The sequence below is a fragment of the Lycorma delicatula genome, chromosome 9, assembly GCF_047948215.1.
Source record: "Lycorma delicatula isolate Av1 chromosome 9, ASM4794821v1, whole genome shotgun sequence".
NCBI lineage: Eukaryota > Metazoa > Arthropoda > Insecta > Hemiptera > Fulgoridae > Lycorma > Lycorma delicatula.
In genome coordinates, this window is record NC_134463.1 from 90,432,970 (window position 1) to 91,507,640 (window position 1,074,671).

General features: G+C 30.0%; 13 protein-coding genes across 27 annotated transcripts in view; 9 read left to right on the plus strand and 4 right to left on the minus strand.

Moving 5' to 3' along the window:
* The window catches only part of dsb (scavenger receptor class B member debris buster), a 397,095-nt gene extending 257,256 nt beyond the window's left edge, over positions 1-139,839 (plus strand). For 2 of the 3 annotated variants that reach the window (XM_075374397.1, XM_075374398.1), the window contains 9 exons: positions 12,345-12,436; positions 62,747-62,907; positions 110,397-110,535; positions 114,494-114,700; positions 115,998-116,142; positions 121,507-121,755; positions 123,436-123,554; positions 125,937-126,059; positions 131,432-139,839. In XM_075374397.1, the coding sequence (XP_075230512.1) occupies positions 12,345-12,436; positions 62,747-62,907; positions 110,397-110,535; positions 114,494-114,700; positions 115,998-116,142; positions 121,507-121,755; positions 123,436-123,554; positions 125,937-126,059; positions 131,432-131,737 (1,541 nt within the window). In that variant the 3' untranslated portion in view covers positions 131,738-139,839. Of the gene's footprint in view, positions 1-6,758; positions 7,224-12,344; positions 12,437-62,746; positions 62,908-110,396; positions 110,536-114,493; positions 114,701-115,997; positions 116,143-121,506; positions 121,756-123,435; positions 123,555-125,936; positions 126,060-131,431 lie in introns of all 3 variants that reach the window. The other variant, XM_075374395.1, reaches the window with a different exon arrangement.
* An 11,356-nt stretch (positions 139,840-151,195) lies between these two features.
* LOC142330294 (uncharacterized) lies at positions 151,196-450,074 on the plus strand. Of its 3 annotated transcripts, XM_075375505.1 has the most exons (16): positions 151,196-151,605; positions 287,020-287,150; positions 366,361-366,634; positions 370,724-370,794; positions 374,508-374,723; positions 378,095-378,228; positions 387,233-387,317; positions 389,656-389,751; positions 391,863-392,035; positions 394,998-401,256; positions 406,873-406,929; positions 415,103-415,270; positions 420,610-420,763; positions 423,850-424,008; positions 429,936-430,076; positions 435,887-450,074. In XM_075375505.1, exons 1-16 carry the CDS (start codon positions 151,518-151,520, stop codon positions 436,168-436,170), a joined length of 8,490 nt encoding a protein of 2,829 aa, XP_075231620.1. In that variant the 5' UTR covers positions 151,196-151,517; the 3' UTR covers positions 436,171-450,074. The 3 variants fall into 3 exon arrangements, with proteins under 3 accessions (XP_075231620.1, XP_075231622.1, XP_075231621.1); XM_075375507.1 differs by lacking the exon at positions 423,850-424,008; XM_075375506.1 differs by lacking the exon at positions 406,873-406,929.
* A 7,355-nt stretch (positions 450,075-457,429) lies between these two features.
* On the plus strand, positions 457,430-605,589 carry LOC142330305 (uncharacterized). The gene is made up of 7 exons (XM_075375518.1): positions 457,430-457,680; positions 572,194-572,432; positions 579,972-580,180; positions 586,793-586,949; positions 587,975-588,226; positions 597,002-597,309; positions 604,961-605,589. Exons 2-7 carry the CDS (start codon positions 572,205-572,207, stop codon positions 605,433-605,435), a joined length of 1,629 nt encoding a protein of 542 aa, XP_075231633.1. The 5' UTR covers positions 457,430-457,680; positions 572,194-572,204; the 3' UTR covers positions 605,436-605,589.
* Positions 605,590-625,982: 20,393 nt separating this feature from the next.
* Positions 625,983-675,105, plus strand: LOC142330216 (uncharacterized). Of its 5 annotated transcripts, none has more exons than XM_075375358.1 (6): positions 625,983-626,127; positions 631,175-631,567; positions 643,172-643,336; positions 648,675-648,852; positions 653,922-654,488; positions 674,270-675,105. In XM_075375358.1, exons 2-6 carry the CDS (start codon positions 631,202-631,204, stop codon positions 674,341-674,343), a joined length of 1,350 nt encoding a protein of 449 aa, XP_075231473.1. In that variant the 5' UTR covers positions 625,983-626,127; positions 631,175-631,201; the 3' UTR covers positions 674,344-675,105. The 5 variants fall into 5 exon arrangements, with proteins under 5 accessions (XP_075231473.1, XP_075231471.1, XP_075231474.1 ...); XM_075375356.1 differs by lacking the exon at positions 674,270-675,105 and adding an exon at positions 668,140-670,264; XM_075375359.1 differs by lacking the exon at positions 674,270-675,105 and adding an exon at positions 664,021-664,489.
* A 16,453-nt stretch (positions 675,106-691,558) lies between these two features.
* LOC142330524 (uncharacterized) lies at positions 691,559-727,437 on the minus strand. Of its 3 annotated transcripts, none has more exons than XR_012757798.1 (2): positions 727,179-727,437; positions 691,559-691,919 (listed from the first exon to the last, which is right to left on the minus strand). XR_012757798.1 is itself a non-coding variant. In XM_075375858.1 (2 exons), exons 1-2 carry the CDS (start codon positions 727,311-727,313, stop codon positions 709,119-709,121), a joined length of 651 nt encoding a protein of 216 aa, XP_075231973.1. In that variant the 5' UTR covers positions 727,314-727,437; the 3' UTR covers positions 708,751-709,118. The 3 variants fall into 3 exon arrangements, 2 of the variants coding, with proteins under 2 accessions (XP_075231973.1, XP_075231972.1); XM_075375858.1 differs by lacking the exon at positions 691,559-691,919 and adding an exon at positions 708,751-709,634; XM_075375857.1 differs by lacking the exon at positions 691,559-691,919 and adding an exon at positions 710,754-712,690.
* Positions 727,438-736,888: 9,451 nt separating this feature from the next.
* On the plus strand, positions 736,889-855,318 carry LOC142330707 (uncharacterized). The gene is made up of 5 exons (XM_075376152.1): positions 736,889-736,909; positions 739,303-739,325; positions 805,813-805,885; positions 849,792-850,761; positions 855,311-855,318. The coding sequence occupies exons 1-5, from the start codon at positions 736,889-736,891 to the stop codon at positions 855,316-855,318; spliced, it is 1,095 nt and encodes a 364-aa protein (XP_075232267.1).
* Positions 855,319-859,509: 4,191 nt separating this feature from the next.
* On the minus strand, positions 859,510-863,796 carry LOC142329838 (uncharacterized). The gene is made up of 2 exons (XM_075374698.1): positions 863,480-863,796; positions 859,510-860,343 (listed from the first exon to the last, which is right to left on the minus strand). The coding sequence occupies exons 1-2, from the start codon at positions 863,582-863,584 to the stop codon at positions 859,672-859,674; spliced, it is 777 nt and encodes a 258-aa protein (XP_075230813.1). The 5' UTR covers positions 863,585-863,796; the 3' UTR covers positions 859,510-859,671.
* LOC142329837 (uncharacterized) lies at positions 863,599-877,597 on the plus strand. Of its 2 annotated transcripts, XM_075374697.1 has the most exons (3): positions 863,599-865,820; positions 868,255-868,461; positions 875,989-877,597. In XM_075374697.1, exons 2-3 carry the CDS (start codon positions 868,330-868,332, stop codon positions 877,513-877,515), a joined length of 1,659 nt encoding a protein of 552 aa, XP_075230812.1. In that variant the 5' UTR covers positions 863,599-865,820; positions 868,255-868,329; the 3' UTR covers positions 877,516-877,597. The 2 variants fall into 2 exon arrangements, with proteins under 2 accessions (XP_075230812.1, XP_075230811.1); XM_075374696.1 differs by having other exon boundaries at positions 863,599-868,461.
* Positions 877,598-901,154: 23,557 nt separating this feature from the next.
* On the minus strand, positions 901,155-916,581 carry LOC142330567 (uncharacterized). The gene is made up of 3 exons (XM_075375941.1): positions 916,299-916,581; positions 911,160-911,238; positions 901,155-905,474 (listed from the first exon to the last, which is right to left on the minus strand). The coding sequence occupies exons 1-3, from the start codon at positions 916,361-916,363 to the stop codon at positions 902,748-902,750; spliced, it is 2,871 nt and encodes a 956-aa protein (XP_075232056.1). The 5' UTR covers positions 916,364-916,581; the 3' UTR covers positions 901,155-902,747.
* Positions 916,582-921,017: 4,436 nt separating this feature from the next.
* LOC142330629 (WD repeat-containing protein 13-like) lies at positions 921,018-965,182 on the plus strand. The gene is made up of 10 exons (XM_075376057.1): positions 921,018-921,612; positions 927,338-927,393; positions 930,341-930,469; positions 940,933-941,112; positions 944,730-944,883; positions 946,983-947,149; positions 951,106-951,249; positions 957,300-957,478; positions 959,793-960,098; positions 965,089-965,182. Exons 1-10 carry the CDS (start codon positions 921,534-921,536, stop codon positions 965,096-965,098), a joined length of 1,404 nt encoding a protein of 467 aa, XP_075232172.1. The 5' UTR covers positions 921,018-921,533; the 3' UTR covers positions 965,099-965,182.
* A 13,560-nt stretch (positions 965,183-978,742) lies between these two features.
* LOC142330708 (uncharacterized) lies at positions 978,743-996,537 on the plus strand. Its single transcript, XM_075376153.1, has 5 exons — positions 978,743-978,866; positions 988,070-988,152; positions 990,927-991,069; positions 991,863-991,924; positions 996,529-996,537. The coding sequence occupies exons 1-5, from the start codon at positions 978,819-978,821 to the stop codon at positions 996,535-996,537; spliced, it is 345 nt and encodes a 114-aa protein (XP_075232268.1). The 5' UTR covers positions 978,743-978,818.
* Positions 996,538-996,828: 291 nt separating this feature from the next.
* On the minus strand, positions 996,829-1,006,895 carry sta (stubarista 40S ribosomal protein SA). Of its 2 annotated transcripts, none has more exons than XM_075374699.1 (7): positions 1,006,785-1,006,895; positions 1,005,612-1,005,982; positions 1,005,286-1,005,444; positions 1,004,047-1,004,175; positions 998,898-999,104; positions 997,530-997,607; positions 996,829-996,918 (listed from the first exon to the last, which is right to left on the minus strand). In XM_075374699.1, exons 2-6 carry the CDS (start codon positions 1,005,948-1,005,950, stop codon positions 997,536-997,538), a joined length of 906 nt encoding a protein of 301 aa, XP_075230814.1. In that variant the 5' UTR covers positions 1,005,951-1,005,982; positions 1,006,785-1,006,895; the 3' UTR covers positions 996,829-996,918; positions 997,530-997,535. The 2 variants fall into 2 exon arrangements, with proteins under 2 accessions (XP_075230814.1, XP_075230816.1); XM_075374701.1 differs by lacking the exon at positions 1,006,785-1,006,895 and adding an exon at positions 1,006,689-1,006,707.
* Positions 1,006,896-1,014,373: 7,478 nt separating this feature from the next.
* On the plus strand, positions 1,014,374-1,055,291 carry LOC142330253 (synaptotagmin-9-like). Of its 3 annotated transcripts, XM_075375430.1 has the most exons (11): positions 1,014,425-1,014,477; positions 1,025,871-1,025,970; positions 1,030,806-1,030,938; positions 1,032,908-1,033,012; positions 1,034,279-1,034,364; positions 1,036,346-1,036,444; positions 1,041,891-1,042,067; positions 1,044,786-1,044,938; positions 1,048,540-1,048,660; positions 1,051,861-1,052,039; positions 1,054,912-1,055,291. In XM_075375430.1, exons 1-11 carry the CDS (start codon positions 1,014,440-1,014,442, stop codon positions 1,055,095-1,055,097), a joined length of 1,377 nt encoding a protein of 458 aa, XP_075231545.1. In that variant the 5' UTR covers positions 1,014,425-1,014,439; the 3' UTR covers positions 1,055,098-1,055,291. The 3 variants fall into 3 exon arrangements, with proteins under 3 accessions (XP_075231547.1, XP_075231545.1, XP_075231546.1); XM_075375432.1 differs by lacking the exon at positions 1,025,871-1,025,970 and having other exon boundaries at positions 1,014,374-1,014,477; XM_075375431.1 differs by lacking the exons at positions 1,014,425-1,014,477; positions 1,025,871-1,025,970 and adding an exon at positions 1,023,594-1,023,761.
* Positions 1,055,292-1,074,671: the final 19,380 nt, after the last annotated feature.

Sequence of the window (1,074,671 nt, forward strand, 5' to 3'; positions counted from 1 at the left end):
GAAAACCTAAGCTTACCTAACAGCGTGAGCGGACTAAGCGCGGTGCCATACTCCACCGACTTACGTGTCCCAACCGCTCACTTGTCATATATTTACGAAAATGGGTAGGCGTACCCCGTCAACTACTAATAATATATATGACATCCATAAATTAAAATTTACTTTGTCAAGACAACAATTCGCTGCCACAACTAGGTCGCTGAATGCCAGCAAGTACCTGTCCACCTTATTAAAGCGCTTGGAGCTCTAATTGGCTGGTGGTCAGCCATATATCTCAAGGTTAGCTTCGCACAGTAGTGTGTTCGGAGTCTTTCCCGTAAGTAAACTACTGATGTCGGTTAAACATAGCAACCGCATCAAGGAACTCTCACACGGTCCGACAATGCAGCTTTCGCCAGATTGACTCGCCGCTTGTGAGTGGCCAATTTTCCCCTTGAACCTCTAAGTTCCAGGGTGTACCCGGTCCCTGCTCCCCCCCCCCCCCGAGAAGGGCAGTCAAACATCAGGTTTTCATTTGACTGGACCTTCCCGCAGACGCACAGTTCATCAGCCGCCAGGCGGAACCGAAACAGATATTGGTTACAATTAACATGGCTGGTGAGCACCCGTTGTCCTTAAAAACGAACTCGAGGCATACCATCCCCCCAGATCCTGTATAAAATTGTACAGGGATCTTCCCTTAGTCGTTGGTGTCCCATTCCAGCTGCCATGCTTCCATCGCGAGGCTCTGCAGCCTTTTCCGCAGGCGGGAGATGGGCAACTGAACGAAATTTAGATTCGGTGCATTGTGATCACCGTTCCGTTCCGGTACTGGCCCGGCCCGAAACCGCATCCCAAATACTACGAAGAGGCCGGGAGGCCTCTTCATAGCTGCCCGAACTTTCACCACTAAATCGATTGGGGAGCCTCTCCCAATACGGTGGTAGCCACATAGGATGTTGTTTTAAGAACAATAGTGCATACAACTCTGCGCTGTGCACTCCTTAAATTTTGACAAGTGCTCTATTCATAACCAACCTTTGCGCCCAAACGGGCGCCGCGTAAGAATCATGCTTTCGAAGATACCTCGATACACCATGTGCGTTTGACAGCCAGACAATCCATAGTCCTTCCGAGCAATCCTCCTAGGTTTGTGCATCACTGAGACGGCGACCGCCGCTACTTACCTAATGTGGTTGCTAAACAGCAACTTCTCATCAAGCAAACCTATGTACTTATGAACACTCATTCGGCTGATTACACAGCCTTTATACTTAACGTGGGGGTTTCTTCTGTACGATAATTTTTCTGCACCTTGAGAAGCATAAACTTCGTCTTGGGCTTAAAAACCTTTAAATTTTGAATGTCCATCTAGCCCGCCAAGGGAAGCCTTTAGACTGGCCATAGAAGAATGGCCAGCTTAAAGGCTTCCCTTTTTGGCATGCTCTCATGTTGGGTGACCTTAATTCTTATGGGCATAAAACTCGCAATAACCTCAACCACCCTGCTTGAAATAGTCCGGTATGCCGAGATTACACGCAAAGCCGCCCGCCTTTGCAAGGAGGTCAACGCTTTCTCATTCTTCTTTATAGAAAGGGCATCCGCCCAAGCCGGTGCCGCGTATAACAGAATAGAAGGCACGACTGACAAAATAAGCCTACTCTTCTTCAGCTTTGAGCCGGACCTGCTTCTCATTAGTCAGAACAGGCTGTTTTTAATCTCTTCGGCTTTTTAATTTAATTAATTAAAAGTAATTAAGTATACATAAACGTATATAGATATTTCGATTTTCTTGACTGAAAATTATGAGTGCCTCAAAATGATCGGATATTTTTAAATTTCCGCCATTTTTTTCGCGGTAAAACCGGAGTAGAGATTTTTATATGCTGTCGTCGGTGAACATTGAGGTTAATTTGTGGAAAAGTACACGAACAAAGCTTTGAATTTGTAAAAATAATAATATAACGAGTTGATAACGAGTTTTTAAAAAAAGAAATCATGTTTAACGATGAGGCACATTTTCTTCTTACCGGTTGTGTCAATAAACAAAATTATCGAATTGGAGATCAGAAAATCCAAAAAAAGACTGAAGAATTTCTTACACATCTTCGACGGGTTACGATTTTGTGCGGATATTGGGCTGGTAATTTTTTGGACCTACTTCTTCAAAAATGAAAATAGAGATGCCGGTACCGTCAATGGAGTTCGATATCGTGAGATGATTTTAAAAATTTATAGCCTAAAATTAATTATATGGATGTGGAAGATGTGTGGTTTCAACAAGATAGTGCAAAATGCCACACTGACAATAAAACCATGCAAAGAGGAAATTCGACGACTTTTCCCAGCAGTTATGACAACGTGTTTTCAAAAGAGTGCACACGTGCAGCCAAGGTCGGGACGCTCATTTGTCAGATGTTTTGTATCACGCATAATCTCCATGTCACTACTTTCTAATAAAGCAAAATATTATCAATTATCAAATAAAAAATTTGTTTTATTAAAAATTAAAATATCAGCTCATTTTGGAACACTCTTTATTACTTAAAAATGTCTAAAGATTATAATTAGTTCGTTGTAGTATTGGTCCTATCTTTATTTAAGATAATACTATTGCTCAATCCCATAAGTTGGAAAAACGTAGAAAAGAAAAATTAATAATATGTATTACTGTAAATGAAATATTACTGCAGTTTTTCTGAGTTAAACGCTTACTGGAAATAAAGGCTAAGCATACTGGACTCGATGTACGTAATATCTCTTTCACATGGTGGATGCAGAATGTCCGAAATCACATAAACTCCTATACTGTGACAAAAAGCGACTGCCTACACCATACAATGTTATTGTATGACTTCAATATTAATAAATTAGACATACACATATATAGGAAATCAACCCGACAAAATACCATAATTCACTTTAATTCCTTTCATCCATGTAACCAAAAAATTGCCACTTTCAAGTCCTTAATATACAGAGCAATCCAGTATCTTAAACATTATACTATAAAATTATATAATATTAAGTACATTGCCATATCGAATGGATATAATGATAATTTAATAAATAGATTATACTTCAAATTAAAAAAATATTTATATAAGAGAAAAAATAAAATTAAAACATAATAACCCAGAAAACGAATATGTAAAAATAGAATATAATATAAACTATAGAAAATTTAATAAAATATATAAATAATTTAATTTAAAGACATTATGTACCACTAATAATAAGAAATATAATTTGTTTACATCAAAAATTAATTTAAATGTCAGGAAAAGATTTTTGAAAGTGTATGTTTGGAGTGTCGCTTTATATGGAAGTGAAACTTGGACGATCGGAGTATCTGAGAAGAAAAGATTAGAAAGTTTTGAAATGTGGTGCTATAGGAGAATGTTAAAAATCAGATGGGTGGATAAAGTGACAAATGAAGAGGTATTGCGGCAAATAGATGAAGAAAGAAGCATTTGGAAAAATATAGTTAAAAGAAGAGACAGACTTATAGGCCACATACTAAGGCATCCTGGAATAGTCGCTTTAATATTGGAAGGACAGGTAGAAGGAAAACATTGTGTAGGCAGGCCACGTTTGGAATATGTAAAACAAATTGTTAGGGATGTAGGATGTAGAGGGTATACTGAAATGAAACGACTAGCACTAGATAGGGGATCTTGGAGAGCTGCATCAAACCAGTCAAATGACTGAAGACAAACAAAAAAAAAAAATAATAAAATCATAAATTATATAAATAATACAGATCCAACTAAATTCTAAATAACTGGAAATAAATATAACATGAATGGATAGCGTGTATACTGTCTAAAATGTGAAGATTGCGAATTACGATATATTGGTATGACCAATCGTACGACAACAATTAATTAAGTTGGCTAAACTCATTCCACAATCTATAGAATTCATAACAATTGTTATACTCTTATAAAACGGACGTAGTTACTTTAAATTATGGCTTTAACATTACAAAATTACTATCAATTGTTATGTATTTAATTTTATTATGTGAATTTTACATCTTTATATATGTTAATTATAAATTATAAATTTCTCCTGAAGATGACAGAATAGCCGAAAGGGCTTGAGGAAGTAAAATGTGGAATTTTGGTAAGCTGTTCTTAAAATTACGTATAATAGTTATTTTATAAACAGTGCCATGTTCGAAAAACTTCTTTATCGTGTCTCTGTAACCCCATAACGGATCCATCAACTTTCTTGTAATAATTATCAAATAATTTCCTAAATCGAGGGAATGATAATAGGTATAAAATAAAATAAAATGGCTGACGGAGTACGTCATTTTTTCCGAGTTGACAAACAAAACTTAATTTAATTCATCAAGTAAGTTATCAGATAAAAAAGTTATTGAAAATAATTTCTAACTATAATTAATTAATTAAATTATTTCATGCAATATTATGGACTATTGAAATCAAATCGGTAAGTATGAAAATTATTTTAGGTAATTAAACAGTTTATAACAGTTAAATGTCGAATTCACAAGTTTAAAAAAAAATTAAATTTTTCATGAATAAAAGGTAGTTGTGAAAACTTTGAAAATATGATTTATTTATTATTTGTGAATCATCCAAATCATTTTCATGATAAAAAAAAATCTCGATGTCGTAATTAGTACATTTTTCTTTTTCCATGATAAAAAACAATAATGATGACATAATCTAATTGTATAAATCGCAAATATGACCAATGTAGATCTATTTATCTTTTTTTTTTAATATGAGCTGTAAAACAGTTACGCAACAGCTGGTCCGGTACAATCATTTATTTTTAACGTTTTCGTAAGTGATACGATCTTTTTTCTTCAAAAACAATATGTGAACGCCAAAATACATATATATTTTAGTTGTTTTTTTTTTGTACAATTTTAAACGTGAAAATATTCTTTTCTTTACGTAAGTTTGTAAATTCTACCAAATTAAACAAAAACAAATGTTCTTAACAATATTTTTTTTTAAAAATTCGTGTGTTCAACTTTACGTTGGTACGTTGGCTAACATAATAATATTACATTATTTTCATATTTTTCTGTTTTATTCGATTTTCATATTTCTATTTCTTTTTTTTCTGATGAATTCCATTTATCTATATTTAATGTAAACAGCGGATAGAACGATCTCATACGCTAAATAATGATCTAGGTACATTATTTTCGTTGAAATTATTAATATTTGAATTCAGATTTGTTAAAAACATCTGAATCTTGATTTTATCATATATATATATATATTTATCGTGAGTTGTTTCTGTACACGGCTTACACACACACAGAACTTAATTTATCATTTTATTTAAATATATTTTATCATCTATTTAATTCAATGATTTTAACTAAAGCGCGCTCGCATACCGTATTTAATTCGCGAGAATGTGGCGGCACTAACTAAACTGATGTAATTTCACAACTTACATAGAACAAATTTCGCTTGTACGTTCGGCTGTTTGGTGTTGCCGCAAACTGAACGCACCAGTACCGAATCGACCGGGCGATAGAGTTCTCGACCTGGCTAAACCGAGTTACTTTTTAACACTTTAATATTATTCATTTATTTAACTCTACCGCTCGCCTGTGACGTCACAACATAACAGACGACTACAACAGCATTTTTTGAGGTGGGGATAGGATTTTACAAAAATCTTTTTGCAAATATTATTATTTTTTAATTGTTAACAAGTGTGGGTAAGAAACGTATCACCTTAATCAGACGAAATCTTGAGATACTGAGGGTCACCTTGCTCTACAGCCTCATCCCCTTGACCTTTTAAGTTAAAAATTTAATGGCATAATTTCCCCATATATAGAAGCAATCTGACTAAGTTTTGTCAAAATCGTTCCAGTAGTTCCGGAAATGTAAAGTGATTTAGGGTACGATACCTAATATCGAACATACACTCCTACATACTAACATCCGGAAAATTTCCATCCGGTTTTTTGGGTTCTTTAGGTCAAGATCCGGTGAAATCTGCATATGCCCAAATTGGACCGATTACAATACTTTCTCTTCTAGATCTGTAGAATTGCTATAGCGCTAACTAAACGGGAAAATAAAATATTCAAAACGCTTTCCAAATTTTTTTAGGACGTGTTCTCGTGGCTTTTACATATCTTCAGCTTTTTTTTTTACCAATTATCAATTACATATTTATATTACATACGTAAAAATTATATATTATCATAATATATATTATTTAATAGCTATTATTTAATTTAAAATTGGATGTAATAAAATTGAAGATGTTGTTTTTCAAAGTCGAAGAAATCACGAAAGCGTATTTAAATAAAAATAGAACTACGAGGTAGTCATTTAAACTGGGCTGTATTTAACAATATCAGGTGAAAATATTTTGTTTTCACACAACGCACATGCTTTCCGTACTTATTGAACTGCCTGATTAATTTGAAAAAGATTTGCCTATTGTAAAACTTTATTATCTTACTGAATATTGACTGCAGTGTAGTATGATAGTAGTCTTTCATTTACATTGGTATAGTAATAAACGGACCGAAAACAATTATTTTTTGGTCAATACTTTATTGCTTTTACTTTATTTCTTCACTCGGTCCATTACTACCATGTGAGTATTAATATATATGTCGACTAAACTAATCTTTATTGTTCTAAATCTTCTAAATTTTAAGGTCGTTATTTCTGTTCAACAATTGATTTTTAATTAATATTTTTCATACATGAGGTGATGATTTTTTTTTTTAATATTAACAATTTGTTTTATTATAATAGCTATTCTCGGACTATGCTGCAATAAAAGTAAAGTGAAATATTAACTATTTAATAAATCAAAGAAAAAAAAATCTAAATTTTTCGTTATTAAAATATTTTATTTAATACATCTTACATTAACAATTATGGAGGAAAGTGATTGCATGTATTGTGATTTAAAACGAGGTAAATATTGTATTTATAATGAACAAATATGTTCTCAATGTCGGAACGCGGATGTTGAAGAAATTTTAGTTGTTTTACGTGAACTGAGTCAAGAAATAACAAGTTTAGGAATATCTCTTGGCGAATGTCAATGCAAGTTGGATAAGTTACTTCGTTCATGTAGTCCACTTGAATCTCCATTACCGGTTCAACAACCGGCAATTCCAATTGTTTGTTATTTAACAAAAGCAAATATACAAGAATTGTTTTCGCAGGAAGAACAGTTTTGTGTTACTTATTATCTTCTAAAATTTTTTAAAGGTATCTTTTTCAATTTTCTTTATTTTTATCTGCTAATGTTTAATTATTTTTATGTACGTAATACGTTGTACTATTAACATTTATGCAATTATTAAAATAATTTAACAATTTTTATTTTTTTATTTTCTAACTATGTAGCCTATATCAAGATTTTACCACGATTTCCCTTGATCCACTCAGGCAGATGCCGGGGTAGATTCTTTGTTTATCCTACCTAGACTAGGATATGCACCCGCTACTGACGCAATCTATATACAGGTCATCGAAAAAGGTTGTAGCAATTTTTAAAAATAAAATTGTATCTAAGAAACTACTAGAGATAATCAAACGAGTATTTTTTTTTTTTTTAATTCAACAACTCAGGAATTTCTTTACATACCTTAAAATATTTCAGTATGAGTTCCGTTGATCGCTCTGTAAACATCCAGCCAATAATCGGCTTCTGCTCCGGTCCACTGGATCATCTCAGGCGTAACTGTGGCAATATCAGTAGTAATCCGTTATCTTAAATGCTGTACATCCCTGATTTTTTCACTGTAGACAATGTTTTTAACGTATCCCCTTTGAAAAAATCTAGAGATGTCAAATCTGGGTTTCTCAGAAGCTACAACACAGGACCGGGCCTACAAATCCAACGATTTGGGAATCTTTCATTGCGAGCGCGTCGAACGCCTAGGCACATTCTGAATAGTTGTCCTTGGAATTCCTAACTGTAAACTTCGCCTGGAAATTTATTTTTTAGGGCTTCTTAAACAATTTTTCTTAAAGAACTGCTTCGTCACTCGTTTTGGGCCGTCCAGGGGACGTTTCACTTCCATATTGCTAGATTCCTTAAATTGCTCGTACCAATGTCTAATGTTGTTTGCATGAGGGGGATCATTGCCAAAAACACGCCGGAAAGTCCATTGAACAGTTGTAACTGATTTATACTTCGCTGACCACAAAATGCACTGTGCTTTTTGCTGAACTGTCGCCATTGCACTGACTGACAGTGATGCAGAGGCGGATCACATCTTAAAATACTTAATGTTATCCCAGATTATTTTACAGTTCCAGTTAATACTTTCTCTCAATTACCTAGAAAAATATGACTTTTTTTATTTCTGCAACCATTTTCGATGACCTGAATAATGTAGAATTTTATTTTTCCTTTTTGACCAGCCCTGGAACAAGTTTAATACTTTTCTTAGCAATTTTCCTTCCTTTCATGTCAGATTATTTTAAATCTTTCGCTTGGTTTTTCCCAGATTCTTTTGTTACTACTCTTTTTCGTTTTGGAATTTGTACTTTGTAGAAAACCTTTTCTTTCTTTTAATTTTTTCTTCATTAAATCCCGATTTAGTAAGTTTTAAATTTCTATTCCTGATTTAAGTTTTTCATAACTTTATCATAATATGTTTTTTATTTTAGATTTTGTTCTTATATAAAAAAGGGGAATTTGGTTTGATAATTCTATTATCACAGATCCTTAAAATATTCATCTATGAAAGTTGATCCTCTCTCATGGATTATTTTTGTTAATTCGTAGTGTAATTGTGGAAGCGGAATTTACATTTATTAAGTGTGTCATCCTTTGCACGACCAAATATTTTCCATAAATTGTTTTTCATTCTTTTAGATTTCCTTTGAATCAGATTTCCGTATCTTACAACCTTCTCGAAGAATCACCATATTTTCAAACACCTTAATTTTGCAAGATTTATTTATTTAAGATTTACTTTGTCTTTTTAATGCCAATCGATTAAAAATTTGTTTTGAAACGTAAAGGCTATTGTCACATGTTCGCGGCTCGATCAGGATACTGAGAGACTGACAGAATGTTTGTATAATTACAATTTATTGGTTTAAAACATAAGTAAAAACCAGACAAATCAATAATAATGACAATAGTAATAATAGTAGTACAAAAATCATAAAACAAATAATAAAAAAAAGTATAGTAATCACAACCACAATAATAATAACAGACAAGAAAAATCCCACAATAATAATTAGAATGGCAATAATAGCAACAGTAAACAATAATAATATTAAATGTCAATAATAAACAAATAATCATAAATGTTAATAATAATAATAAACAGAGATGATATACAAAACAAAATTTACAGTCCTCGTTAGGATTTAATCACAGGTAGATAAATAGAATGGAAAAGCAGAATTCAGTCCCATTTACAAAAGACATAGCTTGACCGCAACTCTTAACATTTTTAACCACTAGTCTTGTATTAACAACAATAATACAATAGATAAGACAAGTAAAAAGTTCTTTTACTGCAAATACCTTTGATGTTCACAAATAAAACTACCCTAACAGTTTATGAATGAAATTCAGTACATTATCTCTCTCACTTACAGTCTTCCAGTAACTCACCGAACCATTATTTGTGACATTATCTTAGTTTCATCGAACCTGCACTCGAAATTCGTTCCTTCACTGACCTCTTCACAGAATATTCTCGGTGACTGACGTCTCGCGGACTGATTCGCAGAACTCACATCTGCAGACTCTCATCTCACAGACTCTCCTCGCGAAACTGACGTTTAATGGAATGCAAAGTTGGCAGGAGTTTATTACTCCCTACTTTATCGCAGAACCTGGACAGAGTCCCTTGCTGCTGGATGATTCTAATCGGGCTTGGTTTTTAAAAGGGTTATTTTTAATCTCGGATCTAATTTTTTCAAGTTTTGTCTATTATTATTTTAGTGAATTTAAGATGGATTTAATTGCATTCCAATCCGTTGTTAAACCAGCGTTATCGAACCCATTTCATGGGCCGACCGCGGAAGGCTAGGCTTATAAAGCCTGTCCTTCCGACGCAATTCCCCTTCAGACCGTCTACTGAAGTCCTTTCGGTGCTAACGCTTAATAGGCTAGCAGGAATACGCCACAACGGGGCACTAACTATAAGGAGGGAGCAATGCGATCCCTACTCCGGAGGAGTCGCAATTGCTGGTTTATTTTATCTAACTTGTAAGTTTTGAAAAGGAGAGGTTGTGTAGAAGCTCTTCATCCGCTTCTGGTATGGCTGCCCTTCAGGACGCATCTCTGCTGGGCTCTGTTCCGGACTCCAGTCCGTGATGTTGAGGCGAGTCTGACGTTTAACTGGTCTTCCTCCGAGTATTTATACTCCCAGCCGCTTTACTTGCCGAACCGGACCCAACTTGAAAAACGATCAACCGAACCCTTTCGTTCCCACGCATTCCTAACCTTGGACCGGTAACTCTTCTCACAGAATATCTGTTTAGTGTGTCAGTGGACAATATTAAAAAAAAAAAAAACGATTGTTATACAAACCTATTACCTTTACTAAAAGGTTTTTTTTAGTAAAATTGTCTGGATTCCTCCCATTATTATATTTTCTACTACTTTCTTCTTAATTGACAGGAATCCGTTATGCCGGTCTTGTTTCCTTATTTATTGTAATTTTAATTAAAATTTTAATTTCCTTATACCTGCTCTCGTCTATTTTAATTATGATGGAATTTCTATTTATTCTTTGTTTATTATTTTTTAAATTAAGAAATAATCATAGATTTAATATTGATAAATTAGAATTTTGGTTAAGATTTTATTTTATTTGAATTCATTTTATTTTATTATTCCTGAAGAAATTTCGTTAAAGGTCTATTAATAAGATGTAGCCGACTGTCAACAAATTGTTTTTAGTTTTTTTTTTTTTTAAGACGTAATACGTAATTTAGTAATCAGTCGTTTTTCACAATCCTGTGATAATTTGTGAAATTATTTATTATTTTAAAAATTAGTATAATATAATCATTCTTTTTGTTAAATATTTTTTCCTTCTACATAACTGACATACCAATAAATAACATACCAATGAATTTAATAATTTTAAGAAAAGATTAAAGAAGACTTAAATAATTTGAAAAGACTACTTCCTAATTATAGTACTCAAACAAAATTAAAGGTAAATTAATTTTGTTAAAGGATGTATATGCATACAGAACTAGAAAAACCTTTTACCTTTACTCAACATAGTTTCAATTTATTTTACGGAATCGATGGATAGATCGACATCGGAAATATTACGATAAAATTCCTCGTTTTACGAGATAATTATGAATGCAATATTTTAATAATGCACAGAAAGGAGGGTCTCGGTTATTCGCCGAATATTTTTGACTGAAAAGCGTTGCACCGTATTTTAAATATGACAAATGGTTTTGTATACAATCGAATCTACCATCATACAATCGAATCGGCTTTAAGGCAGGAGACTTAAAGACTTGTACATGACATGTACAAGTGTACATGTCATACAGGCTGTGAGTAAGTATTTGAGATTACGCTACCCATGCAAAGTTATAGAAAACAGACAGACTGAGCGCTTATTTATAAAAATGAAAACTTTTATCACTAAAAAAGGATTCGATTAGATAATATGAATATTATACCCGATATGAATTATTTAATTTACATATAAATAAATATAATTACATTATTAAAATGCTAAAAAACTTTGATATCGTTCTTGCGTACTGATTATTATTACTGTTTCTGCAATTGCACTAATACTTAGTACAGTTATGCGCAAACTACTCCATCGCATATGTCTGAAAATCTCCTTCCATAACAGCTTGAGGGTATAAATAAAGGAGATCAAGGTAGATTACGAAAGAGAACAGTTGAACAAACGTTTATGGTTCGACGATTGTTGTTGTCACTATCATTATTTTGTAGGTTTTTTAAATATTTTATATTTGTATAGCAGCAGACATTAATTAGAATTATTATTCATTGTTATTAACTAGTGGTTCCCGACAAAAATTTAATGAAGTTATAACAAATCTTAAAACTTTAAAAATTATAATTTGATTGCATGGACGTTGCGCAATTTTTTTAGATATTTATTTACGTTTCATTGTACATATATCCCCTCTTTCTCCTCACCCATAACATTACTCCTAAAAATCATCAACTTGTAAGACGTAGGATAGGCCAAACGGGCTTTGCCATAAAAATTGATTATTAAAAAAAAGAAGCTGTCTGTGATTTCAAAAGGTTGGGAACTGTTGTTCTAGATTATAAAATATATGAATTTTAATATTTTTCTTAAAAATTCCTATACAACTGTGTTTATTTTTATTTTCATACAGGTCGTCTAGCGGTTATAGTATTGGGATTGTTTGCCTTAGCGATTGGAATTATCCTCTCCTCGATACCGTGGCTTGACTACCTCGTACTTAAGGTAAGTAATCTTTCAGAAGTTGTATTTAGTAGACTATAGGGATTTATTATAATTTTTTTTTCTTTAATGAAAAAAGTTAATAAAATAATGTTTATTTTATTAAATTATTATCCATAATAGCCTAAACGTATAGGTTATTTCTCAATAAAACAAATTAATAACTGATATTACATAATGGTTTATCGTAAAAATTTCTATACGCGTTAGATTCATTCTTCAGACGGCGTTAGCTACACAGATCCTACAGTGCGGTGAGGCTGAGTTCAAAGAGGGCACACGAATTTATCACTCAATGTTAGGAAAGTCAGTGTTATAATCTTTTATGACCGATAAAACCAAATGCTGTAATTTGCCTTCTGTCTCTATCTTACCATGCAGCACGTCGTACTAGAACAAAAGAGATTGTCACGCCCACCACACGTAAGAAACTTTTATTTTTTATTGTTTGTATCATCTTTATCTGAAAATACAGAGAGAGTTAATAAAAAAATATGATTTTTTTTTGAACGGTTGATTTTTTTATTGTTCTGTTTTTTACAGTTCAGTATATATATATATATAAAATGGCGGATCTTGTTTCTTGCAAATCTTTACGATTTAGATGAACTAGTTCATCTAGACAAAAAAAAAAACGTGTGTTTGCGTATATTTGCACGTATGTATGTCGCACTGTGTTTGGTGTAACATCACAAGATTGACTGAACCGATTTTCTTCAAATTTGGCTCAAATATTTCGGTATATAGAGCATCGATCATATTAATTTTTTTTTTCAAAATTTAAGGGGTTGGGGGACATCAAGAATAAATCAATTTCAATTTTTTTCAGAGGAAATTTAGAGAAAACTTTATTAAAGCAAATTATTTTGCGGTAAATTATGTTATCTATAATGCAAAAATATATATACAGCAAACAAAAATTTCAAAATAACCGCCACTTCTTGAAATTGAAATTATTTTTTTTCTTTTTTTTTGTTCTTTTGTACTATCTCCTATCCATTTAAATATTTTTAACAAATTTTGAAATTTTATACTTGATATATATAGCTATCAAGAAATATCTACTTTTTACTTACTTTTAGTTATTGCAATTGCGAAAAATTACGGTTTTCAGATTTCAACGGAAATATCCATTTTGACCATCCCTGAATCCAATTTCACTAGTTTCGGTGTGACCTGTACGTATATTTCTCGCATAACTCAAAAACGATTAGCCATAGGATGTTGAAATTTTGGATTTAGGACTGCTGTAACATCTAGTTGTACACCTTCCTATTTGATTGCAATCGACTGGACCGAAAGTCTCAAAAAAATCCAAAACATCTGGATATTGGACTTTTTCTTAACTCCAGTAATAAGCCCTCATTGAGAGCTTTTTAACGATATTCATAAGTGGTATTTATTTTCATTAGTTCCAGAGTTATAGCTCAATAAAACTTTAATGAAATATTTGGATCTTACAAGGAGAAGGCATACCCGAATGCGACTTCATTTCCTTTTTTTTAACTTTTCTTTCTTAATTTAAATAAATATATTGATATATTAATAATTATTAACCTCTAATTGAAAAAAAAATTACAACAAATAATAATTCAATAATAACGAAAAAAAGAAATTTAAATGTAATAAAAAATGTATGTACTTTAATAGGCATACAAGGAAGTCATGTAGTGTCCACATCAGATTTTTTTTAAATTATAGAGCCGGACTTAAAATGCAGAAAAAAGTTTTGAAAATTTTATTTTTTATTTTACACTTTATTGATAGGGTTGTTAGATTTAGAGAAACTTTATTTAAGCAATTTAAGATTAACATATATATGAATATTTCTAGAAAAGCGTTTTTTTAAATTTATTTCCCACCTCTAAAAAATATTATTCGGTTTTTTGTTTTTTTTACATCTCTTTTAATTTTTATTATTAACAGCCGGAAAAGTCATACAATACTTTCCCAGCTTATATGTATATATAATTAATTATTTCATCATAATGAATTTATTCAGTTAATAATTACATTAGTTTTTCCGAACATTCAAATTCCTGCCTGCATACATCCGCTCTAGCCAATTAAAAAAAAAAATGAATACACTATTTAAAAGAAAATCTAAAATAAATTCAACAGGAAATGTATACTTATCGACGATCTTCATTTTTACTGCGTTTTTAATTGACTTTTATGCAATTTGTATTCACAAAACATACATACGTACGTTTAGGCTTGTGTTAAATTAATTATAAAAATAACTTCAGAGAAGATTGATGGATACGTAGTATTAATTGGTTAATTACAGTTTGTAATTGAGCAATTAATAGTTGCAACTGTAATGACTTGAATTCAGGGCCATTATTCGAAAAAAGCTCATGAATTTTTATCTACCGCTATAGATCGGTTACACCGACAAAAAGGATGAGATTTTACACAGATTATTTGTTTAAAACGATTAGGTAATCTTGCAACTAATAAATGAAGATCGACATTAAAGAAATAACATTTAAAAAAAAAGAAATTGTGTTTTTAAAGATACGTTTTGATTATTGATTGTCATTAAGTTTTATTCTGTTAAACGTATGGCCATATTTTTTAGTTTCACTTTCCCGTCTAGATAGCGCTATAGCTCTAAAAGGGAAAGTATTGTAATTGTATATGCAATTTGGGCATATGCGGTTTTCACCGGATGTTTTGACACCTAAGGAACCCAGAAAACCGGATGGAAATTTTCCTGGTGTTGGCCTCTAAATCATCTTCTTCAGAACTGGCCATCCTAGCCATCTCCAGTACTACTAAACCGATTTTAAACAAACTTGGTGAGATTACTGCGGCATTAATGCTATTAAATTTTCAACTTTAAAGGTCTAGGGGATGAGGCTGCACAGCAAGGTCATCCTCAGCATCTCGAGATTTTGCCTAATTAAGATCATATTTTTCTTAGACAACTTTTGCAAGATCTCATCCTCACCCCCCAAAAAAATGCTGTTGTAGTCGTCTGCTATGTTGTGACATCAAAGGTAAGGTGTAAAATTAAATAAATGAATAATATTTAAAATGTAAAAAAATAACTCAGTCTGAATGGGTCTTGAATTAGATCGCCCGGTCGACTCGGTACCTGCTATATTAAGCCTCGCGGCTACACTAGTGTGCCGACCGTACAAGTGAAATTTATCCTATGTAAGTTATGAAACTATATTAGCTTAGTTAATGCCGACCGTCGGCACCCGCGCGAATTAAATACGTTATCCGTGCGCGCTTTAGTTGGAATCACTAAATTAAATAAACGAAAAAATATTATATTTAAAAAAAAGATAAATATTTCAAATTAAGTTGTACGTGTAGCCGTGCATCAGGAACAGCCCACAGTTGTAGCCGTCACACAGCTAAAGCCGCTTTCCGGGAAAGTCCTTCCTTATAATTTTTAAGTTTTTTATAATTGTTATTGAAATTTCATTTTTTTATAACAGACAGTAAACTTAACTATTTTCAGTACGTTTTTTGTAAGTTTTTGTTATACGAATTTTAATAGGTTTTTGAATGACATTTTTATACCCAGAATATGTATTACCCAGATATATATTTTTTTAAGTAAGGTGATGTGTAAGTTGTGTGAGTTTTAATTTCTTTCAGGTAATTTTTATAAATTCTGTTAATTTTAATAGAAAATATTCGTTGGCTTTTTTGTCACTCTTCTTGTATCTATTTTTTATTACACTTTACGAAAGTTCTGAGAACCTTATTAATTTCACTGAAATACGTTAATTATTATTTTTTGACTTTTTATTGAATGTGATACCCATTAAACAATAGAAAGATTTACTTTATTTTAATTTTTCAATTATCCGTATTACTGATTATCGAGATTCGCCCTTGCAAAGGTTAATTCGGATGATCGACGTTCCATTGTATCTAATAATGCTGATGGAAGTGTACATACTAGATAAATCAGATTTCAGTATTTTATGGAACGGTCTGGAACTTTCTATAATGCATTCGCTTTACGACCCCTACTTAAAATTTGTAATCTTAGTCTACATTAGAATTACAAAAGATGAGCTATGTATATTTTCAATTCAACGGTTGTTAAAATAGATTCGAAAAGAGAAAATACCGGATAATAGTTTATAATACGAGGGATATCTCGTATTTACTCTAAAGTAAAGACCGCTAGGAAATTTCTCTCCTTAAGGTTGGCAAATCTGTGTCGTTCATGGTCACGCTAGTAATGTACACACTGCATTGTTGTCTTTAAGTTGTCGCGTCGTATTAGCTTTGATTATGTGTGAGTTATTACGTTTTAAAATGAATAGGAAAATCGATATCGCCCCCGATTGTGAAATACATGATGTCATACGTTTTTTAAACCACCAAAACGTTAAGCCGGCTGAAATTCATAGGCAGATGGTGCTGTGTACGGTGATAATGTAATGAATGAAATAAAGTCCGAAAACGGTGTCATCCTCAATCACCAATCAGACCAACAAAGGTTAAGCCACAGCCATTTGGACGCAAACTGATGGCCACAGTCTTTTGGGATCGATTTGGCATACTGCTGATCTATTTTGTAACGCGTGGAACGATTATAAATGCAGAAGCCTACTGCGAAACTCTACTTAAGTTACGGCGCCCCATTCAAAATCGTCGAAATGGACGGCTGTCCGACGGCGTCGTCCTCCTGCACGATAATCCTCGTCCACATGTTCGACACGTGATTTACTGAGAACGTTTGGATGGGAAATCTAGTCACCCACCACATAGTCCGGATTTAGCTCCTTCTGATTACCATTTTTTTTTTTTTGGAAAATTTAAAGAATTTTTGATTGGTAATGAAATTTTTGAGGATGAACTTAAAAATGCTGTTAATCGGTGCCTAAATGAACTGGCAGCAGAAGAATACGACGAAGATATATTGAAGCTGGTGCCTACGTTAATGTCTTAATTTATCAGGCGATTATATAGAGAAGTAGTGTAAGGTATATAATTTAAGAGAAATAAAAATATTTATAAAGTTTTCAGAATATAAATTTTTTTCAATGAAACGGTCTTTAGAGATAACCTCTCGTAGATAAAAATTTTAATTGGCAGTAAACGGGTGATTCGGCAATATACTCAGTAGATTTTTTAAATCATCTTCAACTTCAACTTAAGTTCTTATGATTACATAATAGTAAGTATATTGAATGAATGCATTTTAAAGCGTTAAATCAGTTTACTGAAAGTAAAGTAATTTGTATCTGTTGAAATTAATAAAATTATTCGTTTTCGGTTCACTTTCATTTAGTATTTAATCTTTCACAATATTAATCATGATTATTTACTAAACTTCTACAACAACAAAAATTATCTTAAAAATTAATATATGTTCTGATTAACTGATTATTGATTAAAACATGTTTTTTGAATAAAAAGTGTTTTGTCCGCTTTTTTTTACATTATTGAAGTTTATTAAACTCGTTTACCGAGAACAAAGGTAGTTGCACTGATCTAAGTATCTGCACGTGTTATTTAATATCTATTCACACGTGACCTTTCAAACGTCCTCAGAAGGCCAACTGACCCGTATTTCTTTCAATATGGTATGTTTCTTCCCTCCATATAATACAGTTTAAATCTCAGTATAGTCATGTTACATTGTAAAACTACGTTTTTTGTTAAATGGATTTTTTTTTTCTGAAATACGAACTCCAATGTTTTATAAATGACTTATCTTTTCTGCAATCGCGATGTATAATCCACATTACTTAACACTCTCGTTTGTACCTTTCAGACTAAGATTAACATTCTCTTTTCGAAAGCATGGGAAAAAATAATAAATGTATAGAAATAAAATTAACAACTTAACGATGCAGTTTATTTCTGACTGCGTCAACATCAGATTTATATACTCTTTTCTTTAACATTAATTCCGAACTGGATAACATTTTATCGCATGGAGTATATATATATTATTATAAATTTATTGTACGTAACTTTTTTCTAACGTATCAGACGCGTATAAAATTACATTAGATATTAAATTTCTTTTCGTGAAATACAACTAAAACGTTATACGAACTATTTGTTCGTGAAATCATTTATTAAATTGATTATAATGTGTGACCCTCAAAGTCGTATTCGATTAATTTTATTTTTATTTCTTCTAAATTTATTTCTTATTAAATAATTAAATGTGCCGAGAAAAATTATTTTGATTTTACTATATTAGATATAAACCGATTGTAATTACATTTACGGCTGATCGAATACATTTAAATTTCGAACACTAATGTCTATTTAGGTCTACTTCGAAAATCAAATAATGAACTAATATTCGAGAACTAATTCTTTGTTATATAAAATTTTATCTCAAGCTTTTTGTAGTTGAAATTTTTTTAGTTGTGTCATTCTAATTTTAATATCATTCTTACTTCATACCTCTTCCTTTTTTAAGTTTCACCTCCTAAATAATAAAATTTATTTTTCCTTTATCATATTACTCTAATTCTTATTATCTTACATAATTCTTACTACATACCTGATGTATAGAAAAAACATATTGCAGTTTTAATTTGTTATAATATCTCTTGGATGAGGTATACACTATTGATTTAAGGCTAGAATCAAAACAAAAAGGACAGGTCTAGTTGTGCACATGGCCGTGGATTGATTTCCTATCTTTCCGCTTGACAGTATCGCTAGCAAAGATAGTGACTCGTGAACAGAAAGTCTTCCGTATTTTACAGTTTGCTAAATGTGAATCTTTAGTTACAGTTCCTACATGCGTTCTGTAGAAAGTCTAATTGTAATCTTCCAACATTCGTCAGCGGCAGAATCGGTTTGAAACGATCGGATGTCTGTATAAGGGAAATGTACGGGACGACCAAGACTGTCTTTATGAAATGTGGAACGAGTCAGGGAGTCTTTCCTGCGTAGTCCTAAAAAAATTCTGGTAGGAAGCCTGGCTGCGAACTAGCGGTAACGGTGATGACATTCTGAAATGCTTTAAGAAAAAGCGTATTTGTCATCCATCCCGTTTACAGCCGTTAAGGTTTTAAAGCCTACTGACTACTTGTACGTGCCGAATTCACGATCGAAATGTTGCAGCATGCGGTTGACTTTCTCTGGGCGCGCACAAGAGACACCAAGGTTTCCATTTATAGCAAGTAAGGTGGACTGAATCGTCCGCCTTAAAAATATCAGTATTTTTTCTGATGTGAGAAGTATGCAGATAGTCAGGTGGATTTCTTCCGATCTGCATATTATACAAATTCTTTCTGGACGTGGTGCTTTTCGAGATGGGTTGGCCAGGTTTGATTTGATTATTTCAGGCTGAGTGTAGGACAACTGATGTTGTGCGCCATGTCTTATATATCTGCCCAGGAACAAAACTGAAGTACCAAAGTAATAGAGAACTTGCGAGGATCAATTCTGGTTTTGAGCTGCAAGTTAATTGGAAATCCGAAAGGCAATTTAACATAGTTGCTGGTTTCCTTAGATTCATAGCTCTGCGGAAGATGACGAGGGGGTATGATGCTGTTGTTATAGATGTATAGATACAATAGCAGCCAGGGTGGCTATTACAGCCGTGAGTTAAAAATTTAATTAGGTTAAATTCATCTAGTACTGTTCGTTATTAATCATTCGTTAATTGTTATTATGTTAATGATATAACATTATTTACTAAGTAAAAACATTTATAATACAATAACGCTTTCGGAGAATACGTTTCATCATCAGATATTATCAAAACATTAAATGAATAAACATAAAATTTTCACTTGTTTACTATTAAATAAACCGTAAACATATAACAGGGCACTCGTAGCATTTAGATTGTTTTCATATCATTTCAACGTATGCATCTACAATATTATGTGTTTTATACATAATTTTTTCATCGATCAGCGAGTTTATTTTTATGTAGCGACTTCTATTGAGTTATAATTCCAATGTGTTTGATCGTGGAACATATGTTCAGATACGCGTTATTTTGTAAAGGCGTAATCAACAACATAAGACTGACAAGAAAGCTATTTAAATTCCTTTTTTTAACAGCAGCGTCTCGGCCTTCGGAGGTTGGAATCCCAGTCGGGTATCGCAATTATCTCACGATAAAAAATATCCATTTCCGTATTACGTATAAGCATAAGCTCCTGTGGTGAATTAATTTATCAGGCAAAAAAACATTTCATATTTCAATTTATATAACGATAGTTAGTAATTTTATATTAATTATAATTTTTATGTGTATTGTATAGTAATAATTAATTGTAGCTCCTACTGCATTAATTCTGACGTGAAGATTACTTTTATTTTTAATAAATAAAATTCCTACCGTTAGAGATTTACGATTGTAGTGTATGAATTATCATTTTAAAATGTTTTGATTAATTACAAATACTAATATTATCAATTTTCAGGTCATTTCATTCCAATTAACTTAAGATAAGTATATAAGTTAATGCTTAAATTAATGATTCGGAAATAAAATATTATTGGTTATTTGCCAGTAATAACTATATATATATATATATATATATATATAATATTTTGTTTGCTAATTAATTCTCGAATAGTTATGAATATTAATAATAATATTTTATCTTGATATTTGTTCTTGAATAACTGACTAGTTGACTATCGGTTTCGACATTCTCGTCTGTATTAAGAATTTACTGGTAAACGCAGCTTTGACAACGTACAAGATAATTATACATTTCTTTTCTCTGACTGTCCCTTATTTTCATCCTTCCAGTATATATCTCTTCTTATCAATTTCATTTCTTTTTCTAGGATAATTTTCAATATTTTACCATTTTGCTACTCAGTCTAGATAGCTCTGTAGCATAGTTATAGCTCTAGAAGGGAAAATATTGTAATCAGTCCTTTGGGCATATGCGGTTTTCGCCGGATTTTAATATTTTGACACCTAAGGAACCCAAAGAACCGGATGAAAATTTTCCGGATGTTAATCGTCGTATGTACATGTGTGTGTGTGTGTGTGTGTGTGTGTGTGTGTGTGTGTGTGTGTGTGTGTTATTTTTTAATTATTAAAAAATAACAATATTTGCAAAAAAGATTTTTACAAAATCGCATCCGTACCCCAAAAAATGCTCTACAGTGAACACACTGCGTCAGTAGTACCCGATGTCACCTTAACTAGCGCTAGTGTCGCAGTCTTGGAATTTTCCTTTATCCCTGTGGTAAATTCCCTTTACCCTCGTTCTCTTGGACCTGGAAATTTGAAATTCCACATCATTACCAACCAAATTATTTTTTACACTTTAAATATTAATTATTTATTTTAATTAATTTAGTTAATATTTCAAAGGCCGATAGCTCGATAGCTTTGAGTGTAACTGTTGTAGGTTTCCGCTATGTTGTGACGTCAGAGGTGAGCGGTAGAACTAAATAAATGAATAAATTAAAAATGTAAAAATAAGTAACTCGGTCTGGATGAGTCTCGAACTCGATCGTCCGGTTGACTCGGTAACTGGTGCGTAAGTCTCGCGGCTATACCAATCTGTACCGACCGTACAAGCGAAATTTAATCTACGTAAGTTGTGAAATTACATTACTTTAGTTAATTACGACCGTCGTCGCTAGTACCGCCACACTCGCGCGAATTAAATACGGTATGCGCGCGCGCGCTTTAGTTAGAATCATTGAATTAAATAAATGAAAAAATATTATATTTAAATAAAATGATAAATATGTTTAATTATGTTGCGTGTGTAAGCCGTTCATCAGAAACAACCCACAGTTGTAGGTCTTTCAAGTTGTTGCGCACCGTAATCCAAGCTAATAATTTTTTATCTATTTTTATTTTCTTCACTAATTGTAATAAAAATGATTGAAAATAAATAATAATATTAAATTAATAAAAATTATCAGCTTGCATTACGGTACACAAGCTTACTGCCGGGTTAATGCAATAACTCGCATTGTTTGTCAAAGGATTTTTACAAAAGAGGTTTCATTTTGTTTAAAATAAAATGGTGAATAAATTTTATAACAAGTAAAAATCTAATCGAATAATATTACAAAGATAATGAAGATTAAAAAATTAAGATACCTGCCATTTTTAAATTTTTGAAGTTGACATTTTAAAATTTGTTTATTTTGTAGAATAAGACTCTGGTATTAGACTAGCCAAATTTATTTAAAGTAGGTTCACCCGTTCCTGAGAAATAATCTTGGTTGAAAATCACAAAGTGGCATCCAGAAAGAAAACAAAAGCAAAAATAAAATAAGTAAGCAAAATAGGACTTTTATCGATATTATGTGTTATAGATATAATGTGATATATAGTGTTCAGAAGTGGAAAGAGAAATGAACATTGGTAAAATAGACGGAGCATACAGGAAAGTTAAGGAAACTTTTGGAGTACATAAATTAAAATCTTATAATGTGTTAAACAAAGATGGTACACCGATTTATAATACGAAAGGTAAAGTCGATAGGTGGGTGGAATATATTGAAGAGTTATACGGAGGAAATTAATTACAAAATGGTGTTATAGAGGAAGAAGAGGAAGTTGAAGAGGATGAAATGGGAGAAACAATACTGAGATCTGAATTTAAGAGAGCATTAAAAGATTTGAATGGCAGAAAGGCTCCTGGAATAGACGAAATATCTGTAGAATTACTGCGCAGTGCAGGTGAGGAAGCGATTGATAGATTATACAAACTGGTGTGTAATATTTATGAAAAAGGGGAAGTTCCGTCAGACTTCAAAAAAAGTCTTATAGTCATGATACCAAAGAAAGCAGGGACAGATAAATGTGAAGAATACAGAACAATTAGTTTAACTAGTCATGCATCAAAAATCTTAACTAGAATTCTATACAGAAGAATTGAGAGGAGAGTGGAAGAAGTGTTAGGAGAAGACCAATTTGGTTTCAGGAAAAGTATAGGGACAAGGGAAGCAATTTTAGGCCTCAGATTAATAGTGGAAGGAAGATTCCACTATAAAATTTGCAATTTTTTATTTGTTGTTGTTGATGTAGGGGGTATACCGAAATGAAACGATTAGCACTAGATAGGGAATCTTGGAAAGCTGCAACAGACCAGTCAAATGACTGAAGACAAAAAAAAAGTCGATATAAACGTTTTTGCTCATTTTGATGCCCTGAATTAGTTCGTGAAGTTCGGCAAATATGTCCCGGAACACCCCCGTGTAAATATATATTCGTCGGTAAAAGACCGAAATCTCTGTTTGTATTATTGTTATTCATTCGGAACTTCGCCGGTATATGTCGACTGTCGACAAATACAGATAAGCTCTGGTGGAGGTCGAAAAGATAACTAGAAATTAAAAAAAAGAAAATCACCCAATACTAATCTCTAAGGTAAAGAGATTACAAGAAACCCTCGTAAAAAAACAGTCTAAATTTAAGCCAAACATAACCTACAATCTAATATTCTCCAACACCGGAGGAGATTAATCAAATTCACCGCATTCAGCATGCAATGATGGTGAAAGTTGAATAAAAATATTTTTATAAAAAAACTGAACGAAGGGCAAACCATATGACTATTTATTTATTTCGTTATCCGTTCACCCATGCAGTTAACATATCCTGTAAGGCCATTTCAATTTATAAAATAAATAATTAGATTAATTTTTTTAATGAATGCGGTGAAATTGATTAATTGCCTCCAATGTTGTATATAAATTGTACATTTAATGTTAGTTTATTAGACGAGGTTTGCGAGCGTAGATTATGTTTTGCATAAATTTAGACTTCCTCTTTTTATAATTGCTTCTCGTAATCAATTTACTTTAGAGATGGTATTGGGTGATTTTTTTATTTAATTTCTAGTTATCGTTTTGACCACCACCAAAGCTTATTTGTGTCTCAAAATATACCGGTGAAGATCCGAATAAGGAAAATATTTCGGTCTTTCACCGACGTGTTTGGTATGTATCGAAATTCAGCGGAGAATATCGACATTAACAGATATCGGTGTTTCACGATAGCATATATAGAGTGTCCCACGAAGAAACGCCGAAACTTTCAGGACGTGTTCTACTGGTGAAAATAACGAAAAAGTTCACATAAACATAGGTCTGGAAACGCTTTCTTTACGAATTATGGATTGCGAAAGATTTCGCTCGGCTTGCTGCTTTTTAATAAAACAGAAGCATTACTGTAATTTTTGGAATCCCTAAATAAGGACTAATGTTGGTGGTTTCTTATGTTATTTGAGGTGGAAAATAGACGAAAACAGATCCAAGAACTGTAACTTCAGCAGTTTCTATGGTTAACGACGTGAAACACAAAATTTGGTGTCAAAAGACAAGTTTTTCTAGGTTTTTAGTTCAATAGTTTTGTTGAATGATTTATAAATACGGATGATTTAGTAACAAAAGCTGTACAGAATTTAATTTTGAGAAAATTAATGTAAACACAACCAGTAAAACGTAAATAAAAACTTAAAAATCGCTATATTTTTCCTTCATAGCTATACTGCTGCATCAGAAATGTATCTAACAGCGGGAAAGTAAAATGTAGTAATATTTGTTTTTTTAGTAACATTGTCCGTCTCTTGCGTTTACATTTCACTAAAATCATATAATTATTGTCGAAATATATTAGATTTTATTTTCTTTGATTTTCTTATGCAATCTCATCCCGCTTATCTGTTATAATTATTTTCATTATATTTGTTTGAAGTTGTTTGTGCTCTGATAATCAGCGCGATACTGATTTGTTTTTTACATTATTATTTCTTTATTAATATCCAATCCTTTATTCTCAACCACTTGTGAATTTTTTTTTGTCGACGATACATAGTATAATTTCTTTTTTATAAATCCCAGTTATAATAGTTGGTAAGATAAAATCGTCTTTCAAGTTAGTCATCTATACGTAATTACTTTCAATTATTTAATATTATAATAAATTAGCTTAATCTTTTATTGTATATCCAGCATTTTATGAAGTTTTTCTCATTCTTTGAAAGCTATCGTTATATTAAGCACATGAATACATTTCGGTTTGGTTCATTGCGCATCGATCTGCCCAAGAGCTATACAATAATGGCAATTATGCATATTTCTTATCCATTCTTCACGATTACAGTGTGTCCCCCTTTGAACCCTTATGATAATATTAAATAGTTTTTTCTAATTTTTCTCTGTTTACGTCAAATTTTCTTAACTATTTTTTTTTTTTATTTTGTTCCAACCACTACAGATCACGTTTGCATAGTTTTGATATTTTTTTCTTTTCCCTAAAAGTTTTCATTTTTTGCTCTGTTGTCATCTTTCTTCCGTCCAGCTGTTCAGGTTTATACCATTCTTTTTCTTGCTCTTTGGAAACTTAGATTCTCGAATCACTTTTCAAAATTTATCTCCGTCATTACACAAATCCTTAGAAATGTTAAATGTTTTTAGATCTGTTTCTATTTCTTTAAACTGGTTGGTCTTTGTGGCTGTTTTTGTAGAAAGTAAATATTTGTTTTGTCAATGTTTGGCCGTTCATTCTGCATAAATTTCCACGAAAATGTAATTTTCTTTTCCGGATTAAGTCCCTTATTTTTTTCTATATATTTGTAAATTTCTTTTTCACTTTTTAATTTGTAAATTCCACCTTCATATTTTCGTCCATAAATTTTCCTTAAAATTTTTTTTCTACTTTTGTTATTTCTTGTTCTGAAATAACTGCAGACACTGCACGAATACAGTGCTTCAGGTAGAACTACAGTTTTATATTGCTTCAATTTGGAGTGATATGACAGGGATATTTTATGTAAATGTTCGTGAGATGACAGGCAGCTTCCTTTTTTGTACTCTATTCTTCATCACGGTTTAGGTAGATTTCATAAGAAAGCTAGCTGTTGTAATGGGTACCATGATTCGACTTCCGGAAAATTTCAACATATCTTCGCGTTTCACATCCCCCAGAACCCAAATGCACCATCAGTCCAAAAGTTTATATATACATTATCTATATACTACTAGTATTTCACTTTCTTGAGAACACGATAATTGTCGTAATTTTGCGCCATCCACTTTCAAATTTATACATAAAATTTAACGACCCAAAATCTCAGTCGATTTCGTTAAAGGACAAAATCGACCAAGGGGTTGGAAATGGGTTTTTTTTTCGAAAAAAGAAAATATCGCTATAACTTTCTTATTAAGTAAAATATCGAATTCGTTTAAAGTTCCTACTGTTCTTTGGATAAGGGCCTAAAACTTATTTAAGTAAAGTTTTTTTATATCACCAACCATTGGCCGAGGGGTGGAGAAAATTAGGTTTCGAAGAAAAAAGTATCATCCTCCCTTAATAGGCACAGTATCGAATCGGTTTAAGTGGTTAAACCGAAAGTAGTTGTTAGTCCTGTAAACATTACCTAAAAATTTTGTCTGAAATGATTTTTGATATCACCAACCCTTACGGTAATGGATGACCAAAATATTGTTGGAATTGTAAGAGAGGGTTCCCATATGCTAAACATGGGAAACCTTGTTTACATATGAAACCATTGTCGTATTGAGTGAATTTGAATTGAACGCATTTAAACTGCGGTGACTTAGTACTGTGTATATTTTAATTTTTGCAATTGACAATATATTATAAGGGTAATGTAGGCTTATTGTATTTTCAAATTATCTTCTCAACATCACTGTTGTTACATTTATACATGTTTTTAAATAAAACTTTCCGAAAACAATGTCTTTTTTTATCAATACAAAGAGACAAACCTAGAATCTCCCACTAATCCTCAAATAAGTGTGTTGTCAAGCAGTTCAGGAAGAATCATAAGGTAGTCTTGATAAATTTAGCAGCAGTTTTTAGTCTAATGAGAAAAAATAGTGTCCGTAAAAAATGAAAAATAAGGTTTGATACGAGCTCGTACAATCCGAGTTCGCCTACCCTTATTTTAGCTCAGGTGAAACCTACCTCCGCCTTCCGGCGTGCCGAAAGGATTTTTTTTTTTCAATTATATTCGGTGTTATGATTTCTCCCAAATATTAACATTTTTTAACTCTTTTTTTTTTTTGTTTTCGACAATTTTTTTAGGGTTTGAGCTCTGTTCTCTTTGTCAATAGAAAATCAGTTAGTTTTTTCATAAGAAATTTGAAGACCAGTTTGGTTGCACATTCGCTTAGTTTTTGAATTTTGATTTTAGCCTCGTCTATATCTCTTGCGAAAATTGCAATATCATTTGCGAAGGCCAGAATGTTTGTTTTCATGAATTTAGTTTTCGCGCCCGTTTTTATGTTTTCGTGTACAGTTAACTTTTTAAGTTTTTTCTCCCATTTTCTTATAACTTTTTCAAAGGCACAATTAAAGAGGATTGGAGATAGTACATCTTGTCTTACTCTAGTTTTAATTTCGATAGATTCTGAAAATTCCCCTAAGAATTTTACTTTTGATTTTGTGTTTGTTAATATTCTTTTTATGTTTATTGTCTTGGAATCTATTCTAAATTCTTCAAGGATTTTAAGTAGAGATTCCCTGTGGATTACTCTTTATTAAAATCTATAAAAATTGTAACTAATTTTGGGTTTTTAATTTTTTGGTATAGGAAAATTTGTTTTAGAGATATGTTATGGTTTTAAATATTAGTTATGGTTTTTTATTAGGATCACTATTTTTCCATATTAATCTGTTCTGTCAGAAGGTTTCCCATACAGTTAAGACTATATTGTATTTTTCTATTTTTCTACTGTTTGTGTTCATTCTTAATTTAACTCTGAACTTTTTGAATAATTATAATATATTATTTACTTTCTTTCCAGATTTTTTACATTTTACTTTGATATTACAATATAAATACGCTGTAATATATATGAATTACATTTCATTTAATTTTAAAAGTTCTATTACATAACAATATGTTTTTAGATACTTTAAACCGCATTAACATAAATAGGTGGTTGATTGTTTACGGAATTATATGAAATTAGCTTCTTTGTCGTATTACTAGGCCTACAGATTAATCATAATCTTTGATTATATAACCATAATTTTAAATATTATATATATATATATATTTTTTTTTTAAATAAATACATATCGTGTAAAACGACAATTTATCTTGATCGAACATTACATCTTACTATATTCTGAATTACATTTAAATCTATTTACATACTAAAATAATATAAAATTATAATTTAAATTCTGTTACGTAAAGTTAAAAAATATCTATATTAACTGCTTTAAATATCTGAAAGCGGTCTACTTTTTACAGTTGTAATTTATTATTTATTTTTTACTTCCCCTATGTAAATAATAACCTCTTTTCATTTTAATTAATTTTCTATTTTTATTTTCAATTTATTTATTTTATATATATATAATATATGCATATATACGAAGCTTGATTCGAACCGATGTGTGCATGGTTAAGAATCCTACACGTTCTCTCTTACACCATATAACTACTTGAGCGAAATATGTTATAACTATATAAATAAAATTTGTGCAAATGAATAAAAATCTTGTATGTAAGGCGTGCATTAGAAACAACCCACCATTGTAGGACTTTCCCGCGTGACGGGAATGTCTTACGTTGTCAGGTTTTTTAAATTAATACGATAAGATTTTATATTTTAACAAAAAATGTTTAGATCAGATTTAATGTTAATTCGAAAATCTATTGGTTCCCTGTTATTGTTCTTCTTCTAATACCGTTAAACTAATTTTTTTTGTTTGTTAAGAATTTACTTCTTTAATATATTTTAATACAATTTTTCAATAACCTGTATAGTTTTTTTTAGATTTTAAAAACAAGAAGAATAAAATTATAATTTGAAATTCTGTTGATCCATTTAAATTTATTTATTTTCAAATTACTTTAATACTAGTAGATTATCTCGCGAAAATCTCGTAGTTATATCTATTTATATTCTTACTGCAGCACAAATAGGAGCTGCATGCGTTTATTTTCTGTTCATCAAATAATTATCCTAAATATTACTTAACAAAGAGATGCCACAAGTGTACTAAAACGGAAGCTATTTTGTTACATTAGCTGTTATGAAAGATTTCATCAACCGATCGGGCTGAAGATGATATTAAATTCAAGGTTAGATCACTATAGCTACAAAACATACATTTTTTTTTTATTTTTTTTTTTTTAATATTCGGTTTTACGTATACGACTCAATACATCTTTATATATGACGCCCACGAGTAGAAAAAGTTCATTCGACTCTTTAAATACGACAGATAAAGAAAATAATTTTTTTAATGCTTTTAGGATTACCTATTTATTAAATTTCTTTATCTACATTCCATTTCTATTTTTACTAATACTCATGTTTCTCATCCTTGCGTTTCATGCGATCAATTTTTTTTTATTCGGGCTGCTTTTTTAGTCTGGAAATAAAACTAAAAAACGATTAAACTTTAAAAAGTTAAACAGACAAAAATATAACCCTCAGGATTTAAAGACACATGAAAACTTTTAACTAGAGATTAAAACGGTTACTTTTTTAAATTTTATAATTTATAAAATTATATTATTTTATATCATTATACGTTTATATTTTTATAAATTTTTGAGTTTTAGATGAATAGTTTTAACCATGTTTGTATGGTTTTTTAAAGAAATACACAATAGATTATTGAAAAAATAAAGCAAAATATACTTAATTAGGCTTTAATGTTATGATACAATTTAAAGTAATTTCCACACAAATATTTCGTTAATGTTTGTGTGGTATTATTTACAACCTTATTACTGGACCACTTTTTTTTAAGATCGCCCTACGGGAAATGTGTACGTAAATTTCTTAGAAAATAATTTACCGCATTTTATATTAGGAAGACTTTCCGTTACTAACGAAGGAAAAAACTGGTTTTCATCTTAATAGGTTCCTATAATTTTTTTTTCAAGAGGTATTAATTATTTCAATATAAAATTTACGATCAACCGAATCGGGTAAGATGGATCAATTATTGGAAACTTATGTTACCTGACCTTTTGTAATATCTGTTGTCATTTTGAAATCTTTAGTTAACGAACAAAAAGTTGATGAAAAAGAAGAATTAGAGATAAAACTTTTCAACACGATTGTGATTGTACAGAATAGTCCTGCTACATTAAGGAGAGTCTCTCGAGGAATTTTAAATCGAGTGGAATAATTTGTAAAAGAGTAAAGGAGGACATTGTATAAAAATGCCAGGCTGAGATGCTAACACACCGCCACGGAGACAAGCAGAGTTATTTATTTAAATAATACATTCCGATTCTAAATATTTTCCAATGACGAAGTGATTCTCGTTTCTATTTAAAAATACAATACAGCATTTTTTTTCTACGTTTCGATCTGTTTTTTTTTAATAAAAGTCAAATTTCTTAATACTTCTCTTTATGTTACTTACGTAGATCTTCTCAAAAATAAATTTTCTACAAATTTTTTGCAAAATTTTATTTTTTTTACCAATTTAACGAAGTTATTGTATGCCAAACAAAAAAAAATTGTGTTTTGCGACACTAAATTCTTGTTTTATAAATTACTAGATATACAGTTCAACGATCTGTTTTAATCAGTTTTTTAGGTTACCCATACGAAACCATCAAATTTAACCTTTAATTTAAGTTCTGAGAATTTCAATATAGCTTCCTTTTATTCTTGGATGGCGAAATTTTTCGGAAGCTACAACTCAAAAACGAAGTGTCTCCAGATCAATATTTATATAAAACATTTTTCTTTATTTTCACCTGTAAAGGTTACTCTAAATTGTATGTAATTCTTCAAAAGCCTTTGTGTACAGTATGAGGTGTGCTCAAAAAGCAGTGAGAATTTTAAAATTTTGCGGTTTTTATTAGTCCGATTCTCGGGATTTTTTCGTTTATGTATTGGGAAACATGTCTGAAAAGTATCTTTACATTTTTAGCCATATTGGATGTTTACTCTGTTGTCAGTTGTCGAAAGAATAACACGAATTTTGGTACGATCCGCGATTTTTTGTTTGTATAAATAATGGGCCACAGAATTTATATTAAATTTTGCTTATAAGAATGGTCAAAAGTGTAACAATGTTTTAAAAATGTTAAATATTCCTTTGGTGAGTCTGCTATGAGTAAAGCAAGGGTTTACGAATGATATAAGCGTTTTCAAGAAGGTCGTGGAGACGTTGAAGATGACGAGCGCCCCGGATGCCCCAGCAAATCAACAACCGATGAAAACATGGAAAAAGTGAAAGAAATGATTATGAATGATCGCCGAATCACAATCAGAAAAGTCGCTGATGATGTTGAGATATCAGTTAGCTCATGCCGAGATTTTTTCGGATCTTTTGGGTATGAAACGTGTGATAGCAAAATTCGTTCCAAAACTGTTGAATTTCGAACAAAAACAGCGGCGAATGGAAGTTGCTCAGGAGTCGTTAAATGAAGTTAACAACGATGCAGAACTACTGAAACGTGTCATAACAGGTGATGAAACATGGGTTTACGGATATGATGTCGAAACCAGGCTCAATCGTCCCAGTGGAGGCATTCTGGATCACCAAGATTGAAAATAGCTGGACAAGAACGGTCGAATATGAAGGTTTGCTCACCGTGTTCTTCGATTTTAACAGCATAGTGCATCATGAGTTCTTGCTACAAGGTCAAACGATTAATAAGGACTACTACGTACAAGTTCAACGCCGTTTTCGTGAAACAATCCGAAAAAACGGATTGGTGCGAAACAATTCATGGTTTTTACATCATGATAATGCGTCTGCTCACACTTCATTGCTTGCTTGTCAACTTTTAGCCTGAAACAACACTGTACTGATAGCCCAGCTGCCATATTTGCCAGACACGGCCCCGTGTGACTTTTTTCTATTCCCAAAAATAAAGAGAACCTTAAAGGGCCGTTGATTTACAAGCATAGATGAGGTTAAAAGCGAATAGCTGAAGGAGCTAAATACTATTCCAAAGATCGAGTTCTAAAATTGTTTCGGGGATTGGAAAAAAAACTGGTATAAGTGTATAATATCTAATGGGGACTATTTTGAAGAGTTTAACATTAATGTAGACGAGCAAATAAAATTCTTTCCAAAAAAACAAAAATTCTCGTTACTTTTTGAACACAATTCATATAATAAATAATCTTACAATTATATTTGTAACAAACAATTTTTAACATAGAATTTAATGTTAAAGTTGGGATTTAATTTTTAATTTTAAAGTTGGGATTTCAAAACGTGGACAATTAAAAAAATGCTTTGAGCTGTTATTTTTTGTCGAATTAAAATAAAAAGCAACTTAATTTCAAGATGGTTTCTTTCACATTAGTCCTACAATGTTAGAATCGTTAGCGGTCGATTCTTGCTCCAGTTGTACATTGATGCTACTTGACCCAATTTAAATGCATGTAACCAACCAATCAGTCGATCTGTTTTTATTTACTTGGATTTTACATCTCATTTTACTAATGTACTTCAATTTTAATATTCAATTTACGGAATTCCTTAGCAGTCGTGTGTAGCTTGATCTTAATTAAGATCATAAAAAAAATTGAAATTTTTTTTGCAAATATCGTTATTAAAGCTTTTATTTAACTCGCTTTAGAAATAATCAAATCTTGCAACTGCTATATCTTTTGATCTATCGTATGAAAATCAATGAAATTTGGTACACGTATGTAACTTCGATGACAATACAGCACTACGGTGTCGGAATTTGATATGACCCACCCCCACGCACCCATGCGCTACCTCTACCTAATTCATGCATTTAGTTGAAAATTTTCATTTCTCATGAACTATCGTATGAAAATGATTGAAATTTGGTATGTAACTTCGATGTGTAAAATAAATATTTTTACTTTTTTAAAAGCGTTTATTTTTAATCTTAAAAAATACAAAAATATATTTGATTACATATAAAAACTATTTTTTAAAAAAGCTTTTATTTAACTAATATTTATATTAACATTAATAAAAAAGGAAACAAATTAGAAAACCCCTCTAAAAAGGAAAAATAAGAATTAAATCAAATTGAGAATTTTAAACAAACAAATATAATATACTTGTATTAATAAATATAAAAATGCACTTAAAAGTAAAAAATAAATTATATAAATATCTAATAAATAACCAATAAATAAATGTAATAATTATTAAATTTTAAAATTAAAAGTAATGAAAATATTTAGTTAAATAAAAGCGTGGCGCCGTTTTTATAATTTATTTAAAACAACACAACATTTATTTTTACAACAATTAATCTTCATTTTCATTTTCAATAACGACGCGAGGAGGCGGAAAAGTCTGCTGGAACCTCTCCAGTTGAGACTGACTAGCTACAAGTAACAATCTGGGAAAATTTACCCACTCGCTTTCTTTGTACGTGTTCTCACATAGGTGAAGTTCATCTTCGAATTCTTCTTGTAATCTAAGCCAAATTGAACGCACTCTTTCCCCTAAAAGTTTTATTTTAATTAATTATGAATTTTTATTTAATGAATTCATAATTACTATTACAATTATAATAATGATAATAATTAATAATTTTTCAGATTACTGTCAAAATGTAATAACTTTGTGAAAGATTTCTAAATTTAATTTTTATTTTTAATCTTATTAACCTTTAAAGTTCATCTCGGTGCAAATTTAAACCATCAAAGAATAAAAACTTGAGTTATTTTATTACAGATTAATAAAGTATATACATGTACTAAACAACCTCATTAAACAAAAAATATATTTTAAAATACAGCAAATGTCTATAAATATTTATTCGAAAACATTATTATAAAAACTGCGCCACGCTTTTTTTAACTAAATGTTTTCTTTAATTTTAAAATTTAATTATTATTACAGTTATTCATTTTTTATTTATTGGTTATTTATTAGATGTTTATATAATTTATTTTTTACTTTTCAGTGCCTTGTTTATATTTGTTAATATATTATATTTTTTTGTTTAAAATTCTCGATTTAATTCTTATTTTTTATATTTTAGAGGGGTTTTCTGATTTGTTTCCTTTTTTATTAATGTTAATATTAATATTAGTTAAATAAAATATTTTTTTTTAAATATTTTTTTATATGTAATGAAATATATTTTTGTAATTTTTTTTGTATTTTTTTTTAATCGTTAACAAATGTGCCTAAGAAAAACATGACCTTAATTAGGCGAAATCTCGGGACACTGATAGTGACCTTGCTCTACAGCCTCACCCCCTTGACCTTTTAAGTTGAAAATTTAATGGCATCAGTGCCCTATATATAGAAAATCTGACTAAGTTTAGTCAAAATCAATCTAGCAGTTCTGGAGATATAAGGTGATTTAGAGGCCAACACCGAACATATACACGTACATGCGAACATTTTCAACCGGTTTTTGGATTTTTTTTTTACTTTTAGCTATAGCTCTGCTACAGCGCTAGCGAGAAAGTAATTTAATATCGCAAAAGCACTGATATTTTGATTTACTTCTTTAAATGTATGAAAGTAAAAAGTCATAATTCTTCAATTTCAGGACTACAAGATAATTATTTAGAGAATGTTTTTTATTCAAACTTTAACTATGAACTTTAACATTTTAAGTAAAATGATACATCACTTTTTACGTTAGATGAGTAAAAATCTTTTATGTTACTCTAATGTTACGTTAAAAGGAAATGATAAATATATAGAGTGCTTCGACAATAATTATGAAATAATATTTTTTTTCTTATTAATGAAAGTTTAGATGTAATTTGTAATTCAGAGAAAGTTCTGTAACATACGTGTCATGACATAAGATTTTTAAAAAAAACCAATTTGACAGGCATGATATATCCCGTTAATTATATATTTTTAGCCTACTTGTAATATAAATCTAAAAAAAAAAAAAAAAACTAAAAATATAATTATCTTATTTTAATTTATTTTTAATTTTAATTTAATACACAGTCTTTTGCATGCGAATAGTATAATAGAGTACTACTGGGCATATTATTACAATCCTTGAGGATGCGCATCTGCCCTTAACGTTCCGACTAGCGGACGTACCTTGGCCTGACCAAAAACGACAAATATATCCGTAGATTAATCTATAGCTTCTAAGATAAATATTAGAGAAGAAATTAAATTAACGCGTACGCATTGTTTACGTTTAAACATATACATTTATATTTGTGTGCGCGCGCGTGTGTGTAAGTCAATTAGCTTATGACTAGTACCCAAGGTCACAAACTATTCTTAGGTAAGGAAAAAAATGAAATCCACTGTATATTACGATAAAAATATTTCTTAAGTAAAATATAAAATAAAATTTAATTTAAAAAAGTAATAATCAAATCGATTTAAAAATAGTATTGAAAAATAAAAAATAATTTAATTCAGTTCTTTTTTAAACCACAACTTTCTGATGTCGGCGTTGAATTAAAAATAAATAATTTTTACTAACCCTAAATTTATTGCCCAATTCGAAAATCAAAATTACAAAAAAATATTTGATATTACTTTATAATGTTTTTTCATACTTTTTCTGATGTTGAAGTATTTTAATTATATATTTATATAAGTAGTGTTTCTAAAATGGTGAACTGGCTATACTTTTTCGGATTCTACTTGTAAAACTAAACAAAAAAAATCCTTAGGAAAAATGGTAATTTCTCGTTCGTTCTCCGACTGTCCGCCATTTTGTTATTTTTATATAAAAATTTATATCTCAAGTTCGGATAGAGGAATAACATTAATATTTGGTAAGCGTCTTGGTAATATAGTTTTAAAATTAAATAAAAAATCAGGAATTAAATACCTTCACAAATTACAAAATGGCGGCCATGTTTCTTTCTCAATCATTTATATCTCCGTAAATATTAGTTTTATCAAAATTTATGTTTTTTCTAAAATATTAAGCCCTTTATTTGAACAAAATGGCATTTTACATTTTAAAATCGGTTAAAAAATAATCGAGTTATGGCAGAAAATTGATGTAATTTTGTTTTGTTTTCATGTTTTTCACTTTACGTTCAATTCGATTAAATATTAATTGTTTTAGTTATTGTTAATTTTAATACTGTAAATTAGTATCAAATTAACTAATACACTTAAAAAGACTTTCAAGCTTATGTGTGAGTTAATTACAAAAATTGTATAATTTGTATAAAATACTTACAAATTAAGAAGGTTAAGAAAAACATGATAAACTCAAAAGGAATGTAATAAATTCATGAAGTACAGGCTGATTCAAAGAAACGGGAAATTTAAAAAATTAAATAACGTTAATGAAAAATTTTTTTTAGAAAATGAATTTTATTTCATGTAATTGTACAAATGTTGCCATTTTAGGATACATATATTTTAGTTTATTTTTTAAAGATGACATCTTCCAGGTGACTTCCTCCTCTCCTCCGTAAACACTCACAAAGTCTCTTCGTTAAATTGTTCATGGTTTGACGTAATATCTCAACTGGAATTTCCATAATTGCTTCTCGGATCTTTGCCTTCAGTTCTTCCGTTGTAGCAGGTCTACTGTGGAAAACTTTGCTTTTAAGGTGGCCCCACAAAAAGTAATTGCAAGCTGAGAGATCAGGCGATCTGGGAGGCCATCTAATGTCACCATTTCGTGAAATGACACTTTGTCCAAAAAATCGGCGTACAGCTGCCATCGATATTCGTGCAGTATGTGACGTTGCTCCGTTTTGTTGAAACCAGGCTGTGTTAAGAATCACTGGAAATCTCTTTTGTTGTTCCACAACAATGGTTTCAAGCACAGCTACGTAACGAGCCGACGTCACTGTAATCGCAAGATCGTTGTCATCCTCAAAAAAATAAGGGCCTATAACACCGTAAGATGACATAGCACACCACACGGTCACTTTCTGGCTGTGCAACGGACGCTGGTGTAGCTGCGTAGGATTTTCTTGTGCCCAGTATCTGAAATTTTGCTTGTTAACAAATCCACTGAGGTGGAAATGCGCTTCGTCTGACATCCACAGTTCGTGAATAAACTCTTCGTTATCGTTTATCTTCTGAAGCATTACATTACAGAATTGTGCTCGCACAACTGCATCGTTCGGTTTCAGTTCCTGGACGATCTGCAACTTGTACGGATGGTATTGCAAGTCCTTCACTAACATTCTTCGAGCACTTGAACTATGCAATAGTAAAGATGCTGAGAGACGACGGATTGACCGATTTGGACTTCGTGTGACAGCATCTTGTAAAGCTTGGACATTCTGTGGTGTACGGACGGTTCGCTCACGGCCTGGAGGTTTCTTTTTATTGCCGAACCGGTTTCCTCAAAATTAGATATCCACGTTTTAATTGCATGTGCTGATGGAACACGGTCGTGCTGTCCCAGATTAAAATGACGGCGAAATTCTCTACGCGCTCCCTCTACACTGTCATTGTTTTTGTAATACGCTTTGATAGCAAATGCACGTTGCGCACAGTTCCAAGGATCCATGACAACTAAATGGCAGGTTAGGTTAGAGAGGCTCCACACATCTCAGGAATGGTCGAACTGAGAATGTACAAGACTACACTTCATTTACACTCATTACATATCATCCTCATTCATCCTCTGAAGAATTATCTTAACGGTAGTTACCGGAGGCTAAACAGGAAAAGAGAGAGGTTAGAGAGGCTGGCGCTACTTATCAAGTGGTACCAATCTCCCACGGCTACCAACACAACTTTCAAAGTTTCCCGTTTCTTTGAATCGCTCTGTATAAAACACAATAAAAATACATTGAAATGTTTTTCATTTATTAATTGGGAAAAAGCTGACAACACAGTTGTAGGAGTTTGTGTCTGACAACACAGTTGTAGAAAAGTGGGTTTTTTCTGAAGCACAGCTTACTCACACAAAACTTATTTTAAAGTATTTATCATTTTATTTACATAAAATATTTTTCCGTTTATTTAATTCAATGATTGTAAGAAAAGCGCGCGCGCATACCGTATTTAATTCGCGAGGGTGTGGCGGTACTAACGAAACTAATGTAATTTCACAACTAACATAGAACAAATTTCGCTTGTACGGTTGACGCACTAGTGTAGCCGCGAGGCTTAATGTAGCAGGTACCGAGTCGATTAGGCCACCGAGTTCGAGACCCAGCCAGCCCGAGTTACTTTTTTACACTTCATTCATTTAATTCTATTGCTCCCTTACCTGTGACGTCACAACATAGCAGGTCACATTATTTACTTCAATAACTAAATATTAACTAAATTAAATAAAATAAATAATTAATATTTAAAGTGTAAAAAGGAATTTTGTTGGCATCCCTGTGGAATTTCAAATTTCCTGATCCAATAGGGTGAGGGAAAAGTGAATTTACCACAGGAATAAAGGGAAGTTCCAAGATGGCGGACTGCGACACCAGCGCATCTTGTGATGACAGGGAGTACTATGACGCAGTATGCCCAATTAACAACTAAATTAGATCATTTTTTGGGATGGAGGCGCGATTTTGCAGAAATTATTTTTCAAATATTGTTATTTTTTAATTAACAAATGTATCTAAGAAAAAATTACCTTAATTAAACGACATCTCGAGATCCTGAGGGTGACCTTGCTCTGCAAGGTCACCCTGGTAAACCTTGACCTTCTAAGTTAAAAATTTAATAGCATTAATCCCGCATATATAGAAGTAATCTGACCAACTACGGTTAAAATCGATCCAGTAATTCAGGAGATATCAGGTGATTTAGAGGCCAACACCGAACACACGTACATACGAATAGTAACATCCAGAAAATTTCCATCTGATTTTTCTTGGTTCGTTAGGTGTGAAAACGTCAAGATCCGGTGAAAACCGCATATGCCCAAATTGGACCGATTACAATATTTTCCCTTCTAGAGCTATAGCACTGTCTAGACGACAAATTTCTATCAATTCTTTTCTTTAAAAGTTTCTTATATTATCTCTGTTTATAATAAAGGGAAATTACTTGGATTCAGAATAACAATCGGAAATAAAGAGTTTTTTTTTGGTTGCCTGGAAATTAATGATTGATGTAGGTCTATTTGTAAAGATATTTGAATTGACAATACATACAACATTTGGAGAAAACTAAGTTTTACTTTTATTAAATTTAGCACATATTATACAAAATTATAAAAAATTAGAAATATCAATCTTTCCTTTATGCGTGGCGAGTAGTTGTATTTGAATGTCGAATTTCAAATCGCTATAGATAATGAAATATTGGGTTTATGTTGAGCAGATAGACTAGATTCATATCTTATAGAAATGTCGTAATTTAATTTTCATAAAATCCTAAATATAAATACCAACCTATATGCTTGTAACTGTTACATAATTAATGAATGGCCTGATAACTACACCAGATTTCAGGTTTATAATTTGTTTGTATAATTTTTTTTTTTTAATTCAAAACAGCTCATTATTGGTTACCAGACATTAGAAAGTTTATTATGGCGAATTTTGTATATATAGCATGTTTACATGCACACGTAAGCTCATATACAGATCAGTGAATGTATTATTGAATAAATGTGTGTGTATGTGTGGGTGTGAATGTTAGTGTAGGAATATATATCATAGAGTCCCACTTTATGTGTAACATGCATTCTTTAAATTGTATATTAAACACCGTTCACCTCTATCGGAGTTACAGCGGCCACGCTTTCCATTCGGTAGGTACCGAGTTCGAATGCCGACTTGACATGATATTTTTCATATAATATAAAATTTCCATTCCATATTTCCTCTCAAAGACTTCAAGCTTATCTATGAAGTAATTTAAAAAAAAAATATATATATATATATATATATATATATATATTATACAATAGCATATATATATTATGTTTATTGTATATATTATATTATATATTAATAAATGATAATTTTTTGGATGGATGGTAAAATAACAGGAACACATAATATTCAGATCCCAAATAAGTCACTATACAAATAATATAAATAAGTAATAAATACGCAGTTAAATATGTATTTTATCTGCGTAATTATGTATTTCTATTATTTACGTAGTGACTTTTTTCGGATCTGAATATTTTGTGATCGTATTTTATATATATATATTTATGGTGACTATATATATATTCAGAGTGATTCAAGAGGAAAGGGAAACAATTTGGGAATTGATTTTAGAGCTTGAAATAAGGAAAAATGTTCTTTCAAACATACTAGTATATCCGAAAACGCTTTGTAATCGAGAAGAATATTACGGAGAAAAAATATAAGCAGAAAATGAATGTAAATTGATTTCTTAATATAGGTTTAATTGGATTAAACAGAATTAATTGTATATAATAATTGATTGAGTAATTATATAAAATTAAATTTGGTGTTTTAATAATTTTATTCATTCAAGAATCGTATTTATTCTGCAATTTTAATAACTATATCTGTTAACATTACACCTTGTTGGATTTAATGTACTTACCTATACAGAGAAATCGAATTATAAAGTGAAAATTAAAATTAAGCACTAAGTGGAATTTTCTTCCGTAATTGATTACGCAAGGTTTAGCCAGCACAAAAATAATCATCCTACAGGGCATTTGTATGTGTGTGTGTGTGTGTGTGCGCCCCCCCCTTAGCTGAGGACATGCTTACGTGATTGAACATACTGCCCGTAAAAAATCATATGATTTTTTTTCTTAAATGTTTATAAACAATAAATAACAACAGTAATAATAGTAATTATATAATAGATTAATTATTTTACTATCGTAATTCATTCATTCGGTATCTTAGCAGATCTTAAAAGACAACTATTTTCGGTAAAAATAAATCAATTCTGAAAATACTATCGATTATCCATTTAGAATTCTTTGCTATTTTGTCGGAAGGTTAGCTTCATATTACGATAAATTTTTTTCGTAAATTGAATATAATACGTAAATAATAAATAAATAAATTAAATTTATATTTAAGCTTCCAGCTCTCGTAGTGAGTGAATTTTCATATATATTTTCATGTATGTTATGAATCTTGCTGAAAATATTAAGAACGTGAAATCTTTAAATATATTGTTAGAGATATGCTGGACACCTAATAATAGCATTCCGAGACGCCGCCCGCCAGAGAAACTCGTCCGGAGGGCCTCTCAGCGGAGGCCCTGCAGCTAGTATTATACCAAGGTTATCGTAAACATTGTTTTCAGCTACATCGGGCACTGTGTCCTTACATGAACTTGTTCGTGTTTTGAATTCTTCACCGATACCCGATCATTAGAGTAGCATCTACGTTACGGCTGCATATTTCTTAAAGAAATGCAGGCTGCTTTATCTAAGGACAAGGTTTCATTACTCCTGTTGAAGATACTATTTTTTCCCGATTTTCACGAGCTAATGGACCACTACCAACTTTCATTTACCTTTCTTTTTTGTCTTAATATTTTCTTTCATTTTTTTCATTTTTTTCGGAGGGTTTTATCTTTCTGTATTCCACGTTGCTCCTTCTTTTTTTGGGAAAGGATTTATTGTGGGGCCTATTTTTTTCAATTTTTCAGATGAGATTTTAAATATTTACCTACCTCTTAATTTGGGTTCCAAGAATTACAGCTTGGCTTAATTTTATCGTAGGCTCAGAAATCAGAACGAATTTTTTCGCCAGCCAACACTCGTTAACGAAGGTTTCCAAATCTATATTTCTTCTTATATGAAGTTTCTTCTTTTTTTTACCAGTAGAACATGTCTTGAAAGTTTGTTACATTCTTCGTGAATTACTCTGTATAAAACCAGTATTCCCATGCTTCATCCCATGCTTCATGGGATGAGATGAATGATTTGAAGCGTGTGTGAAAATGCCATGCCTGATCGGGATTCGAACCCGGGACCTCCAGATGAAAGGCCGAGACGCTACCAATCGCGCCACGGAGGCCGGCTTGTTTATAATTTGCTACTGTCGTAATTACGTTACTTCGAAATCTACATCATTACATTGCTATATTATATTTCCTGATACGTATATTAAGTGAATAAATAAGAATGTCGTGCTCAATTCTCCTCTTTTAATGTCTCGTTATAAATTCTTGCTTGGGGCTTTCTTAAATAAATAATTTTAATTAAAATAAAAAAGAATATATTTTTGAAAAATTTAATTTTGTATTATGTGTGGTATTAACCTATTGAGTTCATTGTACTCGTGAGCTATTTATTATGTTAAGGGTTTTTGGTAAGTAATTAAGGTAAAAATATTTGATTTATGATTTATTAACATATTTTTTTAAATGTTAAAATTAAACATTATTTTTTCCTACATGATAAAATGATTACAGTCATATATCCTATCTTCCGGGGAAAAAGCAAAAGTTTGAAGTATTACACAGATCTTTACCTGGATGATGGCAGTTCTCGATGTTGAAGAGAGACTTCATGCGATATTTTTTCGTGCTAAATATTTTTATGCTAATATTTTTAAGTGCTAATGAGCTGTTGAACATTATAAACGATTGTAAAAAACACAAAAATCAACATCTAATTAATGTTATTTGTGAAGCTGCACTATCTAAATAGTAGATTCTAACTTGTACATCTAAGATGTGATTAGACTTATTAAGTTTCCACTATAATAAATCTTTATATGTATATAAAAAAACTAACCTTTATTCTTAAGAAAGTACCTATAAGCAACTTATACTTATTAACTTCGTATTACTCTTAACTAATTGTATATAAATACGATATCATCATTAATTTTAACTCTCATTTCAACATACGAGTATAACGGATGGATAAGACGACGATCGTGCGTCTATAGTCTACATAAGAGCCTGCGTAATAGATACGCTTTCCGCTTTTCGTATTATACAGATTGTCTATAAAATCTTTCCACGATTACAAAAATTTATTACAAAAACCTATTACAGTTACAGCTGTGCGGTTTGTGGCAAATGAAAGAAAAGATTATAAATTTTTTTTACCGTGTCAATAAACTTCAACATGTGCGTCTTTTGTCGCTCGTAGAATGTTCAACCGATAATCAATTTCACGCTAATTGCTGGTCAACATATCTTCTGTAACACTAGTAACAGCTTCAGTTATTCTCCGTCTCAATGTGTCCAGATCAGATACAGGTGTTGCATAGACTCTGTCCTTAACATAATCCTAGAGGAAAAGTCTAAGGGAGTTATGTCTGATGACCGTGGTGGCCAGGGAATGGGAACATCGCACCCGATCCATCTGCCATAAAATAGTTCATCCAGATAATCTCGAACTAGCAATCCCCAATGTAGGGTGGTAATGTAGGGTGGTTCAATGTAGGGTGGTTTTCCAGCCGGAAAACCACCCTAGATTGCAAGTCATTTAGTTGAGGTACAGTAAAGTGTTGCAGCATATCCAAGTAAATGTTAGCTGTTATTGTTTGCTTAGTGAAAAAGAAGGGACCAATGATTCTGTTGTGCATCAAATCGCACTACACATTCACTTTAGAAAAATCTTTAATTTTTTCCTTGATAAATTACGGATTTTCTGAGCCCCATGTTCTCATATTAAGCCTGTTTAATTTCCCTGAGGTGTGGAAAGTAACCTCGTCTGAAAAACACACACGACGCTGCAGGTACTCGTTGTCGTTATCAATCCGCTGCAAAATCTCGGTCGCAAAGGCAGCACGATGAGGGTCGTCATCTGGCTGTAGATGTGCAATACTTGATACGTGTGTAAACTTAGTTTCTTGTGTTTTCTTTGTAAAAAATTGATCACAGTGCTCTCTATTCTGCCTCTACCTGCAACAAGCCAATATAAAAAAAACTTGATAATTTTTTTCTTTCTTTTGTCACAAACCGCACAGATGTAACAGTAATATATGTTCTGTAATAAATTTTTGTAAGACTTTATGAACACCCTATATTTCATCATCCTTTACCATCTATTATATATATATATATATTATCTCCAACCTAAACACCGTAAATCAGTAACTGTATTTTTTTTTAACAATAAAATTATACTCGGAATTTATTTATCTCCGTTAACATTTTAATTTTGAGATTTTATTCTTAAACATTATTAAAATAACGTATTAAATGTAACTGAATATTTATAAAAAAATTTTATTAATACATGAATATTTAGTACCTTACAATTTACATATATATTTAAATTTCGTTTAAGAACATAATGATTTTATAATTGTAGCGCCCTAACGATACAAATTGATCTTTCTTTTTGCATCTATTAATTTTTGTACAATAAGATATTATTTATAACTGCCCATCCTTCATCTTTTTAAAATTATAATTTGTAACATGTATACCAATTTTAATACAACGCTTTTCATCTTATCGTTTCTTTTCAGACAAAATAATTTTTTAAAAATTCATAACGAGTAGTTTTAGAAATAATTTTTTGATATTCTAATTCTGTTGTAAGTCAATTACTTTAATAAAAAGTTAATTACATTAGATTATATGATATATATGTTAATTTTCTGAAATCGTTTAATTTAAAATAAATTACTCTACACGTCATCGCTTAACACTGGCGCATTGCCGATTGTTTGCCGATTTGAAAACTGAATTTATGTTCTTTTAACTTCTCCGTAATACAACAATTTTTATTATCACCTTGGTCACGTTCGGCATAGCACCATTCTTATCTACTTTTGACGACCTGTATCTTGTTCATTTTTTTTTTATTATTTCTTTTTTGAAATTTTCGTATTCTTTCTATTGGTTTTACCCATAGGTTGCTTTCAATCCATATCGACTTTAGCCTCCGTGATCACTGGGTTACAAAAACTTGTTAAATAGTCGTCTGTTTAAGAAGAAAGTAGTTTCTCGTGGTTCCGATATCCTTTAGATGCTTTACTGTACGTATGTTTGTTAGTGTTTTAAACAAATCTCCTTAATTTCGTAAAAACTAGTGTCCGATGTATAAATATGTATAAAGGTTAATAGCGATTATAAAACTTTTATGATAATTGTACGAAATGTTTTGGAAAGGTTTTGTTAAGCAGAACAATAATTTCATGGTATTTAATTTTATTAGTTTAATTTATTCTAATGTAGCCGTATCTGCCTTTAGGTTACAAGGTTCTGTGCAATATGCATACACGCTGTGGAGTATGTCTTGCTTCATACTCCAATGCTTCAAGCATATATGGTAATTTTACCTAATCTCATGAACAAATAAAATTAAAAAACACGACTGCCAAAAAAAAAATTGCTCTTTAATACAGAATATTTACTAATATAGGGTAATTAAAGCGCGTGTATAGGTGAATTTCGTATATAGTATAATTTTTTTTTAAATTTGTTTAATTTATTTAAACACACACACACACACACACACACACACACACACACACATATATATATATATATAGAGCCTATGACACTCCTAGTAACGTAAGGATTCCAACGCGGCGTCATAAATTTAAATCAATTCAGCTCTTGAGCTGCAACGGTGGAACAAACATGTATACATATACCCTAAATATATTATACTCCTTTTTGGGTAGTCGTGTAAATAAGGTACATTTCTGAGCATATCAATTAATTTTTGTTCTGATTTGATTCCATCGTGATGTTGTATTACACTAGCAAATAACCTCTATGAATTATGAAAATCGGAAAATTGGTTATAAAGATATAATAACAGTTTCAAATAACCGTGATATTTTAGAGCGAGAGTGTACCTGAAAATTTAGTTTAAGTATAGTGACAAATACCCCATTTGAATTTTGAAAATCGGACGATTGTTTGCAGAGATCTTATAACCGTACCCCATCGCACCTCAGGGGCGCTCTGTTACTTATCAATTGATGGTGATGATCGGTCGAGCCTTGCACGAGGTACTCACATCACCTCACCACTCTAGCCTCACACGCAGTTCCTGAGAGAAGCCCATTACTGTTAGACAGAATTTTTTTAATTTACTCGTAATATTATTTAACGTAAATTTAATTCTATTATTTTTGTTAATATTATTCACTCGATTGATTCGATTCATTCAGTTTAAACTCAGCTCATACAGTGACAGAGGCTCACAGTTCACAGTTCATTAATTCAATTCATTAAATTTTGCGCTTCAACCGGCAAATCTCCACTACTACATCCTACTAAAGGGAATTTGTATGTGTGTCTGTCTGTGATTATGTCCGTCCCTCTTAGCTTAGCACCAGAATGTACCGATCACTAGCGGAAAATCCCGATTCGTTAGTACGTCTCGTGGTGGTAAGGTGTATTCTTCTTATATTATTATATATCGATATACATTCGATATATATATTAATAATATATTTTTTATTTATGTGATGAACTATGGAGGAAATCCAAGGTGGTCGCACTTCTCAAGCCGGGCAAAGCTCCTGAAGAACCCAGCAGTTACAGACCTATATCACTTCTCAGTCACATGTACAAGCTTTACGAGAGAATGATTCTGGAACGCATTCAACCGGTTATTGAACAAATACTTATTCCTCAACAAGCTGGGTTTAGACCGGGCAAAAACTGTACAGGTCAAGTTTTAAAGCTGACAAAGCACGTTGAACAGGGCTCTCAGGAGAAACTCATCACAGGCGTTGCATACGTCGACTTATCGGCGGCTTACGATACAGTAAACCACAGACTGCTTCTACAAAAAATACTTATATCAACAGGGGATCACCAACTAGCTAAAATAGTAGAATCATTACTACAGAACAGGCGTTTTTATGTTAGCTTCGAAGGAAAGAAAAATCGCTGGAGAAACCAGAGGAATGGACTGCCTCAGGGCGGTGTACTATCACCCTTACATTTCAACCTGTTTACCAACGATCAACCTATCTTCCCCGAGGCCGAGCATTTCATGTATGCGGACGACCTTGCCTTGGCTGTGTAAGATCAACCTTTTCCAGAAGTTGAGATAAAACAAACTCCTTAAAACCAAAACCAACGAAAACAATTGTATGCGCCTACCATCTGAAAACCAGGGAAGCAAAAAGACGATTGAATGTTACATGGAACGATCGGCAGCTGGAACACTCAGAAGCGCCAAAGTACCTTGGAGTTATATTAAACAGATAGCTTACGTATAGGGCTCACTGTCAAAGCACAATGTTGAAAGTAAATACGAGGAACAATCTCCTGAGGAAACTCCGAAGCAGTAAAAGGGGTGCTAAGCCAACCGTCCTGTCGACGGCAGCTAGAGCTTTGTGTTATTCAACAGGCGAATATGCATGTCCTGTGTGGAACAGATCAACACACACCAAAAAGGTTGATATAGCGCTGAACGAGACCTGTCGTTTAATAACGGGATGTATGAAATCCACTCCTATTGAAAAGTTGCACCGAGCGGCGGGCATGGAGGAACCTGGAATACGTCGAGCTGAAGCCGAGTACATTGAACGGTTCAGACAATCTTTCGATACAGGACATACAATGTACCAGATGGAGCGACCACCCCCTCAGAGACTGAAATCGATAAAGGGATTTTTGAACTCTATCTATCGAGCCCCCTCCATGGTTCCCAAAAAGGGCTCCAACACCTCCAGGACATGACCTGGACTGGCAAACGTGGGTGACTTTAAACCGGCTTCGAACTGGGGTTGCACCAACCAGAGTTAACCGCGCTAGATGGCGTCAAATAGAGCCTAACGACCTGAACTGCGAGTGCGGTGAGATTCAGGACTCTGAACTTTTCTTAAATGCACCCTCTGCCCAACCAAACGCACACTAGAAGATCTGTGGCAAGGAAATGCTTCTGGTGTTTCGGTGGCACAATACTGGTCGCAAAGGTTTTGATGTCTCATCGCTCGGGACACGAAAAAGTAAAGTATTTATATGATTGTTTTTCTTCATAAAATAATGAACTATAACCAAAACGTAGGCACCGGAATATACCGATCACTAGCGGAAAATACCGATTCGTTATATCAACTTCTAGAGTTAAATTTCTAATTTAATTTTCGTTAAATCAATTTTCATCATTAAAAAAAAACTTTACACCAGAGATGATCAAGTTTTTATACCTGATAAACCCATTCAGAGACCAACCCGTCCGGAGGGCCTAGCAGCGGAGGACGTGCCTACGGCACGCCTCTGCAGCTACTAATATGCATATATATATATATATATATACGGCCATATATATATATATATATATATATATATGGCCTTTGATACTCCCGGTAACGTAAAGATTTCAAAGCGGGATCATACATCTAAATCGGTTCAACCATTGAGATGCTACATTGGACACAAAAATCCATCCTAAATACATTACAACCCTGTTTGGAAAATCGTGTAAATAGAGGGATCTATCGGGTTAGTAAATAATGATAAAAATATAAAATAAAAAAGGTTTTAATATATTTACCTGCTTTTTTTTTTGAAATGATTTCATTTGATATTCTTTAAAGTCTTCAGTGATGACTGAAATTCTTTAAAGTCTTCAGTGAAAACTTTGAAGTTTTTTCATTGAATAAATATTAATTTTTAATATACGTATACATTTTTTAAATTTATTTTATTATATTTTAATGTTTTTTATTATTATTTTTTTATTTAATTTTGTTTTTTGTAGCATTGACTGCAATTTGAGTAATTATTTTGAATATTTTTGCATTGCTTACTTGTTGACGAAAGAATACTCTAGGAGTCTGATTATTTTATTTTACTAAAAAATTATACATAGATATATAAACAATAAATATGCATTTTATTATCATTAAAAGTTGTGTTTTTGCCGGTGCCATAATACAGTTATTAGTTTGTCAATCTCAAAAAGCTATATATTAAAACTATACTATATTCCATTAAGTGGCAATCTTTCCAGTTATTTTTCAATTTATTGTAAGTTATAATGTAATAAGAATCTAGGTTAGGTTTGGCATTTTTTAAATGGTAAAAACTTTTCGCCCACCCACAAAGCACACATACACAAAATACACATACACGCGCAAAAATATGTAAATAAATTAATAAACTTTTCTTCAAATCCTTAGAAACTCGTTACCCCACACATTTTTATTCTCTAGTAGGCCTTCATTTTCATTGTAAGAGAGTTGGCGTTTCATGCTTCTTCTTCTTCTTCTTCCTTTATCCTTTATCAATCTCAAACTTCTCTTTAGAATTATGTTATCGTATAAGAATAGTTTACACAATTTATACTCGTTTATGCGAATTTATTCATATTTATTTTGAAAAAAAATAAAATATATATATATATATATTATTTTCTTTTTATCCTTGGTAACTACAATAATATTATGCCTTAAGTTACATCCTTAAATATAATAAGTAGCATTTCCTTTCCATTTCCGGAATATTAGCCAATAAAATGTTTAGTTATAAAATATAAATTTATTTATTACAAGGTTTATTACATTATTATTTTTATTATTACTTTATTTCCGCTATTAATTTATAACGTATGATTATAAAAAATTATATGTTACTGTTATCTATTTTTACAGTAATCTGCTAACTATCTTATTAGTAACCGAAAATAAGCATAATAGATGTGATTAAATATATTAGAGCACATAAAAGTTTTAAATTATTAAATTGCCTTTTCGAGGTGAGTCTATTAAATAACGAGACTAATGTTGTAAAATATTTTATTTTAAATTTATACATATTTAGTTCAATTTATACATATTTAGTCCCCTTCAGTATACACCCCTCCCCAATCCCTACAACGCTCCATGCGAATTTTCTATTGTTCGAAACAGTGCTGGAAGTCTTCTTTTGTGAGTTCTTTCACGACGCGTGCCGCTTTTCTTTCACAGCATCAACGGTCTGAAATCTTGTTCCTTTTAATGCAGGTTTGATCTTGGGGAACAAATAAAAGGCACATTGTGCCAGGTCACGCGAATAAGGCGGATGATCCAACTAGGATGTTATACTTGGCTAGAACTTCTTGAACGACAATGCAGGGTGAGCTGATACGTTTTCCTAATGAGGAATCCCATGACTTGTTCTTCCACAATTCGGGTCGTTTTTTGCTTATTTTTTCACGGAGTTGAGAAAGGACATCAAGGCAGTAATTTTGATTAATAGTTCAACCTTCAGGAACCTTGTGAAAGGTACACAATCCCATATCGAAAAAACAATCATTATCGGTTTGGATTTTGATTATCATCCTTAACGTCTTCTCGGCTATCTTGGAAATGATTAAACCACTCAAAAAACCGCGCACGTGATAAACAATCATTACCATATACTTGTTTTAATAAAAGATAAGTTTCAGTAGCGGTTTTTCTAAGTTTTATATGAAATATCACGATAACTCTTTGTACTAGTAAAAAACTTATCATTTTTTCGGCAAAACAAAAAACAGATGTTATCCAAACGTATGCCACGGTAGAATAATATGTCTACAGAAACTAGAGTGGCAATAATCGAAACAGAAGGCTTCACGCTACACAGCTCTCGGTCGTACGAATTTGGCGCATGCGTCGTTCTTCTGTAGCAGCATTATTCTCTTTATTTAATAGCCACACGTCGTATGTCTTACCCGTATAGCTATTTAGATTAATATACTGTACTGACTTATACCGAGTGATTCAAAAAGGACTTCACAATTTTAAAAGCATATAAAAATTTATTGAGATAACTTACAGATTCGGTTGATGTCACATTTCATAGAAAAACACGTCAAGTTTATCACCCAAAATTCACTTTGGTTCGATATAGCTTTCATTTGTAATGCGACATACATCCCACCTGAAATCGATTTCATTCCAGACTTTAGCCAGCAAGTCGGGTGTTACCTCTGCAGATGCGGTGTTAATTCGAAGACTTAGCTCGACGAGATCGGCAGGCAAAGGTGGTGGTACATAAACCCGATCTTTAATGAAACCACATAAGAAAGAAATCTAACGGGGCCAAATCTAGGCAGCGAGGTGGCTATGCGATTGGACCTTCACGAGCGATCCACCGATCTGGAAATCGAGTATCATCAAGAAACTCTTGGACTTCTAGGTGGTAGTGAGGTGGTGCTCGTCTTGCTGATGGTAATGGCGTCCATCTTTATCATCATCGTCTAATTGAGGAATTAAAATCTTTTGAGGTATATTCAAATAAATGATGCATTTACGATTGCTTCTTGGAAGAAGAACGGACTGTACAATCTTTGTTTGCTTAGGACACAAAAGCATTGACCTTAGGGCTAACACGAACGTGCTGCAGGTTTTCATGAGATTTTTTCTACCCCATATTCTGCAGACATGGCTGTTCACCTTGCCACTGATATGAAACGTTGGCCCCTTCACTAAAAATTACATCGTCTAAAAACGTATCGTTATCTGCAATTTTATTCATCACTCCCACACAAAACTGCAGCTGAACAACTTTTTCGTCGTATTTAATTTGTTGAAACACGTTTAGTTTGTATGACTCCAAGTGTAATCATTTACGTAATACGCGCCAAACAGTCGTTTATGAAATGCCAATATCACGTGACGCACGTCGAGTTGATTTCTTTGGACTACGTGCAAAGCTTTTTCTGAGTTGTTTAACAGCAGCTTCAAGGACGCCTGGGCGTCTTGGTGATTTTGTATGTTTAACAGAACATGTCAAGACGAAGGTTTTGTGCCAAGAGTAAACTGTATACCTACTAGGAGGCTTCCTATCGTACACTCTACGAAAATTACGTTGAACTTACAGAACAATAAATTACAGAATATTGTATGTAGGTTACCTTAATTGTAAAAATTATTAACGGCCTGACATGGAAAAAAGTCACTCTCAAAGATTTCATAAGCGTTCCCAAGAATAACACTGCCGAGTTTACTAACGAGAGGAGCTAAGTTGTTTTCCATTGCCTTCTTGATAAATTGTTACAGAATATATTTTGCTATATCTTGAGTAGGAAAGAGAAACCACAAATATTCTCCCTCAGTACAACAATCATAGTTGCTAGTAGTGACATGTAATTACATAGTGCAGTAGAAGCTGCTGTTGCTGCCAGTGTAATTTCTTTAAATGTTCCTCATGCCTTTCTATGAGCTACTGAAATCCAATCCATTATTTCACAAACCGTATATTTTATTTTCCTTACAGATCCTATGTTTTACATTTCCTTTCACAGCCCGATTAATTAATATTTTGAATGCCTTAATACGAATCTGTAAATAAAATAATGAGACCGGTTCAGAAAAACCTTTTATTTGCAATCCAATAATATATGGACTTTACCACCTTCGAAATAGTTCCCTTGGGAAGCTACGCAACGCCTCAAACGGATTTTCCACTCTTCATAGCAGTGTTGGAACTCAGAAACCAGAATATCCTTCAGATAGTCGGTTACATTTTTTTAATGTTTTTTACTGTTTCAAAATGGTGTCCTTTGAGGTTTTTTTTTAAAGTCGGGAAAAGGAAAAGTCGCAGGGACTCAAGTCAGGTGAATAAGATGGTTGAGGAACCACAGGAATGTTTTTCTTGCCAAAAACTTATTAATTGAGATTGCAGTGTGACAAAGTGCATTGTCATGATGCAGCATCCAGCTCTATTTGATGGCTGGTTTCACGTGGACAACTCTTTTCCGCAGTCTTTCAAAAATTTCTCATATTATTTACAGTCTGTCCTGTAGGTGAGAACTCCTTATGGACAATGCCATTACTATCGAAGAAAAAAATTAGCATGGTTTTGATTTTTTATTTGCTCATTTTTGCTTTTTTGGGACGTGGTGAGTTTGAAATGTGCCATTCCTTGTGTTTTGTTTCTGGATCGTTCTCAAATATCCAAGACTCATCACCAATATATTTGGTATATATAGTATTTTGGGACCAATGTGCACAATCTTTTTTCATGTCCAGTTCGTTTGTCAAAATTTGACGGACTGTGGGTACTGTTCAAATTTAATTGTTCTGCAATCAATCTGACAGGTAATCACCGGTCGTACCGTATTAAGTCTGATCGCTCAACATTTCCGTCACTTTTTAACGTTAATGGTCTTCCAGAGCGTGGATCGTCCGCAACTGTTCCCGGCTATCTGAAAATGGTTTAAACCACCTAAAAACTTCGGCTCGTGACAGAGCGTCATCTTCATATACCCTTTTCAATTTTGAAAATTTTTCAGCCGAATTCTCAACGAGTTTAACATAAAATTTGATTGCACAAGTTGCTCATATTAGTATCATTCATTTTTGTAAGACACAACAAAAACTCGTTTCACGAAAAGTTTGTTTACGTCTTTCATGACAACAATAGACTAAAAATATGAATACCTAATATAAATCAGCTGTTCATATAACCATATGTTTACTAGTAACTTTACAGTGTTGCCACTTTGCCTGCCAAAAAAACTAGTCTCTACTTTATTTTCAGACCTCGTATGTTGTAAGTTACTATTCTCGCAAGACTCAAAATTTTCCTTTCCTCCATAGTTTTAAATCTCGAATAGTGTAAGGTAATTTAATTTTAAACATTCTTCTATTATTGCATTCAAATTAAAAGTCTGTATTCCTTGACTTTGTGAAATTTTTATTTTGTAAAGATTTCATCATTGGAATTTTATAGACTGCTATATATATTTTAAAAGTGTCAAACTAATCCCTATAGATTCTTGAATTCGTACGAGTAGACTTATTCACTGAATGAAACCTTCCATTTATATTTTTTTTCTTAACGTATTGTTGATTTTTTTTTCTTTAAGTGAAACATAGTTAAATTGGAAATTAATTTTACGATAGTATATTTCATTTTTCTTCCTTTTGTTTGCTTTTTTATTACTTCTGTTTTATTGTCATTTATTCTGAAAGTGAGTTCCTATACGTGACGTTATTTCCCATCATTCAGTATCATTATATTTCATTTGTAAATTTAATCAAAAGAAAAATATTATCGGAGAGTTTCGCATATTTATTTTTCCCATGGATATTGCAAAAATTTGTATTTCCTCAATTAATCTATTTAGTTCCGTCATATTTATTTTTCCTTTGTTATTTTTTGTCTGTATAAACGTTTCTATGTTGTATATTTAATTCCTTGGTAGTCTTTTTCACTGTAATTATGCTAATAATAAAATTTACCAGAGAACATTTTAAAATTTACTACTTTTTATTTTATTTTGGATTTTGTGTATTCTAGTTTATTTAAAATTATTATTCGGTTAAAAAAATTAGTTAAATTTTTTCTATAGAGATGTAAAATTAATTTTTGTTACACAGTGTTCTTATTTTAGAATATTACACGCGAATATATTTTTATAAATCAGACGCAAGAATTAATTAATTAAATATGTTTCTAAACAGTCGTTCTTCCAGTAAATCGTTTATTCCTTGACTTTTATAAAGATTATGGGGTAGAATTTATGTTCTACCCGTTCTTCATTGCTATTGTCGAATAAATTATCCATATTAATATCCGATAGCTGCAGTCTTCTGGAAAATCTTTATGTTTTCAAATAAACTTCCTTAAGAAAAACAATATTGATTGGTTTTTAGAAACTTAAAGAACCATGTACAGCGGATTACCATTTATACGGATTAATAACTCCTCGATTTACGAGTTTATTAAAAATACGCATATCACATAATTTTATTTTTCGTGGATGCTGGTGTTCTTTGATGGTTGGGTTTCAATTAATCACACATCTCAGGAGTGGTTGATCCAGTAACTACATTACATTCATATACATATCATCCTCTTTCATCCTGAAGATGTAATACCATACAGTGGTTCCGGAGGTTAAAACAAAAAAGTGGTTAAATTTACATAATATGGGAATTTGGATTAATGTAAATCCACATATATTTCACGAATCGTCTTTACATAATGAAAAAATTGGTGTTTGGTGTACCGTTTCGTAGAAGAAAATCATCGGACGAATTTTTTTCTCCCCATAAAAAAAACATGGTTCGTTGGTTGTTTGTGTAACATTTTATTTTGAATGAAGCGCTTCTACGCTAGATCGCAGCACATACAGTTTTATTGAAAGTACGTTTTATCAAAGCTTTTTCTAAAATATGTTTTACTACTTTTTTTATTTTAAATATTAAGCTAATTATTTTCCGTTTTTTGTCTGTATTTAATTTTTTTTTTAGTTTTAATTTTTAAATTGTTTATTATACATTATATTTTAAAACGATTAGTTAAATATTTGGTGCATAAATTAAATGGAGCTGTAGTTTGCGTGAAAACATTAGTTCAAATGCGTTAGATTTAATAGTTCATAATAGACTGAAAAAAAAGCTGAAAACGTTTATTATACTTATTATTTTTTTTTATATTTTATTTAAAAAAACAAATATTTATTGTAAGCATAAGTTTTTTTTTTAATTTTATAAAAATAAATAAGTATAGAATAAATGCTAACGTAAACAAAGTTCTGTTTATAGTACACAATACAATGTATTATACAGTTGTAGTTCAATTTTTTTTCATTATTTTTCTTCATTTTGATTTTATTTTGGTATTGTAACATTTTATTTAATTTTTTATTTTAAATATTTATCTAAAATTATATTTGTGTTTTGGATATAAAAAAGGAAAACACTGGGATTAGAGCTGTGTTAAAAAATCACAACTTAAAAATGTTATATACACAAATGCGAAAGTTTGTTCGTTTAGACAACCGATGTTTTCAGATTTCAGGATACATTTGTGTTACCCCAGGGAAGGTTTTAAGCCACAGATCGAGGCCCTAACTCCCTCGGAAGTGAATTTGTGAATTAAAGAAAAAAGAATATCCTTTTACTTCGTTATTATAATATTTTATATATTATATTAACATGTTGTCACCATGACAACAGAAATATAATGAAGTAAATAGTTTTTTAGTTTTTTTAATGAATATATGTAAAATATTTAATATATATTCTAACAACCATAAGAATAACAAATGCATCGGGGTCCAGGTGGAGAACCCACCTTCTTGAACTATCGGGCGAGCGAAGCGAGTCTTGATCGGCTAGTTAATGATAAAAGACAGTATGTTTACTAAGAAAACTAAATTTGTTATTCTTTTAGAGCCTGAGGGTAGGTATTGTTTCCTAAACCAACTATATCAGCCTAAATTAAGGATTTTTTAAATAAATCTTTCATGGCCGTCTAACTTCAAAAGAATTAAATTACTTCGCCTCACCTAATTTCACATCAACAGAATTTCTCTTTCTCTGGGGTTTTTTGAAAAATACTGTATATAATATTTTAAAATTTGAAATTTTAGTTTTAAGAATAAAACTGAAACTGAAAAAATACAAGAACTTGTGTAGAATTAGATGTTAAAAAAGTGTTTTAGATCAAACAAATGTGTAATTATGTATTCATTTTTTTTTTTAGTATTTTTTGAGAGAAATTGTGTGGCTTTTTGATCACCTGGTATTTACAATTAAATTAGTAATAAACAAAAGACTAAAAGCCACAATTTCATTGTTACTTTCAAATAATATAAAATGTTACGTATAAAAATGTTTGAAATCTTTTATCCACAAAATCTATACTTATAAACAATTTGTTTCCTGTATTTTGTAAAAATAAAAAGTAATTAATTATAATTACTAAGTTAGTTTATAAAAATAAATAGAGCGGATCTTGTAGAAAGTTTAAGATCTGTGTAATGATAATAATAATGAAAATATTTACTAGTATGAAAAAGTGTCTTCTATATTGCATTATTAATTATTGTTGAATATTTTTTAATTATTGTCCAACGTTCAAATGAATACGTTCAAAAACGTATTCGTTTTTGTTTTGTAGAACCCTAAACGCATCTTAATTATAATGCTGTAGTAAATTATTATGTCTGAAACTCTTAAAAGGGAAATTATTTGAAACGCATGGTTTTTATTTTATTATAATCGTAAAGGGCACAGATCATCTTTTATCACATTTTATTTTAGTTTTTTTATATATTCTTATTCATTATTACTAAGAAAATTAATTACACGCGCGCGCATGAACACACATTTAAACTTTGATCTTAATAGGGTTCCTATTATATTTTGATTCCTTTTTAACGGTGAGTTTTCCTTTTGTTAAATTTTCCAGTACAGTACTGTGACTTGACGTATATAAGAAATATAAAGAAAGATCTAGTTATTGAAATAAAAAAAAAAAAACAACACAGTTGTTGGACATTCCTGGAAATCGGCTTTAGCGCGTGACGGCTACAACTGTGGGCTCTTTCAGACACCTGGCTAATTTTAAATTAATTTAAACTAATTTTAATTAACTTAATTTAAAATATTTATCTTTTTATTTAAATACAATATTTTTATCTGGCCAAGTTTGGTCGAAATCGGTTCTGTAGTTCTAGAGATATAAGGTGATGTAAAGACACCAAATACGCGTATATATGAACATTAACAACCGGATAATTTCCACCCGGTTTTTTGGATTTTTGGGTTCCTTAGGTGCAAAATGTCAAGATCGGGTGAAAACCGCACGTGCTCAAATTGGACCGAATACAATACTTTCCCTTCTAGAGCTGGCGTACGTACGTATGTGTGTATGTATTTCGCATTACTCAAAAACGATTAGCCGTAGGATGCTGAAATTTTGGATTTACGACTGTTGTAAAATCTAGTTGTACACCTCCGCTTTTGATTGCAATCTAATGAACCAAAAGTGTCCAGTAAAACCCAATATCAAAAACTTTGAATTTTGGACATTTTTTTAACTGCAGTAATAAGCCCTCATTGAGGGGTTTTCACCGATATATCATAAGCGGTACTTATTTTCATTGGTTCGAGAGTTATAACCCAATAAAAATTTAATTAGTGAAATATTTGGTTCTTACAAAGGCACATCGGTTCGAATCAGACTTCATCTCCTTTTTTGTTTTTTTTTTTTTTTTTTAATTTAAATATATTGATTTATTAATAATTATTAACCTTTGATTGTAAACAAAATGTTACGATAAATAATAATTCAATAATAACAACAAAAAAAGGAAAAAATATCAGAAGTTATTAATGAAATTAAGTTTTATGAACTTTTAATTTAAAAAAAAATGTGTATATATAATTTAACAGGTGTACACGAAAGTAATGTGGTGGATTTTTTCTTTTTTAATTAGAAAATAAAGAAGATTTTTGGAAATAGACTGGTTTCCGATGATTTTATCAGGATTTGCGATCGATGATGCCAGAAATAAGAAATTGTAAATAGCATACGTAAATAGGAAATTATATTGAAAAAAAAGAATGTTATTAAGTAATCTCTTCATGTTAATACACCGTTTTAACTCAAAAAGGAGTAGATGCTAAGTAATTAGATAAAAAAGACAAAAATAATTATTACTAGCTACCGACGTTGATAATATTAATTTAAAATAAGTTGTAGAATAGATAGATAAATATTTTCAATCCTTCTTACATAAAGATCGCTTTTAAGGACGAATAGAATTATTTTATCCTTAAAAGAAATACAAAGAAAAAAGTAATGATTAAAAAAATCGTCAAATTAATACGAGCCGGCTTAAAATTGTGGTAATAATAATGTCTAATCGTTGAAATTTACTTTTTTTTTCTAAGCACGAAGTTATTCATAGAAAAAGATAAAGATCTAGTTATGTTAAGTTTGATTTAAAAACGTGTTTAATGTTTCAACATGAATACTATGCTTCAAGTTTATATTTTTAACTACAATCTAGTAATTATAACAGTTATTAGATTAGAAAGTACAGTGGAACACCGATTATGTAGATTGATCTGTGCATTGCCGAATCAAAGGAAAATTAAAAAGATTTATCATTCATACTGGACATATCATTATAATTTTTTAATCATACTTATAATAAAAATGCGAAAATGTAAAAAATAAATGTATTTAATAAAATTAAAAAATACTTAGAACATATGTACAAAATAGATATAGTAATAGTTTTAAAAAAAATCCGAAATAGAAATTTGCTAATAAAAGAATTAGAATTTACAAAAATTATCTGAAAGAATTTTTATTTTTTAACCTTCGGGTCCACAGTTAAGTTATTGCTTCAGAGGATGGGATGAATGATCTTTAGAGTGTGTGAAAATGCCATACCTGACCGGGATTCGAACCCGGGACCCTACCGAAAAGCCTACTAAAAGGTCGAAACCCTACCACGCGCACCACGGAGGCCGGCACCTGAAAGTAATTAAAATGTACTAACTCAACTGTTTTATAAAAAATGTCTTTTAAAACCCCTTATTTAAAAAAACGCGTAAGAAAAACTTACAAAAATGTATTGAAGGGAAATTGAGTTAGTTACTATATGTTAATGAAAAATTACAAAAAAATCAAAAGAATTATAGTACGTTTAATATAATAAAATTTAGCGAGAGTCAGTAATAATAACTAATAACAGTTTAGTAATAATCAAAACACATTAAAAAAAAAAATATTTCTTCTTTAAAAAAATTTCTAAGCTGAACTTTTTGTACTTTCTTTAACGCTGATCTTCGTTTGTGAGCTGTAAGATCACGCAATTGTTTTAAAAAAAGGATCTGTAGAAAACCTCATTCTTTTTGTCGCTCCAACTAGTCCATAACGTTAGACGAGCATTCGAAAGGTTTGTCGTGTGACATCCTTTTATACAAGCCGTTTCATTGAAGTTTATACTTGACCAATTAAAGTGTTTACATCATCTTTTCAGAAGTTAATTCTATAATTGGTTTGACAGACTCTCTTTTTTTCTGTTTAGCCTCCGGAACCACCGTAACATATTACTTAAGAGAATGAATAAGTATGATATGTTTGAATCTAAAAGAAGTGTAGTCTTGTATAGTCTCAGGTCGACCGATCCTGAGATGTATGGTTAATTGAGATCCAACCGCCAAAGAACACCGGTATCCACGATCTAGCAATCAAATCCGTATAATAGTAACTAACTGCCTTTACTACCATTTGAACCTTAGAACTCTCGACTACGAAATCAGCTGATTTGAGATGACGAATTCACCGTTAGACTAACCCGGGTTTGGATTGACACACTGGCCTGAATTTATGTACGTTTTTTTAAACGAATTGCAAAAAAATTAATTAGATGTTTCAAATGGTGTATTATTATTATTTTTTTTAATTTGTAGTGCGGATTTAAACAGTCCGGTTGGTTGGATATCCGGAATATCGGTACTCGGATAACCGGTGACTCACTATAAGTATTTAAGGAAGCGGAAATGAATTTATCAATATGTGTTTTGTTAACCTATTTTCTTCAGTATTATTATAAAAAATAATAAATGAAAGTTTGTTTTACTTTTTATGAAATTATTAAGTTTAATATTTTGAATTCTACATTTAATTGTAGGTTTTATTGGCTTTAGATGTCAGCTCAGCGATTACACGAAAAAGGTTTAGGTTGAATATTTTCTTAGAATTTCAGGAATACTTATATGTTTTTATTTTTATTTTAAATTGTGATTTCTGTTAATTGTATATAAATTATGTATTGATTTAATTGATGAGATTAATTTAACATTTGTGTTGTAAAAAAATACGTCATATATTAATTAATGTTGTTTTGATTTTGTGTTTTAAAAATAATAATAATAATAAGAAGAAGAAATGAGGTTTTAATGTTTGTTTTTTTTTATTTATAAAACGAATGTTTTTCTCTGACAAGTTAAAAAAAACCAATCTCCTTCTTATTATCATGATGTCGGGAACATAATTCAAAGACTTATTTCCTAGAATACATCAACTGGATTTCCCGGCCAATTTGAATAGAATTTTAAGGTCATTAACAAATGAATTTATTATTTCACATGGACCGAATGTTAAAAAATTAGATATTGCAAAGGTTAGGCCAGAGTTATTATGAGGATGGTTTTTAGATCGTTAAACCATTGAATTATCCCTTTTAATGAAATACGATTTAATCTACTAAGGCAAATAATAATAAATCTACTAAACAAATTACGATAAAAAATCTTTTCATTGCCATAAAAAATGAAAAGATTTTTTATCGTAATTTGTTTTAAAAATAATAATAGCTTTAGTTTTGTAGATCTACCTCATCTTATAGAGATTTTTTTTTCTTTTTAACGAGCTGTACTCGTATAATTGACCGCTTGCTAAAGAAATTATACACCACTGACCAGTGACCGTCAAAGACCACTATACGTCAAATTCCACTATATCCCCGTATTTTATCTTCAGGCGGAGAGTCGGTGAGTGAGGGCAAACTGTCCGTGCTGTCACCAATAGCTTAATTGGTAGCCATTTTATAACTGAAAATTCTATTTAAGAAATAACTATTTATTTGTGGTTACTCTTAATAGCAAGGAAACTTACTGAATATTTTCATAAATTAGCATCATCATTGATCATTCCTCTCATGTATAAGAGCTGGCGACCCGATTTATATCCCGCTGACAATTTACCGCAGTAACTCACGGTCCTCTACCGTTCGAATCAACGTGCCTAGTGTTACTCAAGTCAACCCACCGGGTTGGTCTATTGGTGAACGCGTCTTCCCAAATCAGCTGATTTGGAAGTCGAAAGTTATAGCGTTCAAGTCCTAGTAAAGCCAGTTATTTTTACACGGATTTGAATACTATATCGTGGATATCGGTGTTCTTTGGTGGTTGGGTTTCAATTAACCACACATCTCAGGAATGGTCGAACTGAGACTGTACAAGACTACACTTCATTTACACTCAAACATATCATCCTCATTCATCCTGTGATGTTTCTCTAGTCGCTTCTTGAATTTATTCTAGCCATCATTTCGGTGATCTCCCGCGTGACCTACTGTCCTCGATTTTTCCTGTATGACTGCTTCTCAAGACTTTCGCCAGGCCTACGGACTGTATGGCCAAAAAAGCGAAGGATGCGTTGGAAGAATATTGTGGACAAACTCCTCTGTATGCCGCTCGTTAATAAGCGAGTTTTCATCCTCTTTTCCGTCCATGCGACGCAGAGCGTTCTTTCATAGTCCCACGTTTTGAATGCATCAACTCTTTTCCGGTCTTTCGTTCACCTTGGTGGTCCAGGTCCGAACGCCGTATATGACTACTGGGAAGAGTAATACCTGAAGCAGTCGTAGTCTGTATTCCTCGTGATTATCCTTTCAAATAGCTGTCAACTTCGTAAGCGTCTCTTTCGCCAAGATAACTATAACTCTCTTGGTATTTCGGCCGACGAGCTCCCGTCTTTAGCTATTTAGACCCTAAATATAGGAAACGGACTACCTTTTCGAAATCACACAGCGCATCACTGACTGGAAGATCTTTGGTTCTATCTACCATAATAAATTTTGTTTTTCCGATATTTAATTTCAGCCCTAATGTCTCACTTTCTTTCTGAATTCGATCGAGGATCTCCTCATAAATGCATAAATAAATGTAAAAAAATTATCAAACTTATTGTCCTCACATTGAGTAGAATACGTTTTGACAATAGAGTTATTCCGAAACGCGTCAACATATAATAAAAGAATGAAACAAAGAAAGGTAAATAGTACTCAACATAGAAATATTATTTTTAACAACTGTAATCTAAAACGAATTTGAAAATTATTTAATAATTTGATAAACATGTATGGTGTTGTAAATATATATTTAAAAATAAAATGAAATTTATTTTATTCAATGTTACAGAATCTTCGGCTGTGGAATGACACGCTGAGTTTTCATTATTGGCAGAAGCCAGGAGTTCTCAGACTGACAAAAGTATTCATTTTTAATGTAACAAATCCTGAAGGATTTCTTAGTGCGGGTGAAAAACCTCGTTTAGAAGAAATTGGACCTTTTGTTTACAGGTAAGTTTAAATTTGTTATAAAATTAAGGTATTTAACTGAATTTAATTTACTAAGCGTTTAGCACCGTTGGTATTATAATGTATAATTGTATTTAAATTAAAATTGTTACGTTCATAATAGAAATAAAATTAAATTGTACGTCAATAAGATCGTAACGTCATGTTCGTAAAATGTTTGCGGCTATTATACTTAATAATCGTAAACATGCTTAATGACGTACTTTCTGACGTACGAATTAATTTAATTCTTGACGACCAATTATTATGAACGTAACAATTTTAATTTAAATACAATTATACATTTGAATTTGAATTAACATCTTTTGGGAAATCCCTGATGATGAAGTAACGGTCCGAAAGTAGTCGGATATATGCTTTTAAAATTGTTGCTAAATAGAACTTTATTTTATACAATTTAACTGAATTGCCTAAGAGCTTAAAAATGTTCTAATTTCTTCTTTTTTATTTTCCAAATTCTATTCTGAAACTGATTTTTTGTTTATCAATATGGAATTTCTGTTCGGGTGGAACTTATGAAAGTAAAATTAAGCTACTAAGTACCCTCAGTACCAAGATTATTCTTTAGCAAATAATAACCTGCGCTTAGAGTATATTTTTCCTTAATATGTTATTAATTTAATATGTTATTATATGAACTTAATATGTTATTACTTTTTGGTTATAAAGTTTTTTTTTATTAGATACGAAAATGACAATTATAGCAAGATCAATCAAGGTCATCAAATTTAAGATCAGTATATCCTTTACCAAACCCAGAAATGAAATGTTTATAATGAATTTTTGCTGTTTGTATCCTAAGATTTATAATATGTTACCACAGTAAAGGGTGAATAATTTTCTGCGTAATTCAGTAAAATGGTTACTTAAATTTGATGATGTGAAGTCTTTTTTGAACTTAAATATTTACAAATTATTTTCTTTTTTTCTTATTATTGTTTTTTTTTTTTTTTTTTTAACGTAACCTCATTTTTCAAGCAATAAGTAGTTCACGTATTTTGATACGTGAACCAAAATACATTATAAGTTGTACAGTGATATAGCCAACATCCACTGATTACATTTTCAAACTGTGGAGCATTTTTTTGTTTGTAGACTAATGAATCTCAGTTCTGAGCTTTTTCTCTTTGAAATGATACCTAATTCTATAAATGTTAAGTAGTAAATACTTTGTTCTGATTATTCAAATTGTTTTGTAACACATTTATAATTTTTTTATTTACGTCAATATCCATTATCCATAATTTTGTGTTTTGTTTTATTTTTTTTTGATCCGAAAATTTTATGGATTGAATAAATTATATCTAATTTTATTACTTGTTTAGTCGTTCAAGGTTTATTATCAAAATGTTATAATATTACGAAATGTTGAATGACAAAAGCGCTAACGGGAATCTTTTTTTCTGTTAACATAAACAAATTAGTATTTTTTTAAACATGTAAAAATATTTCATTTAATTAGGACTCACATTGCGAAAATTGTGTAATAGAATATGATGATTTATTATTGATGGTTTTTTTCGTTTGGCTCGAAAATTCAATCATATTATTATCATAATATAATTTATCATATTATTTTGTCATAAATTTATGTCAACTTAACTTTATACCGTTTTAAAAGAAATACTTTCCCGCTAAAATGTGGTGGTTGAAATCAAAATAAAACAAAATGGAGTGCTGTAGGAAAATTATGAATTTTAATTTTCTTTAGCATTTTTGTCGGAAATTTTTCTTTTAATTGTATTCTTAGTGAGAAGATGTTAAAGAACTCTTTTTCATCATCATGGATGGAACCCCCTGATAAAATTTTACGGCAAAATGTTATAGTTGAAATAGTTAAAACACTGAAGCTATTTTGAACCTTACTGAAATAACCAAACATAATTATGTACAATAATATTGATAAAATTCTAATATAAAATCGCGAAGCAAAAACAAAGCAACAAAAATTACAAAAAAATATTTAGTTTGACAATATAATTGTTAAAAATTAACGAGTAAAAATGGTCTTTTCTTCTCAAGACCTAAAATTTCTTACAGGCATCTTAAAATTAAAATAATCAGGTACATCCTACCCTACTAAATGGGCATTTGTGTGTGTGTGTGTGTGTGTGTGTGTCTGCGTGTGTATGTGTACCCTTTAGCTTGGCACCGATCACTAGCGGAAAATCACGATTCGTAAAGATGACTCGTGGTGGTCAGATGTAGTCTTGCTATACTATTATATATCGATATATATGCGAAATATATACCGAAGATTTGGGAAAATTTAGTACTTTTTAACCGTATCTGAATTTTCGGACAAAAATCGCAAATATCTCGTAAATTGTTGGTCCTAGCGCCATGAAAATTATTTCGACCATCCAAGATCATATCTCTATTCGCGGCCAGTGGTACCCATCGATGATAATATTTCGCCGTTCGGAAATTGGGAAGGGCGATGGGGTGCCACGGTAATATCTCGGCAACCGCTCGTCCGATTTTCACGATTCAAACGGCGTATGTATCACAGGTCAAGCTTAAGTGTTTAACGCATCAGTTTCACTCTTGATTGACCGGATCTTGGTTATCCGGATATTAAATCGTTTAGTCCTATGTTTTGATTACACTCACCCACCGTAAAACCAATCTGATCTTTCGCTACATACGCTCAAACTTGTGCGCTAGCGCAGTTGTAAAGTATAAACTTATGCACACAAAAATAGAAAATAAAAAATACGAAAAAAATTTTAAAATACCACTCTTAAGTTAAACGCACTAAAATGTAAAAAATAATTTTAGGATGGTATGTCAGTGTGGTGGGGCCGCGGCACCCCACTCTTTAGGCCATTTATCACGACAAAAGCATCAAATTTTTAATTTTAAGTTAAGACTATCACATAAACTTATATATCACCAACAAAACTTGTTGTTAAATCCATTCTGAGATACCGTCCGAAAATTATTTTTTTGCATTTTAGTGCGTTTAATTTAAGAGTGGTGTTTTACATTTTTTAAATTTATTTATGTGATTGTTTTTCCTCATAAAATAATGAACTACAACCAAAAAGTAGGCATCGGAATTTACCGATCGCTAGCGGAAAATCTCGATTCGTTAGTATCAATTTCTAGAGTTAAATTTCTAATTTAACTTTCGTTATATCAATTTTCATCATTCAAAAAAATATTTTTACACAAGAGGTAATCAATTTTTAACACCTAATAATAATCCCATTCCGAGACGCCGCCCAGAGGGCCTAGCTGCACGGCTACTAGCTAGTATCATACTAAAATTTACAGTCTCGATGCATTAACCGGTTAACGGTTATGACATATGAATTATTAACATAAGGAGATATTTATACCTTTATTCGTGCTGTCAAGTGTGTTGCATGCATATGTGTGAGTATGTACGTATTTATATATAAATGTAACGACGACACTTGTTAACATTAAATTATTTATTCATAATACATCGTTAAATATATATATTAGTGAAGGATCAGGCAAAGCAAGAATAACAAAATGGAAAGTAGGTAGGTCAGATATATATAAGATTAAAAGAGAAAGAATTAAAATATAAGGAAAAAACAGAAGATAAAATGGGATAGAATCTCTTTGTAACAGCAACCGTCCTTTATATACGCAATCAAGAATGCTGTTGCTCCCTATTTCTGCAGCCGGAGAAACCGACTTGAATGTTCGATCAGCGTTCTCATAAGATTGCATAAACTGCAACCCGATGAATGTTTATCTGCTATTCCGTGAATTATTTATTCTTTTAACTTATATTATTTTCGCTTTAAAAATCTCTTTATGTGGACATTAACTTAACTCGAACGACCTTGGTCGGCCGGTTACTTAAGAGTATTACTAAATGTATCTGACATAGTGACCGTTAACTCATAACCTCAAAGTCCTAACTGATATATTAAATTCATTCGACCGAGATTCTGTGTGGTATTTTTAATTTTATTTTCTACAATAATTACTTTGATAATCTAACATTTAATAATTTATATTTTTTTATATCATTCAACGATAAATTAATCACAAACAGTTAACTTACTGCATTTAAAAAAAATTTCATGAAACTTTGGAATTTTGAATGAATTTTCTTTATTTATTAATTAATTAATCTATTAATATTGAGGAAAGATAGATGTGTCGTTTTTTTATTATTTTGATACAGCCGCCAGCTCAGGAGGGTATTATCAAACGTAATAGAATAATTTTTTTTTTTTGACGCCGGCCACTGTAGGACCGCAGAGAATAGTTAACTTCTGTTAGTTTTTTTTAGCTGTCCAATACTGTTTACTCTTTCACTGTCTCTTCTTTCTTCCGACAACTTTCGCTTAGCACATTCTTTCTTCCCCTTCTGGATCCCTTTAAATTCTAAGATTATTTTCCTATGAACACTTACGCCTTATAAAAACGTCTCGTTTATGTTTGCTACTCTTAGGTCCTCTTTAACTTGATTAAACCATTTAACCTTCGCTTTGGCACCGTTATACTTTTCAAAAATTCTCTTCATAAGTCTGTTTGAATCCATTCTTTTCAGATGTCCATAGAATGCTAGTCTTCGCTTACGTATTGCTTTCTCGATTTTAACTCCCGATAAACTTCCTCATTCTTCCTTAATTTCCAACCGTAGTTAGTTTTTTTGGGTCTTAGGATTTTCCTTAGTATCCGTCTTTCAACAAGTTCCAGTTTATTTATTTCGCCTTGGTTCAGAGCTTTGCATTTTGCACCGTATAAAACTCCTAGTCGGATTACCGTTGTATAATGCCTGATCTTGTCCATCCTTGAGATCCGTTTCTTATCGTCCTTCGTTAGGCCATAGGATTTTAGAATCTTATTGATCCTTTTCAGATTTCAACGAAAATGTCCATTTTGACCATCCCTGAATCCATTTTGACTAGCTTCGACGTGACATCTGTACTTACGTGTATGTACGTCCAAAATTCAAAAAATTTGGATTTTGGACTTTTTCTTAACTGCAGAAATAACCCCTCATCGAGAGCTTTTCAACGATATACATAAGTGGTACTTATTTTCATTGGTTCCAGAGTTATAGCCAAATGAAATTTTAATTAATGAAATATTTGGATCTTAGTGAAATAAAATTTTATGTATTTGTCATTTTAATTCAACGATTTTTACAGAAATTAATAAATCAATATATTTACATTAAAAAAAAAGGTTAAATAAATATAAGTATATAAAGTCGGATTAGAACCGATGTGTGCATGGTTACCAATCCGACACGTTCTAACATACACCACATAACTACCTGAGAGACGTGAAACAAAATTAATATATAAATTAATATAAAATGCTGATACGGACACCACAAAAAAATGTGATGCAATATGTTGTCTACCAGTGTGTAAGTTTGTAACTGTCCACTTTATTAAAGAATTGGAGGATCGTATCTCACTTTCAAATGAAATAAGTTTAAATTTAAAAAAAAAATGTGTATATGTAATGTAAAAATGTGTACATATCATCCTCATTCATCCTCTAATGTAATACTTTAGGGTGGTTCCGGAGCCTAAACAGAAAAAGAAAAAAGAGAGGAAGTCATGTGTTATCCACATAAAATTTTTTGTTTAAAAGAAACCAAATAAGAAAATATTATAGTAATTAAAAGTATTATTACGATGGCGATGGAAAAAGATCTGTAAGTTTCCAGTGTGATTTCCAGAAATTTTTTTTTACTTTTTCTTCTTGATTTTCAAAAAATTATATTCCTAGGCTATATTAATCTATTCTTATAATTGTTTATATTTCAGCTTCATATAAGTTAATACTTCTACAAAATTACTTACTTTTGTTACTTAAGTATTTTGTTAATGATATTTTGATGCATAGTACTATATTCAGCATTCCGATTACTTTCCTGTCACCGCTGATGAGCCCCCCTAACATGTCTACATCATGAACGTACCACTCCTTTTTATTGCCGACCTTAGATAGAAAAAACTTCCTACCGGTTTCTCTGTATTATTTATAAAAAGTGTTTTTTTTTTTTTTTTTGGTACATCGGAAAGATATTCACTCTCGTGAAAGTTAATTTGTATTCTATATATGAAAGAAACCTCCTATATTCTTTGGCGAGATAGTTGCAAATTTTTTTCACTTTGTTTGATAACGACTCGGTCACCTGCAATTAGTTAATGATGGTAAAAAATTATCGTTTACTAATTCTGTACTTACTCCTTTTCCTTCAGACTTTTTCACGTTCTGAAGGGCGATCTCAAAATGCTTTTAAAGTGTGTAGAAGACAAAGGTCCGCCCAATATTAAATATATCAATATTTTTATACAACCACTATTTGTCTTAATATTAAAGGTTTAGTACTGTTGCATCATACAGTGTATGATTCACAGTATATGTACTCCGTAGGGGAAGACACCCACCTTAAGATGTTACCGGTCGCCACACCACCCCCTCCGTTATGAGCCCTGAGGGGCTTTACCGGAGGTCGTCTTTAGACCCTCTAACTGACTACATCTCACAGTCATCACCAGACTTCGGTCGAGATGCCACCGATCTAAATGCCTGGGCAGATATTTGCATCAGTAAAATACAAATCAAATTTTGCCTTCACGTAGGCCTCAAACGGACATCTTCACATCCAACCTAACATGATTCCCTCAAACTACTAACGGAGACTGCGGAAGCGCGGACCCCTCGCCTAGTCTAAATTTGACAACTCCATTCTTGACTGCCAATGCCTCAGAAAATGAACGAGTTGTAAGTCTAATCGGTGCTACACTCATACCAATCAAAATTATGTTTTGCACAGTCGTACAATCATACTTAATAAGTGTGTATTAAACTGTCGTGTACATCATATCTAACGCACAGTGAAGCTTTTGGATAAGCAGTGTATATCATATGAAATTATGCGTTAGAGTACACGCTTTGCTTTCGTGCATAAAATAGAGGCACGGTTCAATGAATATCAAATGGGAATTAGCTGGTACCGGCCTATTATTAATGTTTTCTCTTCTTAGATGAAGGTTGGTACCACTGTATGTATGCGTGAGAATAAATAAGATGTCTTAGTATCTGATATGCTTTCGTATCATAAGCACTGCCGTTGTTGTACATTTATCTTTTATTACAGTCATTAGTTCTGTATTTTTCTTTGAAGTATTTTAAAATTTGTGGTTCAAATTAGTTTTTAGTGCAAAATATATCAATAAATAAGATATTTTGAATGTCCCGGATGAACCAGAGTACAAGGCATATCTTTAAAAAAAGAAAAAAGTTATCGATTGTATGTCTAAAATTCACATCTTTAATATTTTTATGTTACATATTCATTTATTTTTATTTTTAAAAAAACCAGAAAACTTCAGCATAAATTTATATTATATTATCCTTTATTTTCTTACAATATTAATTACATAACCTTCTATTAAACGATAAATAAAAGTTCATAAAACTGTTTATCGTAAAAACTTTAAATAATATTTTATTAATATGTGTACACTGTTTAACCTTACTAGAAACATAAACATATAAATTAATAAATATTATTATGCCGGAAATTGCAACTGTAGGTTTATGTGCGAGTTATATGAAGCAAATAGATTACTGTAGAATAAAAATTCGCGATTATACACGAATAATTCTAAATACAAAAAAAATCCTCCTCCTTAAATATTTATTCATTTTAACTTTTTATATTCTATTATTTAGTATTGTTTAATTTTTTACCGTCATGTATTTTGTCATAAATTAAAAATTGAATAATCTTTACGGATTATTTATTTATTTGTTTAATAAGGAAATGTATTTCGAATAAATAAAATATATTATTGTAAGAGAAAATAAGATATTGCACTTTTTATGTAATATTTTATTTATATATTTCTTTTATAAATGTTAAATAATTTCAAATAAATGTGATAGTTACGAAGTGTAATATTTATGTTTAATGATATTAATAATTCAACTTCTGAGTTGCACTTAGAAAATATTTTTTCTATGAGCAATAAAAAGATTGAATAATTTTAATGTGTTTTCCAACAATGTTAAATATTTATTATAAAAAAAATTAAAATAATGATATTTAAGAGATCTCTGTATTAATTTGAGAAGGAAAATCTAAAATAATAATGCCCCTTACGTGGTATTTGTATGCCAGAAGAAAGCATTCGTAATGTAGATTAAAATTTTTTAGATAAAAAACGTTTTAGATATAGAAATCGAATCGCATTTATATTCGTAAGAATTGAACATAAAGAACACAGCCTCACCATGTGATTATGCTCGGCACAAGATGTTAAAGTAGAACAGTGCCTTTTTTATTCTTACTACGAAAAAATAAAATTCATTCATAATTTAAACTTTTATCTTCTTTTGATAATTTCTTGTAGACGATATAATGAAATTTACGAAATATTTAAAGTATTTATTTATTTTCGTATCAGAAGCATATAAAGATTATTATTAATAAAAGCAAGATACTATAAATAAACACATTAAAATTACTTTAAACTATAATCAAAATTAAATTAAAAGAAAAAAATTACATCAAGAATTTAATTGGAAAGTTTAAAATAAATAAAAATATATTTCAGATTTACACATATCACACTTCACAGTACGCCAAAAATTAAACAATAGTTAAACGACAGTACGCCAAAAATTAGCGACGTGAAGTGGGCTCTTTGTCGTTTCAACAAGTTTCTTCTCTGTGCACTTGGATGGACAGAGATGACACTGAAGCAAATGAGCGGTAGTCTGCGTTAAAACACAGTCGCGTGCAAGAGTCCACAGTTAAAACCCACTTTTGTAAATTTCTCGTGCATCTTGGGATGTCTGAGAACAGCCTATTCAGAAATCTCCAAATTGCCCAGTCCTCTTTGTGTGCAAGGAGAAGTTCTTCACCGGGTATTTTTTACCCTTTGACATGTGAACCCCTCACACGGTACAAGGTAAATTTCGTTCGCTTAGGTGTTCCTGTAAGTTCCTAAGTTGCTATTTTGAAATTCTTTTTCGAGCTAAGCTGTGATTGTGCTGGTTCATACCCTTACAAAGGATTAGGTTGGGATATTAAAGCCTTGAACTTCCCCTTATGACCGCTACTTCGCGACGGATATCGGTTGGTGCAATGCCACAACCGATTCAGAAGCGTAGGTGGTAAGCGGACTGTGATGATGAGATATGTTTCGTTCAATGCCATGTCTACCGCTTTGAAATGACAAGATCTATACCATACTGGACAGGCGTACTCTGCTGCCGAATGACATAGTATTAGGGCTGAGGTTCTCACTATATCCGGCAGTGGGGTTGTTCCAGTCAGCTTTCGCACCACGTTGTTCCTTGCAGCCATTTTTTTGTTGGTGTTCAATTTTGTTTGTATGCGATGGCGCGGACCACGAGATACCTTGGAGTTCTACAGTGTGCTAGCTGATTTCCTTCCCACGTGACGTTCAGAATTCTGGCTGCCTCTATATTCTTCAGATTGAAGACATTGGTCTGGGTTTTAGCAGGATTTGGCTTGAGCTGGTTTTACTTGTTGTAGGTTACAAGATCTTTCAGTCTATTGCTAAAATTTTACTCGAAGCTGTCAGCTAGAGCAACAAGTGCACAGTCATCAGCGTAGATGAAACATGAGTTCCATCAGGTAATGACTGATTATCATTATAAATATTGAAAAGAGACTGCAAGCACACTGCCTTGAGGTAGACCGTTTTCTGTTCTCCACCTAATTGTTTTTCCCGGAAATTCCAGAAAGAACTTCCTGTTTCGGAGAAGGTTCCTGATCTTGTATATGAGCTGAGAGTTGTGAATGATTTCGTAAATTTTTACCATGAAGTTCATGATTGACAGTGTCATAGGCTGCCGTGAGATTTATGAATACAACTTTTGTTGTTTATCCGCCCCCCGTACTATGTATATATACTACGGCAACGAGATTTAATTGTTTTACAACGTATTAATTATATTGACCTGTGGTAAACTTTACGAGCAAAATTTCTATTCTAATTACATGTTTCTTTTATTATGAATTTTTAATTATCTGTAACCGATAATAATATTATTTGTGTAAACCCCTTGACTTTTCTCGAAAATTACTTGTAATCACCCCGATATTTCAGTTTTAAAATATTTCTACTGTGCATCAGAGAAATTTCCAAATTTATTCGTTTTTGTATATGTGCAAGTAATTTTGAATTGTAAGCGATCTAAATCAAGGATTTAAAAAAAAATGTAGTTTATGAATCTTTTCTTGTCACATGCTGTTAAAATAAAATGATCTGATATGGTTTCTAAGAAGCTATAAAAATTGTACCGTTAGATTGAGTTGGCTGAAGCAACATCAAATGAAATTCGGTTAGTGTTCGAATATAGACTTTTAAATATCTCGAAACGAAAAATATATGACTTCCACTTTCATAATCACCGGGAATACCCCGTTTATTTATTCTAGTAAACCTCACGTATCAGTTGAAATTTAAATTTAAATTTGAAGCGGCTGGGTAACTAGAATTTTACAAGTTTCTGGCTTGGTTTTTTTTTCAGTTGTTCGCTGTTGTTGAAATAATTAACGGAAAAGATATGAAATTTTGATGAGAAAAATGATAAAAACGTTTATATTTTAACATAACTGCATATATTAACAAATTTTTTCAAAGTTAAAGAACTAATACGTACAAAAAAATGGCAGAAAACGCGGTTTTCGTAACTGTAAAACAGGATAATTTTTAATTCGGTATTTTTTTGTCATTGTTATCTAAGTTACTGTAAGATCTAATTTTGTTGGCCAGACTGTAGATGTATTTTGAATTAGATGTATACGGTAATATTATGTTTGAATTATAGCGATATCCTTATTCGTAATTAATTTTCTTCAGATAGGCTTATTACATTCATATTTTAGATTTAAGAATGCGTATTATAAATTATATAATAATTAACTACAAATAAAAAGAAATTTAATCTTTTTAAAGTAGTGATTTAATTATTTTCTTTAGTTGACATTAAAAAACTACAACGTGAAACATCGTTTATTAAAATAATAAATCAATATAACCTAAGTAACGATGTATTTTTTTTATTAATGGATTTCAACACCTGTTGTCACTTTTAATTTATGTTCAATTAGTTACTTCAAAAAAATATATAAATTCAGATGCTCATTTATGTATAAATTCGTACATTATATTTATTAAATTATTTGAAAGGAGCTTCTGACATCGATCTGATGATGTTATTCTGCGAGATATTTATTATTATATTAATTATGTATACTTTTGATTCAAAACTTTTCTTTGCAAAACTTAGTATACCGACTACGACCTACTTGCAACACAAAACAGCGTCGCCATCTCACCACCATCTCACGTGATACTCTTAACTAAAATACCAACAGTAGATGATTTCCCCTTCTTTTTTTTCCAAAGGTCATACTTCCTACATATTTATTACCTACCACGTTATTTTTTCTCACACTAAAAGAGAAAAATATATGTATCATAATCGACGATTCATTACAGTTGTGTTATTCTCAACTGAATCTCATATGTCTGACTGGAATTTATTGAAATTCATATTTTTTAATTAGTCTGTTATTTATTACTTTTTTCTAATGAAAATTTATCTTATCTTTAAAGGTATATTGTATTTAAAAAGAATTAAAAGTATAAATAATCGTTTCTAGTATTAATGATAAATTATTATTTCTTAATTCAAGAATGCTGTCGTTATTCTTCGCGTGACACAGCTATCTTTACATGTAATCCAGGTTTATATATTGTTCGTACTGGAAACGTATCCTTATTTAAATCGCTTCGTTAGATTTTAGATAAAAATTAAAATAAGAAATAATTATTCATCATTTCAAATATTAAGTTTCACTTTCTCGACTATATAGTTTTACTGTATATTACGTAAGGGAAATAATCCTAAACGGATCAAATCTCTTTTATCAAAGTTTTTGTAAATCTTAATGTTTTATGGTACCTTTACTAACCAAAACACGAAATTTTTTTACCTTGAAAATTTTTGGATATATAGGTACGTAGGTACATATATATGTATGTATGCTGGTCTGTTTTTTATTTTTTTATAAATTTCTCCAGATTGGGTTGATAGATTTGAATGAAATTTGGTACGTTGGTTTTCCGTATATGAGATATTGACGTCATTTATTTTGGTCATAATTTTTGAAGTGGTAAGGAGATATTGACCTTATGGATCCCGTATGAAGATTTACCTATTTATTTAGGTAAATTACTTCACATAATTTAATGTTCCTTGGGTAGCTAAAATACTAAATAATGGTGTTTTATTTTTCAATTCTCTATAAACGGGTGAAGGAAAAAACGAAATTTTTATTTTTTGTAGTTTCTGGATCAAGTCTCATTCTTGTACTAATTAGAAAATATAACATTACATTAATAATTCCCTTTAGTTATGTATTTAGACGATTTCATTCAGGGGTGGGAGATAATAAGCCTAATTTTTTTGCTTTTACTTTTCCATCTAGATAGCGCTATATCAGAGCTACAGTTCTAGAAGGGAATGTATCGTAGTCGGTCCAATTTGGGCACATGCGGTTTTCACCGGATCTTGACGATTTGACATCTAAGGAACCCAAAAAATCGGATAGAAATTTTCCGGAAGTTAATGTTCTTATGTACGTGTGTGTGTTAGGTGTTGGCCTCTAAACACTTTATATCTCCAGAAGTACTGGACCAATTTTGACCAAACTTGGTCAGATTACTTCTATTTATGGGGCATTGGTGCCATTAAATTTTCAACTTAAAAGGTCAAGAGGATGAGGCTGTAGAGCAAGGTCACCGTTGATATCTCCAGATTTCGCATAATTAAGGTCATATTTTTCTTAGGCATATTTATTAACGATTAAGAATAACAATATTTCCAAAAAAAACTTTTACAAAATCACATCCCCACCCCAAAAAATGCTCTAAAATACCTCTATGTTTTGACGTCACAGGTGAGCGATAAAATTAAATAAATGAATAATATTTAAGGTGTAAAAAAGTAACTCGGTCTGGCCGGGTCTCGAACTCGATCTCCCGGTCGATTCGGCACCTGATGCGTTAAGCCTGGCGGCTACACCAGTCTGCCGACCGTACAACGAAATTTGTTCTATGTAAGTTGTGAAATTACATTAGTTTTCGGTCTGCCGACCGTTGCGCTAGTACTGCTACACCCGCGCGTATTAAATACGGTGTGCGCGCGCGCTTTAGTTAGAATCATTGAATTAAATAATCATTATATTTAAATAAAATGATAAATATTTTTAATTAAGTTGTATGTGTATGTGTGTGTAAGCTGTATATCAGAAACAACCCACAGTTGTAGGTTGCTCCGGAACGCAACTTTAGTCGCGTAACGGGAAGTCCTGCAACTGTGTTGTCAGATTTTTTCTACAGTTACGGTTTTTTTTTATATTTTCAAACTGGATTAACCAGTTTTTTTTAATTTTGTATGATGATTTCTAAATGCGGGTCACTGATGCCGTTTAATTTTGGTAACTAGGGGTCAAGAGGGTCGGACCATCAGTCCCGCGCCTCAAAACTTTTTCTCGGAGTTGAATATTCTTCTTTTTTTTATATAATTTTTTACTTGCATAATTTATATATTTTAACATTCAACTTAATTTTCGTCCTAAATACTCGTAGTACTAGTCTGTTGAGAGCAAAGCTGTCGATAGCTAGTAACTGTTTGCTGGGTTTTTTCTGTTCAAACTTTTTTCTTTCTTCTACTTTTTACTTTTTTTAATAATTTTAATGACATCATTTCTAATCTTAAATATTCACTAATCTCTTGGAGGATATTTCTCTTTCCCTCTAAAGCTTTTCCTTAATGACGAATTTTTTGTGTATTAAGATACAATAAATCTGCTTCATCTTTCCTATTTCTTTATAACTCAAAAAAAATCTTTGATTTTTTTTTAGTTTATCATCTGATTTTTTTTTATTCAGTTTGTCCCGACGGTTTTGCTATATCCAAATTTACTTTTTTTTTCAAACGGTTTTGATTTTATTTTCCGTGTGGCTCAATTACCTCTGGACAAACCTGAATTACGACTTACATTCTAAATTTTTGGGCAGTAAGGGTGATCTTGGGAAGCGTTTTCCATTAAAATTTACGCTAACAGGGTGATCAGAATATGTTTTGCCGTTGTCAATTTTTTATCCACAGGTTCATAAACTTTTTCTTCACCGAAACGTTGGTATTTAATGTTGCGTATCGGTAGTGGATGTATCTCAAGGCAATATTTCCAACATGAAATCCCTTCTAGCAGCGTAGATTTGTTGAATTAACTTTGTACATAAATTTTAATTTTTTAAATTTTATTAACTTTTTACATAAATTTTATTAGTGACAGGAGAGGGGTAGTTTTGTGTGAGATAAGGTCGAATATAAATTTGGCGGAGAGGAACCGATCCTCTCCGCCATGAACGCATCATCCACGTTGACTACAAAACTTCGAATGAAAAGCTTTGGCTATAAAACTATGAGATGACGAAGATAAATATTCGCCACTTCTTCTTGTGTTCATTTGTCGGCGTAGCTCGATACTGAACAAAATGTATATTTATCAATTAATATTCCTACTAGATGTGAAATAGTAGTGTACAAGTTGAATTTACCCGTTGGTAGTCCTCCGAATACCAAACGTTATCTTTTACCCGCAGGCCATTAGTCAAAATTTAAAAAAAAAATTCTCGTAATGGTTTAAAATTTTATTTTATTTAATTCTGAAATCTTTACTAAAATTTTATTCTTGAAAATTGGAAAGAAACACTCGTATTAAAATTTCAAAAATTTTCTATTAAAATAGTTAAAATTTTTTGTTTTAATTTTAAATCCCTTGAAATATATTTCTGAAAATATAAAATATGTTCTTTCACCTGTAGGTAAAGGATTAGAATTCCAATCAGGCACGGTAATTTTTTACTCGCTAGGAAATTCATTATCATCCATCATAGTTGTTATCGGGCGTCAGATAAATAAAATATATATTCAAATAGTAAATCATAAAAACTGTTTTGCCAAAAAGTAGAAAACTCCTCAAATTCTTCCAATTATAAAAGTCAAATAATTGTAATATTTGTTATAAATATTATCTTTCTGTTAAATATTTAATTTAATTTTTAGTTAAAATATTTAATTTTTAAATTAAATATCCGGGAAGGATTGTAATTTTTTCTATATTACTTTATGTTTTAGTCAATGCATTTTCTCAATTAATAAATGGAAAAAATCTTATTTTTTTGTAAGAACAGGAATCCAGTGGTAGATAAGTAAAAACTTAACGAACAGCTAAGATTTCAATCGTTTTAAATTAAGTTCATTAAATTACGTCGTATCTTTCATGCGTGATCCCGTATAAAATAAATCCGTTTCGTCACGCTGGAAGGCGAAGGTAGATTTCACCGGCGCTAAGTAGAGGATAAAAAAGATTTCCACTGTAAAGTTAAGAAAAACTTCAAATTTACTCAATACGATAATGGTTGAATGTGAAAAAAAGTTTCACATGTTTATTATACAAGCCTCATCTTCTTATAATTCCAGAAAAATTTTTGTCATTCCTTGCCGTAAGGGTTGGTTATATCAAAAATTGTTCATATAAAAGTTTTAGGTAATGTTTAGAGGACCACTTTAAGCCGGTTCGATACTGTGGCTATTAAGGGAGGTATGATTTTTTTTGTCTTCGAAACCCCTTTTTTTTTACCTGGACCAATGGTTGGTGATATAAAAAACTTTACTCAGGTACGTTTTAGGCCCTTACCTAAAGAATAATAGGAACTTTAAACGAATTCGATATTTTACTTAATATGAAAGTTATCGTGATTTTTTTTCCGAAAAAGCCGATTTTGCTCATTAACGAACTCGACCGAGATTTTGGGTCGTTATATTTTATGTATCAATTTGAAAGTAATTGGCGCAAAATTAGGGAAGTTGTTGTGTCCACAAGAAAGTGAAATATATATAAATATAAACATTTGAACTGACGGTGGTTTTGGAGTCTGGGGGATGTGAAAAGCCAATATATGTAGAAATTTTCCGGAAGTTGAATCATGGTACCCATTACAATAGGTAAGAGCTTTCTTATGAAATTTACCTAAAGACACGAATCAAAATAATGAAATCGGTTGATAATAATAGGTACAAAATGAAATAATGGGAATTTATTTTAGCTTTACACATGAAACACATCTCAGCAGTTTACGTCTTAACAGTAGTTGGTAATATATTTTGATTAAAAATTACCTCATTTGCTTATGTACAGAAGTTATATTTTTAAAATTTTCTCGATAAATTTATCTTTCTCAAATTAATAATCTTTAATTAAATAGCAACAGAGTTATTATACTTTACCGGTACTGAGAAACTGAAACTGCATTTCGAAAACTAGTTTCCCAACAATTTTAAGATTTTCCTTTACAGCTATTTTAATTTAAATTATTATTTAAAAGTCTGAGGGTCAGATATGTTCCTTAAGAAAGTTTTTCCAAATTCTCGCGTTTCATCATGTATAATTTTAAACTTTTGAGTGATAAATACGAAAAGTTTAAACAAATTGAATGATAAATTTGTAGGGGGGAGGTGAATTTTTTACAAAAAGTTATTTTTACAATGATGCTCACTCTTTATGATTCTAAACCATGCATATCTATTAAATGTAATACCGATACATCTTCATTTAAGCAATTTCAAACTTCGCTTAAATTCATCACACATTATTTACGAATTATGGGTTTAGTCAAAGGTAAAAAAATCTGTAAATTAAGTAGTTATAGTAAGAGTGTTCCTGTGTGATTATTTTAAACTTTTTGCTACTTCCGACTGAGATATTCTAAAAAAAATTTAAATCTGTATTCTTACAATTTTCGCGGGAGTAGAAATAAAATTTTTGTAATTTTTTTGCAGAATTTTATGTACTACCTAAGCGCTAGATTTTTGGTAAAAAAAATTTTTTTAAACCACTAAGTAAAAAGTCGAAAATGAAAAATTCGCAAATTCCCTCCACCCCTCAGAAAATTTGCATAAACCTTTAATACTAAAATTTTCCACATCTACTGAACAAGTATGAACAAAATCGATTCATCAAGTGTGAAGGTATTTAACGAAAAACAGTGTGACATACGTATGAATTTAATGTATACATCCATCCGGAATAAGTTTGTAGTTTTTTTTGGTAATGAATTCTTTTTTTTTATCCTCCGGGACATCTTCCATTAGATATTGCTTCAGAGGATGAGATGAAATGACAAGTTTGTAGCGTGTGAAAATGCTATTCCTGACCGGGATTCGAAACCGGGACCTCCGGGTAAAAGGCCGAGATGTTACCACTCGGCCACGGAGGATGACACTGGATTCCTTTGGATTTGTAAAGTGTGTATACATACGGGAAAATAAAAAAAAAATTTTAACATACTATTTTTAAAGTTTAGTCGCTTAGAAATATTTCTGATAAAGATAAATAAACAGATTGATTTTTGTAATGTAAAATTACGTCAGCCTAACTAAAAATACGTGATACCATTAAATTTTGTATTTAGTCCTTGATATCTCGAGAACGATTATCAAATTTTGATAAATGAAATACTTAAAATAAATACGTTATTTTGGAAACCGTAGCCCTATAGCTACTTTTTACATAAAATGAGGTTTTTAGTCAGTAATTCAGAATATGACTTTACGTTAACTTTCTGTTTAGGCTACATCGTTAAACGACAATGGAATTATCTCAATAAATTTATCCCCAAAACCAAACTCTGAGTTTAATAAATACAGCGGCGGTAAAAAGTTAACAAATCGACCCTACCGTTTGTTCAATCTTAAGCGAACACCGATAAATACAATGTCCGGGCTAAAGGCATTGAAAAGAAATGGCCTATATTTAGAAAACCAATCTTCGTAATCTCTGAAATGTAGGCTCAATCGACGGGAAATATCTCCAAGATTTGTTCTGTATACAAGGGCAGCGGAATACGCATGTACAGACAAGCCGACTCATAACGCAATTGTAGTCAGTCGAGATTTGGACCCCTCACAAAAAAAAATTCAGTGCATGCTTTGTTTAGCGGAGTTTCAATCAGTTACGGGTGTTCAACGACACGTACGAACTGAATGGAATATCGATCTTCCTACATAAGTCTATTAGTCCGTTAAATACGATTTAAGAGAGACTTGAAGCTTTGTTTCACAAACTGGAAATCATCCAAAAATTTCAGTTAGTGACGAGACTGTGGATCGTGTACGCCATGTGACACTATTCACTGTCTGTCCTGGAAAGTCAGTTAGACAGACAAGATACGAACTGCAAATTCCTCGTTTCATTTTTCATGACGTTGTTCATAAGCGGCTCAGTTTGCAAGCGTACAAGTTACAACTCCATGGTATTAAACCAAATGATCACCGCCTACGATGTCGGTTTGCTGGAGAAGTAATAAATCACCGTGTTGAAAACAATCCAAATTATCTTGATGCGTTGTTATTTAGTCATGAGGCAACCGTTCATACGTGTGGGAAAATTAACAGACACAGTTGTCGAATTTGGGGTTAGAAAACTACCGTACAGTAATTGAAAATGAAAAGGACACACCGAAAGTCAATGTAGGATTGCACAAAAATGGCGTCATCGGTCCGTTTTTTTTTTTTTTTCATTGAGCGCACTGTATCAGGACACACGTACCTCGACATACTTGAGAACTTTGCTTTCCTCAAATTCCTGCTTGCTTTAGTTTCTGGGAAGATGATGCTCTAGCACGCTTTCATCGAGATATTTCCATGTTCTTGAACAACACTTTCATAGGTCCAACTAAATTGCCACGCACATCTTTAGATATCACTCCTTAGGGATTTATTAAACGTTGTGTGCGTCAAAGAAACGTTATAGAGATTTGGACGATTTAAAACAAACAGTTGTTGAAGCTGTCGGTCTAATAACGCCGCAGGTGCTCCTAAACACCTTACAAGATACATTATCGTCTAGACGTCTGTCGAGTTACAAAAGGTGCACACATTGAACTTGACTAACCTACATTAAAACTCGGTAAGTTTCTGTGTTTATTGAAAAAAAAACCTATTAAATTATATTAACTGGTTCTCTTAATATAAGCTGTTACTTTTGGATACCTTCAGTCCGGATACTCTGTACATACAAGCAAATTAAAAAAATATTCCGATGAATAATTAAAGATATGGTACATTTGTCTATAAGAAGAGTTGATACGTTGTTTACCTTTGCCTTCAATCTTGTTCTATAATTAATATGAGTGAAAAGTATAATTTATCGGTAAACAAGACAGTTAATTTATATATATAATAGTTTCCACTTACCAGCAATCTTTAATAGTATGTTCGAACGCTTTCGGATTAGTAATCCATCCTCAGGAATATTGATGTGTTATAATTATTTATTTCACTTATCATTAATTACACTAATTTGAATTTTAAAAAACAAAAATTATAAATATAACAATTGATCGTCAAAAGGTAAAATAATGTCAACGTTATCCTGTATGTCAGTATAAAGTTCTCAGTTGTTATGTTCATTAGCATGAACCAGTATAACCGACCTAAGAATCAAAATTATTATTTAATATTTGTTTGAATAATACATAATTTTCAAATGGGAAGTAAATAATTACAATTATAACACATCAATGTTTCTGAGGATGGATTACTAATCTGAAAGCGCTCGAACATCCTATTAAAGATTGTTGTTGGTAAGTGAAAATTATTATATAAATAAATTATAAATCAATACCAACAGGCCATAAAATTATTTTAAAAATGAGTTAATTACATTCTCAACTATAATTTGGTAAATAAAACTGTAATTTGATATAAATTTATTATTTTTTTTTAATATAATTATATCATTTATTTTATAATACATTAAAAGTTGTTTTCATTTAAAAAAAAAAGGTAGTTTTACAAATCTTTAAATTATTTACATATTTGACCTTGAATTTATATTTATTATCCGATCTACAATTCTACTGGTTTAAATTAAAACCTTGACCAATATTTCATATAATTTTCATTTTGTAATATCTTACACAACATTCTTTAACTGTAATTAAATTCCAAGAATGGATTAATTCTTATTTTATATGTGTGTTGTTTTTCAATTGATAATAAAAAATTAAAAAATGTTAACTTAGTTCAACATTTTTTATTTTTATTTTACTGTATTTACTTTTTTTTATTTAGGTCGCAAGTTAATAATAATAACATATTATCTGATAAAATTAGAAAATAATATTTCCTAATATTATTCGTTTTTTTTTTTGTTTCTTTTTTTAATTACTTAAATTAATTTTTATTTAAATCGATTTTAATTAGAAATTTTACTTTTAAATAATTCATAACACAGTGTATATAATATATATAATTTGATTAAATTTATTTAATCTTTAACTTAGATTAAATCATATGGAATCAGGTTGATGTTGGTTTTTACTACTTTTAATATGAACTTATTTTATATATATATATATTTCAATTTTTTTATGTGTGCAGTGTGCAAAACCGCTTCGTTATTACCTAACACAGGAACTTTCCCTGGTACTGAATAATGTTGAACAGGTTTCCCCCATTCATTCAAAGCATAATCGCGCGCGCACATACACACACACGTCAGCGAACACAAGTTATATTATTTAATCCAGAGAATCATTTTTATTTAAATGCAATAAATAAACCAGACGTTTATCTTTTAGAAGCTACTTATATAAATACAAGTACAACCTACCTTTCAATTACAGCATTAACAGTTTGTAATTTCTTCCAGTTTATCGTTACAACTACGATTAACCGACTAAAATGTTAAATTTATCTCTTTTTACCCTCCTTATAGCCATTACAATGATTTAATGTTATCGTTATTTTTTAATTTATTATTATGCTGTTATTTATTTTTAATAGTAAAAGTGTAGAGAATACATTTTATTAATTTTATTTTATTTATAACTTTACGAACTACTTTAAATAAATAAATAAATTATTACCTACGCCTTCAAGAGTGTAATTTCCGAGTTTTTATATATAATAATATGTATTTATCTAATATTATGAAACAATTTTTTTTTTTTTACCAGAATAATATATTCTACATCGACTCTGCTATAACTTTTCGATTAGTCTGAATCTCGCTTTTTAATAAAATTAAAAATTGCAGAGGTTTTCCGTTAACGAAGATAATTTCATTTCTTTAATAATTAAAGTGTGTTCAAAACAACTGAAAGAAAAGTACTCTTTTTTAAGTTAACATAACTTAAGGATATACTTTTATAAATTTTCAAGGACATTTACAAGAGTAAAAATGTATCCTACATTACCTACCTAATAACTAAATTTTTCTGACAGACCTTGATCAGTTTAAGCATTTTTAGACGAACGTTTTTACAAATAACGGACTATTTTGCTATTAATAGTTATTTACTCAGAAGTTATTTTATCAAAAAGTTAAAAAAAAGCTGGCAAAGTACTGCATAATTTTCCTGACTATTAGTAATAAAAATTAAAAGAGTTGGAACAGAAAAAAAATACAGAATACTGTATATATGTTTTAGAGGTGGGTAATAAATTTTAAGAAAAACATTTCTACAAATATTCATATACGGATTAAGCATAACAAAAATTTGCTTAAATAAAGTTTTCTCTAAATCTAACCCTCCCTTCAATAAAGGCTAAAATAAGAAAAATATAATTTTCTAAAAACTTCTCTACATGTTGGTCGGGATCTATTATTTAAAAAAACAAAATGTCTACATTTCTTGATAGCTCTGTATATAAAGTACAAACTTTCAAAAATTTTTTGAAAAATATTTAAACCGAAGGAGATAAAAGTAAAAGAACAAAAAAACATATTTTAATTTTAAGAGGTGGGGGTTGAGTTTTTGAAAAGTTTTTTACTGGATTATTTATATATGCATTGTAGGCAAGAATTTTGCTTTAATAAAGTTTTTTCTAAAATGCCTCTGGAAAAAATCAAAACTGGTTTTTCGTGATATTTCCCCATCCCCTTAACGAATTTTGAAAAAATGAATATGGTCAGTATATAGAAATATTTGAGCCATATTTGAAGAAAATCGGTTGGGTCAATCTTGAGATTTGAGATCAGAAACCGTGTGACACTTAAATACATACGTGCTTAAATACATACATATGCATATGTTTTTTGGTATAGTTGATCTAGTTGGACACTAAACGTAAAGATTTGCAAAAAATCCGATACCCAATTTTTGACATGCCATTATTTTCCCCTTTAATATATATATTTTAGCTATATTCGCCAGGAAATTAAAACTATGTATTCGATTTCTTTTTGTTTGATGATTTATTCACTGTATAAACTCGAACCATAACCATAGACCTAGCATAAACATAACTTATATCGGGTGGATGAAGTAAAGCTAACTAAAAATATCCTTAACTACTTCTATAAAATTAAAAAACAAAAAAAAAGGCAGTGGAGGGAGAGAACGTTTAAAGATATTGAAGAAATGGACATTGATGAACAAACAGTTTTAGAAAGAGGAAAGGTACAGAGAAACAATCAAAAAGTTTGAAAGTTTTCAGAAAAGTAACAGAAGAGGAGTGGGATATGCAGATGAGAGAAGAAGGAAGTACTGAGAGTTAGAATGAAGTATTGGGAGAGAAGAGTAAACCTAAATAAAAATTATTATACATGGTCCATAGACGGCCTGAACGAAAAAAAACTTGTTTTTTAAATGCACATAACAAATATTTTATCGAAAATAATGATATAGTGAAATTGCACAGAGAACAGGCGAAAAACGGGGTACATTTTTAACCAAACAACTTTAAAACCGTTCCAGCTAGAATACTGTAACTTTCAGGATAGTTGAAGGGTTTCCAAACTTTTAACTCGCTCTATATAATCGCTTTTAAAATTGTCTTCATAAGAACGTTAGAAAATCGCAGGTGTTCTTATTTTTATCTGTAATTGCTTTTCTGATAACCTACGAGATTTCGTTTCATTACTTAAATGTTTTTTCAACCATTAAAAAAAAAGTGTCTTCTTGAATAATTATTTTAATTTTATTAGATATTCACGCCCTTGTAAAACAACGAAAAATAATTATATCCTCTGATAATTCGTAAAAACTAATGTATTTTTATTTTCCTTGCAAAAATCTACGAGGGTTATTTTTTTCAAGGTCCGATCGGTCATGAAATTAAAACAACAGTGAAAATAAACAAAATTTTATTTGTAACAAGTACTTACATAGTTACGCTATTTCTCTACATGGTCGCCACTCCGATTTAGATATTTGTCGTAGCGTGGTACCAACTTTCCAGTATCCTCGTCATAGAACGGAGCCGCCTGTGTTTTCAGCCATGTTTCTACGCTGGTCTGCAACTCGATGTCTGTGCCAAAATGTTGTCCTACTAGCCAGCGTTTCATGAGATGAAAGAGGTGAAAATTGGATGCAGCCAAGTCCGGGCTGTATGGTGGGTGATCAAACAGTTCCCAACGAAAACGCTTCTTTGCTACAGCTGCAGTGTGCGAGAATTGTAACGGGGAAACACAATGCCTGATGATAACATTCCTCTCCGCTTATTCTTATTCGCCTACGATACAGCCCAGAATTGGCTCCATCCGATTTTCACCTCTCTGCTCACATAAAACGCTGGCTAGGAGGACAACATTTTGGCACAGACATCGAGCTGCAGACCAGCGTAGAAACATGGCTGAAAACACAGGCGGCTTCGTTCTATGACGAGGGCATTGGAAAGTTGGTACCACGCTACGACAAATATCTAAATCGGAGTGGCGACCATGTAGAGAAATAGCGTAACTATGTAAGTACTTGTTACAAATAAAAGATTTTTTTAATTTTCACTGTCGTTTTAATTTCGTGACCGATAACACCTTGAAAAAAATAACCCTCGTACTCTCACCTTATGATTGGTTAAAAAACAAAGAATACATTGGTTGGAATTTTCTGCCTGATAATGATATGAATTACTCTCACCTTATAATTGGTTAAAAAACAAAGAATACGATTGGTTGGAATTTTGTAGCGACTATGTAGAGAAATAGCGTAACTATGTAAGTACTTGTTACAAATAAAAAACTTTTTATTTTCGCTGTAGATTTAATTTCGTGACCGATCGGACCTTGAAAAAAATAACCCTCGTATAAGCCACATCTTATAACATCTTTCAAAATAAGCTACATCTTATATAACAAGGTAAATTAACCGACTTGGTTAGGGATTTAAATTTATCAAAAAATCAAGCTGAACTGTTAGGATCATGACTGCAAGATTAGAATTTACTTCAAAAAAATACAAAATTTTTGGGCTTTCGAAACCAACAAAAAGAACTTTCTCAGTACTGTATTGATGAAAATAATTTGGTTTATTGCACAAATATTTATGAGCTTATGTTGCTCTTAGGACAAGTTCATAAACCTTAGGACTGACGCCTTTTCATAGATTCGTCCTAGTATAGTTTAAAAGTGTTTCTACTACACAGCGGTAACAAATATCCTTCGATACCAATCGTGCTTATGGTATTATTGAAAGAGACATACGATGTGATGAAAGACGTTCTTGAAAAACTAAATTATAAAGAACATAATAGCTATGTTTTTTATAGCTGGAACATATGTGGTAATTTGAAAGTTATAGTTAGTTTGTTAGGCATGCAGTTAGGCTATACTAAGTACATGTGTTTTCTTTGCGAATGGGAGTCGAGCTAGGTATAAACATTATGTTACCAAAAAGTGGAAGAAACGAGACAACTTAGCTCCAAATGGGAAAAATATTATTCATTAGCCCTTAGTTGAACCCAAAAAAATATTTTTACCCCCTCAAGCTAAGACTAATGAAAAATTTTGTAAAAGAAATGAAAAAGGATAGTTCTGGATTTTTGTACATCAGGCAAAAATTTCTGAATGTAAATGAAGGAAAAATTAAAGAAGGAATATTTTTTTGTCCTCAAATAAGAGAGTTGGTCAAAGTTGATGTATTTAACTGTAGATTTATCACTGTGTGAACTGGATTTGAACTGAATGATTCGAATCAACCGAATGAATAATATTACAAAAATAATATAATTAAATTTACGTTAAATAAATTAAAAAAATTTCTGTTTAATAATAATGAGCTTCCCGTGGGGACTGCGTGTAAGGCTAGAGTGGTAAGGTGATGTGAGCACCTCGTGGGAGGCTAGACCGATCATCACCATCAACTGATTACAAACGAGGTGCCCCTGGGGCGCTATTTTGGGAGGTGTAATGCGGTTCTCTTATAATATCTCTGCAAACAATCGTCCGATTTTCAAAATTCAAATGGAGTATTTATTAGTAGGTTGAAGGCTAAATTTTGCACGCACAGGTACACTCTCGACCTAACAGATCACGGTTATTCGGAAATGTTATTGTATCTTTGTAAACGATCTTCCGATTTGCAAAATCCAAATTGGGTATTTGCTAGTATAATACAAAATCACGATGGAACCAAACCAGTAGAAAAATTGATTGATATACACAGAAATGGACCGTATTAGACGACTTTCCAAAAAGGAGTATAATGTATTTAATGTATATATATGTATGTTTCCCTTCTACCGTAGCAGCTAAGTGACTGAACCGATTTTGATTATGACCCCGTGTTGGAATACTTATATTACCGGGATTGTTTATAAACTATATATTATGTTTAAATAAATTTTAAAAAATTAAAAAAAAAAATTATTCTCGTACTATATACAAAATTGTCACCCGCACGCTCTTTAATTATCCTATATTAACGGGCAATGTTTGTTTTTTTTTCAGTCGTGTTTTTTTCTAATTTTTAATATTTTTCTCTTGTTTAAGTTTCTATCTAAAGCGTTTATAGTTTTGTGTATCTTTTTATAGCCTACATAAATCAAATTATTATTTTTTCTGTTTCAAATCATAATTTTAAGATCCATTTTTTTTTAATGAAAATTCTAATTTTTTTTTTTAATTAAGATTTTCCAAAACACGTTTATGTGTGCTACTTTCACCCGGTTGAAGTCTAGTTTAACATATAATTAACTAATTATTAAAATTTTTATGCAGTTGTTAATTACATTTGCATTGTTACTATGAAAGTAACAAACTATGGAAAAAGTAAATTTGCTGTGTAATTTAAACCGAACTATTATGTGGACTAGTGCGAACGCACACGCGCATCGGATTCGAAATAGTGATTTGAATGCTATACAGACAGAATAATACATCTTGCTCTATTAACCTAACTATCCATTCAAAACCGACTTGTCGACTGAAAGACATACTCGTTTATAAATAAGTATAGATTTACACTTCAGTGTTCATTTATTAACGTGTTCATAGACTATCAGCACTATTTACATCGTAACAATATTTTTAATTATATTATGTCGAAATACTTTCACCACCGCTAGCTTATAGTTTGTATTATTAACAAATCTGATTCACCAATTCTATTTGAGTATAATTAATTATCTAAATAATGTAAGGCCTATTTATTATTATACTTCCGATAAATTGCATAATTCTATTTTAATCTTGATAATCTATTCTGTATCGCTGCGTACATCGATTCATACAAATTATTTAATTAATTTTATATAATTAATTTTCGTACTTATTCTTTTGTTGTTTGATATTATATAATTTATTATATAAAACTGAGATAAGCTGTGTTCTGGTTTTCATGCGAAATGGTTTCAAGACAGCCTTTAGTTAGTATTATTTTTAAAACAGAAAGTAAAGTAATTTTCCAATTAATCACCTCCATTTGCGTAATAGTAATGATCAAAATTCAGTTTTAATATAGAATGTTTTAACAGTCCCGGCGAATATAGATAGTTATTTTAGATACAATATTAACTATACATTTCCTATACTCGTATATCATGTTAACAGCAGTTATATCAGTCGATTTGAAATAATTTTTCCTTAAATACATCATCTCACCAACATCTTAATGTTTTTTTACTTTTTATTTTTCCATATTTAGCTTATTAAACTTCGTTATTAGCCGACATTTGTGGCGTAGTGGTAACGTCTTGACCTTATATCCGGAGGTCTTGGATACGAATCCCGGTCAGGTAGGGGATTATTCATACCCTATAAAATTTATATTTCCATTCCCACGACGCAAACTTCGAGTTTATGTAGTGAATAAATCATCAAACAAAAATAAGACAAAAAGATAAAAACGAAGAGTTTTACTTTCCTAACGAATATAGCTAGAACAGCTACATTAAAGAGGAAACTAGTAAAAATTATAGAACTAACGTTAACCGAGACATACTCCAAAATAAAATTGAGAGGTGAAATATCAGAACCATTCCTAATCAAAACAGGTTTAAGACAAGGATATCGACTGTCCTCACTGCTCTTCAACTGTACCCTAGAATATGTAATGAGAGATTGGTACAAAAAAGACCCACCACACGTAACAATTGAAGCAAGGAAACATGTAAACCATATCAAAGTAAGCTGTGTAGGATATCCAGATAACCTAGCGTTTCTAGCCAATATCATCGCAGAAGCTAGAATCCAAGTAACTTCATTGGAAGAACTAGCAGGAAAATAGGTCTAAAAAATATCATATGAAAAGACTAGAATAATGGCCATAAATCCCCTGATATTGAACCACGTAATCATAAACGGACACAGAGTCGAGCTAGTTGAACGGTTTAAATACGTACTTAGGAAAAAATATCACACGACTTCAAAGAAAAAATAAACTGGAAAGAAAGAACACGAAAGCTCAATTATGCACAAAATACTACCAAAACAACACATAACAAAATATACATCTCAATAGATACCAAACTCAAACATTACAAGACTGTAATGAGAGCTACAATATCATATAGAAGCGAAACACTCTTCAAATTAAGATCCAACATTTCCTATTCAGCAGAGATGCAAAGAATAGAAAGAAGAAATCTAAGAACATGCATAAATAAAAGACGACTTACTGGTGGGGAAGAATGGAGACTAATACCAAACCAAGAGATACATAAAGACGTAGAAGCAGCTCTAGACTACTTTAGAAAGAAAAGAATCTCCTTCTTTGGGCACAAGAACAACAGAACCGATCTGGCTCATCGGGAAACTGGTCGAGAAATACCGGAAAATGTCTAAAATAGCGACCTGGATAACCGAAATTAAACAAGATATTCAAGAACTAGAAATCACAATAGAAGATTTACGAAACAAAACTGACAAAATAAAAATACTAAAAGAAGCAAACTCCAGATTTGAAATTGAAGAAAAGAAAACAACGAGGGTTTTTTGAGAAGGACTCAAAAAATCAAGATCTGACAAAATGAAGAAATATTGGGAGCAATCAAAAAAAAAAAAAAAAAAAAAAAAAAAATTACCAGAGTTGAGTAAAGTGGTTCACTGTGACCTCAAAATCCTCAAAAAAAAAGGGGGGGAATATGGTGATCATGTCAAAAATGGGTTATTGGGCTTTATGGAAATCATTACGTTTTAGTATCCAATTAGTTCATCCAGACCAAAAAATATATGTGCGTACATATGTACGTAAGTGTTTTGCACTACTTTTGGCGTAATATCTCAGGATTGACCAAGTTGATTTTCTTAAAATTTGACTCAAATATTTTTATATATGGGGCATTGATCATATTTTTTCCAAGATTCGGTAAGGGATAAGGATACAGTGAAAAATCAATTTCGAGTTTCTTCAGAAGCATTATAGAAAAAATTTTATTAAAACAAATTTCTTACCTACAATTCATATCCAGAAAAAGTTTTTCATAAATTCAACCCGCACCTCTTAAAATTGAAATATTATTATTATTTTTTTAATCTTATTTCCCGTAGGTTTAAATTTTTATTTTTTTTATTTTTGAAAGTTTATATTACTTAATATTTAGAGCTAACAAGAAAATGCCTACAATTTGTTTAAATTATAAAACCGGGATCTAAATGCAGAAAAGTTTTTTGAAAGTTTTATTTTTCTTATTTGAGCTTGCTTGAAGAGGAGTTTTAGATTTAAAGAAAATTTTTTCTTAAGCAAATTTGTTAAATTTAATTGAAATATGAAATATTTTATATTATAAATATATTTATAGAATATTTTTGTTTACTTATAAAACAAAATATTTTTAGAAAAATATTTCTTAAATTGTATTTACCGCCTCTAAAATATATACAGTATAAATAATATAAAATATATACAGTCTAAAATATATACAGTAGATTCCTGATGATCCCACCACTACGGGACCGGGGCTAAATGGCCCTGATAAACGGCTGGCCCTATTAAGTAAATATTAACGAAAAATGAGGAGCTTGCACAAGTATGGTATACGGGTATATTCTAATTATTAAATTCGAAGTAGCAATTTAGTATTCTGAATTTTATTTATAATATTAAGATTACATGAATAATATAAATAGAATATAATAAAAATCTAGATACTCTACCGTAAAATACGTGTCTAATAAAACACAATACATTACTTACTATCCTTTTACATTTTATAGCCACATATAAAAACAGGTTTGTTACATTTAAAAAGAACTACTGTTCTGGTTCAATGCATCATTAAATAGTTTTTGTAATCTTACATAATTAAATGTACTTATAAAACAAAACGATTGATAAACAAAATAGAGGTACAAAATACAGTAATGATTTCTATTTACGATCAGTAAAATAAAAAAATACTTTAATGTCTCTTATTTGTTTAAACTTTTTGAAAAAATTTTTTATTTTACTTCGTCGTCTCCCTTTCAATGCGTGGCGTTCTACAAACTTCGCGCAGACTCGTAGTTATTCCAGCGGGCTTCATTTGTATAAATGAAGGCCGCTTCTAGCGGCATTCTTGTATAAAATACTGCTAAAGTTCATCATTGAATTTTTTTCATCTTGAGTAGACACGCGTTTGACACTGGGTTCATCTTCAAGTTCTTCAATTTCGTCCAGTTGTTGAGTACCAGTAATGTTTTTAATTATTTCATCACCGGTTTCATTCTTATCATAGCATTGTATTTTTTCGTCCATATTTGAAAAATCTTCAAAATTTTGAACCTGGTGCTGCAAAAAAAGGTAATCATTTTCATAAGCATCGATTGTTTCAGTATCATCGACGGTATTGACTTTTAAACCACTTTTGGCAAAACAATTTTTGATAGTGCTACTTTTAACTTCATCCCAACTATCAGCTACGAACTGAATTTGCCTGGACACATTCATTAACATCTTTAGCCATAGCCGAGGAAGTCAACGTATTTCTTTCAATTTCTTGTAAAATGTAACTTATTAGTTTACTTCGGTAAATAAATTTAAAACTTTTTATTATTCCCATGTCAAGCGATTGAATTAAACTCGTATTCGGTTGCAGAAACTCAATTTAAATGTTTATTAATCTACATTAGGATGGGCAGCACAGTTATCAGTAAAAAGGCAAATCTTTCTTGATTTTTCTATTACTCGTTATCCCAAGCACTCGCCGATCAAAAAAAAAAAAATTAGACTCATCATCCAGGCTTTTTTTATCAAAATACTAGGTAAACTCTTCATTCTAACCCACTTAAAGCATTGTGGTTAACCTGCTTTACCAATAACAGGACGTTTTAATTTGTCATTGCCAGACATTCGTGCACAAACACAGTAATTCGATCCATTGTTTTTTTGAGACAGATAATGCGATGTGTTTGTAACAGAAAGATCTAACGTAGCACGATAAAACAGGCCCGTTTCGTCTGCGTTATATATGTCATCGGGTGAATATTTCTTCATTATTTCAGGAAATTTAGAACTCTTCCACGATTCGGCACTCTCAGCATCGGCTCTTGCCTTTTCACCGTGAACTTTTTTAAATTTTATTTCTAATGCGACAACCAATCGTCTATTGCTTTGAAATCAGTATCCCAATTTTTTTGCAAGCTCTTCTGCTTTTTGTTTTAGCATAGGACCACTGACACTTACTGATCCACTAGTAACAGTAGAAAACCATTTATTTAAAGCTTTCTCAACGAGCGCGTCTTTTCCTTCACGTTTTCTTTTTTGAGAAGTTTCTTCTCCTTCGCGTTTGTTAGACCATTCACTGCGAAGAGTATCTTCTTGCTGTAAAATACGAGCTAACGTAGTTTTTGATGCTCCCAGTAGTTATGTAAGTTTATGCAAACCAGTGTTTGGTGAATAACTTTTTATTTTGTTTAACAAAGCAATTCTTTCTGCCAGTGTCATGTCTTTGTACTGCATGGTGATGAATTGGATAAATTATGAACACCGACTTTTATCTAAACTAACACTTCACAGTAAAAAGTTAAAAGTGATTAAAAAAATGAAATGATTGGCGAAAGTAAAATGATAAACAGAAGTGATTAAAAATAATTATGGAAGAACGATAACTGCAGAACAATACACAATGAACAACGGATTTGCAATGAAGAAAATAAAAACATTTGCTTTGTCATAATTGCATGATCATCTGTGTCGCCACGCACTATGTACTGTGCAGACCGGTGATAGAAACCCACCAGATTGGTCTAGTGGTGAACGCGTCTTCCCAAATCCAAATTTGGAAGTCAAGAGTTCCAGGGTTCAAGTCCTAGTAAAGGCAGTTACGTCTATATGGATTTGAATAATAATATATAGATCATGGATACCGGTGTTCTTTGTTGGTTGGGTTTCAATCTACAACACATCTCAAGAATAGTCAAACTGAGACTGTACAAGACATACATATCATCCTCATTTATCCTCTGAAGTAATACCTGAACAGTAATTCCCGGAGGCTAAACAGGAAAAATAAGAAAAGGAAGACCAGTGGCAGAAGACCTCTCTCAATACAACATTCAACAACAGTCAAGCGATTTAAATCACTAATAAAATTGTGATATTTTAGAAGTAAAAAAAAGAAACGAAGGAGCTAATGGGCCTTATAAGTGGCATTTTGGACCATTAAACCGGTGTAATTTTGCATGAATTATACAAATATGGTTCTGATTTAGCAAAATGTCCCAATTAAACGGCTGCCCTGAATAACCACCGGTAGTGCTATTAACTAGAATCAACTGTATTCTGTTTTTAAGCTCTGACTTTTAATTTTTATTATTAAAAATCTGCTTTTTAGAATCAATCTTTTTTATTACTTTCATAAACGTTATACTTTATTTTTTCAATATTTTTAGCCTTCACAGAGCCAGCCTCTGTGGCACTAGTGGTAGCCTCCCCGCCTCTCATCTGGAGCTCCCACATTCGAATTTCAATCAAGAATAGTATTTTTTTTCAAGTATAGTATTTCCATTTCCATATTCCACACACAAGCTTCAAGTTTTTGGCAGCGATTATCATCAAGCAAGAAAAAAAATAATTAATCATTTTTTGTAACTGATTACTTCTTTATAAATAAATTTTTCCCATAGAGTAAGAAATTCCCTAAAATCAAAAATTCTTTTATTCAAAATTTTGATGCTTAAATCTTATTTTGGTAATCATGACTTGATAAGCGTAGCCAGGAAAGTCATGCCATACTTGGTCAGTATTTTTTAAATGAAGATTATCAAATAAAAACGTCAGATTGATTGAAGAAGTTTTGTTTTGTGTTTTTAAAAACTGTTTTCAATTTCATTTTTTTTAGAATTGTATACTTTTAAATTTAGCTTTATAAAAGCTTCCTGATTTTATTATTTTCAGACAAGTGGCTGTAATATAATCAATTTTAATTAAAAGAAATCATTTATTCGATTTAATTTATGTATAGAAGTAGTAGATTCGAGAATTATAAAAAAGTTATTTGGTTATATATGCTTTCAATAATTTGTAACAATTGATAATTCAAGAGTAACATTACTGGTAGATGGTGAGTGGATAGGCTGGGCACACAGAGGAACTGCACTTACGTAAATTGACTGTCTAACCAGAGCTTGTTGGGAGGAGAATTCAAGGACAATAGGGACAACTTAGTTTTTTAACGTAATGCATTGGAAATCTTTGATATTTTAGAGTCTTTGATGACCAATCTTATTAGATGATACAAATAATGAAGAGATAAAAGAGCAGGTAATACAATGGCAAGAACACTATATAAACTGTATAAAAACTAAACAAAAATAGTAGAACACTATATAAACAGTATAAAAACTATTTGAAAGATGGAAAGTTACCACCAGAATTGTGGTCATGTGCAAAATTTATTTATTGTTCAGAATTGGAGATAGAATATATAAAAGAAATTAGAGACCACTAAGTATTCTTTCTGTCATTTATAAAGTTTCCATTGCAATAATAACAATATTAGATAGACAGCTGGCTCCAGCAAAATTTTGTAATCAAAACGTATTTCAAAGAAAATGTTCAACTTAGACAACATATTAGTTATAAAGGAACTGATGTATTTACCCCAAGTATATATCTTTTCACTTGTGCAGTGCTTTTTATAGCTTCAAGAAGGGCTTTTTAATAGAGTGAAGATGGATTCATTAATTGACTCATTAGAAAACTTAGTAGAAGAAATTTACCTAAATATTTTACATATATTTTATCTAAACACATATTTAAAAAAATGCTAAGCTTAAATTCTTATTAACGGGTATATATACTTCTCAGGATGTTTCTTCAATTCTTTTAACTCCAACTTGCTACTATTCAAAATATACAACATTTCCAAAATTCTATTAAACATTATGTGCACTTCCTTCAAAGTATTAAAGTAAGCTTTTTAATCTCTTACTTTAGCTTTTTGTTTACATGTACAGTTTTCTAAAACTCAAGAAAACGCTTAATATACAGTATATGTACAATTATCATTTTTTATGGCAGTTTAGAAATTAATTGGCTGATTATAATCAGTTTTAGCATTACTACTATGAATTTACATATTTTAGTACTATTTTTTGCTGCTAAGTGATACATCTAGCCGTAAATTTGTGTATATCCTGTAATTATGTGAATGCATCTAAGGAGTTAAGATTACATCCAAGATTCATAGATCGACATAGATCTAAGATTATAACATAATAAATTGTAAATTCAAGGTTCTTCTGGATTATGCCAAGTGATTTTCCATAAGACAAGATAGTGTTTAATATGAGACTGATCTCTACGCTTTTAAAAGAAATTCTGATTAATTTATTTCAAATTAAATCAAACTTTTAATAAGGATAACATTACTATGCAGGCAAGTTTATTTTTTTTATTTCTTGTTAAATAAAGATTAATTTTCTATAATTTTGTTTGACATTTATACAAACAATATAATATATCAAATGTTTTTCAGTTAACATTTTCAAAATGTTTGTTTCATTCGACAGCGATTTTATTTATTATTATGACTGTTAACCATTCCTTTATATATTAATACAGTATTTTATACTGAGATCCTGCTTTAATGAAGGTTTTTCTGTTGTTTCTAAGAGCCTTTCATACATACGTAGTTATTTTTTTATCCGAGGATTAACACACCTACTCCTCATTCCTGACATGATTTAAATAATTATTTAAGATTTCTCACTTTGCAGTATTGATCAAATGTAACTCATCTATTGATCATATGTGTTGTTATTTCACATTTTTTTGTCGGATATGTTTCATCACATAATATTATCAGCTAATTCTATGCAGTTAGTTGATATTTCATCATATGTAATGCGTATAAAAAGTTGAACAGACTCCAAAAAGAAAAAAATATTCCATTGAAAAGAAAAAATAATGAAAAATATTCCATTGAAAAGAAAAAATAATGAAAAATATTCCATTGAAAAGAAAAAAATAATGAAAAATATTCCATTGAAAATAAAAAAATAATCTTTTCATTACACCATCAATGCAATCTTTGAAACTTATTTTTTGAAGTCGCCGTCAAATGTTTAATGAATTACATGATATAGATTACACGATAAATGAATTAAACGAGATATGGATTTCAAAATTTATTTGAATTATTTAATCTACTATCTGTAAAAAACTGTTTGTAAAAAATATTTGACACCAACTTTAGAAAATAAGTTCAAAGACTGTATTGAGACCGTAGTGGAAAAATTATTTTTTTCCTTTTTAGTGAATTTTTTTTTTAATTTGTGTTTTTGGAGTTGATTCATTTTTTTTTTTTTTAATTTATTCTTTTTAGCTTTGAAACTTCTTTGAATCAGGAATATTGACAAGTCTATAAAAAATACTGTTCATAAGAATAAACAGTATTTTGAAACAAAATGGCTCATTCAAAACAAGTTTAAAGATTCAAGGGAAAGATGTGCAGTATTTGGGTTCAGAGTTTGATATTATATATGTGCATAGGCTGTCTAAAATGCAGAAATACATGAAATGTAAGTTGTCAAAATAGTTGGAAAGTGAACATCGACATGATTTCATTCTCAAGCACCTTCCAAGTAATCCTTAAGAAGAAATTTCACACCATTTTTTGTTAATTTTGTAACAACTGAAGAATGATCACATTGATTGACTGTTGTGTGAGAGCAATAATATGATAAATGAGGAAACAAAAGATAAACTAGTTCACAGAAAATGCAGGATAGAGTACAGATCTTGTGCAGTAAACACCCTCATTTCTCAAATGTAACCTAGCCTAACTGAAGCATAATAAATTGTGCATTTTGTTATTTCGGTGGCCAGAAATCATGGATGTCTTCCAGTATCTAGTTAGCAAGTCATCTCCCTGATGGTGGCTTCTCGAAAGGTATTCACAGAAGAATGAATTGAGAAGGTCTCTTCATATCCCATATTTACACTTATTTCTGAATTTAATTGGCTTACCTATCCTCTAATATTTGTATATGATCCATCGAAACAGGGTCCACAAAATTATCACTATGATTCATAGAGTGGAGAGTGTAACTCATTCCAGGAATTCGAGCGACATTGGTCATTACAATTTCCAGCAATCTGACATTAAGAGATATTAAATATCATAATAGGAAGTCCGGTTCAGTTATCTTAACGAAACAGTCACCAACAAACTGCAATCAATTGGTATTGATTTTAATCATTTTAATTCAAATGTATAACAGTACTGTTTATTAATTCACTGACAGAAATATAAGTACACAAATTGTAGTTTCAGCTTAATATTTAATTATTGGGAAATGGGAACACCTATTGCAGAAGATCCTACAGTACTTTAAGACACATATTCTGAAGCTTTTTGAAAAGCAATACATTCTATTGCCACATCAGAATTTTTCACCAAATACATTTTTAAAATGGTCCATTACTACAAGATAACGGTGTAGACTACCATGGAGTCATCTGTATTGTTTAAAAGATGTTCATCCAAATTGGTGCAAAGTTATGCTCATATAAACAAACAAAAATATATACGGATCGAATTGAATTAAGAACTTCCACTTGCTAGTCTATAATAAGACAAAATTTACATTTTCTTGTGAATAATATTTATCACGTATTCCTGTAATAAGTGGTGTGTAATTATCGATTCTGTTTTTCAGTTTTTATTTATTCTTGTCCATGTTGGAAAAAAGGCTTTTGTTTAAAAGTTTAATTTATCATAAATTTACTCATATCTCTCAAAGGTTATAAGTATTTATGGCCTACGCTGAATATTAATTTTTTAAATTGCACTTTGGTTTCAGCTGATCATATCATTAAGAATTATGTTAGATATAAAAAACATTCGCCATATTATGTAAAAAAATATTACAAATTATTTTTATTATTTCAGCATTATTATCATTTATATATTTTTTAATAACTATTTATGTCTTGTAAATAGCAAATTTACATAACATAATGGATGTCCTGTATGTACTTGCATAAATTTCATTAAAGGTTAACTTACCTTATTTTATAGTTTATATTGGGATTCTCCCAATAATAAACAATAGTAATAATAACAATAATTATTTGTTAATAATCATTATTCCCATTATTTGTCATCTATATTTTTCATATTATGACAAAACATTAGTGAGATCACCGATGCATGTTTTCTTATGTACGTGTATTTTCACTAACTACATACATTTTACTTCTACAAGGTCATGTAATTAAATATACACCGAACAACATTGGTCTACGTTGACCGCTACTTCTTTTCATTCAAAAACCGTAAATAATTAAGCTCTATATATAGTAAGTTTTATTATAAAAAATATACTAACATCATTTTATTATTTCTAAATTCATTTCATCCTTAAAAATGTTATAATTTTTTAAAATTGTGGGACACAAATCTGGCTACCCCATTCCATCTTGAAATTGATCTTTTTATCTTTTTTGGACATCTCAAACCTTCTTGCTACTGATATTCTTCATTAACTGTAAAATTAATTCTTCTAATGTCCCCGACCCATTGCTGCCTATACTTTCTTCATCTCCTCATTCAATAAATATATATTCACTTTTTATACATTTAATTTTTTCTTACATTTTATGTTTCTTTCTAATTTCCTTATTTCTTAGGAATTTACCAAACTGATTGATCTTTTTTGTTACCCATCTCAGTTTATCTATTTTAACTTGTAAGCGATCTCATTACAACTTCTTTTGCTATAATTTTGTCTTTGTGTACCCTTAATAAACAATTTTATGGCCGCTTCCTTTTCAGATTATCTTCAATCAATGATAATCCTTCTTATAGTTTGTCCTATAAAAGTTAGAGAAAAAAATCTATCTGGTACATCCATCAATTGGTCTTACAAATTTCATTTCAGCATTTCATAATCTTTATTAAAGTTTCTCTTTTGAACAGACAGAAGGAATAGACGTGACTTATCAAACATTAAAAGCATATTTTTATTTTTTTATTTCTTAATATAGATTAATAATACTTCTTATCTTATTAGAGCATTCAGATTTGTTGTATCAAGCTACAGAAAATATGAATTTTAAGTGATAAATGGATCAAAAACTTCTTATCAATACTGTTTATACTTCATTTCAATATAATTCGTGTGATTTATGTACACTTGTACCAACAGTTCGGAAGCTTTGAAATACCTTTCATGTAGAATAATTTTTTATAAAGCTTTTTTTGCCCTAATGTTTTTTTAAGGATTGAAGCCGTGTTAGTTTAAGGATGACCGTAGATAGTCTGATGAGGTGATAGTTTCAGAGATCTGGTCTATACAGAAAATTTGGTTCTATTTCATTTTAGTTTCATTTTCAGTTTACAAATGATGGTCATGGTATGAACATCATCAATGCATGTCTGATATTCAAGAGAAATAACATCAGCATTTGGATACTTTTTTAATATCAGATAGTGGTTACTGGGCCTAAAGGAGTAATATTCAGTCTACTGAGCGCCAGTTGTTAAGGAAATCCATTCTCAATACACCTTCAGAATCCTAGAAGAAGGTGCCCATTAACTTTAACCTTTCTGGTTATACACCTTTTTTTGAAAAAAAAAAAGGGTGTATAACCAGACAGAAAACCCAAACAGAAAAAATCCCAACTGACAAAGTGGGTTTTTGGGTTTCACGTAACCCTGTTTGGGTTTCATGTCCTCATAAAGAACCTTGTTCTTTACAATATTTGTTTTAACATTAATTTATTATTGGAACAGTCAGTAACCCTATTCTAAATTTGATTTTTCTTTAAGCAGGATCACTTTAACCAAAGGACTTAATCTCATTATTATAATATTAGAATATTATCTAATCGGTAACATATAGAAAACTAACATTTCTATTGTTCAATGTAGAGATAATCAGAACCACTTCTTTTTTAAAATATTGGGCATGACAGTCACTGTCAAATCTAGTGGCATAACCTTACACTCCCAGCAATTATCGAGGCAACTAAAAGATCGCAAGATTTATTGTATTTAGGCCTGCCCTTTTTATTTCTTATAACTTCCAGAAATTTCCAATTTTTCGTACTGTTTTATTATTTTATTATAACATTAAATCCCAAAATCCTTATGTAACCATGACACACCTAAAGTATTTTTTTTTTTAAATTGTTAATTTATTTTTTAAATTGATTGACATCTTTTTTATTGTTTATAATATAATTTTATGAATTAGAAAGCAAAGTATTAAGCTTCACATTTTAATAAAATAAATTTTTTTAAGTATAAAGAAGCAGATGCAAGTTTTTTTAAAAATTTAAATTAATTTTGATTATCTTATTAAATTACTGAAAAATAAAAACCTTATATCATGTTAAATAATCCGTTAAAACTAAATTCATCTGTAATAACATATATATATAATTTTCTACAAAAAAACTGAAAAAACTTTAACTATAACTTTCTTTTTTAATTGTAACTTTAATTTAAGAGGATGTTTTATCAAAAATAAAAGAGGCTGATTTGTTTCACTCAATAAGCTATTCAAATGTACAGAAAACTTGAGTTCATAAAAAAAAATTACGTTAAAATCTCAAACAATAAAAAATGTCTAAAACAATTCTACATTTAGTGTAAACAAATTTTATAATTCTTCAATTACTGGTGACCTTAACAAATTATGATTTAGGATGTGTTGAACATTAATCTACTTTTAACAAACAGCAATGTAACATTATTACTGTAAGAGAAAACAGCTCATTAATTTAAGGTGGTATATTGAATTAAATTGATTTTAGTAAATCATCCATTGGGAATCATTATACTCAACAATAAACCATAGGCTTGGATTTCTACGAAAGAATGCTCTAGCAATAGAAAATAATTTGCTTAATTTTCTACTGATATAAGATGATATTGCCATGATGATACCAAACTACTGAAGGGTACTTTAAATCATGTTTTATAAAAATAGATAGTTTATGATTAACTTAAAAATGTTAACATTCAATGATTGCAAAAAAAAATTTCTTGTAATAATAAAAGTGTTTGTGCATTTTTAACCCTGAACAAACCATTTTAAGAATTGCATACTTAGGTTTATAATTTTTTTTAAAGTGTTTAATGATAATATATATATATATATATATATATATATATATAATGCTTATAAATTATGATCCTCATTAAAACAGTGTATAGTTAATTAATTAATAATAAGGGGGGGTAAAATTTATGGGTAACCTTTCTCATGCTTTATGGGTAAGACCATATATACATTTAATTACCAATAAACTGTTTGAATACATTCATAGAATTAAAATAAATATCTTTTTTAATTAATAATAGATAATTAACTTAATAATATCATGGTATTTATCTGTATTTCTGTTTTTAATTTAATATTCTGACAGAAATACTGATATTTTATAGGTAATAGAGTATTATTTTACACACATCTCTTTCATATCGTTATATTATTTCTATATGCATTAATAATATTATTTATAAACCAAACCATAAGTTATTTAATTGTTTAGTTTGTGTGTGTTGCAGAGTTATATGTAATTAACTGAGGGGAGAAAATTACAAACTGCATTTTAAAGATTATGGCCAGGTTGGATATATTTAAACTATATGGTTTTGTAAAAATTTCAGAATTTATGAAAATTTACTTCCTTTTTTTTAATTTTGGCAATGTAAACAGTTCTGTACCAGCTTCTGCTGATGATTAGGCTCATTTAGAATATAATTTAAAACATCCTTTGTTGTGGTCTGAACTTAAAAATGGGATGAATTTTATTAATAAAACAAAATTGTAATATCTTTTTTATTTTTTATTTAGCTGGCGTAATATGATTTGTTTATGCTGTTATTATATTTGCAAATTAATCACTTTTTGTGTAGCCTTTGACAAGAATTTATGAGCTGTAAATAGTTTGTTCATTCCTGATTATTCATCTTTACAAATAAAAAACACCTTTTAACTAATATTTGTTAAAAGTCTTGTTTAAAGTACACTCATTTCAATAGAAAATCTGATTTATTTTATTTTTATGTTTAAAGTAAAACATAGTACCGTATTTTGATTCACTATAATTTATTTAGTAGCATAGTAATTAATTGAATACTGAATCTTTTGCATAAACAAAATAAATTTAGACATAACATGTAATTTTTTTTACTATGCATCTTTTAATAAATTACTTATCATTTGTTTCATCTGCATTATATTCATATAAATCTAAACCCAGTTTACACGATTTACATGGAACATTATAGTATTAAAAAAAATTAAGTTAATATTATAGGTTTGTGTACTAACCCTTGCTACTCCTTACAGATTTTTACATCATTAATGTTTATATATTTTTTCATAAGGCTAGAATATAATTTATTAATTTTTATTTTTCTATAAATAGTCTCCGGTCTCCGGTATGGTTATTAGCAACTAATAAATGTTGAATGCAGCTTACTGTGGAATTATTTTTATTCTTTAACTTTGACTGCCTACAGTAACCATTTTATTTAATTTGGTTTCTCCTATTTATTCCTAACTTTACACGCCCCTCTAATTTCAAGATGCTCACTCCCTGAGACATTCTAGATGTTGCAGAATTAACAGGTTATAAGGAATGCAGTTTACTATATTACCCAAAATACAAAAAATATTTATTAAATAATATTGTATTTAATCTAGCATTTATTATTTATATCATACAAATAAAACATAAAATTCATAACTAATCATTTAACTTATCGTAAAATTAAATTTGTAATTGTTAGGAAATATGTACGAATATTTGCCTTCATTAATGGAATCCAACAATTAATAATTTAATTAAGGATGCTTAATAACTTGGTTCAATAAATACTTCTTGTTTACTATTTATAGAAAATATTCCATTAAATTATTAAACAACAACATAATTATAATTTTAATTGAAAATACCAAACATACATTTAAAATATATTTTATCACAATTCTAGCATATTTCTGTTTTTCAATCATTCTGCAAGGTTAATTTTATTATTTATTATAGTAATGCATCTTACATTCAATGGAGTAAGTGAAAAGTATTGCATCACACTTGTGTTTCAGTGTTATGTTCTATTTACTGCAATAAATTTTTCAATACAAACTTATGATTAGAAGTATGAATTAGTCAGAAATATAAATCATTTTGTGAAATTAAGTGATAAAAATAAAATCTCTGTAAAAATAAAAGTATACACATGTTTGGCTAAAATTAATCTTTTAAATTTTTTTTTTGATTTTCATTGTCATCCCTGCTCTCTAAGAAGATCATGTCAGTTAGATCACATAAGGTACTTTTATCATGAGCTACTGTAGGGCTAGAGTTGTATGCATACTCATACTTCCTTAGTGGTACGAATACAGAAAAAATTGAAAAATACAATAGACGTAAATGTTCCTGTTTTTTTTTTCACTTCATTTTTAACAATATTATAGTCTTTTTTTTTACAAGATTAAAAATTTATCATGGAATGAATCCTATTAATTTATGATTTTTTATCCCTTTTGATGCAGTATATATAAAAAAAAAAAGTACATTAACTTCTCACTTTACTACTCCGATATTTTTTTATTGTTGTGATGTATCCAAATCAATCAGGTATAAGATGCAGTAGAGTTACTTTCTGTGAGAATAATGATGATTATACAGTCGTCAATTCCTGTGATGAAAAAAGCAAGTATGTCTTGTATCTTAAATATCACTTGATTTTTGGTCGACTTGGTTTGTTCATATGCTTAGTGTGTTGAATATTTTGCAAAGTATAAAGGACAACAGATGAAGTTAATCATTTCACTTCTAACTTTCATTAAAAAGCATGAGATTCTTTTTATATTTTTAGGATGCTTCACCATTTTTAGGAGTGACTTGTAACTTAAATCCAGTCATATACAACCATTATAACTACTGCAATTTATATAGTTTATATATTAACCAAAACATAATGGTTTTATTATATTATTGGTTTAATTATATTACTTTTTAACCAAAAAAATTTAATGAATTTTTTGCCTGCAACATTTAGAATGGTTTAAAATTCATTAAAGATTTTTTAAGCAAAGTAAAAATGTTTAACAAGATCAGATGATTTAATTAGGTGTTGAGGGCTCTGATAATAAAGACTGTTTAAGAGGTTAGGGAGACATTCTGGGAGATAAAGCACCTTGATGGGGAATTATAAGTAGGTCAAAACCCATGAAGAGCTGAACTTCTTTTTACTTATTTATTAATGTGAAGAAGTTATTTCTATGCACCACCTCTTATTCTATCTTAATTTTACTTTATTATTTATTAAAAGCTTAAGTCAAAAACATATATATATAAAATTAATAAATTGATACTCTATATTAATATATCTATATAAAATTAGATATAATTTGGTTTTTTTTTACATTTGTACCATATTGACAATTATAAAAATGTATCTAGCATAGCTACAGGTAATATGTACAAAAATTTTAATCATCAGAATTCATGAAAATAAAATTAGTAATTGCATTTCCAAACAAAAGAAACAAGTTATGAGTATAGTTAATACAATGTTATTGTAATTTTTGGTAATTGAAACCTACAAAAAAGATTTTTCTCTGGAATACTGTGCATAAACATCAGTTTTTTTTTTATTGTGTCAAGTATAAATGAAAAAAGTCTGCTAGACTTAAGTCTAAAAGTCTGCTAGTATAAATGAAAACATCCTCAGTATATATGTACTAATAATGTATACCACACAATGTGTACTCATTGTTTGGTTTTTGGTTTATTTATATTTATTAATACCTTACTTTTAAACTATGTGAAATTATTCTTCCAAGAAAGCTATTCAGAAGTAATTATGCGGTTCCTTATTTAGTGGAGTACCAATGGAATTTTATTAATGATGCCAACTTAAAATGGTTCAGAAACTCCTTTTGTATGTGGTGTTTGTTCACTTAATATCTGCTTTTTATCAAATTAAGCTACAATAGTAAGTGTTTAGTTTATAGATTAAAGAACTTTTTACTGCAGCTGTATTATAGCATTTGAATTTTGCAGCTGGAACCTGTATCATAATAAGGGTCATTATGGTAAAGGTGTTCAACCAATCAAAAGCCTCCTCTTTTTAACCGCTGACCAATCAAAAAAGGGTATTGTTTAATCTATAGCTGTTTTTTTACTTTGATCTTAATCCAATTCAGCTGTTACCAAGTAGAGGTTAATTTGAAATTACACCAATAGGTAACTTAGTATCTGTATCACTATTTATCCTTTTATTAATTAGTCGGATTCTGAGGAAGAAATGTCTTTAATACTGATTTACATTAAAGAAAAGGCAGAACTTATGACTAATAACCTATTACCACAGTAATGTATTGTTTAATGTATTTTTTGAAAAATTAAAAAAATATTCTGTAAGCAATGTATTCTGTCATTAGTTCTAAACCTTTCTAACCCCAAATGTATTTTGTTATTTAGCTAAAAACTTAAAACTATTAAACAGTAGAAACTCTTTTATCACTAAAATTTTATTTCATTCTAAATAAATCATCAGTTTACAGATTTATGGTACTAAAGTATAATGATCAACAGCAGTAATTTTCTAATAATTATTTTGCTTTTTATCATTTGTGATGATAATAAATGTCAATACAAAAAAAATGAATGTTGTTATAAGACCTACTGTATAAATATTTTTGAAGCACAGTTCATCTTCAACACAAACTTTTAAAGATAATTTATTTTAAAGTTAAAAATTATTGAGGCACAGGTGCAGTGTATGTTTTAATGTATATAAATTATATTACATAATAAATATAAAACATTACATTTTATTATGTAGTTTTTGTTAACATGAAATAGAAGTATATGAAATATTATAACCAAATAAATGTAAAATATCAAATTTGAGACTATCCATCTTACGTGTGTAGACTTACTTTTAGCTTTCTACATCTTCATGACATTATGAAGTGATAAAAATGTCCTGCAGCCACGACATTATGAAGAAAATAGTTGTCATATTCCTTGTTAAGCAAGCCAATAAACTGAACTTGTTTATGATGCAATATATACTCATGATTATGATATAAATATGTGGAAAAATAAAATTGATTGTTTCCTCTTATTTTGTGACTTTTATATAAACAATCAATTTTATTTTTTTACATATTTAGTCAACAGTTTTCTACAATGTAACCCACTTACCTAATTTTTGTATTTTTCAGTATACGATTACGTATTAGTTCCATGAAAACACTGCACAAATAAATTATTTAGTTGGCACACCTTGGTTGCACTAAAACCAGGTTTGAGAACCCATATTAATTCCCATTATTATTATTATTATTCTGTTGATTTTTTTTTTAAATTTTAAATTATACTTACAATCAACATTTTGTAATCCTAATGTCATTTAGCTGATGATTTTGTCCTTTCTAAGACCAAGTTATTGTAAACCTTAATAAAGGAATTAAAATTACTCATCATGTTTAATTACTATTCTCATTATAATTTCAAAAATATATGATCTGAAATTGGACTAATTGCATGGTCTGAGACTAATTCATGTAAGTAGAAAAGTATTTGAAATGCATTATATCATCATTTTATTGAATTATGATTTTTTTTATATGCAATACTGGTATAAAATAACTGCATGCATTGACTGTATTTGACATAGATACAATCAGACATTATAAATAATCATTAAAAATAGTTAACAGATGTTGAGTATCATTTATATTTCACCCATGTTTATATACGTAATATGTTTCTATATATCCATGTTTATATATATTTATATATGCACACACACTCATGAATGTATCCATTCCTCTGTATGTATACCCATGATTGTATCTGAGCATAATTTTTCAGTATAGAGATAAACAATCATCTGTATTTACTTCTATTTTCATATTAGGACAAATACTTGTTTTTTTAAAAAATTGACTTCCCAATTTTTCACAGGACCTAACCTGAAATAAAAAACAACCTTCTAGGTAAATTTTAAATAATTTATTAAGTAGTATTTTTTTTTTTATTATTATTATTATTATTTTCTTTAAGTATTCATTGCAATATCATAATAGTTAATCCAAAGATATTACTAATTCAAGAATAACATTTACATTAAGTACTCAATGTAGCATTGAGTACTTTTTTTTAACCTCCGGGACCACCGTTAGGTATTGCTTCAGAGGATGAGATGAATGTAGCATGTGTGAAAATGCCATGCCTGACCAAGATTTGAACCCGGGACCTCCGGATGAAAAGCCAAGAGGCTATCACTCACGCTATGGAGGCTGGCTAGCATTGAGTACTACTACTGTACAGTGATTTCTTGTGGATAGTGTTTTGTGATGGCTCAAAATTCAAACATATGATTAAAAATAATAACTTTGTTAGAGTTTGGGTTTAATCTTAGATCCTGATGGTTCCGCTACACTAGGAAAGAATAGCAACCTGTAATAAGAAACATTTGAAATAAGGACTAAATAATGACTGAATCCCACCTTTAATAAACTAAATCAATAGGATTTTGAGTAAATTGAATTGTAGGACAAAATTATCATTGTTGCGATCAACACTTGTTTTGTTGGTATGAGGATATTTTTGGTGTTTAAAGACTCAATCAAGAAATCACCACTATCTATCTAAGAAATCAACACATATGAGTGCATAGTCTAATTGAAGTTAGATATAACAGTAAGAGTTTTTGTGTGAAACGTAGTGTTAGAGAAAGATGTGGGGACTGCGCATGAATCTGGTTACCATGAATCTGGTAATTTGATAGTTTAGGGTTGTAAGTTAGGGTTGTTGGTTGTGGTTGGAAGAGGCCATATGAAGCCAATAGTAGGTTGTGTAAATACACTGATGGAAATGTCTGCCGAGGCATTTGCAACACTAGCACTATGACAAAGGCCCACCTAATGACTGTGTTGTTATCAAGTTTAGAGAGTCTAAAAGATGATCTTTGGAAAAAGCCCATTAGGCCTAGGAACAGAGGGAGTGGTGTGGTGACCGGTTGTCACAAAGACACACCACAAGGCCTTCTCCTACAGGTGTCTGGATGTATCCCATTGATCACTTAAGTTAGAATAGTTTTGCTGCATCCATTTGGCATTTTATTGTTTTATGGCAGTTGATGCAAATAAATAAAAAAACCTGCCTTTTTTACTTTCTATGAATTTATGTTTATTAATTATCTGTTCGTTTTAATTAAAGTCAGGATTTTCAATTTGATGCTTTAAAATTGCAACACACTTACATTACTTACCTCATTAGAGTGCCTTCTCATTCTACCACCATCTATTTGGTTACTCAGAAATTTCTACACATCCAGTACAGTTCTGACAGGTTTGGTTTCTAGATAGCTTTGTCTAGTTGTTGCCATTCATATTCAGCCACAATAACTGATGAATTTGTAAGTGCATTATATTCAAGGGTCACTGACTAAAATATAGCTTTAGTTAGGATTTAACAACAAATTCTGGTATACAAACCTACTGCAGAACAGTATTAAAATATATCTAGTTTAGCTAGTCCTTGATTAATTTGACTTTCTGTACAAAAAGCCAAGCACAAATTAATAAGATGCTTTGTTATTTGAAGCAATTGGCAACAGTGTACTCATTGTAACCAGTGAAAAAAGTATGTTTTGTAATGTAACAATTATGATGAGAAATTCTTCTAATACACTTTTTTCCTTTTTTACAGAGAAGATATGCAAAAAATTAATATACGCTTCTATGATAATGGCACAGTAACCTACCAACATAAGAAAATTTTAATTTTTGTACCTGAATTATCTGTTCCTAAAGATCTTCCAATTACAGTACCAAACATTCCACTTCTGGTGAGTATAGATTAAACTTATTTCTGTAATTTAAGTAGTACTTAGATGCCAGTACTGAAGCCACCATAAGTCACAAAAGTTAAACATTGGATGTAGTTTCACTGCATATTGTTGGCATTTATTTGTGACTTAGACCACATCAGTCTGTTCAACTATCAGTATATGTAGAAGTGTATTTTTTCATATAACATTGTATCATAACTCAAAAACTTGTTTTTTCTTTAAATTATACTTTTATCTGATGTAATAATATTATTAGCAGTAATAATTTTATCCATATATAGGATACTATGCGTTAGTTATTATGTATGTTTATAATCCTTCATATAAATGCTTGCCTATTGTACATACTGAATTTAAAGAATTATATAAGATTTTATCTATATATGTATATTTCCACGAACTTTGACAAGGATATTGAGAAGTAGCACTACAAAAATTCATACAAATGCAATTTATTTACACTAGAATAACTTACTATGTATAAAATAAGTAAAATACACAAATAAATCACAAGTACACTTCTGATTTCATTGTTAACTTTACAAAATTTAATACAAAATTTACAAGTGATTATGGCAGTGAGATAACAATTACAAAATCAGTAATCACCCTTCATACAAGATTATTTACTTTTAATATTTACAACGGAAGTTAGTTTACACTTCCATCAATGAATAATGTCATCTTGTTTGGTGGTTAGAACGAACTCACTGACCAGCCTCTTATACTTTGCTACACACAAAAACACTGATCCAAAACTGAATAGTCAGGAAGTGCTGTTCGAGTGTTGTTGCATATTGCATTCAGATTTATCACACACTGTACTGACATGCACTAGTTCTTGGCAGTATTCATATTTTTTCAGTCCTTGGATTTGACCTGTAGTAACAGTAGCCAATCCACCCTTATATGCATGTGTAATCATTTCTATTCCCTGAACGTTTTATACTATTCTAGAAATTCTTTTTAGAAAGAATTTCTTTGTTATTGTTACTGGATTTTTCTTTTTCAGTCTCTTTGTCATCTTTTCATAAAACTATCAAACTAGGGCTTAGCATCTTAGTTATTGCACCTGATAAATTATGTATATATGCTAACAAAACTAAATCTTTTACATAACTTTGGCCAGATTTAAAATACCAATTACTGTTAAGCTATAATATTATACCTTATTAGCTGTATACAGTATCTGTTTAAGTTATCAAACCATACATGCAGGTCATTATTTGAGAAGATACAGATATAATTGGGAACAACGTAGATGATGAGAGATGTAAGAGAGAAGGTAAACATCAGAAAATCAAACGTGGGAAAGCTAAAGATTAAGGAAAGATGTGAATTGAGGGCTTATGAAAGACAGAAAGAAGATTTGAGAGGTGTAAGGAGAAGTATAACAAGTGGAATTAGGGAGTAGTAAAAAGAAAGTGGGGATATTGAAGGATTCAGTAAAAGAAGTTACATTGGAAATATTGAAGAAAGGAATCAGTAATCTGATGACATGTGTTCATTGGCGACATGTGTCAAGCCAATTTATTATGCTTATATTGAACTTCAACTTGTTAATTTATTTGAAAGAAGAAAAAGATTTTTGTTGAGAAAAACAATGAGTTGTTGACCAAATTTGTAGAAAAAATAAAATAATGTTTTAAAAGCAGATAATAGAGGAAATGGCATTAATAATAAATAATGGAAAAGAAGAAAGAAACTTTTTATTTTTTGGTTGATGATTAATTCACCACATAAACTAAATTTTGTACATGGGAATATACAGTCAAAGGCAGTTTTTTTAGGAGTTTTTGTTAAGGAGAAGATAAATAAAATGTGAAAGAAATAACACTTATATCTGAGGAAAATAGACAGAATTTAAATATAGCAGAGGAACAAAATAAAGAAATTAGAAATATTAGAATGTCATTGTCAGACTTAGAATTAACGAAGCAGTGAATTCTTTATCAAACATTAGCAGCTGGGAGATAATTGAAATCAAATGGAATGCAAAGTTGGCAGGAGTTTGCAAATTCTCCCTTCGGATTGCAGAGCCTGGACAGTGTCCCTTGCTGCTGGGTGATTCTATCGGGCGTGTTTTTAAAGGTTTACTTTATATGACGGGTCTAATTTTTCAATTTTTGTCTTTATTTTATATTTTGATTTTAAGGACGGATTTAATTGCATTCCAATCCGTTGTTAAACCAGCGTTATCGAACCCATTTCATGGGCTGACCGCAGAAGGCTAGGCTTTTGAAAACCTGTCCTCCCGACATAATTCCCCTTCAGACTGTCCACTGAAGTCCTTTCGGTGCTAATGCTACATAGGCTAGCAGGAATACGCCACAACGGGGCACTAACTATATGGAGGAAGCAATGCGCCCCCTTCTCCGAAGGAGTCGCAATTGCTGATTTAAACTAATTTAATTGTAAGTTTTAAGGGAAAGTTTGAGTAGAAGCTCTTCACCACTTCTTTGTTGGCTACCCTTCAGGACGCATCTCTGCTGGGCTCTTTCTCGAACTGCCGTCCGGGACGCTGGGTCGCGTAGACGGTCTTCTATCTTCTTCTTCTTCTTCCCCTTCCGATGACCTCTTGGTTCTGGAGATGATTGATCATAAGAGAAGCTAATGAGAAAGAAAAAGACGTAGTTATGTGGTGGATTCATAAATTTTGAGGTTCAACGGGACACTGGTAAAAGATTAGATGCCAAAAGTCATTTGCCTCATTCAACACAAAATGGTTTATGAAAACTAGGGATATTACACTGCTAATCACTACAAAGTATTAAGATCTTAATAAAGGTACTAGAACCATTTGGAGAGAATATTCTTGTGTAATATTAAGAGTTAATTTGGAAAAATCATTCAATAGATAGAACTTTGTCATAGGTAAATTCTTATGACCAAAATAACGTACATGAATATTTACCATACATAGATTTTAAGCAGGTATTTGAAAGCATTGATAGAGAAAAAGTTTTGCAAAATAATGGAAGAATTTAAAATACTCTTTAAACTGGAAGACTGTTAAAAAAGTAATCGATAAAAGTTTAGGATTATAGTGGAAGGAGAATTGTCAGAAAAATTTAATTTTATAAGTTATTTGATATGCCTCGAATGTTTACTTAATCGGAGCTCTGAGAGGAAGATCAGATAGCTACTGTATATATAAAGACAGAGGAATAATAATTGGACATTCTTCTTGCCTTGAAATATTTACTAGCTACATAAAGTAGCACCATACATAACTTATTTCATTATAATTTTAGTGTCCCATTGCATGAAGAATATTAATTTATATCTTATATCCTCAAAAATATGTGGATAAATCTTATAAAAATAAAATATTATATCTATAATAATAACATATATTTTATAATAATAATAAAAAATCAGTATCAAGAAATATCATTTTTATTATTGTGTTATAGTTTTTGCAGGTTTATGATGACAGTTTTTTCTTTCATTGCATCTTGTCTTTTGTCTTCCTCCTAAACTCTTATAGCACTCTTCCTTCCTTCCTTCATATCACCTTAATATTTTTCCCTCCTCTCTTTTTAACTCCTATAATATCTTCTGTGATATTTTTATAAACATAATCTATTTTTTCTTTTAAGTATCATCCTCTGTTGTTTTAGTAGTTAATGTTGTCAAGCCCCCTAACTAAGGACTGAATTCAAGGTTGGACTTTGCTCTAATCCTAAAACTATTATTCTGGAATGTTTTATTCTCATCTTTACATTATGGTCTGTTAATGGTTTTACTTTTCTTTTTTACCTACTTGTTATTTGCCCAGTCTGATTAATGTAGAAATTTGAAATTTGTTGATCCAGTCTGTTAAATAGTAATTATAGAATTAACTCAAAATTTCATTTCTATTTTCTTTTTAAATAGTTTTCTTAAACTTAATTTTAGTTATATGTTTTGTAAATGTGGAAAAATGTTATCATCAATTTTTTAAATGTTACAGACTCTAACAAGTGCTACTAAAAATTTGGGCCATTTTGTTAAATATGGTATTTCAATTTTACTGGGTGGATTTGTAAAAATGAAACCATTCAAAACAATTACTGCGGAAGAATTAGTATTTGGATATGATGATACACTCACCAAACTTGCGAGCAAGTATTATCCTCGAGGAAAGCGACCACCTGAAAAAATGGGTCTTCTTTTAGGTGTAAGTAACTATAATATTTTTCTTTATTATTATGACAATACAACCACTAGATATATTAGAAAAATTATACTTATTTTTGTATTATTATATAAGTTATATAATTATTTTTACCCCAAATTTTATTATATTATATCTATATTTTTATACTTTTTTAAGTTACTTGAATACTCTTGATTATCTAATGAATAATCAATCATAAAAATTAGAACTCATTTTCTAAATTTCTTTATCACACTTTCAGAAAATATTTTTTAAAGATATTATTTTATGGTTTTCACATTAGTCGCAAGCCAGAAACTTAGGGAGTAAATCATTTTACATTTATTTCCCACTGATTCAATCACATTTTGTTACATACTCACCACTGAGCTAAACAAATTTGTTCTTAAAGTAAAACCTGTTGATTATTTTGCGTTGCATTCTTATATTGTCATTGCATAGCTCTGGTTATTATGAAATTACAATTAGATTACAATCCATGAATTGAATCTAGCAAAGACAACAATGCAGAATAGTATAGCAGAACGTTAATAGAATGTGTATGAACATAATCTTGTCAGTATTTAACTAGCTTACCTGTTTTAAGGTAAGATTAAACAAGTTAACAGGTAACTAGTTATCTGTTATAAGGCTGTTTTTAAACCCTACTTGCTACTTCCTACTGCACATTCAGGATTTAATAATCGTTTGGCAGCTACTGGAATTAAATTTTTTGTGAAGATTCTTCATTTACTGAGTAGATTTTACTCATTTATAGTAAATAGAATTTATTTTTAATTACCATCCATTATGGAAATTCCCATAAGACACTCCCATACATGCAATGCTAACAATTACACTAATGCCTTGTGTAGTGGACTTAACAATTTACATTTTATGTTATTTGGTTTGAATATAGTTTTTCTAGTTAAATATGCTAAATATTATATAACTTTAAGTTACAAGATTAATAATACAATGTATAACACTAGTTTCACAATACTTTTTTTTTATAAAATAATAAAAATCCCAATTCATTTTCTAAATAAACTGAAATTAAGATTCCATATCATCTTATAAAATTCATTCCCTTCCTCCATGGTAAACCATTGTTAAAATATAAACATTATTTCATTATTCTGATTTATTACTTTTGTTTGGGTATGTATTAAGATTTTCTTGAGAATTTTTCATCTAAAAATGTTATGATATCAGGTAAATGCCATGTATGAAATTGTAACTTAGTTATTTAACTTTTTGAAACAGAAATGACTGAATCACAACATATACAATGTTATTTTATTTTTGTTTTTAACAGAGAAATGGTACTCTTGATGAAGTGCATACAATGTATACTGGTCATGCAGGTATGGAAAATTTTGGATTACTCAATAAACTTAATGGATTAGATCATTTACCATTTTGGAATGATAAGCCATGCAATTCGATTAGAGCATCTGAAGGTAAATTAATCTGTATACTGTGTGCGCATGCACGCACATACACACACACACACACACACACACACACACACACACACACACACACACACACACACACACACACACACACACACACACACACACACACACACACACACACACACACACACACACACACACAAATAAAAAGTCAATATTTACTTTTTCACAGTATTAAAATAGTGTTTATTGATACATCAGTGAATTCTTTCTTGAAATATGTATTGTTATCATTGTTACCAATATGATTTTCTCCTTTTTTCCCAATTTGTGCAGTGTGATTTTATGTGTTCAGTATTTATAGCTCCAATATTATTTTAATTATACTATGTTTTTTATATGTTTTTGTGCTAATCTGTTGATAATCATATTCTTAATTTTTATTAAGCACTCAGCAAATTAGGACAGTTTAGAATTACAGATTTTTTTATTTTTTGTATATGGTTTTATTCTATCAGTATTTTCTATGTATCTATTATCACTATTTATATTTTATTTTAAAGTTGTTATACTAACTACAAACATCATTTGAATAACATTATTTTTACATTAAAAATTTTAAGATATGATTTTAGGGTTTATGTTTTCTATATGATTTTTTTTATGAATATTTTTATAATTATAACCATGGTTGTAGTTGGGTTATATTGTAATATTTTTTCCTAAGCGGTTTAAATTTGTATAGTTTCAACTACTTATTTTTAATTTTTATAGTTTAATATAATTGTGTTTGTTGTGTTGTTTTTATTTATTTATATTTATTAACTTTTTTATAAAATTTTTGTTGTACCAATTTTGGGAGTAAGAATTTTTATTATTTTATATAATTCTACATCCACATTGTCTTAATACTCAGTATGTTTGTGTGTTCTGTTATACCAGATGAAATGTAAAATTTTGTATATCATACAAACCATCAAATTTATCCCATAATTAAAGAATTTATGGCTTCATTTTTGCCCTTGGAGCAGAAATCAGGAAAAAATTCAGCAAGCTATAACTCAAAAACAAAGCGTTTCCAGATCCATGTTTATATAACCTTTTTTCTTTATTCTAACTTTTAGGACATGTATAAGGATAACAACATATATCCTGATTTTTGCTTAAAACTATTCAGGAATCATGGATCAATCTGAATAACTCTTTCACCACTGTGACTTTTGATAATAGAGGGTTGTTTATAAATAAATTTATCCAGAAAAGTGTTTATTGTCCTACTGTAAAGCTTTACAATTTTCCATATCAATGTTTTACAGTTTACAGTGTGTAATTATTTTCTTAGGTATACGATTCCCACAAATGTGAGTAAAATTATGTTACACTACTTTTTGGTATAAATTTTGTTTGGTTTACTTACTCATGATTCATTTACATAAAAAGTTTAAGCAATGAAACCTAAAGTTAGTTCTGTAGATAATAATCAGATTTTTTGATCGGAGATGATTCCTAGCCATCTTAAGGGGACAGTTGTTTTTTTTGTTTTTTTTTATTTATTCTCTGCAGATGAATTTTGTTTCTGAGAATGAGAATAAAAACAAAAAAAAATGTCATAAACAAATTTTTTAATTAGCCCTCTCAGCAACATTGTTTAAAAGTTGCTGAGAGGGCTCCATTTGAGGTATTGTATAAAATCTGTTGTCTAAAGAAACAAATACAAGTTTATACATAAAAATTGTGGTTTATGTATAATCAGAATTTTTTTTGCACATTATTAAGAATGTGCAAATTTTCTTAATTTTTGTTTTTGTCAATGGATTATGCATGAATAGTCCAACTAATTTAAATAAAAGATTCAGAATGGATATATTATATAGAGCTAAAATATTTATAGCACAGGTTCACCTCTCTTTTGATAAAAAATATTTTTTTGCCATTTATTCACTCAGGATAAATCTGACAAAAATATGTTTAATGAAACCTGTATAATTTTCTACAACTTTGGCAAACAGTAATTTTCTTTTATATTTTGGATAGTGAATCACACCTTTTCCATTGGGAACATATTTTATTATTTATGATGAAAATGCATTTCAGCAAAAAAAAAATTGAAAGGATAGCAAAAGAATTTCAGCAAATAAAATGTTAACCAAATTTCATAGGAAAACGTTTTGGAGTTTAAAATGGTGATCCAATCTCTCCTCTTATATAAATAATTCATTGTGATTTACATGCCAGGAATAAAATTTAGTAAAAGATTTTCACATCATCCAGTAGGATCAAATCGACCATTTATAATGGTTTAAAATGGTGATCCAATCTCTCCTCTTATATAAATAATTCATTGTGATTTACATGCCAGGAATAAAATTTAGTAAAAGATTTTCACATCATCCAGTAGGATCAAATCGACCATTTATAATTATAATGGATTTTTCTAGAAGCCTAAAAATTCTGGAGATGGGCAAGGCTTTCTATTAGAAAACGTAGGTCTCTCAAATGGCTCTTTTATTTCTGGCAGAAAAACAATTCATTTTGAAGCATATGTGTTTGTGTTTGTCATCAAGTAGTAGTTGTCTGTTGAGTGATTTGAAAATAGATCAGATATCTTGGGTGATCAGAGCAGATATTATTAGCAGATTGGTTGATGACTGTCTGAAGGAGTCCTTACAGCATTATTTTGTGTGTGATTGTTTTTCTTGTTTCCCATTTGCTTTGTGAGTAGATCAACCTTTCCTCACTTTGCCTTCTCTTATTCCTGATTACTTTTCTTCACTGGAGTTCTGTAAACTTTTTCTGGATGCCCATTAAATACATGTTTAAATTAAAAAATTAACCAAACAAAAGACAATACCCTATTTTGCAGAAAAATAATAATAAGATTCATTACTGGCAGAGAATTTTATGATTGCTAAAAAGAGAATGAATAATTATATTTTCTACATTTAATTTGAACATTTTTAATAATAGAACCAACAGTAAGAATTTTAAGAGAATCTGTGTAACCTACTTGCTATATAATTTGTTTACTGTTTTTCCAAATTTATTATTTATAGTAAAATCTAATTTCTGCAAAAAAGTAATAAGTTGAACTGTTTGAAGTTTGTTCGTAACTAATATTGATTTTAAAAATATTAAATATAATTACAATTTCACTAATAGTATTTACTATAAGATTTTTAAAAAACATCAACAGCATGATGAAACTTGCTAACTCATTAAAATTATTAAACGTTAAATATCTTTTATTTTTTTTTTTTTTATCAAATTAATGAAACATTTTCTTCCAAAGAACTTTTGAACTTCTAATTATCAGTCCCTTCTTAATTGAATAATCCAGTAACACTACCTTAAAAATGTTTGGAAATCCCTTAATTTTGTAATTGAATAATATATATTATTTGTGTTTTTCCTTTAACAAGTTGTTTTTGTCATCTTTATTGTATTTGTTAATTTCACTTTGTTCAAGTGTGTGTGATTTTGGGTTTTATGTGCCATGCATAAAATTTTATGTAATTTCTATTTTATATAAATCATCGTATGATTTCAAAAATCATGCAATGATTTACAGAAATCGATGATTTGAAAAATGTTGTTATTCTGTTGTGTTTTTTAAATCTAAGTATTTGTGAGTAAATATGAGTTTAGTTTTCCTAGTGTATTAGGTAGATTTCATAAGAAAGCTACCTATTGTAATGGGTACCATGATTTGACTTCTGGAAAATTTCAACATATCTTCACGTTTCACATTCCCCAGACCTCAAAACCACCATCAGTTCAAAAGTTTATATATACATTTACATATATATAAATATATATAATTCACTTTCTTGTGGACACGATAACTGCCGTAATTTTGCAAAAATCACTTTCAAATTGATAGGTAAAATATAATGATCCAAAATCTCAGTCGAGTTCATTAATGGGCAAAATTGAACAATGGGGGTGGAAATGAGGGGGCTTTTTCAAAAAAGCAAAATATCGCTATAACTTTCTTATTAAGTAAAATATCAAATTCGTTTAAAGTTCCTGCTATTCTTTTGGTAAGGGCCTAAAACTTATTTAAGCAAAGTTTTTTGATATCCCCAACCACTGGCCCAGGGGGTGGAAAAATATGATTTCAAAGACCAAAAAATGCATACCTCCCTTAATGTGCACAGTATCGTATCGGTTTAAAGTGGTCCTTAGTCCTCTAAACGTTACCTAAAAATTTGTCAGAAACAATTTTTGATATAACCTGACCTTATGGCAAGGGATGACCAAAATGTTGCTGGAATTGTAAGATGGGGCTTGTCGCATGCTGAAACATGTGAAACTTTTTTTCACATGCAGCCATTGTTGTACTGAGTAAATTTGAAGTTTTCCTTAACTTTAAGGTGGAAATCTTTTTTTGTCCCCTACTTTCTTCTTTATTTTTTCTGTTTAGCCTCCGGTAACTACCGTTTAGATAATACTTCAGAGGATGAATGAGGATGATATGTATGAGTGTAAACGAAGTGTAGTCTTGTACATTCTCAGTTCGACCAATCCTGAGATGTGTGGTTAATTGAAACCCAACCACCAAAGAACACCGGTATCCACGATCTAGCATTCAAATCCGTGTAAAAATAACTGGCTTTACAAGGACTTGAACGCTGGAACTCTCGGCTTCCAAATCAGCTGATTTGGGAAGACGCGTTCACCACTAGACCAACCCTGTGGGTTTTTTGTCCCGTACTTAGCACTGGTGAAATCTACGCCGTGAAATCTTCGCCTTCCAGCGTGCCAAAAGGGATTTTTTTTATATAACATCTGTTTACATATATATGAATAGCACTCTATACTGTGATAGATTTTTTATTATAATATTGTGAATTTTGGAATCAATCTTTAATAACCTTTAATTTGAACATAATATTATTTATTTTCTGCCCACTTAATAACTTGTCAAAATGTATACATATATAAATTAATTTTTTAAATAGCATTGATTACTACAATTGTTAGTCACTAATGAATATTCACTACTTGAAAAGGAAACTGCACGCATTGTTACACTACAGGATTCTATGGGATCTGATTAATTATATGTGACTTTATCCATTAGAATTTTATCCTTGCTTCACAGATATAAATTTTCAGGTTGCTACTTCTAAGATGGTTTCAGGAATTACATTACAGAACCATCAAGTTGTAATAAGAGCAGTTCACCACCCAGGACCAAAATAGAATTAATAATGATTTTTTTTTAACTTTAAATTTAAGAATTGTTCATTAACGTTCATTAATATTGTCTGCCATTTAAGCTGCAAATAAAAATAATATTATAATTTAACTGTTCATATTTTTTTTGTTAACATATTACAGATACTGGAAAACATTAAAATAGAGTATCATGCAATTTTATATTTGTATTTAAATATGTTACAGGATCTTTGTTCCCACCAAGAGATCTTACACATTCTGATATAGTGCATGTTTATGATAAGGATCTTTGTCGAATTTGGCCTTTAAGGTACAGATACAATGTAGAAAAGGAAGGAATAACTGCTGGATATTATTCCCCAGATGATGATATTTTTGAAAATGGTGAAAAGAAAACTGAAAATAAATGTTACTGCCCTGGTAGAGGTGAATGTCCACCTAAAGGACTTCAAAATATTAGTCCTTGTCAGTTTAGTAAGTGTTAATATAATTTTTTTGCTGGATGTGAATTATATCAAAATGTGATGTTTTTAGTATATTAATATTTGTTACAAAAACATTATTATTATTATAATCTTAAGTTTACAATAATGATTCTTATAATAATAATAATAATCCTAAGCCTAAAATAATAAATACTAGGCTAGACTTAATAAAAGAATTCATTAGATATTTTTAATTTATTTGTAAATTTTGAGTTGATTGATTGAAGAAACTGAATTAAAATGACTTATATTGTACACCATTAGTAGATAAAGCGTAATAATAGTTCTCTTCAGCTTGCATTTGCTTAAATTCTGTTGCCAGAATTTACTATGTCTCTTTTTTTTTGTATTAACTGTCTTGAAGATCATCAGTGACTGGTCCTGGGAGATCATAGTTCATGCAACATCCGTCTTTAATGACCAGTTAAAAACTTACTAAGTAGAATTATAATTGAGTCTTGCTGAAATTATAAATCGACACATTTAGTTACAGTTAAGCATCATAAATAACATCTGTAACTATAATAAAATCTTAATGAAAATCATAGTACTTGTGTACTTGGGATTACATAGTTAATTTTAAGATTACTGATTACAATTGTTCTAGTCAGTGAAGAAATTTATTTGACTTTTATGACAATGCTAATGCTGAAGAAATGTCAATGTCACTATCGCAACTTAACAGATTTCTAATCAAAAAATCTTCAGAACTTATATCTTAACATAAGTATTTGCCTTAAAGTGTACTTATGTAGACCAGCAACAAAGTGTGCAGCTGAAAGATCATTTTCTACAGCCTCAAGAATCAAAAATCATTTGAGATCTACTCATTTTCAGAGGAGACTGGTTCATCTAGCTGTTTAAGCAATCGAAGAAGACTTTACTATGAAACTTGATTTTCATGGTGTTGTTAATGATTTTGCTGATATCAAAGCAAGATGTAAGCACTTTTGATGTACTACAGATTCACTTGTTTTAGAAATTTCACTGAAGTTAAGTTTTTAGGTAATATAGCCTCTATATTATATCTGAAAATTGTTGTTATTAATACCTTTTACACCACGTTTTGAAAGGTCGATTTTCACCTTTGTAATTACATCAGTAGAAAAGTTAATGTAGTAAGTATACAGTAGGGTGTATTGGTACATAACCTTTTTTTTTTGTATTTAACCTCCAGATCCACCATTAGGTATTGCTTCAGAGGGATGAGATGAATGATTTGTAGTGTGTGTGAAAATGCGATGCCTGACTGGGATTGATGTATAACCTGTCTATGTTATTTTAAAATGTTTAAAGAAAATGATTACAAACTTTTATGATTTATGAAGATGATTTAGAAGGATAATTGGAATATTGTTGGTTAAAAATTAGTTCCATGAGGAGGATAGTTGATGGGGAAGAACAGGATAGTTGGGGGATGTAGCGGCACCAATTTTGCCTGGGCCCATAGGCACAAAACATGTAAATCCAGCTGTGTTTTCAAGTATAACTTGAAAGAACCCATCCTGCCTGTAGTTATCAGGGCCTAATGACAAATATATTAAAAATCTCATTAAAAATTATTATTTTTACAATACTTTGATAGCAGACATAACTGCTATCAAATATAATTTATTATGTGTCTATATAATTTATTATGTGTTTTTCATAAATTTTTATATTATTTTAGATGCACCAGTTTATTTATCATTTCCACATTTCTATCAAGCTGATAAGGAACTTTTAGAATCAGTTGAAGGTTTATCTCCAGATCAAGAAAAGCATGAAACATATTTCAAGATTCAGCCTGTAAGTAAAAATATGTATGAAACATAATATGAAGTAAACTTCGTGTCATAAAAATTAACAATTAATTTTGGCTATTAAATACATTTAATCAACAAAATTTCAGATTATAAAATAGAGTAACCATGTTTTTGTACATTATAATTCTAAGTTATTTTTACTTATTTATGTCTTTAATTTATTACATTTAATTTTAAACCGTTTTTAATGTGTGAAAAATACTATCAGAATGTTTTTATCTATACTGTAGACTATTCTATTTGTTTATTTCCCCATAAGTGTAGGGGCATATGCAGTGGTGAGCAGTGATCTTTGTGAGTCAGCAAGTTGAATTTTCTTTATACGTAAAAAATTTGTGTTACACATGTTTTCTATATTTGTCAAGCTTATCAACAGAAGCAATTACTCTTTTTTAATTTTCTATTACCATAATGAAAGGTTGATTGCTAGTAAGTTTGGATTCTTTTTATGATAAATTAAGAGATCATAAAAAAATTTCTCTTATGATCTTGATCAGTGGAGGTTCTATTTTGAAATATTTACTGAAAAATGTGATTAGTTTCTGTCTTTATTTTGTTACAAGGTACTTTGTCACAAGTGATTGTCTTGCATCTTTGTCGCAAGACTGGATAATTTTTTATTGATTCTAATAAAATATATAATCCAATCCTACTAAACGGCATTTGTATGTGTGTCTGTGTGTGCATCCTGTACCTTAGCATCAGAATGTACCAATTACTAGCGGAAAAAACTGATTCATTAGTACATGTCTCGTGGTGGTCAGGTGTACACTAGTTATATTATTATACATCGATATCCCCAGATTATTATATATCGATATATACAGATAATACATATCCATATATATATATATATATATATATATATCAAAGTTTTGGGAAAATTTAGTACTTTTTAACCAGATCCAAATTCATATGAAAATTGCAAATATCTCAAAAATAGTCGGTCCTAGCATACTGAAAGATTTTTTTGACTTTCCTCGACAGTACCCCATCCGCTCCCAATCCCCATTGGATGATAATATTTTCAAGTGCCCTGGGGCATCATTCAGAAATTGGGGAGGGGGTGCAATGGGGAACCACCACAATATCTCATCGAATTTTCATGATTCAAACGGCGTATGTATCAGTAGGTCAAGCGATAACTGTTTCATGCATCGGGTACACTCTAGATCGACTGGATCTTGGTTATTGGGAAATTAAATCATTTAACCCTATATTTTGATTGCCTTTGCCTACCGTAAAACGTACTGATCCGATCTTTCGCTAAATACACTCAAATATGTGTGCTAGCGCAGCTGTAAAGTATAAACTTATGAAGACTAAAAAGTAGAAAATAAAATATATGTAAAAAAAAATTTTTTAAACACCATTCTTAAATTAATCGCACTAAAATGTAAAAAATAATTTTTGGCGGTATCTCGGAATGGATTTGACAACAAGCTTTCTTGGTGATATGTAAGACTATGTGAGAGTCAGCTTCAAATTAAAAATTTGATGTTTTTGCCAATTTTTCCTTATGCATGATGAATGGCCTAAAGAGGGGTGCAAACACGTATAGAAAGAATTGGCAAAAACATCAAATTTTTAATTTGAAGCTACGACTTTCATGTAATCTTACATATCACCATCAAAGCTTGTTATCAAATCCATTCTGATACTGTCCTAAAATTATTTTTTACCTTTTAGTACGTTAAGAGTAGTGTTTTAAAGTTTTTTTTTACATATTTTTTATTTATTTATGTGTTTATTTTTCTTCATAAAACAATGAACTTAACCAAAAAGTAGGCACCAGAATGTACCGATCACTAGCAGAAAATCCCTATTCATTAGTATCAATCTAGAGTTAAATTTCTAATTTAACTTTTGTTATATCAATTTTCTTCATTCAGAAAAAAATATTTTTACACAAGATGTAATTAATTTTGGACACCTACTAATCCCATTCCAAGACACCGCCCACCAGGGCAACCTGCCTGGAGAGCCTAGCTGCAGAGGCGTGCCACAGGCATGCCCTGCAGCTAGTTTATTAAATAAATCACAATTATTATAATTATAATAAAAATAAATAAATAAACGATAAATGTATAATTTATTAATCATTCACCCTTATGAAATACTGAAATTGAATTTTATTTCATTCTTGCACTTTTAGTTCGATTTTAGAAGAAATCATATATTATTTATTTAAATTATTTAAACAAATTGAATGAAATAAATAAAATCTCCACACATTTTATTTTTTTAAATAAATTTCTAAAATCCATTGCTAGTGCTTCACAGCTTCATTTACATTTACTTTCATATATTATTCAATGAAGGGTAGAAATTAATATAAAATTTTATTTGATTTAATTTTTTTTAGAAACTGGGAGTTACTATAGAAGCTAAAGTTAGAGTTCAGCTTAATTTAAAAGTAGATCATTCTGATCTTCATATAGTCAATAATTTTCGCAGTATGATGTTCCCTGTGATGTGGCTCGAAGAGGTAGGTATTAATATTTTGAAATATTATGTATTTTACATTTCTTTTTAGTAAACATCATGTATAATACAATTATTTTATTACTGTAGAAAATTATATTTATTAGATTATTGGAATAAAACAATTAAGATTACTAAAAAGTAAACAACCAATAACTAATTACTGTACTTCAATTGCTACATAATCACTATCAGTAGTTTAAAGTAAATGACGTCTGGCATACCCAGTTTGAGAGTTTCAGGAGATTTACATTTTTTTCTTTCAATTTGAAGTCATCATAGCAAATTATATCATTTTTAGATTTTAAACTATTTCTTTCTTTTAATTTATTTTTTCAAAGGTTTGAATTCATACTTTTTTTTATTTATTATTTGTTTTTAATTCATTTTTAATGATTTTTTAACAATTGTACTTGAAACTTGTTATTTTCTTGAAATAAAAATGATCTATGACCTATAGTAAACCACCAATAAACAGGTAATATAGTAATACAGTTAATTATCTATGTTTATATTGCATTTCTAAAAACATCAAGTAATATACACCATTAGATTTAATTAGTGCGTTTGAGAAAATTCTTACACATATTCAAATTTGAATTTGGATTTTTTTTATGCATTTATCTGTATGTTTTTGCTGCTTTAGACCTATCTTGACTATATTTATTACAAAATGACATCTAATGTAAAATTAACTCATTGAAAGTAACAGAGACTAGTAACCCACATATTGACTTGTTTCAAGTGAATTGTAATAAACAAATGTAGATTGCTCTTTTTTCATTTAAATACTGTGTTAGAGGTTTAAATTAATGTATATTAAAAATAGTACAGTTCAGAACTACAGTAATTAATAATAACATATTATTTTGTTTAATAATGTGCTTAAAAAAACTACTGATCATATTTGTTTGCTATGACTGGCTGTGTTTTCTTTGTTAAATTTTAATCTTTTTCTTAATTATTTATTGCAAAGTATTAATTACATTTTTTGTATGTATGGTGTAAAATATGATGAAAAGTTTCAAAAGAAGGTACTTCTTTAAAACAGAAAACTTCTAAAAATGGGAGGTTTGTAAAATTCTAAATTATATTTATAATTCCTATTAAGATTTATTGGTAAAATAAGAAAACTTCTATAATACAGAAATGGGAAGGTAAAAAGATTGTACCTGACTCTATCCACATTATTTTACTTCTTAACTCATTCGCTTCTATAGAGTTTTAATACATATCTCCCATGTCTAAATGTCGTCTTTTTTCTTGTTCCTGTTCGTAAAAAAGATATATTATGAGAGAAGCTTAACTAGCGTACTTGAAACATGGTGTATAAGTATAACTTTCAAGTTCATTGTGAAGTAACTTTGCTAGCCAAGTATATATTCTCCTGCTCCATAAATTCCATTTGATATACAGAGTGATTACAAATTACACAGCAATCTTTCAGGAAATGGTTCTAAAATAACAAACAAATCTGTGGTATCACCCACTGTGAATGACTGACCAAACAACAGCACAGACACTGCTAAAATGAACACTCATATGCTAGACACAACTTAATTGTTGTTCAACTGTTATTGCCAACCTATAAAAAAATAAAAAATTATAATTCGTTTTAAAAGGGTGTTGTTCAGATTTATTTTTATAATTTGTATATAAATTGTTCTATTTAAAATTTTATCACTTTTACAATGCAGTTTGTTTGTTTTGTTTCTGATTAAAGTTTAACTTCTCAAATTTGTGTTTAATTTTAATAAACATTATTTACATCAGTTTTCTCAGAATTAAATTCTCTACAAAGTTAAATAGAAATTTTTATTTTTTTATTAGTAAATTAATAAAGTTATTTTATTCCAAACCTAAAAAAGTATATTTTCCAACAAAACCTTTTTGTGCATTATCCAGTTTTTCTTAAAACCTTAATGAGATAGAGGTCTGGAACCACTTTTATTCAATTTCTTAGATCAAAAACCATAAGGGAAGCAGCAAATTTACCCCTCAATTTTTACCCCAAGAATTTTAGTATGGTTTAATTTCACAGCGGGAGCAGAAAGCTGGTCTAAATGTTTCACGAGCCGAAACTCACTGATGAACTGTTTGCTGACCTACGTTTATATGAACCTTTCTAATCATCTCCTGAAAGATTGCTGTGCAATTTGGAATCATTCTGTATATGAATATATATTATTTTACTGACATTAATCTTTTTAAGATTCATATTTTATCCCTGTACTGTTAAATTATATTTTAAATTCTATTAAATGTAATGATTCTGATGGTATTATATAAGAAAGACAAATAGATCTTTTAATACTTGATTTCTTGAACATTATAGAAATTATAAAAATTATAATTTAGCTTTATCTAATATGGCAGACCATCTAATGAACAATAAACATTCTATTTTTTATATTAACACAAATTTAGAAATTTTAAAAATTAATAAAGGTGGCATAAAATTAAACATAAAAGAAATTTGTATTTATCTATGTAAATAGATAAATACAAATAAAATTTCAATTTTAAGAACCATCAGATAGTGTTTGGGGAAGACTGTCTTATAAAAACTATAACAAATAGTAGCACATTCATATAATAAATTAATATGCAATTTTCATTATTTTAATATTTTTAATATGCAGTTTAATTAAATATTTCATGATTGAGGATGCAGAATCCTGTGTAAGTACTTTCATGACAAACTTAAGGTAAGATATGTCTTATCTCAATATTCTGTACTAGATGGTTTATATTAAGAGAATTATATATATATATTATGTGTGTGTGTGTGTGTGTGTGTATATATATACAGAATTTTCATAAAGTATGCGAACGCACTTAAATAACTTTTCAACTAATAAACAGAAAAATTAAATTTAACAATTGCTCCAACCTTGAAATTATTTATTTTTTTATATTAGATTACCATACCCCAAGAATCGAAGGAACTACATGAGAAACAACTCAAAAATTTCAAATAAGAAGGGTAAGATTTTTAAGTGCATTAAAAACCAAGCAATAATCTGACAAAAACCATTGGGCTATGACAACTCTTAACCAAAAAGATGGGCATTTAATATTTTTCACTGCTAGTTTTAAAAATTACTGATTTATAGTACCTCTTAAATTATTGCTTAAAAGTGAAAAACACTAAAAAAAAAAATAAAAATAAAAACAATAAAAAATAATAAAATGAAAAAATAAAATGAAGCAAATGCTTCTACCTCAACATGATCTGTTGAAACTAGCTGTTAAAAATATTAAATGCCCTTTATTTTGGATTTTGGTTAAGGGTGTCAGTCTAAAGTTTTTTACATCAATTTTTTTTGTTTTTCAAGGATCTTTAAACTCATTTGTCACAATCCTACCCTTTCCATTTAAAATGTTTGAGTTGTATCTCAGATCTAAGTTGTATCTTACATCTTGAGATCTCTGGTTGAATCTTGAGTTGTAATGTAATACAATCAAAAGAGAAAAAAGTACCATATATCTGTAGGTATATGTTACTTTTTTCTCTTCATATATAGCATTTTTTATTCTACTTTTTTATTTAAAAATATTACGTGTTTATAAAAATATTTTTTTTTTTTTTTAAATTCTCTATGATAGAACTAAACGAAATGCATCATTACAAAAGAGAAAAATAATTTAAATTGATAAATTTTTAGTCATTTAAGTAAGCTGTGGTTTCTCAGTTTTGACAACTAATTACCCATTTGTTAAAACATCATAGGACCATAACTATTAATTAACTTCCTATGTATTGTACTCAGTAGAATATGTATGAAAAGCATTCATTAATTTCTGATTTGATATTTATTGATTTTATCCTGAATGCCTCAAAAATTTTTTTTTTTTTTTATTTATCCTCATCACTTAAAGTTTTAATAACAAATATGAAATTTAATTGATTCTAAAACTTTAGCTGAAATTTTTGTTTTACTGTGTCATAGAAAATACTTGATAATTAAAGAAAAGAATTGAAGCTATACATCTAAAAATGTAAATAGAGTCTTTAAAATGTTTAAATATGAAAGACAAATTTATGAACTTTTAAGAAATAAAATAAGAGCAATTGAGGTCTGAAGAAAAATCATAGAAAAATAAAGAAATGAATACAATTTTGTTTAAATGATTTCATCACACAAATAAAAGATTTTTTTTGAGTCATAAGAAGAGGTGAAAATAATTGCCTCTAAAATCAAAAACAACTTTCTCACTTCTAAGAGCTAGAATAATTTTTACCATAGTATAGTATTATTTTATAATTAATTTTTTTTATTCTTACATTAGCAATACTGAATTGGAAATATATTTGGTAAGTTATGTCAATATAATTTTAATTTTAAATTTAACATAGTAGTGTATTATTTTTATGAATTTGTATATATATATATATTAATCAATTCTTTTAAGAATCATCCTCCTCTGTACCATATAAAATATATTTATTTTATTAGGTCAACCAAAGTACAGAAAAAATAAAATAGGATGATTTACCTTATTTCACTATTATCCAGGAGTGCTTTCACAATTTACTCGCATCAGCTGTATTACATATTCCTATGTTCATCTCAAATTACATTACAAACTTCACAAAATATAATACCTTTTCATGTATTTATTCATTTTATTTAAAATTTTAAATCTTTAATCCTTTTAGTTTAAGAATTTAAACTTTTATTCGGTTAAATCAAAAATTAAAACAAAATTAAAAATATGAAAAATTAATTATAATTAACATTAAAAATGTGCAAGAAATACACAAAATATAAATTGAGAAAAATAAAAAGAGGTATCATTTTTTATTTAATACTAAAATAAATTTTCTGTTTATAAGAAAAGTAAATTATTATAACCAAAATTTTATGAAATAATTTAAAATAATGAGTAGACCCTACACACAACCATTAAATTTAAACTCACTCACCCCTGTGACTCACTGCATAAGCACATGTGAAAAATACGAGTACACCAATTCAAAGCCTGTTATCATCCTTAAATTGACCGTAACTCAGGAACGACTCTACCAATCTTCATCAAATTTTCACATGTACAACTTCAGATACACTGCTACAGCATATCTACATTTCAATGAAACCAAATAATTAAACCATATTATGAAAGTACATAATTTCATATTCATATAACTATTTAATAAATATATTAATTGTTATGAGGATTGAAAAATTTACTTTACTTTAAAGTAAAGTTTAAACCTTTAACGTTCTTTAAAAACATTTTCTTATACAGTTTTTCTCAAGGTGTTACAAAAATTTTAATTTCAGAATATTCAGTATAAAATATGTAACATAGTACTGTTACATTTAAATTGTTAGTTTTACTGATATATAATTTTTATAACATGTTTTACAGGGAGTTGGAGAATTAACACCTTCAATCCACCGTTGGGTTTATTTATCAACAACTTTTGCAGATATTGTAGCGCCAGTAATCACATACGGATTTATAATAACAGGAGTTATTATTCTGGTCAGTGTATTTGTGCAAGCATATAAAAACATTGTTTTTACACGAGAAAATATTGAACGAGGTAAACAGAAATTTCGTAGAGGTAGTAATTTCATTGTTAATGGTCAACATCGTTTAATGATCGTTCGTGATTCATATACTCTTTTACATAATACATCTACAGAGGCTACAATCGATTCAGAATTATGAGTCTTTAATTTGTTATAGTATGTTAAAATATCTTTTTGAGGACTGTTACCTCAATGATGCTCAAAATAAATTTTATCTCATTCTGTTATAGAACTTTTTTTAGCAGTTACTGTACTGATAGTCAGTTAAAAAAAAAGAGAGTGTATTGTTTTGTATTTAACGTGGTCTTCTATTAAGTAGAAAAAATAAAAATTATTTATTTGAGGACTGGTTATATTATTAATATAATTGTAGCATTTATAGATTAAATATTAACAATTTAGCCACAATCATTACAGATTAGCAATTAAACATAACTAAGTGAAGATATGTTTTGAGGGTAACAACATAGCGTTTTTCTCTCTTACTTTTTGTTATTAAATTAAGACAATAAATATACATATATTTTTACATATTATTATCATTATTATATTGTAAAGAAAATCAATGTATATTTAATTAATTACATTAAGTACCAATTAATTATTATTAATTCAAATATGTAACATATTTCATTTCCCCGTCAATATTATTTTTTTTATATTGTTAGCTTTCTAGGAAAAAAATTTGTGCTTTTCTTATTCAAGTGGATAACACCAGTATGTAATTGCTATTAACATAATTTATAAATGAGATTGTGTTTTCTGAGCAATAGTATAGTAATAACTCTCTTTCTAAATGATTATAAGGTCATTATAAATTATTGTTCCTTTTTCTGATAACTTTTGTGACTTATTTTGTGCACTCAAAGGAAATGAAAGCAGCAGAAATTACTCAAATTTGAGACTTAATATTATTATCTATGAACTAATTTGTAGTTTAAAACTTCATCAGTTTAAACTATACAATCTCTCCCCTCTCTTCTCTCTCTCCCTCTCTCTCTCTCTCTCTCTTTCTTTCTCTCTCTCTCTCTCTTTCTTTCTTTCTTTCTTTCTTATTTTCTCTGTGATGAATATAAAAACCATACATTAAGAAATTTAATCACAAAAAAATGCATGAGTAATTTTACAGCATTAAAAACATTTAGCTGTTATTACAATAAAAAGAACTCAACATAATGTTGCTGTGTTATGTAAATAAAACCTCTGTAGATTTCAATTACTTTTTTAGTAAACTGTCGGTTTAAAAGAATACTTAAGTCATGTTGTATGACAGCCAGATGGCCAACTGAACAGGAAAAGAAAAAAGTATTTTTTACTTTATCGTTTAAATTCTATCTTAAACTACAGGGTCTTTACCAAATCATTTTTTTTTAATTACCCTTGTTAATCTTCAATATTATAGCCATTACATCATAATTCTCACCTGATGAATATGTTTAAATCAGTTTTAAAAAATATTGTTCTTATCACTAGATTGTAATGTTGTAAATAAATTAAAGTAAGGTAATTCTGATATAAAATTAATGTAATCTAGCTTCCATAAATTGTTAGGGAAATGAGTAGTATACCACCACATGAAAAAAATTCTATTTTTTCCCCTGATGGTATGTTTATCATTGCACGCGCTAGTTAATTTTAAATAGAATTTTCAAAATCACAATAATTGAACAAGTCTATCATGTAACAGTAATTTTCTGATGATAGCCAGAAAATACAATTGTGATTAAAATATAATCCAGAACCTACTCTGGATTTATAAGTTTTCAGATATAGTATAGGAAGTTCCTTTTAAAAGAAAAGGAATCAATGAAAAAATGACATAGTTTTCAAAATAAAGTTGAATAAATAAGTTTATTTAGTAATATTTACCAAAGTACAGATATTTTAAGAATAAAGCAAAAGAAAAAAATATAAACAAAATACTTTATACTGCATATATTATTTAAAAAATAATAATTTGAGTAATACAGAATTAAGAATTTTTTATTTTATGATTATTTTATTAGCTTGTTTATCCTGGATACTGTTTAATATTTGTAATCATCATACTTTATATCTCAAATATATCTGTAGCCTCAAATCTTTGTCATATTATTTAAAAAATAATAATTTGAGTAATACAGAATTAAGAATTTTTTTTATTTTATGATTATTTTATTAGCTTGTTTATCCTGGATCCTGTTTAATATTTGTAATCATCATACTTTATATCTCAAATATATCTGTAGCCTCAAATCTTTGTCATAATCATATGTTTATGTTTTTGAGATTAATATTTTACTCATAATTTTGTCCATGAAAAATAATATTTTATCATAATTATTTTATACACTCTTCTTTTTTTAATACTCATGCTAATTTAAATTTGAGTATTATACATTATAATATTACTTTTTCTGAAGTCTTTTGATTGCCAGATCTGTGTTCTCTAAAGTTTGGATATACATGTTTTTTTAATTTTTATTTAATTTAAAAAATCCCTTTTTGTAATTACCTTTGATAATTATTTTTCACTATTAATTATTATGTGATAATATTGACATATTTTGTATATTAGTTACTATTTTAAATTACATAATTGACCAAAAATATCAAAACATTGTGATAAAAATTTAGGAAAAATAAGTAACTGACCTGCTGATAAATAGAAATATACACAGTATAAATAGATGTACACAGTATAATCCTCTAAAAATTCATTAGGTGATGTATACATACGATGAAAAATGAAAAGTTAATTTTTAGGAATAAAATTTTATAAAAAGAGACTATGTAAAATTAAGACATAATAATATAATATATTTTCAAAAAAAGTCTACATAATATTATGTTTATTTAGTTATGTATACAATTTTATCTACTGGAATGTTTAGAAACAATACTTTTGTTTTTGTATCAGTGTAGTCAAAATTGAAGAATATGTTTTTTTTTTTGTTTTTTTTTACTAAATGAAAAACATGACCAAATTTAAAGTTACCTGAAATTTTTCTATTAAATAAAAACATTATATCCATAGTTTATTTAATATAAATCAGAATTGAATGGCTTCAGCAATTCCAGATTATAGTACTGTATTTTATAATTTAATTAAAATGAGTTAAGTAACTTAAAACAGATGATCATGTTTTTAATTTATTATAAAAGTTTTTATTAAAACAAAAGATTATGAACAAAACTGTTAGTGAAAAAGTATTTAATGAATGATCATCTTTCATAAACATAAAGAAATAAGCATCTAAATAAAAAGTAAACCACAGAAATAGTACAAATATTACCTTTTTATTATCAATTTTGAATCCATACTATCTTCTCTTCACTATCACCAGTTAAGATTAGGAAATAGAATAAAATAGAGTATTGTTTAATATATCTTATTTAGTTAGTTTATAGAGTTCAAGTAAACAGAGTACAAGTGTTCAGGTGACCGATTTACAAGCATCTCCTGTAAATCCTGATGCTAAAAGAAAGTACATGATGTTAGTATTCAGTAATCACTCTCTATTATATTTCACAAAATTTATATATGTATATATTTTAAATTTAAAGAAATGAAGACATTTTATTTGAGTTTTTTAAGAGTTATGAAATTGACAGTTGGCCATAAAGAGTAAAAATTCACTAATATCTAAAATTAAATTACTATGATAAACAAGTAATAAATTCAATTCAGTTTTCGTCATCTGATTGCGAGAAATTCATAGTGTTGTCACTATTAAGAGATACAGCAGGAGGCTCAATTTTTTTCTATTATATTATCAAATTCCCAATAATTTGGTTGAATAGTATCTGTTACATGTTTTATACAGTTTTTCTATTCCTGCTGGCCTGTTTTATCAATGTCTTTTAAGCATAAATTTTTAACATCAAATATTTTAAAATCTGTATTTTCTGATGTTATGTAACTTTTGATTTGTCCCCAAATTAACTCAATCGGGTTGAGTACACAATGATAGGGCGGTAATCAAAGCATGGTTTTGCCACTCTATCTTGCTAACTCATCAATTTTATACACAATAAAATTATTTTTAATATACAAAATCCTTTGCAGTAATTGGACCTTAAGTTTAAAAATTGAGCACAAGAACAAAAGAGTGATCATATGAAAAGATCAAGGGTTTTAAACTGAGAAGACAACGTTACATAAACTTTTGATTACAATGACTGCTATATGATGTATTAATTATACGGTGACTAATATATGAGTAATGATTATAGTGTTGTGTATAGATATGGTTGCATTGTGAATCGGCACTGATGCAAGGGAAGTGACTCAGCAGAATCATGATGAACCCACAAACAAAACATTTGTTTATTCCTCACTCTACAAGCTAACTGAATACAGTACAAATAGTGTTAAAATGGTCAACTGTTTTATGAATTTTATTCGCAGTGCCCCATGCCAATTGATGTTACTTACAGTATATTATTCCTTGACATTCTCTACTCTTTTGCTACCTTTGAATGATAATCTCACACTTTAAATGATAACCTCATTTCTTAACTTTAATATGGTGTGCTTTAATTTTCTATGAGTGAGATTGTACTCAATTTCAAATCTAATGGCTGATATAGTTAGGGTTTGATTTCAAATCTGTAGTAATAGAACGAAACAATATCCTCTTACATCACCAACTACTTTCAATGTTAGCTACTACTTCATCATCAGTCATATTTAAATTCTGTTGACATGTGATAATTCAATAGTTTCTTTGTTACCGACCCAAGTACATTTTCATTTTTCTTTTATTTACTACCTGAAAAGACATATTTACATAAAAATTTATTAAAATAATCTTTATTAGTCTGTAAGAAGAAGAGTATTCTCCTAAAATTTAATGGATTAGTTTTTCAGCTAGTCATATAACATGACAAAGCATCCATAACACAACTCATATGATAATTTTATGCAGTCTTTTGTGATTAATTCTCTGACAACATATTACTTCACTAAATATTGGTTCAATAAGGTATTAATAATAATAGTAATAATGTGAAGTAGTGCATGACGTACTATTTAATATTACCTTTTTTCAATTTGAAAATTACCATAACTGAAGAAAATTCATTTTTTCTGCTTTTTATTAATTGTATTAATAAAATCCATAAACACAACAATAATCCCTATTTTTATATTTAAAAATAAGTTTTCTTTTGTTTTTATTCTATACTAAAATAATTGATTTTTTTTTAGTAAAATTAGTCATTTAATCATTAATCTATAATTCACCACATTAACATAAAAAAGGTAATCAAAAATTTATTTCCACATCTATAGCTTGTTTTGGTAATTACTTTTAAAATATTTATACAATATAATAAAGAAATTATAAATAATTAATTATCAAGTTTAAATCTGTCTTTGTGATTTACTACAATATTAATATTAATGAACTTTATGCAGATTGCCTGAACAGTGAAGGACTACATGTTGCATATTCATGGTTGTTTATGTCAGCAATGTTTATGAACAATGTGTTCACTTCATTATAATTTTACCTAGATATCTTCAGATTTCTTTTATTGTATTGGATTGTTCAAAGAAACACTGAACTATATTTAAAATTTAGAGTGATTACTCCCATTGTCTCATGTATGTTTTTAACTTCTACTAAATTTTTCCCTTTAATATTTAGTCACGATTTTCACCAACGTTTTTTTAAGGTTGTGATCATTAGATGCAACCAAGAAACTAGTCATGGAAAAACACTGCTAATTTGTCACTGCATTCTTCTCCAAACTAAGCTCACAGATTAGGATCATGTTTAAGGGCTGATTATTTGATAGGGCTGACCTAATAGACCTTAACTATATTCATTAATATTAATAAATATACTTAACACTTATCAGCCACCATAAGATTGGTCATATTTATTACTTAAATATGACCTGTCAAAACACTTAAATGTTTCTCAACTTTTCATTTGTTAATAGAAAGTAGAAACTGAAAGATTAACAAAACAACAGATTAATCAGATGTTCAATGATATAGCTACTAACATTATGACTTTGTCTACCAGTTGTTTGATATTGTATTGATTAGTCGTTGACTAATCAATGAACTCTTTTTTCTCATTGAGATTTTATTCGCTCACCTCATAATCTAGATTGTTTCTAAACAAACAAGCAACTTATCCATTTCTTTCACAATTGTTTTTCTTACTTTTTGTTTGTACATATTTTTATCTCAATAAGTTTACAGATAAAAACTGTATGAATAAGTTAGATTATGAATGAAAAACTAAATATTTAAAAAAAAAGAGCGAAAAGAAAAAATGATTATATTATTCATATAATAATACAAGCTATTATTTTACCTAGTAATTTATTAATAGAAAATTACTATATAGTTTGTAAACAACTCAGAGAATGGCTTTGACTGACTGTATTTGTCAATTTTTTCCAAGTTCCTTTGAAATATCTACTAAAACAACCATCTGTCCTCAGATAATAATTTTTATTTTTAATGAATGAAACTGCTACTAATCCATTTAAAAAAAATGTGATTATAGATCTTATAATTATTATAATTGTTATTGACTTATATTAATGTTATTATTATCATCAGTTTTCATTGTAAATAAAGTATATAAATAAGTTCTATATATTTTAGTCAAAAAATAACCAAACAATTATATTATTATCAAAACTTAATTAATTATAATTTAGTCAGTTATATTCACCTCAATTGTTTATTATTATAATTGTTATTTTTTTTTGTTTTGTACTGATATATTATAATTTAATATCTTTAGTATTAGATTAGTTTTTTCAAAATCGAGATTACTTAACGGGCATAAAATTGTTTGATTTCAGACAATAATCTAACATTTCTTTTTTTTTAAAAAAAGGAAAACAAAAATATTAGATTAGACAATTTAATTATATAGATATTGTTATAAATAAATAAAGCCAGGTCTCAATTAAAGAAAACTATCAAAAAAAGAAGAATTAAGATAAAACATAAAAAAGTATATCATGAAATATTATAGTATGTAGTAGTTATATGAATAGTTAAATAGTATTATATATTTAATATCCATTCAAAAAAAAAAACATTCCATGTTACATTTCTAAAACAATTAATTGTAAATATTTTTCACTGAACATATCACATTTTACTAGTTCGTAAAATATAATTAATTTTTATATCTTTTGTAATTTAAGTTAGTTTATAGATTATTGTTTAGTTTTTCATTACATTCAGCATTATTTTTTTTTGATTACAATAAATTTCATCAACATATTTTCCAAAATTAATATATTTCACTAGACTAAAACTCCAATTAACTGTATTTCTGTATTTCTTTTGAAGTTCTTCATATTTAATATGAATAAAAAAGTAATTTCTTCTCTTTGAATAAATTAACTGAAAAAAGATTACTGTACTGAAATATGAATGACACTGACACAAGTATAACTCTTTTGTAAATCAGGGCCGACTGTATTTGTATTTGCTGGAGAAATTTTTTTACATCCTTAATAATTGTGGGTAAGTATTTTTTTTATATATTTGAAAAACCTTGGTATATTTGCAAGAGCATCTTATAAATGCAAAGCATATAGAAACAAAAATATTTTATGGTTTATCAAAGGTGATGTCCTATTAACCAAGATAATGACAGTTTTATTGTAGTTCATAATTAAAAAGGTAAAATCAAGAGCACAGTTTTTTAGGTATCCTTAAGAGGTAGTTTAATTTAACCTGGGAAATGAACCCATGGCCTTTATTTTAGTTGTCAATAATGCCACTTTAATACTATAATGAAAAGGTATACAAATTTATTTTAGCTTTCATTCTTAAATATATTAACTCTATTATATTTATGCATTACCTGTTCTTATGTTTTATATTTACTAACATGAATTAAGCAAAGCTTCCAAAATTTTAAAAATCTATAATGTTCAACACTCAACATCTTTGTTTAACTGTTCAAAAAAATTACTGATAGTATAAAAATTAAATTATTTAGAGATTTCTTTCTTTTTTTTTTACATATTCTTTCAGAGGTTGGAACTCATCAAAGTAATCTTTGCATTACCAATTTTTGCTTTAAACAACTTACTTTTTAGACATGCCTCTCTTAAATTCATATCTTTCAGATTTTATGGTAAATTATGGTAAAATTTGATCTCTCTATAATGAACTGCATTTAACCATTGATTTATTCATTTATATTAAATATAATTTTTTTATAACCTAGTGCTAGCTACATTCACTGTAGAATATGTATTGCCCTAGAATCTGTATACTAAAAAGATAAAAATATTTTTATGAATATATATTCTTCATATATATATATATATATATATATATATATATATATATATTATATTATATATATATATATATTATATTATATTATTTTATATATTATTCATGTTTCACAACAATTTCAAATACAATTTGAGTTGGCATAATCTACAGTTCTATTCATGTGTTTATTTAAAAAAATATTAATTTAGTTTTATATAAAATTATTGTCACACATATTAAAAATGACTCTCAATTTGTGTTACTATTATTTTGACATTAGAATATAGAGATATAAACCAGAAATACAGATAATACGGAGTGAAAGACAGGTTGAAAAACTTGCAAGATTCTCATTTCAAAATTTACAACAATGATTAGCATGAAAACATTTCAGTGGTAGATTCTTCTTTAATATTTTAGTGTGTAAAGCACTTTTTTCACAAATTCCCCTTCTGCACGTAAAATCAGACTTTCAAGTTTTCAAGTAGCTTTTATAATTTGTTTTCAGTTTTAGGTTTCAATAAAAATCACTTTTATCTTACACTGGGTTTTATTCACATAAAACACTGATTTCCAATGATGGCTGGTAGTCCAATTAGTGCTGGTAACTAGAGTTAAGTCTATTATTGTCAATTACAGGATTTCAAATAGAAAACTGAATTTAAGTGATTGTTTTTAATTTAAAGCTTACAATAATTTATCTTCAGTAAAACAGTCTATCAGTATCCACAGTGGAATAATAAGCTCCTGCATATTTAAATAATAAACATGATAATGTTGTATTGTTGCTGCTGCTAATTAATTGTTATAAGCACTTCCTTTATGAATAGATATTATTGATTTAATGAACATTATTTCAAACTTGCCAAAACCAATTGGCACTATATGTAGATGATGGAGAAAATATTAAACTACCCTGATTAGAAGCAGTCCTTCTGTAGGTTGATTGTGTCCTTTTTCTTATGTCTTTTCTTTATCCTTTTTTCTTCCTACTTGGGCGAGTGCCATAGGATATGGATCGGTCACCTTGGTTTCATCATTGGAAGACTTCTGGTAGCAGAAGCAGTGGTTTTTATTGGAGTTAAGTATAGTCCAGCTGACAGGTACAGTTAATAGATTTTCTGTTGTAATACTCTGATATCTCAAATATTAATGATTACTTCTGTACTTTTTTTATTACTATACATTAAATACTTAAAATTTATAGAATGTAACATGTGAGTCAAGATGATTAGTTTTAGAGATTTTTTATATAATAAAAGTCATTTTTAAACTTGCAATGAATCCTTTAGTTTGAATATTTTTTAATGGTTTATTTTAAATGTTTAAACTTTACACTAAAAGTTAAAATAAATTATTTTTATTATAACTTTTTGGTAACATCATTATTGAACTCAAAATTACACCAAAAGTTTAAAATTCAGTTCAATTAATTTTTAATGTTATTTGTAATTAAATTATTTTATCTGATGTAGACTGAAATATTAATGATTTTTTTTTATTCCCTGTGGAACGATCACTTGTTATAAGCTAGTGCATTTAAATATATTTAGTAGCCTTTAATAAAAATTTATTAAAGTGAATATTTTAGTAAATAGAAAAGTTTAATATATATATTATTTTATTTATTTTATTTTTTTTTTTACTTGTGTTTGTAGTAAAATGTGCACTAATTTTTTTTTCTTAAAATATTTCATAATCATTTATTTGTAGTACTTAAAATATTAAGTCTTTGTAATATTTTATTGTAAAATTTTCAGTGAAATGATAAAAAAATATAGTTTTAAAAATAAATTCAAGATAATTTATGATTTTATCTGATCAAAAAGTATACTATATCAATTAAATATAAGAGAGGCTAATAATAATGTCAAAATATTAAATATCAGAATAAAATTAATTTTTTTTTACAGTAACATTTTCAGTTTAATGAATAAAAATTTATTATTTTTATTCAGTTTTATTACAGAAAAAATGAAGGTTAATGTGTAATTTGTGGGCGTCCACAGTTTGCACACTTTTATACCTGCATTCACAAGCATTTGTGAACCTAAAATAATCGTTAAAGTGTAATTATAAATTTAAACTTTTATTTTTTCATAAAATTAATAAAATAGATGATTAAAAATAGTTTCATGCCTTTTTTCAATATTTTTATGTGCATAATATAAAAATAGTATTATTTTCATTTATGATTAATAACATTAGCCATTGTGTACAACTTTTTTTTTATTCAATCATTTTATTAAAAAATTTTTATTATTTTTTTTTTTTTTTTTAACATTAAAAGATTAAAGTTTGTTTTTACAAAATACTACAGTAAAATGTTCAAAAATAAAATTATTATTAAAATTCACTTATATACTTATTATAAAATTAAATTAAAAAATAATAATGTATTTTTTAATATTGCATTTTATCTAATAATGTAATCTGTAAGATCAGATTAAATATTACTAGTGTTTTTTTTCTTTACAGAGTCGCTTATTATTGTGATCTTGCATGATAAGTAATGATATCATGTTATATTTCAAGTGCAATTATTTTCATATCTTTTTATATTACGTTAATTATTATGTAAATAGTATTTAGATTATACATCCATATTTTTGTATATGTTGGGTCACAAATTGTGCCAGTTTTTTACAAAAAAAAAAATAATAAAATGATACTATATGGTGAAATTATTTTATTATTCATATATTATTTCTTTGTTTCAATCTGTTATTGTTTTAGATTTATCGGTTAATAATGAACGTGTATTTTATTGGAAAACAGAAATTCTGTTATTTTGTATCTATAACCTTCCGTTGTAGTAAGTTATTTGCTTGAACTTTTACAAATATAGTGTGGAATCTTTGTATACTATAACTCCATTTATTATTGAAATTTTAATTTTAATTCCTGGTATTCTTTTAAATATCTTCATGAGTAATTATTATAAAATCATATTAGTTGAACATATTTTCAAGTCTTTTCTCAGCCTTATTTTATATGAAGATATAATAAGCCCAAGGAATATCCCAGACTATCCAATAGCTGAGAGAGCTGAATAGCTTAAAGATAGTTTAATCAATACTTTATCACATTTAGGATCTATTATCATTGATTGGGCATTGATATTTATATTCATTGATATTTATTGTCCACATTTGTATCAAAACTTTAAAACTTTATTATTTTTACTTTTCAATAAATAGAAGTATGATACAACTGTTACAATAAAAATTTGTTGAACAAGCAAACCTATTATTATTCTTAGCCTATTTTCATGGACTCATTTATTTCCAGAGTGATAAACATTTGCCCAGTCTTCAATTCTAGCTGATTATCTTGAATTTCTTTTGAATTTAAAAAAAATATATATGTGATGTGCCTTACTGGTGAATCGGGGAAACTGTTTATCATAAAATTAGTAAATACTACAGCAATCCTTTGCTCACGCGTGTACACACACACACACACACACACACACACACACACATACACACACACACAAACTGTTCAACAAAATATGCCAAACTACACAATAATTAAAGAGACAAATGACAACAGTAGAAAAATTATTCTACTCAATATAATAAACTGAAATTGTCTGATGTTCAAGTTGGCATCCCTCACTTAAAAAATTTCAGCTTATTGAAAATAGTTTTCATTATTATTATCTATTTTGTTTATTTCAGAATGTCAGTTCTGCTTGGAACATGCATGTGGAAGAACAATGTGTTATGATAAGATTTTTATTTTCTGAAGGTGTAAAACTGGCCAAAATTCACACATGGATGTTAAAATGATATGGTAAAAAGTGTATTATCTGTGATAATTTAAACAGTTTAAATCAGGTAGATCAGGTGTCACTGATTTCATTGCAGCAAAAGACCAATGGAATTTTGACTGATGCTTTGCATAATCACAAAATTTGCAAAATCAGGGTTGATCATTATTCATCAGAACAGATGCATACAAATTTGGGAAGTTGTTGAAATTTATAGTGCAAGTATTGACAATGGCCCATTTTGTTATTGATGATGAGCTGAATTACCACAAAACATGTGCAAAGTGGGTTCCAAGACTGTCAACTCAAATTCACAAACATCCAAATTTACATTTGTAAAGAACTTAAACAACAATTTTTTGCAGAAGGAAATGCCTTTTTAGATTGTATAATAACTTATGAATAAACAAGGATTCATCAATTTGTCCTAGAATCCATACATCAGAATATGAAATGGAAACATCTGAGTTCACCCATAAAGAAAAAAATTCAAAATCTACTCGTCGTTTGGTAAAGTTGTATTATGAGTCTACAAAGGCTTAATTTATTGTAATTATTTGGAAGAAAAACTTATAATCAATAGTGATTATTACTGTAATGTGTTAGAAAATAAACTGAAACCAACAGTAAGGATAAAGCATATCCTTACACAGTAAGTATAATTTTGCTGCATGAAAATACCCATCCCCATACCTTTCAAAAATACATGGGTAACTATTCAAAATTCAGGTTAGAAGGTAAGTTACATCCATTTTGCAGTCCCAATCTCATACCATCAGATTTTTTTTTATTTAGGCTTCTCCAAGAGTTTTTTACATGACACCAAGTTCAGCAACAATTAGCAGATCAAGGATGTACTATAAGATTGGCTCAGAACACCAAAATAAACAATTCTTTATGGGAATAAGAAAAAAAGCTCATAGAAAAATGGGATCAGTCCCAAAATGTAGCTGAAAATCTTGTTGAAAAGTAGTCTTATTTTATGGTCAGTGAATAAAAAATCATTTTTCTATTATCTGTGCAAGGGTTATTATTGAATAATCCTTGTACATTAAGAATTTTATCAGTGACTGTTTAATAAATTTTGATGAGTTTAGTTAATCATGTACCTCAGCTGCAGTTTTCATCAAAGACTTTTTTTAAATATTCTGTGTTTATACAGGTTTAATTAATTGCATATACAAAAATTTAAAGTTTATGGTTGATTTTTTTCAGTCAAAATTCATTAACCAAAACACTGCAATGAATTTGTTTATCTTATATTATGTAATTATTGCTTACCTTAGAAGGTAAACATTTTCCTACGATTTATTTTTGAAAGATTTACGTATAAGTAAAAAGAGAATATTTCAGTCAATAATTTGATGTTTGAATATTAACTCTGATGAATATCAGCTGACTTAAAAGAAATCAAATTTGTTAAAATGTACACAGTTGAATTTCTCCTTAGATAATGTATGAATTGGCTCAAGATAAACCGAACCAAAAGCAAGCAAAGAATACATGAACATAAGGCGATATTATACAAGTAACTGAAAGACAAAAACCTACTTATGTGGGTTCCTCCATCTCTACAGGTACTTCTGGAAATGTTCATCACCATACTTCAGGCACAGTTTAGCTTGATGAATCATGTTTAGTGTGACTTGCTGTAATTCGTCCCATTGGTTGCTGGTGATGGCGTTGCATATATTTTGCTGTAGTGTGTCAAGAGTTCATGGATTTTTCTGGTAAACCTTGCCCTACAGATTGCCCTACAAATAAAAATCACAACTGGATAGAACAGGTGACTGTGAATGTCATAGATCCTTTGAGACAGTCATGTCAGGCCTGCATGCAGCAGGCCTGACATGACAGCAATGCTGTGAGTGCATTGCTTATAACAAAGCGTATATTGTTGCACCATCCTGCTGGTAATACAAGAAACATTATTCGTTGGCATCCGTTGCTCTACAAAGGACTGAAAGATGTTGGCAATGTAATGCACTGAGTTCTCTCTGTCTCTGAAGAAAATTGATTTAATAATTCTCATCCCTGACACAACGCACCACACTCCAATCTTTACATCATGTAGTGGTAGCTTGAATATTTGTCATGGGTTTTCAACAGACCAATATCACAAATTTTGCAAATTAATGTAGCCACTGAGGAGGAACCACGTCTTATCCATCGTGAAGTAGAGGTTTTTGGATCGAGTCAGCCACTTTCGATCTCCTGCAGTAGCCATGCACAATACCATACACGTTTATCATGATCTGTAGACTTTAACTCTTGTAAACACATGATTTTGTATGGCTTCAGGTTCAGGTCTTTTAGGATGTGCTGGCATGTTGTTTGCTGGTGAATATCTTCCTTCTGTGCCTCGATCCTTTTCACAGTGGGTATTGATGCTTCTTACCAAGCACAGGTCCAGTTTGCTCAAACATCTTTATGAGCTTGTACATGAATGATTTGGGTGGTGGATTACTGTTGAACTCTGCACAAAATTTTTCCTTTGATCTATCTGCCCTGTGCATAATATTCCTTGACAATGAATATTCTGGTGTCCTTCATCAGTGGCATATTTGTGTAGTTGATTTTATCTTAACTGTATTTCCTTTACAGGTACAGGTCATGTTTCCCCCTCCTACGCTTTTCTCTTCTCGCTGTTCAAGATCATTATGCATCACATCTTGCTGCATGGCATTCAAAATGTTATTGCTTGTTGCTACATCGAATGCACTAATGCTTTTCAGTTTCTCCTCTTCTATGTAGAGTTAAGTTTGTCTTGGGCCACCTGGTATAATATTTAGTATTACAATATATTTACTAATATGCTATCATCTGAAGTCAATGATGTTGTCAAAGAAAGCAATCAAACATTAGGTGAATATTTAAAAGCCCTCTGTACCACTATAGTTAACATTTCCTAACCACCTCATAGATGCAAATCATAATTCAACTAACATTAACCTTGATCTTTCACATATACAAAAAAGGACCACATTTGGCCTTTGCACAATTTGAAAATTGTAAAGTATTCTAAAATACAACAATGATGTAAATTAACAGACATTGTTCAAATCCAACACATATTTTGATCACATTCACAATACTTACTTGTCTGCTTAAATCATAATCATTACTGGCAATGATACCACAGCTAAAGGGTAAGAAGAGTATCACTAATCAATGAAGATGTCCTAAGCATAATTGAATGTTATGACTTGAGTTTTAAAAAATCCTTCCTCATCTAATCCTCTGAAGCATGCCTAACAGTGGACCCAGAGGTTAAAAAAAAAAAGTTTGGCATAACTGGATCAGGGAATGGAGAAATACAGACCCGTTTGTCAAGAAGAATAGGTATCGTATGTCAAAATTTTGCTCAGTGTAATTAAATTTTACCCCATAATTTATTGTCCTTTAAATAGTTAAGACACTTTGTGATTTAATCTTACTCAAATCTCCATTAAGGGTAATAAACTCTTTGTTCTGTTTTTGTTATTTCTGGACTTAAAATCACATTTTTATATTAATTAAATGATTCCATTATATTAGTGCATCACTTTGATTACATATTTGGCCAATTTCATGAACGTGTAGGGATAGTAAGACTAATTTTTTTACTATTTTTTCATCAGTTATCATTTTTCTTGATATCTTCAGACTTGTACAATGCCGAATATGGGTCATTTTGGGTCATCTATTTAATTTTGGTTACAACTGGTCAAGAGGGGGTATTTACGGTCACCATGGATACTCAAAAGGTTACTCGAAGAGTAGAATACTTTTTTAACAATTTATTTGCTATTTACTAATCATAGCACCAATTATAATTGAAAAAATGGGATGAAGAATAGAGTATAAAAAATGAAAACTGCCTATCATCTCATGAAGAATATTTACAATAAATATCTCTATCATATAACTCCAAATTGAGGCACTATAAAATTGTAGCCCTACCAGAAGTACTGTACTGGGCAGAATGTCTGTAGTTTTTTTTTCAGAAAAAGAAATAGCAAAAGTAAAAAAAAATAATTTTTATGAAAGATTTATAGATCAAAATATGAAGATGGAATTTACAAACTGAAAAGTGAAAAAGAAATTTCACTTACACATACAGAAAAAAAAGGGGACAATCTAGAAAAGAAGATTATAGTTTTATGGACATGTATGCAGAATGAACAACCAAAGATTGATAAAAGGTATATTTAATTAATACATAAACAGAGCCACTAAGACTAACCGGTTTAAAGAAATAGAAACAAATAAAAAATCGTAAAAACAGAAATAAATATAAAAGGTGATTCAAGAATCAAACTTTCCAGAGCGAAAGAAAAAGAAGGGTATAAATCTGAATAGATGGACAGAAGGAAGATGACAACAACAGAGCAAAAGAATGAAAAACTTTGGGAAAAGAAAAAGAAGTCAAAACTATGCAAATGTGATCCATAGTGGTCAGAACAAAAAAAAATTACTTGCTTGCTTGCGTACTTTAACGATCAACTTAATTTCCTGGTAAGCGGAGTTCTGTCAAGGGCAAAACTCTTCGTTAGCCAGGGTAATAAGCCAGGAAATTCTACATATTTTCTGGCCTTTTTGAATATCTACATTTTATATTTTTTTTTAAATGGTTCATTTTTATAAATAGTGTGTCATGGTAATCCATAATAGTAAAAAACAACACATACTAGTTATTAGAAAAATAACATCATTTTTAGACAATGTTGAAAGTGTTAAATAAATAATAAAACAGTCATTGCATTATATTGGCATTGTTTTTTTGTAATTCTAGGTTTACTAACAGTTTCAAGTCTGTGCATATATAAAACTGTTGTTTATAAAATCTTTAGCTTTAAAAAATAACGAAGAGACATACATCCATATTCATAATACTAGTAATAAAATTATTATTCATTTTCAACAACATAATGAAAAGTTTTACAAAAGATCAACTCATCATATGAGTTTATCTAAAATTAAATCTAAAATTCAAAATAGAGCGAAGGATTTCAAAGAAATATTTAATTGAGATAATATTTAATTCAGTTACTGAATTCCTTTCCACATCAAACAGGTTAATTTTATTAGATAATTAAGTACTATTTTCGAAGGTTATCATAATTATATCTTGTTTTATTCTTTGCACATTCTTTGAAATTCCTTGGATTTATCAAAAAATTGACGACTTTATTATTGTAAGATATTCATTTACTTAATTGTTATAGATTTCTTTGAAGAATTAAAATTCTGTAAATTATTTTTATCTGAAGTCTCCCCATTACTAGTCCTTAAAAAATACAAAATGAAACAAAGAAATATACTTTCAAAACTATATTTATGTTAAGAATTTGGATACATCATGTAATAGGTACAAAAAAAAACTTAACTTACTGAGAGTATGTACAATTTTTTATAATATTTATAATTTTCATCAAAATGAAGTAGTCTCTAAAAATCCTTGGTTGTCAGTTTGAATTATAAGACCAGCAGATTTTGTTTAAGAAAGAAACTAATATCTTTTTTTTATATTACAAATAAAGTATGGTCGCCAGCTTAATATATGGTTAGTTGACCATAAATCTGACTTCTTCAGTAGTAAATTCGCATAACGAATTAATTATCTTGTCCCAGTAGAGTGAGAGTATATCACATGCATAACATATATTTTCTGTTTTATCTTTAATTACTAAATGATTTTTATAGAACAGGAACCAACATATGACCTAGAATGGAATATTAGAATACCACCTTTTTCAGTTTAGAAGGTTAATCTATGATTATTCCATTTATTATTAGGTATCAGTTTTAATTCAATATACTATAACCTATCACATTAATATGATGAACATTATTAAGTAGAGTAAGTCAAAGTTTTATAAAAGTTGTTTTTGCACAAGTTGGAAGCAATATTTTAGATGTAAGTGAAGGAACTACACATTGTTGCAGTGCCTGAATGGGATGAAATACATATATGTGGTCACCTGAATATAGGAAACTAAGAACCTGGACACCTATGAGACTGAAATAACTTCAAACCTGATATAGAAAAATTAAACAATATAAAGGCTGTCAAAAAACAAAAACAATGTAAACAAGCCGGAAGATATTACTTTCATTACAGTACAGTTTACAATAAGTTTATTGTGGCTGAAAATCAATGTTCTTTTACTTTTATGCTATTATTAAAAGTAAAAAATCAAAATAATTACAATCTACAATGTCTACTGCAGTTTAGCATGATATTATTGTAATCTGCATAGATAATAGATAAAAAAACATTCAAAACTTAGATTTACGTGTAACAATGCAGGTCATCTAACATGACCACAAGTACATAAATAAAACAATTACATGAAATCAAAAGCTTTGTCTTTGAATTGCTACTTAAACATTTTCTGATTAATATAAACAAGAGCATTACTATTGCAATTATGAGTACACTCTTTCTGAATATAGTACTTTATAAATTGGTAGATTGTGTGGTTTTATTATTGATTAGATTTATACAAAATCTACAAACATAATAAGTTTGAAAAAAACACCAATATATTAAACAAAAACTCCACGTTCTGAGTTCTTTAATCACTTAAAAATAAATAATGTGTACATTAACTTTTATTATTTTTACCATTATCATCAACGTTATTAGTAACACACTAAAAAATAAATTTTCACTGTAGCTCTAAAACAATTTTGTTTGAATAAAGTATAATTTCAAATATTTAGTTTGTGAATCGTATTAAATTTATTTTTTTTATAAAACGTATAAACTAAATTATGGTTTTGTGTAATCCTCTTCATTATGTGAGGCATATTATTAATCTTTATGAAGAGTGAACCACAATCAAAATACCCATTTACATACCGTAGATTGGGATGTTGAACAAAAAAATACGTACTTTAGGAATTGTTTTACAAGGGGAATTTACACCATAAAAGGTTGTACTGATAAAAATGAAAAAAAGTAAACTTCATTTTCACATGTTATTAACATCATTAATAATAATAAAAAAAATATATTAGTTAATAGAATTTATTGTTTACATGAGGCACATGAATTCAGAAGGTATTTAACTACTGTGAAACATGATTGTGAATATGTGTATTACAAAAAGTAAATTTTATTAAATTTTTTATTTACGTTAAGAATTTTTCCCAATGGCAACTGTTTGAAATTAGTACTATTCACTATTAACTTTGGGATAATTAACTTCATGCAACCAATATTTTTTCTTGATTAAATGTTGTACGGCTTATAAAATGTTATCGGTGAGATAACACGGTGAGTTCTTTTAAATATCATCATTTATTACTGTTAAAGAGAGAAAATGAATGATTTTGTTATATTTCACTCAGTATTTTAAGTAAGTCTTACATACATAATATTATATCATAAACAAATGTTTTGGTATGTTAAACTGTTGATAAGTTAAATTAGGCGCTTAATTTTTCAAAAATATTAATTTATTGATGGATGGTTTAATGACAGCTGAAACGAGTTACGTCAGAACGACATATACGTTCATTGAGGTATATTTCATTCAGTTCTGTTGGGCAACCTGGCAACTCAGTTGAAGGGAGTCGAAGTTCACAATATGGCGATTGTTAGCGAACGTCTGACTTTTAGTTGCGTATAGAATGAAAATGTGTTAAATATTATTTGAAGCAATTACTTTGTTGTTGTGTTAAATAAATTGTGTCTAAGTTTAACTACCCGTTTTTAAATATTTTGGTTGTGGTGACATTGAGTGTGATTTTATAAGTCGTTTTTGTTATAGGTGTTATTAGGCTACGTATTCTGTTAAATTAGGCTTAGCCTGCCTTGACAGATTTGTAAGTTAATTCATGGAAAATCGGTGTCATGAGTCAGTTGTCAGGATTAGAAAGTGTTAAAATCTAAGGCCTAATATGGAATATATTGGGCGGCTTTATTTTCTGTTTGCTGTTGGATTTGTATTTCTACATGCTTGCAGTTGTTTCCCAGTTGACCCTAAAGGTAAGTAATAAGTCTTCCTTAAGGTTGACCTTGTTAAGAGAGAATTATTTTTATATTTATACGGATATGTTATTAAATATAGTTTTATTGGTTGAACAGCTGTAAGGATTTAATCACAGATACCTTTTCGTAACGTACAAGTTGTTGACAGAACAAACGTGCTGATCAATTTTACCCTTTCTATGTAAGTGTGTATAATGAAATTTACTCACTTTTGTGGGTAATTATAATAAAAATTTATTTTATTAATAATTTTAAAGTTAAAATTAATAAACTGCATTTTTTGTTTAAAAGAATTTGTACCTGAAAAAATGATCCTAGTGACTGTATTTGTGGGTGTAGAATTGTTTTTTATAGGTTACATAATATTTATATTGTGATAGTTGTAGATTTTAAAGAGCATGGGAGCTGATATTTTGAACTGTTTTAGCTGATACCACACAGAGTGTTAACTAAATTTGATTATCTATCATTGATATCCCTCGGCTAATATAGATTATATTTAAAATATATATTTTTTACTGTATAAAAAAAATGTTCTTTTCAGTTCTGATTTTGAGGTTATATAAAGTGTATAGAAATATTGTTTGAGTGGGATGTTTTTATGTTTGAGAATAAACACTTCAAGTATATTCTCTTTAGAGATTGCATGTTGTGAATTGTATTATTATTCCTAGTAAATATTCATGGGATGTATTCTTTCAGATTGCATTCTCACAAAGATTTGACCTCGTTTTTTGTTGTTTTTTTTGCTGTATCTTATTTATAACTTTTTATATGAGTAAGTAATTATTTATTTCATACTAGGAATTGGAGTTTAATAAAAATATCAGTAAACTTCATTTTCCATATCAAACAATCAAAACAGTTAATGGTTTTGCTATAGTTAAGTGTATTTTATTGAAATAGTTTACTGTTTTTGATTGTTTAAATTATAGTAAAGGAGAAATATTCTTAATTAAAACTTACTGATTTTTTTGATTTTTTTAATAAACATATTAGCTTATTTTATTAATAGATTTAATGTAGTGATTTCTTTTGAACTATTAAAATTAATTCACAGTAACATTAAAAAATAATTATGAAACTTAACAATTTTTAAAAAGTAATTTTACTGTTGTGTATTTTTATAGGTCATAGTTTTAACATTACAAAACTATAAAATTTAATTACAGTATTTGCTTAATGAAGGAGTACTAATTTATTTTCAAATAAACTTTTTTTTAAGTTGTATAAAATTTATGTATAAATATTTCTATATAAAATTGATGTTTGTGTGGTACATAATGATAACATTATGATATTGTTTGAATTTGTTAGTTTATTATTTTTTTTAATTAATCATTTTTTACCCAATTTGTTTTAATAACTATATACACCAGTTTTTTCTGTTGTACTTATGTATTAAACTAGTATGATAAAAATTATAATGATATACTCGCTGTAGTAATGAAACATAAACAGTGTTCCTATGCAGTATGATTTTTAACTCATATTTTATAATCATATCAGTTTAATTTTAAAGCCTGATGTTAATCTCTTAAAATATTATTATTTATTAAGTCTGCAGTAGGTAGTAACTGTATGCAAATTAACTAAACAGTAACATCAATAATAATCATATAGTGGGATCATGTAAATATATTTAAAAATAGTTTAAGTGATATATACCTAATTAATTAATTACATGGTTGCATGCATGCTGTATATTTACAATTTTGTAAATTTGGCAACTGTGTATTACAGTGGATGTTTACAGATTGGTTTGGTTACTATAGTTATTATTGCTTTTCAGTTAGGCAGATTTACATTAATGTGTCATCGCCAATCTTTTAATGTCTAATTTTAATCTACTATAATTATTTAAGGACAGATCTATTCCACTCTATTCTAAATTTTATCTCAAGCTTGAAAATGTCATTTAGAAATTCATCTCTTCATAAAGAACTAGTCGGTGCTAGGAAACTGAAAAGCATTAATAAAGACAGAATGTGCTATTGCAATATTTTTTCCATATGTTATAAATTCGTTTGTATCATAAATAGTAATAATGAAATTGCCAGAATATATAGTTTTGCATATATTTTATACTCGTTTAAGGTCATTTATTAATATAAACATAAAAACATTGAGTTGCAAGTTTTCTTGGACTTACCCAAGCGACTGCCATATTTGCTTTTTTTTTATCTGTGTTCAGCAATAATGGTATGGCATTCATTACCCTTATATTATCTATTTATCTGGTTGAATTTATGTGATATATAAACATATACTATCTGGTTGATTATATTATCATATGGTAATGCTTATATATTTTTCAAATTAATCTATTGCTTATAAAGGTAATGTTGGAAGTAAATTGTAGATTACAAATAAATATTTGATTGTATGAATTTGGATAGAGCGTAAAATTTATGTTTATTGTTTGTATAGTTTTTCAAGTAATTTTTTTTTGTGGTGGAACACATTATTATTATTTTTAATTTTTTTTTTTTTTTTGTACTAAAGAGTTAAAATAATTTATTATAATTTTTCATGTATTATATGATAGACTTGCTTAAAACAAAAATTCTCCATTCATCTGTTGGATGTGTTTCGTTTTTCTTGTTTTGCGACCTGTTGTGGGTAGAATATTTTTTTAATGTAACTATATACGTTAACATATATATATATATATATATATATATATATATATATATATATATACACGCTATATAACGTTAGCGTATAGATATAACGTTAGCGTATATCTATATATAAGTTAACATTGACCTCTTCCTCCCTGATGCTTTCTGGGTTTTGGCTTAATGCACTGAATACGTGTTCAGAACGTAGACCACTAAAAGTACGGATTTTGATTTTTTCCTAACCAATAGCTGTACAAAAAATAAAAAACGTATGCCAATGTTTATCGGGTGAAGTTGGTTCTTCATGTGTGTGTGTCCCTCAGGGCCCAGGCGAATTCCGGAGCCAACTCGGGGACTACACGGAGTCTCATGGGGCCTACTCCAGGGCCGCAGAGCTAGCTTCGCTCGCCATTCCCGTCGACCCAGAGGGCTCCGCCCCCTGGACCCCCGAACTGTTCGTTAATGATTGTGAGAATAATACTGATAAATAATAAAGTATTTAGGCTTTATAGATATCTTAAAAAGGAACTAAATTGTAAAAGACAGAATAATAGTAACCATGGTAACTAAAGTACACACCACACTTTTGATGACGAAAAATTAATAACTTATTTCGTTGCCATGGTGGCAGAAATATAATAATGAAAAGGATTAATTGGGATTACTAATCTTTTTATCTTAAAAAGGAGGATTAATCCTTTTTTTTCTTAATGAATACCTTTGCTTCACCCTCCTTGAGGGTGAAGAAATAATGAATATTTTTAATATTTTAACTTTCAAGGGATCTAGGGCCCCTCGGTCTGTGGCTTAAAACCTTCCATGGTGTAATACTAATGTATCCTGTTAATTTAAAAGCAGTCGGTCCGTTGGTTTTTCGAGATGAAATATACGTAAACACTTCAGATATGACTAGAAACATGGATAAAATTTGGTTGCGATTGATCGAGTCGATTGTTCTTTTGTTTATTCCGAAGAAGCAAAAAATCTCTTCGTCTTTATATAATAAATATATCTTTTTAAATAGATCTCTCCTTTTAAAAAAATTCTCATGTCCTGCTTATTAATACTAGATAAAGTTGGATTTGATAAAAAAGTTGAAAAAATTGATATTTTAAGTACGGTTGGATTTTAGGGCTTAAAAGTTTGTTTATTGCAGTAATTATTTACCTGAATAAGTTAGCTCGATTTGATGCAGTGTTATTCTTCAAAAAGGCCAAAAAAAGTTATATTAATACGTTGATATTCCCTTGTCCGATGGGGTCGAAACCAGGCCAAAGCTGACACACACGCGCGCACGCGCACACACACACACACATATATATATATATATATATATATATATATATATATATATATATATATATATATATATATATATGATTCATATAACTACACATGAATCAGGGTGATTCATGTGTAGTGGTATCGGCGCTTTGTGAGCTCATTCTACTTGCGAAATAATGGAAACAAAATCACATAAACATGGGTCCGGAAACGTTCTGTTAGCGAGTTACCGCTAGCGAAAAATTTCAAGCTGATTCCTAGGAGTGAAACAAAAGTACACTGAAATACTAGGAACCCAAATTAAGCGATAAACATGATGGTTTTTTTATGGTTTTTGACCTGTCTAATTGAATAGAACAGGTTCCAGAACCAACCTCCAATAGTTTTCATAATATCCGATGTAAAACAGAAAATTGTTATCTAAAAACACGTTTTACGTTTGTAATACAAGAAATATTAAAAATAAAATTTCTGTTTTAAGTCTGATATTATGAAAACTACCGGTGGTTGTTGTGGAACCTGTTTTATTCAATTTGACGGGTCAAAAACTATAAGAAACAATCAAGTTTACCCCTTAATAAGAGTTCTTAGAATTTCAGTGTGGTTTTTATTAACCTTTTTGCTCAGGAATCAGGGCGAAATCTTTCGCTAGCGGTAACTCGCTGACAGAACGTTTCCGGATCCATGTTTACGTAAACGTTTTTCATTATTTTCTCTAGTAAAATGAGCTCAGAAAGCTCCGATAACATTGCTTGAAACGCTGTGTATATATAAAACTTTCATCGAACTAAAGTTCAATTTTATATGCCTACTGTACAGAAAGTTAAAAAGTACAAATGACGACTATTCCCCTCTCATCTTTAATTTTTTCCAAAATTTATTATCATAATTGGCTGTAATATACATTTATTTTCTGTTATTTTCGAAGAATTTCTGTAACTTTTTTTGAGTTTTTGTTGACTGAGGGGTGCCTTGAAACTTTATATTCGTAAAACCCCTGGTGCTCAAAATTTTGGCTAATTCGATATACGTTCCTCTTATATCTGTACTGTTGAAGAAGCAATAGTGATATGGCCGATAAAGTAAAAATACACTCTTTATTATAACTTAATTTTCAATAATAGTAGATTTGCTATTTTACCGATATAAAAAAGGAACTACTTGTACATTTACATGGAGGGATTAAAGGAAATCGTGGTAAAACTTTTAATCGAGCGTAAAAAAAATATTATTGTTAATAACAGAACTTATATGTTTGGCCTACCTAATATTACAAGTATCTTTTCTGCTGAACTTACGCCATCAATAAGGCTTTGAATATCATAAACCCAGAATATCGTCATATCCTTATTTGTAGCGACCCGTTTAGTAAACTTTAAGCTTTAAAAGAGTTTCATTCCAGACACCCTATCGTCACCGAAATTTATAATGGAATCGCCGAGTTGAACCGTCACAACACACAAGTGAGTTTGCGCTGGATCCCTGGGCCCTAGCCGCGTGGGAATCCCGGGTAATGAACGTACAGATTCCGCTGCTAAAGACGCATGTTGTCAACCGTCCTTTACCACTCGTGTTACTACTTTCGACTTCATTAATTGTATAAAACACGTTCTTCGAACAAAGTGGCGAGGACCGCTACAGAGGATAATAAACTCCGACACATCAAAGATATTGTGTTTACGTATGACTTTTCATGGGAAAAAATTTGCCGCGAGAAAGTGGTCCTCTGCCGATTGCGAGTAGGACATATCGGAGCCACTTACGAGTATTTGATGTTAGCAGAAAACATACTGCTATGTGTAGGATGCGTCTGCCGCTTGACTGTGCGCCACATCCTTGTGGGTTGTATATGTTATGCGGCCTTACGTCGTAAATTTAAATTGCCCAGAAACATTGCTGAATCCTCAGAAATGATAAGGAAGTTAAGTTGACCGGGTATTTTTATTTCTACGATGAATTTGTATTCTGCATAAAATTTAATTAATTTTTTTTTATGTGCAACAATCATTTTTGTTTTTTCGTATATATATTTTTTTGTTATTGAATATTATTTTTAGTTTAATTTATTCTAATTATTATGGTTTTTTTATGTTAGATCTTTAATCTTTCTGATTTCCGAGAAGGAGCCCTTTACGCCCCTTTTCGGACTTTGTTAAATTGTATTAAAATCTATTAAAATTGTTTATTAAAATCTTTTTTTTGCATCTTATTGTTAAGATTCTGATTGTGATATTAGTTTTAAGTAACTTTTTTTAGTGATATTTTTTCTGTGTTATTAATTGTAAGTTTTAGTTTAGTTTTTTTGGTTGTTATTTTTTTTGTATTATTTTGTTTCGGGCCATGATAACGCGACAGCGTTTTTTGCCCTAAAAAAATAAATAAATAAAAAAATAAATTAAGAGAAGCGCTTATAGTTCATATTAATTCATGAAATAATTATTTTCTGAAATTATAATGCTATAACTATATAAAGAAAATACATGAAATCTGTACAAAATAACGATTTTTAACGGTTTATTACCAAATATTTTAAGTAAACCTTAAACGAAATGTGCAAAAACAAAATCAAGTTTGTTTTACAGGTTGTTGTTTAAAAAAATTTACCACCAGAGTAATTTTGTTCTGTAAAAGAAATAATTTTAAAATAAACTGATACGATATTCTGCTGTTCTTTTAGTTCGTTAGGTAATTTATGTATATGTATACGAGGCTCGGCTAATAAATTTTGCACGCTAGCGTGCTACAGGGAGACAAAAGGTACTATCGAGTTGGGCGTGCAAACACATGATAGCTAAAATCCCCATCTACAAACCTGCGATAATGCGTTGAAATCCGTTTACCTGTTTGTTTTCAGTTGCAGTTAAAATGGAGCCAATACGTCAACACGCTTAAAACAGTGCGTAGTGATCAAATCTTTAATAGCAGAAAATGTCAATCCTACGAATATTTTTCATCGTTTAAAAGCGGTTTACGGTAGTGAAAATGTTGACAGGAGTACTGTGAATAGGTGGCCGTTGAAATTTCGAGAATGTGGAGCTGGTAAACCGACAATTGAGACGCACCTCGCAGCGGACGACCAGTTTCCGTGATTGACAAGAAACATCGAAAGGAGGTGGACGATTTGCTGAAGGAAGCTCTGGTGGCCACTTGGATCCGAGAAAGACCGCCAGAATTTTTCCGTGACGGAATGCAAAAACTTGTCTCGCGTTGGGAAAATTGTATCAGTGTAAACAGGGATTACGTTGAAAAATAATACCGAATTTTGTACCTAATATATTGTACTTTTGTTCATTTTTTATTTCATTAAATATCTCTGCTTTCCCGTGCTACGCATATATGTGCAAAATTTATCAGCCGAGTCTCGTGTGTGTGTGTGTGTGTATATATATATATATACTTTGTATCTATCTTAATTTTGAGAATTATTGCTTTCTTTTAAAACAGAAGTATTCATAGACATACCTGAATTCTCTATCTTCTAATTTAATATAAAAATTTATATAAGAAACATTGAGTTAAATTACGTAATTGTTTTGGTATGCTTAATAATTTATATTGAATTACATTTGCATTTATTTTATTAGTTGTATTTATAATATATACATGTGTAATTTATCAAAGTGGTTTTACTGCTTTAAAAAACCCGGTTTTTTATGAACAGGAATGATTTTGATTTAATCCCAGTATACTTTACTTCTGCCATGCAATTTGCCGTCATTTAGTATTGGATACTGATTTTTAACTTAAATATGATGCCCGTGTTTTTATTTATTATTTGTAATAATGATTGATTAACTGATTTATCTTGACGTAGTGTAAATATATTGTCGTAATACCTTAACTTAACAATTTAGTCGAACATAATTTTTTATTTTACTAATTTATTGGAATTTAACAAGAATAATAATTTTTCCACAGATAATTTATTTAGTAATAACTGATTTTAGTTTTAGGTATTGGTTTGAAAAATACGGTAAATAAAAATTTCATTTAGGTTCGTTAAATTATATTGAGAAAACTAATAGAATCATCATTTTGTAATTGCTTTAAATGAAGGTGTTTTGTTTTGTTGAATACATTATAATTATTCTTCAAGGGAAATTAAATTTATATATAACTACTCTTCTAGGAATCGTGACCGTAAACCAGTTAATGAGTTGGTATTACACTTTGATCGAGGTGGGGATGATGATGTAAAACAATTTGTCTGTGGAGGAAATCCCACTTTTTCAGTATTAATATTTAATGTTTGTATTTAAACGCATTAAATTCTGAAGTTGAGTTTTTTAAAATTAATTTTCCTTCTAGAGAGCGGTATAGGAGAGCTATAGCTGTAGAAGGGAATGTATTGTAGTCGGTCCAGTTTGGGGATATGCGGTTTTCACCTGGTCTTGACGTTTTAACACCTAACGAAACCAAAAAACAGGATGGAAATTTTCCGGATGTTAATGTTCATATGTACGTGTGTGTTCGATGTTGGACTCTAGATCACCTTATATCTCCAGAACTACTGGACCGATTTTGATAAAACGTGGTCAGATTACTTCTATATATGAAGCATTGATGCCATTAAATTTTCAGTTTAAAAGGTCAAAGGGGTGAGGCTGTAGAGCACGGTTACCCTCAGTATTTCAAGATATCGCCTAATTAAGGTCATATTTTTCTTAGGCACAATTGTTAATTAAAAAGTAACAATATTTGGAAAAAAATGTTTTGCAAAATCGCAGCCCCCACTAAAAAATTCTATAAATCTACTGCTTTTTTGTTACGTCACAGGTGAGCGGTATATATACTAAAAAAATACTAAATATATATATATATACTAAAAAATACTAAATATTATTTAAAGTGTAAAAAGTAACTCGATCTGGACGGGTCTCGAACTCGATCGCCCGGTTGATGCGGTACCTGGTGATTTAAAAGCCTCGCGGCTAAACCGGCTGCCGACCGTTCATGCGAAATTTGTTCTATGTAAGTTGTGAAAATACATTGGTTTAGTTAATACCGCCAACCCACCGGGTTGGTCTAGTGGTGAACGCGTCTTCCCAAATCAGCTGATTTGGAAGTCGAGAGTTCCAGCGTTCAAGTCCTAGTAAAGCCAGTTATTTTTACATGGATTTGAATACTAGATCGTGGATACCGGTGTTCTTTGGTGGTTGGGTTTCAATTAACCACACATCTCAGGAATGGTCGAACTGAGAATGTACAAGACTACACTTCATTTACTCTCATACATATCATCCTCATTCAGCCTCTGAAGTATTATCTGAATGGTAGTTACCGGAGGCTAAACAGGAAAAAGAAGATAGTTTAGTACCGCCACACCCGCGTATTAATTAAATACGGTATGCGCGCGCGCTTTAGGTAGAATGATTGAATTAAACAAACGAAACAATATATTTAAATAAAATGATAAATATTTTACATTCAGTCGTGTGTGTGTGTGTGTGTGTGTGTGTGTGTGTAGGTCGTGCATTAGAAACAACTCACCGTTGTAGGATTTTCCCGATACGCGGCTTTAACCGCGTGACAGAAAAATTTCTACAAGTGTGTTGTCAGATTTTTTAAAATTAATACAAGATTTTATATTTGAACAAGAATTTTTTAGATCAGATTTAATGTTAATTCGAACATTTATTGGTCCCTTGTTATTGTACTACATCTAATATCGTTAAACTATTTTTTTTTTGTTCTCTAAGAATATACTTCTTGTTTTATTTTAATAAAATTTTTCAATAACCTATTTAGTGGTTTTGCATTTTAAAAACAAGAAGTATAAAATTTTGTAATTTGAAATTCTTTTTTCCATTTAAATTTTAGATGAATAACGACTCAAAATTTTAAGCTGTACGGTTCTGAATTTCGTAAGCTATTTGCTTCAGAAGATAGAACTGTATAAGTAGGTTTTGTTTTCCGATATTTGTGTTAAAATTTCTCAAATAAATTATGTTAAAAATTTTACGAAGACAATAAACATACGTAAAACTAAACAAGCTAACGTTTCGTATGTTCTTTTTAAAAATCGATCGATCCGTTTCAGAGATATTCATTCGTAAAATCCACCGCGTGTAATTTATAATGAGATCGTTATCAGGGTTGTTTTCTCTACGATTATTTGATGATCCTTATACAAACCGTGGTGATATATGAACGGAATAAAGGTGTCATATATATACAGCTGAATATAATTTGTATTTCATTAGCTCTCGGGATGACGAGTGTTAACGATATGTATTTGGTTCGATGGTGATGATGTCAAAGAATCATTTCGCATACAAAATTCTGTCGGATGAGGATTTTCGTAAGTCATATTTTGTAATCGTCAGATAATTACTTTTGTCTCGTCTGTTATACTCTTAATAACACCATTTGGTAAACAATTTCGTGAACTATAAAATTTCATTTATTTAATCTTGGGTAAATATGTTGCGTACAAAAGTTTAATTAATGAAATATTTAGATCTTATAAGGGAGGGGATGGCACATCGTTTCAAATCAGACTTCATCTCCTTTTTTTTTTAATTTAAATATATTGATTTATTAATAATTATTAACCTCTGATTGTAAAAAAAAAATTACGATAAATAATAATTCAATAATAATAATAATAATAATAAAAGAAAAATATCAGAAGTTATTAATAAAATGAAATTTTATGTACTTTTCGTTTAAAAAAAAAATGTGTATATGTAATTTAATAGGCGTACAAGGAAGTCATGTGGTGTCCGAATCTGATAAGATTAAAATTAAATAAAATATTGACGAAAACTGGATATTTTTTCAAAAACATTTGATGTTACATCACATCACTTCCTTGTACGCTTGTTATATTACATTTACACATTTCTTTTTTAATGAAAAATACATAAAATTCTATTTCATTAAAATCTTTTGATATATATTTTTTCATTTTTTTTTTCGTTATTGAATTATTATTCATCATAAAAATGTTTTTACCATCGTAGGTTAATAATTAATAATAAATCAATATATTTAATTTAAAAAAAAGAAGAGATGAAGTGTGATTCGAACCGATGTACCTTCCCCTAAGATCAAAATATTTCATTAATTCAAATTTTATTTGGTTATAACTCTGGAACCTAATGAAAATAAGTACCACTTAATATATCGTTGAAAAATATCTCGATGAGGGCTTACTACTGCAGTTAAGAAAAAGTCAAAAATCCTATTTTTTGGATTTTGGCCTTTTGTGGACACTTTTGTTCAGATGTTACAACAGTCCTAAATCCAAAATTTCAACATCCTACGGCTAACCGTTTTGAGTTATGCGAGATATATGTGTACGTAAAGACGTCACGCGGAAACTAGTCAAAATGGATTCAGGGATGGTTAGAATAGATATTTCCGTTAAAATCTGGAAACTGAATTTTTTCGCGATCATAATACTTCCTTTACTTGTACATGGAGGTAAAAACACGTTTTTTTTTACAAACCAAAAAATTCGCAAAATTTTTCGTAAAATCTAGGTTAAATATTGATATGAGTTATTTTTACATAAATCTAGTAAGTTGCATAAAAATATCTATTCTCATTAATATTTTATAGTAATTTGTTTTTAGCGTCATTTTCATGTATTTACGAAGTATACTAACATTTAATTCGTAAAAACTGATTGAAAAATTAAAGTTTTTGAAAAACTATCTCTACCATCTTAAATGACATGTTTTACCTTACAAATAACAATTTAAATATTTAAAAATGTTGAAAAAACAGCAATTATAACGACTGATTTTGAGCGTTAGTCGAGAAACCAAGACACACCTTTTCTAACAAATAATGCAGTTTTAAATTTTGGTAAATAAACAAATAAGATATACTTTATGGAACGAGTAGAGGTAGGAAGCTCAAGAATAAAATGCTACATTGATTTTTTAATTTTTTGCAATTTTTTTTATAGTTGTAGGGATTTTATCAACTTTATTAAGTTTCTCAGCAGATTCGGATTAACGGGTGATCAAAAATTAAAAATACTTCAAATTTATAGCCTTTGGTGTTATGAATCCATACTTTTTTGAATTTTTTAATTATCTGTAATAGGAACTGAATTATGGAAGTTAATTTATTTCGCACCCTCGAGTTAGGCTACCTATGTATGAGAGCTATGGCATGAATTTGGTGCTTATTGTAAAATTCGCTAGCGCCCTTAGTTTTACTCGTAGAAAACCGTACCCGGGAGGTTTATTATGCGAAATATCCTCAGTTATCTATTGGTGTTTTTAGGTAGATTTAATAAGAAAGCTACCTCTTGTAATGGGTACCGTGATTCCACTTCCGGAAAATTTCGACATATTTCACATTTCCCAGAACTCAAAACCACTGTCAGTTCAAAGGTTTATATACACATATACACACACACACACACATATATATATATATATATATATATATATATATATATATATATATATATATATATATAATTCACTTTCTTGTGGACACGATAACTGCCGTAATTTTACGCCAGTCAATTTCAAATTGTTTCTTAAAAATAACTCGTTCAAAAATCTAGGTCGAGTTCGTTAACGGCAAAAATCGGACCATGGGTGTGGAAACGGTGGGCTTTTTCGAAAAAACAAAATATCGCTATAACTTTCTTATTAAGTAAAATATCGAATTCGTTTAAAGTTCCTGCTATTCTTTAGATAAGGGCCTAAAACTCATGTATGTACATTTTTTTATATCACCAATCATTGGCCCAGGGGATTGAAAAAATGGGGTTTCGAAGACAAAAAAGAATTATACTTCCCTTAATAGACACAGTATCGCATCGGTTTAAAGTGGTCATTGTCCTCTAAACATTACCTAAAACTTTTATATGAAACAATTCTTGATATGACCAACTTAGAAGATGGGGCTTGTCGTATCCTAAACATGTGAAACTTTTTTCACATGCAACTATTGTCGTATTGAGTAAATTTGAAGTTTTTCTTAGCTTTAAGGTGGAAATTTTTTTTATTGCTTACTTAGCACCTGTAAAATCTCCATCCGCATTCCGACGTGCCTAAAGGGATTTTTGTATATTTACATGTCATTAAAAATAAAGCCGCTACTGGTGAAAAACTAAAACTTTTTCCTTTAATTAACTTATGCCCGCTAGGGCACACTTTTATTCTACATATTTTTCTGAACCCGTTCCAATAATTTATTTGCCGTAATAAACTTTTTCGAAGTTAAAATCTCGACTCGGCTATAACTATGCGTACATTTTCGCTTTTTGAGGTACATAACACAACAGTCGCATTTAGGTACGATCCTTATTTGTTATTGTTAACGGTTATAGTATCGTTTACTTGCAGAAATTAAATAAAAATTTATATATGAATGTAATGTTTAATATATATTTTAGTATCGTTACTTGAAATTATACGATTAATTTCAAACTGAAAACTTCTATTTTTTTAATAAAAACCCCTTTTATAGCATCAAATTCTTCATGATAAATTGTGGTTTTATTTGGTGGCTGTTATTTTCGAATTTACAAATTGTAGTTTAATTTTAATTTGATCTCATACTTTGCAAAGTTATGTATATTGAATTCTAGTAAGGTTCAAATCCTAGTAAAGATCGTTACTTTTATACGGGTTTGAATACTAGATCGTGGATATAGGAATCCGTTGGTGGTTGGGTTTAAATTAACTAAACGTTTCAGGAATGGTCGACCTGACACTGTACAAGACTACACTTCATTTACACTCATACATATGATTCTCATTCATTCCCTGAAGTAAACCTTACGATGGTTCCGGAGGCTAAACAGGAAAAGAAGAGAGTTCTGTTAAAACAGAAACATTGGTATAATTTATGTAAAATCACGTCGGTTTAACGGCCCAAAATGCCGCTTATAAGGCGTTCCAGTTTGTTTATTTCTTTATTTACTCGTAAAATAACACAATTTTATTAGTGATCTAAGCCATTTAACCTTTGCTTAAAACGCTATAGGAAGGGAGGGTTAAACATTCAGATTGAGTTTTTGCCATGAAATGCAACGAGTTAAATTCAACCGCTCGACATGGAATAAAAAATGAAAAATTTGTTTGCCGAAGTAAACTTATAAGCTACATTTTACAAGAAATTGAAAGAAATATGTCGATTTCTTCCTATACGGTTAAAAATTCGTGTTCGTGCAATGCAGTTGCAGTTTTTTGCAGGCAATTCACTTCATAGCTGATAATTGGAAAGAAGTGAAAAGCGACACGTTCAGAAATTGCTTTGTTAAATGCTTGTTAAAATGCTTTGTTAAAATTCACTGGAATAGTCGATGCCGAAGATTATGCGTACCTTTTTTCAGCAGCAGGTATAGAAGTTTCTCGAGAATCGACGAAAAAATAAAAAAAAAATACCACAATGAAAATGAAACCGGCGATGACGAAATAATCAGAAAGATTACTCATAAGCTGGACGAAGTTGAAGATGAAAAAGATGAATCTCGAAATCAAACGCGCGTATTTATATATAAGATCCAAACAAATCTTTTGTTCCGATTTTAGAAAAATTTTATCCAAGAAGTCTGGGAAGGAAGCTCGCTAGCAGAATTTAATATGTCAAATTTATAAAACGCCAGGTAATGAAAGGCGGAAGACAGATCAAAATAGAAGAATTTTTTCAAGAGTTTTTATCTAGTAAGTGATATTAAAGTACACTTTTTTATATTTTACTGACCATAAAAGCAACTAATTTTGTTTATGAAATTTTGTTTGTTTACTAGTGACGTAAGACTGGGAAAACAATTTAATAATTTTGTTTATAATTTTAATTTGGTGTTAAAAATAAAATTGTGAATAAGGCGTTAAATTGTGTTTAATAATTAGTATACTGTAATCTGTTTCTGTATATCTCCTCATTTTTTAACATCGCTTAGTTGCTTAGCATCGTTTATAGGTGCTATATGGTCTCGGTCCCGAAGTGGTTCAATTATCCAGAATTCACTGTATATATATATATATATATTTATTTATTTATTTATTATTACTCGTTTGTATTTCTGTATATACCGTATATATTAAATATATTATAATTACGTGAAGCCTTCTGTATAATTAAAAACCAAAAAAAATTGTAATTTTGACTGGTTTAATAGCGATTAATTTGTTGTAATACTTCCATGGATTTATCGGTTCTTGGTTGATTGAACAGTTTGTATTATTAATAAGCGCATAAAATTAATTTTTATACCTTAAATGTTGTATGTAATTTTTATAAAATTGGTCTTATTTCTTCTAATAAACCAATTAAATAGTACATGAATGTTCAGAATGACGTAGTTGCGACCAGCCCGATTTAAATGGTTCTACTTATTTTTTTCATATGTATAGATGCTTTGGGTTGAATTAAAGGAATTGTCTCTGGATTATGGAGCAACCGTATAACTAAACTGGCCCTGTTATATTCTCGACAAACTCTCCGGTATAAAATGTGATCCTTAATTTGTTACTTAATCATTGATGTTCATTTAATATAAATTTTATCCCTTATGTAGGATATTAGTAGATGTTTCTTAATGTAATTATGCGGTGTGTATTGCAGTTTCAGTATTATTGATTTAGGGAAGCCGATGCAAAGCGGGTTGAAACAATGTTTACAATACTGTCATTATTTATCGATAGGAAGGGATGCGATAATTTGTCCCGGTCTTTCTTATGGCCATTATTACTTTGTCCCTATCTATTATAATTGTTCGCATTTAAACATCTGGAGTTCAAAAGAGATAACGACACAGCTGCTGTCTGTGATAACGTCGATTGTTATACACCCCTTCCCACTGATAAACAGAATAGTATTTAATATCAACTGCGTTTCTGTTGGCTTCATATATACATTTATGTATTCTGTCGAAGAAGAAAAACGAGAAACCATTTCTTTCCTTACAACCGTATTAAACCGTGTACCATTTTCAATAGTGATTGTGCTTTTATTGAATTCTTTTTTTGCCGTAAATCGATTATTTTTGTTGTTGAACCAGTAAAGAGTTATACGTCGTTTCACTCAACGATTTTTTTATTAAATATTCATTTTTTCCGATAAGTAGACTTGTCGGTTGACCCTTCTGATATATATTATATAGTATACGTTCCTGAAAGCGTGTGCAATCATAATTAGCGTCGTGCTTTAAAAAAAAAATTAAGCCGAAAAAGTTTTGTATTTTATTTATTCGCCGATAGAAATCAACAAATAGAATCAGAATTTTTTTGCGAAATTGTCTTATAGAAATTGAAAACACAAATATCTTAAATCTATACATTAAATTTGAAGTAAAGCTTATTTTAATAAATAAATATAACATGATTAAATTTTTGGAACGTATCTATACTTAAGTGGTCTTCTAAGGGTTTCTAATAACTTTATACTAACAAACTAAAAAATTGAATAATGGTTCAAAAAAAATATATATATATTTTGGAAGTATATTTTTATCTATTTATAAAGCGATTTTTATTTAACATTCGTTCATTTAAGGCTGCTTCTACTTAAAAAATGTTCAAAAAATAAAAAAAAAACTTTTTTCTAATTTTCACACTTTAAAAACTTTGAACCTACTTAGGTTTACTTTTTTCATACTTTGTGCCGAGTTCAAATGTGTATTCCTTTCTTATCTAAGATCATTAGAAACTGTCGAAAATTAAATTTTAAAACATCGATATCGAATCAAGATTTTGTCATGTTGCCAAAAAATGTAATATTTTGGATTATAATAATTCACTCTTGAAAATATCAAAAAACTACGTGTTTCTTTGAAAGCTTCAAATTCCTGCTTTTAGTACATGTAACTTACTAGAAACAGCACTGTACCTATATAATTCTATGCCTAAATGAGAATTTTGTTCAGTTTACAGTATCGGTAAATACTATTAGTGTGGTAAGATGTAGTGTGTTGTTAAGACGCGTAGCAGCCTAAAATAAACTAAATAAGCTCACTAACTACTACAGAAATCCCATTGCAGTTAATGTCAATAGGAGTGTTGAATCAATGAAGACAGCTGTACTAGCAACCCTTCATCACCGTAACTCAACTGATGCAGAACCAGAGCACACCAAATGTCCTGCCGGGCAAGATAGCTGGTGTTTTTTAAGAAAGCACTTGTGAAAATAAAGTTCCTGATAGCCACACTACGAGTGAATATACATCAATAAATTTAATAGTACTTAAATATGTAGCTCCTATTTACCGATAGCTTAGCGACAGCAATTTATTAGCCAGGTGCATAAAAGGACTTATTCAGAATCGTAACGAGAGTCTTCACAGCTGCATTTGGAGAGTGTGCGAAAAATCTCATAACGCTTCTAAAGGACTTCTGGAATCTGCTGTCGCCAGAGTGAATTTAATTTCGGTATTATGGCAAGAATCATTGTGATGCAAACAGCTTCCACATCGCCCGGTCTGATGTCTATACGTTACGTTAGAGGAAGAGATGACTGAAGAAAAAAGGAATGGAGCTTTCAGCACGTAGAAAGCACCAAGAAAGAAGAAGAAAGCTACGGTTTGAAAAGTTAAAAAAAGAAGAAAGAAAAAAGGAAAGAGAGAAATTCACTAGTAGTGCTGGGCAATTCTAGAAGTGTAAGTTAATTTTTCAATTTTCCGAAAATTTATTTTTTTCATGTTTTGCCGTAAATAGATTCTTATAACTTTTTTTCTATTAGAGATATCTGCACAATTCTTTTTTTTTAATTTGTTCAGAATAAATCTGCTCTTTCGGCTGTTGTATAGATATATGTGTAGAAAGTAAAAAATCTATTATAAAATCTCTTGAATTTTAACCAACGATAAAAAATCATCGTTTCTAAAAAAATAATTATAACGTTTTTTAAAAAGCTAATCAAAATGTTTCCGTACTACAGAATATAGAGAATTATTTCATTGTCAAATTGCCATAAATACTGTACTTGTACCTCACAAAGTTCATAAGTTAAAGTTCATAAGATATTTTGCAACGCTCCGTTTTCACACCACCACTCTTATATTAGGGTTTGTAATTATTATATTAAAGTAAATATTATATAGAATGATTTGCAATTTTATATAGCTTATTATAATAATTAAGTGAGCTACTAAATGCATTAAATAAATTAAAAAATTGAGTAGATTACAGCCTTAATTACTACGTTTTGATTTTGTTTAAATTGTCAGTAGTGGAAAAATATCCGAGTGCGGTTTTAGTTAAAAAAAAGAAGAAAAAAACTTGTTGGTTATTGGTGAAAAAATTGTTATTTTATTTTGTTTGCCCCGTTCAGATTTATTCGACCTTAAATTGAGCGTAACTCAAGAACGATTCAACCAATCTTCATCAGATTTTCATATGCGCAACTTCAGATACATTAATACTGCGTATGTAAATTTCAATGAAATTGATCTTAGTAGATTTGGAGATTTTCGACCCACAAATTTTTATACATAAGCCTATAAATAAATATAAGGAAACCGCAATTTAAGTGATTGGTATTCTCTTACTCCTCATTAAAGTAAAGAAAATTATAATTAAGAAAAGCAATCCTCGTACTTAAGGAAAGAAAATTCATTTTCACCTTCTCACTCTAACCATGTGACCAAAAGTAATAAGGTACTTTTCTTCGAAAAGTCAGTAAAAAGAAACGTCGTTCAAAATTCATGCAGTTAAGAAAAGTGATTTGGTCTAAATTACTATAAATGATGTTATTGTTTTGTATATTTAGTGAAATTAGCATACGATAAATCTCAATACTCAAAAAATGTATGGTGAAGATATTACGGAAAAATTATTATTTTAGTAAAAAAGAAAAACAGTAAATATAAATTTAACAAATTTTTTTCAGTTTAATAAAATTAATACTGTCTTTTTAAATTGTAATTTGTATTTTAATAAATAGTCTTTGAAATATATATTTTTAAATTAAGTCCTTTTTTTTCTCATAATTATATTTTTTGTTCTAAAATCTTGATGTAAAGTCGGAATTTATTTTCAAAAAAAAAATATACTACTTTTAATATACAAGTTATTTTTTATTTATTTATATTGCCTTTTTTATTTCATTATCTTTATATATTCAGACTGTTAAAGTGATACGTAACAGTTATTGGTTCGTTGTAATCAATGTTTAAAATATTCTTGTTAACTGTTCGCGTGATGTTGAATATCGTTTTAAAAAATATAAAAAAAACAGCTTAAACATCGTTGTGAAAGGAATTTTATTTTGTCACTGTATTTTAATTGTCGTATTAACCTTTAAAGTTCTTTTTAAAATGCGACTTTAATCTTTTGATCTAACTTTTTCTTTTTGAAGAAGTACTTTCTTTTTTTATTGTTTAATTGTTAACTTTTATTTTTTCTTCTGATTCGACAATTTTCGTTTACTTTCCCTTCCGTAAGGGAATAAACCTTTTTTTTTGTTGTTAATCTTTTCTATTTTTTTAGTTGTATTTGTGTTATTGTAAAATACATATTTTATATCGTATTTTTATAGTCAGCGATATTAGGGTAAAAACAAAAGGAAACCTATCTAAGTGTTTAAAGGTGGCAGACGAACTATAGAACTTATTCGAAATCGGATCGATTATTGTTGTGAAAAAAAATTAACATTTAATCTTCCATGAGTTAGTTACTGTTTTTCGAGGAATGGAATTTTCTTAAATCCATATATACTTAAAGATAAAGTAGCTGGTTCTGAATTTTGTTGAAGAGAGTTAGGAAATTTATTTTTTATAATTTTTTGTGAAAAAAATATATCAGTGGAAAAAACTAACAACACAGTTGTAGGACTTTCGTCACACACACACACACACACACAAAGTTAATTAAATATATTTATTATTTTATGTAAATATAATATTTTTTCGTATGTTTAATTGAATGATTCTGACTGAAGCGCGCGCGTACCGCATTTAATTCACGCGTTTATGGCGGTACTGACGGCGACGGTCGGCTCTAACTAAACTAATGTAATTTCACAACTTACATAAAACAGATTTCACTTGTACCGTCAGCAGATGGTGTAGCCGCGAGGCCTAATGCACCAGGTACCGAGTCGACCGGGCGATCGAGTTCGACACTCAGCCAGACCGAGTTACTTTTTTACACTTAAAATATTATTTATTTATTTAATTCTATTGCTCACCTGTGACGTAACAACAACAAAGCCATAGCAGTAGTTTGGAGCATTTTTTGGAAGTGGGGGTGCGATTTTGCAAAAATTGTTATTTTTCAATTGTTAACAAATGTGCCGAAGAAAAATATGACTGAGGCGAAATCTCGAGATACTGAGGATGACCTTTCTCCACAGCCTTACTCCTTGGCATTTTAAGTTGAAAATTTAATGGCATCAGTGCCCTATATATAGAAGTAATCTGGTCAAGTTTGGTCAAAATCGATCCAGTAGTTCTATAGATATAAGGTAATTTAGAGGCCAACACCGATTAAAGGTACATACGAACATTAACATCCGGAAAATTTCCATCCGGCTTTTTTGGTTTTCTTAGTGTCAAAACGTGAAGATCCGGTGAAAACCACATATGCCCAAATTGAACCGATTACAATACTTTCCCTTTTAGAGCTATACTTTTTGCAATACTTTCCCTTTTAGAGCTATCTGGACGGGAAAGTAAAAACAATTAAAAGGTTCTGTTGAAATAAAGTAGTAGTAGAATCGTCTATCAAAATGCTTTTAGGTGTCCGTTGTCGGAGTTTTCTTCTTTGGAAGATTCATAAAAATCTAAAATCTACTGTTCTGAAAACTTACGAATCATTTTAATATATACTGAAAACAAAACGTTCGGTTTCTTCCTATATTCTTTTTTTTTTAACACTTTGCTGAGCACAATCTGATATCGTTTCCCTCTTGAACCAAATTCGACACTTTTCATAAATATATATATATATATATATATTTTTATATCTTAAATAATTTAATTTCCTTGCAAAGCTTCTGTACAAAACTCTTCATTGGTTAATATCAACGAAGGATGTTCTTAGTATATAAAGTACATCTTTCGATGCTTCCACATTAATCACATTCGATTTAGTGTCTTGGTAGATGTTTAGAGTGTGGTAGTTCCATATGGCAAAAAACTGAAATTCAAATACTTTAATTTTTGTAAATAAAGCTTTGTTGCAAAAAAAACCAATAAAAATACACCTGCTACATGTTTAAGAAAAGCTGCTTAAAAATAATTTTTATCCTTTCATAATTCCATTGAGGACCCTTTTTATTATCAGTTATTAAGAACTCCCAGGTATTCGTACCTGTATATCCTTACAGTGTTGATTAATTACAATTAGACTAAAGTATTGATATTTGGTGTATGGAGAAATAGCAGAAAATTCGTATTATCTGGATTTGTCTTTAGTCCGTAAGGTAAACGCTATCTTTGACTATCGACAGATTGAATAAAGATTATAGGTTATCGGACCTGAAACAAATCCATTTGCAATGGACATAGCTGTCTATGAATAATAATAATTCCATGCCGTGTTTTTTAATGATAGTATGAATTGAACTAGTTTCTCACTGTTTTATTCATTAAGCTACTAGCGCACTTCAGTTTTTTGCAAGGCCATAGAAATAGAAGTGAATTTATGATTTTATTCACCGTAGGACTAGCTGTATAATTTAACATCATTATTTTCAGAAAAAGCAACGTTGCGTCGCTTTAACTTCAGCTGTGTCACGTAATTACAAAGGATTGTGATAAGATTGTGTAAAGCAAAACATTTACGGTAAAAAATCTATTTTATACTTTATTTCCTGCACTTTGTAAAGTAAATAATCTCTGAAATTTTATTTCTCAAATTACTGACATTTTCAATAACATTTTATTGTTTGGTATATCTGATTTTATTTTGACAATTATTACACTGTTAAACGTAATTCTAGATTTTCATTATACAGTACATCCTTTATGACATCCATTGAATGCATGTTAAAGAACAAAGGACAGACGTTTAATCTGTCCCGTTTAATCTTTTGATCTCTACCACAAAGCACATTTTCTGTCGTAAAGGTTGCAGTTTGTTTATAATAAGTTTTTAATGACCTCATTTTACGTATGTTGCATCCAGTTATTTTCTCTAAAGTTTTTCGTTAATTGAACGTTATCGTAGTACTTCAAAGCAGGTATATACCTGTTCACTGTCATCCAGAATTCAATTTATTCTGATTGAATAGTCATAATATTAGGATTAATAATATAAGTTCAATATAATTCAAAATACTAGTCGTTCTGTAGGTTTTGTTTTTTCCATTGATTTTGTATAATTTATAGGAATAGCTTTAATATAGGACTAATAGGCTTATATAGTTCTGCGGTCTTTATATTTTTTTAGTTGTACCGCATTTCTAAGTAAATGATGGGGTGGTCAAACTCCAATTGTAAAAAATTAATTTTAATTCGGTGAACTTTTTAATGGGTTGTTGTGTAGACTAATGTCTGCGTTGTGTAGACGCTAAAGGCTTGTATAATATGTTCTTTCATGACTGAGTGTAAAATAATTTGTTGTTTTATGTATTTTTTCTTAATATTATTTCTACGGGTTAGTTCTGACGCATGTAGAATATCCGAGTTGTAACGGGCACCAGAATTATTTTTTAATTTTATTTTTAAATTTCAACTGAATTTCGGTTGCAGTTGGTATGCTGATGTTCAAAAATGTATTTGGTTGAGGTAAATGTGACGTGAAAACATTATTGTAGTTTGTGTTATAAATCGGTTTCTGATTTTAACGGGGTAGTCGACCCAAATTTTAATTAAAAAAAAGAAATAATTTTATTTTTTGTCATTTATTGATTTTTTAAAATTTGCTCTTAGTAAGTACAAGGAAGTAATAAAATATAAGGGAAACTATCATTTTTGTTAATTTTCACAAAAAAAGTTTTTTTCTGACCAATCTGATCAATTCCAATCAATCGTATTCTTTGTTTTTAACCAATCATAAGGTGAGAGCGATTCTTATCATTATCAGGCACCAAATTCCAACCTATCGTATTCTTTGTTTTTTAACCAATCTTAAGGTGGGAGTAATTAATTTTGTAATACACGACATATTAATAACAAAATTTTCAATGCATATACATAATTATCTTTGCACGTCTTACAGTGTATAAATACAGTTGCATTGGGCATTTATGGGTTTTATCAGTTACACATTGTAATTATAAGTGGAAGAATCTGGGGTCTGTTTTTGTCAGAAAGAGGAAACTTCCTTCAAGCGGTGAAGGCAGAAAATCAAGTAAACTAAACTATTTACATGATTATATGCAATTCATTATTCCATACGTAAAATCTTCAGCCCCTATAACCGGTTGGTGTGACAAACCAATCAAATGAAAACACCGAATCACCAAAAACTAAAAAAAAACCGGGTTTACTACTCCCTTTTATATAACAATAACGGCGCTACTTTTTCGGAATCAGACAGCCAATTTTTTAATTTAATTCTTGTAAAATAGTTTGTTTTTGAATGTTAAATCAATTAATGCTTGTTGATTTTCGGATGTACTTATTTGAGAACGATAACAACCGTTTGATTGCGGTTTGTAATAGACAACAGATCATGAAGCTTTGAGAGTAACCTAAATCTGTTAATAGTCATAACGTAAGTTAGTCTCTTCAGATAGGTTTAGTTACGGCTAAATATGCTTGGCTCGTATATTCTCGCTTAATTAATCGATACGGTTTATATACGATAAGACACCGACTATTTGATTATTATATGTGAACTGATTATATTTTACCGAACAGTTATTATGGTAAGCCGACTTTTAAATAAAAGTAAAGAAAGTAAAAGTTATCGGAAAATTTTAATGTAGATATTATCTTGTAATACATTTTTAAAATAGGATAAAATTGTTAATTATATTAATTAGTTATAATAACTGTATCTTGATTTAATGTATACTGTAATAACGTTATTAATAATATAAATAACTTTTATAAATTACTAATAATAAAAATTATTAGAGCATGTCATAATTACATGTATATACAAGTAAGTAAATATTACAAAAGCTACGTTAATAGGTAAAAAAAAAAAAAAAAAAAAAATGATAAAAATAATCTGTAGTGAGACTACGTTAGTTTGTTACTTTCTATGGCTGTAAATAAAGTAAAACAGTTTAATTGCGCTATAAAAATATTATTATGCTATTACTATACTTCTTTGCTTGTTAAAGCTAGTTTACTTTATAACTGTAGTTATATACTGTATCTTGACGGATATAATAAGCTAGACACTTTCGCTTACTTTCTTGCTTGCATACATCTGATTTCTATTAATCCATTTTTTTTTTACGCTTTAATACGTTATTAATCTGTTATAAAAGTAAAGTAGTTAATTCTAATTCTAAATATAGTTTTAATAGTAAACGTATAAAAGTGACAGAAGCTATTTACCGGTAATATATTTTCACTTATTTTTGTGTGCAATATTAACTTTTTAAACTCATATTTGACAGTTGAGATTTTATGGAATATATTCTAATAAGAGATGAAAGTAAAGGTGCGTTTCGCTATTTGCTTCAAAAACTTTGTTAATTATTATTGCATTTTATTTATTTTTATGTTTGTTTGATTACTGATTAATACTGTGGTATTCAACCGGTTGATACGGCTGAGTGATCGGTTGCTCCATCGTTTATATGTTGTTACTACAGGACCGTGGTTTATATTCAAATAAATATGTAGTTATTTTTTTTCAGTACGATTGGGTTGTTGTGATCGGTTAAACGGAAAAGATTTTTAGAACAAGATTTAATGCTGATGAACACTACAGTTGTTTTTTTTTTTAACCTCCGGGACCATCGTGAAATTGCCATGCCTGACCGGGATTCGAACCCAGGACCTCCGCATGAAAAGGCCGAGACGCTACCACTCGTTCCATGGAGGCCGGCGGAACTGTACAGTTGGCATTATTATTTGTAACGGGATAGACTCAAGGAAGGAACGTCCTTAGGATCTTATGTTTCGTTTGGCTGATGTATTGAGTTATTTCTTCGCTTAAAATAAATTAACGTACATTATTAATATATTAAATTTTATATTAATTGAAAATAAATATAATCTAACCAAACTTAACCTACGCTCGCTAGATAGGTTACCGAACGAAGCGAGCGTAGGTTAAATTTAGTTAGATTATATACTTATAATTTATATTTATAATTATAACTAATAATGCAAATATACGTACTTCATTTTCCAATTAGCCGGCGCATTGCAATAAGCACGATTTTTCAATTCGCCCACGACAGACATATTATAAATACAAAGTAAAGGATGTTCCATATAAAACGCAACCCATCTGTCAGTAGGTATATTTAATTAAAAAAGGTATTTGTAAGCTATTAAATAAAATATTTTATTTTCAAATTTTCCAGTATCTTAAATTCTAGAGCAGTGTTTCTCAACCTTTTTTTATGGCGGACCGGCAAAATTATAGAAAAATACACAGGGACCGGCAGACCCTCAGCTTTGATTTTGTGACAAGCAAAAAAAAAAAAAAAACTTATAATCATATTTTTATTTTATTAATAACTAGCAGACCCGACAATGCTTCGCTATTGATAAATTTCTCTATATATATATAGATTAACTGAACACAATTGAAAGTTTGAGAAAACATTACGGAACTTCACAAAATTTAATCTTTCCCTTTTACCCTTTCTCTTATTTCCCCATTTTCCCTTTATCATTTTCCCCCTTTTCTCATTTTCATTTTTACCATATTCCATTTCCTTTCCTCCCATTTGCACATCCTTTCCCCTACATTCCCCATTTCAGTTTCCATATTTCTCCTTCCCCTTTTCTTTTTTCCCCTTTCCATTTCCTTTTCCCGTTTTTCCTTTTCCCCTTTTTTCTTTTTCTATTTTTACCTTCTTCTCTTTTTTCCTTCTTCCCTTCTACCTTTTTCGGTTTCTTCCTTTTCCGATTTTTCCCTTTCTCCCCGCGCGTAAATCGGTCCAGTAGTGTTTTAGTCTATAGCGGACACACATATAGGAAACATTGAAGTGGAATCGTAAAATATTTAGTATAGCGTGTGTTGCTTTTACATCCAACAGATAGCCCTGTTTTAAAAAAAAAAAAACATGTTTTTACTTATCACATCTCTTAGCTATATAAATAGTAGTAGGTATATAAAAACACGCGCGTATTCAAATGCAACGTTTTTTTAAAATTTCAAAGCAATCGGTGAAGAACTTTCAGAGATTTAATTTTTTGAAGAAACAAACATTTACATTTTTTTTATATAGATTAACTTTACATATACGAGTACATAACATTAATTATTATCAATCCTCTCTAGAAACAACAAAACAAGATATAAATGAAAATCAGAAAATAAATAAAAAATAAATGTAGGTTGTTTTATTTAAAAATAGGAACTACAAATAAATCATATTACGAAGAAATTGTAAATAATGAAAGTTAGTAAGAAATTTGTTGTAGCCCATTTTGCACAATTGTTTCATTGCCGGGTTGTTAATTACCTAAACCTAATCGAAGAGATGAATTTATCGATAAATTCATCTCTTCGATTAGTTTTGGTTTTATAAGTGTTATAGCTGAGAATCCAGTTTCACACAAATATGTTGTTGCAAAGGGAAATAGCATTTTCATAGCTTTGCTATATAAATATGGATATTCATTTTTTATTGTAATCCAAAATTTAATTAAATTCATAGTTAAAAACTTGTTTTTTAATGTTCTATCCGAACTCGGTTCCAAGAGACGTTCTTGGTCTTCGTTACTTAAATTTATATTATTGCAATTATTCTCAATAAAAGGATTAATTATCCATAAATTCATATCCTGCAAGTTTATTTGTAGGGAAATATTTTTCAAATCCTCATATAATGACTATAAATGTTGACTTATTACTACATTCAGATTATTTAATATTAATTCCTTTTGTGTAGTAATAAAATCGTAATAAGAATTACATCCGGATAATTTTCTTCAATTTTTTAACCAAAATTAATTTTTTTTTTTAACTTACGGGAACGTTTACACGTTCCCGTACATACATTTTTAAAATTTGGGCAGAAAAATTTGCCGACTAGCTAGGATGCAAAGGGTTTGTTTGTTGCGATGGTAGGCTGAACGTTTTTTAAAAACTGTCATCAGATTTTTTGTAAAAGATTTCTTGAGTTAGAATTCGTAGCTTCATCAGCTAGTGGGGCTATGATATCGGACATTATCGTTAACTACCACTTACCGAGTAAGATGATCAGGAATTAATTTTTCAGATCCCCATTTCATAAAATTCTTTCTTAATTAAATCATAAATATTATTGACGATTTCACGGGCTTTATTATGAAGTTTCTTATTCTTAATTATGAATTTAAATCCTACCATAACAAGCCAAAAACAAAATTATTGCTAATAATAATAAGTAATAAATGCAAAACCAACCATTTTGGAATACACTTTAGCGTTTAAACCAGAAAAAAAATTTCATAAAAACTACGAAACGTAAGAAAGAATATGTAATTTATTTTATGCCTTAGCAATAGCCCGAGTTCCTATACAAGACACAAAAAATTCATTTATTCACGATAATTTATGAAGGAATTGTGCTACTGCGTTTCCATTTTCTTGTTCAGAATGATTCGAGATGAATTGGTCCATTATTTTTTAACTTAAAAAAAAGAAGGATTTTATCAATGTTAAATGAACCGTGTGAAAATATGTTTGGGCAAATAAATTGCGTGAATTTTTTTACAATTCAAACAGTAGAAACTATTTTCTTATTCTCAATAAGTTAGTTTCAAAAAGAAGTTTCTCAATAGTAAGTTGTTATTGAAAATGAACTATTTTATTTAAGGCAAAACTTTATATATATATATATATATATATATATATATATATATATATATATATATATATGTGTGTGTGTGTGTGTGTGTGTGAAAGAGAGAGAGAGAGAAAGAGATAGCGAGCGCGCGTATGGGCGCGAGCGAAGGGATGTATGTGATTACACACAAACGTACGATTTGTGCATGCATGTACCCACAGAAGCTTATAAAATGTAAGTAAGTAATGGTGTACTCGAAAAAAAGAGGACTGATAATTTTTTTTCGTGATATCGCACATCATACGTCATTCTATGCGGGTGCAATTGTTTTTCATGATACGCGTGGGGATTTTCAGTACTCGAAATTCTGTTGTTTTGGATTGTTTACTTAGCTGTCCATCGTTTCTCGTCTTTGAAGAAAGTCGAGTACATAACGTGAATACTCTCACGCACAAATCTACGAAATCGATGACAATATTCAAGCCGGTTTTCTTGTCTGGATCACGAAATTGATGAACTGTTTGAATTCGATATGAGCGTAAGTTTAACTTTTTTGTCGCCTGATGAACGGTTGACTTTGGTAAATTAATTTCGGCTGACAAGCGTCTCGATTTTTTTGGCGAGACAGTTAAATCGGTCTCTGCTTTTTCAACGACTGTCTGCATTCAACACTATAATTTATCTTTTGTATTTCTTGTTATTAACAGAACCTATCTCTAAATTTACTCACTAACCTCAAAACCGATGTCTTGTTAGGTGCTGGTTAATCTTGGTACTTACAACAAAAAAATTCTTTCCTGCAACCACTGATAGCGTGCTAAATTGCGACTCTAGAATAAAACCACGTTCGTCTTGTGAAAACACCATCTTCTCTCTAACAATGCACTGAGCGTTATGATCGTTTTGTTGTGGCTATAAGTAGCAGTCTAATGCGTCGGCGCGATGTTCACTTGGACGAGCCCATTCCAGTAAAAGTAGAGGAGTTGGGCAGTCAATCCAAATGTTATAGAAGGTCGATTGGTGGGTTGCGTTTTAAATGGGACACTCTGTAGAAAAAGGAAATGTAGAATCGGTTTTATTAACCGCTAAGGCACTAAAATTTGATTCGGAACATTGAAGGATGTCTGAAAAAATATTTTTCAAGATCTGGTAGCTAGATAAAAATTATCAATTTTTGACGTGATTTCAAATTGAATGCAATTAAATATCAGGACGTATCAAGTAATGTTTTTTATTGTTATATTGTTTAAGATAACGTCAGTTTTGTATCTTACGTTTTCCTCTTTGCAGTGTTTCTTTTATTAAATCCGCTCATTCCTTCGGTGCTCAAGCGTTGGCCTTTGTTAAAGTAATTACATGTGGTTGGAGTAACGCAAAAGATTTAAGCGTTAGTCTTTTGTCTGAGATATTTATGGTTTTGTTTGAACCAGTTGTATTTTAATATTAACGCTCCTCGATTTTGTCTCTTATTGTTTTATTGTTGGGCTCTAATTAACAGCACATTCAGGTTGGGCAGTCTGTGGAGGTAACAAGCTGTAAGTAAGCTCATAACCCATCGGGTTCGTCTATTTGTGAACGCGTCTTCCCAAATCAGCTGATTTGGAAGTCGAGAGTTCCAGCATTCAATTCCTAGTAAAGGCAGTTACTTTTATACGGATTTCAATACTAGATCGTGAATACCGGTGTTCTTTGGTGGTTGGGTTTCAATTAACCACACATCTCAGGAATGGTCTACCTGAGATTGTATAAGACTGCACTCATACATATCATCCTCATTTACCCTCTGAAGGAATACCTGACGGTAATTCTCAGAGACTAAACAAGAAAATGAGGAGGAGGAGGTGGAGAAGCAACTCTTAACTCATCGAATAAAGGACGTAAGGTGGCTAAAAGTACCCAAAGAAAGCCTGATTAGCTGCCTGGAAATTTTCAGCATATCATACGTAGTATTAATAAATTAAAAGTTGCATCCAGTATTATTTTATAATATTGTTTATTTTAAATAAATTAATATAATCCGCCTTACCAACATATGTTGATATGTGTATACGAGTTGGACCAAACAGTCATGACTGTTTTTAAATTTTAACTATGATTTTTTTAAACTTTTGTCTTTAATATGTTAAATTTCAACTGATAATGGCTTCCAAGTAAGCCGAAAGATCTAGAGAATGTATCAGCGTGCTGGTAAGGTGGATTATATTAATTTGTTAATTTATTTATTTAACATATCAGCGGTATCGTGTTTGAGAAATTAATTGTTTATTTTTTTATCTAAAACAAATGTATTTAAGAGAATTATTTTGTGTTCTATGCATGTAATATTTTTCAAGTCCTTAAAAGTGTATTCAATTTTGTAGTTGTAAATTAAATGAATGAATAAGGATAATGGTTGTAAGGTATTAGAATATTGCTGTTTTTATGTAGGATAATTGTCATTTTCATCTACCTGTGGCCTATTTATTAAATGACTGAAACGAGACTGTCCATTTATTACCGTTATTATATTTTTTACCGTTATATTTATTTAAAATTATTTTTTAAATTTAATATTTTTAACGCGCAATTAATAAAGACACTTTTACCAAGACGTGGTAATTTTTTTAACCTTCATTAGGCGAGTAAAAATATTTGTATACTTTTTTAAATTAAATAAATATTTCTTTTTATTACAAAATTATTATTGTAATATATGATATTTCATTCATATGAAATCCTTTCGAACAGAATTTCTAATAAGGCTGCCGGTAAGATAACGCGGTAATGAAGAAGTGATTTTTGTTTGTTGTGTATTTTTAATTCTGTGAAAATTGTGTGTATTTGGTAAAAGTTTATGTAGATATTTAGTATTCCGTATGGCAGTAAGATTCAGTCGGTTTCGTATGAACCGGTTTTACGATAACCAATTTTGAAATATCATTTTAAACAAATATTGCGATTAAAAATTAAGATATATACTATTTAGATATTCTACGTAACAATAAACGTTTAAAAATCTTAATTGCTATTAATGAGAAATCAGTGGTGCATTCAAAATGAACATATTGATACATACATAGGCTTTCTAAAATCTTAGATAATAAACGTTATTATTTTATCTTTATAAAAATGATATTGGTAAACAGTGATTGAAATAAATTGAAAAACAAGAAAACAGGATTACACTCCAGAAAACCGTTTACAAAAAATTTCTCTCAAAATTTAAATCAAGATGGCCATTTGGGAAAGTGAATCATCATCAATAAATATTATGGAAAAAATATATATATATCTTAAGTAAATCTGTCAAAATTTAAATATAAAAATGATTTTAGGTGACAGAAAAAACAGATAACTGTTTTTTCTGTCAGTTTTAAATTCTTAAATTTCGTAAATTTGTATAAAAACTTTAAAAAATATTTAAAACTGCAATCTAGACCGCCCATAACGATTTAGAGCCCGATTTACGTAGTTTGAATCGATTAAACCTATCTCACGAAAGATAAACCGTAAATCAATCAGATATCTCCGCTCAAGAACATAATTTTATTAAGAGAGGGAAACATAATTTTAACAGTCTAATTTCTTACGATTACAAAAGGTTTTTTGACAAATTTAAAATTTATACAGGTTTCTGGATATTTTTCCCGTGTTCTCAAAAAATTTGTTGGCATCAATGCCTCGTATATAGAAGAAATCTGACAAAGTCTGGTCAAAAACGGTCCAATAGTTCTGTAGATATAAGATTATTTAGAGGCTGAACACGCGTACGCGCGCTTCCATACGAACATTAACATTGGAGAATTTTCATTCGATTTTTGGGTTTTTTTTGGGTTCTTTAGGTATCAAAACGTCAAGATCGGGGTAAAAACCGCATATCATAGTTGGACCGATTACAGTACTTTCTCTTTTAGAGTTATATCTCTGCTATAGCACTATCTAGACGGGAAAATAAAAGAAATTATCATTTTTAATATTAATGTAGCCCTCTGGGCTGAGGTTTAGTGGTTAACTCGTCATCGCAAATAGGTTCTTTAACAGCTGATTTATAATGTCGATGATTCTAACGTTCAAATCTTAGAAAAAGGTAATTGCTTTTATACGGATTTGAACACTAAACAATGGATACCGGTATATTTTGGTGTTTGGGATTCAGTTAATTACACGTGTCAGGAATGATCGGCCTGAGCCTATACAAGATTACACCTCATTTATATGGCATACATATCATCCTCATCTCATTGGGCCGTGAAGAGGTTGTTTATTGTTCACTAGTTGAACAGATTGCAACGTACACAGTAGGAATCAACAAAAAAAATTCTAATAATACATTTTGTAAAAGTTTCTTAGCAATGCCGGGATCAACGAATTTCTCTTATCTTCGATATTTGTAAGCCAAACGCTCCTTTTTTTTAGTTAGCCTTACGTATACTGTCTGGCCTTCTTTATAAAGATCACTCTTTCTTTCTACGGATATAGGTTTATCTTTAGCGTTTCTGAATGCAGGTCAGTTTTCTAGACATAACTAGATGTAAAAATAAATTATTTACCTTTTTGTTGTACGCAGAATAGTGTATGCGATACTTGTCATGATTTTGTAATTTTTTTTCTCTTAATGAATTAGAGAATAACTTAATACAGTTTAGTATATGTACGGAAACGAGTCGTCAGTTTGTGTTGAGATAAACGTTTATTCATTGTACAATACAGTTAGGTAGATTTACACAGTTCATTAATATCTAAATAGAAACTGATTAATATTAAATAAAGGGAAGAGAAGTGTTCTTAAATTTCAAAATGGATGTATATTTCATTATGAAATATTTTTTAAAATAGCAGTGTAATAAATGAAAAATGTAAAGTGTTATTTGTTAATGGTTACCGCCGATTAGTATCTGTCACGGGCTAAATATGTCGTTGACGTTAAGTAATGAAGTAACAACATCTGGCATATAGGTTTAAGAGCAGTTTCTTGATTAAACGATAACAAATTAAATACCACTATTTATCACTGTCTCATTAACTATAGTTTGATCTCTATCATATAAGAAATAAATAGTTATGTAAACAGGCTTTGCTATCTCTAAATTTACTGACGTTTTCACGTTTGTTCATAAATGAAACTTTTATGTACGTAAAATATATTTGTCATTAAAAAATTAATATTATTTCAAAACACCCGTCATACTTAGGAATAAAATACAGAAACTTACAATTAGAATAAACGATTTTAGAGAAAAGATTAAAGGCATGTGTAATAAATACTGCGTTCTATTCAATTGATCAATTCATTTTACTTCCTGTCTAGTTAGCGTTATATCAGAGTTATAGCTCTAAAACGGAAAGTATTGTAATCGGTCAGATTTGGGCATTTACGGTTTCCACCGGATCTTGACGTTTTGACACGTTAGGAACCCTAAAAACCAGATGGAAATTTTCCGGATGTTCGTGTGTGTTCGATGTTGGCGTATAAATCTCCTTATATCTCCAGAACAACTGGGTGATCTGAACCAAACTTGGTCACATTAGTTCTACGTTTGGAGCATTGATGCCATTAAATTTTCCAGCTTAAAAGGTCAAGCGGATGAGGCTGTAAAGCATGGTCACACTCAGTATCTCGAGATTTCGCCTAATTAAGGTCATGCTTTTCTTAAGCACATTTGTTAACGATAAAAAATAACAATATTTGCACAAAAACATTTTTTGCAAAATCGTACCCCCACCCCAAAAATGGTGTAGTAATGGTCTGGTATGTTGTGACGTCACAGGTGAGCGGTAGAATTAAATAAATGAATAATAATAAAAACTAACTGGGTCTGGCTGGGTCGTGAACTTGATTGTCCGGTCGACCCGGTAACTCGTGCGTTAAGCCTCGCGGCTACACCAGTCAACCAACCGTACAAGCGAAATTTGTTCTATTTAAGTTGTGAGATTACATTAATTTATTTAGTCCCGCCAAAACTGCGCGAATTTTATATGGTATGCGCGCGCACTTTTGTTAGAAACTTTGAATTAAATGAACTAAAAAAATATTATATATAAATAAAATGATAAATATTTTTAATTAAGTTGCGTGTGTACGTGTGTGTCAAACCGTGTATCAGAAACAACCCACAGTTCTCACCTTTTTTTATATATTTAAAAAAAATTGGACATTTTTTTGCACATTTATTTGTGTACATTTTTTATTAATTTTTTTAAAAATATAAATAACCTTATAAAAAATGTTTAAATATTTTTCCTGAAATGCTAGTGCAATTCTCTGTCCAAAGTAAATGGTGGAACGATAACGGAAGACAACCATTGCTTCGTTTGTTACTTTTATTCGTTCTTTCGTTTAATTCTTAATGAGAACACAATAATTTTATTTCTAAACCGGATTCGTATTAACTCGCTAATCGAGCACTATTAATTTAAAAGTGGGGTAATTAAGGTGTACTATTATAATTTCACTTAAAATTGTTTCTCACTTACAGTTTTCTCTTTTCTTTATGGAAAATGCTTTCGTAATTGTTTTAAAAAAGTATTGCTTCTCATGTCATACGTTTTATAATCTATCTGTATTGTACGTAATTCTGAAAATATATGTGCTAAATTTACTACATCAAGATATGTACATAACCTTATCGTTTATTTTGAAATTACTGTAAAGTTATAATTTAAAAAATGTCAGCAGATTACTCTTTATTTTTGTGTCAGATTCAATCTAATGTTTATCTCCCAAACGTTTAGTTTTAATGATTTATTGATTTTTTTATAACGAAACGGTGGGGGGTGGGGGTGGAAGTAATTATTCCAAATTAGGATAAATAATGTCATGAAAAAATTTTATAAATTCTTAATATCAATAGGTTTGTTTTTTTTTAATGTTAATTCTATAAGAGGTTTATAAACGAAGCTTTTGTGGGTCAGTTTGTTGTGAACGAAGCTGTGTTAAACATCTGTTGGGTTTATATTACTATTTTTTTTTCAGTGCTTTGGTCGACACTTAATCAAGGATTATAGTACATTAGTTATTATTAGAGTGACCGTATTGAAACATTTTGTGTATACTCTCTCCAAAATTATCGAAACTAAATGGCTGAATCGATGCATGTATTTAAATAACACGTAAATATAAAGAATTACGCTAAAAATATAAATAAATCATTACTTAGTCAAAACTCCATAGTTGTGTACCTGCTAGTCGCATGGAATTGTATGTAAAATATACATCACAAACATATAAAAATGCAAATTTAATCCAAAAGTCGTTTCTACGAGATGCCTTTCGTAAATATGTTTCTTTCTATTGTAAGTTAAAATTATTTTGACAACATCCATAAAAAATGTAAGGATATTAACTGCTCCTGTCCCGTAATTTTTGCTATCTTTTTCCGTTTGTTTGTCTTTCATTTGAAGATAAACAGTACATCCCAAATAATTTAACTTTGTTAAATAATTAATTTTTTAAAAGCACATCATTTGTTATTTTATATTATATTTATATTTTACATTATTATTATTGTTAGCCGGCCCGTCTAGCCAGAACCTGGACCCTTGGGGCTCAGGTCAGCCCATATGAACCCCGGAGCCAACTCTCCCGGGGTCAAGGGGTCTACCCCTTGGCCCCAGAGCACGCTTGCTGCAGAGCACGCTTCGCTCGCCATTATCAATTTGTCAGGTAGACCGGCACCTTGGACACCCGCAGAGCTTGCTTTGGTTGTCATTCCTATCTATCCAGAGGGTAGATGGTTGAACCTCCTGGACCCTCGCACTGTACGTTATCCTCATGCTTGTGAGAATAATTCTGATAAATATTAATTATAGTATTCAGGCTTTATAGAAACTGAAAAAGAAACTATGTTACAAAAGATAGAACTACGGTAACTAAAGTACACACACCTTTGACGACGAAAAATTCATAACTTATTTCTTTGCCGTGGTGACAGAAATATAATAATGAAGTAAAAGGATTAATCTATTTTTTTTTTTTTTAATGAATATCTTTAATTCACAACTTCCACCTCCTTGGTGCGAAGAAATAATGAGTATTTTTAATATCTTAACCTTCAAGGAAGCTAGGTCCTCGGTCGATGGCTTAAATTTTTTCCTGGGATAACACGAATGTATCCTGCAAATTTGAAAGTAATTGGATGGTCGGTTCTCATGTGATGCAGTAAGAAACAAACTTCACACACACATACACACACAAATAATCGTGACGTGTTAGATCGAGAATGTACTTGATGCAGGCAAAAGTTAGCTTTCAACCTACTATAAAATACCCCGTTTGAGTTTTGAAAATCGGATGATTGCTTGAAGATATATATAAGAGCACCCCCATTGCATCTCCCAAAAGAACGCCCCAGGGGCATCTCGTTTGTTTCCAGTTGATAGTGATGATCGGTCTAGCCTCGCACGAGTTGCTCGTATCACCTCACCACTCTAGTCTCACACGCGGTCTCCACGGGAAGCCTACAAACAGAAATGTTTAAAATTTATTTAATATCATTTTATTTTATTTAAAATAAATTTAATTTTCTAATTTTTATCATATTATTCATTCGGTTGATTCGAATCATTCAGTTCATATCCATCTCACACGCTGATAGAGACTCAAGTTCGCAGTTCATTAAAGTTTGTTCTTTAACTAGCAAATCTCCAGTACTACATAAATATATTTATATTTTTTCGATTTTAAATATAACTAAAAACCTCAGTTATGCTAAGAAACATGGGTAAAAATTTAGTTCCGATTGATTGAGTAGTTTTTTGTTTTTTCCGAATAAACAAAAACCCTCTTATTTTTTATATAATAATATAGAGAGTTATATTGATGTTGTATTATATTTTATATTATCATATATTTTTTTTATTTTATTGGGGAAAAGGTGTTTGTAAATTTCAGTGGTGGTCAGTAATGTTTTATTTAAGCTGCACTGATTTCAGATTATATAACTTGTGAGGAATATAGTAGAACGTTGTTTGACGTGCACTACGCTGCCTTTATCTTATTATCTTTTAATATTTTCATTTTTTGTTTTTATCTTATTTATGAATACAAAATTAAGGAATTTGAATACATAAGGTAATTCGTCAAGAAACGTTGTACGCTGTAGAATGCATAACGTTGACCATCACGAGTCTTTTAAAAGAAAGAAAACAGTTTTTTAAAAAAATTGTTTGTTCCTCTCTCTCCCACTTTCTACCTTTATCTATATATATATATATATATATATATATATTTCATAAATTTGTGGTGGGTGTAACATTGTATTGGAGGGAGTATATATATATATATATATATATATATATATCTCATAAATTTGTGGTGGGTGTAACATTGTATTGGAGGGATTATATATATATATATATATATATATAAATAACAAAGATAATGCGCGAGAGCAAATCGGCTTTCATAGGTCTCATTAAGAATGAATGATAATAAAATTCCCAAGAAAATCCTCCACTTTTATCTAAAAAGTAAAACTAAAAGCGTATATTGTGATACGATCGAGAAAGACTTAAAACAGACACTAACAGGAATTCCGGACTTACTAAATCGGGAATCAGTTGAGAAAAAATCATAAAAAATTTCGGAAAGGAAGGTTTTGTACTAAGAAAAATACTTAAAACAAAAAAAAAAGAGTAGTTACAAAGAAATTCAGGAAAAAGGTCATCGAGATAATTAAAAAGAACTGGCAGGAAAGTACGGCGGGGGACAAAGAAAATTGTTACACATGGTCCACGGTCGGCCGAGAGTATATATGTTTTTCTTTTTTAACTCAAGGTTTTTAATATCCCCCAATATAAAGAAAACTCTTTATAGCCATATTATGAAAATAATTCCACATTACTTCCAGGAATCCGTACCGGAGCAACTAGTTAACGTGTCAGCAACGTAGATGATTGGGATAACCGGGCCAAGATTCTACAACAATAATAATAATAATGATCGACAAGTGTTTTGGTATATGGTAATGCATAATTCTTTTTATTATTAATTTTTTTTATTCTTTAACCCGTTGAATTTGTTATATTAGATACACCGATCAATAACAATTGGATGTTAGTAGGTCAATGTAAAACGTATCGCATGACAGACATACTTAACCCAATTTGTATCGAGACGTATGAACGTGCATTAAAAAAAAAAAGATGTGTACATCTCGACAATATAGGCCACATAAATAAATTAAAAAAAAATTAGTAAACATGTATCGGTTTTCTGTTGTAATTAGCTTCATAGTTTTAAGTTATGTAGGTTTATTTATGACACTGACCTATTTAAAGACCTATTTAAATTTGAACGCAAAATATTGGCATTACACAAAGAAATTTAAAAAAGATGGATAAGAAAAAAAAGAATATAACACTAATCTATTGCACTTTTATCAAAACACTAAATAAAAAGTATTATTAAATGCATGAAATCGTATGTATAGAACAGTATATGGAAAGAATTATTAATGGCTATCTTATGTCAGACAACGATAAATAAACTGATGATAATTCGGCAGCCTTCATTTAAATTTTCAATATAATTAATCATTTTATATTGATGTGTCTTATCATTTCTCAATAAATACCGTTAAGTATTAAATCTGGGTGAGTTAGAGATGATAATCTATAAGAAAGAAAAGAAATATTGCTTTATAACAGAATAATCTTTACCCAAGGTTTTTAAAAATAAAACGTCACAATATATAAAAAATATCTAAATATATGAACTGTCTTTTTAATGTCCGTATCAGAAAAGAAACGTATAAAAAAAAAGGTTGAAATTTAGTGGCAAACTTATACCAAAATAGCGACAAAAAAAGTAATGGTTTTATCTACTACCACTAGTAAATTGCATTGAAAAGATATAAGGAATGGATATAACTTCCTTGTAATATCACTTTTGCAAGCAAGTATACTTCCTTGTAAACACTTCCTTTATTACTTCCTTCAATTTTATATTTTTTATTGCTTGTATATCCTCCATTGTATACAAAAATTCAAAAAGAGTGACCAAATAGTATTAAAACTCTAAACGTTTGGGGAGTATAATCTTTTTTTTTTTTTAAATATATATTACTTTTCCGTTTAGCGCTATAGCTGTAGCAGGGAAAGTGTTGTAATCAATCCAATTTGGGCATATGCGGTTTTCACCGGATCTTTATGTTTTGACATCTCGGAAACCGAGAATATAAAAAACCGGATGGAAATTTTTCGGATGTTAATGTCCTTATGTACGTTTGTGTGTGTTCGGTGTTGGCCTCTAAATCACCTTATATCTGCAGAAGTACTGGATCGAATTTGACCAAACTTGGTCAGATTACTTCTATATATGGGCTATTGATGCCATTAAATTTTCTCAACTTTAAAGATCAACACGGTGAGGCTATAGAGCAAGGTCACCATTAGTATCTCGAGATTTCGCCTAATTATGTTCTTATTTTTCTTAAGCACATTTATTAACAATTAAAAAGTAATATAATTTGCAAAAAACTTTTTTGCAAAACAAAATCGCACCCCATCCCAAAAAAATGCTCAAAAACTAGTGGCTAAGTAGGTATACTGCGTCAATAGTATCCCCTGTTCAGCACAAGGAGCGCCAGTGTAGCACTGACGTATATTTTTATAAAAATATTATATTTAAATAAAATGATAAATATTTTAAATTAAGTTGTGTGTGTAAGTTTTTTTTTTTGTCTTCAGTCATTTGACTGGTTTGATGCAGCTCTCCAAGATTCCCTATCTAGTGCTAGTCGTTTTATTTCGGTATACACCCATCATCCTACATCCCTAACAGTTTGTTTTACATATTCCAAACGTTGCCTGCCTGGACAATTTTTTCCTTCTACCTGACCCTCTAATATTAAAACGACTATTCCAGGATGCCTTAATATGTGGCATATAAGTCTGTCTCTTCTTTTAATTATATTTTTCCAAATACTTCTTTCTTCATCGATTTGCCGCAACACTTCGTGTATCTTCGTTTGTCACTTTATCCACCCATCTGATTTTTAACATTCTCCTATAGCACCACATTTCAAAAGCTTCTAATCTTTTCTTTTCAGATACTCCGATCGTCCAAGTTTCACTTCCATATAAAGCGACACTCCAAACATACACTTTCAAAAATCTTTTCCTGACGTTTAAATTAATTTTTGATGTAAACAAATTATATTTCTGTATAAAGGCTCGTTTCGCCTGTGATATTCGGCATTTTATACCGCTCCTGCTTCGTCCATCTTTAGTAATTCTACTTCCCAAGTAACAAAATCTTCTACCTCCATAATCTTTTCTCTTCCTATTTTCATATTCAGTGGTCCATTATTTCTACTACATTTCATTACTTTCGTTTTGTTCTTGTTTATTTTTATGCGGTAGTTCTTGCGTAGGACTTAATCCATGCCGTTCATTGTTTCTTCTACATTCTTTTTACTCTCAGCTAGAATTACTATTCTATCAGCAAATCGTAGCATCTTTATCTTTTGACCTTGTACTTTTACTGTGTGTAAGTCGTGCATCAGAAAAAATCCGTGTGACGGGAAAGTCCTAAAATTGTGTTTCAGCTTTTATATATATATATATACCGGGTGATATTTAAGTATGGGAACAGCTTTATACTGCATATCTGAGAAATATTTGGAAGCAGAAAGAAAATAGGGTTCTTCATACTTAAAAAAATCTGCATTGTGGTTGGTTTTTAATTTTTGTCCGCCATTTTGAATCAAACTTAATTTTTTTAAAATAGGAAGGTGGTCATATGACAAATGATACTATTTAAAATTTTACTAGAAAAACAATGGTGAAACCAGGTTTTTCTGTTAATACCTTCGTTGTCGAGTCATAAGCATTTAAAGCTGCAAACAGAAAAATCGTGTTAACAATATAATAAGATAGAACGCGCTGCATGGAACATTTTATTGCACTTACGTTCATAATACATACAATACCGAATTTTAAACAATGCTATAATATCGATAATAATAAACAATAACTAATAATTAACACGACAACAAATTAAACAACGGCTTCATCAACTGATATTATTTACTTTAAATCTTACTATATTTATTTAAAAATTTGAATAAATGTTTTCGATCGTAAATTACCAATTAAAATAAATTTTTAAAGTATACCAATCTACGATAAATGTTAAAAATGCTTCCTTCCTACAGTTTTGCAGAATGCCAACCCCGAGTAACATCCGTTTATTACTTATATCGTGTCTGGTGATACACGTGAGCAGTTTCGTCAATTATTCTTTTTTACGATTCGTCAATATCCGCAGGTTTTGTTTTGTAAACATTATGTTTCAGATACCTGAAACATAAGAAACATATCCTTATCTTTCAGAGGAGACAGGTCTGGGACCTGGCAGGCCATTCTACGGCTCCTCTACGACCTAGCTAGCAATTTCGAAATTGTTCATTTAAAATTTGCCGTGCGCTTAGATAATAACGAGGTGGTGTCCCGTCTTGCTGAAACCATACGTTATTATTTAATTTTGTTCAACATTTTCCCGGATATTTGGTAAAATCGTATCGTCTAACAAGTTACAATAAATATCTCCTGTAAGATTTCATCTAAAATAAAAGGCCCTACAGTACAATGACCAACGATTCCCGAACAAATGTTCACTTACTAGGGTGATGTGTATGAGCTTCCAACATAGATTTGGGATTATTATTGCTCTGATATCGATAGGTTTGGTATTTTATCGTTTACGATAAGTAATAAATATCAACTGATATTAACACTGGAAGTTAATTTTTATTTAGAAAATAATATCGGTTGATATAGCCGTTTAATTTTTTATTGTGTTGTTAATTATTAGTTATTATTTATTATTATCAATATTATTGTACTGTTTAAAGTTTGTTATTTTATTAATCCTGAATGTAAAATTAGATAAAGTTGTTTATGCAGCGCGTTTTTTACCTCTTTTTATTGTTAACAAGTTTTTTCCGTCATTGTAATTTTGAGTGCTTATAGCAAGATAACGAAGGCATTATTAACAGAAAAATGGGTTTTTATGGTAAAATTTTAAATCGAAATCACATGTCGTATGCACCTTCCTATTTAAAAAAAATTAAGTTTGATTCAATATGGCGGATCCAAGATGGCGCACAAAAATTTAAAACCCAGCCATAATGTAGATCTTTTTTAATTATATAAAATCCCATTTCTTTCTGCCTCCGAATACTTATCAGATATGCAGGCAGTATAAAGCTGTTTCCATACGTAAATATCAGCCCTCTGTTTATATATATATATATATAAAACAACCATAGAAACTATTCTTTATGAATGTCAGTTTGTCTTTGAATATATTTTTTTATTTTTTAAATAATACTAGAGTTTTTACTTTGACGGTGACAGCTATTTATTTTTTTTAAATAAACTTCCGGTTGACAAAATTTAAAACTCTTTTACAGAAACATACTTAAGGGTTAAGTTGAGTTAAACGACGCATTTAAGCGGAAGTATAAAGACTTGCGACCCTCCGATGTCTTCCCTCAAGTAGCCAACATATTTGAAGGGAAAGAATTACTTTCTTCAATTTAATTTTCAATTAAATACAAAGAGGATGAGTGAAGTTATTTTCAGGTTGAATAGATATGATGAAATCAAATGCAAAATTTGTGTTCCTTACTTCATCAATAAGATAATTTATTTTTTCCGTTTCGGCTAACTGTGGATCTTTTTTGTCAATAATTTTTAAGTCTTTCGCTGGCCTTTTTTATCTGAATTCTTTTGCTGGTTCTATTTTTTTGGGGGGCTTCTTGATGGAAAACTCTCTTTTTCAAAATTTCTTGTAATTTTTTCTTGATTAATTCCCGATTTTGTGAGTTCGACATTACTATTCCTGTTCTGTTCAGGTCTTTCTTTATTGTATCGTAATATACGTTTTTCTTTTTTTCTTTCTAGATAAAAGGGGAAGCTGTTTTTGGAATTTTATTATCATTCATCCTTAAAATATGGCCTAAGAAATTCGACTTTTCGTTTTTCCTTTGAATTTTTTAAAATTTCTGGTACAACATTTTATGGGGGCGAAATTTGTCGTTCTTTATAGAACCAAATATTTAATGTAAAAATCTGTTTTCTTTCTTTTGGTGTTTTTTAAAAGGTCCGCGTTGGTCATTATCAAAACTTCTACAGCGTGCAACGCATTTTCATCAATTTACTGTGCCTTTTTTCTTCTTTTCTTTCGATTACTGGGTTTAAAATCGTGTTTTTTTTTAAATTTTATATTTTGACTTGAAAACCTTCCAATTTTTGGATTTTTCCTAAAGATTTTACTATACTAGATTTCCTAATCTCCAGAGATTTATTTTTCTCTTAAGCCGTTTCTAACTTCTGAGATCAAGTTATTTCGAGTTTCTTTGTTTTTAAAGAATTCGAATATTTTCTTTCTCGACCTATTTGGGTCCATTCTTGAAAGATGCTCGTAAAATATAAGGTGTTAAAACAAGTATGCAACTTTATAGTAAACTACAATAGTTGTTGAAAGTGGCCGCCATAATGCTATTCACATAATTGAATACGACGTGAATGCTCTTAAACACACCCCATTCGGTCGCCCTAAAGCATAAGAACGAATGTATGTACTACAAATGGTTACTGAGCCCCGAAACAGTTTAGCGACCAGTGTTCTGAATAGCTCCTAGAGCTTACTTAACAGCGTGAGCGGACTAAGCGCGATGTCATACACAACCGGCTTACGTGTCCCAACCGCTCACTTGTCATTTACTAAAATGGATAGGCGCACCCCTTCAACTACTAAAAATATATGACATCCATAAATTAAAATTTACTTCATCTAGACAGCAATTCGCTGCCACGCCTAGGTCGCTGAATGCCAGGAAGTACCTGTCCACCATATCTTGGAGCCTTAATTGGCTGGTGGTCAGCTATGTATCTCTAGGTTAGCTTCCTACAGCAGTGCGGTAGGAGTCTTTCCCTTAAGTAAATTACTGATGTAGGTTGAACAAAGCAACCGCATCAAGGAACTCCCACACGGTCCGACAGTGCGGCTCTCGCCATATTGACTCGCCTCTTGTGACTGTCCAATTTTCCCCTTGACCTTTAAGTTCCAGGGTGGCCCGGTCTCTGGTACCCCCAAAAGCAGAAGAGTCAAATATCAGGTGTTCATTTGACTGGACCTCCCCGCAGACGCACAGCTCATCAGCTGCCAGGCGGAATCGAAATAGATAATGGTTCAAAAGTTCAAGGTATAGCGTTTACAAATTGTTGCATCATCTGTGTGTAGCGCTCGCTGTTCACTGTGCCGTGAAAGAATGTCATGAAGATTCGCCTGTGTAACAGCAAAGCAAACACCCACTTTTTGTCCATGCAGAGGAGATTTGTGCCGCTGTTGTGGATTTTCCGTTCACCAAATATGTGAATTCTGTGCGTTCACGTATCCATCAAAGGGGAACTATGCCTTATCAGAACGAAAACCAATCATCAAGTTCTTCCTTGTCGAGCGTTACAAAATCGGGTGCATTATATCCGTTCTGGCCGTAAGAAAATCTTGAAAGAAAAATAATTGTCTAATACCTACCACTTTCTATTATAAAACAGTGTCTTTTATATAATATTTCTATTCAGTAACGGAAGAAATATTTATTTAGTTATTACATGTGTATTTTAACCGAGTAAACTGTAACGGTTATAGATACGATAGCTATTCGCAAAATTTTTTTTTGTAATTAAATTGTGGGTTGTTCTATCGGAGTATAATTAATCTGTTGGAAAGCCATTGTTACAGCTTGTATTAGATTATAAATTCCAAGTTTTGTAAGTTAGATGATAAACTTATTGACTTTGAAGAAATTTAATCTACTTAACCCGTCTAGAAAACGTGTTCAACCCCGATTTATATTTATGTATAATTATTTATTTATAAATTTTATTTTTAGATAAAAAAAAGTAATAAATTTTAAAGTGTTAACATTTAAAAAAAGGGGATATTTATTTCCACGTACGACATGTACGTTATGTTAGTTTATCCAACATTCTGTAACACGTTTATGCTAACAATACCCATTTCTTGACGTTCAGTAAGATAAAATATAACAACGCTTCACAAAATTTGTTTTTAGTGCTTTCCTGATGTAAAATTCATGGGGAAAGAGAAAGAAGTGCTTTTTTAATATTTACACGCGCTTTAATATTTAAATCTTGCTACCAAAATTTTATCTTCTTTATGTACACATGTAAATGTGTTTTGTTTGTGTGATTTTTCGTGTTTTACGGGTTACATTAATAAAACATAGGTTTCCTGTGAGTACTCACTTTTACATTGACATTTCCATAGTTAAAAACATTTTTCTGCAGAATGTGTTCTCGATCGTTGACTATTAACGTTAATTGCTTTTACGGTGATCGTATACTTCGCTTAAAACAGGTTTACATTATTTAGGTTATGTAAATATATACAAATTATGCGGGCAGATCTGATAACTAACATATTAAGTAATGAATAATTTATATTTTCATAACTTCGGCTTAGTATGATTACCTGTAACTGTCGTTGTCTTCGATAATTACTTACTGAAATAATTAAAAAAAAAAACGTGTATTTTAATATTATTATTTGAAATTCTAAACGGCTTATTTACTTTTAAATCGTCTATTAAATCTCTCTGATTTGGGGGAATTTTTGGTAAAAAAAATACATTTGAAAAACTTAACATTTAAATTTATTCATATTTTTATTGAATTTATCATGATGAACCCTTTAATCCTTTTATTTAACAATAATCCAAAAAAGTACGTTTCATTCTCATCCTTTTTAAGAAAGGTTTATGGCTGTTATGTTATGTAACGATTGAATATAAGCTTGGGCCGTAAATATATTTTTTTAATTTTCGATGCTATTAAATGCTGTGCTATTCAAATTTGATACTGGAGAATATTTTTAATTGTTGATTTGGTTGTCTGATTTAGGTATTCCTCTATAGGTATATCGTCGTCCTTCTTCTCTATCCATTACTTTCCTCCATATTTGATCTTATCCTCCCAGATGGTTTTCTATGAATTTTAGCTAAAGTTAATAAACATTTACTGAGCTGTGCTGAGAACGTGAGGACCTTTAGTGGTACTTTGTGTGGTTCGGTAGGAGCGGCTCGGCGTAGATGTGGATCAAATCGGGAATTCTATTTTTATTTTTTATTTTATTTTTTTTAATCTGGTAAGCTGTGTAGATAGTTATTGAGCTTTTAGACCCATACTTGGGTTAAAATGTTAATCGAGTGAAATCTAGTCTCCGAATTTCTTTATATAAAGAAATTCTTCTTTATTTATATAAAGAAGGATTAACGTGGTATAATTATTATTAATATTGGATTTTTCTATTTTATCAACAACGTTTATCGTTTAAGAGGGTCTTTTGTGCGTAGTCCTAGGAAATCCGTTTGGAAGGCTAGCCGTGAATTAAGGATTCCAGTGACGCCTACGTGGAGAGTGTTAAGACGCGTGGACGCGTCTTAAAACGTGGACGCGAGTTTTAAGACGCCTACGTGGAGACGCTTACAAATGTATCCATATCGTTTACAGCTATTACAAGCTGTAAAGCCTACAGATTATAGTTTACCTGCTAGCGTCGCAAATGAAACGATGAACCTGACGAAAAGACTTTTTTTATCGTTTCATATTCAGTATCGAAGCATCATTTCATGTTAACAGAATAGTAAACACTCATAATATGCGTATCAGGAGATCAGATAATCCTCACGAAATATTGCAGTGTGAACGAGACTCTCCAAAACTGAATGTTTTTTGTGCCGTGTCCCTACGGCAAGTTTAAGGTCCGTTCTTTTTCAAGAAGCAAGTTTGTCTGGAATGAACTATCTTGATGTGCTACAATTTTGGCTCTTTCCTCGACTGCAATACGAACCTCAGAACTTTATTTGGCGAGGTGCGCCTCCCCACTGGCATAACGCTGTACATGATCGGTTGAATGAAATTCTTCCCGATCGCAGGGTCGGTCGCCGGAGACCAGATGACAGGGCTTGTTTGCAGTGGTCTCCTTGTTCGCCCGATCTGACCCTGTGTGATTCTTTTTTCTTTGGGGTTTATAAAAGATCAAGTGTATATGCCTCCGTTACCGGCTGACCTACCCGACTTGAGACGCAGAATTGATGCAGTTGTCGCATAAACTACTCCAGACTTGTTGATTAAAGTACGGGATGATTTGTCCTATCGGCTGGGTGAGTGCTGTGTGACAAATGTTGCTCGCATTGAACGCTTATAGGAAAACTGTTTGAGTTGCTCTTTCATTTCTTGTATAATTTATCAATGTAAGTAACTTAAAAAATATTACGTAACTTTGAAATCCCGATATTAATTTCGAAACACAGGATTTTGCGAACAAATTTTAAGGTTTTGCGAACAAATATATAAGATTGTTTCGCCCATTTTTTATTAAATTGTATAGTTAACATTTACCTATAAATTGAATCTATAATTTAAAAAAAAATATTCAGCGTATAATGAATTTCACCAAAAAGGTAAGGGACGTCAAATTCAACAAAAATGAAACTTATAAATATGCCAACAGCTTTTTTCAAGAACCTGTTTGATGTTATAAAATATATCAAATTAATTTGGTTCTCTTGCTTCTTTTTTTTCCACTTAAGTTCTTTCGCAGAGATCTCTATGAAAATGACACATTGTAAAATACCTCCGTATAATTCAAGTATTTTAAACCGTGTTTTTTTATATTTAATTTTGCAAAGAAAAACATTTTGATGAAGCAGACAGCTCCGTGAATTTCGCAAAGCTAAGTACGGGGTTAACCGACCCTCCGGGTTGGTCTAATGGTGAACACGTTTTCGCAGATCAGCTGATTTCGAAGTCGAGAGTTCTAAGGTTCAAATCCTAGTAAAGGCAGTTAGTTTTGTACGGTTTTGAATACTATATCGTGGATACCGGTGTTCTTTGGTGGTTGGGTTTCAATTAACCATTTCAGGAACGGTCGACCTGAGACTGTACAAGACTACACTTCATTTATATTTATACATATCATTCTCTGAAGTAATACCTTACGGTGTTCCAGAGGCTAAACAGAAAAATACAAAGAAAGTATGTCAGTATTTACTAACGAGGAAGAAAGATGTAAAGCAGTAAATTAAAAAAAAAAGTTGTAAACAGTTACATCGGCTAGATTGGAATTTTTTATAATTACTTGTATATAATCCATTCTGAGTACATGGAGGTTTTTATACAGATTTTAACAGATTTATTTTTTAATAAGAAATATACGAGGTATATCTCTAAAATAAAAACCGCTGGGAAATTTGTCTCAAGGTTGGTGAACCTATTTCGTTCATGGTCACGTTAGTAATGTACCCACTGCATTGTTGTCTGTAAGTTGTCGCGTTGTAGTATTTTTGATTACGTGTGAGTTATTACGTTATAAAATGAATAGGAAAAAGGATGTTGCCGCCGATTGTGAAATACGTGGAGTCATACGTTTTTTAAACCACCAAAACGTTGAGCCGGCTGAAATTCATAGGCAGTCGGTTGCTGTGTACGGTGATAATTTAACGAATGAAAGAAACGTCCGAAAATGGTTTAGAAATGGAAAGGTTTAGAAATAACAGAATTAATGTGCACGATAAAGAACGTTCCGGGAGGCCCTCGATAATCACCGAGGACTTGTTGAAACGCGTCGATGATGAAATCAGAAAAGATCGTCGTTCAACGAGTTCTGATTTGGTCCTTCTTTTCCTGAAAAAAATCCGAATGGCATCTGCTTTGAAATTTTTGATGCGCCACACAGAAAAAAGTGACGAGTTGCTTAATTCAATTGTTACGGGCGATGAAACGTGAATTTCGTATTACACGCCAGAGAGGAAACGGCAGTCAAGTGAATCTCGTCATCTTCAATCACCGACAAAGGTCAAGCCAGAACAGTTTGAACGCAAACTGATGGCGACAGTTTTTTGGGATCGGTTTGGCATACTGGTGATTGATTTCATGCCGCGTGGAACGACTATAAATGCAAAAGCCTACTACGAAACTCTACGTAAGTTATGGCGCGCCATTCAAAAACGGCGACGTGGGCGGCGGACTGACTACGTCGTCCTGCTGCACGATAATGCATGTCTACATGTTGCGGGTCTGAATGTACTGTGAACATTTGGATGGGAAGTTTACGATCACCCACTATATAGTCCGGACTTAGCTCCTTCCGATTACCATTTGCTTGGGAAATTGAAAATATTTTTGAGCGGTAAGCTATTCGCGGGTGACGATGCACTTAAAAATGTTAAGCACTGGCTAAATTGACCGGCGGCAAAAGAATACGACGAGGGTATATTGAAGTTGGTGTACCGCTACGATAAATGTCTTAATTCATGTGGCGATTATATAGAGAAGTATAAAAAATATAAGAAAACTAAAAAATATTTATGAGGTTTTCACGATAAATTTTTTTACAATGTCTTTATTTTAGAGATAACCTGTAGCAATATAATTCGTACCAGGAGACTATACATTAGATGTACCAGATGGCTGTAAATGCAAGGATGAATCGTTCAGTCACGCCAAAATAAACTGGCGTCGAAATACATTGCGTGGTAAAATTGAACGCATAACTTTTAAATTGTAGCAAGGTGGGAGACAAGATATTTTATTAATGAGAGAAACAAGCGTATACTATGTAGTCTTCTGTTACGCAGTTTAATAGATGATTTGCTGATACGACCACGATCTGTATCCTTATAGTGTCTGGGCGAAGTTTATCATTTGTTTAATAGTTATTAATTATTTTAATTTTTATTAATTTAAAAATAATTAAAAACTTTTACTTTCATTAGTAGATAATTATTTTATGTTAATGCGTATACAAATATTTGTTGATGTTTCAATTCAGTACCGCGTTTATGAGGACTCATTATCTGATCTCATGACTGGTAATAAACTATATAGTGTGTTAAGCAAGTATAATGTAACCCACTGTATAATTTTAAAGAAAGTTATTATACTATGACTCTTCCCTTAAGAATTCATATCTATTGGCGTTTTAATAATAATAGTAATTATTATTACCAAATATTTTTCTCACCACTCATTTATTTATTTATAAATTCGTGATTCTTAGGCATATTACGTAGGTTTTTTAAGCTAATCGTGCATGTTTTGTTATTATATAAGTAAAAATCATCCGTTTCTTTTGTATTTATATAATACGTGTGAAAATAGCAAAATATAATGTTATAATGAAAAAAAAATTTTGCTGTCGCTTACTTTGTAATAATTTGTTGAATTTTTTTTTGTTTATATTAATTGTTTCACAATTTTATTTGTACTTTATAAAAAAATAAAAATATTTTCTGATATATTTTACAAGGACACGTTTTGTTGTTATATACTGTTTGTTTTTCTCCTCATTTCTTATGTTTGCAAGTAAATTGAAAATCATAAGTTAACAAAATTTTCTTTTTGCTTCTGGTATTAACCATCCGAATCATTTCGCAAAGTTTTGGGGTCCTCCCATGGAACCACGTTCTTTCACATCGATCGCCTGATTTTCCTACCTTATGAGTAGCTGTAGGATTTAAATATGGATTTAAGATTTGGTTCCGTTGTACTATCTTCAAATGGTTTTTTTGATTCTTTTTACACGACTGCTCAAAAAGGAGTGTAATGAATTTAGGATGTATATATGTATATTTGTTCCACCGTAGCAGCTGAATGGGTGAACCGATTTATTTGTATGACCCCGCGTTGGAATCTTTACGTTACCGGGAGTTTCTAGGCTATATAAATATAAGTGTGTGTGTGTGTGCGTGTGCGCGTGCGTATATGTATGGAGAGTGCTGGTTGAAGCAAAAACTTTAATGAATCGTATTAACGAACTGTGAATTGATCCTCTATCACTGTATGAGCTGGGCTTGACCAGCTTGAAAATCAACCACCATGATTTTTTTTACCTTTATTGATCCGTTTGTTTTTTTTTTGTTAATTTAAGTAGAAGATTTTTTAAACAAAAAATGAAATCGTCTATAGACAAGTTTAAGATATTTTAATTGTTCCATTGAACTTATCAGATGATAAGTTCGTGGAAAAATAAATAAAACTATTTAACGGAAATTTAAAAAAAAATTTATTAATCTAATTTCCTTTCTAGTCTATGTACACTTGCAACTATCCTCAAGTATTTAATTTCATTCTTATAGTATGATTTATCAGAGTATTTAAAATAAGCTGCTGTTTTGGCCGGTAACGTCATTTTCGCTTTCTCTTTCCAACAAGCAACTTCCATTTTTGTATTAGAAACATACGTATAATCGTTCGAAGGTGCTAAGCCTGCCGAGCAGTGGCGGCTCGTAGCTAAAATTAGTGGGGGTGCTGTTCCAAAAAAAAATCTTTTCTGGGCCTTTTGAAGGCTATGGTTAAAGTTTTCTGTAAAATAAAAGAACCGAAAAAAATGAATCAAATCGAATAGCTAGAAGCAGGATAATAATTTAATTCTGCACTTTATCACATTCAAGAATATGATACACGGTTTTTAAGCACATTGTGGTTGAAAACCGTATTCGGTTTAACCGAATACGGTTATAAACCACACATTACAATATTATAAACCTACGGTTTATAATATTGTAATAAAATGACAATACAGATAATATTTATTTTTTAGTATTATTAGATAATATAATAAAATGTCACCCTAAACCACTATAGTCCGACGGTGCTTAATTTAAATTTCTATTTACACATAAACAGATACATAATTAGTTTTTACTAATTACCTTCTCTTTCGGCCTTTCAGCGTGTTTTTGGACAGATTTAGCAATCAAAGAGCCCTCGCTTTCCGCCATCTTCTGATCACTAATGAAAAAACCGCTTTCATATTCCTTCCACCGACTAAACTAGAAAGGGGAACGAACAAGGAACTTTCCATACACACGCGGAGTAAAAAAAAAACTACCTTCCACCAGCACGCCAGGGTCGGCACTGCGGGAGCGACAGTTATATCTCTTCCTTGCAGCCTCGCGTGTAGCTTCCTGTGTCCATGCATACAACAGCCAAACACCACGCCGCTGGAACTGTAAAGTGTACAGTTCCATAAAAGATTTTTATTTCTTTTTCATGAACTGGGGGATGGCTACTGACATTAAGCTTCTTAAGGAATATATATATTGTATAAGTATAAAGAAAGAATTAAAGAAAAAAGAACTGCAGTTCCACAGTGTCTATACGCGAGCCGCCACTGCTGCAGAGTAAGGGGATACGGAATAATTTTTGCTTAATTTTGCCACAAAAGCTTTGAAGCCTGTCCGTGGGATATGGAAATGGAATGTTGTAGCGTATGAAAAATGCCGTACCTGACCGGGATTTGAATCCGGGACCTTTGGATGAAAGGCCGAGACGCTATCACTCCGCCGCGGAAATCGGCGTGTTGGAATTTGGTAGAGTAATTCCAACAATTTTTCTTTTATATTTGCAAAAAAATTCGTTGTTCAGATGAAAAGAAACTTTCGTTTTCGATACAAAGGTCGGTTTTTATTTATTTTTTTAACTTAGACGATATTATGCAAAGATGCATAATATTGCCCGATTATTGGCAATATCGTTTAACCGTTTTATCCTTTTTCAGAAAAAGTCAGTGAAGATTTTGCCACGAGCTTCCAAAAATATATTGGATATTATTCTTTCCTTCTGATATAACGGTTTTCTCATTTCTTTTATAGTCCCGATTATAATCTAGTTCTAAATATTTCTTGGTTTCAGGTCAGGTCCGTAGTGAATTATCCAACTTAACTGCGAAAAAATTCCTCCTGATTTCGTTGCAATAGTCCCTTAGAAATGTTTAGTCATTCACGATTTTGATCGCTTGTAAACAAACGTGATGACATCCATGTTGCAGTTAGTTTTCGCGTATAAATAAATATTCGTGTAGATCTATTCATTTGAGATACCTAATGTCTTAGTGATTTCATACACATCAGTTTCTACCCTAAATCACATTATGAATTTTTTGTTAATGTTGTCTGCAATTGTAATCTTAACAGGCCATCCGGAACCTTCACCGTGGTGTGTGCTTACTCTTAAAAATAATCAAACCGCTTGTGAACTGTTCTAACAGATAAGAATTGACTTTCACCTTTGTAGTTTTTCAGCTTGGCTTTGCTTGTGGTTTTGCTTTTCGTAAAATAATGTCTCATAACGAAATTTTCTTTTTTCCATTTTCCAGAAATCGCAATACTTAATCGACTCAAATTTCACCCGTTTTTTAATTCTGTTCAAAATTTAATGCCATCAGTCGGTCATATGTACATATTTTTTTTTTTTAGCTCTTTTTGCAGTATTTACATTGAGCCAATCCGAAGATTAGTGTATTTACATGAACTTCCGGAAATTTCTGTAACTTTTTTTGTGTATTTTTGTATTATAGATATCTTGAAACGTTGATATTTGCAAAAACCTCGAAACCTGACTTTTTCCAGATCACTTTATTTTCCCTTTGGGTATGCTGTTGTAGAATATAAAGTTATAGCCGCAAAAGCAAAAATTATTATTTTTTTATGTCTGTTTTGTTATTTTATGTGTTAATTACACTTATATTTAATTATTGTTGTCTTTATTTTATTTATTGTTGTGGTTATTGTTTTATGTTACCTAATTAGGTAACATAAATTAGAAAATGGCATATACAACATTTTTATGTAGAATCATACACAAATGACGGAGCCGTTTCGGATCAGTTTCTACATATTTTTTGTTTACATTTTTGTTTTTCTTCACTTTTCTGATTACTTTTTATTATCAGATTTTCCCTTTAATGGATTTTAAATTTAGCAATGAGATTGTTTAATGTCTATTCAATTTTCTAAGATTTTCCGTTCCGACTTTTTATTTCTTTTTTTATTATATATTTTAATTTAAAAAATAAATCTATTAATGTTTTTTTCCATTGTATTAATATACATGTTTTGTACTTGACCTTGGATTTATTTAATGTATGTTCGAATTTCGTTTCGCTTGTCATTGTTTATTTTATTTATCGTTTAAAGTCATGAGATGTGACATTTTTGTTAAACTATATTATCAGTACACGTACGGGCTTATTTTAGGTTAGTAGTTCATTTGTGCTATAAATTTTGTTTTAAGTGTATATATCGCTAATTCGTTAATGGGTTTTTTTTTAATAGTTTAATATTTTCTTGATACAACCTTTAGGTTTTATTAAATTACAATTTTTATCGGATGTAATATTTGAATAATTTAGAACAACAAAAAACTTATTTTACACTGTTAGAATAGCATTGTAATTGGGTGGATGCTATAAAAATATGTATGAAAGACTAAGGTGGTTGATGGTTTCTTACTTGGCATGTTACGAGACTTAACAAAACGTACAAGTGCTTTTGTCGGGTATAAGTATCTAGCGCCGTGCTGCAGTTCGTTGTGCAGGAGCAACTTTGTTAAAAAAAAGAAAAAATTATTTAAATTAAGGATAAAGTAAACCAGCGTTTTTTATTATCGTCTTTAAAATATGAAGATTAGAATGTGTTACTGAATTTTTACGCCGTATAGCTTAAAATTTTAACTTTTCTCAAAGCGATAAAAATTTCTAATTATTCTTGATCGTATTATCTTATATTTAAAAATAGAAAATAAAATTACTCGAACAATTTACTGCGGCAGTAAAAGGTTGTAATAATTTGCGTCAGTACTATGAATAGATATTATTATTTTTTAAGTTTCTTAAAGTATAATTAAAAAGAAGGTTGACCATATTTTGGGCTATTTCAAAAAAATTTACGTTTTAAATATTAAAAAACATTTAACATTATGTTTGATATACGAAACAAAGAAAACTGTTCTCACTCGGATAACATATTAGTTAGAGAAAATTGATTTCAAATTATTAAAATAAATAATAAAAAAAACAAACAAAACGTTATACCTTAATAAAAAATAATAGTAAATAAAAATTGCTAGATTACAATTATAAAGAAGTGTCAAAATAGAACATATGTCATAATTTTTATTGATTTTAAAAATGTTTTATTGATTAGTTTTAGGTAACAAAACCGCAAATTTAAAGCAACATTAACTAACACCGGAAATAAAATTTCCGCTAGAATTATCTGATCTTTTTTTTATCGAAACCGGCGTAAGACAAGGAGATGAACTTTCTCCACTGTTTTTTAACTGTGCTGTTGAAAAGAAAACGGAACAAAAATAATGAAGTAAGACTGGTTATAAAAAGACCAAAGATTAACTATTTCGCTTTTGCTGATGTTCTGGCATTATTACCTAAAAACTGGAAAGAAGTTGAACAGAAAATTAAAGAATTAGTGAAACAAGCTGCTAAAATGTCTAATGGCTTTTCAGAAAATGAAAATTTTGATTAATGATAAAAACTACTCGAATTTAATTAATATAAACAATAAAAAATAGTGAAAGTCAATAATTTTAAATATCTCGGAGAACGGATCTGTTGGAATTCTTTAGATAAGAAAGCGTTAACAGTTAGAGATTAATAAAGTGGAATTAGATTTCCATCTAAAGAAAAAGAGTCAAACTGTCTTTATCATAGAACTTAAAATTTCCACACTATAAAACTGTGATAAAGCCGGGAGCACTCTATGCGGCAGAAACTCTAAGACTGTGCAACGAATTTCTATTATAAAATCTAGAAAAAAAAGAAAGGAAAATTATATAAGAAAAAGTTTTGGTAGGTCCTATATTTCAAAATAATCGGGTAAAATTAATTCCAAATAACAGACTTTATACTAAAAATTGAAAAACTGTCAGGCAGGATAAGGAAAAAACGAATTGCATTTTACTACCATTTACTTAGAATGAATAACAGATTGACCAAACAAATTTTTAATTTCTTCCAAAATAAAATAACTAAAGGCAAACGGTTCACAAGTCCATGAAGACAAAAGAACTGAAGATAACTGAAGAAATTACAAGCGAAAGAGAAATTTTGAAGACAATATTAAAAGATGAAAATAAAGGTTCTAAGAAGAGGCAAAACGCAAGAACAACAGAGCTAAACTTTCTGAAAAACAAACGAAAGAAATATCGGAAAGAATGAAGAGGTACTGCAGAAGTCGTCCAGAACATCGGCCTTTCACGATTTTCGGGCTCCGTGGTTCGTCAGGAACTCAACTCTCCCCAGAGATGCCAGAATACAAACAGTCTGCGAGGTGGGACTGGAGCAGACGGGCGGTTCTTCAATTCAACAGCTTCGTCCAAATTCCAGCACATCCGAGACATATGCTGGGAGGATCCGCAGCCACAAGAAGTTAGGAAACGGCCTCACGCAGTCTTGGACGAGCTACCATGAGGCAACAGCCAACCAGATGAAGTACAAAATTCCAAGGACAGCAACAGAATAACGTGTTTGACCAAACCCCCCAAAACCCAACGCGGTCCATGTAATATGTGCCGATAACCAACAAATAACTCCAGAAAATCTCACTTATTAGGGGAAAACATCACACCAGATTCCTTACCCGCCATCCCAACCCGATTTTCTCACAGATTGGGCTAGCTCTGCGACGCAACGCCCTAGAACTGTTCAACCAAAAAAAAAATTTCTTTAATAATAAACAAATGTAATGAAATACATGCCCCAAAATCGCCTCAGGCGCCCTCTCCTCTCGAGAGGACGACTCCGTAAACAAAGGATTTCAGCTCATTCTGGGCGGAAAGAGAGAGCGTCACAGAAGATAAGCTCATTAGCGCATCGTTCTGACGGGTCCTACAGTTAAAAACCTCCATTGGATCGGAACGCAGTCCAAATTTCACCAAATGAATCAACGTCACTTTCTACTTTTAACCAGTCAACTCATTAGAATCATCCAGCAGCAAAGGACGCAAGTCCGTATCCTACGATTAGTAGGAGGATATTGCGCCCTCCGACATCCTTGCGTCCCGTTCTGTTTCAGAATAAAAAAACTGCAAATTAATAAATGATCTAATGTATTCGAAAGTGAACTTTTCAGAGAGAAAAAATAATTGATTTAAATCAAATTACTTTTGTTTGTTTGGGTATATATATATATATATATATACATATACATCATAAAGATTTTTTCGAATGCTATTAAAAAAAAAAAAAAGTACATTAATCTCATGATGTTACAACAGGAATTTTGCAAACTTCTTTTCTGGGTAATTCCAGGTGTAATGATTGACATTGTTTGGTCTGATTCCGTTGTTGTCGGTAACATTGTTTACAAATTCGGTTTGCTGTAAGATAGGAATATATTTTCTGTAGATTTTTAAGACATACTTCATCTCGTCGCAGATTGATTCCGCCGTATATTCAAGACGTGTTCTTCAAATATTATCTGATGTATTTACTGCATATACAATAATCATGGACGTTCATATATCTATGTCTGTTTTCAGTAATTGCAAAAGTTTATAATTTGATTTTCCGTTATTCCAGTTCCTTATTATAAATATGTTATCCATTCATGGTTTTTGAAAGTTAAAATACTTTTATTAAAACGTTTACTGTTGAATCAATTTATACATATGGATCAGACGTTTATTACGAAAACAACAAAATCTAATTATAACAGGGAAACAGAGTTCTAATTTATGTATAGTAATAAAACTTCATGAAACATTCAAACGAGAAGTTCTTCCTTTAGATAACTTGCGAGCACAATTGGAACTAATAGTATAAAATAACAGACCGTACATATAATTAATGTATGTGAAGGTTTTTCCTAGTTTCATAAATTTTAGACTGCTTTCATGTCGCTGTAGTTGTGTTCCTTCTATTTCCTTCTATTTTTCATTGAAAATATCCTTCTATTTTTTATTGAAAATATATTTTGTATCTCCATATAAAAATATCTTGCCGTACGCAGTAGCAATCAGTGATCCTTTTCTTGTAATATTTGGTGGAAGATGCGTTATTTCTGCTCAGCGCGTCTGTATTTTTACGAACTTACATCCGTTCGAGGCAGGAAGTAAGAAAAACTTGTCTTTGTGTGCGTTTACTTCTTCTGATACATGATCAGTAGACCGTGTAAGTTTTTTCCAACCCGATATTGTACTCGTATTTTATCCCGTACCTTATTCCGATAGATTTGCTTTAGTTTTTCAGCCGTTATTAATATTTAAATATTGAATTATCTCGTTCTTGAAAAGGTCTTTATGCCTATACGTTTGTTTAAACAATAATTTTTATTTTTGTTTTAAAAGTTTTACCTTCCATATAAAATACGGCACTAAAATATATAAAAATGGAAGTGTTAATATGAAAGTTTACTTCGTTTAAAAAAAGTAATTCCAACTTTTTTCTAGCGATGATTTTTTAAAGAACAAATTATTTTCCTGGTGGTCAACAAGTGAGAAAAAAACTGATGTGAATATACCACATGACTTCCTTGTACGCCTATTAAATTAGATATACACATTGTTTTTTAAATGAAAAGTACATAAAATTTTACTTCATTAATAATTTTTGATATTCTTTCATTTTTTTAATTGTTATTATTGAATTATTATTTATCCTAATTTTTTTTACACAGGTTAATAATTATTTCATTAATAACTTTCGATATTCTTTCTTTTTTTTGGTTATTTAATTATTCATTGTAAATTTTTTTACAATCAAATGTTAATAATTATTAATAAATCAATATATATTTAAATTAAAACAAAAAATGTTAAAAAAAAAGTTGATAAAATCTGATTTGAACCGATGTTCTTCCCCTTGTAACATCCAAATATTTTCAATAATTAAACTTTTATGTTTGGCTATAACTCTGGAACCGATGAAAATAAGTACCACTTATGATATCGTTGCAAAGCTCTCAATGAGAGCTTATTTCTGCAGTTAAGATAAAGTTCAAAATCCAATTTTTTTTTTTATTTTGGGTTTTTTGACATTTTTGGTCCAGTCGATTGCAATCAAAAGGGAAGGTGCACAACTAGATGTTACAACAGTCCTAAATCCAAAATTTAAACATCCTACGACTAATCGTTTTTGAGTTATGCGAGATATATACGTACGTATGTACGTACGACGTCACGCCGAAACTAGTAAAAATGGATTCAGGGATGGTCAAAATGAATATTTTCTTTGAAATTTGAAGGTATTGTGATCGCAAAATTTCTTTCTTTATCTCGTACAAAGAAGTAAAAAATGAAAAATGAACCATTTATTTTTGCTAAAAATACAGTTGCAAATACGAGTATGTATCATGTAGATAAGATATTTAATTATTGGTTTTGAAAATAATAATTCTGTATTTGACTATTTTATTTTGTTTATAAATTTAAATTTAAATAGAAAATACAGGTTTTAGGTAGCACAAACACTGTATTTTATTTACTTATGAATAGATGTATTAAAATAATAAGCCAAATTCTGACGAAAAAGTGTCATCAAGGAATATGATAAATTTCTTCGTAGTATTGTTTGTTAATGTTTTTTTTTTTATTATACGGATTAAAGATCAGTGGTGAAAGATTATATTTTTATCACTTTATTTACTCATTCATATGCCTTTAATATAATATCTTAGTACAGAAAAGCAAATAGTGTCGAATTAGACTAAATACTTTAAAAACAGTCATAGTTGTAGCGCATATTTGATTATCGTGGCTGATTGCGCACAAATGATATTTTATATTTTTACTTTCCCAGTGAACACAGATAGAAGAAGAATAGCTGTATTAAAGGGGAAAGTATGGTAATTATATCAAAAACGAGGTATCGGGTTTTTTTTACAAATCTTTACGTTTTAGGCTTCAACTAGTTCACCTAGACCAAAAAACATGTATGTGCAAGTGCGCGTACGTATGTGTCTCGCATTACATTCGGCTTTATATCTCAGAACCAAACTGTTTTTTCTTAAAATTTGTCTCAAATAATTATATGTGAGGGATATTATTGATTATATTAATTCTTTTTTTCAAAATTCGTTAAAGGGGTAGGGAATATATAACACAAATTTCGATTTTCTTCAGAAGCATTTTAAATAAAACTTTATTAAATAAAACAAATTTATCTATAATGCATATGTTACTGTGGAAGACTGAAATACGAGAATGTCGACACATACCAAATACGTCGGTAAAAAACCGAAATATTTGCTTATTTGGACCTTAGCCGATATATGTCGATAAACATAGATAAGTTCTTGTGGGGGTCGAAACGATTACTTGAAATTAAAAAAAAATCAACCGATACCAATCGTTAAGGGAAATAGATTACGAGAAACCCTCGTAAAAAAAAAGAAGTTTAAATTTAAGCTAACATAACCTACAATAGCCTCGTCTAATTAACGTTAAGTATAAAAATTATATATATTATTACAATGGAGGCGATTAATTAATTGTATTCAGCATGCACCGATGGTGAAAGTTGAATAAAAATATTTTTATAAGAAAATTGAACAAAGGGCAAACCGTCTGACCAATTATTTGTATCGTTATCGTTCATCCATGCAGTTTACATATTCTGTATATCCTGGTTGGACCTTTCAATTTATAATATGCTGAAAATTTGATTAAATTTTTTTCATAAATGCGGTGAATTTGATTAATCGCCGTCAATGTTGTATATAATTCGTATATTTCAAGTTAATTAGATGAGGTTAGCGGGCGTAAATTATGTTTGGCTTAAATTTAAACTTACTTTTTTACGAGGGTTTCTCGTAATTTATTTACCTTAGACATTGATATTTTTTAAAGAAATTTTTCAATTGAGATTGCTTGATTGAGATTGGTATTGGGTGATTTTTTTAAATTTCTAGTTATCGTTTCAACTTCCAACAGAGCTTATCTGTGTTTGCCGACATATACCGGCGAAGTTCCGAATAAGCAAATATTTCGGTCTTTCACCAACGGATTTGATATGTGTCGATATTAACCGGAGAATTTCAACATTTGCCAGACATCGGTCTTTCACGGTAACAAATTAAAATAATATAAAAGATTTTTAAAAAATCAGTCTTCACCTTTTAAAATTGAAATTTTTTTTGTTCTTTTGCTCTACCTCTGTTCGGTTTAAATATTTTTCAAAAATTATTTGGTAGTTACACTTCACGTATAGAGAGAGCTATCGAAAAGTGTATACAATTATAGACTCCGGACCTAAAATGCAGAAAGATTTTTGAAAATTTCTGTTGGATATTTAGACTTTATTGGGGGACGTAAAAATTAAGTAAAAAGGAAACTTTACTTAAGCAAATTTGTTAAGCTTATATGAATATTTTTACAAAAATCTTTCTTAAAATTTATTCCACACCTCTAAAAAATATATATTTTAATTTTTATTATTAACATAAATTATTATTAACTCGGGAAAGTCGTGTAATACTTTAACAGCCTTTTTTTAATACAAAATATATCAATGCGTTGGAACCTAACATATTAAGGTGATTTAGATGTAATGTCCACATACAAATTGTATGACTGACTAGTAGAGGTTTTATCAGACTTGCGCTGACATGCAGTTGTTTTATTGTAGTAAGTATTCAGTTTGTGTTTCGATTCAAACTTAGTGATTCTGCAACCAGTGTGTGGTTGCCTATTAAAATACGTCTCTGAATCATATATTGAAAGGGAAGTTAATTTTTCAAGGGACATTCTTTCTGTGAACAAGACTTCCGTGCTAGTTAAAAAAAATCTTTTATTTAGTAATCGAGATTTCTGCAGAATAGCAAACTATATTTATTATTTTTTGAAAGTGTAAAAACATTTTTTAATGATTTCATTGAATATATTGAGAAGATTGCAATTTGCACGATCAAAAGGTTCTAAAATAAAAAAATAAAAAATGTGGGCACTATACCTTGATGTTTTTAATACTATCCTTAAAATAGAAAATAACATTTTATTATCGTAATTTCACAACGGTTATTGATAAAATATATGGGCATTAATTATTATTTCATTATACTTTCAAATTTGATATCACTTGAGAACACAGCTGTAATTACCGAAGCGAATGGAAGGGAACCCAAAACTACTACAAAACAAGTGTGAAAATCAATATTGAAATATTTTTTTATAGATGCACGTATATAGATAACGCGTAATATTTGTTGAGTAAATTCAAGGAAAAAATATTTACTTAAACCGGATGAACTTGAATGTGTTAGTCATTAATATTTCTTAAACGTAAGATTTAATAGAAGTAACAGAGAATACAATATTAAGTAAAACTTTTACAAGGAAAGAGATTGTTTAGCTGAAATGTCAATGACGCAGGATTTTGTAACCTTTATACGTATATTAAGAGATATAAAGACGAAAAAAACAAGAGTTACAAAAGCGTAAAAAACTACCGTCCAAGTAAAATTATACTAGATCGGCCCCGTAAATTTAAAAAAGTGTTAATGTTGCATGTTGCATTTTTACACAACTGCCCAAAAAGGATTGTAATGTATTAAGGGTGTATGTATGTATGTATGTTTGTTCCACCTTAGCAGCTGAACGTCTGTACCGATTTAGATGTATGACCTCGCGTTGGAATTCTTACGTTACCGGGAGTGTTGATTTAGTTGAGTGTTGATAATAGTGGTGATTTGCCGGTTGAAACACAAACTTTAATGAATTGAATTAATGAACTGTGAACTGTGAGGCTCTATCACTGTGTTAGGTGGGTTTGAACTGGATTGTTGCAATCAATCGAATGAATAATATTACAAAAATAGTAGAATTAAATTTATGTTAGAGGAGATTAAAAAAAATTCTGTTTAATAATAATGGGCTTCCCGTGGGGACTGCATGTGAGGCTAGAGTGATGAGGTGATGCGAGCACCTTGTGCAAGGCTAGACCGATCATCACCAACTAGTAACAAACGGAGTGCCCTTGGGGCGCTGTTTGTTAGGTGCAGTGGGTGCTCTTATAATATCTCTGCAAACAATTGTCCGATTTTCAAAATCCAAACGGGGGGTATTTCTTAGTAGATTGAAGACAAACCTTTACGTAATTTAAAAAATTATAAAAATAAATTATATTTTTTTACAAATATTATATACAAAATTGTAACCCGCACGCTCCTTAGTTATCAGCATACTGAAAAAAATTGGAAAAAGATTTAATTAATTCTAGACAACCTTACTTCAAAATAAAGAAGGATGGGAGAAAGTTTCTATAAAATTGTGTATATTGGCCTTCGTATAGTAACAAGGGGGTGTCTGAATTGGTTTTAACGGTTTAGAAATTTCTAAACTTAGTTAACTACTTATTTTCTATTATAATTGTGTAAAACCTCAGGACTTAATTTATATCATATTTTTACTTCCTTGTTCGAAGTAAAGTAAGTGTAATCACAAAAATTTCGGTCTTCAGGTATCATCTCCTTATTTTTTTTTTTAACTTTTTTTTTCTTGTACGAAGTAAAGGAAGTATTATGATCGCGAAAAATTTCGGTTTTCATATTTCAACGGAAATATCTATTTTGACCATCCCTGAATCCATTTTGACTAGTTTTGACGTGACGTCTGTACGCACGTACGTATGTATGTATGTATCTCGCATAACTTAGAAACGATTAGCCTTAGGATGTTGATATTTTGGATTTAGCACTGTTGTAACATCTAGTTGTGCACCTCCCTTTTTGATTGCAATCGAAATTAAAATTAAAATTTTAATTAATGAAATATTTGGATCTTAAGAAAGGCCCATTCGGTTCGAATCAGACTTCATCTCCTTTTGTTTTTTTTAACTTCATTTTTTTTTATAATTTAAATATATTGATTTAATAATTATTAACCCGTGATTGTAAAAAAATGTTTTACAATAAATAATAATTCATTGATAAAAAAAAAACGAAAAAAATTATTAGTGAAATAAAATTTTATGTATTTTTAAAAATGTGTAAATGTAATTTAGTAGGCGTTATTAGATATTTATTATATATGTAATAAATTTGGTGAAAAATCTGATTATGTAATATTAATTGAAAATTATAATTTAGAATCGTATTATTTTTTAATTGTTATAAAAATTGTATATTTATTTAAAAAAAAATTATTTTATTTAATTATTTGATAGAAAAATAAAATACATTTTTGAATTGTGTTCGATTTCAAGTGATTGCTGAAATTTTTTTTCACTTGTGCGTAAGTGATTGCTGAAATTTTTTTTCACTTGTGCGTAATATGCACAAGATTTCTGGTGTGTCGTATAAATAAAAGTTAATAATAATTAAAATTATTCCATTTATTGAATTCCTGTATATTGGTTACAAATATTAATTTTATCCTTACGGTGTAGAATAATCAGTTCTTATTATTGGATTATTTGGTGAACAATTTATTTAAAGAGTAATCAAGGGACTTTTACTCTAACCTAATATTTCAGGTAAAATAGTATTAATATTTGATGTTAGTAAAAACTAATATTTTAGCAATTGTGTAACTGTCCGCTTTATTAAAGAACTGTAGGATCGTATCCACTTTCCAATGAAATAAGTTTAAATGAAGTGCAGCAAAAATGTGTATATGTAATTTAATAGACGTACAATGAAATCATGTGGTGTTCACATCAGATTTTTTACTTTTACTCTTTTATTCTTATTCTAAAATCCGGTCCAAAATACTTGTTCTATAATGTTTCATAAGTAATAATAATAATAATATTATTACTTTACTAATTAATTTACTATTGCCTATTATTATTTAATTTTTACGTATTTGTTGCACATATATTTTTTCCGTATTGTATACCGAGGATGAATGTTTTACAATCTAAATTTGGCTATCCAGGTTTTACATATAATTTTTGTAAATGATTTTCTTTTTCCTAATTTAAATTTTTTTCACTGACCTTTTAACATAGTTTTTTATTTGTATTTAAAACAAAAATGATAGTAAAAGTTAGAGGTCGTCGTATTCCGAACACTTTTTGCTTTCTGTCCCGAAAATCACTTTTAATATAACCCAGAAGTAATCCGGTAATCTTTGAGTTGTTTTCAGTGTGAATAAAATTAAAAGCAAGCAGTTCTGTGTCCTTTAAATATTATTGGAAACAGTCCGAAATTTAGTAAAAACAAAATAATAAATCGTGAAAATGTATGACGAAATGTGAGACCACTCCAAACTGCGATCAAAAGAATTGGAGGTATGAAGTCATGAAGAAAGCTGTGTATATGTATATATATATATATATATATATATATATATATATATATATATATATATATATATATATATATATATAAGCTGGCAAAGTATTGTATGACTTCCCCGGCTATTAATAATACAAATTAAGAGTTAGAGCCAAAACCAAACAAAATATAATATTTGTTAGAGGTGAGGAATAAAATTTAAGAAAAGTTTTTCTATAAATATTCATAAATAGCAGCAAATTTGTTTAAATAATATTTTCTGCAAATCTAAACCAATTAAGCTAACAATTTAGCTTAAATAAAAGTAAACTAAGAAAAAGAAAACTTTTTAAAAATCTCTTCTGCACTTTAGGTCCAGGATCTGTCATTTAAAAAAAAAAAACCAAAAAAAAAATTTCTTCAACTCTATGCATGAAGTATAAACTTTCAAAAATCTTTTGATAAATATTTAAGTCGAAGAGAGAGTAAAGTAATAAAAAAACATATATTTCAATTTTAAGAGGTAGGGGTGACAAATTTGCTTTAATAAAGTTTTCTGTAAAATGAGTCTGAAAAAATCGAAATTGGTTTTTTGGCGATGTCACGCCAACTCCTTAACGAATTTAAAAAAAAAAATGATCACTGTCTTATATACAGAAATATACGAGTCAAATTTGAAGAAAGTCGGTTTGGTCAATCTTGAAACAAAGCCAAAAGCAGTGCGACACACATACGTACTGCATAAAAACATTAATGTTTTTTTTGTCTAGATGAACTCTAAAACTTGCAAAAACTCAATAGCTAATTTTTGGGATGATCGGTGACATTTCTGCCACCTAACTGTGCACCACATTTTTGTGGACTATCTGTTATGCGGCATTGCGTCGGAAGTTTAAAGTAGGGCCTAACATATAAAATATCTTAGTCAGCAGTGTATCAATGTTGCCTAATTTCTTATGATTTCTTAAGGCCGTGCATCTTAATTAAAATATTTGATTAAAACTACTACGTTTTTGCTTTTTGAGGTTCGACGATTTTATTATTTTATGATATTTTTATTATTTTTTTTTATTTCGAATTTGGCATTCCGTATTCGCGCTTTATATAGTTTTAAATATTAAGGTAAATTTTAATTGTTAATCATTTAATATAGTAGTTTTGTGTCCAGGAGCTATAACGACACCTCTTTATGCACCCAGGAAAGATTAATGACATGACCACCGTACTTTCCCTTTTGTTGGTATATTCTAGCTATATTTGCCGAGAGGGGATATTGTATATATATATATATATATATATATATATATATATTTAATTTTATCTTATGTTAAAATTTAATACGTGTTTCCTTCGTTTGCTATCTACAAAATTGACGATTCGTAAAATTATTTACAATTAACTGTAAAAAGTTTCAATTTTATCAAAGAGAAATTTTGTAGAGATCAAAAGGTTCTGTTCCCTCAATGGATTGACTGACCAAAATAAACAGTCTTCGTTTAAAAGAATTACATTTCAAGAAGTTATGAATGTACTATACACATCAAGTTACACGACAAAACCAATTAACATCAGTTAGAAATTGATGGAAGTTAAAAATTATTTCATAAAAAGTCTGTGGAAAAATATTATTCTGTTCAAAAAACATCAAAATTGGGAAAAGTCAAGCCAAAGATCCGTGTAAGCAATGCAAAAATTAATTTGCCTTCTAAATTATGAACATTATGGATTATCTTGATCCACATCGCGAATTTTTTTAGTATAATTATATATTAATAAATAATTGTTGATGTAATAAGATATATAATCATTATATATCGTGGAAAGTACGCTATAAAATTATCAGCGGTAAACCGCGCTTACGTAGCAAGTCGGAATCTATGCTCATTCATTATTAATTCTCTACCATTTTTACTGGTTTACTTTCATTTCCTTTGAATCAGTGGTAATCTATAAAAAAATGAAAGCGCGCGCGCGCACACACACACTTAATCAAACATTTGTATGATATTTTTAGTTTAAGAAACGTAAGATAAATTAAAAAAATATATTGTGAAGGTTAATAAGTTGAAATACACCTGTATAGGATATCGCTTTAAAAAAAAATATCAAACTCGTGTCTACTTATATTTAATGCAAAAGCGTAACAAGTTATTTAGATTTAATAGGATGTTAAATGGAGTTGTGCAACAATGATTGATCTGACAAGAATTATTATAGCCTTATCTAAAAAACCGGCTACACTGGTTTACAAAAATTGGTCAAACGGTGGAGTGGAAGTCCAATCTCTCTGCGTAATACGTTTGTAGTTAGTTATTATGTACCGGTGTACTTGCGACCCAGTTGTACACATATCAAACTGTTTTATGTAATATGTTAATATGAATTTCATTCTACCTCTTTAATAAATATACTAGGAAATTAATAAACAGTAAGACAAATTTGGAAAATTTTCCTTTTATTTAATATAGTTGAATACGATGAAGAAAACAACATAATATCTTATTTACGAAGGCCGATTAATTCGTATCGCTGCTGTCTCAATTATTTTTTCATTATAATTACCGAATTCATTTTAAGTGATTTCACGCGATCAGAATATATATATTTTTCTTTACGTATCGTTAATTTTACCTATTCAAATTTCGATAGATTTTTTTTTTTTGTTTTCTATTCAATTAATTAAATTTAGTAATATATATAGCTTAAAAATAAAACAAAAATCTATGTGGACACCCTCTTCCTTTTTCCTGTTTAGCCTCCGGTAACTACCGTTTAGATAATTCTTCAGAGGATGAATAAGGATGATATGTATGAGTGTAAATGAGGTGTAGTCTTGTACATTCTCAGTTCGACAATTCCTGAGATGTGTGGTTAATTGAAACCCAACCACCAAAGAACACCGGTATCCACGAGTATTCAAATCAAATCTAGTATTCACTAGTATTCAAATCCGTGTAAAAATAACTGGCTTTACTAGGACTTGAACGATCTGGAACTCTCGACTTCCAAATCAGCTGATTTGGGAAGACGCGTTCACCACTAGACCAACCCGGTGGGTTATATGGACACCCTGTACGCCTATTAAATTACATATACGAATTTTTAAAAGTACATAAAAATTAATTCATTAATAACTTCTGATATTTTTTCATATTTTTTTAAAAATTGTTTTTATTGAATTATTATTGATTGTAAAAGTTTTTTTACGGTCAGTTGTTAATTATTAATAAATCAATATATTTTAATTAAAAAAAAGAACAAAATTGAACCGATGTGCCTTCCCCTTGTAAGATCCAAATATTTCGTTAATTAAAATTTTATTTTTCTATTACTCTCCAGTAAAAATAAGTATATGTTATGGTATATCGTTGAAAAGTTCTCAATGATGGCTTATTACTGCAGTTACGGAACAGTCCAAAATCCAAATTTTTGGGAATTTTTTGCTTTTTGACACTTTTGGTCCAGTCGATTGTAATGAAAAGGGGGGATGTACAACTGGATGATACAACAGTCCTTAATCCAAAATGTCAACATCCTAGGCTAATCTTTTTTGAGTTATGCGAGTTACATACGTACGCACAGACGTCACGCCGAAACTAGTCAAAATGGATTCAGGGATGGTCAAAATAGATATTTCCGTTGAAATCTGAAAACCGAAATTTTTCACGATCATAATACTTCCTCTACTTCGTACAAGGAAGTAAAAATTGTTCGTAACCAGTTAGTTGGTTGTAGTCGGCTGTCATGAGACGTAAGTCTCTTCCAAAAACATATAATTATTATCAAGAATAACAAGCTTATATCGGTATTATTATGGAAAATAAGAAGCATTATAAACCTGAATATATACGAGTAGTTCCACATCAGCCTAACATAGAAATTCAGAAGATATTCCAATGTAAAATTAATATTTTCATTCTTACCATACGGATTTAAATTTATAGTGAATATCAGTACTATTAAACAATCTTGTATTTAAGGATGCTTTAAGGATAACACAGCCATACAGTTTGAAGGATAGTGTAAAGTTCTTTCTCTTGAGAAAATACATATCGTGTATTCCGTACCTATTTTTTAGGAGAAAAAATACGATTCCTAAGATAAATGATCACTTCAGTAAAAGTCCACGGATCAGTTATTATGTGGTAATGTAATGGGTACGAGCAGTCTTTAACGATTTACTAATAATTTACCTAGAATGTCATATCGATAGCATTTAGAGAGAATTTAAATCTTCTAGTGTATGTGAAATGTTGACATGAACCAGTGGTTTTAAAAGTTAACATAGTTTATCAGAGAAATACAAACTGATAATTTATTATCTTTCTCCCATTCCTATATAATGTTTCTTCAGGTAGTTATACAGAATCTTCATGAAAGAATGGTTGGTGAGGTTTTGTGTAATTCAGATCAAGGCAGTAACCCATCTGGTTCGTCTAGTGGTTAACGCGTCTTCCCAAATTAGCTGATTTGGAAAGTCAAGAGTTACAGCGTTCAATTCCTAGTAAAGCCAGTTATTTTTACACGGATTTGAATACTAGATCGTGGATACCGGTGTTCTTTGGTGGTTGGGTTTCAATTAACCACACATCTCAGGAATTGTCGAACTGAGAATGTACAAGACTACTAAATTTTATGTACACTCATACAGATCATATCCTCATTCATCCTCTGAAGAATTATCTAAACGGTAGTTACCGGAGGCTAAACAGGAAAAAGAGAGAGATCAAGGCAGTAGGGAAATTTTTAGAACTGTTGGTGCCCTGATAGCCTCCAACCCAAAAGTTTGTGTAACAGCATTTCAAACTACCACATCAGTTTCTTTTATTGTTGCTGAAGTGTGTGTTTTCTTCTTTCTTTTCTGTTTAGCCTCCGGAACCACCGTAAGGTTTACTTCAGAGGATGATATGTATGAGAATGTAAATGAAGTGTAGTCTTATACAGTCTCAGGACTACCGTTCCTGAGATGTGTGGTTAATTGAAACCCAACAACTAAAGAACACCAGAATCCACTATCTAATACTCAAATTCGTATAAAAGTAACTGCCTTTACTAGGATTTGGACCTTGTTGCTGAGGTGTATTTAATTCGTTACTATGTTCACCACCGTTCAAGAAAAAGAAAACTGTATTTTCTGGCATGCTGTATTAGTCCTTAATTTTAGTTCAACGTGCAGTTTGGCGTGAATGTGGAAAAGAGCCACCGCATGAAAATAATATACTTTTATGGAGGAAAGATCAACCGGCAGACCACGAGTATCAGACGAAACTGTTGAATGAATTAGACGATCTGCGATTAGAAGTCCTAACAAATCCATCTCTCGTCGACGTCTCGAGTTAGATATTCCGAAAACAACAATTCAGAAAGTTTTACACAAAAAATTGAAACCTGTTGTTGGAGAAAAACGTTTCAATTTCACTGTTGAAATTTTCCCACAAAATTAATAAAAGCGAATCATTTTTAGACCATATAATTTTTTTCGGAGAAGCTACATCCATATATATTAATGCGTGCGTTAACAGACACGATTCACGAATATGGGAATCTGAAAACTCACGTGTAATTTTGTAAAAACGACGCAGCACGCCTAAAGTTAATGTTTGGCGTGGTGTAATGAAAAATCGTGTAATCGACTTTTCTTTTCTGAAAAATCTATTACAAAAATAAAGAAAATTTTTTTCTTCGCTGAAAAAACTATTAATGGAAATGTTTATCTCGATATGTTAAAGAATTATTGTTTTCCTCTACTCGATGAACTCGAAAACTTACAACCAATTCATTTCCAGTAAGATGGCACACCCCCGCACATCAATGCATTCGTCAGCCAAGCTTTGAACGGTAAATTTGAACTTCGATGGATAGGCCGGCAAGAATCGATAGCCTGGCATCCGTGGAATCCAGACTTGACACCTTGCGATTTTTTCTTGTGGTGCTAAATAAATAATTCGCAAAAAATACGACCTACGTCATTTAAAGGAAAGGGTTAATAAAGCGATTGTAACCGTAAAAGAAGATTTGTTAATTCGTACAATCAGAACTGAGTATCAATTGGACATTTGCCTACCGACTAATGGTGTTCATATTGAAATGTAATAGCTATTAATAAAAACTGTTTGAGATGACAAATTCGTTAAACAACATCAATTGTAAGTATTTTTTTTTATTTTCATTTAATCCGTGTTCAAACCCCATCATTCTTTTATGAAGATCCTGTATTTTCACAGCATTTACAAAGGTCTTGGATTAAACGTTTCGTTTGAGTTCCGTTAAAAACTGATGATGTATTTTTATTACAGCTCAGTACTATGAATGTTGATTAATAATGAATAAGATTTCTAATCTAATAATTTTTTTTTTGGGATAAGAGGGAATAATTAAATAGATTTTACTGTAAATTTATTTCTTACGAACATTTTTATCCTTTTTTGTAATCATAATTTAATACAACGAATTTTAATTATCTTTTCACCCTATCTATTGAAAAAAAATTTTTATTTACTTTTAATAAAAGTGAGCGATGTTAATCGATAAAAGGTATTAATTTTTCAATAATGATTGTGCTAAATCTGAGCTGTGCAGATGAAAAAAACATCTTTGAATCACATGCTATCAGTCGCTTCCTTTCGTTGTTGCAATGCGGTACTGAGTTATAAACAAAAAATGATCCTTTTATTTAATGGAAACTTTTCTTCATTGCTTGTAATGTTTCTCAGCATCTTGACGAATTTTCATCGCTTCCTTTGGTTAATATTCTCTTTGCTTATAAAAAAAAAATCGTAAACACTACGCTTTGTGGCTGAAGGAAGTTTTTTTTTATTTTTATTACACTGAGAATCAGCTTCATTAGAGTTCTGGTTGTACTAAAGTTGAAGGAGGAAATATTTGAAGATCAAACATTCCATCAGATATCGAACCCGTAGGTTGTTGTATCTAATGTTCCAAAAGGAAACAAAAGGTTTTTTCACGGATGGTTTGAAAGAAATGTTTGTAACATTTGGAAAATTTATTGGGATTAATTAGGATTATGCAGAAAATAAACTAGTACGAGATGTGTTCAAAAAGTAACGAGACTTTTTGTTCGATTGAAAGAATATTATTTATTCGTCTACATTAATGTTATCTCCTTCAAAGTAGTCTCCATTATTATACACTTATGCCGGCGCTTTTTCCAATCCCCGAAACACTTCTGGAACTTGATCTTTGGAATAGTATTTTGCTCTTTCACCTACTCGCTTTTAATCTCGTCGATCCTTGTAAAACGACGGCTCATTTAAGTTCTGTTTATTTTTGAGAATAGAAAAAGGTCACACGTGGGGGGGGGGGATATGGCGGCTGGGGTATCATTACAGTATTGTTTTTGGCTAAAGATTGACGAATAAGCAATGAAGAGTGAGCAGGCGCATTATCGTGGGGCAAAAGCCATGAATTGTTTCGCCACAAATCCGGGCGTTTTTTTCGGATTGCTTCACGCAAACGGCGTTGAACTTGTAGATAATACTCCTTGTTGCTTGTGGCAAGAACTCATGATGCCGTTAAAATCGAAAAACACGGTGACCTTTATATTCGACCGTACTTGTCGAACTTTTTTCGGCCTTGGTGATCCAAAATGTCTCCACTGGTTCGACACCATATCCGTTATGATCTGTTATGACACGTGTCAGTAGTTCTGTATCGTTGTTGACTTCACTTAGCGATTCCTGAGGAACTTTTATTCAGAAATTAAACATTTATTTCTATTTGTTTCAGACATAATTTATATGTCTAAAAGCCTTAATTATGAATCAAACCTTGTCTTTTTTTTACTTTTTCAGTCTTTATAAAAGGAAAAGAAGGAAAGTATTGCTTGAGGTTAACAAACGAGTCCCTAGTGATTTTTTGATAGTATCTGACCTTCCTGCAGCGTATAAATACGTAATTATAATTTTAGTTATAATATTTTTTATTAATATCTTAGTCTTTTCGGATATTATATCTCGGAAACGGTTTAACTTTCAACCGCAATTTTTAATGGTGTTTTATGTATTAGATGGTTAAAGACCATTAAAAATTGCGGATGGTTAATAATTAACCATCTACTACATACAACATCTACCACATCAACATAACCGGGGGAGGGCGTTAACCCCTCCCCCGAAGTAATGCTCTACTAGCTGTTACAGGGGTGGAGGTTTAGTCGGTAGTGCGCAGGTATACATACGCACTTAAATACATCCTGCGGAACCTGTTAGTGAGCCCGACACTGCTTAGGCGCCCGTAAACGGGGTTCCTTCACCTCTAAAAAAAAATATATGCCTACTCATACGTTTGGCATCAATTACGCTGCTTCTATTTTTATGAGATTCAACATATCGCAGAATTGATTTTAAATTCTGAGAAGGACACACACGCTCAACAAATCTAGCGCGAAACCTTCTTTGAGCAGTGATAACTGAGTAATTTCTAACAAAATAAAATTCCACTATTGCTGATCGCTGTTGCGCACTCCACCTTTCCATGTTACACCACTAAATTCGCAAATGTTGGTCTTTACATTCACCTGAAAAGAAGCAGAAAAATAACTAATTAATACCGTAAAACTTTTTTGTGTAAATGTGCTTTTTAATTAATTGTCACCCGGTAGTAAGATTGGCCCAGAGGTTCGTTAATTTTAAGTGAAGTATTACAAACAAACAAACAAACAAACGAAAATTGTTATTTACTCGTATATGTAAGGAGAATTTACTTCTTCCTTATCATTATTATTATTTTTTTTTTATTGAAATTTAAAATGTAATTTGCAGTAAAAATGTGCCTTCAATATTTACTTTCACTTTCATAACTGACTGAATAAAAAAATAAATGTACAATAATTTGTTTACTTCTACTGTTTTCTTATTACAGTTCTGTACGAAAGTTATGATTACAGTTTAAAATAAAAGGAAATGATATATTTGAAGTATTTTTTTTTTAATCCGTTATTGGCAGTTATGTAATTATATAAACTGCTATTACTGAGGGGTTAGAACCCTTTCTATTTATTTCAACACCTGTTATAAATAAACGTTTGTTTTCAGACACGACAGGAAATGCTAACATATTACGTAGATGTATAGGGTTAGATTATAAAACACTGCTTTATTACTGAGCAATTTGATATTAGTTTCGAGTAAAATTAAAAGTTATTTTTTTACACTCAAGAATTACGAAAAAAATCGTTTAAAATCACGTCTTTCGCAGGAATTTACCTATATGAAACAGGATAGCAAATAATTTGGTTTTATTCTAAGATATTCATTTAGGAATACGAGTATAAATACGTGTTCAGCAAGACAAAACAAAACGCTTAGTTATTACGGACTATTTAGTTGACCGTTATGCAGTACAATACGACTCGTTTGACCCCGATCGTTAATATAATATTTTATGTATTATAGTAAGGGCAGAACTTGTATATATAAATGTAATAATAAATATTTATTATCTGTCATTGTTTGGATTGAAACTTTCCTATGTTTGAATCGTTAATTTTGAAAAAAAAGAAAAAAAACCGTAATCGTTAATTTTGAAAAAAAAGAAAAAAAACCGTATATAAGTTGACACCTTCTTGACGTAATAAAAATTTATGCCTCTAAGGTAGACTCGATTAAATAATATTTATTAATAAAAGATTGGAAATGTTTTTTTTTTTTTACACGACTGCCCAAAAAGGAATGTAATGTATGTATGTATTTAAAGGTGTACGTATGTATGCATGTTTGTTCCGCCGTAGCAGCTCAATGGCTGAACCGATTTATATGTATGATCGACCCCGCGTTGGAATCCTTACGTTACCGGGAGTGTCATAGGCTATATAAATATGTATATTATTTATATATATATATCTTTACACAAAGATATATATATATATATATACACACACACAGAGTGATTAAAAAAAAAATGTATACACACGTTGAAGTGTCATACACTTTGATTCTGTGAAACGTAAGTCTACAGTCCAATTTGAAAAATAAGTGTGCTTTCTGGTAACTGAATGTTCCAATTTGTGTTTTAAATAAATGTTGAAATTGGTCGCCTTCAACATCGATACATTTCTGAGTACGAGTCACGACTGATTCCGTAGCTTGCATCAAAGTGTACAGTTGGTTTTCTGGGCACACCACTTGAATCAGTCCCAAATTGTGTTCAGGTTATGATTACGACGGTACATTTCATCTTTTACTGTGTTCCATAAAAGAATTGGGCGGCGTTAGGTCTGAAGAGCGTGCAGGAAACTCTATCGGTTCTCTGCGTCCTATCCACTGGCACGGTACATTTTGATCCAGATATGCTGTCACATCCCTATAATAGTTTAGCGGGGCGCCATATTGTTGTTAATAACACCTGACATTACCGTACACTGCACGAATGGAAGGGAAAATAAAATCAGCAAGCATTGTCAGGTACTTTTTTACAGTTACTGTACCTTCAAAACGTAAAGGCCCAATTAGCCTCCTAGGAAACAAACTGCACTACATATTCACACTAGGCAAATTAACAGCCTTTTCAATAGTAATGTGAGAATCATCTTCAGCCAGTACCCACAATTACGCCTGTTAACAGTTCCATTAAAAATTTTGAATCGAATTGTGCTTCATCCGACCAAACAATGTTACCCGTAAATCACGGTTCACGTGTAACCATCCCCTGAATCCATTCGCAAAATTGTACCCTGAGACCTGGGTCTACCGGTCTTGGATTGTACACACGCAGCTTGCCTTTCTTCAGAATACGTCGCTAACTGCTAGCACTTACACCACTCTCTCGTGTCCCCTTGCCTTAGAGATTTTTGTGGCGAACGCTGAAACAGTTCCAGCACCGTACCTGAGGATTCATCACTTGTAGCCGTGCGAGGTCCCCCTGATCGGCCTTTCCACACATCACACATTGTTCTACCGACCTCGAATTTGTCCTTTAGACGTTTGAAGGCCATTATTTTGAACATTTACTTTAACCACCATTTGTAACATTCAGTTTGACCAGAAAGTACACTTATTTTTCAAATTTGACTGTAACTTTACTTTTCCCAGAAGGAAAAATTTTTTACGATAGTTCAAATTGTGTATACATTTTTTGAAACACACTCTCTCTCTCTCTCTCTCGCTCTCTCTCTCCCTCCCTCTCTCTCTCCCTCCCTCTCTCTCTCCCTCTCTCTCCCTCCCTCCCTCTCTCTCTGTCTCTCGCTCTCTCTCTCTCTCCCTCTCTCCCCCCCTCCCTCCCCCTCCCTCCCTCCCTCCCTCCCTCTCTCTCTCTCTCTCTCTCTCTCTCTCTCTCTCTCTCTCTCTCTCTCTCTCTCTCTCTCTCTCTGTGTGTGTGTGTGTGTGTGTGTGTGTGTGTGTGTGTGTGTGTGTGTGTGTGTGTGTGTGTGTGTGTGTGTAAATAAATTTAAATAATTTGAAAACAAAATTATACTATTTACAAAATTGTTACTCGCACGCTCTTTAATTATCCTATATTAATGAGCAGTGTTTTATTTTTGGCAGTCATGTTTTTTAATCTTTAATATTAATCTCTTGTTAAAAATGTGTACTATCTTCTTTAAAAGTTAAAAAAAAAGTACGTAAAAGATTCAGTCTTTCTTATCTTCAAGGATCTTTACCTTCCGTTAAATCGAAATTAAAAATTTAGAATAATCAGTCTTTTTTCAGAGTAATAAGTTTTTCTTAGGTACAGTAAAAACATAATGATTATAAAAAAAATTGTGCCGCATTGCCTATTTAGATGCTGTATGTACTGTTAGAAAGTTTCTTCAGCCTGTACGTCGGGCAAAAAAAAATGTGACAGTGAAACTTTATATTCAACCTGCATAATTTTTTTAAGGATTTAAAAAACAGCCTAAATTACTCGTATGTCCAAGACATAATAGATCTTACGGCAATTCAAGCTTTCTCATTCAATTAAAATTGATATTAATTATTGTCGCTCTTCAAGTTCTGAAAATAAATTATAATTTTATGTCAACCATCTTTTTTAAAAATTTTTTATTTAGAAGGTATTAATTTCTGTTGACTGGGCCCATTTTAACACCCAGTTCATTCCCAGTACCCAAACAAATTTTTAATTTTAAGGATGGTTACTATGAAGTATGTCAGCGTACAGAGTTTATTCCTGTTTCTGAAAACGCAATAATTATGTTTAATATGTGAAAATTAATTTAATTTTGTTGCCAATTATAAATCTGTATGGCCTTACAATTAATTAGGATAAAATTAATATTTAAAAAATTAGCAATTTTCGAAATCTGCATGAATAAAATTAATTTTTTTTTTACACATATTCTTCCTTATCAGCATCTTCCAATTTTTAGTATTTCAAAAAATTACCTCGTGCAATCAAGGTCATTAAGAGCGAATTTTGTACTATTTATATCAGTTCGTTTTTTTCTTATTGCATCACAGTATTCCCATTTTTAATTAAATTTGCTAAACTTAGCAGAATTATTTTAGAATTTAATACATTCTATAGATAAATAATAAAATATCTACAATGAATAAATTTTTAACGTAATCCTGTATTTAGTATTCTTCTTTAAGATGTCATAAGAGTTAAAATATCAAGTGAAATTCTTTGATCTATTCTAACATTTTATTATTTTTACCGGATTTTTTTTTAATCAGTCTGACTTCCGAAGGATGACGGTGTTGAATTCTTTCTTTTCCAAAATGATTTCATTATTTCCTTTAACTTTTCTTTCCTTTCATCTACTGTGTTCCTTTTCAAATTCTCTGGAAATTTAGATTCATAATAATTTAATCGTTTTCAGTTTCTTTCAACCAGTTTATTTTGATTTTTCTGTTTGGGAAAAAGTTAATTTTTTGTTTTGATAACGTATTTTCACCCGTTTTTTTTTAATAAATGACCGTAAAATTTGATGTTTCTTTTTATCGTAGTACGATCTATTTTCAAAATTTTGATAATAGCCTAGCCCGTCGACCATAAAATTACAAACTTTTGGCTTGTTAATATCATCTGATATAATCATTACATTACCATTTTTATAACAATTTATATTTATTGATTTTATAAATACGATTTAACCAAACTTAATCTACGCTCGCTAACCTTGACTAATCAACACAATAATGTTTTGAGTATTTAAATAATAAATTCTGCCGGCCACCGTAACACGAGTGCTAGCGTCTCGGCCTTTCAACCGGAGGTCCCGGGTTAGAATCCCGGTCAGGCATGACATTTTCAAACACGCTACAAATCATTCATATCATTCTCTGAAGCAATACGTAACGGTGGTCCTGTAGGTTAACCAAAAACAAAAATACAGTAATTATTGCAATTATCTATTATTTAAATAATCAAAACATTACTGGTAATTAGTCGAGTTTAGCGAGCGTAGGTTAAGTTTGGTTAATTTATATCTATAATTATAAGCAATAGTGCTTATATTTTTAACATGTTATGTTAATGATCCCGTAACTTTGAAAATACTTCAAAATTACGGGATTATTATGGTTATGGTCGGCGGGCTGACACGTAAGTACCATATTATCTTTGAGTTTTGGACCGTAGAGTTTTCTTTAAGTTGTTTTCTCAACTTTTACTCGATTTTTTCCTGAGAAATTGTTTACACCTTCAGTACTATATAACTCTTCCGGTAAAATTACACTTTTATGATGTCTTAATTTTTGGATAAGGATATTTTATTGTTAATATTTCTTGAAGATCACCCACTTCCATTTTTTGTGTGATTTCTATTCCTTATTTTTTTAAAACATTCTTGGTAATTACTTCACTTATACATTTAAATATTATTTTAATTGGTTCTTCTTCTGAAATCTTTCATCGTTTGGATTTTAATTTTATTGCTGGAAAACTATTTTGTTTTTCCGTATAAAATTTGTATACCAATTTTGTTTGCATATTTTTTTAAATCTTGAATTTTCATTTTTGTAATGTAATGTCTTTTGGTAAAATTTACAGATCTTCAGAAAATGCTAAAACATTTAGATTTAAAGTTTTAAATTTTGCCCACGTTTTTGTATTTTCATTTATCATAAGTACATGGATTTTTCTATCCCATTTTCGAATTATTTTTTTTCAGATCTAATAAATATTTAGGAAAATACATAAAATATAATATATGTCCATTTATTAGTTTAGAAGTTCTGTATCAAATCTTTTTAATAATGAATGAAAATGTTTTCTCCGTTAATTCTTTGCAATTGAACCCGATTTTCACTAATTATCTACCCGTATAGGGGAGAAAAATTAGATTTAAAGGCATCATTAGCAACATTTAACTATCAAAAATATAAAAAAGAATGATACATTTGACCGGCCTTCATTTGGTATAAGGATAAAATATCTACGGTTAAAATTGTTGAGTCCCCCTACTGGTTAAATGACGTGACACTTAGTGATGAGTATGAAGTTGTTTCATATATTAAAAAAATATTTTTTTATACTAGTAAACGTTTATGAAATCTCAACTTTTTTTCTTGTGTGTTGATTTAAGAATTTTTACCCCTTTTGAGAATTTTTAAAAATTCCACGTATTTTTAGTAATTTTTTAAGTAAGATATCTTATGAAGAATTGAAAGATTTCTTCTACGGTTAATGTTTAGAAATTGAATATAAACAAAAGAAAAGAAAAGGTATAAAAAAATATTTCGTACTGCTCGAAAATTGTTTGATGAAAATAAAGATACCAAACTGAAATTAAGAGCCGTTTTAATATTTTATTGCAAAAAATATGAATAAAATTTTACACTACTTCTTTACTGAATGTCCAAAAATGCTTAAGCAAAATATTATGAGAAAAAAAATCATAATTATTAATTAAGTGTTAATAAGAAGCTAATTTAAATTAAGAAAAAAGAGGAAGTATTTTTCATAATAAAATTGAATTAATATGAAAAAAAAAACATTATAAAAGTTGTAGACAAAAAGTTTTAATGTACATTATACGGATTCATTTGTCACAACAGAGTGGTTTACAACTTATACTAAGGTTTCTAATTTTCAGTTGCTGGCTGGAATCAGACTTGGAAAGGTTTAAAATTTATTACATAATGGATGTTTCGCCGACTTGCCAAGCTATAATACTAATCTTAATTAATAAAGAAGTTAAAGACAATAGAGAATGGTGTTGGCAGTACACTGTTAGTTAACTGTGGAATTAAACAGCTATTTTTCCTTTATCCCATTGTGTTTCTTCTCTTATATTTAGTAGACCTTTAGCTAATGGGATATATAAGTATTTTAATTTTTTTATCTAATCAATTTATTTGTGAAAAATATGACACGATATAAAAATTTAGTATCGCCAAAAGAAGAACAGAAAAATTATAATTTTATGGAGCTAAAAATAATACTTAAATAAATATGTTACAAAAAAATTGTTTCGTGCAAGGAAATAAATTTGTAATAGATTATATATTTACGATAAACCTTTTATAATTTGGTGAATTTTCCGTTAATGTCATAATAAAAATACATTCGTTATTTTACGCATAATTTAGGTACCATTTTTTATTTAAAAAAAGGATACATTGCATCTTTTCGAATACACTAATTATTCTTTGTGAGAAGAAAGCTCTTAAAGAAGCTTTTTGTTGTTTTTTTTCTTATTCTTTTTTTTTTAGAGATGCACCGAAAAAATAATGAACTGTGTAGAGTATACTACAACAACAATAAAGAGTTCGTTTCTCAGAATATAAAAAGGGTATTTTTAATTTTTCACATGCAATTAAAGCAAAAACTACTAGAAAACATATATAGGTAGGTGGCAAAAGAATTTATTATATTATACGTAACACAGTTTCAATTAAATAATAAAAATATACCCTAGATATCCTTGTACTTGCGCGCTCACGCAATCATACTTATCGCTTTTAACAAATAGTAATAAATTAGTTATTTTATTATGAACGTAATTAATTGTTAATTTAAATGAGTAAGCTCCGTGGTAGAGCGGTAGCATGTCTTTTTTTCCATCCGTAAGGTTCTAAATTTGAATATTAGTCGGGTTATATTTTTCCTACGCTAAAAATGTCATCTCTCATATTACGACGTACAAGGCTTTAAAACTATTCTTGTGGTAAATTATTTATATTTGATTTGAAATCCCTTGGGAAACTTTTAATTTTATCCTTGGAGAGCAAAATCAAGGCTAAATATTTCACTAAAAATATCATGGAGGCGTTTTAGCTCTCATGCTTATAAAAATCGTTTTTCCTTAGTAGTCGTTTTAGTACAGTATTACATGAAGGAGAAGTTAAATTTATAATTAAAAGTTTCGTTGTTTCACATAATTAAAAATTATGAATCATTCTCTTAATCGTTGTTATCTAATAATATGTTTTTTAACCTACCCGTATATTCTCATTAATGACTTTTCATTAAAAATTAAATCTCTGAAAGCGTCCAATTTTTGTATTTTACCAGCATAAAGTATTACAGCGAGTAAAACATTATAATTACCCCTTCATTTTGAATTACTTCTACGTGGAAAAACTAACTGATATACTGATTATTAGATAAACTGAATTTGTTTGTATGAATCGGATGTTACTACTACTAGTTACTTGTAGAAATTGTCTTGTCAAATAGACCACTATAGAATTTATTCTGTATCTTACGTCTTTCATTAGTATTTAATTATTATTCATTATTTGTTGTTTATTTCTAATTTTAGAATAAATTATGTTGCATATTATTTGCTTTACCTTGTTTTTCGCCATCTCCTTGGAGGCCACTCCTCCAAGACGTTACCACTTAACGTCTCTGTATTTCATTAGGAGGTTCTGTGTTCGATTACTTGTCAGAAATGTTATGTTTTTCACACGCGGTAAAAGATTAATTATTATCTTCTCTCTGCAGCTGTTACAGTGTTATATAGAGTAAACTGAATGTAGAGGTGTTAATTGGTCTTTCGTTTTCTTTTCTTCAAGCTAATAATACACATTCACCATATTCATCGATTGTTTAGAGGGAACAAATTTGAAATGTTTTATTATGTAAAAAAAAAAAAAATAAAGAAGTTCTTTATTGTATGAATGTTTTGTTAATATTTAGTTATTTCGCGCATGTTCCAGTTTTAAAATTTTATATCGTGTGTCCCACAAAGAAGTATATGCTTTTGATTTAGTATCCCTAGCTCATTCCTTCATCGATTTTATTGAAACTTTACAGACCTATTAACTAAGGTTTTAAAAATGTTCTGTGAAAATTTCAACCTTCTAGGTATATAAAACCAAAAATGGCGGCTTTCGAATAAAAACATTAATTTCGATGTCACATTTTTTTTTCATTACAAAATAACTGGTAAAAATCATTAAAACAAAATGATGCATTGTTAAACAGCTGTTCAATTTGAATAAGCAGGTTAATAATTAATCATAACCGTACTTAACTTACCTGTGTAAATATTTAATTGTTAAAATGGGATTTACAACAGAAAAAATATTTAAATGTGCATGCGCCATTGTATCTGACATTCTATCAGAATCCATACGATATTTCAGAACTGAATTTGAAAGGCGTCAGTTTATTTTTTCTATAAATAGTAAAAGTTGAAATTTTCACAGAACATTTTTATAACCTTCGTTAAAGGGTCTGTAAAGTCTCAATAGTATCAGTGGGGGAATGGGCGAGTGACACTAAACCAGAAACGTATACTTCTTTGTGGAACACATATGTATACTAACATCCCCTTCGCTTGCGCTATTTGGTTACTTACTTTTCCCGTCTCAGTCAATTTTTTTTTTACTTTATATTTTTTAATCGAGTAACTGGAGGGCAGTTGCAGCCATTCGTGTCGCGCATATAGTAGCAGTGGCTGTATTGGTTTTATCGCATTCCTTAAAAAATTGAAATGCCAAAAAAACACGAAAATAGTTTTTAGATATTTACTTGAAGACTATTTGCAAGCCCCAGTCTTGCGAATATCTCGTTTAGTATAACCAGAAATGTGGAAAATTTGCAATTACCTTTCTTCACTTCTTTCAAGGTTGTTTCGAAAAATCTAGAAGTGGGTTTTTAGATATTCATATGAAGATTACAGAGAAATTAAAAAAAAAAAAATATATATATATATATATACTAAATTTCACTTCATTTTAACCCTTTAATCTCGGAATTAAAAAAAATCCTTTGTTAGTGTGCACTTAAAAGAACATGTATAAAAAATATTCATCAGTTTATGTTCAGTAACCTCTGCTAGGCGTTGATGAATCAGTCAGTCATTCAGGACTAGTAGCTGTTTCATATACACAGATATATATTAATAAATTACGATTTTATCGGTTGTAATAACTTTGATACTATGTGACTCATTATAAAACGGTTAAAACATAATCTCACAGTACACATTCATTAAAAGCGATTGTACCTTCTCTAATGCAATTTAACCACTGCTGCTCTAATTCCGGACGAACAGGTTTGCCACATTAGAAGGGGAAATGTTACTTAAGTTACTCATTTCGAATGAAAAGCTAAGATTAAATAATTAATTAATGAAAGCTAAATTTATTGTTGTCTCAATAAAATTGTAGGGAAAGAGTGATATGTTCAACTAGTCATAAATAATTGCGATTGCGCATTAAGCATTATTACAATGTTTTAGCGTGTCCACGGGCATTAACTGGCTGCAGATTATTAACTTGATATATGCTCCCATAGAAAAATAGTTACGCGAACTCGTTGACTTTTTTGTTTGTACTTGTATCTAGTGGTTTGGTTTTTACCAAATATCTCTTTCCCGTCCATAATAAGAATATAATTATTAGATTACATAGAAGAAATAAAAGATGTAAGAGGTATAAAATTCATTTAGATATTTCAGTATAAGTAATGAAATAAATTTAAAACAATCGTACGACTGTTGTAATTCTACAAAACAGATTTTTAAATTCGTTTTACAAAGCGTATAAATAATTCATTTTTATTATTATAAAAATTGTTATTGTAATAAGAAACAAAAAAAAATTAATGTTTCATTCTTTAAGTGTTTTTTTTTTTTTTTTTGTAGGAATAGTAAAAGAGAAGTATAAAAACTATCCATAGTCATTTTCCAATTACTATTAAGAATGCTCTCTTGATAATAAAAGTACTATTTTAAAACAAATATAAGGAAACCATAGTAAATTTGATGTTAATTGCCTTGCGTGTTTACTATTTAAAAAAAAAAAAAAAATACTGTTATTTCATCTTATTTCTAAGGTCAAAAAATTAGTTAAAGTTAAACTATGTAATTTTATTTATTTATCTATTATTTTTTATTTCTATTTATTCTTGTACTTTAAAAAAAAATTATATAAAATAGCCTTACGTTAATAATTTAAAATTATTGTAACTTAAAAAACGGTGAATTCATAAATATTTCTAACAAATATATATTTTCATAATAAATATGGAGGTACGTTCATATTTTTAAACTTTTAAAACTAGTAAAAATCTCTCAGGAGAATAAGAGAAAAATACGAGTAAAATCAAACCGCAAAGGTGAAGAAGTAAGGCCATGAACTCTTAGCTTGCAATTTCAAGTTTAAAGTTGTATTACTGAGCCAACGGGATTCCCCACCGGGACGAAGTCTAGGTATATATATATATTACTCAGTATATCATAGTAATTACAAACCCGCTAGTGCACTGTGCTGCTTCTATACTAGTTCTCTGTTACAGAAGTTGATTAAGTGTACTGTTTCTCTTAAAACACGTGTTTAGTGTTAGGATTTTATGTTTAAATTATGAGGCGGTATCTCGGTCATCTACGTTACATAATAAGATACTTCATAATGTCATATTTAATAAAATAAATTATTTCTTTTTTTTTAATTAATATGTGCTTTTAAATTATTTTTATTTATTCTTAAGTTCAGTTTTTTCTTATTTATTATTTTATTTTATGATCCGCGATGAAAACGTTTACGACATCTATAGGCTGTCTAGATTTTATTTACCGAACAATTTGGTTGAAACATCGCATAGATAACTAAAATTTCATAAAAAAATATACTGTAAAATATAGCTAATTTTTGTTTCATAAAATATTGTACTTCTTGCAAAATAAAACTTTAATTTTTAAGAAATTTATTTTACAGCAAATTATACATTCTTTACTACTGCACTGTGTTCCAAACAAAACAGACTTTTCAGTATTAAGATCTTTTTTTATTGTAGATCAGTTAACCGAATGCTTAATTGTAAATCATATTATCAGTTTAAATTGGAAAACTCAAATTTTTTTACTTAAAATTCAACATTAGATTAGATGAACATTTCGATTATTAAACGGTTATCATCAGTCTCTACTGAAGAAATAATATATAAAAAAGTAATTAAATAAAAAAATAAATCTTAATAAATAAACAAAAATTACTGACAAAACACTTAATTATTTATAACTTTTATAAGATAAATTTAAAAAAATACAAACAACTTTTGTAGTTTTGGGCAGTCCCAGTCAAAAGTTTAACGTTTGTTTAAAACCATTTAAGCTGTTTAAACATTGATGCCGCAAAGCAAGAAGCGACCGGCGGAGCCACCGACCACCACGGTGGTGGTCAAGGCGGACGGGAGGTCTTATGCTAATCTCCTCCGCTCCGTGAAGGGTGGAGTGTCGCCGGGTGAAACCGGGGTCCTCTCCGTACGGAGAGGCCGGGGGAGGATCTTTACCTCCGGGGCCGAACAGTTGAGCAGAGATATCGCCGAAAAAGGGAGAGTGCTATTACGGCCCTGGCTGGAAGGGGTGGTAGGTGGGTCCACGTCCTTGGTAAGGACGTGGATGCTCACACGACGCAGAATAAGTTTCTCAGAAAAATTCGTAAAATAACTGGTGAGTCGGTCACTATAGATGTTTTATCAATGCAGCCGGCTTACGCCTCGACGCAAGTAGTAACATTAGCAGTGCAGCCCCTCCTTGCGGACAAACTGCTGTCTGATGGGCGCGTTCGCATTGGGTGGGTGGCCTGTCGGGTGACGCGGCGTGCCTCCGACGAACTCTGTTTTAGATACTGGAGTCCAGCCCACAGGGCGTAGTTCTGTAATGGCGCGGATAAAAGTGGCTTGTTTATGGTAAGGCCGGTCATATACGTAAAGATTGTAAGCAAGTACCTCGATGTACATCCTGCAAGTTATACGGTCATGCGCCCGAGGTCGAGGATGCAAGATGGGTCCATCTACTTCACATTAACGTTATGTTATCTCTGAGGGGACAGCTCCACCCGAGAGGGCTGGGAGGCTTCGGTCTTCCCCTTCAATGATCGGGTGGGGACTCCTTTGAAATGGCATTGGAGGGAATGTAAGACCGTATTTCCGGAGGGGATCCCTTTGGGGGTTCCTCACTAGAGGCGAGGCGTCAAGACCGAAGTCCCGGTGGGGAGTTCCCTTTTGGAAACTTAGCTGTAGCAAGAATCTGAAGAATTAAACTGCTATTTCAGTTCATGAAAAAAAAATTAAGAGCTGGAATGTATATTTCATATAAGTTTTTTTTCTCTAATAATCAGAATATGTATAAAATTGTTAAATAAAGTAAAAAAAAAGTAGAAAAAAGAATTAGCGTGATCTTTTTTTGAGTTAATATCAGTTATACTGACATATCCTGTTAATTTTCATGTAGTATTTCTTCTTTTTAAGCCCCTTCTCCTTAACGGAGGTTGGCGGTCCACGTAGCCAGCTCCGATACAGAGCCATGCCATGTGAACTCAAAAGAATATCCTTCAGGATCTTTAATGCAGTGGTTTCCCGTTGCCTTCTGCATCCGAATGCCGTTGACCAATTTTGGCTCTACCGCCTTTTGGGGCCACTTTCTGCCTAAAGCCAGAAAATGGCCCCAAAAATGAATTAATTCTATCACGAGGAGATGAATGTCAGGATTTCACAATCATTGAAACGGTTTATTTCAACAGACCGTAAAGACATTTTTCAGCTTTTCTGGATCTGTAAAGAGGATTTAGTCTTCACATTTACTTAAATTGGCCTATAGTAAAATTACATGTACAATATTTTTAAAAATTTGTACTCCTTGAAGTATTATGTTGATTTGTCGGTTAGAAGAAATTGGTTGAATTTCTGTAACCAAATCGGGATCATTTTATGTATGTTTTTATTACACATTTTTCTTTGTAAATAATAAATATGCTTTACACCATATGTAATAGTTTGTCTTAGACTGCGATAAATGTAAAATATTTATCGTACAAGTAGTAATAGTTGTCGTAGTTGCTTTCTTTAAGAGTAATGATATTTATTATGTAGCCAGTCTTTGTGGAAACAGAGTGAAGGCGTAGCTATATGGAAATTCAACAGAAGGAAACCATTTTACTGACCTGGCGTGACTTGTTATTCATTGGGATAATTAATCGGAAATTAATTTGTATTTAATTTGTAAATTAATTTCACGTTAAGTCCCCTACAACCTTTATATTTGTAATCCACTCAATTAATTGCTAGAAGGATTTAGTATTTTTAACGTAACACTCTTTCGAGTAAGAGTTACTCTTTTTTTTTTCTAAATTTGGTAAAACTGGAAACAGGATCATCGAAAAAGGTTGCAGCAACCTAAAAAAATCGTATCTTTGAGATAATCAAACGAGTATTTTTTTTTTAAATTCACCAACTCAAAATTTTTTTTACATACCTTAGAATGTTTCGATATTGCTCCGTTGGTCGCTCTGTAATCATCTCAGGCGTAACTGGGGCAATAGCAGCGGTGATCTGTTTTCTTTAATGTTGTACATCCCTGATGTTTTCATTTTAGATAATTAAAAACATTATAAACATAACGTACCCCATAAAAAAAAAGTAGGGGGTGCCAAATCTGGGCTTCTCGGAGGCCAAAGCACGGGACCGGCCGTACCGACCCAACGATTAGGGAATCATTCATTGAGAGCGCGTCGAACACCTAGGCTAAAGTGTAGGGGCGTTCCGTCTTGTTGAAACATTACAGCAGCGTTACTTTCTTGTTCAATGTGGTCACTTGCGGGAAAACGCTCAACAGCTTCGTCACTCGTTTTGGAACTTCCGGGGGGCTTTTTAACTACCACATTGCTAGATTCCTTAAACTGCTCGTACCATCTTCTAATACTATTTGCTTGAGGTGAATCATTGCCATAAACAAGCCAGAAAGTCCGTTGAACATTTTTAACTGATTTATACTCCGGTAACCACAAAACGTACTGTGCTTTTCTGCTGAACTGAATTATCACCTTGCACGACTGATTGATGCAGAGGCGTTGGGCGCATTAGCTCAAGGTCACGGCCGGTCACGTTTAAAAAAACTTGATATGCCGATTATTTTGCAGTTCCAATTAATACTTTATCTCAGTTACATAGGGAGATATTGTCTTTTTATTGTGTGGACTTTTTTCGATGACTATGTTTTTTAGGAGACGTTAGGAAGTCTTTTTTTATCCGTTATCGATCTAAGCTCTAGGTTTGGTTTTTTCTTCAAACATTGTACGGGATACAGAATCCTCCAATAAATCTGTAGACAAAGTTATTTCTACCAAACAACATGAATACAAAAGTGCAATAACTTTAAACTATTCCGTCTGCTGAATGTCGCGGGCTTCTAAGTAAAATCCACAAAATATCATTTGGGGGAGAGGAAAACGTATCAAGGATACTGGGAAAGGATATGGAAATTAATAAATAGAGACGATCTATTCACCTATTACAAAATTTTACTACGAGAAGAAGAAATCCATTCAAAATGTTTCTCCAAGCACCTTTAGGTTGACTCGCCGGGTTGGTCTAGTGGTAATTCGTCATCGCAAATCAACTGATTTCGAAGTCGAGAGTTCTAATGTTCAAATCCTAGTAAAGGCAGTTACTTTTATACGAATTTGAATACTATATCGTGGATACCGGTGTTCTCTGGTGGTTGGGTTTCAATTAACCACACATCTCAGGAACGGTCGACCTGAGACTGTACAAGAATACACCTCATTTACATTCATACATATCCTCCTCTGAAGTAATAACTTATGGTGGTTCCTAAGGCTAAACAAAAAAAGAAAATCACGTTTACAATTCCTCGAGCGAACATTTTTAAATTAAGATGGAGCAGCATGTTATTGGCTACAAATTTACCTTTATCAGTTCAAATATGTGGTTAAAGTCAGGTTCATGAAGAAAAATCCTCAGAAGAGTCAAAATTGTATGATTTCTGGAAGAATGTTCGAGTCTATTTGTGGAAGATATTTGTATAATTATTTTGATTAGAATTTGTTTAATTACAGTACTGGATCACTTATTTTATGCTATTCATTTTAATTAAAAAAAATAATAATAAAAATAAAGAAAGAAAATTAAAATAAAGATAGATTTATGAAAGCGAACTAATTTATTTTTAATACGCGTAGTTTTTCTTTGGTTCACTGATTTTGTGCTTATTTACTTCATGTATTAATTTACTGAACTTATTTTAGAAATAAAAAAAAATTAATTTATTTTTGTAACATCAAGTTTTATTAGTAATAAAAATTTATTTATAGGGAAAGTAAATAAAATTATTAGTTGTTTTATTACTCGAGTAGTAGTAAAAATAAAACAAGTTTTAGTTATGTTATCCTATAATTTTAATATTTGAAAACAAAATAATATATATATATTTTTATCAGTATAATTCTTGTTAAAAATTTTAATTTAAGATTACAATTAATGTTATATTTTTTTAATTTACTTTTACCAATTTTATCGAGTTAAGTTAATTTGATGTTTAACGATTTAAGCATTTTTAAATCTGTTAGCTCTGTATTAATATTTATAATTTTTGGAACGGACGTAATTAAAAAAGAAAAAAAAATTAAAATCATTCCAATTAATTTACATATCTATTATGATAAATTTAATTTCTAAATAACAATTTTTGTTGTGAAATTAAAATTAACAAGTGATATTTTGATCCTGGATTTTGCGAGTACTATTTCTCGATTTTTCAGTTTTGTCAATTATTGTATTTAGTAAAAATAAAAAAAAAAAAACTTGCTGCGTCAGTAGACTTGTTAAATCGTTACCAATAACAATATAAAGAACGTTTTTAGATTTTTTCTTCCACTTACTGTTACCTTTGTACTCAGAAAAGAAGTTAAACATTTATTTCCTGTGGTCACATTCTTCCGTTTATGAAAACAAGCTAAACTATAATCTTCAATTCTCTTGTTATTTTTATATGTTGGAAAGCAGCAGTTAAAAGTGTTTTCATTAAAAAGTTTTATTTGAGTTTTATTAAAATCCTTTCAGCTCTTCGAAATTTTATAATAAATCAATCTGATAAACTTATCAGTGGAACTCCTTGATATCGGATTTGATCGTTTTTCGCTGTCGAGTTTGATGACTGAATGAGTTATTCATTTCTACAAAAATGATCTTAACTCGCTATTTAAAAGATTACATAATCTAAAAAATAAGAATAGGACTAGATTATAATAATATCAAACAAAAGTTTATTATTATGATATGTAAATTTATTCATTCATAAAAATTAAAATTTTGTAAATATAATGAGTTGTAAATATCATGACATGCATTTTTTTATTTTCGGGAACCCGTAGTTTTTTTTTAATAGTTTTTATATAAATTGGAAATAATATATTAAAAATAAAATACGACTGCCAAAAAAAAAAAAAAACATTGCTCTTTAATGTAGGTTAATTAAAGAGCGTGCGGTTGATTTTGCATATAGTACTTTTCTAAAGCAGTGATTACCAAACTGTGCTCCATAGTGCCCGGGAGCCACGGCTTCTTCACAGGGGCGTCGCGAATAATGTGAAAGCTTCATAATTAATTGAACAGAGATTTTTTATCTGGTTTCTTTTTACTTGACCCTGTATAAAAGTAAAGTCGCCGGCGCAGAATATTCTAGCGAACGCGAGCGGGCAACGCTGCGCCTTCTCGATCGCGCTAGGAATGTCGAGGTGCGTAGACTCTTCGCGATGGATTTGGACTGTTCTGGAAGATTTTGGGGAACCATATAAGCAAGCGTTGCCGGCTCGATTCAATCGGTCGGTTTACAATCTAAGTATTTTCTTTTTCCTGTTTAGTCTCCGGGAATTACCGTTCAGGTATTACTTCAGAGGATGAATGAGGATGATATGTATGAGTATAAATGAAGTGTAGTCTTGTACAGTCTCAGTTTGACCATTCCTGAGATGTATGTTTTAAAAAAAAATCTCGTCATCGCAAATCAGCTGATTTAGAAGTCGAGAGTTCTACGGTTCAAATCCTACTAAAGGATCTCAGTAACGGGCGACCTTTTCTTTTTCGTGTTTAGCCTACGGTAATTACCTTACAGATAATACTTTACAGGATCAATGAAGGTGATATGTATGAGTGTAAATGAAATGTAGTCTTGTACAGTCTCAGTTCGACCGTTCCTGAGATGTGTGGATAATTGAAACCCAACCACCAAAGAACACCGGTATCCACCATCTAGTATTCAAATCCGTGTAAAAATAACTGACTTTACTAGGACTGAGCGCTGGAACTCTGGACTTCCAAATCAGCTGATTTGGGAAGACGTGTTCCCCACTAGACCAAGGCGGTGGGTATATCTTGTGTAGTCTTGGCACTGCTAATAATAATAATAATAATACAGTTTGGGGAGGGGGGAGGCTAATGTTCCGCGACAGGACGTCGTTGGTTGAGGAAGCAAGCCGCCGGTCCAGCAATTCTAAATGTATCAAATGAATCTTTTTAAACTTTGACTGGTATTTTATGCAAGCTTTGTTACTTTTTTAAGTTATGTATTGAATTGTTACATTATTTCCTTGTCGTTTGGAAAAAAAAAGATAGTTGATGTATTTTTATAACATAATAATAATAATAATAATAATAATGTTGTATAATGTTTTTATTGTTGTTTGTGAAAATTGATTGACACTTTTTAATAATAAATTATTTATCATAAAATAGTGTAGGTAATGACATTTTAATATCATTATTGATTAGAAGTTGATTGGACGGGTACTTAATTTTTTTTTTTTTTTAAAGTAAAGTACGAAGAAGAAGAATTGTTTTAATCAGGTGAAGTGAAATGATTTTTTGTTGTCAGCAATTTAAAAAATGATTTTTGTTTTATTATTCAATTTTTGTTTTACGTACTTAACGAACAGTTTAATTTACTCTTCCCGTTGTGGAAGAAGTAACTTCGTTTATAGTTTTGTAAATTCGTTAAAAAAATTGTTCTTAAGTCTTTTATTTATACTTTACGTCACGGTAAAATGATTTTAAAATTTTTATTGTAATTTTCTTTTATTCTGCTTGCTTTTTATTGTGATATTTCTTTCTTGTTATTGTCTATTTTTTATTTTTATTTTTATTTAGCTTTGTCTTTTTTTGTTGTATGGGAAGTGATCTCATTATATTGTTTTATTTATTTTCTTATTTATTCTTAACATTATTGTCTTTATAAGTATTTTAATTTAAATATATTTATTCATATGGAATTATTCTTTGCATAAAGCAGATTAAATGAATTTATGTTTTTAACTTGGGTTATTTATCATTCGGGCGGTTTATTTCCTTTTAAGATAGTTAAACGTGTTTATAATTACCCATTTTTTGTAGTTACTTTTCATAAAATTGTTCTTTTTTTTAAATTAAGAAGGAAAAGTGTTAATTTTAATTATTTTATTCATTACTCGTCCTATACACTATATATAGAGACAATATCTTTTTCGTTTGTTCCTGATAACCGCGAAAACTACTGAACCAATCATTACAAAATTTTAACTGAATCTTTCTTATTAAACCCGGATTGTTTACCACAGTTCAAATTTCACCAATTTTACTACTGTACTCGTATAAATCATAAATAAAAAAAGCTGTTGATGTATTGTGTGACTTTTCCTCGACTACGCCGATCAAGTCATGATTACCAAAATAATAATTAAGCATCAAAATTTCCAAATTTCGAATAATTTTTTGTGGGAATCCTAAAATCTTTCAAATTAAAAGAGTTAGATTAAAAAAAACCAAAAAAAGCATATATATACTTTTCCGTGTAGATAGTGTTATATCAGAGCTATAGCTCTATAATGAAAGTATTGTAATCGTTCCAATTTTGGCATGTGTGGTTTTCACCGGATCTTGACGTTTTGACATCTAAGGAACCCAAAAAAACTGGATGGAAATTTTCCGGAGTTAATATTCGTATGTATGCACGCGCGCGCGTGTGTGTTGGTCTATAAATCACATTATATCTCCATAACTACCCGACCCATTTTGGCCAATTTTGGTGAGAATCCTATATATATATATATATATATATATGTCATTGATGCCGTTAAACTTTCAACTTAAAAGGTCAAGGCGGTGAGGGTTTAGAGCAACGCCACCCTCAGAATCGCAAGATCTTGCCTAATTAAGCTCATATTCTTTTTAAGTACATTTTTAATGATTAAAAAGTAGCAATATTTGCAAAAAAACATTTTTGAAAAATCGCACCCCAACAACAAAAAATGGTGTTTTAGTCGTCTCCTATGTTGCGAATTCACAGATGAGTGGTAGAATTAAATAAATGAATAATATTTAAAATGTAAAAAAGTAAATCGGCCTGGCTGGGTCTCGATCTTGATCGCCCGTTTGACTCGGTATTTGGTGCGTTAAGCCTCGTGGCTACAGCAGTATGCTGACCGTATAGGCGTAATTTTCTGTATGTAAGTTGTGAAATTACATTATTTTAGTGTCGTCTACTGTCGCCACTAGTACCGCTACACCCGCGCGAAATAAATGCGGTATGCGCGCGCGTTTTAGTTAAAATCATTGAATTAAATAAACAAAAAAATATTATATATTAATAAAATTATAAATTAAATGGTGTGTATAAGCCGTGCACCAGAAACAACCCACAGCTGTCAGCTTTTCTACTTCCTTGTACGAAGTAAAGGAAGTACTGTGATAGCGAAAAATTTCGGTTTTCAGATTTCAAAGAAAGTATCCTATTGGCCATCCCTGAATCCATTTTTATTAGTTTCGGTGTGAGGTCTGTACGTGCATACGTATATATTTCGCATAAATAAAAAACGATTAGCCGTAGAATGTTGAAATTTTAGATTTAGAACTGTTGTAACATCTAGTTAGTTGTGCACCTCCGCTTTTATCTGCAATTGACTGAACCAAAAGTGTCCAAAAAATGCCCAGAATCCAAAAAAAATTATATTTTCTACGTTTTTTTTTAACTGCAGCTCTCATTGAGTGATTTTCAACGTTGCATCATAAGTGGTACTTATTTTCATTGGTTTCAGAGTTATAGCCAAATAAAATTTTAATTAAATTAAATATTTGGATCTTAGGGGAAGGCACATCAGTTTGAATCAGACTCCATCTCTTTTTTTTTTTTTAATTTAAATATATTGATTTATTAATAATTATTAACCTGTGATTGTAAAAAAAGTTTTACGATAAATAATAACAATAAAAAAAAATATTGAAAAATTAGAGAAGTTATTAATGAAATAAAATTTTGTGTACTTTTAAAAATGTGTATACGTAATTTAATAGGCGTACAAGAAAGTCATGTGGTATCCACATAAGATTTTTTAAGAGTATATTTATAAGATTAAAAAAAAAAAACATGAAAATAATTTTATTCTGAAATATTATTCTTACAAAATAATTCTATGGAAAGACTAATCGTAGAAATCAAATCAGATAAAATAAAATTACCATATTAGTGAAGAAGAAACATTTACAGTAAAGAAATAAATATCCTATTTCGCAAAATTTAGGCTCTACATTAAAACTTACATGTTATAAGTTATACGTTATCAAATGACGTTAGCAAATGAATAAAATGATAATAAAAAAAAGATCCAAGGTGCAAAGGTAATAAAATATATACTAGGATTAAATGAATAGCTGTACCAGAAATTTGATAAAGTTACAGACTCGGTGTAAAACAACAGATTTAAAAAAGAATAAATTAAAAACAGATTAATCAAGAAAATATTTTAATCAATTCCGAAAACCTAAAAGCCAATCTAATTAGTTTAAAAGGAATCCTTTTCGGCACGCCGGAAGGGGGAGGTAGATTTCACCGTCGCTAAGTAGGGGATAAAAAAAATTTCCACCTTAAAATTTAGAAAAACTTCAAATTTACTCAATACGACAATGCATCTGAAAAAAAATGGGGTTGCATGTGAAAAAAAGTTTCACATGTTTAGCATACGACAAGCCCATCTTATAATTCCAGCAAAGTTGGTCATCCCTTGCCGTATGGGCCGGTCATATCAAAAATTGTTTCAGACAAAGGTTTTAGTTAATGTTTAGAGAACTAACGACCCCGTTAAACCGATTCGTTACTGTGCCTGTTAATGGAGGTTTCGAAGACAAAAACCACCATTTTTGTCTTCGAAACCAAATTTTTTCAACCCCTAGGCCAATGATTGGTGATATCAAAAAACTTTAATTACATACGTTTTAGGCCCTTATCCAAAGAATAGTAGGAACTTTAAACGAATTCGATATTTTATTTAATAAGAAAGTTATAGCGATATTTTGTTTTTTCGAAAAAGCCCCCCCATTTCCATTCCTTTGGTACGATTTTGGCCGTTAACGAACCCGACCATGATTTTCTGACGAGTTATTTTTAAGGAACAATTTGAAAGCGATAGGTGTAAAATTACGGCAGTTATCGTGTCCACAAGAAAGTGAAATATTTATATATATATATATATATATAAACTTTTGAGCTGATGGTGGTTTTGGGGTCTGGAGGATGTGAAACGTGAAGATATGTCGAAATTTTCCGGAAGTCGAATCATGATACCCGGTTAAAATAGGTAGTTTTCTTATGAAATTATTCATTAGATTGTCCAAAAGTATAATGAAATAACTATTTTGTAATTTGGGGTTTTATCCATTTACAACCTCTTAAAATTGGATAATTCATTAGGTTTTAAAAACAGATATTTTACATAAAAATAAAAAGAATGTATTTTTAATTATTAAGATCTTTTACTGATTTAAAAAAATCCATTTAAAACCATGAACTCGTTTATATTAAACATCGGACCTTTAATTATTAAATATCACGTCTTTATTTTCAAGTCATTTAAATATAAAGTGATGCGTTGATATTAAATTGTAAGCTGCCCCTATCCTAATCGTATTGTATTGTAATAAAATATTAAATTTAAACTTTATTTCATATTATAATTTATTATAAACGTGTCATTGCACGTGTATTATTCGTATTTCTTTTTATAAATTTTGTTTTTATAAGATAGGCATTTTTAATATTATTACGTTCTATTAAATGAAATGGTTATTTGTTTAATTTTTAAATAGATAATTTAATTTTTAAATAGCAAATGTAATAATTATTTTTTATTACTTTAAACTGGAACACTCGTTTATAATTCTGTTTCGTAATATTTCGACATTGGAATATATAAACAACAACAAATATATATATATATATATATTTAACCTTTTACTTCAGGGTTATTATCTTTTTTTTCTGTTTAGCCTCCGGAACTACCGTAAAGTATTAACAATGAGGATGAATGAGGATGATATGTATGAATGTAAATGAAGTGTAGTCACTACACTTAACATGAAGAAATCTGACTACCAGTGTAGGCAGATTTCATAAGAAATTTACCTACACTATTGAAGAACTTATAGAATTAGACTCGTAGAGTAACAAAAATAATATGAAAAGGAATATTTAGAAACAGAACAAAATCTACAAAATTTCTGGGAATATCAAGAGCAAAAATGATTAACTAAAACAGAACAGAAAGTAACTCCTAGTGTAACGAATGAAAAAATACTGGCAAAAAATCAAAGAAAAAAAAATAAAATGATATTGTTTTAACGTGGTCCATTGTAGAATAAAACGGAAAAAATTAAAAATGTACAAATTCTCTGAATTTTAACGGATAAAATAACAATAAACAATAATCTTAATGATATAAAAATGTTAAAAATTAGGGGTTTATATCGATTGATATTCCTGAGTATTTTCTTTTTACGATTGATTAAATAAATAATCATGATATTTAATCTGAAAGTCTTCAACACTTACTAATTAATTTAACGTACCTTACAGATTATTATTTATTTATGAGTGAATTATAGATGTTTATTTCATTTAGTTGTTATTTTATAATTTATTATAGACTCAAAAACATTGTATAAATTTTTTATTTAATCATAATTTTAATCTCCTAACTAAAACTAATTAACTTTTTATTATATTTTTTAATGTTAAATTTTCTCATTAACTATTAATCATTAAAGAGAGAGAGAGAGACAGAGTGAGAGGGGGGAGTTATGTACAGAATTTATCACGAAGTTCCCCCGGTACTTCCGTAATCTATTCTACTCCGGAAATTAAGTTCGGCTTATCCATACTAGACGAGCACTTCTAATAGCATAATTATTATTCCTAATAGTAGCTCCAACTTGTCTCAATTCTTTTTGTGTGCCAATACGAGCGGAGTAGACTTCATTCAACCCCAAAGGAAAAAGCCCGCTGACTTGAGGTCGGGAGATCGAAGTGGCCATTTTACTGGTCTGTTTCGTTAAATCCTTCGTTTACTAAATATGTTATATATATGATTCATCACATCACGATATTAATGAGCAGGTACGCGATCATTCTGCAAGTGGAATATCTTACAGGAGTTCCATCAGACTTGTTAGAAAAAAAATGCGGTACCGTTCTTTATTGAGCCTTGGCGGTAAGAAACAAAGTCGTATGAGATTATCACTAAGAAGATATTTAATGAAAACGTGTGTTGGAAATGACTTGTAACAGTTTCATGGGTATTTTCGTTGCCCAAGTGTGATGATTTCGTTATTTTACATTGCAATTTCTGGTAAAACAGGATTCATCAGTAATTAGAATATTACTTAAGAAATTGGGGTGATGTTCATATCTTCTAATTAAATTTCGAAAAATTTCAACCGCATATCAAAATCAGGCGGTAATAACTCTTGTACACGTGTTGAATGGAGTGGGAATAATTGTCTCTCCCGTAACGTTCGCCACGCACGTGATTATGAAACATGAAAGCGATGTGACAGCCTTCTGGAACTTGAGGTGGTAGATAATTGTACCGTATTTAAAATTGCTTCTTTAGTGTTGGGATTTCTTGCAAAACGTTCACCACCATAGAATCGTGGTTTAAGCATACCTGTTTCTCAAACTCGTCTCTCCAAAGCCTCAAATGTTTTACGATCTGATATACTCTTCGATCGGGGTGATTTTCCTGGTATTCACGCACAGCAGCCGATCCATTTTTATTTATTTTACCATAAAATGTCCGTCAACTCTCCAAATGAAAACAAATTTGTAGTATCACCCATTGTGAATGACTTAACAGTAACAGCACAAACACCCCTGAAATGAATATTCAAATGCTAGACGCTAAACTTAATTGTTGTTCAGCTGTTATTGCCAACCTTTGAAAAAATAAAAACTTAAAATACTTTAGAAGAATGTCTTTTCCGATTTATTTCTATCACGAAGTTCGTTAAAACGTTACCGGTAAGAGTCCGCAGAACTGGACGGCGCGGCGAACTATATTTACAGTTTTAAACATGACTTTATAACCTTTTTTGCAATTTTTTTGCAATTTTTTGCAACCTAAAAGTGAAGTGAAAATGTAGAAAAAATTTTAAAAAATAAGCATAAAAACATTATATTTCAGTTTAATTAGATTTGTAATAAAGAATACTTTAAAAAATATCTCGAATTTTGTTAAACAACGTTTTTTTCTTCCATTTGATGAACCGCGGGACTCGAATATATCATTTTTTCCTGAAAAAGGTGGGTTTATGAATCGCACCACTAGGTAGCAGTACCTATCCAGTTTGTGTGGTTTGTTTCTAAGTTTAGTGGAATTTCTCGAATTTTTGTTTAGTTTAATACGTTATTTACTTAAATTTTCTCAGTTAAATTCTTTACAAATTTATCTAGAATTTTTTTTTAATGGTAAATTAACTAAGTTATATTATTATCAAACCTGAAAAAGTGTATTTTCCGACAAAATCTTTTTGTATTTTACTCTGATTTTCTTAAAGCAAGTGATATAGAGGTCTGTTCTGCTTATACAAAAACGAAGATTAAAATAAAATAATTTTCTTTATATTTGTTTTGTTTATATATCATTTAAATTAAATTTTTTCTCATTTTAGTTTTATTTGATTCAAGAAAATTTCATATTCTTACACCCTTATTTTACCGTGCCTTTGGCTTTATTGTAACATTTTATGTTACCTGTTCGTTTTCTTTTTTTTTTGGCGCATATACCGTGACCAGTCATTTCAAGAAAACTATAAATTCATACCATCTCGTGGCTGTATTGAAATATATGTTACGTAAGAAATTTTACTGTTTTGTGTTTTTATACTTTACGATATCCTATGCATGCGCGCGACCGTGTCGGGTACGCATGTGTGTTTGTACACATGCTTGAGTGGTGTAGTAGTACGTAAAATCAGATAAGAAATGTATGTATTATTCGATTATGAATTCATAAATATCTATTAATTAATTTTTTTTACTTTTAAATTTATGTTATTACCCATATAAAAAACACATATGATTAAAATTAATGTTTATTTATTTTTAGATGTAGAAACAGATCCGTTAAGTGTTAGAATATAAAATGTTGAGATGGTTTAATACTCATATGTATTATTGAGAAACCATACTCAAATGTTTGGTTGTTGAAATAGATTTAATTTAGGAATTGGTTTTTATAAAAAAAAAATTAGCTCCATTTCTACTTCCTTGTACGAAGTAAAGTACTGTGATCGCGAAAAATTTCGGTTTTCTGATTTCAACGGAAATATCCATTTTGACTATCCCTCAATCCATCTTTCGGCGTGACATCTATACGTTGATATGTATGTATGTATATACATATATACTCGCTTAACTAAAAAACGATTAGCTGTAGGATGTTGAAATTTTGGATTTAGGACTGTTGTAATATCTAGTTGTGCACCTTCCCTTTTGATTGCAGTCGACTGGACCAAAACTGTCCAAAAAAGCCCAATATCCAATAAATTTGGATTTTGGACTTTTTCTTAACTGCAGTAATTAGTCATCATTGAGAGCTTTTCAACGATATATCATAAGTTGTAGTTATTTTCATTGGTTCCATTGTTATAGCCAAATAAAATTTTAATTAATGAAATATTTGGATCTTACAAGGGGAAGGCACATCGGTTCGAATCCAACTTCATCTCCTTTTTTTAACATTTTTTTTTTAAATTTAAATATATTGATTTGTTAATAATTATTAACGTTTAATTTAAAAAAAAATTACACTCAATAATAATTAATATCAAAAAATATCAGAAGTTAGTAATGAAATAAAATTTTATGTTCTTTTAAAAATGTGTGTATGCAATTTAATAGGCGTTCAAGGAAGTCATGTGTATCTACATCAGATTTTTTACTGAAATATTGAAGAGTAGTCGTTTAATAGTAGTTTATCAATATTATCGCACATAACTACTACTATAAGTATATCTTTCGTAAACTTTTATAAATTGAGCAGATATTCACATAAGTATTTCTGTTACATTATTAACTCTAGGAATGTCATAGGTTTTTCTACGTTACCAAAATCAAGGGGGTTTGTAGGGTCCGCAGAAATAAAATAACAATTGTTAATTGTTGCAGTTTCGATTATTTTTTTTATATCGACTCACTTATTAATAATTCATAAAAAAAAATCGTAAAACTATTTTGAATTACAATGTAATAATACAATAAACAGTAATAACCTGTAAACTAAAAGGCTTGAAATTAATTTTTATTAAGATTATTTTTAGTTTCTTTGCATAATAATGAGATTTTCCAAGGTTATTCAGTCATCAAAACGGAGTCCTCACAATTGTCTCGGGATGTTTCTTGGAAGAAAAAAATATTAAAATTGTTTGCTGGCATTATCTTTTGAGTTGTTTCATCGGTTCTTTAATACATACAACGGCCTCTGCTGTGTGGGAAAACGTTTGGTATTTCTCTTTGTTATTAAATTGATTCTATAAAATCAGTGACGAGTTTTTTAAATCGGTTTTATTCTCGCTTGTTGCTTCAACGTGCGGTTTCTGTAAGTACCCGTTATTATTTTAAGTAAGAATGAGTTGTTTATTTACGAGTATTTATAATTATTTCAGGAAATATTGTACGATCCCCGGTATAAGGCGGCCAATCCGGAGATAATTGTTATACCAGCGTTATAGGTTAACCGCTTTATTTCCAAGATAAAGTGATAAACGAAAAAAAATTACAACCGAGTTATTATTGTAACACAATTATTATTATTTTTAACAGAGTTAAAAATAACAATATTTTCGGTTAAATTAAAATTTATAAAAATAAAATTATGTTGTCGAGTATACGGAGAGTTGAATTAACAAAAATAAAAACAATTAACATTTAATCGAATTGAACGTAAAGTGGAGGACATGAAAATTGACACAAAATTACAATATCCTGCTATAACTCGGCCATTTTTCAACCGATTTAAAAAAGTAAAATGTCATTTTGTTCAAAATAATACCGCTTACTATTTTAGCAAATAACATACATTTCGATAAATTTATATTTATGGAGATGTAACGGATTGAAAAATAAACATGGCCGCTATTTTGTAATTTGCGAAGTTATTTAAGCCGTGATTTTTTGTTAATTTTAAAATTTTATTACTAAGACGCATATCAAGTATTAATGTTATTCCTGTATCCGAACTTGAGATATAAATTCTTTTTTAAAAATAACAAAGTGTTGGACAGGGGGAGAACGAAGGAGAAATTACCATTTTTCCTAAGGATATTTTTTGTTTAGTTTTACAAGTAGAATCCGAAAACGTATAGCCAGTCCATCATTTTAGAAACACTCTGTATATTATGCTGCGTTTATATTTTTGTTGCTGGATTTCATTTTCACGCTGTTGAAATTCATTACTATTCGGTATAGTAATCCACGGTAATTGTACAGTGTTTTAAGCACTTTCCCTTGCAGCCTAATTGAAAATTCAGTACTATATTAAGTAATTTGAATTCAAAATACCGTAAAGTAATATACAGTATTATTTTACAAGATAGAACATAATTACTACCTTACCACAACGCATTTGAATGTGCATTTCTTAACACTTACATTTAAGAATGTTATTTGAAAAAGAAGTAAGTTATTTCTGTTTGCTTGGAGTTCATGTATATATTTTTTTTACATCACCGTGTAATTTTACAGAGCTGAATGAGTTAGCGTTTATTTATTCTGTTCAATTTATTACTAAATAAGTGAAAGTTAAAATGCGTTTCTATAAACGTAGAAAAAAGTAATTTTTTTATATTAGATTACGGTTCTATTTTTTGAGGATATTCTTCTCTCCGCGTGATTGTGAATCGCCCTATAGCGGGGTCGTATTATATTTACTATATAAAAATCAAGTATTATTGTCACAAAACATTCTGAGATTCTAGTATTTTTTAACTCAGTACCTGATTAAATATAGGGTCTTCATAAAAGAACGGTTGGGTTTCTGTATTCAGATCAAAAGCAGTAGGGAAATTTTGAGAAGTTGTCGGTACCCCTGATAGCCTCCAACCCAAAAGTTTGTATATTAGCACTTCAAACCACCACACGGTTTTTGTATTGTTGCTGAGGTCTGTTTAGTTCGTTACTGTGTTCACAGTTCAATATAAAGCACAATGTATTTTGTGGTAGGTTGAAATAGAGTCCGTAATTTTAGTTCATCGTGCAATTCGGCGTGAATTTGGAAAACAGCCACCGCATGAAAATAGTTCGAAGAAATCGAATCTGTTCTGAAGGAAAAATCAACCGGCAGACTTCCAGTATCAGGCGAAACTGTTGAACTATAATTAGAAAATCTGCATTCAGATGTCCTCACAAATTTATCTTTCGTCGAAGCCTCGAGTTAGATATTCCGAAAACAACAATTCACAAAGTTTTACACAAAAGATTGACATTACACGCATATAAAATCCAACTAATGGAGGATTTTAAACCTGATGATGGAGAAAAACGTTTCAATTTTCCACAAAATTAATGAAAACGAATCATCTTTAGACGATATAATTTTTACGGATGAAGCTACATTCCATATTAGTGGATGCGTTAACAGACACGATTCACTAATATGGGGATCTGAAAACTCATATGTAATCTTTGAGAAACGACGCGATACGCCTAAGATAGTGTTTGTTGTAATGTGATGATAAATCGTATAATCGGGCCTTTTTCTTCGCTGAAAAGATTATTAATGGAAATGTTCATTATGTCGATATGTTAAACAATTACCGGTTTCCTCAATCGGATGAACTCGAAAACATACAACGAACTCACTTCCAACAACTTGCCGCATCCCGCACATTAATACATTCGTCAGACCAGGCTTTGAACGGAAAATTTGGACATCGATGAGATGAACCTATACTCTGATCTCCAAGGAGTCAAGACTTGACACCTTGCAATTTTTTCTTGTAAAGGGGTATATAAAGAACATTGTTTATTCGCTAAAAATACGCGAACTACGTCATTTAAAGGAAAGGATTAATGAAGCGATTGTAAGCGTAAAAGAAGATTTGTTAATTCGGGTATGGGCAGAAACTGAGTATCGATTGCCGAGCGACTAATGGTGCATATATTGAAATTAAATAGTTATTTAAAAAAATTGTTTCAGATGATAAATTCGGTAAATAAACAATTGTAATTATTTTTGCTTTCATTTAATCCGTATTCAAATCCATACTATTATTTTATGAAGATCCTGTATTTATTAAGTTTTACCTTATTTTTAGCGATTCTCTCAATCATGATTGTGACAATTACCCTTATGATTAAAATTCTGTAAGTATTATTCAATAAATATTTAAAAAAAATGTAAATAGTGGTATCAATTTGTAAAAGTTGTAAATAGTTGTAGGTAACTTTATTCTTGTTTAACCTCCGGTACCACCGTTAGGTAGAGAATGAGATGAATGATTTGTGTAGCGTGCGTGAAAATGCCATGCCTGATCGGGATTCGAACTCGGGACCTCCGCATGAAAGGCCAAGATGCTACCACTCGAGCCACGGAGGCCGACAGTCGTAGGTAATCTATCTTTTTTTATTTTTTCCCGTTTAGCCTCCGGTAATTACCGATGAGTGGTAGAGGATGAATGAGGATGATATGTGTAGTCTTGTACAATCTCCTTTCGTTAGGCTACAAATTTCTGTTCTGGTACCCGAATGTTTCGGTGTGATTTTAAAGACGTTTCACGTCTAAAAAGTAAATAACATTTTTTTAAGAAACATTACAATTTATACATTATATTTTAAAAAGATTTAACGTAATAAATTATTTATAACATATAAAAATGTTTAAAGTTTTTTAAACTGAAACCTGACAATTTTCTTGGTATATAATATTTACTGCAGCTTAACCAGTAAATGCGCGAAATAATATATTTAACCGATTTTAATAAATGGAATTTTGGTAAGTATTTTTAATGCTAATAAATTTTTTTTTTTTTTAGCTCTTAACACGAGGTGTGCCTTTTAATATTGGGATAGTGTATCACATAAAACTGTCTTGGCAATGCTCGTTAAGAAAAACATTATAATGTTCCATGAGCATTCTACCGAAAATCCTTAGTAATTGATATGTATGTATGTATGTTTGTGCGCGTGCAAGATAAACCACTAGTTAAATAACAAGCTACTTTTAAAACTTTAACGGAAATCTCTCCCTCCACCAAAACCTCTGAAATGACTGACGTTAATTTTAATCGATTTAATTAAATTTAACGTTTAAAATTCATAAATTTCCTACAGTCGCTACAAAATAACTTTACTTTCCGTGCAACAATAAATATGTATTAATTTAATTCAATTAAAAAAAAAACCTAAATCTAAAAAATAATTTTTTTATAAAAAATTATACAATAAATCAATAAGGAAGTTTGCATTCAAGTTTTTTGAATTTGAAGTTTGGGTAATAGTAGTGGAATCATGTAATGTCAATTTTTTATTGAAATATGTTCTTACACTGTTGGTTGTGTGCGATTGTAACATGAATTATTTCGAATATAAACATTAGTAAACCATTCTCATGATTATAAAAATTGTTTATTCGAATTCGAATTAATTGAAAAGTTATGAAATTGAAAAAAAAAACGCTTTTTATAAAATAGTCAAACGAGTTGCATCCGGACAAAATAATATACCAAGTATCCTTTAAAGTTGAGACCAAAATCTAGGAAGTGATTCTACTTAACGTACTGAAGAGAAAATGAACACTCACCGTTGGTCCAAAAACGCATATTTTTTCTGATTGTCTGCCATCTTGTGTTTTTTTAAGAAAAACATTATTTTTCAAGAACGGTTGGAGATAACGTAATAAAATTTTGCACTTTATTTTACACCAACATTTTTTAGTAGGGGAAAAAATAACGATACTCTTCGTTGACAGATTTCAAAATGGCGGTCGTTTCAATTTATCAATCTTAAATATCTTAGAAATTATTAGATTTATCAAATTATGCTCTGTTATGAAAATTATGAAGCAATTTTTTGTGAACAAAACGACACTTAGTCATAAAAATCCGACGACAAACAACAGAGTTATTACAAAAAGTAGGCCTAAACCAATGTGGCAGCCATATATTTTTTTATTGTGGTTTCTGCAAATTTTATTTAGTTATCAAGTAAGTCACGATAATAATAAAAAAACAAGATGGCCGTCATATCGGTTTAGGCATACTTTTTGCAATAACTCTGTTGTTTGTCGTCGGATTTTTACGACTAAGGTGTCATTTTGTTCTAAAAAAAAAATACTTCAAATTTGTATAATGCAACACAATTTAACAAATCTAATAATTCCTAAGATATTTAAGATTGAAAAATTTAAACGGCCGCCATTTTAAAATTTGTCAACGAAGTGTATTGTTATTCTTTTCCTATTAAAAAATCTTAATGTAAAATAAAGTACAAAATTTTATTGCGTTATTTAAACCGCGTTTATTAAAAAACACAAAATGGTGGACAAACAGAAAAATATGAGTTTTCGGGCCTATGTTGACTGGACAATTTTTCTTCAGTATGTTAAGTAGAATCACTTCCTAGAGTTTGGCCTCACTTTTTAAGGACTTTCTGTATATATAACTTTTCTAATTTTTGGATCGATGTATTGTAGTATCGCTTTGTTGACGTTTTTAATTGTGTTTCTATTCTTTAAAACAAAACTGTTTTAAGATTTCGTTTGAATATCTTCTTTTTTTCTTTTTGTTCGTCCGGACCACTTAGGATCACGATTACATAATAGTTTGGAACTTTTTTTGTTTTCCCAAAATTTTTCGTTTTTTTACTCTCTTGTTGCTTTTCTTCCTCGGTTCATTTTCTTCCTGTACTTCTCTTATCCTCTTCTCTGGAAACTTAAATTCTTTGATTAATTTTCTAAATTATTATCTATTTAAACGGGTTCCTTTGGAGATTTTTAAAGTTTTTAGATAGTTTTCTACTTCTTTATACCGGCTATTTTTAATAGTTGTACTGTTATAAAAGTTAAATATTTGTTTTGTTAATTTGTTTACGGTCATTATGTATAAATGACCATAAAATTATAATCTTCTCCGGACGGTGTCTTATTTTTCTGTATTTTTTAAATCTCTGTTTCATATTTTAGTTTTAAAAATTCCGTCCTGGTAATCGGCTCCATATGTAACTTAAAATATTTTTTTCTATCTTAAAAAGGTCTTCATCCGAAAAACGTTTCAATCACTCAGCGCTATATAACGCCTCTGGAAGAATAACAGGTTATTTAATGTCGGAATTTAGTATTATGCGAAAGCGATTTTTTATTATATAAATTTCATGTTGAACGCTAACGCCATTTTCTACGTTCGCTCATTTAGCGCTTCCTTTTTTAGAGCTTTTAACATTATTACTTTTCCCAGATATTTAACTTTTGACACTTTTAATTTTCTGATTTTCGAGAATTTTTGGTGTTTATTTATTTTTCTTTTCGTTGGAGAACGTCTTGTTTTTTCGAAAGAAATTTGTAATCTTATTTCATTAGTGCATTCACTTAATTTCTGGATTTTAATTCGTCCATATATTTTCCAAATATCGCGATATAATCTTCAAAGGCTAATAACATTGTATTTATAATTTTTTTTTTAATCCGTTTCAACATTTTCTACAATATTTAATTTTTCGAGTTCCTTCTTCCATTCTCTAATTACGTGTTTTCTAGAGTGCAGTGAAAGAGGGTCGGAGAAAGTTTGTCTCCTTGTCTGACGCCTGCTTTTATTTCAAACGGTACAGAAAGATCTCCAGAAATTTAACTTTAGATTTTGTATCTGTTAGTGTCTCTTAACTAATGTTAATTGTGTTTGTTTCGATTTTAATTTCTTCTATTATTTTAAATAAAGACTCGCGATGTATGAAACCGTAGGCTTTTTGAAATTCTATAAATATCGTAATTAATTTAGGGTTTAAAATTTTCTGTGCTGCATAATTTCTCTTAAATTAAATAATTTTTTCGCGCAATTTCTTCCGGATCTAAATTTTCCTTGGTATTCGCCTATCTCTTTTTCTATTATCGGCTGTACTTTGTGTAGCGAGGCTTTGGACAGAATTTTTTTACGGAACTGGTAGAAGCGAGATCCCTTTTTAATGATTAATATTTGTTTTATTTCCTTTTTTAAGAAGTGGATATACGAATATTTCGATTTTTCATTCTGTCGGGATTTTCTCCTTTTCCTAGATTTATTTTAGAATGTTTCCAATTTGGAGCCCAATTCATCGTTCGCGTTCTTTAGCATTTCTGCTACTATACAATCCTCTTCAGAAGTTTTGTTATTCTTTAAAAATTTAGTGATTTCTTTCATTTCTTTTAATTCTGGAGGTTGCGAATTTTTAGTTTTTTCATTGTTTTTAATAAATTAAAAGTTTCTTTGGGATCCAAGCAATTTAATAATTTTTGGAAATTATATTATATTAATATTTTTCGAATATCTTATTTATATTAATGTTTATTTTTCCCCCCTTTATGCTGTCCTTCCCAAAACGTTCATCTAATTAGTGACTGTTGATATTATTTACCGGTTACATAATACATATTATGGATTCATTTCAGTAATCTAACCCGTGTTGTAGACGATAGAGAGCCCCAATAATTATCAGTGTGTCTGTTACCATCCTAATTAACTAAGTACGCGAAACTCCCAAAATTTTAATGTACTTATAAATATTCAATGTCCAAAGTGCAATCAAATAAAAGAGAATTTTGAGAACTCCGAGTAACCCGGATATTGGAATTAATGTGGCTTTTGTTTTTTAAACTGAAAAAAATGTTTAATTTTCATGTAATTATTCACGTTTTATCTTAATAAAATTTATAGAGCGTGCCGAGTATATAAAATCCACGGGCACGCTTCAATAGACGAAAAGTTATCGATACTTTTCAATTCCTTCATAAGTCATTGTCTAGAAAATATATTTGGGCTAATCGATTCAGCAGGAGATCGATTCCATTGAAGGGTGGCACTGTAAAATAAATTGCCACTTTGAAGAAGACTGTTTTCAATGATCTGACTTTAAAATTCTTTAAGTCGGAAGCGGAGAAATCAGGTCAGAATGTAGTGAGAATGGATCTAAAAACAAAAATAAAACACAAAACAAAAAAGAATTGACGAAAGGGTTATAGAGAGTAATCAAATAATGTCATGAAGATGTTGCGGTGCGAAAGGTTTTTTAAAAGAATCATCATAAATTCTGAAATTTATTTTAATAGCAGTATAAATAATAATATTATTTTCTGTAATATTAGCTGTCTAAAATTAAAGTTAGTGAATTTAATTAATTTTATAAGAACAAGCAGATTTCCTTTAATCACGTGGTGGCGTGTCCGGAAAATGTTCCTGTCTACGTTTGTGAAATGTACTGGGAGGTACTTGCCACACTTATGGGATTAATTCAGTTCCTCAAAGTAAAAAAAAAAAGTTCACGACAAATATCCCTTTTTTCCCTGTTTAGCCTTCGGGATTCACCGTCAGGTATTACTTCAGAGAATGGAATGATATGTATGAGTGTAAGTAAAGTGTAGTCTTGTACAGTCTCAGTTCGACCATTCCTGAATTGCGTGATTAATTGAAACCTAACCATCAAAGGGTATCACCGGTATCCTAACCATCCTAACCTAACCATCACCGGTATCCACGATTTAGTATTCAAATCCGTATAAAAGTGACTGCCTTTACTAGGACTTGGACACCGAAACTCTCGACTTACAAATTAGCTGATTTTGCGAAGACGCGTTTACCACTAGATCAACCCGGTGGGATAGACAAATATCCTAACTCGCTTTATCTTTCCTCTGTCCTTCACTTTGATTTTTCCAATGAAAATGTATATCTTAAGAACGGATTGAGATATGTTAATGAAATACGGTGTACATTTACTAAACGTCTACAAAATAAATAAGTTGGAAAACTTATTTACTTTGTAGAAGACGTAAAGTCATTTCGGTCTCAACCGTGTTTGCGATCTGGACTGCTCGTGGTCATGATGACAAGTATTAAATTATTGGCTTATGAAATTATTTTTTGTGTGCAAAATTTAATTTTAATAATTTTTCGTCAATGTTAATTTTATATTGATTTTATCGAGTGCCATTTAAGGAAGTCGTAGAAATGTTTAAGTTGCATTGAACGTACCGCGCCTATGAGTCATCATATCACTGCAATCGCTGGCTGCCTCCGCACGGTTAGAGAGTATACTTATACATACGCAGAAAACCAGTATACCTTGTTGAGAATTGCCTAACCCTGCCCCGTCGTTTATGTTTTACTCTTGTTGCATAATAACATAACTGCCGCTTCTAAAATATTTATATATGTTTATCCTTTCTATTTTGTTCGCACTTCATTCTTCCTGTTATAAAATTGGCGTTCCGTCGTCCAGCCAACCTACAGTTTTGTCTGTGGGACGAGTCCTTGTTTACTTATAACAGTTGGGTGTTTCCTTCCTTGTTTGGGTTTGTTCCAACGATTTTGCCTGGCATAGTGTGTTTTTTCTTTTGGGTGTGTAATGTTAAAATAATCGAATAGTTTTTTGCAATTTATATTTAATAAATTATTAAAATGATATTCTTTCATATTGAGTATTTAAATTGTTAATTTTGATGAAATCTCTTCTTTTTAAATTATAAGAGAGAATCTTTTAAACATTTTCCTTTGTTCATTTTTTTATTCAATCTAATTTTATTACCTTTATCGGAATTAAGTTTTAGTTTAGATTAATGTTATCGGCATGGTCACGCAACTGCTTCCTTGTTTATCTTAGGGCGTAACTAACTTTCAGAATTAAAGACAGTTTTTTTTCGAATAAAAATGTTTTAATGTGAATTTATTATTTCAATTATATTATGAACAAATATAAAAATGCTGTTATATTAATGAGCCCAAATGCATCATTAAGCTGAAGAAAGTTAACTTTCTTTAAGTACAGGGTTATCATAAAAGAATGGTTCGGTTTTGAACATGGTTTAAATTAAAACAGAATTACTTACAGTTTCGGTGTTTTATTTTTCAAATTTGTCGTCTCAAAATTTTTTTACATAATTGATAAATTTCAATATGTACGCCCTTAGTCGCTCGACAAATGTCCAAACGATACTCAACTTCTCTCCAAACATTAGTTAACATTTCTTCGTTAATAGTTGTCATTGCTACATTAATCCTGTTTTTTAAGTGGTTTAGGTCGCGAATTTTTTGTGTATAAAAAACGTTTTTGATGTACCCCCACAAGAAAAAATCGCAAGGTGTCGGGTCTGTACTCCTTGGAGGCCAAAGTATGGTCCTTGCCGGCCTATCCATCGATCTCCAAATTTTTCGTTCAAAGCGTCCGTGACCAATGCATTGAAGTGCGGGGGAGCACCATCTTGTTGGAAATGAAGTCGATGAATGTTTTAGAGTTCATCCGGCTGAGGAAAGTAATAATCGGTTAACATGTCAAGATACGTAACTCCATTAATTGTTTTTTCAGCAAAGAAGAAAGGCCCTATTACACGATTTTTCATCACGCCACACCAAACATTAACTTTAGGCGAATCGCGTTGTTTCTCAATAATTGCGTGTGGGTTTTCAGAGTACCATATTCGTGAATTGTGTCTGTTAACACATCCATTCGCATGGAATGTAGCTTCGTCTGTAAAAATTATATCGTCTAAAAACGATTCGTTTTCACTTATTCTGTCCAACATTTCTACAACGAAATTGTAACGTTTTACACCATCATCGGGTTTCAATTCCAGCATGTATCTGGATTTTATAAGCGTGTAATTTCAGTTTTTTATGTAAAACTTTGTGAACTGTTGATTTTGGAATACCTAATTCGACGGGGGATGGACTTCCCAGGACTTCTAATTGCCGATCGTCTAATTAGTTCAACCGTTTTGTCTGGTACACTTGGTCTGCCGGTTGTTTCTGTTTCTTAACCGATCCGGTTTCTTCAAATTGTTTGAACCAACGTGTTATGTTATTTTTGTGTGGTGGATCTCTTCCGAATTCACGTCGAAACGCACGTTGAACTAAAATTACGGATTTTAATTCAGCCATCAATAAAACACACTTTGCTTTGTCTATATCCGAAAAAATAGTAACTCACTAAACTCACCGCAACAACAATACAAGAACTGACGTTGTGGTTACAACTGCTGATAAACAAACTTTTGGGTTGGAGGCTTTCAGGGATACCAATATAACATCTAGAAATTTCCGTACAATCTTCCCATGAATAACTGAAACCGCACCATTCTTTTATGATAACCCTGTATTGAATATTAACTTGTATTGAAGTTTGTTGAACTCAAATGGATGTAATGAAAATATTCCTGTAATATGTACTGGACGCTTTACAAAAAAATTGAATGGGTTTTCAGAGCTGGAGCTAGAAACACTGTAATAAATCGAAAATTATTTCTTTATAGGACGGTTATGTTTGCGATTGGTAAAGTTTTCGATTAGTCAATTTTGAGAATTTGGGTAAGATCATGTCGATGTGAAGACCTATCAGGCAGGATACATGTCTTTAGAGAAGACGAAGGCATGAAAGAATAGAAACAATGTTGATCTTTGTATAGTTTCCTATATAAAACAGAAGATAGTAGTCGAAAACAAAGAAAGAGGGAGTTAACATGTAGGGTTGGACAGTTTTGAAAACCCTTGGAGTTATGAGTGAAGTATATTCGTTGATTTTTTAAATCCGAAAATGTGTATTTTTATGTTTTGCCGTTACTAAAAATTGTAATTATTTTTTTTTAAAGGTATTTAATCTTTTCTAAATGTTGAGAATTTCACGGTCTAAGATTGTAAGAACGGTACATTAAAATGTATTAGAAACTTGTCTGTTTATATACAGCATGATTCAAAAAGGACTTAACAAATTTTAAAGCATATAAAAATTTGTTTAGATAACATACAGATTCGATCGAGGTTTCAATTCGTAGCAAAATACATCACGGTTTGACTCACGTAGTTCATTAGTACTGAATTCGGCCACCAGCGCTTTTGTTAAAAATGGATACAATTACTGGTCCTTGTGTGATTTGATTTCAGGATTTGCAGTCAGCAACTGCATTTCAACGTAATTTTCGTGGAGTACGGTAGGGAGTCTCTTGTAGGCGTACAATTTACTTTTGGCACCAAACCTTTGTTGAGACAGGTTGTTCTGTTAAACATAAAAAATCACCAGGACGCCCACGCATCCCTGAAACTGCTGTGGAACAACTCGGAGAAAGCTTTGCACGTATTTCAAAGAAATCAACTGTAGCTTTGAATCTCCAGAATTTTTACGTGGACTGGCATTCTACAAACTATTGTTTGGCGCTATTACGTAAACGAATGCATTTGAAGCCGTACAAACTAAACGCGGTTCAACACATAGATGACCAAGTTGCTAGGCTGTAGTTTTGTGTGAAAATGACGGGTAAAATTGCAGACGATACATTTTTAGTAATGAATCAACGTTAAACTTAAACTTTACTCAGAGCCTTAAACTTTACGTAGCCTTGCAGCTATGACCATCGTGATAGCTCTAAGGTCAGCGTTTTTGTTATTCCCTAAGGAAACAAAGACTGTACAGTCCATTCTTCTTCCAGAAGACAACCATAAATGGTATCCTTTATCTGGACATGCTTCAAAATTTTCTAATTCCTCAGTTAGATGATGATGATGATGATGATAGAAATGGCGTCCATCTTGGTTATCAGCTAGACGGGGCATCCCACCTTACTACCGCCTAGAAGTTCCAGATTTTCTTGACACTCGCATTCCCTAGTTGGTGGATCGGTCGTGAAAGTCCAATCGCATCGCCACCTCTCTCCTCAGATTTGAACCCGCTAGATCTTTTCTTGTGAGGTTTCATTAAAGATCGGGTTTATGTACCAACTTTTGCCTGCTGATCTTGTTGAGCTAAAACTTCGAATTAATGCCGCATCTGCAAAGATAACGACCGAATTGATGGCTACAGTCTGGAATGAAATCGACTTCAGGTGGGATGTACGTCGCATTACAAATGGAAGCCATATCGATCCAATGCAGATGTCGGGTGTCAAACTTGATATGTTTTTCTATGAAATGAGAGCTCAACTGAATCTGTAAGTTCTCTCAATAAATTTTTATGTCCTTTTAAAGTTATTTTTGAATCCCCCGGTATAACAGTGGGTGATATAAGCGCTTTTTCATTTTATTTATTTTTAGATTATTTGTCTGTTATTTATAAACAGACTAAAACAAATACCTTCATGAATTTTGTTGCAACTTTTTTAATCTCATTAGATACTTGAATTAGTTTAATAAGTTGTGTTTGAATTACCGTTTGAATCTCCGTGCTGTTTAATTTCTGTATCCTTACTTAGAAGTTGTAAATAACTTTTTTATCGTATTTTGTACAGTATGCTTTGCATTAAAATAGTGAATAAAAAAAAGCATCTGAGTAACCTTAATAAAAAAAAATTACTAGTTTTTAACTTAATAGCGTAGTTTAGAGATTTACTTTAATTTTTATATTATAGTGTACAACAAAAATAATTTTTACTTTATTTTTTGTTTGAAACATTTAATGAATAAAATTTCATTCGTTTAAGGCCTTGTCTTAAAAGTAAAATCAAGGTAATCGGCATAGATCGGAGAGGAGTGCTATGTGAGCGCCTCGGTCAATTTTCTATAATCCTTAATTTATCCCAGGGAATTGAAGTATCTGGTTTTCTGCTCCGCAAGCTCTAACCCTTATCATAACAACATAAACCTTTGCCTTTCTCTTCATCCTTTAATACGATCCATAAACTCTTCGATCCTTTTTCTTCCTCTTGCTTTATTTCTCACTAATACATCCTGCAGATTACATTTGAGGAAAATTTATATTTTTAATGGTGTAAAACTAATACTATTTTTTGTTCAACTTCATTTTTCTTATTGTAGCCAAATACAGGATTTTGCCATTCTTTTTTCATATGGTTATTTTTCAGAAATTCTATTATTTTTTATTAAAGGTAAGATCTCACAAACGTATCAAACTTCAAACTGAAATTTACTTTTTCAGTCTTTTACTAAATCCATCCTGTTAATTGATAAACCGTCTTTTCTATCACAGTATCTGTCTTTTTTGACTCGTAATTTTTATCACTTTTTCTCACTGGTATTTTTAGGTAGATTTCATAAAAAAGCTACCTATTGTGATTGGTACCATGATTCGACTTCCGGAAAATTTCGACATATATCTGCGTTTCACAACCCCCAGACCCCAAAACCACCGTCAGCTCAGAAGTTTTTATATGTATATTCACTTTCTTGTGGACACGATAACTACCGTAATTTTGCACCAATCACTTTCAAATTGATACATAAAATATAACTACCCAAAATCTCGGTCCAGTTCGTTAACGAGCAAAATCGTACTATGGGAGTGGAAATTGGGAGCTCTTTCGAAAAATACAAAAATCGTCATAACTTTCTTATTAAGTAAATTATCGAACTCGTTTAAAGTTCCTATTATTCTTTAGATAAGTGCCTAAAACTTTACGTAAAGTTTTTTGATATCACCAACCATTGGCCCACGGAGTTGAAAAATGAGGTTACGAATATAAAAAAAAAATCATACTTCCCTTAATGGGCACCGTATCGAATCGTTTTAAAGTGATCGTTAGTCCTCTAAACATTACCTGTAACTTTTATCTGAAACAATTTTTTATATGAGCAACTCTGGCAAGGGATGAGCAAAACCAAAAAAAAAAAAAAAATATCGCTATAACTTTCTTGTTAAGTAAAATATCGATTTCGTTTAAATTCCTACTATTCTTTGGATAAGGGCTAAGGGGTGGAAAAAATGGGGTTTCAAGGACAAAAAAAATCATAGTTCATAGCTCCCTTAGTAGGCATAGGATCGAATCCGTTTAAAGTGGTCGTTAATTCTCTAAATATTAACTAAACATTTTGTTAGAAACGATTTTTGATATGACTATCCCTTACGGCAAGGGATGACCAAAATATTGTAGAAATTGTAAGAGAGGGTTCCCATATGCTAAACATATGAAACTTGTTTACACATTAAACCATATGGTCGTATTGAGTAAATTTGAAGTGAACGCATTTAAACTGCTGTAATTTAGTACTGTGTATATTTTAATTTTTGCAAGTGGCAATATTTTATTTGGGTAATTTAGGCCTAGTGTACTTTCAAATCATCTTCTCAACATCACTGTTGTTACATTTATATATGTTTTAAGTAAAACTTTCTGAAAACATTTTTTTTTTATCGATACAAAGAAACAAACCTAGAATCTCCCACTAATTTTCAAATAGGTGTGTTGTCAAACAATTCAGGAAAAATCATAAGGAAGTCTTATAAATTTAGCAATAGCTTGTAGTGTAATGAGAAAATGTAGTGCCCGTAAAACATGGAAACTAATGTTAGATACGAGCTCGTACAGTCCGAGTTCGCCTACCTTTATTTTGCCCCGGTGAAATCTACCTTTGCCTTCCGGCGTGTGTCGGAAGGAATTTTTTTTTATTTTGTATTTTTAAACGTTTATATTAAAACGAGTATGTTATACGTTTATTAGTATTATTTATTGAGAAATCGTATTAAGTGACCGAACAAACGTTCGCGACAGGAAGAGGTGCTGTAAATGACCGATCTCAAATTACTTAATTTTTTTTTACTCTTGATACGTGCGTTTAAATTTACCATACTTGTCGACTACTATTCGAATTTAATAACCCGTAGAAGTCTTTCTCGTTCATGTTGCGCGAGAATATATTTCTATTATTTTTTTTTAAAAGTGTTATGATGACGATGAATTGTTTATTTCCTGATGTTAAATAATAAGGTTCATATCCTGTTGTTTTAATTTGTTTTGAGAACTAGTGGAAAAGTATTGCGTGATTTTTTTTCAATACTTCCTTTTGTATTTATTCACTATTATTATTATGCACCAGTCTTCATATATATATGAAACGTGAGAATTTACGAATTAAAACTACAATTTTCTAGGTTTCTGTATTGTTGTTAAATGTATAGTTGCTACATATTTACATGACTTTGTGATAATGAAAATTCCTTAAGGCTATTTAGTTTTATTTTGTCGTATGCTGGATGTCGGATACCTTATGATTTTCATTTCGACCACTTTTTTCTTTGTTTTCTTGTTATATTTCTACGTTACGATTTTCTTTTTTTGTTACTTTTTAATAATTCTTACTGCAGGTAAACTTTTATGTTTTAAATTTATATACAGCTTGTAATTACCCGTGTTTCCCTGCAGGTTTTTTTTTACTACAAATTTATATTTCAAATAAAAAATATAATAGAATATGTTTTAATTAAATAACTTTTTCTAGTAGCTTGTAAATTAACATTTTCTACTGCCAATAGATTGTGAAGTACGATTATGAGTGCATTGAACTTATAGTTTTTATCTTAAATGTTAGTGCTTATAACTCTTTTAAGCCGTTTTATAACGATACTATTACTGAATGTTGCTACAAAATCACTGAGTAAATAATTTTCTAAATTAATTTTTTTTTTTAATGTCGTTAATATTAAATAATAATAAAATATGATAAAAATCAAATGGAAATATACAAATTTGAATTTAAGAATTTTCGAATTATTAACAGAAACTTCACATTTATGTGTTGAAGCTTACACTCTTTATACGAATATAAGTAACAGATCCTTTGCATATAATATGTATTAAGTAAATCAATTTTTAAAACCTTTATTTTATCAAAATTTATTAATGTTGAATTTTGGTTTGGTTGCGAGCCATAGCATTTACATTTCATATTTTGTTTTAAATAAGGATCAAATTTTTTTGAAACTAACAATTACATAAAAAAAAGTGATGGAATTGAATTTGTAACAAATTTTGTTGCAATGTTGGATTTGTTTTTGGCAGTTAGAAAAAAAATTGACCTTCCTGTCAAGCGACTAAAGCCGCGTTTCGGAAAAGTCCTACAACTGTGGATTGTTTCAGATGCACGGCTTACACACACAACTTAAATAAAATATTTATCATTTTATTTAATTATTATAATTTTTCTTTTATTTAATTCGATGATTCTAACCAAAGCGCGCACGCATACTATATTTAATTCGCGCGGGCGTGGCGGTACTAGCAACGACGGTCAGCGCTACCTAAACTAATATAATTTCATAACTTACAGAAGAGATTTCGCTTGTGCAGCAGCTGGTGTAGCCGCTAGGTTTAACGCACCAGGTACCTAGTCAACCGGGTATACGAGTTTGAGACCCAACTAAACCGAGTTACTTTTTTACACTTGAATATTATTAATTTATTTAATTCTATCGCTCACCTGTGACATCACAACATAGCAGACGACTACAACAGCATTTATGGGATGGAGTGCGATTTTCCAAAAACAATTATAAATATTGTTATGTCTTAGTTAACAAATGTGTCTAAGAAAAGTATGACCTTAATTAGGCGAAATATCGAGATACTGAGGGTTAGCTTGCTGTACAGCCTCACCCACTTAATATTTTAAGTTGAAAATTTAATGACATAAATTCCCCGTATATAGAAGTAATCTGAGCAGGTTTGCTCAAAATCGGTCCATAGTTCTGGAGATATAGAGTGATTTAAAGGCCAACACCACGCACACGTACATAACGAACATTAACATCCGGAAACGTTCCATCCGTTTTTTGGGGTTTCTTAGGTGTCAAAACCTCAAGATCCGCTTGTAACAGCGTATGCCCAAACCGGACCGATTTCATTACTTTCCCTTCTGGAGCTATAACTCGCTATAGTATAATCTAGACGAGAAAGTAACAAAGGTTATCTTACGCCAAGTGTTAAAATGTCTATCGACGTTTTTCGATTGAATTTTTTTAGAAGATAAGTGAAGTTTCAGTTCTTTCTGAAAACAGAATATTTTCCAGATGAAATGTCACGTAAAATAATCGATTTTTGCCATTTAATTTGCATCTCAACTATCATCATTACTTACTGTGTATCATCATTTTGCCTTGGGAACAAAAATCAGGGCAAGATGTTTCGCTAATCGTAACCAGAAAACGAAGCGGGTTTTTTATCTGCATTTTGATCTGTATTTCATTTTTTTATTTATTTTATTTTAATTTTGAAACTGCATTCCTGAAGTTTAAACGTACGAAGTATCTATCTATAAGCGATATTATTTTATTATTTGTCTGTTATTTAAAGATTAATGCTAATTTATATAAGGTTTTAGTCGAGCTGACACGAGAAACAGTTCACTCCTGAAACTTTCATAGCCGTTCTCAAAATAAGAAGCACGTCATGGCAGGCTGACCTAAGGAAAGTGACGAGTGAAGTGGTCTCCCTTTTCCTTCTTCATTTTGCCAAAAATATTACCGCTCATCGGTACGCTACTAAGACCACCACAGATTTTCAACTTTGTAAATGATATTTTTATTTCGTTCACTACAGAGACTGGGTTCATAACAAAGCGTCGTTAATTTCAGAAAAAGCAACTTTTTTGACTAGCGTCTCTTTTTACCTAGGTATTATACATCAGTTTCGCCCGTAACAACTGGAAAAGATAGTGTAAAGCGAGAGAGAGATTAATTTTGTCGAAAATTCATTACATCGGCTGCATTTCTTCTACTTAATAAAGGATTATACGTATTTATATAACTAATTATATTAATTTTCCTTTTGTTATGATAATTTTATTTTTAAAATATAGCTGATGGGAATCGTGTGAAAAACGAAATTATGATGTTTCGTAATATTAATTGCTAAAATATACATAGTTGTAAAAGTGAAATCAAAGCGTTATCAACGTTTTAATCTTTCGCTTGTTATTATTAGTAATGAGAGTGTAACAGTTTGTTACGAGTAGAGCCTTAGAATGTTATAGAAACTTTGATAAATGTTTAACACTAACGTGACCGTTTGATATCATTAAAGGAAATTCTTGAGGTTTGTTTCTCTTTGAATTATGTAGAACAGAAGTGTGCTTTGTACACTGTGACGAAGCTTATTTTTGCGTACTTCAGTTACAAGAAAACACCATAGACAATCTAGATTTAATGGTAAATTATTCCATATAATTTCCTAAATTAAAGTACTCTATAAATTTTAAGAAATTCCGCTTAATAAATATAGTTTTTTATTTATTTACCATTTTTGCATTATATATATATAGAACTATTGGTAGGTATACCTTATATTGGAGGTATTGAAATAATAAAAAGGCATGTGTAAATGTAAATGTAATTTTTATTATTACCATCCATTACCTTACATTTAGAGTAAATGTTGGAAGTGGCCGCCATCTTCTTGAATACAAGCTTCAATTCTTTTTACAGCGTTTCTTGCAACTTTTTTCAAAGTTTGTGGCTGGATATTTAATACAGCTTGTTCAATATTGACTTTCAATTGTTACAAGTGTTCGTGGTTTGTCGCTGCAGGCTTTTTCTTTGAGGTAACCCAGTAGAAAAAAAGAAGTTGAACCTGCGTAGTGCGATGTCGCACCGTCGTGTTGTAGCCAGCAATGTCTGTCTTCCTCTTCCAAGAGTGCGATGAACTGAAATAAAATATCCTGATATCGTTCTGCATTAATGGTGTACTCGAAAAAAATAGGACCGATTATTTTCTTCCGCGATATCGCGCACCACACGCCCGACTTCTGCGGGTGTAATTGTTTTTCGTGATAAACGTGGGGATTTTCAGCACTCCAAATTCTACTGTTTTGGCTGTTTACGTAGCCATCCAAATGAAACCGTGCTTCATCCGTGAAAAATAACGAATCCATATCATTAATTCCCTCACGCAGAAATCGACGGAACCGTTGACAGTATTGTAGCCGTTTTTCTTTGTCGGGCTCAAGAAGTCGATGAACCGTTTGAATGCGATAAGGTCGTAATTTAATTGTTTGGTCGCTCAAAATTTTATTGCGTTATCTGCGACCTTTCTTGAAAAATAATTTTTTTTTTTAAAACATACAAAATGGCGGAAGGATAGAAAAATATGAGTTTTCGGGCCTATGTTGACTGGACTTTGTTTCTTCAGTATGTTAAGTAAAATCACTTCCTAGAGTTTAGCCTCACTTTTAAAGAACACCTGTATATAAATATATATATATATAAAACGATTACGAGATTGTAAAGTAGTTACGTACACAGTGGGTTGACTTTTCTTTTTATTTTTCTTCTTGATTGCTTTCCAATACTTCTTCATTCTGTCAGATTCAGATCTTGCTTTTTTTGAGTTCTGAACAAACCCTCGTTGATGTTTTCTTTTCTTTAAATTTAAATCTGGAGTTTGCTTCTTTTATTATTTTTATATTGTCAGTTTTGTTTCGTAAATCTTGTATTGTGATTTCTAGTTCTTGCATATCTTGTTTAATTTCCGTTATACAAATCGGTATTTTAGCTTATTTGGAAGTCGAGAGTTCCAGCGTTCAAGTCCTAGTAAAGTCAGTTATTTTAACACGGATTTGAATACTAGATCGTGGATACCGGCGTTCTTTGGTGGTTGGGTTTCAATTAACCACACATCTCAGGAACGGTAAACTGAGACTGTGCAAGAATACACTTCATTTACACTCATACATATCATCCTCTGATGTATTATCTGAAAGGTTGTTACCGGAGGCTAAACAGGAAAAAAAGAAAAGAAAGAAAGATCGGTGTTTGGACATTTTTCAGTACTTCTCGACCAGTTTCCCGACGAGCCTGATCGGTTCTGTTCTTATTATGTGTCCAAAAAAGGAGTTCTTTTCATTCCAAAGTAGTCTAGAGCTGGTGTACGTCTTTATGTACCTGTTGGTTTAGTATGAGTCTCCATTCTCCCTCATCAGTAAGTCGTCTTTTATTTATGCATGTTCTTTCTATTCCTATTTTCCCTATTTTTATTTTAATTCTTCTTTCCCTATTTTATTGTATTCAAGACTGGTTCAAAAAATTATTTTTTTATAAAATTAAACTTTACTCTCACTTTTGGGTTCGTTAAAAAGTAACGAATATGGTCGTGTGAGGTATAAATTTATCCATTTTCAAGGGCGCTGAAAATGATTTTAATATTTAAAGTTGTTGAAATAGAAGCTTTTTTTCTTAGTAATACCAACTTTTGAAATTTGCCGTTTTAACCTTAAACCAATATTATTATCTTTTAATTGTAACGTGGAAGTTTTTCAATATGTCATTCACATATTATATTTTATTCAAAACACTCGCGTGACGGGAAAGTCCTACAACTGTGTTGGCAGCTTTTTACTAATATCTTAATTCCTTTGGAACTTAAATTGGGAATACATTGTAAGTTGTACCGTAAAGTCTATCTGAATAACTTTTGAATAAAACGATGCCTTTCACTTGATCAAAAAAAAGTGCAGATATTATGGAAAAAAATGAAATGTTGAAATTTTGTTTAAGATTACTTCAGTTTTGAATTCTAAAGTTACCATTTTTATTTAAAAATAAATAAAATTTCAATTCATTAACAGTATTTAATATCTTAAACAGTTTTTTTTTAATATTTACATAACAGTAGTTTTACTGCCATTTATATTTTTTATTTAATTAGAATTTTTTCTCTATTTTATAAATCTATTTTCCGGGGTAACATTAAATATTAGTTAACAAATTTATTAAATGGTAGATTCGGTTAAAGTTTTCAAAGTTATTCAATAGGATACGAAAGTTCATTTATCTTTATGGTTACTACGACACAGTTTACCGTAACAATTGAATGCGCTGGCTGTTGTTGAAAAGAACGGATATCTCTTTTGCTCGCTCCTACGTGCTGTGCCGAACAGGATGTCGATATCGTTAGCGAACTCCACAGCCTTTTTGATTAAGTGAATGTGACAAGCCTGAATGAACATTGTGGCAACTTTAAAAGAGCAATGTTCGACCCTCTAGTCTTTTTTTATCGGTATTTGCACTTTATATAAAAAAAAGACATTGTTGAAAGTTTTGATAGTCTTTTATTGTAAAATTTTATTTAAAAAAAAAAAAAATGTAACTGATGCTAAAATTTTATTGTTTTTGTTATTAATTCTAAGTAATATGTTCGATTTTTTTTTCTTTACGTAAATTACAATAGAAGTAAATTATAACATAAATCCTTAGTATTTTTGGTGACTCGTGTTAGAATGTTTAATTAAATATTTCTTCTACAATAGGTTTGTGCGAGTTTTCTATTTTCCAAGCTGACATTTGTAGAACCGAAAAACTACAGCTGAATAATATCCTTAAGTTGGAATTTTTTTGTATCAAATAAATAATGTACGTATTCAGTTATCCGGTAGGTCCAGTTTAGAATTAACATAATTTCATACGCTTTAAAATTGTTATTACAATGCATCATAAGCATTGAATTTATATAATGAATTATTCATACGTAAAATATATATTTACGTGTAAGAATTGTTTTTCATAAAAAACAAAAAACAATTTTTTTTTAATACAAAAAAATTAATAAATAAGTAAAAGACGTGAGAAAGTTCTATACTTAGACCGGATAACACGGCAATTTGCTTACGTCCTTTTTGTTATATTGTGGTGTGATGTTACGTGTTGTTTATATGTAAGACTGATGAAATGTAATTGTGGATATTTTCATTGCCTGTTGATGCTGTTACATTGATGCGGTGAAACATGTAGGACGTTCCTACGACAAATTTATGGTAATACGATAATTAAAATTTTATATATATATATACACATACATATTTAAAGGGTGTTTTAAAATGGTGGGCTGGCTATACTTTTTCGGAATCTACTTGTAAAACTAAACAAAAAATAAAAAATGACAATTTCTCTTTCGTTCTCTCCCTGTCCGCCATTTTGTTATTTTTATATAAAAATTTATATCTCAAGTTCAGATAGAGGATTCACATTAATATTTGATAAGAGTCATGGTAATAAAGTATAAAATTAGCAACAAATCAGGACTTAAATACCTTTGAAAATTACAAAATGACGGTCGTGTTTATTTTTCAATCCGTTATTGCTACATAAATATTAGTTTCATCAAAATGTACCTTTTTGCTAAAATATTAAGCCTTTTATTCTGAACAAAATAACGTTTTATTTTTTAAAATCGGTTAACAAGTAGGCGAGTTATGGCTAAATATTGATGTAATTTTGTGTCTGTTTTCTTGTCCACCACTTTACGTTCAATTCGATTAAATATTAATTGTTTTTATTTATTGTTAATTCTAGTATTGTAAATTAGTATCAAATTAAGTAATAATTTTCTCAAAATAATACACCTAATAATTAAAAAAATAAAACAACTACCTAATCTTACCTTAATTGTTGTTGTAGAACATTAGGTATTTAAAAAATAAACAGTTAACAATTGTTAAAAGTTATAAGAGATGTTCAAAGTCTCCACCATTAGAAATTACACAAATCTCCAGTCTTTTTCTGAAAGATTGTATTAACCGTTCAGAAATTCTGGGAGTATTCCTAATTTCTTGAAATCCATTTTGGATCCTTTGTTCAAGATCTTAAATGTTTAGTATCGCAGTTGAATAAAGAATGTGTTTCAAGTGACTCCCACAGGTAGAAGTCAAGAGGGTTTAAGGCCAGGGCACTGGCGTTCCACGGCCTATCAATTTTTAATGGAAAGTTTCATGCAGGAAATCTGTTACCAACTGACAAATGTGGTGGTGATCCATGGTGGTGAAACCACATATTTCCTCGTAATTGTAGAGCTAGGTCTTCCAAATATGTGGAAATTTTCGGTCAAATGAGCAAGATAACTTTCTCCATTTAAATTATTTGGTACAATGACAGACCCAAAAGATAGTCATTAAAAATAGCTGCCCATAAGTTCAGGGAAAATCTTTGTTGATAGCTACTTTGGGAAGTATCATGAAGATTATCGTCGCTCCAGATACGCTGGTTGTGATAGTTTTGAACACTTCTTGTTGAAAGAAGCTTCATTTTTACATGTTTAGCATGATCAGCAGTAATAGTCGCAAAAAGGTAAAAATTGATACCAATTGTTTTATTATTATGTAATATTAAACATACTGTGAGAAAATTATTACTTAATTTGATACTAATTTACGATACTAGAATTAATAAATAAAAATAATTAACATTTAATCGAATTGAACTTTTAAAGTGGAGAACATGAAAACAGACTCAAAATTACAATATCAATTATCTGCCGTAACTAGGCTACTTGTTAACCGATCTTAAAAAAAATTCATTTTGTTCAAAATAAAAGGTTTAATATTTTAGCAAAAGGGTACATTTTGATAAAACTAATATTTATGGACATATAACGGATTGAAAAATAAATATGGCCGTCATTTTGTAATTTGCGAAGGTATTTAAGTCCGGATTTTTTTACTAATTTTAAAACTTTACTGTAGAGACGCTTACCAAATATTAATGTGATTTCTCTATCCGAACTGGAGATATAAATTTTTATATAAAAATTAAAATTTTGGTGAGGGAGAGAATGAAGGAGAAATTGCCACTTTTTTCCTAAGCATATTTTTTGTTTAGTTTTACAAGTGGAATCCTAAAAGGTATAGCTTTTGTGTACCCCACCACACAAAGGTGTAGCTACCCCACCATTTTAGAAACACCTGTATACATCATACGATCAAAAATTCTGATCAAAATGTTAATATATTTATATATCAAAGAAGTATACACTTTTGATTAGTATCGTTCGCCCATTCCCCCACCGACTCCATTGAAACATTTACACATCTTTTAATAAAAATTCTAAAAATGTTTGGTGAATATTTTAATCTTCTAGGATTTATAGAAAACGAAATGGCGGCTTTCAAATTAAAAAAACATCAGTTTCAGATAAAACACATTTATAATGACACATTTATCAGATAAAACAGATGATAATTAGAGCTAGAATAATTAAAATCAGTTAGATCATTAGTCCTGGTTGTGACCAATTTAATTTGTTTTATTCATTTGAACAGCTGTTTAACATCTCTTTCTTTTTTTTTAACCACCGGGACACCGTTAGGTATTACTTAAGAGGATGAGATGAACGATAATTTTTGTAGCGTGTGAAAATGTCATGCATGATCGGGATTCGAACCCGGGACATCAGGATGAAAGGCCGAGACGCTACCACTCGCGCCACGGAAGCCGGTACCAATACATCCTCTGTTGTTAATCATTTTTACCGGTTATTTTATAATGAATAAAAAATTTGGCTTATCTGAAATTAATGTTTTTATTTGAAAGCCGCCATTTTGTTTTTATATATCCTAGAAGGTTGAAATTTTCACAAAACATTTTTTGAACCTTCATTAAAAGGTCGGTAATGTTTCAATAGAATCGGTTGAGGAATGGGCGAGTGATACTAAATCAAAAGTGTATACCTCTTCGTAGGACACGTATATATTTTTACTTGGCATAACTCTAGAACTATGCTGCAAAAGGAAATACGGTAGTCAGTCAAAAAATGAGATATGTCTTATTTGCATTTCTCGACGTTTCATGACTCAGGGATCGCAAAAAACAAAAAAGTGGGGGTAATTTTTGTACGTATGTACGAACATTTTTGGCGTTTTTTGGGGTGGGGGTACGATTTTGCAAAAGATTTTTTGAAAATATTTTTATTTTTAATCGTTAACAAATGTGTCTTAAGACGGTGGTTCCCAAACTTTTCCGAGTCTCGGCACCCGTTTCCAGTCGCGGCGCATTTTTCAATTAAAATTTTTCTATGGCGGCCTTCCCTAAGTAAATGTATGACTACTCGTAAGTAAGAGATAAAAATAAATAAAACTCGTTTATCTACATTATTGTTTTTACTTTCATTAAATTAATAATTGTAAATATATTGGTTCAATTAATTATGAAGGTTTTACAGTATTTCGCCGCACCGCTGTGAAGAGGCCGCGGCGCACAGTTTGGGAATCACTGGTTTAAGAAAAATATGACCTAAATTGGGCTAAATGTTTGTGATACTGAGGGTTACCTTGCTCTACAGCCTCATCTTCTCAATATTTTAAGTTGAAAATTTAATAGCATCAATGTCCCGTATGTGGAAGTAATTGACCAAGTTTTGTCAAGATCGGTCCAGTAGTTCTGGTGGTTAAGGTGATTTAGACACCAAACACACGTACATTAACACCCGGAAAATTTTCACCCGGATTATTGAATTCCTTAGGTGTCAAACCGTCAAGATCCGGTGAAAACTGCGTATGCCCAAATTGGATCGATTACAATACTTTGCCTTCTAAAGTTATAGCGTTTAGGGACCGTCTAGATGCGCTATTGCTCTGCAATTGCGCTATCTAGACGGGAAAGTTATGTTAAATAATTATATAGCTAAATAGAATCTCTTAGCTCTGGCTCGGAAATCTTCGAAATGTATAAAATGGAAATGCACTATAATGTAAAAATCAGGGGTCAATTTCTACTGGCTTAATCTAAATTTGTTTCAATTTTTAAAATTCAAATTTAAATACAACGGATGTGCTAAAATTCAGTTACCCTACTTGTTAATAAGAAAATAGTTAATAAAAGAAATTAAAGGTTAAAAGGTTCTTCATTATTATACCATATTTAATATTTATCGTAGGCGGTATTCAAATGTCATTCATTCTTTTGCCTTATGCTTCGTGGCAATGATTAAACGAAAGGATTATTAATAAATTACATTTTAAAAAGGCTGTTAGATATTTTAAAGTACTAAAGATACTTTAAAGTAAAGTTCCTATCATTATTAAATAATGAAGTTCCTGCACAATTATTGAAAATTAAGCTTTCTCATTCCTTTTAGTGTAATTTTTTTTTTTTAAATATATTCTCTAATAAACTAATTACATTGATTCAAAGTAATGAAATAGTTTATCTATAGACTTTCAGTTTATTGTCGTAATTTTTATTTTTTATTATTACAGCATAATAGTTTATTGTCTTACGTCATTCTGATTTACATAATAGATTCGAAGATAGTTTTTAATTTTTATTATCGTTGCTTAATATTCGATTATTTCAGTATAATGGTATGTAGCCTGATATCATCTTGTATTTAAAGTATTAATATTGCGAAAATCCATGTAAATGGAAAATGTACAGTAAAATAATTTCAACTCTCATTTCAACAACTCATTTAATTACACACATAGACACAACCGCGCGCGCGCGAAAGTTGAACAGTACTAACATCTGGCTGGCTTAATAAATCCGGGATAGCTGTTATTGGATAAACCTTTGTTAACAACCCTGGAACCTGGGTTTATCTGATAAGTATCTCAGTCTTAGGCTGGTCGAGCCGCTCTTATTGTAGCACACGAACATCAAGCCTTCGACCTTGGTGCATGCTCCCCGCAACCTTAATCGGCCGATCGAGTTATGGGTAACAGGCCGATTTAGTGACGGCTATCTAAACTAAACTCATATCCAAAGGGAATCATTGGATAAGGGACGATCCACCAGTAAAGGAACTTCGAATTGAGTCAAACAAACGTACCCGAAGGATGTAATTTCGTAGTCTAAGGATATCCGTCCTGCGTACAGTTCCTCAGAAGATTTACATTCAAGAGTAGGAACAGATTTTGGTCAATGATTTTGCTTTGCCTAGGTCATATATATAAAAGTGAATAAAATGATCTTCCACCAAATAATAAAGTCACTTGAGGAAAAGTTCCACACTTGCTCATCTACACAATTATGCAGTAGTTGTCGGTGGGGGGTGGGGCTTCTCTGTTTTCCCCCACATTGGTCTTTTTTACGGTACTTGTTAATAATTGTTCGTGTTATAATTACAATTATATGGTATTTAGAGATATTTGCAGAGAAATTATAATCTAACCAATCCTAACTTACGCTCGCTAGTCAAGGTTAGCGAGCGTAAGTTAAGTTAAATTATATGTGTAGTTATAAGCATATAATTATTACACGAGCAATTAATAATACGTAATGGAGAAAAATCGTTGCGGGGTAAAACAGAAAAGACCCGTAATTGGAATTGTTAAATTATTGTCAAGTCTAAGCATATAAAGTATGTACTACAGGTGTTCAAAAAGTGACACAACCTTATGGAAAAATGAGTAACTTAGAATAGTTTTTGAAAGTAGCCACCATTATGCGACCCACATAATTGAATATGACGTTGCATGCACGCTCTTAAACACATGTAACATTTATTGAGGAATTGCAGCGACCGGTCGTTCAGTTTTCCCTGCAATTCGGGAATAGTTTGAGGATGAGTTTTGTAAGCAGCATCCCTTAACGTATCTCCTCAAGAAAAAGTCAGGAGGGGATAAATCACGAAACCGAGTCGGCCACAACCCCTTCAAAATCTCTGGTCCATGAAAACACTGAAACAAGAAATTGATAGATTTGTTGGCTTATGAGCCGTAGCATTGTTCTGCTGAAACCACATGTACACTAGCCGGTCTGCAGATATAGTGTTTACAAATTTTTGCACCATCTTGTGTAGCAATCGCTATTCACCGTGCCGTGAATGTCATACGATTCGCTTACGTGACATTGTACACCAAACACCCATTTTTTGTCCGTGGTAAAGAAGACTCTCGTACAGCCGATGTGGATTTTCCGTACACCAAATGCGTGAATTCTGTGCATTCACGTATCCATTGAGGTGGAACCACGCCTCCAGACCAAAACAAATCATCGAATTTTTCCCCATCTGGCATTACAGATGACATAAACGACTGACAGAAAGCTACAAGTTTTCCAGTGTCTGCAGATAACAACTTGTGAACAACGAATTCTATACGGATGCATCTTTAAACACTTGCGCGATGCCGAGTGGGCACTACCGACGGAAAGACCAGACTGGCTAGATAGGCGTCGCCCAGACTTCTTGGGACTAACAAAACATGGAGCTTGCAAGTCGATCAAATGTTCTGATGTTAGCACTTTCGGTTGACCACTTTTGGTATATCTGCCACATTCTTTGTCTCCTGGAACTTGTCGCACAGCCGCTTGATGAAGGATTTGTTTGGTGTCTGTATTCACAGCATACTTTTCTCAAGGCATTCTGGTCTGGGCATAACTGGTATATTTAATGTACTGGGAGTCAATAAATCCTGCTGCATTGTGCAACCCATTTTTCCTCGATTTTACTCAATTTAACTTGCAGCAAAAGAAGGAAACATTCTTCCTTAAGGTTGCATCACTTTTTAATACTATGCACATTTGATTGGTTTGTCATTCAATATTTTAGTGTGTTTAATGTATTTGCTGGATCCAATTTTGTAACAAAATTATATTGAAGCCTTTATATATATATATATATATATATATAAAGGCTTCTTTGCTAGTGAAATGTTCTGATTTCCAAATGCATGGTGGGAGGGTAGGTTATTTTTTAATTTATGTGGGGAAAAAATTGGTTTTTATAGTAGCCTATTTATGCTGCTTGATGTTTTTTTATTATTTTTATGTTTCATTTAAAATCAAACAATTTGTTAGGGAATCATTTTTTGTGATATTTTTTCTTAAAAATACATTTTATATTCAACCATGCACGTTCGCGCGCCCTCATATGCTACGTTAGATGAAAAACGACTGTTACTCAATTCGTCTGTTGCACAATCTGGCAATAGCCTGATTCTGTCATCTGTTCTTATAACTTATTGTTATCTATTTACACTGGCTGCCGTTCAGATTCCAAGTTTTATATTTTTATTATTATTTTTTATTTTTATTTTATAATTTAACTTATCTGTAAGGAATTAATTTTTCTTACAAAGACCTACCTATATGTTAAATTATTTTCTCATTTGTTTGTATGCGTGTTTTTTTCTTTTTAAAGAAAAAAAGGGTTTTTTTATGAAAAATCGTATTTTTCATAAAAAAACTTTCATAAAAAATTTTTTTGTTGGTATTTAATACTGGCTCTTTTGGGTTTAATCTTCGTAAGTAAAACCATATTATTCGTGAAGCTGTTATTTTATGTAAATTATTTTTGTGGTTTTCCCTTTTGTTTGTTATTAATATTTATTTGTTGATTTTGTCATAAAAGTTTGATTTCATATAATCTGCAGAGAGTCCCGGAACATAATAAAATATAGTTGATATTAAGAATTATTATTACTGGAATATTAATAAACTAAATATTATAAGGACTGCTATTTTGAAATTTAATAAGTATTATCAGTTTAACTTTTTTTCTAATTATTATCGAATATTGGTTTTTAAATGTGTCTAACAAAGATTATTAACCAATCCGTTTTGGAGTTATAAAATTCTATTTAAAAAAAAAATAAAAAATAAAAAACAATCTGATAATGAAGCGATTTAAGAATTTGCTTGTTTAAAGTGTTTTTGTTGTCGTATCGTGAAATACGTACACGATCTCTCAGAATACTCTTTGTTGCAGACAACCGAAATCATAATTTTACAAAAGAAGATTGTGAAAATTTTAATCGGTGACCCCATTTATAATTAAGATTATTATGAAAAATAAACTAAATTATTAATTCAAAAATAAACTAATTTTTTGATGTAAACCTATGTTAGTCATTATGAAGGATTCGTTTACGGTTCACCAACCTTTACGAAAACCGAACATGATAACAAAAAAAGTCAGTTTTTGGTAGCTTTTTAAATATAAAAATTCATTCATTCGTAGTGTAGTGTTCTGCCATTATAACAGGTACTGTCACGGTTGCTGCGCTCCCCATCTTGTTTTTATCGTTTGCTAACCTCTTAGTTTCCGCCTATTTTCCTTTTCCATAATCCCATCTATCATTTAAAATCTCTTCCTAATTCTTGCTTTCCTTCCATTCACTTGGATTCACCAAGTCTTCTATCGTATCTACTAATAATGAACACCTTTTTTTTTTCTTTTCATGTTTAGTCTCCGGGAATTACCGTTCAGGTATTACTTCAGGGGATGAATGTGGATGATATGTATGAGTGTATACGAACTGTAGTTTTGTACAGTCTCAGTTCGACCATTCCTGAGATGTGTGGTTAATTGAAACCCAATCACAAAAGAATACCGGTATCCACGATCTAGTATTCAAATCCGTATAAAAATAACTGACTTTACTAGGACTTGAACGCTGGAACTCTGTAATTCCAAATCATCTAATTTGGGAAGACGCGTTATATTTTTCTGTCTGTCAAACATACACAAAAATATAAATATTTCGACTACCAAAGAAGACTTTTTAAAAAATAAATAAATTTAATATAAAATGTAAGATGTTAATAAAAACACAAATGAAACTTAACCCACATATATATGTACGTATACTTTTCTTTCTTCTTCTTTTTTCCTGTTTAGCCTCCAGGAATTACCGTTCAGGTATTACTTCAGAGGATGAATAAGGATGATATGTAAGATTGTAAATGAAGTATAGTCTTGTACAGTCTCAGTTCGACTATTCCTGAGATGTGTGGTTAATTAAAACCCAACCAATAAAGAACACCGGTATCCACGATCTAGTATCCATATCCGTATAAAAGTAACTGCCTTTACTAGGACTTGAACATTGGAACTCTCGACTTCCAAATCAGCTGATCTAGGAAGTCGGTGTTCACCACTAGACCAACCCTGTGGGTTAATAATGAATACCTGCATGAGAAGAAGAACACCTTCTTCTCATACTATGCCCTAGCCAGTTTCTTTTCCTGTATTCAATCACGTTTAACATTTTCCTGTTCTCTCAAATTATCTTGTAATACTTCTTCATTTGTCGCATGGTCTTGCCATCTGACATTTGTATTCCGCGCCACAGCTACAATTCAAAAGCCTCTGTGTCTGCCTTTCTCATCGTCCACGTTTCAGTTCCATATAACAGCAGTCTTCCCTTCTTATTAAATGCCTGCATACTTCTTGATATTCGTGTTTTAATTTCTACTGTGCAAGTTAGGTCATCAGTTATAAAGAAGCTCCCTATGTACTGAAAATCGTATCTACTCTAAAACTTTATTTCTTATTTTAATCTCAATTCTCTCCTCTTTTCCACCTAATACCATCCATTTCGTCTTTCTCTATGTCCTAAATTTTGCAAGCTTCATTCAAGTGATTGAGCATTTCATTTAGTTTACTTGGTCTCTACACCAGTACCGCCATGTTATCAGTTAAACGTATACATTTTATTCTTCTTCCCACGATCTTTATTCCTCTTTTCCCATTTGAACAATTCAAACAGTATTTAATTATTTCTTCCTGGTTTATACTACAGGTCGGTGACGCTATGAGTATCCCTGCATCACTCGCCTTCGAATCCCTATTCTTCCTGTCATTTCGTTCCTTACTCTCCCTTTTATTCTCGGTTTATAGTACAACTGTTTTATTAGACGCCTGTCTTTCCAACAGGAAAGAGAGGCGTCTCTCTTCCAAAAGGATGGCGTTGACTGGAAGTATAAAAATAAAGAAATTTATTTAAACTTAAATAAAGGAATATATGTTTTTAAATATAAAAAAAAAATCTAATTATTTCATTACTTTCTAAGCAGATAACGAATAAAATTAGGAATTTTTTTATAAATTTTATTTGCGGATTCATATTTCTATTTCTTAAAGAAAGTGACTTATTAGGACAGTAATAAATGAATCGGATTAAAAAAAATTCTTAAATTTAAGTCAGGATTAAAAATAAAATTATTGTAATTTAGTTATTTACTAAAATTCTATTTAAGGTCATTCATTTACTATATAAGCTTTTCTTTTTATTGTGAATTTAAGCTTCTCTGTATTTATAAGCAAATGCCGTATTCTCTCCTTTGCTTCCATAATATTAATTATCTAATTATTATTTTTATTTTACTATAGATTAATATGTATTTATGAATATTAAATAGCGCGATACAGATTTAACACTCTGAATATATGAATGTTTTCTCTTCAACTCTTTACTTCGGTATCTCGGTGGAGCCTTACAGATTTTCTCGATGCACAGTTGTCCTCTTTATCGTCACTCCCTCTTCCTCTTGACCTCATTCATTTATTCCTGTCGCAGGAGATTTTCTTAGGAAATGTCCAATCGTACTGTTTCTCCTTTGAATTTTTTTTTAACGATCGCTTTTCATTCGTTTTCAAAAGTACGTTTTCATTATTTATTCTCTCTATCCTTGGAACATTCAGAACCGTACCTCGAAAGCTTCGTCTTTTATTTATATTTCTATTTTCTTAAGGTCCAAGTCTAACGCATAAGTACTTCAGATTAAACCTTTAATGAAGTGTTACCCAGTATTCAGTGTCACATCCTTTGATGTCAGCAATCTTATATTTTTATTAAATACTTCCTTAACATGTGTAATTCTATATTTAATGTCAGCTATGATTTTGATATTCGATGTTGTGTATTTAAAGGTATTGACCTGCTGTACTGTAGTTTTTCATCCTCGATTCATAATAGTTTTTTAATTTATATCTAACGTATAATTCATGATTATTCTCATATCGCAGTTTACTTTTAAAATTGTGCTCTTTTGTGTAAACTATCTTGAAATTTTTTCGTATTGTTTTCTACCCAATTCTGATGCCATCTGGAAATCTAATCGTTTTGTAAAACTCACCGTTTATGTATATTCCGATCCTGTATATGGGTCTATAAACTGTCAAAAATACGTTGGTAGTCACAAAATTTAACAGGTTGAATGCTATGAGAGACATATTTATTTCTCGGGGAACAAATCTAAGACTGATTATTCAACAACAAAAAAATGTTGGGTCATTTGTTCTGAATTTTTTTTAAAAATATTTGAATTTACTTTAAAGTTACAATTAATCAGAAATATTTAAAGTATTATTATTGTGTTTTTTGTACTATTTATCACTAAAAAATGGCGAGATTGGCAAATACATGAAAATACGGTGTAGCACTCAACCTGTTAAAATAGTTTATTATTCGTTTATTTAACGCCAGTCTCCGTGGCGGAGTGCTAGCGTTTCGGCCTTTCATCCAGAGATACCGGTCAGACATGGCATTTTTCATATGCTACAAAATTTCATTTCCATATTTCACGCACAAGATTTAAGCCGTATGGCGATGTCATCAATATTGGTCAGATGGTTGAACAAGAACAAGAAATAAATATTAAAAATTAAAACATTCGACTGCCAAAAAAAATATTGCTCTTTAATGTAGAATAATAACTAATATAGGATAATTAAAGAGCGTGCGAGTGACAAATTTGTATATAGTATAATTTTTATTTCAAATTTTTTTAAATTTGTTTAAATATATACGAGATCTGTTCAAAAAATAATCAAAATTTTTTAATTACGCGCCAACAGAGATATTTAGTCGCATGCGGTTGGCAGCATTGTGTTCTGCATAACCTCCTCTGTAACCACATATTCTTGGATTGTTGATATCTTGTTGTGTTTAAGTGTTAGTAACGATTTTTGTAATGTGCGATTTTCGGAAGCAACGATACAACGTAAAATTTTGCGTGAAACTGGGGAAAAGACTCTGTGAGACTTTTAAAGTTTTGAAACAAGCTTACGGAGATGATGCTCTAAGTCGTACGTAATGCTGCGATTGGTTTTTACGATTTGGAAGTGGTCGTCAGTCAATTGAAGATGACCCTCGACCAAGAAGGCCTTCGATTTCAAACTGATGACATCCGCGTTCAGAAAATCAACGATCTGGTGCGTGCAAATCGCCGATTGACTGTCAGAGAACTTGCAGAAAGTGTTAGCATCTTGATCGGATCATGCCGTGTCATTTTGACTGAAAACTTGAATACGCATCTAGTTGCAGCAAAGTTTGTTCCTCGTTTTATGACCGAACAGCAGAAAGAATATCGAGTAGACATTTGTCGGTAACTTCTTGAACCAGCCGATGACGATGAAACATTCACGGGAAGGATCATAACGGGAGACGTAATCTTGGTTTACAGCTACGATATCGAGACAAAGGTTCAGTCATCAAAAAATCGCACATTACAAAAATCGCTGCTAAGACTTAAACAACTATAACACAAATACTAAACGAGATATCAACAATCCAAGAATATGTCGTTACAGAGGAGGTTATGCGGGACACAATACTGTCAACCGCACGTCACTAAATATCTCCGTTGGCGCTTAATTAAAGAAGGTCGGTTATTTTTTGAACAGATTTCATATGTACACATAGTTAGCCTATGACACTCCCGGTTAATCTACTGCAAAAACGAACGTAAAAAACATAACAGTTTTGGTTAATCGTTTATATACATGTAGTCTATTTTATTGATTTATTTTCATGTTTATACTTTTTATTTAAAATAAATTTTAATTTTTGTTTTATTTTTATTTTTACAGAAACTGAAGTAGTTGTTTTCTCAGCCATCAGTCAATCATGGATTGGAATTTTGTTACTCGGCATTGTATTTTTGGTTGTTAGCGTATTCTTAGTAGCCGGCTGTCTTTGTTGTCGTGGATCGACTTACAAGGTAACGTAATGAATAAATAATGTTCGACAGTTAATAATTTTCACCTTTTTTAAATCACTATTTGGTTTGAATTCAGTATTTTTTTTTAGTTGTACTGTACGACTTATACGTACCGTTAAATTAACGGTTGCGATCGTACTCTTTAAGATATTCCATACATCGGAAGATGTTCTAAAATCGATTTTCTTAAATGCAACAATTAGAAAAATCGATCGGGGACGTTGGGTCAATAAACATTAGTGAGAGCATGTATATAAATATATCAGATCCATTTACAAACGTGGATGGATGGATTATTCAGTACGAAATTACATAGCTTGTTTTGTAAATATAACGTACATTCCGTAAATAAATTCCACAGATAGCGAAAAGAATGTAAAAAATGAAAAATTACTCAGATTAATGCATTGTAGAATGAATGCAGACTTAATACCACATCCATCAAAGGTTCCCTGTTACTGCCATAACGTTTCTTTTGTACATTCGTATAATTTTTGTTGAGTTTAGTCGCCGATATATCAAATACAAAGTTATTGCTGCTCCTTTGTGTTTAGCTTTTGATGAAAACATAATAATCCATAAGATTCATAAGTTGTGGAGGAAAAGAAAAATTCCACTTAATTTTCTATCGGTTGAAAAACGATCCTTAAAAATTAACCGGATTTTCTAGAATGATTTTTCTTAAATTTTAAATTTGCACCACTAGGCACAACTAAAATTCAAAAGAAAAAAATATAAATTACATGAAATTTGCAACACACGTTACGAATGTACTAACACGTGGAGATCTCATTTCGGGTGTTTCCTTTATGCCATATCTAATCGAGGTGATAAAGATGACGTCTCGCGTCCGGTTTTTATTTCCACCGGAAGTACTGTGCCGTTGCGATTCCATCAGCGCTTTTTATTCTCCGCGGTAAAACGACACTGTATGGCGCTCCCGAAGGATAATGAAATGTCTCATCGTAACTAATGATTAGATCCTTTGAACTAATACAGATGGCATGGCAGCGATAGGGCGCGGTCAATGGAAGTGTTTTCTATATTGTTGGTCAAGGATAACAGTTTAAAGTATATTTATTTCGTTTAAAATATTAATGCGTATACAAATGTATAAATTTGTTTATATGGATTTGTTTATGTTTGAATCCAACAGAATCGTTATCGATGATTTTTAGTTAATCAGGTTGTTGTATGCTTTCCTTTTATTATATTATATTTTTTTTTTTTAATTTTAGTAAATTGATATTTGAAGTAGCTTTATATATAAAACTAAATAATTATTTTAGGAGAAATATTTTATGATTTGTAAATTAACTTATTGACCTCAATTAGCGATTTATTTATAATGATTAAGAAATTATTTTTTAGCTGTAGCATTTAGATTCGTTATCTTTTCACGAAATATTCGCCACTATATTTTGTTATGATCCTTCAAAATTTCATTAGAAAGAATAAAAACTTATTTATATTTAGTTTTCACTGTTTGTAACAAAATTACTAAACTAAAAAGAATTCTGATGAACTTGCGTTTTAAGAAATTATTACAGGTTTACTTATTTCTTAATGAATCATATATTAACAAAAGTAGATTCGATTTTGCATGTTGTTTTAAAAACACAACATTTTAAAAACAAAAACATGAACATGGAGTAGCAATTGAATTTAATATCAAAACGTAGTTATTAAATATTATCTGGAATGGACGATAGGTAATTGGGTGGAGTATATATGTTACCGTGAAATACTGATGTCTGGTAAATGTCGATATTTTCCGGTAAATGTCGACACATACCAAATACTTCATTGAAAGACCGAAATATTTGCTTATTCGGACCTTCGCCGATATAATAGACAAACACAGATAAGCTCCGGTAGGGGTCGAAACGATAACTAGAAATTAAAAAAAAAAAATCATCCTATACCAGTGTCTTAAGTAAATAGATTATGAGAAATCCTCGTAAAACAAACGGAAGATTAAATGTAAGCCAAACATAACATACGCTCGCTAACCTCGTCTAATTAACGTTAAATGTACAAATTATATTTGTTATTCTCCAACATTAAAGGCGATTAATTAAATTCAACACAGTTATAATAAAATTTACAGCATTTTATAAACTGAAAAAGGGCCAATATACAGAATATGTTAACTCTATGGATGAACGATAACGATACAAATAAACGGTCAGATGATTTGCCCTTTGTTCAATTTTATTACAAAAATATTTTTATTCTACTTTCACCATCAGTGGATGCTAAATGCGGTGAATTTGATTAATCTTCTCCAATGTAGGAGAATAACATATAATTTGTATATTTAGCGTTAATTAGACGAGGTTAGCGAGCTTAGATTATGTGTGGTTTAAATTTAAACTTCACTTTTTTTATGACGGTTTCTTGAATCTATTTACCTTAAGAGAATGGTATCGGGTGATTTTTGTAGTTCTAGTTATCGTTTCGACCCTGCCAGAGCTTATCTGTGTTTGTCGACATAACCGGCGAAGTTCCGAATAAGCAGAAAATATTTCGGTCTTTCACCGGCGTATGTGGTATGTGTCGACATTCACGGAAAATATTGACATTCTGTAATTTCGGTCTTCACGGTAACATATATGCCGGGTTTTTTTTCGTATAACTGAGTTTAAACTGATGGTAAAGGTATACTTAAGCCAGGCACCAGATAGGATTTTTTTTCTTTTTTTCCGAGGGGCGGCTAAGGGGGCTGAAGATGATAATGAAATAATAATTAAAATCATTTTATATTGAAACGGTTTTTTATACTTTATTGCATTTGAAAAGTACGAAACGTGCTTAAATTTAATGCGTAATTTATTACGCAGATAAGAATCATAATGTTAACCCACCGGGTTGGTCTAGTGATGAATGCGTCTTCCCAAATCAGCTGATTTGGAAGTCGAGAGTTCCAGCGTTCAAGTCCTAGTAAATCCAGCTATTTTTACACGGATTTGAATACTAGATCGTGGATACCGGTGTTCTTTGGTGGTTGGGTTTCAATTAACCACACATCTCAGGAATGGTCGAACTGAGAATGTACAAGACTACACTTCATTTACACTCATACATATCATCCTCATTCATCCTCTGAAGTATTATCTAAACGGTAATTACCGGAGGCTAAACAGGAAAAGAAAGAATCATAATGTTCGTATATAATGTTTTTAATAATCCACATTTATACTTCACACTCCAATAAAAGTTATGATAATTTACACTCCAATAAAAGTTATGAATTATTAGAAAGCTAGTTTTTATTTTTCTTTCTCGCCGTAATATCCAAAAAAAATTCATCAGGATTAACAGTAATATCTCTGTGCACTAACAAAGAACTACCGAACTTAATCTTCATTTCCACCCCCTGACTTGTTACACGCAATCGTTTTGACTCTCTTCATTGTGGAGAACGATCGTTCATTATTAGTACATGCTGTTACAGAAAGAGTCGCTAAAACTTGCAAGAGATAATGGATATTCTGTAAATATTCTTTATTGCAACGATCCAGTACGTCTGTCACTTCTAGATCGCATATTAAATTAATGACTTAAAATTATTTTCTCCGCTTTGAGGACAGATTCAAAACATTAATTAACAGAACATTTATTAATGAACAGAACATTAAACATTAATCAGAACATTTATTAATGACTTTAAATTATGTCCGCTTGGAGGACAGATTAAGAACATTTATTATCGTAATACAACATTTGTTGTTCATCCGCTTTTCCAGGACTAGCTGAACCTGTCAAAAAAACTTGAAAACGTTTTGAAGATTCTTGGAACGCCCTCACCGTTTAGCTGCCTACGCATGCGGTTAGAATGCGATAAGCAAGTGTTGCATTTCCGGCTTGCGGAAAATTCCCAGTAAACAATTATTTTAGTTAATATTGCGTCAGAGTGATCGCAGCGCTCATACGGCGAGTTAAGGTAATAGGAGGGGATTAATGACTAGGGAAATGATTATGTACCGATTTATCTCAAATTTTGTGAAAATACTTTTGAGATGTTATAAATTACGAAAATATGAAATGCCAAAAATGGATTTTTTGACCCAGCGTACTAAATTGAACCCTTGAATGATAAAGTCTAATAATTTTTGGGGCTGTAGCCCCCTTATCCGCCGCTCGCTACGAGCGTGCTTAAGTTATATTATCTTCTTAAGTTAACTTTTAAGAAAAATAATGTTTTTTTAAAAACTTTCACGAAAGTTAAAAAAAATAATAATTTTGGAATCCCACATTTTTTTAATATTTTTTACTTATAACAGTCGTTAAATTCTCTTAAAACAGCTTTCACCTATATATATTTTTTTATATCGTTTGTCTATTATTATTATTATTATACATTTTTTTGTAGCAAAATTAACGTAAAATCAAATTTTGTTAATTATTCTTTAAATCGTCGATGTTTTTGATATACTTTAAAACAATTAATCCTTTTATAACTATAGTATAATTCATTCATTTAATTGTTTAGAGTTCAATATTTAAGGTCATTTCCGCTAATAAATGATATATAAAGTAACATTTTATTATACCGATAAAGCTTTTATACATTATTAGCAATTTTATGATCCTGCCTTTAATTAATTTATGAATTATTCCATATTTTTAGAAATTATAAAATTGTAATAATGTCGATTACAGTTATCGACTGGATAGAGTGGAATTTTTTTTTATGACTCATATTTTTTTTATATATATCGCAATATCTTTATTTTTATGCGTGTGCGAGCGTGGTAGAGTTTTTATGATGATGTTAATTATTATGAAATGCTGCTGTGATTTCATTTTATGACTTACGTAAAAGGTCAAACAGAAATTAAATATATTTTGTATTAATTTGAGTTGTACAGAGTGATGATTGATTATTTAATCAGAATTTAAACAAAAAAATTTTCCCCACAAATTTATTTTTAATTTTATCCTAAAAGTTATTTTATTCATTCGACAGGTTTTGTAATTTTTCTTGTTTTTTACTGGCCCTTTTTGGGAGCACTACTGTTTGAAAAACAACTGATCAAGTAACTCGATATTTTTATTATTAAAGGGGATACTAGGATACTACTAGCCCCACTGAATACCCCCTGAATAACAGTTTGAAGTTTTATTTACTTTGTTTTTGAAAGTAGAAGAAAAAACTACGAATATCAAAATATTTCACTATTAATTGAGAGGCTAGAGATCCCAAAACTTTTTGACACCATTTACTTTTTTGTTATTTCGTGAACATAGGGCGTGTTTTGAAAAAAAAAACGGGTTAATTAAGGCAGAAAGGGGGTGTATGAAGTCAAGGGCCGAGGAAGTACAAACTATTTGGCACTGCTGAGTTTTTTTTAGTATACTCATAAGCAAAAACTTTTTTTATAAATTAGACTGTTTGTTCAGTTTTAATTAATTCAGCCTGAAGAGTCGTAGAACACTGAGAACGGTGTTTGTTTCATTCCTTAAAAATATAACGGTTTTAAAAGCAGCAGTTTAATATCGCATCATATCAACTTTTGTTAATTGAGGTCGTGCAAAAGCACGGGGATTTCACCTCTTCAACGCAATGAAAGTTTTTTTTTTACCTTTAAGAATGCGTTTTGAATTCAATTTACCATAAAACAACGACTAGAATATTGAAATTAAATATTTTTTGAAACTCGAAGCTCTCTCAAAGAACTCTTTGTATTTTTCCTTGTAACTAGAACAAATTTTATATATTAAGGTATTAATCTACAAAAGAGACACCGAAGGAAAGAACTTGAATATTTAGTTCATCAACTTAATGGTTTCTTAGGATACCATTAAGTTTCTTGTTATTAATGTAAGGATCCATTTTGATGAAGAACGGCTCGAATGTAACGGTATCTTCATTTTTGTTAATTCAAGGGCGTCCGATGCATGAACCGTTTTTTTGGAGGTACAGGAGAGCCCAAATATCGTGTGTTTCAAAATGAATATAAGTATTTTAAATTTACGTAATATTTATTAATTTTTACTTACATTGATGCGACAACTGCTTCAATTCTATGTCTCAAGTAGGGTAGGTCAGCTGGTTATTTTGGTACAAACACTTGATCCTATAAAAGAAAAAAAAACTACTTGATCCCCCCAAAGAAAAAAAATCTCACTGTGTCAGATCGGACGGACGTAGAGGCCACGGCAAACAACCCTGTCATCTGGTCCCCGGCGATCGATCTAACTAGCATGGAGAATTTATTCCATCGATCACGTACAGCGTTGTGCCAGTGAGGAGGCGCACCATCTTGTTGCCAAATAAAGTTTTGTGGTTCGTATTATAGTCGAGGAAATAGCTAGTTGTAGCATATCAAGATAGTTCGTTTCAGACACACTTACTTCAGAGAAAAAGAACAGCCCGTAAACTTGCCGTTGGGATATGGCACAAAAATATTCAGTTTTGGGGAATCTCGTTCACTCTGCAATATTTCGTGAGGATTTTCTGATCCCCAGATACGCACATTACGAGTGTTTATGTTTCCATTAACGTGGAAAATTGATTCTTCACTGAGTACGACGCGGTAAGGAAAGTCTTCATCGTCACGATGCATCGTTTCATTTGCGAAGCTAGCATGCAGACCATAATCTGTAGGCTTTACAGCTTGTAACAGCTGTAAACGATATGAACGCAGTTGTAAACGTTTCCTTAAAACCCTCCGCACAGACGTCACTAGAATTCCTAATTCGTGGCTGGCCTTCCAAACGGATTTCCTAGGACTACGCAGAAAAGACTGTCTTACACGCTCAACATTGTCTTCGATCACACTCGGCCATCTTGTCCTGTTCCTTTTACAAATACAGCCAGCGGTTTGAAATTGTTTATACCATCTACAAATGCTATTGTTCTTCGGGGGATCACAATGGAACTTAAAACAAAACGCATGTTGAACGGTAATTACAGATTCGCTCTTTGTAAACTGCAAAACACAGAACGCTTTCTGTTGGTGAGGGGGGTCGCCATCTTTGCTAATAGCGCTTTCAAGCCAAAGGTACAGGAAAACCAGTTTATGAGCTTGCGCACAGCTAAAATTGTTCGAGTTGCTCTTTCATTTCCTGTATAATTAATGTACGTGAAACTTGAGAAATATCACATAGCTTTGAAAACCGATATTCATTTTGGAACACACGGTACCTTGAGACAGTTGAGACTTTCATTTTTGGGTTCGGACAGGATTTTTTGCTTTTTAATATCAGAACATTTTTTTCTTAGTGATAGCGCTGAGGACCTGGAGAGATCACGATCCTGAACTGTTTGATATCAATAACTATTTTACTTGTCTCTAAAGGAAAACATTTTGAAAAATATATTTAAGTTTTGCATTATTAAGGATGTCCAAATCGGATGATAATCTGCTCCTGGACCTGAAGATTACAATATAAGACCTAGCGGATGTATCATTGTACTACAGGGTGTCCCATATAAAACGCAATATATTGGTAGGTATTGAAGTAATAAAAAGACATGTGTAAATGTAAATGTAATTTTTATTATTACCATCCATTACCTTACATTTAGAGTAAATGTTGGAAGTGGCCGCCATCTTCTTGAATACAAGCTTCAATTCTTTTTACAGCGTTGCTCGCAACTTTTTTCAAAGTTTATGGCTGGATATTTAATACAGCTTGTTCAATATCGACTTTCAATTGTTAAAGTGTTCGTGGTTTGTTGCTGTAGGCTTTTTCTTTGAGGTAACCCAGTAGAAAAAAATCCGCCGCAGTCAAATCTGGAGATCTTGGTGGCCACAAGCCTCGACCGATAACACTATTACCAAAGAATTCCTCGACGAAATCAGAAGTTGAACCTGCGTAGTGCGATGTCCCACCGTCATGTTGTAGCCAGCAGTGTCTGTCTTCCTCTTCCAAGAGTGCAATGAACTGAAATAAAATATCCTGATATCGTTCTGCATTAATGGTGTACTCGAAAAAAATAGGACCGATTATTTTCTTCCGCGATATCGCACACCACACGCCTGACTTCTGCGGGTGTAATTGTTTTTCGTGATAAACGTGGGGATTTTCAGCCCTCCAAATTCTACTGTTTTGGCTGTTTACGTAGCCATTCAAATGAAACCGTGCTTCATCTGTGAAAAATAACGAATCCATATCATTAATTCCCTCACGTAGAAATCGACGGAACCGTTGACAATATTGTAGCCGTTTTTCTTGTCGGTCTCAAGATGTCGATGAAACGTTTGAATGCGATAAGGTCGTAATTGTAATTGTTTGGTCGCCCGATGAACAGTCGATTTAGACAAATTAATTTCAGCAGACAAATGTCTGATCGATTTATTTGGCGAGGCGAGTCTTTGATTTCAGCGACTGTATCTGTATTCAACACTGACGCAGATCTTTTGTGTTCCTTGTTATTAATAGAACCGGTCTCTCTAAATTTTGCAACTAACCTTAATGCTGATGTTTTTTTAGGAGCTGGTTTATCTGGGTACTTAATGGCGAGACAAATCTTGCACTGCAACCGCTGATTTCGTACTGAAGTACGACTCAACAATGAAAACACGTTCGTCTAGCGAAAACACCATCTTGTCTCTAGCAATACACTGAACGTTATGATTGCATTGTTGTTACTATCGGTAGTGTTCTACTGCGTCGCCGCGATGTTCAGATGTTGGACGAGTCCATTTCAGTAACGAGTAGGGGAGTATGCTTGACTTTTGAAATTTCATGCATGCATTGATGGGTTGCGTTTTATATGGAACACTCTGTATATTAGTATTAATCATGTATATTGATATTATATTATCGTGAAATGATTTGAAAGGATGGAATTGGAAGGTAGGGGTATCACAGGGAGATGATGAGTCCGGTACTGAATTTTTGGTATTACTGAAAAATTACAGTTTTACATTTTTTATTGTTGTAAATTTTGTACTATATATATTTTAATATTTACACAATATTTAATATTGTGTATATTATGTGTATTTTATATTGTATGTATTTGTAAGTATATATTTTGTAGTACCGCATATTTATATCTAATTTTTTTTTTTTAAAGCGTAATTTACCATATAAGTCAATTACAATAATGCACGTAATACAGTTGGGATTTGTACCTTCCGGAGAACATTTGTGATGTAATTACGTCAATACGAGTTCGACAGTTACTACAGTTGCAATCTTGTTTATTTGTATTAGAATTAGGATGTCGGTTTTTACCCGATGAGGCCTAGTTTGGGCCCTTATCGCCGAATAATTATGATAATTTGGTTTAAGTATTAAATAACAAGGTATAATAAAAATTAACAATTTTACTGTAATTTTATAATGTTGGGATCGACTTGTCATTTTTATCTGTACATTAGTAAAAATAAAATAAATCGCTAAAAATAATTATTTACTAAGTACACAACTTGTCTCTCTCTTCATAACATCTTAATATTTCTACTTCCTCTAGATGCGTGCTATTGGTTTATAAATAGTAGGCTTTACACAGAGATATAACTTTCACAAAATGCGCCCTTACACGCGAACAAACACCACTACTAAATTCATTTTCCCATTTTCATGTCAGGCTAAATTGCTTCTTAATAATTTAACCAAAGTACGTTAGAGGAATAGGATTCAAGTCACATCTGTGACGACGCATAATGCTAGATATTTTGATAATATATTGCTATGATTTGGTAAATTATATATGCATTAAGTGATTATTTAAATTAATTATTTTTATTAAATCTATTGAATATATAATATATAAAAATATATAAATTATAAAATTATATTAATTATACAGGAGTATTATATTTAAATATAGTTATGGTTGTTGTATATTCTTTTACAATTTAACGTTTCTAATTAAAAAAAAAAAAAAACGATTTTTTAGAACGAATAATAACTCCTGATAAATCTTTTGTTTTTTACAGCAGAACTTTATAAAACATTATAATTTAGATTTATATTACGTTAGTGGAATTATTAATATTTAGCCAAACGTAATCTCAACAAAAAGAATAAAACAAACAAGAACAATGATATAAATGAAACAAAAACTGTGATATAAATTAGAACTATGCCTACCAAATAGTGTTCAACTTGAAAGAGAATCCATGAATTCAGTAGTTTATACAGAGTGATTCAAAGAAACGGGAAATTTAAAAAATTAATTAATGTTAATGAAAACTTTTTTTAGAAAATGAATTTTATTTCATGTATTTATACAAATGTTGTCATTTTAGGATACTTACATTTTAGTTTATTTTTTAAAGATGACATCTTACAGATGACCTTCTCTTCTACGTAAACACTCACGAAGTCTCTTCGTTAAATTGTTCATGGTTTGACGTAACATCTCAACTGGAATTTCCGCAATTGCTTCTCGGATCTTTGCCTTCAGTTCTTCCGTTGTAGCAGGTCTACTGTAGTACACTTTGCTTTTAAGGTGACCCCACAAAAAGTAATCGCAAGCTGAGAGATCAGGCGATCTGGGAGGCCATCTAATGTCACCATTTCGTAAAATGACACGTTGTCCAAACAATCGGCGTACAGCTACCATCGATATTCGTGTAGTATGTGACGTTGCTCCGTCTTGTTGAAACCAGGCTGTGTTAAGAATCGGTGGAAATCTCTTTTGTTTTTCCACAACAAAGGTTTCAAGCACGGCTACGTAACGAGCCGACGTCACTGTAATCGCAAGACCGTTGTCATCCTCAAAAAAATAAGCCTATAACATCGTAAGATGACATCGCACACCACACGGTCACTTTCTGGCTGTGCAACGGACGCTGGTGTAACTGCGTAGGATTTTCTTGTGCCCAGTATCTGAAATTTTGCTTGTTAACAAATCCACTGAGGTGGAAATGCGCTTCGTCTGACATCCACAGTTTGTGAACAAACTCTTCGTTATCATTTATCTTCTGAAGCATTACATTACAGAATTGTGCTCGCACAACTGCATCGTTCGGTTTCAGTTCCTGGACGATCTGCAACTTGTACGGATGGAATTGCAAGTCCTTCACTAACATACTTCGAACACTAGAACTATGCGATTGTAAAGATGCTGAGAGACGACGGATTGACCGATGTGGACTTCGTGTGACAGCATCTTGTAAAGCTTGAACATTCTGTGGTGTACGGACGGTTCGCTCACGGCCTGGAGGTTTCTTTTTCATTCCCGAACCGGTTTCCTGAAAATTAGATATCCATGTTTTAATTGCATGTGCTGATGGAACACGGTCGTGCCGTCCCAGATTAAAATGACGGCGAAATTCTCTACGCGCTCCCTTCACACTGTCATTGTTTTTGTAAAACGCTTTGATAGCAAATGCACGTTGCGCACCACTCCAAGGATCCATGACAACTAAATGGCAGGTTAGGTTAGAGAGGCTGGCGCCACTTATCAAGTGGTACAATCGCCCACGGCTACCAACACACCTTTCAAAATTTCCCGTGTCTTTGAATCACCTTTACTAAATGCATATTTTTGTTAAAATGCATATATTGGTGTGAGATGGGTAAAATAATGTGGAAGATGTTGGTACGACTGGTGGTGGAGTGTGGGTGACTGTTATTCGTTTGCACATTTGAATACTGTCAGACTACGTTTTACACCCGAGGACTTTTTTTAAATAGCTTCTAACTTTTGACCTTGAGAACTACAATTGCCACCGTCAGCACATGCGACTTTCTCCGGCGAAGGAAGTGTATTGCATCTTCCAACATCTAGGCCCCCCCAAAGAGGCGTATTTCTGCTGGGCCGGAAGGATTTAGGATTAAAAGGATTTCAGGGGACGGACTGAAGGGGAATCTCGTCGGGAGAACGAAGCATTCGCGCGGCTTGTCTCCCAAGGTCGCTCCGATGAATACTTAACCGGTCTAAAGAATCGGAACGCGATAATTAATTTCGTCCATAAACAAAACGAAATAAATATTACCTCCATTAAATAATTATCCGCCCGATAAAAGAAAGATCCAGCAGAGAGGGACTTTTGTCAAAGTTCTGCGATTGGTATGGAGGTAATAAATCTCCAGTTATCCTTGCGTTCCGTTCCGTTGCCAATCTGTATCGAGCATTGGCTTTTGAATAAGGTTGCCTAATCGCGTGTTGTTTGTTAAAATACGGTTAACGTTGAAGAACGTTTATTCGTGAAGGAAACTTATTTATAGATGAAATCTCTTTGTGTGTGTCGGCGAAAGTTGAGGGAGAAATTTGAAAAGTAAGCGCCAGTGAAAAGTGTTTTCACTTTTCATTATTCAAATGAATAATGAATGTTAAGAATTTTATTAGAGACAAATTGGTGTCTTAGATCAAGTGTTTGTCACAGATGAAGCGTGGTTTCATATTCATGGGTATATTAATAGTCAGAACTACCGGACCTGGGGTGTTGAAAACCAGCATATTATCTTTGAATCTTCCCTATACCAAAAAAAAATTCGCATATGGTGTGCGGTTTCAAGGAAGCGAATTATAGGACTCTTGTTTTTAGAAAAAAACTGTGGATGTTGTCTGCCAAGAAATTATCCAAGAGTTCGTAGCCTTACTGCAAGAAGATGAGCCTGACTGTTGGTTGTAACAGGACAACGCCACTTGGCGTACAGCTCACTCTACTATGAAGATGTTACGGGATACTTTTCGGTGGAAGAGTCATTTCTAAAGGGGTTACTTAAAATAAATTGTTTATAGGAGCTATCCATACACCCTGCATGAATTGAAGGCAAGCATTCGTCCAGGAAGTAGACAGAGTACAGTTAACAAGAGTAGCCAGGAACATACTCAATGAGTTGACAAGTGCATTGAAGTGGACGGATCATTTAAATTATTGTGTGTGTTTGCCAATAAACTATTATTTATAGATTAAAGTAAGCGATGGGGACTCTTAAGTTGAAGGCCTTTATAAAGAATATGCAAAATAAGTTGAAAAATTGCAGAACGCTGAAAAACATTAAACCTAAACTAAATAGTGGTTTCGATTGTAAACAATCCTCATCGACAGAGGAGGAGGAATGAGGGGTAACAGCCACCAAATACATAGGAAACATTATATAAAACCAATATTTCTAATATTATTTATAAAATTAAAATTAAAACTAGTGTCACCGTTTAAAACATTTTTTATATAATTTTATTTTTTTAACAATTTTTAAGTTTTAATATGAAATCCAATTAAAATTTAAAGCTTTATTTAAAGCATATAAAGCACTATATTGTCCACTCCAGATTTCTCTCGCAACTAACATAACTGTTCGCCACCCACCGATGTAAGTACTTTGTATCAGCCGTATAAATAAATTCATTGAAAGAATAATTGCTATTTACATACGTAGGGCAAACTAAAAAAGAACTAAAATAAAGAACTGTCTTATTTTTAATATGGAAGACCTAAAAAATCTGTATTCGCTTAATATTGCCTGGAAACCAATTAAAAAATTAATTTATTAGGAACGAGAGTTTAAAAAAAATATTCCGTTATAAGCAGAAATTAGTTACTTTCACTCTCCATAAAGAAGGATGGTGGGTGGGTTTGTTTGTTGCTCACATTTTTATTTTAGCTGCTATTAGCAGAACGGATTAATGGTGATGCGCCGGGCGGCTGCGCGCAGCGCACGAACGATTCATTCGTTTGAACGATTTATCTAAAATTATGTTTGTGTTTTGGGGATAAAAAAGGAAAAAATTTGGGTTAGAGCTGTGTTAAAAAATCATAACTCAAGAAACGGTTAAAAATGTTTATGATTTTGAAGCTTTTCGTTGTAAAAATTATTGTTGTTGTTAGTACGGTAAATTCATGAACGTTATTTAGTTACAACTTGCAAAAAACATTTAAGAAAATCATCTGTAATAAAATATAAACCGTGTAACATTCTCGCGGCGTCTTTTTTGTGGTGGTAATAATAATAATAACATAAAAGATTCATTTGTTGAAAAAGATAAGTATTAGCCTGTACAGGGATAAAAGATAAGTATTATGTATACAGGGTATTTCTAAAATGGTGGGCTGGCTTTAACTTTTCGGATTCTACTTGTAAAACTAAACAAAAAATATCGTTAGCAAAAATGGTAATTTCTCCTTCGTTCTCCCATTGTCCGCCATTTTTTTATTTTTATATAATAAATTATATCTCAAGTTCGGATAGACGAATCATATTAATATTTGGTAAGCCTCTTGGTAATAAAGTTTTAAAATTAGCAAAAAATCAGGAATTAAATACCTTCTCAAATTACAAAATGGCGGCCATGTTTATTTTTCAATACGATATATCTTCGTAAATATTAGTTTTATCAAAATTTATGTTACTTCCTAAAAATTATGCTTTTATTATTTTGAACAAAATGATGTTAAAAATGTTTTTTTTTTTTAAATCTGCTAACAAGTAGTCGAGTTATGGTAGAAAATTGATGTAATTTTGTGTCATAATTATTAGGTCTATTGCAAGAAAATTATTACTTAATTTGATGCTAATTTACAATACTAGAATTAACAGTAAATAAAAACTATTAATATTTCATCGAATTGAACGTAAAGTGGAGGACATGAAAACAGACACAAAATTACAACTTCAATTTTCTCCCATAACTCGTCTATTTGTTAACCTATTTTCAAAAATAAAATGTAATTTTGTTCAAAATAAAAGGCTTAATATTTTAGGAAGTAACATAAATTTTGATAAAACTAATATTTATGGAGATATAACGGATTGAAAAATAAACATGGCCGCCATTTTGTAATTTGCGAAGGTATTTAAGTTCTGATTTTTTGCTAATTTTAAAACTTTATTACCAAGACGCTTACTAATTATTATTAATGTGATTCTTCTATCCGAAATTCAGTTATAAATCTTTATATTAAAGTAACAAAATTGCTGACAGGGGAAGAACGAAGGAGAAATCGCCATTTTTCCTAAGGATATTTTCTGTTTAGTTTTAAGAGTAGAATTCGAAAAAGTATAGCCAGCCCACCATTTTAGAAACCCTGTATGAAACTATGAAAGATATATACCAAATAAATTTACATTTAAATATAAGCTTCATTAATCTGTTGCTTTACGTCCTGTTAATCCCTTATTTATCTATCTATGGTGTGACGCATATAAAGCACACGAGGTACAAATGGCACTAATCGCAGTTGCTTTTTATGAGAGTAATGATTTTCAGTTTACAACCAGTTTCTGTTGTAAACAAAATAAAGATGTCATTTTTAGAGGTAAATACCACCTACATTTCGGTGGGGTTGACGTCTTGATATGCAGTATTACGATTTGATGAGTGAAGAAGTAAAAGGGAAACCACTTAACTCCTCACTTTCTATAGGAAACCTGACACAGGATTCTTAAGGTAATGTTAATGATAATTATGTGGTTATGCCATTTTTGGGAGTGACTTCTGACTTATGTCAGGTCACTTGCGATGTTACAATTATGGTATTTAGCATATATATATATATATATTAGTATTTAAATTTATTAAAAATCCTTTTGTGAGTTTTCTATCAAAAATCATTGAAGGTTTTCTCCCCTCCTTTTAAATAAAATTTTACGGGAGACGATTGGTTAAAGGTTTGAAAGTTCGGTTCGATATCTTCATTTTTCTTGAGATAAATTCATTTTGTTCCCCGCGTATGTAAGTCGTGGTTGCCGACCTCAATTTGACTTCAAATGATGATTTTAAGATAAGTTATGCTTTCTATTTGGTTTACCTAAAAAAATTTGTTTGATACTTTCTTTTCTTTTTTTAATTTTGTTTTTTTATTACTCTTATTTTATAAACGGTGTTTGAAACACCGGTTTTATAAGTTTCATAAGTATTGTGTATTGTTCGGCTACTTATTTAATTTTTTTATAAAATACTTTCTCAGTATCTACTGATGATGATTGTATAAATAAACGCAATTGTCATTTAGTTTTAGATTTTAAGCAAAATATCTTATCAAAAGTTTTTGAACATTTTCATTATTTTAAATGGTTGTTGTGTTAAAGATTTCAAAATTAAGGATATATTTATATTTACAGGTGATGGAATCGGTACGCTTAGATCGATTAGAAAATTACAGTACTATTAAGAGCTTCTGCCACTAATTTTGCACTTAAATTATATTTTGTAAATAACTTCACTAAAATTCACCGATTGGTTTTGTTTTTGTGTTAGTAGAATTTTATTTTTTTATTTTCCTAAGCACAGTATTATAACTGCATAATTTTCACATTGCTGTAGCTTCTAAAACAGATTATAAGTTTCTCTTTTGTTGTCACATTTTATCGATTTGTTAAGGTGTATTGTATTAAAAACAGTAACTTGAATAACATTTCATGGCTATTTTTACCGTGATCTCTTACGATTAAAATATTTATGTATGTGTATATATTTGGTATTAACCAAACAGTTTTATGGAATTTTTACTTAAAGAATTTTGTGCGATGTATGTATATGTTTAATTAATTTGTAGCTCCGAAAGTGTACAGTCTTTTATCTAATAATATAAAGGAATCAAAAATTTTTAGAGAATACAATGATCTCTTATTTGTATGGTTATTAGAAATCGATGAAATTGAAAAGTTTTATTCTAATTTAATTATTGAAGTAGTTATTAAAATAAATTAATATTTTAGGATTACAATATTTATAGATTATTATTATTTTATCTCAGATTTTTTGTTTCACTTAATAAAATATTATTGTGACGGTAACCCTCGACTCGGATTTATCTACAAAGGGTGTCTAAATCTACATACAAGTTACACGTTTTATGTTATATTTTATAAATTATTTTTTATTGAATTTTCATTTTACTATTATTCATTTTTACCCTTAAGGCGTTAGACCAGCCATCAAAGAAAACTGGATGCTGCATCATAACAGTGCACCTTGTCACATTTCACTCTCAATTAATGAGTTTTTGGCAAAGAAAAACATTCCTGTAGTTCCCTAACCACCTTATTCACCTAACTTGAGTCCCTGCGATTTTTTCCTGTTCCCGACTTTAAAAAACACCTCAAAGGACACCATTTTGAAGCAGTAGAAAACAAAATAAATGTAACCGATCATCTGAAGAATATTCTGGTTTCTGAGTTCAATACTGCTATGAAGAGTGGGAAAACCGTTTGATGCGTTGCGTGTCTTCCCACGGGAACTATTTCGAAGGTGATAGAATCCATGTATAATTGGATTGTAAATAAAAAGTTTTTCTAAACCGGTCTCGTTAATTTACAGACCTCTTATGCTGTTATAAATGTATTTTTGGTAAATCGGTGGGCAGTTTTTTATGACTATGTATATTTCTGAAATCGTTATTAAGTCAATCATCGATCTGTTTATTTTAAAAAGGCCTTAATAAATTTTAATTTTTATATTAATTTATAGGTTTTTTTTTCTAATCATACCGTGATTACCATTTTTGGGACGAGTCTTGTGTCGTTTACGGTATATGTGTGTCATATGATGTATTTATGTATTCGTAACACATTCATTTTACGTTGAATAATTTATGTGTACATAACTATTTTAAGTGTTTTAGGATATCAGACTTTTTATTTATTCTGTAGTAATAGTAATAATAATTATTTAAATGATATCTTTTTTTTCGAATAATCATAAAATAGTTCTTCCCACCTCTGTGTAATGTAAAAATCACACTATTCATTTAAAAACCACACGATTATACATAAATACGATAATTTACTGCATAGTCATACAAATACCAGTATATATGCATCGACACAATTATATGTTGATATGTGTGATCTTGCATAATTTTACTGTACTTTGTACTAGATATCTGTTTGTAATTACTTAAAATTGCAAAGAATATAAGAAAGCAAATATTGTATTTGATATAGTGTCTTAAGTATCTTAGGCGTGTTTAAAGGTAATTTTTATTCTCATTGGATTAAAAATTATTCGTGCAATAATATACAAGCAGTCATACTAGAAAGCACGATGACGAATTGTAGGATAGTCGAAACAACTTGTGCGAATGATGACGCCATTGAATGGCAAGATGACGTAGTTTGATGCTACGAAATTATCCTCGACCGATTTGATATCAATGTGTAAGATCACCTATTAGTCGGAAATTATAAGTTCGCGATGGATTTTCGTTACCAAAATTGTTTATATATTTAGTTATTCAAAAGAAAGTATTTTTGGAATTCGTTGAAAAATTTTATTTACGAGGAGACTGTTTTTTTCTTTAAAAATAATTTTCTAACCTTTTGTATTATTTTTTTATAAAATAAAGTAATTGCTTTTAAAAAAAATATGGGAAATTATATGTATTGCATTTTGAAATAATTTGAAAAATCTTTTGTAATTATTCTTAAATAAACTATTTTTTTTTTTATAACTTTTTGGGAATCAAATGTGTTTTACTATTAATACCATTATTATTATTACCGTTGAAATTTGTTATTGATAATTTTCTATTGTTTATATGTACTAATTGAATTTTTAACAGAAGTTCTTTGGCTATAAAATGAAAAAAAATCTGATGTGGACACACATGACTTCTTTCTACGCCTATTAAATTACACTTAATATTTTTTTTAAATGAAAAGTACATAAAGTTTTTTTTCATTAAAATCTCTGATATTTGTTTTGTTATTATTGAATTATTCATCGTAAAAGCTTTTTTGCAATAAGAGTTTAATAATTATTAATAAATCAATATATCTAAATTAAAAAAAAAGGTAAAAAAAAGTCTGATTTGAATCGATGTGCCTTACTCTCGTAAGATCCAAATATTTCATTAATTCAAATTTAATTTGATTATAACTCTAGAACCAATGAAAATAAGTACCACTTATGATATATTGTTGAAAAGCTTTCAATGAGGGCTTATTACTGCAGTTAAAAAAGGTCCAAAATACAATTTGTTTTGGATTTTGGGCTTTTTTGGACACTTTTGTTTCAGTTGATTGCAATCAAAATGGAAGGTGCACAACTAGATGTTACAACAGTCCTAAATCCAAAATTTCAACAACCTACGGCTAATCGTTTTTGAGTTATGCGAAACATATACGTACGTACAGACATCACGACAAAACTAATCAAAATTGATTCAGGGATAGTCAAAATGGATATTTCCGTTGAAATCTGAAAACCAAAATTTATCGCGATCACAATACTTCGTACAAGGAATTAGTTATATGTATATGATATTAAAATTAAAGAATAAATTCATCTAAGCAGTAAAATGTGAGCATTATAATATTGATTTTAATGCTGTGTGAAATGTTAATTTATTTTTCCACTTTGATCCTGTATAAAGTGTTTAATCAAGAAGTCCGTCGAGACATAATAGTTCTGTATAGATTCTACAATGGGAATATAAAGTGCTTCTGTAATTGAATATACCTCGTTTTCCCGCAAGAAATTCACCAAACAAGAGTATTGTACGCATTACTTTTAGCATTTTTAGAGAAACAGTTTCTTTAATAAAAGATCTTGCAGAAATAGAAGGAATTCCTAGGACAGTTGTTCGTATAAACGTTTTTATTTATTTTCATGTCTTGATACATTTTCTCCCTTGACACCTTGTGTGTAGATGTTACAAATAAATTTTACTGTTATTCACGGATACGTGAGAGAAATATTGTAAATTAAAAAAAAAAAACAGTTCCAAACATGGACAATTTATCGATTTTCTTTCAAAGGGTTGGTAAATAATAATTGTTTTGAGAATTTAACTGCGAATCCGCGCATATCTATCCCGCATAAATCCGAGGGATAAATAGTTTAACACTAAAATATTATAAAGTATGCTCGGCTAAAATGTATTTTAACACCGGGTAAATGTGTAAAGCGAATTTTAAACGTTTTTATTTAAGCTGAATGAATTTGAATGAAATTCCTTTTTATTTACAACAAAATATTTAACGAGGGATTCGGAATAAATTCGGTTTATTACATTTTCTTCTTCATTGATCAATCACAGTTGTATAATTTTGCGGAATGTTCATTATAAACGAAAGTATGATTGTATTTGCACTTTTCTTAGAGTTTCTGGTTTCAGAAATTTAAATTACAAGTAAAATGTTCTTACATGGAAAAAGTGTATATATATATTAATATACGAGTTATGTGAGAAAACTAATGAGATTGGTAACACTGCGAGCGATCTGGCAACGCTGTGTCTACCAGTCTGTGTTAGACCGGTTTGTTCATCCCTTCCATATGCTCCGTACGAGTTTCAACTCGGTTCAGCCAAGACATTATTTTTGACAGCGCCATCAGTGAAGTTGTGTTTTTGTTGTGTATTACAAAAATGGAGCATCGGAATTTAGAGCAACGTTGTGCGATCAAGTTTTGTGTTAAACTTGGGGAACCCGCTAGTGTGACCTTTGTAAATTTGAAACAGACCTACGGGAAACATTGCTTATCAAGAGTACAAGTTTTGCGCCGGCACAAATCATTTTTGAAGGCCGAGAACACGTTGAAGATCAACCTCGCTCAGGGAGACCTTCAACTTCAAAATCTGATGAAAACGTTGAGCGTGTGAGATCAGACCGTCGTTTAACAATAAGGATGATGAGTGAACAGTTAAATCTAAACATTTTCACCGTGCATCAAATTTTGACACACGATTTGGATATGTGAAAGGTTTGTGCCGAAAAACCTCACAACGGAACAGAAGGACAATCGAAGAAACGTGTGCGTTGATCTTCTTGAGAGCGTTGACAATGACCAAGAATTCTTCAATCGTGTTATCACAGCACACTTCGTCATCTCCTGGACCGAAAAAATGTCAAATGAACAAATCAAAGATCAAAACCATGCTGATCAACGACTCCGCCGATGTATATAGCTGCCCAAGGGAGCTAACTACTTTGAAGGGGATAATATTGTTGTTTGAAAAAAATAAAAACTTTGGTAAGTAAAAAGTCAGTCTCATTACTTTTCTCACCCACCTCGTATGTATGTATGTATGTATGTTTGTTCCACCGTAGCAGCTCAACGGCTAAACCGATTTAGATCTATGACCTAGCGTTGGAAGCCTTACGTTACCGGGAGCATCATAGAATATATATATGAGTGTGTGTATGCGTGTCTCTGTTAGTAAAAATTTGCCGGTTGAGGCTAGAAATACAAACTTCAACGAACTGAATTAATGAACTATGAACTGTGAGCTTCTATCACTACCTGAGCTGGATTTGAACTGAATGGAATAATTCAAATCAATCGAATGAATATTACCAAAATAATAGAATAAAATTTACGTTAAATAAATAATTACATTTAAAAAATTCCTGTTTAACAATAATGGGCATCCCACGGGGACTATGCGTAAGGCTAGAATGGTTAGATAATGCGAGCGCACCTCGTGCGAGGCTAGACCGATCATCACGATTAACTGGTAAGAAACTGGGTATCCCTGGGGCGCTATTTTGGGAGATGAAATGGGATGCTCATAATATCTTCACAAAGAATCGTCTGATTTTCAAAATTCAAACGGGGTATTTGTTAATAGGTTGACGATTAATCTTTGCATGAATTTGGTACACTCTCTGACAGATCACGGTTATTCGGAAAGTTGTTATATCTTCGCAACCAATCTTCATTTTCTCAAAATTTAAACGGGATATGTGCTGGTATAATAAAAAGTCACGATGGAACCAAACCAGAACAAAAATTAACTGATTTACATAGAAATGGGCCTTTTTTTACGCGACTGCTCAACAAGGAGTGATATTTTTAGGGTGTATGTATGTATGTTTGTTCCACCGTAGCAGCTCAGCGGCTTAACCGAATTAGTTGTATGACCCCGCATTGGAATCCTTGCATTACCGGGACTGTCATAGGCTGTATAAATATATATTTTTAAATCAATTTTAAAAATTATAAAAAAAGTACTATATACAAAATTATCACCTTTTTCTTTTTCCTGTTTAGCCTCCGGTAATTACCGTTCAGATAATACTTCAGAGGAAGAATGAGGATGATATGTATGAGTGTAAAAGAAGTGCAATCTTGTACAGTCTCAGTTCGGCCATTCCTGAGATGTGTGGTTAATTGAAATCCAACCACCAAAGAACACCGGCATTCACGATCTAGTATTCAAATCCGTGTAAAAGTAACTGACTTTACTAGGACTTGAACGCTGGAATTCTCGACTTCCAAATCATCTGATTTGGGAAGACGCATTCATCACTAGAGCAACTCGGTGGGTTACAAAATTACCACCTGTACGCTCTTTAATTATCCTATATTAAAGAGTAATGTTTGTTAGCAATGGTTTTTTTTTAGGCAGTCCTGTTTTTTTAATTTTAAATATTTATATCTTGTTTATTTATTATTAATAAGATAATACTTAACTTTCTTTTTCTGTTTAGCCTCCGGAACCACTTTAAGGTATTACTTCAGATGATGAATGAGGATGTATGTATGAATGTAAATGAAGTCTTGTCTGTAGTCTTGTACAGTTTCTGGTCGACCATTCCTTAGAAGTGTGGTTAAATGAAACCCAACCACCAAAGAACACCGGTATCCGTAATCTAGTATTCAAATCCATATAAAAGTACATTTACTAGGATTTGAACTCTAGAACTCTCGACTTTGAAATAAGATAGTTCTAATTTTCATTTATTCTATAATCGTTTCTTCTTTTTCTTGTGCCTTATCTTCTCAGCGAATGTTGGCTCTCATGTTCCCGACCGTAATTTTATTAATTTCCCATTTAACATCACCGCGCTATCATTGTCCTAGGAATATCCGTTGGATTTTTAATGGAGTAGTTTTCCGTGGCCTTCTGTATTCCAGTGTCATTGACCACCTTCTGCAGTTCCTCTTTTCGGGCAATTTTCACCCCAATAACAACAGATTGCCCTGATCCCTACCCGCTCATCTGTCCTCCGAGAAGGCCATTGGCATTTGGTAGGGGAAGACTCTTTATCCTGGAGTCACACTCGACCAGTCTAAACACCGAATGATGGGGTTCCCACATACCTGCACCAGCATCTTATAACCGTTTAGCGCCCTGAAATTATAGCGATGGAAAATACGATATGCTCTTTTTAATGGGCAGATATTTAAATTTCATTAGTACTAAAATACAGACCGTATAATTAGGATAGTATTCTAATTGTTAAAATAGGGGAAACCATCTTTCTCTATTAGACAATACCGATCAAAGTTTTTTAAAATGCTTCATTTAAAAATTATTGTAAATCGTCGTTTCAAATTTAGTTTGTGTCCACAAATCTATGCTCTGTACTATTAAAGAGGAAGAGGGTTTTTGTTAGTACGGAATAAACAAAAAACTACTCGATCAATCCAACCAAATTTTTATCTGTGTTTCTTGGCATAACTGAGAAAGTTTTTAGATATATTTCATCACAAAATTGAGATTTGCCGGTTAAAGCACAAACTTTAGTGAATTGATTTAATGAACTGTGAGTCTTTATCATAGTGTGAGCTGGGTTTGAACTGAATAATTCGAATAAATAAAATGAATTATAGTACAAAAAAATAAATTAAATTTACGTTAAATAAAATAGTATTAAATAAATTAAAAAAATTTCTGTTTAACAATAATAGGCTTCCCATGTGGACTGTGTGTGAGGCTAGAGTGATGAGGTATGCGAACACCTTAATCGTCCTATTTTCAAAATTTAAACGGGATATTTGTTAGTAGGTTAAAGGGTACTTTTGTATGCATCAGGTACACTTTCGATCTTTCAGATAACGGTTATTCGGAAATGTGTATATGTATACGTATATAGTTTTTTATCGCATCAAGCGAGAACCAGCCGATCGATTATGTTAAAATTTGCAGTGTACATTCATAATATCCGATGGAAGATTTTGAACTTTCGACCGAGGCCCTATCTCCCTTGAAGGTTAAAATACCAAAAATTTCTTCGCCACCCCCACACCAAGGAGGGTGAAATTGTGAACTAAACATATTCATTTAGGAAAAAATAGATGAATCCTTTTACTTCATTATTATATTTCTGACACCACGGCAAAGAAATAAGTTATGAATTTTTCGTCGTCAAATAAATGTGTGTGTGATTTAGTTTATTTTTCAGGTTTGAATACTATAATTATTATTTATCAGTATTATTCTCACAACCACGAGGATAACGTAATACAGTGTGAGCGTCCAGTGGGTGGATCCTTCTGGGTAGACAGAAATGGCGACCGAAGCAAGCTGTGCGCGGATTTTCAGGTCGCCGGTCTCCTGACAAATTGAGATTGGCGAGCGAAGCGAACTCTGCGGCCATGAATTAGGCTCCGAAGAGCCCCTGAGTTGGCGGTGGGATTCGCCTAGGCTGATCTAAGCCCTGACGGTTCAGGTTCTAGCTAGATGGGCGGCTAGTATTTTAATAAAATGAATGCAGAATTTAGGATGCCATAAAATCGGTACAACATTATTTACTGAAATTTTTTTTGTAATTGTCATCGAACATACCGTATTTTAATTTGTTTATTGAGACGAAAGTAAGTCCGATCTAAATATTTTGGCTGAAAATACATCTAAAATATAAAAAGATGTCATAAATTGCCCAGAAATAGATGCTCAGCGGTATGTTTGTCAAGCAGATATTAAAAAGAAATACTTTTTTGTATGCAGAAGGTAGGGAAACTAATGAGTTATATTGTGTTCAATTTTCCTGTTTTTTTATTGACAACCTGAAAATTTATAATATTATAAATGTTATAAAGTACAATTTGATGATTAGCTTCAAGACAAGACAGTCGAATATTCACTTTATACAAACGCTTAAATATCGATACGTATACAGTGATAAAAAGTGTACTTTAAGTGGTTATTAACCCACCGGGTTGGTCTAGTGGTTATCGCGTCTTCCCAAATCAGCTGATTTGGAAGTCGAGAGTTACAGCGTTCAAGTCCTAGTAAAGCCAGTTATTTTTACACGGATTTGAATACTAGATCGTGGATACCGGTGTTCTTTGGTGGTTGGGTTTCAATTAACCACACATCTCAGGAATGGTCGAACTGAGAATGTACAAGACTACACTTCATTTACATTCATACATATCATCCTCATTCATCCTCTGAAGAATTATCTAAACGGTAGTTACCGGAGGCTAAACAGATAAAAGAATGAAAAAAAAATAAAATGAAGTGGTTATTAAAAGCAGTGGTTGAATTGATACAAAAAAAAAATATTTCTCTGTCTGTATTTTAGGACATCGTTCTCTGATATGTGAAGGTTCGTTTCTTTTTATAGCGTTTTGGCCAATTTTATCGTGGTTTCGGGTAAAGTGTTTTACTAAAAAGAGCTTTGAGTTTTGAGGAATTAAAAATTCCTTAAATGGTAGTAAATGGACTCTGAATTATTATTATTGTCAGCCGGGCTGGAAATATAAATATGATTTAGTAAAGGATTTAATTATTGAATTATTTATAATTTATTTACGTCTTTTATGTGCGTAAAGTTTGTTATGTGTGTATTTATAATAGTTTTACTTAGGAGTTGTGTTGCTTGCCTTTGTCTGTAAATGTTTATTTGTAAATTTTTGTCTTATTTTTTTCTGTTAAATTATTTTTTACATGAGATTTTTCCACGTTTTATGATCAGTTTGATTTAAAATTCTATGAGAAAATACAATGAATATGTATTTTTAAATACTGGTACACCACAATTAAGGTGTGTTTAAAATGTTTGGCAAAGTTAGGACGATTTGTATTTTAGCCAATGCCTATACTATTTTGAAGGAATGCATTGGTCTATAGCATATAGTTGGGGAGTGCGTTTGTGTTACTAATAATGATCTGGTGCTGTCTTTGTAGTGGTATCTGCTTTTAACGTACTGAAATGCACTGCTGTGTATAAGCTATTAATCGTAAGTTGAACTGATTTCTGTAATATGAGTAATGTTAGTGCCAGGGTACTATGCCACACCCCTTGTATACCTCATCTGTTCCTATCGTACTGCAACTATTCAAAACTGGACTCGAACGATACTTTCTGTTGATAAATTGTAATATTTTTAACGAGGTAACGATCGCTAAAAGGTGCTGAGTAATTATCGTAATAATAAGACGTGATATTGCACAGCTGATAGGTGCGGTTGTCATGGTAACTCGATTTAAATGTTGTCAACTTGTCTCGAACTGCGTTCATCGGTAGAGCAAAAGATATGTCTTTCATTAAAAACACTTACCGTGTAAAATCTTGTTCTGATCGGTTGAGATTTTCCTAAGTATGAAATCACGAATTCCCTGTGAAATACAGGGTGTATAAAAAAAATCATACGAATTGAATAGTTTATATTTTGATAAATGTTGAATATAAAAACTTAAGATTAATTTTGTATTAAAGGTTTATTCGTGAATTTTTTTACATACAAAGTCATAGGTACGCTACCGGGTGACCGGCATACGTTCCCACGTTAGTCGAATTTGACCTACGCCTTAGCAAGCGTTTCTCTATTCACTGTTACCACGTCTTCTGTTTTGCAGTTCTGCAGTTCGACCGCTGTAGCCGGAAGGGAAGGCGAATAGACGGAATCTTTTACAAACCCTACAAGTAAAAATCGCACACTGTGAGGTCTGGCGATCTTCGAGGCCAGTGTTGTAAAGCTGAATCGTTAGGTCCCATACGGCCGATCCATCGTTGAGGAATCCTGTCGTTCAATAATTCTCGAACGTACAGATTCCAGTGAGGTGGTTTTCCGTCCTGCTGGAAAATAAAACTCGAGAATTCCCTCTTTCTAACAGTACTTTGCTCGATCAAAACCGATTAAAAGCCCTATAGTTGTGAAATTTTAAAATCTGATGATTCTTTTAGGGAGACGCCCGTATTGCCTTTTGTTCGCGGTTTGCGTGTTTCGGATAAAAGGGGCTTACCGGTTTATATATATTTGTATATAATTTTTTTTACAGAATGACTGTATACTTACACTTTTTCACTTTGTTTTAAAAACTAAAAGATCCTGAAGCTTTAGCGGGTTAGTGATTATTGATGTTAGGATAATTAATTAAATTTAACATCCTTGAGTGTAGGAATTGAAATACTTAATTCATGAGATAGCCCCCAAAAAGAAAAAAAGTATAATTTACGGTTTCAACGATCTTTCACGAGGTCAATCATAGATGTAATAACCACTTGGGTACCATGTCGAATCACATTGAGATATAATCGATGTGCGGTAATATCGCGTGATTTTAAAACTAAAAATTGCGATATTTATTGATTAACCAACAACATGGAAAAAAGGTTTCCGTATTTTCTCAGGGAATTCTTTTTCGAATGTCTCGTTTTATTCTACATATCACTTTCATTTCGTTGAGTTTTCCATTAGCGAATTTATTTCATTCTTTGCCTTCCCTAATAAGAATTGAATAGTTAATCTTGAGGATGAATGTACCATTTTTAGAAGCTCTCTATAATAGTTTAGTTAGGCCAACTAACAGATAAGACAGACATATTTAGGATTTCTGTTGTTAGATCATTTAATTGTTGTTTCCTGTTAAAAAAAAAAGATTTATCAGAAGGAATTTGAGGAGAGGAAGAATTGTAGAAAAGTAATGAAAGAACGATTGACGTGGAGATCTATATGTATATTCACTGGTAATGTTCGCTTGTACTGTATGTAAGATTTAAATTACCAAATATGCTATTTGACTGGTATCTGGAAACCATCTCAGATTATTTAGTGGTATTTTTCGAACTCAGAAAAAGCGGTTAATTTTAATTCTTTCATGCATTTCTTCAAAAAATAGCAAATAAAAATGCACTATTTAAATAACCCGCCAAAACGCTATATTGAGCAATATGGCGTCGCACCGGTATCAATGACGTAACTCGTCAGTAAATAAACATCAAAGGTCACAAGTTGAGTTAGCATTCTGCCGCTTGTATTGTTATTTACTGTGATGTACCTAAGAAAATTAGATACAAATGGTGTGTAGTGCCAGCGTGCACAAATACGTCAATAAAGACACCGGGAAAACTATTTGTATGTGTTCCAAAAAAAATGCGCAAAAAGTAGTTAACAACTTGCTCGTAGAAATCCTGAATAGTGGATAATAATTCAACTGTTTTCTTCTGAGAAGATCAATTCGATGTAAGTAAACATATTATTATTAATGAGTATTTCATTGTAAATACATAATATTTAGATGGTCTATTTTACCAATTTGTTTGAGATTAGAATTCAATGAGTCTTACTTAAGGGGAATTCAGGCCCGCCTGGTCATTTAGATGCACTACCGCTCTCAGCTTTATCCAAGAGTATGTTATTTTATAATATGTAAATATGTTAATATGAAGAATATATAAAATGACCGGTATATTTTCTAATCTCAAGAATTTTTTTTGTAGTCCTTATAGTCACGATATTTTACATTATTATAACAACCCAAATTTACGCTATAGGTACATATTATTTCGCCTTAATAGATTTATGGTAGGGTACATTTATTGCTGTTTTCACATTTCTAAGCTCAGCAGCATAAAAATCGGGTGTACTTTTAAAGAAAACTACGACCATAATTGCTTCAACTTAGGCAGGTTTCCGCTGTCTGCTTTTACGAAGTTGCTCTTCATGATGGGATAGAATACAAAAATTTAGTAAGGAAATCGTAAAATATCAATATTAATAATTTCAAAATCGCAAGGCACCAAGGAAAACAAAAGGAACGGCAACGAATGACAGACATATTTACTGAAGTGTGACGTCATCATAGATTTAGCCAAACCAGTCCGTTTTCGATCACTTGGCGCCAGCTAAGAAAAATTAAGTTTTTTCGGGGGTTTTTTGGGTAAATATTCCATTATTTTTTAATTAGATTAATACAAATCGCAATTAAAACCCATAACCATTATGCGGATATCAATAATTATGACATAATTTTTCACACTGTCAAATAGCCTGTTCTGTGATATTATGTATATTTAATGTTGTATGAAATACAAACTCGTTTAATCGTAAGCTATCTGGAACCGCTTCAGGCAGTAAAAGTACATCGTGCAAAAATTCTATAGAGAAGTTTTAACCTATGAAATCATTTATTTAAACTTACCTCATAGCATTTTGTATTTGTCATATACATTTTACGTAACTTTGTAGTATTATTATTTAAGGTTAGATTTGGGAATATCTAACAGCTATTAATTATTGTAAGTTGATTTTCTTTTTGTGAACATCCCCGTATTATTGATTGTAGTTAACGAATAAAATATTGTATTGTAACGTATATAATAATATAATATTATAAATTGCGCAGTGATTTTTGTTGTTACTGGTAGGGCGTGTTGGTTGTTACAAAACCAGTTATGGTAATAAAAATAGCTACATTTTTATAATACGTATATATTTTTAATCGATTACATTTTTAAATTTATGTTACACCTTCGTTTTTTTCTGTTTTCTTTTTTTTTGACATGAAATTTTATTGTCGGTTTTTTTATTATTTATTGTAACACTTCAGTACCGTTAAAGAATTCTATTTTTAAAACTGATGCTATACTCTCTTATTCGCAAACATTTTAATTTAAATTATGAATAAAATGCTATTTAAATCGGGTTTTATTGTTTTTACGGTTAATTTTTACTTCTTTGTACGAAGTAAAGGAAGTACTGTGATCGCGAAAAATTTCAGTTTTTCAGATTTCAACGGAAATATCCATTTTTACCAACCCTGAATCCATTTTGACTAGTTTCGACGTGATGTCTGAACGTATGTATCTCGCGTAACTCAAAAACGATTAACCGTAGGATGTTAAAATGTTGGATTTAGGACTGTTGTAACATCTAGTTGTGCCCTTTTGATTCCAATAGAATCAAAAAGTGTCCGAAAAAGTCCAGAATCCAAGAAAATTTGAATTTTGGAGTCCTCATTGAGAGGTTTTCAACGATATATCATAAGTGGTACTTATCTTCATTGGTTACACAGTTATAGCCAAATAAAATTTTAATTAATGAAATATTTGGATATTACAAGGGAAAAAGGTATATCGGTTCAAATTAGACTATATCTCCTTTTTTTATAATTTATTTTTTTAACTTTTTTTTAATTTAAATTTATCTATTAATAATTATTAATCCGTGATTGTAAAAAAAAATTACAATAAAAAATAATCCAATAATAACAGTAAAAAAATGAAAAAAATCAGAAGTTATTAGTGAAATAAAATTTTATGGTCTTTTAAAAATGTGTATATGTAATTTAATAGGTATATGTGATATATTTGGTGTAACATCTGATTGTTTAATATTAATTGTAAATTATAATTTAGAATCGTATTATTTTTTAATTATCTAGGTTAATTTTTGTTTATTTTTATTTAATTATTCTGGAATTTCTGTTTAATTTTATCTACATTGAAGTTAAGTACAGTGACTGAAAAATATATACAGAGTGACAAGAACAACATATACACTGAGACATACATACCCGATCTTTAATAAATTGCAAAAAATTGTTATCTTTAAGTTCATTACTCCTCTGATATTGTCGGACAATATTCTTCCTAAGTCGAAGTTGAGCCTCATTTCGTTCATTGGTTTTTTGTTGCGAATTATTTAAACGTTCTTTTTGATATAATTCTTCTCTATTTTTCAGATTTTCTCTATCTTTATATTCATCATCCTGTCTAATCGTTTTATTATTTCTTTGGTTTAAACCAAAGATAGATTTATCATGAGATAAAATAAGTTTAAATGAAGTGCAGCAAAAAATGTTGGTATTTAATTTAATAGGCGTACAAGGAAGTCATGTAGTGTCCACATCAATTTTTTTATATTAGAAAATTGTTTAACGTAATACTTAAACATTTTCTTTAATTTTGTATGTTTGTCACAACAATAAAAAACGTCTTGATATTTTAACTGTAGCTTTTACTACAGAGTAGTAATGTTGAATAGTAGGTCACAAATGAATAATCTTCATAATTTTTTTTTTTATTCACTGAATAGAAAACACCGAATGACAGTAAGCATGCCGAAACCAGTTAGTGCTAGAAAAAATCAGATTTTGTATACTTAACAAGCTTTGATCCGGTGAAGGGTGAACCACCAAAAGTAATGTTGCAGGCTTGTAATTTTTTCTAAGTATCTGGCATATCTCGGAACTATTTGTATTTAAGGTTAAGATTTAGGTTTCGGCCTGATTTTTAATACTCCAGTAACGGCTCATTCATATTGATTGGAACTAGTTTCTAGTACCTTTTTCTTTGAAAATCTTCATCAAATTTAAATGAATATAAATTTGAGAATGTGCGATTATAAATAATGATAGTTTAAAGTTCTGTAGTGAAAGTGATTAATGATTAAAAAAAAACTATTTCGAGTTGTTGAAAAGATGTAAATCAAACTAGAAGAAATTCATTAAGATACTTCAATATATTGTTGTCAAAAGATTATTTCGACGTGACTACGGGATAGCGTGAATGTATACTTATCATTTTTTCGGTCTTCTTAATGTTTAATTAAAATCCATAACAGCCATCCTTCCTTCATTTTAATAGCAACTGCAAAAATTCCAAGCTATCTAATTGTTGATATTGTATAATTTGGTCATAGATTTATTAAATTATTATTTTTTAAATTTCATTAATAAATGGCCTAGTTACAGACTCGAAGGAACTACCACTTCAGTAGTAGTAGTAGGCCAATGGGAACTCTTGTTGGTTGATTATATGATCACTCTTACTTGCTCGCTCATTGACCGATCGACTTCATTTCGCTTGATTTCATATTGTTTTTTCTTAATAATATTCTTTTCAATTATTCCAATTTTATGCAAGATATAAAAATATTTTCCTCATTAGAATACTTTCTAACTAAATTGATTTATTTATAAATAATAAATTCCAATTTTTGTTAATTTTCTTAATAATTTTCACGTATTTATATATTTTTTAATAAATTTATAAACAAACAATACATTTTTGTTCATTTTTAGTAATACATATCATTTTAATCCTTAATATTGATGACTGTATCAGCTTCAATAAGTGAAAATTCAAATCGGCAGAATCGGTAGTCTACAAATAAGACCTAATATAAATGGTGATTAATTAAACGCGGTCGGTTTGGTTTTTGTAATCTCGAATTCCTAGTTCGGATTCTCCGTTTGAACCTAATTATCGCATTTCAATTTCGACTTTTTAAATCGGTAAAATATTTTGATTAACTAATAAGTACGCAAAAATATTTCTAGCTAGTCTAAGCATTAATTAAAAACGAGACCGAGTGTAAAATTATTTTCAATTACCATCTATAATTGAACTCTACGACCTCAGTGAATGAACTCTCTTTTACTGGTAGGATCAATAATTATTACTGTCAGCTTAAATATCAATATTATTTATGCTACTTTATACATCGAGTAACTTTTTATCGAACTTTTTATTAGTTTCATTTATACTAGAGTATTTCCGATTTGTTAACTGTTATTTTAAAACCGATTACGTCATTTTTATTCATCGTGTTATGAATTATTAAATGAATAATAATAACGGTGATAATAAATGTTGCTGTTTTGCAATGAGTTTCTGCCGAACAAAAGCGGTAGCGCTACATCTAAAAAAATTCTCGGTTAATAGAAGAAGGGCTGTTGCGAAATACATCACCGTTTAATAATAATAATAATATCCATGAGATTTTTGTATCCTTTCTCTTTATTTTTATTTTTGTACTTCACGATAGAAGTATCTATTATATACATGTTTTTTCATCTGAATTTTGCATTCATTTTTCTCATTTACCGGTCGTTCGCTGTCGTAACGTATTGAAAACTGTATTGATGATATTCTGTTTTAAAATTTTATGAGAATTTCTGTCATATTCATGTAATCATTTTAGCGTCCGGATTTAAATTCATTTCCTTAGTAATCAGAATTGCATATATTTTTTTCTGTTTTGTCAGGACATTGGTGGTATGGTATACCACCCAACCTCAGTGATGCTACAAATATAGAAAATATTAACTTTTTTTTACATACACGAGGATGAGCGCGCTCAACACACACACACACACAAAACAAACTGATTTTCTATTATGTTTTATGTCGAATTGATTTTCTGTATTTTGTAAAGAAATATTATCTCAGATTATTTTCGATAAAACATTCACTTTGTTCTGTTTTATAAATTGAATGATATATATTTTTCTTTTCTCTAACGATTATTGTTTATTATATTAAAAAAATAAAAATGTATATTAGTATATACATTTTATTTATTATATATATAAATGTATGTATGTATATATATATATTATTATTTATATATATATATATATATATATATATATATATATATAAATGGCTTGTTTTGCTGATAAATAATAATATTTATTATTATAATAAATATATATATAAATTTATATATTATAATAATATAAATAATAAATCGTGTCTATTTTCAACGAATTTTTATTTTATTATATATATATATATATATATATATATATATATATATATATATTATATATGAAACAAATTATATTTAATTTTCTGAAAATTCAAATATTTCATTAACATACGTACCACTGCGCCAATTAATCTCAAAATAGTAATTGTAAAAACAAACACCACGATAATAGAAACATCTAATAAACTCCCTACCAATTGTTAACTTTTGCGGGATCCTGCATTATCAATTGGTACATAATTCTATAATTATATGAAAAAAGAAATAAAAACTTAAATGAAGATGTAAAACCTAGCAATCATGTGTGTGTGCGTGTGTGTGCGCGCGCGCAGGTGATTCAAAAGGAAAGGAAAGTAATCTGGAAACTGATTCTCGAGCTTGAAATAAGGAAAAAACGTTCATACAAATTTCTCCAAAAACGCTTTATTGTCGAGTTTACTCGACAATAATGTCGAGTTTATTTGTCGAAAAATTTCACGTGAATTTCAGTTCCCCCGGTGTAGTTTCAGTATATTACGGGTATACTTGATGGTTTTGTAAGTTCTCTGACCTGAAAAATCGAATAAAATAGGTCGTACAGCTGAATTTCCTGTAGTTTTTATGATATCCAACGTAGAATAGAAAATTTCGGTGATGAAAAACATTTTTTTTAGGTTTGAAGTATAATAACTTTGTTAAATGAGTAATAAATATGTATACTTTATTATCAAATTGTGTAGAAAATTTTATTCTGGAAAAATTTATTTAATGATTATTCACTAGAAAGAAAAAAGATCAACGTTTATTTATAACAAACGTTTTTTTTTTAATTTGTAATGTGAACTTTTCAATTAGTGAACAATAAGCAAATACCCCCTTCCTCAATGGCCCAATGAGATGAAGAAATTTATATATATATGACATGTAAACAGTTCTGGCCGATCAATTCTGAGATGTGTGGTTAGTTGAACACCAGCCAACAAAGTGCACTAGTATCCACTGTCTAGTATTCAAATCCGTACAAAAGCGACTAACCTTTACTCAGATTCGAACCTGAGAACCTTCGAATTCGAAAATCATCTGTTAAACAACTGATTTACGACCACAACTTAACCGCTATACCAGCCCGCTGGGATAATAACAAACTTCACAAAAATAGCTTCTGAATTTGAAAAAAAATTAAAACCAACTGTTTTTAATACAATAAATGTGTAGACCTTTGAAAAATTAAGTTATTTTTAATTTACTTATAAAAAATATTCACTCTTGTTTATACACTAATAATTAATTACACAACTGCCCAAAAGGAGTGTAATGTATTTAGGGTGTATGTATATATGTTTGTGTGTTTTGTCGCTGTAGGCTTTTTCTTTGAGGTAACCCCGTAGAAAAAAATCCGCCTCTGTCAAATCTGGAGATCTTGGTGGCCACAAGCCTGGACCGTTAACACGATTACCAAAGAATTCCTCAACGAAATCAGAAGTTGAACCTGCGTAGTGCGATGTCGCACCGTTGTGTTGTAGCCAGCAGTGTCTGTCTTCCTCTTCCAAGAGTGCAATGAAATAAAATATCTTGATATCGTTCTGCATTAATGATGTACTCGAAAAAAAAATAGGACCGATTATTTTCTTCCGCGATATCGCGCACCACACGCCCAACTTCTGCGGGTGTAATTGTTTTTCGTGATAAACGTGGGGATTTTCAGCACTCCAAATTCTACTGTTTTGGCTGTTTACGTAGCCATACAAATGAAACCGTGCTTCATCTGTGAAAAATAACGAATCCATATCATTAATTCCCTCACGCAGAAATCGACGGAACCGTTGACAATATTGTAGCCGTCTTTCTTCGTCGGGCTCAAGAAGTCGATCGACTGTTTGAAAACGATAAGGTCGTAATTGTAATCGTTTGGTCGCCCGATGAACAGTCGATTTAGACAAATTAATTTCAGCAGACAAACGTCTGATCGATTTATATGGCGTGGCGAGTAATCGGTCTTTGATTTCAGCGACTGTATCTGTATTCAACACTGACGCAGATCTTTTGTGTTCCTTGTTATTAACAGAACCGGTCTCTCTAAATTTTGCAATTAACCTTAATACTGATGTTTTGTTAGGAGCTGGTTTATCTGGGTACTTAAGGCGAAACAAATCTTGCACTGCAACCGCTGATTTCGTACTGAAGTACGACTCAACAATGAAAACACGTTCATCTAGCGAAAACACCATCTTGTTTCTAGCAATACACTGGACGTTATGATTGCATTGTTGTTTCATTAATGAGTGATTGATGGGTTGCGTTTTATATGGGACACTGTATATCTGTATGTATATATATATTTTATTTGGGGCGTGTAATCTTGAATTCTTTTTTTAAATCTATTTCGGTGGTTAAATTTTTTATAATAATGTAATTAATTGATAGGAAAAAAGTCTTATTTACTTGTACATGCATCTCTTTTTGGAGTTAACGAATTTTATTGATTTAATAATGAAACCCTTAAAGTATTTGCTAAATTAGGCCGAATATTTCGTTAAGATGCCAATACTTTCCATGTTATTCGAAATCATTCATATTATTTTTTAACTAGGATTTTTTTTTTACTTATGAGTTTACGGATCTCAAAACGGTGGTCTCCGTTATCCCCCCTCTAGTCTGTCGAACCTCATTATTCCACGATTTATATTACATTTATTGCTACACGTATAAAAGACTGTATTAACGAAATTTATAACTCAAGTTAATGTGCATTCTTCTCTGTTTAAGATAGTGTTAAGTTTAAACACGGTGACGTGTTTCAAGCTATTCTAGAAGATATTGCGTTTTTTTTGCCTTCGTAATGAATATTTGTGTTTCAAATATTATTCACCATTTTTAATTGTAAAAAAAAGACTTTTTTGTACTTTTTAAATTAATTTTTTTTATATGTAAAGTAACATTCTAAGAATTTTAAAAATATTTTTCCCGAAATTTTAGAGCATAAAATAAATGGGAAAAAGGAGGATAACCGAGAATAACCTTAAAAGATTTTCAAGACCAAAACATTTTGATGTCATTTATTTATTTATAGAAATATTTTTAAAAAATATATAAATACAAATTTATTATTATTAATATAGATCTATAATGTATGTGATGTACGTTTTCGCAATATTTTATACGGTTAGTTAGTTGTAAATATATTTTCTTTCAATTTTAAATTTTAAATCATTATTAAAAACTCATTGTATCTCTTGTGTGACTTGATATGAGTCTTGGCCTTACTATATTCTTAATTGACTTAAATTAATTCAAATTAATTGAATGAGGTTCTTAAGTTAGCATATAAAATTAAAATATGAGTAGGAAGAAGTATATATATATAAATTGGCCTCCTCTTGTTAACTGCTATCTACTTAATACAGTAGTTAATATTTTATTGTCTTTTATTCTTTTTTAATGTGTATGAGTATTATGGTATATTATTTTAGATGCGTGCATTCTTATAGGAATTGATGGGCCTGTGCGTGTTTATAAGCCCTTATGCGTGACGTGTCGTTTTGTGCCGGATGCCAGTTTGTCAATGGGTCGCCGACTCACGGGGCTGCCTATGCTCGCCGCTATATCATCATCGCCCAACCCATCTCTCCTGTAAACTACATATAAATATATACCACTGACTTCGGTCTGGAGAGTTCCGTTACTCGACCGTTTCAATGCATGACGGCCTCCTATATTGTCAGTTTTATTGGCGTACCCATTCACCAAACACGTATGTGGCTTACATTTTTTTTCATACATTCGAAGAAACATGATTTAAAACTGGGAAATAAATTATTATAAAGTTATTTTATTACATATAATATATAATTTTTTTTTTTAATCGATACAGTTTATTTTTGTTAACAGTAGTTTGTCGAACAGTAAATCTCACGTACTTTCCACACGAACGTGTGCGTAGGTATTTATAATATGTATTGTGTTATACATGAACTGTAAACTCTGTGTTTTCCGGGTAACAGTCCCCCTTATGAATTACCCGGAAGGGAAATCACAATAAAAAATTGAAAACTTTTTTCTACTTATTTCAGATTTTATTTCACACATATTTTATCTTTAATCCAATTAAATTCGATACCGAAAAAACCATAATCTATAATGAGTTAATTTTTTTTCAGTTTTTTCTGAAATGCAAAGATTAATGCTTTGAAAAACTACTCTTTAATAGTTTATAATCAAAAGCCTTTCATCCGGGTTCGAATCCCGGATACGCTACATACTGGACACACGCTACAAATCTCCTTTTTAATATTCCTATGTACAACCTTCTATGAAGAATTAATTCATCAGTAAAAAAACATATTTCAAACAAGATTTAAATGTACAAGCATTCTGTAAAAAAAATTGACGTTACTTTTACAATTGCGAATAAATATTCCGTTTTGTGTTAAGTATGTATATCTCCATAACGGAGTTACCGATTTTATATATATGAAAAACTAAAAGGAAATTTTCTAAATTTCACTCGTTGAAACCATGTAGCTATCTATAAATAATGCAACTTAACAATTTAAAATATACAAAAAAATAAGAAATCACGCAAAAAATATCCGCATGATCTTGATTTAGAATCCGCAGTTCATCAAATTATGGAATTTTATTGCGTAATTTAAGTCCTGATCCTTCTGAAATTAACTGTTCATTTAAAACGTGCTTACTTTAGTTTTATTTTTAAAAATGTATCTATTAAATCGGTGATACCTTTTTAATCTGTACGTAAAATGTCTCTAAATTTTTCTAAGAAATGATATTTGTAGAAAATGTGGGGGAAAAATCAAATTATTTGTTATTTTAAAGCGCAAGCATAAACTTTAAAGACAGAATTTTAAGTGATAATATGTATTTATTCTGTGACTCAAATTACTAAAAAGAAAAGAATTACTTCATAATAATAACATTCTAAAAATAAAAATAAATAAATATTTTGCAGAAATACGAAACAAAATAATAGATAAAGATAGATAAAATTAAATATACGGGAATGTATCCAAAAAAAAAAAATATTTTTTCTGTAGGCAAGTGGATTGGCAGTGCTGCTCTCTCCTGTTAGATATTCGTACGTTTACTAGACACTCTACCTGCTCGGTTATCGTTCATAAAAAATAATCGCAGAGGACAGAGTGATTGTTTTCTTAAGCCTTTTCCAACGCGTTGGCGATTTTGCGATGGCAAACTTTAAGGAACAACGTGCCAACATCAAATTTTGTTTCCTCTTAAAGAAAACAGCGGCAGAACAATCTCAACATTTCGAGAAGTTTATGAGAAGAAAACTCTTAAGCCAAGCAAACATTTACGAGTTGTTTGCCCGGTTCAGAAGTTTCCAAATGTTACTTGAAGAGCCCCGTTCGGGTCGCCCTTCAATGTTCATTATAGTCGAAAATATCCAAAAAGTGCACGATACCATCGTGTTTGGTGGTCGCAGAACAATCGACAAATTGGATGAAATAACTGGAATTTCCCGGAGTTCATGCCAAAGAATCCTAACCGAAGATTTGAAAATGATACGCGTCGCAACAAAGTTTGTTCCACGACTGCTTTCCGATGACCAGAAGGAGAACGTCTTTGAGTGTGCCAGCAATTGAAATAACAGGCACAAATCGACCGGAATGTTTTGTCAAAAGTCATAACAGGAAATGAATGTTATTGGTGTTACGGCTATGACCCTGAAACAAAACAATAGTCCAGTTAGTGGAAGACAGCTTCATCGCCCAGACCAAAAATAAAGCACGGCAAGTGAAATCAGTATACTGGCTGCTTCATCATGACAACGCGCATGCCCGCACAGCGTTGGGAATCAACTAGTGTTTAACGAAAAACGGCATATAAGAATGGTCTCTCACTCCGCTTACTCGCCCGACCTAGCCCCCTGCGACTTCTTATTCCCAAGAATGAAGAAGACTGAAAGGAAAAGCGTTTTCAGGACGTAGAAGAGGTAAAGAAAAACTGGCTAAAGACGTTTAACAGCATTAGTTCAGTAGAATATAATAAATGTTCTGAATACTGGAAAAATCGTTGGGACAAATGTATATTATCTAATGGACAGTATTTTGAGGCGATTGATATTTTCAAGATGTTATCTTAATAAAAACAAATTAAATTAAATTCGTTTTTTTTTGTATTTAAGATATGTATTATAGAATGTAAAGTCCCCTGTTGCCTATGCCTGGCTTCCCAGAAATTTAGTCCAGTAGGAATAGTCCGTGTACAGTAAAGGTCCATTCAGAAATATCCGAACAAATATTGTCCTTTCGATTTAGTCCAGAGAGAAAAAATCCAGTCTTTAGAAATGTCCATAACAAATTGTCATAAGTGTTAAAATGTCTAGCGTTTAATAACCTCATTCAGCCAAAATGCCAACATTTATCCTATACATGCAGTGTTCTGTGTACAAGGTCCAGTGTAATGTAAATCATTGTATTTTCTACTGTTACCGATACGTTATTAATTTTGTCGTGGATGAGTCAATAACCTTTAGAAAATTTCATGATGATACATTCGCATACATTGAGGTTTATGGCTTCAATTATTGTAACTTAAAAAATAAACCCTAAATTATCTAACCTTTCCTTTCTACGTAAAATTATGGAAACTTTTCAAGCATCCAGCGCAGACTGTAAACGTGAATTTTCTGTTATGAATTAAATATAAAGAAAATACCAAAACATACTCTAAAATGGACGCTTGGGTGACCTTATGAGGATTAAATTACGTTTATCTAACGGTCAGGAAGTAAATACAAATTAAGAAGTAAATACTTAATTTGTATTTACGTGTTATGAAACAGAAGACGAAAAGTTAAAAAAGTTATGAAAAATGTTTATCTAAAACAATTACTTAATTGTTTTTAAATATGTATACATACATGAATATTTTATATAATTTATACTTATGTGTATAATAGCAGTAAAAAATTTTGCACAAATTGATTTTTGAATATATTTTTTTGCCATAATTGATTTTTATGCGCGAAGTTCTGTAAAAAGATTAAAGGGAACGTTAATGTTGATATATAGGTCTCTTCCTAACAGATTAAGCTGTATTGAAATCTTGATTTTATAAGAGCGTACTAGATTATTTTAAATTGTGACAGTGAATTTGCATAATGTAAATTATAATGCTTCCGTAATGTTACGATGCGTTAAAATTTCAATTTTTGTAGACGTAATAATTTCCAGTTGCTATTATTACGGAACTTTGTATCACAACTTTCAGTATATATATATATACACGAGAGGTGGATAAAAAAATAAATTACACGCTTGCCGTATTCTTGAACTGAAAGAGATATATTAATATGTCTTGAAGTGGCAGCACTGGTTGTATTGTTGTCTTCATGCACCCCTAGCAGCAATTCTGTACGACATTCAGTACGTGTGTAGTGTCATCAATATGGCGTGTCCTCTAGAGTTTTTGTCCAGCATAGAAGTGCGTTCGGTAGTCCGATTTTTTGTAGGAAAAAAATTACAGTTGTGAAATTCATCGCCAAATTGTTGAGGTATTCGGTGAGAATGCAATTCACGCCCCGTGATCACAAAACGGTTCCAAATGTTCAGAAACGGAAGAAAAATTTGAGTGATGAACTGCGTGTTGGGCGTCCTTCTATTGCAAACGCGGAACGCGTGAATGAAATGATCTTGAGTAACCGGCGTATTAAAATTAGAGAGATTACAAGTGAACTTAACATCGGTTATGATAGTGTGTTTACGAATATTCACGATCGGCGTGGTTACCGTATATGTGTGCACGATGGGTGCCACATCTGTTGACCGACAACGACAAACATCAACGTTTTGCGTGTGTTCTTTCTTTTCTTCGACGTTATTCCAGGACCGGTCCACAGTTTTTGAAACAAATTATCACAGAAGATGAGAGCCGGGTGCTTCATTACACTTCCGAGACTAAACAAGCATCATACTAATGGAGATACAAGAATCCGCCGCAACCAAAAAAAGTGAACACATCTACACATGTTCGAAAGGTTATGCTGACAATCCTTTTCGATTCTGAGGGAGTTGTTTATAGTAAATTTATGCCCCGAGGAATAACTATCGATGCCGAATCTTACTGTGAGACTTTAAAAAAATTTCGTAAAGCCATTAAAGATCGAAGACCCGGTAGATTGAGCGATGGGGTCGTTTTTCTTCACGACAACGCTACTCCTCACTGAGCTCATGTGAAAAAGGAGTTACTGTAAAAATTCAAGTGGGAAATGCCATCTCATCCGCCTTACAGCCCTGAATCAGCACCTTGCGACTACCACCTTCTCTCAAGCGAGACCTGGGAGGGGAGCGTTTCGTTAATGACGATGAACTGAAGGAAACGGTCCTTAAATGGCTGAAGGAAATTGAACGAAATTTTTATGAGAGTGGAATAGAAAAATTTGTCACAAGGTATGAAAAGTTTTTAGAAGAAATGGTGACTATCGAAAGATAGTAAACATACTTCGTTTTTGTTAAATAAAAAAAATTGTCTTATAAATATGTGTTTTGTAGAGCGGGTTAACTTACTTACTGACCATCCCTCCTATATGTTATTAAAAATGTTATTCACACAACATACGTTTTAAATAGCTAACTATTTATGAATAATTTTAAATTATTTTTTAAAGATTCCATTTAAAAAGTATAGGACCAAGATCAAATTATTTATTTCAAAACAATATATATTTTTTTTTACTATTTTCTAAAACAAAACAAATGATATCGCGTTATTTTTATTTAAAAAGAGTCATTGGATTTTATGTTAAATCAGTTATATTGTCAGTTGAAATATACTTTCTTGCTCTGTTATTAAATAAATATAGTGAATTAAAACGAATTTCTTAGTTATTCTCTGTAAAAATTAATACAATTAGTGAAAAGTATTCCAAGGTAAAGTAGTCTCTCCCCCCACCGACACTATTACTGTTATTATTTCCTTTTAATATATGATTCAAGACATTGTCTTGATAAGTTTTATTAAAGAACATTCAGGAATTCTTGTTATAGCTAGTATTTTTTTTTTTTTGAAATCTAACATTTTAATTTAATATTGAACTCTAATATTGAGTTCTCCCAGGCTTTGTTATTTTCATTCGACAAATTTTATACTACCGTTCATTTATTTATTAAAGAAGAATTAATTTTCGTAATTATGTGTAGGAATTAATAGAATATATATATTCTATTTTTAACATAGCGGTTTCGTGGAGCAGTTGTCATCAACCCACACGAAGAATTTATGTTACGGTGTGGATTTAAATGTCCTGTCTTGTTAAAAATTAAAAATAATAATAATACATAAAAGATTTTATTCCAGTATTATTAAATAAAGATATTACCAAAACGTTAGTGTATTGAGGGTTAAAAAATAATTGATGATTTCATTAAAAATATACGTACGTATTAATTTCTTAAATTATTTTTACTTCCCGAGATTTTAAAAAGAAAAGGAATTCGAGTCAAGATTTTAATAAATATATTTTATAGATTTTAAATTACAAAAATATAACATTAAAATCCTTTAGTACTCGCAGGATTAGATTATAATTTACCGTACTTGTAAACACACAATTAGTTTTCTTTTCTTTTTAGAAACTGTATTTAATTCGTAATATTTTTTTGCGGTTAAATAACTTTTGACTTTTTTTTAATAAAATTAAGCGGTAATCACTTTCCGTTACCATGATTTACTGGTTTTTTTTTTCACGAAGTTATTCTTTTTTCTTATATTAATAACTTTTCCTATACTTTTATCATGATAAACTTTCTATTGTTCTGATAACTTACTTTCAGTTTTTTAAATAAGTTTTTACATAAAAAAAAAAGATTTTTTTTTTATATATATATATATATATATATATATGCAGGGTGTCCTTTAAAGGTGAAGCTAAATTCTAGGAAGTGAAAAATGAAGAAAAAATGCCCAGTGAACATTGGTCCGAAAACGCATATTTTCTGTTAGTCCGCCATTTAGTGTTTTTTTAAGAAAAAACTATGTTTCAAAAACGGTTGAAGATAACGCAGTATAATTTTTTACTTTATTTAAAACTAAAATTTTTTAATAGGAAAAAACATAACGATACTCTTCGTCGACAAATTTCAAGATGGCGGTCGTTTCAATTTTTCAATCTTAAATATCTTAGAAATTATTAGATTTATCAAATTGTGTTGTATTATAAAAATTATGAAACATTTTTTTTTTTTTTTTTTAACAAAAGGATACCTCAGTCGTAAAAATCCGACGACAAACAACAGAGTTGTTACAAAAAGTAGGCCTAAACCGATGACATCTTTTAAATGTTCATCATTTTTTATGTGATGGATTTTTAAAAAAATATAAAAATCAGAACCATTCCTTATGTAAGTCCATAAAAATGGAGATAGAATTTCTACTTCTCCATTTTTCCTTCCACTATATAAATATAATTCAGAACTTAGTTTCTCTAAGATATTTTTAACAAACGAACGTTTCTTTTTTTTAGTAAAAAAACACTTTAAAACTAGCATGTACGTTATTAAGGTTTCTACTCCGACTATCTATAGGATAATTTTACAACGTAAATAAATATAAATTCATAATGGACGTGGCGTTTCAATTTATTTAGCAAGTTTCAACACGTAGTTAAAAAAATACCTGCACGTATAAAGTGAACTGTACGTCGTAACATAATTGTTAGATGTGTTATTCTACTATCATTGTTATTCTGGTGTGCAGACATTCAATAAATAATAATAATAATAATAATAATAATATATATGGTGTTTTATAAAACCGCATTAGACGTGATAATGCAGTTGGAGAAAGGCGATTTTCCTTACTTTATATATATATATATATATATATATATAATCTTTTAGACGTGTAAAATGTCTTTTTTTTCTTTTTATACTATTTATTTCTAATTTTACACAGTTAAAACTGATATATTGTTTTAGAAGTATAGAAGATGTGTTTGTCAAACAAGAAACTCAGTAGCATTTAGGCGATCTTGTAACCCTTGGAAGGAGGTTCAACTAAGGCATTTCAAATTTATCTCGATCCAATTACCTAAATGTTGAAACAAGTTTACGGAATAAAGCCTCAAAAAATATTTATACAATATATTTATTTTCTTTACATCTTACAGATATAAACCAATTATCAATTAAAAATAGAATAACGTTTCCCGAATGTACTTTTTTATTACTATTCTCTCGATTATTAATTCATTTTTACGGCACTGAGTAAATATAATTTATTTATCTAATGTTTTGGCATTTTATGGGATTTTTTCAATTATTAAAAAATTAGTTTTTCCGCCATTTTGGTATGTTATACTTGATTTATAAAATTTATATTTATCTATTTTAGTAAACCTTATATACTGCGTTCGAACTAACTTGATAGCTTACATCGTTATTGCGTATTAATTATCATAAAATTATAATTTTGACCCCAGTTTTCCTGTAACGATGCTTAATTCGAATTTGAAATCAAAATTCGAGACAAAAAAGTGTTCACACACATACATATAAATTAAATAACAAACTGTTCGTTGATAGAAAAAAAAAATGGTTTCTTATAACTTAACGAATAACCTAGTTATAATAAATAAGAAAACCAAAATAAAAATTTGTTATGTTTAAACTTAACTATAGGACCCGTCAATGCTTTGCTGTTGTTAAATTTGAATGTATGAATTAAGTAGATTTTGTATTATCTTTACCAAATTATATTATGAAAATAATAAAATGTACAATATCAATTCAATATTAATTATATTTCAATTAAATCAAAATCATTCCGATGCTCTGGGATATACAATGTTTTTTTGTGATTTCTATACCTAACAAACATCTCATGCTGGGCTAACAAATATATTGAATTAATAACGTTTAAACACACCCGGGACAAATAGTAAATTGTGCAATTTTCAGTGAAATTGGTTTAGTAGTTTCTGAGTTATTAGGGCACACACAAAACGAAGATTGTCTTTTATTTATATAGATTAGAGCATATGTGATTCTATTTTATAAGATTTAAAATAGCTGTACATATGCTCTTAAAATAGAATCAAACAAAATAAATTCAGTTCTGATTGTAAAGGCTGTTTAATAATGGGCTTAATTTTTGAGGTCCAAATCAAAGATCGATAATTGTTGTGACTTCCTATAATGGGATGGTTTTTTTCTTCTTCTACAATAATTTTTATTTAGATAAAATTGAGGATGTTCATATAAATTTTACGAGACCTTCAAATTCATATTTCATATTTATAGAAAAAGGTTTCTATAGTAATCATATATAAAATACAAATAATGTATTATTTTTGTTTATTTATTTATTTTTTTAACAATAAATTCATAATATAAGGTAGAAAGCTTGTGCGTGAAAATACGCACCGGAAATTTCATAGCTTAAGTAAAATATTATAACTGATCGGGTTTCAAAACCTGGATCTTCTGGATGAAAAACTGAGATGCTACTGTTACACCATGGATGCCAGCATATAAAACTTTATTTGAAAATCTTATGTTTTTTATGTATGAGGGTCATTGAGTCATTAAAGACACAAATTTCTATGGCGTTAAAACAGTTTTTTTGATCAACGTTACATTTTTTAATTTTTCAACATAATTTCCAGCAACATTCCCATAATTTCTAGATATAAATAAGCTTTCTTTTTTTTCCTGTTTAGCCTCCGGAAATTACCTTTTAGTTAATACTTCAGAGGATGAATGAGGATGATATGTATGAGTGTAGTCTTGTACAGTCTCAGTTCGACCATTCCTGAGATGTGTGGTTAATTGAAACCCAACCACCAAAGAACACCGGTGTCCACGATGTAGTATTCAAATCGGTGTAAAAATAACTGACTTTACTAGAACTTGAACGCTGGAACTCTCGATTTCCAAATCAGCTGATTTGGGAAGACGCGTTCACCACTAGACCAACCCGGTGGGTTAGATATAAATAAGCTGAATTAGCTTATTTATGCTTGTTGTAAAGAAATCTTTGGCTCCAATATCAAATTGGAGACGGTTTAGCATATCTTCTTTGATGTTCTTCGTTGAGCATAATTCTTTGACGTCATCATTGTCATTAAACTTCATATCCCCTACCGTCTTGTTGAGTTAACCAAACAAGTGGAATTCGAATGAAGTCAAGTCAGGACTACGTGGGAGATGAAGTAGTACTTCCTGATGCAATTTGTTGATGGTTTCTTGAGTAACTTGAGCTTTGTGAGGCCGGATGTTATCGTGAAGCAGAATAATGCCTTTACGCGGAGATCAAGTGTCTTTTTTCAATACTGCTTGCTTAAGTTTGTCGATAAGCATGCCAAAATAGTGTGCGCTGTTTATTGTTCGCTGATCTTCTATAAAATCAACTGAACCGTGCGTGTTGCATCCCGAAAGATTTTTCCTGCTGTTTGTCGGGTTAGAATTTTTTCTTGACTGGTGAATCCATCTACTTCCACTGCACAATCTTTTTTTAATTCTAGTTATAATGGTGAAACCGTATTTCATTTCAGGTTAGAATACTGTGCAAAAACAACTATCACCTGCTTGCTGACATCATTTTTTCGCTTATGCAATCTTGTCTCCGTGTCAACTTATATGTTTCTTTATCTGTCAACTCTCTTGGAACCTATTACTTGTTTTACGGTACTTAAGCTTGAAGTGATAATGTTATGTTCTTTGTACCATTACTTTCAGTTTTTCAACTCGAACTGTTTTTTATCTCAACTGTAATCTGTCAGTCTTCTTGGATAAGAGAGTCTATGCGAGTTTTAAGAACTGGAGTTGAAATTTCAATTGGATATCCAGAACGGTGCGTTAGCCACTGAAGTTTGACCGTCTTTAAATTTTCAACTTGTAGAACTTTCTGCGGTTTGTACAGATTTGTCTGTATTGTTTGATCGTATGAGAGCAAACATTAACGGGTTTTTCACCTTCAGAAAGCAAAAAAAAAAAAAAAACGGCTCACTGCTCAGTGTAACTAATTCATAACAACAGGATTCACCATCATAAAATGAGAATTTGAGATTATAAACAAAACAATTTTACTGAAACAGCTGATCAAAAGACATCACATTGTTACCAACTTACTGTTCTAAGTATGATAATCCGCTTACAAATAGTGTTGCCTCTACAGCTGTTTGTGTCTTTATTAATTATCCTCATATTACATTTTATCTTATTGGATTCCAGCTGTGATTTACTGTTATATGCATTTATAGTTCTACAATGGACTATTGTATTTAATTATTTATTATCTGATAGACAGTTACTATTCACATTATTTGATAGACTAATCTAAATCTCAGATTAAGAACAATTTCTTTGAGAAGATGTTACTAAACTATTTCAGATAAGGAAATTGTTTCTTTTTCTTTTTAACTGTATTATAGAATCAAATATGCCTGAATTTTAGCTAAGAACTTATAATAATCACCTTTAAAACAATTTTTAATTCGGTATAATAATATAATTAAATATTCCGATTAACACATTAGACGTAGTGAATATAACATACTTCTTACAGAAAATAATAATTAATTTTTGCCTTACCTTATCTGTCTCGTATTTTTTATAGCATACATGTAAATCATTTGAGGTCAAGTATCACTAGTCAGACTTATTTTCTTTGAGAGTAATGAACATATTACTCGGCTAATTCTTATACTGAAAGTTTCATTTATAGAATTCAGTATCATGATCTGTATTAAGGTGAACTTAGCTTGTCATATACTACAGATTATTTCAGTAAAAGGAGGAACCAAAATCTCTTTCTCTTCTCACTTTCTGTAATAAGCGTAGCACGGAATGCTTATTATTCCAAAGAATTCCTATGTCTGTTTTGATGACTGGTGTTTCATGTTAGGTTACCTACAACAATTTGGTTATAGAAACTAACATAATATACATTGTTAAGCGGTGCAGTACTTCTAGGAACTGTTGTAGTCAAATATATTCTGTGAATTTTGATGATGTATACTCTATTATTGTAGCCGTTAAAGTTACAATGATGAATTATCCACTAAGTATCAAAAGATAAAGATCTAAGACTAATAACATTATAAAATACGGAAATTGTTATTTTATGTTATAATTTGTTGTGTAATTTCTGTATAGCTACTTAAATGTTTGTACAAAACCCCAGTTACATTTATAGCAATCTTTATCATCCGTTACAGATTAGATAATTAAAAAAAAAAAATCATGAATCTGAAACCTAGTTCATCATATACAGGAAGAAACGCTACACTAAATGTCTTTGCACCGTATAGTTGTAGAATTGTGTGCAGCGGTGCATTCAGTAAGATGGTCATCTAACTATACATTTTTAGAAATGAGTATTATTATTCTTACATTATTAAGTAAATAAATACTATTAACTAAATCTTTTTCTTGAAACCCTTATTTATATATCTGGTTCTACACCGAGATGTATTAATACTGAAGAGTATATTAATATTTTTGGTATGTACGAGGGATATCTCTAAAGTAAAGACCGCTGGGTATTTTCTGTCCTTAAGGTTGGCGAACCTGCGTCGTTCATGGCCACGCTTACACACTGCATTGTTGTCTGTAAGTTGTCGCGTTGTAGTATCTTTGATTACGTGTGAGTTATTACGTTTAAAATTGAATAGGAAAATCGATTTTGCCACCGACTGTGAAATACGTGGAGTCATACGTTTTTTAAACCGTCAAAACGTTAAGCGGGCTGAAATTCAAAGCAGTCGGTTGCTGTGTACGGTGATAATGAGTAATGAATGAAAGAAACGTCCGAAAATGGTGTGAAAGGTTTAGAAATAACAGAATTAATGTGCACGATGAAGAACGTTCGGGAAGGCTCTCGATAATCACAGAGGACTAGTTGAAACGCGTCGATGATGAAATCAGAAAAGATCGTCGCTCAACGATTTCCTGATGTTTCAAGAGCTGTTATCCGTCGCATTGTTCGTGTCCGATTAGGCTTCAGAAAGGTTTGTGCACGTCGGGTGCCGCACCGTCTTAACTGAACGTCATAAAAAAAACCGAACAGGATCTGCTTTGGAATTTTTGATACGCTACGCAGAAAAAGGTGATGAGTTCCTTAATTCAGTTGTTACCGGCGATGGAACATGGAGTTCGTATTACACGCCAGAGGGAAAACGGCAGTCAAGTGAATGACGTCATCCTCGATCACCAACCAGACCGACAAAGGTCAAGCCACAGCCTTTTGGACGCAAACTGATGGCCACAGTCTTTTGGAATCGGTTTGGCATACTAGTGATTGATTTCTTGCCGCGTAGAACGACTATAAATGCAGAAGTCTATTGCGAAACTCTACATAAGTTACGGGACGCCATTTAAAATCGACGACGTGGGCGGCTGACCGACGGCGTCGTCCTGTTTCACGAAAATGCACCTCCACATGTTGCGTGTCCGACCATGTGATTTACTGAGATCATTTGGATGGGGAGTATACGATCACCCATCATATAGTCCGGACTTAGCTCCTTTTGATTACCATTTGTTTGGGAAATTGAAAGAATTTTTGAGCGGTAAGCGATTCGCGGGTGACGATGAACTTAAAAATGCCGTTAATCAGTGGCTAAACGGACTGGCGGCAGAAGAATATGACGATCGTATATTGAATCTGGTGTATCGCTACGATAAATGTCTTTTAATTCATGTGGCGATTATATAGAGAAGTAATGTAAGATATGTAGTTTAAAAGAAATAAAAAATATTTATAAGTTTTTCAGAATAAATGTTTTTACAATGAAACTGTCTTTACTTTAGAGATAACCTCTCGTATTAAGTGGTTTCTTCTGGAGTGCCAGTAATTTGTAAGAAAGAAGCCCTTTTGCTGATCTAGTATGCAGATACTAACCGGCACAGAAGTTCGGAGGAGAGAAGAAAGGTTGAAAGTAGATTAGATGTGAGCTGGCGAAAAAAGGAATTATTTAGAGGAGAATTTTGGGGAAATCAAGAATTAAAACTTTAAAAAAAGTGTTAAGCCGTTTAATTTTTAATAAAACTATTATTGATCAACTTAATTCCTTAGAAGTATGCAAGGTTTGTTAATAGCTGATTATATGTTCTGAAAATCTCGTTAACAGTATCTACTTAAAATATTTCATTATGAGTAATTCCATTTTAGCTAATTTTTTTTATTTTAATGTAATAAATAATACGTGAATCATTATTAATAGGCATTTTGATATTTTCTATTATCATTGGAAATAATACTTACATATTTTAAAAAGGAAGATGAAATAAATACATAAAACCTGCCTGATCCTCTTCTTGGGAAACAAACCCAAGATCAATCGATTTAGAAACCAGTTTACTAATCATCACACCTGCAGTCACTATATTCAATTCAATTACTTCTACATGTTAGATAATAAATTATTATTATTAATTATTAAATTTATTAATATTTCTAGTTTATAAGTAAAAAAAAAAAAAAAAAAAAAAAAAATTGTGTTCATGGTATATACCAGTTATTTTATAACAGTTAGTTTGACGACTTATTTAATAATAATGTTATTAATTCAAGGAAGATCTTATTTTATTCCCAATAATTTATCTCTTAAATTATGAAGAGATTACTGAAATTTTTCTACAGAAAAAAAAAATTTTTTTTAAATAATCTTTAACTTGACTGGATTTTACACCGTTGTGAAATGTAAAAAAAAAATTGTTAATGTTAACTTAATATTCCTTACTGTTATTTTAACAGTTAAGAATATTAAAAATATTCAAAGTAACTGATGTTAGGTGGTTGAAATATGTATTTTGAAGCATGTTAAGACTTTTTGTACTAGTTTTGTCGATGTGGTTTGTTTTTTTTAATTTACTATTGTAATTCAACTTTTATGTAGCTAATTTTGTAATGTGATAAGGACTTATTAAAAATTACAGTTTTTAGGTCAATTTAAGTCTAAGTAAGCAAGGAGGTGTGTAGTTTTATGATTCATCAAAATGATTTTTTGGAAAATGTTTACTACTATTAGAGATATTTTTCCAGTTTTCTTGTATATTTTTCTGGCGCTTTAGTTAATTAATTTTAGAATATTGATCTAGGAAAGTTTGTATTCGCTTTTTGTTAGTTTTATGTAGAATCTTTAGAAGGAATATTGAATCTTGTAAGTAAGCATATAAAAAGTTATTTCTATGGATTTTAATTAATTAAATCTCAGAAGCTAAGAGCGTTTTTTTAAATGTCTATTAACAGTATTTGAAGGTTATCTCATTTAAAAATATACTTTTTATGTTAATTGTTTAATGTAATTTGGGAAAATAGAAAATAATTTTTCTGACTTAAAAATTTACGTATACAACTTAGGAATTTTATATATACATACATTCTATAGTTATTTATTTTATAAAAGGAGAGAAAGGATCATTAAAGCTACTTGCACCATCGTAGTTAGTGATTATAATTTTAAAATTTACGTAGCACACAGTGACGACTCGTAGTTAAAATTAGTGGGGGTGCTGCTCCAGAAATTTTCTTTTGGACCATAGGAAATTTTCTTTTGGGCCGTAGTTTTCCATAAAATAAAAGAACCGAAAAAATGAATCAAATAGAGTAGCTGGAAGCACGATAATAATCTAATTCTACACTTTATCACATTCAAGAATATGGTACACGGTTTTTAAGCTCATTGTACTTAAAAACCGTATTCGGTTTAACCGAATAAATAATAAAATATCCGCTTAAAAATACGTCCAACGCTGCTTATTTAAATTTCTATGTACACAGAAACAAATACATAATCAGTTGTTATTAATTGCTTTCACTTTCGCCCTTCCGGCGTGTTTTTGGACAGATTTGGCGATCAAAGAGCCCTTGCTTTCCTCCATCTTCTGATCACCACTAAACCGTTTTCATGTTCCTTCCACCGACTACTAACTAGAAAAGGGAACGTTCGATACCCACGCTGAGTAAAAAAAAATTTATCTTCCACCAGCACGTCAGGGTCGGCACTGCGGGAGCGATAGTGCTCTCTCTCCCTCGCAGCCTCGCCTGCAGCTTCTTACGTGAGCATGCGCACAAAAGCCAAACACCACGCCGCTGGAACCGTGAAGCACACAGTTCCATACAAACATTTTTGTATCTTTTTCATAAACTGGGGAATGGTACTGACATTAAGCTTAAGGATTATATATTTTACGAGTATAAAGAAAGAATTAAAGAAAAAGGAGTCATTATATTAAATTTTATCCATAATATCAAGTGGAAATAGGGCGTACTGAAGTTCCACAGTGCCTACACGCGAAACGCCACTGGTAGCAAATGAATAAATAACTCAATGATTTTTATTACAAATTTGTACAAAATGTTTTAACTTTTCTTAAATTTATAATAGGAATTCATAATTAAATTTTAGATTACATTTTTATAATTTAACAAAATTGAATCTTTTTATTAATATATGTAGTCTTGGATGCCTCATTTTAGTTGTATATTTTTGTTTTTTATTGTTGAATAATTTTTAACAGGATATTATTATCTTTTATTTTTCACTCTGAGGTATAAAAATGTTTATAAAATTTACTATAAGGGAAATAACAAAAAATTGTGTAATTATTTAATAATTGAGTTAATATATGATGCAAAGCGTATTGTGAACTGGGAACATTTTATTTTCAGTTAGGTTAACAATCTTGCATCATAATTTATATTTTGTTTTGAAATGTTACTTTTATATAATTTTAAAGGAAAAGTACATTACAGAAATCTTTTGTTTAATAAATTATTTTTTTTTTTTTTAACATTGTTTTTAATGTATAATTTATGTAAGTATTAATGTTTTTGTTTATTGTTTCTACAAAAAAAATTAAATACATTCAAATAGTTTTGTGCTTAAGGTTTTCTGCTTCAATTCAAATGTAGTACACGGGCGGCGTATTGCTGTGCACATATGCTGACGGCTGGCTTACCGCGCTATTAACTATTCTGAAAATTCTTACAATATACTCCAAATTATTAAGTTTAAGGAGATATACGAGATGTTTTCTTGAAGGAATGACTAACTGTTCCACCCGTCCTATTAATCTATCTCTCTCGCACACAATGTGTACAGCTATACGCCGCATCACCCGCTATAATATGTAATTTGTGCTTTTATATTCTTAAAAGTCTTTATTATCAATTCTAAAAAAAGGAAAAAAAGGTTTCCGCTCCATATATTGTCTTTTTGATTCCGGTTCTTTAGTTTAAAAGTACAGGAATAGAGTATAATTTTTTTTTAAATTCTAGAAAAAAAATTATTTATTAAAGAACATTGATAATTTATACATAACATAAATCTGTATCTATATCTTTACTACTATATAAAGAGGAAGAGAGTTTTTTTTTTTGTTCGGGATAAACAAAACAACTACTAGATCAATCGCAACCAAATTTTTACCCGTGTTTTTGGGCATTACTGAAAGGTTTTTTAATATATTTCATCTCGAAAAAAAATTAATAATCTGATGTGGACAACACATGAGTTACTTGTACGCCTTGATTTACACGGTTTTTTTTTTTTTAAATGGAAAGTACATAAAATTTTATTTTATTAAAAACATCTCATATATTTTCTTTTTTTGGTTATTGAATTATTCATCGTAAATTTTTTTTTACAATAAAGAGGTTAATAATTATTAATAAATCATATATTAAAAAAAAAAAAAAATTAAAAAAGAGATGAAGTCTAATTCGAACCGATGTGCCTTTCCCTAAGATCCAAATATTTCATTAACCAAAATTTTATTTGGCTATAACTCTGGAACCGATGAAAATAAATACCACTTACGATATATAGTTGAAACGATCTCAACGAGGGCTTATTACTGCAGTTAAGAAAAAGTCCAAAATCCAAAAAAATTGGATTTTGGGCTTTTTTGGACACTTTTGATTCAGTTGATTGCAATCAAAAAGGGGAGGTGCACAACTAGCTGTTAACAGCGGTCCTAAATTCAAAATGTCAGCATCCTACGGCCAATCATTTTTGAGTTATGCGAAATACATATGTACGTACGTACAGACGTCACGCCGAAACTAGTCAAAATGGATTCAGGGATGCTCAAAATGGATATTTTGGTTGAAATAAAAAAACAGAGATTTTTCACGATCACAATACTTTCTTTACTTCATACAAGAAGTAAAAATGTATATGTAATAGTAGAGATTTGCAGGTTCAAACACAAACTTTAATGAATTGAATTAATGAACTGTGAAATATGTGAGTTTCTTATCACTGTGTGAGCTGAGTTTGAACTAAATGATTTTTATTAATCGAATGATTAATATTTTAAAATTATAGAATTAAATTTACATTAAATAAATTTAAAAATTTCTGTTTAACAATAACAGGCTTCCCATGGGGACTGCGTGAGAGGCTAGCGCGGTGAAGTAATCAAGCACTTCATGGAAAGCTAGACCAATCATCATCGTGAACTGGTAACAAATGGGGAGCCCCTGGAACACTGTTTAGGGAGATGCTATTCTGCTCTTATAATATCTCTACAAACAATTCTTCAATTTTCAAAATCTGGTACACTCTCGATCTAACAGATTAGAGTTATTAAAAATGTATATGTATTTATATAAAGTTTGTTTGTTTGTTACCACATCACGCGAGAACCAACCAACCGATTACTTTCAAATTTGCAGGTTTCATTCCAGGAAAAGTTTTAAACCATCGACCGAGACCCTAGCTCTCTACAAGGTTAACATATTAAAAATATTCATTACTTCTTTGCCCCCAAGGACGGTGAAGTTGTGAATTACAGATATTCATTATAGAAAAAATAGATTAATCCTTTTAATTCATTATTATATTTCTGCCATCTTGAAAACAAAATAAATTTTGAATTTTTCGTCGTCAAAAGGTGTGTGTACTTTAGTTACTGTTGTTACGACTACTATTCTAACTTTTGTAATTTAGTTTCTTTTTCATGTTTCTATAAAACCTAAATATTGTAATTATTACTTATCAGTATTGCTCTCAAAACCATGAGGGTAATGTGTAGTGCAGCAGTCCAAGGGATGGAGTTCTGGGAAGATGCAAATGGCGACTGAAGCAAGCTGTACATGGGTGTCCAGGGCACTGGTCTCCCTGGAAAACTGAGAATGGCAAGCGAAGTGAGCTCTGTGGCCATAGGGAAGGCCCCTTGCCCCTGTAGATCCCAAGGAGCCCCTGAGTTGGTTCTGGGATTCGACTGGACAGACCTTTGCCCTGACGGTCCAGCTTCTGGCTAGAATCTGGGCTGGCTAGTCATTTATATACATGATGGCAAAAATACTAAGATTTATTGTGTATTACTTATTTTTGTTTTTCCTTTATGACATTATTGATTATTTAAGAATGAAAGAAAACAGAACTTACACTAAAATGTGTTTGTTCTATTAACTTAATTCTAATGTGTATGTTGTCTATGTACAGTCTCAACTGTAATTGTTGTAGGCGCCCTGACAATAAACCAAACTATTTTCAAGATTAACAAGCATCCTAAGCCGAGATTACTGTCACAAATCAGCATGCCTAGCCTTCTGGAATGTAGATGATATTCAGCCCCATAAATAATGAAAAATTAATCTGCTCTGTAGGGACAGGCTGTATAATAAACATTATTATTCTCAGAAAATAGAATCTGGCTATTGCCACTTGTACCTCGGGTGTTTTACATAATTTATAGTCATAAGAAAGATTCAAACATGTAGTGTAGAAATTAATGTGCCACTATCATGGGAAATAGCCTATCAGTGAATTGTACTTTCTCCAATGGATAGGAGACCGATGTGTTAATAAAGAATTTAAATGACTAATAGATACAAAGGACATGATCATATCTTGTAAACTTGAGGGAGTTTCTGATAGTTGAAGTGCCTGTAAGATATCTAATTTTTTGTCCAAATTTTAATTTATACACTGAATAAATTTAATACTCCACTGTTATTTGTTAGATTTTTTACATGATATTTGTTGTAGATAAGTATTATATAAAAATCTTTAAATGATTTAAAGAGATTCAATACCTGTTGAATTAGCCTTGTTTTGTCTCTATAAGTTCAAGAAAACCTTTAATTTTCACTTTTTAAATATTTTCCTGGATAAATCATCCTAGATATTGGATTTTTAACATCTTTTAATCTATTTCTACCAATTTTACAAAAATTACATTTATTGTATGTTACGAATCGACCAGTAATTTTAATAAACTTAGGAATTATTACAAATCTAATTGAACTGAAATATAATGTTTTCATGCCAATTTTTTTCATTTTCATTTCACTTTTAGGTTAGGTCATGTTTAGAACTCTCAACATAGTTCATTGACTTCACCGTCCGTCCCGTTCCACGGACTCTTACCGTCAAAGTTCTAACGACTTCGTGATAAGTAATATCTTTTAATACGAGCACAAACTCTTTATCGTTTGATGTCCATTGATTTAGGTGAATGAAACCAGAAATTTAAAATTTCCATGGCAGAAAGTAAAGCAGTGATTAAAGTAAAATTATGTAGTAATGAAAAATAAATTAGTCTACTTAAAAGGAAAATAAGTGTATAATTAATGTGAAACTAAATATTAACTGTGCAATTTATAAGAAAATGAAAACATGCAATCTTTCTTATTGAAGTGTCAAGTATAAGTACTTGTAAGAAAGTACTTATAGCACTTTAATTACTACAGAATGGATATTTTAAATATAGTAATCTATGTCAAATACAAATACAACATTAAAACTACAAGTTATCAAAATTAATGATTAAATTCAATAAACGAATCTGTTTAGCGCTTGAAAAGAGAGCGTTTTTATTTCATTTTCTTTATATTTTGTATGTTTTTAAAATTTGCTAATTGTCATGATTGGTAATGTTTTATTTTATTTAACTCCATTTCAATATATAACAACAATTTGCAATAAATTATATTTTAATTTATTATAATTCTCTTTGCTTTGTAATTCTGCTTTTTTTCTGAAGAATGTGCCGTTTTGTTTGATCATTGATCAGTAAACCGAATGAATAATAATTTAAAGAATAAAACATTAAAACTGTAACAGAAAAATTATTGTTTTTGTTAATTTTACTAAACAAAATCTCATACGTTCCTTAAATTCATGTAATCTGACCCTATAAAGCAATTTGTCCTGACTGACTGAGTCATCAACACCCAACAAAAACTATTGAAGATAAATTTGTATACATGTTCTTCTTAGAGTGTAAGTGCACACTAAGAAAGGATTTTTTTAAATTACGAATTTAAAGGATTAAAATGGAGTAATAATGAAATCTACTATTTTTTTTTTGTTTTTAGTTTTTTGAGAATAAATTTAGATATCAGTTTGATTTTTGGTGTATGTAATTTTTATATAAATATCTAAAAACTAGTTTTTAGATTTTCAATTTGAAAGGGGTTGAGAAAGGTAAAAATTTTCACAAATTTTCCTCATTTCCAACTATACTAAACAAGATATTCATTAGGTTGGACTTGCAAATACTTTTCAGATAAATATTTAAAAACCATTTTCAGTTTATTTTTAATTTTGACTTTTCAGAGGGTGTGACAGTGTATGGTACGACTGGTTGCATCTGCTTTTGATTACTTAATGAAAAAATATAAAAGTAATTAAAAATTTAAAAAAAAAGAAGAGAAATGAAGTACGGTCACATCCTAATAGTGGTGTTTGATGGGTAATGCTAAGAACCGGGCAAAATACATTTTTATTGCATTTTGTACAAGTAACCAGTTATAACTAATATTTTTAAGATGGGGGCCAACTGTTTTGAACCGCAGATTCTTAGATCACTCAAAGTTTCGGGTTGTGTACTGACCAAACTGTTACTATTCTGTTACTGTAACTGTTACTGACCAAACAGTGTATATCAATACACTGATATACAGGCTTTAATTTATATTTATCATTATTATTCACATAAGCCCTTGAGTGTAATGAACACTGCAGGGTTCAAGGGGCAGAGCCCCTCTGGCTAGATGGGATTTGTTTGGTCATGGTTTGCTTTACTCACGTAAAGCAAACCATGACCAAAGAAATGCCAGTAACCATATAGTGCAGGGGAAGCTGCGACAGGGATACTAGAAAACGACAAGTGAGATATTCAGAAGCTATGCAAAAAAAACAGCCTTTTTATTCTAGTACCACATAAGAAAACTGTCAATGTTTAAGTATATAAGGAAGTCCTGAAATAAAAATATCTCAACGAGCACTTTTCAGTGCTACATTCTAAATTTTCCTATAACAGGGCTATATATATATATACTTAAGTGTTGAGCAACAATTCGTTGTTTATCATTTATTTCTTCTATTTGTTTAATAAATATTTTTATTTACCAGGATTTTTATTTATCAAGATTTAATTAAAACCTAAAAACAATATTCTTGATTAAACAATCTTTATAAACAAGTTTGTTATTAAAAAAATGTTGTGAGTGAAGCCACGACGGGGGAACGCTAATTACTTTATATTATTACAAATTTTGGTACCATTATGAAGTTTTAAAGAAATTAAGTTTTACCAGAATTATTGAAGTTGTTAAAATGAATAATTTAATAACATTTATGGACTATATTTGTAAAACAATCATAAAAACATAATTTTTTATTCTAAAATTACACATGGTTATGTATTTTGTTCTGTAATAATAATGCATTTTTTATTTAACCATGGAATTGAAGTGGTTTATTTATGGTACTTAAGTTAATAGGTTCAGTAATTAGGTGACTCGGTATGGTGATTATGTCATCGGTTGCATATGAACCTTTGCTTCGAAAAAAGGTACTCTGTTATTTTTTCTACATATATATTTTTCTTTAGGTGTAAATCTTTGGTTCTGGGAATAGTTTTAAATTATATAATCGGTTTTAAAAGTTTTATATGTAGGTAAAGGTATGAATGTATATCTAAAGAGATTATGCGTTTCAGCATCGTTGCATGTTTATAAATCTTAAGTGCTGTGTGATTTGCTAAAAATCTAACTATTAGTTTCAGTCTAACACAGTTTTTTCTTTTTTTCTATTTGTAAAGGCTGATGATGAGGTAGTAAAGGAAGAAATTAAGGTAAGAATGAGGAACGGATTAAGTTAATTCATTTAAGTATTTGCATCGTAATTATTTTTTATATGTTTATACATATAGATGTAGCATTTAATTTTGTCTACAATTGTAAAATAATTGCGAATGAAATGTATTTTTCATTAATAATTGTTGATGTAAAGTCGATTGTAATGTAATAGATTTGAATTTAAATTGTTACTCTGTTTACATTTAAATTGTCATTCATCATTTCCTGTATTTAACGTCTATATTCACAGTATATTGAGAATTAACATGGTGGTCAGTTCCATTATAATTAATCGTTTTAGCTCCACCCATTTTTAGTATCATTATATATTATTCCAGGCCAAAAATTTGTTTTATGATTTGTTGTGTAGTTTAATTAACCGGGTTTACTTATAAGTTTTATCTTGAAGGAGTGTTCATTTTTTTTTTTAATATCTGAAATTTATATGTGAGGGAAAAGTAGTTATAAGAATATTAATCGGTTGGTAACTCAGTACCAGAAGTTTGATGAAACTGCTTACAGTGAACTGAAAACAAACTGTTGCAATACATATGATAAATAAATAGTAATTGCGACTTGATTATTCATCTATTTTTACAATCTATTATTTTTATACTGGTAGATAGCTAATCGCATAGATTTTCTAAGCACAGACAAACACCAAATTATTACCTGAAAGTCACTGTGCAGTTTGAAAGGTCAATTCGATTAAAATTGATCTATGAATGGTTATCTGATCTTAAATTTTTATCTTGAAGCCTTTATGTTTCTTTATTATCCTTTTTTATGTTTTCAGCCCTTTTAAACTGGAAATATAAATTATCCTCATCCAGTTTCATCCTATTAAAGATGATTTAAAGGGAATTCCTAAAATATATCCTTTTTATATATATTTGTTGTTAGTATTAAATATCTAATTTCTTTTCAGTTCATTATGAATTAGATAACCCATTCTTAGTCTGTTTCATGTTTGTAGAGGTGGTTAAAAGAAAAAGACCCACTTTTTTCCAGGTAATTTTTGTTACTTTCAGGTTTTGGATCATAAAATAAGTAGGAACTTTGAAATTTGTCCTTAATATTGTTGCTCTTTTAGGGCCAATTTAAAGGGAAAAATTGTAATATATTTTCATAAAATTTTGGAGTTAACTTCTTTAATGAATTTAAAGCATCTATAATACAGGTACAGAATGATTTTATATAGGGATTATGGAGTACAGTTTTAATTCCCTTGGGATGATTTCAAAAGAAATTCCTTAACGTTAAGTAAATACTACTGTAAGTCTTGTTTAAGTAAATAATTCTATCAGATCTCATTTGAATATGCTAGTTTTTATAAAAATATATTTGCACTACTTTTCCTTTGGAGTATTAAAAAAATTCTTTTTTTTGGTAATAGTTTTATATGTGAATAGGTTTGTATGTTTATGTAAGATTTCATCTCTCTGATTCTCAGAAAATTGGAAAAATTTAATGATAATGTTAGCTGGTGTGAGGAATTTCCATTTATAAATAAATAATATTATTATTTATTTCTGAGCATGTAATAAGGTGAAATTGTGATTTATGAAAAAATGTTAAGCTCAGTACAAGAATCAAACCCACAGTCTTCAGTTTGTTCATCATTTACTCCCCGACTGATTACAGAGGCATTCTGTATCTATAATATCATTTCTTAACAAGGAATTTCCAGAATAATAATATTTTACTAGTTATCACATATTCAGTGCAATTTCCTTTAATATCTTGTGTAAGAAGATTAAAAATTCATTTAACTTAATATAAAATATATTTTTGGAAAACATAACTTTATTCTAGTTGCTTTCTTACTGCAAAATTTAGTTGACCAAGATTGTCATAAGTATGACAATTATTGTATTTGTGCAGTTATAGGAGTTGTTAAGAAAACTGAAGTAATGTAATCTAGTAAAAGCTGTTTGATAATAGTTCAAATGGAAGAGCTATATTTACTGGTACACTGTTGGTTATGAGTAGAATTTCTGGTATCGAATAGATGTATGTTTCTTTCACTTATGAAATTCTTGCACTAGTTCTTATTTAAAAATTACCATCTCAACCAAAAAAACGAATCATTTTTGTGTGAGTATGCTTGTAACATTTTTTTTAATCGACAACTTTTAAAAATGTAAATGTAAAACCTTTAAAAATATAATTATTTGCATTTCTTTCTAAATTTTGAAGTTAAATTAATAAAATTTTTTGGTTATATTGCCTCACTATAGACTTTTTATAACTTTATAAGTCTCAGTATTAATTTTTGACATGGACATTAAAATCCTCTTTTAAAAATATACTTTATGCAAAAATAGATGTGATTGGATTGATCATAGTGCTAATCTCTTAACTGACCTACAGGTCCATTAATCTTGAAATCATCTAGAAAATAATTAACTATTTAAAAGTTGTTTTTAAAATAATAAGTATTTAATAATCTGAAAATTACAACTTATGTTTTGATAATTAAATTAAAAAAATTAAAACGAATAAGTTATAAAATCCAATAGTGTTCAATAAATTTAAGGGAAAGTAAAAAATATAAATAAGAGAGATATTTTTATCATAAACCATGTTCTTCATATACTGTGATTGTAATAATTTTTGTTGAACCAGTGACAATCTTTTTAATTTTTTTCTTCTCCCTTTCACTGAATATTGTTGTTGATATTTCCGGTTCATTGCATTATGCATGCATTCATTTACTATTCTCATTGTCATGGCTATCTGTTATTTTGATAGAATCAATGTCCGGTATACTGCACTGGATTGTTAATGGACTTTATTCTGCAAGATTAAATGTAAATTGCTTTGAATTTTTTTCATTATAATTTTTAAAAAAACAGTTTGACATGTAGATATTGAGCAATTTGTATGATTGCATGGTTTTGTAAGTTGTTATTGTAGAGATATTTTATTTTTTGTTATCAATACAAAAATTTTTAGGGATAGAAAATTATTTTTTATTTACTAATATTTTAACAAGCATGTAAATTTTTCAGGGAAAAAATGCATGTAGTTAATATGATATACATTATTGCATGTTAATTTTTTTGTATAACAGATGCTTTGCTTTTAGAATGATATCAATTTGAGGAAAAATCAAAATTTCTGGTGTTCGATATTTTTTCTTGTAATTAATGTGGTAAATATTTTTCTTTATGCTGTACTTTTGTTTGAGGTGGGTTTAAAAAAAGAAAAACCTATTTGAGTAGTATGAAACCCACCCAGAGTATAGCATTAAGGCAGAAGATAACCCATCCTGATTTACAAACACTAATTGTCTTCCAAAATTGAACATATTTTACCCTAGAGCACCATATTATTCATCAGTAATTTTACATTGGCCAATTTAAGTACAAATATATGTTGCTATATAAATTTTGTTGGGATCATTCATTTAATACATTTTTGGAATTTTGACTCACTCCCACTGTAAGAAAAAATTAATAAATACCAGTACAGTTTTAATTATTATTGCAATTTTTTTTTTTACTAATAATTAAATTCTACTCATTACTATACATATGTTTTTTTTTTATAAGAATCATGAGTTTTAGTTTTCCAAAAAGTGTATATATGTATGTATAAATAGTATATATAAACAAAAAATATAGTGTATGTGTGGATGTGTATATGTTGCTCATTGTGGTGTGTGTGATTACATTATGTATGATTAAGTAAAAACCACAATGTAATCTGGAAATCCACATATTTCAAGAGGAAATCTCTTAAACTTGAAATCTGGAAACATCTCGACCACAGTAAAGGAGAATGGCAATTAGACCATGTCTTCATGGACAAACTCCTCCACAAGGAGATCTACAACGTGAAAGTCCTCCGAGGAGTAGACACAGGCTATGATAACTATGTAGTCAAAATTAAAATTAAATTTACTCCCTTTACTAAAAAAGCAGCAAAACCAAGCCTCTAAGATTAAAAAAATGGACCCTACCCAACCAATCAAGAGTGAAAATGACCAAAAAGCAACTGAAAAAATAACAATCACGGATAAACTCAAAGATCTAATCAATAACCATAAATAAATCACAGAAGAATTAACTCCAATTAAATCCCTTAAAAAACATCAATGGTGGAACAGTGAATGTGATGAAACAGTGGAAAAAAAGACCTCAAGCATGGCTATTTCACTAATCCCAAAAATCAGAAACATCCTTCTAAAATCTAGTAAAACAAAGAAAAGAAACCATTCGAAATCCTATTGAGAATAAAAAGACAACACCATAAAGACACACTAGTCAATACCACCACACCATAATGTCAATAGAAGAATAATTCACTAAAATCCAGTCAAGAGACTACTACCAAACCTTCAAAATACAGCTCCAAAAATATGCACCCCCCCAACCCTAATAAAAAATGAAATTGGTAAACTGGCCCATAACAACAAAGACAACACGGAAATCCTAGCTAAATATTTCAACAACTCCTAAATTGTGAAGAACCAACAGAATTCCCAAACTTCAACACCGATAGCCCAGTAACAACACCACCAGAAAACATCAACCCTGCCACAATAAAAGAAGTCTACCAAGCACTGGGTGAGATGAAGAATTACAAAACAGCAGGAGAAGATCCTACTTTTGTAGAGAAACATTCAGGAAGATCAGCAAAAATTGCTCTTCAACAGCTTGTCAACGTCTTCACTTTAACCAAATCAAAGAAGAACTACCAAAACACTGGACGACATCCCTCATCCATCCACTACACAAAAAAGGGGTCAAAACAGACCCGAACAATTACAGGGTAATCTGACTTCTAGACATAACATACAAAATTCTTTCAAGAATCATCCTCAGAAGGATCGGTCCACAACTCGAGAAAGAACTAGGAAAATAACAAGGAGGTTTCAGACCCTGGAGTAGCTGTTGAGACCAGATCATGAATCTCAAACTTAATAATGAGTTACAACAAGAAAAGAAACACATGGTGATAACATTTGTAGATTTAAGGAAGACTTATGACTGATCCACAGAGAATGCCTACTAAAATTTGTAAGACACATTGGAATACATATCAAATTAATAAACATGATAAAACTGACCTTCACAAACACTAAGTCAAAGGTAAAATTAAGAGGCAAGCTCTTGGAATTTTTAGAGATCAAAACAGGATTGTACCAAGGGGATGGGTTCTCACCACTATTAGTCATCTACGCTGTAGAAATGGTAATGAGGGAATGGCTCAAAGTATGTTTCCAAAAGAAAAATAGGCTAAAAAATCAGAACAATGTCTTGGTTTTGCTGATGGCTTGGCACTGCTAGCAAACGACATCAGTGAAGCTAGATCACAGATATTAGAACTTCTAAACATTGAAAATACAATTGTTAAGAATTAGAGTAAGAATTTAAAATCTTGTTAAGGTGATGGCAGTTAAAAGTGATAGTTCTCTTACTGACCACTAAAGTATTCTGCCTCTATGGTTACTTTGTTCAGTTGACTTTCTCCACTCATTATAGCAACATATGTCAATTTATTCATACATAGCAATTCTTTAAAATGTTCAGTTATTGCAATCGTGTTGTGTTTTATATTCAAATCAAATTCAATCTTATCTGTTACATTTTTTAATCTTTCTAAATGCTTTCAATGGCTCTCATCAGACTATTTAATGTATTCGTTCAAGTTAATAAACATGGTTATAGTTTACTTACAATTCAACAAGTATTTACTTCATCAAACACCATTAACAATTGCAATCCTTGAGTGATTCAAGGAAGGTTGTTAAGAAAAATAGCCTCAAAATCTCATTCGAAAAGACAGAAATTATGCCCCAAAAACAAACATGATTAAAAGAAGTAACATAACATTAATAAAATCAAAATAGTAACCCAATTTAAATACCTCAAAGAAATAATAACAAACATCCTAACCGAAAAAATGTCAATCCAAATAAGAAGAAACAAATTAGCTAAAGCTCAAAAATTAACCTGGTGCATATACAATAAAAAATTCCTGTTACTAAGCCCAAAAATAATACACTACAACACAGTTATGCTGCAACAATCCTCTCCTGTGGGGGTCGATGTCACAGATTTTCTTAAATAAACAAATGTTTTTCACATGCCCTTACAAAAAGAAATTTAGTGGGGGGTCATGTCTGGGCTCCTTGGTAGCCATGCGACCGACCCTCCTCTTCCAATCCATCTGTTTTGAAACCAAACGTTTAATGCAGCATGGCCATGGTGCATTAAACGTTGTTGTAATGTGGCGGAGTATAAAAATTAAGCCTTTTTCTTCTTCAATATCGTCAGTCTGTGGAAAGGTGTAAAGTTTGAGCAGTTCACAGAAAATATCCCCGTTAATTGTGATTTTTACAAAAATGAACAGGCCCACAGTATGGTCATTCATCAGTCCTCACCAAACATTGACTTGTCACGCTGATTTTTGATAATTTTACGTGGTGTCTCTGATCCCCAAATCCTGCAATTATATCCATTTACTGACCCACTGATGTGGATTGTCGTCTCATCTGAAAACATGAGACTTTTCAGATAGTCCTTATTTTCATCAGTGTTGTTAAGCATTAAAGCTGCAAACTCCAATCTTTTCTGTTTGTTATATAAAATCAAACAAACTGAAACTCCAATGTTTTTGTTTGTTTGATTTCATATAAAGTCATATCTTATATGCACATAGTCGAAGCCTCTTACACATACTTTGTACACTGTAGATTTAGGCATTCCAATTCTAAACTGCACCTTGCTAATGACTTTTTCTGGCTATGTATACAAGGTGCTCGGATCTGCTCTGCCTGGTGACTTCCCCTTTAAGACATTGCACTGCCTGTTTCTTTAAACTGATTAAACCACTTGAGTATTGTTTGATTCGTAGGCGCAGCACTGCCTTATTTATATTGATAATAATTACACTGAACTGTAATAACCGATCTTGTTTTGATAAACCAAACCTCGCACTGAACCTTCTGCTGCGGTGTCACAGCAATGAAGGCCACACAGTAGTGCCAACCATGATGAATATTTGCGATGATAAAAATATATTTGTTTTTTTTTCAGCTCATTTTGTTTAATTTTTGTTATCAATAACAGAGAAAGTCACGAAATAATTTGCCAGTTTTTTTTTTATCCAGTGCTGGTTTATAAATTGGGTAATTGCATATATTTAGTATTCAGAAGGGTTAATTTTCAGGTGCAGTATTCAAATGTTAAAAACATTTTGTTACATGCTCAAGAATGAGTCTTCTTAATATCTTTAATATTTTTGCATTGTTTCTCAAATGTTCTTAAAATTTTTCTAGAATATTCATACAAACAATGTAACAATTTATTTTATAAACATATATGTCAGATAATTATTTACAATGACAATTTTTTTTTTTTTTAGTTTCTATCTTATCTTACGTAAGTTTTGAATATGCCCCTCCTTGTCAGATACTATAATAATTCCCTTTTCTCCGAATGAACAATCCCTTTTCTTGATTTGCCAGATGAAGAGTGTAAGGTGCAATTTTTTGTAATATAAAATTATTGAATACTAAGATAATAATAAAAGTAGAATAGATTATTAAAAGCATTTTGACTCAAATGAAAATATCTATCTACATGTATATATTATTTACCTTTTATGTAAAAGAAAAAGACCGGGTTTTTTTTTAATGAGATTGTTTAATTCATCTGTAAGAAACATACAGTACAATTGTTATTAAATTACATATCTGGGGCCATCTTTTTTTAAAATGACCCCAGAACCACACAAGTTCAATCTTGTAGATGGAATTATTTAATAAAAAGATTTTAGTGTATGAAAAATGTCAAGCCTGATTCAGGATACAAGCCAGGATATTTGGGATGAAAAGTTCAGATGTTACTATTACACCACAGAAGTCGATATCATTTTTAATTTAAGTTCTTTCTCATCAGTTATTAGTTATGCATCACTAGTTCACATTTGCTAAAAATCCTTTTTCTTTAATTTTTTTTCTATCACTGTTTAACATAAATATGTATACTGTCTTATGTTCACTCTAGCCTGGTTGTGTGTGTGTTGGTATGTTATTCTTGCTTGTAATTGTTAAGATCTTAATGTGCTAATACTGTTTCTATTTATATTTGATTGTCGTATTTATGTCATAAGATATTAATAACTTTTTTAATAGAAAATATATTTTGTACATCATTCATATTATGAACTAAATGTTTTTCGGCAACTGCTTTTAAAAGATGAAAGATTGGTTATTCTGTTTATTTGCTTTGAAATTGTTTGTATATTTTCATATATATTTTATTTTATTAAATCAGTCAATTTTTTTTAAATTTCTGAACAATATAATTTTTACAAATTTTTTAAATAAAGTATTTATTGTAAATTAAATGATGGATACTTATATCCATCTCATATAATTATGAAAACTTCATAAATTCATATTTTTTTTATCGTGGTATTATTACCTATTAATATAATAAAACTGGTGATATTTTTGCAGTCTGTATTAATGTATTCTGCATGTATTATTTTGAAGGTAGAAACCTTTTAAATAACTTCTCTATATTATTTATTTCGTGTGGAAAGATGTGCTGAACATTTAAAATATATATATTAATGCACACAGTAGTTATCAAAATATACAAATGTTAGCATTTTTTATACTATGTTCATGTGCATTTATGGATTATTAAAAAAAAATCTATATGTAAAATAAGTAGAGAATTAGTAAACATAATCAGGCTAACACTAAGAAACACAAAATCTAAAGTAAAATTTCAGGGAGAAATCTCTGAACTATTTACTATAAAAAGTGGATTAAGACAAGATCTTTTGCCTTTATTATTTAATATTGCTCTGGATTTTATCATGAAAAAATGGTTTTAAGTAGATTCACAAAATGTAAAGATCGGCAAAGGTGAAAAAGAAATAAAGACAAATTGTCTAGGATTTGCTGATAATTTATCCCTTTTAACAAATAATATGGAAGAAGTCAAAAATCAAATAAGTATAGAAAAAATTGCAGCAAAATTGGGTTAAAAATTTCATATGACAAAACAGAAATAATGGCTTTCCACAAACATGAAAATGAGACATTATAGTACTCTCATTTTACCAGAAGCAATTTACAGTTCTGAAATGTTAAAAATTAAGGTAAAAGTGACCAAACAATTAAAACTGAACGTAGAATTTTCACAACCTACATTAACAAAAATTTTAAAAAGGATGGAGTATGGTGAATCGCTACTAATGAAGTGGTTTATAAGAATATTACACAACCGATTGTCGGTTTGATGAAAAAACATAGAATTTCCCACTTTTTCCACATTATGAGAACACCAGAAAATCAGTTATTAAAACCACTTGTAACCAGAGCACATAGTATGAAATCGGATGGAAGATATATTACAGAAATTAAAAAAGAACTAGAAGAGATTGGACTGAAAATCGAAGACAAAACAGATAAACCGAAAATTAGAGAAATTTCAAACACCAAATATTTTAATATGGACAAAGTGTCCAGAAATGTGAGGATGATGGATGAGCAAAGAAATATAAGATCCGAGAATATGAAGAAATATTGGCAGAAACAATGGCCAACAAAGTCCAAAGAAAACAGACCAAAAATTGACTAAAGTGATCCTAAGCGGTCAAATAAGAAAAAAAAACAGACTACCAACTGCAACACAATGGTCAACATTAAAGCAATTAGCTAAATTTCAGTTGCTTTGAAGAAATTGCAAAATTATGACATTATATATTGTTGAAAAAAATGGTCCCAATTGGAGATTGATAAATTGATATGTTAAAAAATGGTGGCCACTCATAGTTTGAAGTAACACTATTTACCATAATTTAAAAAAATAAAAAAACGGAAATAAAAAAATTATTAGCAAACTATTTGAAGTTTACAACATTATTTGGGATGTTTTGATAATGAATTAAAATCAGCAGCTAATTTCAAAAAACCTAAAAAATATTAAAATTTGTCTTATGCTTGTTAAAACTACCAAGATATTATGTAGAATATTTTACGGTATTACATACAAACAGTTACAATATTATATATATATATATTAAATTACATCATTGATGACTGTTTGAAATATGGAGAATCAAAACAGTTTATTGATAAAGAGGTGAATTTCTGATCTTGCAGTTGCAGGTTCTAATTTAGCAATGAGCAATTCAAATTTATAAGATAATGGATGTCTTAACTTATCATCCAGTTATAATGCTTATCTACCTTCACTGATGAAGATAGTTGAAGACTGTTGGGTGTGGTGCTAACCATAATTCTTCTCCCTTGCATTTGACTGCCTTACCCTCTTCTGTCTGTTCATGACAGTCTAACCTGTAATATAGATTACAACTTTATCTCTGCGTTTGGCAGAGACATGACTATCCTTCTTATAAGGTGGTTGTATGAGATGTTCAAAGAGTTGTGAAACCATGATGTTGTTAAGGAATGCAGGGTTGTAATTATTATTCTGTTTATTCAAATCTTCTTTTATTTAATTTTTGTTTTCATTGTTTGTAAATCAGTCCAGTTATGGAGTTTAAAATATCTGTTCAGTTTTTATTCGATACTTTTATATCTGAAAGCATTCATTTTTGCCAAATTACATTCCTTATTTTAATACATGCATTTATTAAGATAAAAGTTTTTTTTTTGTTTTATTTCAAACTTAGTTAGGAGTCCTACATATTAATATTATTTTAGGGCTAATCACCAAAAATATTTATATGTTCAAAGTTCAATAGAGTAAGTAAATTTTACATCGGCAACATATTTGCATTTTTTTATATTAGACATATTTTAATATGTAACAGAAAGAAATTTATTTTTGAGGACATTGTGTGCTTGCATGGTGTATTACATGATTTTTACACACTTATGTTGTTACATAAATGTGTATTTATCCCTTATGTAAATTTAAAATGAGTTACGGAGGCTTTAGATTTAATTAAATCATTTCAATTACTGGAGATCTAAATTAATTTATTGTATGTTTTGCAGTAAGTTACAGTATACTCATATTATTGCTTAATACATTCAAAATGAAGTACTTTATTCATGTGATTAATTAATGAAATGAAAACAATTTAATAGAATCATTTTAAAAGATAATTACTCAGTCGACAATTGTTCACTCATAGATTACAAACATCAGCTGTGGTAGTATAAATTTAATGTTTGTGTGTATTTTATAATGTTATTAAATATAGCTAGTGTTTTGATTCTGTTGCATTAATCGAAGTTGTTTATTATTTGTTTGCAATGTATAGTTAGTTTTGTAGCTTTGGTATTTTGGTTATTTCAACAGCCATATGATATACCAAAAATTCCACAACATGTTTCTGGTTAGGGCATGATATTTTTATTGTTTACTGCTTTATCTTATTTAACCTACAAAGTAGACATTCATGCAGTTATACATTTAAAAATAATGTTATTGTTTTTTACTTTAACGTAATTTCTGTGTTCAACTTTTGTCTATTATTTTTAATAACTTTATTTTAATTATTGGAGGTTATGTTTCTAATTGGTTCCCAATATCGTGCTGAGTTCAATAATGTGTGGATTATTGGTCGTTTGATATTATGAGATAAAAAATATCAAGGTTTTATTATTAAATTTTAGCTGAACATTCTGATTTTCCTTCTTATTTCAACACTTACTTTCACTTTAAACTACAGCTAGCTACTTGTGCGCTCAGTGTCAAATTACAATGTCAATATTTTCTAGTAAGCTTTAATGATAAAAATAACTATAGTTACAAATAAAATTATATTTTATCTTTATGTCTGCTATAATGTATACTATCTTTTATTTTAAATCGTATTTCATTTTATTTGTATACATTTGAGTAAAATATAACACATGATTTTAAATTATATCCCCTGGTTCTATTTTTGTTGACAACTTTCTATTGACAGATTATTCAATGTTGTGATTTTTCAATTTAAAAGAATTACAAGGAATTCATGGTTGTCCTTATCATGGTTGTCTTTTATCTAAGAGAAGATTGCAGTGAGAGAGTAGATAGACATCCTATAGTTTGAGAATTCAGTCAAAATGAATTAAGTTAAAAAATCATTTTAAATTAAACAAAAAAATCTTGTACAGTTCTGCACAAGAAGACCAGATTTTTTATTATTTTATTTTGTTTCCACATTCCAACTTGCAGCATCATAACGAACCATACTTTTAAAATGCCCTGCTCAAATTTTTTCGTCCATAAATTAAGTGTAACTGAAGAACAACTCAAACAATCTTCAACAGATGTTCACATGCACAACTTGAGATACACTGCAACAGCATATTTAAATCTAGTAGTTTTTGAGATTATTGAGCCAAAAAATTGTATACACGGGTCTATTAAAAATATACATACACCACAATTTAATTGAATGGTATTTTCATATTCCTCATATTTCAAAACATAAAGAAAATTAATTTTTATTCCCCCTTTCCCACATGCAACCAAAAGTAATACTGTACTTTTCTTTGAAAAATCTATAAAAAAAAGTTCTTTGTGAGTTCTTACTGATGAGACTGTAAGTACCACAGGTCATTCATGAGGGATACACACTAATGCACATAAATGCATTAGTGGGTAATTTTAACTTTTTTTTTTAACTTTGTTGGCTGTAGTATTAACAGTCAATTCTGTGATGATAACTGAAGAAATCATCTGTGTATGTAAGTTAAATGCTCTCTCACATCCTCAAGAACTGAAACAGTAAACAATGATGGTGAGCTTGGTTCTTTTTGATTCTATATACTTCCAGTCTCACAAAATTTGCATATCCAGTTTAATTTAGGATATTGTTGAATTATTGGGTACTATAGCCTGGAAAAATGTCAACTAAACATCATTTATTCATGAAAGATTTATATGTAAAATATTTCTACAGTAAACATTTATTTCTTGAAACTTACACGCAATAAAAAGGAATAGATATTGAAATGACACTAGGGCATAACCAAATTATTTCAATTGCTAGTGCAGGTAAGGCAGCTTTGAATAATGTAAAATTTTATTTTTTGATAGTTACACCTCTTAATTCTAAGGGTTGCATTCTTTTTGTGAAAGAGACATATGTAATACAGCAGTTATGATCACTTATCTAGGATGGGAACATCACAAGTATTTACTGAAGGGAACAGTTTAAATACTTGCTATCAAATAAATTTAAAAAATGATTTAAAAGTTATTTTGTACTCAATATTGCTGATTAAAAATTATATTGATAAAAAAAGCAACTACTGTGTCAAAGAAATAGCTGTGGAAGGGTGTTGATTAATAAATTACAAAGAATTATAAAATTTATGTTACCAGTTATTTGACAAAGTATTGAATGAGAATGGTTTGCAAAAGTAGGTTCATGGATTTATAGAGAAATAATTGGAAGGAGGTACTATAATCAAAATCTCCCCTTCGACTAATCTAATTCTAATGTTCTTAAATTTTGATTATTCATCAAGTTCTGATGTCAGCATCATCTAAATTTTTAATACATATATGTATATATTTATGATTTTAAATGAAAATATTTGTATTTTTGTTGTTTTTCTTTAATAATTGTGTTTATTTATTTGCTTGTATAATATTTTAATGTTTAATTGAACTACTGAATAGGTTTTGTGTGTTTTGCATGCAGCAGTTTATAGTTATTGCTTGTATAATTTTTTTTTTAAATGTTTGTTTTGTCATACTTTGTTATAAGTTATGAAGAATAAACATGTTTTTTTATTTAACTCATTTTGATTGTACTTCTTCACCATTGTTTGTGCTAGTCTTTGTTTTTTTTTTTTTACTTACTGTTTTTTTTTTTTTTTTAATTGCTGAATTACATAAAATAAAATTTGTTCAGCATGCTTCTTGCTATATAAAGCATTAATTGCAGTTTTGTTGGTTATCTCATTATGTTTTATAGCTAAACTAATTGAATATATTGATTTTGTTTCTAATTTGTCATGTTTTATGTCTTATTTTTATTAGTTATATTTTGTATTATTAGTAATACATATTAAAATTTGTATAATTTGTAGAAATCACATATCCTCTCATTAGTAACAGGTGACTGATAAATTAACATGTAATCATTGTCAGTCAGCCGGTCTTTTAATTGTGGAGATTTATATACTTTTAATACATCAGTTATTATAGCTGAGAATATTTAAGAACAACTCATACAATAAGTTCTCTAGAAGAGACTCTATGCTTAAAACAGATGATATGTGATTGACGCATCAATCCACAAAGCAGCAAGTAACGTCTGTTATTTTTGTTTACAGCAATAAAATTTGATTCATTTATATATATTATTTAAATGTAACCACATTTCTTATTATAAATCATTGACAGGCCTTGTTCACAATTTACGCAGTAGAATTATTTTTAATTATTACATGTGCAGCACATAAATATTATTACGAGTTAAAAGAAAGAATTAACCCTTTAAGCATACTTTCATGATTGTTAAAACAGTGATTAAGTAAATTTTTTAAATATCATTGGTGTAATCATACTGTATTACGTTACTTATTGTGTAGTTTGTATATACAGTTGCATACTTATTTTATGAAGTAACCTTGTCACATTGCTATTGAAATGTTTATGAAATGATTAGTGCTAATCGATTAGCAGTTACCACTTATTATTCACTCATATGTTACCAACTGTCAAGAGTCGTTTTAAAATACTCTCAGCTACAACTAGTTTATAAATTTAAAAACTGAACTCTATCCCCTTTATAACTATGGGATAATACACTTCTTTAGTTATATTTTAGATTTTATGTAAGTAGTTGTAACATTGAAGAGGTCAGTATTGTGGATATAATTTTAAATTCATGAATATAAATTTTTCTTTCTCTTGTTGGATATATTTTTCTGTTTAAAACAATGGTATTTTGGTTACAATTATTTTAATATAAACCTAATTCTTTACGTGGACTCCATTATATGTTACCTAAAGATCATAAGTGATGTTATTTTATTATTATTTTTTTTTGTGGAAAGTAATGGTCAAGTACTTTTTCGTATTACTGAAAGTTTTAAAATTTTCCAAGCTTCCTCTGCTTGTATTTGAAGAAGGAATAGTCTTGACGTAATATGAATAATGGATCCGTAACATGCAACCATTGTCTGTTAAGGGTAAATCTTCACTATTAACGTCATGAAATTACTCAAATTAATGAATTTTTTATAGTAAAAGTTTGTTATTAATTATGATCTTTTTTAACATGTTAATCATTTATTATTACTATTATTATAATTAATTAATAAGTATATTTAATTTTTTTTTAGATCAATATTGTTTTTTTAATGATGTTCATTTAATTTATTATTAATATAACATAGTTTTAAGTTTTAATTTATGTTTTCTTTTTAAGATTATACTGCCAGATTACAAACCGTATGTACTGTACAATTGTACTGTAACATAACTTCTATTACTTTAGCAATTGATCTTGCCTGATCTCCAACTAATTTTTGTAGTTTCTTTAATTTTTCTCTGGCCAAAATATACCTGTAACGTAGTTTCGGAATACAAATAAAGTTACTTTATTGTACTATGTGTTCATGTTACTGGTCTGATTTTGGGTTTTAATTAATGGCATTCTCTCAGAATAATTATCATGATTTTAGACCAGATTAACTTATTCTACATAATGTAATTGTTATATAACTTTTTTTATATATAGATAAAATATCAAGAGCTTTAATATTTACATTACATTAGGTAGTGTAGTACTTTGTCAGCTTAGATATGTTTATAAATTAAACAAAAAAAGTGTTGAATTATAATCTCTCTGTTTAATAATTTCAATTTAATTTTTTTTTTTAATAATAAATTCTATTGCTATTGACCAGAACTTTTCTAACCAAGACAGGATCATCTGCAATTTCTTAAAGATTGGCCCCTAAGATATGAAATCAGTTCCATTCAAGAGCCGTGCTTTTGACAAGTTCAATGCTTATTTAACAGTCTCTGAAGAATGATAACAAACATACATAGAATGTTACCTTAGAGAAAGCACTCGGAGTACAATTGTCTCTAGAATAATCCACTTGTAATAATAAGTAACAGAATTTTTTATATACTACCCCTATCTGTTCAAATAGATTCAGGTTTATAATTTAGCATATTCCTCAGATGTACTGAAGAATGATTATACCAATTATTAGTATGCTTGTTGTGGACCAGCGTATGAGCTGCATTTGACTATAAAGAGGCTCAGAGCCCATAAATAGAAAGAATATTGCCTTCTTCACAGGTGCTTTCTCATTGCCTTCTGTATCTTGGTGTTCTGGCAACAAATGCAATTCCATGTTATTATTCGAATTGGAAGTAAGTAGTTTATTTTACCAATCTCGAATCAAATATGTAATACTGAGGATACAACACCAGCTTAGGGCATAAACTAGTTTTAGTATTTCTGGCTGATATTGGTGTAAATTAAAATTTTCTTCCCCCTGTAGCCTATTCCACTACATTGTTTATAATCCTCATAAAATGCTTTAAAATTTGTTGCATGAACATTGAGGCCATCATTGCCAATCCCTTGTCAGCAGATGCCACATGTTCTATGAGTCTTCCTATAAAAAAAATTAATTCATATAGTGATTGTATTAAAATTATAACTATACAACCATTATAATTAAATGATTTATCTGCGTGTGTTTGTGTGTGCATGTGTGTGCTCAAACATATATGTGTGTTTGAGTGCACAAGACATAATATATGTATATGTATGTATATACATATAATAACAAGACATATTTTACTTAAAAATATTATCTTTATTAATTTCTTGAGTTAACCAATCAACTATACAAATGTATAAATTTAATTCAGTGCTTCATCACTTTAGAATTCTCTAAGCTTGTTCAGGTGACAATATACATTCTTACAGACATCATACAGAATTCTCTTGCATACTAAGAAATTAACTGATTTACCCATCCTAGATAACAATATTTTGTCCCCACCCTTATTGTAATAGATCCCTCTACTCACACATGACTAATCTTTATAAATATATGTATCTCTTTATATAACCTGATTGCTATTGCTTGCGTATTGAAACCTTTACAACGCACATATTTTTCTCAAAAATTACAAAGATTGAACATTATTTTCCTTAAAATTAAATTTGTAATATAAATATATGACTTTTTTAAATTAAATTAACAGATATGTTGCTTAATCCGGCAATGTCCATTCTACTGTTGAGACAGCGTTTGTATTTCTCTTGATTATATCATTTCTAGAGTGGTCCTTTTATGTGTATTTGTTCTTTGTCTAATATTTTGGTGCTGTTGAAATCAAACAGGTGTTTATGTTCTATTGTATATTTTGTGAGCACTGTCACTTCCTTTTTTCTATATTTATGGGCTTCTATTCTTTTTTTAAGTTATTGAGATGTTTGTCCACTTTTTTTAAAGTATTGAGATGTTTATCCAATGTACACAGCGTTACAGTCTTTACACGGAATGATGTATACAGTATTCTGTATGTGGTTTTAAGGAAAATAATGTTTATAATTTTTGAGAAAACTAAGTGCATTGTAAAGGTTTCAGTAGACAGGTAATAGCAATCGGTTTATATAAAGAGATAAATATAATTATCTAAAAATAAATTGAATCATGTGTGAGTAGAGGGATATAAGGGTGAGGCCAAAATATTGTTATAATTGTATAAATTAAATTTTCACTTATCAACAATTTAAAAAGTGTAAATCCTAGTACTTTTGGAGCTGTTACTTCATCTTCAGGGATTTTCTAAAATATGTTAATTTAAATTTAAATTAAAATGTTATGTTCATAATAGTTGGTCATCAAGAATAAAATTAATTCGTACGTCAATAAGACAGTAACATCTTAGTTATAATAATAGTCGCAAACATTTTACAAACATGACATTACTGTCTTATTGACGTTCAAATTAATTTTATTCTTTATGACCGACTATTATGAACGTAACAGTTTAATTTAAAAACGATCTATGATTTGAATTTAAATTAACATCTTTTAGAAAATCCCTGAAGATTGAGTAACAGCTCTAAAAGTACTAGGATTTACACTTTTTAAATTGATGGTAAGTGGAAATTTAATTTATACAACTGTATTAATATCAACAGTGCCAAATGCTTAGTAAATTAAATCTAAAAAATATTGTTATCTAGGATGAGTAGATCAGTTAATTTTTTAGTATGCAAGAGAATTATGTATCAATGTGTATTGTCATCTGAAGAAGCTTAGCGAATTATAAGTGAAATTTAGTGAATTTAATTTATAAGTTTGTATAGCCGATTGGTTAATCCAAGAGATTAATAAAAATAATATTTTTAAGTAAAATATGTCTTGTTATTATATTTAATTCTGTCCAATCAAGAGAAGTATAAACTTAAATAAATTACATTTAAGTTAATATACATATATACATATATACATATATATATATATATGTATGGAGAGAGAGAGAGAGAAAGTGAATCAAGTTGCTCTTACCTATTAATACTATGAATAATTATGTTAAATAGTGTTTTAGTTTTATTGTTAAGTTAACTTACTATGAGAAATATTTCTTTGCCTCCTTCTTGAAAAACATTACGTAGGCACATCTAAGTTTTTAATAAACTTTAAATTTAATATTAAAAACTAAAATTATTAATATATATATTTTTGGTGCGGTAATTCTTATTACTATATGAACTTCTGACTAGCACAATACAACTTAGATGGAACAGAACCAGGGTTAAATGCAAATCTGCCCATTATAGGAGTTTCTGATTACTTTTAATTTATTGTGAAAAGTCTTTTTTTTTTAATATTAATTTATTAGCAAGAGAAAGTAAAAATAAAGCAACAACAGAAAATTGTAGCCTTCTGGTGAAAATTGTAGCCTTCTATCTTCAAATAGAATTTGATTCTATTCTCTGTAAATTTTTTTTTTTTAATTAAAATGTTACAGCTACTCAAAGAATGCCATCTATTTCTTATATTTTTCTGTTTAGATATTTTTTTATTTAGCTTAATTCTATCATTAAATTCTAAAATCTCTTTTCCTTTGAAACATTTTGATGTTCAGATATTTTTAAATTATTTATTGTCATTATTCTGTGTATACATTTATTTATTCAAACATATATAAATTGTTCTATGCTTTTATTAAAATTAATAATTCTCTCTTAAGATTTTTAAATAATAGTCTTAACATTATTATCTTATCTTCTTGTAAGTGGTCTGTATCTATTAGATCTGTTGCGTCCTTCGTATAATTTAATAAATTTAATCTGGCAATTTTATTGTATCCTGTTACTACACTTTTAAACGCCTTTCTGCCTAGTGATGTAAACATCAAGTAAATTTTTAATCCACTTTACTTGTCTTCTTACAATACAATAATACAAACATTCCAATACAATTAATAAAACATCAGTTTATTGGTAATTGAGTTTAAAAAATTATTTATTAGAATTTGTATCAGAAAATTTGTCAGAGTTACTGCAGTACGGTTGTGATTCTTTTCAATACTGATACTGAACTGAATCAGAACTAATCGCAATAGTACTTCAACAGCAGTAAATTATTTTAGATCTTACTAAACTTCTCCATTCTAATGAAAATTTTTTGTGGTAAATGAAGGTTTTATCTTTATAATTGTTATAGGTATGGTCGTAAAATATATAATAATTAGTTGCACCACCCAATTTTTGGTGTTTTGTTTTCCAGTTATATTATCATTGCAGATTATAAAAAATGTTTAGTATTTTTTGAAAATCCATAAATGTTAAAATATTTTATTTATTGTTGTTAAAATTATTTATTCTTAATTTTTTTAGGAATTCCGGAATAGTGTATCATCAACAAATCTAACTGGAGTTGGTGTTGGTGTTGGATTCGTTAATTCTAATTTAGGTGGAACTCAAAGTGGAGGTAATGAATTGGCTATATTCCCACCTCCAGGGGTCAATACAACTTCTGTCACATTTGAACCACTGCCTAATATTGTCCCTCCATTGCAACAACAACAACAACAACAGTTAATAAGTAGAAACAAACCACCTTCATTTAATACTTCACCTAGCCAGGATTTCTCTATCAAGGATTGGTTTGGTAAATATTTTACTGATGTTTTTTCTTTTATAGTGTATTGAATATTAATAAATAGTTTTTAGAGTACATTCTAGCAGTGGACTGTAATTATTTTATTAAAATTAATTGTTTTCATTTACAGTTTTGATTTTCAGTTCCACCACAGATTTTTTTTGCAAAGATCTCTGCTTCTTCCGAATGGATTTTTATAAAAAATAATTTCATATTGTTGCCCTTGTCTAGTGTATTTTGTATTAATAAGTGAACTGAACAACCTTATTTTTTGAATGTTGTAATATGACCAATATAAAATAGAATGTATACATTTTATTTTCCTTTAACCCTAATAACTTTAGGGTTGTTGATTTACAATGTAAATCAACTATATTAAATTTATCATTCAAATATGTATAAATCTATTATCATCCTATTAAATTTATCATTCAAACGTCTGTAAGTGTATTATCATCCTTTAATGTTTGTTCAAATTAATAATTTATGTCTCTTACTTTAATCTTGCTATTTTAAATTAAACATTGCTAAAAACATTTAATTCTGTAAACTATGTCTGTAACAACACATATTGTTGTCAAGATAATTATGCTTTTATAAAAAAGGAATTGTGGGTTTTATTGTCACAGAATTAATTAATTGCCTATTCAATAACATGTAATTTATTTGTTAGTAATTACTTTGTTTTTATCTACACACTATAGTTATCCTTGAGGGATTGTGTTCAATACTATTTAATCATGTTTTATTTGATTTAGCTAAACATTAATTTTTTATCACTAGAATAATATTGATTGATTAGGAACACATTTTCATTTTAATAATTTTATAAATAGTGTGTTCAAGAATTATTAAAATTGTCTTATTGGTTATATGACCATTTTTTTCAACTGACTGATTTCATTTCACTTTTGCTTATATTGTTTATCTTTTAACGGTACTTAATAAATTTTATGTTGTAAGAAATACCATGTCAGTCTTTATGACGTCATTTCTCTCATCACTTCTAGCTCACAAAGTTACAAGAGTATGCTTTGTTTCTACCAATTCAATTGTAATTTTTTGCCCATTGGAATGACTGGTAAATTTTATAATTAAATTGTTTTATTATAAATTTATATTTTTATTCATTTTCTTAATAATTCTCATACATTTATATTTCTTTTAATATTTTTTAATAAATTTTTGTTCATTTACAGAAAAATACAATTTAATCCTTTATATTCATGAAATGTCAACTTTAATAAGTGAAAATTTAAATCATGACAAAAGTGGTGATAATATAAGAAATAAAAACAAAAAAAAATAATAATAATAATAATGTGCATTGTGGAAAGTAGCAGAGAAAATTATTACTTAATTTTCAAGCCAATCTTTATGGCAGATTGGTAGCATATTTGCCTTTCGTCCAGAAGGATCAGTTCAAATCCTAGACAAGCTTAACATTTTTCATGTTATAGAGAATGTCAAATTGGGAATTAGAATATTAAATAAGTTTAAAAAATGAAGATTATTATTTGATTATTTTTTTGATTATTTTGATTTTTGATTATTTTTTTACCATTTGGATATCACTTTCTTGTAATGTTTTACTGTTTGAAAACAGTGTAAAAATAATAATGAACAGTAAACTGTATTTATCTGAATGAATTAATTGTGAATAATAATTTTTACATTTGCATACACATGTTCCTTGTGATGTAGTTATATCATTTTTAATTTTACTTCTATAAAAATCATTTGCTGTGATAGATAATTTGATATTTTATCAGTCATCCAGATTCATTTCATATGTTGAATATAATAAATGAATTATCATATTAATAAAACAAATAGGGTGTGTCAAATATTAATGTTTTTTCTTGAATAATTTTTACTTTTGCTGAATTATTTTTTTATTATGGGGTACTTAATAGTAGAAAATTTATATTTATAATGTTACCATTCTGCTAACCTCCATGGTGGAGTGGAAGCATCTCAGCCTTTGAACCATAAGGTCCCAGGTTCAAATCCTGGACAGATATAATTGTTCATTTACTGAAAAATTTTAGTTTCATAATTTCTCAACAGGCTTAAAGCTTATGTATCTACTGAATTAATCATTCTGAAAAACATCAAGCTATGGCATTTTATGTAAAATGATCAACAGTTTTTTAAAGTAAATATAAGTATTTATTAAAAAAATTATGTAAGTGTAAAACCTTTTATTTGTTTGTAAGTTTATATCCAGTGATGGTACACTCAGTGTTTTTGATTACGCTGTAATGATAAATGCTTGTATTTCATTATTATTTCTACTCAGGCATTTTAGTAAGCATATTGAAACAGGATGTATGATCAAGGAGTAAGCTCAGGTAGGCACTGCTCCAAGGGATTATTGGGATGGTTAAAAAATGGGATAAGTTAAAAAAATATTTTTTTTACAGCCAGTGTGCATTGTGAGTCATGAATCTTGTGTTCTCAAGTATCTCAAAAGTCTAGAAATAGGAAATTATTTTTAGGAGGTGTACTGGTGTTTTGCAGTTAAAATTTGTAGTCGAGTAAGATGCACCATTTCATTTTGATTAAAAAGTTTGTACATATTTTAATGAGAATTCCCCAAAATTGGATGGGAGAAGGGATAGAGTAAAATTGCCAACTACATTTCCAGATTTCTCCTCACTGGACTATTTCTTACAGTGTTACATATAAAACCAGATTTCTTTATGAAAAACCATTTGATATGGATTAATTATGGAATAGTCTTGTAGAAGATGCCTCATTAATCAGGCTAATCAATTGCAGATATCAAAAATCTTATGTACATTGTATTTTACTAATAACTTGTCTGTTATTTTAAAAGTGTTATTAATTTCCAGCCTCCTTGAAAATTTTTATTGGGTTTAAAGTAGAAGAGCATTGTTTTTGGTATGTTTAAAAAAAAACTCCATTAAAATCAGCATATTTTATGTTGAAATAAGACTAACTGTATTAGACAATTCATTTTGAAAATTCATATTACTGTATTTGTTACTGCTTAATCCTCTGAGAGTTAGTGTGATTATATCTAGCTAAGAAAACTTTCCCTGGAAAAATTTCTATTATTTATTGAAAAAAAAAACAATATTAAATTGCATTTGCCTATCTGAAGATGTCATCTATAAATAGTGGTTTATTTATTTTAAAAAATGGATTGTAAGTATATGTAACTTTTATTTTTTTTTAAAGAGAGAGAGAATAGCTTTTTTACAAAAAAAAAGTTTCATTTTAGATATAAATAATAAATACCATTAAAAAATATTTCAGATAATTTTATAACAATATAAATGAATAAATAAATAGATTAATGCTAGTTGAACCAGAACAGAAAATCCTGTACAAAAAGGCTTCTATACAGTATTATGACTATATCTTTGTTTATTTAAACTTTTATTCCATAGAAAAAATAAATACTTACAAAATGCTATTTATGAGTAAACTAAACAATCATATGATTACCTGCCCATTGGTGCCTCCATCACACAGTGTTAATCTTTATTCTTTTCTGTTTCCTAATAAACTTCTGAATTTTTGATAGCCCCCATTTCCTTTCTGATTGTCTTATCATTTTCAACTTTACTGGTCTCTCTTTTTTGTATCATATTCTAATTTTTGTGAACTCTTTTAATTAATCCTTTTAATCCACTCAAATTATTGCCCCAGCCAATATCTTTCCTGTTCTGTTTATATATTTTTTTATTTTATCTTAAACTACACAATAAATAAAATAAATTGAATTTATCATCCCATTGACCTGTGAGTTAATGCAAATATAATGTCTAATTATATTTGTCAAATCTCATCTTCTCCACTTTGTTTTTCCCATAATTTTTTTTAGACTTTAGAAATACTGTTCAGTTTTGGACATTTTTTTTACACATTTTTACACTTTTAAATTAATCTAAACTCATTTATACTGGTCAGAATAAATTTTAAGTTATGTAAATTGTATTGAAAGAAAACATGTTTCTTGTTAATATTTTATAACTTGTTATAATTTTGTATTGTCTATTTTTATATTTAACTTTGTTGAAATATTATTTTTTCTTCTTTCTATAAAATATGTAAATTGTTTTTTAGCAAAAGAAGCTAATTTTCCAAGAGATCAGTTACATTACTTGAGAGAATGTGGCAGAGGCTGGTTTGGAAGGGTAAGTTTACTTAGTTTTCTGTTACTGTGTATTAATTATGTTATTAAATGTGTAAACATTAGAAATGTTATTTCTTAAATGGATGAGGTTTCTAATTTTCTCCCCTACTCTTATACATTACAAGAGGTACCACTTTAATATAAAGACCATCAAGTAGTTCTGGAGAAATAGCTCTGGATCATCCCATCAAGTAGCTCTGGAGGAAATAGCTCTAGTAGATCATTGAATTTCAAGCACTTCATTTGAAAAATTTGAAATCATTCCATATTGAATATATTGCCTGTAACTTGTTATTTACTAGTTGACATATTTTTTGGTAGATTTGTTTATTCAGTTTAAGGTGCATTTGAGCCTCCATATTTGATGCAAGAATAATAAGTGTGATATGTTGGTCATAAAGAGATATTTGTTCAATCGATGTCTGCAGAATTCTTCAATGTTGCTGTTGTAGTATTATTAATAGTTATATAAGTGTGATAAACTTGATTTTATATTTTCCCTTAATTTTTTTTCCTACAGTTGTTTCCATATAATGTATCCATATCATGTGTTAACACTCACTTAAAAAAAATGATTTTGTCATTATGTTTGTGACAACTGAAAAATAATACTCATTCTAGTCTTTTTGAACTATGTTCATGTAGTGCTAGGTTTCACGCTAATCTCAGAAGGCAAGCTTAATAAAAATAAACAATGTTGAATTTATAGATCTAAGAAGCTATTTAAAATGTAAAATGGAATAGAATTTTAATGAATAATGAACTGAAATACAAGTTTAAAATAACTTATTTGCTAGAATTTGACAAGAATCAGTTTGCTGTGTTAAGAATATAAGATAAATGGAGACACTGTGGTTCTGAAAGGTGTAAAACAGAGGTGTAATCTGTCCCCCATTTTTTTTAAATTACTATTCGTTAGTGTCATTACAGTAGTTATAGAAAAAGTATGAGAGTGGAATAATTTCCTAACAGAGAAAATAAAGATGTTAAGATTGTTCATTTTGATTTAACATGAATGGCAAGGATTTATCTGCTTAGAGAGAAATTTAGTTTGAAAATAAATAAGATATAGGTATAGAACACAAAGAAGGATAATTAGGAATTAAATATTAAAATGGGAAAACATAATATATAAGACCTGGAACATCTTAGGAAGTAGCATGCTGGAAATTAATGAATGAATTCCAGGTCTGGTTAGTGAATATTACCTAAGTTAGAAATAGTGGGTGTGATTCAGTGCATATTAGTGTGGATTTTTTTTTTTAATGACTAATGCTAATTTGAGGTGTGATTGGAAAGTTTTAAGTCTGGGCTTGTAATTTTAAAATGGCAATAAATATGGCCTATTGTGATTGATCTCCTTCAAAGTAGACCCCTTCTGACTGAACTCACCAACTTCAGTGGTGTTTCCACTTTTGGAAGCATTCTTGGGAAGTTCCTTTTTTAAGAGTATTAAGAACCCTCTCCGTATTTGCCTGAATGTCCTCAGTTGAGTCAAATCAGTGAAAATTTCACCCCCTTTCAGCAAAAATTTCAATTTAGGAAACAGGTAGAAATCAACAAGGGCTAAATCAGGGAAATAAGGGGGATTGGAGAAGCATAGAAATTTGAAATTTAGCCAAAAATTCTGTGATCAAGAATGTACAATGAGCGAATGCATTGTCATGGTGGGGGACCCAATTCTTATCTTTTAGAATGCAGGCCTTTTTTCCACACATTTTCACACAAACACTGAAGGACACTGTTATAGTATTCCTGGTTGACTGTCTGCCTCCTATGAGTGAATTTGTGACGCATTATAACCGTAGACTCAAAGAAATTCACCAACATTGTGTTTACGTTCAACTGACTTTGGCGTGTGTTTTTTAGCTGTCGCAAACTTTGATCCTTCCACTGTGATGATTTTGCCCTTGTTTCTGGGTCACACCCATAAACCCATGATTTGTTACTTGTAATTACCACATTTAACAAATTTGGGTCAGTTTCAGGCTGATAAATCAGTTCTTGGGATACTTAAAGTTGGTGTTATTTTTGCAGGTCTGACAATAATTTTGGAATGAATTTCACAGACACTCGACACAAGTTCAAATCCTCAGTTAAAAATGAGTGAACTGAATAAAATCTTAAATTCAATTCATAAGCCATCTCCCTAATTGTAAGTCTATAATCACAGTCTTCTAAATCGTGAACTTTTACAGTGTTTTCATTGGTTTTTGAAGTGGAAGGTCGACTGAACTGAGAGTCATTTTCAGCTGATTCATAGCCATCTTTAAATCTGTTGAACCAAATAAAACCAATTAATCGGCTTAGACATTTACTCCTGAAAGCTGTTTTTAAGAGTTCATAAGTCTCCAAAGCTGATTTCCCAGTTTTCAAACAAAATTTGACATTCCGTTTTTTCATCCGTTTTGCAAAATCACTAATCCATCGAGAACCGAAAAAAAGAGCTTTGCTCACTTGGATGCCACCACTCTCAACTGAACAAAGATATCTTGGTGATCTTTTCAGGATGTTTCATAGACAGTACAAGCTTCCCTTCTGCACTCGCAGACAAACCTACCTCTTCCTATTGAACAGTGACAGCACCTGTCTTAAAACTTTACAATCATACCTCATAGCAGTTAACTGCTACTTGAAATACAAATATATAAGTGTAAATGTAAAAAGTTGCAGAATTGTGTTATTTAGGTAGTAAAGTTATGAAAGATAGAAAGGTAAGATACAGATAAAAAGGGACTGACACAAGCAAGAAGAGCTTTTACACAGAAAAGAAATTTACATGTTATCACTTGAGGGTCTAAGAAGATTGGCAAGAACGTTTTTGAATTTTTTATGAGTAATGCATTCTTTTAGTGAGATACAGATAATATGAAAAATTAAAAGAAAAGAATGTAACTTAGTGTTAAAGGAAGATAATAAAAGTTAGGTGGATTGATAAAGTCAAAAGTGAAGGGATGTTATGATAAAAAGGAAAGGAAAAAATATGACAGTATCTTAAATGGAATAAGCATGTTTCATCATAAGATGATGTGGACCTTACAGTGATACTAGTTTAGTTAATCTGGTAATGTTGAAGATGAAATCTTTAGAATAAGACAAAGGGTGGATTAGTTAACATCAGTTAACTAATGATGTAGAATAGAGTAAATATGAAATTAACAGATGTACACAGAACAGACAGGAATAGAGTATAGCATCAAACCAGTCTATGGCTGATGACAAAGAATCTGTATGTTATATAGTTATAAGATCAGCATATATGATGTAAAAGATAGTATATTGGTTTTGATTTTGAAGTCTCATTGTTTAAGGATTTAAAGAATAAATAGCTGCCTAGATGGTAAACAGTAAGACTGCTGATCAAATTGTCAGGAATTATGATTTAAAGGGCATCATGTGTATGAATCTATGGAGCAATGACCGGAGAAAATGAACAAAATATTAATTTATTATATAAATTAATAAATAGTTTTTCCTATTGTTATTTTTATCTGTAAATAAAAGATGGTTTATACATTGATGATTCTTAAAATTATTAAACAATTCGATAAAATTTAGCTTGCTGTGCCTAATTTTTTCAGTATTGTTTAAGTATTACTCTATTAGGGTTTGCGTGTATGTGCATGTGTTTGAATTTGTTCATACGTGTATGTGTGGGTGGTGCATGTACGTATGTTTAATTATAACTTAATTACTTAATTAATATTTTAATAGGTGGTTGAAGGTGAAGCAAGAGGGGTGGGAGAAGGTGGCCGTAGCTGTAAAGTGGTAGTCCGAATTCTTAGAGAAGATGCAACTCCGTCCGAACAGAAATTCTTTTTAAATGAAGTTAAACCATTCCGTGATCTTTCTCATCCAAATATTCTGAAACTTGTTGGCCGTTGTCTTGATACAGAACCATTTTTAATACTTCTTGAATCTTGTAGTAGTGTAAGTGAAAGTCATTATTATTTTACTACAAATTAATATTATTATTATCTTATAAGAATCTAAGCATTGCTAAGATGATTTCATTGTTGATGTGTATGTTACATAATACATGTGCTAATGAAAGATGAAGTATTTGTTCTATGTTAGTTTAGCTATGTTTGTATGTTTAGCTGTATGAACATTTGTTCAAAATTTATGGTTTTTTAATAGTGTTTTTCAATTTTCATTATGTTATTGCTATAAAATTACAAATATTCTTGTTTTGTAAACAAAACAAGAATTTGTAATATTACAAATATTGTTTTGGTAAGTAGAATAACTGATTTAAAATGACTGATATTTGTTCTTGATAATAATTTTTTGATTCTATGTATTGAGTTCTGTTACCTAATTTTTTTACATGACCGAGCATGAGATATGAGAGTTACCTTCAAAAATGTCATTGCCATTCCTAAGAATAATAAGCATTCCATGGTCGCTTTAACAGGGAAAGTAAGGTGTGAGGATAGTAAGTTCAGGATGTTTTATTAAACATTATTTACTATCAGCTCAGATTAGTGCTTCTTTACTAGCTAATGCTTGTCAAAGCCTTGAGGAAGACTGCAATAGAAATAAAAAATTAATGTACTTCTGTCTGTAGGTAACAATACATATTATATATATAATGTAATGCAATGTAATGTGTAAGATATATATATTTCTTACACTTTAGGTTAAGTTTTAAAAATATCAGTACTAGTTTTGGTTTTACTAATTGTCAACAGATATAGTTAAATGAGTTAAGATTAATGCATGTTAATTTTTTTTATGTATCAAAATGTAAAGAGGTGTAAGTGTTTTTCTTGACTAATTGCAGACCAATTATTTGTAAAATTGTTGTAAACAATGTTTATAAAATATTAATTTCATTACTGCCTCAAAAACTATACAAAAATAAGGAATCTTAAAGCATTAATATACAAGGTTGCATTAATAACTAAAAATTTCAAAACAGTCTGTTTTTAAATTCACCTATCATAATAAAGAGTTTTTGAAATACATTTATCGTTTAGTTAATGAAAGAAGACTTTGTAAATTTGAAATGTTTTTAACTAGAAATTAATAATATACCAAATATTTAAACGTAATCTCTTTACTTCAGTTATTAACAGCTCATTTAAACTTCAAAATTGCTTATTTACAGTTAAAAGAAAATGTGAGGAGAATGCTTTTTCTTCCTGTTATTTAAATATATAGTTTACTTATGTAGAAACTGAATTTTTATCATTAAAAATCAGATTGTTATTGTTATTTACTTTCGCTGCAGTGGCTCTTTTAAAGAAAAATAATTCTCTATCAAAATTATTTCTAACAGTAGTAAACAGTTTTTTAATAGAAATTTAGAAAATGTGGTTGTTTATGAAGTTAATATAATAATAATAAAGAAAATTGAAAATGTATTCTATATAGTTTTTCAATATTCAAATTCACAAGGTCTTAAATAGGTCTTGCAAAAATTATGTTTTTATAAGAATGCATTTATAAAAGATTAATTCTTATATTTATATAAGATTTTTTTTTATAAGAATGCATTGCATTCTTATATTTTTATTAAAGATTGATGTAAGGTAAATCACAATGTACCCTTATCAAACATGAGTCTATGATAATTTCATATAGATTTTAACTGACTGGGAACGGCTAAATTAGCAATTACTGGTAACAAAATTTATTACATATTGCATCCAGCTTTAAAGATAGTATCACTGAGTTGATCAAGCATCGAAATTTCTTTTTTTAGTTGATAATTCTTATTTTTGTGCTTAGGTTTTATCACACTAGAATTAGGTCTTTGGAGTTTGAAAAATGTGCAATTCTTTTTACTATTTTATGTTTGATACCTTGCAAAATTGTAAATGTAATTTTATTTGTGAATTTTTTATGGAATTACAAAATTGTTGTTCTCTACACATGAACAAAAAATCTGATGTGGACACTAAATGACTTCCTTGTACGCCTATTAAATTACATATACACTTTTTTTAAATTGAAAAGTACATAAAATTTTATTTCATTAATGATTTCTGATGTTTTCATTTTTTTTATTGAATTATTATTTATTGTAAGTTTTTTTTTTATAATCAGAGGTTAATAACTATTAATAAATCAGTATATTTAAATTAAAACTTAAAAAATGGAGATGAAGTAGGATTTGAACCTATGTACCCCTACCCCTTGTAAGATTCAAATATTTCATTAATTAAAATTTTATGTGGCTATAACTTTGGAACCAATGAAAATAAGTACCACTTATGATTTATTGTTGAAAAGCTCACAATGAGGGCTTATTATTGCAGTTAAGAAAAACTCCAAAATCCAAATTTTTTTTATTTTGGGTTTTTTCAACACTTTTGGTCCAGTCGATTGCACTCAAAATGGGAGGTGCATAACTAGATGTTACAACAGTCTTAAATCTAAAATTTCAGCATGTTACGGCTAATCTATTTGAGTTATGCGAGAAACATACGTAGGTACATACGTCACGCCAAAACTAGTCAAAATGGATTCAGGGATGGTCAGAATGGATATTTCCATTGAAATCTAAAAACTGAAATTTTTCATCATCACAGTACTTCCTTTACTTTGTACAAACTTCCTTTTACTTTGTATTTCAGTTTGACTTCTTAATATGTATTTATACATCAGAATTTTTTGCTTTGGAATAATCTTTGTGAAAAAAAACATTTTTTTTTTTTTTTTTTTTTTAATCTTTTTTGTAAAGATAATGCTAAATGAAGACTTACAGTAAACTGAATTAATTTATATTAAAGAAGTTAGTTTCAATTCATAAATTTCAGATAGAATTTAATAAATATTATTGAAGAAGTGATTATGTTTTATAAATGAATAAACATGGAATTTTTCTTTATATATATTGATGCTTTATGTATTGGTGCACCAGTAAATAAAATAACCAATAATAATAATATTTACACTCTTGTTATTTTATTTAAATTAAACTTTTAAAAAGATGAAAACATATTTTAAGCAATTTTTACCAGTTGTTATTTATGAACATTTATCTTTCAGATGTCAGGTGTGATTTTAGTCTTTGAAAAGAAGTTTTACTTGGTCCGAATACTAGTTTAGAAGATATAATCTTGAACTGTTCATAAATTTATCATTATGTTAATTATCCAAAGATTGAATTTATTTTCTTTTAATTTTAGTAAGATAAATGGGATGTTTTCCCTGAATTTTCTCAAAAGTTTCTGTATGGGACAAATATAGATTCATTCCACCTAAAGGCTTGTTGTTTTATACCAGTCTATGTAATGTAAAATATCAACATAGATTTTTTCAGTATTAATTTTTAATTTCATTTTTTATAGGGTGATCTGAAAAGTTTTCTCTGTGGTAATGTAGCTAGCAGATCTGCCCTTTGTGAACAAGGAATATGTCTTAGAATGATGTGTGATGTAGCAACTGGACTTCAACATATGCATGAAAATGGATTTGTTCATACGTTAGTATTATTACAGATATGTTATTATTTTAGTTATTTGGGATCAGTTAAAGGCACTGTCTGAAGAACACTTGTGATTTCAAGATTAATTTTTGTATTTTAATTTGCCGTTGTGTACAATGATGTATAAAAAATTAATATTAATTAAAAGAATTACTTAATTTTTTGATTAAATGAAAAAATAAAGTAATTTTGTAATTATGTATTGATTAACTATTTAAATCTCATTCGAGTGTTTGTATGATGGGTTCATATTAGTGAATAATAATAATTTTTATATGAAATATGAACAAATACTTTTATTTTTATTTTTTAGTAATTTAAAAAATGTTTACAGCTAAAACTTATTATTTTAAAATTTCATCCCAATGTTGAGGTTTATCTCTGACCTCTTTACTGTATACTTTTGTGCTTGCCAATAATATAACAAAAATATTCACTAACGTTCAAACATCATTTGCTGTTATGTATTCTTCCATTTAGCTTTATAATCAACATTCTCTGGCTGTTACATATTGCATTATTTTACCATTATCATTTTATTGAATTACCATGTTATTGATTTTAATCGTTATTTCTTATTTGCCCCTATCCATCCACTTCCATCACTTTCTGTTATCATTCTCATTACTTTACCAACCACATGCCACTAATTATGTTCCTAATGTTCTACAGTAGTTTCTTCCACTCCCTTTTTATTGATAGATTTCATTGCAGATTTCCAAAAATCCATTTCAACTGTAAGTAAGGTAGCCTGTTTTATTTTGTTCTTTTATTGTAGAGTAAGTTAAAGTTTTTATGTCTTAAATTAAATTTAAATTATGAATCGTGAGATGTTGCCGATGGTCAGGGGGCTTGAGTACTCATTGATACAGAGGGGGCTTGAGTGCTCAGTCATATCGAAGTGGTATCTGTGAGAGCCAGACTAAGGAATGATTCCTGAAATAGGGCAGCAGCTCGTTCAGTTCAGGAAGCCATATCAACAACACTCAATCTTCTGAGTACTGTACAGCTGAAAGCAATGGAAAACTACAGCTGTTTTTTTTTTTGTTGAGAAAATGTAGCTCTGTGCATTCTCATGTAACAAAAATATTCTTCAAGTAAACTAGTCCCCTGTTCAGATCTCCGAGTTTAACCCACCGGGTTAGTCTAGTGGTGAACGCGTCTTCCCAAATCAGCTGATTTGGAAGTCGAGAGTTTCAGCATTCAATTCCTAGTAAAGTCAGTTATTTTTACACGGATTTGAATACTAGATCATGGATACCGGTGTTCTTTGATTCTTGGGTTTCAATGAACCACACATCTCAGGAATGGTCGAACTGAGTCTGTACAAGACTACACTCATACATATCATCCTCTGAAGTATTATCTGAACGGTAATTACCCGAGACTAAACAGGAAAAAGAAGATCTCCAGGTGGGGACTCCTAAGGAAGGGGTCACCAGAAAATTAAAAAATAACATTCTATGAGTCAGACTGTGGAATGTTAGAAGTCTAAAAATGGTTGGTAGGTTAGAAAAATTAGAGGGAAATGGGTAGTTTAAATGTAGATGTACTAGGAATTACGAGGTTTGGTAAAAAGACTTTTGATGGTGGGAAGACCAGCAGTGGGAAAACGGCTTTTGGTCAGGTGATTTTAGATTAATTAACTCAGCGTCAAATAAAAGGCTGGCAGGAGTAGGTTTTGAGATGAACAAGAAGATACGAATAGAATAGAGCATTTTAAAAAGCTTAGTGGTAGAATCATTTGTAATCAGGATAAAATCAAAACCTATGCCAACAACAATTGTCAACTTGTACAAGCCTGCAAGTGCCCATGATGATGATGAGGTAGTGTGTGTATGAAAAAATTGATGAAGCAATTAAACACATAAAAGTAAATGAAAATGTAATAATAGTTGGAGATTGCAATGCAAGCATCAGAAAAGGCAAGGAAGGAAATATTGTGGGTAGATACAGGCGGGGCAAAAGGAATGAAAGAGGGAACTGACTTATTGAGTTTTGCACAAAGTATAATTTAGTAATTTTCAACACACATTAAAAATCATAATAGAAAAATATAAATATGGAAAAAGCCTGGCGATACTGCAAGGTATCAGATAGATATCATGGTTAAGCAAAGATTTAAAAATCAACTCGTTGACTGCAAATTGATACACTGATAATGACCATAATTTAGTGTTAATGAAATGTAGATTGGGGTTTAAAAACCTGAAATAAGGTATCAGATGAATCGGTGGAATTTAGAGAAGCTTGAGGAAGAGGAGGTAAAGAAGATTTTTGAGGAAGACATCGCAAGAGGTCTGAGTAAAAAAGATAAGGTAGAAAATGTAAAAGAAGAATCGGAGAATGTTAAAAAGGAAATTCTTAAATCAGCAGAAGCGAACTTAGGCGGAACTAAGAGAACTGGTAGAAAACCTTGGATTTCAAACAATATAGTGCAGCTGATGGATGAATATGCAGCTGGTAGTAGAAAATATAAGAATGCTAGAAATGAAAAAAGTAAAAGGAACTATCAACAATTAAGAAACTATAAACAGGAAGCGCAAACTAACGAAAGAAGAGTGGATTAAAGAAAGTGTTCAGAAGTGGAAAGAGAAAGGAACATTGGTGAAACAGACAGAGCGTACAGGAAAGTTGAGGAGAATTTTGTGATACATATTTTACATATGTTAAAATCTAATAATGTGTTAAATAAAGATTTATAGTACCAATTTATAGTACGAAAGAAAAGGTTGATAGATGGGTGGAATATATTGAAGTTATATGAAAGAATTGAATTAGAAACTGGTGTTATAGAGGATAAAAAAACAATTGATGGAAAGGGAGATACAATACTGACATTTGAATTTAATAGAGCATTAAAGGATTTGAGTAGCAGAAAGGCTCCTTGGATAGACAGGATACCTGCAGAATTACTGCACAGTGCAGGTGAGGAAGTGAGAGATAAATTATACAAACTGGTGTGTAATATTTATGAAAAAGGGGAACTTCTGTCAGACTTCAAAAAGAGTATTATTGTCATGATACCAAAGAAAGCAGGAGCAGATAAATGTGAAGAATTCAGACAATTAGCTTAACTATACATGCATCAAAAATCTTAACTAGAATTCTGTACAGAAGAATTGAGAGGAGAGTGGAAGAAGTGTTAGAAGACCAGTTTGATTTCAGGAAAAGTATAGGGACAAGGGAAGCAATTTTGGCACTCAGATTAATAGTTGAAGGAACATTAATGAAAAACAAACCAACATACATGATGTGTGTTGGTTTGTTTATATTTGTTTGTTGTTTGGGGGAGGTGTGGCGACCGGTAATGTCACAAGGTGGGTGTCTTCCCCCTATGGGGTTGAGATGTAGACTGGAATAAAATGTGGGGCATTTTAAAAAATTTAGGGTTCAAGTATAGAAATAAAAGAACAATTACTTACATTTACGGGAACCAAATTGCAACAGTAATAATCGAAGAGTATAAGAAAGAAGCAGTAATAAAAAAGGGAGTCCAACAAGGATTTTCCCTATACCCATTACTTTTTAATATTTACATGGAACTAGCTGTTAATGAGATTAAAGAGCAATTTAGATCTGGAGTAACAGTGCAAGGTGAAAAGATACTATGATTTGCTGATGGTTTAGTAACTCTAGCCGACAGTAAAAACAATTTAGAAGAAATAATGAATAGCACAAATGAAGTCCTATGCAAGAACTACCGCATTAATAAACTAAACAAAATAAAAGTAATGAAATGTATTAGAAATGAAGTAGATGGGCCGCGCCACTGAATATAAAAATAGCACGAGAAAAGACTATAGAGTTAAAAGAATTTTGTTATTTGGGAAGTAGAATTACTAAAGATGGATAAAACAGGAACTATATAAAATGTGGAATAGCACAAGCAAAATGAGATTTCAGTCAAAAATATAATTTGCTTACATCAAAAATTAATTTAAACATCAGGAAAACATTTTTGAAAGTATATGTTTGGAGCATAGCTTTATTTGGAAGTGAAACTTGGATGATCGGAGTACCTGAGAAGAAAAGATTAGAAGCTTTTGAAATATACTATAGGAGAATATTAGAAATCAAATGGGTGGATAAAGTAAAAAATGAAGAGGTGTTGTGACAAATTGATGAAGCTTGAAGTATTTGGAAAAATATAGCTTAAAGAAGAGAGACTTATAGGCCACATCTTAACACGTTCGGCACCATTGACGCATAAGTGGGTGCTTCTTCATTCACGTTCTTTATTTATATTCTAGTGGCATATCGTTTGATACATTAACAACATAAATTCGTGCTTGGTCTCTGTTTTTTTTTTTTTTTTTTGTTATGGCAGGATGAAATAACGGGACCTTCACAACCAACGAGCCAATGACTAAATGTAACAAAAGTAATGGCTGAGTTTTAATTTAAAAAATCTTTAGAAACTGACATGTTTCACTATTGTGAAGAAGAATGCATGACACTTATTACAGAACAAAATTCCAACAACAGTGGTTTTGAAAAGTTAGTTGTGAACAAAACGATGATGAACAGACTTCTGTTGGTAATAACCAAACGCCTACAGATTTACCTTCTAATATTTTGTGAGCATCAGTACCACCAAATGTGAAAAATACCCCATTTACTTTCATTAGAATGATTAAATGTATTTTTGTATGTAATCTGTTTGTAATTAGGAGTTATATAAAAAATTGTAGAATCTTGAATGAACAAATAATAAAAGGAATTGTATGTATAATTTTATGTATTTTTGATTTGTCTTGCTTAAGAGTATTCTGTAGTTTGTTTCTATATAATAGTTATACTAAAAATAAAAGTGATTGTTTTATTTGTAGATAGGTCATAATAGCAAATAAAAACGTAAACAAGATTTGACTACTCATAATAATAATAATAAGCAGAAATACCGTAATAATAAAGAATAAGTTGTATCGCCGACTGAGAACTACTAAATGACTGATGCCACATGTTTGACCACCGGCTCCGTACATACACTTCTCAATCACAGCCTTCAGATGCATCGTATGCATCTTTTCGTTATTTTGTTTTAAACTAAGCAAATATTTTTTTTTACTTAAATATATACTTACTATACATAAATAAATTAAATTATGATAAAAAATCAGTTTGGATTTTTAATTTCAAACCAACACTGAAAGTGTTTAGGCTTCCTGAAATAGCCACTTTGATATTGGAGGGACAGGTAGATGGGAAAAAATTGTGCAGGCAGGCAATGTTTGGAATATGTAAAACAAATTATTAGGGATGCAGGATGTAGGAGGTATACTGAAATGAAACAATTGGCACTAGATAGGGAATCTTGGAGAGCTGCATCAAACCAGTCAAATGACTGAAGGCAAAAAAAAATAATTTAATTGATAGTATTAGTTTTTGGTGCTTTTTGTCTAACAAGATTGGTGTTAATATATGTCATATTTTTTACTTGAGTCTGACGGTATGCAAATGGTTAATTTTACCAGTCAATGGTGTTGTTTTAAATGATAAGAATTCAGTTTAAGTAATCACAAATAAGTTACTAAGATAGAATTAATTTTCCTTATAAAATCATGAAAGCAATTAAAGTACATGAAAAAATTTAAAGTATTTCATGATATTAATCATCCAGTAGCATGTTAATAGTCATATTTTACAGATTTTTAGAACTTTAGCTTCTGATTATAATTCTATGGGACTTGATTAATTGCTGAATTCTATCAGTTGGCTGTATTACATGACACTTTGAATAAAAAATAGCGTACTTTAAAGCCATTGTTTGTGGTGCTTACTCGAAATTCTAACATCAATGTAAAGTACAGCATTGCTAGAATGTAATTTGTCTTCAGTATTACTAATGTCATTTTTCATGAGTAGAGCATAGTACTAAAAACAATTTTATTCCTTCATGTGGCTTTTAATGTTCTGATTCACTAGGTTTTAAGGGTTTACATTATCCAAGTGGGAATTGATTTTGAAGAAAAAGGATTGGTGATAAATCTTAGTTCTCAGCAAAATCCTAATACTGTCAGATTTGATGCTGACCATGTACAAAATAATCTGAAGTTGTAAATGATTGTCTGATGTATGGTGCTAGAGAGAGGGAGGGTGATGGGGGTGAGCAGGAGGGAGGGAGAGAGAGAGAAAAGTGTTAAATCTTAAGTTATTATATTTCAATAAAATAAAAACATTGAAAAAAATTGAAAATCTCCTCAGATGAAAACATCCAAAATCTTTAAACAGGTAGCTGAAGTAACTTGACAAAATTTTGTGATCTGTTGTGTCTCAACTTTCACCTTAATGTAAAATGAATACTATTTTAATGCATGTAGATTTTTTATTTTTTATTTTATTTATAAATAATTTGGTTATTGTATATGATATTTTGTTTTGGGACAAAGCTGTTACTATATGTTATCTTTCAGAAATAAAATAGTCCCATGTAGGCTATTTAAATAAAATTTTTACTACACGTTTTACTTTTTGACAAACATGTCTTCATTAAAATGAGTGTTTGAGCTTTTAATGTGGGTTCAAATGTGTAGTTCAGTGATGATAAAGTGTATTTCTGTTAATATAAATAAAAGATAGTTGATCCAAATTATATTTTTTAATTACTATTTTTGTTCTTTGGTGAATGAAACTGTTCTAAATATGAATGTGATATGTGTTTGGAGTAGTGGGTGTTGCATTGTGTGATATCTGTGGTGCAACACATAAGGGATTGTATCTCTGACAGGAAGTTATTTTATAAAGAGTTTCTTGAACTTTATGCGCTTCATTTTATTATCGTCTTGTTCAGTCAAATTATTTCAAAATATTGTTTTGAAAATTACTTGCTCACTTATGAAATAACATTGCTCGTCACTATATTTGAATCCTGGATTAGATTTGTACTGTGTTATAATAATTTTAAAGATAATATCCATTTGAAATTCATCTAGTCTACTTGAGAATAATTTTTATATTCTCATCACGTACTTGATACTGTAAAAAATGAAATGCAATTACTATCTGAATTGTAATGTCCTAAATAGTCATTATATTGATAGTTCATGTAAAAAGATTCAGTATGTTATTTCAGTGCTCTTTAATATGTTAATTTTGTTAAAAGCATTTATTTTAATTACTGTTGATATATACTGTTGTGTGTACATATATGTAAAACAATTATGTTAATTACTGATATAGTCTTAATTACTGTTATATTAATTTTGTTTAGAGAATAGAAAGATATAAGATGGATTCTTTTTTATTTCTCTTTAAAATGAATTTATTTTTTATTTAGACAAAAAAATCAATATCTTATGAACATTGAAGAAAAATGTAACACTCTGTAATCTTTTAAACTAGAGTTTAGCTTACTTTTCAAATGAAATATTTTTTCTTCAATTTTAAGTTTTTCCAATCTCATTGCTCTGTGCCCAGGAAGAATAGAGCAAGGCAAAATTAAAATGTTTGCCTTTATTGACTCAGTCATTATTAATGTATCAGTCAGAATAAAGTAATATGTGTTAAAATGACCTAATAGTTTACTGTAGTTCAGTATTAAGATGTACTATTAACATCTACTATATAAGTATTAACATGTACTATTGTATATACAATATAAGGTATAATGGTAAATAATACAAGAGATAAATATTAAAAATTAAAAAACACAACTGCCAAAAAAAAAAAAAAAAACATTGCTCCATTTGTTCTGATTTGTGATTTTGTATTATACTAGCAAATACCCCATTTGAATTTTGAAAATCGTTTGATTGATTGTGAAGATATAACAACATTTCCGAATAACTGTGATCTGTTAGATCAAGAATGTACCTGATGCATGCAAAAGATAGCCTTCAACCTACTAACAGGTACCCCGTTTGAATTTTGAAAATCAGTTGATTCTTTGAAGAGATATAAGAGCACCCCAGGAGTACTCTGTATCTTACCAGTTAGTGGTGATGATTGGTCTAGCCTTGCACGAGGTGCTCACATCACCTAACCATTCTAGCCTCACACACAGTCCCCATGGGAAGGCCATTATTATTAAACAATTTTTTTTTAAATTTATTTAATTTTATTTTATTTAACGTAAATTTAATTCTATTATTTTTCTAATATTATTCATTCAGTTGATTTGAATCATTCAGTTCAAACCTAGCTCACACAGTTCATAGTTCAATAATTCAGTTCATTAAAGTTTGTGCTTCAACCGGAAAGTCTCCACTACTACATATATATTTGTATGTATGTATACATATTATACAGCCTAAGACACTCCCGATAATGTAATGATTCGAACACGGGGTCAAACACCTAAATCATTTCAGCCATTGAGCTACTACAGTGAAACAAACATATACATACATCATAAATACATTACACTCCTTTTTGGGCAGTCGTGTGAAAAAACTTTTTTGTTTTAAATGTTAGTTTTAATAATTTTATTATATATTTCAACTTTTTTTGTTTATCATCAGCTACGCAGGTCCTTCAGTCCACTAGTCCATTGAGATTAAAAGAAAGAAGTAAAGAAAAATTACAGTTATTTCTGCAATAATGGCATAATTAGTGCAGAATTGAAGTAATTACTTCCACAAATTTCTTCATTGTAAAATTTTAGTTAGTGACTTGAAAGGTTAATTTTATATAAAATGTAACCCCTTATTCCTCTCTAAATATGTATTCCCCTCTAAATGCAGTTGTATGACTCAACCCCAGATTTTTAGTAGGACGTTGGCAAAATAGGTTCTTACGAAGTAAAACATTGCATAATGCTGAGTATGATCCATTCATTTATGTAATTGTGTATTAGCTTAAGAAAGATGGAGTGAATGATGAACCATTTATACTTTTATTGAGTATATATATTGGTAGGTATAAGTTAGAAGATCAGTTATAATTATAAATTAATAATCTATGTATTTTCATTTACTTAGAACAAGTGATAAATAGTATACAATATAATTCATGATTCTTTTTTTTGTGTTACATGGTTAATTAATTTATTTAATTACAGGGATCTTGCTGCTAGAAATTGTTTGGTTACCTCAGATTTGCAAGTTAAAGTTGGTGATTATGGAACAAGCATTGAAACATATAAGGTAATCTGTACTTTACTTTAAAAATGTAATTTCTAGGTAAATTTATTATATTTATAGATTAGATTTGTATTTCATTCTTTTTACATTAATCTGCTTTGAATACATTTATGGTATGGTTTCCTTTTCTCTCATGATCCAGAATTGTTAATCCTATTCATTTGTTTTAACATATTATTACAAACCCCAGCATATAAGTCGACCTACTATATTTAATTTTTAGGGATTTAGGAAGAATTAAACAGAGGTGTGATGCTTATCTAAAATTAAAATTTATATTAAGAATTTTATTCATGTGAACAATTATGCTTACTTCAGGGCTGTGACAGCAACAAACTCAACCCATCACTGCAAACACAGTATTCATTCCTGTGAGTGAGTGTATGTAATAGTAATTGTTGTTAATGCTGATCTGCACTTGATGATTAAACTCAACCATTGTTGGATTTTCCAAATTCATTCTCAAGGAAAGTTTTAAGTTTGCCTTCTTTCATGTTGATTTATCTACAACAGACTGTCGCTTTGCAAACCGAAGATACTGTTTAATTTTATTTATGTAATGTAATTTTTTTTTTACGTCTAATTTTTGAAAGTTAAATATTTAAAATATATGAAATAGAACTTCATTTAAGTTAAAAACTTTTTTTTAATTTTGGAAAAAATAGGAACTACAGTAAAGCAACATCTGATTATGTTATTAGTGGAAAACTCATTTATGATTCGTAAAGAAGATTCGTTCCACTGGAGTCCTTAAATACTAGCCTTCATTTTCCAGTTTGATAACACCTAGTTATTTTTAATTTTGAAATAGATCATGTGTTACTGAAAAATTTTCAGTACACTGAACAATTAAAGACTTCTAAAATTTTAAAAGTAAGGAAAATTCTTAAATTATGAGGGCTATTCAGAAAGTAAGGAACGTTTTGGAATTTTAAAAAACCAAGTACAAGAAAAACTTTTTATTATATACATGTGAAAGAGGGACTAAAATACTACTTTTCAACATAGTCACCATACAAATTCAGGCACTTATCATAGCGGTGGACAAGCTTTGAAATTCCTGTGTCATAGAATTCTGCCGCCTGTGATCTCAACCACTCAGTGACGCAACCATCTTGCACAAAATTTGTGGTAGCCTAGCTTTTGTGAAACAATTTCAAATAATAAAGTCCCTGAAACTTGTGGGAAACATAGAGAAAGCTCAGTTATTGTGAAACGGCGGTTTTCACAAATCTTTTCGTCAACTTTGGAGACTAGATCGTCAGTGCTCAGACGTCCACTCTTCTCTTTATCGTGAACGTTTGTTCGGCCATTTTTAAACTGAATGCACCACTTCCTGACAGAACTTTCACTCATTACGTTGTTCCCATACACTTCACACAGTTCCCGATGAATTTCTATTGATTTTAAGTTTTTTGCCAACAAAAAACTAATCACAGACCGCACCTCTCAACTGACGGGATTTTCGATTGCAGCACACATTTCAAATTTGTATATAAAAAAACGGGCAGTGCGGAGATGTTCCCGTTGTCACGGCTGGATGCTGACTGAAGTGCCGAGCATGAGCACACCGATATATATACGATTGGTGTGCGCCTGGCGGCGTCAGGTGGAAACATTCCTTACTTTCTGACCAGCCCTCGTATTTTAATTTTTAAGAAAATTTGTTTTTTTTAAAAAATATTTTGCGTTTTTCTCTCAGTTACTTTAAGTTTTAAAGCAAATACCAGTTAGAATAAACAGTTTTCATTTTTTAATGATCAAAACAGATTGAGGCTCTGTTTTTTAAAATAAAATAACCTTTCATGTACAAGTTTGCTTGTTTGATAAAATAATTCTACAAACCTTCATTTAAATTGGTTGATTATACAATGTACTTTTATTAATAAATATAAATATTTACGTTGTATTTTCATGTTTTATTTTTTTATCATCCTGTTTATCATTTATGTATCAGAAAATAAATTTTTCTGTAAATGTAAGCAACTTTTTTTTTCATATTTTGCACTGTTTTTGCTTCTACAGTTTGTAATAGTTTAAAGATTATTTTTATTACTGTAAAATAAACAAGCTTAAATAAATAAAGTGCTTCTTACTGAGGAGCAGTTGACTTGTAAACTGAAGAATTCTGATATGAAATACCTTGTTAGTAGTTAGCTTTAATCCTCTTAACTTGTTAGATTTCAGAATTTTGTATAAAGTATAAACAACTGCAATCAAATTAAGGATCATTAAATTTGAAAAAAAAATTGTCTGCCTATCATTAAAGAAATTTTTATATCTCAAATGCTAGTAGAAAAATAAGAGTATTTATAATTTTTTTGTTAATTATTGCTTATAGGATGATTATTACATAGCTGGAGATATGGCCATACCAATACGTTGGTGTTCTCCAGAATCTCTGCATTGTACAGATACAACAATTGAAACTAAACAGGTTTGTATGTTAAATCTTATTCTTTGTCATTAGAAACTGTAATAGTTTAATTTTTTAGTGTAATTTTTTAATAGTTTAATTCTTTAACTGTCTTAAGTTCTAGCTTTCATCGTATTTTTTTAGAAATTATTCTAAATAATTTAATAGTACACTATCAGAATTTGAGCTTGGCACCACAGTCATGAATAAAATTATTGAAAAAATTTACAGGAATGATGAAAATTGATTGGATTATTTGAAATAGATAAATAAATAGTTTAAAATTTATCTAGAGGAAAAATGAAATTTCAGTAATAATAATGTGGATATTTGTGTTACTCAGATCTTCAGTAAAATGTTAACAGTATACATTATTATATTTGTATAATGTTCTTACCTATTAGTTTTTTCCTCGAATCTTTCATCGTGGAACACGTTAGATCATTTATTTATTTATTTGCAGTTGTTTCTTTTTTTTCTGTTTTTCTAACTGCCCAGTACCTGTTTATTCTTTCTGATATCTCTTTCCTTCATTCTTCAGAAAGTTCAGCTCTGTTATTCTTGCGTTTTGGTGCTTCTTGAAACCTTTTATTTTCATCTTTTAATATTCTCTTTAAAATTTCTCTTTCTCTTATAATTTCTTCAGTTCCTTTAGGTCTTGGACTTGTGTAAATCATTTGCCTTTAGTTTTTTTACTTTGAAAGAAATCAAAAATTTGTTCAGTCAATCAACTGTTATTCATTCTAAATAAATGGAAGTAAAATATACTTCGTCTTTTCAGTATCGTGTTTGATAGTTTTTTAATTTTAGTATAAAGTTTGTTATTTGGAATTTAGGACCTAAAATTTTTCTTTTATTTTTTCTTTTTAACAGTGCTTACAGTTAAAAAGTAGTGGAGAACGTCTATCTCCTTGTCTTAGGCTGGTTTCAGTGGGAAAAGGATCTGATAATTCTCTCAGAAATTTTATTTTAGAGTATGTATTAGTTAATGTTGCTTCGAATAAGTGTACTGTTTTGTTATCTAAACCTAATTCTGTTAATCTTGAAAAAAGTGATGTTGTATCTACCAAATCATATGCTTTTTGAAAATCAATAAAAGTTATATGTTCTGTTTTGACATATACAATATTCCATAATATTTTTTTATGATTTGAATTCTTGAATTTTTCTCTTTGTTTGAGATTAAAGATTTGCTCTGTGTAAGATCTATTTTTCTTCCTAAATCCTTCTCGATATTCACAAGTTGAGGTTCAGCACAATTAAGAAGAGCATTAGATAGAATCTTCTATGTAACTTCCAAAAGTGAAATTCCCCTGTACTTATTTGGGTCTGTTTTGAATCCTTTTTTATGAAGTGGGTGGGTGAGTGCAGTCTTCCAATCTTTAGGGATTTTTTTGTTATTCCATATTTTACTAAAATTTTTGACTTTTGTATTTATGGTGTTTATATTCTTTTGGAATGTGGTTTTTAATTTTGAAATTAAAAGTTTCTTTTGGTTTCTACTAGTTTTTATTAAGAATTATATCATAAAAAATGTGACTTACATTAGAAAAACTTATTGTTCTTGGGTCTAAATTCCATATAATAGATTTTACTCCATCACTTTTTTTGCTTTCAATTATGTTTGTATTTTTTGAAACTTTTTTTTATAATTATTACTTAGATATTTGTGTCGGTAAATGTAAAGGTGATCTATTACTTATCATTATTCATTCATTTTAGTCTAGCCTAATTTTATTATTACATTACCAATGAAGATAATTTCATAAGTTTTTAATTCAAAGAAATAGTAGTTTATTTTAATGTTTAAATTAAAAAAATGTGATATACTTGAAAAATATAGTAAATTTGAAACTTTTAAATACAGTATTAATTAATTAACCTTAGCAAACAAAGCCATGTTTTTTTTCAGTAAAAATAATTTCTTTTCTCTTAAAAAATTATTTATTATGGGCTGGAGGTTTATATGATTCTCAAAATCCAAAAAGTAAACATTTCAATGTGAGGTTATGTGAAACAAACGCAAATTTAAGAATTAAAGTTTTGTGATTTTTTTATTGATTCTCTTTTTAAATTTTGTCTTTATATTATACTTAAATGATTAATTCATTATATATTATTTACATTTTCAGGTTACTGCGTGTGCTAATGTTTGGAGTTTTGGTGTTTTACTGTGGGAAGTATGTGAGTTTGGTGCACTTCCCTATACTTCCTTATCAGATGAACAAGTCATCGTAAGGGTTTTAGGTAAAGAAGGACTTATATTACCGCCGCCAACTTATCCATCTCTCCATACGGCACATTTGTAAGTAATAATGATTTAATTTTTTTCTTTAATAAAACTTTTACGTATGTAATTCTTGTTGTACAAGAACTCCTCCGTTATAATGCTTGTGATTGGTTGTTGAATATTTTGAACATCAAAATCAATAAATTAATTAATGAGTATTGAAATCAGTATTCTTGAATCATAATGAATGAACATATAGCTGAACGTCAGTAATTGGGGTTTTTAGTGTTTTAAATAGAAGTTAAATATTAATACTTAATTATTAATCCATTGTTCCAAATCTCAGGTCTACTCCCAATAATTCAATTTGTGGGTACTGTGTAATCGCTTTGTAATTATTGTGCATGTTATTCATGAAAATGTTTAAAAGGAAGATCTTAATAAGTCTTGGAAGATATCGCTTGTGAATACAGGTTAATAGAAAGAAAAACCTTGCATTTTAAAATTGCTATGTATTTCTTGACTGGTTGCTATAATTACTTTAGTGTAACTGTGAATTATGCAATTACAGTGGGTCACTATAATGAAATATTGTTAACAAATATTTAAAGAACCAAATAATGTTCATTTATATATCACACTATATTAAATTATCATTATATGTAATGTAAACATTGATTTTCTTTTTAGTTGAAATTAATTGTATAGCTTCTTTTTTTATTTTTCTTGAAGTGTTGCTATTTTACTGCATTTGAATTGTGTGAAAAAAAAGCTGACTTAACAGTTTAGGACTTGCAATCACATGGCTTTTTTTTATACACGGCGTACACACACACAACTTAATTAAAAATATTTATCATTTTATTTAAATATAATATTTTTGTTTATTTAATTCAATGATTCTAACTAAAACGCACGTGCATACCATATTTCATTCACATGAGTGTGGCGGTACTAGCAACCACTTCAAATACTTTTTTACACTTTAAATATCATTCATTTATTTAATTCTACTACTGTGATATCACAACATAGCAGACAACTACAGCAGCTGCAAGTCAGTGCTACACTAGTGCTCCTTGTGGTGAGAGGGGGTACTAATGACTATACCCAATTTGCCACTAGTTTATTTGCTGAATTTTTGTGGGTGGGGGTGCGATTTGTAAAAATTTATTTTTGAAAAATATTATTATTTTTTAATTATTAACAAATGTGCATAAGAGAAATAAGACCTAAGAGAATTAACAAATGTGCCTTTGATTACTTCAATAGAAGTAATCTGACCAAAATTGGTCAAGTAGTTCTGGAGATAGAAGATGTGAAACACCATACACACACATGTACATGCGAACATTTACATCCAGTTTTTGTGTTTTTTGGGTTCTTAGGTGTCAAACCTTAAAGATCCGGTGAAATCTGCATATGCCCAAATTGGACCGATTACAATACTTTCCCTTCTAAAGCTATAGCTCTGCTATAGTGCTAGGCAGGAAAGTAATAATAAAGTAGAATCCTTTTTTCAATCATATTTTCCTAATGGTCAAGAAATTTATCATTGCTTATCTTTCATTTACATAAAAAGTTGCTTAGAAGGTTTGTTTAACTTAGTATTATAAAGAAAAAATTCAAATAGCCTCTAAGCAGATTTAAAGTTCAGAATTTTTCTGCTTCTGAAAGATTATTAAAGTCTTAAAGGTTTTTAAAAATGATTAAATTATATACAACAATGATTTTTAACAGAAAGGTAAAGAAATAACATTTTATTTCTAAAAGATATGACTGCATTAGTTTGAAGCAGATAAAAATCTAAAATAGTGTCCCTGTATTAAAGCATTATTGAGTACATAATTATTAATTACATATTAATGTTAGCAAATATAAATATTAGTAGTAAAATTTAATCTTCGAGAGCCAGTTATTTTTGACTTCTTTAGTATTTTATATTTAGACATTTAATGATGGTCCTAAATCTAGTGTAGTTTTGATTTAATCAAGAAACAGATATTTGTGTAAAACTCTAAACTGCATCTATTAAAACCTAATGATTCTACAACATATTGAACATCTTAAAGAATACAATCTTGAAAATTAATATGTGTAAAGTAAGGATAAATGTCAGCATTCCAAAGTGATATTCTGTAGCTGGTTCCTACAATCACTAGAGTTAAATAAGCTGATTGTAGTTCGTTACATGCTGTTGACATCTTTTAATCGCCAATGACTGATAGCAACCAGCCACTTAAAAAAAATTAAAATTGAAAAACCGAGTAGTTTATAACAACAGAAAACAAAGATTCTGAATGCTTGCTCTTTTATAGAATCATGAACTTAGTATAATTGAATATTGATTTGTTTTATTAATAGTTTAATTATTTTTGGGTATAGACTGTGGTAAAAGATTTAAATAATGTTAGAGAAATTTTTATAATTAAGGAAAAATTTTCAGAAATGCATTGATGGAAGTACTGATGCTAACAAGTATCTGAAGTTTATTACACTTTATTCCATAAAATTATTATTAATTTAGTTATTTATTAGGCAGTTCATGCCTAAGCGTTTGCTTTTGTGGCTGTAATGAGGTAATAAAATTAATGTTCAATTATAAACAAGGAAACCAACCGTAGTTCTAAATGTCAGTTACTCACCATATGAGCACTGAATTCAATACAAACAAAATTTGAGAATAGTAACTGCATTTTTCCTCCACATTCATTGTAAATATAAGAAAGGAATGACACTAGAAAATAAATTTTTGTACAGAATTTATCGTGTCATTTAAAATAAAATTAAAAGGAATAACTTAAGTTAAAGTGACAGCAAAAATATTAAGAAAAAACTTAAATAAACTATAAAAACTGTTTTTCTTGTTACATAGTTCTGAACTGATTGCAGTATTTCTTTTGTCTACAAATTATTAAAAGCTTATGAGAAAGAAAACTTACATATTTTAAAGAGTTTGCCAACTAAGATAGTAATTTCAATTTACAAATCATGTTTCTATTACTACAGAATTTTATTTATTTTAATTTTGTTTCAGGTACAGTTTAATGCAAATGTGTTGGCGGGATGAGAATCAAAGAGCTACATTAGATCATGTCATAGCAATGTTAAAACACCTTCAGGTATCAAGAATTTTAGATTCAGAAGATGATTTTGAACGTCGTTGGGAAACATTAAAACCAAACACAATACCTGTTACTGATAACCAAAAATTGGATGTCGTTACATTAAAAAGCGATTTTGATTCTGGTGTCGATTTAGATGTAAAATCAGCTGATCTTGATATATCTAAAAGAAAATCATCTGATGTATCTCCTGCCACTACTTCACCTCAATTATCAGTTGCAAGCAGTTCTGGGGGTGATTTTTTTACTCCATCGGCTACTTTAAAACGACAGTTGTCTCCGAGTTTAACTAATCTCAGAGGTTCATTAGAAGACATTCCAGTACAGATTGCCACATCTGAAGAACATTCTCCACAACATACTCATACACAGAGCGATACAGAACAGTTTGATTCATGGTTGAAAGGTGTCGATACAACGAATGAAGAGGATGTTAAATTTGTTAAAAAAATATCAGAAGCAATTCGTGATTTAGATGATGCATTAGCTTTAGAAAAGACATCATCATCTTCTGAAGCATCCAGTAAACATGGAAGTCCGATAAAAGAACCGAGTACTTCTGATCAGAACCCGACTTTAGATTTTAGATTAGGGTTAATTACTAATATATCACAACTTGATAGTTTACAGGATGATAATTTAGGTATTCGACAGGATTCATCATCTGATACCGAAGAAGAAACGTGGCGAGGTCGTGTCGAAAGGGGTGAATTTTCAGAAAAAGTAAAAGAAAAATCAAGAAGTGTTGCCGATTTAATGATATTAACTCATATTGAGAACAGCGAAGGCAGCGATGAATCAGATTCTTTGCCTTCATTAACACGTCAGTATTCGATTGAAAAATCCCGTAGACTCGGGCATAATCGTCCAGGACCTTATTTGACTACCATGACTACTATCGGTTTTGGTAGTGAGGGTAATATTAGAGGGGCTGTTCTCGGAGAAGAATTTCAGGAGTCTTTGAAACAGCTTCAGAGTGCCTGGAAAATTCGAGATGCTGAATCTAGAAATGCATCTTTGACTTTAGAAGATATCAATAGAATTCCTGCTCCACAGCAGACTACTAAAGGTGAAAATAGAGAGGTCAATTTTTTAGGTGACGAAGCCTCGGAAAAAGAACCAGATAAAGAAAAAAATTTAGAAAGTAGTTCAGATTGTAATAATGTAAATAATAGTGTAACTAGTCATATTGAAGATGATGATAGATTTAAAAAGTCATTTAATGAACATCTAGGAGAGCTTGTTGTGGAAAGTAAAGAAGTTAAAAAATTATGTGAAAATGATAATAGTTTAACTAAAATTAGTAATCCTGTGAACAACACAAATGAATCTTTATTAAATGATTCTGAACATTTGTTACCTCAAATACGTAATGAAATAAAAAGTGAAACAGTAAATAAAGAAAATAAAGATGTTGTGAATAGGGTGCCTGTTAGATCACAGTTAGTAAATATTTCTCCTGATTTTGCTTTTAATAAAGAATTTAAAGACAGTATTTTTGATACTGTTCAGGTAATAGAGAATGAATCATTATCTAATAAGCTTTTAACTGAAAATTCAAAGAAAGATGTCGATGCAGTGAAAGAAAAGGAAATGAATGTTGAATCTCAACAAAAAATATCAGATTTTGAAAATAATGATTTATTTACAAGTAAAGAAGTAAAAGATAGTCTTATCCAGTTTTTAGAAAATGAATCTTTATATTCCCACTTACTTTTAAAAAAAAATTCAATTGAAGATAATGATTTAAAAGAAAACATTAAAATTAATATTGAACAGCAACAAAAATCATTAGCGTTAGATAATAAAGAGTTAAGTTGTGAAATAGAAAAAAATATTATTAGTGCTGCTCCATTGTTGGAGAAAGAATCTTTAGATACTAGTTTACTACCAAAAAAAAATTCAAATGAAGATTTACAAGAAAATTGTAAAGTTAATGTAAAATGTGAACAAACGTTACTAGAACTAGAAAATAAAAAATTATTTACAAGTCCCGAGGTAAGAGATAGTATTATTAACACTGTTGAGTTTTTGTGTAATGAATCTGAACACCAAAGTTCATTGTTAACAGATAATTCTAATATAGGTGTGGATTTAAAAGAAAACAATCAAGTAAATTTAGAATTTCAACCTAAGTTAGAAAATGAAGAATTATTCTTAAAGGATCTTGAAGAAAATGATTTATTCTGTTCTAAACCAATCGATGAAATAAATTGTTATTCTAAGGAGTTAATTGATGAAAACTTACTTGATAAAGATGTATTAAACTCTGTTGCTGATTCTAATAATATATCGGTACAAGAATTATTAGATTCCAAAGAAACTTCATTGTCAGAATTAGAATCATCATCTCAGAGTTCTGAACAAGTTACTACAGTAGTTGAAAATGACTTAACTAAAACAGATGAAAGTAGTGAATTAAATTCTCCATGTGATACTGCAAAAAACATTCCACAGATTGTTGTAACTGAAGTAAATGAATTGGATATGAGTATTAATGAAAACAATATTGAAAATATTTACCCAGGTGTTAATTTCAAACCTAGAAAATTCCGTATCTTAATTTCAAATGATATTGATACCGATACAGATAATGATAATGATAGTATTGATGGGGAAAATAATGAAAATGATGATGGTAATAATTGTGATCAAGATAAATTAGAAGATATTTTAACATCAGCAGTTAAAAATAGGATGAAAAGAAGTATTGAAAATGAAGGCAATTTCTTAGAAGATTTTGAAATATCTGATATAGATCTGAGAAAATCATTTGATTCTAATTCTGTTAATATTTATAATTTTAAAGAAAAAAATTGTGGTATTGATAAATTGAAATTATCTAATCTCGAACCAAAACATGAAACAATCGATAGCGCATGTACTTTGAATAGTTCAAATATTTCATCCACTAATGAATCTAATAGTAATAATAATATTTCTGTCAACCAGTACTCAGTAATACTCGGATCGTGTGAAGATTATACTTTAGATTACTTTAAAGGACTTAAAACAACTAATGGTAAGCAGATGAATTGTAGTGATATTGATTATTCTAAAAATGATTCAAATGGAACTGATGAATGTGAAGTTGAAGATACTGATAAAGATGATAATATAAATAATTGGGATAGATTTTTGACAAACTCATTAAAAGAACGTATGATAAATGAAGACTCATTTAGAAATATTCAATTTGATCATAACCAGCATCTTCAGCAACAGGGTCTAGATAGTTTAAGTAGTTCTCAAACTGATATGACTAGTGAAGATACAGTTATTGAAGATCAGAATGAGGATGAAGTCAGTGAACGTTTGAATAAAATTAATTTAGATTTCTCAGATAGAGAAAGTAATGTTGTTCATGTTGATAATTGCATTATTAATAATGATTATCAAGACAACAGAGATATCTTTATTTCAGAAAATATAGATAGGAATTTTAATTTGTACAATGATTATTCTAATCAAGATAGGGATATACAAATGAATGAAGTCAAAACACGTTTAGAGAATGTCGCCAAATTTTCAGAGGGTTTTAAATTAAAAAGCGAGGGTGGTGCTGATGATGAGGAAGATGAAGGTAAACTATTAACACCTGATGATGAAAGAAGTAGCGATTCAGGTTTTCGTGACAAAGGAAGTTTAAGTGAAAGCGTTGAAGATGCATGCGATGAAAAATATAATCTGGAAGATATAGAAGCTGAATTAGAAGAAGCTTATACTAAAAAGGAATCCAAGTATTTTGCATTACAAGATGAAATCAGTTCATCTTCTGGTGAATTTTGTGCTCAATCAAATTTTCCATCAAACAGTTGTACTCTTCAGTGTTCAAACGATACATTAGTGGATTTAGAAGAACCATCCAATGTCGATAACAGAAAAGAGGATGAACACGAAAATAATACTACTAGTAAAACAGTTACTGAACCTAATTCAGAAGAATCGGATGAAGTTCAGTGTTTATCAACATTTAATGAATTTCAAGAAGAAAAGACTACCGGTTGGTATTTACATCCACCATCAAGTAATTATGAATCAACTGAATCAAGCGGTTGGTACCCTGTACCTGTCGCTCAGGATTCAAATCGTGATGATACAAGTTACGTTTCTTTTCATTTAGATGAAGAATTTGTTACTGCTATTCGTAATGAATTAAAAGAAAAATTACCTTGTGCTCAACAACAAAGTATAACAAGGAAGGATGGTGAAGAAGAATCTACATCCCCTGAAGAAGAACGTGCAGATATGGTTATCGAATATGGAAATTATCCTGTACCGTTATCTCCTATTCTTGAAGAAAGAGAAAGTGTTAGTTCTAATCAGTCTTCACTAATATTGGATCTACAAGGTAGTAACGAAACATCTGGTAGGTCGAGTCCTGTTTTGTTATTAGAACGAAGAAACAGTATGACTGAAGCATCAAAAAATTTTGAAGAAGACATTAAAATAGCCATGAATCTTTGTAAATCAGAAAGTTTAGAAAGTGATGATGCAGCTATAGTTCTTGTAGATCTTGAAGAAAAGAAACAAATGAAAGTAAAAGAAGAATATCAAGAAGATTGTGATGATCTATTGATTGTTGATACCGAAACTAATGAAGCAAGACTTTTAGAAAGTCCACGACCGAAATCACACTTGGCATTTGTTAGCGGACAGAAAGTAATAGATAAAAGCAATTTCCCAGAAACATCACCTTCCATCAATACTGATACATTCACTCCAGATAGTATATCTCCAGTGTCAAGTAGATCATCAAGAACTGGTGTTGCTTTATCGTTTTCTTCAACAGATACTGGAAATCTTTCAAATTTTTTATCACCATCATCATTACATTCAGAATTTGTCGATAGCGGGCCTCCAAGTTTACCATTTGATCTCGGGGAGACTGGTGATGAAGTCGAACAGATTTCAATTGGACCTACTAATATTGCAGCAGAAATAATTGATGACCTACATGAACTTGGTGTTATTAAAGATTATGATATTAATCAGAAAAATTCTGAAACTCCTATCAGTAAATTAGATTTTATAAGTTTATCATCTAATAAGGATGATACTTTATATGCAAATGACATTAGTAGTAATAAATGTATTGAAAAAACAGAAGAAGTTGTTACTAATGATAAAAGTAATAACCATAACAGAGAGAGTGATGTTTCAAAGCAAGAGATTTTGTTAAATTTACCATTATTTGAAGATTTAAATCCTGAACACGATAACAGTATTAATAAGTTATCACCCAATTTTTCATTAGATGATCTCTTAATTTCAGACAAGGACAGTTATATTAAAAACAATCCCCTTGATGTGTTAGAAAATTCTAAAGCATTAGATGATTCAGAAGATTGGTTAAAATCAGTCTTATTCCCTTTAACTAGAGTCTCTTCAGATTTAGTTATTGAAAATCCTAAAGATATTGAACATTGTTTGCCAGTTACTGTTTTATCAAAAGAAAGTTGGCCATCTAGTGATGAACTTATACCAGAATCAGTTCAAATAGAAAAACAACAGATTCAGGAACAGGAAGCAAAAAAATCACAGAACTCTGAATGCAACAGTGATTCATCTGTACAAGATTCTGATAAAAAATGTAAAACATTAGATTTAAATTCTACATTAGCATTATCTTCTCCTAATTTTCCCTTTGGCCCTGATAGTAATAGTTCAATGGTCTCATCATTTTCATCAACACCAACTTTTGATACAACTAAAAGTTTAGCTGACATTCAAATGTCGTTAAGTATTTCATCGAATGATGGTGAAGATTCAATAAAAATAGTACCATCATTAAGATTTTTGGCAAGTGAAGTACTAAGAATAAATAAAAAAGTTTTAACTCCATTACCAGCTTCAACTTCATTAGACAATACAGTCCAGTCGAAAAAAATGAATAATTTGACTTTAGCTCTAGATACAGCAGAATTGCAGTCGAAGGCTCCTATGCCTTCACCTGAAGATGCCGATAAAGGTACGTGGAGACCAACTATTAGCCAACTTCTTGATTTAACTAATCAGAATGATCATGAATTAGAAAATGATGATTTGATGACTACATCTTTTATCGAAAGAGATTGTGATGGTGATAGATACACTCCTGATTGGGAAAGTGATATGTCTGATGCCGAATCAGAGGATCATTCGTCTTCAAGTGGAGAATTTATCTGGAAGGTAAGCTGATTTATTGATAAATATATATGTTTTAATTTTGTTAATCTTTGTTTGCAAAATAATAATTGTTTATATTTGATTAATATTCTCTCTTTGATCAATGTTCTTCTAATTGATTGTGCTGAAAGTTTTATGTAATATGATAATAAGCAAAGTATTTTCTCTAATCATGCTGACCAATTATATTTCTTTATTTTATGTAATTGTTTTTTGCGTTGTTTAAGGTTTATCAGCTTAGTAAAATTATCACGCTTGAATCGAATAGCATGCCTAATGGCCAAAGTTTAGACTGAATTAATATAAGTTCTTATAATTTCTGAAGTTGGTTCTGTAATATTTTTATTTTGTTTTTTTTATTAAATTTCAAGCGTTCTTACTTATTTAGCTATTTACCATTAAAAAAATGAGTCATTGAATTCTTGACTGTGACTTCTGTTCTTAGGCATATATGAGTATATTTCAGGATTTATATAGATCCATGCTACTAGTTTGGTATGTTCACAGTCGTCAATATTATTTTCTTGTTTATTTAAAATGGTTAATGTACAGTTCATGGTGAATATGTTTGTTTAATTTTCTGTTTTACAGATCCATTTCTCCATCCCTTTCTGCTCTGAAAGATCTCATTTTTACAATATTCATACTACCTTGCAAGTAGTGTGAATTTGTTTAAAAAATTAATATTTTAATTCCAATTTTTATGCAATTACATAAGCTTTATTCTTGTTCTTTACATTTATAATTGTATTACTGAGTGCAAGTTTATTCTGTAATATTTGAAAACATAGATTCACATCTGATAACATTTTGAAGCTTGGGTACAAATTGTATGCCCACAATTTATTCATATCACTAAAACCTGAGTATAACTATTATGTTTAAAATAAAATAATAGAATATTGGATAATAGCCTTATTTTTGTTCTTTGATTTTAAAAACTTGTTTATTGATAGATTTCAGTTTAATCATTCAGTTTGTGACCTATCTAACATTTAGCAATTAATAATATAAATCTATTGACTGATATTATATAAATATTTACTGATATTTTGAGGTTTCACAGCATATCTTTATATTTTCCTTTTTTACATTGTCTTATTGTTTGCATTTTTTTAATGATGAATAATGTTTAGACTGTATTTAGAAACACTAAATAAAATACAGTACCAGAATTAACATTTTTTTAAATAATTGATTCAGAAAATCATAGCAGTTATCTAGTTCTCATGATGTAACTAGAATGGCATTATGATTTTCTTTAATTCTAAAATTTAGTGCATTGTTTTTTTGCTTCATTTAAACTCTACATGTACAGAAATTAAAAAAGTAAATATTTTTTATAAGATGAATTTAGCCAGGTTTTCCAGTTGTACAAGATTTAGAAATTAAGGTTTCAAAATATTGAGGAAAAAGTGATTAAATAAAAACATATAGTTTTCAAAATAAAGAATCTTTTTCTTGTATAGGACATTAAGAAGTTTCTAAAAAATAAAAAATGCAGTAAGGTTTGTTATATAATTACTTATTAAAATATAGCATTAATATTCAATATACACGCATTTAAAACACACTTGGTGCAGCATTGTTTTGTGCGAGTGGAGCACTTAAGGCATTTCCTAAAATATTTAAGATGGAGGCTGTACATCAACAGTTCTAATCTAAAGTCCACTGAAGAATTGCTGCTACTAATTAGCTTTCATAGATACTTTGGAATAATTTAAAAGCATTATATGTTTTACCATCTTGTTCAGAAAATATATTTTTTAATATTTTCTGAACAAGCTGTCAATTTCTCACATATGAGGTCTGTTCAAAAAATACGTAGTCTAACGTCATAAAACAAAATGTACTTTATTTAGAAGTTACTTGTCTGGGTCCCCTTTAAAGTACTCTCCTCCCCGACGCTCACTTATCCCAATGGTATTTCCACTTTTGGAAACATTCCTGGAACGCTTCTTTTGTGATGTTCTTCAGTTCCTTCGTCGCATTTGCTTCAATCTTGGGAATCGTTTCAAATCTTCTTCCTTTCAAAGGTCTTTTGAGTTTGGGGAACAAGAAGAAGTCGCAAGGAGCGAGGTCAGGTGAGTAGAGTGGATGGAGAAGAGCAGTGATCTAATGTTTGGCCAAAAACTCACGATTTCTAAGGGCTGAATGTGCTGGAGCATTGTCATGATGAAAAAACCAGTCACCATTCTTCCACATTTCTGAACTTTTCTGCCGAATAGCGTCTCGCAGATGTTTGAGAAATTCAATATAGTAAGTCTGGTTCACTATGGAGCATTGGAGTAGGTACTTGTGTGGACTTCGCCCTGAGCATAAAAAAAACTGTCAACATTACCTTCACATTGGAACGAACTTGGTGAGCTTTTTTTCGTCTGGGAGATGTTTCACCCACACACTAGAACGATTGAACCTTTGTTTCGATCACACAAGATTTGTCACCTGTTATGATCCTCGACAAGAACTTTTCATCTTCTTTTGAACGTTCAAGCAGTTCTTGACAAGCCTGGAAGCGATGGCCTTTTTGGTCGCCCGTCATCAGGCATGGAACAAATTTCGCAGCAATGCGGTGCATCTTCAATTTTTCGCTCAAAATCTCGTAACATGATTCAACAGATATCTCACACTCGTCACCAAGCTCTCTGATGGTCAGACCATTTGCCTGAACCAGGGTGTTGATTTGTCTATGTGTGAGTCGTCAGTTGATATGAAAGGACATCCAAGACGCTCATCATCTTCAATCGACTAACGACCATCTTTAAAACGCCCATGCCAATTAAAACATGTTGCACGCATCATAGCAACGTCGCCGTAAGCCGGCTTGAGCATATCAAAACTTTCACTCACAGATTTTCTGTGTTTAACACAAAATTTCACATCAACCCGTTGCTCGTTCAAATTACTCATTCTAAAATCTGCCAAATAAAAAAACACACTTTACAAACAATCGCGTAGCTAAGCAACCAATATTTGCAATCATGCGTTGTAATCAGCTGATCTGTATGAACATGGCGACACCAAGTGGATTTGACCGGAACCAACTGGACCCGAGCAATTCAAACAGTCTACGTATTTCTTGAATAGACCTTGTAATTGTACATTTAAACAAAATATTTGATGAAAACAACATATTAAATGAACAAACACAAAATAAATGAAACATGTATACATACTTAAAGGATTTTCTAACTTTTTTTAACACAGATGCCATTAACAACAGTGCTACATAAATTGGAAACCACTGGAAAATGCTGTTAGCTCTTAAAGAACAAGTTGCATTAATTTGAAATTGAATTATTTTTCATTTGTTTAATAAATAACTATAAAAAAAAAAATAAAGGAAAATTTTTCTCAATTTGTTTTGCACAGCAGTTTTTATTATTATAGGTAATGTGTAAAATGTATACATATGTTTAATGTATACCTTATTAAAAATTTATTGTTTATATTGTTATTTACTCTATTTCTATTTTTATCTGTTTCCATTATATATCTATACAAATAGAAAATTCATTCATTCATAGTTTTCTTCCATTAGGACAGGTCCTGTCATGGCTGCTGCTCTCCACCTTATTCTATCCTTTGCTAACAGCTTTGTTTCAGCATATTTTCTTGTTTCCATAATCCCATCCAAGATTTGATATCTTGGATACCTTCTCATATAATGTCTTAGCAAGTTCTTTTTTCTATATTCAATAACATTTAGCATTTTCCCGCTCTCTTTAATTCTTCTTAATACTTTCTCATTTGTTATGGTCTTGCTGTCTGACATATATCATTCTTTACCATACCCACATCTCACAAGCCTCAATTCATTTTCCGTCTGCCTTTCTCATTATCCATGTTTCGGCTCCATATAGCATCATACTCTAAGTAAAACATCTCATTAATGTGTTTCTTAACGCTAAGTTTAACTATCCACACAGCAGTCTTTTTTTTTTATTAAATGTCTCCTTACTTCTTTATATTCTTGTTTTAATCTACTGTGCAAGTCAGGACATCAGTTATAAAGTTTCCTAAATACTGAAATTTCTTCACCTGCTCTTAAACTTCATTTCCTAACTAATGTCAATTCTCTCCTCTTTTCCACCTAATACCGTACATTTTGTCTTCTTTATGTTGATCCTCATACCCTGACATTCGCTTGCTTTGTTTAAGTCATCAAGCATTTCATTTAATTTACTTAGTTCTCCACCAGTACCGCCATGTCATCAGCATAACATATGGATTCTATTCTTCTTCCCCTGATCTTTCTTCCTCTTATCTCATTGAGATAGCATTTAATTATCTCTTCCAGATATGTACTAAACAGTGTTAGTGACATGCAGCATCCTTGCGTAACTCCCCTTTCAAATTCCTATTCTTCCTGTCATTTCATCTCCTAACTTCACTTTTATTCTCTGGTGTAGTACAGCTCTTTTATTACCCATCTCTCTTTCAAGTTACCACCCTTCTTTTTCAAAATGAACATTAATTTATCCCATCTAACTCTGTCAAACGCCTTATCTTTTCGATAAATGCAACATACACACTCTGCCTCCTTTCCATGTATCTCTTACCTATTACTTTTAGCAGCCTTATAGCATCACTTGTTCCAACATCTCTTCTAAACCCGTACTGTTCTTCCTCATCATTGCCATCCAAATTACTGTGCATCCTCTTATTTAGAACCCTTAGTACCTTAGTTGCATGTGATATTAGGCCAATTGCTCTATGATCTTCACACTTTATATTTCTTTAATTTTCTATTGGTACCATAATTGTATCTCGAAAGTCATCCAGGCACTTGCCTTCTTCAAGTATTCTATTGCATAGATCTAATAATAACAGTTCTCCTGTCTCTCATAGTACTTTTTTATAGCGATAGGAGCAATAGAAGATTTAAAGTGAAAATTATTTATAAGCATTGATCAAAGAGTTAATAAAAATATTTTGTTAATAATCAAATTGATATAAACTAAAATAATTTTGAATAAGATTTTCGTTAATTATCTTAAAAAATGATTAACGAAAATTAATTTGAAAATTACGTTAAATATAAAACAGTTTTATTCACTTGTTCTAATTTTTTTTATATAAATTTGTCTTTTTAAGTATATTTTAAAGTTGTTTTGACTGTTTTATTAGAAACATATTTGACTAATATAAATATTTTATCATCAGATTGATAAATAGATTTTATTTGTGAATGTCTAACTGACATTTTATAATGTTTTGTGAAAAGATAAACAAATACATTCTTATGTTATGTCAGAAGGTTTTACTATATGTATTTGAGTTTTCAAGTTTATTTAAAGATAATTAAATCTTGGGTTATTATTTAGTAGTTGTGCTTCAAAAATATGTTACTTGTGAGTAGTACTTTTCAGTTACAGAACTATCAAGACTGTAACACTTGTTGTTTCCTGTAAAAATAAATGTAATTAGATATTATTGTTTTAAATAAATTATTTCCTTGTGTATATTTTATAGTAGGTTGAGTTTTATTTATGTTCTCGTATTTTTATTGTACTATTGCACCTATATGTATGTGTAGTGATTGTCACTCTATCTCTGTTTTCTTTCTTCTTTCTGTTCTGTTTTCTATTATTCGTTAAATCTTCTTCTTCCACCAAGGATGGTGATAGGGAAGAATCAATTAAAGCAAAAATGGCAACTGCATCATATGAAGAGGTATGTGTCATTACCCATCATCTGTTTTTTTACCTTTCATTCTTTTTTGTTTTGATCTAATTTGCTTCTTATTATTATTATACATTGTTTAACTGTTTCATCTGAATTTTTTTGTGATTATTTTAATAATCTCTTTTTGAATTGCTTGATTTTTTACTCAAATAAACTTTTGTTTTTTTGTATGTATTTATTAATCATAATACTTTCTGTAATATTTTACTAAACATTTACTGTATTTTTAATGCTTTCTGCTATTTATAAACAGTATAATTTGACTTATTTATTCTATATATGTTCAGTTATGTAGTTAACTTTTTTTTTAACCCTTCAGTTACTGAATCATTGTACAAAAATTTATCTTTGGGACCGATTAGTTTTATTAATTTATAGACAGAAATTTTAAAAAATCTAATAACCAGATTTGTTTAACATGTTTTCTATATATTTTTAGTTATTGTTTTAAACATTTTCATTCATTTCCAAGTACTAGCTCATGCACACAATTACTGTCTAGTATTAGGATCATTCGCAATTGAATATTTGGATTTTTACATGACAAATTTTTTTAAATTTATATATCATATGAAGTTTTAAAGAGACCAATTTGGAGAGAAATAACTTAATACCATGAACCAGCAAAACAGTTGGTTTAGTTATTGACTAATCATTTATACACTAGGACTGTTTTGAAAGTATTATATCAGTATTAAATAATATTCAGTTGGCTGTGTGAAATATGCATACTCAAATATTGTTCAAAAATGTTATACATTATGTCTATTATACCAATATTAACAGTATTTAGTGTACAAAAACGAAAGTGGTACTCATTTGGTAAAATGTTATTTTACTCATTGTGATGAAAACATGGGGTCAAAGTAAACGAAGGGTCACTGCATTTATTTATTGTTTTTATGATTTAATTTTGCTTAATTCATATTGAGCTTACTAAAATCTGTATATTTGCTTGCTTTTTTTTAGTTGTTAGTAAATTTTGAATTAATGTATCTCTTCTATTTATCCTTTAGCATATAAAACTTGTTTTTGTTAGCATTATTGAAGGTGTAAAATTGAAAGTAAGTTATTGTTGTTTATAGAAATTGAAAATAATTGTTTGTCAGTTTCACAAAATACAACTGATTCTGGGAAGCAATTGGTAAAAATACAAATACTTTTGACAAGATGCAATTTCACTTGTCATTTAGTAAAACTTTTTCATAAAATTTTAAGGGCTGTAAAGTAATATATAGAATCTAGAGAAAATTTAATATATTTATTACTATTATTATGCATCTCTGGATTAACCTGTAAACTTAATCAATTGTTTGAAAAATAAATGTCGCAGTCCAGTTTAAATATTTAGGAAAAATAACTAGTAAAACCAGGATAAAGAAAGCAGCTTTTGAAATTTAGAAATCCAAATTAAAAACAGAAAGAATCTTTCTATTAACATAAAATTGCAACATTTCAATACCACCTTCAAACCAGTGATCGTATACAAAATTGAAACAGCAGATCTGACTGGGCTAGAAAATCTCCTCAAAATCAATAGGAAAATCGAAAGGAGAATCTGCAGTCTCAGAAAACAGAAGAAAGGTACTGACTGAAATCAAATAAAGAAATTTATAAAAGCCAAGAAAATTTATAAACCGCAATTAGAAAAAGAATATTAAAATTCTGTGGACCATGATCTAAATGAAACCAATAAACTAAATAGTCAAACTAAATAATAGGATTTTTTGAAAAACTTTTGGAAACTAAAGAGTCAAACAGGATATGTAAGCAATGAAAGAGAAACATCAAAACTTAAACATAAAAGAGGAGGACGTTTGGGTAGAATGAAGTTTAGAAAAATATTTTATTATGTAATGGCTCTTGTGGATGAAGTAAAAAAGAATACCAGAAAAAAATAGGACAGAAGGAGAATAAAATAATTATTAAAAAACAAAACACCCAACTACTAATTGTATACATCCACCTAGAATAATTATGAAAAACAGACAAAAAATTGTTAAACTTCTTTTCTTACAAGCATTTTTTCAGGATATGGTAAGTTAGTCAGCATTATGACATTTAATATTACTTTTACATTTTATGCTGTATTTGGGTCTCTCTTAGTCTTAAGAAAGTGGAGGCCATTAAAGTCACTATCATATATATCCCTACACAGGCACCTGATTACAACATACGATATAGAAGTAATATTAAATTTCACAGTATTGACTAACTTAACTGTGTCCTGAAAAAATGCCTGTAAGAAAAGAAAGAAAAACTTGTTTAATGATTTTTTGTTTGTTTTTCATAATTATTCTAGGTGGATGTGTATATTCAGGTTTATTATTTTTTAATAATTATTATATTTAGCCATTTTTGTTGTTTCCATAACTTTACCATTCATTTTAATATCCATACAGATATCGTATTTTTCACTTGCCAGGTCTGTTCAGAAAATAACCCAAACTTTATTTTTTTAAATCTTTATTATTAATTTTACAGATTATTGGTCCTTGTTCCCTTCAAAGTACTTCCCTCCCCTTATTCATACACTTTTCCGGTGTTTACACTTTGCGAAGCAGTCCTGGATAGCTTTATTTGAAATGGCTCTTAATTTCATTTGAAAGGTCCATGATGAAGTTGCCTTAATGTCATCAATAGTATCAAAACAATATTCTTTCATCACTGACTTTAATTTTGAAAATAAGAAAAATCGCAAGGATCCAGTTCTGGTGAGTAGGGAGGCTGAGGGAGGACAGTCATCTGATTTTTGGCAAAAAACTGATGAAACGACAAAGCAGTGTGTGCAAGGCGCATTGTCGTGGTGAAGGATCCCTTCATGATCCATGAGTTGTCCTCATCACAGCTCTGGTCTCTTTACAGATTTTTTCATGTAACCAAAACGCCTTGATAGTATGCACGATTCACTATTTCACCTTTAGGCAGTAATTCAAAATGCACAATTCCATTAAAATTTAAAAAACAGAGAACATCACTTTGACATTGGATCGAGACTGACCTACTTTTTGGGGCATGAAGATCCTTTGCCAATCCATTGTAATGTTTGAGCTTTTGTCTGAATGTTGTAGCCATAAATCCAGCTTTTGTTCCCCATTATGATCCTTTGCACAAATTTTTCATTGTCATTGACTTGTTTAAGAAGTTGCTGACAAATGTCCATGCAATATACTTTCTGCTGTTTGGTCATCAAACGAGGAACAAACTTTGCTGTAACTCAATGCACAGTAATTTTTCAGTCAAAATATCATGGCATGATCCAATCAAGATGCTAACCTCTTCTCCAAGTTCTCTGACAATCAATCTGATTTGTATGCACCAGATCGTTGATTTTTTGAACGCAGGTATCATCAGTTGAAGTCGATTCCTTCCTGGTCGAGGGTCATCATCAGTTGACTAACAACCACTTTTAAATCGTGAAAAGCATTTGTAACATTACGTAAGACCGAGAGCATCATCTATGTAAGCTTGTTTTAAAAGTTGAAACGTTTCTGTGAAAATTTTTCCCAATTTCACTTAAAATTTTACTTTGTATCACTACTCCTGAAAATCACACATTACAAAAGTCGCTACTGATAAACACATTGTACTCAAATTACAATAATATAAACAATCCAAGAACATATGGTTATGGAGGAGGTTATGCAGAACACAATGCTGCTTACCACACGTCACTAAATATCTTCATTGGTGTATAATTAAAAATGTTCGGTTATTCTTTGAACAGTCCTCGTATATCTAGAGAATGATAAATTATTAGAAAAAAATCAACATTTTTTTAGAAGCAAAAAGTGTTTCTTTTTATGATTTTATGGGGGATTACAATCATTAAAATTTGAAAATAGCATAGTTTTTTAAACTTATTCCCCCAGTGTAGTGCCCCCTTTTACTTTTTTGTTAAGACTAAGAGAGCCTATGTTAATTGCACACCGAAGACCTGTTACTATCCAAACGTTGGTTGTAATGGGTTGGATTTGTGAATTACAGAAGAGAACAGACATTCATACAAAACAGTTAAACATATTACCACTCCTATGTAAATATTCGGCTAAAAATTAATGCGCTCTAAGAAAAATTTAACAAACCAAAAATTTAATAGTTTAAGAAAAATTTAACAATTTAAATTATTATATTTTAATTTATAAAAATCTTATAGATCACTTTAATTTTTCAAGATTAATATTCTTGTACTCAATATAATGTTAAGTAACAGATTATTATATTGTAGTATCTCAAGCTAATAGAAGTTGGACAGTTTGATAATTTTCTACCCCTTTTTTTTTGTTATGTTATGCTATGTTTTAATTGCCTTCTGGTTTCTTGTATCAATTTAAATAAGAAAATATTATTTCCTTTTGCTTTTATAAAAATATACCACACTCATTGCAGAAATCAATCTAAGCAATGTAATATAAGTACTATTATATTTGGTTCCACCCTTCCACTTACAGATATTTGATTATGTGATTTGATATTTCTGTAAAGTTTCAAAATAATTTAGTAATTTTATGGTTAGTAAAAAAGATAGATAAAAACAGAAACCTAATTTTTTTAGTATTTTTAAGCCATTATTGAGATAAGTTTATTTGACATATCTCATTTTTATACTATTTTAAACGACAAATTTCAGTGGTTGGTTTCAATGAAATTCAGTTGTTCTACCTTTTTACATTAAAACTTGCTAATATTTCAGTTGACAACCTGTTTAATAATTTTAGGAATACATTAAAATTTTCTATTTTGTAGGGACGTTTAAAATCACATCAGACAAGAAACTTTTGATAAATATAAAATTCTGCATCTGATAATAAAATCAAAACATTTCTATTTAAATTTTAACATATCAATTTAAAATTTTGGCCTTTATAAATTACCAACAGTATTTTTTTATTGCATATTTAGAAAGAATGTTCTTTTACATTCAAAAAAAGTATTTTCTATGATACAGTAGGTTGATTATACTTACCATGATGCCAGCAAAAAAGCAAAACATGTACCATAAGGAGAGAATCTATCTGCATCAACAGAGTTACTTCATCGTATGTACTAGGGTGAGTCAGTATACCTGCATTGTATTTGTATTTGTGTTTCTACTGGCAACGCTGCCATTTTCACATGCAGTTACTATTATTTATTATTTCTGAGTTAACATTTCTGCATAGATTTGAAATTGATAAATCAATTATATAACTGGAATCTTAACTTTAACCGTGGCTGCTCCACTTTCAGTTTGTACCAAAGAAGAGCAGCATTTTTTGAAGAGAGCATCTATTTTTTGTGGCCTGAAGGAGTGTCAGAAGATGAAATTTATCAAAGAACTTTAGCATAATACAGAAACAGCATTTTAAAACAATGCAGTATTTATGAATGTATTGAAAAATGGTGTGCACAAGTGTTAGGCATGAAAAGAGGCCAATGCCCATATTTTTCCTTTTTTTTTAGCCTCCAGGACTACCGTTAGGTATTGCTTCAGAGGATGAGAGATGAAATTGCAATTTTGTAGTGTGTGAAAATGCCATGCCTGACTGGAATTTGAACTCGGGACCTCCCGATGTAAGGCCGAGACACTACCAGTTGCACCACGAAGGCCGGCCAGATGCCTATCTATGGTTTCAATTGAAGACAACATTGAGCACATATGTGTCATGGTTCTGAAAAACTATTGATGAAATGGGAAATGATCTACAAATTAGCTATGGTTTTGCCTATGAAATTATCACAGTAGATAGAACTTTCATACAATTTGTGCAAAGTAAGTTCTAACAATTCGCAATGTTATACAAACAAATTTACTTGGACATATGTCAACTTAACAAAATTTAGTTTGCTATGATAATGAAGATGCTTTTTTTTGGACAAAATCATCACTGGTGACAATAAATGGGCCGACTATTTTGAGCCAAATAATACCAACTGAGTATAGATTGGAAACATCCACAGCCCTATCAGGAAAAAGGTCAAAATTCAGTTCTCAGCAGTTAACAGTCAGTACTGGAACATTATAAAAAAAAGAGAAAACAATAACAGTACTAAGTGATAAAGTCAATTCTTATTGATAATCTGAAAAGCCTTAGAAAGCTGAATGCTTATTGAAAAGTTCAAAATAAACACAAAAAAACTTTTTTTTTTTGCTGCTCCCAACACATTTAAAACTCTCCAATAATCAAGTTTGAGGTAACATGGCTTCTTGCCTAGTGAAGAATCAAAGAACCACTGTTAAATTATTAATTCAGGTAGTGGCCTTTTTTTATTTGAAACAGTAATACAAAAACATAAATTAAATGCCGTAGTCATCAGTTTGTATAGAATATACAAAGATTCTTCTATACAGAAGAATTGAGAGGAGAGTGGAGGAAGTGTTAGGAGAAGACCAATTTGGTTTCAGGAAAAGTATAGGGACAAGGGAAGCAATTTTAGGCCTCAGATTAATAGTAGAAGGAAGATTAAAGAAAAACAAACCAACATACTTGGCGTTTATAGACCTAGAAAAGGCATTCGATAACATAGACTGGAATAAAATGTTCAGCATTTTAAAAAAATTAGGGTTCAAATACAGAGATAGAAGAACAATTGCTAACATGTACAGGAACTAAACAGCAACAGTAACAATTGAAGAACATAAGAAAGAAGCCGTAATAAGAAAGGGAGTCCGACAAGGATGTTCCCTATCTCCGTTACTTTTTAATCTTTACATGGAACTAGCAGTTAATGATGTTAAAGAACAATTTAGATTCGGAGTAACAGTACAAGGTGAAAAGATAAAGATGCTACGATTTGCTGATGATATAGTAATTCTAGCCGAGAGTAAAAAGGATTTAGAACAAACAATGAATGGCATAGATGAAGTCCTACGCAAGAACTATCACATGAAAATAAACAAGAACAAAACAAAAGTAATGAAATGTAGTAGAAATAACAAAGATTGACCACTGAATGTGAAAATAGGAGGAGAAAAGATTATGCAGGTAGAAGAATTTTGTTATTTGGGAAGTAGAATTACTAAAGATGGACGAAGCAGGAGCGATATAAAATGCCGAATAGCACAAGCTAAACGAGCCTTCAGTAAGAAATATAATTTGTTTACATCAAAAATTAATTTAAATGTCAGGAAAAGATTTTTGAAAATGTATGTTTGGAGTGTCGCTTTATATGGAAGTGAAACTTGGACGATCGGAGTATCTGAGAAGAAAAGATTAGAGGCTTTTGAAATGTGGTGCTATAGGAGAATGTTAAAAATCAGATGGGTGGATAAAGTGACAAATGAAGCGGTATTGCGGCAAATAGATGAAGAAAGAAGCATTTGGAAAACTATAGTTAAAAGAAGAGACAGACTTATAGGCCACATACTAAGGCATCCTGGAATAATCGCTTTAATATTGGAAGGACAGGTAGAAGGAAAAATTGTGTAGGCAGGCCACGTTTGGAATATGTAAAACAAATTGTTAGGGATGTAGGATGTAGAGGGTATACTGAAATGAAACGACTAGCACTAGATAGGGAATCTTGGAGAGCTGCATCAAACCAGTCAAATGACTGAAGACAAAAAAAAAGTCATCAGTTTAGTGGTGATAAGTAAATATAAAAGAATCTCATAGATAGATGGTATGAATTATTAAAACTCTGTAATTAATGCACAGTATATGAATGTGTGTTGTTTAACTTTGTTTTTTCCTTTTCTGTTTTTTTCCAGAACTTTTGGTGTAATATTTTTGTTTGTTCTTTCAGAATCTCTCATTTCTTATAATAAAAAATATCTTACTTCTAATATTTATTCTACTTATTATTATTTATTATCTTGATCATTCTGTTTAACTATTGTGTTATCATCTTTCTCCATTTTATTATTATTATTTTTGATTTTTATGATTCTGTGTATTTTTCATTTGAAAAAAATGTTATGCAATATCATTTTTAGTATCACGTGTATAAGTAGTATATTTTTTGATTTATCGTAGTTCCATATTTGAATGATATTTAAATAGATATTTCAGTTTTAAATATATTACTGCAAACTTAGCTTTTTATTTTTAATTTATTTCAATAATTTCCGTAAACTTACAAAACTGTTAAACTTATCAAACTATGTGTAATAATTAATTAATAGCTAAAACTGATTTCAATCTTGAAAATGGTTTTTGGTAATATATATTATTAATTGCAGCCTCAGGATGATGTACATGATAAAGGAATGGAATGTATTGATGAAGAAGATGAAGATGAAATAGCTGATGATTCTAGCAGTGCTAGTGCAACTGAATTTATTCCTTCAACATGGGATCATGGAGCAACACCATCTAAGTCTGCATTACGCACTCCTGATAAAAAACAGGTAATTTTATGTATAAAATGCCCTGCAGTGTAGTATAAATTGAGAAATTAGAAGAAGTAAACCAAACTGACAAATTTATAGTTGAAAACAGTTAAACCTTTAAGGTAGGACCAAATCTGCTGCTCTGTCCCTAAGAAAGATATTTTTTTTTGCATGTAAATCATTAATGAATATGTGAACAAGTCAGCCTTAAATAATCCATCAGACAGCATGTGTAATTTTGCTAATATTTACTTGGTAGTGTGTTTTTCATTAATATTATCAGTTGTGCAGTAAACGCTATAATATTTAAAACAACAGAAAATAAACATAATTTTAATGCTTATTTTTTATTTATGATTAATTTGCTACTTAACCTTACAACTTGTACATGGGAGTATGGAATGACTTTTTTTTTATTAAGAATTCTCATAAAAATACAGTTTGTATTTATAAGAAATAATCATAATTTGACTATTGCAAAAATTAGTTGCTATAAAATCACCTGAGTAACTTACTACTGGTTAATGCCATATCTTACAATAATAAAGAAGAATTTTTAAATAAACAATTAAAATGTTATTTTAAATATTGTAAAAATGATATAACATTCATAATAACTATATATTCTATGAATGTTGTTAATGAAAAATAACATTTTAATTGTTGTCATATCTTAACAATAATAAATCCATTATATGAATATGTGTGTATATATATATATATATATATATATATATATATATATATATATGTGTCTGTGTATGTGTGTATACAATATAATAATAATAATATTTATTTTGTTAGATCAACCAAAAAACAGAATAAATAAATTAGGATGACTTACCTTATTCCACTATATATATGAAGGAGCTCTTTCACGATCTACTTGCATCATCAGCTGCATTACATAATATTCATTATGTACTTTAAAACAATTACATTACAAACTTTATAAAATATAATAACGTATGCATTTATTCATTTTATTTAAAATTTTGCTTAAAATTGAAAACCTTTAATCTTTTTATTTTAAGAATTTAAACTTTTATTCAGTTAAATTAAAACAAAATTTAAAGTATGAAAAATTAATTAAAATTAACATTAAAAATTAAATTAAGTGTAAAAATTTTTTCATATATAAAAATATGACGTCAAGACATAAAATCCAATTAAAATTAAAATTAAAAAATAATTTTTCAATAATTAATTGAGTATAGTAAAGTAAGTTCAGTTAAATGGACAACATACGTAATTGATTTACTTAAATTTATTTTTATTTGATTTTAGTTTTAATTTTTGATTTTATGCCTTGACATCATACATTTGTAAAAATCTTTACAATTTAATTTTTATATTAATTTTTAATTCATTTTTCATATTTTAAATTTTGTTTTAATTTTTAATTTAAATGAATAAACGTTAAAATTCTTAAAATAAAAAGATTAAAGGTTTTAAATTTTAAATAAAATAAATAAATGCATGATAAGTTATTATATCCTATGAAATTTGTAATGTAATTTGATATGAATATGTAATGCAGCTGATGATGCGTGCAAATTACGAAAACACTCCTGCATATATAGTGAAATAACATAAGTCATCCTACTCTATATATTCTGTACTTTGGTTGATCTAATAAAATAAAATAAAAGAATATATTGTATATAGTACAGGATTGATTTAAAAAAAATAATATTACATTGTATAATATTATATACAAATATTATATTATACAATATACATTATATGAATGTTTTTAATGAAAAATAACATTTAATTGTTTGTTGTATCTTAGAATAATAAAGAAAAAATTTTAATGTTTCTTTATTATTTAACATAAGACTATCACCAGTACTAAGTTGCTATGCTGTGCAAATCTACATTCTCATTCAAGATGTAGAACATTGGTTGCTGCAAGAAAGTTAGTCCAACTTATCTTCTTGATGATCGACCTCAAAATCTCAGACCATTCGTTGTTATACTCTTTGGACATTATATGATTGTATTTACAGCCAATGTTCAGTACTTAACAGGATTAAGAAATTATTTGTTGGGAGTCAAGAAAAATAGATTATACGATGGATTACAACTACCTAACTTTAAATTGGATAAAAACCATTGCAATATGCTTCTCAAGTAAATATACCATTGCTATTCAAGTAAATAGCAAATGATATATCAAGTATATAGCAAATGGCTTCTCTTAATGATAATAGTAGTATTTCTGTTTCTGCTTATTAGACAATAAATAAGTTTTAGTGGAATGATCCGACCAATTTCAACTAACCACTTACTTAAAAAAATCACTTACTTATTCTTAAAATAAAATTACAATATCCACCTCTATAAAACCAGACATCATAAATATTTTTCTTATGCAACAGTTCTTTGAGATAGGAAAAAAGGTTTTATTATCTGCTCTCTTGTCATTTTTAATAAATTGCTGACATACTTAAAATGTCACACAATCAGTATTAATAAGTTTTTATACAATATTAAATATAAATAAAGCCTAAATTTGTTCCATTTACGTATATAAACCAGTGGTTCCCAAACTTTTCCAAGTCACGCTGCCCTTTCTGAGTTGTGGCACCCTTTTTTAATTAAAATCTTTCCATGGTGCCCTACTCTAAGTAAAAGTATGACTACTCGTAAGTAAGAGATAAAAATAAATGAAACTTGTGTATCTTCATTATTTTTTTACATTATTAACATTAAATTAATGATTATAAATGTCTTGGTTCAATTAATTATGAAGCTTTTACAATATTTCACGGCGCCTCTGTGAAGAGGCCACAGCTCCCCGGGGTGCCGTGGCACACAGTTTGGGAATCACTGATATAAACAATATGTGTCATTATAATATTTTCTGTTACTGCCTTATAAGCCCTAGTAAAGAAGTTTAACTGCTCCTGCTGGCTTTTAAAAGGTGGAAGCATGGTGCAACAATTGGAGTCAGGGTAATGATTGACGAGATTCTTTGCTAACTTTCCAAGGTAAAGAAAATGGGAGGGTAGAGGAAGGGAATATTTAACCTAAAAAGACTATGTTAATTGAGGTAAGTTGGAGTGCTTTATTAAAATATATAATAGCTAAAATACAGGATATTGTTTTGCTATTCTTTGATAATCAAGTCGGTTGTGATCTTTTAGGTATTGTAGTTGAATAAGGTAGTGTAGGAAGTTAAACCCTGTTAAGTACTGAGTGTTGGATGTAAATGCAATCATATCGCGCCCAAAGCAGATAACAATGAATGTTCTGAGATTTTGAGGGAGATTATCAAGAAGATATCTAGACTGACTTTCTTGTAGCAACTAATGTTCTGCATCTTAAAGTGAGAATGTAGTAGATTCGCACAGCAGGCAACTTACTACCTTTTAAAAGTGTCTATTAAATGCCATCAAATATTCTTTTGAGTTACAGTGGGGTGATATTCAGTTCTAATCCCTGAACGACTAATGAATGTTCATTTACTGTCTCACTGCAGACCAATATAGTATAAATATTACAATTATTTTTCACTATAAAACAATGTAGATAAAATTAATAAAAATATTATTTTATTCAAAGGTCTTTTGTTTCATTTGGTTATTTTTAAAAAAATTGTTATTATTTTTAAAACAGATAAATATATGAATTATAAAACTGGATTAGGATGGACTATGCATGGGTAACCCATTATCAGCTATAATTAGCAAAGTGTTCCTACAGAATAGGGAAGAAGAGAATATACCAGATATGAAAAAATACAGATGTTTAGAATATATTTGGTATGTGGATGGCACTCTATTAGTAATTAAAAAAGTAATAAATAATAATGAAGTAAAGATTTTGGAAGAAATTAACATATTCCATTATAACATTAAATATACTGTGGAAAAATAGAAAGACACAACTATTAATTTTTAGATCTAACAATAAAAATGAATAATAATAATCTAGATTTTGAAATATAAAAAAAATAAACATATTCAAATAACATCATAACTTACATTCGAATCACCCATGGAGCATAAATTAGCGGCCTTTAGATACATGGTAGATAGACTACATAATTTATCATTAAAAAAATCAGCATATAAAAAAGAGTCACACTATTTTTTTCAAATCGCAGAAATTAACAGGTATAAAAAAAAATTATCAGAAAAATGAATAAAATTTGAAATAAGTTAAATGAAATAAAAACAATAAACGATAAAGAAATCTTTAAACGGAGTAAATTAAACATTTACTGGGAGAAAAATTTACCCACTTAAACAATTCTTCAATAAATATAATATAAAAATGGCTATAAATACAAATAATACGCTAAAAAATATTTAAAATAGTAGCATAAAAGGAAGTAGCAAAGGATATATCCCAATGAAAATGGAAGAATCAATGAGATTAATTCACAAATGTGTTAAAGGAAAAAGAATGAACATGTTAGAAAATCTAGAAATCTTTAAATTAAAAAGTAACAATAAAATGTTCATAAATGAACAGATCAACTATCAAGAGGATGTCCTTTTCAAGAACCTCAATTTATTGAAAACAGGAAATAGATAAATAAAATTAAAAGGTAAGTATAACCACTGATAACAAATAAACAAGAAATCCAGATAAGGCATGACATCAAATATAGGAAGGGGTGTTGATAAACATTATATAAAGATTAACAGAAATTTAAAAGTACAAGTACAATAAGTTTTACAATGGAATGGTTCCGAAACCTGTCAGCAAGTGATAAAAGAATGAAGCTAATAAAAGTAAGCAGTACTCAACATAGAAACTGTAAAAATGGAAGTTGCTACTTTTATCATTGTCATAATATTTTCCTTTTAATGTGTCCATATTTGCCATTTTTTCAAGCTTCTGTTTTGCTAAATTAAGCATTAAACACATATCATTGTTTTATAAAGTGCTTAGGCCTGCTCTTAGCATTCCACACATTTAATTATATTATTACAATTTTTTTCTGTAATTTGATTCAGTAACAGTAGCTGTAACTTTCACACTTATTTGAATTTTTAATCATAACATGCCAGTTCATCACTCAACTGGTTGCAACATTACCAAATTGTTATGCAAAAGGAAATATTTATTGGCAAGCAAAAATTACTTGCCACAGCCTATCTAGCCTGATGCTTGAACTTACTCTGATTCTTGCTGTCACTATTTGATGAATGAAAGAGATATGTACATGTAATTTTGGAACTTCATTTCAGGCTAACCTCTTCCTTGCCTCCTAATGTTCAACTATGGAAAAATATAGGACTTGCCAATTATAATTATTTTTGTGACTAAAAAAACAATTGTCATTCAGTTTTAAATGAATTGTATATTAATGTATGTATCTTTACGATTCATTTTTAAAGGATTCATTAAAACGAGTTTGCTTCAAGAAACAGAAGTATCATTGTGTTTACGAGTATCCACGTGAACCTAGTGAAAGTGAAGATGATGATATTGAGTCGCCTACAAGAAGATCATGGCAGACTACTGATCCTCAAAATTTTGATTGTTTTGCTGGTATTTATTTTTTATTTCATAAAATTAATTTGTGATATAGTATAATAATATTTATTACTTTTTTTAACCTTTTTTTTCAGTGTTTAAAAATCTGAATCAATTTATATCAGTACATTATCTTCTATTAGTATTAAACAAAAATTATATCGCTAATTTATAAAATGTTTCTGTTTTTATTATGATACTCGGATTTTGATTGTCTGATGTGCTGCTTTAGTGGGTAAATCCACTTGTGTTCTGTTTTCAATTCTCTGTGTAAATGTAGTTTTGCATGAAATGAAAAATCATCTTTTAGTAAGTTTGATTCATCTGGACAATAAAATTTGTATATTTTGTGAACAATGGCCCTGTATATCTACAGGAAAATAATTTTGTTATACTAATTCATATCTGTGGGATTATTCTGTCCACGTCTAATTTATTTTAAGAGTTGGGTATTTTAATGATTTATAAATATTTAATATCTATCTTAGATTTATTACGTAACTTATCAAAAATAATATGAATAACACAATAATTAATAAAAAAAGCTGCTAATTGTATTTATTTCATAGTGTGGGTTTCAAAATTGATCCCTAATATCAAGCACTATGTTTTATCAGTTTTGTGGGTATGACTATCTTGAATACTTTACTTGAACTATGCACTATTTTTATATAAATGGATTCCTTGTTTATTATCTACAAATTATATAAAATAATTTAATTTGATCAATATTTTAAAAAAGTAAGAATTTTAAATTGGCATTTTTCTTGATCATCAGATGTTTTAGTTCTAAATTTATTCTTTGTGTATTTCATCCTTGAAAATAGCTATTTATAGATGTAGGTCCAAATAACAGTGACATAATTGTGAAATGAGGAATACACTTCCAAAAAGTTAATGATGTCCCCATGGTCAGCATCCATGATTTCACGGAATGGGCGATGATTCAGTCTCCTGTTCTTCTGAAATTTACAGCCTTGATGACAATCTGCATAATGTTATTCATCTTTAAAGCTTTTGCGCATAAATTTTCTTGATGTATTATGCAGTGATATTTCATCATGTGTAAATTTTGGGAGGCAATTGCATTCATTGTTTCATTCAATGAATTTTTTTTTCATTGATTTGTTTCATTGAATTGTCTTTATTGATTTTACAAGTCCATCTATTTTACCAATCATCACTTGAGCTTTATCAGTAGCTACACCAGATATATTCATAATGGATAAATAAAATTGCTTTAATGTGTTTTTCACTGCTTCATATAAATTTCTTGTTTTATTTGTGTCTTTTAATGACATTAAAGAAGCCATTTCTTCAGTAATTATATTTGATCACTAATAGCTGTAATAAAAATTGCCAATTGAGCTGTATTAATAGCATCAGTACTTTTGTCTATCACCAAAGCATAAAATTAGCAGCTATACTCTCTTCATACCCTTTTCGGTAGATTTTCCTACTTCATCAGTTAGCCTGGCCATATTCTGGGGAACAAACTGATTTTTTTAAAATTTCCTTTTTTATAAGAGAAAATTATAAATTATATCTGCCATGCTTTCCATATTTGCTTAATAAATTTACTTTCAGCATTTTTTTTACTGTAAGGTTTAAAGTGCATAATTAGTTTTTACAATAATGTCAGTTTGATTTTTTTTTAAAAAGCTATGTTGAGATGATAAATTTTTATTCAGTTCTGTTATGTATTTACAACAAATTGATACACTTAAATTTTGTACAATATTTTTGCACGTAATACATTTTCAAATTGTAGCCTTTGGAAAGTGGCACAAATTTTCCTACAAATTAAGCAGATTGCCTTAGTATTTTTCTTGAGAAAAAAAAATAGTCGTGTCTACTTTTCATTGACCAGTCTTCTATCAGTTTTTTAATACAAGAAGTTTTCTTTTGAGATACTGTGGAAGCCATCCTGGAATTAAAAAAAAAAATAGGTTGAAAATTAGAAAGCAAAGTTTAGAAATTAAATAAAGATAACTATTTATCATACATGTAAGCATATGTCTTGTAAATAACTAAAATTCTTTATCATGTACATAAGTAAGTAGTAAGAAATATATCAGTTATCACTGCATTTTACTTACCAAATTGTAAGAAGTACTCGTAATGTCTGCACTTTTCCTCAGCTTGACTATTTACAGTTGCACATAGAAAGTCGTATTTTTATGGCACACATTGAGAGACTTTGATTGCATCATAAAGTGCTAGCACACCATTTATTATTTATGCATCATTTATGAATCGTGAAGTAACTTCTCACATGGGGAATGATTTTAAATAAATACAATTATTTGAGAATGATTTTATGAATTTCTCACTGCTAAAGAAGGTGTTAAATTCAAAAATCCATCCCTTATAAATTAACAGTATGTTAAAATTGTATTTGTAGAATTATTAATATTATTTTTAGTTGCAGTCTCAAAAGGTTTGTAAATTTATGATTTTTTGTTGGGTCGCATGCGTCTCGCAAGCTGTAAGTTGGAGAAGCCTGGTTTAGAGCTTCCTAAATTATTTCATCAGTTACATGTTATTCCCATTTTGGGCAAAAACGATTCCTAATTGTGGTCAGAATAAGCAGCTGCTTCTTTGAGAACCCTTAAGTTATCCTCTAGATGGGGTTATTAACTGTGTGGAATTGAGTTGTGTTGTGGTTTCACTTTGGCTAGATCCTTCTTTCTCATCATCTCCGCCTTTTCCATTTTAATCCCATTACAATTTCCTAAAGTTCAATAAGTATAGATCAGACTTTACTTGGTTAATAAAAAGGATACAGGGTCCTATATAGGTACTCATATTGCAATTTGATGAGTGATGGCTGCATAAACCTTACCTGGGAACTCTTGTTTTTTGTCCAGTAGCTGCAGAATTTTACTATTTGACTGAATTATTGGCTAACTGCCTACCAGAAAAAATTATGCCTTTCTTCCTACATGTAATAAGGTTCCTATTATGGTTTTGCATAGCAAATTATGTATTTAAAAAATTAGTTCTGGGATAAATTCTTTACCAAAATATTTTGAATTAAATAATATATTTCTCATCCAGAAATTAAAAAATGTCTACAACATTTTTTTTTAATATTATAGATTGGGAACTTGGAGATTGTGAGTTAGATAATGAAGTTGTTGATACTGATTCTGAAGAAAGTTTGTATAATAGAAGTAAAAGTAAGACTGCTGGTAATAACTCACAGAACTCAGATGTTGATATCTACAGGTTGAGTGGCTTTGATTATGATCTTGCACGTAAGTAAAACACGTAAAATAAATAAAGTTATGTAAATATCATAACACTAGCAATAAATCCTGTTGCAAGAAAAAATACGACCGCTAGAATACACATCATATATTTCGCTCATAACCTACATTATACATGTCATTTTCTTTGATAGAAGATGCATAACGTGCAAGTGGCGACTGGTTTTCCTAAAAGTTCAATTCTTTTAGTTTCAGTTTTAAAAATAGTCAGTTCAGTTTTAAAATAGTCCTTCCCATCTCTGAAGATGTTTCACATACTGTTATTTCCTAATTTAAATCCTTACATTACTCATTAACTTGTATCTGCACTCTTAATATGCTGAAATTTAGATGGACTAGAAACATTTTTTTATAAACAATATTTTTTTGTAAATATTTTTTCTGAATCTGGAGGTAACTTGCCTTACTCTGGCCCTTGGATGATTTGAAGTTTTTACATCATCAAATCTTTGCACTTTTGACTATCCAACATATAGCTGTCTATGGCCAAATATTGGTTTGGGAAGGTAAATTATCTACTTTTTCTAGTGTTTGACCCTGTGATTTATTGATTGTTATTGCAAATGCAAGTTTTACACGAAACTGTCGTCTTTTTAATATAAAGAGAAGGTTGGTATTAATAGGTGCAAGATCAATTCGGAGAATGAAAATCATTTCGCCTGATGACGAACCAGTTATTACTTCTCTAATAATCAAATTTGGTTTTATTTCTTTGACTATTAGCCTTGTTTCATTGCCCAGATCACATTCTATATTAATTTTTTTCAAAAGCATGATGACAGCTCCTACCTTTAATCTCAATTTATGAACAGGTATTCCTGAAGGAGTTTGTGCATGTAGAAATTTGATGGATAATACTCTTCAGTATCTTCTCCACCATCAGAATTAATGGAGTCGGAACTCAAATATTTGCTTCTTCTTCTTAAAGATTTAGAATATTCTCATTTAATTTGTCTATGTCTGAATTTTTGGGACAAAGAATAGCTTGTTTAGCAATTACATGACAATCTGAAACTTTTTTAATCTTTAACTTTTTTAACAATTTTTCTTAAACTTTTTTAAGCAAAAGAGGAAATACCTCTTTTGCTATATTTCCATCTCATCAAATAAAATAGATGAAGGTAATTCTATGATTTCTTCTGGTAAACCATCAGTTGTTTCATTTTTACCGCCAAGCTGATAACAGCTACTCGCTGAAAGTGGGATCAACTGAGTGAATATTATTTTTAAGCACAAGATTTAAAATTTTTCTCACACTTGACGGAATTTAATGTTCACTTCAACTGTTTTTGTTCTGTTACTATGTTTGAAAACAGGAATTGCTTAAAATCTCCTCCAAGTAAAATTACCTTACCCTCAAAAGTTTCTGATTTTCCATAATTTCTTTCAGTAGTCTCTTATCACTTGCAGTTAAAGCGAAATCGGAAGCCATTGTAGCTTCATCCCAAATTATGGCTTTACTTGATCGAATAAATTCTGCATCAAAATTTGAAATGGAGGTTTCAGTTAAAGTTGATACTAATTTGAAATAATTTAAATATGCTTTTCTACCTTCTAGTAGATTAACAGCTATTCTTGTTGATGCATTGCATAAAGCAAAAGTTTGTTCACCACAAATAGTATTAAGAAGAGTTTTGTATAAGTAAGTTTTTCCAATGCCTCTGATACAATCAAGGAAAAAAATGTCTGTGGAAGTTTTTGATTGGTGGTTTCCAACATAATAGTTTCAAATGCTACTTTTTGTTCTGGATTTAGTTTACTTGCCATTTGGGAAGCTTTTTCTTATTTTTTGAGGCGTTATCAAATTAAGTGTTAGGAGTTTATGAGATATTATACAGAGTGTCCCATATAAAACGCAACCCATCAATCACTCATCCATGAAATTTCAAAAGTCAAGCTTACTCCCCTACTCGTTACTGAAATGGACTCGTCCAACAGACGACGACGCAGTATTTATTTGGCGACGCAGTAGAACACTACCGATAGTAACAACAATGCAGTCATAACATTCAGTGTATTGCTAGAGACAAGATGGTGTTTTCACTAGATGAACGTGTTTTCATTGTTGAGTCGTACTTCAGTACGAAATCAGTGGTTGCAGTGCAAGATTTGTTTCGCCATAAGTACCCAGATAAACCAGCTCCTAAGAAAACATCAGTATTAAGGTAAGTTGCAAAATTTAGAGAGACTGGTTCTGTTAATAACAAGGAACACAAAAGATCTGCGTCAGTGTTGAATACAGATACAGTCGCTGAAATCAAAGACTGATTACTTGCCTCGCCAAATAAATCGATCAGACTTTGTCTGCTGAAATTAATTTGTCTAAATCTGTTCATCGGGCGACCAAACAATTACAATTACGACCTTATCGCATTCAAGCGGTTCATCGACTTCTTGAGCCCGACAAAGAAAAACGGCTACAATATTGTCAATGGTTCCATCGATTTCTGCATGAGGGAATTAATGTTATGGATTCGTTATTTTTCACAGATGAAGCACGGTTTCATTTGGATTCCTACGTAAACAGCCAAAACAGTAGAATTTGAAGTGCTGAAAATCCCCATGTTTATTACAAAAAACAATTACACCCGCAGAAGTTGGGCGTGTGGTGTGCGATATCGCGGAAGAAAATAATCGTGCTATTTTTTTCGAGTACACCATTAATGCAGAACGATATCAGGATATTTTATTTCAGTTCATCGCACTCTTGGAAGAGGAAGACAGACACTGCTGGCTACAACATGACGGTGCGACATTGCATCAGGCATTGCATCAGGTTCAACTTCTGATTTCGTCGAGGAATTCTTTGGTAATCGTGTTATCGGTCGAGGCTTGTGGCCACCAAGATCTCCAGATTTGACTACGGCGGATTTTTTTCTACGGGGTTACCTCAAAGAAAAAGCCTACAGCAACAAACCACAAACACTTGAACAATTGAAAGTCAATATTAAACAAGCTGTATTAAATATCCAGCTACAAACTTTGAAAAAAGTTGCAAGAAATGCTGTAAAAAGAATTGAAGAAGAATGTATTCAAGAAGATGGCGGCCACTTCCAACATTTACTCTAAATGTAAGGTAATGGATGGTACTAATAAAAATTACATTTACATTTACACATGCCTTTTTATTATTTCAATACCTACCAATATAAGGTTGGTTTGCGTTTTATATGGGACACCCTGTACAAAAGCATTGAGAGACCTGTGCTTGCATTGTTCACAATTAGGGTATGACCATTTTTATGTCTATTTGCAAAATCTTCTGAAAAATGGTGTTCATATTTTTCAAACAGTTGTTTTGCATTTGGTAGTAGTGATGCAAAAGTAAGAATGTATGCAAATAACTCCCTTAGTTGTCGTGCTACAAATTACAATCTCATCTAAGGTCTTTTCCCAGATTTCATAATTTTTTAGTAAACCCATTTGCATTGCAGTTTCTTGGAAACTATTGTATAGAATGTCATTGACTCTTCTTAGGTCTTAAACACGTTTAGCTCCAGATACATGGAGCAGCATTAGCCTGAAACAATACCTTTTAAGATCAGAGCCAAGTTTGACTGAATGCATTCTTCCTATTACATTATTTCCACCATGTTTACAAGGATGCTATCCCTTTTTTCGGATGTTTTGCTGTTTCACTATGTGAAGTGGATAGTACAGCTTTATTGTTCATATTTAACTTGAACCATGTTGTAGATATTTTATCACTTTGATTTATTGTGCTGGGATCTTTGTTTAAATTATATGGATAGAAAACAATGTTTTGCTCATCAGGAAGATGAACCTGTTACCTAACAATAGTATGTGATTGCTGATGCATATCATAGCCATATTCACCACATTGCTTCTGTTGCACGTACATAACTGGAATGTATTTGATCATACCTCATATTTTTCTCAGTACAGATATTTGCTCAATTGTATCCTTTTTATACGTATTTGAAAAGGTACTTGACACTTTTCACACTCACACATATCTTGACATTAATGTGACAGTTATATTTTAGTAAGAGATATGGATTGTAAGATACAGTCCAGTTGTCAGTAGTACTACCTGCAGTTGAGATTTTACCATTGTTTCTTCAACCGTATAAAGGATACCATCTTTGTTTGTTTTGGAAAGACTTTGAAAATCCCGTAGTACATTTACCACCTTTCATAAAGAAGTCACAGTGCAGAGGTGTCATCAATGTTTTTGAATAAAATGGCAACCTTATTAGCTCATAATGCATTATATTTCCTTTAATCATTTTTGCAATGTTTAATAACAGCACATTAGATGGGAATGCATGCATTATTCTTATAAGCATATAAAATACTCTCTTGTTCAACTTCAACAGCATTTTTCACATATCTACAAACAGATTATTTTGTATCATAAACGTACTCAGTATTTGTAACTGGCTTTCTTTGCATCAACTATATTCTGTAATTTTAATTCTTTGGACTGCAGCCTCATCAGGATCAAATACATATAAATGAGCATATTTGCGCTGCTCACCATTATCATGGTGCAGTATTCCAGCACGGTGATATATTGCTCCATTAATTCTAAAACAATAAAACCCATAACTTGGTGGAGGATTCATTTTTGCTACCTTTGAAGCAAATGCCTGTGAACTATTTATTGAACGTATATTTTTGCATAAAGTTTTTGAAATGGTCATGTATATACTTCATAAGTTGTTGAAGTACAGATGACGTCCAGTTTAATTGCTCCTTTGGAGCAATATGTAGAATACGTTCTGTCAGAAGATATTTCTCCAATAAAATGTTTTACTGTGCAAAACTGATAGATCTGATTAAGAGCACCACATGAGTGTAACCTACTTCATTTTCTTCTGTTGTTTAGAGTTTTGTGGTTGATAACATTTTCATTTTTTTATCTCTGCTTTGTTTTACTTTGTTGCAATTTTCCATTAATTCACAACAACCTGACACTGTTTTCCATTTTCGTTGTTTTTATGGATGCCCAAAAATCAATCTACCATGGGAACAGAAGATCCCATCACCATTAAGAACCAAGATGTCATAATGTCCCTCATCTCAGTGGCCTGACAAACTTAAATTACATACTGTAACACCATTCCTAATTGTTTTTTAAATCTAAATTCTTATTAAAAATTTGAAACTGAAATTGTGGGAAAAATTTTGCTGCTGCCACAATTTCCACTTTATCAGCATATTCACCATTCATAGACATAAAATTTAAATAATCTGAGAAATTCTTTATGGATAGCCAGTAAGTGGGGACTTCTATAATAAAAGCTGAATATTCATTCCAGTTATTTACCACTTCTTGAATAATTAGGGATGGCAATTTTTCATAGCGTGATTAAGTATTATATAGAAAAAAACACACCTGAATAAACAATTTCCATTGCAACGACTGATTGCATAATTTAATTGGTGGAACGACAATACAAGTCAGCTTACAAGAAAAAAATATTATAAAAATTAGACTGAATAAAAAATAAATAGACTGAATACTTTGCGGTAAATCATATTGCAAATAGTTCTCCAAACTTTTAAAGAAACCCTGTGACAAAGTTTAAGGAATTACATTTTGACATTATTTCTCTCCAGTTTTCTAGTCGCTGAATCAATTAGAAAAAGCCTCAAGTCGATATCTCTTATGGTTAAAGACTTAAGAAGGAATTTTTCTTAGAAATTTTCCAAGGAAATGGAACTTTTAGACTTTTCAATTCTACTCAAGAAGAGCTTTTAAGTATCACCAAAACCTTTAAAATCAGTTTGATAAAAATGAAGAAATAGACATTATAATTTATGATTAATAACGATTGTACATACAGCTTTGAAATTTTTTCAGTTTTGCTTTATGTAAGAAAAATTCTTATTTATTCTTGTGGACTGTAAATAATACAACCAAACTATTATTTTTTTGGATGTTTAAGAAATGACAACAGATGATGGTGAGTTTTTTATCAGCAGTTCTGCTCGACCATTTCATCAACTTGGTTCTTCGAGTGAATTCTTTCCAGGACGATTACAACAGTCTTTAGATACAAACTCAGACAATCAGTCTTTTCAGAAAGGTATGCATTGAACTATTAATCTTTTTGTTCTGTTTTTTTTAACTCTCCCAAGACGACCAGCCCACGCTAAAAAGCTTAACACAGTCATCTCAGGGTTTCATGGCAGCGCAGTCTGTCCTCCCTAGCTCGTCCGAACTCGGACATCCCATCGGGGTTTTATTTAATGACATCTGATTTTTTATTTAATGAAATTTAATTGTGCATTTTAGTAAATTTTGTTAAGTATGATTTTATCATTTTGCTATGTGCAAAGTATCTAGTATATATTGCTTAGCTAAGTATAAATTATGATTGATCAGTTATTACTAACACCAAAATAAAATATTTTTATTTGTCGATTTTATTTTCACTTCCTGGTTTTAAATTGATATCATATTTTATTTTGTTCATTCAAAACTGAACTATGCTTAGTAGTATTAATAGATAGGCTATATATTAGGCCCGTTTAATATGTAAACTATAGTCACTCTTACATAAGTATGATTTGGACAGTTATGCTCACATGACTTTTGAGTTAAAAAATGTGCCTAGGAGGTGATCCAATTAACCAAACAATAGCTTCAGTTAATATAATATTTTAAGTGTGATTCTCGCACTTAAAATATATTCTGATATAACTTGTGTAGACATTTCACCCCGTGTAGTTATATAGGAGAAATTGTAGCAGTACATGTGACTGTCCACCATTGTACAAAAAATTTATATGCAAACACATTATGGGGTTGGCAGTAACATTTAAAATTGTTGTGCTCTCACCAGAGATGCAAAACTAATCTCAGGAGAAAAGAGAAAATGGGGTTGTTCATCCAAAGCCATAAAAGTACTACTCATACAATGAAATAATTAATGTTGGAAGTTGAAATAAATTTATGATTTTTACACTCTTTACTGCGTGAAATGAAATGATTTTAGTTTTCGTAAGTAGATTTTTGAATATAAAGTTAATTTTCATCCTCTCAAAAGTTTGAAAAACTGGAAGGAGGAAAAACTTAACAGATTTTTATAACCATTTAACAGTATTATTATAACTTGATAAATTGAAGTTAATATTATAACTTTACAATGGCTTATCCCTACAAACATAATAATATATTTTATTTACCATTTGAGGAATCCCCTGTTGTTTTTAAATTGATTTCTTCATATTAAAAGGATAGATCAGAATTTACCAATTTAGAAGCGCCTTTTATATCCTTAAATCGTTATATTATTTTTTTGATTGTAGTTTTAATAATAAAAAAAATATAATTGTGGTTTTAATACATTTTACTATTGCTACATTAATAATAGTCGTAAAATCATTTGGTATAATCTTTTTCGTATGTGATCACAGTCTGAGAGTGACATTTCTTTTTACTAAATTGAGATTGATTTTATACTATCAACATGCAGTTTAGTGCTTTTCTTTTAAAATATTGTACAAACTTGAACAACTTACTCTATTCATAAACCATTTGTTGATGGTTATGCTTGAATAAATTTGTAAATTTGATAAATATTTTACCAAAATAATTCCTTTTAGGAGAACAATTTCCTTTAAATAGTGCCCACTTTTTGTTCAAGCGTGTTATTTTTATGGTTCTGATTGCACTACTTTAGTTCAAATGAAGTTAATGAAATGTGTCTATAATTTTTTCTCATTCATGTTTGATTAAAAAAAAAATAAGTTGGTTGGTTATCTGATTATTTTGCTACTAATATAATTTATTATTTGATTTATAAATCATTATTTATATTGCTGAACAATTTTGGTAAATGTAAAACAAAATTGTAATTATATACCATCATGGATTCGCCTCTGATTTTGATAATATTTGTGATATACCTTATTTAGGATCTAAGTTACAATTGAAATTATTTGTCAGAATTGTCTTTCGCCCAGGTTACATTGCTTGTAAGTTACGTAGTACCCTCACCAAAACTTTTGTAATTTAGGACTGTATAAATGTAATATACATTATTTTCGGACTAAGTAATTTGATTTCAGAGAAATTAGATTAGATTTACTTAATACTTAAGTAGGACTTAAGGTGTGGGTTTTGTTATGTAGATTATTATGTTATGTAGTTTAGTATATATTATTTACAGAATAAATAACTTAGTTTAAGTGAAATCTAATTGAATTTAATTAGGTTTAGGTAGGTTTATAAGTAATATGAGGGTAAATCAAATATGAACAGGATTTTTGTTCCCGAGTGTCTATGGTTGGTAGAACTGGGCGTGCGCTTCTATAGTATGCCTGAGTGGGGTCATTAGGATTGAAGAGAGCCAACCATTCCACACTCCCAACCAGTTGGTCAGTAACGCTCACGATGTCGGAGCAGCAGGTGCACCCCTCCACTGCATAACGCATAATTATAAAATTTTTTGTCGTGAAGAAGTTCGTGATGAAAATTTTCCAGAGGTTGACTGCACAGTTCGGGGACCAAACATTTTCAAGGACTCATGTGTTTGCCTGACATAAAAGAGTTTAAGGAAGGACGAGAACATGTGGAAAATCAGGAACATGATTGCCATCCTCGGACCAGCATTACAGACGAAAACATTCGCACAGTTCAAGACATTCTTGAAGATGATTGGTGGGTGAGAGTATTCAAAATTGCAGAACAGGTCAGAATAAGTTATGGGAGCTGTCAAGCAATCGTCACAAATGACCTACAGTTTCGTAAAGTGTGTGCCAGATGGGTCCCTTGCCTTTTGACTGCAGATTAGAAATTGAGACGTTTGGAGGTCTGTCAGAGGCTTACAGCAAGGTTTGTGAAAGAAGGTGATGCATTTTTGAGTCGGATCATCACTTGTGATGAAACATAGGTCCACCACTACACTCCCCAGTCGAAACAAGCCAGTATGGTGTGGCAGAGAAAATGGGAGGTAGCCCCAGTGAAAGCTAAGACTCTACTGTCAGCTGGCAACCGTTTTTTTTCGACCTGAACTGAAGCGAGGGGAGGCGTTTTTCTCATTGATTTTTTGCATGAGCGACACACAATCAATGCTACTTATTACTGCAAGCTGTTGAACGAGGTGAGAGCTGCATATTGCCACAAAAGATGAGACTACCTGATTCGAGAAGCCATCCTCCTCCACGATAACACCAGGTCCCATACTGCAGCTCTAATAGCCTGAAAACTAGAAGTGCACTGGACTCAACTTGATCATCCTCCCTACAGCCTGGACGTATCGCCCTGCGATTTTCATTTGTTTGCGCACTTAAAGAAGCTCTAGGAGGGCAACGATTTGTAGATGACAAGGGTGTGGAGAGATTCATGCACAATTGGCTGCTGACACAACCTGCTTCATTCTACAATGCTGCGATAAAAAACCTTCCTTCTCACTGTGAAAAATGTATTTTTAAAGCAGGAAACTATGTAGAAAAGTGAATTATATTTGCCTTTTATTTTTCAATAAACAAACCTTTTTTAAAAATAAAACCCCGTTTATATCTGATTTACCCTCGTATATAAATTTCACAGTAATGTACCGTCATTTATCAGGTGAAATTGCAGTTCAAGACTTATACTCAACTTTAAACAAAAAAAATCAAACCTTATTCCTAACTATACTGTAATAGTGATAATAGTAACTATACTGTAATACTGATAATAGTAGTTAGCTTATACAGTGAAGAATAAACAAATTTTGCCTTTGTGTGAATGAGTTAGTCATGATTCTGCTGAGTCACATTCCTTGTGTCAGTGCCAACTCACAAAAAAGCTGTATCTATATACAACACTATATTCATTACTCATGTATAATGTCCGTATAATTAATTTGTCATATAGTAGTCGATGTAACTACTTTCCTTCATATAACATTATCTCCTCTCAATTCTATTAAAATCCTTGATCTTTTCGTACGATCACTCTTTTGTTCTCATGTATAGTTTTTGTGTTTGTGTTATTTATTTACTGTAATGTTATTTAAAGTTAATATAATGCAAATTTTTTTAACTTTACTAGAACGTGAATATATGTATTCCTAGATTTGTTTCTGGACAACTTGAGTTATATCATTATTTTGACACCATGTCTGATATCAATTCAACTGATAATAGTGCACGATTACTGATATTGGCTCCAAAAAAAAGGCAGCAAAAAAGTCCTTAAGTCATGTGGAAAAATACATCATTTTAAATGCTTACAAAAGCAAATTACAGAGTAATCCAACAACATTGATTTCAGATGTCATTAATGAACTGTTAACATAAGTGAAAGTTGTGCAGCTTTAGTGTAAAATGTGATCTGTGAATATGAATCTATTAATGATTTACGGTTTCCTAAAAAAAACAAAGCTCCACAGATCAATTGAAGAAAAAGTTGACGATTTTGTTAAAAAAAAAATTCGTAAAAAAGTACACAAATTTTATTTATTGAGAAATGGGCAATGTATTACCTCCTCAGGGAGGTAATTGAGTTATTTTCTTAGACAACGCTCATTATCATCCATGTAAAAGGGAAAGAATTCCAGCCGTATCTTGGAAAAAGAATGATATCAAAATGTGATTTAGTTCAAAAGGAGTGATTTTTAAAAAATAGAACTTAAAATAATGAAAATATGAAGGCAAAGGGTTTCACATATTAAAAGTAATTTTAATGTATATAAAATTGATGAGTTAACAAGATCCAGTGGTAAAGCTACTCAACCTGATTGAGTTAATTTGGATACAATTCAAAAGTTGCATAGCGTCAGAAAATACTGTTTTTAAAATATTTGATGTTAAAAATTTAAGCTTAAAATCCTTCAATAAAACAGGTCAGGAGGAATGGAAAGACTGTATAAAACATATAACGGGTATTATTGAAACAAATTATTGGGAATTGGATAATATAATAGAAAAAAAAATTGAGCCTACCATTGTATCACTTAATACTGACAGTACTACAGATTTTTTGCAATCAGATGACGAAAACTGAATTTAATTTATTTGTTTATTAACATACAAATTTAATCTAACGTATTAGTGAAATTTACTGTTTTGTGGACAATTGACAATTTCACTACTTTTAAAAAACTCAAAATGTCTTAATTTATTTAAATTTAAAAAATATATAATAATTTAAAATATAATAGCATGCGGTTATAGAGTATTAACATCGAGTAGTTCCTTTTATACACATCAGGATTTACAGGAGATGCTTGTGAATCAACCACCTGAAAACTCGACACACAGTTTATTTACTTGAACTCTATAAGCTAACTTAATAAGATATAAATTTAACTAAAATCAAACTATTTAGTTAGCAAATAATGCGTATTACACATGTGTAGTACAAAATAAAACTTTGAGGGTGGGTACTGTGTTAAGGGACATAATTTTTATGAAAGATGTTTCCAATGAATAATTTCAATTGTAATTCATAACTTAGGTCCTAAATAAGGTACATTCCAAATTTCTTCAAAATTAGAGATGAAGTTAAATTTTTCACTTATCTTTTTACTAATTTTCTGAAGCACTTGTTAATTATTTTATTAAACTCCAGAATAATTTGATAAATAAATTAAAAATTTATGTTATATCAGGGAATATCATTTTACATTTTTCATCTAAGTGCTTTTGCATTGTACATTATTGCTAATTTTTCTTTGACAGTATCAATAATGTATTATTTTTTTATTATAAAATGTGAAAAATTGTAAATTAAAAACAAGAAAGCCGTAGTGCTTTTTCAATCAAATATAATTAAAACAGTTTAAATTAAATCTATAAACAGTTAAATAAAGGAAATTTATCACTTATATGTATGTATAACTTATATTATGTAAAGAAAGAATAATATAGTTTATTAATTTTAATTTGTTTTATTGTTTTTTAGATGATAATAAAAAAGAAAGTAGTTCCATAAATAATGCTTGTGAAAATTTTATCGAACATGAGCGAAAGTCTGGTGATGAACAGCTTGGAGTCGGTGGATTAAGACATACTAGAGAATGGCTTAAATTAGATTTACCTAATCCTGCTGGTGATTGTACTTCAGCGACTGCTTCTAATATTTTAAATAATTGTGCCACAACCGATACTGCAACCTCTGCTGCCAATACTATATCAGTTGCAATAACAAGTTCTGTCAATGTAAAATCTGCTGAACAGAATAAATGATAGTTTTTAAATTTTCATAAAATAATAAATTTGTTTTTTTAAATTTATTATAGTAAAATAGGTAATGAAATTTTTAAATATTCTTTATACACTGTGAATTCTCATTCAGTTTCATCTGTGAACGAGTAAATTATTTTGTAATGTTATTTTAATAGCGATCATGATTTTATTCTAATTAAGCAGTTTAATGAAATAAGCATATCTTTCTGTTTTTAATAACAATGTTGTATTAATAAAACATGATTGTTGTGTCCATTTCTGTTGTCAATGTAGAATATTGTAACATAATTAGAATTAGTTAGGATAACAGTTTTAAAGTTTTTATTTAGGTAAAAGTGAGTATTGTTTGGGTAAAATGATTTTATTCAGGCAAGAAAAAAGAAGTGATTATTTATAAATTTCTGTTAAATTTTTATATACTGGTTTACCATTAAGTATTATTCTCATTAAAGTGTATAAAGATGATAATTTTTAATAACAAAAAACTCTCTAGTGTTTTTTATACATTATTTCTATTTTAAAAATAGCTTAAATTTTCTTTCCTACTTCATTCTCGTCGTTTGAAAAAGGTAATCTTTTTAAAGTTGTTACTGAATTGAGTAAAGGATGAAAGTATGAGAAATTAAAATTTTGATTTATTTCTGATAAAGCTTTGTTTAGAGTTGGAGAGTTTTTATTCATTGCAAAATAAATAATGTAGTTTGTTCTGAATTGTAATGCTTTAAATTATTTTTATTATTTATTCCTTTTTTAATTAATAAGTAAGTAGTGTGGTGATATTATGTAATTTTTTAAGCATTTTAAAAAAAATAGATAGGTAGGTAAGTATTCATAACATTTTAACTATCATATACTGCTAGAAATTCTGGTAGGTTGTCATTAGAAAGAATGTCTTCTTTTTTTTAAACTCCTATGCCAAAGCATAAATAAGCTTTACTTAGGAGAAGGGGGGGATTCATACATAAGACATTGATAGCCCATGCCCGAGATGTGGGGGATTTCTATCCGCTAAACTGCATCCCCCTGGAACTACCGTTAGGCATTTCTTCAGAGGGATACAGGCACCCAGTCACCCTTTCACCCACCCACATACCTTACAGCCTAAATCAGAACGACACACCTGTAAAAATATAACAGTCTCGTACCCTATCATCCATCTATTACCATGCAGCTAAAAGTATGTCTAGCCATAAAAATCCTGCCTAACCCTCGAAAACTGAGAAAAAATGGTTATAAACAAATAGAAAAAAGAATTACTTTAAAACATCTGCCTTTTATGAATTTAATGTAATTTTGTAATATGATTTTTCTGCCCTTTATATTATGTTCTTAATGCACCGTACTTTTTATATAAAAATAATAGTGTAGTATGGTCACCATGTTTTGTGTCATTGACCAATAGATGAACATTTTTCATTCTTTTCTTTAACATTTTTCTTTGCATCTAGAACTTGATATGAGAGCGTATAAAAATTTGCTCAGTAGAATTTGAAGTTTAGTAATTGAATAATTACATGTTGGAAGAAAATGTGTATTTATTTTTTGTTACACTATTCTGTTGCTTTGCTGCAGTTTATTTATTTTCCTTATAACAATTATTTTAATCAACGTTTTTAGATCAGCTGATCATTGTGAAACTTATAAAATATTGCTTATTTAAAAAAATATATTTTAATTCATTGATGCTTTTTTTTACCCATTCCAAATATCTATATTTGTAATTACTTAATTACTTGATTGAAGACAAATAAATTATTTAAAATTAAATATCTGAGAGGTACTATTGGCACCACTAATGGTTACACAAATGAGAGACATAGCTTCATGATTTTATTACTAACATGCCTCGCAATTTAAAAACATATTAGATCAGTTTGGATTAATTTCATCATTGTTTGTTAAAAATTCATTATCTGAAGCACTAAAGTTATCATTTTTGTTACTACTTTTGTGTAAAATATCATAAAGTTTACTATCATATAATCCGTGTCATATCATCTATTATTTTGTTCGTATATTCAGAATTAACTACTGCAGTTTAAGTATGTATGATTTCATCAAATTCAGACTAATATAAATAATACACTGATTTAGGAAAAAATTTTCAAAGAAATGGAATTAATTAGCTACATCTTTAAATGTGGGGAAGCAAATTTACTTTTTGTAAAGAGAGAGACTTATTTTTTTCTTTTTTATTTCTAATTCTAAGGAGTATATTATGATGAACATACAATATTCCAGTTAGTCAAGAAAGTGTACCATGTTTATCTATCATTCACTCAAAATTTTATTATTTAATTTAGGCGGCTTCCATTTGAGATAGAAAAATTAAAAATAAATGATGCTACATTATTAATTAATAATAGTTTTATTTAATCTACTTAATTTTCCAGATAGCTTTTCAGAAAACCTTTTAAGAAAATTAATCTTTTTTCTTCCAACTGCCACAAGAAGATTCTGGAGAAGTTTCCTTTCAGTGTCTTAGTAACTAGTATGTAGTCTCTTGTCAATATCCAGTTTTGATCACCTTTGTTTTACTTTTATAAGTTTTACAAAATGGTTCATTTTTATTGATTTCGCTGATTTATATGACAGTGTTATAAAAATATTTCGCATGATTTTGTTTGGATCAAATGTTGTAAGTAGAAACACTCCTAATTTCTTTTTATTAATAGATTTAATGCCTTAAATCAAGTTTTGATGTGAAAAGGGAAACTTTTTTTATTCATCTCTTGTCAACTGTTAAACTTTTTTAAATCCATTTATATCATGTATGTAGTTGATAGGGATGAACAATTTTTCAAATTTTCTCTTTTGATTTTACTTGACTTATGATAAAATGTATTTATTATGGTGTTTTGTTAATATATATTTAATAATTCATATTATGAAGTAAAAAACAACAAATCATTAATTTTTGCAGTATTGCAGAGGTGCGCAATATTTCTATCAACTACTTACCATATGTACAAGTTAAATTTATCTCATCGCTCTCTTATATATAAATAATATCAGTGATAATTTCAAATAGATTTATTTCTGAGAACTTTCTGGAAAAAACTGTATATTTATCTAATAAATTATTGTTAGATTTACTATAAAAAATTATTATATAAATAAATTATTTAGTTATTTATAATATATTTTACAAAGTCATTAGACTATAAATCAAAAATGACTTAATTGTTATCAATAATAATTAAGTTTCATAAATTATGTCAATTTTATTATTACTGTCAATATGATGTATAAATATATACATGCGAATTACTTAATACTCTTTTATAATTGCATCTGTAATATCTCTTCAATTTTTTTTTAGGTTACTTAATATAATATAGTATGATTTTTATTATTGGAAAATAAATTTTTCTATATATAATATTGTGTATTTAAAGTAATTTAGTATGAAGTAGAATTTTTCAAGATATTCTGATTTGATTGTAATTTGATGTTTTTAATGAAAACTCTTTGGCTTGTGTAAGCTTGTTAATAAAATTTGTAACTGTAATAATTTTTTTATAGAATTATTCTTTCTACTGTTAATTCATGATTATGGGTTTTTAAAAGGAATAATTCAGATTTTTATTTTTTGTTTGTGTTGCGTTCTTTTTATTTATTCTTCTTATAATTATATATATATATATATATATATATATATATTTCATTAACTAAATTTTTTTTTGTAGTTACATTATTTGTTTGTGTTTTCTTATCTATTTATGAACTGTACAGTGGTTAAATTGTATTTATTAAATTGCCATTAAATTGTAAGTATGTAAACATTTTTTGATTTATTATTTTTAGAGTTCACATTTTTTTTCAATATTCAACATGACTGTAATAAGGGAAATACACTTTAATTGAGTTATAATTTTTTTTCCAGCTAAAAATTGCCACTGTTGTCTGCAAGTAATTATAGTAATAGTTATAATGTACATATAAAGTGTTTGTTTCTAATTGCATTGAGCATTTATTGTAAATTTGTATAATCTGCTTAGGCCTAAAGTTTTTTACACTGTTTCAGCCTAATGTCTAATATTTGGATAGTAACATAATCCAAGGCAGAGTGGTGTAGTATTTATTTTCATCCAAAAAATTTTGGGTTTGAAATCCAGTCAAGCTTAGTATTTTTGACGTGATACAAAAATGTCACATTGTCATGGCTAAGGCTTAAGATTATGTGGTGAATTAATCATCTTAAAAATAATAATAATAATAATTTACACATATAAGTTGATGTCATGTAAATGAATTATACTCGGACAGTATGTGTATTTTAGTATTATATTTATTACTAACCATGTTCTCTCCTGATTACAGTCTACTTCAAAATCTTAATAACTAGGTACACACAGAGTGATAAATTGGGAAAGATAAATTCTACCATTTATTGGTAAAGATTTGTTTTTATAAACAGTGTATTTGTCTGTTTTCTCTTTACAAAGTTAAGGTAAGGTAAATTGGGAAAGATAAATATTTCTGATCTATGGTAAGATAATTTATATGGTGAGATAATTTATTGATTAAATTTGTTCCAATTTATGGTAAAGATAAATCTGTGAGATAATCGTTCATAACAAATGGTTAGAAAGATAAATATGTATAAGCAATAAATATTTCCAATTTTGTCTCTGGTTTATTTTACAATGATTTATGTCTCTAAAAAGATTTGACTAATTCATCTGCCAAAATTTCAAAAGATCTAAGAGTTTTATCATTCAGAATTAGTCATTTGTGTATCAAACATAACTGAAAACATCATACTGGATGTTTTACTTATCTTCGTTATGATTACAACATTATAAAAAAATGAAGACAGAAATCATACAAAATTGATTAAAAGTTCACTATCGAGCTATCAAAAAGAAGTATATCATTTCCTTCTACTGATAGATGCAAGAAAATGATCCAGTTGAATATAAGAACTTTATATGGATGTTCGTGTCGTATGCATCTCTGAATTTGGTGAAGAGTAAGTTCATGTGTACCTATGACATCATAGGTACACATACATCTCCCAAACCCTCACTGCTTCTTTTAGAGCCTTCCATTTTTTTTTTTTTTTTTAATGAAAGATTCTTAATCTTTTTGTCAGCATCAGGAAAATATCGCTTGCGATAATCAATTTTTTATACAAGTTAATTTTCAAATTTCTGTTTGTGTAATCTGTAGCAGTTGTTCTCCTCATAGGTATGGATGTCTGCTGTATATTTCTATAAACAGCATAGAAAATCTTTTGATACCATTTCACTGATAAATTTATAACTACTCGCAAAATTTATAACACTGAAAAAATAAAACAATAATACCAAAAATGAGATTCACAAAATATAAGTTTGTGTAAAATAAAGAGCACTGTGTAGTAAAAATAATAGTAATTATAAGACCTACATCCTGTAACTGGTGTGAAGTATTTTTCAAGGATATTTTAAGTTTTAAAATACAAAACTTAACACTTTTTCCTGCATGTACAAATTTACGTGCATGAAAACTTAATGAAAAATCTTACTAGTTGAGCTCGCAATGAAAAATTTATCATCTTTTTTGCTCGAGAACACTGACCAATAAATTTTTTTTAACTGTGCCAGATAGATTGTTTAAATCTTTACATTTATATTCTTGCACCAATTATTTTAAACGATTATCACTCATCTCTATAATTTCTTGAAGACTAATGAACAGATTTTTCTTTACTTATCAATAAATTGACCAAATCAGAAGAAAAATTTTTTGTGTGTACCTGGCCTTTGTCTTCCCCCGAAATAATCAGAATCCTTTTTGCTAATATTCATAAAAGTAATTCACTCAAGTTTCTACTTTTTCATTTGTTATATTACTGTACAGTTTTATTCAGTTGATTTTGTTTTTCACACGGCATCCTTGTTTTAAATTTTGCTTACTTATAGAAATTTAGTACCTTTTACTGTTACTCAACTTTTGCCTTAAATTGTCTCTTAAAAACTAAATGTATTTTCTAGGTTTGCTTATAGATCACACAACATCTTACATCAGCTTTATGTCACTCATTAGTTTCTTTATATAAAAATTTATTAATTAGAGTGCCTCTCACTTATTCAGTCCATATTAGCTCAGGTTAGGCTTCCGTCCATAATAGCTGCACATTCAAAGCTTAATTGGTTTTCATATTAATATTGCACTGATTTTATCTGTAACATGCCACATTGTTACAAATTGAACACCATATTTTATTATTAATTAATAATTGCCTGATCTGAATTGCAAGTAAATCTGATAAAATCTGGGTATTAATATATAAATAAAATTGGTTGATAATATTTGCACTTGTTTTCCTGTATCAGTTTTATTTTTTTATGAGTAATGTAAGTAAGGTTAATGACTAAAATCGAATGGAGTAATTAAGGATAAAACATAATTATATGATTGATAGAAATTATATAACAATAAAAAAATAATTATTAGAAAACACTTTGACATCATATGATCGTGGTAAATTATTAACTGATTGTTGAGTTGAACAATTGAGAAACATAAACGTAAATGGTTATTAAAGGTGTATTTTAAATGTTATTTTTTATATATAATTTAATTATATTAATTTTTTTATTGGTCATATGAAATTATAAATCTTTATCAACTGTTTACCTACATTTTTGTTGCTTTGTAATAAAATAGAGTCTTTGATTTTAGGATAATGTAGCACAATTGACTGAAGGATTTATTTATGTAAGGAATTCGTTTAAATCAATTTGCATACAAGACGCCTTGGTATCATTTTGTTCATCCTTAATCCGTGGATAAAAGCTGAAATTTTGTAAATTTTTCAGCACGACATGTAAACAGCTACCTTATGTTTTAAATGTTTTGTGTTAGCACACATCTTTTTGTGGTCCTTTAAGTTCCTACGATACTTACCGTGCTCTCTGGTTTCTAGTGCTTTTTCATAGCTATTAAAAGGTTGTCTCATGCTTCAAGTATCACTTCCTTTGTCTTGACCTGTCTAGCTGTAAAAATGTTATGAACTCAAGACGTTCGTATTTTTTACTATTCTGTGTATCGTTATCGGTCGACTGACAACAGGATCTTATCCACTTTCATGATTTTAGCATTCATAGTCCAAGTTCAGAATAGATAAAGATCTACCTCCTGTACATGTTAATTCTGTTTTAAGTTTCTAAGACTTTATTATTATTGTTATATCATCAAGAAATATTTATTTTCTATGGCTATTATTTTGAGACTATGTTTTATTTCAATGTTATAATGATGTATTTTTCTCAATGTATATTGTACGGCCCTTGATCCTGATGTTTATTTCATTCTTGCTGAAATAGATTAGTTATGTAACAATATCAATTCAAGTTTTTCCTGTTAAAGAAACTGTATATAGAATTTTGCAAAGAAAATCTCTATTCATTTAAAGTTAAGCCTTTATTAAGAATTTTTTTAGTCTTTGTAAGAAATTAAACTACATCCCTAAAAACTTGATGGTTAACAACATCTTTCTTTTTCTGTTTAGCCTCCGGAACCAAGTAAAGTATTACTTCAGAGGATGATATGTATGAATATCATAGGTTTACAACATCTGGAATACCTAAAAGTTGAAAGATTAGAAATAAGGATAAAGATTTAAATGTAACGTTATTTTCTATAATTATAATTACATTTAAACATCCTTGAATTTTAATGTGCATTTACTTCCCTTTTTGTAACTATGTCTCATATGAGTAAACTATTAAAAAACTAGATTGACAGTTAAATTTTTGAGGGTCTCAGTTATCCAGATAGTACAGCCCTGAATGGGATGGGTGGTTTGTTATAATTGTTACGTGTTATGTCATTATGATTTAATTATTTTTACTTTAAAATAGAATACACATTGATGTTTCATTTGATGAAGATGTGATTTTAATTTCACTAAATTAATTGAAGTGACGCTTATTTTGATTGTCTTTAACCATCTTGATGGACCAACATATAACTAACTATTCATGGTTATATTAACGTAGAACAGATGTCATATTATATAGTTGTTTCAATTAGACTTTTATCATACTGATCAGTACTAAAAGTATCCATAGTATTATTGAATCATTTTTTTTATTGTATTACAAATGTATACTTCAAATAATGTTTATTTGTAAAAAATATTCATGTAGTACTATTTCTTTCTTTTTTTAATTTATTAAGTATATAAAATTAATTATTAATTGAAAGCAACTATAAGGCATTTTTCTTGTCCCTTTTGTTTAAACAACTTTCTTAAATTAAAAAAAATTATAAAATCTAACCTAGTTTATTTTGTAAAAAACAATCTGTGGAATATAATTTTCATTTTATGTGCTTAGTATTATATCACAATGATGTTTTATAATTTATATATACATTGCTTTAATATGTAAAGAAAGAATTCTGTAACTTTTTTTGAAAGTTTTTCTGCAGAAAATTTAACTATAAGTAGAACAGTATATCATTATTTAGTTTTAGTACATTCTTGTGAAGCGGTTAAGATATTAAGATATATACAGGACTCCTATTATTCTTTAAACTTTTTTAGTATATATCGAGAGTGATTACTTATAAGGCCCATCTTCTCCTTTCATCTCAGTCAAGATATGCCAAACTTTTCTGTAAGCATTTGTTAATATTTTATAGATAGGTGTTAATATTTTTATCATGCTACTTATGTAAAAAAAAATTTAATCAGACTACATTTGGATTGTATTCATTCTCGAGACTTAACTTTTCAAAGATTAAATAAGATTTATTTATTTTTATTCAAAAGTGTTCTTCCTATATAAAAAAAAATTTTCAGGTATCTTTTTTTTTTGTAATTTGTGTATAAAATTTAAAAGATTATAACAGCTCATTACTGCTCAAAAACCTCAAGTGGTTACATTTTTTTCTTTTTTTACTTTTACATTGTCTGAGCCTATATTTTTCACACTATTTTACAATTTTGTGTTCCATTCTTTATGGCAGTGTTCCTCTTTTGTCTTGCTCACTCTTCCCTGATTAACTTTGGCCGTCCTTAACTTTTTCATTAGTTGATTCTGTTTATTTTTAAGTTATATTGGTTTTTCCTTATATCTATTCACAAGTTTTACAATATATGCAGATTTTTTTTAATGAAAAAAATTCATTTATTCTTAGATAATTTCATCTTATGAAAATTATGATTAATAATATGTAAAAAAGGCAAAGTAATACACATTTTTCATGTTTTTTTTTTATGTATACATATATATTTTTTTTTTTAGTTGCTACAGTACAGTAAAATCTCATTAACATGGATTAATGGGGAAGAAATTATCTGAATGAATTAAAATCCAAATTAATATTGATCTCTTAGAACTCTTAATGTTACCATAAAATGTATATTTATTTGGCATAAAATCCAACATCAGATATCTTTACATTTAACATCATTATCAATTAACTATTAATAATTTTTGTTGTCTTAAAATTTTAGGTTCAAATCCAAATTTACTTATCTGGACTGTCATTTGAATTTGAACATTCGTTTGGCTAAAAGCTGTTTTGATGTTCAGTCTAAATTAAAGGAACTGATTAAGGAACAATCATCTTGTTTGAAGATCAACTGCTTCATTGTAAATTAATTGTATGTTTTCAGGTAATATAGTAAATGCTTTCAGCATCACCAGTATTATTTTTTTACTAAGTGCCTTGTATTTCAAAGCAGTCTCACAAAAGAAAAAAGGAGCAGTACTTTTTTGGAGTTTATGTGTTGAGATTCCCAGGAATTCTTATTGTTTTATTAGTTTTAGAAAGGAAATAAACATTAGATATTTAAAGTTGTTTGTTACAATATCATTCATTTCTATAGCAGGGTGGGATATATTTTATCCAATCCTGCCTTAAAGATATTAATCTGACCTAAAAAATAAGCCATTGAATAAAATATGTTTAATGAATTAAATGTTCCTTTATTATGATTGCATTGATGTTATTTACTCAACAAGACTCTTATTGAGATTAGAAAAAAATTTAATTTCAAAGTAAACAATATATAATATTTCTACATTTTTTAAATGACTTCTTTGTATTATGATGTTACAATTGTTGAAAATATTAAAATCTTAGGTAATTTTGTAGTTATTTAAACTTATAGTTCGTGAATTTTTATTTAAGAATATGTTCATATTTGCAAGTCTGACTTGATTTGCCATATTGTCAATGCAACCATAATCTCTTCATTACCAAATGGAACAAACAAAAAATATTAACTTTTTTTTATTAATAATAATAAATAATATTCTTTGTTTTTATTTCTTTTTACTCGATCACAATTTTATATTAAATTTAACGATGCAAGCAGCAGACTAAATGACTACTCATTTACTGTGCTGATCCTTAATAAACGAGATCTAGCCTTACTCATTGTTTATTACATAATTTAATAATTTTTCCTGGTGAGTTATGATAGTTTGAGCATTGATTTTTTGTTTTAGCCTGTTACATTCTTTTATGGCTAATATTCTTGAAATATGACAATTACGTGTCAGAATTCTTTCAATAAGAATAATGACATTAACTATGCAGTTAATCCTTTTGATGAATGGACAAGATGTCTTGAGTAGGGCTGAAAATCACGTTCAGTTTTGTGTAGTGATGTTTAGCATTCCTGCTCAGTGAAGAAATTAATGAGGAACCACCGCTTGGTCATTTCAGGTTTTGTTATAAGCCAGGTAGAAAAGGATGTATTAATTGTACTATATAGATAATTTTGAAAAAAAAATTCAACAGATTTTTTTTAATTCGTTCATTTCTGCTACTTTTAAGGCTATTCGAGAACAGCTTTTGTGTATCTTACAGTTTTTAGTTTATGATCATTTTGATTATATCTTTCATCTAATTTTCCTCTACTTTATATTTAATTTAAGTTTTAGTTATATAGATTATTCTTTTAAAGTTTGCCGGGAATAATACAAATTTGGATTAATGAGGTATTACTGTACTTTTTAAATTTTGTTCATCTTTAATAGAATAATATATATTTTTAATACAATTATTAAATTATTATTTTTTAATTATAACCCAGTTATATTATAAATAATAATGTGGTTTATAAAATTGTTTTAATTTTTATTAATTTATTTTTTTTTACATTTTGGTAATATTCTTTCATCTTTACTAGGTAAAATATAATGTTGTGATGGTTTGTGATAATTATATTCATGTATTTTTTTAAGTGGATTTCTTTTTTTATATTTGTACAGTATTATTATGTACTAATGTTAAATAAAGGTGTACAAGAGTAGAAAATGCTAGAAGTTTTTTTTTTTTAATTGTTAAACAATTATTTGGGTGTTTTTGTTTATTGTTAAATTGTAATTTGTTGTTTAAATTATTCTGTTAGGTTTTTTTTTACTACTGTATTGTTATTCTTATTATTTACTATTGTTAAATAAATTGGTTAGTTACTAAAGAAATAGTTTTTTCTTATGATTTATCGAACACTGAAGTTTATTGTGTGGATATTTTCTTTATTGTTTATTTATTTATGTTTTCTTGGTGTGGATAGCTTGAAAAAATATTACTTTTATTTTATTGTATAGATTTTAATCTGAGATGATACAGAATATAGGAGCCCTTAATTACAGAAAAATTCAGATTTTATAAATTGAAGAGAACGTTTTTAAATAAGTTTAAAAAATATATTTTTCATTTTATCTATGTTAAGATTACTGTAAACGTTTATAACAGTTTTTGCATATTTTTTTTTTTTAACCTGTTAAGAATTCATTGTTAAGAGCTCGAACGAAATGTCACTTATTACTTTAGTTTGTTCTCTTTATATTAATGTGTTGTTTAAAAAAATAATCAGTCTATTCAAGTTATGTTAATTATTCTTTCTTCAGAAATTTGTACTTTATAATTAGTATTCATGTATTTCTTTTTTAGTAATGTTTACATAGTGTGTTATATTTCTTTTTAAATGTTTTTTTTTTGCATATTATCTACATTTTCATTAATTTTTTTGTAATTTATTTATGAAGTTTTGGTAAAATAGTTCTTTTTAAAAATTTTAATTAATTTGCTATAAACGGTACAGATTTGAGATCAATTAAATAATTGCTCTAAGCAATTCATCAACTTATAATCTGTCTTATAAGCGTTATTTTAATTTTCTTTTGTATTTAAAGAAGAGTTGAAGTGATTTATATACCGCATTGTTTCAGTACAGAAAGTGGTATATTAATTAATTATTTTACACTATTCGACCCAGTCTTTGTTGCAACTCGTGACCCCATGTAAAAACATTTGAGGTATAAGTAGCCCCATTCAGAGTTTCCTTCTTTGAGAATAATTATGCATACTGTATAGTGAGTTCTTATTTTGAATAGAAAGATGTTACATGTAGAGATGAATATTGCATACATTTTGGTAGGCTTGGTGTGCTGATACATGTCTGGATATTTGGCTCAGTGAAGAAGGCAACAAGGAAACATTTCCTCTCTTCTCATTATCTCTTGTAAGTTTTGCACAGAATGCTTATTTTCTAAAGGATGGATATGTATCCCTTTTTTTTAAAGTAACTTGTGACTCATTTTCTTATACCCATTACAATTATGACATTTAATACAGATATGGATAAAAATATTTATAATATTAAAATAACTGTAATTTATTTTTAAAAATAAAGAAAATTATAAGTTTTATTTTTATGTTGGTCTAATCGTATAACTCGCCCATGAATTGACTGATTTCTTTATCAGTTTGTTGTTCTTTGATGTAAAAAAAACATTTTATATGTATTGTGAGATCTTTCTCCTAATTTGAAATCATTAATAAGTGGCAATTCTGTAAAATGATAAAATATACTAAAATGTTGTGTTTATAAAAAATAATTATTCTTTTTAAAGCATATTTTATTAATAAACTTTTTTTTATGGTGAAAGTAATTAAATTTTTTCTTCCATTGCATTACCATTTTCTTTTTTTTTAAATTCAAGATTCAAAAGAATTGTTATTTAAAAGTGTGTCCTTTGATGTTGTGGTTATTTATACCTGTAGTTGGGAGTATCTAGTTTTATTCCTGAGGTGAATAAAATTATTTCATAAAAGAAATAATTTTTTTTTATAGGGTCTGATTTCTGTGTTGCATCAGTTATCATTATTATTATTATTTTTTACACTAAGTTCTCAACTTTTGTTTAAAGAATTTTTAAACTAAATGAAGACTATTATAAAAATTACCTTTCAGTGTTATGTGAAGAAAAAAATATTATTTTTTAAATTAGTCTTTTTCTTCAGATTTTAATTTCATTTGAAATTTTGACTGCACAGTAATATGTGTAGTAAACCTTTTAATTGTCAGCTAATTATATTTGTTAGTTTTTTTTTAATTTTAACCTTTTTAATGTACTTTAGTCAATATATACATTTTCTACATGTTTATTATTTTATTAAATTACAATTCACCTATAATGATAAAATCCTTTAATTAATTTTTTTTGTAATATCTTCATAAATAAAAAAAAATATATATTTGTTATAATTTATCATTGTATAATATTAGTACTTTAATTCTTTCTTATAATTTGTTATATAATTAATAAAAATAAAAACAATTAACTTTAATTGATTGTAATGTTCAACACCAGCATAAAATTAGGTAATATACAGTTTTAATTAATTATATTTAATAATCCATCCAGTATATTAATTATTATATAAATAAATGAATATCACATCATTATTAAAGTTCTATTTATTTATTTTTTATGTAATTAGTTTGTAATTTTATTGTATGTAAATAATATCTTGTTATGTTTTATCTATATTATCTTTATAATTATTTCTATTATTATTATTATATTATTATTATTGTATGCATAAATATTAAAACATTCATGTATTGTATATAATATATTTGGAATAAAAGTATTTCAGTAAAATATTTTTAGATTATACTCCATTCTTATTTTTCCCTGTTTGTTCTAATACCTGAAGTACATTTTCATTTTATCTTGTTTCTGTAAAGATTTGGTTTTGATAATTGTTAAATTTCTTATGCAATTAAAATAATTCTGGTTAAGTATTCATCAATTTGTTTGTTCACTACCTGTATAATCTGATTTTATAATACGAGGGATGTTCAATAATTAACAAGACAAATTGATGAAGAGAAAAAACAATTTATTCAATGACAATGAAACTTACAATACTTTTCAACATAGTCTCCAGCAACATTTAGACACTTGTCCCATCATTCTGTGAGCTTCTGATTGCTGCAGCATAGAAGTCTTTACCTTACTGTTTGAATCATTTGTGTACCTTTTTTTGTATCGCTTCATTATTGCCACATAAAAAGTCTTTGAGCAAGCCAAACAAATGAAAATCAGATAGGGTAAAGTCTGGGCTGTAAGGAGGATGTGGCATCACCTCCCAACCCAACTTCTCAAGCGTTTCTCCCGTTCTCTGATCAATGTGGGAGCACGTGTTGTCATGCAAAAGAATCACACGTATTGAGAGAGTACCCTGACATTTTCACCATATCGGGGGTCTCACTTTCTTTTTAAGCATGGTAGAATAGTACTCACTGTTCATTGTATGTTGTTCTAAATAGTCGCAAACATTGGGCCTTGCGAGTCCCAGAATACCATCAACATCACTTTACCAGCTGACATATGAGTTTTGAATTTTTTTTACAAGGTGGGTAAAGTTCAGATTCCTTGAGCTCTTTGTTTTTGAAATTTTTGAGTTTAATGGGCTTGGGGAAGGAAGGTGGTCCTCACACTTAGATGCAAACTTCTAACGGTGATATATCAATCAATTTTTATTCTACAGAAATAAAAAAAAAACAAAATTTTCATTAAAAAAAAATTAATTTTTGTACTGTAGAACAAGAATTATTGTGAAAAAAGAACATTTTTTTAGAAATTTCAAAAAAGGTTTTGAAATTTGAATCAACATTTTTTCAAATCTAGGTATACTGGTAGAACTTCTAGAACATATTGTTAGTACTAAAATAGAGTAAATTGTAAAAGAATTACATTCAACAAAAATTCTTGCAGAAAAGTATTTTCAGTGCTGACTTTTTCTCTGAAAAAGCGAGACAACCATTTTATTTTCATCATAACTCCGTTAGTTTTCATTCTAATGACTTTTATCAAAGATAATTTTAAATGTCTTTTTAGGTAATTTGAAAAATATTCTATAAGTTTTCTTCAAAAAGTTTTCATTTTTCCGTTATTTAACGGTGAAAGTTTCAGCTTCAGTTTTCGGTGAACAAAAAGTTACCTTCAACAAGGTATAACTCGGTTTGTATTGCATCTACAGAAATAAAAAAATTAAAAAATCCCATTATTTTATAAACTTCATTTTTTCAATATTTTTTCGATAAAACGTAAGGGTTTTGAGTTATTCATGAAAAATCGTTCAATGGTTGGATGAAAAATCAACATTTTCAATCACGAATAACTCAAAACGTATTGACTCTACAAAAACTTTTTGTAGAACATTTTTTGCTATGAATATATTTCTCCATCGGTTTCTGCATTTATTTTGATGTAATAATTTCCACCTCCAAGAAGGGGTGGCATCCACCCCCAAGGTAAAAGCACATGTTGGCACTGTATAACTTTTGTTCTTTGATCAGTATTCTGTAATTACTGTTCAAATTTCATGTCAATCGGTTTTATCCAAAAGAATTCTGAGAGAAAAACCGTCAAACACTGGACTATGCCCTATATCATAGGACAAATTAGATTGGTGAGTCTACCATTTAGACAAAGTAGCTTAATAATGGATTGAAGAAAATGAGTTTACTTTGTTTTGAAATGAACATTCATTTTGATTAACCTTAATTTGATTAGTGAAATTGAGTGAGATTAGCAAATGAAGCAACAAAGAAGAAATTAGCAACAATGAAGAATGTCATGGAATTCATTACTTCACAAAACATCAGTGTTTGTATCAAAGGACAGTGATGTAACATTATAAGTAAATAAAATACATAAATTAACTTAAAATGTGATCTTAAAAGTAAGATTTTTGGGAATAAACATCTTCCAAAGAGACAGAAATCTAATTTTCTTTTGTTCTTTGATTGTTGAGTTTTATTGAAGACGAGTATGAAATATCACTAGCATTATGAATCCTGAAAAAAAATAGCATGATCTTATGATTTTACAGGATTCATAATGCCATCATTTTAACAGGATTCAAACCATGCCACCATTTAGAAAACTTGAATATTGTTTTAGGAAGACAACTTGTTATATTGTAGCATAATCTACCAATTTAATGTTAAGCTATCAGCTGTTGGAATCAAAGAATTACCATTTTGAAAAATATTTGTTACCATTACTAATTTGTTGGAATTGAACTATTAATGGAGTTCAACAATTTTCTATTTAAGGAGGAAGTAATTAACTAAGCAAATGTGATAAAAGTAAACAGGCTAAAAGTTAAGTCTTGTTAAAGATATCATTCTTGACTTAGAGTAAAGCAGTTGAAAAAAATTCTCAAATGATTCTAACATAAGTACAACATTTATATCCTTTAAGAGATGTATTTGCTAATCCATGAATTTGAAATTAACTGATACTATTACCATTGTTAAAGAAGGTAATACTATTTATTTATATTTAAATTATCAGCTAAACTATGTTTAATTTGCACCATTAAAATAATAGTAGCTTTGATGATACTGATTGATTTTAATTCACCACAATATGAAATATTATTGGAACTGATTCTATAAGATCATAAATCTCAGTAGTTAGAGAAAGAACATTTTTTTTTTCAGAAAATATTTTTCCTGGATCTACAGATTACTACATAAGGGAAAATATTTGATTTTAGGGTCTTGCATATTTCAACATTTCTCTCGCCAAAAAATCGCAATTTTAGTACTGAAAAATTACAGAAGGATATGTATATATGCCTGTTTTTTGCTGGTAAATTTTTTCATGTAATTAAATGTCCTTTAGGTAACCAAGATGCTTTGTAATGGTGTTTGATCTTATCTAAACCCCAATAAAGGGAAAGTGGTGGCAAAAAGGGTTATTTTTTTCCATTTGAAGACTTTAAATCACATTTTTGTACTAATTAGATATCATTATATTAATATGTGAATTTGGTTATATATTTGGGAAATTTCACTCAGGTATGGAGGATAAATAACGCAAATATTTTTTATCCATCAGTATTATTTTACTTAATACAGTCTTGTGCAATATAATTTGAACAACAGGTAATTTTTAGTTAGTTATGTTGTATCACTGATTCCAGTTGTAGTACAGCTATTTCCCTTCATTTCAAGTATTTTTTTCTGTAGGGGGAGGAAAAAGCTCTGCCAGCCGCCGTCAGACCCACTCTGACAGCAAGTGTGGGGCTCTCACCTGCTAAAAAACCTTCCCCTCTAGTCGCACAGCAGACAGATCTAATCCACATGGTAAGTACAGAGCCCCTGCACAATCACCCGGGCACTCTTGTCACCGAATTAGACTAGCCAGAGCAATGTCCCCAGGTAATCATCAGTGAACAACAACTCTGAGGAGCCCCCATAACCCACCCCCTAAGGCTGGCCGCCCAAAGTCATCCAGCATCGGTCGGTCCGCCTCAGGTCAACTGCAGACTTCCAGCCTGCCTGCCCGTCTCCTCTGCTGCCTTGTTTTAAATTATGACTGACACCACAGTCGTTACTCTCATACAAGCATCTCTGTCACCTAACATCACAGTTATGACATTTTCCACATTTACTGTACCATGGCGGCCTCAAGTCTCTTCACCTCAGGCAAAAAAACAGTGTGTTCCGCTGTATCTTGCTCCCCACAATCATTGCAGATCTCGTGGTACTCCTACTCATACAGTACAAGTAATCTTGAAAGCATCTGTGCCTTTATAGAAACTGGGTGAGCTTGTAATTATCAACGTGCTTCCACTCTACCCAGCTTCTGACGTCACTGATGAGCAAGTGTGTCTACCGTCCGCAGGTCAATTGGTGGCACACCATCATAACTGATGCTGCCTCTGTACCTATCATTTAGTGCCTTGCGATAACCTGCAGATTGAGCCGTCATTGTTGGCTCAACAACCAACCTCCTTCTGTTGCCTGCCCTATCAAGAGCACCGACCCAAACCAACACCCCATAGAGCACTACTGAAGAATATACAATGGACAGTAGCCTCCTCTTCACTGTCCTGGAGCCACCCATATTGTTCATAAAGCTTGTCAGGGCTACTTTACATAGAATAAGTAAAATTAATCCTCAGAAAAATAATTTTGAGTTACAAAAAGACTTAGAATCAGCTGGTGTGAAAATTTGCACTTCTGCTGTATCCAGAAGACTTCTGGAAAGCGGTCGCAAGGCATGAAGGCTTATAATACGGACACCATGAATAACAAAAGGCTTCTTTGGCCCAAAAACTGGAGTGCTGGAACTTGGAAAAATGTCCTTTTCTCTGATGAGAGTCATTTTCTAGTTTAGCCTGGAAAATCATCAGACCTGAACACAGTTGAAAATTTGTGGGCATTGTGAAGAAAACACTGAGAAAAATGGACTGCACTACCAAGGAGAAGATGATTTGTGCTGTGATAAAGGTGTAGTTTCAAGATCAAAAAATTAAAGAAATATATTAAAAAAATTACAGATTCAATGCCTAAAATAATTGAAACGGTAGAGTAAGGAGGACACATTAAAATATTATGTATTTAATAAAGTTTTTATTTTTTAAATACTTTACATCCTTTATATATAATAAATTTGATTATTTTTTGAAAATATACTCTTGTTCACATTAATTTGCAGAAGGTTGAATCTTCAGATTGACTTAATAGATTTTTATGAAATCTGTATAAAGACTAAAGATTGTAGGCCATTCAAGATATGGTCACCATGGGTCCTGTACCTCAAAATTTTACTTAGCGTAGAATCATTTTTTTGCATAACTCTTTACTTGTATACATACACACTTTATGTTTCATTTAATTTTACTCCTTAGTTGTTTTGCTAGCGTTTTAAGATAATATTTTTCATTTTTTTCTATTAAATTCTTTTATTCTTGTTTACTTTTGAAAAGAATTTCTTTCCCATCAATGAATCCATATTATTCACTTTTTATCTTAATTTCAGCCAAAATAATACACCACTCAATCGGAAAAAAATTTATTATTTGTCTATGAACTTCCACTCCAATTTCAAATTTTTATTTTTGTTCCTTCTTCCATATATGAATTAAAAAGCACAGATAACAGGATACATTCTTATTTTGCTCTTTTCTGTTTTGTAACTTGCTTTTCCTACTTTTATTACCTGATTTGTTATTTTACATGATTGTTCCTTTTCTACATTTCAGAATAATTTTTAAAAAGTCTAAATTTTGTTTTTCACTTTATAAAAATATATTAATAATACTGTGCTTTTATTTATTAAGTTTACAGGAAATGATTTTCCTATTATAATAGTAAAAATCAGTTTATGAGATTTTCATTTCTGGACTTAAATTATAAGAATTATATAGTAAATTTATTGCAGTTTAAATTGGATAAAAAATTAATGTTAATGAGTAAGTTAATACTATTTATTAAAAATTAATTTAAGTAACTTAAAATTATATGTTTTAGATAATTTCTTAAAAATAGCAAATTTTGTATTTTTTTCATGGTAATAACATTATGTGATGTTAATGAATTACCATTTATAGAGAATATAACTAGTACTATTCTTAAATTTCAAAAAAGACCATTTGTTGATTTTTTTTGTTTATAGAAACTCCCTTGTCAAATAAATGTCTTTTTACCAATTTTGGATCAATGAATTTTCATGGCTCCAAAATCAAAAATCATTAAACTTTGATTTTTTTTGTTTAATGAAATTTACTACTTTATGTGAAGAAAATTCTTTTAATGAAGAATTACTTATTTAAATATAAGATCATTTTTAGAATATCTGAAATAAAAATAAATTTTCAGTTCTATTAACTAAACAGATTAAGACTGAACAATACTACTAAGTCACCATAACATAAGTGTATGCAATCTATTTTTGAATATATTTAAACAAAATGGATTTTTTGTAAAGTTTTTTATTTTTGTGATATTTTTTCAACATTGAGGTTAGATATTTATACCTAAGTAAATTATTTTGTATTATTTAGATATCAAAATATTGGAATGAAGATCAAATAGTATTATTGCTAGTTCTTTTTTAAATATTATTATTATCATTATTACAAGAATTATTACCATTTTTTATTCATTGTTGTTATTAATTTTATCTTCACTCGTGAATTTTGAAATTGAAACAATAAAAAAAACTCTAAAATACACTAAAAATTCTGGAGAGCTTAGCACCTTGGTCCTAGATTTGAAGAAATTAATATCTTGATATTAACCTTCCATGGCAGAGGGCTCAGTAATTGTACAAATAAACAACTAATGAATACAGGGACCCAATATCACCTACGATAAGGGGATCCCTTTTGCCAAAAGTCAACAGCATCTTAAGAGGGCGGATGAACAAGTAGAAGGTATTTTGTCAGCAGTTGATAAAAGATTGACAAAATATTTTCTTTGGAGTACAGTAATTTATTGAAGGCGAAACATTGACCATTAAGAAGAAGCCAGAGAAATATCTTGAAAAATTTGAATTGCAATTATGAAATAACAAAAAAAAAAATGAAAAGGTGCTAAGGATAGTGGTGTAAGAAATATCTCTGATGAAAGATATTGTAAAAACGAAAATGTTATGGATTAGGTATATGTTATTAAGGGGTTGTTTTCAGAGAAGAATCGTAGAAGGGATAAGATGATAAAAAGGACTCGTATGTTATCTAACATGAATAGAGAGAGGAGTTATGTTCAAATAAAGAAAGACTTAGAGGGTAGAAAGATGAAAAGCTAGTTAGCATCTGTCTTTGGACAATTTTATTAAAGGAGAAAAGATTGTATTATTTTAGTACGTAGTACAAACAACGAATAAGTTAATTTAAGTAACAGGAAGTAAACGTAAAGAAAATCAACGGTAGATCTACCCTTTGAACAGGCTATAAAAACTTGAACAAGGAACGGCTTCTTATTTTTCAACTATATTGCTGAGCATCTCTACATTAGATGTCTATAGCAACTCCCCTCAATGATGCGCAACAGCGTTAAGTAAGTGTGTGTGTGTGTGTAGTGCTTAAAACGCGCGAATATGGTATAAAATTGGTTTGGCAGTGGGAGGTTATGTAATTCGTTGTGTTGTGAACTATAAATGTTGATCACGCATGCGCTATTCCTATTATCAGCCCACCCTTGGTTCAGAATACAGATCAATGGAAGAACGGTGGCTTTATGTATCTGTCACTGCAGACAGAGCAGAAACGGCTGCCGACGTGCTTGCTGTTGTTCATAGCTTGTTGTTATGTAGCAGGTAGTGTGTGTGTGTATGTGCGTTATTAGCTTGTGCAGCACGTTTGTTGTTACTGATAAACACGACGTAATAATGTACCACCGGCTTACATACGCTGGAAGACAAACTACACGATATAATATTAACAGAACTTATTTATGAGGTAAACGACGTTTATTTATAATTTCTTAATTGTATTGTCTATATCATCTCTAAACATTTTACTGAAATAATATTAACGTTTAAACAGTTATTTATTCGTGTATCATATTCGCAACAAAACCATTTACATCGATATAACTTCCTATATTTTCAGGGAATTGTCCTATTAAATTTATTTAGTGTCTTAAGGAAATTTAAAATTCGGTAAGTTCGTTAACGTTGTATTATTGATTAATAAAATACTTTTTACGGTAAGTAAAGAAGACAAGCAGTAAATTGTGTGGGCTATCGGTAGGAAATGTATTATTTCACTTAGCACTGTAAAGTCAGTTAAATTTTGGTTATGTCTTAATGATTCTCTTTTTTTATAATTAATTAAGTTACCGGAAGACATCCGTAAATAAAATTTTCAAGATACAAATTAGTTTCAAATTTGATAGTATTTTACTAAGTTGTAACGATATTTATGATGTATTATACATAGATCACATCAAATAAGGGAAAGATAAAACTGCTGTTCTGTCTAGTAGGACCATGGAAAGAAAACGTTGGTTAAATTTTCTATTATAACCCGTTATGGAATATTTAAACTGTAGTCTATTAACGTATAAATTCTTTTGTATATTTAATTAAATATACAAAAGAAAATTCAAATTATAGTCGTGAAAAAAAGATACGTAATTTACAAAGAAATTAATAATTTTGTAAGAAAATTAAAAAGATTTTATTAATTGCAATTTAACAGGAAAAGGTTGTTGGTTATTAGTTATATTTTTTATTTGTAGAAGAATTATAAACCGTAGAAAACTTTTAAGAATATAACATGTAACATGTAAACAGATGTGAAAGAAGGTTATTTTTAACCGGTATGAAGTATAAATTAATTAAAAATAAAATAAATGTACATGCTTGATAATGGTTGAATATTTATTTATTTATTTTTAACAGCTGCAGGCTAATCGTTCAGATTTAATTACTAATGAAAGATGAATTTTGCAGTTTATAAATAATATCAAGCCTGACCGAGATTCGAACCCATAAATTTAAAAATAAAAGGCAGAGGCGCTACGATTCCACCTTAAAAAAAAATTATATTTGCATTGTAAAATATTAATAAAATGGTTTTTTATTATTAATATTCGTGTACTAGTCATGCATCAAAAATCTTAACTAGAATTTTATACAGAAGAATTGAGAGGAGAGTGGAAGAAGTGTTAGGAGAAGACCAATTTGGTTTCAGGAAAAGTATAGGGACAAGGGAAGCAATTTTAGGCCTCAGATTAATAGTAGAAGGAAGAATAAAGAAAAAGAAACCAACATACTTGGCGTTTATAGACCTAGAAAAGGCTTTCGATAACGTAGATTGGAATAAAATGTTCAGCATTTTAAAAAAATTAGGGTTCAAATACAGAGATAGAAGAACAATTGCTAACATGTACAGGAACCAAACAGCAACAATAACAATTGAAGAACATAAGAAAGAAGCCCTAATAAGAAAGGGAGTCCGACAAGGATGTTCCCTATCTCCGTTACTTTTTAATCTTTACATGGAACTAGCAGTTAATGATGTTAAAGAACAATTTAGATTCGGAGTAACAGTACAAGGTGAAAAGATAAAGATGCTACGATTTGCTGATGATATAGTAATTCTAGCCGAGAGTAAAAAGGATTTAGAAGAAACAATGAACGGCATAGATGAAGTCCTACGCAAGAACTATCGCATGAAAATAAACAAGAACAAAACAAAAGTAATGAAATGTAGTAGAAATAACAAAGATGGACCACTGAATGTGAAAATAGGAGGAGAAAAGATTATGGAGGTAGAAGAATTTTGTTATTTGGGAAGTAAAATTACTAAAGATGGACGAAGCAGGAGCGATATAAAATGCCGAATAGCACAAGCTAAACGAGCCTTCAGTAAGAAATATAATTTGTTTACATCAAAAATTAATTTAAATCTCAGGAAAAGATTTTTGAAAGTGTATGTTTGGAGTGTCGCTTTATATGGAAGTGAAACTTGGACGATCGGAGTATCTGAGAAGAAAAGATTAGAAGCTTTTGAAATGTGGTGCTATAGGAGAATGTTAAAAATCAGATGGGTGGATAAAGTGACAAATGAAGAGGTATTGCGGCAAATAGATGAAGAAAGAAGCATTTGGAAGAATATAGTTAAAAGAAGAGACAGACTTATAGGCCACATACTAAGGCATCCTGGAATAGTCGCTTTAATATTGGAAGGACAGGTAGAAGGGAAAAATTGTGTAGGCAGGCCACGTTTGGAGTATGTAAAACAAATTGTTGGGGATGTAGGATGTTTAGGGTATACTGAAATGAAACGACTAGCACTAGATAGGGAATCTTGGAGAGCTGCATCAAACCAGTCAAATGACTGAAGACAAAAAAAAAAAAAAAAAATATTCGTGTAAGAAAGGATTCAATAAATATAATATTAATTATACATTTATTAAATTATTAGTAATAGATCTATTAATTTCTGTTTTAAATAAAGTATGTAACGATTCAACAATTTGTTTGACCGGTTTATTTAAAATTAAATAAACGATGTTTAAGAAACAGTTACTTTTTTGAATTAAAAAGTAATAATTCGATAGTCAGCATAATCGTGTAATTTGTGTGTAAATATCTGCTAAATATTTTTTTCTTTATCAATTAACAACGCCTTCAAAATTATTGTTTTATTCTATACAGATTTTATATTTTTATTATCTTCATGTTGTTTTAAAATAATTATTTCATTTAGGTTAATTATTTTATATTGATATAGAATAAAACCACCTACCTTTCTTATCAATTTTTATGGTGTTTTTATAAGTTTTTTCTTTGGTTTCTCTTTATCCTCGCGAGCAAATGCTAAGACAATTGCTTTTTTTTATTCCTAGATTAGCCTATGTCAGTTCTGGCGTGACTATTTAATAGATAATTACAGTATGATAATTTAACAAGTGATAATTTATTTGTAATTAATCGCCACCCCTCCGATCACCGTGGCGGACTGGTGGCGTCTCGACCTTTCATCCGGAGGTCACGGGTTCAAATCTCGGTCAGACATGGCATTTTCATACGCTACAAAATTTTAATTTTATATTCCTATGCAACAAGCTTCGTAGTTTATATGGTAAATTAATCATTCAAAAAAGAAATTAATTACATGTTTTAAATAGTTATTATTTAATTAAATTTCAAAGTATTACTAATTGGTTTAAACTGCTTTATGTAATTAATATTGCAAATTTACATATATATGTAAATGATTTCTGACACCTGGTTTTAATTTTTTTTCTGCTATAAACTACAGTGGAATTCGTCACATGAAGGTTTGGTTGCACCTACATCTATATAAATAAAAATGTAAATGTTCGTTTGTTCAAAATGTTAAATCTCCGAAAGTTCTTCACAGATTGCTTTGAAATTTTGACATAACGTTGCATTCGAATACGCGCGTGTTTTTATATACCTAAGATATCACATCTGTGACAGGTAAAAACATGCTTTTTTGAAAAACAGCGCTTTGTGTTGGACGTAAAAGCAACACACGCTATACTAAATGTTTTACGATTCCATTTCAATGTTTCCTATATGTGTGTCCGCTATAGACTAAAAAACTACTGGACCGATTTACGCGCGGGGAGAAAGGGAAAAATCGAAAAAGATAAAAGGGAAGAAGGGGAAAATGGAAAAAAGAAAAAGGGGAAAACGTGAAAAGGAAATGGAAAGAAGAAAGCAGAAAAAATAAAAGGGGAAATGGAAATAAGGGACATATAATGGGGAATTAATGGGAAAGTTGGAGGAAAATAGGGAAAGGGAAACCGGGGAAATGGAATATGTTAAAAATGAAAATGGAAAAAGGGGAAGGGTAAAAGGGAAAGGTTAACTTTTGTGAAGTTACGTAATGTTCATTTTATTAATGTTTTATCAAACTTTCAATTTTGTTAATTTAATCTATCTGTGTGATATATATATATATACTCAAATCTAGTAATAGTAAAGCATTGCCGGATCTGCTAGTTCTTATATAAATGGTGTTTTTTTTCTTGGGCGCACAATGAAGTGCGTTATCAGCACCTGTACAAAAATATTAAACTTAAAAAAAAATAAACTTAAACCAAAACAAAAAACTTATATTAGTTTCAGTAGTTTAAAGTTATATTAAACTTAAAACCAAACGCGTAATATCACAATGAAAAATATTATACAAGGTGAATTACTCGGTTTCCTTCCTGTACTAGATCTTATTACCCTGATGGAACCTTAAGTCACATTTCTAAAAATCTCGTACGAAAATTTATTTCGATTTTGTATACTTTAGTTCTTGTTCCTTTCAATCTTTTAACAAAAACTCTTCAACAACGTGTAAACCACATAGACCTGTTCCTGTACGATTGGGAAAGAAATCCTCATTTAAATTTAAAAAAATTCTATGAAAATTCTGTACAGTTTTATTTACTTTCATCTGTTATTAACTCATACAAATTTAAAAAGAATCTGATGTGGACACCACATGACTTCCTTCCTATTAAATTACATATACATATTTTTAAAAATATTTAGAATTTTAATAACTTCTATTTTTTTAAATATTTTGTTTTTTATTGTTACCGTTGAATTATTATTTATTGTAAAACGTTTTTTACAATGAGAGGTTAATAATTATTAATAAATCAATATATTTAAATTTTAAAAAAGTTAAAAAAAGGAAATGAAGTCGGAATTCGAACCGATGTGCCTTCCCCTTGTAAGATCCAAACATTTCATTAATTAAAATTTTATTTGGCTGTAACTCTGGAACAAATGAAAATAAGTACCACCTATGGATATATCGTTGAAAAGGTCTCAATGAAAGTTTATTACTGCAGTTAAAAAAAAGTACAATATCCAAAGTTTCTGGATTTTGGGCTTTTTTTGGACATTTTTGGTCAAATTGATTGCAATCAAAAGGGGAGGTGAACAACTAAATGTTACAACAGTCCTAAACCCAAAATTTCAACATCCTAATCGATTTTGAGTTGTGCGATATATACGCATATACGTACCTACATACGTACGTATGTACAGACGTCACGATGAAACTAGTCAAAATGGATATTTCCGTTAAAATCTGAAAACTGCAATTTTTCGCGATCATAATACTTTCTGTACTTTGTACAAGGAAGTAAAAAAGGAAAAGGTTTTTTTAAAGAGAAACAGTTTTGATTTTTATCGTATATATACTTTTTATAAAGGGCATTCGGAACTTAATAAAGGTTATTATTGGTTTGAGTTATTATTAATAAATTAGTAAAGTTATTATTAGTTAATAAAGTGTGGTGAAAAGTGTCTTTTCATCAAAAGTTGTGGTAAATATTTCAATTTAAAAAAAAATAGAAAATACTGAGGTCTCAATCATTAACCTGTTTTGCCTCTTATTTAAAATAATTTCATTTTCAAGATCCATTAAAAAAAAAAATTATGTAGATCATATTAATCCTTTAAAGTAGTAGAACATACGCAAATAAAGATAAGTACAAATTGAAATTAAGCCTACTGAAGCAAAAGCAGTTAGTTTTAGTTTTGTATTGAACTCAAAGGTAGCATGAATGTAGAACGCATTTTAGTTATTATTTAGACGTAACATTAATTTACTGACGTGTTTAACATACAGATGTATGTCAGTTATATATAACTGAACATAGATAACTCTTGTAACCAATAATTACATCACTAAAGTTCATAAAATTATTTTTTTAATTTCAGTCATTGAAAACATACAGATATCTTTTACCGAATATTACTCAACTTTCGTATCCGCAAAATAATGGTGGAATTTCAAACGGTCATAGTTTCACAACAACGCGTGATAGAACAAGGTGTACGTTAAAATAAAAAGAACTGTCCGGTTTTCTATAGTTAAACAAATTTTAGTACCAACCAATGGCGGCTCGTAGCTAAAATTAGCGGGGGGGTGCTGCTCCAGAAAACTTTTTTCTAGGCCTTTTCAAGGCCATGGTTAAAATCTGTAAAATAAAAGAACCGAAAAAAATGAATCAAGTAGAATAGCAGGAAGCAGGATAATAATCTAATTCTACACTTTATCACATTCAAGAATACGGTACACGGTATTTAAGCACGTTGTGCTTAAAACCCGTATTCGGTTTAACCGAATAAATAATAAAATGTCAATACAGATAAATATTTTTTAGTATTATTAGATAATTTAATACAATGTCCGCTTAAACACTATAGTCCAACGGTGCTTAACTTAAATTTCTATGTACATAGAAACAAATACATAATTAGTCTTTACTAATTACCTTCTCTTTCGTCCTTTCAGCGTGTTTTCGGACAGATTTGGCAATCAAACAGTTTGCCAAATATGAAACCATCATAAGATGGTTTCCGCCATCTTATGATTACTATGAAAAAGCACCTAAACCGCTTTCATATTCCTTCCACCGATTAAACTAGCAAAGGGAACGAACGAGGAACATTCCATACAAATACGGAGTAAAAAAAAGACTACCTTCCATTAGCACGCAGGGCCGGCACTACGGTAGCGACAGTGCTCTCTCTCTCTCTTCCTCGCGTGCAGCTTCCTATGTGCGTGCACACGCGCATAACAGCCAAACATCACGCCACTGGAACTGTGAAACGCACGGTTCCGTTCAAAGATTTTTGTATCTTTTTCATAAACTGAGGGATGGGTACTGACATTAAGCTTAAGGATTATATATTGTACAAGTATAAAGAAAGAATTAAAGAAAAAAGGACTCGTTATATTAAATATTATCGATAATATCAAGAAGAAATAGGGGGTGCTGCAGTTCCACAGTGAATACCAGCATGCATGCTGAGTTACAAGATCAGAAGCCGCATGAGAGTCGTTAGTCACCATTATTACGGTGCAGAGGAATGTTCTATGTGTTGGTTCGCTAACTGTGAGTCAATTATCCGTACTTGTTAGGTACGAATACTGCCATATTTTCAACGAACACCACACAAAAATATCACTTGCCAATGGAACAACAAGCTGTTAATGAAACTGGCAACCTGCTGTAGAAACGTCTAAGACGACAATTAGTGTTTGATGAGATCACTAAAGCTGTGGAAACAAATTATTTGCGTAGCCTGAAAAAAATCACTGTAAAAGTATTCTGTAGAATTGTGCGTCTCAAAAACAACTGCTGAATGAATTATGCAAGACTTATAATCTTACTATTTCTGTTAGCAAAATAAAGATTATGGCATTCAGAAGTAAGTGTCCGGTTCATTAAAGATAATACTAGACAATATAATACTTGAACAAGTGTCTCACCGAAATTATCTTGGGCATGATGTCAGTTTTGATACGGACTTAGATATAAAGAAAAAAGTATATAAATCTCAAGCTGTATATACAAACTAAAGCTGTGTATAGTACCATAACTAGGACGTTGAATAACATAACTAGGAAAGACACACCTGGAAATTCTATAAGATTACGGCTGCTCCACTCCTTCTTGATGGAAGCAAATGATGGATAACATAAAAAGACAAGAAAGTAAAACACAGGCAGGAGAGATGAGATTTCTGAGGAGGCTGAAGGGCGTCATACGGTTAGATCGGGTACGGAATGTAGAAATACTGGATTTAAATAAAATTTAAGTTAGTTTAGAAAGGTTTATATTAAGGTTAGATTAGATTGGTTTGTAAATAATTTATAAATTTGACTGAAATTTACCGTCGTCACGTATCCGATGAAATCACAACCCATACTTTTGCTTAATTTAGCCTTAAACAAATCTAACCTTAACTAAATTTAACTGAAAGCAAATTATTTTCTCAGAAAATAATGTATATTGTACGTGTACAATGCAAAATAACGGAATTTTGGGTGCGGTACTGTGTAAGTTACAAGGGAAATAACTCGGGTGAAAAGCGTTTCACCTATCAGGTCCTAAATAAGTTATATTCCAAATTTAATTAAAATCAGAAATGAGTCCGTAACTGAATATAATTACTCAAAAATTAATTGGATCGATTTATTGATCCCATTTATTTCACTGAAAAATCTATTACGGAAACAACCTTCAGAATCTGTTAGTACGTAGTGCCCAAAGTACCATAAAATATTATTGTCCATTTAGACGAAGGAGTTGCTGTATATTTTGTTACGTTCTTGCAGGATTACTTAAAGAAAACATTTCTTCAGCGATGAGACGGGTGACGAATTGGTGGATAGCTTTGCTTCCACAATCTTCAAATCTTATTGCTATTAATTTTTATCTTAGACTTGTGCAAAGACAACTATTCTCTGTTTCAAATCAGAAATTTAAACAATTTTTAAAGAACGGATCATTGAAGCTGTTTCGTCAACCACACGATTGTTCGCTGTTGTGTACGGCGACAGATCAAGAAGTTCGTTCGAACTTCGCCGGTAAGAGTCCGCAGAACTGGACGGCACGGCGAAGTCAACGAAATATGTTTACAGTTCTAAACATGGCCTAACCTAAAAGTAAAATGAAAATGGGGAAAGCAATTAAAAAAATAAGCGTGAAAACATTTTATTTCAGTTCAATTAGATTTATAATAAAGAATACTTTCAAAAAATACCTCGAATTTTGTTAGATAACGTTTTCATCCATTTTATGAACCGTGGGACTCGAATATCACTTTTTCCTCAAAAAGGTGGATTTACGAATCACGCCGCTAGGTAGCAGTACTAGGTAGCGTACAAAAACTTGAAAATGTACTTGAAAAAATAAAATTTAAAAGAAAATATACTACAGCTTGTTTTAATAGTAAATGCTCTTATGTAAATGAAAGTACTGAAGATGAAACAATTTCTTTAATTTCCATCACTTCATTAAAAAACAAATAAAAGTATTAGGTTACAAGAAATTGTAGCTGCTGATAAAACAAAAAAAAAACACGAACAGTAGGAAAATATTCCAAATGTGGCAATAAAGATTTGTTACATAAAACAGAAATAAATTCGATTGGTAAAATTTTTATTCAACAATTAGTATTATATTTTGTAAGTTTATATGTAACATGACTAATCCGTATATGTAACGTTACGTTGAGTCCATGAAGGCTATTGGAAGAAGACTGAATGAATGGGAACGGAACGCAAGGGTGGCGAGAGTATATTACTTCTCCCTACAGATCGCAGAGCCTGGACAAAGTCCCTTGTTGCTGTGTCTTTCTTTTATCGGGCGGGTTATTGGTTATTTAGTGGCGGTTATAAATTTTTCATGTTTTATTTATGGTTGGATTTGGTGATTTACGTTCCTATCCTATAGACCAACGTGAAATGATTTACCATGGTTGATCGTGGGAGATTAAGCTTTTTGAGCCTCGAACTCGCGGCGTAATTCCCCTTTAGTCTGTCCGCTGAAGTCCTTTCGGTGCTAGCGCCTTGAGGGTTTGCAGGAATACGCCTACCGGGGCCCTAGATTTTGGAGGAAGCAATGCGACCCCTTCTCCGTAGGGAGTCGCATGTGCTGGCTGAAGTAAATTGTAAGTTTTTAAAGGAAGGTGGGTAGTTGATTAGGAAAGTTTCAGAATTTCTTTTGTGGCTGCCCTTCGTGCTGGTCTCTTCTACCGAATTCCAGTCCGTGGCGGTGAGTCCCGTTGTGGTTCTTCGTTCTTCTTTTTCTTGTTTTGTAAACTTCTTTCTTCTTTGTCCTGCACTTTCCGTGAACCGGCAATAATCGAATTGCATGAATGAATGTAGTGCGGAGCCGGCTTATATAGTGTGTACGGAGCCGAGTGAACCGTCAGGAGCTGTGTGAGCGTCCGGAGCTGAGTGCAGCCGACAGGAGCTGAGTACATCCGAAAGGACCTGTGTGAACTGATCGAAGGACATTTAAATTTTAACGGTCTTCTTAAATAAATGTTTAATGCATGCAATGAAACTGAGTCTGAACAATTAGAACTATTTGAAACAATTGGTGGAGGAATAAAAAACGTTCATTTTATAATAATATAAAAAGTGTGTCCACGGATATGATAAAAATCGAGGGTTACACTTACAAAGTAATAAGTGCAATATTACATCACGGATCTTCGATTCGTGGTCATTATACTAGTTTTATAAAAAAAAGAAAAAATATGGTATGAAGCGAACGATATGACATTAGTGATATGATATCACATTATTGACATTAATGATATGATATCAGCAAAAAAAATAGGCCGAGAAATTCAAAAAATGTATATTCTAAGTTTGTTCTAGAAAGGCAATAAATTTTAATAATAAATCCATAAGATAAAAATCAGTAATTCATAAAAAAAATAAAAGAATAATCTTAACAAAACGCAATGAAATCAAAAAAAAATTATAATGAAATTGTAAACCGTGTGGTAAGTCTCGCAGATAACAAAATGATACTGATATCAAAAAAGTGAAAGACTACATTTCTGTTATCAAAATCTGTTAGTAACTTAGAATTTTGTTTTAAAAAAAAAATCATGTTAAATATATCGAAAATAAATGTACAATAATAGATAATAAAAAACGTTTAAGCGTTCCATATAATAATAAAAAAAAATAGTAAAAAGTCTTATCGGCCCGATTACATTTATTAAACAACAAATATTCATAAGAATTGTATTATTTCTGTAAATGTCATAACACACTTTGAACGTCAAAGAAACTACGCTAAATTGTATTTTTATTATTTTTATATATAAAAGCCTCCTCTATGAATCATGAGACCTTGCCGTTGATGAGGGGGCTTGAGTGCTCAGGGATACAGAGTAGCTGGACCGAAGGTGCAACCATATCGGAGAGGTATCTGTTGAGAGCCAGACTAAGGAATGATTCCTGAAAGAGGGCAGCAGCTCTCAGTAGTTGTTAGGGGCGTGAGTCACAATCACTTAAACGGCCATATCAACATCACTCAGTCCTCTGAGTACTGCGCAGCTGAAAGCAATGGAAAACTACAGCTGTTTTTTTCCAAGGAAATGTGTCTCTCTGCATTTTCACATAGCAATAATGGAGGCGCCTTCCTTGGTAAAATATTCCGTAGGTAAAATAGTCCCCCGTTCGGATCTCCGGGTGGGGACTACTAAGGAAGGGGTCACCAGAAAACTAAAAAATAACATTCTACGAGTCGGAGCGTGGAATATTAGAAGCTTAAAAAAGGTTGGTAGGTTAGAAAATTTAAAAAGGGAAATGGATAGGATGAATGTGGATATAGTAGGAATTAGTGAGGTTCGGTGGGAAGAGGAAGGCGACTTTTGGTCAGGTGATTTTAGAGCAATTAACTCAGTATCAAATAATGGGCAGGCAGGAGTAGGTTTCGTGATGAACAAGAAGATAGGGAGGAGAGTGGAGTATTTCAAGACGCATAGCGATAGAATCATTGTAATAAGGATATACTAAGGCATCCTGGAATAGTCGCTTTAATATTGGAAGGACAGGTAGAAGGAAAAAATTGTGTAGGCAGGCCACGTTTGGAATATGTAAAACAAATTGTTAGGGATGTAGGATGTAGAGGGTATACTGAAATGAAACGACTAGCACTAGATAGCGAATCTTGGAGAGCTGCATCAAACCAGTCAAATGACTGAAGACAAAAAAAATATATGTAAAAGATACGATAATTAATGAAGTGAGACTAGGTAAATAAATAATACATCTGTTGGTAAAAAAAAGATCAGAATATGAAAGAAAGTAATACAAAACACATTTACTTGATCTTTTCTATTTATATCCATGAGTAAAAATATATTGCGTTAAAACATACATTCAGTGAAAAAACGGAATTTTTATCACGTTGAAAAGTTAAAAACTTGAGATAATGTTGAACGAAGACAATACGAGTCGTAGTGAAATATAAGGTGAAAATCACTTTCAAAACAAATATGTAATTGAAGAAAAGATGTTGAATCACTAATAAGTCAATATGCAATGTAAACGATAATAGATGATAAATTTGTGACAGCAAATTTAACCAAAATTGTGGCAATGATTTTATACTACCCCTGCTAATTATATGAGTTTGTTTAATAAATGACATCGGGCCGGTAAGAGTTTTGTAACAAATTTTTCTGTTTTTTTCTTATTATAGCTTAAACATTTTTTACTATCTATTATTGTATATTTATTGTCTATATATTTAACATTATTTTACATATTCTGTGAAGAATACAGAACAATTAGTTTAACTAGTCATGCATCAAAAATCTTAACTAGAATTCTATACAGAAGAATTGAGAGGATAGTGGAAGAAGTGTTAGGAGAAGACCAATTTGGTTTCAGGAAAAGTATAGGGACAATGGAAGCAATTTTAAGCCTCAGATTAATAGTAGAAGGAAGATTAAAGAAAAACAAACCGACATACTTGGCGTTTATAGACCTAGAAAAGGCATTCGATAACGTAGACTGGAATAAAATGTTCAGCATTTAAAAAAAATTAGGGTTCAAATACTCAAATACAGAGATAGAAGAACAATTGCTAACATGTACAGGAACCAAACAGCAACAGTAACAATTGAAGAACTTAAGAAAGAAGCCGTAATAAGAAAGGGAGTCCGACAAGGATGTTCCCTATCTCCTTTACTTTTTAATCTTTACATGGAACTAGCAGTTAATGATGTTAAAGAACAATTTAGATTCGGAGTAACAGTACAAGGTGAAAAGATAAAGATGCTACGATTTGCTGATGATATAGTAATTCTAGCCGAGAGTAAAAAGGATTTAGAACAAACAATGAACGGCATAGATCAAGTCCTACGCAAGAACTATCGTATGAAAATAAACAAGAACAAAACAAAAGTAATGAAATGTAGTAGAAATAACAAAGATTGACCACTGAATGTGAAAATAGGAGGAGAAAAGATTATGGAGGTAGAAGAATTTTGTTATTTGGGAAGTAGAATTACTAAAGATGGACGAAGCAGGAGCGACATAAAATGCCGAATAGCACAAGCTAAACGAGCCTTCAGTAAGAAATATAATTTGTTTACATCAAAAATTAATTTAAATGTCAGGAAAAGATTTTTGAAAGTGTATGTTTCGAGTGTCGCTTTATATGGAAGTGAAACTTGGACGATCGTTGTATCTGAGAAGAAAAGATTAGAAGCTTTTGAAATGCGGTGCTATAGAAAAATGTTATAAATCAGATGGGTGGATAAAGTGACAAATGAAGAGGTATTGCGGCAAATAGATGAAGAAAGAAGCATTTGGAAAAATATAGTTAAAAGAAGAGACAGACTTATAGGCCACATACTAAGGCATCCTGGAATAGTCTCTTTAATATTGGAAGGACAGGTAGAAGGAAAAATTGTGTAGGCAGGCCACGTTTGGAATATGTAAAACAAATCGTTAGGGATGTAGGATGTAGAGTATGAGAGGTTTCATATGTTATAGTTCTAAGTGCAAAATATTTTAATTCCTGATCTGGAGATTCTCGCCCCAGTATACATTGTAAATTAGTCATTAGGTTTAACTAGTATTTGACGATACGTTTTTGCTATGTCTGAAGTAATGACGTAGTTACGAATCCTAAATCTAAGTATTATTTTGAATAGATCCTGTTGGACAACAGGTCCAACTAATCGTGTATCATTAAGAGATAAACCGCTACAGGTCTTAGCTGAGCCGTCAGACAACTCGAATTTTAGTAGTTAGTCTTGTGGGCTTAAATATTGTGTGGTGAGGTTAGTAATATATGTCTGATTTATTAGTTGATAAATCATCAGAATTAAGTGATGACGTATGACCTAAACTTAAGTACTGTTGGATAAAGGTAGAATATTCCCTTTTAAGATTAGAATTGTTGCATAATCTTTGTTCCAGATATAAGAACCTATTTTTACCATTAATAAAAGAATCACTTAGCTGCAGTTTATCGGATTTACGTGGTAATGAAACGATAAATCTGCCTTGATTGTTCCTAGTTGGAAATGTGTTTCACATATAGAAGTTTCATTAACTAAAACATCAGAATCAATTTCGTCAATTTTCCAAAAAATTAAAATCATTTTTAATAGCATTAATGCTTATAGTGAAAGATTTGAGTTATTGTTACTTGTAAAAAGGGATGTAACAATATTCTTATGTTTAATTTTAGAAGGAAGACAACCACTATGAATATATCCTAGCTTAGTCTCTTGAATAATAGGATATGTTGGATTTCGAATAAATTTACAAAGTAAAATAAGATCTAAATAAAATCAGGCTCCAATTAAAATATAAATATTATTTGATACATTAAATTTAGGGTCTGCAAAGAATAAACTTTGAGGTAAATTAAGATGAGAAATTTCAAACCTATGTAATGGAAGGGTATTAGTTATGTCTGACAAAACAGCGCAATGCACCTTAATCGAAAAGTTTTTCGTGAGTGCAGTGTAAGTACTACACTATAATCAGACTTAGCTAACACATTATTTATACCTGAAATAGGCAAATCCTCTTTATTAAGATGAAGTCCTAATTTCCGAGCCAACTTTTATGTGCAAAAATTTGAGTGACTGCCTAGTCTAACAAGATTCTACATAAATGAGTATGGCCAAAAATGTCATCTACATTACATACAGCAGTAGGCAACGCTACATTTTAATTTTATTGTGAACAATAATCATTACTTCTAAATTTATCATTGCTTAATTTAGAATCATTACATTTATCAGTATGAACGAGTGTATTGTGTCTTTTTTGACATAAATCACATAAGTTATTTGAGTAACATTGATAGTTACGATGACATTTATGAAAACATATGAGACAACAATGATTATGTTCTAAAAAGTCTCTTTGTTCATCATTAAGTAAAGTTAAAAATTCTTTACAGTTTTGTAATCTATTGAAATTACAGAGTAAACAATGTGTAAAGTTAGATCTCAAATAATAGCTGACATTATGCTATTTATGATTCTTGTTAGTGTTTGATGTAAAATGTTTTCAATAAGATCTGAATGCATTTTTGTAATGTTGTCCCTTAACATTTTCAATATTGAATTGTGTGTTTGTAGTACCTAAACTAAAATTTTCAAGGATGTGTCATCTGGTCTCAGGAAATTCTAGGAACTCTTGAACATTTGGACAGCCTTTATTTGATAATTTTTCCTTCCATAATCTGGCAATATTATAATCTAGCCTTACTGTTAAAAATTGAATTTCAATGAATTCTAATACGAGGTCTGTAAATAAAGTAATGAGGCAGGTTCAGAAAAACTTTTTATTTACAATCCAATTATATCATTCTATCACCTTCAAAATAGTTCCCTTGGGAGGTCATACAACACTTCAAACAGTTTTCCCACTCTTCATAGCAGTGTTGGAACTTAGAAACCGGAATATCCTTCAGACGGTTGGTTACATTTTTTTTTAATGTTTTCTACTGTTCCAAAATGGTGTCCTTTGAGGTATTTTTTTAAAGTCCGGGAACAGGAAAAAGTTGCAAAGACTCAAGTCAGGTGAATAAGGAAGTTGAGGAACTACAAGAATGTTTTTCTTTCCCAAAAACTCATTAACTGAGAGTGCACTGTGGCAAAGTGCATTGTAATGATGCAGCATCCAGTTGTCTTTGATGGCTGGTCTCACGCGGGAGCTCTTTTCCACAGTCTTTCAAGAATTTCTCAATAAACATATTGATTTACAATCTTTCCTGTTGGAAAAAACTCCTTATGGGCAATGCCATTACTATCGAAGAAACAAATTATCATGGTTGTGATTTTGATTTGCTCATTTTTTTTCCTTTTTTGGGACATGGTGAGTTTGAAGTTTGCCACTCCTTCAGAGTTTTGGCGTTTTGTTTCTGTATCATACTCAAATATCTAAGATTGATCACCAGTAATAACAATTCTTAGAAAATCAGGATCAGTTTCAATTTACCTTAGAAAATCGCGGCACACTTCCACCCTGTTGTTCTTCTGTTCAACAGTGAGGTTTTTTGGTACCAATTTTGCACAAACCTTTATCATGTCAAATTCGTTTGTCAAAATTGATGGACAGACTATGGTATGCTTCAAATTCAATTGTTTGCAATCATTCTGATAGTTAATCGTCGGTCGTAGCGTATCAAGTTTCTCAACATTGTCATCACTTTTTGACGTTAACAGTTTTCCCGAGCGTGGATCGTCCACAAATGATTGCCGGCCTCTCATACTTAACCACTAGATGCCTAGATCGAATATCAAATGAAAACCATAGGGATTTCCCATTAGCATGCAATGCTATTAAAAATGATTTTAATGTTGATAATATCATTCCAGGTCCTGACCGATTAGTTCGAGTTGTCAATTTAAAGACTGCTAACGGTCAGCTATGAAGACCTGTACATAAATTATGTTTGCTGCCAGTGTCTGACGATTAATTGAATATTGTTTATTTAAAAAACCTTTCCTTTCATAAAAACATATTACTAAATGATAATATATTTAAAATATCAATTTTATTGATTTGATATTGTAATTTATTACAATATCAATATCAATTTATGGTATGTTGATGAATGTTATATATTGTTATCGTAATTTAATATTTCATATTTAGATCAATATACTCATAAGCTCTTATACTTCTAACACTCTACAGATTACTTATCATACTACATTTACATATATACATACTACATACAGGCACAAACACTAACAACACATAAAATATAAACACACACACACGTGCAACACACAGATATTATTTATTAAGATGCAATAAGTTATTATAAGGCGCAGTAAGTCATCATTTACACTTAATTTTACAATGGCTTCACAATAATTCTGTCCACTGGACACATCTGATCGCAATAGGTACATATGAACAACATATGTTAAAGAAATCCTTATCAATATGATTTTAGGTACAAGATAATGTAAAAATGTTTATATATTTAATAACAAAGTTAATGTGACTGTGAGCATTATGATTATTGTTATTATTATTAATCATTATTAATTTATGATGGTTATTATATATTTGTATATTGACATTAAATTTAAAATAAATGTACTTTGTATTCAAATGTATAATAACAGTATACTTGGTTTATCTACATCAGTTACATTGCAAAAACATTATGGAATCATATTATTGGTATAATTTATATTTATATTATTATTACATTTATGTAACTTATCATATAACTCAATTATATTGATGTTCTAATATTATTATAACAAAAAAAGAAAACTTTTTTTTACAGGCAGTAGGTTAAGATTAATTTATTTTCTTTATCTTCTTACTTAATGTAAACAAGCTACTGTCATGTTCTTATTTTTACTGAACCAGCTGCTGTTAAGTATTATTATACTTCATCAAGTATAAGGTCACTTTCCTTTAAAATGTTGACACATTGTTATAACAGTTCTAGCCAAACAGGATGTTAAATATGTAATTTTAATGTACATGTGACTACAAAATATAACATAATTCAATGCAATGATTAATTAAAAATATTGAAAACTAAAGTGAATAAAGGAAGTGTTCAAAAAAAGTCATATCATTGTTTAAAATTACTTTTTCAACAATTTTTAACAAAATATAATGTACAACAATCACAGCTTCGATGTAATTAGTTTGGTTATGTAACTGTATGCACTAGTAATTGTGTCAAAAATATTTTTATCTATGAAATATTTTTGAAAATGGCAATTATTAGTGTATATTGTTACATAACCAAGATAATTTCACCTGGGTTTCCAATATGAAAGAGGAATAGTTAATATTTTTTTACGTATTAATAAATGTTCTTTCAATTAAATATGTAAATTTCGTTATTTAATAATTGAATGGTTCTCAGTAATAACCAGAAAGTATACAGTTAGTCGACATTAGAGCTTAGTACTGCCTAAAATAAGATGTATTTTTGTTTAATTGTTCAATTAAAATATAAAATATAAAAATTTTTGTTTATAATAACTACTACACAAAGAATGTCTTTTTTCGTTTGTTTCCAATAATCGCGAAAACTACTGAACTACTCATTATGAAATTTTAACTGTAGCTTTCTTATGACGCCCGGAAATTTCATACCTACAGTAAATAATAAAAAAACGAATAAATAAATAGCCTAGAACTTCTTTTACTAAATTTATGTCTTCTATATCGATAGATATTGTTTATATCGATTGTGATTGATTATGCTGATCATTGTCTCTGTCAATATTCACTTTGTCAGACAGTTCTTATTCGATTTACTAAATTTATTGACATTGTCTATAAAGATCAGTTTGTATTATCGCAATACAGAAAAAAAAATTAGTTTCATAATAAAATTAAAGGGAATAATGACTATTTATATATTTAACAAAATTTTGATAATTTAAACAATGTCGATATCGACTTCTTCAGAAAAATATTTAATATCATTGCCTAATCTGAAGGTGATCCGCCCGAACTCATCCGCATGCGAACAAAGTAGCACTCTGTAGATTTTATATCCTAAACCAAACCAACCAGCGTTACTCAACCTAGCGGTCGCGACCCCCGTGATAATATGAAAGGGGGGTCGCGAAATTAGCCTACAACTTTACACGTAAACAATAATGAAAACATTTTATGAGAAAAAAACTCATGTATTATAAACATTTTACTTACATTTATAAGTGCACATGTAAAAAAGTAAATTAACAAGATGGTTGCGATTGTTTTTCAATTAAAGGTTTCTCCATACGTGGATGTATGTTAGAAAGGTACAACAGAAAATTGTTTTTAAATGATAAAAGACGATTCCTATATTTAGTTTTATGCGCAACCATAAACGATAACCCTTTTCACAGAGGTAAGACCTGGCGAAAGGAATTAATATTTTCAATGCTCCTGCGACTAAATTTTCATATTCGCTTTTACGAGCAAGCCAAATCGTATCTAAATCTTCAGATGTGAATTATAGTTGCAACGTTTTATCGGTAGACATTTCGATGAGCCGGTCGTGAATCTCAATCGGTAATTTAGCAGCTGATATAACGTTTTCACTAAGTGGATTCAAAACTAATGAATTTTAGCTCTCGCAAATGCATCTTCGTGCCATCCAAACTGTGGTGAATAATAGTGTCTTCATCCAAATTTTTCTCAGTGTAATTGAAAGTGAGTGGAAATATGTCAAGACGTTTGCTTTGAAAGCGAATAATCCAGATATCAAGCTTCTTAATGAAAGCATGAACTCGGTCTGTCATTCATAAAATGTTATTATCACGTTCTTGTAAATTTCCATTCGTTTAAGTGCGAAATACATCAGTTAAGTAAGCAAACAGCAACATATACTCATTATTTCGTGAAAACAATGAGAATGACGTTAGTTTATGCTGGAAAAATACTATTAATTTATCTCGCAATTCCAATAAACAGGTTTATAACATTTGCGTAAATTCCTCCGCGTAAATTCCACCATCTCTTATGGAAGTCATGGAATCATGATTTCTGTTAGAAAAAAAGAGATTTTTTTTCTTTTCACCCATTTCATCGCAGTTTACAAACAGCCGCAGCTAAATAGTTTTAACTAGGTTTCGTTGGGTTGGGGGGGATCGCGAAATTTTCATTATATATATATATTTTTTTTATCCTTTTTGGAGGTCGTGGAGCTAAAAAGATTGAGGTTAGCTGTCCAAAACTAAGAAGTTCAGTCAGGATGATTCCTTACACGTAATTGGGCATAGGTTCAACTTTCAGTTTGATATTAATATTTTCATAAAGTCTAGGTCGACGAAGTTACAGATAGGGAATAAAACTTCTAGAGCTACTAGAATTTACGATCGTAGACGAGAGAGTCTATGCCACAATGTTCTCAAAAACTTGAAAATAACGTATTGGATCTGTATTTAAATATCTTTAACTTAAATATTTATTTTTAACTTAAATATTTTTTTACCTTTTTTTTAAAATTTAAATATATTGTTTTCTTAATATTATTAACCTGCGATTGTAAATCAAATTACAACAAATAATTCAATAACAACAAACAAAATAAAATTAAAAAAATTCTTTGTTAAGAAATTGGAGGATCGTATCTTACTTTCATGTGAAATAAGTTTAATTGAAGTGCAGCAAAAATATGTGTATGTAATTTTATAGACGTACAAAGAAGTCATGTGGTGTCCACACCAGATTTTTTTTTTACTAGTGAGAGATGATAATAATGACTTTTATACAAGTATTAATAAAAGTCATCTGAAAAATTCAACTAATGGAATACAAAAACGATCTTTACCAGAGAGGGCAATGGAAGTAATGTAGAAGTTTAAAAAAAATTACAACTATAAAGCAGATCTATTTAATTCCATGTTACATATATAATACGAACTGTTGTACTGGGAGTAACATAATTTAATTTAAATTCTTTTTTCCTTTGATCTTTACCAAAATGTAGATTAAAACACCAAAAAATGTTTTGAAGAATCGATATTTTAAAACATTTGTTTCAAATTTAAAACAAATGTTTTATATACTTGTTACGCAGTTAAAAGGCCCCTTAAGATGTAGTTGGTACTGTTGTGTGGCTTTAAGTTAGGTTGCTATTTATGATTAATTGAAGTTCAAGTACATATTCACTGCGACTGCAGTCTTAAGTTGGATTGTCTTAATTATTGTTATTGTTTAAATTTGTATAGTACACGTCATTTTATTGATTTTATGTTGCTTATAATAATTAATTTGTTCGTATATATACTTCCAGTTTTAAACTTTTTATTTATAAAGAATCGTTTTTTCAATTAATTTTTTTTTACAAGTAACAAATAATATCAGTTAAATAATTAAGCGATACAAATGTAATACAGAGGTCGCCTTTTAAGTTTTTATAAACGACCACTAGATGACGCTATTGAGATGTGACATTACTATTGTAAAATTCTATTCTTTTTATTGTTACAACAATGGCGGCTCATAAATAGGCCGAACAGTTTTTTTATAGTGAGCCTTTAAAAGTTTTGTTAAAAAATGGAAATTTCACTTGAAGGTTTTCGTCGGATGATTTTTTTACGTTTTTAGTAAAGGCCTAACTCAACAAAAATGCCTCGAATCGCTTTGTTCTACTTTTGGTAATGAATCACCCCCAGAAAAGACGATTTACAATCGGTTTGTAGAGCTTCGTCGTGGACGTGCTTCCGTCAGCTATGAATTTTGTGAAGATCGACCAAAATCGGTTGTTGTAAAAAAAACATTGATGCTGTTTGCAACATGATTGAAGAAATCGTCATGTGCCTTACCGTAAGTTAGAGGAATCCGTAGGCATATCGAAGATTACATACATTCGATTTTGCATGAACATTTAGCTGTAAAAACGATATGTTACCAATAAATTCCGCATAATTTGACCGAAGCTCAAAAACAGGCTCGTGTCAATCGGTGTAAGGAAATGCTCAAAAAATTCAACCGGGGAAATGCAATGTATTCAGTAAATTTTCCGATCTGGAATGTTTGATTTTGTATTGTTTCAGACTATCCACCGGGTTGGTCTAGTGGTGAACACGTCTTCCCAAATCAGCTGATTTGGAAGTCGAAAGTTTCAGCGTTCAAGTCCTTGTAAAGTCACTTATTTTAACACGGGTTTGAATACTAGATCGTGGATACCGGTGTTCCTTGGTGGTTGGGTTTCAATTAACCACACATCTCAGGAATGGTCGAACTGAGACTGTACAAGACTACACTTCATTTACACTCATACATATCATCCTCTATCATCCTCTGAAGTATTATCTGAAAGGTAATTACCGGAGGCTAAGCAGGAAAAAAGAAACTATTATATCAGACTGCAAGAATATGGTCCACAGTACAGGCGGGTGGTTACATGGTAATGTTATGAGAAATGCATATTTATTTCGATGTTTACACTGATAAGAAGCAAAACTTATCATTTCAATGTTAAGGTTTAATTTCTTTTCGTTAATTAAATCTTTTATCGATTTATTTTGTCGCCGCGCCGTTTACCTACGGATATCCAAAAGCAAAGACCATTTTCATGCGGTCTAATTTTTATAACTCGGGTTATACATTTTTATCTGAGCGTTAACAGTTAGAACTGATAAAATGGAATTAGCTTTCCTCAGCTAACGAAAAACAGATATAACAAACGATCTTTAGCATGGAAGTCAAAATTTCGACATTATATAACTCTGATAAAGCCGGAAGCACTCTATGCGGCTAAAACCCTAAGACTGTGCAACAAACGTCTATTAGAAAAAACTAGAAAAAAAATGAAGAAAAAGTTTAGGTTCTAAATTTCAAAAAATCAGGTAAAATTAATTTCAAATAACAAACTTTACAAAAATTAAAAAAAATTGTCAGACACGATAAACAAAACGACGAATTGAATTTTACTCCCATTTATTTAAAATGAATAACAGTAGATCGACTAAACAAAGTTTGGATTTCTTCCAAATTAAAAAAAAAAAAACAATGGTTCACACAAATTCAAGAAGACCTAAAAGAACTGAAGATAATTGAAGAAATTGTAAGAAAAAGTGAAATTTTAAGGAGAAAGATGAAAATAGAGGGTTACAAGATGCGCCAAAACGCAAGAACAACAGAGCTGAAATTTCTGGAGAACGAAGGAAGAGATCAGAAAGAATGAAGAGGTACTGAACAGATAGAAAAATAGAAAAAAGTAACAACCGCAAATAAATAAATGATGTAACGTGTTCCAAGATGAACTATTGGGAAGAAACAAATTTTTATTTGCTCGTAGTTTCTTATATGGTACATATCAATAAAAATAAAAGTGAAATGAGGTTAGGAATTAAACCAAACAATCTTAATATACACAAAAACACATAAACATTCATCATGGTACCGGAACGACGTTCCGGCACCAGCGCACCACTGAATGTAACGTTTGGATTTCGCGGTCTGCAATTTCAGTTCTTCTAATTAATTCACTTGATCGTAAATTCAATATCTAATACACATTGGAAACGACCATTGTTCTACGGTTAAGCACCGTCTTGGTTAAATAGAAATTGGTAATCCATTTTCTGTCTAAATATGGTCTCCTTATAGAATGAAAACAGTTTTAGATATAAAAATATATATTGTAAAAATTTCATTTAGTGACAGTTCCGGATAGCATAACTGTCCAATCAGCCTAGTTAGTGTTTTTAACAGGACTATAGAGTATTATTTACTAATTTAAAAAAAATAAATTAATTTAATAATATTTGTTTTTAAGATAAGATTATTCTATAATTAAAATGACAGAACATGGTCAAATTTCTTTTCAAATTTTTTTTATGTTCAAACTTGATAAATTCAAAATTGCTCCGTAAACGGCTAATAGTCTGATTTAAAGGTGCGTTTCCCAAATGCTTTTGGCAACTCTTTTCACTGAGCAGTTAAAACTGATTTAGTTTCAACGAATCAAATTATGGATAGTGATTTTAACTGCGGTGACCTCACTGCTTGGCCTACACCAAATCCTAGCGTAATTTTCAGTTATTATCATGTACGAGTGCTAACTGTAGTATAAATTTCAAATTTATTTGATAAAGTCTTTTGAATTTACTGAATACATTCCAACAGAATGCTTTTATCTCAATGAAAAATCTGATGTAGACACTACATGACTTCCTTGTACGCATATTAAATTACATACACACAATTTTTGCTGAACTTCATTTAAATTTATTTCATTTGAAAATGAGATACGATCCTCCGATTTTTTAATAAAGTGGACAGTTACACAGTTGCTGAAATATTAGTTTTTATTAACATCAAATATTTATACAATTATTTATTCAACAATCTTACACGAAATATTAGGATAGAGTAAAAGTCCCTTTATTACTCGTATTACTAGATCAGTATTATTCGTATCTCGTGAGTTGCTAATTAACAAAAGTTAATAATAAATAATTAAACTATTCCATTTAGTGAACTCCTGTATACTGGTTACAAATGTTAATTTCGAACTAACGGTGTAAAATATTCAGTTTTTATCGTTGGATTATTTGGTGAATAATCAAATATGAAAAAAAACAATAATACAGGAAAAAGAAAGATAACCTGAAGAAATATTTCTCAAAAAACGACAAGTAGATGGATATAAAGGGGAAGAAAATGTTAAAAACAAGGGAAGAATAAAAAAATTAAGAGAAGATGATAAATCTAAAGAGGAAGAAAACGTTACGACCAAGGAAATAATAAAAAAATTAAGAGAGGATGGTGAATATAAAGAGAGAGAAAATTTGAAAACTAGACAACGTGTACACAAATTAAGATCAGAAGAATTACATCAAACCAAACAGCGATTAAATGATTGGCAACAAAAAACAAATAAAAGAAATTATGATCAACTCCGACTTAGGGAGAATATTCTCCGACTATATCAGAGTAGTGATTAACTAAAAGATACGAATTTTTTGCAATTTATCAAAGATCGGGCATATATGCCTTTCTGTATATGTTGTTGTGAGGGTCTATTTTTCAGTCACTCTGAAGTTAACTTTAATGTAGATAAAATTAAACAGAAATTCCAGAATAATAAAATAAAATTAAACAGAAATTAAACTAGAAAATGCAAAATAATACGATCCTAAATTATAATTTTCAATTAATATTAAATAATCAGATGTTTCACCAATCTATTATACTCATATGTAAAAATGCCTATTAAATTACATTTACACATATATACAGTTTTATTACACTATTAAATTTTTTCATTTTTTTTATTATCCTTGAATTTATTGTAAAACCTTTTTACAATCACGGGTTTATTAAATCAATATATTTAAATTTAAAAAAAAAAAGTTAAAAAAAAAAAAACAAAATGAGATGAAGTTTGATTCGAACCTATGAGCCTTCTCTTTAAGATCCAATTATTTCATTAAGTAAAATTTGAATTTCGACTGCAGTCAAAAAGGGAGGTAGTAGTATAACTAGATGTCACAGCAGCGCTAAATCCAAAATTTCAGCATCCTACCGCTAATGGTTTTTGAGTTATACGTACGTACAGACGTCACCCCGAAACTATTCAAAATGTATTCAGGGATGGTAAAATGGATATTCCGTTGAAATCTGAAAACCGAAATGTTTCGCGATCACAATACGTCCTTTACTTCGTACAAGGAAGTAATAATATGGATTTTTTTAAACTCGACTTAATGTTTATTAAAAAAAAAAATACAATATGATAAGACTTATTTAAGTTGATACCCTTGTTTAATAACTTTGCCGTAAGACAAGCAATTTTCTGATTTCCGTGTGATGTAATTTTTTATTTAATTTTAAATGTATATGGAACGTCTGCTAAACGACGTTGAATTTAATTTTCCAGCTTGGAATTATTATTTTTACTTGAACTCACAATGTTTTTTCATGTTTGTCCTAAAATTTTGCATCTTTAATTTAATATACTTCCTGACATTGCGGAGGTAAATTTATAAAATGTATATATAAGCGACAAAAAAAAGTTTTGTTAATTTAAAGTTTTATTTCTAAAAAAAAAACTTGACTATTTCGTTACTTTGTATAGTAAATGTTTGGTTGAACATTTTTTTGATATTTTATAAATACATTAGAAATTTCAATATATGATGTTATCTTTTGAAATCATAATTATTCTACTAATTAAACTCATGTAATGTATGATAATAATTTGATTAAAGTATGACTAAAAAGTGTAAAGCAAGTTTTTAAAAATCTATTTAAATTTTTATAATATTTTTGTAGATATTAAGTTTCGTGGTAAATTTAATTATTGACTTCGATGACAAACTGAAATGAGAAATAAAGAATAATTTATATATACAGGATGATTCAAAGAAACGGGAAATTAAAAAAATTAAATAACGTTAATGAAAAATTTTTTTTAGAAAATGAATTTTATTTCATGTAATTGTACAAATGTTGCCATTTTAGGATACATACATTTTAGTTTATTTTTTAAAGATGACATCTTCCAGGTGACCTTCTTTTCTACGTGAACACTCACGAAGTCTCTTAGTTAAATTGTTCATGGTTTGACGTAACATCTCAACTGGAATTTCCGCAAAAACAGTTCGGATCTTTGCCTTCAGTTCCGTTGTAGTAGGTCTACTGTGGAACACTTTGCTTTTAAGGTGACCCCACAAAATATAATCGCAAGCTGAAAGATCAGGCGATCTGGGAGGCCATCTAATTTCACAATTTCGTGAAATGACACGTCCAAACAATCGGCGTACAATATGTGACGTTGCTCCGTCTTGTTGAAACCAGGCTGTGTTAAGAATCGGTGGAAATCTCTTTTGTTGTTCCACCACAAAGGTTTCAAGCACGGCTACGTAACGAGCCGACGTCACTGTAATCGCAAGACCGTTGTCATCCTCAAAAAAATAAGGGCCTATAACACCGTAAGATGACATAGCACACCACACGGTCACTTTCTGGCTGTGCAACGGACGCTGGTGTAACTGCGTAGGGTTTTCTTGTGCCCAGTATCTGAAATTTTGCTTATTAACAAATCCACTGAGGTGGAAATGCGCTTCGTCTGACATCCACAGTTCGTGAACAAACTCTTCGTTATCGTTTATCTTCTGAAGCATTACATTACAGAATTGTGCTCGCACAACTGCATCGTTCGGTTTCAGTTCCTGGACGATCTGCAACTTGTATGGATGGTATTGCAAGTCCTTCACTAACATTCTTCGAACGCTTGAACTATGCAATTGTAAAGATGCTGAGAGACGACGGATTGACCGATGTGGACTTCGTGTGACAGCATCTTGTAAAGCTTGAACATTCTGTGGTGTACGGACGGTTCGCTCACGGCCTGGAGGTTTCTTTTTCATTGCCGAACCGGTTTCTTCAAAATTAGATATTCATGTTTTAATTGCATGTGCTGATGGAACACGGTCGTGCCGTCCCAGATTAAAATGACGGCGAAATTCTCTACGTGCTCCCTCCACACTGTCATTGTTTTTGTAAAACGCTTTGATAGCAAATGCACGTTGCGCACCACTCCAAGGATCCATGACAACTAAATGGCAGGTTAGGTTAGAGAGGCTGGCGCCACTTATCAAGTGGTACCAATCGCCCACGGCTACCAACACAACTTTCAAAATTTCCCGTTTCTTTGAATCACTCTGTATATATCTGATATCTTATATATCAGATAATATACATCTGATATTATCAGATGTAATATCAGAGGTGTATTACAGAGATGTAGTATCAAAGGCGAAAGTTTGACTGTCTTTGGGTTTGTTTGTCTGTAACAGCATCACGCGAGAACTGACCGACCGATTGTTTTCAAATTTGCAGGGTACATTCCTGTTATCCCAGAAAAGGTTTTAAGCTATAGACCGAGGCCCTAGCCCACTTGTGAATAAAAAATACTCATTATAGAAAAAAAAGATTAATCCTTTTACTTCATTATTATATTTCTGTCACCATGGCAATAGAAATAAGTTATGAATTTTTCGTCGTCAAAGGTGTGCGTACTTTAATTACCATACTATTATTCTATTTTTTGTAATTTAGTTTCTTTTACAGATTTCTATAAAGCCTGAATACTTTTGTTATTTATCTGTATTATTCTCACCACCAGGAGGGTAATATTGCGAGGGTCCAGGGGACGGAGTCCTCTGGCTGGACGGGAACAGCGAGCATAGCGAGTTCTGCGTGGGTCCAGGACAGACGGTAATGGCGAGCAAGGCCCCGTGAGTTCACCTGGGCCGGCTTTGGCCCAGGGGTTCCGGTCTGGCTAGATGGTGCGGCGAGTGAAGCGATAATTAAATTTACGTTAAATAAAATAACATTAAATAAATGAAAAAGATTTCTGTTTAACAATGATGGGCTTCCAGTGGGGACTGCATGTGAGGCTAATGTGGTGAGGTATGCGGGCACTTCGTGAAAGATTAGACCAATCACCACCATCAACTGGTAACAAACGCGGTACGGGGTGCAGTTTTGGAAGGTACATTGGATTTCTGTTACATTATCTCTACAAACAATCGTCCCATTTACAAAATTCAAACGGGGTATTTTTTAGTAGGTTAAGGCTAACGTTTGCAAGCGTCAGATACTCTCGATCTAACAGATCACGATTATTCGGAAATATAAATATAATATATATATATATATATATATATATTATATTTATATTTCCGAATATATATATATATATATATATTATATCGGTAATAATGCAAATATATATAAAATTTGTCTTTTCGTTTGTTATTGCATCACGCAAGAATCAACTAACGGATTACTTTCAAATTTTCAGGATAGATTCGTGTTATCCCAGGGAAGGGTTTAAGCCATCGACCAAGACTCTAGCTCCTTGGAAGGTTAACATATTAAAAATATTTGTTATTTCTATTCCCCCAAGGAGGGTGAAGTTATGAATTAAAGATATTCAAAGATAATTAAAGAAAAAAATAGATTAATCCTTTTACTTCATTATTATGTTTCTGCCACCACGGTAAAGAAATAAGTTATGAATATTTCGTCTTCAAAGGTGTGTGTACTTTAATATAATAATTACTACTATTCTAACCTATCGGGTTTTTCCAGTCGTGAATTTATCTTCGCAAATCAGCTGATTTCGAAGTTGAGAGTTCTAAGGTTCAAATCCTAGTAAAGGCAGTTACTTTTATACGTATTTGAATACTAGATCGTGGATACCGGTGTTCTTTGGCGGTTGGGTTTCAATTAACTACGCATCTCAGGAATGGTCGACCTGAAACTGTACAAGACTACACTTCATTTACACTCATACATATCATCCTCTGAAGTAATATATTACGGTAATTCCGGAAATTAAACAGAAAAAGAAGAAACTAATACTCCATCTTTTGTTATTCAGTTTCTTTTTCAGGTTTCTATAAAGCCTATATATTATAATTATTATTTATCAGTATTATTCTCACAGCCATGAGGATAACGTACAGTGCAGGGATCCAGGGATTGGAGCGCCTTCTGGATAGATGGAAATGGCGACCGAAGCAAGCTCTGCTGGTGTCCAGAACGCCGGGCTCCCTGACAAATTGGGAATGGCGTGCGAAGCGAGCTCTGTGGCCATGGAGTAGGCCCCGAGGAGCCCCTCAGCTGACTCCGGGTTTCGACTGGTTTGACCTGAGCCCTCAGCTTCGAAGGTGCAGGTTATGGCTGGACAGGCCGGTTAGTGTACTCGTGTATGGAGTATGTATGTGTGTGTGTGTGTGTGTGTGTATATATATATATATATATATATATAGAGTGGTTTCTGTGAATCTGTTACAATTTCACCAAAATACTACTCAAACAATTTAGCTGAAATTTTGCATGAACATAGTCTTTATATCTTGAAAGAAGACGAATTATTACCGTTACGAAATGTTTCACCGTTTCAACAGGGTGGCTGTTTTAATGAGTTGCAGCAACAACTGGTTTTTTGTTTCTTGCCGATATTGAGCTTTACTATTTCAAAACCGTTGGTCAAATCGAATTTTGAGACCACTTCCAGTATTTGGAATTAAATTTTCTACAACAAAAAATTTTGTTATTTTTTCGATATCTCATTTGGTGATCAAGAAAATTAACTTTCAATGTGTACGGCGCGGCGGCTCTACCAACACAGCCACTGCCATTGTTAGTATGTGTGCAACGCGACTGGCTGCACTTGCCTCTGGTTATTGAAATAAAAAATGAGAATTAAAGTACGATCACTTCCTCATGGTGTTCGTCGGTTAACGCTAAGAACCGTGCAAAATTCCTTTTTACCCGTACCAAGCTACCTTTTTACCCATACTAGCTACAATTACTATTTTTAAGATAGGGGCCGACTGTTCTTGAAATCCACATATTTCAGATCACTCTGTTTAAAAGTCCTGTGCTGAACATGTCGATTAAACTTTCGTAAAAACACTGTCCATGATGTTGTTCGCAAGCGATTGAAATATCATTCTTATAAAACGCAGCTACTCGATGAAATTAAACCTAATGATTAGCTATAAAGAGTTCAGTTTGTAACGACCATGTTAGTCTCAATTTCTAATGTTAGTCTGCATCGCATTTTATTTTCTGATGAAGCAACATTTCATATTCATGGAGTCGTCATAATTGTCGAGTATGGTGCTAAAAAATCCACACGCATCGGTAAACGTCCGCAACTATTAGAAAATGAGTGCCTGGTTTGGTCCTATATATAATCGTATTTTGGGCTATTTTTTTCCACGTGCATACTATTACGGACCGTAGTATAATTGGACATGTCAGAGAAATTTCTGTTTTCGCAGATTGAAAATATGAAAACCCACCAGTTCTAGCAAATTTTTATTATATGGTTAATATTACGTTTACACCCTGTGTGGTTTATTATTTTGAAGTTATTTTACCCTTTTAATAATAACTACCGGGCGATGATAACGCCCAGGCGTTTTTTGCCCACAAACAAAAAAAAAAACAGTTGTTCTGTTGGTGAACTCGTCATCGTAAATCAGCTCATTCCGAAGTCGAGAGTTCTGAGGTTCAAATCCTAGTAAAGGCAGGATTTGAAACTCAGAATTTTGATATTATTTTTATAGGGATTTGAATATTAGATCATGGATATCAGTGATATTTGGTGGTTGGGTTTCAATTAGCCACACATCTCAGGAACGGTCGACGTGGGACTGCACAAGATTACACTTCATTTACATTTCAAGATTACACTTCATTTTACGGTGGTTCCCTAGGTTAAAGAGAAAAAGAAAGAAAAGATTGAAAATATGGAGAGCCTAATTTTCCAACAGGGTGAAGTCCATCCACATCATGTAGTAGTTGTGCGGACTGCGATGAACGATAGATTTCTAAAAGGTTGGATTGGGAGAAAAGCTCCCAACGCTTAGCCACAGACGGTCCCGATTTGACGCCGATGGATTTCCTCTTTGGGGATTCGTAAAAGACATAGTATATTAAGAACAATTCCAGTCATTTGACCACTTTTCCCAAAGAAAAGCCATGGAAGCGATCCCTGCAGACATGCTCGCTAAAACCAAAACTCATGCGTGCCTCCAAACTCAATGTTGCTCATGTTGAGTTACATTAAAAGGGTAAAAAAAAAACTTTAGACTTTGTAATAAGACATATAAATTTGTGATTCTAAATGTAATTAAGTAAATTTAATTTAAAAACCGCAGAGTTCTTTTTCGTACATTGGATATAAGAGAGCCTTCAAATCAATTGACCATATGCTGATAACACAGAATCCGTAGCTAAAACTCTGCGCTAGAACTTAACAAACAGAAATTAACATTTGCTTTTGCACATGAAATAAGTGAATTCCTAATAATTAATTATAGTGACATTTGACGTAAGAAATGTACCAAAAAACTGGTTTACGAATATCGCGATAGTCGCATGAAGTAGAGAAAATCAGTCCGTATTCCATGATCGGTTCCTAAATATTTTTCTAATTAAATTACACGCCATCCATAAAATAATGGTTTTCGCTTCTTCTAAACCATCAAAAAATGAAACAAAACATTAAATTTTCGTCAACAATTATAACCAAATATCTTTGTTGAACTCATCTTCATCATCTGCCGCTAAGGATTAAGTTCTAGATCTGTTCCGCCCAACTAATTTAACCGATGAATATAACCAGTTTTCTAATTTACAGTTTTATTAACTGATGTGGAAAGTAAAACGTTTTATAACAATCACGTGATAATATTTATTTCTATAATTAATGTATGTGGATAGCTCAATCATAAAGCAAAATTCCGGGTAATTATTTTCTTTTGTGTGTTATTTGTATATCGCTTGGGCTGACGAAAAACATTTAATTAAATCTTTTATTTATAAATTTAATGAATGAAAATTGAATAATCATGTAATATGCAAACTGTGAATTGAATTAATTATCGTCAGAGTTTATCATATAGTGAAGAATTATTTACTGTTTAATATTTGTCGGGGGTGACATTACGTAAACATATTTTATAAATTACCCGAAATGATTTAATAAAAAAAGCTCTCAACAATTTTTCATCAGAAACTTAATAATTAATTACTATTTTTTATTACTACACATATATTCTTATTTTTCTTTATCAAAACGAACATACAATATTTTTTTCCTAATTGAAAAAAATAATCACTGGAGTTGGCTTTGTAAGAGGCAAGTAAAACTTTTTCATTTACCGACAAAGTTTTTTTTTTAAAAAATGACGTTTCTTTTTCATATGATTTTAATTTTAATTCTAAGAATTCTCGGGGTTTGTTTACGTATTCAGTATGAAGCGTTTCTAAAAGTCGTTTAAGTTTATTAGGTTTCATGTTGTCTGCTGCCAAAAGTTTTGAGCAAATGACACACAGGGCCTTTCTTCTTCATTTACTTCAGTACTGGTAAACCAAAAATTTAAGTATTCTTGATTTTATTTTCGGAACCACGCTCGTCTGTTAGCTTTTTGATGCTTCACTATCGTTTAATGCTCGCTTACGCCCACTTAAAAATTTATTCATGATTCTGTATAAATCTACTGCTGTGAATATTTAATATCGCAAATTACAACATACACATTTACGATAGATTCGATAGCGATAGAAGGATCGACCCGACTGAAACTGGCTGGAATTGAACGAGGTGCAGTATTTTTATACGTTTGCGCAGACGTTCTAGGATGTTCGAGACAAATCGGACATTCTCGTAGCGTCGCGAAAACGTCCTATCGTGGACGACAGACAGAGAAAAATATAGAGGCATCGATTATGGTTTTGTCACTGCAGCGGATCGGTGTTTCCAAATATCAATAAATTTACTTATTCTTGGTAATTTGTAAAGTTTGTAATTAAGATCATAGTGTACCGTTAGCGTTAAACACATTATTATAAGGATATTTTACAGTATGTTAAATTTTTTTAGAAATCCCAGACACACTTGCTAAACAAAAGTAACAGTCGGTTACATGATTCTATGGTTCACGTCAAACCATAGGTACACCAAATGGCAAAGCCTTCCTTTTAAATATACAGAACAATTAGTGAATACTATATGAGGAGCCCACGTCTTATCCTGATCACCAATTTTACACTGAAAGTAAAAATAATATGCTTTTTTAATTAAAGGTGTAACGTTTTTTTTTTTTATTTGATTTTACGGTAAACTCACCACATACATAACAGAAGGCATCCACGTCATTTACACAATTTCAATGCATTATGACACTGCACTGTTAAAAAACTTAAGACAGCAATACGACTGAATAAAATTAATTCTTTCCTAAATCCTTTGCTTAATACAAACAACACAGCTACATATTTTGACCTGCACAGACATGATTAATCTTGTCCATTAAGGCTCTCTCTTCAGTATTAGATATGTCATAATATATGGCTATGATACGATTTAATTCTTTGTCTACTATTGTTTATTTATAGCTTACAAATTAAGTTAAAAAAAATTAAACAATAAAAAATGAGCTAACAAAATGCAATATAGGAGCTTAAAATGCTTAACTATACGTTGAAAAATGAAAAAAACCTTTAATTAAAATTTAAAGGTTTTTCAAAAATGGTGGGTGATAGAAAGATTCTGAGTTCATATTCGTTTTCAGCATCAAAAAACAGATTAAAATCATGTATCGCATGTTAGGAGACAAAAATTATGTTTATCAATGTAATTTAATAGGCGTACGAGGAAGTCATGTGGTGTCCACATCAGATTTTTTCTCTATCTCCTCATTAAATATATTTAGTTACGCAATCTTTACGATCATGATTATTATGTTATACTAGCCGGTCAGGGCTCGCTTCGCTCGCCCAGCCGTCCAGCAAGTGGGCCGGAACCCCGGTCCCCTTGCGTTCGTTATCCTCATAGTTGTGAGAATATTAAATATTTTACAAGTATTCTTTAGTTAAAGAAAAACGAATTAGTCATTTTACTTTATTACGTTTCTGTTGCCATGATCACAGAAATAAAAATGTGAACACTTATAGTAAACAAACCAACGCACCATGCTTTTTTTTATTGGAGAGAAATAGTGTACGAACTCTGTATTTTTTTTAGCTTTTCAAATTTTTTCGGAGAATTTTACGTTCTACGAGAAAAAATGCGTATAAAAATTTACATTACCTTCGTTATCAACGACAATTTTTCTTTCCCGTATTAAAAGTAGGTTAAGTTTTATATTATTTTATTTTTTTTATTGTTTTATAGCTGTTTACACAGAGTAAATCATGAGGAATGTAAAACCTTTTAGGGCAAGTTCTACTGGTGAAATTAAAGAAGGAAGTTCATGTAAACATAGGTTCGCCCTTAACCTTCATTAGCTAATGTCGGTTGGCAAAAGATTTCGCTCTGATTTCTTAGTATATTGAAAAATTAGATCAGACTATAATTCTTGGGAACCAAGAAGGGATAATTTACTGGTTTTATATGAAATCTCATCAGAAAAAAATAGTCTCAGAACTATATTTTTAGTAGTTTTTGAGAAATCTGGGGTGAAAGTAAAAACACTGGGTCGAAAAACACGCTGTTTTGTGTTTGACCTAAAATAACTTGGCTAAGTTTGTAATAAACACTTAACAGTTATAAAATAAAACTAGTAGAGAATTTGATTCTGAGTAAAATTTTATGAATAAAATTCACAGAAACTAAATAGAAACGTAAGAATTTCAAATTTTATTAAAAACAAAACATATTAAAAACAAAAACAAACCAAACACATTTAAAATGTGGCCAATTTTAAATTTTAAACGAAACAAAATTTTCAATATTACAAAACAAAAGAATGACATATTTCACAAAAATAAACATACAAAATTAAAAAACAAATTAAAAGACATCTTTAAAGTAAATTAAAAATTAATTTTATCTAAATCTGTTTAACTTATAATTTATTTTATAATTATACTTATAATTTTTTATAATGCTTAAAATTTATTTTAATTTTTCAACTTATAATTTATTTCATAAGTTGGTTGTTCACAGCTATATGTGAATAGCTGATTTCAACAATTAAGTTTTTTGTAAGCATTTGATAATTTGAGGATAAAATAATCGTTTGTGTGTGTGAACGCACGCGCGCGTGGGAGTCCGTGTGTGTTTATTTTTAGTATGCTTAACTTGGTAGAAGACCTATATTGATTTTATAGAAGTTAAATATTTATTTTGTTTATATTAATTCTCATACGACTCATGTTGCTTTCATATTCCAATTTAAACAATTATGTGGCTGGTGATGTATCGAACTACGGTGATTCCTGCATTTTCTGTTTATTTGTTAATGAAAATTTATATTTTGGTCTAAAAAAAGTATATTTTTTTCAAGTATTTTTTTTTTTTTTTACGGCTAAACCGCTATGTTAGAGACAAAACTATAAAAGGTTAACTAAAAAAAAGGAAATTGCATAAAACTTATGTTAAATATGATAAATTTACAGTAGGGCCCATTAAGATACACTGATAAGGTAAAAATTATGTATGTTTTTTTTCGGTTTAGAGAATTATATATATATAAATAATTTTTTTTTTCTGTGCAAGCTAAATTTTTATGAGGTGATTGATAAATGTTGACAGTGTTTTTGTTTATTTAACATTCATTCATTTTTTTTTTTAATTAATGAAATATTTTTATTTTTAAGAATTTAACTTTTTTTTTTTTTTTTTTTTTGTCTTCAGTCATTTGACTGGTTTGATGCAGCTCTCCAAGATTCCCTATCTAGTGCTAGTCGTTTCATTTCAGTATACCCTCTACATCCTACATCCCCAACAATTTGTTTTACATACTCCAAACGTGGCCTGCCTACACAATTTTTCCCTTCTACATGTCCTTCCAATATTAAAGCGACTATTCCAGGATGCCTTAGTATGTGGCCTATAAGTCTGTCTCTTCTTTTAACTATATTCTTCCAAATGCTTCTTTCTTCATCTATTTGCCGCAATACCTCTTCATTTGTCACTTTATCCACCCATCTGATTTTTAACATTCTCCTATAGCACCACATTTCAAAAGCTTCTAATCTTTTCTTCTCAGATACTCCGATTGTCCAAGTTTCACTTCCATATAAAGCGACACTCCAAACATACACTTTCAAAAATCTTTTCCTGAGATTTAAATTAATTTTTGATGTAAACAAATTATATTTCTTACTGAAGGCTCGTTTAGCTTGTGCTATTCGGCATTTTATATCGCTCCTGCTTCGTCCATCTTCAGTAATTTTACTTCCCAAATAACAAAATTCTTCTACCTCCATAATCTTTTCTCCTCCTATTTTCACATTCAGTGGTCCATCTTTGTTATTTCTACTACATTTCATTACTTTTGTTTTGTTCTTGTTTATTTTCATGCGATAGTTCTTGCGTAGGACTTCATCTATGCCGTTCATTGTTTCTTCTAAATCCTTTTTACTCTCGGCTAGAATTACTATATCATCAGCAAATCGTAGCATCTTTATCTTTTCACCTTGTACTGTTACTCCGAATCTAAATTGTTCTTTAACATCATTAACTGCTAGTTCCATGTAAAGATTAAAAAGTAACGGAGATAGGGAACATCCTTGTCGGACTCCCTTTCTTATTAGGGCTTCTTTCTTATGTTCTTCAATTGTTATTGTTGCTGTTTGGTTCCTGTACATGTTAGCAATTGTTCTTCTATCTCTGTATTTGAACCCTAATTTTTTTAAAATGCTGAACATTTTATTCCAATCTACGTTATCGAAAGCCTTTTCTAGGTCTATAAACGCCAAATATGTTGGTTTGTTTTTCTTTAATCTTCCTTCTACTATTAATCTGAGGCCTAAAATTGCTTCCCTTGTCCCTATACTTTTCCTGAAACCAAATTGGTCTTCTCCTAACACTTCTTCCACTCTCCTCTCAATTCTTCTGTATAAAATTCTAGTTAAGATTTTTGATGCATGACTAGTTAAACTAATTGTTCTGTATTCTTCACATTTATCTGCCCCTGCTTTCTTTGGTATCATAACTATAACACTTTTTTTGAAGTCTGACGGAAATTCCCCTTTTTCATAAATATTACACACTAGTTTGTATAATCTATCAATCGCTTCCTCACCTGCACTGCGCAGTAATTCTACAGGTATTCCGTCTATTCCAGGAGCCTTTCTGCCATTTAAATCTTTTAATGCTCTCTTAAATTCAGATCTCAGTATTGTTTCTCCCATTTCATCCTCCTCAAGTTCCTCTTCTTCCTCTATAACACCATTTTCTAATTCATTTCCTCCGTATAACTCTTCAATATATTCCACCCATCTATCGACTTTACCTTTCGTATTATATATTGGTGTACCATCTTTGTTTAACACATTATTAGATTTTAATTTATGTACCCCAAAATTTTCCTTAACTTTCCTGTATGCTCCGTCAATTTTACCAATGTTCATTTCTCTTTCCACTTCTGAACACTTTTCTTTAATCCACTCTTCTTTCGCCAGTTTGCATTTCCTATTTATAGCATTTCTTAATTGCCGATAGTTCCTTTTACTTTCTTCATCATTAGCATTCTTATATTTTCTACGTTCATCCATCAGCTGCAATATATCGTCTGAAACCCAAGGTTTTCTACCAGTTCTCTTTATTCCGCCTAAGTTTGCTTCTGCTGATTTAAGAATTTCCTTTTTAACATTCTCCCATTCTTCTTCTACATTTTCTACCATATCTTTTTTACTCAGACCTCTTGCGATGTCCTCCTCAAAAATCTTCTTTACCTCCTCTTCCTCAAGCTTCTCTAAATTCCACCGATTCATCTGACAACTTTTCTTCAGGTTTTTAAACCCCAATCTACATTTCATTATCACCAAATTATGGTCGCTATCAATGTCTGCTCCAGGGTAAGTTTTGCAGTCAACGAGTTGATTTCTAAATCTTTGCTTAACCATGATATAATCTATCTGATACCTTCCAGTATCGCCTGGCTTTTTCCAAGTGTATATTCTTCTATTATGATTTTTAAATTGGGTGTTGGCAATTACTAAATTATACTTCGTGCAAAACTCTATAAGTCGGTCCCCTCTTTCATTCCTTTTGCCCAGCCCGTATTCACCCACTATATTTCCTTCCTTGCCTTTTCCAATGCTTGCATTCCAATCTCCAACTATTATTAAATTTTCATCTCCCTTTACGTGTTTAATTGCTTCATCAATCTCTTCGTATACACACTCTACCTCATCATCATCATGGGCGCTTGTAGGCATATAAACGTTAACAATCGTTGTCGGTTTAGGTTTTGATTTTATCCTTATTACAATGATTCTATCGCTATGCGTTTTGAAATACTCCACTCTCCTCCCTATCTTCTTGTTCATCACGAAACCTACTCCTGCCTGCCCATTATTTGACGCTGAGTTAATTACTCTAAAATCACCTGACCAAAAGTCGCCTTCCTCTTCCCACCGAACCTCACTAATTCCTACTATATCCACATTCACCCTATCCATTTCCCTTTTTAAATTTTCTAGCCTACCAACCTTTTTTAAGCTTCTAACATTCCACGCTCCGACTCGTAGAATGTTATTTCTTAATTTTCTGGTGACCCCTTCCTTAGTAGTCCCCACCCGGAGATCCGAACGGGGGACTATTTTACCTCCGGAATATTTTACCAAGGAAGGCGCCTCCATTGTTGCTATGTGAAAATGCAGAGAGCCACATTTTCTTGGAAAAAAAGCAGCTGTAGTTTTCCATTGCTTTCAGCTGCGCAGTACTCAGAGGACTGAGTGATGTTGATACGGCCGTTTAAGTCATTGTGACTCACGCCCCTAACAACTACTGAAAGAGCTGCTGCCCTCTTTCAGGAATCATTCCTTAGTCTGGCTCTCAACAGATACCTCTCCGATATGGTTGCACCTTCGGTCCAGCTACTCTGTATCCCTGAGCAACCAAGAATTTAACATGAATTAGTTTTTAGAATTATTCAAATTTGATTTTATTTATAAATACGTTTGCGTAGGATTTATTAATCATATAAATCATTTTATTAATATCCCATAATTTTATCTATTATTTGATATATATATATATATATATATATATATATATATATATATATATATATATATATATATATACACTCACGAGGATATATATCAATACTATATATGTATTAACATTAAATATATAATATATAAAACATATATATTCAGTGTTTTATCCTAGAACATTCCTATCAAACCGTAAAGCATAACAGTAAAGTGCAATGTAGGAACAGGTCCTAAAATCGCCTCCGGTAACCACCCCCCTCAGGGAGGGTGGTCCTAATTACAAGGCTTTCTGCTAACTGTGGACAGAAAGGGAGTGTGTCACGGAAGATAAGCTTAATAGCAAATCGTTCTTTCCGGTCCCTTTGAAAACCCCATTGGATCGGAACGCAGCTCCAACATCACAAAACGAAAAATCTGTTGTGGTCATCACATGACTTCCTTTTACGACTATTAAATTACATAAACACATTTTTTTTTTTAATGAAAAGTACATAAAATTTTATTTCATTAATAACTTCTGATATTTTAGCATATATACTTTTTACTGTTATTTAATTATTATTTATCGTAAAACTTTTGTTTACAATCAAAGGATAATAATTATTAATAAATCAGTATATTTAAATAAAATAAAAAAAGTTAAATAGAAAAAAAGAAGATGAAGTCGGATTCGAACCGATTTGTCTTCCCCTTGTAAGATCCAAATATTTTATTAATTAAAATTTTATTTAGCTATAAGTCTGGAACCAGTGAAAATAAATATACCACTTATGATATATCGTTGAAAAACTCTCAATAAGGGCTTATTATTGCAGTTAAGAAAAAGTCCAAAATCTAATTTTTTTTTGGATTTTGGGTTTTTTTGGAGGGTTTTGGTCCAGTCGATTGCAATCAAAAGGTGAGGTGCACAATTAGATGTTATAACAGTCCTAAATCCAAAATTTCAACATTCTACGGTTAATCGTTTTTGAGTTATGCGACATAAACATACGTGCAGACGTCACGACGAAACTAGTCAAAATGGATTCAGGGATAATAAAAATGGATATTTCCGTTGAATTCTAAAAACCGAAATTTTTCGCGATCATAATACTTCTTTACTTTGTACAAGGAAGTAAAAATGTTTGAACACAAAACTGTATTTTAATATCACACGGCAACTGGAAGAAAAGCGTCTTCAGTCTCCATATTACTTAAAATAAGGAGGATCTATAAAAATAGAATACTAAGATTTGTTAAAAAAAATTTTAAAGTTTTTAGAATCTTTATCTTTAGAAAAAAGCTAAAACAAAAGCTTTACTAAATGTTTGGTTTTACGATGTAAATCGCTCTTTATTGTAACATTTTAAGTAACATAAAATTGATTGTATGGTTTCATATATGTATATACGAGTATATATATTAAGATATCTAAAATCGCATCACATTATGGTTCCTTCCAAGCAGAAATACTCAACAGTAAACTAGTTTACCATTCATTACCTTGATAAATCAGAATGAATTAAAAGTTTCATCGGAAATAAATTTATCTAAGTTAGGAGTTTTTAGATTAAAATACGCTACATAGCGTTTAAAATTTATTTATTTAGTATAGCTCACTAGCATCTCCCACCACTGTTTTTTTCGCGCTATATTATAGCGCGAATAGAAATTAAAAAATTAGAAATATTTTTTTAGTAATTACATGTGGACTGTGTTGTTGCTCACAAAGTTATCGTTATTCACAAATTACCGGATAAAATATAACGTTAAAATGAAGAATGAGATCCCAAAATCAAATTTTTTAATGAAATCCGGAGAATATTGAAGTTGTTCAATTTTTTTGGCACTGCAACGGTTACATATATTAATCATGTTACCTATTTGAATCTCTTTTAAATTTAGTCAGGGTTTTAGGCTGAAAATCAAAAGCTGATTTTAAACTAACATACTTTTCGATGGTTGAACTCGATTTTTAACAGATCGTATACGTTGCTTTTCAAAAAACAAAAAACTTACATTGTTTGTTGTATATGGTTAGCTGTATTTGTATATGTATCATGTATAATTTGTATCACTTTATATTTGTATTGTGTTTTGTACTGATTATTTAACGATCTCATGTAAGAATCTGTATTGTTTTTGTAGTATGATATAACGTATGACTGTGTGTGTGGGTTATCTACCCCTACCTGATGGAATGCGTTATTAGCTATGCCAGGCAGGGTGGATAGCCAGGGGTGGAGGTTTAGTCGGTAGTGCCCAGGTATACATACGCTCTTTCTAAAACCTAGCGGGATCTGTTAGCGACCCCGACACTGCTTCGGCGTCTGTAAAATGAATTCCCACCTCTACTAAAAAAAAATACGTTATTTTCAAGTTTTTGAGAACACTCTGGCATAGACTCTCTCGTCTACAATCGTAAATTCTAGTAGCTCTAGAAGTTTTATTTCCTATCTGTAACTTCGCCGACCTAGACTTTATGAAAATATTAATATCAAATTGTAAGTCGAGCCTATGCCCAATTACGTGTACGGATCATCCTGACTGAACTTTTTAGTTTAGGACAGCTAACCTCAATCTTTTTAGCTCCACGACCTCCAAAAAGGAAAATAATATATATAATGAAAATTTCGCGATCCCCCCAACCCAATGACTAGTTAAAACTATTTAGCTGTAGCTGTTTGTAAACTGCGATGAAATGAGTGAAAAGAAAAAAATCTCTTTTTTTCTTACAGAAATCATGGTTCCATGACTTCCATAAGAGATGGTGGAATTTACTCGGAGGAAATATGTTATAACCCGTTTATTGGAATTGCGAGATAAATTAATAATATTTTTCCAGCATAAATTAACGCCATTCTTATTGTTTTCATGAAATAATGAGTATATGTTGCTGTTTGCTTACTTAACTGATGTATTTCGCATTTAAACGAATGGAATTTACAAGAACGTGATAATAACATTTTATGAATGACAGACCGAGTTCATGCTTTCATTAAGAAGCTTGATATCTGGATTATTCGCCTTCAAAGCAAACGTCTTGATATATTTCCACTCACTTTCAATTACACTGAGAAAAATTTGGATGAAGACACTATTATTCACCACAGTTTGGATGGCACGAAGATGCATTTGCGAGAGCTAAAATTCATTAGTTTTGAATCCACTTAGTGAAAACGTTATATCAGCTGCTAAATTACCGATTGAGATTCACAACCAGCTCATCGAAATGTCTACCGATAAAACGTTGCAACTACAATTCACATCTGAAGATTTAGATACGATTTGGCTTGCTCGTAAAAGCGAATATGAAAATTTAGTCGCAGGAGCATTGAAAATAATAAATAATTCCTTTCGCCAGGTCTTACCTCTGTGAAATGGATTATCGTTTATGGTTGCGCATAAAACTAAATATAGGAATCGTCTTTTATCATTTAAAAACAATTTTCTGTTGTACCTTTCTAACATAGATCCACGTATGGAGAAACCTTTAATTAAAAAACAATCGCAACCATCTTGTTAATTTACTTTTTTACATGTGCACTTATAAATGTAAGTAAAATGTTTATAATACATGAGTTTTTTTCTCATAAAATGTTTTCATTATTGTTTACGTGTAAAGTTGTAGGCTAATTTCGCGACCCCCCTTTCATATTATCACGGGGGTCGCGACCGCTAGGTTGAGTAACGCTGGTTGGTTTGGTTTAGGATATAAAATCTACAGAGTGCTACTTTGTTCGCATGCGGATGAGTTCGGGCGGATCACCTTCAGATTAGGCAATGATATTAAATAACTTTCTGAAGAAGTCGATATCGATATTGTTTAAATTATCAAAATTTTGTTAAATATATAAATAGTCATTATTCCCTTTAATTTTATTATGAAACTAATTTTTTTTTCTGTATTGCGATAATACAAACTGATCTTTATAGACAATGTCAATAAATTTAGTAAATCGAATAAGAACTGTCTGACAAAGTGAATATTGACAGAGACAATGATCAGCATAATCAATCACAATCGATATAAACAATATCTATCGATATAGAAGACATAAATTTAGTAAAAGAAGTTCTAGGCTATTTATTTATTCGTTTTTTTATTATTTACTGTAGGTATGAAATTTCCGGGCGTCATAAGAAAGCTACAGTTAAAATTTCATAATGAGTAGTTCAGTAGTTTTCGCGATTATTGGAAACAAACGAAAAAAGACATTCTTTGTGTAGTAGTTAGGTAGTATAAATGAAAATTCTATTAAATTGTACATTTAAAAAAAATTAAATCTTATTTTAGAGTAAGGCAGTTCTAAGCTCTAATGTCGACTAACTATTAACTTTCTGGTTATTACTGAGAACCATTCAATTATTAAATAACGAAATTTACATATTTAATTGAAAGAACATTTATTAATACGTAAAAAAAATTAACTATTTCCCTTTCATTTTGGAAATGTAAATTCTTTCCGACTCTGTATACTTAGTAAACATTTCGGAATTCGGTAAGGCAGATACCGAAACAATTTGTTCTAACACTCAATTTTTAGCTATTTTTAGCACTTGTATTATTTACATTATTAACTACTACTTAGGAGCAAACATCGCTCCATGACGGAAGAAAAATAAACCCGGGTGAAATTAGGTTGGTTATGTTACAATATACACCAATAATTGCCGGATACATAAATATTTTCGAATGTAAATATTTGTGAATCGAACAATTACTAATGCATACAGTTACATAACCAAACTAATTACATCGAAGCTGTGATTGTTGTACATTATATTTAGTTAAAAATTGTTGAAAAAGTACTTTTAAAGCAATATCTATCGATATAGAAGACATAAATTTAGTAAAAGAAGTTCTAGGCTATTTATTTATTCGTTTTTTATTATTTACTGTGAGGTATGAAATTTCCGGGTGTTATAAGAAAAGCTACAGTTAAGATTTCATAATGAGTAGTTCAGTAGTTTTCGCGATTTTCGGGAACAAACGAAAAAAGATATTCTTTGTATAGTAGTTATTATAAACGAAAATTTTTATATTTTAATTGAACAATTAAACAAAAATACATCTTATTTTAGGCAGTTCTAAGCTCTAATGTCGACTAACTGTGTACTTTCTGGTTATTACTGAGAACCATTCAATTATTAAATAACGAAATTTACATATTTAATTGAAAGAACATTTATTAATACGTAAAAAAATATTAACTATTCCTCTTTCATATTGGAAATCCAGGTGAAATTAGCTTGGTTATGTAACAATATACACTAATAATTGCAATTTTCAGAAATATTTCATAGATGAAAATATTTTTGACACAATTACTAGTGCATACAGTTACATAACCAAACTAATTACATCGAAGCTGTGATTGTTGTACATTATATTTTGTTAAAAATTGTTGAAAAAGTACTTTTAAACAATGATATGGCTTTTTTTGAACGCTTCCTTTATTCACTTTGATTTTCAATATTTTTAATTAATCATTACATTGAATTATGTTATATTTTGTAGTCACATGTACAGTAAAATTATATATTTAACATCCTGTTTGGCTAGAACTGTTATAACAATGTGTCAACATTTTAAAGGAAAGTGACCTTATACTTGATGAAGTATAATAATACTTAACAGCAGCTGGTTCAGTAAAAAATAAGAACATGACAGTAGCTTGTTTACATTAAGTAAGAAGATAAAGAAAATAAATTAATCTTAACCTACTGCCTGTAAAAAAAAGTTTTCTTTTTTTGTTATAATAATATTAGAACATCAATATAATTGAGTTATATGATAAGTTACATAAATGTAATAATAATATAAATATAAATTATACCAATAATATGATTCCATAATGTTTTTGCAATGTAACTGATGTAGATAAACCAAGTATACTGTTATTATACATTTGAATACAAAGTACATTTATTTTAAATTTAATGTCAATATACAAATATATAATAACCATCATAAATTAATAATGATTAATAATAATAACAATAATCATAATGCTCACAGTCACATTAACTTTGTTATTAAATATATAAACATTTTTACATTATCTTGTACCTAAAATCATATTGATAAGGATTTCTTTAACATATGTTGTTCATATGTACCTATTGCGATCAGATGTGTCCAGTGGACAGAATTATTGTGAAGCCATTGTAAAATTAAGTGTAAATGATGACTTACTGCGCCTTATAATAACTTATTGCATCTTAATAAATAATATCTGTGTGTTGCACGTGTGTGTGTTTATATTTTATGTGTTGTTAGCGTTTGTGCCTGTATGTAGTATGTATATATGTAAATGTAGTATGGTAAGTAATCTGTAGAGTGTTAGAAGTGTAAGAGCTTATGAGCATAATATTAATATATTGATCTAAATATGAAATATTAAATTACGATAACAATATATAACATTCATCAACATACTATAAATTGATATTGATATTGTAATAAATTACAATATCAAATCAATAAAATTGATATTTTAAATATATTATCATTAAGTAATATGTTTTTATGAAAGGAAAGGTTTTTTAAAATAAACTATATTTAATTAATCGTCAGACACTGGCAGCAAACATAATTTATGTACAGGTCTTCATAGCTGACCATTAGCAGTCTTTAAATTGACAACTTGAACTAATTGGTCAGGACCTGGAATGATATTATCAACATTAAAATCATTTTTAATAGCATTGAATGCTTATAGTGAAAGATTTGAGTTATTGTTACTTGTAAAAAGTGATGAAACAATATTCTTATGTTTAATTTTAGTAGGAAGACAACCGCTATGAATATATACTAGCTTAGTCTCTTGAATAATAGGATATGTTGAATTTCGAATAAATTTACAAAGTAAAATAAGATCAAAATAAAATGGGGCTCCAATTAAAATATCAATATTACTTGATATGTTAAATTTAGGGTCTGCAAAGAATAAATTTTGAGGTAGATTAAGATTGGAAATTTCAAACATATGTAATGGAAAGTTATTAGTTACATCTGATAAAACAGAACAATGTACTTTAATCGAAAAGTTTTTCGTGAGTGCAGTGTAAGTACTACACTATAATCAGACTTAGCTAACACATTATTTTTACCTGAAATAGGCAAATTCTCTTTATTAAGATGATGTCCTAATTTCCGAGCCAACGTTTATGTGCAAAAATTTGATTGACTGCCTAGTCTAACAAGATTCTACATAAATGAGTATGACGAAAAATGTCGTCTACGTTACATACAGCAGTAGGCAACACTACACTTTTATTTGATTGTGAACAATAATCATTATTTCTAAATTTATCATTGCTTAATTTAGAATCATTACGTTTATCAGTTTGAACGAGTGTATTGTGTCTTTTTTGACATAAATCACATAAGTTATTTGAGTAACAATGATTGTTACGATGACATTTATGAAAACATATGAGACAACAATGATTATGTTCTAAAAAGTCTCCATGTTCATCATTAAGTAAAGTTAAAAATTCTTTACAGATTTGTAATCTATTGAAATTACAGAGTAAACAATGTGTAAAGTTAGATCTCAAATAATAGCTAACATTATGCTATTTATGATTCTTGTTAGTGTTTGATGTAAGATGATTTCAATAAGATTTGAATGCATTGCTGTGATGTTGTCCCTTAACATTTTCAATATTGAATTTTGTGTTTGTATTACCTAAACTAACGTTATCAAGGATGTGTCATCAGGTCTCAAGAAATTCTAGGAACTCTTGAACATTTGGACAGCCAAATGTTTGATAATTTTTCCTTCCATAATCTGGCAGTATTATAATCTAGCCTTACTGTTAAAAATTGGATTTCAATGAATTCAAATACGAGGTCTGTAAATAATGTAATGAGACTGGTTCAGAAAATCTTTTTATTTACAATCCAGTTATACATGGACTCTTATCACCTTTGGAATAGTTCCCTTGGGAAGCCATGCAACGCTTTAAACGGTTTGCCCTCTCTTCATAGTAGTGTTGGAACTTGGAAACCAGAATATCCTTCAGATGGTTGGTTACATTTTATTTTATGTTTTCTATTGTTCCAAAATGGGTTCCTTTGAGGTGTTTTTTTAAAGTCCAGGAACAGGAAAAAGTCGCAAAGACTCAAGTCAGGTGAATAAGGTAGTTGAGGAACTACAGGAATATTTTTCTTTGCCATAAACTCATTTACTGAGAGTGCAGTGTGGCAAAGTGCACTGTCATAATGCAGCATCCAGTTGTCTTTGATGGCTGGTCTCACGTGGGCATCTCTTTTCCGCAGTCTTTCAAGAATTTCTCAAAAAACATATCGATTTACAATCTGTCCTGTTGACAAAAACTCCTTATAAACAATGCCATTACTATCGAAGAAACTAGTTACCATGGTTTTGATTTTTGATTTGCTCATTTGTTTTTGCTTTTTTGGGACATGGTGAGTTTGAAGTTTGCCACTCCTTGCACTGGTGTTTGTTTCTGGGTGGTACTCAAATAACATTCATATCAAACAGTACTTGACTATAAAACTTAGCAGTAATGTGCAATGTAGGAACAGGTCCTAAAATCGCTCCAGTACCCACCCTGATATTTTATAACTTCTAATAAATTCTGATATTTTAGCATATATATATATATATATATATATATATATATATATATATATATATATATATATATTTATGTTAATTAATTATTATTTATTGTAAAACTTTTTTTTACAATCAGAGTTTAACAATTAATAATAAATCAATATATTTAAATTAAAAAAAAAGTTAAACAAAAAATAAAAGGAGATGAAGTCGGATTCGAACCGATGTGCCTTCCCCTTGTAAGATCGAAATGATTCATTAATTTTTATTTTATTTATCTGTAACTCTAGAAACAATGAAAATAAGTACCACTTATGAAATATCATTAAAAATCTCTCGATGAGAGCTTATTACTGCAGTTAAGAAAAAGTACAAAATCCAAATTTGTTTGATATTGGGCTTTTTTGGACACTTTTGGTCCAGCCGATTGCAATCAAAATGGAAGGTGCACAAATACATCTTATAACAGCCCTAAATCTGCAATTTATACATAAGCTGGGGCAGACTATTCTGAAACCGCATTCTTCAGGTCTCCCAAAGTTTCGAGTTCTGTGCTAACTATGTTGTTGAAATTACAGTATATTGATAATTTTTTATAAATTAAACCGGCTTTAATTGTTATTTATCAATTTTTTTCTCAAGCATTAGAATAATTAACCTGTCATCATGAAAGGTCCGTGGATGAACACAGGCGGGAAGAGCTAGCGAAGCTAGCTTTGACCGGATAGTTAATCATACAGATTTACTAATATAAAAAATTCAATAGAAATTCGATTCCTCGTAAAAATATGATAAGAGACAATTGTTAATTTTTTTTATTGAAAAAATATTTCTCTCTCTTCTACTGGAAGTTTCTCTATTACTATTTACTATTTATTACTACTATTATTACTATTTATTTCCACTATGCAACTCATGTACTATCCCAGTGTATACAATTTTTATTCAATTTCAGTTATCGGATTGCTCTTCATTTTCCTCTCAGTAATCTTCCTAATGCTTATCATTGTGGTCCGTCCTAATGATGGGTCTGACTCTTCACGCAGAGGAGTTCGGCCACTTTACTGTTGCCAAAGATCTCTCCAGCGAATCTTTCTGTCTGGTGCCCAACACTAATCTACTAATCGCTCTTTTCAGAATCATTTTAAGGATGTTATCAACCAATCACCTGTGTCACGCTTCCGATTTCTCTGGTGGCGAGAATAAAATTCTTTTTTTTAAATGTTGTTTAGGCAGTCATAATTCGAATGGAAGTCCATTCGAATTATTGACTCCCAGTTAGGCTCAGTTGTCGTTATTATCCACTACGGAAGCTGAAAGACTGTAGCTATTTTCAGAGCAGACACATTAAAGAGGATGCCAGCCTGATTCGACGCCACTGTTAACTATTCTGGCTGACGAAATATTAAACGATTCTTCTGAGGGCCAATAATAATAGTAATAATAGTTAATCGTAATAATAATAATAATAATAACAATAATAATAATAATAATAATAATAATAATAATAATAATAATAATAATAATAATAATACTAGATGGTTTTTATATAGTATGACCCAGTTTATATGAAAAACAAAATAACATTTTTTTAATGAATCTGTCAATTTTTTATAAGTGTGAAATATATAATAAACTGAGAAATTACAAGTCATTTTAAAACAAATTAAAAACTATTGAATTAGATACACAATAATTGTGTCAGCTACATAATAATGTTGGAATTTATTTAATATTCTATGAATAATAATAACTACACAGTTAATTTTTATTCTATCACGCAATTGAAGTTTTAATGCGAATATACATTTAATGTTGTAAAATAAATTCCTCGACATCAAATTCATTTGGATCAATACACGCTATCGTAAAAAAAAATTATAATAAGATTACCGACGTCATCGATCACATTCTCTTGCAATAAATGCTTTTCTAATACGTTTTTTAACGATCTACGCTTCATCTCCCGTTCGAAAAATGTTTATCTTCTCATAATTTAATCGTATCTCCTCCATTATTAAAAATTAAATGAATTATTTTTCTTATGATTACACTCTTAATTCAATAGGATTTAAATAAGGTAGTGTATAATAGATTGCCAAATTTTCCAACCTTCAAATACTTTATCCGTATGAATCGCTAATGTTTTATTTACGTTTTGTCTACATTTAATATTTAAGTAGATTTATAATTAACTAAGTAACTTGTCTATTTATTCTGCTTTAACACATCGTTCCTAGTATTTTCCTCCGTATTACTGCACTAATTCATTAGGTATAAAGGATAAATACAGAATAAAATAATTTTATGTAGACACCACATGACGACTTCCTTGTACTCCTATTAAATTACATATACACATTTTTTGCTGCATTTCATTTAAATTTATTTCATTTGAAAGTGAGATACGATCCTTCAATTCTTTAATAAAATATGACGGCTAATTATTGATATTTATTTTTTTTGTATTAATGTCAAATATTTATACAATTATTAATTCAACAATTTTACATGAAATATTAAAATAGAGTAAAAGTCCCTTTATTAGTCGTATTACTAGATTACTATTATTTGTATCTTCGTGAGTTGCTGATTAACAAACTTTTCACATTTTTTGGTGTCTCGTATAAATAAAAATTAATAATAATTAAACTATTCCTCTTAGTGAACAAAAAAAAATTAAATTCGACCTTACGATGTAAAATATTCAATTTTTATTATTGGATTTTTTGGTGAATAATAAAAAATTAAAAAGAAACAATCATACAGGAAAAAGAAAGATAACCTGAAGAAATATATCTCAAAAAAAAACGACAAGAAGATGAATATGAAGAGGAAGAAAATGTTAAAACCAAAGAAAGAATAAAAAGGAAGAAATTGTGCAAACCAAAAAAAAAATAATAAACGGAAGGAAATGTTGCAAACAAGGAAAGAATAAAAACATTAAGAGAAGATGATAAATATAAAGAGACTGAAAATTAGAAAACTAGAGGACGTGTAAACAACTTAAGATCAGAAGAATTATATCAAACAAAAAAGCGATTAATTGGCAACAAAAAACAAACGAAATGATGATCAACTCCGACTTAGGGAGAATATTCTCCGACAATATCAGACGAGTAATGAACTAAACAAAAAAATAATTTTTGCAATTTATTAAAGATCGGGCATGTATTTCTCAGTGTATAAACATAAATTCCAGAAAAATGAAATAAAATTAAACAGAATTAAATTAGAAAATCCAAAAATAATATGATTCTAAATTATAATTTTCAATTAATATTATTAAATAATCAGATAATGCACCAAATCTATTAAATATACACATATGTAATAATGCTTTTTAAATTCCATATACACATTTTTAAAAATCCATAAAATTTTATTTCGCTAATCACTTCTGATTTTTTTTTTATTGAATTATTATTTATTTAAAAATATTTTTACAATCACGGTTTAATAATTATTAATAAATCAATATATTTAAATTAAAAAAAAAAGTTAATAAAAGAGGAGATAAAGTCTGATTCGAACCGGTGGCCTTCCCTTGTAAAATCCAATATTTCATTAATTAAAATTGTATTTGTCTATAACTGGAACCAACGAAAATAAGTACCACTTATTATATATCGTTGAAAACCTCTCAATGAGGGCTTATTACTGCAGTTAATAAAATATTCAAAATCCAATTTTTGGGGGATTTTGAGCTTTTTTGGAGACTTTGAAGGCACAATTGCAATTGTGCGCAATTAATATTGGTAAGGAATCAGTTTCATATGAACAGTTTCAAAATGAACGAACACAGATTCCCGTCTCGCGCTATAACAGAGCTACAGTTTTAGAAGAGAAAGTATTGGAATCGATCCAGTTTGGGCATATGCGGTTTTCACCGGATCTTGACGTTTTGACACGTAAAAAAAAAACCCAAAAATGGATCTTCCGGTTATTCGTAAAAACGTGTGTGTGTTTCGTCTTGTACTCCTTATATCTCCATAACTATTGGACCGATTTTAACCAAACATGGTGAGATTACTTCTATATACGAGACATTGATGCCATTAAATTTTCAGCGTAAAAGGTCAAGAGAGTGAGGCTGTAGAACAAGGTCATCCTCAGTACTCGAGATTTCGACTAATTAAGTCTTATTCTTCTTTGGTACATTTGTTAACAATTAAAAAATAATATTTGCAAAAAAAACGTTTTTGAAAAATCGCACCTTCAACCCCAAAAATGATCTAAATAAACTAACGGCTAAGTGGGTATATTACATCAATAGTACCGCTCATCACCAAAACCCACCGGGTTGGTCTAGTGGTGAACACGTCTTCCCAAATCAGCTGATTTGGAAGTCGAGAGTTCTAGCGTTCAAGTCCTAGTATAGTCAGTTATTTTTACATGGATTTAAATACTAGATCGTGGATACCGGTGTTCTTTGGTGGTTGGGTTATAACCACCCGTGGTTATAACCATATATCTCAGGAATGGTCAAACTGAGACTGTACAAGACTACACTTCATTTACAATCATACATATCATCTTCTGAAGTATTATCTGAAAGGTAGTTACCGGATGTAAACAGGAAAAAAAGGAAAGTACCGCTCATCACAAGGAGCGCTAGTGTAGCATTGACGTACAGCTGTTGTAGTCGCCCGCTGTGTTATGACGTTACAGATGAGCGGTAGAATTAAATAAATAATATTTAAAGTGTATAAAAGTACTTAAAGTGGCCGCTAGTACCACCACACCCGCGCGAATTAAATTTGGTATATGCGCGCGTTTTAGTTAGAATCATTGAATTAAATAAACGAAAAAATATATTTAAATAAAATGATAAATATTTTAAATTGTGTGTATGTGTGTGTAAGCCGTGCGTCAGCAAAAAATCGCGTGACGGGAAAGTCCTACAACTGTGTTGTCAGTTTTTTATGAGTTGGTTACAGTGAGACCATATTAAACATTTATTAAAATCATCCTGTAATTAAGATTCTGCTGCATGAAGGTCTTTGTGTGCAACTAAAAGTACAGTTTCATCAGCATACATAAAAGCTAAACTACGGGATAGCATGTTTAACATTTAATTAATGTAAATAAGATATAAAATAGGGCCTAGGTGACTTCCTTGTTATACACCAAAATTATACTTCATCGTATCGCTAAAGTTTACTACCTATTTTAACAAGAAATTTTCCATCATTTAAATAGCTTGGAAAATAGTTAAGAAGATGACCTATAATTCCTATGCTTTTCAAATCAATCACTAGGATTTCATCACTGAGGGTATCGAAAGCTTTAACGAGGACTACAAAAACTGTAAGAATGTGACAATTTGCATTTAATGTATTATTTAAGAATTCGACAAATTAAACCAATGAATCTCTAACACCCTTTCCTTTCTGTAAACCACTTTCTTTTTTTTTCCATAATACATTGTTGTCTAATAGGCAATTATTTAAATAATTTACCATATATTTTATAGACTTTTTCAGTTATCGAGAGAATAGTTATAACTGGTTACTAAGCTAAGATCATCTTGCTTAAATGTCTTTTATTATGTCAACCTTCATTAAATCAGCAATCGATTGACTGAGTGTTGTTTTATTTAGTAATTTTAGGTCACTGACTCTAACCTTATCAAACCTGTAAATTTGGATGAATGCAGTGGATGAAATTTTTTTTACTTTTGTAAATCGGTAAAGTATTTTTTTGTTTTATATAAAATAAAAAATGCTTTTAAAAAATGATTTTCCTTAAACATTTTGATAAATAGTTAAATCTGTTTTACGTTTATTGTTTTTTTTACGTTGTGAAACAAAAAAAAATATTTAAATCGTTGAAGAGGAGAATGACAGAATATTTTGTAATCTACTGGATTAGTAGATTACAGACTACAATTGGATCAATTGTAGTCTGCTTTAAATGAGAAGTAATCCGCTCCCCAATAATTTTAAAATCACATATTACCTAAATAGAAGATTTAATTCCTTAGGATAAATTTTATTCTAAATCTAAATTTAGTAAATTGGGCTCCAACTGTCTTTTCCCCGGATTCTTTTTGAAGAATATTTTGAAATTTAATTAAAGATTTTAACAATACCTAGCGAAGAATGTTGGCCTACATACTCGTATTTTTAAGTGTTTATAGGAGGAAGAATTAGAAGAATTTCTTTTTTATTATAATTAGAAACGGATCAGAGTCCAGTTATGCGAGTTATCAAGATCAACACTGTTTTTATACGTCATAGGCTACCGTATATCATTTTATGTATTTTATCAGGAATGAAATTAATACCGGGATGTCATTAACAATGACACATTCCAGATAGCGTTTAATTCTTATAGATTGATTTTTAATTAAGCTTTATAAATTGTTATAATATACAGAGTGATTCACGAAGAATGTAACGATAAAAATGTAAATGTGCAATATACATAATTTACGGAGTAACTGGATTCAAGTGAAATTTAATCGAGTTAGATTAGGTTGGTTTGTTAGTAAATTATAAATTTGACAGAAACTTACGGTCACTTTTCTGATGAAATCACAGTTCATACTTTTGCAAAAACTTAACCTCAAACAATTTTAACCTTAATTTTAACTAAATTTAGCTGAAAGTAAATTATTTATTCAGCGAGTAAAGTATATTACACGTATATAGAGCATAATAACGAAATTTTGGGTGCGAATATTGTTAGTTATAAGGATCGTAACTCGGAATGAAAGGAGTTTTCAACGAATAATTTCAGTTGTAACGAATAACTTAGCTGCTAAATAAGTTATATTCCAAATTTCGTCAAATCAGAGGTGAGTCCATAACTGTATATAATTACCAAAAAAATTAATGTTTGGTGCATAGTTGGTCCCATTTTTTTTTTTTTTGCTGAAAAAAATATTACGGAAACAACTTTCTGGATCTATTATAAGAATTATGTAGTGCTCAAAATACCAGTTAATGCCATCGTCCAATTAGACGGAGCTCCTCTATATTTTGTTACGTTCTTTCAGGATTACCTAAACGAAACATCAGTAATGACACGAGAGACGGGAAAGCTTTGCCTTCACGATTTCCAAATCTTACTGCTATTAATTTTTAATTGTAGAGTTATGTAAAGCCAAGTATTTTCTGTTTCAAATAAGAAATTTAAATCATTTTTAATAAACGGTTCATTGAAGAAGTTTTGTCTATTACACGAATGTTCACTGTCGTGTTCGGCAAGAGGCAAGAGTTTAATATCACCTTGACATCTGCTGGGCAAATTTCATCAAAATCAGAGCTAAATATCGAAATCTACGAACAGATAAGATTGTTTACTTGTTGAAGAGATAAAAGGTAAGTTTGTTTTCATTTTGATATGTTCTTCATCATGTCTCTGTCATACTTTGTTCTTAAACTATGACTGTTTAAAACCACATTCCATTATTTTACGAACATATTTAATATTATATGAAAAATTATGATGTGAAATTTAAAATATACTTTATTAACAATTTACCAAAGAAATAGATTTGTCTAGGTATATTTTCGCGTAAAACAATTTTTTACGTTTAACAAAAACATTGATAAAAGAAACATTCAGATCTAGCCAGCGGTTTTTTGCGTTTTAATCAAATATATTCTTACTGTGCAGGTCGTGCGTTTTCATTGCAGAACTCCATCAAAAAAAAAATTAGGACTGCTTGGTTTATAAATTTTAAATTTGAAAATTTATAAGACAATGTTAGATAATGACATACACGCATTATTCTATTCACATATTTTAATTTTTATTGCTGCTCAAATGCGATAAAAAATTTAATTGTTCGAATCAGGTATTTTTATATTGCCAACTTACGAAATAAATTATTTCAAATAAAATTAATTTTTAATTAGCTTTAAAGATGTCTAATAAAATGTTTTATTTGATTATTTTTTACTTCCTCGTACGAAGTAAAGCAAGTATTGTGATCGCGAAAAATTTCGGTTTTCAGATTTCAACGGAAATATCCATTTTAACCATCCCTAAATCCATTTTGACTAGTTTAGGCGTGGCGTGTGTACATACGTACGGACGTATATATCTCACATAACTGAAAAGCGATTAGCCGTAGGATGTTGAAATTTTAGATTTAGGACTGTTGTAACAACTAGTTGTACATTAATTGCCCCTTTTGATTGCAATCGACTGGATTAAAAGTATCCAAAAAAGCTCCCAAAATACAAAATATTTAGATTTTGGACTTTTTCTTAACTGCAGTAATAAGCCCTCATTGAGAACTTTTCAACGATATGTCATAAGTGGTACTTATTTTCATTGATTCCAAAGTTATAGCCAAATAAAATTTTAATTAATGAAATATTTGGATCTTACAAAGGAAAGGCACATCGGTTCGAGTCAGACTTCATCTCCTTATTTTAACTTTTTTTTTTAATTTAAATTATTGATTTATTAATAATTATTAATCTCTGATTGTAAAAACATTTTTACGATAAATAATAATTCAATAATAACAATATAAAAAAAAAGAAAAATGTCAGAAGTTATCACTGTAATGAAATTCTACATACTTTTTCTTTTTAAAAAATGTGTATATGTAATTTAATAGGCGTACAAGGAAGTCATGTTGGGCCCACATCGCATCTTTTTTTTTTAATTTTGATTGCTTATTTTTCTAAAATATTTCATTTTTTGTTTTGTTTTATTGAAAATTTTATTTCGTTTAATACATAGTTAAAATCTGCCACATTTTATATATTTTTTTTTTAATAAACTTAAAAATTCATACTTTATATTTAATTTCTGCGGACTTTAAGCGTACCATTTCATTCAGAATTAAATTTTCTACATGTTTTGTTTAAAAAGTGTATTTATTACCCATTTAACAAAGTTATTTTACGTCAGACATAAAGGCTCGAAGGCCTGCACTTTGAAAACCCAGTTGAAAAGAATTGAAACATTTTACCAATACCGTATTGTCAAAACAATCAGTTGTAAATTACAACTCTCTAATTAACGTGAATATATATTTTTTCACAATAGGTAATTAAGAGAGGCTGACGTCACTTGCTCTAATGCATATTCATAACGATATGCAAATTGATATAGATTGCGTTATCGTTGGGTATGCTAAGATGCTTAATCATCGAGATGAATTTATTTTGTAAATAAATTATTGTACGAAATAAAATGTGTGTGTGTAATTTGGAGTTGTGATGGATTAATTATAAATATTGAAATGAATGAACAAATAAAAATCAATTTATTGAAATCTTCATCTTATCTTTTTTTATCGCATCTTATAATATAACTAGAAAAAAGGCGAGAAAATGTTAAATAGTTTATTTCATTACACATGATTTTGTTAAATGTTTTGCCACTTGTAACTAAATAGCGTTAATGAATTTAGCGAACTAACAACCACAACAAAAATTTTTTACAACGAAAAGCTTCAAAATCCTGAACGTTTTTAGCTGTTTCTTGAGTAGTGATTTTTTAAATACAGCTCTAACCCCAATGATTTCCTTTTTGATCCCCAAAACACAAATATAATTATAGATAAATTGTTCGTATCAAGAAATATAAATCGTTCGAGAAGTATAATAAATCCTTTGAAAGAATGAATCTTTCGTGCGCTTCATTCAAATAAAAATGTGAGCACAAACAGGAAACAAACCAACGCCCCATGCATTTGTATTGTAGAAATTTTGATTGTTTGCATGGCTGTTTTGTCTGAAGTTGTTAGGACTATACGTTTGAGGTTAAAGCTAATTTAGCTTCTAGAGCCCCCGTGAGGGGTAACTTCGAATAACTTACAGTTTAACTTTTATAAATCGAAATAAAATTAAAGCATCTTAACCACTTACTTGGTTTTGCCGAAACCGTCCCTTTTTGCCTCTATTACAACAACACTAATGATCGGTTAAACTATTTTAAAAATAGTTTAAAATATAGTACGTATCCATTAAAAGTGTATGAAATATTATAAAACCAACCCAATTAGAAGGGAATAGGAAAATGTGATCCCTTGTCTCCAATGGCCCCTCTCAAATTCAGTTACTGGATCCGCTCCTGCTATAACCGAGTTATTCCAGAAAAGAAATTTTCAAAAAATGATTGATTCTTATCTATATATTTTGTGCGTAGTGCAATGTAAGTGTAAATATACCGGTAAACATATAATTTTGAACAGACTCAGGTCGACCGCTCATGAGATGTGTAATTAATTGATACGCAACCACCAAAGAACACCGGTATCCACAGTCTGGCATTAAAATCCTAATAAAAGTAAGTGCCTTTACAAGGACTCGGAACCTTAGAACTCTCGACTTCGAAAATCAGCTGATTTTCCGATGACGAGGTTTAACACTAGACTAAAGCGGAGGGTTTGAAGATACCTATAGTAAATAAATAAAACACCAATTGTAGGAAAATAACTTATATTTCTAGTGATTTTTCTGTGCTAAAAAAGTAATCACAAAATACTAACGTAACCATATCGCGATGAATGATAAAGATAAAAGTAGTCAGATGGTTTGGTCTTTGTTCAATTTTTTTATAAAATATTTTTATTCAACTTTCACCATCAGTGCATGCTGAATGCGGTGAATTTGATTTATCGCCTCGATTGTTAGAGAATAGCATATTTAATTTATACATTTAACGTTTATTAAATGAGGTTAGCGAACGAAACTAACATAGGTTATGTTGGGCTTAAATTTAAACTTCATTTTTTACAAGGGTCTCGTAATCTGCTTTCCTTAGAGACTGCTATCGGGTGATTATTTTTTATTTCTTGTTATCGTTTCGACCCCCAACCAGACCTTATAATCTGTGTTTGTCGACATATACCGGCGAACGTCCGAGTACGAAAATATTTCCGTCTTTCATTGACGTATTTGGTATGTGTCGACATTCACCGGAGAATATCGACATTCTGTAACTTCGGTCTTTCACGGTAAGATGTACGGGTATATCAAATAAATTTATTTTTATTATGTTATTTACTCTTGTACCTAAGTTTAGCTGTTAGAGAAGTTTACTTCCAAACCTGTGCTGGAATTAAGAAAGGAAATGTTAGGATAAAAAGGAATATATTTGATGAAGGTTTACATACAAAGATGCGTTCGACATGGTTATATTTTTATCTCCTATTCTTTTCAATATTTATTTGGAGAAGATTTTTAAAGAAGCTTTGGGTGATGTTTGAAAAGAAATAAAAATTAATGGTGGTTTCATTAATCTTTTAAAATACATAGATGCCACAGTATTTGTAACTGATAGTTTAGAATGATTGAAATTTTGATAGATTTTAAATAGATAAAAGGAATTTAATCGGCTGCTGTGTATTACAATTTACGATTTAGAAGGTGAAATATAATTTCGTCTTTTACAAAATTAATTGTTTAGTAATTGGCAGTAAGTAGAAATATATCCACGATGATGGTATTATCATCTGTAATACATCTCAAGTATATAAAACCCACAGCTTTATATACTTGACTTGCTATTTGTTTTGACGATTTCATTTCCGAAAATTAAAGAATAGAATAGAGAAAGACAGATCGGCTTTACTGTGATTGTGGAGTGTCCTATATAGACAAAATTTAAATGTAAGTCTGAAGAAGAATGTTGTATCATCTCTGCGCTGTTATAAGGTGTTGATTTTATTAAAAACATCGTTATACAGAATTCAGGACTCTGAGATCGACGATCGCTTTAGATTAGTTAGAGAGATAAGCTTCGTATTGAGGATGTACTCAAAAAAATTCAATTCCATGTCTCGTACTTCTAGGGAACAACATGCGAAACCGAGGTCGAAGGAGAATTTCACGGTTGAAGAATCTGAGAGAACAGTGGTTTTACGGTAAACCAATTATTCCGGTCATTTGCAGAGACAAAGTTGTAACTGACCAGATGGTTGCTAAAGTTTGATAACGAATGTGATATATAAAGAAGAAGAAAATAGGGCTTATATTAATTATCCGTTTTTTTAATTATATTGTTTCAAATAAAGAATAATTAAAAAACAGTATAATTATTGGTACTTAAAAATATGATATGACCAAGGCACATTAATACATACATATAGTAAAAGAAAGAAATAGAATAAATTAATAAAATAAAATCTTATAGACAAATTAAAAATAAATTCTTTTCTTATTTATCTAAAAAATTAATAAACGCATACACACTCATTTACATATAAATATTAGCTTACTTTAATGAAAATGAAAAATAAGAAAACTAAGTCCAGTCCTTATAATAAATTAAAAAATATAATATAAATTCTAAACATTAAAAATAACAATATAATAAATATGTAATATATTATATAAAATCAACATTAATAAATATTAAATTGAAATACCTTAACATATATAAATAAATACAGGAAAAAGAAAGTAAGTAAACTAAATTGAGAATTCATAATATTAAGGTAAATTAAATAAAAAACTGGCAATGTATTGCACGACTTTCCTGGAAATTAATAAAAAAAAAAGCTGACAACACTGTTGTAGGACTTTCCCTTCACGCGGATTACTCACGTATACATACACAACTTAATTTATCACGTCAGTGCTACACTAGCGCTCCTTTTGGTGGCAGAATGTAATATTGACGCAGTACACCCACTTAGCAGATAGTTTAGAGCTTTTTTTGGGGTGGGCGTGCGATTTTTCAAAATTTCTTTTTCAAATATTTTATTTTTTACTTGTTAACAAATGTGCCTAAGAAAAATAAGATCTTAATTAGGCGAAATTTCGAGATACTGAAGGTGACCTTGCTCTACAATCTCAACCCCTTGACCTTTTAAGTTGAAAATTGAATGGCATGAATGCCCCATTTATAGAAATAATTTTACCAAGTTTGGTAAAAATCGGTACAGTAGTTCTGGAGATAAAAGGTGATTTAGAGTGCGACACCGAACACACACACACACACACACACACACACACACACACACACACACACAGCACGTACATACGAATATCCGGAAAATTTCCATCCGGTTTTATGGGTTCCTTAGGTGTGAAAACGTCAAGATCCGGTGAAAACGGCATATGGCTAAATTGTACCGATTACAGTACATGCTGCTATAGTATAGATGGGAAAGTAAAAAATAAGAGTTAAAACCAAAAAACAAAAAAGGAATATTTTTTTGGTGATGAGGAATAGATTTTAAGAAAACTCTTTCTAAAAATATTCATATGTAGGTTATAAGCTTAACAAATTTGCTTAAGTAGAGTTTTTTCTAAATCTATCAACCCTCTGCTTCAATAAAGGGTAAAATAAAATTTTCAAAAAACTTTTCCGCATTTTAGATCCGGGGTCTATAATTTTAAAAAATTAGACGTTTCTTGATAACTTTGTATATGAAGTGTAAACTTTAAAAAAATTTTTGATAAGTATTTAAATCGAAGAGAGAAAAAGATATATTTCAATTTTGAGAGGTGGGGGTTGATTTAAAAAAAAATTGTATTATTTATATATGCATTTTAGTTAATAACAAATCTAATTTAATAAAGTTTTATTTACGAGCAATGCCCCATATATAGAAATATTTGAGTCAAATTTGAAGTAATTCGGTTTGGTCAGTCCTGACGTATAAGGCTGAAAGGAATGTAATACATAAACAAACATACATACATTCTTACATATACGCATATGTTTTAATTCGTCTAGATGAACTAGTTACACCCTAAAACGTAATGATTTGTAAACAACCCGATACCCCGTTTTTGACATGATCATACTTTCCCCGTTAATGTAGCTATTCTAGATGTATTCGCCGGGAAATTAAAGCGAGCTCGAGTATAACTGCAGTTAAATATAAGCTTGGAACCAGAGGATTGTTAGATTATCAATTCGTCTGGATTACCAAGAATACTAATGTGTTAAGACATTTTTAATAAATATAAAGGCTTAATTATTTAGCTTACTCTTATTTTATTCTAGCAAAATGAGCTGCTTAATAATATTCGAGTATTATACGAAATCAGGAACGACGGACATGTTTGAAAGTAACGGTCGTTGGCTACATAAATCTTTTTTATTTCCTGATAAACGAACGTTCCTTTTCATTTTAAAATATTGTCTGAAATAGGGACGTACATAAATTACGTCCCTAAAAAAGAGGTACGTATTTCAATATTAAATATATATTATAACTTAATTTCTTTATAACTTTTGAACTAAAAATATATTACTTGTCTTTCATTTCCAGAAAATCTCATTTTTGAACGGGTTTTTTTTCTCTCCAAGTTCATTCATCAAACAATAAATTTTCTTTCTACTTTTTATTAGTATCATAAATGGTTGAACGATTTATACTAAATTCCTTATTTAACATCTCTATTTCCTCCCCATGAGCCAATCTTTAAATAATTTGAAACTTTTTATTCAGTATTATGTTTCCTTTTATAAATGTTGCCACAAAATTGAAGCTTACTAGTTAGTTAACGGAACATGCTCCAGCTGATATTCTATTATTCATTTAGCATAATACATAGTTCCATAATTTTTTGTACTATTACTCACTAGCCATTCACATGGTCCTTCCCGTCTAACCAGGGGAATCCGCCTCCTGGACCCCTACTACCTTCATTATCCTCATGGTTGTGAGATTAATACTGATAAATAACAATTAAAGCCAGTTTTATTTATAAAAAAACTATCGGTGTATTTTAATTTCTTTAGAGCAGCAGTATGGTCAGCACAGGACTCGAAAATTTGGGTAATAGTAGTTATAGCTGGTTACCCGTCCTTTGTATGGGTAAAATGTTTTCCCTAGGTTCTCAGTGTTACCCAACATACCAAGAATAGGTTACCGTACTTCGGTTATATAACGGCAGGCACTCGTATCACACATAGAATAACAATGGTTGTTGGTTGAGCCGTCGCGCCGTTCTCGGTCGCACATTTAAATCTACTTCTATCGATAACACAAAGAGATATGGAAAATACATTTTTTTTGTAGAAAATGTAGTTTTAATTACTGCATGTGGTCTTCAAATTCGATTTGACTAACGGTTTAGCCATAGTAAAGTTGAATATCGACAAGGAACATAATCCGATTGTTACCGTAAGCCATTAAAACGACCACCATATTGATACGATGAAACATTTCGTTACGGTAATAGTCCTATGTTCTTTTCATTTATAAAAACCACGTTCATGCAAAATTTCAGCTCAGTCGGTTGCTTAGTTTTTACGTGAAAGAGTAACAGACTCACAAATACCACAAGGTTTATATCGTATTGTTCTGCTTATGTACAATTATACAATAATTTTATGCAGTAGTAGTAAATGTTTGTATGTAGTAAAGTATAACGAGTAAAGTAATATTAGGCTAAAAATTAAAAAAAAAAAAATGTAATAATTGCATTATTTAAATTTAAAATTTAAAAATTAGACGATTATATAATGCATTCGATATTTTAATTAGTGTTACTCATATTTACTACTTTGTCATATATGCTTTTTATTACAGAATAATATGATACATTTTGCAGTTATCTTATCAAATATTCTACTTATTTTTATTTTTAATTCGATATTAGGCCGATCCATTGATTGATCATATCCATCCATCCTGAACCCCGTAGAGAAAGATACCCGTTTTGTGACGATCCCAATCACTACATATCCCCTCCGATCTTAGCCCTGAAAGGTTTTTTCTGGGCGCACAAGGAAGTATCGTCAGCGTGCGGACACGATAAACTTTACACTGCAGCTGCTGTTCTTTCTTCAGACTTATAAAATTGAAATTATAAACCGATTTTCTTTTCTTGTTTTCCAAATCTATTTGTTTCTTTTTTCATAAAATGGTACACATTGTTATCTTCCAAACTTGTAATTTAAATTTTATTTTCATCGTGGATTTAAGCTCATTAAAGAGGGAATGATTCATTTCTTATTACTAATTGTTTCTCTTGACAGCAAACGTTCACAGGGTATGCATCGTTATTTGTCTGTAAGTGTTGGTTTATTATTTCTTAAAATAATTAATTTTGTTTAGATTTACTGGGTGTATTACTTTTAAATACTGATAACTTACATAATAACGATAACGATTAACTTTTATTATATTATTTTCCTAGAAACTAAAATTACTTGTACAAGGGTAATAGTTTAGTAGGACTGTATTGGTAATTATACTATAGAATGTTCAAAAAGTGACGCAATCTTATGGGAAAATTAGTAAGTTACAAAAATAATTGAAAGAGACCACCATTATGCGATTCACATAATTGAGTACGACCTCGTATTCTCTTAAACAAATCTTGAAACGTTTGTTAAGGAATTGCAGTAACACATCGTTCAATTTCGCTCTGCAATTTGGCAACGTTGTGAGGATGAGTTTTATAAGCAGAATCCTTAAAGTATCCCACAATAAAAAGTCAGAAAGGAATAAATCAGGAAACCGACGGGGCCACAACCCCTTTGAAATAACTTGTCCATGAAAATACTATTCCAAGAAAGTCATACTGTTATTGGCTGTATGAGTGTTGTAGTACTGTCCCGCTGAAACTACGTGTACTTTATCCGGTCTGCAGGTATAGTGTTTACAAATTGTTGCGCAATCTGCATGTAGTGTTCACTATTCTTTATGCCATGAAAGAATGTCATGAAGATTCGCTTACGTGAAATTGCACATAAAAAACAAACATTTTGTCCTTGCGGCTGGTGTACACCAAATGCGTGAATTCAGTGCATTCACGTATCTATCAAGGTGAAACCGTGCCTCATGAGACCAAAACCAATAATCGAGTTCTTCCCCATCTGGCGTTACAGGTCACATGAACTGTTGACAGAAAGCTACATGTTTTTCAGTGTCTGCAGGTTACACCTGGTGAACGTCACGAATTCTGTAGGAATTCATCTTTAAACACTACACAATGCCGTGTGCACTACCGACAGAAAGGTTAGCTAGGCGTTGCACAGACTTCTTGGGACTAAAAGCTTGCAAGTTGATCAACTTTTCTGGTGTTAGCATTTTCGGTCTACCACTTTTGGCTGCATCTGCCACATTCCCTGTCTCTTGTAACTTTTGCAGCCGCTTGTTGGAGGACTTGTTCGGTGCATCCGCACAATATTTTTCTGTGAAGGAATTCTGGGTCTGGGCATAACTGGCACATCTATTGGAAGACAATGAATATTCTCTGCTGTATTGTGTAACCCATTTTCCCTTTATTTCTCTCAATTAAAAATGTAACAAAAGAAGGAAATTCTCCTATAAGATTGCGTCACTGAACACTCTAGTAGTATTGTTATTAAAATCTATTCGCGTCAATAATTTCTGCAAAGGATAAAAAAATGTAAACTAAAATGGATTCTGTTTTATGAAAACTGGTAAAAGGAAATGTTTTTAGAATGATTGGATGTGCAGGATAACAGCTATTAGGCAGCAAGCGTCAAATTCCATGGCGACACACATACCGTGCAAAGAGGACGCTATTCGGACAAAACATACGAAATTTGAGTCGCAACTCGTCATTAAAATTCTACAATGCATTGAACAGAAGCAGTTGGCGTATATTGGATATCGTAACAACGCGTGCGCTGAAGTGCCGTCACTTATTCGACCAGCACAACCATCTTGTTTAACCTATCTTACTCGTCTATTACTACTCTTAAAACCGTGTCGGATTGTGAAGTGTTCAGATAATTAAGATTAAACGGCATATGTATATCTGGACACCACATGACTTCCTTGTACGCCTATTGAATTCAATATACACATTTTTTTTTAAAATAAAAAGTACATAAAATTTTATTTCATTAATAACTTCTGATATTTGTTTAACCTTTTTTATTGTTATTATGGAATTATTATTTATCGTAAAATTTGTTTTACAATCACAGGTTAATAATTATTAATAAATCAATATATTTAAATTAAAAAAAAGGAGATGAAGTGTGATTCGAACCGATGTGCTTTCCCCTCGTAAGATCCAAACATTTCATTAATTAAAATTTTATTTAGCTATAACTCTGGAACCAATGAAAATGAGTAGGCTACCACTTATGATATATTGTTGTAAAGCCCTTATTACAGTAATAAGGACTTATTACTGTAGTTAAGAAAAAGTCCAAAATCCAAATTTGTTTGGATTTTGGGCTTTTTTGGACACTTTTGGTCCAGTCGACTGCAGTCAAAAGGAGAGGTGCACAACTAGATAATACAACAGTCCTAAATCCAAAATTTCAACATCCTACGGTTAATCGTTTTTGAGTTATGCGAGATACGTACAAACGTCACGCCGAAACTAGTCAAAATGGAGTCAGGGATGGTCAAAATGGATACATCCGTTGAAATCTGAAAACCGAAATTTTTCGCAGAATCAATATTTTATTTTCTTCGTACAAGGAAGTAAATAAAGTTACGAATAATCCATAAAATTTTAACTACTTTTTGTTGGAAAGTGTGATAAAGCATTAACAACGCAAACATTTAAAGATATCTTAAAAGAAGATCCAATTTTAAAATTATATTATCGAACTTCGTATCGATCAAAATGTCATGGGATCGATTATTTTATGCAAAACATATAATTTATTCCAAAATTTTAAACGGCTGACATCAAATATTATTATTATATTGCTAGCTATATAAAATAATTTAAATAATAAAAGAAACAAACTATGAATTTTTCTTTTAAATTTGTATTCAATAGTTAGTGTTTTTCTAAACACTTACGTACTTTTAAGTTTAGTTTGCATTTTTGTGTACTTGCAACTTATGATGTGTTTTATTTTGTAAGTATAGTAAATAATGTTAATTACCCGCATAGCCTAAATAAATACGCATTCCAAATTGTCTATTAGGAATAATTGCACTGTAATTCTAATGCTAATATGCAGTGGAGTGTTTAGTATAATTTAACATAGTTACCTAAAAATATATGTATATATATATATATATATATATATTTTAATGTACTGCATAAAATCTTATCAGGATATGCTGAATATATATACAGGCATAATATGCTGTATGTTATATACATGCGAGTGTGTGTATATATATATATATATATATATATATATATATATATATATAATTTTTTTTAATTTATTTCTTACAATTTAATATATATCTTTAATTTTGAATGGACTCAAAAAAACCTTCATTCGATTTATCAACCCATAGATTTTTATTCAGTTTTTTAAATGTAGTAGAAATTCAAATTTTTCATTTTTTTTAAAATCCTTACTATACTATTAAATGATAAGAAAAATGCTGAAAACACGAAAATTGCAATTGCAATTGCACCCGAGACCTAATTGATCTACTGATACGGGCAGTGACTTAAAACACCCGGAGAATCAAGTCACACCTAACCTCAAAGCGGCCAGAGGGCGCAGCCCCCTAGTAATATACTAGCTGCAGGGCGTGCCTAGCGCACGCCTCCGCAGCTAGACCCTCCGGGTGGGTTGCCCTGGCGGGCGGCGCCTCAGACAAAAGGTAAGCGCATTGGCATCGTGCCACGATTATTATCGGTGTTGTTTGTGATTCGATTTGCGGCTCCCGCTGGTGGGGGCGGCTGCCGGGGTATGGTAGCCCGTGCGACCTGGGGCGTGGCTTCGTTCCGCCGGTGGAGGTCCTGGTTGTGACTTGGGAATGCCGCGCGAGACTCCTTGATAGGACCGGGGTTGGGGGTGAGGGATTTGTCCCCGGCTGCCGCGCAGACCGGAATGATGTTACGGTCCCCTTATTAGGTGATGTAAATTGGTCGAGTTATTTGGGTCCAGGTCCGAATTTCTGTGTTGCGTAAAACATAATTTTGATTGGTAGGAGTGTAGCACCGATTTAACTTTAAAGTCGTTCGTTTTTCTGAAGGCATTCACAGTTATGAACTGTGCTGTCAAATCTGGACTAGGCGCGGGGTTCGCGCTTCCACCTTTTCGGTCAGTTAGTTTGAAGGAATCACGTTAGGTTGGATGTGAACATATCCGTTTGAGGCCTACGTGAAGGTGAAATTTTATTTGTATTTTACTGATGCAAATGTGCCGAGGCATTTACATCGGTGGCATCCCGATCGAGGCCTGGCTGATGACTGTGAGATGTAATCAGTTAGAAGGTCTAAAGACGACCTCCGGTAAAGCCCCTCAGGGCTCGGAACGGAGGGGGTAGTGTGGTAACTGGTAACGTCACAAGGTGGGTGTCTTCCCCCTACGGGGTTGGGATGTCCAAAATTGATTACCTCTTGTAAAAATGTTATTTTTTGAATGATGAAAATTGATCAAGGAAAAGCAAAAAAATCAACAAATCTTTCCAATTAAATTTGGTTTAGATCTGTTTTTGGGTTTCTTTTAAAGATTGCACACTCAACATTTTCATAAGATCCATAATATCCATATGCAAATTCACTCAATACGAGAGCTGGAAGCTTAAATATAAATTAAATTAATTTATTTATTGTTTATATATTATATTCAATTTACGAAACAAATAATCGTAATACGAAACTAACCTTCCTTGACATAATAACAAAAGAAGATAAGTTGGCTTCAAAATCAATAAATCGCTAAGGAGGATATATAGGATTCAAAATTCTTCTAATTTTGACCTTTATTGTTTACCACTTGATTTGATCCACGTGTTTTGCATATATGTATGTTTTATTGTAACTACAAGGCCAAAAAAAAATCATACATACGATTGTAAATGGATAATCGGTAGTATTTTCAGTATCGATTTATTTTTATTGAAAATAGTTGTGTTTTAAGATCTGTTTCGATATTGAATGATTGAATTACGGTAGTAAAATTTATTAACTTATTACTGTTGTTATTTATTGTTCATAAACATGTAAGAAAGAATCTTATGATTTTTTGACGGGCAGTATGTTCAATCATGTAAGCATATTTTCAGCTAACGAGGACGCACACACAGACAGACATGCATACAAATGCTCTTTAGTAGAATAGAATAAGGTTTATAAAAATATAAATGTTAATAAAAAATACATTTTTTAGTAACTTAATTGTTATAAGTCTACGAAAACGGAGAGCAGAAATTACTTTGGAATTTGCATCTGCTTTCAACATAACGTAACCCGCGTTGTTAGTATTACTAATCTCTCCGTTTAGTGAAGAGTGAAAAAAAAATTTATTTTGCATGATCGTAGAATTGGGTACATGTGTTCATACTGAGCGGGGAAAAAATTGTTTATAAGCGATAACACGGATATTGGATATACTGTAATAATTATTTTTTTAATTGTGAGTATATGAATTTTTTACTAAGACCTTATTATTTTTCGGTACAATATATATAGTTGGTATATTCCTACAGGTTGTTTGATGTTAAAATCCTACAACTGTGAGTTGTTTCTGATGCACGACTTGCATAAACACACGCACACACCTTTATTTAAAATATTTATTATTTTCTTTAAATGTATTATTTTTCGTTTATTTAATTCAATGATTCTGACTACAGTGCGCGCGCATACCCTTATTTGATTCGTGCGGCTGTGGCGGTACTATCGGCGACGGTCGGCCCTAACTAAACTAATGTTATTTCACAACTTACATAGAACAAATTTCTCTTGTGCAATCGACGTTGGTGTAGCCGCGAGGGTTAACACACCAGGTACCTAGTCAATCGGTCGATCGAGTTCGAGACACGGTCAGACCGAGTCACGTTTTTATATTTTAAATATTATTCATTTATTTAATTCTACCGCTCACCTGTGACGTCACAAAATAGAAGTAGGTCAGAGCATTTTTGGGGTGAGGGTGAGATTTTGCAAACTCTTTTTAGCTAATATTGTTATTTTTTAATTGCTAACAAATGTGACTAAGAAAAATATGACCTTAATTAGGCGAAATCTCGAGATACTGAGGGTGAACTTGCTCTATAGCCTCACCCCCTTGACCTTAATTTGAAACTTTAATGGCATCAATAGAAGTAATCTGGCCAAGTTTGGTCAAAATTGGTTCAGTAGTTCTGGAGATATAAGGTGATTTAGAAGCCGACACCGGAACACACGTACATATGAACATTGACATTCGGAAAATTTCCATTCAGTTTTTTGGGCTACTTAGGTGTCAAAACGTCTGCAAAAGGTCTTTACAGATCTTCACCTGTCATGACCGCCTTTAACCAAAAAACAAACTTTAAGCATTGAAAAATTTCAGAAGTATGTATATATGTTGGCTCGTTTTTTGCTTAATATCTCTAGAATAGATGGTTTGACTTTGATAAAATTTAATCTTGCTTAATTTACAGGAGGCATTGATGTCATTTAATTTCGTTTACAATCGCCTAAGGAAGCAGGCAGATATGGAGCATACGGGACCCATATATGAAAGTTTATTTTTATATTTTTACCAGTAGTCAAGATATATCCGGTGATACACGGAGATTACGTAATTCTTTGTCATCATTTGTCATTGATAATTAGTTCGATTAAAAAAAAAATTTAATTGAAAATATATTTCGATCTTGTAAAAGGGTTTAAGATACGGAGCTTTATAATTATTCATATGTTTGAAATTACTGATGTTATTTTTTGTATATTTTTAACGTAATCTTCTGATTATATTTTATCATTCACGTAATAGTTTGTTGTATTTTACTACCACTGGTATGAAAGTTACTTTTTTAATAAATTTAGCGATAAAAAACATCACATAACATTGCCGTAAAGAAAATTAAAAAGTCGAAATCTTGAGATTTATTTCTCGGAAAGTTAACTTGGTGGAAGGGTTCATTCTGTATAGACTTTCATTCATTATATTTAAAATTCACTATTAATGAGAAATATTAAATTTCGTTTAAATTACGACTTTTAAAATTGAAAGATTTCGGCTTCGGTCGGATTCACACTCGGCTTCTGACGATTCGGCGGCTCCGTACAGTTCACACAGCTCCTTATGGATGCACTCGGCTCCTGTCGGCATCACTCGGCTCTTTAAATTTCAATCGAATACTTTCGGATACATTTGCCTCTTGACGATTCAGCGGCTCCGTAGAGTTCACACAGCTCCTTTCGAATGCACTCGTCTCCTGATGATTCAGCGGCTCCGTACACAGCATATAAGCAAGCTCCTCACTTCATTCAGGCAGTTTGGTCTCGCAGTCTCGTCTAAATTCGTAGCTGGAAGACTTACATTATCATTCATGATTGATATATATTTGCGAATTCATAAACAACTATAATAAATATAATTTCTACTCATAATTAATTCAGTGCTTTTTTATTTAAATATTTGAACCACCACCTAATCAACTACATAAATAATTCAACGTAACCAAGATATTGTATCACGGCGGCAATTAATCAAAACATAATTGCTTTAATTTGTTGATAAATTGTGTTAACTTTTAGAAAAAATGTGGAAAATGAAGCGGTTATGTACACTTTGCACAGCCTTATAATCCAGTTTTTGATTATAGCATTCACCTATTTTGTGACAGATTTGGAATCTTCTGGCACTACTTTCGATACGTATTTTTAAATGTAAATTTCTTCTAAGTTGTAGCATGAATTTCGGTCTGTGTTTTTGCTTCTTACTGGTAATTCAAGCTGAACTGTTTGTCGTTTAAGTTTAGAAAACATAAATACATAATGCGTGGTTCTACTTTGAGACGGGACCTGAAATAATGTCGGCACTGGTAATAGTACAGTGTAAACGATTTTACGTTGCGATAAGACATTGTAAGTAGCGAAAAGCCGGTCACCAGTTCAGCAGTCCTCCTCAACCTGTGCGACAAATGAGATTTCTTATCTTTGACGAGTAATAATATTTAACTTCACTCATATATATTTTATATTAAAATTTTGCACATCAGTGCTCAAGCGCTCGTACTCATCAACATAAAAGCGGGTTGCTACGTAATTCAAGATTAGCACCATCCGATACACTTTCACGTACTAGCTGGTCTATTTGTATTATTTGGTAAACATAAAAAGTAATAAGTTTTTACAGTTCGCATATTAATTATTATTTAATACTTAATGATACTTTCTAACTTTCGTGTTTTCTTTAATAATGATACTTTCTAACTTTCGTGTTTTCTTTACTTCCGTGAAAGATATATATTATGGTTTTTACATTAATGTTAGAACAAGACCTAACGTACAATATTTTACTTATTACTTATTCATTCAATGCTTATGTTAAAATACACATTTGGAACGAAGATTCCGTAATAATTAAACATCAATATTCATAACTTATAATATATCAACATTAAAAAAATAATTCATACACGTAGAATAAATTATTTAGATATTAATATACACACAATATTGATATATACATAGCCGTATTTTATAATGAAGTTTCCAGTATATTGGTAACTTTTTAGCAAAGCGAATAAAAAAAAGTAGAGGTTAAAATTAATTAAATCAAAATTATTAAAAAGTTTTACGTTTTACGTTCTAATACCAGCTAACCCCGAGAAACTCATCCGTAGCGTTTTACTAGGAAGAGTTCACTAATACTTATTTTTGTAGATTTATATTGACGGAGAGGAGAACAATATTTTGCACACATAAATAGTTAAAACAAATGATTGAAGTCCCACTTTTAAAATATGTGAATTGATTTCGATGACGCGTATTGTATTCATGAAATTGAGAATTTTTATTGAGTTTTTTGATATATTAGTTTTATTTCAGTAATTATAAAAATATTTAAACAATTTTCCTCCTATCAGTAAAAAAAAAGATTAATTGTAAAACTTATTTCACTTAGTGTTGTATTTTTTATATTCCTCTAAATTTAATGCTTTCGGTCACATTTCCAGTTTGTCCAAACGTTCATTTTTTTAAAAATATAGTGTTCAGAAGGTTGTGGAAAAATTAGTAAATTGAAATTGGTTTCCATTATGCGATTCTCATAATTGAATGCGACGTTGCTTGCTGTTAAACACATTTTGTAACGTTTGTTGAGGAATAGCGGCTACACATCATTCAATTTCGTTCTGCAATTCGCCACCATTGTGAGGATGACTTTTGTAAGCAGTATCATTAAGGTATTCCCACAAGAAAGAGTCAGGGAGATAAATCAGGAGACTGACGGGGCCGCAACCCTCTTAGAAATCACTTGTCCATGAAAACATCGATTCAGGAAAATCATAGTGTTATTGGCTGTATGAGCCGTAGCATTGTCCTTTACACAACTTACACAGTTGTGTAAAGGACAACTTACACAAACAACGACTAACAACCTACACAACTAACAAAAAATAACTTTTTTTTAATAATTAACATAACTAAATAAAATAATTTTTAAAAGTAAATAACTTAATATCTAACATAAGTAACTTTTTTTTTGAGTTACGTACAATTTTTATCTTTTAAACAACTTAAATATCTAAAAATATTTCTTTAAGTAACTAACAATGTACATAACAATTTTTTTACATAACTACTAACGTAATATTGTTTATAAATAATGAACTTATACAACTAACAAAAAAATAACATTTAATAACTAAATACAAAATACTAAATAGGTGAAATTTTGAAGACCAAGAGTTTAATTCTGCTTATGTATTTCTAAAATTATTATTGTAAAATGATAAAAACCAAATTTTCGTTGCTTTGCAATGAATATTTGTATTATTATTGTTGCATGTCAGTCATTTAATTATTATTATTATTCAAAAACCTTTTTTAAGATAGACTGTATAAAGCATCATTTAAGTTGAAAGATTCCTTTTCTTGCGTTTCATTTCTTTAGAAAGGAACCACTTACATATTTGAAATCAGCATCAAAAACACTAATATAAGATTCAACTACTCGTATTAACATTCTTGCAATAAACAAAAAACGAAATTTTCTTGTCCAGTGTTTCTTATCTAGGAATAAATTCATCCCGTTCAATATTTGTTCTAACTCATTTTTTATTTTTTCTAGAAGAAAAATATTAACATTATTTTATCTTCTCGGATAGTTGTCTGTTCTTAAAACCTTCCTTCAATTCTTCATCTATTACTTCTGTGTAGAAGTGGAGAACAGATTAAATCCTTGTCGCGCACATTTCTGAATCAGAGTTTACTTTTCTTCTACTTTTACTCTTATATTACTGATCGATTTTAATCTAAAAATTAATAATTTTAAATAAAATTTTTTATTATTATTTATTAATAGATTATTTGGATAATTAGTTTACCCATTAAAATAAACAACTAATAACGAATTTGTAATATTGACTAATCGAGGAGGTAATAGCAAATATCCACATAGGATTTTCCTTGTGATTTTCTATACGTCTTTTTTTCTTCTGTGGAAAAGATACTTGGGGATACAATTATAAAAATTGAACAACATAATTCGATAAAACTAATATTTATGGATCTATTAATGATTAAAAAATATTAATGAACGCCTTTGTGGTGTTTTTAAATCCATTTATTTCACAAACGTACATCAAATTTCATTAAAATGTCTCAATTTATTCTTATTTTATAAATTATCATTAAAAACACAAAACGGTGGACAGAGAGAAAATGAAGCGCGGTAGAGATATATCACATAAAAGTTTTTGTTTATTTTGATTACTTGAATCAGTCCGTTAAGTTTGGCGAACACGTCGTAAGATAATCTTTATATTTATTGAAAATCTATCACCAAAATACCGCAAAGCTCCTGTTTGAAGATTTTTTTAAAAACGTTCTGGTCATTTTTTGACAATTTTAAAATTGTAACTAATTTCTTTTTATCAAAATACATCTGGAATTAAAAACCTATATAAAAAAAATATTTTTAAATAAGAAAGGGACAGAGTTTGGCTCGAAATCATGTTTAACATACAAACTAAATATTTTACACCGTAAGGTTCAAATTAACATTTGTAACCGGTATACAAGAGTTCACTAAACGGAATATTTTAATTATTATTAAGTTTGATTTATACGAAACACCAGAAATCTGAAACTTTTGATAATCAGCAACTAACGAAGATACGAATAATACCTAGTAATACGAGTAATAAAGGGAAGTTTACCGCATCCTAATATTTCATGTAAGATTGTTGAATTATTTAATAATTTTATAAATATTTGATTTTAATAAAAACTAATATTTAAACTGTGTAACTGTCCATTTTATTAAAGAATTAAAGGTTTGTATCTCACTGTCAAATGAAATAAGTTTAAATGAAGTGCGGCAAAAAATGTGTATATGTAAATTAATAGGCGTACAAGGAAGTCATATGGTGTCCGCATCAGATTTTTTTTAAATAGTAAGAAGCATGTACCCATGTATTGAGATTTATATAATGCGGGGTTATCTTTGCAATTTTTGAGAAAATTGACCCCAAAGAAACTCCTGGACAAACCTTTACCAAAAAATATTTCCTCGCATAAACGACTCTGCGCCAAATTTTATCAAAATCGGTTTATCCAGTAAAAACGTTTTAAGTTTCAAACATGCCAAAACACGTACGTACATACGCACGAACATTTCCCCTCACCTTTTTTGTTTTTGGGAGTTCCTGGGTCATGGAACGTCGAGAAAAGAAACAAAAAAAACAACCCACACCTGATTTACCTAACTATAGCTATGATTCCAGCAAAGTAAAAATTATAAACTATTTATTTTAATGATGGATAATTTAATTTTTCTGTAATCTGTAAAAGTGTATTCTTTTAAGTGCAATTTTCCATGAAGATGTTAAGAATTAAACCCAATACATGAAGCTTTTTCATTATTTTCACCAGTAGAACATGTTATGAAAGTTTCTGTTTCTTCGAGGAACACTGTATATAAAATACAAAATAAAGTGTTTAAAAAGTAAATAAAAAAAATAGTTTGAAAAAAATAATAAATTTAAATCTAAAACTAGATGGTCATACTTAGAAATAACACTAAAAGAGTAACGTATATTTATATTTATGAAAATAGTTGTTAAAATAGTTGTTTATATTTATGAAAATAGTTGTTTGATTAAAAACCATGAATTACTACTTTAGACCATTCGTTCTCAAAGTGGGCGATAACGCTCCCTTGTGATCGCTAGAGACCTTCAAGGGGGGGCGATAGAAAGCCTACAGAAAATTGGTGGCGTTCAGGCGGTCTAGAAAGGTGATAGATGATTAAAAAAAATATGCAAAAATTATGTTTTCCTGATATTTCAAACTAAAGTTAAATACCTACTACACTTTTACAAAAAATAAAATCTGATGTGAACACCACATCAGATTTTCCGTACTTCCTTGTACGCCTATTACATATATTTTTTATTACCTATTTTTTTTTTTTTTTTTTTATTATTATTGAATTATTATTTATTGTATTTTTTTTATAATCAGAGGTTAATAATTATTAATAAATTATATATTTAAATTAAAAAATAAGTTAAAAAAAAAAGGAAATGAAGTCGGATTCGAACCAATGTGCCTTCCCCTTGTAAAATCCAAATATTTCATTACTTAAAATTTTATTGGGCTATAACTCTGGAAGCAATGAAAATAAGTACCGATTATGATACATGATACATCGTTTAAAAATTCAATGAGGGCTTATTACGGCAGATAAAGAAAAAGTCCAAAATCTAAATTTTTGGGATTTTGGAGATTTTTAAACAATTTTGGTCCAGTCAATTGCAATAAAAAGGGGAGGCGCCCAACTAGATAATACAACAGTCCTAAATCCCAAATTTCAACATTCTAAGGCTAATCGTTTATGAATTATGAGATATACATACGTACAGACGTCACGCAGAAAATAGTCAAAATGAATTCAGGGATGATCAAAATGGATATTTCCATTGAAATCTGAAAAATACTTAGCTGAATATTTGAATACTTCCTTGTACGAGTACAGAGACAAATAAAAAAAAATTAAAGCTTGACTACTCTAATTTTTGACCGTATACTTAAGATTTAAAAAAAAAACATCAAATTACAAAAATAATCAGCGAGAAGAAATTTACATTGACATTTTTGCTACATTTACAAATTATTAATAAAATTACTTTTTTCTACTATCTAATTCCTGTTTATTACGGGAATTTCTTAAAACTTTGCTTTTTTTATAAACAAAATTTGGAAAGAAATATTGATCTACGGACGACTTGCTAGAACTTCTTTTATATTTATAATAAGCCAAGCGCTTCTTTATTCTGCTTTCATTTTTTCTTCTAATTTGGTACAAGTTTCCTAAATTGGATTATTGTCTTTAGAAATCAATTTTTCCGTTCTCCGTGTTGGAATAGTAGCGTCTTTGATTTTTAATCAGAAGTTTTAAGTTTGAGTCCCGGTCAGGCATGGAATTTTTCATGCGCTACAAAAATTAATTTCATTATCATTCATTGGCAGCTTTTATAGGATGACAGCCAGGGTAAAATGGATTATAGAGGAATAGATTGCGCTTGTGAGCTTTCTCTCTTTTAAGTCGATTATAGATATTCAATACATCTAGATTTATCTTTTAGCCTTTCTGAGAAAATACTTCATTTCTTTGTGAGAGTGTTAATTTTACATTTCATATAATAGAAATTAAGGATTAATTCAGTTTTAATAGAAAATCGAAGTTTTCTTCTTAGTTTTTTATTCACAAAAATAGACTTGAATGTTTGAATTTAGTACTGATTTAAAAAAAAAATTTAATTTCAACTCGTCGTAAGAATTACTAAAAGAGTAATTATATGTACTTTATCGAACCACTTATATATATATATACTTACACTTATATATATATATATATATATATATATATATATAAAGATGAAATTATGCTTTAATTAATAATTATAGTAGTTAAAATGCTAATTTTAAATAATATTTCACGTTAACTAATAGTGAAGAAAATCAATAGCTTTCCATGTTTAGTTGATATATTTTTTATTAGATTAAAAAACATAAGTTGTTACTTGGAGTTTTATTTATGCCAATTTTTATTTATGCTACTTTTATTTCTAAGTTGTTAGAGTACTGATGTAATTATTTATTCTAGATTGAAAGAAAAATATTTTAAAAACTATTGATTTAGTTTATTTTTTATTATGATTTTTTCCACAAATATACTTTTTGAAATATTAATACATAGAAATTTTTATTTCATTTTATACAATTCTCTGTTCTTTATTTACGTATTTATTTCTATTAAAGGATTTATATTCAATTTTTTAAACTTCATTTTATTTTGTATTACACCCTTTTCATTAAATATTAGTTTTTTTTTTGGAATATGAATTTTTGAAGGTGTGATTCAAATTTGTTCCAATAATTAAAATTTTTTGCTTTATAATGTTAAAAAAATATATGTTAAATATATAAATAATTAATTAAAAATAAAATCCTTAAGTAATTTCGTTCTTATTCTTTTAAATTTAAACCTTATGTATGGCTTTTTTTGGTTTAGATGAACTAGTTGTGAAAACGTAATTTTTAAAACCTGATTCCCGATCTTTTACAAGATCACCCTAATTTCCCCTTATAGCCGAGAAAGTAATAATTTTGAAATTTAACTTTTACCATATTAGAAAAACGTTCAAAATTATAATGAATTGTTGATTTTAAAGGTATCGCAGAACATATATTTTGTACCGGCTTATTAACTAACTTTTCCCTCTGTTTTGCCGATCTGAAGAACCAGCATCGTGAAGATATATATAAGGATTTTATTGACAAATTAATTCAGAAATAACAACCGATCATTTTTTGTGCTTTCAAATGCGTATTTGGGAGATAAATTTTTAGTCTTTTTAAAAATATTTATATGCAGATTAAGCTAAAAAATTTGATTATGTAAAATGTTCTCTAAATGTAACCTTTCCTTCAGTAAAAGCTAAGATAAGAAAAATAGAATTTTCAAAAAACTTTTCTACATTTAGGTCGGGGGTTAATAATTGAAAAAAAATTATAGAAATTTTTTGATAGATATGAGGTATGAATTTTCAAAAAATTGTTGAAAAATATTTAAATCGAAGGGAGATAGTGTAAAAGTGCGAAAATAAATAAAATAATATTTCTATTTATAACGCATTGAACAATTAAAAGTTAGTGGCTCATCAATATCTGTGCGAATGTATCGGTAAACGTGTAGTCTTGAACAGACTCAGGCCGACCATTCCTGATAGGTGTAGTTAATTGTACCCAATCACCAAAGAACACCGGCATTCGTGATCAATATTTAAATTTAAAATGGGGGGGTTGATTTTTGAAAAAAAAAATCGATTATTTATATGCACATTGTAGTAACAAATTTGGTTTAATAAAGCTTTCTCTAAAATGCCTCTGAAGGAAATCGAAATTGTTTTTTTTTTTGCTATATCCTACCCTCTTATGAGTTTTAAAATTAGTTAAAACGAGTTAAATTAGTTTAAAATGAGTTAAAAATTAATGGCCCATATTCAGAGATATTTGAATCAAATTTGAAGAAACTCAGTTCCATCAATCCTAAAATATAAGGCTAAAATCGTGCAACACAATACATATGTTTTTTGGCCTACATGAACTAGTTGTAGCCTAAAACGTAGATTTTGAAAACCCCGATATACGGTTTTTGACAAGATAATCATAATTTTTCCTTTAATAGTTCGAGAAAGTAATAGTTTTAAAATTTAAACAAATATAAAATAATGGATAAAAGATCAATTTAAGTTTACGTTTTTCAAAAGTAATAGACAATCAACAAATTTAAACTACCTAAATTTAAAAATGTTTCATTCTTATTACACAGCAATTTGAAAAAAAAACGATGAAAACGAATAAAATACGTAAAAACAAGATTCAACCGTGATTAGGTTGAAATAATGTGATGAAATATAGTAGCCTAAATATTACTTAGATCGAAGTGTTTCCATCTTAGTGTGAAATATGTTACTCTAAAAATTCCTTACAAGGCTCAAAACTGACGTGTGGATAGTATATAATTTCAAACTTTAACAGAAGTGAAAAGAATGTTTAGTTCGAGTGGTATTAAAAAATTTGGCAACTCTTGTTTACTCCCGCTAAATAAATTATCCACCGTGCACTCACATCACGCAAACTTCATCAAATGTATCCCACTACCGCTCTTTATTTTATGTCAACTAGCTGCAGGGCGTGCCTACGGCACGCCTCCGCAGCTAGGCCCCCTGGCGGGCGGCGTTTCGGAATGGAATTATTAGGTGTCCAAAATTTATTACCTCTTGTGCAAAAATATATATATTTTTTTTTAATGTTGAAACTTGATATAACGAAAGTTAAATTAGAAATTTAATTCTAGAAATATATATTAACGAATCGGGATTTCCGCTAGTGATCGGTACATTCCGGTGCCTACTTTTCGGTTATAGTTCATTATTTTATGAAGAAAAACAATATCATAAATAAATGAAAAATATGTAAAAAAAAATTTAAAACACCACTATTAAATGAAACGCACAAAATATAAAAAATAATTTTATGACGGTAAGTCAGAACGGATTTGACAGCAAGTTTTGATGGTGATATGTAAGATTACGTGAAAGTCAGGTTCAAATTAAAAATTTGATATTTTTGCCAGAATTTTCATATGCGTGATGAATGGCCTAAACAGTGGAATGTTGCGGCACCCCACTCTTTAGGCCATTCATCACGGCAAAAACATCAGATTTTTAATTTTAAGCGATGACTTTCACATAATCTTACATATCACCATTAAAGCCATTCATCCAGTTAAATCCATTCTGAGATACCGTCCTAAAATTATTTTTTACCTTCTAGTGCGTTTCATTTAATAGCGGTGTTTAAAAAATTTTTTTTACATATTTTTTATTTTCTAATTTTTAGTCTTCATAAGTTTATACTTTGCAGCTGTACTAGCGCACAGGTTTAAGCGTATTTAGCGAAAGATCCCAAAAATCCGTCGAAAACCAGGTTTCACAGCAAGGGACCGAGAACGGAACACTGCGAGCTTCCCCTGATGATGGACATTTCCACATCTAGGTGCTTATCCTTAAACAGAGCCGTGTGATTAGACAAGTAGTAACGTACTACGGCCTGCAAGGCTACGGGAACATTGCGGCGTTCCAACTCATAGAGCCCAGAACTCCAACACAAGGAAGGAAATGCTGCCTCTATGTCAATAAAAATTGCCAAAATATATTTACAGTCGGCGCTTTCCATCAAGGCAAGAGCATTTAAGATGCAATCCTCGGTGCCACCCCCTTTCATGAAGCCATACTGGCCTCGATTTAGAAGCGAGTTCATATCGATGTTTTCCCAGAGCCGTTCCACAATCAGCCTTTCAAGCAACTTGCCGATTATTGGCAAGAGGCTGATGGGTCGATAACTGCTGATCTCACTAGGATCCTTTCCTGATTTTAAGAGCACCCTCACTAAAACCACCTTCCAACAAGTTGGAAAGCAATCCCAGCTTAGGCACCCCGAGAAAAGCCTGCCAAGCGGTTCTCTTATGATAATGTTCGAGTTTATTAGTATGTAGGTGCTTTGTTTGATGAGAAGTTGCTGTTGTAACTGTAATTGTGTAACCACATTACGCAAGTAGCGGTGGACGCCGTCTCTGTGATGAGAAAAGCTTAGGAGGATTGGTCGGAAGGATTACAAGCTGTCGGGCCGTCATTTGTACATAGTGTACCGAGGCGTCTTCGAAAATATGATTTCTTACGCGGCGTCCGTTTGGGCGCATAGGTTGGAAAGGAATCGAGCACTTGCTCAAAATTTAAGGAGTGCCAGGCGCAGAGCCTTAATTGTATGCACTGGTGTTTTAAAAACAACCTCCTACGAGGCTACCACTGTATTGGGAAATGTTCTCCCAATTGATTTAGTGGTTAAAGTTGGGGCGGCCATGTGGAAATTGCGAAGAGGCAAGGAGGCCGAGATATTTGGGATGCGGTTTCGAGCCGCGCCTGTACCGGAGCGGAACGGTGATCTCAATGCACCGGTTCTTAATTTCGAACAGTTGCCCATCTCCCGCCTGCGAAGGAGGCTTTACAGCCTCGTGATGGAAGCATGGCAGCAAGAATGGCACGCTACGACTAAGGGAAGGTCTTTGTATAGATCTATACAGGATCTAGGGGATGGTATGCCTCTCCTTCGTTTTTAAGAGCAACGGGAGACCGGGTGCTCACCAACCAGGTAAATTTAGAGCAATATTTGTTTCGGTTCCGCCCGGCAGCTGATGAGCTGTGCGTCTGAGGAAAGTTCCAGTCGAACGAACGCATGATGTTCGACTACCCGGCTCTTGAGGGGGTCAGAACTCAGACCACCCTGGAACTTAGAGGTGAAGGGAAAAATTGGCCACTAACAAGCGGCAAGTCAATGTGGCGAGAGCCGCATTGTCGGACCGTGTGAGAGTTTCTTGATACGGATGCTTTGTTGAACCGACATCAGTAGTTTACCTAAGGGGAAGACTCCTATCGCTCTGCTGTAGGAAGCTATCCAAGAGATATAGCTGGCTACCAGGCAGATTAAGTCTCCAAGCGCTTTAATGATAGACAGGTACTTATTAGCATTCAGCGGCCTAGGCGTGGCAGCGAATTGCTGTTTTTGACGAGATAAATGAAATTATTGTTTGTCTTATATGTTTTAGTAGTTGACGGGGTGCGCCTACCCATTTTAGTAATTATTACAAGTGTTCAGTGAGTCACGCAAGTGAGTGTTGTATGATACCACACTTATTCTTTTAGGTTAGCTCTAGGAGCTAGTTAGGATACTTGTCGCTAAACTGTTTCGGTGCTCAATAGCTGTTTGTGGCACAGACATTCGGTCTTATGCTTTAGGGCGACCGAATGGGTTGGTGGCGGGAGAAATTGCAAGCTAACCAATATTGTTACGTATCGTCAAAACACATTTTGACATATGAAATGTTATGTTAACAAAATATTGGATTCATCTTTTTTTTGACTAATTTGGAATCTTTTAAAATTTTATTTTAAGGAATTAATAAGACAGATTCAATAATTTTACCGTATCTTGCAGTTCCAATTCTATTGTAATATATAAAATGATTTTGTATTTGAGTGATTTTAAAGCGGGTATGAACTAGAAAGCATATAAAAACAGGTGCACCCTATATATTGTTTATTTTGTGCTCTAATTATTTTCTTAGGAGTGTATTTCTTTACATTTAGGTATATTCTTTTTTATTATTATTTTTATTTTTAATTCTGTCGTAATAGAATGGGATCTTTAATTAAATTTTCATTTATATTTAATTAGTTCCGAGATATTAATGGATCATTTTTTTTAAATAATGAAAAATAATTACACACATTATACACAAGCAAAAAACAATACAGTTTACCGTTTTTTTTTTTTAATGTTTTTATTTTCTATTAGAGCCATTTAAGAATTAATCTGCATTAGGTTGTCCTTCAAACCCACGTACATTTTGAAACAAAAGTTCTATTTTACCCCCACCCAACCGAAGTATTTCGTAGTAGATCGATATACAAGGAGATAAAATAACGCGAAAGAAAAGGAGCAGTATATTATTAAAATATAAGGGGAAGACTATTTATATACAAAAAGGATCCTTTCAACGAGTTTTATTTTATTTTTTCATCCTTTCTGTCCTCCTAACTTTATTAAATTTTCATGCGACACTATTCTTCCATCTAAGTTCTACGCATATCAATTTTTATTCCCTATTTTTTTTTTATATATATAAAAAAAAACATTAATTTTTATAAATAATAAATTGTTTAAATTTAAACGTATAGATAAATAAAACATTAATAACATAAATGTTGAAAATTAAGTTAATTATTAAATATTGTTACTAAATGAATTAGTGAGATAATTACAAAGTTTATTAAAACCTAACTGGAAGGTGGGAGTCAAATAACACTCATACAGCCGTCAAGACAGAGATCTTAAATAGTCGCACCACTTACCAGTTGCCACCATCAGATGCCACCATCAGATGCACGAGCAGAGTGTCTCCGGCCGCATCGCACCCAGGCACCCAGGCCCCACAGGCACTCAGCCGTTCTCCTCTGCGGGACTCCTCATATAATTGGAGTTTCCTCATGACTATCCTCACGAATCTTTCTACAGTCTTCCACTGTGCCTCGCCTTGTAATAGGACTCGTAGGGTATCTTCAGGGCGAAACGTGTGCTCACATTTCAGGTTGCCGAGCATCTCTCTACGCTCTATGGCGAATCGCGGACACAAAAAGAAAACATGTGGGGGTCTCTTCCACTTCGCACTCCGGACAACTTTCAGATTGATCGAGCCCGAATCTATACAAATAAGACCTAAGTCCCCCATGACCCGCCAGGAATTGCTCAAAACTCAGTGTGCCATGGGTCCTCCGACACCACGCCCTGATGTTCCCAATAAGGTGGTGTTTCCACCTACCCTCCGTGGAAGCATTGAGGATACTGACCGGAGTCAATCAAGCCAAATCGAGCAGCCTGTCTCGAAATGCGTCATGCCACGAAAGGAACTGAGTCACTTGCTGGTTCGGGGAAATCCACCGCTCATCTGCCGTCTTCAGTCAGTTCAGGCTTAATACTTCCCTGAGATGGTCCTGCCTTTTTCCAGGTATCACATTGCTAGAATTAAAAAAAACCGTAGCTATGACTTTTCCTGGAAATGGATTCATTTTCACGTTTCCTGAGACACTTTCACCCCATTCATTTTTTTGTTTGCTCCATTCGTTGGACTGCTGTTTGTGATCTCTGGCATGTAATGGTGACACTATATTTCATCCACTGTTAGAAAAATTCTGCGGAATTCTGTTTAAATAAGTCTAAATACCGTGAGAAGTTCAGACGAACGCTTTTTTTGTGGACTCTTAACAAACGTGGCGCCCATCGAGCAGAAAGCTTTTTAATATTAAAAACCATTAATTGAAATGTATTAGACATAGTCTGTCGAGATGTTTGCAATACCAATAAGCTCATGTATGTTTAGTCGGCGATCATTTAATACGGATTTGTGTGAATTTTTGTGACGATTTGATAGATCTTATCGGTTTTTGGGCGTCCTGAGCATTTATCATCTTGAATGGGTGTATGGCCACGTTTAGATTCAGCGCCCCACTTTTTTACCGCCGAAAACGAAGGAAAAGAATCCTTTAAAATGGAATCTAATTCTTTTCGTATGATAGTTAGGATTAAAACTTTTAAAAGTATTTTATAACAGTTGAAACTTAACTTTTATTCATTTTTCAGAAAATGTCAAAATGTGTTTGCTTTACTCGATTGCCACAAAGAACCATCCAAATGGATGTCTGAAAATTTTCAGCACGAAATCTAAAGGATCATATTTGACATATAACATAGTCATTTGGTCATACTTGCGCCATCTTTTAAGACGCATTGAAATGTAAAAAATATAAATTTTTCAGTACTTATATAATTTTTAACATTTTGAAGTTTCCTACAAATTAAAAACAATTTATTAAAACTTAATTTGGCGCCAAGTTAAAAAGTCGAAATTTAAGAAATTAAAATATATGATTTTTTACTTTGATGTCGCCTTCTTAAGTAGTTTTATTTTTATTTTTAATAAAATATAATTGTCCTAAAACGTTTTCTGACCGTATGAAATGAAGTAATTAATAAGAGGTCCAAAGGCAGAAAAACTACCTTGATAATAATAAGAAAAGAAATGCAGATTTAGATCTATCGAGTTGAGCTGAGAATCTCTGGAAGGTGTTAATATGTACTATTAGTATTATTATTAGTTTTCACCCACAATTTTCTAACTAATTTTCTGCGAAAATACTTTGAATATCAGAATGTTATCAAGCTTTGTAATCTTCTGTTACTTCTAATATTATCTAACCAGGTGTGTAAGGTTTCTTGTATTGTTTTCCACACAGATAAAAAAATAGAAAAGCTATATGAATGGTAAATAGGAATCTTCTGCATTTGTAAGCTTAGTGTTTCTTGTCATCTGTAAGCTAAATGGCTCATAAATGGTAAACACTGAGAAATTTAAATTGATGTATTCACATTTTCCTATGACCATGATTTTCAAATTAAAAGTTATTTTCTGTAATTATTTTTTTTTTTTTTATCTATACCTTTCATTTTCTTTTGTAAGATAAAAGAAAGAGCCGACAGTCTCAATGAATTTATGAAGCCGTTTATAAATAAATTTTTTCCATTGTTATTATTATGCTTTTGGTAGTACAGGCATAATAATCTGTGACTTAGCTCGAATCGTTTTCTCTGAGAGGTCTGTTACAGGTGCTATAGACTGACTACAGCGATACACCTATAAGGACAGCTTTTTCGGACTAGCGGTCCTCCCAGATCCTTCCCAGATACTCGCTTGTCTAGAATAGGGGTCTCCAAACTACGGCCCACGGGCAAACACCGGCCCGCGAGTACCAGCAATTTACCCGCGGATATGTCCGGTATCCGGTCCGCCATAGTTTATTTTGATTACATTGTAAAATTTACAACGTAAGTAATTCATACAAAATAATAAAAAAATGTTTTTATTTAACGACCAATTAAGAAACACATTAACTGACGTACATAATGAAATTGAATATTTTCACTGTACTTACTGATATGAGATTTATCCTAAAAACTTACAATAAGTGACGTAATTATGTAATTCACATATAGAAATTAAACATTATAATTCTGAGTAATGAGATTTATATAGCTGTAACTTTCCACTGCCAATTGTTTGCACTTGTGGATCATGTTTACTAGTGGAAATTATCCGCAGCGACTTCAAATGCTAATCAGTTAATTTGGATCTGTAAATATTTTTTGTATATTTCATTTTGGAGAATGTTTTATACACAGATAAGTAGTGCCGAAAGCGGAAAAAAGCCACAAGCAAATTTATGTAAATGATCAAATGTGTGAGTGAAAGACTAAAATTCAGCGATAGACTTGAAATATTTTTCTTTAAAAATATTGCTACACTCCAAATCATTCATTTCCATTTGAAGTTCTGGGGAAAAGATTTCTATATCGGCGTTAAAATGATTTTGAATAATGTTAATATGGTTTGCAATTGTATCAAAATCTGAAAAAACGAATCGCAAAATTAATTTTTAAAGCATCCAAAGTTTCAGTTGCGAAGTCTACTGGAAACTTATTATTCGAGTCTATTATTTTATAATTAGTAATATTATATTATTATTAGTCTATTAATTATTATTATTCGAGTCTCAGTTTGCTGATAGAATGTTTGGCATGTATTACAATGCGTGAAACATTTTTTATTCAGTTGAGATTGAAAGAAAACAATTTTTGTCGAAAGGACTCTTAATATGAGTGACATACATAGCTCCTAAAAAAAAAGATCGTGTCCCTAGGGAATTAGTGGTCAGTATGGCCCTAGGTTAAAAAGTTTGGAGACCCCTGCTCTAGAAGAAATAGACTATTGTAAAATACTTCTCGTCATAAACAACATATGGCGATCGCTGCTCCCTCTCGTATGCGAATGTTTTACTATACAAATTGTAAGCAACCCAATATCCTTGTCCTATTTCGAGAGGATGTCCGTTGTTAAAATAAGTTAATTTTTCCCCCTCTTTTAGAGGCATCATCTACTATGGTCCTTTTCCACAAAAAAAAGGATTCGTTAAATGTTTTTACTTTTTTGTGTGCTTTTTTTCTGCGTATAAAATTTCTCTATTAGTAATAATATTTTTACTTTATTTATGATAAAATTAAAAATTTAAATTATGATAAAATTATTTATCATTACAGTTCATCGAAAAATAATTTTTTTTTTTTTTTATTTTCATGGATAGGAATTTAATTTTTTTTTTCATTTAAGTGGATATATATTACTCGTTATATATAACTTACTTAAGCATGAATTATTACAGTTGCGTGCTTCAGCAAATTTAATAAGAAAAAATGAATGAAAATCAATACTTTTAAAATTATTTCTCTAGCATACCTCTATCAGAGCTATTCTGTATAAAAAAATTGCAATTGTTGATTCAAATTGAAAAAGAATTAAATGAAAAAATAAAACTGCAGTTATTGAATCTTAACTACCCCACACTCGGCAGTAAACCTGCTAGACATTAAGAATGACGTTAGAAAGTTGAAGCGACTGCACGTTCTACACCTAAGTGTCCCTATAGTGTCGTATGTATCTATAGTAAACTCGAATGTGAGTATTTCAGTATTGTACATTATCTATTCGACTCTTAATTACAAATTTTTTACGTATACTTTTCATTTTTTTATAATATTGGTTCATAATTTTTACGTACTTCATCGTTCTAGTGGTATTGAGTATCATTCATAATTGCTAATTGTATGCTCTTGGCATAAAGGTTTTTATTAAATTAGTATTGAATTTTTTGGTGTTGCGCTGAGAACTCTTTATCATGTGATTTTGGATATGATCCAATTTATTAAAGGTTTATGTAAATGTAAACGATTGTAAATAAGCTTCGAAACAGTAAAAAAATCTGATATGAACATCACTTGATTTCCTTGTAAGCCTATTAAATTATATATACCCATTTTATTAAAAATGAAAAGTATATATAATTTTATTTCATTAATAACTTCTGATTTTTTCATTATTTTATTGTTATTATTGAATTATTATTTATCATATTTTTTTTTTTACAATCAGAGTAGTAAATTATTAATAAATCAATATATTTAAATTAAAAAAAAAAAGTTAAACAAAAGGACATGAAGTCTGATTCGAACCGATATGCCTTCCCTTTGTAAGATCCAAATATTTTATTAATTAAAATTTTATTTGGGTGTAACTCTGGAACCAATGAAAATAAGTACCACTTATTATTATCGTTGAAAAGCTCTCAATGATGGCTTATTACTGGAGTTAAGAAAAAGTCCAAAATTCAGATTATTTTTTGAGTTTGGGCTTTTTTTAGACACTTTTCAGTCATGTATAATTAATTTATAACAACGTTACATATATGAAGCGTAAGTTTGATTATTATAATAAAAATAATTTGAGATATAATCAAAACAAAGACTTTATTTATTTCAATGAACCAACGAACAACAAATATTTACATTAATTTAAACCCAACCGAGGTTTTATACAAAGTTGGCAAATTATGCGACAATCATAACTGATATTAGTGTTACTTTCTGCCCTTCCTAATATTTGTAGTTGATGCGTTTCGGAATACTCCATTCTAAAAACTTCTTTTAACACTAGTCTTCCTGAAACGGAACGTTAAGTTATCGGGAGATTTATATATCTCCCTGCTAATCGCAAAGCCTAGACAAAAGTCCCTTGCTGCTGTGTCTTTCTTTTTATTGGGCGGATAATTGTTTATCTGGCGATTATATTTAATCTGTGTAATTATTTATTTTTAAACGGAATTTTGTGCTGCGTTCCGATCCTTTTTATAAGAAAATTTACTCGGGCTGAACTTGGCAGACCTATCCGCATATATGCTTTGTTCTCCCGGTGTGATTCCCCTTCAGTCCGTCCGCTGAAGTCCTTTCGGTGCAAACACCTTCCGGCCTAGCACGAATGCGCCTCTTGCAGACCCTAGTTTTTTGGAAAATGCAGTGCACTCCCCTCGCCGGAGAGAGTCACATGTGCTGACAGAGACCTAAATTGTAAGACTTAGGAAAGGAGGATGATTGGTTAGTGAAAAGATAATGATTGGTTAGAGTTAGAAAGCTTTTCTTCACTCACGCTAGCTTCATCACGCCTCGGCCGGATTCAATCCGTAGCAGTGGGTCCTTCTTTTTTCTTTAGCCTGTCTTTTCATAAATCCGGTTGTAAATAACTTACAAATCGTAAATTTCAAATTGTCCCGCGGTCCTGAAAAGGGCGTGTCTTCCTAAGTTGGGATCGCCGAATAAATAGCGAGGTTAAGCTCCTCCCACTTTCCATACCTACTATCATGGCCTCTGCTTTGTTCCTCCCACTCTAACGGTTATATAGTTTCTTGAAACTAATCCTTCTGATCCTTTATTTTAGAAATTAAACATTTTTAAACGTTACATGGGATCGAGTGTTTATTTGTTCATTAATTATCTCCTGTCCTTTTAATTTTAGTTTGAATATTTCCATGTTTTTTAGAATATTTAAACCTTTTTTTCTGCATAATGTAACATGTTCATGTATTTTATAATTTCATTGGGAATATGTCCTTTTTCTATCTATGCAACACATTTGATAGAAAAAGGACATACGTTGGATTATCAAAATCGACTTTCATTATACTTTTACTTATTCTACTTAAACATTTACCCTTTGAGTTTTGGTAAACATGCGAAATATTCATCAATCTCTCGCCAATTAAAATCCTTCTTTTCCCAGTTACGCCAATTTTTATATATTTTTCTTTAACTTAAATGGTTCAAACGTCTCCCCTCAGATCTTGCAACCTTTATTAAACTCGTTTCCCGATTTCATATAATGATGAAATTTTTGACAGCGACATAGATCGGGTGACAATACAATATTCCATTGTTAATTTCATATATTTCTACATTTTATACATAAAACATTCATATATAATTGGTCGGAGATATTTCAAGGTGGTATTTTTGTTTCTGCTTAGAAAGGTGGTGTTCAAGAAATCTAAGAATGGTAGAGCGGACATCATCAGCCACTTACTTCATCGCTACGGTTATGTAAACGTTCTTGTCGAGTTTCGTCTAGATTTCTCTAAATCTTTTGAAAAGCGCCATGTCTGGACTAGAAGTTGCACCCATCAATGAATCGAAAGAGTTTCTCAAAACTAACTCAAATATGATGACGGCAAGGGAGGTTACGATGGAACAATTATTCTAGATTTGGACAGGCATCATTTACTCGACCTGTGTTGCTTGCTGTCATATCATACTAAAGTGCCTGAATTTGTTGCATGTAATCCTACTTCTCTACTCCTTGGTAAACAATCACGGTTTGCTTTTCTCCTGAAGATGTTTAGATTTCAGGGATTCCCAACGATTGCTCCTTACCTTAAAAAGTTACTATTATTGCCTGTCTATCAACCTTTAAGGTTATATTATATATTTATTTATTTTTATTTATTTCTTTATACAGTACAGTGCAAATAATGCACTATATAATTAAAACCGTCAGATAACATCCAAATTTTAAAATAAAAATTTCTATATTAAAATAGTCAGTTATTTTTTATGCTTAGATATTCACTAAAATGTCTGTTATAATGGTCATACAATTTATATATATATATATAAATTGTATTTTGTATATATATAATTATAATTATATACAATAATATATAATTGTATTGTGTACATGTATAATAAAAAAAATATATATATACATACTAAGCTTTTATTGTATCGTACGCATATATGCATTACTTTACGTTGCTGTGGTCTATTATTATATTACCGGCCTTCGTGGCACGATTGGTAGCGTCTCGGTTTTTCATTCGGAGGTCCATGGTTCGTATCCCAGTCAGGCACGGCATTTTCACACGCTACAAAATTGCCATTTCTTTTCATCCTCCATGCAATTCTTAAAGATTGTCCCGAAGTTAAAAAAATAAGAAGTTTATTAATGTACTAAACATTTTGGGTTTAGAGGAACATACGTGCAAGTAGTAACAAATGCGCATTCTCAAACCGCTTTTAGCAGTTCAGTCTATCTGTAACTATTCCTTCTGTTTTTTGTAAACATATATAGAAATACTTTTCTTGATAATGGTCTTTATTTTTTATTTTGAATTAATATTTATTAATTTTTACATTTAGTGTATGTATTTGTGTTAATTTTTATTGCTTCCCATGCTTCTATCGATGATTATAATTTAATCAACGTGGCTGGTAATCAAGATGAAATTAAAACTTTTAATATTTTTTAAGCGATTTCTATAAATGGTTTCTTTAATAATAGACAGTTAATTTTATTTATAAATTCGCACATAAAATATTTTTGTTAAGTCACCGATTCCAAATCCTTTAACATAGAAAAAAACTTTAATTCATGATGTGCAGTTTTATTTTATTTATTTTGTTATTATTTAAGAAAAAAAACCCCTATTAAAACTGTTTCACTAAATAATTAAATTTGTAATTTACGTTTAATATAAATGTAGAATTAAATTGTCAGAACGTGAAACAATTTTAGTGTCTGTAATCAGTGCTTGTAAAAAAAAAGATACATAATAAACAAATTTTATTTATTAAATAAGCGTTTTGTAGTCTCCTATTTTTTCTTTTTTTTTACTTTTACATTGTTTTATCGTCTAACACGCAAAACGTTTAAATATTTCAGTATAATTGATGGTATGGTTCAATTTATATTTAACGTTGCTTTAAAAGCGTTGCCGGCGGTAATGGTATTTATCCGGGGTAATTTTCTAAAATTGCTTTCTACGATAAAAATAAAACAAAAAATAATAATAATAAAATAAACGTAACAATTAAATCTGTATGGTTAGATCTTTATTAAATTATTAAAACTGAGTATTAAAAAAAAAATAAACTTGGGGATTTTATTAAAATATTTTAATTTCGATATCAAAACTTGAGGTTAAGATATATTTTTCGTTTTGTTAATTAATAATGACGTATAAAATACGGGATTATTTTCCCATTATCGAAAATTTTCCCTTTGAAGAGAAATTTTTGTAAGTTAACGGAGTAATGATTTGGAAATTAAAAAATATCACCTTCTTTTTATTCGTTTTTATGAAGCCAGGCATCAGGCTTCAAACGCATCGGGAAAGATATGTAGTGACACCACTATCTAATTTAAAATTAAGTTCGGTCCAATTTGAGAGTAAATATAATACCGGGTGATTCAAAAAGGACTTCACAAATTTAAAAGCATATAAAAATTTATTAAGATAACTTACAAATTCGGTAAGGTCTCATTTAATAGAAAAACATATCAAGTTTGTCACCCGAAATCCACATTGGTTTGACATGGCTTCCATTTGTAATGCGACATACATCCCACTTGAAGTCGATTTCATTCCAGACTGTAGCCACCAAGTTGAGCTCGGTATTAATTCGAAGTCTTAGCTCAACAAGAACAGCAGACAAAGGCGCTATATAAACCCGATCTTTAATGAAACCCAACAAGAAAAAATTTACCGGGATTAAATCTGTTGAATGAGGTGGCCACGCAATTGGACCTTCACGATCGATCTACCGACCTAGGAATCAGTAACTTCTAGGCGCTAGTGAGGTGGTGCCCGTCTTGCTAACTGTAATGGCGTACATCATCGTCTAACTAAGGAATTAGAAAATTTTGAAGCATGTCCAGATAAACGATACCGTTAACGATTGTCTTCTGGAAGAAGAACGGGGGCCGTACAGTCTTTTTTTGCTTAGGGCACAAAAACCTGTCTCAACTAAGGTTTGAAGCCAAGAATAAATTGTATGCCTACTAGGAGGCTCCCTACTGTATTCTCTACGAAATTTACGCTGAACTGCAGTTGCTGACTGCAAATCGTGAAACAGCGAGCACGTTCTGCACAAGTAAGTGCATCCATTTTTAACAATTCTGGTGACAGCGCTGGTGGTAAATTTGGTAATAGTGAACTACATGTGTCAAAATTTGATGTGTTTTTCTATGAAATGAGACCTCAACCGAATCTGTAAGTTATCTCAATTTAAATTAAATTTTCAATTGAGATTTTTAAAAATCTCAATTTCTCAATTAAATTTTTACACGTTTTTAAAGTTGTGATGTCCTTTTTGAATCACCCGGTTTGGGAAATATCAATTTTTTATAAAATATGCAAAATAGTTCAGTTGTACATTTATCGACTACGTTTATCCATTTTTTTAGACCATTTATTTTGGATTTTGTTATTTGGTAAATCGAAATAAACAGTGTTTTAAGAGCTGTAATGCAAATACCATACTTTGACCTATTACAGATCAACAGAATCCACAATAAAATTGATTAAAATTTTTAACATTACTTATCACGCGTTTTATTTGTATCTGCCGATTTTCAAATTATTAATTTTTTAATTTTGTTTATTTTTTGTAGCACACCTCTAAAGGGTCAACCACTAGTCTAGTTGTTTAACAACTGATTTTCGAATTCGAAGATTCTTAAGTTCGAATCTAGTAAATGTTAGTTGCTTTTATATGGATTTGATTACTAGATTGTGGATACAACTTCGGCGGTTGGGTTTCAATTAACCACACGCCTCAGGAATGGTCTACCTGATCTGTACAAAATTAAATGTCATTTACGTGTAATACATATCATTCTCATCTCATTGGAATGTGGAGGGATTCACTAATTGAACAGATTGCAACGTACACATAAAAAAAAAAGAATAAAAAAAAAACATTTTTGTGCTTTTTATGATGACGTAGTATCTCCTCCTCCTAAACTAAAACTCGTATAAATGTGGGACTTCATTACGAATTTAGTGGCATCAGTTAATTAAATATTAACGGGAAGTTATAATTTTATATTAGAATTTTTTGGTAATTGTAAAATATTATCATAAACTGACGATATTTTCGGTTGAGTTATACCGTCATATAATTCAGCGACGACAGTGAATATGTTATTTATTCGTAATCGATGATCAGGATGTTTAATTTTGTAAAGGAATTCTTCTAGGTGCCCGAAAAAAACTTGTTTCGGGAATAATGGATAATGGAGATGAAATAATAAAATTGCCGATTTGAAATTTTGTTAATTGTCCTTTGTCTTGTGTAAGAACAAGAAAACTGGCAACAGTACTACTGATGATTAATAGTCATTCTCGAAAACAACGTTATCATTCATAAGAATAATAAGATCCTATGTCAGGTAAATAAAAAAATTGAGGAATAAAGTAGTTTCCCGTTGTCGTCTATATCCTATATACCAAGCCGAATATAATACTACGTATTCCTGAAATGCAGATGATGTTCAACCCTGTAATTGAAACCGTTACGTTCTCTAAAGTTCATTATTATAACAAGAAAAAACATCGCTCATATATTAGAAGTAATATGTAAATGATACAGTAACTGTCAGTATAGGAATATGTATATATAACTAGACCTCTTCATTATAAATATTTTCGAAAATCCTACTTTATTTTGAAATTTTTTGGTCGAACAGAATACTAGTTTCTTATTTCCTTGTACGAAGTAAAGGAAGTGTTGTGATCGCGAAAAAGTTTGGTTTTCAGATTTCAACGGAAATATCCATTTTGACCATCCCTGAATCTAATTTGACTAGTTTCGACGTGACGTCTGTACGTACATATGTACGATTACCCGTAGGATGTTGAAATTTTGAATTTAGGATTGTTGTAACATCTAGTTCTGCACCTCTCCTTTTGACTGCAATCGACTTGATCAAAAATTTTTAAAAGCCCGAAATCCCAAAAATTTGAATTTTTGATTTTTTCTTAACTGCACTAATAAGCTCTCCATTGAAAGCTTTTCAACGATATATCATAAGTGGTATTTATTTTCATTGGTTCCAGAGAAGGCACATCGCTTCGAATGAGACTTCAACTCCTTTTTTGTTAATTTAAATATATTGAGTTATCAACCTTTAATTATTAAAAAAAAATTACTATAAATAATAATTCAATAATAACAATTAAAAAAAATACATGAAAAAATATCAGAAGTTATTAATGAAATAAAATTTTGTGTAGTTTTCATTTTAAAATATGTGTATATGTAATTTAATAGCCGTACAAGGAAATAATGTGGTGCCCTCATCAGATTTTTTTTATTATTTATTTACAGAGAGTATATTACAAAGAGTAAATAAATAAAAAAAAATAAATGCCCAGTGAGATTCCTTGAAATAGAAAAACCTAACATTTTCCCCAAATTTTAATAATAATATCTAAATATAATATTTTTAATTATAGCTGGGCATATATATTTTTCCCCACGGAATATTAATAACTCTGTTTAAAAATTTTTCTGTGATTAAATCTTTTTTTAGAACTTCCTGTGTCTTTTACAGCAAACGGTCGATTCTTATATCTTTATTTTTATATCCTGCTCTCCAACACTGTGTAAATATGCTGGTGTTACTTATTTCTATTAAAAAAAAAAATTCTAAATAAATATTATAGCTTTGAGTTGTTAGATCATATCTTTCGCTGATAAGTATGAATTTTGTAAACCTACATTTAGAAAATTAAATATGCTAATTATTCTTGTGTCTATATTTAAGAATGTGCAATCTTTGCTAAGAAGAATGGAGTCACTTAAGAAAAAAACTAAAAAAAACTGATAACAAAGCTGTTATATTTTCTTGTCTTTTTTGTCAGTTTTGTATGTTATAATTTGTTTCCGTTTTTTAATTATAATTTATATTATACCAGCCAGTCAGGGCTAGCTTCCCTAGCCCTTCCCGTTTAATTGAACCCGGTTCATTTTATAAAAACTATCAATGTATTGTAATTTCTTCAGAGCAACAACTTTTTCAGCCCAGAACGTTGAGTATACGTTTGAGATTTCAGAATAGACGCCCCATCTTAAAAAGTAGGTTACTCGTCCTTCATAGAGTAAAATATTTTCATTGTTATTAGCGATACCGATCGCATTAGTTTATTATTTTTTATGTTTTTTAGTTAAATTACCGGAGTGAGGTATAGCAAATCGCAGCGCGTCACGAGCCACACACAATAACAGTGGCAGTGGCTGTTTTGGTTGAACCGCCGTGCCGTATTCCGCTGAACATTTAAAGCTAATTTTATCGATAACCGAAAGAGATATAAAAAAAGACAAACAAGACTTTTTTTTATAGAAAATTTAATTTCGACTACTCTAAGTAGTCTTCGAATTCAATTTGACCAACTTTTTGGCCATAGTAAAGTCGAATATCGTCAAGAAAAAAAATATGGTTGTTACCGCAAGCCATTAAAACAGCCACCATCTTGAAACGGTGAAGTATTTCGTAACGGCATTAGTCCTATATTCTTCACAAGTATAAAAATTATATTCATGCAAGATCTTATCTCAATCAATTGAGGAATTTTTACGTCGAAGTAATAGACTCACAGAAACCACTATATATATATGTTACCGTGAAATACCGATATCTGGCAAATGTCGTTCTTCTCCGGTTAATGTACATACCAGATATGTCTTTGAAAGACCGAAATATGTTGTGCTTATTCGGACCTTCGCCGGTATACGTAAGTTTTGGTAGGGGCCGAAACGAAAACGGAAAATTAAAAAAAAAAATCCGATACCAATCTCTAAGGTAAATATGGATTACGACGAGAAACCCTCGTAAAAAATGAATTTAAATGTATGCTAAACATAACGTACGCTTATATATATATATATATATATATATATATATATATATATATATGTACAACTGACGTGATCTATATAATGTATGGTGTTCTGAGAGGATCTGATGGACTGGATTGGGTAGTGATTACGAAAGAAAAAATAAAAAATAATAAAGCACATCAACGCTATTTAAAATTTGTTAAATTTATAATTATACGAGAATCGCAAGAAGAGTTTATGCATCAGCTGTATTAAACTAAAGGAAAATAATACGGTAAATGATATTTATGCTACAAGAACAGAAGAGTAAACTGAGAATAATACTGCCTTCACTGAATAAGCATTACATTCACAAATAAAAACTACAGGAATTCAAACACATAATTAACGTACAGCACGACAACATAACACGGTCAATCTTATCGAGCATAACATTTATTTATAAATAATCTAATTTTAGCTTTTTTTTTATTATATTCCGACAATCCAGTAACAGCCGCGAACAGTAGCTAAGAATTAAATTAGTCTTTAGATTATTTAAATCTTGTAAACAGCTTAGTCCGATGATTTATTGATAACAAAAAAATTTACACAGCACAACCGAAGCTACACACCCACCGCACTGTCGACAGACAGCTGAGTAGTAATGGGAAGAATCGTGAACGGGAGAGTCGTTCTTTCGATTCGATTCTTTATATTGAACGAAGGGTTCGAGAATCGGTTTGCGGGAAAAGCCGATTCTATTTATGATTCTCAACAATGAATTAGATAGGCGGTAGGAAACCAAATCTTTCTCAGTTACGATTCGATTCATAGCAATATTTCTTAAAGAGTTGAAAAGAGAAGAATCGAAGACATTTAGTAGGTACGCATCAGTTGAGTCGAACAAGGGTATGAAGAGAGATGAACCGCTAAACATAGGTGAAGAAGAAAAAGAAAGCATGCGCATTAGAGTTTATATTTCTAGCAGTGGTAGCAAGGAAAAGAATCGTTGAATCGGACGAACGATTCTTTTTTACGAATCCTTTCTGAGAATCGAATCGAAAGAATCGATTCCAGAAAAAGAATCGTTTATCCCACTACTACAGCTGACGTCATTCCCACCTGAACAGAATTGTAATAATAATCTTGTGTAATGTTGATGATGATGATGTAATTTCGTTGGTATGTTGTTTATAACATCGTTCAATGATTTGTTGACAAATCTAGCCCGTATTGCGAAATCGACAAAAGTGTTGGTTCTCGAACAACGTTGTGTCTGCGACCTTGACCAAAAACTGAACATATTAGTATTATTATGTTCCGGTCAGAATAAAAGATATATTTATTTAAAACGTGTTAATTACCGTTTTATTTAATTGATACAAAATCAAAATATTTTTAAAGACAGTCTTTTAGAAAGAGTGATATAAAATTATACGATACAGTATAGTTGTACAATGAATGTAGGGAGATGGGCATAGATAGAGATTGATCGATTAAACGTTTTATTTATTAAAACCGGCAAAATTGAGGCCCGGAAGTTCGTTTTCTTTTTAACGAGTCTAAGTACATTAAAATATGAATGAGAGAATGTGGTGAAAAGGGAGAGTGAGAGAAGAGAAAGACTTATGGGCCCCTTCCCGGCAACTTCCACCATCAGTGGAGCGGCTCGAAGCTAAAATTAGCGGGGGTGCTGCTCCAGAAAATTTTTTTCTCGGGCGGTTTGAAGCTCATAGTTAAAGTTTTCTGTAAAATAAAAAAAAAGAATCAAACAGAATAGCTGGAACCAGGATAATAATCTAATTCAAAACTTTATTCAAGAATATGGTGCACCGTTTTTAAGGACATTGTGCTTAAAAACCGTATTCGGTTTAACCTAATAAATAATGTAAATATAGATAATATTTTTTAGTATTATTAGATAATAACTTAATAAAATGCCCGCTTAAAACCACTATAATCCAACGGTACTTAATTTAAATTTCTACACAGAAACAAATACATAATCAGTTGTTACTAATTACCTTCTTTTTCGCCCTTCCAGCGTGTGTCTGGTCAGATTTGGCAATCAAAGCGCCCTTGCTTTCCGCCACCTTCTGATTACTACTGAGAAAACAACTAAACCGCTTTCATATTCCTTCTACCGACTAAACTAGGAAAGGGAACGAATAAGGAACGTTCCATACACACGCGGAGTAAAAAAAGCCTACCTTCCACCAGCACGCCAGAGTTGGCACTGCGGTAGCGACAGTGCTCTCTCTCCCTCGCAGCCTCACGTCCAACTTCCTATGAGCGCATGCGCACAACAGCCAAACACTATGCTGCTGGAACTGTGAAGCGCACAGTTCCATACAAAGATTTTTATATATTTTTCATGAACTGGGGGATGCCTATTGACATTCAGCTTATGGACAAGCTTATATTGTACAATTAAAGAAAAAAGGACTCATCATTATATTAAATGTTATCGATAATATCAAGTGGAAATAGGGGGTGCTGCAGTTCCACAGTGCCTATACGCGAGCTGCCACTGTCCAACATGTAAATAATTAATTTAAAAAAAATTGTAATCATAGCTTAATTGTAATATTTCATTAATATCGCTGAATTCGCTATGAAGCTTGTATTATCTGCAAAAAAAGCTGACAACGCACTTGTTTCTGACGCACGGCTTACACACACAATTAATTAAAAATATTTATAATTTAATTTAAATATAATATTTTTTTCGTTTATTTAATTCAATGATTCTAACTTAAGCATGCGCGCATACCGTATTTAATTCATGTGAATGTGATGGTACTAGCAGCGACGGTTGGCACTAACTAAACTAATGTTATTTCACAACTTATATAGAACAAATTCTGCTTGTACGGTAGACAACCTCTGATATAGCTGCGAGGCTTAATGCAGCAGGTACCGAGCCAGCTGGGCGATCAAGTTCGAGACCGAGCCAGATCGAGTTACTTTTTTACACTTTAAACATTATTCATTTACTTAATTCTACCGCTCACCTGTGACGTCACAACATAGCGGACGATTACAAAGCTGTACGTCAGTGCCACGAACCTTTAAAATATTAACTAAATTAATATTTAAAGTGAAAAAGAATAATTTGGTTGGCAACCCTGTAGAGTTTCATATTTTCCAGTCCAAGAGGACTAGGGAAAAGAGAATTTCTCACTGGGAAAAAGGGGAATTATAAGATGGCGGACTGTGATAATAGCGCTCCTTGTGATGACAGGAAGTAATATTGACGCAGTATACTCACTTAGCCACTAGTTTAGCGCATTTTTTTTTTTTTTTTGAATGGGTGCGATTTTTCAAAAATTGTTTACCCAAATATTGTTTTTTAAACAAAAAACAAATAAATGTGCCCAAGAAAAACATGATCTTAATTAGGCGAAATCTCGAGAAACTGAGAGTTACCTTGCTGTACAGTCTCTCCCCCTTGACTCCTTTTAAGCTGGAATTTAATGCCATAAATGTCCCATATATTGAAGTAGTCTGACCAAGTTTGATCAAAGTCGGTCCAGTAGTTCTAGGGATATAAGGAAATTTAGAGGTCAACATCGAACACATATACGTACATAAACATCCGGAAAATTTACATCCGATTTTTTGGGTTCCTTAGGTATCAAAACGTCAGGATCCGGTGAAAACCGCTTGTGCCCAAAATGGACCGATTACAAAACTTTCCCTTCTAAAGCAGTAGCTCTGCTACAATGCTATCTAGTCGGGAAAGTAAAATTAGAGTTAAATATCTCGTCTTGATAAAGAGTATTAAAAAAAACGGGAAAACAATTAAATTAGTGATTTAAGATTCAGAAAATAGATTTAATAATAAATACAAAATTAAAAAATCAATCAAAATAAATTCAATCGGTTTGATTGTAGTTTAGTTTACTATAATCAATCAAAATATGACCTTCAGATTCAAAGCTATAAAAACAGGTATTTTTTTCGGATTTACGTAACTCAAATAAAATATGTCACAAATATTTAAAGGTAATTAACAAACTGCCTTCAAACAGACTGTATAATGTCTTTATAAGATTGTTAAGGCTAAATTTTTGTATAAAATTTATGAAACACTGTTTTACCATTTTCAAGATATTTATCATCAAACGCGACCGCACATATTGAATCGAATCACAAGCGGCTGTTTTGATGTTAAATTGTGGTTAGCATTCAATTTCTGCACTTGATGGTTTGCGTAAAGTTCCGCGTAACTCTCCTCTCATTTATTAATTAACACTATACAGCCGTCATTCAATGACAAATAACAATATAACTTTTAAAAAAAACCGATCTATCTAATCAGCATTATATATATTTTTTTTTGACTTGATTTTATTTCATTTCTTTTTGTTATCGTTTAATTTTACGTGCGTTCAACATAATTATCGTTATATGAATATAACTATTTATTTTAATTAAATAATAATTAGAAGCGATGATCATAACATAAATAAGAAAAGAAAAATAAATGTTTTTTTTTTTTTCTTTTTAAGTAACACCTTTTATGTTTATTTTAAAATGGCCGGGTTTGCTAGATAAAAATTGAGATTCTTATCGATTAAATTTATATATAAATAATAGAAGTTTAAACCTAGATTATGAATACTATTTCTTTCAACAAATTTTTACAAATGTTCGTACGTGTAGTGCATACAAAGAAGGTACAGAATAAAAGTAGGTTCAAACAAAAAAGTTAAGCTAAGCTTTGCTGCTTTGCTGTTTTGAGAAATGGCGTACCGTATATTTAAATGTCTTAGTTGCAAAACGGAAAGCTAGGCTAAGCATAACAAAGTTACTACACCTTCCTATGTCACGTGCTATTTTTTTTTTCCGGAAAAAGAATTGTGTTATTTTTTTATCTTCTGTCTTTACTCGTTATATAACGCACGCGCATAACGTACTTAAGACGCACATTGGGATAGATACGTTGCTGGATTGTTGAAAATAACCCCGCAAATGTTTTTTTATTTAATTTTATTTTCTCTTGATTCACTTGAAAAGGCATATTATCTGTACAATAATAAATAATTTTCTTTATTTTTATTAATATTTATTTTATTATTAATTAAGAAAATTTAAATAATGAAGAAAAAGAACAAAAAAAATTATTAGAGCAACCGGTTTTCTGTATTTCAATAATATTATTTTTTCTAAGAGCCATTATCTCAGGACAGAATAGAAATTCAGCAGGGAAATTTTGCATAGTTGTTTTAAGGTCCTTCTTTTAGCTACAGAATTTTGTTCGTACTTTTACTACAAAAATTCGTTCACTTAAAATATTTTTTTAATTTTCCTATTTTTCAAGCTGTTTTTTTATACAAAAAATTATGTAACCTATAAAATATAAATCATTAGGACTTAAGCAAAACTCAGTGGCTGTGTCATATATACACAAACAGATTGTAAAAATTTCATTTTTCTACTTTAAGCAGTTTATGAGATGAGTCTTATAATTAAAAAATATGCAATATTCGGAAAACGATTAAAAACATAATTTACCGCAGTTCAGTGCATCCCAGCACTATATTCTGGATTGTCTAGGTCTTCTTCCTCATCCTCCTTATATTCTGTTTGAGAAAGTTTTCTGGTTTGCTTAGTTCCATGTAAACTATTTTTGCTTCCTTATCAGCACTTTGTATTCTATATTGTAATTAATTGTTTTTAACGCGCAACATGTTTTCACCTGGTTCCATTCCAAACTTTTCAATAACTTTAACACGTCCTCCATTTACATTATCGTATGTTAAGGCAGCATCTCTATATAAAGCTTTCCATTCAACAAAAACACGTTTTGATATTCTGGATCCTAAAACATTGTTATAAGATTCAATAGGGTTCTGCGTGAGACCATGCAAACATTTTCTTAGAAACGTAATATCAGCAAGAATTTGAAAAATTTGTTTTATTACTGTGACAATCGGTTTAGATATACGTTATTTATGTGAATATTGTTTTTTTATTTAACTAGGCGATATTTACATCACGTATTTTCATTATTCGGACAATACCCATGTGAAGGGTTCTCATTCGTCAAAATTTTGTCAAAATAAGTAGCCTGTATTGCACGCTACATGTCTTTACATTGGGTGTATTTTTTCTTATAGTAACACCATAATTAACGATATATTATATCATAAATACGATATATATATATATATATTATAGTAACACCTTAATTTCAACGATAAGTTTATCTATCAATCGACCCTTTTCTGAAATTCTTTTACCATCTCCTAGTACAACTTCTTCAAGTTTTCTTTCTTTTTCCTGTTTAGCCTCCGGTAACTACCTTTCAGGTGATACTTCAGAGGTTGAATGAGGATGATATGTATGAGTGCAAATGAAGTGTAGTCTTGTACAGTCTCAGTTCGACCATTCCCGAGATGTGTGGGTAATTGAAACCCAACCACCAAAAAACACCGGCTCTCGACTTCCAAATCAGCTGATTTGGGAAGACGCATTCACCACTAGAACAACCCGGTGGGTTAACTTCTTCAAGTCTACGCGGAGTTTGCGCATACGCAACCTAAGCCCATCGAATTGAAATAAATAAAACGTTTCCTGTACAATGCAGTGTTAGATTACAAAATTTTAGCGCTTTGTATAAACGTTAAATTTCCCATTCATAATAACTGGACAGTGCCAATAAAAAGTAAATAATTATTAGAAAAATTACAAATTTCGGATATTTCGGTGATTAGTGCTTAACAAAAAAATCTGATGTGGTCACCACATGACTTCCTTGTACACCTATTAAATTACATATACACTTTTTTTAAAATGATAAGTACGTAAAACTTTATTTCATTAATAACTTCTGATTTTTTCATATTTTTTAATTTATTTGTTATTGAATTATTATTTATCGTACAAATTTTTTACAATCAGAGGTTAATAATTATCAATAAATCAATATATTTAAATTTAAAAAAAAAGATATATATATATATATATATATATATATACGATGTAGGACTCGAACCGATGTCCCTTTCCTTTGTAAGATCCAAATATTTCATTAATTAAAATTTTATTTGGCTATAACTCTGGAACCAATGAAAATAAGTACTACTTATGATATATCGTTGAAAAGCTCTCAGTGCGGGCTTATTACTGCAGTTAATAAGAAGTCTAAAATCCAATTTATTTTGGACTTTGGGCTTTTTTGGACACTTTGGACTTTTTTGGTCGATTGCAATCAAAAGGGGAGGTGCAAAACTAGATGTCCCAACAGTCAGTCCTGAATCCAAAAAAAATCGCGAAAAATTTTTCGCGATCACAATACTTTCTTTACTTCGCACAAGGAAGTAAAAATCAATTTTGCCACTGAAAATTATTTTTGCTCATTTTATTGCTTTACAGGCATAAAATAACATTTAAAATAATCAAAAATTAAAAAAAAAATCTAATTTAAAAAAGAAAATAGGGTGCCCTTAAATAATTTTTTTTTTTTGTAAACTAATTGATGTTTTATTATTTTTGTTTTTAATTTACATATGACCGAATTCCGTGGCGGAATAATAGCATCCTCTGCCTTTAACGCGGATGTTTCGGATTCGAGTTCAGGCATGAAAAAATGAAATTTTTTCATACGGTACAAAAAATTCATTTTTCTTACGGCTATATTATAACTATGAATTACGCGGCTGGAAAACTATATCATAATGCGAGTCATTATGGAACAGATTTCATCTGTTCAACCGATAAAAACCTACTCTTTTCAGCCACTGATCGATCAGAAGCGGACATTGTTTAATGTATCAGTTGTTTTTTTTTTTTTTTTTTTTTTTTTTTTTTTTTTTTTTTTTACTTTGATTTTAATCCGATTTAGTAGTTAGCAAGCAGAGGTTAATTTGAAAGTGCACCGATAGGTAACTATGTTTCTATATTACACAGTTAATCCTTTTGTTAATTATGTCGAATTCTGAGGAAGAAGTATTTTTAACACCGATCAATATTACAGAAAAGGCAGAACTTATGACTAATACTATATTGCCACACAAATATATTTTTTATTGAATTTTTAGAAAAATTAAAAATATATTCCCTAAACGATGTATTCTTTCATTTATTTAAATCAATAATCCCAATATCTTCTCAGCCGTAGAAAAAATACGGCATGCAACTCTTTATAATGACCATTAATGTACTCTTGAGATTACGACACTCGCCAAGGCTCGTATAGTAACTTAATTCGCAATTTGTGCATTAATGGCTATTATTGTAGGCTCCTCGCGTAATGTACTATTTCTTTATCATCCATCGCAAATGTAGGGATCCAGCCAGAGTGAAACGCTCTATAGAAGATTTAATTGTTTTTGGACTTTATCTCAAAGTCAGTTATATATACATTTAACACATTTATTCATTGTTTCGAAGGTCTAGGTCGTAAATATTTAATTGTGTCAAAAGAAATAAATTACTTATGAATTTTGTTTAGGTGACAGAAAGTTTTTAATCTTTATTCTGTTACTTAATTTTTCACTCTTGTGAAGAAAAAAAGTTTTTCGTGCTCTTTTCCCCATTTACTCAAAAATTAAGAGTCCTATATAAAAATAGTACCTACGTAGATGAAAATTTAATTTTCTTTGAGAAAGTTTTATGGCGTAAATTTTTACCATAAATTTATAAATATTAGAATAATCTCGAAAAATCGAATTTGTTAATCAGGCTAACTTGTTTGAACACTAATAATTGCAAAAAATGGATAGAATTTTATTTTATGCATTTTTAGCAAACTAGAGTTTTGTTCGTTGTTGTGTAATAATGAAAATAATGTATTAACATATGAAAAGTCTAGTTTATATAAAATATGTATAAATACTTTTCATAACTTTTACTATGTTAAAAATAATTAAAAACAAATATTTTTCCATAAAATTTATTTAATTAACTTTCAAACACTGCCTATTTGGTTTGAAATAATTATTTAACAGAAAATAGATCAAGGAAAAAAGTTAAAAATTTCATAATTAACGGGAAAATCGTATATTTTTTAAATATTTTAAAAATAATTGCTCTGCGTTCTCTTTAAAGGAAATTTAAGGCCGATAAAAATCATAACTGAAGGTAATTTTGTTACTCTAAATAAGTTTACTTTGCTATTTTTCCTTAAGCTGCATTCTACGTAAGATCTATATAATTATCAGCTGTTGACATTGCCAACTTATGAAATAAAAAATTACCTTCTTAAAAGTTATTTTATGAAATAAAATTTTAATGTTAAAAAATAATTAAATAAATTATTATTTAATTATTTTTAAATTCAGGATTCTTAATTTTAATTAAAAAAGTATTTGAAAAATGTTAATAATTAGTTTTTTCAATTTTTAATTAATGTAATGACATTTGTGGTCGCCATTTTGGTTTAAATAATCAAAATGTAATTTCTTTGATACCGTTTTGCTTGTCTCGCAAGGAACATTAAAACAAGGTAACACATGACCATAAGTCCCATTTAAAACTTTTGAGCTGCCCTTGTCCCCCTGAAGGTCGGATACTCTAAATTGGGATTTACTAAGTTAGCTTCTCTTATCGGAGAAAATTTCCAAAGAGAGAATCGGGGTATCTCAAATAACAAAAAAATTAAAAGGAAGCATAAAACCGTAGTTCTACCTATCTGAAACAAACACATTTTTGGGGGTCATTTTGAATTGGGGATTAGAATTTAATTTTAATTGTATAAATATTTCTTGTCTCATTGAGCTCTTTAAAATAATATATCAAATGATCATTGGTTACATTTTTAATTTTTGATTCCCCCCCCCCCCCCTGCGCCAAAGATCATAAAAGAGTGAAATATACATTCACTGAAGTAACCACTCGCAATAAGGAAGAATACCGCACACAATCTGCATATACGTATCTCAATTATATAAAAAGTTAGAGGGGGTCAAAAAATTACTTTTCAGTCATCTGTTAATATATATATATATACATACGGAGTGGCCCAAGATAAACCAACCCAAAGCAAGCGAAGAACACATGAACTGGTAAGGCGATAGTAAATGGAAAACAAAAACCTACTTACGTGGGTCCCTCTGACTCTACAGGTACTGGTGGTAATGTTGACCGCCATGGTCCAGGCAGAGTTTGGCCCGATGAATCACGTTCAGTGCGACTTGCTGTAATTCGTCCTGATGGATGTTGATGATAGAGCTGTGTATATTCTGCTGCAGTGCGTGAAGAGTTTGTGGATTGTTCTGGTAAATCTTACCCTTCAGGTTTCCCCGCAAATAAAAATCACAACTGGATATATCAGGCGACCGTGTAGGTCATAGATCCTTCAAGGTAGTCCTGTCAAGTGTGAAAACTGAATCCAAGGAAGCGTGTACTCTGTGTTTTGTCATGCTATCCTGCTAGTAATACGCGAAACGTCGTTCGTCTGGCATCAGTTGCTCTACGAAGGGCTGGAAGATGTCAGCAATCTAACGCGCTGAATTCACTGTGTCTCTGAAGAAAATGAGTCCAATAATTATTTTTCCTGGCAAATCACACCACACTGCAATTTTTACATCATGCAGCGGTATCTCGAATATATGCCGTAGGTTTTCGACAGACCAATATTGTGAATTTTGCAAATTAATGTTGCCACTGAGGTGGAACCATACCTTGTCCGTCATGAAGTAGAGGTTAGGATCGAGTAAACTACTTTCAATTTCCTGCAGTAGCTGTGTGCAGTACCATACATGTTTATCATGGTCTGTAGGTTTTAACTCTTGTAAAGCCATGATCTTGTACGGTTTCAGGTTTAGGTTCTTTAAGATGGGCTGGTATGTTGTTTGCTGGTGAATATCTTCCTTCTGCGCCTTGTTCCTTTTTCACAGGTGGGTATTGATGCTTCTTATCAAGCACAGATCTAGTTCGCTAAAACTTCTTTATGAGCTAGTGTATGAATGACTTGCTTGATTGGTGGATCACTGTTGAACTTTTCAGAAATTTTTCTTTTACTCCTTTGATTGATCTGCCCTTTGCGTAATATTCCTTAATGATGAAAATTCTGGCATCCTTCGTCAGCAGCATATTCTCATGCGCCTATGTGCACTGGTAATTGGCTTTTTCTCAACTGTGTTTCCTTCACAACTACCAGTCGTGTTCCCCTCTCCTACGCTTTTCCCCTCTCGCCAGTCAAGGTCAATGAGCATCACAGTTTGCTGCTGGCATTTGAAATGTTGTTGCTTGTTGCTAAGTCAAATACACAAAATGCTTTTTGATTTTTCCTCTCTCTTGTGCAGTTCAGTATGTCTTGAGCCACCCACTGTATATATATGCACAGCAACATATATATATATATATATATATATATATATATATATATAAAACAATGAAAATCTGTTGAGAATCATAACCCTGTATTGTTCTAAAGAAATTCTTTAAAAAAATGCTAAAATATTTACTTCATCATCAGTTGTGCTCCAGAGTTAAAAGTAGAGATAATATTACAAGTTTATAATGAAATACTTAAGGGAAGGGGTAGTGCTTCTCTTACTGTTTTACACTAAGTAGATGTCTTTCTAGTGAAAAACTAATGGTGACTTTTTTGTTGCACATATACTGAATACCATTGGAAGATTTAAAAATCTAGAGTTCTTCCACTCTTGTTGGCACATCTTTTGGATACATATTTTTTTCATACAGAAGGAATCATTGTTGGAATATTATTCATGTTGCCCTCCCTCTAAGAGCAAATCTTGTACTTGTGTTTTATGTAGTTAATTTGACGATAAAATAATAATTACTTGATTATTAAGCAATAATGCTTGGCCTGGGTAACCACTACCAGATGAAAATTAAAGACAAAATTAGCTTATTTATCTTTAGTTCATAAACCCTGAAACGTAATCTTTGAACATTTTTATGCTCATTGAAAAAGATCTTACAAGGCAAAAATTACATCTTCAGTTTTGTCAAGCAACAACAGAAACCAATGAATAAAATTAAAAAGTCAACAATCTCTATACAGACACAATCTGTTTTCTGAATTATGCATGGAAATTGGTTGACTGATTTTACACAAAAGAAGCCTGTGCACCTTAAAGAAAAGGTTACACATTTTTCTCTTAAAATATGATATATATTTAGTTTATTTCATACTTTGATCAGATCATAATTTATAAGTTCCAACATGAATAATGTCATAATAATAATTTCATACATTTTCCCTAGTAAAAATTTGTTATTATAATTATGTCTTAATTAGGATTTTTACAATTAAATATACTTATGACTATTTAAATCATAATTTCCAATTAATTTAATCATAACCTACTTAACAATTATTATACGATTTTTGTTTTTTCTACAGAAGACGCCATCAATGGTTCTCTGCTGTGACCCTAAAACTTATTGAACATTTTTTTTTTTAAATTACGCAAAATAAAAAATAGTTGTTGCTTGTACTTAGGCCTAAGACTCCCCCCCCCCCCTTCCTTGAGTAAGTGATGCGGCTAAATATATATTAAAGTTATAAAATTTTGGAATGATAAATCAAACCAAATATAACAAATGTAACATTTCTTAAAAACACTTACACCAGTAAGAGTTTATGGTTGCTCTCATTGGTCGCTGCTGCTGTTCTCACACTGATTATCACTTGGTTATTGCTGGTGATCTGTTATATGAGTTAGGTTAACACATATTTAAAATATAGTTGAAAAGTGTGCACTGTTTGAATTGCATTTATTCATTTAGTTAAATGAATAAATTTAGTTAAATTTGGTTCAGTTTGTCATTTTAAAGTTTATAATTTTTATCCCTGACCTTCACAGAAAGGAACGTTGAAAATGTGTATTTAACATAACTATATTGTGCATAATTATGATCGTTCTTATTTCAAGTTATTGTTAGTTGATATCTTGACAGTGCCTGAAAAAATTGTGAGATTCTTGTTAAAATCTGTAAATAAATAAATAAAATGTCAAGTATACAGTATTAGATTAATGATCAGTTCCTTTCTCTCACAATACACAGTGAAACTGTGAGATATGATTGGTACTCAAGCCAGGAAAAAATGTAATAAAATTAATATACATACGTATTTTGTTTTATACTTACAATTAATAATTGACAAGGGACATTGTTCAAAGAACTAAATAGTATGTCTGTAATGAAATGTTCTGATATCTTGTCAATTTATCACACCTAGATATCTATTGATGTCAATATGATACATCATTATATTCAAAATGATGGTGTATTATTTAATTCCTTAGACTGTTTTTATCATAGAACACTCTACTAAATGTTTTTTGGTTTGTTAATGAATAAATTACAATTTTTTAAAAGTCTACTTTATTGTGTAAACATGGTTTATAAAATTTTCAAGAAAGCTTTGTTTTTACAAGAGAACTACAAACAGAAGCTGTCAGCACTCATGGTATATAACTATGATGGAAGTGGCGAAGGTTGAAAATATAAGAGGCTTTCGGGGGAGTGAGGTATGAGTAAGAGGGTTAGGACTCTGTGTCAAGTGCATCTTTCTATACCCTTCACTTATCCTCTCACACTTGTTATATCTCTCATCGCACACCCCCTCTGCTTGCCCTTGGTTGAATCTGCTCTCATCATTGTTTCATTCTGTGTCATTACAATAGGGCCTCAATTTTATCAAAGTGTCTATTGACCAAAAGTTCTGCCTACTAAACATCACAAAAGTTGTTTTTGTTGTAGATCACAGTACTTGTTTAATCAAAGATAAATTAATTGATCTAACTTCATATAATCACTTCTCAACCTTTTATCAAATATTGTTAAAGGCTTAACTACAAGAAATTGATTTGTTGTATAAAAAAGTGGTTTTATATTGAAAGTAATATTATTTACAGTCATAATATGTTGAACTTTTTTTTAATATTTTATATTTATTATTGTCTAATAATAGAGGTTAAAAGGTATTTCTTTTTTTGTATTGTATTGCACTAGTAGTCTTGTCTGTAGTACAGGCCATGATTTTTACATATAATGAAATTTTAATATCTTTTATCCAAAGATAAAGAGAATTTAATTTATTACTACTGTAACCTAGGCATACATTTTCAATTATTTTAATAAATTTAAAAAAATTGGATGACTGATTGGTGAAAATGAAAAAAGTCAGATCCTTGAAAATTATTGAACCTGAAATCAACTTTTCTAGAAGCTAGAATACCATCTGGCTTGACACTAAACATTTTTGATTGATTAATTATGAATAGTAAGTAAGCACCACTACAATTTACTTTTTAGCAGTAACCTGACAGGAAATAAAATCCATGTGAACTTCCACAAGCTCATGAGGTTGCTAACCCAATAAGCTAAAATAAGAAACTATGTGTCTTGCCAGTTATTAGAAGGTGCCAGTATGGCACTGTAAATGCAACCAGGGTTGCTGATATAATTCCCATGACATTTACTCAAGATTGAAAAAATAAAGATATAAAGTTAAGGAAGAGGAAGTGGAATACTTTGCCCATTGAATGGGACTGCCTCTGATTAGTTTGTTTATTCAATCAAGATCAGCTACTGTAACTACTAAAGCTTACTTTCCTTTTTACAAATATGGATTGGTATGATAACAGAAGTTTATAAAATTATTTGGGAATTTAAATTAAAAGCAGGCGTATGGAGGAGAGATAATGATCACTTTTTTATTACTTCTGTATATATAGGTTGATTTATGAAGAACATAAAAAACTTTCATGACATATTTTACTGGTGGAAATAAAGGAGAAAGTTCACATAAACATATTCTAGTGAGTGCTTTGCTAGTGAATGATAGCTGTTGATAGATTTTACCCTGATTTCTCTGCCTTTGATAGATTTAAGCTAGACTATAATTCTTGGAACCAAATTAAGGGGTATATTTAATGATTTTTATATGAAATCTGATCAGAAAAATAGAAAAATATAGATCCCAGAACTGTATTTTTATTTGTTTTTGAGAGATCTGCAGTAAAAGACAAAAGATTGGGGTTGAAAAACACTATTTTACGTTTGGCATAAAATTATAAATTTTATACAGATTTTAACTGTATTTTCCCTTACTTTTTTTTTAAGCATAGTTTATTTAAAACTAAGGGTGATAGAAAAATTGTATTTACAGATCTGTAATGTACGCAAGAAAGCAATTCAATAAATGGTATCACACTTAGAGAAACATTAACAAATTTTTTTCTATCTATCAGTGTAATTTTAATATTACTGTGGATGGAAATTTTTATATTCCAATTAATCTTAAAAAGCACCTGAAAAAAAAGCAATTCCACATTTGTAGATCTTGAGGAAGAATGTAACAGTAGAATTTAATAAATATTTATTTGAAACTGAGAAATAAGAGAATCTACAATCTTTAAAAGAATCATATAACTATGATAAGACTAGAAGATAAAGGAAAGCAAGTTTCAACATAGAAAGAAGTGAGACAAAAGATGTAGTCTATCCTTGTAACTTTCAATTTACAAATTTAAGAACTAGAATGAGATTGAAGGAAAAATTGATGGTGAAGTAGCAATTCAAGGAGAGAAAAGATATACATTAAGTTTTGCTCATGATATTACTGTTATAACAGAAACCGAAAATTAGTTAAAAGAAATATTGACTCGCTGATAAGAAAGAAACTTATTTAAAAATAAATTACAACAGATGTGAAATGAAGGAAATTGAAATTCAAAACTAAAGTGAATATAATGTTGAATTCAATAAACTGTAGCATTAATGTAAGAAAATATAACACAGCATAAATTGAAGTAATGTATTATGAAAAATGAGGAAAATGTATTGTCCCTCGACAAGAAGGTAATGTAACCCAATCAGACATGGGCCCAATGTTGGTTGATTGCCCTAGTGTCATGTTTGGTGCAATGCTTTTACTTTTATTAGTCAGCAAGGCAGCCACTTTTTTACTGGACTTTAATTCAGTAATGATTCTGAGTGACTGTTGATGGACTGTATGTCAGGCCTCCTACTCCTGTTCGAATAAATAAAAAAATGAAGTTATTAAAAACAATTTAACTAAACAAAGGACTGTATGTAGAAAAACTTTTGATAATATCCAGCATGAATTAAGGTTTAGCAAGATATTCATAAAAATATTTGGATTAGACATAACATTTTTATTTTGGATAGCAATGAAATTAGATGACAGTTATGCTAGATAAAAAAATATTAAGATATTGGTATGTAGAATTATAGGAGAATGTTGAAAATTAAATTATATATGTAAATTAATAAATGATTATATGATTTAAAAAATTACCCAACATATTTAAACAGCTCTAGACAGTCAATAAATTGTTTCATGCTTATAAAAACCAATCATGTAGTTCTAAAATTTATGTACATATGTTATGTTATTTATGTAAAAATTATGTATATATGATGTAGATTTAAAAATTAAATGTTAATTTATCCATGTGTTTATGTTTATGAACACAGTCTTTACTATGAAAAATAGTAGTCATTTATTTTTAAAAAATAACAATATTCCCCTCTATCAAACTCAATAACATTAAATGCAGTACTTCAATTATAATAAATGGATTTATTATGCTTCCTTTGCTGTTTAAAATTGATTACTGAACCATTTCAAAGATCTTTCCACTGATTTATTTAAAATTAGATTAAAAGATTTCCTTTTACAGCAAAAAACAGCCTGAATTTAATGCATCTCCATTCAGTTTCTACATAAACATGTGCTAAAACAATTATCTTTAATGCATTCTTGAACTGTGATTTATTTTGTAAATATTTTTTATAATTAGTACCTACATATATTTAGTTTAATTTTATTTAATGTGTTTATGTTTTAAATAATTAATATGAAATTTAATCACATCTGTATCTTGTTTTATAGTTAATTGTGAATTTTATGTTACTACTTTGAACAAAGTTTTACCATGTGCAGTTTTTTTTTCTTCTATGGAATATCATACCTACCCACTCCTGATGTGACTATAAATCGTGTTATTACAAATGATTAAAATAAAAAAATATTTAATTAAATTAGAAAACAAATGTTTCACCATACATAACTGATAATCTCTAATCTTTAGTTAACTGATGATAGAATGTATCGTTGCATGATAGGAAAATACATATTTCATTGAATAATATTATTAAATAAGTGGCAATCTTATTAGTTATCAATAATATCAAACCAGTCAAGAGGGTAATTACTCAAAATAAAAATATCTTACCAAATAGGTTACGTATGCAAAATATTGAAGAGTGAAGTAATAATTTTTTGTTAGAATAACAAATTAATACATAAAACAATTAGATTTACATGCTGCTAAGAATTCAATGTAACAAAAATAATGTGTTATAAAAATAAGCATCTGCTATTAGTTTTTAAGGTACAGATGTATCATGTCATCGCAAATCAGCTGATTTCAAAGTTTAGAGTTCTAAGGTTCAAATTCCAGTAAAGGTAGTTACTTATAAACGAATTTGATTACTAAATTATAGTTACCAGTGTTCTTTGGTGGTGGGTTTCAATTAACCACTTATCTTAGAAATGGTCAACCTAAGACTGTACAAGACTACACTTCATTTACACTCATACATATCATCCTCTAAAGTAATACCTTGGCGATGGTTCCAAAGGCTAAACAGAAAAAAAAGGGTACAGACAGTATGAGTTTTATAAATCAGTTTTGGCACTGATTTTATAAGCATGAAACAAATTTGATAAAATTTAATTTGTTGATAACAATCAGGATAGCTATTACTGTATAATAGAGATAACAGTATTTAATTATTTTCTGGTTAGTTTATTCAATTCAAAGGTAGTCACCATGTAGAAAGTCTTGTAATGGAATTCTTTTTGTCTTTTCAACTGGGACCAAAAAATATTAAGAGAGTAATAAGACTTTACCATGAGAATCACAACAGAGTGAACCAGTATGTAACTACTGACAATTAAATATGTATGTAACCACATGCAATTTAATAGTGACATCAGGAAGTAGACATCAGACTGCAAGGTGTCAACAATAAACCATGCTACTTGATGATGTCATAAAATCTGAGATATTTCAAGTAGCTATGGCATATTTTACAAGAAATGAATGTTTGATTATTCTTTAATTTGCAAATATAAACTACTTCTGTTTTTTTCTTTTTTTTTGTTACAGACCGGTTTGGTATGGGAAAATTTCGAAGAGTGCCTCTTCCAAGGGCAAGGGAGAGAGCAAACTTGAGCTTCTTTATAGTAATCATATTTTTTGCCGTATTTACTGTGATTGTTTTAACAGAAATATTCCTGATAGATGAAAGAGGGCGCAATAGTATGGGTCTTGGAAGTAGAGGACACCAGTCATCCAGAAGACATCATAATAATCATGATTATGATGAAGGACAAGTTGTAGTTCAGGTTAGTATCTAACCTTTTAATATGATCAAATGATTTTTTTTATCTTTAAATTAGGTTTATTTCAATTTTTTACGTTGTGCAAACTAAACTGTTAATGGAAAACATAATATTACCAATCTTTAGTAAGGTTTTACGAAAAATTTTTCTACTAATACAGTTTTCTCACAATTTTTGGAAATATTTTAAAAACTTTACATCAGTGCATGGACACACACAATGAAAGCAAAGCTTTTTACAGAATATTATATGAATTATTAATGGTGCAAAATAACACTTGCACAATATACACAAATGATAAAAATCTTTATTAATAAGAAATATGAACTAACAATGAAATAAACATACATATAAAAATATTTATTTACAAAAAAGAAATAGAAAAACTTAAACATAACACTGAAGTTTAATCATCCATCACATTTTATCTTAGTTATTATTGGTTTGTGGTAACTGAAGAAGGTACAAATGTTTTAGACTCTGTTTTGCTTCAGTAATAAAGTATTTAAGTATCTTTTTCAAGATACTTAAACAAAATGTATCATGTTTTATTGTAGCTTGCACTGGTTGACTATTCATCGATTAATTGAATGTTTTAAAAAGAAACTATTTAAGAGCTTCTGATTTTTCATCGGCAGAATTGACCACCAGACAAAATAAGTGGTAATTCACTTAATCCACAATGATGTTTGTGCCCCATCCATTCAGCAATTTTTTCATTATATTCTGCTAGTACTCTCTTAAGGAACATTATTATTCCATCAATTCTTTTATTTGGTGAAATGTATACAACTACAATAACCATTTCAATGCCATTTTCCAAGTTGCATGTACCTGAACAACAAGTTTCAATATTTGAAGTTGGTAGACTTATTTCACTTGTATTTGTCAGTTATATAAAATTTTGAGATTACCACATTTGTAATGACATTTTTGTTTTGATATATTACAACTCCTGCAGCATGATTTTTTTCTATTTTAAATTTAGCAATGCAGTTAAAATTAGGAATGTCCAGCTGCTGATTGTCGTCCATCCATGTCTCAGAGAGTAATAAGACATTAATTAACATTTTGAGTGACTGTATTGGTTAAATCTAATCTATGATTTTTAAGGCTGTGACACTTTATAAATATTAAAATACCTTTTTTGTTAGAGATAAAATGAATGATTGTCTTAACTTTTGTCTCTAAAGTATTTAACAATAATCTTTCAAATTCTTGTAATAATGTGCAGTCATGTAGTTTGTTAGTGGTTGTGATACAATTTTAATTTAGTTTCATCATCATGAAGTGTAACAGTATACAAATTTTCAGTGTTCGTGGTGCATGAGAGTGCTATGTAAACAAGTTGTTAGGAATTTCTTAGTATCTATATAGCACACAGTAGGCGTACTGGAAGAATCAGCTAGCTCATGACACTTGCTTTTTTCTCAGTTGACTCCCCATCCCAAAGCCTGTGTTAAGAAGCTTTGCTTCAAAAAATCTTCTACATCTTTAAATCAAAAGCTTTACTCAGACATTAAAAGATATAGAAGATTTTTTGAAAAAACTCAGTTATTAAGGTTTGTATTTCTTGCTGATGAAAAAATGTTTAATTATGGAATCAGAGGAGTGGCTTACAGCTGATTAAAATCTTACCGACTATAAACAAGCAGTTAAACTTTCATCTTTCAATGAAATATAAAAATGATTTTTCGATAACGTTCAAACCATCACATCAACCACTTTTAGGTGATGGAATTGTATCTACATCAGAAGATAACTACCTAATAGTATTAGAAAAAGAAAGTTCAAAAAAGTACTCACTGGATAATAAAACCATTGCAATGTATTCCTCATGTAGATGAACCATTGCTAAAGCATAAGTAGTATTTCTATTAGTCAGTAACAATATTCCTGTTGGTCATAAAGTAACATTTTTTGTTGTCTTGTTGGTGGTAAATATTCATAGGATGATCAAACTGATTTCATTTGTCAAAATTAAATTTTACTGTTTTATTTTGAAGCTTATTGATCAATCACTACTAAGTTTGACATCAGTTTTAAAAATCAGTTATGGCTACATGTATCCACATTGAAATATGTATAATACTCCAGTTCAGAGCTGCTTAAAAAAGTCAGAAAAAGTTTACAGGATATGAAAATGGGCTTTTATCTAGTGTCTCAGTCTTTCGTCCAGAGTTCCTGGGTCAAATCTATTTTCATATGCAAAAAATTCAAATGAACTGCAAAATTCTTAGTGATTAGCATACTGTTTCAACTTTTCTACATCTTCAAAAGCTGTAATTTTAATTTTATTCTATGAAAATAACAAGTTTTCTAGGTGATTGAGTTAAACCTATTTTACATCCTTAAAATACTCATTAAATAAGTATATGAGTAATTGTTGAATTATCTGTAGACCAAGGAAATTTCAGTTGATTTATCTATCCTGCACATGTAAGATTTATTTGCAAAATAAGTTTTATAAAGACACATGTTCATCTTTGAAAATCAAGTAAGAACTATTAAGATTTGAGGATAGGAGTGTTATTTAACTGTTACTTTTCTATTTCTGTTTAGTCTCTGGAACCACCGTAAGGATAAATGAGAATGATATGTATGAATGTGAATGAAGTGTAGTCTTGTACAGTCTCAGTTCGACCACTTCTGAGAAGTGTGGTTAATTGAAACCCAACCACCAAAGAACACGGGTATTCTTGATCTAGTATTCAAATCTGTATAAAAATAACTACCTTTACTAGGATCTGAACCTTAGAACTCTTGACTTTGAAATGCGATGACGAGTTAACCACTAGACCAGCTTGGTGGGCTATTTAACTGTTACATGGAGCTAACATTGTGTTTAATGTTACCATCAAAGGAACACAGTAATTTTAATTTACCCATATATAAGTTATACATCATCATTCTAACAATTACATATTTTTTAAGTATCACTTTTTCTTAAGAGTAAAAGGATTTTATTATTTAAAGTCAATCTGAATTAGTAAAGTAATACAAAATAACATACCTACTACTGATGTAGGATATGTAAATGAAAAAAAAAACAATAACAAGAAACCAACTCTTAATTACAGTCAGCCATAAAACAAGTGGTATGAATAGTTACATCTTTTCTTAAAGAGGCAAGATCAGAATAATTTAGGAAAAATGGATATTTAGATGTGCACACATCTGCCAAGAAGACAAATTTCCTTGCTATTGACATCTGTGTGCTTTCAGAATGCTCTACCTTTTATTATTACGGTTACTTTAAATTTTATATTGTTTAATTAGGAAATTAGAGTTGGTTGGCAATTTGATTTCCTATTCTTGTCTTCCCTTTATTTGTGGACTCTTCTATAATATAAAAGTAGAATATTTTAGTTGTATAGCAGAATCATTTTTTAATATTCTATTATGTAATTTTTAATACTTAATTCCTACATTGGGTGATTTTACATTCTTTGCATGAAGCATGTTTCTTTTGTGTTCAATATTTTATAGTCTTAGATTTTTACGTCAAGCCCTATAAGATGTAAACTGAGAAGGATAGAACAGGGGATTCAAAGTAATTTTTTATTATTATTTAGTTACTTTTTTACATTTATGTCGAGAAAATGCTGTGTTGATGCAAGTAATTACTTTTTTTAATCTGAACAGGGTATTGTAACTTACATTCATTTGACAAATTTTTATAATACATTCTGCTTTGAAATTAGAGGAAATAAAGAAAATAAAATTCTAGCTAAAAATATGAAACAGATTAATTTTTTCTTTTTCCCAGGTTAATTAAATTTTAAAACCATAATGTTTATATGACTTATTAAAATAAATGTTAGAATAGCAAAATAATATGATCAACATGGAGATAATTTAGAATAATCTATTTATTTGAGGTAATATATACAAAATAATTTTAATAATTTTTATTATTATTATAAATAACATTTTTAATAAAACAAATTAATGGAATTCTAAATAAACACAATATTAAAACCTAATAATCTCAATCATAAAAAATATTCATAAAATCTAACTCTACAAATGTATAATAGTTATAATTATTATTGTACTTAAGATTATATTTGATGTTTATTACATTTTTGCAGAATATTTTATTATTTATTTATATTATTATTATTATTATTGGTAGTATTAACATAGTAGAATGGTACTAAAATTTGGACGGTAAGCCTTGTCAAAAACCAATAACCAATACTTATCAAATTTTATGATAAGACTGATATTCTTTTAAAATATACACTATAGACTACTAAGTACTTGATAAAAAATTATATTTATACTTTTTTATCATCATTGTGAATTAATTAACTTCTTAGTGTTTTATTTCTCTAAAGATTACAATGTAATCCATAATGTTACATTTATGGAAAAAATAAAATGTGAACTGTAAGTCTGAATTTAAGATTTCTGTATGTATTTTAATTGAAAGGAAATTAAAATATGTGAAAAAAAACGAAATATGGTATGTTTTGTTGATCAAGTTCTAAGAAATGAGATTTAATAAATGAATGTAATTTACTCATCAGGAACTAATAAAAAATAAATAAAACAGAATTAAAACTATATACAGAATGCATGACATAGGTATGTTTTTTTCTGTGGAGAGTTGATTCCTTTTTCCGTCTGCATTTTCAGTATGAAATTGATCAAAATGTGGTTAGATTTATTTTTTAACCGTACTGTGTAATCACAATAGGAAGTATTGGTAGTGTTTTCTAAGCCCTCCCATGTGCCTGTTATGTTTCAGTAATTTTATTTAGTCACATCATCAGGATTATTTTTTTAAGGGCATATGGAATTCAATCCCTAGTTAAAATCTACTTTCCTATGGTAGTGTGATTGTAAATAGAATATTTTTTTGAAAATTTTTGTTTACACAGAAATAAAACATGTGTGGTAGTGTAAATCTGGCTAATATATACAATATAATAAAATGATATCACAGTTTATTTTAATAATGCTGTGTATTTTACTTTGTCAGTATTATAGTGTTTATGTTTTATAGGTTTTTTTTTTTAGTTTTATTATGAGCTGATACAAATGATTTTTCTTTTTTGTAAGAAATACAGCATACTATATATAAACTATCCATAGGCAAAAACAATTCAAATTATCAAATTTTGAGATTTTTTAAAAATAATTATTTTTTAAATTACCACCATTTCTAAACACTATTTTTAACATTATTTGATCATGATAGTATTTGAGGGTTATTTTCTCTGTTTACTACTTTTTTCATTTTTATTGATTATATATTATTTTTTATGTTTATGTTTTTTAATATTAGGTTTCATTAGCTCTGGACATTAAAATGACTCTAGTGAGGGAGTTATAAAGAAAAAAGCAAATACGTCTTTTAAGGAATTTTATATCTTTTGTAGACCTGTACGACATAATCAATCATACTCTGATGAAGTAAAAATGAAAAAGAAATAGCAGGAATTGTCATTGACATAAATGTTTGTAATGATAAGAAACATTAGTGAATAGAAAAATTTTAAACTAACTACACATAATTATTTTATATATTATATTATCAGTGAACGTGCCATCCCTCTGTAAGTTATAATACATATATTAATTTTATATTTTCTTATTTGGATACAGTATGAAAAAGTTTATACAGAATTATAAATTTTTAAATTTGATTTTACTATAATTTTTACCTAAAATGTTATTATTAATTGAATTAATTTTGCTTACTTTATTAAGTTATTATTATTAATAAATAAAATAAAATATAGATATAAAATACAAGTGCTAAGTAAACACTGATGATTTGGCTACAAGAAAAAGTTGTAAATAATCACACTCATGACTTAGGTAAATAGAGATTTAACTTAAAAACAAATCATCAATTTTTTTTATGTAAACACCCACTCTTGTAAATATCAGAACAAATTTGTATCCTTTTAAATAAAATTTCACAGTTTTTAAATTCTGCTGCACTTTAATTTTAGGTTAACTAATTTCTTTGTACATTTATTTATTTATTCATTATGACCAAGATGTAATTTTACAGATAGATGTATTTCAACCGACCAAAGGTGGTCTAGTGGTGAACTTGTCATCGCAAAACAGCTGATTTTGAAGTCTAAAGTTCTTAGGTTTAAATCCAAGTAGAGGCAGTTATTTCTATACGAATTTGAATTCCACATAATGGATACTGGTGTTCTTTGTTGGTTGGGTTTCAATTGATCACACATTCAGGAACGGTCAACCTGAGACTATATAAGACTACACACTTCATTTACATTCATATATATAATCCTGATTCATTCTTATGGTGGTTCCAGAGGCTAAACAGGAAAAGATATGTATTTGAGTGAATTTTAATGAAAATTAAAAAGAATGAAATAAATGATGAATAAATTAAATTTTTGAATTGTCTGATGTGTTGTCATAGACATTAAGACAAATCGCAATAAAAATATCATATAGAATTATATACAGTACAAAGATCTGTTAAATATTTTGGTAAGAAGTGTTAAATGAATTAATGAAATTAGAAATATATATAAATAAACAGAAATACAAACAATTCTCATTTAAATTAATGTAATACACCGCTTATAATATTAAATATCTTTACACTTATGTATATCAATTTTATTATAGCAAATAAACTTTGTGGCTATAATTCAAAGTACTGGGGAAAATGATTGGTTGATATCATATCTAATGATATGACATGGTATGGGTTACTATGATCTAATGCAAATACAGAACAATAAATGTGGGCATCTACTTGACAGAATGCTTTACCTTAACTCTTTATGACTCTTAGATATAAGTAATTAGTTTTGAATATCACAGTACACAAAAGCAGATGAAAATACTTCTATTTATATTATCACAATATTTTACTTCTTTCAGAATATGGAAATAAAAATAATAATGAAAAACTATTAAACAAAATATTTTTTTGTATTTAACTTACAAAGTTCAGTCTTCCCTCTTCTATTGTAAGTCTAGGTATTCACAAAACTTTTGTTTTATTCAAAAAAATCTATTCTTCTGAGTACTGTTTCATTTCGTGTATGTTTTAGTGCTAAATTAAGTCATCTGTGCCTAAGGATGCTCTGCCTGATTAATTTAAATTAATTTTCCATAGAACGCCTCTGGACATACTAGCATAATTTTTACATAAATTAAGAATCACATATTTGCTTTCAGTGCAAAAATAGTTAACATCAAGTTAGCAGTTAAATTGATTAGTTTTTATTATTTGTTGTCATATCACTGGTTTAATGCAATACTTTTCTCTTTTCAGTTCTATGCATATCTAAAATAGTTTTATACATCCAGTTTCTTCAGTTTATTGCATCAAATATTCTTTGCTTAATTTTATCCTCTTAATATTTTTCACTGTTTTTTTTTTTTTTTTTTTTTTTAATATTTATCTATAATTAAGAAGCTTAAATATAAGCATGTTTAAGATGAAATCCTCTGACCTAGCTTATTTGTTAACTATTTGCTTTACAGATTAACCATTTTCCTTAATGAGTATCATCACTTACTTTTTTGTTACAGCAAGCTGAAGACTATATTGTTTACCATGTTGGAATGGAAGACAATGTAAAATTAGGTGATGGAAAACCAAGACTGCTAGGAGGTGCACATTATGAGCCACCCTCTGTTGCGAGGCATGGTATCATGGCTCGAACTGTTGAATCAAAGCTTCCACCAATGCCAAATATCACTGCCAGTCCAGGTTCCTGGCAGAATGTTCCTGGGACAAGGTAAATCAAAATATTTCAATTTAAAATATCTGCTAACATTTCAGATGGCTTGATTTTTGTCTAATTATGAGTATATAGAAATTTTAATTAGAAAATATTTTTTTTATTGCATGTACAAAAGGCACTAGGAAAGTTAGTAAAATTTTGCAGTGTGACTTTATTTTTTATAATTTTTCAAAATAATTAACACCATACATTCATTATACATTTCTCCATCCTTCAAAATCAGTTTTCAAAGTAACCTTGCCATGTTTGTTGAAGATTTGGGCGCACTCATTGTCTCAAGTCTCTTGAGGTCATCATTGCTCGTAAAATGCCTCCCTTTTAGTCTGTTCTTCACCTGGGGAACAGCATGAAGTCATGTGGAGCACAGTCAAGACTGTAGGAAGAGTGCTTTAACAATTTTATTCCAATGCTGGCCAAACACTCAGAGCAAACATTGAAGCAGTGCACTGGAGTGTGATTGTGGTGAAAAAACCATGTGTCCATCCTTGAGTTTAGGCGCAACTTTTTGTGAGCTTCAAACACTTTAAGCAGACCTTTCATGTACTACTTCCTTGTAACTGTTTTCTGAATTTCCAACACAACTTGGCCTAAAACTCTTTTCACATTAAAAAGTTTGGCCACTATTCTCTTCTTAACTAACCTGGATTTTCGAATAACCACAGAGGTCTCCTCATCTTTGAATATCCACACTTTGTTCTGATTCTTGATCGGGAATAGTATAGCTGAGTTTCATTATCTGTCACAATATTGTTCACATGGGTGATCTCCCATTTTCAAACTTTTTCAGTATTTCACAGCACCATGAAACATGATTTGCAATCTGATCAGCTGAGCATCTGATCAGTTGTGTGGCACACGAAAGGTACAAAAATTCTAAAGGTGATGTTGCAGAATAGCATGAACTGCTGATGCATTAATGTCTAAGGAACCTCTATTTGGTGATAGGTCACACACTTGTCTGTCTCAAGTATTTTTCGTAGTGCAGCAATGTTTCTTTCAGTCACAAATGAAGACAGACTACCTGACCTTGAAGTGTCCTCAAAGCCAAAATTTCCTTTTTCAAACTCTCAATGCTACCTAAATATTATACAATGAGAAGATTGTCCCTCTCAAACCAAAGGGGTCATTTTCTCTAAACACTGATCAACGCTTAGTCAAAATGCAAAATTGCCCGGTATTCAGTTTTTGACCATAACGACATCGCTACCTCCTTTCACTAACACAGATAAAAACAAATGAAACTGAGACAGTGACTAGAGCAGCTACAGTGCAGGTTGGAACCTGTCTAATCACTTGCTAACTTGTAATCAGTAGCCTGGGATGATCTGTTTTCGCATATTGCAAAACTTTCCTAGTGCCTTTGTACATGTAATTTGAGATTTTACTATGGTGTTTTTCTACGATTCATTTTTGACGTTAGTTTAAAAATAAACAACCAAATTTTATAATAAAATGTCTTTAAAAATTTACCCCAACAGTATCCTCATTAAGTTGGAATGAGAGACAGGAATTCATTCTAGATTTATTTATAAAATATACCAGAATCAACATTTCCTCTTTCATACTTAAGGTAATCTATTTATTCCTTCTCTGCCCTTTCAGTTCCCCTTTAAAACCCATTCAGTGCCGGTGAAGCGACAGTTGCATCAACCTTATGTTTCCTCAGTGGCTGGTGCTACAACCCTTGCATCCACTACCTGGATGACTATAAACTATTCCACCGACAGAATAATTACTTTTTTGCTGTGAAACTTACAGTGTACGTCATTCAACTCTATTCTTCAATATGATCGAGCCTTCAGTTTAGCTATGTATTTATGTTAATTTTCTGCATCATTTTTAGTTACAATTTTTGTCAAAACAATTTTTCCTATTTTCATTTTTCTGTCAATTTACATCAAATTCAAGAAATTAGGATGAATATGTATGTATATAATTAATTATATTCATACATATTTAATTGTAAAAGTTCCATCAGTGTTGATTTTTACCAGCTTGGTAAAATCAAAAATGTAAGTAACAGTTTTTATTTGACTGCATTTATTTTGTTTACACGTTATACTTATGTATGTTACTGTAAAACAGCATTATTTTTTCAAGGAAAACAATTTTCTTTTATATTTGTTTAATTTTTTTTTTTAAGGAACCTATTTTGACTATTCAAAGTTAATTGTTTGGTTTCATACAAGAGAAATAGAATAACAGTAATTCCATTGAAATATATCCCATAATAGCGGTTGCTCACTTACTGTTTTCTGTGATACTGTAAATAACGGTACTAAGGATTATCAATCCCCCTTTGTCTGAGTGAGGTGAATAGCTGTTGTAAGGGTGAGTAACCTTTCATTTTTCTTTTCCGAGCATAAAGAAATTTATAAAAAAAAATCTTCTTTGAATTATATATTGGGGAAAGGACAGCCACTCACATTTTTCAAGATGCAACAGTTGCGTCAGTGGCCACAGAGACCTACAGTGATGCAACTTTTGTGACAAAAAAAAATGGCAGGAACTTTTTTTTCAATTTTTATTATTTTTTTTTAAAAACCAATTTAAACTAGATAGTATGATTTATTTTTTCAAAAACTATTAGTTTTACATTCAGTCACACAGTATAAACGATAAAATACTAGGCACTGAATTGGTTAAAACTGCTGTAGATATTTATTTTTATGAGATATTTCCTAAAGGTTTTATGGAAAAAACAGCACCTGCATAGAATGATAGTATTGTTGTTATAATAGTTTTATTATCTGTTTATTTATATGAATATCTGGTCCTGGTTACCTATTTGTTTCACAATTTTCCCCAGTTTCTCATAGTGTATTAAATTCGAACTGTATGACATCTCTAACCATATATTTCAGCATTCAAGTGTAAAAGGAGATCAAGTTCAATGATTAATTCTTTTTTAAAGTATTTCCTACATTAGTTCAATGTTGAAATAACATTTTTTTTTTAATATTTGTATTACATATTTTCCTGCAGATTTGATGATAATAAATATTTGTACTGGTAAAATAATTCATTTAATTTAGGCAAATTTGAAAAGTACCTACTGTCCAGTGAGAAAAAAGTGTTATATAAGAATTCATAATCATTAAGAGACAGAGACAAACAGTATAAACCAACTAATTATTCTTTGTTAAAATTTAACTTGTTCTTTTTTAGGACAGAAACAAGTTCTTACTCTTGTGAATATGATAATATACAATTATGTTTTATGGTGTTGAAATTGAAAATCATAAAACTATATATTTTGAATGAAAAACTAAACAAGATTTTCTTAAATTATATATTTTTTTATCTTTAAAGCTTTCAGTTACCCTTGTGGTCACTTCAGTGAACTGACATTGCTGGTGTGTATTTTAGCATCAGCTGTTGTCGATGGTAGATTCTTTGACATAGTTAAAGTTAAAAAAAAATTAAGATATGTATATGTAAATTTTATTAGAATTAATCTTTTAGGATTCATATTATTCCTCTGTACTCTTAAATTATATTTTTAATTCTATTAATATAACCCACCAGTTCAGAATATTGAGATAGGACATATCGTACTTTAATTTTATGATGAAAACACTTTCACAGGGTGCTAAATCATCAGTCACGATTGGAATTTTTAATATAATACTAAAATAATGAAAATTCTTTATTAATTTATTATATGAGTATTAATTTGTTTATTTATTTTATTTACTAAAACTTGTAATAAAGAAATATTTAAACCTGCATATAAACTTAATACCACATAATAAAATATTTCAAAAACAAAAAATAATAAAATAAATAAGCTGTATGCTATTTATAAAATTAAATGTAATGATTTTGATGGTATTTATGTAGGAAAAAGCAAATAAATCCTTTAGAACTATATTTCCATATAGGAAATTATTTTTTTATAATTTTCACTCACCGTCGCCCTTTTCCATATGAATAAAATTAATGTAATTGTATTTAAAAGAATAACAATTATATCCTGAAGATTCTATTGTGCTGTAATTAAATCAGACATTTAACTTTTAATTGTTTATCGTAATCTCAAATAAATTTTTACTTTCCCTGCTCTGATGTTATGTAGCAGCTAGGGAAAGTATATAGATCGGTCCAGAATTTCTAGTTTCGGATTCATTGTGAATGATCACGTTTTGCGACCTCGTGAGTCTAAAAAACATAACATTCTATTTCTCATATTAACAGAAATTTAAAAATATTAGAAATTAATAAATATGACAAAATGAAATATATTAGAAAAATACTACATTTATGAATACAAACAAAATATCAATTTTATAAATAATCAGACTGTTTTTGAGGAAGACAGTTTTATAAAAACCGCAACAGATAGCAGCACTCGTACAATAAATTAATTTGCATTTTTGATTGGCTTAGTATTTTTAATCTTTAATATGCAGTTTAATTAAATATTTCAATCATGACTGAAGATGTGATATCTCGCAGAAGTACTTTCATGGTAAAATAAGGTAAGGTATGTCTTATCTCAATATTCTGTACTAGTTGATTTTATATTAATAGAATTTAAAATATAATTTAACAGTACAGAGGAATAATATGAATATTTTTAATCCTCGTATGTGTTTCCTAATTCTCTATCATTTATTTTTAAAAAAAAATACTACACACATTATGAAGAAACGTGATAAAATAATGTTTTCTATTATAAATTAATTATGTTTTTTTTTCAAATAAATTTAAAATCGGTAGTATAAAGACAACATTTCTATGTTCCATATACTGCAATTACTGCACTTTTACTTATGGTGTCGCATATTGTTCTGTTAATTAGAAATTGACTCAAGTAGAAGCTTAAAAAAATATAATTTCAAGCAAGATTTTAAATAAACCTTCAATAAAAGTGGATTCTGGGTTTGTATTCTAAAATCTTCATTTGAGTTTCACAATAATGAGATGAGCATTGTGAAATGTGTAGATTGATTATTTAATTTTTTTTTTAATTAGATTTTTGAATTCACATCTGAAAATTGACTGCTTATAAATTTTAAAGAAATTAAAAAAAATAATAGTAGATAATGTTACATGTATTCAATTTGCATTGAAAAAACTAACTTAATCACTGTTCTACCAAACTTGAATGAGAAAACACAATAATGCTCTGCAACTAGAAGAAAATGGTATATTTATTTCTTTATTAAACAGTTAATAATGCATAAAAAAATCTTTGTTTTTACTTTTTTGTACGAGTAAAACAAGTATTGTAATCGCGAAAAACTTCGGTTTTCATATTTCGACGGAAATATCCATTTAGACCACCTCTGAATCCATTTGTTTCGGCGTGACGTCTGTACGTACGTACTTATATACGTATGTATCTTGCCTAACTCAAAAATGATTAGCCGTAGGATGTTGAAATTTTGGATTTAGTTGTAACATCTAATTGTGCACCTCTACTTTTAATTGCAATAGACTGAACCAAAAATGCCCTAAAAATCCCAAAATCCAAAACAATTGGATTTTGTTCATTTTCTTAACTGCAGTAATAAGCCCTCATTGAGAGCTTTTCAACGACAAAAATAATTTTTTTTTAATAAAATATTAGGATCTTACAAGGGGAAGGCACATCGGTTCGAATCAGACTTCATGTCCTTTTTTTTTAATTTAAATATATTGTTTTATTAATAATTACCAATAATAAATTTAAATATTTATTAAAAAATATTAAAATAATGTTTGAAATAAATAATAATTCAATAATAACAGAAGAAAATCATCATCAGTAATTAGTGAAATAAAGTTTTATGTACTTTTCATTTAAAAAAAATGTATATATGTAACTTAATAGGCGTACCAGGAAGTCATTTGGTGTTCACATCAGATTTTTTTGATTTTCTTTATACTAGTATTATCCTTGTTAAACATGTACAATAAAAAAAAATTGATGTGGACAGCACAAGACTTCCTTGTACGCCTATTAAATTACATTTCATTCTAACTTCTGATATGTTTTCATATTTTTTTTTAATTGTTATTATTGAATTATTATTTATAGTATTTTTTTTTAATCAGAGGTTATAATTACTAATAACTCAATATATTTAAATTAAAAAAAAAAAAAGTTAAAAAAAGTAGTTGAAGTCTGATTCGAACCGATGTGCCTTCTCTGGAAGCAATGAAAGTAAGTACCACTTATGATATATCGTTAAAAAGCTTTCAATGGAAGGTTTATTACTGCAGTTGGAAAAAGTCCAAAATTGAAATTTTTGCAATTTTTTGGACACTTTTGAGCCAGTCGATTGCAATAAAAAGGGAAGATGCACAATTAGATGTTACAAAAGTCCTAAATCCAAAATTTCAACCTCTTACGACTAATCGTTTTTAAGTTACACGAGATACAAACGCACAGACATCACGCCGAAACTACTCAAAATGAATTCAGGGATGGTGAAAATGGATATTTACTTTGAAATCTGAAATTTTTCGCGATGACAATACTTCATACAAGGCAGTAAGCAACTAATTCCCATTTATGTTTGTTTTGTTTGTACTTATTTTTTGGTGTTTACGAAGGATTCTAATAATTATGTAACTTTTAAAAATAAAAATTAATGAAAAATTTTCTGTTTTGTAAAGGTACAAATTTTATGTGTTCTCTGCATATTATGACTGGCGTGTAACAAGATTGGTGCGTGTAATCAGTGCAACTAAAACACGTGGACCTGAGCGTGTTTGGTGTCGCCTATGGTCTTCAAATAACTCTACTTCCATATCAGTTCCTGGCAAAGTCAAAGTAATTAGCAAATTTTATTACTTACGTAGTTATTTAACGTTATTATTTATTTTAATTACTTAAATTTTATAGTTGGATGTACAAATATTACGTGTTAAATTTTATGTTTTGGGTATTTTTATGTGACAAATAAATGATTCTATATCACCTTAGTTATTTTAGATATTTATTGATAATTAATATTTCTTTTACATCATTAATTAAAGGTTTATTAAAAAAGGAACATTAATTATTAAAATACATTTAACTATCACAGCTACATTTCACTGTAGCTGTGATTACAAATCAGGTTTAAAAATATTAAATAATAATTCATTTTAATTTTTATGAGTAACTAGCTATATATTTATTTAAAAAAGCATCTATCTTCCTTGGAACTAAAGATTCCTTAAGCTTTATTTTATGGTAAAAAAATCCCATTCAGCAGAAGAGGAAGAAATCCCATTCGGAAGGCAGTGGTAGATTTCAACGGTGCTAAGTAGGGGATAAAAAAGATCTCCACTTTAAAGTTAAGAAAAACTTCAAATTTACTCAATACGACAATGGTTGCATGTGAAAAAAGTTTCACATGTTTATATACGACACGCCCCGTCTTCTTACAATTCCAGCAACATTTTGGTTGTCCGTTGCCATAAGGACTGGTTGGTCATATCAGAAATTGTTTCAGATAAAAGTTTTAAGTAATGTTTAGAGGACTAACGGCTACTATAGCCGCCGTTGAAAAATTCAACGGCGACTTAAAGTGTAATTTTTTCAAGTTTGACATTAGCAAATAGTATTCAGTTTCTTTATATATCAATTTTTTTCAGATTTGGAGCAAACAATTATTTTTTGTGGAATATCTTTACATTGTAAGTGTTTTTCAAGGGTTTGTGTTATTGACCTTTTTTTTTATATTAATCCATTTTTTGTGATAAGATTTACTAACACTTTTACAATGAGATGTTTTTTTGTGGTTGTGATTATATTTTACATATATGCTGCATAAAAAAAAGAAGTGACTATATTTATTTATTTTTTTTAAGGTAATACGTGAAAACTGGAATTTGAAATACAGTGCAAGCTTCATTTTATGTCCATTAAGAGAAAACCAGACTGTGCCAAGTTCTTTATCAATAGTAAGCCGTCTACGAGTATCTCCTACTAATCATTTATTGGTTCATAATATGCAACGCAGAATGAAAATTTCAACTACTACTTCTAGTATTATACAAGTTAATAACAGCGACATAAAGATGGCTGTCTGCGTCAAACCTATACATTTTAATTACAATCGGGTAATGTTAATATTTACGAATTTAACACTCATTTGTTAATCATCATCATTACCATTGTCTATGTTTCTTATATGTTATTAATTTTTTTTTTTTTTTAATGTAGCGTCACATATAAAAAATTAAGTTACAGTTTTGACAATAAATATTATATTGAGCAAAATGTATGCACATTCACCCATAAACAAACTGAAAATACAAGCATGATACACCCAACAGAATTTAATATTAAAAAAATTCACCTCCTATTAACTGAATACTCATACATAACTAATATATTAACTGCAACATGAAATTTTTCATATAGCATGTAAAAAGCTTATGATCTCGTCAAATAACTAAATTTTACAAAAACTTTGTATAAATATACAACACAACACCGATCAAATACACTAACTGAGTTACATATTTCATTAGAGTTCTTAATCACATCAAGAAACTGCCAATAACAAAAGCACTATCTCTAACACTGATGATGAAGAGACTAAACAGTAGATTTTTGAAGATCTTCTGGAAGCATTCATTTTTACTAAGTAAATCACATTTAAATCGGTTTTTTAAGAGTTAAATTTTTTTTATCATCATGATGAAATGTATGTTGACATATTTTTTTAACAACTTATTTTCAAAACATGTGGAATATTGTTTTTTATAGAAGATATTTTTTATTTAAGGTTGTTTGGCTTCTTCATAAATGCTGTTGGAGATTACTGTATTGTTAAGATTGTTAACAATCTGGAGGTAACCCAGTTTAGAAGTAGAAGTAATTAGGAAATCCTTTTAGTATGTGGTTGACTAGTGTAAAGAAATATTTACAAATTTAGAAAATTTGTAAATTTTATTTTGTCTATGCAATTTTATGTAACAGCTTTTATGAACTTTGAAAAATTTTCATGTTTGCATATAATTAAAATCTTATATATTCTCCAGTGAGGTTTTGGCAGAATAGTTCATTGTTCAGTTGGATGTTTTCTCATGCTATAAAATTCCAGGGATGGGTGAAACTATTACTTTAGGTAGCTTGTTCTTATCTCTTTTTTTTTTTACGGAAAAACAGTTTTAGTTGTGTGTCAAGTTGATCAATATAATATTATTGATTAACAATGTGCTGCTGGGTAAAATGTTCTGATCTGTTGAAGGATTATGAGTGAGTGTGGAATTTGTTGCCTGAATAGTATCTAGAGTTGTCTTACTAGTGGGATCATTTTTCTTTTGTACAGTTCCTTTTTTGTAAATTTTTATTTCTTACTCTCTACCCCTTCTCGCTTTCTTTAATTCCATCTTTCAGTTTACATTTTGGCTGTAGTATTTTTTTTTAATTATGTAATTTTCATCTTTTACAACTTCCCATTATCCAATATTCACTTTTCACTGGTGCATTACACCAGAGAAAACAGCCAACCTCTGTGGCTGATAAGTAGCAACTCAGTAGTTGAGCTGAGGTCTCTGGTTCAAATCTTGGTCAGACGTGGCATCTTTTCATAGGCTACCAACTTTTACTGGGCTAATGGCCATAGCTGTTGATATCCGCTCTTTCTTAACAACAACCAGAGGAAACGCATAAAATACAGGCTTTCACCTCTTCTAACAGTACCTGTTAGTAATTGGTAGAATTGTTTACATTACTAAGCAGAGTTATGAGCTGTACAAATGTCTATCTTGTTTAGACACCAACTTTACCAATCCTATGCATCCAATATTATACCAAGTATAATAAATTTTACCTTTTTCTTTTGCTAAATACCTAGGACCTGTACCATACAGAAAGGATATCAAGGGAAGAATAGGACATACATATCTGGTACCACAACCAACATGTTAGCGGGTGTTGGCCAGATTCAGATGATAAAATTCTAAGGATGACTCTTCGTATAGCCAGCTACCTTGTTATAATATATTGAAGGTGAATTTGGATTATTCCAGGGACTCTGTTTATGATTGTACAATAGGCCTAATGGCTAAAATGGGTTTCTGGTAAATCCTAATACCTATTAAAATGCAAAGAAATATCATCTTAATATGTGTGTCCAGTTTCTACAGGTGATGCATGAAATAATCCAATGTTTGATTTTGTTAAAAAATATTTATCTGAACAGCAATACAAAAAAGTAAAATACAACGTGTTTACTATATACCTGGAGATTATGTTCTGCTTATCACATGTTCAATGTGGCCACCACATGAAGAAGTCTTTGCAACTTCTTCAACACAAACTCCTATGTTGTTAATAACTCAACGACACACATCCTTAGTTATCTCATTGCATGCCTTGATGATCAGCTCTCGCAGTTCCATCATTGTACAAGGATGTTTAGGGAAAATCTTTTCCTTTACAAATCCCCAAAAAGAATCACATGAATTCAAATCAGGACTGTTTGGGGGCCAGTTCTGTCCACACGCAAAATGATTAGGAAATCGGTTTGAAATGATATTTGTGTTAAAAGTTTCATGTAGAAAGTCTAAAACAACTTTAGCTGTGTGTGATCTGACTCCATCCTGCATGAACAATTCTTTTTCTAATTGAAACCCTTTTCCAGGAAGCTGAGGACAATTATTACGCATTATGTTTAGATAACGTTCACTTTCACTGCCCACTGTCTATTAAAAAAATGGTCTTATTACTCCATGACTTGATGTAGCTGCCCATACCGTAATTCTTGGAGCACCGTAAAAGGTGATCCACCTTTTCATAAAGCATGTGTGGATTGTCAGAAGCCCAAAAATGGAAATTTTGTTTATTAATAACCTCATCCATCTACGTAAAAATGTGCGTCACCTGAAAACCAAACATTGTTCAGCAATATGTCTTGGTTCACAGCCCATTCAGCAAATGGCATTCTTTGATGTTTGTTGTCAGCCATTAATTTAGGCAACACTGTTATTTTGTATGGATACAAATGCAAATCAGTTTTTAAAATTCGCTGTACTGATCGCCTAGAAATCCCAAGTTGTGCTGCTGCTTTTCTTGTTGATTTGTCCAAGCTCTTCAGCTACGCTGCTCTGACAGCTTTGACATTCTGTGGAGAACGAACATTTGCAGGCCGCCGTTCACTCTTACTTTCAAATACTGAACCATCACTATTAAATTTTTGGTAAAGTCTATGTATTGTTTTAAATGAGGGCAGCAACTGAGTTTGAAAATGTGCTTGAGACCATCTTTGTGTAAGTACCACACTTTTCGTTTCATTAAAAAACAACACAGTCTTTACACACTGTTCAACAGTCAGTCTTCCTTTGTCAGCCATCTTGGAATGATACACAAACAGTGTAATCAGAAAGAGAAGAAAATATTCATGAACTACTGTCACTTCTGCCAACATAAAACATATTAATCTTAGGTTTATTAGCCTAAACAATTATTGTCAAAACAAATGTTGGATCATGTCATCCGCCACCCTGTATGAAGTGATTTAGAATGGTTAATTTGGCTGTTGTGTGTAGCATGTGGATTGTCAGTAACTGTGCATTCAGTCTACTCAATATAGTATCTAGCGCTTTTATATGATTTAATTTCAGTTTTCTCCTGTAATTTTGTCTTACAGTGTGTATTTTGTTAATTTAGCAGCTGAGTAAATTTTATCTGTAAATGTAATCAATAATGTGTAAATGTTGGTTTATATATGTTAACATTTCATATTTTATGTTCTTAGATCTGTTTTTGATTTGTTCAACTTCTTTAGGTAAATAGCCATTAATGTGTAATGGCTACGTTATCACATTAAAATTTTCTACTTTGTGTTTATGTAAGATATAAATACACAAAAAATTAACTGTATAAATAAAATAAGGATGTACACGTTCAAAATAACTTTCTTCATTTGTATCTTTGAAATAACCAATCACATACAAACACTGTTCAAGAAACAATATCAACACATCAGTTGAACATGTAACTGAAATCATAACTCAAGTCATAACAGAACAAACGATAACTCACAAATAGTACACTCAATTAGGGCTATCAGTAGGTTTCCCATGCTTACAGTACTTTGGTATTACTTTTCCCAACTACATCTGATGTTTTGTCTGATAGTAGGTTCCATATGCCCACCACTGTCTTCATCCATTTATGTCTCAAGCCTTCTCATTCCCCTTGTAGTTTCCAGTCTTCACCTCATCTGTTAACTTCATCCTTCTTTTTCCTTGCTTTGTTTGTCCATCTACTGACCCTTCCAATGGAGTTGTCAAGATTCAACTTCCTCTAATCACACATCCAAATCAGCTTTCTTTTCTTTTGTGTGCTTCTCTCATAAGTACTCTTTTTAAAGATTGCCACATGAAACGAGTTGGATGTCTTGATTGTCTCTGAGCCCAGTCTGAAGAAAGGAAATGCCCAGGGTTGGGTACTCGACATCATGAATGGTTGCCAAATTATTTGTGTTATCCCGTGGGTTCCCAGTAACTTCACATGGCGTTGCCCAAGGGTTTGTATGGGCTGAATTCCAACAGATAGTGATTGTAGGTGTTTATGTATCACCAAATTAACCAGTTAATGAATATAAAGAACTTCTGGACATGTTCTCTAGATCAGTTAACACGATGCAGAAGGACCTAATTGTAGCAGGAGATTTTAATGCAAGGAGTACTGCTTGGGGTGATCGGGTTACAACCTTGTGGGGCAGACTGTTGGACAAGGTGATTGCTGGGTTGCAGCTCACCTGCTTGAACGGCCGAGTCATGCCGACTTTGATGAGAGAGAGAGGCAGCTCCTTCGTCGATGTTACATTTGTCTCTGGGAGAATTGCGGCAAGGATGAGATCCTGAGAGGTGTTAGAGAAGGAAACCCTGATTGATCACCAGACTATCTTGTTTGAAACCAGTGATTATATACCCCTCGAAGATTGCAGCAATGCTAGAAGAAATGTTACGTCATATGTTTTAGTAGTTTTTAAGAACCAAGTGATGCTACAACTTGTTTACATTAATGGGTAACATTAACCTTCGCCAAGGTTTATTAACAAGGTCTTGTCCTGTGCATTGAGTCCTCCTTCTCTTCTAGAGGTTTGTCCAGGAAGGATGTTTTCTGGTGGACTAATGTGTGCCAGAGGCCAGGACAATATGAGTGCTCGAAGATTGGTACAAAGGGCTAATAGAAGGAGGAATGCTCAGTAAATAAAGCAGCCTAAAATGAAGTTAAGAACAAAAGGAAAAATTTACAAATTAGCTATCCTGGACGCAAAGAAGGCAAAATGGTTGGAGTTATGTAGAGATTTGGATGACGACATTTGGGGGAAAGTGTTTAAAATAGTAACTGGGAGGTTTGGTAGGGCACTGCCAACCCTCTTCAAGCGTCTCGGCCTTTCATCTGGAGGTTCCAGGTTCAAATCTCAGTCAGGCATGGCGTTTTCACATGCTGCAAATCATCCATCTCATTCTCTGAAGCAATACCTAACAGTGGTGCTGGAGGTAAAAAGAAAAAAATAAATAAATAAAAAAAACAGAAATACTCTCTCCAAGGAAATGCTGCCCCAACGTACAGGTGTCCTCTTTCCCAAGGCCGGTCCGTTGGTTTTGAAAGAGATTGCGGTGACAGTTATTCCACCTTTTACCATGAAAGAATTGGTGGTGGCTTCTAGGCGTTTGAGGAAGGGGAAAAGCTCGGGAGTGAGTGGGATCCCTGATGACATGGTGGCTGCTGCTGTTGAGATAATACCGACTCAGATACTTTCCTCGTTTAATTATATTTTACAGGAAGGTAATATTCCCCAGGTGTGGAAGCAGGCAAGACTTTCCTACTTAAGAAGGGAAGAAGGAAGAATTGTGACCCAGGGGCTACCATCCCCTTTGCTTATTAAGCTGTGAGAGGGAAAACTCTTTGAGAAGCTGCTGGCTGAGAAGGTCTCATCAGAAATTGCTCTCTACAATGGTTTTAGAGACCCTACCAATCTAGGTTTAGGAAAGACATCTCAACCTCCAGTGCCGTTCGCAGGGTGATGAAGTTGGTTGATGGGGCAGCCAAGGGTATATGGTGCATCAGGAAGATACCAATGGTGGTGTTACTAGATGTGAAGAAAGCACATGTGTTTTGTTTTGCACTAGAGAAGAGAGCGATAAGTCCCTACCTGGTGAGGCTTGTTCAGGAGTATTTTACTGATAGAACGGTGATGGCTAGTACTGAAGGACTGGAGATGAGTGTGCCAGTGCACTGTGGCATCCCCTAGGGGTCAGTGATTGACCCACTTTTATGGAATGTTACCTACGAGGTATTAACTATAGAGTATCCAGAAGAAATGTTAGTCACTGGCTTCGCCAATGACGTCTCACTTGTAATGATTGCTAGAACAGAGGAAGAAGTAATAGATAAGGGAAATACTGCTATAAATTTTGTTGATGGATGGTTTGGCTCTAGAGGGCTGTCATTAGCAGCTGAAAAAACACAGGTGGTGGTTATGCCAGGGAAGCGATGACTAAATCCTATATGCCTATTAGTAAGAGGCATGAGTATTGAGCCAGTCACAAAGGCTAAATACTTAGAGGTCTGGTTAGACAGGAGATGCTCTTTTCATCTGCACGTTGAAGAAATGATTATGAAGGCAGAATGAATGGTGGCTGCAGTTACTCAGTTAATGTGCAGATTAGGTGGACCATGCTTGTCAAAAAGAAGAGTTCTCACTTTGGTGGCATGGCCTGTAGTGCTTTTTGCAGTCCCTGTGTGGCGGTGAAGATTAAAGTAGTTATCCATAAGATCGAATGTCTACAGCGCAGACTTGCAGTAGGTATGGCCTGTGCATACTGTACCGTGGCGATGGATACAACCTTTGTGGTTGCCTTCGTTCCGCCAGTAGAACTAGTGGTGGAGGAGGCAGTGGAGAGAGCAGCTGTGAAACCTAGGCCTCTAGCAGGAAGTAAATTATTAGCAAAGTAGCAACGGAGATAGGATGGGGTACAGAATGGTTCATGGACTACAAGACGGATTTCCCAACTTAAGTTGTGGTAAAACAGAAAATATGGGTAGTTAAACTACGAACTCATCCAATTTTTAATGGGACACGGTAGATTTAATAGCTACCTTTATCGGATGAAGAGGAGGAGATTCAATGCTTGTACATACTGTGGAAATGTTAACACTCGAGAGTACCATATTCACTTGTGAGAAGTGGGATGATGAATGAGAGGAAGTCAGCTGGACTATTGGAAGGGTGACCCCAGACAACATTGTAGAAGCCATGTTGCATGGCAAAAGGAACTGGGATCTGATCAGCGAGATGGTTGGCAACATTATGCATTGAAAGTTTTTGGAAGAGGTCGCTGTTGTATAATGAAGAGTCCTCTGTTGTTTTAGTGGACTATGAACTAAGAAGGAATGGAAAATAGAGTAGGGCTGGGCAGAGAGCCCTGTTTAGGATAGGTGGAACGCTCCAGCATTTCACCTACGATGAGTGAATGGGAACTCCTGGGGTTAGGATGGGAAAAATAAGACCATAGTCCTGGTGGGGGGACCCCTAGCTAAAGGCCAGGCATTTGAAAAGATCTAGTCCCGGCTGTCTGGATGGTGGTGCTGCTGAGAATGGCATAGCTGGGACTGGCACAACCACCTGATCTGTTATAGGCAATTGTCATCCCCCAAGGCTGAGTTATGCTTAACTGCAGTTCTGGCCTTGGGAGAAAGGGTTAAAAAAAAATTACTGCATTAAATAAATAATTCATTTGGCAAACTGTACAATTATTCACTTTTTAATTAAAATTAATTTTTTAAGATTGATATTAAAAAAATTGACTGTACTTTGTACTAACAATTGAGAGACATGTCTTACCTTAATTTTACCACGAATACTGTCGCAGGATCCTGCATCTTGAGTCATGATTGAATTCATTTTATTAAACTGCAAATTAAATCAAAAAATATTAAAAATACTAAGAATACTAAAAATTAACAATATGCTATGTCATTAAAATAAAACCATGCTGCACTTCCATGGCTGAGTAGTAGCATCTCAGCATTTCTTCCCGAGTACCTGGGTTTGAATCCTGGTCAGACTGGCATCTTTTCATACAATACCAATTTCCACCGGGCTAATGAGTATAGCTGCTGATTCATGCTCATTCATAAAAGATAAATAAATAAAAAATCATGGACATGGCGTAAATTTTCGTTACAACACTGTAATATTAAAATAAAACCTATATATTAATTTATTATACGAGTCCTGCTATCTGTTGCTGTTTTTATAAGAATGTGTCAAATACTGTGTCATGGTTTATTAAATTGAAATTCTGTTTGTATTTACATATGTCATATTTTTCTAATATGTTTAATTTTGTCATCCTTATTAAGTTCCACTATTTCTAAATTTGTGTCACTATGTTTAATTTTGTCATCCTTATTAAGTTCCACTATTTCTAAATTTGTGTCACTATCAGAAATAGAATGTTTATTGTTTATTAGAAGGTTTGCCATAGAAGATAAACCTAATTTATTATTTTCTTAATTCCTATAACGTTCAAGAAATCTAGTTTTAAAAGATCTATTTGTTTTTTCCACAAAAATACCATCACAATTATTACATTTAATTTTATAAATTTCACACATTGGAATGAATTAAATCAACAAAATGAATAATAGTGTAAGGGGAATATTATTTTATTGTAGGAATGGTGATGAAAAATCATGAACTTGTTATGCAGTTTTAGTTAGTAGTAGTAGTAGTAGTAGTAGTAGTAGTAGTAGTAGTAGTAGTAGTAGTAGTAGTAGTAGTAGTATGTGTTTTATACTATCAAAGTATCTATATCAAAGTATATAATAATAATTTATTGTGCATACTTTTTTTTTTTTTACAGTCTTTACAAATAATGGAATTTTTGGAACTGAATGCATTGTTAGGAATGAATCATGTGACAGTGTATAATGACACAATAAGTCCAAGCACAAGCTGTCTGTTACATGATTATGAGTCACGTGGCCTAGTTACAATTTTACCTTGGAAATTGGATATGGTTTCACAACGTGAAATTCGAACCGAAGGATTATTTGCAGCACTTAATGATTGCTTGTATCGAAGTATGTATAAATATACACATGTTGCACTGATTGATCTTGATGAATATATTATGCCACGGCATAATGATACTCTTCCTCAGTTCATACAGTAAGTTCTTTAAACAGAATCTTTTAATAATCATGAATTTAATATTATTTAAAAAATAAAAGTAACATTCATTTTGTAATGTTTTTTTCTGGCTTTAATGATATGTAGAATACTTTGTCTTCTTTTTCTACCTTAAGTTTTATTTTTTTATCTCTTCTTAAACATAATCTTATAATCTTTTTTACAATTACTGAATTAAACTGTAAATACATTCAACATTAATTTTGGTGTTGTACAAGTTCCAGTTAATGAAATGTACTTTTGACTATTGACACTATTGACTTATTATTTGTATTACATTCTTTCAATTTCAATATGTTACTACCCTTTGAGATCTTTTTCATTATTCTTTACTTAAATAGATGTGCTTTGTTATACTGTTCGTGCTTATCCCATGGATGTTATATAATATGAAGGGGGGGGGGGAGTTGTAGAGCTTTGTAAACCTAAAATCAATCACTCAAAATAGGTATTTCACTCACTATTAGCACAATCAAATTACTGCAGTTATTTAAGTAATCATTGAGCAGGTCATATTTTTAATAAAGTCTAAAGGATATTTGTTTGATATTGTTTTATCAATTTTACCAATTCAAATTATTTAAACGATTTTCAACTTAGCAACTTCAATTATTCAAGATATGTTTCAGAAACAGATTTTTCATGAATATTCAGAAACAGAAGAACAAATACAAGTGACAAACTGCATGCTGGGTGTCCTTCAACTGCAAACACGATGGAATGCGTAAATGAAATGATCTTGAGTAATCGGCACATTAAAATTAGAGAGATTGCAAGTGAACTTAACATCAATTATGGTAGTGTGTTTGCAATGATTCATGATCTGCTTGGTTACTGTAAGATGTGTGTATGATGGGTGCCATGTGGACCGACAACCACAAAAATCAACTTTTTGCATCTGCTCTTTCTTTTCTTCAACGTTATTCCAGGACTGGTCCACAGTTTTGAAGCAAATCATCACAGGGGATGAGAGCTAGGTTCTTCATTACACTCTGAGACTAAACGAGCATCATGTGAATGGAGACAAAAATACGCCGCAGCTAAAAACAGTGAAAACATCCCCCCATGTTCAAAAGATTATGTTGACAGTCTTTTTCGATTCTGAGGGAGTTGTTTACAGTGAACTTATGCTTCGAAGAAAAACAATCAATGCTGAATCTTACTGTGAGACTATAAAAATTGCGTAAAGCCATTAAAGAACGAAGACCTGGAAAATTGAGCGATGGGGTCGTTTTTCTTCACGACAACGCTACTCCTCATTCAGCTCATGTGACAAAGGAGTTACTGCAAAAATTCAAGTGGGAAGTGTGGTCTCATCCACCTTACAGCCCTGACCTAACATCCTATGACTTCCACCTGTTTGGTCCTCTCAAGCAAGACCTGGGAGGAGGGCGTTTCACTAATGATGGTGAACTAAAGGAAGCGGTCCATAAATGGTTGAAGGAAATTGGACGAAATTTTTATGTGAGTGGAATTTAAAAACATATCACATGTGAAAAGTGTTTAGAAAAACTTATTGAATATGTCAAAAAATAGATAAAAATATGTAGTTATGTGTTTAATAAAAAAAATTGCCTTATAAATATGCGTTTGTTTCATGGAGAGGATGTAACTTACTTTCTGATCGTTCCCTCATATATATATATATATATATGTATATATATATAAACACATCCCACAGTGGTGCATTGGTGATGTACATGAGGATCCATACACACCAATGTGGTTTGCCTGATTCCTTTTTAAAAACTTTCCTCTATACAGTTGTAAAATTTCTACAATTTCTGCCAGCCATGTAGTCACTAAGTATCAATAAGTGTTTAGGCTGTGTTGTGTTTTAAAATTCAACTATTTTTATACCTTCTTCAATATCCGTTACTGAAAATAAACTCCAATATTATTAAAAAAGATAATAATATGAAATGATTATTCAAATAAATTAATAATTCATTTTAAGAAAGAAAATTATGGTTTTAAATTATATTTAAAAAGAATTATTATTATTTACATCAGATTTTTATGATATTATGAACCCCGTACTGATTCTCCATCAACAATCTTTGCAAGGTTAACCTGTCATTTATACACAAATAAAAAATCTTTTCAAAGACCTTACCAATAACTGGAAGCAATGTCAAGGCCTATACGAGGCCCTTGATCCTTCAACGGCAGCCCAACGATCCTACCGATACTTCTTCAATGAAGTAACAGCAGGTACCTTCTTGTCACCACCTTTAAACAACAATTATACAATCCCCTTCTTCCAATACACAGGGAAATATCCACCAAAAAACAATTTATTAAAAATTCATTTGACAACTCACACTCACCCCAACCCAGAGAACAAGAAATTCCGCCGTTATTCCATCAAAGCCCAGAGCCTTGCCCCTACCTAAATTACAGATAGATTGATGCACCTCAGCCTCGGTAATCTCTAAGGACATTGCACCCCTGTGGAACTGAGCAACCTTTCAGCACATCCCCATGGTATGCGGTCTCTCCAGCTTCACTACCATCAGGTGGTAAATCGTCTAGTAATTTGTATGAAATTTCAGAAGTATCTGAAATTATACTAAATCTGGTTAAGAGAGAGCAGACAGAAAAACGTCCTTTCATCGTTTGTGTCCCGACCCTATATATTACTCCCCAGGGATCCCTGTTATCCTGCTCATGAACAAAGGAATGCCAGGAGTCCCTTTTCGCAGTCTGGACTTTATGAAAGTAATGAGATCTCAGATTTCTGTATTCAGCAACAAGGACTGCCCATCATTCCGGATCACCCTCACATTGAGAAACTCTCCGCAAATGACAGACAGTCCTCTTCATGCCTGACAGGATATAATAGTGCTTAATGTTAAATATCTTTAGCTGAGAATTGAAGGTTTTCAGCATATCACTACTATACCAGAGATGATTTAGCCAGTTATACAGTGAATCAAACAGAATATCTTTGAACATTTATGACAACCCAACCACGTAGGAGAAGACGACCTTGTGATGTTTCCGGTCACCACACCACCCCCTCTGTTCCGAGCCCCGAGGGACTTTACCAGAGGTCATCTTTAGATCCTCTAACTGATTACATCTCACAGTCATCAGGCCTTGGTCAGGATGCCACCGATGTAAATGCCTCGGCAGACATTTGCATCAGTAAAATACGAATCAAATTTGTAAAACGAAAATTTTACATCCATCCTAACATGATTCTCTCAAACTAACTAACAGAGATCACAAAAGCACGGACCCCGTGCCTAATTTAAATTTGACAATACCGTTTGTGACTCTGAATACCTCAGAAAACGAACAAGTTGTAAAGTGTAACACGTTGCTATGTAAATTAACACCTTTAGTTATGTGAATCATCTTTCATCTTTTCACCAGGGAAGATGATTTAGCACAGCTCATCCAAGCCATTATCATAGCATCAACATTCATTTTCTAGTCAATTCATTAGTGACTACCTCATAAAATAACAATAATGAGAACGAATTAATTAGTAAAGTAAAACATTGTATGTGTATTAAAAAAAAAAAATTATATGAGATCATTAAATACTAATTATTGTACGCTATAATTTGAATAATAACATCACTTTTACTAATACTCTATACTAAACAAACGAATGTGCAAAAAAAATATAGAAATGAATTACACAAGGGAAAAAAGAAATTAGCTTGACCTTTAGTTCATAAGATAATTCCAAGAAATCAGAAAATCAGATAATTACAAGTTATCAGAAAACAGAATCTACGAATACAGACCAGTGAGGTTAAGATCAAGTGAATTTTGACCATGCTGTTGGTCTGCCTGCCTCCTTTTATTTATCCATCTTTAATTATTAGTGTAATCTCACTGTAAATGTTAGCAGTTTCCTTAATGGAACTTTCTCTTTCTGTTTAGCATCCGGAACCACCATAAGGTATTATTTCAGAGGATGAATGAGGATGATATATATGAATACCCACCAGTTTGGTCTAGTGGTTAACGCGTCTTCCCAAATCAGCTGATTTGGAAGTCGAGAGTTACAGCGTTCAAGTCCTAGTAAAGCCAGACATTTTTACATGGATTTGAATACTAGATCGTGGATACCGGTATTCTTTGGTGGTTGGGTTTCAGTTAACCAGGCATCTCAGGAATGGTCGAACTGAGAATGTACAAGACTACACTTCATTTACACTCATACATATCATCCTCATTCATCCTCTGAAGAATTATCTAAACGGTAGTTACCGGAGGCTAAACAGGAAAAAGAAAGATATATATGAATGTAAATGAAGTGTAATCTTGTACAGTCTCAGGTCAACATTCCTGAGAGGTGTGATTCATGATCTAGTATTCAAATCCATATAAAAGTAACTGCCTTTATTAGGATTTGAACCTTAGAACTCTCGACTTCGAGGGTGTGATGACGAGTTAACCACTAGACCAGCTTGATGGGCTTTCCCGTAATGGAACTGTTTGATTGCTTAAATGGTGGATCTTGATTGCAAATGATAAAGTACTTTGTAATGTGCATAAATAGATTTTTCAAGAAACCTGGAGAAACGTTTCAAAGAAAGAGTAAATGAGATTGTTGTAGATGTCAACATTAGGTCTAGCAAGTAGAACATGAGGCCTTATGAGATACAAGTTCTGTTCAGAAAATAACCAAACTTTATTTTTTTAATCTTTTTTATTAATTTTACAGATTTTTGGTCCTTGTCTCCTTCAAAGTACTACTCTCCCCTGTGCACATACTTTTCCCTGCAATGTTTCCACTTCACAAAGCAGTCCTAGATAACTTCATTTGAAATGGCCTTTAAGATCTGTGACAAATTTGATTGAATGTCATCAATATTCTCAAACAGCTTCCTTTCATCATTGATTTTAATTTCCGATATAAGAAAAAATCTCCAGATTTTGAGAAAAAAGGAAAAAGAAAAAAGGAGCCAGGTCTGGCAAGTAGGGAGGCTGACGGAGGACAGTCATCTGATTTTTGACGTAAAACTGATGAATTGACAAAGCTGAGTGTGCAGGCACATTGTTGTGGTGAAGGAATCAAGAGTTGTCTTGCCACAACTCCAGTCTCTTTGTGGATTTTTTCACGTAACTGTTGTAAAATGCCTTGATAGTTGTAAAACGCACGATTCATTGTTTCACCTTGAGGCAAGAATTCTAAATGCACAATTCCATTAAAATCGAAAACACAGAGAACATCGCTTTGACACTGGATCAAAACTGATCGAAACTTAAGACTTGTCCCAAGAAAGCACATCAGTGCTTTCTGTTTTGGCAAAGCATTTCCATACCCAGGTGTGGAGATCCTTTGCCCAATCATTCTTTGCCATGATTGTGATTGAACTTCTGTCTTAATGTTGTAACGTAAACCCAGCTTCTGTCTCCTGTTACCATCCTTTACATGAATGTTTCATCATCATCAGCTTGTGCAAGAAGTTGCCGGCAAACGTACACTCAATGTTCTTTCTGCTGTTCGATCATCAAATGAGGAACAAACTTTGCTACAACTTGATGCATATTAATTTTTTAGTTAAAATGACATGGCATGATCATATTGAAATACTAACCTTTTCAGCAAGTTCTGTGATAGTCAATTGGCGATTTGCACATACCAGATCGTTAATTTTCTGAACGTGGGTGTCATCAGTTGAAGTTGAAGGCCTTCCTGGTCAAGGGTCATCCTCAATTGACTGACGAACCTTTAAATCATGAAAATCATTCTTAACATTGCATACGACTCAGAATATCATCTCCATAAGCTTGTTTCAAAAGTTGAAATGTTTCTGTGAAATTTTTCTCCAGTTCCATGCAAAATTTAATGTTGCGTTGTATCGTTGATCCTGAAAATTGCACATTACAAAAATCGCTACCTACACTTAAAACACGTTGCATTCAATCAACAATCCAAGAACATGTGGTTAAAGAGGAGATAATGCAGAACACAATCTTGCTAACTACACGTCACTAAATATCTTTTTTGGTGCGTAATTTAAAATGTTTGGTTATTTTCTGAACAGACCTCGTAATCACCATAAATACCTGCTCATGTATTAGTTATTACTGGTATTTCCTTTGAATTGTACAATAAGAATTCTCATTTTCCCGCTGTGTTGATTATGGAAATTGATTACACACACCTCTGTTAAAATTTTATTCATCAGGAAACATCATTGAATTGTAGAACTCAGATGTGCAGGTTGCTGAGGAACCAACAACAAAACATAACTTATACTAGAAAGTTGGCAGTTCCAAGACCCTGCTTATGCTTCAAAAGATAAAGGGTAGAGTTAGTGTTTTTGAAATATTCTCAAAATCATATAATCTGTTGCTCATTCTGTCTTCCTCAGTCAGAAGTTAAGTGATTTTTTTTCTAACTGGAAATGACTCCTGATGAGCCATGCTTATTTCAACCATTATCATTAGTCCGTCAGACATGAAAATCATATCTGCATGCTCAAAACTGATTAATTTTTCATAACTGATATTGAATCACTAGAGCAATGATTGATTATGTGCTTATGTTAAAAATATATCTACCACATTTATAATCAAGTAAATAATGATATGTATTACTTTTGATTACAACTACATCAATGTTATTCTTTTTTTTCTAGTGAAAAGCAAAAAGTGGCATATTCATTTTTTATAATGAATTATTTTTCATTATAATTCAGACTGTGGGTTTAAATCCTAGTCAGGCTTGTCTTTTTCAAATGTTATAAATTAATTTCTTATCATAAAAAAGTAGATAGGGAGTACTAGTAACTGGGCCATAGCTTTGAAACTGTTGAAGAGAGAATATATAAAAAATAATGAAAAAATATTTAAGATTTTAGATTAATTTTGATAAACATGGCATGTTGGTAATAATACATAAATGCTTTATATAATTATAATTTCCATTTACCTCATTAATAACATGTGAAGTAAATATTTATAATATACATATTTATAACATGTATATTACATCAATGTTCCTGAGGATGGAGTAATAATCACTAAAAGCACTTGAACATAGTTAATGTTAATGAATGTTGGTAAGTAGAAATTATAATTATATAAATAATTTATTTAAGATTTTTGCTAATAAAAAAGTTTTTAAAAAACAAGCCTGTATATTAATGATTTAAAAATTAACATGGCCGCCATTTTATTATTATTTTTATGTGAGGAATCTACTCATAGAATTTTTCTATGTATTTCAGGGACTTTTTTTTATAATTATGCTGACTAATTAAAAAGGTAGGTAGTTCAATTCCTTTGTTTAGTTAGGTATTTTCAGTCTTGCTTAAGACTCGGTGGGATGTGTTTTGTTGAGTTCATTAAATAGTAGTATACCAATGGGAATGTCATTCCCATTGTGGCATTCGCATCGGTGGCATCCTGGTCGAGGTAGATTGGAATATGTCAAAAGCTGAGGTTTCGAAGATGACTTTCGATAAAGCCCATAAGGGCTCGGAACGGAGGGAGTGACAGAGGGTGTCTTCCCCTATAGAGTCAGGATATCTAATTAAAAAGAGAAGCCTGTTTGCATCTCATCAATATTGACATACATGACTAAATAGAATTTATGCATTCTTAACTGATAGAAGTCTTTATTTATTTATTTTAATGGTGTTTATACTTCTTATAGGTGGATGGCTACCCGTATGAATACAAGATCTACTGGTTCATATTCATTTCAAAATGCCTTTTTTTATCTTCAGTGGCCAGATGATACAACTTTAACGAGCTCAGATGAGTTTGAAACAAATCTCATTACATTAAGAAAAACAAGACGGAAAGCTAAACTACATCCGCATAAACAACGATCAAAATATATATGTAGACCAGAATTTGTGGTAGAAGCTGGTAATCATTTTGTCTGGGAGTTTATCCCTGGTCATGGCACTTTAAATGTACCAGCAGATGCTGCTATACTTAATCATTACAGAGTTTGTGAATTCGGTGGGGACGATTGTGTAAAATCAGTATCTGTTATTGATAGAACTGTTTTAAGATATAAAAAAAAACTAGTTAAAAATATACGCAATAAATGGAATGAATTAAAAGACAAGTGTGGGTTCGATGAGGTTAAACCTAGATTATTAAAAAAAATCAAACTATGATGCCAATCGACTGAGTGATTATAATATTTATTATAAAAAATAATAATGCAATAATTAAAGTGGGCATACTTTTCACGATATGGTTATTTATTAAGTAGATTAGCTGTGTTAACAATATTTTTATTCTAAACAACAGAAATTATTTATTTATTTATACAAGCAATTTTTTATACATTTTTTATTTATTAATTTATTTTAGTTAATTTAAGAATAAAAATACATATTTAAATATATGTATTATACCATAAAGAGATAAAATGTATTATATTTTTATAAAAAAAAAAAATTAATGTTAAAATTCTGTAAGTACACTATTAACATGTTTTTTTTTTTTTTTTGTAATATTCTGGAAGTCTTCTGTATTCAATAATTACCGAGTGGAATAGCTTACAGATATCTTCATTGACAATATATTCTTCAAGAGAGTTATAGTTCTTGAACATTGTCCATTCAATTTGATTAGAATTTACAAATCCAGTTTTTATCTTCATCTATATCCATTAATAAGAATGTGCATCATTTTTAATTCATTTAGATTTTACATGTAATGAAATTTTAGTCCTTTTGTAGTCTACTAAATTAATTAGCTATTTTTGGTATTGTTATTGTTTTTATTGTAAAATAATATTTTTTTTTACATCCATGAGAAGTGGATTTGATGTTTTTTTACGGACTGATGAGTTGAATGATTCCAAGATTGTTGATAATTATTCCATTACTAAATACTATATTACTATACAATTATTATTCTTTTAATATAGAAATTATCTGAAATAATACAAACTAGCATGTTATTTAATTTTAAACATAACTTGGAAATTGGGAGAGCAAAAATATATGATACTGTATATTTCCAATGGATTCTATATATTGTGCTTAGAAAGGGTTAAACACAGTTTGGAAAATTCATTTGTAACAATTATTTTTAAGTCATTGCTATTAACATACAGGTCATATCTGTTAATACACAATTTGGTGATATAAGGTCTTCCCATTCCCATGAGCTCTACCTCTACCATATGCCAATGTTCATCGTGGTTTGGCTAACAATGTTTTATAAATGCTGCGGATGTTGTTTGTATAAATATTTAAATAATATTTTTATATTAAGGGGGTCCAAATGAAAAAAAATGAATTTTTTTTGATTTTTAAATTTTAGCGCCAAATGATTGCGTATATTCTCAGCTTTTATTTAAGACCTTATTTACAAAAATGCGAGGGCTATAACATTTTGTATGATTTTTAAAGAAATTTTTGTTTACTGGTAGCATTTATTTAATTTTTTGCATTTCTTTAGTTCAAAAATATTTGTTGTCGAGGGAAATTTTTCTCTTATTTCAAGTATAACTTCTGCTTTTTTTAAACAATGTTATAACCTCTGAACGTAAAAGGTGGGTAGTTTGCACGCATTAGGTGAACCAGTAGCTTGCGTTAATGTAATGTGTGTTTTTAATCGCAGTTTCTCAAAACCACATACACATAAATGACCCGTTTTCTCCGTAACCATTAAAGATATTCGAATCGACATTTTTTAACAGGTGTTCTTTGCTGTAAATTACACGTATAGACTCGAGGGACGGTCAGTTTGTCTTAAAAAGAAGAATTATAACTTAATTTTTCAATGAGCGAAAAACATTGTGAAATATTTTTTTTTTCTAACCTAAAAATTGAAGAATCAAAAAACGGCCCTGTTAAAAGTTGCAAAATGTAACAAATTAAGTGTAGAAAATATTTGAAGTTTATGAATTTAATGGTGACCAAGGAATGGGTCAAGTGTTAACATGGGGAAGGATTGGCAATTGGGCCCCCCTTAACATGTTTATTATTAATTTTTATGTTTGGAGATTATCGTATGTTTGAAGGCGGTATTTACTTACCTTTCCATTCACCGTTGTCTCTTTCTCTACTTTAGTAGAGACAGAGACAAAAAAAGAGTACTTCTTCCCTTGTTTTGGTTGTCTCAGACCAAAATGCTATTGTTTTTTGCTGAAATTTAGTTGCCTTATATTTTTATAAGTTAATATTTTGAAACGCACAAACACGTTTTTTGTACTGTTTTAATTCAGGTGAAAAAACGACTTCAAAATAATGAAGTATTAAAATTTTATTTTATTTTATAATAAACGTTTGATTTCAATATTTGTTAACAAATAATGAAAAAATGAACTCCCCTATAAAATTATATCCAACATCACACAAATAAGTTAAACATTTATCTAAAATTATTATCTTATGTACTAATTGAAAACAGAGGAACTGGATCTCAGCAGGATTTTATTTCATGTAATATTCTGCTTGATTTTTTGCACCAGAAAAAAGTGACTGCTTTAAAGTACATCTTTGTGAATTGTGAAAAATCATCAGAATTATTAATGAATGGAGTAAAATATCAAATATGAAAAAGAAGTTCCCGGTGCTACATGACTTTGATGAGATAATGAACAATTAAAAGAAAAAAAAATGTCCTTAATTACTAACAGCTGATTTTTTATTTAAACAGTAAATTGTAGAATTATTTCACTATGTAAACAAATGAGCACGTAAAAATCACTGCTTAAATTTTTATATTTTTGTAATCTCTATTTCATATTTAATTAATAATTAATCTCTTTAATACAGTATTTAGTTTTTAGCAATATAAATCCTTATTATAAGCAATGCTCATAGGTTTATATAATAACTAAATATAGTTAATATAGTACTGACAAAATTTATTTTCGCTGAAATTTTAAGTGCACCTTTTATTTGGATTCCTTTGAACTATGTGCCACATGAAGTTCAACAGTCCATTTGCTGCCATCTTGAGTTAACTGTTTAATTTTCTTTTTATCTCATTTATTTTAAAGACATTGGTTTTTCTTTCGTTTACACTGTTGTAATATAAGTGGAATTCTTTTTATTATAACTTTTTAGATTTATTTTAATTATCTTGCATCTTTTCTTTAATATTTTATTATTTATATGATTAATTATTTTAAAGATGATAAATTAAAAATTTTATACGCTGATTTTTATTTTTGTAAACATAAATATAATGAGGGGCAAATTTTCTATAATATTACCCATTATTTTATCTACAGAAATCACCTCATCCTTGATATCATAATGATTGCTGTTATTATTATTATATGCATTTATTTCTTATCTTATTAAAACTAACATACCAATTTCTACAATACAGTCTAATCACCATACATCAAACATCCATTTATTATATCTCTTATATCAAATTTTTTCAGGAACCTCAAATTTTCATTAGGAACAGTTTTTGTATATTGAATAAAATTTCTACATATTGAACAAAAGTTTTTACATAAAAAAATTGCTGTCAAAAAGCACCCATTGACTTTGTTTTGTAAGAAGAGATATAAATTAATAAAAATAATCTGCTTCACTGATTCTTACTGCAATAGAAATTCACAGAATGGAAAGTTATCCAAGAAAAAGCCATAAACACTTACTGGTGATGTCATATGTCATTCTTGGCTTCTGTTCTATGAATCCCTTTCCTAACTTGGAGTGAGATTTTTACTTTAAATTCAGTTTAGCTGTAGATTAATTATGGCCACTAAATTGGAAATCTTTAAGTGTGAAAAAGAAGTTTTGTTAATAAAATATGTAGAAAGTAAGACGAAAAATAAAATCTGGCAAAAAAGTATGAAATTTCAAGTATAGAATTAAAAATTTTGAAAAAAAAAGATTTGGTTATAAAAACTTTTGTAAGTGTTGGAGAAAATTGGAAACGATTTAAATCCTAAAACTTTGACGAGATCAAGAAGCAGTATTGAAATGGGTAAAACTGATACGAGACAAGAACATGTCTGCAACTGGGCCACACATTAAAGACAAAGTGACAGAATATGCTGCAAATTTAGGAATTCCAACTTCCAAGCCAACTCTGGGTGGCTTATCAAATTCATAGAGCTAATGGCATTCAAGAAAATCTAATATTGGGTGAAAGTGCTTGTATTTTGGACATGCAATGTTCTCATTTGCAAAACGCATTTCTGAAAACCATTTTAAAAGAATATGAGCCCGACATTGTGTTTAATGTGAATGAAACTGGTGGTTTTTTTTCAAGTGTTTGCACAATAAAACTCTTACTTTCTAAGGTGATAAATGTTTTGGAAAAAAGCATAGTAAGGACCAAATCTCAGTTGTTTGTGCAAACATGACCAATGAGGATAAATTAAAACTCCTTGTGATAGGAAAACTAAACAGCTAACAACTACTAAAGCAACAGATAGGAAAAGAAATATTGTTTCAAAGGTGTGAAATCACTTGAAGTTGACTATGATTTTAAGAAAAAATCATGGATGACCAGAGAAATTTTTGATGAGTGGACAGCTTTGATAAATGGATGATCAAACAAAAAAGAAAATCCCTTCTTTTTGTGGACAATTGTCCGGGCCATCCTAGTTCAGTTGAATGAAAATTGGCTAGCATTAAGCTCATTTTCTTTCCATCTCATATGACCACTAAATTACAACCCAAGGACCGAAGGGTAATTAAAAATTTGATGAAAAAGTTCATTACCGAAGATAAATTATTAACTATTTTATCTTTCCATTTGAAAATGATGAATCTACAAAAAAATGTGTAAATCTTTGATTATGTATAAACATATTAGCCAGAAGATGGGAGCTTGATGTCTTACCCAGTATGATGAAAAGCTGTTTTGAAGTAGAAATGTCTGAATAAAATTTTTAAAAAACCAGAAGATGAAGAGTAAACAGATACCAAAAATACAAAAGAAGCATGGAAACAACTTGTTTCATTAGACCAAATAAATGTTGATATTGAATTCGAGCAATTTTTACTCGTGGACAAGAACTTATTGTGACTGATTACCTTACCCATCAACCAATTGGGAAGTATTGGATAACTAAAGATGATTTAGACAACAAAGGTGAATTAATTAAAAAAACCATCTAGAAAACAAGTAATGGAAACATTCCAAACTGTCCAACATGGCTTAAAATCTATTCTTAATGTTCCTGAAGGAATTTTTACCTTTGAATAAAAGTGAATATTATTATTTTGAAATGACTTTGGCAAAAGATTATGTTCAAAAAAATATTGGAGATTACTTTGTCCAAGAATAAATAAAACTTTCATTTCGTTTTTTTTATACGAGCATACATTTTTTGTTACATTGTAAGCAAATTGCACATATATTTATACTTTTTTTTTTAAATAAATTTCTTTGATAGTAAATTTTTTTAAGTCTTCTTTAACCCTAAAAAATTAACTATGTATAGTTGTTTTCAGAAAGAAAATGATGGAAATTTTGCAATATATATTTATGTATATCAAAATATATCACATTTTTTTACAGGAACTTTCAAGTTCGATATATAGTGGTTTAACTCTATTTAAAATGACTATTCCTAACTGGAATAACTGTTACTTGGAAAATAGCCACTAAGTAAAAAAAAAACCAATGTCATTGTTTGAAAAACATCCAGGTTGTAATTTTTTAAAAAACAAAAATTTTAATAATGAAATGAAATTGTATAGGTTAATAGAAAACTGATTAGATAATAATTTTTTTTTTATAGTAACATAAAACAAGTTATCAAGCTTTATCACCAAAGATGTAGTAAATGTATTATATTTAAAAAAAAAAACTGCAACTGAAGAGGGAAAATAAAAATTAATTTACAGTGCAGCAAGAATAAAATGTATAGTAGGTACCTTATAACAGTTGCAGGGCAAATACATTCAAGTTTACACTTATGTGGTTTTAGAAATGCTGTCTATTGAACAGAAAAGATCCTCTAGATTAAAAAAAATAAAAAAGGTAAAGTTTTAAAATATGATTATTAAACATGGTTTATAAATTGTATATGTTGAAAAGAAAATTTAAATAAATTACATAAAAAATCAAACAAAAGAATTCGATGTTCAAAATAGTCAAAAGATTCAATGTGTGGTAAACAGTTAAATTTTGAACTCTATGTACTGCTGTTCACTGAATTCTCTGAAAGAAAAAGAATAATCAAAATATTTATTTCAAAAAATAATATTCTATAATAATAATTTTTTTTAGAAAATATTATATAAATAATTGGTGAATGAAAAATGGTTTATATTTATGGGTTTAGTATGTATATATGATTGAAAAACTGGAATGTATTTTGTTAACTAATCACAAATATATATTTTTTTTTTTATAATTGTGACCATATTTATGTGATTATGTATTGAAATATTACTGGATATTAAGATATTTAGAAAGTAAGTGTGCCTTGGTTATCAACAAATCCTGTTCTGAACATATACGACCTTAATGTATTTTTGAATTTGTTATTCTGCCTTTGCTTGTTGCATTTTACATTCAGTATCTGGGATGCTATTTTCTTATAAAGAGTGATAATAGAACATCATATTGGTCTGGATTAGATAATATATTCCCTGTATTACTTTATATGAATAAAAAACATTTCATTCAGATGTTTAGAACAACAAAAATCAATAAAAATAGATGAAAGTAATTACTTTTTTCCAAATCTCTAAAACACAAAACTCATTCCCACTGCTATATAATCTGTTTCTTATCTGTATATTTTAGTTACTCCAGAAGCACATCTAGTATTCAGGCCTGCTATAATATCAAATTACTGCTCTTCTTAGTTCAAGAAGCTCCTTTTCAAATAAGAATTATCATAAAACTAAAGTATTTATTTGTAGATATCCACTTCAATATAAACTGATAAAAAATGTATATACTCTTACTTTTACTTACTTATTTTTTATCACTGAAAAGATAACTTCTAATATGTGTTAAATCGGTTAAAGTTACAAAAATTAGTATTAATTTAGCCCTGTGTTAAGATATTTTGTTTTAAAATAACATAAAATGTAGTTTTAAAAAACCTTAAATAATGATGCTTTGAGATACATCAACAAAAAAATGTATTAATGATATTTTAATTTTAAAATATAACAGGTTGAAAATTAATTAAAACAGCTTCTCATTTAGAGAAAAATAATTTTTTTAAAAATCCAAGCCAATAAGTTGGGATTTTAATATTTTTATAAGTGAATTTATAGAGACTTTTTTTTCATGGAGGGGACTTTTCCAATTCTTTTCAGTAGTTTTAATTCCAATTGTATCTTTAAGGTATTCTTCTGATTTCCCCCAAAAAAAATCATTTGAGAAAAATTAATAAGAATTCCAATCTTTTTTTAGGAAAAACTATTGTTTTAATATAAAATTCTCACCCAATACTCTAATTTAGAAAAAAATAAACAGATTATTTTCTCCCCAAGCATAAAATTAACCACACCAATAATTATGAGGTGGCTGAAATTAATGCCCAGTCGCTCGCAGCTTGTAAATGAAAAGAGATAGTCAAATGAAATAAATGTATAAAAATTTATTTTATTTGCTACAAATCTTAATTTATTTTTCCACATAGTCACCATTTTCAGCAAGACATTTCTCTCAACAATGAACCTGATTTCTCATTTCGTTAATGAAGATTTTTGGTGATCTTTCCTTGATCCTCAACCTCACTGTGTCCTTATTGAAGAACACAGTGAGGTGTCATCTTCCCTTGTAAATTGTATACCCTGAATAGCCCTCTTTAATTGCAGAAATAAATGAAAATCACAGGGCGCTAGATTTGGTGAGTAAGGATGATGTGGAATAGGTTCAAATGCTTTTGCAGTGTGTGTAGCCAAACATTATCGTGTTGCAGATTATTGGCTCTGTAGTTTGTTGAACATGAACCTCTAAGATGTTCTAACATCTGTATATATCACTCAGAATTTACAGTTGATCCAACTTCCACATATTCAGTCACATATACATATTTGGAATACCAAAACACTCAAGAGAATTTTTTTTTACAGTGGGTTGTATTTTGAATTTTTTTTATTGTGGTGTACCACAGTTTTGGTATTCCATGCTTTGCACTTTTCTTTTGGGTCATAATGATGCACCTGACTTAATTCCGTATCACAGTATTGAAAAGGAAGTCATCTTCCTTGTCATGATGTTTTAGAAACTGTTCACAAAATTTTTTTCATTGTTGTTTGTTTTTTTCTGTAGATTAATGTGGCACCATCTGCAACAGATTTTATGGTAGCCAAGACATTCAATAATGTCTCTCAACTTGTTCTTTCAATATGTTTGCCTAGGTGTCAGTGTGTTGTGTAAAGTGATGATCATTTTGAATCTATTCATACACCTCCTTTTTATACTTTCTATCACAGAAACTGTTCAACCATTGTAAGGTTCATCTGTAATATTCACTTTACCAGCTTTTGATGCACACAATCTATTACCCACTTACTTACAGTACTTCAATCAATAGTTTTATCTCTAAACAGGGTTTTATTTACTTTTTCTGTTATTAAAGATTCAATCACTGGATTTATTTTAGACACGTTGACATAACAGACGTATTCTAATACATAATAATGGCAACTTGCAGAAGATGTAAGGGCATGGGTCAACAAATTCTGTAATATTACTAGTAGATGAATCAAAATACAAAATGACAACACCTATTTGATTTGTGCGATTTTGATTCTCCTTTTATGTTCCGGTGTGCATTAAATTTCAGTCACCCCATGTGTTATAATTGTGTGTGAACTGCGTATCATGATTTAGAGACAACATACAGAATTTTGCACCTTATAAGATATTTTAGTATTTTTAGACTCTGGAAGACTTCTGCTTAATCAAAACATTGATAAATTCTAAAATCTAGTGGCATAATTTTTTATTGGTCACAGTATTAATGATCATTGTTATATGCTGTAAAAGCTGAGAAAGTAAAATTGTATGTACAATTCTTAACTTATATACATATATCGTATAAAATATATATTCCATTTTGTCATGATGGTTTATGGTATGCAGAAAATTAACAAAATAATGCTTCAGCGTTGCTAATTTAATATAAACTATGACGTTTACTCTGTTTAATGTTTGTTAACCAGAAAAGTGGTACAGATTAAACTAATGTTTAATAAGTTTTTTATTTCTTAGACTTTTCCTTTTTGTTGCAATTCTGTTTATAAAAAATTGGAAAAAAATTGGTACAGAATGATAAGTTGTTTAATAATTTGAGTTAAGATCACATTATTGTAGTGAACACAGTATGAGAATAAATAATGAAACAAATAAAAGTAGCTGGTATATAGAAAAATCCTAATGAAATGCAGTTTTTTCTGTTGACAATGCATGAAGAGTCTTGCATATAATTTGTAGCAAATAATTTAAATCAACAAATTTGACAGAAAATTAAAATTTATTTACTGCACACTTGCATTTTACTATAATGTAACTAATTTTTCATTTATAAATGTAAACTATCGATGAGTTTAATATATATAATAGACCTAACTTATGTCATTACAGTTAAATTATTAATTTGAATCCATATATTTCTATTTAATTTTATTTATTGATTATATGGAAATATGTTATTGAATGAGAAACACATTCTTTCAACCACTGTCTAAAAAAGTGGTTATATGGGCCATGCTAAATTTTCTTACTGCTTTACTTATGCGTGGTATTGTTTAAGAGTTATGTTTTATAAATTTTTAACAGTTCTTCATTTTAATAAATGTCAATAATTAGTTTAATCTTTTAGTTTAGGTGAATATTTTATTTGGATATATATATATATATATATTTACAATGGACAGCTAAAAAATAACTTGCATCCTCTTCCAACTTTTTTTATAATTGAGTAAACTAGAACCAGTTTCTGGCATTCTTTGTACTGAGGGGGCTACTTTAATGAACATATATTTCACTCATTTTAATTTTTGGCCAGCGGGGGGATTAGGGGCAGCTCAAAAATTTCAAATGGGAACAATGGCCATTTTATTATATATATAACTTTAAAGAGCTTAGTGAGATAAGAAAAATGATGCAATTAAAAAACTACATTCTGATCGCACAAATCCAAAAGAGCAGCCTACAGTGTGTTTATTTCAGAGAGCTAGAACTATGGTTGTATGCTCCGCTTTAATCTTTTTGTTATTTAAGGTATCGTGATTCTTTCTTTGGAAATCTTTTCCAGTAAAAGAGGGTAATTCAGATTTAAAGTATTTGGCTTTCAGGGCGGCGGGGGACAGGAGTGGCTCAAACATTTTAAATGAGATATATAGTCGTATAGTACATTGTTTTAAAGGTCTTTGTGAGGCAAGTAAAATGGTATGAGAAAAATTTAATTCTGACCATTTAAACCAAAATGGCTACCACAAATGTTTAATTAAAAATTGATAAAATTAATTGTTAAAAATGTTCAAATACTTGTTTAATTAAACTTACAGTCTTGAATTTAAAAATAATTAAATAATAATAATTAATTTAGTTATTATTTAACATTAAAATTCTATTTCATAAGAAACTTTTAAGATAATTTTTATTTCATAAGTTGGCAATGTCAACAGCTGATCAACAATTAAACAAAGGTAAGTTACATTTTTCAAAATTTATTTTCATTGTTGATTTTGTAATAAATAGCTAACAGATGTTGAAGTGTAACTGCATTAGTGTTATTTTTGGATGAAATTTTGTGTTTTTTATTAGTAATCTTAAAGGAGTAAATTACAAAGGTAAAAAAAAGAAGAAATCAGAATTTAAGAAAACGTAATTTAGATTAAAAAGGTTTAACCAAATGTAGAAATCTGCTTTTTGTTTTTTAAGTTAGTTAAAAAAACCACAATCTACAACAAAAAAAATTCTTGTATAAAACACAATGTTTTTTCAATTCAAGAAATATTATTTTTATCTGGAGAAATAAAATCATTCAGAGGAACAGCTAATGCATTTAATGCGCAGCATCCTAATCGTATAATTTCCAGAATTGTAGTCACAAATTTAATAGGGATCAATTAGGAAGAGCAATTGCATGAAATAATAATTTATCTAGGTGGCCAGTGCAAAAGTATTTAAAAAAAACATAAATTCCATCCATACAAAATTCAGTTAATACAAGAACTTATTGAAGATGATTTTGATAGGAGAGTTGAATTCAGTGAAATTTTGACCCAGTGGTTAACAGCAAGAACTATTTCTTGCTTCAATATATTGTTCACTGATGAAACCTCATTTAGTTCATATAAGATCCTCATTGGTATCATGAAAGTCATTCCCAGCATCCAGAGCAGTTAAACATATGAGCTGGAATAATAGATGATACACTTCTTGGACCATTTGTTATTAATGATAACATGGATGATGATATGTACTGTGCTTTGCTGAACGAACAGATTACAACAATTTGATTGAGATAGCTTGTAGACCAAATGGACAACTTTTATTCATGAGAGAAGATATATTTTTCCAGTTAGAAGTTTCCAGTTAGTTAGTTCTTCCGCTCTATGATCACAATGTGAGAGATGCGTTGAACCTGCAGTCTCCAAATCGTTGGATTGGTCAATGTGGTAATGACCAGTCAGGTCAGCTGACTTGAGTTCCCTTTGTTTCTTACTCTGGGGACATTTAAAATAAATCGTTTATAGCTCACAGCCAACGTCTCTTGAAAAATTAAGGGAATGCGTTGAGATAGAATGAAGAAAGATTTCGCCAGAAACTTTTCATAATGTGAGAGAAGCTTTCGAGCAGCGTCTGTATTACTACATAGAGGAACAGGGAGGGCATTTGAATATTTAATAAGAGGTAAGAACCTATAACATTTTTTAGCTGAAATAATTTATTAGGCAGTATTTTTAATTCATGAGATTACAGGATTTTTCTTTAAATAAAAGATATAATTAATTACACATGAAAAAGTAATCAAATTGCAAACTGTTGTTTACTTTAATTAAATAAAATTCTTCAAAACTGTTCTAAATTTAATTAAAAGAAGTATTTGAAAAATTTTAAAAATTAGTTTTTTCAATTTTTAATTAATGCAATGATATTTGTTGTCGCCATTTCGTTTTAAACAGTCAGAATTTAATTTTTTTTTATACGTTTTGCTTATCTCAAAGACCTTTAAATTAAGGTCTTTTTTTTTAAGTTATGGTCATGACCATATGCCCATTTAAAATTTTTGAGCTACCCCTGCCTCCCACCCCTCTGAAGGCTGAATACTCTAAACTGGTACTTACTGAGTTAGGCTCTCTTATTGGAGAAGATTTCCAAGTAGAGAATCGGGATACTTCAAATAACAAAAATATTAAACGGAAACTTACAACTGTAGTTCTAGCTATCTGAAACTAACACATTGTTGACTGCCATTTTGGATTGGGCGATCAGAATTTAGTTTTAATTGTATCATTTTTCTTGTCTCGCTAAGCCTTTTAAAATGATATATCAGATGACCATTGATCTCATTTAAAATTTTTGATTTGCCTCCCCACCTCCTGCTACCTAAATGTCAAGAGTGAAACATATGTTCATTGAAGCTAGCCCCTTGGTACAAGGAAGAATGCCACAAACTGCATCCAGTTAGCTCAATTATAAAATATGTTAGAGAGAGGTGTGTTACTTTTCAGCCACGTAGTATATAATATATGGTTTTTTTTAATCTTCCATGTTTACATATCAAGAAAATATTAATGTAGATAAAAACATGATAAATTTTAGTTTTTCTAATTTTGTTTGCAAAATGTGATGTATTTGTACTTAGATTACCTTAATATAAAAACTACATTATTTTTTGTATGAATAAAATTTGTAATGTAATGGATTAATGGTTGTGATATTAATATTGTAATAAAATCTTTTTAAAAAAAATATGTACATAAATTAAAATTTGTATATTTATTTTTCTATAACCTATAATGTTAGCTGATATCCATTGCAAAATGTTAATAATGCCTGCCATTATTTGTAATGTTCTTGGTTCAGAAGTCAATCTCATTTGGAATTTTTCAGCAAAATTTATATCTCTTCAAAAAAGTAACTGTTACTGGATAACAGTCATAGATTAATAAGTTAGATATATAAATTTACAAACATTTTGTCTGTTTATAATAAAATCTTCAACCTTGGCATGATCTAATTAGAGTGTTGCAAGACTAGCCATATCATTGAACTCAGTTCAATGCTTGATATTACTTTTCCTAGAAAATAATTGTCTTGCATGTAGCTAAACCAAGAGACAATCTCTGAAAACTAAAAAGTTAAAAACCTTTTTTCCAAAAATATTTTATAATTTTTGTAATAAACAATTTGCTTTAAATATGATATGCTTTCAGAAGATATTTTCAGAGCTTTCATTCAGTTCCTTCATCAATTTAAAGGAAGACAGCAAAATTTGTCTGAGAAGCAAAACATAATTTTTTTATCCATATTAAAATTTAGATAGTTGCAATTATTCATCCAGTGGATAATTTTTGAGATGTTATCATATAATTTTCCATTTCTCTTAAATAATTATATATAGGTATAGTTGTGTTGTCTACGAAAAGAGTTACATACGAAAGGGTTACTAAAAAAAGGGTTACATAAACTACATAAGGGCTACAAAAAGGTTACATAAAAGGGTTACTACGAAAAGGGTTATGAATGGCTCAAGACTTTGAGGTAGGTCATTAATAAACAATAAAGAAAAGCAAGAGACAAAAAACACTTTCCTGAGGCACTCCACTTTTTACATCTTGAGGTAAGGACATAAATTTTATATGTGTATTCTTATCAAAAGATAAAATTTCAAATACTTGTTTATGTTTGGTAAGGTTGACTTTAACCAATTGTAAACAGCTATTCTAATACCGTAGCTACTAAGTACTTAGTATAATCACTGAGGACTTGAAACGCAGTCGATGATGAAATCAGAAAAGATGTTGCTCAACGATTTGCGACCTGTTCCTTTTTTCCTGATGTTTCAAGAGCTGTTACTGGTCGCATTGTTCATGACCGTTTAGGCTTCAGGAAGGTTTGTGCACGTCAAATGCCGGACGTTTTAACGGAACGTCACAAAAAAAATCTGAACGGGATCTGCTTTGGAATTTTTGATGCGCTACACAGAAAAAGGTGATGAGTTCCTTAATACAATTGTTACCGCGATGAAACATGGATTTCGTATTACATGCCAGAGAGAAAGCGGCAGTCAAGTGGATGGCGTCATCCTCAATCACTAATCAGACCGACAAAGGTCAAGCCACAGCCATTTGGACGCAGACTGATGGCCACAGTCTTTTGGGATCGGCTTGGCATATTGGTGATTGATTTCACGCCACGTGGAACGACTATAAATGCCTATTGCGAAACTCTACGTAAGTTACGGCGCATCATTCAAAATCGGCGACGTGGGCGGTTGACCGACGGCGTCGTCCTGTTGCGCGATAATGCACGTCCATGTGTTGCGGGTCCGACACGTGATTTTCTGAGAACATTAGGATGGGAAATTTACGATCACCCACCATGTAGTCTGGACATAGCTCCTTCTGATTACTATTTGTTTGGGAAACTGAAAGAATTTTTGAGTGGTAAGAAATTCGCGGCTGACGATGAACTTAAAAATGCCGTTAATCAGTGACTATATGGTCTGGCTGCCGAAGAATACGACGAAAGTATATTAAAACTGGTTTGTAGCTACGATAAATGTCTTAATTCCCGTGGCGATTATATAGAGACGTAGTATAAGGTATGTAGTTTAAGAGAAATAAAAAATATTTATGAAGTTTTCAGAATAAATTTTTTTACAAAGTAATGATCTTTACTTTAGAGATAACATCTCGTAGTTTTGAAATTAACTTCTTATTAAGGTGGTTTTCAATTTGCTGCCATTAATAAATCTACCTTTAACACTATTAATAAAGAATTGAATAACATCTCCTGAAAGAACTTTTGGAAGATAATTTACATATATTTATAAAATAATTAATTTTATTTACATTTATTATTATTTTTAAATTTAAACCACGTTAAATTATGTCCATTACTGATCACAGGTCATATGTATTATAGCTTTAGTGAACTGCCATGATTACTTATCTCATTCTATAAGTAATTTGATATAATTTACATTTTTTCATTCACTTTCTCATATTATTCTTCATTGTTTTTGTGTAGTAGTATAAAGTTGATTTATGGTAAAGTAGTGGAAGACTGAGTAAAAAGGTTTTCAGATGCTGAAAAGAAATAATTTTTTTTTTTGACATTAAGATGTGTTTCTTTTCTTTTTTCACCATTAAGGTGAACTAAAATTGTAAATCCAAACAACTGTTGTAAATTGTTTAGTTCTTCATAAAAATTAATTATGCCTTATAAATACACTTTTAAGTATTTTCATGTATGGCATTTCTGAGAATGAACTCATTTCTATATTTTGCGTAATCTTTTATTATTTAAAGGTAATCACAAATAAAAAATTAAAGAAACGTTTCAGTACTCTGTATCTGGCCGTAGTGTGGTAGCATTAAAATCAGAATTGAAGAAGAAATTTTATCAAAAGCAACAGTAATCTCTGTCTCATGGAAAGGATACTGTCTAGGTATTGATGAGGATGTGTAGAACTTCCAGCTCAATATTAACCGTCAAAAAGATTTTGTAGATCCAGTCATGATGAGTGCTTATACTCAAAGAAAGAAGCATTATGAGCCGGTGCAAAAAGAACCAATAAAACTGAATAAGAGATGAGTAGAGGTCTTCTCAATTCATATTTATGTGAGTTCATGTAGAGGGAGTGGCCTAGGGAAGCATATCTGTTCACTGTATATTAATTTGCACAGTGGTACACTGTAAAGCAAGCTGATAATTTTTTTGGCTGTTTTAATTTCCTCCCCTAAATGTAATAAACATTATTAATAATAAATAATAACGGTAAATTGAAAGTGATAAAAATTGTCACCTTGCATTATGGCGCGCAAGTGTACTGCTAAGTTAATTGTCTGCAATAACACGATTGTTTGTCAACAGATTTTTTCAAATGAGGTGTCATTTTGTTCAAAATAAAATGCTTAATAAAATTTTATAATAAGAAAAAATTTGATCAAACGAAAAATTACAAAGATACTGAAGATTACAAAATTAAGATGGCTGCCATTTTGAAATTTTTGAAGGTGACGTTTTCAAAGTGTTTTATTTTGTTGAACAAGACACTAGTTGTAGCTTTACCACATTTAATTAAAGTAGGTTTACCTGTTCCTGAGAAATAATGTTTTTGTTGAAAATCACAAATGGCATCCAGAAGGAAAACAAAGCAAATTAGGATTTATGTCAATATGAATGTTTTTGTTCATTTTGCTGACCTGAATCAATTCTTGAAGTTCGGGGAATATGTCCTGGAACACTCTGTATGTATATATATATATATATATATATATATGTGCAGGTGAATCAGAAGGAAAGAAATATAATTGGGAAACAAATTCTAGGGCTTGAAATAAGGAAAAAAGTTCATACAAACATATGTCCGAAAACGATTTGTTATCGAGTTACAGGTAGCAAAACATTTCGCACGGATTTTAGCTCCCCCGAGGAAATTTCAGTATGTTAGGGGTAAACTTGATGGTTTCTTATTTTTTTGACCTGGAAAATCAAATAAAACAGGTTACAGAATTGTATTTCCCTTAATTTTTATGATATCCAACATAAAACAGAAAAATTTGGTGACGAAAAATATTTTTTTTTTGGTTTGAAATAGAGTAACTTTGTTAAATGACAAATAAATCCTTAAATTTTATTATCAAAACGTAGAAAATTTTATATGAGAAAAATTGATTTAATAAAGTCTATCAAAAACAAAAAAGTCAACTTTTATTAATAACAAACTTACCTTTGAAAAATTTTAATATTTTTAATTTACTTTTAAAAAATATTCACTGGTTTGTACTCTAATAATTTATTACACAACTGCCCAAAAAGGAATGTATTGTATTTAGGGTGTATATATATATATATGTTTGTTCCTCTGTAGCAGCTGTACGGTTGAACCAATTTAGATATATGACTCCAATCTACTGGGTTGGTCTAGTGGTGAACATGTCTTCCCAAATCAGCCAATTTCGAAGTCGAGAGTTCCAGTCCTAGTAAAGGCAGTTACTTTTATACGGATTCGAATACTAGGTCTTGGATACTGGTGTTCTTTGGTGGTTGGGTTTCAATTAACCACACATCTCAGAAACGGTCGACCTGAGACTGTACAACACAACACTTCTCTTACACACATACATATCATCCTCATTCATCCTCTGAAGTAATACCTGATGGTGATTCTCGAAGGCTAAAGAGGAAAAAAAGATATATGGCCCTGTGTCAGAATCCTTACGTTACTGAGAGTGTCATAGGCTATATAAATAAATATATATATATATATTTGTGTGTGTGTGTGTGTGTGTGTGTGTGTGTATATAAGTTATGATTAAACACAATGTCCTTTTTTTAAAAAAATCTGATCTAGGCAACACATAACTTCCTTGTATGCCTATTAAATTACATTTACACATTTTTTTATAATGAAAAGTACATAAAACTTTATTTCATTAAAAACTTCTGATATCTTAATTTTTTTTTGTTATTGTTCAATTATAAATCGTAAAAGTTTTTTTTTTAATGAGAGGTTAATATTATTAATAAATCAATATATTTAAATAAATAAATAAATAAAAAGTTAAAAAAAGAAAGGAGATGAAGTTTGATTTGAACTGAGATGTGTCTTCCCTTCTAAGATCCAAATATTTCATTAATTAAAATTTTATTTGGCTATAACTCTGGAACCAGTGAAAGTAAGTAATTCTTATGAAAGATTGTTGAAAAGCTCTCAATGAGGGCTTATTACTGCAATTAAGTAAAAGTCCAGAATCCAATTTTCTTTTTGGATTTTGGGCTATTGTGGACACTTTTGGTTCAGTCAATGGTCAAAAGGGGAGGTGCACAACTAGATGTTAGGGTATAAGTCCCTTTATTACTCGTATTGCTAGATCAGTATTGTTCATATCTTTGTAAGTTGCTGATTAACAAAGTTTTAAGATTTCTGGTTTTATAAATAAAAGTTAATAATAATTAAACTATTGCGTTTAGTGAACCTCCTGTATTCTGGTTACAAATGTTAACTTTGACCTTACAGTGTAAAATATTCAGTTTTTATTATTGGATTATTTGGTGAATAATCAAATATGAAAAAGAAAGATAACATGGAGAAATATATCTCAAAAAAACAAGAAGATAAATATGAAGAGAAAGAATATGTTAAGACCAAGGGAAGAATAAAACGATTAAAAAAGATGATAATTATAAAGAGGAAGAAAATTTTAAAACCAAAAAAAGAATAAAAAGGAAGAAAATGATGCAAACCAAAAAAAAAGAATAAAAATATTAAGAGAAAATTATACATATAAAGAGGAAGAAAATGTTAAAACTAAAGAAAGAATAAAAAAGATTAAGAGAAGATGATAAATATAAAGAAGAAAAAATGTTAAGACCAAGGAAAGAATAAAAAGATTAAGAGAGGATGATGAATATAAAGAGAGAACATTTAAAAACTAGAGAATGTGTACACAAATTAAGAACAGAAGAATTATATCAAACCAAAGAGCGATTAAATTATTGGCAACAGAAAACAAATAAAGGAAATGATGATCAACTCCGACTGGGAGAATATTGTCCAAAAATATCAGGGGAGTAATGAATTAAAAGAAAAAAACTTTTTGCACTTTATTAAAGATCGGGCATGGATGCCTTAGTGTATATGTTGTTCTTGTGAGCGTCTATTTTCAGTCACTCTGCAATTAACTTTAATGTAGATAAAGTTAAATAGAAATTTCAGAATAATTAAATAAAATTAAACAGAAATTAAACAAGAAAATCCAAAAATAATACCATTCTAAATTATAATTTTCAATTAATATTAAATAATCATGTTTTACCAAATCTATTACAGATACAAATATGTAATAATGCCTATTAAATTACAAATACACATTTTTAGAAAATGTTATTTAAAAAATAACTTTTAAAATGATTAAAAGTAAACTTTTATTTCACTAATAACTTCTGATTTTTTCATTTTTTTTATTATTAAATTATTATCTATTGTAAAAATGTTTTTACAATCACGTGTTAATAGTATTAATAAATCAATATATTTAAATTTAAAAAAAAATGTTGAAAAGAAAAGGAGATGAAGTCTGATTCGAACTGATGTGCTTTTGCTTGTAAGACCTAGATATTTCATTTAGGTCTTAAAATTAAAATTTTATTTGGCTATAACTCTGGAACCAATGAACATAAGTACCATTTTTGGTATGTATATCATTGAAAACTTTCAATGAAGACTTATTACTGCAGTTAAAAAAAGTCCAAAATACAAATCTTTTTGATTTTGGGCTTTTTTTGGACACTTTTGGTTTAGTCGATTACAATCAAAGAGGGGGGGGGGGTGTACAACTAGATGTTACATTAGTCCTAAATCCAAAATTTCAACATCCTACGGCTAATCGTTTTTGAGTTATGCGAGATAAGTACATACAGACGTCACGCCGTCAAAATGGATATTTCCGTTGAAATCTGAAAACCGAAATTTTTCTCGATTACAATACTTGCTTTACTTAGTATAAGGAAGTAAAAAGAAACATTTATTTATATTATTATTTTACAAATTATATGCATTTACTTGATTTATATTAATTGTACAAGCTAAAACTGTAACATAGGACGTTAACAATTTAACGAACGAGTACAATAAAAAATACATCCGTACATGGAGAGGTCTTTAGTAGCACTGAATAATTATTATTACAATTAAAATAAAGAGACAAAGGCTGCACCTGCATTGCACTCTTTCTTACGGTAGGTTTTCCTGGAATCTAACAATAGGCAACACACGTTGCTTATGGACTATAATGCTTCAGGACTTTACTGTAACATAATTTATACATATTATATATTTAAATAAATTTAAAAAAATTGAAAAAAATTATGCTATATACAAAATTGTTACCCGCACACTTTTTAATTATTCTGTATTAGTAATTATCGTATATTAAAGAGTAATGTTTGTCAGAAATGTTTATTTTTCTGGCAGTTGTTTTGTAGAAAGTACTTTATAATTAATCTCCGTTTGTTCTTTCTAATAGTGTATTACAAAAAAATATATTTTCAGCTAAATATCGTTCTAAAATAAAGATCGTTTGTACATTTATTGCGGCGGTTATAACACGTGCAGGGATGTAATGTGAAAGATTATGTACGTCTTTCGCAAATATCTAAGATTACGATATCTGAACAACAGTACATAAAGTTGGCTTACTTCAGTTTTTAGTTTTTTTTGCAAGGCCGCTAGATGCGCTTGACTAGTATTTGAAAATCAAATTTCCTTAATATGGTGTATTAATTATGACTATTCGTGTTGATTAATGAATAACCCTAGTAAAAAAAAAAGAAAAATTAAAGACCCAATATATAAAATGGATTGTAATGCAATACAATATTCATCCAATTAAAATTAACGAGTAAACTTAATATACACCCCTCAAAAAAAGAAGAAAAAGTACCCGCCATTTTATTTGAAAGATCCAACAGCAAGATACAAAGTCCAGGCTGTGCAATAAGTGGGAAATAAAACATCCTCCGACACACACACTACACGCACAACATATTATCTGGTCTGTTCCTGTGATTCATGTCGTTGATTGCGGATATAATTTGCTTTCAAATTTTACATATGAGATCACGTATTTGGTGTGATAATTAAGTTGTATAAAATTAACTGTTAGTATTTAGCGTATTTATTGTTCAGTTGGGTGATTGAATGAATACATAAATTTGGTAAATAGTTTTCTCAGCTGTTTTTTAAGTTTATGATTGTGAATTAAGGTTAGGAGCTAGTCGACGTGAAGGTTTAATAAAAAAAAGTATTGAAATTTTGTTAATAGTGCATCATTCACTTTATTAACTAGATATATGGATGGTAAAATATTAGTTCATAAATATTTTATTTTTTCTGAAACAAAATAATCCCAGGAATTATGTTTATCATGTAAATATTATTAAGTAGCAATAGTAGTAGTATACTGATTTCAGCTACATGTATTTTCTACAATAAGTTTAAATAAATGATTTTGTTAAGTTTATCCAATTGTGTGAAATAGCTGAATGCAAAGTTTGTATATAAATCATTAATGATGTTAGAATCCAAATAATTTAGGAAATATGGATATGATGCTAATTAAGTATTCTACTAATTGTGATAAAATGAGTTGGTTTTCTTAAGGTTCAGCTTCCTATCATATAGAGTATTTAGATTATAGTCTAGTCATTAGGGTACATTAGTTAAAAACCTTTCTTTCTCTTTGAGGTACGCTTCTTTTGTATTATAAAGTTTAATCTGTTTCTGAATATTTATTTTACTTGAAATACACTACAAGTACATGGTTCTCTTATAATATTTGTACCTGATTTAGCAATTAATTTCGTAATTATTATTATTGAAACATGAGTAAATATTTTTTGATCATCTTGATGAGTTGCCATTTTACTCTTTGAAATTATCACCAACTCACGTAAAGCCTGTGCTGTGTTATCAGTATGCTAGTCAATTAATATTCAGTTTTGTGAGTTATCAAATCTGTTCTGTGGGGAGAGGTTAGGGGTAAAGTTAGTTAAGTTTAGACTTATGGAGAAAACCCACCGGGTTGGTCTAGTGGTGAACGCGTCTTTCCAAATCAGCTGATTTGGAAGCGGAGAGTTCCAGCATTCAAGTCCTAGTAAAGCCAGTTATTTTTACATGGATTTGAATGCTAGATCATGGATACCGGTGTTCTTTGGTGGTTGGGTTTCAATTAACCACACATCTCAGGATTGGTCGAACTGAGATTGTACAAGACTACACTTCATTTACACTCATACATATCATCCTCATTCATCCTCTGAAGTATTATCTAAATGGTAGTTACCGGAGGCTAAACAGGAAAAAGAAAGAAAGACTTTTATGGAGAGAGATTTGGGATAAATTACCAAAGTAGGGAAATATTTAACAAATTTCATAGGACACTTGGCTGAATTTATGTTTAAACAAAAATATAGTCACTACAGAGACTACACCACATGTTTCTTGCTATTAATCATGTGTATGGCAGATAATCACCTTATGAAGAGCGCTATTGGTCATCTTCAATGGCTTGACTCCAAATCAGACTAATAAAATTACCTTTATCGTAATCTCTCCACAAAATGGACTAGCATCTGAATAGATCACCATAACTCACAAAATGGATTTGTAATTGATGAGTACTTATGATGTGCTGCAGATTTATATCTTACACAGGTCACCCTCTGCCCAAACCTGCTTTCTGACATTTAGATTTTGTGTTTTCCTGATCCTAATCATATCTACTATAATATATTAGAGTATGAAAAAATTTAAATTGATCAAATAATTGCTCAGAATTACCATTTTCTGATCTGTGGAAAACAATGGCCCCTTTGTTGACAGTTGACATTATCCATTTCCCATCTTAATTTATAGTTGTACCCAGGTATTCATATGTTTGCATATTTTCATCATTCTTCTCTGGCTTACTCTTATTGAGTGTTCTTCGCACTAGCCAATTTTTCAGCTCCATCCTTTCTTGTTATCTTTTTGTACTAGATTATCACCTCCTTCAATCTATCCTGAAAATTATTTTTCAGGAATTTCTTTGCATTTTTTTTGGATCTCTTCCGTTGCCATTGTAAAGGGCAAGAGAGTAAGTCAATGGTTTTAACTTATTTGGCCAGTGTAAAAGCTCTTGACAGATGGCTATTCAGTCTTCTTATTATTTCATTTTCCATTAGTTCTAATTTCACTCTGCGGCATTAGTGGAACATGTTCTGCAGTTAACATATCTCATACCACCTATTTTGGGATTGTGTCAAAGATTTTTTTTAACTAAGTAGGTAAGATTTCTTCTTATTTCTAGATACTTCGAATAAATAAATCTTAGTGAACTAATATGAGAATGTATGCCTGTTTTGCACGAATATAAATTGCTCTTCCCACAAATCTTGTGCCACTGTTTTTCTTTATCATCTTTTTAGCATTCAGTTAAAGATAAATGGAAATTTTCTTAAAGTATATTATGATTTATAGTTAAATTGGTTGCAGATACATTTTAGAAAAATTCTGTACTATTTTAGATCACATTGACAAGTAGATTTCAGAAATTTATTTTTTTAATAGGCCACGATAGTCAAGATAAAAATTAAAATGGGAATCTGTGTTCAAGAAAATTAAATTCTGCAGTCATATTCGCTGTTTGCTATATTTTCCAAACCATCAATTTAAGATAAAATCTTCCAACTTAAGCATGGAGTATAAAATGAAATTTTAATTTTTTATTTACTGTTATAGTCAAACAAAATCTTATTTGCATTTTTACTACAAAATCAAATTACTTTACCTACTTTAAAGTTTATAACTTGTTATATACACAAATTAAACCCTATAGGCCTAATGAAACCTTGGAGTTAGTCAGTTAAAAATTAAATCTAACTTTAAAAGACTCCATAAAAACTATTTAAAAATTCAGTTTTTATTATCTTTGACCATATTTGGCTAGAAAAAATTTGTTAAATTTCTTAAAATATAGTAAATGTATGTGGACAGTTTAAATTTCACCCTGCATTTTTTATTTTTTTTGCCTTTATGTAATATTGAAAAAAATAAAATGTGAAAATGGTATATATGTATTTTACATAGCATGATGATTTGTGTGAATATTTTATTCTGTTATCTGTAAGCTTAATTATTAAATTTGGGACATTTACATATGAAATAAGAAAGTTATAAGTTAAGTTATTCAGGTAGTACAGTATCGTGTATTAAAATTCATTGTCCAATTTCTGTAGAAGTTTTTTAAATAAGAAAATGTAGTTATTATGTAAATAATACATTTAATTAAGTAAATTATTTTTTTTAAACTCGTTATAACATGATAACAAAAGCCTTGTATGGAATGTAGTAAACTGTAGACTTGTATTGTACGTTTATACTGCAATGAGTGACAAGTTGCAACATGATTTCTATTCCCCACCTCCTGACTTCCAGATTAATTAGTCAGTCTGTATTTATTTTAATAATGTTAAATTGTATTATAACATTCCCAATAAATTCAGTGGAACACTGATTATCTGAATACCAATTTTCCAGATGCCCAACTATTCTAACTGCTTATTAACACCTGGCAACTTAAACAAAATTAATACACTATTTAAAAAAAAAAAAAATTCTATTTAAATAAAGCTTTGCCTCAACAGGGAATGTATTTTTATTGATCTTTGATTTTACTAGATTTTTAAATTCTTTTGTGCAATTTGTGTAGTACAAAATATATAAATTTAGGCCAATGTTAAACTAATTATAAAATTAATTAATGAAAAGATTTTTGTTCACACATTGGTCAGGCATGAACTATAATGTAATTATGCTTGTTTTTATTTTGCTGTGCATGTACAGTAGGTAAAATAAAATGACATTATTACTGTTTTCTTTGCCTTACCTAAGTTTTGTAACCTTAGGCAGGTTAGACTGCATAATTTTCATGATAATCACACAGTTTTACTTACTAGGATATTTTAAACCTATACCACTAAACCTCCATAAATTCATTGATCTTAAGAGTCCCATATGCATGCACTGCTAACGTTCAGATTCTCTGCTTAAAATAATTGTGTGATCTTGTTGCTCATAAACGAAGTTAACCTTAATGCAAGTGCATATTAAAGATTAAAAAAAATGCTTTTAAAGTTATGTTTGATTATTGACTGTCAATTAGTTTTACTTGGTTAAATGTTTTGTGATTTTTAATTTCTGAGAAATTATATTTTTTATAGTACAATAACCAAACCCTATTTCTTTTCAATATGGTTCTAAGTTTTTTTTAATAAATTTTTTAACTTTCTTTTTTATAAAACAGTGAGGTAATAAATTTTAATTTTTTTTCAGATAATTTTTATAAATTAAGATTTTTTTATAAGGAAATTTGTGTTCATTAGATTGTTTGTAATATATTACTGATCTGTTTTTTCTATTATATTGTATGTTAGTTCTGAGTATCTTTTTAATTTTACTAAAATCAATTTATTTTAACATATTTTCATCTTTTATTGAATGTGATACCCAATAAACATTACATTAATATGTCCAGTATGCATGATAAACCTTTAATTATTTGGATTATTCTTTGCAAAAGTCATTCCAGACAATTGTTGTTCCACTGCAATCTGTAGGGATTCCTTACCTTTGTTTGCCTTTTATAAGTTTTTTTATGAATGAAATGTTTCTATATATGTATGAATGCTTCTATGTAACATATTATGATTGATAAAATTCTTTAAGATTTTTTCTATTGTTTTTTATAATAGACTTATCCACCTGGCCCTAATATTTACCAACCTGCATACTAAACAACTTATCTGATTATCTCATCATTTCCTATTCTGCCATTGAAATCATCATTTTAATTATTATGGAAATTATAAAGTCAATATTAAAAGTTAAGTCATCGTTAACTAAAGTGCCACTGGTAACTCCTATAAAGAAGGAATTGTATAATTAATTCGAAAGATCTGCCAGAAAAAAGTTTCCATGTAATATAAAACGTCATTTATAATTTTTCTTAATTTTAAAGTATTGTTTTGTCATGTTGTTAACAGATTATTTTTGTCAGTTATAACTCCCTCCGAGTTAAAATTAACTGGGATTAAAAGTGGCAATAACCAATTTGTTATTTTAATTAACTTTTGTACCATAAGAACTTTAATGATTTATTTTTTTATATATACATTTTTAACGTTAAGTATAATATTTTTTTATTAAAGCTTTTCTAATTTTCAGGTCTATCTTTAAAATAATAATATTAAAATGACTAATAACTTACATGATATATTTAAAACACTTGATCTTTTATCTGAATTTTCTCGTGGTCAACCTCGGAATATCAATTTAAACAAAAGTAACTGTAAAGCAATAAATTCAGCATCTGTTCCAAAAATACAAACTTTAAAAACAGATAATAAGAAGCAAGATAAAAAAAGTAGAAGTATTTCGCTTGAAGAAAAAGAATTTGCCAGACAAATTGGTTATGAATTGAATAGTGATGATGATAACGCTAGTGATGTTTATGATGATGATGATGGTGATGATGTTAGTAATTTTAAAGCAGTGGTTGAAAATAATTCGCCCGAGAAACATTTTAAAGAAAATGGATCGAATTTTAACTGTAAAAAGGTATGTTATAGCTTTTATTTAAAGCTTTTGTTTCATTGTATTGTTTTTTGTTTATCATACCCTGTTATTGCCAGTTAAAAGGTTTCTTTTACTGAAGAGTACAAGGATTTCAAAATATCTGAATTAATATTTTTATAGTTTTTTTCACATATTGTTATTTTTATCAACGATACATTATTGTATTTATATTAAACTTCCAGTACAAGTTTAAGTTTGATTGGGCTGCTGAAAAGTGCAGCTATTTAAATCTATTTCTGTTAAGTAAAAACATATTCACATATCTTTTGTAGTTGTTGTCTTACTTTTAGATGTAGATAAATCGTAGTGAAAAAAAAAAACTATTTGGCTGTTGAAATAGACCTGAACAAGTTTTTGAATTGTAAATATTCTGTAAGAAACTGATGTAAACAAATCATTTTAGAATGACAAACAAATCAAGTTAAAGATGTTCTTTTATAAAGAACTCACTGACTGTATGGTCCTTCGTCCACTGAATGCAATTCTCCTGCGACTTATGATCAACACAAAAGTTCTTTTTTATCATTAGTCTGCTTCAGAATGGCAAGCCGTGTGATTTGTAATTGTAATGTTGTCGTTGTGTACTGGTATTTGAGAAGGCTTCAAAGAAGACAGATTTTTGGTTCATCCTTTCATTCCCAAAAATCAAACACTTTTGTTTTAGCAGAAGAACTTGCAAAAAATGGAGCAAAGTTAAAGGCTTTTATAGGATGTCCAGGGAACTGTTCAAGGAGCTGGCCGAAAAACTTTGTCCAGTAATCAGGAAAAAGGACACAAACCGGAGAAAATGTATCTTGTGGAAGAAAGACTACTAATTACTGTAAGGTAAGATGTATTTGTATTATTATACTGTACAGAAAGATTGCAATATGAGATTAGATATAAGATTGAAAAGTTTGATGCATATCAAAAGTATAATATAATCTGTATATATATATATAAACTATATATAGCTGTGTGCAGTGGATGGAGCTGTGTGCAACTGCCTGGTGCAACACCATTGGTCCACTTTGTGCCAATAAAAGCTAAAATGAAAATGTGAGCACATACAACAAACAAACTCACTTACCATCATTTTTTATAGAGAGTGATTATAGTTTAAAGATTTAAACATTAAAAAGGTAAGAAATTTTTTTTTTTATGTACCTTTTAGAAGGGCACCTATCTAAAGCATTGTTCGAATTTATTAACTCGGCTGTTTAAGTAAAGTTTGCTTAAATTTATAAATTCTTTTGGTAAATATAAAACAAATTTATATATATATATATATATATATATATATATATATATATATATATAGTATAAAATTTATCAACAAAGTTCTTAACATTTATCTCTGCGGTCTTATATAATGCGTTATATTAAACAGATTATTAAATTTAAAAAAAATGGTAGATTCTGCCAAAACAATCTTCTTCATCAAACGTTCTGAATACCAGCTTTTCTCATTATAATGAGTTACGAATTAAATTCCTCTGCTCTTTATTTTGGCATAAGTATGATCATCTTTAAAGTTAAATGGCAAAATATTGAATTGCTTTTGACAGTTTTCTTGGAATTCCAAGAAGTTTCAACTGGTTATTGTAGCAGCAAAACAGCTGCTAAAAAAGGATGTTTAGATTGGGAAGCTTCAGAAGAATGGAAGAAGAGGATAGAAGAAAATTGGCTTCACACATCTACCTAGCAAGTGTAAAAAAAACAAATAAAAATCTTTTTAAAGGTGCTTTTAATTACAATTATGGGTATAACTATAAGGGTGACCCTTAAGTAAAAATTGTATTAATGGACAATGTTTGCGATTACTATCAAGCTCCTAAATATGCAAATGAACCTGAAGGAATTTGTTGCAACAAAGGAAAGGTCATTTTACCAAGTCTTGAGATGCCTCCAGAACCACTTAAATCATTAATATTTGGAACTGACTCACATTCAACTCAATTTTTAAGCAATATCAGAAAGTACAGTTCTTGCTTTCAAATGCCATCTTTCGGTGTAAATTATCAGTCACCAACAGAATTCCAATAAACATTTCGCATTCAAGGACAAATTAATTATCAGACGAGATCTTTGTTGCCTATCAGTGATGAAAATTCAAATTTTTTACAAATTTACTTTATTGGAGACCCTGAATTATAAGCTTCAAGAAGATGTGATGTCATATCCAGTCTTAACAGAGAAGTAGTAATCTGCTTGCAATTTTTTCTTCACAAACATCATCGATCAGTTCGTTCATTTAAATTGGGTTTCAGACAAATGACGTCTGATTTTTTCAATGCAGTTATTCGGCCAGATAAAGACACCTACTTGGGAACACAAAAGAAGGTTAAATTCTCCTACAGCGAATGAGATTGTGATAGTAACAATTAGAAATAAATGTATGTCCAGGGATTTTGTTCTAGATAGATGAGATAGAACTTTACAGTGAATTTCAGTAACGCACAGATCGCATGACTGCCTTTATACCCGTTAATGTTTTGGAATGGTTCTGATGGATACCACTTAAGTTATGTTCAAAGCAACCCTACCACTGGAATACTGGCAACAAAGAAAAGATCATCTCAATCATTTTATTACTCTTGCTTAATAGTAAGAGCTGACCATGACAACCACATTTTGAAATGTAGACAACTCTTAAATCAGTTTGTTGTAGATATGTATGCAAAAATCAAAAGTGAAAGACTATATCGTACATCAAACTGAATCAATCATGTTTGGGATGTGAAGATTATATTCATTTTCAAGATTCAATACATTCAGATATTCTAGTTCAAGACATGTAAAAAAGTGTGTTTACCATCACCATTTACAGGTAGTCTGCGACACATGCACAAGTATATATAGGATGCCATGACTTATGTTCAAAAACACAGCCATCCAGATTATCTGTATATTTATTATCTGCATTCCAAAATTGCTAGAAGTCAAAATTCTTTAGAAAGGTAATAAGCAAGCTTCCGATCACCATGATATCTAGAGTGATTAAACAAAAGCTTTCAAAATTGATGGATGTTATTGTGTTCGCCACATGATTTTTTCAGATGTTTATTGGATGTACTCCATAGAATGGCAGAAGCAAGGTTTGCCTCATGCGCATATTCTAATTTGACTAAACAAAAAGCTTCATCTGAACACATTGATTTGATTATTTCAGCAGAGCTACTCGATAGCAACATGGATTCTGAATTATTTGGTGTAGTATCAAAGAATATGGTGCATGGACCGTGTGGTCAGCTAAATCGAAATTTATCATGCCTGAAGAACAACAGATTTAGCAAGCGCTTTCCACACATGTTTTTAAATTCAACAAAAACAGGAGCAGATAGATGGTTATCCATTATATCATTGATGCTGTCCTAACAGTGGGGGATTTACAGCCAAATTACGTACCCAAATCAGCAGTGTTTATCAAAATTGGATTGTAGACAATAAGTGGATCATATCATATAATCCACTTTTATCAAAGATGTTTAATACTCATATCAACGTGGGATACTGCAACTCAGTATCAAACAAATATATTTGGAAATACATGAACAAAGATATGGCTGTTCTTCAAATACGTAATGAAAACCTGCATGATGAAGTGCTTCAATATCAGACAGTATGTTATATAAGCTCCAGTGAAGCTTTTTGACATATTTTTGGATTTCCTATTCATGAAAGATATTTGGCAATAATCCATCTCAGTTTTCAGCTTGAAAATGGTCAAAGAGTTTACTTTTAATTTGATAATATTCACTGCATTTTAGAAAAACCGTCAAGATACAAGACTTACTGCTTTCTTTAAACTATGCTAGAGTGAAAGTTTCACAAAAACTCTGTTATATTGCCAAGTACCCACATATTGTGCGTGGAATAACTCAAGGAAAAACTTTTGCGATGCTGTAGAGGAATACTGATACCTGGATTTCCAAATGTTTTTTTCATCCAACACTATTTTATATGTTTACACTGTACATCCGAGTCAGTTGAAGTGTTTTTATTTGAGGACCTGAAAAATTTGTGAATTTATGTTTTGTAAACATGAGAATTTGATGTACATTTCAAGAGGCTTGCTTTAAACTTGGACTTTTAGAAAATGATGACCATTGGAAAAAATAATGATTGACATAATTCTTACAAAATCACCTTCTCAGCTTCGACAGTTACTTGCAATTATATTAATATGTTTTGCACCAAGTGATCCACAATTGCTGTGGAATCAGTTTAAGGATGAGAAAACATTCTACACAAAAAAAATTCTTAATCCAAATGCAGTTTCCAACAGCGAAATTCGCAATTGTTGACTTTGTTGGAAAATGTTTGCATTGATATTGACTTTAAATATTATTCGAATTAGGACTGTAACTACCTCAATATGATCCTTACAGTGCAAGTGAACTGGAGTTTGACAAGGAAACAAATTATGGTGAAAACTAACTAAGAAGATTCTTTTCAGAGAACAAGGAAAAACTAACAACTGAACAACTTAATGTTTTTAAAACCGTTGTTGATGCCACAACAAAATCAAATGGATCTATGTTTATTTTTTTGGATGCTCCTGGTAAAATGTTTCTTATTAACTTAATCTTGGCTGAAGTACGAATCAGGAAAGGAATCGCATTAGCCATTGCATCGTTCGGAATTGCTACTGCATTGCTGCAGGGAAGTCGGACAGCACATTAGCTTTAAAGTTGCCACTTGATATTGATCACATAGAAAAAAAGTTATATGCAACATTTTTAAATCATCAGGAAGAGCAAAATTATTGAAAGAATGCAGTCTCATTGTTTGAGATGAATGCATAATGTCTCATCGAAAAGCTCTAGAAGCACTTAACGGTACGTTAAGGATTTTCAAAATAACACATCTCTTTTTGGAGAGAAAGTATTATTACTTGCAGGAGGTTTCTGGCAAATCCTTCTTGTTATACCAAAATTAACAGCAGCCAATGAAATTGTCATGTGTCTAAAGAGTTCATGTCTTTGGAGAGAAGTTACAGTACTGTTGCTTTTACAACTAACATGCGAGTTTATTTTTGAGTGGGCTGTGAAGCTAAACAATTTGCCGATCAACTACTAAGAATGGGAAAAGGAATTCATCCGTTTGATAATAATCCTACCACCTTTCCTGATAATTTTTGTGTTTTTGTTCAATCATCAAATAAATAAATTGTTTGAGTTGTCGTGAATTTCACTGAACACTACAAAAATCTTCACTGGATTCGAGAAAGAGTTTTGGCACCTTACAATGAAGATGTTAACATTATAAGTTCTAATATTATGAAACTCATTCCGGGACCATCAAAGATTTTTCTTTCTATGGGAACTGTAATGGAGCAAGATGAGTGAGTTTTATATTCAACAGAGTTTTAGAATTCCATCAACATCAACATAATTCTTGCGGAATTTGAAGCTACTGAAACTTTGCAATGACACTCATCTATATATAAAAATTTATCAAGAACTATTGTAGAAGCAACATTTCTTACTGAAAAAAATATAGAAGATATTTTCATACCAAGGATTCCAATAATTTCAACCAATCTTCCATTTCAGTTTAAATGTTTGCAATTCCCTTCAAGAATATCATATGTGATGACCATCAACAATTCACAAGGACAGTCCCTAAACACTACTGGATTACTGTTGGAAAATAGTTGTTTGGTCACGTTCAATTGTATGTGGCATGCTCTAGAGTTGGTTCACCGTGAAATTTATTCATTCAAGCTGAGAATTGCCAGACAAACAACATAGTTTAGTAAACTACCTAATTAACTATGTGGGATAATAATCTTTTTATTTTTTTTCTATATTAATGTATTGTAATATGCTTAATTTGATTTTACTATATTGTATTTTACTTTAGTTTTATTGTTCGGCGACATCATCCAACATCCACGTGTCGCTGGTAACATATAAATAAGCCAAAATAAGTTTAAATTAATTTGATTATATTCATGGCTAATGGATAGAATATTATAAAAAACTCTTACAGAAATTGTGGTTTAAATTTTTCCTTCAATATGTAAATCATTCATTCCATGAAAAGACTGTCCAGCAAAGCCATGACAGCAATGTCATGCCATGTCCAGCTATGACAGCAAAGCCATCCCAGTCTACTTTAACAATAAAAATATAACCCTTTCCCTCCCCAGGGCTATTAAACTATAAAAAGTAAGTAAAATAATAAACTGAGGGTTAGGGTTGTGAAGGTGTTGCTACCATTCAGAGGAGTTGGTATTACTGGTATTCAGATGGGTGGTATTGTTGAGAGTTCAGGAGTTCAGTTCCAGGATATGATGGTGACAACAGCACTGGTGAAGTATTACTATACTATGCTCTGAAGAAGTACCACTCCATTGTAATGAAGTTGGGTATTCTGATAAAATACCATCAATCAGTGTAGCACCTTCATTCTGAACTTTCAAAATTGCTGATCAGTCATGCTTTCCATATCTGACAGTAGACTGAGTAAAAACATTTTTCTAGGGCTGTCTTCAGTGTGTGACAACCTTTGCTGGCTGCAAAAGTCAATGAAAGCTTTGTCAATGTCTTAAATATTTGGTCAACTTTTTCCCTTTTTAGTAGTGTTCTTTGTCTTCAGTTTTACAAATTCATGTGTATCCTAAATGATTGCTGATGCTGACTGCGAATGTGTCAAAGCAGGCTGAGATGTACTTTGTGAACTTGTAGTGTTTGAGGGAGCAAGGTCGGTTAATGACTCGATTACATCGAGTACTTCATGTTCATCCATGTCATAGCTTAGGGCGACAGCTTCACTTTTCACTTGAGGTACAGGTGGCAAGTTTCCCATAACATCTGACAGTGATGAATTCACGAAAGGAACTAAAAATTATAGCAGCTTATTCAAGTAATATGGTTTCTTTTGTTTGTCACCACTACAAACTGGTTTCAAATTTCTTGAAAAAACCGTCCAGATGTTTCTCCACTTGTCCCTGCAGATAGCAACCAAAACAATATAAAAATACAAAATATATAAATGTTGGTAACCTAATAAAATAAAATTATGAAATCACTTAACAAACAAAAAAAGAGAAGAAAACAAATGTTATGAATATAAAAAGTAGTGCAACCAAGATAATGTAGGGGGACTTTGCTTTTAAATCCCCATTATTATCATTTGATCCTGCCCATTATTTGCTCATCGTTAAAGTAGTGTAATGTAGGGGGAAAAGAATAAAATCATATCTTACTACATTTTTGTTTCTGTTTTCTTGTTTCAGATACTTGGGAAGTGGATGCAGTTTCTCCTCACTATCATGTTACTTTGCCCATGGAAATTGTACTATCGGAAGAATGATCATTTAATGCTCTCAAGCTATTTGGACAGTGCTGCACAACCAGTATATGCCAATACCAGATAAAGCCAGTTGGATGCAAATATCTTTGGAACCCGCCCAACTGCATTGGTGCTACAGATGGCAAGCATACTCGCATTAACAAATTTCCTGGAAGTGGTTCCACGAATTTCAGTTATGTCATTTCATTCAATTGTGTTGTTGATGGATACAGCAGATGCTGATGGGATTTCATTATGATCAAAACAGGATACCCAGGGAGAATCAGTGATGGTGGGATTTTCAAAGCTTCAGGGATGAACCATTCCCTTCAATGAGGAACTCTTGATTTACCTAAACCACAGGCATTACCTCATAACAATACAGGATCATGGTTCTCATTTTATTTTGTTGCTGATGAAGCATTTCCCCTCAAGAAAAATCATATAACCACATCCTAAAAGACAACTCAACAATACCACACTTATTTTCAACTACAGATTGAGCCGGGATTGAAAATGTGTGGAATATGCTTTTGGCATGATGTGCCAAAAGTTCCAAGTTTTGCTGAATGCTTAACTTGTAAAAGAGTGTCGTCAGTGATCAATATTGTGAAAGCAGTATACGTGTTGTACAACTTCATCAGGAAGAGATAAGGAAAAGAGTATTCAATAAGAGTATACATAATATTATTATGTACATTTATTACAATTTTATATATTTATAATATTATTATGTACTTATCACTTGTATCAACTTCTTTGGCTAAAACTTCCCATGCCTTTTCCAGATTGATCTTGTTTGAATAATCTGGCAAACTATAATTATATAAACATAAACGGCTTTTCAACAAGTTTACTACAAAATACCCAATCACCATCTGACATAATAAACTGAATATATAAAATATAAACTGAATAAAATACACATAAACTGGATACAGAGCTCAAGAAATTGTCAGATGTAAATTGCATGAGAGTAGGCACACAACTGACAAGCTAATCGTTTTTGGAGTTGGTCGTTAGCGAGTTGATTACAGGTGCATTGCATACGTACCAGTGGATGAGGTACAGCACAATAACATGTCCGACTATGAAGCGACTCCCATCCAACGCTTAAGTGACATTTTTTTGAGCCGGATCCCTGTCACATTGCATCGGTGGATGAAGGGCCTATGTACAAGAAAGTGTATATTTTTTAAGTGTAAAAAAAATCTGACATCACAGTTGTTTTTGATGCACAGCTTATACGAACATACACATACAACTTAATATAAAATATTTATCATTTTATTTAAATATAAAATAAATTATTTTATAATACTATTTATTTTATTATTTTTATTTTATAATTTTATATTTTATAAATTATTTTATATATACTATAGTGCGCATGCATACCATACTTAATTCGCATAGGTGTAGCAGCAGTACTAGCAATGACAGTCAACACTAACTCAACTAATGGTATTTCACAACTTACACAGAACAAATCTCGTTTGTACAGTCGGCAGATTGATGTAGCCACAAGGCTTAATGCACTAGGTACAGAGTTGATCTTGTTCGAGACCCGTCAAACCAAGTTACTTTTAACACTTTAAATATTATTTATTTATTTAATTCTACTGCTCAACTTGATGTCACAATATCGCAGACTACAACAGCATTTTTTGGACTGGGGGTACAATTTTTCAAAAAACGTTTTTTGCAGATTTTTTTTTGTTAACAAATGTGCCTAAGAAAAATATGACCTTAATTAGGTGAAATCTTGAGATACTGAGGGTGACGTTGCTCTACAGCCTCATTCCCTTAACTTTTGGTTGAAAATGTATTGGCATCAATGCCCCATATATAGATGTGGTGTGACCAAGTTTGGCCAAAATCATTCTTGTAGTTCTGGAGATATAAGGTGATTTAGAGGCCACAACACGTACATACGAACATTAACATCCGGAAAATTTTCATGTGGTTTTTTGGGTTCCTTGGGTGTTAAAATGTCAAGATCCAGTGAAAATTGCATTTAACCAAATTGGACCAATTACAATAATTTCCATTCTAGAACTATAGCTCTGGTACAGTGCTATCTAGAATTTTTATTTATGCATTTTTTTATATATGCATTTTTTTTACATATCTTAATATATGGACTTTTATCTCTGCCGTCATCAAAATTTTGGTTGGCATCTTCTCAGTAGTAGGTCTTATTAAAAGTATTAGGTCATGCACTTGAATATGTTAAAAACAAATTAAATTCTTGCATAAGATCATAATACATTTTTGTTTTTGTTTGTTTATTCTGTTCAGCATTTTTTTTCTATTTTCAATGCTTTTTACTTTCATGGCTACAGCTCTATTGCTATGAAGTTTCTCTAGCTGCAAAGTAAAAGTATATTATATCGATTCCAAATTTCGATGTTGAGTTTTTTTGGGAATGTTTCCATCTCATGATCCCCTGAGTTAAAAAAACATAGAAATTTTGGAATAAATATTTATGTACAAATGTATCTGCATGTATTAGCCTGTATTTCATTAATATTTCCAAATTGTTCGACATAAATTCTTTGAAAATGGCTTGAAAAATTTCAATTTTCAGCATTTTCGTTGTGGAGCTGTTTGCTATTAATTAGCCTTACTAAGTAAGTATAATCAGCCCAACATTTTGACATGTAATTGTTTGCTCGAATTCCATGAGTGCCTTGCAGGCGATTGGTGATGTGTACTCCAAATACCCTGTTGTTTGTGAGATTCATTTCATAAATGACTAGATGTAATAAAACAGTGAACTTCTGCTATATCTGCAGCCATATAGGAATTTTAGGCAATGAGTGTGTAGATAGAGCAAGCAAAGGGGTTTGTTTTCAGCCTAATTTTACCAGTTGCATTGCTTCTGACGATCTTGTCTGTTTCCTGAAGAGGATAATTCATGATGAGTGGCAAAGTGAATGGAATGCTACTATCAACAATAAATTTCATCCAATCAAGCACCAATTTGTCACCATGGAAGTTCTCATGCAGACATAACTGTCAAAAGGAGGTTATTATTCACAGTTTATGAGCAGGGCACACTAAGTTTACTCATGAAGTGGGTACTCCATGTGCTCCCTGCTACTGCCAACTAATAGTGAACCATATATTTGTGGATTGTCTCTGTTATGCGACATGACATTGCAAGATTAAACTAGGGGTTGACATGCGAAATATGTAGGAGAACAATGCAATGATGTTATCGACTGTCTTGCAATTTATAAAGGATGTACATCTTGATTTGAGAATTTAATTATTTATATGGTCCTTGTCGACTGTATACCATTTGGCATATGCCGGATGGTAACTTTTATTCTTTTAATTTTTTTTTAATATTGTGTTCACTGTGGTTTTCATTTGTGTTTTTATCTCACTTTAGCATATATTACAAGCTTTTTCATTTTAAGATTTATTACATTGCTAGGTTTTAGTTTTTAATTAATATTTAATTATCAGTTATCTATAGTAAATAAATTATATCTAGGCAATGATAATGTGAAAGCATTTTTACCCCGGAAAAAAAAATTACTGAAAAGTGGGTGAGGCCATAAGTCTTTTAGCAATTATACTCTAAATACTATATATAATTTCATGATAAAAATGTCATTTGGTCGAGATAGTCAATTGGGATCCAGAATATTATATTATGAATCACAATTTTTTCCCAATTATACTTTTAATACTTCATGGTTTTTAATGTAAAAACATAATTTGATCACAGGGATAGACAGACCCAAAATTTTCTACTGACTATTTTGACTTTTATTGCAATCGTATTCTAAATGTTGCATAGTTAAGTCATTGATATATATATATATTTTTTCTGCTTGATGATATAGCCACATAAGCTTGAAGCTTGTGTATGGAATTTGGAAATGTAATTTTGTAGCATATGAAAAATGTCATATTTGACCAAGATTTGAACCCAGGACCTCTTGATGGATGGCTGAGATGCTACCACTGCACCTTGTGGATTGGCTTTATAAACCGTACGACATATTTGAAATAAAACGATCAAAAGCAAAGTTGAGAAAGTTATGTAGACTTTGCCAGTTTTTTCGTTACAAAATCATGAAAAAACCCATACATCTTCGCATTTTTATTATTTGAAAATTATATTTTAATCATATTTTATATTATATGTTCTGAACAAGCATTATAAATGATAAAAATTAATTTTTAATGAAATAATTACATTCTGCTGCTAGGATGCAATTCAAAGTAAAATTTTGTGTCTTTTTCATATCACAGTTTTAATGTAATATGCATTATTGAATTGTTTAGCAGGATTCCCGAAGCAGTGGCAGTCTTACAGGTTTTACTGTTGGACGTGGACAGTGGTTAAATACAAACAGTTTTCCGTTGTCAACTTTCTCTTATAATAAAAGTTCACTTCATCATAATAGACAAGAACAGAATGATAGAGTTATTAGTGAACAGTTACGTGAGGCAAGTATTTACTTATAATTTTTTGTATTTACATTATTGTTGTATAATTAAAAATTCAGTGTTCTTAGTTTATTATAATTTAAATGACTGTATAAACCATTTCCAATCTGTTTAAATAAAGAAAAATATGAAGTTTATTAAATAAAATGTTAGATGCTTTTTTTGAATTTTGAAAAACTAAAAAAATCAACTTTGTTTTAAAATTATTTTGGATGTTTCTGAATTTAAATAATTTTCTGAGGGTTTTGTGATGCTGCTATTATGAAAATAGTATCAACTAATTGATTAGCAGCATATCTAACTTAGCCAATGATTTTGCAAAATTTATTAAAAAACTCTTTTCTCATCTTATTTTATTCATCTTTGTTTGTATGCTATATTGGTGATGAATATTTTGTTTCTGATAAGCCAGTCAAATTTATGGGAAAAGATCACATGGACAGAATGAAAGAATAAATAAAGATAAAAAACTAATCATGCAAAAAATGCTAAAATATAACTTAAACGTAACTTTAAATTATTTCAAAATATGCATACATTTTTTTTAAATTGTTAAACATACTTAGAACACTTGGTAAGTAAACAAGAATATATACTAAAGTAGATTAACATAACCACAAAATTTGATTTGTTAGTTATTCTTTGATGTGTAAAAGAAATTTTATTTGGCCATTCCTTTTAAAACATTCCTATTGTAGGAGTACTTTAAAAGGGAAAATAGAATGTGTAGTATCAAATGGAAGAAACTGGTGGTGGTTAAACAAGAATATTAAAAATAAAAAAGTGATTTAATCAAGACCTATAACTGATTTTACTTCAGTGTTAGTGAAGTGTCCACAGTAACTAACATTGCAGCTCCAATGGCTAACACTAGTAGGATTAAATGTAATTTTAAACGTAGGTAATTTATTGTCAGTAGTTAATTATATTATGAATTTTGTTTCCTCTTAAGTGCAAAAACAGAGTTACAAGTTAATACAAGTACAGAGTTAACAATTTATGGAGTATCCTGCTTTTTGGAAACTAAAACAAGTCAAGGAATGAATATCTTATATTCTTGCAGATACATTTTTTTATAATTAAGGTATCGATGGAAACTGCAATTATTTTTGCACTGGCAGGATTTGGCCAATTTTAGTTACTGTCATTCATTTGAAGATTAGGGACATGAAAAGCACAAAACTCACAATTTTTTTGCACTTTTTTTTGAAAATGTCAACTTTGAATTACTGTAAAATTCAAACTGATCAAGATAAAAATTTTGTACTTTTAGAGGTAGATTAAACAATTGTTTTCCAATAATTATAATTGAGGGTTAGCTTAAAACTGCTGATTTTAAAAATAATACTTTCAAGAAAATCGGTTGAAAATTGGGCAAAATATGATGAAAAACCCATGTCATAAATCACAGATTAGTAACATATGTTAGTACAAGTGAAAGTAGATTCAGAAAACTACGTTTTATAAAAATTCCCGCCACTCGAAAGGCTATTCAGATTGACAAAAAACCATTTTTACTGTATACTCTTATTCATTACGAATCGATATGTGTTACATGTTTATCAATATCATTTGTCAGAAAAGATATTTATAGACCTCAAGTAAAAGTGATGTATTTATGACCACAAATTCCTTTTTTTTTTGTGTGCTGTATATCATAATTTATTATGTGTTTCAATACATCGATATGTTGCTAGTAAGATAAGCTATTTTTGTAAATAATAAATAAAACCGTAACCCTCATAGCAATTATAATACTCCAGTCACACACAAGCACATTTCTGAGAAAAAAATGGTCATATTCTTTCTAGTCTAAATAAAACATTTTACATCGTATAAACGTCGTTCAAATTGTGTAATAAAGCTGATTCTTTTGTGAATATAAAACAAAATAACCGACTTAGATGCCATATAAAATGATTTTGTAACAGTGTTTTAAAACTGATGCCGTACATAGCCAGTTCCAAGGCTACATGATCTGAAAAGATTAAGTGCCCACACTGTTATTTATGAGACAACCTTATCTTTAGTTTCAGTGAATATTTAATAGGAAAATACTCATTGTGTAATCCTTGAAACAGTTTGAATTGACTGTATTTTGAAAATAAAGTATTTAATATTAAGTTTTTAATTGAAGTAAAAATGTATGAAACAATCATTCAAAAAATACAGTTGCAACTAGTAGTTGAGTGCATCCTGTTTGTTGCAATATAGACCAACAACACACTAACATGGTTAAAATTGCCTTTCACACAGTTTTATCAGATTACTTTATACTTTGTTAAAATTATAAATTATAATTTTTGTAAGTACTATTATTATTATTACTATTGGTGTCGTTATTGTCATATATTTTTATTTTTACGACTATTCATAATATTACTATCAAAGATTCAAATGTACAAAGGTTATTTTTTTCAAGATCTGATCAGTTGCGAAATAAAAACCCGCGTAAAAATCGGATGAACCTTTGCGTATACGTGTTGCTCAGTGTCTCTAGTATGGCCTTCAATCACACCACGTCACTTCGTTTAGTTCTGAACACGCAGCTAATACGTAAACATGTCTACAACAATAGCATCTCTTGCCATGTGAAGTGCGTGCGATAATTCAATTTCTTCAGGCTGAGGGGTGGTAATGCAGCTGAAATTCATCGACGAATAAGTAATGTGTACAGTGAAATGAGTGACAGCAAACTGTGACAATGGTGCAGGAACTTTAAAGTAGGACATGCAGATGTTCATGATGCAGGCGGTCAGGAAAGGAAGCGAGTGTCAACTGATGATCTCATTGAGCGAGTGGATGAGGCGATTCGAGAAAATCGTTGGTTCACAATTTCTGTATTGAGTGATTCGTTTCCTGAAATTTCAAGGTCATCTCTCTACACCATTGTGAGTGAGAGACTTCAGTACTGCAAACTGTGTGCGAGATGGGTTCCCAAGATGCTGTCCAACCATCAGAAAACAATGAGAATGGACGCCTCCCTAATGTTTCTCCAGTGCTACCACAATGAAGGAGAAGATTTTTTGAACAAAATTGTTACAGGACGAGACACGGGTCCATTTTGAAACTGAAGAAACAAAAGAACAATCCAAACAGTGGATGCATTCTCATTCTCCCAGTAAACCAAAGAAGTTCAAGCGAACCTTCTCCAACAGAAATTGTATGGCTACTGTGTTCTGGGACTGGAATGGAATTCTCTTGGTGGAATTCATGGAACGTGGCATGACCATCACTGCAGCCTCATACTGCGTGACTCTTCAATGTCTACGAAGGGCAATTCAGAATAAGCGGAGAGAAATGTTGTCATCAGGCATTGTCTTTCTCCATGGCAATGCTCGGCCGCACACTGCAGCTACAACATAGAAGCTCCAGCAGCGTTTTCATTGGGAAGTGTTTGATCACCCACCATACAGCCCAGACCAGCAAGAGGTGAAAATCCAACTGATTTTCACCTCTTGCTCACATGAAACGCTGGCTAGGAGGACAACATTTTGGCACAGACATCGAGCTGCAGACCAGTGTAGAAACATGGCTGAAAACACAGTTGGCTCTGTTCTATGTCAAGGGTATTGGAAAGTTGGTACCAAGCTACGACAAATGTCTAAATCGGAGTGGCGACTATGTAGAGAAATAGCGTAACTATGTAAGTACTTGTGACAAATAAAAAATTTTTTATTTTCACTGTGGTTTTAATTTCGTGACGGATTGGACCTTGAAAAAAAATAACCCTCGTATTAATAGAATAACAGATTACAAAAAGCCATTAAAATCATATTTTTAAGCATTATACAATTTATTATAACATTATCTGCTATTGCACAACAATCTTTTCCATGAACAGGGCATAAATTTAATTCTATTAGGCATACATCGGCATTCAAATGATAATTATTAAATAACAAAACAAAAAAAAACATAGGTTAAAAACAAGTGTTTCTTAACAATTTCATTATTTTTATTATTTATCAGTTTACAAACCTAAAGTAAGAAAGCCCCTTTTTATTTTTGCACGATTTGAAATTTACACATAAGTGTAAAAATATATTTAGTAATATATAATGTAATTAATTAATATAAATACTGATTAACACATGCAGTGGTGTAAAGGATTCATGAATAGAACTCAAACAGAAGGGATTACATAATTATTGAGACTGTACCATTCGCTGAGATTGCTTCTTCAGTCCATCATATATTGCCATGTTTTTAAATTGATTTTTATGATTTTGTAAATGATTCTCACCATAAAACGTGAATATCTATTAATTTAAACTCTGTAAAAAGAATTCTACAAAATTACTGCCTGATGGTGGCGGAAATTTCTTTTTTCTACACCTAATGTTAATTGAAATGTGATGCTTTTACTTGAAATGACTTGTACACTTAAATAATAGTATTTTTTGGCTAATCCTTAATAATAATTATTGAGAAACAATCATTTAATCTACTTCTATGAGTAGAAAAATTTTATCTTGATCAGTTTGGATTTTATACTAAATTCAAAGTTGGTTGACATGCTCAAAAAAGTACAAAAAAATTGTGAGTTTTCCGCTTTTCACATCCCTAATTTTCAAACAAATGATAACTAAAATTGGCCGAATGCAGTTAGTGCAAAAATAACTGCAGTTTCAATAATACCTTCACTTTTATTGAGCAATTATTTTTAACCAAGATAAAAAAATGTACACGCGCCATCTTTCATGGTGACCACTATAACTACTGTTAATTTGGTGTGAATTTAGAAAAGTCTAAATTTAAAGAATTGAAAAAAGTTTCACTTGTGTATGATTTTTATAAAGATTTTTATTTGAAAAAAAAATTGTTTTTTAAAAACCACCTTGCACCTTGATAAAAATAAAATTAATGTAGAGAAGTAATATAAAAAGACTTCTACTATTTAAAAGCTGAGGCCATTTGGGATGCAAAAATGTGTAATTGTTGTACCTAGTTTCTCATCCAATTTTTTCAATTTTTGACGAAATATTTTAAGTATATTAGAATAATACCAAGCTATATATCATTACAGTTTACCTAATCCATTACACTCTAACACTAACGAAAGAATAAAAAATATTCAAATTGGTTATATAGATTGTATTTTTCATTAAATAAAGTCTTTCGGTTAATTTATCTGAAAAATGTATTACTGTGTCATTAGAGGATCTTTGTCTTTAAAGTAAAGAAAGAAAATTACCAAAATCTGTTTGTATGTTTCACAAATTATATGTTTATAAATTCAGCATAATTAAAGAAAAATATTCTCTTGCATTTTGAAATTGTTTAAAACCTGATAAGAAATCATACAAAAATATAATGGTTTTTTTCTATTGTCTAGGTTGTTGGTGTTGGACTTTCAAATGAAGAAATTGAAAATGATTTTGCTTTAAAGTTTAAAAAGAAGTCAAGTAAAGAAACTCAAAATGTAGATTTAGAGAGCAATCATAAAAAAGAGAAGTGTGCAGTTAATAATTCAGATTCATTTGCTTCAAGTAATTCCAAACATAAACACTTAAGTAAGTTTTGAATACCTAAAGTTAAATATAGTATAAGGTGAAAGTTAACTTTTGAATATGTAAAGTTAAGTAGAAACAATTGAAGTAGCTACTTGTTAGTTAATATTATGATGTACATTCATTGTAATTCAATTATAAGCATCTGCACAACATAAGATGTTATTGTTGACTAAGATTAATTTTTTTAATAAATTTTTTCTTACAGCTCCAAACACTGTTTTACTTCTATTGCTGCCTGAATCACGATATCATCTGTAAGTGCAGTTGAGTTTTTCAACCCTTAAGCTGATTTCATTTTCTTTTGTATTTATAAAACAGTTTTATATTTTCTATGAGGGCAGTTTCTAGAGATTTAAAAGGTGTATCATTTTATTTACTTTTTATATGTTTCTATATGAATTATAAGGATTTTATTTTTTTTGTAAAGAGTCAAAGTATAATATAATCTAAAAATGGCATGGTTTATGTTTCACTCTATATCATTCATATTAAAAAATTCATTCAGTCTTTTATTTATTTATTTTGATTGGTTTTTTATTTTATTGAATTAGCAGTGCAACGAATTGCTTCAGAGGGTACAATGGTTCAAAATTTGATTAATAAATTTAATCTCATTTTTCACTTTCTTGGATTTCAGAAATGCCTTGGGGTTCTTAGATTAAATGATGAAGAAAATGTAGGTTTGTGTAGCTCATTTTTGGATGTAATATTGTGTGATAAGATACGAAGTTAAGTAATTTTTTTTTTTTGCCTTAAATTTCTCCATCCCTGTCTACAGAAGTATAATTTGTTGTATCTTTTTACACTTCATATTTGCGCTCCAGTTGATCGGAAAACTTTGGCATACACAATTTTTAATCAATTTCGATTGTTTTTGTTTAAAAGGCCATTGAAATAAATTGTCACACAAGGATATGATCTTCCTGATATTGTTTATTGAAAAGATTGTCGATCATTGTACAGGGTCCGGCAGAAATAAATCCCCGATTTCCCACCGCTGCTCATAGAGCACTAATAGTACAGGGGTGTGGTGTCAGCATGCCATTTTGTAGCAGATGTCTTGCCATTTCGGTTGCAACCATGGTGTGAATTGATGAGCATCACGCATTCGTTATTGAAAGGTATATTAAAAATGGTGATTCTGTTATCAACACGTAGCGATTATTTCATTCACACTTTCGGCTAGGTTGAGATGCCACTCTACATGATAAGAAGACAATTCAGTTATGGGTGTCCAGTTTTAAAGCTACCAGTTCAGCTTTGAAGATGGAACCACCAGGTAGTCTTGAGGCTTAGACCTGAAAATATTGAAGCAGAGAGACAAGCAGTTGCACAATCTCCACGTCACTCAGCTCTTAAACACACTTGCGTTACAAATTTCTGATCGGACTGTAAGGAGAATTTTACATGCCGACTTACAGTTTCATCCTTACAAAATGATGTTCATGCAGCAGCTAAATGAATGTGACTGGATTAGCCATATTGCTTCTTGCTAGGCTATTCTGGAAAATGTTCCATCCAGCTCGAGTGTGCTGTCAAGTGACGAAGCCCATTTTCATTTATCAGATAGTGTTAACAAACAGAACTTTCAATATTGGGCAGAAAATAATCCCCTATGAGCACCCTCTTAATTCTGAGCTTGTTACAGTTTAGTGCATGGTTGCTGAATTTGGAATAGTAGGGGCATACATTTTTGAGGAAGAAAGACAATCGGTAACAGTAACTTCTGAACATTATGTAAAAAGTTACACGACTTCTTGCTACCAAAAACTCAGAAAAATGAATTTCCTCAGAAAAATGTTTCCCGGATGTATTATTTCACAAGGAGACATCCCATGGCTTGCACAGTCACCACAAAAAATTACATCTTGCACCATGTGATATCTTTTTCTCTGGGGACATCTAAAGGTTGAAATTATTAAACAGAAGCCAAGAACCCTCAATCATTTAAGAGCTGCTATCCATCATCTAATGCAATACTATTGGAAATAACAAGAAAAGTAATGCAGAATTTCAGCGAGAGGTTAAAGAGCTGTATAGAAGTGAAGATCAGCATACGAACGACATAATTTTTAAAAATTAATAAAAGATGTGAAAACAAATGGCAAAGACTGTTCTTTCAGAATGTATTTATTTTTTTGTAATTTTGTTGTAATGCCTATTTTATTTACATTTCAAATCAATGAGTGAGTTATTTCTGCCAGATCCTGCACTTTTGTAGTTATTGGCTATAGTTCTACATTTGATCAATGCTTAATTCTTCTTGAAAATCATCAAGAGACACAGTTATTATGCATTAACTATTTTAGTTTGCTCTTTTTTTTAAGGAGAGTTAGTTTGTGGGTATTTTGGTATTATGACAGAGATTCTACCCAGCATTTTACAAAAATTTGTATTACTGTAGACTTCTGAATAGATTACTAATATAGTAATAATAGTGTATTACTATATATAGTATAGTAATACAGATTAATAATATACAAAAAGTATCATGTCAAAATAAACCTAACCTGATAGATGAAAAGACTACAGTATAAAATCGTAAGAAATTCCAATATCTTTTACATTGGTCAGACTGGGCAGAAATTTCATTAAACACTTCAAGGAACATTCATCCTAAAGGTAATATAGAAAATTGCAATAACTTAACTTATTAATTAAATAATTTGAAGTCATACCTGTCATTTAATGTTAAATAATCACAATTACACTGATGATTTTAAGACACATTTTAAATTTCTGCATGTGCAAATTTAAGATTACTACTTGAATGTTATCTACAACTTTAAAATTTGTTAATTTAGTATGGCCTTACAAAATCAAGATGTATTATTATTAAACAACCAGTTTAATTTTCAGCCTGACTGCTTTACTGCATGGTCTTAAATATTAACTGGCCACTAATACAGATATTTGGAACATTTTGTTGAAATGCCGCTTCTTGTGGATTTGAAATCTACATTCTTTGTCACACAAACGTAGCTTAAACTAGAAATGCCAAACTCACCTAGTTGGAACAGAAAATACTTGTGCATTTGTTTATGGATGAAAAGTTCAAGATTTACACATTCCAAATATGCATGCTAAGAATTCTGTCGTTTACAGTACTATATGTTTGGCATTTGGTATTTTTATTAGCTTTGTTTTTAGCTTCACACAGCAGGTTCAGTTGTATAAGTAAGAAATAAACTAAGAGATAGCATGACCTTATTAAGCAGTAAAAAGAAAACAGTATTGGTGTGGTATTTTTACTGTCAGCTGACGGAACGTCAAAAATGTGTAAATCAAAAGTTATTTGTACGTTAACCTGATAATCTTGATGTCATCATTGTATTTTAATATTTTGTACAACTAAATTAAATTAATTAAACAAATTAATGATTTATTAAATTAGTCATTAAATATATCTTTCACTACATTCATTTCCTACAATGATTATATTTCCTTATCTATTAGTGATACTTTTGGTTTGTCTGATACATATATTTGAGCATGAAAAGGCATTTATTTAGTGTACTTCTTTTTTTTTATTTGTAGATCATTCTTTATTATTTTTCTTATTTTTATTTATTTTTTTTCTTTATTATTTTTCTTTATTTTTAACATTCTGGTACTATTATTTAATATTTATTCTAAAAAAATATTTTTTTGTAATGATACTCGTTAATTAAAATATTGTTTTTCTTGCAGTAACAGATTTTTTTTTTAATCATGTAAATTTTGTCAAAACTTTCAATCATAAGTTCAAACATTAAAGCTTTTTATTCATTTTCTTATGGGATAAATTTTAGAAATACAGATGTTAAAAATTATAAAGTCTAATTTTGATTTTAATTGTGGAAAAAGTAGTAGATGATCCAGCTACCTGATAAGTTCTTCATTCATTAGTGTTCTGAGAGAATCTGGTGGTCTGGGTTGGGTATTGATTACCAAAGAGAAAAAAATAATAATAAAGTACATCAGCACAAAGTTTGTTAAATTTATAATTATATCAGAAACTTGTGAGAACAAAAATTTGTTTAATATTTTAAGTCAAAAAATACAATTTAGTAATGACGTCTTTCACACCAAATGTTCACAACGCAATCAATCTTCATCTCTGACTTTACATAAAATCATTTCTTTTTTTTTACAATTATTATGGCAAATAATACATTAAAGTCTATACAATTAAACAAAAATTAAAACAAAACATTTCTGAATACTTTCATAGAAGAACAATGTAGTAAACAACAAAGACATGAAAAAGTATGCAATTTTGTAGTGTTTGCGATTTTAACAATGATAAGCTGTTAATGGATGCTCTTTCAGAACAAAAAGAAACCAAAAACTGAACAATTAGTGAAATTTTTATTTTTTATAAAATTATGTTGAAACAAAATCCCTGAATTAGCTGCAAGCTATCTTCTTATCACTTCAGCAGCCCCTTCCTGCCACTAAGATTGCAGCTGATAGAAATCTTTTGTAGTACGTAACTAGAGTAGAAGCGATGAAGAATAAGAAACTGGGCATAAAGGAAGGAGGTGATCAACTCATAGAGGGACTAGCTGAAATGAGGGTAATGTACTCAGATATATTACTGGCCTGTAATGTAGATGATTTAGGTTGTAGACTGTAATGTAATATTAGATAGTATTTACTTAAATTATTAAAAGATTTTATACAGTAGAAGAGGGAGGAACTTTCTTGACAGTCTTATGTCAAGTTGACATAACAGTAAGTAGTCATAACAGTATGATTACAGTTAAAAACTGTAGTCGTACTGTTATTTCATAAAGTTTAAATGATTGGACATTTGGTAGGCTACTGTTAAAATGAAGGCAGTAATTTTGAATGGGTACTGGTTGAATATTTATTTGAAGGTAAATTTAATTTGTATTCTGGTAATAAAATTCCACAAAAAAGATGATGCATGATTCAGTGAATTAAAGTGGTTTTAGGACATTTTTTTAGTAAAATTCTTTTTTATTATTATTAATTCACATTCATTAAGTTTTTTGTATGTTGTTTTTAGTTTTACTGAGTTAATATGGAATTAAATTTTGTTAATCTCACTATTTTCATTTCAGAGTGCAATTATGAGTTGTATCTACCACCAGCCTTACGAAGTAAAGGTAACAATGTTAGCGAATCAGAAAGAAAATGTATGGTTTCAAACAGTGTTGATAGTGATTCATGTAGTAATGTGCCAAATTACAGTAATTTAGAATTAAAGAAAGACAAATTGAAAACACTTTCTCCTATTAAACTAGATTTTTCTAAAGTTAATATCTATGAATGTAACAGTGATTGTATTGAACTTGAAAATAATTCAAATCATTGTAATCCATCAAGTAGCCAGACAAACAATGATAGTGATAATACCAAAAATATTGTGATTGATACCAATAATTCATGTAATGGTGAAAAACAAACTGATGATAGTTCAAAAGTGCATCAAGAAGAATCAAAATTATCATTTAGAATGAAAAGTAAAGAACTTTTAAACAAATCATCAAAATTTGGTGGAGGGAGAAATGCTTTAATCAATGGACTTTTAAAAAAACTAGCTAAGGTAGAAGAAAACAAAGAAGCGGAAGAAAAGAAGGAAGTTACAGTGCTTACAACCAAAGAAGATAATTTGGAAGTAAACAATGGTAACATTTTTGAAAATTATTATACTTTTAAAGAACAGTCAGATGATTATGATTTAAGTAGTTTTGATGGTTTTAACAGTATAAATAGTGATAGTAGCAATAATGTTAGTAGATGTGTAAGTAGAAATTCTGTGTCTTGTTCTTGTAGTCAAGTTTTAGATAATTCTACTGCGTCTACTACTACTGACATTACTTATCCTACCACTTCTAAATCTACAGATAGTACTGCTTGTTCTAAGCCTAAGAAAACTTATGTTGAACTAATTTTAAAATCTTCTCAAAAATTGAAAAATATAACCTTAGCTGATTTTATACCAGAAAACATGCTTAATATAACTGCTGAAGATTCAGATTTAAATCCAAATGCAAATGAATTTAATCCTCAGTTAGATCATTTTTTAAATCCTAATGCGGTGGAATTTAATCCATGTTATCTTTCAAGTAGTAGTGATAGTTTTTGTGCTGATGATTTTAACTTTCCACCGTTAAAATAAAAGGTTTTAAACTATTTTATCAGTCGACTTACTTTTTCATTCATGTATTTATTTGAATTATAGTCCTTTTTTTATTTTTAATATAGATTTTTTTTTTAATATAATTTAAATATTGTTCCACAATTTTAGGTGAAGAAAAAAGTAAGAAAAAATTTTACGAATTTTTATTAAAAATAAATTTAATTTTTTTTAAAGTGGTTTTTTTCTAAGTGGTCCTAAAACTACTTTAATTTTTATTTTAACTTATAATACAAATCATATACTTGTTTGATGATTTTATGTATTTTACATTTACCTTTCTTTTTGTAATAGCTTGAAGGAGGTTGGTCACACACTTAAAATCTGCTCTTTCCATTATTTTTGTAAAGTGAAATGGTTTCTTCTTTTTTTCTTTTACTATAGTTGAGTACTAGTCATTTGTTACATTAACCCTAAAAAGCTGTGTTTAAATTGTTTCATTAAAGCTAACGTATCATAAAATTTATGAGGATTTGAAAAATAAAAACCTTTTTTGAATTTTCAAAAAATTATTGTATTGAAAAAATTACATGAAATAATGAATTTATTCAATAATATAAATAATTTCATCATCAGCTTAATCGTATTGAATACAACCTAACCACTGTTGCCAGTAACATGGTTAGTCTAAACAAAAAGAAACAAAGTAAAATATAAAACAGTCCAGTCACACTGTTGCCACTGTAATTAATTCTACAGCATCTGCAGGCGAAAATCACAAGAAAAATCATATACTTTTAGTACACCACAAATACACAGATACTTAACGCTAAGTTTAGATACTTTAATTTTACTAAGTTGTTAGACTTCAAACTTAGAGAAGTTAATAAAAGTTACGTTAAGCCTGATTCAAAAAAGTAATGTCATTTAAAATGAAAAGCCAACTCCATTATTAGGTAAGTACAAGTAACACTTACCATAGACTGGTGATAAAAATTCTGAATGTGGTTCTATCACTAAGAACTAGTTTTGACATAAAGAGAGCAAACTTCCAGTTTCTGTTTTGCCCAGTTCATGTATGGCTGTAAGCAACAAAATGCTTAGCTTGAGATGCACGTGCCACAATGTGTTTTATTAAACAAGAAACAATTTCTTGCAAGCCCTTTAAAGCAGTGGTCTCATCCCAGCCATACATAAATCCTAAACCACTAGAAAGTTTGTGACATCCTAAATTGTAAATATACATATTTTGCTTATAATAAACTAGTGATGTGTTAAGCTTGGGAAAAGCAAGAGCAAGGTCAAGTCAATGAGTAAAATAAAGAGTCATTCTTTGGTTTTTCTGCGTTATTCTTTGCATTGAAGTTTGGGCAAGCTCTGCCTTTGTTAGATGCAATTCCATGCTCAGCTTCTAAGCTGCAGATTTTCTGCCTCTTTGATCAAGGTGGTTTTTTTAATTTTGTATGAATCACAGCACAGTTATCAGAATGAGGTGCATGAAAGTGCAGATTAAATTCATTGTTGAAGGTCATACAATAAATATTGATTGAAAAAAGGGTCACATATCTTTCTTCACCATGTACAATTGTGTGTAAAAGATACATTAAGATATGAAGGTAAATATTTATGGTTAGGGTTTTTAGTTCCTCGAACAGACTTCATGTGCTTATTAGAGATTTTATTAGATGGTACATTACACTTTCGCTTTTCAGATACAAGTTGCTCTACACTTTTAATTTTTTTTTTAACAGCCCTACTCATATGTCTATCTGATACTTGGAATGTCTCAAGAAAGAACTTTTTACAAACATTGATAGTTTTTTTGTTGTATGAATAAGAAATTGTTTAGTGACTGATTTTTGAGGCCATGACTGACTTGACAGTCAGTCATGGCCTCAAAGTAGAGGAGCAAAACAACAATTGCAGTAAAATTAAAAGTATAAAAAAAAGAAAAAATTACTGAAATATGCAACTTTTTACATTAAAAATTGTCTAGAAATTCAGATGCTTAAGTACATCTACCTGTCATGATTATTAAAGCGGAATGAAACACTCCTTACATTCTTGATATCTATTATAATCATGATGAAGGGCAGATGTAGTTTTATTTTCTTGTAGTGAGTACAAACTTCATTCTAGTATAGTATACTGATAAATTATAACTATTTATCATATAAACTTGAGAAAGAGCTAGAGTGTGTATATTTTGCATATAAGTTTAGCACATAGTTGTTTTGTATGATTAATTAACTATTTAAAATGGCATAGATTTTTATTAAGTTTTTTTATTGACTTTTATTATTATAATTTTATTAAATATTATTTTTAAATTAATGTTTTTCTGGTTTGATTGTTGATAAATTTTAAAATTACTATTTTGGTTTTAATTGAATCATGATGAAAAAAGGTAAGAGCTGCCTTTAAATATAAAATACAAATCAGTTAACAATTAAATTATTCGTTAATAATTAAGTAATTTGATTATTAAGTGTACTGTAATTGCTTTTTATTGATTTTTTTTACATATTTTATAATATATTGTAATATGAATTTATTTATTTATTTATCTTGTACTGCTGTTTTAATGACATTATCTCCTGTACTTCTGTATGGTGAATATAAATAAAAGTCAAACATTAAGATCTTGGCAAAATTTCAGTTGGTAGTAGGCATTATGAATTCTACTAAAATTAAATTTCATTACACTTAAGTAAATAATTATGTATGGATTAATCTATTTTGTAATTAGCTTATCTCATCTATTATATAAATTAAATTTTATTTAATGAGCATAAAAAATGATCTTAATATATCATTAAAAGCAATCTTTTAAGTTTTAATTAAATTTCAGATAAAATTTTAAAACTTTGATCTTAATTAAAAGATTAATATAAGATTTAGTTTTATTTAAGATTTTAAACTTAAAAAACAATATACATATATATATATTTGGTTTTTTAACAAAATGTAATTGATTTTAAATAAAAATATTATTAAAATTATTACAGTAAAGTTACTGGTTACTGTTAGTAATTTTAAATAGTTAATTTTAAGTGTTGGCAGTTTAGTAGAATGTATTAATTAGATTAGGTTATTTACTGTATTGTTCCAAACATAAGCTATATATTTTATAAAAATAATATAATCTTTTGCTTTTGTTTGTATTCTGACTCGGATGAAACATTATTATACTTGAGTGTTGATAGCTAAAAAAATCATTAGTATCAGACAAATATCAGTATACTACAAACTATAAAAAAATTTTATTTATAAGATTTTCAATATATTACAAATAATTTCAGTAATAATTTTAATAATTTCAGTAATAATTTTAATAATTTCAGTATAATTTTATAATTTCAATATTTTTTTTTTATCTACAGTCATTTGACTGTTTTGATACAGCTCTCCAAGATTCTCTATCTAGTGCTAGTCATTTCATTTCAGTATACCCTCTACATCATCCTACATTCCTAACAATTTGTTTTACATACTCCAAACGTTGCCTGCCTGCACAATTTTTTCCTTCTACCTGTCCCTCCAATATTAAAGCGACTATTCCAGGATGCCTTAATTTGTGGCCTATAAGTCTGTCTCTTCGTTTAACTATATTTTTCCAAATGCTTCTTTTTCATCTATTTGCTGCAACACCTCTTCATTTGTCACTTTATCCACCCATCTGATTTTTAACATTCTCCTATAGTATCACATTTCAAAAGCTTTCTATTCTTTTCTTCTCAGGTACTCCAATCGTCAAGTTTCACTTCCATATAATGTTACGCTCCAGACATATACTTTCAAAAATATACTTATATACTTATATACTTTCAAAAATCTTTTCCTGACGTTTAAATTAATTTTTGATGTAAGTAAATTATATTTCTGACTGATGGCTCGTTTTGCCTGTGCTATTCAGTATTTTATATCGCTCCTGCTTCGTCCATCTTTAGTAATTTTACTTCCCAAATAACAAAATTCTTCTACCCCCATAATCTTTTCTCTTCCTATTTTTACATTCAGTGGCCCGTCTTCATTATTTCTATTACATTTCATTACTTTCATTTTGTTCTTGTTTATTTTCATGCAGTAGTTCTTGCGTAGGAACTACGCCATTCATCCATACCATTCAATGAATGGCAACCCATGCCATTCATTGTTCCTTCTAAATCCTTTTTACTCTCAGCTAGAATTACTATATCATCAGTAAATCGTAGCATCTTTATCTTTTCACCTTGTACTGTTACTCCGGATCTAAATTGTTCTTTAACATCATTAACTGTTAGTTCTATGTAAAGATTAAAAAGTAACTGAGAAAGGGAACATCGTTGTCAGACTCCCTTTGTTATTTTGGCTTCTTTCTTATGTTCTTCAATTATTACTGTTGCTGTTTGGTTCCTATAAATGTTAGCAATTGTTTTTCTATCTCTGTATTTGAACCCTAATTTTTTTTTAAATGCTGAACATTTTATTCCAGTTTACATTATTGAATGCCTTTTCTAGGTCTATAAATGACAAGTATGTTGGTTTGAGTTTCTTTAATTTTCCTTCTACTGTTAAGCTGATGCCTAAAATTGCTCCCCTTGTCTCTATACTTTTCCTGAAACTAGATTGATCTTCTCCTAACACTTCTTCCACTCTCATCTCAATTCTTCTGTACAGAATTCTAATTTAGATTTTTGATGCATGGCTAGTTAAGCTAATTGTTCTGTATTCTTCACATTTATCTGTTACTGCTTTCTTTAGTATCATGACTAACACTTTTTGAAGTCTGATGGAACTTCCTCTTTTTCATAAATATTACACACCATTTTGTATAATCTATCAATCGCTTCCTCACCTGCACTGCACAGTAATTCTACAGGTATTCCGTCTATTCCAGGAGCCTTTCTGCCATTCAAATCTTTTAATGCTCTCTTAAATTCAGATCTCAGTATTGTTTTTCCCCTTTCATCTTCTTTGACTTTCTCTTCTTCCTCTATAACACCATTTTCTAATTCATTTCCTGCTTATAACTCTTCATTATATTCCACCCACCTATCTTTGCCTTTCGTGTTATGTATCGGTGTACCATCTTTGTTTAACATATTAGGTTTTAATTTATGTATCCCAAAATTTTCCTTAACTTTCCTGTATGCTCCGTCTATTTTACCAATGTTCATTTCGCTTTCCACTTCTGAACATTTCTTTAATCCACTCTTCTTTCGTAAGTTTGCACTTCCTGTTTATAGTATTTCTTTATTGTTGATAGTTCCTTTTACTTTTTTCATCACTAGCATTCTTATATTTTCTACGTTTATCCATCAGCTGCACTATATTGTCTGAAATTCAAGGTTTTCTACTATTTCCCTTTGTTCTGCCTAAGTTCGCTGCTGCTGATTTAAGAATTTCGATTTTAACATTCTCCCATTCTTCTTTTTCTTTTTCTCCCTATTTTCTACCTTGTCTTTTTTACTCAGACCTCTTGCGATGTCCTCTTCAAAAATCTTCTTTACCTCCTCTTCCTCAAGCGTCTTTAAATTCCACCGATTCATCTGATACCTTTTTTCAGGTTTTTAAACCCCAATCTACATTTCATTAACACTAAATTATTGTCGTTATCAGTGTATCAATGTCTGCTCCAAGGTACGTTTTGCAGTCAATGAGTTGATTTTTAAATCTCTTCTTAACCATGATATAATCTATCTGATACCTTGCAGTATAACCTGACTTTTTACATGTGTATATTCTTCTATTATTATTTTTAAACTGGTTGTTGGCAATTACTAAATTATACTTCATGCAAAACTCAATAAGTCGGTCCCCTCTTTCATTCCTTTTGCCCAGCCCGTATTCACCCACTATATTTCCTTCCTTGCCTTTTCCAGTGCTTGCATTCCAATCTCCAACTATTATTAAATTTTAATCTCCTTTTTTGTGTTAAATTGTTTCATCAATTTCTTCATATACACACTCTCTACCTCATCATCATCATCATCATGGGCACTTGTAGGCCATATAGATGTTAACAATTGTTATTGGTTTAGGTTTCGATTGTATCCTTATTACAGTGATTCTGTCGTTATACATTTTGAAATACTCTACTCTCTTCCCTATCTTTTTGTCTTCTTGTTCATCACGAAACCTACTCCTGCCTGCCCATTATTTGAAGCTGAGTTAATTATTCTAAAATCACCTGACCAAAAGTCGTTTTCCTCTTCCCACCGAACCTCGCTAATTCCTACTACATCTACATTTATCCTATCCATTTCCCTCTTTAAATTTTCTAACCTACCAACCTTTTTTAGACGTCTAACATTCCACGCTCCGACTTGTAGAATGTTATTTTTTAATTTTCTGGTGACCCCTTCCTTAGTAGTCTCCACCCAGAGAACGGGGGACTAGTTTACCTCCGGAATATTTTACCAAGGAAGGTGCCTCCATCATTTTTATATGAAAATGCAGAGAGCTACATTTTCTTGAAAAAAAGCGGCTGTAGTTTTCCATTGCTTTCAGCTGCGCAGTACTCAGAGAGGATCGAGTGATGTTGATATGACCATTTAAGTTGTCCTGACCTACGCCCTTAACAACTACTGAAAGAGCTGCTGCCCTCTTTCAGGAACCATTCCTTAGTCTGGCTCTCAAGAGATACCTCCCCGATATGGTTGCACCTTTGGTCCAGTTATTCTGTATCACTGAGCACTCAAGCCCCGTCACCAACGGCAAGGTCTCATGTTTCGTAGAGGGAGAATTTCAATATATTAGAAATTATAAACAAAATCTTATTTATAAGGTGTACTTTATTAGATGAGTTACATCTTTGCTGTTGCATCTGAAGCTTAATATAGTAACTGAAAAAATTTAAGGTGATATTATTTTATTTTACAACTAGTTTTCTTTTAAACTTCACAATTTCACTTCTAAATTTTTCTTTCAAACGAAGTAAAGAAAACAACCCCTTTTGATTACTTGTTACAAACAACTTCATACCTACATGAAGTGTGCAAAAATTATTCAAAATATGTTTTATTTATTATTAAATAAACAGTTTTTCTCCTTTTAGACCAGTTTTATTTTTCATTGGGTTGGATCGACAGTATTTCAGTTGGGTGAAATCAAATTAATGTAAAAAGTATGTTTCTTTAGAATGTCTGTATGTCTTTTTCAATATCTCTTTCAGTTATCAAGAAAGATAACTTTAAATATGTAAAGATGTATAGCATACATTTTGTTAGACTTGCCCTTCACTTTCAAGTGCCTCCCGTTTGCATTTTTGATGAAAATAAATAAGTCACAAGGGCAGATGCTTTAAGTGGCTCTACTTGGAGAGTCAGTGTTACATGGGCAACTAAGTGGGTTGCTCCAGTCCAAGGTAACCTGTGGAAACAGTCCATGTATTTATATATGTATATATGCACACTTTAAAGATAAAAGCTGTAAATATTATATACAAGTTCAAATTATGTTATTATTATATACAATTTTTAAATTATGTTGTTCACAAACTGTTTCACAAAAATCAAAGAAAAGTTAAAAACATTAAAAAAAACATAAAGTATAATAAAAAGAAAAAAAAAAGAAAAATGCATGTTGGGGAAAGTTACAAAAATAAAATTACACATAGCTCATTTTTGCCAAAAGAAAATTGGACTTTATTTTTAACAGAATTATATAACCATATTCTTAAAAACAAAAAAAAATGCATAAATACATTATTAATAATTGTTTTGTTAAAAACAAATGTTTTGCACAAAATCCCCTTATGCGATATTTATATACAACAATCGTTAAGTAAAGTATAGGTAAACTTGTTACCTTAAATATTTCTTTTACTTAGACAGAATATAATAACAATACAGAGTATAATAATAATATCTTATTATTTAACAGAGGATTACCTTATTATTTATTTTTAATTATTATTATTTTATTTTTTTTTTAACATTATAAACATGAAATAATACAGAGTTAAATCTTAATAAATAATCAGTACAAAAGGCATAAATAAAAATCAGCTGAGCATATATTTATATGTATGTTGAATGGAACGCATAAATTTCAGTGTATGAAAAATTTCTTATTTATAATTGAAATATTAATTATATTGAAATACTGTTAAATTTTAGATGAAAATAAGTCAAATACCAAACAAGTTGAATTAACTTATAACTGCTTTATGCATTGGCGTAAACAATGCAAGTACAATCACCTTCTTGTGCTGCTTGTTGAGTAATGCAGAGAACCATGCAAAATATCTTTTTACCCATTTGAAGGACTAACAGACTAATTTGAAGGACTAACTAATCGTTCCTATGTCTATTAAAATCAGTATTCTAATAGTTAATTACTGTTTTTCAGATTAGAGCCTACTATTCTGAAAACTGCATAATTCAGATCATTCAAAGTTTTGGGTCCTGTACTGGCCAAAATGTTGCTCTGAAGAAATCACAATACACTGATATTTTGTATAAGTTAAATAGGTTTTGTTATTTATCAGTATTATTCTCGCAAGCCTAAGGATAATAAACACAGTCCAGATAGATAGGAAGGGCAAGCGAAGCAAGTCATAACTGGCTAATTTAAAATGAAACTGATAGGGTAGAAAAAAAAAACCACAATAAATTTTTTAATCTTATGAATCGAGTTATTAAGCTTCAAGATCATAGCATACATATATTTCATCTAGTATAGTTATGAACATTATTAAAAAATATTTTTGCAGTTGGCAGGTGATTTATTTTTTTATTTAGCGTGTATTATTAATTTAAATGTACCGTAATATATAATTACCAATTTCAGTGTTGAAAAATCTGTACCTCTACGAGTACATTTCAGAAGAATTTTTTCCCTGATCTCTTTACTTGAAATCAAGGTTTGAAATCTGTCAGATAAGTGACTAATTTTTTTTTTCATTGACCAATCTTATCAGTATAGTTAATCATCAAACTCATCACCATCTATAATTCATTAACCATTCAAAAGTGTTTTTTTTTTAAATTGTTCATAAATAAAAATGAAAGTAAAATATAGTTTTATTTTATGTATTCTTAATTTTTATTTTTTTTTATGCTCCTTTCTGTAATTCATTTCTTTCATTCTTTCAGTGATGCCATTTGTAGCAAAATAATGCTGGTGAATAATGTTTGTAAAAATGGTACCGCAATTAGGCAAATCAGAAGTGATATAACTAAAGAGTTCGTAGGTATTTACTTATACTTCAGGTTTAACAGTCCCACTAGTATCTAATTCAAGTTTTTTGCTCCCACTGATGTTTATTTTAGGTTTGTTGCTTATATTTGTTTGCTAGTAATATCTCATCTTAACAGTTTTTACTTCCTTTTCTGAATAGGTTATTATTTCTAGTCTCTTGTGCTTTTCTGTTCCGTATTTTATTGATTAATTAACAGTTTTTCTTGCTTCTCTGTATCATTTTCGTAATTTAAGTTTTGTCATTTTTTTAGTGATGTAGAATAAAACATTTTCCACATGGCATTTTTATTTTTCTCATATTGTTCTTTAAAATATTGTAAATGTTCATTGAGATTTCATGCAAATAATTTTTTTTGGGCTCAACCCTCGTCTTTAGCATCAAAACCATTTTCTGAAGGTCACAAATGAATTTACAACATTATCAGAGAGATTGTTTCACAAGATTTGATTAAATCTAAGTTTAAATCAAATCATACTCTTTATCAGTTGGTAAAAATTTTCCTTTAAAGAATTGGAATCAAGGTTTTCTTTTTTATTTGACATTTTCTAATGTCTTTTCCATAGTTTTCTTTATGGTCATCAAATACTTTTAATTTATTGCTGTGTTCGTATGTAAAAATGATCTGCCCTTGGTATTATGCAGTCTACTTATCATAAGATCCAGTCGTGTCACTTGGTGCCAGTTCAATTATTTCATTTATAAGCTTATACACAGGATCAATCACTTCTGCTACAGTCATATCAACCTGGCTAATTCTCTTATTAGGCCCATTTTAATAATAATTGAGCATGACTTCTTACAATTCTTGGGTACCTTGGGAGAAATACCCCTGCATTCATTTTCTTCTAGAATGGTCTTTTAATGGGTATACACAGATTTAACAACCATTTCCACAGAGTCCTTTACATCATCAGGACGAATCAGAAATTCTAATTTAGCCTTCTTCATTTCTCAATTTTTTCCTCTTCTGTGAACTGAGGGTTATTCACACCCCATTTTATGGACAATTGAAACTTTTTCTTTAATTTAGTTGTGGAGCATATATTTTGGAATGCCAGATGTTTTGGATGTTTTGTGAACAATGTTCTTTGGATGTTTTTATGTTCGTGGTTTGTTCTTTGATGTCATCTATAGCTTAAGACAGTGCTGTAATGAAATCTGATGTAGGGTTTTCTGTTGTTTTTGCTCTTCTTGTGTATTTTCTGAAATACACAATTTTCTCTTAGCTGTATGTGATGTGTAATTTTTTCATTATATTTTTTATTGTAGTCTGTATAATATAGAAAAAGAAGAACTAATATAAAATAAAATAAGGCCTACGTTATCTTCTACCTTAGATCACAGTATTAATCTTCTATAATTAAAATTGACTTAAATAGTCAGTTATGCAATGTTTGCTGTAAAACATGTTAAAAATCTGCTATTTAAGTTGCGAGGCCTACAGTAACTTACAAAGTGGCAACCATAGTATGGATGTATTGCGTGTAAGTAAATGTTTACAATAGTGTGTTAGATCTATTCTGTTTTAAGTGTGCACATAGTGTATCTTGATTGAGATCATCATCTAATACAGTCCCTGTTGAGAATGTTATCGACATAAATGTGTAGTTGGTCACAACACTGAGGTAACATCATGTTAAATCTATACAGTTGAAATTAATATGAGTGAAGTATGCTTAAGATTCAGTGTGGATATTTTCAAATGAACATAAAAACAAATTTTTTTGCAATATAAAGTTGAACAAAAGAGTTGTGTAACAGAAGAATTGTTAAATGGATTACATATTACGCAGGAAAATATAATGCTAAAAAACAATTGATTTCTAAATAATAGAAGAATGCACTGAAAAGGTATAGGGAAGTTGTGGATGAAAGATACCATTGTAAGAAATATTCTGTGCTAGATGTATGGACTTTGAAGATTAATAATGCAAATAAATTAGCACTCCTAAAGTCATGAAATAAATAGAACTATTTTTTCGTATGGAATTCATAATTTTAAAGTATTGCAAATATGAGAAATATTTTGAACAGCACTCTGCTGAATTATTAAACCAACAAAATAATCAGCTTCCAGAATCAGTAAACAAACTAAAATCTTTATTACTGAGAACAAAAATAAAACAATGTGGATGATGAAGGGCATAAAACAGAAGAAGAAAGACAGCTGGCTGAAGAAGAGATGCAAGAAGCAGAAGAACAATGGTACTTGGTGAATAAATTATAAAAGTAGCGTAAAAAGATTGAGACAGAATATCTATCACTCTTTTATCAATAAATTTTGTAAACAACTGGGTTTATATTCTATCAGTGTTGGAGAATGTACTAGATGCGCTGACAAACAGAAGGATGCAATGATAAATGTTGGTTGTTGAATCAAGGTAACTGTTACATGCTGTCAGCATCAACAAAGAGTTGAAGAAAATTAAATTGGTAGATTAGAGGAAATACTATACAACTTGTAACGAAACAGTAGATTTGTACTAAACAATGGTTACTTGACACAAATGATCAACATAATTTTAAATGAGAAATTATAATCATATAATATTAATTACATTTTTAAAATCAATCCTTTCGGGAATCATATTCCTCTGCACTATACAAATTGTATTAATCCAAACAACCCAAGTACAGAATTAATAAAATAGGATGACACCTACCTTATTCCATAATCCAAGCCAGAGTGTTTTCGCGAGTACTTTTTTAAATCTTTTGTTGCAAATTAAACATTAAAATTAAAATTGTATGTTGCAAATTGCACATTAAAATTTAAATTTAAAACTGTTAAAAGATCCTTTTCCAATTAAATCAAAACAGAAATAAAACTAATTTTTTTTTATATTCAAAATTTTAAATTGTAAATTAAAATTAAAAATTGCATATATACAAATGAAGTCATTAATAAAAAAATAATTAATAGTAAAAATAAAACAGAAATCCTTGTAGACTAGCCAGCTAAAGTTCATTCATCCAAATCATCTTAGCCAAAGATCATTTTAATTTAATTTTTTTTATTAATGATTTCATATTTTGTATATATGCAGTTTTTAATTTTAATTTACAATTTAAAATTTTGAATATAAAAAAAAATTAGTTTTATTTCTGTTTTGATTTAATTAGAAAAGGATCTTTTAACAATTTTAATTTTAATGTGCAGTTTACAACTTAGTTTTAATTTTAATGTATAATTTGCAACGAAAGATTTGAAAAATTATGGAGCAACTGATGATACGAGGTACTCGTGAAAGTGATGTTACTTGGATTATGGAATAAGATAGGTGTCATCCTATTTTATTTGATTAATTCTGTACTTGGGTTGATCAATTAATATAATATTAATTATGTAATAGTAATTAAATGACAAAATAAAGGAAAATTTGAACATATTGAAAATCTGTTTATATTGTGCTAGGCTGTTTGATTGCTTACATTAATGCCAAACTACTTAACAACAGCTGTCTTTTACAAATTTAATCTATATAAATATATTTAAAAATTGAACTTTATATTTGTGTTACTTAAGAAATCTTTTTTTCATTCAGGTTCTTTTTAATATATTCACAATATGTCTATATTTTTTAAGTTTCTTGTAGTAGAGTTTTGCATTCTTCAGTAGAAAAACAAAATAAGAAAGTAATACTCATTTTTATTCTTACCTTAAAGATACATTAATTTTATGTTTTCTGCAAGATTATAATTAGGCTATATTACTAACATTAGCAGTGTTTTTCTATAAATTGTACAGTAATTATATATTACTGTCTTTTACCATTTTCCCTATTTTTTCACCCCAATAAGGTGATAAAAATTCCCTGAAGATTCTGCTATACTTAATTCCTAATATTGTTATTTCTTAATTTAATATATTACTGTCTTTTGTTAATCCGTATTGATGTTAATGAAGCTTCTCTTTTTCATGATTTTTAGGAGAAATGCTATTTTGTTGTTAGATTTTTGTTTTTGTGGTGGAACCAAATTTTATTTAAGGTATTTTTTTTTTTTTGTTCAGGTTATTTGTACTTTGATGTTAAAAACATTTTGATTTTTTGTTCACAATTAAAAAAAAATACAAAATTAACAATTTCTCATTATCTGGTAACATTGCTCAAAGCTGGGATAGTTGCCAGATTGCAGGTGCTGATCCATTATTATACTGACATCGAGCTTTTTGGAGGAATGACTGGTGAATTGTTTTCTTACTTATGGAACACTATAATACAGTGATTTTTCCAGTTAATAGCAAAGTGGTTATATTCATTTATTTTTTACTGTTATAGGTCTGCCAACTAAACCTTGTTTTTAATATTGTATTATAAAATTTATCTAATAAAGAACGTACATTTATGTCAGTGAAATTAGGCTTAATAAATAATACTTGGTATTTCCAAAGAATGATTTGAATAGTAATCCTCATTAGATTGTAATTAAAGATTCAGTGCATATGTCAAAAGTGAATTGAAAAATTAGGCTTATTGTAATGAACCTACAACATTTTGCAATGTACCTGGCAAATTGGGAAATTATCTAGCGATTTCTAATCAGCCTAATATTTTTCAGGCTTATTGTGATGAGCCCATACAAATTTAGGCTAATTAGAAAATTTGCAATTGTTTGGACATTTTTTCTTCCCAATCAGTGGGTATTTGGAGGTATTTTCTGAGAAATTATAAATATAATCTTACCAAACCTAACCTACGCTCACTAGTCAAGGTTAGCTAGTGTAGGTTAAGTTTGGTTAGATTATAATTATGCTTAAACAATAATGCTTATATTGGACTTCTATTTCTCTCTAATGAGCAAACAGTTACACATTTTCAAATTAACCTAAAGTTGTACGGGCTAAATACAATAAGCCTGAAAAATATGAGGCTAATTGGAAATTACTAGATAATTTTACAATTTGCCAGGCACATTGCAAAATGATGGCACTCTTTACAATAAGCTTGATTTTTCAATTTGTCTACAACATACATAAGCAATATTATACGAAAACTTTGCAATCTTATTTTATAATATTCTTAAATCGTCTTGAATCATGTTTTGGTATTATATGATATATTTTTATTTCTTGAACATTTGACAAAATGTAGAAATAAATTTTTTATTTTTTATTTGTGCTACTTAATATCTACTTAATATTTCTGATAACTGCTCTACTGCACGGTGATGTTGTTCTTAGTTGCTTATTGTTATTTTTATGTATTATGTATAATTTTTTTTATAGTTCCAATAGTTTTTGCTGTAACATGGAATGTCATGAAATAAATTTATTGATCTATTGCTTTTGTATTGTGAAGTATAGCTTTTGTTTTGAATAATACAGAATATGGTGGTATATGCTTGAATATGTCAGTAAGAAATATTTTATAACGTATTAGTGTACAGTATTAAGTAGTGTACTATTAAACTTGATCATTTGTTTTCTGATTGTATCAAATGTTATCATTGCTTTAAATTGAGTATTATTGTAAAGAGATAACTAAAAAAAATTGTTATAGTCTCTTTTTTAAATTTATAATATGAGTATAATTTTAGTGACAAATAAATTATGGTCAATAAATTAGTTAATGGCATAATAGTTTTTATGATCATGTCATAATATTGGTTGATAGTAAAAATTCATTTTAACCTAATTGTTACTTATTTGGAATTGTGTAGTTCATTTAAAAAAAAATATATATTTTAACACGTTTAGTTTTATGTGATAAAATTAATTATGATATGTTTTGCTTATTTACTGTGGACCCTTGTTGTCGTCTGCACATTATAATCTTATATTTTGGATTTATACTGTTGATATTAATACAGGCAGTAATTGTAATTCTGTTTTACACTACAGTTTTCTGTTGATTCATAACGGCTAGCTATTAATAAAGTATTGATGTCAATGAAATAGCAGTTTCTTTTACAGATTATGTTGTGTTTCTAGTGTCATATAAATCCTCTAGATAGACGTAAATTTTATTTTTTCTATTTAACAGGAATTAAGTTTAGATTTTATGAGGAGATGTGGAAGCATGTTATATAACAGCTTTACATTTGTTTGGTTTGATTGCATTTTGTATATAATTTTATATAATTTTTTCCAGTAAAATGGATTAAATGTTGAATTTTATTGTGATATTATATATTAAAATATTCTAGAAGTAATAATTCCGATGGATATTTTATTTAAATTTATGTGAAATCGATACATTTAAATGCAATTCAAATAGAACTTTATTCTTACCTCAAAATATTTGCTTATTCCTGGATTTATTTTATACTGAACCTTTTTTTTCCAATATATGATATAAAATTATAGAAAAAAAATCTATTTCATGGAGAGGAGAAAAATTAACCTTGATCAGTTAAAAAGAAGAAATAAATCAGAAATGTATGTGTCAAAAGGTATCATGTATAAAAAATTCTGTTGTCTATTTTTCTCAAGGAGATTTAGACTAGTAACAGTAGATTGAAAGAACTAGTTCAATTTTCCAAACAGCCAGTTTGACAGTTACCTTTGCTTGCCAAATTTTACTTATTTAAAATATAAAAAATTGTTTAACCTTTTCAGATCATTTAGTCTTGAAACTGGTTATGTATGGTGTCAGTTTTAAAACGCTGTTACAAAATCATTTTATATGGCATCTAAGTCAGTTATTTTGTTTTATATTCACAAAGGAATCAGCTTTATTACACAATTTGAACGACGTTTATATGATGTAAAATGTTTTATTTAGACTAGAAAGAATATGACCATTTTGTCTCTGAAATGTGTGTGCACGCGTGTGACTTGTGTATTATAATTGCTATGACGATTATGGATTTATTTATTATTTACAAAAATAGCGTATCTTAGTAGCAACATATCTATGTATTGAAACACATAATAAATTATGATATGCGGCACACACAAAAATAAAAGGAATTTGTGGTCATAAATACATCACTTTTACTTGAGGTCTATAAATATCTTTTCTGACAAATGATATCGGTAAACATGTAACACATAACGATTCGTAATGAATAACAGTATAAAGTAAAAATTGTTTTTTGTCAATCTGTATATCTTTTTCAGTGGTGGAGATTTTTATAAAACGTACTTTTCTGAATCTACTTTCACTTATTCTACTAACTTATGTTACTAATCTGTGATTTATGACATGGGTTTTTCATCATATTTTGCCCAATTTTCAACCGATTTACTTGAAAGTATTATTTTTAAAATTAGCAAACTATGTTTCACAAAGGAAAAAAAAATTTTGCTAATAAAAAACGTGGTAGAAATGCGCAAAAAAAAATCTGCAATTAAATTATTGTAATTTTTGTACTGTTTCAATTTTGTTTTTGTTACAGGCATAAAAAATATCCAATCGTAACGTTTTTTTTTTGTCAGAATCTGTTAAATCTCTTTAATATACTGTAATTTTTAGAAATTTTTTTCACAAGAGGGTAGCGTAAGACTATGAAGGGAGGCAATCAGATACCAACATATTTTCACGGAGCGCTAATCAAGCGCAGATCATTTTGATGGGAGAAGGTTAAAATATTAATAATTATAATTTTTTTTGGACTATGTAGTATTACATTATTATAATACTAAATTGTAATGTAGAGAAGCACAATTATATTTTTTAAATATATCAGTATTTCTACTGATTTTTTTTATAACTTTTTTGGAACATTGTGAAATATGATTTTTACTGTACTACTGAAAAATTATAGACGTACTGTTTACTAAAGTAAATATAGACCATCACTCCAGATAATCTGCCTGTATATTTAAAACAGGAATGCTTATATTTTATACGGATTTGTTTTGAAAATATATTATGAAAATTTGAATCATTCCAGTAAACATTATTAAGATATTTAGTATGATCATTTAGTTTAAAACCAACTTTATCTGTCCTCATCTTAAGTTGTGGAAAATGTAGGTCTATCTTAAAATGGATTACAGATTATTTTGAAACCTAATATTTGTCATCTGTTAAATTTTTTTATGATTGTGGGTTACAAACTTTTTATTTTAATAATTTTACGATTCAGTGTCCTCTAATGAGTAAATTCTTTTCATTTAAATTTTTCATTTAAATCTAGTAGGACTTTGAAAGAAGTTTAAACAATGGTTGTTACATTTTAGTCTTTCAATTTCGTTTGATTTCTTCCACCCTTGTTTGGCAATTATAATTGTTTGATGTAATTGGAACACTTCCTTATTATTATTGCTATTTGTTTTCCACCAACTGTTTTCAAATTCACATTTAAAATTCACAAACTGCAACAGGGTTGCCTTTTTATACTACGGCTGTTCAACAATGATAGCAATATTGTAAATGAAAATTATCGTAGACAAATAAATTGAATTGAAATAATAATTGATTATAATTATTTCTGCTTGGAAATTGATTTTTGAAAGAGCTGTTCATGAACTTGAAAACTATAATTTAATGTAAAATATTATTGTTTTTGAAGCTGTTTAAAGTATTTAAATTTGTACATCTCCATTGGAGGAAGAAATATTGTTTTGTTGAACAGTATTTTTGAAATTTTCTAAAACGTCCTATACACATCCTAGTATAATAACATATATGATACATTTTCATTTTTTTCTGTAACCAAAATAATACTTCTTAGATCATTTAAACAGAATAAAAAGCACCCTTTTGAGAACCTTGGACTACGCTTTGATCTTCATGAACAATTATTAGCACGCATATCTAATTTCTTAAAAGGTTCATATTCATTCTTTGAAAGTTATAATTTTCTGGGATGCTTTACAAAAGAAATTTCATCCTTTTTCCTTCATGGATTGTCTGTTTATTATTATTCTACACATAACACCAGATCACTTTTTAAATTCATGTTTTGTTTTTTTTTTTTTTTTTATTTCTTGGAATTTAACAGTATAGTTTATTTTATTTATATTTCTTTTAAATCACATTCATCAAATACGAAATCTTTTTAGATTTTCATGCTTAAGAGCAGAAGCAACTTGATTAAAGTTATTAATGTTCAATAGGTAACATTAAATTATGTTATTATATTGATCAAAATAAATCAAGAAAATCTTTTCTTTAATATTTTATTTTGATATAATCGTGAATTATGTTTTTTGCTTAATTTTAATAAAATTTAGATGTTTTTATGGATTTTTTTCATTATTTTCATAATGTTGAGTTTTGGAAAAGCATTTTTTCATGTAAATTTTAATGAAATATAAAGGTAATTAATTTGAATCGATGTGATTGACAATTTATATTCAGAGGAATTGGTGAATAAAGATAGAAGGAAATATTTTACTTAAAATTTAGTAAAACTGATATTAGAAAATCGATTAGAGTTACCATCATTCAAGTGTTAAATTATCTGTAGACTTGCATCACATATCAGCACATATCTGTGGACAACAAGGGATTACTTTATATTAAGAGACAGAGTATTGATTATAGTTAATGTCTGTAATTTAATAGATATTAAGATTTTTAAAATAAACTAATAGCTTTATATTGATATTGACTGCATTTTGGTGTAGTCAATAAAATTATACACTACGTAGTGTAACATTTGTTGTACTTGCATTTAAATATTTTGTTCTGTTTATTAAACGCTAATCTTGAGCTTAAATATTCAATGTTGAATTATAAATTATTTTTTATTGAACTTATAAATTTGTAATAAAAAAAAAATCAGTATTATGTAAATCTAAATATGTAAAATTTTAAATGTAATTGTAAATTTTTAATAAAACTGATACATTTACAATATTTGTATTCTAATGAAGAATTCATATAACTTTTTTTTTTTTGCAATTGCCACTGTTTATTTCTAATAATATATTAATTAAAAAAAGTGATTAATATTTTTATTGGTTTATTTACTTGTATTTATATAATTAAATTTAATTACATGTTTACATACTTTTCTTATATAATGCAAAGCTATAATCTATGTTAATCTCTTAATGTAGTAATTCAATATAAAAATAAGCTTTTCTTCTATTTTAAAATATTTTTTTTTATTAGATGTTATTTTAAACATTTTTTTGCTTTATAGAATTTATGTTGAATAATTAGAAAACATATCAATAGATTAAGTCATACTTTTATTATGTGAGTTATTAATTACTTTGAATATTGTTTTATTCTGCTTGTCAGATTTCTCTATCACCTTAGATGTTGATTCTGTAAAGAAATTCCCGTTAAATGTTGGTATGTCTACTTTATCATAATTGCTCATCGTGGACATCATGTATCAGATTCTTATACCCTTCCTCTTTTTCTGTGTTCACCGATACTCTTGAAATTATAAACTGTGTTTCTTCACAACCTGATTGTTCTATAACTGTTGTACACCAAGGAGTAGCATCCTGAAAATTGAGTGGTATGAAATAGGGTTAAAACTATATTTGGCTGCCAAAACTTGTCTCCAAAGACATCTAAAGTTAAACAATAGTGAGTGAAGTTTTGTTGTATTTTGTTGGCATTTATTAGTGAATAATATTACAATTTATACTGTTTAAAATTTATCAAAAACTATATGAAAATATTAAATGTAGCACATTAACTCAAGTAAAACAATACAAAACTTGTGAACTGATAATTGTGATGTACAGAAGAATAAAATTCACTCCTTGAAAATGTTTCCTAGTGTTGTTTACTGCTTCATACTCTGGCTAGTGGTACTTAACAACACAAGATGTATTAAGAAATAAACTGAATCTTGATTTTAAAAGAATCTTTTCAGAAAAGGAAGCCTTAATATATTGCAGGTTTCAAAATATTGATATAGATTGAAAGGACATATGTAAAAAATTTCTATTTATAATTATTGCGTTCTGGTTTGGGATATAACTGATTGTAATTTTTAATCTTGGATTACCTGTATATTAATTTGTATTTAATCACTGTAATTTTCTTAGTTGTATTTAACTGAATTGTATTATCTTTTTGTTTTTGTTGACTTGTATACACTAATCTTACAAATAAGTGCCAATAAATTAATAAAAAAATACGATTATATTTTTGGATATGTAATTTAGGATTAAATTTTAATATACAATTACAATCATCTAAATCAATTTATTATTGAAGTATCTTGAATTAAAAAAAAAATTCTGTACAATCCTGCTTTTTTTGAAACTGTTGTTGACATGAGAAAAAATTAAATAATATTAATACAACTATATATTATACTAATACAACTATATTATTATGATTAACATCATTTTTTTTTTTACTGAGTAATAATCACTTGAAGATGCTATGATTATTAAATAATTTAATGTGAAATAACACTTTCAGAAAAAGCAGTTTTTTTAATAAATTAATTATTTATAATTATTCGTTGTCTATAAGTATCTAATATTATTAACTGCAGTTATGTCAGTAGCAGTGTTAATTAAGTATTAATTAATTTTTGTTTGAAGATGAATGAAAGTAGATAAATATGTAAATAGGTAAATATGTGTGACTGGTTGGTCTAGTGGTGAACGAGGGTTCACCGAGAGTTCCAGCGTTCAAGCCCTAGTAGAGCCAGTTATTTTTACACGGATTTGAATACTAGATCCTGGATACTGGTGTTCTTTGGTGGTTGGGTTTCAATTAACCACACATCTCAGGAATGGTCGAACTGAGAATGTACAAGACTACACTTCATTTACACTCATACATATCATCCTCATTCATCCTCTGAAGAATTATCTAAACGGTAGTTACCGGAGGCTAAACAGGAAAAAGAAAGAAAAGATAAATATGTAATGAATCGCTTACTAAATTTATTGAACTATAATGCAGGTCTCAGACTTGTTTTATGGAAAAATAAATTACAAGATTATTCAATTAAAATTTAAAAAAATTAAGCTACATGAAGCTTCTTGGACTAATAAAACCAACTACTCTGGATTCTAACAAAAGACTTTTTATTAAAAATTAATACAAAAACCGATTAATTAAAATTTTTTATGGAAAATTAGACTTAAAAAAGTAAATGATTCAAAATGTTCAGACAGCTTACACTTTGCTATTTCAACCTTTTAACATTTACATGTGATCAGGAAATACCTAGAGGCATTTTGCCTGTTGTGAGGGAAGTAATGGAATCAAAAGTAAGTTATATAAAGAAACTTTTATTTTTATTTAGAATTTGGTGAATTACTTACAGTTTTGTTACACGAACAAAAAAAAAGTAGTCCCTCTTTTAAGCATTTCTATAGTCATTATTATCAGTAATAATAATAAAATAAAAAAATATTCGCTTACTGCTTTTCTATAATATTTAACATTAGTGCTTTCACCGTGCACACCACTTCATCAGCGGTGTGCACTGAAACCACAACTATTTTACATTAAACCTAAAACATTATTTTAAATTTAATAATAAATTTTACTTGCAAGAAGAAGGTTTACCAATGGGATCCCCATTAAGGAGTATTTTTATCAAGAATATTTTCACAAAATATGGAAAAAATTATTTTATTTAATAGTAGACCTATTCACAACATAAAACTTTGGATAAGATATGTTGATTATATTTTAGTAATATTCAATAAACAAATAAATTCAGAACATATAATAAACTTAATGATTATCATAAAAATATAACATACATATACTAAAGAAAAATTTAAAAAAAATTGATGCAGGCACCACATGACTTCCTTGTATGCTTTATTAAATTACATATACACATTTTTTTTTTAAATGAAAAGTACATCAAATTTTATTTCATTAATAACTTCTGATATTTTTTCATATATTTTTTTTCTATTTTTAATGTTGAATTATTATTTATTGTAAACATTTTTTTTTTACAATCTGAGATTAATATTATTAATAAATTAATATATTTAAATGAAAAAAAGGAGATGAAGTCTGATTCGAACCTATGTGCTTTCCCCTTCTGAGATCCAACCATTTCATTAATTAAGATTTCAGATGGTTATAACTCTGGAACCAATGACCATTTACTATATATCGTTGAAAAGTTCTCGATAAGGGCTTATTACTGTAATTAAGAAAAAGTCCAAAATCCAACTTTTTTTTATTTTGGACACTTGTATCAGTCGATTGCAATCAAAAATGGAGGTGCACAACTAGATGTTAACAACAGCCCTAAATTCAAAATTTCAGTATCCTACAGGTAGTCGTTTTTGAATTATGCGAGATATATACGTACGTACAGTAGTCGCCGAAACTAGTCAAAATGGATTCAGGAATGGTCCAAATGGATATTTTCGTTGAAATTTTTCGCGATCACAATACCTCCTTTCCTTGTACAAGGAAGTAAAAAAACACTATAAATTTTCTTGACATAAATATTAAAAATGATAAAGAAAAATTAAAATTAGGAGTTTGCAATAAAATAATTTAATCAATAACAACGATAAATAACCTCTCCGAACATCCACTTCAAAAAATTATCACATGTACGAGGGACATCTCTAAAGTAAAGACTGCTGGGAAATTTCTCTCCGTAAGGTTGGCGAACCTGTGTCTTTCATGGCCACGCGAGTAATGTACACACTGAATTGTTGTCTGTAAGTAGTCGCGTTGTAGTATCTTTGGTTACATGTGAGTTATTACGTTATAAAATGAATAGAAGAATCGATGTTGCCGCTGACTGAAATTCGTGGTCATACGTTTTTTAAACCATCAAAACGTTACGCCGGCTGAAATTCATAGACAGTTGGTTGCTGTGTACGGTGATAATGTAATGATTGAAAGAAACGCCCGAAAATGGTGTGAAAGGTTTAGAAATAACAGAATTAATGTGCACGATGAACGTTCGGGGAGGTCCTCGATAATCACCCAGGACTTTTTGAAACTCGTCGATGATGAAACCAGAAGAGATCGTCGCTGAACGATTTCTGACCTGTCCCTTTTTTCCTGATGTTTCAAGAGCTGTTATCGGTCGCATTGTTCATGATCGTTTAGGCTTCACTAAGGTTTGTGCACATTGTGGTGCCGCACGTCTTAACGGAATGTCTAAAAAAAAATCTTAATTGGATTTGCTTTGGAATTTTTGATGCGCTACACAGAAAAGAGTGATGAGTTCTTTAATTCAATTGTTACCGGCGATGAAATATGGATTTCGTATTACACGCCAGAGAGAAAACCGCAGTCAATTGAATGGCGTCATCATCAATCACCAACCAGACCGACAAAGGTCAAGCCACAGCCATTTGGACGCAAATTGATGGCTTCAGTCTTTTGGGATCGGTTTGGCATACTGCTGATTGGTTTCATGCCTCGTGGAACGACTGAAGTTACGGCGTGCCATTCAAAATCGACGGCGTCGTCCTGCTGCACGATAATGCGGGTCCAACACGTGATTTACTAAGAACATTTGGATGGGAAATTTACGATCACCAACCATGTAGTCTGGACATAGTTCCTTCTGATTACCATTTGTTTGGGAAACTGAAAGAATTTTTGAGTGGTAAGCATTGAACTTAAAAATGCTGTTAATTACTGGTAAATGGATTGGTAGCAGAAGAATACGACAATGGTATATTGCTATGATAAATGTCTTAATTCATGTGGCCATTATATAGAGAAGTACTTACTATAAGGTGTGTCTATAAGAGAAATAAAAAATATTTAAAAAGTTTTCAGAATAAATTTCTTTACAATGAAGAAAAGGTCTTTACTTTAGAGATAACCTCTTGTAATAAGATAAACAGAGCCAGTTTGTTTAATATAATAATAATAATAAATAAAATATTAAAAAAGGGATTAAATTTAATTAAACATAACATTTGAAAATTGATACAATAAAACCATCATTAATAATTTAACAAACATGTTAATACTAAAATACAACAATAAAAAGACATTTTGTACTCTTACAATGATAAAATAAAACTTTTCTGCCCATAACATACAATAATAATACTGTAACAAGACTGGTATAGCCGACCTGAGTAACAGATTCCTGCCAATTAAGAAGAAAGTAGTAGAAAATATAATAATCGTAGGAATCCAGAAAGGGGCTAAAAGAAATCCTTTTAGTAAATGTAACAGGTTCATTTAACAATCATCTTTTGTAATATCGCCCACTGACGCAATGAACACATGCTCCATGAGAAGAGTTAACCGGTCCAAGGTTTGGAATGCATGGGAACAAAAGGGCTCGGTCAATCGTTCTTACGCTTCAATTGGGTCTGGTCTGCCAGGTAAAGAGGATAGGAGTATATATACTCCAGGGAAGACTAGTTGTATGAAATCAGTTGCACAAGGAGAGTTACGATGTCAGTCTGCGAGATGTGAGTTCTGCAAAATGAGTCTACACGAGGCATTATAATGTTAGTTCTGCGAAACAGTCAGCAAGAGTATTCTTCAAGGAGGTCAGTGAAGGCACGAATTTCAAAGTGAACTAAGTTGGCACAACTAAGGTAACGTCACAAGTAATAGTTCAGTGAGTTACTGTAAGACTATAAGTGAAAGAGATAATGTACTAAATTTCATTTATAAACTGTTAGGGTAGTTCTATTTGTGAACAGCAAAGGTATTTGCATTGAAATAACTTTATACTTGTCTTATCTGTTGTACTATTATTGTTAATACAAGACTAATGGTAGTAGTAGACTAAAGTATTAAGACTAGCAGTCATGCTATGTTTTTTATCAATGGGACTGAATTCTGGTTTTCACCATTTATCTACCTGTGAATAAATCCTGATGATTACGTTAAATTCTGTTTTGTATGTAATATCTGTTTACCATTATTATTGACATTTAATGTATACTGTTTTCATTATTCTAATTATTATTGTTAGATGTTTTTTTATTGTCTATTGGTATTGCTGTTATTCTGATTATTATTGTGGTTACTGTACTTTTTTTTTACTAGTTGTTTTATGATTGTCGTTTACTATTATTATTACTGATTTGTCTTGTTTTACTTATGTTTTTGAACCAATAAATTATAATTATATAAAAATTATTATTTGTCAATCTCTCAATATCCTGATAGAACTGCAAACACATGACAATACATTCAGAATTTTCAAAAAGCATCTCACCAATTGTTATTAAATAACTAAAAGTAATAATAAAAAAATGTTAAAAACAAATTATTAATAATTAATTAAATAATAAAACCATATATGTTAAATCAGGTATATATAAAATTAATTTTGCTGATAGGATTGTAATAAATTTTATATAGGCATGACAAATAGAACAATTAAAAAAAAGATTAAATAAAGGAACACTTACAAACATTTACACATAATAAACAAAATTCAGATCTCACACATTTTAAAAATTTACAAAACAGAAGTATTAGAAATAAATAACAATAAATTAAAAATGCAGTCTCTTGAAAAAATACATAATAAAACACAATAATATTATAAATGAACAAACAAGATTTGAATATGATGAATGGATATAGTTAATAATAGAATTTGTATAATTTAAAATTTATCTAATATTATTCCTTTACCAGTTTACAACCTAACCAAAAAAAGACAAAATTCTTCTCTTTAAATACGAATATTTTCATTTTTTTATTATTATTATATACTGGTGTGATGCTTTATATGATTCTACAAATTCATTTTTATAGTGCTTAGTATACAAACTATAAATTTTATATTTAACTACAAAGTTTTAGTTTGATCATCCATCTTTTTGGTTGATGGTCTTTAGATATACCTATGTCAATAAGTTGTCTTTCTGTCGCAGTTGTTCTCTGACCAAATCTGACAATGAAAATAGTCAGCCATTAAGTCACATTAAACATAATGTAAGCTCAAGTTCATCTCTGTCAACAGCAAGTCTTTAAACTTCCAGTCCTGAAATTTTTTGGCCAGTAGTAGTTTATACACAATTAACAATTTTCATGATGCTGGCTCATTAATTAAAACTATATGCAGCTGCCAATTTTAGCTATATCGACATTTTGTTCAAGAATATAATATGGATCGAGTCTGTACCCTTTTGGTCTTACCATTTCATTTTCTTTTCTTATTTTATGTAGTTTTTTCGTCTTTTCTTATCATGTGTTGTATCAGTGGGTTTTGTAACCCACACCTTTAGCTATATTATACTGTTGAACAGTAACTCCTTATCGCTTATAAAATTATAACAGAGAAAATCGTTAGTGTCTGACATAGTGAAAGCATGTATGGACAAATCTATTTTCTACATGGTTCTCATAGGACAAAGAAAAAAATGAATGTAGATATTTTTGAATTACTGTAATAAAAATTATATTGTTTATTTTTATTAGAATGAACTCGCCACAGTAAATATTTTTGTGATAATAATACGTTTAATGTGGTTTTCAGTAGACTTTTGTGGCTAAAATCAGGCTTGTTATTTGTCAGGTACAGATATTTTAGAAGGGTAAAATGTGTCTTCCACAAACTACAACTTTATGCTTTTCTGGTTCAGAAACGTTTGTTTTACTTTTAGTAGTATAGAATAGTTCAATTTTTTTTTGTTGAAAAATTGTGAAAATAATTTTTAATAAATTAAAAACTTGTACAGTTAATCGGATTTACAATCTAAAAAAAAATCTTATTGGTGTTAATATTTTATCTTCCAGTAAGATAGTTTAGATATTAAACAAATATCTAACCAGATAATTTTAATGAAACAAAACTAATAATATATCAGGCAGTATTATATAATGCCTTTTTTTGTTATGTTAGTTTATATTAGATATTTAATGGGATATGCTAATTCCAATTACTGTAATATATCCATACTATCAATAAATAACAAAGTTTTTAGCACTACTGAAAACTTGTTTATGAGAATTATGTTTACTGAGAATTTGTTTATGACAAACAAAACAAAAACAGTACTTGCAGAAAACTTTAACAATTTTAATTTTAACAACTTTATTTTTTTTTTTAACTTTAACAATTGGCCAGCACCATGAGTTACTCTTTATCTGTTTTTCCTGACTGAAGAATTCAACTAATTTTTAGATACATTGAGTGTTTTCTCTTGATGTCTTCAGAGATAACTGTGGACATTATACAGTATAATTTAACTTGTTTCTAAGCTAAGATATTGAAACTCAAAAAAAGTATTGTCTCTGCAAAACTTGCTGGACATTTCTCATGATACATATCTTAATGAATTTATTTTCACTAACTTCCACTTATTCCAGTATATTCATTTTCATTTATTTAGCCTATTTTTTCAGATTATTCCTGATGATTTAAATTAACATGAAATTAATAATTGCAATGAGTAGTTTACTGAAGTGCAGAAAAATATATGTAATAATGAAAAATCTCATACTGTTGAAATTGGCAGTAAAACTTTTAAGAAAAAATAAAATCAACAGCACCGGTAAAAAAAATCCTCTTATTTGGCAACAGCAGTATTATGAAATTGTCTAAAGGACAAGATCAGTTTGTCATAATTGATTGCTGCATCATTGTCTCAAAATTAAGAAGAATAATTGAAATAAAAATAAAATGCAAAGGTATATCTAAGAAAATTAAAGAAATTTCTTAATATGTAATAAAGGTGTTATGAACATATTAATTGAAATCTTTGCTGTCAGTTATAATTATCATCCAAAATTATTTTATATCTGAAATTATTAAATCTCCATCTATTTATTTATTTTTTTCTTCAGAAAGCTCTGTAATTGTAATTTGAACAACAGGTTCCAGAGCTTCCATTAATGACAAATTGTATTACAACAAACTATATTTCAATTTTTATATATCATGACAATTGAGAGTATATTTTAATGACAGTAGAATGTATTCAGCTAAAGCTGAAATTAAAATTAAGACAGTTTCTATTGTGGTTATATGCTTTTTCTTTACTTATCTTCACAAACTTGTTTTTTTTTTTAATTTTTCATATAAAACCTTGTATGTTTCTGAAATTATTCTTCTAAAAGCCTGAAAAAGAAATTGCTGGACAAAATTTCAAGTCTTTGTTACATAGACATGTTGATTTCACTGGTCAACAATAATTTTTCTGTATGATCAATTTTTTCTGAATTTTTAGGTGCTGATTCCATTGTGAAGTCTGAATTTTCCTACTGGTCTAAGGTTATTTGTAATTGCCCTTTCTATTTTCATGCAAGTACATGTACTTGAATAATACAAGTACAATGTGTTATTTATTTATTGCAGTAGTTAAGTTGCAGAATAAACTATAATTTATTTGAGTTGATAAACAACCATGAGAAATAAGTATTATTATTTACACAATGAAAATGATATACATATGATTCATGTCATATTTTTTTCTAAATATAATTGTCGCACGTTGCGTAGTGTAATTGCATTTTGTTTTGGTGACTCAGTGCTGGATGTAATACTGTAAACAATAACCATGTATCATACTAGCTAAGAGAAATCTGAACTACATCAGTCAAGTGCGAGCTCTCATGTGGATAACATAACATTCAGTGGTGGAGCTACTTTACCTGCAAATTTGTCAATTTTATTTCCCTGTAAAGTGTGTGTATGTACTACATTAATGGTTATATAGTGTTTAAAGTTTTTTAATACGTATTTGTGAGGGTATTGCATTGAAATTTTTAATAAAAATGTCATGTTGTTGCATTAACTATTCAGACAGTTTTTGTTTCGTTTGTGGTGAGGTAATAATAAAGTCTCAAAGGAGAAATATAACTCCACTGATAAAAGAATCATATAAACTATATTTTGGATGTAAAGTAGCTGATGAGGACAGGTTCTGGGCTCTTCATATTTGTTGCAATTCTTGTGTACACTGTTGACTGGTGGTTGAATGCATCTCGTCACATGAAATTTCCAATTCCATTGGTTTTTGGAGAGAACTGAAAGATCACTTCATAGACTGTAATTTCTTTATAACAAAAATATCAGGGATAATGGCTAATACTAGCATATACTGTTTGTTAAATATCCTGATATTAGACCAGTGCCTCACACTCCATAGTTTCCAATTCCAGTACCATAAAAAACATTTGAATTAAATGAAGCTGTTAAAGGTTGTGCAGATTTATCAGATGATGAACAAAGGAGAGATCCAGATATTTTAGAAAATACAAATACTGAATTGCTCTTAATTAGTCAAGATCATTAAATGATCTTGTTTGTGATCTAAATTTAACTGACTGAAAGGATGAACTCTTTTACAACTCTATATTAAATAAATTAAATGCTTTCTCTGAGATACATTGTGAATTTGAATGTTAATTCTTTCGGTTCGATTGATGCGATATTATAAATAACATATAATATAAATAATATCGTATCAATTGGTATTATAAATAATATCTCACCAATCTCTTTAGCTCATGCAGGTCACATGAAGAAGTCATGGAAATATGAAACTTGGTTGGATACGATTCAGCATGAGAAACATTTGTGGAAGCCTGAAAGTGATAGCACTGTTAGTTACTTGTTTTACAACTTTGATATACTAAATTTTGTGTGAGTAGGACAGCAAAGATAGGAAGAATCATTATGTTAAAAAAAGAGTGGCCAAAAAGAGAAACATTGACTATATGAGAGAAGAACATTATGAGTCTAGCGCTGCTAAAATGTGGAAAAGTTTACCTTCTCCCACTACGCATTTAGCGAAATTTAATGAAAAATTCTGTTAAAGCAACGGGACTGGTTTTCACTTTCTAAAAAACAAGTTCCTTAACATAAACAATGCTAAGATAAAGGAAGTTATATTTGTTGGACCGCAAATAAGAAAACGAAAGAATGATAATGAATTCAACGGGAGTTTGATTGACAGTGAGGTTGCTGCTTGGAAATCTTTCAAAAGGTTGTAAACAACTTTCTTGGAAATCACAAGGCAGATAACTACAAAGAACTAACTTATAACTGAGCTTACTAAAAATTATAAAGCATTTAGATGTAATATATCACTAAAGACATACTTCTTAGATTCTCATCTGTATTTTTCCCTACCGATCTTGGAGCTGTGAGCGATGAACATAGAGAATGCTTTCACCAGGAAATATCCATCATGGAAACATAATCTTAAGGAAAATGGAACTCAAAATTGCTGCCTGACTACTACTGGAATCTCAAGACTGATGTACCTACAGCAAACTATACCAGAAATCCAAAAGAAGCAGATTTTAGGCAGCCAGAAATTGCATGTATAATATTGTTACAGTACCATTACAATGTATTTTTGTTACAAAAAAAAATAAAATGGTAATTACAAAAAAACTATGCCTGATAGAAAGAAACTGCTTACATATTTGAAATCTGCATAAAAAAAAATGTTTTTAATGTAGCTTTAACTTATTCTATACCTGAGAGAACTTTCTCATACCCATCTTGCTTAATCGGTGTGCTTTACTTTTTTCTACATGAAGAGTAAAATCACTGTCAAACATTCTCAGCTAATGTTTATTTACAATTATCCAGATTATTTTATTTTGTCTTTTTATGAGTAGGTGCTTTTATAAATATCAGATATAAACTGGACTTTTGTTTTTAACATTTATTAGTACAAAATGAAAAAAAAACATACTTATTGCTTTTGTATGTAGTCTCACTGAAGTTCTACATGTATCAACATGTGAAGAGCTTGTAGAAACCCTTAAAAAGTTTGAGGACCCTTAAAAGTTTGTTCACAAGCCAATTGTGCACAAACTTCTCTACTTCATTGTTTATCTGGAATCGATGGCTTCCACTGCCTTTTTCAATTGCTCAACTAAAAGTAAATTGCAGGAGTGTAAATTTAGACTGTACAGGAGGTGTAAGGTTTCCTTGTAAATTTTGTATATTCTGATTATTGACAGCTGTGTGAAGCTTGGCATTGTTGTGAAGGAGAATCACATCTTCATTGGTTGATGGCACCTTTTACTTTGTGCTAAAGCTGGGAGTAGTGCACAGCATTCACAAAGCAATATTAGTAGTGGAGAAAATTGATGAACAATATGTCCCAAAACATGGTGGCGAAGATTTTTCTAACTGATGGACATATTCTCCTCTTCTACGCCATTCCTTACCTACTGATATTGTCTGGAGAGTTTACTAATGAATCCATGTCTCATCGCATGCAGTTTTTGCATCATTCGGTGCAAAAAGTTATTTCCCCTCTAGTCAAATCAACTCAGGAGCCTTTAGAAAATTTTCAGTCTGGCTTATTTCTGATTTCAGTCAAAAGTGTTGTAACTTACTCGCACATACTTTGCATAACCCAAGATGGTTTATAATGGAACAGGTACTAATATGACTGATACCTACTCCTGAAGCAATTTCATCAACCATTGGGTGCAAATCATTTTCAGTGAGGTTATAGATCAATCGATTGTCATCCATCTCTCTTTTCCTTAAATCCCTATTCTGACTTATAGCTTCATGCCCTCCTTCAAATATGCTGGCCCAGTCGTAGATGTAAGTGACCTCATATCACCAAACTGTGCTCATAGTCTGATCAGTTTTAAAAGTTTGACTTCCTTGCCTGAGAAACTGACATGATATGATACCAAGACGGCTACAGTATTCATTCCTTCTCAGTATTCCTCCTCACCAACCTACTCATGTTCATAGTGAACCATGAAGTCAAAAATCCAGTTTACATTTGATTGACTCATTAAAAAAATGTTGTGCTTTATTTTCAAGCATTTGAAAAATTGCATTTACAACACTATTTAACAAATTCTGGCATCAAATACCACATTTAGAATGTTCACAACCAACTGTGTTTTCATCCATCATTGCTGCCGCATTGCAATACTGTTCCATTTCTTAACTTTTCTTAACGTAAATTAAAGATAGGAACAATTTTATCAAATCTGAGACTTTCTTGAAATCCACACAGAAAAATATCCGGATGTGTTAGTGTAGTGTATCCTAAAACAGAAATTAGTTTTATCAAATCATCATTTGTGAATTAATTTCTAGTCACTTATAGGTAGAGATTTTTCAATATTTTCTAAGTTAGGTTGGTTACATAAAAAAAACTTGTAATTTTTCTTTGACCTTAAAATCATTGTTAATTTTTAGTCATTACTGTAATATTATTTAAACATGCTGGTACCATAATATAAGAAACTGTTAAAGCAAAGTTTCTTTTTAAAAGAAATTTGTACACTTATTCATATTCTGTAGGCTACTCTACATCTCATTTGATATTAAGCATTTTTGATTGCTTGTCACTATTCATTTAACATATTAATTATTTGTACAAAACTTATTATATTTTTTAAAGATGAAATAAACCAAATGTTTTTATATGTTAATTGCTTACCTAACCAACAAGCCGTGTATTGGATAGTACCAAAGCCTTATTCAGTGCATTGTGAAATTTGATTTTATATATATTATATACATATATATATTTTATTTTAACACTTATATTAAAATGTAACAGATCATTTCACATATGTGACCAAATAATGGCTTAAAATACTACTTCTTATTTACCAAAAAAAAGAAAACTTGTGTTTACATTTATTAATTTATCTCATTTTGTAATTAAATAAAATTTACACCTACCGTACAAATATGTGAAGTTGACCAATCCATCTAAGCAGTAAAATATGAAGAAGAATATTTCTACCTTACTGATTTATATTTTTTCCTATGAGTAACATGCTTTTGGAGATACCTCCAACATCAATCCTTTTATAAATAATATTGTTTTTTAAAAATTTGATATTACTTTATAAAAGAATGGATAATGTAGGAAGTCTGAAAACATATTCTTCAGTTAATAATACAAAATGAATTTGTAAGATAAGAATTTTTTCGTTGTATTTTATTTAATTAGGTTGGATTTTTTTATATAAAAAAAAAATAATGATAGTGATAATGGTGCTGGTGAAAGATTATGCTAATAGAGATTATGATGATGAAATCATGACGTAGTAATTATAAAAAATTATCCTAATAAAGATAATGTTATGATGATAATTATATTATCACTGATAATATAAATTTTGATGAAATGATACTAGTATGATAAAGAAACCAGTGATCATACTAAAGTTAATAATAATTTATTTATTTTGCAAGTAACTTCAGGTGCTAGATATAGTGGTTGGTGGTTTTGAGAGGTAAATTTTATAGTGTGTTAGAATGCAAAGTCTGATTGGAATTTGAATGCAGAACCTTCTATTTGAAAGGGTTAGTCGCAGTCATTCTGAAGTGCTAATAGCAATGTTAAAAGTTATAATAAAGATATTAAAAGTAATTATCAAAATTATAATAAAAGTCATAATAAAGGTAATGGACAAATGCTGATTTTGCTACAAGATTCATTGAGCATCTTTCATACTTGCATTCTCGAATTGTGATTTTTGATATTAGTATTAAATTGTAGGTCGTAATTTGACTATTTATTTATAGTGGATGTGCAAATGTGCAAATTTCAAGAACGAAGATCATGAAAGAAAAGAATTCATATAAAAAGATCTTACAATTCATAGTTTACCAGATTTTTATTAGATTGGAATCGCTTTGTGCAGTATTTAGTTATAGTAATGGTAACTTGCATTTGAGGCTACAACTGTTTGAAAATTGCCAGGAAATTATTAGAGTATTTATAGTGATATAAGATGTGTGTTATGTTGATGTGGGACAGATTATGAGGCATGGGACTGAATGAAGAAATCTATTCCTTCCCTGGAAGTTTGTACATGATACTCAAGGGTATGATAACACAGACTGCTAAGCAGAATAGAAATGTGCAAATTTCAGTGGAAGTCATTCAGCTCATTTGTGAAGTTGTCCTTCCTTTATAGAAGAGAAGGCAATACTTAAATTTCTAATGGGACATATAATATAAGATTAACATTAGAATATAATAAGAACTCATGAAATCTTGTGGCAGCTGTAGCCAGTCAATTATGTTTAAAAAAGGAAACTAGGAATATGATGAAATTGTTGAAGTAGTTAGTTCAGGTGTCATCTGAATAGTTGGATCTTTAACCACCACAATTGCAGAATTTGGTAAGAAAAAGAAATCTTTGGTTACCACCTCCAGTATACAAAATACTAGTGATGTTATTAATGTTAGTGATGTTCAGGTGTACGGTGTGTATACCTGAACCACAGGTTCCACCACCAAAAAATAAAAAATAAAAATGGTAAGTGTAACAGTTGCTGCTAGAGTAGTGATTCAGCCAGTGAGCAAGATGTTCGTTAAGGAATCTTTCAAGAAAGATAATTCTGGCCTGAATTCTTCATCTTACTAGTATTCACAATCTACACTTGGTCTCTGCTACTATATGTCCTTGCTACTCAAGGACATATATGTCCTTGCTACTCGAGGACATATAGAGGTTGTCAACCCAAGAACTCAGTAATTTAAAAATATTTAGTGCCAACAAGGAATTATCATTTATAAGAAACAAAAATTTATGTTTATTTTAAACTTATTCTCTTAAACGAATCATATCTACTTAATTTAATAAAAGTTACATTAATTGTACAGTAAAATGTTCTGGTTCAGATTAAGAGAACCTCAAATTTTTTGTCAGGGACCATGATCTGTGCATTTTATGTTTGCAAGAAACACACTTCCAACAGTATGACAGCAAAGCTTCTCGTAACAATACCCGTGTAAAATACAATAACCCTACAGGTAATAGAGGATGTGGTGGTGTAGCAGTTTTTATAAAGGACACTACAGTGGCAGTAGTTGAAGTTATCAACCATATCCTGACTGTGGTAGCAGTCACTGTACCCACTAAAATTAACATGTACAGTTTGCATTTTTAGAACTAGATCCTCCTGGGATCATGTTGCAAATGCTATTTCCTTTGATTGTTGGTGATTTCAATGCACAGTCATTGGATTCATTGTATTGGTCTCCATGACGACATAGCTTGTGAGAAAGTATTTGGAGCTCTGCTTACTGAATGATGGATCATTATTATTATTTTTATAGGTGATGTTAATGTTGTTTACTCAGTAACACTAGTAATAGATTTAACTGGTAGTATGATGTACACTTTGAAGTATTGAAACAATTTTCTCATTTTTTATCATTAATACTCAAAAATATCTCTTCTGTATTGTAAAATCATCTAGGAAACCTAAGCGGCCTCTTTTCTGTGGTAGAATAATGATTAGTATCAAACCCTTCAAGAGCATCTGTGGGCACTGCAGAAATTTAATCGTAGACCCTAGACAGAATGTCTTGTGGTATATTGTAAGGCTCATGTGCTTGTGTTTTTTTAGTTGCTAAGCATAATTCGTGGAGCAAATTTGTTAGTATTATCTTTCAGATTACAATGATATCATCTGTGTGACAAAACTTAGAGTATTTTGTGACACTTGCTCATAGGGCTGATATGTAATGGCAATCTGGTCACATATTCTTGGCAGATTGAGTGATTCATTAGTTAATTTCCTCAAATTTTTAAAGTTGTGGAAGACTGTGAACTCATGAATCCTATTGACTATGTTTTTGAATAGTAGAAGTTACTATCATTCTAATACAACTTTTATAATAGTTTTCAAATTGAAAAATTCATAGTACTTAAGGGTATATTTTCCTGTGTCTGAAATGGAATTTTCCAAAAATTATTTTGAACAATCAAAATTAAGCCATTTGTAGTTGACTAACTAAGGCAATCGCTTCAAATTCTTTGATTCATGAATGTAATCAAACCCGTTTAGCGGTCTTAGTTTTTAACAGGTGGATCTGCTCTGAACGTGTGTGAACATTCAAGTTTAATGAGAAAAAGTAAGTGTAAAGACTAAGAAGGTTTAGCTTTTTTTCCCATACCTAGGAGGGTGGACCAGCTAATGCATTGCACACCCTCAGAGGTTGCCTTTGCCTCTAACCTACCAAGACCCTGCGGGACCTGGCTATGTCGTTTCACGTGGGGTTCATCCAGTAGGCTGGGACTGGGTCTTTTACATGCCTGTCTCTAACCGTACCGTACCCCCTCCCGTACCTACCCTCTCATGAGCAGAGCTGCCCCTAAGAAGTTTTAGCTTAAGCCATAAAATCAGCCCAGTAATAGGTAAAATTGTATTTCATTCAGTAATTAAAACCATTGATTTCTGTGTAAGTAAAGAAATGTTAGAAAAATGAATCTTTAACACAACTTTACATGATTCCTTTTGATTAATCTTTTCAAAAATTCTCTACACCTCTAGTTAAACTAAATAGACAAAACAAAGTTATATCTCCAAAAATAATTTGATAATTTATTTTTTAAGACAATCCTTTTTTGGTTATGATGCTTAGATCAACTTTACTCTAAGCCTTACTTAATCTTAGGCTAGGTATCACGCTTGAACTGAGATTGTAAGACCTTATTGTGAATATAATAATTAACAAAATAAATTTTAAAATTATTTAACTGTGAAAGAGACTCATTAAACAAATTATTCTTTAATAATCAAATTAAATAATTAATAAATTATTGTTTAATAGATAACCAATGCACGTGTGATTTTCTTGGGTAGAATATCCAGTGTTATTGGGAAATTTAATTAGGGTTAGGATATAGAATTTCTGTATAAGAAAATTAAATTATGCAAGGTCTGGTGTAGTATTTTATTTATTTATCATAATATTTTGAAATTAACGTGATAAAGATTTAGCTTCAATTTTTTTTTATTAGCATAACTGTGTTAACTACTTCTGTCAAGGATGCGTCGGCGATCTTCAGAATCCATACTTGATCTATGAATGCTTCCCACTAAATTTGAAAAAAATTCGCTTTTGTTATCATCGTTACTGGAACTTGCATAATCAATTACTGTCATTTTACCTTCTTTCCTGACTTTAAATTTTACGTCATTCACAAATTTTAACAAAGAACGTTTATTCCATCTTATATAATGCTCTCCATTCAGTTCTTCATTATTATACAGTATTCTTACTATTTTCTCTTCTTTGTCCTTAATTATAAAATATAAGTAATCAATAAATTAACTTTAAAAATATAATTAATAGTTATTAAAAAATTAATTAATTTTAAACTTAATATATGAAAGTATAATATTACAATTCAGTTTTTAAAAACCCGAGGTGGGTTAGTATTTAGAAACTGTGCTTCTCATGATGAGTTGTCTGGAATAAATGATGGAAAACATCATTACACGGTTGGCTATGCTTAAAAAAAGTGGTGAGCATCGAAAACCAGGTTCATATACAACAAAAATTTGTTGCTGACAATGAGGTAGTAATGAGTGCGGGAGAATCGATTTATTATTTATAGATTTGCTGGACTTCGGAACTGGAATTTTGCTAAATGAAATTGCATTAATAGTAATCTGTGGCTTGCAATGAAATGATTAATGCAGAAAAATATACTTAACCTGCTATGGTAACAGCCATTTTTATAGTACATTAGGTGAAGAAGACTAGATCTGTTTTTGTTTTTTAGTTAATTAAATAGTAAAGCCCATAAGGGCTAGGAATGGAGAGGGTGGTGGAGGGTGTCTTACCCTATGGGGATCAGGATGATGAATTCATGACTTGGTAAGGGCTAGGAATGGAGGGTGTCTTCCCTTACGGGGTTCAGGATGAGGAATTCATTGATTTACTTAACAAAAGAAATAATAGCAGAGGAGGTTTAGTCCCAGCTGGGCTTCCTTTTTCTCTTTTGTTTTTATTATTCTTGTTTCTTTGTTATTGTTAATTCTTTACTAGATATGTTATGATTTGTTTTGTGTGTTTTAATTTTAGTTCAAGTTGTGTGTTGGTCTCACTTTTACAACCACGGGTAGGTATAGGTGATTTCAGTTCCTTCACTTAACGATTGTGGATTTAGTCTTCTTTAAGACCAACTGAGATGTGTTTTGTTTCTACGTGTCCACCTTTGTTAGAAGTACACTGATGGAAAGTAGTACATCACGATGGAAAGACTTACATCGCTTGCAGCATTCGCATTGGTGGCATCCTGGCCGAGGCAAGACTGCAATATGTCTACCACCACTGTTTTTGAAGATGACCTGCCCATGAGGGCTAGTTTAGTGGGGGGGGGGGGGATGGTGACGACCAGAAACATCACCTTTCTCTTCAAGGACAGGATGTTCTCAATGAGAGGCAACTTATGTGCTCTTGTAAAACAATGCTTGTTGATTGATACTTAAATGTAATATCTGTTATTTTCTTCAACAAAACTTTCATCTAAACTAATAATTTTATACAATCAGTTCACCAGAGGAATAATTTTCATTGAATGATTTACTAAATTGTTTAATAAAAAACGTATTTATTTTGTCCATCAGCCTAATGTTACTAAATCAATTTTCTATATTATTCTGTAAATTAATATTTTCTATTTAAATTTTATAAAATACCTAATTTCTTTACCAAAAAAATATAAATTTTAGCTATATAAATGTATATTTTATCAGATTAGCAATTGCAGTGATATTTAATCTTAAATATTCATTTTCTTTGTATAGCCACTTGATAATAATGCATAATAAAGGAATATCATTAACAATTGATAAAGCTGGCTAATATTTATTTAAAAAGTACAGTTTTTATGTTTCTACATTAGCAGCACTCCAATTTTAGTCTTAGAATTTAAATTTAAATTTTCATTCATATAATTTTATTGATTTGTTTTTATTGAAGGCAAAAACTTATCACATAACTGCACACATAGTTATCGTTAACTAAGTTCACATAAAATGAATGCACAAAAATCTTGCATTAATTAAAAGTGAATAGTTATTAAAAGAGAATTAAATAAGATGTTTGTCTAAATTCAGTTATTCCATGAATATGTTGAGAGATTCTTTTTTGTCAGATTATGTCACATGATTAAAACCTTCTTTTTCTTAAAGATTACCTCTTTTCTTGTATTTAACTAATAACTAGAATTGGAAGAGAATCATGTGTATAGTTTTTGGAAAATAAGGCCCCATTGACAACATAATTGTTAAACTAACCAAGAACTGATTAAAATATTGCATTTATTTTTCATCAGTTGATGAAGAAGAACATAAAGATTCATCAAAATCTTCTTCTTTAGTATTATATTTTTTAACTTTATCAACTATTTTATCAAGACTCCGCTGACGTTCTACAGTACCAGTACTTGATCTATGAATACTTCCTTTTAAAACAGAAAACTCATCACTTATGTTATCAATTTCTTCAGAATCTATGCTTGAACTTGAATAATCAACTATTTTGCTTTTTTTTGTACCTTTAAAACGTGTATTATTTACAAATTTTAACAATGAACGTTTATTCCATGTAATATAATATTCTCCATTCAGTTCTTCATTGTTGTTTAATATATTTACTGATTTTTCTTCCTTATCCTTCACGACAAAATATATAATAATAATAATACAACAGATAATGTTGGAAAAGTATTAATTATTGATATTATACACTCAATTTAACTACCAAATTATGACTTTAAATCTAGAATTTAACAAATAATTAAGACTGAAGTCAAAGAAAAAATTAGTTTAAGCTGTGTAATAAAATATTTATACCAAGGGTATATTTTTTAATTCTGTTACGATAACCATCTAGTACATAGTATTTAGAGAAGACCTTAATTTTATGATGATAGTACTTTCCTGGGATCTTGCATCCTCAGTCATGACTGGATTATTTAATTAAACTGTGTATTAAAAATAATAAAATAAACCACGCACATGGTGTAATGTTCATTATATTATTATATTATAATGAAAATGCGTGTTTTGATTATAATAACATGCAGTTTTCATGTAGTGTTTTTTTTCATGCTAATACCACCACACAAGCATGAAGCATGTGCATGGGATATGGAAATGGAACTGGAATTTTGTAGTGTGAGAAAAATGCCTTGCTTGACTGGGATTCGAACTTTGACTCTGGATGAAAGGCCGAGACGTTACCACTCCACTACAGAGATTGGCTATTATAATATTTTTAATCTTTAACATTTTTAATATCTTTATTTGTATTCAGTTTAATTAAATAATTTAGTTATGACAGAGAATGCAGGATCCTGTGAAAGTACTATCATGATAAAATTAAGGTAAGATATGTCTTATTCAATATTCTGTACTAGGTGGTTTATTTAACAGAACTTAAAATATAATTTAACAAGTACAGAGGAGTAGTATGAATCTTAAAAAAAATAATTTCAATAAAGTATATAATGCTTAGACCTAGCCACCATATTTCTTCTACTCAGCCTCCTTGCAGTAGTCAAAATAGTGATTGAAAAATTACCATAACATCTATCTACATCAGAAAGAATCAAGGAAATTGGATGATGAGGGAATGGACAAAAAGCATATTAAAGTACTGGAAACTGTGGTTCTTCACCACTTTACACTGAATCACATCATCCTGACTATCTGATGGTTCAATAGATACCTAATAGTAGCATATTTGAAAATATAAGATTGAAGTACTTTGTACCATAATAAATAAAATGCCTACAAATTATCAAATTTTAAAGGTTGCACCGGATTGATATTCGTTTTAAATATAAGGGGATATTAGAAGACTAATAGTCAATATAAGTACATCTGCCTCTAGGTGTATTGCAGCCACCAACAGGCAACAGAATCCTATGTTGGTCCAATGGGAGTTCAACCCTTTACATCAAGGATTCACTAGATTACATATTCCAGCATTCGATCAAACCCACAGACTGAAAATAGGGATGAAGAATAAGAAAAAGACAATTTTTCAACATATTTATTCATTCATTATTTATTATTCATTAACTTATTCATTCAATGAAGTGTAAAAAAGAATTTTTCCAGTAATATGCTGATTCTTTCATTTTTTTTCTAAGTTCACATCCCCTTAAGCACTTGTATTTGATTATGATGAGCACATGCTCTTTGTTTAGTAAAATAATGCTGAACTAATTTTTTTTTATAAAAGTTAAATAAACTTAGACAAATGGATTTTGTGGTTCTAAATTAGAAAATTATAAATTTGTAAAGGTTATAACCAAAGTAATTAAACTGAGATGAGAATAATTTCTGATCTTTTAAAACTGATCACTAAATGGAAATGAAATTCACTTTTGAGAGATAGTTAAATTTATTAATTGTATTTTAAATAATTTCAAAGATACAAATAATCAAATCAGTGCTTTTATATATTGTATTAAATATTATATTATTTCATAGCAAACTGTTAATAAACACTGCTTGCCTTAAGAATTGAATTAACTGAATTTCTGTAGAATTATTAAGAATGTGTATTAGAAAAAAGATTCTAATCAAATATATGCTTATAACTAATTATACTTATCAAATAATTTTCCTTATTTTTTAATAGAAAACATCTGTTTATTTAAAGTAAACTTTGACTTTCTATGCTTCTTACTCTGTTGAGCTTTCTGACATGTTCTTTAACATACTGTTTTTTTAATATTGTTTTTAATGAAATATTTCATGATTATTAAAAAAAAATAATAATGATTAAGCTATAAATGTACACCTTATGTGATTTTTCATGCAATTATATCTGTCCTTTGTTAGTTTGTTGGAAATATCAGCAGTATTAATTTCCTTCATATTACCACTAAATTATTATTAGTAGGTGATAAAGTTCCACAAATAATTTATCCGATTGTTAATAATTAAATTTTAATTATCTTACAACAATCATGCACAAATTTAATAAATCATTGGTACTCAAAAAACAAAGGCTTAAATAATGATTATTACTTAACTGTTTAATTTTTATTAGTTCTTGAGTTGTCAAGGTACAAATTTAATTTTACACATAACTGGAGTAATTAATAAGAATAGAAAATCCATTTATCAAATAAAGGTTTTTTTTTAGAATATAGTTGTTTTTTTTCTTGGAAGAAGGAATTAATATGCATCTCATATTAGTAGACTAGTTTTTGTTCCATAATGATATTATTTTGCTGTAGTAATTGCTAACATCTATTTTTACATAGAGACAGTGTGCACAATGCAGTTTTCATAACAGAAAGAAGTAAATTAATTCTTTTCTTTATATTATCTCTCAATTTTTCTTACATATGCAATGAATCTAAGTTTTAAAAGGAACCATGAAAGTTGTTGCCTTAGGCAGTAATGATGTTTACCACACAGTCACTGTTTATCTGTAGTGAACTGAGCGAATGGTTTAATATTACTTTCTTATATGGAGTTTGTTGCTTGGATGTGTAGCAATATATTTATGTTAATGATGAGGGCAATGGAAAACCATCTCAGTATACTTTTCTTCTAGTTAGCCTGACATGGGCTGCTTATTACTGAGAATGACTGTCATTTTTAGGTATATTTATACCTCAAATTTGGTTACTTTTACTATTTTGATGACACTAAACATAGTTGTTAATAGAAGGAAATCTTGGAAGAGGTTATGAGTGTAATATCATACTGGTTGAATAATATGAATAGTCGCAATACTTTTCCAGCAATTATTTTTACACTAGTAAATTCAGCAGCGCTGTAGCATAGAAAAAGATTAGAAAAAAGTACTGTACATCATCATATTATCGGTGGTGATATAGTGTTAAATCACCGATACATATTCAGTAATAAGATAATCGTAATCTATTAACTTCTTAATGACAAAATATATCTTATGGTTAATATAGTACAATGCAACATGTGCTTAAATATCACCTCATGCTGTATATAATAAATGTAAACCCAAATCTATTCATATTGTAAGATCGTCATTCATATCAAACATGGTAATACAACTTTTGTATAAAACACTTCTCTCACATAAAGTGAAAATTTATAGCTTACTATTATTAAAAAATAACAGTAGAATTAAGGTAAAGCATGTTGCAAACCACAATAATTTTGTTCTTGGAGCATTCCTATAGAGACAATACATTTTTAGTAGTGGAGAGTATGGATTCGTTCAGTTGCTTCTTTGTTAACGTAGTGTTTATTACTATGTCTGTAAGAGTATTATTAGTTTTGTGAAAACATCGTGTTGTTTTTTGTTTACAAAAATTATCAGCGTCGTTTCAATTTATTAATTTTTACATTTTCTGTTTTTAACATATTGTGTTTCTTTAGATTACATTAAGTTTAACATAGTATTATAATTCCACCTCATTATTATGTAAGTTGAAAGTAGTGGGATATACAAGAAAATGTGAGTTCACCACTGGTGAACTCATCATTGCAAATCAGTTGTTTTGAAGTTGAGAGTTCTAAGGTTTAAATCCTAGATAAGGCATTTGTTTTTATACAGATTTGAGTACTAGATCATGGATACCATTGTTGTTTGGTTTTAATTAACTACACATCTCAGGAATGGTTGACCTGAGACTGTACAAGATTACACTTTATTTACATTTATATATTTCATCCGCTGAAGTATGGTGGTTGTGGAGGCTAAACAGAAGGAGAGAGACGGACGATTGAAGCCATGTTCAATGTTTTTAACATTATGCCAAAGGAGGCCTGAGGTGGACCGATCTTTCTTAAACAAATTCAAAATATAGTCGCCCAAGCTACGGGAATTTCACTCGGTAATGTTCAACAAATTTTAATTGATGCCATAAACTAATCCCGATAAGACTTAAGCACTACTAATAAAAATCCTAACACCAAATAAAATAAAACGTCCGTGAATAAGTTATAAAAGTGTCATTCGTGAAACTCTTTATAATTTTCACATTGATAAACGTGAACGCGTTACTCTTCGATCGATCTACCGGTCGTAAAAGAGAAAATCAATTTTCAAAGAAGCCGTTTTACTTTATGGCACACTATCAAACACATGGGGTTCAAATGGAAAAAGTTACAGATAACAGAAAAACTATGGTAGAAAGATTAGAAAATCGGGAAGTGTGGCTATGTTACTTGAGCTATTAAATACACCATCCAAAACAGACCTATAATTTACATGGACGATCCTATTTACAAGCCAATCATACCAAAACCGGCATGTATCATGCCGGTTTTGAAAATGGTTTTGTCAAGAACCTGCTTCTTATATTTAAATCTGGTACCAAAACAGGAATTTACCATGACGAAATGAGTTCTGTTAATTACGAGTTTGTCTAAAACGGCAATTAAGTTCTATTCTAATCTTCTGTCATCGTCGTAGATAAAGCTTCGTACCAAAACGTGCGTCTGAACCGCGCTCAGAATTCGAACACGTAAAAAGCAGACGATCGATTGGCTTATACAAAATTACGTGTCATTTACGAGTACAATGTTGAAACCAGAACTGTACCTTTAATATAACTCATAAGCCGTGTGTTAAGTTATTTAAAATCGATTCAGTTTTAGCCGAGAAAGGTCACAGTGTTTTGAGATTGCCTCCTTTTATTCCGAAACAAAATCAGATTGAAAAAAATTATGTTAGTTTTATTAAAATAGTATGTTGCAATAAAAAATGTTAATATTGCATTAATTTAAGAACGAGCAAATTCAATTACGAATTATTAATGGAAATCAAGGTGCGACCATGTCAAGAAAATAGAAACATCTTCTTACTTTGTTTCGGGAACAGTGACGGCTCGTAACTAAAATTATTGGTGGGTGTTCTTTTCTGTAAAATAAAAGAACCGAAAAAAATGAATCAAATAGAATAGGTGGAAGCAGGATAATAATCTAATTCAACAATTTATCACATTCAAGAATATGGTATACGGGTTTTAAGCACAACATACGAAAAAGTAAAAAAAAATACTATCTTTTACCAGCACGCTAGGCTTAGCACTGCGGGAGCGACAGTGCTCTTTCTCCGTCACAACCTCGCGTTCAGCTTCCTATGTGTGCATGCGCACAAAGCCAAACACCACGCCGCTGGAACTGTGAAGCGCACAGTTCCATACAAACATTTTTGTGGCTTTTTCATAAACTGGGAAATTGCTACTGACATTAAGGATAAGGATTATATATTGTACAATTATAAAGAAAAAAATTAAAAGAAAAACGGACTCATTGTATTAAATATCGATAATATCGAGTAAAATTAGAGTGATGCTGCTGTTCCACATTGCCTAAACGCGAGCTGCCACTGCTCGGGAACCTTTAATTAATAATGTCATTAAAAATGTTGTTAATGTAAATGGCGAATAGTGATTTAAGTGATGATTGTGATTTAAATATTAGCGGCGACTGTATAAGCGATAAAGAATTATCAGGAATTGAAACATTACGATTTGATTAGTTAAGTAGCAGTTAAGATCAATGTTTGTATGTAGTATATAGTACACATATCCCGCGACACTTTTCCTTTGTTGTTTCCTTTCTCTCCTCTGTCAATCCAGTGGTGTAGCGTGGGTTTCAGCCGGAGGCCGGGGACGTAGGCAAAATTCTTATTTAGATATTTAAATTCAAAAGGCTCCAAAAATTTACAGAAATTTTAAAGAATTTTTCAGCAAGAATAAATTTGTTATTGTGTATTGTACAGAGTACAAATAAAGAAGTCATATATGTATGCTTTATAATATAATAAAACACATTTGTTACTAAAGTTCTTACACGTATGCCACTTATTGATTTACATTCAACATTTATGATATGAGTCGACAAAATTAAGTTATCTTTACATAAAATTAAGAACACATAACGAATAACAGTGATAGAATATAAAACACAAATCAACTTCCAATTAGAACTAGAATGATACAGTGTCCCATATTAAAAGCAACCCATCAATCACTCATCCATGAAATTTCAAAAGTTAAGCTTATTCCCCTACTCGTTACTGAAATGGACTCGTCCAACATCTGAACATCGCGGCGACGCAGTAGAACACTACCGATAGTAACAACAATGCAATCATAACGTTCAGTGTATTGCTAGAGACAAGATGGTGTTTTCGCTAGATGAACATGTTTTCGTTGTTGAGTCGTACTTCAGTACGAAATCAGTGGTTGCAGTGCAAGATTTGTTTCGCCATAAGTACCCAGATAAACCAGCTCCTAACAAAACATCAGTATTAACGTTAGTCGCAAAATTTAGAGAGACCGGTTCTGTTAATAACAAGGAACACAAAAGATCTGCGTCAGTGTTGAATACAGATACAGTTACTGAAATCAAAGACCGATTACTCGCCTCGCCAAATAAATCGATCAGACGTTTGTCTGCTGAAATTAATTTGTCTAAATCAACTGTTCATCGGGCGACCAAACAATTACAATTACGACCTTATCGCATTCAAACGGTTCATCGACTTCTTGAGCCCGACAAAGAAAAACGGCTACAATATTGTCAACGGTTCCGTCGATTTCTGCGTGAGGGAATTAATGTTATGGATTCGTTATTTTTCACAGATGAAGCACGGCTTCATTTGGATGGCTACGTAAACAGCCAAAACAGTAGAATTTGGAGTGCTGAAAATCCCCATGTTTATCACGAAAAACAATTACACCTGCAGAAGTCGGGCGTGTGGTGCGCGATATCGCGGAAGAAAATAATCGTGCTATTTTTTTCGAGTACACCATTAATGCAGAACGATATCAGGATATTTTATTTCAGTTCATCGCACTCTTGGAAGAGGAAGACAGACACTGCTGGCTACAACATGACGGTACGACATCGCACTACGCAGTTTCAACTTCTGATTTCGTCGAGGAATTCTTTGGTAATCGTGTTATCGGTCGAGGCTTGTGGCCACCAAGATCTCCAGATTTGACTGCGGCGGATTTTTTTCTACTGGGTTACCTCAAAGAAAAAGCCTACAGCAACAAACCACGAACACTTGAACAATTGAAAGTCAATATTGAACAGACTGTATTAAATATCCAGCCACAAACTTTGAAAAAAGTTGTAAGAAACGCTGTAAAAAGAATTGAAGCTTGTATTCAAGAAGATGGCGGCCACTTCCAACATTTACTCTAAATGTAAGGTAATGGATGGTAATAATAAAAATTACATTTACATTTACACATGCCTTTTTATTACTTCAATACCTACCAATATAAGGTTGGGTTGCGTTTTATATGGGACATCCTGTACTATGGTATATATTTTTATTGAAAAATTAATAGAATTAAAATTAAACTTCTGTCTAACTAAAACTTTATTCGGCTAATTTTTCTGAGAACAAAGTCTTTTATTGCACTATTAATGTCTATAGGATCACATACTTCTTGCTCAATAGACAAGATAGCCAGATTGGTTAGCATTAAAATACTTATTGTTAATCTTAAATAATTTTTATCAACTTCAATTTTGAAAAGCTTCTCTGAGGTGGTATTGCTTATGGTAATTATGGTATGGTAAATGAGCATCTTCCAGCTTGGATTTCATAATAAATTGTAATAATCCAAGTGAATCCACTTAATTTATTTTTGTTCTTTGGCAGCTATGAAAGCTTGTAGTCAAACTCGTTCGAGCTTGAAGTCCTGTTCGTCAATTTCGACAGATGCGTAGTCAGTGTCGTCCGAATATAGTATAGCCGGCGTTAGATAGGTAAACCTTTAGGCCAAATTCCGTAGCTGTTTAAACTTATCACGAATTTCTACAATTATTCTATCTAACGAAGAAAACACCTTCCGTCTCAACTCATTTTCATGGGACAAGTTGGCATTTCTACTTTCATCGTCAAAAATGTGCCTTCTCGTTTTGCGCCTCTGAGATTCCATGGAAATGCCAAGGTCTTCACACTTAATTTTTGCATAACTTATAGCGCCATCTGTCAACTCTCGTTTCTCTATCAGTACCGTCTGCAAAGCACTTACTTTCCGAGTGCACAGTTTTATGTCGAGTCCCTTTGTTTGTAAATATTTTTGTGCATCGTTCACTTCATTCAGCACAGATTGCAAGAGGCCCTAGAAATAAAGAAAGAAAAATGACTGCATCATAAATAGCAAAGTTCCTGTATCTGTTCTTGTGTTTAAGCTTTCATCCGTCTCTGTTTTTCCAGAGTGACCAAAATGTCTTAGTAATGATGCCGTGTCATATTTACGGCATCGCCTCTTGAGCTCCACCTCTTGAACCCTTTTTAAACTTTTGCCTGTAACTGTTATCAGAACTTCCCAACAAAGTGTGGGCATGGAAAAAATTAATAGCAACGTTCTAAAGTACTGAAAAATGTTACTGAACTCATCTCAACTGAAACAGCATGTAAACAAACCAGGTATAACGAATGATTTGAGTAAGGTACGAATTCAACTTCGGGATTTATTTTTTTTTATTATTTGCTGAACTCCTGAAAACCTTCCAGCCATAACAGCAGCATTACCATATGCTTGGCCTCTACAATTCATCATATCAAGACCATCAACTTCAAGCTTGCTTAAAATCTATTTGAAATTCCTTCAGCAGTTTTATTTTTTGTTTCAATGAAATCTATAAAAAGATTCCACTACTTGTACTTCCTGTTTTTCAATTGCTATGTATCTTAATACCTGACTTGTTTGATCTTTGTGAGAAACATCTGGAGTGCTGTCGAATATACTCGAATAATATTTGGCCGTTTTTACTTGATGATATGTTGGCGAACGTTATCTCTCAAAATTGCAATAAATTAATTTTGAATTTCTGGTGACATATAAGTGATTAAAATTTTGCTACTCTTTTTAGATCTTACAAGATGTTAACGAAGTACAGTATCGTGCTTTGCGATTAAATGCACCAATTATAAAAAGATGCCTCTATTAGCGCTGGTATCGTTTTCTCTGTGACCACTTAAGGCAAAATTTTGTTTCGCAAGGATTCTTATACCAAACATTCTGATACGAATTTCTTGCCATTCTTATGTTTCCTTTGCCACAAGGTTTGGCTCTTTCTTGTCAATAGTCTGTGTGGTCTCTAACTCCTTCCATTTGCAATAATTTTGGTTGTGTAGTGGACTTGATTCCTGAGTGCAAATCTTAGGATTCAGTTTCCACCAAATATTAAATCCATCAGATGAACAAAACTTCGATTCATTCGGTGTATTTATGTTCTCAAAAAAACTACAGCAAAAGCAAAATAATGATGCGTTGGAAGAAGAATAAGCAATCCAAGTACGTAAAGTTTTTCGCCATTAGTAAATGTGCGGTAAAACCATTCCCGGGTAAGCCGCCTTGACTCTCCTTTTGGTGTTAAAGAGCACGACTCTGAACGTGTTACTGTTGACGCTTCGGCGAAGTTAGTATTGATATGCTGAACAACTTCTTGGTCTTGCTGAATGAGCAACAATCGAATTTTTTCATCTATATTCTCAGACAATTTTCCGATATTGTCTAAGTTTCGGTATTGGGCAGCAGACAATACCGATGCTAAATCAGTCTCTGTCTATAAGCTATCAAGATCGATGTCTATACATGCAGATGCAGACTCTGACTGAGTAGATATTGTTGGAATATGATCTTCAGGAACTATGTCAACATTCGCAACAGGTACCAGATCAATAGTATAAAGTTCTTGTATTTTTTCAGCTTGTTTTGAGTTTGAAGCAGCAGTAGCCTCTGATGAATTTAAGCCCAACGTGGAATCTGACGTCTCAGGAACAGTACCTTTTACATATTTAAGTATAGCTCCCTCATTTTTTCTAATATTTATTCCTTGCTCTTCTTTTATTACGGTAAACAGCCGCGCTTTCTTTTACGCTTTTCATTTTTTATGCTAAACCAAAACAGTATAATATTGATAATTATAATTTGCTAAGTATCAAAGGTTTCGTATCGTAAAAATGTCAAAATTAGTAATATATTTAAACAAAATAGTACTTAATAAAATTTACCTCTTTTGATTTCTTTACTTTAATTAATTAAAGCTTGGACAACGTAGTAGATAGTCAAAAGCTGCAAACAAAAGAATAATTAATTATAATTAAAAGAATAATTACACTACAACTAAGGTTTCCATAATTACGGATATGTAAATTACGTAACTATTAATAAATTTATAGGTTTAAATAACGTAATTATGTAACTGATCAAATTTTCAAACTGATAATATATTTACAAAAAAATGGATGTGTAATTGTGAATAAAAGTCAGATGATAATATTCACTATTCAGATATAATATATTATGAATTATCACTAAACCCTAATCTAGTTAGTATAGGTACAAAGATTTTGGTTATTATTTATAAAATTGACCGTATAGTATAAAGTAAATACTTCTAACTATCAGGTAAACAGAAATAAAAATTGTAATACTTACATGGTTGTGTGTATACCAAGAGTCGAATATGTAGACCATCGATTTATAGTTTATACAATTTTTCGACAAAGTTCGATAATTTAACAATCGCATATCACAACACATAGTAAAGAAAAGCTTGATGATTAAGTCAATGCGATTTGAACGATTGATGTTCCAGGTGTTATTTGACAATATTGAACTATATTCTTTATATGAAAGAATTAATTCTCGCTGAATATTCGTAGATAGTATTATTTTGTGCTCGGATTGTTCATGAACAATCCGAGCACAAAATAAAACTCGGTGAATTACCATAAAGCAACGGTTAGTACAGACAATGTTGCCAGTCCCTAGAGCGAGCGACATGACTACACTTGCGTAAAGGAAGAGGATTCCCTGGTTCCGTCACAGATTAAATAATGAAAAGTTCCGTGCTCATTTTAATCTGTCCGAATTGTAGGTGCGATAAAAATATGAAAAGGAACGGTTCAAATTTTTAGTTCAGATTGCAGGATATCTATGCTACGCCACTGCGTCAATCACTCTCCCTTCAAACTTATTGTGGTTTGCAACAAGCCTTAAGCAGTATTTTAACAAAATGCTATGTAACATGCAGCATGTCGTTTTTATATGAAAGCTTCTTAAGAGTGTCCCACTTTTAACAAAGTTCAGTGGATCAGTACGACAGATAAATCAAGCCAATTTAATGTTACGAGCACTGGTTCCCTACCTAATCTATAAATCTCCATAATGTATATCTTGAAACCTTATTATAATTAACAAAGTTCTTAGTTATCGTTTTTAATATCACCGACAATCCATTGTGAACAAAATTTAATTCATTAAAAGGAACTTAATAAAACAGAAAGTTCAAGAAAATGTAAAAATATGTACCTTTTTTATAAGAATATCAGCATTTAAAATATAAATGTACTTTACATTACATTTTTGAGAAGTGTTAACACATTTCACAGAGAAAAACATGGGAATAATGAAACAATAGATTATGCAAAATAATTGTTTCAAGATCAAAAAAAAAAATTCAAGTCGAAGAACAAAATATATATATAATTAAAAGAAAATGTATGCAACAAAAAATAAAATAATAGTGTGGCTCAGGCATAAATCAAAAAATATTTTTTAATTTAATTTACTCTGAATAAAAATATAACGCCAAAAAAAATTTTGTTATATTATCTAAAAATTAATATTTTACTAATTTTCAAAAGTGTACTAACTTTAATATTAGTATTAAGAATAATAAGAATTCATATGATTTAAATGTGCAATATGATTTAAAAATGGTTACAGAATGAAGAAAAAAGGAAATTAATTGTTAATCTCTATCAACTGAATTATTAATAAGTTAATTTATATTAAAAACATTTGGTATTATTTTATAATTTTTATTGTTTTAGCATTGTTGATTACAATAAAAGTCATAAATAAAAATTTTGTTTCGCCAGAAAGCTAAGAAAAACTCATACCATCTTCATTTAAATAAAATTAAATTTAGGATTGGTAAAACAATGAATAGCATATGATTGTAGTATACAGTTGGACAATATTCTTTTTTCTTGTGGTTACCTTGTGTGTGGAGTTCACACACAACTCTGAAAGTTGACAGGACTTTCATATATGTTTTTAATATTACCATCATAAAGGTGGTCTGGCCTAATACAAATGTTTTTTTTCTTTTTCATTTACTTATTAGTCAAGAGAATATGGTTTATTATTTTCCAAGTTAAAATTTGCTCTAGTACATTTTTTATCCATTAGCAAAATCCTTTTTTTGTAATTTGATAAAATCTATCTTATTCAGAATTAAAAATAAAATACAAAATAATTTTTATGATATATAAAAATTTTATATTTTTATAATAAATTGTTAAAATATTCTTGTTATCCTGTAATTTTTAATAAAACTTTTTTCATCTATTTTCAGTATTTATATTTTATGTGCATATTTTATTTGTATAAAATTCTTGATAAAAGATTTTTATCATAAATATTCTCCTTTAAATAAATTAACCAGAGTGGAAGAGAATAAAAATCAAGGGAAAAATTCTGATTCAGAGGGTGAACTTTCAGATTTTAAATTATCAATTTGATTGTCAAGATACGGGAAAAGTTTTTCAACATCTTCGCTCGGCATTATGAATGGAATGCTTTCATCGCTAAATATACTATCCTTTAAATAATCTGTTGTTACATTAAAAGCAACGTTCTTCTTTTCTTTTAAAATAGTTACATTTTTTTTATTTTTTACTTCCTTTTTATAAGAATTTGCTTCTGAAATATCATGATTTTTCACTTGATGTACTTGTCGTTTTCTCCATTTAAATTCATTTATTTTTCTTTTTTTATAATGGGAAATTTCAATTAAAAAATCTTCTTCCACCTTTGAGAATGAATATATTATTATATAAATAAATATATTATTTACAAATATATTGAAAAATATGAAAAGCTTTTGTTACTACAATACTTTTTAAGAATATTGAAAATCATCAAATGTTTAAAATTACATGGAAACTAAACTACAATCCTGGAAGTAAATGTCTTTCTCTTAATTTTTGCATTACTTTTATAAAAAAAAAATATGGTTTTATAATTTTTTTAAACTGAACTCAAGATACAGTAGAAAGTATATCAGTAAAACAATGCTAAATTATTCATGTCATAAGAATGCTAATTATTTAAATATTTTAAATATATTGATCCAATATGGGATACAGGTCATATCTTTGTGATATAAAGATCCATATCGCTTGTTATAACATTCATTTTTCAGGAAAAGTTAAATAGAAAATATCAATCGCAAAGATCTAGTTTTAAACAGTGTATTGTGAAAATAAGAGTTACTGAAAAATGACTAAAATCATTACTTCTGTATATTTGATAACTATTTCATTTGCATACTGGTAATGTTTTGGGGAGTCAAACAATACACATTTTTCCAAATGCTGTATTGATGTTCAAGTTGTAACCAAATTGCGTAGAAATCAATTGGATAATTTTGTAAATTTGCCGAAATTAAATTGAGTTTATCCTTTTATAATGTATAATGAATTATACAAACTCTACAAAACAAATCAAGGGATTGATGACAAAATAAATAATAAGTTACTTAAAAAAAATCAGTGAAATAATAACTTTAAAAAATAAAATAAAGCTGACTTTTTCAGTTCATTAAATTTTGTTTTGCAGAATTTAAAATTAAAAACTACTATATACTGTTTGTTTGACTAAATATATTTGCTGTTTTGTGGGAAATCTGTATAGCTTGATAAAAATAAGAAAACAGATGAAGAAAATTGACATGCTATTTAATATGAGGAAAGGCTCCCTGAAATGTTGGTTATTATATTTTTATTACATATTATTTTTGTAGTGTCTACTTTATTATTTTTTTACACTAATTTTGTAGTTAATCTTTATAAATATTCACATGAAAATGCTTAGTATTAGAATGACAAGATTATTATTATTATTATTATATTTGACAATTCAAAAATGACTACAGATAATGAAAGATATCAAAAAATGTCATTTTTTGCTTAAAAAATTCTTTCTCCTAAGTTGTACACACAAATTTTTAACACGAACTTACTTTACAAAATGTAAAAAAAAACAATCATTAGAATCAGTCGATTTGGTGAAAGAGTTATGTTTAAATTTACTTAAAAATACATACAAATCAAACTGAAAACTTAGTTTTTTGAAATCATACAAAATGTAGTAAATGGGCAAATATTTCATTTTTTCATGTACAAATTTCATTTTTTTTATTTTTTTATTGTTTCATTGTGTTTTTTGTACTTTTATACTAATTTATGTATAATTTAATCTAATTATTGTTATCATCATAATTTTGTTTTAATTGAATTAGTAAGCAACTGCTATTATTCTAAACATTTTATGGTTCACTTGTATTAATTTACATTTCAATATTTTTTTGCTCGTATTTGGTTTATATACACAGGAATTAATTAAAATTAAACTTCAAAAATTCTTCTGACAATCGATAATGAATAAACATTTTATTCACTCTGTTTAAAATATTTTTCTAAAATCAATCTTTATGACGTAATGGATCACTAACACCACCCCATTTCCATTTTGGTGTTTTAAAAAAATATTTATCACGTTCTTTTCTTCTTTTAGATGATCGTTTTCGTTGTTGCTGTTGAGTAACTGGATGTTTAGTAGTTGAATAAAAATCAAATAAGGCGTAAAGTTCTTGTGTATCTAAACTATCAGAATTTGATTGTGTTTCATTTTTTTTAGAAAATTTTTCAAGACTTTTATAAGCCTTTTTAATTAATTTGTCTAGTTCATGTACTTGATTATCAGTAACGTAGACTTCATTAAAATAATCTTGAAATAATTCATTATCAGATAAAATTTTTAAAGTTGTTGATATAATTGTTGGTTTATATGTTTGTACAATATGAATTTTATTATAAATATCTTTACTGATTAAACTTTTTGTTTCTTTATTTTCAAGTAGTTCTCTATTTTTCCAGTATATTATACCATTTTCAGAACTATCTTTATTTTTATCAACAGTAATATCTTCATTATTATCCTTCAGAAATAAGAATGTTTGAATTAGCTACTAGTTACAGGATAAATAACATAATATTCATTGGTTAAAAGAATTATTATAACAGATATATATGAAATTTAATGCAAGACAGGTTTTTAAAAGAAATGGGAAAGTTCGATGCCAAGTAATCAGCAGTGATTCTAAAAATTCACCACTGTGTGTATGATGTGACTGCTGCTTGCCTGTGTGCCACATCCTTGTGGACTGCATATGTTATGCGAACTTACATCACAAATTCAAATTACCAAGAGACATTTGTCACGTTTTAGGAAATAAGAATATACTAGACTGGGTATTGTTACTTCTAAAAAGAGTCAATATTCTTAATAAGATTTAATGATAATCAACCATAAATTTTATTTTGTTATTTGTGATACATATTTTATCCTGATGGTTACGTTTCTTTTATTATTTTAGTTTTAATCTTAATACTATCTTAGTTTTCATCTTAGTTTTACCTTATCTTATTAATATTTTAATATCCAAGAAGGGACTTTTTTGTTACCTTTTGACCCGGGCAATGATAACATGAATGCAGTTTTTGCTCAAAAAAAAATATATAGCTTTTCTCAGACAACTGCCGAATTGTGAGAGGAATGAAACCATTCGATTCAATTGACCACCACAAGCCCAATCTATTAAAAAAATTGTATAGAATAATTTTAATGCAACATATGTGTATTTCAAATGTTCTTATCCATGAAATGAAGAATAAAAGTTTGTAATTACTATCGGACCGATTATCATAATTTAAGTAAAAACAAATTATTTTTATTGAAAAATGTTTAACAATTATTTTTAAAAATACATAATTTTAATGGTTTCACTAAATATGGATATAACATGTTTTTCACCCAAAATAACTAAAAAAAAAGCAGTGTTACTAAATAGTAACTTAAGTGATAGCCCTGAGCAAAACAGTAAACTACTGTGGTTAACAAAGGCATTTTTTTGGTTGGTTTATTGTCCCTTTTCCTTTTATTAGACTTTATTTCTTCTTTAATAGATAATTAAGAAAATTGGGCTAAGCAATGTCACTGGTTCCATGGGTTGCTGTTATTAGGACCAACTGATTTTATCAGTCTCCTATCTGGGAGATGGACAAAAATCTTAATTAATGGCTTAAATGTTTAAAATAGAAAAAGCCAGGGTTCTTAATGCTTTTAAAATCTAAATCTAAAAAAAAATGGTTGACTTATGCGTTGTCAAATTCTTTAAATGAATTGAAAACTAAAAAAATTACTTCTTGAAAGAAAATTAATCTTTATGAAAAATGTTTTATTTTGTAATAACAAAAGATTAGATTAATAATGAACAAGATCTTATAAAAATATTACTGTTTTATTTATGAATCAGTTTCCTCCATGTAAAATTTTGGGGCATAGTTTAATTTTTACTTGTATTATATCAGTTCCATTTTTTCTCTCTTGTTTGAAATGAGAAGCGATCTATGCTTCAATTAATTTTTATAACCACCTTTTGAAAAGTTTGGTTAATAAAATATCGTTTTGAAATTTGCTGGTTGTACTTTAATAAAAGTTTGTGTAGAAAGAACTCTAAGCAAATTTACTCACAGATTTAAAGGAATTTATTGTTCTGTTTATGATTTCTTTTAACAGTTCTGTTTATAATTAATTTCTTTCTTAATTTATACAAATTTTAAATATATGTATCACTTCATTTAATTTTTTCCTTCATTTGAAATTTTTTGAGTTATTTTGTCTTTAATTATGATATTATTTTAATACACAGATAAAAAATATTCATATTCTGCAGGATTTATTTTATTTTTTTTTAAATTCGTAAATCAATTTTTACATTCTGTAAAACAAATCCTGTTCATTTCACTTTTTGTTTCTTTGAAGAAACATAATTTCTTGTTAATTATAATTTTTTGTAACAAAATAATGCATCAATTATATATATATATATATTTTTTTTTAATTCTGATTGTTTTTATTTTTGTTTTCTTTTAGTTGTTGATAAAAAGCTTCCCATTTTTCTCTCATACGAACATTCTCTGGAATGGAGTCAGTTGTATATTTCATTTTTGCACTTATTACTGAGTCAGCTGAAGCAGTTGAAGTACTTGTAATGAATGATTCAGTTTTACTTTGTTTAACAGTCGATGGATGATGAGTTCTAATAACATATGCTTTTGGTTGGTAATTCCATAAACGGATTGTAGCTTTTTTATAATTACTATAAACAGATGTGTTTACAATTTTTGGAAAATTAGTTGGAATTGGTTTTCTTCTTCTATTAAATAATTCTTTCAAATTTTCCCAGTGTTTATATAAATCTTCATTTTGATACATTGCTGAAATAGTTTCAAAAAGATTTTTTTCTGAGGTACAATGCTGTTGTTTGTAATATGAAGTCAAATACTTTTGATTGATAGTTGTATATATATTCTTAAAATCAGGTATCTGTGTAAATGATGCTTTTGTAGGGTAAGTCCATTGTTTTTCTAATATATTGATAAATTTTGGATTCTGATAAACAAATGTGTGACTTTTTAAAGATGCATCTGATCTTATAGATGTACCACCTTTTGAAAATGCAATTGTTCTTAAAAATTGTGCCCAATTAAATTTTTTTAAATTTTCATATACTTCTAACGGATCAAAAGGTAGTTTTGTAAAATGAACAGCAGTAGGTGAAGGAGTTGTGGTAGAAGTAGTTGTTGATATTGTTTTTTTTGTATGATAATGTCTGTGAAATCTTTTTCTTTTCTTTCTTTTACCTTTCTTTTTTGTACGTTTCTTTTTATTTTGTTGGTATACTGGTTCCACCTTTTCTTCAGATGAATAATAATCAAAACTATTTAATGGTTCAGATGCGTAATAATATCCCTCAGAATCAGAATACTCACTACTACTTTTATATTCAGAATCAGGGAAAAATCCAAGAAGTGATCTACCATAATGATTTCTATTTATAAAATGATTATTTTTTAATCCATTCACTTCATTAGTTATCTTCAAATTGTTTGAAAATTTAATAAATTCAGATGTATTTAGGTCAATTGTTTCCTAAATTAAGGACAAAACTTTAATTATTTTTCATTCTCTTAAATAATATTTAAGAATAGTACTACAAAGTATAAACTACTTTTTAACTGTTTATAAATTTATACATTTCTTCTGTTTTAGAATTTAAAATGAATATGAAACTACATTAATCAACCATAAACATGTTGAACTAATTGTGACAAAAAAAAAACGGTTGAATAATGAAAACCTCATTTTAACTCTGAAACTAAAAATTAAAAAAATGAATCATGATAAAAAATTTTATACATTAATTATTTTTATAACTTAAAACCTTTGAACCTTAAAGAAAATTAAATCCCATTCTTTTTGCTCAAAGAAAAAAAGATGAAGTTAAACAGAAAATAGTTAAACCTGATTATACTTTTAACTTGATAGAATCATTCAATTTTTCTTCAAATACCTCATAATTATAGCAGTAGAATAAAGTAAAAATAAAGATGTTTTAATTTATTAAACATTTTAATTCAACCCAAAACCCATCAATGATAACAATTTAATTACAAGTTGAAAAAAAAAATTATAAGATCATAGACGATTCTATAAAATGATTTTCTATAGCATCAACCTATATGTACGAAGCCTAAAAAGGTATTAAGAAAAAAAATATATATAAGGAAGAAAGACACAAATGGTTTATAATGGCAGGATTCTCCAGATCAAAAAATTGCTATAAAAATTTCATAGTTAATAAATAATTTTTGAAGGTTTGTTAATTTTTAATTTCCTAGCTGTTGTGCATACCATAATATAAAAGAATGTATATTGTCACAGATCAAACTTTTGAATACATTTTTATAAGCTTTTATTTAATTTGCTTTAGGAATAATCAAATCTTGCAACTGCTATATCTTTTGATCTATTGTATGAAAATCAATGAAATTTGGTACATGTATGTAACTTCGATGACAATACAGCACTACAGTGTCAGAATTTGATATGACCCACCCCCACGCTCTACTTTACGCTAAATTCATGCGTTTAGTTGAAAATTTTCATTTCTCATGAACTAGCGTATGAAAATGATTGAAATTTGGTACACATATGTAACTTCGATGTGTAAAAATAAATATTTTGACTTTTTAGTCTTAATAAAACAAACAAACTTGAACAAACAATTATATTAAGATATAAATATTATTAAGAATAATTTTTTTGGATGTAAAAAGTTTATTATTCATTAAGACTAAAAAGTAAAAAATAAAAATCAAATACAAAAAAAAAACAAAAAAAAAGTTCAAAAATATATTTGATTACTTATAAAAAATTATTTTTTAAAAAAGCTTTTATTTAACTAATATTAATATTAGAGGTTCCGGGTTCGAATCCCGTTCAGGCATGGCATTTTCACACACGCTACAAATCATTCATCTCATCTTCTTAAGTAATGCTTAAGTGTCGACTCGGAGGTTAAACAAAAAAAAAAAAAAAATATATATATTAACATTAATAAAAAAAGGAAACAAATTGGAAAAACCCAGTAAAAAATAAGAATTAAATCAAATTGAGAATTTTAAACAAAAAAATATAATATATTAACAAATATAAAAATGCACTGAAAAGTAAAAAATAAATTATATAAATATCTAATAAATAACCAATAAATAAATGTAATAATTATTAAATTTTAAGATTAAAAGTAATGAAAATATTTAGTTAAATAAAAGCGTGGCACAGTTTTTTAGTTTTTACTTTTCAGTATATTTTTATTTGTTAATATATAATTATTTTTTTGTTTAAAATTCTCAATTTGATTTAATTCTTATTTTTTACTTTTTAGAGGGTTTTTCTAATTTGCTTCCTTTTTTTATTAATATTAGTTAAATAAAAGCTTTTTTAAAAAATAATTTTTTATATGTAATCAAATATATTTTTGGGTTTTTTTTTGTATTTTTTTTAAATCTAAAAATAAAAGCTTTTAAAAAAGTAAAAATTTTGTATTTTTTTTTGTTTTTTGTATTTTTTTTAAATTTTATATTCTTGACATTTAAGTCAAGAATAGACGTTAAAATACATCTCAATCCAACATTTTCACTTTTTGCCACCAGGTGATGCTGTTTAATTTTGTATAAAAATTTTTCTTATATTACAAATAGAAATATTATTAAAGAAAGATTTTAAATTACTTCACAGCGCGCAAAAATTACGAATTTTTCCCATAGCTTCAATTAATTCAAAATTACTCTGGTTATGCAACGCCTAGAAGGCTGTGGCTAGTTGTAATTTGTAGAATTGTTTGCTGGTAAGATTTCGCGGTTATGTTCTTTTAGTTGTAAGTATATTAGTGTTAATTTTTTGGAAACTTTTTAGGGTGTTTTTTTTTTTTTTTGGTGCGAGACAGTTCTTTGTTATATTTCCAAATAATTACGACATGATAAAAAACGCAAAGAAGTATTTAAAAACGGAAGAATAAAGGTAGCATTACAGGACATATCCTGCAGTGGTATACTAACAAAAATTCTATAAAACCTGTATTTAGAGATTTAGCTTATTACTAAAGAATAATTACTAAAGAAGTCTTATACTAATACTCAAAATGTGAATGAGTCATTTAACAATGTTTTACGGACACAGGTTCCAAAAAATATTTTTGTTGGAAGATATACGCTATAACTTGGTGTGTACAATGCTGTGGTGACCTTCAATGATGGAAATATTGGTAGGTTAAAGATATTTAAACATTTGGAGGTTCAAACTGGGCAAAATAGTGTAGATGTATTACGCTCACTCGACAGGACCATATCAGGAAAACAGAAATAAATAAGAATGTTTCCAAGGAAGCCAGGACTGCAAAAAGAATACTACTAAGAGAATCCAGAGGAGGATTAGAGTTACCAGGCTGGAGGCTTCTACGTATCCAAATATAATTTAATGTAAGCAGTGGTTACATTTTTGTTTATTTCCAAAAAATCCTATTTTTTGGCACAAACTTGTTTTTTTCAGAAAGTACTTGAGATACAGGGCTGAAATTTTTACAGGCTTTTCTAATTGTTCAGTTCCTTGTGTGGATCCTCTATCATCGTCTTTGTAGTAGTTCTTGATTTAAAAACTAAAATGGGCCAAATTTTCTGTAAATTTGGATGGCTTGATAAAAATTTTTTTAAGTTTTTCAAAACACCTATTATTTCAGACAGAGGATCAATAGTGTCAAATTAAAATCTCCCCAAGTTTCATTCTCTTATCATTATTAGCCTCTGAAATAACTGGTCATAAATTATGCAATATTAACATTAGCGGGATAGAGCTTTTTTTGTGCATGTGACTGACATTTTGCTTAATAACTATGTATAAGAGTGAATATATATTATCACTCTATTTTGTTTGGTGACTTGAATATGTAATTTTTTTGAAAATCAAATAAGGGATGGGTAGACCCTTGTGTGACCCTTTTTTAACCCTTGATGAGTTTATTATAGCAGGGAAAGTTTTGCAATGATGCTACCAATAGCAGTGCACTAATGCCAGAATGCCATTCTATGTTCTATGCACTATGCCATTCTGTATTGCTTCACATAAAATCTGTTTTCTATGTTTTACAAACATTAAGTATTTGTTGTTACTATATTTCTTAATGAATTAAATATGATCAATTATTAATGAAAGAAAATATTATCACTTCCTTGAATGGTAAGTAATGGACATTGCTGTAAATTATAAAAACTGCATCGGGTGAAAATGGTTTTTGCTTTTGGATATCTATAGATAGACAAACTGTCAAAAATAAATCACTAAAAACTTAATTCACAAAAAGAAGTTAAACATTTGGTATGAAAAAGATAAGTTTTACTATCAGTGTTGACATTGAAATGAATGTGCAATTTTCATAATATTGTAATGTAGCCAGCCACCTGTGGCCGTGGACCACATTCTTGCGATCTACTATTATATAAATTCAAACATTCCATTACTATAAATTTATGAGTGCATTTGTGGTGCCCAGAGTTTAAAAAAATTAAATTGCCATGTACTTTATGTTATTTAGAAGACTAAGATGCAGGTATGGAATTAGTGTTACATATGTACACATGATTTTTATTCTACATGTTTTAATAAATTTATTACCCTTCAGTTGTAAAAAATAAACTTTGATAATAAAAATCTTCCATATATTCAAAATTATGTATATATAAAGTTTATGCAATAATATGATAATTGTAAAAATTTCTAAAGCTCTAAATAAATGTTATCCATAATGATTATGATAAGTAAAGGTAATTGAATGTTACAATGAATCCTGAATTGATTTTGGTAGTTAAAAATAATGAAAATCCACAAAAATGAAATTTAAAAATTTCTGTGTATTATTTAATATAATTTGAATAAATTTCAAGTTTATGGAAAAAAAAATCAAAGTAAGCATCATCTGTCATTTTCTTTAAAAATAGAATAAAAAAGTGTTTGAGACTAGTAGCTAGGAACAGTTCATCGAACTGAATTAAAAAAAAAAAAATGCTATTAATATATACTTACTTGATAAAAATCCATCAAAAAAGAAAATAAAGAATGTTATTTGATTTCTACAAAAATGTATTTAAAAAATTACAACAGCTGTTTCAGTACACAGTATTTTTCTCAGGTATTACAAACAGAATACCAAAGCTAAAGATATATTACAGTGACAAGGGTAAATACAAAAACCAAAAGAGATAAAAAGCAACAATAGGGACTCTATTCATATATCAGTAATATATAAATAGTAAATACTATTGGTCAATTCATTAAAGGGGGCAGTACTTACAAAAAGGTAAGAAGCCCATCTCGCATCCATAAGTTCAACAATGGTGAACTATTCACACACTCGCATTTTACATATATTCATATGTTTTCCCAGTGAGAAAATTAGTAAATTTTTCAGAAACATAAATCTTTATATTGCTTTCAAATCTGATATTTATCTTGGTAAATTTATTAAGAATAACAAAACTTCAAAACTAGGTGTTTACAAAATTGAGTGTGGTACTTGTGATAAAGTTTATTTTTGACAGACTGGTCTTCTTTTAAAAAATTAATAAAGGACCTCAAATTTTGTTTTTCCACTAGTAAGAGGGTCTCTAATTATACCTGTCATTTAATTGATGAAAATCTTGTTTTTAATAGTAATTACAAAATATTTCATGTTGAGAACAAAGGTTTGAAACTGAACCTTTTTGTTGAAAATTAAAAAACTTAAAAGTTCAAGTTTACTTTTAAATTATCAGACTTGAATAGTTTGCCGTTGTTGAAATTATTGATGTGAGATGGGCTTCTTATCCTTTTGTAAAAAGGGGAATAATATTTATTATTACATTCTAGGGCCAGCCAATGCATGAGCTTGTGACGTCATGAGCAGACTGCACATTACTACTTGGCCTGAAACATAAACTCTGTATATCATATTGAAGTATTACTTATTATCATATTGTACGTGGTAATAATTATCATATTTACATTTACTAATTATAAACAATACATAATTGATTCTTTTATAACCTTTATTTGTACTAAATTATTAATTTTTAATAATAAACAAAAGCTTACTTGAATTTTTTCATGCATCTAATTCAAACTTCTTGTTAAACAAATCACTTTCACTTTCATTTTCACTACCAGAGTCTGCATGTATAATATAATGTTCTGTCATTTCATCTATCAGTGTTCCAGTTTTTCATATTCTTTTTCAATATTTTTTACTTTTTCACAGTAGGGTTTCCAGTCATCTTCATTTATGGAATTAATTTTCTCTGTAGTTAATTGTTCAACATCTGTGAAAGAAAATGTTGTGTTATGACTCACCACTTGTCTTTTTATGGCTGACTATACCATCTTGATCGGATTCAAAGAAGGATTGTATGGTGGGAGTCTAGGAACATGATACCCATTTTTTTTTCAAAAGTTCATCCAAGTGATATTTTTGAACTTTAGTTTTATGTAACTTTACTAATTTATGTAACTGTGGATTCAACATTTTTGAACTATACGGAATATGGGTTTTCTCCAGCCAATTGGTCATATTTTTTCTTCTGGAGTTAGAATTTGGCACTTTATCATTATCTGTATTATAATACAGTTAACAACTACTACTGACATTGGTGAAAGGTTTGGAATCAATTTTTCATGTGCCCGTTTCATGAAATTGTCTGTATTCATGTTGTCATGATAGTCGCCACTTTTCGAACTGGCTTTCCAAGTTAGTAATGCGTTCGGAATAAAACCAATTTCTCCTCCAGCATGAATTACTATTAAATGGGTCACCTTTATTAATTGGCACATGAAGTCCCTCAACAATACCATCAGACCACAACTTTGTCGAACCATGTGAGCTTAAAATGTACAAATCATTGCTTTGTCTGTACTTAGTCACTGCCTGCAAATATTCAATTCTCAACCACCTGATACCGAATTTCTCAATTAAAAGTTTTCAGTTTTACGCCATTTGAAATCTAACTCTTTCAAAATAACAACTGAAGTTAATTCACTGCCTTTAAAATCAATAAATTACTGAAGTTCTTGCCTTATTTTTTGTAGGTAATTCATTCTTCTTTGAATTAAATTCATTAACTGTTCTTTTAACTACATCTAAATCAAAACTGTCCAGTCCACTGACAGATTTTAAACGTCATTTATACTTTTTCGGCTTGTTGAAAGAACACAATTGGTATGTTGATTGAAGAATCATTTCTTTTTTTTCTCATCTGAGTTTTTGAACCTGTGTTCTTCGTATCTCACAAGCTGCAGCAGTTCTTTCTTTGCATTTTTGAATGCCAATTACATGTCATCAATTAATACACCTATTTTATCTAAATACCTTCACTGAACACAATATAAACTGGACTAAAGTTTATTTCTATATATACACATTGTGTTCTATGAATGACAGATCTAAATATAATCGTGTCAAAAGACATCATTTTTAACTGCATTTATAAACTTTTATAGGCTTGTACATAATACCAATCAGAGCATTAGTCATTGGTTAAGGAATTGTTATTTTTTACAAGATTGAGTCATTAAGCATTTTTATACATGTAATCAACTCAAGTGGAAAGAATTGAACACACAAAAACATAAATGTATTGTTTGTAAGTCGAAAAATGAAATAAAGATAATTACGTGCAGATATAATTTTTTGGAAAACAATATGAGATGTTAGCACATAACGTCACAAGCTCTACTGATACATGTGTTCACTCCCTATTGTTGCCCTTTTCTTTATATACTTTATCTCTTTTGGTTTTTGTATTTACCGTTTTTATTGTAATGTACCTTTAGCTTTAGTATTCTGTTCGTAACACCTGAGGAGGTACTTTGAATCAAAACAGCTGTTGTGATTTTTTAAATCAGCTTTTTCTGGAAATCAAATAACTTATTTTGTTTATTTCTTTTTGTTTGAATAAGATGTTATTTTATAGAATAATAAATTACACTTAACTTTAATGATAGGAAGAAGTACGTTTTACTTACATTTTTGTTAACTAAAGTAAAACTGTTCAAGATTGTTAATTTAGAATTTTTATTTGATTTAACAAAAAATAAAAATATTCCAAAGGCTACGATGATGAAAATATCAATGATTATTGGTTTATTCAATTAAATTTCAAGTCAATATTCAACCACAGGAGAGTTTGTTGTATTAAATCCAGAATTTGACGATTTATCAGGGTCAGAAGATAAATAAATATTTATCCATACATATACTTATACTTTGTCTTGAAAAAAGTACGGTCCAAAAATTCCAATTGAACTCACTTCACACCAAACCGTCACCTTCTCGTTGTGCAAAGGAGATAGATGCAATAAACCAGGGGTTTTCCTGTGCCCGATATCTGAAATTCTGCTTATTGACGTATCCACTAAGATGGAAATGGGCCTTATCTGACATAATTAGACTGGATAATAACAGTGTTTGTACTTCACTCATTTCTTAGAGCTTTGTACAAAATTCCATTTGCTGATTTAAATATCAAGGCAGTAACTCTTGAACCACTTACATTTTAAATCAATGAAAATGCAAATCCATGTGTAACATCCACTTAACACTCCATTCTGACATGCATAGTGCTACAGCATGTTGTCTAACAGGACTGCTGTAGGACTGCTCTCACTCTCTCTACATTATTTGGGGTGTGAACTGTTGGTGGATAGCCAGAATTCTTAGGCATGCAGTAGCATTCAGTTGAAAGTTTCCCACCCAGTTTAAAATCATTTAGCGTTTGGGACTCTTCCATTTCTTCGTATATTAAAACAATTCCTAAACTCATGTAGCATTACAGCAGCTGAATCACCATTTAAAAAAAAAAAAACACTCGATAGTAAGTACATAATGCTCACTACATCAATGCTCCATAGTGACTGAAGGCTTTGGATTACTGTACAAGCTAACCATTCAAGCCAATTTTAAATCATCTAATCAGTTTTGCCACACTCTGTATATAATAGTGGGAATGTCACATAAGTAAGAAAATTGTGCTTTAATAGAATCTCTATTTCCCCCCTAATAAACTGAACCCTCCATTATTTGAACTTTAAAACTTATACACATAAAGAAATAAAATAAAATGGGAGAGACTGATTGTATACATTGCATCTAATTTAGGTTGAATGTCTTAAGAAATATACCAATGTTTCTGCAGATATTAAAATAATACATTATACAAGGTGTAGCATTACAAAGTTTGTGCTGGAATGGCATTCTACCAGAAACTAAGCACTGTGCATGTATTTATTGTTAGTTTTGTGAACCATAGATGTCATTCGTTTTATGCTGAATGCATAAATTGAGCTTCACAACAAAATTAAATTAATAAAGTGAGGATTATAGTAAAGTAAGAACAGAATTGTCAATCACAATTGATTGTAGAAAGTTTAATCAGCATCAAAAGTAACATTACTGTATGGTAATATCATAAAGACTGTTTCCATGGATAATGAACATCCAATTGATGTATTTTTAGTTAATACTTCTTGCACTACATCAATTAAAAAAAGTTTAATCTTTGTATCTTTGAAACTTTTTTGTAAAAAAAATATACAATGGAAAAAAGTTAAAACTTTTATCAAAGTATCAACTATTTAAAATACTATTGTGAACAGAAAGTGCTGAATAGTAATAGAAGAATGGATTCTAAGACAAACATTAGATTTAAAGATGGAGTAAAATGTATTAAAGTATTTAACATTTAACTGCTGAAAGACAGACTGGTAATATTGATTATCATTACGAGTAGGTTGTGTCAGAAGTGGAGTGTAGACTATAAATTAGCAGCAGTGGTGGATATTGTTTAAGAAAACCAGCAGCTACCATTTTGTAACTAAATATTTTATGAAAAATCATAACTTGTAATTTGTTCTATCTAATAGCAGGGTTCTTACTGCAATATTTCTTACAAAATATTAGAAAGTGTGTATATATCACAAACACAGATGATGTGCCAAAAGATCAAGTTATAACAGAACCCTGTTTCAGCAAGTCCATAATCTTCAAAAAGTTAGAATATACAGGGAAAGTTTCTGTGTGTTTAGTTGTTTGGTGGTATTCAAAGTATCTTCATAAATAGGAGTTTTTTTCATACATAACTGTTGTATGTGTAGACATAATTAACTTTTTATTAAACATTGCTAACTATGTTTTAAATGTTAATTATTATGTGTAAAAATTCTATCATTGTAAAACACAAATGTTATATCAATTCCATGGAGGTTAATGCACCAGTAACTTGTTAATAATGTTCTTGTAACGAGGTGAGCAGGATAGAATTAGCTAGCTATTTCTTTGGGTAAAGATGCATCACTATTTTGATCCATTTTGCACAGGTGGATATACAGTCATATTTATACACTATAGATATTTTGAAGGAGGAATGAAAAGAATGAAAGATGTAATTTAGTGTGCTTTGATTAATTTAAAAAAGTTATTTTTATGTATAAGTACAAGGACTGTTGTGATGAGTTCAAACGTACAAAAACGTAACGCTTAAAGAGTGTTCATTTCCATTCTTTTTAAATAAATACTATGTATATGTATATTGTATATATTTTTCATTTATGTTGTACATTTTTGCTGAATATTAATTTGTGATAAATATTTTATAAATTATTATTTCCTGCTTATCAGTAATGTGACAGCATTTTAAATTTTCTTATACTTTATAATAAACTACTGGATTGACATTCAGTATGGCAGATAAAAAACCTTTTTAATCATTATGCAAAATTATGTTTTTGAACAAATTAATTTAGAAATATTCATCAACAGGTCATATAATGAGGATATAATACCTTCAGAATACCTTAGAAACTGAAGAAAAAAGTTAATTTTAATTTGTCAAATTGTTCTCGGGTTATTTTTCACTATACACTGGAATAAGAAAGAGATTTGTTAATTAACTTGAAATTTAAAGGTTCAGACATAATTCAACCTAAACTGTATTGCGTAAAACTCACTTGAATAGATACTGAATAATGTATAAAATTCCATTTTTATCAATATCTAAGCTCTTGGAAGTATTGTATTCTGTGCTTAGTTAAAAATTCAACTTTATAAAACAATATCCTTGACAAAACTTAAACCTGATATAATTTCCTTGCTCAACATATTACAAATTACTATTTCAGTGTCCTCAAATTTTTACAATAGCTTTTTTGTTTAGAATCCACTGGTGACTGTAGTCATTAGCAGTTAATGAATAAAAATATTATACTGAAGAGCTGCACCTAGTATTTTGCAGTGTGATTAGTGCATTAAACCTTCCTCAACTTCTAACATTTTGTTATAAGTTCATATCTTTCAAATTCCAAGATACTATTACTTGAGATGTTCCATGTGCTGTTGAACATACTTATAATGGATATGGTCTACTGTTTTATCCAGGTCCCTTTATTACATTTTCACCAGCTGAATTTTAATGATTTTGTGAGAAATTCTTCTAAACAGAATTTTCCCTGTTAAAGCTTTATCAATATTATATATTATCACTACTAAGAGTAGATAAAATATAAATTGATATTAAATTGTATAAGTAGTAGAAACTTCATTGTTCTATAAAAAGAAACGTATCAGTTTTATACTGATACGTTGTCTTAATTTCAATTAGTGTAGAGTCCTTTTCAATACATGATGTTTAAAAGTTAAAATTTGTGTGTATTCATTTCTTTATATGTTGATAAACTGATAAAAACTTTCCACATTATAAATAATAAGACATTTTTGTATTTAATTTAAAATAAGTTGAGACTGCAGTACTTAAGCAAATAAGCTGATTTACTGAACATCACATTTGAGTAAATTTATTTTTCCGTAATTGTGCTATTTTGGATATTATTATAAGTGTACTAATTAGCATCCATATTCATTAATTTCATCTTCATCATTAAAACACACGTGTAAATCAGTGTTTGAGGTTTCATAATAATAAATTACTACTTAAAAAAAAAATTAAAGATAAATCAAACTAATTTGAGTAATTCTCAGAATAGTAATTATTTTTGATTTTATTGTTGATTTACACAATCTATCTTAATACGTCTTATAGCTTCAGTGTACACAATTATATAGATGGTTGTCTTTCTGGCTTTAATTGATTCATATATAAGCCATTGGTTAGATCTTTTTTGCAACCCTTTGAAATTTAAAATCCGTGAACGAACTTACAGACTGAGTCACCACTTCTGCCAATTTAAAAAGAAGACAGTTTCATTGATCTCTGGCTTCCCAAAAAAATAAATAGCAACAGTATGGCAGTCAACCCAAGCACCTGCCCACAAAATAAAAAAGGGATTGATGACAGGAAACAAGGGAAATTCACTTGTAAAAAACTAACTATTTTGGAACACTAAAGTGCATCTTTTCCAGGACAAAAAAGCAGAAATTCTTGTATTTACTTATGATTGGATTTGAATAAAGTTGTATTTGGTAATAGAGCTAGACAAACATCCTCAAAACAACTGTCTAAAAACTAAAACTAGATTTTATCCTGTCATTTGGAGTAAAGATATACATTTTAATGGATGTGCCATACTGATCTATAATAGCATTTTGGCTTAGTGAAGGTTATGAGACCTCTCTTTGTACTTTTTTATTTTTAATATTCTCATAATAAGTACAGTTATTCTTGAGCATGGCTGTTCATGTATAATATTGTTATTTTCATGTATAATATGTCTCATTTCTGACTAGAAGAACATAATGAAAGTGGAATGAGGTTCATTGTATAGGAAAATCTAGAATTTCCCAATTAGTGCAATTGGGGAAAAAATCATTTCAGTGACAGTGAATTCACAAAAAACTGTAAAAGAAAACTAAACTTAGATTTAAGTATACTCAACTGGTTTTCTTCTTTTCTTATTAATAGAATTCAAATAAATAATTTCATTTCTGATCCGATAAAAGTTATTTCAGATATTGGTCAAGGTACGCATCTTGGTCCACCTTTTTTCATTATTTATATAAATGATTCTTGTCAAAAATTAAAGCATTCTAAATGATTATTATTTGCTAATGACATGAAAATGTTTTAAGCAGATTTCTAAACTTATTGATAGACAGTTGTTATAAATTAATTAAAATTCTTTACTTGAATATTGTAGAGAAAATGGACTTTTATTGAACTTTCACATATATTTTGGTAGTGATACTTCATATTTTAATTATAATTTAGATAATATTGTTTCATGAGTTTTGAATATCAAGGATTTAGATGTTATTTTTCATAGCAAATTATTTTTTTCAGATTTACTTGGAATTTTAATTTCAAAAGCTACTAAAAATTAAACTCAACTGGTTTTCTTCTTTTCTTATTAATAGAATTCAAATAAATAATTTCATTTCTGATCCGATAAAAGTTATTTCAGATATTGGTCAAGGTACGCATCTTGGTCCACCTTTTTTCATTATTTATATAAATGATTCTTGTCAAAAATTAAAGCATTCTAAATGATTATTATTTGCTAATGACATGAAAATGTTTTAAGCAGATTTCTAAACTTATTGATAGACAGTTGTTATAAATTAATTAAAATTCTTTACTTGAATATTGTAGAGAAAATGGACTTTTATTGAACTTTCACATATATTTTGGTAGTGATACTTCATATTTTAATTATAATTTAGATAATATTGTTTCATGAGTTTTGAATATCAAGGATTTAGATGTTATTTTTCATAGCAAATTATTTTTTTCAGATTTACTTGGAATTTTAATTTCAAAAGCTACTAAAAATTAACTTTACCAAAAGATTCTCAAAGAATTTTTAAATATTGATACATTTAGAACACTATTTTTATTTTGTTTTTCCCATTCTTTCTTATTGTTTTGTTTTATGTCATCCACACACTACAATTCAAAAACAACTATTTGTAAAAAAAACCTTGTCATTCTTTTTTATATTACTTATTTACAATTAGTTCTTTGATGCATTATTCTGATCACAATTTTACAGATACCTCTAATTTATTAAAGGTATTAGTATTGAAACTGCTATGGAAAGAAATGATTGTCTTTAAGCATACAATTTACTTACAAATCATAATTGTCATGAATTGCTACAATTCGATTTTTACTTATCTGGTTGTTTATTAAGAGGTAATAATTACTATTTTTACTTGTCTGGGGGTGCAATTTGACGCTCAACTATGTCGTCTATCATACTTTTGTAATCAACATTGTGATTAGTTTGATAGTTTTAATTGTAATCTATATTCTATTGATTTATTTTTAGAAAATGTTTTGTGATATGAATGATTTATTTTATATTGATATCTAATATTATTTATTTTATTGTTATTTAATTGTTTCAGTGGGAAAAGAGATTGTATACCACTGTTTTATAATTGATATTGTTTTGATAGTGATTTAACTGGTTCTGAAAGGCAAGAATGCCTGTTTCTAAACACTAAAAATTTAATTAATAACATTTATATTCTTCTAAATGAAAAAACAGTAACTTATTTTGAAACATTAAAAAACACCTGTTAAAATTAATTGTTAAACGTTTGAATTTTGTAATCATAATAATTAATTATGAATATATGCATATATATTAGAATTAAAGTTTTAACATATAACATGTAACATATAAAAAATATTTTGAATTTTTAAGAACCTCACAATTTGCTACATTTATCATGTTGTATTAATCTTAACATTATTAGTTCTGAAATAAATTTCCTTAAAAAATTTTGTTTTATGAAAACATAAATGGTAATATAATAAACCTGAAGATAAGATAAAAAAAAGGATGATTAAATGTAACTCAAACTATCTTAAACATTTACACCGAATGATGGTCCTAAACATACATTATGTATATCAAATTAATTTAAATTAACTATTTAAACAATTCTGAAATAGAAATTTTGATTAATCAAAAAGGGAAAAGGATAATGATGATAAAGGAAGCCTTACAGTAAAAATATGACATATCAGTGTAAGAAAAGATGATTTTTCTCTTTTTTTTACTTTCATTAACATAAAAATTATGTATAAAACACACTTACCTTAGGATTACCTAATAATGAATATTTATTATTAAAACGTGCATACTGTTTATTCAGTAATGTAATCCAAAATACCATCCAAATTACAATAAGTAAAAAAATACATGTAATTTTGTAATGCTTTTCATGTTTCATAATAAAGCCGTATAAATAAAAAACAAATATGTTTGCTTTAATGATATATATTTAATTTTTTTAAGTACAGAGTAATATATAAAGAACGAATATTATTATAACGACTCTGTTTATAATTCATTAAAAAAAACTTCATATCAATATGATTAAATTAATCACAAAAATTCCTTAATAACAAACAACAGTAAGAAATATAATTAAGATTTAAAAGATAAGGTTTTAAATTGAACTATAATGTCATTATTAAAATTATACTTGGAGTAGGATAGTAGTATGTCAAAACTGATGTAGATTAAAACAATGAAAAACGAATTATTTTAATTTAGAATTGAAAATAATTATGAGTGTTATAACAAAAAAAGAAATAAAAATTAATATTAATTATTAAAAATTATTCACTGCCAACAAAAAAAAAACCATTTCTCTATAATATAGGATAATTAAAACAGTGTGTTGGTAACCAGTTTTGTATGTAGTCTATTATAATTTTGTTTTCAATTTTTTTAAATTTAAGTATATATATATATATATATAGAGCGTATAACACTCTCTGTAACATAAGGATTACAGTTTGAGATCATACATCTAAATCAGTTCAGCCATTGAGTTGCTTTGGTGGAACAAACATACACTCATACACCCTAAATACATTACACTCCTTTTTGGGCACATGCAGTTTTATTAATGTCATTAACATAAATGAAAATTGAAAGATTGGTTGCGAAAATATAACATTTCCAAATAACAGTGATCTGTTTAGATTGAGAGTGTACCTGATGCATGCAAAAGTTAGCCTTCAATCTGCTAACAAATATCCTGTTTGAATTTTGAAAATCAAACAATTGTTTGCAGAGATATTATAAGAGCACTCTACTGCAGCTTCCAAAACAGCGTCTCAGGGGTACTCTGTTTGTTACCAGCTGATTGTGATGATTGATCTCCCCTGCTATGAGGTGCTTGCATCACCGCAACACTATAGCCTCGTCTCACACGCAGTCCCCACGAGTAGCCCAATATTGTTAAACAGAAATTTTATAAATTTATTTAGTGTTATTTTATTTAATGTAAATATAATTCTATTATTTTTGTAATATTTATTTGATTGATTCAAATCTTTTAGTTCAACCTAAGCTCAACACCATGATAGAGACTCACAGTTCATTAATTCAATTTATTAAAGTTTGTGCTTCAACCAACAGATCTTCACTACTATATATATAATATACAAATATTTATATAGCCTATGACACTCCTGGAAATGTAAAGATTCCAATGTGGGGTTATACACCAAAATTGGTTCAGCTGTTTAACTGCTATGGTAGAACACACAGACATATGCCCTAAATACATTACACTCCTTTTTGATCAGTCATGTAAAAAAAAATTTCAGATTTTGTTGTTGAGGTATTAATCAGACTTTTAACTTGTTTGATGCTATTTTCATTACTTTCTGTTCATGCTAATCTTTTAATCTCAAGATAATAACTACATCCTATTTTCTCAGCTACATTACAGTTTTATAAATTTAATTTGTTTTCGTCTATAGTTTTTACCATCCTCACCAGTGCTAAGTAGGGGATAAAAAAGATTTCCATCTTAAAGTTAAGAAAAACTTCAAATTTAATCAATACAATAATGGTTGCATGTGAAAAAAGTTTCAGATGTTTAGCATACAACAAGGCCCATTTTACAATTCCAGCAATATTTTGGTCATCCCTTGCCATAAGGATTGGTCATATCAGAAATTGTTTTAGACAAAAGTTTTAGGTAATTTTTAGACGAATAACAAGCACTTTAAACCAATTCGATACTGTGCCTATTAAGGAAGGTATGATTTTTTTGTCTTTGAAACCCCATTTTTTCCACCCCCTGGATCAAAAAACTTTACTGATATGAGTTTTAGATCCTTATCCAAAGAATAGTAGGAACTTTAAATGAGTTTGATATTTTACTTAATAAGAAAGTTATAGCGATATTTTGTTTTTTCGAAAAAGCCATCCCATAGTCTGATTTTGCCCATTAACAAATGCGACCAAGATTTTAGGTCATTATATTTTATGTATCAATTTGAAAGTGATTGGCACAAAATTATGGCAGTTATCATCTCCACAAGAAAGTGAAGTATATATATATATATATATATATATATATATATATATATAAAAACTTTTGAACTGATGATGGTTTTGGGATTGGGGATGTGAAACACGAAGATATGTCAAAATTTTCTGGAAGTTGAATCATGATACCCATTACAATAGGTAGCTTTCTTATGAAATCTACCTAAAAATTACTGTAAAATACTTTGAAAAAAATAGTTTTAAGAAAATCCTTGGATTTGTGTTTAATAATTAGCTTACTTTCTTACATAAAAGCTCTCCTTGTTTGTATTAGTATGCTTTTAAGCTCTAATTTAGTTTATCCATCCTTTGTAATTTTATTCCCTACATAGCAAAATTCTGTAATTTCCAGTATATTATATTCACCTATTCGTATTAATGCAGGTGAATGCAATCACCCATTTTTCATTATCCTTCTTTCAGACCCATTATATTATTTTGTTTTAGTTTTATTTATTTTAAAATTTAATTTCTCTAGCCACAAATCCATGTAGTTCAGAATTTCTTGTTACTTATTTTTTTATGTCTGTCAAAAGAGCAATCATTAGTGAATCTTAAAATTTGTATTTTTCTCTGTATAATAGTAGCTACCCAAGGAGAGTGGAGTACCAAACTTAATCAATGTTTTGTGGATGTTTGTTGAAGGCCCTCATTCAATGATTTGGAACACTAGTTATTTTTCAGTTAACAAAATTCTTAAAAACTATTAAGTACACCACTTAAATGTGGTTATATGGGTCATATTTTTGTCATCTCAAAAGATCCTATCGTAGATGGGAATTATAATAGAAATAAAATTATTTTTAACATATCTCAAAAAAGGTGATTTTCAATTCATACTACATATACATATTAATATTGCTGCTATTGATGAATTTGGGAAGCCACCACATAAGAAAGAAAGCACAAAATGATGTAATTGCAACTATTATCAAAAATTTACGAGACCATCAGTGAAGATCTCATAAACAGAGCTATGAGTTTAGTCAAAAAATTCAAATGACTGTCTCTAGGAGAGACCAGTTAGAAGATGGAGAGGAGCCAGATGCTGTTTTAATTCAATTTGATGATTAAATCATAGGTAATCATGTGAAAAATGCAGATGCCTACGACTTCACCTGTCAGTGGAAGAAGAATATGGAGCTTCATTAATCCGAAAAGGATTAATAAATTTCAAGGCATTATACTCGGTGAAGGCAAAAACATTTTTCTGAAAAGACAAGTTTATGTTGTTCTTAAGTCAAGTAGGCTTAGAAGGTTTAGCATTGTGTGATGTGGAGCCTAACAGAGTAATAAATAAACCGCATGATGATAAATCACAGGCAGAGATGAAGAGATTATGAGCCTGCTTATTCCTGAATATCTAAAAAAAAGTTCTGAATCGATTTTGATAAAATATACATTGGACCATCAGGGAAAGTTTCCCTTTCAAACAAAAAATAAATAAATGGTTAAAATACATTTAGGCATTATGGAACTATATGTGAACATTACTAAAATATATAAAAATTGATACAAATTGAGAACCTCCTCTTTTTTACTTGTATGAAGTAAAAGAAGTATTGTGATCATGCAAACTTTCGGTTTTCAGATTTCAATGGAAATATTCATTTTGACCATTCCTGAACCATTTTGACTAGTTTTGGTATGACTTCTATACGTACATATGTATGACTCAAAAATGATTAGCCATAGGGGTAAAATTTTGGATTTAGGAGTGTCCTAAAATCCCCCCAAAAAATGGATTTTGGGCTTTTTCTTAACTGCAGTAATAAGCCTTCATTGAGAGCTTTTCAACAATATATGTAAGTGGTATTTATTTTCATTAGTTCCAGGGTTATAGCCAAATAAAATTTTAATTAATGAAATATTTGGATATTACAAGGGAAGGCACATTGGTTCCAATCAGCCTTCATCGCCTTTTTTTTTTTTAATTTAAATATATTTATTAATAATTATTAACCCGTGATTGTAAAAAAGGTTTTACAATAACTAATAATTCAGTAACAAAAAAAAAAAAAAAAAAAAAATGTGAAAAAATCAAAGTTATTAGTGAAATAAAATTTTATATACTTTTAAAAATGTGTATATGTAATTTAAAAGGCATTATTACATATGTGTCTATGTAATAGATTTGGTGAAACATTTGATTATTTAATATTAATTGAAAATTATTTTTTTTTTAGATCAATTCTTTTAAGAAATTACAATTTAGAATTGTACTACTTTTCGATTTTCTAGTTTAATTTCTGTTTAATCTTATTTAATTATTCTGGAATTTCTGTTTAATTTTATCTACATTACTTAACTACAGAGTGACTGAAAAATAGACGTTCACAAGAAAAACATACACACTAAGGCATCCATGCCCGATCTTTAATATATTGCAAAAAATTCATATCTTTCAGTTCATTACTCCTCTGATATTGTTGGACAATATTCTCCCTAAGTCGGAGTTAATCATCATTTCGTTTATTTGTTTTTTGTTGCCAATCATTTAATTGCTCTTTGGTTTGATATAATTCTTCTGTTCTTAATTTGTGTACATGTTCTCTTAGTTTCAGCAATTGTATAACTGTTCACTTTATTAAAGAATTGGAGGATCATATTTTTTTTTTTTCTTCAGTCATTTGACTGGTTTGATGCAGCTCTCCAAGATTCCCTATCTAGTGCTAGTCGTTTCATTTCAGTATATCCTCTACATCCTACATCCCTAACAATTTGTTTTACATATTCCAAACGTGGCCTGCCTATACAATTTTTCCCTTCTACCTGTCCTTCCAATATTAAAGCGACTATTCCAGGATGCCTTAGTATGTGGCCTATCAGTCTGTCTCTTCTTTTAACTATATTTTTCCAAATGTTTCTTTCTTCAACTATTTGCCGCAATACCTCTTCATTTGTCACTTTATCCACCCATCTGATTTTTAACATTCTCCTATAGCACCACATTTCAAAAGCTTCTAATCTTTTCTTCTCAGATACTCCGATTGTCCAAGTTTCACTTCCATATAAAGCGACACTCCAAACATACACTTTCAAAAATCTTTTCCTGACATTTAAATTCATTTTTGATGTAAACAAATTATATTTCTTACTGAAGGCTCGTTTAGCTTGTGCTATTCGGCATTTTATATCGCTCCTGCTTCGTCCATCTTTAGTAATTTTACTTCCCAAATAACAAAATTCTACCTCCATAATCTTTTCTCCTCCTATTTTCACATTCAGCGGTCCATCTTTGTTATTTCTACTACATTTTATTACTTTTGTTTTGTTCTTGTTTATTTTCATGCGATAGTTCTTGCGTAGGACTTCATCTATGCCGTTCATTGTTTCGTCTAAATCCTTTTTACTCTCGGCTAGAATTACTATATCATCAGCAAATCGTAGCATCTTTATCTTTTCACCTTGTACTGTTACTCCGAATCTAAATTGTTCTTTAACATCATTAACTGCTAGTTCCATGTAAAGATTAAAAAGTAACGGCGATAGGGAACATCCTTGTCGGACTCCCTTTCTTATTAGGGCTTCTTTCTTATGTTCTTCAATTGTTATTGTTGCTGTTTGGTTCCTGTTCATGTTAGCAATTGTTCTTCTATCTCTGTATTTGAACCCTAATTTTTTTAAAATGCTGAACATTTTATTCCAGTCTACGTTATCGAAAGCCTTTTCTAGGTCTATAAACGCCAAGTATGTTGGTTTGTTTTTCTTTAATCTTCCTTCTACTATTAATCTGAGGCCTAAAATTGCTTCCCTTGTCCCTATACTTTTCCTGAAACCAAATTGGTCTTCTCCTAACACTTCCTCCACTCTCCTCTCAATTCTTCTGTATAGAATTCTAGTTAAGATTTTTGATGCATGACTAGTTAAACTAATTGTTCTGTATTCTTCACATTTATCTGGCCCTGCTTTCTTTGATATCATTACTATAACACTTTTTTGAAGTCTGACGGAAATTCCCCTTTTTCATAAATATTACACACCAGTTTGTATAATCTATCAATCGCTTCCTCACCTGCACTGCGCAGTAATTCTACAGGTATTCCGTCTATTCCAGGAGCCTTTCTGCCATTTAAATCTTTTAATGCTCTCTTAAATTCAGATCTCAGTATTGTTTCTCCCATTTCATCCTTCTCAACTTCCTCTTCTTCCTCTATAACACCATTTTCTAATTCATTTCCTCCGTATAACTCTTCAATATATTCCACCCATCTATCGACTTTACCTTTCGTATTATATATTGGTGTACCATCTTTGTTTAACACATTATTAGATTTTAATTTATGTACCCCAAAATTTTCCTTAACTTTCCTGTATGCTCCGTCTATTTTACCAATGTTCATTTCTCTTTCCACTTCTGAACACTTTTCTTTAATCCACTCTTCTTTCGCCAGTTTGCACTTCCTGTTTATAGCATTTCTTAATTGCCGATAGTTCCTTTTACTTTCTTCATCACTAGCATTCTTATATTTTCTACGTTCATCCATCAGCTATATCGTCTGAAACCCAAGGTTTTCTACCAGTTCTCTTTATTCCGCCTAAGTTTGCTTCTGCCGATTTAAGAATTTCCTTTTTAACATTCTCCCATTCTTCTTCTACATTTTCTACCTTATCTTTTTTACTCAGACCTCTTGCGATGTCCTCCTCAAAAATCTTCTTTACCTCCTCTTCCTCAAGCTTCTCTAAATTCCGCCGATTCATCTGACACCTTTTCTTCAGGTTTTTAAACCCCAATCTACATTTCATTATCACCAAATTATGGTCGCTATCAATGTCTGCTCCAGGGTAAGTTTTGCAGTCGAGTTGATTTCAAAATCTTTGTTTAACCATGACATAATCTATCTGATACCTTCCAGTATCGCCTAGCTTTTTCCAAGTGTATATTCTTCTATTATGATTTTTAAATTGGGTGTTGGCAATTACTAAATTATACTTCGTGCAAAACTCTATAAGTCGGTCCCCTCTTTCATTCCTTTTGCCCAGCCCGTATTCACCCACTATATTTCCTTCCTTGCCTTCTCCAATGCTTGCATTCCAGTCTCCAACTATTATTAAATTTTCATCTTCTTTTACGTGTTTGATTGCTTCATCAATCTCTTCGTATACACACTCTACCTCATCATCATCATGGGCGCTTGTAGGCATATAGACGTTAACAATCGTTGTCGGTTTAGGTTTTGATTTTATCCTTATTACAATGATTCTATCGCTATGCGTTTTGAAATACTCCACTCTCCTCCCTATCTTCTTGTTCATCACGAAACCTACTCCTGCCTGCCCATTATTTGACGCTGAGTTAATTACTCTAAAATCACCTGACCAAAAGTCGCCTTCCTCTTCCCACCGAACCTCACTAATTCCTACTATATCCACATTTGTCCTACCCATTTCCTTTTTTAAATTTTCTAGCCTACCAACCTTTTTTAAGCTTCTAACATTCCACGCTCCGACTCGTAGAATGTTATTTTTTAATTTTCTGGTGACCCCTTCCTTAGTAGTCCCCACCCGGAGATCCGAACGGGGGACTATTTTACCTCCGGAATATTTTACCAAGGAAGGCGCCTCCATTATTGCTATGTGAAAATGCAGAGAGCCACATTTTCTTGGAAAAAAAGCAGCTGTAGTTTTCCATTGCTTTCAGCTGCGCAGTACTCAGAGGACTGAGTGATGTTGATACGGCCGTTTAAGTCGTCTTGACTCACACCCCTAACAACTACTGAAAGAGCTGCTGCCCTCTTTCAGGAATCAGATGTGTTGTGTTTAACAAAATACAAGTATATTACTTACTGATTTATGCTATCCACCTTAGTCTTATTGTTTATGACTGCAGCAATACTGGTGTCAAACTTGTTTTCTCTTAGAGCAGCTGTTCTCAGACTTTTTTTTACATACTGCTAATGTGAATTGTAGAACAGTATTGTACCGCTGAACTATTAAATATAATTTTTTTAGGATAGCTTACCTATTATATCTTACTTTTTCTTTTTAAGAGGTGGAGAAACCCCATTTACGGGGGCCTAGGCAATGTTGGGCTCCCTAACAGGTTCCGGAAAATGTTATTAAGTGCGTATGTGTTCCTGCGCATTACTGACTAAACCTCCACTCCTGGCTAACCACCCCTCCTGGAAACTGCTTATGTGGCATTACTTCAGGAAGGGGGAAATGCCCACATACACAATCAGTCACTGCAAACACAACAGTAAACACCCAAACAAACATGCACTCGCCACAACACAAAACACAAAAGTCACACACAGACAACAAATTAAGGCAAAAAAATCAACAACCACGTACACAAACACCAAACATGCCAACAGATCAAGGAACAACCAAAAAACAATAGAACAAATGCAAAATAGCAACAAAATAAAGCCCAATAATACTGTCAAAGCACAGTACTTACCAAACGAAGACTGTCTTTCTCTGATGTAAGAGTAAGAGATGTCATATATATATATATAAAATGGCTGTATACCTATATTTTTTTTCTTAGGAATATGACTTTTTCCTGCACCTTATTTATTTTAATTTTATTTTTACTATGGTTAAATCTGTTAAACAAAAAAAGGAAAGCTATTAAAATGTGGTGGGACAATCTGTTAAAAATACTTAATTGGGTTTATGAAAAGACAGTCCTAGTGAAGTAATGAAAAATAAAATTTGAGGCAAGGCTGCAGTAGAACAAGGATGTACAGCTATAAACATAGTCAATACAAACAAAGGAAAAATGAACTAACAAAAATATAGAAATCAAAGAAATTTAAATGATAATCTGTCAGATGTGTTTGGAATTGAAAATGTGTTGGAACTTTACCATGCTTAATATTAAATTGGACTGAATAAATTAAAATTCAGGTTTGTTCATAATACTTTGTAACAAAGATCAATGAGCAATGGTTCAGTGTGTTCTTTGGTTAAAAAAAGCAACTGCCCAAATATTGGATGGATCAAGGCAACCACAGTAAAAGCTTGATCAAAGCATTGTAAAAAATTTACAATAAATTACAAAACTGAAAAATAGAGGGTAGAAGTGCTTAAACCCCACATTAATATTTAAAAATAATAAGTATATGTTATAATAAAGTGAATAAGTTAATTTGAAGTTACTATATATGTAATATTAGTATAAATCACTTTATATGCAGTTAATGGAAAATATTTGTACGCATTAAATGAAAATGTAGAAAATTCAGGGTTTTTTTCTTAATTAGTGTTAATTAAAAACTAAACGGCAGAGTAATATTGATTCTTCTTCTTATTCACAGTAATATTGATTCTGTGGCATCTTTAACTTTATAACTCCAGTACTTGCAGTGTTCACTATTTCTCTCCAGATCCTACATGATAATGTTAGATCATAATAAAACTATACGTAAATTAAAAATCAAGTTCAGCTGCTGCTAATGAGTTTTAGTTGTTTGCTCCTAACTCATAATATCATGGTCTGATGTAGAGATGCAAGGTATGGCCCAAAGGGTTTGATTAAAACATTCTCCAAGTCAAAATTATTAAGCTTTCTGAGCAGAAAATTTTGTGGAGTGTGAATATGATTTTTATAAAAGATAATATTTCTTGAATTCACCACATAACCATTGGTGGTTCTGAACAGGATATGTAAGTTTTGTAAGAGTTTTACAGCCACCTTCAGTGTAATTTTTGTCCTGATTTCATGAGAACAATAATAATTTATTTAGATATTTAATAAATAGACAAGTTATAAGTTGTCTATGCACCTCAGGGGCTGTTTTTGAATTTTGAAGGTTTTTTAAAGTTTAAAATGAAAGTAAATGTTTACAATATATAATAAGTAAATACATATAGCTGTATAACATGTGATAGTTAGATTACTTTTTTCCAGTTTGGAGGTGTTTGTAGAGATAAACTGGAAGTTAGGTAGATAATTCACACTATCCTTCAAGCTCATTTTATGATTCATTACTGCGGCCAGGAAGTTGCTATTTGCAGTATTATTTAATTAATTTTTTTCCAAAAAAAGTTAAAATTTACATTTATCTGACTTTATTACTGGATGAAAAGTTAATGCAAATAGTTTTTGATTGGATTTCTAGTTTGAGTAAAATACTGAGACACAAAACTGAATAGGAGTAAGGAATACACCAATCTCTCACTTAATATTTTCTTACCTATATTGAATAAAGTACCTATATTACCTATATTCGGTTTTGCTAATGATTTAAACTTTATTCAATATAGGTAAGAAAACATTAAGTGAGAGATTGGTGTATTCCTTACTCCTATTCAGTTTTGTGTCTCAGTATTTTACTCAAACTAGAAATCCAATCAAAAACTATTTGCATTAACTTTTCAAAATCATTAGCAAAACCGAATTACATTCTCTAATTACATCAGCTATGGTAAAGGAAAAATTACATCAGCAATATAAATTAAAAATAATAGTGGGTCAAGCATTGACCACTATACAATACTCGTTTGCCAATTCATGGTAAATAGATGTGTAATTATACACTTCGTGTAAATATTTCTACTTTACTACTGATGACTAATTTGATCTTAACAAACTAGATATCATTTGAAATATATATCTACTGATGTATGGATCCACTGAAACTCCATATTAGGAATTTGAAAGAAGCAGCGAATAATAAGAGCTTGAGGTATAAATTTAATGTCATCAATGCCCTATATATAGAAGTAATCTGACCAAGTTTGGTCAAAGTCAGTCCAGCAGTTCTGGAGGTACAAGGTGGTTTAGAGGCCGACACACACACACATATATACAAACATTAACATTCAGAAAATCTCTCTCTAGTGTTTTAGTTTCCTAAGTTGTCAAAACAACATGATCCAATGAAAACCGCAAATACCCAGATTGGAACGATTATAATACTTTCTCTTCCAGAGCTATATATCTGCTATAGCATTATCTAGATGGGAAAGTAATAGAAGAATATTTCTAAAACTTTAAAAGTACTGTAAAAAATTGCAAAAATTTACTTCTTTAGAAATAAGCTTTAAATTCATTTTGTTGTAACCTAAGATAAAAACAATTGACCTAAGATAAAAATAATCTATAATAGATTGCTATTGTACAAATCAATGGCTCTCAAATAATACATATTGTATTGAAAATATGATGCTGTGTTTGTAACAAAAACTTGAAAATAAATGTTGATTGTGACTGATTATAACATGGTCCATATATAAAATTTAAGAATGACTGATTATTATGGAAATGGCAGTCAATATATTATTGTCTCTCCCAAAAAAGAATTGATTTATCTTATGTGTATGACTATTTTTGATTATTTTTCAATGTTGTATTTGTATATATAATTCAGTCATTATTTTTTGTTAAAAATTAGTGATAATAGTTGGAAGAATTTAAAAACAGTATAATAAAACAAGTAGGATTACTGTAGGTCTAGCAAATAAAAGAATAAAATTCAATTATATTTTACATATAGCCAATAAACATGTATATAAAATCTGATTATAACGTTTTGTTCTTTCATATAAAAAGATATGTTAAGATAAGGAAGGAATTTAAATATTTCTTATCAAAAAATAATTTTACTATTAACTGAATACAAACAATTTGATCATCAAATTAGACATTATAAGAATAAACGTAATAATATATTATAGAAATTAGACTTATTAAACCAAAAATTAATTATAATAATGTTAATTTAAAACCATAATGGGAAAATTTGATATAATAAAATTATTTTTGTATTTGTTAAATGAAAACTGTGTCTCTATATACAATTATAAATGAGGCGCTAAAAACATGAAAATATTTATTTTATCAATGTTTTTTATAGGCTACTGTAATGAAGTATATACGCAACGTTTAAATGTAAAAAAACATATTTTGGATCCCGAAGGATGGGTTGATTCGCCAAAAAATGTAAGTTTTTACTCAAAGAATCATAATTCAAATTGTAGTTTATTTAGTAAATTAATATTATATTATACTAAGTTTGTACTGTAGTACTAATTAATTCATTATTATATATTCTAACAACATTATCATTACATACATTAATGTTTCTCTACTTGTCAGTTATCTGATTAATCTTTTTAAATTTAAAACTTTAATATCACATATAACCTTACCTCTGCCACTTAATTTGAACTAATAAGTTATACCAGAAGTAAAATATGTTGTCAAATTTTGTGTATGAATGTAATAACAACAAATTAAAACCTGCAATCTTCCTCATGTAAAAGGAAGATCAAATATGATTACATGATCCAAATTAAATTATCAAGAATAAATAATATTAGCTTATTTATTCTTACAATGGTACGAAATTCAATAGTAATGAGAATTGAAAATACCAAGCCTGATTGGAATAAAAACCCAGAACTTTCATAAGAAAGCAAAGTTTGTCATGTAAGTTACATTTTATCATAAATGTTATTAAGTAGAATATTCAATTTAATTATTAAAAAGATTTACTAGTTTTATTCAAGCACTGTGAAATACATAAAATTACCTTATCTGAAGTGTCTCAGTTGTTAGATTAAATTTTTTCATGACAGAAAATTGCTTAAAGCCAATCAAATTTTAGCTAATCAAATTTTAATGAATTTTGTATTTATAATAAAATTAAACAGTAAAAAAATAGTTAAAATTATATAACTTTTTCTGATCATAAAACCTCAATCAGAATTGGCAAATTGTCTAAATTTGTAGATAGTAATTCTAAATTGTTGCAAACTACATTGAAAACAAAAAAATTAAAAAAAAAAATGTTAAGTAAAACTAAATATTTTTAATCATTAATCCATAAACTGTTTCTTTACATTACTGTCAGACTGAGATATATGGTAATTAAGGGTTTTTTATTTTCATTAGAAGTAGAGTCAAGGTTTATTTTGCCACAGTCTTCAACTGCATCATCAGTTAAGTAATTACTAAAATCAATTTAAAATTACAATTCTTCATGTTGCCAAGTATTAATAATGTTCCTTGCTATCATGTCAGGTTTAAAATCATTCTGAAACTGTTGTGAAAGAAAGAATAATTTTAATATATATAAATATGAAAAACTGTAACAGACTTTGACTTTATGTTCAGCTATTTTAATTATTAAATTGGTAATGCACTTGAAAACTGGAAGTGCTACTGTAAGAAAAGTTTTTGACATTTTATTACAGGCCCTATTTCATAAAACTTGATTAGTCTGATGTATGTGGCTATCTGACAGATTTATCAAAATTGACTGACATTTTTTATTTCATATACTGAAGAGTATATGTCATTCTAACAGGTAAAATATTGTAAATTATTACAATTATCAAAGTTTACAAATCACATTTTGTAAAGCTTGATAATCTTCAAAATAAACCTATCAGCTGTGACAAGTGACTTGCATAATTTTGTAATAACGCTGATAGTTTTTTTTTTGATACTATAATTTATTTTCCTAATAAAGATAATTATTTACAGCAACTGCATATATGTTTGGTATTGTTTATCTGAAGAAATATTAAAATTCTGCAAACATTCTGACATATTATATGTTGGGATAAAATTAATGAAACAAAATAATTTATATTAGAAGCTTTGATTTTAAATTAATATACATTATAACATAAATATTAATTAAGGTTATAGAAAAAAGTAGAACTGAATTTGGTACAATCCACAATTAAGAAGTATTATCTTTTAATGTTTAACATAATTTCACCAATTTTATGGTATTTAAACTATTGTACAATCCACTTAAATTACACACTGTTGAATTAGGTCTTTTAAAACGTCATTTGCTTCTGGTTCTTTCCATTTTCTTATTCATTTTGTCCAGCTTCTTAATTTTTGTTTTATCTTCCTCATCTATAAAATTATTCATATTATACCGTTCATACTTTTCTGAATATTATAAAGAAAATATATGATGATAAAATGACATTACATATAGCATTATATTGTAATCATTATGTCATTATATAATGACATTACATATTATATATGATTTATTTACATTTACAACCACATTACAGTGGTTGTAAATGTAAATAAATCAAACATGGAGAATTTTTATTTAAAATAACCAAGAAAATTTTATATCGCAATTTTATATTTTTTTTAATAGATTAAAGATATGTAAAAAACCTTTTCTTACTGCATACTGTAAATTGAATCTTTATTTGAAGATTATTTGAAAAGACCCATTTTCTCATACCATAACTGCTAATATGTTAACTGTATTGTGTTTGGAAATGGCCTCTAACCATTATCCCATTCTTGTACCAAGAAGGAACACCTCAAAACTCTGGAATTGTTGTAATCATTACACTGAATACGGCCAATGGTCACTTGCATAAAACAGTTCCAAGTTTGGCCCACACACAGTCATTATTTTGGTAGAATGGCCACCATACTATCGATAAATGCAAACTCATTTTCACTCTGAACATCAATTTATATCAAAGAACTGTCAACAATTCTAGCACTCTTGGAAAATTTTTAGCCTTAAAAAAAATGGAATTACTTTAATTTCTTGAGGCAACAAACTTCTTTCTCAAGTAAGTTTTCTACTAACAAGCTACAAATGCATTTGTTGTAACACTAAACAATTGCTTTTGATAATTCATATCATCTGCACTGACATGGTACTGAGTACCACATCCAAATCAATGTAGTAAATGTCAAATTTGTTCCATTAGTTGTATTGCTTGATTGTATCTTATTTCATATTGCAAGTTCCCCAAGTTTTCTAGATAATGTACTAAACAGCCAGTCAACTGTCACAAAACTTTTCTTTGAATTCAAGTTTTCAAGAAAGTTTATTTTTTGCTTAAAAACTCTATGTGTTTGTTGACTTCTAAATCACCCAACTCACCATCATTGCACTGCTGCTGCAGTTCAATGAACTCCCTGAGCATCTTAGCTTTTCATTTTAAAATCTTGTATAGTACCAGGACAGCTATTGTTTGTCAATTTCATCTTGTCAATTTGACAGAAAAAGCAAATTTTTTAATAAATTATGACAATTTTTTCTGTTTCATAAAAAAATGTATCAAAATATTTTGATAAATTACTTGTCATCCTAAAACTTTTATAAAACAAAAATCTGGCAATTATGTTGTGAAAATTTACATAATTATTGTTGGGGTGTTTTGACAGTTTTATATAAAAATGTCATAATTTATGAAACAGAAAATTGACAAGTTGTATTATCAGCTAGGCAGTTATCACCTGTGACCTGTCAAATTGCCAAGCTTTATGAAATTGTTCTATAAATATGGATATATATATTGCATATGCACAACATTTTTTTTCATATTTGTTAATAATAAAAAATGAAATGAAAAACAATAAATAGAAACAAAAGTTGATTTTCCTACGATTCTTTTTTTCACAATTTTGCAATTATTTTAATAAGCATAAAAAATAAGCTTTTTCTTATATAAAATCATGCAGATTTGATTTACATGGATTTCACATGTGTGTGCATTCCAGCTTTATAAGAGAATTTTTCATCAGTTGTATTGCAAAATATTTTATTATGTCAACACACAGCTTTACCCAATTCATCATAAACTGACTCGGTTCTCAACAGCAAAATTAACATTTTATCAACAAATTTGATAAATTTTGACCAAATTGTGATTTAAATTTTACTTCTTAGTTATAGTTAAATTTGTCAATTAACACAATCAAATTTTGTAACAGGGAAACGGTTGTAAAATTTAGTTAGTGGTTTTATGCAATGGTTTTCTGAAAATAACAAATACAGTTTTAGATTTTTCATTCATTAATTATTCAAAAATTATTTCAGGTAAAAAATAAATACAAAGTAATTGTATTAGATTAAATAATGAATTTCTAGACCATGGTTAATGAAGTATTAAAAACAAAAACCAATAATTTACTTTCAAATTACATGGGGATTGTACTTCCTGAAATTCTACTCAGAGTATTTTTGAAATTCTCATTTATAATTTACTTATTTCACTGCTCTTTCATCAAAACAATTACCATTAGTCATGTTGATGAACTATCTGACTTGAAGCAATTGGGAAACCTCTCTAGTATTTGTTAATTGAAGTATCTAGTCACTAAAGAGATCTAAGTATTGAAGATATAAAATAGTTGTATAAACAAATGTTTTTGGCAGATTTAGAGTTTGTATATTTCATATTGTTCAATCTTGTTAAAATCACAACTTGTATAGACAATACATTTGACTTGCATATTATTTGTAAGATTTGTCTAGTGGTTAATGTTTTCATTTGTTTGTCTTGTTTCTACAAAGTGATGTACAAAGGTAGAACCAGTTGTGAATAGTGCTGGTATGGATTTTTTATAAGTCTACATGAACGTACAACTAATCTGGTTAATGTAGAATTTACACTAGTCACTGTGTGTTAAAGAATTTGCCGATTGGTTTTATGAATTTTGTTTGTGAAAAAAATACACAGAAATCTTATTTCCAAAAAATGATGGTGTAATTTTGTATGGTAGTTGTCAATATTTATTATCATAAAATATATATTTATTTATTGATTTTTATTTTTTTTTAATTGACACCATTCTATAGAGCCACAATAAATAGTTTCACTTTTTGGCATCTCTTTTCTTTTGTTCTTACGCTTTTTCATTTTGTGAGAGTGTTTTTCTCATCTTTGTCCATTCTGTTGCTGTTTTCTTCTGAAATCCATCTCATGTTTTGAGTTTTTGTCTGAATGTATTTATGCCTGTAATTTTAGGTGTTTCTATCTCTGTTTCTTTTAGATCTTCATTAACCTGTTTGAATCACTTATTAGTTGTCTTCCTGATGCTTCCTTGGTCAATGATTTCTTTGGTTAGTCTGTTTTCATCCATCTCATCAAGTATCTGTAGAAGTTAAGTCTCTATTTCCTAATCACAACAGTGGTAGTTTCACTGTTGATAAAGGATATTTCTATGATAAAGGATATCTTGTCTGTCTTCCAGTAAAATATTTTTAACCGTCTTTTGCTTTTCTGGGCCCTAATATTTTCTCAGTATTTTCGTTTCTATTGTTTCAAGTTTGTTTATTTTTTTGGTCAGAGGTAGTGTATTTAGACACATATAATATCTCAGGTCTTACTGTTAAAGTAAGACCTTGGTTGTAATGTCTCAGTTTCCCCATTCTTAAGATTTGTTTCTTGTTATATATATTCTTGATCATTCCATAAACTTTTTTAAGTTTTGTGATCCTGGTTTTTATTGGCTTCTTTGTCTAGCCTGTCATGTTGAATTACTTCTCCAAGGTAGTTGAAGGAGTCAGCTCTCTTGATCTTACTGTAATTTTTGCTAATGTGATTGGGTGGAATTTTTTTTGTTTTTCTCAGTGTAATTACTGAGTAATTGGAGTGATTAGTAATAACTAAGTTCTTAGTGTAATTACTTGATAAGGTTGTATGTATTGCATTAAGAAATGTAATGTTTGTGACAAAACTGCATGTTTGTTCTGTGTAGACTGTTTTGATATGTGTATCAGTTATAGTGGAGTTTTTATATTTTTTAAATGTGTGCTTGTTTACTTTGAATAAGATCAGTTCAGTAAAATAATGATTTGTTAGTGAATTATAAATTGGAGTGTAAAAGTTGAGGAATGTACTTGTATGACGCAAGTAATGCCAGTGTGATCTGATCAATGTAGTGGTACCAGCATAATATTTTTTCTGCTTGTTTGTCATTCTGTAATACAAAGTATGAGGAATGTTAAATAATTAATGAGACAAATTGATGTAGAGAAAAAACTGTTTATTCAATGACAATGAAACTTACTTACTTAAACTTTTCAACAAAGTCTCCAGTAACATTTATACGTTTGTCCCGCCATTCTGTGAGCTTTCTGATTCCCACAGCGTAGAAGTCTTCTTTACCTTGCTGTTTGAACCATTTGTATACCACTTTTTTGACTGCTTCGTTGTTGTTGAACTTCATGCCGTGTAAAAAGTCTTTAAGCGGGCCGAACAAATGAAAATTAGACGGGGTGAGGTCTGGGTTGTAAGGAGGATGTGGCAACACCTCTCTACCCGACTTCTCAATCATTTCTCCTGTTATCTGAGCAATGTGGGGGTGCGCATTGCCATGCAAGAGAATCACACCTTTTGAGAGAGTGCCCTGACATTTTTACCTTATCACAGGCCTCACTTTCTGTTGGAGCACGATAGAATAGTATTCACTGTTCATGGTATGTTGTTCTTTTCAAAATAGTCGCTAAAAGTTGAGTCCCAGAAGACCGTCAACATCACTTTATCGGCTAGTGCGTGAGTTTTGAATTTTGTTTTGGTGAGTGAATCCAGATAATCCATAAGACTTCACCATTTGGATAAGGGGCTTGAATTGGTGTATCCACGTTTCATCACAGGTTATACGATCTAGAAAGTGAAAACTAAAAAGACCTTTCACTTTAAACTATTCTTTGAGGTCAGAACAAATGCGAATCCAGTGTCTTTATGGGCTTGAGGCAACTGTCTTGGAACCCATCTCAAACATGTTTTGCGATAATTCAGCGAGTCATAAATGATTGAATGCGCAGTTCGAATACTAATATTACATAAACTAGCAATTTGGGAAATTTTCTAATTTCTTGTCTTCGCGAATAAGATCATTTATGCGATTTTGCAGCACGGTAGTCGAAACTTCAGCTGGTCTTGCAGAAGGATGGAGACAGTCACACTTGTTCTGCTCAAATTAAACTGTTCCACCCACTCATACATGTTCTGTGGTTTAAACACTTTTTATCATAATGCTTCAACATTCTTGAGTAAATTTCTGCTGGTTTCACAAAAATCTTATTACTGATAGCACAAATTTTATTACTGAACATTGCTCTTCCGGCATACATGTTTCAGGTGGACTTGAAATTCTGAAATCAACAAAGGAGATTTTGTTTAGATTAATTATGATCAGCAGCTGATTAAATGTGTTCACAAGGTTGCCAACTTGACCCTCAAAAAGTTTCATTGTCATTGAATGAATCATTTTTTTCTCTACATTAATTTGTTTCGTTAATTATTAAACATCCCTCGTATTTAATATTTCAACCAGAAGGCTAGAAATAAGTTGTCTTATTTTGTTATGATTTGTGAACACTCAAACCATATTTTGTGTTTTTATAGTGTATTTTTTTATTGATTCCTGTGGTAAGTTGACTATTTCTTACAGATATTAATGTAGAGACTGATTATATTAAAGGATGTTTTTGTAAAGTTATGTGAATTGTTCCTTAATTTTGTTGACATGTTCTTTTGTGTTATAACAAGCTGAATGTAGTTGCTTTAATCAGAATTTATGTGAACAATTTAAAATATTATTTTAAATTTATCACATTTTCCCATGCTGTTCAATTACATTAATGATACAAGTTTTTTAAGAATTTCAATTTTCATGGAAATATAATGTTTAGTTTGAGAATTGTGATATTTACATAAATATTTACCAATTTAAATGTTTAAATTATTCTTATGATTATGTCTGACTCATTAGTACCTAGGAATTCTGCTCTAATGATACCTGTTCTACAAAATTATAAATATTTTATTTAAGTAATAAATATTTTATTTGAGTAATTTAGAATGTGTCTAAAAGTAAAAAAAAAGAAGGGAAAAACCAGGTAAGAATATTCTTACAAACTACTTATCAATTTTTTTATAATAAGTTAATAAATTTATTATTTAGAATTATTTTTTTAAATTAACTGATTGCAAATATTACAAGAATTGTAATTGTTCAATTAAGATGTTATATATTCATAAATAAGATGCATTATGAAAACTTGAAAAAAATATCTTGACTGTTAAAGTTATGTTACAAAATCATAATTAAGTAAATGGAATAACAAAATTTTTTGTAGTAAATCTGAAAGACATCTTAGATAATTAGTTTCAAATAAAATTTAAGAATGGCACTAGGAAAAAATTCAAAATGACTATTTTCATATTTCTTAATACTTAACAGATATGTTACATTCAGAAAACAATGTTTCTTGTTTCTCATTTTAGAAAGATATCTTGTCTGAGTTACTGGTAGGTAAACTGTGTTCATGGGTAAAAATTTAACCAGTAATAAAGTTATATATATTTTATAGTTGAATCTATAAACAGTAGTTAATTCACAATGCAATAATTAATTGTTAATTGTTAATTCACAATTAGTTAATTGATCTATAAACAATAGTGCTTTTACACAAAAATATTACTTTAGTGTTATACAATAATTTTTTGACATTTCTCATCAATTAATTGTACTGTAAACATTATACATGAAATCATTGTGAACCAACAGGCACCTATTTATCTTTAGTTGTAAAAATTGTTAGTTTTCCCAAACTTTTCCAAGTATTTCCTGATTTACATTATGTTTAAAAAAAAGTTACTCATTGAAATGTTCATTTTATTTTAAATATGAAATTTATTAGTGACTTATATGAGGTATATTCAAAAAGTACAAGAATTTTGAAATTTCATGGGTTGTATTAGTCCGATTTTTGGGATTTTTTCGTTGTTGTATTGGTAAACATCTCTGAAAAGTATCTGTACACTTTTAGCCATATTGGATGTGTAGTTTGTTGTCAGTTGTCAAAAGCATAACACCTGTTTTGGTACCATCAGTGATTTTTTATTTGTATAAATAGTGGACCAGAGAATTTGTATTAAATTTTGCTATAAAAATGGAATAAAGTGTAGCAATGTTTTAAAAATGTTAAATGTTGCTTTTGGTGAGTCTGCTATGAGTAAAGCAAAGGTTTATGAGTGGTATAAGCGTTTCCAAGAAGGTTCTGAAAACGTTGAAATGACGAGCGCCCCAGACACCCCAGCACATCAACAACCAATGAAAATGTGGAAAAAGTGTAAGAATTGATTATGAATGATCGCCGAATTACAATCAGAGAAATCGCTGATGATGTTAGGATATCAGTTGGCTCATGCCATAAAATGTTTTCAGATGTTTTGGATATGAAACGTGCGACAGCAAAATTTGTTCCAAAATTGTTGAATTTCCAACAAAAACAGCAGCGAATTGAAGTTGCTCAGGAGTCACTAAATGAAGTCAACAATGATGCAGAACTACTGAAACATGTCATAACAGATGATGAAACATGGGTTTATGGATATGATGTCGAAACTAAGGCTCAATCGTCCCAGTGGAGGCATTCTGGATCACCAAGACCAAAAAAAGCTCGACAAGTGTGAAGGTTATGCCCACCGTGTTCTTCGCAATTTTAATGGCATAGTGCATCAAGAGTTCTTGCCACAATTTCAAATGATCAGTAACGAGCATATTATGTACAAGTTCAATGCCATTTGCATGAAGCAATCCGAAAAAAACACCTGGATTTATGGCGAAACAATTAATGGCTTTTGCACCACGATAATGCACCTGCTCACACTTTATTGATTGTTCGTCAATTTTTATCCAAAAACAACATTGTAGTGATAACCCAGCCACCATATTCGCCAGACATGGCCCCATGTAACTTTTTTTTATTCCCAAAAATAAAGAGTACCTTAAAGGACTGTCATTTTACAAGCATAGATGAGATTAAAAGCGAGTCGCTAAAAGAGCTAAACACTATTCCAAAGATCGAGTTCCAGAAGTGTTTCGAGGATTGGAAAAAGCAATGGCATAGTGTATAATATCTAATGGGGACTACTTTGAAAAGAATGACATTAATGTAGACAAATAAATAAAATTCTTACAAAAAACAAAAATTCTTGTTACTTTTTGGGTACACCTCTTATATTATATTCATACATTTTGAAGAGAAATTTTTAAATAGTCTTCAGATTTTCTGTGTAAGTTGTCTTTCATTTTGATAAATAAAGCTAAAGGATCATTTACCTAATCAAAATTATAATCTAAGACTCCCTACAATTTATGTCAATAACCAATGTAGAATATACTTTTGAATTTTATACAGTATGAAATATTATATTTGTAACAAACTAGCTGGCAAAATCTTTGAAAAAATATTTTCTGACAGTTATCATTTTTATTTGTGTAAGAAGTCTGTTAGAAATGTGTATCCATTCTACAAAATTTGAAAATAAATTGAAATTATACAGAACGAACATAAATTATTCAGTGTATTTCAGGCATTATTAGAAAAAAGCAATGTACATGCATGTTTTAATGTTGAACAGGCATTTCAAACAGTTTTATTTATAACACTTATTAACTTCAAAAAAGTTCTACCTTTTGTAGATTGTAAAATGTCTAAACTATATTAAATTTCACATCACACATTACCAAGAATATCTGGAGTTTTTCCATTAATTACACTTTCGATTCTTTTTAATTCATTGATCTTGACAACATTCACTTTATCAAGAATGTCCATGGCAAAACTGTGTAACAGATTGATTTACATCACCTTCAATTGCCTGCACTAAATAAATTGTATGAAGTTTTAGGTGCTTGTGTAGAACCTTGTTGATTGTGGTATTCACAGTTCTAAATTTGCACATTGATTTACATGGGCTTCTCTGAAAAGTTTCTCTTACTTCATCCACAACTTCCTCAGTGACGTCTGCCAGCATCTTTTTTTGTGTATTACACTTCCTGTATCTTAAACTGCTGATACCAACGTTTAATTATGACTATTGTAAATGAAAACATGTACAAACAGTAATAACAGTGAAACTGTACTACGCAGATTGCCTTCTCTTGCACGGTATTCATTGCTCAATTTACTTTTCCCCCTGTCATTTCATCATGCCGGTGTGTTCATTCAAGGTCATCAGTAACTAGTACCAAAGTTTGAAAAAATCAATGCGCGAATGTATATATTCATTTATAAAGTATATATATATTTTTTTTCTCTACAGTACAATATGTTTAATTTTTCTTTTCTCAATTATTGTTACTAGTGTAAATTTCTTTTTCTAATATCCTTTAAGCATCAGCAAACCAAGGCTAGGACTGTGGTCAGTGGTGTTATATATATATATATATGAAACAGCAATTCAAATTTACATGTAAAAAAAAAGGGTAGTTTTTTATGCAATGTACAGGGACTACTTTAATCTCCCAAGGTCCTTTCTACACCACCCCATCTCTTACCCTTCATCCATTCTTTCCTGGTTGAATATTATGGGTTTTAAAACAGCTGTTGTGTTGGTTAAAAATTGATAGCATATAGTAACCTCCATGCTACCAATTGTTAGCCAGGAAAGGAACACCATTTCATTAGTGAGAGGAACAACTCTGTAATCTTGTCTAGGGATTGTCCTACGCAGATGAGGGATTACTCAAAAAGCTAAAGCTAAGTACACAAGCTGTGATACCTATAAATAAAGATAAATTCCCTAGTCCTTCTCTAATAAATATCAATTGGTCTTTATCATATCTTTGAAAAATATCAAATTATTTGATATTTAAATGATTAAAATTTTCAGTTTCAGTCAAAATTATATTTATAGCCTGGCCAACATCTCTCAGGTGACTGAAAGATTCTAATCCAACAAGAAAAAGAAAAAAAATAAATTATATATAAAAAAAGAGCTTATCCACCTTAATATAAAATTTCAAAATGAAAAAAAAAAATAAAATTAACAAAAAGAAATTCTCGATTGAATCAATTTACCAGATAGGAAAAAAAAAAGAATTAGAAGAAAATAAATAATAAATCAAACGTAAACTATAAATAAAAGTAACACCAACAAAAAAAAAAAAAAAAAAAAAAATCTATAATTAAATTTAAAAAAAAACTCTAATGTGCATGCCCAACACCTTACCTGGGATGGCTGAAAGCCTTGCTGTGCCGCCTAGCAGGCTGAGTATCTCACAACCCCACTACTGTGTTTGCCCGTCTCTCATACAATTAAGTAATGTGCTCGCCCAACATCTCACTGGTGATAGCTGCTGGCCTTGCTGCACTGCCTATTTGACTAAATGTTTGGCCAACCAACTACTAAGCGTATACGTATAAAACTTGAAGTCTGCATGTCTTTTCTTTATTTACTCAAGAATGTATAAACTAATTACTAACCTTCAAGTTGGGGGATGGTTTCAGTAAAAAAAAATAATAACCAATATACTTCATTTTACTTGATGAAGTGAATCATTGAGTAATCTCTTAGCACTTGACAAGAGATTTTTTATGTTATGCAAACATAAGTAAATTCTATTTTATTAAATATAGATTATTACTGTGTAGAAGAATTGCTACAGGAATGGAAAATATTCCAAAAATGTAGCAGTTAAGCATCATATGAAATTAAATGTAGTGATTTTAATATGTTTTTGATAGATACTAGAACTTTTGTAGATGACCTGACATGAGATAAAAATCACTCCTGAAAATGATACAGGTATTCCAAAAAAAACAACACAAGTATCTCATGCCAAGCTTTTAGAAAAAGTGAGGAGTAAATAAAATTTAATTCCTAATTGCCTTTTTTACATGCTAGATATAGTATTCTACATCAGTTGCTAACCCAACCAAAATTCAGATGATACTCAATCATAAAAGTAGCATTTTTAGTTACTACATGGTTTAACTGTGTAATAGACAATATTATTCTCAGATACATGGTTTAACTGTGTAATAGACAATATTATTCTCAGAGAAAAGAACTCTGACTAGTGTTTCTTGTATCTCAGGTTCTTTGTATAAGTCACAGCCATAAGAAAGACCACGGTAATGTAATTTTAAATTATGGGTTTTGTATTGACAAAAAAAAATTTTTTTTTAAATAAAAAAAACAGGATTTGGTAGAATTTTATAAAAAATAAAGCTCCTACTAGAAATAAAACAAAACATATTTTTTATTTTACAACCGATGAAAATGCAGTAGAGAAAATAATAAAAATCAAAGTAACTAAAATGATAAAAATGAGATTGTTATATCATATTTTGCCTAAACAAAAAAAGAAGGAAAATAATAATTAAAAAAATACTGTCAAAAAACTTGGAGCGTGATAACAGAATCCTGTTTTTACAGAGTTTATCAAAGAACAATGGTAGCAATGCTAAATCAAGAATGCTATTCCTGCAAAGTGGAAGTTTACTGTCAGTCTGGAAGTGGAAGAAGTTATCTTTAGTATACAGCATTTTTACAAAGTTAATACAATTTTTATGAAAATTTTTAGAAGATATTAATTTTAGACGATATATTAGAAGATTAATACATTGTAACATTAGGATGTTTACAAACAGTCTATGTTTGTAAACAAAACTAGTTATCAAAATTTATTATTTTTTTAAAATCTAACTTTATACCTTTGTTACGCTCTATATCTAAGTATATCATATACTATATCTAGTATATAAAAACTAACTTATTTTTTGAAAAGTGTTCAAATCATTTGGTAAGTGTATGTACATAGGCCTTAAAGCCAAGGTATTGATAAAAGTCAGGTTACCATTTTATTTTTTTATGACAAATTAGTTATCATTCGATTTCAAATCATCAGTCTAATTTTACGACGGTTTCGCAAAATTATCCATTAAATTTTGGGGAGCTTTATTTTAATATCAGTATATGTAATTAATTGATACTACATTATAAAGACATTAGTTTTTAAAGACAGTTTTACTCACACAACGAAATGAAAAGGAAAAATTAGATAAAGATTTAAAAAAAGACATTTATAATCAATCTATTTAAAATTTCATCAAGAACAATATTCTTCTTCTCATTATCAGTTATTCGTTGCTTGTGATATAAGACATTATGAAATAATTATTATAATTTTTATATTATTTGTTGTTATCAACAATATAACATAATAAAACAATTACACTGTAGAATAATACAATATCTTTATTTTTTTTATTTATAAAATAGTGCAACAGCTAAGCTGATAAGATAAAAATGTTTAATTTTGTATAATAGGAAGTCAGGAAAGTAAATATCTAGTAATATTATTAATAAAGGATTTACAAGTTTTTAAAACATTTAATACATACTCATTTTGGAGTAAAATGTTTATTTATCCCAAACATTCTTTTGAAAATTATTCCCAAGAAAGGAGTATGATCTTTTCAGAGTAATGTCATAAGAGTTGATTATTTTTTTTATTAATAAAGAAATTTCAGTGATATCAAGTTTAACAATGAAATCTCAATATATATATATATGTAATCTCAATATTGAGAATTGTTTAACTAGGTATGGAATATGACATCTTTTAAACGAGTTCCATTTACCTCCTTCAGAAGTTGGGCTTTTCCAGTTTGAAATTGAAAATCTGAGGCTCTAGCATGCAAATTTAGTAATCAGAAATTTGCTAATAAAAAAAAATCAGAATTTATAAAAGTTGTTTTAAAGAAATTAAGCTATACTACCCTACTGTTTTATAAAAAGTCACTTAAAAAACTTAAGAGAAACTCATAAAGAAAGTAGTGAAGAAAAATTGAGTTATTGAATTTATAAAAAATATAATTTCTTAAAAATTGCAGTATATTTAATACATTGACAACACTAGACAAATAATTATATTTGTGGGACTGTTAAGATAAGTGAATTGATAGATGCTTAATGGTATATGCTTAAAATTCCACATTGAGTAAAACTGTATGATTTCATCATGACACCATGAAAATTATGTAGCCTACCTTGCAAAAGGTTATGAAACTTAGATAAGCAAAGAATACAGTAATGATATCGTTTGTTTTAACCTATTGTATATGCAGAGCAGAATAAAAAAAAAGCATTGCATCATATTAATGCTTGACCAATTAATGTGTTTCCATCAATCTTTTCAGAAGTTAATTTTATAATTAGTTTAATACAGATCTACATTTAAGAATTTTTTTTTGTATACAAATTATGAAAAACGTCAATTAAAAACCCATTACAATCGAAGATCGATGGAAATATGTCTCCAATTGAAACAAAGTTTTATTTTAATTGTATTTTAGAATTTTAAAATAGTGAATACTAATTTTTTTTTAAATTGCCTAGTGCGGATATAAGCAATCAAGATAGTTGAACTGGAAAATCGGTTTTCAGATAATCATCATCTCATGGTATAATATAAAAATTCATGTATTATAAAGCACAGTTTCTAATATTTTCTGAAAAAAAAAAAAAAATAATAAACATTCGGTAAAATAATATTTATAAATATATAATTTCTGTATTCATATCACAATACATTAATGATTTAGACCAATTTCTGTGGTGGAGTGGGAGCATCTTGGCCTTTCATTAAGATTCCGAATCCCAGTCAGGTATGGCATTCTTATGCTACAGAATCTCTATTTTATATTCCCACACATAAGCTTCAAGGTTACATTGTGAATTAATAAAAAAGAAAGAAAAAAAAGATACATTTAGCAGTTGTCAAATACAATGTACTATAAATATACACAGTGTTTACTGTAAATATCAGTAAAATAATAAAACTGAATTATTTTTCATTATTTCTATTCTGTTGTTATTGTTCTGCAAATGAATTAGCAAGAAATACTGGAATATTTTAAAAAATGTCTATTTTTAATCTCCTAAAAAATTTCACTAAATTGACCATTTTTATTGATGTTTTTAAATTAAGAAAAAACAAATAAGAATTCAGTAAATTAAAATTAAGTCAATAAATTCGAAGAAATCCTCAATTAGGTTAGTTTGTAATTTGATAAGCAATTCTTTTTTTAGTCAGATTATTTTTGGTAACTTTGCTCGTTCTAATCCACGTAATTACTTGAAAAAAAGTTTTAAAACAAAAAACATCAAAGAAGTGTGATAGATAAGTAATGGCTATATTTATTTTCTATACTTTGTTCAGCAAAATAACCATATTGTTGTAAACGAATTGCTGTAACAGCAAATGTCAATAATACTGATCAAATAAAAGTTTGAATTGTAGTGTTCTTTATAAATATAAATGTATTTAAATTTTAGAAGTTTTAGTTTAACATACATTGGCAACACAATTTAAGTTTACTGATTGAAAACATAGATCCAACAACCTATTTTTTTAACCTATAAATTGTTTTGAGTTTTTTGACAGGAGTGTATGTAAGCATAAGATGGTTTAAAGCAAAACTATATGGTTTAATTTTGTGAAAAAATCAATTTGAATGAAAACAATAAGTTTCGAATAAAACATGAATTCTTCATATGGATTAATCTTCCATAACCTAATTTAATGAGCTCATTGTAACCAGTATTCTTGAAATGAAATTAATTAAATTGCAGTTTTATCAATTAATTCTATCTAAAGATGCATTTAAATAAATTAACAGTAGTAATAATAAAATATACTAAAACACAATATTTATTTGCTTTATTATAAAACACAATATTATTTAATGTTTTGTGATTCATTATAAAATAACATTTTTTAAGAAATTCAAGATTAAAATACAAATGAGAAGCACACCCACACTATTGATAAAATTAATTAATCCTAAACTATTTACAGTAGTATAAACCTTTTTTATATTTTTTTTGTTTAACCTTTAAAGAGAAGTCATTTTATAATAAGAATAAATAAATAGATTTTTAATCTTTTATTATGCCGACAACAAAACTGAATTTTGAGAAGTTCAAGTGAATTATTTTTTATATTTAGTATTTTTATAAATTTACCTTAACATTATTTCATATACTTATATATTTTAAACAACTAATATTGATTTCAATCTTATCTATTTTTTATCTTGCAATTGATCCTGTATTCTGAGATACTGCTCTGATCAAAGTTTAAGCATTTTTTCTTTGATCCATCAAAGCAAATGGCAGTAGTTTTTTATCCAAGAAGTAGTTAGTATGTCTATCAGTTCTTGAAATGATCTATCTATTATATTATTATGTACCAATCAGATTAAAAATCTATTTATTTATTCTTATTATAAAATGACTTCTCTTTAAAGGTTAAACAAAAAAAAAATATAAAAAAGGTTTATACTACTGTAAATAGTTTAGGATTAATTAATTTTATCAATAGTGTGCTTCTCATTTGTATTTTAATCTTGAATTTCTTAAAAAATGTTATTTTATAATGAATCACAAAACATTAAATAAAAAAATACTAAATATAAAAAATAATTCACTTGAACTTCTCAAAATTCAGTTTTGTTGTCGGCATAATAAAAGATACTTATAAATAAACAAGGAAGTTTAAGAGGATTGCTTTTTGATGGATGAACTCTTAAAACATTATGAGATATTTAGGATATGCAAAGAATTAGGTTCAGAATTACTAAAAGCTACTTTTGAAAACTAATAATTTTTATTGAAGTTCTGTTTTTGGTTATTCCAAAATTATACGTACTTCTCTTATTTATAAATAATGCTTATGAACAATGTATATAATAATTAAAAAAAAAAATTTTGAATTCAATTTGCACCAAAGCCATTGCAAATAATAAAACAGTTTATCAATGATCCATTTTAAAATTATCTTTAATTTAGGAATTAAACATTAACATTAATAATACAATTCATTTTTTTTAAATGGTTGGTGAGGTGTGAGAGCTGAATATATAATAGCTCCAGAATCGCTAAATCCTAAATTCAACACCGGCTGGTCAAAATAATTTAAAAAGATAATATAGGTCACTCCCTCTTATCTTAGTCATCAAATTCTTCTTCCTCAAAATTCTCTTTTACATAATTTCCTAATAAATAAAGGTTTTTTCCTTTTGATAATCTAAATCATTGATTTTTGCTCTTTTCACAATTTTTTTGGGTTGTGATCTCTTATAATAAGTAGTCCATAATTTATAACTTCTTTATATGTTCTCCTATCAACCATTATTTGAAGGTATTCTTTTCACCTATCTATAATCCATAATTTTGTCCAAAAGTGGATATTCTAAATACTGACCTTGTAGTATCTTTCTACAGCCTGTCCAAACTTATTTATATCCCTTATATTTGATTTTAGATTACTTTCTTTATTGGTATCTTATTTTTAACTGTTCTGAGAATTTGTACAATGTACACTACATTGTCACACAACAAAACTCCAATAATTTTTTAAAAATATTAAACTTCTAAAATTAAAAAAAAGTAGACATTAATATTCACTTTTAGGGCTGTATATTTAAAAATATATTTTTAAATAAAAATTAATAATTTTTTTTTTAATCAAACTTAAGTTTCAATTTTTTTTTTTAAATGTTTAGTGTTTAAAAATGTATTGAACTATTATCTTCAGTAGTGTACTTTAAGAAAAATCTTGAATAAAATAATATAAAACATGAAAAATAATTAAAATTTTTATTAAAATTTTTCTACTTCTAAAATGGATTCCAATAAAACATTTTTCAAGTAGAACATTTTATTCGCTTGAATAAAACTTTGATCAGTTTTTTAAAAAAAATGATTTTATTTACTAAATAAAGTTTTTTTCATCTACTCAGAACACTGATCAATTTCTGTTTTTGAGCTTTCAGGTAATTTTCCTTGAAAAAAAATTTTACAATTACATTCTGACACTATTTTTTTTTAAACTGTGTATACTGTACTTAATCTTTTCTTTGTGTTCACTCGCTATGATCATATTGTCAGCAAAGAGGTAATAGCAAGGAAACTGCCCTCATTAATTTTTTACGGAATGACACCTGACACTCACATAAATTAGTTAATAGATGAAAATGCAAGTATAAGTTAAACAATAAAGTTTATTAAAGATGAAAACTGTTACATTAAATTTATTATATATTGTGAATATGTAAAATATTTTCTTTTTTAACCTACCTAGTACAAGCATCATAGTATTGACTCATTGTGAGACTCCTTGCAACATGAAGTGATTAAGAATGAAAGCTCAAATATTTCTTAACTAACTATATTTATTCTAAATATATTACATCAATATTATATCAGTTATATATATATATATATATATATATATATATATATATATATACTAGTGGACCCGACAGACGTTGTCCTGTTCAAAGGTTGTAAATACAAAAATTAAAAAAATTTTCAAATAAATTATAAATTTTTTGGACCGTTTTGATGAAAAATATGTAAAAAAAAAATTATTTTTAAAAAACCTGACGCCACCACGTGTACAGTTATCACAATTCGACCTATGAGATCTTTCAGCGTTCTATCGAGAGCATCAAGTGAATGCTTGTGAGCCATAGTGCATTCATCCCAAACAATAATTTTGCATTTTCTCAAAACTTCAGTCATGCCTGAATGCTTCTTTATGTTACACATTGCGTCTGGATTTGTGTGGATGTTCAAAGGCGACTTGAGTGCTGAATGCGCAGTCCGCCCACCATCAAGCAAGGTCGCTGCAATGCCTGATGAAGCAATTGCCAACGCAAAAACGTTTCCAAAGTTGCCACTATTTCTCGCTCCTCCATCTGCTCGATGTGGTTGTATTGACAGCGTGTGTTAATTTGTTGCTACTCAGCAACAAAGTAGATTTGCAAAAATGTTGGTTCGGTATCAGGCATTGAGAACAAAGAACCAATTTGGTGATACAATTGGCCCTGAATCTTAAATGTTTGATTCGAAATTACGACCGTCCTCATTCTGAACGATTTTTGTCATTTGGAAGCGAGAATTGAATTTACGAATTTTACGCAAAAACAATTTCGATTGAGATATGGCTCCAGCCAATAGTGTTTTCAATGGTTCTGGCGGCGAATTCAATGGTGGAAGTGAAACTTTTCCTGATGCGTAGCAAAGACCGGTCGATTCACCTTTGCATTTAAATGCATGACAGTGTTGGCATTGTTTGTCCATATTGCCGATGACAATTAGTGCATCTATTTCCGGCTGATATTCGAACGCAAGGCGGTGAAGTGATGCACGACGTTCTTTGCACGAGCTGTCGATCATGTGCTCTGTGTGCGTCGGTGACTCGTTGACGTGCCTCTCTTTGACTTAATGCATTAGCTCGAAGACGTTGATTGTGATACTCTCGACTTTCATTTGCACGTGTGTTTGCAACCTGGTCTCTTAAATTTACATTTTCCGTCAGTTGATCTTCTGCTGTCTATTTAACCGACGGTTATGGACTATTTGTGCATGCCGTGTTCGTCTTAAATTAATAATTCGTTTAATTAATAAATTTTCATCCACATTACTGCTAATTTTCACTAAGATAAATCTAAAAAAAGTACCTCCTACATTTTTTTTTTATTTAATAATTTTGAAGTTTCATAACCATGTGATAGCGTAATTAATCAATTAATTAAAAAATTAAAGCACTGTAAAAAAAAAGCAACGTAGTTAAAATTTTAGTCGAAATTTTTTTCATATTTCTCATTCTTTATTTTAACTTCTATTTTACCAAATTTTAGATAATTGTAAATTTAAAAAAAAATTAATCAGCCACAAAAATTATAACTTCAATTTTTTTTTATATACATTTAAACTATAATTTTTATAAGTAAGTTATATTTTAATTTTATAAATGTTATAATTTATTTTACAAACTTATATTTTTATTTTCAAAGAGCCGTTCAATACTTCAAAGTTGCGTAGAATCAAATGGGAACTAACAATTTAAATTTGTAGGTTAAGTTGATTGTTATTGAATGCATGTGTATACATCATTAAAATTCATGAAAAATCTTGTAAAATACTTACTTCAATATTGCACCTTACAAATCTGCACAATGTATATTTTTCAATTACACTTTAAAACGTTATTTCAATAAATAATAATATAATCTAATATTCTCAATAAGCGCGCAATTCTAAACGCGATCGCAGCGCTCCCTACCGGATCCAATTGTAAACCTTAACCAACCCAAGATCAACAACACATAAATAAATTAATTAAAAAACCATTTTCTGTTGGATCAAATTGTGAATCTAATCCATTCTCGAATCAACTTAATCACACACACAAAATTTCATCAAAATCAGTCCAGCCGTTTAGGAGGAGTACAGTCACATACACATGGACAGAAGAAATATATATATATATATATATATATATTACATCTAATCACATATCTAATATGTTCCTCTTCTACTCACAGGTGTAAAACACTTAATCTACTCTTAGATCGTCAGAGATTTGCACTTAACTGATCCTGAGCTTTCTTACTCTACTTCACTCCACTTTCTTCCATACTTTCACGCAATCTTCTCATCTCTCCCTGGAGATAGCTTTTCTGCTCTCATCTTGATTTTAATATTACACAGATAATTTCCCATGGTTTTTTCTTAGTAGGTAACAGAACAATCAAACTTTTTTTTTTTTATTTGTACTCAAAAACCCTCTAATATTCAAATAATACATACATTGGTAATGACTCCTGTCCTTTCTTCTATCCTTCCTTTGCACTCTTCTAAAATAGTGTATTTTCAATATGTATTGGTTATGTGTTAGTCAGGTTCCAAGATTCAAAACTGTATGTTAGAATTATAAGTTATTACTTAGAATTAAGGTAACAAAAAAATACATCATTTTGTATTTTTTTGTTACCTTAATTCTAAGTAATAACTTATTACTGTAATAAACATATGCAATAGGTATTCAATTTATAACTGAAATCATCAGAAGTACAGGGTCATTCACGGGAACCGGATGTTTTTGAAGTGGGTTGTACTCGGGCGTTCGTGGTGGGAGGGGCACGTGGTTGGTGTCTGACGTTTCCTTTGTTCATGCATTTACATTTTAGTCGTTGAGATGGAGCCGTGGACGCTAGACCAACGCCTGTACGCGTATGACAGTTTTGTACGAAATGACGAATCCGTAACTGCTGTTCAGCGAGATTTCCGCCGTCAGTTTAATATCCATCGTAATGCAAGTGTCCCTTCTCGTAACACAATGTTGCCATGGGTAAACAACCTTCGAACAAGTGGTTCAATATTGAAGAAAAACCACCGGATCCCCGACGAACTACTAGCACTCCGGAGAACATCTAACGAGTAAGGGAAGCCATTGTCAGAAGCCCACGCCGCTCTATTCAGAGGCATTCAGCAACGCTTCAAATGAGCACAAGTACGGTAAGACGAATTCTGCAACAAACAGAATTGCCGGTATTGGGCAGAAAGAAACCCGCATCAGCTTCACGAGAGACCACTTCATAGCCCAAAGGTGACTATCTGGTCTGCAATAGGAAAGGTCGGTGTTATTGGACCATATTTTTTTGAATAAAATGACGCTGCCGTAACTGTAACAGCTGATCGTTACATTGCGATGTTGAATACGTTTTCATCCCTGACTTACAAAACCGGGGGAATCGATTTTCAAAATGTGTTATTCCAGCAGGATGGAGCTACAGCGCACACAGCGAGGGCAACGATGGCTGTTCTCCGTAACTTGTTTCCGGGACGGATCGTTTCCAGATTCGGCGACATTCCTTGGCCTCCCTTGGTCCCCCGACTTGAGTAGTTGTGATTTTTTCTGTTGGGGTTTCTGAAATCGTGTGTACGGAAATAAACCGCGTACATTGGAGGACCTAAAGATCGCAATTCGTCATCACGCACCTAGATTGATGTAGACATGCTGCAAAGAATTGAGGCCAGTTACCGGGAAAGGCTACAACAATGTATTGCCCAAAATGGACATCAGTTGCCGGACATAATTTTTCGTTCATGAGTAAGTAACAAATGCTTTGATTTAACAAGTGTTTCAGTACCAATAAAACTTTTTTAAAGTAAATATTCAATTTTTTATGATTATTTTAAAAACATCCAGTTCCCGTGAATGACTCTGTATAACAGTAGGCTATAAATTATGGTAATAAATTATTATTTTTAAAAAAATCTATTACATTTATATAACTACTAATGAAAAAGGCTAGACTAAAAAGTTATATGAGTTACAAACAAAAAAAATTAATTTAAATCAAATGAAAATTAAAGTTAAAGCTGAATTAAATGAAAAAAAATGATTGAAAACTATCATCGTTTATAAACAATTTTTTAAATAAATGTTTTACTTGAATTATGTTGATAAATAAATAAAAATATTGTTACAGGAGAAAAAACCACAATGATAACTGGGTCTCATTTCAGGAGGTCGCAATGTTTAATTCATTATATGATGGAAGAATGTATGAGAAAATGCTACATGAAATATCTAAGTTACCGATCATTAAAAAGGAAATGAAAATTGAAGGAATTTTACACCCAGTGAAAAACAAATACCATAAGAATAATAAAAAAAATTCTATTAAAATTTTTAAAATGAACAATAAATTATTGGGTGGAATCAATTACATTCAAAGGTATTTTAATAAAATTAGAAGAGTTGCCAAGAAACGTAGACAATTTAGACAATTTCGCATAATTTACGATAAAAACTTTTGGAAAAGTATTGGAACATGGTGTCCATTTACTATATACAATGAAAAAAGAAGAATGAAAAGAAGATATACTAGAAGGAGAGGATCACAAATAAAAAGAATAATAAGAGTTTGGAAAGAAGAATTAAAGCTGTACAATAAGTTTGATAATGTTAGAAGATTAATAATGACGAAAAGTAGAAAAGGAATGACATATAGAAAGAAGACAAAACCACTGAAATCCAAGAGTCTCGTAAAAAGAACACGAAATACAGTGCGTTTACGAACATTTACAAAAGGTACTTACAAAAAAAAGAGTGTAAGACGATTCACAAAAGCACCATTTACACTAAAACTAATAGTTCTTAACTTAATGCAATTTAAAAAACGAAAATTTACAAAAGGTGTTAAATATACAATGCCTTCCTTCAGAAGAAAATGTAATACAAACCGTATGCATACAAGACTACCTCAGTGGAAAAGAAGATATACAAGAAAATACTATACAAAATCATTATATACCCGTAAGACGTTCCTAAGAAATATTAACTACAGAAAAGAATACAGATACTACTCTAGAAGAAAAAATTATGTGTATTTTAGACACTTCACTAGACGATTACAGAAAAAACCACTAATAAAAATGAGATCCAGATTATTACGATTTAAGTATAAATCATTCAGGCAAAATAAAAATAAATATATAAAGAAAATGAAAAAAAAGTTATAGTTTTTATTAACTTAAAAACAGCTGTATTTATTTAAGTAATTGCATAACAATTTAAAAAAGTTATAAACTTATAATTGTAAGCTTAATTTTATAATTTTTTTTATACCTGGAAAATACATTAATTTTTATTTAATAATGTATCAATTTTATTGTCCACAATAAGCTAACAAACAATTTGTTTATAATAATTTATGATTCTATTAACAATTACTGTTTGTAAATATTTGAAATGATAAACATTTTTATAGAAATTAATTTTTTCTCGGGGTGTTCTACAAACACTCTGAGAAAACACCCTGAGGGGTAAGTAATAAAAATATTTTCTTTTTTATTGGTAAAATATTTCAAAATACTGATTTTTTTGTAAGCCATTTATGTCATTCTTTAAAGTAGTATCAATGACAGCCAACAAAATTACATAAAGTGGTTGTCAAGTAAATCACAACAGAGGTAATCTACAAATAGGTGCAGTGTTGGAACATTATGCCACAAACAGATTTTGAAAGAATGTTTGTGCTTAGTCCATTACACTGTGTAACTGAAATGTTTATTTTTCATCAAAAATTTATCAGTTTTCATCTGCTAACTAGTAATGTAGTATTGTTAAATGGGTTTATTGTTTATTCCATTCCCAAGTTATAATAATGTGATCATGTAAAATCATAACAATTTAAAAAAATATAACTTCTTCCCTTCAGTTAGCCAAACTACACTTCATATAAGGAACATAGGAATAATATATACAATAAACATGACACAAATTAGTTTTGCTTATAATGTATTTGATAAAAGATGCAGATAAATCATTCTACATATTATCTTAAAAATTTCTTTGTTGTAACGAGTAAAGTATTTTTTTTTTTTTTACTGATGTTTCATCACAGTAATAATAAAAGAAACTGTTGTGGTAGTTTGCCTTTATCCTGAATAAATTAACAATAAATAAATGTTTTAATACAATAATACATTTTTTGAATATTTAAATAATTTCTCAACATATTGGCAATTATGTTAGTAAAATTTAATATTTTATGAAATATAAACCACCAAAACGCGACAATTAGATAAGTTAAACTCACCATATTAATTTTCAAGTAGTTTCATAGTATCTCACATCTTCAGTTTGAACTAAATTATACATTTATTATATTGAAACATATTCTTTTAAATGTTTGTCAATATTTTGAGCATGTATGTATCTTTAAATTTTGCTGCCCAGTATTGGAACATGTTTTGCTGAATGTGTTTTAATGGATGTAATAGGAAGAATTAATACCAACTGAAGATGCGGGATACCACAAAAACTAGTTATTGGAAATTAATATGATAAGCTTAATTTATCTAATTACTGAGTTTTGGTGGTTTATATTTTATATAATATTAAATAAATTATCTTATACTTTTTCCTGTGTTATTTTTCGGTGTGGATTAATTATATTTTTTATTTTTCTATTATTTAGTTTATATATCATCATACTTAGTGCATGTTGTTAATATAATTAGTTTATATATTGTAGAATTATTGCTTCCAGGCGCTAATAACTGACCTTTGTTGTGCGTCAAAAAAAAAAAACATTTACCTGGATGATTTAAGGGAAACTGTGGTAAAACCTTAATCAGAACAGCACATGAATAGAACGATTTAATAACCTTATACTAGATTTATTAATAATATTGTAATTAATCAACAAGATTATATTTTTACTATATTAGTCATATATAAAAGCCTGTAAAAAGAATAACTAGCAATGACACTGTTAAACTTTCCCTTTATGTGACTTTTAACATGACACCTGACCCCTCTATATCTCCTAACATCTTTGACAGCTTGACTCCAAACTTATGCCCTATAAAATGAAATTTCCAGCCCAAATTTGAAGTTTATTCGGTATAGACAATCTTGAGTTCTTAATCACCCCCCTCTCATTCTCTCTGTTGTGCACATGCAAGCATGTGTACTATTTTTTAGATGGAGGCCGACTGTTTTGAAACCCACATTCTTAGATCACTCAAACTTTCAGCTCTTGTAATGATCAAACTGTAGCCCTGTAAAATTACAACACTGATATTTTTTATAAATTGAATAGGCTTTAATTTTTATTAAGTTTTTCTAACATGACACTGTTGGTAAAATACAACTATTATATATAATATAAACTGCTTACCAATATATTATTCATTTCCTTCAAATGCTTTTAGCAATTCTGGCATCTTCAAGAGGGATTACAATTTATAATTGAAATATATAAAAGTTTAAAAACTCACATATTTAAATATACATAACAATTGATCATTTTGTAAAAGTTAAAGTTTTAAGTCGAAATAACTACTTCCATATTGTAAGAGTATCACAATTGTTATATACAATCGATAACAGATATACACACACACATATATATATATATATTGTTGTCGATTGACTTCGACGTTCTAATTAATAACCTTATAGTAGCCCTGAGAAGGGCTGTTATCGTCGATTGTCATAAATTATAACCCTGTGGTGGCCCTGAAAAGGGCCCTTTTTTGCGTTAGCTCTTAGAAGAGTCCGGAAGCTGATCTCCGGCGAAGTCGGGGAGTTGCGGCTCGACCATTGAAATCAGACCGGGCTTTCCCTCAGCGGCCGTTGGGTCCCCACTACAGTTTGGTAGTGGTGGCCCGTAGAGCCCCGCAGTGTCTGGTCGGCGTCGTTCGTCTTTCGCCGGTGCGGCCGAGGTAGTATTTCCCGAGCAATCCCACGCTGGGCCGGCACCTGTTGCTAAGTCCGGCTAGGACGATTGAAGTCCGGCTTGCTGGAGCGGGAAGGTAGCGGTCTGCGTCCAGCGGCTCCCTTGGCGGGCCGGCCAGGCCTGCTGCTCTAGCGGGGATGTTGTCATCCGCTGGGAAGTCCCACCTCGAGGTGGCCAGGTAATTTCTTCTGTCTTCTTACATCTTGGTCTTCTCCAGGTGGTGGTCGATAATGAATTAAAAGTTCACGGAACGGAACGCGAGGATGTCGGAGGGTGCAATACCCTCCTACTTTTCGCAGTATACGGACTTACGTCCTTTGCTGCTGGGTGATTCTAATGGACTGACGGTTATTAATAGTGGCTGACGTTTATTTGTTTTGTGAAGTTTGGATTGCGTTCCGATCCAATGGAGGGTTTGTCGGTAGGGGCCCGACGGAACGATGTGCTAATAAGCTTATCTTCGTGACGCGCTCCATTTCAGCCAAGAGTGGGCTGAAATCCTTCATGTAAGGGGGCGTCCTCTCATAAGGAAAGGACGTCGGAGGCAATTTTTGGACCTACACTAATTCATTTACTTAATTCAATTCAATTTATCTTGGTTTGAATCAAGGAAATGTGGTTGGATGGATTGCTCTGGGGCGTTGTGCTCCAGAGCTATCTCAGTCAGTAGGAGTATGGATTAGGATTTACTAGTCTGAGCGCGATATACCTCTATTAAGGATTAGATGTCTGCCCGCCGTAAGGGCAGGCAGGAGAGATATACATAACGCAGGTTGTTTTCGAGCGCCCATGCGCCGGGGTGGTGACACTTTTGAATAAGACGCCCCCCTATTATATATAAATTTGGACTTGATGCAGATGCTGGTCTAGCCCTAGAAAATATAATGGTCCGCGTACGGTTTGGGGGGTCTGGTGGTGTGTGGCCAAACACGCTTTCTTCTAGCTGTCCTTGGAGTTCTTCGTGATTCACCTGAAAAAGAAAAAGTCCAAGCACACAGCGGATTGAACTGTTGAAGGGAGTGAGAGAGATTGCTCTCTCATCACCGTGGTATGTGGGGGTTACGGGTTAAGGCAGTTGTGCTGCCGACAGGGTATGGAAGTGGAATTTGGTAATGTGTCCGCCTGTCTTTCTATGGTGGGACCTCACTTCGAAGCCGTAGCCCTTGCCTAACTCTTTTTTTGAGTAACCTTTAAGTCACCGCGTTGCTTGTAGTTCTAAGAAGAACTAAGCGGGCGAGAAGGCAGGTTTCTTCTTTCAGCGGTAGTTCTTCCTTCATCGTCTTCTTCCTCTGCTGCTTCGTTCTTCTGATGCGGAAGGTGAAGGAGGTTTGAGCAGAGGGGATTGGGTGTAAGGGGTTTGCTCATTCTATATACGCATACAATTTTATAAACATATGTGTGCGTGTATTCCTTTAAATTTGAATTTCTATCAATTATTAATTTGGATTTAAATTTACAGGGTATGACATTAAGGTATCATGTCATTATGTTGACTCTTGTATGCAAGAGTCAGATATGTTTTCAACCTCAATTATAATGCCGGCGGAGGTCGGGCGACAACTCACGTTGTAGTTGTTGACTGGTTATCCCTGTACCATGTTACATAATAATTATATATGTGTATGAATATTTAATTTGAAGAAGGACTTACCTCATCTTTGTGGCATGGCTTACCCGTCAGCCCGTTACCTCAAGGCGGTTCGTCCAAGACTGCATATGGTCGTTTCCTTTCCTTACCACCTGTGGTTGCGGGTCCTCCCAGCAGATGTCCCGGATGTGCTGGAACTCGGAAGCAGCAGCTGAGCTGTAGAACCGCTTCGCCTGCTCCAGGCCCACCTCACAGACTGTCTGCAACCTAGCGTCTCTGCGCAGAGCTGAGTTCCTGATGAACCAAGGGGCCCCGAATATCGCCCTGAGGGCGATGTTCTGGACGACCTCCAGCTTCTTCAAGAGTTGTGCGCTCGCCAGTCCTCCCCAGGCCGGGAAGGCGTAGACCATGATGGGAATCACGTAGATCCTGAAAAGTAAAATCTTAATTAGATTCGGGTTGGACTTCGTCGGTTCAGTAGCTGGTAGAGTACTCCTCGAGCCTGCATTGCCCTCTCGGTTACACTTAAGATGTGTTCCCGGAAGGTCAGCCGGTTATCGATGATTACCCCCAGGTATTTCGCCGACCTTTTGTACTCGATAAGGTCGCCACAGATTTCCAACCGGACTGGCCGTTTCCGTTTTTTCCCGGGAGGAGCAAAGATCACGGCTACGGATTTGTCTCCGTTCACCTTGACCCGCCAACTCTCGAGCCACTTCTCCAGCCCGTCCAGCTGCTCCTGCAGTTTCCTTACCGTGAAGTCGGTATTACACGACGTGTAGAAAACGCGGTGTCATCAGCATAGAGGCTGGCCTTAACCCCCGCCATGCACGGCATATCGTTGATATATGCCGTGAAAAGCAAGGGTGAAAGTTCAGCCCCCTGCGGAACTCCAGCCTCGATTGGTCGGTCAGTGGAGATTGACTCTCCCATCGAGACATGAAATTTTCTGCCCATCAGGTAGGACCGCAACAGCATCACCAGTTCACTCGGCAAGGGGAACGGGCGAGCTTGTATAACAAGCCTTCGTGCCACACCCTGTCGAATGCCTTGGCCACATCCAGGAAGGCGGTCACAGTGACCATCTTTCTGTTGAGACCTGTGACGACGCTGTCCACAATCCGTACCAGTTGGTGCGTTGTCGCGGTGCCCTTCCGAAAACCAAACCGACCTATGCGTGAACGTGGGAGTTTTAGGGCCGAGTACCCTGACCCCCGCCCGAGTAAATACTCGCTGAGGGCGCGGTCATTTCTGTTGGCCCTGCGCCTGTTCCACGACATGTGTTTGGCGTTCAAATCACAGAAGGAGGTCCAGGTCATCCAGCGGTAGGGGGCAATTTGGCGGGTTGTAAGCCGCAATCACCCTGTACACTGTCCCCGAAAAATCCAGCTGGATGCACGTTTGTTCCAGACAACGCGTCTGGATGTTAACTCTTGAGTGAGTTACACGTCTGTGGACAAATACCGCAGTGCCCCCAGCGGGAGGTCGCCCTCGTGGTACCGCCCTGTCGGTTCTATACGTCGTGTAATTCTGAAGTGTCACCTTTTGTGCAGGCGTGAGCTTAGTTTCAGCTACGCAGATGACGTCTGCTTCAAGGACTTCCGCAAGGCGTAGTAGTTCTAGCGTCCTGCTTCGGAGCCCATCAGCATTCCACCCTAAGGACCCGTTAATGCATAGCGGGCAACTATGATGGTGATAAGTTTCCACTATTATGTGAAGTATCTCCCTGACACCGCCCGCCTGCATTAGCCTGGGAACGGCAGCCAGGATGTCTGGCACAATGCTCGCGAAGGAGAACCGCGAGCTGTCGCTGCTCCCCTCCCGGGAGTTCGCCCGCGACCCGGGCAGCCTTCCCCGGTGGCTTCGCAGGCCCAGAGGGTAGAACCCGCTTTTCGCTTCTCGGCTCGGAAGGGCGGGGGACTGGCGCAGGTGCAGTTTTCTGTTCCCGTCTCCCCCTCTTCTTCATAGCCTTTTTGAAGGCCCCCGCCAGCAGCTACGGTTTTCGCCTTTGGAGGGGCCGCCTGTTTGGGCGGTTTCCCTCTTGGGGTAGTCACCTTCGGTGGGCTTTCTGCAGCCTCCTCAGCGGGTGGCAACTTCTACGGATTTCTCCGCATCGGGAGTCCGGGGGGGATCGGTTTCCCTTTCGCACCGAACGCCACACTGGCCCACGATCTTCCGCTGGCGGGAGTCATGGCAGCGCCAATATTTTGTCTGGCTACCGTCTGTTTATAGTAGCCGCACCCGAGGTAGTTAGCGGGGTGGTCTCCCTTGCAGTTGATACAGACTGCCGGGGATTCTCTAGTTTTTGTGCAGGTGGCAGTCTCATGCTGCCCTGCACATCTCAGGCAGTTGAAGGCCCTCGAGCAATAATTGCTTGAGTTCCCAAACTGCTGACAACGATGGCACTGGGGAGGGCCGCCCTTCGTCACGTACGCCGACATCTTCACTCTGCAACAAAACAGGGTATCGACATCGCAGATCTTACGGACATCAGGGGTCCTCCTCAGCGCAACCAGACAGGTGGCAGTTTCCTTGCCATTCCTTGTCGTTAATTTTCTCACCGACGAGACGTCCAGACCCATCTCGGTGAGTTCCGCGTAGATGTCCCCGACATCTACGCTAAACGGGAGCCCCCGGCATACCACCTTCAGCTCCCTGTCTCTCGACAGCTGGTAGGTGTGGTAAGCCACACCTTTGGACTGCACCATCCGAAAATCCTCCTCGCTGTTAAGCTGAAGTCTCATCGACAGACCCGTGCATTTGGCAACGAGTCTGCCACGGACTAGGCCGGACAAGGTCCGACATAGTCCCGTCCAGTTGTCTGGACAATCCAGCATTATTGGCCGGATCTTGCTCTTCTGTTGAGGAGCAGGATCGGCCGCCGGGCAGGGGGTCCCTGTATCCATTGCCACTCTGGAGGCGCCAGAGTGGCCGGATGATGGTGTGGGCGGCCTGAGAGCGTTTGGGGAGTTCGGTCCCGCAGATGCAGACGGTCTGGGGATCTTAGAGCCCCCAAACCCTTCTTGGCTCGCTTGGCCATCCTGAGAGACGCCCCCTCATCGCAGTGGTCCGAATCACTGGACACGGATCCACAGGACGGGGCGGGCCTCGTGTTTGCGCGTGGTGCAACTACGCTCTCCATATAGTATTTAAGAAATAAAGAAAAATAAAATTTAATTTAAATTAAATTATCGCTTAAAATTACACTTCCTGAAACAAAATCAAATCAGAACACAATATATATTTCCTGTTAAAAGATCAAATAAATTATCCTAAATGCTTTAACAATAGTCCTATACAAAATTTGTATAGGCTATACAATTACTAATATACACTAGCTATACAAGTACTAATGACTATAACAGTTCACTATACAATAGCAGAAATATGAAAATAGAAGAAAAGAAAGTTATAAAAGCTTATTCTATTCTTAGCTGTCGAAGACAATAGCCTGGAATGCAGGTAGCTGGCCGCCCGGCTGGTGTCCTAGCGGTACCCATTCACATGGTCAGCAACGCAGGTAGAAGCAGTAGGGCTGCACTAACACACTCACAATTCACAGAGCACTTATGAAATAGAATCTTTCACTATGACTGCCAAGGAAGGAAGCCCTTAAAATTTCACTCTCGTGCACGCTCTTATATTGGAGTGGTGGGCCGCAGCGCCGCTATGGTGGGAGAATTGCACGGCGGGAGTGATACCGTTAACAGCGCGTACGTATACTGTGCTCCAATCACATATGAGCTGCTATCGTGTTCGTCCGCCGATATTAAATTAGGCATAAATGGGTAACAATATATATCAAAAGCATAAACAAAATTCAGCACATTCCACCAAAGCTCTTACCTTATCTTATTATTTTTCTTTTTTCTACATTTTCATTTTTATAAATCAAAAGCCTAAATGAAAATTTTTTAATCAAAAGTGCATGACATGTATAGAGTAATATTATGTTAAATATTTTATTAATGTGTAATCAAATTTCAAATTTAATTAACTGATTATGAGGAAATTCCTTGAAAGCGCTTTTGATTTATAAAAAAGAGAAGTAATAAGATAAGGTAAGTGCTCTTATTGGTTCTGTACTTTGGTAGATTTTGCTGATTTTTATTTATGCTTTTGGTATTAATTGGCACAAAGGAAGATATGGAAAAAAAATTTTTTACTAAATTAATATATATATTATATTTGCAAACAGTACATATATATATTCTGCATTTCTTGAGATTGCATAACCACTGAGTCTAATACAAAAAAAAAGGAAAAAGTAACTATTTAAATCATTATCATGTTTTTCTCATGTTTTAATGTATATTATAAAATAATGCTAGAAAGTAAAAAACTTGTTAAAGCAAATTATAAACATTGATAATTGGTATCTTTTATGAATAAATCTGCGTTTATGACATGTTTACTGTAGAGAGTAAAGTATCTTGCTAATATGTTGGTAATATACCACATTTGTAATTAAACCAGTAGTAATTAATCTTAATGTTTTTTTTTTTTTTTTGTAGTAATATGTTATAAAATAATAAAAATTATTTAGTGTGAATTTTTTCCAAATATTCTTTTGAATTTCTCTGTTAGTTATTTGTGAAGGTTAGTTGCTGCAAAATTGCCTTTATACCAAAAAATTACAAAATTGGTTTTTTTTTGTAATTTCTTACAAATTTAGCCGTTGTGAATTTGAAAATTCACTTTTCTTTCAAAACTACCTATTTTCCATTTAAAAAGCAGTGTAAAACAGATATTTGGTTCAAAACTTCCTTTATTCATTAGAATAATAAAGAAACAAAATTACCTTGTTCCTGTATCTCAATATTGACTAATATGTTATTATATATTATTTATATTATAATAAAATTATTGTTTTTTATCTGCATAAATTTTAGAATATTATAAAAAAATAATAAACCAAAGGGCAAGATAAAGGAAAATACATATTTTTTCTTTTATTAAATTTTTCATAAGATTAGAAAACCTGCTGCTTTATTTACCAGATTTTTTTTTAGTGTGTTACGCATAATTGTTTTTACCAGCTGGTTAGTTAGAAAACATCATGGGTCTATTTTGAGTTTTGTTTCAAAACTTTCAATCTCTTAAGTGGTCAAAACTGTTTACATACATTAAGTTGTAGATGCATACATTAAGTACTATTTACATTAAGATGTTTTAAGTTTAGCTGAGAAAATTCATTTACCCAATATATTTTATTAATTAATTTAACTATTTGTTGTAGATTCTATTGTTACTTGTAGAAAGTATACATTTTAGAATTCTAAATCCGCTGAAAATGTTTTCTGATCATTTTTGACAGCAAAGATTAATTGTAAGTATTTTAAATTTATCAAAAGTTGTGCTTGTTAATTAAGGATAGTTTTGCAGCTTAGCTCCAAATTTTTTAATAGATTAATTTTACACTTCAAAATAAGTATTTTATAAAGGAAACAAAAAATATTGTATAATTTTAAATTAGAATATATTAAATTAATAAAAACTGAAACTTTATTTATCTATTCTTTCACCATTAAGTAGGTCAATGGCGAATTAATTATAGCTATTCTAATTTCATTTTCTATGATAATAAATGAATTTTGAATATTTAAAAAATTGCCAGTCCTCAGTGGAATTTGATTCCAGAATCTTTTGGATGAAAGGCAGAGATGCTAACACTCCATTACAGAGATTGACAGTGTAAAACTAAAAAGTCACAGTCGTTACGAGCTATGATAAACCTGAGGACATCATCCTTAGCCTTGCATCTCACATTAGCTCTTTGGCTAGATTCTTGCTCAGAATTTTTGTTATACCTCTTATTAGGATGCTCAGCTTAATACTTAGCAGACTAGCAAAATTTTGTTTTGCTCTGATCACAGTTCTGTAGAAATGTTTCTCTCTCTAAAAACAGAGGTTGGGTTAAATTAAGTCCAATTCTTAAAAATGTTAATTGTTACTTTCAGTGGTTATAAATTATTTATTTTATTTTTCTGTAGATGAAAAGTGTGGAAACATTTTTTAAACCTTATCAGAAAACTAGGAACAATACTTGATTTATAAAAAAAGAATCGTATTGGGTATTGTACTTCCTCTCTTTTCTTAAAATTTTAATTTTAAAACCTAATTATTGTTGATTGAACATATAGACTTGAAAACTTTTGTTTATTTTTTATGAAGACTGTGGGTGACAGTAGTTTTAATTCTTTATTGCATTTAAAACATAATTTTCAGTTTCATTTTACTGAGATTGATTCAATTTTATGCTATGCAAATTCTGAAAATATTGTTGCCAACCTTTTATGAGTAAATTATGCAGTTTTATTATAAATTTTCACAGCAGAAATTTCTTTGTTCCATAATTGATACATAAAAAATATCTGTTCTATTTCATATTTTTGTATTTTATACTTTAAGATCTTAAAGCTATTTTGATTTTTTTTATTCCTCTATGCTGTGAAACATCATCTCAAAGAAAATTTGCTCTTTTAAAATGTACTTCATTATTTTCCGTGTTAAACTAGGGTAATGGTTTCACAAAAATTTGATTGAAATAATGTTTTTATATTACTTGACTTCATTATTATCAATCTTTAATAAATAATATTTGAACTTAATCACAATAAAATAATTCATAAGTGAATGTAGATTCAATTAAAAGCTAACTAATAGGAATAATCCTATGGGATATCAGTTAACCAACTTTTCATTTAAAACGAAATCATCCTACTAGTACATTTTCTGCTCATTAATCAATGCGTATTAGTTTCTAAATTAATAAATAATGTAATATTGTAAACATTCTTATTTATTTATGTTTTACCCAACTACATGCACAGGAGGAGTGGTAGTGTTTAATTGTTATGTGTCTTGTTTGTTTGTTCCCTTTTGTAGCTTTACAGATCCAACTAATTACAACAAACTTTTGGGTAATAACAGGCCTTCAGTCTGGAAGCAAGATAGGCCATCTTAAATTGTCTTACCTAGAAGGGAGAGCTACATTGGGGGACAGAATTTAAGAATTACGTAATTTTCAAATTTTAATGATAGCATTCCATAAAATGAAAAAAAACACCTTTTACCTATTGTAATTTTTTTTGAAAAATTTATTGTTCTCAAAATAAAATCAAAAAATGTGCTCGGCAAAAGGAAACAGGAATGCACTGCAGCTAGCTCCCACCTGTGCATGTATGTTTGCCGGTATGTGTTCCATTGCATCGTAGGTAATATTTATTGGTAAAGTTAAGGAAGCAACAAAAACCACCAAATAAGATAATCATTAAAAAATAAAACACCCAACTACTAATTGTACTCATCTACCTAGAATAATTATGAAAAACAAACAAAAAATAGTAATAGATAAACAAATTTTTCCTTCTTCTCCAACAGGCATTTTTTTCAGGATACAATAAGTTAGGCAACAATGTGAAATTCAATATTACTTCTTCATTTTATGTTGTAGTTGGGTGCCTGTGTGTTCTGTATGATGTGCCTTTAATGGCCTTCACTTTGTTAAGACAAACAGGTATCCAAATAAATAATATAAAATGTGGAAGAAATATTAAATTTCACATTACCGACTAACTTGCTGTACCCTGAAAAAGTGGCTGTAAGAAAATAAAGAAAAATTTCATTTTTAACTATTTTTTGTTAATTTTTCGTAATTATTCTAGGTAAGATGTGTATAATTACTAGTCAGTTTTTTGTTTTTTAATAATTGTTTTATTTCAGAGATATAATTCAAAAACTTCTAAATTATTTTTCGAATTTATTATTTTTACTATGTTCTGATTAAATGAAATATATTTTTACAATGTTTTGTCCGTGACAGTCGGTGGGAAAAAATTATGTAAAGCTATTCATTATTTTTAAAAATTAGTTATATAACATCATAGCATAATTTTTTGTTGAACAGTATAAAAAAATATGATTCTTTAAATATCGAACGATATCAATAATATTATTAAACAGCTCACTTTCATAATAAAGGTATTCTGCCATCCAGTGGACCTTTCAGTGAAGTTATAAGTAGTAGTCCACTGCAGAAGGTGCTGTTAACTGGCTCTGCGAAGTCCTTTGGAAAAAATTACATTTTTAAAATCAGTAGTTTGATATTTAAAAATTTGGAACTCTCCATCTCTTTCACATTAAAGTTTAATTAGTAATACTGCTGTTTTTCTCTTGGCAGTTGGCTAAAGTTAACAAAACTTGAACAGTATGAATTACACAAATGCATGAAAACATGAATAATGTTTTCAAGAAAACTGCAGTTTTCAAGGAAACTGCCAGAAATAACATTAATTGATGTAGAGCAGTACTGATCACTGTAGATGCTTACAACAATGACTGAAAGTATTATGAGCTTTCAAACCATATTAAATACATTTAATGTGGTTTGCCATTAAAGAAGCATTAATAATTTTATGTATTTTTTATCACTTTTGTTTGGTAAACAATTTCATTGTTTTAGTACAACCTGTTAATTTATTATTATTCTAATGCAAATATTACTTTGTCTATATATTTTTAATAAACTGCATACCACAGAACTATTGATTTTTATTATGATTTTACAATTTTTATTGAAGCAAAGCTTCTTAAGGCAGATTTTGGAATGGGGAATCAACTGAGAAAAAATGAGCATCATGTACTAGCTGATAACAAATTTCATTCAAGAATCATGTTCAAAGAATAATACTGTTACTCTTTTGTGAATGGTTTTTGATTACACTCGTTTTTATTATTTTTATTTTAATAACAAATACATTTTTTGCATTATACAATGTTTTTTTTGTTTTTTAACCTTCGGGTCCACCGTTAGGCATTGCTTCAGAGTATGAGATGAATGATTTGTAGTGTGACCGGAATTCAAACCCGGGATCTCCGGATGAAAGGCCGAGTTGCTACCACTCGTGCCATGGAGGCCGGCATTATGCAAAGTTGAAGAGGAGCAGTGTAACTCTTTCTATTCCTTGTTAATTTAATTTTGTCCCAATCGCGACTACTACTATTTCCAACTGATTTATTGCAAATAAAAGTGCATCTTAACCTAGATGTGATTGAACTTCTGTTAGAAATCTGTATGGCTGATAATTTTACTTAATAATGAAACATATGAAAAAAAACACAAGTTTATTGGTTGTTACGTTTAATGTAATCCAGTGTAATGTAAATAAATACTTTTTATAATATGTTTATTTCATTGTTAGTTATATTTCTTATTAATAAATATTGCGTATACGTTATTTTGCACTTTTAATAATTTATATAATATTGCGTAAGAAGTTCCGCTTCCGTCGAGTGTCCATGCACCGACACACTCATTTTTATTTAACTGAATTTGGTTGTGTATTAGTCTAATATGTTCTGTGAATCATGCTGTAAAATATATTTATGTTCTCATGGGTGGTTTGATTTTTTTCCAAGTTGGTATATTAATATGCTAAATTTCTTGTAAATATGTGTTTTCCATAATATTGTCATCATTCATTTTATATACAATACAATTAAAGTTTTTGATGTTTTTAATCTTTACAGTAAGTTAGCATTGTAAGATAAACAGCATGTAATATAATTATAAGTTCTTTTATGTTTTAATTAAATGTTATTAAAATATCATCAATTTCGGGATTCCATAAATGAACTTTGTGTGAACATGTTACTCTATAAATTAAAATATTTTCAAAATGTTGTAAATAGAAACATTTAGCATTCACATCTCCAATCTCTGAAGAGTTTGACTTACAGCCAAAACTAGCTCAGATGCAGACTCATTTTTTATACTATTCACTTAATATTCAGGATACTGAAGTCAATTAAAAACTTATGTATTTTAATCAGAGATATCAAAATTCAGAACCATAAAGATATTATTGCAGATAATGGGGCATACCCATTGGAAGATTGAATTTTTATGAAATGTTGTTTTCATTACAAAATAAGTCGTAAATTATAGTAACTAAATTTGTAGTTGTATGATTCATGTAAATACATAAATAAACAGTATATATAGTTACTTTAAAATAAAATTATTTTCACATTTGCAATTGACTGTTATTTTTTTTATTAGTTAATTTTAATGTTTTGTTATATGTATGGCCAGAGTTTGTCTGGTAGTCAATTGTAACTAGCACCGAAAATTTTTGAAAAGAATTTTAAATTGTTAATAAATCATTTTATTCCTAGAAGTTTAAAGAGCAAGTAATTTTTCATTTGGTACATATTTTTTCAGTCCCTGATTAAATGTGTAACGTCTAGTAACATTTAGTGATGTTATCATAGTTAGATAATCAGCATAGCTGTTTAAAAAAAATAATTATGATTTGTAACAAAAAATTTAAAATGTAATTTGTAATAAATTTGTCAAATTACAAAAGAATAAATTATCAAACTTCTAGTTATTGTATAAATAATTTTAATCTAAATTCTGTAGATAAAAAATATATGCTAATAGAATAATTTTATTAATTTTAAAAAAGATAGAAGAAAATATAATTTGCTTGTTTTCAGAACAATGTTTAGACTTTAAGAAAGAATACTGTAACAAGCCGAAGATGCAAAAAACCAAACAAAACAAATGAATTGACAATGGCCTATATTTTCAGGACCAGGAACACAATGAATCATGGAGAAAGGGCCAGTTATGGAAGAAAAATGTAAATGATGATGACAAATTAAAAAATGAAGCAGAAAAAAACTTCAATTCTGTAACATATTCAACAAATAAATGGTTAAATTTACTAATTTTGAATAAGAACAATAATAATTATGAGATGCAAAATGAGTTTATTAAAAAATCGGTTGAATTTAAAAATAGGAAGTTATTAAATGTTGTTCAAATGGGTAGGGGTTTTAGAGGACAAGGTGGAGGAAGACGATTTGTAGGCATGGGATATCGACGAAGAAGAAAGGGAAGAAGATTTATTGATCTTATTGGCAGACGTCGTGGTAAAAATAAGATGTTTTGGATAAGATACATGAGATTTAAACATGCACTAGGAACATGGAGACCTTTTACAGTTGAACCGGATTCAAGACAAGTAAGAATCCGGCGTATTAGGAAACGTGTAAGTCGCAGAAATATTAAACGTCGAATCATCACAGGTTTTACTAGACGAAAATATACTTATATGAAGAGATATTCTAGAGGAAGACGTTCTTATAGAATAAGATTAAACAAAAGTAAATCAAGAATGTTATCACATTTTACTAAAAAAAAATCTACATTTACTTTACGATCATCAAAAAAAAAATATACAAGGAGACATCTATTAAGAAGGACAAATGTATTATTGTATAAAAGAAAACGACAAAAATACACAAAATTTTTCGTTAGAAGATATACCAAAAGGACAGGTAGAACAATAGGAAAGGATGCATTACTTATTCTAAGACTAGGGAGATTTGTCATTTACAGGACAAATAGAAAATTTATATCAGGTATAGCTACTAGAAGAAAACAACAAGGAATTTCAAGACACAGACCGACCATAGGTTCTATGAAATTTGGTACAGCTAGAAAAAAAATATTAAGTAGAAAACCATGCAGTCACAGTCATCACAGAAAACCATCAAGAAGAAAAGAAAGATTAAAAAAGCCATCTTCATTAAATGATAAAGTTTTAATTAAAAAGCTATTAAAACAGTATGCTAACATTTTATCCCAACAAGCAAGACATGATACAGACTTACAAACATTTACTAATATAACTGATCTTAATTCACTCTACTTTTTATTAGCTGATTTAGACAGACTGAAAGATAAGATTTTCTACAAAAGAGCACCACACTCAAGAAGGAAAAGAAGCACAAAATTAAACTACATAGATAGTTTTAAAACGAAGGGTAAAAGAAAGCGAAAAACAAATTATACCCAAAAGTCACGTAAAATGATCAGTTATAAGCCATGCACGCATAAAAAACATAGAATGTTGATATCAAAAAGACAACCGTTCAGTATACGAAAATACACAAGAAAAACAAATAAATGGAAAGTTACTGGAAGAACAAAAAAACAGATTGGTATTAATTATTATATAAAACAAAGAAAAACATATAAGATACGTGGTAAAACTATGAGAACTGGGTGTACAAGGAAAAAATGTACAGCATTTACAAGATGTTTTTATACGCGTGTAAAACATTCAGTTAGATGGTTTTCAAGACCACGAGGTTATAAACATACAATAAGAGGTAGATGGAGAAGAACGTTTAGACAAGAAGCCTTGTCAAAAATGAAACGTAGAACATTTAGATGGAGAACTTATGCACAAAAAAGAACATTTAAAACAAAAAAATTTACTTTAAAAAGAAAACGAACTGTACCGTTTCGGACAAGAAAGCCACAGACAAAAAGAAGACTTATTACAAAAAAAATTACATACAAAGATTATACAAGAAAACCTAGAAAACCTAGAATTAGAACAAATAGAAAGAGATATTCAAAGAAATATACAAAACATAAATCAAGAAAATTAAAGCGATATGTTAAAACCAACATAAAAAAATATACAAAAACAATGCCACCATATACAAAAGGTATTTACTCAAAAAGAAAATTTACAGTGAGATCATATAAAAGAACATCAAGACGTTTTACTAACAGAACGTATGGTGTGACATTAATTAGGTCATATTCTAAATCTCATAAACGTAAATTAGTGACAGGAAAAACAAGAAAACTATCATTATCACGTAAACCACCATGTCAATACACCAAAAAAAAATATACACATGCTTATAAACGTACATTCTCAAGAAAATTTAAATACACACGTGCGTATTTAAAAAGATATAAGTTGAAAGATCTTCAATAAAAATTAAATTTTAAGGAGTGAAAAAAAATATTGGTCCTTATTAGTATATAACCTTAGTGAGTGATATTAGAAAATAGAAGTATATATCTTTCTTTATAAATGTTATCTGCTGTGAATAACAACATAGATTCATTTTAACGAAAAACTGCAAATCCTTATTTAAAATAATATTAAAGTTCAGAAAATGTTAAAGAGATTATGTATTCAATCAATGAGTTAGTTTAAATTTAATTAGTTAAAACCTTGCATCTCACTTGCTTTCACTATCTTTATGTAAATAAATATTTTTATTGTTTTTTATTACTTCAATTTTATTCAGTATTTTAGTTTATTCACCTTCTTTATACAATTACTCCAATTGTTTGGATGTAATCCAACTTACATCAAATGAAATACCACGTAAAAATAATAAAATATTTTCTTCAACCTGCTCAAGAATTCTTCCAGAAATATAATTATATCATGAAATTTTTGGAAAAGTTAAAAAATTATTTTTTTATTTTCTATTAACTTTATATTATTGTTAAAGACAATACTTACTAAATGTCTAATATTTATCTATGAACTGAAACAAAAGTTATTTTACTGATCTCATACAGTAGTCAAAATTGACCTTTTTTGCATTTTCAAACTGATATTTTGTGTAAATAATGCCAAAAGATATATAGATAGATAATCTACCAATACGTTAAAAAGTATCTGACATGAATCTCTAGATTTCCAAAAAAAAGTGCTTATAAATATCCTTTTTTGTACTGCAAACATCTGGCCTAAGTTTTTTTGAAGTTTTATCCCAAAATGTGACACTAGTGTAAGCAATTGAAGAAATATAGAAAGTTAACACTTCATACAACAGTTAAACGGAATAATTAATTAGATAGTGTTTTTAAAATAAAATTATAGAAATCGAGTCTGTCATCAGATCAGCAATATGCTAATTCATTGAAATTTATCATAAAATGTAATTCCCAAAAATTTTCAGTGTCTAATTCAAAGTTCAGGTATCTCATTATCATCTATGATTACAATTATTATATCGTGACATTTTATTTCTTGTTTGATACTGAATGTAATTTGTTTTATATTTTTTAAGTAAATGCAGGAATTTCATCTACATCAATTAAATATTTCTCTCTCTATTTAAAATATAAGTTTTGACATACTGGATTTAAACTGATTATAAAAATATTGAATCATCAAAAAATTGTATAATCCTTTTTCATTACGTATAAATTGTTTTCTAATTTTTGAAATAATTTTTTTAATCAATAGAGAAAATATTAGTATTTTTCTCTAATATGTTACAAAGGTTGCATGAAGAAAGCTAAATTTTGCATTTTGTTTTGTAAACTAAACGTTTTTCTTATTGATATAATCAAAACTTTATCCTGTGCTGAATTTAGTATGTGATACAGAATCTGAATTTTATACATTATTTTATAAAACTATATTATAAAGAATTTAAGGTTTTTAAAACACAATGAAAATAAATTTGTTTTTATCTAGAAGAAAAAAAAATTTATAAAAAGTGAAAAGATTATAAATATTTAAATATTAATTAAAATGTCATGTTGTATTTATTATGCTTAGTATTTATTAGCACTGGTTTTATTATGTTAATCATTATTATTATTATTATTAAAATCATTGTATTATTACAAATCCACCCTTTGCTGTTAATATAATGATATTAAAATCATCATTTTATTAAAATAATATTGATACAAAGTACACCCAACAATAATCAAAAAGTTTAAAAATTTCTCATCTTGAACTGAATCATGATGTCCTTTGAATGAATTCTTGAAAGCATAAATTTCATAATTTGAAGATTTAAAAAAAGTATTTTTATAACCTATGAGTTGTGGTCTTGACTGATGGTAATGACAGATTAATTATAAATCATAATAAACATTTTTATGGGTGTACTTACAAATAATTTTTGTTATAAACATGACCATTTATATTCCCACTTTCTTAAATGATATTCTTCGCCTACCAACAAGGTCCAACAACATTAAATGTATTTTTGGAATGCTAGTGCTATATAAATTATCATTAATTGGGTCAAATAATAAAAAGAAAGACATATGCAGATATTATCTAATGTGATTTTAAATTAATCGTTGTTCACCATACATCTTTTTAATGTGGATAATGAAGAAAATAATATTACAAAAAAATGTAAAAACATTTATAATTATTAAGAAAAAGTACAATAAAAATAGACAATGAATTAAATGTTTATAATAATAAATTGATTGCAAAAAATGAAGCGTGATTATTTTATTTGCGATTTGACCGGAAACTTTATTTCAGGGAAACGTTGGATTCAATGAAAAGAAAAAGTTTGATGAACGTGACGATGGTAATGATAATAGCAAGAAAGCGTCAGTAAATTTATTTAAAATAATATCTGGTGGAGGACCACACTCTTTTATAAATGGTAGTGTATTGCATAGAAAAAAAAGGGCATTATATAATTTAGGTGGTGTAAAAAGGGGAAGAAAAAGAGGTAGAAAAAAATTTCTGATGAGTAATCGACAAAGAAATCGATTTGTTTACTATTTAAATTTTAAACAAAGTCTTGGAGCTTGGATGCCAGAAAATTTTAATATAAGTATAATATTTACAACAAAAAGCTTAAAACGATTTCGACGAAAACAGCATCGACGTAGGATACGTCAACGCAGAAAGCCGTACACTAGAAAAAGAGTTACAAGAAATACGTACATAAAAAGAAGAGGATATAGAAGATGGATTACTCAAATTGTATCAGGAAAGAATAACAAAGCTGAAATATATATTTTAGACAGATATTATCGTAAATACACAAGAAATAGAAATATCACAAGATTTCATCCAGGTAAAAGGACATTTACAAAAAATCGAAGTATCCATAAAAAATTTACTGTTAGAAATTATACGAAACGACGGTGGAGATTAATATCACGACGAAGATGTATTACAAATAGTTATAAAAAACAAAAAACTAGAGTCAGAACTAATAAAAAACGAAGAGATTGTAACACATATCAGTTACACAAAACATTAAAATTTTTTTCAAAACCATATGCGATATCTAATTTACCACCAATATATTCAAGAAGATATCCGACTATTAAAAGAACAATAAATAGATTACTTATAATTTTAGGTAAGACAAGGGGTACAGTTTATAGAAGACGTCGCTCAAAAGGCAACAAATTTACAAGAAGTGGTTATTTTTCAAGAAGTAGAGGAATAAAATACAGAAAAAATACTAGTACACTCAAAAGAACTATGAAAAAATTATCCCGTATTAACAATATAAAAAGAAGAATATACTCATTAAAATCTAAAAAACAATTAAGCAAACTTTGCGGTTTGCCCTATAAATGCAGCAATATTAAAGAAAAAAATTAGTTGTGATCTGCTGCTGCCTTAGTTCTACAAAAGGAAGAAAATGCTTATTCACAAATCACAACATATTTTTATTGCAGTTTTTATCTTTTGTCACCCCATTAGTTGAACATTGACAAATTGCCATTACTGTTCTCAATATTTTTGTCATTCAGGTGTACTTGTCTCATTTTATAACAGTAACCTCATCCTGATTGTTAGGTGTTTGGTTTGGATCAGCAAAAGGTTAGATTTATCAGATATTACTTTAAATGTCACAATATTTACATCAACCACAAGTTATGAAAATTTTTCTTAAGAAATTTATCCTTGCTGGTTTATTCTTCAATGTGAAGAGATTGACCATAAATCCAAGTTATGCTTATTTGACTAGTCAAAAAATTAAATTTATTACATCTATTTAGTTTTATGAACTTTAGTTAGTTATTAATAATTAGATTATTTAGAAGGGTCACTTAATGGATTTGTAATTAACAGTATTGAATTTCCACATTTTATATTTTTAAAAAAAAAAAAAAAAAATATCAACTAAGAAGAATAGTATTGGATAGAATGAAATTAACAAAATTTTTCTATGATGTGTTACACATAAAAAGAGATTTCATACATAAACAGAAACTTAATCTTATAAACCTTATTAACATTGAAAATTGTTATGAATTAAAACACTAATAATAAATAGGTGCATTAATAAATTAGATCCCAATTTTAGCTCCAAATCAAACTCTGTCTATTAGGTATACCAAAAATCTCTTTACTCCACTTCAGACTTCAAAAAAGGACAGTTTTTTTTTAATCATGTAATATTACAAAAAAAAATATATAAAAGATGTGTTTATTCTGTTTTAGTCATTATTTTTATTTTATAAATTAACACATATGCCAATAATTAAAAAAAAAATTTTCTTTAAAATGTGAATGATAAACGTACAAAAGATAATTTGATACGCTAACACAGTTTTTTAAATATTTAGGAGAAGAGTGAGAACAATAAATGGAATGAAAAAGAAGAAACTTGGAAAGAGAGAGAAAATAAAATAAATAGTAATGAGGAAATGTATAACAAATATTTTATAAAAGAAAGTAAAAATGATATACTAAACACAAATAAATTATATAAAATTATAAATAATTACAAAAAATAAAATCGTTTATTAAAAAAGAGATACATAGAAATGAAGATTTTTATGAATTAAAGTGCGTACTACCAACAGCTGAATTATTAATTAACCAGTACAAAAAAGGATTTATAATAAAATCTTTGAAAGAAAGATCAAGATTTTGTAAACAGCAAGGTATTGTAATACAGTATGGTGATTGTATAAAAAGATTAGGCTCATGGGCACCATATACAATATATTTACCACGAAGAAAACGTAGAACAAGAAGACAAGGCAAACGAAGAATAAATGTTAGTAGAAGAAATTTAAAAAATGTAAGAAGTCGTAAATTTGTATCAAGAAGGTATACATTACGTCCAGGAAGAACTTTAAGATATAGAATTACTAGAAATATAGTTAAAAGAACAAGAAGAAAATCAACAAAATTAAAATGTCGGCAACAAAAAAATATACGATTTACACCAAGTCAGAAAAGAATGCAAGCATTTTTAGAATTTATTATTTAATATGAAACTCAATTTAAAAAAAAAAGAAAAATTAACAAATAAAAAATACATTTATTTTTGGTTTTGGTGATAAACCAGGATGATTTTAATTATCACTGCTGCAGTGATAATTTAACAAATCTGTTTCCACAACTAGTATAAAAAATAAATATAATTTACAAAAAGTCTTCTCCAAGTTTCTTTTCGTAAAAAGAAAACTGCTTAATCACAAAATGTACAGTATGATTTTAGACATTATATGTTTATATTATGCAATAGTTAACAATCAAAATCTCTTAAAATATTTTTATAACACTTGCCTGTATTAATAATTATAATTATGTTCATTATCATGTATCTTTTTATACCACAGTAACTAAAACTTTTAAAAAGCTGGTTCATTGTTCAGAGTATTTAAAGTAATTTATTAAAACTTAAAATTTTAAATAAACATAATGACATATTTTTACATTACTTTTAACAATAATAATTTTAAATTATAAATATCAATAAAATTAAATATGAAACAAAATGAAATTATATGAAATTTAAATAGTAACTTTTTGCATCTGTTTGTTACACTTTCTACAGAAGCATTATTTTTCTCAAGAAAATATACATTTTTTATCTTCCAAACAGTTAAAATTTTGAATGTGTTTATGTATTTTTTTTATTTATTTACTTTTTTATTTAAGTAAGGTTATATTAAACCTAAAAAATTTAATAACTATCATTGCTTCATATATTTCAAATTGTGATGAAATAGAAAATATACTCTGTAAATTCAGTAAGATGTTTTGAATTCAGAATGTGACTTATTTGAGGATAAAAATATCAAGTTCAGATGGTAGAAAGCTTTAGAAGTTTATTATAGAATAAGGATGTACCAATAAAGGATAGAGAAACAACATTCATGAATTATTATATACCCATTCTAATAATGTACGTTAGAATATGGTTGACTTAAGAAGGAAAAAGTAAACTAGATGTGTCTTATGTGAAACTTTTAAGAGGTATTGTAGAAAAGTTGAGAAGGAATAAAAAAGCTCTTCTCTAAGAGAAGACCTAGAATATAGACCATTGTTGTTGTAGGGAAGTGAACTGGAAGTCAATTTGGTTCAGGCACTTATGGAAATTCAAAGTGAGAAAGTAATAAAAGAAGCCATTGATTTAATTATAATTGTAAAAAACTCTTCCTCTAATAATTGTATAGAGGAAGAACAAGATTGTAGATTGTGTAAAAGAAGATCTGTAAAAGAGAGTAGAGTTGGAGAAAGATTTGTAGAAGAATGATATAGAGATAAACTTAAATCAAGATTGATAACTTGAAACCTAACCCAATAAATGGATAAAGGGAAGTGATTCAAATAAGGAACCACATTAAACAAAATTCCTAGCTCAAAAATAATTAAGGGAAGTTTTCAATGTCTTTATAAATTCTTTGCAATTTAATTAAGTCAAAAAAAAAGCGATGTAAATGAAATGGCATTAACGTTTCGCTGGGGCAAAAGCAGGTTATTTAATTAAATCCTTTAATTATTAACTAATTAAATAACATAAAATAATAAATTACAACTCATTAAATTATTTATTAAAAATTTATAAAAAGTTAAAAGATTATTAAAAGTTTATTTAAGTTCAATTAAATATAAGTTTAAATAAATAAATATACTAAAATCCTGAACTTAGTACTGTAAATATTAATCAAGTTCACTTGATTCAAGTTCTGTTAATCAAGTACAGTTCTTGATTTTAGAAATCACATTTTCTACAATCAAGTGTTGCCTGTGCTGTGGAACATGTAAAAGTATTTGAGTTGTATGTGAGGATTCTAAATTACGAACATGTCACTAAATATAAGATAAAATACATGAGTGCTGATTTAAAAACAGAAATTTCACTAAGCAATTTTGATATAATTACTTTGTACCACAAAGTAATTAATACTAATTACTTTATAATTTTTTCTTTCAAATTTATATTTATATTAGAGGCATTATACAACCTGTAGGAAATATTAGTGCTGAACTGGTTATGAATGAAATAGTTAAGATTTTCCATGTTTGTATTATTTAGATATCTTTGCTCTCCTGCGTATGGGTGAATAATGATTTTGCAACAGTAAATCATCTCATTTTTTGGGGGTTTTTTAAATATAAAATTTGATATTTAAAAAATTAGAAAAATAAAAAATTATTATAACACTTCAAAAACAATTTTTTGCCTATTTTCAAAATCATAAAAAATGGTATTTTTAGTGGTCATTCCTAAATCATAAAAATATTATCTGAAAGGGTGGATAACCTTTACTATTTCATAACCATAAGTATGGTTTTGTCAACTTTTTCCTACAACTGTCATGAATTATTGGTTGAAACCTACTGTACAAAAAAGCTTAAACTTATAATTATATTTTGTAGATATGCATATGTACCCAAACACACACACGTGTGCGTACGCACACACATGCACATTTTAGGTGACAATATCAGAATATGTTTAGCTTGATTATCATATTTTTTTTAGATCCAAAACTAGGTCAGTCTAATCAAATTAATTGTAGTGAGTAGGTAGGAAAAAGTGAGAATTTAAAGTCAAGCCCTAGCATGTTTCAAAATTTCCATTTTACGTCAATGACATATTTATTAATTTTTCAAGAAAACCATGTGTAATTGAGGAAGACTAATTATTATTTTTTTTAATAAAAATATGAACTGAAAGTCAAAGTAAACAAATAGCTGGGCCAGTAAAACAGCTATTAACCTTGAATTTTTTTTCTGAACTAATTAGAGTACAATCTTTGATGATGAGTTCAAAGGCAACTAATGTAACTTAAAGCCAATTAATGTAACGGCTTAATGTAACTTAAAGTCAAGATACATTCAAAGATGTACCTTAAAAATCGTAGTTTAAAAATTAAATTCATTGTTGGGATAAAATATCAGAGAAGTCTCATTTATCCTCAGTCAGGTTTTTGGTGATATTTTGTTGCAAAAATTAATTGCATAAAATTTAATGAAACAAAGAAAAGTATTCTAATAAAAATTGGTATATTTCTCATCTAAAATTAACTTAAAATGTTGAATAATATTTATTTTCTATAACATGCAAGTTATTTTTCTTTGTAATTCTAATGCATTTAAATTATTTTGGGTAAATAATGTTTTCTGTTTACTGACTAATTACCAAATTTATAGTCTTGCAATTAAGTAGGGTTAATGTTGAAAAAAACTGGAATGTTCATTTTGATAAACTGAATAAAAGAAAATGTATATAGTTAATAAAACACTGGTTGTATGGTGGTTTGGAAAAAAAACTTTTTGAAATAACAGCTACATTAATTTCTATAGAAGAAAAAACTATTTTAATAAAACATAAATATACACTACAGAAAGAATAGTATGTATAATACTATAACACAGTGTTAAATTCTTACATAAGTATTAAGTGCAGCATAAGCTGTTTTAATATATGTATATTGTCACTTTTATGGATAAACTTTTTTTTTCAGTGCAGTTGGGCTGTTCAATAACTTTTTAAAACTTTAGAAAATAAAATATTCATATACTAAAAACAGTATTTTTATTCCTTGCTTAGGATAGAGAAATATCATTTTTTAAATTACTTGTTTTCAAAGTTTGTTGAATTTTTAGAAGGTTTTTTTCAAAGGTGTATGTTAGAGGTGGCCGTTTGTATAAACTGTTGGAAAAAACAGGTTGAATTATTACAGTGACTCATTTTTACATTAGATTGCTAAACTGCTTGTTTTTTGTGTTTAAAAACAACAGTTTCATTTTAAGATTTTTCTCAACACATGGTTGCAGGCTGCAGGATGTTTCTGTTGATGCCAGTGAATAACATATATCATTTTATCACAAGATTTGACAGTTTTTATGTCTTTTTTTCCACTTTATTGTTAGCATATTTTCATGAATAAGATGTATTTTGCTTTTGAAATTGTTCAGTCTTAGCAGTTTATAGCATATTTAATACTGATAAAATAATAGTTTGCTGGACAATTGACCTGTTCTCAGCAAATGATGGCAAAGAATTTACTCACTTTATCTGTTTTCGTTAACTTAATGTTTGTTAGAGTGAGCTGACAGCTCTGTGATTTAATGTATTTGCTATGCAGTGTTACTATTGGGCGGGCAGAAAAAACAATTTGTACCTAAGGGAAAAAAAGTTTAGTTAAACTGTTTGATATTCTCTGACACATCACTAATGTTTGTACTAGTTCCTCATAGGAGAAATCAATACAAACTGAAAATTTTAGTTATGGAGTTATCAATCTACTTCTTGAATTAATTAGGAAATCTTTTATTTTATGGTTAAATAATATATTTGATCTTTGTTGTGTTCATTCATTTAAAAAATTGTTTTTTTTTTCAGATTTAATATATTCATAAGCTTCAAATTACTCCAGCATGTTAAGATCACAACTTTAGCTACTGTATATAAAATTTTAATTTAAGGTTTATACCTTTACATGCAATACGCCTAATAGACTGGATATTTATTTTTCCTAAGATAATACAAACGCGCATTAAAAATAACAAAAAATAAACCTTATTAAAAATAGGACTTGTATATAATGATATTAACCACTTGACGCATACAAAAGCCATGATCTCAATTCATTCAACAATATAAATTTCATAAAGACATCCGATTAGACATAAAATGACATGTTAAATGACACAACAAAGTGTCATTGGTAAGTCAGTTGAGCAATATAATATTGCTTTGAAAATCTCTTCTAAAAAACAAAATTCAGTATATTTTGAAATTGGGCTATTTAAATAATATTTTTAATTATATATTCAAAACAATAATAAACATATAACATCAAAATTATTAGTTACATTTGAATGTAAGTTTATCTAGTTAGGTCTATTAATTATCTACTATCAGCTTAACAATGTATGAGATAGCTTATCATAAATGGTTTTTTTTTTACTTTACTCATGATTATTTGTAAAAAAAAAAGTACTTTTGGGATTTATCAGAATTATTTAAAAGTTGTAAATATATTTTCCACAAAGAATAAATAAATGAGAAAAATCTTTTAAAAAAGTCTCACCATAGAAAATTGTGCATGATTTTGTTAGGTTAATCTATCTAGTACTCTCTTTTTTTAAGAATATAATTGTGTTAATGATGTATGTAAATAATTCTGTGTAGCTATTTATGGTCTACTGCTTTCAAAACAAAGGACAAGTGAATCATTTTCATGTGATAGTTACTGTAAAATCTCTGAGGAATAGCATGATATTTAACATTTTTCTCTGTAATTATTTAACCAGAAAACATACAATAAAACTTATTAAACCATCAAAAAATCTTCTGTTTAAAAAATAGCTTTTCCCTAAACTGAAATTAATGAAAAATCAATAAACTATGCACTTGTTTGCCTTATGGAATTACAAACTCTTATTTCTATGCTAAGGGTTAATCAGTATACTTACGTTAAAATACATTAAGAACAGTTAAATAAAATCAACAACAAAATCAGAACAGTTAAAAAAAAGAATTTCAGACTTTTAATTTGTTATATACAATTTTAGTTGCACGCAAGAGACCATATATTAATTTCCTATCTTTTCACTTAACAGCACCACTAGTAAATACTCTTTGAACAGAAAATCTTCTGTAGTTTTGCAGCTTGCTAAATGTGAATCTTTAGTTATATTTCATCGTCGGTTTCATAAAAAGTCTTAATTTTGATCCTCCAAGTGACAATAACATTCATCAATGGCATAATCATTTTGAAACAACCAGCAGTCTGTGGAAAAGGAAGAGTACAGAATGACCGAGGATGTCTGAAAAAATGCCGAATGTGTCAACGAGTATTTCCTGCTTAGTTTTAAAAAATCTGTTAGGAAGGCCAGCCGCGAACTAGCGATGCCGGTGGTGTCAGTATGAAATATCTTAACAAAACGATTACATATGTGTCATATCATTTATAGCTGTTACAGCCTTTGTTGCATATGCTGTGTGTACTGATTTCACGATCAAAATGTTGCAGCACGAAGATGATGGCTTTGTTGCTCGTATTGTGTTTGTGATCGTTCAACATTTTATCTCGCTGAAAGATGATACACATCACTGAAAGATGTACATACATATATAGGTTTTAGAAAATCCCCAAAACTGTTACAATGTGAAAGGGACTCCCCAAAATTAAATATTTTCTGTGCAGTATAGGCAGACGGTAAGTTTACAAAATAGCCTGTTCTACTTCGCCGAAGCAATTGTAACAGGAGTTGCTTATTTGGATATAAGCAATATGGATCTTTCCTAAACTGCAAGACGGGTCAAAGAATTTTATTTAGGAGTATAAAATTAATTATACGGGGCGCTACCTTGCTGGCATAATCTGTACAGCATTGGTTGAATGACGTTTTCCGCTACAGCTGGATTAGTTAGCAAGGACCCGATGATATCTTGGTTGCAGTAGCCTCCAAGGTCAATCGATCTGACCCCATTTGATAGGACCCCATTTGATATTTCGTTTGGAGTTTTATAAATGTGCCTCTGCTATTTACTGAACTACTCAATTTGAGGTATAGGATTGAAGCTGTTGTCGCTTCCATTATTTTAGATTGGTTAAATTATTGGATAAACTCAATTTCAGTTGGATGTGTGCTGTATGATGAAAGATGCTTACATTGAACACTTTTTGGGAAAACTGTAAGAGTTACTGTTTCATTTTATTTGTGATTCATTACTTATAAGTCTAAGTTAACTGATATTAACTAGCTTTAAAACTCCAACATTCTCTTTTGTACACTTTGTATATTTGAGTTACTCATATAATAAATATGAGATCAGAGATTTTCCTTAACTTTCTCAGGGGTGCATAAAATTGTCCTACATGAAGCACCTACATCATACAATGAACAGATGAAATTACTGCTTTCATGTGCCACGAAAATACCACATCACATGATTCTTGATTGGGGTGCTTCAAATATTTTCTTTTGCTAAATTTAAGAACCATACAGTGCTGTATTCTGATGGAAAGTTGTTATACCGATTTGTAACTGGCACTACAGTAACAGTGTTGTTAATGCCAAACAACCCCGTCTGGATACTGGGTTATTTGGCTATATATTTGTTCATTTTTTTGAGTTCGTGTCTTATTACTGCTCATTTTTGTAATTATAAGTTTCTTATTTGCATAACTTTTCAAAATTTTATTTTCTTTAGTATTTTATAATCCAAATGGACTTTTCAATATAATGAATGAGTCTTTAATTACACAATATTTTCAATAATTTTTATTTCTTATATCCCAAGGAGAGTTTAATTATAAAAATCTTTACCATCTCGGGCTCATTACATGAGCAAGCCAAATGATGGACGAACGTCTTAAAAGGATAAAAGGCCGGTCATTCCTTAAATTGTTCATTTTCCTCCAAATTCCTGAAAACATAAGATCTACATTCAGATGCTTAATTGTATTTTTGAAATATGAATCCCTTGTTTATTGCAAAGTTTCTTATATCAGATAAAGTTTAGATTACAATGCCGATGGGTACTTGGGCCGTACCATATCAGATTTAATTTTGTGCTAAGTCAAACAGCTGATAAAGGATCTATAAAATATACTATTATACACATATCAGTTAGATTTTTAAAAAAAATTAAGAAGGATATAAATAATTACTTCAAAATGTAATTGAGTAATTTACCAAACGGAAGTTGAAATATTATCAGTCGGTTAGAGAATTCATCTACACAACATAAAAATTTAATTTTGTTAATCTTATTTTTTGCACATATATATTATTATAATAAGATGAATACATTTTCTTTTACAGAATTTATTGTAATATAAATAAATACATAATTACACTTAAAATGAAATGAAGAAAGATTCATAATAAAAGTAATGCGGTTTGGTAACTATATATTTTTATACATTTAGGATATCAGTGTAATCTGGAAGCATGAACGTCAAACAAGCCGTGGAAAATGGAGTTTAAAAACAAACAACCAAAGTATAAAATCACAGTCATCATGGAGTTACCACATACCACCATATTTATTAAAGTATTTAAAAATACCACAGATTAAATCAAATTCAATAAATATAATTAACAAAAATTATAATATACATGTTTTGAGAAATGAAAATAGTTTAAAAAGAAAGAAACGAGCAGTAGGAATGTACTTCAGAGGTTTATTTCGAAAGAGACGAGGAAGAGGTGGAGGTATAAGAAGACGAATGAGACCGATTGCATATGAACGTTTTAAAATAAGTCTAGGTACTTGGTATCCATACTCATTACCGATATTTATGAAGAAAAAGAGAAAAATGAATATAAGAAGGAGAGGGGGAAGGTCAAGAAGAAAATTTACTAAAATGCGTAGGAAAAAATATTCAAGAAGTAAAATAACTATGTTTTCAAAAATGACCAGACCTACTAGAAATACATATTCGAGAAGAAATTTATTAAAAACAAGAAAAAAATACAGAAGGAATACATTTTTACTAAAAGAAACTCGTAAGTATTACAGCTATAAATTTTCCAGAAAAGCACGTAAAATAATAAAAGGTTATACATGTCGATCATATACAAGACTTTTTATGACAAAACGTACAAGAACTATACCAAAATACACAAGAAATCGTTTAAGAGCAAGAAATTATAAATATACACGTTTAAAAAAGATTAAAAAAAATAGAAGTATGAGAGTACGAAAAACTAATATTACTTATAGAAAAACAAAAATAAATCGAAGAAATAGAATTAATGAAATGAAATGGACAGGGACAGGTCATAGAACATATAAACCGAGGAGCTTACGTACGAAACAAAGAAGAATATTTTCAAAAAAAGTAACGGCTAGAATCTATAGTAGACGATCTATATTCGCAATACTTCGTCGAGGAATAACAATGAGACCGTATACAAAACAGAGATTGTTACGGAGTATAAAATTAAGAAGAAGCAAAGGTACAATGTCTAGAATAAAAAAGAATTATTTACTATTCTTATTAGAAAGAAGAAATAATAAACTAAAAAGAAAAAACACAAAACTTAGATATATTTTTAATACAAGAAATTTACGTAAAGTACATAAAACAGGATTTACAAAACGACTTTTCTCAAAGCGTTCTTATACATTCACTAAAAAACAACAAACTGAATCAAAAATAAAGAAAAAATATAAAAAACATACAAGAAGAACAAGGTTTACAAATCGTTGCGCATACACTCTAAAACCGAGAACAAAATTAAAATTAACAACAATTAAAAAAAGTGAGGTAAAAAAAATTAAAAAAAAATGGCGTTCTAGAAGAAAACATACTAAGTCTCATCGGTGGACATTAGCTTCAAGAAAATATTTCATGTCAAGAAAAAAACACACGATAAAAACGATATATACCAGAAAAAAAATTAGAAATGGAAAAAAGTATTCTATAAGAAAAATCTCAAGAAAAAGTAATATTACCTATAAAAAAATAAAAATAAAATATCGATTCCATACATATGATAAAAGTAAAAATTCAAGTAGAACAAAAAGTAATGTATATTTTATAAAACGATGTATTTATCATAAAATGCCGATAATGATGAAAACACCAGAAAAAATAATTAAAAAAATACTATATTTTTCAAGAAAATATCTAAAAAATAATTGGTTTCATGGAATGAAGAGAAATAAAAGAGGTCAGTTTATAAAAATCCTCAAAATATCATTAGGTAAACGCAAAAGGTTTCTTAGTAGCATTAAAAAACATTACACTAAAAGATATCATTCAAGAAAACGACTTATATCAAATTATACTAAACCATCATTGCGGGGTCGTACAATATTATCACGAGCAAGACCAATATTTCATTATAAAAAGAAAAGAATTAAATACACAAAGGGTCATTATACATGTAAGCCACACACCAGACGTAAAACAAAACTGTAAAGTTGCATGAATCTTTAATTTAAACCTGATTCATGGTTTAAAAATAATAATAAATAATTTTATAAGAAAAAACAAAGTAATAATTCTTCTTTAACATAGGACACTTACAATGTAATATTAAAAAAAAAATCATAAATGTTGAGATTAAATTGTTTGATTTAAATGATTAGATTTTTTAATTGTTTAATTTGTTTAGATTTAATTCTTTTATGCTCTTAATTTTTTAAATTATTATTTAATAATTTAATGTCAATTAAATAATCAGTGGAAATTAATTCAATTGTCATTGATAACGCATGACTATACTTATTAGTAATTACAAATTATATTATAATATAAAAAATTACGATTCTTATACAAACATTAATAAATTCAGTGATGTCAAATAGAATAGGACATATTGGTATGTTGATTAAAGCAGCATCATGCAATTATTAAACTATAATCTTTTATTACTAATCAAAATATCAACAGCAAAACTTGTTTTATTCATACATATGGATTGCCATTATGCTAGATTCATAATGCATTATTTTATCACATTAATTACACATTCACTTAAAAACTGTAAAAAAAGTATGAGTTTGTTACATTAGGTGCCATAACTGTAATGGTTGCAGAACAAAAAACACTGATATCACTTCTCAAAAATATTTCCTTTGTGAAAAAGAAGGATACCAGGCTTAGTATCTTTTACGAAATTGCAGTCTGACAAAAATTATTGATATCATTGAAGAACGCCAGTACTTTACTATGAACCAGAATGTTTTAGTAGATTTTTAGGACTGATATATTTGATACTGAATGATTAGTGATGATGTTGGTAATAGGGCAATCTGAAAAATTTTATTGCAATGCTCTCATACTCGAAATACCTGGCGTTCTGCCATGAATTGTTCAATTATTTACTTTTTTGCATGTATCATGTCTTTTTCATGAAATTATGGTAACCACATGGAGAAAATAAAATATATTTAGAAATTTTAATAGAAGTAATCTAACTGATTAAGCATCCCATTTCCTAAAAACTAGTGTATTTAAAAAACTAGTAAAATTCAGTTTTTAAGTAGTAAATTTAATATTTGCAAAAAGCATCACAGAAATGCATTAATTTTTTTTTGTACTGCTAATAATGATGATATTTATCAATTAAAAATAAAAGATCAGCAAAAAATGTGTAATTTGTAATAAAATGTTATAAATTGTTTTTGTCCTACTTGTAATCAGAGTCTGTTTATTAAATGTATAGAAATAATGAGTAGAGTATGTATGTCCACCGAAGATATAATTTTATCACTGATGTCAGTTCAACTGATAAATTTACTAGAAAGAATTGTATAATTGCATGTTGTACCGTAAATATTTCAGAAGATGGCGATTTTACATTTGTTAGTAAAAGTACTGTTCTCAGAATAGGTTAAAGAACTATCGACGCAAGAACAGTAATATTACTAACAAGTTAGTAAATTTACATCCATAGTGTAATACTACAATTGGGAGCAAAGATCTGTTCAAAAGTTTGAAGATTAGAGGGGGTGGAACCGATGAGGCAGTTTGTTAAAAAGCATACTCAATGAAACTGATTGTCATTAGGTATTCTTGGAGATTCTTTGCTTCTGAGTGTACTGTGCTGAGTGCAGAGGATTTTTAGTCGTACTCTTAAAAGTACCATACTCAGAAGAGTAAATTTTATCTGTAGATTTATTAGAGGACAGTAATATTACTTTTGGACTTTTTATAATGTAGAAACTAGAAGATTTTAGTTTTTACTTAGTTAAATATAACATTCTGTCATAACCTTTAATAGACTGGCTTTAAATCAGGTATTAAATCAAGTATTGAGTTATTAAATCAAGTAATTTTTCTGATGTGGTATAAATTGAGTATATTAAGCATAATAAATTAGTGTTTAAACTCAGAAAAGTTGGGACTAGAGAATGAACTAAAATAAAAATTAATAAACATCAAAAAATAATCTCCACTAATTGATGTGATTCTTTTAATAAAAAAGTTGGAGCAGTGTAAATTATAAGTACAAGTTTTTTATTTGCACGTAAATGATTTAACTAAAGAAATTTTGATGAATTCCTATAATATGAAAAAATATTATCATGTGAAGTAATAATAATAATATGTAAAAATATTATCACGTACTGGTGTTATTAGAAAGCCTGTACATAATTTATAATTATGAACGTTTTAGACTACAATTGTAAATAATCTAATAATCATATTAAAGTAATATGAAATGGAATTTGTGACTACATCATTTAAAATTTATCAAAGGTGGGACGCCATACATTTCGAGTATGAGAGCATTGCAATAACATTTTCCAGATTCTAATGTATCAGCAACATTCCTCACTAGTTGTTCAGTATTAAATATTATATAAGTCCTAAAAATTTACTGAGACATTCTGGTTCAGAGTAAAGTACTGGCATATTACGATGATGTAATTAGCTTTTGTCGCAGGGCAATTTCATAAAAGATACTAAATCTGGCATCTTCCTTGTTTACACTGGAAGTGTTTATGAGTAATAGGAAAATGTACAGGTTCACAAATTCACAATACTTTCAATCGCTTAACTCAGTATAAAATTTTAACTTTGAGAACCATGATTCACAGTTCAAAAACTATAAAATACTGACTGAAAAAAAAAATTACACATATTCACTGCTTCTACTCAAAATTAAGAAAAGTGAAAACATAAATTTCAGTAGAAAAAGTCAGATCACATTAATATTTTTGAAAAATTGCCAAAAAAAATTATACTTAGGTAAAATACTGGATTAAATTTTCAAAAAAAAATCTTAAAGCTGCACAATGTTGGATATTGGAAAAATAGACAGTTTCAAGAAAATTACTGTGATAACAAAATATTTTAACTATGATAAAACATTTATTAATAACTTCTGTTATTAATAATAGATGACTAATTGAGTAACATTAACTGAAAATAATCTACATTTATACACAAAGGGACTTCATCTTAACAATTTGAGCATTTTGTAATGTACAAAAACAATAATGGGCATCCATATATAATAATTATTTAAACACCAAAATAATAAATAAGAATACTGAAATATATACATATATATATATATATATATATAAATTTAAAGCTCTGGCGCAAACCTTTTATCGTCAAAATTATGTTTTGAAACATATTTCAAAACAAACGTGTCTATCATTTTTAAAATGAAGAAAACAGTACTCTTATTTTTTAATATTCTATTTAAGATAGTGTATTGATTCATAAACAAGGATTGTTTGTTGAGTCCTGTAATAGCAATAACCCATATCCAACCTTACATGAGTCACCAGAAATGACTCGGCCACCTACAAGTATAACAAGACCCTATGCCAGACTTAATATGGAAAGTAAGAAAAGAATGGTTTCCTGATGCCTTTTTCACTGAGCCAAATATGCTGTTATTTGGCTCATTTGACATGTTTATTAACATGTCAACTCCATGGAGGTGCAGGTGACTCAATCTTACAAGCAACAACTTCATTCAGTTTACCGCAGTGGCTGGGTGTATAGTGAACTTTTATATCACAATTGTAAAAAAAAACTGGGATAGATATCAGTAATAGTAAACAACAAACATACACTTTTTATTAAAAAAGATTTATTACATTTACTGCTTCTACTCAGTAGGGAAATTATACATAACACAATAATTGTGATACATAGAGAAGCTTTTAATAACAGAAAGTACAGAATTTAAACCAAAATTCAATTTAAAAAAAGGAAAATCCAGAAACAAGAATAAAGAAGAACAATGGAAAGAATTTCTAGAATAGTTTACAAGGTTCAGGCAGTATATTAGAACTATGTTGGGCCCAATAATTTTAATAATATATATAGCAATTTATAATATGACAATCCCATCGTTAATGACCCATAGTCAAGCTGTAGATGATTTTTCGTTAACTAATCAGTTTTTGCAGATGTTACACTTTTGGTTTTAAAAGTCTGTCCTGGGTTGGAAGTTGTTGGAAAAGATTCAAACAGGGCTAAGAAATGAGAAGAAACGTCGGAAAACTTCATTGTTATGATGAATGTTGACAGAACTTATTTTATGGTTTTTGGACTGACAGTAAATTCTTTGAATGATGATATAAGTATTGTTTTACATTTTCTAGATCATCATATTAATAATTGCACCAAAAATGTTTGGGGTTCTATTAAAAGAATGACGGTAGATAAACATTATAGATCAACATATAAGTGGACGTATAACATCACCTGTATTACCAAGAAATTAACACCAGTGCTTAATTATTTTCATCCTTACAATTTATTTTTAGCCTCAATTTAATTTGCTTTTACACAATCAATTCACTTTGGCACTGTCAGGTGGGATTTAATATATCACACTCATCTTTTACTGGTAATTAATGCCAAAAAAATATAATTTAAGTAATTTTGAGAAACTTAGACAAGACTCCACTGGCCAGTTATTAAAGATTTGTTAAAAAGTCCATTCTTTTTTCAAAATCACTTGACTTATCAACCATTCTTCAATGTTTAAAGATTACAATAAAGTCTATACAGTAATATACAACTGACAATCAGATGAATAATGAATTTTAAACCAAAAAGCTTGTGACTCATACAAGTTTTGCTCAATTGAACTATATTTTTAGTGGTACTAACTTAATAAACGAATAATCAATTACTATAAGAATAATTATTTTCGAAAAATTTAAATCGTTAAAAAACATTTTACACTTTGAAATATTCATGGTATATAAGTGTGCTTTTATGTTAAGAGAATAAACATTGTAGATTGCATTTAATTTTAGACATATTTTGTAAATAATTATTAAATAGTGTGATAACTATTCGTGCTTTTTAACGGTAAATGAAAATTTATGACCCCCATGTACAAAAGCAATCTTTGATTGGAAGAAACACTGTAAATAACTAGCTCTTACATGCTGAATTCATACTTATATTTGCATGATAAATTGTACATTATAGATTAAGAAAATATGGAATATTTCTTAATAAAATATTTACAATTGTACATTGTAGTTTATAGATTATTAAATTTATACATTTTTTATTGTAGCATATACAATAAATAATGTATCTTTATGTATTTCTTATCATAAGAAATTAAAAATTTCGTTGAGTCTTTAATACTGATTTTTACTAACGATAACGTCATTTGTAATGTCTCACATCATTATTCAGTTCAATGAAAGAAAGTATTTCAACCAGTGTTATCGTGTTACTCCATACTGCGATACAATTTTATAGTTCATTTTTATAATAGTTTTATTCCGTGTTACTTTCATTAATTTTAATTTATTCTGTGTTTTTGTGCCAATCGGGTTTTAAATGAGGGACTGTCGTGAAACATTAACCGAGAAAACCCTTAAGTAGTTCCGAAAAAAAAAATCAGCAACGTATATATAACCTGAAACTACAGTCAGAGACATTAATCGACATTAAAGCAGCAGAGACATTGGATTAAAGCAAGCAGTGCAACAGGCGTTAGCGAAAGAACATTTTTTAATGTAATAAAGTAACACAAAATTGATTGTAAACATGTTAGCCATAAAAAGACTTGAAGGCGTGTGAAAACGTTGCAAAGTTGGACTAAAACCGCTATCGGAAAAAGAGTTCATTTATTTTAATACAATAACGAACTTCCTTACTTGAACATAATATTAAATACTGTGAATACCGATTATGACCTTCCAAATCTTTCTAGAAGTACATTACATCGTGCTTTATAAAATCAAGGAATTTTAGTTTTATGTCCAGAGAAAATAATTCTTTATTGATTGAACGCGAAGATATTATTTCATGGCGTAGGGTATATTTAAGAAAAACTAAGCGGTTTCGTGAAGAAGGTAAGACAATTTATTATTTAGATCAAACTTGGGTTAATGCGGGTCACGTACGGGAAAAGGTATAGGTGGATTAAGAAATAAGGAGCGCAAAATACGCTTTTATATTAGTTTGTCAACTGGGGTGAAAACCACGGCTAGAAAAGGTTAACGGTAAATGGTAATGCACGTAGGAAGTGAAAATGGGTTTTTGAACGGTGGTAGTTGGGTATTTGAATCCATATCTTACCAAGAGTATCACGATGAAATGAATAGTGAGAATTTTATGCAGTGGTTTAAAAAAATTGTCGAAATTGTTGCTGAAGGATTCGTCATAGTAATGGATAATGCGCCATATCATTACCTGAAAACAGAAAAAATTACAAACGCTTCGACTGGGAAATTAACGAATGGTTATAATCGAAGAAAATCGCGTACACCGAAAATATGTTAAAAGTAGAACTTTTAGTAAAATCAAAACAAAAATATATTCATTATAAAGCACATGAAATAGCAAAATTAAAATATTGTGTCTTCCTTCATGTGTCATTTGTGTCTTCCTCTGACCATTGCAGTTATAACCCGATAGAATTGATATGGGCATAAGCAAAGGTTACATTGGGACTAATAACACAATATTTATGTTAAGTGATGTAAAAAATTTATTGATAGAAGTTTTTAGAGTAGATGCAAATGCTTGGGAAAATTGTATTCAACTTGTTATTAAAGAAGAAAAAAAGCACGGGAAGTGGACAGTTTGTGTGAAAATATTATTGAAGATATTGTGATAAATTTGGAAAACGATGACAATAGTTCAACAGATAGCAGCTTATCGAATATTGAAGAAATACATTGAGGTAACAAATATTTTTTTTCTGTTTACTTGATGATATTTTAATATAGCGGTAATATACTTTCTTAAAATTTTTATTTTTGAGGTAAATATATATGATTTTATACAAATTTTCTAATTTTTCTAACAAGTTATTTTTACTTAATTTTTTTTTAAGAGAATTTTATTTTCATGGATGGATTGTGCTAAATTAAATGAGAATTGTCATAATGTTATATTTTGGTTGTTGCATGCGTTCGTGAAACAAATTGTACACTAGTTATTACTTAACACTACCCCTAGAAAATGTTTTCAAATACAATTTGCTTCACGTCCTCATAAAAGGGGTCTAACCTTGCCTCGTTCCAATATTTATTGTTTATTGAAGTTTACTCTGTCTATGAAAGGGAATCTTTCATGATGCTTTGGGTTAATAATAGATATATCATGGATTTAAAAAGGAATGAGGCAAGAGTGATGAAAAGTATTTTTTTTACCAGAATTTGATTGTCAGAAAATATAAACAGTGTTGCTTTTGTCTGTTTATCATACAATCCATTATAAATTAGTCAAAAACATCCACATAATAGTTACATCAAAATCAAGCAGATATAGAAGTTATTCAATCATCATATAAATACTTTCATCTGCCCCATAATACATGTTTCAAAGCACATACCTACTCTCAGCATTAAAATAATGTATATTATTGAATTATATAAACATAATATCTATAATTTTGAATGGATTGTACATTTGCACTAAGTAATTTTTGCCATCTAATCATTTTCATTCAATTGCTTTACAATTCAAGAGTTTATTCAAAAACTAGTTTTAATGAACCTGTCTGGTGGTAATATAGGATATTTTACAAAAACAAATTGGATATTAATGATAATTGGATGAATCTGAAGTTTCTTTGTCTACTCTCTTGTCTACCATTGATTTGATGAGAATCAAAATTAGGCTCATTATTGGTTACTTTTCCTCGATTAAGATCATCAATTGAATAGAAGCATAACATTTTCGATTTGAGAAATTGTGAATCTTGACGAAAGACAATACTTCCAATTTTAGGAGATGATTCCCAGTTTATCCCACAAGGGCCAAGAAGACTGTTCATCCTTATGCATAAAAATACTGGAAGAGATGGATCCAGTTCATGATTGATGTTGCAAGGATCTTAGCAAATGTTGATATCTTGCAATTCGTTTGTATAACCTCTTCTACAGACATCGGCACATATTTCTGTCATTAGCAGAAGTAAATGATATAGAGATAGTTTAAGGACAAGTTCCCAAGCTTATGACTAGTGATGAGTAAGAAGAAATCATCTTGTGGGCAGTACTTAAGATGGCTGAGGAACTGGCATCGAATTCTTTCAGGAATTCTATGGCAGTCATCAGAGCTTGGAATGGGTACATCTCTGATGAGAAATGGTCAGGAAAAGTTTCTTTTAAGTCAAACAATAATGTCGTATTATGAGGAATCGTTAGCATTTAATCCAGCGGCCTCAAGGTGTTGAAAATCATTCTACTCAGTACGACAGCTACAGATATTGTTTGTGATGTGAAGTGGTAATGCAGTCTGCTCACTGTTATTTGTGATTTGTACAAAAGGAATTGAAAAATGCAGGTTAACGCACTTGATTTGTTCTTGAGGTTTTTTCTTCTTCATTGGTGGGCTGGAAACAAATAAAGAATTCAATTAACTTTCTTCTTGAGACATGATGTCGGTTTTGTTACAATTCGATTTTTTCAAGATTTGGTTGTTCTTGACCAGTAAATGAATTCGCTTGTCATATTCATTGTCTGATAAGGAAATAATGAGAGCACACAGTAGTTTCTGTTTATCAGAACATAGCTGATTGGTATTTTTTTTTAAATTCTATGAATAAAATGGTTGTAAAACTATTTTTATTTTACCTTATTTAAACTATATTGCCTAGTTTTGAATTTTTTTTTATGAATTTTTTAACTTCGTAACTTGTAGATGGAGATGAGCGATCAACCATTGGCGTAGCTAGGTTGTTGGGAGGTGGAATTTGAACCTAACATCATTTTGACAAAAGAACTTTCAGTAAATTTGCAAGTTCTTTCATCAAAATCTTATCCAAACGTTCATGAATTTTCCAAAGAAGATATCATTATTGATTGAGTGACTGAAAAGACATTTTCAAGCAACTGAAATCAACCAAGAAGATTGCAGGAAGTGGTCTTCGTTGAAGTTTTTGGAATTTGTAAGTGAAATCGAATTTTATGACTTGGTTTTAGCAGTAAGACTCCATTTGACTATTTACATACTGACTGTTTCATGTAAAAGAATTTTTCTTTCCTTAAGTTGATTAAAAGTTATCTTCATTACATTACGAGCCAGTCAAGGCTTTCAAATATTGTGCTTAGTTGAGTGCAAAAAAACAGCTGATCAAATTCAATTTCATAATGTAATCAGTAAATTTACTGATGAAATTAATGAAGGAAAAAATTGTAATATTTCTGAAATCAAAGTTAAAACAGTGTTAATGTATGTATATACGCTGTTATATAAGTAAATTTCATATTACTTAAGAAGTAAAAACTAATATAAAGTATTTTTAAATGGAAATGTGTATTTTGATTGATAAACCCATATTTTTTCTTATAATTTTACTATTATTGAGCTATAATATTGATCCTGATAACAACAATAGCGTTATATGAAGTGCAATTCCAAAAAATTTCATAATGTAATCAGTAAATTTACTGATGAAATTAATGAAGGAAAAAATTGTAATATTTCTGAAATCAAAGTTAAAACAGTGTTAATGTATGTATATACGCTGTTATATAAGTAAATTTCATATTACTTAAGAAGTAAAAACTAATATAAAGTATTTTTAAATGGAAATGTGTATTTTGATTGATAAACCCATATTTTTTCTTATAATTTTACTATTATTGAGCTATAATATTGATCCTGATAACAACAATAGCGTTATATGAAGTGCAATTCCAGTATGTGGCATCTGCTAGTTTAATATATAATAAAATATGCGTATTACAAGTATCCTTAATGTTGTTATTATATTATTAAATGTTCCACTTCCATTCTTAAACAGAAACTAAAATTTATGTTTAACAGTAAAGATCAAGTTACCGATGTTATTATTAAAATGTTATACGCGATCATTATTCAAGTCTTAGTACGATTTAAGTGCGCGGTTTGGGGGTGTAGCATTATGGGGGTGACAAATCTGAGACCCGCAATGGATACCAAATAGCCTACCTATGCCAATCCGGCTAGTGATCCAAGAGAGCTCCATAGACTGACAGGTAGATAACTATTTATTGATTTTATTCTTGTGTTTTTTTTTATAGAAGATTTTTTTAAAAGTGTTTGTTTAATATTTCTATATGCCATGTAATTTGTAACAATTAATTAACTTAGGAATATGATAAAAAAAAACTATCAAATTGCCTGATAGAGTAAATTCCTTTCATAAATTTAATAGTGACTGCTAAATAATGTTCTGTTTTTCAATCTATTATCAATAATACAATCATCATTATGTTATATATTGTTTTTAATATTGTTATTATTTTTAGTATTATTATATTTATTATATAATATTTTATTATACATTATTTTTATTTGAAGATTGATACTATTTAATACCTTTTTTAATTATTTAATTATTATTTAATGAAATCAGTCATTCTAAAAATAATAATATTAAAATGAAAAAACATGTATTTACAATATTATTAACAACATTTTTCATTAGTGTTTCAGCAGAATGGAAAGGAAATGAAAAGCCATCAAATTTTATAGGACGAAATCGAATTGTAAATGGAAAAGTAAGTGTAAGTTATTTTTTTGTGTTTATATTTAACAAAAGTTATTTATGTTATTAGTGCTTATATAAATATTATATTTTATATTTATAACAGTTATTATTATTTGACATTACTTAAGAAATACTCTTAGCAAATAGCAAAAAACGCTATTTGGAGGTGCTTTGAGAACAAACAATGCACACATAGATTTGATTTTTTATTATTTATCAATCATGAAATATAAAAGTAACCATCTCTATCGCATTTATATTTGCACTGGACTGTAAATAATCCATAAGAGTATATATCATCTGTAAATAAGAATTACCATATGACTCTTTTTTTTCTTTTTTTTATCAAAAAGGTGTATGTTAAAAATAAAAGTTGGTCTAGTATGGAACCTGTGATCTCTACTTTCTTTACTCTTTGTTAGAGTTCAAAAGTCTTAAAAGTTTACTTAGATCTAAAATGATTGATATAGATATTATTTTTAATATGTTGTATCTATTGCATTTCTAAACAGACTATAAATTGAATAATTGTAGATTTCCTTTTTCTGAATCCATGTTGTTCTAGTATTATTAAATTGTTTTGTATGTAATAATGATTTTCCATTAAAATGAAAGAAAATACTTTTATAACCAGTCTGAATAAGAGGAGCAGTTTCTCCTTGCATAATTTTGAAATGATGTGCATAATTTTATTTGCATAGGGTTAGAGCCAGGGTCAGATCATTCTGTAATTCCATTAAAAATAATTAACATGGTAAGTTCTAATGTATGATATATTACCAAATAGAAAATCAAGATACATTTTATTTTTTTAATATTATAGGTATAATTAACACCATAATCAAGCATATATTATCTTTAAATTATAAGATAATATATGACCACATGTTTTCTATTACATTGTTTTATCAAAAGATTAAGATTAGATATTATTTAATTATTATCTCTCCTGGAATTAGCAGGAGAGATTAGCAGATTACATTTACCAAAAAACAAAAGTACGCTAAAATATATTTGTTCTAACAATTATAAATGTAAGGTTGACAAGTGATGAGAACATACCATTGTAGACTGATGTCTATCATCTTTAATTTTCAGTACTTTCTGAGGATTATCATATGTACTTGTCCATATACTTGTCATATATATTTGTGTTACCATATAGTACTTGCATAATTAAATATAAAAACTTAAAATGTTGTTAATTAAAAATGTTCTTACTCCCTTTAAGCATTCCTTTACCTTCCCAATATTAAGTAGTTTAAATAGTTTTAGAAACCATAGAAACCAAATTTTTACCCATTTTTTTGGCATAACATATATAGTAGTAAAGATTTGCTGGTTGAAGCACAAACTTTAATAAATTGAATTAACTGTGAGTTTCTATCACTGTCTGAGCTGGGTTTGAACTGAATATTTCAAATCGGTTGAATGCATAATATTATAAAAATAATAGAATTAAATATAATAATATTAAATAAATTTAAAGAATTTCTGTTTAACAATAATGAGCTTCCGCTTCCGGGTCTGCGTGTGAGACTAGACTGGTGAGATGATGTGAGCACCTTGTGCGAGGCTAGACCAATCATCATTATCAATTGTGAACAAACGGGGTGCCCTTGGGCAGTTCAGGTTACTGTTATTAATTATTATTGAAATAATCAGGTTATTAAGGTTTCTGTAAAGCCTTAATACTATAATTTTTATTCATCAGTATTATTCTCACAACCGTTAGGATAACGTACAGTGTGGAGGTCCATGGGGTGGAACCCTCTGGGTAGATGAGAATAGCGACCGAAGCAAGCTATGCAGATATCCATGGTGGAAAATTGGGAATGGCAAGTGAAACAAGTTCTGCGACCGTGCCCCTTGGCCCCGGAAGACCCCATGGTACTGCTGATTTGGCTCTGGGATTTTTCTGGGCTGACCTGAGCCCCGAGGGTCCAAGTTCTGGCTAGATGGGTCAGCTAGTCTACATACATTTTGTTCATTGAAAATAATACTTTTTTTAAATTAAAAAAAAGGTTGTGTTTAATACAAATAAAAAATTTGTCTTACTCTCGACTTTTTTTACAGTTTGCTTATTTTTTTTATTTATGTAATTGCTAACAGGAATTATAATAGAAATAGAACAGGAATAAGTTAGAATCTATTTTAATGAATCTTATTGGTTAAATTTTTTTATATCTGATTTTAAGTTATGTGAAAATTCAGTGTTCACTCATATGCTCAGACTTTTATCAAATTAATAATAATATAAGGAAAATATTTGGTATTATAAAAATTTTTAAAAACAACTTTTTAAAAACATTTTTAGAAATTTTGAAGGTGTTATCCGTGTTTCATAAAAATATTCTGTATGGTTTAAATACTTCGGATGAATTTTAGTATTAAAAATCGTAATAAAATTTAAAACAACTTTAATAGGATAAAAAAGGTTTAATTTTTAAATGTCTGCACCTCCAACTTTTTGGATATTAGACAAAGTATATTTTATTATCATTTAATTGTACCAGTATATATATTAAATTTTATAAAATAATATTATAAACTCAAGACATATTCATATATAAGTTCAACCAATTTTAAGAAAACTATAGATTTTATTTTAGCAAAAATACTTTGGATGTATTTCAATTCCGCATTTGTGGAATTAATTAATAGTACATCTACGGAATAAAATATGTTTAAATGAATTTGCACTCATTTAATATACATAACACAGTGTACTTTTTGCCTTGTGAATAACTAATGATATATTTCTGTTCTGGGTCTTTCCAGCTGATCAATAACAAGGATTTTAATTTACAATTACCTAGAGAACTTGTTTTGTATCCCAGAGAAGGTTTTAAGCCATTGACTGAGGCTCTAGCTCCCTTGAAGGTTAAAATATTAAAAATATTCATTATTTCTCCGCCCCCAAGGAAAGTGAAGTTGTGAATTAAAGATATTCATTAACGAAAAAAATTAATCTTTTTACTTCATTGTTATATTTCTGCTTCCACAGCAAATAAATAAGTTATGAATATTTCGTCGTCAAAGGAGAATATTAGTTATCATAGTTACTATTATTCTAACCCATGGGTTGGTCTAGTCATGAACGCATCTTCTGAGCTAAATTAAGGGTGCAGGTGTAATAATTTAACATACTTCCTGACATTGCCTTTTGATGAAATTTTGCAGTTATTAAGGTCGGGTGACAATACAGTATTGCATCATTACTTTTGCAAACATCCTCTTGTACAGAGGTAATTAAGGGTGCAGGTGTAAAAAAATTGCAAAATGGCTATGCAGGATTTTAAATCCAAATTAACCTACTAATTAAACTCTTGCAATATATGATAATAATTTGATTATTGTATAATTAAAAAGTATAAAGCAAGTTTTTAAAAATCTTTAAAGATTTTTCTGATATTATTTTATTAAACATTAATATTTTTTTTAGATGGTGCTTATATTAATTTATTTTATATTGATTTTATTGTTTTATAAGGTTATACAAAAAAATTCTGCTACTGGATTACTCTTTGTTTTTGGAAGTTTATATTTTCATTGAAAAAAAAAATACAAAAATATATTTGATTACATATAAAAAATTATTTTTTTAAAAAAGCTTTTATTTAACTAATATTAATATTAACATTAATAAAAAAAGGAAACAAATTAGAAAAACCCTCTAAAAAGTAAAAAAATAAGAATTAAATCAAATTGAGAATTTTATATTAACAAATATAAAAATGCACTGAAAAGTAAAAAATAAATTATATAAATATCTAATAAATAACCAATAAATAAATGTAATAATTATTAAATTTTAAAATTGAAAGTAATGAAAATATTTAGTTAAATAAAAGGGTGGCACAGTTTTTATAATTTATTTAAAACAACACAACATTTATTTTTACAAAAATTAATTTTCATTTTCAATAACGACACGAGGAGGCAGAAAGGTCTGCTGGAACCTCTCCAGTTGAGACTGACTAGCTACAAGTAACAATCTGGGAAAATGCACCCACTCGCTTTCTTTGTACGTGTTCTCACATAGTTGAAGTTCATCTTCGAATTCTGCTTGTAATCTAAGCCAAATTGAATGCACTCTTTCGGCTAAATTTTCATTTTAATTAATTAAAATTTTTATTTAATGAATTCATAATTACGAGTATAATTATAATAATGATAATAATTAATAATTTTTCAGGTTACCGTCAAAATGTAATAACTTTGGACAAGATTTCTAAATTTAATTTTTATTTCTATTCTTATTAACCCTTAAGGTCATCTCGGTGCAAATTTGAACCATCAAAGAATTAAAACTTGAGTTATTTTATTATAGATAAATAAATTATATACATATACTAAACAACCTCATTAAACAAAAAATATATTTTAAAATACAGCAAATGTCTATATATATACTTATTCGAAAAGATTGTTATAAAAACTGCACCACGCTTTTATTTAGCTAAATATTTTCATTACTTTTAATTTTTAAATTTAATAATTATTACATTTATTTATTGGTTATTTATTAGATATTTATATAATTTATTTTTTACTTTTCAGTGCATTTTTAAATTTGTTAATATATTATATTTTTTTTTTAAATTCTCAATTTGATTTAATTATATTTTTTACTTTTAGAGGGTTTTTCTAATTTGTTTCCTTTTTTTTATTAATGTTAATATTAATATTAGTTAAATAAAAGCTTTTTTAAAAAATACTTTTTTATATGTGATCAAATATATTTTTGTAATTTTTTTGTATTTTTATTTTAAGCCAAAGAAAAAGTAAAAATATTTATTTTTACACATCAAAGTTACATACGTGTACCAAATTTCAATCATTTTCCTACGATAGTTCATGAGAAATTAAAATTTTCAACTAAATGCATGAATTTAGCGTAGGGGTGGGTCATATCAAATTCCGACACTTTAGTGCTGTATTGTCATCGAAGTTACATACGTGTACCAAATTTCATTGATTTTCATACGATAGATCAAAAGATATAGCAGTTGCAAGATTTGATTATTCATAAAGCGAGTTAAATAAAAGCTTTTAATAAATATTATTATTTGCTGTTTTTGTTCAATAAAATAATATTAAGTTTAAAATTCTATTAGAAATAAAAATTATATGATTCTCATATTCCTACTTATTCTAGATATCTAATTATTTTAAAAACTATTCTCACAGTACTGATGTCAGTTGTGTATATTCAAAAAATATTATATTTAATTATGCAGATCTAAAATTTCATTTTTTCTTTTTCAATTTTTAAAATTCTTAGGTAAATTTAATTTTCAATTATTATAATTCATTCTTCCAAACAAAATATCTTGAAATGTATATGTTGATCTGCATGGCAGAATAGTATCTTTCATCTAATTTTTGGGTTCAATTCCCAGTCAAGCCTGGAATTTTTCACTACAAAATTCATTATTATTCATCAATAACTGTTTTTAAGCATCACCCAGTTGTTACTGTATAAATAAATAAAATAAACATACACATTTATTTTAAGCAATACGTTTAAATTCAGTAAAATACATGTAACATAATCTACAATATAATTTAACTTAGTTAGATGAATTAATGAAGGAAAGAAAATATTATACATATTATATTTAAAATGATTAAGTAACTATTTGCTGTAGTTACTATTTGTAGTAATTAATGTTATTACAGTGAATACAACAATATGAAGCAACAAAGCCACAATCAACAGTCATTGTGTAATAAAAATATATTTTATTCAAAGTCTATTTACATCAGTTAATGCAATAAAAGGAAAAATAATAGAATATATGCTATATTAATATTACTATTGATTGAAGAATTGAATTACAGGATGAGTATGATTCGTTGAATTTAAGAAGCAGAAAAGATTTTTTTACAAACATTTTATTATATTTTATAAATATTTTATCGGAATATAACAGCTTAAAATTAATGAAACCTGTCAATCAATATAAAATTTATGGTGATAATGACCAATTGAGAAGTAAAAGAGAGATAGTTAACAAGACAACAACTAAAAGATCTACTTATAAATTTTGTGTTGATAATACATATCTTTATTTATTAAAAAATAGATTGTTGAGTAAGAAAAATCATAAAAAAAGTGATTTTGTCATATAAAGATCATCTCATGTGAAGTGAAGTTATTTTTATTGTTGTACTATAAAAATATTAGTTTTAATTTTTTGTACTAGTGATTAAAAAATACATATAGCATATTATACAAAGATATTTTGTATCGGTGTTGTAGTAATACATTAAACATTCTCTTATGTTTGTATATTAACTATTAAAATATGGCAATCTGATAAATAATATGTTCAGACAAATGAGTTTGTCATTTCCTGAAATGATGTGCCATAGATACTTCTTATAATTCTGTGATTGGCATAGATACTTGTTAAAAGTCATATGTTGTGCAACATCTTACGTGATTTATAATTCTATGAAAACCGATCAATATTTGTATGTAAAGTGTCTGTGATATTATTATAATATTTTTTTTTATAAAAACACTTAAGAAAACAACTTTTTAATGTATGAAGATGTGCCTCTAGAATTATAATGTAATTCTTTTACTGAGAGAAGTAATATAAATTACTTTTGAAAGTTAATTGGGTTTTTAAAATTTATTTCCATGAATTAATCACATTTCATCATGCTGATGTATGAAACATTTGATTTTATCATCTTATTTAGTAACAACTGCATAAGCACTTGTTAATAAAAATTTGTGTGCCCCATCTAACAATCCCTAATATATTTGATGTAGTATTAAAAATAGAGCATAAAAAATTCAAAATAATGAATTACTAATTCATAACAAATTGTTAGTACATAATTATTTTTTATTTTATTTTAACGCATACATTATAATCTGTTTAACTATTAAACAATAAGCAACTCCTCCTCATGAATGTCTCAGTGAGATGAGGATGATATGTATGTGTATATATATATAATCTTGTTCAGACTCAGGCCGACCATTCCTGAGATGTGAGAAGTGTACTGGTATCCACTGTCTGGTATTCTAATCTGTATTAAAAGAGCAACTAACCTTTACTGGGATTTCAACCGCAGAACCTTCGACTTCAAAAACAGCTGTTAAACAACTGATTTTGTGACAAGTTAACCACTAGACCAGTCTATCAAGCTGGTCTAGTGGTACATAATGATATGACTAGTACTAATACTAACGCATATGTTATAATAAAAATGTAATATATTTTTTTATCATGTGTTTCTACTTTTGTACACATAAAATAATAGTTCAGTATGTTATAAGGTAGACATTTATTTCAAGTTTCGAAATTTTTTATTGATAACATTTATTTATTGTCATTTTTTTAACAGTGATTTAAATAAAATTAAAACCACCTTTTAATAGAAATTATTAATATTAATTTTAATATAAGCTCTAAATAGCTGTATTTTAATATGGCTGCTCTTGTAATCATGCTGACCCCCATAGGGGAAGACACCCTCCGCCACCCCCTCTGTTCCAAGCCCTTACGGGCTTAACTTGGTCTATCTCATTCATTTAACAGCTCAATTGTATCAGCTTCATACAACCACTGGTGTATTTTGAAGAATATTTTAACTGGAAGGATGTTTATGAACTGGATGAGCTTCACCATGTATTTAGATGGACTGTTTTTACAGTAGGCTCATTTACTTTTCTGTACATTAAATACATGTATGGAATGGGTTTTATTGTTGCTCCCGTAACATTCACCACACACTTGACTGCGAAACATGAAAGCGATGTGACAACCTTTTGGTGCTTGAGGTGATGGATAATTATACTACATTCAATATTGCTTCTTCAGCATTGGCATTTCTCACAAAATTTTCTTTACCATAAATAAACAACGTGTCTGTCAACTCTCCAAATATAAACAAATTTTTAGTATCACTTATTGTGAATGATTGACCGAATAATAACAGCACAAACACCGTTCAAATGAAAATTCAAATCCTAGACACAAACATAATTGTTGATCAACTAGTATTGCCAACTTATTAAAAAATATAAACTTTTAACATTTAGAAGGATATCTTTTAAATTTATTTTTATAATTTTTAATTTTTGTAAGTAAGTTGTTCCTTTTAAAATCTTATCACTTTTCCGAATCAGTTCGTGAGTTTTGTTTCTGATTAAAGTTGAATTTCTTTATAGGATTTGAACGTCAAAACTCTCGACTTTAATAGTCATATGGTAATTACTAATAGATGTTATTTACATCTATTTTCTCAGAATTAAATTCTCTATAAAGTTAACTAGAAATTTTTATTTGTAAATTAACAAAGTTATTTTATTACAAACCTAAAGAAGTGTATTTTCCGACAAAACGTTTTAGTATGTTATCCCGTTTTTCTTAAAACCTAAGTGAGATAGAGGTCTGGAACCACTTTTATTGAATTTCTTAGATCAAAGACCATAAGAAAGTGCTAAATTTACCCCTCGATTTATACGCCAGGAATTTTAGTACGGTTTAATTTCACAGAGGAAGCAGAAGGTAGGGCTAGCTAATTTTTTCGCGAGCCGAAACTCATTAATGAACCGACTCTGACTTATGTTTTTATGAACTGTATTTCTTATTTTTGGCTATAGAATTATCTTCTGAGAGATCGTCGTGAGTTTGGAATCATTTTGTTTATGATATAAACATGTTGGTGTATCACATATATGATACACCTTGGTATATCGTATATTTTTTATAAACATTTTGCCTGCTTATTTTAATCTGTAAAGTAAATTCTATTAAAAAATCTATATTTGTTGAAAAATTTAATTTAATTATTAATGCAATATTTACGTTAGGTTAAGTATTTTGTTTAATTCTTAAATAGCAATTATTTCTTGTTTTTTTTTTGGGGGGGGGGGAATAAGGGATAATTCTCACGGTTTTTTGTGTTCATGTTTGCATGCATATATGACCTCGCTTGTCCGTGTTGCAGGTGAACAAGCCAGGATTGTAAGCTATGCATTATACACATAATTAAAATATTTTAATTTATTCATATAATAGTACAGAAGGATGTGAAACCAATTTTTGTTTCATCTTAAAAGCTATATAAGAGTACGTGTAGCGATCTAAGGCATATTATCCAAAAAAATGGTTATATTATTAATAGAAAACAGATTTTTTTATTTGCATTATTATTATTATTAATATTATGAGAACATAACTTATTTTAATTAAATGAGACTTATGTTTTCGCCTTTAATTTTTATAATGTATTGAATATATGTACGACTATATTCTTCCTATGAGCAAGTTTTACTATTTTTGCGTCGCTTTTAGTTTTGGATTAATAGAAATAAAGTTTTCTTTTTAAATTATATAAACAAAACAAAAAACCCAATTATGAACGAAGATTGTTGGTGTTCTCAGAGTACAAATATTTTATTTCAATTTCAGGATTATGTCATATCGAATGGAGATTATTCTTATTCTTATTTGAAAAATGATCAAAGAATTCAATTACGAGAAAAAAAATTTAAAAGAAAACCATGGAAGAATTTTAAATTCATTAAGGAGAACAATAAGATGATGGTGACAAATGAAAATAAGCTGTATTCTATGGCACTTCCATATTTTACTCACCGTAGAAATAATACTATGAAGAATAAATATTCCTTAAAAATATTTAAAATTTATAATAAACAATTTCAAATTAATAATAAAAATTATTTATTAAAAAATTTAGATTTAAATTGTAAAACATACAATTTAATTAATTTAAAAACTAGGAAAATTTTAAAGTGTATATTACGTAAATATGCATTAAAAAATATATTTAAAAGTAATTTCAAAAATCGGGGGTTAAGTTTTAAAAAATTATTATGTAATGTTAATTTTAAAAGCCGAGGAACTTATAAAAAAAGAACCGCAAAAGTTACTGGATTTACTAAAGGTCACTATACTTTAAGTAGTAATTTAAGAAAGAGAAGTTGTAAAACCTGCGATAAAAGATTCGGTACTAGAATTCCGTTTTTAACTAGGCGTTCCCGCCGATTGTATAAAATTAAAAAAATATTTATTAAGATTACGTCAACAAAATTAAATTATAGAAAAGTTAGAACATATAGGAAAGTTAAGCGTTCAGGAACAAGAAGTGGAAGAACGTTGTTAAAATACCCAATAAGATTTTTTAGTAGAAGGAAATGGACTAGGTTGAAAACATTTAATATTAATATACCAAAGCTTTCAATTAGAAGAAAGTTCTGTAAGAAAAAAATATATTCAAAAAAAAGATATATAAAATCGCAATCGTTGAATAATAAATCATTTATTACAAAGAAATTTACTCGTTCATATGCTACAAGAAAATATTTTACTAAAAGAAAATTTCGAAGGAAAAGAAAAACTACTTTTAAATACAGGATAAAAAGAATGTATAAAAGTAAAATGTATCATAAAAGTACAAAAAAGGTTATGTATCGTAAATCAAAGTCAAAATCTTCTTATAAACGGACATTGAATAGATTTAGAACGTTTCGTAGAACACTACGTAGAAGTACACGCAATTATACTCGTAAATTTTCATTTTTTTCTCGTCGCCGTCGAAAAAATTCGTTTTTGATAAATCGAGGAAATACTAGGTTGTATAAATATTCTCGTCGTGCATCATCTCTTTTAAGAAATATTGTAAGCCAGTTATATAAACATATACTTTTTCCGAATATAAATGTTTCTTTTTATTTAAAAACTAATTAACAGTAACAATCTATCAAAAAAATTATTAGCAGTCAATATTTTTATCAACAAACTTCCATGGTTGATAAGTAGCACCAATATAGTAGTTTATTCAGAAAATTCTGGGTTGAGTCATGATTAGGTTTGGAATTTCTTACTTGCTACAAAATTTATAACTCATTAAAAAAAGTATGGTCTTAATAGTAACTAAGGTTCCTTTTCAGAATCCGATGGCCTCTTTTTTTTCTTCCAAATCAGTGGGTATTTGGAGGTATTTACAGAAAAATTATAAATATAATCTAACCAAACTTAACCTACACTAGCTTCGCTTGCTAATCTTGACTAGCGACCGTAGGTTAAGTTTGGGTAGATTATATTTATAATCTCTCTGCAAATTCCCACTGATTTGAAAGAAAAATTTGAAAATAGTGGCCATCGGATTCCAAAAAAGTACTGTAACTAATTATCAGGTTGTAATTTTTGAAGAGAGAATAAATGTAGATGACATGTGATGATGATTAAATTTAAAAAAAAAATACAAATATGTTTCAAAAAGATTCTTTCTGGCGCTATTTTGCTTGTGAGGAATTGTTTAGAAAATGTTAAATTTGTTTAAAAACAAAAGAAAATTGTTTTTGAACAAATTTGTTTTAAATTTTTTTTAGTTAATGATTGTTTTTATTCTGCCATTTAAGATTAAGTGAAATTTTGGAATATTCATATATATTGAGAGGTGGTAGAAAGGTTTATCCGATAAACACCTATGTCTAGGTTGGACATTCTGTTTAGTTTCCGAGTAGACCCATAGGTAGATTTAATTGATCAAGCTACAGAATACAAAAAACCAGTAATTCAATAGACACCTTTTTAGTTATTAAGTTCTTAGCGCATTGATGTGTTTTATAAGGTCCAACAAGTGTAGTGATTTATTATAATTTTAGATCAGTTGAATTATTTTAAGCCAATTAAATGTGCTATTTACCAGATTTCTTCAACTCAATCAATATTCATGTGAGTTGACAATTGGAAGAAGTTAATAATTGTAAGGTCGATGTTAGCCATATTACTTACTCCAATCATCAATTTAAGTTAGATGGAAATGAAATCCTTAATTTCTATTTTCCTTACATTAAACGAACTTATCAGAGGCTGATTTTAATTTTAGAAACCTATGTAGGGCTTATTTAATTTAATTTTATATTATTTTTATAAAAAATATAAATTTCTAGATGAAGTATAGTGAAAGATTTTTTGTCAGTGAATTCTAGAAACAATCATTTTCATTTTTGTCTTTGTAATAAAGCAATTTTTTTTATGTATTGGTGTGCTATGAATACATGTATTTAGATCTATAATTGTTACAGTAAGATGTGATAAAAAGATCAAAACAATCAGACATCATTTCTGATTTTAAGAATTAAACATTTTAATCAATTTTATCATATAATTGAAGAGGAAGGAAAAGCATTTTTGTTTGTTACACATTCATGTATTTTATGATCTAGATGTTAATGTAAAGTTAAGATTATTTTTTATTTTTAGTATATATTTTGATATTCTTCATTCTTTAATTTATATAAAAATATTCACAAATATCTCAAGAAGATATTTTATTGCTTGGAAAGATATATGGACATGAAACTTTCACATGCATATGCACTCGCATATACAGAATCTATATCATTTTTGAGTCAAAAATGTTAAAAGAAAAATTAATTATAATAAATATTGAACATAATTAGTCTGTTAATAAATTAATTTAAAAATATAAACTTTCTCAATGACAAACAAACTAATTTTTATAATCAAATGATTTAGAAATGTTTTCACTTATCTTTATGATCATCTCTCAGTGATTGGTGCCATTCTGATATTGACATCAGTTGATGTTACTGCTGTTGATGATTTTTTATTACATACATATTATACAAATACATACATATTTATATAAACAAAGGTAATATAAAATATGCATATTCTGAATTCATTCTAAATATGTCTGCCAAATTAAAAAAAAGTCTACCAACAATAAAATCAATTGATGTCAGTATGAGAATAGCTGTAGGGATCACTAAGAATGATTATAAAAAAAAAAAACTGAAAACATTTTGAAATGAGTTCCTTTTTTTTTAAAAAAATACCATTTCATTATAAAGATTGGTTTGGTTTGTCTAATAAATTTTATTTTAAAATTAATATTATTACTGACTGTCAATAGAAAAAAAATATGGTTTATACCCGGTCATTCACGGGAGCCGGATGTTTTTGAAGTGGGTTGTACTCGGGCGTTCGTGGTGGGAGGGGCACATGGCTGGTGTCTGACGTTTCCTTTGTTCATAGCATTTACATTTTAGTTGTTGAGATGGAGCCGTGGATGCTAGACCAACGCCTGTACGCGTATGACAGTTTTGTGCGAAATGACTAATCCGTAACTGCTGTTCAGCGAGATTTCCGGCGTCAGTTTAATATTCATCGTAATGCAAGTGTCCCTTCTCGTAACACAATATTGCAACGGGTAAACAACCTTCGAACAAGTGGTTCAATATTGAAGAAAAAACCACCGGGTCCCTGACGATCTGCTAGCACTCTGGAGAACATCGAACGAGTAAGGGAAGCCATTGTCAGAAGCCCACGCTGCTCTATTCAGAGGCATTCAGCAGCGCTTCAAATGAGCACAAGTACGGTAAGACGAATTCTGCATACAGACCTGCATTTCCATCCTTACAAGATAGCCGTCGTGCAGCAGTTAAATGAGCAAGATTTCACGCAGCGATTACAATTTTGTCGACAAATGCTTACCGTTTTTGAAGAAAATGAAAATTTGTTATTGTTAATGGGTGAGGAAGCCCGTTTTCATCTGAATGGCTTCATCAACAAACAGAATTGCTGGTATTGGGCAGAAACAAACCCACATCAGCTTCACGAGAGACCACTTCATAGCCCAAAGGTGACTGTCTGGTGTGCAATAGGAAAGGTCGGTGTTATTGGACCAGATTTTTTTGAAGAAAATGATGCTGCCAACTGTAACAGCTGATCGTTACATTGCGCTGTTGAATACGTTTTTCATCCCTGAGTTACAAAACCGGAGAATGGATTTTCAAAAGGTGTTATTCCAGCAGGATGGAGCTACAGCGCACACAGCGAGGGCAACGATGGCTGTTCTCCGTAACTTGTTTCCGGGACGGATCGTTTCCAGATTCAGCGACATTCCTTGGCCCCCTCGGTCCCCCGACTTGAGTAGATGTGATTTTTTCTGTGGGGGTTTCTGAAATCGCATGTGTACGGCAATAAACCACGTACATTGGAGGACCAATTCGTCATCACGTCACCCAGATTGATGTAGACATGCTGCAAAGAATTGAGACCAGTTACCGTGAAAGGCTACAACAATGTATTGCTCAAAATGGACATCACTTGCCAGACAATAATAATTTTTCGTTCATGAGTAAGTAACAAATGCTTTGATTTAACAAGTGTTTCAGTACCAATAATAAGTAAATACTCAATTTTTTATGATTATTTTAAAAACATCCGGTTCCTGTGAATGACCCTGTACATGTGATATAAAACTTACTTCAAGCAAAAAAATTATTTGAATAACTATAACGGTTTTCATAGTTGTTTCAGTTATAATTCAAATTTTGTTCATTAATTATTGTTTATAATTGTACCTGGGTTCTTTATAATAGAAATGTTCTAGCATAGTTAAAATAATTGCAAATATTGTATATATATAGCTTTTTGTGTACTGAGATAAAGGAGGAAAAAAGGATTAAAAGTTTTACGTGGTGCTACAATATTTAATGCTGATTCATCTTCTGAAGTTTGAAAATCCATCAGGATTCACCCTTACATTAATAAACAATAAACATTAGGAAGAGCAAAGGAATGAGGATTTTAGGGCACCCTGCATTCGACACTTTGGAATAAAAATACAATATATTACATTAATATGGGTTCTCTGAAGGGTAATTAATGGTTCTCTTCTCTGTGTCTATTCTCTAATGGATTCTCTTATAAAAAATGAAATTTCAACCATCTACTTACAGTTGATGCAGTGTGACTGTCTAATTAAAAGAAGCTCATCTGTTTGATAATAATTTTTATTTTCTATTCGTAAAGTATATAAGAAAATTGTTCAGCTTGTGAGAAACAAGCGACCCCATGGTCCAATCAGATGAGAATAATGCATGAAAATGAGGTGTATCTTGTACAGACTCTGGCTGACCATTCCTAAGATATGTTGTTAATTGAATCCCAACCATCAAAGTGCATTGATACCCACCAACTGGTTCCGTATCCATATTAAAGTAAGTTACCTTTACTAGGATTTCAACTTCAGAATCTTTGACTTTGAAAATCAGCTATTAAACAGCTAATAATAATTAAGGTTTCCTTTTCCATTAATAAGAAGAACAGAATTAAATCAATATTTTACTAAAATCAAAAAGAGAAAAAATAGAAAACAGAATTATTTGATATCTATATTATTTAAAATATTTTATAAAAATTGGAAAATATCTGTCCGTAAACAATCTTTTCCTAAGATCATACTGAAATTTTGTAAATATAAAGGTAACTAGAAGTCAGTTCTTCTAGTTCTAAAACTCCACAGTAGTTCTTCTGCCCTTATGTATTCATGGTAGTGTTAACCATTGAATTATACATTTATTTAAATAAAATTTTCCCTGCTTTATAAAATTAATAGAGTTTTTAATTAACAGATTAAAGTAATTCAGGTCATTTGAATTTACAAAAAGATTCTACTAAGAGTTTTTGAAGATTCTACAAAATAAAGTTGCCAGAAGTCAAATCACTTGAACATGGTATTCAGTTAATTTTTCCTTGCAGACCTGTTCAGAAAAAGCATGATTTTGGTTGTTACCACATATATGCCTAATTTCATACCGGTGGACGAACACGGTATAGCAACTCAGATGTGATCTGGCACATAGCATACAGATGCGCTGATACAACCATCACTACCGCCGCGCAGATGACTGCGCAGTTCTCCCACCATAGTGTTGCTGCTGCCCCACCACTCTCAGGCTCCAATAAAAGAGCGTACACGATAGTGAATTTGCAATTCATCGTCGACCACCACCTGGAGAAGGCCAAGAAGAAGTAGATGGAAGAAGAAGTTCCCTGGCAGGCTCAATGTGGGAACTTCCCGGCGGACCCCAACATCCCCGCTGGAGCAGCAGGCCTGGTTGGCCCGCCAAGGGAGCCGCTGGACGCGGATGCTGCCTTCCCGCTCTATCCGCCGGGCTTCAATCGCCCTAGCCGGTGGACTCAGCAGCAGTAGGCAGCCCACCCAGCATGGGATCGCTCGGGGAGAACTGCCTAGGCCGCACCAGTGAAGGACGATTGACGCCAACCCGACTCTGCGGGGCTCTGGGGGCCATCTCTGCCACACTGTTCTGGGGACCCAACTGCTGCTGAGGGAAAGCCCAGTCTGACTTCAATGGATGAGCCGCAACTCCTCGACTTTGCCAGAGACCAGCTTCCAGTTCCCACAGCTCCTCTCAGAGCTAACGCAAAAAATGGCCCTTTTCAGGGCCACCATAAGGTTGTGAATTACGAGCCATCAAAGCTATTCAATGACAACAGCCCTTCTCAGGGCTACCATAAAGTTAGTAAGTGCCATGTGCCGTCGAAGCCATTTGGCGACAAGGTACATAGAAAGCTACAAATAGATGTAACTTTATATATTGTTAGATATATACCAAATAGCTGATGTCAGACACAGAGTTGTTTAATAGATCGGAAATAACATCTCAAGATATAAAATACCTATTTCACTTCAACTGATAAAATAAGGCCCAGACACTTCATTTTTTGTGATCCTACACCAAACATGAACTCCAGCTATATTAAGTTCCTTTTCGATAATTAATAATTCTTAGATTTTTCATCAGACCAATAAATAATATTTTTGGTTTACTAGGATATTCAATTTTAAGAAAATTTCATCAAACTATATCATTGATCTAAAGATATGAGTAACTGCTTCATAACAATTAATTCCTTACAGAATTACCTTTCTTTCAAAGTCATTTCATGACATAACCTTGACTGGTAACATTTAAACTTAAATTCTATAAGATTTCTTTGTAAACTTGATCTAAGTGTTTTCAACCTAATTGACCCAAAAGTCAATTAAAAATTGATGTTTCAGAGAAAGAGAGAAAAAAATAGAAACTTGTATGATTCCGTGTATTAAGCATTTGTGAAGGTATTGTTAGCCAATGAAAAGGAAATGTTCATATCCTTTACAGTGGAGTGTATGACTCTTTATTTTAAGCAAAAGAATGTGGATTTGAAACCTGTTCAGGCTTGGCATTTTTTGTACCAAAAAAAAAAAAAGTTGATATTATTAAATCATATTTTCCTAAGTATAGTTTATTAAATCATTAAGATGAAAAAATTAATCCAAAACATTTAAAAATCTGTGATTTATTATTAGTTGAGTTTAATACCTAAAATACTCATTTCACTGATATTGAACTTTCCAATTTGATGAGTAATACTGAATGAAGTTTTGTGAAAATAGTTGTCCTCAGTTCTGTTTTTTATTTTTGTGAATAGTGATTTATTTTTTCTCATTACTCTCTAGGTGAGAGTCTACTGAGTAGTTTATAATTTAATTGAATACTTCCTCACATAACACAATTTTAGAAATGATGAGGGTTTCATTTTTTATGAAGACAGATGGAGCCTGTTTTGGAAGGTACATTGATTTTTAAATGGAGAACAATTTGTTGCAACATATCTCAAAATTGGTTAGTTTAAATTAATTATTAATAATTAGGTTTCTTTGTGGAATAATTGTAATTTCTCATCTTTACCTCCTTTTCTTATACCTGATCTTTTCGTCCCTTATGTTCTGCTGGCGTAGATCTATGTTAAGTATCTAGAGATCTATAGAATTAATGTATCCTTGATGCGATCTGGTGGATGGATTGACTACTTATGAATTCTGTTCTTGTGCATTGGCAGCCAAATGACTGAAGTACTATCAGATAAAGTCAAGTCTCATAACCTTCTATTAGGTGGACATTTAGTACAATTGATTATTTTAATTTTTTTTGACAAAATTACATTATGTATTATAAAAACACATAATAATGTTATGTATATACTTATCATTACATTTTTGACTCAAAACCAAAATAAAAATTTATATGAAATAATGTATTATTTAATTAATTAAAGATTTCAATGCACTAACGCAATTGTGTGTGTGTGTGTATATATATATATATATATATATATATATATATATATATATATATATATATATATATATATATTTTTTTTTGTTGAGAATTAATTCATTCATTAACATACTGGCCACTGTGCTAATAAAATTTAATATTAAATGAAATTTAAACTAATAAAACATAATAAATAGATATTAGATTTAACATATTAATTCAAAGGATTGCTTTTGTGGGATCCCACATCTTCAGTTAAAGAATTTTGTTACTTGAATAATTCATTTTAATGTAATTATAGTAAATACCAACTGAAGATACAGGATTGTGTGAAAATGGATTCTTGGAATTAATATGGTAAGTTTAACCTATCTATTTACTGTGTTTGGTGGTTTAAATTTAATTTAATATTTTATATATATATATATATGTCTATATTATTTTTAGGCTGAAATTTGTTAAATATGATAATTCATTTTTCAGAACAGACGTGGATTAACCTATAAAAAAAGATTTAGTAATAAATATAACACAAGATTATCACACTCTGTAAAAAAACATTCTAGAATGAAAAGATTAAATTTTAGCAAAACAATGAAAAAATATTTCTGTCGTAATGTTACTTATACAAGAAATACTGGTTATACAAGAAAAAGAACGATAAAGCCAAAATTTAAAAAAGGTTTCAAATTAAGAATGAAACGTATAAGAGTTTTAACCAGTAGATTTGTTTTAGAATCTGTTAAAAAAAAGAGAAGATTTTTAAATAAAATCTTAAACAGAAAAACAATTATTATAAAAGGAAACATGTATTTTCTAAAACAAAAATTTAAACGAATAAGAGGTTTAACAAGGAGAGTTTGGACATTATCAAAAATAATTACCAAAAAAGGATATTTTAGTAGAAGAAAATGGACTTTGAAAGTTACATTTACACGTACGGCAAAATTAATTATTCCAACTACGTATTTTTCAAGGACTGTAGTTAAGGCTAATTCTTCAGTTGAGAAATATGATAGTTATTTTGATGTTTTCTTGAATTACTAAAAGAATTACAAAAAACAGTAGTAGATTTTAAATTATTACCTTCAGGAAAAACATTTCCTCATGTTATTTTAAAAACATTTCCTTCAAAGGATGATAAATGATTCTGTATGTAATTTTCTGAATTAAAGTTGTAATACCTTAAAGAAAAGTAATAAAAAGTAACAAGTTACTTGTAATTAACTGGAAATACAGCTTCATAAATTCTTTTTAAGATTCTGATCCAGTATTGTCCTCTTTTAACTATGAATGGGAATAGCCTTTATAGAACCATATTTCCAGGGATTTGAAAAGTTTATTATTATCTTTATAATTTTATAAACGTGAAAACTTTGTTTCATCATACTGATGTATGAATTGTATAATCATATGACTGCTGTACAACACTAGTGTGTGTTTCTATATATCAAATTTTTCTGTTTAAATATAAATTATTTATTTAATTCACTTTATTTATACTTATTATTTCACATGAAATAATTTTAAAGACCAATTTCCTAAAGGAATGATTTCTTTCTTATGATTCAGCTGACGCTGCTTTAGATTACACAGGAAATGAATGGTATATAAATAAAAACAATTTCCTTGATGGAAAAATATAATTTAACCTTTTTTTTATGAAAAAATATTAAAATAGAAAATCATAATAAATAACTTAATGTGTATAACTAACTATTCTTGGCAAGTTATGTCTTTACCATTAAGTTTTAAGCTTAATAAACTCACTGAAGCATTTCAAAAACTAAATGATTTCATAACTCAAAATCTTGAAGAAAAGCTAATAAAAGTTCTTTTTTCATTACTTTATAATTTGACTTAATTAATTAAAATTTTTTGTAACTGAGTGAAACATACCAACTAATCTTTCCTCATTGTCTTTCACAAATTTAAAAAATAAAATTTGTGAAATCACAAAAAATAAAGTAAATAAAATTTGAATTAAATATTTCACGCCAATTTGGCAAACAATTCTCAAAAGAAAATGCTTAGCCTGGAAGTTGTTTTACTCTATAATAATTAGTGGTACACAATGTAATCCATCCAACTTATGTTATATTACTGTACTTTTTCCTATCTGTAGTATATATGGAGCAGTTGTTTCAATGTCCTTTACATGAGAGGTCGAAAAAACTATTTGTAACAAAATTTTTTTGTGTCTTAAACTAATAAAAAATAACCATTCTTAACTTAGACATCTATTATTTTGAAAATTACCTATAAGTGGAATACTATTGGCCACATACTAACACCTAAATTCAGCAAATACAATGAGAAATGGCTAGTTCTAAGATAAATTCTTTTGTATATTTCATATAAGTGTAAAGCAGTGTTAGGTTAAAAAGTAATTGTGGATATTTTTACTTAATCTCCTTTAGGTTTTTTTTTAAATAAAAATATCAGTGATGAAATGAAATTACATATGTTAAGAGAAAAATTATTGGAAGTCAAGTAATATTATTCTTTATTTTTTTTTTAATAATTATTATGAAGTGAGTTATAAAAAATCAAGTTGTTAGACAGGATATTGCATGCCAAATAATATAAGTGAACTAATTATTTACATAAAATTAATAACATTTTTTAAATTTATTGTCAAGATTTATTTTTAATTTTGTCACAGTTTTAACAAGAACCGATGGTAAAGAATTAAAAGTGACTATCAATAAAAACTGAATGAATTTAAATATACTCTGAGACTAAAACTTTTAAAAAATATCTTATAATGCATTGCAAATGTACGAGGGTAAGTCAATTATTATCCGCAATTTAGTTGTATTTTTGTTTATGTTGGTAGTACTGTCGTGTTGCGTAGATGAAGCATGCGTGGTTTAATTGTTATGTCTGTGCAGGTTTGATGCTGCTAGGTTAGTTCCGTTTACGCTGCTCTGCCGTTAACCGTGGCTGCTCCGCTTTCTGTTTGTACCAAAGAAGAGCAACGTTCAATGATCAGTTTTTTGTGGTCGGAAGGTGTATCAGTGGCCGAAATTCATTGAACAATTTTGGTACAGTACAGGAATAGTGTGTTGCCGCAACGGAGTGTCTACGAACGGACTGAAAAATTCAAAAATGATCGCACAAGTGTTACGCATGGCGAAGGAGCCGGACGACCGTTTACCGCCACAAATCAGGAAAACATTGAGCGTGCACGTGACATAGTTTTCTTAGACAGATTCGCTCTGCAAAAAAAGTTCAAGACCCATCTATCTGCAGGAAAACTGATGCTTACGGTTTTAGGGACTCACAAGGCCCAGTACTCCAATATTATGAGGAAAGGGGCACGACAATAAACAGTGCGCGTTATAGTGAGATGCTTACTGCCAAGCTGAAGCCTGCAATTCGAAGCAAACGCCGAGGACTGCTGTCGAAAGGTGTTGTGTTATTGCACGACAATACCCGTCCACATACTGCTGCCCACACTGCTGAAACGCTCCAGAAACTGAACTTTGAAGTACTGGCTCATCCTCCGTATAGTCCTTATGTTGCCCCTTCAGACTACCACTAGTTTGGCCCACTCAAAGAGGCATTAATGGGCCGTCGATTTACCTCCGACGAAACAGTGAAAGAAGCGGTGCATTCCTGGCTCGCAGCTCAACCGAAAACCTTCTTTTATGAGGGCATCAGGAAGCTTGTGCAACGGTAGACCAAGTGCGTTGAAATGCAAGGGGACTATGTTAAAAAATGATGTACATGTAAGTTTATTGCAATAAAATTTATAATTACATTGCGGATAATAATTGACTTACCCTCGTAATATGACATTGAGCATGTAGCTTAGATAATATTAGCTTTGACTTGTTGGTTCACACAGCCCATGCAATCAAGTGCGATTGATTGCATGGTCTGTCACACAGGACTCGCATATCTAAAATTTGTCGGAAGTAGTATTCTATTGCAGAATGAAAATAAAGTAAGAATAGACTGGAAACAATCAGTAAAGTAATTCCTATGTAACACTGAGGCTAAACAATGACAGTTTTCCTGTCTGCTGTTGGCATTGATGAGGATAAATAGTAATGATTACCACTGAAGATTTGGTAAAAACACATGACAATTTAAAACTGTATTGTTTCAAATTGAAATAATAGGTAGTATGTTATGTTCAGTACTTCTATATTAAAACCCCATTTACCCAAATTAAATGATACAATAAAAAACTGTAGTACACTAACGTACTGAGGTAAATAAGAAACTGACATTCAGAAATGGTAATATGTCTGGGTCCTTATAAATAAGAAGACAGGTGGTTTTGGCACCAATTGTTGTTTAAATTTGGGAGTAATTGGCTTCAGTCACTAATATTTTTTAGCAGATTTATTTTACTTTTCGTTCCCAGCATTTTGTATTTTCCCTAAAGCTTCTTGATCGGTATTTTTTTCCTTATCAGTTATAAGCAGCACTATTGTATTTATTAATCACTAATAAGTGCTAAGAGCAACCACATGAAATTGTACCGAGCTTTGTTTAACTTTGGTAATTTACAAGAACCAGGTTATTAAACTTAAGTCATTGGTATTTTACATTTATTTCATATCCTTTAGTTTCCAGGGTGCTATCCATTAAAATATTCTAGGTATTACAGAACCGTCTGTTAGTAAGAGATACAATTTACTGCAGCATTGTTTCACTTTGTAGATATACAAATGATAATTTTTCTCTCTAATAAAATTACTAGTATCTTTTATAAATTTTTTTTTAGTTGTTCAGTTCAGAGCGATTCCTCCGTATTCTCATTCATATATTTCCTCATTACATATGAGGAAGGTGCTGGCTGACAAATAGCTCTAAAAATTCTGTGAAAGAGTAATTCAGTTGATTTGAAAGTTTACAAATTTTAATAATTTTGAAGTGTTATCATATTTCCTCTTCAATAAGTAAAGTTGTTTTTTAGCTGAAAAACGGCATTAAACAGTTTTGTTAATTTTTCAAATTCTATTTTGATAGTTTTATAATCTTACTTTGGTCATTTTTACATTGCAATAGTGAGTCCAAGAAAATAATTGCGAAAAATACAGAAAATACACTGCATATTTATGGCAGAAAATTGCAGCAACATTTCAGGGAAAATATTTAAACAATTTTTAAGATTGTTACTTTACATTTTTTTAATTAAAAAATCTCCTAATAAATAAATGTGCAAAAAAATATGTAAATTGAAATGATTATATACAAATTAATAAAAGCTGAAACCGAGATAATAATACTTGAAACATTGAGTACTTACATATGAACATAAAATATTTATTGCATAGACCAAAGAGTGACAATATCTACCAGAATTGCTTGAAACACATCACCATCTTAAATTTAACCTAACTTAATGTAACACTATCTTAAATTTATAGGAATGAACTTGAACTTCAGTTATAAATTTTGTTAATATACTCACTCATTAAGTTAATACTGATTAACTACTTCATGTATAATATTTCATATGTGCAGCAATAAATGTAATGTAAATCGTGGGATAATAACATTACACAGTCAAGGAGGGGAAACAGAGGATGACATATATTCACACAAACATTAGAAAGTTAAATTATTGAATTTAAACTATCAGGATTTTATGATATTTAAAATCAAAATTCAACAACTGTTAGTTTTATTGAATTTCAATTTTATATGCAAGTTAATGACTTAAAATTACTAAACTTACAAGCTTAGTCTTATGTTAAAAATTAGTTAACTTATAAGGTAAATACTATGTATGACTTATAGCACATATTTTATCTTACTAGCATATTGAAAATATATAGTTATTCTGTTACCAAATTTGATACCTAAATGCTGGAATTTTTATTTATAAGTATTTATTTAAAAAGATGTAAAAATACATTCTAAATACTGTGGAAAAATTATACTGCTATAAATTTATATTTTATAGTAGAACCAAAACCAAACAGTATGTTAACATTGCCATTCTTTACTGGATGGTAAAAAAACATCTATCATAAGTGGGATTTTAATATATTAGTAGTTACGTGCAGTAGTTATGAGGTAGAAACAATAGAATAAGTACAGACAGAATAAGAACTGACATTACAACCAATTTCATGCATGTTTAGAAAGTAGTGTGTTGTGTTGCACAGTCTACAGAAAGTTTTTGTAAGGATCAGTGATCAGATGCACAATGGCAACCGGCTGATATGACATCAGTGGCATCTAAAGAGTATAAGTAAATGACATTAGTTAAAACAATTATGTACATCAATTATCTACTTAGGTTAAATCTTAGATTAGATAACACAATAATACTTTCAATTTTTTTATAAAATTGAAAGTATTATTAAATGATTATTATATGATTTTTTTATATATATATTACTATATATATAATAATTTAAATGATTGAGTTTTATCAACTTTATATAACATTCCGCATATAAATAGTCAGTTGACTGAAATTGATCCCTTCAGATTAATCAATTACCTGAAAATAAAAAACTTTTTTAATTTTTTTTTAATAGGTTGTACAAATTGTATTATAACATATTAGGATTTACCAGATTCAAACAGAAACAAATTTGACATTTTTAATGTCCAGTTTCAAAACTAGATTTAGAATAAACACATAAAGTATATGCTTTTTTAAATTTTCACATATGCAGATGATTTACTATGTGCACATACTAAATCATAAAACTGTAAATTTAAAAAAAAATTTTTTAATAAAAGTAAATATTTTATGTTTCAAAAAAATTTGATTTTAATTCTAAAGAAGATATCAAATTGATATTTTCCTGTGGAATTGAGAATAACAAGTCGCAAGTTTTTAATTTTTAAGAAATTCCTGAAATCTCTATTTGCTTATTATTAGACTTCCACAGCAGAATAGTAGCATCTATTTCTTTTATATAGAAGATTTTTGTTTGGTTCAAATTCTAGTCAGCTTGTAATTTTTCAAACTCTAACAAAAATTCCCTCTCATCAGAAATTAAGTAGTTCAATGACAACTGGGTGTTAACCTGCATTTATGAGTGTAAATAAATAAATAACAATTAATGAAAAGCAACAAAAAACTATTAATTAACAATTTTTTTAAAATATATCTATATTGTAATAATAGTAATATATATTTATTTATTTTTAAATTGTAAATTAAATAAATGGATAATTAATCTTGATAAACATAGCTGGGGTTTTTATGTCTGTTCTTAAAACATTAATCTTAAAAATTAATATTTTACATTTCTCGGTCACAAGTGGTTTAATAGACATGTATTTATTAAAATACATAAAAGAAATTTTTAAAAAATTGTCAGTTTTTTTTTATAAATGAGCAAGTAGTCTTATATATTAAAATAGATTATTTCCTTTCAAACTGATAATTCCACAACTGGAGCATCTCGTATATCAGTACCCTGGAAATTCAAAGATGTTAAGCGAGATATAATGCCAACGATCAGAGCAACTGGTTCAATGAATCGATTCCCCTAGATTACTGAAGTTAGGAATTCTGTTTGCTTACTGCTGGATACACTAGAGGCAATCTGAAAATCGAATTTACATGTGCACTTTTATTTAAAAACTTCACTGTAGAATAATATTAGTTACAAGTGACCTAATGACAGCTAACATATACATTTGTTAGGTTTTTATTATTTATAATGAAATAGTAGAAAAAACAAGTAAAGTTGTTAATATTGTATTATTGTATTACAAATTATGTGCATTATTTGTAATATTCAATAACTGTACAGTAACCATACAATTTAGGTAGCAGACAACATGTGACATACAGCATTGGAGAGGAAAGAGCACAGAAACATAATATTTTTTTAGGGGTTCTGCTTTTCTTACTCTGTTTTCTTTATTTTTTGATAAAATATTGGACTAGATAATCACATTTTGAGATGTTGAAATGTATGGTATGAAAAAATTTTATTCAAATTAATTATTATAATTTCTCTAACAATATTTAGACATTAATATTTTACTTTAGTAATGATGATTAAATTCAATTTTTGAAGGATATTTTAGATATCTTTGTACAAAAATGGTAGAAATTGAATTATTAATCGGAATGAATGAATATGCAAGTTTTAATTTAGTATTGTATAAAAATTATTTTTATACACGAATATTTATTTTAAAAAATAAATAAATTGAACCATCAAAATTCTAATAAAAATAGGAATTACTTTTATAAACTATACTTTAATGAAATTTACTTTTTAAATATATTTTGTGTATAATTAAACATTTTCTATATGAATTAATTTTTTGAAAATTATTTAAAATTAGTAAAAAAAAAAGTAAATAAATAAAAGTAAAAAATGAAGAAGAAAATCTACTTTGGCTTCCTAATTTTACAAAATGAATTTCAGGAAAATGGAAAACATACTGAAAAATGGCAGCCGCTGTTTCGTCCTGATGATTTGGAAAAACGTAAATGTTTACACAGATTTACTGAAAATAACAATAAAAAAGATTTTTATAACAATGTACAAAATAATCTTAAGTATTTGTTTACATACAAAAGAATATGGCAGAATAGAGGAAAACCATGTAAAAGACTATCTACAAGAAGACATCATTCAAAAATTACAAGAACATATGCTTCCAGAAAAAAATGGACTAAAAGGGTTTTTTTATCCAGAGCTACTAAAATTATAAGAAAAACCTTTAAAAAAGGTTTTACTAAAGGAACGTATAGACATAATACACAGTGCCGTAATAATAAAAAAGTTTTTCATAAAAATTTACAAAATAAATTAAAGTATTTGTTTACAAACAATAGAATGTGGAAAAGTAGAATAAAAACATATAAAAGACTATCTTCAAGAAGACAGAATTCAAAAAAAACTGGTTCAAAAATTACAAGAACATATGCTTCCAGAAAAAAATGGACTAAAAGGGGTTTTTTATCCAGAGCTACTGCAATTATAAGGAAAACATTTAAAAAAGGTTTTACTAAAGGAACGTATAGACATAATACACAGTGCCGTAATAATAAAAAAGTTTTTCATAAAAATTTACAAAATAAATTAAAGTATTTGTTTACAAACAATAGAATGTGGAAAAGTAGAATAAAAACATATAAAAGACTATCTTCAAGAAGACAGAATTCAAAAAAAACTGGTTCAAAAATTACAAGAACATATGCTTCCAGAAAAAAATGGACTAAAAGGGGTTTTTTATCCAGAGCTACTGCAATTATAAGGAAAACATTTAAAAAAGGTTTTACTAAAGGAACATATAGACGTAATACACAGTATCATAATAATAAAAAAGTTTTTCATAAAAATTTACTAAATAAATTAAAGTATTTGTTTACAAACAAAATAATGTGGAAAAGTAGAAGAAAACCATATAAAAGACTATCTTCAAGAAAATATCATTCAAAAAAAACTGGTTCAAAAATTACAAGAACATATGCTTCCAGAAAAAAATGGACTAGAAGGGTTTTTGTATCTAGAGGTACTGCAGTTACAAGGAAAACTTTTAAAAAAGGTTTTACTAAAGGAACATATAGATGTAATACAAGGGCTACTTTTAAAAAAATGTTTAAAGAAATATCACATAAACCACATACTAGAACACCTTTACGTTTTAGATCATATACCTTAAAAAAACGACACTATACATGGGGTCGTTCTCATAAAAAATCATCCACAATAATTAGATGTTACAGTTTACATTACACATTCAAACAACAGGTGTTTACCAGAGAAAATGCTAATGAGTACGATAGTTTATTTTCGGTGTTGTATTACTTTGAATCATGATATAGTTATAAATAAAACTAAATGATTATAAAATAAATTTTATATCACTACACTTTAATAAAAAACATTGTAATTATAATACCAATAATTCATATTTATCATCCTTTTTTTACTCTTATCAGGGATTTTAGATGTTTTTTATTTTTATTATTTTCTCAAAAAGATCAATATTTTTCAATTTAAAATTTTTATCAAGGTAATGAAAATTTAACTACAGCTTATAAGTAATAAAGTTCTACTTCCATGCAACTTTCACGTTAAATTCATGTTTTATACACTATTCAGTCAAAGTACACATATTCTTCTTCTTATTGTTATATCCTCAAACAAAAACTGACGAATATCATGACTATTTGTTTCTAATTCATAGCTGCTGTAATTGATTGGTTTAATACACAATCAAATTGTTCTGTGAGGTTTGCAGCCATGATATTCATTGTCTTCTTACCTATAGTTCTCCGTCAATTTTTCTTACAAAATTACTCGCAGATGTCTAAAATCTGCTTTCTTATCTTTTTTCTTCTTTATCCAAAAACCTCTTCATTCATGATCCTCTGCCCAAGCTGTTCATATCACTCTTCTGAATAACAACATCTCAAAGGAATTAAGTCTTTTAGTTGTAGTTTTATTAAGGGTAGACACTTATATATAGAGAAGAATCATATATATATATATATATATATATATATATATATATATATATATATATATATGTGTGTGTGTGTGTATGTGTAGCACTGCTTCATTGTAAGCTACAATTTGTTGCTTAAATTCTTACAACAGAAGAATTTTTTAATTTTATGGAATGTATTTCGGGCAATTTCTATCCTTGCCTGTTTTTTTCATTATTATTCCTGTGCTAATATTATGTTCAAAGATATTTGTATTTATGTATTCATTTGATTTAGGTGATATGGTTTTTTAATTGCATGTTGCTATTGTTTGAGGAGTTAGTGACAAACATGTATTTTTTTCCGGTTACTGTTTATTCTATATAATTAATTGGTTCTTTTTACTTGTTCTGTTATTTTCCAAAGATCTCTGATATTCTCTGCCAACAAGACTATCGTCAGCATATCTTATTTTATTAATAGAGAATCAATTTAATGCCAGCTGCTTCATCTGTTCAATCTGGATGATTGCTTCGAAATACATATTAAAAAGTGTTGTTGATAAAAATCAACAACACCTTTGACTTATTCCTTCTTTTATATATATAACTTTAATATATTTTCCTTCTATACTGACTGTAGCAGTTTGATTATTATATAGGAGGAGGTCTCTGTTATTCTCAAATTTCTATTATCTGTTTGCCTTTCTTTCATTAACCCTGCCAATTTTTTATGACTTACCTTATCGAAGGCCTTTTCACAATCTATAAAACACTCGTCAAATTCTTTATTGAAGTCAAGGCAACGTTGGACTAATATATTAAAGCTGAAAAGGTCATTGTGTCAAGTCCATTTCCAAATCCAAATGGTGTGTCACTTAGTTTTTCTTTTAGGCATCTGTAAACTCAATGTGTTATTTTTAGGAAGGTTTTTAAGTCTGTGGCTGATCAAGGATAAAGTTCTTCACATTTTTTTAGCATTCAAAAAATTCATAGATTATAAACATACACTTAAAAATATATGTTGTGCCATAACTGTACTTGCTGTAGCAACCTGAATTGAGACAAATTCACTGCTAAAAATGGCATAGTTGTTTTCAAGCGAATAGCACTCCATGCTAGACTTATAAGAAAAATTAGGAATGAAGTGGTTTCCACTCATGCCTTCTTCACTGAGCTATATGTACTGTTACATATCAGCATACAGCTTCACTGAAGGGCAAGTGTTATTTAGCCTTACAAAAGACAGCTTTACTCTGATTTATACAAGGACCAACTTATATTTATCATCATTACTTACTAAAAAAGAAACTATGATTTGTGTTACCCATATACTCAGATCCTCTATGTATGACACACAGTCGTAAAACAGACTGAGACAAATACATTACTTAATAAATTAATATAACCCTTTCTGTGGGAATCTAGGCATTATTCTCTCTCATTCTCACTCAAAAAGAGATTTTATTTGTTTCAAATTATCAGTTAAAAAAATTGAATTAGATTTCTTAGATAGTTTCTTCTGATTTTTATAGGTCGTTAAGCATTTAATTTCAAGGTTTAATCAATTATTTCCAGTACGGTCCAATTTTCTTTTTGTCCTTCTTTTCCTTCTTGATTAACATCTCTGTTAGGAAGACTGTTTTCAATCCTAATCAATTGCTATTTATCTTGAATCACCTTCAGTAGATAATGTATGTATGGGTCCAGTTTTTTCTAATCTATTATATTCTTCAAAACATATCACTTTCTGTGATCTATCTCTCCTATCACTTCATTTTCCTTCCAAAATGAGACTAAGATTTTTATATTTATTTGTTTATTGCATAATTTATAAGAAGTACTTTTGGTGATAGTTATCAATTCTTATTACTGTACTGTTGTTATTTATGAGCCTCTCCTCTTCATTCATAATGTATTTGTTACATCTTCAGCTCTCTTTATAAATACCCTGAAAGGACATTTATGAATTAGATTCAAATTTTCCTTGACAAATAATAATACATAGCAAACAAATGACAATGAAATTTTATCATACCTTAAGTGAAAATGTAATTTTTTTTTAAATAGTTTCATCTTAAAAAACACTGTCATCAATTTAGTTTAATTTATTGAAGATTTGTTCTCCCACTTTAGTTTATAATAAGAATTTTATGTAAATTTATAGGTTTTTAAAGTTACTTTTTAATTTGATGATATTACTATTCAAAAGTAGGTGAATATTTGTCGTTGGTTGTTATTACAATGGGTTAGAAAATTCAGTTAATAATTATTTATTTTTATTACAGTAGGTCATTGATAATCTCATAAAAATAAATATGAATCCTAATTTACTTAGTTTTATTGATTATAAGGCTTGATAATTCATGGCATACAAATAAGAAGTTCATTTCATTTTGAGATAAACTTAATAAAAAGTTATCTTGACAGAATTTATTTTTGTTTGCTAAGAAGCTTGGGTAAAAATTTAAGTAACCTACAAAATATTGAGATTAATGTAGAATGTAATGATTACTTTGTTCTTAGATGGTTAATAAAAAATATGACTTTGTTTAGAAATACTTTATTTTGAAAAAATATGAAATATTTGGGTTAGGCAATGTACACCCATCCTTGGTTGTTTAAAACTAAGATGCCAATTTTTACTGACTGTTAACGTCCGTCAACAGGACATTAACACGTTAGACATGGTTTTGCATACCGAAGTTTCATTCTTGTCTACTCTCACAACAATACTTTTCATTCCTTTCTTTGGCGTTTCTACTTCTCCTTCCAATAGTGGCTATCGTGTCTTTCTCTTTATTTCATTGTTCAGGTACCAATCTAAGATCTTTGGAAACCTTGAGCTCTTCCAGTCCACGCCATGAATAACCTTTCCAGCACTGTACTTTTATTCTTTCCACTCCTCAGATGATTAATTATATTAACACAATGAGAAAGGCTCTAGTGATTATAATGCAAGACACAAATTCATAGTGTATCTGCATTACTTTTGCTATTGCTAAGTAATTAAATCATTATACTTCCTGTGATAAAACTTAGATTCAGTAAATATGTATACGTTCTATAATTTTTTTATTTTTAATAAATTACCCTTTTAATTGTGCAATTAATATACCCATTTGTCATTAGTAATATTAAAATATTAATAAACCTTTTTGCATAACCTTGAGTTATATAATTGAGCTTTTGTAGATATGGGTTTACACAAATTAATATATTCTTAATGTTGTAACTTATACTTTGGTGTGGATAGTTATGAAATTATAAATGCTGGGTGGTTCATTTTTTATTATTTAAAAAAAAAAACAAATATAATTTTAATAATGTTAAAAAACGTCTGTAGAAAAATTTGTAAAAATAGTTAAATATTGATAAAACTACTTGAAATATAACATTAAGGAAACATTATGTAAACTTGGACAATTTGGTTCCATTTCAGGAGAAGATTATACACAAGAGAAAAATATGGATTTGGAAGCAAATTGAAATACAAAAAATGAAGAATTCTAACAAATATTATTGCAACAATGAGAAATGTTCTAAAATTTTGTTTTGTTTTAACTGGAACCATTATTTGAAAATACCACAAAAAAGTGTAAATAAAACTTCACTCGATTTTCATGATTTAATAAACAAGCAAGTATTATTAAATTTTAATGAAGAAATTTCAAAGTTTAAAAAATTTAAATTACTTTTTTATGAGGAAAATAGTTCTAACAGGTTTTTAATTGCTTTAAAAAAATTGTTTTCATCCATTGTTTACGGTTTATTTAAATACTCAAGTACATATAAGAATATTAATTATCATGATAATAATAGTAATTATACTTCTAAAACATTTTATAATGAAAAATATTTTACTGGTTTATATTTTAGATATTTCAAAACGCAAGGAAAAACATTTAAAATATATTTCAGAAATTTTTTGAAAAAACAAAGTAATTTTTGTTACAAAAAATACTTTCCTAAACCACTGTATAAATTACAACCATTTAAGAGTGATGTTAAGAAATTAGAAAAAAATACAATTGTAATTAAAAATGGGTTAAATGATATTAATTTATTTAAAACAAATCTTATAGATAAAAAAGCATTTACAAAAATGTTTAATAAATTGTTTTTTAAAAATAAAAACTATAGTTTTATAACATGTATTTGTAAATATGACAATGATAATCGTTACAGTATGTTTCCATTTAGATATAATTATTTTAGTTATAGAATTATGAAGAAATATGGTGCAAGGCATAATAGACTAAATAATTATACTAAAAGCAGGGAACACAATAAAAGAGAATTTAATTTAATAAGGACACGTCGAACTCATAAAAAAAGAACTGTTGGAAAGTATTTTACTCGTATCACACATACGCGTTCAAAATACACAAAATTTTCATTTAGACAGAGAAGAAGTAAACATACTAGGGGGTCAAATAAAACAAAACGTTCTTTTACAAAGAAACGAAAGACAAAAAAATTTGTGACAAGAATAAAAAATAAATTATTTCACTATCATTATTATAATAAATCTCAAAAAAGAAAGTATTCTAGGAAACAATTCACAAATTCTTTTATTTACACAAGATTAAAAGGTTATACAAGAAATACATATACATGTATCACATATACAAAAAGAAAAAGATTTAGTAATAGAAAAAAACTTATAAAGTTCATTTTTGTTGGCACATTAAGAATTCAAGTTCTACAAACATATCGATTACGTTTTAGATCATCAAAAACTAATAAAAGAATTATTACAAAACATACATTAAAATATGGTCATCGACGAGGTTTTTACTCTAGAAAATCATGGACTTGTAAGTCAAAGAAAACTTACCGTAGATGGACTATTAATAGATCTAGAAGATATTTTAAAAAACACTTATTTAATAAATACTACAAAACTTTACTATATACTAATAAAATGAAGAAAAGAACTTATGTTTCTAAAATTACCCATAAACTAGAAAATGATTTTTTTTCTGATCTCGAATATTTATTAACTTATAATAAATGAGTTATAAATAACAATTTACAGCTAATTTTCAAAATGAAGGATATCAGGATGTTCATGAAATAATTATCTGAATTTGGGAATTGCCTTAAAATTTTAAACTTTATTTCATTTCTAATAATAAGGTTCAGTATTATATCTATTTTCTTTGTCATTATTTTTTCTTTTTTGTTAAATTAAAATACTTGCATTTTACTTTATCCAGTATTACCTAACCTATAATAAAGAAATTATTTATTGTTAATGTATGAGACATATGATTAACTCTAAGCTGAAATATCTTGTGCAGTTTAATCTAGTTAAGATTTGTAGTTCTGATTCTTTTTTTGTATGTGACAGAACATATATATATAGCAATTGATTTGATTTGATATAGTTATTGATTTTTAAAATAGTATGAATGCCTTCAGATAATTATCAACTTGTTTCAGAATTCATAGGCAGCTATGAATTCTGTCCTTTATTTATATGAGTGTACTTAGAGTTTTTTACATCCAGGCGAAGATGAATGGTGGCCAGGAAAATTATCAACAAGCCGTTAGAGTATGTTGCTTTGTTTTGTTTCATCTTACTTCCCCAGGCAATAATTCTTCTTTAATTATAAAACAAGAACAAATGTTGTCCAAGAGACAAAACTGAAGAGCTAAAATAGAATTAAAACTCTATGACTGAACTTGATATGTTAACCTTCATAGAAAGGCAAACACCAACTTATAGGTTACTTTAGTACACATTAACGTGTAATTATCTAACAAAATCTTAATCTATTTAATACGTATTACTTTATAATATTCAAAATCCTTATTATATTATAGAGTTAAATTTTTTTCTAAGTAGCTTTAACTAAATCTTGTCAATAACATGCAATGAACAACACACTTATCTGTAGGAACTGGTTTATTAGACGAGGCTTCAGTCTTTTTCATTTCATCCTTCAATTTCTAGAATACTACACCCTAAGTTGTTCGAGGCATTGCAGAATTGTTCGGTTATATGGTATAAATTTCCTCTCACTCAAGACTCAGTTATCAATATTTTTTTTTAAATCATCAAATTTCTAAGAAATATTAGGTAATAATTTTCTAATTCTTTTTCTGTTTTAGAGTATTATTTTAAACATCTAAGAGTGGATTATTATAATAAAAAAATGGAAAGCTAAATAAAAAAAAAATTAAAATGATTAGTGTAGCATACAAGCATTACAACATTTTTTTAAAAATACTTATTAGGAATCTATGAAATTTTAGTATTACGTGAGGTATTGTCAATTTTAAATGTCTGGTATTAATGAATAAGGTAATCATTGATCCGATGAAATATTAAAAGAAATGAAAGTTGGGTGCTTTTACTATAAAGAAATGTTCATAATGCGAGAGAATATTACAAAGGATGGTTGAAGACACAATTACAACTGTAAAAAACTAAACATGAATTGTATCTATTTGAATAAATGACAAAGTATGCTACTGGGTAGAATTTTGAAGAAAAGCTAATTTAGAAGAATGCACGTTGGCATGTTGATGAGTTGCAGAAAATGGAAAGATAAGGGTACAGGAAAATTACTTTTATTTAGCGACACAATCAGAAGAAATTATGACACAGTCAAGAATCATGTGTAAAAGAAGGATGATAAAATACAATTGTTTAGAAAAAAATGGTGAGCTGAAATTGGAAAGACACAGAAGAAGAAGAAGAGACCACAGTGATGGATAAAGAATAATGTAGTAAGTAAATTCATATCAGTGACTTCCTATGAAAAGTGGAATGAATAAACTGTAGAAGTTGTATATCTCAGAGTTAGGATATGTAGAAGGGATCACACAGAGAACAACATCATCTCTATAATTATGAATTTTACTTAAGATCATTACATTTAAATTAAACGGAAACATTTTCAATATTTTGAATAACATGCTTTGTTCTCGTAAAAAAGTTAGGATAAGTAACGCAATACAAACTAGTTTTCGGAAAGTAATGTACCTCTTGAATTCTTTTCAACATTGTATTTTTCTCTGTTTAATCATGTAACCCAAATATATTTTAATGTAAGCAAACTAATTACATTAGTTTGCAATTAGTAGTTAGCAATTAGTTTGTAATTACTTGCAATTAGTAATTATTACTAATTGCAAGTGATGTATGATCATATAAAACAGAGATGTCAAAATTTGTTAATGGTGTTGCTCTTTTGACAAAATTAAAAAGTTAACAAGATATGCTGAACGACATGGATTCATTATTTAAAGAGATACTCTTTTTGTAATTAATAAAAATAAAGCAAAGATGATGAACCAGAATAGAAACAGGATATTAAAAAATTAATTAGATATTGAAGTAGTAGAATGTAATATAGGAGAAGTTTTAAAATAATGTAGTAAAATTGATAGTATGAAATCATCAAAAGTAAAATAGTGCAAGGAAAACTTTTATCGAATTAAAGTACTCTGCTGTTATTAATGTAGATCTAAGAATTAGAAAGAAATCTTTTTAAATATATGCTTAGAATGCAGAGTATTATGGTAGTGAAAAAGATTTTTTTAAAGTGCAGTGTTACAAAAGGATGTCTGATGAATCTATAAAAATTCAGAATGAAGATGTTTAAGATTAACTGGTGAGGAAATAACTTTGTGGTAGAATCTTGTCAACAGACAATGATCCTTAAAGTAGGTGATAAGAGTGTAATCAATCTGGTAAGAGAGGGATTTGTAGAGAAGGTAAAGATTATAGAGGTTGAACTGGAATATGTAATTTAGATGTTTGAGGATGTTGGACATAAAAATGTATTGAAGTTAAAAAGTTGGCAAAGAATAGAAAGGAATGGTGAACAGCATTAAAACAGTAAAATAACAATGGTAAAAACTGTGTACTATTATTTTCTACGATAATCAAGGAAGTTCTTGAAATCTGTAAATCGTGTTCCCTAAAAAAATAATGTTATGTATATTTTAAATATAATGTGTTAACACAATCACTAACTGAAAATTGATAGCAGTATAAAGCTGGTATATTGAATGAAAAATGGTTAGAGTCACTGTTTCATGCTAATATTAAAATCGTATATAATGTTTCAGAAGCAGTTTTAATGGTATTTTTTTGCATGCACTGTATTTAATATTTCTGTTCACTTAACATTTAGACTGTGAATAATAAACAGAATCATATTCATCTAAGATTTTTTCCATAGGTCTTAATATATCAAATTTTTTTTGAGGGATTGTTCATAAATAACTGTACTTTGTTTTACTTACCTGGTGACTATTAGATTATAGAATTTTATAATATCATAGAATTTATTGGAAAGTATTCTAATAGGTTAAAATTTTGGGTTCCTATTATAAGCATTTATGACATTTTGAATCATTATATGAAAAAAAAATTGTAATTTTATATACAGAGTGTCCCAGGAGGAAACCTACATACTTCACAGGTGTATTCCTCTCATCAAAATAATGAAAAAAATTTACATAAACATAAGTCTGGAAACGCTTCGTTACCGAGTTACGCTAGTGAAAGATTTCATCCAGAATTCAGCTCCCCCAGTGAAATGAGTTTGTACTGAAATGTTTAGGTGAATTTACTTTTTTAGGAATTCATCAATGAATTTAGTTTTACAAGAAACGAAATACAAAATTGGAAGAATAGTCGCAGGTATTCAGCTGAAAATTCAAATGCAATTAAAGAGTCAAACTTTTAAACCCAATTTTCGATAAATGTATCGTGTGATATAATTAGGGACCAGTTATTTGGATCATTCATTTTTCAAAATTGCTTTTCTGGTATTGTGTACAAAGATTTTTTACAAAATCAATTGCCTGTTCTAATAGATGTACCTCTTGAACAAAGTCAACAAATATTACGAGGGACGATCAGAAAGTAAGTTACACCCCCTCTTTGAAAAAAACACATATTTATAAGACAATTTTTTTTATTAAACAAAAAACTACATATTTTTATATATTTTTCAACATAATCACCAAGTTTTTTAAACACTTTTCATACCTTGCCACAAGTTTTTCAATTCCACTCTCATAAAAATTTTGTTCAATTTCCTTCAAACATTTAAGGACCGTTTCCTTCAGTTCATTATCATTAGCGAAACCCTCCCTTCACAGATCTCGCTTGAGAGGACCAAACAGGTGGTAGTCACAGGGTGCTAGGTCAGGTCTGTAAGGCGGATGAGACCACATTTTCAAATTGAATTTTTGCAGTAACTTCTTTGTCGCATGAGCTGAATGAGGAGTAGCAGGATGCCCACCACGCAGTTCATCACTCACATTTGTTCTTCCGTTTCTGAACATTTGGCACCATTTTGTGATGTTGGGTGTGACATTACATTCTCACCATATACCTCAACAATTTTGGAATGAATTTCACAACAATTGTTATTTTTTTCCCACGAAAATTGGACTACTGAATGCACTTCTATGCTGGATGAAACCTCTAGAGAACACTTCATATTGACAACAACACTACACAAATACTAAATGTCATACAGAATTGCTGCTGGGGGAACATGAAGACAACAACAACCAGTGTTGTCACTGCAAGACATTAATATATCCCTTTCAGTTCAAGAACATGGCAAGGGTGTCACTTATTTTTTGATCCACCTTTCGAATTCCAACATGATGGTGCACCATCTCATTATTTACAAGACATTACACAGCATTTAAACTTAAGTTTTCCGGGCAGATGAATCGGTCAAGGTGGACCATTAATTGGGCTTCCTAGGACCCTCAATTTAAATTACTTGGTATTACCTTTGGAGTCATTTAAAGGAACTTGTTTACACAGAAAAAGTTAATTCCAATGAAGAATTATTGAACCGAATTTTAAACACTGTTGAATATCTTAAGAACAACTATGATGCTATTATAAAAGCTTCCTTTGATTTTGTATGTCATAGTAGATTTTGAATAAACTATCAAACAGATCATTTTAAGCAGTATCTGTAAGGTATGAAAATTAAATTTAAAAAATAAAATAAAATTAAATACAATAATTTTTTTGTGCAAGTCATTTTACTTATTTTTTGTTGTGTTCCGTTTTCAGTAAAATCTATTTTTTTAAATGTTTATTTGATTTTTATTGGATTTATTTACATCACTATTTTTAGAATTAAATTCTCTAAACAATTTTTTTTTTAATTTTCTGCATTTATTAGTCACTTAACAAAGTTTATTGTATTGCAAATCTAAATATACAGCTTTCTGACAACAAATTTTTCAGTTTTACATCGGATATCATGAAAACCTCTGGAGATTAAGTTCTATTTTATTCAATTTTCAGGTCAAAAACCACAGAAAATCATTAATTTTCCCCTCAATTAATGTTCTAAAAATTTCAGTACCCATTTCACTGAGGGAGCTGAATTCCGGGCGAAATCTTACGCTAGCCGTAACTCGCTAACAAAGCGTTTCCAGACCTATGTTTATATGAACTTTTTCATTATTTGTATGATTGTAATACACCTGTGAAGTATGTCGGTTTCCTCATGAGACACCTTATGTGGAAGTGTAAAGTTATGTGCACATACAGATGAATATGTGTGCTCTAGTATATATTTCATTCAATTTCTCTGAAGTAGGTGGACAAGTAAAAATAAAATTCATATGCTAACTTTTGTATCATTGATGCAACCAAGTTTTTATATAAATTGGACCAAGGATTGGAATAGTTCCATTTAAAATATGACCACTATATTGAGAGATATTTTTATAAAGCCTTCATTTGATGTATTTTAAACGGTAGCTATTATTAGAAAGATAAATATATTTGAATAAATCGTCTGTATTCCTACCCCTTAAACAAAATAATTCAATCTGAATGTTTGGGATTTTACATTTTTTTAATAATTTATTAAAGTAAAAATATTGATTTCAGAGTCAGATGGAACATAGCCTCTTTAGGGTACAAGGAAACAGGGTAATTTTTTCAATTTTTTTACACTTTGTTCAGTATTGTTGACCAGTGGTTACTTGTATGAAATTATGATACGTGTTTGCCTTTCCTGTTTCCCAAGTGATTATGTTCTTTGTTTTTTAAACGCATTTTAATTTTAAAAACACTGAAAGAGGAGATTGGTTTAAATGTACCTTTTTTTATTTTTAACTTCCGGGACCACTGTATTGCTTCAGAAGATGAGATGAATGATTTGTAGTGTGTGTGAAAATGCCATGCCCGACCGGGATTTGAACTCAGGACCTTTGGATGAAAGGTCGAGATGCTACCACTCACACCACGGAGGCCGGCAGTTTATACACCTGGAAACTGAAATGTCAACTTTTTTCTTTATGTAATGAAGAGGAGTGTATCATTATTATATTTTAATTTGGGGATAGTTGATGGAAAAGTTGTTCATTTATGCACAATCAGTATTTTGGTACAGAATATTGTCATTATTGTAAAAAACAAATAAATATTATTATTATTATTTGTTACCATTTTCATTTTGTTGTATTATGTTTTATCCAATTGTTATCAATCATTAGTTGTGTTTATTTGTAAGGGGTGAAGAAATTAGCAACAAACTCCATAATTCTTTGTTTAGTATGCCTCTCTAGTTTCAGCTAGGCTTTGAACAGCAGGTGAAAAATGAATGCTAAACAACAGTTTTGGTGAGTAAACACCACATATAAGAAACAAGTTTCTCAAATGGTAGACAACATATCAAATGACAATATAATGAATGAGTATTACAATTAATTATACTAAGTATTTAAGAAAGATTAAGAAATGTAGTAATTATTATTCTAAATGTAATGTTTAATGGCATAAGTAAATATGTATGTTTTACTGCAGAAAAATAATTACCATATTTTAATATTCTTTAATACAAAAATTTTAAAAATAGTATTAAAAGTGAAATAGTATTATTTAACTAACTAAACATGTTTAAAACTGTTAACAATGTAATATACTTAACAATGAGTGAGTTAATGAAAATGAGAGATTACAATTTCTAAAATAATTTTCCTTTCCCAACTATTCTTTGTATACAGCACGTATGCAAAACATGCGCCATTTTATATACAATGATGATGTATTTTAAAGTGAACAGTATTTTAACTAATAAGATATGGTATTTTAACAAAATAATTTTATTATTAAAGACAATAATATTTGTAAAAAATAAACCTATATATCTTTTGCTTCCTATAAGCTTCCTGCATAGACAAAGTTTTAATTTTAAAGTTATATGTTTTAGAATATTAATTTCATAATCATTTTGTCCTTGATTGATTGATGATGAAAATAAGTAAAACTATTATTTAAAACTTTTAGCCAATTCTGTAGCTATCTTATACGAGTGGTATACTATTTTTCATTCAGGTGCAAGCTGGTTTTATTGCTGGCAGAGGTTTTTAATTATAAAGACACATGTTAAGAGTATGGTCAAAAAGAATGTTAAATTTGAATTGTGTCTTCATTGTTTTTCGATATCTGTGGATTTCATAATACTTAAATGTTTTAAAAGTGATTTTGTTTTCTATCTAGAAGTAAAACATTATAATTAATAGTGATGGATCTGTGATTTGGATCTATGAGGTAGTTGGCCAACATCGATTCTATGATACTATAGAGTACTTTTGTGTGTTTTTTAATCTTTATTTGAAACTAAAGAAATAATTTTTTTTTAAATACTCCCAACAAAAATATAATTTCAAACTAAATGAAAAGGCAAAAATGGTGAATGCAGTAATCAGCAGTATCTCAAAGAAACTAATCTCACAAAAACTAGACTTTAGAAGCATGATCTATCTGTATCTTCCCAACATATTCATATCTTCTGAAGATCATATAAAATAACTAAAATATATAGCGCACACAGAGATTGATACAACAACTTACTGATTGACTCGTTCTTAAAAAATAAAGCAAAGAAAATTAAAAAAAAATTATTTTCCATTAATATATATTAAAAAAGTCTCAGAGAAAATAGCTAAGAAAAACCCTGACAAATGTAGTCTACAGAATAAAAACAAACAGAAAAAGATAAACCATTACAAACAAAACACTATCAGCCAGTAAACAAAATTCCCTCCCCAGAGTTTACAAACTGAACTGCACATTGTTCTAAATTGGACAAAGAGGAAGCATTCAAAAGAAAGCTATACTAAACACATAAAAGCACTTCATTGTGACATAGAATCAGTTTATCAACCATTCACAGATGATATGAGGTGAACAGATCACCCTCATAGATAAATCAAACATCATTATAATAACCTACATATCCACATTAAAATGCACAAAAATAGCACATTAAATGAATGCACGATTCAAATTTAATACACTTCTCAATATTCTAAATAAATATGTGTTTTCATATGAAGAAAACTGCCAGGAAAAAAAATAATTTGGTGCAAATCAGCTGCAATACGTTTGTGAAGATGATCACAAAACAAGCTGAGACAGTGTTTAAATTTTCTGTTAAAAAAGTGTGGTTCAGGTTGTCATTATAAACTAATATTGTTATGTAAAATTAATTTTATAGGTTTTACAGTATTTATGAAATTGTTTGATGTACTGAATAACATGTATTGTTGGTGGTGAAACTGACTGCTTATATATTTTATTTAAGATGATTTGAATCAAACATAAATTGATATATTTGTTATAAACTTGAACTAAATATAAAGATATTTAAATTTATAATATTTAACAACTTTAAACTTGTCCAGTTCAAATCTAAAAATGTTTAAATCTTGATTTATTTATGAAAATTTGTAATTATTAGATTGTAAATTCAAATGTCATGAAATTAATCTGTAAACTTCCTATATTTGACACACAAAACACTAAATGATATATTTTGAAAATAGTAATTTTATTATTAAATATTTGTCTAAAATTTAAGTATTCACTTTGTGTAGTTTTATTTTTTTTTACAGCTTGGTTTTATATAATATTGTTTTTAGAATATTAATCTGTTTTTAACACTGATTATGAAGGTTATTATGATGATTGATTTATCTGTAAGAGTGATTTGTTCACCTCATATCATCTGTGAGTAGTTGATAAACTGATTCTGTGTCGCAATGGAGTGCTTTTATGTGTTCAGTGTAACTTTCTTTGGGATGTTTCATCTGTGACCAATTTAGAACAGTGTGCAGTTCAGTTTATAAACTCTGGGTAGGAAAGTATGTTTACTGTGTGGTAGTGTTTTGTGTGTAATAGTTTATCTTTTCCTTTTTATTTTTTAGTTAACATTCCCTTTTGTAATGGACCATTATCTCTTAGGGAAAGTCTTAATAGATATATATGTTGCAAATACGTGTACTCTATGTGTGCATGAACGTGTTATCTTTATAAAAGAGGGACAAACATCAACAGGCATGCTGTTTGTTTAGTTTTCAGTTACATTAAACACTCAATTTTCAAGATATGTAACCAAATGTGATACAACCATTCTCTTATTGCTAATCATAAAAATCTGCTAAGCCTCCTTCTCCTAAAATGAATTTTATAATTTACGTAGGATGCCCTTTTGTAAATTAAATAACTTCACCAGATTTTTCTAAATGTTTACATTCAGAAATTACATTTAGCAGATTTATTGTTCAATATCTGCACTAGATTTTTCTAAATGGTTCATTGTTCAACTGAATAAATACATGTTAGGGTCCTTTATTAAGATGGTAAAATATTAAACTGCATTTACTTACAACATGATAGTTTCACAATACCTGGAAAACTTCAGTAACATCCTCTAGGATGATTTAGAGTAAGATCCTCTTGGAAGTTATTCTAATTTTTTTATTTTAAGATTATAAAGTAAAATAAACTGCCAAGAGCCAAAAAATAATGATTGCAGTTCATTTCATACTGTTTGAAGTTTTTCACAATGAACACGGCTGTTGATGACGTTTAATCAACAAAAAAAAATTATATACTTCACGTCTCTTTAATTTGTCAAGTAATGGTTAGTAATTGGTTCAGGATGGAACAGTTATTAAGAAAGCCTGACCCTGTTCTTGTGATATTTAATCTCAAGAGAAAAAGCAATTTATTTATTTATTGGATAAAATCATTAATCAGTAATATATTATATTATTCTAAATAAAATTGAATCCTAATTTTGCCAATAATTCCTCAAGATTTTTGACAGGATATCCACTGCCAAGAAAAAGCACTGAAACTATCCTGGAGATCAAATAGTTCATTTTTGCTGCAAACTACGTGATGATAGAAATTCCTTCTCACCACCCACCAATTATCACATTTTTTAACCCCTTCTACCTATTGTTTGGATCTATGGTGCAGATTCACCTTCTTGCTTGTTAAAGACACAACTTCCTGTACAGACTTATATCTGGTGATTGCCAGAGAATATATGTTGAGAACTTATCAGAGACTATATTTTTTTATCCAGTGGTTGGATAACAAGCTTAGCAGCTGAAGTCCATATCAGTCATCTAATTCCTCCAAAAATAGAATATAGCTTACATTAAGTAGAACTTAATCCATCATGAAAAATTATTCTACTGTTTCCAGATAAAGTTTGGATTTAAATAAATAAATTACTTTACATATAAATATAATTTACTTTATTATTAAATTTTATTATTCTATTTTTAGGTGGAAGTAAAAAAAAATAATGAAGATGCTGTTGCAGTTGACATTGAAAGGTCGTCAATTTTACGAAGGCCACGTAATGCTCAACTTCCACCTCCTCATTATCCTGGTGGACCACCTGTACCTCCTGGATTTCCAGTTTATCCAGGGGGGCCACCACCACCTCCTGGACATCCTCATTATCCTCAAATACCTCCACCTCAACAATTTTATCCACCACCACATTATCCTAATGAAATGTATCCTTGGAATTATGATTACAATAATTACTGGTATTACACAACAGAATATTCTTCAACAACTGATATCGAAGGAAATTTAACTAAAAGTGAAGAGTTAAAATTTGTTAATGATCTCGCTAAAAGAGTGTTAGGGGGTGATATTAGAGAAAGACCAGTTACAAGGAAAGCACCAAGACATTATTTTGCTTCATATTATGATTCAGAATTTTATGAACAATTTAATAAATATGAAAAGCGTTTACGAACAAGAAGAAAGAATACTGTTTTACCTGAGACTTATCCACCTGGTATTAGAAAATTAAAAAAATTCTTTTATCATGATGATTTAGATAGTTTAGATTATTTACCAAGTTTTTTGGATCATGGTAGTGATTCAAGAGTATCTGATCTTTCATTACCTTTGACAGTACGTGTAGGCAATACAACTTCACCTGATTACTTATTTATTTTTACTAGATTACCTAGAACTACTTTAAAAACTACTAAAAAAAGTTTTTTGGCTCAATCAATGTTTAATTATTCCTTAGAAGATCTTTTAGCTGTTACAGCTCGACATTATGAAAAAGACCAAAATGGTAATGATATAAATTTTATGAAAAATAATTTATCCCAAAAATTTAATTTTAGTAATAAAGTCAGTAATATTCTATCAAATGATGAAAATTATAAAAATAATCACCACATTATAAAAAAAATTTCAGATTTGTTTAGTATTAATAATTCAAATAATAGTAAAAAGTTTTCAAATAAATCACATTACACTTCATATTTTAATTATTATACTACTAAAATTATTCATATTACATCAAAAGTATTATTATTAAAAGATAATAAAATAATTATTAATGAGAATAATAATTTTACTAAATTAAATGAAATTATTTCATTACAGAAAAAAATGTTTAATGTAAATATAGATAACAAAAGTATCAGTAATTCTAACTGTACACCATTACCATTTTTTATAACATCAAATGTAAATAATGGTTATAAAAGTAATAAAAGTTTGCAATTAAATAATAATTTAACCAAAAGAATTATTCATAAATCACCTAAAATAAAATATAAAAAAAATAAGGATGTTATTTTAAATCAAATTGAAAATTATAAATTTATTACAAATCTATCATCAGTTTCCAACCTATCACATAGTAATAGTATTAAAACAAAAAATAATAATATTTACTTAACAAAAAATTATTATTTAAATAAAATTTTAAAGAATAAAAAATCAGATATACCTAAGTTATTTAAATCATCAATTTTTATAAAAAACAAAAATTACTCTTTCACATTAAAAAGTAAAAATAGAAAAAATGTTAAAAGTAAATTAAATACATTACTTAAAATGTTATCAAAAAATAAAAAATATAAAAATAGAAGTTCAAAGAGTAAAAGGTTTTCTACAATAGAATCTAAACTGATTAAAAAATATAAAATCCATAAATATTCAAATAAAAAAATTATTAAAAAATCAAATTTTGTAAAATTAAAAACGAATAAATTTAAAAAGAAAAAGTTTATGTCCATGAAAATTGATAAAAATTATTTCAAAACTCTTAAATTAAAAAATTCTATATTTAAAAGTAAATTAAATAATAAAAATAAGAAAAAGAGAAAGAAAAATGAGAAAATAAAAAAAATATATATAAAATTAAACGATAAACATAATTTTCATAGTATTAATAATTATGCTTTTAAAAAATTAAAAAATAATAAAAAAATTAAAACTAAAGGGCAAAGTATTTTTGAAAGAAATATCAAAAAACAAACATGTAAAATGAAATTAAAAAATCATTATAATAGTTTTAAAATAATCAAGTCGAATAGAATGCATATAAACAAATTTAAGATGTCAACAAGGTTGGTGCACAATAACAATCATAAAAGTAAAAGAAGAAGAAAAAGAAGAAAGCACTCTGTTATTATTTGATTGTTTGATTATTTATTGAATCTCATAATTCTCCGAGGTTATTTGTTGTCAGACTGGCTGAATCCTTGACCAATCTACATGAACTTTCAGATTCTTTTTAAGGATATATAATAATTGATTAAGTGAATGATTATTGAGTCTTGTACCTGATTAAAACTTTGATATACATTTTTTTAATGAATTTAAATAAACGATTAAAAGTTATCAGAGTATGTGCAGTACTAGTAGTAATAGTAATAATAAAAAATTAATCTTAAAATTATTGTGAATGGTTAAGTTCCAATCGATTGTAAACTTTGTCATTATTATTATAATTTTATATAAATAAATTAATTCATTTATGTATTTACATAATATTAAAATATTATGCTCAATTAGAGTACTTTTCCTTATTTTTCTGATGAAATAAAAAATTAAATTTTGTAATTATGAAAAATGGTTGATCAAATTGAGATTTAAATCCAGAATCAAATACATGATATGCAGAGATGCTAATGTTCGACAACAGAATTTTGTCAGAGTTATTATAATTGCAAACAATCAAATGAGGTAATTTTATTATAATTATTATCATGATGTTGGAAATTAAAAAGAAATGTCTAGAGATATGAGTTAAATAAAAATAAAAAAATCTTTAATTTTTTTTAATTGGTTAGTTTCAAGAATAAGCCTTTTGATTCACATACCCTACACTCATCCAACTGATATTTCATCTGCTGTAAAGAGTCATCAAGGCCAATGTAGCAGCATAGAAGTAATAAGTAATCTGGGAATTTAGAAAAAACCGTATACAGATCATACAAATGAGTATTTCAGGAATATGAACGGCTACGAGTCAGGAGAAATGAATGAAAATATATACTGGGAAGTAGTTGTGATGAATTATTAAACTTTTTATCAGTAACTGCACAGCACTGTCAGAAAATTAAATACATATTGTAATCCTGTCATTTAATAAAATGTTTTTACTTATCTCTTTCTCTTATATTTGTTTTAATGTAGAATGTAGTCAAGCTGTTTTTAGTCTTTCTCCTCTGCTGTTTTCCTTTACTACTGATTAACCCAATTTAAACTTTCTGTACTTTTTAAATTCTTACAAATTAAAAGGTGTGCTCCTGTATAAAATGGTATGATTTTAAAATGTTATCAACTGATATAATCACTAGCTGCTACTAAATGCCACAACTGACAGTTATACATCCAAAATAAAACTTCACTTAACATTACTTATCTATGGTGTCAACTGCTGGCTATTTTATCCTTACTTCACATTCTGTAGTATCGTGCTTCACAATTTCTAAGAACTCATCTTTAATTGGTATTCAAGAAGACTTTTCCTTATAAGAATACAGTCTGTTTACCTGGTCTGTGTACAGTATATATGGTATGCAATATAATTTTAAGTATATTAAATTGCTGGCCTCCATGGCGGGAGTGGTAGTGTTTTGGCCTTTCATCTGGAGGTCCCGGATTCAAATCCCAGTCAGTCATGGCATTTTCACATGCTACAAAAATTGTCCTTGAATTAAAAAATACTAAACAATAATTGCTTGAAAGTATAAAGAAATATTAAAACAAAAATTAACATATCTCTAGTTAATTTCTTAGTAACCATTGCATATTAACATGGTAGGAAATGAATAAAATACGTACAATGACTCAAGGTACACACTAAATATATCTTCTCAAACAAGGTACTTTTATTTTACCTTACATCCAGGGCCATGCAATTCATAAATTCTAATAAGAAACAGCCCAACAATAATTTGCAAAAATTCTTGGAACTTTGTATTGGGGGGTAAATTAAGATTGTAGTCATGGTGAGGGATCCCTTTGGGGTTCCTCACTTTAGGCGTGGCATAAAGACCGAGTCCCAGTGGGAGGATTCCTTGGATGCTCCTCAAAAGAGACATGGTGCATAACTTAAAGACCAAGTTCTGGCTACCAGAGGGGGAACTGTGGTTCTCAACAAGGTAGCATGAGGTGATGGCACTACTAGAGCTGTGTTTATACTTAGTTGCATGTCTGGTTCCAGGGGGGGGATAAAAATGACGAGCTCAAAAAAAAAACTATAATTTGCTAATGTCACTGCTTAGTTAATCTCCCTTCATCATGTACTTACTTATGTAAGTATCCTGTGTAATACAAAAAATAATGTGTTTTACCAGAATTAAAATTAAAAATTAACGTGATACCAAGATGAAGTAAATGTGATTCAGAAAACAAGATAACCTGACAATCAAATCAAAATATTGGACCTCTGCTTTTCTTTTCAGTTATCTTCTTCACAGTGATTATCAGTATATTTTCTTTTGATCAAATACATATTTTTTGTAAGTACAATATGTAGAATTTTTAGCCTTTGGTCAAAATGTCAGGATTGAAATAATTAATTATTACGATAAACTGAATCAGAAATTGCTGACTGGTAAATTTTAAGCACATTATTGTTTATACATAAAATTTTATTTTTGATTAATTTCTTTCATAAGAAAAAAGATTTGAATATTTTTTTAATTAAAAACATTGTGTTAAATACTCATGTGTATGATTAAATATAATAATAACATTTTATAATTTAGCATTAATTGAATGTTAAAAAAACTTTTAACATCAAAAACTGGAATTTCTTAACTTACAACAAACATAGAAAGATACTTCATAGTAATTTATAAAATGTTATAATTTTGATATAATGTAGTTAGCATAATGTTAATATTTTATAAAAATGTTCAATGAATTTTTGCAATTTGAAAACAGTTCATTAACAAGGTAAGATCAAAACTGATTTAATTAAATAATATAAATAATACAAAGAAATTTTTTTAATTATATTTTTAAATCAATTATTAATATAAATGTATCAACAAATAGAGAAATTGAATAGAACTCACTAAATGAGAGGTATCTTTTAATCCTTAGACCATCCTCATCTTTGAAGTTTTTTTAAATATAACTCTGTAATATAAAAAAATTGCATCTGATGACATAATGAAAGAATGTAAAGTATTAGATTCAAAATCTGAGGGAGTATTCCCAAGCAGCATTTTGAGAATTTTCTTAATGTTTTATTGATATATTTTTTCACTGTTTAAATATCAATCATTTTTTAATGCAAATAATCATTCATTAAACTTACCTGATATCAAATGATTCACTGAAAGATAAATCATTCAAATTATATAACTTTTTTTTATATTATTTTATTTTACATTTTGTAAAATTAATAAATTTTTATAATTTATAAAATGGGAATTTCAGAAAATAAATAACTAAACTTTAATCAGTTGTTTAATATCTATATCCTGCTAAGATTCAGTAAATTATAATTTATTGTAATGTTATAGATGAATGATCACAAAGGAGCTGTTCATAGAGTGATTGCAAGTAGAAGATTATGTCATAACTCTTATTATATGGCTGTTATAATTTTTCATTGTCTGATATTTTACATAAATTAGAAACTTTAACTGACTTCAAAAAGGAAGAAGTTCTCAATTCAATATATATACATTTGTTAGTTTGTCCAATCATAACTTTTTACAAAGTGTACCGATTTGGATATTTTTTTTATAATACTGGATGATCCCAAAATGATATCACATTAATTACTAAATTTTACTGAAACATTATAAAAAGCACTGGGTGAAACTTAAAACTTTCTTAAAATGAAGAGCCACTGAGTCAAACTTGCAGTAAGTATTCCTTACTCATGTTCTGTGAAAAGAAATAATTCAAGCGTTTTCTAAATTTATCAACTTAATAAAACTCGTCACTGATAATATTGCCATTTATGATAGATTCATATACGACATTGATGTCTGCTTTTCTATTGTTATACAATATGTTTGGTAATGTTTCTGTCACGGTGAGATACTCAACATTTGGTTTTATTTGTTTGTTTACATTGGCCCTAGCATCAATATATTCTTTACAATATATGTCTCCTGTAATGAGCAGTAAAATCAATATAACTTATGTTCCAGATGTTAGGAATAAGAAAAGAAAATGTTACATAAGCCGCTGCTGCTGTTCCTGTACATTGTCTACCTTGAAAATTATCATCAAACCTGACTTGATGAAAAAAGCCTCTTAAAATTCTAATGTTTTAGGAAATTATACCATATCTATTCATAGGTTCATCTACTTGATTTGTAGTTTGAGTGTTTTCTTTAATGAAAGAATTTTCCTGAATTTATGCTATTTCTTCAATATGTAATAATGATATAAGGAATTATTCACTAGTAACTACGGGCAAAACACTCAGTAATTTAACCATATTAATTTTAAATTATTTCAAGGGTTGAATATTTTCAAGAGTCTCTGATAATACAATGATTCCAACTTGACTTAAAGTGGAAGTTGTTCACCTAATTTAATTATAGCTTGTACAAATAAAACTACTTTCCCCTAAAACCAGTCTTGACTGAAACAGTTCTCAACTTTGATCATTTTTAAGAAATAATAACTTCTCAACATCTGATAAGTTTGCCAGTTTTTTTTCTTTGTACAGGCAGTAATTCCAGTTTGTTCCAATGTGCTTGAAATAGAACCTTCTAGTTCTTTAGACTTCTTGAACATTGAGCATGTGTTACTATATTTTTTTTAAATCTGACAGATCTGAAGGAACTGTAAATATTATACTGGTAGTACTGACATTACTTCATTGTTGTGTACAAATAGTGTAAGGAATGTCTGCTAACGCATTTATTGTTTTTTTCTAAAAACTTGTACTACTTTTATTATTTTTTTTAATAAACTTCACCTGATTTATATCATAGTATCTGTTTAATTCAATACAAACATTTCAACAGCTTGTTTTCATTTTCAAAATTTTAAGACTACTGCTGTTTCAACTGATTTTTTTTTTCTTTTATTCATTTGAACACATACAAAAAAGTGATATGATAAAAAACTATAGCGGGTGGCTTAAAGCTGTAAACATTACGTGCGAGAGAGATAGACTGATAGGATGGGTGAAACAGTTAGATTGTCATTCCTTTACAAAAACGTCTTGTATAACTTCATATTCTAACATAGTAAATAGTGCATTGTCACAGTTGTTCAGGATAGTTAACAGCACAGTAAGCCAGCCTTCAGCCTTTGTGCACAGCAATATGCTGTCTGCTATATTTTGAACTTTGTTTATTTGTTATGCCAGCATTATTTAATTTGTTTACATATAAAATGCTTCATAAAGTTCAAATATCTGTAAATGTAAAAATGATAGATGAAGTCATTTTTGGGTACAAATAGCATATTTAGATTTTTAACGTCAACCTTTTTGTTTTTTGTATGAAAACATAAAACATAGATCAATGAACCCATTGTTAAACTTTTTGTAAAAAATTATTTTTTGTCATGTTTATTGCATCTTGTTACTCATTCAATCTCAACTGTATATTTCTGATTTTCTTTTGTGACAGTTTTTGTGTATCAAAAAAGACTACATATGAAATTTAAAATTAAAAAAAATTATTATTTTTTTTTAAAACTCAAAAAGGATGTAACAGAATTTGGATTTCTTCCCTGTAGTAAAATATTTAATCAAATTAAAAAATATACATAGTTATTCAAGATTTCTTTTGAACTCCTTCTCTTTATAAATGTGTTTACATGGATCTCATTATTATTCTGTTTAAATCTAGTTTAATATTTTAAGTTCATAAAATTTCTCTTGTTTGATAGTTATTTTAAATTTATTTATTTCACAACCTTCAGTCTAAGGCTAAATATCTCATATATGGCTTTAAACACTGTGTTTCAATGAATAGTAGAATTACCTTTTAATGGTTAAAAAGTAATATTTTTACCGATAAGTAAAAAAAAAAAAAATGGTTTTGGCATTCTGATCAAAAGATTAATTTTTAGTTTATAAGCCATGAACAAATTAATCATATTGCAATTAAATTTTGAGCTTATGCTGGTTTGCTGTTAATCATAGTAAATTTATGTTCCAAATTTTAATTTTATTTGTTTTTTAATATTTTTCTAAAAAGGTATTTTGTAGCATAGTTATCATAGTATTTGTTAACATAATACTTGTATTTCACTATAAACATCATTCTTTTGGGCTATGCATCTTTCTACTAGTTGACGTGATTTCAAATGCCATCTAATTCTAGAAACTATTACTGTGCTTCATTGAAATGAGTGAAAATTGCTGGCCATGATAGAGGGACTAATTTTTTTTTTTTTTAAATTAGCGATTTTATTTTGTTCATTAATTTATTATCTTTCATCATGCCAAAAAAATAATTAAAAAGTTAACCAATATTAAATTTTTTCACTTTCAGATGAAAATGTTATCAAAAGTGTTAGAAAATTTGCTTTTTGCCACACAAGTATTATTTTGGTTTCAATATTCTTCATTATTAATTCTTTGGAGAACTTTTTATTTGCTAAAAAAAAATAAGTATAAACGGATCCTTCTCTTCAACAATAAAACTGCAAACTGGTTAAATAGATTTTCTAACAAGATTAAATTCTTACAAGTTAAACCATACAGTTAATTTACACAGCTCAGCAAATTGAGTAACAAACTGGTGATAGAAGTTGGAATGAAAATACCTCAGTTGTCACAGCCATAGCAAGCTGATAGTTAAAAACTGCCAATTTCTGCAATATTCAATTAGATAATATGGGACCATTGACAATAGTTCTACTGTTTAGAGTTATTCAAAGTTTAAAAAATGTGAAAATCAAAACCCTGATGTCTGAATCAAACCCGTGGGCCAAAAAATTGGGGAGAGTTATTTCAAAATTCAAAAACAACTTGACCAGTTGACTAAACACATCATGCATAAATAAAATATTCCTAATCTGTTTTAATTACAGTGTGTTATATTTTTCTCAGCCCAGTTTAACAAGAAGTTCTATGAATTCATAGCAATACTTGAGATAGAGGTAAAACGCAAGCCAGGTAGACAGCTGGTAAAATTAAAGCATCAAAGCAAATGAAACATTATACCTTATTCACTTGTTCTGTTGATTTTATTTTTTTACTTATTGATTGGGTGATGCTTTCATAAAGAAATTTATTCTACTGAGCAAAAATAAAATTTTTCTAAAACAACAGAGTTTAATTTTCACATATTACATCACTAATCAATCTAAATTAGTCCTTCTGCACCCCATAGTTCGTTCAACAGAAGATGCTTAAACATAAGACCATGTTATTGAATTTCTTTTCTATGAATCATTGTTATAACTGATTAGTTTATTTAAATATTATTGAATTGTTTTTATATATTTATGAACAGAATTGAGGTAGAGTTGAAGAGTCTGTCATTATTGACAAATCTAGGCTGGAATTTATATCACAGCCACCTTGCTTTCAAAACGGTGAGAAAAACTAAAAATTCTGTTTCATGTAACATCAGTCTGGTGTTAAACGCTACATGATTTAGACAAAAATTTGTCATCCACATCTTAGTAAAGGTTAGTCTAAGCCATTGTACTTTCTAAAGGTATGATTGAGTTTATAGTTTTTACTACAGGTTGAGAAATTCTTTCACAAGAGAATGCTATAATAAAATTATAGATATGCTAGAATAAAATTTTCTTTGTTCACATCAGTAAAATGTTTTAAAAATTCTTCTTAAAAATAAATATAGAATTAACAATGAAAATTTTAATTATTATTTAAAATCAGTCAATCAATTTAGTCTTAACCAGGAATCTATCTTCTGTTTAAATTTTGCCTTTATTACATAGATGGTACTTTTAATATATTCGATTGTCTTCGTATTTTAGATCTATCTAATTCTGTCCACCATCGATCATCTGTATTAGGATCCCCTCTTTCTTTTGTGTTGAATTCATATTTTGATATTCTTGGTAGACTCTCAGTCCAATCACTCCTATGAAATGATTCTTCTTTTTCAGAGGCTTCTGTTTGGGATGAAGATTCCTCTTCAGATTCTGATGATTCTGGTGGCTGTAGACCTTTTTTTAAAAATTCCTCCCGTATTTTGCTTTTCTTTTTTTCTTTTTCCCATATTTCCTCTAATAATGCTTCTTCATCTGTTGCTTTAAATTTATCATCACTTAGTTCTCTTTTTACTCTTTCTCTACGTTTTATCATTCGTTCTGAATAATTTTTTCTTCTAACATTTGACCATGTGGATCTTCTTCCTAGTTGTTTATTTGTATTATTAGTGTTTCCAGAATCATATCTGTAATCTTTAGATTTGTCTTCTGAACTAAGTATATCTCTTTTATCAATTCCGTAAAATATAAATTTATGTAAAATGAAAAGAGTTTTCTTTACGAAATTAAATAATCCTGTAATAAAACATTTGTTTTTAGTGGTACATTCTTCTGTTTTTTCGTAAAGTTCATTATCTCCATAATTTTTTTGATTTTTTAATCTTTGGTCCTAAAACAGAAACAAAAAAGAAAATTAAATAGCTGTATATTAGGTAGATTTCATAAGAAAGCTTCCTATTGTAATAGGTGCTGTGATTCGACTTCTGGAAAATTTCAACATATCTTCGTGTTTCACATTCACCAGACCCCAAAGTCACCATTAGCTCAGAAGTTTATATATATATACATATTTCACTTTCTTGTGGACACAATAACTGCTGTAAATTTACGCCAATAACTTTCAAATTGCCTCCTAAATAATTCGACCCAAAATCTCAGTCGAGTTCGTTAACGGCCAAAATCGGACCATGGTGGAAATGGGGTGGCGTTTTTGAAAAAAACAAAATATTTTATTAACTAAAATATTGAATTCGTTTAAAGTTCCTACAATTATTTGGATAAGGCCTAAAACTTATGTAAGTAGAGTTTTTTGATATCACCAAACATTGGCCCAGTTTTGCTGGAATTGCAAGATGGGTTTGTCGTATGCTAAAGATGTGAAACTTTTTTTCACATACAATCATTGTCGTATTTAGTAAATTTGAAGCTTTTCTTAATTTTAAGGTGGAAATCTTTTTTATTCCCTATTTAGCACCGGTAAAAATCTATCTCCGCCTTGAGGCGTAACGAAAGGGATATTTTTTTTTATTCTATGAGGTATGATTATCAATTAAATTTTAAATAATATTTTATAAAAACCGACACAAAAGAAATTAAACTGTTTGGAATTAAATTTTTGAGATTGTTGTTAAGTTAAACATAATTATAAATAACTTATTAATCTTAACTTAACAACGATAACTTCAAAAGTCAGCTCAAAGGTAACTTCAAAAGTCAACATTTAAAGGCGAATTGAAAAAGCATTATTGATAGCATTTCAGTGGTTTTTTTTTAAATCGGTTTTACTTCTGTCAAACATTTTGTTACTTTTATTTAAAATAACACTGAACATACAAAAATGATAAAAATATGGAAAATAATTTCCTTTTTGACTTAAAAATGTAGAGAAAAAACATTTAAAAGAAATTAAAAAATTTAAGTTAATATATTTCATTTGAAAAGGAAGTAAAACAAAAGATATATACATCAAACGATTTTCTTGCGACGTGTTTTTGGAGTATTTATGAAAGATCTTTTTCGGACAATGCGTAAAAATAAGTGCCCGTAGGAATACTGTGTATTGTGTATATCTGCTGTTTGTATGTAAACCACTATCTTTCGTTTAACTGTGGAATTTATAGGCCTGTGTGAATGACTATCACTGTTTTTATTGAACTTTAAGAAAGATTATTGGCGTGAGTTTTCAAAATACTTCATTATTGCGTAGCACTTTGGCTTAAGAAGTTGGCTTTTATAAATTTTTCGTACAGTAATATTTTGATCCGCTTACCAAATCACGTTCTGCAAGACGTAGCTAAAAGGTGCCCAGAAATGAAATTTAGATAAATTGAATTTTACTTTGGTATTTCGTTTAGCTATCTTGAAAGTAAAGAAAATCATTTGAATTGTCTTCTTGGGATTAGAAAGGGAAATTGTATTATTTCTTTACTTTCCTAGATACAGTTACTTACTGCATTTTTAAGTATTATTTAAACGTGATAAAATAATAAAGAAGACGCATTTTCAAATATGAAACTCCCAAATGTTATACATAGTACTTCTAAGTTAGTTACAAAAGTAACTTTTAATAATGAAAAAAGTAAATAACTTGTAAATGAAGTTTAGTCTTGTACATTCTCAGTTCGACCATTCCTGAGATGTGGTGGTTAATTGAAACCCAACCACCAAAGAACACCGGTATCCACGATCTAGTATTCAAATCCGAGTAAAAATAACTGGCTTTAAGTAGGACTTGAACGCTGTAACTTTCGACTTCCAAATCAGCTGATTTGGGAAGACGCGTTAACCAACCCGGTGGGTTTGATGCATTACTAAATACAGTATATCTTTTAAGTTTCATTTTCGCCTAATACTGTTAGTTCACGATGTTCTCACTAGGTGGCACGCGTGAATTAGTAATTCCACAGTAATCATGGAGTCTTATACCGGTGTAAAGTGCGTGCATTGTTTTTTATGGCTTCATGAATCCAAATCGGCTACTTCCGTTCGGAGACAATTCATAACTAAATATCATAAACAATTACTTCAAAGACAGTCTGTTATTGGATGGTACAATCGTTTCATTAAAACCGGTTGTGTATCAAGTCAGGGTAGATCTTCAGTTTCTGAAGCGGCTGACATTCTTTCGTATTCCATGTAAATCAACGGGACGCGCCAGATTAGAACTGAATATTCCTAGGGTACAGTATGGAATGGTCGAACTGAGAATGTACAAGACTACACTCATACATATCATCCTCTGAAGAATTATCTAAACGGTAGTTACCGGAGGCTAAACAGGAAAAAAAAATTGTACAGTATGGAGGGTATTGCCTCATCAACTGTCATTTAAACTCTACAAATGAAAACGTATATTCCTGATGATAAGCTGATAGCTTATACAAGCTATAAGGTGATAAACAAAAACGAATTTAGTTTTGTGTGAACATGTTACAACAAAATTGGAGACAATTCCTAGACAAGATTAATCATGTCTGTGCAGGTCAAAACATGTAGCTGAAAACACAGCTGTGTTGCTTATGTTAAGCACTGGATTTAGGAATGAATTTTGTTCAGTGTTATTGCTGCCTTAAGTTTGTTAACAGTGCAGTGTCATAAAGTCTTGAAATGTGTAAATTATGTGGATGCCCTTTGTTATGTATGTGGTGAGTTTAGTGTAAAATCAAATAGCAAAAGCTTTACACTTTTAATTAAAAAAAAAGCATCTCATTTGTACTTTCACTGTAAAATTGGTGTTGAGGATATGACGTGGGCTCCTCATATAGTATGCACTAATTGTTCTCTTAATTTAAGAGGATGGCTGAAAGGTACACGCCATTTTCCATTTGGTGTACTTATGGTTTGACATTAACCAAAGGATCATGCAATGATCAAAGTAACAATCAACTGATTGTTACTTTCATTTAACAAGTGTGTCTGGAATTTATATCATTCAAATGTTTCTTTTCTTTTCCATAGTGATCATTTGTTTATTTTTAAAAAATAGATTAATAAATTCATGAAATATCTCAAATTTAGGTACTTACATTAATTAATTCCTTTGAGAACTGTAAATCTGTTGATTTTGCAACAGTTTTATTTAATATGATAAAAATAACAATGGCTTTCAGTTGAACTTTTAAAAATGTCATTTCATTTTACTTCTTAAGAAATATTAGATGTTTTAAAATATTGAATTACTTCACTAATAAACAATTTACATATAATTTCATTAATGTATACAAATGGATAAATATTCATAATATTTTACTAATTTTTTCATAAAGAAAAAATGATTTTACAGATTTTTAAAACTACATTACAGTTTTATTCTTAATATCAATACATATTATTCGTTATATAAAATTTTTATAGTCAATAAAAAATCAGATAGGGTGACCCTAATTAAAACGACATTATAAATACACAACACACATATTTTCAACAAATGTTATCATAATATCAAACTATTGGTATTCTTATTATTTTTTTTACATTATTACTTCAGAGGTTTCTATTATTTTTTGTGATAATTAATTAAATTTAGCTGTTTATGAGTTTTGTCATTTTTATTAAAAGAAATGTTAATTTTTTTTAAATTTATTTCAGTTAATATTTATTGCATATTCTAATATTTTTTTAATAAACTTTAAATGTCAATTTGAATTTTTGATGATTCAAGGATTTTTGAGGTATACTTTTATTTTTAAATTATTATTTTAGTTATTATATATTTAAAATTAATGTTTATAAAGATAAATTAAATCATTTACATCTAAATACGATGTGACTATAATCAAACTTTAAAATCTACTTAAAAATTTAAGAAAACTTATACTTAGTTATTAAAATCACTGGTAGAATGGAATCGATTACAAAACATGATAAAGATATTTTATTTGTGCTAAGAATTTGGATTTTACACACTCAAAATATTAGGAGGAATATCACAAAATTCAGTACTAGATCCAACTTTATTTTTAAAACATTTTAATTAGCTACAATCAGTTACTAAAATCTTACACAGATATAAAACCAATGCAATCCTGCTGTAATGAAATAAATGTACATATTACAGGTAGTTGTTATGTATTCAGTTGTTCAGCTTTCATTCAGTGTAATTTAATATTAAATGAAAATAAATCTAAATGTATAAGCATACAAATCAATGTAGCAAACTAGAAAGTAATGTCGTGACAGTTGAAGTTATTAGTCCTAATGCAGCGGTTCCCTACCTTTTTAATTTGTGGAACTCTTTTTAGAATCAATATCTATAGCAAAGCCCCTTACGCCTTCTCTTTGTTTTATTAATTGTGTTATGGAGTAGAATTATGTGTGAGAGGGGGAGGAAGAGGGATAGGCAGTAAGGGAATGTAAAGACATATCTAAACAATTGTGTAATGTCCTTGCAATTAACTTATATTTTTAAAAACCTAGAAATTTACCATTAAGTCCTACAATAATACGATAACTATCATTTGTTAGCAGAACTGTGTAATTTATCTTAGCAAATTTCTGTTCAAAATGCAATTTCTAGTTTTTACTGGAGTAGCCGTGGAGCATCTGGGAAGTGTATGCAAAGCCTTTAGGGCTTCGGGTTGGGAACCACATTTGCAATGGTTAATACCTCTCTTTGAATGACCATGTAAAGTGAATTTACAAATCAACAAACTCAAATATTTCTTTCTCTAAGAATAATACCTGCGTTTGGTAATGATGAATTGCCATTAAAGAATTCCTTTCCCACCTCCAATAATAAAAAGTTGTAATTATGTAGTATTAAGTAAGGAAGTAATAGTTTTACAATTATTAAGTTCAACTTTTCATCATTCTGTATTCCCTACTAATTCACATGGTGTGGTACAAAAATAAAAATTATGCAGTATCTATAGATTGAAAATCTAAATTAAAAATTGCAAATTTGAAAAGTAATACCTATTGCATCAATATTTTTAATGCTCCATTAATATATTTTATAAGTGAAATATACTTAATAATATATTAAGTAATATATATAATAGTATATATAATATATTTAATAAGTGATTTGTGCAACTTAATTGCCTATAATTTTACTTGTGAAATTAGAAAATTTATAAAACAAGTAGCTAAAGACAACTAAACAAGTTCTATTTAGATTGATTTAAAACTTAGAAGAAACAATTATTTTTAACAGATTAAAATATATAAGGTTATCAATCTGATCTATACTAATGTGCATAACTGTTTTTTCAGTTATCTGATTAAAATAAAACATTCAGGACATAATGAATTCTCTGTAAAGATAACAAAATGCGTTCACAAAATTTGTTAAATGTGTTAACAAAATTACCTCTAAAAGGAATTGGGACTGTTAAAGTATGGAGAAGATAACAAATGGAATATAAGGTGATTTCCAAATTGTCAATGTTCTGTATATACTGATCCTTAAGAAAAATTTGTTGTTTAAAGATAAAGTAAGAAAGAAAGTAGTAAAGATAAAGTAAGAGTTGTTTTGAGTTGATTTACTCAAAACAACTCACCTCAGCTTTAGATGGAGCTTTTTATATAATTCACTGTGTTAAAAACTGTCCCCAAATATTTATGTAGGCTGAGTCACTTCCATCAAACCAATTCAAATACAAACACAGTAACTCTGTAGATTCGACATCCTTAGGATAAATTATTTAAAACTTTTTTATTTATAGTTTAAGAGTGTCATAAATATAATCCTTAGAACGCTATCGAATTGAAATCAAAGTTGAGGAAAGGTTGGTGAGAAAGGAAAAATGATTTCGAGAGGGATTAGAAAAGATAATAAACCCTGCCTCACAAATGTTTCAAATTCCTCCCACTAGAAGAATTGGTGTTATGCGGCTGCGTATATAATTTGTGATTTTTTTTTATGTACAGACAAAAACTTTAATCCATATGCAGCTGAAGTTGCGATAACACAATGCAATTTGTTTTGCATTATTATTACATGAAATATTTGTTTACTGTTTTTAAGTAGTCTGTTTTAATAACAATTTTACATATTATTAAATAATAGCAAAAACCTTTATGTCCATAAGTATTTTATGTTATTTTTCACTAAATTTAATAATTTTTTGCTTCTGAGTTGACCTATAAATAATAATTTATATAAAAATAAACTCTGATGTACAATATTATTTTAACTGATTATTAAGTATTCAAAAATAGTGATAGTTTTTTATGTAAACTTATCTTATCAATTATTTATTATGACTATATCTTGACAAAAACATTAATGTTGCGTTTTTGCAACTTCAGCAGCAATGAATATTCAGAATGATTCGTTGTTGTTATTGATATGTTTATTCATCACATAAATGCAGTGCAGCCTTACATTGATATTCACATTGAAATAAACATTTTACATTGAATAAAAATTTTGGCAAATGCAGTGTTTTTTTTCGCCACATTTCAATTGATGAACACACTTAGGTTGCCATTCTTGTAGAACGTTAACAAAAGGAAAACCTGTGCACTTTGGCTACAAGGTGTGATGTTTATGTTCATCACAAGGATACCTTTTCAACTTTTCTATTTATCAAGGAAAAGAAGCAGAAGTAGATTCTAGTCTTGAATTAGGTGCTTCAACTGTTCAAAATTTATTGTGCATTGTAGACAGTCCTGAAAAGCACAGCATTTATTTTTGTAGATTTTTAGTTCATACAGATTGTTAAGTTTACTAAAGAAGGAAGGCTTTTTCACTACCGGAACAGTTAATGAAAATAGAATTCAAAACCCCTTTGGAAAATTCTTGTTCTCTGTGTTAGGAATCTTGTGGGATGTACAATTATCAATCTGATACCACCAGTTAAATCTGTATTACAGAATGAAAAGACAATTCTGCTGTTACTCTAATTACAAATCTTTAGTCCACTGAATCTCTGAATAATGGTAAAGGTATTCTAAGGTGAAATGAATGAAAATTTCAATCCAGCAGGCAATATAATCACTATTTGGGTGGGGTTGATTCACTGGACAATGGTGTCAGTAACTATCAAATAAAATGAAAGGAAAAATGGTTGTGGCCTTTGTTTTTAAACTTTCTTGATAGATTTAGTAAATCTGTGGAAACTTTATCAATATGCCCACTAGGAACAAGTCAAGTGACTCAAATTTTGACGACTTGTAGTTATCACATTATTTTCATCAAAGGCAAATAACACAGAAGAAATTACTATTCTGCAAATCCAGAGACTTGGATGAGCAACAGTGTTTTCAACAACTCAGTGACACTCAGTTGACAAGCATCTTCCTGAAAAAAGTAAATAATAGAAGAATCCACTGCCAACAATGTAAAAGTATAATGGTATTTTTGTTTAATAAGTGTGAAGTTGTGAATTTCACCCTAAATGTTTTATTGATTACCATAAAAAATAAACTTGATATATTCATTGTATACTGAAATAAAACATAAACATTTCATTTATATTCTATCCTAATTTCTGTTCTGTTTAGTTTTTATTTAGATTTGTAAAAATATATTGAGCTAAATCATTTTGTGTTAATTTAGACCCACTTTCCTGTTGAAATTGTGTTTTTACAACATATTATAAATTGAAAAATAAATATACCTGAGGGTCAAATATCATATTTATGATTTAGAAGCATCTATAAACCTAAGAAATCATTTTATGACCAGTGCATCAGAGTGTAACAAAATATGGATTAACGTACTTACATCATAATCGGTATATCAGAAATACACTCCTTTTCTATTCATGTTGTCACTTTATTTCTTAATTGGATTTTAACATTTTAAGAATATGGAATTTTGATTAATAAGTTAATGAAACATTTTTTATTTCAGAATTTTAATTTAGCAAATGATGAATATGTGAACATAAATTATATAAAATATTTAAAAATGAATTGAGTTACTATAATGAAATTATTATTTAATATTCAGTTATATATAATTATTGTAAAATTATTACAAACAGTTGTAGGAAGTAATAGTAATAATAACAAAAAAACAAAACTGAGTAAATATTTTACAAAAGATCTACAGAATGATGTAAGTAAACAATTGTCTTTTTTATCAGTAAAATTTAAATTTAAATTATCCTGTAAAACACCAGTCTAAATTTTTCCTTATCAGCAGTACTACTGCTGATTTCATTTTTGAGCTAAAATGTTTGTATAATATTTCTACTGTTAACTAATATAATGTGAGCTGGATTATATTTGATAAATCAGAGAATAGAAATTTTCTTCCAAAGGCCTATAGAAACTCTTTAGTACCTCTTTTATAAGATTTCTGGTAGTTCAGTAGTTAATGGTGTCATCTTAAAAAAAGTATAAAATACAAGTTATAATACAATTACATACATTATGTTATGTATTCAGTGTACAATGCATTTATCTATTTAAAATAAAAAAATCATCTAAAAAGTTTAAGTCATATCAGGTTTAGTGTATTTGTGAATTTTCAAAAAGGCTTTAGAAAATAAGTTCTGTGAATTGAAAAAGAATGTTCTTTAAAATTTAATAATTGTAAAGCTTTATCATTATTTATTATTTTGTAAAGATAACTCCTGTGCATACTAGTATAAACAACATGAATATAAAACAAACTCTCATAACCATACTTGTAGAACTTTTGTTCAAAAACTACTAAACAACAGTACCAAAACTCTAAATTTCCCTTAAAGTTTTACTTAAAATATGCTCAACATCAAACAAACCAAATGCAGAGTTACTCAGAGATATAAGAAGTACATACAGGCACTACTTACAACATCAATCACATTTGTATATAATCTCATAAAACTCATCTTATACTTATAAAGGCATCGACTTCAACAAGCAAATTTTTCATATAAAAACCAGATCCCAACACACTTGCACAAAATGAAAAATTTGTAAATATATTACATTTGATTAAAACAACATATTAAATAAAGAAACAATAAATGAATTTATTATTTGCTTAAGTACTTATGTGCCTTTCGTACCGTTTTAAGATGTGCCAGTAAAAAAAGTGTGATTTTTATTTTAAAAATGTCTTTGAAAGAAAAATCAATTAATTTGAATATGAATCATTTACTGTTTAATAATCTTAAAGTTTTATATTTCATCATGTTTAATAAAATGAAATATCTTGTACTTAACTTGATTAATTTTAAAAAGATTACATATCAAAATTTCAACTAATCACTTTAATGCTATTGTAAGTTGCCAATAAAAAAAAATTATAAATGAACATTTATCAGTATAAATGAAATAATTCTGATTTTAGTGTTTAATTTAAGCTGTAGGAAGGGTTGAGGTGAAAAGTTATGCTTTGTTGCCAATTTAAGTTAATTTAACTAAACAAATAATATAAGAAAATAATCTTTCCTTCTTCTAAAACATGTATATGTACATCCCAATAAAGACTGACAGCAATACTTATCTTTCCAAACTTATTCATTGGAAATAAAGCATGAATTTTTAAAAATAAAAAATTAACATTTCTAGTTATTAGTTCACTCATGTGAATTATAAATAATCAACTATTTAACTCTTTGACCCAATTTGAATTATATTTTATCTTTAATTCTTCTTATAAAACACAACTGTAAATTTGTATTCAAAGTCATGAACAGATAACAAGCCTGTTATATGGATGGTATGTTTTAGCGATTATATACTGTAGTTCCTTCATCAATCCTAGTGGTTTATTCTTTTTACAAGCTTTATGACTTTTTACTCATTGATATTGACATCACAAAAAGTTAATATTATATCTTGCGAGGACTTATACCAAAGTTCAAAAACTATCTTTATGGTAGACAGTAGGCATACAAATTAAGATACATATATCTGGAATTCTTTATCGTTATTTTTATTGTTTGCAAAAAGAAATATAAAACATATTTATTACATAAGGATTACACTAATATAATTTTTATTTATTTAAAATATTTTGGAACTGAAGCAGCTAAAATTTTTCTTCTTTTAATAGCAAATATGCTATTTAAATTAAAGATTGAACATATTAACTCAGTTTTATTTTTCATTATCAAATGTTTCATCAGTCAAAATATTTCATTCTTTTTATAAGTTTCAATTATGTAATCATTTACGCGATATTTTTTAAATAAGTTTAATTGAAATCAATGATTGTAGAAAAATTAAAATTAGTAAAACTTATGGAAAAATGTGTTGCTTTTTTTTATACCTTAATAATTTGCTTAGCCCATCAAATTTTAGAATTTTATTTGCAGCAATTGTTTGGCTTCTTTACTGATTATCCTTGGAGTATTAAAAAAAAGTTAAAATGAACTTTTAATGGATTATTAATTTTTTCATACATTAAAAGAATAAACTGTATTAATATTAAGAGAGGTACCTCTTTCATAGGATTTCTGGTAGCTCAGTAGTTAATGGTGTCACCTTAAAAAAATTTTAAAATACAAGTTATAACATAATTACATACATTATGTTGTGTATTCATACCTCTCAGTTTAATATTAATACCTCTCTTATAAACTATACAGTTTATATGAGAAGTAGGATATTTTTTTATTTATAGGCATTATTTTTTGTTACTTAAGATGTAAATGCACCTTTCAGTAGGAAATTTTATTTTATAGTCATTAGTTTTTTAAATTTATCTCATTTAATGTCATTAATTTTTTTCATGTTTTAATGTTAATTGTTAGATTTACTTCAACCGTCTTATATATTATCTCATTTTAACATTTTATTATTTATATGATCAATTTGAATTTGAGTAAAAATATTACATTTATCATAAAATATAATTACTATATAATATACATAAATTCAGAATGAAAGCATAATTAATAGAATGTTTGTATTTTTTTATAAAAAAATTTAGCCTATTAGTGTATCATTGACAGTTCATAAACTCAACCAAGTAGGAATTTACCATTTGTCAGCATGGGCTCAATTGCATTTTACTTATGTAATTTTGTTTTAAAAAATATGATTAAAAAACAAGAATAAATATTAATTTATAGAATCTGAAAAAGTAACTCTGCTGGCAATTGTGTGGTTTTACGCCCATAAAACATAAACAAGCCCTTGTTTGATTTCTTATGTACTTTAACAAATCTGTTTTCAAAAAAAAATCTGTATAATGATTTTTATTCTGTTATTAACATTTTTATTTCAATAAGAACATAATGAAGAATTGTAGAATTTTTTTTTATATGGTAGTATGTTTGGGATGGAAATCTGTTATAAAATATTATTGGATTTTCGACTTTATTATGATTTTTTTTTAACTTTATTTATGCACCTTATGAATCCTGGTTAAGCTGTACACTAACTTTCTCTATGTTGTCTTAATTTTTTAATCGACCCGATTACTTATTTTTAACATTAACTGTTTTTCATAATTTGTTATATTTTTGAAGGCAGATGACTTTTATAAAGTTAATTTTTGTAAACTATAAATATGTTATTGATTTTTTAATTATGTTGTAATTAAATTTTGTTTATTACTCTAGTAAAATATTTCAGATTAAATTTTAAATACTGTAATTAGTGACAGTTGACATAGTTGAGTTCTATAATGATTACCTTCATACTCGATCAACATCTCCATCTACAATTCTCAAGACTAAGCATGAAAGTCTGCGTGGCCTTATCCATATTCTTTCCAACTGTCTCAGGCATTTCCTGTACCTCTGTTGAGGTTTTATCCTTGACAGAAATCTGTCATCAAATTAGACCAGCTGATGCCATTAAATATCATTGATATTGCACTCATACATCTATACATATCAAATTTTTAACATTTTGTTATTCTATCCATCATCACCCTTCTGTAAACATCAAAAGAAGACTATTTCTGGGACCACCCTATTTCATGTTTATTACCACCACCACTGCTACTTCTGATGTAGACCTAATGTAAAAGTAGACTGCTATTTCTAATGTAGACCATACTTCTAAACCACTTAATAGTCAACTGTTATACACAGTGATAGATTGAATTTTGTAAATTAATTATCCTCAGAATTGAAAATAAGGTTTTTTACTACTTTTTTTTTGTAGTGGTATGAAAAATTATAAGATAAATCAATTGAAAAAATAAGATAAATCAAGATTCATACAATAATTATTTATTATTATATGTAAATTTCTAAAGATTCTAAAAATAATATTTAGTTTAATTAAAAAATAATTGTGTACCTTTAATATTATTGAGCAGACAAGTTAATTGGTTTATTGGGATTTAAAATTAAAAAAAAGGGTTACGCTCAAAAATTATCAATCAACTAAAAATTTTCCTGTAATCTGAAACTAGATGGTTATTTCCATTGGTAATTAATTCAATATCTGATAGATGCTGAGGAAAATGCGTCAATTAGAAAAATGTAAATAAAAAGATAAATGAAAAAAGAAGAAACAATAAAAAATATTGATAATTAAATAATACTTATAAATGAATATTATTTAAAACTATTTAACTGTCTAAAACTAGACTGTCAAGTAAATTTTGTCTTATATAATTTTTTTTTGTTTCTTTTTTCCAATTTATTTCAATAATCATTATCACATATATTTATTTTATTTGTTATGATTTATTTAATAGCATTTTACATTAATTCATGCAGTACACATTTTTCTTTTTATTTAGAATTTCATTGAAACGTTAAAAAATAGCTGATTTATTTACGAGTATTTTTGGTTTACTTTAAATTTAAACAAGAAATAATTATTAAAAATTAAGAAATATGACTGCTAAAACAAGAAAAAAAACATTGCTGGCAAATATTTCTCTTTAATACAGGATAATTACCTCATACTATATACTACACTATACTTTGCAGTACAGTATTTGTATACAGTATTTTTTTTTTAGATCTTTAAAATTTATTTAAACACACACATATATATATATATATATATATATATATATATATTTATATAGCCTATGACAATCCCAGTTATGTAAGGATTCCAACGCAGGGTCATACATCTAAATAATTCACCTACTAACAAATACCTCATTTGAATTTTGAAAGTCAGACGATTGTTTGCAGAAATATAAGAGCACCCCATTGCACCTCCCGAAGTAGCGCTCCATGGGTATCCCGTATGTTACCAGTTGATGATGGTAATTGATCTAGCCTCACACAAGGTGCTCGCATCACCTCACCACTCTAGCCCCACATGCAGTTCCCATGGAAAACCCATTATTATTAAACAAATTTATTTAATATTATTTTGTTTTATTTAATGTAAATTTAATTCTATTATTTTTTAATATTATTTATTTGATTGATTCAAATCAGTTAAACCCAACTTGCACAGTGATAGAGGTTCACAGTTCACAATTCATTCAAATTTGTACGTCGGTAAATCTCCTCTACTACATATACATACTTATATGTATATATATATATATATATATATATATGTACAATTTTAGCCTATGACATTCCCAGTAATGTAAGGATTCCAACGTGGAATTATACATCTAAATTGGTTCAGCCGTTGAGCTGCTACGGTGGAACAAACATACATGCATACGTTCTAAGTACATTACACAGCCTTTTGGCTAGTCATGTAAATAATAAATTACCACCTTTTCTGTTAATAAAATTAAGATATTTTTAATTACTTTTTTAGTTAATCACCATTTACTTTTAACAGGGTTTTTTAATTTAGTAATAGAAGGAAGTGAAGAAGGTAGAAACTGTATGGGAAAACAATTTTAGCATTTATAAAACAAATAATAAAAGATGTAATAGATATTTTTAAATTATGAGATTATATGTAAACAGAAAATAATGGAGAACTGCATCAAACATGTCAAATAATTAAATGATAAAAGATTTAGTTAATTAAACCACTGTTGATTTCAGCTCTTTCTGCTGACAATAAGAATTTACAATCTGAATCTTTAGCAGGAATATCAAAATAATGGCTGTTACAAGGATCCAGATCCACTTTGTAAATATGTTTGGATTAGAGTGCACAATAGAAATAATTTAGCCAAAAAATTCAATATTATTAATCATCCCGTGGTTTGTTATTAGACTTGAACTTTTTAAATGACAGAATTTTGTCTTCAAACTAAAAAAATATCATTTTAAAAACTTCAACTTTGTAAAAACTCAGTTTAGTACCAATACTCTTTTTTGCTTAGAAATTTGAATTTTTAAAAGGTTATTCATAAAAGCCTAAATTATTCATCGTGATTCAAATGTATAACTATTAGAAGATTTTCATCTAAAAATTTGATTTTTGTCTAAATTCAGTCCAATCATTTCTTTATATAAGTGGGCATGATTTTGTTGTCAATTAGTTATTTGGCACCGCTAGTAAAAAAATGGATAATTTTTCTAAAAAAAATTTCATGATATAATTTTTTTGACTTATTGAATTAATTCACCACAGAAGGGTTTGAAGTTTGCACATGGGAATATGTTAGTGGGATTTTGTATCGTATAAAAAATGCCACGCCTGAACAGGATTCAAACCCAGGATCCCCCAGATGAAAGGCCAAGTCGCTACCGCTCACCACAGAAATTGTTTTTTTTTAATGGATACCTTGTGTAACTTTCTGCTCACGTATATGTAATCAGGTTAAATACTGAGATTAATGAAAAATAGCCAAGCCTAAATAGCAAGCCTAGGTAATCGAGCCATTACCTTTGGTAATTTGATTTATTTTTATAATTTTGTTAAAGGCTATATACTACGCTAAATTTTAAAAATCTAAAATATTTTATAAGACTACTGTAACTACTATCAAATATACATTAAATTAAATTTGTTTTTATTTCTTCATTATTCCTTTAAGATTTAAAGCAGGGTTTTTCAGAAATTATGTTTGATGATTGAAAGTGCTAAAAGGGATTTTTGATGCCTATAATTTAAAAATGTAAACTTTCACTGGAAACAAATTTACATCATTGATTTATTTAACAATGTGTAATGTACGTTAACTGTAATTTTAACAATTGTGATCAACCTGTCAAGGATCATTAATCACTCCCAAAAAAAAAAACAACCTACGCATAATCATTTTCTAGAATAACAAGCATCTCATGCTCAGCTTACTAGGAACTGAGTTGAGTGAAGGGTTTCCCATTGACTTCTTCAATTAGCTGAATTTATCGTTGCATATCAGCATGTAAAACATAATAAAATTTAGGTATTCATCCTGCAAGTACCACCGTCACATTGACAGTTATGAGGATTGGCTGTTTAGTAAACATCAATGATTTCAGAGAAAACAATTTTGACCGATACCAATTATAACACCACGAGTGTTTTACATGACTCGGTCATGAACAAGACTGAAATATTTATTTTAAGGTAACAAGTAAAATTCCCCTTTTCGTTGTGAATTGATGAGTAACTACATTGCTTCAACTGAAAAGTCAGCGGTTTAACAGTAAGTAACACTATTGAATAAACCATCAAGGCAGATATTTTTTACATTCTTGAATTTTTAAATATTTTTTGATTTATTTATTTGTTCATTTAGGAAAAGTAATAAACTCTTACAAAATGTATAAATAAATAAAATAGTATTATCTATGATAAGTAATTAGAATTTTATATTTTGTAGGGAATAAATTCATTTAAAATTGAAAAAATAAAAGTTGATGAATCTCCAAGAAAATATAACAACAATAATATTATTCAAGACAGTAAAAAATATATCCATTATACTACGAAATTTAATTTGATAAAAAATAACGATGCAGACAAAGTTAGAAAAAATATTTTATTTTTAACAGATTGTAATAAATTAAGAGAAAAAGAAAATGAACAATTTATTAAAACTAAAAGATTTAAAGAAAAGAAGCTGTTGAAGACAATTTTTAAAAAAATAAATAAGAATAAAATAGAAAAGAAATTTAAGCTTCATTCTAGTAATCGGATACATACCAAAAAGAGAAAGAATAAACAAAAGAAAAGAACGAATAATTATCGTAGAAATATAAAAAAATGTATAAAGCATATAAAATTAATTACAAACAGGAAGGCATACACTAGGAAAACTAATTATACATTTAAAATCAATTTTAGAACATATTATCACAAACATTCAAGAAAATATAAAACAAATAGAAAATTAATTTCGAAAAGAAAAACGTATTTCAGAAAAACTAATTTTACTTATCGATCAAAAACTTATAAAAAAATATCGAAGAAAAAATTAAATAGAAAAAGAAGTAAGCCGACTTCTACAAAAAGGTTTCTAACTGATCGTACATACCGTCCGAGGACCGCTACATTTACCAAAAGTAAGTTTACTAGAAATTCGCGTACATACAGGTTCATTGTAACGAAAAGGAAGTGGACCAGATTTCATCGTTCACGTGGACGTCTTGCTAAAACTAAAAGATCTTTTACAGTAAAAAATAGAACTATGAAAACTTTACGGACTAGAAGAACTTTTACAAAACGGTATTGGTATTCGTTGTCATGGAATTCTCGAAAGAAACATTCATTAGCAAAAACCAGATACCGCACAAATAGAGGAACTTATAAACTCTGTAAAAATAGCAAAACAAGAAAACCTAAAAGACCGTATACCAGAATTGCTGGTCTTACTAAAAGACGTTTAAAAAGTAGTAAAAAACCGTTTAAATTTAATATAGTTAATAAATACAAATCCAAAAAAATGAATTTAAGATGGAAAAGAAATAACCTGACAAACATTAAAAAAATTAAAAATTCGTTATTAATAAGAAAACCAATCGGACGGGGTTTTACAAAACCTTTTAATACTAGAAGATTTTTTTCAAGAATTACATTAAAAAGAAAATGTTCAATATACACCAGAAAAAAAAGGACAGTAAAATTTACAACGAGTTATTACAGAAAATTAAAAGTACGTAAATTTCTGTTTATAAATCGAACTGTTCGTAAACATACTCGAATTAAACGTACAAATTACACCCATAAATCTAATCATTCAAGGAACACCAGATCATTTAAATATACTCTATCGAAACGTAAATTAAATGCGGATGTAATAAAGAAAAGACAACTCAATAAATATCTTTGGAATATTCCAACGCTACGCCCATTAAATCATACTATTGACTCTTATTCTATTTCTATTCACTATTCTGAAAATTACTAATAAATAATGATTACATTATAATTTCTATTCTGTAATAAAAAAAATTGAAGCAGTTCGTATATTTAAATGATTCACGCGTGTACATATATCTTCTTTCTATTTTAATACCTGTATTCAATTACTTTATATATTTAAAGTAATTACATTTATTTTGATTGTATCGTTTTATTGATATTAATAAAGTACGGATTTGTTAGTTTACAAAATAATTAGTCGTCTAAGCTGCGAAGATTCTTCCATTTATTCCAGTAAACCTAAATAATGAAATGAATATTTAATACAATTTTTTATCGGAACCTACAAAGAAAGGATCACGAGTATCAGCGCCAATCGTTCGTTACTAGTAACTAATTACCTGGCTCCTCTCTTTGGGTTTGAGTCGCCCACATCCGTGAAGTCATAGTACCTAATGTACTCGTACTCCCGGAACTTTGTGAAAATATTTATTGACATGTGAACAATAAAATTGAATAGCAGTACTACGTTTTATTTATATAATATTTAAAACAGAGAATTCTGACCATAATTTATGATCTAATTCATATACAAAACAGGAAGATCAAGCTATAAAATTAGAAATCTAACAAAGATAGAATTATAAAAAAATTTTCAGAAGTGGAAAACTTAAATAACCATTTTCAGCTATTTTTTATATGAGGGTAACAAATCTTTTAAAATATTGAAAAAAAAGAGTCATTACTTTGATGATTCTGAAGTGTATTACAGTGAATAAATTATTACAAAAATAACGATAATAAAAAAGTGGTATGAAAAAAGGAAAGGAAGGGGGAATTTTTATATAAAGTATTTTAAAGTAGATACTGAAAGTCTACTTCTTTCTGCAGACCAAATGTTCCCTGTAATTGAAAAAACTCTCTCAACTGGAGCATATGTTCCAGGCAAAGACGTCATAAACTCAACCGTTTTAGAAATATTGCAACATGAATATCAGTCTTTTGAAACACCTTGAAAATTGCTTTCCACTTCTCTTCAATAGTATCTTTTCCAGAACTTGAACCACAATCTATCCTTTGGTTTCGAATTGCCTGGTTCAACAACGTACATTCATCAGTATATATGGAATCTTTTGTAATTTCATTAACAAGTTGTGTACTTCCTTCTAAATCAGACCAGACAATTTCAGTTCGTAAATTTATCCACTAAAACTTACTAGCTTTATCAAAATTAGTTCTCCACAACTCTAAGTATAGAATACTAGAATTATAAAAATTGTCTATGCTTGAGAAGAATTTTTGTTCCTGAACATCATTATTTTCTTTTAGAGCTCATAGCAATTCTTTGACAGAATATGGTATAAATTTGTGGGTTTTTCTTTCCTGAAGTTGACAAATTAATTCAGAATATGTCTGAAATACTTCTGTTGCTGTGATAGAATTAGCTTACAATTTCAGAACTGCATTATTAAATAACTGTAGAGTACCATATAAAATTTTCAAAAACAGTTCACTTTCTAGATTTTCAAAAATCTAATAATAATTTTGGGCATTTGTCACAAAATAAGAAGTATGACTTTAGACCAACAAAAATGTTAAGAATTCTTTCTATTGCAGGTAACAAACTAAGAAACCTTTTGCTGCTATGAGATAATACTTTTTTGTAAACTGTTTCCACAAATTCACAGAACTTTAAGTTATGTTACTCTTGCTATATATATATGAAAATATTTATAAATTTTCATAATAATAACTTCTATGTCGAGATGTAGTGAATCACATGTTGTTTTTACTGAACTGTGTACAATGTGGGCAGAACAACCAATTCCTAAAATAGGTCTATCTAAATCACTTTGAACTTTACTGAACACATTTTCATTCTCCTTTCTCTTTACCATCAAAATTACTGTTAGTGTTATCAGCTGTATAACAAACCAACTTTTTTTCAAGTTTGTATTTTTTTCACACACTGCAAAACATACTGAGTCAAAATTTGACCAGTTTCATCCAACACTTCATCAGAATTTAAAAGTTTAACTTGAATTCCCTCCTCCAGACTGAAATATCTTACAACAATCAGAACAAGTTTTACTTCACTTCTGTTTGAACTATCCATCGTCACTGTTATATAATTAATGTTTTCCAAGGAACGCAACACATTATCAAATATAAATGGCAAAATAACATTAACAATAATTGCCTCGGTTTCGGTTTTAGTAGATGAAAATTTTGGGACATATAAATTTTTAATCAGTTTAGTTGTGCAGTCACATGGAATGAACCAATATGTGATACATTTTGTCTTCAAACATTTTATATTGTTTCATAGTGCCATGTCTATTGTACTTTGACCAGTCAAAATGAAAAATTATAAGACAGAAAAATAATAAGTCCAGACTGATTACACTGATAGACAAAAAAAAATTTTTTTTATGTTTCTCTAAGAGTGATATAATTTCTTGAATTGCTTTTTTGTTTTCATTACAGATCTGTAAATACAATTTTTCTATTACCCTTAGTTTTAAATAAATTACGCTTCAAAAAAAATTAAGGAAAACTCTAGTTAAAATTTGTAAAATTTATAATTTTGCATGGCCATACCTGTGTTAGAATGATTTCGCTGATGCTTTTCTTTTATAAATAGCCTCAGGCACATCCAGAATTAATGTCCAGCAGTAATTGGCTAACATGTTAGTATTCCATTTCCTTTTGTAGCGGCTTTCCATCAACGAAATGTCTTGGAGGAAACGTTCACCATGTTCTTCACTTACGTCTCCGAGGTTGTCCAGGAAAAAATCCAGATGTGAGTACAGGAAATGTATTTCAAAGACATATTACATCCCATGGTTCTGTATGAAGTAAGATGTTGATTAACAATAACGTGGTAATTGTCCGATTTTTGTTTGCCGTCTTTAAATGAAGTCCAAGTTGCATTCTCTATGTTATTTAACATTGAATTAGATACATCATCTTTGACCAACTCTCTTATTTGAGGATCAACAAATATTCCTTCTTTAATTTTTTCTTCACTTAAATTCGGAAATTTCTGTCTGATAAATAAAAATTTGGGACTATCCTTCATTGCTTTTACAAATTTTTTTTTTTTTTCATTTTTCAATCATATGGTGAGGGGGTAAAAATATTTTTTTGAGTTCAACTAAGAGCTCATGAATAATATTTTTCCCATTTGGAGTTAAGTTGTCTCATTTCTTCTATTTTTTGGTAACATAATGTTTACCCCTAGCTCAGTTGTCCCTTCGCAAAGAAAACACATGTACTTAGTATAACCTAACAAAATAGCTATAAACTTTCAAATCACCACATATGTTCCAGCTATGTTTTTTATAATTTATTTTTTCAAGAATGTCTTTTATCACATAGTATGTCTCTTTCAAATTAATACCATAAGCAATTGGTATCGAAGGATATTTGTTACTGTTACTAATAAGAATATTTGTTACTAGTAGAACTACATTTAAATTATACTTGGATGAATCTATGAGAAGGTGCCAAATCACAGGTTTATGAACTTGTCCTAAGTGCAACATAAGCTCATCAATATTTGTGCAATAAACCAAATTATTTTCATCAATAATTTTTGATCCTAACAGTTCAGCTTGATTTTTTGATAAATTTAAATTCCTAACCAAGTCATCCTCCTCTATGAATCATGAGACCTTGCCGTTGGTGAGGGGGCTTGAGTGCTCAGGGATACAGAGTAGCTGGACCGAAGGTGCAACCATATCGGAGAGGTATCTGTTGAAAGCCAGACTAAGGAATGATTCCTGAAAGAGGGCAGCAGCTCTTTCAGTAGTTGTTAGGGACGTGAGTCACAATGACTTAAACGGCCATATCAACATCACTCAGTCCTCTGAGTACTGTGCAGCTGAAAGCAATGGAAAACTACAGCTGTTTTTTTTTTCCAAGAAAATGTGGCTCTCTGCATTTTCAAAAGCAATAATGGAGGCACCTTCCTTGGTAAAATATTCTGGAGGTAAAATAGTCCCCCGTTCGGATCTCCGGGTGGGGACTACTAAGGAAGGGGTCAGCAGAAAAGTAAAAAATAACATTCTACGAGTCGGAGCGTGGAATGTTAGAAGCTTAAAAAAGGTTGGTAGGGTAGAAAATTTAAAAAGGGAAATGGATAGGGTAAACGTGGATATAGTAGGAATTAGTGAGGTTTGGTGGGAAGAGGAAGGCGACTTTTGATCGGGTGACTTTAGAGTAATTAACTCAGCGTCAAATAATGGGCAGGCAGGAGTAGGTTTCGTGATGAACAAGAAGATAGGGAGGAGAGTTGGAGTATTTCAAGACGCATAGCGATAGAGTCATTGTAATAAGGATAAAATCAAAACCTAAACCGACAACGATTGTTAACGTCTATATGCCTACAAGCGCCCATGATGATGATGAGGTAGAATGTGTATACGAAGAGATTGATAAAACAATTAAACACGTAAAAGGGGATGAAAATTTAATAATAGTTGGAGATTGGAATGCAAGCATTGGAAAAGGCAAGGAAGGAAATATAGTGGGTGAATACAGGCTGGGCAAAAGGAATGAAAGAGGGGACCGACTTATAGAGTTTTGCATGAAGTATAATTTAGTAATTGCCAACACCCAATTTAAAAATCATAATAGAAGAATATACACTTGGAAAAAGCCAGGCGATACTGCAAGGTATCAGATAGATTATATCATGGTTAAGCAAAGATTTAGAAATCAACTCGTAGACTGCAAAACTTACCCTGGAGCAGACATTGATAGCGACCATAATTTGGTGATAATGAAATGTAGATTGGGGTTTAAAAACCTGAAGAAAAGGTGTCAGATGAATCGGTGGAATTTAGAGAAGCTTGAGGAAGAGGAGGTAAAGAAGATTTTTGAGGAGGACATCGCAAGAGGTCTGAGTAAAAAAGATAAGGTAGAAAATGTAGAAGAAGAATGGGAGAATGTTAAAAAGGAAATTCTTAAATCAGCAGAAGCAAACTTAGGCAGAATAAAGAGAACTGGTAGAAAACCTTGGGTTTCAGACGATATATTGCAGCTGATGGATGAACGTAGAATATATAAGAATGCTAGTGATGAAGAAAGTAAACTATCGGCAATTAAGAAATAATATAAACAGGAAGTGCAAACTGGCGAAAGAAGAGTGGATTAAAGAAAAGTGTTCAGAAGTGGAAAGAGAAATGAACATTGTTAAAATAGACGGAGCATACAGGAAAGTTAAGGAAAATTTTGGGGTACATAAATTAAAATCTAATAATGTGTTAAACAAAGATGGTACACCAATATATAATACCAAAGGTAAAGTCGATAGATGGGTGGAATATATTGAAGAGTTATACGAAGGAAATGAATTAGAAAATGGTGTTATAGAGGAAGAAGAAGAAGTTGAGGAGGATGAAATGGGAGAAACAATATTGAGATCTGAATTTAAGAGAGCATTAAAAGATTTAAATGGCAGAAAGGCTCCTGGAATAGACGGAATACCTGTAGAATTACTGCGCAGTGCAGGTGAGGAAGCGATTGATAGATTATACAAACTGGTGTGTAATATTTATGAAAAAGGGGAATTTCCGTCAGACTTCAAAAAAGTGTTATAGTAATGATATCAAAGAAAGCAGGGCCAGATAAATGTGAAGAATACAGAACAATTAGTTTAACTAGTCATGCATCAAAAATCTTAACTAGAATTCTATACAGAAGAATTGAGAGGAGAGTGGAGGAAGTGTTAGGAGAAGACCAATTTGGTTTCAGGAAAAGTATAGGGACAAGGGAAGCAATTTTAGGCCTCAGATTAATAGTAGAAGGAAGATTAAAGAAAAACAAACCAACATACTTGGCGTTTATAGACCTAGAAAAGGCATTTGATAACGTAGACTGGAATAAAATGTTCAGCATTTTAAAAAAATTAGGGTTCAAATACCGAGATAGAAGAACAATTGCTAACATGTACAGGAACCAAACAGCAACAGTAACAATTGAAGAACATAAGAAAGAAGCCGTAATAAGAAAGGGAGTCCGACAAGGATGTTCCCTATCTCCATTACTTTATAATCTTTACATGGAACTAGCAGTTAATGATGTTAAAGAACAATTTAGATTCGGAGTAACAGTACAAGGTGAAAAGATAAAGATGCTACGATTTGCTGATGATATAGTAATTCTAGCCGAGAGTAAAAAGGATTTAGAAGAAACAATGAACGGCATAGATGAAGTCCTACGCAAGAACTATCGCATGAAAATAAACAAGAACAAAACAAAAGTAATGAAATGTAGTAGAAATAACAAAGATGGACCACTGAATGTGAAAATAGGAGGAGAAAAGATTATGGAGGTAGAAGAATTTTGTTATTTGGGAAGTAGAATTACTAAAGATGGACGAAGCAGGAGTGATGTAAAATGCCGAATAGCACAAGCTAAACGAGCCTTCAGTAAGAAATATAATTTGTTTACATCAAAAATTAATTTAAATGTCAGGAAAAGATTTTTGAAAGTGTATGTTTGGAGTGTCGCTTTATATGGAAGTGAAACTTGGACAATAGGAGTATCTGAGAAGAAAAGATAAGAAGCTTTTGAAATGTGGTGCTGTAGGAGAATGTTAAAAATCAGATGGGAGGATAAAATGACAAATGAAGAGGTATTGCGGCCAATAGATGAAGAAAGAAGCATTTGGAAAAATATAGTTAAAAGAAGAGACAGACTTATAGGCCACATACTAAGGCATCCTGGAATAGTTGCTTTAATATTGGAAGGACCGGTAGAAGGGAAAAATTGTGTAGGCAGGCCACATTTGGAATATGTAAAACAAATTGTTATGGATGTAGTATGATGAGGGTATACTGAAATGAAACGACTAGCACTAGATAGGGAACCTTGGAGAGCTGCATCAAACCAGTCAAATGACTGAAGACAAAAAAAAAACCAAGTCATTTAATTCATCTTGTAATATAAGATGTGGCTTATTGGATGATAATGCAAATGAAAATCATTGTTGTCTTCTTCAGTATTGTCTGATTCTTCATCGCTGCTTTCAAAACATACATTAACAGGTGGCTCAGGAACTGGAATAATTTCACTGTGAGATACAGGCCTGATTGCAGATTGCAATAAAGGATATTTTGCAGTATGTTTTGATTTTTTAGAAATTCCAGACACACTTGTTAAACAAAAGTAATAATCGGTTACATGATCTTTTGGTTCATGTCAAACCATAGGTACACCAAATGGCAAAGCCTTCCGTGTATCTTTCAGCCATCCTCTTAAATTAAGAGGAACAATTATCCTCAAAACAATTAGTGCATACTATATGAGGAGCTCACGTCTTATCCTCACCACCAATTTTACAGTGAAAGTACAAATGAGATGCTTTTTTTAATTAAAAGTGTAATGTTTTTTCTATTTGATTTTGCAGTAAACTCACCGCATACATAACAAAGGGCATCCACATCATTTACACATTTCAAGGCATTATGACACTGCACTGTTAACAAACTTAAGACAGCAATAACACTGAACAAAATTAATTCATTCCTAAATCCAGTGCTTAATACAAACAACACAGCTGTGTTTTCAGCTACATGTTTGACCTATACAGACATGATTAATCTTGTCCATGAAGGCTCACTCTTCAGTATTAGATATGATGTCATAATACGTGACTATATGATTTAATTCTTTGTCTAGTATTGTTTATTTATAGCATACAAATTATGTTAACAAAGTTAAACAATAAAAAATGAGTTAACAAAATGCAGTATAGGAGCTTAAAATGCTAATTATATGTTGAAAAATGAAAAAAATCCTTTAATTAAGGTTTAAAAAGTTTTCAAAAATATATATATTTTGAGTTCATATTCGTTTTCAGCATCAAAAAACAGATTAAAATCATATATCGCATGTTAGGAAACAAAAATTATATTTGTCAGTCTTATTTTTCAACATTACAACAAACAGTATTTTTCAGTACTTCCTACAAGAATATTTTTTAAAATTATCATAGAATGATCAGAAGCTACACTTCAGGAGACAGCTTCTGCTGCCTACAGAAAATTTCACATATGCACACAATAAAATAAGCATATGTGTATGTGTGTGTGTGTTTCACCCCACTTTGGCACTGCAGCAGTATATTTCCCTCACCCGCATCTAAAATATCTCTCTCAACCTGTGCAAAAACTATTCTTACAAAATTTAAACTTATTCTTTTACTCAATGATAGAATCTTTAAGCATGAAAACTCCCTCCTCCAAAAAGATACATTTTCTCCACTTCTGCTCTCATCCTAGCACAGTTAATATTTTTAATTAAAAACTACGAATAAAATATAACATTTTTATTTATTTAAAGCTTCTAATAACTCACAGTCATTTTCTTTTCATATACTGCTTATATTGATCAACTTTAGGATTAAGTAACAATTTTGAAAGTGTTAACCAGATTATTGGAATTGCGAGATGAATTAATAACATTTTCCTAGGATAAACAAAAGTGATTCTCAATGTTTTTACAGAATAATGTATATATATATATATATTGATGTTGGCTTAATCAGCTGATGTATTTTTGCATTTTAACAACTTGGATGTGAATTAACAAGGACGTGATAAAAACATTTTATTATTGACAGACAAAGTTCGTGCTTTCAGTAAGAAGCTTGATATCAGAATTATTCGCCTTCACAGGGAAAATTTTGATATGTTTCCATTCACTTTTGGTTATATTGAGAAAAATATGGATGAAGAAGACACTATTATTTACCACAGTTTGGATAGCATGAAAATGCATTTGCTGAGCGAACAATTCAGTTAGCTGGAAGATAAAAATGATTTCTGAAAGAGATGGGTATTGAATCCATTTAATGAAAATGTTGTTGCAGCTTCTAAGTTACCAGTTGAGATTCACGACCAATTCATTGAAAAGTCAAACCTTTTAAAAACTGATAAAACCTTATAAAAACTATAATTCACACCTAAAGATTTAGAAACATTTTTGGCTAAAACGATTTAGAAAGTGAGTATGGAAATTTAGTTGCAGAAGCATTGAAAATATTAATCCCTTTTGCCATGTCTTACCTCTGTGAAAAGAGATTATGGTCTGCATCTATGGTTGCGCTGAAACCTAAATATAGGAATCGTTTTTTATCACTTGAAACCAACTTGCTTTTTTGTGTTTCTAACATAGACATATGTATGGAGAAAGTTTTAAATGAAAAACAAGCCCAATCGTATCATTCATTTATTTTCTTTTTATGTGTACTTATAAATGTAACTAAAATACTTATAATAAATGATTTCATTATTGTTTACATTTAAACTTGTAGGCTAATTTTCCAACCCCCCCCCCCTTTCATATCACCACGACCACCAGGTTGAGAAACGTTATTCTAGACTCTACAAGACATTGATGTTGATTTCTCCAAATTTTTTTTCAATATCTCTTCTCACCATTGCAGATAACACAGATTGCTATGAAGAAATTCTTGGTATTCCTCTTTTTTGCCTTTCCATTAGTATCTACACATAAACTTTCTATGGTAACCAGCAGGTTATAGAACATACATAACAATATTTATGTTTTCATTTCTTTGGGAATATTTTATACGTAGGAACTTCCTAAATTTATGATTAATGTTTATATCTCTCACTAGTTATTATGATTTTCTTCAAGATTAATTTATTTCTTTAGATCTACATATCATTTTTTTTTTAAATTTCTTTTTCAGTGTTTCATTATAAGCTAAACCATGCATTCATAAGTGAATGAATGACAAATAAATTCATTCATGCATATACAGACTGTCATTCAAACAAAATTACTTTTCTTAACAGCCCTTTATATGACATGACTTTGGGTGTTTTATATTTTAAAACAAATTATCTTAAATGGAACGACTGTCCTTTCTTCAAATCTTCAGCAGCTTTTTAAAAAAGAGTTTTAAAATTAGAGTAAAAAAAAAGTTCAATTATTTACTCTTGCTGGTGATCTACATCCACTTTATATCTATTCATGGATATTCTGGTTCCGGAGGACCCATGGATCACCCTACAATATAATTTACCAGGGCCCCTACAGGTTTTGTGTGTTCTGAAAGCCAAAGATTTAAATTTTGAATTTTATTATTACTTTTGATTTTAATAACTGAATGAATAATATAGAATTTATTTATAAATTACTTTATGAATAGTTAGGATATTACTTTGAAGAGCTCACAGTTCCTCTATGTGTTGATCTCTTCCTCTGATTCCCCTTTCTGCTTATTTTATGCTCCCTCTTCCTTTGATAAATACCATAAGAATGGCCTCAGCTACCACTTTAATTCTGTTTAAAAAGATGCGTTTTAATATGTAGCTGCTTTCCTACTAAATCTTAGTGGAATAGTGACATTGACACTGTCCACAAGTTTTTTTTTCCAGTTTTGAAATTAAACTAAGTGATCTACTTGTGTCTGAGGTGTTTTCAATTTTGGTCCCTTTAATTAAAATACAATACTCTTATATGATATTGCTTAAAATTAAAATACATATGCCTTTCAACATTTAGAAATCCTAAGTTTTAACATGAAATATGTCATAAGGAAGTGGTTCCCAAACTTTTCCGAGTTGCGGCGCCCTTTTTCAATTAAAATTTTTCCATGGCACCCTAACCTAAGTAAAAGTATGACTACTTGTAAGTAAGAGATAAGAATAAATAAAACTCGTGTATCTTCATTATTTTTTTTTACTTTAACATTAAATTAATAATTATTAATTATTGGTTCAATTAATTATGAAGCTTTTACAATATTTCGCAGCAACCTGTGAAGAGGTCATGGCGCCATGGCGCACAGTTTGGGAATCACTGTCATAAGGTATAAGATTTTTTTAGAAATGTATATATAAGGAATGTTTGGAACCTGTGAGTTTTGTGAAAATATAAAATAGAACCTTGTGAAGGTTTCAACAGAATAAATGAGCTATGATATGCCATAATCCACTTATTTTGTTATTGCTAGTATGATGTAGACTGTTTTAGCTAACCAGCAAAAATGGTTTGCTGTTGCTTTTTTCATTGAACTGATTACACTAAAATATCAGCACTTCAAGCCCACCAAAATGTACATGGTACTCATCCTCAAAATAATAACATCTTCCCTCTGGAAGTGGCTGGATAGTAAAGTATGTCATAACTCTCAGATAAAAGCAACTCTTGATTGCCTTTTCTTGTACTGTGGATTCTTTACATCACAATTATAAAAACAACTGGGCCAGGTAGTGAATTTTTTTTAAAGTTTCATTTATCCGATAAACTTGAAGATTATGTATGCGTATATCGATGGAAATGCGGATATATGAAAATTTTGTAGCATATGAAAAACACCAAGCCTGGCCAGTATTATTTAAAACTGGTCCTAAATTTGAAAGCTCAAAATAATATCAGTCTGGCAAGAAACTGTGTCCATTGTTAAGTAAATTCACGTATTGCTTTTAAACAAAAAAATATTAACTGGAACCCATAAACCAAAGCAACAGAGTAATGACTGGTAACCATTACAGTTAAAATGTAATAAGTTGGCTTGCTTCAAATTGTCTACCTCTTGCAAAGAAAAGCAAATGATAACCTTCTGCATTACCATGGCACACACTGCCTCTATTCAGAAGGGGAACATGTACTAAACATTTTATTTTTTTTCTAAACTATACTTTAAAAAAACTATACTTTCAAAATTCAGATCCTTTCCTTTTTGTTTTGTCTATTCGTTCAGATTTTTTATCAAAGAGCACTGTTATTCAAATAATCACCTTGATAAGTTTCTCTTCTTCTGACAATATCTACATTCATTTTATATCATTGGTACTTTTAAGATAGGGTAAATTTATTTATTTCCAATCAGATTTTCTTCTTTTTTTTTATAAATTTAATATAACCGTGAGGTGTGTTATTTATATACTGTTTTCGTTTTATTTGTGTATTATAAATTCTGTTAGATCAGTTGTTTTGATCAGTTTATCTAAATTGAAAAAAATTATAGCGGTCAGAAATTCTGCTACATTTTATGAATGTTCTTTGAAAATTTTTATGTTTTGTAATTTTTTTTATTATTGTCATTTATATTTTTCTGCATTAAATTTAATTTCTTGATTAAACATTTTATACAAAAATTAAATAATAATGAAAATTTTTTAAAATGAAACAATTTTTTATACTGTAATAATTCTATTAATAAAAAAACAGCAGAAATATATGGTTTATTAAGCAAATCTACAAAGTATTTTTGGAAATTAAATTTTCTTCGGAAAAAAAAGAATAATACACTGAAGGCAGCTTAAATGTTTGTTTCAGCGGCTGAATTTTGAAGATGTTAATCATAATGAAATTAAACTTTTTAATGAGAACTTACATAAAGAAGAAATTTTAAAAAATAAGTACGAAGATAAGAAATTAATACAGAATAACTATTTAAATGGAATTATTTTATTAAAAACTAAAAGAAAATATTATAATTTTGTCATTAAAAATAATATTAATAAAAATTTTAAAAAATCTTTAACAAGAAGAACTGTTTATCGTTGGACTAAAACAAAAAAATATCAACTTCTTAATGGTATTTGGATATGTGCAACCATAAAATTTGTGACAAGAAGACAAGTTTCAAAAAGAACTTTTAAGAAAAGAGTTAGTTTTATAACTAGAATGAGATCACATGGCTACACACGTAAAAGAGGATGCACTAGAGCACGGCAAAGACTCTTTTCTCGAACTAAAAAAAAATACAGAAGACAAACGTATCCTTTAGGATATAGATCAAGATATCCTTACAAGCTAGGAACACAATTAACTAGAAGATTTTATTCCAGAAGAACTGGCGTTACTATTCATAATCGTGTAGCAAAACGGGGTTATAGTTTTAGACGTATTAGCAAAGTGATTAAAAAGCGATATACTTATCAATTATCGTATTGGAGAACTTACCGTGGTACATTTAGTAAAAAAAAAAAATTTACTCGTTCAACATTTTTTACTAGAGGATCTTACACTCTATCCAGATCAAGAAGATGTGGATATAGAAGGACCATTTCATTTGAATTACTAAAATGGTTACGTTTATACAAAACAAGATCAAGTAAAAGGTCTCGTAAAAAATATAAACATGGTACTAGAAGGAATTATTCTTATAAATATGTCACCTTTACACGAGGAACTTATAAACCTAGATCTAAAAAAAACATTTTTAAAAGCAATAGAATACAAAATTTTTATATTAAAGGCTTTCATATAAATAAAACAATTTCACAGTTTAATAGACGTACAATTTCAAAATTTTATTCAAGACATCGACCAACTGCAGTAAGTTATAAAAGAATTTACAAATTCTTTACTAAAAGACTATTTACAAGACGTAGACGAAGTTTAAAGAGAACTTTATCATTTACTATTAAATCTGGTCGTACATTGAGTGGTGTAAGATCTAGACGATACTTTACTGAAAGAAAATTTACTATGAAATCTCGTACTAAAGAATATGCTATTACTTACGATATAACATTATCTAGACATGATAGATTGTTATTGTTCAGACGCTTAAGACGTATGAGAAGATTAAGGTTTAGTTTGGTAACGCGTCATACTTCAAAATTAACTGGATTTCGGCGTAAGCGGTACTATCGTCGTTATTTAAAAAAATATAGTTTATTCTGATTGTTATGGGTTGTATTAAAATATGTTTTTGTTTGTTAAATTAAGAGCACAATTTTTAAAATTCGTAATAATTGAGAATAAAATAAAAATAAATTATTGAGTGAAAAAAAAAAAAAATAGATCATGAATCAAAAATACTTTTTTTTACAAACAGAAATTAACAAAGTGGTATTATGGTATTAGAATGAGAGTATTAGTTGTAAGTAAATAATGTTGAATACCTCCTTCATACCTGCAGTTATTTATTCACTAGCATCAAACGAAAGGACTACAGTTAGTTTAGGTCAGTGGTCGGCAAACTCGTCATCCAAAAGAGAGGCAAATATGAAAAATACAAAATTGAAGTTTATTCAAAGAGCCATTTTTTTTAACTTAAGCTTTGCTTTGGTAGAAACATTTTTATGGAAATAATTAGGATCAAAAGTACACTCTCGAGCTTTTTTTTTTTTTTTTTTTTTATATATATATTCCCACCTACTCTGGAACGGATCTACAATCAAGTTTGACTCGCGCCAGAGGAGACACTCCTCTGTAAAGTAAAGAGGAGACACTCCTCTGTAGCTAGAGTAAAGGACACCTTTACTCTAGCTCGCCTCCCCGCCCGCCGGCTGTATGTCCGGCACGGCAGGTCAGTTCACCGGTTAGCTCTTTTATTTCGTAGGTGGAAATTCCACCTACGACAAGCCGTCATCAGCGAGCGGTTTCTTCTTGACGAGCTTCCTCATCTTTCTTCTTTATAACTGCGGTTATAAACGACGAGATCACATTAAAGTTATCCTCGTTAAGTAGCATTTTATCCACCACATTCTCCGTAGATAATGGCCCTATACGTCTTACACAGGATTGCCTGCTTTCAGTCCAACGGTTACATTCAAATACTACATGTTCAGGGGAATCATAAGCCCCACAGTAAGGACAGTTGTTGTTATCTACCCTTAGTCTCGCACATAAATAGGACCTGAACGACCCATGCCCTGTAAAAAATTGCGTTATCCAGTAATTTATGTCCCCGAACTTCCTTTCTATCCATGGTCGGATCAAAGGTATCAAACGATGTGTCCATCGTCCCGTGTTGGCTACATCCCAACGATGTTGCCAATTACGCAGCATCTCTTCATATGCTTCTTTAGAAGGTTGTCCACATGCTATACTCACTCGCATCTCCGCCAGTTGTTTAAGCGGAGGAACTCCTGCAATTACGAGTACTGCCTCGGTGGAGACTGAAGAATATGCGCATATCACTCTTAAGCCCATGCGCCGTTGAATTCCTTCAAGGGCTCTTCTGTCCTTGTCGGCACGCAGAGCTCTTTCCCAGACTTGTATACCGTACAGTAAGATGGAATTAACTACGTGAGCGTAAATCTTACGCTTCGCAGTTCTGGATCCTGTCATATTACCGAGTAATCTGCTAAGATTTTTGACCGTGCATTCAGCTCGTTTACGTATTTCATTCACGTGTGCCGTAAAACTCCTCCTCTTGTCAAGTCAGATCCCTAAATATTTGGCTGAAGTCTGTTGCTGGACAAGATTACCCCCTACTCGAATTAGGATGTCAGATATTCTCCTACGACCTGTCATGACTACGTATTTTGTTTTACCATGCGAAAGTTTTAAGCCTTTAGTAGACATCCAGACTTCTGCCATTCGTATCGCTGCGTTTGCCTTCTCCGATACCTCTACTTCAGTTTTTCCAGTAACAACCAAGGCCAGGTCGTCAGCAAAAGCCACTGGGAAAACACCCAGAGGATAACTCAGCCCGAGAATTCCGTCATAGACCAGATTCAAAAGGAGTGGCCCCAAGACAGAGCCTTGAGGCACTCCACACGTCACTTTGAAGCGGAAGCAGGATCTACCCTGGTGACAAACAACAAACCTATCCTGCAGGTAATTCTGGATAATTCTTCTTAGGTATCCAGGAATATCCTTATCTCTCAACGCTTGTAGGATCGCATCCCATTTCAGCGAATTAAAAGCATTGCTCACATCAAGCAATATCACAATTGGTATCTTCCTGGTGCGCCAAGTACCCGATGCCGCTTCGTCCACCAGACGCATAACTGTCTTAACAGCACCCCCCGTAGAACGCCCCTTACGGAAACCAAATTGTGCGTTAGAAAGGCCACCATGTTCTTCAATCGCATTTTTCAGCCGCAATTCCAACAATCTCTCTAGGAGTTTGCAGATGTTATTAATCATGCATATAGGTCTATATGCTACTTGTAAGTCATCGGTCCCCGGTTTCTTGTTAAGGGCCAACCTGGACTCTTTCCATTGCATTGGAATACAACCATCTCTCAGGATCTTATTCATGATATTAAGAAGCTCTGCAGGCATCCTCTCTGCTAATATTCTGATTATCTCGGCTGGAATGCCATCTGGCCCGAGTCCCTTATGTAGCTTCAGTCTTTTCACCGCCATTAATAGCTCACTAGCGTCAAGAAGTTCAAAGCTATTATCCACAATCTCTTCCCGAGTAGGATCCGCTTGCTGAGGAAATAATTCCTTAACAACACGATGGATCTTATCGTCTGTTAAGGCAGGTAATCTCTTCCCTAACTTGTTGGTAACAATTTTAAAACCCCTGCCCCATGGATCAGCATCTATATCTTGACACAGTCGCTTCCAGCAACTGGCTTTAGCCCTTTTAATTGATGCATTATACGCATTCCTTGCTTCCACGTATACCTCACGCGCAGCATCCCTTAATCTAGAATTCTGCCTACCCGATCTTTGGTAGGCTCTTCTTGCTTTCCATGCTGCCTTCCGTAGTTGTTCCAAATCAGGCGACCACCAGTAAGCATGTTGCTGCCTCCGGGGATAAACTAAGACCCCCGCTTTTCCGCATTCCTCTTGAACTTGTTCCACAAAGTCTTCGGGGGACATATCGCCAGCAAGTCTTAGGATTATTCTGTCCCTAAACCGTAAGCATCCTTTTTTGGAGACGATCAGCCTTCCCGACATTACACGAATTTCCCTGGATCGGGACTCAAATGCTATAAATAGATGGTCCGATAAACTCTCTTTATTAATAATCCTCCAATCAAAGAAGTCGTTAATATCAGTACTCCTGTAAAGGCTAAATCTATTGCCGAACACGACATTCGTCTACGGAACGTCATATCTTCACCGTTTATACAAGTCAGCCCTAGTGTATTAACATACTCACTCAGGTGACGCCCTCTTAGACTGTTTACAGTTCCCGCAAATTCGGGACTTTTGGCGTTAAAGTCTCCAGCGATTAAGACTTTACGACCTCTATGCCTCATAACCTCTCCTGCAAGATTTTCTAGGAATACTACAAAATTATCTATTCCCGCATTTGGAGAATTGTAGCAAGAAAATACTACGATTTCACCGAGGTCGGCCCATATAAAACCGTCACTGCTGCCACTGCTAATTATAGGGATCCCAGACACCGGAAAACCAATAGCTGCTGTCGTTGTCGCATCCACCAGCCATCCCGTTCCAGAAGTGAGATCATAAGGAGGTTCCGACACAAAAATGATGTCTGAGCGCTCCGTCAAAGCGGTGTCCCACGATAAAGCCAATGACCGTCGGCTCCTATTGCAATTGATTTGTAGAAATCTTATTTTGCAACAGAACACCGACCGGTCCTGTGGCCCTCCTTACCACATAGCATGCACGTTGTCAGGTCTTTACATTGTGCTCTGTGATGACCCGCTTTTCCACACCCGCAGCACAGTTGCGAACGGTCCACACCCTTGCAGGTCGCAGAGACGTGGCCGAAAGACCAACATCTAAAACATCTTTCTTCCGGTTCTCTTATGTACGCTCCACAATGAACCCAGCCGATGCGAACCCGTCTTTCCGTTAATTTTTTTGCGGCCCGGAAGTTCGTGATTACGGTGACGTTTTTAGTTTCACCGTAAGCTTGTCTTATTGACGATAATTTAAAGTCTTCGTCCTCACCGAGTACTCGCGATAACGCAGTGGTTATTTCTTCTTCTGTTGTATCCATGGCTATGCCCTTAACATGTACCACCGTCCGCCTGCTTTCACGTGACCTGAGATCAATTTTAAGATCAGCCGCCTTGGTTTTCAATAACGTTTTCAGCTCGGCAGCTTTCTTTGAACCTTGGACCCGAATATATAAATCATCATTTACACCTTTCTTTAGTGACAAAATATCACCCACTTCCTCTTGTGACACCGAAGACTTGACAGTCCGTAATAAATCCGCGTAGGATCTTCCCTGCGCTTTAACAATAACAGTACCGCTATCAGTTACCGCGGGTGTAGTTCTTAAGACCTGTTTTACTTCTTGACGTCCTTCTCCTGGTCGGACATAAATCTTAATGTTTCCCTCCTGTTGACGAAGCAAGTACAATATAATCTTGCGTAAGCTTGTCCCGAATTTGCCTCCAGGAAGAACGAAAGTCGGCACTGCAGAACTACTCTTTTCAAGGCAGCTAATATCGTCTTGAGTAATGGCTCCTCATGCTCCGATGAGTCATAAAATATTGTATATCGCGTAAATTGAATCGTAGAAGCATCACTACACATTATAGTAGAGATATCTTGCTTTATTTCACCTGGTTTCGCTTGGTACCTCCTAGATTCTTGAACGCTTTTATTTTCCACAATGTCATGAAAATGACACGTGTCACCCTCCTGTGGATATTCCTCTAGTTGTACAAGACGCTGCAATAAATCAATAGGCCATTTCCTATGTAGGAGGCGTATCAGATCATCGTCCGATGTTATATCCGCCATAATGTCCACTACTTGACTTTGGTGTGGCAATTCAGTCTGAGTCGGAATCTCATTACATTGCTTCGGATGTGAGAGCTCATAAAGAGCCCTCACCGAGGTTCCTAAGTCTTTAGCTAATTCAAGAATCTTAAAGCGCATTCTTTAATTTGTTTCTTAGTATTAGTGCTTCCATGCACTAATTTCACTAAATTTCCAACTTCTTTCATCAACTGATCAAAGTCTGTGCCCTCGATAGAATCACTATCTGTGCTAGCTTCAATCTCCTCTAGTTTACGTTTTTGAGGCTTATCGCCAGGGGCCTCCCTTCTCTTGTCTCTTTGTGGAAGTGGGACTGTCCGTACACTAGGTGTAGTCTGCGGAGACACGTTCTCCAATTGGCTCACAGACTGTTCCTGCTGCGATACTTCCATTCTAACAGGGGAACGAGCCAGTGTTTTTTTAGGTTTAAAACATTTGTCAGCCATCTCACAATTCAGCAAGAGCAGATAAAATTATAAAATGTTAAAAAATCTAACTCTCAACTCAATCCCAATTAACTTGATACCCCACTCACTATAATCGGAGGGGGTCCAATACGGGGGTCAGGGGGTCACTTACTAGAAGCAATTTCAATAAAACTAGGTCTATATAACAAGATTAAACTTGACTTCTATTCCAGTAACTTATAAATTAAATATTTATATACTAACACACTGCATGTTAATAACACACACACAAATGCAGTTAAATGTAAATAGTTTACTCACTACTATACACAAGTATACTTACTTGTGTATAGTCTTACACGCACAGCCTTAATATAATAAAAAAGCTTAATATTATATTTATAGGTCTCTTATCAAGAGATAACGCAAACAAAAGAAATAAATTTAACTCTGTTCAAGCCACAATAGCTTATCACTGTAAGCTATTGTTATTAATAATATAAAGTAATTATAGATAAGATTGCTTGTCTATTGTCTTAACTTATTCTCACTAGCCTCAACAGCCAATTTAACATTGGCTCTTATGGAGAAAAACGTTACGACAGAAAAAAAAACAAAAAAAAAACAAAAAAAAAACGTAATTACAGCACAGTCCGGTCACCAAAATTCACAAAATCTTACACAATTGTCCGTTATCCTTACCTCGAAATTATTCACTACTTGTCCAATAAAAAAGCCGCAAAAAACCAAACCAAAAACGCATAAAACGCAGAGCAAGAAATACACGTCCACTCAGGCTGAGTATCCATACTCGACTACACACTCTCGAGCTTGCCTTTGCTAAATATGTCTTAGTTTAACTAACGGTTCATTAAATAAAACTTTGTATCATCCTTTTATAAAGATAATATTTATTTAAAAATATAACAAGTTAAATAATACAAAAGGTTTCCTTAAAAAAAAAACTACAAATACTCCACTAATGTGAACAATGGCCTTACATTTCCTTAGAAAGTAATGGTAAGTCAGTTTTGTACGTTGTTTTTAATTTTAGACACGATTCCAAGTTCTCATCGATAAGCCGATTTCTTAATTTACTCTTGATAAAGTTCACGCTTGAAAATGATTGTTCGCATATATATGTAGACCCAAATAAGGAAAGAACAGCAAACGCTAGTTTCTTCAGTCGATCATACGAGTCAGGAATACTATTCCAGGTGTTAAAAATCAACATATCTTCTCTCTTCAGATCTTTCAAAGCAGACCACTTGTGCTGTAAACATAATTCACATTTATTTTTCTCCAATAGCTGTAAATCGACACATAGACGCTCGAATTTTGAGCTCCACAATTCTTTATTTTTTAAATCCGGCAACTGCATTTCAAAGCTGCCAATATCAATATTAAAGGGCGAAAAATGTATTTCTGTTACCGTAGCATTCAGATGTTTTTTTAACAAAGGCTAACGTCGCTTTTCTGTTTCTAAAGTCTTTGAACCTGCTGAGAAAAGCTTTCTTCATATTTAACAGTGTTGTTCTGAAATAGCAAATGTCAATATTAGACTTATTTTCTCGACAATATTTCAATAGGCGTGAAAAGCGAATTAGAGTTTCTCTTTCAAAATCTTGGCAAAAAGCGACAATTTGTTTTCGAATGAAATTACTTCTAACATCGAAAAAATCGTTTTTCCTTTTCCTTGTAACGTACGATTAAGCTGATTTAGATGAGAAGTAACATCCACCGTGAAATAAAATTTCTGGATCCACAGATCGTTTGTTAGCTCTGCATAGTGAACACTCTTCTGAAGAAGAAATGCTTTATTTCAGTAGTGAATGAAACGTTTTAAAACGTTTCCTCTCGTTGTGCAGAAGATCTGCATACCTACTCTCTACCTCAATTAGAAATTCTTTAAATTGGCGATGGTAAAGAGCTTTAGCTACAATGGAGTTGATAATCTTAATCACTAATTCCATTACTTTGCAGATTTCTTCAGGAAATTTCTGCGCACATAGTGCTTCCTGATGAATAATACAATGGTAAGTAAGTATCTCGTGATTAATTTTTTCTTTCAAAATAGCGACAAACCCATATCTTGCACCTGTCATACTTTTCGCTCCGTCTGTTGAAATCGAGACAATTTTTTCTAATGGAATTTGATGTTTTTTGAAGCACTCAATTACAACATTTGCTATATCTGCTTCACGCGTTTGTCCTTTGAGTGGCAATAATCCCAAAAGTTCCTGTTTAGGGCCTGTAGTGGAGATAAATCGCACAAAAAGAGAAATTTGCGCTGTGTCATTTATTTCACAAGACTCGTCAACTGCTATTGATAGAGTTGAGGCCGATTTGAGATCTTCAATTTGTTGGTTTGTTATGTTTGCAGACATTTTTACTGTTCTATCTTTCACTGTTTTAGCAGACAAAGGTATCTCTGGCTTTTTTTTTAATTTCTGCTTTATTCTTAAAATCTCGAAAAATCTCTTCGGATGCATTTATAAAGCAATTCTTTATATAGTCTCCGTCCGTGTGTGGCTTTCCTCTCTGAGCAATCTCCTGACTAGCTACAAAACTTGCCATATTAACACTGTTAGAAGATTGCACCCAGTGATTAAAAACAAAAGCTGACCTTTTTTGTCTCCTCAGGAGTTCCTCGACTGCTTTCTTCCTCTTGCATCTGCATCACCAACCGGATATTTCGTACTAAATGATTCGTATTTAGTCGTAAAGTGTCTTTCTAATTAGATTCTAAATTAGATTTTTTTGTTATGTGCCATTTTTTCTTGACAAATAAGACAGGTTGGAAGACCATTTAAGTTTTGGATGAAAGCAAAGTTTTCTGTCCACTCCACTTTGAATTCACGGGTTTCATCTTTCGTTTTTCTTTGCTTTTTCTTAGTAGCCGTGCTGGGCCCCTAAAAAGATGTTGCATTCTGAGTAAAAATAAAGCATTAAACACAAAATTATAACAAAAGTAAAAAAAAGATCATTAAATACCTGTGGAATTTGTAGATGGAAAAATATATAACTGGATTAAATAGATGATTAACATATGTACAACTACTAATATATATAATTTTATGAATTTAAAATATATATACGCTTTATGTCACTCGAAAGATTTACGGATTATAATTTAATTACTGAGCTGTGAGATGCTGGCTGAGTGCTGACTGGGCTCGCTTGCACAACTCACGCAAGAATCGTGATTAAATTCTTTATGCTTTAAAAGGATTTAGAACATGAATTAATAAAAATATGGTTATATTTTTAAGAAAAGAAGAGAGATAAAATTAGACAGTTACTAGAACAATAACAGCTTTCTAGCCTCTTGGAAGCTAAGAGAAGATTTGCTTTGCAGTAATTTGGTGATAATTGAAATTTTCATACCAAAGAAAAATTTAACAAAATTTTTATAGTAAAATCATATGGTTTTACTATATAAAACGTAAGAAAAATATTGATTGAACAATATGCATAAAATGTGACATTACAAGGTGAGAGAAACTTTTCATACTCAGAAAATAAATTCATTAGAAGCTTATTTGATACATAGAAATATATATAATAAGCTTTTCTCATATGTTTCCTTACGTCGTAAGGAAACTTATGAGAAAAATTTGTTGGCTGAATTGAGTAAAGATCGAGAAGATACTAGATAGAAGATGTAAAAGAGAAGGAATTCTTTAATTAATAAGGAGGAATTAGAAATACTGGATGTTGATAAAAGCCATCCCATTGACAGTTACTTTGGAGGGAATGGTTAAATGAAAGAGAGGGAGAGAATATAAATAATATCAGTTAGTAAAGAGAGTAACATGGAAGGCAAATATAATCGAAGAAGACAGACACACAACTAACACTACATGAAAACCTATTTCTTTGGTAATATACTATACACATTATTTAATTAATAATTAAATAAACACAGTATTAATGGAAAAAACCAACAGGTTTTATCTACTTCATCTGTTATTAATATCGCAAATAAATATAGTTTATTTAAATAACTTCAACTCATCATAAAAAATTCATAAAAAAAAATAAATTCAAATAAATAAATACATTTAAAATAAAATAATTATATTCATTTTTCATAAAAAATTCTTCCTCATATAAAAAGAGATATTGTAATTAGGTATAACCTGTAGTTTTAATTTTGATAAAGAAATTAATATTACATTATATAAACTTAACAAATTTCTATTAGTAACATTTAGCACATTTTACGGTATAATCAATAGCAGTGAAAGGTTTTGTTGAGAATAGTGAGATAAACTGATGTAGATGATGGGTAAACTAAATAGCAACAATATAACTTGGTTTAACTTGAACACTAGTGAAATTCAAATTTATATATACATGTACATTTGTTACAGATTAATTAATTTGGTTTTATTACTTTATTTTATTGATATAAACAGTATTTTTACAGAAATTAAGTGATAATTTATTTCTAGAGAAGATATTCATTAAAAATATTATTAAAATATAATAAAAAAAAATACAAAATGCTTAAGATCTTATATGTTTAACATATATATTAAATATATACAGAGTGTACCACAAAGAGGTATGCACTTTTGATTTAATATCACTGCCCATTCCTCCACCAATTCTATTGAAACTTTACAGACCTTTTAACAAAGGTTCTAAAAATGTTGTGTGAAAATTTCAACTTCTAGGATTTATAGAAACAAAATGGTTTTCAAATAAAAACATCAATTTCAGATAAACTACATTTTTATTCATTACAAAATAGCGGGTAAAAATGATTTTGAACGGATGATGTATTGTTAAACATCTGTTCAATTCAAACTGAATAAAACAAGTTAATAATTTGTCATAAGTATGATTAATTATCTGTTTTTAATTATTCTAGTTCTAATTATCATCACTTTTTAATCATTTTTACTTGAAGTGTAAGAAGTATGTAAAAAGTAAGGTAATTAATTTTAATACAGTTTTTTGTTTTTAAATATCTTGTAATAGAAATTTTCTCACTACTTTAATTCAAATACAACATCAGAATCATCCAGTCATTTCATAAAAATTTATTCAATTCTATATTTTCCATTAAAATCAATTATGCTTTTTAAAACAAATTATTTATATTACAAAACAATTTAAAAACAAATATTTATATAATTTATTACTTTTTTGTCTTATTAAAATAAAGACATGTCCTTTATTTTAATAAAAAAAGGTAAAGCAAAGTATTTTGTTTTTGTTAAAAATTTATTTTATAAACCATACGATAAGAAACAAAAAACTTTTGTCCAGACATGTATGAAGGTGTATTAAAACACCCACTCCATAACAAATTCAGTTTATTATATTCAATATACAAACAATTTAATGCATATACTTTATAGACAGCATGATTTAAAGCAATTAAGAAAATTATTTTTTTGGTTATTTATTTTTATACATGATAAGAATAATATCAGTGAAAGCGCAGACTAATACTCTCTCTCGTAGCTGATGGGCAGTTATTTACCACTGAACATTAGATGTAACAACACACAGTTCAGACACCTGCAGCCAACTGTTATTCTAATTGCATAAATATATACTTATGTACTGTACTCTTAACATTACAAAGTACATCTGATATGAGATATCATCTGTGTGGAATCATTACCATAGATAATTGAGAGTGTATCACACTTGCAAATGTACTTTCTTCATCATAATGTTATATTTTAATCACCATTGAATAAAAATTGACAAAATACTGGGGTACCTATATCTAAAATACGAAAATCAATAAAATGTTGGACAAGGAATTCAGAGGAATTCTTAAACAGAAGATATGTTTTAATTTATATATAAAACAGATTTTATTATTTTCTTTAGATATAAGTAGATAAAATATTATATATAATGCATTATTGAATTTCACTAAAATTTATTTTTAAGTAAAAATTAATAGCTCACTTTTTGTAAGTTCAGTAGTAAATATTTTCAATTTTTATATCTGTACATTTCTCAATAGAGCAGAATCCTATTGGTTTTTCTTTAACTCTATAATTTCATTGTAAGTAGCTTTTAATATTATAAATCATATTCTACTGGAATTGGTCCTCAGAGGATAAACAAATAGAAATCATCAGATGATTGTCTATGATCTTTTGATGATATTAGAGCAGATGTCTCCATTAAAGAAAAATTAAACTGAAGGGATCACATGAATGAGATCCAGCTGTAATGAAGTAACAGTTACAAAGTTATACCACCAAATTATGATGATGTGAACCATTTCTTAATGTGAATGAATCACCCTAATGTGTAATGTATAAAGACCTACATCTCATTACAAAATAACTTTTATCTGTTTATTTATTTCAGCATCAGCAACATAATGTTTATTTATTGTTTTTTATAGGAAATTTTAAAAGAATTAAGGAAGTAAATTAAGTTTCCATGAACAGTCAATTATTCAAATTATAACATGTTGGTTTGAAATATAATCAAGAAATTCCTTTACAATTTTTAATAACAGAGAATTACTTTCATAATTCTTTAATAATGCAATATAATCGTGAAGATTATCAGAAACATCAAGTGTTTTCACTTTATCTGGCAGTAATATATCACTAACTGTAAAATTTGACTGCCCATTTAAGTTTTTAGACAAATTTTTGGCACAATGTTCTGAAATTTGATCAGATAAACTAAAACAATTCCAGAAATTTTCTGGTTCAAAATCTGGGTAATATTGTCGAACTAATACTTTTAAACACAAATATGTTGTCCCATGTTTACCTCTGAAACCACCATCACCTCCCATACCAGGACAACCTAATTTTCCATGTAAACTTGTAAAAGAAAATTTACCTGTACTAAATTTACCGATTAAAATCACTTTGCCTGGATTCCCACCCATTCCTCCAACTCCTCCATTTCCTCCGCGACCACCAATATTTCCACAGTTACCAGCCCTTTTATAAATTTTTATATGTGCAGCACTATTACCAGATCTGAAATAATCTTCTGGAAAGTTCATCTTTGCTGATTTTGCATCTCTAAATTTAAATTCCTTTGATCCTTTTTTAAGAAAAACATCATAATTATCATTTGTTGGAGGATTAATAAAAAAATTCTCATAACCTTCTTTTCCATTCGTTCCATTCTTCCCAAAACCTCCGTGTTGCCCATTGCCTCCACTTCCACCATTCGTACTTATAAATAAGTTTTCTTCATTTTTAAAATATAATCCAATTCCAAAAAAATTACCACCATTTCCACCAGGCAGACCTGGCATTCCATCTTTACCATCATCACCAAGATACTCACCATCAGCAGTTGAACTATAGTGATTTTTTCCAGCTATACCATCAACATTTATTTTTCGTTCCCCAATGATCTCCCATTTAGGAGCAACTATCATTATATTAATTCCTTTAAAGTGATTATTAGCCAAATCAGCATCAATAAATACAGTATTGATAGCAAATATTCTAATAAATTTTAGATTTAAATTACTACAGTAATTCCTTAATAAATCGTTATCATTTATTGAGCTAAGTTTAACATAAAATCCAGACAGTGTTAGGGTTCCATCACTAACACATGTAATATTATCTTTACTCATTGTTACATGTACAATGTTATCGATAGCCATTTTTCTGTAAACATTTAAATCTGTAAGGTTAACTTGAGAATGAAAATATTCGTATAATTTTTTATCATGATTTGAAATTATTGTTTTCAGTGATTTAAAATTATCTTTTGTATCAGAAAAGTTTGATTTCATAGTCTGAATACTGTAGGAAGAAAATACATTAAACATTTTTATCAAAGTATCATACCACCTTTGAATTCTTACTACATAATTAATATATTTTTGAATTTTTTTAGCCCACGTAATAGAAGAAAGAGTCTCACTGACATTTATAAATTGTTGAAAAGTACTTATGTATTTAAGAACTTCAAAATCAGTTTTGTTTTCCATTTTAGTGTTTATAATAGTTTCTTTTTTAATAAATTCATAAATGATAGAAAAATGACTATAATTTTCTGATTCATTTAAATTATTTTTTAAAGTGATTAATTTTTGTACAATTTCTTTTATTTGTGAATTTACCTCATAAATACTTCTGTAATTGCTTATTTTTGATTCATAATGGTCATTTACTTTCTTAAAAATGTATGATGATCTATCAGCAACAATATCATTGATATACAACAGTAAGCAATTTAAATAATTTTTTGTCCTTTCTGATAACTTATAGCCTAATTCATTAACAGAGGTACGAGTGTAATTTAGATTTTTGAGTATTGTTTGTCTTAATGATAGTTTTCCTTGTTTAAATAATAATGATTCAGATAATTTTCCTGGTTCTGTTGGCTGAGGGAAAATATTTATCTTTTTAATATTTCCTTCTTTGTCTGTTTCAAGTAAAAACTCAATCATTTTAATAGCATTCTTCAACAATTGTCTTTCATTATCATCGTTTATTTGTTTCAATTCATATTTTAAAGTAATTTTGACATCAGTCATATATGATACAACACTATTAATTATTGTTTCATAGCTGACTGATGCAAAATTATTTTTACCTACTTCGTACAAGTAAGGTACTTTAGTAACAACTAATGATATACTGTTTTTATAATTTTCATTAGTTGTTAAAAACTTGTTAACATTTTGAAGTAAACTAAGAAAATCACTTCTATTAGAACCATGGACAACAGAATGGAAATCTATTAAGAGTACTATTTTAACATTTTTAATATTCATCAGGTACTTTTTCATAGCAAATGCAGCAACTAATTCATGTTTCTTACTTCTAGTCTTACTAAATCCAGGTGTATCTGTGAATGTTATACCAGAGTAGTCTGATACTTGCTTAGGGTACAGATTAATCTCTTCGGATGCTGATGAAATAACTTTATTGGTGTCTTCTATAAGATATTTCCTTGAATTAAAGGTATTTCCCTTTGAAATTAGCTTGCTAATGTCACCAGCCATAAATTTGACAAATAAGGTTTTACCAGACTTTCTGTTACCTAACACTAATATTGTATTATCCTCATTATGATTTTGTTTTCCAGTTTCTTCTTCTCCTTTTGATATCAAATCACATGTTGTTATCAATTCTTGTAGTTTCTCTGTTTCATTTTGACTGCATAGTGAATTGTTTAACTTTTTCTCTACATCATCCTAAAAAGCAAAAAAAAAAGGTAATTTATACTAGTAAATTACAAATTATATTGTTACTTTACAAAAACCTGCTTTAAAAATATATGCAAATATGCTGCATTTAAGCTACCTGAACTATTCTTGTACTTAAAAAATAAATATTAGTTATGTTTCTGAGCAAGCCTGTTAACTATATTCTGAAGACTATAGAGTTAGACTGATTATTAAGATTAAGATTTTTAGAACTAAGATTTTTTATTTTATGTAGGACTATAGAAGGGGTTTTTTTTTGCTCCAAATCAATATACATAATATCAGAATTTGTTAATAATTTATTTAGGTTTATAAATACACTGTTTGATTGTTTATCATTGTTATAAATATAAAATAATAAATAAGATATACTATTAAAAATATTAAGGTTGTGGTAGGTTAATTACATGAATAATTTAAGTGCATTTTTCAGAATATTTAATTTAAAAGAGGACCCACATCCCTCAGTAGTTTATACTAAATGCAAATTTTGTTAAAATGCATATATTGGTATGAGATGAGTAAAATAATGTGGAAGATGTTGGTATGACTGAAGCTGGAGTTGGGAGGACTGTTTATCGCCTGAACATTTGAGTATTGCCATTCTGTGTCAAGTATTGGCTTTTGAACAAGGTTGCATAATCGTGTGTTGTTGTTTGTTAAAATGCAGTTAACTGATGAAGAATGTGAATTTGTAATGGAAACTTATTAAGAGACAAAATTTCATGTTGTGTGTCGGCAAAAGCTCACATAGAAATTTAAAAAGGAAGCATCACTGAAAAGTGTTATTCAGAAATTACTTAAAAATAACATGAAAAAAGGTTCAGTGTCAGACCAGAAACAGGCCGAACGCAGGTCAGTTCTAATATTGCACATTGTTAAGGACATTTAAGCAGCAATTACAAGATTTCCTCATAAATTTTTATGGAGACTAAGCCGGGAAAACAACATTTCTGTAGATTCAGCCCACACTGCACTGAGGAGAATGCTGAAATGTTGTCTGTATTGAATGCAGATTTTCCATTAGCTAAAAAATAATGTTGATTATGCTAAAAGAGTTCACTACTGTCAACAGTTCAAAACTTCATTAGAGACAACATTGGCATTTTAGATCAAGTATTTTTCACAAATGAAGTGTGGTGTTAATAGTCAGAACTACCAGACCTTTTTTTTTATCCCCTCTTCCCCTTGGGACCAGTCCTAGGCTGGAGAAGCACGACTCAAAACCAAGGGAGCCTTGCCTCTAACCTCCATGACCATACTGGACCCGGCTATGCTGTTCCCAGTACAGGGTACCACCTGGTCAGCCAGGACTGGGTCTTTTCTAATGCCTTGTCTCTAAGCAGAAGTCCCCCTGGAGGAACCTCCACCCCTGAGTGGAGGTTCCTCTAAGGGGACCAGAGTCCTGACTCTGGTCTTCTTTTATGTCTTGCCTCTAAGTGGAGGGCCCCCTAAAGGACCCTCCACCCGGGACTCTGGTCTTTTCATTTTAACCCCCTGACAAATGCCCTGGAGTCCCCTTTCACTCATCGGCCGTGAGACACCTTGGCATCCCACGCCTCCTGAAAGGGGCTATCCACCCAACCCATAATCTAGAAACTGCAAACCTCTGTTTTATATCGTCATGCTAATCTTCCACCTCCTCCCTAGCCTTAGCTCTCATTATACAGATGACCGTTCTAATAACCGTTACGGATGACCGTTATTACTAATGGGGTCTCAATTCTGCCGATTAAACAACATCGTCTCCACCACGTTATCTCAGGTAATCACACCAATAACACGCTCCACCTCTCTCCTCTCCGTCACCCATCTGACACAGTGGAACACTGTGTGCACTACTGTATCACTCTCCGCAGTAGAGGCACCCATCCTCCTCTTTCTGTCCCACAGATACTTGTTGAAGCAGCCATGACCAGACAGGAACTGTGTCATCTCATAGGTTAACTCATCATACCTTCTGCCCAGCCATGGTTTGATCTGCAGGATCAGCCTTCTCGTCCAGCTCCGTACCTGTGCCCTTTCCCAACGGTGCTGCCACTTCATCAACGAATCTCGCTTAGCTTGACCTTTTGAAACACCCACTGATCAGACACTACCTCCTCCGCTATCAGATCTAAAGATGGTATGGCCGCTATTACTAGAATTGCTTTCATCAAAACGGTTTGGTACGACTCTGCAAAGAGAGCAGTCTCATTCTCACAATCGTCTTATTTAACGTTCTCCTCCAGGCTGGAACGGCGTACAAGACAACAGACCTAGCCACTGGTGCTAACAATCTCCTCTAAGCTGTGCTAGGCCCGCCCATCCTACTCAACAACCTGTTAATCGCCCCCACAGTCTTACCGCCCTTCTTCACCGCTTCCACTACATGCGGCAGAAAAGAGCGCTTGTCATCTAGCGTTACTCCCAGGTATTTAGCCCTGGGCGCAGGTACAATCTCCGTGCCTCCTACTGACAAACTAACCCTCCAAAGCCGTCGTCTTCCAGTCATTAATATCAACTGCATTTTCTCCAATGCTAGACGGAGCTGTCTCTTCCTTAACCAAACATGAACATCTTATCCATCCAATCCATCTTATCCATCCAAATATGAACCGCCTCGTTCCCCCGGGCCATACCTACTCCTCTGTTTTAGCCATAATGACCAGTGAGAGATCATCCACAAAACTAGTTGGCAACACCCCGCATGAAAAACCTAACCTATAGATACCTCCTTGCACCAAAACAGGCCCTTCTAGCCACCGCTACCTCAGGTGACCACCAATGCACACATTTATCCTTTGGTTGTGCCTTCTCCAATGCCATACAGCAAGCCTCCAAAATTAGCTTCGTTAAAAACTCCGGTGAAATGTCAGAAAGTGACCCAAACACTCTTGTACAATACGTTGCACACTCTCAATGTCCAATGCACTCACCATTCTTCTTACTTGTACATCAACCCCTTGTGACCATAAGGCCCCCAGTTCAAAATAGATCACCTCATGGTCACTAAGCGACTCTTCCTGTTGAAGCACCTTCCAACCTCTAATCGACTTGGCCAGTTTCGGTGACAAAAACATCAAGTCTTTGAACGATGATCCAGTACTCTGGACCAGGGTTGGAAGCTTACCATTATTTGGGCAGATGAGCCCCAATCCCGCCATCACTTCCTCCAGCTGTCTACCTTTCACATCACTTCTCTCTCCACTCCATAACATGTTTTTAGCGTCAAAATTCCCCGCTATTAAAATCTCCTTGCAAGAGGCCCTTCTCACTCTACTCACGCCATCTAGCACTGTCTCAGAATCCTCCATTGGCACATCTGGAGACACATATACACTGCAAATAAAACTACCATACCTACCAGACCTGGGGTACTCAAAACCCACTTATTTTCTATGAATCCCCCTTCCACCCACAAAAAATAAGCGTTATGGTATACTGTTTCAAGGCAACAAATAATAGGACCCTTTTTTTTTACTGGGGAGTGTTTCTTACAATGTAGCTCACTCTACTTTGGAGATGCTACAGGATTTTTTTGGTGGAAGAATCATTTCTAAATGATTGTGACCACCAGGATCCGCTGATCTGACTAGTTCAGACTTCTTTCTGTGGGGTTACTTAAAAGAAATTGTTTGTAGGTGCAATCCACACACTCTGCAGGAATTGAAATACACACACACGCACACACACACACGCACACGCACACGCGCACACACACACACACACACATACACACACACACACACACACACACACACACACACACACACACACACACACATACACACACACAATGTATGTATATATATATATATATATAGATTGTTTTTATATGTATTATAGTTATAAATATATATATATCAAAGACAAAAGTACAAAAACCATTTACCACGAAGAGTACAGAATTCGATAATGCTTCTTACCTTATGCTTATTATTTTTTTCTAATAACACATTCGAGGTTTTCCCTCATCATCAGTTAAACATTTTCTTCCAAATCACATTAAATTCAAACCATTAAAACTATAACATATAAAAATATGTAGTCATAAATATTAAAAAATATAAAATTAAAAAATTAAAATTTTTTTTTATTGTGTAGTTAGCCACACATACAGTACTGTACTGAAGTTATTTGAATTTATTTAAATTATATAAATGTGCTGCTATCTAAGGTGATTTTGATAAGAAAGTCATTATCAAATTCTGTCTGTACGTTAATCAAATTAAACTTTTGTTTATACTTGTATATATAATATTTTTCCAAAATATTTAATTTTTTATTATTATCACATCCTTTTACAATATCTACTAGATATAAATTTGTATCCAGATCGGTGATTGAATGTTTATTGATTATTAAATGATCTGCAAGATTGGAGAACCCTAACTTGTTGTTTTTATAAGATCTAAAATGTTCTGCAAACGTTGCCCTAAATGATCTACTAGTTTTCCCAATATAAATTTTGTACAACCATTGCATGTTATTTTATAGATACCACACAAATTATTAGGATCATTATCATCGTTATGCATTTTTAAATGTTTTATTATATGATTGTTTGGTCTATAAGCTATTTTATATTTTTTATCATTGTAAACGTTAACCAAGTTTTCAATAATGTTGTTAGTATAGGAATAATTTATATAAATATTTTCATTAACACTTTCATTATTTATGGGTATCAACATTGCCATTATTAGAATTTAATTTCTGTTTTTTATAAATATTATTAATTAATGTCATGTTATATCCATTTTTTACTGCAATACATTTTATATCTATTTCTAAATCTGTTTTTTCTTTATTATTATGTGTGTAATGTATTGCTCTAAACATGTTTATAAATGTATTAATTTTGTGTGCCCAAGCATGATTTGAACTTCTGTTAATAGTTATATTACATCTTAATAGTTATTCCCCTCAGTACAGAAGGGAATATGGACAAATACAATAACAAAAGAATTGTTTTTTCTAAGTTAAGATGTATAAATATATATATATATATATATATACACACACACACATATACATATATATATAATTTTTATAATCGTCAAATCAGGAATTAAAACAAACTTGAAAGTGCTCTTTTAATTTTCAATTACATTGTTGTCAATTTTCAAATATAAAATGTATACAAAAATTTGCTGTTAATTGCCCATTGTCAAATGTTTAAAATTCATCTTTGCCATAAGGCAGCTGATAATGTAAAATATTATTTTTGATGAAATTTTTTCTTTTTTGTTTTTTAGATGTCTTTTTTGAACTTTTTTGAATGAATGAATGAGTTCTCTCCATTTGGATATCTTGAATTCTTTCATGGTATCTCCTGGTTACAGGCAAATGTTGAGTAATATTTGATTATGTTTATAAAAATTTACTGTTTATTTGAGCTTGGATAATTCAATTTAAAGTATTGTCAAAATGTATTAGTGTTCATTTCAGTAAATTTAAGTCATGTTATTATTTGTTGTTATTTTATGATGATCTAAGAAAATCTCTGTATCAATGTGTTCATATTTACTTGATATGAGCTACTTATTTCATAATATTGACAATTTTTTAAGTAACATAAAATTCATTACTTATTTACCAATAATTTTTAAAAAAATAAAATTTTTCTTTTTTCATTTACTATATTTTCAGTAATAGTATATAAAATTACTCATAATTATGTGCACTTACATTTTCATACAAACTCTCATATTCTCCAAATAATTCTTCAGAATTTACTTTTTCCTGTAGTTTTTCATTGATTGGGACACTAAAATCAAATACCACAAATTTTCTATTAACAAACAATATCAGTAAAATATTCAAATTAAAATTTAATTGATCCCCTGAACTAAAGGTAAGTGGATGTGAAGAGTCTAGCTACTTCATTTACTGTTGATAATACGAGGGTTATTTTTTTTCAAGGTCCGATCCGTCGCGAAATAAAAACCCGCGCAAAAATCGGATGAACCTTTGCGCATATGTGTTGCGTAGCGTTTCTAGTATGGCCTTCATTCACGCCGCGACACTTCGTTTAGTTCTGAACACGCAGCTAGCACGTAAAGATGTCTACAACAATAGCATCTTCCGCCAAGTGTGAAGTGCGTGCGGTAATTCGATTTCTTCAGGCTGAGGAGTGTAATGCGGCTGAAATTCATCGACGAATAAGTAATGTGTACGACGAAACTTCAATGAGTGACAGCATAGTGCGACAATGGTGCAGGAATTTTAAAGTAGGACCTACAGATGTTCATGATCCAGGCGGTCAGGGAAGGAAGCGAGTGTCAACCGATAATCTCGTTGAGCGAGTGGATGAGGCAATTCGAGAAAATCGTCGGTTCACAATTTCCGTATTGAGTGGTTCGTTTGCTGAAATTTCAAGGTCAGCTCTCTACACCATTGCGAGCGAGAAACTTCAATACCGCAAACTGTGTGCGAGATGGGTTCCCAAGATGCTGTCCAACCATAACAAAACAATGAGAACAGACACCTCCCTAACGTTTCTCCAACGCTACCACAATGAAGAAGATTTTTTGAACAAAATTGTCACAGGGGACGAGACAAGGGTCCATTTCGAAACTGAAGAAACAAAAGAACAATCCAAACAGCGGATGCAATCTCATTCTCCCAGTAAACTACAGAAGTTCAAGCGAACCTTCTCCAACAGAAAGCGTACGGCTACTGTGTTCTGGGACCGGAATGGAATTCTCTTGGTGGAATTTATGGAACGCGGCACGACCATCACTGCAGCCTCATACTGTGTGACTCTTCAACGTCTACGAAGGGCGATTCAGAATAAGCGGAGAGGAATGTTGTCATCAGGCATTGTCTTTATCCACGACAATGCTTGGCCGCACACTGCAGCTGTAACAAAGAAGCTCCTGCAGCGTTTTCGTCGGGAAGTGTTTGATCACCCACCATACAGCCCGGACTTGGCTCCATACGATTTTCACCACTTTGCTCACACGAAACGCTAGCTAGGAGGACAACATTTTGGCACAGACATCGAGCTGCAGACCGGCGTAGAAACACGGCTGAAAACACAGGCGGCTCCGTTCTATGACGAGGGTATTGGAAAGTTGGTACCACGCTACGACAAATGTCTAAATCGGATTGGCGACTATGTAGAGAAATAGCGTAACTATGTAAATACTTGTTTCAAATAAAAAAATTTTTATTTTCACAGTGGTTTTAATTTCGTGACCGATCGGACCTTGAAAAAAATAATAATCCTCGTATATAAGCTTTTTAGCTTTTCATTTTTTTTTATATTGCATGAAATATGAGAAATATCAAACAAAATTTTATTTATTAAAAATATGCTGTACTGATAGAATTTGACATTATGTAAAAATGGAAAGAAGTAAAATCACTTTGTTGATCAAGACGTAACGCTAGATTTTAAAAAAGTAAATAACTTAAAAAAGTGTATTAAAATACAAAAAAACAATATTAGCTAGTCAACTGGTCAGGTACTGATGTATTGAACATGAAGCCAAACGTGAGAAATGCCCCACCATAAAATATTTTCCTTTATGGAATGCTCTTCTGAATGAAATTAGATATTATACTACATTTTATATAATAATCATTCTATGTTGCGTACATTATATAATGACTTAATAAAAAATTTATTCTGATTGGTACAAAATATAATACAACTGGTAAAATACTGATTCGTACATAAATACAATATAATGCTTATATTATATAGATCACATCAGAAATAGGCAGGTATGTCAAGTCCATCAATAAAAGAAAGCAAATGTCCCAGCATTTTCCTGAATGAATAAAGGGAAACTTTGGTAAAACCTTAATCAGAGCAATGTCACAAATTGCACAATTAATTATAAACTAAAAAATAAAAATGATCAAGTTCATATTAATAATTTTAAATATAAATACATTTAACAATAATAAACTAAATATGTGAAAATTGTAAATAAATGAAACAATTATAAAACAAATAATAATTCAGAAGACATTAATGAAAATGATTTGAGCACATATTTATATACACATTAATGGATATGCAGGAAACTCTTCTTTTTATAATTAGTATTAGTATTAGCAGAGTCATATTGTTTCTGTAAAATAAAATTCTTTAATTTTATTTAAAGTAAATTGGCGAAAATATTTTGGATTATTCGGTTAAAATAGTAAGCATAATAAAATCTTTCTTAAGAACCAAAGAATTGTGTTAAGTTATACAAAAATAGTTTTTTATCTAATTTGATAGAGATGGATTTTTTTGAGTTTTACGGGCATCAACTGCCTTGGTCATTAGACTGATGGAAATTTGTAGCGCATGAAAAAATGTCATGCCTGACCAGGATTCAAACCTGGAACCTCCAGATGAAAGGCTGAGATGCTACCACTCCACTACAGAGATCAGATACTATTATATTTTTAAAAATAAGTAAGTACTAACTTATGTATAAATACAAACATATATATATATATATATATATATATATATGTGTGTGTGTGTGTGTGTGTGTGTGTGTGTGTGTGTGTGTGTGTGTGTGTGTGTGTGTGTGTGTGTGTGTGTGTGTGTGTGTGAGTATAATACATTTCAAATGCAGAATGCTTAAATAAGTAAATAACATATATAATTTATCCTTAATGTTTTTCAATCCTTTAATTATTAATGTATTTCACTGAAGTATTTTAGTTTAAAAATTTTGAAATTTCTATCATAAAATTGAATCATAGTTTTAAAATTACAAAGGAAAAAGAATACCAAGATCAATTTGTATTTTAAATAATAGATGTATTACCTAAAAATATTAAAAATAATACATCTATTATTCTAAAAATATTCTATACATCTTTTTACCTAAAAAACAGACATGCAACATGTCTGTGAGGAAGAAATTTATCATGTTATAAATAGATATTAGTCTTGGAGGACTTTAATAGTTCGGGTAGTTCTTTGTAAATTATCTTACATAAAACATGGGATTCCTTTGTAATAATACCAGCCCATTTGTTAAATAAACAAGTAACCATATACGAGGTGCGGCAATAAAGTAATGAAACTAATTTTTCTTTGCAAGATGTGGCAACCCTGCAGCTTGCGTAGGCACACCATCTTTGACCTTGGTCTATAAGCTACTTCTAGTCCAAGCGGCACATTGATGCAACTGCTCAGTCGTCAGTTGTGCTGTAATAAGTGAACACGTGTTTGTGTCTCTCGTCACAGAAATGAAACCGCAAAATATTGCGCAACGGTATGCCATTTCTTTTTGCGTTAAATCGGGTGAAAACGTGACGACAACTTATGGTAAGCTTCAGAAGGCTTTTGGAGGGGAGGTTATGTCAAGAGCTCAAGTTTTTCGGTGGCATAAAATTTTTAGTGAAGGCAGAACGAATGTTGAAGATGAAGACCGCAGTGGACGACCATCAACCTCACGGACAGATGTCAACTTGACCAGGGTACGTGAAATCTTACGATCTGATCGAAGATTATCTGTAAAAATGATTGCAGAAGAACTCAACATCGATCGAGAAACGGTTCGTCTAACATTAACTGAAGATCTTGGTATGAGAAAGATTTGTGCAAAAATCTCACACAACAACAGCGAGAAACACGGAAAAATGTGGCAGCCGATCTGTTAGAGCAAACGGAAATCAATCTAGATTTGTTGAGCCGTGTTATCACTGGTGATGAAGGTTGGTTTTTTCAATACAATCCGGAGACAAAACGGCAAAGTTCGCAATGGTGCCCAGACCAAAAAAAGCTCGCATGTCAAAGTCAAAAGTGAAATGCATGCTTGTGTGCTTCTTCGATTCCAAGGGAATTGTTTATAAAGTGTGGGTGCCTCCTGGACAAACAGTTAACCAATTTTTTTACAAAGAAATTTTAGAAAGACTTCGTAAACGAGTTCTTCGTGTCCGTGCCAACATTGCTGATAATTGGATTCTGCATCACGATAATGCGCCATTCCATACTGCTCTGTCAGTACAGCAATTTTTAACCTAAAACAAATTTCAGTACCACCACAGCCACCTTATTCACCAGATATCGCTCCGTGCGACTTTTTTCTATTTCCAAGAGTCAAAATGGCGGTCAAGGGACACTATTTTCAAACAACACAAGATGTCCATAAAGCTGTGACGAGGGTCTTGGAGGATATTACAGAAGAGTTCCAGAAATGTTACCATCAATGGCAGAAACGCTGGAATAAATGTTTGCAATCAGAGGGTAACTACGTTGAAGGAGAGAACACTAAGCATGACTAAAATGGTAAGCAACTTTTTTTTTCACATCAGTCTCATTACTTTATTGTCGCACCTCGTATCTCCAGTGTTTGCATATTTTATCCCTTATGTTAATTAAATTAACAATACTAAGTGAAGACAGTTTGTGTTATAATTTAATATTTTACCCAGAAAAGGATTGTGGGGCAATTTTTTTCTGCACACTATCTGACCCAATATTTCTTATAGCTGAAATGCATGCAGAACATTTGAGATAGAAATGAAATAAACTACTTAGAGTTTGTTTCTCTGAGGATATTAATGTTCATTGTGTAGCAAGTCCTTGTATAAACAGAATAAAGGTGTTATTTCTAGAATTAATATTACCTGCTTTCCAATAAACTTAAGAAATTGAATAATAATAATAACATATTTGACACAGTGAAAAAGCTACTGGAAAGTTACCTAAACTATTGTAAGTAAGAAATGAAATACTTATTATTCTTTGTAATGAATGTGATATATTTTTAGGATTGATTTTTGTCTCACATCAGATTTATTGCAAGTGTTTATTTATAACAACCTATTATGTATTATAACAAGATAATAAATAAATAATGAGAATACCTGATTGTAAATATAAATCTTGCCATTAAATAATTAAAGCATATGTAAAAAATTAAAAACTTCATTTTAACTCATAAAAGTATTATACACTGATTTGGTTAAAATATGCTGCTTTGTTTAGTCAAACAATTTTATAGACTAATAAATCATTAGTAAAATATTTAACTTATACATATCAGATTACTGTTAAGAATATTGTTGTTAGAAAATCCACTGTACAACCACTCAAAAGAAACTATTAAACACAAAACTAATGCAGTTTTGATACATATCATTGTTATAAATACAAATTTAAGATGTCTGCCTATTTTTATAATCTGTAAAATTAATTATTGCATTTCATTATAAATGTGCATATCAATGAACTTTTGATCTTGTTAATTATTTATATTTTATGATAAAATAAGCAATTTTTTTTTTTTGGAACATCAGTTATCTATTGTTAATTATTTAGTTTTCCTCTTCATTATATCTTAACATAAAATTTGCAGTTTACTGATCAATATATATATGATATAAATTTTATACATCAGATTTACTTTATTTTTTAAATTCCATTATATTTTATATAACAACACCCTAGTTGGAACTGTTATAATTTTGTTACTAACATTTACAAAACAATCATAATATACAATAAAAATAATAACACATAATGAAATTAAAAAAATACAATAATACACAATAAAAAACCATAACACAATTAAAATCTATCTTGTTTTACATTATTTTACAAATAACATCAAAAAACACTATAGTGTTTTGTTCTTTCTTGGAATACGCAATTTCTGAGATCAGTAACTTCAACAAAACAATTCTACAAAATATATTCTTACATGTTAATAAATAGATTGTGCTTAAATAAAACATAGTGTGTTTAAATAAAATGTATTATCTTCAATTCCAGTGATTGTATCTAATTAATGTTTTGACATTTGTAAACAGTTTTATGACAGAAATTAAAAAACCTCTTCAGTTATAAATTTGGACAGGGGTTGAAGATAGAGAGTGAAATTAATGAAACCAGATATTAATCTTAAAAACCTTCATCTTATTTTGTGGGAGGTACAGCCTGCTTGTGAAGTAAAGTCAGTGACTTCTCACAAATAAAAAAAGTATTTAAACTTTTGTAATGATACAATGAACCACACACTGTATAACAAAACATTTTTTTAAATCCTTAATTAATTAAGGAAGAAAAGAAAGTTTTCTAAATTAATTATTTCTTTGAAACCATCTTTAGCAGCTGTTAATGGGCACAAAGATGAAGAGTTTAAAGTTGATAACATTGCCGACTGTTATGGAAAAGATGATACTAATATATTTTTGTTAAAGGTTAGCTGATTATGCGTGCAATGGTAAACACATTTTCTTGGCTCACAAAAGGTTTATGTTTATAACATAAATTTTAAGCTGAATTCAAAAATCTTATCAGAATATTTTTACCATGCACAAATTTTATACAAAAACATTTTTTATGTACTGGCTTTCTTTGAAATTTAAATATTTTTTTTAGTTGTAACTAATGTGTGTAAAACAGTATTTTAAAGATTTTAAACATAGAGTGGAGCAAACACCTATCAATAAGATCTAACAAATGAGGTTTCCTTATGTTTTTTTCTATTGATTTGTAGCAACAATGTTAAGTATGTTGTTGTTAGATGGTGAATAAACATGCCAAGGAAGTGCATAAATCACCCTGGTAACTTCTTTTAGTATGTGTGGCAGCAATGTTTAAATATCAGCTGTAAAGTTTGACTTCACTAGTTTGAAAATGTTATGAACTATATTTTGGTTGTAGAGTGGGAAATCTAGATAAAAGCTAGGCCTCTCATCTCTACTGCTGAATCTGGTGACATTCACTGAGTGGGTCTATGGTAGATGAGCTTTAACATACCAGTGGCATGGCATGAACCACAAGATTATTCATCAGACTTTTATTTCTATATTACAAAGCTAAAATAATTTATAATAGATCCAGACACGCAGTAAAGTATCCAAATTTGCCATCTTTTATGAGACCAGTTAATCACAGTGAGGTCTTACCTGTTCCACATCCTTCATTTCATCTAACTGTAGACGATGAGGCAACTACCAAAGTTCAAAATAAGGAGCAAATTGATCCTATTTTGAAACAAGTGCTTTTTCCTGTAAGCTTCATCTAATTAATTATTTAAGGTGAATTAAATTTATCTGGAATTTTAAATTGTCCAGAAAAATCAGGCCAATCTTTTGGATTTTAGGCTGGAATACCCTTCACAATGACATAAGTATGTTTGTTTTCTGTCTCCAAGGAAGTGTTTCAAACTATTTACTTTGTAGAAAGTTATTTATTGTATTGCAACAATATTTTCGCTGTGACAGATGTAATTTAGTCACACACAAAAAAACATAAAGACATGTAAGATACAAATAGAAGAGTTGAGATAGTTAAATGAATATTTGAAAACTAATTTGGAGGTTTTCCTTCTGCACATGAACAAATTTCCTTTCATACCATTAACTTATGCAACTAGCATAAAAGAGCATATAAAAAATATAAACATTTTATTAGTTTTAGTCATAGTATTCATTATGACAAATATTTTTGGACTATATGTTGTAATTTAAAAATCACTATGGTTATTAGTAGAATTGTAGAAATTTAAAGCCACTGTATTTGTAAGTCAGCTGTACAGAATTTTGTTGTTTCTTTTGTGAGTGGAACAGCAGGGATAAGAAAAATTTTTCAAGAAAGAATGACCAAGCATGAATTGTTGCAAAGTATGAGTGGCCAAAGCTGGGCAGAAAAATGTTGTACATTCTTCACTTCATAAATAATTAGGGCTTTCAAAAGCTTTGTTATGGTGTATAAAGTTAGTGCAGGGTTTCATTATTTGAAGGAAAAATTTCCTGAAGTTACTGATGCTAATAAAACCAAGGAAAGAATTTTTGTGAGACCCAAATAAGAACTCTGATTAAAGATGAAAAATTTGAAGATTTTTTAACCTGAGTAGAAAAATCTGCTCAATAGAGAATAGAGATCAATCACAAACTACATTAAAAATAGAGCCCCAAACTACTGTGAAATTCTGGGTGAGCTATTACAGTGGCACAAAGATTTTTATTTCATAATATAATGATACAAGAAGTAAATGTAGAATTCAAGTTACATAACAGAATGTAATGTTTTCCTGTGCGGTGTCACTGTGTCACACAGAATACCAAGCACAAATTAATTACCACCATGATTCAGTGAATGATAAATTTGTAAGTGTAATCATACTAGAGGTAGGAAGGTAGACAAGATGAACCACGAAATTTCACCATGTGAAGCCACAAAGATTCACAATTTATAGAGATATTTCATTCAAAATATTTATTTTTAAATTAAAAATTAATTTTTATTTAAACATTTATTTTTGAATTTGGAAATGATTTTTGGGAAATTTTTAGACTAAATTTTTATCTTTTTAAAACAGCGTAAAACTCGTAAGAGAAACCTTTTTATCAGTCCTGTTCAAGCTGATATAAGTCCTGACCACCTTTGACCCATCCTATCCCTTTAAGATACTGATTTAAACATTTAATAGCATGAATGACCCATTTATGGAAATTACAAAATTTGTAGATTTTTAATTGAGCCAACCTTGAATTATTAATCCAATAAAAGAACAGAATTTACCCCTTCAAATTTTGTGTTTCTCATCACTTTAATCCTGAGAAATGTAATGGTGATTTTTGACATATTAGAATACTTTTCCTCTTGTAATAGGAAAATAAAAAGTCTATCTTGTAACAAAAAAATCTGATGTGAACACCACATGACTATCTTGTACACCTACTAAATTACATATACACATTTTTTGCTGCACTTAATTTAAATTTATTTCATTTGAAAGTGAGATATGATCCTCCATTCTTTAATAAAGTGAACAGTTACACAATTGCATTGTGGTGGACCCCACATTGCCTCACATTTTTTGTGGTGTCCATATCAGCATTTCATATTAGTTTATTCATTAATTTTGTTTCACGTCACTCAAGTAGTTATGTGATGTAAGTAAGAATGTGTCAGGTCAGTAACCATAGACACATTGATTCGAATCCAACATCATCATATACATATATATTTTTTTAACTTTTTTTTTAATTTAAATATATTGATTTATTAATAATTATTAACCTCTGTAAATATTTTTGAATTAAAATGAAAAGTACATAAAATTTTATTTCACTAATAACTTCTGATTTTTTCACATTTAAAAATATTTTTTTATTGTTATTGAATTATAATTTATTGTAAAAGGTTTTTTACAATCACAGGTTAATAATTAAATCAATATATTTAAATTTAAAAAAAATATATGTATATGAAGTCAGATTCGAACCGATGTGCATTCCCCTTGTAAGATCCAAAAATCTCATTAATTAAAACTTTATTTGGCTAACTCTTTAACGAATGAAAATAAGTAACATACGATAAGTAATTTGTTTTACTTATGAGTAACTTATGATCGTTGAAAAGCTCTCAATGAGGGCTTATTACTGGAGTTAAGAAAAAGTCCAAAAATCCAAACTGTTTGGATTTTGGGTTTTTTGGACCAGTCGATTGCAATCAAAAGGAGAGGTGCACAACTTGATGTTACAACAGTCCTAAATTCAAAATTTTAACATCCTACGGCTAATCGTTTTTGAGTTATGCGAGATATGTACGTATGTATAGATGTCGCGCCGAAAATAGTCAAAATTGATATTTCCGTTGAAATCTGAAAACCGAAATTTTTGGTGGTCTCAATACTTTCGTCACTTAGTACCAAGAAGTAAAAAGTTAAAATTATTGGCAAAAAATTATGGAGTAAGAATGTGGAGTTCTTCACCGATCATAATATCGATAATTTATTACTCAACTGACAAATGTAATTTTTTACGTATAGGTGTGATTCCTGTTCGAACAGTTGTAGTTCGAAAGAGTTTTCACTTAAGCACTGGAAAACTTTGCTTTTGAAATATTTTTAAGTGTAAAATAATATTTTATAAGTGTGTGTAATAATATAGGATACTAATGATGGATTAATTTGCGAGTGTTTGGTTTGAAGATATCTTATATTTACGAATACATAACCTACAAAACTGGAGTTATATGTGGTTTCAGTTTTCCCTTAATTTTTTCACAAATAAATATGTAATGCGTACGTCATAGGTATAAATTAACATAAACCACTGATATTGCTTACTTAAACAGTATAAAGAGACATGCTTGCTGTTTGGCAACAAGTCTTTGCGCTTGACGCAAAATTCAATGCTCACAGAGCACCAAATCACCCAAATTTTCGTAAGTATTAATTATTATATATTAGGTTAATGTTTGGGTTTTTTAATAAAATGTTTTATGTGTTTACTACAAAATATATAGTTCATACAATAAAAACATAAACAGATCATGCAATTCCATGAAGATTAGAATTTACATTAAACAATCAGTTTGTCAATTATTAACCAATTAATTGTTATAACAGATGCACTCTGGTATCACAGGATGTTGCTAGCAATTTTTTTTTTATTTAGACAAAAGTATTTAGAATTTAATTGAAAAGTAGATTTGAACTGTATTCATTTAATTGATTCCCATCTTTGGTGTATACAACATACATCTTAATGTATTTTGTAATGTTGAACTGTGTTTTGATAGTAGTCCTTTTTTGTATTCACTTAGAATATCAGTTAATGTTGATGGATTTGTGATTTGTATTTACAAAGATAGTCAGAAAATATTTACTTCATGTTGCTATGTAGGGCTGACACAAACCCACCGGGTTGGTCTAGTGGTGAACGCGTCTTCCCAGATCAGCTGATTTGGAAGTCGAGAGTTCCAGCGTTCAAGTCCTAGTAAAGCCAGCTATTTTTACACGGACTTGAATACTAGATCGTGGATACCGGTGTTCTTTGGTGGTTGGGTTTCAATTAACCACACATCTCAGGTATGGTCGAACTGAGAATGTACAAGACTACACTTCATTCACACTCATACATATCATCCTCTGAAGTATTATCTAAACTGTAGTTACCAGGGGCTAAACAGGAAAAAGAAAGGACTGACACAAAGCAATTAACACATTTCAATCTTTAAAAAAAAATTTTTAATGACTGATTAATTAATTATGACTTGTTTAGAGATTATTTTAAAAAGTGAGTTCTATTAAGTTGTATGATTTTGATTATATAAAGATCTAAAAAATAAAATTATAAAAAAATCTTGGATAATAGAATGTAAGGATATTTTGCCCGTACATCATCTCATCACCAATGTTTGGCAAGTACCTTTATAGTATAAAAATATCCCTTTCGCCACGCCAATGATTGATAATATCAAAAAACTTTATTTACATAAGTTATAGGCCCATATCCAAAGAATAATAGGAAGTTAAAACAAATTCGATATTTTACTTAAGAGAATTATAGCGATATTTTGTTTTATCAAAAAAGCCCCCCCACCAGTTTTCACCCCAATGGTCCGATTTTGCCCATTAAAGAAACTCGACTGATATTTTTGTCTTTATATATTAATAGTATGATATATAAACTTTTGAACTGATGGTGGTTTTGGGATCTGGGCGATGTGAAGTGCGAAGTTACGTTGAAATTTTACAGAAGTCGAATCTTAAACCCATCAGGTTGGTCTAGTGGTAAACACGACTTCCCAAATCAGCTGATTTGGAAGTCGAGAGTTCCAGTGTTCAAGTTCTAGTAAAGGCAGTTACTTTTATATGTATTTTAATACTACATCGTGGATACTGGTGTTCTTTGGTGGTTGGGTTTCAATTAACCCACATCTCAGGAATTGTCAAACTGAGACTGTTAAAGATTACACTTCATTTACACTCATACATATCATTTTCATTCATTCTCTGAAGTAATGCCTGAACGGTAATTCCCGAAGGCTAAACAGGAAAAAAGAAAGGAAGTTGAATCATAGTACCCATTACAATAGGTAGCTTTCTTATGAAATCTACGTAATTGTGTTTTGATTTTTTTAGCTTAGGTGTTATCATTTAGTCAAAACAGATAACAGTTTTACATATAAAACATATACATATATTTTTATATACATATATATATATAAACTATTTGTTTATGTGTAAATTATTAGAACCAGTCATGGAAACCTTATAAATACTAATTAATATGATTGTCTTCTAAGTAATTATAGCTCCACAAATTATGCATATAAAATAAATGAGTTGGAATAACTTCTCCAATTTTACTGACAAAGTAGCTGGATTATTAGCATCAAACAATTATTTCAGAAGCACAATAATTCCATATACTTTAAAACCAAGTTATATTTAAAAACATATTAACACAATTTGACCTGTTTATATACTAAATAATATTTTTAAAGCCTTATGATTTTTTTTCTTTCAATTCATGTACCTAATGTCACTTGTGGAATTAAGGCAAAGGGTTTGTTCCTCATTCATTAAAATTGTTGCTTATGTTTCAAAGTTAGCTAGTTTAGTACCGCAATTCTATGTGTATTCAAGCCAATGCATATATACCTTCCTTTCACTGGGAAACAAAAAAGTAATGAACAAATAATAGAAAACCAGTGAATAGTTTGTACCTTTCCATTATACATTTGACATCATCAGTACCCTGGTTTTTATTTTTTAATTCAGTTATTTATTATAAGCAATAAAGCCTCACTAATCCACAAAAATTTAGAATCTTAACTTCCTGGTTATGATTTTATTAAGTAACATCATACCATAACCATAACATCATAATAAGGTGTATCAAAATCATATATATATAGAGAGAGAGAAAATGAAAGTGGGGTTGTGTGTATGTTCAATAGACCGTGCAACTTGGGTGTAAAATAAGCTATTTATTTAACTACAAAGTAATTTAATTACATCAAACTTGAAACTAAACAGACCATACTTTTTAGTTTTTTTCCGTAACATGTCAAATATTCAAAATGTCCACCTTAAACACTGATAAAAGAAGCATCAACTCATTTCTTCATATTCAGTGCAACTTTCACTAGAGTTGCTGCACTAATGTTAGAGATGTTTCTTCAATCATTTCTTCAATTCATCCAAAGTGTGCACATTATTTTTGAAAACAATACCCTCCAAATATCCTCATAGATAAAAAAATAGTGTTGAGAGATCTGGAGACCATGCAGGCCATATAACTTGGAAAATTACAGTTATCGAAAAATTCGCAGAACTTCATAATCAATTTGCTTGCTGTAACTAGCAGTTTCATTTTTAAGTTTAAGCAGTCATGAAATTTATAATAATTTGTAGTTAATGTTTCTTTGAAAATATGAATCCAACCACTCTCTTATCATGAAATCACACACCAAACACCACTTTTTGAGAATTCAATGGCCTTTCATGATGATAAATGTGAGAATTCTTAGAAATCTGTACAATGTTCAAGCAATTTTTTATACTTATTTTGAATTGAATCTCAAAGTTGAAATTTATATTATAGTTTGATACCATAGACACCTTTTATGTGTGCAATTTTCAGATTTTTATTTGGTGCCCAATATTGCAGCTGAAAAATTGAAAAAAATTAAATTTTTAAAGGGTAAGCTCTTATACATAAAGGCACAGAAAAAATTGAGGCTGAGAAACCGTTCCTTCTTTGATAAATCCCTACGAAAACTGAATTTTGTTAAATCGTATTTGATAACTTTGGGCTGCAAAGCGTACATGAATAAAATCATAATAGGTAGGTAAATAAGGCTTTGATTTATAGGCCAGAATGTATCGAACACAGTGCAATTTATTGAAAATGCCTAGGTTAACCAAGTAATGAGTAATTAAAAAAATCGTAGGTAATTACAAACACGAAAAATAGCGTGAGGCTTAAAACAAAAATAGCTGTCATTTTTGGCAGCTATTTACAAATTTACTTTTTTAAAAACTCATTTAAAAATTTATTCCTGTAAATATTTGACTATGAAAATAGAACATTGATCTATCAGTTGGATTTAGGGTATTATGTTGGCAGAAACATATTATAGTCTTTCCAATAATGCTACTTATCTTTTTTTACATTAAGACGGTAAGTCAAAACTATGAACCCACTGGGTTTGGTCTAGTAGTAAACTCATCATAAACTGATCTCAAAGACAAGAATTCTCAGGTTCAAATCCCAATAAAGATAGTTGCTATTATTTGGATTTGAATACTAGATCATGGATACCGGTGTTCTTTGGTGGTTAGGTTTCAGTTAACCATGCATCTCAGGAATGATCGGCCTGAATTTATTCAAGACTTACACATTTACTGATACAGTTATATTACACTGATAAGTTGCTAATGACTTAATTGTTGATTTGACTATAAGTAAAAATATTAAAACAAAAACAAGAAAGTTATGACTTTCACTTTATCTTAAGGTATTTTTAAAACTTCTATTTGATAATTTCAATTGTTTTTCCACTGATTTTCTGTGAAAACAGTTAACTTGCGATTGCTGTATTAACAATATAGTTTACCTCAGTTATCACCTGTTTGACTTACATTGAAAAATAAAATAAAAAGTCTCCTGTTTGGTAACAAACTTCAAAGGCTACTTGAATCCAATATCAGCGCCACTGATTATTTGTTTAAATACTCTATTTATTTTTTTTTAACAATTTAGGAATGTTATTTGATAAAAGACCTCTAACAGAAAGAGATAAAATAAGAGTAAAATTGTTGTCACAGTGAAGTAAATTCAGTTAATGTATTGAATCGATTACCTAGAGTCGGTTGTATGTGTTTATTGTGAAAACAATTTAATTTTGCCACTAGTTTGACATGAATGTTTGTAATTCTCAAACAAACAGGATACAATCGACTTTCTGCGCATTCTACTGGGAATCAGGACATGTCACAATGGACACGCTGTGCATCTTTATGAAACTGACAGTGTTGTTTGGCATTGCAACAAACGTACTTGTCGGTTGAAAGTCAATATGCGCATCTGTAAAATTTAAACATCAGTTACATGATTGTCATGTGTTTTCTATATACATGGTCATTTGAACTAGTAAGTGTTGTTGAACGGGTAAGGGTCCGAATGAGAATTCGATAAGGATAATTTCATTAGAGAAGTATGTATCGGCTATATTGAATATTACAAGCTAGATAAAATTGGGGAGAAATGATATCGATGTTACCCTTGGTATTGAGAGTCATCAGACTAGGTAAGACGCTGTTCTCAACATCATGCTGATCGCGTCTACCCATAACAGTGATTTTTCGGCAGCATTTGTCGTGAAAATGTTGAGTGTTTCATTGTGAAATTTGCTGACTGATCGGTTTAAATCTTACTGAATGCCAACAAAGACAATGGTTAATGACGGGAAGATGTTGTACATGGATTTCTGGCATGCGTACCAAACCGATGCACTGGAAATGAAAAGAGTTTTTTCGCCATTATACTGTGAATCATCAGCAACATTTTGTTGATCCTCACAGTCAGTGCTCATACTCATACCATTGAATGCTTTGGGGATTGGTGAAGGGCGGAATAAAAGCAATGAATAAAGAAATTCGATAAAAAAGCCACAGATTTGAAGTAAACAAGTGGAGGGGGCACCGGTATTCGATAAAAGTACTTTTCAAAGTACTAAAAAAACAAAGATAAAATAGGCTAATTATTTAATGTTTTATTAGATGATAGATAATAGTGTTACTGTTTGTAAAGTTACTATCTAATTTTCTCAAATTTTGCTTTAAAGAGTGGATGAATAGGCCACAAGAGAAGTATTTAACATAAATCTAAGATTTTTCTACCTTAAATGCTGTAATATCAGTAAAAAAATAACATTTCTCTTCAAGTTATTAACCAGTTTTGATCAATTTTTCTTTAAAATAAATGAGTTTGTTATATAGAAGCTTAATGTATTCATAAAAAGTGAGTTCTTATAATAGAAATTGTTAAGAAGTTATGCTTTCATAATTTTTTCCATGAGCAGCATTTTAAATGTTTAATTTTTCATTTGTTTACCCGTTTACCTAGTTTAAACTATGTTTACTTTTATTTTAAAGGTACTCTGTATATTAGAAGAAGAAACCAGCTGCTAAGAGAATATGCAAAAGGAGAGGTAAGATTAACATTATAGAAATATGGTTTTATAGGAATATCAGTTACCTTATTCAATTAATATTTATATTATTATTTCATGTCATAGTGAATAATGTATGTAATATTCTATTATTTCCTATTTTTTTATGTTTATATTTTATTTACCTGCTTTTTTATTTTTATTTTACCCAGCTGATGTTAGAGGATAGATTCTGGTTGTACAATTTTTATCAGGATATTTGATATCCTGAAACCATTACTATCGATTATCTCACAATAGTCCAATGTTGCTGTTATCTTTTAACATGTCAATATTAATATCCCTGATAAATAGATTTTTACATATAGCAGGTCTTACATTTTGAAAAAAATGAGTTTATACAAGAGTCTGGTTGCCTGTATAATCCACATATAAAAAGATCTTCACTCATCAGTCTGATCCAAGGGAGTTGTTGTTATCTAAACATTTGTTAAGCACAGGCTCGACCAGACATGAATCCCTCCCATAAATAGATACATCTGTACCCCAATCATGAACCCTGCATGAATGAAAATCTTTTATTGTAAAGGATAGTATCAGCCCCATTAGAATATAGACGGTCGCTGTTAAAACATTTATATCGGGATTTGTTGAATATGATTGTTTTCAGATCATCTACTTTATTCTTGAGGCTTCTAATATTAACATACAGCATATCCCAAGTTTCCAAGCACATTTAGTAACCAAGTTCTTAGGATACTAACCTTCTCAGGGTTATAAAGGGTTCTAATCTACAGCTTTTTTTTATAATTTTAGGAATATTTATTAGCAAGATTGGACTCTCCCTTTTCCATTCTAACCTTCAGTTCAACCTTCATCCTATGAGTTTCTAGTAGTTGAATTGGAATTTTATCTTAATTTATGTATATTCTTCTGTAGTTGGCATTTTCCTTCAGTTTTTTGTTTTCTTTTAATTCATGTTTAGTATAAATAGGATCTAACATTACGACTTTTACAGGTCTTATTTTGCCTTCAGTTTTCCTTTTAATTAAACAAATCTTTTTTATTTCTTCAATAATTTCAGAAGCTCTTATGATCAAGACTTTCTTAACTTCTGTTCTCATCGATCTTATCATCAGCTTCTTCCTTTTTTCCTGGGATGATGATATTTTTTTCCTTCTTCTCTTTGTGGGAGTTCTTCCACAGTACTGTTAATTAGCATAACTTTATCTGTAGCTAGATTCTTCACAGTTTTTTGAAGAATACAAACCACACTTGTTGCTGGATTTCCATCCTCTGCAATAATTCCTCACACATCTTTGTAAAAGCATGATCAGAATGTCCTTTAGAATAATTTTGCTTTGATTTCAGGCATTGGAATTTGTATTATAAACTTACCATCACAGTTTTTACATGACCTTCTTTCTCGTTTCTCGCATTCAGCTATAAAATGATTAATTTCTTGTTTTTTTAGCATCACATACTTTGCATGAAACCATACCATCGCATTTAACACATGTGGGGTTGCATAAGTTTTCTTAGTAGAAATTTTGCGTACACCACATGTGTCAGCCATGTTGGTTGGGTTTTATTTTTTTAGTGTTTATACAATGATTATAACTCTGTAGCACTTTTTCCATTATTTCTTTCAAGATAAATAAATTTGCATATACTTTAAAGCTGATATAACTTGTTAAAGTAAATATTCATTGTCAGTCAATATTCATTATCAGCGTTCATTATCAGTCATAACTAAAATTCTAAAATAGATAGCAGAACCAAGACAAGCACTTCAAAGATGATTACACCATTATAGGTCAACAACAAAGGCCACATAAACTTTAATAAATGACCAGATAAATAATAAATTGTTATCTGAAAACAAAATTGGACTCTACACAAAGACAAATATTTAAATCAACCTCTTTCAATTTAAAAAGTTTTAAACAAACATAAAAAATGTCTTCAATACTTATCTGATGAGAAAAAAGAATACACAGATTAATTAACTATTGAAAACTGCACAATACAGTGTAAAATCAATCAAAATCTATAACTTTTCCACAGAAAAAAACAAACTCAACCTCGAGCACAAAATACAAACAGTACATTCTATTTAGTTAATTAATGTTTAGTACAGAAGGAATTAAAATATCAGAGTCACTCAAACTTGATGAGCGTAGATTGAATACAAAGTCACTATCGGAGAAGTATTGGTAGTTCAGTTTATTACGATCAGATTGTTACTAACAAAGTCTTTCTTGCCAAAGGCTTTTTATATGACTTTTTTTATCATTAGCAAATAATTTTTCTGCTTTTGAATAATTTTCCATAATTTACACATTTTTTACCTGTAATTTGAGTCTGTAGCAAAAATACAGTGAAGATGAAGTCGGAATCATATTGAAATTATATGTTTTCCAGATTAATATTATGCCATAAAATATGTATAAAAAATATAATATTTAGCACCCTAAATATTATCTGATCCACTTACTAGATAATTCTTAATTTGCCCATTTCAGCAGAATTGAGTTTGGGGGTAAAATCTTTTTTTTTGGTGGTATTGTAGTTTGTCTTTGTATTTTCAATCTAGCACCCTTATAAACCTCCACATGGACTGTTTAGTATATTTTGGGTTTATATTCTACATTTTATGTAGTTGAATGAAATCCTTTACACCTTAGCACCTCCTCAGATACTCCGATGGTTTGCTAAACCAGTAAAACATGATCTTAAGAAATAGTTTGAAATTAGGCTACATACTATGACCAATTATTACATCCCATTCAAATTCTTGTTACTTTGTAACATAAGGTATTCATTGCATTCAAGGATTAGGGATACAAATTTTTCTCTACATTTAGATTAGTCTTTATATCTTTATAGGCCGGTTTACTTCTTTTTAAAGCAGTAAAGTTTTATTTATTTTCTTTTAATCAGGGGTGAGATAATTTGTGTTTTTTTGTTTTTGTGTTTTTAATAGGAATCAGCTACCAGAAAGCAGTATCTTCGTATAAGAGCACAGTTGTTACAACAGCGATATGGCACTTCATATGATCAGACTAGTTTGCATAGCCGTAGTTTCAGTGCAAGAAGCAGCAGTAGAGTGAGTGTATGTAATAATGTGTTTTTTATACTTACATTTATTATTTAGTATATTATAATATTTTATTAAACAAGTGACAGAATGTGTGTTTAGTTTAAATTATTGAAAAATTAGTTTTCCATTTATGCTTAACAAACTGTATAAATTTATGTATTTTGTGAAATATATAAATCTGCTATGTTATTATAAATTAATTCTGTTTATTTTTCCTTCAGAATCTATGTTAGTTTATTTTTTAAATAGTCAAACATCTCTTACTAATGAGTATTTTAAATTACCATTTAACAGGTTAATTAAATCTGAATCATTAAGGTTAAGAAAACAAAATCTAAAACAAATAAGTATTTCAAATTGTAATATGTAATTTACTGATAAATGAAATTTGTAGAGTATTTACAATCAATATTACAGTTGACTATACTATGAAGACAGCCACATCATTTAACTGTAGATTATTTGTAGCACAGATAACAAATAATAACATATAATTAGTGTTTATTCAATGATTTTTTATTGTACGCTTATAACTTTTATTTCTTTCAAGATTTTGTAAATAAAATTGTATATACTTTAAAGCAGATATAACTTGTTACAGCATCGTTGTTACTCAGTATTCATTATTAGTACCTGTTCAGCATTCATTATCAAATAACTAAAATTCTAAAACGGATATCAGAACCAAGACAAGGGACTTCATAAAAGATGATTACATCGTTATAGGTCAACACAAAGACAAATATTTAAATCAATTAAATAAGAACACAAAGGGTTTTTTTTTACTTTGATGTCATAATCCTTTCAGTGGAAATACCAGGCATTGTATACAACTCGTGCATTCACATACACACATGCACACACACCAACAAAATTTACCAAAGCATACCCTTCAATACCAATTACAAAAATTAAAAATAGCAGAAACTTTGACTTCACAATCTCTAGTCATAAACTCAGGCTTGTATTGAAAATCCACAAAAATTATCAGAACTGACACATTCAATCATGTCTTTCAATCATCCCATACAACAAAAACTTCCAGAACTATACTTATACAACTACACAAAATAAATTATGTAGCTGAAGCAAATAGATACAAATGAACACTTATAGACACACCTATTCAGATTTCATTGTGAAAAGCACAAAAAGAACTAAACCAGACGTTCATAACGTGTACATTAACAACACTTAAAATACTTCTAATAAGTAAAAAAGCATACTACAACATTGCATTCAAAACTACAAATAAAACGCTAAAACAATTTCTTGTTCTATATGTAAAGTGAATTTTTTGTAATTCAAATAGACTATTGAAAGTACATTTTTACACAAATATTGTCAAGTTGTCGAAAAACCTGTTTTTTAACATTTTTTCATAAACATTTTTGCAATTTTAAATAATATTTTAAAATCCATTAAATTTAGAATAATTGTCCCGCAGATTTGCGGGAGCAAAATAAGTCATATAAAGTCGCTTCAAAGGGTACAAATCCATTACAAAATCCATTATATTTAGTAATTTCTGGTTAAATTTAAACTTTTCACCTTATTGAAAATGTTAGACATTTTTGCAATTTTGTAAAAAGTTGAAAATATTTTTAAAATAATATTACATTCTTGATGGAAAAATTTTATTTTTATATAGAAACAAAATCACAAGTTTAATTAAATGTTTGTTATGAACAATTAAAAGACAATTTTTCATATGCTATATTTGGTGATTTTAAGATAATTATAGACACAAATACAGATTTTGTTAATGCAAAAAAATTATGTAAAGATGGTGGGAAAGAATTTAAAAAATAGTTTCGTAATAAAGAATCTAAAGAATTAATAGAATCATTTGGTCGTGCAAATTCACTCCCCCAAAATAATTTATATAAAGTCGATTCAAAAGGTAGAAATCCACTTGATTTAATAATTTCTGGTACTTATTTAAGGGAAGAATTAATTTTAAATTTAGCTTGTTGGATTTCTATAGAATTCTATGAAAACCCCTATAAAATTATAAAAGAGTATTTTATTAATTATTTCAAGTCGTATAACGATGATATTGCTCAGTTGCGTTCAAAATTGGAATATATAGAAAATAACCAAAAACAATTGGAAATTGAAAATAATAGACTTGAAGATGTAATTTTAAAACGCAAGTTGCAAATTCACGAATTTGAATGGTAATGTAAAGAAAATTAAAACAATGGCCACCCCATATTTATCGTCACTTTATCCACACGATGAAAGTGACAGTTGTCTTGTAATTTTAGACAAAAGTAAGGATGAAAAGTTTAAATATTATTTTGTTCATGTTCAATATAGAATTCTAGAAGAAACGTTGAATAAACTTGAAAAGATGTATTCCAATTTTAAAATTGTCTATAAAAAATTAAAAGATCCAAATAGTGTACGATTCTTTAACCTTACTTTTAAAGAATCGAAATTTAAAAGAAAAGGTAATCATTTTAATATAAATATGGAAATTGATGAATCTATAGAAAAGATGGAATTGTATGAAAAACCTTTCAATACGTTGAATATTACAACACCAAAAGTACAAGACGAGTAAATTATTGTTTCCATTTCTTTTTTTAGAATGTCTATTAAAAGTGATTTAGCAATTGAATTGCACAGTCCAACTAGACGTAATTATCGTAATAGAAAGACGGAATTAAAGGGTCTAGACGACCTAGTACAAGCGAATATAGTTGAAATGATTCCTTATTCTCGATCGAATAAAGGTTATAAATATTTATTGACTATAATTGATTGTTTTACCAAATTTGCATATGGTGTACCGTTAAAGAACAAAACGGGTAAAGAGGCGCGTTTGCTTTGGAACCGATATTGAAAAGACATAAAATGAAACATTTTCAAACAGATCAGGGGAAGAAATTTTACAATCCACATGTGAAGACCTTGTTGAAAAAATTCAACATAAATCATTATTCCACTCATTCAGATAAAAAGGCCGCCATTATTGAACGTTTCAATAGAACGTTGAAAACAAAAATGTGGACTAAATTTACAGAGTATGGCAACTATAAATGGATAGATATTTTGCAAACACTTTTAGACGAATACAATAATTCTATACATTCGGCTACATTATTTAAACCCAAAGATGTAAACACGAACGAAGCGCAAGTGTTGGAAAATTTAAATAAAAAATACGATAGAAAAAAGTTGTAAAAATTAAATTTAATGTAGGCGACAGTGTTCGTATAAGTAAATATAAAAAAGTATTTGAAAAGGGCTACCAAATTGACCAAATGAAATATTTAAAATTCATACAGTAGATAGTGAATCCAATCCTGTTATCTATGAACTAATTGATTCCCGAAACGAAGTCATAAAAGGAGAACTATAAAAAATCAAACATAAAGATGTACGAGGTGTGATCAAAAAATACGGTGAATGAATTTTTATGGCGGCAACTGCCGACGCTACATCCATATGCTGTAATTTGTCCAATAGTGTGATCAACTGAGACAGGCAGGGACAAGTTGTAACACGTTCGAGCTTGCCAGTCAGCTGCCAGAGCCGCTAGAGTGAGGTTGTGTTTATCGTGTCTGTCGCGTAACATGGATTTTGAAAATCGTGTGTCAATTTGCACGGAGTTCATGCAGATCCGGCCTTCATGGCCAAAATTGTAACTGGAGATGAAAGTTGGGTCTATGGCTATGACCAAGACCAAAATGCAAAGTTCCCAATGGAAAACCAGTTCATCTCCTCGCCCTAAAAAGGCACGTCACAGTCAAAATCCAACATCAAGTTCATGCTCGTTGTTTTTTTCGATAGTGAGGGCATAGTGTGATCAAAGTTCGTTCCAAGGGGAACAACTGTAAACTCTGAATTTTGTAAGGGTGTACTGCAACGTTTGCGAAACGACGTACGAAGAAAGCTACCAGAAAAATGGACCAATGGCTTCCTTCTTCACCTCGACAACGCGCCGTGTCACACCTCGCTTCTCATTCGCGAGTTTTTGGCCGAAAAAGTGTTCCTGTCTGTCCACATCCGCCATACTCACCGGATTTAGCACCATGCGACTTTTGGCTCTTCCCAAAAATTAAAACTGTGCTTAAAGGAAAACGTTTTGACACCATTGCTGACATTGAGAGGGCCACGACCGAGCAGCTGAAAGCCCTTCCGAAAGACGCTTCCAGAAATGCCTCCAGTCATGGAATCAACGTTGGGATAAGTGCATTGCTAGACAAGGACAGTAGTTTGAAGGAGATTAAATCGAATTCTGTGAAACCTTATTACTTTTTTTAATAAAAAATTATTCACCGTATTTTTTTATCACACCTCGTATACCAAATTGAGAAAATTTTACGACTAAAAGGCGACAAAGCCTATGTGAAATGGTTGGGTTTTGATAAAACGTACAATTCTTGGATCGATTTGAGCGATGTAGTTTTGAATGTTTTATTCAATTTTATTTTTTGCATTTGCATATATAGAATGGCGATTCTTTCACTATTGGTGTTGCTCTTTTTATTGACATTAATACTCAATTACTGGAGGGTGTGAATAGAAAAAAAATGTTACATCAATAAAATACCAATTTTAAATAATTTTACTTTTTATATAGACCAAGTAAAAATGTCTAATATTTTCGACAAATTGAATAATTTAAATTATTGCAACAATATTATAAAAATTAATGAAATGATGCAAAATAGGCGTTATCGAATTCAAAAAGTAGAGTTTCTAAAAACAAAAAATGGTGATTCTATTATTGCTACAATTGAAGAATTTGGAAAAATATTTTTACCGCAGAGGTTCAATGATCTTACACTGTCAGATTTAAATGAAATTAACAATTCTAAAGACTTTTATATAATATACAAGGGTATGAGAAAAACGGCCAATGGTCATAATTACCATGATGTAGATTTTACATGTGGTATTGATGTTGCATATTAAATTTTTCTCTTTTTCAATAAATATTCATCAATTTCTTTATCGCCATATGGGAGTGTATTTATAAGATTTTCCGATACGAATCTTTTGTCACCATATGGAGAAACAGCTTTTTTACATTGATCAATCGAATATATTTGTTTTATAGAGTATATTGATCAATCGTTTTGGTGTATCAAAATGTTCCTGTTTTGTTGGCACTATTAAGTATAATAACGAATCTGTATCTGTCATTAGCAGTTTTATGTTTTAATGATCATATTTAGGTAAAAAGTGGATATAATGATAATCGTACATGATTAGTTTTGCCAAATCCGTTAAACCTACATATATGGGTTTGTTTAATTTTTTTTCAACATTGTTATTCCAACCACATTGTTTCCATAAATGTAATAATGTTTTACTCTCGGGCTGGCGTTTAATTTTTAAAATTTTTATTTATTGTTGATTAATTGCATATCGATTCGCTTTCTTACATTTTCAATTGTTTTACCATAAAGACTGTTGATTAATAGTTTATAGACTTTTTTCCAATCGGATGATCTGCGCAACGCCATGCAATGAAATTTTTCCAAATGTAATCTTTCAACCACGGAAATTGCCTAAAACTGACGGCTCTGTGTATTTTCGTCATCACCATTCCCTGTTGAATATAAAATTTTTAACGTTCTATAATGTAAGACGTATTTGTGTTTATCTTGCAAAGTGCACATTAGTTTTATATACGGTGCACGTTTTTCATCCGAAAGAAATGGATAAAGCATATTATTGTCAATGGATTTTCTCTCTGGCGCAAGTGGATAATCTCTATGTGTTTCGTGCAAGTGTTGAGGGTATGTTAAATCAACTTCCAATATATAACCAATTTCCTCATCGTCTTTTACATTTTGCACATTTGTAAACAAATATTTGAGATCATTTTCATTACACCAACTGAATTCATCTACTGGCAACGGTTCCATCATACATTTTCCATAAAGAGATCGGACATCGGATTTATTGAATCTCGTCGGTTTATTTTCATCATAGTTGTCTATATTGGGATCGTTTGCCATTGCATAACGGTTGGGAATCAACGATACCCCACCGCGAATGCCCTTTTCAAAAAACAAATACATAGCGAGGTCTGTAATACGTTCCAATTGTACTTTTGTCGCCTTGAGTGCTGCAAACCATAATAAATGTGGAGCCGATATATAATGACAGGGATCCAAATTGTTTGTGTGAATCATTCTATTCCGAAAATTTTCAAATACATCAGCCAACAGCATAACGTCCAATTTCATATAGAAATCATGGTATTGACCAAGCGTCTTAATTTTAAAACTATTCCAAACGTTTTGCGCATGTCTATAATCATATTCAGAGATGTTTCTGTCTTCATCATAAAACACGTTTTATGATGATTTAGAGATACACTTCGATGGTTGGTAATTGCATTTCATTGAAAACAGATGCCGATGTAATATATGTACAGGGATAAACACCTTTTCGAGAGATCACAATATATTAAACAACTCCATTTGTTTTTTCTTTTATTCGCAATTTCTTTGTATATTTTTTAAAAATAATTTATATGTTCTTGTAAAAAAACTTTTCTTATTCATACCATATATATGACAATGATCAAATAAACTTTACACCAATTCATCTAAGCTATAAGATAGAAATTGGTACAAATCTATAAATCGGTATGATATTTCATTCTTGATTGTTATAGATACAAGTTTTTCACTGTTGTTTGCAATACAAGAAATTTCAAATTTATCCTTCAATTCATTTAGCGCCAATACAATATGATGTGAATCGTAACCGCGTAAATTATGAAATACAACTGGAATAAATGTTGCGTGTTTACAATTTAAATTGCATTGTTCATGGGCCGGCCCGATAAATTTGCCACTTGTATGTGAATGGTGTCTTACACGTTTCTCCTTTTTAATCGCATCTCCACATATAACATTTTGTATCATTTTCAAATTTTTTTGATCATTTTCACTCATAATACACTCTTTATTAGTTGATAATTCCTTTTTGAAATATTCGCATTTAGTACATAAATAAATGAGAAACTTTTCAACTACCTTGTCATCATCTGTAGTGGCCCTGTTTAATTTCGATTCGACAACATGACGGATTTCGTCGATAATTACATAGCAATATCCAGATAGTTTATGGGTATTTGTTTTTGTAGTATTACTAGTACCCGGTTCGGGGTTTGCAATATGGTTTGGAATTATAAACGATTCGAAATCTGCATATATAACAAACGGCACTGGTAATGTTGAAGAATGGTCTTTAAACGGTACTAATTTCGTCGTCTACGATTCTATCCTACACCAATCCATTCCTTTGGCATTGTAATTCTCTGAACGTTTCCTTGTTTGCAATCTTCAATATGTTTTGCAAGCTTTTCTTTAGCTTCTCTTTCCCGTAACCAAGATTTAAAACAATACAAACAATAGGGGCAATATTCGCATTTTCTAAATTTTTTTTATTACCATTCATCATCCTTGATAAACCATTATATTCGTTTGTCCATATTTATTAGAGTATAATGGGAGCGAATTAATTTAACATCGGTAAATAACAATAACCCAACGCCATTTTTTCGATTATTATTCACGTTTTATATATACATCATTAGGATTAAACGATTCTTTGTCATCTTCGATATCATAACACAAGACATTTACATCAATATTTGGGTTTTATGCTTCAAATTTATCAGTATCTTTAACACAAACAGGATATTCTATTCCTTTCATGTTTAATCGATTTTCAAATTGTTTATATACTGCAACACGATACTTTTTTTTCTTGCTAGCGAATATATGTGCTAGAATTGACCATAAAAACATTTTTAATGAACATTTTGTAAATTTATTATAGCGTATTTATTTGATAGAACTTTTGGTGTTTGTAAATATGTAATATTACCACCGTATAATGGATCGAATTCTGATATTGACAGATCCAAGCTTAATATTTTATTCATAACCCATCCACTTCCCATTTAAATAAATCTTTCAAAAGATTCATTAATTCTTTCATAGGCTTGTAAATATTGTTCATTCAAAACGGTTGGATTTTCACATACATTTAAAGCAAATCGAGTGCTGCTGTGCAAGTTAACTTTACAAAAATCGCATTTATCACCCACTTTATAATATAATATTTAATATCGCATTTTATAATATTTAATATTGTTTTCTTTATATGTTTCAACTTGTAATCTTATAGCGTTAAATACCACATCTTTCATATCCATTAAAAATTGATAAATATCTACAAACATTTTCACCAACATTCCACGAGTGTTTTATTAAAGAACCACCCAATACTTGTTTTTTATGTGGTATTTGAATATGCAACATCAATTCAGAAACAGATATTTCTTTATTTAGTTTGTGTTTCATTTCAAAATATTGTTCCATTAAATCATCAAAAGCGCTTTCAATAGACAACTTATTTTCTACGAGAAGTTTTACTTTTTCAAATTTGATGATTTATAAAAAAATTTTTCGCGTGAAGTAAAATCTTTATTATATTCACACATTAATTGCATAGTAAATGGATTAGAAGTATATTTTTTATACAATTGTTCAATATCATTTATATTGTGTAAAAATGTTATAATGTGTAAAATCATACTTGTTGGACAGATTTTTGTAACAAAATACTAATTTACTGTGATTGTCAATTCGTCAAAATTCTTGCTCTTATTATAATGAAAATAATTTGAATAATGATGTATTATTGTTGTTATACTGGCACAATCATGATTTCGCTGAAAGTAATTATGTCCAATTTAAAAAGTTAATTTAAAAGTGATTAAAACTGTTAACCAAGCACGTTTTCAATTCATCTCAGCATGAATTTCAAAAATTGTTGAGAAGAGGGTGTAACTCGTGAGCGGGTGGACTTGGCCGAATGAAACTACCGGCAATAGATTCAAGAAATCGGAAAGTACCCTTTCGGTTAAGCCTTTCAAAATCGCGTTAAAAATGGGCTAGGACGCACCGTTTTCGAGTTACGCCCTATTTTTTACATTTTAAAATATTTGGATTTAAAATTGGCGGAACCAAAACATGGTGGGGGAGGCTAAATTGGCAGGCTATCTGCAGGGGGGGGGACAAATCAGCGTTCGTGAAAAGAAACCTCATATATGGGCACAGTTTTTAATGTATTACTAAAGCCCAAATGTGCGTAACTTATTCAATACATTAAAGAACATATAATGCATTATTCGTTCTTTAATGTAGTGAATAAGTTACGCATATACGGTCACCGTTTTTAATGTAATGCCCGTATATGAGGTTTTCATACTACTTATATATTGAAAATTTGAATGGAACTGAGCAATATCATCTTTATATGACTTAAAATCTTTAATGAAATAATCTTCTATTATATCATAACATTTATCGTAAAAATCTGTAATATCCAAAAACTTGTTACTTGATATTGCTTCGATAATAATATTGTACCGATAATAATTTTACTTATTTCTTCTTTATTATCACCTTTAACCTCATAAAAAGCCGATCCTCGAATGATTATTTAATATCTATAATGTCAGTTTAAACTTCAAAATCATTGTTAGTTCTTTATTAACTATTCAAATAAAAAAAGGATGTATCTCTTGGTCTGCCAGGATAGCAAGTAAAAATTTTGTGTGATTTGCAATCATATTTTATTAGTAAAAGCTTTCTTAGATATTGTTTTTCTCATGTTAAATTGGAATTCTCCTCCTCGCCCACTATTTTGACAAAGTTTTTTTTATGATTTAGTATTTGAGGATGTATTTTTGACAAAAATTTCAAGTTAAAATATAAATAGAATTTTAAACAATTCTCATGAGGAATTTTCTTTGATATTTCAGATGGAGGGTCTACCTATCTCTGTGTGCGTAAAGTGTTTTGTAATTTAATCACTTTTTTTTTTCTTTTTTTTTTGTCTTCAGTCATTTGACTGGTTTGATGCAGCTCTCCAAGATTCCCTATCTAGTGCTAGTCGTTTCATTTCAGTATACCCTCTACACCCTACATCCCTAACAATTTGTTTTACATACTCCAAACGTGGCCTGCCTACACAATTTTTCCCTTCTACCTGTCCTTCCAAAATTAAAGCGACTATTCCAGGATGCCTTAGTATGTGGCCTATAAGTCTGTCTCTTCTTTTAACTATATTACTAATATATAGTTACTAATATATATTATTAATCACTAAGGAAACATTTTATTAAAAGATCATTAAAAATGAAACAAATAAAATTTAAACAATTTGCAAATCATACATTTATGAAATTTTGATTGAGGATTCCATTTCATGCAGTAAATTAGGGCTGTTACTTAAAGCAATCTGTAATAATTCAACTAGTTTTAGTATTGATGATCAAAATAAAGTTTGTTTGTATTCTTACCATACTTCCACCAGAAAGAAGTATTTTTTTAATAATTGTTTATTGTTTAGTCCTGGAAATCTCATTAATTTTATTGTTATCAAGAAATTTTAACAGTTTGTTTTTTTGTTTTATTTAAATACAGGTTAGTGAATCACCAGACTGTGTTGGTGGTATTGGCTGGGAAAGTCAGGATAGTAATAAGGAACCGTTATCAGAAGGTGTTGTACCAACTAAAGAAGCTGAAGCATCTAGAGCTATTGTTGGCGGTAATACTATTGCTGAAAATTATGCATTTGTTGGAGTTCACCATATATTTGATCAGGTAGTTGAAAAAATTAATTTGATTTTAGTGGAAGTCTTAAATACACATGTTTTATCTGTTAAATTTATTATTTTGTGTCATAATATTAAATTATATTTTATAGACAGAAGCATGAAAAATTTATGTAATGTACTTTGTTTTTTAATGTGCTAAATTTGTTTTCTATACTATAAAATTCTAGATGATCAAATTCCCAATTATCTAAGATTTATTTATCTGTGTCTTGAGTCAATTTGAGCCTATGGTTTCTTCATAGTTCAAAATGTTTACTGGAGCAGTTTCATTAGTTTGAGACAAAGGGTATGCTTTGAATAGGCAGCTGACTTGTACACATGAGTCAAGTATTATATAGGTTTTTATTATAATTTTTTCAACCTTTATTTTATATCCATATTATGAGTCACTAACTTCTATAATCATTGATTATGAAATTCTATCATTATACTGTGTTCTTACATAAGCGAAAAATTTTTTAATATAGGATTGTTAATGTTTGACACTTACTTTTTTTAAATTTTGTTAACGATGTTGCAGAGAATTGCCAGTTGCATACCCCCCATAAGTAGAGGAGTGTCAAGACTCGTACGTAAGTTTGACACTTACTGAAACTGCTTTTTAAATGTTGTTTCATTGGCTATAGTCTGAGTAAAAATACTCTTCATAAAATGAATTATAAAATTTAAAATAAGTATTATAATACTTTTTTTACTATTCAAACCACATCATATTTCAGTCAGATAGCAAAATCTTCAAAACCAGATCAAAATTATAAAAAAATCTGATCATATCTAGGTCAGTTGAACACTTCTTTTAGGTTTTGCTATTTCTGGTATTCAGGAATGTTATGGTTCTTTTCTTATTATCAGGATACTGCATGATATAGCTGATAATAAGAATGTATAAGCAAGTTAAAGTTTTGTATAGCAAAGTTATTCCTGTTTCTGCTATTGGTCTTTCCTATTTCATGGTTGAGGCATCAATTTTACAGCAACATCAGACTCTTTGAAACCAGTTTGCTTCCTTTAGTATACTTTAATCCCAGGTTAATAAGCATTGTTCTAAGGCTGATCAAATTTCAGATGTGTATTTTGATTGACGGTTGGTCTCCTTTTGGGCACTGTGATCTCAGAAAGTGTAAGTTCTAGATGGACTGTATAAAAATCCATATGTATGTATAAAATCCATACTCAGTTAATCCTCTAGTGAGATGGAGATATATATATATTCAGTTGCAAGGCAGTTGAACATACAAGATGGCACACAAAATGATCCAACACTTGGTTTTCCCTGACGAGGAGTCTTACTCTTTCAGATTTTGGGGGTAGGCGTCCCTGCAGCCCTAGTCTCTGCAGCTTTTCTTCCAGTATTTACAGAGCTGTAAAACACTTTACATAATACACATACACTACCCAAGAACACTACACAAATTACAACATAAAGCCTCACACAACTACACAACATCCTACAGTTTCTTCCTACATTAATACACTTGATGGTGTTGTGACATCTTACAAAACGCAACCGTAACCCAAGGTGGAAACTGTCGTGCTGATGGGTGAATGGCTGTATGTAGTGAGTCTCAAATGATGTCCTCTGGGCACCTGGGCAAACCCAGTTGTATTTAGCTCTAGCTCCAGTACACATACCTCTGCTAGAGTGATATTGCCAGTACTTTAGGGACCAGAATTTCAAGTCCACAAATAAATTCTTTGATGGTTGGTGTTCCATCTAAAAAAACCACCAAACAAAGTCTAGTGAGAAGGCCTCGGACAGCTTTGTGTGACGAGGAGAATACTATAGAAGATGATACTTTTACTTGTTACATATCTTGTCTACAATACAAAAATATCAGATTTACAGTTCGTAGAAATAATCAGGAAGGTGATGCCCTTCATAAGGTCTTGCCTTTCCTCATTAAGAAAGTAGTAACAGATGCAAATTATTCCTCCAAGAAAATCAGAAAGTTACGAGATGGATCAATTCTGATTGAAACATTTAATGATGAGCAGAGTCAGTCTCTCTTGCATCTAATATGGGCGGTGTACAAATAAGTGTGGTATGCCACAAAACTCTAAATAGCAGCCAGGGAGTAAGTTTTTGCTGAGATCTTTTGGATATGGACGTCACTGAAATAGCTTATGAGCTTCATCCCCAAAATGTCGTAGAAGTAAAACGAATAATGAAACTGCAGAGCAGATTGGAAAACCTACACCCTTCCTTGTAGTAACATTTAATCCTCTGGTACCACCAGAAAAGATTTTAGTGAGTAATGACCATAACTCACTTTGGTTCGAGTATGACCATTCATACCCAACCTACAGCAATGTTTCAGATGCCAAGGGTATGGTCACAGTACAACATCTTGCCCAAAATCTGAGATCTGTGTTCGATGTGCTAAGAATGGCCACAATGACACTAACTGCCAAGAAGATGAAAAATGTACGAATTGCAGTGACTCACATGCAGCTTGGTTCCAAGATAGATTGCCCAACTTTTAAAGAAGAAAAGGCAGTTCTCAGAATCTGTATCGAGCAGAAACTAACTTTCCTAGTCACTCAAAGAGAATATAAAAAGGTACAAAACTCTCTTAACCTGATTAAACCAGACGTTTCTTTTGCCGCTGTTACATAAATTAAAGCCTCTGCAAATGCAAACAACCAACAGTGTAGATCCTGCAGTGAACTAAGAAGCTTGTTCATGTGTTATCTGATAAGGTAGCTTCACTTACTGCAACTATTTCTGAGTTAAGAAAGATGAATGAGAAGTCAGTGATTGCAGCTAGTGAAACTAACACTAGTGTGATCCCTCTGAAAGTTCCTGTCCCTAAAGTTTTACCTTTGCACACAGGAGTAAACGCAGTTGGTGGTAAGGCATCTAATAAGCTCCCTGTTAACAGAGCCCACACAACCACCTCCTCTGGGATGTTGTCTACAACTACCCATTTTTCAAAATTTCCCCTCCATCGCCACATATACTGGAGGATATGGTAGAGGAACCACTTGACTCCAGGGCATCGTAGTATTTAAAATAAAAAATTTGAAAAAGAAAAACTGGACCACCTACAACTAATCTTTTCTTATATTTAATTGTATTTCTGTATCTTTAACTACCTTTATTTATGAGCATTATTCTGTGGAACATTAGTGGTCTAATGAAACAACGTAGTTGTTATGTCATTAGAAAACAACGCGCTGCTCAACAGTTGGTCTTCCTTTGTCAGCCCGGAACGATGCACAAACAGTACACTCAGAAAGAGAAGAAACTAACATTCATGAACATTCTGCCAACATAAAACACATTAATTATTATTAGCCTAAACAATTATTGCAAAAACAAATGTTGGATCGTTTCCACCACCTTTATATTATATAAGATACAGACCTGTTAAATTAATATTTGTTGCTAAAATTGCAGAATAGGTCTTTTAGACTGTAGTGAAACTCTTCCCTACTTACAAACATCTTTAGTTAATAAAATACTTACTCGTTACCTTGATGAGTATTATTAATTTTATATTGCCTAGCAGTAATTGTTTTTAAGAAATGTCATTTTATAATGATGTTTTTGTAATTGTTTAATTAGTATATTTGAAATGATATATACATGTTTATTTACAGCATACAGCAGCTGTAACTATGATTAAATTTGCAAATAATGATAGATCTCGACTAGGTTGTGCTTCTTTTGATGGAACGCTTTCAGTATGTAATGTTACATCAAATCCTCCATTTGTTGAATGCATTTTCCGTGGTCACAATAATTCTGTCACAGGTATATTATAATTTTTACTAATTAGGTCATTTTACTTTAGGTTATTAATATTTTTGTCCCTTTTTTATTTTCTATAATAAGGGAAGTAATAATAAAATTTGTAAACAACTATGCTGGTTAAGATAATTTTTTAAAGATTTTTTTAGCCTGTTTACTAAATTAACAGCATCTCCAAATTAGTGAAGTTTTGCCAATTTTCCTGATAATTATAAAATCTCTTTATTTCTTTCTCTGGAAAAATGACACTTTCACTATTTTAATTGTTAAATAATTTACTTTTTAAATTTTCCAAGATTTTATAGCATAAATATTTTGACAGGAAAAAGGTGATTTTATTTTTTGTACAAATGGCATTCATAGGATATAAGAATCTAGTCATTCCCCTTTTGATTTCTTCTCTATTTTACTGGTTAATAAAAATTTTAAATTACAAGTTTATTGAAAATAAAAATAATTCATATGATGTTCTGACAATATCCAGTTATCTATTGCAACTTTCTTGATTTGGGACCTTTAGACATATGCATTCTTGTGTTTGCATAGTGAGTATACATGTATTTTGTCACATCCATGGATCACCCACGGCCAAGAGGGATAATTAATTAGAAACTGTTAATTAGAATTAATTCACATGGTTAATTAGAATGCTGTTTGAGGACAATATCAAGGAGCTATCTGCATTAAAATGTATCTGGTGTGGTACATGGTGTATGTACTCTCTCTCTCTCACTCTCTCTCTCTCTCTCTCTCAAGAAATTCCAGTGGATTGGCTGAGAAAGTCATGGGCAACTTCTAGAAATGTGCTTTACCACTAATGGTGGTCAGCTTGCTTAATGTTATCTTCAAAACGTGAGTTGAAAACTAAATGCCTACCCTTATTACACTGTAAATTATTTACAGTTAATAATTTACAGTACATTATTTACCCTTATTTTACACTGTAAAGTACAGTGGTTTACACATTTAGTATTTCATTTGCAGTTAAAGTGTTTGAGTGTCTAATTGTTTCTGCTCCACCCAGTATATATATTTAAGTTTGCTTGTTGTCTATTCTGGATATGGTGAGGTCAGAAAAGTTAAGTAATTTATTGTTTATGTTCAGTAGAAACCATATTAATAGGATGGTAGACAGAAGGTTTCCCCCCAATGAAATAATACACTATCGATCGAAGGGCAAAAGCAATGTGGGATGGCCAAGAAAGCGCTGGTAACATTTTGAAACTGGAACAGGTGAATCACCTATACCATGATGGAAGAAGAAGATATTCAATAGAAAAATCGTTATTCAATTGTAATTAACCGTAGGATCCAAATTTTATGTATAGCCATATGTATGCGTGAAAAACCACAATCTCAACATACTTAAAACAATACAAAATTTAGAAACGTAGTAAATTTTACAAGAAATTAAGTGAAAAAAAAAGAAATTTTACAAGAAATTGATTATACTCATACTTTCTTTTTCTTTTTAGCCTCCAGAACTAGCGTAAGGTATTACTTCAGAAAACGAATGAGAATGATATGTATGAATGCAAATGAAGTATAGTCTTATACAGTCTCAGGTCGACCATTCCAGGAATGTGTGGTTAATTGAAACCCAACCCCCAAAGAACTCTGGTATCCACAATCTAAGGTTCAAATCCTAGTAAAGGCAGTTGCCTTTACTAGGATTTGAACCTTAGAACTCTTGACTTCAAAATCAGCAGATTTGCAATGATGAGTTCATTACTAGACCAAACCAGTGGGTTATTATACTTATACTATTCAATCATGTACTTAAAAGATTGCCTAACCTTTTTTTCCAAGATAAGCATAGTAACAATGCCACTCACAACTGCACTTATGAACAAGCCAAGAAAATGTGGCTAACAAGCCACTCCAATAACTTCAGAAAAATCTTCTGAAAGCCCTATTTATTCAGTAAAAGTGAGTAATTTTAAAATTATAAAAAAGCAATTCAATCATTAAGAAGAATCAATTTTAAAAATGAAAAAAATTTAAAGAGAATATAATGGAAATTTTATATATCACTGTCTAAATACATTTGAGGTTTTTTTACTACTTTGTAATATATTTTTTCTGTTTGTTAAATTATACAGGTTTTGATTGGTCGGTTGCTAATGATTTAATGGTTAGTTGTTCAATTGATGGAACAATCTGCCTTTGGAATGTAGCCGCTAAATCTAGATTGCGTTCCATTAAGGATCCCTCTGGTTCTGAAGTGTTAACTTGTTTATTTCATCCAGTCAACAATAATATGGTCATTGTATCCTTTGTTTTTTTTGTTATAATCACTGATTATATAACTCTTTAATATTACTTTATAATTTTATTTTACTTTCAACATAATTATTATCTTAGCGGAATTGAAGAGTTTCTTGTAAAAATGTAATGAGTCCAAAATGTTTCAGAAATTACCACTCAAGAAATATTTATTTAACAAATGGATTATTTTAATCTAACATTTTTAAATCTAAGCAGTTGTTTAGCAATTTCTATTACAGTTTAACATGTTATCAGTTATAATGTAACTTGTTAAAATGAATACTTATATTAAGGAAATAATATAATGTTTTTATTTTATAACGTTTTATTTTAATAATATAATTGTTTTATTTAAAAGAAAACACGCTAACATCTTGAGAAATATTTTTTATTGAACAAAGTAAATTCAAAATTATCATTAAAGATTTTACTACTTTTATTAAAAACTTAGTGTTATTGGCATAATTTAAAATTAGTAGTATATATATATATATATATTCTGATTACTTATATATTCTGTATATTTATATTCTGATTACAGAACGATAATTACACCATTGATATCTGTACGCAGCTTACCTTTTGTTTACCAGTGTGAAAATTGATTTTTTTTAAACATCTTATCTCCATTCTTAATTCTATTAAGATAAAAAATATCAAATTATTGATATTTAAAAATATTTCAACACTCCGTTGCCGCAATGGATTGTCTATGAACGGATTGAAAAATTAAAAAATGATCGCACAAGTGTTACGCACGATGAAGGAGCCGGATGACCGTTTACCGCCACAAATTAGGAAAACATTGAGCCTGCACGTGACATGGTTTTCTTAGACAGACGAGTAACTATTGATGAAGTAGCACATAGTCTGCAAATTAGTCACAGTTCTGCGTACGAAATCATTCATAACAGACTTGGGTTTCATAAGGTCTGTGCAAGATGGGTTCCAAAACAATTCACACAGTTGCATAAACAAACGCACTTGGACATCTCCCAAAAACATTTGGATCACTATGGTAACGAACGGGACATCTTCTTAGACAGAATCATCACTGGTGACAAAACATGGATCCATCATTACGAGCCGGAGAGTAAATGGCAGAGTATGGAATGGAAACATCCAAATTCGCCCTGCAAAAAAAAGGTTCAAGACCCAACTATCTACGGGAAAACTGATGCTTACGGTTTTTTGGGACTCACAAGGTTCAGTACTGGAAAATTATCAGGAAAGGAACACGAAAATAAACAGTGCGCGTTACAGTGAGATGCTTACTGCCAAGCTGAAGCCTGCAATTTGAAGCAAACGCTGAGGACTGCTGTTGAAAGGTGTTGTGTTGTTACATGACAATGCCCATCCACATATTGCTGCTCACACTGCTGAAACGCTCCAGAAACTGAACTTTGAAGTACTGGCTCATCCTCCGTATAGTCCTGATGTTGCTCCTTCAGACTACCACTAGTTTGGCCCACTCAAAGAGGCATTAATGGGCCGTCGATTTTCCTCGGACGAAACAGTGAAAGAAGCGGTGCATTCCTGGCTCGCAGCTCAACCGAAAACCTTCTTTTATGAGGGCAAGAAGCTTGTGCAATGATTGACCAAGTGCCTTGAAATGAAAGGGGACTATATTGATAAATTATGTACATGTAAGTTTCCTATTTGTATTGCAATAAAATTTATAATTACATTGCAGACAATAATTGACTTACCCTCATAGGTGGTTAGTATGCTGGCCTCATTATATCAGCTAATCTTCAAGATCAACTGGCAAGTTTGATTTTCATACACTTATCATTCCATTCTCATATCTTGCTAGCTACAGTGTATGAAAAATATGTCCAAGATCATATTACAATGTATTTTGCCATACGTTTTCCTAATTTTTCATTCCAGTGATGTAATTAAATTTTTTTTTTTTTAGGAAATGATGATTTTTTTGACATATAATATATCACATACTCCTTAATTTAAATACAGTGAGTAGCTATATAACCTTAAAAAATGAAATTTTTTTATAAACACAGAATAAAAATTATAATTTAACAAAAAAAAATTGTTTCATAAGATGATTGGAGTAATCATCTTAGTAATAGACATTTATAGATGTGCCTGTGAGGAGTTCACAGGCACATCTATAAATGTCTGTTATGCAAGGGGTGTGTGAAATTTAATGCAAATTTCTCATAGCTTATAAATGAAAAAAGTAGTAAAAAAAAACAAATATGGTATAAGTACATTTTATGTGCTACAAAAACTTTGATTTATTTTTCCATAAAGTCACTGTTTACAGCTAATATTTCTCCCAACTATGAATCAGTATTCTCATTCCATTAATGAAGAATGCTAGTAGTTTATCCTTGATCCATGACATCATTGCATTCTTCAGTTCATCATTCATGGTGAAATGAATACCTTTAATATCCCTCTGCAATTGCAGAAAGAAGTGACAATCGTAGGGTGCAAATCTGGTGTGTATGGTGGAGAATAAGTTCAAATTTCAACTTGACTAGAGCCTTGAACACACACATCTTCTAAGGTGTTTTAACTATGTAATGCACAGAATTTATAGTTCACCTGGCTTCCAAGTAATCAGTCATGTATTTGGATTTGTAATTCCAGAATACCTTCAAGAAATTTTTTTGCTGAGGGTTGTGTTTTCAATTTTTTCATTGTGTTAAACTATAGTTGTCAGTATTCCATGCTCTGTCATTTTCTTTTTGGGTCATAATGATGCATACAAGTTTCATCATGATGTTGAAAAAGAAAATCATCTCTCTCTTAATGTGTTGCTTCAGAAGCTGTTCTCAACATTGCATTTGCTTTCATTTATTCTTTTCTGTGAGTTTGCTTGGCACCCAGCGTGAACAGATTTTATGGTAGTCTATTTGTGCAGTAATGTGCCCTACATGTTCTTTTGATTTGCTTACTTTGGTGATGATTGTTGTTGTTTGGTGGGACTGTCATTTTAAATCAATAATCCACCTTCTTTTGGTGCTTCTAATCGAACACAGAAACTGATTGACCACTGCGAGATTCATACTCAATATTCACTTTACCAGCTTCTCACACACAAAATTTCATCACTACAAATGGCTTCAAGATAACAGTAACGATTCTAACATTCATATTTCCACTGTTAAAAATTCAGTCATTCATGTTATTTTAGGTTGACATAACAGCCATATTCAATTCTGTAACACTGGCGAGAGACAAAAGATAAAAGGGAGTGGGCCAACAAGTTGTGGAATTTTAGTAGTCAGGAAATGAAACTACAAGAAACTACAATGAAACTACAGTCACTTTGTGAAAAATTCTCTCCCATTATGTTCCAGTGTGCATTACATTTCAGCTGCTCCTCATGTCAAGATCAAGTGGAATAATAATTATATGTAAGGCATTAGAGGCACTACACTATTTGATGCTGAATTAGAGGTTGCCAGAGTAAGATTGCTACCAGAAGACCTATGTACAATATCTTAAGCGAGATTGACAGCATATTAGGTCCACTGCTAAATAATGGCATAACAAATGGTAGAAACTCCATAAATTATTGTACATATTTCTTGATTGATGATTACAGTGTTGTTATCCCTCACAGTTAGAATATTAACTTTCTCATTCCCCTGTGTCTGTTATCAGTTTTTATTATTAGTTTTATCAGCTACAATGATTATTAGTCAATATAAATGTCAAAATCATGTAGATATCCATCAAAAATGAAAATTCACCATTTATCCTTTAAGATCTGCAGGAATTGGTTAATTAAACATGACATCAACCTTGGGCATTTTATCCTTCACTTTACAACCTTATTTTTTTGAGATTATTACTTATTAAAACTTACAGATATAGAGAAACCACCATATCATAAATGTATAGTTTTAAATAATTTAATGTAAATCAGAATTTCATCATAATTATGATACATAAGTATCCTTAACAAATTCATTATCACAGGCAGGAAATTCTAGAGGTACTGTTGAAGTGTTGAACATCTCTACTGGAATATATCTTCGTGGAGGAAGCTGTAAACTTGATGGTAGAGTATTTACACTTGCATTTGAAGCTAACGGTCAATTGCTGTGGGCTGGAAGTAGTAAGGTAATCAAACTTTTATGTGTAATTTATTGCAGATTATCCGTTTATTGTATCTGAGATTTGTTAGAGAGATTGGCATAATTTCTCTAACATGCAATGGCATATTGCAACTTGGGAGAAGGGTGTTTAGGAAAGTTTGAATGATGTTATAGTTGATAGAAATGAGGTTATAACTGACACACCTTTATTAAATTTCCATTCCATGGTTGTATCGGCATCTCACCCTTTCACTGGAGGCCTCAGGTTTGAATCCCAGTCGGGCATGACATATGCTAAAAAATTTTCATTTCTTATTCCCATTGTACAAACTTCAAGCTTATGTGGTGAATTAATCAAATTTTTTTTTAATAAAAAAATATTATTAACCATAGATCATGTTTGGTAATGCTGTGCAATAATCCTTAATTTTTTATTTTTTAAATTTCAAATTTTTTTCAGTTGAGGAGGTCTATATAAAAAGGACGCATACAAAGAAATCTCTTTTGAGAAAACAGGGTGTAAAGATTTGCAATGCTTTTAACTCATAAATTACCAAATATTTGATTTTGAGACCCAAATGAGTAAATACTCATAAATTTACACATCATTTTTTTAAATCATGTATTGAAATTTACTTATTTTGATAAATTAATATAAAAAACTCCTGAAGAAAATTTATTTTTAGTATCCGTTTTTAGAGAAATGATCTTTGGCCATGGTTTTTTTTTTTGGCCGTTCTACATAGATAGCACTCAACGAACACAAACAATAAGTAAATGTATTAACAAAAGATATTTACATTTATCAAATTGATATTTAAAATCAAATTGTCAAAATATATATACATTTGTGTAAAAAAAAACATAAATAAAATTAAAAAATTATCCTTAGTTAATAGACTGAAAAATATATAAATCCTTTGTATAAAAAAAAAAAAAAAAAAAAAAAAAAACATTAATCTAGCCTCTAACAATATAATCAACATTAAAATTATCTATACAATAATTTCATCATTTTCTTGCATAGTTTCAACCACAGGATATTCACATGAATCTTGAAACACTTGTTCGAACCAATCAATAGCTGTTGGTTCTAAAAACTTAAATAAACTTCTTATGTCAGTCTCTTTCGATGCATTAATTTGAGCTCACTCTTTCTCTGGTAGCTGTTTGGGAATGTCCATTATGATATCTTTTTTCCTGAAGAATGTAAAAGGCAAAAATGTTCCAGAATAAGTTGCTGCTGCTGCCAGTCCACCTATGGGTGGAAAAGTCAACCTTACTTATGACTGTATTTTAAGGCATAGTTTTTCGCTGAAGGTTGTTTTTATGTTTTTAAATCCTTCTGAACATTTCTGTAATATTGGTGCACCATTTTTGACAACACAGCATGATGGGTTTTCTCGTGCTGCAGCAAATAGTTTTACGTACTTGTCTAAGGTGTGAAGGTTTTCTTTCTTTTTTATCTTTGAACCATAAAGACCAAAGTTGCAGTCACACTGGCAAAAAGAGTGCCCTCTAACAGGAAACATATGGGTTATTGTCATGTTGAACTTCATTGACAATCGACTACAAAAGGATGTAACAAAGAAATTTTTATTTCATCCCCTTGCTCCATAGAAATGAGATGAATTTCTTTTACTGTGCCAAATAAAAATGAACACATGGTGTCAGGGTTTTTCTTGGATTTGGTTTATAAAAAGTAATATAACTTGCTGCTGTCATCATGATGGCAGTGTACATTAAATATGAACATCCACATCAGCCATTTATAAAATTGTAACGTCTTATTAGTTTTTGGTAAAGGTAAATTTTGTGCATTGTCAAACTCAAGCACAAGTATCTGACTGTTATTCTCATTACACTTCTCTTTCAGCTCTTCCTTTATTTTTTTTGTAGGTATAATACTTTCTTAAATGTATCTCGTATTGGACTTTACAAGTATCATTTGGGTTACGTAAAAATTTCAGAATTTGGGTTTCAGAAATCACATGAATCTGTTGTAGGTAATGATAACCCATCATTTACCTTAGTTTTAAAAAACTTATGGTATGTCTTGTAAGCTGGTTTTTTAACTTTTGATTAGTTTTTTATTTATAAAATTCTTTAAACATTTGGTATAACATTTTAGGATACAGATTTGAAATTTCAAAATACCTCTTTCTTGATTTATTTCTTGAGTAGTGGGACTCTCTACTAGGGATAAACATTACATGCTCTTTAGCTAGATCCCAAACATTATTATCTATTGAACTAGGTCTGTTTTTATGGGTTTCGCATTTCTCTCCAAACGATTCATTATTTTAGATTTTAAGCTAGATAATACATAACCTTTTCTCTGAAACTTGATAGAGACCACATAGAAATATTTGACAGACAGTTGTTTCTGAACCACTTGTCTTTACACTGAACTTCAAAATATTTTCCTTTTTGCGCTCAACACCTGCACGATAAGTAGAAGAAGATTTACACTGCATTAATCCGGCTAGTAGAACATCTTGCTGTTCTTTATAACTCTCACAAAAAAAACTGATTGTACTCTCTTGGCTCTCTTTGTTTTCAATTTATTCTTTAACAGCATATTTTTTTGCAACAATCCAAAAAAACTTAAAGATTTTCCAGAATTTTTCTTGCCAGAATAAGAAGTATATGCCTCACCTGAATATCTTTGTGTTTGTTGTTCTCGCGTTTTTTCACAGACTGATTTTAATAATGGTTTTTTCATCATATCATTATATCATTTTCATCTGAATCACTACCAATTTTTTAAATAAAAATAATAAGATCAAAATAAAAGCACACTGAATTCCAACAATAACTATGACTGTAACTATAACCTCTAATACAACCTCAAAACTACTACATTTTAAATAAACAGCATATGTCACTACTTACTTGATTTCATCATCCTGATCTCAAATAAAAAGAAAATTAAATGAAACTTTACAGATAAACAAAGAAAGCCATGGAGAATCTAAAAACATCATCTCCCTAAAAAGGGTGTATACTTGCATATGCCCTTTTTACATATGCCATATAGTTATATATATAAGGAAGCAAAATAGATCACATTAAAGAAAGCCTAGATGGAATTATTGGGTAATTAAAAAAAGCTCTTGAAGATGATAAAAGCAAGATGATAGATATAATTTAAGGTATACAAGATGAAAAAGAACTGTGGAAAACATGTGCTAATAACAAAATTAGGCAAAATCTTTACACTGATAGATTTATAGAACTATCTCAAAAAGTTTTTTTTTTTTTAAACATACTTTGTTTCTAATACCTTTACTTACCAACAGAGGTTTTTGTCCTCTATTAATTGTATACATTTGGAATGACAGAGATTATATTAGCTTCTTATTTCTGATGAATGCTTTAGTACTTTCTGAATAGACAATAAAAATCAATAAGGCCTTATCTTTGAGAACAAGGGATAAATTAATTATAAAGCATAAATGGACTGGACCACAGAAAACTTAAAAGTTTACTTATTTACAAATTTATTTAAAATAAATGCTTCATTTACATTATTATGATATGTAGTCCCATTCTGTTGTTTATAATTTTATTATTTAAGACAATATTATATAAAGTTTATAGAACTCAAAATAAAACCATTTTGTTACACTTAAAAAAAATAAATAATCTTTAAGGTTTTCAGCTTCATTATTAGATTTTTCTGCTATTTTGACTCTGGGAATATTTCCACTTTTATGTTTGCTCTTAACAAATGGAGATTTTTTTCTAATTTCTTGGTAAACAGATTAGTTACAACTCATTAAACAAGTACTTAACAGCATCCCAACCCCGTAGGGGCAAGACACCCAGCTTGTGGCATTACCAGGTTAACAATTTTTAATTTTATAAGGTTTGTTATCTTGATTTTTAGTCATTTGTTAGTTAGCTGCTTAGCACCTGAACTAAAGATTTTTATAATGATTATGCCCTTCTGTATCCTATTTATATTCATTTATTATAATATAATGCATAATACTAATGAAAGTGTTAGTAAACTTAAGCATGTAATCCAATCTAGACATTTATACCATTAAATAAAGATAACATTTAAATGATTGACTAGGTAGATTAGTCACTTAAATATAAACTGTCAAATAAGTTGATCTTAAAGATTTTAATTTTAATAATAGTAATTGCATTGAATTTGAGTGTGTTTCACTTTTTGTTGTTAAAGAATGTTATGAATATTTGCAAAACTGGCGAATCAGTGATATCACATAAGACGTGTTGATGGAGTATTACAGGTGACTTAGTTGTAACTTGAATACAATTACTTGATCTGGTTGGCTTTCATTTCTAGAGAGAAGAAAAAAGTTGACAAACAACATCATTCAATTTATTTTCAGAACACTATTAAAGACTGTAATGTGTACAGTAATAGTTTAGTTCCTTGTGATTAAAATTGGAAGATTTATTCAGTAAAACATCTAAAGCTCTATTTAGGTGAATGTTCAAGCAATAATATGCAAAAAAAATTCTTAAATTTTATTTTTGTACTAATTACAAACTTTTCATCAACAATGACTTAGTTTGTAAATATTACATCATTATCAGATTAAGTTTTGTATTTTTGCGATTTGGAAATTAAATAATTAAAGATGTTAAAATTTCAGATCTAATCAGTTCTACAGTATAAATTCTACAAATTAAATAAATTCAAATATAGTAAATATCGTTTATAGTAACATCGGATTAGCCTGGTGCATTGCAATATGCCTGATTTTTCAATTCGCCTACAACATGTACATTGTTTACAATGACATCAGTTGTAATGACATATCGATCATTACAACTTATCTTTCCTACTGCAATAAAATATTTTATCACTTATAATGACAGAAGAAGAGACTCATCAGTAATGTAGTATATCTACATTGAAACTACAGAATTATTTTGATGATTCCTTTTTTCTTATTTAAGTACTCTAGTTCTTTTTTTATCTTCTTCCTGTACCAGATTATTGTAAACTGAAACAGTTACATTCAGTTGTTATTATTCTTTTGCTGTGAGCATATTAGATTGTGCAAGTATAGTATTTTATTTTACTTATAATGTGTAATTCACTCAATAATGATTTAATAACGACTTCGCTAAAACATTCACGATAGAGGAAAAGGCACACATCATCCAACAGTTAGAGAATGGTGAAACTAATAAGGACATTCCCCAAGAATCAGGCATAGGTCATTTGACAATATCGGTGGTATGGAAGAACTGTGAAAAAAATTAAGAAAAAGTTTGAAATAAATTCTTTGAGATGAAAAAAATTATGGCATAGTCAACTTAACAATGTGGCCCAAGCACCTTTAAAATGGCTTAAAAATCTGAGGACTAGATGAACCTTCAAAAACTGTATATTATAATATGAAATGTTCTAAACAAAGCAAAATAACCGACTTTTTGCAAAAAGAGTAATTTTTACAATTTTTCTCTGTCTTCTTTTACTCTACTGTATTTGTTTTTATTATTGTGTATTTTTATATATATATATATATTTTTTTTGCAGAAATTTATTATTATTTTTAATAATAATTATTATTAGTGTAATGCAATTCCCATGGCTTATTAAAGTAGTACCACTAAGCCACCTAAACTTCGGTTATTTTGACTCGGTTAAAATGCCTAAAATCATCGGTCCCTTGAAGGTCATTACTATAAACGATATTTACTGCATATATTTATAAGAGTAGAATTGTAAGTAATTTTAATGTATTTATTTATTTGTTTATCATCAGAGAATAAAGATAAATATATTATTTATTTAAAATACTGTTGTGGCTACACAACCAAAAATGATTATTTTAAAGTATAAAAATTTATACATCAACTCTTATAAACCTTATGAAATAAAAAAGCTTCTAACAGAAGAATTTGTGATCTTTTGATATTACATTAAATATTTAATTATTAAATAATTAAATATTATTTAATATAATATTTGAGAATAATCATACATTATTTAAAAAATTATAACATTTTGTTCAAGATTATTTATGTAAGCTTTTATGTTGGAATTTTATTATTTTTGTTTATTTTTTTAATTTTTATGTATAGGGAACTATTACATCATTTATATTTGATTTATCAACTGGAAAATTGAGTAAATGCCGCAAAATCACTCTTTCTGAAGGTTCTCCAATTACATGTATTAGTTGGCGTGCCTGGATAAGTAGAGAAGCACGTGACCCAACACTGCTTGTTAATTGTGCTGCAAATGTTGTTTGCCTTTTTCGGTAAGTCACATTCCTTAACCCTTTTACTGTTTATTAATTTTTGGTTCTGTTCCTTCTGCCAAAAAAAAGGTTTAATACAGTTACTTCTTTTTTTTTTATTTATTCTTATAAACATTATGAATACATCCCTTTACTTATTTTTCACAAACACTAAATTCTTTTCTGTAAAACAATCAAAATATTATTTCAAAAATCTCTTGCAGCAAATAAACAAAAACAAATAAAGGCCTAGGAAAATTATACCTTCTTCTAACACAAATATATAAGAATAAGATTATTGTGGTTTAAATTATTTATATAAAACAATAAAAATTTATTTTTTTCTACTTAAAATATCTTAAAAAACATTATTTTATGCACAAAAAGACATAAAAAAAAATACTGTGACTAAGAATAGTGAGCATAGGTAACATCATCTTTTTCATAACCCATCACAAAGTGGCAGTGACTAACACAGTTTTATTAACAGATTAACAGTTTTATTTTTGTTAATGAAAAACTGTATTTAAGTAAAACAACAAAAGAATAAAAGCTATGAACTAAAGTCAAATTAAGTAATGAAGAAAGATTCCTCTCATTCAGTTTAGTATTGTAATGAAAGAATTAATATAAAAAAATATATAAATTTTGATTTATGCAGTTAACTTAAAAAACTTAAAGTTGCTTATAAATTGTAAATACATTGCTTTACAACAGGATTTGCTCCATTTTCAGTCTATCAATAGGTCTTGTTCAGGCTCAAATCTATTATTTCGAGTCAGAACTATGAATTGAGCTACTGGCTGTATTCATAAATCATAGTGCACTCAGATCCAGTTGAAAAACTACTAACATTTATTGTAAGATGTGAACCTCATTCGTGCAACATCATAGAACGGTTGATCTACATTAATGCTTACAACTCATTCTACTGATGGATATAAATTTAAGATAGCATTGCTTGATTACATGCTAGGTTATAAAATAGAGGTTGTGCAGTGGTCAGGTTAGTATAAGATAGTGCCACTATCTTCCCAACTACCAAAGTACAAGTTGTATATAGTTAAAATATCATACAATAACTGCAGCTTTAACTATTGATCTTGAAGCTTAATTTTTTTTATGTTAGCTTACATACATATTTACATTGACATTCTGCAGCATTAAATAACAGTTTTTTAACATTAGTTGATGATTTTCTTCACAATTAAAAAAAAACCTTTGTTTTATATATTTATTTATTTACTTACTATTAAATTATGTTGTTAAGCAGAATAAACATTTTCTCAATATTTATTTATCTACCTGTAATCTATTTTTCTGCATTAATTTTTTTACATTGATTACAAATCTATGGAATTTTTGTGACAATCTTAATTTAAAATAAATGCTGTTTAAGAATCTGTAAAATTAATGTAACTTAATGATAACGGGTGTTACTGATATTGGCACAGTTTGCTTAGATTTTTAAAAATAAATGTAAAGATTTGCAACCTAGTTACATTTAAATTAAAAATGATGATTTATAAGTTAGGGTCATGTTAAGAATTATAATTATTACACTGGAATTATAATTATTACAGATTTAGTTTATTTTTATTTCTATTCATTAAATATTTAAAAGGAAGATGTACCTTATAACATTTTGTAACTTTCATTTTTTCAAACTGAACTAAAAAATTAAATGAGACAACTATGTATAGCCAGCCACCTCAAACCTTTCTCTCTTTGGCGAAGGTGTGAATTCCATCCTTTGCATAATTTATATCATCTGACAATATTGTAGTTTTTTCATGATAAATTAATGTATGTTTATATTAATTACAAAGAATGTAATAAAAGGAGTACAGTAATGTAAAATTATCTCATATATCAAATATACCTCACAACATTATACAGCAGGGTACAGCAGCTATTGTTTCCATTACTCTAGATATGCTGGTTAAAGTATGGGATAAATTCTCCCATCAGTTGGTTGTGTGCCTTATGACAAAAGATCATTAACACTGAACAGTTGTAGGTAACTGTAAAAGTTATTCTCATTTTATTTATGATTCATTTCAAAAAATCAAAGTTAAGAGATATGATTATGATTATATAAACTTCTCATTACATCTGGAGTTAATAAAAATTAACATAGTCCTGTAGGAAGCAGGTTACAAATTATCTAACATCATCTGTAAATAACTCAATAATATGTACTTGAATTTTTATATAATAATCTTATTTGTTTAAAATCTATTAATTGATAAATTGTGTAGTTTTATCTCATTATATTTTCTTAATTTAAGTATTTTTATTGATTTATAGTATAATTTTTCTTTAAATATTACAGTGTTCTGGATCAAGAAGGAAGTTTAAAATTAAAACGAAGATTTTTTGTAAGACATAAAAATAATAGATGTCTTGTACGATCAACATTTTGTCCAATAATGTCATTTAGACAAGGAGCTTGTGTTGTCACTGGCAGTGAAGATTCGTGTGTTTATTTTCTTGATATCGAGCGTGAGATTAAACCGGTTGTAAATAAATTACAAGGTCACGCATGTCCTGTTCTTGGTGTGAGTTTTAACTATGATGAGTCTCTTTTAGCTACTAGTGATTATCAAGGTCTTGTCATTGTGTGGTCACGAGAAAAAAGGTCATAGTTTATAACTTTATTACTTTTCATATTTTAATATTAAAATATATATATATAAGTGATTCAGTGATTTCATGTAATTCATTCAGAAGTTATTTTAATGGAATAGTCTACTTCATAAAGATAATATTGACCTGTCTGGTATTAAAGACAAGTAAATAAAATTATACTTTTTTAAGACTGAATATAATTTGTATAAAAATGCAGCTTTGCAAAATTCTTTACATAAAATTCAAAAACAATATGTATGCATTGTAAGATATATATATATATATATATATATATATATATATATATATATATATATATATATATATATATATATATATATGTATATGCGCAATTTTTTAGGTAAGGTCCATTTTTTAATACAAACAAAACTAGTAAAGATATTGTCAAAAACTTTTTTTATTACACTTCTTTACACTTTATGCTTTCTAGTCACCTTCTTTGTTTAAACATTTATTATAGCGTTTTACTAAATTGTTTATGCTCATATAACAGAAATTGGCCACCTGTGAAGACAACCATTCTTCAATTGTTGTTTTCACTGCTTTATTGATATCAAATCACCAACCACCAATAAACTCCTTCAGGGAGTAACTATGACTCTCTTAAGTGAGCTTCAAGGCTGCTCAGCCTTCATTTGGTGGCTGGGCAGGCTGGAAACGGTCTTGCAGATCACTATAATAAAAATCATCCCAATGTTGCACTAATGTCCCTGCATTAAGTGTCGCACAACTCGGTATCCTACATATATTGCGGTGTGTGTCATACCAGGCCAAATGTATCACCAGACCAGAGCTGAAAAGAAGCTCCGGAATGAACCTTTAAAACATGATATTCTTCAGCCAGTGATGGGTAAAGGCATCATGTACTGCAAGAAAAATAGATTCTAGCTTTATGAAGAGGGACTCCTTACAGATTCCCAATTCATAAATACCCTTAAACTGAGGTTGGACACGCTCAGAACCAGGGTTGTATGTGCCCAAAATAGATACTTTGTGCTGTTGTTATTGAGACTTCTGGCCATGTGTTGGGCAGCTGCATGCATAACTAAGCAAAATATATTAAGCGACACAATAAGATTAAACATCTACTCTTTGAAGATTTGACTTTTCAGAAGGGAACTGTGGTTGTGGAACAAATCTTTTGCAACTCCACTGACCCTAATATCGACGGGAGCAGAGATCGCTTAAGGCCAGGTATTGTCATGAAAATTGGTTCCGGTCTCTTTTATGATCAGTGTGACCTTGCGATTCAAGAAGGAGAGGTTGCTTCATCAGCTGCAAATGGGAAAACATCTAAGTATCATCCTATTCTCATGGAGGCAGCCAAGGTTTTCAGTTACAAATGCAACATGATTCTGATCGTGATCGACAGCAGAGGAGCTCTTCCCGACTACTGCTAAACCCTGCAGACCCTGGGGATTTATTCCCTAGCCTTTGTCAAAACGATGTCACTCATTGCCTTAAGGTTCTCCCTGAAGATCATGCTCCACCACGTTGACGGCTGATCACAGTATTCAAAATTCATTTTCTTAGTCGTAAATCAAAATTCCCTTTCTAGTTAGTAAGTAAACATGACAAAGAGCAACTGGGTTGTTTAATCCACAGTGAGTTCTATCGTGTATGCAGAAATTTATAAGTTTCTTTAACATGGCCCTACAGGCTGCAATTTAAGGACTCACCACCCTGTAGTTTTAAATATTATATTAGACAATCTAATCATTAGCTCCTTGAGCTAGCCTGACTAGGCAGAGTAACATAGAAAGAAGAAACCATCCAGCGTTATTTTATAACCATTCTAATCCTAGCAAAAGAGGTGGTAAACATTTGGCACAAGGTCCAGGCTGTACAGACCATTTGCTCCTATCAAAAAGATCTGATTAACTCTAGAATTTGAGTAGCAGAATGAGGTCAGCATTGTCATGTAGCAACAAAACTCCAGATGACACTAGGCCACATCACTTATTCTGTATGACACACCGAAGATTCATCATGGTCTCACAGTACACAGCTGAGTTTATTGTTGTCCCTTTGGGCATTAATTCGACTAACAGGTCACTTCCCAAAACACATGTCTATCCCAAAACACAGTTGCTATAATCTTGCATTTTGACATTGTTTGTTTGGCTTTCACTGTGACTGTAGATGTGTGTCACCATTCTATTGACTGCCAGAGTGATGTGAGAAACTCATGTCTTATCCCCTGTGACAATGTAGTCCAAAAGGTCATCTCTTTCCTTACTATATCAGGTCAAAAATGTTAAAGCACTAGCCATTCTCCTTTTTTTGTGTTCTGAAAGCAGCTTGGGTACCCATCGCGAGCACAGTTTTTTGAACTGCAAGATTTCAGAAACAATTTTGTATAGCACTGACCTTGAAACTTGTGGGAATATCAGTGACAAAGTGGAAATCATGAATCGCCAGTCTTCACAAACTTTTACATCAACTTTGTCGTACACCAAATCATCTGTGATTGTAGAAGGTCAGCCCAATCACAGTTCATCATCAATATTGTCCCACCCATCCTTGTACAGCCTGACCCATTTATGCACTTTATTGTCACTCATTGAATTAGGCCTGTAAACCTCACATATATGACGATGAATGTTCACTGCTGATATGTTCCTTACAGTCGAAAGTCAAATCACACATCGTACTTCACAATCAGTGGGCTGCTCAATTATTTGAAACATTTCAACTTCACAATATAAGCCATACACAGTGTTTACAACTGCAAATGGCATCTGCAATTGTACAAGGCATGCCAGGAGCCGGGGTGCATGTGCATTTCAATAGCCATGCAAAATTTGTGTAGCTACAGCCAATCGAACCTTTCTTAAAAAGTAGCCCGTGTGTGTGTGTGTGTATGTGTATGCAATTTAAACTGTGATATAATACTTTATATACATTATCCAAATAGTTTGTCAAAATTCCATTACTTCTATTAGTACTCATTGCATAAAAAAATATAATAGCTAACTACTAAAGAAAAGTGAAATTTTCACATACAGGTTAATCTCATTGTTTACGCCAATGCGTAAAGTAGTTTTATTCCAATAAATCCAAGGTTATGGGTGAGTCTTGAGTTATTGCAGGCTTGGTATATTTATTGTGCTCTTCGTAGGGCTTGTCATATGTGTACTTTTAGAATAGGTTGTTTTGGCTTGTTGTTTTCATTATCGACCCTCTCGGCTCCAGTCTGACTGACTGTTGTGTCATCTTAATAGTGTCAGCGTATTCCTATCATGCATTATTTATTGCTGTTTCTTTCCCACACGTTTTTCTAATTGTTCTCACACTACCTCTTGTTGTTGTCAACACACACTCTTCTGTCTACCGCCTAGTTTGTTTCCCCCTCTTCTCATCACGCAGCTTTTTTAGTTCAGTTCAGATTTTCACGATGTGTGGTTGCACAGGTTGGTCCTCCGGCCCGGAGGACCAGCCTGCGATTCGCTCTTGCTTCTTTCTCTCTCGTATAGTGCAAGAAAACTTTCCACGGTGTCTGGACGCTTGCGACTCGCTCCTGGTTCTCTCTCTCTCTCTCTCTCTCTCGTATAGTGTGATTATACTCGTCGCCTTTGTCCATTCATAAACGTCTTCGTACTAGAAACGTTGTTTTTATGTGTTACACAATCAATATTTGACTTATATTTATTTCGATCTTACAGAAGTCAGTTACTGAAAATAAGTCACGTTTTCTTCCTCGTTTTAGAATGGTAATGCTCGGTCGCCATATCGTCTTGTTGTATTCTGTTGAAAGTGCTTCAGTTACTACAAACCAGCCAAATTTATCGAAGCAGGATCTTTCTAAACTGGTTATTACAAATTTGTGATGCTCCGTATTATTCAATTTTTAGTAACAAAATGTTTTCTCTATATTTTCTGATACACGGCTGTAGATTACACAAAGGATAAACTAATTGTATGTATATTTGTGTACTTTAATTCACGTGTTCATCTTTGTAAAAAATTATGTGTGATTAAGGCAATTTAAAATTATTCATTATTTATTATATTAAACAGTTATGTTATTAGTAAAATTAGTGAAATACTCAATTAATTGTACATTATGAATTTGAAATTCAAGATTTGCTTAAAAAACCATTTCTTCATTCAAGTATAGTCATGAAAGGTGGCTTAGATAAAGGTTGTGTTATTATTTTTCATGTGTAACATATTTTATGTGCTCTTAATGCCAACTATTGTTATTATAAAATCGTCTTGTAATTAAATAGTACCTCAGAATTATAAAAAAAATATGTATGACACAAACATTCATGGACATGCATGTGTTGGTTGATAATATTTTATATACATTTTAGTGACTTCCAGGGATGTTTTCTATTGTATTTCATTACTCATGTAACTGCACAAGTTTTTGATTTCATTTGGAAAATAACAATTTTAATGAGACAGTTTATTTATCTTTTATTTTACATAATTTTAATGTGTTAGATTATTGCTGTTGTTAATAATTTTAATCAATGTAAAATATTGTTTTGCTCAATCAAGTATTATATTATTTTTACAAATTAGAAAAAAGAAGTCATTAACATGAGAATGGCTAAGAAACTTAAATATTTTCAAGAAAGCAGGCTTACTAAATGAACTCTATTTATTTGATTATTTATTACAATTTGATGATATTGTAATTAACTTTCTTTTTTATACTGGAATATTATCGTGGCCTTTTTTCTACAACAAATGCAAGTTTTGCAGAAATGCAAGTTTTGCAGAAATGCAAGTTTTTAATTATTTAATGATAAGTATGAAGATGTTCATAAATCAGAAAAGGACAGTGCCATTGATAAGAATTATTGTAGTTTATTTTTCTAAGTTAATGACATTTGTTCCTTGCTAATTTTTATTATTACAGAATATGTCAGTAATGCAACAGTTTTCCAGTTACACTATGTTTATTGATGTTATGTTTATAAGTATATGATTGTCAAAAAAGGTGATTTACGTTCTTTTGTTTTCAGGCTTTGTTAAATTTCAGATTTTCACATTATTAGCCTATATGCAGTTTATTTGTTTTTTCTCTAATTAAAGTCCAATTTCTTTTGGCAAAAACGAGCTATGTGTCATTTTATTTTTGTTAATTTTACCCAACACTCATGTTAAAATGCATTTTATAAATTTGATGTTCATAACAATCTACATAAATTAGTCCCAGCAGCAAATATAAAAAGCTACATGTAAGATATTGCAAGCAGTTGTTTACATACAAGTGTATATCATTTACTTTAAATAGTTAAATGAAACTTTTGATATTATTTGTTGATTGTGAGAACCAACCAGAAGTCTTATAAACACTTGATTAGGAAGTAGGAGAAAGGACGTTTTTATTAAATATAATAATATGTGAGTAGATATCCATTTTATGCCACTCTAACATCAAATAATTTATATTATTGTCTATTTTGCTTTTCTGTTTAAAAATGTGCAAATTAAATGAAAATGTTAGCTTTGAAAAATTTGATTACAGTGAACTAATATTTTACCTAAATATTCAATCTAATTCCTTGTTTTTAGTGTTACGGGTGAAGCAGTTTATGTAAAATCTCTTGCCATTTAAAATTATATTAGCTAATGAAAAAAAAATTCTAACATATTTGATCCTTACTGTTACAATGTAAGTGGTTGCAAACCCTTAGCTCAATTGTACTGATGCAGATTATACTACTAGAAGATCTTTATTCAGTGAATTTTTTGCAAGGAATTTATAGCATTTTAATTGAAAAATCAAATTTTACTCTTTACCAAAACAGCTGACAAATTTTATTAATTTTTCATGGTTGGAAAACTCTGTATACATTTTTTTTTCTTTGACTAGATACATGCATGATGGCTTATATTTACATTAGAGGTCTGCTCCATCAGAATTGAATGGGTTGAACATATTTGCCTTCCTCTGTTATTTTAGCCAATATGTTATAATAGCCTTCAAACAAATAAATCATACTTGTCATTTATATGATGAAACCAAGGTATATATTTATTTATTAAAACAAACGGGATAAATCCCATAATACAAAATAAATGGTCAACATTACACTGTTGCATACAATTATTTCATTCATATTTTAATAAACATCTAGATTTAAATTTAATTTGATATAAACTAAACCAGTTAGTTATTATTGCAATTTAATGACAGTTGTTGAACAATTGATTGAACATCTTTATTAATATCTATGTAAAAGTAGTTGTTATTGTTTCTAAGTTTCCGACCAGGAACAAAAAAATCAAATTTTGAAAGCAATTCTGGACAGGTATATTAATTATTCTAATTATACCACTAGTATATTGAATTAAAGTTAGATAAATGTAAAGTAATTTAATAACATTTTAAGTTCCTAATACACAACACAATATAAATTTATAGTAGCAAAAGCAGTCATAAATCAAGGATCTAATTTATATCTCAAACATATGTAAATAAAGGAAAGACATGTTATGTAACAGTAGCTTGCGATTGTGGTTAATGTGTTGCATGGAAACTTTACAAAGTGCAAAACTATGAATTATGATACATTAGTTTAGATAAAATGTATTTATATTCCAAGTTAAAAAAAGCTGACAACACAGCTGTAAGACTTTGTTTTTAAATCTTACTACTGTGGGTTATTTCTGATGCACGGATTACACAACTTAATTTAAAATATTTATCATTTTATAAATAAATCTTATTTATCCTTTATATGACAAAACCAAGGTATATATTTATTTATTAAAACAAACAGGATAAATCCCGTAATACAAAATAAATGGTCAACATTACACTGTTGCATACAATTATTTCATTCATATTTTAATAAACATCTAGATTTAAGTTTAATTTAATACAAACTAATTTTTTTTTTTTTTTTTTTCATTTATTTAATTAAATGATTCTAATTAAGCATACAGAATTTAATTCGTACAGGTGTGACAGTACTGGCAGTGACAGTCTGCACTAACTAAACTAATGTAATTTCACAACTTTCATAAAACAAATTCATTTATACAGTTGGCAGACTGGTGTATCCATGAGGCTTAACGCACTGGGTGTAGCCAAGTTGACCGGGTGTTCAAGTTTGAGACTCGACCAGATTGAGTTACTTTTTTACACTTTAAATATTATTAATGTATTTAATTCTACTGCTCACATGTGACATCACAACATAGCAATAGTTTAGAGCATTTTTTGGCAATATTTATAAACTCACATAATCATTTCTTTTTTATGAATAATTTCTGAAAACAAAGTACGTACTTATGTACGCACGTACATATGAATAATAAGATTTTGCTGCTGATAAATTTTGTTTGTGGCAAATGACTCATTTATGTGTAACTGATTGTACACTTCTAGAGGAACGGGTAGAGGTACTGTCATTCTGCTGGAGTGATAGTGGTAGGTTCACAAGGCTTATGAAATTACATTATCATTAATTTCATAATTATTAATTAATAATACTTTATTCTTATAAACTGAATTGAACAAAGGCTCAATGAAAAAACAGAAAAAAGTTGTATAAATTTTGCCTTCTCTTGTTTCAACTCTAGCAGTGGCTGCTTGCTTGCAACCTGTAAGTTTAAGGGACCAAAATGTAATCCACAGTCACTCATAATTCACAAATAAAAAGATGAAACAAATATAACATAATAATAGACAAATGTAATAATAACAAATATATTATTATTATATATTATATAAACAAATATAACATAATTTGTTATATTCATATAACAAATATGAAACAAATATAGCATAAAAGTACTTTTTAGGGGTTACAAAAACTTATGTTTTCCATGCAGTGACTATTTAAAGCTACATATTTCTCAAAAGAGTGAACCAGTTTTCTCATTCTATCAGTGAAGAATGCCAACTGTCTTTCCTTGATCTACAACCATACTTCAGTTCATCATCCATGGTGAAATGAATGCTCTTATTAGCCCTATTTAATTGTGGAAAAAAGTTAAACTTGAAGGGCCTCAAATCTGGTGAGTATGAAGAGTATGGAATAGGTTAAAATTTCAACTTACTAGAGACTCCAGAGTTGCATGCGATGTGTGTGGTAAAACATTATGTTTTTGGTTTTACAGAATTTTGTTTCACGGCTCATCAAATACATCATACCTCCTATGGTGTTTGAATATCTGTATGTATCTCAGAATTTTTGGTTGAACCGGCTTCCAGGTAGGTAGTCAAGTACACATGTTTGGAATGCATCATTTTTTGTCAGATGGTTGTGTTGGAATTTTTTTGATTGCGGCAACCACATTGTTGTTTTTCTACCGGGTCATAATAATGCACCTGAGTCTCATCTTCCATCACAATACTGAAAAGGAAGTGATCTCACTTTTCATAACTGTTTACGCCATTGCGTAAAGTAGTTTTATTCCAATAAATTCAAAGTTAGGGTTGGGTCTTGTAGTTGTTACAGGCTTGGTAAATTTATTGCTCTCTTTCGTATGGGCTTGTCTTATGTGTACTTTTAGAATAGGTTGTTTTGGCCTATTGTTTTTTTTTCCACTCATGGCGCCAGTCTGACTGACCATTGTCATCTTTAGTGTCAGCGTATTCATATCACGCATTATTTATTGCTGTTTCTTTCCCACACGTTTTTCTCTAATCGTTCTCATACTAACTCTTTCACACACACACACACACTCTTCTATACATTGCCTAGTTCGCTTCCCCTACTTCTCCTTTTGTTGATTCCAGTTCAGACTTTCACATTGTGTGGTTGCACAGGCTGATCCTCTGGCCCGGAGGACCAGCCTGCAATTCACTTTCGCTTCTCTCTCTATCGTATAATGTAGATCAGACATTCACGATGTGTGTTGCCTGCGATTTCGCTCTCGTCTCTTTCTCTCTCGTTTAGTGTGTTAATACTCTCGTTGCCTTTGTGCATTCATTAACGGTGTGGCAATACTCGATCACCATATTCTCTTGTTGTACTCATCAGTGTCTCGTGATTTTACAGATTTCTATACTCGTTTTGCCTCGGTTTTTTTTATAAGTTAATTTTCAGTTTCAGTAGATAACCTCTAGTATTGAAAGTGGTTCAGTTACTACAAACCAGCCAATTTTATAGACACCGACTCCTTCCAAACAGGTTATTACTTTTTTCAGATGCTCCGTATTATTCAATTTCTAGTCACAAATTGTTACCTCTGTTATTTTTGATACGCCATTGTAGACTACGCCAAGGATAAACTGTATGTATTTTAATGTATATATGTATAAACTGTATATGTGTATTTTAATTTCACGAGTTCATTTTTTACAAATATTTACGTGTGGTTAAGGCAAATTCAAATTATTCATTATTTATTATTAAACAGTTATGTTATTAGTAAAATTAGTGAAATACTCAATTAATTGTACATTATGAATTTAAAATTCAAGATTGGCTTAAAAAACCATTTCTTCACTCAAGTGTAGTCATGAAAGGTGGCTTAGATAAAGGTTGTGTTATCATTTTTCATGTGTAGCATATTTTATGTGTTATTAATGCCAACTGTTGTTATTATAAAATCGACTTGAAATTAAATACTACTTCAGAATTATAAAAAATATGTATGACACAAACATTAATGAACATGAATGTGTTGGTTAATAACATTTTATATACATTTTAGAAACTTCCATGAATGTTTTCTATTGTACTTCATTGACTCTTGTAACTGCACAGCCTTTTGATTTCATTTGGATAATAACAGTTTTAATGAGACAGTTATAGTCATTTGACAATAATTATTTGTAATTCTGTTTCTTTGTTTTAGTTAAGTACTAAAACTTGTTTATTTAAACTTCTATTTTGCATAATTTTTAATGTGTTAGATTATTGCTGTTGTTAATATTTTAATCAATGTTAAATATTGTTTTGCTCAATCAAGTTTTATATTATTTTTACAAATTAGAAAAAAGAAGTCATTAACATGAGAATGGCTAAGAAACTTAAATATTTTCAAGAAAGCAGGCTTACTAAATGAACTCTATTTATTTGATTATATATTGCAATTTGATGATATTGTAATTAACTTTCTTTTTTATACTGGAATATTATCGTGGCCTTTTTTCTACAACAAATGCAAGTTTTGCAGAAATGCAAGTTTTTAATTATTTAATGATAAGTATGAAGATGTTCATAAATCAGAAAAGGACAGTGCCATTGATAAGAATTATTGTAGTTTATTTTTCTAAGTTAATGACATTTGTTCCTTGCTAATTTTTATTATTACAGAATATGTCAGTAATGCAACAGTTTTCCAGTTACACTATGTTTATTGATGTTATGTTTATAAGTATATGATTGTAAAAAAAGGTGGTTTACGTTCTTTTGTTTTCAGGCTTTGTTAAATTTCAGATTTTCACATTATTAGCCTATATGCAGTTTATTAGTAAGCATGCCTTACTAAATGAACTCTATTTATATGATTACTTATTGCAATTTGTTTATATTGTAATTAACTCTATCATTTAATTTAATGTAATTTGTTAAGCGCAGAGATTAATTCTTATTTATTCATGAACTGAATTCATATTACTTTTCTTAAATTAATCTAAAGAAAATAACTTCTGAAGTGAAGTTATGATTTTGGACTTCTTTGTAATTAATATTGTGATTTGTGCTAGTAATATTTATTGCTTTTGTATTCCATCTTGTAGTTTGAATAATAATGTATTTAGTTATTTAAACTGTTTTTTGACTCGTATTTAATGCAAAAGATTTTCAAAATAATTATTTGAAAAATGTATATTTGTGTATTTGTCATGCAATATATATATATTATAACTGATATGTTGATTCAGCTGATATTCCTTGTATAAATTCTGTATAGAATTAAGTTTATTTCGTAATTTAATTAAATTTTTTAAGTGTATGATTGTAAAAAAAGGTGTTTTAAGTTCTTTTGTTTTCAGGCTTTGTTTAATTGTAGATTTTCATATTAGCCTCTATGCAGTTTATTTGTGTGATAATTAAAGTCCAATTGTTTTTGGCAAAACGAGCTGTGTCATTTTATTTTGTAATTTTACCCGACAATAACATTTTAGAAGGTATTCATAACATTCCTTTTATTATTATTTATTCTTTTCTATGAGTTTTTGTTAACCAACAAAGCCAGAGTATTTAACATCGATTCTAAAACAATAATAGAAAGGGTTAGTGCCATGAAGTGAGTTTCGAAAAGGTCTATAACTTGAATTAAAGCAGAGACAAAATGTATGACTGAAAATCCATCAATGACTTTCTTCATCCAAAAAAATAAGAAAAGACTGTGTCCTATTTCTGAGTTGATGATTTCGTGTGAGTTGTTTGCCAACAATTTTTACATTTAAGAAAACTGTCTTCTGTCCGTACAAGTTATTAAAACATTAAAAAGTGATAATGTGTTAAAAGGTTCCGCTACATCATGTACATGTATTTAAAAAATATTAGTTTCAAATGGGCTGAAATTTCAACAAATAGATCAGTATTGGTTGAAAGGCATGACATCCAATACAAACGCTGTAAATATCTGAAAAAATTAGTGAATTCAGAGAACAAAATCGTTAAGCTGTGTTTCTCAAAGAAACATTCTTACACAAACAATGGACCAAAAAGAACCTGCTTAAAGAATCTTTGAAATAGTCGGTTGGCAAAAGATCAAGAATGATTATTTTGCACACTGGTGGATATATGGGATTCATAACATACTGCTTTACTATGTGGAAATCTATGACAGCCATGGGAGACGTATCATTGTGAAATGAATTTTTCAAATTTTTTGAAGTGGCTTAAAGAGAAACTGCTTCCAAGTTTGCCACCTAATTCAGTAATTGTGTTAGATAATGCTTCTTATTACGACATTAGGGAACAAAGCCCCTAATTCGAATTAAAAAATCTTATGTGAGACTGGTTGAAGTCACATGGGATTCCTTTCTGTGAAGCCGATCTCAAAGTAGAAATTGATGAAATAGTTAAAGAACATAAGGTATTGTTTAAAGTTTTTTCAGTACACAAAATCATTAAAAATGTTTGCCACAATATTATATGACTTCCCCGTACCATCCCAAGCTGAACACGATAGAATTGATTTGGGCAGACGTCAAAAATTGGGTCGTACTTGAAATATTACATTTAACCATGAAGATATTGACAGACTTTGCAAAAAAAATCTGCATCAGTGGGTTTAGAATACTGGGAGAAAAAATCAAGCACTGCTTGAAAATAGAAAAAAATTACTGATACTAAGATCCACTAGAGGAGGCTGTCAAATCACTCATAATAAACTTAAGCTATGATACCAGCAGTGACAACATGGCTTCTACAGAAATTGAAAGCACTGATGAATATGAAGATGGAAACACTGAAGAAACTGTAAGTGGCTTGGAGGAAATGTAATTGTTCAGATAACTACAGCAAAGAGTCAAGTATTTATAATTTCAATATTGAATCAAATAGGAAAAAAAGCAATTATTTTGTAATGTATGAATATTTAAACAAGTTTGTTTATAAAAAAAATATCACTTTATTTTATTAATTTGTTTGTAAAAGTATAATTCGTAGTTAAAAGTATTATTGACAGTTAAGATTCATTAATGAAATAATGAATCTACTATAAATTATAATGTTAAATTATATTTATATTTTTTTTTTATAATTGTAAGCCATGACATGTCATGTACCATTACTGATTCTAATGGTATTAAAAAACCTATCAATGCACGGTTGATTTGTAGTATTAGCATGCAGTATCTGCTATTCTGTTTCTTGTGCAATGAATTTACACTGTTCCCAATCTCCACAAGCCATATGAAGTGACACTACCTAAACAAGGTAATAATTTAAAATAGCATTTGAAAAAATAATAATCTCATTGCTGTGCTTGTCCTTGTAATAAATCATATAATTTGTAATTATCTGTCACTTGTTCATGTAAATATTGTAGCTATAGCTTGACACATCTATGAACTCCCAGGTCAGAGAGGTATCAAGAAGCCAGTTGCTTCTTATACACATAACCAACTAATAATTAGTGCATTATCTAGATGAAAATATACACTACAGAATCTAAGTGACAGAGTTTTAGGAAGTGATTATACAAGTAATTACAAAAAATTAAAATTAATGTTTTCTTTAAGAATGGAGAAAAAATGTATTACTTGAATGAGCTAATTAAGAAATATAAGTTAATTTTGTTGTTTAATGCTGCCCATTTCTACCACTACCACAGTTTATATAAATATTAAAAAAAACTGTCAATGACAAAACAAGATAACTGATCTAAATGAATTTTATAAGTGTACTTAATAATTGTTTTGGGATGAATATCTTCATCCTACACCAAGGCCGCAGTAAAGTTAAAACTATTGATATATTTAATGCTGCTTTTCGCATTATTTTATTGAACGGTTTTAAGCAGATAAAAAAGACCAGATGATGAGGTATGTCAATTAGTGTAGATTATATCATAAATGATGTTTGAACCTGGACATATTATACTGGGGAATTCCATGACGATATCAATAAAATTCCATGAATCAGTCCCTGATGACATCAATAAAATCCAATAATCAGACCATTATATATATTTTGAGAATCTCCTGTCAGTTATTTAATGTATACCACAACAGAGATGTTTACATTCAGTCGTCAAAAAAACAAATAACCAACAATTAAAATGAAATCTAAATGTAAACATTACATACTACTTTTGGCGTTGTCTTCTACATCACCTTATATTTCCAGAACTACAGAACCAAAGTTGGGCTAAGGAGGTAGGCCAATTTACCTCTGAGCGCATAAACAAATAGACGACCAAGGTTTTCATTTATGGCAGGTCAGGTGGACTGAATGTCCCCCGATGGCCATTACATGCATGGAATTTTTCCTGGCGATACATTTGCAGGTGTTTGGTGGATTTCCCCCAATTGGCATATTACAGTTTCTTTCTGGACATGGTGCTTTTCGATAAGGGTTGGCCAGATTTGGTTTGATTAATTCAGGTTGTGTCCAGAGTGTGATTTTGTGCGCCATGACATACCAAAGCAGCCAGAGAGCTTGCAAGGATCAATTGTAGTTTTGATTTGCAAGTTAATTGAAAAACAAAAAGGGAGTGGAACATAGTTGCTGGCTTCCTGAGATTCTTAGTCCTGCAGAGGATGGCTGAGGAGGTTTGATGCTATTATAGATGTTTAGATAGAATAGCAACCCGGGTGGCTTGAGACCTGCCTGGGTGGTTACTGCCAAGATTTTGGCATCAAGCCTCAATTAGCATAGATATTTGCTGTTAGGGTGAGATGGATGTGTGAAGAACTCTGTGAGGGAAGGAGTAGGCATTGGCCTCGCTCCTGAAAGCAAACCCCAGAGCATAAAGTGATAAGGTATGTTTTCATTAGAGGCTTATTAAATTTTAGAATCTGTTTCTTGATTTTTTAGTAGATCAAGAGGACTTTGAGTAAATTGAGTTGTAGGATAAAATTGACATTGTTTTGATCAACACTTGTTTTGTTTGTATGATGTTAGTATTTTTGATATTTAAAGAGTCAACCGAGTTCATAGTGTAATTGAAGTTGGATGTAGGAAGAGTTTTTGTGTGAAACCTTTAGTGTTAGAGGAAGACATGGGGATTGCACACTAATATGAGTCGGTTAATTTGATAATTGAGAGTTGCAAGTTATAGTAGGTGGTCTCAGTTCGAAGAGGTCGTACAAAGGTGACAGAAGGTTGTGTAAATACAATGATGGAAATGTCTGCTGAGGCATTTGCATTGGTGACATCCTGACAGAGGCCAAACTGATGACTATTGTGTTATCAAGTTTAGATGGTCTAAAAGACAACCTCCAGTAAAGCCCATCAGGGGTAGGAATGGAGGGGGTGGTCTAGCAACCGGAATCATCACAAGGCAGGTTGTTCAAACTGGATGATAAACATCTAAGATATCACTGGCATTGTTAAGATGATCACAAAAATTACAGTTGAAAATGGGCAATTTTTGTAGATTTGGGTGTATGTACACCAAATTTTATTATAATAACTCAATCTGTTTTTAAGTTCTTTAATTTTTATTAAAAAACCACATGGCAGATAGATGGAAAATGAAGCAAGATAAGGCGTTTGTCTACTTGCTTTATGTACATGTCTACATGAACATTTTTTGTTTATTAGATGTCCTGAATCAATCCCTTTAGTTTGATCAACATCTAGGAAAACTTGTATAACTGCTGTTTGTAGTTTAAGAAAAGCTGGAGTCCATAATATTTAATATTAATTACTTCCCTGTTAAATATACCTGTTTGTTAAATTTCAGGTAATACATAAAAATTATTAAAAAAATTGTACAGTGAACAAATAAATATAAATGAACAGTTGTATTCTGTTAAAAACCTAACTTCCTTTTTTTATTGGATGTTACAGCAGAGAATTCATTTTGACTTTCATCTGATATATGATCTGGTGGAAGAAATCATTAGCGTTTCTTCAAATACTAATATTCTTCTATATTAGCATTTGAAGAAATGAGTTGCTTGTATGAATAATTTTAAAACTAAAGAAATTGTGAAAAACAAAAACAAATTACAGCATTTTTTACTGATCTGTCTGAAATGCCCAACTTCATATAAGTTTGACACCTGTCTGATGTCCTGAATTGTCCAAAATATAAAGGTTGATAATAATTAAATATGCAGGTCTTTTAAAAAAAGAATATTTTACCAAAGCAGACTGCTTCTGTCAGTGCAACAGAAAAAATTTTTATTTTTTTCGCTTTTCTTTGCTATTTGGAAAGAGTACTCCTGGAGTAAAACAGCCAAATTTAATCTTAATAATAATTATATTGGTAGCTATTTATTACTTTTTTAAGATTTTAAAGATTGTACTGATAAGAAAAATAATTGGGCAGGCACCATCAAATATTTTTAAAATACACGAATAGAGAACAAGAAGATAGGAAAGGCAGGAATCTAGAAAAACAGAGCAAACGGATGACTAAGAGAAAATTACGAGAAACGGTGTAAAGAATAGTAATGCAGAAGAATTTAGAATGGAACCAAATTAAAAGACTGGATGTTAATAGATATGTTTGGAGAACTCGAAACATTTTTAGGGAGTAAGAGAATGATTAAGCTGCTGCCCTAATGGTTACCAGAAGATTAGGTGATGCGAATGGAACCAGAATAACTAACAGTCATAACAATTTTTATGGCATTTATGCAAGGAAGGGTGAAGAAAGAAAATGTCAAGTGAGGTAATTAACTATATTTGCTCTCAAATTTTTCCTTTAAATAGTTTGTCTCCTATATTCAAGATATAAATTTCTACTTGTCAGAACCTAGGTAACCATTAATAATGATTAACGAAAGATATCATAAAGTTTTGTTTTTCTCTGCTTTATATGTCTTTATTCAACTATGACCATCAGCCATCAGTGATATGTGCTTTGGGGGGTTGGAAGGAAGTGATCAATATTCCATTCAGAACAATTTTCTTATGTAAAATAGCTTGTAATAAAAAAAATTAATACCAACCATGTCAAACAGTACCTTCCCTAATGAGTATACATTAAATTTGTACCCTATATTAGATTTAATAATAAAAAGATTTATAACATTTTATTTCTAAGCAACAAATTAAAGTAATTTATAATTACTTTTCTTACACTATGTAACCACATTTTTTTTAGAAAAAACTGATTTTTTAAATTTGTAAGTATTTTTTTTTTTTTTAGTAACTTATTTACCTTTCTTTGGATGCGTGGCTGCTCATATTTGAATATGTAAGTAAATGCAGCCACGTATTTTATTTTTAATTAATGTTTATATATTTAAGAAAAAGCACATTACCTGTCTTGTATGTGACATATCATAGATCTTGTAGAATTTGAAAATGTGTACTACAATGAAATATATAAAGAGAGAGAGTTATGATACTCTATAAAAAATTGGGTCACTGTGATGACAATGGGAGAAGAAAATCATGTCTTCAAATACAAATGAGTGAAAGACTATATATATGTACACAAATTAAACTGAGCAGTGAGGATTGATGTGCCCTTGTTTCACTCATTAGAATTCATGGACATGATTTTCTTCTGCTTTCATTATAGTGGTCTGATTGTACAGACTGCATATACCTGCAACTCTTCTTTCTGTTAATTATGTTTCAATAATATATAAAACATTTAGGTGTTAGGAAATTTTTGGAATATGGTATTATTTTTTATAAAGAAATAAATATTAACTAGACATTAACAGTCTGGGCATACCAAATCAAAGTGAATAATTGTCTATAAATATAGTAATTGCACCACAAACTCCTAAACCCACCTGGTTCGTCTTGTGATGAATGCATCTTCACAAATCAGCTGATTTTAAAGTCAAGAGTTCAAATCCTAGTAAATGCAGTTACTTTTCTATGGATTTGAATACTAGATCATGGATTCTTTGGTGGTTGGGTTTCAATTAACCACACATCTAAGAAATGGTCAACCTGAGACTGTGCAAGACTACACTTCACTTACTCTTATACATATCATTCTCTGAAGTAATACCTGACTGTGATTCCCAGAGGCTAAACAGGAAAAAAGTACAAATTCCTAAGACTGGCACCACACTTCCTTTTCCCTACTACTTTTGTAGGGTAAGATAAGAAAAACAACTTATCTCCAAAAAGAGAAATAGAGTGACCTTTTCACAAGCATCTTTTTAAAAAAAAAAAAAAAATTAAAATTTAATTTTCTAATGATAAAGGTTTTCACAAACAAATTTAATATTCTAACAAGACTTTTTGATAATCCGAAATAATTTAAAAAAAATTATAACTAATCACACATATACACCAGCTATCTCAGGATACTATAAATGTATTCTTGGATGTAACCAGTAACACCAGTAATCATCCGCTCCCATAAATTCTTCACTATCCCAACACTAATTATGTTTAAATTTTCACTAGCACTCAAAATGAACTATCTTCGAAAAAACCTTTTTAACTTTTGTAATCCACAACCGAAAATCTTGAAACTTGGTGTCCGTGTCCATTAACCATTCAACCACAATATCCAGGTTTAGGTGGTTGGGGTTCAATTAACCTCACGTCTCAGGAATGTATTGGCCTGAATCTATACGAGATTACATCTCGTTTTCTTTTATACATATATCATCCTCATCAGATTGGGCTGTGAAGGAGTTGCGTATTGTTCACCAGTTGAACAGATTGTAACGTACACATAGGAAAAAATAATAATTTTGTACTTTGTGATCAAGATTTTTGCATTGTTTCTCCTTAATCCTTTCGTTTAAGTGTTGATCAAATGTATTGATATAAATAAAATATTATTTGTTTTGTAGCCACCAAAAATTTAACTATTTTTTATGTTAATATCAATTGAGATTATTTTGTGTAAAAAAGTAATTATTTCTAAATAAATCAAAGTTTAATTTGTTATAGATGGTGAAGTGATATCAAAAACTAAATAAATTATGCCTTTGAAAAGAAGTAAACAGAAATATTTTTCACCCTTTCCATCACCAGGAGTATATACTTCAAGAAGGAGTTACACAGCTATTTATCCAACAAACAAACCATGTAAATCCAATAAAAGAAAAAAACACCTGCGGAATAGACAAAAAATACTTTCACATTTGTCAAAAGCACGTGATTTGCGTTTAAAACATTCTATAGAGCAATCAGTAAGATCTCACATCGATAGATTGACTGAATGTCGCCGGAAAAATATGACTCAGCCTGACTTACCATATTTCCCATTTCTGGCTCATCCAGTTGTAAGTCTTAAGGTGTTTTTCTTCGTTTTTTATTCATTAATGCTTATTTTATAATTTTTTAATTATAATTTATAATTTTATGTTTATCTGTGATTACAAAAATTATCTTAAAGCGGATCGGAAAAGAAATAGAATTTTAAACAGAACAATTTTCACTAATGTTTGTAAATGAAAACCAGAAAACTTATCAACAGAAAAAAATTAGTACAAAATAGGTTTAACAAAAATCGCATACTTTTTGGTTTCAAACAATTATTAAATATTAAAATTGGTTGCTTGATAAAACTGCAAACATTCTTCCAAGCAGTTGCTCAATGTGGCTGCCACACTGTTCAATGCATAGTTCAGCTCAGCGAATCCATAATAACCGGGTAAGTCCAATACCGTCATTTTTATTCCTAATAATAGCTCCAACTTCTATTATTCTATATCTCAATTCTACTTATCTGCCGATACGAGCCGAAAAGACTAATGACCGCAAAAATGAAAACGAAGAATGAATCCAACCGCAGATAAAGCCCGCTGGCGTGAGATAAGGTGGAAATTTTACTGGTCCATTTTGACCAATCCATTACTTACTAATGTGTTATTTAAATGATTCATCGTATCACTACAATAGTGAGCAGGTGCGCCATCATTGAAAAACCATATCTGCACTCTCTTTGCAAGTGGAATATCTTCCAACAGTTCCATCAGATTTGTTTGCAAAAAATTCAATTATCGCTCTTCATCGAGCCTTGGTGGTAAGAAAAGAGGGCCTATGAGATTATCACCAAGAAGACACACCACATAGTAAACGATAAAGTGCGTTGGAAATGACTTGTAGCAGGAAAGTTCTAAACCCACCGGGTTGGTCTAGTGGTGAACTCATCATCGTAAATCAGCTGATTTCAAAGTCGAGAGTTCTAAGATCCAAATCTTAGTAAAGGCAGTTAATTTTATATGGATGTGAATAATAGATCGTGGATATCGGTGTTCTTCGGTGAATAGGTTTTAAACAACCGACACATCTCAGAAATGGTCGACATGAGAATGTACAAGACTACACTTCATTTACATTCATACATACCATCCTTTTTTTTGTCTTCATTCATTTGACTGGTTTGATACAGCTCTCCAAGATTTCCTATCTAGTGCTAGTAGTTTTATTTCGGTATACCCCCTACATCCTACATCCTATAGCCCTAACAATTTGTTTTACATATTCCAAACGTTGCATGCACAATTTTTCCCTTCTACATGTCCCTCCCATATTAAAGCAACTATTCCAGGATGCCTTAACATGTGGCCTAAAAGTCTGTCTCTTCTTTTAACTATATTTTCCCATATGCTTCTTTCTTCATCAATTTGCCCCAACACCTCTTCATTTCTCACTTTATCCACCCATCTGATTTTTAACATTCTCTGTTTGTAGTTTTATAAAGGATATTTGGGTAGAGTTTAAAAATTAATTATAACATTAGTCACCATAATATAATTATCGGCACTTATGTTTGCACTTATCTTTCGCTTCCTCACTTGCACTTCGTAGTAATTCTGCAGGTATTCTGTCTATGCCAGGAGCCTTTCTGCCTATCAAAACAATTAATGCTCTCTTAAATTAAAATCTCAGTATTGTTTCTCCCATTTCATCCTCTTCAACTTCCTCCTCTTCCTGTATAACACCATTTTCTAATTCATTTCCTCCGTATAACTCTTCAATATATTCCACCCACCTTCGACCTCTCCTTTCGTATTATAAATCGGTGTACCATCTTTGTTTAACATTATTGAATTTTAATTTATGCACCACAAAATGTTCCTGACCTTTCCTGTATGCTCATTTTACCAATGATCATTTCTCTTTCCACTTCTGAACACTTTTCTTTAATCCACTCTTCTTTCGCTAATTTGCACTTCCTGATTATAATATTTTTTAATTGTCGATAGTTCCTTTTATTTTCTTCATTAATAGCATTCTTATATTTTCTACTTTCACCCATCACCTGCAATATATCCTCTGACATCCAAGGTTTTCTACCAGTTCTCTTTGTTCCGCCTAAGTTTTCTTTTGCTGATTTAAGAATTTCCTTTTTAACATTCACCCATTCTTCTTCTACATTTTCTACCTTATCTGTTTTACTCAGACCTCTTGCGATGTCCTCCTCAAAAATCTTCTTCACCTCCTCTTCCTCAAACTTCTCTGAATTCCACCAATTCATCTGTCACCTTTTCTTCAGGTTTTTAAACCCCAATCTACATTTCATTCTCACTAAATTACGGTCGCTATCAATGTCTGCTCCAGGGTATGTTTTGCAGTTGACAAATTAATTACTAAATCTTTGCTTAACCATGATATAATTTATCTGACATCTTGCACTAGCCCCAACTTTTTCCATGTGTATATACATCTATTATGATTTTTAAACCGGGTGTTGGTAATTACTAAATTATTCTTCATACAAAACTCAATAAGTCGGTCCTCTCTTTCATTCCTTTTGCCCAGCCCGATTCACCCACAATATTTCCTTTCTTACCTTTTCCAATGTTTGCATTACAATCTCCAACTATTATTCAATTTTCATCCCCTTTCATGTGTTTAATTGCGTTGTCAATTTCTTCGTATACATACTCTATCTCATCATCATCATGGGCACTTGTAGGCATATAGACATTAACAATTGTTGTCGGCTTAGGTTTTGATTTTATCCTTACAATGATTTTGTCACTATGCATTTTGAAATACTCTACTCTCTTCCCTAACTTCTTGTTCATTACAAAATCTACTCCAGGCTCCCCTTTATTTGACGCTGTGTTAATTATTCTAAAATCACCTGACCAAAAGTCGTTTTTCTGTTCCCACTGAATCTTGTTAATTCCTACGACATCTACATTTACTCTATCCATTTCCTTCTTTAAATTTTGTAACCTACCAACTTTTTTTAGACTTCTAACATTTCACGCTCCAGATCGTAGAATGTTATTTTTTAATTTTCTGGTGACCCCTTCCTCAGTAGTCCCTACCTGGAGATAGATCCGAACGGTGGACTAGTTTACCTCCAGAATATTTTACCAACGAAGGCGCCTCCATCTTTGTTATGAAAATGCAGAGAGTTACATTTCTTGGAAAAAAGCAGCTGTAGTTTTGCATTGTTTTCAGCTGTGCAGTACTCAAAATATTGAGTGATATTGACACCACCATTTAAGTCCTCCTGTCCAACTACTGAAAGAGCTGCTGCCATCTTTCAGGAATCATTCCTTAGTCTGGCTCTCAACAGATACCTCTCTGATGATTAGCTGAACATTAGCTGTATCTGAGCACTCAAGCCACCTCACCGTCGGCAAGGTCTCATGATTCATAGATGGAGACATACCACCCATCCTCTGAATAGGAAAAGAAAGAAAAAATTAAGTCTCACGGAAATTTTCTTCTGCATAAGAATGATCAATAATTTACAATGCCATTTCCTATAAAGCAGGATTCATCAGTAATTCGAATATTACTTAATAAATCAGGATGATGTTCACATTTTCCAATCAACCATCGACAGAATTTCATCTGTTTATGAAAATCATGCGGTAACAGCTCTTGTACACATGTTGTATGGAATTGATATAATTGTTGCTCCCGCAACTTTGGGATTGAAACATGAAAGCGATGTGAGAACCTTCTATGCTTGAGGTGGCAGATACTTGTACAACATTTAATATTGCATCTTCAGCGTTGGCATTTCTCACAAAACATTCACGACTAGCATCAAATCGTGGTTTAATGGTTTAAGCATAACTGTTTCTCGACGCCTCTCCAAAGTATCAAATGTTTTACAATCCGGTACTCTTCAATCAGTATAATTTTCCTGGTTTTCATGCACAGCAACCCATCCATTTTGTATATACTTTACCTTTGACCTTATCTTACCGATCTGGGAAAAGTGTTGTGGAGAACCATCTTGTTCGAAACTGAAGCCTGTAGGAATCTGAGAAATATACTGAACCCCACAAACACTATTATTTACTAAACACCAAAAATACTTATCTCATACTGACAAAACAGATGTTGATTGCACAACAACAATATTTTTCCTACAATTCAATTTATCAAAGTCCTCTTGATTTACTAAAAAATCAAAGTCACAAATTTAATAAGATTCTAATGAAAACATACCCCATCTCTCGCTGCTTTGGTCTGTTTTCGGGAGTGAGGTCAATGCCTACACCCTCCCACATCACAACTTCATCATAGAGTTCTCCACACATCCATTCTCATGCTAACAATGAATGTCAGCTATCCGGGACTCGACGTCAAAACGCCGATCTCGGCAAAATAAGCAACCACGCGGGTTTCTAGCCGCCCAGGTTGCTATCTATACATCCATAACAGGATAATACCCCTCTCATCCAGAAGGGTAGTTGAAAGGAGATGCTCTCTCCTGGGCGACACAATACAAAGACGTACAACTTGATTAGCCCGAGTTCATCGACCGATTTTGGCATCAATATAACCACCCACAGACTACTGCAAAGGTGCATTCTGTATTTTCGACTTTCGCTGCGAGCGGCAATCATCCATTATATAACGACTTGTTACATCACCGTTTAAGCGGACGAGCAGAAGATCAAACTAAAATGAAGTTGAATACTCACGAAAGCCGTCGGAATAGCAGGACAACTTACGAAGGCAGTCATAAATTCTACATTGGAAGAGCAGAGCTGCTACCGTCACAAATCAATTCCAACACAGATATCAAGATAAATCTGGCATTGAATTCTACTTCCTGCCGTACCACGGGAGTGATGCAAACAGAGCTCCTCTGCGGTAACACGAAAATTCCCACCACGCTTCTGCTAGTCCCGGGACTTCGGGCGGGAAGAAATTATCTTAGGACACGACTGGCTGAAGGAGCAATAAACCATGCTGGAAACTGCCATGGCTGCCTCTATCTTGGCAGGGAAAACCACAAAACCGTTTTTTGACACCACCGACCCAAACCTGCAGCATCGAAACTGGACTGGTCGGCACTGAAAAGTACGGCACCTCTGAGGTGAAGACAAGACCGGAGACGAGGTTTGAGACACTAGGGAATATTTTCCAGTACTCCCTTGCAACCGACTCGGACAGCAAAACACGAGATCCGACTTCGGGAAGGAAGCCGGCCGGTTCGCTTACCGATGAGCCGGTACAGCGAAGAAAAGAAACGGATTATAAAAAAACAAGTGGAAGAGATGCTGAGGCAGAAAGTGATAGAGCAATCGTCGTCGTCTGTAACTTTCTGGTGGTCATTGTTAAGAAGAACTCCTCACCACGTTTTTGAGTAGATTTTTGGCGACTGAATGACGTCACTCAAGATGTGAATTTACCACTGCCACTGATCTATGAAACTATTAAAAACCTGGGAAGCGTTCACTCAAGATGTGAATTTACCACTGCCACTGATCTATGAAACTATTAAAAACCTGGGAAGCGTTCGTATTTTCTCGACAATCGATTTTAAAAGTAGCTATTAGCAGATACCACTGGAGGAATCAGCTAAACGATTTACAGCCCTTTCGGTTCCAGATGGCAGCCGATACCAGGTCCGAGTCATGCCATTCTTCTTCTTTATAGCAAGACGTAGCACTAGGGCGGACCCCGAACAGTGGGAGTACGTCTCCCCCCGACAACCGCTCGGCTGACATACAACACTACCACAACGCTCCTGAAGCCGGTCACCCCGCAGCAGAAGAGATCTGGCGAGAATCCGTCAATACTACGATTGGCAGGGCCTTACGAAGGAGGTTTGACAGAACATCCGGCTATGTCGCACAAGCACCCGCTACAAACGAAGCCAAACCCCTCCATCAGACAATCAGAGACCTCGGAAACCTACAACTTGTTGGAAACATGTGGCGGTTGATTAATGGGTTCGTATCTAGAAACGGAACTTGCCTTGAAAGACATTTTCATCGGTGTTAAATCCAACTAACAAAAGATACTTTACAAACTCGCGTAAACCGAATCAAAATACTGATAACCAACAAAAATTTACAAATTCAGCTTTTAACAAAACATTAATATTACATACTCTCAAAAATTGTTGGCAAATCACAATTTTACTCACCATACTAAAAATAACTAAAATTACCAATTAACCCGCGAATATACCATACAACAACCGGGCACAATTGTCAAATACGCCTACTCTGACAGAAATTACCCAAACGGGTCCCTAACCATCTAGGCTACTATTCTACATTAAACACCCTCTGCAGTCCTTTGGAGTGCCTTAAACCTTAAAAATCTTTCAACAATGCGCCACTTACCTCTAACTTTCCAGTTAGCCTGCAGATCCACACTCGCCCAACGAAACATTTCTCACTGAACTACGGGCAAGTCCTTCAGAGCGTCGTAATGAGGTGAAAATTACACTGAGGATAGCACTCGAGTAGGATGTCCAACATGTAACCTGGGATAAGAGTGTGCTGCGAATGCTATTCGCATTAAGAAATCAAGCCAACGCCGCCACCAAGCGAACGGCTTATTGGGAAACAGCTAAAGAGACCCGGGGACTGGCAGCACCCGAAAGCAGAGGAACAGCCTAAACTCACTGATGAAAGAGAAGAGAAGGCTGCATCACACTGGGGGTTTTACTGTCAAACAAGTTCATAGACAACAAAAAACAACTGATATTTAAGATAGACGACCCGAGTTCGTTAGCTCGTTGGCCTGTGATGGTGGCTCCATAGACTTTGTACAATACTTTGAACGCACAGGATAAGTATATGAAATCGATCGAAAAGGTACCTGTTCACCCTGATAATGAACTACAGCGAGATCCAACAGATCAAACCCTCTAAGTAGCTCTCTTGTAACGGTTCACGGACTGTTTCAACAAAGAAAACACTCTAGTCCACCAATGAGCAATTCCCTCTCGACCCAAACTTCGGGGAAATAAATTCTCAGTGGCATCGATGAAAACCAGAGACTATTAGGTAGATTTCATAAGAAAGCTACCTACTTTAATGGGTACCATAATTCAACATCCGGAAAATTTTGACATATCTTCGCGTTTCACATCCCCTAAACCCCAAGACCACTGTCAGCTCACAGTTTTATATATATATGTTTCACTTTCTTGTGTAAACGATATTTGCCACAATTTTGCAACCAATTACTTTCAAATTGTTCCTTAAAAGTAACTAATCCCAAAATATCTTAAGTAAAATATCGAATTCGTTTAAAGTTCGTACAATTCTTTGGATAAGATCCTGAAACTTTGTTTTTTATCATCAATTGGCCCACAGGGTGGAAAAAATGTTTAGAAGATAAAGAAGAAACATACCTCCCTTAATAAGCACAGTATCGAATTGGTTTAAAGTGGTCGTTAGTCCTCTAAATATTACTTAAAATGTTTGTCTGAAACAATTTTTTATATGACCAACTCTTTCAGTAAGGGATGACCAAAGTGTTGCTGGAATTGTAAGGAGACTTGTCGTATGCTAAACATGTGAAACTTTTTTTCACATGCAACCATTGTCATATTAGGTAAATTTGAAGTTTTTCTTAACTTTAAGGTGGAAATATTTTTTATCTCCTATTTAGCACTGGAGAAATCTACCTCTACCTTCCAGCATGCTGAAAGAGATTTTGTTTCTACCTGGTCTTCTTCCAACTTACCATAGACTTACCTTAGACTTCAGTCTAAGATACGGAGTCGAGAATATTAACTTATTAATTTAGTCTGGACTGACATAAATTTGTTAATATTCTGGCCCACTTTCTGCACAGGGTCACCATTCCAAAAACCTCAAACAGCCCTTTTCAAAACTTCCACAAGGTTCTAAGTTGCCAAATACCATCGGAGCAATTCGACAACAATATGAACATCCTTTTTCTCTGGTTTAAAGCTTTATCAAGCTACTTATCACTCATAAACTGCAAAAAATAATATTCTTATATACATCTGAGAACAAATAATACAATACCTTGAAGGCTTAACCCTTTTAACTGAAAGAAAATAAATGAAGATTTAGTTAAATTTAAAATTAAAGTTAGTACTTTTCAATAATTATCTGTACAAAGTGAATGACTTTTTTTTGTTCATAGAGGTTGGGAGGGAAAATTATGTAAATTATTTATTTTTGAGGGCAAAACCAAAGTGAATATTTAGTAAGAAATTAATGTTACTGGTCACTGATATGGTTAAAAGTAAAAGATTGTTATAAAAATGAATTTATTAATGTTTCTCTTTTAAAAAAAGCTGACAGCAAAGTTGTAATACTTTTCTGGAATTGGTTATTTATTCTTATTTAGTGAAAGATTGACAGGTTAAAATAAATTATAAAAAGGTTTTAAAAAATCAATATTTTTAAATTTTGATACATTACCACACCCACAACATTGCCCCTAAAGTTTTTTTTTTAGGTTACTTGCACTACTATTACACCTAGGAAGGCACAAAAAAATTTTGGTTAAAAAATTTGCAATAAATAAAAAGGTAGTTTTTTGTTTTGGGAAAGGAGAAATTTTGGTGCAAAACCTTTCTTTAAAAATGTTGCATATACTTTTTAAATACATGCATGTACTTAGCTTAATATAAAGTGGGGTTGTGTTTGCAAAATTTTGAAAAAATTGACCCCAATATTTTTGCAATTGCCCCATACACGTCTCTTTACAGCATTTTATTGAAATCAGTTCATCTAATCAAAAGTTATTAAGCTTCAAACATGCCAACACATGTACATACGACATTACTTCCCTCCCCACTTTTTCTGTTTTTTGGAGTCCCTAGGTCATGGAAGTTGAAAAGTGCAAGAAACTCATACCCTATTTTTTGACTGATAACCATACTTGCTTGTTGCAGCATAACTCTAAAGCTAATATATCAGAAAAGTAAAACTGAATAGTTACCATGTAAAACATAGAATTAATAAAACTAAAATCAGTTCTTTCAAAATTTAGTAATTGATGAAAATTTAACACATTTATCAAGGTTATAAATTTGTAAGAAGTTAGCATGTTTTAATTTTGGAACATATTGGTTTAGTTAAAAGCTTTTTTTGATGAAATCTGAATTAATTGTAACATAAATATCGTCCAAGAATGACAGTACATTTGTATGGAACATAACATGATTATACAAGAAGTTTCAGTCATATATATTAATTAATGCAAACTACAAGGTTAATACAATGCTAATTTTCAGATTTGTAACTGTACTTATTTTAAATAACAATATTTTTTTCAGTGTTCATGCACATCCAGTTGCACAATACCAAAAAAACAATTGACTACAAAGAAACTCAAAAAAATAAAGAAACAAGAAATTAGGTATAATTTTTAAATATTATTTTAACATTATGTATTAATTTGTAAATTCTAAAACTATGAACAACTTATCTTAATACTTGAAAAATTTTTAGTCTACAATTTCTCTATTTATTTGAATTTTTTATGTACATTTTATGCATGTAAAAAAATCGTTATAAATTTACATTGTCCTCACATAGAACTACATTTTTGATCATAGCAACATCAGTATTTTTCATTACTTTTGTGTCATAAAAAAAAAATTTTATTTAAATTAAAATTGTATATACCAATACTGCTGCAATGAAAACATATGTATAACATCATGTTTTCTAAAGTACAATATATATGGAAACCATATCAGTTTAGTTTTAAAATCTATAAATAATTTATTATCAGACATATTTTTTGTCAGCTGTAAAAGCTGACACAACAATGTTCATAACAATGAGATAAGATTGGCGACTGTGAAAATAAAATTCCCATTAATTATAACAATAGTATTTTATTTGTCCACAAAGCGACATTTCTGGGTGTTTTATTAGATAAGTTCATGAGGGATCATCAAATTGATTCTGTTTTGGTACAAAATGCCTTAATAAAATGCTAAGCTTGTCATCACCTTTATTAAATACTAGCTACCTTTCTGTCGCAGCTTCATCTGCACTACATGGTTACTTGAGTTTCCTGTAGCGATCAATCTTTTTATTTTATGTTTTTTTAGTCAAGTAACCGGAGGCAGCTGCAGCTAGTCACACATACAGTAATGATGGCAGTGGTTGTGTTGGTTGAACCACAGCACCATATAACTCCACACCCATTAAAAAAATCAAAATAAAAAACCCAAAAATAATTTTTAAATATTTATCTGAAGAGTATTTACCAGCCAAAATGTACTAAAAATCTTGTTTACTACAGTCAGGATTGGGCAAAATTAAAATCATCGTTCAAAATTTTGTTTACTTTTCAACCTTGCCAGTTTCAAGGTTGAATTTTAAAAATCTAGAAATTGGTTTATTGACGAAGACACCAGAAATAAGGTTGATTTCTTCATTTGTGACCAAAAAACTAAAAAAAAGCAGTTCAAAAAAATTCTAAAATCACTTTTAACCCTTGAAACTTGGTATTTCAAAAAATCTAGTTATTGGTTTAATCACAATCATAGAGTAAAAAACCCAGCTCACATAGTGACAGAAATGTCTGTGAATGACAGTTCACAATTCATTGAAGTTTGTGCTTCAACTGGCAAATCTCCACTACTACATAAATATGTTTTTTTTTTAATTTTTCATGTTGAAATACATCAAAAACCTTCTCAGTTATGCCAGTAAACATTTGGTTGCGATTGATCAGGTAGTTTTTATCCCAAACAAAGAAAAACACTATTCCTCCTTACATAATAGTATATATAGATTATTTAATATAAATTTAATTTTGATTACCTTTAGTATATATATATATAGTACAAAGCTAAAAGACAAAAGCATTAGATTTAAACAAAAGACAGACAAACGACAAAATACAACGAAGAGGGTGTTTATGGATGAAGAAAAGAAAGCAAGATCTGAACGGATGAAGAAATACTGGGCAGCTCGGAAGAGCAAAATAACACGCTTTTCTCAGAAAAGATCCAACTAAAATTGACTTAAGTGGTCCCATGTTGGCCGTAAAAGCATAATAATAATAATATATATATATAGAAGAGAATTTTTCCATTTATTAGATATATTTTCACATGAAGTCATCTCTTGGAGCTCCATAAAAAAAAAAACAGAATTTTTTTATGTGTAATCTTTGCACATTCATAAAAAAATAATATCCACCTTTCCATACAAGACAACGGAACTGTTTTCATATACAATATTTCAAGTTACAAAAAACAACTTTATTTTGCAGCATGGCCTTAATAAATCACCAAACCATTTGAAAAATCTTCCCACAAATTTATTCAAAATGCAATTAAAAGATTTTCTTTTTTTGAAACAATATTGTTTCATTAATTTTTAATTGTATCTTATTCAATTTGCAAAGAGATATGTGCTCAAAATAATTTTCAGTAGCATTTTCTGAATTAATTTATTTTGTAGAATTTTTTAAATTTAATGTATTTACCTTAACATTATTTCATGTCTGTATCTCATGTACTTTAAAGCACATCTAATTTTTTATCATGTAACTTGTTTGCATATTTATAATTTGACATGATCTATATAATGTATTCTTATCTAAAATAATTGATATTGTGATAAGAATAAAGATTTATTTATTTAATGACTGGCTATTACATCATGATCATGACATTGATTATTGTATCGGAGAAGTTTTGGGGAGGTGAAGATAAGAGATAAACTCAAGTTGTTTATATACTTTGTAGTTTAAAATAAAATTTAACCTAAGGCAATATTATGATATAACAGAAAAAATTAAGAATGAATTGCAGACAGTGCTTGACTAATAACAAGAAAAATACTTCTTGAGGGTAGTCAAGCATAGCCGAAGTGATAAGATTTCAAATGGGATGGCAAAATATACATAAGTCGTGAAACATTTTTTACAATGGCCACAAACATTTTTTTACATTTAAGAGCAAATTTGTACTTGTCTTTTTGTTTAAAAAACAGATACAAAACATAAAACATACAGTTAATATAATAATACAGTTTGTAAAGATTAGGTTGTAAAATTAAAATATTTTTCCGTGATACAATTTAATTTTATATTTAGTTAGTTTAGAACAATCATAAATAAGATAAACATGTTTTTTTTTTTAATTTTCTAATTTCCTTTACACGCAGGAATGTAAACTTAGAACAATTAGAAAGCAATAGTCATTCTTTAGAACTGGAAATTAAAAAAATTATGGAGTCTATACAAATTTTTGAAAAGCAAAAGCAAGAATTTTTGTCAAGTCTTTCAAAAATACAAGCTAATATTTCAAGTAAGTAATGTTACAAATAATTTTATTTCACATGGGATTTTTAGTCGAAATAAGAACTTCCCTAGCTGTTTATTTGGTTATAGTGAACAAACAAGGTCTATATGACAACAAATAATAATCTTAAACTAGCATTCCACATTAAGCACTCTTAGCATCCTTCAAGCTGGAGTTAAAATTCAATAATCCCTTCACCAACCAGATTAAGTACTTCTTAATAGGCTAACATTTTTAAGTTATTAAAAAATTAATTTTATTGATTATTCCTAACAAGCAATGATGTGTAATTTTGTATTTACAGTTATTTTAATCACAAGCAATTATTGTTTTCAAAATACAAAAATTCATTATCAAATCAACATTAGTTATAAATAGTGTTCAATTTAACAGAGGTCCTATCACTCATTAGTTTAATGTGGAAGACATATAGAGCAGGGAGGACTGTTTATTACCTATACATTTCAATATTGCAAGTCTGTGTTGAAAGACTGTTGAAGAAGAATGTATAATCGCGTGTTGTTTGTTAAAATGCAGTAAACTGTTGAAGAACACATGTGTATTCATGATGGAAACTTATTTAGAGACAAAATTTAATATTGTTGTCAGTGAAAGTTCATGGAGGTATTTAGAAAGTAAGCGCCAGTGAAAAACAATATTCAGAAGTTAAATAAAAAAAATTTGTGAAACAGGTTCAGTGTTAGAGCAGAAATATGCCCAACACTGGTATAGATTACATATATAATCTATATCAGTTTTATTTATATTAAATATATAATTCTTTTTCTTTTGTTGTTAGGTTTATCTTTGACTCAGCCAGTGTATGTAAAAGAAGTTGCTGAAAATGATGAAAAAATAAAAGTAAAAAAAATTACTTCACAAACCATCAAATCAAATAAAGCAATATCGTCAAAATTAAAAAAAAGACCAGCATTGAGATCTAAAGATAAAATAACACATATACCTCAAAACATTATGGATAATTTATCAAACATGTTAATGAATTCTCCTCAGAGACCGAGTAAGACTGAAACAAACACTGCTACTCACGGTTCAGGAATAATGAATTTGACCCAAGCATTTTGTTCCATGGCAACTGGGTTTTAGTCAAATAGTCACATCTTAAATTACATATTATTGTTTGTGTATGATGCTGATATTAAAATTATGTCTGTTATTAGTTTTGTACTTTGTGTTAATTTTGTCGATTAAAACTACTGAATTTTATGCTTAAGAAAAATGAAGAAATTAAAATAAACAGAGATTTAAATACTTCCTTTATATACATATGTATATGCTTAATGATTTAAATATATTACTTTATGTCCATACTTAAATTTCAGTTCTGCATTCTTAAAAATATAATAAAGAATGAAGAAAGGATAAAGAATGATTTTGTTTTCTTAAAATTTTATATCAATCTACGGAAATGTATAGACCTTACCACATGTTTTAAATCTATAACTACTTAAATGGTGTCTTTTATAAGCCTTGTGTGAATTCACAATATTCTTGTAATTTACATGTGGTTTATTATAAATTTCTTCAATAAAAGTGATGGAAAAACTTACAGTGTATGTTAGCTGACGAAAATAATAACTGGTTTTACATAATTCTATTTCTCACAATGTGCCATAATGAAGAAACAGTAACTTTAGGCACAATTCCAATTTAGAGTGATGTTACAAGTAATATTTGTAACCAAAAAGGTAATTGCACAACCTCCTGAGCCTCCAAAAATAATTAACCCTAAAATTTTTGACTATATTACCTTCAGCCGCTAATCATTTTTAAGAGTTTTGCAAGCAATTATAAAAAAATTCAAAAAATTATTTTTCTTCCACAAATCAAAAAGTGTTTTACATCATTTGTTTTCAGAAAATAATGAATACTAAAATAATACAATAGTTTTTGTCTGAGAAAGTCTAGATTAAATAACACAAAAATAAAAATAAAAAATTTTCACTTTCAAAAGTTTTGGTCCACATAAACCAAACACTGCACTATAGTCCCTCTAATCAGTGTAATCTGCTTTTTAGTTGCGTTAGTGGAACTGTCATAGTTGAAAACTGAATACCAGGAAATTTTGCATGCGGATTAAATGATGCTACTTTGGGTTGAGGATTGTCCTATCGTAGAATAATTAGATGGTACAAAGAATTTAAAAAGAGGAAACTTTAACTTTGAGAATGCTTCAAGGTCAGGTTGACTGTCTAGACAAGTGTGTGACTAAGGAAACATTGTTGCTGTACAAAAAAAATGCTCAAGAAAGTCAGGCTTGTGGCCTACCACCAAATATAGATGTACTTGGGCATTAACACATAAAGAGTGCTAGGGTATAAAAGCCATTCACAGCAATGATATGAAGTGTCTTTTCTGGTTGCCTTCCCACATTCTTTTGTCCCCTTTTTAGAGCATACCTTGCACATTCTTTGACATTTTTTTTCCTGGAGTTACAGGAATTTTTTATAAAGTGCTTTCCTGTAGCAAGTCTACTCAGCTGAGTTCCAGATGTGCTTGGCCAACTTTGTTCTTCAGACACACCAAGTTCCAAGCACAAATTCTTTATGAACTAGCTTGTACTACGTTTTTTCTTATTTACGCAGTTATACAAAATGCAAGAATTGACTAAAAACGTGAGAATCACATGGAAGGCCAGTTTCTGCCACCACTTGATGGACCTGTGTTCATAAGCCCCATATAACATCCTCTGGTCTGATAAATCGATCCCAAACTTATTTTTATTATAGCTCATTACACAAGCAAGTTTGATTATCTCTCTTTGTATGTAAGCATATCAGCCTTATGTCTTGTAGAAATCATAAAACACATCATGCTTACCTTTCTAGCGTAATATAATATTGTCTTTCCTACAAAACACTTGTCCACGCTACAGCCTGGTGTTTTGTTTCACAGCAAGTGGTATGCCTTTTAAGTTTTTTACTGTTATGGTAAACCAGTTTTTAGCCTAATGCTGGGCTAGTGTAAAATCTATCTGTGTATTAAGTGCGTCCATTATTTGCCAGAGGTGAGCAGAATTTTAGTCAAATCAGCTATGGTATTACTTTGTCCACATCAAAATTCCAAATATAACCACTAGTAGACTCTGATATCATAAAACAGTTGGATGCCACATTTGCTGGGCTTTTTGGGAAGGTATGCTTTTTGAAATTGTTTCTGTAAAGCATCAAGTAATGGACACATTTTATGTAAAGGATCATGGCTCAGCTCACCTTTAGACACAAAAGTAGTTATCATAAAATTACCCATAATCAATAAAAATATGTCTCTACTCAAAAGATTAGGGAAATAATTACAAGATACCACAGGATTTATGAACCAATGATCAGATAGCTGTAGCTTTCTATTGATTGACATGTGCAACATTACAAAAATGTATTTATTTCAGCTATAGTGACTGTCTTCCATCTATTTATCTTACAGCCAGGTAATAATTTTTCTGCAGCTTTTAACTGCCATTACCATTACACAGGTCAAACAGCTCTGCCAGTGTACGGAACGATATCACGGTTTGTATGGCAAGTAATTTTGACACTGTACATCATCAGGTTGTACATTACTCTCAGCAAAAGAAAAAGCAAATTTCAGTTTTACAGCCACATGTAATCAATCTATAATTACAATTTACACATGGGTGGCATCGACAGAGCCAATCAAAACATTTCTCTCTATTGAGTTACAATCAAGGGAAAGAAGTGGCATTTTCCAATAATTGCACACCTTATTGATATTGGAGAACACAATTCCTGGCAGTTATATAGGCAAGATGGTGGTAGATTGACAACCTAGCATTTCGTCAAAAAGTTGCACTACAATACTCTAATCAAATCGACGGATTGTCTCAAAGGGGATGATCATCTTGTACGTCACAGGTGGAGTCTAGGTTCGATGGAATTCAGCATTATCTGACAGATTTACTTTCAGAAGGCCACACAGGGAAAAAGAAACCATTACAATGTCAGCTATGCAAGAAAAGGTGTAGCGTATAAAGTGTATTGTAGGCATTCCATTTGTCATGTTTCATGGGTTACCATACAAAATAAGGACAATTTATATTAAGAATATTTTCATATTGCAATACTACTATTTTCATATTTGAGACTGTAACAAAACAAAATCTAATCTCGTTGCATAGTATGCAAAACTAAAAAAGATTTAAAAGTATTTTATGTAAATTTTTATTTTATCACCATTGTACTGTATTTTATAGTTTTTGCCAAAATTTCATATTGCAGGGTGTAAAAAGTTTAAACTTATTTAATGTACATCCATTGTATTATATTGTAAGTATCAAAACAACGTAAATAGTGTATATTCATTTATTTAATATACATGCTGGTATATTAGGCTGCAATCCTTCTAGAAGGATGGGCAATATTTTGGAAACCAGTTGAACAAAAGAAAAATTATAATTTGCATGACATATTAACACTATTGGAAATAACTACAGAAATTACTTTAAAAAAAAAAAAAAATTCAGCCTTATCTGGGTTAAAGTTAGAAAGCTTTGTATCTTTTGGGTATTGCAAAAACTAGATCAACGATCAGATGGCACATTTCATAGTGATGTAATGTTCATAGTTCATGTTTCATAGTACCATAATATGCTGAAAAAACTGCATCTCCGTGCGAACAGTATTGCAACAGCTGACAAAACTTGTCAGTACTATTATGATGTTCTTACCATGGCTCAGAACAAAAAGCAGGTGTTCAAATATGAGGAGACTGGCAACTATTAGAAAATTCAGATTTGTAAGAGAATGGTGGCTGTACTTTTTTTTTAGTGTGCAAGGGAAGAATTTAGAGGGAGTTGTGTTGGAAACTCAGAAGACATTCACTAAGGAATGTCTGCTTAATATTCTGAAAGCTCTCAAGAAGCTGCATCCAAACTCAAGGATGGACACGTGGTTTCTTCACCACAATAACATTTTAAAGTTTACTCCAAGTTTTGGCCTGCACTGAAATTGATTTTATGCTGTTCTCTCAAGCTCCTAAGGGCTTGGGACAATGAGTATGCCCATATCTCTGACAAACTATAGCAGAATTTGTTTTAACTGGTCTCAAAGAATGAAGAAGTGTATATATATGGTGGAATTATTTTGAAAAATTATAAAAAATTAGTCATAATGTCAAACATTTCTAGTGCCCTTTGTATAATTGGCCTGCGGATCAGATTGTATTATAATAAACTGAATAAATTTGTCTATACCACTTAATTTTCAGTGATATTATTTTATGAAATGTGGTTACAGTTACTGGCTTTCTGCATGTGAAATGGACATGTCCCATTTTACAGTATTCAGTCCCAACACTTGTATAAACACAATTCATCCTTCTTACACACTTGGAACTTCTGTTTTACAAAAAATAAATAAATAATACTGTAATAACATTATTAACAAGTATTAGAGCTTTTTTTACACTATTCTTTTTTATTATCACAGATCCTGTAAAAGTACATTCTCATGCAATTTGAAAAACAAATTTATAAGAAACCATATATTGTGAATCACCTATTATAATTATTTCCAAATAATCCAAATTATTTAGTGTATATACCAGAGTTCAGTAAACTATTTTGGATACTTAATGGGAATTAAGAACCTGATAATCAGCAGGTGATAACAATAGATATAAAGAAAAATTTCAATAACATGATCCTATTTTTTTTGACACTGTGTTGTCAGGCACATGTGCTTTCATGGGTTATGTACAATGTAGAGGGATAAGTAAAAAAATAAAAATTTCACAAAACAGTTTGTTTATTTATTATCAAATTGTCATATATACAAAAATCATTTCAAAAATGAATTCCTTCATTACAACTTGAACACCTGCAATCAAACATAAACATTCAATCAAATTAGTGTTTTAAAAAAAACATAACACTAAAGAACTATTATAACAATTAAGCAATTAAGCAATGCTAGCTTAAACAGTTTCAATTGCATATGCTGGTATTTATTAGTTGTTAATGGATGTAGAAATCAATGCCAACTAAACATTAAATCAAAGTTCCTACTATTGTTTCATTAATAATTCATCTTAATGAAATAGCGATCACCATAATAAACATTTGGTATAAGTTGCTAAGGTTAGATAAGAAATTTGTTTAAATAATTTAAATACATGAAATAGATTTAAGTAAAATTTTCAGATATATAATGATTTGTTGTTTAGACAAAATTATAAATCCTTAGACAAAATAAATTCTTGACAATTGTGTACACAAATATGTGATAATCACATCTTTGAGTTAAATGAATATATACAGGAAAATAGTGATGGCAATAAAACAAAGTTTTTAGTATGAAAATGAACAGTTGTTAGTATATACACACACGGCAAATTCAATATGATAATGAAAATGATTCGATTGAAGATATTTAAATATCTTTAAAAAAGCTTAAAATTATAAAAGAGTATAAAGAAAAAGGTAACTTACATTACTCTACTTCCAATTAGTGCCTGAAGCACCCCATTCACCAGTATTGGCTGGAGTAGCAGACCATTCATCATTTACCTAAAAAAATATTATTACATTACTATATTTTTACAAAAAGTAAAAGTGATTTTATTTAACAACACATGAATGGGTTATTAATTATAATATGCAATATTTTGAAGAGTTTAACTGGTAAGTTTTAGAAGAATAAATAGTGTAAAAGACATGTTCATTCACATTCTTGAGCTATTACAGAGAATTATAAAAGATTTCAAAATATTGTAAGTCATAATTTAGCTATTCCTTTGATTTTTCAATCAAGATCAGCTTATAAAAAATAATTTACCATCTCTTAATAAGTACAGTTTAATAGGTAAAACATTTCTTCACTGATATTTTTAAAACAAATTTACCCAACAGTATAATGGACTGATAGAGAAAGGACAGACCTCAGAGAAGAGTAAATTCTACATAGATAGAATTATATGAAGTATTCATTTAAGTTAGCTATTTATTGTGGGATATAGGAAGATGTAAAAAATGAAAGCAAGAAATTATAATTATAAAATTCTAATAAACACTATCATGGCAACAGTTATTAACTAAATTAGTGAAAGGTGAAAAATTTGTTTCCTACACAATAATCAGTTAAATTTTAACGTTAAAAATTCCTGATACTGCTTCCTAGCCACTCTCATTCGTAATTAATAACAAGTCCTCCTACACCAGAAAACCAAAAATGTATGAACTAAAGGCACATGATGGCAACAAATGATAGCCATTTGTGGCCCCAAAAATAGATCTGGCATCAGATACTCAGAAATATAAATAAATATTCATTAAATGAGGGGTTACTTGTTAACCCCTCAGAAAACTGAAAATTTTATACATAACTAATTTTTACTATACCAACTTAAACATCAAAGGTACTTAAACATACTATCATACATAAAGCAATTCTCCAAGCTATTTAATCATTAATCTATACATTAAATATACTTTAAACCTTATATTACAATGTTTTTATCTTTATTCAGATCTGAAGATGACTGAAGGTGATTTGACAGTTTAATAAGATTTTAATATGAGCGTGTGCATTAATTAATCTGATTCTGCTTCTTATTCAAAATTAATAGTTTGTATATTTTCACTCTGTGCAACATCTGAATTCTTCACCTTGAGCAATCACTATTACAGTTGAGGCAAGGCTGAGCCCAAAGCTAGAGAACATCAGTTGTTTGTTTTTGCAGTTTCCATCATTCACACAAATTTACAAAAAAATAAAAATAAATAAAATTAATATGGATGATGATGACTAATGTATTATAAAACAAGTGTTTTATCAAAACTACTTAAAATTAACATTACCTGTGATGCCCAATCATCAGCTCTTTCAGTAGCTGTAAATCCTCCAGTTACAGGCACAGGAGCAGGCTGGTCATCTGCAGTCCAGGTTGGTTGACCAGCAGCATCAGCAGTATCTGTCCAACTCTCAGTTTGTGGCAGGTACTCCACCTCTGGTTTTACAGTGGCCACAGGTGCTGCTTCCTTTATAGCAGCCTCATCCTTTTCTTGCTAAAAATATAAAAGTTAAACAATAGAATGTTTTCTATACAAATAAATTTTTAAGACTGGAGTATAGACTAAAGACACAGTATATGAATTTTTAATAAACCACCTAATTAACTATTAAAGAAACAACTCAGACCTTGGAAAGCATTTCATTATTTTTTCCTTTTATATTTTCATTTCTTTTTTCAATACATATACAAATAAATTAAAATATTAGTCGTCACATATATGAAGACTTAATGAGAACAATTTTAAATACAGATGTAATAAAAAAGAATCATCCAATTTCAAAAGACTTTAACTCAGAACAGTTTATTATAACAAATGAACCATACAGCACATGTACAGGTGAAAATGAAAGTGCTGTAAATAACAAAGTATGTAATGAGAAAAATTAGGTTTTGTGAAAATGTTCATAGAAAAATAAAAACACAAATAATTGTGAGTGTACATTCTTCAGTACCACCTCAAAGGCCTAAAAATCAAGTAATATGACAAAAACTGAAAAAGTATATAATTAAATGGTCCTTACATGACTTACCCCATTATAATTTTGAATTTTTTTGTTCACTTTTATTATATTCTTTTATGTTTTCTAAATAAATTGGAAAGATAAATGTTTTTTAACAATACTCTTTGGTTAGTTAAAATAAAATTAACTATGTCTAAAAATAAAATTGTTCACTAACTAAACTAGAAACACAGAAATAAAAATTTAACAAAACTTTTTGTAGCAAATTAGTTACCATTTGTTTGTTTCCACTATTGTCATCATCACTGAAAACAAGTCTCATCAACATTATCACATCCTTATAGGGGTTGGTGCAGACAAAAAATTTTCAAGAGATTTTTTTCATACCTCAACCACTGAATTTTCAACCAGTTAACTTTCTGAGAATTTTTCTTTTTCTTTTGTTTAGTACTGAATTTTTCAAGTTGTTTGGTTGAAATAAAATCATTAGGTCTGCCTTTTGCAAACAATAAAGCCTTTCCCATTGGTGTGTACCAATATTCCACAAAATAAATTATTTTAGCTTTAGCAGCATTCTCCACAGATGCAGAGTGTGACTCATTCATGAGGAACTGTATCCTAATATTAGAAATTTTTGTTCAATTGTCTCATAAATTTGTTTCATTACTCTGAACAAATTTAATTAGAGCCAGGGCAATTTTAATGTTTCTATTTTTCCCCTCTCCACCATACGCATCACTAAAAATAGTCACTCTCTTTTTATTTTTGGCATAAATTTTTATGCTTAATTATACATGATGCTACCTCTTGTGATCCTCTACAAGCAATAGTTTCATCCCAGACATGGAAGTTCCAATGTCAGTAGAGAGATCATGAACACAAAGGTTGTAACAGTACATATTCTGCTTATAAGTAACAGAAACTGTTAGAACTGAGAAAGGCAAAGCCTTTTGTTAAGTCCACCATGTATGCATAATGTTCTTGATTAAATTTAGAATCTTCTCCATTATCAAATATTTTTCTTGCCAACTCTGCTTTTCGTAGGTGAATTTCATTATCAAGTTCCAACTTTCTCTTTGCATCCTCTGTAATATCTAGAGTATTCATTTTAATTTTATATAAGTCACATCTCTTACATGTATTTGGATGAAAACTTCAAGTTATATTTTGAATTTAAAATCTGTCCGGTTTTTTATTTTCTTTCTGACAGTATTCTAAATACAATATCATGCATTTTTGACAGGTTTAGTGATTCACTTAAGTACTTGCAGCTTCTTGAATGTTCTGATCTCGCATAATGACTTTCGTTAACTGGGAACGACTGAATGAGCACAAACAATAACAATCTTCTGGGAAAATTTTACGTGATGGACAACTATCTTTCCCTCTAAGATCTTCTGCTTTCTTGCCAGTACTAATTTTCTGTAATACGACCATCAGAAATTACAAATGTCTGTAGGAAGCAAACGTCGTTTGCAAACTTAAACAGATATTCCACTACTCAATTTCAAGAATAATTTATTTTAACCGGAATGCAAATTAAGATTTTCCTTTCCTAGGGTTGGTCTTGGGTGATCTTCTTATGTGGTGTTAAATTCCATGTTGTTGAATCAGTTCACAGAGAAAGAATTTTGGTGCGTGAAATCTGCTAAAGCATAAAAATATTCAAACTTCTTTCCTTTCAGTGCAGTCAACTTTCATCACTATTTTCTGATATAACATTTTCTTTTTTTACAACAGTGGGTCCTTATCTGAGTCACCCAATTGTTCTGAACTGTCACGATTAATTTTTTTGTTTAACAACATTTTGCTGTTAACTACCACAAAATTAATATGGGTTTTCCACTGAAAATAACTTTTTTACAGCTTTTACCTTTGTTTCAAATAGAGGAAACACTCTATAATTATAAAAATAGCTTGAGAAACAAAATGTAAACAAACAACCACAACACATGAAGGTAGTGCAAGTCATATTACTTGCACCACTTTCATTGCAAATGGCTCAACATTCTGATAATGAAGTGCTGCTCTCTGTGGTAGAATACGGTACTAATGACTTACTTCAGTCTCACACTATATAGCTTGTTTGTCAGACCAATGCTGATCTTACTTCATTTTCTGAAATTTTTGACTTAACCACTATTATTTTCACCAGTTCATATAAGAGGGATTCTAGAATTTCACAGTGCCCAAAGCAATCTGTGATCTCCACTTCAACAACTGTGGAGCATAATATTCATCAACAATATCCCAGCACTGGACTCCAACTGCTCAGAGCATTTGACGTTGGCACCAACAGGTTCAAGAAGTAGGATGTTCTCATGAAGGGAAATCTGCAGATAGTCCACATCCATAAAGGTAATGAGCACATCCAAAGTTTTGAAAGGAGCAAAGGAAAGTTCACTCTCATGCCAGTCAAGAGTTAGCCACTCCTTGTAAAACTGTCTGATGTGTTTTGTGGTAAAGTTTTTTACTCAAACTGTTTAGGATGCAATCAGTACAAACCCTCCAAAGTGATAAACAATTTCTGAAGACTTGTGAATTCATCCTACACTACTAGGAAGATGACACTTTCTTTCACATTTAATTAATGTTCAGTACTGAAATCATGTTTCATGTTAGTAGAAAGATGAACCACCACAATGCAGGATTAGAGTAGAGCTGCCACAAGTATAAGAGCATGAAAGACTCTCCAGAAGTTAATGTCTTCTACACTGCTTCCTAGGAAGAGATTTACAGTCTGGTTTGTACATTTTATGGAAACGTTTTGTTTTTATGGAAAACAGTATTATAGGACCGTCATAACTGCAAGTCTTGCAAAAACTGGCTTCTCGCAGATTCCAATAAATTTATTTTCCAATGGAATAAGGCAGTGGTAGTCAACCTGGTCCCTACCAACAACTTAGTGGGCATTCCAGCTTTCATGGTGGGCAGCAGGGGTTTTGTCCGATACTGTAGCACTTCCTTTTTTTAATTTGACGTTTTAAAAAACTTTCATAGCATTATTTAAAAACATTTTCATTAGGTTTTCATAAAATTCCCCGTAACAATTAAAATTTCAGAAAATTTACTATTTGTATCACCCACGCATAAATTTAGTTCACATTACGTAAGTGAAACTAAATGGCGCTATAGTGCAACCGCAAAAAACAAACAGCGTCATCCCAAAATAGCTCGCGCATCTGATCAGCACAAGTATTTGGTAAGTAATTATTATTATATGCTTTAACTTGATGTAACTCTGCTTTATAAATTTTATAAAGTAAAGGTACTTCCCTACTTTATAAATCACCATTACTGTGGGACTGAGGGCAACAGAGACACAAAAGTGTATAAAAAACAGCGACACAAAAGTGGTAGGTATAAAAAGGTTAACTACCACTGCAATAGAGCATCACCAAACTGCCATCTCAACAAAGCAGTAGAGCATCAAACATTTCTCAACAGTGAACTTACATAATGATGGATTAATCGTGTCTTGATTTTTTTCTCGTGGGAGTTTGTGAAAGACTGTTTATGTGCACCCTGTTTCAGCAACTGTGAATATACTGCAAAACTGCATAACAGAAGTGGCTGCAGTAATAACAGCAGTAAGTAAAAATGATGGCTAAAATCTGGGACAAGATTATATTATTACCTTATAGATGTTTGTTGTGCGTCCAGAGAAGACCATACTGAACATTAGTGAAAACTGGAAATAAATATCATACTCAAATTTGTATTTTGCAATTCACGGCATAATCATATGTTCATTTGTTTAATGTTCATTTATATGTTTCAAACTGGATGAATCTTTTTTGACATATAAAGTATATTTTCAACAATTTTATGTATTTTTATATTGTCAAAATTGTTACTCTATACTAATATACTACTCTCTCCAATATACAGTATTGCTAACTATAAAATAGTATGTTTTCCCTCAAACTGAATTTGGTGGTTTTTAAGTTTATTTTTGTTTTTAAATTTAAAAACATATTGTTCGGCTCATGTTAAATAAATGAACCATTTAGAAAATTAAATTGACTTAAAAATAGTAATAACACTTCTTTTTTTTTATAAATTCGCACATCAAGTTATTGGTAATCAGTAAAAATAGAGAGCAACTGTGATAAAGATATCAATGATTCAAGCAAACTATAAACTTGAAAATAACTGAACGTTAACTCAAAATTTGTTACCATAAAATCAGAAAAGGCACTAACACTAAAAACAGAAAACACATACCTAAAATAAAATTGGTTCTACACAATCTAAAAAGCCTCACTGATAACCATCATAGACTTAAGTAAACAACCAAACTTTCGATATATCATGAAGTTAAACAAAATTTTACAACTGTTCTTTGGATGGCTTATAATCATCCAGCAGGCATTTAACAAAACAAGTAACATAGAAAATATGACAACGAAGTAGTACATAAATATTATCAACTCAATTCCATCTTAAATCTAAAAAGTATAAATCAATCACCTCGTCAGGATCTCTGAAGAAGAATAAATCAACCACAACATCCCACTTGCCATCACGAGGAATGCGACCTTGAAAACGCAGAACCTCACGTGCAAGGAACCACCACATCAAACCAATAGAATATGTCGCCTACAAAAAAAAATTAAATAAACAAAAAAATTAAATTTATTTATAGTATTTTAAATTCTCAAATTAAATCACCTTAATAATTTTTTTCTATGTTAAAACTGCATCTTATTAATGTATTAAAACAACTGTTTAAAAAAAAAAAAAGTAATTTTTTTTAGACAATTTTTTAAAAAAGGCTAACAGAAGAATAAAGCCACCAGCTCACTCAGGCTGTGATCACGGTACTCTAGCATCTACTCATAAAAGTAAGAAAAACTCCCATATAACTGACCAGTACAATGTTTAATAACTTATTATGCATAAACATCAAAGTTTTAAAAAAATTATACCAAAAGTTGTTTCAACACCTTAGATTACATACTTCAATTTTTTGCTAAAATGAATCCTTGGCAAGTACATAATGTAGATAATCTTCAATATAAATAATAAAGCTTTAAATATACAGGAGAACAAAGTTCTCTCTGGAAATGTACAAGAAAAATAAATGATGCTTTAATCAACTTCATCATAGATTGAATGTGCATTAATTTTTCCACAACAATTTCGTTTTCATTCATCTACAGTAATGTTGTACTTGTCAACGTAATCTTTTAAGTTTCAAAAGGAAGGCGTTTTATATTATTTTTCATGCTAAATCTAGCAAATTAACCTTTTATAAATCTTTTTATACACTAGTAGAATTTATTCCCTGTTTTGCAAGCACAGATTCCCATCTTTACAAATTTATTATTAATATACTACAGAGATAAATTTGCGGGAAAGCTTTTAATTTCAGCCCCTTAGATGTAATTACTACATTAGTGGATATAATCTGCTTAACTCACTTTGATAAAAAAAATCTTTAATGATGACAAAATTACCCTCCAACTGTCTACAAGTAGTTCCTGAAATATATTAAAAAAGAGCAAACCTGATTTCTTTGAACAACAATAATTAAAGAGATTCCAAAATACAAAAATTAATACAAAAAAAATTTATAAATAAACCACTATAAAATTGGTATAACAGTTTGCTGTAGCTCTTTTTCAAAACATTCAATGCTACACGATTATATAATCAAACAGCATTGAATGTTTTCTTAGACGGAAAAAAGTTATTTGTAATAAATACCTTGTTGTTACATGGAATGGCAATATCCACAAATCTTAATGGAGAATCAGTGTTGGCAAATGCAATTACAGGGATATTGACATATGATGCTTCTCTGATAGGCTGATGATCAGTAACCGGGTCTGTTACAACTAGCAATCGAGGTTCTCTAAATGCTGCCTGTAAAAGAAAGTACATAGCATATTTATGCAATATAAAGAATTAACTTCATTATTTCTAATGTGTAAAAATATACCTTTAACTGTGGCATTTTTTTAATGAACAAATTTTACCTTTGTATGTAAAACTGGCTTAATAGTTCAGAAAAATATAAAATATTAACTGACCTGAATTTGGTTAGTGAATGCACCAGGCGTAAAACGGCCCGCAATAGGTGTAGCTCCGGTATGAGCAGCAAATTTCAATACAGCACGTTGTCCATATGGGCGGGATGATATAACAAAAACTTCACTTGGATGTTCAATTGCCACAATAGCACGAGCAGCTAGTAAAAGCTTTTCCCAGGTTCGACGCAGATTGATGATGTATACTCCATCTTGTCTCCTTTTATAAACATACTGCTCCATTTGATAATCTACATTATCATTACCAACATGAGTTGCAGCTCCTAACATTTTTGTGACATCCTCCTCTTTGAGGCTCAATGCATCAAGTCCTCCCGACATCCTTCAACGTTTTAATAAGAGCAACGATAAACCTAATAATAAACATAAAATACAATTCACTTGACACAAGAATGATTAAATAATTATAATAAAACTACAAAACAATCATAATTATTCCTGAACATGATTCTTCAGAACTTCAGTAATGCTGAGCTTACATAAATAACTCTAAACATCAAAACAATAATAGAATTTTAAAGCAATAATTTAAATAAAAATTTTATACTTAACATTTACAAAATAAGTTTACCTGCACATAAGTTTAGACTGCTTAAGTGATTGATAAAAAAAAATTCAATTGCTTATTACAAAGTTTAACAGATGAAAAAGTGTAAGCATTACTATCTACTTATCACCCAGATTATGAGAAAGCTCATTATAGCAGTTGGCAACAATCCTGCGATGAACAAGTACACCAAAATATATATTTTTTTAATTATAAGATGTAAACTACTATAAGATTTCACTTTAAGCTTTCGTTCATTACAACAGCAGTTATCTAAAACTCTTTCAAAAATCCCTTCACATAAATTAAATCCAGTTACCCAATTATAATTATTCATTAGTTACTTTACTATTAATAAGTAAAAAACCAACTGGACAGAAAAAACAAACATAATTCAACTACACAGTCACAATACATCCCTTAAGGTCGTAACCACGAAAGCCTTACAGACACGTGGTTTATAAATAGTAATACATCAAAGGCTCAAACAACAATTAAAAAGATAAACTCACTAATTTCGTCTTATAAATTTGCCCAAAATAAAAAGGATAAATAAGTTTTTAAAAAAGATTGAACATTTACTAAATTACACTTCAGACGATACTCACGTCAACGAACGCCACAGAGAGGGTTAGAAAAGGAAATCGGAAATCGCTCTTCACTATCATCATTTACAACAGCAATCTTACCAATACTTGAAAATAAAATTAAAAATACTTTAAACATCTTTAGAAAGTCTAGTTGAATTAACAACAAAATTTTTAATTAACAATTAAGTTCCGATTATATAAAGTTGATTAAATATACATAGAAGTCATGGTTTGCTCACGTTTAATGCTGGTTATTGGATACAATTACCATGAATAACCTTCAAAACAGTAAAATTTGCAAAGGTCTGGGTTTTGGATATTTTTAGTGTAAAAATCTCAAATATGTAAATCACAAACAATAAAGCATATTTTATAGATCCAAAGCATATTACGAATATACAAGTATATTTCAAAAGCTGGGTTGAGAGCATTCAAATTTTTTTTAACAATTCTTTAACCCAAGTTCAGTATCTAATTTTTTTTCATGAGAAGGAAAAATATTGCATCAAGAAATTACGACAAAAATACTATTTACACGACTGCCCAAAAAGATGAGTAATGTATTTAGGGTGTATGTACTATTGAGCAAATTAACTGCGCGCGCGGCCATGTCGTTACTAGCCTATCCGAAAACATCATGCTCGCTTCTATCGACTGGCACCTGTAGTACGGCTTATGTGAACTGCTAAACTAGCATTCATCAAAATTAAATTTGATAATACACCTCATTAATATGTAATTTTGAAATAATTATTATAAATTCGTTAATTAGTGTATTTAGTTGAATGTATAATATTAAAATCAAAATATGATCTTATAAAACGGTACTTTATCTATAGCATAAATTACAAATATAAAAATAATCCAAATTTATCCAATAAAATGCGAAATTATTTAATAAAATACGATAACCAAGTATGTTATTTTAATAGCGTTATTTAATAATTAGGTAATGTAATATTTAAAAGCATATTTTCTGCCAATTAATTTAACTATTATTTTTTAATTTCGTTAACATGAAATTAACATTTTTTAACTTCATTACAGTGAAATTAAAAAATGTTACGGTTTTACCTATCACTTAACTATTAGTACTACATTAACAATCAAAGTATAATAAAAAGAATTAAGGCATATTTTATAAAAATCGAGAAAAAACGTCATTGGTTACTTTTCAGTTATCGTCACTTTTTCATTCTAGCGTCTCAATCCCGCTCACGTCAACTGAGTCTTCATCACTGCTCTCGGAGTCAGAATCGTTCTTCAATGAGATGACGAATGATTCAACGAGGTTGTCGATCTCACGTTCCTTAGATAAGTACTCGTCTTCGGTTATTTTTTTACGTGGTCGCACTTCCTTATCCAGACTTCTTGGCCCGTGCAAGCAATCTTCTCTTCGGTTAGCGTTTGAACTTGAAAATTGCAAGATAAACAAATTTTTTACCAGCGACGTAGCTTTTAACATCAGCCCATATGAGTTCAGTCTGGTTGAGGTCTGGATGATATGGCGGCAGTCTTAAGATTTCATGTCCCTTTTCTTGAACAACCTCATCAAGGATATAGCGGAAAATCTAAGTTTGTGCAATTTTGCCAGTTTGTACAGCTCGAGCACAAACATAGCATCAGTGAAAGGAAAGTTATGTTTCACAAGCCAATCTTTCATATCCTGCTTTCTGCGCTTTGAGTTCGGGGCTTTGTCAATTTAAACGTTACGGTAAGGAGAGTTTTCTATTACTAAAACACTCCTCGGCTCCAAATTTGGCAGCAATTCTTCTTTCATCCATTTTATAAACATATCATTTTTTACATCATCGCGTGTTAGTCCCCAGTTTGATTTGTCGCTTTCCACGATATCAAGGTATTTGGGACGAAATTTTCACTGCCAGCATGAATAATTATAGTCTGTACCCATTAGAGATTGGACGTCGGATACCATTGTTGGAATTGGCTAACCACCATTGATGTTTAAGGTGACTGCTAAAATGTACGAGTCATCGAGATAAATTATGGGCCCTCCTTGGTTTCTGAAACGCTTCATTGCCCTCAAATAAGAAATTCTTTGTTGAACGTCTGGCGTTTCAATTAATAGTTTTCTGTTATTGGATCCTTCTCCATTTGAAGCCAAGATCCTTCAGAATAAATTTCAAACTGTTTTTCTGGCCTTGAAAGTTAATGCTCTCTCGTAGCTCTTGTAATAGAATTATCAGTGTAGAGAAGCAATGTTTTTATAGGTGAAAATTATAAACTTCTTCTTACCATACCATTTATCGAAGTTTTTCTGTCCTGCGATAAGCCTTTTAGACGTTAGACGTTTGTCTGGCGTTGAAAAAATGTTTTGTTTCGTTTCATCATTATCCGTTATGTTTTTCAGTTCGCTGTTGTTTTCACCAGACGCTCAGACACACAACATGCAGCAGTTCTTCCTCGATTTTTTGATAAAGGAACACATCAATCTGTTGTCCTTGTTGTCTGCTTCTTCCTTCATAAACTTGGAAACGTTAGAAATAATTTCTCTGCCTTGACAATGAATGATGCGTCCTTTCAATTTCGATTGAACGCCGTTGTCCATTTTTAAATGTTTGTGCAAACACAAAACTTTTTAAATATTAAATTACTACCAACGAAACTACCATAAAATTTTTTGTAAGCATAAAATCACTATAACGACACTTTATTTCATTTATTACAGAAAAATTACTGCTGTATATAAAAATCGTACGTTCGTACACTTAATTATTTAATTAATTAAAACTAGTTCAGTACCCCAATTAATATTATTATTTCAAAGTACTTTAAATAATTACTTTTTCTACTCACTTTATTGTTGTAGCTCGCTAATTCCAAAGTCGCTGTTGTCGGCAGATCAAAAGAGCTTGTGTCCAATTCTGAATTCACATTTATCACAAAATTTTCGATGTGCACATCATATAAATATTCATCTTTAATGTATTTTTTTTCAACGTTGACAACATGCTCGTAGACATTCTTTCACTCAGCTTCATACCCTTTATGAAATTCCTCTTCAGCTAACTTAAGAACGTCCTACATTTTAAAAGTTGTATTTATTTTAGCTGCTTGCTCTTTCACTTGTCTCTAAGTTATTTTAATAGCATTTAAGTCAGGGTGATAAGGTTGCAATCATAGAACTGTGTGCCCACAATTTTCAAAAAATGTCATTTATTAGAAATTTCTTTTGATTTTCTTTGTGTAAGATTGTAATATCATATAATTAAGTCTTTTTCATAGAAGGAGAACAGTTAATTCGTTGTTCGGTAACCATTTTATCATATCGCTTTTTAAAGAGTTAGAATTTGTCTGTTTTTGTAGCAGAACGTTGTGACACGATGTGTTATCCAGTACAATAACCGACCGAGAAGGTGGTAAGTTGGAAATACACCTCCCCTAATCATTTCGTGTACTTTTCAAAATCGATCGATTTGTGATAATCTCCTTTCTTATTTGACTCTTACAAAAGTAAAGCGTTGTTAATCCTTTATTACAGCCGGCATGAATAATTATTAACAATAGGCCTTTGGATACTGGTGTTTTCAGTCCTTCATGAAGGTTTGTTGTATTTGCACACGATTTTAGTGTCGCATGACTACTGCGAATGTAGGTTTCATCTGTGTATACAATCGGTCTTCCTTCTTCGCGAAACGGAAATTTGTCATAGAAGTTTAATTCTTTGCAGTTTAATGTCATGCCGTTCTATCAGTATTTTCCGGATGTCTTCTGTTTAACCCACCGGGCTGGTCTAGTGGTGACGCGTCTTCCCAAAATCAGCTGATTTGAAGGTCGAGAGTTCCAGTGTTCAAGTCCTAGAAAGGCCAATTACTTTTATACGGATTTAAATTCTAGATCGTATATACCAGTGTTCTTTGGTGGTTGGGTTTCAATCAACCACACATCTCAGGAATGGTTGAACTGAGACTCTACAAGACTACACTTCATTTACACTCATACATATCATCCTCATTCATCTTCTAAAGTAATACCTGAACGGTAAATCCCGGAGGCTAAACAGGAAAATGAAATACGTAATATTCTCCTTAAAGATCTTTCACCCCTTTGAAATTAATTTCACTTTCATTACATAAAATTAAAGTTACATAAAATTTATTTATTGAACTCCTCAAAGCATCCGTGTCAAACGAATCTAAATTGCACACAGTACCCAGTAATGTGTGCAATTTACAGTACACGCGATTTACACATTTTCTCGGCGAAACGAACACGGATGGCTTCTCAGTTTCATTTGATTTCCCTTCTGCTATAATTCTTTGGAACGTTCGTTTTGATACTTTTGTCGCTTGAACAACCATATTAGCACTTCAGTTTTCCTCTCTATTCCGGTATTTTTTTGTTAAAAGAAATTGTAAACATTGATTAAAATTTCCCTCTCCTGACTATGAACAACCTTTTCCTCCTAACTTGGTCGTTTTAAAAGAAAATAACTGTATTGAAATATTAAAAATTTACATGAATGAATTTATGACAAAGCCTTAAATGAAAACAACACAACAAATGATAGAAATAAGTCACTCACAGCTTTTCACTTCATTAAATAAAATATACACTACAATAAATGTTTCTATAATAATCACTTCTAGAATATAATTAACACGTTCCGTACGGTTATTTGATATTAATAGAATTAGTTGTAAACGGTTCTTATCCCCAGAGTAAAGAGGTAAGCAGTTACAAAACGACGGCTCTTGTCCCCGTCGTCAAGAACGCACACTTTTACAGCTGCTCTGGCTACGCCGTTTACTATACCATTCGGTACACTACACGAATTATTTACTTATGTTGCCCGTTCTTGACTCCGGCAACAATAACCGTGGTAGATGCAATAAAACGTTTTTGAAATAGTTTCTTATTATTTTTTCCAAAAAAAAAATTATGACATATTCTTGTAAAAACGTTTTGTTATTATACAATACTTTTATCAATAAAAAAAATCATCATTAGTTTTCATTAGTAATAATCATTAGTGTTTTTTTCTTCTTTTTGACAACACACCTTTATTAAGAATAAACTGGTAAATACATTTAAAATTCAAATTAGAAAAATTTTCAATAATCATTATTTTGTCACTTGTATTACTACTGTCACTGCTAAATTCACTTTCAAGTTCATAATTCTGGTCATAATCACTATCATCAGTACTAAATGGTTCACTTTCACTTTCAGAGTCAGGTTGCATCAAAGCTAATGCAAGTAACTTCTTTTCTCGTGAAGACATAATCTTATTTTATCTAAATAACAAAATGACACTAACTAGATCAATGGTTATACACAAACTGAGGAGCAGCATTGCAATACCAAAATTATTGATTGAACGATCTGACAAGAATCAACATGTCTGTATTCAATGCCTTATATGGCACAAGATGTAAGAGCCATGAAATACAGTCTTCCAACGTGCATGAATGATCATGTTTGCGTGTTTCCGTTATTGACTCTGAGAGCAAGAGCCGCTATAAATATATAACTTCATAACAAAAAGTCGGGTCTTAGCGCTACCCACAAGAATATGTTATGCAAGGAAACGGCTATTGACCTATGGGTTAAGAACACAATAATCAATAAAAATTAAGAAAAAATTAACACTATTTGCTTATTATTCTTTTGGAATACATATAACAAGTAAGAAAAAACAAATAAAACAACCCAGCTTTTGATTAACTTACTCCAAGAATTATGCCCGTCACTAGAAAATGAAATTTTCTTGACCTCGGGGCCAAGAACCGTAAAGAATATGTTAACAGGATAATACTATTCAGAGCCCCCCCCCCCCAAACTGCATTTAAATATTTTCACTGAAGTACGAAATTTTCTTATCGGTGTAAGACCTGGTAAGAACTTAATAATTTGAAAAGCCTAAAGGCCATGCTATTTCTACAACATGAAAAATATATTTAAACAAAGTAAAACTGTCTGAAAGTTGATGGTCACCCATTATTTTATTTAATTAAATACTACATAACAATGATTGGTCCTGCACATTTCCATACCTTGTTTTCTTTTTTTTTAGTTTGATTTATTGTCCTTTTCTTGATTCAGTTTATTTTTTTTTCTTGGCAGTCTTGTATTTTAATTTTTATAATTATTTATTTTTTGTACTTTCTTCTAGATTAAAATTCAGTAAACCTTTTCAACAAAACATAATGCAGAATAACAATAAGTATAAAATACAGAAGTATCTTACCTTAATAATTATTTGCTTATTACTTCCTTTGTTATTAATACCAGGCTAATATAATTAAACCTATTTCAACAGAAATTGGAGAAAGAAAAAGTTACTACACCATAGATTGGTTAGATCAGCAGAGCTTTTCTGCAGAAAAGGAATTTGCTGATATCAAAATAGAATTAGGAATTAGAAAGGCATTCTCAAAAATATTTGTACTAAGGCACTACATTTCAAGAAGCATAATGCATTTTGATATTGAAACAACTACATTAGAAACTAAACAAATAAAAATAAGATTATAAAAGACTTTTTAATTTAAATGTTGTATCCAGTTTCATCATGCTGATTAATGAAATAACAGGAATTTTGAGCTATGATGTTGCAGTTGATACTGAAAGTAGGTGGATTAATAAATCATCAAAATTAAGGGTAAAATTATGATTACACTTCTTATGTTGCTGCAACACTGCTGTTCAAAAGGTCAGAATTCCCATTAATGATAATGATAATATTTCTGTCCATAAAACAATATTATTGGGTGTTTTATGACAAGTTCTCTTGAAATGATCAAATTGATCTTGCTTGCAACAAAATCAAACCCGTATCGTTTTGCTTTGAAGTGCCTTAATAACAAAGCTTATCATTGTTAAAGATTTATTATACCTTTGTAATATTTTAATCTAAAATATATCTCTCTTGAGTTCCATTAAAATCAGAATGAATTTTCATGATATAAAAATAGTCTGTCCAAACATTTTTTGGTATGAAGATATGAGTCACATAAACTAAATGTGTACATATCTTGTAAATTAAAAATGTTGACTTATCCATGTGTTAAATTTATGAATGGCAATCTTTGCTAAAAAATAATAAGTCATCAAGGGTAATTGGATTTGGTTTTGCAAGAAAGTTTAAGGGGGATAAAAGGATTGAAAAGAGAGAAAGATTACAATACACAGAGTAAATAATTGAGGATGTAGAAGAATAATTGTGAAACATTAAGACATTGAGAAAAATTGAAGGAATGGACGAACTATTAGACAAAGCCAATAAAATGACTGATGAAAATTTTTAGGAATTTAATGACTAATAAAAATAGTCCTTCAGACTTTTGCCATCTAATATGGGTCATCATAGAAAAAAATTTCAAAATTTCTTATACATAATTTGAATTAACTTAAGAAGCCTCAAAATAAAATTTAACACATAATTCAATTTTAATAATTTATACATTTAAAGAAGATATTTACAAAACAAAATAATTCTGTGAATTCAGGAAAAATATGTTACATTTTATTTTTTTATAAAAAATTAACTTCTTAAATTTTACAACAATTTCTAGAAATTTCGAAAAGAAAAATTCTTTACATTAGCAAAACAACTATGAAAGTGACAGCTTACATACAAATAATGGATATACAAACACAAGTGTTCAAGTTCCTTTAGTGTTTGCACAACACCAAATGTTTATTATACAATGTGTAACCTTTTTGAGAAGTGTTCAACTTTGAAATGGTATGTACTAATATTACTGTATTATTTATTATTCTCTGTGTAATGAATAATTATTTTTATGAAAATTTACTTACATTTTGGTGCATTTCTGATGTCCAAATAATGTTTTTCTTTGTAAAATGCATCTCAAACATGTTAAAGCAATAGTAATAAATTGTATGTTACTATAGATAAACCAAAGATTATATTATTAAAATTCAAAACAGAACAAAACAATAGGCAAATTACTTTTAACAACAGTTACAGAATTAAAAATAAGAATGATCTGAATATTTCTGTAATTTCAGTATTTTATTGAGAAAATGTATTAAAAATACATTATCAAAATTGGGGCCAATTTTTTTTTCTAGCACAGTAGCTTTTACAATGTTATCATAAATTAGTGCAAAAATGACCATGCAGTAATGCCATTTCAGCATTTATTTCTTTATATAATACCAGTAATATGATTTTCCAAGGATGAGTGTGTATTTGCCAGAAACTTATTTCTCATTTAAATTTCAAACAAATGAAAGATATGTTTCAGATGAAATCCCTCCATTTTACAGTTCCTAAAAATTCAACAATATAATACCATGTTTGATATAGAAACTCCATTAAATTGGGAATGTGTAGATTAAAAAAATTATTTCAACCACTACTGTTAACAGAAGAATGTCTTTCTTTATATGAAAGAGCATCCAACTTGATAAATCTGGAAATTTTATAGAAAGTTATCCTCGCTAACTGGACTTCAACAAACAGTTACTGCTCTCAAGGCTAGAAAAAAAGTTGCTTGTTTACTGGACTGGCATTATTCATGAACTGAAAAAACCAAACCGTGGAAAGTTGTGCAGTATTTTTTTTTTTCATATTTTGTTGATAAAAATGAGACTTGGCTCCTAGATTGAATATTTCCTAATAAAATTTGGTTCACCTGCAATACAATGTGAAATCACATTGCAATATATCTGGCTATTACAATACAAGAGCCAGGTTTGAAGCAGAAAAGTATTAGTATTTTCACTGGTAGTTAGTGCTGATATTTTGAAAAATGTTAACATTTTTCATTACACCGACAAAATCAATTTTATGATTCTAGGTAGTTAATTTTCTTTTATAAAACTGTAGATATTGAACTACATTTTTAAGAGGAAAATGAACAAAAATAGTGTTTTTATTAAAACCGGTTACACTATAAAAATGAGTCATCTTAGAAGAATTTTTTAGTCATCATTTAATCTAAGAAGGCTTGTGGGTGGTCAATATCTCTGGATTTTTACCTCAGTACATCCCATTTTTGCTTTTGAGAGTATTTAAAAAGTAGTTTTTCACAATAATCCTCATGCATTTAATTGAAAACATTTCAAACATTAATGAAAAAACAAAGCAAAGAGAGATTGCAAATTCCATGAAATATTTATTAATAATGATAGGTTATTATAAATAATAATTCACAACTTGCATCCAGGAAATTACTTTTAAGAACATAAGTATGAACAGTATAAGAATTTATGGAATTTAAATACACTGCAGCTTATAGTTTATATTAAAACTAAGATACAGTTTCAATACATCTAAAACTTATCAAATATTCAGAAATATGATCTGAATATTTTTATTAGTCGAGTCTTTTATTGTGAAAAATATATTTTAAAATTACATTATCAAAATTCAGGTCATATCCTGTTTCAAGCTCTGTACCATAGTTATAAGAATGTTCATTATAAAATAGTGTAAAAAAATAAGCTAAAGGATGAATCACAGCCATTATAATAATTGTGCTTTTTTAAGGCTACATAAAAAAATAATGTGAATTTTGGTGGAAGGAGGGAGAATTTGGGGTGAATTTTTTTTTTTAATGGTAAGATAAGCATGTACGAAAGTACTAAGTTTAATATAAGTGGAATTATATTTTTGCAAGTACTGAGAAAACTGAACCCAAAGAAACTATGAGTATCTCACACCCCTTGGAGATACTGATCTCCAAGGGGTGTGAGATACTTCCCCAAGCACTTACCGAAAAAAATTCCCCCATACCCCCATACACACAAGTCTCTGTGCCAAATTTCATAAAAATATGTGTATCAAGTCAAAAGTTATTAAGCTTCAAACACACCAACACAAATACATATGAACATTATCCCCCACTTTTTTGTTTTTTAGGGTCCCTGGGTCACAATACATTAAGAAGTGCAAAAAATTCTATCCCATGTTTTGACTGTCACCCATACTTTCCTTCTTACAACATAGCTCTAGAACTATGATGTCAGGAAAGTAAAATCAAATCATCAATACATTTATGTAATTATACTGAACCAAAATTTATCAATTTTCTCTTGCTGTATCATTAAGGAATATTGGCTTATTTCTATGAAATTGAAATTTTAATCACAATAAATTACTAAAACCTATTCATCACAAACTCAAAGAAATTACTTCATAATAAGGACTAATGTAACTAAAACTATATTAAGAAAAACTGTATTTAATTAATGCATGCTCCAACTATAATTCTTATATTACAATTTTAATGATTACTACAGAAAGATCAAAATGAGAGTTTGTGTGCACATAAATAAACCTTATTAAAATACGTAATTCATCTCTATTGTATATTCAAGGAGTTATGCTATTGTTATTATTATTATTACATTATAAACATATTGCTTTCATTTTCATGACAGGAATACTGTTGTGCTAGTTCACAACAAAATAAACATTAAACTTAGAAACAATAACTTCACGAACGTAAAGTAGAAATTTTTGGAATGGTTTAAATTTCTTTTATCGAAATAATAGTTCTATTATTTGAAGAGTATCAATCTGTAAGAGAGAATGACAAAGTTATTACGTGAAATATAGTATTAAGTGAGTGCTTTATTCCTATGTTACTATCACTGTTTGTATACAATTTGGCAGTGATGATGAATAAATTTAATCCATTTTAAAATATTCAGATAGACATTATTATTATTATTATTATTATTATTATTATTATTATTATATAAAAGGTTAAATTATTTTTTACTCTCATAGCTGGGTAAGTAAAATAAACCTTAATACACTCATCTAAATTTATTACTTACTACTGAGGATGAATAAATATTATTCATAATAATATTTGAAGTGCTTGGAATATTATTTGCTTTTAACACCACAAGTATTAAATTCATAGAATATAAAAATCACAAAAATAATCCATCATATATTATATTACACAGGTAAATGTTTTTTTTATGGCCCAGTGCTAGACAAAATCATAAACAACTTTAACTGATATTGTGTCATAAAATAAAAAAATATTTTTAAATAACTAATTTTAATTTTTTTATCATATCTGATACTGGATTTCATTTTAACAATATACTAAATAATACAGTCAATTATAATATAAATATCTTGTTATGTAATCTTAAATTGCATGTAGTACAACTCCAATAAATCAACAGTAGAGTAAATAAATAGATCTTTACTGCAAATAAACTTCAATAAAAAACATTGGCCACCATCAAATATGAACATCATAACTTAGTAGTATAATAATTTTACAACTCAGATTTAATTAGTTACCTTGAACAATTATTACCTGTTACGATCCATATTTATATATTTTTTAAATATTTCATATACACGCATGCACACACATACATACATACACACACACACACACACACTTCTCATTCAGTGAGTATATATTTTTTAATCAGATAATCTTTTAACAGATTTTTAAAATTAGAACTAAATTTTTATTGTAATTTGACTTATTAAACAATAGTGCATATAAGGGTTCTTTAATGTCAAAGATAACGTTGTTTTTCTTTCCATAATAGTTATTAGGGAAAAATTTAACAAATAATTTTTTTTATTATAAAATTATAAAGAGAAAAGAGTTAAAACATTATTTACTATAAATATAGCAGTACACTATTCACAGTAATTAAAATTAAATATAATTGGTTATTAAAGCATTTTTGAAGTAAATATTTTTCATTAGTTTTGTTAATTAGTTGCCATATATTTTAAGATTAACAGCTCATATTACACAAACGGAAAAGTAACCCAGTTATAAACTTTCATAAGGATATCTGAACCAACATACCTGAAAAACATTATTAATAAAGATAAATCTGAACTTAATACATACTAAATTAATATGTTCATCATATTATTTTAAATAAGGATCAAGATTAATACCAAAAGAAGAAGGCTGCATAAAAAGCTCAGAAAGCTTACAAGAAAACTCAAAATTTTTTAATTGATAAATTGACTACAAAACAAAAACTCTTCCTTGCATTTCTTTTACTTGTTTTTACTTGTGAAGTAGACTGAATTAGTGCTACTTTAATATTTTACCAACATTTGTATCAAACAATTGATAATAAATGGCATTTCTCATTAACTTCAACAAAACCAACACATCTTGAACCAAAAAAATTTGTCTATAATCTATTTTACCTTCCATTAAAAAAATATATTCTCCTTATACAAATTGATTAATAAATAAATCCACAAAAGGCACACTACATTTTAGCTCCTTAGTTGTGTATCTATATATAAGCAACCGTAGTTTTACAAAATTATATAAATTCCTTTTAAATTATAAAAATTCCTTTTAATTTTGAATGATTATTCTCTTAATTAAGACTCACAATCTTAATTGAGACAGTGATCTTCACAGACTTTGTCACTCACAGTAGAAATAACTTTATTTTTATCATTATAAGGTAAACTAAACAGAAGTTATAGGCCTAATAATCAAAATTTATGACACTACAACAGTGATAAACACATAAACCCCTTTTTCACAGTCAAATAACAAATATACACTACCACTGTTAGGCAAAAAATCATTACATGTTGTTTTAAAAAATCCAAGTAAAATAAAAAAAAAAATAATAAAAAACTACATTCATCCCCAAAAACATTAATAAAATAATTATCAAAACAGAACTTGAATAGAATTCACCTATTTATAGGCAGCTTTCAATCATTAGATCAACTTCAGTCTTGATTTTTTTATTATAATTCATAATGTATTAATCATTATAATTCTACATATATTCTTAATGTAGTAATCATTTTTTTTATTAAGAAATAATAAACAAACAAACAAAATCTTTATGAATGATACAGTACAATCCAAAAGTTTATTTTATTATTATAATCTTCAACATGCTAAACATATGTTTTAAAGGAAAGATGAAATAGATGAAAAACTGTAAAACTTTTAACAAGAATTTAATTTAATCCAACTGATCTAAAAGCCACTTTCACTAACCACTACAAAAACTGGCCAAGCCAGTGATTACTGAGTTTTAATAAGCAAGCCTGTTACAGTGCTGGATTGATTTTTTATGAATCTAACTTGATTTATATAATCTGGTTTTTTATATGAATGTAAATTAGCTTGACAGACGATTATATAATCTACTCAATTTTTTTTTTTGTATAATCAAACATCTCAAACAATAAAGATATTACATATCTTCCGCAATTAATATGAATAAGTGAAACATTTAAAAATATACTTTCTTTGTACTGTACCAAAAATATACAATAATGTTGTATGTGTGATCAAAAACTAATTCATTTAAACAACTAAACATGTCTCAGTAACAACATTTGTAGCTTTATATTTGTTAATGCTTTTTTTGCCAAATTTTTTTGTAAAAATTTTAATTATTAATTTTTTTTCATTTCATATATTACATTTTTTTTTGTCTTCAGTCATTTGACTGGTTTGATGCAGCTCTTCAAGTTTCCCTATCTAGTGCCGGTTGTTTCATTTCGGTATACACCCTACATCCTACATCCCTAACAATTTGTTTTACTCCAAACATTGCCTACCTGCACAATTTTTCCCATCTACCTGTCCCTCCAATATTAAAGTGACTATTACAGGATGCCTTAATATGTGGCCTATAAGTCTGTCTCTTCTTTTAACTATATTTTTCCAAAAGCTTCTTTCTTCATAAATTTGCCGAAACACCTATTCATTTCTCACTTTATCCACCCATTTGATTTTTAACATTCTCCTGTAGCACCATATTTCAAAAGCTTGTAATCTTTTCTTCTCAGATACTCCTATTGTCTAAGTTTCACTTCCATATAAAGCTACGCACCAAATATATACTTTCAAAAATGTTTTCCTGGCGTTTTTGATGTAAACAAATTATATTTCTCTGACTGAAGGCTCATTTCGCCTGTGCTATTCGGCATTTTATATCGCTCCTGCTTCATCCATCTTTAGTAATTCTACTTCCCAAATAACAAAATTCTTCTACCTCCATAATCGTTTCTCTTCCTATTTTTATATTCAGTGTTCCATCTAAATTATTTCTACTACATTTAATTATTTTCATTTTGTTCTTGTTTATTTTCATGTGGTAGTTCTTGCATAAGGCTTCATCCATGTCGTTCATTGTTTCTTCTAAATTTTTTTACTCTCCGCTAGGATTACAATATCATCAGCAAATCATAATATCTTTATCTTTTCATCTTGTACTATTACTCTGGATCTAAATTGTTCTTTAACATCATTAACTGTTAGTTCTAAAGATTACAAAGTAACAGGGATATGGAACATCCTTGTTGGACTCCCTATCTTATTATGGCTTCTTTTTATGTTCTTCAATTATTATTGTTGCTGTTTGGTTCCTGTAAATGTTAGCAATCGTTCTTCTGTCTCTGTACTTGAACCCTTATGTTTTTAAAATGCTGAAAATTTTATTCCAGTCTACGTAATTGAATGCCTTTTCTAGGTCTATAAATGCCAAGTATGCTGGTTTGAATTTCTTTAACCTTCCTTCTACTATTAATCTGAGTGCTAAAATTGCTTCCATTGTCACTATACTTTTCCTGAACCAAATTGGTCTTCTCCTAACACTTTCTCCACTCTCTTCTCAATTCTTCTGTACAGAATTCTAGTTAAGATTTTTGGTGCATGAGTAGTTAAGCTAATTGTTCTGTATTCTTCGCATTTATCTGCTCCTGATTTCTTAAGTATCATGACAATAACACTCTTTTTGAAGTCTGATGGAACTGCCCCTTTTCGTAAATATTACACACCAGTTTGTATAATCTATCTATTGCTTCCTCACCTGCACTGTGCAGTAATTCTGCAGGTATCCTATGTATCCCAGGAGCCTTTCTGCCATTCAAATCTTTTAATGCTCTCTTAAATTAAAATCTCAGTATTGTTTCTCCCATTTCATCCTCTTCAACTTCCTCTATAACACCATTTTCTAATTCATTTCCTCCGTATAACTCTTCAATATATTCCACCCACCTTCGACCTCTCCGTTCGTATTATAAATCGGTGTACCGTCTTTGTTTAACATTATTGAATTTTAATTTATGCACCACAAAATGTTCCTGAACGTTCCTGTATGCTCCGTCTATTTTACCAATGATCATTTCTCTTTCCACTTCTGAACACTTTTCTTTAATCCACTCTTCTTTCGGTAAATTGCACTTCCTGTTTATAGTATTTCTTAATTGTCGATAGTTCCTTTTACTTTCTTCATTACTAGTATTCTTATATTTTCTATGTTCATCCATCACCTGCAATATATCCTCTGACATCCAAGGTTTTCTTCCAGTTCTCTTTGTTCTGCCTAAGTTTGCTTCTGCTGATTTAAGAATTTCCTTTTTAACATTCTTCCATTCTTCTTCTATATTTTCTACCTTACCTTTTTTACTCAGGCCTCTTGCAATGTCCTCCTCAAATATCTTCTTTACCTCCTCTTCCTCAAGCTTCTCTAAATTCCACTGATTCATCTGACACATTTTTAAACCCCAATTAAGGTTTTTAAACCCCAATCTACATTCCATCATCACTAAATTAAGTTTGTTATCAATGTCTGCTCCTGGATATGCTTTGCAGTCGACAAGTTGATTTCTAAATCTTTGCTTAACAATGCTATAATCTATCTGATACCTAGCAGTATTGCCTGGCTTTTACCATATAAATATTCTTGTATTATGATTTTTAAACCGGGTGTTGGCAATTACTAAATTATACTTTGTGCAAAACACCATAAGTCGATCCTCTCTTTCATGTCTTTTGTCCTGCTCGTATTCACCACAATATTTCCTTCCTTGTCTTTTCTGATGCTTGCATTCCAGTCTCCAACTATTATTAAACCCCCCCTTTTAAGTGTTTAATTGCTTCATCAATTTCTTTGTATACACACTCTACCTCATCATCATAATCATAGGCATATAGATGTTAACAATCGTTGTTGTCTTAGGTTTTTATTTTATCCTAATTACAATGATTCTTCACTAAGCTTTTTGAAGTACTCTACTCTCTTCCCTATCTTCTTGTTCATTACAAAACCTAGTCCTGCCTGCCCTTTATTTTACACTGAGTGCGTATTATTACAATTATTCTAAAATCATGTGACCAAAAGTTGTTTTCCTCTTCCTACTACATCTACACCCATTTCTGCCCATCTACATACCCATTTCCCTCTTTAAATGTTCTAACCTACCAAGCTTTTTTAGATTTCTAACATTCCACACTCTGACTCGTAGAATGTTACTTTTTAATCCAACAGTGACCCCTTTCTTAATAGTCTGCACCTGGAGATCCGAATGAGGGACTAGTTTACCTCTGGAATATTTTACCAAGGAAAACATCTCCATCTTTGTTACATGAAAATGCAGAAAACTACATCTTCATGGAAAAAAAAACAGTTGTAGTTTTCGATTGCTTTCAGCTGTGCAATACTAAAAAAGATTGAGTGAGGTTGAAATAGCCGTTTAAATCTTCCTGACCTACTACCTTAACAACTGCTGCCCTCTTTCAAGAATGATTCCTTAGTCTGGCTCTCAACAAATATCACTCTGATATGGTTGCACCTTCGGTCCAACTACTCTGTTTAACTGAGCACTCAAGCACGCCATTGGCAAGATCTTATGATTCATAGAGGGTAATTGCATATATATATATATATATATATATATATATATATATATATGTAACTCAGTATCTAAGTAACGTAAAGTTAGTGATCCTTCTAGTATGCTCTACTGTACTTCACTAACTGAAGTATTAATATAGAAAATAATTTTAAAAACCTATTGTATACATAATCATACATATATAATTTGTTTTTAGGAAAATGGTGGACTGGAAAAATATTATTTAAACTTAAAACAAATAAATCTAGAAATAAATGTAATTTTGATCTGCAAAAACAATACAAAATTTAAAAAATACAATTTTCAATCTAACATTTTAAATTATGAGACTATTTCCTAGTGAAATAACATTTAAAATTAACTTATTTCCAGAGGTAAAATAACTATTTTTTATTTAAAAATTTGTGTCTATTATTTTCATTATTACTAACACATTTTAAAAACAGAGTTACAGTGATTCACTTTATATTTTAAGGGTATGGATGCATTCAACCCCCTACTACAGTTTCTTTTTCAATTCACACTGCAGTTTTCATTATAGGTGGCAATATTGTATATGACTAGAGTTTATAAAACATAACTAAAGCAGAATTTATATTCTGCTTTATTCATTAAATACCCCATGTCAGACAGTTTTGTTACGTAACCAATAAGCTTCAATATGTGCACTCTTCATTATTCAGCAAATGTTTAATCCATCCATATTCAGTTTCTGACTATGGATTATGCAACATAACATATATTATGGCTGTAATTACTTCCTTAATTATATTTAAATGACACAATTTTTGTAAGTAAACAATATTTTTAATGTATCCTCACAAAAAAAATTACAAGGGGTTTGGTCTCGCTTGGCCTATAAATCATCTACAAATTTTTTCATTAATGAATGCATTAAAGTATAGGGGTACACCACTTTGTTGAAAATAATTCAAAGTATATTTTTGAGTTCATCCGGTTTAGGAAAGCAATAGTCATTTAAAATATCAAGGAATACATTTCAATTAATAGTCTTTTCAACAAATAAAAACATCCAATTACATAATTTCTCATTAAATTAAACCAATCAAACAGTAATTTTTGGTGTTTTCTTAAAAATTAAATGTCAGTTTTCAGATCCCCATATTTGTGAATTCTGTCATGAATACATCCATTATGATGAAAACTAGCTTCATCTGTAAAAATTACATTATTTAAAATTATTTATTTTTACTAAGCTTGTTAAAAATTTCAACAGCGAACTGCTGTATCAGAGTTTTACTTCTTATAGTAACTGAATTTTCTATGGATAAAAGTATAAACTTTAACATAGAGTTTTATGATTGGTTTATAGAATGTGTATTTATTTTAAAGCATCAATGAGCAACAGAATTACAATGAAAGTCGGTTATAACAAGATTCAAGGGACTGGTAGTACCGTATATGCTCGGTTTACCTGGATGCTCGTTATAAACAAATGATTCATACTAGAAAAAAATCTTCACCTCTAAACAAAAAGTAAATAACTGAAATTCAGCATTAAATAATACAACATTGTATAAGAAATTTGCCTTAACTTAAAAACAAAATCTAAAATCATATTGCCTAAAATTGCAAGCACATATGTGCTTACTATACTATACATGCATAAAAAATTGTAAACTTACTTAAAATTGGTGAGAAGGTTATTTTCGAAATAAAACATTAACTTACACTTTAATACTGTACTGAAACACATTTAAAGTACAATTGGTACACGCAAAACTGTAGACTTACGTCGATAAAATGTTAAATCTCTTAACGTAACTTAAAAGATTGTCTATAGGTGCCTGCTTTTTATTTTTATAGCTAAAAACATCAAAACATTTTTTAAAACTATTTACTTGTTTTATAAATACATCGATGGTATTTATTTTACAGAATTTGGGAAGCAATTTTAAACCGTCTTGAGCTGCACAGGCCAAAATAACTGGATTCCCAGTCATTGTGTCATCATTTTCAATGATTGGCTAGTGTTTCATTTCATTACTGGTAATTAATTTTTCGTTGGACATTTGGTTACTAACACATCATCATGCTCGTAATCACCCATATTACAACCAAAACCTTTCACATTTTTGTAATCAGTGGTCAAAATTTACTCTGACACTGGTAGTTTGTCTTCAGCTCATAATCTAATTACAACCATAGTAAAGTTGGACTTTTTCAAACAATTTTGAATTTCAGTTTAAACTACAATATCCCATTCTGTGCTAATTAATCTATACATCTAGATACATATTTGGATTAAATCCGTTTTTTTATTTTAAGCAGTTAAGTAATTGTAATATCAGTAAACATCTGCAGTGAACATTAAAAGTTGATAACGCCTTAATCCATCGGTTGTAGCTTTGCAGTAGTGTTGGGAAAAAAAAATACAATTTTTATGTTAGCGAGGTTTTCCAGACAGGGTGTGCTTGACAGTTAACACTTAGCAGTAAAAATGTTTTTCTTTTTTTTCTCAGTTTGCAGTCCCAATTGCGAATTTCAACTTCAAAAATTGTAGAAGTCATTGGTATTGGCTACATACTTAACAGGAACTTTGTTGGCGTTCTTAAAACAAAGGTGGGTTTCTTGATTTTCTTTTCTCAGTTCCATTCATATTCGATCACAAAAGAACTGTAAGCTGTACTTTTGAATGCATTCCATTGACACATTTTTCTCCTTTAAATTAAATTTTTTTTCCAGAATTAATTTATAAAATAAGGCCGTTTCATCAGCATTAAATACATCTTCCCCTTCAAAACCTGATTTTATTAGTGATTTTATACTGACTATTAGTTCACCACAAATTTTTGCAAAAACTATTTGATATCTGACTTTAAATTTGTTCAAACAACCATCGCTACAAACAAATCCTTTATATCCTAGCTGCTCAGCAAATTTTTCTGCCTGAAAAATAGGTCCATTAATGAGAATGTTTTCACTCCTCTTCACTTTGAATCACGTAATAAGAGCTTTGTCCAAATAATTTTTTTCTCAAAGTCTTATTTTCTTTAGATTAGACTGATTTTTTTTAAAGCTACCCTCAATTTATCAAGGTTCTTCCAAATCATTGAGACAGTGGAAGAAGTAAGTTTTACACAAGAATTAGATCGTATCAGAAATAAACGGCCCATTCTCTAATTTCTCTAAATTTTTAATTTATCACAAATGGAAGGAATTTTTCTTTAACACCCAATATTACTTCAGTGCATAAAAATTTATCAAAAAAAAACCACAACACACTCACAGAAAATACACTGACTTCAGTCCAGGTTAAACACACAAATATAATATACAAAGCAGCAACAACCCTTTAAAAATTGACTACCTGAACTCAACTGTAAGATTTACTCACTCTTCCTATCGCCATGCCACTTGTAAAAACTTCATAAACTTCATAATAGTGGAGGAATGGAATTTCCCAGAATCCAAAATTAACCAGTACAAAACTGTACATGGCTTACAACTGCATCTGAGTTGTTTCTTATTATCCACTTTTTTTTTTATTGTAAGAGGTCTTTGCCTCCATAGTCTAGTTATAACATTCAATATTACAAACATGCATTACTAATGACTTAACATTTAATTTCTGTACCTGTATTTTAAAATGACTCACATTTGTAATTAATCAGGGAACAAATTTATTATTCAAAAGAAAATAATTTGCTTGTTATAACCAACTTCTAACTTCACTATTAGTTTTTTTTTAAATAAACTTTACTATGCATTAATGATATAGGAAACCAACCAATTTTTTTACATTTGCTCGTTACAAATGATCACATTATAAGCAACTTCTACTGTACAAAGACTTAGGATTCCAGATTGTCTAATTCATTCAGTCAAGATCCTGTTTTTTTGAGCCAATGACCATCCAAATTTGATGAAACACAAAAGATCATTCTACCTTGACTTTGATTGGAATTTTTGGGATATTCAAAATTTCAAACATTTTTCCAGAGAACTCAAAAAGAGGGGAAATTTAAAATCTGAAAGTTACTGATGCTACTTTTGATAAACATTTAAGTACGATCCAAATTTTTTAGACTTCGAATCTATCAGATCCTCTGCACCTTAAAATTGATAATGGAGTGTTTCAAAATTCAAAAATTACTGGTTAATGCAGTATCATGCTTAAAATATATTAAAATAGTATATATTCCTTATTAAATTTATTGAAATTACAATGTAAAATATTTTGTTAGTTGACTTTCTGACTGAAAGCATATTCAAATTTGCTTTTCTAATATGATTTATTGTCATAGACAAGGTGTTATGACAGGCATCAACCTCATTCCAGTTTAACAAGAAAATTTGTATTAATTCTTAACTATAATTGGAATAGATATGAGGAGCATCCTAACTCTTGTTATTCATATATATATATATATATATATATATATATATATATATATATAAGTATGTGTATATGTGCGCGCGCATGCGTGCGTGCGTGTGTGTGTGTGTGTGTGTGTGTGTGTGTGTGTGTGTGTGTGTGTGTGTGTGTAAAATAAATAGTGAAACTTTAAACAGAAAATGCTAAAAATTTACAACAATAGTAACAATAATAAAACAACATACATGTCTGTACAAGAGAATTAGGAAAAGTAAATATTAAACAAAACTTTTAAAAAAATGAATGAATAAAAAAACAGCAACTACAAAAAAACTTAGTCAACAGTTCTTTTCATTTTTTATTTATTTATTTATTTATTTTTTTTTTTTTTTTGTAGATCAGACGAAAAACTCATTTTGTAGTATTAAATTTATTATTTACTAAAGCACATAATTATTTTATGATGCACCTGATACGTCTTAAATCTCGCCAGTTAAAAGATTACTCTAGCATGCAGATAATAATAACATGCAGATAATTGATATATCTTTCTCAGTAGTTGGCTCAGTATCTAATAAGTAGAAATGTCAAAATTAAGGATTCGAATACCTAGATGACAACAGATATAACGAACAAGAATAATAATAAAAACTTACAGGAGAATCAACTTTACCACAATGTTTTATTCTGATCAAGATGAAATACCAAAAAACCATGAAACAGAAAGAGGACAGATTTCAAATGAAATTTTTAGAATCCTGTTTGCTAGAAATAAGAGAATCAGTAGGCTGGCTTTAACTGACAGTATCAGGGCTTTTTTATTCTCAAAAAGAAGTAAGTCCCTAGGGAAACCTAAGTCAGAGCTGCAGCCTCATTAAGGAAGCAGTTGCTATTTCAGCTCCTGGTGCTGGAGTGGTGCTGTAGGAATTATTTCATTGAGTAACCAGATTTACATATTATCTATTCAGAGAAGTAATCAAAAACATAAAAAGGAGTAGGATTAATGGAGAGGACTATCAACCTGCAAAGATTGCATCAGAAACCATTCTTGCTCACGACTATACAATATTACTACTACTCAATACTATGAAATATAAAAAAATTTTAGGCAATATTTTTTAAAAGTCTGTATTCTTCTGAAGAACAGTATTTTAATGAATGATTTCCTTACATCACACAGCCACAACAGTAAACCGGTTACATAATCCTACTTTGTTCTTTGTCTTTATTTCCTCATAAAATATTTGTTTTATCAATCAATACAGACCACAACAAATAACCAATATCACTATGAAATTGGCAAATCAACATCAAAACCAAGTTCTTCTTACATTTATTTATGAAACAGATAATAAATTTTGATAAGTAAATATGCAAAAAATGAAGATATGAATGTGTTGTTAACACATTTAATAAAAACATTCTGTGGAGGAAAAAACTTAATATTAATATAGAGCAGTCATAATCATGTAACCCAAAACTAAAATCAAACATACCCGTGTACATATCAATTAGAAGGTCTAAATGAATCAAATACTTCATCGCACAGGAAATTCATTTATATACAAATAAATACTGTTGAGCAAAAGAACAAATAATAAAAATGAACATTACAGAATGGTGGATCAATGAATTGCTGAATGCATTTTGTTGTGGCTATACAAATAAATGCCAAAATGCATGGATCATCTGATACATACAATTTCTCAATGTAAATTCATAGTCTCACAATATTAAGATACTCATGTTGTTTTCACCCCAGAATATTTGTTTAACAGAACATTTCGAATGATTCAATCATATTCAAGATGAGATGATTTTCTCAGTGGTGCAGTATCAGATAAATCTGTTATTTCTTGTTTAATGACTAAATTTCACAAAACTGCTGATCACAAATGCTATGATTGTCCATTGGTTTTATGCTAATGACTCTTTGCAAAATATTCATCATTTATTGTTATAATCTACTCAAAACCCATTCAGATACCACTTTCAACAGACTGGGCTTTCAATACTGTTCTCAAAGAAACACATGAAATTAAATTTATACTTGTACTGGTTTCAAATATTGGAAAAACTTGAAGAATCTTCTTCAAAAAGATAATTTCATAATAAAGATAATTTCATAACTTCAAAAGATAATTTTGTGCTGGTTCAAACATTTTATTACAAGTAGTTGTATATGCTCTGGATAATTTGTTATTAGATAAAGCATAGAGTCATCTTTTTATATACACATAATAAGTCCAAACAACAGAGCACAGAACTGTGAGATTCCACATTTTTTACAAAAAAAATATCTTTTAATTCTTTGAAAACCAATATACGATGTACAATTTCTTGACAAAAGGGTGTGGACTCATTATGGTATTTAATGTTATGAGGAAATTATTACTAACATTTCAGCCTAGTAGAAACTAATGAGCAAGAGTACTGGTTAGAGCAAGAAAACATTGCACTGCACATTTGACTATATTGATGTATCAATTTTTCAGACCACATAATCTATCACAGACTCCAGGCTCCCCATTTACAGGAACTCTCACCTCCTGATTATTATTAGTTGAATAATCTCGTAGACAATGTTTCTAAGAAGAACTCAAGTACACTACACAATTTTAAAAAAAGAATATTAGGAAATCATTTATAACATTAATGGAGAGATTCCAGGAAAACTTGTATCAGCATGAAAAAAACTGATACATCAATGTTAAAGATAAATATTTTCAACACTGTTGTGAAAATTTTCTTAAATTTAAAGTAACTGTATACTAAATTTATTTAACATGCAGTTAAATTTATCTTTTGTCAATGAATGAATTGTTTGAAGTACAAAAAGCATGGTTTTATAACCTCTATATAAAGTCGGACACTAAAGAAAATCATATAATGGCGTATCGTAATGTACAGCTAAATGAAAATACACAGGTCAAACAAATTAATTATATTATAGTGACATTTGCAGTAAGAAACCACAAAAATAAACCACAAAGAAGAAAATTAGAACATAAGGAAAACTTAATTTTATGAGCTTGATGTGTACTGTAAACTTATTATGATGTATATTTTATTCTTTAAGGTTTTTATCCAGTTAGGAGTATGGGGACGTATACTGGTAATTGCAATAGGCGGAGCAGTTGTTGTAATTTCTGTATTAGTTGCTGCTTGTTTTCTAGGACCTGGGTGCTGGGGATACAAATATCTTTATAAAAGTAAGTAAGAATTATTTAAAAAATATTATTGTATGAATACATTATGAAAATAAAGATTAAAGTATGCATTTTGTTAAGGAGTTATTATTATAATTAGATTTACAATTTATTTTTACATATGTCTAATCTAATTATTTTATTGGTAATATAAAATTTTCTCCTACAGAATTAAGGCATTGTAGAGAAGACATTGCCAATGCTTGTTTCATAATACAGAAGGTATGTTGATTTGTTGCCTTACATAATTTTTCCTTGTCCTTATTATGGCAGTGATGTATGTGAAGCATCTAACGTTCAAAAGGAACCAGTCAGAATTGCTTTCTCTGAAATTAATAATTCTCACCATATAGCAAGTATCTTTGGAGAACACAGTGAAAGTGTCACAGCAAAAGGTTGATTATTGAATGCATTTCTAGCTAAGCATTCTGTTGTGCAATATTCAGCTCAGTGAACAAGGCTGAAAGCCATTTCCATTTCTCTATTTTTCTGTTACGCTGATATGGAAAACTTATTATTCTTGAGTGAAGCTATGTTATTTTCAAGAGTGATTTATGCCTCATATCACCTCCAAATGCAAGATTATGCACCCAACACACAATAATTATTAATTTAAGATTGTAAGTACTTATTGCAAGGAACACATTTATGAGTGAAAACAATATTCCCCATTACTTCTAATCTTAAATACAGAGATACGTGATTAGAGTGGTAAAAATGTTACTGAACATATCTTCCTGCTGTATAAATATTAAATTCACATTTTTTTAATAGTTTTGTTTCAGCAGAAATACTATTAACAACAAACAAAAACAAAAATATAAACAAATCATTTAAAAATTATTGCTTTTAAAATACCCTTTTCTTTTTTTTAATCGGATATGTTAAAATCTATTTGAGCACTCCTAGATTACAAATTTATTCCTCGTAGACTAATCCTTAGTCAAAACCAATAGTTTCATAAATGAATTGTAATGTGAAAAAAAACCAGGTCTTGCTACAATTAATCCAAACAGAAATAGTTTTTACTTTTTAAAATCTATTTCTTTTAGTTTATTATAATAAAATAAACAAACTTAGAAAACGCACATAAAACAGTAAAAATTAATATTTCTTTTAAATTTTATCTTTTGTAGTTTGTGCCAAATGAAAATACAGAATTATAAATTACAAACAGTTAATGTATTTTCAATTTGACAAGACTCATTTTGCCAAATTCTATAAACTGATAATGAATCATTTCATTTATAAAAGATTTTTTTAAGTCAGTTTAATTATCATTTATTAAAAATTTTCAGTTCCATTTTTGTTAAAAATATGAATTGACCCATTATAATTTTAAAATATTATCCATTTGGATAACATCATTCACAACAAACATAAAAGATAAGGAACCTTTCTTGATAAACAATAAAATAAGAAAAGGAATGCAGAGAAGAGATGTAAAGAGACTGCTGATCACGAAATAAGGCTCCATAGAATGAGAAAATATGTAAATACCATTACTTAAAGAGACATGAAAATAATACTGGCTTGGTTTTACACCAAATGATAGCATGCTGTCTGTTACTGCCAGAGGTTACAAACCCAACACGTAAGAAAGAATTACATGTTTGTCAGCTGAACACCAAATGACTGAAGAAACTTTTACAATTAAGTCAGTTAACCAGCAATCATTGTGTTTCAAGCTTTATGTGCATAACAAAAAACTATGCATAACTAATTTGATTAAGTAATTCTTTTGTTTCAAAAATTTTTTATAGCTTCCTGAAGTTAAGAAACTTATTATGAGACCAACAAAGGAACAAAATATTCAAAAATCTAACAACAATTTAAATCTATCAAATATTTAAATCTACAAATCTTCAATTAGATTTAAATCATTTAATCTACAAACATTTAAATCTCTCTAACAACAATAAAAATTAATAAACAAATAAATCTGTATTAATAATTAATTAAATATTTCCAGAAAATCAAAAGAAAGCACCAAAATCAACAGGATTATCATTAAATTGTGGGGAATTTATGGTATCAGATGTTGGCAGTGCTGCTGTTGTAACTCTATATAATATCAGTAAGTTCATTAAATTTTCATCTATTATTAAGAATTTACTTCTAAGTAAAGTTGATTCCTCTTTTAACCACATTCATTAAACACATATTGTATTTAATTTTGTAAATCTATGTTATTTGACATCATTTATAAAAGAATATATTTGTAATTATTTAGAAAGATGATGCACATTCAAAAGTCAATAATCTTGACATTTATGTTGCGTTCACCACACTGATTGTAAATATAGAAAAGTGTTCCTTTATTGTAGTTTTTTACTTATAAAGATTTTAAAATGAAAAATCCAAAAATTACATAGTTAAAATTAAGGTAAGGTTAGGTACTAATGATTCCATGTACTGAACTTGTACAACATCCACATAACCTAACCAAACATAACATAATGTTCCCTAACCTCGTCTAATAAACCTTAAAAACTACATTGGCCAATTTAAAATGTAAACGAAGAGAATATTAACACAAATTAAAAACATTACCCTCATCGTTACAGGAATATGTAATTTTTCGATTTTTCATTTAAAAATTTGATAAGTTAAAAACTACAAAAAAGCAACATTTTTTGAACACAACAACATATGCCAAGACTTTTGACTGAGCTTCATCTTTCTAAATAATAATAACCAACATATGATTTTATTCCAATCAGATACAGTAATATATTAAGGATCAATAATGACAGAATCAAACATCTTTTCTACTTAATTTATTAATTTTGTTTTTTTTTAAAGCAACACCTAATAATAATTACATAAATTTTCATTGAATCAGCCCAAATTAAAGTCCTACATTTAGTAATACTTCATCCTACTCAATCTTATAAACATATTTATTTAGAATATAATTTACAGTATTAAGCAAAAGATAGAGTTCATCTATATTTTTAGTCATTTAATTTTCTAGGGATTTTGTCTAGTAGTATTACATTCTCTTGAGCAGTATACTGCATTTATTCAATAATGAATAAAAAATTACAGCCATCCAAATTACTAAACCACATAAATTACAGCCAAACCAAATAATAAATAAACAATAACACAAATAATGTTCTCCAAAGAGAGAGAGAGAAGGAATTTACTTCTGGAAAAGTCAACAGCTGCAGCTTTGTAAGATACCAATTCATAATACAGACTAGATGTGACTATATGCATGAATTTTTAAAGTTTTACCCATTATTTAATTAATTACTAAATTATTTTATTTAAAAAGATTAATTAGGTACATAATTTTTATATTTATAATAAAAAAAACTTTTAAATATATTTATAGATAAATCATTCAAGAAAACACCAATAAATTATCGAACAAGTGTTTGCAGTACAGTATCTGAAGCAAGTCTTACATCTTCATCAAATGTATGTATAAAATTTGATATTATTCTAAAGATCAAATAGAATATTCTATAAGTATGTAACTTTCACCTATGATTACTTAATGTTTTGGTAATTTAACCTTAAAAAGGGTTATTCAAAACAAAAAGTGTGATCCTTTAATGCATATTAAAAACCTATCCATTGAAATAATAGCATCTCAACATTCATCTGATTTGAAATACTGCAAGATCAAATCCAGTTAAGAATGTGTTGCTACTAACTAAAATGAAATGCCTAAATCACCAGCTAATTTTAGTTAAGATTACTTAATAATGAAAATGATTTAAAAAATGGTAATGTCCAGGATAGTTATCTTAAGATACAGCAAGACCAACTGCTCTATTATGCTTGGTTATCAGGTAGAATAAATTTTAGAATACAACAAAACACCAATCCACATAAGGATTTGCTTCGCTAGCATGGTATTATTTATATGTTTATATTTCAGAGAGATAAAGAAGCCAGAACTCACCTGATCAGCACTTCAATTATTAGTCTTATTATTTAGCCACTGACAGGAAACTGAGTTCTCAGACACATTGAGTTCACAGACAGAACCCATTACACCATACACTACAGGTCTGGCATCTTCAGTATGAACCCAGCAGAATCAATTTAAACCATAAAATCAAAAACGATGAAGAAGGAATCGTTTAAGGTTGCTATGGAGCAGAGGATATGGAAAAGAGAAAAATGATAAGAAAGGGCATTCAACCTACAGAGAAACTACAGTATGAGACAAACAATTCTACAGCCACCTTCAGACAGCAAATTCCATCCTGTCCGTAATCCCTTGGGAGATCAGGATACTTTTAGCTACGATGGGATTACTGATCAACAATTTTCTGTTGATCATCTATATCTGCTGCAATAAACGTTTTTCTCAAGAAATTAAAAGCCATCCAAGAATAAGTTCAAGCTTCTACATGGAACAAATTTTAGGAGATATACAAGTAAACTATAACCCATTTAGCTGGACCTCCTTTATATACTTTTAGTTATAATGATTAAGTAAGTGGGTTAAATATCACTACTGATTAAATAAGTTATAAGTTAATATAGGTATTCTTATCCTACAAAACCCAAGTTTCAGTTCAAAGGAAACAAACTTTATTTTTCAGGATTTAAATGAACTTGTATCAATATTGGTGCGTTCAATGAACCAAAATAATATTGATGCAATAAACCCAACAATATTGGGTCGGTTCAATAAATCCATAATATCATTGGATTTTAACAATACTATAACTATATCATGGTACTTCTTTCTCACTGCTGTGTGACAAAGAAGTAGTTTATCTCACTCTGAACAAGACAGAAATCCAAAATGTAATAATACATGTTAACAAGCAATACATATAAATTTAATATATAAATTATAATTTAATTTATAAATTTACATATGATTACATTTATATATAATTTAATTTATAAATTTTTTTTACTGATAAATTTCTAAATAATTTTAAAAATCCTACGTCTCAGGAAGAAACTTCATAGCAATCAAATAGTATAAAACAATAATAAAATTCATATTGACTAAAGTTATACTTCATAAACCGCTTCCCTTAGATTGGCAAATTTGTATAATTTTAGACAAAGTTTAATTTTGTGCTCTTGGTATTTATACTAAAATTATTGTAGCCAAATGACATTTAAAATCTATAAAAACATCTTTCAACTCATAATTCCACACGTCTTACCACTCCATTCTAATGATTAGTAAAAACATCAAATATGAACATAGGAATGTGAATGACACTCCTACTAGCAGTATCTGACAAAACTTTATTTATAGTAAAAGCTAGCCGAGACTCACTTAAAATTTTTATAATTCTTACCTAGAATAAAATGTATATAATAAATTTAAAATTATCCTATGTACAAAAAAAAAATTAATAGATTAGCTTAATAAGTTCTATGTATTACTGAAATCCCTTCTTAAAAGTAATTTTCTTTTCAGGCATCTTGTACTAGTTTTGGATTTATGCCTTTACCAGCAGTATCTATTATTTTTCAATACGTAACATCAAATCCTGGAAAACTGATAATTTTTCTAAGAGTAAGTAAATTATATTTTATGTAAAATGTAAAAATCTTAAAATATTTGTGAATTGTAATATGTTTATTACTTTATAATAATATATTAAAAGAAAATGGATGGGCATGAACAAAAAGTATTCTTTAACGAGGAAAAATAATTATAATTTTATAAAATATAGATTAGCTGTATGTAATTTACCATTGAGTGTATACAAATGTAAAATATTAAAATGATCAAGTCATCTCAGTAACTTGTTTCTCTCAATATGTGATATATTTATCCTAGTTGTAAAATATTGAACTAATTCACTTTTTTAAAGTAATTACATTAATATGCACATAGGCTATTAGGTTTATCCACTATTTTACAATATGATTAACAAAGTTATCACATTTTTTTTTTTTTTTGTCTTCAGTCATTTGACTGGTTTGATGCAGCTCTCCAAGATTCCCTATCTAGTGCTAGTCGTTTCATTTCAGTATACCCTCTACATCCTACATCCCCAACAATTTTTTTTACATACTCCAAACGTGGCCTGCCTACACAATTTTTCCCTTCTACCTGTCCTTCCAATATTAAAGCGACTATTCCAGGGTGCCTTAGTATGTGGCCTATAAGTCTATCTCTTCTTTTAACTATATTTTTCCAAATGCTTCTTTCTTCATCTATTTGCCGCAATACCTCTTCATTTGTCACTTTATCCACCCATCTGATTTTTAACATTCTCCTATAGCACCACATTTCAAAAGCTTCTAATCTTTTCTTCTCAGATACTCCGATTGTCCAAGTTTCACTTCCATATAAAGCGACACTCCAAACATACACTTTCAAAAATCTTTTCCTGAGATTTAAATTAATTTTTGATGTAAACAAATTATATTTCTTACTGAAGGCTCGTTTAGCTTGTGCTATTCGGCATTTTATATCGCTCCTGCTTCGTCCATCTTTAGTAATTCTACTTCCCAAATAACAAAATTCTTCTACCTCCATAATCTTTTCTCCTCCTATTTTCACATTCAGTGGTCCATCTTTGTTATTTCTACTACATTTCATTACTTTTGTTTTGTTCTTGTTTATTTTCATGCGTTATCACATAATATTTACAAAAAATAATTCCTGCTTCTGTTAGTGGAAATAAATAGAAAGATGCAAAGCATCTTTACTCGATCAATCTTCATCTTTGTTATGAAACAATATGTACTATAATTTATCTTATATTTAAAATTCTTTATAAAAAGACTTCTTACAATTTATAAAATGAGAAATGTGGAAAATTTTGAGTATTAAGAAATATGGTACGTACTGAACTTTATAAATAGAACGCTATCTTACTTTATGATTTTTAGTTATGCTATGGAATATTATTTAAATAAAAACAGCAGTCTAAAAATTAAAAAATAGTGCTTCACCAATAACGTATATTTCTATAATAAACAATAAAGCTAACTAAAAACTTTATTGAAAAACTTAACATACAACATGATTCAACATTACTTCATATTACAGAACTTTAAAAAGTCACACAAAACAATCTAAAAAAGAATAATGATATTACAACATCAATGTGATTCAAATATACATTTTTTCCAAAAAAAAATAATTTAACAATTTTTATAAGTAAACATTATGTAACTATAACTTATATTCATTATTAAGACCTTAGATAAGCTTTTATGTAAGTATTTTAGTAAAGAAGTAAGATGACTAGTGCAAAGGTAAACTCATTTTTTCATTATAAAATTTAAAAATTAAATTCCTAAATATAAAATTAACAACTAATAATGTAATGAAGCACAACTACGTAAAAAAACAATATAGTTTTCCAATAACTCAACATGATAGATGTGTTACTGTCATTAAAAGGCATCTACCTAAAGTACTAAAAGAAAAAACTATTAAAAAAGCACAGAAATAGTCATTAAAATAGTTTAGAAAAATCTGATATGGACAACACATGACTTCCTTGTACACCTATTAAATTACATTTACACATTTTTTTAAAATGAAAAGTACTTAAAATTTTATTTCATTAGAAACTTCTGATTTTTGTTTTTATACATCATAAAATTTTTTTTACAATGAAGGTTAATAATTATTAATAAATCAATATATTTAAATTAAAAAAAAAAAAAGGTTAAAAAAAGGAGATGAGATGAGATATCTTATTCAAACCTGTAGTATGTTTTGTTTACATTCTGCTTGAATCACCCTCCACCCTTTTAAGCAGAACCTCTCCATTTTTTTCACGAGCGCTGATTGGTCGATTCTCCCCCCACCACTTAATGGCCCTGCCCCCGGTGCTCAAACCTCACAATCTTTTTCACTAGCGCTGATTGGTCGAGAACCTCAATTGGCAAGCCCGCCAATTTTAAATCCAAAACTTTTTAAATTTTAAAAAAGGGCGTAACTCGAGAAGATTTTTAACGCGATTTTGAAAGGCTTAATCGAATGGATACTTTCCAACATTTGGGAACGATTGCTGGTAGTTTCATCCGCCCAAGTCCACCCGTTCTCGAGATACGCCATTTTTACAACATTTTTTTGGATGATGAAATAAAATGAAAATGTGCTCAGTTAACAGTTTTAATCACTTTTAAATTAATTTTTAAAATCGGACATCATTACTTTCAGCGAAAGCGGGATCAAAGCATTAAACCCGAGTAAATTATTCAATACATTAAGGAAGATTGTGCCAGCATAACAATAATAATACATCATTATTAAAATTATTTTCATTATAATAAGACCATGAATTTTGAACGAATTGACAATGTCAGTAAATTAGTATTTTGTTATAAAAATCTGTCTAACAAGTATGATTTAATTACATTTTTAGACAACATAAATGGTGGCATTGAACAATTGTATAAAAAATACACTTGTAATCCATTTACTATGCAATTAATGTGTGAATATAATAAAGATTTATTTACTTCATATGGAAAAAATCTTTATAAATCAATCAAATTGGAAAAAATAAAACTTTTCGTGGAAAATAAGTTTTCTGTTGAAAGCGCTTTTGATGATTTAATTGAACAATATTTTCAATTGAAACACAAACTAAATAAAGAAATATCTGTTTCTGAATTGATAGTACATATTCAAATACCAGATACAAAACAAGCATTGGGGGGTTGTTTAATAAAACACCCGTGGAATGTTGGTGAAAAAAGTGTAGATATTTATGAATTTTTAATGGATATGAAAGATGTGGTATTTAACGCTATACGATTACAAGTTGAAAAATATAGAGACAGTATTAAATATTATATAGTCGTTGTTGTAGAGTTGGAAAAACGTGTAGGTGATAAATATGATTTTTGTAAAGTTAACTTGCACAGCAGCACTCGATTTGCTTTAAATGTATGTAAAAATCCAACCGTTTTGAATTAGCAATAATTACAAGCCTATGAAAAAATTAACGAATCTTTTGAAAGATTTATTCAAATGGGAAGTGGATGGGTTATGAATAAAATATTAAGCTTGGATCTCTCAATATCAGAATTCGATCCACTTTATGGGTGTAATAATACATATTTACAAACACCAAAATCTGTATTAAAAAACACGCTATAATAAATGTATAAAATGATGATGAAAACTGTTTTTTATGGTCTATTTCCTATCAATACTCGTTATTATCGTGTTTCAGTATATAAAAAATTTGAAAATCGATTAAACATGAAAGGAATAGAATATCCTGTTTGTGATAAAGATATTGATAAATTTGAAGCGCAAAACCCAAATATTGGTGTAAATATCTTGGGTTATGATATCGAAGATGACAAAGAATCGTTTAATCCTAATGATGTATATATAAAACGTGTGAATAATAATCGAAGAATCGTCATTTGGTTATTGTTATTAACCGATGTTAAATTAATTCGCTCCCATTATACTCTAATAAATATGACAAACGATTATAATGGTTTATCAAAGATATTGAGTGAAAAAATGGAAAAGGGAAATTCCCACAGGGTAAAAAGGGAAAATATAAATCCTCATAGGGAAAAGGGGAAATCCCCTCAGGGAAGAGGAAATTCGTAAAAAGAGGATTTGGCGCTCGTATCCCCATTTCCGTACTACTTGCTACCAACCTTCGAAATATTAATTCAATAATTTATATATATATATATATATATATATATATATATATATATATAACCAGGTTCACAACACTGACACAAACAAAAAACAAGTTGGCAACACTAACAGGCTAAGGCATCACTGACATCACAATACAAGATGGCCGACCACCGCCATCTTAAATTCGTGACGACATTCAAAGCTGGCGGACTGTCCGCCATCTTGGCTGGATTTTGACGCCCGTACACCTATTTCCGTACTACTTACATAACATTTTTATTCATGTTTCAACTTCTGATATTTTTTCACTTTTTTTTTGTTTATTATTGAATTATTATTTATTGAATTCTTTTTTACAATCAGATGTTAGTAATTATTAATAAATCAATATATTTAAATTTAAAAAAAAAATTAAAAAAAGGAGATGAAGTCTGATTTGAGCCGATGTGCCTTCTATTAAGATACAAATATTACATTAATTAAAATTTTATTTGGCTATAACTCTGGAACCAATGAAAATAAGTACCACTTATTATTATTGTGGCAAAGCTCTCAATAAGGGCTTATTACCGCAATTAAGAAAACATTTGGCTTTTTTGGACACTTTTTGTCCAGTCGATTGCAATCAAAAGGGAAGGTGCACAACTAGATGTCACAAAAGTCGTAAATCCAAAATTTGGAGTTCTTGTAGATGTAATGAATATAATGTATTATTAACAAAAGCCTTGTCCTTGTAAGCCTGTTTAGTTTCTTGTTTTATTTTAAATTTTTCACATAACTCCTTTGTCCTTTTAATAGGTAAATAATTATTAGGGTTTTTTATATTAATAATTGCACATTTAGTCATTATCTTATATTCTAAACTTTTATTAAATAAAGTTTTATTAAATTTAATTTTACATATGAAGTTTAAAAGTATTAGATGTAATTTATAGAATTTAAATATAGTTTTTGCCTGGTTACCATTTGCAATAACTTTGTGAGAATTCAAATAATTCATCAACATACTGGATCACTATGCCAAATAATTTATCATTCCAGTTGGCATTGTATTATGTTGTTCAATTTTTGTGTTTATTGCGGTTTATGTTTTATTAATGTTTAATTTTTATTTATTTATTTTTTGTTATTTCATGTAATTTTGGAATTTTGTATCGACTGATGATGCAGGATTCCGTGAAAGTCGACTTTTGGTATTAGTTTTTTAGATTCTGTTACTGTGCTTGGTAGTTATTATATATATATATATATATATATATATATATATATATCATGAGTATGGTTATTTCATATACAAGTGTATATATATATATATTATAATGCAATATAAAATATTTCTATTATCATTAATTTCTTAATTTCTTAAATTTTTCTCTAGCATGTAGATGGATTACCAGAAAAAGAATTTCCACACCAAACTGAAGTGATTGTAGAGTTACAATTAACATTTAATAATAAAGTTTACTGGACAGCAGTTTCCAGGGCAGTTCGTAATGAAAGATCACCAGAATATAATTCAGAGTTTTCTGTTACAGCTTCAGAGGAAGATATAAAGGTAAATAATATTAATACGGTATTTTTTATTCTTCACAAGTAAAATTTATTCTTTGTTATAAATTACCGTTCATTTGAATGACAATGTGCAAAATGATGATATATTTTTGAAAATTAAATGCCTACTTACCTTTTTAAAAATCCAAATAAATAACACCCTTTGAATCTCAAAATACAGTACTCTGGATTTTGCCTGCCAAAGAAATTATTTTTATGGGAAGAAAACCTGTTATTTTTATACTACATATCTGTCCTTATCAAACTAAAAACAAAATGATAGAACAAGACATCATCACTCATCAAAAAGAAAAATCTGTCTGTTTTTCTTATAAAACATTATGAAATTGATCCGCAACCATTAAGCGTTTTTCCTGTATTTTGGTGAACAGAAACAAGGAACACATATTGCATGTACATTTTTACTCTAATTATGCTTCCGCAGTATTTACTCTGCATTCCCATAACTAACTTTTACTTTTATTATAATTGTACAATGGTTATTCAACTACTGGTGTGAAAAATTTCATCGATCTTCAAAATATCACAGTAAGAAACATTCTGTTACCTGACATGAGGTAATTTTTTGCAAACTAATTTCATTTACAAAATAGTTTTGCTCGCACATATACTCTTCTGTGTGGTAAATGTTCATTCCTAAACTGTGTTTGAATTCTAGTAATAATTCAGAAGAATTAGCTTCTATATACAAGAAAAAATTTTTGATCTGTTGCATAATGCTTTAAACACTTCTTATTTAGACTGTGACTGACTGACCCAAGGCTTGGATAAGTAAGCTAGTTTAAACATGTCATAATATACATTACGAGTGTACTGCAGCCAGGAAGAAAATTCTATTTTTACTCATATTTCAATTTCGCTCGTATATGTGTAAGTAGCTGAAGGAATCATGCATAGATTCTCTTTCAGAAAATCAATCTTATACAGCGGATAACCACAGAACATAAAACAAAAATCATTTTTAACCATAATATAAACACCAATTTGTATTTTTTTTTGCCACAATCACCATCTGGTACTGATTTTATTTTATGGATGACTGTTAATTAAAATAGAAAAGTCAATTGTAGACACATTATTAACATTAAACTACAACAGATAGCAGCACTTGTGTAAATTAATACACAATTTTCATTGTTTTAATATTTTTATTTATAAATTTTTATTATACAATAATGGGATTATTTCAATCATGACTTAGGACACAGGACCCCATCTCACAAAAGTACTTTCATGAAAAATTAAGGTAAGATATTTCTTAACTCAATATTCTGTATTAGGTGGTTTATTTAATAGACTTTAAATTCAAAACTTGTTTTATATATTATTACAACAATCTGTTGTTACAAGAAATATTTAACACATAATATTCTTTCACAAGCACCTGTACTCGAGATAACTTCAACAAAACATTCTAAAATATATAAGAAAATGAATTGAGGAAGGATCAAATTTTGATCGGCATAGTGGTAAACTTTCCCATTCACCCAGCAGCAGAACCTCTGGTATTGACCATCCCTCCCTCTTTTCTAATCCTTAATCTCTGGGTGGGCGACACATGTTTCTTCCCAGTGTTTTTGACTGCTGTTATTCTGACTTTGTTTATGATCCCATATTTGCACAATTTATACTATGTTTCCTAACTGGAGGAAATACAAAAATTATAACTACTGACTGATGTTTCACAGACAAAGCAGGTTACCTGCTCTGCTTTCAAAAAAAAATCATCCATTAAAGAATAAAAATTAAATGGCTAAACTCACATTTAACAGACTGACTCTTCTGAGATTAACAAAATGAAAGTGTTTTCTTTTTTAGTATACAGATTGCTTCATAGGAAACATCTTAAATTAACAAGATTGAAAAATTCCTCAAACTGAAAACAGTTGAAGGTGGAAACAATTAGAAAATACTGACTGTTGTGGGTCCTGGGCAAGATGATGAAAGTTATATCGTTTAACATCATATAAATAGATAGTTCAGCAGCAACTAGATAGTTTCCAGCATCTTGCAAATAAAACACAATGAAGTAAAGATAAATGCAATGACCAATAGCATATTTAATAAACAATAACTATAGATCACTAAAATCACTTAATGCTAGGTGCAATTGCTCTTTGGTTGCCTTTATGCTGTAGTAGTTTGTGGACAAAAACTGAAGTGCAGAAAGTGTTACTTACTTAAACAGTAATTAACACCTTTTGAAATATAAATCTATCAGTGTATGTTTATATTTTGTAAATTTTAAGTGGCACTGACTAATTGTAAGGATGTAAAACTCAAGATTTCTAGTGTGGCTTGGTAACCAATAACATGCAATCAGAATAAGATATATTGTTAATTAGATACCAACAATAAATGATGGCCAAGAGATAATAGTGATAGCATTAAGATATAGCTGTTCTTGCCATGACAAGAACTGCCAACATGAGGTGGCAAAGCAATAGGGTCATCACATGTCAATTAATTAATGGCATTAGTCACTAATTATTTTCAAAATATGCTTCTCCTATCCAACTAAAAACTGCACAATATGGTTTAACAAGGCTTTATAAGAATTGATCATTAAGTATAAGCTATTTTATAGTAGTTTATGTTTTTTTTTTTTATTTCTGTAATACTAGTTATAACTAGTATAACTATAACTAGGTAGTTGTAACTATTATTAAAAAACCAATGCTTTTTTCTTTTTTTTTTTTAGAGATGGAATCTGCATGTGACTGTTTATGATAAAGATAGATTTAAAGGTTATAAAGAATTAGCATCAACAGATTTTCTTTTAAAAGATCTTAAACCATCACTCCTACTGGGTCAAATGGTCCCACATGCTTCTCTTATGACCTGCTACAATAAGGTATTTAAATAAATAAGTCTTGTTACTAAATGTAAACAATTTGTTAATAACAAAATTTGAATTCAAAAAATATGTTTACCCCCAGAGCAGCAGTTGATAAACTACTCCTCTAGTGTTTCTTTTGTCAGTTGCAACTGGAAGGACCACTAGACACTTGAAGATGTTTTACAGAAGATCTGTCTAGAAACATCATTAATACTTTAGTAATTTCTGTTGTCTAGGTAGGTCTATATCCTTTGACCATGCATGTGGTGTTAGTTTTATGAGAATCAATACAGTAATGGTCCTAACAACCAATGCCAGTATATCTCTAGGAAAAAAAGATAATGATTTAAAAGTGTATGTAAATATTTTACTTAAAATCTTAAACTAAAGAGATATTTCAGATATTAATCAATAAAATTCATTATGAATAGTTACTGATAAAAAGTACTGATTAAAAGAAAATAAGTAAATAAAATAAATGAAATAATATTAATTGATCAATAAACAGAATATCTATAAAACAAGTATTTTTAACAGCGGTTTTAGAATAAGAGTAAAAAAAAATACAAATAACTCTTTAGACAATTATTAAACAGAAAACATGAATTCAGCTTAAAAATAGCTAAACCATTGAAATTTCTGACTGATATTACCAACCACAACCTAATTCATGCCTCTTATTTAGGTTAGATACGATAAAAATTTGTTGGACGATGGCTTGACATCGATGGGCAAAGCACAAGCGATATAAAATGCAAAATAACAGGCGAAACAAGCCTTCAGTCAGAAATATAATTTGTTTACATAAAAAATTAATTTTTGAAAGTATATGTTTGGAGCATTGCTTTATATGGAAGTGAAACTTGGACGATCGGAGTACCTGAAAAGAAAAGATTAGAAGCTTCAGAAATGTGGTGCTGTAGAAGAATGTTAAAAATCAGATGGGTTGATAAAATGACAAACGAATAGGTGTTGTGGCAAATTGATATTAAGAAAGAAGCACTTGGAAAAATATAGTTAAAAGAAGAGACAGACTTATATAGGCCACATATTAAGGCATCCTGTAATAGTCGCTTTAATATTGGAGGGACAGATAGAAGCAAATAATTGTACAGGCAGGCAACGTTTGGAATATGTAAAACAAATTGTTAGGGATGTAGGATTAGGATTAATCTGTATTAGGATTAATATGTAGGATGTAGGATTAGGGATGTAGGGAGTATACCAAAATGAAACAACTGGCACTAGATAGGGAATCTTGGAGAGCTGCATCAAACTAGTCAAATGACTGAAGAGGAAAAAACTATAAAAATATACCTAAAGAATGATTAAGACAGCATGAACTTTAACCAGTCAAATAGTTACCTCCACCCAGGAACAAAACTTAAAAGTAGAAGTAAATAACTGTTTAATAATATAATTTAAAACTTTCACAAAAAAAGATTTTAATTATATTAATTACCCACCATGTTGGTATAGTGGTGAACGTGTCTTCCCAAATCAGCTGATTCGGAAGTCGAGAGTTCCAGCGTTCAAGTCCTAGTAATGGCAGTTACTTTTATGTGGATCTGAATACTGGACTGTGGATACCGGTATTCTTTGGTGGTTGGGTTTCAATTAACCACACATCTCAGGAATGGTTGAACTGAGACTTCAAATGAGACTACACTCATACACGTCATCCTCATTCATCCTCTGAAGTAATACCTGAACATTAATTCCCAGAGGCTAAACAGGAAGAAAAAAAATTATAATTATATATCAAAAATTTTAAATTTGAGGTTATTTCATGTTTGTCCCCTATTATTGTTCAATAACAAAGTTTCTGCATTACTTTTGATGAAGTAAGTTTTCAACTTTAATTCTTGTAAGTATGAACATTTTTTAAGCTACTGTTTGTAATAAACTAATATTGTAATGAATTTGTAGTCAGTGTTAGCTGGCAGCTGATCACTCTGACCTTTTTTAATATTTATAATGAGCCAAATGTTTCTTTATTCCAGTTTAAGTACTTTTTGTTTTCCTTATGTAACTTAAATTATTGTGTTTACAAATACAATGTTTACAAACACCCTTTCGATGGGTTAATTTTCTTTTTACTGTTTGCAAGGACAGAAGAAAATTTCCTAGACATAAGTAAACAAGCTATTATGTATGAAAATAGCAATAATTTTTTTTACATTTGTTACGACTAAATTCATGCTTAAACATATATTTTAACAAGGAAAATGTGATGACTAAAGTGAAGGTCAAAAAATTTTGACCTTCAGTTTAAAATATGATGACTAAAGCGAAGGAGAAATTTTTTGGCCATTGTCAGAAACTGAATTTGAGACTAGTTAATCTATGAGAGCCAGTATATTATCATTAAACTAACTTGTAGACTTCTACTGTTCACTGCTGAATCTCTAAAAAGAAAAACCATCTAGAAAAATAGATGTTAATCTTCCATAGGTGTTTAGCCAGACAACAATGAAAAATTGTTATACTACTAATTTTCTACACTTCAACTTTGACCATACTCAATCTAAAAAGCTCACTGTAAGAAAACGCTCACTGCCAAACTGTAGCAGTGTTCATTTAGCAGACAATTAGCCCAGCAGAGCAATGAAAAATATCATTTCTCTAATAAATAACTTAAAAGCTTAACATTAGAAACTTTTTAAATGACAGATTGAGCCAAATTTTAATAATGTTTTCAAAACTTATATCATATTTTCAATCATTCTTGCAACCATCTTTAGTGACTGGTGCTCCAATTCCACTCTGGTATCAGTTAATGTTGTAATAGAGAAAATTAATTCACAGAAACAGTATGAAAAAAAATTAATTGTTGGTATTAGTTCTCCAAATGATTATCTTCAAAGAAGAAAATATTTGAGCTATGTATAATAGTCTGAATTTTTATATCTACAACATACTGTTTTAAAATTGAAAATTCATTAAATGTTGACTACAATAAATATTAATTTAAGGTAAGAGTTATAAAATTTCTTCTTTGACTAACTCAGGCTTACTTAAAGAAATAGCCTACTTACACGTAGGCTATATTAATGTGTAAATATTTTATTTACACATAATTTCATTAATTTTTCTTTCCATCATTTTCTTTATCGTATTTCTTTTTCTGCTAGCAAAACTCAATCATGGATAGCATTTTATGTTACACATACGTATAAGTCAATTAGTATTCTGTAAGCCTGTGCATTTAATTATAGTAAATATTTTACAATTAACTAAACTGATTGATTAACTAAACTGATGAACTAAACTGAAAACACTTTATATCCAAATTAAAAAAAAAAACAAATGCATTTTACACTGAACTCAGAGTAAACTCTGGAGCAATCCTTTAGGATGTAAACAATGTAATAAAATAGAACACTTTTCTTTTAAGAAATTTAAGAATGATTTACATTTTAAACAATGAAATTGTGGTTCCAGAATCTTTCTGACGTTATTAGTAGCTCCTTCAGGTTACTGGTAATCATTTTAAAATATACATTAATATTAAACATTCCAAAATCACAAAGAATTTATAATTATAATTTATTATCTTGTTTTTTTTTTATATTCAATAAAACACTATATAAAGATGATTTATTTATGATTAAAGCAAAACGGACATCTTCTTTTAGGACTGAGTTATCTTCCTACTACACAACGCCTTACATTGAGTCTTGTAAAAGCAGCCAACTTAAGTTGCTTAGCTGATTTAGTAACAAATCAAGATTTTCGTAAGTATTTATGAATTTATTGTTTTCATATGAATAAATAATCTATGATTTATTTAAATCACAAAAAATTAAAGATTTTATAATTACATATTTACAATTCTTTCCAATACATTTAAACTACATGCCACAATAAAACAATTAGAAATTTACTTATTTATAACTCAAAATCATATCAAAGTCTTGTTTAACTTGCAAAAAAATGTAAATTTAAATTTTTCATAAAAATGGGGGTTTTCTCTCTTTTTTGGTACACAGTTTGTGAACTCTACAACTTTAATAAAACATTTTCATAAAATATTTAATTAACAGTTATTAAAATTTGAACTTTTATATTTATTGTCACCAAATTTCAGCCTTTTCAGTAATTATTTCAGTGATAGTGGAAATAAAGGGTTACACATCCATTTTCAGTTATCATATAAAAATTAACTTTAACAACAGTGTACTACAGTTTTATAACATAAATTTAGAAAATGAGGTTTCTAAACAAAAATTTAAATTCTACTTATCAAGAAACTTAAAAAGATAAATTTAAAATTTTCATTTAGATTTAGATGATTTTTTATGTAAGGGAATGAATCAAGTACATTCCACAACTTTGTTAACTAAAGCAAGCCTACTGCTATTAATATCAAAATTCTAGGGCAAAAATTTGCTATCATTTGGAAAAATAAATACTTTGCTTTTAGAAATGCTATAGCTCAGTATAAAACCATCCCATTATTCAGTCTATTTTTTACCAGTCAAACCAATTAGTAAAGTCCTATTTTTATTTATCCAACAGACAAAACGTTCACATCAGATCAGAAAGAAATAGGTACCTAGTACAAGAATACGTTTGAAAAATAGGTCAAACTATTAGCAACTGCAACTTCTAGTCTGGCCTGAAAGAGGTAGACTAAGTCTGTCCACTCAATCAGTTTTACTAACCTTTGATTTGTTCATTCCTATAGAAAGTAATACAATAAACACCAATCCGGTAATCAAATGAGCCTTCTAGATTATTTAATTTTAAAGGAACCACACTTTTTAAATTTGTCCTGTGAGATGGTTACGATGCCCATTTTATTGTAATGTTTCATCGATTTTTACTTTTGTCAATCGATAAAGAAACTGATTACAAAACTATAAATAATTTATTATTAACAGTTCCACAAAGAAGAGAACCACTTTTGGATTTCTGAAAATTCTAACCCAACTTCTACTTTTGATTATCTAGTAGTCTTACAAGCGAACAGCAAGGGATTTTATTCAATCATAATTCTGGTAATAGTTATTTATCAACTGAATTAAAGTTTCAACTTTAAATAATATAAAATCAAGTGCATCCTAAAAATTTTATAAATGAAAACAAAACTACTTTAAAACAAGTGATAACAGTGATGTTTGTCGCTATTTAGACTCAATATACGAGGGTAGATCCAAAAATAAGGTTCCATCAATTTTAAAAATAGACAACATTGTTTATTCTCATAGAAATTTACATCGTTGGGAAGAAGAAACTTTGCTCTATTTTTCTATATAATCGCCATCTTTTTCTACGCATTTTTGTAGACCGCCGCCAACCCGTTGAGGAAGCGTTTCACCTCTTCTTTGACTTCATCGTCGCTCCGGAAGCATTGGCCACTCAAGTGTTCCTTTAACTTCGGGAACAAGTGATAATCACAAGGTGCGAGGTCCGGACTGTAAGGTGGGTGGGATATGATAGTCCACCCAAAGTGTGTCAAAAGTTCCTGGGTTTGACAGGAGACGTGAGGTCGGGCGTTGTCATGAAGCAGCGTTACACCAGCTGTCAGTCGTCCTAGCCGGCGGTTCTGGATAGCTCGCCTGAGTTTTCTTAGTGTTGCACAATAACTTTCTGAGTTGATTGATGTCCCAGGTTCCATGAAATCGATCAGCAGTATCCCCTTACAATCCCAAAAAACTGCGACTAGTGACCCTGAGTGACGCCACTGTTTGGATTTTTGTTTCGTTTCGGGAGTGAAATGAAACACCCACGTTTCTTCTCCGGTAACAATGGGGTCTAACAATCCTTCCTTATCTTCTTGACACTTTTGAAGAAATTGGCAAGCACAGTCAAGGTGTTTCTTCTTGTGTTCTGATGTCAATAGCCGCGGTACCCATTGAGCACAACACTTGTGATAACCCAATTTTTCAGTCAAAGCTCTTTCCACTGTACTGTAAGAACTCCCAGGAGTCCGAGCAACAAGTTCACGGACGGTGATCCTCTTGTTTTGAAGCGCTTCGCATTGGGCCATCTCGATAACCGCCTCCGAAACTGATGGTCTCCACTCCGTTCTTCATCGTGGACTTCCTTCCGACCGGCACTAAACTCCCTGCACCATTTTCGGACGTGTTGAACGAATACACCTCTGTCAACTGACGATGAATATCCACGAATGGAGTCCCTTTGGCGTGCAAAAAGCGAATTACGGAACGAATCTCGCACTTGGCGGGATCAACAATTGGAACCTCGATCTCAGACGGCTGCTGAGCCAAGACTGAGCGGTGCAGCGAAGCGCGGTTGGGCGCAATCGAGAGTGGAGGAACAGCCGCGCACAGCGGTATTAACGGATTTCGCCTCGCACCTTCCCGTGCGGCTGGAACTCTTTCGGAACCTTATTTCTGGATCGATCCTCATACAGTGATTTCCTGAATGCATTGTACTTTGTAAAATAGTGGTGGCAAGCTTACTATCATTTAGTGTGATGTGCGGGTTTTTCAAAGGATTCTGTGATATAAAAGACTCAGTTTAAATGTATGTATTTAAAATAATTAAAAACAGCAGCAATAAATAGTTTGAAGTAGTTAGACTTTTGAGAAATATGACCATTAAAAAACTATCAAAGATAGAACAAGTTGAAATTTGAAGATATAGTTTTCAGAAATAGAATTGAAAATATATTTAAAGAGCATCTAAATTTAGATACATGAAAAAGTGTTATTAATTAAAAATAAAAATTTACCTAAATTTTTACACTTGTTTTTGCAACTTTTCTATTTGAAATATTATTTTAACTGCATTGCTGATTCTTAAATTCATGGCAGTTATAGAATTTATTTTTAGTCAATAAAATTTACTTTAAATTATAACTATTGATATCGAATATAGATAATATGTGGAAACTTTCATTTTTAACAATAATTCTTAATTTTTATTTCATAAGTGAAAATGTATAATTGTTCATCTTTTCTTAAAGGTCCTTTTGCAAGAATATTTCTTCTAGATGGTAGAGGAAAAGTGATACAAAAAAGGAAAACAGAGGAGTTAGTTACACCAGAATGCGCTCGCAGGTGCAGCTTCAATTCAGTATTAACAATGCAAGTAACTGCATCTCAAATGTTAACTGCAACATTACTTATTATTCTTTGCTACAAGGTAAACATTAATTTTAAAGATTTTATTTAATATTTAAATCAAGGAATAACAAAAATAGTTACTTAACACATTCAATGCAATAAACAATTTTAATTTTTTTCCACTAAATGAAACGTACTTAAATTATGAACAAATTCATACTGTATTTAATACAATTTTTTTCTGTTTACAGCTGGTTTTAACATTTATAATCCAAATTTAAGAAATATGCAACAATTATCAATCATGACAACCAAGCAGTTTTAATGTAATATTAAAAATCCCTTTTGTAACACCGGAAGGCGAAGGTAGATTTCACCGGTGCTAAGTAGGGGATAAAAAAGATTTACACCTTAAAGTTAAGAAAAACTTCAAATTTACTCAATATGACAAAGGTTGCATGTGAAAAAGGTTTCACATGTTTAACATAAGACAAGCCCCATCTTCTTACAATTCCAGCAACATTTTGGTCATCCCTTCTCACAAGGGTTGGTCATATCAAAAATTGTTTCAGGCTAAGGTTTTAGGTAATGCTTAGAGTACTAACAACCACTTTAAATCGATTTGATACTCTGTCTATTAAGGGAGGTATGATTATTTTGTCTTTGAAACTCCATTTTTTCCTCCCCTTGGGCTAATGGTTGGTGATATCAAAAAACTTTACGTTTTAGGCCCTTATCCGAAGAATAGTAGGAAATTTAAATGAATTCAATATTTTGCTTAATAAGAAAGTTATAGTGATATTTTTTTCTATAAAGCCCCCATTTCCACACCCATGGCCCAATTTTGCCCATTAATGAACTCAACTGAGATTTTGGGTCGTTATATTTTATGCATCAATTTGAAAGTGATTGGCACAGAATTACGGCAGTTATCATGTCCACAAGAAAGTGAAATATGTATATAGGTATTATATTAATCCAATCAACCTAAGTACAGAATTAATAAATAAAATAAAATAGGATAACACCTACCTTATTCCATAATTCATGCAAGAGCACTTTTACAAGTTACTCTCATCATCAGTTATTCCAAACAATTTTTTTTAAATCATTCATATCAAATTATATATTAAAATTGAAATTAAAAATCTTCCTATACTACACATAAGATTTAAAATTATTAAAAAATTCTTTTCCAAATTAAGATCAAAACAGAAATAAATCTAAAAATTTTGAATTTCAATTTATTTTTTAAATTTAAAATTTAAATTAAAATTAAAAATTGCACATATATATATATATATATATACATACATACATAAATATGAAGTCATTTACTAAAATTAAATTAGAAGTTAAAAGTAAAATCAATAATAAAAACAAAATAAAATAAATAATTAAACAAAATAGAAATCTATGTGGATTAGTTAGCCAAAGTCATGTGACTGTACACAGTTGAAGTATTATGAATTATCAGTGTCTTAAGAAGTGCTGCTGTCTACAGCAGCTTTTATGATTGTGTCATTCTTATAATCTACATGTAGTTGATCAAATTAAATTTACTTTTATATTTATATATATATATATATATATAAAATCTTTCTAAAATGTCGAAACCCTATTATTTATACTAATATTGTATTTCTTAATTTCCAGTATTTCTAAATTTGTATGAATATCGGATATTGAATGTGTATAATAATAACACTTCCATACTGCCGTTAAAAAATATTGCGACACTCCATTGCCGCAACGGAGTGTCTACGAACGGATTGAAAATTAAAAAATGATCGCACAAGTGTTACGCACGACGAAGGAGCCGGACGACCATTTACCAACACAAATTAGGAAAACATTGAGCGTGCATGTGACATGGTTTTCTTAGACAGACGAGTAACTATTGATGAAGTGGCACATCGTCTGCAAATTAGTCACAGTTCTGCGTACGAAATCATCCACAACAGACTTGGGTTTCATAAGGTCTGTGCAAGATAGGTCCCAAAACAATCCACACAGTTGCATAAACAAACGCACTTGGACATCTGCCAAAAAACATTTGGATCACTATGGAATGAACAGGAAATCTTCTTAGACAGAATCATCACTTGTGACAAACATGGATCCATCATTACGAGCCGGAGAGTAAACGGCAGCGTATGGAATGGAAACATCCAAATTCGCCCTGCAAAAAAAAGGTTCAAGACCCAACCATCCACAGGAAAACAGATGCTTACGGTTTTTTTGGGACTCACAAGGTTCAGTACTGGAAAATTATGAGGAAAGGAGCACAACAATAAACAGTGCGCGTTACAGTGAGATGCTTACTGCCAAGCTAAAGCCTGCAATTTGAAGCAAATGCTGAGGACTGCTGTCGAAAGGTGTTGTGTTGTTACATGACAATGCCCGTCCACATACTGCTGCCCACACTGCTGAAACACTCCAGAAACTCAGCTTTGAAGTACTGGCTCATCCTCCATATAGTCCTGATCTTGCCCCTTCTGACTACCACTCAAAGAGGCATTAAGGGGCTGTCGATTTACCTCGGACGAAACAATGAAAGAAGCGGTGCATTCCTGGCTCGCAGCTCAACCGAAACCTTCTTTTATGAGGGCATCAGGAAGCTTGTGCAACGACGGACCAAGTGCGTTGAAACACAAGGGAACTATGTTGACTAATGATGTACATGTAAGTTTCCTATATGTATTGCAATAAAATTTATAACTACATTGCAGATAATAATTGACTTATCCTCATATATATATATATATATATATATATATATATATATATATATTGATTTTACTTATCAAAGTATGTATAGATTATGAACTAAACAACCAATAAAAGTAGTAAGCATGCAAGTAATTGAAAAAATATTTTCTGGAAAATTAAACTCTGGAAATTTGCTTTGCTTATAAAAATACTATATATATTATATATTTTTTTTACAGCCAGAATCCATTAGACCAAAAACTGGTTTTGTAAAAAACAGTTTTATAGAGAAGATATCAAGAGATGAAGTTATCGGTCGTGTTGCACTAGGTAATCTAGTGACTGGTTCTAAGGAAAGAAAACACTGGCAAGCTATGCAAGAACATTCAAGACGTGCTGTTACATCATGGCACACTCTTCGTTGAAAATACACATTAAACTTTATTTTTAATATCAACTTTATTTTCTTTTCTTTTTTTTTTCTAAGATTTAATACTAAAAAGAATGTATCTTTGTATGTGTGTTGTGTGTGTACACATACACACATTTATATATTTATTTATATATATGTAAAATTTATGACAAGTACAAGTAAAGAAACCTTTATTATCAAAAATAAGCAGTACATTTTTTTAAATCATTTTTTCCTGTAAAGAGTGTTTATTTAGTGAGAAAAAAACTATTTTAAGAAATTTGCTGTTCTATTTTAGATATATCTTACAACCATTCTTCTTCCATAGAAACATTTTATTATTTAATTTTTCAATGATTAGAACCTAAAAATTATTTTTAAAGTTGATAGTGATATAAAGAAAACCCTTTTCATTATCATGTTATTAGCAACTTTCTTGCACTAAATATATACTCTTCAACTTTCTCTATCTTCTCAGAAATATTTAAATATAACTATTTAAGACAAAAAAAGGATTATATAACTTTCCCGACTTCACTCTTGACAGATTTTTATTTCAAATATCCCACAGGATTTTTTAAATGTGAATGATTTCATTATTATTACAAAAAATCAATAAAATTTCCAAAACAATTTGGAAATCAATTTCAAGTAACAAATTTAGTAAATGATTTCTACAGAGTGTTTCTAAAGGTCCGGACAGTATTTCATTAGGTGATAGAGGTTGCCAAATGTAGTAATGTATAAATCATGTAATTTTTTGTTTCAGCCTTGACTTTAAACTATACACAAAAATGTTTTGTTAAAGATATAAAAACTGATATCTCAGGAAAGACAAAATGAAGTTGACTTGAGCTGTTTTTTATTATAATAATATATAAGTATGCAACTATCCTACAGGGTAATTATGAGCTGTGACAACAACCTTGAGCACATTGTTTATTTTTTCATTGTAATTTCATTGCATTTCTCTTAAAACTTATAAAATAAAACAACATAGTTATCAGAGATCTACTTAAGTATAACTAATTACTATAAAAAATATCATAATTTTGCAAATATTGCAAACAAATTTTAACTAATTCAAGTACCTGAAATTTATTTATTTATTTTTTTAATTTTTGAAAATTTAACAGTTTGATCTCTTAGATAAACTCACATGGAAATACATTTATTGCAAAATTTAATAGTAGTATTAAAGTAGAATAGAAGTTATTACATGATTTTTCTCAAAATTTGTAATGAAAAATCAGTACCCTTTTTTGCTAATGGGATTCCAGAATCCTTAAAATGAATATCCTGTCATATGAATCCCCTATAAGAAAACATTTTAATTAAATTTCATGTTAAATATTAGAAGAAAATTAATAAAATGTGAAATTGAATACCTCCTTACTCATTTGTCTCTATGATTAAGTTAGCCTAAAACTTAATATAATTAAGATCTTGTGAACAGAAATACTTTGGCCTAATTTAGTTCTTATTGGTTTAGAAATATTAAGCAAAATCTAAAAAAACAATTTTAAATGTGGCTGCACCCTTTACCATAATGGGGCCAAAATTTAACAGAAGTTAGTACTTACGTAGATGAATATTTTTTCAAGTTTCATGAATTTTACTTTCCTGGCATCATAGTTCTAGAGCTATGCTATAAAAAGGAAAGTATGGCAAATCAGTCAAAAAATGGGGTATGGATTTTTTTCATTTCATGACCCAGGACCCTAAAAAACAAAAAAATATGGGAGTAATGTTCATACACACACGTGTTTGAAGATTAATAACTTTTGACTGGATTAACCAATCTTGATGAAATTTTGTAGTCGTGAATATATGGCAATTTTATGGTAAAATTTTGTTGTCAGTATCACCAGGGGGTAGGGTATATAGTTTTTGGGGGGTCAAATTTCTTGAAATTTTTCAAACGACCCACTTTATATTACACTCAGTACATGCATGCTTCTCACAGTTTTTAAAACACTTTTGCCCCAGAATTCTTCCTTCCCAAAGATAGAAAAAAGATCTTTTTATTTTTTGCATATTTTTTAACCAATTTTTTTCATTTCTTCCTAGGCATTGTCCTAGGAAGTGTCCCAAAAAAAATATATTTTGGGCGGAATATTGGGGGGGAAGCTGATCAAATATCTTCTTTTTTTTTAATTTTTAAAACATTTTTTGGTTTATTTAATCTTTTAATAATAGCATCATAATAAAATTCATCATAATTCAGCCCCACCCACCCAAAAAAAAATCTTAGGTAACTTTTTACCGGTGGCACATTTTTCATTAATTTTTTTTTTTTAGTTTCTTCCATTTAACTTAGTAAATACAGAAATATCAAAGAACTTTCTTGGAAGGTAATTTTGGTGGTGAGGAAACAGAAAAATATACTGATTTTTTTAATTTTTTAAACATATAATTATAATTTTACAATAAAATTTTATCATAAATTACTCCCATCCCAAAAAGAAATCTTAAGTAACTTTATTCACCTATCATTATTTTTCCACTATATAAGAATAGATAACCAATGCCAGGATTGTTGTCAGCTCTTTTAATAATCTGTTTTAGAAATATTTAACAAAAACTATAAAACGAGATGGGGTATATCCCCTTACTATAAGTTTGATTAGCTGAAAGTTAAATAAGTAATTTTATAGTACTACCACTGTACTGAATTTCAAGTGTCTATGATGCCCCCACAAAAAATTGAAATTGTTAAGTGGCAGTAAATACCCCAACCTCTTGCCTGACAAAAATTTAACAGAATCATGTCCTGTACATAGAAATATTTCAGTCAAATTTCAAGTTTTAATGTTCATGTTCTATGGAGGCTTAACAAAATACAAGCCAGCATAAATACATACGCATCTACATAAATACTTCTTTCCAGAATTTTCCATAATTCTTTTTTGCCATTACATTGTAAAATTAATATAGCTGTTCTTTAAGATTAACCTTGTGTTTTAAATGATCGTGAAATGAAATTTCCAAACAAACCCACAATCAAAATTTTGATTGATCACAGTATTTTTCTTTTATAGCTACAGCAGCTACCTTTCCAGGAAAGTAGAAGACAAAATAAAATCTTGTATTTATTTACCTTTAAAAATATTGTGATGTAAACTTGTTTTTCTGTCTGGGCGGAAAATCAGACACTTTCAATTGTGAACCGTCATATTTTAAAAAATAAGCAAATTATAATATCATCTTATTTTCAAATTATACATTAACTTTTATAATATTTTATAAAAACTATGAATGTAATAAGTTTAATTTTTGTTAAGTATTATCTTCCATTAAGTGGGGAAGTGATTTATAAGTTTCTTTTTAATGTAAAGAAGAAAATACAATTGTTTACAGAAGATTTTAAATTACTTTACAGTAATTTAAATAGATACTAGTATTATAAATAGTTAAATAACAAGTTATAAATACTAGTGACAACGTAATACTCCATGACATATTTTATGTAGGAGTTATACCTCCAAAAATATTTATTTTAGTTTGAATAATGTTGACCAAGTATATTTAAAAGAACTCACACTCATTTTTCAATAAATACATGATATTTTTCAAAAAATGTTTAATGAGTTTTATAATCAAAATAAACTGGTTACATATTAGACTAATAATATTATTTATAAACTCACCGGGTTGGTCTAGTGGTGAACGCGTCTTCCCAAATTAGCTGATTTGGAAGTCGAGAGTTGCAGCGTTCGTCTTAGTAAAGACTGTTATTTTTACACGGATTTGAATACTAGATCGTTGATACCGGTTCATTGGTGGTTGGGTTTTCAATTAACCACACATCTCAGGAATGGTCAAACTGAGAATGTACAAGACTAACACTTCATTTACACTCATACATATCATCCTCTGAAGTATTATCTGAACGGTAGTTAGCAGAGTTGTTTTTTGCTAAACAAAAAAAAAAAAAATATATATATATTATTTATAAAAATTACTAACATGTTTTTCAATAAATTAAAATATAAGTACACTTTCTTTTTTTATTTAACATGTTAATTTGTTCCACATGGAATACAGAAAATAATCTATATTTATTTTTTGTTTATTCTTGGCAACAAGATTAAATCTTTCCATACCAGACTTCTGAAAAGAAAAGCAGTCTCTTACAAAAAAAGCCTTGTTCTACTATTTATAAACTGTTTTAAGATCAGTAACTGCATGTTATTGGCTGGACAGCAGATAAAATTTAAAACCAAAAAATATGTAATTAACTGGATATCAATCTCTACATTGTGTTAATTGTGCAATTTAACCCTAAATTTTTGATTCCAACCAAAGGTAAGATTTCCAATATAAATAGTTCATGAAGTTTCATTCAATGATGACAGTTTAAGCTGTAGCAGATATTCTTCCTTGTAATATGTAATAATATTTTGGAAAATTTTATAGGCTCTGCCTAATGGCTTGTTTTTTTTATTTTATTTAACAGCTTAAATATTCATCATACTGAAAACATGTAACATTATACATTTAAAACAATACAATTAATTAGTAAATGATACAAAAGAGTTAAAAAACGAAAAAAAATTATAGATGATGAGAGCTAAAGGAAAATAGGAGCTATCAGAAACTCGTAAGTTTAGCTGAAAGTAGAAGAGAAAGATGATAAACTTGACACAAAGACCTCTTTTACAGTAGGAAACCATATAATGATACTTAAAACAGCAAGCATTATAAAGCATCCCTAATTAAGGCAAAAAGTTCCACAATTCTTGGAAGAATGAAAAATATTAAACAGTATGATGATATTTAGTTTTTCAAATAATTTTGCTTGTAAGAGGAGCTGTTTCATTGGGAAAAATGAATTACTGTTTGTCCCATTTTTTCTCCCACTCTAAATTTATTTCTTAATTCCTCCAGGCCACCAGTTTTAAATGTTAGTTTATACTCAAATATAAGATGTTTTATCGTTTATATTACATGTAAATGTTTTAAATAAATTCTATATATGTGTGTAAAACATTTATCTTGTTGGCCATTACAAATCCTAGGAAAATTATTCAACCCGTGATTTCTCTAAAATCTTAAATGAAAGAAAGTTTATATCTCTCAATTTACCACCTAATCTAAGAAAAAAAATCAGCTATGAATTGAGAATTTTCAAGGAAGATGGACCAGATCAATGGACTATAAACCTATTTAGAAATCCTACAATCTTAGCCAACCTTTCTAAGCAACAGCTGTAGCTTCTTTGCTTTACATTCAAAAAGCCTAGGATCAAATCTCAATTACATTTACAAACCTTTCATTAGTAACAAAATTAATTTTTCATCATATTTACTATTACTGGGCATCTTACTTTTTATGATGACGCAAATGTACCTATCTTAACACATTGTGGACCGGGTTTAAATGACCTTCATTTACCCTAGTTCCTGGGCATTTAAACCAGGAACTTTAAATTTATGCATGCATTTAGAAAAAAAAATCATATCTTCACTCACCATTGTCCAAATTCCACAAAACTTGCTGGAAATCATGAGGGGAGGTTCTAGTATTGCTTCAACATGTGGTAACTTTGAAAGCAGCTTCCTTTATGAAGTGGTAACTGGCAAAACTTACAAAGGTACCTTGTTTCTTTTCTAAGTTTTTTTGCAGCGCACACTCTACAGGACACACAACTCTTGTAGGATATTTTTTCCCTCCAGAACTAACAATAAAATCAAAAGCATTTCTTCATATCACCACTCAGCCTACGTGGGGGTCACTAAATGGGTACATTTGATTGGTCATGTCTGAATCAGTCAGAATCTTGTGAGGATTCCTTTACTATTGGTGTCCAATTTTTTGCCACAGCCAAAAGAAAGTTCTTATATGTAATTTTTTTGGGGGGGTCCAAACAATTGTATATTCTGAATAATTGAAAAGACCACAATTTATTAGGAAGAGTACTATTTTCTTGTCTTACTCATAATTGAGTAATACAACAATTACTGATCTACAAGACCTACACCTTTCATATGGTTGTTGTATGATTAAAATCGTTCACAATTTAAATCCATCAACTTGCGTGACACCATTTTTAGACTGGCTGTAAATCCCTCTTACACAGCTGATATGAATGATGTCCTCAAGGTCAAGTATGAATGGGCATTCATTACTGAAACAAGTGTGTAAATGCTCAGAGAATATTCAGTCAAGGCTACAAACCTTTAGAACAAATAAAAAGTTCATGAAAAATATAAGATGGCATGAGAGTTATCAATGATTCTTGTGAACATTCTTTTGACAAAATTAAACAAATCACGAGAATTCTCACAACCAGTCCATAATGTGTTAAGATAATTATTTAAAAGGAACTGAAAATTCTATGATAGCAATTCAAAAAATTTTTCACAGGATGGATTGTAGCCACTCAGCTTTAAATACGAATAAAAACCAAGGTAAAGTTTTTCTCAGGTAGATGTAGCATTGCTGATCGTGTGGACAGAATTCCCATTAATAATAACAGTAAATCTATTGGCTATACAGTAAAATTTCTAGGTGTTCTATCAAATGATTGATATGTTCTCTAGGGAAGATAAAATTGATTTTGTTTGCAATAGTGAAAAGTTTGATGTGTGACATGAAGCTTTGTCTTGTTGGAAAAAGCTGTATTCTTTTTCATTATCAGTTAATTGCACATGAATTCTTCGAAAATTGTGAGGTAAAAACTAAATATCCAGCCATTTGTAAATTGTGAGGTAAACTTGTGTATTAAGTCGGGTTAAAAAATAAGGTCCCAATACAAAAAAATATTCATCCCAATATTGTTTGGTCATGCAACTTCCAGATACGGCAAACCAAACACCAATTTCTCATCGTGAAGTGCATGCTCGAATATCTTATGAGGATTCCTCACCATCCAGTACCTGGTGTTCTGCAAATTAACATGGCTGGATATTTGAAACCGTGCCTCATCTGACATGAAATACAACATGGGTCTATCTTGTTTTCAAGAAGCCAGGGGCAATAATCAAGTCGCTTCGGTTTGTTAGTCTCCTTCAGTTATTGCACAGTTGTAACGCAGCATGGTTTCAATTTTAATTCATGAAGTTTCATGACAAGATGTGTATTTAACACCAGATTGTTGGGATAATTTGTATAGTGATTTTTTTGGACTGGCAGCAATTCTTTCAATATCGGCAATGGCCTGTGGAGTCCTAACACAAGGTTGCTTATGCTGTTTTGAATTTGAAACTGAACCTGTTGTATGCCATTTTTTAAATAAATTATGTATGCTACTCTTCGCTGGGATACAGGCATTCGGAAATTTTTCTACGAATACTTGATGCGATTCTTCAAATGATCCAGAACAAGCATAGGCCTCAACTATAGCTATCCTCCTGTGGATTGAACCAACCATTAGTCGTATACTACTAGTTGTGTGAGAGTCTCATAAACAGTGTTGAGTAGCAGTTTCATTATGGGTTCGATTTTATGTTGCTCTCCCTGTATAATACTAATTAGAAAACCTGACTTTTCTGCATCCCATTAAACACATGTTTATAAATAATCACTCAAATAATTTTCATTAATGTCTTCTGAATTCTTATTCGTTTTATAGTTTTTTTTTGTTTTTTTTTTTGTTTTTTTTTTATGCAGTAACGTAATATATTTATCTTAACATAATTTCAAGAGTTGATATTTTAAATAATTATTATTGACTTTTTTTATTATTAATTAGTATCACTTTTTTATATTATAAATAACCATGTATTCTGTGTGCTGCCCTGAACAAATGTTGGGATAGTTTTTTTTACATACCTATTCCTGATGTGATCTGCATACACATTGTCACATACAGATCAGAATAAAAAAATTACTTAATTATGATAAAAAGCAGTACACCATTAAACAATAACAATTCAAAATTAAGCAATAATGAAGAAAAAAATAGTATTATTTGTAGTGACATTGAATATAATGACGTAACAGATATAGTGGCCAAAAATTTGTCTCTTGGTTGGTTAGGTATGTTGTTAATCCATAAATACAGTATGTACATTGTTTATAATGACATCAATTGTGGTGACATATCAGTTATTATGACTTATTCTTCCTACTGCAATGCAACATATAATGATGTAATATATTACCAGTATATCTACATTATAGCTACAGAAATATTTTGAGTTAAAATGAGTCACTGTTTCCTTTTTTCTTATACATGTACTGTAGTTCTTGGTTTTTTATTATTTTCTTCCAATCTTTTTTTTTAAACTGACACTAGAAAGTACCCTTCAATTTAAAGGGAAAATGTATTTGGGTGGAGAATTATCAAAAGAAAGACCAACAGTACTAATTGCTACAAATATTGACTGGAACTGACAAAAAAAACTTCTGGCTTTAGGGAAAAGTGCTAAACCCCGATGTTTTAAAAATTTGAAATTGCTTCCTATTGTGTATGAAAGTAACAAGAAAGCTTGGATGACAAGTGAAAACTTTATGTCTTGGTTCTGAAAATGGGACTGTGAACTAAAGATTGAAAATGAAAAAATACTGCTGCTCATTGACAACTGTCTGGCTCATCCACAAGTCGAAAATTTTTCATGCATAAAATTACAGTTCTTATCTCCAAAAACAACAGCAGCTAACAGCCCTTAGATCAAGGTGTGATTCAAGTTGTTACAAGTCCACTACAAAAAAACACCTAATTTTACAAATGATACAACATTTAGATAAAAAAATAGGAACACAAATAACTATTTTGGATGCTATAATTACGTTAAAAAGATCATGGGATGAGGTTTCTTCGCCGACTATAAAAATAGCTTTGGATTTGCAGGATTTTTACCACAGGCTGGTGAAGTTGCTGACATTGCATGCAAAGAACAATCTTTAGCAGAATGGGGCAGTAATCTGCAAAGTCAATCATTGTCAAATGCATTATTAGAAGATTATCAAGAAGTTGACAAAGATTTAGAAATGCGTGAAACTGTAATAGATGATGATGTAGTGGCTTCAGTACTAGCAGAAGCAGATGGAGATGTAGGTAATGACAGCGACAACAATGAAGACATCAACCCGCCAAATCTTCCAGAAGTTTTAGCAGCAATGAAAATCATTGGTTTTGATTTAAAAAAGAACCTTTAAAAACTATTACAACATGAAATGTTCGAAACAAAGCATAATAAAAGATTTTTTACGATTTTTCTATATCTTCTTTTACTCTACCATATTTGTATTTATTATTGTGTAATTTCCTTTTTTTTATGTTATTTTATTACAGAAATACATTATTATTTTTAATTATTATTATTACAGTATTACATTAATCGTGTAGATGGCATATTAAAGTAGAACCACTAAGCTACCTAAACATTGGTTATTGTGACTATCGGTTATAATGATCTAAAATTGTTGGTCCCTTGAAGGTCACTATAATGTATATATACATATATATATATATTTTTTAAATGATCTGTGTAGACAATGTAATTTTGTTTTAAAAATCTTCCACTCTTATTTACAAGATGGTCACAATCAGAACTTTTAATACAAAATGAAAAAGACTAATAAAAATCTGTTCATTTGTTGAAGGAAAGGCTTGAATAATCATAAAACAAATTAAAAAGGCCAAATGGAAAACCTTTTTTTTAACCTGTTAAAAAACACAATGAAAAAGATGAAAGCAACAAAAAAAAGACAATGTATTGGTGTTCCTTCTATTTATCAAATAAAGATTACAAGATCTTTCTTATCAGCAATTCTTAATCTATGAATATTAACACAAAATATATATATAATCAATATTTTATGAAAAATAAAATTACTACTTATAAAAATAAAACTAAAGCAATAAGATTAACTTCTTAGAGTACTGTAAAAAATAAATAATTTTGGTAAAGATAAAATAATTTACATTATAAAATGAGTTAGAATTATAAGGAAAAAAAGAAAATGCAGTAACTATAAATTATGGAACATGAATTTTTTTTACTTTAAACAAAGTTGTACAAAATACTATTTTACAAACAGAAGGTCAAATTACTTAATCATAAATAATAAAACAATTTTATTTAAAATAAAATTTACTGTTATATAAATACAACTATACAATAAAAGTTACATAAAGATTTTAGATATTTTAAATAATAAAAATATTGGTTGGTAATAATTATTCTTGGTAACTTATGCAATTATTTTAAATTTAAAAAAAATAAGTGTATCTTTTTTTAAAAATGTAATTTTATAAAAAAAAAGAATTCCTTTACACATTCAATATCCGATTAATAACAATTAAAATGATGAAATACACAGAAAGGCACTGCAATTATTACAAATTAAAAAAAAAAATTAACTTACTTTTTTAAATGCTCCTTTTTTTGATTGCACAGAATATGTCTATATTTACATTTATACTACTTATACACACATACTCACACAACACACACACACAAAATATGAATTTCATAAATATTACATGACTTCTTAGTATAAAAATAGATTTGTTTCATATCATGTAGTTCATTATCGTATATTTAATTCAAAGGCCTATAAATTATGACACTTAAAGACTGTGATTTACAAGTCATTCATTCAGTTATATTAAAATCTCTCTAATTTATCACCTATCTAAATAAGTGTATTCTGATTTTTAACCACACTTGTATATAGAAATGAAAACAGAAAAATATTTATTTCATTTGATCTTAATTTATTGAATGCAATTTCTTTCATTAGCAAGCAAAATTGCACAGCGAACCTAATGAAGTTCATGCAGTAAATAATTATTGCTTGCATATTTAATTTGATTATTTATTAAAATATTTTTGAGATTATGTTAGACTTACATTAACATTTAAAACTGATATAACCTGTTTTTAAAGGAAGTATACCTATAAAAAAGAAACTGTAGTATATAGCATCAGAATTAAAAGAAATCTGTTGGAATATATCTGGAACTTAAAATATTACTACAGTTAATGATAAGTTTAAGTCTTATAACAATAATGGACTAAGAGAATACACTAATATGCTGAATATAACAAAAATTGTGAGAAAACAATCGACTCAATTTAAGTCACTGACATATAATGGGTAAAATAATAATAATTATTATTATTTAAATATTTCATTTTTCATTACAACCTTTTTTTTTTAAAGTAACACCAGTTTAATTTAAATATAATTTTGTCTTAATATGTTTTGGTTTACTATCATTACAAACTTTGAGAAAACTATTCGATTTCCAAAAAAATACTTATCAATTGAAAAAATAAATTATAAATAGTAAATTTCAAAGATAGAAGTAGAATTTTTCATTTGCTTGTTTTTTTTTATCCTAATTAGCTATGTGATGTAAACACAGATGCTGAGTATCGCATCACACAGTTGTGTATCAGCTAACTAAGGTTAAATTTTATTAAATTATTTTCTTTTTATACTGGTAATTTATTTGTTACTCTAGATGTAGCAATTCAAATGATTAGTTTGACTATTGAACAATTTCACTTAAGGATTAATAGATTAATATTATATGTATTAATAATAAGAAATTCATTGCCTCATTTTTCTGGTGCCTAAAGCAGCTTCTAATTTATCCTTATTACACTCAGCTCTTAAAATAATTAATCAAAATTACATTTTAATATCTTATATTTATCAAAAATTGCCATAAACTACAAATATTTAATAAAGTACAAACAAAAACAAACCCAAATTAACTGAATTCAACTCATATAAAAAAGTATTGTTATATGCATTTTTTATACAGGATAAAAATCAAAACATTTTTTATAGAAAATAGATAAATGAGATAGGTCTTGGATTTTTATTACTACTCAAAATTGGAGAATTTTATATCAACCAATATATCTTACAATATATTAAATCATAATGGCAGTGAAAAAATCTAATACTTTTCAAAATACTGATCAATATTTTAACTGAATTTAATGATTTTAACTTTTTTTGATTTTTTTAAATTAGATGTGTTTTATCTCTTTTTTTTAAATTTATACTAATAATGTATAATTTACATCGCCCACCCAAATCTGTGTTTCCAACATTGAAACATTTATTCATATCAAAAAATATTAATTACGTAGAAAACTATTTTTTTATTTTCCATCCTTTTACTGAATACAGGCTGAATCAGAAGTCATACAAAAATCACCGATAATGTCATAAGGTAATATTATAAAAACAAACTTATTAGTTAGTTTTTATTTAAATAATTTTGTTCTGTGGACCTTCACAAAATACTTGTTTCCAAATCTTTTGTCACAATTGAGTGTCTTTTAAAGTTGTCAGCTTGCCTGTAATACATTCTTAGATTTAAAAATAAATAAAGAATTATAATTCATTTTAATCTTTAAAAATTGTTTAGAGGCTTTATTTCTTTATTTCTAACATATTTGTTTAGAGGCTTCATATTTTCTTATTCCTATAATGTGATTTAATAATTTTCTATGAATTTTATAATAGTTAAGTTTTTTTTTTTTTTTGCTGTAGTAATATAATAATATAGTTGTTAATAGCATGTAAAAGGCAAAAATAAGCCACTATACTGCATTTAATTAGCACACTATTTGACAAATTCAATTTTTTGACATAATAGGTGTTTGCTTAAACACATAAACAAGCACAAAATAAAATTATACATAATTACCTAACAGTAAAAATTTTTTTTTTTAAATGAATATCTAACAGCAACAAAAAACATACTCGTAAAATTTTTAGTTATATTATTAAATATTCCAATAATAGATGTAAACAATTGAAAAGGAACAAACATTACATATTTACATAATTAAAATTCCATAATGTAATATATAAATATATTATATTTATAATTAATATTATTTAAATAAAATATTTACATTACATAACTATTCTGATCTTTGTGGCAAAGTGCATGTCAGCCTTTTATCCGGAGGTACTAGGTTTGAATTTGTCAGGCACAGCATTTATCAGACACTACAAAATTCATTTATCATCCAGTAACTGTGAGAGGGTGTAAGTCTGTTGTTACTATATAAATTAATAAAGAAAAAATTTAGACAATTCTTTTAGTAAATCTTAATTCAAGAACTAATTTTAATTTAGATCTATTTCAGTCTTTTAAAATATACAAATGTTTTTCAACAATCAATATTTTGGTTGTGCTAAATTTTAATTATCTGTATAATGATTTCATCTTTTATGTAGAATAATTATCTTTTTGAATAATATCTCAATTTGAATAAGAAATATACTACAATTAGGAGCCTTATTAAGAGTAATACCAAAGAACTGTGATCCAATAGTTTTATTACTTATGAATCAATCCATTTTTATCATAAAAATATAGATATTTTTAAAAAGGTTTTATGTTTTTACTTATTTTAACAACGTATGAAGAAGCATCTTAATAAATAAATAATATCAATTACAAACCCTTGAATAGATACTTCAAGAATAATCCATCATGACTGATTCTAGAAGAATGAACAATTTTTTAAATTATCAATAAATATATATATACTGGAAAGGGACTGGATTGAGATTTTTGAGATGTGAATATGGAGAAGGCTGGAGAAAATAAGATGAGCAGATAAAAGTGAAGAATGAGGAAGTAATGAACAGGATTAAATAAGAAAAAGCACTTATGAGGGAAGCATACAAAAGAAAGCAGGTTAGAAAATGCAGTTAGAGGGAGTGGAATTTTCACAACTGCCTTTGAAGGGTCAGTAAAAGGAGAAAGGAGCAAGAAAGAAGAATGAAGTTAATAAATGAGATGAAAATTATAAATTACAAGAGGATGAAGGAGAAGACTTGAAGGTGGATAGAGACAGCAGTGGCGTAAGAGACCTGCTAACAGGAAGAAACCAAATGATGTTTTTATTAAAAAGGATGTAATAGTTATTCAATAGATATGTAAATTAAATTTTATATTATTTGTTTTTAATATTAAAAAAGTGTGTAGTAAGTAATTATTAATAAACAATAACTTACCGCATCTACAGTGGAAAAAAAACATATCTTGAAACTAAAAACTAAAATAATTCAAAATATAAAATTGAAAACAAAGTTAAAATTCATGATTCAGTATTATCAGGTTTAGCCAGGTCCTGATAAATATACTGAGGTGGATTTTTCAACATCATTTCAACATTATTCTAGAATGATATTTGAAATATAATATATTCATTAATAAATTAATCAAGATTGTTAGGGATCTTATTTATATATTTCACATTTTAATGGATTCCTTAAATACTTTTCATTATGTTCTACCTGCTAGGCGCTAGTACAATCTGTGATTTATGGGTGTATACCAAATACCTTAACAGTTGTCAATTAAAAATATTACAGAGCAAGTTAAACATGCTAATTGAAGGCACATATAACAAACCCAGGGAGTATTGTCAAAATTAATGTACACAGTTTTTGGTGTACTTAATATTGGTTCCTTGTATAAAAAATCACTTATGATTAACCTTAAACTTAGCCTATATATATATATATATAATATATAAATGAATGTTTGTTTGTTTCATATGCATTCCTATACCATTTATCAGATTGCAATGAAACTTTGATGATTGTGTGCATGTCCGCAAAGGTTTCTGAATTAGTTTGAACCTGCTAGGTGATGCTGGGGGTCAAGATACTTTGAAAAATTGTATTTATGGTCCGATATGGCTCATATTCAGAATACGTGTTACTTACACAGAAAGAAATATCTCTGAAAAAATGGATCTGCTAGATGGCACTGGGGTTGAGATTATTTTGAAAAGTTGCATTTATGGTTCGACTTGGTTCATATTCAAAATATAAATTAGTTACGTGAAAAGAAAAACTTTTGCAAAAACTACACCCGCTAGGTGGCACCGGTGTCAAGATATTTACAAAACAAACAAAGAAATATACAAACAGACTTTCTTCTTCTGTGTATATAAAAGGCAATATTCGTATGTGTATCAGCTATAGACTAAAATATTACTGAACCGATTTACACATCGGGAAAAAGGAAAAAAAGGAAATAGGGAAAAGGAATGGAAGGGTAATAGAGAAAAAGGGGAAAAATAAAAAAAGGAAATAGGGAAAAGTAAAAAAGAGAAACTGGGTAAAAGGGTAATAGAGAAAAAGGAATAAAGTGGAAGGTTAAATTTTGTGGAGTTCCGTAATGTTCATTTTTTAAATATTTTATCAAACTTTTAATTGTGTTCATATATATACTCAAATTTAGCAACAGTGAAGCAATGCTGGGTCTGTTAGTATCTCTATAAAAATGTTAACTTTTGATTTTTCGCTTCACATAGATTTGGAACTACAAAATCGAAAAATAATGATCACATTTTAAGAGTCTGAACATTTGAATTGGAGAAGCACAGTCATACCGCTGATGGAAGGTTAATTATTAATTATAATACTTGATACAAATGGGTTTGCTCAGTAAACACTTAAATTGTTAATTAAGTTATAATAATAACTAAATAACTTGTTTTTAACTTAAGAGTGATATATAAAGAATGATTATATTTATGAAAAAAAAAAATTGATATACAATAATAAAAATTACGTCTTAATTAACTATAATGTGTTTATTTTGCTTTATATTTTTAATGCTGTATATAAACAGTTGTAAATGGCTCTATTGGTCTACTGGATCACATCTATTTCAGTAGGCTGACATGAATTCTTTGACGTCTGGTTTTTTGGCTGCCTAATTGTTTATTAACATTTTACATTTTGTTAATTTATTTTAAATGTATTTAATGATGGCAAATAAATAATAAAATAACACTAGTTGTGTGTTATCCGCAAGTAACTGTATAGTCCTGCACTATACAGTTACTATATTACTGTAAATCAAATAAATCTTTATTTCTTCAATTTATAACTCCATTTTCATACTGTACACATGAAGTTAACAAAATATATGTAAATAAAATAAACATTTACAAAGAAACTATAAATTTTTTTGCAACTGATGTACGACTTTTAAATCAAATATACAATATTTACTTACAATATCATTCAAACAACAAAATATTAATGTGCATTAACTACAATGTTATAGTTAAATAAAAATAATTAATATACTTTATTTTCTTAAAATATTTTTTTTTTATTTATTTACTTTTTTTTAATATTATCTTCAATAAACTATGTTCATCCTAAAAAAAATATTATATCATACTCTCGAATGAAAAATATGTTACTTAGAGAAAAAGTTTAATTTTACTTGATTATGCAAATTGTAAACAATTAGATTGTACTTATTATGCTTACGAGCACTTTATCTTAATTATTAAAAAAAAATAGTAAAAGATGCAATACAATGGAACATGAACTTTAAACAGACAAAAATGATGTATAACAATAGATACAATAAAAGTTTCAAAAGTTAATTTTTCTTAAATGAAGGATCAGTGCTCTAAAAGACCAGATTAGTATTGGAGGATATGAAAATTAATTCTAGAATGTAATGTCACAGATACAATACTATCTAATACTTTATCAGAATTAAGAATTGTAAATTGTAGAAAATTATAAAAATTACAGGCCAGTTAGTATATATTTCCAAGTACCCAATTTAAGCTGAATTTAACTGTAATAAAAATGCAATTATCAACACTTTTACAAGTAGTTTTGCACGGTTTGTTGCACACACTAGAATGAAAAAAAGGTGTTTTAGTATGAGCTTTATACAAAAAAGTTTTATTTTAAAACAGATATAAACATCATGTATATGTACTACAATATGATAAACTAGTAAACAGAGACATTGAGAATATGTATGATAAAATCTAAAGTATGCTAGACAGATTTCTTGCGATGTAGAACAGTCCTTTTTTCAATACTGGGCTCTATTCTCAAACAATTAGCAAAAATTTGTTATGATTAATCTTGGAAGAAGTAGCCAGGGAATGCTCAAACAGATGATAAGGTATGACGGGGTAAATATTCTTTAACAATCGACCAGCAAGATTAATTGAGAAATTTAAAAGAAAATATTTGATTTTTTGTTAGAAATATTTTTAAGATAAATAATAAATATTAAAAATATCATATTATAAATAAAATAAAGAAAATAAAATTTATAACTTTCAAAATAAAATATTTTTAAATTTTACATTTGAATTACTAAATTTTTTTTAACAAATACTGTACAGAAAAAATAGATAATAATGTTCCATTGTATTTATATTACCTTTAAAAAAATACTTAAATAGTTTTAAATTAGTAAAACTAAGAAAATTTTACAAATTAGAAAAACTAAAAAAGTAATAAATAAATTGCTCATACTTGTAAACAAGTAATATAATAATAAAAACACTGTCCATTAAAGGCACATACAAAATAGGCTAATATGACACTATGGCCTGATAAAAGTCAACATTCTAGCAAAGCTCTCATAATTATTAATTTGGTATATAGCAATCAATATAAACATTAATTATCATTAACATTACACAACTACAAAAAATACAACCAGTACAATACTAAAATACACATTACTATAACTACACAAAAATCTTATAAATAATGCACAAACGTTTATAAAAAAAAAAAAATATATATATAATAAATCAGTAAAATGTATATAAACAATAGCTTAAGATCTTCACAATGTATATTTTTTTAATTACACAATAATTTTTTTATGCAAAACTATGCCTACATTAAATAATAAAACACTTTGAAATAAAAAATGAATATAAATATAACATAATTTACAACAAATAAATACATAACAAATTAATTTTTTTTTAACAAATCTAATTCAAGATATATAAATTCATGCCAAAATATCACATACATTAAAAAAAGTATTCATATTTTAATTCATAAAGTTGTAAAATTTTATGGAACTAATAAAAAACAAAAAAAAAACGTAAAGAAAGGTTTAAAGACACAGTAAATCTTTAAATCTTTTGACTGAAAAAAAAATATTATGCATTTACTTTCCTTTTGGATAATATTTTCACAAGAACATATACGTACAGTATACCTAAGTGTTCACAATATTTTACCAAAATTAAAGTTGTAACGCTACAGGATGGAGACTTTATTAGACCACAGAGCAGAAAGAAAAAACACAATTCTGTTATTTTAAATAAAACATAAATCTTCTTGAATTAACTCAACTGTCGCACACAATTAAGTCCATGATGGGTTGGAATTTAAATTAATTTTTCCCATCACTAATATATAAAAGTAAAGATCGCAAACTTGATTAATATATATTTTCTAGTAAATCATTGACCCAAATACATGTATAATCCACAAATCTTTTTTTTTAATAATAATAATTTTAGAAATAAACAAATACAATCTTCACTTAATTAATATTTTAGATAAGCAACATTTTATTAAATTTACTGTAGAAATAGATTTCCTAAATACTGATTTTTCTAAGTTGCAATAGGAGTAGTAACAAGAAATTAGAATTCATAACAGAAATATTTAACTCAAATCTAATGACATAGGACATAAACACATTTTTTTTAATTTCAATTCTTATAACAAACTGAATAATGTCAAACCTGGACTACACTGTATAATAATTTAAGTCAAGTTGGTCATGATAGTGGCTTTCCTAACTGTAATCACAAATCATAAAGTCATAGAGAATCAATGTATTTATGGATGAAAGGAAAACATAAAAATTAGTAATTAGTCAAATTATTAAATCAAATGTTAACTACACAATGCTGCAGATGTTATGAAACAGAAAGCATTTAATGTAGTTAATATAACTTTAACTGTAAGAAATTAGAAAAAAATTACATCGTTCATTTAAGTATTTGTTCTGTGTTAATCATCAGATAAAACAAACTTATAATAATTTTAAAGAATTGATTCAACAAATTATTGAGAATATAAACCATATGAAAATACAATTTTATAAAAACAAAAAATAATAATGAGGAAGCTGCCACAAGCTCAAAATTTAATAAAACCAGAAAAACAAAAGGCAATTTAATAAAATTTTTAGTTATAAAAATGTACCTCCACTCATTTAATTAAATATAATAAAATTCTTAATGGATCTTATATGAAAAATATAATCATAAAATTCTGATGAAATAATTATTTTTTTAACGGAATTGTAAAAATTTACAAGATTTCATAAATTTTCTGAAAACTGATCTGGTTAATGATTATGTAATCTGAGAACAAAAAATAAAATTATAGACATTCATACGAGTACAAAAAATTTACTAAGACAAAAAAATTGAGATGATAAAAAAAATTCTTAATCAGAATCTCTGATTGATGAGAAATTAAAAAAATGTCAAGCTTGTTTATTAAACTACATAAACAGAAAAAAATCAATAAATTGTCAATAGCAAAAATAATGTAATGTATTTTATTAAAAAACAATATCTGGCATGAATTTTACATTATTTTTTAAAATATTTTTTTAATAAAATTAATAAACAACTATTTTTAAATCATTAAAAAAATATTCTATCAATAAAAATCTACCAAAAATCACAGAACATCTACAAATTATGACTGAAAAAAATAAAAAATAGTTATAATTGTACAATAATATTAATAACTAAAATTCTCTTATTACTACCACTAGTGTTATTATTTTTACAGTAATATTTATTACATGAAGTAAATTAAAAC

What these genes read in the sequence shown, in the direction of transcription:
- sta (XM_075374699.1), bottom strand. Translation starts at nt 1,005,950, where the DNA reads ATGTCGGGAGGACTTGATGCATTGAGCCTCAAAGAGGAGGATGTCACA. An exon ending in CATTCACTAACCAAATTCAG is followed by an intron (nt 1,005,445 to 1,005,611) that starts GTCAGTTAATAT and finishes TTTCTTTTACAG; the next exon opens with GCAGCATTTAGAGAACCTCG. An exon ending in CTGATGATTGGGCATCACAG is followed by an intron (nt 997,608 to 998,897) that starts GTAATGTTAATT and finishes ATATTTTTTTAG; the next exon opens with GTAAATGATGAATGGTCTGC.
- LOC142330216 (XM_075375354.1), top strand. Translation starts at nt 631,202, where the DNA reads ATGACTAATAACTTACATGATATATTTAAAACACTTGATCTTTTATCT. An exon ending in TTAGTGAACAGTTACGTGAG is followed by an intron (nt 643,337 to 648,674) that starts GCAAGTATTTAC and finishes TCTATTGTCTAG; the next exon opens with GTTGTTGGTGTTGGACTTTC. An exon ending in TTCCAAACATAAACACTTAA is followed by an intron (nt 648,853 to 653,921) that starts GTAAGTTTTGAA and finishes TTTTCATTTCAG; the next exon opens with AGTGCAATTATGAGTTGTAT.
- LOC142330253 (XM_075375430.1), top strand. Translation starts at nt 1,014,440, where the DNA reads ATGTGTAACCTTTTTGAGAAGTGTTCAACTTTGAAATG. An exon ending in TTGGCGTTCTTAAAACAAAG is followed by an intron (nt 1,025,971 to 1,030,805) that starts GTGGGTTTCTTG and finishes TTATTCTTTAAG; the next exon opens with GTTTTTATCCAGTTAGGAGT. An exon ending in AACTGATAATTTTTCTAAGA is followed by an intron (nt 1,036,445 to 1,041,890) that starts GTAAGTAAATTA and finishes ATTTTTCTCTAG; the next exon opens with CATGTAGATGGATTACCAGA.
- LOC142329838 (XM_075374698.1), bottom strand. Translation starts at nt 863,584, where the DNA reads ATGACATTTTTAAAAGTTCAACTGAAAGCCATTGTTATTTTTATCATA. An exon ending in TCTCAAAGGAATTAATTAAT is followed by an intron (nt 860,344 to 863,479) that starts GTAAGTACCTAA and finishes TTTCTGTTTTAG; the next exon opens with GACCAAAGATTAAAAAATCA.
- LOC142330294 (XM_075375505.1), top strand. Translation starts at nt 151,518, where the DNA reads ATGGAATATATTGGGCGGCTTTATTTTCTGTTTGCTGTTGGATTTGTA. An exon ending in GTGGAGAATTTATCTGGAAG is followed by an intron (nt 401,257 to 406,872) that starts GTAAGCTGATTT and finishes TCTTCCACCAAG; the next exon opens with GATGGTGATAGGGAAGAATC. An exon ending in CAATCAGTCTTTTCAGAAAG is followed by an intron (nt 430,077 to 435,886) that starts GTATGCATTGAA and finishes ATTGTTTTTTAG; the next exon opens with ATGATAATAAAAAAGAAAGT.
- LOC142330567 (XM_075375941.1), bottom strand. Translation starts at nt 916,363, where the DNA reads ATGAAGTTTTTAATTTTTTACATATGCTTTAATTATTTAATGGCAAGA. An exon ending in AGATTTATATTTACAATCAG is followed by an intron (nt 911,239 to 916,298) that starts GTATTCTCATTA and finishes ATTTGATTTTAG; the next exon opens with TGTCCCAATCAATGAAAAAC. An exon ending in ATGAGAGTTTGTATGAAAAT is followed by an intron (nt 905,475 to 911,159) that starts GTAAGTGCACAT and finishes TTTGCTTTTTAG; the next exon opens with GATGATGTAGAGAAAAAGTT.
- LOC142330629 (XM_075376057.1), top strand. Translation starts at nt 921,534, where the DNA reads ATGCTTGCTGTTTGGCAACAAGTCTTTGCGCTTGACGCAAAATTCAAT. An exon ending in ACCAAATCACCCAAATTTTC is followed by an intron (nt 921,613 to 927,337) that starts GTAAGTATTAAT and finishes TTTATTTTAAAG; the next exon opens with GTACTCTGTATATTAGAAGA. An exon ending in TCACAATAATTCTGTCACAG is followed by an intron (nt 944,884 to 946,982) that starts GTATATTATAAT and finishes TAAATTATACAG; the next exon opens with GTTTTGATTGGTCGGTTGCT.
- LOC142330708 (XM_075376153.1), top strand. Translation starts at nt 978,819, where the DNA reads ATGACTCAGCCTGACTTACCATATTTCCCATTTCTGGCTCATCCAGTT. An exon ending in ATAAAGAAACAAGAAATTAG is followed by an intron (nt 988,153 to 990,926) that starts GTATAATTTTTA and finishes CTTTACACGCAG; the next exon opens with GAATGTAAACTTAGAACAAT. An exon ending in AATACAAGCTAATATTTCAA is followed by an intron (nt 991,070 to 991,862) that starts GTAAGTAATGTT and finishes TTTTGTTGTTAG; the next exon opens with GTTTATCTTTGACTCAGCCA.
- LOC142330524 (XM_075375857.1), bottom strand. Translation starts at nt 727,313, where the DNA reads ATGAAACATGAAAAGCATTACAAAATTACATGTATTTTTTTACTTATT. An exon ending in CATTATTAGGTAATCCTAAG is followed by an intron (nt 712,691 to 727,178) that starts GTAAGTGTGTTT and finishes TCCTTAATTTAG; the next exon opens with GAAACAATTGACCTAAATAC.
- LOC142330305 (XM_075375518.1), top strand. Translation starts at nt 572,205, where the DNA reads ATGGGAAAATTTCGAAGAGTGCCTCTTCCAAGGGCAAGGGAGAGAGCA. An exon ending in AAGGACAAGTTGTAGTTCAG is followed by an intron (nt 572,433 to 579,971) that starts GTTAGTATCTAA and finishes TTTTTGTTACAG; the next exon opens with CAAGCTGAAGACTATATTGT. An exon ending in CAGAATGTTCCTGGGACAAG is followed by an intron (nt 580,181 to 586,792) that starts GTAAATCAAAAT and finishes TGTTTTGTAAAG; the next exon opens with GTACAAATTTTATGTGTTCT.
- LOC142329837 (XM_075374696.1), top strand. Translation starts at nt 868,330, where the DNA reads ATGAAATTATTATTTAATATTCAGTTATATATAATTATTGTAAAATTA. An exon ending in CAAAAGATCTACAGAATGAT is followed by an intron (nt 868,462 to 875,988) that starts GTAAGTAAACAA and finishes TATATTTTGTAG; the next exon opens with GGAATAAATTCATTTAAAAT.
- LOC142330707 (XM_075376152.1), top strand. Translation starts at nt 736,889, where the DNA reads ATGCAAGGTATGGCCCAAAGG. An exon ending in GGGTTGATTCGCCAAAAAAT is followed by an intron (nt 739,326 to 805,812) that starts GTAAGTTTTTAC and finishes ATTTTTCATTAG; the next exon opens with TGTTTCAGCAGAATGGAAAG. An exon ending in ATCGAATTGTAAATGGAAAA is followed by an intron (nt 805,886 to 849,791) that starts GTAAGTGTAAGT and finishes TTCTATTTTTAG; the next exon opens with GTGGAAGTAAAAAAAAATAA.